Source organism: Pholcus phalangioides, unplaced genomic scaffold (genome assembly GCF_987345545.1).
Source record: "Pholcus phalangioides strain wild (caught in Gottingen) unplaced genomic scaffold, Ppha-v1.0 ptg000011l_1, whole genome shotgun sequence".
Classification (NCBI taxonomy): Eukaryota; Metazoa; Arthropoda; class Arachnida; order Araneae; family Pholcidae; genus Pholcus; species Pholcus phalangioides.
Window position 1 is genome coordinate 34,091,867 of NW_028301604.1, and position 1,090,431 is coordinate 35,182,297.

The following is a 1,090,431-nucleotide window of genomic DNA, read 5'->3' on the forward strand; positions in this document are numbered from 1 at the left end:
GCCAATTTAATACAAAGTTTTTTTGGATAGTTCCAAGTTCTTTTAAATTCTTATGCATCACCTGTGAAATAAAAATATCTTTTATTGAAATTTTGGGCCACCACCTGGTCATCTTCCTTAACGTGTTGATTACTGTTGAGATATGCGTGTAATATTACAAAGTCTTAATTAGATGAAAAGGTGATAGTTTCTGGCACCCACTTGCAGTGTGAGAAAACATGACAGTTGTACAGTCATAATTAAAATAAATCGAATGAAAATGTTAAAGAATTTCTTATATGCTGGGAATAATTGCATAGGTTGGAGATAAAAAAAATCTCTTCAAATTTAGAGAGTTTGTATAAAATACTGGACAAAGGTTTGCATTGTAAGTTATTTCATGGCAAACATATAAGTGCTCTTGTGAATTGCGATTTTAATATTTCAAATTATGCTCTGTGGACCTGTTTGTAAATTGTTTATTTAAAAACTTGTATGTGTACATTGTTGTATGTATAATGTTTGAAAAAAAAAATATTAAAAACTTTTTTTCTCTCCAATTTTCATCTCATTTCTTGCATTGAAAGTTGTTTTTTCAGCAGTTAATTCACGGAAATATTCACTGCTACGAGTTTCCGAAGTGCAAACTTTCAATAAAATGCTAAACATAATGTTAAAAATGTATGTTGTTTTTTTATAAAAAAAATAGTTCCTCTTAAGTTTTTGAAAAAAGGGTATTTTTCTTGTACGAAAGTCAGTGTTCATTTCTATAAAAAATTTTAAGATAAAGAATGCATAATTATTGGCCGAAAAGTGAAAAAAACGTAATTTACAGGTCTCGTATTTGGAATTGTCCCGTTGCATTAACATGGTCAGGAAATGTTTTGCCTATCTCGCTCCAAAAGGGTGTGATGTGGTCGCTCAGTCTTCACTCCACTTTCCTTATAGCTAGGGTGACCATACGTCCCGTATTTCCCGGGACAGTCCCGGTATTTTCTGTTTTTTTGGTCGTCCCGACTTTTTGGCAAAAGTGTCCCGGTTTTTCCCGTATTTTACACGAAGCCTACTTGAATTTTTATTCTTTATTGAAGTCAAAGATTGATATTATTATTCAACTCATAAATTATTTTATGATAATTACATCTATATATGAGAATACTAATCTCCCACATTTGCCTTGGTGAACGTGTTTTTTTTTTCGTGGAATACATTTTAATCCACTGCAATTTCTTTGCATCTTTCCCGCCATTGTGATTTTTCAGTAATTTCAACAATATTTGGCAACTTTGTTTGGTTTTGGCGTCGTCTTTGGCAATGTCCCGTATTTTCCCGTATTTGGAAACGCAATGTCCCGTATTTCTCTCGAAGAAATATGGTCAGCCTACTTATAGCTCAGTTGCATCAGCTATCTCTCGTCTGCATGCTCTGGTTTGAACGGATGGGAATGAAAACACACAAGTGAAAAGAACATCGGCAAAACGCACGGCGCATTTGACTCCTCCAGAAGCAGTCAGCCAATCACGCCCTACGTAAAACGCTGTCGTAAAGCGTATTACGCTCTGTAGGAAAACAGTCATACTAATTTTCTTATTGGTGAGTGGACGGTGTGTCGTGCTCGGCGAATTACGTTGCGCGCGGCACAGGAAACCTGCTCCTAGGAACAGGGCCGTCTTAAGAGCGTCATGGCCCCCTGGCCAAGAGATGTTTTTGAGATCTTACCTTGAAAATTTTCAAAATTTCACCCACTTCTCACTTTTGTGAGGCCCCTCTCCTCTTGAGGCCCCCGGGCCGTGCCCAGGTGGGCCCACGCATTAAGACACCACTGCCTAGGAAAACCTAGAACTCCTTAATACACTACACAGTATATGAAGGCGTCTTAGGAAAACCCAGCTTTAGCTCAGTGATTTTTTCTCAAACAGGGTTGGGGCCCTCAGGCAACTTGACTTGACTTGAATATTATTCAAGGCCTTATGCATCCATGGCCATACCCTGGGCCCTCAGGCAAAAAGCCCTGTATAATTGAAGAAGAACTTCCCTACTTGCTGAAAAATGGACATAATATGGAAAGTGGGAGCAAGAGCTAAAGAAATTCTTGTGCATAAAGAGAATGATGGGGGAAAAAACGATAACGTCCATACACCCGCCCGTTCTGATGTTGATAATGAAACTAAGCAAGCTGAACTTTTGGAAGAACCTCTCGATAAAAACATTGCATTGTGTTTAGATGAAAAAAGCTCTACTCCTGAATATGATGAAATTGTCTATTCCAATGAAGAGGCCAAAGAGCACACTGGAGTTTCGAGTTTAACATCAGGGGACATCAAAGATGTTTCAATGAAAGCCGTTGAATCAGCCATTTCGATTGGAAGTATGTCTTGTCTTTTTTTTTCAACTGATTGTTTGACTTTTGAAATAATTATTTCCACAGCGAGACCGCCTACCCCCACCCCGAATCAGAAGAAAATGTACTGCATATGGAATAGCATTGTTAAATCTATTGTCCTGTCACCAAGGGCCTGTCCAGTTGAAATTGGGGTCCGTTTTCTGGGCCCTTCGCATACACATGTTACTGCCAAAGCCCGAAATTGGCCTGTTCGCGAATTGACCAATTTCGTTGAACATCGACCCAGCCACTGCCCGAATAGAGATTCCTCGCCAAAGTCCAAAAAGGAAAGGGATGATTTAGGATCATCACCATTTGATTCGGGATCATCACTAACTGATCAAAACAGATCTTTAAATGTAAATGATATTGTTGTTGAGGGGTTCGGTTTAGCCTGAAAAGGCCAAGTAAAAGATGATAATCTGTCATTTTCTGTTTGAATTGTGATAATGATTTTTTACTGGTGATAGTTAAAATTCAATGTGTCTTGTAATGTAACTTTGTAACATAAAAGTAAACTGAAGATTTGGCACAATGGCAATCAAGAGTGTGAACCCTGAAGTATATATATACAGTAGAACCTCTTAATAACGGACACCCATGGGACCAAAACCTTTGTCCACTAACGGAGGAGTGTTCGCTATTGGGGAGGTACGATATACAGTCGAACCTCGTTTATCCGACTTTCACATGCAATGCTTTGCTTTAGCTGCAATTGGTTACTATATAATAATGTGTGTAAAAGCAATAGAAGTTATGAATAGTCATCAACCATCTCGATAAAGAAAGTTTGATTGAATTTCACTACATTCATCACTTACTGGTGTGATTATGTATAATTCCCAGTGAATAAAAGGCACGGTCCTGTGAAGTTATTCCAGCATGCAACCAATGGATAATGGTGCATTTTAGTAATACTGAAAAAGCAGACATGCATTCCATTTACGGAGCTGCAATTGGAAGTACCATAGAGGCAGCACAAATGTACGGTGACCAGACCTGCCAACTTTCCGGATTTTTCATCCTTCTTTCCTGCTCTCCGGATTTGTTACAATTTCTCCGGATTTTAAAGCTTTTAAGAGTTCACATACCCAAGATTATCAATCACTGATAGGAATCCATGAAAGGAAACATTTATGTTTTATGAGCAGTATATAGATGTGATTTCTCTATTCTGCATGAAAAGACTGACATGGAATTACATTCTGCTCAGGGGTAATGTAGAACCTGTTTGGGGGGGGGGGAAATGGGAATTTTTCTTGATTGATTAAAAAATTTTTTTTTTGGATCGAATCTATGAGTGCCGGAGGAGGGGGGGGGGTACCTCCTCGGAAGAATCTCTGGATTCCAAAAGTTGGCACGTCTGGGTGAGTTTCCTCCACAAGCGGTTGCCTAATCCAAAAACATTTGCGTGCTTGCATCGAGAGCTGTTGAAACGGGATCCTTTCTTGCTTCTCGGTCTGATGCAGGTCCGGGCCTTTTACTCACTGTGGCACCGATTTACATACAGTTTCCTCTGTGGGTGGGTATTGGAGTCTTCTCAAATTTGAATGGGGGGTCCGAATAATCCGAGACTAAGAAGGTGCATTCTACTTGGGCCCCTTCACTTTAGTGGTGCAGAGAACTGAGATCTGCCACTAGACACCACACGCTGCCAATCAGAGCACGACACATCCACACAAGCCAGCCAATGGGGTTTTTCTGCAACCGATCAAGCCTTAGAAGTGTGCATAGAGAACACAATGACACTTGATGTCTAAAGTCTTTCTCGCTTGTCGTTAAAATCTATGTCACCTCAGAAGATACCCGCCACAGATGTGGGCGTAATGTTAGGAAGGAAATCCTTTAAACCATGGCCTAATAGCCTGGAAACCACTTGCAAGACAATACTACAGAATGTTTGCCATATAACAATCTTTACTCATACTAAAACGTCCCTTATGGCACTTCTCCCTGGATATAAATTTACCAGATTTTGATATTGATATTTTATTGCTTTATAGGTCTCGTGCACATACCATATCTCAGTTTAATGAAGAATTGAATATATTTATTAAAAAAACTAGGAGAGATATGTTTGTAACTGGAGATATAAATATTAATATATTGGATAACAATATACACTATCTACCAATAAGTATTTGGACACCTGTGATAGAAAAGAAAAACTAACTTTATTCAAAATCAATAGTTGGTAGAGCCTCCACGAGAGGCAATTACAATTTGAACCCTCCGGGGCATACTTTCCACAAGTCCTTGTGTGACGGCTAGGGGTATTTTCTTCCACTCGGCTTGGAGAAGACATGTCATTCCTTCACCGATTTTGGACGGGTAGGGCACCCCTTAATGTGGCGATCCAACTCGTCCCAGAGGTTCTCGATAGGGTTCAGGTCTGGGCTCTGGGCAGGCCAGTCCATTCGATGAACCCCATTGGCACCATACCAAGCCTTGGTTAACCTCGCAGTATGAACCTGGCATTGTCGTCCTGGAAGTAACAGGGGTCCACCCCGTAAAACTGCCACAACGTAGGAAGCACATTGTCATCCAAAATAGTGCAGTAGGCATCTGCGTTGAGCTTACCATGAATGGGGACCAAGGGTCCCAGTCCATACCAGGAGTAACACCCCCAGACCATAATTCCACCTCCGCCGAACTTGACTGTTGGCACAATGCATTCTGGCAGGAGACGTTCTCCAGGCAGACGCCAGACCCAGACCCTGCCATCCGAACGGTAGAGGGTGAACCTTGATTCGTTGCTCCAAAGAACCCGTTTCCACTGATCTATGGTCCAATTTCGATGTGCTTTGCACCACATTAACCGAGCAACGCGGTTGGACTTTGTGATCAAAGGCTTATGGGCAGCAGCACGACCATGAAAACCAATCAGATGTGCTTCCTTACGGATGGTATTCATTGAAACAATACTCCGGGATGCCTGTTGAACTCCTCGCGGATGAGGGCCATCGGTTGGGTGCGGTTCTTCCGAATTTCTCTGGACAGCACCCGTCGGTCTCTATCTCCCAGTTTCGTTGGTCTGCCGACTTGGGGCAAATTCCGACAATCACAGCCCACCTTCCACTTCTTAATCACATAGGCCACTGTCGATTTTGGGTACTTCAGCTCGCTAGATATGTCCCTTAAGGATCGGTCATTTTTGTGATACCCGATAATTATACCTTTCTCGAAATTGGAGAGCTCCTAACTGCGCGGCATCTTGCATGCGACTAATGCCGATGTTTCCTACACGATATATACCGGCGGAGGGCGTGACGTATCTCAGGACCGCAGATATCGTCATTTGCATAGGTGTCCAAATACTTATTGGTAGATAGTGTACAAACGAAATATCAAATTATCTAGACATAATGGCCGTAAATGGTTTCAATGCTTTGCAGGAATCTGTAACTAGAGAAACAAATGGAGGTAGAACATGTATCGATCATGTATTTACAGAACAAAGAAAAATTCTATACAACAATTTGCTGTACTTAAAACTCGTATTGCAGATCATTACCCAATCCTAGGATATATTGATTATCAAGACCAGCAATATATCAAAAATGACTCGGATTACATTAAGACAAAAATTAACTATAAAAGATTTGAAAATTTCATCTCAAACAGATCTTTTGAAAATTTTTTTTTATGAAAATGAAACCAAACAAAAATATCAATGTTTCCTAGACATAATTACTCTCAACTCGTATAAAATAGAATGCAAAAATTATGATAAAATGTTGAAAATTTCAATATGAAAAGCTAAACAAGAGTATCAAAAGGCTAAATTTGTTGAATGTACTGACAAACAGAAACAATGGAAATGCTTAAACTATTTTGTGCTCAATAAAAATAGTTGAAAGTAAGTTCTACCAATTCATCAGCATCCACAAGTTTTAGCAAATGAATTTATAATTTAATAAAGAATTTATTGAAAGAAATATAAATAATACAATTTTTTTTTTGGGGCAAAAATACTTAAAGTGAAAGCAGGAATGATGTTATAAACTCAATGGTATGCATGGATATTGACATCCCTTTCTTGAAAAGAACAATAAATGAATTAAAGGAAACTAAAGCAACTCTGGATATGATGTCCTAACTCCAAAAATGTTGAAAATAATTGCATCCTACAATATTGATGTTTACTTAAACATCTCATTGATTCATCTATCAGTGGAAATTATTTCTACAATGAATTAAAATTTTCTCTTGTCTACCCAATTTATTAAAAAGGAGACCCAAATGCAATGATAAACTGCAGACCAATATCGGTTCTTCCAGTTTTCTCTAAAATAATCAAAAAATTTATAAATCAACACCTAATAGGTTTTTTGAACCATAACAATTATTTGGCTCAAAATCAATTCGGTTTTTAAAAAAAAATAAAATACTGAAATGGCTATAATCAAAATATGTCACTATTTAAATACCGACTACAATAACAATAAATACTCTATTATTTATTTAGACCTAAAATAAGCATTTGATAATGTGGATTTAAGTGTATTAACAGAAAAATTACATAGAGCTGGTATACGAGGTCGGATATTAGAATGGTTCAAAACATATTACTTTGACAGACAACAAGCAGTAGTTATAAATCGAAAAATGAGTAGTTATCTCCAGGTTCAAAAAGGCAGGGGATCTGTTTTGGGTCCCACATTATTTCTCATTTACATAAACGACTTCTGTAAACTGAAACTAAACGGTCAATTAATTTCATTTGCCGATGAGACAGCTTTGCACATAGAGGATGATGACATAACTTTAATAACAAAGACAGGATGATCTGAGACATTAATCAGTCGATGGTTGCAAACAAACTTGAATTGAACATGCAAAAGACCAAATATCAGATTACTAAAACGAGAGGCTTAAATTCCGACACAGAAATCCCCATTAAAATTCATATGCAGACCTGCCAACTCTCCCGATTTTTCATCCTCCCTCACGCTCTCCGGATTTCTTAAAATTTCTTCGGATTTTGGTGGAAAATTAGATTTTACGCGAGCTATCACGTTTTCGTGGCGTCAATGATTACCGTCGTCGTTAAGGAAAACACCCATAGAGGACAGCCGTAGTCATTTCCATTGAGCAGCCGTAAAAAAGTCTCTGTGACCACATTTGAGCAACTAGCAAAGACTTCGTTTTCGTGGCGTTTATCGGCAATCATTTATCAGGGGCATGACCTTGGTTGCCGAAATTCCTGTATAATCGTTATTGTATTCCATTAACAGCCGTGTGGTAAACACGTTTTTTCGTCCGCAGCTTTGTAATTTGAATTTTTTTAAATTGTTTCTTGTGATTAAACATCTTCAGAAAGAAAATATAAAACTTTAAGCTATATAAAGCTAAATATAAAGCTTTTACGAATTCATATACCCAAGATCGTCAATCACTGATAGCATCCACGAAAGGAAACACTTATAATTTATGAACAGTATGTAGATGTGATTTCTCTATTCCGCATGGAAAGACTGACATGGAATTATATTCTTCTCAGGGGCAATGCAGAACCTGCCTTGGGGGAGGGGGGGAGAATGTAACTTTTTCTTAATTTATTAAAAAAAAAAAATTTCCGAAATTTTTTTTGATCGAGTCTATGAGTGTCGGGGGGGGGGGTGTACCCCCCTCAGGAGAATCTCCGGATTTCTGGATTTCAAAAGTTGGCACGTCTGCATATGTCATCCTGAAGCACAACAAAATTGCACCTGCCAAGGAATCCAAAGAGTGTATGAATACGAATACTTAGGGGTAACAATACAGGATGACTTGAAATGGAATATTCATTGCGATAAAATAACAAAAATTTCGATTTCACACAGCTCTTTTGTACAAGCTCCAGTATTTGATAGGGGAAGTTTTTTTAAAAGATGTCTTTTACGCATTGGTTTTCTCAGTTATAACTTATGGTTTGTGTGCGTGGCGTGGAGCATACTATTGTAATATCATTCAACTAAGTAGCACATATAAAAATGTAAGAAATATGCTAACACTATACTGGAAACGATAGAAGAATTAACTGGACACATCAGACAATTATATATTTACCGAATGATAAACTTTGTGACAAAAAATAAAAATTGGCTTCAGAGAAAAACAAATAGAACAGCAGCGAGACTCAAATATGATTTTGAAGTGCCGAAAACAAAAAAAAAACATCTGTTTCAAAAGTGTTTCTCATTTACTGCTCCTAAATTTATGAATTCATTTTAGTCAAAAAAACCAACTACTAATAATACTAACCACAAATATGAAATTTACATATATGCAAAAAGCATTCAAAATTATGATGACAAACTTTTCATAAAAAAAGCTAGATAAATATAAAATTAACAATTTTTTTTACATATTACTGCTTAAAACTATATATTTTTATGTGTAATAATGTTGTACCCAGAACATACTCGCCATCATCTTGTTTAAATTTCACTAAATATGGATTGTCATTTTACATTGAACTGTTATACATCACGTCTCAAATTTCTCTTATATGTTTTTCTATAATTATACTGTGTACTTGGCGGCTCACAATGGGGGTGAAAAAATGTAATACAATGTCTTTTTGGCTTCCTGGAAGGACTTGGTGTCCCTTGGGGCAACATAGTGTATATTCGTTATATGTGTATGTCTTTCTCTTCTTTTTTATTCCTTTCGTGTGTTATTGTCCAGTATTTATTAATACGTATGTGTGTGTATTTGTTTACAATTAAAAAAAAGCACTTTGCTGTGATTCGAGGGGGGAAATCAAGCCCCCTTTCCCTTAAAAGTTCAAGCCAAGTCCAAGGCCGCAAGTCTGCTGGGGCAATCAAGGCACTGCCCCAGGGCCCCGAGCAATCAGAATATGGGGGCCTAAAAAAATTTACTCTCATTTTACATAATAATAACCCTTTCAAGAAGGTCCCCAAGCAAGTCTGCCCAGGGCCGTATTTATGTTTTTGCCGTCTGTGGGCTATACAAATTTTGCCGCCCCCTCCCATTTCAGTCTAATTTTTTTTACCCTACCTCCACCCATCCCATGCCATTACTAATAAATTATAAACCAGGCATCTTTAATCCATTGCTCACGAACACCACATTGCTCTCGGAAGCATCCAGAGTGCTCGATGCTCATGTCTGATTTCGTGCGCGCAAGCACTTGGTCAACGTTACAATTGAACACCTTTTACAAATTTCATTCAAGGGTTGGAATAGTCCTGATTTCATGCATTCATGACAAACTTTCCATAAGGGTGCTCGCCTTTTGATGATAGACACAAGCAGTGCTCTCATCTTGGAAAAAAGTTCAAGACCTCTGTCATAAACAAACAGAAAAAAAGTGGTACTGTATATAGTTACGCCTAAATTTGTCTTTACTGTCCTGCATTCGTTCATATCATTGCCATATAATGGGGGGTGCTCAACCTTCCAGCAAGGGGCAGCTTAAGCAAGGGTACAAGGGGTGCGGTGCACCCAGGTGGCAGGTTGTAAGGGGCAGCTGCATAGACTTCCCATAAAATTTAACACAATAAAAATTCACATGACATCCTGCTTTTGAGTCATACCTCGACAACGGAAATGTTCAGAAAATAGGCAGGACCTCTGGCCTTAATACCAGAAAGAAGAATGTAAGCCATCGGGACGGCTTGAGACAAAATCTCCGTATCCGTGCGGGACTTATTTGTTGCGCCTCTTGCCCGTTTCCTCCCCCTCCCCATAGCCCCTACATCCTGTGTCAAGGCTCCTAAGCTGGAATCTTTCGCGGGACCCAAGATAGATTTTCCATGGAGCCCTTTTTACAGTTAATTCATAGTGTCAAAAAAAATTATAAGGATTCAGTCCAGAGCTTCTAAACTGGAGCCCTGCATGCTTTACCCTTGAGGTCAAGCTCCTCCCTAACAACTTATCCAAACAAAAAAAAAAATTTTCGCCTTTTCATCTGGAATTTGTTCCCCCCCCCCCTGAACAGACAAAAAACATTTTCTTTCCCTCTTGAGTGCCGTCTCGTGCGGCCACAATGGGTCGCATGGTCAAGCGCCGCTCCTGTACCCTGCTCTAGGATGGGAGGAGGGGGCATGCCCTCACCCAGAATTTGTTCAACAAGTCAAATGAGAGCCAAGGAAAAATTCTGCTTCTCATTTGTCCAGTACCTGGAGTACCAGAAACACCTTTGAAAACAAAAATATACTGGTTATATATCATCTTTACAGGGTAAGTGATGGCTCACAAAAGTAAGTGCTATGTCCAGGATTAAGTTAGGGGCCATTCAAGTATTACGTCAGCATCAATGGGGGAGGGGGTTTCTGATTTGCTGACTTTTGATGATGGGGGTGGGGGTTTGGATAATGTGTACATCACCAACCACCCTTAATAAAAACATGAAATATTTTTAATGGCATCTTACTCGGTGCACCAAAAACGAGAAAAACCTTTCTATAGTTTGTGGGCACTTGAAGTAACACACACCCCCCCCCCCAATTAATAAGTGCCCTACAGAGCCACTTTAGTGATCCCTAAATGTTTTGCGGTTCCAAGTGATCTCGAAATGTGCCCGGGCGGCTTAAGTGCTCTGGAACTGTGCCACCCATCACTCAAGTTATCCATAATTATATACTGCGGATCACTTGAATAATCTGGGAATGTGCCACGGGTAACTTGAGTGATGTAGAACCGCACTGAGGCCGCTTAAATGCTTTAAAACTACGTCATATGTCACTCAAGGCATCTTTAAATGTATCACGAAGCGCTTAAGTGTTCTGGAACTGTGACCCGGGTCATTTAAGTGATCCGAAAATGTGTCACGGGCCGCTTAAATGCTCTGGAATTGTACCACAGAACGCTTAAGTGATCTGTAAATGTGCCGCTTAGTTAATTTTTACAAAATCAGGTTTGAGGAGGGCAGGCTGCATCAGATAACCCCAGGGCCAAATTTAGTCCGCGGGCCAAGGGCCTTTATGCGATTTATCATTATATGGTTTAGAGGGTGGGTCACAATAAATTTATTTAATATAAATTTTGAGTTCATAGCCTTCAAATAACATTGAAATTAACAGAAATTGATTATAATAACATATAAAGTTATTTTCTTCCGCAATTTCAATTAAAAAAATATTTTTTGCATTAAAAAGATAATTTTTGATCGTCTGGGGGGGGGCAACACGAGCCCCCCTATGCCCCCCCCCCACTTGTGTACGTCTCTGATCCCACCAATATGCATTAGGATTCAGAGGGGCAGAGCTGATGACTAAATTTTCCTGACAAGGGGGGGGGGGGGGCTCAAAAAGGGCTAAAAATTTGCTTGTGTAATACTTGAACAGCCCCTTATCTGGTATTATTAGGAATGGTAAAATAATTCTGAAACAGAAATAAGTTCTAATTCAAAAACACGTAGTATATATATGGTCATTTTGCACAGTAAACAATGATGTGGGGCTTTCTTCTGAAAAGAAATCAGGTTTATCTCGAGGTTCCCTTCACGGAAGCCCTGTTAGCCTTGTGGCGTACCGATCTGAAGAAAGATTGCGATGCGCGAGACTGTTTGTTAGAAAAGGATTATGATGTCATGCAGACTGACTTTATTTTTTGTAATCGGTTCTTTTGCCAATATGCTAATTTTTAGTGTGGTTGCAAAGTATATAAGAGAACTAATCCTGTATTTTTCACTCACTTGATTTTTGTTCTTGTACTAGCGCTGGTCGTGTTATTCAACAAATAATTTTTAACATTTTTAACAATTTACAACTATTTAATTAATTTTTTATTAATGAAATTTATGTTCTTAGTTTGAATAAAAAAATCTTCTAAATATTAAAAATTATGGAGTCGTAGAATGCTACATTTTCGCGTCACTGGTGACTATTCCCAAGCTAAGAAGCTACTGATACACTGGATGTCCAGTCAAAAAGGGTGAGTTAAATTTCAACTTCGGAATCTCTTCGAGCAGGACTTGTTTGTCACGATTTTTGTGCATTGTCATTTCTCACAAAAAATTCAAATTAATAATTTTACTAACCAAATTTATGACCAAGTTTAGTTGAATTTAAATTTAACAAGATGCCAAATCAAGAAAACACGTCATCAAATGACGAATTAAAAAATAATTCGGATGTTGCTAGAGTAGCCTTTTGACCGCCACCATTCTGGGAATCTAATCCCGATTTGTGGTTTGGTCAAATTGAATCCCAATTTTTTATATCCGGTATTGCAGATGATACAATAAAATTTCACTGCGTAATTTCATCTTTAGACGCCCAAGTGCTTGTAACTGTATCGGATTTAATAACTCAACCACCTGAGAAAGATTTATACCTGACGTTAAAAAATCGCATCCTTAACGCTTATTCACAGTCAGAAACGGCGAAATTAAAAATGTTACTTCAGGATTTACAGTTAGGAGACCGAAAACCTTCTGTACTTTTGCATGAAATGCAATCATTAGCTAACAATAAAGTTAGCGCCGAGGTTTTGAAATCTTTGTGGATGCAACGACTACCAATTTCCGTTCAACGAATTTTGTCGGTATCCGATTCTTCTTTGGAAAATTTGTCTAAACTTGCGGATAAGGTTTATGAGGTTAATTCCTGCGTTGTAGTCCAATCCGTAGCGGGTATATGAGACCCGTCATCTAATATAAATTTGGAGGATTTGAAAGCCAAAATTTCTGAATTACGTCGGGAATTGCAACAGTCTAAGCGACGACCTCGATCTTACGATAGGAAAAACAGTCATAGGAAAAGATCGAATAGATCTTGGAGTCACAATCGTAGTATGTGCTGGTACCATCGCAGATTTGCTGAACGCGCTCACAAATGCATGAAGCCGTGTAGTTTTCAGGAAAACTAGTTGGCTCGTCTGTGTCTGCGGCAGCAGATGAAAGCCGTCTTCATGGCCGCCTTTTCATTTTTGACCAAAATACAAAAATAAAATTTTTGGTCGATAGTGGCGCTGTAGTGAGTTGCTTACCTAAACATTTTGCAAAATGTAGGCAACCAAAGGAGCTAAAATTATACGCGGCAAACGGCTCATGTATCAATACATACGGTATTCGATCAATTGAATTAAATTTTGGACTCCGTAGAAATTTTCCTTGGAAATTCATAATTGCAGACGTATCTAGTCCTATAGTAGGTGCAGAATTTTTGGAACGATATGGATTATTGCTAGACGTTAAAAATCAACGTTTGATTGATGGTTTAACTTATTTATCCAAGAGAGGTGAAAAGTGCCTTGGACCTTCATTAGGCTTGACTCTTGTGTCCGCGGAAATGCCATACCACAAAATTCTTGCTGAATATCCTAACCTCTTACGTCCCAATTTGGGAAATGACCTGAAATGCCATTCTGTTACTCATCACATTGAGACTCGAGGCCCACTTGTCCATTCAAAAGCACGACGCTTTTCTCCAGAAAAACTTTCTTTCCTCAAGAAAGAGTTTAAATTATTGATGGAACAAGGCATAATTCGTGTTTCGAAAAGTGAGTGGTCGAGCCCCATTCATATGGTAAAAAAACCAGATGGCGACTACAGAATTTGTGGAGACTTCCGTCGTTTAAACGCTCAAACATGTCCAGATCGGTACCCTTTGCCCCATATACATGATTTTGCTCATGGTTTGGCAGGAAAAACTGTATTTTCAAAAAATCATCAAATCCCGTTGGAATTATCAGATATTCCTAAGACAGCTGTCATTACTCCCATTGGATTATTCGAATATACGAAAATGACTTTTGGGTTGAGAAACGCAGCTCAAACCTTTCAAAGGTTTATGGATCAGATTTTCCGTGATTTTGATTACGTCATACCCTATCTGGACGATTTGTTGATAGCGTCAAAAGATGAGGAGTCCCACAAACAGGATATAAAAAATGTCCTGAAAAGGTTAGATGAATTTGGATTGGTTATTAAAATAGAAAAATGTCAGTTCGGAAAGAAGGAGATAGAATTCCTTGGATTTCTAGTAACTGATAAGGGACTTTCCCCAACTCATAGGAAAATTCAAGCCTTAAAAGAATTTCCATTACCTAAAATAGTTAGCGAACTTCGTCGATTTCTTGCAATGGTTAATTATTACCATAGATTTATCAAGAACGCTGCGGAAATTCAGGCAACATTATACGACTTAGTCGCAGGCAAAAAGAAAAAAGTTAAATCCGAAATTCCATGGTCAGAGGAAACCAAATCGGTTTTTGAGAATGCAAAAACATCTTGGCTGAGAACACACTTCTTGCACACCCAGTTCCTGGTGCTCAATTGAGTTTGGTTACCGACGCTTCGAGTATTTCACTCGGCGCGGTGTTAAAACAAAGCGTCGAGGGTTCTATACAACCCCTAGGATTTTTTTCACGAAAAATGACGTCAGCAGAGCGTAACTATAGTGTTTATGATCGAGAACTGTTGGCTATATATTCAGCCATAAGACACTTCAAACACATGCTTGAAGGCCAACAGTTCATTATATTTTGTGATCATAAGCCTATCTCGTTTGCATTTGTCCAGAAAACTGATAGGTGTTCCCCGCGACAAATTCACCATTTGTAATACATGGGACAGTTTACTACCGATATCCGGTATATAGCAGGTGAACATAACGTTGCTGACGCATTTTCCAGAGTATCAGAAATTAATGTCCCTACTAACATTTCCTACGATGAGATGGCTCTCGCACAGAAATCTGACGGTGAATTTCAGTCTTTGCTCGAATCGGATTCTGGTTTGAGATTGAAACCCATGACTGGTTTCGCAACGACGCCATTGTACGTCGATGATTCAACGGAAAACCTGAGACCGTATGTTCCAGAACCTTTCCGTAGACAAGTCTTTGACAGTCTACATAATTTGTGTCATCCTGGCGTCAAAGCTACTACAGAACTCATTAGACGTCGATTCGTTTGGAAATCTTTGAGAAAAGATTGTAGAGAGTGGACTAAAAGCTGCCTTAGCTGCCAACGTTCTAAAGTGCAACGGCATGTGAGAACTCCGTTGGGAAACTTCCTATCTCCAAATGCTCGATTTTCACACGTACATCTGGATGTTGTTGGACCACTTCCGCCTTCACGAGAACATACGTATCACGTAGGAGGCTTGGCCTATGAAAGACCAGCGAGCTGAAACCATAGCCTCTTCTTTCTATGCCGGATGGGTATCCAGATTTGGAGTGCCGGAAATTATCACCACGGACAGAGGAACAAATTTTGAGAGCAATCTCATGCAAAACCTCTCAAAGTTCCTTGAATCACAGCGTTCTAGAACTACAGCATATCATCCATGTGCCAATGGCCTAGTTGAGCGCATGCATCGTCAACTCAAGGCCGCTATTATGTGCCACACCAAAGTCAATTGGTATGATGCCCTTCCGACAGTATTGCTTGGAATCCGGTCGTCACTAAAAGAAGACATAGGCGCCTCGTCAGCCGAAATGGTGTATGGTGCAACTCTGGTATTGCCTGGCCAGTGTTTTAGAGATTCATCTAGTTCAACTGTTCCTGCGTCGGATTTCGTCAGTGATTTCAGGGAGAAGATGCGGAGGTTACGACCAGTGTCTACTTCACAACATGGTGTTCCAAAAGTGTTTGTCATCCCCAACTCAACGTATGCACGCACGTTTTCGTAAGAAAAGACTCCGTGCGTAAGCCTCTGGAGCAGCCATATCAGGGACCCTTTCCTGTTCTTCACAAAAGTGATAAGTTTTTCAAGTTGAATTTCAATGGTCGACATGTCAACGTGTCGGTTGACCGGCTCAAGCCGGCATACTTCGTATCTGAAGAACAGCCACTGCCGTCCTCGGTGCATCTTCGGGAGACTCCGTCAGAGGTCTATACCAGATTTGGTCGAAAATTAACTTTTTATATGAACACCCGTGCCCAAAAACCGAATTAGAAAATAGTTGCCCTGTCTCTTCTGATGTCAACAAAGAAATTTCCACATTTCTAAAATCTTTACATGATAGTCAAAAATGAGCCACGTTTAAAATCAGTGACGAAAATTCTTCACAAAACTTCATATGCTCATCAGTTCCCATATAATTTTCCATAATTTCAATTCTACGAATAATCAAATTTATTATTGATTCTAAATGCGAATTAATATGGGATTTACTGAGTTGTAATTAATTTTTTATATTAGAATTAAAACAAATTAAAATGAATAATAATTACCATATATTTTATTGTGGTCTTTTGTTTCTATACTTCACTGAGTATATTTTTTTATTGCGGTACGTGTAGTTCAATACAGAGGGTCTTATTTCTTGGAATAAGCACCGCATGAACGTATGCATCGCTGTAACTGTGAAAAAAACCATCAAAATAATACATTTTGTTTATGAACTTGAGATAAGGCCCGTATCTGCCATACATTTCTGATATAAAATTTATTTAATGTTAATTTTTAATTTCGGCAATGCTTGCTAAGTGCTTAGCAATGACGTCAGTTTTCGTGTATATTGAGATAACGCTATTAATTTTTTGTATTTTCATCACACTATACAGGGTGTTCTGTTAATAGGCTGACAAACTCAGAGGGTTGTTAGTAAACCTCAAGAGGAACAAAAATTGAAATGTAGCATGGTGTCGCGAACCACGTTGAGAGGGTGAAAATCATGAAAAACACATGCAGGCTCTGAGTCCAGAGGAGACGAAAGGTGGATGTCAGTTAATCGCTGAATGCTTTCTCTCACCATATCTGATGTAAGCAGCGTCTCGAAACGCATTTGATGGGGTAGGATCACACGCTGCAGATGACATTAATTAGCTCTATTGGGGACGTTCTACCCAGCATGGTGGGATGCAGAAAGACCGCTCAACGTACACACTTTTCAAATGGAAGAAACTGTGCTGCAATGGTTTGCGATTCCCCTCGACAAGTACACGAGCGGTTGCAGCTGGACTCAGAGCCTGCATGTGTTTCTCGCGATTTTCACCCTCTCAACGTGGTTTACGACACCATGTTCCATTGCAATTTTTGTTCCTCTTCATGTCTACTAACAACCTTTCGAGTTTGTCGGTCCATTAACAAAACACAGGTATAGAACATGAAATCCTGTTTCAATAAATAACAGTGATATCCACTTTAAAAACACTTCAAACGGCTCTCAGAAAATTTCTTTTGGCACATGGTTTTATCTCCAATATACAGAAATATTTCAAATTGCAAATGTAAAATGTAACCTGTTCACTTGTTGTGTTTGTTACACATCTGAAACTCAAGTACTAGAGCAATATAAAGATTGCAGAGAAAACACGATTTAACTGTATTAAGACCAGGATGTGAGTCAATTTCATGTGGCTTTGCACCCAAAATGAAACTAATATACAAGAAATATTCCTCTTTTACTTTTTGATTTCTTAAAAGAATACTAGCTCAAACTTTTTTCAATTTATCGATGTATACCCCGTATTGAATACAAGTATTACAGAGAAATCGAAACTATTTAAGATTGAAGTGTGTGTGTGTGTGTGGGGTGATTGTTCATAAATTATCATTAAAGAAAACTCTCACAAAATACATGATTTCTTTGTATTCCAATTAGGGACTGCAAACGGATGTTGTTCTGGATTGACCAGCTTCTTCCCATTTCGGTTCCCAAACAAGTTAAAAAAAAATCGTATTGTAATCGAATTCATCCATTCGATTTATAGCCACTTAAACCACTGTTTTATTGGTGTTTACGCCTAGCCTGTTTTCCCAGATGGTTAATATATCCCAAAGATTTTCACCAAAGTACTGACTGGCACCAATAAAAGAATCTTTGTTGCAGAAGATTCTTATTCTCCTGTCTACTCATCCTACAGGATATTTTTTCAGATTAAAGAAGAGGATATTTTTACCCCTCGTATTCAGAAAACCTAGGGGTGTTGAAAGAGCCCCGTTTCTTTTTTCCTTCCAGACCACTGTACCAACACCCTTCAAGATAACCCTCCAAAGAAGATACCTTCTCTCCCCCTCCCTTCTTAGGGGATATCAACTGAACTATGCTTTTTTCCAACACCTTCAGTAGGCTAATCTGAAATGAGTGCTGTTTGCCTAGTAACCCTCCACCGCTACTTGTGACAATACTATTTGGAAAGGTGGCGAATAATACTGTAAATATGAAGGTTAGATAATCATATACTATTTTACTTCAACAGCAGTCTGTATGGAGAAAACACAAACAAATAAAAATAAACAATATGCTTTGTATGAAGAGATGGTACTTTTTCGGCCTGAAATATACTAAGAAGTATAGTTGTTGACGTGGGAGGGTATGGAAAACAGAGCGATGGAGGGACGTATTTAGCCTCTGATTTATTCAATTTCATCAGTCAAGAGCTGATGAAGTTTCCTGCACCAGAAATGTTGCCGCACAGTCAAATAGAAGCTCCCTTCATTATTCTTGCAGATGAGGCATACCCTTTGCTTTCATACCTAATGAAGCTGTATAAACGGGAGGGACTAACCAAAACAAATGTTTAATGAGCGGTTATCACATGCAAGAAAGACTGTTGAATGTGTATTCTGGATAACGTACTCCAAATGGCGTATACTTTCAAAATCGATAGAGACCTCAGCTTCTCTCGCTGATAAAATCATAAAATGCATTTGTGTTTTGAACAACGTCGTAATTGACAGAGAAGGAATGCAAAGAAATTTCTCGGATGTTCAACATTGTATTACACGAAGTCAGTTGGAAGAGAAGAGGGAGACCTGCTACTCAAGCAGAAAACATCAGATCTACATTTGCTCAATACTTCCAAAAATATCCTTTGAGTTATGTGTGAAAAGTAAATGCATAAACACATACATGAAATTTAATGTTTAATTTCTGACCATGTCAATTTGAAAAGAAATTTGTTTTATGTAGCCTACCTACATAATTAAGTGGACTTCCTCGAGGAAGTGTCCTTGGCCCCATACTTTTTTACTTTTTATCTATAAACTTGATCTCGATCAGGGTATCAATGGGATTGCTAGCAAATTCACAGATGATGTCAAGCTAATGGGGGTAGTCGGGAATTAAAGCAATAGGGAATTGCTCCAGATCAACTTAAACAGGATTGGAGCATAGGCAAATGAATGAAGCATGATGTTTAAGGCTGAAACACATTACACTGACATGATGTGATTCCACGTCCCGCCTGAGACGTTATGAATTCTGATTCGTGAAAATTGTGTAACGTGAGAATTCCATGTCACAGACTTGCCAGAAATCAGAATACACAATGCCTCTGACAGGACATGATTATCACATCACTTCAGTGTAGTATGTTTCAGCCTTTAGCGTTGATAAGTATATGGTCACTCATTTTGGTTCGAACCCACATTTCTCTTATGAGTTGAATGGCGTAACTATCCCAGATGTAACTAGGGTCACCGATTTGGGAATTCTCATTGACAAGCAGCTTAGGTTTTCTGCACATTGTTCAGTGGTGGTCAAAAAAGCAAATAGTAGCTTGGTTTAATTTTCAAAAAAGGTCTCTTCACGTTCTCCTAAAGTCATTCTTCTGCTTTTTCAAGGACTTAGAGCATACTTCAGTCCAGGTCGAACTAAGGTTTTGGAGACCATACCTACAGAAGGACATAGACCTAGTGGAACGGGTGCAGAGAAGAGCTACATGTGTCCTTATTGGCACACAGTGCTTGAGTTATGAAGAGAGACTTAATTTTTTGAATATGTTTACATTGGATGAGCGAGATGTCAGGGAGATATGATTGAAGCGTTCAAAATTTTCAATGGGATAGATAGGACGGACCATGAATTATTAGTGTACTGCCAATCGACTGCTTTTACAGCATTTTACTGCCTTTTTAATTGGGTTGCTGTAATTTTGAAATATATGACATCCATATTAGTTATGGGGCAACTTTTTCTCAGTCACCTTGGTTGGCATTTTGCCTGTTGTGTTGTTGTATTTATGTTGTGGATAGATTTTGACCCAAATAATCCTTGTAACTGGTTATCCAATGTTTGAAGAACTTTGAATGAGACTGGCTTCAGTTTTCTAAAGTTTATACACGATGAGACTGTCTTTAAACAATTTTTTCCTTGTATAATCTTAATATTGAAAGATCAGAGTTGCCAGCCCGATATGGCTGAAATACATGGCGTGATCTATCTCCCACTTTACAAAAGCATGAAAACCAATTTTTTACTCATCGAGCTGCCGTATCTCCTCTCCTCGACAGGAATCCAGATAAAGCAACTGATGGTCCAACTGTGCTTTGGTTACCAAATTTATTTTAATGAAAATAAAATCTGTGCAAATGTGGATTCACAAATTGCACGTTTGGCAACATGGGGTAATTGGGACCTGGTCTCATATTTTGCTAAGGTGCCCTGCTTATAACTCATATAGCGCATGTTCTGGGCCAAGTCTCGACCAACGATATTGTAACTTACCTTAATGCACAGTTAATTGTAATAGTATCTTCCGTTTTTTTCTGTGTCATTTGTAATTTCCGTACTTTGTTTGACTGATACCCCTTATAGTTTTCCAGATGTATTTGCTTGTGTTTCATTTATTTTGTTTTATGCATTCAATAGTTTGTATTCTTAATATTTGTTATTTTTTGTTTTTAATTACTTATATCTTGTTTTCACTAATTAATATTTTGTAATTCTATGTTTTAACCATTTCACAGCTCTATTGTAATTGCCAATATGTAATTTAATTTATATTTACGTTGTCATGGGTCTATGCACCCAAAAAAAGAAAGATATTGATTGATTAATAATTATGATGTGAAGTGTAAATAAAAACTGAATTTGAATATTTACTGAACTTGTTAATAATTGGCTGATCATCTAGTCCCATTCAAAACTTTAGTAAAATCTAACCACACAATACTGTGAAATTGTGAAATGCAGTGATTAGGTTTGTTGAGTAAATACTGCTGTAGTTGTTTGAAAAATAATGATCTATAAATAAGATAAGTCAAAAACAAATAATAATGAAACATTATTTCTCACTTACCATCTTCAACATTCATTTCAGCAGCTACCTCTTTCCATGCTTTGTCAACAATGTTGCGGTTGGTGTGGCCTTTCAACATTTTGTTCCAAATGACACTTTTCAGGAATACTTTCACAATTAAAATACCTTTATCCACTTCCTTTTTATATAGACAATAAACACGTGCAATCTGAAGATAGCAACACACTCACGTGCAGTCAGAAGATAGCAACACACTCACGTGCAGTCAGAAGATAACACACTCACACCGAGCATGTTCAAGTGAGAAAAGAAAGAATAACTCATTCTGGTTAAAGCAGTTAAAAGCAGTTTGAGCCGGTAAATGCAGGTAGGCAGGCGTGCTATGGCCACCTCAATGAGTTTTCACAATCTTTTTTTTCCCGCTCGCCTGCTGCGATAAAACAAGAAGCAGTTCACTATGGACGTACCCTTAGACAGGTTTCAGAGTAATATGATACGATGAGCATACATACTTTAATAGGTAGGCATGCTAGAGGATATGAGGGGTTCACAACCATAGTAGACCAAGTCCATTTATCTTTATTATGGATAATAGTACCTTCAAGTCTGATAGAAAATTAATTCTGTTCAAATGATGTAAAGGAATTAAATGTTTCAATGTTCAGTTATGTTGTTACGATAAACATGTTGGGGTAAATCGAGAAGCTATCCATTCTTAGAATAAGACAATCATAAGTATTCTTTATGGGCGTTGTATAATATTTTATCATGTGTATATATTGTTTATAATTTGTGTTAATTGCATTTTTAATTGGGTTGCTGTATTTTTGAAATATTTGACATCCATATTTTTATGGGCATCTTTTTATCAGCCACCTCGTTGGGCATTTTGCCTGTTGTGGTGTTGTATTTGTATTTTTTAGTGTCCTGCTTTTACAAAAACTTTTTAAGGGCGTAGTATCCATGATAAATATAAATGGACTTTGTCTACTATGGTTGTGAACCCCTCATATAATAATTTTTGTTTTCAATGTTTGCATAACAGTAGCTTAAAATTAAACATAATATTTGAAAAAATGAACGAGAAGATAAATTTTCAAAATTTTAGCAGATAGTGATTTAAGTGGTGAAACCATAGAAATTTTGCCAGGTGGCAAAAACTGGGAAAAATGTTTTTACCAAGATAGTAAAAACCAGGGTAAATACTGGTAAAACAAAACCCATCAATGGTAAATACTGGTAAAACAAAACTTATCAACGGTAAATACTGGTAAAACAAAACTTATCAACAGTAAATACTGTGTTAACCCTGGTCTCAGTGCTAAGCCACAGGGCCCCCACAATGGTTAAACATGGCTTTGTTTTCATGGGCTGAGGTGAACCGGCTTTGTGGACCAGAATTAGTGCTTTTCACTATAGGGGAAGGTGAGGGGTGATAAAACTTGGGCTGAATTTTTTTCCTCAAAAACTGATCTGTGTATGAGCTGACCCTCTCAATATATGAAGGATTTTCTGAACAAAAAAACTCAGCTTATACATGAGTACATAGGGTAACTCGTGTCCTAGATCACCAGTATACCGCATGCTTCGTAATGAAAGAATTAAACATATTTAAGTACTTAAGTTGTTTTTTCTGCCATACTGTGTCCGAAAATATGTATATTTTTGATAAAAAAATTTGTATTCAAATTGATTATTTATATAACTACAAATCAGCAGTCAAAACTGTTACAAATATTGAATTTATTAACTTATGGTAATTTTTAATTACATAAAAAAATAGCATTTTTGCTTGAAGTTGGCTTTCGCAGCACTCGAACGGTGTTCAGGCAAAACTGTTAAGTGGTTAAAACTTGACAATTTATTAATATACAGGGTGTTTCAAAAAGAATCATCTGATTAAAAAAAAATCATAACTATTCAGCTTTTAATTCGTTTTGATCTAATAATGTATGGGTAGAAAGAGGAAAATACAGTTGCTGACAGGTAATATACACATATATTTTTGGTAATATACACATTTCAAATCAGGTGATTCTTTTTGAAACACCCTGTATATTGAAGAAGGACAACAGGAGAGAAGACGCATTTGCATATCAGCTGTACAAGATATACTGAGCTTTTTACAAGGAACCACGCTCCTCAGAAGTGTGAGTGAGAGGGGGGGGGGGTGCACCATCTATGCGTACTAAGACACTTAATGAATTATGAGCAGCTCTATCATGAATGGAATTAACACAAAAATATCATAATGCTTTTATACATATGATTTGAATTAACATTTCAATATAAATAGTTTATCATTTGATCTGATATTTGTTGTAGCCTAAGCTGTTTTAATTATATATGCAGGCTTCCTCTATGGAGTTGCCAATCGTACTGGCCGGAGTCTCACTCAGACAGCAAAGCATCTGAAGCAAACTGTTGAACAGAATGTAAGTATTGATCAGTTTTTAAAATTAAAACAATGATCAAGTTAAATTACGAGTACTGCATTTTTTTTACTCCAGATTACTTGTAGTACACCAAGTTCCAAAACCTCCAAGAATTTGATATTAAACTGTTAAATGTGATTCAATTGATGCAATTTTTTAAAAAGTAAATGATGGGATGGAAAATGATATGTAAAATACTGAGGCTGTCACACGGTTGAAATACTTTGAAAATATGTTCTTGGACAGGTTGTAGTTTCATAAATTATTACCTGTTAAAAATCTCAGCTATTATCTATATGGTACTTTATTTGTTGAAATGGCTTCAAGGTACGATTTGCCATAGAAAAATTATAATGGATAGCTGTGTTAATAGACTGAAGGAGGAGCAGTCAAACAGAATTGACCATCAATGTGAAGAGGCAGAAGCCGTTTTGTCGTTTTCTGACACCCAGCACTGTTGCGAGTATAATGGTCATTTCATGGAGAAATGAGAGGGGCATATGCTAAGCCAGCTAAGTGATTTTTTACAGGGGCAAGGCAGTGTATTTACGGTCAAGACCGTTTGGAAGTTGTCAACTTAACACATGAATATACGTACAGGACCTTCGGTTGGTTAAGGAGCAAGGCAATGCTGTTTCACCCTGATTTTCTTTGTTGATCCCCCTATGTTGCCCTTGATTATGTTTCTATAAAATTCAGTTAAGGAATGCCAAGGGCTCGATACTTATAAATCTGCAGTTATGTTCAAAGAGAATTATGTACTTTCAGCTGTATATATGAAGACAAAATAGCAGAGACTCGTACCATACATCATAGTTCATCTTTCAGGGTTCGTACAGGTCAGGGGGGGGGGGGAAACATTTTATTTAAAAAAGTCAGGGAAATCTTTATTGGCAATCATTTATCATGATTGCCAACCAAGGGCATGATATTGTATTCCATTATCTGCCGTGCGGTAAACACAAGTTTTTTCGTCAGCATTTGCATTTTGAAGTTTTTAAATTGTTTCCTCCAATTAAATATGTCTTCAGAAAGAAAATTAAAAACTTTAAGCTATATAAAGCTTTTATATAGGGGGGAGGAATGGAACTTTTTCTTAATTGCACAAAAAAAAAAAGGAATTTTTTTTTGATTGAGTCTATGAGTGCCGGGAGAGGGGTACCCCCCTTGGGAAAATCCCCAGATTTCTGGATTCCAAAAGTTGGCACATCTGACTGTGCATTGTTTTATGTCAACATTGGAAGGACCAACATTTCATTCTACCTAGAAGAATCTGATACTGGTCAAAATGACCAGAGATTATGTTTAAATGTAGATATGAGTGTATACGTAAGCAAAAATATAAAAATGCAGAGTTTTCTAAATAAATTTTATAATTAAATTTTATTTTCAACCTCTTTGCTCTAAAGCCGTGTTTCCCAAAGTGGGCAATGGCATGGTCTGGGGAGAGGCGATAGAAGTTGCAGTTATAACATTGGATTCTATGGGCTTGTTTGAGTTGGGGGGTGGTGAGAGAAACAAATTTCTGATGAAGGGGGCGATGGAACAGAAAAGTTTGGAAAACTGCTCTAGAGGCACATACACTCATTGCCATAAAAATTTGCGCACAAGAAATAATTGTGGGATTGAAACGAAAGTTGGCCTGAAGGTACATGTCGGGCAGATATGCAAATGATTAGAAATGCAGCGTGATTGCACATTGCGTAATGCCACTAGAGGGCGTTGAACTTCGTTCTCCTTGGAGTATAAAACAGGTAAGCAGAGCTTGCTGGAGTGTATTTAATCGTTTGCAAAGGAAATGCTGAGGTAGACATGCCGTTACGCCGCCGTCGAAGACCATATGAGCAGTTGTCAGAGTTCGATAGGGGAAGAATCATCGGGACGATGGAAGCTGGGTGGTCAGCTCGGCGAGTAGCTCGTCAACTAGGCCGTTCTGATTTTACTGTGAGGAGGTGGTGGGCCACCAACGCCTCCATTTGGAGTGGTGTCAAGCACAACGGGATTGGACTGCAACGGAATGGAACCAGGTCGTCTTCAGCGACGAATCGAGATTCAACTTGAGCAGTGATGACAATCATGTTCGTGTGTGGAGGCCCCGTGGTGAACGCTTCAATCCTGCCTTCGCTTTACAGCGACACACCGCTCCCACAGCTGGTGTCATGGTATGGGGTGCCATTGCTTACGATACACGGTCACCCCTAATATTGATCCATGGCACAATGACAGCCCAGCGGTACGTCCATAACATCCTTCAGCCACATGTGTTGCCACCCATGGTAGGGCTCCCAGGAGCCATTTTTCAACAAGACAATGCTAGGCCACACACAGCAAGGATGTCACAAGACTGCCTCCACCACATTACCACCCTTCCCTGGCCTGCTCTATCCCCAGATTTGTCACCAATCGAGCATATCTGGGATCATTTGGGACGGTAAGTTGGAAACCCTACGAGGTTGGTCGAACTAGAGGCGCATTTACAGCAACTGCGGAACGAGATGTCTCAGGACATCATACGGAACTTGTATGCCTCAATGCCCGCTCGTATCGCATCGTGCATTCGCGCTAGAGGGGGTCCAACAGAGTACTAAAACTTCTGTTCATCTGTACTTTTTTCTGCAATAAATGATCCTTTTTCTTGGATTTTCTAATCACTTACTTACATCAACGTAGTACTTACATGTGTAAAATTTCATTTCATTTTGACGACTTCTTTTGGGTGCGCAAATTTTTATGGCAATGAGTGTATATATGTACCCTTTTTTAAACGTTTCTAATGATTCTTTTTTGAAGTTAAGACTTGAAGTATGGTACCAAATTAATTAATTTAAATAACTATTTAAGTTAATTATTTAAAAAATTTTTTTTTTTTCTTTTCAAAGTCCATCTTAACATACAATAAATGCAAATACATTGAAAAAAAAATAATGGTCTGTTGATAAAACTAATGCACACTGAGGAAAAGTTGACTTTTGGCTCCGATTTGAAGTTTTACCTATCCAAAAAATTTTACATTCTAAACATAATTGCAGTAATTGGCACTGACCTAAAATCATTTTTCAGGTGTGTCAACAATGCATGTAAGGGGACAGTTGCCCCCCCCCCCCTCAATAGAAATATCTAGGGTAGAGAGCAATCTAGGCATGTGTAGTGCTTTCAATGACTTTTTCATATTGGTTTTTAATAGGGAAGATGATATTGAAAGTACGGATGTGTCATGGGATGAAGTTCTCATTGATATTCAGGTAGAAAATGTGGATGTCCTAAAACTTCTAAAAAATGTATGTGCAAGCAAAGCACCAAGGACCAGATAAATTATCCTAGGGTCCTTAGGGAATGTGCTAATGAACTAACTGTTGGGGGCCAGTTACATAGATTTACAGAAGTAGTGTTGCTGAAGGTATTGTCCCAGGGGATTGGAAGCTTACGAATGTAGTTCCACTACTTAAAAAAGGTAGTAGAGAAACCATGTCAAAATATCATCAAGTGAGTTTCATGTGTTCCCTCTCAAAAACTTTGGAAATTATTATGAAAAAGTAATTGGTGAAGTGGAGGGATAGATGAAAATAATGTATTGCCGGAAAAACAGCATGGATTTGGGAAGGGGAAGTCATGTGTAACCAACCTCCCTTGCTCTATGATCACGTGGCTAAGGCTTTGGAAAATGGCGAAAATATTGGTGTAGTTTATCATGATTTCCAGAAGGCATTCGATTGGGTCCAACATGGCAAACTCTTGAGGCGTTTTTACATGAGATTGGGATTGGGGCAACTTGTTGAATTCGATAGAATAATGGTTGAGAGATAGATCACAAAGGGTTATGGTGAACAGAGAATTGTCTGTTTGAACAGGTGTTAAAAGTGGAGTCCCTCAACGAAGCGTCCTTGGTCCCGTTCTCTTTTCACTTATCGATAAACTCAATCAAGGTATTGATGTGATCGTTAGCATATAGTGAGTAATTTGTTAGACAACAACAATAACATGGGATCCAAGATGGCAATAAAAATTCACTTTTACTCTTATTTCTTTCAAAAATATTTGGTGCTTTTAGTGATGAACAACACAACCACTTTTACCAACGCATCTTCACTATGGAGTACCGTTAGCAGAGACATTGGCACCCTTCAATGATAAAGTATTACTGTTGGTTATTAATCAGGTAGATAGGTGATGTACTTCACAAGAGGAAAAGCAGTCACATCTTATTTTTCCAAATTAAATGTAAACGTAAAACTTTTGAAATATATTATTAATTTAAGTGCATTTGCAAAAACATTAAGTGGAAAACATCAGTAAAAACTCTGAGAGGTTTTTTTATTTATTTATTCAAAAATAGTCATTATTAGTCAATATTGTATTTTCATATTGTGATAGTTGTGTACCTCAGAACTGTGATGTGATAGAGAAAAACTATTTTTTTTTACTGAATGCAGCACCCTAAAATTAGTTAAATCCACCTATTTACGAAGCAGATACAGAAAAGAAAGTTTTATTTTCTTGACTAGTGTTATTGGAGTTCAGATACAGTGGAACTTTGGTTAGTGAGCAATTTTCAAAACAAGCAAAAAATTTTGAAATTTTTTTTGACTCTGTTAACATAGCTGCCAAGTCTCCTGATTTTTCCGGGAATCTCCCGAATTTTAGCTTCATCCCTCGACCTCCCGAAAAGTTCTTAAATCTCCCTAATTTGTACAAAAATCACAAAAAATCCCTAATTGTCCCTAAAAATTCCCCACTTCATTAAAAAAAAATCTCTACTTCTGAAAATAATTTTTAAGGAATTTCTTGTGGGGCATGAAGTCTTTTTCCCGTTTTTTTCTCCTTCCGAAATGACACACGTCGTAAATGGGGAAATTCCCTTTTTAAGGAAGTTTTACAAACCCTCTGATGGTAACAAGAAAGTTGTTTGTCTTATCTTGCAGGGAAATAGCTTGGCAGCCAATAGTCCTGGATAATAATTGAAGATTATAGTGACGCACATGTGGCCAAAACTTCCTCTTTGTTGAAGTTACGTACGTGCGATAACAAAACATGAATATTGATAAGTAAAAAAATGTTTAATCAATTTTAAAGATACCTATTCCCGATGAATTTCCTTTCATCAAACGTTCCAGAAAAGGGCAGACTTTCTTTTTGTACAAGTTGTGTTACGGACATAAACATCGGTCATGGTGGAAAGACTGCCATCATCACTCATGTGAAATGAAAAAAAACATCAAGTGTCACAAAAAATCAGTGTTCTTCAAAAATTGACGCTTTTTCCCTTCATCTTCCGATGATTTTGGGGTCATTCGCACAGAATGTTTGTTCACATCGTTTCTGATTGCATGTATGTTTTTTAGATCATTTTAAAGTTTGGGCCTTCAATTTCACTTGTTTTTGAGTAGGGATTTTCTTCCCAAGGGTTCAACTTCCATGTGTGTAAAATCCCTATTTTATTTGACTTCAACTGCTGAGTAGGGATTTTATTCCCTACGCTTTAACTTTTATGTGTGGGAAATCTCTTTTTTATTTATTAGGGAGTGGTTTTAGCATAAAATACGGGTCTGCGTGAAAATCTCCCTAATTTTCATTTTCAAAAGTTGGCAGCTATGTGTTAACCAGCAACAATTTGCATTACAAACGAAATTTTTGTGACTTGTTTATTTTCATGTTATCACAACTGAGCCAATAGTTTATTGCTTTCTCCTACACACACACTCTGGAATTGTCAGTAATATTCTTCCCTTTGATCTCCAGTGAGTGTGCTTCACTGGAAAAATGAACACAGGTGCAAGCATGACTGTTTACTATACGGAACTAGACGTAGCATTGTAATCATGCGTATGTGCGCTTGAAGTTTTTTTTGTTCTGCTTGGAGAATGTTGGTGTAAATCAGTGTTTCCCAAAGTGGGCAATATTGCCCCCGGTGGGCGATGGAATGGACCAGGGGGGTGATAGAAGCTATGTATTTAATATAGGATCCTATGGATTCACTTGAGTTCGGGGGCAATGAGAGAAAATTTTCTTAAGAAGGGGCGATAGAATAAAAGATTTGGGAAACTATGGTGTAAATAATGCCCGATAGATGGCAGCATGTGTGACAACCATGGTAAAACCCTGATATGTGCTGTTTATGTTTCATTCTTCTTGTCGATGCCATCTTGAGTGTTATGTTGTTTGTAGTGGTGTTGAATTTCTGTAATGAATATCTTTTATAGATTCACAGACCTCTCCTACAGGTTATGGAGCCTGCCATGTATGTTCTTTGTTACTACAAAGTCATGAGTTTAACAATCTTTCTCGCACCAATTAGCATTTTTTTTCTCTCCAACATGCCGACAGCTGAGGAATATGAAGTCTTGAGGCGGGAACTGAAAACTGAGAGTTTCTATGTCGTCAACTTCCAGGACTGTGACAACCAGTTTCATTGCAGACATGCCTTAGTCGAAACATCTCAAAGACCAGAAGAATTTCTCAGATTGGAAATTTATGAAAAATGTCCTCATTGTCTGTGGCTTGTGGAATTGTATCTTGCTGGGGACTGAACGGGTTGACAGCGCATTGAATCGCAGAACCCTCGTGAAAATCACCTTGTCTCTCAAGCCTATGACTGTAACGATCACGCAGAAATGCAAAACTGCTAAAGAAACATAGGACTTGCTAAATGCAATGTTCAAGGATAAAGGCATTTTTCACGTGGTCAGTCTTGATCAGAATCTTCTTGATATCTATTTAGAAGATTGCCGTACAATGGACGAATATCTGAATAAATTCACGATTGTCATGGAGCAACTCGAGAATGTTGGCAAACCGTTAGATGACCATGTCATTAGTGATTTCATTCTTACAAAGTTACTGAATTAATACAAGCCTCTCGTCTTGGGGATTTGCAGATCTGGGCAAGAAATCAAGACTTTGTTCGTGAAAAGCCTGCTGCTGGAAAATGCCACTCAAGTTCTGAAACCGTCATCGAACTCTGCTTTTTGCGAAAAAGCAACCAGCCAGTGCCACAAAGGGAATCCATTCTCTCAATTGCAATGAGCACGGACACAAGTGTATGACCTGCTGAAAACGAAAAGTCCCAAAGCAGAATATGCTAAAATCTGTGACGTATTGCAACGTTTAGCTTGCATTTCCCGGTTCTTTAACATTTTACCCCAGTAGCTATTGAAAGGATAACAACAATGAAAGAAACAAGATTTTGATTAAACTATAAGCATTTATTCAATTATATATTAACTATTAATATAACGCTTTATCAACAATTATCACAATCAAACCTTTCTCTCAATATTATAACAGAACAATAAAACAGAACGGTCTCACTGCCATGTCCAGTTTTTCACGTATTAGTTCACACCGTCCGATAGACACTCCCAGGTGTCTACCTCACAGCAGAAGATTCCCAGACACCAGCATCAGATGGGTTTGGTGTCTCCAAACATGTTGAGGTCACAGGCGATGGGATCACGACGGCGTTGGGTTTTCGCATGAAGACCAGCGATAAGATGGGTGAGGTGCCAAGGGCACACCTCTACAGTTTCAACACATTATTTCAGAGAGACAATCTAGCTCACACCTCAACAGGGTGTGACGCCTTAGTGATTAAGACAAGACGTTAGTCGGAGGAAGGTAGAAGTGAGAAGTCGCTGTTCGTGCAGATCTGTCCGGTTTTTATACAGAAGCATTCCCACAATGCCCATAGGCAGAACCAATCAGAAGATCGAAGGTGCGGTATTGAGCTTGCATCTAATTTCCATAATTTCATGAGAGAAAAGGAAATATTGTAAAAGTTATAATACTGAATCTGGCAACCAAACATAACAAATTGCGGCCGATCGGCGGACACGCGATCAATCCCGGAGACATAAAGGTAAAACAAAATAAAATATATTAAAATGACTAGAATAAGGACGATTTCCGCAGGGGCCTAATGGTAATGTTACAGTATATCGCAGAACAATTTAGAAGAATTACAATAAAAAGTATAGAAAACACTATTATAGAGATTTTTAACTGCAGAACATTTCCAGTCACCCGAGGGCTCGTTGCAGAACAACAAAAAACATTCTGCTTTGGGACCAAATAGGGAAAATCCCCAAAAACTGCAAGTAAGTGTTCTGCTAGTGCTCTGAAAAAGAAATAGCTTCTAAAGCAACTGTGTCTTCAGTATCTTCTGCTGCTGTTCTCTCTGACAAACATGAATGGTCCATAGACTCTGGTGCATCAACTCATCTCAGTTGTTCATTGGCAGTTTCACATGATGTATCATCCAAAAAAGAGGCTGGCCTATCCAATGGTGAAAAATCCCCAGTCACACGGTACAGGGACATAGCTATAGTGCTGAACTCTTCAAAAACTCTACACTCTAAATATATAAGTCTGTGCCTACCCTTATGCTGAATTTGTTAAGTGTTAGCAAACTTGAATACAGTGAGCCTAAGCTATCAGTCATCTTCGATGAGAACGGTTGCAAGATATTAAAAGAGAAACCGATGGTTGACAGCTCATCTGTTTTAGCTACTGCAACAGAAGTGAATGGACTGTATAGTCTTGATAATGAAACAAACTTTGTTTCTACCACTTCAATGAAGCAAGACACCTGTCATATTGCACATTAGACTGGGTCACCTTAATTTTTGTTCCTTGAGAAACCTTCAAAAATTACTTTATTTCAAATGTGATTCTCAAAATATCAATTTTGTGGATTGTGATGTTTGTGTTCGTGCAAAATTACACTGCTAATCTTTTCCAAAGTCAGGCAAGACACATGAAGGAAATCTTTTGGAACTCGTTCACTCAGTTCTCTGTGGCCCCATGTAAGTCTCATCTAAAGGTGGAGTTTGTCATTTTCTTACCTTCAGTAGACCTGCCAATTCTCTGGATTTAGACGGGAGACTCCGGATTTTTCATCCTTTCACCTGCTCTCCGGATTTCGGCAGAAAATTATATTTTAAACGAGCTTTCATGATGTCAATGACTGCCGTCATCGTTAGGGAAAACACCCATAGAGGACAGCCATGGTCATTTCCATTGAGCAGCCATAAAAAGTCTTGGTGGTCGCGTTTAAGCAACTGCAGACCTGCCAACTCTCCCGATTTAGGCGGGAGACTCCGGATTTTTCATCCTTCCTCCCGATCTCCGGATTTTTCATCCTTCCTCCCGATCTCCGGATTTGTTAAAATTTCTCCGGATTTTGGCAGAAAATTAGATTTCACGTTGTCGTGGCGTCAATAATTACCGTCGTCGTTAGGGAAAACACCCGTAGAGGACAGCCGTAGTCATTTTCATCCAGCAGCCGTAAAAAAGTCTTTGTGACCGCATTTAAGCAACTGGTAAAGACGCGACTTTGTTTTCGTAGCATTTATCGCAATCATTAATCAGGGACATGACCTTTGCTGCCGAAATTCCTGTATAATCGCTATTGTATTCCATTAACAGCCGTGCGGTAAACACAAGTTTTTTCGTCAGCAGCTTTGTATTTTGAAGTTTTTTAAATTGTTTCTTCCGATTAAATATGTCTTCAGAAAGAAAATATAAAACTTCAAGCTATATATATAAAGCTTTTAAGAGTTTATATATCCAAGATTATCAATCACTGATAGCATCCACGAAAGGAAACTTATGTTTTATGAACAGTATGTAGATGTGATTTCTCTATTCTGCATGGAAAGACTGACATGAAATTATATTCTGCTCAGGGACAATGCAGAACCTGCCTTGCGGGGAAGTTGACATGTCTGCCTTGCGGGGAAGTTGACATGTCTGCCTTCAGTGATGATTTCTCCCATAAATGCTTTGTTTACTTCCTGAAATCCAACAGTTTTTAACAATTTTGTTGAATTCAGGACATTCGTGAAAAATCAGAAAGAAAAATCAAAAGTGTTACATTCTGACAATGGTGGAGAATATGTCTATAAAAATGGAAAATTCTCTGAAAGATGCTAGAATATTGCATCAGCGAACTGTGCCACATACACCCGAGCAGAATGGATGTAACATTTGGGGGGCATGCTAGTCGCCAATATTATGATAGGGAGGTCCTGTGGATCGCTGGCGGGAACTCCGTGGGGGATTGTCATCAACCTCACATACTGTGATAATATAAAATGTGCAATGTAAACTCTGTGCAATGCAACCGTTGTCCTACTTAAGCTCTTAAAAATCACACTCCCCAAGAACTCTGGTCTGGACGAAAACCTCACATATTACATCTCAACATTTTTGGATGTGGAGCCGTGGTTTATATCCCCCAGTGCAAAAGAAAGAAGCTGGATTCTAAAGCTGGAGATGGTATCCTCCTTGGCTACAGCAACGAAACCAAGAGTTATTGTATTTATAACCCCAGAACACAGAGGAGGTGTAAATTGTTAGAGATGTGAAGTTTTTTGAAGACCAGTTTCCATTTAACAAAATGGATTCACTGAGCCGTGATCCATTTCCATCACTTGAAAATGCAGCTGATACTCAGTTTTTAACTGTTACTATCTGCAAGACTTCTCTAGAGACTGAAATATCATTGGAAAGCAGTTTAGAACAGTCTTCTCCTTCCCATACAGTGAGGACACGTGATGTTTAGGCAGGTGTTGAAAATAGATCTGATTGCTATTCTCAACATACACAACAACAGAACATTTGTATCTTTGATGATGATTTGGTATTTTTCCAAGCTTCATTGTGTGAAAGTACGCCTGACTCATTGACTGAAGCTCTGAACAGTCAGGATGTTGAACATTGGAGAAGGGCCGTTGATGAGGAATTGAAATCACATGCTGATAATCAAATGATTCCAGCTGAACTTCCTCGAGGTTGGGAAGCCATTTCCATGAAATGGGTATTCTAGATTAAGCAGAGTGTTGATGGTTCCATTGAATGGTACAGAGCGTGTTTGGTCACTCGTGGATGCTCCCAAAGCTATGGCATAGATTACAATGAAACCACCTCACCTGTCATTCGAACAACCTTGGTCAGACTTTTGCTTGCCCATGCTGTTAAATATGACTGGGATGTTCATCACATGAACGTTTTGACTGCCTTCCTCCATCCAAAGTTAAAGATCTGTATGTCAAGCTCTCATCTGGATCCATTTGTCGTCTTTTGAAATCTGTCTATGGTTTGAAGCAAGCCAGTCGTTCATGGTATATGCTACTACTTAACCATACATGCACCTCTTGTACACATTTCTCTACAGAGTTTCTAATGAATCAGTACATGCCAGAGAGAGAGAATGTGTGCTCTGAGTGCATGTGTGGCCCTAACCTATTTATGCTGTCAGGTTGTGCTTGTTTAGTGTTCATGCTACCATCTGTCTTTCATTTTCTGAAGTAAAGACAGTAATGCTTGAATTATTTATGTTATGTCAGTATCATGTTATAAGTCTGCCTGCTCTCTGCAGAGAGACTTTTTCAAATGGGAGATCGGCTCGCGCATTCGCACCTTGAAGCTGGGAAACCACAGAAAACCAACTCCAGTGACATATGGTACTGCATGATGTTCTTTTCGCCCTTGAGTTCACTCCATTAGAGTATGATTCTTGTGTGTACTAATAAAATTTTGTTTAACCTTGATGAGGTTAGCAGAGTGCAGCATACCTCAAACTGCTTATATTGTTATCCATTTCATGTGGAAAGAACTGCTGATGTCGTAAAGGACATAATAAAACACTTCTTTTAAAAACAAAGTTAGATATTTATTAAATATAAAAAACATGATAGTACCAGACTACACATGTTACATTAACAAGGGAGCAAGGCAAAAAGGAGAGACAATACACTGAAGTTGCGTTTCACTTATATAGGCTGTACACACCATGTGATGTCACATACATGCGGTGATAGTGCTATCACCGCACGTATAATGTTATGTAAATTATGCTGCTCAGCATAATTTACATAACATTACATGTGATGCCAACAAAAAATATCTTATCAAATACATACAATACAAATACAACGCCACAACAGGCAAAATGCCCAAAAAGGTGGCTGAGAAAAAGATGCCCATAACAAATACGGATGCCATATATTTCAAAAATGTTTAATGTTAGGTAATAAAATTCTAAACTTCCTACTTCAATTTGTTAAAATTTGATTTTTGAGAAATTTCTCCAAAATAACAGTTTGAGATTTTTGAGACCCTCTGACCTCGGGACCATAAGCTGCTTCCCATCTAGCCTATGGGGAAATTCAGCACAGGTTACTAAAACAACTGGTTCAAACCTCCGACCAAATGCTTTCCAAAGATGAGGAAGTGGTGGTGCAACCCACAGATTTAAGAAAAATCATTAAGAAAAGTTTCATAGTGAATGTATCACTCAAATGGTGCTATTCAGTCATGATTTGCATGAGAACGGGAAGAGAAAAATTTACAATCGGTTATGGTTGAAACCACAAAGGTAAATATGTAAATATTTTTCTTATATTTCAACATTGCCCTCCCTCTCATGCACAGGACAAGATACATCTTGCAATTTTTTTTCACAATAAAAAAAATTCAATTCATATAAGCAAATAATTCCTTTGTAAATTTATATAAGTTTTCTTTTACAAGCAGTTTTGTGAAAATGTCAGCTAAATTATTTTTACTGTTCACATATTGAAGCTTAAACAGATTATCATACACCAAACCTCTTAAAAAATGCAATTTTTTATCGATATGTTTTATCCTCCTTGTTTCTTTTCTCCAAGCATTTTTTTTTTTTTGCTAGAGGGATGGGTAAAAAAAAAACAAGAAAGGCATTATCTGTCAATGTGTATATTGGGGGAAGAGGATGGATATCATTATGGGTGGGGGGAAAAGCTATTTTGCTATATGAACAAAAAAAAAAAATCCAACTTTTTCTTTGTTTGTGGGGACCTTTCAACATCTGCAATATTCCCCTGAAGCAGTGGACTAAAGACTTCTTGGGAACAATATTGGTGTCCATATGAGAAAGAACATGGCCCCCACATCATGGAGCAGGGCCCCTAGGCTGGAATCTCTGGCAGGTCCACAAATCCATAGTTTTTGCAAGGGGGCTCTATAATGAATTTATAGCAGGAATGGTGATGGAATGGTCAAGGTTACAGCAGGAACAATGATGGTTATTGTTCTGGGCTGTAACCTTGTGGGGGCCATGAAAAAAAACACCAATTTTTTTTTCTGTGAAGGAAAATTTTTACAATTATATCATCCCTTTTATTTATTTATTTTTCTGTCGCGCCGATCTTTACCGACTAGCTATAGCCAACGACAAATCGTGTAATAAGCCTATGTGGCTGAACGAGAGTTCGAGAAGATAAATCCCAATTTAGAATAGGGTCTGTGATCGATTTGGCAAATCATTCGCCATTAATTATTTTGCGACACATAGTGTGTAGTGTCGTGGCAGGGCCATACCTAGGATTTTTGCCGCCCCCACAATTCCAAAATTCTATCATTTTAAAACAGTATTTTTGTTCCCATCTAAAATGGCAGCCTCCTTAAATTTTGCCTCCTGGTGCAGTTGCCCCCCGACCCTCCATCGCGATGAGCTTGAGGTATCGATTTGCATGCCTATCTTTGCTTTGAAGTGATTCTTTAAAATGAGCAAATCTGTCAAACTATTTCGAGAAATCGCCAATAAACTATGAATTAGGCTAGGGAATTGCAGGTGACAAACATTTGGGAACCACTGGAATACGGTGACAAGCTTATAATCTAGGCAGACGATAGAGCAAATAACAAGCGTATAATATTGGACTTCAAAATATGTGAATAAGAATGTAAAATCCATTCTTGGAGAAAGGACCCGTGATTGGTCCAATGCCCTCTCCCACACTCTGCAGCAGGGCCCTAAGTTGAGATTCTTGGCGCGCACAGGCCAGGTTTTTCATGAGCCCCTGTATAGTGGGACCCACAATAGTGGAAAAGTATAATCTAATTATTTTTGGCCCCGAGCTGGAGCCCTGTCAGCCCCTACTGTGCTTCTCTGTGCAAATGTATGGGTCAGAATTGAAAAATCAGCCTTGCAGTATGTGTGCCTCCTCACAATGTGTGTTTCCTCTCCTGTGAGCAAAGTTTTTTCTAATTTTTTATTTTACCTTTGCCGATATGTTTTGCCTGTGCTCGAAAATGCAATTAGTAATGAAATTGGTTTATTCGTGCACATTTTATTTAGATGGCGGTTTCTTCTGATGCACATCGTTTCCAACTACAAACTACTGATCTTCGCAGTCGATGCCGATCGTTGAACCGATGAAACAAAGTGCTTGTCACTCACACCGCTCAACGATGTTCTAGACTGTTTTGAGCCCACTATTTCTATGCATCGCTGCACTTTAATACGCAACCCAGCCATCTTGCACATGGCCTAAAACGGTCAATAGTAGTTTTGCATCTGCAGGACGCATTTTCAACGTATGAGATCGCCCTGTGGAACTTGTTTCGGAAAGTTTAGTTGTAGGTGCAAAAGGAACTCTGATACGACAAAAACATTGCGGGGGGGGGGGGAAGAGTCTAGCATTGCTGTACGTCTGTATATATGACACCTGCAAGGGCATATGCAGGGATGAATTACATGGAATATCCATGAATTACTGAGGGTTTAGGCGATCTCACAAAATTTCTTGAGAGCATGGGGAGATATGGGGTGGGTGATCTCCCTATTGTCCCTTGTCCCCCCCCCCTTTAGTTGAAGAAAAATTTATTGGTTAAAAAGAACAAAAGAACAGTGGGGGACATTTATCCCCAGGGTAGAGAAACAACCAATATCTGCTTATGCAAGAGAGGGGGCTTATGTGGCTTCAATCCCTTAGGATCCTGTGGGGTTTTGTACTCAAATGAACTTTAAATTGATCAAAAACAAAGTTTTTATAAATTGAAAAAAAAATAATTGAGGTTTTTATTATAGGCGCGGATGAGGTTCCTTCCCCCCTCCGAAAATTAATCTAGTAAATATGTTTAGTAATATTTTTCAGGCATGTAGAATATTGATTCTGGCATGTATTATTGTAAGTCACATGCCTGAAGGGCTATGTAAATTTTTGGAGATTTGTCCAGCCCTGATCTAATACCAGAGGGAAAGAACATTTGATATTTTACCATATGCATCATAATTTTATTTATATACCCACTTGCGCCAAATCGGGGGCGTCGGAAGTATTTTGAACCAGTGGGTGCTCACACAGGCGTTTGCCGACCCCCCCCCCCCTGAAGGATATCAAAAATTGAAAACATATTTGTAAAAATAAATATAAAAAGAAACACAAATATATTTTTGTATAAATTCTGTATACCATGGATGGCTTGAGCCTCGGGACAAAAGTCTCACCATGCGAGACGACATTGGTTATGCGTCACTTTGGCATATAAGCTGCATCAGTGAAGCGATCCCGAAAATTCGCAACTGTGTTCCTAGCTAGATAAAATGCATAAAAAATTTGTTTTCTCTGAGAGATTAATGCACTATAGTTCGAGTGTTTTTACAGACATGAAACACATTTTCTCTAAATTTTTCTGCAATATATTTCTCTTTACTCCTGATTTAATACTTTTCCTTATAGCAGTGCCCTGTGCTGGTGGCACAGCCCAAGAGACATCCCTGTTTATATGCAGCTACAATATATATCTCTCTCATCATCTATTTACTCTTCGGCTCCAGTACTTGATAAATTAATTTTTTATTTCCCGTGATAAGATACTTTAATAATAATTTCTAATAATTCATTATTGAAATCTTAAACAAGGCATGGTTTTTTCTTTATAATTATATTTGCTACGAGCCTAATCTATGAAAATATTTTATTACGTAAATCTTTGAATTTATACAAAATCCTTTCAATGCATGCTTACTTGCATGTAATTATGACAGGGTTGTTTGGTTTAAACCACATGGTTTTTTTAAAAAAAAACAGTTTGGTTTTTTTCAAAAAATCAAAAGTGGTGTAAATATAATTTTTTCCTTGAAAAATATCATAGTGGTTCATTATTAGCCAAAATTTTTCATTTCTACCACATTTTATATTCTTGGGGTACATTCTGATGATATATCTTTAAATGGCATAAGATGGTATAAGTGGTTTTTTTTCATAAAGTCTCAAAAGTGCCTTGAATATATATATATTTTTTCATATGAAGTATCTTAGTTATTTAAAGTGATAAACAGAAGCCAAAATTTCTCATTCTTACCACATTTTCTAAGCTATGGCTAAATTCTGACGCTCTATCTTTAGCAAATTCATGAATAAAGATTGCATCACACATCTAAATGTAGTGGTGTATTATCTCACAGGGTTTCTTTTTCCCTTCACAAAGAAGCAGCAGTAGTGACACCATCATGGTAGTGGCAGGTGTTCCTATAATCCAATAAAGACACCAGCTGTCCCTAAAGGATAAAGACCAATGTACACACTACATTACCTCACAGACATTTTCATTTTCCAGACCTGCCAACTCTCCCGATTTAGGTGGGAGACTCCGGATTTTTCATCCTTCCTCCCGCTCTCCGGATTTGTTAAAATTTCTCTGGATTTTGGCAGAAAATTAGATTTTATGCGAGCTTTCACGTTGCCGTGGCGTTAATGATTACCATCGTCGTTAGGGAAAACACCCATAGAAGACAGCCGTGGTCATTTCCATCGAGAGAGCAGCCTTAAAAAAATCTGTTACCGCATTTAAGCAACTGGCAAAGACGCGACTTCGTTTTCGTAGCGTTTATCGGCAATCATTTATCAGGGGCATGACCTTGGTTGCCGAAATTCCTGTATAATTTTTATTGTATTCCATTAACAGCCGTGCGGTAAACACGTTTTTTCGTCGGCAGCTTTGTAATTTGAGTTTTTTTTAATTGTTTCTTCCGATTAAACGTGTTCAGAAAGAAAATATAAAACTTTAAGCTATAATAAAGCTAAAATATAAAACTTTTAAGAATTCATATACCCAAGATAGAATCACTGATAGCATTCAAGAAAGGAATGTAGATGTGATTTCTCTATTCTGCATGGAAAGACTAATATGGAATTATATTCTGCTCAGGGGCAATGCAGAACCTGCCTTGGGGGGGGGGGGAATGTAACTTTTTCTTAATTGATTAAAAAAAATATATATATATATATATATATTTTTGTGAATTTTTTTTTTCGTTCGAGTCTGTGAGTGCTGGGGGGTGGCCCTCGGGAGAATCTCCGGATTTCTGGATTTCAAAAGTTGGCACGTCTGCATTTTCTTTCCCACAAGAAGTAGCACATCTACTGTATATCTCCCAGTCTTAATATATATATTCAGTCGTTTTTTTTATACCTTCACCATTAAGCCCAGTTAATCAAGGTTCTACTGTATAGTAGTAACAGATTTATGAAAAATAATCAGCTATATACAGGGTGATTATAATTAAGGTTTTGATTCCAAAACTATACAGTAAGTACTGGTCAGAATGACTTGAAAATTGGCATGGATACTCCTGAAGCAATGGCGGTTCTTGTGCAAAATGTGCAAGTAGATGATGCTGTACTTGGCCAGCAGTACAATCTGTTTTATGCAACCATATCATTTCGGCACTTCCACAGCATGAGTGTGTGGATAGAACAACTTCTATCAAGATGCACATTGCAATACCAGCAAAGCAGCTGCTGAAGACCCATTTTGACAATAACAGGATGCAACTTAACCCTTGACTCTTCTGGCTGTGGGGGTACCTCAAAATCTTATGAACAGTGGTCAGATTGCAAACTTTGGTGAATTGCAATCTCCAGCACATCCCTTATATGTTAGAAGTTCCTCAGGAATATTAACATGGGGGCGCGTTTTGTTTAATAAAGGTGAATTGCAAGCACATCCACTTCATGGCCATGTCATACTCTGATCTGTTGTTGAACAAGAGTTTTTGTGCTTTCACCTCATAGCCAGAACACGGTGGACAACATATTTAACATTTCTTGAGTAAGTTGTTGTTATTTGTTCAATTACTACTTTTTTTTGTGATGTTTCTGTGGTGATGCTAGTGCTGGTGGATGTCAAATGGTCCTGGTCGGTTGATCCGGACATCCACGGGAGCAATCATTTTCCTTGCAACGTATGTCTTTATCTGCCAAGGAACAAAACAGTTTCAAACAACTATTTATTTCTATTATTACAAATTAAAACATTAGTTAAGACATCAATTCAAGGGCAAACCCTTCACTAGTAGGAAAATCGCAAAGTATACTTATGGTGAAGCAACTAGGACGCAAGTGACACTCAGCTATGGTCTTCAAGAAACGATGCTCGACCACAGATGTCTGTAGAGTCACACATAGAACTCGGCAACGAACCCAAGGCGTCGACGAGGCAGATCAAGGACGTCGACAGAGCCACACTTGGTCTTCACCGATCAAGCAGTAGAAGTCAGATGACGGATATCGTGACGAACCCAGGGCGTTGATGAGGTGATACTAGATCACGAACACCGGTAAAACCACACAAGGTATTCAGCGATCAAGTGGTGGAGTCCAGTTAACGGATACCTCGACGAACCCAGGGGGTTGACGAAGACGCGTCATTAGATTGCGGACATCGGCATGCTGCACGTGGATTTCGGTATTAAGATTAGTAAAAGAGGTATTAAAATCGAGAACAGACACCACGCATCCCTGAACGGCATTCTTGGAGAGCAACTGACGGGAACTTGCGTGGCGGGAACATCGGACCAGCCGAGTTGTTCGGATGATTTGAGATTTTAGCGCTACATGAGACTGAAGGCTGATTTGAAGCACGGACGTGATTATATATAGCTCTCAAATCACTAAGCATGCAAATGAGGAGTAACGCACATGTGCCCCCATCGACATCGGCGTTCCAAGCGGCAAGTTCGGAAACTAGTTTCCCTTCCTTCCTAAAACAGTTCGTAACACATCGGCACCGAAAACGTCCAAACAAAACAAACTAAAGTTTGTTTAGTCGACAGAAAATAATTATAAACATACAGTATATGATAGAAATAACACAAACTCAATAATAAAACATAACACATGCACTACCATTACATCAGGGGTAAAGGTCAGGCAAGCGTCAACTAGGCCATGTTACATCCTCTAGTGGTTAAGTGCCTTGATCGATGTCATAGCATACCTGAGGGATCTCCCAGGTGGAAGCTTGTGGCCGCCCGTTGGGCTGACTTCACGATAAAGGCAGAAATCACGGAGGATATGGTCTCGCAACCCGACGTCGACCTTGTGACCAGTTGCATGATCTGTGCAGCAAATGAAACAATTCCGAAAATCTCCTCGAAACTTCCTGAATTTCCTAAACCTTGGTGGAACCACGAATATAGTCTTACAATTGAAGCACAAAAGAAAGCATGGAGTAGGTTCCGGCGGTACCCTACCCATGATAATAAGTTGGCATTTTTAAAAGTGAAGGCGATAGCGAGAAGAACCAGGCGCCGGGCTCAACGTGAGTCCTGGTGAACGTTTACGACGGGAATCAATTCATCATGTTCATTCAAAATCATTTGGGACCGGATCCGAAAAATCAATGGTCATTATCAGTCTCATCCCATCACCATTTTAAATACCAATGGCACTATCATCAGCGGTGTGCGGGATATTGCGGACACCATGAGGGCACTTGTAGAAGAAATACAAATAGACATCAGTCGTGTGAGCATGGTAGCAGTTTCTGCCAGATGTCTCTCTATCATTATCATCATACTCTGGAGCCACCACAGCAGATGTCATATATCGACTGATATTCTTTAGGCACAGGGGTAGGTACAATAGGTACTTCCCCATATATACCGATGGCTCCAAGAGCCTTGGGTATACTGGTTGTGCCTACATCTGCTGTGAAGAAACACCTTTCAAACTTCCCGACACATTCTCTATTTATTCGGCAGAACTGTACGCAATTCTTCAGGCTCTACGTCATATACGGCGCAAACACCACAGACGATGCATCATTTATAGCGACTCTCTCAGCGCATTGCAAGCACTGTGTTCCTGTATATTTCACGCTCATTCATTCATTCATGCCATCTTTCATGAATTATCCATCACGGTACCACAGTAAAATTTCACTGGGTACCAGGTCATGCAGGAATACTGGGCAACGAAAAAGCAGACACCGCAGCTCGAATAACAACCAACATTGATAATAGCCTTTTGGTACCTGCCAGTGACCACTTCTCAATCCTCCGGGAAGTGGTGCGGTCATTGGCGTTCGAGCTTCAGGACCAACCGAAAGGAGGAAGTTCTGCTTGCCTGGTTACGCATAGGACACAGTCACCTCACACAATCATATCTATTATTAGGAGAGAGTCAACCAGATTGCCCTCATTGTCAAAGTCCATTGACAATTGCTCATGCTTTTACTTGTTCACATCATCGTCATCATTTTACGACCGCTTTTGGTCAGAATCATCTTTCGCTTCGTGACATTTTATCGGACCATTGCGATGCATCTCACATTTTCAAATTCATCAAAACCATTGGTTTTTACAAAAAATTATAGTTATTTACAATCCATGTCAGTGTTTTACGTTTTAAGCATAGTTTTACTTTCTGGACTTGACAAGTATGGGTTTCATTTTGTTTTTAATTAATCATTTGTTTTGGCGCATTTTGACCTTATTGGTCCTTGCTTGCGCCAATAAACCCAAAATCTAATCTAATCGAAAAAATCGTTCTTATTACCCAAGCTCCTGGCAATTTATTAGCACACATTTTAATTATGAACTTTTAATTATCGTGATCATGTGAGGGAGGGCAGTTGTTAGGCAGTAATGCTGTTTTTCTTTTCCCATGATCACACATCTAAATCTTATGTTTATCTGCTTGCGCAGAGTATAAAGATTTTTTTCTTACCTTTTTTTTTTCTTCCCTCTGATCTGACATCACTATCTTTATTTTTGAATACAACGCCAAGTAAGCCTGTTTTCATTGGTTGTGTAGTCCGCAGCACCAGGTGGGCGGATTACTAAATGAAGTTTATTGTTTGTACTTACTTTATGCTTGCCGTAAATAAACCCGGCTTTTTTTTAACCTCATAGCCTGACCTGACTCGGAATTTTTGATTTTAAATTTAATGACTGAATAAGAGGTTTATTATAAATTGATAGCCCAGTTGCGTATAGCATATACATTAAATCAGTTGGCTTTGCTTTGATGCTGGAGGTTACGCCCCCGTATCTCCATCCATGCCAAGACATCGTAAAAAATACTTTTTATTTTTCGATTTTTTCAAACAGTGACAACGTATATTTTATTTCATCGATAATTGCTTTGATTGTGATAACTCATCTAGTGATTCAAAATATTACGAATAGCACAATACTTCTTCCATTATTAACATGCCAATCCTTTGAATCCAGTTTTTCCCGTAATGAACAAAATTAAAAATTAAAACTGTCATATCTAGAATCCTTAGACGATGCTTCAAGACAGTTCCTTTCTAAAATCCTTAGACGATGCTTCAAGACAGTTCCTTTCTAAAATTTTACTACCTAAAGAAGAAAATATTGTACAAAAGCATCAAGCACAGATATATAATTAACTTTTGTTTCGGGATTATTTTTTTTGTTGCATGTCTATAATTAAGTTATTAAAATTGTACTTTTTAAAATTTTTATTTAAGTGTGCCATGGAAGTTCAGCTGTAGATTCAAGTGTGCTATAAGATGAAAGGGGTGAAAAACTGATTTACTTTTTCTGCTTTTCGAGAAAGATGGAATGCTTCTTTATAAAAAGTAGCCAGCCTGAAACGATCGATCAAAATATCAGTTTTCTTTTATTTTAATGTACTATTATCATTAAAGATGATGATTTATGTTTTTGTAATGACATATTTCTTTTCTTTCAGAGCATTCTTGGTGATTTTAATAAAGAACATGAAGAATTTGTTAGTAGCAAAGCATCAAAATCAAAATCAAGTGTTTTAGCTGTGCCTCCCTGGGTTGGATGTGAAGATGAAGAAAATATCAAGCAACAGATTCTTATGCTGTCTTCAGTAAGTTTTCAAAATCAAATAAATTTTCTTCATCTACAACAGATATATAACTTTCAAATCAAAACTGTGAGAAATGATTTTAATAGACAATTACGTCACAGACATAGAAAAGAATGTGAAATACAATTTATGTATAATACTGATTGAAAATTTTTTTTTTTGGTTGAAGATGTTACCAGTTTGAAGAAATTTCGAATAAATCTAAGTTATAAATACCACAGTTAAATTACAATATATATAACTGAATGTGATGCTGAAGTAAACAATGTATAAATAACTGAATGATGAATTTTTGGAAGAAAAATTCTTATGGCTTCCGTGGGACATTGAACCACCCACCCACCCCCCCCCTATCAAATTAGACAAGTGCACTGGATGGACCATGATGCCACCAAAACAATGATATTTCCTTAGAACATAGGTTTCGGAGATGCCACTGGGTTCTGAACAACCTGGGTCTCGGGGCCCAGGTTGTTGAGAAAAACCGGGTCCCTCCTAAATGCAATTACTTTTTGGTTTTCCTTTACACCGGTTTCTTATACACTGGTTCTAATGTGAATAAAATTTATCTTTCATGCTTAGAAACCCTTTTTCACACACTTATTTATATAACACTCACATAAGTCTAATTGAAAAAGTTTAGTTTATACCATTTCAACTCGTTGTACTTACCTTCGTTGAGTATCATTCTGGCTTAAGTATAATTATTACAAAGTCATTAAAAATGTTTCATTATGCTGCTTCTGGAACAACATGAGATTATGAAGCTGAGATAATACAAAAGAATGTACAACACATCAAAAGAATAAAGTTTAAACAAATCATATTTAATAACTTCAGCATAATAAAAAAAACTATTATACAAATAGAAGAAAGGGATGAAATATGCATACACAGATAATGCAATATTCATTCAGATTTACAATACATATATATTGAAAAGCAAATAATATACTACAATATACACAACGTGATGATAAAATATACAATTATATATATATATATATGTATACATTTCTAATATTGACAGATATTCAATCCAATGATCCTCCTGATCTACTTTTTATTTTAAAAAACAATTCATTAGCTCTTTCAATGATAGTTTCTGCTTCACTTAAAACTGGTCCCTGCAGATCTATCATCATTAATTTCGGTAGGTTTTCTTCATTCAGCCTGCTACAAATGCATGTTTTGATTCTCTTCATAGCAGAGAAACCTCTCTCAGCATCAGCTGAACTCACCGGCAAAACTGCATATATTTTTTCCAGTTTCACAAACTCACGAAAATCTGTTTCATATTCTGTAATAATTTTCTTGAGATACTCACTCATGGTGAGATTTCAAAAATTTACTTCAAGTTGCTTAAAGTGCTTAAAATCTGCTAGGGCAGCATTAGCATCAATTAATGTGTTGAAGTGGAGAAGAACGGTATTCAACGCATCCTCCAAATAGGTGGAAAGCTATGATTTGTCTGGGTAATTTTTCGGATCAAAAATTATGCTTGGGCTTTTCAAGATCTCTAAGGATTTTTCTGGAAATCTGCTGTGTAGGTTTTCTACCACAGCAGATATGAATCTTGGCTTGATACCGCCACATTTCGGTATTTGGAATATTTCAATCCCCTGATACATTGTACATCTATTTTCAGTGACACAATAATTTTCGTATTGAGCCTCATTTCTACATTTGGTGATTTCAAGGTCTTCCATAGTGCTAATGCAACTTTTTACCATTGGCCCAATTTATGAAAACATAACATTTTGTGCTTGAAAAAGAGATAACTTTTTTACAGGCTCCAAGACATCTAATGTTATAGCCAGTAAATATAGGAAAGTTGGGTCTCATTTTTGCTAGCAAACCTTTTGCTTTTACTGAATTTATATCGGTTTGCTTTTCAGCAATATGCTCCAAGGATTGTATTATAGACGTATAATAGCATTTCACCACTGCTTTGACAGCATTATACAATGAAAGCCAATGAATTTTTTTGGGTTTTTTCAAAGTTATGTCAGGATCGTGATTTATTTCTGTAATCTGGCGCAAAACAGATTCTCTCACCGAGCTATCATCGAAGAAATGATACAGTTGCGAAATAGTTATTTCAAGCTGCTTTATTTCAGCTTATTTTCTTGCTGCCTGTGAGAGAACCAAAGAAACCCCATGAGTAGCGCAATGTATTTGAATGAGGCATGCGGCTCCTGCTTCTTTCAGCTTGACTGCTGCACCACCTTTGTGGCCCGTCATTACAGCAGCCCCATCAGTTCCCATGCCAACAGTTTTATTTACATTCAAATCAAATTGCGAATAGTTTCCAAAAGTCCTTGCTCTATAGTTCCTGATTTGCCATCATTGATGTCAATTATATCAGCAAAAGTAGTGCGTGCTGTTCCGTATGTGTCAATATACCTAAAATATACAATGAGTTGCTTAAAATTGCATACATCGCATGATTCATCACAAATTAGTCCCAGAACATCTGATTTCTTAAATGCCTCACATATATACTCTGTAACGGCTTGTGAAAAGCAGTTGAACATTTGGGCCACAAGAGCTCTGTGATTATAGGTCCCATTTGGAAAATCAACATTGTAACGAATCTATTTTCCCAGTATGGATATTTTTTACTAACTCTCTGTGGCCTTACAGCACCTAATGCGTTTTGTTTGTTTATACGTTGTTAAAAGAAGTTGAGAATAGAAAATCTATCTTCCAAGAGAAGAGAACGTGAGTTGGAATGTGGCTTCCGTTCTGTACGGTTGTCTGTTTTGAGTGTGCTTCGAAATAAAGGCTTCTTCTTTAAGTTCCGCAGTTTCCCTGCTTTAATTGGACACCCCTCCAATATCAAGGGTTTAGAACTATTCCGCCATCTCCCGGGAAAGAGACGCACCTCCTACACGACGTCCCCTTATAAAACTGGCGCCCAACGTGGGGCTCGAACTCAAGGCAGTACGAAACGGACATTCGAACTCGGTTGTGAGGTTCCTGATAGTGCCTAGAAGAAATGGCTTACCTGGCCAAAGGTAAGAAACGTGATTTGATCCTACTCGCTCTAGAATTAGGAGAGGAAGTTCCGAATGATTCGCGTGTAGTAGATCTCAAGCATATAATAACAAAGTCCTCCGGTTATGAGGAAGAATTCGTGAAAGCCCTGCTGGCTACTATTATCGGAGAAAGAGAGGGAGAAGAAGAATGAGCCCGAATAGCCGAAGAAAGAGAGAAAGAACGAATCGCACTAGAATGTTCGTTTGAACTTGAAAAGATGCGGTTGCAGCTCGAGTTTCAACGACTCTCGCAACCGGCAGAAGAGTCATCCGTGGCTCTCATCGATCAGCCCAAGTTCGACGTGAAGAGGTTGATCCCGAATTTCCATCCGAATGAAGATGATATGTCGCTATTCCTAAAGTTGTTTGAAAGACAGCTAAAATTCTTGAAAGTGGAGAAGGTGAACTGGGTTGCGTATCTGCTGGGAGTTTTGCCGAATGAAGTTGCTAAGCTTATTGCTCGAGAACCTGAAGATGAGGCCCATGATTACGACCACATCCGCGAGGTTCTCTTACGCCGTTTCAAGCTGAGTGCGGAAAGGTTCCGGCAGCTCTTCTCTACTCACAGAAAAGCACCTGGAAGTACCTGGAAGGACTATCATTTCGAGATCCAAAGTTACTTTGAAGGCTGGCTGTCCGAACTGAACATTGGAAACTTTGACGAGCTGAAAGATCTGATGATTTCGAATCAGATGAAGAAGAGGATCCCACCTGAAGTTAAAGAACATTTTCTGGATGTTTGGAGCGAGTGGACTACCCCTGAAGAGATCGTGGAGAAGCTGGATGCTTATGATAACCTTCGAAACAAAAAGAGCGAGATCCAATATGAGAGGAAGAGGTTGCAGTCAAAGCAACATGAACCCCTTAGGTCCCCAGTGCGACAAAGAGACTTTCATTCTAATCAACGTGCGAATCCGGAATCGGAAGATGCAGGACGTCATCCTGTCTTAAGATGTTATGGTTGTGGGGAACCTGGTGTTACCAACTCCCGATGCCGAACGTGTAATCCTCCAACGGATAGACCAGGACCCAGTGTCAACGCTTTGGACTTATACAGTTTATCATCCCATCCTAATATGGAATCGAAAGATGCCAGTAGCAGTCATATCCGAAGATGTTACGGATGCGGAGAACCTGGTGTCGTCAAGTCCCGATGTCGAACGTGCAATCCTGCTACGATCACCCCAGAAGTTAGTGTCGACGCCTTGGCTTTTTACAGTTTCTCAACTGAGAGACGTCAAAGAAATGCTATCGAAGTCATGATCTGTCATAAGCGTGGAGCAGTGTGTGCTGACACGGGTGCCACACATTCAGTGGCAGGGGAGAAGCTATACCATCTCCTACAAGAACATGGCTTGCCCTTTTCCCGCAAGACTATTGTTATGAGACTAGCCGATGGATATGCTCGTAGAGCCGAAGTCCTAACAACGACTGTGGACATCAACGTCCAAGGTAAAATGGTTCCCACCGAGTTGATGGTGCTTCCACACGCCAGAGAAAGCCGAACCCTTCTCGGTATGGACTTTCTCGGAGATGCCGGGATCGTCCTGGACGTTCAGCAAGGAAAGTGGTACTTCTCTGAAGCTCCTGAGACGCGATATCCGTTCATCGAGAGCCCATCGGAAAACAGTGCACTCCTGCTGGCACTACCTGCTGAATCACCCTCATATCGACTTCGTGAAGATGAAGGTACCCACCTCACCCATCAGCAACGGGAAGTCCTTGATTCTCTCCTTGAAAAGTATCAGAGATGTTTCAAACCAGGGGGAGAACCGACCCCTAAGGGGACGTCGCGTTGAAGGTGCGTCTCTTTTCCGTGAGGTGGCGGAATATCCCCAAGCTCTTGATATTGGAGGGGGTGTCCAATTTATACACGAAACTACGGAACTTAACGAAGAAGCCTTTATTTTGAAGCACACTCAAAACAGACAACCATACAGAACGGAAGCCACATTCCAACTCACGTTCTCTTCTCCTGGAAGATAGATTTTCTCTTCTCAACTTCTTTTAACAACGTATAAACAAACAAAACGCATTAGGTGCTGTAAGGCCACAGAGAGTTAGTAAAAATATCCATACTGGGAAAATAGATTCGTTACAATCTCCCTCTCTGGCTCCGACGACGTCTCGGCGAGGAGCCAGTAACAGCCATCTTTCCTTTGGGAGTAGTTTCCGACGAACAGAACGGGAAGCTCTGGGCAACTGCTGACACTCTTGTCTCAGGTCGAAGTTCAGTCCTCGAGTCACACCGGTTCTGAGGACGTCGACTAGGGTTAGCTGTCATTTTGGGTGGACGGCCTCTTGGTTTCAGAGGGGACACGGGCGTAGTCTCAGTGCCTCGGAAAGGTGTCAAGGCCGATATATGGTAGGTTCCGATAGGTTTGGTGGGCTTTTCTAGACTTGAAACCACATACGATGTAGGAGATTTCTGCGTCAAAATGAGATAAGGGCCATCTCTCTTCGGCATGAATTTGGAGGTTAACTTTTTCTTAGCATTGCTGATGGAATGCAAAGATACCCATACTTTGTCACCAGGGTCTAGAAACAGTTGACGACGATTCTGATCATAATATTTCTTGCGCTGGTCTTGCTTCATCTCGACCCGATCCCTTACATAGTTTGTAATCGATGCGAAACGCTTCAAGTAAGGAGTGATTTCAGATACGAAGTTGTCACTTCCCACCACCGTCCGCAAATCTTGAACTACGTCGTCCATGGACCTCATTTCTCGTCCAAATTGTAAAAACGCAGCGGTACAACCAGTAGAGTCGCATTTGGCAGTGTTCATGGCAAAGCGAATGACTGGGAGTTTGGAGTCCCAGTTATCGTGTGTATCCCCAACAAGAATTGCTAGTCGAGGCTTCAAATCTCGATTCTTCCTCTCCACCGGGTTAGCTTGAGGAAAGTATACTGGGTTAATGTTGTGGTCTATCTTTAACGTGTAGCACACTTGTTGTAGAACCGAGCTAATGAATTGCGGTCCATTGTCACTTATAATCCGCCGTGGTATCCCATACCGCATGAACACTTCTTCGATCAGGACGGAGGCACACTCACGAGCAGTAGCTCGGTCGAGGGCAAACAATTCAACCCATTTAGTGGCACAATCTTCGACAATGAAGATCCACTGTTTACCGGTTTCGGTCTTGGGTAATGGTCCAAACAAGTCAATAGAGATGATCTCAAAGCGCTGAGAATACACGGGAGTTCGAAGTAGTCCAGCCGGCTTCTGATTCGTTGCTTTGTAACGGGCACATTCAGGACAGTTCTTCACATAGTCAGCGATGTATCTTCGCATGCCAGTCCAGTAGTAGCGCTTTGCAATCCTATGATAAGTTCCTTCTTCCCCATAGTGTCCAGCTGCTGGATCATCATGGTGATACCGAAGTATGGATTCACGCTCGTTGTTCGGTATGACCAATTGGGCCTCTTCTGAGTCGGCATCTGGGGCATATCTGTAAAGCACTCCTTGGTTCAACACGAATCCACGTTCTGTCCAGTTCGCGTAATCTTCAGTTTTCCGGGTAGATTCAAAGCTTTGAATAATTTTCCTCAAATCTTCGTCGCCAAGTTGGGACTCTCGAATAGTTCTAGGAGTTCTTGCTGGTAGGTCAGCCACAAATATATTCAAAACTTCGCGAGAATTCACTTCAGCACAGACTGGGCGTGACAACATATCAGCTATACTATTCACTTTTCCAGGTATATACTGTACTTTCAGGTTGAAAGATTGTAATTCCAGCGCCCATCTTGCAAGTCTTCCCGATGGCGATTTGAGATTGAGAAGCCACTTCAATGGTTGATGGTCGGACGCTACCGTTATTTCCGCTCCTTCAACATAGCCACGAAATTTCTTTAAGGCCCAGACTACAGCAAGAGCCTCCCTCTCCGTCGTAGAATAGTTTTGTTCCGCTGCTGTGAGAAGTCTGCTAGCATACTCGATAGGGTGTTCATCCGACCCTTGGCTTTGGAGTAACACAGCTCCAAGGGCATAGTTGCTTGCATCAGTGCGAATAATATATGGTATGGTTCCATCAGCCTGTTTCAACACAGGAGGGCTGGTCAGCCTCTTTTTAAGGGTCTCGAAGGCCTGTTGCTGGAGGGTTTCCCAATGCCACTGAACCTTCTTGTTTGTCAGATCACTGAGTGGACGAGAAATTTCGGCAAAATCCCGTATGTATCTACGGAACCAGGAGCATGTCTGAAGGAAGGATTGTAGCTCCTTGATGTTCCTTGGTGGGGGAATTTTTTGAATTGAAGAGACCTTGTCGGGATCTACTTCGATACCCTCAGAAGTAATCCAAAATCCTAGATATTTTACACGAGAGCACGCGAACTGACATTTCTCTCTGTTCGCATGAAGTTTGAAGACAAGGAGCCTTTCAAAAACAGCTTGTAGATCTGCACAGTGTTGCTCAAACATATCTGACAAGATTATGATGTCATCAAGATAAGTGAGAGTAAGAATGTCTCCAAGTCCACTTCTGAATCGATCTATTAGCCTCTGGAAGGTGGCAGGAGCATTTCGCAACCCAAACGGCATTTGTAGATATCTGTAAGTACCAAAAGGACACACAAAAGCCGTTTTGTCTTGGTCAGCGGGATGCATCTTCACCTGGTGATAGCCTGATCGGAGGTCAATAGTTGTCATGAAGGATTTAGGTCGAGCCTCATGGAGCAGGTCGTTCATTCGTGGAAGAGGATAAGAGTCAGCAACGGTGATGGCATTGAGTTTCCTGTAGTCGACGCACAAGCGAATTGTACCATTAGGCTTGGGGATGAGTACCACGGGGGACGCATATGGGGATTCGCATTCCTCAATTATCCCCTCAGCCAAGAGCTTGTCGATTTCTTGTTTCAGAATCTCTTTTTTGGTGGGATTCATTTTGTATGGAGGAACAGCTACAGACATATGGTCACCTGTGTTGATGTGGTGTTCGATGAAAGGGGTCGGTTCTCCCCCTGGTTTGAAACATCTCTGATACTTTTCAAGGAGAGAATCAAGGACTTCACGTTGCTGATGGGTGAGGTGGGTACCTTCATCTTCACGAAGTCGATATGAGGGTGATTCAGCAGGTAGTGCCAGCAGGAGTGCACTGTTTTCCGATGGGCTCTCGATGAACGGATATCGCGTCTCAGGAGCTTCAGAGAAGTACCACTTTCCTTGCTGAACGTCCAGGACGATCCCGGCATCTCCGAGAAAGTCCATACCGAGAAGGGTTCGGTTTTCTCTGGCGTGTGGAAGCACCATCAACTCGGTGGGAACCATTTTACCTTGGACGTTGATGTCCACAGTCGTTGTTAGGACTTCGGCTCTACGAGCATATCCATCGGCTAGTCTCATAACAATAGTCTTGCGGGAAAAGGGCAAGCCATGTTCTTGTAGGAGATGGTATAGCTTCTCCCCTGCCACTGAATGTGTGGCACCCGTGTCAGCACACACTGCTCCATGCTTATGACAGATCATGACTTCGATAGCATTTCTTTGACGTCTCTCAGTTGAGAAACTGTAAAAGGCCAAGGCGTCGACACTAACTTCTGGGGTGTTCGTAGCAGGATTACACGTTCGACATCGGGACTTGACGACACCAGGTTCTCCGCATCCGTAACATTTTAGGATATGACTGCTACTGGCATCTTTCGATTCCATATTAGGATGGGATGATAAACTGTATAAGTCCAAAGCGTTGACACTGGGTCCTGGTCTATCCGTTGGAGGATTACACGTTCGGCATCGGGAGTTGGTAACACCAGGTTCCCCACAACCATAACATCTTAAGACAGGATGACGTCCTGCATCTTCCGATTCCGGATTCGCACATTGATTAGAATGAAAGTCTCTTTGTCGCACTGGGGACCTAAGGGGTTCATGTTGCTTTGACTGCAACCTCTTCCTCTCATATTGGATCTCGCTCTTTTTGTTTCGAAGGTTATCATAAGCATCAAGCTTCTCCACGATTTCATCAGGGGTAGTCCACTCACTCCAAACATCCAGAAAATGTTCTTTAACTTCAGGTGGGATCCTCTTCTTCATCTGATCCGAAATCATCAGATCTTTCAGCTCGTCAAAGTTGCTGATGTTCAGTTCGGACAGCCAGCCTTCGAAATAACTTTGGATCTCAAAGTGATAGTCCTTCCAGGTACTTCCAGGGGATTTTCTGTGCGTAGAGAAGAGCTGCCGGAACCTTTCCGCACTCAGCTTGAAACGGCGTAAGAGAACCTCGCGGATGTGGTCGTAATCATGGGCCTTATCTTCAGGTTCTCGAGCAATAAGCTTAGCAACTTCATTCGGCAAAACTCCCAGCAGATACGCAACCCAGTTCACCTTCTCCACTTTCAAGAATTTTAGCTGTCTTTCAAACAACTTTAGGAATAGCGACATATCATCTTCATTCGGATGGAAATTCGGGATCAACCTCTTCACGTCGAACTTGGGCTGATCGATGAGAGCCACGGATGACTCTTCTGCCGGTTGCGAGAGTCGTTGAAACTCGAGCTGCAACCGCATCTTTTCAAGTTCAAACGAACATTCTAGTGCGATTCGTTCTTTCTCTCTTTCTTCGGCTATTCTGGCTCATTCTTCTTCTCCCTCTCTTTCTCCGATAATAGTAGCCAGCAGGGCTTTCACGAATTCTTCCTCATAACCGGAGGACTTTGTTATTATATGCTTGAGATCTACTACACGCGAATCATTCGGAACTTCCTCTCCTAATTCTAGAGCGAGTAGGATCAAATCACGTTTCTTACCTTTGGCCAGGTAAGCCATTTCTTCTAGGCACTATCAGGAACCTCACAACCGAGTTCGAATGTCCGTTTCGTACTGCCTTGAGTTCGAGCCACGACGTTGGGCGCCAGTTTTATAAGGGGACGTCGCGTTGAAGGTGAGTCTCTTTTCCGTGAGGTGGCGGAATATCCCCAAGCTCTTGATATTGGAGGGGGTGTCCAATTTATACACGAAACTACGAAACTTAACGAAGAAGCCTTTATTTTGAAGCACACTCAAAACAGACAACCATACAGAACGGAAGCCACATTCCAACTCACGTTCTCTTCTCCTGGAAGATAGATTTTCTCTTCTCAACTTCTTTTAACAACGTATAAACAAACAAAACGCATTAGGTGCTGTAAGGCCACAGAGAGTTAGTAAAAATATCCATACTGGGAAAATAGATTCGTTACAACATGTTTTTTATTTAAAAAAATTACAGTATAAATATTTATATGTACATATAAATATATATACAGTAGAACCTCACTATGACAGACTTCACTTGTCGCTTGTTTTGTTTTGCATGAACACACAGATGTGCCACTGCATAACTCATACCACTTGCCAGCCAGAAAAATTAAGATTAATGCAGTATATATATGCACAACTTTTTCAATTCAACTTATGCTGAAGGCTGTTTTTTGTTTGATATGTAATATAAACACTTTTTACAGCTAACTACTATTTTTTCATTAATATACTCTGTAGCATTACACCCGTATAAGAATCATTTGTTAAAAACTGGACTTTCATTATAATGGATAACCTTTAGCCCCTATTTGTCCGTTTTAATGAGGTTTTATACTGTATTTGAAAAAAAAAAACAAAAAAGAAACTGGGTTTATCAGATTAAAAAACAATGTGGGTGGAGGTTGTGTCAATGGCAATTCAAACGTGAATAATGCATTTTAGCATGTTTAAAGAACCTTTTTTTAGCAAAAATTGGGTCCCAAAAATAGGAGGGGTTTCTTATACATGGATAGTATTATAGCAGGGGTAGACAAATTCCAGGTGGCCATGGTGACTAAATTGGTATTGGCACCTACAATTTTCTTTGTGTAGATAGTAAATTGCAGGCTGAGAGCAGCACAAAATGTTTAGAATTTATATCAGCATATCTGCCAATATGAAAGAGTCACTATGCCGAGAAAAAAAAATCAAATAAAGCATTGTTTTAGACCTTTTTATACATACAAATACAACGCCACAACAGGCAAAATGCCCAACGAGGTGGCTGATAAAAAGATGCCCATAAAAATATGGTTGTCATAATTGTCACCAGGTTTATTCAGTTAAAAATATTTTTGCTGCCTAAAAATTTTTTCTGCCGCTTAGATTTTTTTTTGCGATTTGTCCAGCCATATATTATAGATATATCATTGACTTTTTTCCAAATTTTAAGCCCAAAATATTGGGGGTTCCCTGTACACGTTAAAATACAGTACATCTTTTAGATCTTGTTTGAGTACTTATTTTTTTAAATTGCCCATATATTAGCTAGTTCAAAAATTTTTATGGCATTTTTTGCTCGCATATTTCAATATGTATAGTATAGGAAAGTTTTTAATTTTTGACAATATCATTCATCATTTACAAATAAAAATGATATTCCAAAATATTTGTTATGTTCTTTTTAAGCATGATTCCAGATTATTTGAAAATTTCCATAAAAAAATTTTCAGTTTACAGGTAAAATTTTTTCTGTTGATTTGTAGATGAATGAATTGGAGTGGGTCAACTATAAAAATGATACATAAAACAATATTAAAAATTGTGAGGGTTCTAGATCAAATTTTTATTGATACCTTATGCAGGTGTTGAGTTATGCTCAACAATAGTGCTTACAAAGTTCTGCTGTAATACTTGTGGGGTATTGTTAAAGCATTTTGCTACGCAAGTTTTTGGAGGATACATCCAATATTGTCACACGAGTTGAAAAAACATATTCAATTCAAAAAAGGTTAGAAAAATTGTTCTTCATTAGGGCTACAAAATACATTTTACATAGGTTATCATGAAATGATGCTAATGTGAGAAATTAGAGAAAAATTATTAGAACAGTTATTAAGAGTAATAGTTTGAATGTGAATGTTGCATCACATTTTTCTTGATTCAATAAGTAATTATAACTTGGCCCAGAATTTATTTTTTATCATGGCATATGTGTATACTTTATATTGTTAGGCATCAATGTATCAGTGTAATCAGTGTATTTTTACCACATAATTATTCATACACTCACCACAGGCAGTGTCTAAGTTTACGAATGGATGATGTATCTATCAAGCAATGTTATTATATAATTCTTAATGACAAAATTTCCGTAATGGATAATGTTTGCTTTTTCCTGAGTTTTTTGGTAAATACATTCTTGGTTGCTTCTTCCGTACTTAGTTTTAATTTTTAGCAAAACTCATCTTCTGAAAAATTATCTTGGAGTTTGATAATAGCTTAATCAAGCAATAAAAAATGTAATCAATAAAAAATAAAATTCTCATAGGTACATCAAAATACTTGATACTTAAATTAATGTTATATGTATAAGAAATCCAAAACCAGATTAACAAAATCAATCATTGAACCAGGGAATGAACACAGTGAATCTTGATCACAAGCACATCATTTCATTTCATTTATTTTTGAATAAAGGTTTGACTACGTATGTGGCCTATATACTACTTTGATGTTACTGTTTACCAGGGCCATAACTAGGATTTTTGCTGCCCAGGGCAAACATGATTCAGCCACCTGTGGCAAACATGATTTAGCCACCTGTGGCAAACATGATTTAGCCACCTGTGGCAAACATTATTTTGCCCCCACAACTTTAAAATTTAATAATTTTTAATGGTGTTCTTTGTTCCCACCTAAAACTGCCACCCTGGGCAGTTTCCCCTCCAGTTCTGGCACTGCTGCTTACAGTATTTTCAAAGCAGTACTCATGAATTTCAATAATGTTTGATTCTGTATGTTTCATCAGTAATACAGTATTTTAATAATCCTCAAAGAAGAAAAAATAGTCAAATGTACGAAATGTAGTGTATTGTATTCGAATATTAGTATTTTTTTCTGGTTCCTTTTGGCCAGGTTTCATAGGCAAAAAAATGCATTCTTTAATGAAAAAATAACTGATGAAAATTTGTTGTGTAGGTCTGCTTTTCATAAATTTTTTTACAGATAGTTACTAACTGGGGTGCAGGGATTGCATCATGGCTCAAGTGATTTTTTTCAAGGTCCTACCTTTGCTAAAAATTCTAGCCTACAAATCTGCATGCTTACTCTCAAAAATTTCAACGTGGCCTCATTTTTGTGAGACCCCTGGGCCCTTTGCTCTCAAGGGCAAGGCTTGATTCCAAGCCACAGCTTATTCAAAAACATTTTTTCCTCTGATATTCTGACTTGGAGGGCTAAAAATCAGTATTTATCTCTCTCCCCCCCTCTCTCTCACTCACTCACTCACTCACTCAAAGTGTTCAATTTGGTATTAGTCTATATCGTCATCATTGATCCATATTTCGGATAATATCAGTATATCAATTTTGTCAAACATATCAGATAAATCTGCAGTAAGTTCATCAAAATTTGATCTTACGCTCTGTATACTTAAATGTAACACATTAAATACAAAAGAATTTTTTGTAGGGCACAAAAATTAGTAAATCTTCCAGGCTGTTCAGAGTTACATAATTTGCGATATATTCAAAGACGGCCAGATCATCAGTTTCCACATTAAACAACTGAGACATTATCTAAGTTTGATTTTTGTCTTATTCTAAACACCCTGGATTTTTCAGTCTGTTGTACAAAAATTTTGCCATCTTTAACCCAACAAAATTTGAAGTTATAATTTTTGAATGACTTACATTGTTAGAGCAGTTTTTTTAATCCGGGGGCTAAGTGCTCATTCAGGTATACCTGCGTCTCGTTAAAGCGAGAGTTTAAGTCTGATGCTAGTAGGTGTTTCTGCTCCGCTGCTATGATTGCTCTCTATTTTTGATGAGAACTGAACTATTATGGATTTGTGGCAATCCTTTTTGTTTGTAGGTACCCGGTGCACAACAAGAATGCTATCCAGTTTGTAGCATCTCTTAACGGCTACATCCCGTGATTCTTTCATCCACAGAGTAAGTCGTTGGCAACAAAGAAAATACAGGCAGTTCTCTAATTTAAATCATTTATTACTTCACAATTATGTTATATCATGTTACTCTCATTAAATAGATCAAATAAATATAGTTGAACACAACTGCCAAACTATAACATAAGATCTCACCTAACCATGTCAGCAAGGGTCCCTCAGGCTAAGAGAATTCTGAAGAGCTCTCTGAGGAACTAGACGATAATGACGCCAGATAGTGATTCACCTGTCAGCGCATCAATGACAAGGCACACAAGACACTCGACTTATTTGACAGAAGACAACAGACACTAGTGACATCTCATCACATGAAGAGGTCGAACATCGTAGCTCGTTGAATGAAGTTGCAACCACATCACTGCAGGATGCACCGCTAACTACCCGGACCAGCTCGAAACAGAACAATTGAAATATTAGTTGAACATTATTAGGGTTAAGGTGAGAGCTTCCTGCTCTACACTAAGAACTGCTTAGCTGATGAAGTGAGATGAATGAGAGAGTGTAGAATGAATGAGAGAATGCACTCCCGAAGCATCAGCCAGGAGTATATATAGTGGCGGAGAGCAGGTTTTGCGACAGACCAATCGGCATACTGTTGTCCTCTGGCGCACGGAGAAAACTATGACATCACTCGATGTATTTGCATATTGTAGGGTGATTTGTAATTATCGGAAGAGTATTATTTTTCTATGGGTGGCAACAGGCTCAACAAGATGGAGGAAGTTGATTAGGCTTCTCCCTTTGTTGACAAGGCTATGGCATTTTCAGATCGTGGAATCGTGATGACGAAACGGAAGTCTGCGGGTACCTCCGCTCGTGAGACGAGGTATATATAAGCATTAGTCACATTTCATACAATGTACATGTATATCATTACAGTATAAATATTGAAAAATAAACAAACAAACATTATATCAACGAAAATACTGTGACTAGAACGGGTCCTCCCCCGGGGTCCACTCTGTATTAATGTAAGGTTAACAGGAAAGGGGGTTAATGGGACATAAAGCCCTAGGGGCGATATGTTACAAGTTGTGGCACCTCTAGATTAATAAGCACAGATTTCATCACATCCATCACACTCTCATTTTCCACCTCTGGCACACCGCTTCGGGAGCAGGGGCGTTGGAAGTATTTTCAACCCGTGGGTGCTCACACCGATGTCCCCCCTTCTCTGAAGGATATAAAAAATCAAAAATGTATTTGCAAAAAAAAATTTTAATTTTTTTCCTGTTTATATTTTTGTAAAAACACTGTATAACAGCGGTTATCAGCCAGCACTCCGCGGAGCCCTTCTGGTTCCATGCACACTTCTTGGGAGCTCATGGTTGCTCCAGAGCAATAAAATAAATCAGAGAATCTGATAAATAGAAAGAGGCTTGTGTGCGGTGCTCCATTATGGAAATAATGTACTTTAGCTTGCGTCACAAAAAAAAGTTGAAAGCAGCTGCTGTATATTTTAGGCAGGGTGAGCCAAGAGAAAATTTTCATCCATGCGAAACATTGGTTCAGCGTCCCTTTGTCCCAAATTTGCAAATGTTTTCTCAGCTAGATAAAATGTATAGTTTTATCATATATTTGTTTTCTGTATATTTTTATTTCGTATATTTGTCGCACCACTGTCATTTTCTGCACACGAGGGCAAATTAGACCAGGACCTATAATTTATTGCCGATTCTGAATGGCAGCCTATTTTTATACTCACCGAGAGGCTGGTGCACTAACCCCTCGGTGTGGGACTTCTCCAGTGGAAGTTTCCCAGTGAAAAAAAATTAAAAACACACAAAAAATTTAGTACTGCAGCATATCAAAAGCCAATCATATGTTACGCAATCATATGTTTACTGCATTACATTTGTATTCCAGGAAAATATAAATAATACTGTATATATATATATATATATTTTTTTTTTTTCAGATGACTGAAAATAGACTTGATTTTGTGCGAGAAGTTTTATGTGGATATAGATATTATATAGCAATATTTTTTTTCACAAATTATCTAATAAATTAATTTGAACAAATTCTGTATCAATGTTAATTAAAAGAATAATGTTTTTGAAAATTGACCACCTGTATCTAACAATGAATATTTGATTCTGCAACCTCCTGAAAAAAATTTCCTGACAGGAACTGCCACTGAATTCTACTTCGGAAATACTGTATAGCAGCACCCTACCCTGACCTATCTCACGGCACACCTCTTCAGGAATCACTGCTATACTCGGCACTGTTTAATTTCGAAAGTCAAAAATATCGCTTCAAATGAAACCATGGCCCCAGAATCGCTTGCAGGAAAGAAACAAAAAGATGGCCCTTGCTCTTCCTTGGGTGATCACAAATAGATGGTTTAAAAAATTCGAAGAAAAATATCTATAATATTTTAATTAAATTCCTTCATTTTGAAATGCTAATTTTTTTACGTTAGTAACGCAAGATTTTCCGTAAGATATTCCTTGTACCCCCCACCATGGCCTCCCACATGCTGCAGCAGGACTCCCAAACCAGACTTTTCATGGGCCCTTTCAAAGAGAATCTGTTGTAAGGTGGAAAACTGGGCTCCTGGGCTGGAGCCGTCAGCCCCCAATTCTGGGAACCATGATTCTCTTCACTCCCCAAGTAAATTCAAGTAATCAACTAAAATGCATGCTATTGCGATTCAGTTCTGAGCATCTGTCAGACCAGACATGGCCTGGGCTCTGTCTCTTCAGGGATATCAGCCCTTTGACTGTGTGGGCCATGCTGGGAAGTTCTGAACATCTGGCAAGGACGTTTTAACAAATATTTATCTTGCGTAATACAAGCGAAAAGACTAACTACTATGCTTACGCACTGCTTGTTCCAAGAAATAGGAAGTTTAGTTTTTATTTTGCACTAACCACAGTATTTACATTTCGGGGGGGGGGGGGCGGGTAGGTACGAAAAATCCAGGTCTGGGATTCAGTGAAAGAAGCAAGTCTGGAGCGGCTTGATACCAAGGTGTGGGGTCCCAGCATCAAGGGCGGCTCCTGACTAAACTGTCAATAGTGTGAGACGTAATTTTGGATCTCTTCTGGCGTAAAAGTTGTAAAATGACCCTGAGAACCCCCCACTGTATTTTTGAGCTAGATGAAATGCTTAAAAGAAATCGTTTCTCTCCTACTAATCATTTACAGTTTTAATTTTACTGATACATAGGTGCTGGAACCTAGTGGCTGAGACCATTTCAGCTCTTTCCCCCAAATAAATTTTTTTGAGGGGTGGCTGAGCGTCAACAATAATTAATGAATATAAAATGCAATGCAACGTTTGCCCCTTCCCCAGTGTATGGGCTCGGGACCGGACGATTGACAACTTCCACTCCCCTCAATGTTTTCTTCATGTTGGTGTCTCTGACTGACAAAATATTTTTTCAGAGTTTTTCTGCTAGAATTCTTTTTTTTTTTATTTAGTACCAAAGCCGCCCCTAACCAGCATGAAACCTTTTGCTATCTATTAATATAAAGTTTTTTACATAAAGAATTTTAAATAGCAGTGGTTTTCAAAGTGTGCCTCAAGGTTTCTAGGGGTGTCACTGTGAGTTTGCGACATTGATGCGTGTGTTTCATGCTCTAAACATTTTTCTCTGAACTGTTCTAGAAGGCAGCGGAGAAACGATGGCTAGCAAAAGAGGGTTGACAAACCTTCGAGAACCACTTGATACTGTATAAATGGAATTATTGCTTACCTAGTTGCTTCAAAAAGATGGTCCAAACACGCATAAGAAGTCTTATCTTTAACCCTTCGACCGTTACGCATATTCAAAGAAAATCTTCTGAATCGGGCACACGATTTTACCAAAATCCTTTGAAAAACGGCAAGGCCTCTTGAGGTAAGACGATGTTTTCCCCCAGTTGTCAACAGTAGGGTGCTGGATTTTCACTGATAGGATTCCTCCCACCGCAACAATAAGGCCAGAGGTATGAATAGGTCTTTTGTAAGTTGACGATAATAGCCTTACTGAGTGTAAAAAGTCCATGAAATTGAGGGAATAAGTTTTCCGTCAGTGAAAATTCTTCTTTCCATCTGTTTCTTTGACTTCACACAAAATGATTCCCATTTATAGTGATTATAAAAATTACAGCAATATCAAAATCTGCTATACTTTGATATTCACATACATTCGATTAAAAATAATTAAATGACGTATCACTATGGATACATCTGATACGAATTCGTATACAAAAATGTATAAACAATAGCTATAATTTTCCGTAATAGAGAGGTGTCACATTTAAATTTTACAGTCAATTTTTAGCTCCAATCAGCGGCCAATTCTAGGTCTCATGGCCTATTTGACAATTTTTTTAAGTACTATAGCTTCGATGATTCTAATGAACTTTTATGAAAATTTTTACACCCCAGAATATGGATTAGTGTCCAACCTTGGGGTCCCTTATGATTCTCATCATTTTTTTTCATGCCATAAATTCACTTTGAAAGGGGCCCCGAGCGCAGGGCATGCTGTCTTAAACCACGAGCGCAACCAGTCACGGCCCAGAGGCCTGGAGTGCAGACGGGAGGGGGGCAAAAATAAAATCAGGTTAAAGTTTTCGAAAGTAAACACGTAGAGGACCCACGATGCCCTTAAGGCGATCGTGCCTATGGCCCTGCTTCAGGATAGGGGGGGGGGGATGCATTCAGAAGTTAAGTTGATTCTTCATAATTGAGTATTATTAAATTTTTCTATCTCAGTAGGCTGATACGAAGCTTTTGTGTGTCGGTTGCGGTATTTATACGAAAACTTTTTTCTTTCTGGTCATCTTTCTAGAGAATTGAATATTTACAAGAAATTACAATACATTTTACTGAAGTTTAAATCAAGATTATAATATGTAGTAAAGATTCTTTTTTCCCATTCAAATCATTATTTTTGATAATGAAATGAAACATATATATATTTTTCATTTGTATGGAAATATTCAAATCCATAAACAGAAACAAAAAAAATCAATATTATATATGATATGCAAAGGCCTTTGTGGCAGTGCTCCTCAAAGTGTGCGTCGCGACAAGATGGAAGTATCGATAAATATCACCTTATTAATGCTTCGAAGTGATTCTGTTATGAATGCACATTACCTACTAAAATATCCCGGGGAGCCACCGATGAACCATGAGTGGGGCAAGGGAATTGCGAGTGACAAAAAAAATGTCCATCACTAATTTAGTTTATACAGTACTTTGATTTTTGAAGAACCACCTCAAAGTGCGTAAATAAGCACACAAATCAATATCTTGAGCTCGCCACTATGCCGCTGTGAGTCGCGATGAACCTTCGGAGAATGCTATATGAGTACGCATCCATTGTTTGTGTGTGTGGGATTGGGGGCGGGGGAGGTCGTGCGCACGAGAGGTAGTCATCTCGCTTATCTGCCCTGACAACGAATTGTTCGTCCAGGCATACATTCGTTAGCCATCGAAAAAAAATTGTGACTCTGTGAAAACGTTCTAGAAGAAAGACACACAAAACACATCTTGATGTATAGGAGCCAACTGAATTAATATTCAATGAATAGAAAGGATTTGGTGGAAAATGAATCAATGAAACGAATCTGATGCTTCCATGCATATTACCGAAATTAACAAAGAAAACCAATATACGTTTCCACCTGTGGAGCAAAATATCTTTAGTACAGAACAATGCTGGGATTACCATTTACCCATTTTTAGTACAAAGTTTAGATACGTGAAGAATTCACGCTAAAAGGCGTGTATCGATCGTCTTGAAAAAAAAAACAGTGTCGGATTATCTTTGCCATTGTGAAAAGTTACCTGTTATCAGGACTCAAGAATCAAGAGCTCATTCAACACTCCCAAAAAAGAGGGTGGGTTGGTTATTTTGGGAGTGTTGGTTCAATACGGATGAAAGTATTTAGGGGAAGGGGGGACGCGAGCATAGAAATGAGTACGTATTGATGAATAGTTTGAAAAAAAAGAGGGGGAAGATATTTCTTTTCTTATTAAAAGTACGTTCGTAAATGAGGACAATACATGTCTATTAGTGAGAATATACAAATACAACACCACAACAGGCAAAATGCCCAGCGAGGTGGCTGAGAAAAAGATGCCCATAACAAATATGGATGTCATATATTTTGAAAATAAAGCAACCCAATTAAAAATGTATCGTCTCGTTTTTCTCAGTTCGATTTTATACTGTGTTTGCTAAAAGAAAACAAAAATGGGAGATATAATATGTGGCCCGACTAAAAATGAATAAGAAAATAATTTTTCGGACAAACAAAAATTAAATGAAAGAAATAATTTGCAGTTCTGTTGACGGGTAAAATAGGAATAAAAACCAATATAGGGGCAGTAGTATATTTAAAATTAAATTGAAAATCAAATCGAAAATTAGGTATCGACTATATGAATTGGGCAAAATGTTCCATGGATGTTCAAGATCAATTGTGAATATCGATCTCAACGATTTCCTGTTCCTGACATCAGCACATCAAGCATTGGCCAGCGATTTCCAGCCACTTTGCGAAATAGCCGGTCTAAGCCCGAATCATTTCTGAAATTCAGACGGATTTTGGCCAAAACTCTTGGCCCATTCGCGAAGTGGCCGGCCCCGTCTCAAATCGGTCGCGATTCAGGATTTGGCGGTAACATGTATATAGGTGTACTGCTTATAGATTCTTTTTCTAAAAATCAACTGCATATATTCAAACTTTCAATTTTTTTCTCCATCTCTCGGTCATTTTACATGTATACATTATTTTATATGGTAATTTTTTTTAAATACCAAAGAAAGTTATTTTTTACTCTCTCTCTCTAAGGGGCCGTTCAAGTATTACGTAAGCAAATTTTTTGCCATTTTTGATCCCCTACCCCCCTTGTCAGCAAAAGTAAGCAAAACGCTGACCCCCCTCCCCCCCCTTGTCAGCAAAATTTTGTCATCAGCTCTGTCCCTCTGAATCCTAACGCATATTTCTGGGATCAGAGACGTACACGAGGGGGGGGGGCATAGGGGGGGTTCTCTCGTGTCCCTTTTCCACGATCAAAAATTTATTTTTTTAATGCAAAAAAAAAATTTTTTTTTTAATTGAAATTTCGGAAGAAAATACCTTTATATGTTATTATAATCAATTTCTATTAATTTCAATGTTATTTGAAGGCTATGAACTAAAATTTATCTTTAATAAATTGATCTCGACCCATCCTCTAAGTCATATAATGATTAATCACATAAAGTTCCTTGGCCGGCGGACCAAATATAACCCTGGGGGCTACTTGATGCGGCCTGCCCTCTTCAAACCTAATTTTGTAAAAATGAACTAAACGGCACATTTACAGATCGCTTAAGTGTTCCGTGGTACAATTTTCAGAACATTTAAGCAGCCCGTGGCATATTTTCAGAACGCTTAAGCGACCCGTGACACATTTAGAGATCCCTTGAGTGACATGTGACATAGTTTTAGAGCATTTAAGTGCCTCCCAGTGCGGTTCTACATCACTCAAATTACCCGCTGCACATTCTCAAATTATTTAAGTGATGCGTGGCACAGTTCCAGAGCACTTAAGCGGCCCGGACACATTTCCATATCACTTGGATCCGCGAAACATTTAGAGATCACTAAAGTGGCTCTGTAGGGCACTTATCAATAGGAGGGATGTTACTTCAATTTCCCACAAACTATCGAAAGGTTTTCTCGTTTTTGGGCACCGAGTAAGATGCCATTAAAAATATTTCATATTTTCATAAAAGGTGGTTGATGACATAAGCATTATCCAAACCCCCCCCCCCCCCATCGATGATGACATAATACTTGAACGGCCCCTAATGTACAGTGTTGAAATATTTGATGTACATCAAATATTGCAACTTGTTTAGACACCTCTTATTATTTGGTGCCCTGTGCCATTGCACAGGTCACACTGCCCTAAGACCCGCCATTGGCCTTATACTGTTCTGTCTGGTGGCCTGTGTATATCATTCACGGTATTGCATCGTCACCTTTACTTTATTGGCACAAAGGATCCGTGAAGCACAAAATATTTAGAATCCTGCTTATTTTATTTGTTTTAATTATATATATATAGCATTTTATAGCACATTAAAATATATTGTAAAATGCGTCTATGATAATAATGAAAGAATGTTTTTACTCTTCGCTGCTGACAACAAACACACAGCTCTCATACCAACTGATAAGAAAATTCCATTTACTTTTCAATACATGTTGTATAAACACTTATGGATAAGTCAATGAATAGAAGAATTCAGTATGTACTTGTGGGGGGTGTTATTTACAAAGGTTTTTGTGAAAGAGTTTATCTACTACAGAGGTACACACCTACCTGACATTTTCTTTTTCTTTCTCTCTCAATACACGGCTAGTCACATACAAATACGGATGTAAAAAACCTTATCCAATTTAAAAAGAATTCCAATTATTCTTGGAATCCGAAATTTTCTTTCAGCACTGTACATGAAACGTCGTTTGATATACAGTGTTGTGTAATATTAATTAATTGCATCTCGATGTTCCTCATTCTCATATTATTTTGCTAAAATTAATGTTACTGTAAATAGAAAAGGTAAATTTTTGTATCAATTTTTACTTCATAAGGCAAATTTTCGGTCTTTCGGGGCATAGTCATTTTTTACAGAGCATTTTTTATCAGTTTTCATGTCCTGAAAATCCTAGCCTTAATTATAAGCATACTTGCCAACTACTATGGAATTTACGTAATTTCTACGGATTTCCACCACAAAATATGAAACTACTGTGGAAATCGTGAAAAATTATATATGGTTGTTTTAGAAACTTCTTTTAATCAAGGATTTCCTTGAACTCCATTATCCTATCGTGTATAAAATGACGTCACACAAAGACTGCACTTCCAAAGAATAAATATCAAATTAATAACAAATCAAAAAGGTGTGGTTTACACTAAGATAACTTATCGTGCAGGCGGGTAACTAGGCTGGGGCGACCGGGGCCCTCTTTGAGCTTCCTCCTTGAGAGAGAACAGACATTACTATTATTCTATTTTTTATAACAAGCTGCAACATTCCCCTCTGTTATATTTATTACCTCATCATAATATTATAAATTATAATGCAATTGTAAATCCTATAATTATTTTGATACAGTAATACCCCAACTTACGCTACCACGAGTTGCGTGATCTTCTATGAAAAGTTACATGTTCTGATATATTCAAACTTAATCACGGTATTAATGCTGAGATAGTAGAATATGTAAATAAAAATCAAGAAAGAGTTGTTTTATTCGATCAGAACACCATATGTAATGAAACTACATCGATATCTGGGAGGCTACAGTATATAAAGATGAAAAATTTGCAGTGATTTAGAAATTAAATCTCAAGGGTTTTATGATACCAGCCATTTTTCTGTTAAAAAGTCATAATATTCAACACACCCGGTAAAACGGGCGGGGGGAGGGGGTTGAAAAGGGAGACTATTTTTAAGGTTAAAAAATGAAAAAGAAAATATATTTTTTCCCACAACGTAAATGCAAAAAACATTTTGTTTGCTAATTGATCATCATAGTGCACCTCCCGGAAAGAAATGCTAATTACGGACCTGGGGGGAAGATGAAACAAGTAAGGTGTGATGGACCAGAGGTGTGCCAAAATGGATGTTGTCGGGCTGGCCGAATTTATGGCTGCAGCCCTGACTGAATTAACCTACTTATCCAATTCTTGAATGATTCTTGAATTCTCAAGAATCATTTAAGAAATATTATCAAAGAAGTATTACAAAAAATATTATTACACTTATTCAAGAAATGATAATTTTTAGAGAAAGAAATTTTGATATTTAATTTCTAAAGAAAGTTAGTTTCAAAAGTTTAAAATTTTGAACTTGTCAGAACTATTGCTGTATTTAACAAGTGCAATCAATTATATTACGATGTTTCCGAAGTTCTTTGGGAATATTAAGAAAAAGTGCTCTTCACACAAGAAAAAAAAACGAGTTTTCTTAAACGCACAGTTATAACCACACACACCCCCGCACAGAGATTTCGCTATTCAAGTTCTTATGTGTGTTCTCTATTATAGTACATAATAGAGAACACAGTGTCCTTTATTCATGTCTGCTTGCTGTATTATGTGCCAGTGAAGAGCATCCTACAATGAGATCAGCATTACTGAATGCAGAGGGAGGAGCTCGTCAAACAGCATGGGTGACAAGTCTCAGACAAAGCAACTAGGGGAAAGCACTGGCCTGACCAGGACGCGTTGACGCATCCTCGCCCGTTTTCGAGAGAATGTTTTGATCGCGTCAACACGTCCTTGCCCGTTTTCGAAGGAATTTTCATGACACGTCAACACGTCTTCGACGATTGAAGGGTTAACAGTTTAAAGGAAATGAATGGCATAAATTGCCAAGCCACTCTGTCAAGATCACATGAGCAAATTACCCTATATATCTGCCGGTATCAGTCACAAACAAGGAGACAAATTTTTCTAAAAAAAACAGCCTTCTCTTTGGGCATTCACTTGGTCCTCTGAAAACATGTGCCTAGATCTACCCGTCAATGCAGAATTTCATTTATTGTAATAAAAAAACGCTTTTACCCCTGAGGCAAAGGAGGAACACCGGCTGAGACACAATCTAGAAAAGAAAAGGATGTGTGCTCTTTCTCTACAAAAATACCATTCGTAGGTGCTTGACTATGCAATTAACTACTGGACACGTGTATAGATGAAACAAACCGAGAATAAGACAAACAAGTATAGGGTGAAAAAACAATTTTCGTTAATTTTTTTACGAAAGCAATCAGTAAATGGTTTCTGTTCTAAACTGTAGGTGCTCAAGCAGCCATAGCACCCCTGATGCCACTGCTAAAACATATGGTGTCTGGATACCCTCCATCCCTTAGGCAAAAACCGGGAATCTTTGACACAAGCAAAAATTGTGAGAAAGAAGGGTGGGACCTCCTTATGCTTCCTTTATCGGTGCCTTTAAAGGCTATATCAGTTGTTTTGAAACCAGAGGCTCCAGCAAGATTCAGGATGCATTATGAGGGAGAAATAGGCAATTCTTTTTTATTTTCAATTTTTTTTTTTCCACGTTCAGTATTTGCAAAAAAAAATGAAAATGAAATTTTTATTTCTGAATCAAAATTCTGTGGGTGCTCTGCCCCATTCTACAAGAGAGTGTGGGTGCTCAAGCACCCACAGCTCCGACGCCACTGATCGGGAGTATTGTTGTATTTAGGTAATTTTGACTTTCAACTCAGCAACCTCGGTCTTCAGACATTCATTTTCAGATCGAAAAATCAAGTTATCTTGCTTCATAGTACTTATCTCACTTTTAGTAGGGCAATCGTTGCTGTCAGATTGTTGACCACTTCGTTATGATATTCCAGGTTTTTTGAGTATTCCATGAACTGACTGGTATTAAATGATTTGAACTCAGAGTTTTCTGCTTGTAGCTTCTGGAAAAGGTCACTAATATTTTCAGCTGGTTTTGTTTTATCCAAATTTCAGGGGTGCAAGAGCTGCGCCAATTGCACCAATACGGTTTTCTTGCTGCATGGTGTGCTAAATCCCTGCACATTTGCGCCAATCATTGTTTGTGGTTCACTGTTGTACTACTAATGCACTGTAGTGCATCAAATATCCGGAATTTAGGAAAAAGAATGAAAATTTTGTTCACACGGGATGCGTTCTTTCCGATACACGAAAAAAGATACGGAGGGAGAAACTTCAATTTTTTTTTCACTTCCCACCATCTACCACAATCACGCTATCTCGTGACCTTGGAAAGTAGTTCTACTACCTTGAAGTATAAAGTCCTATACTGTTATTGGGCTATCAAAATCCTTGAATGAATATGCAGAATTTTCCGATTTCGGAGACCGTTCTTTCTCCTGCGGGTTATATACTTCTAAAAATAAGGGTAATTTCGCGGCTGCCAACCTGCGTTCAAAGACGGCATGCATCGAAAAGGGGATTGGTTTACTCGTTTAAATTACTGACATTTTTCGAAGATCGTTGGGAAAAAATGGGATCTGTAAAAACTCCAGCTAAAATATTTATAGTTTTGTCATCTAGCCACTATGCGGTCGTGTGGTTATCGTCGGTCGTGACAATTTCACATTGCGAAAATCCGCATGTGGTTAACAGGAGCGGCTCGAGGGAAAAAATTTCTACCCATGTGGAATCTTTTTTTGGCTCTACTGACGACTTTTTTTTGGTCAACAAAGCTTTTTTTACCCTTTCAACTCCATTTGGCACCCCTCCTAGTGCGGCGCCCAATATGGCCGCACGGTCCGTTACTGCATTGGTGTGGGAGGGGCATGCTCTTAACAATAGTCAAAGGAAGGAGTTCGTACTAGGAGCATGCTCATTTTACATAACTTCTGTGAGACCTTTTTTATATTAATGTCCTACCTTTCCAAAACATGTTGTTGGAGAGAATGAAACTTTTGCACCCTTTATTGTTTTTCGCACTCCCTCTCATGCATTGCTGGGATGGTACATTACTCCCTCACGTATTGCTGGGATGTTGCTTAACATTGTAGCACCAACAGAACTTTTAATTACGTGTGATGAATGGGTTGCACTACAATGCAAAGAATTACAAGAAGTGAAATCAGTTCAAAGACTAGAGAGATAGATATTGGGCAGACATATTCAAACTTTGTAACCTTGAAAGCAGCCCAAAGTTCAAAATTTTGCCAGTTTTGGTGAACGCTTTTTTATCTTTAGCACATGGTAACGCAGACAGTGAAAGAGAGTTAATTGTTAACAAATAAATAAAAGTCTGTTCGAACGTTATAAAAATTTGTCCATCCAATGCTTTAATGGAATAAGACATACAAAATCTTATGTTCAAGGGCATGAAAAATTTCAAAAAAAATTGTCATTGAGATGCTGAACTTCTGAAAGCGACTCGTGATTTGTAATCTATCAACATGCTATTAGGTTGAGAAATTGTTTAAGTAAATAAGGTATTTTCATATTTTTATTGTTTTTTGCATTTTGCTTTTAAATTTAATAATTCCTTTAAAATTCTGTGAGAAGCTTTTTTTTTTTCACGGAAACCCTTATTATATTCTGGATGTATTTTTTTTGATATATCAGGATGAATAAGATTTTGGTGTTCAAGCAGCAGAAATTCTTGCTGCCTAGGATTTTAGTATGCATGTTGCTTAATTTGAAAAGAGCCTAATAATTTTTATTTGTCATTTCAGTAATGCATGTTTTAGTAGTGACAGAGAGAGATATGATACTTCAGAAAAAATTTAAATGGATTTTAATTTGTGAAGGAAATTTATTTAGAATTACACTGCTGGCCACCGTAAATGCAACACCCTGAAGGAAGCATGCAAATAATATGAAATTTACAACATGCATTAGCGGAGGTGAGATATGCAAATGATTAGAATTTCAGCGCAGACGCACTTCACACGCGCCTGTGGCGCCACTTCAAAGCGCTATTTAAGGCTTGGAGATTTCGACGATTTGAAGTACGCAATAGTGTTTTTCTTGTGGTTTTTTCAAAAAAAACGATCAATTATGCCTCGTAGAAAACAGCGATCATCTTTTGATCAAGTATCCGGGTTCGACAGAGGAAGGATAGTGGCTTACCGAGATTGTGGATTATCTTTCAGGGAAATCGGTAGTCGTGTTGGACGAAACCAGACAACTGTAATGTGGATATGTGATCGTTGGATGTAGGAGGGTACGACGGACCGACGTGTTCGATCGCATCCACCTCAGTGCACCACTTCACGTGATGACAGGCGTATTGTGCGTATGGCAGTGACGGATCGCTCAGCCACATCACGAACGAACCATAGCACAGCACATTCAGTCTGTACCGCATCATCCAGTGTCTGCGCGTACCATTCGACGCCGTTTACAGCAGAGTGGTCTGTCCGCAAGACGTCCATTGCTTCGTCTACCCTTGACGCAGAACCACAGATGTCTCCGCCGCCAATGGTGCGATGAAAGAAGGATGTGGACGGCACAATGGAATGAAATTGTCTTTACTGACGAGTCACGCTTCTGTCTGCAACACCACGATGGTCGGATTCGAGTCTGGAGACACCGTGGAGAGAGGATGCTGAACAGCTGCGTTATGCACCGCCACACTGGTCCTGCACCGGGTATTATGGTATGGGGCGGTATTGGATATCACTCTCGCACTCCTCTAGTACGCATTGCCGGTACTTTAAAAAGCCAGCGCTACATCTCCGAGGTGTTGGAGCCAGTTGTCCTTCCTTACCTTCAGGGCTTGCCCACAGCCATATTTCAACAGGATAATGCGCCACCACACGTGGCACGCATTGTCCAAAGGTTCTTCGTCAATCGCCAGATTGAATTACTTCCCTGGCCAGCTCGCTCTCCGGATCTTTCGCCGATAGAAAACATGTGGTCCATGGTTGCTCAACGATTGACCCAGATTACATCCCCAGCTGCCACACCAGATCAACTTTGGCAACGCGTGGAAGCTGCTTGGTCTGCTGTACCCCAAGAACACATCCAAAGTCTCTTTGAATCAATGCCGAGGCGTGTGGCAGCGGTGATCTCCAACAATGGCGGCTACTCTGGCTACTGATTTTGGCAGGAACCACACTTCACAGAAGTCTATAAATTTAATCATTTGATGCTTGGTCAACATGTTATCTACAAAATAAATATTGTTGCGATATCTCTTGTCTTTCTTGGTGTTGCAATTTGGGTGGCCAGCAGTGTATTTGTTTCAACCATTTTTGGAAAAACTTTTGGCATTTCACAGAAAAATTACTCCTTATATTGCAGATATAGTTTGTTTTTAGTTCTGCTCTATTTTCAAAATTTCTGCTACAAAACAGGTGAGGGGCGCTTGCACCCCTGAAATTTTTAGAAGTAGATTCAGTGGCACTCTTCGTAGTTACCTCAGCGTTTCCCTCCTTGGTGTTACTCTCGGGTGATTTCACTGTCGAAGCTTCTTGATGTATACTCGGAGGAGTATTCTGATGCTGGGAAATGCGTTTTGTACATCTCCAGCGATTTTTCCTCTGTCATCCGGAACGTTCTATCCAAAAGACCACCACAGAAAAAATGAAGGACATGCTTACAATTTCCACTGCACTTAATTGAGTCTGTCTCGACCTGAATTACTTCCTTGCAAGAATCGCAGGTCGCCATTCTAAACTGAATAATCCTTTAATTCTGACAATTTTATTTAAAGTATTATACACAGAGCTATCTGTATATTTTGTTTATTTTTATTTTCACCTTTTTTTAAGCGATTTAATAAATTAGGTCAGAGAGAGCACTTACACACAACCTTCGCCTCCGCTGCCACCAAAAAGTATCTTTTTCAAAAGATCTACATTTATTTAGATACTAAATTTCAAAAGTATTGTGTTTCTTGTGCTTTTTACTCATTCACAATTTTCCCACAAAATTATTTTGATATGTAAAGACTGCCAGAGTGAAAAAGAAAAAGACAGTCGTAACAAATCTGTCATATAAGTGCCGCCCCTGTTAACATGCCTCATGCCATCCCCGGTTTGATGCACAAATGTGCAAAGTTCAGACTTTGGCCACAATCTAAGTTTGAAAGTAACAATTTTTTACAATCAGGTTGTAAATACTTCTCCATTTTATGGACACTGTATAATGTTTGTAGTGCTCTTAATTATGAAAAAAAAAAATTGTTTTTTGTTCATGAATCAGGTAGCCTTGGAATTTTGTTATTTTAACATATTTGTTTTAAATTTTTCACATTGAAGGATAAAAGAAATTTGCTGCGGAACCCTCCTTCTGGTGTTTTATTTGAGTTTGATTTTGATGGTATGTATCCTGTGGCTAAATTAATGTTGAAAGAAGATTCTGTACTTGAGAAGATGCGATTTGAATTAGTGCCAAAATTGTGAGTATATCATTAAATAGTATGCTCATACTCATTCATTATCACTACCTCTAATTTTTTTCTTTCTGTTATATCTTTTATAACGCCTGGGGGGGGGGGAAATGAGAGTTACAAAAGAGACTTATCTTGCTCTAGTCCATTATTATTCTTGACATCTTCTGTTTTTATTTTTTAAATAAATTTTAGTAAGACTGCTTGATTTTAATTTCCATTGCTATTTGCTACGGATATGATACCTTCACTAATGAGACATTCGTTAGCTAAGGTATCACTGTGCAATGAAAATTGTCTTTTTTTTTCAGATAATTGTTTCTGAAAAAATTGGGTCTTGAGTTTTTTCCAGTATTTTATTTATTATTTTCAAAATCGCATTGATCTTTACTGACTATTTGTAGCATAACAAATTTGTGTACCGTGACAATTCCACATTGCTCATGCTGCAGTCAGACATTTTTTTTTAATTGAATGTAAATAAAATTTACATTAATATTAATAAACAAAAATGTTTTTGTGAACTCGTGAGGATATATTGTCAAGTTACTGGTATCATAATTTTAAACATTTGAAAAAGACAAATCCTCTTTTAGCCATATTTCTGACCGTAAATCACATTAAAAATAAGGGGAAGCCAGTTTTTAGACTTAAATGAACTTGGATATATATATTTCTGTTCGTGTATAAGTAATCTATAGCTGCTAAGTATATAGCTGTTGCTATTAACTGCTAAAGTATAAGGCTAGCATTACAAAATATACTTAATGTAAAAAAAGAAAAAAAGCTTTTTAATGTAATTTAATAATATAAAAATATTTTTTAGGTGTGACTCATGTCACATATGTATATCGTTGATTAAATACTTCTATATGTTAAATGTTTATTTGAGCTTATGTGAATCTTTTCATTTTATGTTTGAATATGTAGCATCATTGTATTTTGCACATTTGAAAGATAACGTTCATTGTTTTTCATTAATTTTTATTTATTTACAAAATATCCAGATGTTGATATTTTGTTTTCAATGTTATATATATATATATATACAGGGTGTTCTGTTAATGGACTGATAAACTCAGAGGGTTGTTGGTAGGCATCAAGAGGAACAAAAATTACGATGGAACACCATGTTGAGAGGGTGAAAATCACGAAAAACGCATGCAGGCTCTGAGTCCAGAGGATACGAAAGGTGGATGTCAGTTGATTGCTGAATGCATTCGTGGGTTCGCTCACTATAACTGACGTAAGCAGCGTTGTGAAATGCATATGCTGGGTAGGATCAACGCGCTGTGGACGACAAATTATTGCTATTGCAGTAATAAGCACATGTAGCTGTTGTCTGTTTCAATGAGTATCGTGATGGATGACTACACAATCGAGAAATATGCTGGTATGCATCTGATTTGCGGTCGAGCAGATGGCAATGGCCACTTAGCACAGCGGATGTACCAACAGCAATATTCGATGAGCCATTGTCCGCACCATGCTATCTTCACCACGATCGATTGACTACTACGGGAGACAGGGACCTTCCATTCAGCATGGCACAACTCAAATGGAAGAAACTGTACTGTGACAGTTTGCCGATTCCCTGTTAACAAGTACACGAGTGGTTGCAGCTGAACTCGATGTTCAGCAAACGGCGGTTTGGAATGTCTTGCATAATGAAAAGATGTACCCCTTCCGTCATGAACAGTTAGTGCACTGGATGCTTGACGTCACCACACATTCTAATACTCAATTTCCTGCCATCGTTTTATTTACTGATGAGGCTAGCTTTACGCGAGGAGGCATTGTCAACACACATAATGCACACATTTGGGGGATGGTTAATCCCCATGCCAGTGTACCTTGGAAATCTCAACAGGTTTAGTGTTGACGTGTGGGCAGGAATCTTCTGTGATTATCTCTTGGGGCTGTACTTACTGCCCGAACACCTGAAAGAAGCAACATACCTTGTTTTTCTGCAACACGTTCTCCCAGAATTGTTGCAATGTGTGCTGGCTACCTTTGGGCACACCGGAGGATCTGATAGTGTGGATTGTTGTCGCTGCGGCTGACATCAAAAGCATAGCCGGTATCTTCGAGCGCTTCCGGGAATCACTTTTACTTTGTTGTAGACTGTGCAATGATGTCAGTTGTTGCTTCCAACAACTTTTGTAATAATTAATCAAATAAATCTTTTCGTAGTTATTGCACTTTTTGTTGTTCCAGCATGATGTCGAAACCTGCATGCATTTTTTGGGAGTTTTACCCTCTCAACATGGTGTGCAATACCATGTTCCATTTCAATTAACAACCCTCTGAGTTTGTTATTCCATTAACAGAATACCCTGTATAGCAAAGTGTAATATATTTATAGCAGTATATCACAAAGTGAGGTGAGATTGTGCCAGGTTTAGTGGTCTTTTTATGCTATTTCTTTATTTACCAACATAATAAGCTTCTTTTTTTTTTCAAACCGAGCAACAACTCAGATCTATCACCATCTATGGGCGATTTACTACCTAGTGAGTTGTGCCAGAAGTGCAACTGTGCATGTACCTAACAGTCTGAGCACATATGTAGTGTTGTGTTTGATTTTTCTGTGCTGCCATCTATATTTCAGAAGGGAAGTGGGTGATGTGTTATGATTGAATTACACTTGTACTGTTTGTAGGTCTGTTGCGAGGTTTTTTAAAGGGGAGATTGGCTCACATTCCCGCCTTGAAGTTGGGAATCACAGAAAACCAACTTCAGCCGACCACCACTATAGCGACGGTGGGGTTCGAACACCATAGCTGCAACATAAGCTGAAATTAGTGCAGAAATACAGATACACATCTCAGCTTTCCACATTTCATAGCAGAAATTTTTTTTATAAGTAGTTGGGTTTTTTTCTTGGCCATCTCTTCTTAGTGATAACATCCATGGAATTGATCCTGGCACATCCCACAGCCAGAGATGCCAATGATGCACTATAGCGCATCAAATACCCGTAATTTCAGAAATGGACACATATAAAAATTTGGTTCATGCATCCTCTGGGACGCATTCTTTCCCAGTTCCGAGAAGAAAAAGGTAAAGAGAAAACCCCCTCGCAAATTTTTTCCCTTTCTATTTTCTTCTTTTTGCTGTCTATCATGATCGCACAACCTGGAAAATTTCGTATACTGTACTGATATACAATACACATTTTCTCCCCTCTGGTTACGTACTCGAAATTACTGTACTTTTGCAGCTATTTGGCAGCATTCAAAGATAACGTTTATATGGCGTAAATTTGCTTTGCTCCTACACATGATGCGAATATGCATTTTTATGATTCATGAAATCGTAAAGGAACGCCTGTTCAAATTGTAAAACATTTGCGATGTCCCTGCGTAACGACCCAGGATTCTGATCTGGCGAAATGGGCGCATTTCAAGAGAGTTTTTAGATTTTAACAAAGTAAATTTATTAAGGTATCAGACTACCTTTCTTGTCACTTTTCTTTAAAATGGTTCTGGAGTTAACTTTAAATACATTTTTTGATAGAAAGTGTCTCGAAATGGTTAAAACAGTGACAAATTTTGGTCTATTATATTTTCTATGAAAAAGTCGTTTTTATGTCAAATTTTAGGCAAAATTCATGTGATATTCGAAACACGATTGCAAAAAATTTTATTAATGAAATGCTTTGTGATTTTCACAGTGCATTTAGCTAGTAATGTTGCAGGTTATGAACCAAAATTTAAAGGATTGCATGATATGTTCATAAGTTACACCAAAAAATGTTTAAGTACGTGTGAATTTTTTGAAATTTTATCCTACATTTTGTCTATAAAACACTGTAATTCAAAAAATATATGTGATAGACCTTAGATTTTGGTTCATAACCTCAACAATATATAGCAAAATATCACATTAAAATTTCGTAAGGATGCAATGCATCAATTTTTACAAATCATGTTACAAAGTCAAGTAAAATGTCAAAAATAGCATTCTTCGTAAAACACGTTCAAAGTATTTATTCGCATATTACTTGTATGTAAAAACGCAACACTAAAGTGAACGTAACTTTGATTCTAAGCATCATATAAACAAAAAACGAGGCCCGTTTTGGAACAACAATTAGGGCTTTTATAAAAAATAAAAAAATGAAAATCCATATTTTTTCTTCCAAAATCACGTTTTCAACGTAGTCGGATATCTTAACTTTTTTAACAATTATGTGGTTACGATTAACAAAATTAACATGGTTCGTATGGTCCTTGAAAACCTTGAAAAGTCCTTGAAAAAAAAAAAAATTCATTTTCAAGGCCTTGAAAGTCCTTGAAAATCCATAAGAGTCCTTGAAAAAAATTTTTTTTTAAGAATTCTGTGTCCCCTTGAAAAATTTGTGTTTTCCAAAATAGTTTTCGCCACTTTTTTTTTTACTCCGTAAGTGACGTCCTTAAAAAAGTGCAAAGCACAGGGAAAAAGCCTTAGCAGCCAATAACCCTGGATAATTGGATTTAAAGCACGTTTTTCCCCATTATTCTTAAGCCACGTTTTCGTAGGAGCAGGTTTTCTGTGCCGCGTGCAAAGTGAATCGCCCAGCGTGACACGCCGTCTGTAACGTCTAATTGTCGTTACCTCCCGGTTCTTTCATATTTTTCCCCCAGTAAACATTGAGTGGATGACAACAATGGAATAGACAAAGTTTAGATAGAACTATAACATTTATTCAATTATATTGTTAAACCATTAATCAGCGTAATCACAATTATCACAGGCCTTTTATATGTTAAACTATTAATTAACGTTTTATCACAATTATCACAGTTGGGCTTATCTCTCATTGTCACAATGAAACAGAAATATGAATCGATCTCACCGCCGTGTCCAGGTTTTCACGTGTTATCACATCGTCCGGTAGATACTCCCAGGTGTCTGCCACACAGCCAAAGACTCGTAAAGACTCTCTCCAAAGACTCCAAAGGGCACCAGCTTCAGACGATTTTGGTGTAAATACACACGTTGAGATGAAAGCTCAGCCACTGCACATGGAACTGGAGATGAAAGTCCATGGGTGGCCGGTCTGGCCACTAACCGATCACTGGATCACGACGACGTTGAAACCTTACGTGCGATGAGACGGGATAAGTGCCAAGGCACACTTCTACTATTGTAACTTCATTGTATTTATGAGACGATCTAACTCACACCATGGCAGGGCGTGACGCCTTACTGATTAAATCGTTGCGCCGGTCGTAGGCAAGGAAGTCGAGAGGAAGTAGCGTCTCAGCACATCTCTAGCTGGCTTTTATATAGTAGCATTCCCACAATGCCTCACCGAAGAACCAATCACAACATTGAAGGTGCGGTATTAGCTTGTATCTGATTTACATAACTTCATGAGAAAAGGAAATATTGTAAACATTATAATATTGAATCTGGCAACCAAACATAACAAATTGGAGACCTGGCCAGGATCCACAACTTTTAGGCCTATTGTACATTGTAAAAACTCATGACATTATAAACCGTAAGATGGTCCTAGGAACCACCGACGGCGTGGAGGTAAAATATATTGCATATTTATATAACACTTTGCTGAACATTTGTATTATATTGCACTAATATATTGCACAATTAAAATAGAGTTTGACGATGACCACTCGACGTGGCCTCCACCCACGAACCACGGAAACCCCCAGAGGGAAAGAGAAGGTAACTAGACGAGCTATTGGGATCTCTGACATGGATGTAAAGCGGAATTTATATGGGACGCTGGTAGCCCGACCTCTGGCCCCGTTCTCGCCTGACGGCTAGGAGACCCCACCCCCCGACCGTCAGACTAAGCGAACTAACTGACCCGAACCGGATTGTCAGCGGAAGCCTCGGGTGGTTACGAACCCTGGGGTCTAAACAAGATCAATTGAACAACAGGATTGTAAGAGATCCCAGGTCGTCATGTTACACGTCCACTTACCAATAATAAGAAAACAAGTTCAACTGTTTTCCTAGAGAGCGCAACAGGCCTCACTGCAGTGTTTTACGTAGGGCGTGATTGGCCGACTGCTTCTGGAGGAGTCAAATGCGTTGTGCGCTACTCGTTTTACCGATCTTCTCTTCATTTTTGTTTTCTTTCACTTCCCTTCATCGCGCTCGATGCTTCCCTTCAAACCGGAGCATGCAAATTACTGATGTAGCTGATGCGTCACGGTAGGTATACACAAACGCGTAGTGTGATTATATAACACGTTTCTGTCGACGTGAAATGATCCAGTTCGGTTTATGCGGCACCAAAAACTTATGTTGGAATGTTTTTTCCCTTTTTATTCTCTGTGCACGTGGAACCGCTCGGCCCGATGCAATATGTAAATCGCTGGCGCCGTGCTCCCACCCTCACGGGAGTTCGGCTTTATACTGTAGGCTGTTTTTTTTTTCTGCGTGTATGTCAGGATTGTTTTTTTTTTTCCCTGAGATTGCCGGTTGTTATTTTTCTGCCGTTTTATTTATTTATTTTTTTATGATCGTAAATGATCCTTGTCTTTTTTCTTGCAACTTTTATGGAATAAAAGCTAGAGTTCAAAATAAACTTCCGATCGTTGTTTTTTTTTTCTTCAGCTCAGTTGGCATGCTCTGTTTCCCAACAACCAATACCTCCTTCTAGAGTAGGAGTCCTTCTACTCTAGAAGGTATTGCAACAACCCACTTCTAGGAAAACCCAAACTTTATGGTAGCATGTATCCTGTGATCGTATGTAGACGTATTTGGAGTTATTGGAAGTCATTAAATTTTTGTACTAGGTATTTTTTCTAGAGGACTTGAGAAATAAATATCTTAGAAAAAAAGTTTCCTAATTTTTGCCGAAATAATTTCAGCCTTTCGGTCCGTAAGTGAGCGAAGTTTCCTCTGATTACTGTCAACCATATGCAGAGATAGACTTGGAGGTTAGGGGGGGCACGGTCATTATTTGTGGGGGGAACGATGATGATGTCAATTCATATATGCATATATACATTAGATCAGTTAACTTGACCTTTCACGCTGCCCCCCCCCTCCGTATCTCCGCCCATGCTGTCAACAGAATATTTATTTAGGAGTGATGTGAAGCACTTGTACAAGGTTTTTTAAAGAAAGAAAACAAAAAATGAGCAGCAAGTGTGTGTACTTTTAATTACTTGTGGCTGAAAAATCCCTTCTATCAAGATTGGTTGCTGAGTGTGCCAGACAAAAATGCCGCCAAATGCAAGCTGTGCTTCAATGGGTGAATCGGCGCTGAAATCCATTGAGCTTATTATATTACTGGAGGGAGTATGATGCAGGGCCATAACTAGGATTTTTGTATTGTCTTGCTGAAATCCATTGAGCTTATTATATTACTGGAGGGAGTATGATGCAGGGCCATAACTAGGATTTTTGTATTGTCTTGCCGCCCCCACCAATTCAGAATTCGATAATTTTATAACGGTGTTCACCTAAAAATTGCCACCCGGAGCAGTTACCCCCTCTCCCCCCCCCCGCGCCCTCCAGTACCGGTGCTGGTATGACGTCAGGTGAAAACGTGGCACGTGAAAATCACGTGGCGCGTTGAATGTCTGCGCATCTCCGTTATTTTCTAATGGCATCCATAGTTGTTTAAAGGAGTTTAAAACAATAAATGAAAGAAATAACTTCAGTATCGATGATATGGTTCTAAAATTAATGAGGGAATTCCAGAATTAATGAAAGAAAAAATTACAGAATTAATGAAGGAAAAAAATTACAGAATTAATGAGAGATAATTCCAACATTAATGAGAGATAATTCCAATGTTAATGAGAGATAATTCCAAAATTAATTAGAGATAATTCCAGAATTAATGAGAGGCAATTTCAGCATTGATAAAAGAGATAATTCCAGAATTAATGAGAGGCAATTTCAGCATTGATAAAAGAGATAATTCCAGAATTAATGAGACAATTTCAGCATTGATAAAAGAGATAATTCCAAAACTAATAAAGCAATAATTCCAGAATTATTGAAATAATTTTAGAATCAATAAAAGAATTTCAGCATTAATGAAAGAAAGAATTTCAGCATTAATGAAAGAAAGAATTTCAGCATTAGCGAAAGAAACAAATCCAGAATTGATAAAAGCAATTATTCCTTGAGTAAGAAAGAAATAAAATTAATGAAAGAAATAATTTAATCTTTTTCTATCTTTAGAAGAGTTCTTTTTTTTAGTCTTTAAAAGAAAATTAATTGCAATATTTAGAGACTGAACTACATTTCAATGAGGAAATTGACAGGCACGAACTGTGTTATTCAATGTGTCATATGTTTTGTATGATATATATGTGTATGTGGCCTCCTTTATTCATTACGGATGATGTGAAATAAAGTAGGTAGAAATATAATCTCTGAAAGTTTTAAAAAAATTAAATATGCGCCTATTCATGTGAAAAATATGCGTTTGTAAAAAAAGTCCTTGAATTTTTAAGTTTTACCTTTAAAAGTGCTTGAATAGTCCTTGAATTTTTTTTCATTGGAAGAGTACGAACCATGTAAAAGTATTTCTCAAATTCATACAAATCCCCATACAAGTCTGTTGACATATCACAGTGTAGTCCGGTAACTGAAGTTTGACGACCTCTTGAATTACACGTGCCGCGACGTCATTGACCTTGACAGGAGTGAGCGAAGGTCGCGACCCGAGATGAGGCTCCACGTGGCAAGAACTGGCGGCGTGAGCTGTAGACCCAGTAGCTAGAGCCGAGGTGATGATCAGACGGCCAGGGTCGGAAGCGACGATCGACGCCAAGCCATACAATGGATGACCGTTGCAATGTTTTCTTGCATTAAGGGTTTTTGTATAGAATGAGTCCGTAGGTTCCAGTTGGTGGCAATGAACGGCCGGCGACGGTGTGTTCATAGGTTCCAGTCGGTGGCAATGGATGCATAGGTTCCCGATATTGAATTTAGTCCATATGATGGTGACGAAGCAAGAGTGTTCAAGAACGGTATGTTAATCCAGCGTAGCAGATTGAGAAGAGTCTATCTGACAACTTGTGGTGGAGGTGATCCTCAGTGAAGGAGGAAGTTAATCCATTATTTGTCAGAGACCTCAGCAATAACTTAGCAGTTTGCTTCCAAAGATGAAGAACTCTTAGCACACCAGCAGTGCTCACGCGTTGACAAATCACAAAAGCAGCAAGTAAGAAGGAACTACGCCTTCTTATATGAGTTAAAGTGCTCAAAGCGTAGCCGAAAACGTGCATCTTCGTGAGGCTGATGAAGTCACTCCTCGGGAGACCTACCCGTACCAGCTGGAGTAGCCTAGCTTAGATCACGTTTTTGCGACATTAGTATTATCACAACAACTAGTTGTTAGTAGAGGTTATTCAGCTATCAACCCCACTGAGTGGAGTGAGAAGATTAAACTGCTCGGAAGTTAGGAGATTGAATGCCCAGTTTTTCAGGTTTATCCAGCCTATTTATAATAGCCAAAAACCGGTTTGTTCTCGGCGCACTGAGAGAACGAGTTTCCTCTGGTGCATCGGGAAAACTATGACGTCAATCCTGTTGATTTGCGTATATTAACACAATAGGAATTATTTCAGATATTCTGTATTTCTGGTTGGCAATAGTTCGATAACCGAGAACAAAGCCGGCCGGACTTTTATTAACGATATCGCAAGGCTATTGAGGGTGAGACCAAGACAATGGATTGTACATAATCAGCAGTAGTCCGCTCCCTCCGCTAACTAAACTAGGTAATTGAAAACAAATATTTCTTTACAAAGAATAATAACTTATATTGAACATAATCATTAAAGGTTGTTGGCACAACCGGGTTCTTGGCTGGGGGAAGGACCTAGTGTTAGCTAGGGGGGAGGATTATCGGGACATCGGTATCGGAATATTTAACGGGAGACCCAAAGGGGCGACACGTTACAAGTAGCACTAATTGTTCTGCCCATATGTCACAGATTTCGGTATATTCTGCTTTGGGGATTGTAAGAAACATTAGAATTAAGTATCATTGTAAATAATTGTCGAAAATTTATTTTAGTGTAGTAATATACTAGGGAAACGCCGTCACTATACCCAAAATTAGAAGCGACCAGCAGCTAGATGCATTTCAGAACTGTATAAAGTTCCTTCTTCAGTAGCAAAGAAAAATTAAAAGATACATATTTAGGATAAACATCATTTTTTCGACTCTGTCTTGAACAGCGAGTAATTCCCGCTATAAGGAGTATTTATCTTTTAAATTTTTTTTGCTACTGAAAGAAGGAACTTTATACAATTCCGAAATGCATCTAGTTGTTGTTCGCTTTTCATTTTGGGTATAGTTACATTGTTTCCTTCTATATAATGTCCCACCCAAAAGGTGTTACATTTCTATTTACTGTAGTATTTTCAAAAGAATTCATAGTTATTGTAAGTAACAGAATTCATTATCATCTATATATAGGGTGTCCTCTAAGTGCTAATACGTACTTTATGTGATCAACAGTCCATCGTAGAGGAACGATTCTAATTCGAAAAATGCTCGAAAGGCGTTCAAAAATAACCCTGTACTAGTTTTGAGAGTTAAAATACAATATGCCACAAAATAAAAAAATCTAAATTTTTGTACGGTCCCCCTGTCCTCTAACTTCTAATTAGATAGTTATCGCCCTGTCTCTCCTGATGCCAAAAAAAATTCCATGTTTTCTAAGTGCAATGTTCACAGAGATATTGATATTTGAAAAACGGAGGAAATTTTGGAGAGAACGTGAAATGCAGAAAAACTATTTTACCCGCATTTAACGTGGTTCTTTGTAAAATAACTGATTTTTTCAAAAGAGCTGAGCTCAATGCTTTATTGACTTTTTGCTTTTATATAGAAACCGAACAACAAAACACAATTTTTTTGTTTAAGCTTTTAAATAACGCATTTTTTAATTTTAAATTTTTTTCAAAACTGGGTAATTCCAAACGAACTACCTATTTTCAAATCTTTATTCAAAACTCATTAAAAACACCATAAGAGTGTTTGAGATTTAAGAATCAGTAATGTTATGTCAATCTTAGCATTGTGTTATGAGTAATTTTTTTGTAATAAAAATTTTTTCTCGATTTTAATTTTATGAAATATGATTTTAAATTACAATAGTTTTTAATTTTTGATTTCAAGATTTCCCTAGGGATATTTTTACGGAAGAGGAGAAAGGGGAGGGGGTCATTTTCAATAAGGTTTCAGTTATATATGCAATTTTTAGCCCCCCAACATTTTCGATAACTTTATGCCTATATCAAAGGGTGCGGTGCACTCAGGCAGCAGGTTGTAAGGGGCAGCATCCTAGGCTTTTGTGGGACGTTTTTGTATAAATTTTTAAATTCTCGAATAATAAAAATTAATGAGACATCACTCGCTGTTACTATTTTGAGCCTTACTTAAGATGAGAAAACATGAGGGAACAGACAAGGCATCAGGCAGTGATAGAAACAAGAATAGACTCATGGGGCAAATGTACGTTTTGGTGCCCCCACTCAGTAATTTTTCAGGAGTGGTCAAAAAAGGACACAAAAAATTTGGGTTCTCATTTATCCAGATCCTGTAGCACAAAAACCCTCTCGCTCCCTTAGTTTCTGCTCATTGAACCTTGGAGTATGCATTTTTGAGTAAGCAAGGTTCACCTCTATGATGGAGATTTGAAATCAGTTTAAAAAATCAACCCAAGAGGTAGGAAAATATAATGTCTCATCAATAAGAACGGCTATGTGGAAAAAGCTATCTGGCATACTTAAGAACAGTGAAACAACCTTGGACCAAAGAACAGGACAACTGCTTTGAAGTGGGACGTATGGCCAAGGGTATTTTCTGTGTAATAATGGTGTGCCGCTGTGGATGGATAAAAAAAATCAAGTTGATCCCAAAGTTCTCAGGTTGAAGCCCTCTCAGCTTTCCACTAGAGTAATATTTAGGAGCAGCACACATATGAGGCTTTGCACCTGGATGGCAGGCAGGTGAACTCAAGCCGCCCCTGGCCAGAAGGCTATTTGTATAATTGGCAATGAAAAATTTTGGCAACAATTCAATTTTGAACTTTTCCAATCTTTCAGCACTTGTAGCTCGCCAATAAATCCCAATATTTCAATGGAAATTGTTATCTTGTAGAATTTTTTCCATTCTAACGCAAACCAAGCAATTTGAAAAAATATGTTCATAGTTTGCATATAGGTCTCTTAGAAACTTCACAAATGCAGGTTTTTTTAGACTTGGCACATTTTTTCCATAATCAACTCTGTGGTGTTTGGTCAAAACACATAACTCCAAAATCACATTTTTGAGATGTAAGCATTTTCTTTGTCATTTAAAAATCAAAAATAAAGCATACAAACAAATACAAATGAAAATATCATACATCCGCATGTTGTTTAGCCGTATGCGTGTATTTGTGCATTTATCTCACTTCTAATTAGTTATAATTAGCAAGACTTACTTTTAGATCAAAAAGCCATTTTTCGAAGATATGTTCTGACCAAACACCACAGAATTATCTACTATAACTCAAACGGTTTGAGGTAGGACAGGGTTGGTGGGGTGTTTCATGATCCACTTGAGCTCATCTATCACTCCCTCTCGTTCGGCAGAATAGGTCAGATTCACCCTGTATAAAATATGTGTAGATATGCCGCTCACTTGATTTATTGAACATTGGTGAATGCAAAATATTAAACATTTTTTGCCTCCTGGAAGGACTGCTCTCCTTTGGTAGCACATTGTGTATGTGGTAAGAGTTGATGTTGTTTTCCTCTTTGTTGTATTGTTTTCATGTTCTTCTTATTCTTTGTTTTATTTTCTTGTGTGTTATGTGAGTGTTCATGTCAAAAAAATTTTTTTTAAGAGATATCAAATTGTGACCACCTTTGTGAAAATGGCAGATGCCATACAAACCTTCCATTCTTAAATGAACAGCAAAGTTTCATCATTATATATAGTGCAGACATTAAAAAATTATCTTTATATATATATATACATACACACAGACCTCGCAGCGCTCCTATTTTTCCTACTTTTTTTATTTTTTAGAAATGCCCTCCTATTTTCCTACTTTCGCCGCAGTCGTTTTTTTTTACCCCAGTTCTCTCCTACTATTCCTATTTTATCCCTCCCTCCCTTTTGTTTGCAGCCAATATCTCACTACGAAAATTCCGAGAAACCGCAAAATGTCACTGCTTTCCCTCTCTTTTTGACGTGTTTTATTCACATCACAACTCGCTACTAAAAAAGAAGAAAGAAGAAGAAAAAAATTCGCAATTCCAACTGGACTGGGGACGGTGACAAGCGTATCTTTTCGCCGCCGCGCCGTAGTCAAAGTGCTAAGAACTGAAGTACAGTGGGCAAAGCGAATCTGTTTCGTAGATCGGTTGCCGTAAATAAGAAGGCAAAAAAAAGGAGGGAAGAACAGTCTCTCCATCCACACATGAGATTCCATGAGACTATAGGTTTCTCTCTCCTGGGATCCTGTAACGAGCGTTCATCCCTGAAGCTGGGTTTTCCTAGGAGTAGGCCTTTTGCGCCACGTGAACTGAACTGGATTATTTCTCGTCGGCAGAAATGTGTTACATAATCACGTTACGCATTTGTGTTTTCCAAGAGTGGCGCATCAGCTCAGGACGGCTATATAGTATATGACCCTGACGTCAGCTGCTCTATCGGCTGCATGCTCCGGTTTGAAGGGAAAGAAAACACAAGAGTGAAGAGAACATCGGCTAAACGCGCTGCGCATTTGACTCCTCCAGAAGCAGTTCACCAATCACACCCGGCATAAAGTGCTGTCGTGAGCCGTATTGCGCTCTGTAGGAAAACAGTCGTGCTGCTTTTCTTATTGGTGAATGGACGGCGTGTTGCGCTGGGTGATTCGCGTTGCGCACGACACAAAAACAATTCTTTAGGTGACAGAGCCCGAGCCACGTCTGGTTTTACAGGAGGCGCGGGGGGGGGGGGAGGCGGAACCCACTTTTTTTAACCTTCAGAAAATAACTTTCAGGTATCATTTGATCATTTTGTCACACCACGGTCATTTTCTGCACACGGGGGCTAATTAGACCGGGACCTACAATTTATTGCCGATTCCGAACGGCAGGCTTGTGTTTTATACTCATCAAGAGGCTGGCGCGCTAACCTCTCGATGGGGGAACTCCCTGCTACCCTCCCTGATTTTTTGCTGCGGTCAAGTCGCCGTTTTTTTTGTACCCCTGTGTCAGGAAAGGTTTCTGAAGGACGAACCGGGTATCGAACTTGCGACACCTCTAAACATCCTTTGGTACTTTTGGCGAGTATCTTATCGACCGGGCTACAGCGTCCCAACTTTCGGGTATCTTTACGTATGGGGTCATTCAAGTATTACGTCAGAATCGATGGGGGGAATTTCCGATTTGCTGGTTTTTGATGACCGGGGGGGGGGGGGGGGGAGTTGGATGATGCTTACGTCATCAACCACTTTTTTTTATAAAAGCATGAAATATTCTTATTGGTGTCTAACTCGGTGCGCGAAAAATGAATAAAACTTTTCACTAGTTTGTTGGCACCTGAGCTAACATTCTCCCCATTGAGTTCCCTACAGAGCCACTTTAGTGGTCTCTAAATACTTAGCGGACAGGGTACATCATAACTCCAGGGCCACATTTGGTCCGCACAGGCCAAATGTTTATCGCGGGTCAAGGATTACCAAGGGCTCAGAGGTAGGGGCGCAATGAATTTTTTGAGCAATTTTGAGTTCTTAGCCTTCAAGTAGCATTGAAATTGACAGAAATTGATTGTAAAAATTTTAATTCTTTTAAAAAATAAATTTTTGATCATCTGGGGGGGGGGGCCACAAGCCCCCAACCCAGATTCCACCCCGTACGTCTCTGATCTCACCAATATGCGTTAGGAGGAAGGGGGCACAGCGCTGACGAAATTTTGCTTACTTTTTCTCACAAGGAGGGGGTCAAAAATAGCTAAAAATTCGCAGACATAATACTTGAACGGCCCCTTATTTTAAAGCATACGTGTGCTTAACCCATGGCCTAAATATGGCCTGACTCAAGTGGGTCCGGTACACTTGCAAATAAATTAAGTGGCTCGTGGCACATTTGTACCTGATTTAAATGACCCGCGGCATATTTCCAGATCACTCAAGTGACTTGCGACGAATTCATACTTCAATTGAGCAGCCCGAGGCGAATTTCCCAATCACGCAAGTGGCCCACTGTACATTCCCAGATTCTTTGAGTGATCTGCGGCACATTTACAGATCACACAAATAACCTGCGGTGCTATTCTAGATCACTTAATCGTAGCCCGCGACACGTTTTTAAATCAGTGAAGTGGCTCGCGGCATGTTTTCAAATCAATGAAGTGGCCACACACTCTTCAAAAGGTTGAGTTAAGTTGAAATGTGCCGCGAGTCATTCAGATGGTCTGAAAGTGTGCCGTGCGCCGCTTGAGTCATCTGGAAATGTGCCACAAATCACTTGAATGATCTGAAAGTGCGTAGCAGGCCACTTTAGTGGTCTGGAAATGTGTCAAGAGTGCCACTAAAATAATCTATAAAAAATGCATCTTGCCACTTGAAGTGTTAATGTATCGCAGACCACTAGGTGAACTGTGTGCTGCGAGTGACTCAAGTGATTTCGAAGCGTGCAGAGGGCAACTCAAATGATAAGAAAAAATGTGCCTCTAGCCACTTAAAGTAACCTGCAACTGAACTACGTGCCACTCAAGTGAAGTGGGAGGGGGGGGTTTGCCGCTGGTCGCTCAAGTGATCTGGAAATGTGCTTCAGGTCACTTAGGTGATCTGTATATATGCTGTTGGCAGCTTAAATGATCTGGAAATGTGCCGCAAACCACTGATCGCTGATCGTTTTTTTCGCACCGCAGTCATTTTCTGCACACAAGGGCTAATTATATCGGGACCTACAATTTATTGCCGATTTCCGAACGGCAGGCTTGTTTTGTATACTCATTGAGAGGTTGGTGCGTTAACCCCTCGATGGGGGACTCCCTGCTGTAGCAATTTTTTGCTGCGGTCAAGTCGCCGTTTTTTGTTCTACCCCTGTGTCAGGAAAGTTTTCTGACAAGGACGAACCGGGTATCAAACTCGCGACACGTCTAAACACTCTTTGGTACTTTAGGCGAGCATCGTATCGACCGGGCTACCGCGCTGGCGCAAGCCACTGAAGTAATCTGGAAATGTGTCCCACTTAAATGATTTGATGATCGTTCGTGGGCCACTTGTGTAGTTTTGTTATTTGTCCTGGACCACAGTAGATAACTCAGAGGGCCACAGGTTAGCATGTGTGTTTTAAGAAAATGTGTCTTTGGAAAAACCAGACATTTATGAACATATGCAGGTCATTCTAATCTTTGTATCCTTCGGATGTAGTGTAACTCCAGGAGGTATTATATCAAGGGTCTTCAACATTCAGTAAAGTGTGGGCCATTTCATTGATTTTGAAATGTGTCACAGGTCACTGAAGCTGACCCGTAAATATTTCTGGGTCAATTGAGTACTCTGAAACTGTGCCATAGTGATCTGCAAATTTTCCACTGGTCACCTAAATGATCAAGGAATGTGCCGCAGCACACTTAAAGAATGTTTAACTGTGGTGCAGGTTACTTGAGTGATCTTTAAAAGTTTCATGGGTCGATTGAGTGCTCTGCAACTGTTCCGCAGTGATCTCTAAATATGCTGGAAAATATTTACTCATCAGAGAATGTGCCGCGGGTCACTTGAATAACGTGTAAATGTACATGGGTCATTTGGGTGGTCTAGAACTCTGCCGTGAGTCACATAAGTGTAGATGAACAATATCGCAGGTTACTCTAGGAATGTGCCTCAAGTCACGTAAGTGAAGTGGAACAGCAGCTCGGGTAATTTGAGTAATCTATAAGTGTGACGCGAGCCACTTGAATGACCTGAAACTGCTGCAGGTTCTCTTGTACTATCTGGAAATGTGTCACTTAGTTCATTTTTTGCAAAATTAGATTTGATGCTGTGGGCTACAACAGATTACTCCGGGGCCACATTCAGCCCATGGGCAATGGGTTAAGCATGCATGTGCTACATATCTATGGCACCTAGACAGGTTCTTTTTCTTTCTCTGAAAAGCATGGGGAAAAATGGATCGCGATCATTAATTGAACTTTTAGAGTAACAGTAGAAATTTGATTTATTTCTTTTTAGTTTTGCTGTTTACATTGTTTTTGATCCCACATTCTGTGGAAATTAACGATTTTTAAATTCGTTAGAGAAAGAGAGAACTAACTTGAGTTTCTTAAAATATCAATGGATAATACTATAATTAAAATATGTAAGGTGTGAATCTCAATGGCACAACATTTTTAAATGCCACGATAATTTGGGAATTCAGTTTTTCCCTCCTATTTTTTTCCTATTTTTTGTCAATGGTGTTTCTACTTTTCCTACTCTTTTTTTCAAATTTTCACTTCTAGGCCTGTATATATATATACGGGGTGATTATAAAAAAACTATCCCGACATATGGGCCCCTAACTATCATACCATTCACAGAAACTGAATGAAATTTTGGCATAAGGTATTTTGAGGTATGCGCTCAAGAATGGTATGGAAAACAACAGTGTCACTCTAACAGTTACGGTTGCGGTGAGAAAATTTCGAAAATATCAAATGGCAACACCAAGTTTTTTGCATTGGAATGCAATCTCCATACTGAAAAACACTAAATAGCGTTGGAATGGCACCTGTAGCACGAAAATCCCCGGAGCTAGGCAAGGAAAAAGTAAAAAGGACTTTGCCGTGCACCAGAGCATTAATGTTCGTTTCATTCGTCACACCGTTTCTTCGGCTGAGATCCCAGCCTGATTAGTCCTCCACAAGGTCATGTGGAAAATTTGTGAAACACAATAAAATGCTTTATTTTATGCTGCTTCTCTGTCCTTATTGGTTGTCCTCACTTTTAGCCTATCTACCGCCGGTGATTTTCATTTACAAAAAAAAAAAACAAAAAAAAAAAAAACACACACACACACACCCCCCTCTAGTTTGAATCAAAAAACATTTTTCGTTACTAACCCTGTGCTATGGTGCCTGGGATTTATGAAGCTCTGCATTAGACATGGAAAAAGTGTTTACTTATCTAATTATATATTTATATATTTTTTTAAAAATATAAAATATCAATGTTTTTATCATTTGAAATAAAACTTTCCTGTATACCTTAACTCATGATTTTTGAATTTATTTTTTATATTTATTTTTGTGTTCAATGAATGTATATGCTCAATAGATTAATATTTTTTTTAGAGTCACTGAAGAAAACTTCTGGAGGAATTATTTCTATCGTGTATCATTACTGAAACAGTCCAGTAGGTTATCCACCATGGCCCAGCAGAAAAGTATGCATTCTTTCATTTTGTGATTTAAGAATAATTTTTCCTATTTTATTTGTTACTCTACAGTAGCGTATCTCAACCTATGGTCTGCAGGCAGACTTGATAATTTTATTCTAACTGAATGAAAAATTATTATTCAGCTGTTGTAATTGATGTATAATAACAGTAATAATGGTATGGGCTCAAACAAGTATTACACCATCATACTTAGGTTTACCATACATCATCCACGAAAATGTTATCCAAAATGCAGGATATCACAAAATTTTGCTGAAAAATTAAATTTATTGTCTTAAATACAATTCAATAATTACCACTGCTAAAACTGCTGGAGGGTGGAAAAATGAAGGATTGCAACAAATCACAGTAAAAAAATGTATTTCACATAAAAATATATATATTGGAATAATCAGATTGCCATTTTTCCTTGATGCCTATATAGCGAACTATAGGATCTTAACCCTTTAAGTGGTTTTGAAAAGTTTCCTGATCCACATTATAACTGCCACATTGGAAATAAAAGCATGTTAAGAACCCGAGATATTTTGGAGTAGAGAAAAATTACCTTTTGGGTGAGACAATATACCACGGAAAAATCAACTTAATTAAACCCAAAATAATAAGAGAACTATAGCTAGATGCGTTTTGGAACTGTATGAAGTTCCTTATTCAATAGCAGAGAATAAGAGTAAGAAAGATAAAAAAAGGCAAGTACTCCATACAGCGGGAGTTACTTGCTTTTCATGACAAAGCATCGAAATGAAATGACAGGCAACATGAGAAAAAGGAGTAAAGAAAAATGATGGAGCTAATCACAGACAAGAACATGATAGTGATGCTGATTGAGAAAAAATTTATTGTAGAAACTGTTGTGTGTGTGTGTGTGTGCGCCAGATTTTTGAGAAGGGTAGTGTGCTAGTTAAGTCATTGACCAGTTGGTTTGAGTTTTTGTACATGTGGAATGATTCATCAAGTCTAGGTCAAATGATGAGGGGCATTTTTGTATAATTTTGGCTGATGAAAAGTCAAATTTATAGTCAAAGAACCAGCAATGTTGGGCTATCGATGAGTGGTTAGTCTCAGTTGGTTACATATCTTCTATGGTCATTTAAACTGCATTTAAGGAAATGCTTATAGTTTGACCTATATATGATAATCTGCATTGGCATGAAATGCTGTAGATGCTCCAGTGGTTGAGTCAGTTGTTGGGATCTTTTAATTTAGAGCTGATTTTATTGATGAGGGTGAAAATCACAGAAAAATTTTATTTTTGGAGGATTTTGGCAATACCTTAGCTGGTTTTTGGAAAGAAAGGCAAAATAAGCGAATTTTTGTGTTCATGTTTAGGTTTGGTTGCAGAAGTATTTCTGATTAATTTGCTGTGTAGGTTGTCAATTACATAGCTGCTGTAGCCATGATAGACTGCTATTGCGTGGAGGTATAATGCAACAATATCGAGTTCAGCTTCAAGTAGCATCTGTGAGGAGCAAGATCTTAATGGCTCTCGTCATAGATGTAGGGAAAGAGGCATATTTTTGTGACAGGATGAGCAGAGAGGTTGTGTGTGTGTGGGAGGAGGGGTTATGAAAGAAAACAGTGGTAGAGAAATCTTGTTCGTGATGAATGGCCAGGACGTCCAGGAATGCTAGTTGGTTATTGTTTTCTTCCTCTATTGTGAATTGAATGCAGGGGTCAACGACAGGGTTCGTGCAGTCCTTAAAAAGTCCTAACTTATTATTTTTCTCTGGAAGAGCCCTTATAACTCTTTACGTTTTACAGCCACTCCTATATGAAAAAGTCCTTATTTTTTTCTCTGGAGGGACAATCGTTCCAAGTATAGGCATTCCCCATGTGATGAATATCATTTCGTAGAAAAATAAGAGGAAGCTTCCCCCAATTATAAAAAGGGAGAAAAGAGAAAGAAAAAATTCTTCCTTTGTAATTTGAAAGCAGCGGAGGTGATTAGAACATCCAATGGTTGTGCATACCTGCCAACGTTACTATTTTATCGTATTACCATTTTAGCAAATTAATACAATTGTATGCTTTCGCTTCTAAAAATACGATTTTTTACCGAATCACTAATATTGACGTTTTCCTGCCTATGTCACAAACTCGTCAGTGTTAGAAATTGATGGTCCATTGATCGACATCTCACCCCGAAACCAAGTAGCTGAAAATTCCCCCATGTCTCGCGATGAGAAAAAGTGGAACACCGCTGGGAGTTTTCATGGTAGTTTAACTAGTGCGGCTTATGCGCCAAAATGATGTCTGGAGCCGCCTCTGACTGTATTATGCAGTTTACTGAGTGGCGCCTCAATCCCTTAGCATCCGTTTGATGGATCAATATTTTTTTCCGAAATTTGCATGTCATCCTAATCTTTTATGCTTTCATGAATTATATAGCATTTTATTTTTTTAATTCAGGCGAATTTTCTAAATGAACTTGTGCTACAAATGGAGTTCTATTTTCATTTATGGTAGATTTACAATAATAGACCATTATTTTCTGATATTTGAGTATCGTCAAAATTTTTTTATGCTTGAAATTTACAAAATTATTTTTTGTTGTTTGTTTATTTAGAGTCGGGAATTTTTAGGATTTTCGGAAATTTCCGGCAAAAAATGATATTGCACTATGCACTTAATATACAGTCAAACCTCTCTATTTTGAAACTGATAGGATGGAAAAAAACTTCGAGATAGAAAGTTTTCAAGAAATAGAGTTTTTCTGGTAAGAGAGGAAAAACACGTCAAAAAGGGAGAAAAATGAAAAATTCGATTGATAAAAACTTAAAAATTACTGTACTGTATTTTACTACATACTAATGACATTATTGGTTACAAAATCAGTTACACATTCAATATTAAGTCACACTGTATGCAAATACACTGAAATGCTTTCAAATTCCTTTTTTGCTGAATTAAATTTTATTCACATACTTTATTTAAAATAATCAGTAAGTTTATATCGATTCATAGTTTTTGCTCTTAGAGACTTCAAAATTTCGTTCATATTAGCAAGAGCTACAAATATTTCGGGTCCTTTCTTCTCAGTTTACTCCAGAAAATACCTCCGCATTTTTGCAGAATATTTGGCAGTTTTCACTGTTACTTGTTGTAGTTCCTCTAAATCATCTGTATTTTTGTCACCCGGGGGTGGACACATTTCAGTTTCAGTCAAGGTGCTGCAAGTTTGTAGTGAACTTGGTTCATTTCTAAAAAATTGAAAAATGAATAAAATTTCTAGTTTCAAGTGTGTTTCAGTAATGTCCCAATGTTTTGAAATTTTGGTGAACCAGATTTGATCCTTCATCACTGAAATGACTGGTTCCAAACCCGCAGTTTTCTTGAAGTCATTTTGAATTGTCTGTTGGCTGACTTTTTGCCATGCTGAACAAGCCATCCACCCTTGTCAATTATGTAGTATCTGCCTATGATTGACAAGATCCAGTAAGACAATTAACTGTAATACGAATAAGCCTTTTTTAAACAGTTTCTTTCACCTCCGGAGAAAAACCAAAATTAGTGCGAAAAAAATTAATTTCCGTGTGCTCTTTTTACTATCATTGGGCATGGCCTTCGAGATAGAGTTTTCCGAAAATTACTTCGAGACAGAGGTGAAAATGCATTGACTTAGTACAGTAAATGCAAGGATTTTTCATTTTTTGAAACAGTTTTTTGAGAAATAGAATTTTTGAGAAAGAGAGGTTTCACTAGTTCTATTAAAGTTGATCATTCAGGTGGCTAGAATGTCTAATTTTGAGTTATGAACATTGGTTGATTTTCAACCCTTTAGCATCCATCTAATGAATTTTTATCTTTTTTATGTTTTCACAGGATCGAGGGACTCTGTGTCCCAGTAAGCAAAATTGTATTTCATTTTAGATAAAACATTACGGTAGAGTGAAAATGTTGAAAGATTTTTGACCTTTTCTCTCTCACAGGAGTAGCCGTGGCTAAAGCAATGAACTCTGGGTATTTTTACGATTAAAACTAAATTTATTGGAAACTCAGTACATCACTTTCGACGTCTTTAATGGTACTAATCCCAACTCACACTCTCTTCTTTCTTACTGAACTTCTCAATACCTAATCCTCATCATAATGCTCTGTTACTGTTCATTTGTGTTCTCAAACAGTAGATTGTTACCCGAGCATACAGTCACACATTGGTGTATGCAAAAGGGAGGGTTGATTTTTTTAACCCCCTTTCAAGCCCAGATTATTGTATTACTTTGCAGGAAAAAACTTACCCCCCCCCCCGACAAAATTCTGCATATGCCTATGCAATCACAGCATACCTCTTCCTTTTCAGTAGCTGTTCAATAAATTCCTACACACCATAATACTTTTAATTTTGAAAGTTAAAATCTTAGAACCATTGGACAGGAAATTTAAAAAAAAAGGAGGGGTGTAATGTGATAGGCCTCCTCGTGGTGCACCCTGGGTAATGCTAAATCTATCACATGTCATTGTCTTCGCTTATTTGTGCTCATATCCTTCACCTTCAATAGCCCAGATTACATGTTTATTTCTACACATTTACAGTACTTGTCTTGCGTCTCGTTTTGTCCTGTTCCCGTCTTTTATGTATAACCCTTCATTGTGGGCCCCGCTTAGGTGGGGAGGGGTCCTCCCAGACGGGGCATTGCTTTTAGCGTATGCCCTATCTGGGACGCTACCTGCGTGTTTGCCGTGCGTGGAGACCCGTAAGGCTGGAGATGGGGAACCTGGTTAGCCTGATGCGCTAGCTTTGGCCTCGGATTCAGCCGAAACAGGAGGCCTGGATTAGCCTCGTCTGGGTCAATCGGCTGGTCGCCTCAGTGGCTGAAGGGGTTACACTACTGGGCAGGTAGAGGGGCTGGGCCTGCCGGACGTCGTTGAGGTTTGTTGGTGCTGCTTCACGGCGATCTTGGATCTTGAACGCGTCTGCTCGCCTGCTTCGGTGGTGTATAGCTCCTACCTAACCTGGCGTTGCTACTAACCTTCATCGGTTACGTGTGCGCGTCCCTTTGTAGGGCTCCATGGTGGGCATGGTCGGTAGGGGCCGAAGACATTATCTCCAAAATGGGGAAAAATCAAAATGCACCAAAACGCCAAAGAACTGCTATGAGTGAAACTATTGTCACTGATCCTGCTCATACTGTTTCATTTTTCTTCCTGCATTGTACTGACACTGATAAACTGCTGGCCAAAGTGTCACCATTCTTAATAGACAAAGCTCTCTATGGCGCAATAGGCACATTAAAATCAGTGAAGGCTCTTCGTTCAGGAGACCTTCTAATTGAAACTAACACAGCCAAACAATCCGAACTCATTCAAAAGCTCACGTCTCTTGCAAACATTCCCATAACAGTCAAAATACATCCCACGTTGAATTATTCACGTGGTGTCATTTCAGACACTAACTTGATTAACATGGATGAAGAACTACTAACAGAAGAGCTGGCGTCTCAAGGCGTAACATCTGCCAAACATATCATGAGCCGCAAAGATGGCACCCCAGTTCCATCACGCAGCATAATCCTTACATTCTCATCGCCAACATTGCTGAAAGATATTAAGATCGGTTATTACAGCCTCAAAATCCGGCCATATATACCTAACCCTGTAAGATGCTCCAACTGTCAGAAATTCGGTCACTCAAGAACGGCGTGCCGAAGTCAACCCACCTGCGCAAAATGCGGTGAGAAGGACCACATTTCGGACAACTGCACCTCAACATCTTTCAGGTGCGTCAATTGCGGTGGCAATCACCCCGCATTTGACAGAAAGTGTCCGAAATGGAATGAAGAAAAAGAGATCCAGAGGATCAAGGTCCTTAATAACATCTCGTATATTGAAGCACGTCGTCTCGTAACATCTAACCAAGCCCCAATAGTTGGTAAATCATATGCCAATATGACTACACCTTCACCGACTACTAACAATATCACCATAGTTTCTATTACAACTCAGACCGAACCAATAGCTAACACATCTACTCAAACTTCATCCAATCAACCATGCAATAGTTGTGGCTGCTGTTGCTCCGCTGGATTCCAGAGCGAGTCCACTACCTCCGAAGAAGAAGCGGAAAAAGCAACGGCTAACACATTCAAAAAATCTGGTACTAAACCCAAGATCAATTCTGGAAATAAATCTAAAAAGAAACAGTTAAAGACCAGATATTCAAGAAAAGCGATACAGAGAGCAATTAAATGTCCCACCCTCCAGAATGTATCACTAATTGATGACAAGTCAATTGGTGATATGGATCTTGATAATCCGAAACTGGTGGTACTGATCACAAACTGGTGGTACTCGCCGGAAACTAGACCGGAATGAATTCAAAGACGTTGAACCGTCTACTTCTACTTAATTTATGGCCAACATAATTCAATGGAACATTCGTGGTCTTAGATCCAATTATGAAGATCTCAAGGATTTGATCAATCGTTATCATCCTGTTTGCGTGGCACTCCAGGAAATTTTTACGAAGCCCTCGGAGACATGGAACATCAGGCGACATTCCCTGTTCCGTATCGATTACGATGACGGGAGTAGAGCTTGCCGCGATGTTGCTCTGCTGATTCCACATCATGTGTCGTCGCACGTTTTAACGCTGCATACGAACCTGCAAGCCATCGCGGTGGAAATCTCTACAGGCCTGAGAATTACCATCTGTTCCATTTATTTGCCACCAAATGACACCATCTTACAGAGAGATCTAGAAGATCTGATTGATCAATTGCCTCCACCATTTTTTCTTCTTGGAGACTTCAATGCTCATAACATGATGTGGGGTTCTAACAGCAACACCCCTCGTGGGGAAATGGTTGAACGTCTGTTAGATGACATGGACCTCGCCATCATGAATGATGGCAGTTTCACTCATTTCCATTCCCCAAACAATAGTTTCACTGCAATAGATCTATCATTATGCGAACTATCCCCCATCGTTTCATCCCATTAAATCATCAGCCGAACGTACATCGTACACCTTTCGGCCTTTTACACCAGAGGGGTACAATTCATTGTTCACCCTTCATGAACTGACGACGGCCTTGCAGCGAAGTCCTGACTCAGCTGTAGGGCCCGATGCCATTCATTACTCCATGATTCGGCATCTCTCACCCGAATCACTGTCACATTTACTTATTTTATTCAATCGGATCTGGGTCAGTCATTCATTTCCTGAGACCTGGCGAGCAGCCATAGTTCTTGCATTCCCGAAGCCTGGCAAAAATCCTCAGCAACCTAACAGTTACAGACCTATTGCTTTGACCAGTTGTCTATGTAAGCTCATGGAACGTATGGTCAACTATCGCCTTATGCACTACCTTGAGGTTAACAATATTTTATCGAAACATCAAAGCGGCTTTAGACGGTTCAAGTGTTGTTATTAAAATTGCTGAAAAATTGGGGGAAAAAACATTGTACCTGACAAATATCTGAGATGAATATTTATATTTTTTTGCTATAATTATCATATAATTTATATACAAGGTGGGCAAAAAGTAAAAAAAACTTCAAAAATGAAAAAAAAACCAGAAAAATAAAAGAAATAAAAAACGGTTTGCAATGTTAGCATCACTAGGTCAATTTTTTTAAGACAAGGGAAAAAAAACTAAAAAAAACAAATCAGCAGCGCTGGTACGAGCAACTTTGGTGGAAATATACAAATGATACCTAATCAATTAAGGTGTTATGGGACCTCAGGTAAAAAGATATGCTGGAACTCCACCTCCTAATTTGCATACTTTATTCTCAGAATTTTCAATAAAGAACAACAGCTTCACGAGTATCAACAATTTTGTCAAAAATCAGAATGTAAATCAACGTCATGGATTTATTCTGCAGAATCCCAAAAAAGCTTTCACGGAACACCAGTTGGAAATCTGTGCATGAGCATATTAATTAATATGTATGTAACTAAATACATGACATCCCTGTCTTAAGCTTTTCAAGTTACATTGCGATTCAAATAAATTGGATGCCTATAAATTCTTGCAAATTGAGCAGTAGTTTGATTTATATCTGTATGTTGCAGTGTTGTATATCGTATTTGTATATTGCAGTGCATGAGGATCATTTTGGATATATTGATAGTTTTGAGAACTGATGTTCAGGCCATCAAACTCTTGTGAAGTATTGAATGTGAAAGTTTGGCATCGTGATTATCGAATATAACTTCTGTTTCTTCTCAGAATTCTACCACAGGGTATCTTCACTATGTATGATCTTGGACATTTGTGATAGCTGAAACCTTCTTTGCTGGTTCCTATTGTTTCTTATTGAAATTCCAAACTCTTACGTTTTCACCATCGTTTAGAATTCTTAAAGGGTGAGCATGTCTGTTATATGTATATACAATCAAGGGCGTAAAGTTATTGAAAATGTTGGGGGGGCTCAAGCCCCATACAATGGAACCTCGGTTATTCGTCGCGTCGTATAAACGTGGTTTTTAAGCACGTCGCCGAACAGTCGGGTCAAAGCGTCGTATAAATGCAAAAATCTCATAACTGAAACGTTATCTCTACCTTACTCTTCCGCAAAAATTTCCCTAAGAAAACTAAAAATTATTGTAATTCAAAACCATATTTCATGAAATTGAAATCAAGAAAAAATTATATTACAAAAAAAAATTACTCGAAATACAGCACTAAGATTGACATAACATTGCTGTTTCATAAACCTCAAGCACTCTTGTGATGTTCCTTTCAAGATTTGAAATACAAAAATGCGTTATTTATAAACTTAAACAAAAAAATTTGTCTGTGTTGTTCGATTTCTATATTCAAGAAAAAATTCAATAAAGCATCGAGTTCAGCTCTTTTGAAAAAAATCAGTTCTGTTTTAAAGAACTGTTTTTGCGTGCATCTATGGTCAACAATCAACCTCCGTTAGCAGTCAGTTCATTTCGGAACTTGCAACAGATATTGTTGAAGCCACCTCCATTCCGTGGTCACATCCGCAGGAACACTTTGAAAATGATTATGATTTTTTTCAAGGACTTTTAAAGACTTGAAAATGAACTTTTTCTCCAAGGATTTTCAAGGAGGGTACGAACCCTGTCCCTATATATCAGGGCTTGACAAGTCTCGGGCTCCAGGTCACCATGGCGACTAGAAAATCGGTATCGGCACCAAACATTCTCTGCATGCATGTGATTGCTAGAGTGGAATCATAGGATGACGAAAACAGTGTGGCTTTCAACATGGGAGGGAGGGGGGGTCTCCGTAAGTCCTGAAAAAATCTAAAAAACATCATTTTGGACCGTTTTTCTTCAGCAAAAACCATGCTTGGCTCTTCAGGAATATGGCTGTTTCCTACATAGTTTTTGATTTGTCAAGATCGGCTATATTCAAATGACATCAAAACAGGAATCATTCAATGTTTTAAAACAGTATTGAAATTTATACTCGATGAAAAATTCAAAAAGCATGGTCATATAGGCTTATGCAGCCAGAGCCGCTATCATATAAAATGTTTGACAAATGATTTTACTTCATGTTCATTTCCTTTTCTCTTTAGAGGTGGGGGGGGGGGAAGAGGACAAAATCACTGAAAATATTACGATTTGATATTTTGGTTTTTTGTTGGTCGGCATTTCTTCGAGCAGAAATACTTAATTTCATTTCATTTGTGTTCAATAATGTGCATTTCAATATAGTACAGGAGTACCGTATTTGATTTGCAAAAAATTCAATATAAACAAACAAAACAAAAATATTAAAATGTCTGAGTGAGTACAGTGTTTAAAGAGAGGAAAAATGCAACACCATACTGAGCTCTTTCACGTATTAATAATGAGAAAATTATTATTGCGTAATTAATGACAAAAGTTTGGTGTAGATAATATCTGGTATGGTGATAATCTCATTATGAAATCAATGATGCAATAATTTTATTGCATCAATTAAAAAAATATGAAGGAAGAGCAACTTTTTTGCGCATTAACCCTATATAGTCCCGTTGATTTTTGAATAGACATGGTAAATGGTCAAAAAACACAAACAGGTTTTTTGGTATTTCAGAAAGTACATCCTTTAGTGTCATTTCAGTACAAAGTACAGCTATATAAGTACAATAATTTTTATCTATCTAGAAAAAGCTGATTCCTTGTTGGTGTCATATTTGAGAGCTGTCCCAATTTTACGTGCTCAGAGATTTATATTATAGCACCAAATTGAGGGAAATGGAAATAAAATTCAAGGACGAAACTATTCAACTTTGCTGAGCAAAATTCTATCTGTTTATAGATAACATTAAAATTAAGGCAGACTATATTTTACCCTTAATTAATTATTTTAGCTAGTTAAATCCAGTATAATTAATTAAATTGCTGTGATGATGTATTGTTTCACTTAAAAATATGCTAACAGTGCCAATTTACATTGGTTTCTGGAAAAAAAATAATTTTCAATACGTTTTATGGAGGAGAACCATAAGAGGGTATAAAAACATTGGTTTCGATTTTATTTGGCCAACATAGGTGATCAGTTGCTATTAATATTAAGGTGTGCTGCAGATAGCAAACGTTTAAAAATCCATTGGCATAGCAGCTCGCTTATTTTTGTTAACAACAAACACTTCAGTATTAGTAGAATACTGAAGTCATACTGATATCAGTAAAAGTATAAATACATTTTTTTAAATTCATAAATCAGAAGGGGGAAAATCTTTGTTTACATATAATATACGTCTGAGCGAGTGCTTATTAACCAAAATTTTAGTATTTGTATAACACTTATATTCAACGTATAGTGTTTTTTTGCTCATATACTACTGATGTATGTAAAAAATTTCAACGTTGAAGGACCTGCAGGACCGGTAATTATTTTTGGTCAAGCATTATCTTATTTGCAATCATTTTCAATAAATCAATTGGTATCAGTTTTGCCCATAAACACCCACGTGATAGATATGCCATTCATATTTTATCCTAAAAATTAATTTTAACAAAAATAACTTAATAATCTAACGATATAAAAATTTTCAATCATGTAATGCTGACTACAGCCTATCGAAAACCACGGTTTAAATCACCAGGAATAACCAAACATAGCAGCAATAGCAAACAGTTCGAATGAAACGCATATTTATACATTTCGTTGATTTAAAATAAATATTTCTTGTATCCTCATGTTGTTCATGTCAAATACTCACATTTAAATTTACTCAAAAAATACACTCAAGAACCTATTTATACAATTATATAGTTTCTGAACCGGTCCTAATTTCTGCATGAAGTGGCCCATTTAATTTAAACAGCACAGTATTTACTCTATTCGCTAATAAACTAAACGTCTTTGACCCTATTTATGCAGGGTTATAATTGTCCACTTTTTTCTAGGGGCACTTCAAGTCAAAGGTCCTGACTTGCAGAAAAACCAAAAAATTTGGGTGTCATAAGATGTTTTTTTACACAAATTATTTTCGACTTATTTTGTTCCTTGTTATTAGAGACTACTGTTTAAGCAAAACAAATTTGAATAATCCAACTCGCAGTTTTCCAAACTTTTTGTTTCATCGTCCTCCTCTTCAGAATTTGTTTTTTTCTCAATCCCCCCCCCCCCGGACCTTTCCATGCCCCCAAGGGGCGATATTGCCCATTATAGGATACTCTGATCTAACTGATCATAACTTCAATAACAATCTCTGTTCCCATTCTTCTAATCACTATCACCGAATATTATTACCAAAATCTCTTGTGTTGTCTGATCAATAATTTCATGGTCGGTTTTCTTTCACCTTTCGTAGTTTTGTAATTTCTGAACTCCGGATAATCCACCCTCGGATAATCGAGGTTCTACTGTTCTTTCGATTTCTTTAGTCATCTTGTTCCAAACAATGTTTGTCGTAAAAGCTTTTGGCCTCAAGAATATCTGTATAAACATTTTATGCAATCGCAAAATTCCCAAAAAATTAGAGAAACTGCTAATGAGGTTGTACTTACCAAGATTATTGTTGCTCTGCTACAAATTGGGCTTTGATGATGATTCCTTCATCATGAAGGATGAGTAAGGATGCGACAATCGATCAGTGTTGACTTGAAAATTTGTAACATGAACACTCAACGATGACACTTGTATTCAAAAACAACTGGATGTTTCTTCCTCTTCTTATATGCTATAGTTAATATGACAATCCTGTTTTCGGTATTGTCAACTCTGTACAGAAAAATTTCTCACGTCTTCGTGCGCAACCATTTGTCGGCAATTACCTTTTGTAACTACTATAGTTCTGCTGGTCAAATGGTGATTTGACCAACCGAATTCATCTTTTGTGAACATTTCGGATGTCTTTTATTCTTCGTTTTTTTCTCATGGTTAGTACATCTGGACAAATAAAAATATAACACTGTGCTAGCTTCCTGAAGGAGGGACACATAGATGTGTGTTACTTAAACGCCTATAAACACATGATTCAGTTAGATGGCGGTATCCATGACTGAAAATTTCGGGAAAGTTCTCACGCTTCCTCAGGGAAAAATTTCCAATACATCTGGCTGCCCATTCGTGTGCGTCTTTGTTCGGAATTCGCCTATATATATGTGTGTGTGTTTGTGTATGCTCCGCCTCGCTTCAGGGCAGTTGTATTCTAGAAAGGCTACTAAATTTCTACAGTGGAACAAAAATAGTCAAAGCGCCGCTGACAGGAAAACTACGACATCCATCTCATTATTGCTATCATATAATACATTGCTACCTCCAGAGGGGTGTACAAACAAATCGTACAGGAAGCGATATAGACCCGTCAACCAGTTCCCAAGTTAACAAGTGAGGGGGGGTTGGGGTGTATTCTGTTGAACAGTTTTCTCCTTTTTTTTTTCTTTTTTTTTTTAAACTCATAATGGGTATCTGTCACAGGCATAGTAATACAGAAGTGCATTCAAGAGGATTCACTGATGGCATTTTCTACTTCTGTCGCCAGCCGATCTACAGAGACAGTAAACAATCCTCAGCTAAGAAAAAATAAATTAGTGATTGCTCTTTTCTGATGCCCGTGTCAGAAGTACGTGCTTTGTTGTCCTCAATGGTTAATCCTGATTGCGACCCAACGCTTTTCTTTGATCTTGTCCCAAAGCAATTTGCCTTGTCCTATCTACCCGCGAAAGCTGGTTGTCTGGAATAACTACTATATGGTCATACAGGCCCCCCTAACTAGGCTGGGGCAACCGGGGCATTGCACCAGGGCCACATGTCTAATTGGACGCCACAAAATAATGTACATTTATTTTGCATAATAATAATAATCCTTTCCAAGGGCCCCCAGAAAAAGTGTGCCCTGGGGGCCCTGAAAAGGCACGCTATGGTCCTGTGTTCATAGAAAAAGAATTTTCTCGCTAAACATGGAAAGAAAACCTATAATTTTTTCTTTGTTGAATTAATTTTCAATTTGAAATCTTATAAACGGATGACCGAGAGAGAGGCTTGAAAAGATCTCTCGACCAAAGATCTCGTTGTGAAGTCATAACTATTATCATCAGACATACATTGCACTATAAACATGCCCCCCCCTGCTCAACGGTGGGACTAACCAACACCTTCTAGAGCAAGATGCTTTAGAAGGTATTGGACTAACAGGGCTCCAGTGTGGGGGGACGATCCCCCCCCCACTATCATTTTTTGTTTTTCACACGAAAAATTCACTATATCCACCAAAGGCCCCAGTCTGAGGCCCTGATGCAGGATAGGGGATGCCTATAACATCTCTTTTATAGTTCTTGCCAACAAAATTAGGGAAATGGGATTACTCGTTATCAAGTTATCGCAGCTTCCGGTCATTTTTAGTTGGTCCCCGAGTGACGTTATACCGAGGACTGACCATTTATGATTTATTGAACTTTAAATAGATACATTTTGCGGCACTTACATACAGATATTGTGCATGCATTTCACTATTTATAAAGGGGTGGCTAACCTGCTTCCTTAGGTAATTGAAGATTAATTTTTACTTTTTAAATTGAAGAAATTCTTTTCAATTTGTGAGCGATATTTTTCTTATGAATGAATGAGTCTTGTAGCCAACTTGTAGGCTATCTCCCCCCCCCCCCCACCGATGATGTGTAGTAGGCCATCTTTGCAATGACCTAATTGATAACTTTTTATTGAATTAATTTTAGTTTCGTTTCTCATCTTCGAAATTCCCAACCAGATGGGGAGAAAACGTTGGGGGGACGGGGATATCACATACCTCATTGGCGTTGCTGTCACTGCCTTTTCAGTCACCTCATCAATAAAAATTATACTGTTTGTACAATTTTTATTGATACACATGCACAATTTAGATTAGGATGTTCAGTTTTCCTACTCAAAAATTCAAAAAAAAATTCTAATTTTCTTTCCTAAATGAGCATTCTTACGAAAACGAAGAGCCAGTCAAATTATATTAGTGGAGGGTGCAAATCTGTTCCACAAAACAAGGGTTATGGTGTTGACTACACTCTTTAGGAAGACGTTGGCTGAGGTGTTGGGCAACATTTAAAATTTCCATGAGTGCTGCGAACGTAAATAGTTCAGGAATCCCTTAGTTATAAAGATAATATTTTGTATTAATTGTTAAAATGTAGTGGTGACTTAACGAATGGGCCAATAAATCCCGGTCGAGGGGTTGGTCTTGGACCTTTGAAAAATTATCATTTCTTTTTCATTTCCTTTTTTAAAATCAATATTATAATTCACTTGTTGTTTATTTGATTCTATGTTCTACCCCCACCCCCAGTCAAATTTTGTTGTAAAGGGGCTTGAAAAATGTTTCGGCATCGGTCCTCAAGATCTGTTATGAATGGGCATTTAGAATGTGCTTTTTTCCCCAATATTTTTCAAAAAAACATTGGGGGGGGGCCCTAAAAGTTATTGGTCCTCCCGCATATACGGGACTCAAGCGTGTACGAAGGAGAGGGAGAATGCATTGCACAATGGTTTTTTGCAGTAATTACTGGGGAGGCTCAGTCCCCTTACAAAATTTATTGCGGCGGGGGGGGGGGGGGACTCAAATGGCCTCAGCCTCTAGGTTCTGGCACCTATTCTTTATAGAGTGTAATTTATTTTGGTTTCAATATCATTGCTTCCCAATTTTCAACCTCCCCCCCACCATGCATCTTTGGGCTTATTTTCATGTCGGCGCCATGGCCGTCCTCCGGTCGCAGTGAACAAAAGAAGAGACACTCAGTTTTTGCCACAGGCAAAGAAGAAAGAGCCCCCTCAACACCTCAAAGAATCTTCCTCTCAGCCGTTCCTTCTGGCAGTAAGGATTGGAACCGATGGAGGGTGCAATTGGGGATTGAACGGCAGGAAAGAAATGAGATAAACGTATTGTCATGGAACAAGAAAGCCAAAGACCATCCAGATTTTTTAAAAGAACTAAAATTTTGAGCAGATTGTTTCCATTAACTAATTCATAATTAGGACAACTTTTGGTTAAAAAAAAATTTTTCATCATTGCAAAATGAATAAGCCATATTCATACAAATTTTTGGGGGGGCTGAGCCGCGTCTTCAAAAATGTTGGGGGGGGGGGCCTCGGGCCCATGGGCCGTATAGAAGTTTACGCCTATGTATACAATATAACTTCTGCTTCCTTTGCTTTTCTTTCAAGCAGTTGATCCAGGGCCGGACTTGGGATGTGCAAGAAATTTGATCACACCGGGTTAAAAATTTCAGCGGCCAAATTTTTTCCAAAAGAAATCCTTTCCTTTCTCAGCAGATGTTTTGGAAATTTTTTATTGAAATTAAATTTTTTCCCTTAAACTATTAAAGGAGAATTTACCTGAAACTGAAAGGAGACTTTCAGTTTAAAGCCCCTATAATATAATTTTTAGTGTTATTAGGTATGGCATTAACTTATTTCAAAGAGGAAAAGAGTGTATATGCAGGTGGTCGCATTCTTTACCACTGGAAAAAGTTGGGTTTTTCATCCTGCCAATAAAGAATAACAGGGCTACATTAGCTAAGGAAAAAAAACATGCTTAATTCATCAAATGAAAAGGAACATCACAAAAGAAATCTAGTAATTTTTTCCCCTTGAAAACCTCCCCTCTTCTTTGAGTTACCATCTGGTGTGGAGGTACCAATAGTGCACACAAGGTCATCCGGCAGTGCTTCCACTATTGATAGTAGCTTGTAGCATAGACATCTCTAGATGATGACTTCCCCAGATCGAGGCAATTTCCACTGCCCTTCAGAGTTATATTTGCATGCCTTCCCGGAAACCTCTGAACTGTCATGTTTCCCTAGGGAGGCTTGAGTACCTCTTCGAAATTTTCAAACCCCACCATCTGTATCATTCTCTCATATATTCTGGAAGATGGATATACAATGTATAAATTCTCTAAATTTTGGGAATTTTTACTACTGAACTTCCAAAAAAAAAAGGTAAGACATCTATCTCTCTCTGATTTCTTTTCCTCAATCTAATTACTCATTTAGTACAGTACTGACAGAGATATTTTGTTTCATGAACAGAGTTCATGCGCAATAACATTCAAGAGCTCATGTACAGTGCGTCCCACTTATAGCGGTTTCCAAAAACTCATCATAAAAACATTGTAGGTGGCAAAGTGCCTTAAACAGGAAATTTTGATAAGTGTTAGTGAAAGTTAGGATTGAGAAAGTAAGTCGTACTAAGCGAGGAAACTTTCTAAGTGGGAACGTTAAGCGGAATATACTGCAGTTATTTAAAAATAATCTACATTTTCAAATACAGTTCTAACGTGTTTCAGAATGTTTTTCTTTATTTCTGGGAATCCCAGTATTTGATTCTTTTACTTCTATTATTTACATTAAGCAAAAACAGCAATAAAAGATTCGAAAAATGATCATAGTAATAGAATTGCAACATATATTTGATAAAGATGATGAAATACTTTAAAAGTATGACAAATGTATGTCTGTTTAATATGATTCAAGCCACGATGAAGTGTAAGCAGGTGGACCATGCTAATTATTATTAATCATTTATAAATTTTTCCAATTTCTTCTCATATCATTATTGTCATCTGTTTAATGAATTTACATTGGGAAATATAAAACTTAACCGGGAATGTACCCTTAAAATGGTACAGTTCATTGAAACAAAAATGTGTCCTGACTAAAATGAAGTCCCAGACATCGAAACTATGTTGTTTTCTCTTCTTACCATAATTATTGCATTGTCTGCTCTGTTCTTTCTGAACTCCATCCTTGACTTGCTTTAGTAATTCGTCCGGCAAACTAACTCTCTCCCAGATGGTAAGATCCATTTCCCAATCGAAGGGTAGGACTAATTCTCTCCCATGTAATAGCTTTGCTGGTGACTATCCGGTAGTTTTCGAAAGAACGAATCATATGGCTAAACCAAAAAATGGCGAATTTTTGTCCCAATCGTTATGGGTGTTTCCTACATGGCATGAGATAATTTATTTTATAGTCTTCTTGATGCATTCTCTCAAATTTGATGGCTCTGTGAATCGTTGGTTGATTTGAAAGACTTTACATATCTCTTTCATGAGATTAAAGATAAAGTATCATCATTCTTCGGTGTCCCATGTTGGAAAATCATATGTAAATTTTGCCCATTACTCTAACACCAAGTAGTGTAACATGAGTCATGGATCATGTAGATATGAAGAAATATCAATTCTGTAGAAATTCCCCAGAGTTTTGCAGCAGTGTTGGGAACAAAAGGCATAATATCTGTTACCATTTTACTGAACCTCTAAGTGGGATGTTATAGTAAAATGCGACCGATAAATGCCATATCTAAATAAATGAGGAGGCTGCTCCTGTCTGCGATACCCTTTTTAAGAAAAGGAGCAGAGGAGGTCTCCCAGGGATATGGCCAAGAACTCAATATGAGGTTATTGGAAAAAAACACATGTGAGTTCAAATTAGAGCAGAGAATTGATACCATGAGTTAAGGTGTTTAGTATAATTAAGAAAATTTATCAAGTTGTAAATGCAGCCTGCATTTACAGCTTTACTTAGTGTCACCTGATGATCACCAAAGTAGTTCCTTCTCAGAATAGAGAAGGCGGAACATTGTCCCACATAGTGGAGTGGAGTTTCGTCTTCCTCTCCACACACAAGACGAAAAGGTGAGTCTGCATAGCCACATTTGTGTAGGTGTTTCACTAGGTTAGCATGACAGTGATTATCTGTATAACCTGTCAAATCGTTTTTCTATTCAGTGAAATAAGTTTTTTGGCAATATTCAGTTGGGTTCCCAATGCCAGATTGGCCTGTCTGCAGTTCTGCCTTGAGTTCCATTGTCGATAATGTTTATTTTCGATCCATTGTTTAACATCTCTTTTTATGGTTAACATCGAAACAGGTTAGAAAGGTTCAGGTCCAGATAGTTTCAGGTTCGCTGCCTCTTTGGCTATATGGTCTGCAAGTTCATTTCCCTGGAAATTTACATGTCCAGGAACCCAGTAAAGGTTGATGTTGTTGCCTAATACTGCCAAGCTATTCAGCATGTGAGTGCAGTATGTGATGCGCAGTTGAAACTTGAAGTTGTTAAGAGCCATTAATGCTGCTTGGCTGTCAGAGAAGATAACAATTTGTTTGCCATGATACTCTTTAGAAATCAGGCTTTTAGCCAATATGGCTATTGCTAGTACTTCAACTTGGAAGACTAGTCGTTTTGCCAAGATATACATGTATCTTATGATAGTCATGATCCACTTTAGAGGTATGGAAAATTGCTCCAGCCCCGGTTTCAGTTATCCTGGAGCCATCAGTGTAACATTCAATAACTCCCATTGAGATGTTATCTATTATGTTAGCAACTTCATTTCTCCCAGGTATGTGGATAGTGTAATGTTTTGTGAAGTTTTTTGTTTTGGAACAGAAGTTTTTGGCATTAGTAGAGAAGGATTTTCTACTTTACCCCAGTAGACAGCTGTCAAAGTGGTTTTTAAAATTGAGTTTGATCCCCATATAGGGTCATTTGCACTAAGTACCATTTCTTTCAAGCCTGCACATAGTCTTAAAAACTTCTCTCATCTTAGAGGTGGCAGCTTAAGAGCAGTTTCAAGGACAATTGAAGGGGAGCTGGGTAGACCTCCCATGATAATAATGCACGCTAGTCTTTGCACTTTTTGTAGGACAGTTTTGTAAGAGGTCTTTACTAACGCCTGATGCCATACCACACATCCATAGCTCAGCATTGGACGTGTGATAATGGTGTAGATCCACTGGGTGGTTTTATGATTTAAACCCCACGTTTTACCAATAATTCTTCTGCATAGCATAGGTATATTAGTGGCCCATTTAGCTCTTTCTTGAATATGGAATTTCAAAGACAGCTTAGAATCCAAATGACATCCACGGTATTTCACTTTGTTGCATATGGTAAGTTCTTGTCCCTTAAGGGTTAGGTTTTAGATTTTCTATTTCCTGTTCCGTGTGAATATCACTATTTTGTTTTTTTCCGTGGAAAATAACTAGTTGGTGTTTATCACTCCATCTGCTGACAGTGTAAAATTTGTTTAGCGAATCCTCATTGCGGATAAATCATGCCCTTGAATGAGCATGACTAGATCATCTGCATAGGCTTGGGTATATCCTGGTCCTTTTATTAGATCAGAGATCAAGGAGCTGAAGACTATGTTCCATAAAAAGGGAGACAGGATTCCCCCTTGCAGGCAACCTCTCCTGATAGTTCTTTCAGCTTGGGCATCAAGAACACGAGCAGTAATTGTTCGGTTCCTGAGCATATGACCAATCCATCTAATTAACATAGGTGGAATGTTATGATCTATTAATGCCTTACGAATAGAGTCAAACGTAACATTATCGAAGGCTCCAACAATGTCTAAGAAAATAGCAAATTGGCCATTTACAATTGTGCCTATTCTCCAGATCAATTGATGAAGACCGGAGTGGAAAATCAGCTATAATTGCTACAATTTCCGATGTCTGCTACATTTGCTATAATTTCCAGCCGCTTGCTACATTTTGCTACAAAAATGCCAAAATTAATCAATTCTGCACCAACTTGTGCCAAAAACAAAATTTTTCCTTTAGAAACTTTGGAGTTGCTCCACAATAAAAGCTGACTTTTCTATAACATCATTTGTCCTCCCCGCAATTTTATTTCTTGGGGCCATAAATGGAATTAGCTTGAGGCCCTCTCCCCAGTATTTGGCGCCCAGTCTTCCAAAAGTGTATAAAATATGGTCGAACTATGCGAATTGCGGCTCATCCGCAGAATAACGAAAAAAAAAATTTCAGTCGCTGTTTCTAGCTTTTTTTTTCTACGAAAAAAGTTGACTCCTTTGATTTATGTGTTCCTTACGTTAATTATTTTTTAAATTGCATTGATTTTCCCTGGCTGGCTGTATTTGACGAAACATTTGTGTATCCTTTAACGTTTTAACAGAATGGAAAAGTTCATGAAAGAACGTATTATCGCACTGGGAAAAAAAGCAATGACGAATCTATCTTTACCATCAGGATTTGCGATGCAAAGCTGTTGGTAAATTCAGATTGTCTATGATTATGGAAAAGTAATAAAATGAGAAAAAGGTCACAAAATAAATGAAAAATAGTGAGTGAAAACAGATGTACTCAGATTGAATGTTTTGTGAAAATAGAATCATTCTATTAAATTTCCAATAGTTTTATCATTATTTTCTATAGTTTAAATTAAAAGTAATTTAATTCTATATGGCTTAAACTACCATAGTTTAAGTTAGAAAATAATTTAAGTCTTCAGTTTTTTTTAATCACTCTATTAAATTTCTTAGAATTTCTAATAAATATTCTACGAATAACCCAGCAAAAGAAGTTATCTCAAAGTATGTTGAATGAAACTGAGGTAATCATCAAGAGCGAACTCGAAAAGAAACACTTATCATTTTAAATATGAAATGGGTTAATTGTAGTAAAAGAAGCAAGATCAAACTTTCAAAAATGCTTGAAACTGAAGAGAACAAAAGCACAACTTGGAATTGCTTCAGCGGCGAAAACAAGAAAAATAATTACTTTTCTAATGAGTGTTTCAAGTCTCTCCTGTAGTGATTTTTTTTTTAAAATTAGTGACATTCACATTATTTTTGAAATCTGAAATACCATATGTTAAAATGTCTCTATGGTAAAAGCCTCTCATTTGTTGATATTGTAGAGAATGTAAAAATATATTAATATCAAGAAGTCTGTTTAAAAATTTTTTGATTTAAAAATAAAAAATAAATTAGTTCTTCTAGAGGAAATCTCTGTATTTTTTATGCCTTGGGGAGGGGGGGCACCTTCCGAGCTGAGATAACACTGTTTTTAAACTAAAAAGTAATCTTGCTTACGTTACTACAGATATGTACACTGCTGGCCACCGTAAATGCAACACCCTGAAGAAAGCATGCAAATAATATGAAATTTACAACATGCATTAGCGGAGGTGAGATATGCAAATGATTAGAATTTCAGCGCAGACGCACATCACGCGCGCCCGTGGCGCCACTTCAAAGCACTATTTAAGGCTTGGAGATTTCGACGATTTGAAGTACGGCAATTGTGTTTTTGTCAAAAAAACGATCAATTATGCCTCGTGGAAAACAGCGATCATCTTTTGATCAAGTATCCGAGTTCGACAGAGGAAAAATAGTGGCCTACCGAGATTGTGGATTATCTTTCAGGGAAATCGGTAGTCGTGTTGGACGAAACCAAACAACTGTAATGCGGATATGTGATCGTTGGATGCAGGAGGGTACGACGGACCGACGTGTTCGATCGCATCGACCTCAGTGCACCACTTCACGTGATGACAGGCGTATTGTGCGTATGGCAGTGACAGATCGCTCAGCCACATCACGAACCATAGCACAGCACATTCAGTCTGTACCGCATCATCCAGTGTCTGCGCGTACCATTCGACACCGTTTACAGCAGAGTGGTCTGTCTGCAAGACGTCCATTGCTTCGTCTACCCTTGATGCAGAACCACAGACGTCTCCGCCCCCAATGGTGCGATGAAAGAAGGATGTGGACGGCACAATGGAATGAAATTGTCTTTACTGACGAGTCACGCTTCTGTCTGCAACACCACGATGGTCGGATTCGAGTCTGGAGACACCGTGGTGAGAGGATGCTGAACAGCTGTGTTATGCACCGCCACACTGGTCCTGCACCGGGTATTATGGTATGGGGCGGTATTGGATATCACTCTCACACTCCTCTAGTACGCATTGCCGGTACTTTAAAAAGCCAGCGCTACATCTCCGAGGTGTTGGAGCCAGTTGTCCTTCCTTACCTTCAGGGCTTGCCCACAGCCATAGTTCAACAGGATAATGCGCGACCACACGTGGCACGCATTGTCCAAAGGTTCTTCGTCAATCGCCAGATTGAATTGCTTCCCTGGCCAGCTCGCTCTCCGGATCTTTCGCCGATAGAAAACATGTGGTCCATGGTTGCTCAACGATTGACCCAGATTACATCCCCAGCTGCCACACCAGATAAACTTTGGCAACGCGTGGAAGCTGCTTGGTCTGCTGTACCCCAAGAACACATCCAAAGTCTCTTTGAATCAATGCCGAGGCGTGTGGCAGCGGTGATCTCCAACAATGGCAGCTACTCTGGCTACTGATTTTGGCAGAAACCACACTTCACAGAAGTCTATAAATTTAATCATTTGATGCTTGGTCAACATGTTATCTACAAAATAAATATTGTTGCGATATCCCTTGTCTTTCTTGGTGTTGCAATTTGGGTGGCCAGCAGTGTATATAAAAACTGTGTATTTTATTTACTGCGAAAATTTCAAAGTGCTACAAAACTGATAAATGCTGCACAAAAATAATTTTTCCTGCTACGAAAATTAAATTCATCCCCCCCCCCCTGTGAAGAGCAGAGTCAGTGGAAAACCCAGTATTAAAATCATGCTGGTGCACATTGATCTTGCCCATTAAATTGGGAATATCTTGGAGATGCCAATAACTTCCAATTGAAATGAGGATAAAGTAATCATTCTAAAGGATGATGATTTATAATAGGCGTCTTTTCCTGGTTTTGGTAGGAAGATATAGTCCACCGATCACGAGAAGAGCATCGCCTACGTCATGTTACATCACGTCAGACGATTCTATTATTTTCTTTTGGGTAAAGCGACTGCCCATCGAGAATACCGCATTAGCAATGGTGCTTTCCTGTTTGGCGTCTTTAGCGCTATTTTGGCCTCCTAGAAATTTTACTAAAAGCATCACGGCAGTGCTCTTGATCACTTCGTCATCGCAGTGTTTTTGTTACATAAACACCGGCTGTTGGACAGTGCATTGTTGCATTAGGCCGGTATTGCACCATAAAAGTTTGATAAAATCCCTTTTATAAACCTCAAAAAATCCAACCAATAAAGCTCATAGGTTACATTCGAGCAAATGCAACCGATGTCCTTATTGGTTGCATTTTTCATGTTTTATCAATGAACTTTTATGAAACTTTTATAGTGTAATCCCAGCCTTAGATTCACACAAATAAGAGCTGAGGATGATGCTTCCAACCATGCTTGAGATGAGAGGACCATGCTTCCGATGCCCTTAAGCATGACCCCCACATCTTGCAGCTGGGCTCTCAGGCTGGAATCTTCAAGGGGTCACTCTAAAGTGAATTTATAGTGGGAAAGAACAAAAAATGATTAGAATCATCCTGGGCCCCAGAGCTAGAGCCCTGCCCTTGTGGGGGGAGGGAGGGAAGGCATGCACTTAAGGTGGCTACGCACGTAAATGCAAACTTGACAAGCATGTTCAATCTTTTTATTTGTCTCTACTGTATTTGTCACCTTTGAAAAGCCCATATGAATAGCTTCTGTGGAGAAAGTAAAAAAGAAAAAAAGACGATGATGGCGATAAGAGAAGGTAAACAGAAAAAGAATGGCTAGTCGCTGGCAGGTGGCATTCTCTTGCTGCGGTATAGAAATCAAACTGAAGAAAATGCCATATAATTTACAGTAGTAATAAATTATTATTAAATTAATAATACTCCCTTTGTATTAAATTATTAATTTAAAGTAATTTTACTCCTTATAAACTGAAGAGCCAAAAAAACTGGTTAGGCATGCGTATGCAAATAAAGAGATATGGAACCAATCAGAGTACGGCGCTGCGGTCGGCAACGCCTATATAACACAACAAGTGTCTGGCATAGTTGTTAGATCGGTTACTGCTGCTACAATGGCAGGTTATCGAGATTTAAGTGAGTTTGAACGTGGTGTTATACTCGGGGCACGAGAAATGGGACATAGCATCTCCGAGGTAGCGATGAAATTTGGATTTTCACGTACGACCATTTCACGAGTGTACCATGAATATCAGGAATCCGGTAAAAAATTAAATCTACGACATTGCTGCGGCCGGAAAAAGATCATGCAAGAACGGGACCAACAACGACTGACGAGAATCATTAAACGTGACAGACGTGCAACCCTTCCGCAAATTGCTGCAGATTTCAATGCTGGGCCATCAACAAGTGTCAGCGTGCGAACCATTCAACGAAACATCATCGGTATGAGCTTTCGGAGCCGAAGGCCCACTCGTGTACCCTTGATGACTGCACGACACAAAGCTTTATGCCTCGCCTGGGCCCGACAACACAGACATTGGACTGTTGAGGACTGGAAACACGTTGCCTGGTCTGACGAGTCTCGGTTCCAATTGCTTCGAACTGATGGACGTGTACGGGTATGGAGACAACCTCATGAATCCATGGACCCTACATGTCAACAGGGGACTGTTCAAGCTGGTGGAGGCTCTGTGATGGTATGGGGCATGTGCAGTTGGCGTGATATTGGACCCTTGATACGTCTAGATACGACTCTGACAGGTAACAGGTACGTAAGCATCCTGTCTGATCACCTGCACCCATTCATGTCCATTCCGACGGACTTGGACAGTTTTAGCAGGACAATGCGACACTCCACACGTCCAGAATTGCTACAAAGTGGCTCCAGGAACACTTCTGACTTTAGACACTTCCGCTGGCCACCAAAATCCCCAGACATGAAGATTATTGAACATATCTGGGATGCCTTGCAACGTGCTGTTCAGAAGAGATCTCCATCCCCTATTACTTCTACGGATTTATGGACAGCCCTTCAGGATTCATGGTGTCATTGTCAATTACCTCCAGCACTACTTCAGACATTAGTCGAGTCCATGCCACGTCGTGTTGCGGCACTTCTGCGTGCTCGCAGGGGCCCTACACGATATTAGGCAGGTGTACTAGTTTTTTTTGCTCTTCAGTGTATTATTAAATTATCACTACTCCCTTTAAATTTTTTTCTGTATTGAATATTTTAGTTCAAAGAGATTTTTTAAATTAAAAAATTTAATTTACTTCCAAAATTTATAACAACAATTTTCGAGTGAAAATGTAAAAAAAATGACATGAATTGTATGAACTATAATTTGTCATATAAACCAATGGCTTTGATGAATTTAAAAATGTGAGATGCATTGCAATGGTCAGATAAAATGTCACGAAGTGAAAGATGACTCTGACCAAAAGCGGTCATAAAATGATGACGTTGGTGCAAACAAGTAAAAGCATGAGCAATGGTGAATGGATTTTGACAATGAGGGCACTCTGGTCTACTCCCTCTTAATAACAAATATGATTGATTGATGCAAGAGAGAGACTGTGTCCTATGCGTAACCGGGCAAGCATAACTTCCTCTTTTCGGTTAGTCCTGCAGCTAGAACGGCAATAGCCAAGTGTGGGCTTACTGGCATGTAGTTTATTATTTACTTGAGTGTCCCAATGATCCTGCCAGCGGCGATGCATCACTTCTTGGAGGATTGAAAAGCGGTCACTTCCAGGTACCAAAAGGCTGCTGTAAACATTGGTGGTTGTTCAAGGTGGGGTGTCTGCTTTTTCGTTGCCCGGTATTCCAACATGAGCTGGTACCCAGTAAAATTTTACTGTGGTACCGTGATGGATGAGGTAATGCATTTCATGAAAAATGGCATGAATGAATGGATGAGTGATAAGTGAAGGAACACTGTGCCTGTAATGAACTTAGAGAGTCGCTATATATGATGCATTGTTGGTGGTATTTGAGCCATATATGACGGAGACCCTGAACGATAGCGTACAGTTCCGCCGAATAAATTGAGAATGTGTCAGGTAGTTTGAAAGATGTTCCTCACAGCAGATGTAGGCACAACCGACATGGCCAGGGCTCTTGGAGCCATCGGTATAGATGGGGAAGTACCTGTTGTACCTACCCCTGTGCCTAAGGAATATCTGTCGATATATGACATCTGCTGTGGTGGCTCTAGGGTATAATGATAATGAAAAAGAGACATCTGGCAGAAACTGCTCCCACGGTGCCAGTTGTTGAGCAACTGGTGCCCCACGACTGATGTCTATTTATAGTTCTTCTATGAGTGCCCTTATACGGAGACCATAGGACACAACACATGAAGGACGAGCAGCAAAAAATTTATGAAATGAGGGATTGAAAATGACACGAAGTGGATGATCTGGTAAAGACTTCATTTTGATATAATATTTCAAGTAAAGTTGCTGGTTGAAAGTTGCTTGTCTTGATGTCAGTGATGGCTCGTTGCATTCCACATACAGGCTCTTCATTGGAGATGTCCGGAAAGCTCCAGAACATATCCGGAGGGCAAAATGGTGGACGGGTTCGAGCACACTCAGATATCTCTGAGGTGCTGACCTGTATACAATGGAGCCGTAGTCGAGCTTTGATCTTATTAGAGCTATATATGTGGAGGAGCGACTTACGGTCTGCTCCCCACGATGTAGATGAGATGACCTTCAAGAGGTTCATCGTCTTCATGCAACGAGCTCTTAACTGTGCAATATGAGGTTTGAAAGTCAGATTTTTGTCAAATGTAAGGCTGAGAAATTTAGTGTCCTCTACAATTGGTATTTGAGTATTGTTTAGGAACATCTCGGATCATCGTGTAGGTCTCGATGCCGACAAAAGTGCATAGCCACAGTTTTGTCAGCGGAGAATGAGAAGCCATTATTATGTGCCCACTTGCTTATCTTGTTGAGTGCAGTTTGATATTGTCTCTTGGCTGTCTTAATATTCACTGATTGATATGATATTAACAGATCATCCACGTATAGTGTGCCAATGACAGACAATGGGAGTTGGTTTAACACCCCGTTGAGCGGCAAAATAAAAAGTGTAAAACTTAAAATGCTACCTTGAGGTACACCTTGTTCTTGGAGAGCTGATAATGTGCTTCCAATCCATACCTGGAAGATGCGGCGAGCCAGGAAGTTCTGAATGAAAATGGGCAAGTTGTCCTGCAAGCCACAATTATAGAGGTTGGAAAGAATTTTGTGCCTCCAAGTACTGTCGTAGGCCTTTTCCATATCGAAAAATATGGCAATCATATGCTCCCTCTTTACAAATGCTTGTCTAATTGAAGTCTCAGGGCGTGCCAAATTGCATGTTGTGGACCTGAACCATCTAAAGCCACTTTGATGTTTCGATAAAATATTGTTAACCTCAAGGTAGTGCATAAGGTTGCTGAGGATTTTTGCCTGGCTTCGGGAATGCAAGAACTATGGATGCTCACCAGGTGTCAGGAAATGAATGACCACCCAGATCCGATTAAATAATATGAGTAAATGTGAGAGTGATTCTGGTGAGAGATGCAGAATCTTGAAATAATGAATGACATCGGGCCCGACAGCTGAGTCACAACTTCGCTGCAAGGCCATCGTCAGTTCATGAAGGGTGAACAATGAATTGTATCCCTGCAGTGTAAAAGGCCCAAAGGTGTACGCATTGCGTTCGGCCAATGATTTGATGTGATGAAACAATGGGGGGATAATTCGCATCACTGGAGACAAGGGCGAAATGTGCGGTGATGGTGTCTGCTCACACCATCCCTCACATCGCTGATGATAGTGCCATTGGTGTTTAAAATGGTGATAGAATGAGACTGATAATGAACGTTGATTTTTCAGATCCGGTCCCAGATAATTTTCCATGAAGTTGATGAATTGATTCCCATCGTAAACTTTTGCCAGGACTCGCGTTGAGCCCGGTGTCTGGTTCTTCTCGCTACCACCTTTGCTTTTAAAAATGCAAACTTATTATCATTGGTAGGGTACCGCTGGAACCTACTCCATACTTTCTTTTCCGCTTAAACCTGTAAGACTACATTCGTGGTTCTACCAAGGTTTAGGAGATTTAGAAGTTTTGAGATTTTCGGAATTGTTTCATTTGCTGCAGAGATCATACTACTGATCACAAGGTCGACACAGTGGTCGATGTCGGATAGCGAGACCATATTCTCTGGGATTTCTGCCGTGATCATGAAGTCAGTCCATTGGGCGGCCACAAGCTTTCACCAAGGAGGACCCTCAGGTATGCTATGGCGTCAATCAAGGCACTTGACCACTAGAGGAAAATGATTGTTCCCATGGGAGTCTGAATCAACTGACCAAGACCAGTTCGACAAGAGTGAGGGTGAACATAATGATAGATCTATTGCAGTGAAACTATTGTTTGGGGAATGGAAATGAGTGAAACTGCCATCATTCATGATGGCGAGGTCCATGTCGTCTTAACAAAAATTCAACCATTTCCCCACGAGGGGGTGTTGCTTTTAGAACCCGATATCATGTTATGAGCATTGAAGTCTTCAAGAAGAAAAAATGGTGGAGGTAATTGATCAATCAGATCTTCTAGATCTCTCTGTAAGATGGTGTCATTTGGTGGCAAATAAATAGAACAGATGGTAGTTCTTAGGCCTGTAGAGATTTCCACTGCGATGGCTTGCAGGTTCGTGTGCAGCGTCAAAATGCGCGATGACACATGATGTGGAACCAGCAGAGCAACACCACGGCAAGCTCTACTCCCGTCATCGTAGTCAATACGGAAAAGGGAGTGTCGCCTGATGTTCCATGTCTCCGAGGACTTCGTAAAAGTTTCCTGGAGTGCCACGCAAACAGGATGATAGCGATTGATCAAATCCTTGAGATCTTCGTAATTGGATCTAAGACCACGAATGTTCCATTGAATAATGTTGGCCGTAAATTTCAAATAGATGTAGACGGTTTAAGGTCTTTGAACTTATTTCGGTCTAATTTCCGGCGAGTACCACCGGATTCTGATGGATTAGCGATATCCATGTCACCAATTGATTTGTCATCAAGAAGTGACATGTTTTGTAATGTAGGCTTCTTCTTTGCTCTCTGAATGACTTTTCTTGAATATCCGGTCTTGAATAGTTTTATTTTAGATTTATTTCCAGTATTTATTTTTGGCTTAGCACCTGTAGTTTTTTTGAATGTGTTCGCTGTTGCTTTTCCTGCTTCTTCGGAGGTGGTGGACTCCTTCCGTAATCCAGCAGGGCAACAGCAGCCACAACTATTACATGGTTGGTTAGATGTATTAGCTGTGGGTTCGGTCTAAGTTGTTACAGATGCTTTGGTGACATTGTTAGTCTTATTAGCTGACGATGGATTTGTTACCATATTAGAGTATGATCTAGTACTTATTGGAGTTTGGTTAGAGATTATACGATGGCGTGCTTCGATATATGAGACGATATTAAGGACCTTGATCTTCTGGATCTCTTTTTCGTCATTCCATTTCGGACATTTCCTTTCAAATGCGGGGTGATTGCCACCGCAATTGACGCACTTGAATCATGTTGAAGTGCAGTTGTCCAAAATGTAGTCCCTCTCACCGTACTTTGTGCAGGTTGGTTGAGTACGGCTCGCCATTCGTGAGTGACCAAATTTTTGGGAGTTGAAACATCTTACAGGGTTGGGTATGTATAGCCAGATATGGAGGTTATAGTAACCGATTTTGACATCTTTCGGCAATGTTGGGGATGAAAATGTCAGGATTATATTTCTTGATGGAGCTAGATTGCCATCTTTGCGGCTCATGATATGTTTGGCAGATGTTATGCCTTGAGACGCTAGTTCTCTCCTGGGTTAGTTCATCTTCATCCATGTTAATCAAGTTAGGGTCTGAGATGTCACGTGAATAATTCTGCGTGGGATGGATTTAGACTGTTATTGGAATGTCTCCGAGAGACGTGAACTTTTGAATGAGTTCGGCTTGTTTGGGAGTTAGTTTCGATGAGAAGGTCTCCTGAATGGAGAGCCTTCTCTGATTTTAAAGTTCCAACTGTGCCATGGAGAGTTTTATGAATCAAGAATGGTGATACTTTTGACAGCTGTTTATCTGTATCAGAACTATGCAAGAAGAAGAATGAGACAGTAGATACTTTTGAAGAAGCAGATTCATTGACAGTTATTTCACTCATAGCAGTTCTTTGACGTTTTGGTGCATTTTTTGTTTTTCCCATATTTAAATGGGTATTATTCCACTCCCACCCACCATGCCCCCCCCCCCTACAAGGGGATGTGCACATGTAACCAATAAAGGTTAGTAGCAACACCAGGTTAGGTGGGAGCTATACACCACCGAAACAGACGAGCAGACGCGTTCAAGATCCAAGATTCATCGTGAAGCAGCACCAACAAACCTCAACGATGTCTGGCAGGCCCGGCCCCTCTACCTGCCCAGTAGTGTAACCCCTTCAGCCACCGAGGTGACCAGAGCCGATTGACCTGGACGGGGCTAATCCAAGCCTCCCGTTTCGGTCGAATCCGAGGCCAAAACTAACGCATTAGGCTAACCAGGATCCCCATCTCCAGCCTTACGGGTCTCCACGCACGGCAAACATGCATGTAGACAGCGTCCCAGATGGGGCATACGCTAGAAGCAATTCTCCATTCCGGGAGGACCCCTCCCAGACCCTCCCTTTTGTGTGCACACAAAACGAGACGCAAGGCAAGTACTGCAAGATGTGTAGAAATAAACATGTAATCTGGGCTATTGAAGGTGAAGGATATGAGCACAAATAAGCGAAGACAATGACGTGTGATAGATTTGGCGTTACCCAGAGTGCACCACAAGGAGGCCTATCACATTACACCCCATACAAAAATTTACTTCAGAGAACCACATAAAACCCCTGCCCTGATAGCCCATGGGTGAAGCTTAGGATGCAAAAAGGACTATAATCAGCCTGGAAATAGGCTGGGGCATCGAGCCAAATGGTGCCTCACAAAAAATATGTATACTTATTTTGCAACCTTTTAACGGGGGCCCCCAAGAAGGCAACTCTACTACCTTGCCCATGATCATTTAGTTTATAGGCTAATAAATATTTTTCACCATCACCAAGTAGGCATGTTTAAATATTGAGGGGGCTGAAAATCCCTATTCGTCCAGTACGTAGGAGGAATGGTGTGTGGTATTGTGTATATTCGTGAATTATATGGGTTGGGGGCTCAACATGGCTCACCACAAGGGTGGGGCGGACAGTGCCCGGGACAAATACCATCATTTTTGATTTTTCTATGCTATGAATTCACTACAGGAGGGCTCAAGAAGATCTTAGTCCAAGTGCCCTACCCCAGGATGTGGGCCATAGGAGCTCAAATAGCCTCAGCTCCCAGGTGCCGGCTCATACAGCTCAAGCACCATGACAACCCTTATTTACCTTTGTTTTTACACTGTAAATTCACTACAGAGGACCCATTTTAACCTGACCTAAGGGCCCACCAAAGACCACAGCCCGGCAGGAGGGAACGGATTTATGAATTTAAATGACAAAAATGCTTCGGCATCAACTATTTTAAAATCGCCGGCCTTCACAGCTTGTAACTAACACTGTGCTCTCTTCCAAAATGGCCATCTTTGTTGATGCTCACTGACAGGGAAGACGGTAGAGGGGGAAACACATTGTGAAAGCCTATGCCATTATGATTTTAATTAACATCATGATCATTGTGATTAACACTTTCGGGTCTGAGCTATTTCGACTATGTTTGTCCCTGTGGACTAAGGGTTTTTGGCAGTTTTTTATGATTTTTTTTAAAAATACTTAGAATACATACATCTCAACAGTTTTTTTAACTAGAAATTTCAAACTCTTTTCTTTCAAAATATAGCAATTATTTAAAGGTACAAATAATTAATATTTAATGAGAAATAATTAAAAAAGTAAGTTTTAGAGTTTTAAAAAAGTTCCGCATAAGAAAACATAATTTTTTAACAAAATTTCAAACAATTCTGAGTAAAAATGTATCCAAATGCTGTACAAATATTTAAAAATGGTTTTTAATAAAATTATAATCATCTTGTCATCAACAAACATGGCTACCTTACCTAGGAAGACAAATGTGTTTCAACTATACTTACTTCTACATCATTTCATGAAGCTACATCCGTTGGCTGCTGCCATTTATAAGTATATATATATCTATATATTTTTTGAACTAGAAGATGTATAGATTATGTGTAAAAACACTGGGAACACAAATCCAGCCATTTTATAGCTACTAGAGTTAAAAGTTAAACCCGAGTCAGGCTCGGGCTTAGTTCCCTTGAACATAAACGGCATCCCAAGTCAGGCTCAGGCTTAGACCCAAAAGTGTTAATAAGTGATAAGATTTAAAAACTTATGAAAATTAGAAAATTTGCAATTTTACTAATTTTCACAAATTTGAATGACTAGTTAAGTTTGAATGAATTACTTAATTATGATTTTAATTAGCGTCAGGATCATTGTGACTGATCATCATAAATGACAAGCTTTCAAATTTATGAAAATTAGAAAATTCACATTTTTACTTATTTTCATGAAAGTTGCTAAATGTCAGCATTTACTGAAATTCTTGGTAAATGTCTGAAATGTATTTGTTTACAAGCGTTTTTCGGGCTTTTACCAACTCGACTTGGTAACACCTGTATACCACTCTTCTGGCTTTTACCATAACATATATACAGTTAAATTTTTTATCATTCATATTTCTTTGCGAGTTGTGCAATTTAGCCATGTTGGTTTCAATTTTCCCTGTCTTCTTGACAAGAGAGAGCATATTCTCCAGTGGGACTACTACTATAAATTAATGGAGAGTATTTTTATAAAAAATTATAAGCATTATTCTCAGATTATTTATAATAGTCATTCCAGAAAATATTCTCTTTGATGAAAATGTCCTGAAGGTATAGAGATTATTCATATTCTTGAGAATATTCTCTAGGTATTTATAGAGATTATTTATTATGATATATATTGTTATTCATATTCTTGAGAATATTCACTGGAAGGAGTACTATAAATAATTGACTATTAGAATCTCCTAAAGATTTTCTCTCTCCTCCAATCTCCTAAAGATTATTATCAAGAATTTTACATCTCTAGCATAGTTTTAGGGTTCAAAAACTCATTTTGTGTTGATGTTTTGAGGAGTCATTAAAAATTTCTATCTGTATAGAAAAAATAATTTTACATTTACTACTTCATGGTCTTGGACATGAAGTAGTCGCTATTCATTATATATTAATTAACAGCCATCATTTAAAATTATGGTGTATAGTTTGTGTATAGGTGAACCAACATTCTGAATAACAAAGCAGTTGGATACACAGGCCTATTCTAGGTTTTTTTACTCTGATGCTGCCCGATAGCATTCAATTGTCTTCTGCATTTTTAGGACATGCAGAGGCATAAACAATGTTTACAAATCTCTGCAGAGAGCTAGAAATGAAAGTGCTTCATTTGTCAAAAACAATCATGCTGGCATTGAACAGTAAAATGTAAACAAATCCCTTAAAAGAGGATGGACAGCACAGTGAAACATTCTGGTTCCCTTCTTTACATTAGAACTTGTAATTTACACATTTTGTACTGTGCTTTTGGAAGTGGTCTCGAAAGAGCATCATTGTTAAAAACTTACCTGTCTTCATAATTTGCTGTGCATCAAGAATGAAAGTTGACATACTGGACTTTGGAGACCCCTAAAAAAGAATGTAATATGTTATGAGGAGAGACAGAAAAGAGAGAGAGAGAGAGAGAATTATCTGTGGTTGCTAGTATATATACTCTTATTTGGCCTATAAAATTGTTTTTGTCACCTAGTCATTTCTGTCATTTTGCTTTGGTTCGAGTCAATCTTATAGGATCCTGAAATAGTGCTCGAAACTTTTTTAAATAAAAAAGAATATTTTTTGTATTTTTTGATATGATTATGTAATCTAGGGTGGGGGTACCCTTCCCCTTGTTCTACTTTTTCTAAATTTTTGATTGGGAGCCCTATATTAAGCTTAGGAACCACATAATTTATTTGTATGGTTTTTGTTCAAGTCAGCCAAAGTTCCTACACACACATTAATATTTTTCAACTTTGTTCAAATATTTTACTTTAGTTTTTCTAGTTGAAATAGAAACCTTTTCAATTTTTTCACTTGTTCATTCATTCCTTTCATTCCAGTTCATTTGTTCCTTTTTTGAATGTGTGATATCAGGGCTGTCATTTCAACTTTTTCCAGGGAGGGGCAAACATTTTCCAAGGGGGGACAAACATTTTCCAGGGGGGGGGGGCAAAGCACACGTACTCAATGTATGTATATATATATACACACCATTTTTAGTGTATTTTCAAAAGCCAGGGAAGGGGCAGGCCGTTGCCCCCCCTAAATGACGGGCCTATGTGATATTTTTTTAACAGAGTACTTACTCTGTGGTTTTGTTATAAAAGTTGTGGCATTATTTTTAATTAATAAAATGATTTCTGAACTGTTTTCAGTCTTGTATCATCTTAAGACTTTTTTTAAAAAGATTTAACCTGTGTCTGATGCACTAAAACATGAGACAACACACAAAGAATATACTGTCTCAGGTTTGGATACCTGCCCCCTAACTTCAGAAAAACACCTTTTTTATGTACTAAATGTACACATAAAATTTTCAAATTATCAGTACAAACAGCCGAAACACCCTTCAAGGTGAGAGGTTTTTTAGTTTAATGTTTCATTGACGGTTTGGTTTTCCAGTGCTAAGTTGAAAATCATCCCATGTATGGACACTTGACTGTATGTATTACTAAACATATTACATAGATCCACTCAGTGTTTGTTGTATTATTTTAAGGAGACACATTTCTGCAACTAGTTCAGGACCATAGCTCAGTCGCTAGTTGGCCATGACTCAGCTCGTCCCCCTCGAGACCACATTTTCTTGTGTTGTTGCCATATGCTGGCTGCTAGCTCAATCGAGCTGTGTCATCTGCAAGATACTAATGTATCTGGTTCGGTGTAATCAAGATGTTCAGCAAATTTAGCAATAGCAGTTTGGCTATTACTCTAGCCTTAATCATAATTATTCTGAATAATCTATCTATATACTAGAGTGAGTGATCAAGTGAGTGGTAAGCCATCATATGAGTGACCAAGTGAAGGGGTAAGTGAGTGTATGGCTGACTGTATGAGTGAGTTACAGTATGTGACTGCATGAGAGACCAAGTGAATGTGGTCTCTCATACGGTCACTAACTTGATTACAAAAATGGTCAGTAACCTGATCTTTAATACAGTCACTCACTTGATAAAGCATATGGTCAGGCACTTGGTCTTTCATATGACCATTCACTCACCTGATCATTTTAGCATATAATCACTCAAACTTACTCATAAAATCACTCATTTGGCCACTCATATAGTCACTCTCACATTAACTTGGTCTGCATGTGGTCATTCACTCATTCAGTCAATCACTCTCTCTTACTCATACAGTCAATCACTCTCTCTTACTCATACAGTCAATCACTCTCTCTTACTCTTACAGTCAATCACTCACTTAGTTACTCATACAGTCAATCACTCACTTAGTTACTCATACAGTCAATCACTCACTTAGTTACTCATACAGTCACTAACTTGATCACTAATACTGTCACACACTTGTTAACTCATACAGTCAATCAAACACTCACTTGGTCTCTTTTACTTTTGCTCACTCACTTGGTCTAAGGGCAGGTGAAATGAACTTTAAACTATGATAAACTGTTTTGGAAACTAATGAAAAATTCAGAATTGATGGATTAAAAATAATTGTAAGAAATGATTTCATATTACCAATAAAAATTCAGAATTAATAAAAAATAATTCCAAAATTTTTTGATGAAAATTAAAAAATAAATCCCACATTTGATGAAAATTGAGAAGCGAAATAAAATAATAAATTTGCCTCTCTCTGAGACATCACCATCAAAATATAAACTAAATTAATTGCTGACTACTCGAGCTCATTGCGGTGATGCGCTCTGCCATAATGCAGAGATGTGTGAATGGCTACATTGATTAGTATTATGCAATTCGTTTACCAAGTGATGACCTACACTCAGCAGACACACGTATCAGGCACGGTGAGGATATTTGTGTCCAAACCTTTACATAAATCCATTAGTTGTATTTTAATTAGTTTGAGTGGACTTTTTAGTGAATCTGAAATGTTAATCAATTCATTTTATTTACTTATTTTTCTTGTCCTTATCAATAAATAGTTTTTGTTATCACAATTATAGGTACTAGTGGTGACTCATCTACATGGTCATCTAAAAAATTTATATCTGATGAAGACAACAGAGGTAAAATTGACAATTCTATTTTTACTTTTTCCATACAAATTGTAAATTTTATCACTGCTGTTTCAAATGAAAATCAAAACTTTTATTAAACATGGAATACAAACTAAATTTTTTTAACCACTTCATGATCAAGGACATAATATTGCATCCAAATGCCTGTGGAATAAACTCAAACAAGCTCTTTCTTTCCTCTCTTCTCATAATCGTGAGGCTTTGTTGTACCCCTACAAAGTTGTTCTTTTTACTTCCTTTTAATTCTATGCAATGCTTTTTTCCCCCCACATATGATGTATCCTTCTACTATGTGCATATAAAAGCAAAAAGAACAGGTTTGGTGAGGGTGAAAAGAGAAATCTACTTTGTATACCTACTTTCTCTTATTTGTACTTATCTGTTATACTGTTTTTTTTCCTTTGATTTTTTTCCCTTCAACTTCTTTCTTTCTCTTTCTGTAACGTGAGGTTAGGACAAGGTTACCATATTTATCACCCATTCCTCAAATAGAGATAATCCAAATTTCTTGCCAATACCTTGTAAGCGAAATGGTCAGTAGTGTGTGTGTGCGTGCTCACACTTACATAGTTATGGCTCGGATCATATTGAACAGACATACATTTGTCATGCCATCACATGCATGAAGCTGCTTTTTTTTTAAATTTTTGTACTCGATCCTGATCAAAGATTCGACACACATACTGCTCCCCCAAGAATGTGTGTGTGGTTGCCGCAAAGAATGTGCGGAACTTTATAGGATTTCCTGTTCGCGTGGTTCTGTCTGCATTGCAACCACTTTGCACTCAATAAAAACTTTCCTCACCCAACATCAATGACACTGTCTCCTGGGGCAAACAAAAAAAATCTGCTGTTGCTGAACGTGCCTTCCTCAAGGGCCATGACATCCATTTCCTGTACAAGACACTGATATTCTCTCTTCAGAAACCCACTTCTACTCCTGACTAAACCGTGAAACTATTGAGATCATTAAGCACAGAGATAATTTCAACAGGAAGGAAGGAGGGCTGCACTTGAGCAAGATTTCGCATCCAACAATCCGAAATACCAAGATTGGGACGATTAGAAATTTGATTAGTCTCCTCACTCACCAAAAACAGCACTGAAGATGTCCACCGTAGTAGTGGATGACAGGTCTGTTACAAAACAGTTTGGAACACAGCATTACAGCCCGAAAGGTATGAAATTTATTATACCTGAAATTTTTTATATATATAACCATCCTAGATGTGAAAAACTTTTTTAATCAAGTTGATGTTCATTTTGCATGGAATAATTCATGTAATAATTTGTTTTTAGTCGAATGTTCTAATTTTTTGTATTAAGTTTCATGATGTTCTAATTTTTTGTATTAAGTTTCATGATGTTCTAATTTTTTGAAGCAAAGAAGAAAAAGTTATTTGACATTTAATAAGGCATCCAATCTACTTTACAGAAATTTTTTTTACCACTGATATATTATGGAAAACCACTAAAAATATACAAAATACAGCAATAACAAATTTCCAACTTGAGTTTTTCATGAACTATGCTTTTGAGTTGCTGGGGTGTTCTGATATTTTGAAACAAACATGTAGAATTGCAGTTGGTCTGCAATGAAGCACTCTGGGCAAAATTCAACCTTCAGCCCTTATTATATTGAAGTTGTTATTAGTTATCAGTAAGTATAGTTATTTTCATCCTTCCCTTTGGTTTCCTTACTTGATTGGTTTTGTATTTGAACATCTTTAAACCAGGGCTTGACAAGTGCCAGGTTGCCATGGCAACTATAAAATCTGCATTGACACAAAAAATTTTGTGTATGTAATTACTGAATGTTCAAAGTTGATGTCCAAGGATGACACCTGCATCCTGATTGTTTCCTGAATTTCTTCCTGTCAGTGAGAGTGCATATTTTAGTCCTGGAACACACATACTATAAAATTAGTATTCTCTGGACGGACTTAACGGACCACTTCAGTTCTTGGGAACAATATTGGTTTCCACATGAGAAAGAACATAACCCCAACATTGAAGAGTAGAACCCCTAGGCTGGGTTCTTTGGCAGGTTCACAAGTTATCACGGGAAGGTGGGGGCTCTTCAGTCAATTTGTAGCATGAAAAAACAATGATGGTGTGTGTCCTGGGCCTGAGGCATCAGAAGTATTTTCAACCCGTGGGTGTTCACACCAGTGTACGCAAGAGAGGGATTTCCCCTCGAAGGATATAAAATTTAAAATGTATTTGGAATTTTTTTTTTTCATTACTGTTATATTTCTGTAGAAATATTGTATAACAGAGCGGTTCTCAACCAATGCTCAGCGGCAAGGCCGTCTTGAGTGTATCATGGGCCAAGTGATTTTTCTGAGGCCCTAACTGGTAAATTCTAGCAAATTTCAACCATATCTTATTTTTCTGAGGTCCCTGGGCCGTTCCCGGGTGGGCCCATGTGTTAAGACGACACTGCTCAACGGAGCCCTTGGCTTTAACACTTGGCTCAACACTTTCCAGGGGCTCTGCAGTTGCTCGAGGGCAATAAAATAAATCAGTGAATCTGAAATAAATGAAAAGAGGCTTGTGTGTGGGGCTCCACCATGGAAGTAATATACTAAAAAGAGCTCCACGAGAAAAAAAAAGTTGAAAACCGCTGCTGTATATTATGGGCAGGGTGAGCCAAGAGACAAAATTTTTATCCATTCGAGATATTGGTTCAGCGTCCCTTTGGTGCATCAGTAAAGCAACTACATATCCAGCTAGATAAAATGTATCATTGATTATTTTTGTCGCACCATGGTCATTTTCTGCGCATGAGGGCTAATTAGACCCCAGGACCTACAATTTATTGCCATTCCGAAGGGCAGATTTTTCTTATACTTACCGAGAGGCTGATGCTCTAACCCCTCTGTGTGGGACTTCCCCCAGTAGCAATCTTTTTCTGTGATCATGTCGTCATTTCTGTTGTTCCCCTGTGTCAGAAAAGTTTCTGACAAGGACGAATTGGGTATCAAACTCAAGTCACCTCTAACCATCCTTTGGTACTTTAGGTAAGTTACAGCACCCAATGTATCAAAAATTAGTTCTATCCAAAAATCATCAATCCAATATAGTTTGAGTTTGTCAAAAAATTTTTTCCTAAAATGTGAAAGAGGTCTGGGAGACTAAGCCTAGGAAAGTCTTTTTCTTTCTCTTTTTTGTTTTTGTTTTTTTGTTTAGTTATAACAAGCATTGGCATCCATCTGTCTGACATTTTCCAGTGGAGTGGTTCAAATGATGATTGTTATGCCTGGAAAGCAATGTGTCAATTTTTATTTGGTATGCTATCAAGGTCCGCCAAATGAAAGACCACCATGCACTGATGATATTGGGGCGGGAAGGAACACTGAGAAAATAGCTAACCATCTGTTTGACCATGAAAGAACATAACAAAACATTTCCCATTGGGATTAGGAATTTTGTCTGTGTCTTCTTTCATGAACAATGAAATGGAAAGTCAACGAGAATGGAAGAACGACAAGATTTCTATTGGTTTGAGAAAGGGGCCTTCCTTCTGTATTCCACAGACCCTTTGTAGTGATTGCAGATATCCCCTTATAGAATAATACTCGGTATATAATAAAAGTGAAGTGCTTCCTCATCCAAACTCACCGACTCCTCCCCCTGAAATCCTTCCAAACAACCAAAATGCCAACCCAAAAGAATGTTTGAGCTCATGTGATCATACACAAGACTACTTTAGAGTGAGTATTTAAAAATTGTGGCCTCTCCATGAGAAGTGGGGGGGGGGGGGGGGCTAACAGGGTAGTCATGGGAGAGCTCCTACACATTTTTGTCTTTTTTACACTATAAATTTGTTTTTGTTTTAGAGCTGCTCGTGTGGCCTTGGGCTCGTCAAAAATCTCAGCTTGGAGGTCCGGCTTCAAGATATGGGATGCTGAAAGTGCCTCCCCCTTTTAAGAAATTACTATTCATGTGCCCCAAGTACGTTTTCAGGCCAGAATTTTTAATGACATTTTTTTTCAAATATACGTATCGTATGAAAAATCAGAAAAAAATAATTAGACATTGGGCCCCCGATGTGGGGAGGGGCATGCTTACATTAAAACCTTCAAGAAACTTCCGTTAATTGTAGAATTTATACCATTTATCATTCCTCCTTTAATTGTACCAGGAGAAAAAAATCTTACCAGTTGGTACTGTGAAGAAAACTATTGTACGTATTGTAAATCTCATTATCATAGATTTTTGCCTGGGTCAAAATTTTTTCTCTTATTCTTTTTCTTTACGCATTGTTCCCTGGCTTCATCTTTTTTTTTTCATGACTTTTAGAAACATCAAATATACCTATGTACACCTGCACCATTCCTAAAATTCAGTGATATAGGCTACTAATTGATAATTACCATCTTATTATCATACTAAGTATAATTCTACTAGGGGCAGCTCATCATAAAAGCAGAAGGAGCACCCCCCCCTTTCCTAGAGCCATCAGTTTAATACGCTGAAATGTCTAAATGATAATTTAATGTATTCGGGTGTGGATGATATAAAACACAATAAAAAAATTTAAAACATGCAAAAAATTTAATTTTTCTGCAGCGTATGAATAGTCAGTCATTCATTTGTTACTCAAAACTGTTTTCTGCTTTACATTTGTGTTCCAGGAAAATATAAAAATACTGTATAACATTCAGATCACTAAAAATAAACTTGATTTTGTGCTTCAAGTTTTATGTGAATACAGATGCGATGTATAGCAATAATTTTTCATCACAAATTATCTAATAAAATAATTAGAGCAAGTTTGTAATTAAAGAAATTAGTAAAAAAACATATTTTTGAAATTTACCACCTGTATCTGACAATGAATATTTGATTTGGCAGCCCCTCCCATCCCAAAAAAAAATGTCCTACCAGGAGCTGCCACTGAATTCTACCTCAGAAATACTGTATAGTGGCACCCTGCCCTGACTGATCTCACGGCACACCTCTTCAGTAATCACTGCTCTACTCAGCACTGTGATTTTGAAAATACTCCCTGTATCCCCCCACTGTGGCCTCTCACATGCTTTCAAAAATGAGGTCTATCACCATCTATGGGCGATTTACTACCTAATGAGTTGTGCCGGAAGTGTAACTGTGTGTGTACCTAACAGTCTGAGTGCATATGTAGTGTTGTTTGGTTTTCTAGTGCTGCCATCTATATTTCAGAAGTGAAGTGAGTAATGTCTTATGATTGAATTACATTTGTACTGTCAGAGATGCCACTGTATTTTAATTTACCTGGGTCCCGGGACCCAGGGTATTCAAAAAATCTGGGCCCCTTTTGAGTGAAAGTTGGGTCCTCTCGAAAAAAATTATCTTGAAAAACGCCCCCCCCCCCTCCCCATAATTCACTGGTATCTCTATGAATTTTTTTCCAGCATGCCCCAGGTCTTTCATGACTTGCTTATATCTCTTCTTTGAGACAGAGCAGCGGGCCATGTTCTGGGTAGAAGAAGGTATCTCTGAATCAAATGATTCATTTCAAAAAACGTTCTATCCAAAGGTTAATTTACTTTCATTGTCTACTAGTAGGAAAAGCTTGCAAAGAAGCCCATTAATATATGAGAATTAAACATATGGAATGTAGCACATATAACAAATCTAAACCAAATATACAGTTGACCCCACTTATAACGTTCCCATTTCGAACATCTTTCCACTTAGAACAACTGATTTTCATAGTCCCAATTTTAAGTAATTCTTATTAAGATTTCCCGTTTGAAGTGTTTTCCTGCTTATGTTTTTTATCACAGTTTTTTGAAAAACATTATAAGCAGGATCCACTGTAATTAAAAGTTAGAGGCACACATTTATATATTTACTAATAAATCAATCTATAAATTCCCTTTTGATTTTTCTTCTTTTTTTTTTAAATCTTAGCTCTTTCAATAATATTGTCTGATTTAAATTTAAAAAGCAAATGAGATTTTCTCTTTCTCTCAGACACTTAACGTCCGATTCTCTCTATTCATATGAGCAAGGATTTCATACCAATCCTTGCGAATCAATTTCCTTGTATAATGATTTTATTTTCCCTCCCTGTTGGCCCACCACTCTGATCTGTCACCATTTAACTGCCACATATTTTCACACCTGAATATGGGAGCTATGTCAGATTTGTGTTGGTGAAACTCAAGTGTGTTTGTGTGCCCAGCATTCAGTGTGTTTTGTGTTCAGTAGGTGGTGCTATCTATCTAAGGCTGCAACTAGATACTTTTTTAAATGGAGCAAGCATACATTTTGGCACCCCGTGTAATGTAGAAGAAGGAGTTATGAAGGGCGAATTTGGCGCCCCCTTTAGTCCAGAACCCGGGGAAACTAGACCCACCTGCTCTCCCTGCCACCCTAGTTGCAGCCCTGAATGTATCCTCCAAATTGGTTTTTTATGGATTTGAAATTTAATGTATACATATTTGTGTTGTAGGTCTGTGTGATTTTCGTGGCAACCAGAGCTTTTTTCAAAGGAATAGCCAACTCAAAATTAGAAAACTTTAGAAAATTGTATTTTTAACCCATCCCGGAGGATGAGTGAACCAAATTTTTATGCGTCCTTTCCCAAAATTTCAGGTATTTGACGCGTTATAGTGCGTCAATGGCATCCCTAACTGTTTGTAGGTCTATCGCTCTCTGTGGCGAGACTTTTTAACGGGGAGATCGACTCGCATTCGTGCCTTGAAGTTGGGAACCACAGAAAACCAACTTCTGCTGACCACACCTCCCACATGCTGCAGCAGGACTCCCAGACCAGACTTTTCATGGGCCCCTGCATATTGAATTTATAAGCTGAAAAACTAGGCTCCCTAGCTAGGCTGGAGCACTGTCACCCCCAAATTTGGGGAAGCCATGATTCTCTCCACTTCACAGGCGTAAACTTGTATCCGACCCATGGGCCCAAGCTCCCCAATATTTTTGAAGGCCTGCCTCGGGCCCCCCCCCCCTCAAAAATTTGTGTGAATGGTTTCCTCATTTTGCTATGATGAAAAAAAAATTTTTACCAAAAATTGTCCTAATTATGAATTAGATAATGTAAACAATCGGCTCAAAATTTTAGTTCTTTTAAATATTCTCGATGGTGTTTGGCTTTCTAGTTCCACACCAATAATTCTCATTTCTTCCCTGCCACTCAGTCCCTCCAGTTCCACCCTCTTCCGGTGAGAATCGTGCCAGAAGGCACGACTAAGAACGTTTCTTTGAATGGGGAGGGGTGTTTTCATGTTTGCATGGCCAAACTCAAGAGTGTCTCTTCTTTTGTTCACTGTGACCAAGGGAAAGGGGGGCCGTATGGCACCAACATGAAAGGAAGTTCAAAGATGTGTGGTGGAAAAGGCGGCAACACAAATAAAACATTAAGTGGGGGGGGGGGCTGAAAGATGCTGGTTGTCTCATATATACGGAACTCAAGCGAGTACGCAGGAGAGAAAAGGCGCATTACGTTGTTTTTTCGGAAATTATTAGGTTCCGGTACCTATGTGTGGTGGTGGTGGTGAGAATCAGAAGGTCAATAATATTGAAATCAAGATAAGAAAAATTATACTCTGTACAGAATAGTCACCGGAACCTAGGGTCTGAGGGCATTTAAGTCCCCCGTAAGAAATTTTGTAAGGGGACTGAGCCCCAATAATTTCTGAAAAAGCAATGCAATGCACCCTCCCTCTCCTTTGTATGTGCTTGAGTCGCGTATATATACATGGGAAAACCAACAACTTTTAGCCCACCTCCTCCCAATGTTTTCTTGAAAAATATTTGGGGAAAAATAGTACATTCTAAATATCCATTCACAATAGAGAACCGAACGGCCGATGCCAAAACATTTTTCGAGCCTCGTTGCAACAAAATTTGATTGAGGGGAATCAAATAAACAAGTTAATTATAATATTGATTTTTTTTTTTTTAAATGAAATAAAAAATAAACAGTTTTCAAAGGTTTAAGAGCCCCTTGGCCAAAACCTCGGCTCCTGAAGAACTTCAGAAGATCATGGTGATTTTATAGTTGATTTTTTATTGTATATAATGATCCACCCATTTACGAATGTTGATTATTGTGAAAAAAAATTTTTTTTTTCGGCCGCAACCCGTTCTCCGGGTATGCTTCGATATCTCTCTGAGATGTGAAGCGGGCTGTGTCCGGTCTTCAAAGGTCGAAGGAGCCCCTAGGTAAGGCTGGAACTAGGGGGCAGCTGCACAGGGCAGCAAAATTTAGGGGGGGAGCAGCAATTTTAGTTAGGAACAAAGAACACCGTTATAAAATTATCGAATTTTTAAAGTTGTGGGGGCGGCAAAATAATGTTTACCCCTGGCTTCAAAGATCCTAGTTACGCTCCCATTCCCACCTTCAAGTTTTCTTCACGTCTGGTTGGTTTTTTCGAAGATGAGAAACAAAACTAAAACAAATTCAATAAAAAAACTGCCACTCAACAATCATTGTAAAGAAGGCCTACTATACATTATCAGTGTGGGGGGGGGGGGCTATAAGTTGGTTACAAGACTCATTTATTCATAAGAAACATATTGCTTCAAATTAAAAATAATTTCTGCAATTTAAAAAGTAAAAATTACTTAAGGACCTTCAATTACCCAAGGAAGCAGGTTGGCCACCCCTTCATAAACAGTGAAATGCATGCACACAGGGCCGCAACTAAGGAGGTGCAAGCGGCTCTGTTGTTCCAGGCACGGGCTAGAGGGGGGCGCAAATTTCACTCTTTAACCTCTCCTTCAACATTATGATGGGCGCCAAAATGCATGCTTACTCTGGCTGACCAAGCATCTGGTTGTGGTCCTGCATGCACAATATGGGTAGCCTATATAAGTAATGCAAAATGTATCTATTTAGAATTCAACAAATCATAAATAGCCAGTCCTTTGTATAACGTCACTCGGGCAAATAAAAATGACCATAAGCGGTGACAACTTGATAACGATTTGTGTAATGTATGCTTGATGACGTTAATAGTGTTGACGTTACAATGAGGTCTTTATTGTACTTTGTCGAGCCTATCTCACTGCCATCCTTATATAAGATTTTAAATTGAAAATTAATTTTAAAAAATTATGTATTGATAGATTATCTTTCTATGTTTAGCGTGACCTTTTTCTTTTATGAACAGAATCGCCGACCCCTCCCCCTTCACTTGTTAAATGGTGGGTGGTGGGAACTGGTCGATGGGTCTATATATCACTTCCTGTATAATCTCCTTCCTCATTATGTGTACAGTATACCCCTCTGGAAAGGTCATTTACGGCATCCTTTCAGCGGCGCTTTGACCATTGAAGTAGCATGACGTCCCTACAACTGCCCCGGAGCAAGGCGGAGTATACATAAAAACACACATGCAGGCGAATTCCAAAAAAAAAGGTTGGTCAAAGCAAATTTGTGTGAAATTTTAAGTCATAGATACTGCCATCCAAGGCCGTAGCGGTGGAGGAGGTCTACCAAAATGGGAGAAAATGTCTGAAAAAAGGGGAAAAGATGGCCAAATCTATTGTTTTACCACTTTGTTCCCCCTCTAAACGAAATATCTGGCTACGAGCCTGCCACCATCTATGCCTAAGTCCTAAGGTCGATCGTATCAAAGCTCAACTTGTAGCAGATCATCAGTATTTCTTGGCAAGTAGTAGTTCATTAATAGTTTCTCCAATTTTGGGGGCATTTCGCGAGTACATGAAAGGCTTATACAGATATTCTTGAGGCCAAAAGCTTTTACGACAAACATTGTTTGAAACAAGAATTACTGTTGAAATCCAAAGTACAGTAGAACCTCGATTATTCGAGGGTGGATTATCCGGAGTTCAAAAATTACAAAACTACGGAAGGTGAAACTATGGAACTATGAAAAGAGAGCCGAGCATGAAATTATTGCTCAGACAACTCAAGGTGTTGGGGTAATATTATTTGGTGATGATGATTAGAAGAATGGGAACAGAGTATTATTATTATGAATATATTATTATGATCAGAGATAGTGTTTCCCAAAGTGGGCAATATTGCCCCTTGGGGGTGATGGAAAGGTCCAGGGGGCAATGAGAGAAAAAAGTTTGGGAAACTGGAGAAACACCTCTTTCTCATGTTGAAAGTCCCACTGCAGTGAAGTAGGAAATTCTTTTTGTCATCCTGTGATTTACCAATTTAGCAGTCACATGCGGAGAATGTTTGGTGCCAATACCGATTTTCTAGTCACCGTGATGGCCTGGAGCCTGGGATTTGTCAAGCTCTGGCATATAGGGACAGGGTTTGTATCCTCCTTGAAAATCCTTGGGAAAAAGTTCATTTTCAAGTCTTTAAAAGTCCTTAAAAATCATTGCAGTCCTTCAAAAACATTATAATCATTTTCAAGTGCTTTTAAGTGCTTGAAGTTTTTTACGTGAATTTTTTCCATCAATTTTTGTCTTACCCCTCTCCATTTAAACTATGTTCTGCTGAGATGAAAACGAGCGGAACAACAACTATGAGTTACGGTTGTCAAAGTGTGCGTCGTGGCTTTTAGGGGCGTAGCTGTTTTGTCAGGGGCAAGGCCGTAACTGGGATTTTTGCCACCCTCACCATTTTAAAATTTGATAATGTTTAAATGGCGTGCTTTGTTTCCACCTGAAATTTGCCGCCCCTTAAATTTTGCTGCCCAGGGCAATTGCCCCCTCTAGTTCCGGCCCTGGTCAGGGGCGTCGCGACGAGCTGGCGATATCAATTTGTATACTTATTTATTCTTTTCTTGTGGTTTTTTTATAAGTAAAAATATCTACCAAATTATTCTGGGGAGCCACAGATGAACCATGAACTGGGCAAAACTGGGCAGCTGGTAACATAATGCTGAAAACCACTGAGTTATAGGACAATGTTCAAAACAGAATATATGATCACGCATACCTGAGGTATTTCTCAACTTTGAAAGGTGTTGCCTATAATCTGACAAAAAAACACTGCGCTTAAGATTTTGCTGCGAAATTATTTCAAACTTAAATTTATGAATGACAGTTGCATACGGGGCCGCAACTAGATGCTTGGTCAGCCATGGGAAGTAGGCATTTTGATGCCCCTTTTGTAATGTTGAAGGAGAGGTTAAAGTGAAATTGGTGCACCCTCTAGTCCAGCGCTAGAGATATCAGACCCCACTGCTCTCCACTAGTTGTGGCCCTGATAAAATTGTCTACAGTTTTCTTAAAACTCTTCCAGATATAGCACTAATCGTTCTGCACGTACATCACAGATTTCGGCATATTTTGCTTTGGGGATTGTAAGAAACATTAGAATCAAGTATCATTGTAAATAATTGTCTAAAATTTATTTTATTGTAGTAAATACTAGGGAAACAACGTAACTATACCCAAAATGAAAAGCGACCAACAACCAGATGCATTTCGGAACTGCATAAAGTTCCTTCTTCAGTAGCAAAGAAAAATTAAAAGATAAATATTTAGGATAAACATCATTTCAACTCTGTCTTGAACAGCGAGTAACTCCTGCTGTAAGGAGTATTTATCTTTTCATTTTTCTTTGCTACTGAAAGAAGGAACTTCATACAATTCTGAAATGCGTCTAGCTGTTGTTCCATGGGCAGAGATACGGGGAGGGGGGGCATGGGAGGCATTGCCCCCCAGCTTCAAAAGGGAAGTTGACTGATCTAATGTATATATGCATTATGAATGAATTGACATCATCATTGTGCCCCCCCAGACTTCCAAGTCTATTCCACCTATGTGTTGTTCGCTTCTCACTTTGGGTATAGTTACGTTGTTTCCCTCTAGTATATTGTCTCACTCAAAAAATTTTTCATTTCTATTTACTGTAGTATTTTCGAAAGAATTCATAGTTATTGTAAGTACCATCAGAATTCAGTATCATCTGTATACAGGGTGTCCTTTAATTGCTAATAGGTCCTTTATCTCATCAACCGTCCATCGTAGAGGAACGATTATAATTTGAAAAATGCTTGAAAGTCTTTAAAAATTACAACATTAAAATTACAAAAATACAATGTGCCAAAAAATAAAAAATCTAAATTTTTATACTATTCCCCTACTTTTAACTTCCAATTAGAAAGTTGTTGCCCTGTCTCTCTTGATGCCAAAAAATTCCATGTTTTCTGAGTGCAATATTCACAGAGATATTCAAATTCAAAAAACGGAGGAAACTTTGGAAAGAACAGCGTTAAATGGGGAAAAACTATTTTACCCGCATTTAACATTGTTCTTTCTGAAAAAACTGCTTTTTTTTTTTGAATAGAGCTGAGCTCAATGCTGTATTGACTTTTTGCTTGGATGTAGAAACCGAACAACAAAACACAATTTTTTTGTTTAAGCTTTTAAATAACGCATTTTTTTATTTCAAATCTTTATGAGAACATGTTTAAAACTGATCAAAAATATCATAAGAATGTTTGAGATTTAAGAAACAGTAATATTATGTCAATCTTAGCTCTGTGTTTGAGTAATTTTCTTGATTTTAATTTTATGAAATACGATTTTAAATTACGAAGTTTTTTACTTCTGATTTTGATTTCCCTAGGGAAATTTTTTACGGAAGGGCAGAGAAAGGTCATGTTCAATTAAGTTTCAGTTATACGATTTTTGCATTTATGTGACGCTACGACCCATGGTTTCGGCGGCGTGATTGAATCTTTGTTTATATAGCTCGCATATAAATGAGGTTATGTTGTATGTGTGGGACCTGAGCCCCCTCAACATTTTCAATAACTTTACGCCTATGCTCCACTTCCCAAGTGAATTCAAAATAATCAATTAAATTGCATATTATTGCAAATCAGTTCTGAGCATTTGTCAGACCAGACATGGCCTGGGCTCTGTCCCTTCCGGGATATAATCCCTTCACCTGTGTGGGTTGGGCATCTAGCAAGCACTTTCTAACAAATGCTATTTTTATATCATACAAGCAAAAAGACTACTCTTGTATGATAATGATGTGGTGCTTGTTCCAAGAAATAAAAAGTTTAGTTTTTATTTTGCACTAAACACAGTATTTACATTTGGAGGGGGCAAGCACAAAAAATCCAGGCATGGGATTCAGTGAAAGAAGTTAGCTTGGAGCGGGGATACCAAGATGTGGGGTCCCAGAATCAAGGGTGACTCCTGGCAAAAATGTTAACAGTGTGAGACATAGTTTTGGCGGCACTCTGGTGTATTAGCTATAACATGACCCAGAGACCATCCCGCTGTATTCCTCAGCTAGATAAAATGCATAATTTTTTTTTCTGCGAATCATTTATAGTTTGATTTTTACTGACACATAGGTGCCGGAACCTTCTGGCTGAGACCATTTCAGAACCTCCCTCAATATATTTTGTGAGGGGGGCTGATCGCTCTTCAATAATTAATGAATATAAATGCAATGCAATGTCTCCCCCCCCCCCCCCAGTATACAGGCTCAAGTCCTGTATATGTGGGATGGTTAACAACTTTCAATCCCCTCAATGTTTTTTTCATGTTGGTGACTCTGATAGACAAAACATTTTTTGCTTTCATTCACTGAGAAGATGAATACGCAAGTGAGAAAAATAAAAGAAACTCCATTTACATGCTTCCTCTTGCAGTTTCACTTTGACTGGGTTTGTGCTATATATTTGAAAGAAGACAGAGAAAAGTGTATGGATTTCCTGACTACAATTTTTCAAAATTGCTCTTAAGCCCTGAAATCATGCATGGTCAAGGCAGCCCGCTCACTTCCAAACAACAATACTTTGCCTACATCTCTATGAAGTGTTTTTTGTTAACTGTTGATCTTTCAGGGCAGAGCTCCTAGAAACACCTTTCTTCAGACAACCAAATGCTCATTTTGTTTTGAGGTACTCTCGTAGAGCTTTGTTTGAGGCACCTACTGAAAAATTTAGCTACGATATGAAATCCTATTGTGGGAAGACCACTGAGAATAGGAAGTAATGGCTAGATTTTGAGCATATATAGGTAGGTGCCTTGGCTAGAATTACTAATGCCAGTGTCTAGACAAAAAGATGTAAAGCATCTCTGAGACCTTAAACAACCAAGATCAAACATAACAGTTATAGAATTGGGACGAGTAGTTTCTTGAAGATAAGTAAAATGAAAGAAAAGTTATGCTCTAATAGGGCCAATAGCTCCTTAGAGACAGAGAATGGGAAGAGCAAATGGCAGCAATCTATATTATGTGATAATTAAAACAGCCTAGTTGATAGATCTATATATTTAGTGTTTTTTTAAAAAAAAGTGACTCTCAGATTCACCTTTTTTGCATGTTGTGGTTCATAACAATCAACTGTTTGCCTCATACAGTAGAGCAGTGAGTCAGAGAAATCATCCCTGGAATAAGTCATGACTGATGCCTTTTTTATCTTGTGACACCAATAGCAGTCATATAATTACTTATCAAATGAAATACTTCACTCATCATTCAATTATGATTCACTTGAAATTCGCTGACTCAGGACCCTTACCAGATTTTTTGTAAAAATCCTTCACTTTGATATTGATGTACCTGATATTCTTAACCTCATTACTTTTTATTGTCTTTGAATCAATCTTAGAAGCTGTAATCTTTTTTATGTTCTCCTGTATCATTCAAATATATTAAAAAATTTTCCATTGTATCAATTTTTTAAAAGCAATAATAATGTATATTTTTAAGTTTTTAATCTTATTTTAATTTTATATATTCCTATATTTTCATCTTATCTTGTGTTAATTTTTTGTAAACTGTAACTGTGCTTTAGTCTGTAATTTGTAATTTTTTTTTAAATAAATAAATATTGGGTTTCCGGCCATATTCCCAGGAGCTCTCCTCTGCTTCTTTTTCTTGATAGGGTATTGCAGATGGGAGCAGCCTCCTTTTTCAATTTGCATGGCATATATCATTTGTAGGTATCTTATAATGTACAATTACACGTGTCTCAGTACTGAACAGAATCGTATGAGTTACCATACTTTTTCCCCAATTCTGTTCTAGAAACACTTAGATTCTTCGCAGGATATTTCTTCACTTCTTCATGATATAAAACTCATGATCTTCTGCTTGGTGTCAGGGTAATAGGCAAAATTGCCTAAGCTGTTCCTTCTGGAACACTAACGAATGGTGATAATAAGTATGAACAACTTACCGACTTTGAACTTGTACATCATATTTCTTTCAGAAATAATTCTGAAATCATTCAAGTACAGTAGAGCATCTGTTAACAGTCAGCTCTCTGATGCGGTCACACCTTTTTTACAGACAAATTTTTTTTGTCCCCCGCCCGTGTCTGCAAAAGAGGGGTTTTACTGCACTCTACATCAGCATGATAGGGTGAAGTTGTTCTTGTGTATGGAACTTGATCTTGAAGGATATGTAAATCCGAAGACAGTCCTTGCTGATTACAAATAGCAGTTTTTTGTGATTCAGATTTAGAAGGCAAGTTATAGATAGTTGCAATAATGTAGAACTCAGTTCTTTTTTCTGAGATTTCTAAGTTTCCACACTTGATGATGCAGAATAATCAGAGCTGGTGAAGGGGCTAAATTTGAATTTGTCGTTGCAAAAGTTTAACCACAGAATTTTTTCACACACCACAATGTATAGAGTGAAACACAAAAAATTAGCTGATTTTCTTGTTTTTATTCAGACCTTTAAATTACATCATATACAAATTATTGGAATCTGTAATATGTTTATAATTGCATGAGTTTTGTATTTTTTATGTGTTGGAAGTTTACTCTTTGTAGTGTTATGAAACCTGATACTTTTGATAGTCTTGGTTTATTTGTATCAGACAAAGAAGGCATTTTTTATTTAGATTCAAAATCAAAAGTTGGCCAAGTTGATTCCGATGTTACCCATATTCAGAATTCAGAATTTGTTAGTGATGAGTATCAAAAAAGCAACATATTATCATTGGAAGATATAAAACAAGGAATGAAGATGCTGGGTGTTACAGAGAAGCATTTTAAGGGTGGTAAGTGCTATAAAAAAAATTATAAGCTCTGAAAATGTATTTTCAAGGGTATAATGTATTATACTTTAACTTCTTTATCCATTTTAAATTCACCTATGTACATTTTCAAGTGAAATTATCAGGATCCTTTTAATTTTACTAATATTTAATGTTTTTTTAGAAGGTTTTTATACAAAAAAATTTTGTCACTGAAAGTGGATGAAGGAAAGTTTGTTCTCACCTAAATAAAAATAAGAACTCATCTTTATTTTTTAAGATTTTTTTTTCTTTGTCTGTGATTTTTACTCAGAAAATGTTTTTTCTAAGCTTTATGTGTGTGTTTGTGGTCACACATATAGGTGCATGAAAATACCTTAGCATACACAAAATTACCAAGCACAGCATTAGTGTATTATAATAGCACATTGTCACACTACACACAGAAAAAACTAATACGAATGCCACCACTAGCACGACCAAAAGTTGACTGTTTGACTGCGAATTGATCAATAAAATCAAAATTGTTATTTAGTTTAGGAATATTAGCCGTATTTAGATGCCATGTTTCAACCAAACAAAATGCTTCATACGAGAACAAATCGTTCCAAAATTTAGGAAATATGCCTTTGTTATTTAGGCCCTCGACATTGTAAAAAATCAACGATTTCACATCAAAATTACTTACTGTATTAGATTTTTCATTATCGACCTCTTTCCTGGTTATGAGGGATTCACTAATGTTAAACTGGCTGAACATTCACTGTGGCATTGGATTCAGAAGATCCGCTGCCGGGCCGTTCAATTCAAGTGACAGTGTCACTGTCATGATCATATTTATAAATCTGATCACCACAGAAAAGAGATTTCCTTTTTAGTTTTGATCGGTTTTGGAGCAGCGAAGTTTTTTGAGCATGGGAGGTAAACTTACTAATGATCAAACGTGGGCCACCGTTTCTTGATTTTCCCACACGATGCACTCTGTCCATCACGATGTCACTTATTCCTAGATGGTCGACACAGATCTTCTTAATTTTGAGTTCCAAATCATTTACTGTTTCATTTTCCTCCTCTGCGATGCCGGAATACACCAGATTATCTCATCTCGAACGATCCTCCAAATCCAATCTTAGACATCAGATTATCGTAATTCGTCGATGGTTTGGCAGCAGCAATCGCTGGATCAACATGAGAATTTTCTAATGCCTTTATTCTTTCATCCATGCACCTGATTGTAGATTCAACCTCCTCCAATCTTGACTGTATATTTCCGGTATTCTTCTCAATTCTCATCAGGTTTTCGACAAAGTCCATGTGTAATGACAGCAGCAGCCTTATGCCCTTATAATATCAAAAGCCTCATCTGATTGCTCTTGCAAGTTTTTCATCTCTTCCATGTAACGCTTGCTTTTTTTCAAATTAGAGTCCACAAGTTGTCGTGGGGAACGATCTTTTCGTTTTATGCCGGTGCTTGAACATGGAGTCACTTGATCCGGATTTACTGTCTGCAAAGATACATTCATTAGGCGCTCAGACCTGTTATCACGCGCCCGCTGCAACACCAGACAATTAGCACATTTCCATCTTGCTTTTTCACTTGAAGGCATAGACGCATTCGGGACAGGATCAGCACAAGCATTGTGGAAAGATGACCAGCATGAGATACATTTTATATCATCCTTTAACTCAACATCATCAAACTCACATTTTCCGCATATAATTTTAGCCATTCTTCAGAACTCGAGGGTCAAATAAAATCAAGTAAAAAACAACCAAATAAATAGATTAATAATAATCAAATAAAAATCGAGGTATTTTAGGTTTAGTGCGGAGCCGATGTTTAGTGTGTGTTATCGCTACGGATAAGATCATTGCCACCTCTTGCACCTTGTATATTTTGCAAGTTTTCTATATAAACACAGAAAAAACTAATTAGAACATCGTTCATTAGGTGGTGAAATAAAGTTTAAGGACAATATAAACACCATTATACAGTAAAACCTGTCTTCAACAGAATCGCAAGGGGCCAAGATTTTTTTTTTTGTCCCATTGAACACAGGTTTCCACTTGATAGAGTTTCAGTTGACATAACAAGGAGAATTATGTAACATTCTCAAAAAAATAGAAATAAATTAAAAAACTATATGAAAATAAAGTAAATAATTTAAAAATAAAGTAATTGTTATTAAATAATAATTAATCATTAAATATATATCACTTGATATACATTATTTATTAAAAATACATACATACTTTATTTACTTCAACATAACATTATATGCAGTCCATTAACTATTCGCATCGCCAAATAGTGAGTAAAAAGCTGAAAACAGTATTGCAAATAACTTTTTATTTTTTCTCCAGTGGTTAATAACAGTTTTCTGTATGCAGTTCACACCCTTTGCTGCCTGACTTTTAGTAAATAATGTTATTGACATTTGTATGTAATGATAATTCAAGTTATTCTGTAGTGGTAAGTTCCCAAAATTTGGACAAGTGGAAAGCACCTGCAGAGTAATGAATCCTAAGAATGACTGCTATCTCCTCCTTTTCTCCAGATCAATTTTTAATTATTATTGCTCTTTTAAAAATATTTCAGAATTTAGTTTAATGAAGCAGAGATATTTTTCAACAGTGAGGAATTCAAGAAAAAGAGAAGCATGTGACTTCAGCTCTTGAAAGTTTGGGTTCAATTAAAAAAAGAAAAACGTGATGGTTCTGGTTACAAAGCTAAAGGTTTTATTTTTGAGAGATCACGACACTTTTGAATACATTTTCTGCAGGGTTTGAAAAAATTGAAAAAGAAATTCAGGCACCATCCTGATTTCTCAGAATTTTCATTATCCAAATTCATTTGTTTTACCACAAATAATTTTCTTGCTGCAGTTCTGCATACCACTCAAGGTTCAGATACAATTATGCAGAAGTGGGTGTGTTTGTGTGTGAAAAATTATTCCCTTGTTTTATGTCAATTTTATTAATCAAAGACATAGTTTAATGTGACCAAAAATGTATATTTAGACATAATGTAAGATGTACACATAAATGATGTAGATACATGTTTAATAAAAATTGTTTTTTCGGGTTCGAAGACCGTCGTCCGTTTGAGTTAGTTCTCAACGTTTCCCCAACACTAGTGGTTGGCATCATCAGGAGAATTGATAAACTGGATCAAAGTCTTTATCAAAAAAGTTATCAATTCTCCTGATGATGCCAACCACTAGTGTTGGGGAAACTTTGAGAACTAACTCAAACGGATGACGGTCTTCGAACCCGAAAAAACAATTTTTATCAAATGATGGCCGCGAAAACCTTATCAACTATATACATGTTTAAGTTACACATTTTGAGGTTGTGGAAAAAGGAAATTCAAATTTCCTCCCACATTTTGCACAAAAAACCTGCCCAGGCTGTAAGTAAACAATTATTCCCTTATTTTACCATATTGTATGGTCAATTTTATTAAACAAATACATAGTTTAATGTGCACCAAAAATGTATATTTAGACATAATGTAAGATTTACACATAAAGGATGTGCAGTACCCACAACTTTTAACCAAACGATGCCGATATCTTGGATTCTATTTATTGTAAAAGAAAAAGAAAGGTACCATTCTTCTTCGTTTAAGATCTTCTATAAGTGTATTAAGTTCATTTTTTCTTAAGGGGGCATCTAGATGTTGAAACTAGATCCAACTTTTGAAAGTTCAATGGTAACCCCATTTTTTTCTTCCATATTTAGATTTAGTATCTCAAGAAATGCCGAAATACCAAATTTCATCAATTTTGAACGAATGGTTAGTGAAATATAAATTATTGAAAAATGAGTGTCGTAATGTTAAATGGAAACATCTTGTTTTTGAGCATAATTGCTGAAATAATATTGGTATCTCATTAATTTTTATATTAAATGATAGATTCTAATGGGCCAAATATAATTTTATTACTCATTTTGAATTTGGCTTTTTTTAAAGTATGAATTATTAAAACATACTTTAAAAGTTTATGAATAGAAGCATACACCAATTTTTACTTCATTAGAATCAGCATAGTCGAAAACCCAACAGAATCAATTTTCATTCCAATCTGAACTCTATTTTGTGAGATATGAGTGATTATATGAAAATTACCACTTTTAGGGACCATATACTAGAAATAAATTTGAAACTCATTGAAAAATTTCTCATAACAAATTATGCGAAAATGTTTAAATATGAAGCTCATAACTTTACTGAAATGGGCAGTTGTTGTTTTAAGTATACGGTGATACGATAAGTCACTTCTCTCTCCATCCAGTTTTTCAAACTTTTTTTTAAGTATTTGAGTAAACAAATAAACAACGAAATTTTGATATTTTTCACTATTTCAGAAATTTGTTTCATTACTTAGACAACATTCATGAGCTGAAATAAATGGGGTTGGTGCTGGAAGTTGTCAGAAGTTTAATCAAATTTCATTGTGTAAAAATTTGAATTTTCAAAAACCTCCATTAATGTTTTGCTTCCGAAGCAAAATGGCTGTTTTGAGAAAAAAATGGTTTATCTTGTTGTTGCGAGGGAAATTTTTCCTCGTGAGATTGCGGCTTAACATGCAAATGATCTTACACATCTTACCTATATACACTCATGTCCATAAATTAAGGATAATTCCAGCTCCGGCAAATAAAGGTTCAGAAACAAAACAAACGTTACTTATTCATAAAGCCCATTTATTAAACAAAAGATAAAGAACAAAAACGATGGTGTATGTATGATACCATTCATAAAAACTATGATTTTTGCTCCCTGGACCAATTGTAAAAAATATCTCCTTTACAAAAACTTACTATTACATGGTTGGTATGATGGTTAATACATTGTATGTCTCCCATGCGATGAAATACAGTCCAAACAACGCCTAGGCATGCTGAGTATCAAATTATCGATCTGATCTTGGGGAAGATCACTCCACTCAGCTAGCAATGCTCTCCGAAGTTCCGGTACACATGTAGGAGGTGGTTGACGGGCTGCAACTCGTCGGCCAAGCATGTCCCACACATGCTCTATCGGATTAAAGTCAGGTGAGAATGCTGGCCATTCCATACGGGTTATATCCTCAGATTCAAGGCATTCGTTTACGATGTTTGCTCGGTGAGGACTGGTGTTGTCACCCCTAAACAAACGTACATGTTGTTCCAGATGTTGGAATAATATTATTTTCCCCCTTTTACTGTGTGTATTCATGTTCTTTCCCCATATACGCAACGTTTCCCTTTTTTGGGGACTTTCTTTTTCCCTCCACTTGATTGCTGCTGTATGATAGTTATTTCTTTTTGCTTGTATTAAATGTCGTTCGTCTGACTAGACGTGTGTTTTGTTTCTCTCTCGTCGTCGTCTCTTTCCCTTCCACACTCTGCCCGCCCACAGGTTATGGGCCCAGAGACGTATCTTTCGAGACGGTAGCGTTTTAAATTTTTTTTCCGCGCTCCGATACGTAGTATCTTGTTAGAAGTTTAGTTTCCATTTGTTTTATCGTGTGCATCAGGAACCTTCGCAACGATAATGGCCAGCATCAAGGACAATATTGTAAAGCTGAATAATCACAACTATTCGAACTGGAAATATAAGGTTAAACTTCTGCTAATGAAAGAGAAACTTCTCAAGAAAGTCATCGAGAACGACAGGCCGGATCCAGGTGAAACGAATCGAAGGACCCTCGATCTATGGGAGGAAGCCGACAGCCAAGCACAAGCGTACATTGGACTAACTATCGAGGATGATCAGCTCATTCACATCCGTGATAGTAAATCCACAAAGGACATGTGGATCGCCCTGAAGGAGTATCACGAGAAGAGCACCCTCACCAACAAGGTTCACCTGATGAGGACAATCTGTTGCCTGAAACTAGAAGAAGGCGGAAATGTTCCTGAGCACGTCGTCTGCATGCAAGAACTTTTTCTGAAGCTGAGGGACCTCGGCGAGGAATCCTTATCGGATAAATGGAGTACTGCCATGCTACTCAGCAACCTGCCAAGGAGCTTCGACCCGATGATCACCGCATTGGAAACACGTGCCGAAACCGAGTTGATGTTCGCTGTTGTCCAGCAAAAGGTCATCGCCGAATACGAAAGAAGGCAGCAACACGCGGATCCAGGCAGTATCCTCACCGAAAGAATGATGAAACTCGGATCAAGCCACATTGAAAGGAAAAACTCCATAAAGTGCTATTTTTGCAAGAAGCCCGGCCACGTCAGGAACAGATGCAGAAAATACGCAGAGTGGAAAAGGAATCATCTGGAGAAAACGTCCAGGAGCTCAAGTGAAAATAAAGTGAGCGCCGCTCAGCAAAAGGATACCTTGCTGTCACTAGGCATACGGTCGGAAAACTGGATTGTGGATTCTGGTGCCACGCGCCACGTGAGTAACGATGTCAATTTTTTCACGTCGTTTGATAACTCGTATAAAGATAATATTGAAGTCGCAAACGGCGAAACAGTTCATGTGATAGGCATAGGTTCCGGGAATATGCTATTGAAAAATTTAGACGGTTCGGTGACAAAAGTGTTACTTTCGAATGTGTTGTATGCTCCCGATGTCGTCAGTAATCTAATATCCGTTCGTCAGCTAACTTTGCATGATGCTTCCGTGAACTTTCATGGTGATTATTGTGAAATTCACAAAGATGGAAAGCAGATCGGTATTGCTGACTCTGTCGGAAATCTGTACAGATTACGGTTTTGTCAGTTATATAAAGTGAGTACAGTGACTGGATATAAAGAAAATTGCGTACACACATGGCATCGAAAAATGTGTCATAGAGATGTAGAAACCATCAAGAAGATGCATGCTGAAGGACTTGTTCATGATTTGAAACTCATTGACTGTGGTATCAACATGTCCTGCGATACGTGCATGAAAGGGAAACTTTCGAGATTACCATTTCCGAAGAAATCCACAAGTGAGTCGAGCACACCGTTAGATCTAATTCATACCGATGTGTGCGGCCCGATGCAAACGATCACACTAAGTGGAAAGCGGTATGTTGTCACGTTCATCGACGATTATTCGATGTACACTCAAGTACATTTGTTGGCACAAAGATCGGACGTATCCGATGCTCTAAAACGATACCTGAATCTTGTTGAAAATAAATTCGGTCGAAAAGTAAAGGTGATTCGATCCGATCGAGGAGGTGAATACCTAAACCAAAAATTGAGGCAATTCTTAGCTGATAAAGGTGTGCAAACTCAGCTAACTGTGGCTTATTCTCCAAATAAAGGTTCAGAAACAAAACAAACGTTACTTATTCATAAAGCCCATTTATTAAACAAAAGATAAAAATTATTTTCCTTGGGCACGACGAGGAGTCGAAAGCCTATCGCTGCTACAACCAATCATCGAAAAAGGTCGTAATCAGTCGAGATGTCAGGTTCTGTGTAGAACATCAAGTAAGTGACAGCTTCGACGCGACTAAAGATGATGTTCGTGAAATCGAACTTTCTGGCTCAGTGGAAATAAAATCTCAGGAGGAGCGATCCAGAAACCAATCAGAGGAAGATCCCGAATTCGTGTTTCACAAAGGTCAACTAAAGGCATCCCGCCCAAGAGATTCGAAGTGATGAGAGCAGGTGACGACCATCGCACGGGGAATTTCTCCGAGAAATTGACGGATGAAGACAGCGATGATGAGGAACGTCCAACCTGCAGTCGTCCTGACAGAAGGCACTTCAACGACGGGTTCATCGTGCATCAAGCCAGATTGTACTATGGTGGAGATCCCGAAACATATAGACTCTAAAGTCAACCCATCCGACGGATTTACAAAAGCACTTGATATTGTGAAATTAAGAAATGCTATGTTTATTTACGGGCTCAAATGAAGTGGGGGTGTTGGAATAATATCATTTTCCCCTTTTTACTGTGTATATTCATGTTGTTTCCCTATTTTGGGGACTTTCTTTTTCCCTCCACTTGACCGCTGCTGTATGATAGTTATTTCTTTTTGCTTGTATTAAATGTCGTTCGTCTGACTAGACGTGTGTTTCGTTTCTCTCTCGTCGTCGTCTCTTTCCCTTCCACACTCTGCCCGCCCACACCAGAATGATGTCCCGATAAATTTGGGCTTTCATGGTTCCGGTTTGAACATGCAGATCTGTTCTGGAACCCAATATAATTCCACCCCAAACGAGCAATGCTGCACCACCGTAACGGTGTCGTTCAATGATGTTGTCTTGGTGGTAACGGGTACCTGGCGTTCTCCATATGAAAGTCCGACGTGAATCAGACTGCAAGCTAAACCTGGACTCGTCGGAAAAAATCACACAAGCCCACTGTGATGATGTCCACATTGCATGTTCTCTACTCCAGGCTAATCTCTGCTGACAGTGAGTTTCCGTGAGCAGAATACATCTGACAGGCCTGCGAGCATATAGACCAATATCTCCCAAACGTCTGTACACAGTTTGCCTTGAAACTGTGGTACCCGTGGCTGCAGATAGCTGACGAGACAGGTCGGATGCTGTGCTCCGTCCGCTTCTTTTGGCAGTTACTGCCAAATACCGGTCTTCATTCAGCGTTGTAACTCGGGGCGACCTGTATTGTAATGTCTACTGACATTTCCATTATCTTGGAATCGTTGCCAAAGCCTAGAGATGACACTTTGGGCAATTCCAAGTTCCTTCTGATATTTCCATCTGAGTACGCCCACATTCCAGGCGGCCGATAATTCTACCACGTAAAAAATCATCCACATGCGTCCTCTGTGTCATAACTATCCGCTTATGGCACTGAGCGCCTTACAGAACTCTTGTGAACAATTTTACTTCTTTGCCACCATTCCTTATATACCCCCCTCTTACACACTCGTCATTGTGACGTACTATCAGCATCATCTGGTGGCTTCCTGAAATTTGCATATCATTCTTGCAGATGTGTGTGATAATTCTACCGGTTAAAATTTTTATTTTAGATTTCGATTTCCGTGTGATTCTGAATTATCCTTAATTTATGGACATGAGTGTAGTTGACACAACCCCGTTTTTTTCAGTGCATTTTCTATTAGCTGAATCTTCATAAGATGTTCGAAAAACTTACAGAAAGAGAAGTGGAGGCACCTGGAAAAAGATCTTGAGATTTTTAGTTAACTGTATTTGTTTTAATTTTATCACATATGTTGATTAATCAGTGTTAATGGGTTTCTTCACAAACTTTCTTTACTTTGGTAGAATATTTAACAATGAAAGAGAGTAACTAAATTGTAGTTAAAATTGTTTTAGTAAACAAATTTAGTAAAAATTAAATTTGTTTTTAGACATGAAATATCAGTTACATTATAAGGGGTACCACCAAATGAAAGGAAAAAATGGGTAAAAAAATTATTAATTTTTTTGGGAAGGGCCCACTTTTACTCAAAAAGACCCAAATTTTGCCATAATAGGTTATAGCAATCAGTTCAATCAAAATGGATTGGCATCACTAACTACAGAGTGTTTTGCTACTGTTCTTAAGAATTGGGTTCTAACTCAATTCTCAAGATAATGATTTTTTCTTCCATATGGGATGTCATTAATTCTTACTGCAGCAGGTTTACTCCTCTCCAGCTTCCCCTTTCCTATATATGTGATAAAAGTATCCCTAGATTGACAGGATTTCTCTTTACCTGATTTTGATATAACACTATTTTGGAAAGCAAAATTTTGTCTGAAGTTTAATTTTAATCCTGAAAATGCATATTAGAGGTATGACATTGTTAAAATGGCAAAATCAATTAGATTTGTTAATGTAGATGAGGCAAATGTGTGAGGAAATGGTCAAATCCATCTCATCAGATCTTACTAAAGAGCATCTTTTGGTAACACATCGACAATGCCATCAGAGTTTCAATCAAAGGAAACGGTCCTATTGAATCTAAAATTTTCATATTCGCTAGGGATATTCAGAATTCTAAAGTTTTTATTAATAGATGAAAAATGCTGCTTGCCAGCTAAATTTCTACTGTTTCCTTAAAAAAAAGTCTTCAGCCTATTGTACTTTTCAGTGTGGAAAACATCCGTACTCACACTATATAAAATGAATCGGAAGAAGTGAAGACAGAAGCAAAAATTTTTAATAAAATTCATACATATAGCCTAAAGTGAAGAGATTTATTTATAAGCTTGATTCATTCAAAAAAATTTTGTTTTACTGCTGGAAGTAAGGTTTCTTCTTTCTTCTGAAGAAAATCCCCTCCCTTATTTTACCCGTGTTCAATTCATCTCACTCTACGCAACTTTGTCTTGCATGATTATTTTGTGGAACCAATTAATCATGTAAAGTGGGGGCTGCCAAAGCTCTATTTGTTTACTGTTCTAACCATGGCAAAAGAGAAAGGAAAAATAATGCAAGTCAAAGAAAAAAAATCAGTTCCCGTTCATAGGGTTACCAATGGAGTGTACAATTAAACAAAAACAAAAAAAAGGAGAGAGAGAGAGAGAGAGAGCTTGAATATATTTTTTCCATCCACTCTGGGTAAGATATCTGGTCCTTGTATGGAAAAAGGTTAACTAAAACAATTTTTTGAAAGGAACTGGCGCAGTTTTAAAATTTCTTTTCCTTCTCATAGTAACATGTTAAGTTTCAGCAGAGAGCTGTTTGGTTAGTGACAACATACTCTCAAAAAAAGAAGTTTTCTGGTGACATAACTTTCAAAATGATGTTTAAGAATCAACATGTAGTTGTAGAGGGTGATTCAAATAGAATGGCTCCACAAAATGAGGTACATGACAAAAGATACCATGCATAGAATTATGTGCTTGATAAATAACAGACAATGATATAGTACAATATTTGGACCATATCATTATATATCGAAATGTCAGAGGAATATCAGATGTCATAACTATGATATAGAACGATCTCGTCTTATATGATGCAAATTATTTATGATGTTAATTGATCAAGCCCTTAGTTTTTCAGCCGAATATGTATTTGATTCCATGTGAATAATCTTTACTTTGAAAGACAGCAACTTGGGACAATAAATTATTTTAATATAGTTGGAAAAACATAGATCTATATCTTGCACCTGACAAAGATCTATATCAGATTCTTGATATAGACCTGATATACACTGCTCAAAACAATTAGGGGAGCACATGGTTTTAACAAAATTACGCAAAGATGTATACTGATAAGTAACATAAAATGAATCATCCATAATTTAAAGCCTAGCAGGAAACGGAAGAAGAAAACTTCATATGCAAATCAAAGTTCATGATGTCAAAAACCAGAAAAAGGAGATAAGGGCAGAAATCGGGATGTTGCAGAAACGTCTGTTTTACTGCCGTAACTGTGAAATTCGATTGCGCAGTATTTTTTTTTGAGACAAGGTGACTTGAGGATGTCTCAACAACGTGATTTACCGGAATCCATGGCATGGCGTGTTATAGGCAGACTGGAATCCGGGCAAACACAACGTAGTGTCGCGGACGCTGTTGGAGTCGCCAGAAGTGGTGTTGCAAGGCTGTGGAATCGATTCCAAGAAACAGGAAATGTTAGACGTCGACCAGAGCAAGGTCGGCCACGCCACTACAGCAACTGATGACCGGTATATACGGTTAACAGCCCGTCGAAACAGAACAGAGAATGCTACGCAGCTGCAAAGACGGTTGCTCTTGGCAACAGGACGAAGGGTGTCCAGCCAAACAGTACGTAATCAGCTTCATGAGGGAGGGCTCTATGCACGTAGGCCAATGGTCTGCATTCCGTTGACCCAACGCCACTGTGCGGCCGAAGAAAATGGGCTGCTGAACATTGAGATTGGGAGCAACATGATTGGAGCCAAGTGCTGTTTACAGACCAGTCCCGATTCAGTCTGGAGTGTGACACCCGACGTGTTCTGGTATGGAGGGACAGGGGCACTCGAAATAACCCTGCATTCGTTCGTGAAAGGTCACAATACAGACGAGCTGGTTGGATGGTATGGGGTGGAATCAGCATAGGCGGACGTACGGACCTGCATATCATTCGGAATGGCACTTTGACGGCCCGAAGGTATGCAGACGAGATACTGCGACCTCATGTCATCCCTTACGTTGGAGCCATTGGAGATTCCTTTTGTTTTCCAGGATGATGATGCCTGACCGCATAGAGCTTGTCTGGTGGAGGACATGCTTGAAGCTGAAACAATACAGCGTATGGAATGGCCAGCGTGCTCTCCTGACCTGAATCCATGCAGCGAGCATGTTTGGGACATGCTCGGACGACGCATTGCTGCGCGACCAAGGCAGCCTGTTACTGTCCGAGACTTGCAGATTGCACTTCTTGAGGAGTGGAACAGTATTCCCCAAAGTCTGATCGATAACCTCATCGCATCCATGGCAAACAGGTGTGCAGCAGTCTTAGCTGTTCGAGGAGACCACACGCCCTATTAAGACTCATGCATCATGTCTAAACAGTACTTTTTTTTATCGTTTACATGTAACCAAATTATTGCCCTAAATCATCTTTTCATGTTTTTTCCATATTTTCAAAGAATTAAAGCTTAATTCCAAATTTTTTTACGTCTTTTTTCTGTATTTCGCATTGATACGCGTGTACTATCCATTGTATGCCAATACGTGGCTGTCTCGCGTGGTTTTCTTCACTTTTTTGCTTGCTCCCCTACTTGTTTTGAGCAGTGTAGATCTATCAAAGAAGACATAGCTCTATATCCTGAACATGACATACATCTATATCGTGAACCTGACAAAGATATATATCAGATACACAATATGCTGATATATCAACATATTGTGTGCCTTTAAATAAAAATTTGGGGAAAATTTAAAGTCGAGCGTACAATTTTTTGTTTGAATTGAAATTAAAAACGTTCGAATGAATAATTTTTATATGAAATTTTGATTTTAATAGGATTAATCATGTTGCTATATCAAAATCATTTCGTCAGTTATAATTGAATCCTTACTGTGTATGTTTTACATCGTAGATGTTGGTATTTTAGGAGGAGCGAGAACTTATCCACCGTAACTTTAATTGCCACTTTATAATTGCACATATTTTTTAATTAAAAAAAATTGCTCTTGTTTTTGTTGTGTGTTTTTCTTAAAATTATTTATTTTTGTCCTTTGATGTTTTCATTTTTTACCATACTTTGAGAATTTTAACTCTTTTGTGATGCATATTTTTTATTCTGTATTTTTTGTTTTATTAGCATATAAATTAATAATTTTAAATAAATAATATACTACACAATACATTAATTTGTTTCTTGTGCTATATATAATTTCCTTAATTGTAATATAATTTTTCAATTATCTGCCTCAAAATGATAAATATGTCTCACAATTTCTATTTTGTAACTTTTGTGCATACATGAAAATGAATAAATTTGATTGAAAATACAAAAAAATTAATGTTACTTGTAAATTAATGTTATAATAACAACCAATAACTAGTGGTGGGTTGGTGAGATACAGGGTTTGAGATGGGGGAAGAGTTCAGGTTACATGGGTTCAAACCCACCCACCTCTAAATAATTACACTTTTTTTTAAAATTTCTTCCGAAAGGGCGCCATCTATCGTCCAAAATTTGAATTATTTGAATATACCACATTCACGATATAGATCTATTTATCTCCGACTATGCCTTTTTTAGCCAGAACGATATCGTAGCCCGATATAGATCTATATTGGAAACTGAAATTTTACGATATAGATCTATATCTTTGTGCTACTTGGGCATGCAACAACTAAGAAAGTATTGGCAAATTTATTGGGCAGGTTCTGTAGGAATCACCCTGTATTCAATCCTGGGGCTAAACTTTCCCCTTGTCCTTAAAAACCGCTCGTTAAGGGGTTGTCCTTAAGTAAGGAGCTGCGCTATGGATAGCGTGGAGGACAATGTCCCAAGATGCACTCTTCCCTTCTCCTTAGCCATTGTCCTTAGGATCACGTGACGGGTTACGGAAGATAAAACCGGTCTTTCGGTTCATTCAATTCGGCTCTTTGGTTCAGTTTGTCCTTTGACCAATCAACGTAAAGCAAAAATTTTACAACTAATCTCTCTACTAAGTATCAAAAAACAATATTTTTTCTACGTTAATGGGCAACAATTGCTTTATTTACATTATTTTCGCGCATATTTTTTCCCTCTTTCATTTTTCTTTTTTTACATTAGCATGCGCATTTGCTCTTACTTTTATATGTACTAATTTGTACGTTTTATCTGAATATGTAGGTTTTTTTTTTTTTTATTAGATATCTTAAATTGCAAAAAAAAATTTCTGAAAATTATATATTTTTTATTTTCTTTAAATTTTAACTAGGGTATGTAAGAAAAATTAAATTTTTAAATTAGATTTTTTTTTTATAAATTTTTTTTAATATAGAGATTGTTAAGGTAAATAGCTCAATTACTTTTTTTAATATCAGAATACTGAGTTTCTTTTATGATACAAAAACCTTAGAGGCACAGCATGAGGTAATTAATAAAAGGGTGTAATAAGGGAGGGGTATGATATATGTCCTCTAAGGTCGGTATTACACTATAAATGTTTGATAAAATTCCTCTTATATAAAGCTAAAAAATATAAAGCTTATAGGTTACATTCGAGCAGAGCAAATGCAACCAATATGCTTATTGGTTGAGTTTTTCTTGTTTTATATAAAATGACTTTTATAAAACTTGAAAAATGCAACCAATAGTCCCATTGGTTGTATTTTTGAAGTTTTGTAAAATATCTTTTATCAAACTTTTATAGTGTGATTCCAGCCTAAAGTAAAATTCCAAGGGAATCAACAATATACCTAAATTATATTGATAAAAAAAAGTTACATAGATGCTTCATGGCATAACTACTTAGAGGTTGATGCAGCATTTGCTATGCTCAATGACAGGGGGAAGATATGTTGAACATTTTCCAAGTCTATGAATTTAATGTCAATGTTAGAGATATATTCTTCTTCGGTGAGTGATCTCTCACTCAGGGAAATTGTATTGCAACATAGCAAACAAGTTATCAACTATGTAGTATTTGCGCACAGGTTATTACAATAAGGTTATGAATTTTCTATCCAACTGATTCTCACTACAACAAAAAACTGTAATAATGTAACATCCACACACATTGTTTTTAATTACAGATTGCAATCACAAACAAAGAACACCCATTTACTGCTCATGAATAAATTTATTAGATACATGTGTGTACAGTATTATCAAAAGCATTTCACATGCACAATTGCACATATATGATCATGCTGTATATGAATATAGGCCTACATGCTGATCAATAAACTCGTTGAAAATGAACAACTTTGAGTCAGCACTGATAGGTCATCACTTGTCATTTCATTCAGCAATTTAACCTGAAATGGAGGGGAGGGGTGTAAATTGAAAAAAATTAATGAATATAGTTAACTTTATGGCATTTTCATGACACACACAATTGAAAATGAAAAAGGTTCAACTTGCTTGAGAAATTAATGAATTAAATTCATCTATACACTTCATGAGCACCAAGTTCTACGTCGCCAACAAGAATGTAATGCCTTCCTTTTTATAACTCTCATTTCAGCAAAGAACCTGAAAAACATTTTATAAATAGTTATCAATAATATTTCAATGTATCCACAGTTATGGAACACTACTAATACTACCACTTATCCATACATGCACTTTGCACACATTCTTTGCACATTTTCCTAATACACAATTTCCAGAAATTGTTTTGTTGATTAGTTCGAAAAATTTTACAAAATTGCTCACCTGTGTTTCAATAATTGTTTTTTTCAATGTTTATTCAACAATTAATTATGTGTCGAAGATTCTCTCTCACATCTTTGGGTAGGATGAATGATTTCCGAAACTTTTGAGCAGGAGATGTTTGAGAAAGCTAGACCAAAATGTTTCAAGTGAGAAGAGAAAAGTTTTGCTTATTTTGGACAATTGCACTGTTCATTCAGAAATAAAAGATCTCCTGGCAGTCAAAATATGCTATTTCTGCCTAATTCAAGAAATTTACAATAAAGAAAATTTTCATAGAAAATTGCAGATCATATGATTTTATGAATTTGTAGATAATGCAATGTGGAATATTTTAACTATACACACAGGTACATATACATACAGTTTTTAAAAATCATTGAAGGTGAGGTAAAATAAAACCTTGCTAATTGGACAGCTGCTTAAGTGGACATTTTTCTCGACCCTATGAGGGTGTCGAGTTATTGAGGTTTCACTATACTACTGCACCATATATATACGTTATAGATATTTCTCTAGGGAATTTATCATGATTGGCATGTCTTGGAAAGTGTTATGTACAAACACTTATGAATAATATATGTTTGTGCCCCTAGCAACTAAAAACTAAAATTCCTAAACTGGAATGCATTGGCCATGTTCAGAAGATGGTTGGTGCACGTTTAAGTTGACTCAAGAAAACCGTGGAAAGGACTGAGTGGTAAAGGAAAATTAACCAATTAATTTATTGATAAACTACAAAATTACTATGGTATTGCTATTCATAGCAATGTGGGAAATTTAAATAATATGCAGTTACAACTGAATTTTTTCATTGTTGCTGCAGTGATAAGAACATGCATGTACAATGCCAAAGAGGACCCGACCGTTGGTGTAAGTATCATAAAGCTGCACATGAATGACAAAAAATTACTTCTAGCCTCTCTAGTGACAACATAAATATAATAAAGCCAACATACATGAGTCTGTGCACAATCCCTGTTTCAAAGTGCTTGCACGGTATGATGCACAGAGCTCCAACAAAATCTTCAAGTGTGATTTGGATAATTTAGCCTAAGGGCACTTTTATCGAACTGCAAAAATTCTGTTGAAGACCCATATTGCAATTCTGATTTTTAATTCTGGCTATGTAAGCATATTGCCTGTACTTGAAACCCTAGGAATCCTAGTTGATGAAGAACTAGAGACTATTTACTCTGGGTTGGATGATGAGCGTGTGAGATGTTTGAGATACCATGTAACACTGATGGCAAAAATAGCCGGAAAAAAAAAGGAGCAAGAAAGAAAAATTTGAAAAGAAGGAAGGTCTGATGTATGAATGTGAATTCTGAATGTTAAAAGTGTGTGTTTTTTAATGAAATCTTTAGATGCATTTTCTGAGAAACTGCAATTTACGTTATTTTTGTTTATGCTAAACCTGATGTTTACAAAATTTTACAAGATATCTATTTTTTTTTCAGTGGGTTCTATATGGCTATGACAATGCAATGAACTAAGATCTGAGCAATAGCTTTGAAACTTTTTGAGGATTTACATGATTTTGAATTCAAAATATTACGTTTTTTAAACGAGAAATGTAGTTTTTTCACGTAAACAGCCATATTTCAAAAGTTTTTCATAGTATTTCAAAACTTCTAGGTCATTGCACAGAACAATATTATAGCAACATTCTGTGTGAAAAACAAGTTGATATAAGCAGTTGAATAAGCAGTAGTATTTCATGAACATTGTTTTGCAAAAACACTGAAACTATGTTTAGACATAATTGGCAATATAAATTTTTCATGTCAAAATATTCATGAAGAAACATTTAGTTTCTTAATTTTATTCCACATTCAAACCAAAAACACATGCATTTCACCCAAAATGACAAAAAGTACCCGCATGCATTCAGTTGTCTAAATGCATGCTTCTCAAATAAAATAAACATTATTCCACCAACTAAATTACACATAACATAACAATGTTATTTCCTATGTGATTTCAATGTTACAAAATTATAAGTGGTCGGAGATATAGGAAAATTTCAATTAAAATGTTCAAAAATCAGACTTACCTTTAAAGAAATTTGCAAAAATCCTACAAGATCTCTGGTTGCCATCTCTTCAAGAATACATCAAACTCTCAATACTCTGTAGTCCAAAAATATTAACATTAATACCACTGAAACTGAATTTTTACTCAAAAATTAATTACTCATGCAATACATTTATAAAGTGCTTATTAAGCTATGTAATACATGCAACCATTAAGAAAATTCAAAATCATGATACAAGTAGAAGCTGTAGCAATTAAGGAAAGCATGCGAATTAAATATAGAATTTAGCACCCCTTTTGCATTCAATTAAAAAACACATTTTAAACAAAAATATACAGTGGGGTCTGAATGGGTGGCATGTAGTTTTTTTAGGATGCATTATATTTTTAAGCATTTTTGCACATTGCAAGTGTGTGTATCACGTTTGCATGTCAACTTTTACCCCCAAAATATACCCTTGGCTTTTTCATGAGGCTTAGAGAGCCTTGAGCTTATTTACGTCATTAAGACGGCTTGAAAATAAGCATTAATAAGACAAATATAAGATGTAGAATTATTGATAGGCCAAACATAATATATTTTTACTGTAATACATGTTATTCCTATTATGAGGGAATTTATTATTTACGATTATATATAGCTTATATATACATAGATCACATCTTGCGATCAGCAGGATTTCTTTTTCTCCCGAAAACCTCGACTTATTTAATGCACATTAACATGCAAAGTGCATGGAATTTCATGTTAAGAAAAAAAAACACACACACATCGTCGCCGCCATTACGGGAAATGTGGTTGTCCTCAAACTTAACGAGAGGGTCTTCCAACTCCTTAACTAGCGCCACCTTTGTCCTTAACTAAGGAAGCAAAGTGTTTCTTAGTTAAGGAAAGGCGAGCGGAAAGTACGGAATTTTTCCCTCTTTCCTTAACTAAGAACAAACAGCGTGCTTAAGGAGAAAAACCTCACTAAGGACAAGGGGAAAGTTCAGCCCCTGTAACTGTCGCAAAAAGATCAGAATATATTTCATGCATCAAAAATAGTTTTTTTTTTCTGTTCAATTCTGGGCTATTAATGTGTGCATTAATGAAAAAGATAAACTCAATTTGGCCCTCAAGGAAAGTAGTACCAATTTTTCTCAATGCAAAAATAATTGTCTAATCATATATATTGTACTTTTCAGTATCCCAAACTGAGTTTGAGTGGCGCTAGGTAAGGGACTAAAGCAAAAAAGTTTGGGAAAATGTGTTTTAAAGCTTGGATTCCATTACAAATCATTTCTTATGTATGGATGAGGAGTAATTAAAAAGGATTCTGGGATAGTACCATTTTTTAAATGTTGAACTTTGATAAATCCATACATGTATTTTGAGTCTATGAATTAAGTTTCTATTTTTGTGTTAAAAAGCTTTTATTTTTCTTTTCAATGATGTGATAGATGATGAATGGGAAAAAGAGCTGCAACAAGAATTGCAGGAATTTGAAGTTGTTGCTAGTGGAAATGGTGAGGATGAATATGATGATGAGAATGATGCTGATATGATGAAATTGGAAGAAGAAGTAAATGAACTGATTAGTCCAGAGAAGTTGACAGATCTTGTCTGATAGCTGTGGCCATCTTTCACTATGTATAGCTGGTGTAATTTCTTATATAAACCAATATTAGAGATTAATGATTTAATGTTTACGTGAGAAATTTAATGCAGCAAGTAACTAGTCATGCAATGCTTTTTAATGCAATGTAATGCATAGTTTGGTGTTTATTGTAGAGATATTTTAATATTGTATATCATGGTTATAGGGGAAGGTGGGGCACAGACTGCTTTTTAAGTTTTTTTCTCTTAAATTTGTGAATCAATGTATCTGAAAACATCATGAATATCCCTCTATTAATTGTATTTATCTATGAATTTTCTCAAAGCATGAGTCTTGACAGTATTTGTACAAAAAATTATTTTGTAATTCAAACAATTGTGTGTATGGACCATGCAATAAAAATAAAATAATTTCAATGTAAATGCAGTTTTAAGTATAAATTAATGTACTAGAAATAAGTGTTATGTTAAATGAAATGAATTTTTGTTTGAATCATTTGAGAAAACTACAAATGAGATATAAATTATTGAAGCTTAACAAGCTGACGTAAAAATGCACATGAAAAAAGTCCTCCTAAAATTATTTGCATTTTTGTTTCCTAGTTTTAAGAGTGTTAAATAACCATGGTTTATGTAGGGGTGTATATATATTATGTTGTGTAGGGTGTATTTTTATATATATATATATATGAATTTTTTTTTTTTTTTGAATGCACATTTCTTAATAAATTATCCAAGTTACCAGTCATAATTTTCCAACTTGTCACATGGAATGCAATAAATGATTAAACTATTTTTTAAGACATGTAGGGAAACAATGTACTTTATGAGTCTTTATTTTAAATTAGCAAATTGAGATAATGTATAAATTAGTGATTTAGTTAGTAGTTACTATTGACTATCAAACTATATTTTATTTAATAAGTTCAAAGTTTGAGAGTGTTTTTTTTTTCTTTCCTAAATTTCCAAATAACCCGCTATCTTATGTATTGTGAACTTGTTCTTGAAATAGCCTTCATTCTCTCTAGAGATATTTTGTGTTTTGTATCTGTTGCCAAGTTTTAATAACTGAATTCATAAAGAATTTTCAAAATTAAATTAAGAAATACTGCTGAAGTATACTAGCATAACATGGCCCACTGTATCCCATTTAAACTATCAGTAAGAAAAACCTTAAGATATTTTGTTTGCTATTAATAGAGCAAGAAGGTTATTGAAGGTTTAAAAGTAAATGAGTATCATACCCTACAACTTTAAGTAATTTTTCTTGTATTCTTCCTGTCTTTTTTGTTAAGAAATTTCAAATATATACGTTAGAGCAATATTTTACTTTATGCAGCTAAAAACAGCAAACTTTTGCAAAATGGCAATGTTTTGCTTTTACCATATACTTTTTTGGTTGTAAACCTTTCTTACTCTAACATAAATAAAAATATCAAGCTCGACAAATGGAAAATGATTACATTTTTATGTGGTGTTCCACACTGCCCCATCTTTCCACACACATTCTATTACACCAGTGCTTTTGCATTGTAAATATGAGCACTGTATTCCAAATATTACAAGGAACAACTTGTTTTAAAATGTAAAATTTGCATGCTATATGGTTATAATTTTGAATACTGTTTACATTTAATTAGTTAGTCACAATTTCAAAATAAAAGTGAAGTGGCTCATAAGTTTTGCATTCTGTACCAAATTCATGGTCCCCACATGCTATTGCCGGGCCTTAGGCCAGGGTTTTTCATGGGCCCACCTCGAAAAATTTTGTGCACCCCTTTCCTCTTGACAGAAGATTATGGTGCATTTTTGCAGTAAAAAAAACTAAATCCCTTTCGGGAGAAAAAAAATTGGTTTAATGCCCCCACCCCATGAGAAAATCCTGCATACGCTACAGAGTTTATACATACAGTAAAACCTTGCTACAACAACAATCGATAACCAATACTTCTACAATTTTCTTGAGAATGTCATAAAAATTCTTGTTCGGGTCCTGTTAGTACATGCTATATCTTGTACATGTAATGGTTATGTATTAGTAGTGGCAGTCATGTGGATATGATTTTTGTTGTTGCTTTTATCCATTTCTGTTTTTTCTCACACTTATTTTTGTAATATTTAAAACATTATTTTATAAATCTGGTGGACAGATTTCTTGTTTTTCGTTGGCGTGCATATATCTGGCAAGGCTTGTAATCCTTGCTGCTGTGTTTTTGATTATTTGAGTGAACCATTGTTTTCTATTGTTTTCGGAATATTTGTACATGTGTAGATGTTTTGTAAATTTGCACTCTGTTGCATAGTGAACAGGAGTACCCACCATACCGCAGGCACATTTGCCTGTTCGGCGGCGTTTCCCTTCGTGTAGATATATAGGGAATGGGCCGTGTCCTGTTATGAAGATAGTCACCTCCCTATTCCAATTTAGTGTGTTGTATGTGACTCGAGGGACAATTTCGTGCACTTTCCTAGCTGTGGTTCCTTGGTTTCAAATTTGCTGCAATTTCTGGAGGGTTGCTTGTTTAAGTTGTCGCTTCAGGAGCGTTAGTGGGAAAGGGTTATCAAGTTTATTGTCACAGTTGATTGCAGCTTTCGCTAGAGAGTCTGCTCTCTTGTTTCCAAGATTACCTACATGGGCCTTGGTCCAACCTAGGATAATTTGAGTTATTTAATAGACGCCGCCTCAACACACGTACTATTGTGTTTCTATTTGTTGGATCTAGAAGTGCTTGAAGGGAGGAGCGGCTATCAGTTATTATTAAAACTCGTTCCTCTGCTCCCGTTGCGTATTGTGCAGCTGCTTTTATCGCTAACAATTCTGCTTGGAAGTTACTATTGTTTTTATCTAGCGCTGCTTGCCACGTTTGCTTTTCTGTATTGTTTGTGTATACACAATAGGCTGCCCCAACGCCTTCATTGGTTTTGGAGCCATCTGTGTATATGTGGGTGTTTGCTAGTTTTATATCGTGGCCGTCAATCGAAATTTGATTAGGAGGGGTGGTGGTGCCAGCCATGCTCCAGTGCTTCAAAGTTATTGGGGTCAAAGTCTAGAAGTTCTGGTTGAATGTTTTTCCTAAACCTAACTGCGTTTGTGTAGACTGTTTCCATTTGAAGCTTTAGGTGTATTGGGCAGTTGCCTGTGATCACTTGGAGTCCGAGCGTAGCTGTTTTGTCATAGGCTCCGGTTATTGTTAAAAGAAATTTCCTCTGTGCGCTATCTAAGGCCTGTTATGTTTTTTTGGGTGGATGCTTATACCAAGCTGAGGCGCCATGGGCTAAGAATCGCTCGACTACCGTCTTGTAGATGGTGTTCCTAATGCTTTGTGAGATGCCCCAGGATTTTCCTGCTATTTTAGTTAGCTTAAAATGGAAGCGAGTCCCTTTTCATCATCATTTGGCGTCCCATAGGGGAAAAGCTTAGGCAAATTTTGCCCATTGCTCTAGCACCAAGTGGTTCAACATGAGTTGTGGGTCATGTAAGAATGAAGAAAGATATTATTCTGTGGAAATACCCAGAGTTTGGTGACTGCTCCGGGGACGAGAGTTATGGTGTCTATTACCACATTATATTGGGTCTCTGTATGGGACATTAAGGAGAACCGCAACCAGTAAAGCCATGTCAGAAAATTTGAGGCTGCTCCTGTCTGCGGTGCCCTTTTAGAAAAGGAGCAGAGAAGGTCTCAGGGATATGGCTGAGAACTCAACATGAGGTTATTAAATAGTAATGCATGAAAGTTCAAGTTAAAGCAGAATTGAAACTCACCATGAATTTAGGTGTTTAGTGTAATTTAGAAAATTTACCAAGTTGTAAATGCTGGGAGCATTCACAACTTCACTTAGAGTCACCTGATGATCACCGAAGTAGTTCCTTCTCGGGATAGAGAAGGCAGGACATCGTCCCACATAGTGGAGTGGAGTTTCGTCTTCTTCTCCACACGCAGGACAAATAGGTGAGTCTGTATAACTACAGTTGTGTAGGTGTTTCGCTAGGTTAGCATGACCAGTGATGATCTGTATAACCTGTCGAATTTGTTTCCTGTTCAATGAGATAAGTTTTTTGGCAATATTCGGATGGGTTCCCAAGGCCAGCTTGGCCTGTCTGCAGTCCTGCCTTGAGTTCCATTGCCGCATGTGTTTGTCTTCTATCCATTGTTTGACATCTCCTTTGATGGTTGACATCGAAACAGGATAGAAAGGTTCAGGACCAGATAGCTTCATGTTCGCTGCCTCTTTGGCTATCTGGTCTGCGAGTTCATTTCCCTGGAAATTTACGTGACCAGGAACCCAGTAAAGGTTGATGTTGTTGCTCAATGCGGCCAAGTTATTCAGCATGTCAGTGCAGTATTTTACACACAGTTGAAACTTGAGGAAGTTGTCAAGAGCCAATAGTGCTGCTTGGCTGTCAGAGAAGATAATTTGTTTTCCATGATACCCTTTGGTAATCAGACTTTCAGCCAGTATGGCTATTGCTAATACTTCAGCTTGAAAGACCGTCAACGTTTTGCCTAGATACAAATGTATCTTATGGTAGTCGTGATCCACTCCAAAGATGCGGAAAATTGCTCCAGCCCCAGTATCAGTAATCCTAGAGCCATCGGTGTAACATTCAATAACTCCTGTTGAGATGCTATCAATTATGTGAGCAACTTCATTTCTCCTGAGTATGTGGATAGTGAAGCATTTAGTAAAATTTTTTGTTTTGGAACAGGAGTCTTTTGGCATTAGTAGAGAGGGTATCTCCGCTTTTCCCAGTAGACAGCTGTCAAGATGATTCTTGAAAGAAGGTTTGTATCCCATATATGGTCGATTGCACCATGTACCATTTCTTTCCATCCTATACATAGTTTTAAATGCTTCTCCTTGTAGGTACCATCTCAGAGGTGGTATCTTAAGAGTAGTTTCAAGGGCGATGAAGGGAGAGCTGGGTAAGGCTCCCGTGATAAGAATGCAAGCTAGTCTTTGCACTTTTTGCAAGACAGTTTCATAAGAGGTCTTTGATAACACCTAGTGCCATACCACACAACCATAGCTCAGCATTGGGCGTGCAATAGCAGTATAAATCCACTGAGTGGTTTTAGGGTTTAAACCCCAGGCTTTACCAATAATTCTTTTGCACAGCATAAGTATATTAGTGGCCCGTTTAGCTCGTTCATGAATATGGGATTTCCAGGAGAGCTTAGAATCCAAGTGACATCCAAGGTATTTCACTCTGTCACATATGGTTAATTCTTGTCCCTTGAGGGTTAAGTTTCCAATTTCCCATTTTCTGTTCCATGTGAAAATCACAATTCTGGTTTTTTCCGTGGAAAATGTTAGTTGGTGTTTGTCACCCCATCTGCTGACAGAGTTTAAAATTTGTTGAGCAAGAATCCTCATTGTGGATAAATCATGCCCTTGAATGAGCACGACTAAGTCGTCTGCATATGCCTGTGTATACCCTGGTCCTTTCATTAGATCAGAGAGCTGAAGACCATGTTCCATAGAAAGGGAGAAAGGATTCCTCCTTGCGGACATCCTCTTCTGATAGCTCTTTCAGCTTGGGCATCAAGAACATGAGCAGTGATTGTTCGGTTCCTGAGCATATGATCAATCCATCTAGTTAACATAGGTGGAATGTTAAAATCTATTAGTGCCTTACATACAGAGTCAAAAGTAACGTTGTCAAAGGCTCCAACGATGTCCAGAAAAATACCAACAGCAAATTGTCCATTGATAATTGTGTTTTCAATTCTCCAAATCAGTTGATGAAGAGCAGAGTCAGTGGAAAACCCTGTATTAAAACCATGCTGGTTCACATTAATCTTACCCATTAAGAGAGGAATCTCTTGAAGATGCCAGAGTATCAGTTTTTCCAGTAACTTTAACTGGAAAGAAGATAATGTAATCATTCTGAAGGATGATGATTTATAATAGGTGTCTTTTCCTGGTTTTGGTAGGAAGACACCTCTGGAGCTCTTCCATACTTTGGGTATATATCCCAAAACTAGGCTGGCTTTGAAGAGGCGAATCAGCTCAATGCCTATAACTTTCCATCCTTTTTGTAAAAAGATAGGATATATTCCATCTGTGCCTGGTGACTTGAAGGGAGAAAATCCCCTCAAGGCTTCGGTACATTTGTCATATTCAACTATCATGTTGGCTATTGAGGTGTCTACTGGTTCCAGGATGGGCCTAGCCTGTACACCACAGTCTGGTTCCGTTGGTCCACCTAGGTGATAGTCCAGAAGACATTCCAGCGTCTCCACTGGGCTGGCAGTATAGTTACCATCTGGTCGTTCTATAACATTAATTTTATCATAGGAATTGTTTTTGATCAATTTGGTAACCTTGGCAGTTTCTGACAGTGAATTCATCTCTGTACAGAACTTCTTCCAAGAACTATTTTTCACTTTTCTGATTTCTTTCTTGAACTTTCGTTGAACTTCCTTATAGTAAGTCCAATTTGATTCAAGTTTAGTCCTAACAGCCTTCCTGTGTGCCTTCATCGTTTCTTTACGGAGGAGTTCAAGATCTTTAGTCCACCAATTTTTTGAGTAGACTTTAGATTTGTCAGGCTTGAGTGGACACGCCTGATTCGCTGAGTTCCTGATCACCTCTGTCAGAATGGCAGCATGGTGATCCAAGTCATCTACTGTTAAGATCTTGTCACAGGGGTTGGTGAGAGTGTTGAGCTGGCTTTCCAGGTTTCTATTAAAAAGATCCCAGTTTGTGTTCTTAAAATTCCGAAAAAAAGTGGGAGTAAATGTTACTTCGTAGTAGAAGTTTATGAACATATGATCAGATAAGGAGGGTTCATCACTGACCCTCCATCTCTTGATCGTGTTTGCAATATCTATTGAGACCAGGGTCAGATCAATAACTTCTTCCCGATTACATGTACGGAAAGTCGGTGTGTGCCCCTGGTTAGCCCAAACCAGATTGGTTTTCATGAGGAGCTCCAGTAATGTTTCTCCTCTTTGATTTATGTCTGAGCTGCCCCACGCTGTGTGGTGAGCATTGGCATCACATCCAAATATCATACTTATATTGTGATGTTCGCAGTATTCCACCAGTTCACAGAACATTTGCGGAATTTTGAGATCATAGGCCATATAGACTGAGCAGATCATAATAAGGCGATTCTTGTTTAGTCCCTTGCTCTTTATCAGAACTGCAACAACGTCTTCTGATGTGAATTGTGGCAGTGCCCAGGCATGGATACTTTTGGCAAGGTATACACATGCTCTTGGATGAAACCCCGTTCCTTTCTTAACGAAGAGTTGGGAGTTGGGTAGACGGCCCATAATCATCCCGTTTCTGACCCATGGTTCTTGAATCAGAGCTACAAAATGATTATGGTTGCGAAAGGAAGCTGCAAGGTTGTAGGATGCAGCCTTGCTATGTTGTAAATTTATCTGCCTAAATAACATTGGCAAGGTATGTTACAAAAATTACTTACCAGTGGGTAAAATAATACCACTCGGTGTATAGGTTTAACCAAGGAGGTTGCAGAGATGTCCTAGGATAGATCAGAGTCGGACCCGGTGTTATACTCCAGGTCCAACGCCACTTCCATCTCTGGGTCATTGTCCTTATTTGCATCTAAGGGTCTGGATGTAGACCCCGTTTCATCAGCGGGTGCTGACCGTTCTTCTGCCTGGGGAGGTGTTGGCTTCTCAGGCCGTTGAGTAGAAATTGTTGGCCTGTTCTGTCGAGATGGCTCCCTGAATGTGACAGCACTCAAGCCACAATGCACAGTGAAAGATCTAGTGGAAAGCCACTCCACCATCGCTTGCTCCACCCCGATCACCAGGGTATTACCCCCATTTCCCGGGATGACAGCTCGCAGGTGAAGTTGGCCAGACACCAGATCTTCATTGCATTTACTGAGCAGTTTAAGGGATTTGTTAGGATCCCTATCTCCAGGAATCCAGACAAAGAATTTTTTCATTGGTGGTCTATCACCAGGTCCTAGGGCAAGGTACCCGGTATGACCATCAACGTTTGGTGGAGGTGGTAAACCGTTGATTACTGTTTTCAACCACCCCAGGGTGGGTCTGGTCTCTGCATATAATGCGAAGACCTTCCTCCCCAAAGATGGTTCGATCAACGTGAGGGTAAATACCCCCAGTGTCCTCCAGCATCTGGTCCTCCACCGAGTTGGTAATGTGAGACACATCAGCTGGAGTCAGTTTCCTTTCTGGATCCTTAGCCTGGACCCTGAGGGTGATGCCTTTCTTGGTAGCCTTGCTGTAGGAAGAGTCCTTGCAAGGCTTCTTGAAATTTGATTCTGGCGTGTCGCCAGGGACTCTTCCACGCTTGCGAGGAATGGCCCCTTTTGTCTGTGAGGCCTCGGCAGTGCCCGATACAATTCCTGAGGGTCCAGGCGTGATGGCCTTCTCATTCCTTGCATCATCCTCTGCCAAGGTCACATTTGCCAGAGCTTTCTCCAGGTTACGCCTTTCTCTTTGGCGTTTCTTTTTGGTTTTCTTCTTCTCGTTGGCCGAGAGAAGTTGATTTCCCTCTACATCAGGGTTCCTGGCTTCCGCTTGTGCTTCCACGGGTGTTTCCACGCGTGCTTCCGCTGATTCTTCCGCACGTGCTTCGGCTCTCGTTTTCACTCTCGCTTCCACCTCTCCTCCTGGTGCAGGGGTTAGATGCTTTGGGGATTGGCATCCAGCGTTTTTTTCTCTTTTTTCCTTATTTTCCAAATTCATGGTCAGTTTGTAGAGAGATTGTGCGACCAGTATCCCTGGGTTTCCTCAGAGGGAGATTTCCTAGAGCTGACCCCAGATTCCTTCATGCAGTAGTGGCCTCGGGAGAGCCCCCCGCATCGTCGAGCATTACCCCACCCAGGTGCCACCTGGAAATACAGGACGAGCGGGATTATACACCAGTTGATAGGGCAGCCTCCCCGTTGGCTAGACAGGGTTCGGGCCCTTGTACTACCTGGCGGCCCAGGAAACGCTAAACCCAGTTTTTCACCTGTACCCTCTACTGCAGACATCCTCTGAGACCCCATTCCATCCCCCACAGAGTTCCTCCAGTTCTTCTGATCGCACAAGGGAGAAGCTACCACTTTCTTCGTTCGAGTCTTGTTGCTTTAGCATACAAGATCCCAGGGGGCCCCGACGTGGAGGTGAAGATAAGTGGCTTTGACTGAGCAGGGCCCACCGGACTTCGTCGAAATTACCCGCACCAATCGAGGACTGGATTTAGGGCCAATATCAACTCCATCAGGGTTTTTGACTCAACGTTGTCGAGAAATCCCTGCTATCCTTCTGCCCCCCCAAGCGAGTCCCTTTTAGTTTGCTGTGTGATTCCCGCTGCTGTGGTGGTTGAGTGGTCATAGTGATGGAAAAGCTCAGTGTATCTTGTACAGCTGATATGCAAATACGTCTTCTTTCCTGTTGTCCTTCAATATACAGGATGTTTCAAAAAAGAATCACCTGATTTGAAATGTGTATATTACCAAAAATATTGAACATAGACACTAACTATGATTAGCCATGTGATATAAAACTAATCTTAAAAGTTTTTTACAAACCAAATTAAAGGTGCTCAATATGTCCACCTTGGGATGCATTGCATATGTCTATACAGTAGTCAAATTCGTTCCAAACTTTTGCGAGCATGTTTTATCGCGAGGATCCTGGTTCGAACCCCAGCGGCGCCACAGTGGTGGTCGGCTGAAGTTAGTTTTCTGTGGTTATCAACTTCAAGGCGTGAATGCGAGCCGATCTCCCTGTTAAAAAGTCTCGCCACAGAGAGCAACAGGCCTACAACGTTACAAATATTCAATCATTACACTTCACTCACAATTTGAAGTATAGATGGCAGCACCGAAATATCATACACAACACTAGCTACACACTCAGACTGTTAGGTGCACTGACTTTGTTCCAGACTCTGCCACGAAGCTGGGCTGGGAGAGATCTCGGCAACGGGATAAGTCCAGTGGCAGAGACGCTGGCGTTCATTCATTCATGATGTGTGATTCCCAGCCGAGGTCTTTTTGGATGATTACGCCTAAATATTTGAGATTGTTTACACATTTAATATTTTTACCATTAATTTTGATCCAAGGGGGATATTTATTTTTTGTGAAACAGAGAAATTGTGTTTTTTCTGTTGAGATTTTGAGGTTATGTTCATTAAGCCAATTCGAAAAATCGTTAAGAATTTTAGTAGCCTTTGTTACAAGTTGTGATACATTATATGACCCTATCACAAAGGCAAAGTCATCAGCAAAGGCTTGGATATGGGCATCTTCCGGGAGGGGGATTTTTATGGCTTGATTGGCTACAAGATTCCACAAAGCTGGCCCGCTACACGAACCCTGTGGACAGCCAATATTCTATTTTCTCACCGCCAGACCTTCCGGTGTTGTGATTAAGACATGTCTATTTGCTAGGAGGTCCGAAAACATTGATTTAATATTGTTAGGGAGGGGAGCTTTCGGCAGTTCTTGGTTTATTGAGGAATAGGTCAGGTTGTTAAAAGCTCCTTTAATATTGATACTTATAAAGGCGACGTCTAGTTCCTTGCTCTTGAATTCGTTAATTTTAGTGAGTATTAGGTTGAGGGCATCGTCTATAGCAGTGTTTCTTAACCTTATTTCGCCCGTGGCCCCCTTTGAACCATATTTTTTTTCTCGTGGCTCCCCTGTCTTACCCCCAGAGTTTTCAACTCTCATTTAGAAGCAAGACACTTTATACGTATTGAAATGATTTTTTTCAGTGAATTTATACTGAACGAAAATCTTGCAAAGAAAATTGGCCTCCAGACCAGTAGCCTAGAATTTATTGATCTCCCCGCTAGTCCGAGTTCTATCAGGACCGTTTCAATATCATGGGCCCCCCCTCCTCCTTAGGCAAAGTGATGCTATGGTAGTCCCATACTTTAGCTGGAAATAAGCAGCCTATATATTTCCTATTTATTTTCAAAATTAATTGTACTATACAAAATATAAGGTAGGGTCACTTATGAGCATGAGACCCCTCACAAGAGTAGGACTGACAGAGCTACAGCACGGAGCCTAATATGGTTTTCATCATTTTTTTTGATTTTCATACAATTTCATATAGGGAAGGGGGTCTGAAAAATTTAACCGGGGCCTTAGAAAAATCCCCTCCTAGGGAACTTGTTGCAAAATGTAGACGTTGAGGCCTGGGTGGGTCCATGCCCTAAAGACCCTGGTTTTATGGGTGGTTTTGTTGGATTCTCTTTCTCACTGTAAGTGTTAGTCACTAATATAAAAAATTTATTTCTTCACACATTAATTTTTCTTCTCAACCACCTGTCATATCCCCCTTCTCCATTTTCTTCCGTGGCCCCCTTGAAGTATCCCAGTACCACTAGGGGGCCATAATATGGCCCCCAGTTGAGAACCACTGGTCTATAGAATTACTTGACCTAAAGCAGAATTGAAGGTTAGAGTTATAGTTTTGAGATTCCAGGTGAAAGTTGAGTCTTTGAGTCAAAAGTTTTTCAAGACATTTACCTCCTACAGGCAAAAGGGTTAATGGACGATACGAGTCGATTACATCTGGTTTTTTATCTGGTTTTTGAAAGAGTATTACTTGCCCTATCTTGAAGATGTTGGGGAATATTTTTAGTTCGAGGCATTTGTTGAACAGCGTGAAGAAAAGAGTTGGGTATTGTTTGTGTACATGCTTGATTATCGGGCCGTCAATACTATCAGGACCGGGGGCTTTGTTTGTGGGGACCAGTTTTATAATCCTATCCACTTCAGCCGAACTGAATGGAGGGTCATTGTAGTTCGATGATGTCGTAGTGTTCGTGCTCTGTGCGGAGGACGTGTTAGGTGGTGTGGGAAAGAGTTTTTCCAGAATTATATTAGCAAAATCTCTTTGGGTTCCTTGTGCATCTTCTCCAAGAAGTTTGAAAGCTGGGAGGGGATGCTGCTTTTGGATTTAATTGTTTACCATAAGGATTAGAAGCTTTATTACAGAAGTCTTTGAAGGTTTCTCTTTTTGATTTGCGAATTAGTTTATAAAATTTTGCTCTTTGACGTTTAAATATTATAAAAAGTCTGGCTTTTTGCATTCTAAGCTGTAGGGCTTTGAGTTTATTTTGCGCGGCATTTACTTGGGGGGTCCACCAGGAGGTTTTGATATTAAGTTTGGATGGTTTTTTTTCGAGAGATTTATGGCAAGCCTGGAAAATTAAGTTTTTCAACGCTTCCGTTTTGGCATTGAGATCCTCTGAGGTGTGGCAATTATTAAAGTTATTAATTTGGGGATGTCCCTGAGATGCTTGTTAAGTTTAGAGACCAAATTTACTTTTGAATCTTGTGAGTGAGATAGCGTTGGCAGAGATGTTAAGTTCTGTCAAAATGTATTTATGAAGGCTGGCTGAGAAGTCTGTTATATTTCTATGTAGACATTGCACTATTTCTGTGTTTGTTGTCAGAGTTAGGTCGGGCCAGCCTTTTTTGTCGCCATGAACATATGACGGTGGGTCTGCGTTTGACTGATGGAGAAAAAGATCATGTCCGCCAATGAATTGCTCTATCTCTTTGCCTCTACCGTTAAGCCTCGGATAGTTCCATAGCAGATTTTGCCTGTTTAGATTCGACCCGATCAGTGCTTGTTCCGGTTTGATTGCATCGAGGATAATTGCAATTTCAGCGAGTGTTTCTTTCAGGTCACTATGGGGAGGGGCGTAGGCTGAAATCAGAGTAAGAGGCTTGTTGTCGAAAGAAAGTTTAACGGCGACGGTGTGATTAAGGGTCTCTATTAAAATTGGTTTTATGTTTTTGTTAGGACAGATTATTGCGGCTTTATTTTCTTTTGCGAGCCAGACCGATCATGATTTTGGGATATTGGGTATTCTTTTATTGTAGATGTAGGGCTCCTGGATGAGGAATATGTCGATTTGGTATTTATTGGAGATTATTGGAAGTTCATCCATGGCCGCTTTCGTGTGGTCGCAATTCAGTTGGATTAGTTTAATGCTAGATTTATTTATTAATTGTGTAGGAAAGAGGTGGGACATGACATCTGGCATTCTATTTGAGCTCATTTTGAAATTTAGAATTTAGTGTTGTATTAGCTAGTTGTACCGAGGGAATTTTTTATTTAAAATATTAAGAGAATTATTTGTAGTTTATTTTCTTCCTCAGCCGTTCGGTTAAAGCGCTGTAGCAATGACATGCCGGGGAAGATGCTGTGTCCTGTCGGGTATTTTGTGCAGTGGTCATCATTGCTCATTAAACAATTGATGCACCTGACACGATCCTCCGTGCATGTGTACGTATTGTGCCTACCGGAGCAGGTGGCACAATACAGTGTTTCTGACTGGCACTGGCCTGCGGTGTGTTTGTGAGATTGGCACCTTGTGCAGCGTCGTACTTGAAGGTACTCGCACACTCGGTATCTTTCCCAGTGTATGAAAAGTGATTTTGCCAGCAGAATGCGTTCTAGTACCGTACCAGGGACTGCCACTACAATGTGTGTTGTGTCTGGTTTGGTCGAGATTCTAGCAATCTATGTTGATCTGCCCGGGTGCCTGCACAGTTGTAGATATGGCGTCAATAACTTGTTGGTCTGTTGTATTGCTCGGAACACCACATACGATGAGTTTTGGTTGTGTTGTCATGGGGGTCTTTGCCTGCCATTCTGAGTTGTGTCAGCTTCTTTAGTAGTTGCTCGAGCCGGTGCTTGACTTCCTCAGTGGGTAGGTCTATAGCTATACCACTTCTGATCTGTCTTACTTTTTGAATGTTGATGTTATGTGCCGGTATGCAACAACCCAGCATAACTACCCAGGATTCTGGTCTGGTGCAATCGATACACAAAGGAGAGAGACAAATGATTTCAAAGAAATTTCTAGTTTTAACAAAAGTAAATTTATTAATTCTTTAACAATTAAATAAGTTAGGAATAACAGAATTATTTCTCAACTTTCATACCGTACACCAATGCAAGTCCGTTGTCTCATCAATCTAGTCCGACTGCAGGAGTCTGGCGATCATTGTCGGGCCACGCGTGCCGTGACGTCATCGACCTTGGAGGAAGGTCACGATCTGAAGCGGTGGCTCACGTGGCGGGAAGAGCTGCAAACACAACGGCCGAGATGACGATCGGAAGCAATGATCGATGCGGAACCATTCATCGACCTTGTCGGAAGGTCACGACCCGAAGCGGGAAGAGCTGCAAACTTGACGGCCAGAAATGACGATCGGAAGCGATGCGGAACCATAAGACGGACGGATGAACGATGACAGGAACCGGGAACGACAACGATTGACTAGAGATGTGGCATGATGGGTCCGGAACCAGCCGGCGCTGTAATAGCAACAGAAAGACGAACTATTTCATACTTCAGATGACTCACCCAAAGGCGACCACCTTCACCTAAAGTGATGTATCTCGAGTTGAAAGGCGAGAACGAATGCGGGTTAATGCGAAGTGGCGGCGGGAATTTATACCTATAAAAGGAAATACGGAACGATCCAACTCCTGGGACGGACCATCTCAGAAAAATACACAGAGCACAGCCAATAGGAAAATACAACATCTAATTTACATAAATAAATGACAATAGATTTTTTATAGGAACTTTTGCAAAAATAAGAATGGCAACAACAAATTAAAATGGCGATGTGATCAAGATCGCTCATTTTACCGGACTATGAACAATGAAAATATCACAGACTAATTGAATCAACCGTGCACGGTTATAAAAAGGTAAGATAACATAACAAATTCTATTAAAGATTATACAATTATAACTATATAAACATGTTTCAAAAATAAGAGATAGAGGCAGGTTTGGCAAATTCCCCAAAGGTTCCCAACTATTGTTACAGGTAGATCGACTTTAGCTCTCAGGAATGCCTTGAGCTTGGCCTGCTCGTTGTGTATGTGCTCATCATCTATCGGGCTTTTGAATTGTATCAGGAGGGTGTATACCTGTCTGTTGAGACGGAGAAGTTGAGCATATGATTGAGGTGGGGGGGGGGTCAGTGCAACAGTTAATTGTGTTGGAAGAAGAGGTTGAAGACCTAGGGTGGTGAGCTGAAGTTGAGGGTGCTGTGCAGGTTGTGAAAATTTAGTGTGTGTGGTTTTAGATGAAAGTTTGTTTTGCGAAGTTTTAACAGGGTGTGCTGGGATTTGATAGGGAGAAGGGTGTAAAGCACAGGATGTGGGATATTAAGAGGTTCTCTAAGGCGGCAGTAGGAAGGTTCACTGGAGGTGCAAGAGGAGGATTTTGGAATTATAGAGAGTGCATTGGGAGGGAAGTCAAGAGAAGGACGAGTGTTGGAGGTGGTACGAGAAGAGGATTTTGGAATGATAGAAGATCTGGGAGGATTGAGAGGAGCCGGAGGAGGACGGGTTGGGAGTGGAGGTAACGGAGAGAAGAAAGGGTTGGGGAGGAAGTGGAGTGTTGGTGGATGTGGATGTAGTGGAGAGGGGCTGGGATTGAGAAACAGCTAAAGGAGATGTTTGGGTTTCAGATGAAAGTGTGGGAATAGGATTTGGAATATTACCATAGATTGATGTGAAGTAGAGTTTGGGTAGAGGCGAAGGCATGGAGAAAAGAGTCTGCCTGGATGTCCTTGTCCATTGTATTCCTCGCTTGTGTTGTTGTGGTCAGCTCGAGCTTGATGATCCTGGACTCTAGGCTGTCTAACAGTTTGTGAACCTCAATAGAGAAATATTGGTCAGGCGACTTTCTTCCGAGTTATTGTTCCCAGAGCCGATCTCTCTAATTTCATCTATCAACTCTTTGGGTGTTTTGTCGGATTCATTCGTTGTTGTGTCGGGGAAGGTGGTGTCGTTTCCCGTTGTAGAGACATCATCCAAGGAATTGGCCGTCGGGCTGTCTTGGTCGTCAAGTGATAGCCTCAGAGAGAAAGACATGTCAGTTTTGTGTGTTACTAAATGCGACCTCGCACTAAATACGAACTATGGAAAATTTAATTAAATCTAAGAACAGTGTGTGGCTCGGCATGTGCATGTGAAAATATCAAAGAATGCCATTTCGAGAAATATTGTATAAAACTATCAAAAATCTAAGAGAATAAAAAAAAAAAAAACAAGTGCACTATATATATATATATATATTACATGAAGTACTACGGAATGGCTATTCAACTACGAGAGCGGACAGAAAAACTCGAAAAAAAAAGATTACAGCGAAGTACAAAATACTAGCTACCTATCCGGTGGAGGGATGTCGGAACAAAGAAAAATGGCGCTAGGGGGAAAATACACAAAAACGTGGCTACGTTGGACGACGAGAAATGTACAAAAATATACGTGGCACGAGGATTAAAAATAAATAAAAATCTGATCAAACGATGAGACCCCTATTGAAATAGCCCGTGTAAAACGTTAAGAAAAAGTTTTGGCTAAACGATATGCAAATATATATAAAACACTAACCTGAATATATTCCGGGACCGGAAGTACTCCTACATTGATTAAGTAAAAAGGACTAACACACAGAATAATTGTTCGCTCAAATTTTTCCGGAATCTTGTAGTTCTGGCCCTGTGATGCTGTTGTCGAGATCTCCTGGCGTTGCTCACTTCGGTTGTCTGGACAATGCAACCTTGGTCTGCTTGCTTCAGCTGGGCACGGATGGCGAGCACTTGAATCGGCAATCCAACAGTTATTATTTGCCTAATTACCGCATAGTTAATTGTTTATTCTAGCGATGCATGATGCCAATGGAAATCAAGATGGCGCCGGCTATGACTCTTCGCTACCACGAGAAAAGTTGGTTGACGTAAAAAGGGAAATTTTTTTTACCCGGGGGTGAAGCAGATACGCGCCGCTACCGTTGTGACGGTTTGCGCGCTGGCCGGAGCAAAATACCGTGCGGCCTTCCTCCACGAAGGTCAGCAGGTAACTTCATTAAAATAACTCCGATTGTCTGTAAAATTGGACCAACTAACTAAGAAAAAAAATTCACCTTTGTGCTCATATTAACAGCCTATTTTTCAAACGTTTGAAAATTTTTAAATTCAATTACAAACTAATCGTATTTTACTACAATTTTTCATTGTTCTCTGCTCTGTAATCATCCGAAAAATTCTCAATAACCGATATGAAACATGATCAAACTGAAGATTTAATATCCGTCAAAAATCCTGAAAATTTCGAATCTTCAAGAAATTTATGAATTTGAGAACCATCAAAAATCCCTGCTCACAGCTTATCATTGTTCAGTCCAGGAAACGTTTTACAAATTAATTGGAAGCACACGCCACTTTATTCATAGTGAGTACCTTTATCGAATTGCTTCACTATAAGCAGAGTTTTAAGGCCCGTTTACACGACGCAAGCGCTTTAGTTGGTAACTTAATTTTTAGTTGCCAAGTACGATACAATGTATGCAGACGATAAGGGCCGTTTACACGGCTTTAGTTGGCAAGTGCACAAGTGATTTAGTGGTAAGTGAGATAAGAACGGTTCTATTTTTTCCGGTTAAGTAGACCTATGCGTATGCGCCAGTGGGCGTGACCTGCCGCTCTGGAGGGGTCATTTTGCTCTCTCACGGAGGGGTTTATTTTGATCTCAGGCGTGAACCTGTTCATACTCCGTCGTCTCCTGAAGTTTCGCTAGAATTCCGCGGAAATATTGGATGGTGAGTTGGCCAGAGGACACAAGCTTCAAGTTTGTTGAAAAATATCTTCGCCATGAATGTTTGTTGAACTATAGAAATGAAAATTACCTTAACAAACAAGCTAAAAATTATTCGATGTTGGAAAAAGCTATGGAATATTCTGTCGACGTGATGTCAGGAGTTGAAAAAATTGAAGATTCAAAAATATATATCAGGTGGGGAGGATTAATATATTAAAAACTGGATATTTCTCTCATCCAGAACGAATTTGCTGCCATCTATTGTAAAAATACATGATCCAATATTTAACATAAAGATGTCATCTCTATAGATTAAATTAAAAAATAATAATGATTTCGAAAATTTGGAAATAATTTTTGTTTAATGAATTTTTATTATTTAATTTTTAACCCTTAGAATTTCCTACGAATGCCAAGAATGTTCTCCAGTATTTTCGGCTTCCATAATTCATCTCCTCTTCAACTTCGATTAAAATATTATATAATCGATATTTACAACTTGGACGAGAAATAGAGAAATCTTATATTTCTTCTCGATGACTTACATAAGTTTATAATATGTTGTGTATTCTTTTTTCCCCTGTGGCGTCATCTCTCGCCCCCCTTATGTGCACCTCCTGATGCGTGGGTGGCAGAGGCGAAAAAAGGGGACAAGCGAACTGTTTCCCCTTGCGTGACCTACTTCTTGCTCAGTGTGTTGCTCTCGCGCAAGTGATATAGTTTCTCCTTTTTTATTGAATAAATTTATATTCTTTAAAAAAAGTATCATATAATGTGGCTCTGATCACAGTATTCGTAAGTTCTACCTGATCATCTTCATCCATCGTTACGAAAGCTATGAGCTTTAAAAAAAGCACCTCTCTGAATTCCAGATAAATAAAAAATTATTACTATTATTCTCTCCCGCGCGTTGTGCGTCTGTCTCTCTCCGTGGATTTGAGTAGACTGAAGCGCGCATGCGCTAACTGCGCTCACCTCCGTAAAAATTATCCAATGAGCGCCTACTTACCACTTATCGTGTGGACAGTTTCAAGAAGAATCGGTAAGTTAAAATTAAGTTGCCCACTAAAGCGCTTGTCTCGTGTAAACGGGCCTTTATATGAAGTGTTGGGGGGGGGGGAATTTATTTTGTCTATGAACAGCTGGCTCTCTGATAATATTTTCTTTGTTGTCCCAGTAACGGCCGTATTCACCACTCACGGTCCTGAAACGCGGATCAGTTGAAACCCGTTTCAGTTTTAGAACGAATTTGGCATTCACCGGTGAGTCTCGAGTGCGTATCAAGTGAAACTCGGTTCAGTTGGCGAGTATTTGGCGTATATTAGCTTGGCGAAAGTAGATCCGACGCTGATTGGATGAAGGGTTTTTGATCTTCTAATGAAGTAGAAAACTCAACGGTTGGATTCTTGTGTTTACGTTTTTCAACAATTTTTTTTTTCCATAAGCAAAATATGGTTTTATCATCCCCTTTTTAATGGAAATTCCATTTCATTCCAGCTACGGTTTTCTTTCCTACTTCCGCTATATCTATAATGATGGTTTTTCATTTCGCTACGAAATTGCTAATATTCTCAGATTAGATAAATTATATATCGCACGTACAATCAGCTTATATGCGCTTTTCATTGCTTTGAAGAAGAAAAAAATGTATCAGCACATACAAATTTTATTAATCGTGAATGAAATGAAGGAAAAAAGGACGGTCGCAATTGTGTAAAATTTATATTTTAAAAAATACTAATAAATTTGGAAATTTTTCAAAAAATAATTTTTATCTGAATATTTTTAAAATTATGATTGTTTTGTACCCGAAATTAAATTTTTATATACACATATTAAAATGAAGAAATACAAAATTCAGTGAATTTGATTTCCAAAAAAAATTATGCTAATAGTAATTCTTGTGATGCACATTGAATATTAAATTACTGAACATTAATAGCTATATTTCCTATTAGCCAAATAAGTTAATATCTGAGACCGATTTTTTGTAATTTGTTGAAACTTGTATGATAGTTGCATGCAATCCTTCCTACACACAAGATGTGCCCCCTCTCAATGTATAAAATGCTAAACCCAACAGTTTTCTTTTCAACAAAAAACTGTTCCAACATGTGTACTAGTTTTTTTGATTAGCTTACATAAAAAGTTAGATTCAGTTCAAAACAGTTCATTATATTATTAAATATAAGTTGAAAGGACGTCCTTGAAGCTGAAAGATTCTTAAAAATAAAAAATCTGTAAACAAAGTTTCAAATCTGACAATCAATACAAGCATTAGTGTATGGAAATTTTTTTTTTTTTTTGTGTAAAATGCATTGCCTTTGAATCATGTTTAACTAAAGGGTAAACTAATAGCCAAGACTAAAAATTAAAAAAAACTTGACATATATTGATAGATTCAACGTCATTATTCATCAACAAAATCATTTTCCATCCCTCTTTTTACTAGCAGGATTGGTAGTTAAATCTGGATTTTTTTAAAATATATACTGTATTTACATGATAATCACAATCTAGTAATTCGTTACTTTCAAAATTTGCACTGTAACTTGAACATAATTAAGGCACAAATTCAAACTACGTAAAAAAAAAAAGCTAACATTTTCCTCACTTAAGAAATAACGACAAATCAATTATCAAAAATAATTTATTCATATTTATATGGAAGTATTTGAGATTGCTAAAAAAAAAATAATGGTACGTATAACACACACACAAACATTGTAAATAAATATTGAGATTTTCTTCCATGATTGAGTCAGCTCGTCTTCAGTGGCCACATTTTATCATAGATGTGTTTTTACCCTACTTTTGCTCCCAAATACTTGTTTCATCTGAAAAATTAAAAACATAGTTTTCATGAAAAGAAATTTCCCTAAAGAATGAAGCAAATCATACTCATGTGTTGTGATTTCAAATACAGTGAAATCATACTGCATAATACGAATAAAGCACATGTAATCAGCAATCACGTGGTACTAGTTATGTAATGATAGATTACTTAAATATTATAAATTTCACTCAATCATTGCCCAATGCTGGCATGAACTGCACATAAATAAGGTTCCAAAAAGTAATTTCATGAATTTTTGAATTGGTGTTTTGAGCACGAAAGGTATGATCACGCACTAAAGTCTCAATAAAATTATATTCTGCAAATCAAGAAAAAATATCATTGTAGAGGGATTGCTGTTGTATTAAGATTAGAGATGTAAAATTCTTGAGAATATTGTAACGAAGGACGCTGGAAGGACTACTATTGTAAATAACTTGAGAATATTCTTATTATTCTTAATAAGAATATTCTCCAGTTATTTATAATATAATTATATATAATATCCTAGAGAATATTCTTTGGAAAGACTACTTTTATGAATTACTGGGGAATATTCTTATCAAAAATAATAATTATTCTCAAGTTATTTCTCATATTAATATTCTCATCTCACATCTGTAATCGAGTGGCAGCAGTTTAACATTATACTATAGGAATTTCCAAACAAGACTTTCAAAATATTGATGTAGAGGGATTTATTTTTATATCAAGTATCATTGTAGTGAGGTTTAACTGTAAATAATAAACGAATGAACTGATAATTATACGCAACATACTGATGCACAAATAGAATGAAATGAGCTGATAATTATATGATTTTGGATAATGAGAGTGCATCACAGAAAATATTTTTTGTTGTGCACGTGTTTTCATTTGTGCAAATACTGTGGATTCTGCTTATAAAGGTTTTCTTTTTCAAAAAATTACCATGAAAAATGTAAGCGGGGAAAATGCTTTAAACAGGAAATCTTAATAAAAATTAATTCGAGTACTAAGCAGGAAAATATTATACATGGGAATGTTATAAGCGAGATTGACTGAATATAGAAGGAAAATGTCATGTTTACACACAGCAGCAAAATATCAGCAAAGTATCAAATAAATATATTCCTGCCAAGAGGTAAAAGCTAAAAAAAGGTAATATATTTTGCTTGGCATTAATATAAATATTTTCATATTAGAGACAAAACATTTCATACACAAATCTATATTTTAGAGTGTTGTTGAATATTGTTTTGTTTAGGAATTAAAATGCACTACTGTAATGATCGCTTTTGCCTAGTACATTTTGCGAGTTCTTAATGTACGAAGCTCCTCAAGAGAAAAAAAGGCCCCACAAAAATGAGATCTGGTTGAAATTTTCTACAATTTACCAGGTAGGACCACAGAAAAATTTCTTGTCTCGGGGGGGGGGGCCATCATGCTCTTAAGATGGTCCTGGTTAGGGAAAAAAATTTTTTGTATACAAGTAATACAAAAAAAAAATTTTTTTGTATACACTGTATACAAGTGACTATTCCTGCAATTCAAGAGAGATATTCATGACTTCTTTTCAGACCAATGATACATTATTTTCAGAGAGGAAAAGAGTGTCAAAAGCGTGACACTATACCCTGCCATTTTAACCTTTAGGTCAGGACCGTAAATAAGCTGGGGCAACCGGAGCACTTCCCAAGGGCCGAGAGAATGGGGGCCCTCACAAAAATGTACACTTTATTTTACATAATAATACTTTCAGGGGCCCCCACTCAAGAAAAAAATCTGCATCGAGAGAGCCCACTACCAGTGCTGTCTTAACGGATGGACCTACCCGGGCACGGCCCGGGGGCCTCGAGAGAAGAGAGGCCTCACAAAAATGAGATTTGGTTGAAATTTTCTGTAATTTACCTGGTAGGTCCTCAGAAAAGCCACTTGGCCCGGGGGCCCATGGTGTTCTTAAGACGGCCCTGCCCGCTACGACCCTGTTTCAGGTACCATAAAGACGAATTTGTCATTAATATCAATACATGAGTATATTACTCATATTATTAAATAATCATTATTTGATAATGATCATTTTGTTAGCGAATGAAGTTCAGATTTGAAGGAAATCATAGAAAAGTATCATTACTCACGTTCTTTCGTCACTTGTTGATGGCTTCAAGTAGTAGTTGAAAGCTTTCATTGATCGGGGATAATTACTTAACATATATTTAATACCTAAACGCGGTCACTCATCACCTTATAATTAATAAATTATGCTAAATTCCCTATTTCATTCCGGGTCATCGTAAAAACAATTCAGCGCGACCGCCATTACTATGTCGATGTTTGTGTTTGCAGCGACGATAATGTTCACTGCGCATGCGCTGAAACTCGATCCACCCTGCTGGATCGCCGATATCGGAGGTTCAGTTTCAGGCTCGAAAAGCTGGTCCGTAGATCTCGATTCAGGGGTGGTGAATACCAATTTTGAGGTGAAATGCGGTTTAGAACCTGGATCGCGTTCTGAACCTGGACGGTGAATACGGCCGTTAGCGTGCTGAAACGCGGATCAGTTGAAACCCGTTTCAACGCGAAATCAGTATTCTCCAAACACTACCAAGCGAGTATCAAGTGAAACTCGGTTCAGTTGGCGAGTATTTAGCGTATATTAGCTTGGCGAGAGTAGATCTGATGCTGATTGGATGAAGGGTGGTGAAAAAGCAGTATAAGCACCCTTCTTGGCACCATGCAGTGCCGAGTCTAATGTAACCCCGAGAAAGGGAAATAAAAAAAAAAGGTTTTTTTTTTTACCGCTCACCTGTTTTTTCCCCCATTCTGAACGGAACAGAAATAATCCTTGGGGCACATGCACGTGAAATGATCCTTAGGAAACAAACACGTAAATAATCCAAAATGCGCTGTTGTTGAAGTTACTAGGCTTCGGCCCAACAGAAGCCATTTAACACCGTCAAGAATTAAAAAAATCGATGCTGAAACGCGACTGCGAGCAGAACATCCTGCAACAACGCCGGATGGAAGTGAAATGACACGTAGTTGAGCAATGCATTAGCGTCGTCCAATCGCTAACAAGTGCATGCGAATATGCAAATCAGTGACTGCACCTGTAGGCCGAACTTCGCTTTGCCCCCCCCCCCCGCGGCTTCGCTCCTCTGGCCATTAAAAGGGGCCCCGGCCTGTAATTATCAACTCTGTTTGCACCACAACCAGAAACATGGCAATATTATTTCATTAAGCAGGATACATGGCAAGAATATTTTACTAAGCAGGAATAAAGCCCTAGCAGACCGAGAAGACAGTATAATCCAGTTGAGGCTGAAGGTAAACAAACGTTTCCGAGGTGCCACAGTTGGCGACTTTCTGAATGAGTCTAAACTGCATCCCACCCCTCGTACCATTATTTTTTTTAGCAAACACACATAGTAAATAAATATTGAGATTTTCTTCCGTGATGGAGTCAGCTCATCTTCAGTGGCCAGATTTTATCATAGATATGTGTTTTCACCCTACTTTTGCTCCCAAATACTTGTTTCATCTGAAAAATTAAACATAGGTTTCATGAAAAAAAAATTTCCCTAAAGAATGAAGCAAATTATACTCAAGTGTTGTGATTTCAAGTACAGTGGAATCATACTGCATAATATGAATAAAGCACATGTAATCAGCAATCACGTGGTACGAGTTATGTAATGATAGATTACTTAAATATTATAAATTTCACTCAATCATTGCCCAATGCTAGCATGAACTGCACATAAATAAGGTTCCAAAAAATTAATTTCATGAATTTTTGAATTGGTGTTTTGAGCACGAAAGGTATGATCACACACTAAAATCTCGATAAAATTATATTCTGCAAATCAAGAAAAATATCATTGTAGAGGGATTGCTGTTGTATTAAGAGTAGAGATGTAAAATTCTTGAGAATATTGTCACAAGGGAGAATATTCTCTGGAAGGACTACTATTGTAAATAACTTGAGAATATTCTTATTATTCTTAATGAGAATATTCTCTAGTTATTTATAATATAATTGTATATAATATCTTAGAGAATATTTTCTGTAAAGACTACTTTTATAAATTACTGGGGAATATTCTTATCAAAAATAATAATTATTCTCAAGTTATTTCTCATCTCTAATCGAGTGGCAGCAGTTTAACATTATACTATAGGAATTTCCAAACAAGACTTTCAAAATATCGATGTAGAGGGATTTATTTTTATATCGAGTATCATTGTAGTGAGGTTTAACTGTAAATAATAAACCAATGAACAGCAATAATTATACGCATAATATTGATGCACAAATAGAATGAAATGAGCTGATAATTATATGATTTTGGATAATAAGAATGCACCACAGAAAATATTTTTTGTTGTGCATGTTTTCATTTGCGCAAATACTGTGGATTCTGCTTATAGAGTTTTTTTTTTTTTTTCAAAAAATTAAAATGAAAAATGTAAGCGGGGAAAATGCTTTAAACAGGAAATCTTAATAAAAATTAGTTCGAGTACTAAGCAGGAAAATATTATACATGGGAATGTTATAAGCGAGATCGACTGAATATAGAAGGAAAATGTCATGTTTACACACAGCAGCAAAATATCATGTAATAAATATATTCCTGCCAAGAGGTAAAAGCTAAAAAAGGTAATATATTTTGCTTGGCATTAATATAAATATTTTCATATTAGAGATGAAACATTTCATACACAAATCTATATTTTAGACTGTTGGTGAATATTGTATTGTTTAGGAATTAAAATGCACTACTGTAATGATCGCTTTTGCCTAGTACATTTTGTGAGTTCTTAATGTACGAGGCTCCTCAAGAGAGAAGGGGGCCCCACAAAAATGAGATCTGGTTGAAATTTTCTAGAATTTACCAGGTAGGGCCACATAAAAATTTCTCGTCTCGGGGGCCCCCATCATGCTCTTAAGATGGCCCTGGTTGGGGAAATTTTTTTTTTGTATACCACTGATACAAAAAAAAAATTTTTTTGTATACACTGTATACAAGTGACTATTCCTGCAATTCAAGAGAGATATTCATGACTTCTTTTCAGACCCATGATACATTATTTTCAGAGAGGAGAAAACTTCAAAAGCGTGACACTATGCCCCACCATTTTAACCTTTAGGTCAGGACCGTAAATAAGCTGGGGCAACCGGAGCACTTCCCAAGGGCCGAGAGAATGGGACCCTCACAAAAATGTACACGTTATTTTACATAATAATACTTTCAGGGGCCCTCACTCAAGAAAGAAGTCTGCATCGAGAGAGCCCACTACGACCCTGCTTCAGGTACTATAAAGACGAATTTGTCATTAATATCAATACATGAGTATATTACACATACAATTCTATCATTATTTGATAATGATCATTTTGTTAGCGAATAAAGTTCAGATTTGAAGGAAATCATAGAAAAATATCATTACTCGCCTTCTTTCGTCACTTGTTGATGGCTTCAAGTAGTTGTTGAAGGCTTTCATTGATCGGGGATAATTATTAACATATATTTAATACCTAAACGCGGTCACTCATCACCTTATAATTAATAAATTATTCTAAATTCCCTATTTCATTCCGGCTCATCGTGAAAACAATTCAGCACGACCGCCATTACTACGTCGATGTTTGTGTTTGCAGCGACGGTAATGCTCACTGCGCATGCGCTGAAACTCGATCCACTCTGCTGGATCGCCGAAATCGGAGGTTTAGTTTCAGGCTCGAAAAGCTGGTCCCTGGATCTCGATTCAGGGGCGGTGAATACCAATTTTGAGGTGAAACGCGGTTTAGAAATTGGATCGCGTTCTGAAACTGGACGGTGAATACGGCCGTAAGAGGCTTATCCGCTCAAGATCATGGCAAATTACGGATGTCTGATGATGAGAGATACGTAAATTTTGCGCATAAAATTTCGAAATTTCGCAAAAAATAAAATTTTCTAAATCAAAGGTTTCGCAAAAATGAACAAAACTAACGATATATTTTTCCTTCAGGTTTCATTTTGAAAGTAAGTATTAAAGTACTTAATTAAAAGCTAATTTTTACAGTAGTCTCTCCATATTTCCTTCTTTAATAGTACTTCGAAGTACTATTAAAGAAGGAGTAGTGATCCCTCTGTGAGTAGTAACGGCGTTGTAGGTATGTACATAATACAGTCGACCCTCGGTTTACTAAGTTAATTTGTTCCTGAGGTCCGTTGGCAATCCGAAACACTTTTTCCAATAGGAAGCAATGTAAAAATAGATTCATTCGTTTCTAAGACCCCGAAGATTCTTAGTGTCAATTTTTACACTTTTTCACGCTCAAGTGAATAACTCGAAACCAATTGAAATAATCATACTGACACTAAAAACACTTTTTTCCAGAGAAAATCCCGATCTTACGAGAAAACGGGCATATATGCTATACCAGGGACCTATGTCTAGTCTGATTAATTTCATCTATTAATCTGTGTCAAAGCCCTCGAAATTTCTGCCTGCAAAGCAATCTGGCTATAATGCGTTCCAAACCGAATTCATGGTTTTATAAGTCACTTGCTGCCAAGCTTCATCAATAAGCACTACGAGTAATGTAGGATATTAAAATGATGTTTCTAGAAATCAGAGAGTGGTAATTATGTGTCAGAGATATAGCGGTACTACGAAGACTTTGAATAACTGCCTTTGCAAAGTTCAAGTAGGTAGCAGAATTTCATTATATCTAACATATCCATGACCATCAACAGAAATCTTTTAGATGTTGTATGATTCTATCTGTCAATGACTTCATACCATGGCACATCGTTGCAAAAAATATTATTTTGGAGAAGCTTTCCAAAGTACAAAATTTGGGTGCAAAGTTGATGTAATTCTTGTCACGGTGTCAGATATACCAACACCCCCTACAGATAAGAAAGCCTCCACACTGAAGTCGTGACGTCACGGAGTGGAGGCTGATCGCGGGACGATCGTTTTTCTTCCTTCATATCATCTTGACTTTCTAGCCAACTGAATCAATTTTCTTTTACAGATTTCTTAAGTTCATGATATAAACAAACTATGAAAAATCGGTTGCTTGCATTGTTTTTTTTTAAATTAAAAAAGTATTTGCTCTTAATTCCAACTTACTACCTTAATCATGGAGAAAAAAAAATTAAACTTTTGCAATATATCTTCCCTTCTCTTATTCTGTTCAGAAAATATTTTAAAAATAAATACAAAATAATTATTTGCAAAGCTAGACAAATTAATATAAATCAGCATATAAGATGAATTATCACTTTTCTACATCACTTTTTCTACAGCTCTTATAGTTGGACTGATAACTTCAAAATAAAACAAGGAAGCAAAGAAAACAACACATAACTTCAAATTACAAAAACTCCGATATTTATTCAAAAAAATTGATAAAATTTATAGAAAATTGTCACAAACAACATATTAGAAATACATTTTCGCACAGATAATAGCAAAACTTATAAAAAATTCCCATTTAATGTATGGAAGTTAGTGTATGACAATATTTAATTGTGTTTCTTGATTCATCATACAAATTTCTCAACGTTGCAACTGAAACACACAAGAAATTTTACAATTTTTCTGGTTGATTCAGTTATTTCAGACACAGTTCAAAATATGTGGCACTCTCATAGAATCCCCCCCCCCCCTTTAAAATCAAGGAATGGTTAGAGATTAATTTCATCCATTAGAAGTTTCACTTTTTGTCTGATTCATTCAAGTAATAAATATCATAATCAAGTGTAAATAAATAAAAATCATCAGATTGCTCTGCACTAGGATTTACGATATTATCAGAAATTATCGTTCGAATAATTTGTGCATGAGGAATTACTGCAGATTAAATATCTATAAATATATAAACCTATTATATATTTATATAATATAGGTATATTTATAGGTATTATATTAAATATAATACCTATAAATATCTATGCATAGGAACATATTGAGTGAAGAAGTGAACACACACGAAATTACAAAATATGTAGAACAGCTACGTAGAGTTCAAGTACATTTAATCAAATGGATTTGCTCTTTTACAAAAGCTATTGTTTTTGTTTGTCTTCAACATAAACTAGCAATGCATTCAAAATATCCTCACATACATTGAATAAGTGATTAAGACCATCACTATCGGATTCTTATCTACAGGGGGTGTTGGAAAATCCCCGTTACCGGGAACTTCCCGGGATGTTTTATTGCACATGTGAACGGGGCTATAAAGATGTTTAAATTACACGCCACTTGGGGTCGGCTAACTTTTCAGTCCAAGGAGCCCAAAAAACCCTGTCCTTCACAATAACTCAAAACATTCACGAGCCAAAAAGGTTTTTTTTTTTTTTGCAAATAAAAACTACACTGTATTATTCTTTTCTTAAATTTACTAAAGAGCCACGTGTACGTACCTGCAGAGCCGTAGTTCTGCACTCCCAATCTATGAATCGATAAAAAATAATCCTCTTTTTTGAAAAGAATTTTAAATGCCTTTTTTTCAGATAAGTAATAAGGCCCATTATATTTAATTAAAAATTAAGATTTTCTGATGTATTAAAATTAATGTTCTTTTTTTCTATTGTACTACGGAAGAAATTCTTCGATTAATAATCAAACCTTTAGCTAGCCGGCAGATCTTTTACTAGTTTCAAAGAAAACGAAATAAACTTTTAATGAAAATCAGAATGTTGGCGAAATTTCAAAAAATAGTAACCACGCGTCTTTCTCAAAACTCATCTGAGGTATTGTCATTATCAATAGTCATTCTTTCATAAGTAACTGTAGTTGTAAAATAATCCTTTAACGCGCAGCAGCCGTCAACAATCCGTCACTGTGTGCCGCCCACGGAATAAAAGAGTGTGAAATGCCTATCCCCCCTACTTTGGCCGGATCTGGTAGTCTGCATGACGGGCCGGATCGGCCGGATATAGTAGGGACATGGCCCCCACAAGGGGTGGGCTGACAAGGCTCCAGCCCTGGGGCCCCGGGACGATTTTCATAGTTTTTTTGCTTTTCACTCTATAAATTCATCATAAAGGGGCCCGTGAAAGTCTGGTCGAGGGGGGGGGGGGCGCAAAAGATCCCAGCCTAGGGGCCCTGCTCAAGGATGTGGGGGCCATGAGTAGGGAACAGGGACGGAAGTCAGAAATGATTGGTGTTGCTCAAAGTATGCGAGTCATTTCTCTGTACAGGCCATAATATTTACATATATTTTCGCCTGACCATACATCCCTTTTTGAAGTAGGGTGTCCCGTTTTTTTCGAATCTATTGGATTTTAGCGATAACCTGTTCTTCAACCTACTTTTGTAGTAGTGGTAAAATTTTCACTACAGTAAAGTGTAACAAACCTATGCAGGAGAAGGTATAGGGGGTCCCGTGTCTGCCCCAAGACCAGTGCCGTCTTAATGCATGGGCCCACCTGGGTACGGCCCGGGGGCCTCAAGAGAACGCGGGTTTCACAAAAATGAGAACCAGTTAAAATTTTCGAGAAATTGCCGGGTGGGATCTCAGAAAAATCGCTTAGCCCTGCTACCCATGATGCTCTAAAGACGGCCCTGCCCAAGACAATCAAAAATTAAAACTATTTTTTTGAATAAATTAAAATATTGAAAGAAAATACCTTTTTATGTGTGCTATATTTTTCAATTTCTGTTAATTTAAAATGTTTTTTGAAGGTAATGAATTCAAAATATGTCTGAGACAGATGCCCGGAGTCCCCTCTCATAATATTCACATAAAACTGTGAAATTCTATTATAAACCGATAAAGTGGTGGAAAATGGGTTTAATCATCAATCAAATGATGACGCATTAGCATGATTTTAAAGAATTGATGATCAAAGCGATCATCAATTCTTTAAAACCATTCGCGTTTCAAGTGCTCCGATAATTTAAATTGACAACCATCACCACACATTAACGTTGCGGGTCAATGAGTAAAGTGGTTTCAGAATATTGGGGAAGCTTACATTGAAAACAGAAAGTGATACAAATACATTATGCAGGGGTTCTCGATCCTGCAAAGGTTTTCTGAAGAGACTGTTAAACTGCTCTGAGGAGCCGTGGATAAGCGTTGATTAGGAAAAGAGGTGCCGCGGGTGGAAAAAGTTTGAGAGCTCTTGACATAATATAAGTGTATAAGAGGCCCCCCACATCCTCCAACGCTGCCTGCGCTAGGATCTTTGACGGGCCTCCAGACCAAGTGATTTTTGTGTGTGTGTGTGTGTGTGAGGCTCTATTACGCAAATTATCAAAAGTTTCAACCAGGTGTAATTTTTGTGAGGCTTCTCTTCTCTTGGACCCCCGAGCCGTGCCTGGGTAGGCCCATTCTTTTTGACGACACTTCCGCCCGTCAGCAAAAGTCGGCAAAACTCTGACCCCCCCACCCTTGTCAGCAAAATTTTTTCAGCACCGCCCCCTACCTCCTAACGCATATTGTTGGGATCAGAAACGTACGCAGGAGGGAGGGCCATAGGGGGCTCGTGCACCCCAAACGGAAAAAAAAATTTTTAATGTAAAAAACATTAAAAAAAATTAAAATTTCGAAAGAATATACCTTTATATGTGTTTTTATAATCAATTTCTGTTAATTTTAATGCTATTTGAAGGGTAAGAACTCAATATTTCTCTTTCAGAAATTGATTGCGACCCACCCTTTAAGCCATATATGGTAAACCCTGGACCCCCAGACCAAATGTGGGCCTGAAGGTTATCTGATGTTTTATCAGATTATCTACTGTTCTATCTTTAATTATTATGTTTTGTGGTTATCTACCCAATTTTGTGAAAATGAACTAAGCGGCACATTTACAGATCGCTTAAATAACCCGTGGCACAACTCCAGAGCATTTAAGTGGCCCGTGGCACATTTTCAGATCACTGAAGTACGCCTCAAAGATCACTTTCACATTCAAAGATCACCTAAGTAACCCGCGACACAGTTCCAGAACACTTAAACGATCCGTGGCACATTTAGAGATCCCTTTAGTGAAACGTGACACAGTTTTAGACAGTTCTTTTCACAGTTTTAAGGGGTCCCCCGGTGCGGTTCTACATCACTCAAGTTACCCGCGGAACATTCCCAGGTTACTTGAGCGATCCGTGGCATAATTATACGGATCATTTGCACAGTTCCAGAGCACTTAAGCAGCCCGGACACATTTCCCGAGCACTTGAAGGATCCGTGAAATATTTAGAGATCGCTGAAGAGGCTCTGTAAGGAATTAATCATTAGGGAGAATGTTAGTTCAGGCGCCCACAATCTATCCAAAGGTTTTTCGTTTTTCACGGACCGAGTAAGATGCCATATATTTCATATTTTCATAAAGGGTGGTTGGTGACGTAAGCATCATCCAAAACCCCCCTCCCCCTTCTCATCAAAAAGTCAGCAAATCGTGACCTCCCCCCCCCCCATCGATGCTGACGTAATACTTGTATGACCGCTTACCTAAGGACCCGGTATAGTTTCGGACACGAAATATATTTGCCCGATTTTATATATTTGGGAGTGGGAATCGCAAGAGCGTAGTGGGGGGGGGGAGACTTGGGGGTCTGGTTCCCTCCCGAAATGTGAGAAAATGATGAGAAAAAATTTTTGGATATGGGGGCGATGAGAAGAAATTTTTTTTGAAGAAGGGGGAGATGGAACAAAAAGTTTGGGAGACTATGCGCTAGGGCAGTGCTTCCCAAAGTAGTCAATATCGCCCCCGGGGAGAGATGGTATTTTCCAATTGGGCGGTAGAAGCTATGGGGGTTTAGTATAGGATAATATGGGTAGGCTTGAATCGGGGGGCGATGAGAACAAAAAAAATTTTGAGGAAAAGGGTGATAGAACAAAAAATTTGGAAAACTATGTGCTAGGACACAGTTTCCCAAACTCTTTTTGTTCCACATTGCATCAATTTTTCAGAAATGTTTTTCTCTCATCGCCACCCAACTCAAACGAAACTATCTGTGTTTTACTCGTAGCTTTTATCGCCCCCCTGGAATATTCTATTGCCCATCAGGGGGCGATATTGCACTGCGCATATTCGCATATTCGCCGGTAAGAGAAAGGCCGTAGCGAATGGGGAGTACATGGGGTTTGGTCCCCCCCCGATAGATGGCCAAATCTATTGTTCTATCACTACGGTCCCCCCCCGAACGAAATTTCTCTCTACGCCCCTGAGGAATCGGCATCCATTATTTCAAAATATACAAGAATGCTGTGAAATATCCATACAGAAAATTTTAAATACACAATTCAATAGATTAACATAAAAAGTGGCGAAAATTCAGCACTGAAGGTAATTTTAAACTAATGAGAGAAATTAAAATCCTGAAACTGATAAAAATTTTGGACTTGATGAATCAAAAATAATTGAAAGAAATAATTCCTGCACCAATTCAGAATTTACGAGGGGAAAAATTTCGGAATTGTTGAAAGAAATAATTCCAGAAATATGTGATGAACTATTTTATATTATAATTTTGTTTCATTTTGCAATTCCTCAATTTTTAATGCTAAAAAAATACGGATGAAACGAAATGCCGTGCAGAGACGACTCCACCAATAGCCACTACCCTAAACTTGGCGCACACTAAGATGATTTACGCTATTGGGAGAACCGTTATTTATTGATTATTATCTCCGTAAATATTAACATCAATCTGATTGTATGGTATTAATTTGTGAATTCTTTGCACGTTATTATATTTACCATTTCAGCTCATGAATATTGTTTAAGGAATGAAACGAATTTCTGAAATAGTGAAAAATTTCAAAATTTCGTTGTTTATTTGTTTACTCGAATTAAAAAAAAAGAAAAAATGTTTGAAAAAAAACTGGATGGATGACTTATTTATCGTATCACCGTATACTTAAAACATTACCTATTTCAGTAAGGTTATGAGCTTCATATTTAAACATTTTCGCATAATTTGTCATGGGAAATTTTTCAATGAGTTTCAAATTTATATGAAACTTCAGAATTAATGCAAGAAGTAATTTCAGAATTCATGAAAGCCCCCAATAGTTTACCGTGAGTGCAGGGGCCCACAAAGCACAATGCCCAGTGCGACCGCTCCTGTCGCACATTCCTAAGAGGGGCTCTCACTTTCACAGCGGAAATCACTTTTCCTCATTTCTCTTTGACAGTCTCAACCGTTTGTCAGTGAATATTTGTTGTTTAAATTTTGTTAACTGGGCTATGCCCTCACATCCCGTTGGCTGGGATTTTTGGCTGCCCGAAGCAGAGGCGGATTTAAGGGCGGGCGCGCCAGGCGCACACCCTGGGCCATGTAAAACCCAAACGTTACACTTTTTTCTAATTTAAGGGGTCCAGTATTTACTTTTGCGTTCAGAGCCTCAACTGACTTTAATCCGCATCTGCCCCCCCCCCTCCCACGCAAAACTTTTCACGGGCTCTTCTGTAGTGAATTTACAGCTTGAAAAAAACCCAAAAAAATTATGGTAATTGTCCCTGGCCCGAGAGCTGTTCCCATGTCGGCCCTACCCTTGTGGGGTGAAATGCCGAACTTGACCATACGGAAATTGGGCGTCGACATCTGCACAATAATTGTACGGAATTTAAGACTTGAACTTGAAAGTTATTGTGCAGCATCCCCAGTTCAAACGACAGCGGATGGTTTTTCTACAGTTAATTACACAAAAAAGAAAGAAAAAAAATGTCATTTAGATAAAAGCAAACTTTCATCAATGTGTCACTATAAAATCCTTTGAACTTTGAAAAAAAACTAAGCTTAAGCACTTTTTTTTTTTGCTCACATAGGAGCGTTTCATTATTCCAATAGAGCAAATTTGTGATTACTACTATCTGACATAAATAGTTCAATCTTACAAATGTACTGTTTTGTTCTGCGCCTCACATACTCGGGCAGCGAGACAAGGAGGAGAAAGAGGCAGCTCCAAGAGGTACGCGACTCTTTCAAGCCGGTTTGTTTTCATCGCGAGGTAAAATCAGACGCTATTTGGGGATTGGTCAGTTTTCTCCCCTTTTTTTTCTCCTCACTCTCTTGGGAAAAAAAAGAGAACTTCTGAGGGGGGTATCATCATTATCATCACACCCATTTGGTTTGGAGGGGGTGTTTCGGATGTTTTTCCACTTTTGGCGCTCTCTCTTCTTTTCGATTCCCATTTTTTGCGCTTAACCCAGTCTATCCTAATTTAAAAGTTTGACGATTGTTGTGGTAGCATTTTACGCATTAATTACCCCCCCCCCCCCGTCATTTTTTTGGGACTACGAGATAGCATAGATATTTCGCAAATTTCCGCCCATCCCATTGCGCTTTTTGCATGGAAAACTATACTATGTGCAACAGAACTTCCTTCTGACGAACGAACAGTGCTGCAACTAGGAAGGGAGCGGGAGGGGGTGTGGTTTCCCGGGCGTAGTATCAGAAGGGGCGCAAATTCCATCCCTTAAATTTCATCTTTTCAATTGTCCCTGAATAGTTTTTAATAACAAACGTACTGCCATGGGACATAGGCACCAGAACATGGCGGGGAGGGGGGGCTATTTCAACCCCCCAATAAATTTTGTGTTAGGGAGCTGAGAACCCCCTTCCTCAATTAATGAATAAATAATGCGGGGCACTGCACCCTTCTACATACGGGCTCGAGGCTCACCACGGAACGACTGGCAACTTTCAGCCCTCTCAATGTTTTTCATGCCCACGCCTTTACCCTGGGCTGCAAAATGTTAAGGGTGGCAAATTTTTGTCGGAAACTGGAAAACCACTAAAAAATCATAAGTTATATACCACTATAAATCATTATGCAGTCGCTGGGGCGGAAAAATCATTTCTTCCCAACAAAGACATCAAAAATCTTTTACAAAGAAAACTATCTATGTACTGTCTATACCAGCGGTTCTCAACCAGTGCTCCACGTGCACTGGTTGAGGGGGCTCCGCGTTCACTCGATGAAAGTAAAATGAACCAGTAAATTTTATGACCAAATGAAAAAAAAAACGTAGCGTACGGGGCTCCGTCGTAGAAATTATATACTAAAAAGGGCTTCGTGACTCAGAAAAAAGGTTGAGAATTGCTGGTCGACACTCATTTTCTACTCAATACTGAACATGTTCTTAGAATTTCAACAAAAAAATTTGTAGAGATTTTTCCAGGAACGTCATTTCAACGTTTTCCAGGGTGGGGGGGGGGGGAGGCAAAGAGAGAAAACACACATGCACTCAATGTATGTATATCTACTCTATAATATAAAACACAAACTCGAAAAGTGCCTGTTTCTGAGCAACCGAAATTAGTGACGATTTTATGTTATGGAAGTGGGTGACGTTTTTTGAGTGGCGGAAATCTGTTACGTTTTTCTGTTACGGAAATCGGTTACGATTTTGGGTCAAGTATTCATTTAACTCTAGCATATTCGGGACCCATTTGACCCATCAGGACCAAGTTACGTGCATTTACGGAGAGGCTCCCACATCCTACAGCAGGGCGCCTAGACTGGAATAGATGGCGAGCCCCCAAACCAGCTTTTCAGGGGCCCTCTATGGTTAATTTATAGTGTGAAAAATCAAAAAGTGATAAGAATCGTTCCGGCCCCTGTTAACCCTGCCCTTGTGGGGGGGGGGGGCATGTCGAGAGGTATAATATACATATAACACCAGTGCTCCCAACACACAGGGTTGGGGTACCCGGGGGATTGCACGTATACCTTAATGGGGAAGTTAAAAGGTTTGATTTCCAGGGCCCTTGATGGATCTCGTTGTTTTCTTGCTGCTTTAACATTGAAAAATTTGCGATAGCGGAAGCCCAAGATATATCCAGTCTGGGGACCCCATAAAATTTGCGAATTCGGTCACGGGTAACTGAGGGGGGGGGGCTGGAATTTATTCGTTGGTAAAATGAATACAAATGAACATTTGCCGTGGCACTCACAGGGGGGATGTATGACAAGCTCCGAGTCAGAGGACCGTTTCATTTTGGGGGCCTGGATGAATCTCATTTTTTTCTGTTATTTAACATTTTAGAATTTGCAACACGAAAGCCCGAGATAAAGCCAATCTGGGGGCCCAGGTAATTGGTTGGGGGCCTTGGACTTTATTCGTTGGTAAAATGAATACAAATGAAAATTTTTCATGGCACTTGCAGCGGGGAATGACCAACAAGCTTCCAAGTCGGGGCCCCATCTTTACAGGTTTCGTTTTGGGGGCCCTGGATGAATCTCATTCTTTTCCGTCGTTTAACATTGTAAAATTTGCAACACATCGATAGCCCGAGATAAATCCAGTCTGGGCCCCGCTAAAATTCAGCGAATTGGAGTCTGGGGACCCCATGGGCAAGTTTTCTGGGGGTACTTGATGAATCACATTTGTTTTATGTTGTTTTATTATTGTAAAATTCGCTTCTTCAGTAAGCTGGTGCTTTCACATGTCCCTTTCCATAGTACGCTGATGAAGTGGGACGAAATAAACAAGACATGTTGTGATGAGAAAAGGGGGGGGGGGGTTGGTCGTCAAAGGCTGCAGGGGCGCAGAGCCCCTAGTATATATATATTTGTATGTATATATACCATTTTTATTGTATTTTCAAAAGCTCCCCTCCTTCGAATGACGGCCCTGAATTTGTCAACACGTTGATGGATTAGCAGAGGTTCTCAAACTGTGCGCGCCAACCTTCGTCAGGGGTACAGCTTCGCAGTGGTCCTGACAAAGGTTTTTCAAAGAAATGCTTTGCTTACAACTGCTCTTCACATAGGCGTACGGCAGAATTTTCTTGGGGAGGGGGGTTTAAATTTGTTTTTCCTTCTGGGGGTTTTACGTTTTTTCCGGCAAAATAACACTATAATCTTGGCTTAAGGGGGGGGGATTAGAACCCCAAATCCCCCCTTTGCGTACGCCAATGGCTCTTCATAAAGAAAATGGGTGGCGCAGGTGGAAAATGTTTGAGATCCCGTTTTTTAGGAAAACGGATAAACACCGTGATGATTGCTCATCGCATTGTCGAAACATGGTTTCTGTTTTTTCTCTTTTATTTTATTGTACTGAATATCTATTATTTCCGTGGATTTGAATTGGAATGTCGTGTGTTATGAAAGAGGCACAAGATTTTTTTCTGATGCAAATAATGAACATCTCACACACAATACATATTTCTGTATTTCTTAAAAAATCGAAACCAGTCGATTGCAGCATCCGTGCGTTCATTGAAATTGGTTATGCACAGAACATGCCGGTTATAAGCAGTGCCGTCGTAAGGCATGGACCCACCAGGGCAAGGACCGTGGGATCTCAAGATAAAAAAGGCTTCACAAAAGTGAGATGTGGTTGAGATTTTCGGGAATTTGCCTGGTAGGGCCTCAGAAAAATCATTTGGCTCTTGGGCCCATGATGCTCTTAAGACGGCCCTGCATATAGGAGGAATCTGTAATTCTGGGATTTCATAAATAATGGATCCACACTGATAATTTGTGCTTAACGACCACTTATACATTTATCGCTAATAACAATCATTTTCATAATGATACGCTGGCCATAAAAAAATTACGGTTTCATCATCGAGGTGTATGGATAACTTCTCACTTCATCTCATTAACGGTGATATTTTCTTCTGAAAGTATCGAAATTAGCTTCTGCGGATTGTAGGCATGTATTTTTATTCAGTGTCTAACTAATTGTATTGTCTCTCTATCTTGATTGAAGTATAATTATTTCAATCTTTATACATATTGTGCAATAATATTCGAAACAACGGTTTGATACAAGAAGTCATTAAAAACATATATAAACAGAACTTGTAGTCTTTTGAGGATTAACGCGTTTATTGCAGCGCTTCTCAACCTTTTTTGACCCACGGAGCCCTTCTCCGGTATGTAATTTCTATGGCGGTACCCAGACGCCTATTTTTTTTATTTATTCATCAAAGTTTCTGACTTATTTTTATTATTCAAAAATATTAATTATTTTTTTCAAATTTACTGGTTTTTTTATTTATTTTCCTCGAGTGGCCACGGAGCCCCTGGGAGTTTACACGGAGCCCTAAGGGATCTGCGGGGCACTGGTTGAGAACCTATGGTTTATCGGAATCCTCCAATATTGCCAAACTGATTGATTTGCCATGAACAGGCTGGTAGGGTTGGCGAGACGTCACGTTTCTCGCTCAAAGGCTTTTCTTCTTTACCCTTCAGAACGCCTGCGGTCATTTTCGCTCTCCTCCGCCTCCTCAGTATGTTAGGGGACATCGATGCTGATCTCGATGTATTTTCTCTTTTGAAATCGCTCCCTTTGTCGACTCCCCAGTATGTGTTCGGCCTTACACGAACGGCGAGGAATGGTTCGATTCTCTACATGCAGCTGGTCATCCGACAGACATTGACAGACATTAAAAAAAATTACACTCCATAGGAAGTCCAGCCAGGGCCGCAACGGGGGGGATGGGAGCAGACGGGTTTCGTGCCCCGCGCGCTATACCCGAGGGGGCGCAAATTTCCTTCTGACACCTCACCTTCAACATTACAAGGAAGCGTCAAAATGCTCGCTTGCCCCGGTTGACCAAGCATCTAGTTGTGGCCGTGAGTTCAGCATACAAATCCGTATTGCTGTACAGCAGAAACGATTTTTCCTCCTCATGTGGTAGGTATACTGTATATCTATCTATTCAAGAAAACAGCCAGGGAATTTTAGCCGCAATTGCATGCAATCAGCGACTCTCTTTTCGCTGAATAAAAAAAGACCGACAGCTTCAATATTGTTAATTGAACGCATGTGTTGAATGGGTCTTGCAAAACGATTTTTTCCTCTCCCTATAGAAATATTTGGTTCCGAGGAAAAAAAGAAGCCCCTTTGAAGTTATGCAGCTTGGTCACTGTAGCACAGATGTTTTTTCAGTCTCCAAGGAAGGTGGGATACCGAGTTTTCTGATGGCATTATTGTCATCTAGTTGTCAACAGAACCCTGAAGCAGTAGGATATTTTCGGGGAAAAGGAACGGAGAGTATGGAAAAACATTTCCCACCCCTGCTGTGTTGTTTGAGTCTCATGAAGGCGGATACTCAAAAATACGAAAAGAAAAAAAAACACAATTAAAAATACTAGTTTCGAGGTGGGAAGGGAGGACCAGAGACATGTTTCCCTTCCTTTGGGCCTTGCAACAAAACGAAGGATTTTCAGTGCGATAAGGGGAAGAAAGATCCTCTAAATTCTTATAATTTACAAATGAGGTTGCAAGCCTTTTTTCTGGGAGGGGTTTTCATCTTTCCCCTTGTAAATGATTTTTAGACTGAAAAATTGAAATAATATGTACCATAATAGTGAAATAAACCAATTAGTTATTCGTGGAAATGCTTGAAAAATGAAAGGGTAATGAATATAGCGGCCCGATACGACTGATATCACGGCGCAGTACTGGGCCGCGGCCCGGCGGTGGAGAAACACTGTTTTAGACGATAAGTTCATGGTGATAATTAAAACGTTGTGTATCTTTTCTTTTTATTATATATATTATATATATATATATATTATATATATATTTGAAGTCATTTATGTATATTTATTTTCCTTCACAAATTCTCCCTCACACTGCCAGAAGTAGTGGAAAATGGAAAAACAAACGTCGAACCATTTCTCCTTCGTCTTTGAATCTCGATATACAGCATCTCATTTCACTAGGATGTTTTTTTTAATACTTGTTTCTATGTCTGTATTTGTTTATTTAAACTTATGTTGAGCTTTAAATTTTAATTTTGATAATAGCACAGGAATAAACGATTCTGTAGTATGATATTTTTTTTTTCCGGTAAAAACTTCAGATAACAAAGCTATGCCATTATTGCATTTATTATTATTTTTTGTTTTATTTTACAAGTTTTATTTTCTCAGCGACTTTGTTTTGTACTTTTTAACTACATCGATGAGACTATTGATTGATGCCTTTTAACCCTTTACACGGCATAATAGCAATAAGCTTCTTTATGATTTTCAGCAGTAAATGAATATAAAAGTAATGGGTATAGATCAGCTTTTTCCAAGTGTGTGTCGCTGTTTCTGGGTCATCGGCAACCTTTATGTGGGGTGTCGGGGTGAGCTTGATATATTGATTTGTTTATGCTTTTGAGAAGTTCTTTTATACGGGAAAATATCTATTAATCTATCCTGAAGAGCCGCTGACGAATCATGAATTAGGCAAGGGAGCCGTGGTTGACAAAAGTTTGTGAACCATTGGAATAGGGCAGCGGTTCTCAACCGGTGCTCCTTGTGCACTCTCCAGGGGCTCCGCGACCACTCGAGGAAAATAAAAAAAAACCAGTAAAACTTAAAAAAATAATTATAAATATTTTTAAATAGTAAAAATAAATCAGTAATTTTGATGGATAATTAAAAATGGGCCTACGAGGCTCCGCCATAGAATTTTTTTACTAAAGAGGGTTCGCTAGTCAATAAAGGTTGAGAACCGCTGGTATTGGGAAAGTGTTCCACTGAGAGAGGGATTAACTTTACAAAATGACAATGCTAAAATAAGAAGGCGAGGTATCTTGTCAATGCCACTCAAAGGGTTGAGATCCGTCTGAAATCAGCGATGAAACGTACTGTCTCAAGTCTATTGCTGTGACTACCGTTGTGGAATCGAGATTCTATGATGTTCATTTTATTTTTATTGTTAATGGACATATAGGGTGTATGAGAAAGTCCCTTGGACCTGAAATGACTTGCAAACAAAAAGAGCTGCAGCAATGCAACTCCTCACAAGGAAAGGGTCCCATGGATATGTCTTCAAAAATTTTAATTAAAAAAAAAAGCGCTTTCAGTGCAATATTTGAGCTATGTTCAAATGGTGATTCAAATGATTGGTATTACTTTAGCAACACGAGCAGATATGTTCCGGCGTCCCTGGTAGGGAAAGAGTTAAATGGGAAATCTTAATCAAAAACGCAGTGAATGACATAATGCAAAACAATACAATTCAGACAAAACAATAGAAGGAAATAAAGAAAATTGAACACGAAATTCGTAACCAGTGCAATCCATTATAACCGACGCTTTCTAGTATATTATTGTGTTCATAAATCATATAAGTCCCTGTTTCATGATGTTAATTTACAAGAATTTCTTTTTTTATTCAATCCTGTACATTTAGTTAGAAGTATTTGTATATGTTATAAGTGCTATATTGTACACTGAAGAGCCAAAAAAAAACTGGACACCTGCCTAATATCGTGTAGGGCCCCGCGAGCACGCAGAAGTACCGCAACACGACGTGGCATGGACTCGACTAATGTCTGAAGTAGTGCTGGAGGTAATTGACACCATGAATCCTGCAGGGCTGTCCATAAATCCGTAGGAGTAAGAGGAGTTGGAGATCTCTTCTGAACAGCACGTTGCAAAGCATCCCAGATATGTTCAATAATGTTCATGTCTGGGGATTTAGGTGGCCAGTGGAAGTGTCTAAAGTCAGAAGAGTGTTCCTGGAGCCACTTTGTAGCAATTCTGGACGTGTGGGGTGTCGCATTGTCCTGCTGAAATTGTCCAAGTCCGTCGGAATGCACAATGGACATGAATGGGTGCAGGTGATTAGACAGGATGCTTACGTACCTGTCACCTGTCAGAGTCGTATCTAGACGTATCAGGGGTCCCATATCACACCAACTGCACACGCCCCATACCATCACAGAGCCTCCACCAGCTTGAACAGTCCCCTGTTGACATGTAGGGTCCATGGATTCATGAGGTTGTCTCCATACCCGTACACGTCCATCAGCTCGAAGCAATTGGAACCGAGACTCGTCAGACCAGGCAACGTGTTTCCAGTCTTCAACAGTCCAATGTCGGTGTTGTCGGGCCCAGGCGAGGCGTAAAGCTTTGTGTCGTGCAGTCATCAAGGGTACACGAGCGGGCCTTCGGCCCCGAAAGCCCATATCGATGATGTTTCGTTGAATGGTTCGCACGCTGACACTTGTTGATGGCCCAGCATTGAAATCTGCAGCAATTTGCGGAAGGGTTGCACGTCTGTCACGTTTAATGATTCTCGTCAGTCGTCGTTGGTCTCGTTCTTGCATGATCTTTTTCCGATGTCGTAGATTTAATTTTTTACCGGATTCCCGATATTCACGGTACACTCGTGAAATGGTCGTACGTGAAAATCCAAATTTCATCGCTACCTCGGAGATGCTATGTCCCATCTCTCGTGCGCCGAGTATAACACCACGTTCAAACTCACTTAAATCTCGATAACCTGCCATTGTAGCAGCAGTAACCGATCTAACAACTATGCCAGACACTTGTTGTGTTATATAGGCGTTGCCGACCGCAGCGCCGTACTCTGATTGGTTCCATATCTCTTTATTTGCATACGCATGCCTGTATCAGTTTTTTTTGGCTCTTCAGTTTATATGTTGTTCAGTTGGGGTTGATTTATGTTGCTATCATTGTCACCCCCCCCCCCCCCCCCCAAGCACAAACTCCGTGATTCGCGATTAAATATATCATACAGAGAATATATCTTTGAAAAATTTCATATGCAATGTATAGAAATTTGAATTTTAACAGCTGTAAAAATTTTTAAATTTCCTTGCAATCCCCATGCACAGTACCCACAACTTTTAACCGAACTATGACGATATCTTGCGTTCTAAAAGTTGCAGAATGAAGCGGTTCCCACCAAAAATTATGGTTTGTGATTTTCTACCCGATTATGTGTAATTCGTCTTGATGAGGGGTCATCTACATATTTATTATTGTTCAAACTTCAAAATTTTCAAAGTAAACCCTCATTTTTCCCCATTTTATCTGATTTATCGCATTGCACTTATCCTAAAAATCAAATTTCATCACCGTAAGTATAAAAATGAGAGAGATATGAGTGGAAATTTGTTTGGGGACGCTCTTAACATTGAGAAACTGAATTTCTCAAGGTTGATTGCAGGGGGAAAAAACACACACCAAACAAGTTTCGAACGATAAATACTGCATATGCTACGCGAGTGCTTGGATTTAGTGCTGCTAAAAAATAAATAGTTTCTTATTTATGGAGGTGAAAAACAAACTTTTTTTTATTACTCTTCATTTTAGTGACTTTATATCCGAGATTGAACGAATATTTATACCATAATTATTTCAAACGATGTGTCACAAAGCAATTGTTTGTGACGACAATTTCATCAATTCAGAAAAAAACATAAGAATTTTCCGTTGAACATTGCACTATTTTATATTATAATTTTGTTTCATTTTGCAATTCCAAAATTTTTAATGCTAAAAAAATACGGATGAAACGAAATGCCGTGCAGAGACGACTCCACCAATAGCCACTACCCTAAACTTGGCGCACACTAAGATGATTTACGCTATTGGGAGAACCGTTATTTATTGATTATTATCTCCGTAAATATTAACATCAATCTGATTGTATGGTATTAATTTGTGAATTCTTTGCACGTTATTATATTTACCATTTCAGCTCATGAATATTGTTTAAGGAATGAAACGAATTTCTGAAATAGTGAAAAATTTCAAAATTTCGTTGTTTATTTGTTTACTCGAATTAAAAAAAAAGAAAAAATGTTTGAAAAAAAACTGGATGGATGACTTATTTATCGCATCACCGTATACTTAAAACATTACCTATTTCAGTAAAGTTATGAGCTTCATATTTAAACATTTTCGCATAATTTGTCATGGGAAATTTTTCAATGAGTTTCAAATTTATATCTAGTACATGGTCCCTGAAAGTGGTCATTTTCATATAATCGCTCATATCTCCCGAAATAGAGGTCAGATTGGAATGAAAATTAATTTTGTTGGGTTTTCGACTATGCCGATTCGAATGAAGTAAAAGTTAATGTATGCTTCTATTCACAAATTTTTAAAATATGTTTTAATAATTCATAACTCATATTTTAACCATCCACCGGGCATGAGTTTTTTGTCGAATCGTTCTCAAAATCGCACGTTAAAAACACAAAATCGTTCCAAAATGGGCAGGCTTCTCTAGTAAAACATGATGCCTACCCCCCCTTGCGAACAACGGTATTAGGGGTTAAAAGCGGACGAGACATGCGGACATGTCGGAAATCGGGACACATGCGGAGATTTTATGTTTACCATAATCAAACGTTTACTGGCGAGTAATTCTGGCGATTTTTAAGGTATGTTCTCTGGTCACGATCACATAGACGATCGGGTCAAAATCGGACATTTTATGTTTACCAAATGGCGATTTTTCGAGCAACATTTTCTAAATGTGTTGAAGGGGGGGGGGGGAGAGAATAAGTTCCTGGAAAGTTTGAAGAAGAATCAATGTATGTCGGCTGCCGACCCCATGGGAGATTGTACTATGAAAAATAATAAATTGATTGAGAGCTGGAAGGAGTAGAGTCAATTGTTGCCTTTTCTTCTGAGAACCGTCGTTTTCTAACATTGCCGTCCGTACTTCTAAATACGACTCTTAATCCAGCCCATGGATAAAAAAGTAATTTTAAAACTTTGAGTGAGGTTTAAATCAAAAGACTTTTAAGGAGGTGTTTTGCAATAATCTCTGCCTCAGAATTAAAAATCGCTGATTTCTGCAAACATAATTTAATACACTAATACTCTACATTCCTCATAATTTTTATTCATGAAGCTTGGCAGCAAGTGATTTACACAGGGCCGCCGTTATCAGACACGGGGTCAAGTGCATCTCAAAAATTTCGAGGCATCGAAAATGTTTAGGACCCCCCTCGCCCCGATTTTATATATTTTGTGGGGCTATTATTTCAGAATATGCAGGAATGCTGAGAAATATTCTAATAAAAACTTTTAAATACACAATAAAATGTAAATAAAAAAAAATTAATGATAATTCAGTACTTAAAGTAACGAGAGGAAACAATTCCAGCACCAATGAAAATTTTAGAATTGAGGAATTAAAAATAACTGAAAGAAATGGTTCTCCAGCACCAATGAAAATTCAGAATTAATTAGAAAAATAACAGAATTGATTTTTTTAGAATGAACGGAAGAAAAAATTCCAGAATTGATGAAAATTCAGAATTAATGCAAGAAATAATTTAAGAGAATTGATGGAAGCCTCTAATAAGGTACCGTGAGTGCGGGGCCTGGTGCAACCACACACCTCCAAGGGTGACTCTAGACTTACAGAACTGTAAGACATATCGACGACTCCAAGGGAATCAGAAGTATAAATTTAAGTTTTAATTACATTAAGCATATTTAATAATTTACAACATGAGAATCGTTTTCGCGACCCGAGATACCAACGTGCCTCGTCTCCGGCGTGTGTAGACAACAACTGATACAAATAAATGCCGTCACGGAGTTGTACACTTCGTACAAGAAAGGAAAAATATATACTGAGTATGGAAGTACACTATGGTATGGCGACGCCATCTGGCGAGTGAAGTATGAACTGAGGGCGCCGGCACACCACAGAACCATGAATTTGGTTTGGGACGCATTGTAGCCAGATTGCTTTTCAGGCAGAAATTTTGAGTGCTTTGACACGTAGACTGCTCAACGCTAATTTTATTGCCAAAAACTTTTTAGTGATTTCAGGGTAATTTTGAGTGCTGATTCTGAAAATTTGGCATTGTTTTTTTTTTTTCAAACTCTTTAATTCTTAACATAAAGTGAAAACTAAATTTCAGTAGTACTACATAAGCAGCACACAAATCGCATTTAAATCTTCGAGCGGAGTTTACATCACTAGCAGCTTGAATCAATGGAATGAATCAATTTAATCATGAAAAGTAATCAATACATAAATCGGAAGATAAATCAATATTGATGATACTTAGGGTCGGCCTTGGGCAGATGTGAAGGTTGGGGCGTTAAATGTTAGGGCCGCAAAAACGGGATGAAAGAAAATACTTTGATAACCTTTTAACTTAAAAACTTCATTTTTAACAAAGCGAATGCATTTAAACCTTGCTACAACAACGATACTCGATATAACGATAAATTACTCTACAACGATATTTTTGCAAAGCTTGTTTGAAAATGCCTATACTCTCTAATGTCAAACTGTTACCTCTCGACATAACGATAATCCCTACATAATCTACAACGACATTTTTTTCCTGGTCCGCAGAGTCATTGTATCGAAGTTTCATTGTAGCTTAAAATTCTGTCTAAAGCCTCTAAAATTCAGAGATCGAACCCTATTTCTCTTGGCTAGGGATTTCACAGAACCCTTTGCCCCCCTAAAGGATGGAGGTGGATCTAGTGCTCTGGACGATGGGGTGCTAAATTATTCTTTTAAAATTAAAAAAATTACACAAGGGAGACAACACACATAATGCATACTTGCCCGGCTGAAAGAGTATTTATTTGCGGTCCTGGGTAGGCAATCGGTTCAATGGCCCTTACAGCTCTCCAACTTTTAAGTGTCAGCGGGCAATATCGTCCAAATTTGTTGTCGAATGATTTTTTTATATGACCATGCAATACATTTAGTAGTTTGATGCTTATTCTGCCCATGTAAACCTGGTGTGCTCCAGGGTGTTTGTTCATGGTTACTCAGGGATTGAGAAACTTCGTTTTCGTGGGCCGCAAAGCTTTTCCTGCACCGGGCCACAAAATGCTTAAGCCCGTCCCTGATGACACTAAGTAATACGTATTTGTAAATCAATAAATGCACATCTTTAAAAACACACCACTCACTTGTCAGATTTAAATATGCAGGCAATGCACGTCACACGAAATTTGTAGTACATTTAGAATAAAAGTAAAACAATATATGTATAATATACATTATATATGTATCGTATAACATATGGAATGAAAATAAGGAAATATATTTAGCATATCAGAATAGATCAATACAGTAATGATATACTCTAACATGTTGCATTTTGTCCACTGAAATGAACACCAAATGATATTCAATTAATTCAAGGAGAAACACTTGCATGATTTTCTGTTCTGTATTTTGAATGTCTTACATAGGAGGTTCCAGCAGAGTAATCAGCCATCGTACGCGAGGCTCGCTTGCCTTGATACTTCTGTTTCATTACTTTCATATCTTGATGAAATCGCCTCTCTTGTCATTAAAATGACTCAGATTGTCTGTAAAATTGGACCAACTAAGAAGAAAATGCACCTTTGTGCTCAAATTTACAGCCTATTTTTCAAAAGTTTGAAAATTTTTAAATTCAATTACAATTTAATCGTATTTTACTACAATTTTTCATTGTTCTCTGCTTGGAATCATTCAAACAATTCTCAACAACTGATACGAAACATGATCAAACTGAAGATTGACCGGATATTGATATGCTGAAAATTTCGTCAAAATCCTGAAAATTTCGAATCTTCAAGAAATTTATGAATTTGAGAACCATCAAAAATCCCTGCTCACAGCTTATCATTGTTCAGTCCAGGAAACGTTTTACAAATTAATTGGAAGCACACGCCACTTTATTCATAGTGAGTACCGTTATCGAATTGCTTCACTATAAGCAGAGTTTTATATGAAGTGTTGGGGGGGGGGGAATGTATTTTGTCTATGAACCGCTGGCTCTCTGATAATATTTTCTTTGTTGCCCCAGTAAGAGGTTCATCCGCTCAAGATCATGACAAATAACGGATGACTGATGATGAGAGATACGTAAATTTTGCGCATAAAATTTCGAAATGTCGCAAAAGTAAAATTTTCTAAATCAGAGGTTTCGCATTTATTCGCAAAAATGAACAAAACTAACGATATATTTTTCCTTCAGGTTTCATTTTGAAAGTAAGTATTAAAGTACTTAATTAAAAGCTAATATTTCAGTAGTCTCTCCATATCTCCTTCTTCAATAGTACTTCCCTCTGTGAGTAGTAACGGCGTTGTAGGTACATAATACAGTCGACCCTCGGTTTACGAAGTTAATTCGTTCCTGAGGTCCGTTGGCAATCCGAAACACTTTTTCCCATAGGAATCAATGTAAAAATAGATTCATTCGTTTCTAAGACCCCGAAGATTCTTAGTGTCGATTTTTACACTTTTTCACGCTCAAGTGAATAACTCGAAACCAATTGAAATAATCATACTGACACTAAAAACACTTTTTTCCAGAGAAAATCCCGACCTTACGAGAAAACGGGCATATATGCTATACCAGGGCAGAGCCGGACTCATGTCTAGTCTGACTAATTTCATGTATTAATCTGTGTCAAAGCTCTCGTAATTTCTGCCAGCAAAGCAATCTGGCTACAATGCGTTCCAAACCGAATTCATGATTTTATAAGTCATTTGCTGCCAAGCTTCATCAATAAGCACTACGAGTAATGTACGATATTAAAATGATGTTTCTAGAAATCAGAGAGTAGTAATTATGTGTCAGAGATTATTGCAAAATATTTTTCAAAAATTTCTTTGATGAAAACCGTCTCAAAGTTTGAAATGACAAGCTGGTCCATGAGCTGGATAAAAGGAATCGAATTCGGAGGAAAGCAACTAAAAGGAATCGAATTCGGAGGAAAGCAACTAAAAAAAATCGAAATGAGGCTGTAGACACCTCAATTTCTCCATTATCATTTCGAATTTAGTCAAATATTTTCCGGCTTGCGTGTTCGTAAACAGAATCAATTTTTGTTGTTGGTAAACGGAATTGGACGCAAACCGAGACGTTCGTAGAACGAGGGTCGACTATGTCAGCATCCTCACTATTAGCGGGACTACGAAGACTTTGAATTGCCTTTGCAAAGTTCAAGTAGGTAGTAGAATTTCATTGCATTTAAAATGTGCATGACCATCAACAGAAGTCTTTTAGATGTATGATTCTATCTATCATGACTTCATACCATGGCACACCGTGGCAAAAAAATATTACTTTGGAGAAGCTTTTCCAAAGTACAAAATTTGGGTGCAAAGTTGATGTAATTCTTGTCACGGCGTTTGATATACCCCAGCCTTACAGTTAAAAACCCCCTGCAGCATATTCAGTGGTTTTCACTGTATACGCTGCAGGGGTTAATTTGTTGCGTCGAATGTCGTGTAAAATAAATGTATTTAAACTCTTTTGCTGCTGTCAAACGTTTTCTGTCTTTTCTCAAAAAATGGCTCTAACTTTTACGTTCATGAGAAAATTAAGTTACTGCGCAAAACGTACGCGAATGGATACATAGTTTGGTCCTGAATAGTCGATAAGGTTCATAATTTTCGGCCAGAACTCAGAAACGGAAGGAAACTGAAATCTTATTCACGAGTTAGAATTCAAAAGCATTTTGCTCAGCAAAATCACAACCTATGTTTTCGCTTAAAATTGTATGTATTGTATCTTCGAAATTTTGAGGAAAAGTTATAAAAAGCAATATTTTCGTATTTATTCATCTACATTGGCTAATTTCACTTTTGTCGCATTTATTCCGTAAATATGAAAATTACGCTACCTTAATGATGATATGAATGTAATAATATTGAGAATAAGTTAAGAAAATAAATAAAAAAATATAAAAGTAAAAGAACCTGCCGCAAAAAAATAGTGACTACAGACTGCATTGAAATGTTGAGAATATGTATTATCTCAAAACTAGAGTCATTTCGTCAAAACCAACACCCGTTTTGGAATCAGCAGCCCACTAAAACCTAAAACCGTTGAAGCTTCTTTGGTAAACCGATTTTTTTTTGTTTTGAGCAGTGTTATAGAGGATATTTTAACACTTCTAACGAAATTAGCCATTCCCTGTCTCTTCCCAGTCTGACTGTCTCTCTCTAAGGGAATTCGTTTCCAATGTCTTTTTTTCAAAAACATTATAAGCGGGATGCGAATTGGACAAAAACCGAGACTCATGTAAAACCAACAGGTCTATCCAACCTATTTTGTAGGCCAATTATCATCATTTTACCATTCTCCTCCGGCGAAGAAAAAGTTTAACCCCCCCCCCCCCCACGCAATCATGAGAAAATCTTCCGTACACTACTGAATGGAATTCGCTGCACACACGATGTACTTACAGTTCCCGTATGAACTGGACTGGGACAAAAGAAGTCTTCTCCTGAACTGGGGTCTTCCGTGTACCTATAATGATTAGCTAAAATTTTTCACAAGCATCTTTATAGTTAATTTACTGTGCAATCAAACAAAAAACTAGCATTCATAGATCTGGAACCCGTCTCCCTTATGTCATGGGTCATCAGTCCTAATCTGTAACGAATTAAATTATTCAATTAATAACAAAGCAGGGGAGATTAGGTCTGAATAGGCAGGTCCAAAGAAAAGAAACTAGAACAATAATTGTTTTAATGTAATTATTATACAGTATGCCATCAAATGGAAGTTCCTTATGGCCGTTACCTTCATTTAGACTGCTCATGTTCAAATGCTGCTACACAAGTAGGACGCGGATGGGGCTACAGTTTGGTGACCCAGAATGAACCTAGTATTTGCTTAACATTTTTTATTATATTTACCATTAAATAAATATAGCCCCCCTCCCCCGGGAGTCGTTTTATATCGTTTTTCGGATAATCCGAGTCAGTGGCTTTAGAGCCGGGGTTGCTGTGGGTGCTGAGCACTCATGGTAATTTTTGGCATGCATCCGACACCTGCAGAATCGATTCAGAAAGCAAATTTATTTGTTTAAAACAAAGATGAAGTACCCACGGGTTCGAAATACTTCCAAAGCTCCTGATCTTAGTCCTTGGTAATTTGAGGTAGTCCCGATGCCATTCACCCCGAATTTTCGACTCTGCTGCAGAGGTGTCCAATATAAAAGCTCTCACGGAACCCTTGATGGTTATGAGGCTGTTCCGCAAAACACTATGTGGCCAGGGGTGGCGTGAAACCGATTTATTACCTATGAGGGACAGCTTTTATCACAGACACTTTGACATATAAGCCGCATAATTGAAATAACGCCATGCGTTCAAATAAAAATTATGGTTTTCTATGGAAATTACTCCATCAAATATATGAGTATATATATTGATAGTTGGAATTTTACTGATGAAATATTTCCAGCTTTCAGTTCGTTTATTAGTACCGGCACTGCTACAGGAGCTGGTTCTGCCAATGGAGGGCCATTTGTACAATGTGATACGAAACTATGTCAAGTCCAAATGGTTTTCAGACGTATTTGCCTTTGCACAAACAAATTTAACATGAATTGCTTATTCTATTCCCCATTGGAACCACAATTTTTTTTTCATTTCTTATAACAACTGCGTAACTCGCGTGATTATTTTACATTTTTTTGTTCTCGCGGCAACGACGCTTTTTTCAAGTGTTGCTTGGAAATGCCTATAGTCTAATATTAACCCTCAAACAAGGCAGCTTAAGCGACGATGCAAGAGGTGTGGTACATCCAGGCGGCAAGTAATAAGGGGCGGCATCTTATGCTGTAGTTAGACACCAAAATTTTTCAAAAATGTTCAAAAGTAAAATTGCCACACACAAGCCATTACGCTTTGTCTTAGCCATGTCTTAGCGACGAACATGAGGAACGGACAGGCAGGGTCTGGGACCATAATACCAGAAACAAGAATATACTGTGTGACAAGAGGCAAGTGTGCATTATGATACCCCCAGTAATTTTTCTCGAACGATTGAATATAAGCAAAGGCGAAAAATTCGGCTTCTCACTTGTCCGGTCTCTGGAGCAGAGGTTCTCAACCTTTTTTTGTCCATGGCCCCCTTTCAACCATTTCTCATTCCTGTGGCCTCCTTGGGAACATGAATAATTTTCTACTCCCCCTTCCTTTCTTCCCCCCCCCCCGTTTTCCCATTAGAAGATATTCAAAAATTGTCTGAAGTATAAATATTTTTGAATTTAATTGATTAATTTTTAATTTATGAAAATAACGAAAAAGCAAAATAAACATAATAGAATACAGTAAAAATGGAATAAATCCCTTGGGGTCAAAAAGTGTCTGTATCATCGTAATGTTACTTTTTTGTGAAGTTTATTGTTTTGTGTTTTTCTCAGTTTGATTTGTATATTTTATGTGTTGTGTCAGTCCAATTTAAAAAAAAATATTTTTAATCAATGTACACTCTGCGCTTGAAGACGGCACAATGTCATCACGTTACTCTTCACTGGATGAAATTTTTATTATTTCCAAATTAGTTTTTTTTTGTGTAAAAGATTATGGTTTCATTGAGAAATGTCAGTTGTAGCTTCCAAAATATGCATTCATATAATGATAAAAATCGCAAAAAGTGGTAGCAAGCAGTTTTATTCATTTTATTCTTTTCATGCGGATAAAAGTAGTAATGAGGGAGTAGCCACACACAAATGAATCACAATTGAAAAGTTCAACCTTCCACATCGTTTTCAACAATAATACAAGTATCAAGGATATAGGTTCATGTTGTAGCCCTACTATGAATTTAAAAAAGTTAACTCTCTCTCTAAAATACGTGTGGACATTTTTTAAATATTTGTTTGAACCATTCATTCCAGAGAAATCATGTACGCAGTGACAAAACTGTTAGTGTGACCATAATGATTCGTTATCAGGACTTCAAGCCCATCGGAAAATACAAATAATCAAATTTTCAAATAAGAAAATTATCAGTTTGTTGACTTCAATTTCGATACGGTGAAAATCTGATATTTCGTTGGATGACAAGCTGCCTTCAAGTGGCTTTTTGGTTCATAACGTGGCTGCTCTCTCGCAGGCGAACGAAGCAACATGCGAGTTGACTTAAACCCAACACAATTATTTCACATAGCAGTCCGTACTATATTTAATATACAGGGCACATAGGTAACGGGGCATATGGCATTTTACTGGAGAACCATTGGTCCTAGGGGCATACTTCTAGTTGGAAAAAGTACTCGAATAATGTGTAGTACTCAGATATTTGATTCATGTTGCCAGGGATTACATAGTTATTAAAATAAAAATATTAACTTTTTATGCGAACACCCTGTGCCTCAAAACCCAATTGGAAAGTTGTTTCCCGGTCTCCCACAAAAAAATTCAACGTGTCCAAGTTCAAATTTTCACTGAGATATTCGAAGAAAGTTGGAAAAAAACAGCATTAAATGAGAGGAAACCATTTTACCCGCATTGAATGCTGTTTTTTCCCAAATATCCTCAATTTTCGAATTCGCATATCTCGGTGAATATTGCACTTGGAAACGGGAAATTATCTTAGTTGGCATCGGGAAAGACAAAACAACAACTTCTTAATTGGGTTCTTTGGCACACGGGGACGGTATAAAGAGTGGTTTTTTTTATTTTATAGCTATACAACCCCTTACAACATGAATGACATATCTGAGTTGGACACGTGATTTGGATACTTTTTCTACTTGGGTATGTCTCTAAAGACTAACCAGCCGCCAGTAAAGTGTCATACGCCGTGTTACCCATGCAGCCTGCATATACACGTAAAAAAATAACTTGAGACGAAATACAGTCAACTCTCATTTTAACAAATACCATTATAACGTGAAAAATATCGTTTTAACGAAAACTTTTCTAATCCCTCGGATAGGTTTACATAGGAACAATAAAAAAATCTGGAATTCCTTTCTAACGAAATTTCGTTATTACGAAGTGATTTCTCGGGTCTCTTGTAGTTCCTTCTAATGGGGTTTGACCAAAGCGTATTAATAAAGGGTCTTTAATTCGCTTTGGGTTTGACTGTATTTCCCCCCAAAACAATCTGACATTTTTGCAGTAAAGTAATTGAACTTCGGCAATTTGATCTGAAAACAGTCCTTTTTATAATGATTGTCCTTTTTACTTTTATAAATTTAGGAATTAAACAAAAGGAAGAAAAGCGGGGGGGGGGGGAGAAAATGAAAAATGGCCAAGACGGGTTCGGTAAATGCCTCGAAATTCCACTTGTGCGCAAGGGGATTCGTGCCTCACTCTTAGTTTTATGACAAAATTTCACATTTATGAGACGTATGACTACGGGCACGAGATGAATCTCTCTCTCTATATATATATATAGCTCTTTCAATATTAAAATATTTCATTTATACGAAGCACAATTTCAATTATTTGACATTTTCATTTTGATTCGAACCCCAAATCTTTGGCATTTAGACGTCATTTCCAACTATCAAATCCAAGCAGTTTTTGCAGATTGTGAAAACGTGTCGCTGAATTGGTTTTGCATGCGTATTATCAACACTAAAAACCATAAATTTTAGATTGACAGATACAAAGAGACGCAGTGAGCGGGTTATGGACATTTCAAAGTGAAGACTTACGTGAGAATTTATTGCACTTTTTTCAGAAATCAGCAGATGCAGTGTGTCCCTAAAAAACGGATTTAAATTGCTTTGAATGTAGTCGTACGCCTTTTTAGAATTTTTTTGCTAATGTCCACAACATTGTTCTTACAGGATAGGAAAATTGCATTGAAATTATTTAGGATGCTGCAGGCCAGTTAAAAGGAAGCATTAAAGTATCGATTAAAAAAATTTTAAAGATGTGGTGTCAATCTTAGAGGAAGTCCCAATATAGGGGCGGCTCGAGCTTACCTGCCGCCCGGGTGCGAAGCCTCATGTGCCGCCCCTACTGGCGACCCTGCCAGGAGGCTGATAGGGCTTCGGTGAAGGGCACCTGGAGATAAACCTGATTTTTTTTTCAGAAGAAAGCCGCACATCATTGTTTACCGTGCAAAATGTGCGTGACCATACGTCTCGCTTTTAAAGTAGAAAATTTTTTGTCTTTGTTTTTTTGTTCTAGAATTATTTTACTATTCTTAATAAATGCCTGATAACTTAATCCTTGAAAGAGCACTTATTTTTGTGAGCCATCATCACTTATCCTGTAAAGATGATATTTAACGGGGTAATTTTTATTAAGAAAATTTTTTCAAAGGTGTTTCTGGTATTCCAGGGGCCGGACAAGTGAAAAACCAAAATTTTCTTTTGCCTTCATTTGACTATTGTGAATCAAATTCTGAGTGAGGGTATGGGTCCCTAGGCTGGGATCTTTTGCAGGCCCCCTCCGAGTCAGATTTCTCACGGCCCCTTCTATAGTTAATTTATAGCCTGAAAAAGCCAAAAAATTATGAGAATTATCCCGGGCTCTTGTGGGGGCCATTGGTGAGGGAACCAAAATGCACACATGGCCCTTGTAATAGTGTACAGGGGTGGCGCTTGGCCATGCGACCCATTGCGGCCACACAGGGCACCGCTTAAGAGGATGCTAAATCCGGGGTGAATGGGTAAAAAAAAATTTCATTGGCCAAAAAAAACCACACTGTCGGCTCTTGAGGGGCGCAAAATCCGAAATGAAGGGCTGAAAAAATGTTTTGTTAGGAATTGTTTGGATAAATTGTGAGGGAGGGGCATGACCTTCTAAGGGTAGGGCTGACAGGGCTCCAGCTTGAGGCCTGGGACTATATCCTCATAACTTCTCTTTTTTCACTGTAAATTAACTGTAGAAGGGGCCCCGTGGAAAATCGGTCATGGGCCCCACGAAAGATTTCCTGACGCAGGAGGTAGGGGCTATGGAGGGAGCAATAGGTAGGAGGTGCGAAAAATAAGTACCACACGGGTACAGATTTTGTCTCGAGCCGCCCAGATAGCTTACATTCTTGTTTCTGGTATTACGATCAGAGGCCTTGTCTATTTTCTCAACGTTTCCGTTGTCGAGGTATAGTATGACTCAAAAGCGTGATGTCGTGAATTTTTACTGTGTTAAATTTTGTTGTCTTAAGTAAAGTCTACGCTACCACCCCTTACAATCTGCCGCCCGGGTGCGCCGCACTCCTTGCACCCTCGCTTAAGCTGCCCCTGTCCCAATACATTATCACAGCAATGTAGTTTTAAAAAATTTTAAATTTCGCGGGTATATTTCCTCATGTATGATCTCTTGGAGTTCGTTATAACTGAATTCGACTTTATTTTTTTTTCAGCAGAGGCAATGGATTGGCACCCGCCCTCAAAATTCGTAAAAAATACCCCAGAGCAATGCAATCATTCTCTATTCAATTTTTATAAATATATTCCCCATCAGACCACTCAGTGCTGGCTGAAGATAGCTTTGTGCTAAACTAGATGGCTATCCGTCTGTAATTGCATGAAAACGATTTTACAAGCTTTCATTTTTCACCCATCTACTTCTTGGATTACATTTACTACCAGCACTCAAAAGAATGTCAATGAATGGTCAACAAATCTTTGTCTGCTTTCTTTATGGCAGCCCTTTTTTGAATGAAAAGTCTGAACACACACAATTTTCTGTGTCTTTACAGTTATTCCATTTTGCTTAAACCTCTTCTATAGTTTGTGTCAGGGTCTACTGTCACCCCCAAGTCGTAAATCACCGAAATTACATGAACCACTTTTTTTATTTCCTTCCTCATGTTAATGTTACTTGAATGGGGAAAAATTACGAAAAATATATTCTATTCATTTTGTTTGAAATTAAATTTTTTTTTGTCAGTGGCTAAAAAAATTTAATGTCACAAATTTCTTCGTGGCCCCCGTATCAGTAGCCGTGGCTCCCCTTTAGCAAGATTTTCATCCGTGGCCCCCCCTGGAATATCCTAGGGCCCCCCCGGGGCCATATGGCCCCCGGTTGAGAACCACTGCTCTGGAGCATAACGCCTTTGAAATAAATTTCTTAGTAAATGTCGTTATTCTTGCTCTTTACCCATTTTTGGACAACTGTAACTAATGATGGTTCATCAATAAGAGCTGCAATGTTGATCAAGTTATCAAGCATAATCAAGAACAATAAAAAATAATCCTGGACCACAAAACGGGTAGGTTTATTTAAACGTGGGATGTATGGTCACGCTTATTTTGTTCTTCAATAAGGTTGAAGCGAGCATGAAATACGCAAGTTCCACAAACTGAAAGATTTACCTAGACCAGATACGTATTGAGCTCCTGAAAGAGGCAAAGAACATCTAGAGAGTAAAAATAAGAAAATAAGTCTTAAATTTTATGATGCATTACTATATAGTTGGGAGTGAATAATGGCTGAGACATTTTCCTTGATTAGACGTAAAATTGGTAACGAGTGTTGAAAAGAAAATTGATTCCATAAGTAATATTGAAATACAATTCACAAGTGTGGGGAACCTCCTAGGGAACCTACTACAAAATGTAGGTGGTGAGGTCTGGGCGGGTCCATGCCCTAAGACAGCCCTGGTTTTGTGGGTGAAGTTTTGTGGATACTGTAAGTGTATAGAGTCACTAAATATAAAAGCTTTATTTCTTCACACCACCTTAATTTTTCTTCTCAGCTCTCTGCAGGCCTCCAAACCACCTGTCATGGCCCCCTTCTGAAGTTTCTTTCGTGGTCCCCCTTTGAAGTATCCCAGTGCCACTAAGGGGCCATATGGCCCCAGTGAGAACCATTGCTTTACACGACGATTGGCCAGAACAGAATAAGGGAAAAGTATGCGCGGGGGGAGGGAATATCCAAATAAGCCGTTCATGACTGTTGACATTCTTTACTTCATTTTCAACAACAAAGACTTGACGGAACATCAAAAGTTGTTTTTTTCCCCTTTGCTCAGTGGCAGTGGCGTAGCCAGGTTTTTGTCAGTGGGGAAGCGAAATATAATAAGGCGCCTTATTCTGTCCCTCATTTAGGCGCAATTAAAAAAATTAAGTATGCAAAGAAACTTGTTAAAATTTCAATAAAAACTTCATTTGTTTACGTTTTGTTTTCGTGTTTATTTTTCACACAACTTTTTTAACTGAAAATAAAAATGTAAATAATAGTTTAGTCGTTTAGTGTAAACTACAAGATATGCGGAACGAAAAACCCTAAAAAATTGAACTTGTCGTGACAGTGAAAAAAATATATTTATGGGTTTCTAGAACTATGTAATATTGTTTTTATCATGGGATGTTTATGCAACAGTTTTGCACTCATAAGTGAAGCTGAAAAAGTTCAATTGAAACCTATATGATCCACTTCCTCTCTGAGTTTTGACGTGAATTTTTGCAAGAGCAAAATTTATAATCAGAACTTTTTCCGCCTTTTTTTCATCTTTGAAAAATGGTCAATTACTTTTTCAATATCAAGCTCATTGGCTAATTTCCTTTCCATCGACAACGAAGCCAATCCCGCTAATCTTTCTTCTTTCATGGTCGATCTTAAATAAGATTTTTATAATTTTTAACCTGCTGAATGATCTTTCTGCAGAAGAGCTGCTGATTGGCAAAGTTAGATAAAGTCTGTACAATTTCTCCATATTTGGAAAAATTGCGTTCATTCCATGCGTAATCATGAATTTTAGCATTGTACTGATATTCAATGTTTTTATGTCGTCCGATATATCTTTGCAGAGGTTTCTAAATGAAAGAAATTCCTTCACCAGTTCTTCTTTATCTAAGACATCGTCGTATTCTTTAGCCAAAACGGCGATTTTTTCTTGTGCGTCCTCTTGAAAAAAGTGAATCGGATCCAGGGAGACAAAGTTGCACGCTGTTTCTTCGAACTGCCTGAATCTTTCCGTTAAGATGTTAATCATGGAATCTAGTGAGACTAGATATGTTTTAGTGATGAAGTTTCTCCGACTATTCGACACAACTTCATCATGGAAAAGGTTTTTTTTTCGCATCCTGTATTTTTTGTACTCGACAGGAATACCGCACTTCCCCGCTAATTCGGAAGCAGTTGATTCTAAAGTCTGAAAATGACTTTCATAATTTTGACGAATTTCGTTCATTTGTGTTTTCAAAGAGCAGATAAACCTGTAAGCAGTCAAGATGTCAACTCTACTATTCTGTAAGTAATTCGATAGCCGATCGGTTTTCTCAAGAACTTCATTCCAGAAAACGAGAATAATAATAAATTCATATGTACCGACTGTTGAAAGAAGCCCGTTAGCGTCCAAAAGTTGTTTAGCGGTGCAATGTATATCTCCATTCAAAGTTCGTTCCAGTGCCGACAAAATCCCAACCAGATTCTGTAAAGTTGCCGCCACTGAGGATTTTTTCGACATCCATCTGGTTTCACTCAGTCTTTTTAGCGTCAATGAATAGCTTTCGAGACTTTTTTGCTGCTCCTCTCTCAGAACTGAAAGTCGCGGTAGACTTCCAGTGAAAAATACGAAAATGTTTTCTAAAGTTCCAAGAAACAATTGTGTATCAATGTTTGAATTCATTGCATCCGCAAGAACAAAATTCAGGTTGTGCGCACAGCAATGTATGAAAATGGCGTGCGGGGCTATAGCTCTTACTCTGGTCTGTAAACCTGAAACTGCCCCAGACATTGTGCTCGCTCCATCATAAGACTGACCAAAACACATACTTAGAGATAGCCCTAAGTCATTCAAGACTGATTGCAAGAGATTGAAAAATATCTCAGATGATGCTCCTTGTAATTCACAGAACGTGACAAATCTTTCTACTGCTTCACCTGTGGAAATTACGTAACTTAACGACAGTGAAAATTGATCGATTCTATTTATATCAATAACCGCAAAGAATTCTGCTGCTTTGACTTCATGAACGATTTTTGAACGTAGTTCTGCTGATAACGACTGAATCAATGAATTTTGTATCTCACCACTCAGATAGGATGCGATCTTATCACAAGTTAGTAAATGTTGTTCCAGAGTGCAATCATATTTAGCGAACAGTTTCACGAGTTCTAAAAAGTTCCCCTCATTTTCATCCGAATTACCGGAACCCCCTTTTTCTCGATGACCTCGAAAAGACAAGCCTTGTTTAGCGAAATATAAAACAATATCGACAATTCTTTTCAGGATGGATCTTTTCCCTTTGTTTCTCTTCTGTTGATGAAATTTCCTTCGAAATAGCTTTATTTTTTTCGAGTCGAAATTTTGTTAAAAACATTTTCCTTGTCGCAATTTTGTGTTTTTCGCTTCTCTCGTGATTTTCAATTTTCATTATTCCTTTAGAAAAAACATTGCAACCCTTTTCTGCATTTCCCCAACGATCATTTCCGAACAACCAGCAATCGAAGCAAAACATTGCATTTGCTCGTGGTGAATAAATGAGCCATTGTCTAACGATTTTGGGAGTAGTTTCTTTTCTGAAGTACCAATTGGAAGAAAAGTGGCGTCCCGCTTGATTTCTAGGAAAATGATCAAAGTCGCTTTTCAAGCCAGGCTGACAAGGACCAATCAGGATTAAATCGCGAACAATATCTGTCGTCACAGGAATTTCTCGAAATAGGTACGGATCACTTGGGTAGTCACACGTGCTAACGTTAAAACTTACGCCGCCATCTAAAGGACTTTTTGAGGACTCATTTATTTTGCTTTTTTGATTGGGTCCGGCTATTGGGTCCGCTGGCGAAACAATCAATTCCTCAGGATTGTCTTCAATTGACCCTAAACAAATTTGAGAAGCGTTGACCGAACCTTGTTCTAGACTGGTGTCGCTAGAAAAACGACCAATTGATCCCACGTCAGTATTTGCCACAGTGACCAAACCTTGTTCTACACCGTTGTCGCTAGAGAAATGAACAACTGATGCCTTGTCAGCATTTGTCATATTGGCTAAACATTGTGCCGGAAAAATATTGCAAGAAAGAGGAGCTATCAACGACTCTTCGATGTTAGTGACATCAGTATATTGTATATCCTTTGGGACTGTTTTGTATTTGAAGGACGAATATGAACTGTTAATATCTTTATTCTCTGACTGCGTATCCTGTTGAACATCTGCAATTTGAACACTGTAAAAATCATGAAGCTTGCGACAGGTTTTTGAATCTTTCCTTGACAGCATTTTTCCGAATCCTTTCTCTGTCCCATCCTGAAAACTTCTTTCTCTTTTTAAGGATTCTCCATATTAGGTCATGTCTGGTTTTTTTATTATTCAGCAATCTGCGGGAGAATATAGCTATACAATAACATGATTGAACCAACAGTTGCATTCAAATACTTAAAACGTATAATAAAATTATATTTTCATTCATTATTAAAATACATTTTTTGCATAATAGTGATAAATATTTTTCGCACTTTCATTTGTATCATTCGGTTCTTTTTAATTTATCAATAAAATTATATTTTCAATTTCGATATCAATCAAATAACCCATAAATTTGGCCCTTGTTAGAAATTCAGCTGTTACAATTGGAGCAAAAAGAAAGAAAAAAGAAACAATCGTTCCCATCCAACCAAACTTGCCACCGTATATGCATTCAACTTAGAGCAGTGCTTCTCCAACGTTTGTGACCCACGGCTGCTTGCTCTAGTCAAGCGGTTCTCAACCTTTTTTTGACTCGTGGGGCCCTTTCTGGTCTATAATTTCTATTGCGGAGCCCCGTAGGCCTATTTTTATTTATTCACCAAAGTTACTGATTTTTTTATTCATATTATATTTAAAATACTTATAATTATTTTTTTTCAAATTTACTGTTTTTCATTTTCCTCGAGCGGCTGAAGAGCCCCTCGCGAGGGTACACGGAGCACCGGATGAGAACCACTGCTGTAGTCAGTTCATAATTAGCGGTTCCTCAGAATGATCTAGTAGATATTCTACTTCCATAAAAGAACCGTTTCAAAGCACTGGGAACAGGAAGACACCAATATCGCCAGCACGCCACGACGCCCCTGATAAAGGTTCACGATACCCCTAGGAGCTGCAACGCACACTTTGGGAACCACTGGCTTAGGGGGAACATTGACATCATCACGTTATGATTAATTTTGTTTTACTCTTAATCCTAGTGAAGACCATAATCATGGGTCCATTCACGTCATTGCCCACTCACAAATTTGCATTTAAAACAAAATAGCATTTTTTTGTTATTTCGTTTAAAAAACATTTACAATAATATTGTAATAAATTATTGGTTATTTTGTAATTGCTTTATTTATGAATACTATGGAATATTTCATGTATCGTGTTTCATTTTCGATTACCCTAATTCCTTGTGCCTTGTCTGCGGCAGAGTATACGCAAGCGAAAATTTTATTTATCGGTCGATAATAAAATCTTAAGGGGTGGAAGGGGGGTTTTTGTCACGTTTTGTAGAAAAAAAAATTTAAATTTTTCTATTCACATCTATACTCTGTCACACACAATAAATATTTAGAAGCCATTATTTTTCACTATTAATTTTGAAAATATTTATCTCTATTTCATACCACTCAGAAAACAAAGCTGCAGATAAACATAGCAACATAATCCGCAATTGAGAAATTCTGGTGTTTTTTAACGTATAACCAGGGCCGCGGGACTTGGACAGGTGCAAAAGGTGCGGCCGCACCGGGCCCCTAAATTTTTGGGGCCGAAAAAGGGGATAACATTTTTTGATTATATCTTGACTTCAACTTCTTAGCAAAGCAATAGATTAAAATTCAGTCCAAGATAGAGAACCTCTAAGGTTGAGGGCCTCGGTTGATAATTGATTTTCTAGCCCTGAGAACCACAAATCTTCGAGTGTCTGGGGGGGGGGGCACTTGCAATTTTTTCACTGGGAAGTGGACACTTTTGTCCATAATTATTGCCAAATGGCATTTTTTACTGCCAATGGCATACTTTTACACCATAGGTTTCAATTTTAGAACCATTTGCAGCATACAATTTGTAGGCAGTTGATTGTTTGTTTTGGGTGGTAGCTGGAATTACGCTTACATCAGCCCCACTATCGACAAGGAAGTGCAGTTTCGAATTTCTGTCCTTGACGAAAAGTCGAAACTTGCGACAATCTTGCAGTGTTTCTGCCGTAGAACTTGCCGCAGATCCTACTGCAGGTTGGAGTTTTCCTGTTTTGAGTGATTTTCAATCCAACTGCACGGAGCTTTACATTTTTCAGAACGACATCTTGCGCCGAATCGGAAATGATAATAACAGTACTTTCCGTTGGGATTGAAACGCGATCGGGAATTGCTGCGAGAACTAGCACGGGAACGATTTGGTTTGCGAAAACGCAATCGCACATTTAATTGCGATAATTGCTGCTCCAGCGATGAAATTTTTTCCAAGAGTTCTTTGATCGACACATTTTCATTAGTGACAGCACAGGCTTGGGATCTTGGAGTCATATCCGATATTCGATCAGCCATTGCAGCCAACTTAGTAACGTCTTCGTCACTCACTATCAGCACATTGCGAATCGGATCTGGCAGTTTCTCAAGCCATAAAGTTTTGATTAAATTATCCGAAACATCGGCCGTAGCCGTAGCCAGTTTCTGCAAAAGCTGGCTAGGATTCATGTCACCTAGTTCGATTCCGGTGGTGAGCCGTTTAATGCGAACAGTCTCACTTTCCCTGAATAAATTCAGCAATCTCGATTTTGATTCCGCATATTTATTAGCACTGTCGCTGCTGACAATGTCCCATATGTTTTCGACATATTTTGGTGCTAATTGAGACACCAGATGATTAAATTTTGTATCATCTGAAACGATACCATTGATCTTAAATTGCGCCTCTACTTGATAAAACCAGATCTCCGGTTTATCATTCCAGAAGGGAGGAATCTTTACACTTACTTTGTGCAGCTCCGACGATTAGGGGTTAAAAGCGGACGAGACATATGCGGACATGTCGGAAATCGGGACATATGCGGACATTTTATGTTTACCAATAATCAAACGTTACTGGCGAGTAATTCTGGCGAATTTTAAGGTACGTTCTCTGGTCGCGATCGGGTCAAAATCGGACATTTTATGTTTACCAATAATTTAACACTTATTGGCGAATGATTCTGGCGATTTTTCGAGCTACATTTTCTAAATGTGTTTAATGGGGGGGGGGGAATAAGTTCTTGTAAAGTTTGAAGAAGAATGAATATATGTTGGCTGCCGACCCCATGGGAGATTGTACTATGAAGAAGAATAAATTGACTGAGAGCTGGGAGGATTAGAGTCAATTGTCGCCTTGTTTTCTTCTGAGAAACGTCGTTTTCTAACATTGCCGTCCGTACCTCCAAATACGACTCTTATCCAGCCCATGGATAAAAAAGTAATTTTAAAACTTTGAGAGAAGGTTTAAATCAAAGGACTTTTAAGAAGATGTTTTGCAATAATCTCTGCCTCAGAATTAACAATCGCTGACTTCTGCAAACATAATTTAATACACTAATACACTACATTCCTCATAATTTTTATTCATGAAGCTTGGCAAAAAGTGACGTAACACAGGGGCGTCGTTATCAGACACGGGGCCATCTCAAAAATTTCGAGGCATCAAAAATGTTTAGGACACCATTAGCCCCTATTTTATATATTTTGTTGGGGGGGGGGCGGGGGGGGGGAGATCATCACCTATTATTTCAGAATATGCAGGAATGCTGAGAAATATTCTAACAAAAAATTTTAAATGCGCAATGAAATGTAAATAAAACAAATTAATGATAATTCAGTAGTTAAAGGTAGTTTCAATGTGATGAGAGGAAACAATATTCCAGAAACTGATGAAAATTTCAGAATTGAGGAATTAAAAATAACTGTAAAAAATGGATCTAACACCAATAAAAATTCAGAATTAATTAGAAAAATAATAACAGAATTGATTTTTTTAGAATGAACGGAAGAAAAAATTCTAGAATTGTTGAAAATTCGGAATTAATGCAAGAAATAATTTAAGAATTGATGGAAGCCTCCAATAAGTTACCGTGAGTGCGGGGCCCGGTGCAACCGCACCTGCCGCACACCTCTAAGGGTGGCTCTAGACTTACAGAACCATGAATTCCGTTTGGGACGCATTATAACCAGATTGCTTTTCAGGCAGAAATTTCGAGTGCTTTGACACGTAGACTGCTCAACACTAATTTTATTGAAAAAAACTTTTTAGTGATTTCAGGGTAATTTTGAGTGCTGATTCTGTGTGTGAATCTGGCATTATTTTTTTTCAAACGCTATGATTTTTAACATAAAGTGAAAACTAAATTTCAGTAGTACTGCATAAGCAGCACACAAATCGCATTTAAATCTGCGAGCGGAGTTTTACATCACTAGAAAACTTGAATCAATTTAATCATGAAAAGTAATCAATACATAAATTGCAAGATAAGTCAATACTGATGATACTTAGGACCGGACTTGGGCAAGTGTGAAGGTTGGCCGCAACCGGGGCGTTAAATGTTACGGGCCGCAAAAACGTGATGAAAGAAAATACTTTGATTGCATTTTAATTTAAAAACTTCGTTTTCAGCAAAGCGAATGCATTTAAACCTCACTACAACGATACTCAATATAACGGTAAATTACTCTACAACGATATTTTTTCAAGCCTTGTTTGAAAATGCCTATACTCTAATATTAAACTGTTACCTCTCGACATAACGATATGTAATCCCTACATAATCTACAACGACATTTTTTCTTGGTCTGCAGGTCGTTTTATCGAGGTTTCGCTGTAGCTTAAAATTTTGTCTATAACCTTTAAAATTCAGACATCGAACCCTATTCCTCTTGCCTAATTTCACAGAACCCCTTCCTCCAAGTCAAGTAAAGGATGGAGGTGGATCTAGTGCTCCGGACGATGGGTTGCTAAATTCTTCTTTTAAAATTTAAAAAATTACACAAGGCATGCATAATGCATACTTGCCCGGCCGAAAGAGTATGAAGTTGAGGTCCTGGGTAGGTAATCGGTTCAATTTCCCCGACAGCTCTCCAACCTTTAAATGTCTGGAAGCAGCGGGCAATATCGTTTAAATTTATTGTCGAATAATTTTGTTCTCTGTGACCATGAAATAGTAGTTTGATGCTCATTCTGCCTATGTAAACCTGGCGTGCTCCAGGGTGTTCATGGTTACTCAGGGATTAGGAAACTCCGTTTTCGAGGGCCACAAAATGCTTAAGCCCGTCCTTGATAATAAAATAATGCGTATTTGTAAATCAATAAATGCACATCTTTAAAAACACTCCACTCAATTATCAGATTTCAATATGCAGGCAATGCACGTCACACGAAATTTGTGGTACATTTATGTTCAGAATAAAAGTAAAACAATATATGTATGTATAATATACATTATACATATCGTGTATACATTTATATATCGTATAATATATGGAATGAAAATAAGGGAATATATTTAGGATATCAGAATAGATCAATGCAGTTATGATATGCTCTATAATGTTGCATTTTGTCCACTAAAATGAACACAAAATGATATTAAATTAATTCAAGGAGAAACACTTGCATGATTTTCTGTTATGGGTTTTGAATGTCTTTCATAGGAGGCTTCGGTAGAGTAATCAGCCATCATACGCGAGGCTCGAGCTTGCCTTGATACTTCTGTTCCATTACTTTCATATCTTGATGAAACCGCCTCTCTTGTCATTAAAATGACTCAGATTGTCTGTGAAATTGGACCAAGTAACTAAGAAGAAAATGCGCCTTTGTGCTCATATTAACAGTCTATTTTTCAAACGTTTGAAAATTTTTAAATTCAAATTACAAATTAATCGTATTTTACTGCAATTCTTCATCGTTCCCTGCTTTGTCAAAAAATTCTCAACAACCGATACGAAACATGATCAAACTGAAGATCGACCGGATTGGACGGATATTGATTAATATCCGTCAAAAACGCTGAAAATTTCGAATCTTTAAGAAATTTATGAATTTGAGAACCATCAAAAATCCCTGCTCACAGCTGTCTGATGATGTGATATACGTAAATTTTGCGCATAAAATTTCGAAATTTCGCAAAAATAAAATTCTCTAAATTGGAGATTTTGCATTTATTCGCAAAAATGAACAAAACTAACGATACATTTTTCCTTCAGCTTTCATTTTGAAGCGAAGTAATAAAGTACTTAATTAGAAGCTAATATTTCAGTAGGCTCTTCATATCTCCTTCTTCAATAGTACTTCCCTCTGTGAGTAGTAACGGCGTTGTAGGTACATAATACAGTCGACTCTCGGTTTACGAAGTTAATTCGTTCCTGAGGTAGGTTGGCAAACCGAAACACATTTGCCCATAGGAATTAATGTAAAAATAAATTCATTCGTTTCTAAGACCCCGAAAAGTGTCAATTTTTACACTTTTTCACGCTCAAGTGAATAACTCGAAACCTATTGAAATAATCATACTGACACTAAAAACACTTTTTTTCCAGAGAAAATCCAGACTTTACGAGAAAACGGGCATATATGCTATACATGGGCAGAGCTGTACCCATGTCTAGTCTGATTAATTTCATCTATTAATCTCAGTGTCAAAGTTCTCGAAACTTCTGCCTGCAAAGCAATCTGGCTACAATGCGTTCCAAACCGAATTCATGGCTTTATAAGTCACTTGCTGCCAAACTTCATCAATAAGCTCTACGAGCAATGTGGGACATTAAAATGTTTCTAGAAATCAGATGGTAGTAATTATATATGTGTCAGAGGTTATTGCAAAACGTGTTTCAAAAATTTCTTTGATGAAAACCGTCCCAAAATTTGAAATGAAAAGCTGATCTATGAGCTGGATAAAAGGAGTCGAATTCGGAGAAATGCATTTGAAAAAATCGAAATGCGGCCGTAGACACCTCAATTTCTCCATTATCATTTCGAATTTAGTCAAATATTTTCCGGCTTGCGTGTTCGTAAACCGAATCAATTTTAGTTGTTGGTAAACCGAATTTCACGCAAACCGAGACGTTCGTAAACCGAAGGTTGACTGTGTCAGCATTCTTGCTATTAGCGGGACTACGAAGACTTTGAATTACTGCCTTTGCAAAGTAGGTAGTAGAATTTCATTATATTTAACATGCGCATGGCCATCAACAGAAGTATTTTAGATGACTACTGAAAGTAGTACGATTCTATTTATCAATGTCTTCATACCATGCCATAACGTTGCAAAAAATATTATCTTGGAGAAGCTTTCCAAAGTACAAAATTTGGGTGCAAAGTTGATGTAAGTGTTGTCACGGCGTCAGATAGGCCCAGCATAAAACCACTGTATATGCTGCAGAGTTTAATTTGTCGCGTCAAATATCGTGTAAAATAAATGTATTTAAACTCTTCTGTCAAACTTTTTTCTGTCTTTTCGAAAAAAATGGCTCTGACTTTTGCGTTCATGAGAAAATTAACTTGATGCGCAAAACGTGCGCGAATGGATATATAGTTTGGTCCTTCTATAAATAGTCAATAACGTCCATAATTTTCGGACAGAACTCAGAAACGGAAGGCAACTGAACTCTTAATTCACGAGTTAGAATTCAAAAGCATTTTGCTCAGCAAAATCACGACCTATTTTCGCTTAACATTGTAAATCTTCGAAATTTTGAGGAAAAGTTATAAAAATCAAAATTTTCGTATTTATTCATCTACATCGGCTAATTTCACTTTTATCGCATTTATTCCGTAAATATGAAAATTACGCTACCTTAATGATGATATGAATGTAATAATATTGAGAATAAGTTAAGAAAATAAATAAAAAAATATAAAAGTAAAAGAACCTGCCGCAAAAAAATAGTGACTACAGACTGCATTGAAATGTTGAGAATATGTATTATCTCAAAACTAGAGTCATTTCGTCAAAACCAACACCAGTTTTGGAATCAGCAGCCCACTAAAACCTAAAACCTTTACCCTAAAACCGTTGAAGTTTCTTTGGTAAACCGATTTTTTTTTGACTTGAGTAGTGTTATAGAGGATATTTTAACACTTCTAACGAAATTAGACATTCCCTGTCTCTGCCCCAGTCTGATTTTCTCTCTCTCTCTGAGGGAATTCGTTTTTAGTTTATTCAAAGTTCTTTATGACTTTTTTGCAAAAACGTTATAAGCGGGATCCAAATTGGACAAAAACCGAGACTGTCATGTAAAACCAACAGATCTATCCACCCTATTTTGTAGGTTAACTATCATTCTCCTTCGACAAAGAAAAAGTTTACCCCCCCCCCCCCCCGCACTCATGAGAAAATCTTCCGTACACTACTGAATGTAATTCGCTGCACACACAATGTACTGACAGTTCCCGTTTGAACTAGACTGGGACAGAACGAGTCTTCTCCTGAACTGGGGTCTTCCGTGTACCTATAATAATTAGCTAAAATTTTTCGCAAGCATCTTTATAGTTGATTTACTGTGCCATCAAAAAAAAAATATAACATTCATATATCTGCAAATCATGTCAGTCTCCCTTATAAAGAGGTCATGGGTCTTCGCAGTCCTAATATGTAACGAATTAAGTTATTGAATTAATAACAAAGGGGGAGTTGAATTAATAAAAGGGATTAATAACAGGGGAGATTGTGTCTGAATAGGCAGGTCCAAAGAAGAGAAACTAGAAAAATAATTGTTTTAATGTAATTATTATACAGTATGTCATCAAATGGAAGTAAGTTGTAAGTTCCTTATCGCCGTTAACTGCTCATGTTTCAAATGCCGCTACACAAGTAGAACGCGGATGGGGCTCCAGCTTTGTGAACCAGGATATAAACGTAGTATTTTCTTAACATTTTTTATTATATTTACCTTTTAATCAATATAGCCCCCCCCCCCACTCTCGAAAGTCGTTTTCTATCGTTTTTCGGATAATCCGAGTCGGTGCTGTGGGTTCTGAGCACCCATGGTAATTTTTGGCATGCATCCGACACCTGCAGAATCGATCAGAAAGCAAATTTATTTGTTTAAAACAAAGATGAGTACCTACTGGTTCAAAACATTTCCGAAACTCTTGATCTTAGTCCTTTGAGGTAAAGTTAGTAATTTGAGGTAGTCTCGGTGCCATTCACCCCAGATTTTCGACCAGTGACCCCAGTAATTTTTCTCGAACGATTGAATATAAGCAAAGGGTGTCCGGCCTCCTCCTCCTCCGGTCCACATTCCTCTGGAGCATTTGAAATAAATTTCTTAGTAAATGTACAGACAAGTGTAACTAATGATTGTTCATCAATAAGAGCTGCAATGTGGATCAAGTTATCAAGCATAATCAAGAAGAATAAAAAATCCTGGACCACAAAACGGGTAAGTTTATTTAAACGTGGGACGTGTGGTCACGCTTATTTTGTTCTGCAATAAGGTGTAAGCTAGCATGAATTACGCAAGTTCCACTAACTGAAGGCTGTACCTAGACCAGATACGTATTGAGCTCCTGAATGAGACAAAGAACATCTAGAGAGGAAAAATGAGAAAATAAGTCGTAAATTTTATGATACATTACTATATAGTTGGGAGTAAATAATGGCTAGACATTTTCTTGATTAAAGACGTAAAACTGGTAACGAGTGTTGAAAAGGAAATTGATTCCATAAGTAATATTGAAATACAATGCGTCATCGTTAAATTTGATTGTCATTATCTTGGCAATAAAAAATCTTTCAATATTTATTTAAATAATAAATAGTATAACTAAAATTCAATGTCAATCATTTGAAATTACAAATAATTTTATTTTCAATTAAAAAACCCAATTTTATTTATGATTGTGTTGCATTTTATGAAAATACATATTCGGCCGCCGAGTATTCGGTTATTCGCTCAAATCACTATTCGTCCCATCCTTAATAACGCAGTAATATAATTTCAATTCTGAATGAATTAAGCATGAAGATCGCATGTATCTAATTGATATCTATCATTTCGATTCATTATGCTCAACTCAAAGATTTTTTAATAGACCACCTATTATATGCAAATGCATAAATATTATATAATACAGTGGATCCCGCTTATAACGTTTTCCAAAAAACTGTCATGGAAAACGTTGTAAGCGAGAACCGCTTTAAATGGGAAATCTTAATGAGAATTACAGTCGATCCTGCTTATATAGTTTTCCCGCTTAGTACGACTTATTCTGGTGTTTCCAACTCACTAATTCGCTCTAAGATTTCCCATTTAAAACATTTCCCCGCTTACAATGTTTTTGTGACAGGTTTTTTGGAAAAAAAGGTTATAAGCGGGATCCACTGTACTTAGAGTTGAGACCACAGAAATAAGTCGTACTAAGCGGGAACGTTAAAAACGGGATTGACTGTAATCGGAATAAGTGTGTGTGTGTGTGCACAGTTTTAGATCACTTGATTAGAATAAAATCTTTTTTTAATGTTTCTGTTTCTGTCACTAGTTCACATGTTTTCTATATTATCATATTTCTATCCACGTGTGACATCTGTGAGTTGCCGTGATTTTTATTGATCAAATTTAGTTCAGTTGATGTCGTTATTTTTCTTTTCCCACGATATATCTTGCATGTACGATCAATCGATATCGTTTATGTATATGATCGTATAAGTGCTCATTAATTTATGTATGATTTTACTAATTTTCCCTCTTATGAAACAATCAACTTCCTTTGGTTTGACAATGCCGTAGTCCACGCACTGTGCTGACAATACTCAGGCGAGATTAGTTGTAGAGACCCTTCCTAGGATAGAAATCCCTCGGGATAAGGACTTATGATCACCTCCGCGCCGAGCCCGGTAATAATAATGACAATAGTTCTACTGAAGCTATATATTATTGTAGTGTTAGTTATGTCAGCGTTTTTTTTTTTTTTACGTGTAGCAATCCATCACTTGTCAGTGGTTCAAAGAGAGAGGACGGGTTTTTTTTAACTTGTTCTGGCGACTGGTAGACGACTCACGTCTTTCATTGTTCAAATTTCATCAAAAGTTTCTCTGCATGTCTTTATAATGTCCATCAAAGAGAAAATCGCCACTTAGCAGCTTGGTGGAAAAATTAGGGATAAACCGCCAACATCGCCGGCTCGGCAAAATTTGTCCGATTTTGACCCGGTTTCTTGTTGTATCAATTTTGTCGCCATTTAACAGGTTGGAGAAACAAATGGGAGATACAGCGCCAACATCGAGGGCGCGGCAAAATTTGTCCGATTTTGACCCTATTTCCATATTGTCCGCATATGTCCCGTCCGATTTTGACTCGCTTGTCCGATTAAATTCCCCACAAAGGCAGTTGAATTTTCTCTTTCCAAAAAAAAAAAAAAAATACATCTTCACAACAGCCAGATAGAAAAGAAAAATTCGCATGGTAGCTGAAAGTGACGTCATCCTTTCACGAATATAGCCATCACTTGAATCTCCTTTTAAATCAGTTAGAATGAACCTAGTTAGTTTCTGAATTAATTTACCATTCTCAGGAAAAAAGAGGAGTGTTTTTATCAAATGCCTGTCTCCTGGCTATTTTTTTAGTTATAAATATGAATTGAAAATTACTTTCTCTTTCCCACATGCTTCAGTTCAGAAATCTATCATTTCTGAAAAGCACATACATGCTTTATACGTGCACATATATTTTTGGACCGGTGTTGTGAGAAACATGTAAAAACGTCTTTCTTCTGCCATGAGGAACAAGAAGAAAGGTTTGATCATAAGTCAACTGGGAAAAAAGTAAACAAAATACAAATTCCTTGATTGGAACATCTAGCTGCAGTAATGCTTCATCTAACGACTTTCTTTTGCGAATGCTACTCGTGCTCTAGCAAAGCGGAGACAAATTAGAAAACTGTCATCTCCCATAAAATTGACAAAAAAAAGATTAAGGACAAAAGAAATGAAAATGCAATGGATAAAAAAATTATTCAGCATATGTGCTTGTCCAAATTGGAAATTAAATACCAAAGTACGTATATGGAACATGTTACGAGTGTGAAGCATACATAAATAGCAAGTTAATTGCTGAAACAGGTAAAATGCCTTGTTGGATTTCCCTGTACCTCAACATGGTTAAATTAAATTTTTTTCCATCATGAATTTTTAACAAACCTCATTGCTGACTATATTTCATTTATTAGCCGATAAGGAGGTGTTCCTTAGAATTCGTTTTTGGATTGTTTGGTACACTTATATATGGATAACTTTTTTTTAAATATTTTTTGTCATATTTCGTGGAAATGACCAATATATAATAAAAGACAGATTCTTAATTATTGGGTCTGTTGAACTATCTTAAGAAATATAATACCTGCTATATAGTAACTAAGCTATATATATATATATACTCAATCTAGGTACTGAAGTTATAAAATAGGCTCCCCCACTTTAGTGAGTGCGCAGGTGTAACTATTTATCACTCTGCCAACATCATTTCACACATTCATTCCTCTGAATACGAGAAATTTGGAAGATTCCAAAACTAAGTGAAATTTATCTGAATATCTTTACATAAATACGTCTTTCTCGTTTTTTTTTTTGGTATCTTAAATATTTGTCTTTTTCATCTTTTAGTCACCTGCAATTTCTATATTATTCTTTTAAATTTTTGGATGAGTAATGGTAAAATTCTGAAAATAGTTTGCTATACATATCGACATCTATCTATTGTACACAATGAATTACTGTGTGGTGTCAGAAAAAATTACATTATGCACTTACACTAATAATGTTATAGAGCCTCAGTGTCTTTATATTTTTAAGAAAAGTTCGTGTTTCATTTTTGCTCGTCATTGCTTATTTGTTTACTTTTTAGATGAGGAGAGAAAGCTTGGTTTGTAGGATACTAGAGCTACATACAAATATATTTATTAAAAGGAATCAATGTGTGTATTTTATTGGTGATTATCTATCCTAATGTAGTGATGCTTTTATACATTTATTAGGATTTTAAGATTAGCTTATTATTGGCCCATGGCTGCAACTAGGGGGGGGGGCTGGTGCCCCAGGCGCTGGACCAGAAGGGGTGCAGAATTCACCCTTTAACTGTTTCTACATGCAAGGGGGTACCAAAATTCTGGCTTGCCCGGGGGACAAAGTATTTTGTTATTTTGTTGCGCCCCTGTATTGACCTATTACTAGGGTCACAGATAACGAAATATGGGTATTTACCATGCGCGTAGACTATTTTTTGCCATAATTGTAATTTTCAATTTTCAGTAGATTTTTTATCTTGGCTCTCTTAAAGTATTGCTTTTGAATATATATTTGTTTTTTTTTTCTTCTCCAGATTAATTGCTGTTGGGTCACGCAGTTTCAAGAAAAGAACTATATTTCTATTATTTAAGCATATTTTTTTTTTAATTCTCAAAGTTTACTGGTACTCTAAAGCAGCGTAATAATTGATTACATAGTGTAGAAAAATATGTGAAATTCTGAATGATATTTGTATAATCTTGCTTTCATCAGTTATGTACATTATGTTTGAATATTTTTTTAATAAATAAATTTATTCACTCATTGAGCTCGTCAATTTACATTATTGAACCTGTGTGTGCTATTCAGAATTTGTAATATACTGAAGAAAATTCTGATAAAATAAATGCTCCTAAAATATTTAAGAATTTTTTTACTAAATTTCCAATATCTAGAGGCAGTAGTTTATCAAATCCTTAACTTCGCACAATCATTTAATATCCAGAAGAAATTTTCTTCATGTAATCTAAATTGATTATATATATTTTTGTATGCCGACTTTTATCCTGAAATTAAGGATCGGGGTAAGGGCTATATAGGAATATTTTATTTTCACTAAAAACCTGAAAAAAAAGTTAATACGATTTTTTTTTGCTATATACTTTTGTGTTTAAGATTAATTACTTGATCGTCATCACACGAACTGTTACGAATTCAACCTGTTGTTTACCGATAATTTCGTGATTAATTATAATTTCGTGAAACGTGGTTTATTTCCCATAGTAAATCCGTTCCTTGAAATTCCTCGTTTCTCCCACAAATTGAATTTTCCATACGCATTTGCCAAGCATTTTTAGCGCGCGGGGAATTCTTAGGTTGCTATGCCAGATTTACCGACGCGATTTCCCCCCCCCCCCTCTGTTTGGCGGTCATTTCCGAAGCGACGATTTCGTGCAGCAACCTTGTTGGACTTCGGCGAGGACCACAATGCCTGATGGTTCCGCTCGTATATGAAGGCGTCTTAACGAAACCCATCTTCCCTGTAAGATCGTTTTCCAGCACCACACTAACGCCGATGTGTTATAACACATCGACCCACGTTGCTATATTTTTTCTTAATGTTATATAAAAAAAGAGGCTAAATTATTAAAGACTTGCACTCGAATAGACAAGTTTATACTTATAATTCATTATTTCCAAGTATCAATTAGGGCCAGAGTTTTGATAAAAACTTAATATTTGAAAAAAAAAACCTTTTGACCTCAAAACTTCCCCAAGAGCATTAATTTTTCAGAACTTCATTTCCGTTGCCTTTAACCAAAAAAAAATCCATTGAATACCAAAAGAAAATTGAGACCAATTCAACTATATAGTATCCTTTATTTCTCAACACATACAATATATATTTTAAGTCATTTATAAAAAAAATAAATATGTAAAAGGAACTTTTCGTGAAATATGGAGCCCCTTATGGAGCTGGGAAAACTTTGATTCTGGTCTGGTGGTTCTATAAAGTCCTCACTCTTCTGGGCGTTCAGCAAATTCACATGATTCTGGTCTCATCCCATGATACTGTCCAAGTCATACACACCTATTGACATGAAATAAAAGCATCATTAGACGTTTGAATTTTTTCAAAATTTGTGAATGTATTTAGCTGAAATTATAACATTAAAAAAATTTAGAATTTTCATTGCTTTGACCCTAGCAGGTCTTACCAAGGGACCCAGTTTTAGGAGGGGGCATGAAATAAAATATTTCCTATCACGTAATTACTTGAAGTTCCATCACAAAGGCTCCAATGAGAAATATTAGAGTGGGATCCACTAAAAATTTTATAGGAGCCAGGCTCTTGAATGTGAGGTGGCGGCAAATGAAATATATTTTCTGTAATTATTCTAAATTCCCTCCAACTGTTTATTCTTTAAAAACTTCTTACGTTGAAGGATAACAAAGAAAAAATGAAAAAAAAGATTCAAATAGCACAGTGCCAATTATCAATTAACTTAATAAAGCCCTATCCCTATGTATAGCACTGAGTTTATGAAAATTTCGATTATGAAATTAACTATGTTTGCAATAATATTACAGAATATTCATCAATGCATTTCATGTAATAGTAAAAAATGAACTAACCTGTGTGATTTTATATGCAGCTGTACAGATAGGCCTATACTTACTTCCACGAAACTCGCTGTTGTTTTCTCATTCATTAACATTCATTACATTTTCTCATTCTCTTAACAGCATTAGCTTCTGTTACAACTCATTCTTTTTAAAGGACTTGTGCAACAGTATTGTTTATTACCTTGCCCATAAATTAATAAAATAAATGTTTGAAATAGAAATTTATCACTAAAAAACTGCGTGCAGGGAAGAAAAGCTATCGACGGAGAAAAAACAGGCCGGAGTTTTGAGACGGAGTGTGATGACGTCACAGCATCGAAAAATCGTGAACGAAGGCTTCTTGCTCTAGAAGGTGTTGGTTGTTGGCAGGTTTTATGGTATAAAATTGTAAAGTATAGACAAAAGGCAGTTAAAGTTGCTATACCTCCATCTCAGAAGGAAACGGAGGGATAGACGTATGTGGGTACATCATATTTGATGAACAGGGACCTTTATGTGGTGTTTTTAAGGGTATTTATTGCAAATAATTAAAAAATTCCGTGCAAAATCATCTTTAAACAGTAGCCAAAGATGCGAAGGAATTCGCTCCGCATCCGCATCGTGTGAATAGCTCCGAATAAACCAAATGTCAAAACTTGTATGTGTGGATGCGGAGCACGCACTTAGGTTTTGACACATGCGGACGACGTCTGGACCCGCATGAACACTTCGGAGATGCGAGCGAATTTCGGTTCATCTGAAAGGCTCAGTATATTCCAATTGTTAAAACTTCTTCCGGACCCGCATCCGCTCCGTGTGAAAGGGGTCTAAAGCAGGCCGACGCATGCGCCATCTTTACCATTTTTTGTAGTAGATCCAATGACTAGGTGAGAGGACCTTCTTCAGTAACTTCACGAGCTTCATACCGAGGCCTGTTGCTATAGATGGTGTTGCCCGGTCACGGCAACACAAGAGAAGAGGGGCCTTACAAAAATGAGATATAGTTGAAATTTTTGAGGAGCATACATGTCAGAAAAATCATTTGACCTGCGTTCCCATGGTGCCCTTAACAGGGCTCTGACTGTGTCCACACAAAATTATGTATTATGTACCGGTATTATTAACGAAACAAAAATTAATGAAAATTTGAAATTAATTTAAAAAATAAGTTTGAGTTAAACTTAAGAACTAATGAAAGTTTTGAGATTGAAAGTAATAAATTAAAAATAATTTTTTTATTCTTTCATGAATTTTGAGTTTTAGTATAATCTCAAAAATCAATGAATAAATTTATTTTATTTAATTCATAAACAAAAAAATATTTATATAAAAATCATAAAGTAATTAAAACATTAATGAGAGAAGTTGTTTTAGAATTAATTAATGAAAATGCGAATTTATGCAAAACATAATTTTAGAAATAGTGAAAATTTTCAATGGTTTCGGAACCCCATATTTGACAAAGCCCTGCCTCAGTTAATTTGATCTGATCGTGACGTGAAAATGAGGCTTTGACTTGCATCATTTCACTACTCAAAAACCCGAGATGGACAGACTTTGAGAGCCTCCTGAAGCTGGAGGAATCGAGAAGTTATACGCTGTGACGAGTAATTTGTAGAAAAACCAGTTTTCTGTTCAAAGTGACGGCTAATTGTTAAAAAAAGGCATTGGGAACAGCCAAAACCTTCTATAGTAGATAGCCTCCGCGTGAAGCTTTGACATCACCGAAGTCGTCCATTTCACCTGTAGCCATTGGATATATTCCGGCCAGGGACGCCGGAACATATCTGCTCGTGTTGCTAAAGTAATACCAATCATTTGAATCACCATTTGAACATAGCTCAAATATTGCACTGAAAGCGCTTTTTTTTTTAATTAAAATTTTTGAAGACATATCCATGGGACCCTTTCCTTGTGAGGAGTTGCATTGCTGCAGCTCTTTTTGTTTGCAAGTCATTTCAGGTCCAAGGGACTTTCTCATACACCCTATATGTCCATTAACAATAAAAATAAAATGAACATCATAGAATCTCGATTCCACAACGGTAGTCACAGCAATAGACTTGAGACAGTACGTTTCATCGCTGATTTCAGACGGATCTCAACCCTTTGAGTGGCATTGACAAGATACCTCGCCTTCTTATTTTAGCATTGTCATTTTGTAAAGTTAATCCCTCTCTCAGTGGAACACTTTCCCAATACCAGCGGTTCTCAACCTTTATTGACTAGCGAACCCTCTTTAGTAAAAAAATTCTATGGCGGAGCCTCGTAGGCCCATTTTTAATTATCCATCAAAATTACTGATTTATTTTTACTATTTAAAAATATTTATAATTATTTTTTTAAGTTTTACTGGTTTTTTTTTATTTTCCTCGAGTGGTCGCGGAGCCCCTGGAGAGTGCACAAGGAGCACCGGTTGAGAACCGCTGCCCTATTCCAATGGTTCACAAACTTTTGTCAACCACGGCTCCCTTGCCTAATTCATGATTCGTCAGCGGCTCTTCAGGATAGATTAATAGATATTTTCCCGTATAAAAGAACTTCTCAAAAGCATAAACAAATCAATATATCAAGCTCACCCCGACACCCCACATAAAGGTTGCCGATGACCCAGAAACAGCGACACACACTTGGAAAAAGCTGATCTATACCCATTACTTTTATATTCATTTACTGCTGAAAATCATAAAGAAGCTTATTGCTATTATGCCGTGTAAAGGGTTAAAAGGCATCAATCAATAGTCTCATCAATGTAGTTAAAAAGTACAAAACAAAGTCGCTGAGAAAATAAAACTTGTAAAATAAAACAAAAAATAATAATAAATGCAATAATGGCATAGCTTTGTTATCTGAAGTTTTTACCGGAAAAAAAAAATATCATACTACAGAATCGTTTATTCCTGTGCTATTATCAAAATTAAAATTTAAAGCTCAACATAAGTTTAAATAAACAAATACAGACATAGAAACAAGTATTAAAAAAAACATCCTAGTGAAATGAGATGCTGTATATCGAGATTCAAAGACGAAGGAGAAATGGTTCGACGTTTGTTTTTCCATTTTCCACTACTTCTGGCAGTGTGAGGGAGAATTTGTGAAGGAAAATAAATATACATAAATGACTTCAAATATATATATAATATATATAATAAAAAGAAAAGATACACAACGTTTTAATTATCACCATGAACTTATCGTCTAAAACAGTGTTTCTCCACCGCCGGGCCGCGGCCCAGTACTGCGCCGTGATATCAGTCGTATCGGGCCGCTATATTCATTACCCTTTCATTTTTCAAGCATTTCCACGAATAACTAATTGGTTTATTTCACTATTATGGTACATATTATTTCAATTTTTCAGTCTAAAAATCATTTACAAGGGGAAAGATGAAAACCCCTCCCAGAAAAAAGGCTTGCAACCTCATTTGTAAATTATAAGAATTTAGAGGATCTTTCTTCCCCTTATCGCACTGAAAATCCTTCGTTTTGTTGCAAGGCCCAAAGGAAGGGAAACATGTCTCTGGTCCTCCCTTCCCACCTCGAAACTAGTATTTTTAATTGTGTTTTTTTTTCTTTTCGTATTTTTGAGTATCCGCCTTCATGAGACTCAAACAACACAGCAGGGGTGGGAAATGTTTTTCCATACTCTCCGTTCCTTTTCCCCGAAAATATCCTACTGCTTCAGGGTTCTGTTGACAACTAGATGACAATAATGCCATCAGAAAACTCGGTATCCCACCTTCCTTGGAGACTGAAAAAACATCTGTGCTACAGTGACCAAGCTGCATAACTTCAAAGGGGCTTCTTTTTTTCCTCGGAACCAAATATTTCTATAGGGAGAGGAAAAAATCGTTTTGCAAGACCCATTCAACACATGCGTTCAATTAACAATATTGAAGCTGTCGGTCTTTTTTTATTCAGCGAAAAGAGAGTCGCTGATTGCATGCAATTGCGGCTAAAATTCCCTGGCTGTTTTCTTGAATAGATAGATATACAGTATACCTACCACATGAGGAGGAAAAATCGTTTCTGCTGTACAGCAATACGGATTTGTATGCTGAACTCACGGCCACAACTAGATGCTTGGTCACCCGGGGCAAGCGCGCATTTTGACGCTTCCTTGTAATATTGAAGGTGAGGTGTCAGAAGGAAATTTGCGTCCCCTCCGGGTCTAGCGTGCGGGGCACGAAACCCGTGTGCCCCCCCCCCCGTTCTCTAGTTGCGGCCTGGTTGGATTTCCTATGGTGTGTAAATTTTTTTTCCCGCTCAGTGTCTGTCGGATGATCAGATGCATGTAGAGAATCGAACCATTCCCCACCGTTCGTGTAAGATTGAACTTTATATCAGATAGTAGTAATCACAAATTTGCTCTATTGGAATAATGAAACGCTCCTATGTGAGCGAAAAAATGCTTAAGATTTGTTTTTTTTCAAAGTTCAAAGGATTTCATAGTGACATATTGATGAACTAGATTCTGCCCCACGTAAGTTTGCTTTTATCTAAATGATATATATATATATTTTTTGCTTTCTTTTGTGTAATTAACTGTAGAAAAACCATCCGCTGATGTTGCCAATAACTTTGAAGTTCACCTCTTAAATTCCGTAAAATTGTTGTGCAGATGTCGACGCCCGATTTCCGTATGGTCAAGTTCGGCATTTGACCCCACAAGGGTAAGGCCGACATGAAAACAGCCCTGGGGCCTGGGACAATTACCATAATTTTTTGGGGTGTTTTTCAAGCTGTAAGTTCACTACAGAAGAACCCGTGAAAAGTTTTGCTTGGGAGGGGGGGGGGGGAGGGCAGATGCGGATTAAAGTCAGTTGAGGACGCAAAAGTAAAAACTGGATCCCTTAAATTAGAAAAAAGTGTAACGTTTGGGTTTTATGTGGCCACCCCCACCCGAGACTACTCGGACCTTTGAGGAATGAGGTCATGTAAAATGAGCTCCCGCCCACGTGGGCTTCCGTTTTAACTCTGCCGACGTGTGGTGTTAAGGCATTGGCCTAACTTCGTCGTGAGCTACTCGACAACGAAAGGATAAATTTCCTTCTTTCGCGAAGTCATTTTTTAACGTAATAACTCGTCGCCAATTGGATATTTCCTCGTTCTTCCTTCGCGAGTGTGTAAAGTGATCCTCCGACCATCTTCGTGTCGAAGTTTGTGATCCTGCGTTCAACGTGGAAAAAGCTACGTGTATTTTCCCGGATCGCCTCTTTTCAGCGGATTTCAATGTTTTCCTATGGACGATGAAGTTTGCCCTCCGCCTGCGTCCCTTCCCGAGAACGACCGCTCCTGTGATTCCTACTGAAGGTAAACAATTTGCTCCCGTATTTTTTACCGTTCTCCGTTTCCTGCTGCGACCAATGGTTCGTAAAATATTCCGCTTTGGAATCCTGTGCGCATCGGCCACCCACGCCACTTTGCTCTCTTCACACAAAGACTGTATTGTCCCCTCTCCGGATATCACCAGTTTCGTAGCGTCTGTTCTCGGCCATTGTGAGTAAGTGTCATCATAGTGTCTACATTGTGCGTGTGTATTCATCGGAGAGTTGGGTATTATACGAACATTTTTTTTTTTTGTTTTTGTTTTTGTTTGACATGGTCTACTCCTCCCCCTCCGCCTGGGGCTGTAGGAGCTGACTTCTCACCGGCTGATCCGATCATCCCTGTACTTCTTGAGGAGACTGCTCACATCGTATAAGGGAGTGTCAAAGTTGTCCCATTCAGATTGCTCGTCCCGCTCCTGAGTTATCTGGATTTTTTTTTTTTTTTTTGTGATATTGTACATATTTCTGTGTTTTTTGCATCGTGTCTTTTTGCAGTGTATATTTTGCATTGGGTATTTTTGCATTGTGATAATTTTCTAGTGCCCCACACCTATCATTCTGTGCATTTCTGTGTACCGCCCCCTTGTTTTCGAGCCCGTATTTTCTCCACCCCCGTTTTGCTCTGCTCGATAAGTTTCCTTTTGCCCGAACGGCATGTACTCTAAGCGCTTCTTGAGCATTGTTGAGGGGAAGACCCCTGCCCCCGTGGATAACAAGCAAAATCAGGACTATAGGATGATGAAGAAGCGCATGCGGGCACGAATCCGATCACAGGTGTGGCCCAGTGAGCTGAAGGACTCCCTTCACACCCCCACAGCCTACGAGGATGACAGTGGAAGCGAGTCATCAACTGCTACTGTCGTCTCCATTTCATCGATCTCGAGCTCCAATGGATCCCTCCTCCTAGACGCACCACCAACCAATACAATCGCTGAGATCGTGCTTTCCCCAATCTCTACGGACGCCCGGCCGTGCCAGGCCCCCCCCCCCGAAAGACAATAGCAGCGGATCACTGGATCTCTCGCGAGAGCTGGACGAGCCTGGACTGCAACAATTCTTCTGCTCAACCCCCCTTTCGCCCGGGGGTAAGCTACCCTCGAAACACACTTCACCAACCCTGGCATCCTCCCCGATTCTCCCGGAGAGTCAGAAAACAAGATTACACACCGAAGACGTGGCCGCCGTTGTCTCAACAGCCATGGAGGACACCCTGTCGTGGCCCCCCAACACTTCCCAAGCGCCTGCGACCCAGAGGAAGGTCGAGGCCCGGTCTTACGAGCCTCGGGAGTCGTCGAACGACCCAAGGGGCGGACCCCAGAAGGAATCAGCTTCACCAACAACGCCCACTGGGAATGTGAGCTCGTTCTTCGTTTCGCCGCTCGACATTCACGACGAAGAACGATCAGAAGGAGAAACTCACGAACACTCGTCATCTTTCCCCCCGCCCACATTGTGCGTTCGCACAGCCAAGCATGTGTCTGCCCCCCCGCATTAAGCCTCGTCATCGGACTTCCTGGCAGCAAAGATACACGAAGACCCGTCATGCTCCCCCGCCGCCGGGAGTCTAAGGGGCGAGAGTCTAGGCAAGAAAGCCAAGAGAAGGAGAGCCCTGGACAACGACCTGGGAATCCCGTACTCCACTACGGACTCCGGAGAAGACTTTGATCCTCCCCGGCGGACTCCCCCCCCTCGTCGTCACACGCTCCCCCACATAGATCCCCCTGCAGCGAACGCCCCCAGCCCCAGAGATATGGCACGAACACGCCGGACAACGCTGCCAGCTGACCCAATTACCCCCCTGGAAAGGCATAATGGGCAATCGAAAATCACTGCGAACTCTGACGCTCCCAATCCGGGCCCAGATCAGATTAGGACCTCCCCTACGCGCCGTACGCTGATCAACGTCTGGGATATCATCCAAGAAGTCAGGGAGATTGTCCTGCACGCTTCAGGGAAGGGGAAAAATCTCCGCTACGGCGTCCCCTCATCCCATAGGAAGACTGCCCTCCGGCACTTAGATACCCTCGCTCTGTGGGCCAACAAGGCGGACCAGATGCCTGTCCCCACGAGCTCAGCGACACCGCCTGCCGGAACAGGGTACTACGCCACCTCGCCAACGTCAATGAACTCTGGCGCCCGCCCGAAAGAGTACAAGCGCAACAAACAGACCCAGACAGACGAAATAAGGGAAAGAACTATCCAGGACATCATGGAAGGAGATGGAATCTTCAGTGCTGCCACCCGCCTACAGGACAACACCCCCGAGGAAAACGTTCCATCACCCAGGCCTCAGAGACCGCAACGAAATCGCAATAGGGGCCGCAATGTATCAACTATGCACCCAACGCGCCCCTTGAGAGAAAACCGGGCCCTGGGACTTCTGGAGAAAACTGGCACGCCTCTACAGGACGCCTTGAACCCTCCAGCGGACTCGCCAGTGGCGTACGAGGACGATGCACCCATCCCTCCCTCCCCCCCCCGGAATTTGCGGACACCACCAGAGGGCCGACAATCATGCAAGCGACAGCAGCGGACGAGACCTCCAACAGAGCCGCGGACACGACAAGACAGGACAATCCCCCAGCGAGTACACAGGGCCATGTGTTGCCTCAGCCGACCGCCTTTCAACTGAGACTTTTGGAACTGGCCAACAGATCGGCACCGGATTTACAATACCGAAGGGAGAACCCTTGGACCGAGGTCACCAGCCAAAAGTTCCGTCGTCGACAGCGTCATGCGCCAAAGCGATCCCGCCACGTCCACTTCGAAACGCCCAGATACCTGAAGAAACACCCCTCGACCTGCCCTCGGAACCCCCCCCCCATTCGCAATAGATACACGGCAACCCCTCATCAAGAACAGAACCTTCGTGAGCACCCTGACCGAAGACGTCAGCAACAGGAGCGGACTATTGACCCCAACCGGCGCCCCAACATGGTGAGAGGCAACGACTGGGCTCGAACAACACCCACGCATGGGCAGCGCCCGAAACCAACCAGAGCGACGCAATTCCAGAGGGACCGCCCTCGCATTACTGACCACCCCTCCAGCGCCCCGCATCTGAACAGCCGCCCCCAACAATCTTTTACAATGGATCCTCCTCGCTATACCACGTATGCAAGGGCAGTGGGCAACGCCCATCAAACTTCGCACTTCTCCAGGCAGTGGGCCCTCCACGCATACTTCAATAGGAAGGTTTACGACGACCTCATGGAGCAAATCCTCCTTTCCAACATCATTTCGCTGGAAGCCAAACCACTAGTCGCTGCTAAACTTACCTCAAGTGGCATCACCATCACGGGACAGACCACAACATTCCGTCGCCAAGTGGTACAGGAGATATCAAACAACTTTAAGCTTAAGCATAACATCTACATTGCCTAACTTTTTTCTGTTCTCCTCCCAGCCATTATATGTCTTCATCAACAACTTCTTCCTCAAACTCTGACTCAGACTCCCTACTGGACCCTTCCTCGCTTTCTGGGAGAGGCCTTAAGATCCTACAGATCAATCTGGACAAGGCACATGCCGCCACCTCCAACGCCTACGTCCACGCCAGGAAACATGAATACGACTTCCTCCTTGTGCAAGAGCCAGCCCTACTGCACCACAGAGTGGACTGCCCCAATAACTGGCGTTACTGGCAGTCCCGAAACCCAAAAGCGGCAATCATCCAAATCAACCAGTCCTTTTCCCCCATTTTCCTGTTCCACAGCCAAGGGGCAGTTGCCATCAAGTTGTCCCTCCCATCCTCTACGGTGGTCCTCTGCTCGGCATACTGTTCGCCATTAGCGGACATTGACGCGTCCATTGCCGAACTGGACTCTCTCATCCAGGCAGCAGGCCCGGCAGACACTATCTTTGCTACAGACCTCAACGCCCACAGCCCTGTCTGGGGTTATAGAAATCAAGATGACAGGGGCAGAAAAGTCTTGGATTTCCTGTCGTCTTTTGACCTTTTCCTGCTGAATGACCGCTCTTCACCTGCCACATACACGCATGGAACGGGCTCCGGCTGGCCAGATATCGCATTCACAAGTTCCAAGCATATCTTTGATCGCACGAAGTGGGCCGTGGACGCAAGGAATAAATCCCTTTCCAGCCACAAGTACATCGACATTCACGTCCACGATCGCCACCTTCAACACAACCTGCCAGGACCTATCCGGTATAAAGACACGCAACGATGCCTGCTCAGACTCCGCGCTCATCTCCCTGCAGCACTCAATCAACTCTGCCGGGAATTGCCCCTCATCTCCACAAAAGCGGATCTCGACACGCACGTTACCACGCTGGTTTCTGCTCTTCAAGCGTCCTGCGCATCCACTCTCGGAGTCAAGTTACCCCCAACCTTCACGCAGGGCATACGCTGGTGGTCCCCCCAACTTTCGACAGAGAAAAGGGCCATCAGAGCCCTGGAGAGGCGCATCTCCAGATGCAAAAGGCGCCAACAAGACACGACGGAAGAAACTCTCTCCCTGCGACAACTTCGCGGCAATTTCAAACGGTTGGTTAAACGTACTCGGATCGAATCCTGGAGAAAGCTCTGCACGACGACAAACACAACATTCGGAACACCTTACAAAGCTATCTTTCGTTCAAAGAAACCGCCGCCATCGCCTCCTACGCCTCATCCCCATCTCTCAGCAAAAGAACTGGCAGCCATGCAGCTCAGGGACTTTTTTCCCGACGTGGAGACAAACATACACATCCAAGCACCGACAATCAATACACACCATGAGCCGCCTTTCCATCCACATAGGTCTCCTCCGCATAGCAAAGGCACTGAAACTCAACAAGGCGTCCGGTCCAGACGGGCTCTCCAACAGAATTGTACAGGCGTTTGTCCAGACAATGTTGGACTACTGGACAGGAGTGTGCAACAAGTGCCTGGATTTTTCCCTGTTCCCATCCATCTTCAAAAAGGGCCGCCTGGTACTTGTACCTAAGCCTGGTTCCGCACTAACAACGTCATCCCGGCCTATCACACTGACCTCGAATCTGGGCAAGATACTGGAAAAACTAATCGCACAGAGGCTGACGTTTTACTTGGAGCAAGGAGAGGCGCTTCATCCGATGCAATTCGGCTTCAGGGCAGGAAGATCAGCAGACGACGCCCTTCGCCACCTGCTGACTTCGATCGAGGCAAACCGCAGGGAGAATCTCCTTACGGCAGTCATCTCGCTGGACATCAAGGGAGCCTTTAATAACGTACGCCACGAGAAAGTCATCAGCGCCATCCGCAACCTTGATGTCCCAGCCCCATTTAGTGCGCTCCTAGAGGATATCCTGCCGGACAGAGAGGTCACCCTGTCTACGGACATGGGCGAGGTATCACGTATCACGCACTTTAGTGCGTGGCTGCCCGCAAGGTTCATGTACCGGTCCGGCCTTCTGGAACCTCGCATTCGATCCTCTTCTCCACTCATCGTTCCCCCTTCCCCCTGGCACAAAGGCGTTCCTTCAAGCCTATGCCGACGACCTGGTGCTAGTCCTAGCCGCTCGCCAACCAGAGAATGTCACGTCACTGGGACGCATCGTTCTCCCTACGATCTCCAGATGGCTCCAGGAAAACGCCCTTCAGGTGGAACCATCCAAATCACTGGTCCTGTGGCCAAACAAGTGCCTGAAGAAGCCCTCGTTCAAACTGAACAACGTCAGGCTAAAGCATGCCTCATCAATTAAGGTTCTAGGGATAATTATTGATAAGAACCTTAACTTCCTCTCGCACGTGTCGTACTTGCAGAAGAAGACGGCAGAGATGCTCAAAGACTTCAGGCGCCTCTCAGGCTCGAATTGGGGCTACGGCAAGGAGTTTCGGAATACCCTCTATCGTCAGATGATTGTCAGGCAAGTGGCCTACGGCGCATCCATATGGTATTCCGACCCCGGCGTCAGGCTCTCAAGGGCGGTTCAGGCTCTTCAGCGCCCGCACCTCCTGTTCATCACTCGAGCATACAGGTCCACGTCGAACAAGGTACTCCAGCTGGCCACCCACAACCCTCCTCTGGGCCTCGTTCTGCAAGCGGAGAATCGCCAGGTTCGGCTGCTTAGGTTCAGGGAAGACGTCACGTTTTTTAACACGAGATTCCTGGCCGACAGGTTTGAACGCCCGGTCCCCAGCGTTCCCCAGCACCCGTCAAAGGAGCTGCCCACGGACCAAATTGCTCTTTTCCAGGCGCCATTCAACGAACAACAGTGGCAGATCTTCACAGATGGCTCCAAGAACTCCGACGGCGTGGCCTCTGCATTCGTGGCATTCCGCAACCATGTCCGAGTACAAGACTGGAGCTCCCGACTCAACAATTTCAACTCGATCTTCCAAGCCGAGATCTTTGCCATTCTACAAGCGGTCCGCTTCGCTTCATCATGCTCTGAACCTTCCATGATCTTCACTGACAGCCTCTCTTCCCTCCACGCCATAACAAACCCGTTCAACCGAACCCAACTGGTGAACGACACTCGTAATACCCTCCTCCTGCACCCACGCATACGCCTTTCATGGATTAAAGCCCACCAAGGATTTAAAGGCAACGAGGAAGCCGACACCCTAGCTAAAAGCGCCACGACAGCCACTTCTGCCATCACTCTCCCGCTGTCAGCTTCGCACGCGAAGTCACATTTTGCTACGCTGGTCCTCCGCAGGTGGCAACTCATATGGAATGCGGAGGAGACTTCCACCAACGTTAACCTCATTGTCCCAACGGTCTCACGTGGTCGGGAGGTGTGGTCAAGGACGAAAATCATCTTTTACACCGAACATGGTCCCTTCCCGACGTACTTGAAGAGGTTTAAGGCCTCGAATAACCACTTCTGCGCCTGCGGGGGAATCGGCGATCTCCATCACTACGTTTCCATATGTACCCTTACGGAATCGTACCACTCCTTCTTCTTGGGAGACTGGAGCGTGCACCAATATGCATGGAAACGACGTATGATGCGCAGCCCCTTCAACTACAACAAAATTGCTGCACTAATTAGCTTGTTGGAAGCTTTTTCGCACCTTCTACATCAAGATACCATGTCTGACCCCCCGTCTAGCGACTCTGACAGCGGAAATACGGATGATCTTGACCCGCCAGTTACCAGATCACGCTCCACCGGTCAACATTTTATGCTGGTGTAATCCGAAACCCCTCAACGAGATGCGATACGACCAACTCACCCACTCACCACACCCAGGGCTTGTGTAAGCTCCCTGATGTCGACGCCGTAACTATAGGATCACATGTGTATTATCGTGTGTATATAGTGTGTATTATAGGATCTCCTGTACATTTTGAATATTTGTATACTGTTCTTTCTTGCACTATTTTTTTTCTCTTTTTTTTCATCATTTTGGAAATCTGCACAGCACGGGCACTCTGCTTCGCTCAATCTTTTTTTTTTTTTTTTTCTGTAACCGTCGTAGAGGGACGGCGCGGTGTCCCCCCTTGGTAAAACTTGGCTCTCCAGCTTCCTGGATGGGAGCGCTCTCTAGCAACGGCTAGATGGGAGCCATCACTCTCTGGCAGACGTGCAGCAGAAATGCTCCCCGGCGCAGACGGCCCGGGTGGGAGCCTAGGTCTGGACACCAAGCTCCCTCGAAAGCGGACGCGCTGCTCTGTCACCTTTCCTTTTCTCACATATATCTATCCAAGAATCTTGAACTCGTGATGGGACAGTATTGTCTTCCACGGTTGTGTCCATTCTGTATGGCTCTTGCAGTCAGATTTTCTTTTACTTAATAAACGGTCTCCGGCGCGTCTCCAATACGTTAGAGGTTTTCACGAATATTAACGTGGAGGCGCGTCTGGTCTTTAAGGGCACCCCCCGCTTCCCGGGCTTTTGAAAATAAACTACAAATGGTGTATATATATATATATATATATGCATACCTTTAGTACATGCTCTTTGCCCCCCCCCCCCTCGGGAAAAAGTTGAAATGACGGCCCTGGGGTGCGCCCGCCCTTAAATCCACCCCTGCTTCGGGCTGACAAAAATCCCAGCCAACAAAATTTAAACAACAGATATTCACTGACAAACGATTGAGGCTGTCAAAGAGAAATGAGGAAAAGTGGTTTCCGCTGTGAAAGTGAGAGCTGCTATCAGGAATGTGCGACAGGAGCGGTCGCACTGGCCACCTTGTTTTGTGGTCCCCCGCACTCACGGTAAACTATTTGAGGCTTTCATGAATTCTGAAATTTCTTCTTGCATTAATTCTGAAGTTTCATCAATTCTGGAATTATTTCTTTCAACAATTCTGAAATTTTCCCCCCGTAAATTCTGAATTTTTATTCTGTGTGGTGCAGGAATTATTTCTTTCGATTATTTTTGATTCATTATCAGTTTCAGGATTTTATTTTCTTTCATTAGTTTAAAATTGCTTTCAGTGATGAATTTTCGCCACTTTTTGTGTTAATCTATTGAATTGCGTATTTAACATTTTCTGTATGGATATTCGACAGCATTCTTGTATATTTTGAAATAATGGATGCCGATTCCTCAGGGGCGTAGCCGGAAATTTCGTTCGCGGGGGAACGAAAGTGATAGAACAATAGAATAGATTTGGCCATCTTTTTCCCTTTTTCTCGGTCATTTCGGGAGGGGACCAGACCCCCAAGTCTTCCCCTCACTACGCCTTTGCCATTCCTACCCCCAAATACGTATATAAAATCGGGCAAATATTTTTCGTGTCCGAAACTATTGAGACGCACCGGGTCCCTTAGGTAAGGGGTCATTCAAGTATAACGTCAGCATCGATAGGGGAGGGGGTTCCCAATGTGCTGACTTTTGATGACAAGGGGGGAGGGGGTATGGATGATGCTTAAGTCATCAACCACCCTTTATGAGAACATGAAATATTTTTAATGGCATCTTACTCGGTCCGTCAAAAACGAAAAAAATCTTTGGATAGATTGTGGGCGCCTGAACTAACATTCTCCCTAAAGATAAATTCCTTACAGAGCCTCTTCAGCGATCTCTAAATGTTTCCTCAAGTGCTCAGGATCCGTAATTATGCCACGGACAAGACCCCCACATCCTGAAGCAGGGCCCCTAGGCTGGGATCTTTTACGGCCCCCAACCAGACTTTCACGGGCCCATTTATGATAAATTTATAGCGTGAAAAAACAAAAAAAATGATGAAAATCAACCCCGGCCTCAGGACTGGAGCCTTGTCAGACAACCCTTGTGGGGCCATGTCCACGGATCACTTAAGTAATCTGGAATGTTCCGCGGGTAACTTGAGTCATGTAGAACCAAAGTGGGGGCCGCTTAACTGCTCTAAAATTGTACCACATGTCACTCAAGGGATCTCTAAATGTGCCACGGATCGTTCAAGTGTTCTGGAACTGTGTCGCGGATTACTTAAGTGATCTTTGAATGTGCGATGAGCTTACTTCAGTGATCTGAAAATGTGCCACAGGCTTACTTCAGTGATCTGAATATGTGCCATTGGCCACTTAAATGCTCTGGAATTGTGCCACGGGTTATTTAAGCGATCTATAAATGTGCCGCTTAGTTCATTTTCACAAAATTGGGTTTGAGGGGGCAAGCCACATCAGATAACCTTCAGGCCCACATTTGGTCCGGAGGGTCCAGGGTTTACCATATATGGCTTAAAGTGAGGGTCGCAATGAATTTCTTAAAAAGAAATTTTGAGTTTTTACCCTTCAAATAGTATTGAAATTAACAGAAATCGACTATAATTACATATAAAGGTATTTTCTTTTGAAATTTTAATTTTTTTTAAATGTTTTTTACATTAGAAAATATTTTTTTCGCCTGGGGGGGGGGGCCGCACGAGCCCCCTTGGCTCCCCTCCTGCGTACGTTTCTGATCCCAATAATATGCGTTAGAAGGTAGGGGGCAGTGCTGACGAAATTTTGCTGAAGGGGGAGGGGGGAGTCAAAAATGGCTAAAAATGTTCTGACGTAATACTTGAACGGCCCCTAAGGGTGAGAGTGCCATCAAAAAGAATGGACATACCCAGGCACGACTCGAGGGTCCAAGAGAAGAAGAAACCTCACAAAAATTATATCTGGTTCAAACTTTCGATAATTTGCCTAATAGGGAGAGCCTCAGAAAAATCACTTGGCCTGGAGGTCCGTCAAAGATCCCAGCGCAGGCAGCGTTGGAGGATGTGTGGGACCTCATATACACTTATATTATGTCAGGGGTTCTCAAACTTTTTCCAGCCGCGGCACCTCTTTTTCTAATCATCGCTTGTCCGCGGCTCCCCAGAGCAGTTTAACAGTCTCTTCGGAAAACCTTTTCAGGGTGCCGCGGCACACAGTTCGATAACCCCTGCATTATGTATTTGCATCACTTTCTGTTTTCAATGTAAGCTTCCGCAATATTCTGAAACCATTTTACTCAAATGACCCGCAACGTTACTGTGTGGTAATGGTTGTCAATTTAAATGATATCGGGGAACTTGAAACGCGAATTCAACTAAATTATCAACAATCCAATCCAATCATTGATTAAAAACTAAAATACATACGATAGAACTATTCGATTTCAGAATACGCTTTAGCATGGTTTTAAAGAATTGATGATCAAAACCATCACTGATTGATGATTAAACCCATTTTCCACCACTTTATTTCGGTTTATAATAGAATTTCACAGTTCTATGTAAATATTATAAGGGGGCCTAAGGCATCTGTTCCAGAGACATTTTTAATTCATTACCTTCAAAAAACATTTTAAATTTACAGAAATTAAAAAAATATAGCACGTAAAGGTATTTTCTATCAATATTTTAATTTATTCAAAAAAAATAATTTTAATTTTTGTTTGTATTGGGCAGGGCCGTCTTTAGAGCATCATGGGCCGCATGGCCAAGAGATTTTTCTGAGATTCCCACTTCGCTAATTTTCGAAAATTTTAACTGGTTCTCAGTTTTGTGAGGCCCCCAGGCCGTGCCCAGGTGGGCCCATGCATTAAGATGGCACTGGTCTTGGGGCAGACACAGGACCCCCTATACCCTCTCTTGCATAGGTTTGTTACATTTTACTGTAGTGAAAATTTTACCACTACTACAAAAGTAGGTTGAAGAACAGGTTATCGCTAAAATCCAATAGATTCGAAAAAACGGGACACTCTACTTCAAAAAGGGACGTATGGTCAGGCGAAAATATATGTAAATGTTATGGTCTTTACAGAGAAATGACTTGCATGCTTTGAGCAACACCAATCATTTCTGACTTCTGGCGTCCCTGGATATAGCAGTCCGACGTATGCGAAATCTACCTTTTTTGCAGTATATTCAATGCCTATAGGTAAAATGGACGAATTCAGTGATGTCACGAGCCTCGCGCGGAGGTTTTCTGCTATAGAAGGTGCGATATTCTGCGATAGAACAGCCATTTGCTGTAGTGATAATATTGACGTCACACTTCGAACACAGATTGTGAATAAGTCGGCCTCGGGTTTTCGGGATTTCTAGCCAGTAGTAATATAATGATATTACGCGTCATCATAATTATAGAGTGTTTATTTCCATGTGACTTTCACGTTCACGGGAACGCTGAAAAATATCTAAACAAAAAATTTCATTACAAAATGAATGAAAATTCATGAAAAATAGATATCAATTTAAAAAATGACTTCAAATGATACTGACTGACCGAAAGTGATAATTTGAAATATATATATTAAAAATTAAGCCGAAATTAAAGAATAAAGCAATCGAAAATTAATGGGAGAAAGAGTTCTAGAGTAAATCACACCTCAGAATAAGGAAAGACATAATTTCAGAATAAGGAAAATATTTATATAGTTTTGCCGAATGTGCGTGTACGTGTAGTGAAACCTGACGTGAAGTTTGTTTCTGTGTAATGTTTGTTATGTGTAGTGCTGCCATCTGCCACCAGTTTTTCTAACTATGAGTGAAGTGAAATAATTGAATAATTGCGTCGTTGTAGGCCTGTTGCTCTCTGTGGCGAGACTTTTTAATGGAGAGATCAGCTTGCATTTCCGCCTCGAAGTTGGGAATCACAAAAAACCAATTTCAGCCGACCACCACTGCGGCGAAAAATAGCTTATCGAACCTGGGGCGACCACCAATAGATGGCGCCTTCATTTTACACCCAACTCCAATGGTGGAAAATTAGTTTCGTGAGATTAACACTCCCTAATTTACACTAATTATCCATGTACATTAACATCTAGATGCTGTCATTGGGATGTCGAGGGTACTGCGAGAGAGAAGGAGCTGCCTGGATAGATTTTTCCCTACTCCTGAGTCAAGCGTTAGAGGTTGGCTGGGAATTCTCGGTCTTTGGTTTTGATGTGGAATATTCGGAGTCGTTGAAATCGTCATTCCGGTTATTTGGGCGTCTGAATTCTGTTTTAGGGGCCATTCAATTATTACGCAAGCAGCTTTTTAGAAATTTTTGACCCCCTTCCCCCCCCCCCCCCTGTCAGCAAAATTTCATCAGCAGCTTAGAATATTTCATATCTCCAAAAAGGGTGGTTGATCACGTAAGCAACCGTCAAAGCCCCCCCCCCCTCGATGCTGACGTAATACTTGGATGACCCCTTACATGTTTCCCGATGTTTCGCGAGTTTGAGTTTGATTATGCGATTTGCATGCATAGGACATCTGATAATGCGTCGTTCCGAGAGTGTCAGCTTGTTCTGATCTGGTAATCTAAAGTGGAACTCTATGGTCTTGGGACATTCTGAGATTAAATTAATTTTGTTTTTTAATTCTGTTTTGCAGAGGCAGAGACCAATATTTTGAATCTCTACACATAGACCGGGAATGGTCCGTGTTCTGTGAAGATGTTGATGTTTCTAGGCTATAGGGCAGGTGGTGTATACTGATTTGGGTAGAATTTATCGTTGTATCACAACACCACCTATAGAACAAGGCCACCGCACGAAGCATGTGACGTCACTGAAGAAGGCCATTTCACCTCTTGCCATTGGACATAGCAGGCCGACGCATGGGATACATTTACCTTTTTTTGCAGTATACCCAGTGACAATAGGAGAAATGCCCTTCTTCATTGACGTCACAAGCTACGTGCGGAGGCCTTGTTCTATAAGTGGTGTTGGGTCTCACGGTATGCACATACATACAGCGTATGTTTTCAATGTCGTCTGGTATAGTTCTAGAAGAACTTGTTGAAACAATGAATAACACGGAATGCATCGTTTTGTCATCAAGAGCTAAAAATGTATGTATGGATCAAAAACCGTTCGAAATGAATTGACGCAAAGATGGTGCTCTACCTTGAAACGCATGTGCGATTGTATTTAGCCACATTTCGTCCTTACTTACAAAAAAAATGAGAAAGGGCAAGTTTTAGTGTTCGATACTATAGGGTGCGTGAGCTTTATTCCATTTCGCGTTCCCTCTCGTACTTGTTATCGAGCGGAGGGTCTTATCCCATCCTCCCTCTGTCGCGCTTTTCCTCCTCACTCTGAATGAATACACCCACCCATCTGGGTATATCTATATGTAGTGTTGGCAGGCTGTTCCGAAAACCAACTGCCGTTTCTAAAATCGATAGTTAAGCAAGGGAGCCAGACCACCGCCTCGTCACCAATACCGTGTGTGGCTGCTGTTCCCTCCGAAGTGTTGCTTGCATTCAACGTTTTTTGCCAAACAACTGAGGAATAGAATCGTCATTCACTCAAAAAGCGTCTTTTTTATTATTATTAATACTATAATTAAATTTATTTCATTGTGGTCAGAAAACATTAACAATACGTTAAGCATTAGTGCAACGCGACATATCATTCGCAAAATCAAGATTTTGTTGGCGTATTATTTTATTCGATTATATACAGCATTTAGTTTTGGGTTGTTTCGTGTTACACGTTCGAGCTTTTTCTTATTGTAATGCTCATTTTTTTTCCCACCTTCATATAATTCGTGTTGCGATACGACGCGGTCATTTTTAATACGTGACAGCAAATAAGACTGGAACTTAGTTACGTCGGCATCACACTGTCAAAGTTTTAGAAAGTTCTTTTACAAAATTCAAAAATGCAACCAATAAGCGTATCGAAACGAAAGGCTTATTGGTAGTTTTTCAAGTTTTGTAAAAGATCTTTTATCAAATTCTTAGAGTGCAGTCCCGGTTTGGTGAGATCTCTTAGGTTTGAAGAGATCGCGCCAACGGGATTATGAGTCCGGTGCATAAGCGGAGATGGACTTGAAGGTCTGGCACGATGATGTCAATGCACATATACAAAGTGGTAACTATCGACCGCCTGTGTTTGTGTGTGACACGCGTGATTCCTTGTGAAAAACTAATATAAAAAAGTGTTTTTATTTTTTTGATCTGGCACATAATTAATAAATTATAATGCTTTAAAAATCGATAACGTCGCTTCAAAATCCTGTCAAATTCACCAAACGTATAACTTGGCGTTTTTGAAAATGCTTAAAATTCTCACACAAAAACTCAGAAAACGAAAGTTATAAAAATCAGGTTTTTTTTCAGGAAAAAGAGCGAAACTTTTTTTACAGTCAATCAGAATATGTTCTTTGCATCTCACAACGCCAGCTTTACAGAAATTATACAGGGTGTTCTGTTAATGGACGGACAAAACTCAGAGGGTTGTTAGTAGGCATCAAGAGGAACAAAAATTGCAATGGTGTCGCAAACCACGTTAAGAGGGTGAAAATCGTGAAAAACGCAAGCAGGTTTCGACGTAACGCTGGAACGACGAAAAGTGCAATAATAGCTGCAAAAAGATTTATTTGATTAATTATTACAAGAGTTGTTGGAAGTGGCGGCCGCTGAGGTCATTGTTCGAAAATATCAGGTATGCTTTTATACAGACGATACTCATTGAAACAGACAACTAACTGCTGTCTGTATAAAAGTATACCTGGTATTTTCGAGCACGTCCGGGAATCGTTTTTAAGTCGTTGTAGACTGTGCAATGACGTCAGCGGCCATCACTTCCGGTAGGTAAGTGTAACTCTTGTAATAATTAATCAAATTCTTTTTGCCGTTCCAGCGTGACGTCTAAACCTGCTTGCGTTTTTCACGATTTTCACCCTCTTAACGTGGTTTGCGACACCATTGCAATTTTTGTTCCTCTTGATGCCTACTAACAACCCTCTGAGTTTTGTCCGTCCATTAACAGAACACCCTGTAGATATAAGCGTTAGTCATTTTGTTTTATTCTCCAGAAAGTACTACGTCTATTTTTTTTGTTATCATTTCTGATTCGATGGCATTCTGCATGCAAGAATATTCTGACATGCACCTTATATTAGATGCACGTCACTCACACACAACTGATTCGGTAGTAAATTGGTCATGGCGATAGATCGAAGTTTTTTTTTTGCTCGGTTTGAAAAAAAAAAAGGAAATCTCTCTCTTTTTTTATCAAACTACCTCTAAAAATGTTTTAGAGGGATGAAGTTATTCTTCAAGAAATTTTTTTTCGAATACGCTGCCTCTAATAACTAATATAAAACTAAACGTTTGTGAATAGATCAAAATAGCCAAATTTTAGGCCAGAAAAAAAAATTAATGTTCCGAAAGGAAATTTTAATGGTTTTATGGTATATTGGGGCTGCTGATCTTAAAACTGGTGTTGGTCTTGCCGAATTGACTCTAGTTCTGCATATTATCAATATTATGCAAAACTAGATAATGCATGATATCAATATTTCGATATAGTCTATAGTACACTAATTTTTGTCTTTCAACTTTTGATTTACTTTCCTATTTTACTCAACAAATTATCACATTTATATCATTACAAGAAATCAGTGATCTTTATGTATTGATATTATGCTCATAACTGACCGTTAGAAAAATAACGCGTCACAAAATTTTCAAAATCTTATAATTCACACTTAATATTCGTCCGATCCAAAAACGGAAAACACTTTTCTACATTAGTTTTTCACAAGGAATTACGTGTGTAAAAAAGTATTGGGCGGTCGATAGTTACCACTCTGTATATTAGATTACGCGCCCAAACATCTTTGATTTTGACCCCCGTATTTCCATGGTCCAATGGCAGAGTTCTAACGTTCATTCAGTTCTCATACTTTGTATGAATAAAGGAAGAGTGAAATCATGTCTCTAAAGTAAACAGCCGATTCCGAGTGGCTGTATTCACCAACTTTTTTTTAGTTAATTTACTTAATTTGCTGTCACCTTGTTGCCGATTCTGTACCTCTATGGCAGGAAAGATATAAGTGGGTATACATAGAACTCCCTATAACTCATTTGGCATCCTTTGCTCTAACGTACGCAATATATATACACTGAAGAGCCAAAAAAACTGGTACACCTGCCTAATATCGTGTAGGGCCCCCGCGAGCTCGCAGAAGTGCTGTGGCTAATTGGAAATTTGAAATATAATAGAAATATTATACAGGGTGCATAGGTAACAAGGCGTATGTGTGACATTTTACAGACGAACTGTTGGTCCTAGAGACATACTTTCAATTAGAAAAAGTATCCAAATAACGTATAGTACTCAGATATGTCATTCATGTCGCAAGGGGTTGTATAATTATTAAAGTAAAAAAAAACTATTCACATCGTCTCCGTGTGCTCCAAAACCAAATTAGAAAGTTGTTGCCCTATCTCTCCTGATGCCAACTGAAAATATTCCACATAACTAAGGGCAACATCCACTGTGATAATCAAATTCGAAAATAGTTATGGGAACACATCCCACCTCAGTCACGATGCGGTTGGATGAAATCCCCTCCAAAAAATCATTCCCCTCCAAAAATTTGGCAGAAAATCTATATATAACTGTTTTTGTAGTTTTTCTCTCAAATTTTACTTTCTCTCTCTCGTCACAAGGAACTAATCCAATATAGATCCTATATAGACATATATCACATGCTGGCGATTAAAAAATGGATCTGGCTCCTACCGGGCACATCAGAACATCGAGCTTTGACCAGGGATGTCCGGCCACTTCGCGAAATGGCCGGCAAAATTCCTAACTATTTCTGCAATTCGGACTTTGACCAAAATTCTTGGCCGATTAGCGAAATGGCCAGCCTCGTCGCGAATTGGCCACACTTCGGGATTTGGCAGTAACATATATGCAGTGTTATCATAATTTCTTATATTTATATTAAGTAAAAAAATACGTAGTCGAATGAATAAATGTCAAACGGTGATGAGAGAGCGACAAAGTTTCAATGAAACGTCAGTTGTGTTAAATATTGTCGTCGACGAGATTGACTATCATAAAAGATACGATGCGCGTAAAGGTGGGGGAAGAGACGAGGTACTTTTACGTGTTGAATGACAACTACTTAAAAGGCAAAAATAAAGCGGAAATATTTCAAATTTAAACTTTGGTTGAAACGTGGTGTTGGGCCGAGAAAAAAGTTGTATCAAAAGAAGTTTGTTTCTTCAGCTTTTTAATTTGGTGTGTTTGGAAGCGATCGCAGCAAAATGTGTTCACACGCAGGTAGAGATAAATGGATTGCGTCATGGAGAGGAGGGAGGATTACGCGTGCGCAGCGCATCATCACCGCCACGCCACGCCAAGCCAGAGAGAGAGAGAGAGAGAGAGTGAGTGAGCGTGGTTAAGCGCGTGTTGTGTGCAGTCACTGCTTTTCTTTCGAATCGACGACGAACTCATTTTTTATGGTATCCCATCATCATAACAAAGAGACTTATAAAAATGTAAAGCAACAAGATTTCTTTTGTGTCGTGTTGTATAATTTTCAAGATGAATCGAGTGGAAATGAGAGGAAAGAACCGTTCGAAACAGCAAGAGCTTCGTATTTTTTCACTACTGCAATGATTCACGAAAAAGCTTCTTTTGTCGTTTTGGGAATTTTTGTTTTACTTCGGATTTGATTTTCTTAAAATGTTTACCAACTTATATGCGAGTACGTTTTCTTAATAGATGAATTTGGTTTGGAAGGATGAACCTGTTTTTCGATTCAACGGTCGCCTAACTTCCGAATGCACTTTAAAGAGATGAGGTGTGAAGTTGTGTGTCGATATACCTTTTTCAAAGTAGTAGGTAAATGTAAAAAGAAACTTTCGCAGATGATTGTATATTTTTTGAGCCGTGTTTAAACGTTTCATTAGCGTGAGATTTTACACACGCCGTCAATATAAATTGTAAGTTCTGTAAAACATCGCAATCGCCGTGAATGAGGCGTCACAATACCAGGCACGCCGCTGCCCTCGCCGCAGCTGCCGCCTCAAAAGAATCCGCATCCACAGATTGCTGCTCTGTTCCCAAACAAAAATCAACAACCCAAAAACTTTTTTCAATTTCATCTACTTTCGATCAGTTTCCGTCGGACCATTTGTCCTTTAAACAAAGCCCTTCCCCACAAGAATCGCAATCAAGCTCTGTTTCGAAGATGGCTACCAAAAGGGATATGTACGACGATTTTCAAGTGTGGGCGATGAAAACCTATGGTGACAGTGCGAAAACCAAGACGGTGACCAGAAGAAAGTACAATCGCATTCTTAAGATCCTCAAAGGAGAAGAACAGACAAGCGCCGAAAACTCCAAGTTCAGATTCTGGGTGAAAGCCAAAGGTTTCCGAATCGGTCATCCTGCAGAAAGAAACTTGGATTCTAAAACGTTGGACCAACAAGTCATTTACATTCCTTGTTCCAAGGTATGAGATTTAATTATTGATTAAAGTTACTTATATGAACATACATATTTTCTAACACTTAGCTGTTAATAGCTCATGCGTTTTGTAGACGCTGATCACAAGATTTTTTTTCATACGTATACTAGTTCATTTATGTCATTTTCTTATTTGCGTTAAACTCTGTTTCTGTAAAATTGGTTGTTCGAAAGATTTCGCCAAATATCCGCATGCAACAACCGAAATTACTTAAATTTATAAAATAACTTTTTTTTAGCTAGTTCAGCAAACGGAGTGTCCACGAGTTTCCAATATGCAAGTCAATTTTGTCATTCATTCGTTTCGAAAAGCATGAATTATGTATATTATTACATGAAATTATGTTTGCCGAGTAGATTCATTCTGAATCACGACCTGGAATGTTTACTGGATAAGATGTCGAATGTGAACCGTAGCAAATGCTTTTTATTGATCCATCAGCAACAGGTGGTGGACATTTGGCGTGGCTAGATCATTTAACTGAGAAACTGGGACAAACCCTAGAATACATTGATAAAAATCAGGGACATTCATCAATTAAAACCGGGACATCTCTAGAAATATTTTTTGACGTGAATACGTTTAAATCATCGGAAGATATTTGATGTACTCGCAAAATGTTGGCTAACGAAATTCTTAAAACGCTCATATCAGGAAGTACTCAGAATCTATCAATGTTTTTATGTTCGCGGGCAGATCTCTTCAAAACCGGGATAACACTATAAAAGTTTCACAAAACTTCTTTTATAAAACTTGGAAAATGCAACAAATAAGAGTGTTACATGCAAGTGAATGTAACCAATGGGCTTTTTTCAAGATTTATAAAGGTTTGGTACAAGTCCTTTTGTAAAACTTGAAAAATGCAAGCAATAAGGTCACCGGTAGCATTTCCCAGAATGTAACCAATAACCTTATTGGTTAGATTTTTTTAAGTTTTATAAAAGCACTTTTACAAAACTTTTATAGTGTAATCCCGGCCTAAGACAAATTAAATTATACCACTCTGGTTTTAATACCTCTTCCGGTCTGGGCACCAGGCTTGTGGCTCGCTTTCGTAATGAAATTGTTGAAATCTCTGAAGTTCACAACGTAAATAGACGACATGGTCTCGTCTCTTAGTTATTCCAAAAGACAAATCCGATGATACTTATTTCATTATGTCAGTACCTACCACGCAAAGGTAGGCACAAAGAACGTATTCGCGTCAAAATTTACTGCTCAAAAATTTACTCGATTTTTTTAAGGGCAATCATTATGCAGCGTCGAATTGCAGGGTGACGGTGAAAATTTCCTACGGCAATAAGGCCTGTGCTTTGTACAGTTTGTTGGTTCTGTGGCTAATTGGAAATTTGAAATATAATAGAAATATTATACAGAGTGCATAGGCGTATATATATACAAGGCGTATGTGTGACATTTTACAGACGAACTGTTGCTCCTAGAGACATACTTTCAATTAGAAAAAGTATCCAAATAACGTATAGTACTCAGATATGTCATTCATGTCACAAGGGGTGCTCCAAAACCAAATTAGAAAGTTGTTGCCCTATCTCTCCTGATGCCAACTGAAAATATTCCACATAACTAAGGGCAATATCCACTGTGATAATCAAATTCGAAAAACGGAGGAAAGTTGGGAGAAGACAGCATTAAATGTGCAGATAGGCCGTTTTACCCGCATTGACTGGAAGTATGTCTGTAGGACCAACGGTCGGCCAGTAAAATGCCGTACATACACCTGTTACCTATGCACCTTGTATACACCATGTCCCAAAAGTTTATGGAATCTTGTTTTTTGTGCGTAACTTTTGTAGCACGCAGTGTAATGAAATGTAATTTTTTCACAGAAAAGAAAAAACATTTTTCAATAATATAAAGATCATTTTTCACAAAATAATAAAAATTGTATTTATTATCGTTAATTTATTAAAACTACATGTCCCAAAAGTTTATGGGAACTATTGAATTCCTGCAAATTTAAAACTCTTAATCGTGACAAGTCTTGAGAACTACAAATGCAGTAAGATGGAATAAGGTGTGAGAGAATCATTTGTTTGCTAGACGGCAAAAGTGACGTAGCTTTCTGTGGACGAGATTAACACAATTTTGAGATTGAAGTTCCAAAGTAAGCCTATTGGATATTTTTCAAAGGCTTTAAATCGTTGAAAAAGTGTAATTTATCACGTTTTAGCCAGAAAGACGCCTTATACTCCATATACTCCATATACGGCTTCACACGATGATAGGTTGATAAAAAGAAAGGTATCTACCCACATATGATGTATGTTTGTGGAATTTCTCGGGCCTCTGGTTTGAATATATCGCCAGTTAAGGCTTTGAGAAGCAAAAAAAAAAAAAAAACTGGTTTTATGGTTCATATGGAAAATTGTTCGTCAACTAGCCCTCTCAAAGAACCACATTCAAACACACTACACACCACATTTCGAGATGTTAGAGTGGTCTCAAAACCACTTAGCTTCTGGAGAGAAAGAGATGTAAATGGCGAAGAGAAATGTAATCTAGATGAATCAATGCATACCATAAACAAGATATTGTGACCATCTGAGGGAAAAGTTACGATCGTACTTTAGCAGACATCAGGGTAGATGTTCTGTGATGGTATTTGCGACCACCGAGATTCAATGGACACACTTATTTAGCAATCCTAGGTAAGAGACTGGACGCATAAAAAAATTACATAGAGGCGCTAGGAAATCATTTCATTCTTTTGGTTAAATTTTAGGTGGGACTGGGGCAGAAATTTTTTCAGCAGGACAATGCTCCCATGCATATATTCACCGTTGCGAAAACTTATTTCAAAATGAAAAATGGGACTAATGGACTAGCCATAGATGAGTTCTGATCTCAGCAATATATTCATAAGTCCCTTTACGATCAGGGACGTAATATTGCGTCCAAACGCCAGTGGAAAAAATTCAATCTAGCTGACTTTCTTCAACCTCTTTTTTTCCTCATGGCGAAGGTTTATTGTAACCATATGAAATAAGGTTGTGCGCGCGCGTTTTTCTCCCACCACCATCGTGATATTTGAACGAAATAACGATAAACTGATAATAAGCAACGTAGATAACGATATGGTGGTTCTCCTCAGCTTTCCCCACCCTTCTCCACGGCATCCCCCCCCCCACATACAATGTATCTTTCTTAGAACTTCCTTCTATTATACACATACTGTACATAGAATTGAGAAAGAACAATTGAAAAACTACAAGTTTGTAGGTGAGGGCGAAAAAGCAAAGCACCATACAAATACTCTCTTATCCAATATACCTCTGTATTGTTCCTCCCCATCCTTATTCTTTCTTTCCCTTTCTTCCTTTTTTAAACATGGAACAAGGCAACCAAATTTATCGTCTATACGTCTAATGCAGATCATTCAAATTTATCACCAACAGCTTGAACGCGAAGCGGTCTTCTCCAATGGATGACAGTTCAGCTCGACGGACATGCCATAGAAACTGAGTGGTATAATTTGGACCCACAACTCCTGCAACGTTTAGTTCTTTCAATGAAAGATCAATTTTTTGATATTCAAAATAATGGAAAGTTCAAGATTCGCTTTCCGCGGAAACTAATTATTCATATTTTTTATTCATTGACAATAGAATCATTTTGATATTTCATTTCGAACTGAAAAGCGTCATTAAGAAGGCATCAACGAATAAGGCAAATACACGAAAATACAAAAATTCCTAATGCATTTCAACACCAATGGGTGTCGTCTTCAGAGGGAAAATATTTAACCACTAGTCACGCTGACCGAGTTTCCCACTTGGGTTGAATACCAAATCTTCACGCTCAGTTGCTCAGCGGAAGAAGTACGTCTCTTCACTTCAAACGTTGTGGTCAGAATGAAGCTGTGAGCCTGCGTGAGATACTGATGCAGTGTCCTTATTGGACGCTTGCGGAATAGTGCTACTGGATTGGTCTATTCGAATTTTCTTAGAATTACCCCTCGAAATGAATTTATCAAACAGACAGACAAAATTTTATTGTTAGGCCGTGAGCCTATTACAATTTGGTGCATTTGATTTGAATATATTTTACACACGAAAGAGTGAGTGAGACAATACATCAATTTGAGATTGGGGGAAAGGATTGCACTGAGTTAAATACATTCGTGACACACATTACAAACGATATATTAAATAAAGAGTAAGAAAAAAAAAATATATGTATATATATACAGGGTGATTATAAAAAAACTATCCCGACATATGGGCCCCTAACTATCATACCATTCACAGAAACTGAATGAAATTTTGGCATAAGGTATTTTGAGGTATGCGCTCAAGAATGATATGGAAAACAACAGTGTCGCTCTAACAGTTACGGTTACAGTGAGAAAATTTCGAAAATATCAAATGGCAACACCAAGTTTTTTGTATTGGAATGTGATTTCCATTGTGAAAAACCCTAAATAGCGTTCGAACGGCAATTGTAGCATGAAAATCACCGGCGGTAGATAGGCTAAAAGTGAGGACAACCAATAAGGACAGAGAAGCAGCATAAAATAAAGCATTTTATTGTGTTTCACAAATTTTCCACATGACCTTGTGGAGGACTAATCAAGCTGGGATCTCAGCCGAAGAAACGGTGTGACGAATGAAACGAACATTAATGCTCTGGTGCACGGCAAAGTCCTTTTTACTTTTTCCTTGCCTAGTTCCAAGTTTCCTTCTAAGTTCCTCGGATACTTCCATCTGAGTACGCCCACATTTCAGGCGACCGATAATTCTACCACGTAAAAAATCATCCACATGCGTCCTCTGTGTCATAACTATTCGCTTATGGCACTAAGCGCCTTACAGAACTCTTGTGAACAATTTAACTTCTCAGACACCATTCCTTATATACCCCCCTCTTACACTCTCGTCATTGTGACGTACTATCGGCACCATCTGGTGGCTTCCTGAAATTTGCATATCATTCTTGCAGATGTGTGTGTGAATTCTACAGGTGAAATTTTTACTTTAGATTTCGATTTCCGTATGATTCTGAATTATCCTTAATTTATGGACATGATTGTGTGTGTGTGTGTGTGTATATATATATATCAATCAGTCAAAGAGTGCATCAAAATATATTTGTCTATGATTCATTCGCATACTCGCTTTCCCCGAGAATAAAACTTTTTAGTCTTTGAGCGCAGCTACAATGAAATTGAATGATATTGTTTATGAGAGAGAGTTTTTTTAAGAGACAATTTTTTTTTCAAATCAAAATGACTTATGAGGTTAGACAGATATTTCTGTCCATATGAGCGATAGATTGAGCAATCGAAAAAAAACATGGTGCCAGGTTTCGAGTTCGTTCAGATTACACACATTGCAGAAATTGTGGGGAGATAATGCAAAAATTTTGCCGTGAAAACAGATTGAATTATGTTTCATTCTAAGTTGAAAAAGGACTCTTTTCACTGTGATATCGACTTTTGATGTCATGTAATCCTCAACAAATGTGTGCGATTTGAGAAACTTATAATGGGGGTGGTTATTACTATTTTCCATAGCACTCAGATCAATTTGGAGATTTTGGTCTACATATATTTGCAGAATCTGTGACAGAAACTTAACAGCTGTGTTAGGATCTTGAGCAAACCACACAAACCCATAGCCAGATTTTTCAACTAATATAACTTCTGAAGCCCAGTTAAATTTTGATTCAATAATAGAGTTGCTGTAAATATGATTTCCTACCAAGTCTAGGGTCCGGCATTTTGAGAATACGTATCCAGTGTTTAACATAATCAACTTTATAAATGTAATAGATAAAGTGCATCCGAGTTCCAATCGCAATATGTAATTTGGAATATATTTTGACAAATTAAATAATTTCTGAACAAAAAAGAGAAGCATTTGTCGAGTTGGTGAAGGTAATGTATTGACCAAATTGGTGAGCCATAGATCAAAACAGAAATTACCATACCATTAAATAGTTTAAACCAGCTATAAGGTGAATGAGTTTGGCTCCCAGAAGAATAGGCCATAATGCATGTATTGCAGATATACCCTTCGGTTGGAAATAATTTTTTGCCAGATAGTATGTTCCAGAGGAAAAAAAGGGAATTCCAAGTATAAGAATTAACGGTATCCAATTATTTATTTTGGTAGAAGAATATATCGTTTTTGGACTTCTTCCCCTTACGGAAGACCAAGACTTTCGTTTTATTCACATTAACCGTTAGTTTATAGTCCCTACAAAATAACTCTAGAATATCAATTTTTCTTAAATTCATAGGGGAGTCCACCAGTAACACTGAGTCAATTGAAATGAATTTATCCCGCTCTTAATATTCTCGGACAAAGAAGAGATAAACTCTGCCATTAAAAGTGTTAGATACTTTTCTTAATAATTTGGTACCGAAAAAGATGGAATGTTTTTTGACGTGATTACGTCTTATAAATCGAAGTGAATCATAAAAGAGGTCAAACTTAATAATCGAAACTTCCAGACAAAACGACCGAAGACAATGTTTAATATCTCAATGGTAAGACGAAATCTCAGTGTTTAATTTCAGTATGACGTCATTGGATGACATAATAGTGTCATAAACAAAGTTCTGAAATTATGTCACTCTGAAAATGAAAAAGAACTGAAAACAACTATAACCATTATACAGATTTTTTTATCTATTTACCATTGTGTCGATGAGCACGAGATACATTGGCTTTTTCTGGTGGCCTTGACTCTTCCTCCAAGTGCGAGTAACTGGATTTTTGACATAAATAAGTTACTTAAATTATATTTAGAAGACACCAAATTAATTATACCAGTTTGATAAGTTGTCAAACCGGATTTTAAATCTAAATACCGTGTAGACCAGTGGTTCTCATCCTTGAGAAGCCCAAGGCCAGGTTGATTACTTTTTTGTGAGTGGAAGGCCCGGTCATACACACGATTAATGAGAAATGAATGAGGAAAAATGAAGCAGTGAAACACTCGCAGCCCTGCTCGACTAATGTCAGGACCGCGGCCCTGCAATTGAGATACATTGATCTCTAGAGCAGTTTTCTTCAATCTTTTTACAGCTACGAACCGGGGAAAGTAGTTGAAAATTTTCGGGGATCGACGGAAATGTAAGAAATAATTTGCGGACCTGGAAAATAATTTTTGGACAACAAAGAAACAAGTAAATGGGAACTCGACCGCAAGAAATAACTTCTTCAAGAAATAAACCCATCAAAAACATTTCATGTAAAATATGTGGCCAAGTCTCGAGATTCTTGATCTGTAAAAAGTTGTGATATCTGATGTAGAGCCAAGTCTAATGCTGTTATTAAGGCGACTGACTACGTGCGGAGTACTTTTTAAAAAAAAAACCGATTATTATGAATTAAATGCATGTGTGTTTTTAGTTGGAATATGGAATAAAATTAAGAAAATGTTTTTTCATGAATATTTTGACAAAAAAAACTGATATTGATAATTTTTTATATGCCTAAAATTAGCATAATTTCAGTGTTTACGCAAAACATGGTACATGAAATACTACTGCTTATATCAACTTGCTTTTCACACAATGTTGCTGTAATATTGTTTTGTGCAATGAATTATAGAAAGTTTTGGAGCATTATGAAATTTTTTTTTAGGTATGGTTTACGTGAAAAATACAAATTTTTCGTTAAAGAATAACTCGATATTTTCAATTAAAAATCATGTAAATCAAAAAGTTAAACATATTGCTTAGATTCTAGTTCATTGCATAGTCATATAGAACCTACTGAGAAAAAAAATCCACATTGTCATGTAAAGTTTTGGAGATATCACGTTTGCCAGAGACAAGAATTACGTAAATTGCAATTTCTCAGAAAACTCATTGAAAAATTTCATTAAAAAAAATGTTTCACATACACTCTAAACATTAAAAATTCTCCATATTTGTACGTACATCAGACCTTCCGTTGCTTCAAATTTCTCTAAATTTGACTTTCTTGCTCCTTTTCTTTTTTCTTCATGCCATTTTCGCCATCGGCGTTGCATGGTATCTCAAACACGTCACACGGTCATTGTCCAAACCAGAGTAAATACTAGATACTAGTTCTTCATCAATTTGGGATTCCTAGGTTTTCAAGTACAGGTAATATGCCTACACAGCCGGAGTTGAAAAGCATAACTGCAATAAGAGCCGCTGTGGTGGTCGAGTGGTTATAGTGCCGGACTCGTGATGCGAGGATCCGGGTTCGAACCCCACAGTGGTGGTCGGCTGAAGTTGGTTTTCTGTGGTTCCCAACTTCAAGGCGCAAATGCGAGCCGATCTCCCCGTTAAAAAGTCTCGCCACAGAGAGCAACAGTCCTACAACGGTAAATCATTCACCCATAACACTTCACTCATAGTTAGTAAAAACTGGGGGCAGATGACGGCACTACACATAACAAGCATTACACAGAAACAAACTTTACGTCAGGTTGCACTACACGTACACGCACATTCCCGCATGTACCGATTCGTTGGGGGTTCCGTGGGGGGGGGGTGCAGGTGGGGGTGTAGCAGTAGTAGGTAGGGGCTCGGGGATCCATGATGTTCTTAAGTCAGCCACCTCGGTGGGCAATTTGCCTGTTGTGGCGTTGTATTTGTATTTGTATAAGAGTCCCCAACAGCATTGTTTGTATTTTGACAAAAAGTGCCTTGGGGCAAAATCGTTCAAATCACACTATTGAAACTTTCCTTGGAATTTTGCCTCATACAGTGAAAGCACGGATTGTGTACAAAGACTCATGTATGTTGGCTTGGGCATTGTCCCTGCATGTTCGTTTTATCACTGGAGCAACAATGAAAAAATGCAGCTATGACTGCAGACTGCATATTTTTTAAATTTCCCACATTGCTACGAATAGCAATACCATAGTAATTTTGTATTTTATCAATAAGTTTATCGGTTAATTTCCCTTCACCACTCACTTCATCACTTCCAGTTCAGTGACACTATTGTCTTTACATTCATATATGCTTTGGAGTCACCATCCCCATAATATTTTACATATTTTAGTTCCCGCTTCGCAAGTGACCTTTCAAATATTCTGTATGCTTCAACTACTTCCATACTTGCAGACGAGCCCTTGTGGTTGGAACACACATGCACTATTTTTGAATATTTTCCCTCTCCAAATTCTGCAGTACTGTGACATCACTTCCGAATCTAATATCTTTCCAGAATCAATAGAAATGGCAGACACTCAACCATTTAGAGATGTATGACCATGTCGCTGCCAGGTACCGTCGACAGACACACCACAACTTGGTATTTTTTCTCGTACAACTTTCTTCAGTGCCCTTACCTCATTAGCAGCCTCTTTCATATTTTGTTCAGAAGCAGGACGAACAGCTATTTGTAACACTAGTTCGGGCTCCCTGAATGCATTTTTTGAGAGAAAAGGAAAATTCAAAGTAACCAGGAACTTACTTCCAGCAGTGTAGCTTTTGCCAATCAGTCTGAATCCAAGGACCACTAAAATGAATTCATAACATTTTTGCTGCTGCTGTTTTTTCAGTCGAGGCGAATGCTTTCGAATATCCACATTTACAAGATAAGGCGAAGTTTGAGCACAGTCCGAATCTTGAATCCTCCTTTAGTATCATGCCAGTCTCGTAACACTTTGGGGAAACATAGAACAGAAAACACAGGTACTAATATAGAAATATCAAATACTCCATTTCCCTTCAACTTTTCATACTCATCTGTTGTGGCTTTCTTCGTATCAATAGAAATGTTCAATTTTGATGAACTAGCAGTCATAATAGACGTAACACTGGCGGCAATATCAGTATCAGCGGAAACAGGTTTCGTGTGATTATTTCCAAAAAAGAACGCTTTTTTGCTCCTCTTTGCACGTACCTTTGGCATCGTGGATATTCAAAAAGGCGTTAGAGAGAGAAGAAAAATTATAGAATTCAAAAACCTAAAGTTTGAAGAAATAGAAGTTAAACTGAAAGTTTAAACTTTAATGATTTGCATGCACAATCGTGCCTATCAATACATCAAGTGGATGGCAAGTACCAATATTTTTTAGTAATTGAATTTTTGGAGATATATACACACAAAACAGATATAAATACAATGAAGTTTAAACGCAGAGGATATACATACATAATATACACTCTCGAGACTTGACTTGAATGATTAATGTTCTCTATACTTGCTGAGGGCTGTAAGACAATTGATAAATCACAGGAATTTTATGATAAAGCACAATGCAAAGAACTTGAATAAAAAAAAAACTTATACAAAGAAAAAAGGAAGGCAAACAACAATAGATATTATGGAAATAAAAAATTATACAAAATCTCTAATTGAACATGAAAAGACGAAGGGGCAAAAAAGAGAAACAGATTTAACAAAATTAAATAAAAATATATGCGACTAGTATCCAAAAAAAAAAAAAAAATCGTGTAATAATTTGAACAGGATGAAGAGATTTTTTTTTCACATAAGCATATAAATATATATAAATTCTCACAAAATTTCTGCATCATATAGCTAGCAAAAAAAAAAAAAAAAAAAAAATGAAAAATAGGAATGAATTCAAAATCTATTACAAGCTGACAGATATAATTCAAATTCATCAATTAATAATTTCGGCGAAATTTTCAAGATAGAGATCCAGTACTAATCTTGAATATTTGAGATACCAATATTTTTAAATAATCGATTTCTCTGAATGTCCCACTTGCAACATACGAACATGAAGTGATCATTTGTATCTTCAGAACTGCAAAAATCACAAAATTAGCCGAACGCTCCTGGTTTATTGTGAATAGATAAGTTTTGGTTGGGGCTCTGTTAGAACTAACAACCGGCAGAATAATGTCTCATATTTGCGTCTTGAAAAATGATATGAAAGCTTTTCAATCTATTTGAGAAACAATCAGCCTGAGGATAATTTAATTGATCCTAATGAACTGGTTAATATGAAGTTTCTATTTGATTTGGAGCAAATTCAAAACATCTTCCACGTATGCATATTCTGGACAATATACTCTCTCGCATACAAAATTTCTTCCCATGCATGTTCCGGATATTGGAGTCTTGCAATGCCTTTCACAACAATTGATAAATATAATGTTACCTAAATAAATATAATGCTATATAAAAATATTACCTGGGCACACAGGCAAACCAAATGAAAACGGGGGGAGGTCAAAACCACTGTTGCAAGAAAAATATAATTTTTCATATGTCCTCGATAAATCGGAAAAAATTCACATAGAGGAGAAGAGGGGTTGTTAAAAATTGTATAAAAGCTTGATCCGGAATGGTTATGGCGGAGGTATTTAGAAATGTCAGAATGTCTTTGAAGGGCAAAAAATATGCATTCATTAAGCAGGTGATAAAGATCATTGTGGCTATTTAGTATCAGGGTCAAATTTGTGCAATATACCTTTGTTAGTGTAAAGTATAAAAGGATAAAGGCGTAGTCTGGTCATATTCCTACGAACCGCCAAGGGGAGATTGAAAAGAAAGTAAGATTGCAAAGATAGCGTAAATTCAAAATTTTCGGCAAAATGAAATAATGTTGAAAAGGACAGTCGAGATCTGTCTCCTTGGAGAGAGATATCAATATAGTTATATTAGTTAGAGATGTTATAACTGCTGGAGTGAGGTAAAGAGGGTGTGGCACTAGATATTAGATCGACCGCAATCATTCAAAAGGGACTTCAGTGAATTTTCCGAGTCTGTGCGCCGGCAGAGTTCGAGAAAACAAATTTTTGGTAGATGCTTTTCATCCATTTTAAGAAGCCTAAGCCAATACGTGATGAGTTGGATAAACATTTGAATGGCCATTGGGCGGCGACCAAGTTCATAAGGTAACCAGGACAATATTTACTTATCAACATTTTGAGAAAACTCGTGTGACTTCTTTCCAGCATATTAGAAACCCCAAACTGGTGCCGCATAACATAAAATAGATTGTACGAGGCTATCGAATAATTTGAATGCCACATATATACACAGAGAGGGGTTTCTGGAGCTACGCAATAAGTAAAGTAGCTGGTTCATTGCCGCGAAAGCCCTTTCAATCATGCAATTAGCTGCTATTGAAAAATTTCCGGAAGATGTAAAAGGCAGGTCAAGATGGAGTTTAAGAGTTACCCACTTTAAGAGTTATTTCGAATTTAGCGTTACCCCAGAAAAAGTTGGTATTTTTTGCGAAACGACCAGACACTCTGAATACTATGATTTTGGTTTTGCTTAGGTTAACAGTAAGGTGGTTAGATTTAAAATATGAGTCAAGAAGATTGATTTTTTTTCTGCAACTGCACTTTTGACGGCAATAATCCGCGTATAGGAGGATGTTGAGTTCAATAGAGTTGTTAATTGAGACTCCATGAACACGAGGTTGACAAAAAGATTTTTCAATGTCAGCTAAAAAGGGGGAAAAAAGAAGGGGAGGTAGGTTCACCCGGCAAAATTCCCCTGGATACAGGGAAAGGATCTGTTGGCCCACCAATGCTTCTTACTCTTGCACGGCATCATTAAAAAGCAGATCGTAAATTTTAATAATTTTATGGCTTATTCCCAGGTCAGAGCTTCAACCACAAAATACTTCGATTAACGGAATCGAAAGCTTGACGAAGTCCACGAAACACGCAAAAATTGCCAGCAGGTCTTCGAAGATGGATTTGGACAACCGAGGTAAGCGTAAAAATATGGTCAGTGCAGCCTCTATTCTTACCATAGTTATAATAGTATATAGAGAGAGCGCGAGGGCTTACAATGTGAAGAAAGGATCGGAGTCAAAAGGTTGGTCAGGGAATCTCGCTGGCAATGCTTTGCTTATGACTGTTCGTATGACGATCTCCACGCGCTGTCTTATTTTTGATTAGAATGGTCAACACTTGTGCAGCTTTCGGATGTTCTGAACGGTTTAGGGCGGTATTCACCGACATGGTTTAAGCTATAGTCACAATTTTTGGATAAGAGATCAACATAGATTGGTTAAAAACCTGAATTTAACCAGTCCGTGTCGATTTCTTATCAAAAAAATGTGACTACAGTTTAAACCATGTCGGTGAATACGGCCCTTAGGAAAGGGGGGACCAGTATCCTTTCACAAGTGAGTACTTTTCTGCTTATTTCCCTTATAAATTAAAAATATGAATATTAAATTGACGATTCAATGGATTTCCGACGTAGTCTGTTTTTAACGATTCCAATTTGGATTTAATTCAAAATTCCAAGTTTTGGTAAAATTCAAATGTGTCATGAGTAATTATTAAATGTTTTAATAGAATTTTCGGTAATAAATGATTGAAGTAATGAGTTTTAAGTTTTAACTGAAATATACGTCTCCGCAAGATTTAGCAAGCTAGCGAGTTCATTTGAGTTTCGCTCATTTTGAAGAAAATATGCTTTTCAGAATGAGGAATTTATATGACAAATATTTTATTTAAATAGAATGTAACGATAACTTACCCCACTCTCTAGATAATGGCAGTTTTGCATAAAAATGTATAACTACCTCTAAAAATAGTAGTATTTTTACCCCTCTTTTCATGCATGAGGTAAAACTATTACAGAAAAGAAATTTTTTTATTGATTGATTTGTGTTTGTTGTATATGAAATTGCCCTCAAACAAGAAGATCAATTAATTAATTTTGAGTCTATCTTTATTAGGACTATCTGAGTTAAGACCTGAAGTCACTATGTGTTAACTTGAAAAAAGAATCATTCTAAAAACTATTTAATACCTTAAAAAATGAAGATTCACATATGTATACTTCTGGAGCGAAGAGGTTACACATATGTCACATTAAGTTATTACATATATACTCTACACGAAATTTTATTTCTTATAATTTAGAAAAATTATTGATGATCAGGTTTTGTAATTTTCTTGAAAAATTTTATTCCTGAAATATTATGCAAGTTTTCACATTTTTGTGTGATAAGGTTATAAAAGGTTTTTCAGAAACGTTAGAAATGAAACTTTTGTTTATTGTTTGAATATTATTTCATCACTGAATATGGTATGAGTGTGTGAATGTGTTACATTACATAACATAATATTATGCATTATAATTATATACTTATAATTAATGTATGGTTAGAGTAATTGCAATGTTCTTGAAAGATAATTTTTTCTGTTTTAATGACCCCTAGTATAAATTTTCGAAATTAAAAGTGAAAAGGGAATATTTGAAAATATAAATGAAATAGGCTGTATATATAAGAGATCGGCTATAGAGCTAAGAGATAGGCCATATAATAAGATTTAAAAACTGAAAAGTCTTACATTATTATGAATTATCCCTTTTGGAAAATAAAAAAAATTTCGTTTTCAATATTTGTTTGTATTATAGAATTGATTTTTTTTCCTTCAAATCCCACATTCCCTAAATATTTTACAAAAGAAGGAATGAAATTCATTGAACAAATAAAGGAAAGTTTTCATCAACTTGATGGAGTCATTTCGTTACTGCAACATCCTAGCGGTAACACGAAATCACTAACTTCTGCGAAAACGCGCCTAATGTAATAGCGCAGAACCTGTTCTTTCCCGACAATACTGCTCATCTTTTCTTCACGTTCGACAAGTTTTATGAATAGCGTGCGCCGTCTAATATTAAGGTTTCTAGAATATATCTTTAGTTTTTTTTATTCTAATTCTGAGGTATATATCTTTAGTTTGATTCTTACGGAACGCACCCTTGGATTAAGGTAGAATCCCATTTTGCTCTGACCAGTGATATAATTCTATTGTTAGTATGAGGGAGAAAAACTTTGAATTACAATTCTAGAGATATAGCTCTGTAATTGCTCGGGTGTAACGGAGAACCTTTTTTCATAATTGGGGAGATTATTATTTCGGACTAAGACCGAGGAATGTCACCGCTTTCCAGAATGAAGTTAAACAAGTTGATAAGAAATGTGAGTCCGTCAGGAGGCAAATTCGCCAAGAATTTATTGGAAATGCAATCACTTCCTGGGGCTTTATTACGCTTCAGTAACGAGAGCACTGAAAAGTATTCGGTAACTGAGATCGGTGCTTCTAAAAAACTACACGAGTTATTAAAGTAAGGGCGGACAAAGGACTGGGTTAAATTAGTTAAGGGGGCTGCAAAAAGATTGGAGAAATGATCGAACCAACATAGTTTAGAAATTAATGAGGGGTTGAAATATGCATTTCGTCTGAAAACATTCAAGGCTTTCTAAAATTCAAAGGAATTGGTTGCATTTTATGGTGGACTTGCTGGAAATATATTTGCTCTTGCGAATACATGTATTGCGGAAAGATTTTTTCAATTGTATATATTTTGTGAAAAGTTCAGGGCAAGTTTTCGGTCGGGCTTTTCTTAGAGTATATCTTACATCCCGCTTTAAAAAAAGTAGCATTTCAAGTCAAACCAAGGAGATTTGAGACATTTACGTTGTTTTTTTTTACTCGTTGGTGCATATTTGCAAGAGTTGCGGCATGAAAAACGTTATTTTTGAAAAATTCAGAACTGGCATTGGAGTCAGTGATTTGGTGAATGCCTATACCAGTTATGCAATCTGAAAAGGTATATTGGAATACTTCGGTAGAATTTTAGGGCTGCTATCGTAGCTTAAGTTCAGTGTTGTTATTAGGGCAAACACGAGTAGAAGCTGACGTGAGGAAATGGACAACGACTGGAAAGTGATCGGAGAAAAAAAATTGTGTGACCTCGAAGTTTATTACGTTATCTATTGCGAACTGTAGTGGACAAAAAATATAATCAACAATTGATTTCCCAAATGAAGAAACATAAGTATAATTACCATTTTGGTCTCCGGGGTATGAACTATTCAAAACAGCTATAGCATTCGTTTCACAGAAATCGATTTCAACATTACCCCGTCTGTCACGTTTATGGTCAAGAGAAATCCTAAAATTTCCAGACACGAGATTCGGGGGTGCTCGACCAGAGGGATCTTTACAGTGACAGTTCAGGTCCCCACCAACCAAAAACCATTGACCTCTGCTAACCAGAGTATAACAAAAATCTAAAATTTCAATAATATTTTTTGTTTGGGAGCTCTCTGGAGGTATGTAAACAGTTCCAATAATTAGATTTTGAAATAACGGTATTAGGCGGAGCTGAGATCTTAAGAAATATTGCAGATTCAGACGTAATTAGCATTTCTAAGACAGTCAGAGACTTAAGGATAGTAAGAATAATACTGCCAGGTCTGCCGAATGTGGTTTTTTTTTGCCGGTGAAATGGGAAGATTGAAATCATTCCATGTCGTACCTTCAGGTCGGTGTTTGTATAAAAAGTTTGTTAACCGACTGACGGTTTGAGGGTGTTGAGAAAATCTACTTGAAAAAGGTTCAGGTAATTGTCACAAAACTGCTTCGAAAAAAATCCAACCATTTTTCCTTCCCCCCGTACAAACAGCGGGATATCGGATTTAGTGTTGTGTGGTTTGAAATTTTTGTTCCGCCCACTGTTGAATGCTTCTTTGTAGGAGAGGAAAAGAAAAGGTGTGTTCTCTCGTAAAAGGATTCAAACTAAGTACAATACTTGGCTTTTTGTGGGCTCGTCTTTTTTTCCCATTCCTCTGCCAACGTATTTTTTACTTTTCAAGTAAAGATCTGGGCAAAATGGAAGTGATTACACACGAGCGCTGATTTGAACAACTACCAAATTATTTTACTCAAAAATTTCAACAAACTTACCGTATTCCCACGCATTGGCCGGCATGCCGTAAAACACGAGGGGCACCAGCTTTTTGTATGTTGTGGTCTTGGCCACTTTCGGCATGCCGGAAAAAGTGAGGTTATGATTGGATCACAGCATGCATTCAGCTGAATCAGTGGACTTTCCGAATAAAGTTTATATATATATTTTTTTTTTTCTAAATCACTCTTCCTCGTTTTCTTTAAATATTAATTTGTCTCGTTCTTCCTCAGGAATAAATTGAATCTATGCATTATCTTGTGTTCATAAAACTTTGAAAAGAAAGTATTTTACTTACATAGTTCCTGAATTTTATTACTCCATGCCATCTGATATGAATTCAACTGTCAGCCTTCATTCATATACAGGGCCGCAATTAGGGGGAGCAGACGGGTCTCGTACCCCGGGCGCTGAACCCGAGGGGGTGCAAATTTCATTCTGAAACCTCTCCCTTACCATTACAAGAGGGCGTAAAAATGCGCGCTTGCCCCGGGTGACCAAGCATCTAGTTGCGGCCCTGTTCATACGCATGTATAGAAGACTAATCAAATTTTACCTTCTTTCAATTACAGTACCGACATTGAACAATATTTCAGATTCTCTCTGAAATATTTCATTTCCTTCTTCCTCCCATTCAGTTATTCATTCTAATATTAAATATTCAACTGTTTATTTTCACTAACATCCAGTAAGATCCATCATTGTTGGCTCCGCGGATATGTATAATTTATTTTCCTGATAAGAAATTAATAAAAAATAAAGATATTCAAGAATTTTCCAGAATCCGTGAATCAAATTTATCGGCATTCCGGAAAATACGGATATTTTCAGCATGCTGGTATGCCCCACTGTTTCCCGGCATGCCAGCTACTGTGGGGGAGTACGATAATTGTTTTGCTAAGAAATTAGTTTTTCTCACTAATTGAATTCAATTGCTGTGGCCCGTTTGATCGTTAAATTTCTTCCTAAAAACATTATTGTGCAAATAAATGTTATGTTAGGTTGTTTGACCTCAAGACCTGTAAGACCTTTCTATTATGTGGACAATGGTGCTATTGGAAGAGCCGTTGCCAGAAATTTCTTGTGGGTTGGTGGAAGGGAACTGACAGTGCAGTACTTAGTCAAGATTCCACAATATATAAGTAAAATTCTGGCATTTAGGGGGATGACTGGCAGTGGGGGTGGATCCAGAGGATGCAGTGAGTGCTCGAGTACCTACAGTATTCTGTACCACTGATCTGAGCACCTCCAAAATTCATTCAGGGATCAATAGTTTCCATGTAAAGCTCAAGTCAAGCACCCACGGTTTCGTAACTCTTCCGACGTATCTAATGGCTGGGCCACCAGATCACTATCTTAGATGGAAAAAAAAAAGTCAGTCAACCATTTGGATGTTTCGTTTGTACAATGAGCACACTTTTTATAAGAAGTGTGAGTAAATGACCACAGAAGATACAATAAAAAAATTGTATTTTATTTTTAAATTTAAATGTACTTTTTTTTCGTTCAATGTTGAGGCATTGTGGTTGATGAGCACGTACAAGCTCATTCATGTCCTGTCACATAAGTGTGAGGAATTGATGGATGAGCTGCACATTTTTTTTTTTTCGTACGTAATGCTTAATCATAAGCCGTGGCTCAGCTTTTACAGCACAATACTTTTTTACTGGATTTTCACCCGTGGCCACTTAGTATATTCTAGAGCTACTGTGTCGTCGCGTGGACATCATTCTGGGATCTCATCACGAGCATCCAGGTTTGTACCTCACTGGCGGCAGAGTGGTGGTCTACCGAAGTTTGTTTTCTGTGGTTTTTCAACTTAATGCACGGTTACAGCAGCGGTTCTCATCCTTTTTTTACTCGCGGAGCCCTTTTCAGTATATAATTTCTATGGCGAAGCCCTGTTTCACTCGAGGAACACTTTTTGCATATAATTTTCATGGTAGAACCTTGTAGGCCTCTTATTTTTTATTTATCTATCAAAGTTACTGATTTGTTTTATTTTCCTCGAGTCACCGCGGAGCCCCTGGGAAGTGGAGCACCGGTTGAGAATCGCTGGGGTTACAGGTTTATCCTGCTTGAAAGTTCGAATTTACTCATGACCGGTCAACAATGTGATAACATGCTTATATTTATTTCCACTTCCAACTGTTTTTTTTTAATTCTTACTATAACCGATAAAATTAAAAAAAAGAAAAAAAAAGCCACACACGAGTGACCTTGCCTTATTTATTTTTTAGAACATTGCTCAACGAAGTGATGAACAATGATATAAAAATGTATATATTTGCATAAGCACTGGTACTATCTGAAAATTATCAACTGAGCAATGAAATGTTGCAGAGATTGAATACATGCGTGGATTTAGGTATTGCAAATGAGCCGCATTCTCGATTTCACTGAACATTAGCATGGCATAGTTTGCGCAAAGCTAATAGAATTCCATACATGTTATGTACGCCTTACCACAAATGTGATGCGCATACGTTCCCATATGCTTTCTCTGTGTATGTTCGCCCAACTCTGGTTCACAAGTATGGGCTGATACAGGCATAGTCCGGGGGGGGGGTATAATGTATTCATGGGGCCTACATGATAAAATTCTGGCACACAATAATTTTCGAAAGTATGTAAATATGTAAGCTGTTACTTCCATCGAAATATTGAACCCCCCCCCCCTTCCCGTAAATCACTTTGCACGCGGGAGGGGGTGGGTTGGCGTGATCTTGGCATCACTGCCCAGCATAGAACCTTCACAAGAGGGAAGCTCGCTGGACTCTAGAGGCATGACAATCTTGACAGACACTATGACAGTCTTTGTTTATAAAATTTTCGCTTTCACTATAAATTTTTTCAAAAAGAAAATAGTTTGTATACTTTGAAACGGTTTAGTCTGCTGAGTGAGGTTAGGGGCCCAGGCAAAGGCCAAGAAACAAGAAGTGAGAAGAAAACATGGTCCAAAGAGGGTTACAGGGGGTAGGGTAAAGGAGTTAAGAAACACTGGTATCAATTATGCTCTGCGTAAATAAACATGATACTGTATTTGGTTTTCTGATGTAGGGCTTTCCAATCACATCGGATAATTGAGGTTCTGCCGTATCGTACTTGAGTAGTGATAAAGAGGTAAAGATAAACAAATGAAAAATAAAATTAAAAAATTTCGCCTATACTGTAAAAAATTAAAATCACTGGAAAGCCAGGATGTCACAATTCGGGGGGGGGGAATCCTGTTTATCTCTATGCATTCAGTGTTTCGCAGTCAATGAGTTTTAATACGATGTAATTTTTTCATGCCAAAATAAAAGTGAATGCCAGTACATATCCTACAATCAAGCGATAAGAATTTCTATAATAAGATAAAGACGTGCCTTTTAGGTGGGGCATTTCTTGCTGAAGAGCAGCCTTTCTTATACTTTCTGAAAATTCCTCTTCGTTTACAAAAGGATTAAGGCTTCTTTGAACTGACTATTCGAGAGCTGCTTGTCAAACGTCTATCTGCTAAGTTAATTGAAAACTGTCCCCTCCCGCCGAAGAGGCAGAAGCCATTTTGTCGTTTTCAACGCCCAGCGCTGTTGCGAGTACAATGGTCATTTTGTGGAGAAAAGAGAGGGGCGTATGCTAAGCCAGCTTAGTGATTCTTTATGGGGGGAAAGCAAGGCAGTATATTTACGGCCAGGACCATTTGGAAGTCAAAAAGTTCACACGTAAAAATACGGCCTAGACCGTTTGGAAGGCATCAACTTCACACGTAAATATACGTGCAGGACCGTCAGTCGGTTAAACCGAAAAACAAATTTGGAGAGATCAAAAAGTTTTGATGAGAGTTTCAACCGTAAACAACAAATATTATAAAAACAACAGTTTAGAGGATTTTCGTTATTCTGACAATAAAATAGGGGGTTAACATGACACATGGAATTATTTTCAGGAGTTTGATTATCCTGAAGAGTTATTTTCAGACTGCGGCACGATAATTCTTGTTGTGGCACAAAAATATTCTCTCACACGTAAATCATCGAGTAAGGTTTACAGAAGGTAAGGTAATAGAAGTTAAAACAGTCGTTTCGTATAAATCGTGCCAACTAGAATGTAAACAAACAGTGATTTCGATTATGTTGCCACTTACCCGATTTTGAATTTAATATTAGTATTTATTTATAAACATCACACAAATTTTTTTTAACTAACCCATAAATAACAAAATGTGATTCAAGGGTATTTCTATGCAAAATATGAATTTATTACAGCAAAAACCCCATGTTTACATTTTTTGGGCCCTTTAAATTTTTAAATGGTACTTCTGGTGCTAGTAATTCTCACTTCCGGTTTACTAAATGAGCTATAATTTCGGTTCTAATCATCGTGGAATCAAAACAGCACTTCCTAGAGATAGGCCTCCGCAGTCTGCTTGTGACGTCAGTATGTAGTCCATTTTACCTCAGAATATTCAGGGAAAAAAAATTCCCTTCACGAACCAGAATCAGAAGTTTAAAGCCCATGCCTGGTTCTATTTCGAGCCGTAAGGGCCGGGCCCATGGGAGCCCCATGTGAAGAGAAGGACAAGAGAGTAATGTATGTGTAAATGTGAGTGCATGTAAGAGTTAGGAAAGGTTTTTTTTTGTCAAAGTCGGTAATTTAGTTCATTAAATGGTTCCTGGCGATTTTAATTTAAAATTTAACGAGATGGTAAAATGCCGCCACCGCCTCCCGTGATTAGTATTATTATTATTATTAGAGATCGAGATCGAAAGAAATTTATGGCAGGTCCTATCTGTTTGCAGACATCTGCTGCCCTCAAAATGGGAACCCTTGAAGAACCCGTATGAAGAGAAAGACGAGTTCGTAAATGTATGTGTTGTGTGAAAATGCATGTATGTCAGTTGGAAAAATTTTGACAAGTCCGGGAGAAGTAATTTGGAAATTTTATACTCAACATGCCCTTCCGAGCTGGTTAGTATTAAAAATTAATTAATTTGGGCAGGAAAAGTGATTTCTGCATGCTGACGTCAGAGCTTCACCATGGTCTCACCGTATTGGGTGGTGAGTGAAGTCTAACGGCATTGGCTAAAAGGGAGCAAGATTATTACTGCACATATACAAAATACAATTTTTAATTGAAGTTGAAATCTTAGAGGAATAGTATTAGTAATTTTAAAAGATTGTGAAAAAAATAGAGAATTTTTTTATTTGGTTTTCAGAATTTTTTAAGAAAAGGTGGTGAAAGGAAAGAAAAGGAGAGAGATTACCGAATTTATGTCGAATTTCCAAAAGTTTTTCGAGATGTCTCGGCGTTGAATTATTTTACTAGGATATTTTCCAGCTTCTAGACGACAACTGGCGAATTCAAACATTTCGTATGTTGAATTAAAACTGGCCACTGAATCAGAGTCCGAAGTGCTATTTTGCTTAATGTCCAGCTTGGGCGTTGCGCTGTTGCTTCGAGTGGTGCTGCTCGGTGAAAGCTTCGGTGTCTCAGCTGAGCGTTCCAGTTCGGATGTTTCAAGCGGTGAAAGTTTCGGTGTCTCAGCTGAGCATTCCAGTTCGGATGTTTCAAGCAGTGAAAGCTTCGGTGTCTCAGCTGAGCGTTCCAGTTCGGATGTTTCAAGTCGCAGTAGAGCAGGGCTCGATTTATTTTTCTTCGCACTACGCTGTGATTTCTTGGAAATTTTCATAGGGCTCGGCGACTTGTCTTGGTTTCGGTCCACTGGCCTTGTGTGTGTGTGGGCTCGCCCTCGTTCCCTTACTTGCCTGGGATTTTCCACGAAGTCGGTAGACTTTGCTTGGTCCAAGTCCGTAGAGCGAGGACTTGTACTTTTAGAAATGAATTAGGTTAGATAATATAAATCTATATTGGGTTAGATAACATTTGAACTTTCCGAAACGCGTATAGCTGTGGTTCTTTTGCAATTTTGGGTTCATCTACGTCAACGCGCTTGCAGAGATCTTCAAGCGCTTTGATCTACGTCGGCTTTCAATTGTATTGTACTTTTTTCTCCAATTGATTGAGAAATTTCAGAGTTTTTCGCGAAGTCGATAGACGTTAGTTGCACCAAGTCCGTAGAGCGAGGACTTGTACTTTTAAAGTTTTTCCAAGTTTTTCATGAAGTCGGTAGATTTGTGACGACTAAGGTCCGTAGAGTTTGGACTAAATTTTTCTAAGTTTTTGTGAAAGTCCGTAGACGTATCTCGTTCCAAGTCGGTAGATTGAGGACTTGGAAAATTGTCAATCTATTCGAGAAAAAATTACAAGTTTTTGCTGGAGTCGGTAGAAATTGAACTTGTCGCATTTCTTCTTAGCGATTGAGTTTTTCGAGAATTTTCCTTGTATCCGGCCCATACACTTCTTGGCAAGAACGATGTGTTATAATTTTCTCTCTCCTTTGATCTTGTGATGGTTGCGGATTTAATTATTGTCACGTGATCTTTCCGCTGATCAGGCTTCCCCTGAATCTGGCGGGTGCTATTTCTAGTTTTAAATTTTTGATATTCTGCAAGATAAATCCTGCATTTTTTATAATTTGCTAGGTGACCTTTTCCGCCACAGTTGAGACTCGCTCCTGTGACTTCGTAGAGGAAGGACGTTCTATCCGTTGCTGCTGATAGACGTCGACGCTTGACCGCATTTTTGGAGATAGCTGTTACTGCTGCGGGGGTTCTGGGATCCGCCGGATAGGATGCTTGAGGCCCTGAGGTTGTAACCTTAACTTACGAAAGCTAAAACTCCTGCTGCTTATTGTTCTCTTCCGGTGCTGTTCTCTTCGGAAATAGAAGTTGTCGACAGTTGTTGGGAAGGTTACTGACGGCGCGCTGGAGCTGAGACGTCGCTGCCGGACTGTCTGCGGGTCCCTGTGGTGTCCTGGCCGCTAATTTTGCAAATGCACCGCTATTCCGCGATTACAAGATTTCAGCCAATCACGTCTCTTCTTGATTTACGATAATTCCCACTACCTTAATATCGTAAGATCTGTTGTGCTTTCAGTCACAAGGTGGCTTCCTTATACACTGCTGGCCACCGTAAATGCAACACCCTGAAGGAAGCATGCAAATAATATGAAATTTACAACATGCATTAGCGGAGGTGAGATATGCAAATGATTAGAATTTCAGCGCAGACGCACATAACGCGCGCCTGTGGCGCCACTTCAAAGCGCTATTTAAGGCTTGGAGATTGCGACGATTTGAAGTACGGCAATTGTGTTTTTCTTGTGGTTTTTTCAAAAAAACGATCAATTATGCCTCGTAGAAAACAGCGATCATCTTTTGATCAAGTATCCGAGTTCGACAGAGGAAGGATAGTGGCCTACCGAGATTGTGGATTATCTTTCAGGGAAATCGGTAGTCGTGTTGGACGAAACCAAACAACTGTAATGCGGATATGTGATCGTTGGATGCAGGAGGGTACGACAGACCGACGTGTTCGATCGCATCCACCTCAGTGCACCACTTCACGTGATGACAGGCATATTGTGCGTATGGCAGTGACGGATCGCTCAGCCACATCACGAACCATAGCACAGCACATTCAGTCTGTACCGCATCATCCAGTGTCTGCGCGTACCATTCGACGCCGTTTACAGCAGAGTGGTCTGTCCGCAAGACGTCCATTGCTTCGTCTACCCTTGACGCAGAACCACAGACGTCTCCGCCGCCAATGGTGCGATGAAAGAAGGATATGGACGGCACAATGGAATGGAATTGTCTTTACTGACGAGTCACGCTTCTGTCTGCAACACCACGATGGTCAGATTCGAGTCTGGAGACACCGTGGAGAGAGGATGCTGAACAGCTGCGTTATGTACCGCCACACTGGTCCTGCACCGGGTATTATGGTATGGGGCGGTATTGGATATCACTCTCGCACTCCTCTAGTACGCATTGCCGGTACTTTAAAAAGCCAGCGCTACATCTCCGAGGTGTAGGAGCCAGTTGTCCTTCCTTACCTTCAGGGCTTGCCCACAGCCATATTTCAACAGGATAATGCGCGACCACACGTGGCACGCATTGTCCAAAGGTTCTTCGTCAATCGCCAGATTGAATTGCTTCCCTGGCCAGCTCGCTCTCCGGATCTTTCGCCGATAGAAAACATGTGGTCCATGGTTGCTTAACGATTGACCCAGATTACATCCCCAGCTGCCACACCAGATAAACTTTGGCAACGCGTGGAAGCTGCTTGGTCTGCTGTACCCCAAGAACACACCCAAAGTCTCTTTGAATCAATGCCGAGGCGTGTGGCAGCGGTGATCTCCAACAATGGCGGCTACACTGGCTACGGGTTTTGGCAGGAACCACACTTCACAGAAGTCTATAAATTTAATCATTTGATGCTTGGTCAACATGTTATCTACAAAATAAATATTGTTGCGATATCTCTTGTCTTTCTTGGTGTTGCAATTTGGGTGGCCAGCAGTGTATTATGTAATTACTGGAATGTATTCTGCAATATTAACACGCTGTGTTATGCCAAACAAACATTATTTTAATTCGCGTAAGGAACGGATTAAAATTCCGTAACGAGTGATGAAAGTGGTAATAACTTTCGAAGAAAAAAAATTTCACAAAGTATATGCTTTTGGTCTTAAACAGTTTTAAGACCCTTTTCGACAGCCGAGTTAGTGCAGGTGATAGTATATCAGACTGCTAACCTGAAGACCAAGGTTTGAATACAAATACAACGCCACAACAGGCAAAATGCCCAACGAGGTGGCTGAGAATAGTCCAGTTCGTGAAAGTTATTTTTTTTTTTAACTCGTCAGAAAATGATTTAAAAATTTAATTCTTTTTGCTGATGCAATACATTTTACAATATATTTTGCGGACTCTTAAAATACAAAGTACTGTAAATCAGTTAAATATTATAACAAAAGTATGCAGAAGAAATTAAGACCAATAATGTCATAAAAAAACGTATAGTTGTCTTTTAGTGTCTTTTCTTTTCCCAAGTTCCGATTTTTAAATATTTTATAGCTGTTTACGACTAATTAACGTGCATAATATATATATATACGGGGTGATTATAAAAAAACTATCCCGACATATGGGCCCCGAACTATCATACCATTCAAAGAAACTGAATGAAATTTTGGCATAAGGTATTTTGATGTATGCGCTCAAGAATGATATGGAAAGCAACAGTGACACTATAACAGTTACGGTTACAGTGAGAAAATTTCGAAAATATCAAATGGCAACACCAAGTTTTTTGTATTGGAATGCGATCTCCATACTGAAAAATACTAAATAGCGTTGGAATGGCACCTGTAGCACGAAAATCCCCGGAGCTAGGCAAGGAAAAAGTAAAAAGGACTTTGCCGTGCACCAGAGCATTAATGTTCGTTTCATTCGTCACACCGTTTCTTCGGCTGAGATCCCAGCCTGATTAGTCCTCCACAAGGTCATGTGGAAAATTTGTGAAATACAATAAAATGCTTTATTTTATGCTGCTTCTCTGTCCTTATTGGTTGTCCTCACTTTTAGCCTATCTACCGCTGGTGATTTTCATGCTACAGTTGCCGTTCGAACGCTATTTAGGGTTTTTCACAATGGAGATCACATTCCAATACAAAAAACTTGGTGTTGCCATTTGATATTTTCGAAATTTTCTCACTTTAACCGTAACTGTTAGAGTGACACTGTTGTTTTCCATATCATTCTTGAGCGCATACATCAAAATACCTTATGCCAAAATTTCATTCAGTTTCTGTGAATGGTATGATAGTTAGGGGCCCATATGTCGGGATAGTTTTTTTTATAATCACCTTGTGTGTGTGTGTGTGTGTGTGTGTGTGTGTGTGTATATATATATACATACATATACACACACACACACACACAATAATTTTTCTGTTTATTTTTAGTCGATTTGCTATCGAAAAATGCATTGATAAATTGGAGAAATATTTTACTAAAATTTGAAAAGATTTTCGTGATCTGCGCCTTTAGCTGTACGAATATTTTAGTTTGTACCGAATTTATAATTTATTTATATTTTGCCGAATCTTAAAACTTTGTTAAATAATAAATCAATGTAATATTGAAAAATGCATTGATTATATTGGAGAAATTTTTTACTAAAATTTACAAGGATTTTCTATCACATTTTCAGAAATTTGAAGTTGTTATCCTCCTTTAACTGTTTGGATATTTAAGTTTGCTTTTAATGCATAAATTTGTTGGTTTAAAAAACAAAACCGTTTTTATTGAAAATGGCGTGACTGCACATTTGAAATGCCTCGCGGAACATCAGTGGAAATGTCTGCCTTGTTTGCACCACTATTGCGCGATCACAAACGAAAATGAAGATATCGTAGAGTTACGCAAATTATTGTAGAGGCTGAAGCAACGTGATTGGCTGTGTGGAAAAAAATACGAAAAAAATCTCGGAATAGTGGTGCATTTGCGAAATATGCGTCCTGGCCTCCAGGAAATACTCGCAGGTGAGTGTCATTCTGTCACTTTGCTAGTATAGCCAAGTTTTGTCCAACAATTAAATCTGATAAATGGCTCGAGCCAAACGAAAATTTTATTAAAATTAAGGCTAGTATAAATGTTTTAGCGGAGACGGATGCACCGGTGCTCACAGGTTTTATAGAAAAATGATTAGGTTTTTATCGTGACTGAAGAGTCCTTAGCTGAGTTAGAGGAGGCAGAGTGTCTTACTTCGACTAAATTCGAGGTTTTACTAGAAATTTTTGATGAATATATACGTAAATATTGCGAATTTTGCCAGAGCTGATGCAGGGAAAAGGTTAATTTTAGAAACTCATAGATTTTTTGAGGCAATTCAGGCAAATCCATGCTCTTATCTCGAGGCGAGAAAGTTCCTAAAGGATCCTGTATTGGGTGCAGGACCGGAGCCCCTGTAGGGGGGGGGGTCAGGGCCGTCTTAAGAAAACCATGGGCCCCCGGGCCAAGTGGTTTTTCTGAGGACCTACCAGGTAAATTACAAAAAATTGCAACCAAATCTCATTTTTGTGAGGCCCCTCTTCTCTCGAGGCCCCCGGGCCGTGCCCGGGTAGGCCCATGCGTTAAGACGGCACTGGGGGGGGTGGGGGTCGAGACTACGCAGTTCTAACCGTAAAAATGATATAAAGGCAGTTACTAAGCATGACATAAGCTCATCACCTGAAAGAGCAATATCGTTTGAAGTAGATTTAAATTAAAACGTAGCACAACAAAAAAGCGTAGGTCCCGGTGAAGAAAATGGGGTACTTTCACAGAGTCTGTATACTCAGGGGTTTATTGATGAGGAGAATAATGAAAATAATATGCAAAAAAAAAATGGTTTACCAACAATCACTGAAACAGTGGCAGAAAACGTTGTCAACTCAGATCAGGAGGTCACGGGCATAAATGAAGGGGACAAGATCACTGCCCCCACCCCCCGGCCAACCAGATGGGGAGTGGGAGCGACGCACTCCTGGACGGAGAGGTTTTTAGAGAGGTGACGTCGCCTATTTTGGACGTAACACCCGAGGAGTCGATCCCGTCCCTTGAGGTGGTTCCTGGGGCACCAACGTAAAGTATGAATTGGCATCCATAATATTGTCAACGGCAAGAATTACAGCAGCAGTGAACCCTCGCCCGAGATTGAAACGAGATTGGCCGCCCTTCTGAGCGGACTCAAAGAAATTCTTTCGCTATTAACCAGGCCCAAAAATTAGTACACAACGAGATCTTGTTTTTGGCCCCCCCTCCGAGGCCACTCACGATCTTTTCCTGGAATGCAAATAGCATCAAACCAACTCTCAGATAATTGACAGAGACACTGGTGAAAAATAATGTGGATATTTTCCGGTGTCAGGAGACCTGGCTAATACCCAGTGTGAAGGTCAGGATCCCGGGATATATGACTGTGAGAGGATAGGTTGCATAATCACGGGGAGTGGCTGTGTTCATTTGGAAAAATATCCCCTATAATGTGCTAGATTTGGTGAATTCGCCCTCAATGGAGGCTGTGGCTGTTAAAGTCGATAGTGTAACTATGAATTTTGTCTCAATATACAAACTCCCAAATAGAAATCTTGACTTGAATCGTTTGTCGCATATTTTTGAGCCCAGGGACCCCACGCTTGTTGCGGGGGACTGGAACCCACGACACACAGCATGATATAGTAGGTATAACCAGTCCGGGGGGTACAGCGTTGTATAATGTTTGTCAGAGTAAAAAACGATATAGATATAATTGCAACTACTGCTGCCCCATCCGAGCTTTCCACTTCACCTTCCAGATGTGATTGATTTTGCAATTGCAAAAAATTTTGAAAACACGATTTCGAGTGCCGTTTTGTCGATTCTCGGCTCCCCACATAACCCTATATAAATTAAAATATTCTTCCTCATCTCTCGAAAGATTAAATACATCTATAAAACAGATTGGCAAGCCTTTACGACAATGCTCGAGGGCCTACCGGTGACTGAAATTGCTGTTCCACCTGTCGAACGAGTGGAGGCGAGCATTGAAGAGTTGAGAAATAAAATAAACAGTGCCATTTGTCAGTGCACCAAACAAATAAAGGTGAATGAGCATGAATTTTGGATTTCGAAGCAGCTTCTTAAAAAAATTAGAGGGAAAAATAAAATTAGAAAAAGATGGCAGCGTTTTCGGAGAGATGGAGATAGGAGGATCCTGGAACATATATGGAGCGGGAGATCAGGGCTGAGATTAGGTCATTTGTAAATGAGCGTTTTGGTCATTTCATCGAGGAGGTCAATGTGGCCGATGGATCTTTGTGTAAGGCCCTGAACATATGTAAGACTAAGAGAGGAAATATCAGACTGCACACACGAAATAAAGTTCCCCCCCCCCCCAGGAGATTGCAGAAACAATGGCGGATGCCTTTGAACTACAATTTCCTCCAAATGGGTTGAAAGATATTGATATCGTAGAACAAATAAATGGCACACCATCAATGATTTTTTGTCGAAATAATCCCCCGTCAACCTCCGAGAGCCGTGATGTCCCACTCACAACTGTCGAGGAGCTAAATAACATCATTAAGCACTTAAAAATTAAAAAAGCCCCTGGTGCAGATAGAATTACTAATATTGCCCTCAAATCTCTTCCGTTTTCAATTCGTCTATCACTCACAAATATTTTTAATAACATGCTTAACCTTAATTACTTTCCAACTTGTTGGAAAATTGCAATAATTAAGGTCATTCATAAGCCTAATACAGACCCCCTTTTTCCTCAGAACTTTCGCCCAATCATCATCCTAAGTAATATTTCCAAGCTTTTTGAGAAAATTTACAATAACCGTTTAATAGCCTTCTGTACAACTAATTCAATATTAGACGGGAACAACATGGCTTTCGGAGAGAACACTCATGTGTGACACAGCTGCTCCGCACCACAGAGTTCTTGATGGATTCCGTAAATAACAATGGATATGTTTGTGCGTTAGCACTGGATTTTTCGAAGGCATTTGACCGAACAAATCACAGAGAACTCTGGTTTATAAACTATTTAATTTAAATTTTCCTCTAAAGAGGATTTATTTCATCATGAGTTATCTAGCAGACAGGAAATTCAAGGTCCGATCTCCATTGGTGACGATCTCTCAACAACCAGGAACGTTGGGGCCTCGGTGCCCCAGGGTAGTATTTTGGGCCCCCAGCTGTTCTCAATTTATGTAAATGATTTTCCAGCTCCACAGAGAGGAATTATTAGCCAATATGCAGACGACGTTTTATTGGCCACAAACTTTCGAGATGTAGAGAAGGCCTTCGAGAATCTGCAAGAGACCGTGGATTATGTGGAGGATTACTGCATGGATTCCGATATTGCACTAAATTTTCAAAACTAATTTAATCTGGTTCTACAAATGAAAACCCTCTCCTACGGGACCAAACCACCACATTCAAATTGGTAATGTCAGACAGGTCCCAAAAGCTCATTAAGTATCTAGGCATAATTTTTGATCAAAAACTAAATTGTAAGGCCCAGGCAGAGTCTGTAAAATCAAAAGCATCTAAGAAGCTTGGAATGCTAAACAGAATTTACTTTCCGCGGAGCAAACTCGCACTGAAAAATAAAATATTGTATAAAACAGTAATCAAGACCTGTAATAAAATGTGCTGCCACGGTCTGGGCGTTCGCAACACGGAAAAATATAAACACTCCAAATTTTTGAAAATAAGACCTTCAGAAAATTTACTAAAGCTCGTTGGTTTACGAGAAATACCGATAAAAGAGGGGACCTTTCTATTAACACCATTTTTGATGAAATTAAAAAGCTCGTGGAGTCCCAGTTTGAGATCCTTAGGGGCTCGGAACAACAGCACCTAGTCGAAATAGTAAAATCAAAAGCATCTATAACCCTGCGGTCATCGTCCGCTACGGTAGGACGAACTACCGGAATTCTGTTCGCGAAAGATTGGCCGCGGTGGCCCAATACAGTGGCCTGCTAGATCCCCCGACCTAAACACTTTAGATTTTTTTTATGGGGTCATTTTAAAGTGCATGTGTATAGGCATACGCTTGACTCGCAAGACCTCGTAGACGCCTTGCATGCGGCAGTGACAACAGTGACACCGTCCGTGCTGGAGTGGGTTCAGCTCTCCATCCCACGCCGTGCTTCCTCATGTATCTCAATGGACGGAGCACATTTTGAGCACTTACTAATGTAAGATGCAGTGTTCCATTTAGCCATTGTAGTGGTTGAGTGCATGGTCCCCACATTGGGGGGGGGGGCTGACAGGGCTCCAGCCCTGGGGTCCGGGAGTCAGGAGGGCCCGTGGAAAGGTCTTTTTGATTTTTTTTCTTTCAGATATGTCCCATAGGAAAATAGACAGGACTCTTCAATATCAATCGCATCAATTTGTACTCTCGTATGGACGGATATCTTGAACTACGTACCCTCTATTCTCATTGAAATTTTTTTTAACTATACACATGTACAAGTAAACGAAAAAAAACCCCAAAAAACGAAAACGAAGAAAAGAACATTGTACAAGGGGGGGGGGGCCTCCACTCTCGGATGGCAGTTGTTCTCCTAGGAAGGAAAAAGACATTGTGATGGTCATGGCTACTGACGTCAAGGACACCAGCATGTTGTGTGTCCCCTCAGGGCTACCGCGCGACCCCTGCTGTTTTAGTTCGTAGAAGGCCATAATGCCTGGATAGAATGGAAATTGGCATAAACAGACATCGTATACCACAGTGAAATTGCCTTTGGGTGCCGATAAGGACATGAACCCCCCCCCCAACATCCTGGAACAGGGGCCCCGTAGGCTACGCTTCTCAGCGGACCCCATCTATAGTGAACTAATAGTTTGAAAAAAAGACAAAAAAATTACAAAATTACAAGAATGGTCCAGGCTCCAGGCCTGAAGCTCAGCCAGCCCCTCTCTCGTGGGCGGGTTATGATACTGAGACAGCTTTGTTGCAAGCTTTTGTACAAAATACAGTGGATCTCGCATATAACGTTTTCCTCCTTAGTGCAACTTATTTTGCGACTCTCTGGTGCCAACTCTTATAACTGATACTCATCGAGATTTCTCGTTTAAAGCGTTTTCCCGCAAAAAGTATTGTACGAAATGGCTGTAATGACGTGTGTACTGAATCACGTGATTTCGATCACGGCCCTTCCAATAATCCCCTCCTTCTCCCAGTCCGAACAAATCAAGGGGTTTTTTCCTTGCTTCTGAAAAAAAAGGCTACATACCGCATCGGCCTTTTTTATTCGCTGTACTGAGGACACATCTCCCCTCAAAACTTCTATTCACAGACGACATTGTTGGATCGGTTGAACAAAAAAATATTTACGGTTCGCGTCTGCAAAAATACAGTTGTTCGAAATCTTTTTGTAAAATACACTGCTCAAAACAATTAGGGGAGCAAGCAAAAAAGTGAAGAAAACCGTGCGAGACAGCCACGTATTGGCATACAATGGATAGTACACGCGTATCAATGCGCAATACAGAAAAAAGACGTAAAAAAATTTGGAATTAAGCTTTAATTCTTTGAAAATATGGAAAAAACATGAAAAGATGATTTAGGGCAACAATTTGGTTACATGTAAACGATAAAAAAAAGTACTGTTTAGACATGATGCATGAGTTTCAATAGGGCGTGTGGTCTCCTCGAACAGCTAAGACTGCTGCACACCTGTTTGCCATGGATGCGATGAGGTTATCGATCAGACTTTGGGGAATACTGTACCACTCCTCAAGAAGTGCAATCTGCAAGTCTCGGACAGTAACAGGCGGCCTTGGTCGCGCAGCAATGCGTCGTCCTGATTCAGGTCAGGAGAGCACGCTGGCCATTCCATACGCTGTATTGTTTCAGCTTCAAGCATGTCCTCCAACAGACGAGCTCTATGCGGTCGGGCATTATCATCCTGGAAAACAAAGGAATCTCCAATGGCTCCAGCGTAAGGGATGACATGAGGTCGCAGTATCTCGTCTGCATACCTTCGGGCCGTCAAAGTGCCATTCCGAATGATATGCAGGTCCGTACGTCCGCCTATGCTGATTCCACCCCATACCATCCAACCAGCTCGTCTGTATTGTGACCTTTCACGAACGAATGCGGGGTTATTTCGCCTGTCCCTCTGGTCATTACCATGAACTCAAACACACACCTGTGTTTTTAAACTCAACAAATTTTAATTCTTTAAGAAGGGTGATTCAATAATGCGCGCAATAACACGCAGGGGACTAACATCAGACAACCTCCCACTGGAGAGTTGTGACATACACTATTACACATTTCTCCCCTTCGAGAGGGAGAGAGACATAATAATAATAAGAAATACACAAGAAAAGAAAAGCGAAAGTAGACATCAACTCCATCTTGTGTTGGGAGCAAAAGATAAAAAGTTAGGCGTTTCCATCCCGCCCGGCGTTGTAATGCTAATTACAACCAATATCAATTTAACACAATACAAAAGAAATTAAAAAATGCTTGAAATCAAAACTTGTACACAATACATATTGAAAAAATAATTATGAAGAATCATGAGCATATAACTATAATGGTAATAATACATTTGCGAGATAAATGCATCTTACTTGTGTAGGCATATCCTATCTTAAGCATCAAAATGAACTGAAACAATCTAAACACATAACTGCTGTAATCAAACACGCGTTGCAATTAATTCAAAATGCAACAAACAGATGTACAGTCAATTCAAATTAATATCCATTCTGAAAAGCTTAAAAAAAACATCATTATCATATGTAATGAAATTATGCAGCTAAATGCACAAATGAAAATACTAAAATATATCCGATTAAATATGATAAACACAAACACTAGATGATAAATTACATGAAGTCCAAGTCACTTCATTTGTCTTGAAGCGGGAGCAAACAAATTTTTGCTATGGATCGTTTGATTGGTCCATTTTTAGTTCGAACAGTCACAACGCGAACCTTGTGATCTGGACCTTTAATGATTTCTTCAATTCTTCCAAGTAACCAGTTACACGGTGGCACGTTATCTTCCTTGACAATCACCATGGCACCTGGTTGCACATTAGATTTTGAGAAGTGCCACTTATTTCGTTGCTGGAGCGAACTTAGGTAGTCCATCTGCCAACGCTTCCAGATGGTCTGAACGAATCGTGTTGTAAGCTGCCATCGAGATAGTCGGTTATCACCAAGGTGGCACAGGTCAGGCTCAACAACGGTGTTAAGCGATCGTCCAATCAAAAAGTGAGCTGGTGTTAGGACATCAAAGTCATTAATGTCTGACGATAGAGGTGTAAGTGGTCTGGAGTTCAAAATTCCTTCAATTTGGGTCATAACAGTCTGGAACTCTTCCAACGTGAGTTTGGAAGACCCAACAGTTCTTTTGAAATGGTGCTTGAAGGACTTGACACCAGTTTCCCACAAGCCTCCAAAATTTGGAGCTCTTGGAGGTAGGAAATTCCATGTGATTTCCTCGAAGGCGAAAAAATTAGCTACAGATTCATCAGGTTTCACAACCATCTGATGAAGACGTTTCAACTCTGTGTTGGCACCGACGAAATTAGTGCCATTGTCACTGAATATTGATGAGCATTTCCCACGTCTAGCGAAAAACCTCTTCAGACATGCAATAAACGCGTCTGCTGTCAAATCTGACACGAATTCTAGGTGGATTGCTTTAGTCACGAAACACACGAATAAAGCAACATAGATTTTATGCAATTGACCCCTTCTCTGACCCTTGAATTTTACGTAGAATGGGCCACAAAAATCTACTCCACAAACGTTGAATGGAAAAGTTCTATTTACTCTTTCCTTAGGCAAGTTGCCCATTATTTGCTCAAGAGTGGTCGGTTGTGCACGGAAGCATGTTACACGCTTATGAACTGTTTTTCTTGCAAGGTTTCTTGCACCAACAACCCAAAAAGTTTGGCGAACGAGATGCAGTAAGGTTTGAGAACCTACATGCAGGTGTTTACGGTGATAGTATTCGAAAATCAGTCTCGTTAGTCGGTGTTTGGCTGGTAGAATTATCTGGTGTTTTTGATTGTACGAAATGTCTGCTTCATTTATGCGACCACCAACGCGAAGCAATCCTTTCTGATCGATGAAGGGATTGAGATTTTTCAATTTGCTTTTAGTGAAGACTTGAGCCCCTTGCTTCAAGTTCCTCAATTCCTCACTGAATTCCCTTTGGACTATCTGGATTATTTTTATTCTTGCCACGTCAAGTTCTTGGGCAGTGAGTGGACCTGATTTTTTATCTGTCTTAGATCTGGCATTAGAACAAAATCTAAGCATGTAAGCAACTATTTTAATGATGGCTGTGTATCTGCTGGCTTTCGTTATTATGGGTGTTTTAACATCATCAACACTTGCTACCAATGAATGTTCAACGGATTTCTGGAATTCACTCGCAAATGTCTCATCCTCTGCTGCCAACGTAGGTGGATCTAAATCAAAACTAAGTTCTGATCTCAAATAATCAGGACCGCTCCACCACAATTCATTGTGAATTAATTTGTCAGGAGACAAGCCACGTGACACCAGATCTGCTGGATTGTCTTCGGATCTAACGTGGTACCACTTATACCCACTAGTTATTTCCTGAATAACTGCCACTCTATTGGCTACAAAAGTTTTCAACAAATGAGGTGAGGTGTTTATCCATGTCAGAACAATTTTTGAATCTGACCACAAAATAATTTTCTTAAGGTCTAATCTTAGAGATTCTACGACTTTACTGATCAATTTTGATAGCAACACTGCTGCACACAATTCTAAACGAGGTATAGTAGTCACCTTGAGTGGAGCCACTCTTGACTTACTACACAAAAGCTTAACGCTGTACACATTTTCAGAAAGACACCGCACGTAAACTGCTGCGCCATAAGCCTCAGAAGAAGCATCGGCGAATCCATGTATTTCAATTGAGTGACCTTCACCAGATAAGCAATAACGATCAATGCATACATCATTAACAACATGCAGGGCAGTAATAAACTTGCACCATTCGGTTGCTTCCTTTTTTGGAAGCGTATTATTCCAGTCCAATTTCAACAGCCACAAACGCTGCATGAATATTTTTGCCTTAACTATGATAGGCCCTAGCAAACCCAAAGGGTCAAACAGTCTCGCTATATCCGAGAGAACGGTGCGTTTGGTGTAATCGGAAGATAGGTTTGAGCTTACCTTGAACGTGAAATAGTCCTTTTGGGGATTCCAAGCCAAGCCCAACGTTTTCACAGTGACATTGTCCTTGGCATCAAAACTGTATCCATTCTCGCCATGGTTGACTGCATTTAGCAGTGTCGAATTGGAACACCACTTGTGAAGTGTCATTCCACAAGTTTTGAGCATCTGTATCAATTGACGCTGAAGCTCTAGGGCGTCATGTAGCTCATGTGCACCAGACAAGATGTCATCCACATAAAAGTCCGAGAGTGCAATCTTGGACGCATAAGGAAATCGAGATTGTTCGTCTAGCGCAAGTTGTTTCAGCACACGTGTAGCTAAATACGGAGCACAAGTTGTATCGTAGGTGACAGTCAATAATCTAAACACCTTAACAGGATCGTTCAGATTTTCTTTCCACACGATTCTCTGCAAATCACAATGGCCGGATTCAACCAGAATTTGCCGATACATTTTTACAATGTCGGCGGTGAAAGCATATCTATGTTGACGAAATCTCATCATAATTGAGAATAAATCCTGTTGAATAGTTCCACCATTCATGAGCAAATTGTTAAGAGACACCCCTGAAGAAGAGACGGCTGATGCATCAAAGACAACGCGAAGTTTTGTACTCGCACTATCAGGTCGGTGAACGCCATGATGTGGCATATAGTAGGTGTTGTGATGAACTGCAACAGAGGTGAGTTCTTCCATGTGTCCCAAACCCTCATACTCCTTCATGAAGGACACGTAAAGCTTTTTCATATCTTCATTCTTGTCTAGTCGTTTGCACGTTGCGTTCAATCTTCTACTAGCCATAGCCAAAGAATCTCCCAATTGTGTTTGATCTGATTTAAGAGGTAGTTGCACTACGTATCTACCTGCTTCATTTCTGGAATGAGTCTCACAAAAATGCTTTTCACAAAGAAATGCCTCAGTACTTTCAATAAGCTTGTTTTCGTTTATGGATTCTAAGTTCCAGAATCTTTTCAAGGTGTTATCTAAATGTTCTAATTCATTTGATAAATGACAATATCGCACATTACTTTCGGTTTGGTTTTGCACCGCACCGCAAACTATCCAACCAAAAACAGTTTCTTGCAACGATATTTTAGATGTGGTAATCCGATGTTCGCATAAAATCTCAAAGAATATTTCGGCACCCAATAAAATGTCGATTCTATTCGGAACATTAAAGTCGGGATCTGCTAGCCGTATATTCTCTGGAGGGGAAACTTCAGATTTGTTGATGTATCTGGAAGGACTGAAACCCATCACTTTCGGAACTATTAGCAACTCCAATGAGCGCCTAAACTTGTCATCTGAAGATGAAATTACCACATGCAGTTTCTGGTTTATGTTTACTGGTAAGCCGCTCAACCCAGACACAGCGACGAAAGTTTTATTTCTTTTCAGCCCAAGTCTCTTTGCGCATTCGGTAGTGACAAAGCTTGACTGCGATGCACTATCCAACAGCGCTCTACATGGTTGTAAACAACCTCGTGAATCCCTCACGTATACCACTGCTGTAGCCAGAAGAACGTAGTTATTCGTCACTTGTCGACGAGTGCTGTTTATGAGGGACGATGTGTGACTGACTTCCCCCATCTCATCGTATTGTTTATCAGCAAGCGGGAGTACGTTTGATGCTTGCGGAGGCGACTTTCCTTCTTTTTTTGTTTTGTCTTCTAACAAGTCATTTCTTTTAACTCTGTGAAGGAGGGTGTGATGTTTGTAACCACAGATGTTACAGCCCTCGGACATACATTCATTTACTGTATGGGAGTCGTTGAGGCAATTGAAACAAAAGTGTTTCTTTTTCACTATATTTTGCCTCTCATTAATGCTTAGCCTATGAAACTCAGAACAATTATAGATGGAATGTTCTAATTTGCATACAGGACATGATTTCCCGTAGTTAGAGGATTTTACAGCAAACGTCCTCGATTTATTTATAGGTGAATTGCGAGGCTCACGGACGGGAATGGTTCGCGTGATACCTTCCAAAAACTGACATCTGCTTTCCAAAAACAAATCAAACTATCCCAACTAGGAATTTCTGTAGATTCTAGGGTCATTTCGAATTGTTTTCTTGTTTCTCTGTCCAATTTTCTGAGAATTAAATTGGATAATATTACTTCACTCAGAGCATCTGTTTTAAGATTTGCAATGTTTAATGCTCTCAGGTGCTTTAGAACGTTGTCTAGCAAGGCTCTCAAATCTTTAGCCGACTCTTGGGTGATTTTAGGGATTGAAATTAATGCATTGATATGCGTATCAACAATCAAACGTTTGTTTTCAAACCGTTTCTCTAGTGCAGAGAATAATGAATCAAAGGTGTCTTCAATGCTTTGAACTTGTCTAGCTTCACCTTTCAAGGCAGCTTGTAAATAATACAGTTTTTGTACATCGGAAAGGTTAATATTTTCGGTGATCAGAGAATTGAATTGATTTTTGAACAAGGTCCACTCTTCATATTTACCACTAAATTGTGGCAGGGGAATTTCTGGCAGTTTTACGTTTTGCTTAGAAGTATTAGTTTCGATTTTACTGGGAACGAAACTCAACAAACTCAAACGGATTTCAATGTCCTCTAATTTTTCTTCAATTTCACAGAGCTCTAAATTTAGAACTTCGAATTCATCATCTTTTAACACTTCATAATATTTCAATTTCAACTCTTCAAAATTGTTTTTTGTCGTGTTTAATGTTTCCTTTCTGCATTTAATTACTGCCTCACTAGCACTTTCATTATCTAACAAGAATTTATCAAGTCTGGTGATTTGGGCCTTGACGTTGCCCTTACGTCGACTCAACACAGTTAAATTCGCCATCGTGCGAATCGAAATATGAATTTGGTGAAATTCTACTTACAGTTTCTTGTGTAGAAAAGTTGAGTATCCAAAGTTGAGCTGATTCACTAATCAACTATCAATCTATAGGTTCACTGATGCTCGATTCACTAATCAAATATCAATCTATAGGTTCACTGGTGCTCCTGCGATGACGGACCAACGGCCATGGTCAATACCATGAACTCAAACACACACCTGTGTTTTTAAACTCAACAAATTTTAATTCTTTAAGAAGGGTGATTCAATAATGCGCGCAATAACACGCAGGGGACTAACATCAGACAACCTCCCACTGGAGAGTTGTGACATACACTATTACACATTTCTCCCCTTCGAGAGGGAGAGAGACATAATAATAATAAGAAATACACAAGAAAAGAAAAGCGAAAGTAGACATCAACTCCATCTTGTGTTGGGAGCAAAAGATAAAAAGTTAGGCGTTTCCACCCTCCATACCAGAACACGTAGGGTGTCACACTCCAGACTGAATCGGGACTCGTCTGTAAACTGCACTTGGCTCCAATCATGTTGCTCCCAATCTCGATGTTCAGCAGCCCATCTTCTTCGGGCCGCACGGTGGCGTGGGGTCAACGGAATGCAGACCATTGGCCTACGTGCAAAAAGCCCTCCCTCATGAAGTCGATTACGTACTGTTTGTCTGGACACCCTTCGTCCTGTTGCCAAGAGCAACCGTCTTTGCAGCTGCGTAGCATTCCCTGTTCTGTTTCGACGGGCTGTTAACCGTATATACCGGTCATCAGTTGCTGTAGTGGCGCGTGGCCGACCTTGCCCTGGTCGACGTCTAACATTTCCTGTTTCTTGGAATCGATTCCACAGCCTTGCAACAACACTTCTGGCGACTCCAACAGCGTCCGCGACGCTACGTTGTGTTTGCCCGGATTCCAGTCTGCCTATAACACGCCATGCCATGGATTCCGGTAAATCACGTTGTTGAGACATCCTCAAGTCACCTTGTCTCAAAAAAAAATACTGCGCAATCGAATTTCACAGTTACGGCAGTAAAACAGACGTTTCTGCAACATCCCGATTTCTGCCCTTATCTCCTTTTTCTGGTTTTTGACGTCATGAACTTTGATTTGCATATGAAGTTTTCTTCTTCCTTTTCCTGCTAGGCTTTAAATTATGGATGATTCATTTTATGTCACTTATCGGTATACATCTTTGCGTAATTTTTTTAAAACCATGTGCTCCCCTAATTGTTTTGAGCAGTGGAGTTGAAGGAGTTTGCGTACATAAAAGATTAATTTTTTTCCCACGTGGATGAATCCTACGGTTCTAGCCCAAAAGAACGGTAAGCAAAGCTAAAATTTGAATATTTTTTAAATTTTTATTTTGAGCATTAAGAGTTAACTATAATAAATCTATGTCAGAAGAGTTTGGCCCTGCCTCGAGGCCAGTTGCGATGTTTGTTGAATTGTGTTTCATAAAGTTTAAAAACGCTTATTTTTAATAGGGGATATCTACAAATTAGAGTAACCTCGTTCATACGTCACTCAGTTATAAGTCGATGTTTAACTTTGGTAGAAATTGGTAACAATACATTTCAAACAACAATAGGACAAATACATTTTAATGTTAAAATATTTCATTCATTTATTTAACGTAAAACCTCAATTATTCGACGTTTCACTTCGACTCATACTCGGCAACTTTTGAAAAAAGGAAAACGTAATTTATATCCAAATGTGCACAGAATTCTTGTATGCAGTGAAAAAGCGTTGCTGCAACAGTTCTAGCATATTGTCACCGCAAAAGCAGGCCCGTCACCCCTGGCTTTTGAAAATACACTAAAAATGGTGTGTATATACGGGGTGATTTTAAAAAAACTATCCCGACATATGGGCCCCTAACTATCATGCCATTCACAGAAACTGAATGAAATTTTGGCATAAGGTATTTTGAGGTATGCGCTCAAGAATGATATGGAAAACAACAGTGGGGGGGGGGGGGTACATGTGTGGGTAGCAGTAGTAGGTAGGGGCTCGGGATCCATGATGTTCTTAACTCAGCCACCTCGTTGGGCAATTTGCCTGTTGTGGCGTTGTATTTGTATTTGTAAAACAACAGTGTCACTCTAACAGTTACGGTTACATTGAGAAAATATCAAATGGCAACACCAAGTTTTTTGTATTGGAATGCGATCTCCATACTGAAAAAACACTAAATAGCGTTGGAATGGCACCTGTAGCACGAAAATCCCCGGAGCTAGGCAAGGAAAAAGTAAAAAAGACTTTGCCGTGCACCAGAGCATTAATGTTCGTTTCATTCGTCACACCGTTTCTTCGGCTGAGATCCCAGCTTGATTAGTCCTCCACAAGGTCATGTGGAAAATTTGTGAAACACAATAAAATGCTTTATTTTATGCTGCTTCTCTGGCCTTATTGGTTGCCCTCACTTTTAGCCTATCTACCGCCGGTGATTTTCATGCTACAGTTGCCGTTCGAACGCTATTTAGGGTTTTTCACAATGGAGATCACATTCCAATACAAAAAACTTGGTGTTGCCATTTGATATTTTCGAAATTTTCTCACTGTAACCGTAACTGTTAGAGTGACACTGTTGTTTTCCATATCATTCTTGAGCGCATACATCAAAATACCTTATGCCAAAATTTCATTCAGTTTCTGTGAATGGTATGATAGTTAGGGGCCCATATGTCGGGATAGTTTTTTTATAATTACCCTGTGTAAGTATGTATGTATATATATATATGATGGATCATGATCACCATTGGCGTATGCAAAGGGGGTTTAGGGTTCTAACCCCCCCAGAGCCGAGATTATAGGGTTATTTTGCAGGAAAAAGAAGGTAACCCCCCCCCCTTTCGCCCTCGTGAAAATTCTGTGTACGCCTATGGCAATCACAAGTTTCTATGGGAAAACCATATCGCCTAACCAATTTGTTCTCTTAACTGGCCCATAGGGGAGCTCTATTGTATTGCGTAGAATTATATACAAATCATATAATCATATCTCGAAATGTAATAATATTTATTACACACACAATTATATTTTATTATTTAGTTTAAATATAATGAAACCTCGATATAACAATATTCTACGAACCAAAAAAAAAAATTGTGGTAAAGGGATTAAAGAGGTAACATTATCCTCACGTGTGATCAAATTTTTTTTTTTTTTAATTTCACAAATACAAACATGTAATACACAAATTCAGACATGTGTTACACGAATACAAACATGTTACACGAATACAAGTATGTAGTGCACAAATCTAGAAATGTGTTATACAAATATATAATACACAAAAAAACCAAAAAAAAAAAAAAAAAAAATGGATGCACACATATTACGAACGAACACTTTGTAGCCTCAAGGGACTGAAAGGAATAAGCTATAGAATATTTTTTCTTTCTCTTGCAACAGCATTATTATATCTATTAGATATGTGTTCACAAATGTATTTTCGCTTACCTATATATATCTGAATAATGTTCACAATTAAGTTGTTTTTCGTGAAGCTCAATATAATACAACCATCTCGTACACCACTTCTCTTTTTTATTATTATACTCTTTTGCTCTTTCAATACTTTCATCTAAATGGTTTCATAATTTATGCGTCTTACGAAGTCAAAAATCTCATGATTTATGTTTTTATTATTATTAAATTGATTTTCAGTGTGAAAAATGTTTAATATCTTATGGGGCGATGAAGGAAAAGCTCTTTTTATATAAGGTTTATTTGGTTTTGGTACTTGATAAACTCGATTATATCTATTTGTAGTTCTATTTTGATTTTTCGTTAAGTAATTTTCATTTAATCGTGAAAATTTGATAACTCTGTACAAATAGTTTTGTTTCAAAGTTAGAGTATGGCATTGTATTTTGGAACTATCGATTAATATTTGAGATCTTATTCTGTTATATATATTATCTAATTTCCGAATATTCTCGTAATATGCTCCTCCCCAAGCACTGATTGCATAATTGACAATTGAATATATCCATGCATAGAATAAATCTTTCAAAAAATGTTCATCAATCAAGTTTTTCATTTTGTAAATGATCACTGCTCTTTTTTAATTAAAATATCACAGTGCGTGTTCCATTTTAGACCATTCTGTATTGTGATACCTAAATAATTGTATTCCCGAACAATATCTTTTTCTTGGCAATGACATTCATTGTTCTCCAGGCACTGACAATGATTATGTATTCTTAGATGTATGTTTGTGTTATAATTTATGTTTCTTGTCTTCATATAAATAAATTTTGTTTTTTGAGTGTTAAGTTTTAACTTATGTTTAATTAACCAGATATTGATATTTGTTAGATCATCTTCTACTTTTCTAATTAAATTTGCTGTATCAGTATCTTTTACATAAAGCACTGTATCATCGGCAAATGTTATAATTTTTCCATTCAATCTCAAGTTACATAAATCATTTATATACATCAAAAATAATATCGGACCCAAAACAGAACCTTGAGGTACCCCCTTTTTCACTTCTTGAAAAGTACTAACTTCTTTTTGAATAACAACTGCTTATTTCCTGTTGCAATAGTATGATTTAAACCATTCAAGTATGTTTCCTCTCACTCCTATTTTAAATAGTTTATTTGTTAAAATGTCCAAATCCACAAAATCGAATGCTCTTTTCAAATCTAGGAACACAGTTATGGAACATTTATTATTGTTGAATCCATTGTTTAAATAGTTAGTTAGATCGAGTATCGCCATTTCTGTATTTTTATTTTTTTGAAATCCATATTGGTGAGTTGAGAATATTTTTTGTCTATTTAGGAAATCAAGTAGTTGGTTTTTTTATACATTTTTCAATTATTTTTGAAAAGACGGGAAGTATTGATATTGGTCTGTAATTTGTCAAAACATTACTATCTCCTGCTTTATATATGGGATGGACTAGAGAGTATTTCAAATCATGGTAGAATATTCCATTCAATACAGAATGATCAATTAAATTTTTTATTGTACTTAAGTGGTATTTTGCAATTATTTTAATCATTTTAAGGGTCAATCCATCATAACCACTTGCTTTATTTTCCTTTAAATCCCTTATAACATGTTTTAACTGTTCTTGATTTATATCAGTCTTAGGGGGGCTCTGCGCCCCTGCCGCCTTTGGCGGCCAACCCCCCCCCTCCCCAACTTCTCTTCACAACATATCTTGTTTATTTCGTCCCACTTCATCAGCGTTCTATGGAAGTGGACACGTGAAAGCACCAGCTTACTGAAGAAGCGAATTTTAATAAAAATAATGATAAAGCAACAAAAAACAAATGAGATTCATCAAGCACCCCCAGAAACTGGGGCCCCAGATTCAATTCGCTGAATTTTAGTGGGGCCCACACTGGATATATCTCGGGCTACCGATGTGTTGCAAATTTTACAATGTTAAACAACAAAAATCAATGAGATACATCCAGGGGCCCCGAATTAGAACCTATCAACATTCCCATGGAGCACTGACCTGGAAGCTTGTCGGACACACCCCTGTAAGGGGCCACGAAAATTTTTCATTTTTTTCAATTTTGCAACGAATAAAATCCAGGGCCCCACATCCAGTAGCGGGAACACAATACGCAGATTTTTAGTGGGGAATCCAGACTGGATTTATCTCTGTCTTCCGCTGTTGCAAATTGTATAATGTTAAAAAACAAAAAGAATCAGATTCATCCAGAGCCCCAAAATGAAACCTGTAAACATGGGGCCCCCGACTGCGAGTGCCATGAAAAATTTGTATTCGTTTTACCAATGAATAAAAGCTATGGCCCCCAATCAGTTGCCCGTTGTATTCGCATACTTTTAGTGGAGCCCCAGACTGTCTTTATCTCGGGCATCCGCTGTTGCAAATTCTGCAACAGAAAATTAGATTCATCCAGGGCCCCCAACCTATTACCCGGGACACCAATTCGCATACTTTTAGTGGGGTCTGTAAGGTTTTCCCCCATCGGGAAGGAGCATGATGAGATTAGAAAGCGTGGGTGGGGGGGGGGGGGAGAAAGACCCTCGACGGGAAGAGGAAAGAAGCTTGGTGCGTTTTCAGTTAGTTAGAGAGTGGCTCCTGTGGACTCGGGAGGTAATTTCAAAGGCTCGCTGTAAGCGAGGAGGACGTGTTAATAGTATAATGGTTATTGTGAAAAAGTATGATTAAACCAAATATTATATATAAAAGTGTCAGAGAGTGCTTATGATTGTGGCAATCATTCATTGAAAACGAACCCTACATAGTGGTGGTGTCAGAAGTGGGATCAGTAGAACTATACTGAATGGAAACTGACTATTTTGTGCGAAGGTGATCGCAGGAATAAATCATCGTCAAGCGGTTGACAAAATAGAAGAATCAGGACTGATCACTTGGCGTAGCTGATCACACATTGGGTGGTCACCAGTGTCTCAGGACATCGGAATATTTATGTGAAAGCTCGACCATCGGCAGAAACGAACGAGCATCAAGACTTTCGCCTATACTGAGGTGAGAGGTCACATTTTTGTTTGTTTGTTAGGCGAAACCGAACTATTTTCGTACAGTAATTTCATTAGATACTGATTTAAGAAAATAAAAAATACTAAAAATGGCCATCTTAGCCAGAGGACGAAAAGAGGACCTGCTGATTTTAGCAGATGAATTCCGGGTGGAAGTCCCCAAAGACGCAAAGGTTGTGGATTTGAAAGAGCTAATTGTGAAAAGCCCTCATTATGAACCTGAATTTGTGAAAGAATTACTAAATAGTATTATCGACGAAAGAACAGAGCGAGAAGCAAGAAACCACGAATTAGAGGTAGAGAGAGTAAAACATAATGAAAGACGTGGAACACGTGGCAATAATGATTTTATTGGGTATTTGAATTTAATGAAAGGTGTAATGCCAGAGGTGACGGAAAACATAGAGGATTGGCCTTTTTTCTTTCATCAAGCAGAAAATATGTTTAAGTTGTATGAGGTCCCGGAGGAATACCATGGGAAAATTATACTGTGTACTTTGAAGGGGAAGGCTGGATGCATAAGCATGAGACAGGCAGAACCCGATTTCGATGATTACAACAGAATCAAAGAGATGATTTTGAAGGAATTTCAAATCACTCCCATTGAACATAAAAAGAATCTAGATACGATGAAAAGGAAAGCGGAAGAAACGTGTAGACAATATGCGGTCAGGGTGGAAACAGCTGTAGATTTATACCTCAAGTCGAGGGAAGTTAACACGTTTGAGGATCTGAAACAATTGGTCATCGTTGATAAAATAAAAGAAAGCCTGTCCCCAAACACCAGAACCTATATACAGTTGAAAGAAACAGACGGTTGGTTAGATGCAGTCAAACTCGCGAAAGAAGTAGATAATTACACGAGTGCAACAAATAATAGCGGTTCGCATTCAGGAAATGAGACAAATTTTTCTGACATAGGATATTATGATAACCAACGGAATAGATATTTTCGTGAGCGTGACCATGGAAAGAAATATTCTGATCGGAAGCCACTTCGAAAGGAAGGTTGTTTCATTTGTTCGTCAAGATTCCGTGTAAAAAGGAACTGTCCTGAAAATAAGAACAGAGTCAACATGAGTAATAAAAGAACGGGTAATTTGGATACGAGAGTCAACCAGATAGAAACAGAAAATGTACCACAAGATCCAGAAGCGTTTTCAGTAACAGGAATCGGTATCAGTGACGATATCAGACAAAATTCGGGATATATCCAATCTATCACCGCATTGAAGAGAATGAAAGTTAGCATTGAGGGAAAAATTGTGAATGCATTGATTGATTCAGGTTGCCAAATTTCTGTCTTAAGAGAAGATTTGGTCCCCCGCTACAAGACAGAGTCTAAAGCAAAGACATATTTGAAACCTGCATTCGGAAAGCCTATTTTGGCATGTTTGAGACACATCAATCTGGCCATTCCCAGAACGGACAAAACAAGTGTAGTCCATCACAGAGCTATTTTGTGCGCTATTACGCCCCACATAAGTGAGGAGGCCATATTGCATCCACAAATTATCAGATTACTCAAAGGGGAAGTGAAGGCCCAAAAGTTCACAGCTGTGAACAAGAAGGATATAACGGACAACGAAATGCAGGCAAAGCAACAGGGTGGGAGAGATGAAGGAGTAGGTGAGAGGAAGCCGTCTTATTTGCGACCGGGACATTTGCGACTGAAACAAAAACCGTAGTTTTTGCGACCGAACCCACGGGGGATCATCAAAGGGAGGGTAAGTTGAAGGAAGATGTAGCAAGAGGGGTGATTTACAGCACCCAACGTGTCAGAAGTATCTCAGGGAAAGGATTGCACACACTCAGTTCAACGGACTAGCAGCGTATGGTTTTTCGTTAAATCCAATTTTTCTTCTGAGACTAAATAGCTGTAATGTTTTACTGTAACTTCATAAATATCATCGATAGTAACGGAATAGAATATTTAGACTATTTTTGATAAATAGATCTTTTTTGTTCATTTCTGGTGGAATCTCCATAATTAATATTTTTGCGTTATTACGATCAGATAGTCAAAAATTGGAAAGTTTATTTATTCTGCATTATATCCGGATACAATCCATTCAATCCGAAGCTGGGTCCGTTAAATCGGGCAATGTTGTGTCTTATTGGGGGAAATTAATTCCACAGTGTAATATTTCAGATAAACTTGAGGTAGATTACAACACACGTATCACTAAATTAAAACGTAAATGTAATTTACACTTCAAGTATACGTAAGGAGAAAAGGTTACACTAGTTTGACAAATTCTTAAAACGAATTGTGATACTTGTTACAGTCTCTTTCATATAAACATTTCAAGAAACTTGAATAAATGTTTGAAATGCAGTGTGGAAATAAAATTCAAAAGTCTTATAAGTGAATTAAACAAAAAGATGACTGAAAAAAAGGGAAAGAAAAATGATGTCCATAACAAAAATATGGAATATCATTGAGCAAACAAACGAAGAGAAAAAATTATTAACAGATTAATTAAAATACAAATACAAATACAAATACAACGCCACAACAGGCAAAATGCCCAACGAGGTGGCTGATAAAAAGATGCCCATAAAAATATGGTTGTCATATGTTTCAAAAATACAGCAACCCAATTAAAAATGCAATTAACACAAATTACAAACAATATATACACATGATAAAATATTATACGATGCCCATAAAGATTACTTATGGTTGTCTTATTCTAAGAATGGATAGCTTCTCGATTTACCCCAACATGTTTATCGTATTTCTTTTTAAACGTGTCAATTGTGTTACAATTTACTACCTCCGGGGGTAAGCTATTCCATTTATTAACAACCCTATTGGAGAAAAATTCCCTGCGACACCATAACCTTGCATTGTCCCTCACCAATCGATACTGGTGTCCCCTTGTAAAAGCAGTCGATTGGCGGTGTACTAAAAGTTCATGGTCCATCCCATTGAAAATTTTGAACACTTCGATCATATCTCCTCGACACCTGCGTTCATCCAATGTAAACATATTCAAAAAATGAAGTCTTTCTTCATAACTCAAGCCCTGTGTGCCAATAAGGACACGCGTAGCTCTTCTCTGCACCCCTTCAACCAAGTCTATGTCCCTCTGTAGGTATGGTCTCCAAAACCTTACAGCATACTCCAGTCCAGGACGAACTAAGCCTCGAAAAAGAGGAAGAATGACTTTAGGAGAACGCGAAGAGACCTTTTTGAAAATGAGACCAAGCATTCTATTCGATTTTTTGACAACCGCTGAACAATGTTCAGAAAACTTAAGTCGCTCGTCAATGAGAATTCCCAAATCGGTGACTCTAGTTGCATCCGGGATAGTGACACCATTCAACTCGTAAGAGAACCGTTGGTTGTTCGAACCAAAATGAGCGACCATGCACTTATCTACGCTAAACGTCATGCTCCATTCATTTGCCCATGCTGCAATCTTGTTTAAGTTGGTCTGGAGCAACTCCCTATCGCTTTCATTCCCGATTACCCCCATTAGCTTCACATCATCTGCGAATTTGCTAGTAATTCCATCGATACCCTGATCGAGTTTATCGATAAAAAGTGAAAAAAGTATGGGGCCAAGGACACTTCCCTGAGGAACTCCACTTGTGACGTCTGTCCAACCAGAGAATTCCCCGTTCACCATAACTCGTTGCGACCTATCTCTTAACCACGATTCTATCCAATTCAGCAAGTTGCCCCCTATTCCAATCTCGTGTAAACGCTTCAAGAGTTTGCCATGTTGGACCCGATCGAATGCCTTCTGGAAATCAAGGTAAACAACGTCGACATTTTTGCTCTTACCCAAAGCCTTAGTCACGTAATCATAGAAGCAAAGGAGGTTAGTTACACATGACTTCCCCTTCCTGAACCCATGCTGATTATCCGACAATACATTATTCTCGTCTATCCACTTCACAAACTGCCTTTTGATGATAATTTCCAAAATTTTCGAGAGGGAGCTCGTCAAACTCACTGGACGATAATTAGACACCACTTCTCTACTACCCTTCTTAAATATCGGAACAACGTTAGCCAGTTTCCAATCTCTCGGGACGATACCCTCAGCAACACTACTCCTGTATATCTGTGCGACTGGCCCCAACAATTCATTAGCACCTTCCCTGAGAACCCTGGGATAGATATCATCTGGTCCTGGTGCTTTGCTTGCACATACATTTCTTAGAAGATTTAGGACCTCCACGTCTTCCACTTGAATATCGTTGAGCGTTTTATTACCCCATGCAACACCCGTATATCGAATATCATTATCTCCATTAAAAACCGACGCGAAAAAGTCATTGAAAGCACTACACATGCCTACATTGCTCTCTACTTTTGAGCCTCCTATCGAGAGGGGGCCAACTGTCCCCTTACATCCATTATTGACGTATCGAAAAAATGATTTTGGGTCAGAGCCAATGTTATCTGCCAACCTAGATTCAACTTGCTTTTTACTATCCCTTATCGCTTTCTTCAACAGTCTTCTTTTATCAGTAAACAATGATAGGTCACCTCGTCCACTTTTATACTCTCTGAATGCTCTTTTCTTTTCAAGATAAAGGTTCCGCACGCTATCCGTGAACCATAGAGGGTGTGATGTACAAACACGCTTTTTTCGAACAAAGGGTATGACGTCGTGCAAAACAGAGGACAGCTTCGTACTAAATTCTTCCCATTGACTTACCACCCCTACTGATTCCAACCGGTCTTTGAAAACTTCCGCTAACCTTCTTCGCAAAACATCAAAGTTAGTTCTCCGAAAACAAGGAACCAATCTTTTGTTATCAACCTTACCCGAGGAAAAGTTACAGTGAAATCTGACGATACGATGATCACTGGAAGAAAACTCTTCCCCCACCGAAACATGTTCAACTAGATCCTCAGAACTAGTAAGAACTAAATCCAAAATAGCAGTACCCCTAGTGGCTTCTGATACATGCTGATACAAAAAATTTTCGAGCACCAACTTAAGAAAGTCTCTTTCATACTGATTTCCAGATGAAAGGTTCTCCCAATCAATACCCGGGTAATTGAAATCCCCTAGTATGAGAACCCTCTTTCGCTTACACATGTAGGAAATTTCATCGTGCATTTTGGCGATGTAGTTTTGATCCCTATTCGGTGGATTGTAACAAACCCCAACAATAAGCTTATGACGTCTTTTGTTCTCAAGTTCAACCCATATGGTTTCAATATCACTTCTCTGTACGTTACACTCTCTAGCCTTCAAACATGATTTCACGTATATCAACACTCCACCCCCTTTCCTATCAGATCTATTTCTCAAAAAAGTATCGTATCCGGAGATGTGTAAGAAAGATTCATCCCCATCGTTTGCCCAAGATTCTGTAATGGCTATAAGATCCAAGTCCTCCACAACTATCATAGTTTCTAAAAAATCTTTCTTGTTACCCAAGCTCCTGGCATTTATTAACACACATTTTAATTTGCCCGGTGGTTTGTTGTCAATCGAGAAGCCATCCAAGTCAGAGGTGGGTAATTCCCCGTCAGTACTGTTGTGATTATCATTAACTAACCCGCATTCCCGACTACGTGGTCTGGGAGTAAAAAACCTGACCTAAGACTATCGTAAACCTCCCAGACCCCTCTCTTATTTAGATGGATCCCATCCGAACGAAGCCACCTATCGGTAAATGCGGGAAGCTCCAAGAACGTGACCCCAAGTGAGGAGCAAATGTCCTTCAGGCCTATATTGAATTGGTGGATCCTACTCCTATATCCTACTACCCCTTGGCAGCACTGGAATCACTGCCACATCTGAACCCCCCTCCCTAGCGGATAATAGTAAATCCCGGTACTCTGACAGAGACTCACTAATATTCGCTCCTACCTGATTTGTTCCCACCCACAGAATCACCCGCAAGGGCAACTTTCGGCGATGAAAAACGTCTCGAACGTTGCCAATCTTCCCCCCAGGAAGACAACAGCGCTCGAAACCCCGAAAATCCCTACACACTCGGTTCCCAAGTTCCCTAACCATAGAATCGCCGATGATTAAACCCCTATCACTATCCCCCTCTACCTCATCCACGACCACCCATTCGCCCTCTAAAATGTCGTTGTTCGTGGAGATTGCTTCTTCATCAACAGGTGGCTCGACGACCAGAGGGTCCGTTATAACCGGACCCTCTAGCACCCTAACTTTTTCCCGTAAAGCTTCGACCTCGTGTTCCAGCCTTTTTCTATCCAAGCACCCCTTACAATTGAAACTATCAGCTACTATACCCCTAGACCAGGGAAACCTCCCGTCGCAAGCTCTACACAACACTAGTCGAGGTCGAGGCATACTAACACTATTGCTAAAGCTAGATAATAATAATAATACTTAACAATACGAAAATGAGAAACGTTAACTGGAAATTAAAATAATGTAAAATACATTACTATGCAAAATATACGTAAGAGATTATACGAAAAAATTACGTAAAGTAGAATGCCCAGCACTAAATCACGAAGAATAAAATAAATATGTATATAAAGAATATAACACCCTCTAAAAAAAGTATTAAGCTACGAAGTACAATTTATACTTATTAGAATTACAACTCTAACTAACTATCGACTCTAACTAACTAACAACTTAGCTAACTATCTCAAAACACTAACACTACAACAATAGGCCCAAATGGAAGGAAAACAACGTTATTGAGAGTACCCGGGAAAAAGTATACACTGTTTGCTAACACTAACGTCCAAAACCTACGAACTTATATCAAAGAAGCGAGCGAACCTGGCGAAAAAACAACGAAAATGAAATGCGAACGAGAAAAATAAATATAAGTCGATCGAAAATACACAACGAAAATTTAAAAAAAAATGAGAGCAATATAAAAAAAAAAAAACCACTTATCTCACAATCCAACGTGCGCTAAAAAAAAAAGAAAATCACCGCAGAATATGACCCAAAAATAAACAACACGCTAAGTAAAACTCACGAGAACGAAGAAAAACACAAAGAAAGACACAAAATGGCGCACTGGCGTGTCGGTGAGCGGAGCGCGATAATAGCACGTCCGTTCCCAACGACGGCGAAGACGAAATTTCAGAGGTATGTACTCATGATGTGTTTCTGTTACGATGATAGACCGGTCGGTTCACGGACCACTAATCGACAACAATTTATCGACTGTCAATAGTTTAAGGAGACAAATTATTATGCACACGCCGAAATATTATTGATGTCAAATGCACGTACATTAATATTATTGAATATTAACAATACTTTATCGACTAAAACACACGCTGTCGAACTCATACGCGTGATGCAAGTCAGGGAATTTTCTATCATAATTTTTTTGTCGGTGAATTTACTAGATATATACCAGCAGCCGGACAGTTTATTTATTCGTGTTTCTGAATGCACCTAAAATTCATCCAGAAATTTTTACCACATTTCCCAGGAAAAATGAAAAAGGTAAAATTTTTTAAGTAATGGGCCTTATTGGACACGTCAGAGAGTTTTTTTTATCAATAGAAGATTGCGTCTTGTGTGGAAGGCTATAACTATTAATTTTTGAAGAAAATTGGAATGTTTGGGAACAAACATTAATTTTCCATTAATGCTTACGTATGGCAGTAGCAAATTTCCGCACAACTCTAACATAAATACGTCAGGGGCCACACTTACACTTTGGCCTCGTGTTCTAGCCTATACCGATTCGTTTTAAATTCCGCAGAGTAATGTGTACGAGGTGCATGTACAGTTAAGTACTAGCATTAACCGACTTCATCAAAAAGATCCGTCACTTTTTCGAACAATTCTTCACATTATCATCAGGCAGTAGAGATTAGCGAATTTATGGTACATGCCCATTCTTGGGAATGAGATCAGAACTGTCGTACCCCAAAGCGTTCCTATCCGATCTCGAGGGATTGTGGAACTACTCGAAAATACCCTGGAACAATGATTGAAATCGCAGAATATTAATACAGTAGCACTCAATTATTCGAATGATTTGGGACCAGTTCCCATCCGGATGATTGGATAATTCACGAAATGAATTTTATTTATTAGTGAAAAATGAATTTTATTTATTAGTGAAAAATGAATTTTATTTATTAGTGAAAAATGAATTTTATCTATTAGTGAAAAATGAATTTTATCTATTAATGAAAAATGAATTTTGACTTAGTATGTAATGTAACTTGATGACTATTAAAACAATTTTGTTCATATTTTGTACTTGCGTAGGCCTACTGTATTAAAATGTTTCATTGCCTGAACATATCGGTTCAGTTAGTTGTTTCGCTGCCTTCACTTGTTTCAGTGGAGTCGAAGCGATCCGGATAACTGCAGTCTCTGTACTTTCAATAAATGTAATTTTATTCTTACCATATGTTTTTGCACCCCAAACAATATCATGGCACTCTACGGCACAGATTTCCAACTGTTGTTCAGCGGAACCCTGAGGTTCTATGAGAAAATTTTTGGGTTTTCGCGAAATCAAACGTCATGGATCCCTAAAACATTTTGGAACCCTGTGAGGTTGCAAATGAAAAAAAGTTCTTGTTGCAGACGCTGTTCTTTATTTTCCACTTTGACAAAAAGTGACACATATTTTAACAAATTCAGATGACCAAATAACAGTGAAAACTGTAATAGTAGTTTTATCTCCCCTGACCCGGGTAGATTTTCGAGTTTAAGTATGTAAATATGTAAACTGTTACTTCCAGCTGAGTGTGGGACCCACAGAACATCTCTTTGTCCAGGGAACCCACGATGGGCCATCCTTAATGTTGAAACAGCCATGCATAAAACTTTCCACAAGAAGAAAGCTCATTGAAATCTATCCCAGGGTAGGCATGGACAGAGCCGCTACTAGGGGACGGCAGAGGAAGGGCTCCCGAGAATAGTTTCTTGGATATTTTCCCATATAGAAGAACCAAAGCATAAATAGGGACAGAATATATATATAATTATTAATATAATATAATATACCAATATCCCCAGCTTTGCCGTGATGCTTCTGACAAAGTTTGGCGATGAAGCCCCTAGAAGCCGCGGCGCACACTTTGCGAAACAGTACCGTCAAGGGTTCCACGGAAAAGTCGCATACCCATGAAGGGTTCCACGAAAGCTTCTACGTTGGAAACCCCTGTTCTACGGCATAAATTTCCAACTGGGGTTCCGCAAGAGCTTTTTTGGTGTACCACGGAATCAAACGTCACGGAAACTATAAAAAATTCCGGAAATTCCGAGATATAGCAGCTTATAAATAAAATCTTTTTTTAGTTACCGATGTTACAGTAGTTATTTATTTTGAATTTTGATGGAATATTGTCATGTGAACAAACCATTTGGATGACCTAAAAACTAACTGAGAAGCAGTAACTCTCGTCGGTCAAAAACTGAACATTTTAATCATGAAGAGAATTCAAGAATGGCATTGCTCTGAAATTTTTTTCCTTCAAACCCTTCTTCAATGTTTAAATTTGTTGGAATTTTTTTTTTCTTAATATTGAATTTTAAAACCAGATGCTGGTTCCAACTCCATGAAACGGTAATACGCCAAAACAGGCGATATTCCGATTGTACCTGGAAATCAACAGGGTGACCATATAACTCGTCTTTATGGGCATTTTCACTGATTTGAATGTTTAATTTGCCTTTTTTCTGTATGAATATGCATGTTTATGACGTAGGTGAATAAACTGAATTTGAATAAGTCGTAAAAAGGATTGTTTTTTTTGGAACTTGAGTGACCTTTACGGCCCACCCTGCATGTTAGAGAAATATTAAAAGTAGCTTTAATATTTCTATTTAATAGTTCAAGTACATTAATTAGCTTTTACTACATACTAATGTAGTAAAAGCGTCAAGGTACAAGAATGAATCGACTAGTGTACGGGAATGAGCTTCTTCAAAAGTGCACCTTTGAATAGCACGAAATGGGCACTGGAAAAATGCAAAGACTATGATATAACACCTATTTTTTCAGTATTATTTCAATGTTCGCTTATGAAGACTGTTTAATTCAATTTTTTTTTGTAATCATACTGTATTAGTACACAATCTCTATAGCGGTTATTTTCACCGCTACCGTTGTAGGTAGAGCTTCGTCCAACTAAGGAACACAGAGCATTTGTATTCTAGGTATTCAAAAACCTCAAATAGAAGACCAATCTTAGTGTATTCACATGGTCGCATAGCTTTCCGGTCAAAACGACCGCTTCCGTTGTTTTAGTGTTAAAGTGGCTCATAAATGTTCAGATAAGTATAAGTGAAAAAGACAATTGCGAATGAAGAAAAAAAAAATATATAACACAATTACAAAGTTTTTTCTTGAGATGTTAAATTAATTTTTCTGTTCTGGAAAATAAGGTTCTTAAAAATACTACGTTAGAATTAGTATATATCTCCATGATACAAGCACTTGCAAGTTACCTCCTCAACAATATATTTGTGGTAAGATAACCAAAGGAATGATGGAAATCGTAACTAACCAGAATATGACACGAATATTTGATCATTTAGATATTATCCATTATTTAACTTTCATTCTTGCCATTTTTACCCCTTTTTTGCCACTGGCCGAAACCCAACCCTGAAACATTGAAACCCATCTAGAGTATATACACTAGGGTAGAACATCATATTATTTCTAATTAATTAGTTCAATAATTCACCTTTTTCGCTCTAAGAGTTTTAAGAGTTCTCTGTTTTAAGTGGTTTGCAATAATTCTTTTTCAAGTGAAGACCTGAGGTACACATATGGGTGTACCTAACTCCAATGGTCCTAGTAAGGATATCGACCCAAATTAATTAATTACGTTTTTAAAGAAAATATACTTTTTTTAAGGGGCATTTTGACATGCAATAAACAAAAATCAACTTTTTAATAGTCAGTTTTGGCTCACGGGTGAAGAGGTTAACTTGACTGGCATAGTTGCTGAATGTGCTTCAATGGAAATTCAACGTTACTCTAAAAAAAAAAAAAAAAAAATGAATGGAAGGAAAGAGTGATAAAATTTTTAAATAAATCAAGTCGCACATGAACTTGGATTTTTTTTTTAAGTTTACATGAATAAAAATTAAAGCTATGAAGAAATGCTTTAGAGAAGAAATTGACTTTTCCTTATGAGATAAATGTACCGTTTTGAATGAATTTTTAAGCTGATTTGAAATGCAAAATTTCTAACTTGGGCACTGTTGTACGTACTGTGATTCAATCTTCTTCATTTCCTGTTCTTGCTGAAAAGGGATATTCGCAGATGGCCATAGGTCAAAGGTCAACACGAAAATGCCTGAGAACGGAAAGAGATGAGGGGACCTAGATCCCCATCATCGTCCCTTAGCTGCCCCCTGTGGTTTCGGTCGCAAACACTACGTTTTTCTCTTCGGTCGCAAACGTCCCGGTCGCAAATAAGACGACACCGGTGAGAGAGAAAAACAGAACACACTGTCACCCCACAAGAAGAATTTCAAAGAATTCAAAACATTAGTGACCCACTGGTTACCGAATGGGAGTCAGCAGCGAAGGGTGAGCGAGGAAACAGCGGACTTTGCTCTTCCACAAAAAGAAAATGGGGGGTTGGTTTTACCAAAAGAAAAAAAAACGTTTTCTTTTTGCGAAGGGCCCATAAAACTTCTTTTGAGGGACATATACAAGAGTGCTAAGAAACAAATGACAAAGTCCGGTACTCATTTTATTGGGAGGGGATTGTCAAGGATACGAAGGAATTTTGTATGTGCATGTGAAGCTTGCCGGTTGAGAGGAAAGAATGAAGTCTCAGACAGAGCTCCAATTACTACGTTAGTAGGGGCAGAACAAAAACTCATACTGTGCCCGACCATCATCACAGCACCTGGAAGCGGACACGGCAGGGACAGATAATGTAAGCGCAGACGTGATATCGCGTTTACGAACGGAATGAACTGTGTGAACTGAAATAACGAACATTAATGTTTACTTGCGTTTTATTGCAAATTATGTAAATATTTATTGCTATCAGTATCGTGTTATTTGATCATATCCTAGTTTCTATTACCCGTATCAATGTATGTAACCAGTTTGTCTTGTAAAATATATTATGCATATTTCACGCTTAGGAAGGGGGTAATGTAAGGTTTTCCCCCATCGGGAAGGAGCATGATGAGATTAGAAAGCGTGGGTGTGGGGGAGAAAGACCCTCGACGGGAAGAGGAAAGAAGCTTGGTGCGTTTTCAGTTAGTTAGAGAGTGGCTCCTGTGGACTCGGGAGATAATTTCAAAGGCTCGCTGTAAGCGAGGAGGACGTGTTAATAGTATAATGGTTATTGTGAAAAGTATGATTAAACCAAATATTATATATAAAAGTGTCAGAGAGTGCTTATGATTGTGGCAATCATTCATTGAAAACGAACCCTACAGGGTCCCAGACTGGCTTTATCTCGGGCATCCGCTGTTGCAAATTCTACAACAGAAAAGAATGAGATTCATCCAGGGCCCCCAAAATGAAACCTGTACACATGGGGCCCCGCCTTGGAAGCTTGTCGGTTATCCTCCGGTGCGAATGCCATGAAAAATTTTCATTTGTATTCGTTTTACCAACGAATGAAATCCAGGGGCACCCACGCAACTACCCGTGACCGAATTCGCAAATTTTTGGAGCCCCCAGACTGGATATATCTTGTGCTTCCGCTATCGCAAATTTTTCAACGTTAAAGCAGCAAGAAAACAATGAGATCCATCAAGGGCCCCTGGAAATCAAACCTTTTAACTTTCCCATGAAGGTATACGTACAATCCCCCCCGGGTACCCTGACCCTGTGCGTTGGGAGCACTGTTGTTATATGTATATTATACATATACATACCTCTCGGCATGCCCCCCCCCCCCACAAGGGCAAGGCTGACAGGACCAGAACGATTCTTATCACTTTTTGATTTTTCACACTATAAATTAACCACAGAGGGGCCCTGAAAAGCTGGTTTGGGGGCTAAGCCATCTAAATTCCAGCCTAAGGGCCCTGCTGTAGGATATGGGAGCCTCTCGGTACATGCACTCGCACCCGGTGTGCACTCGCTATTTCGGTTGTTTCTTCAATCTTCAGATGGCCCCGTACTGTTTCTATTATTTCAAAAATATTTTCATTCCTCATTTCTGGGATTCCACTGATTTCTATATTGTTTTTCCTGCTTCTTGTTTCTAAATTCTGTATTTCAGATCTGATATCTCCTCCTTTAGATGCATATTCTCGATCTTTACTTCATTTTCTTTATTCACCTGTTCCACTAGTTCCTTCATATTTTCTAGTTTTCTCCCTAAGTCTTCCATCTGTTTAGAATTAAATTCTATTGCCTTTACTACTTCTTGAATTTCTGTTGTAAGGTGATTCTGCTTTTGGATTACATTATTTATGGCTACTTGAAAGACCTCTTCCATCTCATTTTTCAATTTTCTGATGATACTTTCCATCTCTCCCAGCGTGATGTTATGATCAGCCAGTGGCGTCGGAGCCGGCTCCCACAGCACCTCCACTCTCGTGTAGAATGGGACAGAGCACCCCCAGAATTGATTCAGAAATAAAAATCTCATACATATCTCAGATTTTTAATTTTTTCGCAAATACCGAACAAGGAAAAAAAAAATTGAAAAGGAAAAAGAACTGCCTATTCTTTTCCCTAATAAGGAAGATTAGGCCGATAAAGGAAGAGGGCCCACCCTTCTTTCTCACAATTTTTGCTTGTGTCAAAGATTCCCGGTTTTTGCCTAAGGCCGGGATCTGACTACGGCGCGGTTGCAGGCGGTTGGGGGGGGGGGAAGTCATCATCTATAGTTTTATTCTGTCAACGCACAGATACAACTGCAACCGCTCAGGGCGGTTTTTTCAACCGAGAAAATCCACATTTTTTTGGACGGTTAGGGTAACCGGAAAGCTGCCATCATCTATTGGAAAGGTTTGAACACCCTGATGACGGAGGGCGATGGGATTTCGGATGCACTGGACAAAGGAATTGCTCTCCTTCTCAGGTTGCCATAAAAATGAGGGGAAAAGACAAATTCGAAGAACTGTATGGTGAAGTTCTATTCGACAGAAGCTAATTTTTTGTTTGGCGCTTTTGCACTGATAACAATAAAAAAAACCAATGAACAAAAAATTAAATTTTTCTAACTAGTGAAATTTTTTTGCTTTTCTACATGGACATACATTAAAACTCGGTTATAATGACATTCTACAATTTGACATCTAAAAAACTAACGTGATTACGCTAAAACCGAGATGTATATTTTAGAACACTTGAATGAAATGCATTGGATCCCGATTATAACGTTTTAGCAAAAAAAACAATTAGTACCTCATCCAAAAAACGTAACAAATTATCAGGGTGCCCAACCATTTCTAATAAATTCATAAAAAATTATCAGAAGTAAAAATAATTAGACATCTGAAGGAATATATTTTTATATTTTCAAATTCTCCATACCAAACTTGTGAAACATTTATTAAAATCATAAGTATGAACCGGGGATGAAGAGCTGCATTGTGTGTGTTTTGCTTTCATTATTCTGCCTTTTTGTTATTTATTTTTGTATCGTATATGAATGTGGCTGTCTATATGTCGTTTTTGCAATGAAAAAAAAATCTAGACGAAACTTTGTATGCGGGTAATATCGAAGAGTGCACTAAGACAATTTTTGCACCTACCGTTCTTTCTAAGCAGTTTTTGATTTACATATACACACACAAAGTACATATACACACATTACAGGGCCACAACGACATGCGTGGTAAGCCGGGGCAAGCACGCATTTTGGCACCCCCTTTTAATATTGAAGTAGAGATGAAAGGATAACATTTGCTCACCCCTCCGGCTCGGAGTTCGGGGCATCAGTCAGTGTTTATGACCTAAAATTTGTCACCCCTAAATTTTGCCACCAATGCAGTTTCCAGCCCTGCTAAGCCTTGCGACCACGGAATGCACACAGCTTGCATACAATTTTGTAAGTCTTGCATAAGATTTGAAAATTCAACCCTTACACTGATTTCTGCTGTTGAAAAGCCTGCTCTTCCAAAAAATTTTGTTACAATTTCAGAAACAACTGCTTTACTATGGTCATGGCTTATCAAAACCACTGCATCAAGTACAGAAAAGGTTTATGCTAGTCTAAGGTGTTGATAATGTTTAACTCTCAATTGCGAGCATAGATTGAGATGAAAAATTTTACCTACTCACAAAAATGTTTACTATTACTTCATAAGTGTTGTCCTCCGATACCATTTTTATATCATTCTGATGATTATGTTCCAGTGTGTGAAATTTTCCGTTAAAGGATACAATTTTTCTTTCTGTTTCCACGGTGTTAGACAGGTTCCGTTTAACCAATTTGCATCATTCGAAAAAGTGGAAAATTGGTCTATATCACCAAAATTTTTTTATTGTATAAAGTTAGAAATATTTCAAAATTATAAAAAGCGAAAAACAAAATATCGTACACAAAGAATTTATAATTTTACTTAGTTTAATGAAGATATACATTGAAAGTAATCTGAAAAGTTAATTTTAATAGTTTGATACACAGTATGTGATAGTACTCTAGTGTTTTGTAGATTTTAATGTTAAAATTTTTCATTTATACGACAAATAACTTCAATTATGTCGACTCTTACTGGAACACCAACATGGCCGGAAATGCGGGTGGAAATAATTAAATTCCTTGAGCTAGGTTAATAATTTAGCGTAGTTTGATTCCTCAACTTCGCGAGGAAAAATTAAAAATTAAAAAAATTAAAGCGTGTGAAGCACTACTAAAAAATTCGCGTAGTCTTTCGTGGACGCATCCGCAAATTTGCATGTTAAAGAATCTATTTCAAGTCTTGATTATGTGCAAACATTATTTCTCATTGTTTGAATCCATCTCTATTAGTCGAGAAATTGCGTAACCAGTTCTCGGCTGAGTTTAAATTGCATTCGAGATAAAATGAAAAATTTTCACTTGAAAATTCTGATTGTCACTGCTGAAGAAGTTCCACACAATTTTGATAGATTCCATTTGAAATCATATATTTTATTATTGTCACAGATTTCAAGAGTGCATTTATTAGTGAAAGAGAGTGGATTGAATTCAATTCTTCGAGAAAAAAATTTCAATATAGCAAATAGGCCCTTGATACACGTTACTAAGTAGCGCAAAAGTGGCATTGTTTCTTGCTACGTAGTAGCATGAGTATCACGAGCCATATGCGAGATGAATATTCTTATTTATAGTCGTAATTATCGTATTATTTATGAGTTAGGAAGGTAGTCTTGATACTTGATTTCAATGAAGAATAAAAATTCAAGTTGGTTTGATTGAAAATTCATAAAAAAAAACGGGACATTTTTTCCAAAAAGTCGGGATGTTAAAAATTACGCGAAAATACGGGGATGTTCAGACAAATACAGGACGTATAGTCATCCCACACATATATCAGCATAATTGAAAAGTTTAAGTAAAATTAAAAATTTATAAGTTTGTAGAAGGCTACATAGCAACCATGGAAATAAATCGCGTTTTTCAACTTTACACTAATTTATAGCATATTATCAGTAGGTAACCATGTGTCCCTTATTTTGCGGGAGAAATTCTCGTACTTGCATGGAAATTTGGCCGTTCAGACTTACTTTATACAATTTTCCGATTTATTTCAACAATGTGAATTTAAAATTTTTACTGAAATTTTGAATGAAGGTAATATTAATTTATAAAATATTTTGATAATTATGGCTATAATTATTAAATTCTCATCTCGTGTATTTTCCATATTAAACATTTTTTCGGTTGATTAGAGTTCAATTCGCTGCAATTTCTAGTATCCCGTCATTGCTCACCCTTCGTTAATTTTTCAAAAATTTTAAAACAGTTGGTAATTTTGCCAACATCTTCAGTGATAGAGAGATATAGATGGCTTTTTTCTCAGCCAGAGATATCAAGGAAACAGTTATTTTCCGGATATTATGCTGAGGTGAGCTCGGAAAGAAAAGTCATCACGTCTCCGCCGGGACTCGAACCCAGGCCCTCTTGCATACCGGGCAAGCATGCTACCATCTACACCACTGGAGACACATGAATCTGCCTTCCTAATTTCACGCACTGTGTCGTGAGGCGCTGAAGTAGAGGCATTAGTAGCCTCTCTTAACTTCAGGAAATGGCCCCCGGATGGGACGGTTTAGAGAGATATAGATGGCTTTTTTCTCAGCCAGAGATATCAAGGAAACAGTTATTTTCCGGATATTATGCTGAGGTGAGCTCGGAAAGAAAAGTCATCACGTCTCCGCCGGGACTCGAACCCAGGCCCTCTTGCATACCGGGCAAGCATGCTACCATCTACACCACTGGAGACACATGAATCTGCCTTCCGAATTTCAGCTCACCTCAGCATAATATCCGGAAAATAACTGTTTCCTTGATATCTCTGGCTGAGAAAAAAAGCCATCTATATCTCTCTAAACCGTCCCACCCGGGGGCCATTTCCTGAAGTTAAGAGAGGCTACTAATGCCTCTACTTCAGCGCCTCACGACACAGTGCGTGAAATTTGGAAGGCAGATTCATGTGTCTCCAGTGGTGTAGATGGTAGCATGCTTGCCCGGTATGCAAGAGGGCCTGGGTTCGAGTCCCGGCGGAGACGTGATGACTTTTCTTTCCGAGCTCACCTCAGCATAATATCCGGAAAATAACTGTTTCCTTGATCTTCAGTGATGTCCCGTATTTTTCTTTATAAAAAATTCTAATTTTCCGTATTTTGCTTACGAAATATGGTCGCCATGATGAACGATATTTCTCCTGAAATAATTTTTTTTACATTGATTTATAGTAGCTCAAAATGTCACTTGATCATTTTTGTCGCACCACGGTCATTTTCTGCACACGAGGGCTAATTAGACCAGGACCTACAATGTATTGCCGATTCCGAACGACGGATTTCATTTTTCGTACCCACCGAATGGTTGCTGCGCTAACCAATCGATGTGGGACTATGCGGTAGCAATTTTTTTCGGTGGTCATGTTGCTATTTCTGTAGTAGGCTACCCTGTGTCAGGAAAGTTTCTGACAAGAACGACACGAGTATCGAACTCGCGACACCTCAAAACATTAGTTATAAACCACTACTGTCCGAAAACAGGACGTTTGGCCACCTCTGTCGCTTTTATGAATCTGTAACGAAAAACTTCTATTTTGCACTGGATGAATTCAGTCAGGTATCTGATATTCAAGACTTATTTACGCCGAAAATTAAATTCGCTTTGCACTCTGCGAACGTGCTCTGCATTGTTCACGAGCTTACACAAAATTGAAATGTAAGAAGGGGGGGGGGGGTTCCTTTTTCAAATTAGAACTTTTTCTGTTATTTTTTCCTTGAAATTAAAAAAAAAATCAATAACGACGCTCACATAGGTAAAAATTGAATAATTTCAATTGAACGTATATGTTACTATTGGTTTGATATACTATCATATTTTTGTTAAGTTTCCATAAAAGTGTAAAGACTGTTAATTGTAATGACTAATGATCGAGTTTCTCTATTTTACGTTATTGAATGGCCTGTAGCGAAAGTGTTTGTGAAACACTGAACTTGTCATCGTCTCATCGAAATCGTCAAATATGATCAAAGACAGTTGCGGTAGTATAAAAAAAATATGGAGTCTAGTGAGAAAACAGCTTGTCAAACGATGTGATGAGCTGAATTTTAAATATTGTGTTCTCCACAGGAATTTTTTGATATGCTAAAACCCTAAGTTATGAAAATATCTGAAGAAGTTAGCGGGCAACCCTTTCTGATCTCTAAGTACCCTAACGTGACACGAGACACACCGTTGGAAACTACTGTCTTAATTGATATTATACAGCCATACTTCGGTATAACGCCCCCCCCCCCCGGAATAAAAATGACTTCATCAGCGGGGTAACATAGTAACGAATAAAATTTTTTACAAATTGTACTAGAGGGACCAAAAAAAAAACAAAAAAACTGACGCTATAGGCGGGATCACACCAAAGTTTGTCAACGTTATACTGAAGTCTTACTGTATAATGTTACTCTCAAGATGTTTCGTATTTAGGGGGCGGCAGTTTTAGGTGGGAACTGAGAGAACACCGTTATAAAATTATCGAATCTGGGGGCGATAAAATCATGTTGGCCCCGGTCAGAAAGAATACCGGTTACGGCCCTGGCTATCAGCATACCATAGCCTGTTCAATAATTATTTCAGTACCTGTCCGAAAGCCATTGAACCGAAAGCCATGATCTTAAATTTTATAGCTTTTTCAGTAAAAAATGTGCAGGAGAAATTACAGTCAATCCCGCTTATAACGTTCCCGCTAGGTTTGGAACGTTTTTCCGCTTAGTTATTTACTTTGATTTACTTTCGTGTTCCATCTATCATTAATACTCATCGAGATTTCCCGTTTAAAGCGTTTTTCCGCTTACAACGTTTTTTCATGATGGGTTTTTCAAAAACGGGATGCACTGTATTTCAGTGACGTGTTTTTACCAATTAAAAAATTGTGATTCGATTGATAGAAATGGTGTTGTTTCCCAAACACTTGGGAGTTCGAATCGAAGTGAAAAGTCGATTAATTGAAGTGTATATAAGCAGGGCCCTGGGTAAAGCAGGAATTAGGAGGCTCTTGCGACAAGAATCAAAGATGTTAATTGGTCAGTGAATGCATGTTGTTTGAATTTCGGGGTCTCAAAGTTATAAAGGCCCCCATTTGCCCATGCAGAAATTAGTTCCTGCATACAGGAATAATGTATAGCAACTGAAGCCAAACGTCCTACAAATGGGTAAGGTCAGAAACGTAATAGCGGGACTTATAGAAAAGGTTCCATTACATTTCCCTGAGCAGGTGCGTACCCAAGACCAATCTATGGTTAGGGGCATGGAATTTCTTCCAGAGAAATTTTGAGTTGGTGCCAATTTTCCAAAAGCATTTAATTAACAAAAATTTATTTGATTGTTGGGGGCGTACGCCTCTGCCCCATTCTAGTTTGATCACGGTTCAAGTAAAAATATACATTCATTCTCTATCATTAAAACCGAGCTCAACTCCGGTCTATCGTCATAGGCAATTTATTACAGATCGAGTTGCCTTGAATCTGAGTATGTCCTCCGAATCCCCTGGGCGGGGTCATGAAAATGATTATATATGAAGAATGCAAGTTAAAATATACAAAAAAATATATCTTCATTTATTCCTGGGCAGGACAAATCCCAGGCGCCAGGTCACCAGGGCGACTAGAAAATCTGTATTGGCACCTAAAATTTTGTATATGTGATTGCTAAATCAGAATCTAGGGATGGCTCAAAATTTTCTGATTTCGTAATTAACTGTCTTCCATCATGGCAAAGAGCAGGGCCGCAACTAGAGAGAGCAGGCGTGTCTGGTGCTTCGAGCGCTGGACCAGAATGGGAGTCGAATTCACCCTTTAACTACTTCTTCTACATGTAAGGAGCGCCAAAATTCCGGCTTGCCCCAGGAGACTAAGTATGTAGTTGCGGCCCTGGGAAGTGCTCATCAATTCCCATAAAGGTAAAAAAAAAAATATTTAAGACACTTTATCCTGCGAAAAAACCATGCTTGGCTCCTACGGAATTTGGCTGGTGCCTAAATTTTTTCTCATTTGCAAGCCCTGTATTTATTTATATTTCATGATACAGTGTATATATATATATATTTCCCGCAAAAACAAATTACATTTCACTTATTTAGGATTTATTTTTTACTCTCATATATTGAGTCACATATCAGCTGATATGACTCAATATATGAGAGTAAAAAATTAAAACCTGGGTTTTAAATTAGAAAAAAAAAACTTTTTTTAGTTGCGTAAATTTCTTAATAAAACTCGATTTAAATATTGTCACTTTTCCAAGTACGCAAGCCAAATGGAGTTTAAATTTTTCTTAAATAAATTTAAAATATGATTGAAAAAATAAAACGTGTGGTAAATTTTATTAATTTATTGATAGGCCTATATTTAACAGAAAAAAAAAATTCTTTTGCTACGCTTTATTGACTATAAGTATTACAGGGCTGCAAAATACTGTGTCTAGATTGTTTTTGAAGATTCGGAATAAATTATCATTGAAGAAAATGCTTAAAACGCAAAATGAATGAATTTATCAAAAATGTGTAACTATTTTTAATATTGCTTACTTTTCCTGTCAGGAAACTGTGCGGAATCACCAGGAACTTGAACTTTTCCGTTTTTCTTGTAATAAAACATGTTCAACTAATGGAAAGTTATACTGTATATGCACAACCGAATGTGGTCCGCACAAACCATAATATGCTGAGGAACTGCCTATCTCAATATTGGTGAGTCTGGGAAAAACAAGTTCTTCCAAACAAATCTCTTCTTATTTTGCAGAATCACAAAACCCCGTCTATAGCACATATTCTTCACCACCGTCATCTCTTTATATTCCAATTAGGGATCGCCTATGGAACGTAGCCGGTCAATTTGTAGCGGTACAAATTCGTCGCGATACAAACTTGTCGTAGAGTCAATTCGTCGCAATACAAATTTGTCGCAGTGTCAATTCGTCGCAGCGTCAATTCGTCGCAGCTCCAATTCGTAGCTGTACAAGTTTGCCGCCGTGTCAATTCGTCGTGACGTCAATTTTATATATTGTAGGTTTTTGTCTTACACGTGAAATAAGAAACATGAACAAAAGTGTACACGCAATTAACTGAAAATAATTATTTTTTGTCAATGCGGAAAGGTCATCGAAATTAAAATTACAATATCAATTACATTTACAAATTTAACTGCATATAAAAGTTTAATTATATTTGAAAATTCAGTTATATAAAAATTTGAAATGTTAAATAATTGATTTTTGCTGTGATAAAATTTCAATATCATGTGGAAAAATTTCGGTTTGTAAAATATTCCCCAAATTACAGTGAGCCTATCTTTAACGGTAAATTTCTATCTGCCTCATGTGCTCGAGAGTTTCTCCCCCCCCCCTTCGAGAGTCACCAATATTTATCATTATAGTATCTCCATAAGAACCTGAAATATTTATTTAATTAATAATTCAATTAAATTAATATTTAATTTTCACCGTATAAGACGCACTCCCCGCTTTTGTTGGGATTTTTATTTCTCACAGCGAAGGGAGTTGGGCGCAGATCAAGGGTGGAAATGTACAGTGCTTATGAATGATGATTCGATGAAGTTTTCATAATGCCCACAGGATGAGCACCGACAAAGGCAATGTAATCACCAATAAGAAAGATGACTATGGGTCAGTCGCATAGATATAATACAACCATTAATCTTATGTTTATAATCAGTAGCATATCATTGGCTGGGTTGTTTGAATATTTTCACATAGTTTTCATTAGCGTCTAAGCTTTTGGTACAAGGTTGGTGTGCTTGGTCTGCATATTTCTGTTGGCGAAAACATGGAATATTGCAAAACCGAACGTGGAAATGATATGTTGGTTTAAGTGTGTGTTTAAAAGTTTTCCCCCATAATTCGTGTTCCGAAATTAGAAAAAATTTTAATGCAATTGAAAAAATGAATTGGCCTATTATTAATTTTCTTTATTTGAGTTTTTTGTTGTATCTTGAAGTAGAGATACAGATTATACGGATGACAAAAAACAATGTAGTACTTTTTAAATTAAATTGTTTGAATTCAATTTAAATTTCAATAAATTGAAATCTTCTACGTATCTTTAAAAAAAAGAAAAAAATTATAGTACTTCAAAATACCATCACTTATTATTCTATAAATCATCATCGGGTTTTTACTGCGATATTCACGTTATATAAGTGTTTAAATAAAATGATACTCAAAGCACTGAAAATAAATGAAGGTTTAGATATTGTGGAGTGTTTTTATATGTACGATACGAATTGTTTTTAAAATTAAAATTATCCTAATGAATGTAGGCTATAATCGGAGGCGGATTTATAGTTTTCCCACCTGTGGGCTATTCAAACCTTGCCTCCCTTCTTCCTTTCTAATTCATGTTCTTGATCACCAATTACTCAATTTCGGTTACGCCCTTTCACTTGAACTTGTCATCTTGGGATAAAGTCCGCATACCCCCTCCCCACCTAGGAAATATACCTCTGAAAATAATCTTACATTGTCTGTTAATGTTAATTCACTTGTATTGTAAGAAGCAATTTTTACTAATCGTTGACTGGAGCCGTATGAATGTCATGTATATGAAGTTACAGACAATGGGCTAATTAAAAGTCTGATTTCATTCTTTTTACTCGAGGGTTTTTACTTTAGAGTTTAAAAAAAAATCAAAAATCGATTGAGACATTTGCAGTGGTGTCAGAGACAGAGATGCTGTTGGTGCCCAGGGTACTCTATGGAATGGGTATGAGCACCCAGAGAAATGATTCAGAAATCAAAATTTCCTACTTCAAGATCAAGACAAGAACCTACAAGTTCCAAAACTTCCGGCATCCTTGGTCAGTCAAAGCAATGATGGGGGGGGGGGGGCTGAAAATCGCCATTCATTCCGTTTATAAATGACTCGAACCCGTTCTCAGGAGGCGAAATGGTGCATTGCATTGTATATTCATGAGTTATTGGAGAGTTGGGGGGGGGGCTCAAATGGCATCAGCCCCCAGTTTCTGGTGCCCATGGTCGGAGTGTTTGAATATTATTTCGGTTTGATATAATTCAAAGTGATTTGAAATGTACATTGCATTGCAAAAAAATAATTTGAAAATGATACTTGTCGCAGCTGTTACACATAAAACTTAGAGATACATTGTCATAAAAAATTCCTTCAAGATATATTCTCTGCATGTATACATTTAATAGTGAATTACGGAAATCGTGTTGGGGGGGGGGGCACATTCCTATATCCCGGGAGGGACAGAGCCTGGGTCGTGTCTGGTCTGTCGGGGGGCCACATTGATCGCAATTTATTATCTCGATATGCACCCCCCAACACCTCTCGCTGCAAGAAATGGAAATCGCTACAGAAAGCAGGAAGCGCGGCCTATACGATAGAAACTAAATTTTCAAAATTTATTTGATCTCAGTTTATTATTTGGGTGAGCTCTTCAACGTGTCTCACTGCGAGAAATGAAAATCCCGACAGAAATGCGGCTTATATGGTGAAAATTAAATTTTAAAAATTTATTGGATCCCAATTTATTATCTTGGTGTACGTTTCAATGTCCCTCAATGACTTCAATGAATACTTTTCTTCATTTGTTAAAAATTAAAACAGAGATGGGAAGGGGGAACATTTCCAATAAATGAGAAAAAAAATTAATTCCATTTTTTACGCCTAAAGCAACTTCCCTATTTATAAGATCACAACAAACATATGAATTTTAAAGCAATTCAAATTTGTCGCGACGAATTGACAATACAGCGACGAAATGAGTCTGCGAAAAATTTGTACCGCGATGAAATGAGTCTGCGACAAATTTGTACTGCGACGAAATGAGCCTGCGACAAATTTGTACCGTGACGAGTTCGTAGCACGATGAATTGACGCTGCGACAAATTGAATGCGACGAATTGTCCCGCGACAAGTTGAGCGCGACAAATTGACCTAGACCCCCTATGGAACTGCTTCTGTCAGAGTCCCTGTTTCACTGATGACCATCCATTAATCACAAAAAGCTTTTACCAAAGCCTTGACCGGCGGCGTCAAAAAGAATGTAGTTTTCATTTTCGGGAGACAGCAGGGCCCCCTCTGTATGGACGGATGTCTCCAGGAGACATATTCCCCACGTACACTCCCCGTCCTTCTAATTAGGAAATGGTGCTTATATTCAGAAAACCTGCATTGAAGCAGCCAAAACTGAACTCTGTTGAAATGCTATGTCTTGAACTTGAACTACCAGACAGATACCCACGTTAATATTCCTTACGGAACCTCTAACGTAAAGGGTATCTGTTGGAAAAGTAGCAACATCTTCCCTAGCCCATCAAATCCATCCACCCTACCCGATCAAACATGAGAACACTTTTCCAAAGTACATGGGGGGGGGGGGGAGATTAAAATATATATATAGTAACCACAAAATAATGTGAAAATTAAACATTTGTGGAAGCACAATGCACGTCACAGTCCAGGTACATATGTATGAAAAGGGTGGGGGAAAACATCAGTTATATATGCTATATATCAGTAATATAACACTGGAAAACACAGAACAATGAAAAATAAACATCTGTGGTAAGCACAAGAAATATTCAAATCTTGTGCATTGTGCTTACCACAGATGCTTGTCACAGTCCGTCCAAGTACATATGTATATGAGGAATAGAAAATAAACATCAGTTAAATCACTATGGGAAACACAAAACAATGCAAAAATTAAACATCTGTGGTAAGCACAATGCACGTCAGTCCGAAAGAAGGAAAAACATGTAAACACATTTTTACAATTTCAGCGTAGTCATTAGATTTGGGGTGTCGATGCTGATCTGGTCATCGATCTAGTCACCATGGTGAAGACAGGGATGTCTTCACCACTCTCATCAGATTCAAAGAGATCTTCATTTTTGCTGTGCAGTAACGACAGATTTTCCTCTAGAAAGTTGATAAGTTTAATGATGTCATCCCAGTTTTTATTACTTGACGTTTCCAGACGTGGAAATGTTTTAGATTAATCGGGGGCTGATGGTAGGATGCAGTGCTTGGACACGACCAAATATAGTGAGGAAATGTTCCGATTTCCCCACAAGCACATAATTTATTTTTAGATATTTTAAATCTCCGAAATGCTCTGTCTGGTGCGGCCACCTTTATCGTGAAAAGAAAAAGAAAAAACTCAAATACACACACACATGAAATAAATTTTTCAAACGTTTCGAAGAATTTCGGAAACTGATTTTTTTTTCCGCCTTTCTCCCAAAACTTTCACCATCGGTATGCCCCCCATGAGTGGAATTGACAGGGCTCGAGCCTTCTCGGGGCCCCGGTGCATACTTTTTCATGGTGGGGGGAAGGGGGCTCCCTTGAAAGGGTTATGCTCAAAAAAGTAGGCTTGTGGTCCCCCCCCCCCCCTTCTCATTTTTGAGAATAAGAAAGTCAAAGATTTTAAGAACTGTGCAAAATAAATACTTTTTTTTGTTGGGGGCCACCCATTTGGCTCTTGGAGCATTGTCCCGGTTGCCCCAGCCTAGTTACGAGCCTAAGACAATTACCATCATTTTTAGTTTTTTATGCTATGAATCCATTATAGAAGGACCCTTGAAAAATCTGGCCCCAGGCTAGAAACCCTTCTCCAGTATGTGGGTGCCATAGCCCTGCTTATAACCCGCTGAGCGCCCTCCCCCCGGTAAAGACGCCACTAGATGCCACGGACGGGTTGTAACTAGGAGTGTAGATCTTTATTTGTCGGGGGGGGGGCGGGAAGAAAAGCATTGAAATGCCTCCTCGAGATCAACTGAGATGCTGCAAGATAATTAAAATTTCTAAGTGCTGCTGCGAACGTAAACAGGGTATGTAAAAACCCCCCTCTTTGCGGTCACCGTCGGGACAAAAAGAAATCCGTCCGTAAAAAAGAAGTGACAGTGAAAGGAGGAACCCTGAAAAAATCGATCGAAACAGTATTTTTTCGTTCGTCCCCTGAATTAGCAGCCCCCCCCCCCCTCAAGATTTGCGCGTGTGAAAACTGCCTTCTTTCCTAGTTCGGGCCCTGGCTACTCAAGTGCTGGGGTACTGGAAACTGAAACTAGGCTGCAACTGTGAGGGGGGGGGGGGGTCAAGTGTCCAGGATGCCAGACCAGAGAAGGGCAAATTCCGCCCTTTAACCTCCCTTCAATATAACTTGAAATATTTAAAATTTCTAAGAGTGCTGCGAATGTAAATGGTTTAGGAATCCCTGATTTGTAAAGAGGAAATTTCATATTCCTAGTATTAGAATGCAATGGTACCCGGCCATAATAAATATTTTATAAATTATGTGAATAATTTAACTTTCCAAAATTTGAAGGGGTAGTTTGAAAGAGAGGAATATATATTTTTTTAAAGTGAAAAACAGAACTAACTCTATTAAAAAAATAACCTAAAATTTGATGAAGTATTGTCACTCAACAAAATTTGGAGGAGTAAAATTGTATTGTAATGCGTGAATCCCGCTCACGCATCTAGAAGCGTATTAGCGAACAGTGATTGTGACCGAAGCCAAACGTCGCACAGTGCTGCGTTTTACGTAAAACGCGGTCAAAACCCTACTCGCCTTGAAATTCATTGCATATTCTTGAAAACTGTTTGGAACAATAAATATTATGCTTTTTTAACGGAAGGGCGAAAATTATATGATTAAACGGATTTTAAGGATATGAAATGGATAAAAAAATGATATGTTTGTATTATGGCTATTGATAGAATTGTGATAAAAAACATAGCATGAATTTGATATGATGTGATCATCATTATATCTCATCATATATATGAGATTTGAATTGTAGTAACTTGTAAGAATATTTCTGAGATGCATTAAAAAACTTATAACACAAAAATGCTGCATAAAAAAATTCATTAAGAATTCAAAAAGAAGTAAAACCGAAAAAAAAACCCCGTTAAAATAAGCATAAAACCTAATTTAAACTCAGAAATTTATAATAAAAAGTTTTTAATGGATGGAAAAATGTTTCTGATCGTGGTCTGGGTGTAACATCTTATGGTCACAACGATATATTAATGTGTGTCATAATAAAATTATTATCATAATTATGTTTTATTAACAACTAGCTATAATACCCTGCGTTACCCAGGTTTTCTCAACATACTGGGAGCACTGAAGAAGTGACAAACCATTGTAAAGGAATAAGCATATCTGAGTTTGCGCATTGTTAGGAAACCGCGATGAACAAAGTAAACATTCCGGAAGTCATTGTTGAGGCCCAAGAACCATTGTGGCCCGACAATTTCGGGCATTTAACCTTTTTTGACGAACTTTTACTGTAGCCTATCTTTTAAGTCGGGTTCTGTTTCGTTTACGAGTATATCTAAAATTTGGTAACGATCGATTTAAAATTGTGGATTTGTAAAGAGAACATATACATAGACAGACGCACAGAAAATCAATTATATATATATGTAGATATAGCTGAAATAGTCAAAACTAGTTCTGGATTATTGAAGACGTTTTGCGGTAATCTTAAATTTTTCCTTCGTTGTTTCCTTGATGCATCACATCTTGAGAATTTTTCCGAATATAAGTTTTTGATGTACTTTATTTGCTGTTTCCCTAATGAATCAGTTATTTTCCTTCTTTATGAAAAAGGTGAAATTAGCTGCTAATATCTACTACTCCGCTGACCCCAGCGACTTTTCTTCAACATGCCGTAGCTGAAACTTGCCTACACAAAGGCGGAATATATTTGAAGTTAAGAAAATTTCTTTAATTATGACAGATTATTTTGAGCTTTAACACCGAAAAATGAAAAACATGCCTCAGATTTCTTTTGTCTTTTTTAGTTTCAAACTCAATATGCTTCACTCTGAAAAAAATTTAGATAGCAGAAAATGAGAACGTTTGTTAAAGCCTATCTAAATTTTTTTCAGAGTGAAGCATATTGAGTTTGAAACTAAAAAAGACAAAAAAAAAAAATCTGAGGCATGTTTTTCATTTATCGGTGTTAAAGCTCAAAATAATCTGCCATAATTAAAGAAATTTTCTTAACTTCAAATCTATTCCGCCTTTGTGTAGGCAAGTTTCAGCTACGGCATGTTGAAGAAAAGTCGCTGGGGTCAGCGGAGTAGTAGATATTAGCAGCTAATTTCACCTTTTTCATAAACTAAACATGATAAAGTACACTGCTGGTCACCCAAATTGCAACACCAAGAAAGACAAGAGATATCGCAACAATATTTATTTTGTAGATAACATGTTGACCAAGCATCAAATTATTAAATTTATAGACTTCTGTGAAGTGTGGTTCCTGCCAAAATCAGTAGCCAGAGTAGCCGCCATTGTTGGAGATCACTGCTGCTACACGCCTCGGCATTGATTCAAAGAGACTTTGGATGTGTTCTTGGGGTACAGCAGACCAAGCAGCTTCCACGCGTTGCCAAAGTTGACCTGGTGTGGCAGCTGGGGATGGGTAGACGAAGCAATGGACGTCTTGCGGACAGACCACTCTGCTGTAAACGGCGTCGAATGGTACGCGCAGACACTGGATGATGCGGTACAGACTGAATGTGCTGTGCTATGGTTCGTGATGTGGCTGAGCGATCCGTCACTGCCATACGCACAATACGCCTGTCATCACGTGAAGTGGTGCACTGAGGTGGATGCGATCGAACACGTCGGTCCGTCGTACCCTCCTGCATCCAACGATCACATATCCGCATTACAGTTGTTTGGTTTCGTCCAACACGACTACCGATTTCCCTGAAAGATAATCCACAATCTCGGTAGGCCACTATCCTTCCTCTGTCGAACTCGGATACTTGATCAAAAGATGATCGCTGTTTTCTACGAGGCATAATTGATCGTTTTTTTGAAAAAACCACAAGAAAAACACAATTGCCGTACTTCAAATCGTCGAAATCTCCAAGCCTTAAATAGCGCTTTGAAGTGGCGCCACAGGCGCGCGTTATGTGCGTCTGCGCTGAAATTCTAATCATTTGCATATCTCACCTCCGCTAATGCATGTTGTAAATTTCATATTATTTGCATGCTTCCTTCAGGGTGTTGCATTTACGGTGGCCAGCAGTGTATGTTGAGAAATGAATTTCAGGAGGTCACATCAGGTAATTTTTTTCTACCGCCACTCACAAAAATGAACTTCTTAAAAAATAACTTGGTATTAACAATAATTTATTTTTTAATAAAAATAACAAACGAAATTCAAAATGCATTTCTAAATTGCTAACACAATTGGAAAAATAACTGCCTAAAATTCCCTAGAGAGCTACGAAATTTCTGAACGAGAGCGGCTTTGTAAAAGATTTAGATTGGTGTGCGGTATACTGCTACTTGAATCACCACATTGGAGCTCCTTCATTGGAGGTGATGAACGAAAAAAAATATAGGTCAAAAAGCCGGGGTTTATTCACTCTTCATCTGTGAAAAAAATCAGGGTCGAACGGCAAAACTTTTTTTGGGGTTTTGGCCACGGTTTTTGCAAAATGCACCACTATGCGGCGTATAAATGTGAAAGTCCCATAAAGGAGATATTCAAGAAGGCATGTATTTGGTTCGAACAATCCACGGTTCTCTTACGAGTTGAATGATGCCACTATCCTGGATGCAACTACGGTCACCGATTTGGGAATTCTCATTGACGATTGTCTTAGGTTTTTTGAACGTTGTTCAGCGGTGTTCAAAAAAGCGAATAGAATGTTTGGTCTCATTTTCAAAAAGGTCTCTTCGCGTTCTCCTAAAGTAATTCTTCCGCTTTTTCGAGGCTTAGTTCGTCCGGGACTGGAGTATGCAGTAAGGTTTTGGAGACAATACCTATACAGAGGGACATAGACTTGGTTGAAAGGGTGCAGCGAAGAGCTACGCGTGTCCTTATTGGCACACGGGGCTTGAGTTATGAATTGGCTTGAGTCTCAGGGAATGTTCTCTCCAATAGGGGTTGTTAATAAATGGGAATAGCTTACCCCGGAGGTAGTAAATTCTAGCACAATTGACACGTTTAAAAAGAAATACGATAAAATGTTGGGGTAAATCGAGAAGCTATCCATACTTAGAATTAGACAACCATAAGTATTCTTTATGGGCATTGTATAATATTTTATCATGTATATATATTGTTTGTTATTGCATTTTTAATTGGGTTGCTGTATTTTTGAAATATGACATCCATATTTGTTGTGGGCATCTTTTTCTCAACCACCCCTTTGGGCATTCTGCCTGTTGTGGCGTTGTATTTGAATGGTATCCACTGTATTCCTAGTTCCACCTATATTGGTGATATGGGGAAAGTTTTAATACATGAAGGAAGAAAGGAAATATAATCAAAAGATTAGATGTATTCTCACCAAGGTATCACAAAAAGAAAAGATTTGTCCAAGTAAAGCAGTGGTTCCCAACCGGGGGTGAGAGATGGGAAAAAATATTGTAACATGTTGACTGGTTCAGGAAAATGATAAAAATTGAATTTTTCAATTCCTAAAAAAATATAAATCATTCCAATATATTAACATCTTTCTGATTTCAGCTCGCAAAAATGTGTCATACGAATTTTTCGTTGTAAAAGTTTCTTTTTCGGTCAGCAATCATGTTAGTTTTCCCATTTCCGTTGAGAAAAATACCATTATTTACCTCAGCTATTTCGTGCTTTGTTTACATTAGTACCTCGTGTTATTAGCATGTTGCGCTTAGATTTGATACTGTCGTGAACACACGTGACTCAAAAAAAAAAAAAAAAATTCAGTCAAGTGTCAAAGAAACATTAATTTATAGTTGTTGCGGCTGGAATCAATAAGTAAAGAACCGTTCAATGAAGTTTTTCTTTACATCCCAAAAAAAAGTTAAGAAATAGTAATTTTTTTCAGTCTCGTTTTTGAATTTTCAAAAAAATGAAGCAAAAATTAAATATTAGCCGTTGTCGAAAAGACAGTAAAAAATAAGTAAAAGAATTCATAGAAATTAATTATTGGATAACTAATGTAATCAATTACAGAAAAAAATCCGAATTTTCTAACTAATAAAAAACGAATTATACAAGGGGGTGCGTGAAGGAAAGAGGTTGGGAACCACTTGAGAGTAAAGAATGGAAAAGGATTTGGTCGCTCAGAGCACGACGATATTCATCTTGGTCGCACAGAGCACGACACCGTGATATTATCTGAAAAAAACAAGCGAAAACAAAGGCATGTTGACGAAATGACGGCGACAAAGCGAACTCTAAAAAGTAAGTAACTTTTATTTTCAAGAATTTAATTGTTAAAAATGATACATATTGAGATAACCAAATTTAGGGGCATGTTGATAATAATTTTTGTAGAAGTCATTTTTAAACGCAGCTCTTTGAATTGTATGAAGGTCCACGTATGTGTAACTTCATCGTTGAGCGGTTACATGAAAGTATCTCGTGTCAGATTTTTTGTACTTCTGAACTATTTTGAGGGAAAACATTGTTTTATCGGAGATACATATGAATGACGAAAGGGCTTATGTTGGTGAAAATTATTTTATTTATTTATTTATTTATTTATTTATTTAATACCACGCTACAGAAAACAATCCAATTACAGCAAGGTGTGACCGAAACATTGTAAATATAATAAAATCAAACAGAATAGAATGCAATACACAGATATGAAACATATAAAAAAAAACACAAACACTAGTCAATACCAAATAAGTAAAATAAAGGTCTGTATAAAATCACCGGATCAATTAAAAATGAAAATAAATAAAAACACACGAGACGATAAAAAAAAATGAAAAATGAATAAACAAAGAAAAAGTAAATATTTAACAGTCAAATACAAGAAATCACTATTTAAATATATAAAAAAAAAAAAAAAAAATCGCTGATCAATCGGAGAGAAGAAGCTCTTTGAATTTTCCAATAGGAGTCGCAAATATATCAAATTCATCAGGTAAGCTATTATACAAAATACAAAATCTGTTAATAGCACAAGACATACCAATCAATGTCCTAAAGTGAGCTACATAGAATAATTTATTTGACCTTGTGTTGTACCGTGTGACGAAGAATCCAATTTTTGATAACAGAAAAGAACAATCGATATTACCATTAACCAACTTCCAGAAAAATTTCAAAAGTATGAAATTTCTTCTCTTTTGGAGACTGGTAATTAAAAAAATTTGTCGGAGAAAAGTTGTCGAAATTGTAATGTCATATGCTCTAAATTTCTTAAAATACAAATATCGCATAAATGAGTTTTGTATAATTTCAATATCATCAATAGCATTACTGTAATGAGGATTCCAAACAACAGATGCATATTCAAGTTTAGATCGTATTATAGAATTGAAAAGAACAATCATTGTATCCAAATTGGTGAAATCTTTAGTTATTCTTTTAAGGCAACCGAGTTTGCGATACGAATTACTACAAATATCGTTAATATGGTCACGAAAGGAAAAATCAGACGTGTAAATTACACCCAAGTCGGTAGCAGAATATCTTCTCTGTAAAATATCAGTTCCAATATAATAAGAGTATGTGATAGGATTTTTCCTACGGGTATAAGACATAACAAAGCATTTGTTAATATTCAAGTGTAGATGATTTTCGATACACCAGAGGTAAATGTGGGTTAATTTATCTTGAACAATAGAACAAGATTCAAAATTTACAATAGAGTCAAATATTTTAAAATCATCAGCAAATAATAAGCAATTATGAAAAGCAGCGGCAAGGTCATTAATCCAACATCTGGCAAGGCCAGATGTTGCACAAAATCCATCACTAAGAGACGAGCCAAAAGATACAAAAATCAATCTGTTTTTTAGATACGAAGCAAAAAATTTACATGTATCATCGCAGAAACCAATTTTTTTAATTTGTACATCAATATAGAGTGGTTAACACAATCAAATGCTTTAGCGAAATCTGTGTAAATTACATCGAGCTGGATTTTATTAGCTATGGCTTCAACAATATGAGTATTGAGGGAAAGAAGATTGGTAACCGTAGATCTATTTCTAACAAAACCATGCTGATTTGGGGAGATACAGGTGTTAATTTGCGCATAGATTTTATCATATAAAATAGACTCAAATATTTTAGCGAAAGGTGACAGAATGGCCACACCTCTATAATTTTCAATTTTATGTCTATCCCCTTTTTTAAGAATTGGAACGATTCTTGCTTTCTTCCATTCATCCGGAAAGATCCCATTTTTAACAGACATATTAAAAATTAATAAAAGTGGATACAGCAAATGCTCAGCACACGCCTTGACAAAATATGGAGGTATACCATCAATACTTCTGGAGCCACTCCCCTTCAATCTTTTTATACTACATTTGATGTCATTTACGGAGATATAAGGAATATTGACAACATCAGAAGAAACAGGAAAGTTGTTGTTTGAAGCAGAATAATGATTGTGATCATTCCCAGAAGTTGTGAAATTCGATACAAAAAACTTGGCGAAACCATCAGCAATCAAGGCGTCTGTTAATAGAACATTGTTTTCGAAATACATATACTTAGGTGCATTCTTGTTTTTATTGTTACAGTAAGACCAGAATTGTTTTGGGTTGAGTCTGAGAGTTGCTTCAATATTATCAATATATTTTTTATGAGCTTGTGTTATATAGAGTTTAACCTTAGCTCTATAACATTTGTATTGTACTAGGTCAGATATAGTATTAGTCATCAAATACCTTTTACGAAATTTCTCCTTACATTTGATATTGTAAATAATATTCCTATCGAACCAGGGAGGATATTTTCGAGTAAAATTCTTTCTTAATGGTACACACATATCAAAAATTGTAAAAATGTAGAAGTAAAACATATGAACAGCCTCATTGACATTAGTGCACAAATGTAAAAAATTCCAATCAAAGTGACAAAAAAAATTATACAAGGAATGAAAGTCAGCTTTTTTAAAATCATAATTAAAATCCTTAACCCGTTTGGTAGGATGACGCTCAACAGAAAGTTTATCTAAAGATATCAATAATGCTGGATGGTGGGTATCTTCTTTTATCAGAGGAAATTCCTCCCGGTTGACCGACACAGAAAAATAGGGAATAGATATCAGAACAAGATCCAATATTCTTCCAAACGAGTTAGTGATAAAATTACATTGAATTAAGGAATATTGTTGCATGAAGTTGAAAAGACTAGAAACATATCTCGATAGACCATCATGCAAGTCATCGAAACTAATACTCCAATTAATTCCAGGAATGTTAAAATCCCCAATTATAATTAAATTGTGCTTATCATCATTGTAAAATCTATCGAAGATATTATACAATTCACAATAATACTGAAAGCCACAAGTTGGTGAAAAATAAACACAACACAAATATAAGATTCTGCCACCATTGCAAAATATCTTAACACAAGTTATCTCCAAGTTACAATCAAGAGCAATAAAACTAACTTTAAATTTATATTTTGCTGCGATAAGAACACCACCTCCTCTCGAAGAATTTAGATTACTGCAAGATCGGTCACAGCGAAATACACAGTATCTATCATCAAACATTTCACTATCACATATATCTGATATAAGCCAAGTTTCCATAAGCCAATTATATTACAAGGTTGGGGTTTCGGACAGGACATGCAGCATAAACTGTCCGAAACCTCCAAGTTCCAAAACGTTATGTGGAAACATAACGATTTTTTTTTTCATAATACCAGCATGTTAAAAAAAATACTAGCAGAATATAAAACCAACTAAATCAAAAATCTTTCAAAAGGTGTCATTTGACTTTTATGTTAATTGTTTCACCAAATTTTCATGGTTTTAAGCTGGAATTCTGATAGTAAGTTAATATCACTCGTATAACTGTTTAAACATGGTTTTCAATTTTTTTAGTTGTAAAAATGTCATTTTTCTACTTCACATCTTATTTTTCATGCATGATTATGGAAGCAGGTAATTTATTTAAGATAGTGCTTGTCCAAAACCCTGCCGAATCTGTCAGAACACTTTTCTTTAGAAAATGCATTATATTGAAGATACCGAATGTGCATAATCAGTTATAATGATTGCATTATTGTGAAACTCAACATAAATATTATTTTTATTAGGTAACATTATAATGATGTAAATAAATATCAACCGTATAATGTTTATTTAATGCAAATTGTTCTATTTTTGACTTTTTATTTCACATTCTATTCAACTTTCTATTTTACATTCGAAATTTTGAATGTAAACAATTAATTTTCAATGAAGGAAAATAACTGAGCAAAATGAGGCCACCACTATGTAGCACCTACAAATGACTACTACTACTACTTGTACGTAAATGCACGTCGTACACATTCTTCTACGGACTTTCTAATAAATTGGCACATGCCGAAATGTGTGTTCTGAGTGTATGTGTGGCCCTAACGTATTTATGTTGTCGAGTTGTGCTTGTTCCGTGGTCATGCTGCCATCTGTCTTCCATTTTCTGAGGTAAAGATGGAAATGCTTGAATTTTCATGTTATGTTAGTATCATGTTTTAGGTCTGCCTGCTCTCTGCGGGGAGATTTTTTTTCAAATGGGAGACCGGTTTGCATTTGCTCCTCGAAGCTGGAAAATCGCAGAAAACCAACTTCAGCCGACCACTACCGTGCCGTCAACGGGATTCGAACCTGTATCCCCAGGATGAGAGTCCAGCACGATGCCCACACGACCGCACAGCGGTTCCTACACATGACTAACAGAACACAATTTCACAAACACTGATTACACCTATATGATGATAAAAGACTTCAAGACCTAAAATAGGTTAAATTAGGTTAAAATAGGTTAAATAGGGCAGTAGGTTGTTGCTCTTATGTGTGAGACTAGAAGCTAATATTTAACTGAATGAATTCAAGCTATATATATAATCCTACCACATGGTGGACAGCAGTCAGGAAAACACTGGAAGAAAAAGGCTTATCAAAAGATTGTCTTTAACACATTGTTTTTATTTTTATTTTCGTGCCCTGCAAGTTATTCATCAATTGAAAGAATATTTTCAAATTTTTTAATCTTAGAAATCACCAGAGTATAGATAGGGTAGCTAAATCAGTCATGTGTAATCAAATGTTAAGAGGCGCATCATAGCTTGATTATTAGTGTTTGGCTATTACAAGTTTAATTTCATTCTGTATAGTCATATCTATTGCATCTTTCTAATTTTCATGTGACAAATTTTTATCCAATTCTTAAACCTTTCATGTTTCAATAAATCTAATATTTGACCCCAAGACAGTTCAGTTTTTAAGTGCAAGATAAGGGGATATCAGTCATATAACCCTTTACATATACTGTTTTGAATTTCAAAATTTCATTATATCTAATGTAATTAATAATGTAATATAACTTATATAGTATTTAAAGTTCATTATTCGATTATAGAAGTTACCTCTTCATCAAATATTAAAATTTTTCACTTATAGTTCTTTCTGATGTTATTACAATGCTTTTTCAAATAAAAATTCATATACATTGTGCACTTTATTAGTTACTCGAAAAATCATATGCATATATTTTATTTATTTAGATTTTCCGAGTTCTGATGAAATAGAAGCTGTTCTGCAACACAGTGATCATTCAGATGTTTCTGACGACAATGACTGGCCTACGGTTCTTAGAAATATGACTCTATAAAGAATGTGGTTTAGATGATGAAACTACAGTTGCTGATAAGAGCAGCATAAATAAAAAAAACCAAGAAACTCACATTGAAAAAAAAGCCTATAATACTTCCATGGAAGGAATAGACCTATGCGATAGATACTTGGCATATTACCGGTATGTGCTAAGAATGAACAAATGACTTACTAGAGTTTTCACTCATTTTGTCGATTTCGTTATTTCGAATGGTTGAGTGATGTATGTTAAGTATCACATAAAAAAAGTGCCTATATTGGTCTTAAATTGAATATAGAATGGTTGTTGCATCAGCACTTTGCAAATATGAAGAAAGATGTTCTGAAGATGAAGAACCTGAGCAGAAGCAGCAAAAAGTTCTTCCCCAACCCATGAATGGTGTTCGCCTGGATGGAGTGAATCACTTTTTCCGATACATGGACGATGAAAATGTACCGAAATGCAGATAACCACGATGGAAATCAAGAAGCGGTGTACAAAATGTCAGATGTATTTATGTGCTTTGGAAAACAATTGTTTCGAAAATTATACCATTTGATGTATTATATAGTATATACAAAATTTTCCATTTAATAATTAGCACTGTGTAATAAAACTAACACGTCAGTTCCTGATGCCTGTTATGAGTTAATGTCATATAATTTTGGGTTTTAAATTTGTAAATAATAAATAAATATATATACACACACACATCTAACTATACATTTCGCTATGGTTAAAATATTAAGTGTTTCTATTCATTTGATTCTGAGATACACATATGGGTACCTAAAATTCCTAGCCCCCTCCGAATACTTACGGAAAAACTTTCTTTTCTATTAGTCTACCAACACTAAAGAAACAAAATCGGTAAATATTTTTATCTGTCTTTGAAGCTTCGGGTGTGAAGAGGTTATAGCTATATGAGCTTATGCATTTGAGAATTACAGTCTACATTAAAGTCACCAACTACGTAACACAATAGGTGCACCCGAATCCACCACACTGTTGCTACTTTTAATACAAGCTAGGCTTATGGCTGGAATCACATAATAAAAGTTTGATAAAAGATCTTTCGCAAAACTTGAAAACACAACCAATAAGGGGGGTCATTCAAGATTACGTCATCGATGGGGAGGGCTTGAGTTTGCTGAAAAGGGGGGAGGAGTTGAATGATGCTCACGTCATCAACCACCCTTTATAAAAATATGAAATACTGAATTCTTAATAGCATCTTACTCGATGCGCAAAAAAAACGAGAAAAACGTTTCGATAGTTTATGGGCACCTGAACTAACTTTCTTCCTATTCATAAGTCCTCTACAGAGCCACTTAAATGATCTCTAAATGTTCGGCGGATCCTTCAAGTGATTTGGAAATGTGTCTGGGCCGCTTAAGTGCTCTGGAACTGTACCGCGGGTCACTCAAGTGATCTGTAAATGTGCCGCTCAGTTCATTTTTACAAGATTAGGTTTGAGGTGACGGGTCACACCAGATAACCCCGAGTGCCAAATGTGGCCCTTTAGCATATGGGCCTTTCGCATATATACGGCTTAGAGGATGGGTATAGTGGTAGAAATTTTGAGTTCTTAGCCTTCAAATATGTGAAAGATCTTTTACCAAACTTTTATAGTGTAACCCAGGCCTTTGTGCTATTTTACAGTTTTTAGCTGGATAGAATTATATTCAGAAAGATCCGAAAAATACACGTGGCACTATAATTTTCAAAGACGTCTTATATTGAATCGGCAACTTTCGCTGGAGAAAACTAATTATTTTTACAGATCAATGCATTAATTATGTTAACCACCGTGTTATTGTACAGGGTGATTCAGAAAAGATAGGAAATTTTTTTTAAGAGGTGAGAATACACACCAATACATACAATTTTCTTCAAAGAATGCATGGTCTAACATGAAACGCAAACGCGCTAGCGTTGCGTTCGGGATTCCTGTTGAAATTTATCGGGAGAAAAAGAGCACCATGCATGCAAATGTAACCTGGAGAAGAAGAAACCGTATGCAAATCTGCGTCACAGTGAATAAAAGGATTTTTTTCATTGATGAAAATTGTTTAAGAGGTGATAGAGTATACACAAAAACAAAGTTTTTCCCATCTTTTCTGAATCACCCTGTATAACCTCACATATTTAAGATTTTAATATTGATAAGTAACTAAATCTTTTATATGAATACCTTATTTTAACTACTTTATTACTTTTATTTTTATTCAACTGCTCATATATTTACGAAAACTGAAACCGGAAAATTTCCAGGTCCCGAACGTAATCCCTAATTTTCCCTACTTTCCCACAATTGGTAATTCATGAATTTTTGTATCAATTTATAAGCATGTTGATTGAAAGAAAATTTTTCTCTCTCTGCGTGCGTTCAAAATGAGTCATTCATGATATGATATTTCATCTTCAGGCTAACGGTTCAGAAGAATCGACTATTTACAAGAAAGTAGCCGTAGTGGAGAATTTTTTTGACATTATCTATGGAGTACATGTCGAAATGGACGGAAGAGGCGGCAAACATGCTGGTCAGAAAAGAACTTACAAAGCTGTGAGTTACTACACTCATTCATTTTTTTATTTAGTTAATTCCAATTGAGTCTTTGGAGTAGTTTTCTTTAACAATTCTGAAAAAAAGTAATTCATGCCATAAATTAATAATATATTATGTATTGCAAGCATATGGTGAGCAACAGTGCTGCTCACTATATCGTCGACATCTTTCCGCATTGTCACGGCATTTTCAACTGGAATTTTTTGTTTAAGTTGCCCAATAGACTTGTAAATTTTTTTTTTTTTCGTAATTTGATTGTTATTTGCTGCCCATGTCACTTAAAACTGATTGCATTTAAATGCTCATATCTCATCTAATATCAAATTGTTTTATTTTAAATTACATTATAATAAGTCCCATGTATGTTTTCAACTTTTCTGAGAGTTTAGTAAAATTCGGTTGAAAAATTCGCATGTTATAATCAAAAAACATGCGATGAAATGTAAAATTTTCAGAAAAAACATTTATATAGATCATAGTGAATATACATGCTATTTTCAGAAAAATGCCTATTAATATTACAAAAAGCAAGTAAAATATTTTGTGAAAGTTACAAAGTATTTTCAGCTTTTTGTGATCAGGGTTGATCAAAAACATATTTTGGTATTTAATTATTTTGGTCCCTTAAAAGCACTCGTGACTGAATTTTCACTGGAAAGTATTAAAGTTAATGCATAGTGTTTACATGTCAAAAACTTGAGAACAATATTCAATCAAGTACTTTTCTAGAAGGTCGAAAAAAATGTTTACTCTCTAAAGTGAGACTGATTATTGGCTGTAAGTATAGTGCAGTTGTCGGGAACACCTCAAGAGAGTAAATATATCAGCCTAGAGAGAAGAAAAAACAACAAACAGAAATTACACTCCTGGCCTCCGCAGACCTTCATAACCTTACTGGCACTCGAGAATTTGCGAGAACCATTTCTCGACGATTACATAATAGTGACTTATTTGCAAGGAAGTATCTAAAATACTATCCGTTACGAGCACATTACCGCCGAAAATGTTGGTGTAATGAGCATATTCGTTGAGAACAGCAACAGTAGTCCAGAGTCACGTTCTCTGACGAATCACGCTTCAGCATTTACAGTGATTCCGGACACCAGCTACAATGGAGAGAGTAGGAAACTTATCACCAACAGCAGAATATCCAAGAAATTGATCGCTGTGGCCAAGGAATAATGGTGTGTACGGATATCATGCACAATGACAGAACTCCGCCTCGTATCTTTGATGGCGGTATCGTAAAATCACAGCGGTATTGCACCTAAATTCTCCTGGGTAATACCCGTGTTTTCCGAGGTGCAGTTGGTCCAGACTTTCTGTTCATGGATGACAATACCCGTTCGTATAGGACAAATGAAGTGTCTGACGCTAGCAAGTGAAGATAGTGAGCGCATGCCATGGCCTCCATATTCGCTGGACCTAAATTCCATTGAGCACGCTTGGGATGCACTCTGCAGACGCATTGCTGAAAGACACAACCCTCCTCGAACTATACATGAACTCAAACCGCCTTTTTGAAGGATGAATGGGATAAAACCCTCAAGCTCTCCTCAAAAATTTAGTGGACAACATGCACAACAGATGCCAAATGTGCATCAGTGTCCGAGGAGGTCACACTTCATATTGAAGAACTCAAATGTCTTTATTTCCAGCAGAACGAACACTTTTCGGAACTGTTTACAATTGCTGTAAGGAGAATCTTTGTTTTCTTTCGCTTGCACTTTTTCTGCCATGTGACGATATCTGTTTCATTTTGCATTATAAAAATACTTCAGGATGTCTATTAAAAATGTGCCAGTTTCATTTCTTTGAAGGGTGTCTGCCATTATGTATGACGAAAAATAACATTGTTCCTTAGCAATTGTCAAGCAGTGTAGAGAGAGATTGCGTTTTGGGTAAAAGGATAACTAAGAACCCCCCCCCCCTCCACACGAACGTATATATACCCAAAAATGGGGTTAAAGGGGCCGTTCAACTATCACGTCAACAGATTTTTAACCTCTATCCCCTCCCCCCACTTGTTAGCAGAATTTCGTTAGCTCTGTTCCCTACCTCTTAACGCATATTGTGATCAGAGACGCACGCGGAGAGGGTCATGGTGAAGGGCTCGTACAACCCCCCCCCCCTCCCAGACAATCAAAAATGTATTTTTTCGCTGCAAAAGAATTTAAAAAAAAATTCGGAAGGAAATACCTTAATATGTTGTTATAATGAATTTCTGTTGGGGCGCGGTAGCCCGGTCGATAAGATACTCGCCTAAAGTACCAAAGGATGTTTAGAGGTGTCGCGAGTTTGATACCCGGTTTGTCCTCGTCAGAAAATTTTCCTGACACAGGGGTACAACAAAAAACGGTGACTTGACCGTAGCAAAAAATTGCTACCGCAGGGAGTCCCCCATCGAGGGGTTAGCGCACCAACCTCTCGATGAGTATAAAAAAACAAACCTGCCGTTCGGAATCGGCAATAAATTGTAGGTCCCGGTGTAACTAGCCCTCGTGTGCAAAAAATGACCGTGGTGCGACAAAAATGATCAATGATCAATTTCTGTTAATTTGAATGCTATTTGATGGTTAAGGACTCAAAATGTCTTTTTTAAAAATTCATTGCGCCTCACCCTCTAAGCCATATATGCTAAACACATTACCCACGGACCAAATGTGGCCCTCTGGGATATTTGATGTGGCCCGCCACCTCAAACCAAATTTTATAAAAATGAACTAAGCGAAATATTTACAGATCGCTTAAGTGACCCGTGTCATAATTCCAGAGCATTTAAACGGTCCATGGCACTTTTTCAAATTGCTCAAGTGACCCGCGACACAGTTCCAGAACAATTAAGTGGTCGGTGGCACATTTAGAGATCCCTTGAGTGACATGCGGCAATTTTAGAGCACTTAAGTGGCCCCAGTACGGTTCTACACACATTCACACCCGCGGCATATTCAGAGATCACTTAAGTGATCCGCGGCATGATTACGAAACACTTGAGTGACGAGTTGCAGAGTTAAAGAGCACTTAAGTGGCCCGGACGTGCAATTTCAATCCCTACTCTCTTACTAACACAGGAAGCATTAGCACGCCGGTGATTGGTTACTGTGAGCAAAAAGCTAACAACACGTCACGAGAGGCGGAGTTTCGGGCGAAACTGAATTTCAAAGTTCATTGACGAAAAATGAAAGCATTTTTTATTTAATCAGTATATGATAGCTGGGCCCAGCTTCGCAAGCCGTTAATATTGTCTTCTCGATACACGTGAACTGCATTTGATTAAATCAGAAACAAAAGTGGAAACATTTTTTAGTAAATAAATGACAGCTAAGATGGAAAAAAAATTTGGATGGGTTTCAGACCGAATCGAACACACATCCTTCGGTATGGGAGTCTCGTTCTATAACCATTACTCCAACAGCGGATGTCGGATTCAAGCACAATCAAATGTATATATTGTTAAACGTCGCCAGCAAAAATTTCACCATGTGACGTAACCACTCATCACTCATTTCGGCGAATCACGATGCGCTAAATTTCTACAATGTAGGGATTGTTTATAAGCGGCCCGGACCCTGTGAACACTAGTGTGTTTATTCGAAGTTTTTCATTGAGTCTCCCTCTTATTCTCTACTCTGTCGTACTAGTATCACTTTCTATAAGTTCAGAGAAATTTCTCGAGAGTTCTCATAGTTCCTGGAAAGTGGCACCACTGCCTGGGGGTGGGGGAATCTTCTGTAATGTTCTCCGCTAATCGCACTTCTTTGCGATAAACAGAAACCGGTATCAACTGCCGTTGCCAACAGAAGATTGCGATATTTTTTGTGGTTCTCTAAAAAAGATAATCGCGCCATCTATCATCTATAGGTCGTAACATTGCGCCCCCCCCTTCTAAGAATTGTTTGTCCCGACAATTCAGTCCTTTAGTCGGCGGGCTGTATTCACTGTGGTAAGATGCCTGTCTGTTGAAGTGGACCACCCTGCACTTTGAGGATGACGTTTTCTGGATCCGAGCTACGACGTCGTTCAGTCTCTTCGCGACTCTGTAGGGTCCTTCGCATGACGTCTGAAGTTTCGAGCACAGTCCTTTCCGGCGCTTCGGGTTCCAGAGCCAGACGAGGTCTCCTTCCTTGAAGTCATGAGCCGTGGCCTTCGCATCGCAACGGTTCTTCATCTTTTCGGAAGCGATGTTGATCCTGTCTCTGGCGATTCGATGTACATCCTCGAGGCGCTCCTGGAGTCCCTAGAAGTATTCTTCAGGTGGAAGAGAAGCATCTGGCGGTCGCCCAAGTAGCTGGCAGCAGAAGATTTTGTCCCATCAGCATCTGTGCTGGTGAGAATCCGGTGCTCTCGTGGACGGCAGTTTGGTAGGCCAGCAGGAAAAGCAGTAACTTTGCTTCCCAATCCTGTTGGTTCTGCGACAGGAAGAGCGATAGATGATTCAGGATGGTTCTGTGGAATCTCTCGACCATCCCATGGAATTCTGGGTGAAGCGGAGTTGTTTGCATCTTCTCTATTCCTAGAAGCTTACACATGCCGCCGAAAATCGCTGAAGTGAAGTTCCTTCCCTGGTCGGAATGAATCAGCATGGGGACTCCGAATCGAGACACCTAATTTCACACCAAAACTTCAGCCAGCGTCACTGCTTCTTGATCAGGAACGGGATATGCTACCCGCCACTTTGTAAAATAGTCCATGGTCACCAGTATGTACTTGTGACCATTGTGGGTTCTGGGTAACGGTCCGAGGATGTCTAGGGCGATTCTCACGAATGGCGCACCAACGTTGTAACGTTGGAGGCGGGCTCGGGTGCGTTTCGGAGGTCCTTTGCGAGCGGCGCAGTCGTTGCAATTCTTGCACCATTTTTCCACATCTGTCCTTGTCCAAAAGAACCGTTCACGGACCTTCTGGAGCGTCTTGGTGATGCCAAAATGTCCACCGGTCGGGCTTCCGTGCAACTCTTTCAAAACCTTTCACACGAGCTCTTGGTGGGATGAGTTGCCATTTGAAAGTTTTCCCGTCCTCCGACCCCCATTTGCGGTACAACACGCCATCTCTCATCTCCAGAGAGTCCCATAGCGCCCAGTATCTTTTGGTCGTCGAACTGAAAGAATCGACGTTTTAACAAGAAGGAATCCGCCGGGAACAAACCAACAAGTCCATTATTGGTCGTATGTCGTGATCTTCTAGTTAAGTTTTTCGGGTGTTCTCGTTGCTCCAAGGATCGTCATTTGAAACTTGATGTTATCTGTCTCACTAGAGGGCTCATTGGCTCGTACTTCTCTGCCTTGAAGCAATGGCGACAGTTTTGTGGACACGGTCTTCTCGATAGAGCGTCGGCATTGTCGTGCGAGGCTCCCTTACGATGCTGGATCTCCAAGTCGTATTCCTGCAGCCGTTGTATCCATCGAGCGACTTGACCCTCGGGGTTCCTGAAGTTCAACAGCCAGCTCAAGTAGGCGTGATCCGTGAAAAGGAGAATTTTCCGACCGTAGAGATAGTGATGAAAATTCTCGACGGCTTTGACGATTACGACACAATTCTTTTGGGCTTGGACAAACTCTTGCTGAAGTAGGCAATGACGCGTTCTTTACCGTCCACTTCTGGCGATAGAACAGCTCCAATCTCGTTGTTACTTGCGTCCGTGTCGAGTATAAATACCAAACGCCATCTCCTTGAACTGCCACTGTTCTTGTCCGGTCGTGAAGGCTGTCTTTTCTCGATCGTTCGGGTGTATCTCCACCCGGACGATCACCCATACTAAAACCATACCACCCATACTAAAAATTAAAAAGTTAGTGGTAAGCGAGGAAAAAAAGAGACAGGATATTAGAGTACGATTATTTTTCAGTCGAGAAAAAGAATGATAAAATTTTCACAAGACAAATAGCGAAAAATACGAATTTTTTATGAAGTTTTCATGAGAAAAAAATTTTAAGTTTTTTTGAAAGGGTCTTTTTTTACTTTTGATTGATAAGAAGATGGTGAAAGGAAATGAAGTAAAAGAAGAGTTTTTCTCCGATTAAATAAGAGTGTATTCCGAGATTAATTCAGAACATTTCTATAAGCGATGAGCGAGGCCTAGTTCTTAATAAGAATATTGCCGGCTTCAACAAGAAATTTGTTTATCACCGCTCGCCTCTTTTTTCGTGCTCATCGTCATAATGTCCTCGAAGCAAGACTTCGCGAATTCGAACATCTCGTATGTTGAATTTAAGCTAGTATTAGAATCAGCTTCCAAGTTGACCGTTGATCCGTTGTGGCTGCGGATGTTGCCGTGTTTGACTCGGCATTTGTTGCGGCCGTTTTGCCGATTAGCGGATTGCTAGTAGCGAGTGGCTCTGAGATGGCGAATTCCTGGTTGGGGACCGTGGAGTTTGTGCAGAGCGTCGTTTGTTGTGAATTTCAGATTTTTTGGGCTGGTGTGGTTGCTGATTTATCAAAGTTTTTTCGCAACTCGTTAGATTGGTCGGAACCAGAATCAAAATTTTTGGGTGATTACTGGTCCTTAAAGCGGGCCATCAGTCACCATACGGGCTGGGGCCTCTTGGGGACCCGCGATGAAGGGAAAGACAAATACAAATACAACGCCACAACAGGCAAATTGCCCAACGAGGTGGCTGACTTAAGAACATCGTGGATTCCCGAGAGAGTAATGCATGTGTAGAAGTGTAAATATGTGTATGTTGACGAAGGAAGGTTTTGGGAAAAATTCCTTTTTTTGTCGCAATCGGGAAATGGTCAATTTAATGGTTCCTGGCGATTAATTAATTTTAAATTTAACGATGGTAAAATGCCGCCACTGCCTCACGTGATTAGTATTATTATTATTAGCTTTGCTGTGAACGAAGCCTTGTCGGGTAACGTCTTGATGTTGACCCTGCTCGTCTGGTATTGGCTGAGACGTAGGGTTGGTTTCCCATTGGCTGGAAACTGAAAGAAACACATTTAATACACAAAAATAAAGTTAGTGGCAAGGCAAGGGAAAAAAAGAGCCAGGGTTAGTACGGTTATTTTTTTAAAGTCCAGAAAAGATAGTAAGAGAGATTTCCACGACTTAAAATACTTTAAGTATTTTGGAAAAAAGAAGTGTATCTATCATGACCGATAGAGGGCCTGCAACAAAGACACAGAAACAGGGATGCCCTCAGGGCTCCTGTAGTAGTCCTTTTTTTGGGAATTTTATTATTAACGACCTTCTCAAATATCAATGGCCAGACGATGTATGCCTGCAAGCATATGCTGATGGTATCATTCTTATAGTAGTATCAAGCAACACATCAAAATCCATCAATGAAACTGCCACCCGATGTCTAAAAGAAATAGAAGAATGGCTCGAAATTAATCACCTGCAACTTCAAACCAACAAGATTGCATATTTCTGGCCTTATAGAAAGAAAGGACGCCTGAAAATCCAACATGTTAACCAACACATCAAAAGAACACGGAATTTTAAATATCTGGGAATCAATTTTGACGAAAAATTTAACTGGATCTACCATATTGACCAACAAGTACTTAATGCTCATAAAACACTCCAGTCTTTCTATAGGATTGGGGGCAGCAAGTGGGGTATTAACAGGCTATTCAGAAATATCCATTATCGAACCATCATCATCCCCCAATTATCCTATGGACTTTTTGTAACAGGTGCATATAATACTACGCCAACTAATGTGCTACAACTTTCCACCGGAAATTTACCTTTAGACCTTCAAATAGAAGTTATATCGAAAAGAAGCCGACTCCTTCTATTAAGACACAATGTCATATGTAACGATTTCAGTCTACTAGCATCTGCATACGAAGAAAAAATAACCTCATGGCCTCATCATCCAGCCATAGATCTTCAAGATAATCAGCTCATCACTGAAGAAAAAGGCATTCCAACTGCCATCAAAATATATACGAATTTCTCGAAAACCTCTAATGGAGTTGCTTCGGCTTTTGTCGTCTTTCGCAACAACGTCATCATACACGAATGGTCACAAAGGCTCCAAGACTTCAATTCTGTTTTCCAGGCAGAATTCTATGGTATTTCATCAGGCCATTCTCCATATACTGCATGAGAACGAACCTATTCAGATTATATCCGACAGTCTTTCCAGTATTCCCGCGCTTAGAAATAATTTTTCTCCCACCCAACTTGTACGACAAATCAGAGTAAATCTAGTTGACAAGCCCAACACTTTCATCTCATGGACCATAACACCAAACATGGCCCCCGCTCTGTCCCTTGCGGGATATAAGCGGATTACCTTGCGGCTGGGCCATGCTGGAAGAACTCTCCTGACATCCGGGCCCGGCGAACATCCCCCGACTCGCAAGCCACCGGGTCCGTCCCGCCGGGACCCCACTCCATCCCAAGCAGCCACACTCCGGGAAGCTCCCGGAAACCTCCGATGGTCAAGGAGTACAGGTGGACCGCCCGCCAGATCTCCGACCCAGCAAAAACATTCCGAGGCACTCGGCTCCCCCAGTCCACGAGGGAACACCCCCGTCCGCCACTCATCGCCCAAAGGAGCAACAGAACGGAACCAAACGTCCGTCCCCCTCCGGCAGCCCGCGCCCGTCCATGCCAACACCGCACTCCGTCCCCACCAATCCATCCGCAGATGGACCCTTGGGATCTCGGTTGCCAATCACTCGCTTCAGCTTCTTTGCCACCTGAAAGAAAACATGCATACATGGCACATGGAAGCACTGAACAAAAATGACAGCAAGTGCTTAACATCAAGTGAAAATTGTCAGGAAAGAACATGACAAACATCGCAGTTCTGTTAAATGAGCGGGACAGAAGAGAAAAAAAAAAAATATATATACAGTGATATGGTGAAAAATATTCCCATGAAACATCACAGTCCACCCGATGAATATCCAGGATTACAGAGCAGTGGGAATTCGAGAGACTAGACACAAAATAGTCTCACAAAACATCACAGTCCAAAATGCATTCCAGAACAAAACCAGCGTTGTGGTAATTCATGGTTCACTACAGTAGATCGTAGAGCTTACAAATATATATATGGATACATGTGAGTAAATGCAAATACATAGAAAAGATTACAAGAAAAGATACATAGATACATACAAACATACATAGAAAAGATACATAGATACATACATAGAAAAGATACATGAATATGTGAAAAAGTATAAGAAAGGCAACGGAAATCTGAAGAACAACATTGTTCTAATTTCACTAAGAGTTGACAATGGGAATTCATGTGAAACCTCGTTGTTCGATGAAAGAATGAAAAGTTTATGGTTCGTAATCTGAGTCTGAGCAAGAATCACCTACATCATGACCCTCTACAATACCAGTCACTGGTCTAGGATGGATGAAAGAGTCTTGATTATTTTCAAGTTGATTGATGAGCATTTTAATTTGATCGTGGAGACCAGAGGTATTGAGCACTGAAGTCATCCACGATTGAACATCATTTGCCTGGACCCGGATGTGTAGATTCGCGGTCAAAGGGCAAGTGGTCGCGTAATGGTACGATGTGCCCTCCTCCCCGCATTTGCACTTTTCTGTTCTCTTGTGGAACCTGGCAAGGTAGGCGGGAAATGGACCGTGTTCGGAAAAGAAGAGGATCATTTCCCTAGTCCATTTCCTAAGCTTGCAGTTAACGGTGGGGAGCAGAGCGAAAATTTTGCGACCAGTCTTTCTCTCGTTAGACCATCGATGCTGCCATTTGGTCATCATTTCTTCATGAAGAATGTTGGTTGCCCATGACACGGGGAGAAATATCGTGAAATCTGGTGAAGCTCTGGTCGTCGCTGATTTTGCCAGTTGATCGGCCCGTTCATTACCATATGTGCCCTCATGGGCTTTCACCCAAGCAATTTTAATATGTGGATTGTCACATAGAACTTCACGGATTTGTCGGGCCGTACGATGTTGAGATAATGGGTCTTTGATGGCAAATATGGATGACAGAGAGTCAGTGTATATACTCACTGGTTTTTTACATTCTAGAGCCTTTTGGACGGCCATATGAATTGCAAAAAGCTCCGATTGGAACACAGTATTTGAGTCATTTAATTTACATGACCATTTGTAGATTTCCATACCTCCTTTAAGTATGATGAAGGCTGCAGCCACGCCGTTTTCTGATTTTGAACCGTCCGTGAAGATGTTAAGGTCGGTATTCTCCTGCCCTATTTTTGCAGGTGCAGTGGAGATCTGTTCTTCTTGTGGATAATCCGCTGGGTGATGAGTCCAACCTGTTGTCTGGAGCTGGGAAGAACTGATGTTGGTGCCATCCTGAAGCTCGATATTTTGTTTGTTTCTGAGTAGTAGACCCTTTTTAGCTTCAAAACCAATGACCAAGCGCAGTGGGGGTAAGCCGGCTAGAACCTGTAATGCATTTGTGGGTGAGGTGGAGTATGCTTTCAGAATATATAATAGGCAACCTCATCTGGATGGAATCAAGTCTTCTACCTTGCTCCTCCGTAAGTTTACCTCCCCATGCAGTGGCACCATATGCTATTATCCGCTGTGCGACAGTTAAATATAATATTCTGCGCATTCTAACACTGATGCCCCAGTTCTTGCCAGTGGAGCACCAGAATCGAGGGAGAAGTGCATTGATCCTTAATGAGATTTTCGATATGTGTTCGTACCAATTACATTTGTCATCAAAAACGACTCCAAGAATCTTGATGTTTGAACTTCTCTTGATGAATTGTTCGCCAAGTCTAATGGACGGAGGTCGTTTCGGGGAGATCCACATGAATCTAGTTTTCTCCATTGCCATCTCCAGCTTATGTTCCCCAAGCCAATGATTTATTGTGTTGAGGATCGAGGATGCTAAGTTACCCGTCCTTTCCACTGTCGGTCCCGAGACCATAACTGTGATGTCGTCAGCGTAGGCCTGGACCCGAACATTATTAGGCCAGGAGATGGAAAGAATGTCATTTATGAACAGATTCCAAAGAAGGGGACCTGAGCAAGAGCCCTGAGGACATCCCCTTGTCATCTTATGGCGAACCGGTCCTTGAGAAGTGTTCATTTGGACCATCCTTTCTTGTAGAAGGCTGAAAAGAAATCTAGCAAGATTTGAAGTGATTGGCAAGATTTGAAGTGGCAAGTTCATTAATTTAGAAACAAGAATATCGTGATTGATGTTGTCGAATGCACCCTGGATGTCAATTGTGATAATTATGACATTATGTTTTTTCTTTTTCTGTCTCTGTATTTCGTTGGTGATTGCCAGTAGCGCATGTTCAGCAGATTTCCCGTGGCGAAAACCATACTGTAGAGGGCTGAAAACATCGTGTTTATCCCGAAAGTAGGAGACTCTTTGGCATACGACTTTCTCCAACAGCTTTCCAAAAGTGGACAGAAGGTGGATTGGTCTGAAGGATTTGGTTTTCGTAGGGTCTCTATCCTTTTTCAAAAAGAATAAGACGTTACTTATTTTGAAATGAAGAGGAAAGTGGCCGAGATCCAGGCATTTATTGAAGAGAGAAAGAAAGACATCAGGAAATTTTTTCAGGAGTGCTTGCATGACCACATTGTTGATGGCATCAATTCCTGGGGCCTTTTTCTTATTTAGATGCGAGGCGATATGCCACAATTCCGAAAATGTGATCTTTTTGTTGTCTGGGCATAGAGATGATGACGCGGCGCAGACCTGTACAGGAGAAGAATCAGAATTTGATGGGAAGAATTCTTCGAGTTGGCGCTTGGCTTGTTCCTTGACTGAAATGTTTCCTTCAATATTTTTCTGGAAGAAAATTTGGGGTGAGAGTGACGACTGTTTAACCGTTGCTTTGTAAAAAGTGCCATATGGGTCTGTGGCTGCGCTACAAATTTCCCTCCACGATTTCCGCTTTGTTTGACGGATAAGTCGAGAATATGTGGCTCTGTTACGGTGGAAGATAACTCGCAAAGTCTCCTTGTTAGTAGTATTGGCAGCTAAATATTTTCGTTTGCTTGCCCTGGATTTCCTCCTCGCCATATCCAATTCCTTCGTCCACCAATCGTCGAAGTAGCGCTTCTTTTGCTTAGAGACCAACAGGTACGTGTGACCTTTATTTTCTATAGATTCAAAAAGATTATTAGTATGTTCTTCAAGCTGTTGGACCGAGGAAATAGATTTTATTTCCTGTAGGTGAACTTGCATATTATCTTCAAGCATTTTTAAGAATTTGTGTATTCTTCTTTTAGAGTTGGAGTATTTAATTGTGCTGCAAAGAACAGGATGATCTTGGACGGTGATCTCAATGTAGCAATGAGGACTATGTGCGACGTCCTCGTTTCTTGCCTTCCAGGTTATATGGTCCAATGGGGGAACACAGTTAGACAACGTCACATCGGGGGCACCAGTAGCACCATAGTGGTCATAAGTTGTTGTGCCATCATTATGAAAAATTAAATGATTAGCTCTAGAAAAATCCAAGAGCATCCAGCCCCTAGTGTTTGTGTCTTTATAACCCCAGCTGCTGTGGTGTGCATTCATATCAGCAGAAATGAGAACTGGGAGATCTCCGGCCTTGCTATAGATCAGGTTAAGTTCTTGAATGGTTAATTCGATTTTCGAGTACGGAGACGAATAGGCTGAGACTAGTATAATCTCACCTCTGTCGGTAGAAATTCTGATGGCTACGCAATTTGTCATTATCGCGAATGTTGCTCCAATTATTTTTTTATTGGCAATGACAATTGCAGCTTTATTATTCTTTGACATCCACCGAGGCCAGCTGGTTGGGAGTTCACGAAGTCTTCCATTGCCGAAAAGAGGTTCTTGAAGCAGCAAAATATCCCACGAGTGTTTAGTTGCTCTCAGTGGGAGAAGCGCCATTGCGTTCCTGCATCTATTACTGTTAAATTGTAGAAGTTTTAGATTTGGTGCCATGAAAGAAAACAAGGTATCGGGTATTGAAATTAAGCAATGAAGATGTTGAATTTAAGTTTGAAGTTGTTGTGTATTTCCTTGATAACTTGAGACCTGATGGTTGAAGATTTCCCGGAGATTGAAATACCCTTGCTTGTAAGTTTGGCCGTGATATGTTGCTTTGCGTCAGCTTTGATAATATTAGAGTAATGTATTTGTGAAAGAAGATCGTCGTAAATTACTCTGTTGTTCCCCTTGGTTGGAGAGAAGAACCAAGTATGAATATGCCAGTTCTGTGATAAGATCCTTCCGGATGTCTCTTGCACCATTTCACCATTCCTGACGACTTCGGCAAAGGAGGTCAGCGGATCTGAGAATCTGACTTTTTTCATCTTATTTGAGATTATTTCAATATTTCCAGTGTTGACTTTGCCTGAATTACGATGTTGAGTTGAACCTACTGCCGGGTACTGTGGTCTTGTTGAAGAAGTATTGAAGGTGCACCTTCTTAGAGGGGAAGAGCTTTTATTCTGTTGTTCATTTCTACGTGTAGTTTTATATTCGACCAGCTCCTTATTCCGTTGGAAAAAAGTTCTAGCCCTCGGTGTTGAATTATTCTTCCAATTTTTTCCAGTTTGTTTGAGGGCATAGGATTTTCTGTCTGTTAATCGCTGATTATTCTCCATTTGCATCCTTTGTTTTCGATGCGATTGAAGTTGTCTCCAGTTAAAATATTTGTTATTCTTCTTGTTGCGTTGGACCACTCTCCAACCTTCTTCTGTTGCGGTCCCCTCATAGTTGTGGGTGGTTTGGTCATATCCAGCCATATGGAACATTTTTTCCTGAATAGAAGGTCTCTGTTTATCCTGATTAATTTCTCGTTGTTGAATTTCTCCCGTTGGATCAGCATTAACTTCGTCCGAGTCAGTTAGAGGATCAGATTCGGATGAGAATTCATGTGGTGGTGGGATTATGAATTCTTGATTGGTGTTCCCTAGTTCTGGATGTACAATTTCTTTGAGACGGTTACTCTGGCTGCTTCTTTTACTTTTTTCAGAATTATTTCCCGTTCGATTACTCCTCTGTTGAAAAGACCGTTGAGGAAGAGGTTCTTCGAAAATTCTTTGTTCTTCTAGGATATCTTGTAGGGTCCGCTCTATTACTTCTCCAGTCTGAGTGGATTTATCTGTTTTTTGAAAACTCTTTTTGTTTCCATTTCGTTCAAGTTGAATGTCTTTATGTTGAGATCTTTCTTGAACTGAAGTTTCGACAATATCCTGTGTCGATATACTATTATCTTCTACTTCCTCATTGTGGGTGCCGATTGCCCATATGTTGATAATTTTCAGGAGTTTTTCGGCCTTTTTTCTTTGGAGCGTAGGTATTCCGAATTTAAAATTTTTTCCCTCTCCTGTGGAATATCTAATTATTTGTGTTAGCTCTTGGAAAATATCCTGGATGTTGAAGACACCATTTATAAATTTCCTTGGTGAGAAAATATCTATTATATTCGTATTCTTGGATGTTGATGCAATTTGTTCTGTATTCTTTAAAACTCTTTGTGCATCCAGTGCGGGACTGCTTGAAGAGCAGTTATGTCCACAATTTTTATTGCTGTAATTACAGGAATTATTTTGTATTGGAGTTAAGTTCACACTTTCTTCTAGGATTTCATTTCGAATAATTGATTGTTCATTGGAGATTGACGATCTTTCTATTGTTGCTGACGCACCATCGTCAGGAAGGATCAATTTTTCCGGTACAACCGCAGGATTCAACTCTCCAGGGATTCCTGTTATTTCCAGTTGAGTAGTTTTTGCTCCTTTGGTACTATTGCCATCAAGATGTTCTTTGTTCGTCGTTGAGTACGGGATGTCGAGGAATTTATCTACCTTATTTTTTGATTTCCTCGTCTTTTTCTGCCCTTTTTTGTTTCTTTTCGAGGAAGTATTTGGTGAATCTACAGGATTCGGTGCTTCTTTCTCCTGAGATTGCCTGCAGATGTTGCTATTACGTGAAAGAAACTCATTAACTGCGTTTCCAAAATTTTGTCTCGTAAAAGTATTTTCCATGGTGTTCTGGTCTTTTGCGGTCAAGTCATCATTATCCTGGGAATCCATTATTGTAGTCAGGGGGGTTGAATTGCCCATCGGTGATACCAAGAAGAACTTGGACCTAGAGATATTGGATGATACTGATTCCAGGGTGTTTGAAGATTCCGTGGCCATATTGTTGGGTCTTCCGTCCTGTTTAATTCCCTCAAGGATGTTGCATTGTTTCAGGGACTCTGTCGTTGTGTCCGTTGTCTTAGCCGAGAGTTGGGATAACGTGTCATGGATGATCTCCTGGACTTCTGATGTACCAGCTTCTCCATCCTCAGCGCTAACGGTTGGTTCTTCTGATATTGGTAGACCAATCTCAAGTTCAGGAGACTTGATTTTATCCGTCCTGCATACCTCATCTGTTGATACAAGAAGTTTTTGTCGTGGATTCATCGATGTGAAACTGATGTCAGCATCAGTCGAAGGGTCTGAATTGTCCAACATACTCGATTTGGTGGAGTCAAAAGATGATTTGGTGATGTCTATTGTGTCATCCTCATCCTCTGTTAAGTTCTCATGAACCCGGCTGAATACCTTGAGTGAGTCATTAAGCACCCTTGACTTGAGGTAGTTTCTCAGTCTATATTTTAGTCGAGTTTTCATTTGATGCACTGTGTTCTCCAATTTCTGGAATCGCGAGGACGTCTTTGGAGTATTGTCACCCATCATGAAAAAGTTCAATGGAAATATTTGCAAGAAACACCAAATTAGCACTGAATATCGTATATTGTTAGAGGTTGCAGAGAAATTTCCAAACTTAAGCGAATTAGTGCAACAATGTAAAATGTACCACGAGAGAAAATATGTCCATATATATATGAATCATAGTATAAAAAAAAAAAAAAAAAAAAAAGTGAAAAGATGCAAAATGTTGCCAAAAAATACCTAAGGAAAAATCACAGAAATTCCAAATGCATATCACAAGAACGGCCAACTGTTATTTAAAAAAAAAAAAACAATAAAAATTTGGATTTTAGACGAAAACATTTATGCGATTTCACGCAAAACTCAAGTGCAAGAAGATACACCAATAGAATATATAAACAAGGTTACAAGTTACAAGATTGAATTTCGATCAGGTGAACATATTAGCGCTCCAACTGCCAGTAAAAACGGTCGAACAATATCGAGTTTGGTGTCTATGAATTCGTGAGGCAAAACGATATGATTTGCGCAGTTCACAAGTAGTAGAAGCAATTAGGGTACCAAATTTCACATAACTAATCAATGACAATTAGCAGTATATTTACCTTCCAATATTATTATTATTATTTATTTTTTTCCCCCCCTTCCGAGAAAATATGCTATAAATAGAAATCAAGTCTCCCAAAAATCAATCAATACTCAATCACTATAGAATTAGGTAAGACCAATCAACTTCCAACACTAAATGGAAAAATTCACAATATATACACACTTGAATAAATAAATATAAAAATATATACAGCACATGTATGAGGCAGGTGGTTATGTATATAACGGAGCTGGAAGGACATCTGGACAGCTGGAAAGACGTTTACTGTTTACGACTTCTGAGTTTGACAGTTGGGAAAGCACACACAAAGGTACTGAAAATGTAGCGCACTATTTATGAGGTTTTGTATCTGACAGCTCAAAAGACGTTCACAAAAAACCGTTATACTATTTTTTAGCTCCGAGATATGAAGGTATATATAATATGCCAGTCTATCACTTCCTGTTCTAAGTATTAGGATAAGTATATCGAAACATCAACATATATATATATATATTCTTTTTTATAGGTCTGGAGAAGCAAAATGGCGCGACAAAAATACAATTAAAACAATCAATGAGAAAAACCAGTTGAAAATATGCACAAACAACCAGGGCCGCAACAAAACAAATATATCAAAAAATAGTACAAAAAATCAGCGAAAATATTATGTAAACAAGTTCACCAAATGTTCATTAGAAAACATGTCATTACCACTAATTGGTTTTGCAGTTTTAAGCTAATCAAGCTATTATCTCGGGAACCGAACGTGACTCAGACATATGACCATTTTAAATACTCGGCCAAAACATATATATGCATTAAAAATTATAAAATTCAAGCAGAAGGAATAAATTTAATTGTTCAAAGTTTTCTGCCTTAATCAATACTAAGGTGGCCACAGAGAATATGCTTTGGTAGAATCTTAATAACTTTCACATTTATGAACCGATTTGATCCACAAAAGTTTAAAACTGTTCAATAAGGATCGGCCGACAGTTCCATCACAAACAATTGAAGGGTTGTCACGCAAATTAAAAAGTTATATAATGTCGAATGTCAAAGTACTTACAAATTACGGCTCCAGCATAAATCCAAAATGAATACACAGAAACACTACACTTCTCAAACAATTAATTAAAAATACATCCTGAAGCCGGCTGATCACAAGATTAGAACAGGAGACACACAAGAGTTGGGACTATCCTGGGTGCCCTCCTCTTGAAAAAAAAAAAAATAAAATAAAATTCACAACGGCACGAATATGATAGTGTTCCAAAACACAAAAACAGAAAGAAGAAATTTGATGAAATTACACAACAGTATTCCCTACGGCCGTTGCGCTGGGCACTCGGGTAAGGCTACCGAGCCTACAACATTTGGGGTCGGCTACCAGACTTGAAGTTTCTCGTGGCACGGAGCTCTGAAAAAACGTTACCGGCCTGTTTGAAGTCTAAGGCGCAACTCCATCTCATGGACCAGGGCCCATGTGGGTATATTCCTCAGATCACGAGAAGATTACGCGAACCCCCCCCCCCCTCTGGAGAGGGTCCATTTTGGCGCCGGGGAGAGGATACAAAAATTATCCCGGGTTGCCAGTAAATACTGTCTTGGCACAAATCTCTGTACGCCAAGGTATTCTTCACGCTTGAGTGAGCTGCGCTTTTTGTGTTGGCGTTTGTTAACGGCCGTATTCACCACTCACGGTCCTGAAACGCGGATCAGTTGAAACCCGTTTCAGTTTCAGAACGAATTTGGTACTCACCAGTGAGTCTCGAGTGCGTATCAAGTGAAACTCGGTTCAGTTGGCGAGTATTTGGCGTATATTAGCTTGGCGAGAGAAGATCCGATGCTGATTGGATGAAGGGTTTTTGATCTTCCAATGAAGTAGAAAACTCAACGGTAGGATTTTTGTGTTTACGTTTTTCAACAATTTTTTTTTTCGATAAGCAAAATATGGTTTTATCATCTCCTTTTTAATGAAAATTCTATTTCATTCCAGCACGTTTTTCTTTCCCACTCCCGATATATCTATAATCATGGTTTTTCATTTCGCTACGGAATTGCTAATATTCTCAGATTAGATAAATTTTATATATCATTATTAGCAAATAATTTATATCGCATGTATTGTATTTTCCCACGTATAATCAGCCTATGCGATTTTCATTGCTTTGAAGAAAAAAAAATGTATCAGCACATACAAATTTTATTAATCGTGAATGAAATGAAGGAAAAAAGGACGGTCCCAAAATTGTGTAAAATTTATATTTTAAAAAATACTAATACATTTGGAAATTTTTCAAAAATAATCTTTATCTGAATATTTTTTAAATTACGATTGTTTTGTACCTGAAATCACAATTTTGTAAACACTAATAAGATAAACACATTAAAATTAAAAAGTACAAAATTCAGTAAATTTGATTTCCAAAACAAAATTTTTAGTGCTAATAGTAATTCTTGTGATGGACATTGAATGAATATTAAATTACTGAACATTAATAGCTATATTTCCTATTAGCCAAATAAGTCAATATCTGAGACACTTTTTGTAATTATATTTGTTGAAACTTGTATGCCAGTTGCATGCACTTCTTAAGATACTATTTTTTATGCAATCCTTCCTACACACAAGATGTGCCCACTCCCAATGTATAAAATGCTAAACCCAACATTTTTCTTTTCAACAAAAAACTGTTCCAACATATGTACTAGTTTTTTTGATTAGCTTACATAAAAAGTTAAATTCAGTTGAAAACAGTTCATTATATTATTAGATATAAGCTGAAAGAGATTCTTAAAAATAAAAAAATCTGTAAACAAAGTTTCAAATCTGACAGTCAATGCAAGCATTAGTGTATGGACAATTTTTTTATGTGTAAAATGCATTGATTTTGAATCATGTTCAACTTATAAAGGGTAAACTAATAACCAAGACTAAAAATTAAAAAATTAAAAAAAAAAAAGCATATTGATAGATTCAAAATCATTATTCATCAACAAAATCATTTTCCATCCCTCTTTTTACTCGCAGGATTGGTAGTTAAATCTGGATTTTTTTTAAAATATGTACTGTATTTACATGATAATCACAATAATCTAGTAATTAGTTACTTTCAAAATTTACACTGTAACTTGAACATAATTAAGGCACAAATTCAAACTACGTAAAAAAAGACTAACATTTTCCTCACTTAAGAAATAACGACAAATCAATTATCAAAAATAATTTATTCATATTTATATGGAAGTATATGAGATTGCTGAAAAAATAATGGTACGTATAACACAAACACACAGTAACTAAATATTGAGATTTTCTTCCGTGATGGAGTCAGCTCGTCTTCAGTGGCCACATTTTATCATAGATATGTGTTTTCACCCTACTTTTGCTCCCAGATACTTGTTTCATCTGAAAAATTAAACATAGGTTTCATGAAAAAAAAATTTCCCTAAAGAATGAAGCAAATTATACTCAAGTGTTGTGATTTCAATTACAGTGGAATCATACTGCATAATACGAATAAAGCACATGTAATCAGCAATCACGTGGTAGGAGTTATGTAATGATAGATTACTTAAATATTATAAATTTCACTCAATTCACTCCCAATGCTGGCATGAACTGCACATAAATAAGGTTCCAAAAAGTAATTTCATGAATTTTTGAATTGGTGTTTTGAGCACGAAAGGTATGATCACACACTAAAATCTCGATAAAATTATATTCTGCAAATCAAGAAAAATATCATTGTAGAGGGATTGCTGTTGTATTAAGAGTAGAGATGTAAAATTCTTGAGAATATTGTCACAAGGGAGAATATTCTCTGGAAGGACTACTATTGTAAATAACTTGAGAATATTCTTATTATTCTTAATGAGAATATTCTTATTATTCTTAATGAGAATATTCTTATTGTTCTTAATGAGAATATTCTTATTATTCTTAATGAGAATATTCTCTAGTTATTTATAATATAATTGTATATAATATCTTAGAGAATATTTTCTGTAAAGACTACTTTTATAAATTACTGGGGAATATTCTTATCAAAAATAATAATTATTCTCAAGTTATTTCTCATCTCTAATCGAGTGGCAGCAGTTTAACATTATACTATAGGAATTTCCAAACAAGACTTTCAAAATATCGATGTAGAGGGATTTATTTTTATATCGAGTATCATTGTAGTGAGGTTTAACTGTAAATAATAAACCAATGAACAGCAATAATTATACGCATAATATTGATGCACAAATAGAATGAAATGAGCTGATAATTATATGATTTTGGATAATAAGAATGCACCACAGAAAATATTTTTTGTTGTGCATGTTTTCATTTGCGCAAATACTGTGGATTCTGCTTATAGAGTTTTTTTTTTTTTTCAAAAAATTAAAATGAAAAATGTAAGCGGGGAAAATGCTTTAAACAGGAAATCTTAATAAAAATTAGTTCGAGTACTAAGCAGGAAAATATTATACATGGGAATGTTATAAGCGAGATCGACTGAATATAGAAGGAAAATGTCATGTTTACACACAGCAGCAAAATATCATGTAATAAATATATTCCTGCCAAGAGGTAAAAGCTAAAAAAGGTAATATATTTTGCTTGGCATTAATATAAATATTTTCATATTAGAGATGAAACATTTCATACACAAATCTATATTTTAGACTGTTGGTGAATATTGTATTGTTTAGGAATTAAAATGCACTACTGTAATGATCGCTTTTGCCTAGTACATTTTGTGAGTTCTTAATGTACGAGGCTCCTCAAGAGAGAAGGGGGCCCCACAAAAATGAGATCTGGTTGAAATTTTCTAGAATTTACCAGGTAGGGCCACATAAAAATTTCTCGTCTCGGGGGCCCCCATCATGCTCTTAAGATGGCCCTGGTTGGGGAAATTTATTTTTTGTATACCACTGATACAAAAAAAAAATTTTTTTGTATACACTGTATACAAGTGACTATTCCTGCAATTCAAGAGAGATATTCATGACTTCTTTTCAGACCCATGATACATTATTTTCAGAGAGGAGAAAACTTCAAAAGCGCTAAATTCCCTATTTCATTCCGGCTCATCGTAAAAACAATTCAGCACGACCGCCATTACTACGTCGATGTTTGTGTTTGCAGTGACGATAATGCTCACTGCGCATGCGCTGAAACTCGATCCACTCTGCTGGATCGCCGAAATCGGGGGTTTAGTTTCAGGCTCGAAAAGCTGGTCCCTGGATCTCGATTCAGGGGCGGTGAATACCAATTTTGAGGTGAAACGCGGTTTAGAACCTGGATCGCGTTCTGAACCTGGACGGTGAATACGGCCGTAAAAGATGTACTCGAAAATTGTTTGTTGTTATTGATTTTGGAAGTAAATTAAATTTTTTAATTTAAAAAATTTGAATTTTTATTAAATTTAATATTTTGAATTAAAATATTTGATACAGAAAAAAATTCGAAGGGAGTAGTGATCATTTAGTAATAAAGGGAGTAAAATTACTTTAAATTAATAATTAAATTCCTAAAATAATAAAATAAATTAATTGTTAAATTACTTTAAATTAATAATTAAATTCCTAAAATAATAAAATAAATTAATTGTTAAATTACTTTAAATTAATAATTTAATACAAAAGGAGTATTATTAATATAATAATAATTTATTACTACTGTAAATTATATGGCATTTTTTTCGGTTTAATACCGCAGCCAGAGAATGCCACTTGCTAGCAATTAGCCATTCTTCTTCTGTTTACCTTCTCTTATAGCCATATCATCGTCTTTTTTTTTTTTTTTTTTACTTTCTCGACAGAAGCTACTCATATGGGCTTTTTAAATAGGTGACAAATGCAGTAGTGACAAATAAAAAGAGTGAGCATGCCTGCTTGTCAAGTTTGCAGTTACGTCTATAGCCACCTTAAGGGCATGTCCCCCAAAGGGCAGGGCTGACAGGGATCCACCCCTGGGGCCCTGGATGATTCTAATAATTTTTTACAACTATAAATTCATTTTAGAGTGACCCGTCGAAGATTCCAATCTGAGAGCCCGGCTGCAAGATGTGGGGGCCATGCTTAAGGGCGTCGGAAGAATGGTCCTCTCATGCTGCAGCAGGGATCATGGCTGGGATCTCACCGGAATTCCATTCTGAATTTACAGTGTGGAAAAAAAAAATTTATAAGAATTTTCTTATAGGCTGGATTTTGTCAGCCCAGCGATATATGACCGGAGTTAGTGTGCGGTGTAGTAGCCCATCCTTCTGGGGGGCCATGGTCGAAAATGTTTTATACGAGCAGTGTTCGGCCTCAGCTTGATGCATGGAACGATTATTAAAAAAAGGCTGGAGTTTTCGATCCTTTCTGCGGAATAAAAAATATATTTTTTGTATTAAAATAATGTGCCGTAAGTGCTCGAGCAGCCGGGCCGTCTTAAGAGCATCACGGGCTTTCCCGGGCCGAGTGATTTTTCTGAGGCCCTACCACGTAAATTCTGGAAAAGACGACACTGTCGAACAGCCGGTGTTTACGCAACAAAAACACTGCGATGACGACGTTATCGAGAGCACTGCCGTGGCGCTTTAAATGAAATTTCTAGGAGGCCAAAATAGCGCTAAAGGCGCCAAACGGGAAAACGCCGTTGCTAATGCAATATTCTCGATGGGCAGTTTCTTTACCTAAAAGTAAATAATAGAATCGTCCGACGTGACGTAGCAAGTGTTGTTCTCGTGATCTGTGGACTATAATCAAGGGAATGAATAAGCAGACGCACTTGCTAAAACAGCTACTTTATCAGAAAATATCAATTCTGATGTTTCTCCTCCCTGGTCTCATGCCAAACACAAGATACTTTGAGTAGCGAAAGAAACTCGGCAGTCTAGATGGATTTATAAATAACGGGGCAGAAAGGTCTTCCAAATCATAAATAAGACAAAAATCTTCAACCAACCATGGATTAGAAAAAAGACAATCCTATATAGTGAGCATGGTCATGTTTTCGTTTCACTTAAGGAGATTTATGGAGATATCTAAAAATAAATTATGTGCTTCTGGGGAAATCGGAACATTTCCTCACTATATTTGGTCGTGCCCTAGCACTGCATCCTACCATCAGCCCCCGATTAATCTAAAACATTTCCACGTCTAGAAATGTCAAGTAATAAAAACTAAGAACTGGGCTGACATCATTAGAAAGTTGATAAGCTTAGAGTAAAATCTGTCGTTACTGCACAGCAAAAATGAAGATGATCTCTTTGAATCTGATAGGAGTAGTAAAGGCATCCCTGTCTTCACCATGGTGACCAGATCAGCATCGACACCCCAAATCTAATGACTACGCTGAGATTGTAAAGATGTGTTCACATTTTTTTCCTTCTCTCGGACTGTGACGTGCATTGTGCTTACCACAGATGTTTTTTTTTCATTGTTCTGTGTTTTCCAGTGTTATATAACTGATGTTTTCCCCCCACCCTTTTCATGCATATGTACCTGGACTGCGACGTTGTGCTTCCACAAATGTTTAATTTCTACATTATTTTGTGGTTACTATATATTTTAATTTTTTTCCCCATATACACTTTGAAAAAGTGTTCTCGTGTTTGATCAGGTGGAGTCGATGGATTTGATGATCTGGGGAAGGTGTTGCTACTTTTTTGTAGTACTACTATCTGTTTTCCAACAGATACCCTTTACGTTAGAGGTTCCGTAAAGAATATTAACGGGGGTATCTGTCTGGTAGTTCAAGTTCATGGACCTATCTACCGGCCAAAGCTTCGTAACTCTGGACAAAGCATCAGTCCCAGACACGAATATCCCAAGCAACTCACAAATTTCTGATGTGTCTCCAGGAAAAATTCTCCCTGTCGAGACCAACAAATTTCCCGTTAAAAACTTTAATTTTCGAGAAGAAAATCAGCGACGACAACATCCGGGGACTTGAACTTCTCTCTCAACTGATAGAATGTCTCCCCGCCCCCTTCTAGCAAAGCAATTCAAAAGGACCAATCGCAAAGCAAGACATTGATAAAAGTCCCGCTCACAACGGAGACTGACAGATTTCCTACCTCAACGGCATCATCGACGACGGCCGCTGACTAAAAATTGCGGACACCGTCCGTGAACTTTGCAAAAAAAATTCGAAGTGAAATTCGAAAAAGATCGCTACCGGCTTTTCTTCGAAAACGCGTGTGATCAAGGGAACGTCCTCACACAAATTTCTTCGAGAAAATAATTTTTTCATCGAACATTTCTGAGTTCAAGTGCGCAATTCTCTTCATTTCGTCCTCAAGGGTCTTGACCGTTTGACCCCAAGTAAAATTGAAAGTGAACTTTGCAATCTTGGCTTCGAAATATCCGATATTTCTCAACTTACTTCCACGAATAACCGCGGTAAAAGACGAAAACTCCCGCTCTGCAAAGTTGTGCTCCCTCGCAAACGAGAAATCGCGTCAACTCTTGAATCTTCGAGAACTTAAATTCCTGGCAGTCAAAGTCGACTTCTACAAACGACACCCAAGCCACCTATCTCTCCAGCGGTGTACGAAATGTCAGCGATGGACGCATCTCGCTGCGGAATGCAACTTCAAAAAGCGCTGCATCAAGTATACCAAATCGCATATAGGCAGCCCATGCTCAAAAATTAAAGGAATAGAGACACCTGAATGCGTGAACTGTAACCTAAGCCATCCCGCGAACTACAAAACATGTAGTGCCTACAGAGCCCAACTGAAAAAGCTCAAATCCGACATCAACCGGCCGGAAAAAACAGGACTCGACAAAGGTTCAGCTTCACCGCACGATGGACCCCCCTCCAAAACGTGACTTTTCTTCCGCGCAGTGTCCAACAGAATCTTTCAAATGAAAGGAAAAAAAAAATTCGCATCGACATTTCTCCGGAAAGTACCAAGTCCACAGGCAAAAATAATTCCCAAGAAAAATCGAAGTCGAAATCTCCCGAAAAAAATTTCGAAGTTTCCCGTCCCAGTCAAAAAAAAACAGCAAGAATTCTCCGAGAAAAATTTCGAAGTCCAGCGAGCCATCGAGAGCCAATGAAAAGTCGAGCTCACTCTCTACGGACTTCGAAACAAGCATCTGCTCTACGGACTTCGAAACAAGCATCTGCTCTACGGACTTGCTGAAAAATTTCCCGAACCGCTTGCATCGAACAGCCCAGTCAATGGGATTTTAAAAGCTGACGTACTAGAATGTTTCTTGAAAATGCCCTGATTATATCCAAATCAAGTTACTGTCTTCCATAGAAGGAAGTAAAGGTTTATTTTTGTTTGTAACCAGTGGCGTCGGAGCCGGGGTGCACGGGGCGGAGCACCCACAGAATTGATTTGAGAAATAAAAATCTCATGCATAGATTTCTCTTTTTTTTTGCAAATATCGAACATAAAAAAAAAATGAAAAAGAAAAACCGCTTGTTTCCCTCCTATGCATCTTGAATCTTGCTGGAGCCTCTGGTTTCGAAACACATTGATATATCCTTTAGGTGCCGATAAAGGAGGGCCCACCCTTCTTTCTCACAAGACTCTCCTTCACTTGTGTCAAAAATTCCAGGTTTTTGCCTAAGGGATGGAGGGTATCCAGACACCATATGTTTTAGCGGGGGCATTGGAACCCGTATGTGCTGTGGCTGCTTCAGTACCCATAGTTAGACTGGGACCTGACTACGGCGCGGTTGCACGCGGTTGAGGTTGGGGGGGAAGGCATCATCTATAGTTTTATTCTGTCAACGCACAGATACAACTGCAACCGCTGAGCGCGGTTTTTTCAACCGAGAAAATCCACATTTTTTGGGACGGTTGGGGTAACCGGAAAGCTGCCATCATGTATTGCAAAGGTTTGAACACCCTGATGACGGTTCGGCTGGACCTGCGGTTGCTGTCTTCCATTGTCTATTAAGTGGTTTGACAAGGAGTGTGATGGGATTTCGGATGCACTGGCCAAAGGAATTACTCTCCTTCTCAGGCTGCCATAAAAAAATGAGAGGAGAAGACAAATTCGAGGAACTGTATGGTGAAGTTCTATTCGACAGAAGCTAATTCTTTGTTTGGCGCTTTTGCACTGATAACAATAAAAAAAACCAATGAAGAAAAAAAAATTTTCTAACTAGTGAATTTTTTTTGCTCTACATGAGCACACATTAAAACTCGGTTATAATGACATTCATAAACTAACGTGATTATGCTAAAACACCTGAGATGTATATTTTAGAACACTTGAATGAAATGCATTGGATCCCGATTATAACGTGTTAGCAAAAGACCAATTAGTTACCTCATCCAAAAGAGTACAAATTACCACGGGGCCCAACCATTTATAATAAATTCATAAAAAATTAGAAGTAAAAATAATCAGACATCTGAAGGAATATATTTTTATATTTGCAAATTCTCCATATCAAACTTTTGAAACATTTATTAAAAGCCTAAGTATGAACCGGGGAGGAAATACGTCCCTAAGAGCTGCATTGTGTGTGTGTGTTTTGCTTTCATTATTCTGTCTTTTTGGTATTTATTTTTGTATCGTATATGAATGTGGCTGTCTATCTGTTGTTTTTGCAATGAAAAAAAAACCATCTAGTCCAGCGGTTCTCAACCGATGCTCCGTGTGAACTCCCAAGGGCCCCGCGGCCCTCGAGGAAATTAAAAAAAGAACCAGTAAATTTGAAAAAAATAATTATTAATATTTTTGAATAAAAATAAATCAGTAACTTTGATGAATAAATAAAAATAGGCCTACGGGGCTCCACCATAGAAATTATATACTGGAAAGGGCTCCGTGGGTCAAAAAAGATTGAGAACCGCTTGGTCATTACCATGAACTCAAACACACACCTGTGTTTTTAAACTCAACAAATTTTAATTCTGTGAGAAGGGTGATTCAATAATGCGCGCAATAACACGCAGGGGACTAACATAAGACAACCTCCCACTGGAGGGTTGTTACATACACTCTTACACATTTTTCTCCTTAGTCAGGGAGAGAGACATAATAATAATAAGAAATACACAAGAAAAGAAAAGCGAAAGTTGACATCAACTCCATCTTGTGTTGGGAGCAAAAGATAAAAAGTTAGGCGTTTCCATCCCGCCCGGCGTTGTAATGCTAATTACAACCAATATCAATTTAACACAATACAAAAGAAATTAAAAAATGCTTGAAATCAAAACTTGTACACAATACATATTGTAAAAATAATTATGAAGAATCATGAGCATATAACTATAATGGTAATAATACATTTGCAAGATAAATGCATCTTACTTGTGCAGGCATATCCTATCTTAAGCATCAAAATGAACTGAAACAAATCTAAACACATAACTGCTGTAATCAAACACGCGTTGCAATTGATTAAAAATGCAACAAACATATGTACAGTCAATTCAAATTAATATCCATTCTGAAAAGCTTAAAAAAAACATCATTATCATATGCAATGAAATTATGCAGCTAAAATGCAAAAATGAAAATACTAAGATATATCCGATTAAATATGATAAACACAAACACTAGATAAAAAATTACACGAAGACCAAGTCACTTCATTTCTCTTGAAGCGGGAGCAAACAAATTTTTGCTATGGATCGTTTGATTAGTCCATTTTTAGTTCGAACAGTCACAACGCGAACCTTGTGATCTGGACCTGGAATGATTTCTTCAATTCTTCCAAGTAACCAGTTACACGGTGGCACGTTATCTTCCTTGACAATCACCATGGCACCTGGTTGCACATTAGATTTTGAGAAGTGCCACTTATTTCGTTGCTGGAGCGAACTTAGGTAGTCCATCTGCCAACGTTTCCAGATGGTCTGAACGAATCGTGTTGTGAGCTGCCATCGAGATAGTCGGTTATCACCAAGGTGGCACAGGTCAGGCTCAACAACGGTGTTAAGCGATCGTCCAATCAAAAAGTGAGCTGGTGTTAGGACCTCAAAGTCATTGATGTCTGGCGATAGAGGTGTAATTGGTCTGGAGTTCAAAATTCCTTCAATTTGGGTCATAACAGTCTGGAACTCTTCCAACGTGAGTTTGGAAGACCCAACAGTTCTTTTGAAATGGTGCTTGAAGGACTTGACACCAGTTTCCCACAAGCCTCCAAAATTTGGAGCTCTTGGAGGTAGGAAATTCCATGTGATTTCCTCGAAGGCGAAAAAATTAGCCACAGATTCATCAGGTTTCACAACCATCTGATGAAGACGTTTCAACTCTGTGTTGGCACCGACGAAATTAGTGCCATTATCGCTGAATATTGATGAGCATTTTCCACGTCTAGCAAAAAACCTCTTTAGACATGCAATAAATGCGTCTGCTGTCAAATCTGACACGAATTCTAGGTGGATTGCTTTAGTCACGAAACACACGAATAAAGCAACATATATTTTATGCAATTGACCCCTTCTCTGACCCTTGAATTTTACGTAGAATGGGCCACAAAAATCTACTCCACAAACGTTGAATGGAAAAGTTCTGTTTACTCTTTCCTTAGGCAAGTTGCCCATTATTTGCTCAAGAGTGGTCGGTTGTGCACGGAAGCATGTTACACACTCATGAACTACTTTTCTTGCAAGGTTTCTTGCACCAACAACCCAAAAAGTTTGGCGAACGAGATGCAGTAAGGTTTGAGAACCTACATGCAGGTGTTTACGGTGATAGTATTCGAAAATCAGTCTCGTTAGTCGGTGTTTGGCTGGTAGAATTATCTGGTGTTTTTGATTGTACGAAATGTCTGCTTCATTTATGCGACCACCAACGCGAAGCAATCCTTTCTGATCCATGAAAGGATTGAGATTTTTCAATTTGCTTTTAGTGAAGACTTGAGCCCCTTGCTTCAAGTTCCTCAATTCCTCACCGAATTCTCTTTGAACTGTCTGAATTATTTTTATTCTTGCCACGTCAAGTTCTTGGGCAGTGAGTGGACCTGATTTTTTATCTGTCTTAGATCTGGCATTAGAACAAAATCTAAGCACGTAAGCAACTATTTTAATGATGGCTGTGTATCTGCTGGCTTTCGTTATTATGGGTGTTATAACATCATCAACACTTGCTACCAATGAATGTTCAACGGATTTCTTGAATTCACTCGCAAATGTCTCATCCTCTTGTGCCAACGTAGGTGGATCCAAATCAAAACTAAGTTCTGATCTCAAATAATCAGGACCGCTCCACCACAATTCATTGTGAATTAATTTGTCAGGAGACAAGCCACGTGACACCAGATCTGCTGGATTGTCTTCGGATCTAACGTGGTACCACTTATACCCACTAGTTATTTCCTGAATAACTGCCACTCTATTGGCTACAAAAGTTTTCAACAAATGAGGTGAGGTGTTGATCCATGCCAGAACAATTTTTGAATCTGACCACAAAATAATTTTCTTAAGGTCTAACCTTAGAGATTCTACGACTTTACTGATCAATTTGGACAGCAGCACTGCTGCACACAATTCCAAACGAGGTATAGTAGTCACCTTGAGTGGAGCCACTCTTGACTTACTACACAAAAGCTTAACATTGTACACATTTTCAGAAAGACACCGCACGTAAACTGCTGCGCCATAAGCCTCAGAAGAAGCATCGGCGAATCCATGTATTTCAATTGAGTGACCTTCACCAGATAAGCAATAACGATCAATGCATACATCATTAACAACATGCAGGGCAGTAATAAACTTGCACCATTCGGTTGCTTCCTTTTTTGGAAGCGTATTATTCCAGTCCAATTTCAACAGCCACAAACGCTGCATGAATATTTTTGCCTTAACTATGATAGGCCCTAGCAAACCCAATGGGTCAAACGGTCTCGCTATATCCGAGAGAACGGTGCGTTTGGTGTAATCGGAAGATAGGTTTGAGCTTACCTTGAACGTGAAATAGTCCTTTTGGGGATTCCAAGCCAAGCCCAACGTTTTCACAGTGGCATTGTCCTTGGCATCGAAACTGTATCCATTCTCGCCATGGTTGACTGCGTTTAGCAGTGTCGAATTGGAACACCACTTGTGAAGTGTCATTCCACAAGTTTTGAGCATCTGTATCAATTGACGCTGAAGCTCTAGGGCGTCATGTAGCTCATGTGCACCAGACAAGATGTCATCCACATAAAAGTCCGAGAGTGCAATCTTGGACGCATAAGGAAATCGAGATTGTTCGTCTAGCGCAAGTTGTTTCAGCACACGTGTAGCTAAATACGGAGCACAAGTTGTATCGTAGGTGACAGTCAATAATCTAAACACCTTAACAGGATCGTTCAGATTTTCTTTCCACACGATTCTCTGCAAATCACAATGGCTGGATTCAACCAGAATTTGCCGATACATTTTGACAATGTCGGCGGTGAAAGCATATCTATGTTGACGAAATCTCATCATAATTGAGAATAAATCCTGTTGAATAGTTCCACCATTCATGAGCAAATTGTTAAGAGACACCCCTGAAGAAGAGACGGCTGATGCATCAAAGACAACGCGAAGTTTTGTACTCGCACTATCAGGTCGGTGAACGCCATGATGTGGCATATAGTAGGTGTTGTGATGAACTGCAACAGAGGTGAGTTCTTCCATGTGTCCCAAATCCTCATACTCCTTCATGAAGGACACGTAAAGCTTTTTCATATCTTCATCCTTGTCTAGTCGTTTGCACGTTGCGTTCAATCTTCTACTAGCCATAGCCAAAGAATCTCCCAATTGTGTTTGATCTGATTTAAGAGGTAGTTGCACTACATATCTACCTGCCTCATTTCTGGAATGAGTCTCACAAAAATGCTTTTCACAAAGAAATGCCTCAGTACTTTCAATAAGCTTGTTTTCGTTTATGGATTCTAAGTTCCAGAATCTTTTCAAGGTGTTATCTAAATGTTCTAATTCATTTGATAAGTGACAATATCGCACATTACTTTCGGTTTGGTTTTGCACCGCACCGCAAACTATCCAACCAAAAACAGTTTCTTGCAACGATATTTTAGATGTGGTAATCCGATGTTCGCATAAAATCTCAAAGAATATTTCGGCACCCAATAAAATGTCGATTCTATTCGGAACATTAAAGTCGGGATCTGCTAGCCGTATATTCTCTGGAGGGGAAACTTCAGATTTGTTGATATATCTGGAAGGACTGAAACCCATCACTTTCGGAACTATTAGCAACTCCAATGAGCGCCTAAACTTGTCATCTGAAGATGAAATTACCACATGCAGTTTCTGGTTTATGTTTACTGGTAAGCCGCTCAACCCAGACACAGCGACGAAAGTTTTATTTCTTTTCAGCCCAAGTCTCTTTGCGCATTCGGTAGTGACAAAGCTTGACTGCGATGCACTATCCAACAGCGCTCTACATGGTTGTAAACAACCTCGTGAATCCCTCACGTATACCACTGCTGTAGCCAGAAGAACGTAGTTATTCGTCACTTGTCGAGGAGTGCTGTTTATGAGGGTCGATGTGTGACTGACTTCCCCCATCTCATCGGATTGTTTATCAGCAAGCGGGAGTACGTTTGATGCTTGCGAAGGCGACTTTCCTTCTTTTTTTGTTTTGTCTTCTAACGAGTCATTTCTTTTAACTCTATGAAGGAGGGTGTGATGTTTGTAACCACAGATGTTACAGCCCTTGGACATACATTCATTTACTGTATGGGAGTCATTTAAACAATTGAAACACAGGTGTTTCTTTTTCACTATATTTTGCCTCTCATTTGTGCTTAGCTTATGAAACTCAGAACAATTATATATGGAGTGTTCTAATTTGCATACAGGACATGATTTCCCGTAGTTAGAGGATTTTACAGCAAAGGTCCTCGATTTATTTATAGGTGAATTGCGAGGCTCACGGACGGGAATGGTTCGCGTGATACCTTCCAAAAATTGACATCTGCTTTCCAAAAATGAAATCAAACTGTCCCAACTAGGAATTTCTGTAGATTCTAGGGTCATTTCAAATTGTTTTCTTGTTTCTCTGTCCAATTTTCTGAGAATTAAATTGGATAATATTACTTCACTCAGAGCATCTGTCTTAAGATTTGCAATGTTTAATGCTCTCAGGTGCTTTAGAACGTTGTCTAGCAAGGCTCTCAAATCTTTAGCCGACTCTTGGGTGATTTTAGGGATTAAAATTAAGGCATTGATATGCGTATCAACAATCAAACGTTTGTTTTCAAACCGTTTCTCTAGTGCAGAGAATAATGAATCAAAGGTGTCTTCAATGCTTTGAACTTGTCTAGCTTCACCTTTCAAGGCAGCTTGTAAATAATACAGTTTCTGTACATCGGAAAGGTTAATATTTTCGGTGATCAGAGAATTGAATTGATTTTTGAACAAGGTCCACTCTTCATATTTACCACTAAATTGTGGCAGGGGAATTTCTGGCAGTTTTACGTTTTGCTTAGAAGTATTAGTTTCGATTTTACTGGGAACGAAACTCAACAAATTCAAACGGATTTCAATGTCCTCTAATTTTTCTTCAATTTCACAGAGCTCTAAATTTAGAACTTCGAACTCATCATCTTTTAACACTTCATAATATTTCAATTTCAACTCTTCAAAATTGTTTTTTGTCGTGTTTAATGTTTCTTTTTTACATTTAATTACTGCCTCACTAGCACTTTCATTATCTGACAAGAATTTATCAAGTCTGGTGATTTGGGCCTTGACGTTGCCCTTACGTCGACTCAACACAGTTAAATTCGCCATTGTGCGAATCGAAATATGAATTTGGTGAAATTCTACTTACAGTTTCTTGTGTAGAAAAGTTGAGTATCCAAAGTATCCGAAGTTGAGCTGATTCACTAATCAACTATCAATCTATAGGTTCACTGATGCTCGATTCACTAATCAAATATCAATCTATAGGTTCACTGGTGCTCCTGCGACGACGGACCAACGGCCATGGTCATTACCATGAACTCAAACACACACCTGTGTTTTTAAACTCAACAAATTTTAATTCTGTGAGAAGGGTGATTCAATAATGCGCGCAATAACACGCAGGGGACTAACATAAGACAACCTCCCACTGGAGGGTTGTTACATACACTCTTACACATTTTTCTCCTTAGTCAGGGAGAGAGACATAATAATAATAAGAAATACACAAGAAAAGAAAAGCGAAAGTTGACATCAACTCCATCTTGTGTTGGGAGCAAAAGATAAAAAGTTAGGCGTTTCCACCGCTGATCTAGGCAAAACGTTGTATGCGGGTAATATCGAAGAGTGCACTAAGACAATTTTCACACCTACCGTTCTTTTCAAGCTGTTTTTGATTTACAAAGCCGCAACTAGGGAGAGCGGGTCCACTGTATCGAGTGCTGAACTAGAGGGGGCGCCGAATTGCCCCTTTAACACCACTCCTAACCTTTCCTTACACGGGGACGCCAAAAGCTTGCTAGCTCCAGTTAAAAAAGTATCCAGCTGCGGCCCTGTATGTACCTTAAACCTTGCAACATACATACTGATGTACAGGGCCACAACGACATGCGTGGTCAGCCGGGGCAAGCACGCATTTTGGCGCCCCCTTTTAATATTGAAGGAGAGATGAAATTAACATTTGCGCTCCTGTCTGGCTCGGAGTTCGGAGCATCAGTCAGTGCCGTCTTAACGCATGGGCCCACCCGAGCACGGCCCGGGTGCCTCAAGAGAAGAGGGGCCTTCCAAACATGAGATACGATTGAAATTTTCAAGGATATACCATGTAGGGCCTCCTAAAAACCACTTGGCCCGGGGGCCCCATAATACTCTTAAGACGACCCTGGCACCAGTCCCACCTGCTCCTCCCTAGTTGCGGCCCTGATGTCGTATGTACAGGGTGTAAAGCGGGCCGGGGTAGCAAGTTCAGAGGGGCGGCAAATTTGAGTAATTCGTGGTCAAGAACTTTAAATTATAACGTGAATAGGGGGCAGAGCAATTCGAATAGCCAGCACGTGGCGAAGCCATAAATCTGTGTCTGGAAAGAGATTTAGTGTGAAGCATGTAAATAATTTCGTATAAGGGGGTGGTTGATGATGTAAGTGACCTTGAAACCCCCCTCGCCCCTTTGTCATCAAATGTCCGCAAATCCGAAACCCCGCCCCCCCTCGATGCTGACGTAATACTTGAATCACACCAAATGAACATTTTTGGGAACTAAAAGGTCTAATGAGTATCAGAATGTTTTTTTAAAAAAATTTGATTTTTTACAGTTTTTAAAACATGAAATTTTCAGAAATTTCATTCCGATTTCCTATTTGAATTTTTTTTCCTGACCATCAAAAGAAATATATATTTTTTTTAAACAGGAGAAAATCATTTTTTCCTTGACTTTCTTTTGGTCATATGGGGTTTCCCAAAATCACAATTGTTGTGCTTAATTTCCATTATTTAGAAATTTAATTAATTGGAAATTTACTTTAATTACAAAGAAAAACGTGCTAAATTCATGGCCAATAATTTTCTTCAAGCCAAAACTTCAAAAATATGTTACTTAAATAGTTTTTTAATATATATGTTATTTAAATTAATTATGATGATTCCAGTCATCATATATAAAAAAATTTGTGCGATTTGGTCACGAATCGTAAAAGCATCAAAAATGGGTCAACTTGTAGGCTGTCTTTCTTCAACTCTGAATTAATTTCAAATGGCAAATATTGTTACAGAAAATTAAATTTCATTACATGAATATTTTTATTAGTATATACAGTAAAACCCCCTCCTTTTTGTGAACACGGACAGAACAAAAAAATTAAATACATGTAAAATGGGTGACCGTTAAAAAGAGGTTTGAAATTCATGTTTTTATATTATACATCTGTAAATTATTATTTGTCCGTAAAAGAGGGAGTATCCGTTAAGACGGGGTTTTACTGCAATGCAGCTTATGAGCACGAATTTGCATGCTAACTGGAGCCAACTTCAGCTTGACGAAAATAATTTGGCCAATCCCGAGATGTCACGTGACATAAAAAAATAAAAAAACCCGGTTGCTAACAGCAGTGTGTTTTTCATGCAAAATTTCACGGTTGCTGATAAGATCAACCGCGCCAGCCGAACCGTAGTGTGCCGGCAGCCTTAAACGGAAACCTTTTACTGATTGCTTTCTTAAAAAACTAGCAAAAAAAATTTTTTTTTCACCCTGTAGGTCTTGTTCTGCCGGCTTGTTTTATCTATACACGTGTCCATTAGTTATTTGCACTGTCAAGCACCTAAGGCTGCCGGCACACTACGGTTCGGCTGGCGCGGTTGATCTTATCAGCAACCGTGGAATTTTGCGTGAAACACACACTGCTGTTAGCAACCGGGGTTTTTTTATTTTTTAATGTCACGTGACATCTCGGGATTGGCTAAATTATTTTCGCCAAGCTGAAGTTGGCTCCAGTTAGCATGCGAATTCGTGCTCATAAGCTGCATTGCAGTAAAACCCCCTCTTAACGGATACTCCCTCTTTTACGGACAAATAATAATTTACAGTTGTATAATATATAAATTATGATAATATATAAATATAATATATAAATATAAAAGTATGAATTTCAAACCTCTTTTTAACGGTCACCCATTTTACATGTATTTAATTTTTTTGTCCTGTCCGTGTTCACAAAAAGGAGGGGTTTTACTGTATATACTAATAAAAATATCCATGTAATGGAATTTAATTTTCTGTAACAATATTTGCCGTTTGAAATTAATTCAAAGTTAAAGAAAGACAACCTACAAGTTGACCCATTTTTGATGCTTTTACGATTCGTGACCAAATCGCACAATTTTTTTTATATATCATGACTGGAATCATCATAATTGATTTAAATAACATATATTATAAAAAAACTATTTAAATAACATATTTTTGTCATATAAAGCTGGTCTTTTTTCAACCGCGCTTATGATTTTTTCGGAATAACTATCGTAGCCATTAACGAATCAGAATCTGCTGAAGACATGGTGGCACAAAAAAATTTCGTTGACACAGCTGACTAATGGAACTGGTAAATAAGAAATGAGATGGATAAAATATGATTAGTAATGTACTGCAACACTGTGCAAGCGCCCTCACGCGTTCCAATAATAATCGTAGCTGCGGCTTCAGATTGGCTTACTGATACCAAAACCTGTCTGAAGTGGACACCTCTACGGTTCCATTACAATTAAATTAATCCGTTCGGTATTGCCGGCCGACATTCTGTGTTGTAGGATTATGACGGTGCCTTTCAAAGTTGCCCCATGTAGGAGATGTCCGAGTTGACAGGTTCCACGAAATATGTTTTATGTTTCGCGAAGTCCCTTTTTTTAAAAGACCATTCGTTTTCCCAAGACCTTGGCAGGGGTTCTTGAAACTTTTGCCACTCGCGGCTTCTTCGGCCTGCTCGTAAGAATAGCAAGAGCCATTCCAAAGCACTGCAGGGGTTCACGGCAATGCAAAGTCGTCGTGACGTCCTTCCGAGCGATAATGCCGAACATTCCCAGAAAAAGCGACCCACACCTCGAGAACTTCTGTTTTGGGTTTGGGGTGTACATCAGAAAGAAGGGACTACTTTGCGAACTCAGCAAAGCTGTTCGTGGGACCAAGGCCATCTTAAAGCCACCCATATTCGCGTGACCCTGGGCTTCTTGTTCACATAGGGCCTACATGACCAGATGTAGTATAATGGTTTAGAACAGGCATCTTCAACCTGTTGCTCGCGAGCACCACGGTGCTACCTGAAGCAACTGGAGTTCTCGAAGCTCCTGTCCAATAATTGCTTGCTAGAATTCCATCGACGTTTCAATCAAATTACCTCGTTCAAATTGCATTCGAGGATTAAAATCATCCTAATTTTTCATGCATACGTATGATCAAACTTGTAAGGGTGCTCTTCTTTCGATGATGGGTACAGCCAGTGCTCACAACTAGAAAAAGGTTGAGGACCTCCGGTTTAGAGTGCAAATAATTACATAATGGGAAATTACAGTTTAAGTTCTCGTACTTGGAGTAGTTTTTCCTCAAAACCTGCTTAACAGAGTACATCCAAATTTTCAGGATATCTCAATGAGACCATGGGGAGATTAATGAAGTAAAACAAATACAGTCTAACCCCGTTTTAACGAATACCGTTACAGTGAAAATCTCGTTCCAACGAAAACTTTTCTAACCTCCCACAACAGTTTACATAGGCACAACGGCAACAACCCGGAATTCCTTTACAAGGAAATTTCTTTGTAACGAAGTGATTTCTCCGGTCTCTTGGAAGTTTGCTATAATGGGATTAAGCTGCAGTTCAATTTTCGACCAACAAGGGAAACAGTGCCCCACCCGGGGTAGAAGATCCTGGGGAAAGATGGGGGGGGGGCACGAGAAGGAAATACGGTACAAAGGGCCATTAGCTCACAAAAAAATTAGCGACCATTGGAACATATGATATTTTCGTTTAATGTAATTAGTAGGGGAGAATTGGGGCTCTGGGAACAATGGGTGCTGCCCTTTGCTGCCTACGAGAACAATGGGTGCTGCCCTTTGCTCCCACGCGATAAGGGATGCTGCTGCCCCGCGATAAGAGAATGACGAAGGTGAGGGACACTAGATGGCGCTTTACTGTTTTCTTTCCTAAATTAAATTGTTTTATTGGGGGTCATTATTAAATTAAAATTTTTTATGCCACGTCAGGGATCTTTCCCAAATTACATTTTTATTGGGGGTCATTATTAAATTAGAATTTTTTATGTCACACCACGGATCTTTACTGTTTTCTTTCCTAAATTAATTTTTTTATGTCTAAGAGGGGTTGTTCTTGAAATAAAATTTTTTCAGCCACAAGCCGTTCTTACTTTTTTTTTCATTGTCAAACCTTTCCTAAATTAAACTTTTTTTATGTCAGTTTTTCAATCTCAACAATGACGTCACCATCTGTATACCGGAGCTAACGAGAAAGAGAGGGCTATAGCACTCTATCAACTGGGTGCTACTTTTTTTCTCCCAATCATCCTAGAAAATTAAAGCTAATGACGGAAATTAAAGTTTCCAACATCATTAAATTATCGCATGATGTCTCATTTTCTAAGAGGGGTCGTTCTTAAATTATCGTTTTCTCCAACTTACTTTTTTTCAAACAGGTTTGATGAGGGCTTAAATTATTATTTTTTAAATAAAAAAATTATCGAGTTTAGCAAATACGATACCAAGGAACCTTTCCCAAATGAAATATATTTTATGCCACATTTTCTGAGGTAGTTATTCTAAAAGGGATCGTCATTAGATTATCGTTTGGAATTTTCTATCCCCAAGTGATGAGATTCTTTTCAAAGAGGGGTCATTCTTAAATCATAGTTTGTAAAAAAAAAAATTTTATCCCCATATTCAAATCTGACGTGATGCGATTTTCCACAAGCTCGTTTATAAATCAGCTAGTAAAAATGCATGTAACAAGTTCTTAAGGAACAATTTATTTGAATATAGCACCACTTTATTTTCGTATACGTCCTTCCAAAATTATCGTTTTCACTAATACACTCCGTAATGGGATTTTTTTTTTCAAAGAGGGGTTGTATCGCTCGAAAAACTTTTTTTGTGAAATTTGTCACAACTCTGACGTCACATCCAATCAATTTCACATGCCCATGATTTCAGGTCTTCACAAGGGTCGTTCTTGAATTATCGTTTACACGTCATTAAATTATCGTTCGGGTAAACTTTTCATGCTCTGACATGTTTTTACCATCCTGTAACTTTTCTTGAAATATGAGTTATTTTACCTAACTGAGAGAATTTTCCGAGCTGTAAAATAAAAGAGCTACCGCGCAAATGAATTACAAAGTCTTTTCTACAAATCAAGTTTTCATTTATTCTATATTTTAAATAATTTTCTTCAATCATGCATTTCAAATTTTTGTAATTAATCAAGCAATTTTCCGCGACGTTATGATTTTCCTACTGGAATTTTAGCGATGTCATGAAAGTCAAGACATGATCGTAATAGATGCAATATGTTATGTTATCATGCAACTGTAGGCATTCGTGCCCAGCTGATAACCCATGGCGCATCCATGACGACTAAATATTTTTCCCTGCGAAATCATATCTTTTTTTTTAACTTCCGACTATAGCATCGATAATGTAGAACTCGTGTTCATCACTTCAGATTGGTGTGTGTGTGTTTTTTTGTTTTTTTTCGCTAGCTTCTATTATTTTTTTCAATGACATCCTCTCTAATGTTCTGGTTACAGTAACATAGTTTTTGTTGGAAGAGCTCTAATGCTGTTCTCCCATCTACTCTAAATCGAGATATCACACTTAGTACGAGAAGAAATTAAATAAATGTCGAACTAGCATAAAAAACTCTTGATCAGTATAGTTCATTCTTTCTTAATAGTCAACCAGCAGGCAGACTTTCTAGCTTTCATACAAAATAGTAATTTTTTTCAACATGCATTTGTTAATCTTAAAGAAACCCCCGCGACGTTTTAGTGGTCTCACAGTCAAATAGTGTGATAAGGTAAAATATTTTATCCGAATTTATATGATTTCATGAAGTAACAAAACATTAAAGGTAATCTTTCAACGAAGAGTCGAGAATCACTTACCAAGGTGGATGCTCATTCATCGTTTATTGAGACTGCAAAAAAAAAGTTAGCTTACATCGTTTAATACTAACTTCAACCTTTTACCTGCAAACTTGCGCATTTGTGAACATCGGGGAAAAAATAACAGCGATGAAGAAGATGCTATAGAAACAATAAAATCAAAAAGATAGTAATACCATGAGGCTATGAAATACTTTTAACATATATTTATTTTTATTGATTATTCTAGATAATTTCTTTGAATCGTATCATCTTCCACACAACTCAACATCATCATCACCGTGATTCATTAGTGGATCTCCATTTGGATTTGCCCGCAAGTTTCCATCCGCAAGAAGTTCTGGGTACAGCTGTGAATCTGATAATATCGGGGAAGTCGCCTCTGATGGTGAACTTGAGATGTCGATTAAAAGGACTTCATTGGCTGATTCACGATTATTCGCCCAATCTCGAACACGTTGTTGAGTCTAAAAAATGAAACATTTGGGGAAAAAACCATTTAATTTTAAAAAAATAGTTTAAGTATTAAATAATTTAAAGAATAATTTTGCTCTTTTTGAGTTTTCATACAAAAGATTTCAATTTTAGTGATGAGGATTATATAGACAACCGAAGAAAAGAACTTTTATTTATTTTTTGTTCCCCTATGAGATCACAAAACAGTTTATGAAACTATGACGGTGAAACTGAATAAATCATGCCGATCAAAAGACGTGTTGCACTTCGATAGTATGTTTAAAATGTTGATACTAATAGGAAAACAAAAATACTTTTTAGCATCGATTTTTATTTTTCTATTCAGCATAAAAATAGTTTAAGCCAAATTAAGTGTCAGGAATATAATGTTTATTACAACTGACTACGTTCGAGAAACTTTTAAAAATAGAGCAGTCTATACAAAACGTATGGTTTTAATCATAATTCAGAGATATTTTTGAGCTATTACGCATTATTTCCTCGAAATTAGCTTATTTTTATACTTTCGCTGAACATTGTATACTGAAAAACTAATGCATATAGTCATCTTTATACACTACGTGGCTATACTAGTTGTCAATGCAATGAATATGCTAAATATTTTCTGAAATATGTTAGTTTTTATGAAACAATACATGAACTTTGACAGAAAAGAATTTCAATATTTTATATTTAAACAGTTGTAAAATGCAACTGAACATACAGCCAGTTCATTGCACAGTTAGTATCATCTGAAACCACGACTAAAAATTTCATTAAAATATCGAACACACTTTTGAGGAAATGAGTTTTGCGCGCAGTTTAGTTACGAAAAACACGAATCTTCATGAAACACGTTTAAAAATTAGTTGAGATCTATACTCCGATTTAATTGACACAACTAAAATTTTTTTCAACACTTCACATGTATAAGAATAAAATAGTTACGTATTTCTATGAAAAAGAAAAGAATCGTCAATTTCCATGAAATTCGTCATTTGAAGATAGTCTGCAACCTTAAGTTCAGATCGAGAAACGCTCATAACGTTATATATATCGATCGCTAATAAATGAGAGATGCACATCACACACGGTTCTTATTTTTACCTTTAAAACCAAAAACAATCCAAACTCTCTTGGATAATTTTAACCGCTTGATGGATGTACATCATTCTTCACGCATATTTAAAATGCAGGTTTAACACTCCAATAAAGCCGAAACCACTGATAATTTTTTTTTTTTTTATACTCTTCTAAATTTTTAAATTTTCATGTCAAGAAAGGATTGAAATTTTTATAATCAGAGACTAATTCAACCTCAATAGTCACAACAGGCGAAATGACCAAGACAGTCAAAATTAACAGGAAAACAATATAAAATAATTGTTTGATTTCACAATAAGAATCGATAAAACAGAATAATTTGAAAACTACTTACATCAATTTTCCTTTTTTTCGTTGATGAATTTCCCTCCTCAGGAGACCTTTTCATAGATGACTGGGCATTCCCTTCCAAGGCATCACACATCTCATGTAAGGATTCTATGCTCATTTCAAACTGAGCGAAGTCATTGAGTAAATCACACTCTTGCTGCATATTGTAAGAAAACCTAGAAAAATTCAGCTGAAATGTGAAGAAAATCGCTGTCACAGTGAGGTGAGTATCCCGACGTGCTCTTGGTATTTAAACTCTCTTATCAGTCAATGACGCATCATGACAAGTAACGCGGATAAAAGAATGAATACGGAAAGCCGTGACGTGGACTACAACATAATTTCAATTAGCAACTTCTTATCAAAAATATACTTCGAATCAATTTCACTCTGTCTTTTGAAAATATCACTATCTTCATAAATCCGTAATTGAAATAATTCAACCTCTCATAAGAAAGTCGCAACCAGACATGAAAAAAAGTTCTTTCGACTCCATTCTTGAATTGCCATATGAAGTAGTTGCATATTACCCGACACATGCGAGAACACTATGTATCGATCACATATTCAGAGACCCTCGCGAAGAATGGTAATGAAAATTTTAACAACTTTGAAGCTCAACGTGAAGAAAATCCCTCTTACTTGCGTCACTCAGATCACTGTATAGACTTTTTTCTTCTTCACATCTCTGTCTCTACACTCCACAAGCCAATATAGCGCATTTTTTTTAAATTAATTTTTTTTTTTCTGTTTAAACATTTTTTCAAATTTTTTTATAGTTTCAAACTCTTTCCCAGATCTAGTTCTTAAATTTTAACCACTCCCAAAACGCTAAAACTTTAGCTAAAGCACAATGGCTCAGCTGCTTTGGGTAATATGAACATGAAACCAGACGAAACATTCATCAGGGAATCTAATAGTATATAGGATCGAAGACCGAATTGCCGTTGCAAAGTTTTCGCTTTTTCTTCGCCCTTCACGAAAATCGTGTGATAATTTTCATCTATCCGGGTAACGTCTGCTACAACCATCTCGTACGGGTTAAAATCCAAATACCACACAAAGTTGTGCATGTTTCCACACACCCATGAAACCTGGGAGAATTCTCCATCACTTAAATCGTGAACACTAAATGGCGCTTTATAAATGCTATGATATGTTTCATCTGTTTCCAAGAAACTTAATTCCTTAGTAATAAATACTCGCGAACTTAACCTATAACCCTAGTCATCTAACACGCATGCCATAGCAAACAGGAAGAAATTTACTTACTCATAGAGTGTAGCGAAAGAGATGGAAAATCTAAGTGCACTAGCTGGAATCAAACGAAAGAAATGAGGTGATTACAGTTTATCAGACACCAGTTCAAATAAACTTAGATTAGACCAAGTTGAGGATTTCCGCTCGTATAGAATTATGCTAAAATATCATAGTTCAACTAATTTGGGGGGGGGGTGATGTTTTACGCCGCGATTGCAGCCGTAGTTAACATGGCAACCTAAATGGCTCAGAATAGAGGCACTAGTTAGTCAGCCACATGAGTGTTTGCCCATCCTTACGCCTCCTCTTTGATTCATATACCAATGTGTGTGATAATCAAGTGAAACCAACAGCTCACACACATTGGTATATGAATCAAAGAGGAGGCGTAAGGATGGGCAAACACTCATGTGGCTGACTAACTAGTGCCTCTATTCTGAGCCATTTAGGTTGCCATGTTAACTACGGCTGCAATCGCGGCGTAAAACATCACCCCCCCCCAAATTAGTTGAACTATGATATTTTAGCATAATTCTATACGAGCGGAAATCCTCAACTTGGTCTAATCTAAGTTTATTTGAACTGGTGTCTGATAAACTGTAATCACCTCATTTCTTTCGTTTGATTCCAGCTAGTGCACTTAGATTTTCCATCTCTTTCGCTACACTCTATGAGTAAGTAAATTTCTTCCTGTTTGCTATGGCATGCGTGTTAGATGACTAGGGTTATAGGTTAAGTTCGCGAGTATTTATTACTAAGGAATTAAGTTTCTTGGAAACAGATGAAACATATCATAGCATTTATAAAGCGCCATTTAGTGTTCACGATTTAAGTGATGGAGAATTCTCCCAGGTTTCATGGGTGTGTGGAAACATGCACAACTTTGTGTGGTATTTGGATTTTAACCCGTACGAGATGGTTGTAGCAGACGTTACCCGGATAGATGAAAATTATCACACGATTTTCGTGAAGGGCGAAGAAAAAGCGAAAACTTTGCAACGGCAATTCGGTCTTCGATCCTATATACTATTAGATTCCCTGATGAATGTTTCGTCTGGTTTCATGTTCATATTACCCAAAGCAGCTGAGCCATTGTGCTTTAGCTAAAGTTTTAGCGTTTTGGGAGTGGTTAAAATTTAAGAACTAGATCTGGGAAAGAGTTTGAAACTATAAAAAAATTTGAAAAAATGTTTAAACAGAAAAAAAAAAATTAATTTAAAAAAAATGCGCTATATTGGCTTGTGGAGTGTAGAGACAGAGATGTGAAGAAGAAAAAAGTCTATACAGTGATCTGAGTGACGCAAGTAAGAGGGATTTTCTTCACGTTGAGCTTCAAAGTTGTTAAAATTTTCATTACCATTCTTCGCGAGGGTCTCTGAATATGTGATCGATACATAGTGTTCTCGCATGTGTCGGGTAATATGCAACTACTTCATATGGCAATTCAAGAATGGAGTCGAAAGAACTTTTTTTCATGTCTGGTTGCGACTTTCTTATGAGAGGTTGAATTATTTCAATTACGGATTTATGAAGATAGTGATATTTTCAAAAGACAGAGTGAAATTGATTCGAAGTATATTTTTGATAAGAAGTTGCTAATTGAAATTATGTTGTAGTCCACGTCACGGCTTTCCGTATTCATTCTTTTATCCGCGTTACTTGTCATGATGCGTCATTGACTGATAAGAGAGTTTAAATACCAAGAGCACGTCGGGATACTCACCTCACTGTGACAGCGATTTTCTTCACATTTCAGCTGAATTTTTCTAGGTTTTCTTACAATATCCAGCAAGAGTGTGATTTACTCAATGACTTCGCTCAGTTTGAAATGAGCATAGAATCCTTACATGAGATGTGTGATGCCTTGGAAAGGAATGCCCAGTCATCTATGAAAAGGTCTCCTGAGGAGGGAAATTCATCAACGAAAAAAAGGAAAATTGATGTAAGTAGTTTTCAAATTATTCTGTTTTATCGATTCTTATTGTGAAATCAAACAATTATTTTATATTGTTTTCCTGTTAATTTTGACTGTCTTGGTCATTTCGCCTGTTGTGACTATTGAGGTTGAATTAGTCTCTGATTATAAAAATTTCAATCCTTTCTTGACATGAAAATTTAAAAATTTAGAAGAGTATAAAAAAAAAAAAAAATTATCAGTGGTTTCGGCTTTATTGGAGTGTTAAACCTGCATTTTAAATATGCGTGAAGAATGATGTACATCCATCAAGCGGTTAAAATTATCCAAGAGAGTTTGGATTGTTTTTGGTTTTAAAGGTAAAAATAAGAACCGTGTGTGATGTGCATCTCTCATTTATTAGCGATCGATATATATAACGTTATGAGCGTTTCTCGATCTGAACTTAAGGTTGCAGACTATCTTCAAATGACGAATTTCATGGAAATTGACGATTCTTTTCTTTTTCATAGAAATACGTAACTATTTTATTCTTATACATGTGAAGTGTTGAAAAAAATTTTAGTTGTGTCAATTAAATCGGAGTATAGATCTCAACTAATTTTTAAACGTGTTTCATGAAGATTCGTGTTTTTCGTAACTAAACTGCGCGCAAAACTCATTTCCTCAAAAGTGTGTTCGATATTTTAATGAAATTTTTAGTCGTGGTTTCAGATGATACTAACTGTGCAATGAACTGGCTGTATGTTCAGTTGCATTTTACAACTGTTTAAATATAAAATATTGAAATTCTTTTCTGTCAAAGTTCATGTATTGTTTCATAAAAACTAACATATTTCAGAAAATATTTAGCATATTCATTGCATTGACAACTAGTATAGCCACGTAGTGTATAAAGATGACTATATGCATTAGTTTTTCAGTATACAATGTTCAGCGAAAGTATAAAAATAAGCTAATTTCGAGGAAATAATGCGTAATAGCTCAAAAATATCTCTGAATTATGATTAAAACCATACGTTTTGTATAGACTGCTCTATTTTTAAAAGTTTCTCGAACGTAGTCAGTTGTAATAAACATTATATTCCTGACACTTAATTTGGCTTAAACTATTTTTATGCTGAATAGAAAAATAAAAATCGATGCTAAAAAGTATTTTTGTTTTCCTATTAGTATCAACATTTTAAACATACTATCGAAGTGCAACACGTCTTTTGATCGGCATGATTTATTCAGTTTCACCGTCATAGTTTCATAAACTGTTTTGTGATCTCATAGGGGAACAAAAAATAAATAAAAGTTCTTTTCTTCGGTTGTCTATATAATCCTCATCACTAAAATTGAAATCTTTTGTATGAAAACTCAAAAAGAGCAAAATTATTCTTTAAATTATTTAATACTTAAACTATTTTTTTAAAATTAAATGGTTTTTTCCCCAAATGTTTCATTTTTTAGACTCAACAACGTGTTCGAGATTGGGCGAATAATCGTGAATCAGCCAATGAAGTCCTTTTAATCGACATCTCAAGTTCACCATCAGAGGCGACTTCCCCGATATTATCAGATTCACAGCTGTACCCAGAACTTCTTGCGGATGGAAACTTGCGGGCAAATCCAAATGGAGATCCACTAATGAATCACGGTGATGATGATGTTGAGTTGTGTGGAAGATGATACGATTCAAAGAAATTATCTAGAATAATCAATAAAAATAAATATATGTTAAAAGTATTTCATAGCCTCATGGTATTACTATCTTTTTGATTTTATTGTTTCTATAGCATCTTCTTCATCGCTGTTATTTTTTCCCCGATGTTCACAAATGCGCAAGTTTGCAGGTAAAAGGTTGAAGTTAGTATTAAACGATGTAAGCTAACTTTTTTTTTGCAGTCTCAATAAACGATGAATGAGCATCCACCTTGGTAAGTGATTCTCGACTCTTCGTTGAAAGATTACCTTTAATGTTTTGTTACTTCATGAAATCATATAAATTCGGATAAAATATTTTACCTTATCACACTATTTGACTGTGAGACCACTAAAACGTCGCGGGGGTTTCTTTAAGATTAACAAATGCATGTTGAAAAAAATTACTATTTTGTATGAAAGCTAGAAAGTCTGCCTGCTGGTTGACTATTAAGAAAGAATGAACTATACTGATCAAGAGTTTTTTATGCTAGTTCGACATTTATTTAATTTCTTCTCGTACTAAGTGTGATATCTCGATTTAGAGTAGATGGGAGAACAGCATTAGAGCTCTTCCAACAAAAACTATGTTACTGTAACCAGAACATTAGAGAGGATGTCATTGAAAAAAATAATAGAAGCTAGCGAAAAAAAACAAAAAAACACACACACACCAATCTGAAGTGATGAACACGAGTTCTACATTATCGATGCTATAGTCGGAAGTTAAAAAAAAAGATATGATTTCGCAGGGAAAAATATTTAGTCGTCATGGATGCGCCATGGGTTATCAGCTGGGCACGAATGCCTACAGTTGCATGATAACATAACATATTGCATCTATTACGATCATGTCTTGACTTTCATGACATCGCTATAATTCCAGTAGGAAAATCATAACGTCGCGGAAAATTGCTTGATTAATTACAAAAATTTGAAATGCATGATTGAAGAAAATTATTTAAAATATAGAATAAATGAAAACTTGATTTGTAGAAAAGACTTTGTAATTCATTTGCGCGGTAGCTCTTTTATTTTACAGCTCGGAAAATTCTCTCAGTTAGGTAAAATAACTCATATTTCAAGAAAAGTTACAGGATGGTAAAAACATGTCAGAGCATGAAAAGTTTACCCGAACGATAATTTAATGACGTGTAAACGATAATTCAAGAACGACCCTTGTGAAGACCTGAAATCATGGGCATGTGAAATTGATTGGATGTGACGTCAGAGTTGTGACAAATTTCACAAAAAAAGTTTTTCGAGCGATACAACCCCTCTTTGAAAAAAAAAATCCCATTACGGAGTGTATTAGTGAAAACGATAATTTTGGAAGGACGTATACGAAAATAAAGTGGTGCTATATTCAAATAAATTGTTCCTTAAGAACTTGTTACATGCATTTTTACTAGCTGATTTATAAACGAGCTTGTGGAAAATCGCATCACGTCAGATTTGAATATGGGGATAAAATTTTTTTTTTTACAAACTATGATTTAAGAATGACCCCTCTTTGAAAAGAATCTCATCACTTGGGGATAGAAAATTCCAAACGATAATCTAATGACGATCCCTTTTAGAATAACTACCTCAGAAAATGTGGCATAAAATATATTTCATTTGGGAAAGGTTCCTTGGTATCGTATTTGCTAAACTCGATAATTTTTTTATTTAAAAAATAATAATTTAAGCCCTCATCAAACCTGTTTGAAAAAAAGTAAGTTGGAGAAAACGATAATTTAAGAACGACCCCTCTTAGAAAATGAGACATCATGCGATAATTTAATGATGTTGGAAACTTTAATTTCCGTCATTAGCTTTAATTTTCTAGGATGATTGGGAGAAAAAAAGTAGCACCCAGTTGATAGAGTGCTATAGCCCTCTCTTTCTCGTTAGCTCCGGTATACAGATGGTGACGTCATTGTTGAGATTGAAAAACTGACATAAAAAAAGTTTAATTTAGGAAAGGTTTGACAATGAAAAAAAAAGTAAGAACGGCTTGTGGCTGAAAAAATTTTATTTCAAGAACAACCCCTCTTAGACATAAAAAAATTAATTTAGGAAAGAAAACAGTAAAGATCCGTGGTGTGACATAAAAAATTCTAATTTAATAATGACCCCCAATAAAAATGTAATTTGGGAAAGATCCCTGACGTGGCATAAAAAATTTTAATTTAATAATGACCCCCAATAAAACAATTTAATTTAGGAAAGAAAACAGTAAAGCGCCATCTAGTGTCCCTCACCTTCGTCATTCTCTTATCGCGGGGCAGCAGCATCCCTTATCGCGTGGGAGCAAAGGGCAGCACCCATTGTTCTCGTAGGCAGCAAAGGGCAGCACCCATTGTTCCCAGAGCCCCAATTCTCCCCTACTAATTACATTAAACGAAAATATCATATGTTCCAATGGTCGCTAATTTTTTTGTGAGCTAATGGCCCTTTGTACCGTATTTCCTTCTCGTGCCCCCCCCCCCCATCTTTCCCCAGGATCTTCTACCCCGGGTGGGGCACTGTTTCCCTTGTTGGTCGAAAATTGAACTGCAGCTTAATCCCATTATAGCAAACTTCCAAGAGACCGGAGAAATCACTTCGTTACAAAGAAATTTCCTTGTAAAGGAATTCCGGGTTGTTGCCGTTGTGCCTATGTAAACTGTTGTGGGAGGTTAGAAAAGTTTTCGTTGGAACGAGATTTTCACTGTAACGGTATTCGTTAAAACGGGGTTAGACTGTATTTGTTTTACTTCATTAATCTCCCCATGGTCTCATTGAGATATCCTGAAAATTTGGATGTACTCTGTTAAGCAGGTTTTGAGGAAAAACTACTCCAAGTACGAGAACTTAAACTGTAATTTCCCATTATGTAATTATTTACACTCTAAACCGGAGGTCCTCAACCTTTTTCTAGTTGTGAGCACTGGCTGTACCCATCATCGAAAGAAGAGCACCCTTACAAGTTTGATCATACGTATGCATGAAAAATTAGGATGATTTTAATCCTCGAATGCAATTTGAACGAGGTAATTTGATTGAAACGTCGATGGAATTCTAGCAAGCAATTATTGGACAGGAGCTTCGAGAACTCCAGTTGCTTCAGGTAGCACCGTGGTGCTCGCGAGCAACAGGTTGAAGATGCCTGTTCTAAACCATTATACTACATCTGGTCATGTAGGCCCTATGTGAACAAGAAGCCCAGGGTCACGCGAATATGGGTGGCTTTAAGATGGCCTTGGTCCCACGAACAGCTTTGCTGAGTTCGCAAAGTAGTCCCTTCCCCCCCCCCCTTCTTTCTGATGTACACCCCAAACCCAAAACAGAAGTTCTCGAGGTGTGGGTCGCTTTTTCTGGGAATGTTCGGCATTATCGCTCGGAAGGACGTCACGACGACTTTGCATTGCCGTGAACCCCTGCAGTGCTTTAGAATGGCTCTTGCTATTCTTACGAGCAGGCCGAAGAAGCCGCGAGTGGCAAAAGTTTCAAGAACCCCTGCCAAGGTCTTGGGAAAACGAATGGTCTTTTAAAAAAAGGGACTTCGCGAAACATAAAACATATTTCGTGGAACCTGTCAACTCGGACATCTCCTACATGGGGCAACTTTGAAAGGCACCGTCATAATCCTACAACACAGAATGTCGGCCGGCAATACCGAACGGATTAATTTAATTGTAATGGAACCGTAGAGGTGTCCACTTCAGACAGGTTTTGGTATCAGTAAGCCAATCTGAAGCCGCAGCTACGATTATTACTGGAACGCGTGAGGGCGCTTGCACAGTGTTGCAGTACATTACTAATCATATTTTATCCATCTCATTTCTTATTTACCAGTTCCATTAGTCAGCTGTGTCAACGAAATTTTTTTGTGCCACCATGTCTTCAGCAGATTCTGATTCGTTAATGGCTACGATAGTTATTCCGAAAAAATCATAAGCGCGGTTGAAAAAAGACCAGCTTTATATGACAAAAATATGTTATTTAAATAGTTTTTTTATAATATATGTTATTTAAATCAATTATGATGATTCCAGTCATGATATATAAAAAAAATTGTGTGATTTGGTCACGAATCGTAAAAGCATCAAAAATGGGTCAACTTGTAGGTTGTCTTTCTTTAACTTTGAATTAATTTCAAACGGCAAATATTGTTACAGAAAATTAAATTCCATTACATGGATATTTTTATTAGTATATACAGTAAAACCCCTCCTTTTTGTGAACACGGACAGGACAAAAAAATTAAATACATGTAAAATGGGTGACCGTTAAAAAGAGGTTTGAAATTCATACTTTTATATTTATATATTATATTTATATATTATCATAATTTATATATTATACAACTGTAAATTATTATTTGTCCGTAAAAGAGGGAGTATCCGTTAAGAGGGGGTTTTACTGCAATGCAGCTTATGAGCACGAATTCGCATGCTAACTGGAGCCAACTTCAGCTTGGCGAAAATAATTTAGCCAATCCCGAGATGTCACGTGACATTAAAAAATAAAAAAACCCCGGTTACTAACAGCAGTGTGTGTTTCACGCAAAATTCCACGGTTGCTGATAAGATCAACCGCGCCAGCCGAACCGTAGTGTGCCGGCAGCCTAAGAAGAGTATTTTTGAAGAGAAAGAAAGAGCACACATTCTTTTTTATTTTCTCGTTTGTGTCTGGGCAAGTGTTCCTTCTTTGCCTTAGGGTAAAAGCGTGCGTGCTTTACAATAAATGAAACTCTGCATTGATGGGGCGATCCAGACACATGTTTAAGTGGACTATTTGAATGCCCAAGAGAATGCAGGATTTTTTTAGAAATTTTTTTATCTCGTTGTTTGTGACTGATACCCACAAATATATGGGGTAATTTGCTTTATATGATCTTGACAGAGCAGCTTGGCCATTATGCCGTTCATTTTCTTTAAACTGTTCATCAAGATAAGACTTCATCTGCGTGCTTGGGCCTTCTTTTTGAAGCAACTAGGTAAGCAATAATTCCATTTATACAGTATCAAGTGGTTCTCGAAGATTTGCCAACCCTCTTTGCTCTAGCCATCGTTTCTTCACTGCCTTCTAGAACAGTTCAGAAAAAGAAAAAAAAATTAGAACAGAACTGCCCTAGGAGCTACGACGCACACTTTGAGAACCACCGATATCTAAAATTCTTTATGTAAAAAACGTCATTATATAGTAAAAGGTTTCATGCTGGGCAGGGGCAGCTTGGGTGCTAAATCAAGAAAAAAGAGAATAATAGCAGAAAAACTTGGAAAAAAAATGTTTTGTCTGTCAGAGGCACCAACATGAAGAAAACATTGGGGGGCGATTGAAATTAGTCAATTGCCCCGTATATATGAGACTCGAGCCTGTACTCTGTGGGTGGGGCAGGCGAACATTGCATTGCATTTCATATTCATTAATTATCGGGGGTGCCCCCACAGAATTTATTGGGGGATGGGGCTGAACAGTCTCAACTACATTATTTTGCCGCCCCCACAACTTTGAAATTCGATAATTTTGTAACGGTGTTCTTTGTCCCCACAGAAATCTGCCGCCCCCTAAATTTTTCCGCCCGGGGCAGTTGTTCCCCATGCCTCTCTATAGTTCCATAGTTCCCTCTCATGCATAGGCAGGGCCTATCAGTAAAATTCAAACTATAAATGATTCGCAGGGAAAAAAATTGTGCATTTTGTGTCTAGCTGAGAAATAATACAGCGGCGGGTTCTCAGGGTCATTTTACAGCTTATAAGCCAGAAGAGCGCGGGGTGTAATGTGATAGGCCTCCTCGTGGTGCACTCTGGGTAACACCAAATCTATCATGTCATTGTCATCGTATTTTTGTGCTCATATCATTCACTTTCAATAGCCCAGATTACATGTTTATTTCTACACATCTTGCAGTACTTGTCTTGCGTCTAGTTTTGTCCGGTTCTTGTTTTTATGTGCAACCCCTCATTGTGGGACCCGCTCAGGCGGCGAGGGGTTCTCCCAGATGGGGCATTGCTTCTAGTGTATCCTTTATCTGGGACGCTGTCTACCTGCGTGTTTGCCGTGCGTGGAGACCCGTAAGACTGGAGATAGGGATCCTGGTTAGCCTGATCCGCTAGCTTTGGCCTCGGATTCAGCCGAAACGGGAGGCTTGGATTAGCCCCGTCCAGGTCAATCGGCTCTGGCAACGCCATCTATAGCTAGAAGGCCTCCCCACTGATTCGTGACGTCAGCGATAGTCGACAGCCGTGTTTGCTATTTTTTTCTTCCTATTTCCTTATAACTTGCATTATATATTGACACTGATTTTTCTTAAATCTTGAGGAAGACAGTTTTCTCAACTGCAGGATTATCATAGTCGAACCTCGATATAACGAACTCTGATTTAACAAATTAATCGATTCAATGTTTTCTTTAGAATTTTCTGCATATACATTTGTGTTAATCTGCGCCAGATTTTTAAAAAACGATTTTTCTTGTTACAACAAAAAAAAATTTCGATTTTGGATAATTCGTTAAATCGAGATTCAACTTCATTTTCCATTTCGATTCAGTCCAGATACGTTATTATATGAACGGAAGAAAAAATTTGATAACTTGATTATCTTTGTCCTACTACGGTCATTATCCACACATGATGTGTAATGGTTTATTAAAAATTGTTTAAATCAATTTTTCGAATGGCAGCACATGGAGGGGAGAAATTTAAAGTTAAGTATTAATGCGTTAATTAAAGTATGCAGTTGAAGCTGAAAAATTCATTGGTAAGCTAAAGAAGAAAACATAACAGCTAAATAGATTGAATTTTTTTAAAGAAATATGCATTTTAATATGAAGCAAATCAAGAACTCAATAAGAAAAACATTACATTTCAAGCATTACTTTTATTGGTTGAATCCCAATTCAAACTCATAAGTGGAAATTATGGAAACAAAAATGTTACAATATTTTTGCCATTTAAAAGTATTTTCTCATTAACACACATAATTATTCGTACTAAGACAAAAAATTTCACTGAAATAGAGAAATAATAATTTAAACTGATAAAAATATAATACACACACAATAATTTAAGTGATTCCAAAAAATTTGGGGAAATAAAAACTAATTCTGAGCAGTCAAAATTACAGAATGGATAGAAAAATCAAGGCATGACTCATATAAAAAACAATGATTTGAAAAGTCATAACACATATTAACAAGAGATATCAAGATTATGCAAAAAAAGGAAAAACCAAACTGGAACCAACAAAGTATAAAAATAACATAGCATTAAAATAATTAAAAAAAGATTCATTTCGTAACAGTTCGCAGTTTTCTGTTTTTGATTGTAGCTCTCTCTAACAATTGTTCTTGAATTGTTTCATTGGTTTCTGTTTCATTTTTCGGAAGTTTACATATTGTGTCACTTGCTCTTTTGTTTATTTTTCGTTTTGACGTTTCTTTGCATTTCAACAAGTGTTCTTCATTTTTTTTTTGACAATAATTTTTCAAAAATGTATTTACAGCAGCCATTACAAGGTACCTAACAATAACGTCAGATTTGTGGCCATCAGGACATTCATCATTTAGAACTATCTCTTTCTCTAAAAGAATATTCCTGGCCAGATCACAAACCAGATGTCTTTGGTTGTTGACTTTTAAAAATCTGGTCTCCAAATGGTTGGAAATAAGCTTTTGTATTATAATATACGTGTAAGTAACTAGGCGCAACACATCTAGGTGTGGATACGCTAAGCCACCTTTGCCGATACTCTGAATTAATTTGTAGTTTTCCGGTTTGTCTCCCTCGTCACACAAAAGTAGATTTTTTTGACAAAATAAACATTTTAACTTTTTGATTGTGGCGAAAGCACAATAACCTGCTATATATGTGAGAACTGGAATGATTTCAGTGGTTTCATCAATGTCCTGTTCAGTTATTTCAATTTCAGTTTTGAAAAAGCTGTATGACTCATGCCTTGATTTTTCTTTCCATTCTGTAATTTTGACTGCTTCAGAACTAACTAGTATTTCTCCAAATGTTTTTGACTTGAGTTTTAACGAAGAGAAATTTTGCAACCTTAACTTCTTTTCCATTTCAAAAATCTGTCGCAGAGAAATGAGGTATTGAGATCCTGCCAGTTGTCGAAAACTTCCAAATCTGTTTTCTAAAACATCTGTTTGAATTTTACCAGTCAATAAATATGAGAAGCCCAATTCAGTGCAACAATAGGAAGTTAGTTCCAAAACAGCATACGTTGTGTGCAATAGGCTTGAAAATGTTTCTAGTGTCAGAGTTCCAGTGGTGTACTTTGAATTCTTCCACGTGTTCAACCAAGCGTAAAATTTATTCAAATACTGGTTGTTTTCTTTCATTTTATTGTTTGCAAGTGGTTCTTGTAAAGGATCGTTTTTGTGTTCTCCTTTAAACCTACTTTTTACATTCATTATGCACCACCATTTATAGATTATGTTTATGTAATCAGCAGTCTCTGCAGCGTGGGGGAACATCTTTAATTTCACCCAAATGATTGAGACCATTTATCACATGTTCATTGAACACTTGAACTAATTTGACATTTTGCCTTTCGAAGTTCGTTGGTGAAAGTGCTTTTAGAGATAAGCCATAGGCAAATTTAACCAGATTGTGAGTTTCGAGCGAATGCAGTTTTTTAAGAGTTTCAAAAGAAGCTGTTTTTTGCAAGAAAAATCATCAAAGTCCAAGAAGTGCATGCATTGGCCTGAGTTTTTTTGATTAATCCAATTGTTTCTAATGCACTTAATAATATGCACAGGATCAAATACAAAAAATAATGGCCTTGTGTTTTCTGTCGAGCATGGGCGATTATATACTATGGAAAGCTTAGGTCATTGAAGTAAGACATGGCCTTACCATTTATTGCATTATTGTCTGTGCAAACCACTATAACTTTAAATCCTATTTTTTCCAGACCAATGATGGCTTTTTTGATAGTTTCGAACAAAATTTCAGAAGTAATTCTTGAAACCGGTAAAATATGTACAACATCATTATGAGAAGACAAAAAACTTTGAATCATAAATGTAAATGCACTTGTTGCACTGCAATTGTTTTCACCAACTGCTCCAACTATGTTACCTCCTTTATAATCTATATGTGCTTTAATGTGAATTTCGTATACCATTACAGAGATTATTTTATCATTGTTGGTAAGAGCTTCAAAGAGTTGCCTTGCGTAGGATAGAAAATTCACATCGATCTGTTCATGTGAAGGGTCAAGACTGAAGGTACTGCATAATCTTTGAAGAGTATTGGGATGAGGTAAAATAAGTAGCCCAGAGTTGCGCAAATATTTATACGAATGTGGAGATATACATAGAATGCAATAATGAACAAAATACTAATAATTCTTTAGAATATCTAAATTTCTGTTTTTCTAACAATAATAATTTAATTTGCTCTAGAATGAAATTAACACATTTTCTATCACCGGATAAATCATTTTGAAATTTTGACAAAATAGCTATCAATTCATTATATACATCAGATGGAGCAGGATTTATACGTGATGTGCCTATACATTTCAAAATATTATTAATAATTATAATATCATCAACTTTGATGGGAAATTTAAACTCACCTACTGAATTGACAGGTGCATCTCCAAAATAATGAACCATATTCATTAAATTGTCAACAACTAATGATCGAATTATTTTGGGAGCTGGTGCACACTCTACCATCATAAAGATGACTGATTTTTCTTTACACAACATCGTCCACTGTTCATGCAGTTCAATGAGTGAAAGTTTGTTCTTCAGTTCATTGAAGTCTTTGCAGCAATTTCTTTCATTAAACAGAAACTGTGTAACAGTGCTTGCCTCTATCGCTCGCTGTAAATAATTCATTTCAGCCCTAGCTCTTTTTGACTCTGGACTTTCTCTGCGATTACCAGCACCTGTCAGATACTTCGGGCAGTTAGGAAATACAGTGGGAAATGCACCTTTTCTCAAGCTGGGGCGTTTCAAAGGTGCTGTTAGTAAAACTCCCGTCCTTTCATCATAACAAGACGACTCTCTGATAAGATCATTTGAAGTGAAATGTAGCTCACATACCTGCAATAAAGTAATATATAAACAGATTTTTTATTTTAATAACACTATTTCAACAAAGATATTTAAACATATAAAGAAAATCATTTCCTGTTCTATATGATTGCTTTGGGCACTTTTTTGTTTTTTTTTCAAATCAATGTAAATGCTGAAAAGTAAACATTCTTCCCCATCTTTTTTTTCTATTCAATGTCCCCCGCCCTCCAAGTCCTATATTTTTTAGTCGTGTCTGCTGGTGTAAAAAAATGTAATTCAATATTGAAAATACAAGCCTTACTTTCAACTTCCCCATATTAAAGGGGTTACATACTTGCTAACATAGGGAAAATTTATAATATAATTAAAAATACTATTTAGCCATTGATTTATCAGACATTTTTTTCTTGTATTTTTGATTAAATATTCTATCCTATGCTTGTATAATAAATTTTATACATATCTCTAATACTTGCATTTTTTTGAAAATTTTTAAGAAATCATTAAAAATAGCTTGCACACATGAGTGACATGACATCAATGTAACAATACAATTTTAAAATTAAAATCACGAAAGTGATTCATTTCATAAAATGAACTTAAAGATTGAAATCGCATTGAGTCATCCTTATTTAAAATTTAAATTTTCAAAACAATCATTTTTTTTATAAATTAAATATTCATAAATTGATCTGAAATCTTTTAGTACATTTTATGAAATGAACTGTTTTATTCTTTTTAATTTCTCAATTTTGTATGGTTAGTCATGTCTGTTGGCGTAAAAAAATTAATGTCATGTCATTTTATCAAACTGTTTTTAATGAATATTTTTTTTTAATAATAAGTATTAGAGAAATGTAAAATTTTATACCAGCATAGGATAGCATATTTAATCAAGAATATTTGAAAACATTCCAATAAATCAATGGTAAATTATATATAGTATTTTATACAAGTATTTTTAATGATATTTCAACTTTTCTCTATGTTAAAAAGTATGTAACCCCTCAAGGAATCTTTTTTTTTTTCATCAGCACATTAATATTGAACGTTCTGGTGATTTATAAGAGGAAGAAGAGGTGAGAGTGTGCGTGCGTTTGCTCAATCCAATAAATGCATAAAATATTTTGAAATACTCACCCTAGAACTTGAAGAAGGAGTGAAGTCATCTTCCCTTCTTAATGCTTTTATCCATTTCAGCCGTGATTCTGGATCGTCTGGGAAACTAAAAGTTGAAACCTTATTGTCTTTATCATAATTTCCCCGACAATTAGGGGCTACACAATGATGAGGCATTGTTTTTTCTTACGTGAAATACATTAGTATTACTAACGAATAAATTTAAAAAAGAAGGCGAAAGCTACAGAGCACACACAAAAATGACGCTTCCAACGGATTTCAAGCTACGAAGAAGGAGACAAAGACGCGAGAATTCCTGTCCAGCTGTCCACTAGTCGTGACGTCACTAAGCTACTTGACAGCTCTGCAGAGGCCTTGTGCTTTAGAAGGTGTTGGCTCTGGTCGCCTCGGTGGCTGAAGGGGTTACATTACTGGGCAGGTAGAGGGGCCGGGCCTGCCGGACTTCGTTGAGGTTTGTTGGTGCTGCTTCACGAAGATCTTGGATCTTGAACGCGTCTGCTCGCCTGCTTTGGTGGTGTATAGCTCTCACCTAACCTGGCGTTGCTGCTAACCTTCATTGGTTATATGTGCGCGTCCCCTCATAGGGCTCCATGGTGGGCATGGTGGGTGAGAGTGGAACAATACCCATTTAAAATGGGGGAAAATCAAAATGCACCAAAACGTCAAAGAACTGCTTCAAACCAAACACACGTCACTGTAACTGCTACAAATTCATCAACTGTTTCATTCTTCTTTCTGCACTGTTAGGATACCGAGAAACAACTGGCCAAAGTATCACCATTTCTAATGGATAAAGCTCTCTATCGCTTCAGGAGACCTTCTCATCGAAACTAACACATCCAAATAAGCCGATCTCATTCAAAAGCTCGCATCTCTCGGAGACATTCCAATAATAGTCAAAATCCATCCAACGTTGAATTATTCACGTGGTGTCATTTCAGATACTGACTTAATTAACATAGATGAAGAAGAACAAACACAAGAGCTGGCGTCTCAAGGCGTAACATCTGCCAAACATATTATGAGCCGCAAAGATGGCAATCCAGCTCCAACCCGTAATATAATTCTCATATTCTCATCACCAATGTTGCCGAAAGATATCAAAATAGGTTATTATAACCTCAAAATCCGACCATACATTCCTAACCCTGTTCGATGCTTCAACTGCCAAAAACACGGTCACTCACGAACGGCGTGCCGTAGTCAACCCACCTGCGCAAAGTGCGGTGAGAAGGACCACATTTCGGACAACTGCACTAATTCACCATTCAAGTGCGTCAATTGTGGTGGCAACCACCCCGTATTTGACAGGAAATGTCCGAAATGGAATGAAGAAAAAGAAATCCAGAAGATCAAGGTCCTTAATAACATCTCATATATCGAGGCACGCCGTCGTATAACCTCTAACCAAACTACAATAGGTACTAGATCATACTCTAATATGGTAACAAATCCATCGTCAGCTAATAAGACTAACACCGCACACCAAAGCTGTAACAACTCAGACTGAACCAATAGCTGACACATCAACTCAAACATGATCATCTAACCAACCGTGCAATAGTTGTGGCTGCTGTTGCTCTGCTGGATTCCGGAGGGAGTCCACTACCTCCGAAGAAAATGCAGGAAAGGCGACAGCACACACATTCAAAAAATCTACTGGTACTAAACCCAAGATCAATTCTGGAAACAAATCTAAAAAGAAACAGTTAATGACCGGGTATTCAAGAAAAGCAATAGAGAGAGCAATAAAATGTCCCACCCTCAAAAATGTATCACTAATTGATGACAAGTCAACTGGTGACATGAATCTCGATAATCCGTCAGAATCTGGTGGTACTCGCCGGAAACTAGACCGGAATAAATTTAAAGACCTTGAACCGTCTATTTCTACTTAATTTATGGCCAACATAATCCAATGGAACATTCGTGGTCTTAGATCCAATTACGAAGATCTCAAGGATTTGATCAATCGGTATCATCCTGTTTGCGTGGCATTCCAGAAAACTTTTACGAAGCCCTCGGAGACATGGAACATCAGGCGACGCTCCCTTTTCCGTATTGATTACGATGACGGGAGTAGAGCTTGCAGCGGTGTTGCTCTGCTGGTTCCACATTACGTGTCGTCGCGCGTTCTAACGTTGCGCACGAACCTGCAAGCCATCGCGGTGGAAATCTCTACAGGCCTAAGAATTACCATCTGTTCAATTAATTTGCCACCAAATGACACCATCTTACAGAGAGATCTAGAAGATCTGATTGATCAATTACCACCACCATTTTTTCTTCTTGGAGATTTTAATGCTCATAATATGATATGGGGTTCTAACAGCAACACCCCTCGTGGGGAAATGGTTGAACGTCTGTTAGATGACATGGACCTCGCCATCATGAATGATGGCAGTTTCACTCATTTCCATGCCCCAAGCAATAGTTTCACTGCAATAGATCTCTCGTTATGCTCACCTTCATTCTTGCCCAACTGGTCCTGGTAGGTTGATCCGGACTTCCACGGGAGCAATCATTTCCCTCTAGTGGTTAAGTGCCTTGATCGACGCCATTGCATTCCTGAGGGACCTCCTCGGTGGAAGCTTGTGGTCGCCCGATGGGCTGACTTCACGATCAAGATAGAAATCACGGAGGATATGGTCTCGCAACCCGATGTCGACCACTGTGTCGACCTTGTCACCAGTAGTATGATCTCTGCAGCAAATGAAACAATACCCAAAGTCTCCTCGAAACTTCCTAAATTTCCTAAACCTTGGTGGAACCACGAATGTAATCTTACGATTAAAGCACAAAAGAAAACATGGAGTAGGTTCCGGCGGTATCCTAACCATGACAACAAGTTGGCATTTTTAAAAGCAAAGGCGATAGCAAGAAGAACCAGGCGCCAGGCTCAACGAGAGTCCTGGCAAAAATTTACGACGGGAATCAATGAATCAACTTCAACCAAAATCATTTGGGACCGGATCCGAAAAATCAATGGTCATTACCAGTCTCATCCCATCACCATTTTGAATACCAATGGCACTATCATCAGCGATGTGAGGGATATTGCTGACACCATCGCCTCACATTTCGCTGCTTTCTCCAGTGATGCGAACTATCCCCCATCGTTTCATCCCATTAAATCATCGGCGAACGTACACCGTACACCTTCCGGCCTTTTACACCGGAGGGGTACAATTCATTGTTCACCCTTCATGAACTGACGACGGCCTTGCAGCGAAGTCCTGACACAGCTGTAGGGCCCGATGTCATTCATTACTCCATGATTCGGCATCTCTCACCAGAATCACTCTCACATTTACTCATATTATTTAATCGGATCTGGGTCAGTCATTCACTTCCTGACACCTGGCGAGCAGCCATAGTTCTTGCATTCCCGAAGCCTGGAAAAAATCCTCAGCAACCTAATAGTTACCGACCTATTGCTTTGACCAGCTGTTTGTGTAAGCTTATGGAACGTATGGTCAACTATCGCCTTATGCACTACCTTGAGGTTAACAATATTTTATCTAAACATCAAAGCGGCTTCAGAGGGTTCAGGTCTACAACGTGCAATTAGTTACGCCTTGAGACATCAATTAGACAAGCGTTTGTAAAGAGGAAGCACATGATAGCCATATGTTTTTACATAGAAAAGGCCTACGACCGTACCCGGAGACACGGAATTCTTTCCGACCTCTATAACTGTGGCTTGAGGGCAACTTGCCCATTTTTATTAAGAACTTTCTTGCTCGCCGCATCTTCCAGGTACGGATCGGAAGCACATTATCAGCTCCCCAAATTCAGGAACAAGGTGTACCTCAAGGTAGCATTTCAAGTGTAACACTTTTCATTTTAAGACTCAACGGGGTGTTGAACCAACTCCCGTTGTCTGTCACTGGCGCACTTTATGTGGATGATCTGCTGATATCTTACCAATCAGTGAATATGACGTCAGCCGAGAGACAATTACAAACCACACTCAACAAGATCAGCAAGTGGGCTCATAATAACGGCTTTTCTTTCTCCGCTGACAAGACTGTCGCTATGCACTTTTGTCGACGTCGAGACCTACACGATGACCCACAGTTGTTTCTCAATAACAATCTAATACCTATTGTAGAAAATACTAAATTCCTCGGCATCACATTTGACAAGAAACTGACTTTCAAACCTCATATTGTACAGTTAAGAGCTCGTTGCATGAAGACGATGAACCTCTTGAAGGTCATCTCGTCTACATCATGGGGAGCCGACCGTAAGCACTCATTCACTTGTATAAAGCTCTAATAAGATCAAAGCTCGACTACGGTTCCATTGTATACGGGTCAGCACCTCGGAGCTATCTGAGTGTGCTCGACCCAGTTCATCATCTTGCTCTCCGCATTTGTTCTGGAGCTTTCCGGACGTCTCCTATGGAGAGTCTGTATGTCGAATGCAACGAGCCATCTCTTACAACAAGACGCCAACAGCTTTCTTTGAAATATCATATTAAAATGAAGTCTCTACCAGGTCATCCACTTCATAATGTCATTTTCAATCCCTCATTTCATAGACTTTTTGCTGCTCGCCTTTCATGTGTTCCGTCTTACGGTCTTCGTATGAGGGCACTTGTGGAAGAACTACAGTTAGACATCAGTCGTGTGGCCCCAGTTGCTTGGCAACTGACACCATGGGAGCAGTCTCTGCCAGACGTCTCTCTATCATTGTCATCATACTCTAGAGCCACCACAGCAGATGTCATATATCGACAGATATTCTTTAGGTACAGGGGTAGGTATAACAGGTACCCATACATACCGACGGCTCTAAGAGCCCTGGGCATGTCGGTTGTGCCTACATCTGCTGTGAGGAGACATCTTTCAAACTTCCCGACACATTCTCTATTTATTCGGCAGAACTGTACGCAATTCTTCAGGCTCTACGTCATATACGACGCAAACGCCACCGACGATGCATCATTTATAGTGACTCTCTCAGCGCATTGCAAGCACTGTGTTCTTTTACTTTTCATTCATCCATTTATTCATGCCATCTTTCATGAAATGCATCACCTCATCCATCACGGTACCACAGTAAAATTTTACTGGGTACCAGGTCATGTAGGAATACCGGGCAATGAGAAAGCAGACAATGCAGCTCGAACAACAGCTAACATTGACAATAAAATTTTGGTACCTGCCAGTGACCACTTCTCAATCCTCCGAGAAGTGATGCATCGCCGCTGGCAGGATCATTGGGACACTCAAGTAAATAATAAATTACATGCCATCAAGCCCACACTTGGCCATTGGCATTCGAGCTGCAGGACTAACCGAAAGGAAGAAGTTCTGCTTGCCCGGTTACGCATAGGACACAGTCGCCTCACGCAATCATATTTGTTATTACGAGAGAGTCAACCAGAGTGCCCACATTGTCAAAGTCCATTCACAATTGCTCATGATTTTACTTGTTCGCATCATCGTCATCATTTTACGACCGCTTTTGGTCAGAATCATCTTTAGCTTTGTGGCATTTTATCTGACCATAGCGATGCATCTCGTACACTGGTGTAAGAAATTAAGAGGATTTGCAGACTTGGTCGATTATCTCTAGAACTACTGTACCGATTTTAATTAAATTTGATATGTACATACATTGATACAATACAAAACAAATAACCATTCAATAATTGTAATACACGCGCATGATCGTGCATAACACTCGTTGGAGTCGGAAGGTATGAAACAGTGGTTGCTGAATAAACAAAAAAATGGGTTAATAGGGGGTATGGTCCCCTCCTACAGATATACAGGTCTCGCAGCGTGATTTCATACTTGAAATAAGGCAGTTTATCATTTCCTGTGGCAATTGGTCCCACTCGTTCAGCAATGCTGTTTTCATTCCCTGGATGGTTCCCGAAGGGGGGTTGCGAGTTGCAGTTGCCCTCCCCAGAGCATCCCAGACATGCTCTATAGGGTTAAGGTCTGGAGATCTGGCTGGCCAATCCATCCGCCGAATATCCTCACTCTCTAGAAAATCGTCGAGTAGAAGAGCTCTATGTCGCCTCATGTTATCGTCCATTAAAATGAACTCAGGGCCAACTGCACCCCTGAAAAGGCGAACACAGGGCTCCAAGACCTCATCCCTATACCTCACACCAGTCACAGTGCCACTTTCAAAGACATGGAGAGGTGTGCGGCCATCCAACATGATTCCTGCCCAGACCATAAAACCTCCTCCGCCATAATGGTCGATTTCGCGGACATTGGAGGGTAGGTAGCGGCTCCCTGGTTCTCTCCATATGAACGTACGGCGAGAATCGGTGCTTAGGCTGAACCGGGACTCATCAGTGAAGAGAACGGTGCCCATTGATCCATACTTTAATCTCTATGCTCTCTGCACCATGATAAACGGATTCTCCTGTCCGTAGAAGTGATCGGGACGCAAACAGCAGGTCTTCTTGCAAACAACCCTCTCTCATGAAGTCTTTTGGAAACAGTCACCCTTGATACACGGGTTCCTGTGGTTGCATACAAGTCACGAGAGAGCTGAGAAACTGTAGCAGCACTCCTGTTACGCCTCGCTATAATCGACAAATGGCGATCTTCTCTGGTTGTCGTGGCTCTTGGACGACTTCGCCAAGGCTTTCTCTCGATGGATCCGGTATCCTGGAACTGTTTCCATAAGTTACACACGACGCTGGGCGTTAAATTGAAAAATTGGCGCTCTCTGCAAATCTGGACTTGACATTGGCCTGCTTCTAGCCTCCCCACAATTCGCCACCTCATTCCATCATCTAAACCTTGGTGGTTACTCATTTTTACTGTTGCAATTTGAAATTAACCGATTGCTGAAAAATAACACCAAGAAATTCGCCGAGGTGTGCTAGCGAACGAAATGCGTATTAAATTACGTGCGCTTATAAAGCCTGTTTCTCTACTGGCTCCACCTACACACACGTGTACGCTTACGTATTTGACGTACAAGATTTTCATTTTTGTCTAGAAGCAGTGGTTTTACATTCAGTTCAGTTCTTTTCATGAAATTCGATAAAATATGCAAATTCTCTTAATTTATTTCACTAGTGTATTTTTAAATTCATCAAAGCCATTGGTTTTTACAACAAATTATAGTTTTTACAAGCCACATCATTGTTTTACGTTTCATGAATACTTTTACTTTTTGACATGACAAGAACAAGTCTTGTATCAATTTTATATGTACATTTGTTTTGGCGCTGCTTGACCTAGATGGTCCTTGCGCCAAAAAAAATCAAAATCCATTCCAGAGGAGCGCCGAAACTATGTTCCACACTGTTGACGATTTCCCTTGATGCTGGGACCCCACATCTTGGTCTACCCCGCTCCAGGCTAGCTTCTTTCACTGAATCCCAGACCTGGATTTTTCGCACCTCCTACCTCCTCCAAATGTAAATACTGTGTTTAGTGCAAAATTAAAAACAAAATTTCCTATTCCTTGAAACAAGCACCACGTCATAAACTCGAACGCATTACTCTCTGTACTGCACCTTACACATTAGGAGAAATTTATCATGCGAGTAGTTATCCTTTTCGCTTGTATCATGCAAAAAAATATTTGTTTGAAAGTGCTTGCTAGATGCTCATAAATAAATGAACGCCAGAACTTCGCCACTGGACTTATCCCGTTGCCGAGATCTCTTCCAGCCCAGCTTCGTGGCAGAGTCTGGAACACTTTATTTTGTGTCAAAAAAAAACATACAAACTTTTTTACAACATATTTTCCCCGGACAATTGGGTACTGTCGCGATTAACAAATTTTATGGTGATTACAGACGAGATGGGATTAGGAGTTGGAGAAGTTTCGGGGTTTAGTTAAGATGAATGTACACATATTAGGATGGAAGTATGTTTTAAAAGCAATTGAGCCCCCCCCCCCCCATGCCATCTCATCTGTTATCTTACACTTGCCATATTATATACACAGGATACAAAAAGAAAAAGAAATGAGTATCTTATTGTGAAATAATATATATATATATCCATCGGGGAGCGAGTCATCTCGCTTAACACCTTATTGGTGAGCAAATGGGTTTGATAACTTGCGACTAGAAGCCAGCATCAGTTTTATTGGGTTGAGTTCACTCGCTCCGGTGGATTTAATGAAAATATACAAAATAAAAGTATTGTGTGGGGGAATATATACAATTAGGGAGCACCCGTGGCATTTCGCTTAGCACCTTATTCGGTGAGCAACACGAATACGACAATATGAGTACGCACGTGTGTTGTGGACATGAAATGCATGAAGAACTTGAATAGAGGAAAGAGAAATACACATACACACACATTTATATACACCGCCGCTGTGGTGGTCGAGTGGTTATAGTGCCGGACTCGTGATGCGAGGATCCGGGTTCGAACCCCACAGTGGTGGTCGGCTGAAGTTGGTTTTCTGTGGTTCCCAACTTCAAGGCGCAAATGCGAGCCGATCTCCCCGTTAAAAAGTCTCGCTACAGAGAGCAACAGTCCTACAACGGTAAATCATCCAACCGTAACACTTCACTCATAGTTAGAAAAACTGGGGGCAGATGACAGCACTACACATAACAAGCATTACACAGAAACAAAACTTTACGTCAGGTTGCACTACACGTACACGCACATTCCCGCATGTACCGATTCGTTAGGGGTTCGTTGGGGGGTTCCGCGGGGGGGGGGGGTGCATGTGTGGTGTAGCAGTAGTAGGTAGGGCCTCCAAAAAATGGCTCGGGGATCCATGATGTTCTTAAGTTAGCCACCTCGTTGGGCAATTTGCCTGTTGTGGCGTTGTATTTGTATTTGTGTATATATATAACTGCCAGGTCGAGTCGTCTCGCCCTAAACCTATTTTGGTGAGCAATGTGGGCTTGGTTTAAATGGGGGATTGTCTGGAGAGAGCCTTAGCTAAGGATCAGCTTCGGTCTTGGTGTTTTGGTCGACTCGCTCTGGCTGGTAATATTTATATTAAAAAAAATGAATATATATAAAATATAAACTACATGTAATGGGGGATTATTATGAAACCATTCGTGTCGTCCCGCCTAGCACCCTAGCTAGATAGCGGCATGAAGGACACTTGTGGTTATCACATTTACATCATTGTAACGGGAATGTCATAAAAATTTTTGTTCGGGTCCCGTTAGTACATGCTATATCTTGTACATGTAATGGTTATGTATTAGTAGTGGCAGTCATGTGGATATGATTTTTGTTGTTGTTTTTATCCATTTCTGTTTTTTCTCCCACTTATTTTTGTAATATTTAAAACATTATTTTATAAATCTGTTGGACAGATTTCTTGTTTTTCGTTGGCGTGTATATATCTGACAAGGCTTGTAATCCTTGCTGCTGTGTTTTTGATTGAGTGAACCATTGTTTTCTATTGTTTTCGGAATATTTGTACATGTGTAGATGTTTTGTAAATCCTTGCTTGTAATCCTTGCTGCTGTGTTTTTGATTGAGTGAACCATTGTTTTCTATTGTTTTCGGAATATTTGTACATGTGTAGATGTTTTGTAAATTTGCACTCTGTTGCATAGTGAACAGGAGTACCCACCATACCGCAGGCACATTTGTCTGTTTGGCGGCGTTTCCGTTCGTGTAGATATATAGGGAATGGGCCGTGTCCTGTTATGAAGATAGTCACCTCCCTATTCCAGTTTAATGTGTTGTATGTGACTCGAGGGACAACTCCGTGCCTTTCCTAGCTGTTGTTCCTTGGTCCCAAATTTGCTGCCATTTCTAGAGGGTTGCTTGTTTAAGTTGTCGCTTCAGGAGCGTTAGTGGGAAAGGTTTATCAAGTTTATTGTCGCAGTTGATTGCAGCTTTCGCTAGAAAGTCTGCTCTCTCGTTTCCAAGATTACCTACATGGACCTTGGTCCAACCTAGGAAAATTTTTGAGTTATTTAATAGACGCCGCTTCAACACACGTACTATTGTGTTTCTATTTGTTGGATCTAGAAGTGCTTGAAGGGAGGAGCGGCTATCAGTTATTATTAAAACTCGTTCTTCTGCTCCCGTTGCGTATTGTGCAGCTGCTTCTATCGCTAACAATTCTACTTGGAAGTTACTATTGTTTTATCTAGCGCTGCTTGCCACGTTTGCTTTTCTGTATTGTTTATGTATACACAATAGGCTGCCCCGACGCCTTCATCGGTTTTGGAGCCATCTGTGTATATGTGGGTGCTGTTGGGGTCAAAGTCTAGAAGTTCTGGTTGAATGGTTTTCCTAAACCTAACTGCGTTTGTGCAGACTGCTTCCATTTGGAGCTTTAGGTGTATTGGGCAGTTGCCTGTTATCACTTGGAGTCCGAGCGTAGCTGTTGTGTCATAGGCTCCGGTTATTGTTAAAAGAAATTTCCTCTGTGTGTTATCTAAGGCCTGTTGTGTTTTTTTGGTTGGATGCTTATACCAAGCTGAGGCGCCATGGGCTAAGAATCTCTCGACTACCGTCTTATAGATGGTGTTCCTAATGCTTTGTGAGATGCCCCAGGATTTTCCTGCTATTTTAGTTAGTTCAAAATGGAAGCGAGTCGATGTTAGTTTGCGTTCACTGATGTGTGATTCCCAGCCGAGGTTTTTTTGGATGAATACGCCTAGATATTTGAGATTGTTTACACATTTAATATTTTTACCATTAATTTTGATAATAGGGGGATATTTATTTTTTGTGAAACAGAGAAATTGTGTTTTTTCTGTTGAGATTTTGAGGTTATGTTCATTAAGCCAATTCGAAAAATCGTTAAGAATTTTAGTTGCCTTTGTCGCTAGCTGTGATACATTAACTGACCCTATCACAAAGGCAAAGTCATCAGCAAATCTTGGGCATCTTTGAAGTCTTTGAAGGTTTCTCTTTTTGATTTGCGAATTAGTTTATAAAATTTTGCTCTTTCACGTTTAAATATTATAAAAAGTCTGGGTTTTTCATCTGGGGAGCCTTTTTGCATTCTAAGCTGTTGAGCTTTGAGTTTAATTTGCGCGGCATTTACTTGGGGGGTCCACCAGGAGGTTTTGATATTAAGTTTGGATGTTTTCTTTTTGAGAGATTTATGGCAAGCCTGGAAAATTAAGTTTTCCAACGCTTCCGTTTTGGCGTTGAGATCTTCTTAGATGTGGCAATTATTAATTAAAGTTACTAATTTGGGGATATCCTTGAGATGCTTGTTAAGTTTAGAGAGACCAAATTTACTTTTGAATCTTGTGAGTGAGATAGCGTTGGCAGAGATGTTTAGTTCTATCAGAATGTATTTATGAAGGCTGGCTGAGAAGTCTGTTGTTATATTTCTATTTAGACATTGCACTATTTCTGTGTTTGTTGTCAGAGTTGGGTCGGGCCAGCCTTTTTTGTCACCATGAACATATGACGGTGGGTCTGAGTTTGAGTGATGGAGAAAAAGATCATGTCTGCCAATGAATTGCTCTATCTCTTTGCCTCTACCGTTAAGCCTCGGATAGTTCCATAGCAGATTTTGCCTGTTTAGATCCGACCCGATCAGTGCTTGTTCCGGTTTGATTGTATCGAGGATAAGTGCAATTTCAGCGAGTGTTTCTTTCAGGTCACTATGGGGAGGGGCGTAGGCTGAAATCAGAGTAAGAGGCTTGTTGTCGAAAGAAAGTTTAACGGCGACGGTGTGATTAAGGGTCTCTATTAAAATTGGTTTTATGTTTTTGTTAGGACAGATTATCGCAGCTTTCTTTTCTTTTGCGAGCCAGACCGACCATGATTTTGGGATATTGGGTATTCTTTTATTGTAGATGTAGGGCTCCTGGATGAGGAATATGTCGATTTGGTATTTATTTGAGATTATTGGAAGTTTATCCATGGCCGCTTTCGTGTGGTCGCAATTAAGTTGGATTAGTTTTATGCTAGATTTATTAATTAATTGTGTAGGAAAGAGGTGGGACATGACATCTGGCATTCTATTTGAGCTCATTTTGAGATTTAGTGTTGTATTAGCTAATTGTACTGAGGGAATTTTTTATTTAAAATATTAAGAGAATTATTTGTAGTTTATTTCCTTCCTCAGCCGTTCGGTTAAAGCCCTGTAGCAATGACATGTCGGGGAAGATGCTGTGTGTCCTGTCGGGTATTTTGTGAAGTGGTCGTCATTGCTCATTAAACAGTTTATGCACCTGACACGATCCTCCGTAAATGTGTATGTATTGTGCCTACCGGAGCATGTGGCACAATACGGTAATTCTGACTGGCACTGGCCTGCGGTGTGTTTGTGAGATTGGCACCTTGTGCAGCGTCGTACTTGAAGGTACTCGCTCACTCGGTAACTTTCCCAATGTATGAAAAGTGATTTTGCCAGCAGAATGCGTTCTAGTACCCTACCAGGGACTGCCACTACAATGTGTGTTGTGTCTGGTTTGGTCGAGATTCTAGAATCTATGTCGATCTGCCCGGGTGCCTGCGCGATTGTAGATATGGCGTCAATAACTTGTTGGTCAGTTGTGTTGCTCGGAACGCCATATATGATGAGTTTTGGTTGTGTTGTCATGGGGGTCTTCGCCTGCCATTCTGAGTTGTGTCAGCTTCTCTATTAGTTGCTCGAGCCGGTGCTTGTCTTCCTCAGTGGGTAGGTCTATAGCTATACCACTCCTGATCGGTCTTACTTTTTGAATGTTGATGTTGTGTGCCGGTAGATCGACTTTAGCTCTCAGGAATGCCTTGAGCTTAGCCTGCTCGTTGTGTATGTGCTCATCGTCTATCGGGCTTTTGAATTGTATCAGGAGGGTGTATACCTGTCTGTTGAGACGGAGAAGTCACAGGCTGTTGAGCAGAGGTTGAAGCGGTAGGATGGTGAGCTGAAGTTGAGGGTGCTTTGATTGCAGGTTGTGAAAGTTTAGTGTGTGTGTGGTTTTAGATGAAAGTTTGTTGCGAGGTTTTAACAGTGTGTACTGGGATTTGATAGGGGGAAGGGTGTAAAGCACAGGATGTGGGATATTATTAGGTTGTCCAATGGGGCGTAGGAAAGTTTAGTGGAGGTGCAAGAGGAGGATTTTGGGATTATAGAGGGTGCATGGGGAGGGAGGTCAAGAGAAGGACGAGTGTTGGAGGTGGTACGAGCAGAGAATTTTAGAATAATAGAAGATCTCTGGGAGGAGGATCGAGAGAAGAATGAGAGGAGGCGAAGGAGGACGGGTTGGGAGTGGAGGTAACAGGGAGAGAAGAAAGGGTTGAGAAGGAAGTGGAGTGTTGGTGGATGTGGATGTAGTGGAGAGAGGCTGGGATTGAGAAACAGCTAGAAGAGATGTTTGGGTTTCAGATGAAAGTGTGGGAATAGGATTTGTAATATTACCATAGATTGATGTGAAGGAGGGTAGGGTTTGGGTAGAGGCGAAGGCATGGAGAAAAGAGTCTGTCTGGATGTCCTTGTCCATTGTAATCCTCGCTTGTGTTGTTGTGGTCAGCTCGAGCTTGATGATCCTGGACTCTAGGCTGTCTAACAGTTTGTGAACCTCAATAGAGAAATATTGGTCAGGCAACTTTCTTCCGAGTTATTGTTCCCAGGGCAGATCTCCCTAATTTCATCTATCAACTCTTTGTGTGTTTTGTCGGATTCATTCGTTGTTGTGCCGAGCGTGTCGGGGAAGGTGTCGTTTCCCGTTGTAGAGACATCATCCAAGTAATTGGTCGTCGGGCTGTCTTGGTCGTCAAGTGATAGTCTCAGAGAGAAAGACATGTCAGTTTTGTGTGTTACTAAATGCGACCTCGCACTAAATACGAACTATGGAAAATTTAATTAAATCTAAGAACAGTGTGTGGCTCGGCACGTGCATGTGAAAATATCAAAGAATGCCATTTCGAGAAGTATTGTATAAAACTATCTAAAATTTAAGAGAATAAAAAAAACAAAAAAAAAACAAGTGCACTATATGCTAGATGCTCAGAACTGATTCGTAATAACATGCAATTTACTTGATTACAAGGGCGTAGCGGGGGACTTGTGGGACTGCCCCCCCCCGAACGAAATTTCTGGCTACTCCCGTGCAGGATTATTTGAATTCACTCGGGGAGTGTAAAGAATGATGCTCCCCCCCCCAAAAAAAAATTTGGGGCTGGCAGGGAAAGCCCGAAAGCCCAGTTTTTCACCTTACAAATTCACTATACAATGGCCCAGGAAAAGTCTGGTCTGGGAGTGGGGGTCCTGCTGCAGCCTTTGGGAGGCCATGGGGGGTACAGGGAATATCTTCCGTAAAATCTTGCGTTACTAACCTTAAAACAAATGATCATTCTAAGATGAAGGAATTTAATAGAAATATTTTCTCTTCGATTTTTTTCAAGCCATTTATTTCTGATCACCTGGAAAACGGCAAGCCTTTGTCCCTTCCCTGCGTACTCTTCTGGAGCAAGTGATTCCTGAAAAGGTGTGCCGTGCGATCGGTCAGGGAGGGGCAGGGTGCCGTTATATGAACAGTATTTCTGAGGTAGAATTCAGTGGCGGCTGCTGGCAAGAATTTTTTTTATTAAGAGGTTTCCTGAATCAAATATTCATTTTTAGGCACAGGTGCTCAATTTTCAAAAATATGGTTTTTGTAATTAATTTCTTCAATAACGAACTTGTTCTAATTAATTTGTTAGATAATTTGTGATAAAAATTTATTGCGACATCACATTTATATCACATAACTGGTGGCAGATGGCAGCACTACACATAACAAGCATTACAGAGAAACAAAAAAACTTCACGTCAGGTTTCACTACACGCACATTCCCGCATGTACCGATTCGTTGGGGGTTCCGCGGGGGGGGGGTGTGGGCGGGTTGTAGCAGTAGTAGGTAGGGCCTCCAAAAAATGGCTCGGGGATCCATGATGTTCTTAAGTCAGCCACCTCGTTGGGCAATTTGCCTGTTGTGGCGTTGTATTTGTATATAAAACTTGAAGCGCAAAATCAAGTCTATTTTTAGTCATAAATGTTATGTATAGTATTTTTCATATTTTCCTGGAACACAAATTAAATGCAGGAAACAATTTTGTGTTTCGTAACAAATGAATGATTCACTATTTTCATACGCTGCAATAAAATATTAATTTTTTTTGCGTATTTTCAATTTTTTTTTTCGTGTTTGTTTTTTTTGTCACGTTTTATGTCATCCACACTCGAATACGTTAAATTATCATTCAGACGTTTCAGGGCATTAAACTGATGACTCTAAGAAAGGGGGAGGGGATTCCTTCTAGCCTTATTGCGAGCTGCCCCTAATAGAAGTATATTCAACGCGATAAAGGACTGTAATTATCAATTCACATATCACAGAATTTTAGGAATGTCGCTGGAGTGCATAGGGATATTTGACGTTCCTAAAATTCATGAAAAAAAGATCAAGCCAGGAAGCAATGCGTAGACAAAAGGATAAGTGATAAAATTTTGACGTAAGCGAAAATCTATGATAACGAGATATAGCCTATGCACAGCAGTTTTCTTAACAATACAGACTCCTAAAATTTTTCTTCTAGTACAATTAAAGAGGAGATATATACATTCCAATCAAGGGAAGTTTCCTGCAGGTTTTAAATGTAAACATTCTTCCCCGTTGGGGACCGAAAGGTCAGACCGAGGTCTAATTATTTTTCCCGATTTTTCAAAGCACTGCAGGGGTTCACGGCAATGCAAAGTCGTCGTGACGTCCTTCCGAGCGATAATGCCGAACATTCCCAGAAAAAGCGACCCACATCTCGAGAACTTCTGTTTTGGTTTTGGGGTGTACATCAGAAAGAGGGGGGGGGGGAAGGGACTACTGTGCGAACTCAGCAAAGCTGTTCGTGGGACCAAGGCCATCTTAAAGCCACCCATATTCGCGTGACCCTGGGCTTCTTGTTCACATAGGGCCTACATGACCAGATGTAGTATAATGGTTTAGAACAGGCATCTTCAACCTGTTGCTCGCGAGCACCACGGTGCTACCTGAAGCAACTGGAGTTCTCGAAGCTCCTGTCCAATAATTGCTTGCTAGAATTCCATCGACGTTTCAATCAAATTACCTCGTTCAAATTGCATTCGAGGATTAAAATCATCCTAATTTTTCATGCATACGTATGGTCAAACTTGTAAGGGTGCTCTTCTTTCGATGATGGGTACAGCCAGTGCCCACAACTAGAAAAATGTTGAGGACCTCCGGTTTAGAGTGTAAATAATTACATAATGGGTGATTACAGTTTAGGTTCTCGTACTTCGAGTAGTTTTTCCTCAAAAACTGCTTAACCGAGTACATCCAAATTTTCAGGATATCTCAATGAGACCGTGGGGAGATTTATGAAGTAAAACAAATACAGTCTAACACCGTTTTAACGAATACCGTTACAGTGAAAATCTCGTTCTAACGAAAACTTTTCTAACCTCCCACAACAGTTTACATAGGCACAACGGCAACAACCTGGAATTCCTTTACAAGGAAATTTAGTTGTAACGAAGTGATTTCTCCGGTCTTTTGGAAGTTTGCTATAATGGGATTAAGCTGCAGTTCAATTTTCGACCAACAAGGGAAACAGTGCCCCACCCGGGGTAGAAGGTCCTGGGGAAAGATGGGGGGGGGGGCACGAGAAGGAAATACGGTACAAAGGGCCATTAGCTCACAAAAAAATTGGCGACCACTGGAACATATGATATTTTCGTTTAATGTAATTTTTTTTTAATTTATTCAATAACACATGATACAGTATAACGCTCTATAATAATACTAAGAACATCCATCAACGGAGGATTAGTAAATTCGTTGTGATGAACACGAAGAACCGTGGTAACGAAAAACGTCATAAAAAATTCTTCGTTTATCATTTCTCCCGATCAGTTATCAGATGATTTTTTCCAGATGATGCGATGACACGAAGGGAACGTAATGTCCTTATACGAAATTATTTACATGCTTCACACTAAATCCGTTTCCAGACACAGATTTATGGCTTCACCACGTGCTGGCTATTCGAATTGCTCTGCCCCCATTCACGTTATAATTTAAAGTTCTTGACCACGAATTACTCAAATTTGCCGCCCCTCTGAACTTGCTACCCCGGCCCGCTTAACGCCCTGTACATACGGCATCAGGGCCGCAACTAGAGAGGAGCAGGTGGGACTGGTGCCAGGGTCGTCTTAAGAGTATTATGGGGCCCCCCGGGCCAAGTGGTTTTTAGGAGGCCCTACATGGTAAATCCTTGAAAATTTCAATCGTATCTCATTTTTGGGAGGCCCCTCTTCTCTTGAGGCACCCGGGCCGTGCTCGGGTGGGCCCATGCGTTAAGACGGCACTGACTGATGCCCCGAACTCCGAGCCAGACAGGAGCGCAAATGTTAACCCTTCATCTCTCCTTCAATATTAAAAGGGGGCGCCAAAATGCGTGCTTGCCCCGGCTGACCACGCATGTCGTTGTGGCCCTGTTCATCAGTATGTATGTTGCAAGGTTTAAGGTACATACAGGGCCGCAGCTGGATACTTTTTTTAACTGGAGCTAGCAAGCTTTTGGCGTCCCCGTATAAGGAAAGGTTAGAAGGAGTGGTGTTAAAGGGGCAATTCGGCGCCCCCTCTAGTTCAGCACTCGATACAGTGGACCCGCTCTCCCTAGTTGTGACTTTGTGTGTGTATGTAAATTAAAAACTGCTTGAAAAGAACGGTAGGTGTGAAAATTCTTTTAGTGCACTCTTCGATATTACCCGCATACAACGTTTTGTCTAAATCAGCGGTTCTCAATCTTTTTTGACCCACGGAGCCCTTCCAAGTATATAATTTCTATGGCGGAGCCCCGTAGGCCTATTTTTTTAATTCATCAAAGTTACTGATTTATTTTTATTCAAAAATATTAATAATTTTTTTTTTCAAATTTAGTGGTTCTTTTTTTATTTTCCTCGAGGGCCGCGGAGCCCTTGGGAGTTCACACGGAGCACCGGTTGAGAACCGCTGGCCTAGATGGTTTTTTTTCATTGCAAAAACAACAGATAGACAGCCACATTCATATACGATACAAAAATAAATACCAAAAAGACAGAATAATGAAAGCAAAACACACGCAATGCAGCTCTTAGGGACATATTTCATCCCCGGTTCATACTTAGGCTTTTAATAAATGTTTCACAAGTTTGATATGGAGAATTTGCAAATATAAAAATATATTAATTCAGATGTCTGATTATGTTTACTTCTAATTTTTTATGAATTTATTATAAATGGTTGGGCCCCGTGGTAATTTGTACTCTTTTGGATGAGATAACTAATTGGTTTATTGCTAACACGTTATAATCGGGATCCAATGCATTTCATTCAAGTGTTCTAAAATATACATCTCGGTTTTAGCATAATCACGTTAGTTTATGAATGTCATTATAACCGAGTTTCAATGTATGCTCATGTAGGAAAGGAAAAAAATTTCACTAGTTAGAAAAATTTAATTTTTTCTTCATTGGTTTTTTTTATTGTTATCAGTGCAAAAGCGCCAAACAAAAAATAAGCTTCTGTCGAATAGAACTTCACCACACAGTTCCTCGAATTTGTCTTTTCCCCTCATTTTTATGGCAACCTGAGAAGGAGAGCAATTCCTTTGTCCAGTGCATCCGAAATTCCATCACACTCCTTGTCAAACCACTTAATAGACAATGGAAGACAGCACAGAGTAATAATACTATAGAGTGCGCGCGAGGGGTTACAATGTGAAGCAAAGATCCGGAGTCACGTGATTCCGGTCGAAAGGCTGGTCAGGGAATCTCGCTGGCAATGCTTTCCTTATGGCTGTTCGTATGACGATCTCCAAGTGCTGTCTTATTTTTCATTAGAATGGTCACCACGTGTGCAGCTTTCGGATGTTCTGAACGGTTTAGGAAAGGAGGAACATTATCCTTTCACAAAGGAATACTTTTTTGCTTATTCCCCTTCTTATAAATTAAAAATTGGAATATTAAATTGACGATGCAATGGATTTCTGACGTAATCTCAGTTTCTAACGACTCCATTTTGGATTTAATTCAATTAAAGTTCCAAGTTTTGGTAAAATTCAAATGGCATGAATCATTATTAAATGTTTTAATAGAATTTTTGGCAATAAATGATTGAAATTGTGAGTTTTATGAAGTTTTAACTGAAATATACGTCTCCGCAAGATTTGGCGAGATTTGGCGAGCTAGTGAGTTCATTCGAGTTTTGCTCAACTTGGAAGAAAATATGCTTTTCAGAAGGATAAATTTATGAAAAATATTCTATTTAAATAGAATGTGAGGAAAACTTCCCCCCCCCTCTAGACAATTGCAGTTTTGCATAAAAATGCATAACAACCTCTAAAAATAATAGTATTTTTACCCCTCTTCGTAACGGTTATGTTTGCATATGCTGATAAATACAGCAAAAGCCAACATGAACTAAGCCGATGAAAAAAAATCTCTCTCTATCTTCGCATTTATTATTAATTTAATTTTTATGGCGAAATATGTGTAGTGCACGCATCTCATACGGACAGAACTAAGTTGTTGAAATAAAGTGATATTTCAGCATGGATTTTTTCCATATTCATTAAACTTACTAACTTCATTTTGAGAATTATTCGATTCATTCGTAAAAAGTGATAAATGCTACGAAATTCATCAAACTTACTAAAAATATTGGTAATTATGCATATATTTACCAACTATTATGCATAATTTCTGAAGATAACGCGCACTACGGATTTATCAAATTTACAGTAACATAAACATTATATATTTGTTGTATACAATATTTTGTTTCCTGTGTGTGTATAGATATTTAGAAAGCTATTAAAAACTGTGCCAAAAAAATTTATTTCATGAGATTTATACTGTTTATATTCACTTCCTTCAAATATTATATATTCAATTAAAATTTAAAAACCCATGTGTTAAGAAATTATTAAGAATTATCACTTAATGGAAAATAAATAAATTCCGTTTTCCAATATTTGTTTATTTTATAGAATTTATTTTTTCAAATCTGATACTCCCTAAATATTTCACATAAAAATGAGTGAAATTCATTGAAAAAATGAAGGAAAGTTTTCATGAACTTGATCGAATTGAGTCAAATTTCGTTACAGCAACATCCTAGCTTCTGCGAAAACGCGCCAAATGTAATAGCGCAGAACCTGTTCTTTCCCCGACAATACTGCTCATCTTTTCTTCACGTTCGACAAGTTTTATGAATAGCGTGCGCGGTCTATTTATATCTTAAGTCTATGGAAGACAGCAACCGCAGGTCCAGCCGAACCGTCATCAGGGTGTTCAAACCTTTGCAATACATGATGGCAGCTTTCCGGTTACCCCAACCGTCCCAAAAAATGTGGATTTTCTCGGTTGAAAAAACCGCGCTCAACGGTTGCAGTTGTATCTGTGCGTTGACAGAATAAAACTATAGATGATGCCTTCCCCCCCAACCTCAACCGCGTGCAACCGCGCCGTAGTCAGGTCCCGACCTTGCACTAGTAAAACCATGGTCCTCCACAAAGGGGGGAGGGGCTGACAGGGCTCTAGCCCTGGGGCCCGGGACAATTCTCATCATTTTTTGCGTTTCACGCTATAAATTAACTACAGAAGAGACCCGTGAAAAGTCTCACCGGGAGGCCCGCAAAAGATCCCAGCCTAGGGACCCCGCTCCAGGATGTGGGGGCCATGGTGAAACCATAATACTAAATAAACTAAATTAATTCAACATTGTTTGCAATCACTTCGTTACAATCGATGCGTAAAATATAATAAAAGGAAATATAGAAAAATTAAATTTTTGTACGTCCCCCATCCCGATAACAAAATATTTTTTTAAAGTTTTTCCTGATTTAATCTTTTATTATGTTTATTTTTTACACCATAAATTTACTATAGAGGGGTGCACGGGATATGGGAGCCATGATCTCTATATCTATTTTTTTTTTTCAGACCTGGAGATGTACCACCTTCCGATTCTTAATAAGAATCCGCTTTTTAACTACGGATTTGATCTTTAGTTAAGAATCGAGAGAGAACTTTGCTACCACATTCTTGACTAAGAATCGTTTTTGTTCCATAGTTAAGAATCGAGTTAAGAACCAAGGCTACCCACTTCTTAGCTTGATTCTTAGTAAACATTTTTTTTCTTCTATGCGAGATAACTTAAATTCTTTCTTTAATAGAAGTTTTCTATGATTCATATTTTAAGAAATGGAAATAAAAAATTAACAATGCATTTTTATTTCAAAATAAGGAATTCGTCAGACTTTTTAAGTTATCGAAAAGTTATCTGAAGGTTGTGTAGGAGAGTTGAAAACAGTGTTAGAGTCTATATACAGCACATATATGTTGATAATAGTGATAAAATATCGGATTATTTCAATAAAGTTTGATATATTTTGCTACATTTATCACATTTACCAGTGATTATGCATAATTCTCAAATTTTCAATCCATAAATATGATGATCGATGAGTCGTAAACACAATTTTTTTCATATTATGGGAACTTAATATAACTCATATTATGGAATTATTAAATTCAAATCATATATGATTTGAAATTTTTTATTAGTTTAAAACTTGAGAGAAAATTGAATTTCGCCCACAAAATATGTGAGATAAAGCTTTAATCGGCCGAAATATAATTGTACATAAATTAAAAATCATTATTAACCTGCTGCTGCGTTTGTTTTTTTCACATACTTCGGTGTACGTGAAAAAGCCAACATTACAGAAGCGATGACCATTTTTAATATTGGTGTATTATCTGATCACTATATATTATTTTTATTTGGCCACGAAGCAGCTATGCAATACATGTACAGTACCACGTTCATTTCGCCATGACAATTAATTTAAAGAAACATGAAGCATATTATAAAAATTATTATTAGTCTTGTAATGTTAGCTTCACTTACATACATAATGTAAACACAACGATGATTCATTTATCGCATTAACCATGGTTTGACAATTATGCATAATGACCTACAAATGTGATAGATTCACGGTATATGAGCAAAATTTATCAAACTTACCGAAATGGCCGGTGATTATTTATATAATAACCGCAGCTCTTTATCACTTTCACCATAACATATATAGCATAGCCCCTCTTCATGGAGGGTGGCAGGGATCCATCCAGGGCCGATCCATCCCAGTGAACGTGGGATGAATCTTTGATTCGAATCATATCGGATGATTAAGTATGGATATGTTTGTTTTTTACTGTAACATGTTAAAAAAATATTATGTATTTATCATTTCTTCAAAACCGTATTCACATTTGCTGAAATAATCTCCGCCATTTTTTCAGGCTAGCGTCGCTCTAAAATTTCTTTTCCTCCTTATCTTGTCAACAACAAGCTGTTGTTAATTTTTAGCTGGGCGCTGATTGGCCAATGGCGAAATTCCCCAAAAGGGAAATTTATCGGCCTGTCCATCGTCACGTGACCTTAAGAATAACTTTTAACAATCACATCGTGGTTGCATTCGGAGCTCGATTCTTAACGTGATTCTTACGAACCGATTCTTACGTATGGATGATTGGTTATTAAGAACCAGAAGGTGGTACACCCCCAGGTCAATTTAGCTAATGAAAATTGAAAATTGCATTATAGATATCTTCATGACTTTTCTTATAAATATGTGGAGGTCATTAAACACTAGGTTTTTGTTTCATGACGTTATATAGTCAAGATCAGTGTTTACCAACCTGTGGTCCGCGGGGGTCGTGAGTGTTTTGCAAGGGGTCCGCAGGATCATTTTTAATTTTAATTTACTACCATTGCAATGAATGACACATTTTGTACTGTGAAATTGTAATTAATTCAATTTTCACGTAATGCAAATTATTAAAAAAAAAAAATGCATTTCTCCTTTTTCGGGAGGATGGTGTTGAAATTGACCTTTTGATGCTATAGCGAGTTTGCGGAGCATTGTTCTCTACTAGAATAGACCACATAATTTTATTTTATTTCGGGCATTTTTTTTATGAAAAACTCGTTTTATGATATACCAAGGGAAAACCAACTTAATTTGACCCAAAATAATAAGAGAACTTAAGTTAGTCTGGTTTTCCCATGGTATATTGTTTCACCCGAAAGGAAATTTTTGTCTACTTGATATATGTGTAAATTTAGATGTAGCTATTATAATCTCGGTCTTATTAGAAGCTGAAGGAATCAATGTCGAAAACAAAAAATAAATATTATTGATTTTGAGCATGTTTATTGTTCATTAACTTTCGTAGAATTTCAAATGATTTCTTCAATACTAAAGTTTGAGCGTTCTGTTTTTTTTTTTCTGCTGTTTGTGTTTTTTAACAAAACATACGCACACCAAGAAAATAAGAAGTTTCTCCCAAAAAAAGTAAAATAAAAATCAGTAAAACTTTGTCATTTTCGCGGATTTTGTGCTTTCAAAAAGTTCTGGATGACTTCCGCACCCTACTGGGCTTAATATTAGTGATAAGAACATGAGGATAGATGTTGATAAACACCATTTATTGCCACTCACATTTCCAGCCTCTGATCCGCTTGACTAAACAATTCACTTCCACAAAGTGAATAATAGACATATAAAAAGATGAATAAGAGGGTGCCTGTATAGACTCCTCACCTGTATAGTTCCAAGAAAAATTGGCTTGGCATGTACTACCTGAATACAAGGACGCTTACAACAATAGCAGAAGAATTTGGGTAGTGGCCGTCACTTCGATTTATCCTGTTGCTTTGTAGCACCTTTAGTCATCTCTTTCGTTTTTAGTTCTCATTCCGTTTGTATCAAAACGCGAATTCTTTGGTTGCTTCGTCGTTCTCAATTTTTTTTCTATTTCGGTGATCTCGATATCTGGTTTTTTTTGCACGGTCTTACTGATTATCTATTTTCACTTTTTGAAAATGCCTAAAGAAAGTCTTGATGACGAAATTCGTCGTATTCTGTTTCAAAAAGATTCAGACAAATCCGGCTCTTCAGGGGAATCATCTGACAGTGATGTGGATGACTTTGAACATATCTGATCAAAATAATGTTGATACATCTGTTTTAGATACTACGACAACCGAAAATGAACCAATCAAAGCGGATAACGAAAACACCTCCTGGAGTAAAAATGTGGATGCCAGCAAATTTGAATTGAATGATTTTGAAGGAATCTCAGGACCAGCTCACGAGCTTCCTACTGGTGCTAAAGTAGTGGATTACTTCAAACTTCTCTTCACCACAGAAATGTGTGAAACCATTCGAAGGAACACCAATGCTTATGCGGAATCGAAAGGAAAGAGGGATGAATAATGGATACCCACACACACCGTGCAAGAAATATGGGCCTACATAGCCATCATCGTAATTATGGGGCTGGTAAAGCTGCCATGCTTACTGGGCTGATAACTCTATCTTAGGTAATGCAAAAGTGAAATCTATTATGACAAGAAAGAGGTTCGAGGATATTTCGCGATTTTTTCACCTATATGATGTACCCAAAGAAACGGGAAACAAGATTTCTAAGTTGGAGCCATTCTTTTCGGAACTGAAGAAAAACTTTTGGGAAAAGTTTTTCCCATACAAAGAAGTCTCTATAGATGAGACACTTGTGAAATTCAATGTCAGATTAGGAATAGTACAGCACATGCCTCTGAAGCCAGCAAAAAGAGGAATCAAGGTGTGGATGTTATTCTCGTCTTATTTAGGATACGTTCACGATTTTGAACTGTATTGTGGTAAGGATGGTCCAATGGAAAAATCCGGCAACGGCCTTGGATACGATGTGGTTATGAAGTTCGCAAAGAAATTGGAAAGAAAAAATCACGAACTTTATTTTGATAGATTTTTACAAGTGTGCCACTGATGAAGGACCTTCTGAAAATTCAACAGTACGCGTGCGGGACCGCTTTGCCGACAAGGAAATTTATGCCTCCATCTATGAAAAAACTTAAGCTAAAAGAAAAGGGGGAGAGCCACGTGGAACAGTGTAATGAGTCAGGTAATCATCTTTGCAGCACTTGGATGGACAAAAAGCTAATATCGCTTCTCTCAACTAACAACAAACACGAGATAGTGAATGTGAAGAGAAGACAAGGAGCTTCTGCAATACAAGTAAATTGTCCAAAAGCTTTTGCAACATACAAGTACATGGGAGCTGTCGACCTGGCAGACCAGAGAAGAAAATATTATTGTACAGAGAGAAAATCCAGAAAATGGTGGCAGTATATGTTTCGTTATGCACTTGATAGTGCCATAAGCAATGCTTTCATAATTTACTCAGTCACTAATTATCCCCTGATCTCTAAGCCGAAGGCACTAAAGAGTTTTAGGTTAGATCTCGCAGATCAGCTCTCAGATGGATTTTGCGACAGCATGAGAAAGCGTTCGGTTTTTTCATCAGCATTCCACAACCATATGCATAAGAGAATAAAAATTGATGGAAGGAAGAGGGCATGTGCACGATTCAATGAACTGAATATTCGCACGGAAACTGGAAGGAGAAAAGAAAGCTCATGGCAATGCGAGTTTTGTGAAATCTGTTTTTGCAAAGAATGTTTTCTTCATGCACAAAATCATTAGTTCACATTTGCTCATACGTCATAAACCAAATTCAAAACAATCTGTTCAAAAAGGGGGAATCGGTAGGCATAGAAAGGCCCTTTCCCACTAACGCTCCTGAAGCGACAACTTAAACAATCAACCCTCCAGAAATGGCAGCAAATTTGGGACCACTGAACAACAGCTAGGAAAGTGCACGGAATTGTCCCTCGAGTCACATACAACACACTAAACTGGAATAGGGAGGTGACTATCTTCATAACAGGACACGGCCCATTCCCTATATATCTACACGAACGGAAACGCCGCCAAACAGACAAATGTGCCTGCGGTATGGTGGGTACTCCTGTTCACTATGCAACAGAGTGCAAATTTACAAAACATCTACACATGTACAAATATTCCGAAAACAATAGAAAACAATGGTTCACTCAATCAAAAACACAGCAGCAAGGATTACAAGCCTTGTCAGATATATACACGTCAACGAAAAACAAGAAATCTGTCCAACAGATTTATAAAATAATGTTTTAAATATTACAAAAATAAGTGGGAGAAAAAACAGAAATGGATAAAAACAACAACAAAAATCATATCCACATGACTGCCACTACTAATACATAACCATACAAGTTATACCCGTTAGTACAAGATATAGCATGTACTAACGGGACCCGAACAAAAATTTTTATGACATTCCCGTTACAATGATGTAAATGTGATAACCACAAGTGTCCTTCATGCCGCTATCTAGCTAGGGTGCTAGGCGGGACGACACGAATGGTTTCATAATAATCCCCCATTACATGTAGTTTATATTGTATATATATTCATTTTTTTAATATAAATATTACCAGCCAGAGCGAGTCGACCAAAACACCAAGACCGGAGCTGATCCTTAGCTAAGGCTCTCTCCAGACAATCCCCCATTTAAACCAAGCCCACATTGCTCACCAAAATAGGTTTAGGGCGAGACGACTCGACCTGGCAGTTATATATATGTATATGTGTGTGTATGTGTATTTTTCTTTCCTCTATTCAAGTTCTTCATGCATTTCATGTCCACAACACACGTGCGTACTCATATTGTCGTATTCGTGTTGCTCACCGAATAAGGTGCTAAGCGAGATGCCACGGGTGATCCCTAATTGTATATATTCCCCCACACAATACTTTTATTTTGTATATTTTCATTAAATCCGCCGGAGCGAGTGAACTCAACCCAATAAAACTGATGCTGGCTTCTAGTCGCAAGTTATCAAACCCATTTGCTCACCAATAAGGTGTTAAGCGAGATGACTCGCTCCCCGATGGATATATATATATATTATTTCACAATAAGATACTCATTTCTTTTTCTTTTTGTATCCTGTGTATATAATATGGCAAGTGTAAGATAACAGATGAGATGGCATGGGGGGGGGGGCTCAATTGCTTTTAAAACATACCTCCATCCTAATATGTGTACATTCATCTTAACTAAACCCCGAAACGTCTCCAACTCCTAATCCCATCTCGTCTGTAATCACCATAAAATTTGTTAATCGCGACAGTACCCAATTGTCCGGGGAAAATATGTTGTAAAAAAGTTTGTATGTTTTTTTTTGACACTAAATAAAGTGTTCCAGACTCTGCCACGAAGCTGGGCTGGAAGAGATCTCGGCAATGGGATAAGTCTAGTGGCAAAGTTCTGGCGATCATTCAATCAGGCATAGAAAGGGGGGGGGGAAGGATGAGTTGCGATGAAGGAAACGTCCGGTAACCTGAAATCATTTTTTTTATTGTCCATGTGATTATGAATCGCCATGTGTGCTGACAAATTGTTCCAAAATTGTAATGTAACGTTCAGTAGTAATCGTTTCTCGCACGAAGAAGGGGCCGATAATGCCTCTGGCGCATACCGCAGCCCATGCAGTAACTTTAGGCGAATGCAGTGGTTTCTCTTCACACAAATGAGGATTTTCGGAACCCCAAAATCTCCAGTTTTTTTTTTTTAATTTTTTAAAATTTAATTTTTCGAAATTTCCGTACAACATTCTTACAGTTTTGCTAATAGACGTACCGTTTACCGCATAATTCTACTGATCTTTGTTGTTGAGATATTTAATTTTGAAAAAGGGCTTATTCGCTGATCACCCTGTAGGAATCTTACGAAATCTCGATCATTTCTGTCGCACCACGGTCATTTTCTGCACACGAGGGCTAATTAGATCGGGACCTAAATTTTACTGTCGATTCCGAACGGCAAGCTTGTTTTTTATACTCCTCGAGAGGTTGGTGCGCTAACCCCTCGATGGGGGAGGGGATTCCCTGCGGTAGCATTCCTACATTGCTTACCTTTGTTTCAAGTGATGTACATTTGTACACCAGATTTTCATTCATGTTTTGAAGAGCATACATAATTTTATTGCCAGTATTGTAATCTGGATTGTAAGCTCGTGGACAGTAGCGAGCAGACGTGTCCAGCGAAGCTCCGGCAAATTTTTTGTTGTGATGGTTGGTCGACCAGTGTTTCTAATATTTTCTGGGTTTTGACTTCAGATTCGTGTCTGTCAGTCGTTCGTGTGCTTGGGGACGAATTTTCGTGGTGACTTCTCATCAGGAAGTGAACTAATTTTGTGTTTTTCTACGGTGCTCGTCAGAGCTTGGATAACATGGATCCGTATGGGTTTCGCTGAATTGTGAGTACCTTTCTTTTTCCGCCTCAAACCTCTAGATTTTGTGTGACAACGTCTCGTCACCCGGTGTGAAAATTGTCGGCAAGAATCCTGGGAATATTTTGGAACAAACCCGAGGCAATTCTAATGATTTCATGATTTTATATGAATTTTTGAAAATTGTGTTAAAATCGCCATTTTTTTTTTGACTCTGCGAACCTACGTTGTGTCTACGGCAATTAAAATCGTTAATAACATATCTAAAACAAACTATATCAATATATATTTTTTTTAATAATCATACTCATAAAAGATCTGGCTCTCCTAAAATCTGATTTCTTGTTCAGAAAAGTGTAATGATTGTATAGATATGTCACTTTTATATCGTGATTTTCAAATCGCCATTTTGGACGAAACGTGGTCAAAGTTCATTTTGATTAAACAGGTCAGTGGTGTGTTGGCCTAAAAATCGTTTCTTGTTTTTGATACTCTCGTCCCGTAAATATTGCAGACCATATTTCATTTTGTTAAATCGGACAATTTTTTATATTCTCATTTTTAGAAATTTCACGATTTTGTTCCGTTTTCTTGTCCCTTTTCATATTTTCTGTTCAAAATCGGGACGAATTTAAAAAGAGCTGATTTCATGGATCTAATATAATATTATTGGAATCTCTTGTATATTCTGAATATCTATAACGTTGTTTTGCATTTTGAGACTTTTTACCGTGGAGAAAAATTCTTTGAATATGTTGATATGTAATAGCCGCTGTGGTGGTCGAGTGGTTATAATGCCGGACTCGTGATGCGAGGATCCGGGTTCGAACCCCACAGTGGTGGTCGGCTGAAGTTGGTTTTCTGTGGTTCCCAACTTCAAGGCGCAAATGCGAGCCGATCTCCCCGTTAAAAAGTCTCGCCACAGAGAGCAACAGTCCTACAACAGTAAATCATTCAACCATAACACTTCACTCATAGTTAGTAAAACTGGGGGCATATGATAGCACTACACATAACAAGCATTACACAGAAACAAACTTTACGTCAGGTTGCACTACACGTACACGCACATTCCCGCATGTACCGATTCGTTAGGGGGTTCCGCGGGGGGGGGGGGTGCATGTGTGGTGTAGCAGTAGTAGGTAGGGGCTCGGGGATCCATGATGTTCTTAAGTCAGCCACCTCGTTGGGCAATTTGCCTGTTGTGGCGTTGTATTTGTATTTGTATTTGAAACGGTTGACAAATATGTTCAGCTTTTTGTGTTCTACTGTAAATTTTTTTTTAGTGTTCAATTCTCTAGGTTCTTTTTATATATACACTTATATATTTGCATAAATTCTTTCACTGTCCCGTATTTGTTGTGCATTTTCATATTTCTCTTCTAAAATCGGGACTATCTGCAAAATCCACCAGGGGCGAACATCCGTGCCGAAGAAGACTTTTTCAGTGGAATATTCAGGTGGGAATCAGACGAGCAAAGCTGGTATAAACTTTGAGTCGGAACAATAAACTTTTCTATACAGCAAATTTCTATATCTTGGGAGCAGAGCATAATCTCAGATCAGAGGCTACTATGGACAGGTTACACAAACCAGTGCCATCACACAGGGCAGCAGGAGTATCCGGATTAAGCAAGAGTTTAACGGAGACTCCACGACTAACAAAAGCCAGAGGCATCAAGAAGAAGAGGGTCAGCCACAAGGAAGCTCGGGGGATCCGGTGTTTCTGCGAACATTTCAACATGTCTGATGACGGGGAATACAACAAGGCAGCGAAACCCAGAGCACTGAGATGGAGCTCTGGAGACTGCAACGACGGAGGTAGGGATATCTCAGTATCATCTGAACCAGAGCCATCCTCTCCAACATCAGATTACGACAAAAATAATCTCAACACAACAGAGCAAGATGCACAGGGTTCTAGAGTTTCCTGGAACCTCAGGGCAAGCTGGTCATCGACATCAGGGGAGAGCGACAAGAGAGAATTGGCGGAGGAAGAAGACAGCGGCTCACATAACTTTGATGTTGCACCAGCCAACGAACTCTGGAACTTGTTAACAGAAAGAACGGGCCATGGGAAATTCCCGATACCGCAAAAGTACCACAGTGACATTAAATCACTTATCAGTGATATTATAGATATGGCAAAAGCGTGTGGGGAATCTGAACGAATGACTAGCACCCCAGCAGATGACAAAGACATCAGGCTTGAAAGAGATATTGATATCTCTACAATAACTGAGGAACAGGAAACAAGGCGAACGTGCTTACCAAACAAGCAAGCCCAAGTTGAGGTGACTCATAAGGGAGAAACAGAATCGAAGGACAGAACAGATAACAATACAAAGATGGAACAACAGGTAGAGCACGAGGAGATCCCAGCCATAAAAACAAATAGGAACAAGCCGAGCGAGGACGAGGCGACAACTTACGATATGGTATGGGGGACGGATTCAGAGAAAAGACATGCAAGACATGTAGGAATACAGGTGGAGATAAGGGTGGTTAAATTTAGCCAAGGCACCCAAACAGCTGATAATGATTTCCCGAGACTCAACGAGGAAATGAACATATCAAGGAAAACTGAAAGCCCCGGAATAGAGGATTGGGTACGATGGGGAGTAAGACATAATATTTTCGTGCCAAGCAAAGACAAAAAGAAGACATGGATTGAATGTAAATGGGGAAAAAACTCAGACGAATCAACAACATTCAACAGGAAGGGAGGAAGTTGGCGAGGGAAAAGAGACGGAAGAGTCAAACAAAAAATCAGAAAAGACAACGGGGCTAGCTCCAGAGACAGAGATGCAAGAACCCATAGAAGAAGGAGAGATAGTAGAGGAGAATCAGGTGTTATCACCCATTAAAAGTAAAAGAAGAGTGAAATGGGCTGACTATAATGGAAGATCACTTCGAACAGTAGAAAATGAACAGCCCAAAACAGCGTTAACGAACATCCAGAAAAAACTTCTGGCAATGGCAAACCCTTTCGATACGAGAGACTGTGAGACAGCATCATATGCAAGAGTGGCAAGAGAAGGGGCACAAGTTCACACACTACTGCTATTCCCGAGAAATTTGGAAGACAAAGACTATCTTCCTCTGGTCCTTAGGGTAAATAAAGACAAACTAGAGTTAACCGGAAAAATACTTCGAATCAGAGAGACACAGAGAGGGTATGCAGTGGATTTGAGTGAAGAAGAAGATGCCAAGGAACTACCAGGCAAAATACTCAACATAAAAGAACTGAACGACGTGATGACAATCAGACCGCCGAGACCCAGAAGAGAGCTTCTAATGGTTAAAAACTTTAATAGCGAAGACGACATCCAAGAGCTGTTGGATAACACGGCAAGGGAACTGGAACAACGTAAAGAGGAGGTGGAGTACAAATTCCAGTTGCGGGCACAAGCAAAAAATCAAAGTCACATAATTCTGGAGGTGAATGTCAACAAAAGACTAACAAAAATGTTGGACGAGGGAATCATGTGGCTGAAAAGAAAGAGAGTAGGGGTCAAGAGGTTCGTGCCCTCCCCGAGATGCTTTAGATGCCAGTCGATGAAGCATCACGCTAGGGACTGCACCAGCCGAGACCCCAGATGTGCACGATGTGCAGAACGACATGAGACCTCAAGATGTCAAAGCAACAAGCAGAGGTGCATCAATTGCTTGCTGAGCAACCAGGAAAAAGGTAGCAGGTTCGAAACTGGTCACAGTGCTTCAGCGATAAGTTGCCCAGTTTTCAAAAGAGAAACCTCTGGCAGATGACAAAGAACGGACGTCAGAAGAGAGAGACGGTGGAGAACAACTTTTTTCAGTGATAAAGGCAGAGGAGAGGTACATCGACAAGGAAAGAACTGGAACAAAAGCGCGGGACATGGAACCTCAGGATATAAAGACTTCGAAAGAGGTAGAGAAGACCTAAATAAACGAGGATGCAGACAGCTTCCCTTCATCAGGAAAGAAGAAAAGGGTAGCATAGACGACGGTTACCAAATAATTTCACGAATAGTAACCAACGACACCGAAAGGAGTGGAGCGACAAATATAAGGGTAACAATACCAGGCAGGACTCGACCGGAAAATGAAAAGCCGATAAGAACAGTGGTATTCAGGAGGAGTCGTTAAACAGAAAAGATCACAAGTAAGGCGCTATTGAAGATTTAAACAAGAAAAACAACAAAAATGAATAACAACGGTACCCATATGGGTCCACAGAATCCGGTAGCAGTACATGGGCATTCCTCTGCAACAACGGCTAAATCAGATGGAGACCAAGGAGGTATAAAAATCCTTCAATTCAATTGTAATCGATGCATTGTAACGACATTCCAGCTCATAAAATACATAGATGAGCATAAGATAGACATTGCCCTTCTGCAGGAACCATGGGTGCATAACGACATACTGAAGGGAATACCGAGCAAATGGGCTAGATGGAGCTCCCGCAACTGCAAAGCGGCTATTGTTATACCAAATGGACTAATACAAGGCACCACATTCTCAGTCCTTGAGAACAGTGTAGCAATCAAAATCAGCCTTTACTCCAATGAGTACATTTTCACTTCGGCGTACTCCTCCCCATATGCCAGACTCAAAGATACAACAATCGAACTACAGGCGATTATCAAAAGTGCGGGAAGAGTACCTAGTATCATTGGAGCAGACCTCAATGGGGCACACACATTGCTTGGCTACAAACTGACAAGACCCAGAGGTGTAAAGCTACTGGATTTCATAAGATCTATGAATCTGTCGATCTTAAACAATGGGGAGTCGACATATCACCATGACGGAAAAGAGGGGAGTCCAGATGTCACATTAGCCAACGAATATGCTCCACTGGATCGGATAGACTGGTCAATCGATCATGAGGAGGAACTCAGTGTACACAAGTGCCTGATCATTCAGATCTACGACAAACCCAGATCGGATCCAACTGCCAAATACTCTAATTCACGTAGGAGAATTGACAACTTTCTTCGACACATCAAACCCGACATAACACGGCTAGTTGAAATGCTCCAACAGGCCAGGAACGAGGATGAGTTAGAGCAAGCCGTAGACCAGACTTTTGCCAAATTCAAACAGGCAGCTGATAAAAAGCTCAAGACAATAAGGCAACCTAATAAAACAGTAACTCCATGGTGGAATCAAGAACTTGATATTATGCGAAAAAAGTTCAGAGCCAAGAAAAAAAGATACAAAAAGGCCCTTGGGGAAGCAAAGATAGCAGCTTGTCAGGCGTACAGAGAATATCGAAAAGTGTACTACAAAGCTCTAAAAAAGACCAAGAGGGACAGCTGGCGGAAATTCTGCACAGAAGCGACTGATCCCTTCGGGACGACTTATAAGGCAACGGTGAGGAGAAGAATGAGGCAGCCACAGTTGATTATGCCAGTGGGAAAAAACCTTCCGATATTGAAGGCTGCGGAAGAACAGCTAAAACAATTATTTCCGGAGGATGATACAGATCCGCATCAAGACCCAGGTCAGATAGTTTGTGCCTCAACATCAGGCGAAGAGACAACAAAAGAGCCGACAATTTCGAAGGCGGAAATAACAAGAATCATAAAAGGGTTAAGTGACAAGAAGGCCCCGGGACACGATGGCATAAATAATCAGCTCTTGAAAGCCATCAATAAAGAATTTCCCCAACTGCTTAGAACTTTGTTCAACAAATGCATGGAGCTGGGCATATTTCCATCTCACTTCAAATTGGGGAAAATATTTCTTATACTCAAAAAGGGCAAGGATCCTGACAACATCACCTCATACAGAGCTATACATCTTCTGCCTACCATTGGAAAGGTCTTGGAAAAAATTGTAACTCAGAGAATAATTTATCACACAGAGGCAAAACGATGGTGGAATGAAAACCAATTCGGATTTCGACAGGGACGTTCTGCAGAACAAGCCCTCCTGGCTATTAAGGAGGTGATCGTCAAACAAAGGGCGAAAAAACAGGATATCGCGCTCATTTCCTTGGATATTAAAGGAGCGTTTGATGCACTGAGACATAACATCATCAGATAAAGACTCGAAGATATGCCGATACCAGAACAGCTTGCCAAAATAATGTGCCACACTCTTCAGGGAAGAAGAGTGGCACTTCAGACTACAGCGGGACTAGCGACACATAGGCTATCTAAAGGATGTCCACAGGGATCTTGCTCTGGTCCAACGCTCTGGAACGCTGTAATTGACCACCTTCTGAAGATGAGATGGCCAGGCCGGGGAAATGAAATCGTGAAAGTCCAGGCGTTCGCTGATGATATTGCCATCTTGGTCAGCAGCCCCACGGAAGGTAGAACGGAGACGCTCGCGTCAGAAGTACTCGAACAGATCAACAACTGGATGACGGAACACGGGCTTGAGGTGGCGTCAGAAAAGTCAAAATATCTGTGGATATCGTCCAAGACCTCATCAGGGCTCCAGATTGATGGGTCTCCTATCGAACGTACTGACCTTCTCAAATACTTAGGAGTTTACATAGATCCGAAACTCAAATTCCGGGAACACGTGAGGCTACAAGCTGATAAAGTTAATAAAGTTCTCCCACAGTTGTTAAACTGTGCAGGCTCAAGATGGGGCATAACCAGTGCCATGCGTCGCACCTTATATGTATCGGTGATACAGAGGATGCTGGCCTACGGTGCCCCAGTCTGGGGTTCCAAGCTCACCAAGGCAGTAAAGAAAAAACTAGACTCGGTTCAGAGGAGCTTCCTCCTCTATATCACCAAGGCATACTGCACGGCACCAACAAACGCTCTACAGGTGATAACAGGACTGGCCCCCCTCGGGCATTGGATAGAGTCTGAAGCAAAAATGGCACTGCTGACGAGACTCAATCGGCCTATCACAGTCAACAACGAGCGCATAGAGCATTCGCAAATTGAACAGAGAGATCGGATGGTCCTCACACCCAGCAGTAGAGGTAAAAGACGGACAGATCAGCTTACACCATGACAAACAGCTAACGCCGACAGTAATTTACACGGACGGCTCAAAGACTAAAGACGGAACTGCAGCAGCGTACGTCGTTACGGAAGGCAACAAAATAATCAGCAAGTGGGCACATAAGCTTAACGCAGAGGCTTCCGTGTTCCAGGCAGAGATGCTGGCTCTTCTAGAGGCAACGAGGAAGGCAGAGGAATTAAACCTTCCAGTCAAAATATACACGGACTCGCTTTCTTCGCTGCATGGAGTCACAAATCCGTTGTCCAAAACGTACGCTTCAAGAGCAGTCAGGAAGATTCTCATTAATAACCCCGGTATCGCCTTCTCCTGGGTTAAAGCCCACGAGGGGAACTGGGGTAATGAGGAAGCTGATGCTCTTGCGAAAGCAACAACAGAAAGACCAGAAGTCAATCGAAATATTCCATTTCCAAGGTCTTGGGCGAAGGCAAAGATAAAACATCATCTTCTAAGGCAGTGGCAGGTGCAGTGGGACAGCAACGATAAAACAGGGAGAAAGATCCACCAGGTACTTCCGAGGGTGAGGCTCCAAGATCAGGGGTGGTCAAGAGCAATGATCTTGTTCTTCACAGAACATGGGCCATTCCCTGCATACCTCAAGCGATTCCACCTTCGGGGTACAGACGCCTGCAGATGTGGAATGGTGGGAACACCACTGCACTATGCCACTGAATGCCCACTGACCAAGAAATTTCACTTCGGGAAGCCTACACAAGAAAACTTGGCCCTTTGGAGAGCCGAGTTGTTAAAAAGAACTGACCGAAAAGAAAAAATTGGAAGATTGATGGAGAGGATAACAACAGACGAGAGAACATTCATCCCCGACGGAAAGCCGTCTCGATCGCAAAGAGCAAGAAATTGCAGGGCACTTTCCACAGAGGAGGAGTCTTCGGACTTTGAAAACGAACAGAACACATAAAGACTCCGCGCCTTACAGGGGCAGCTGTCGCGTGGGCGGATCGGTCACATGTAAATAGATGACTGTGTGATGCATATTGTGTATATGTATATATTGTATATTTTTTCTGTCATTTAAATCCAGGGGTTTTTGCGGTTGGATCCCGGGGGTCTGGATGACGGTGCTCCGGGCTGTTGCTCGGGCTTGTGGGCTCCTCATGGTGGCTGGGTGGCTGCCCGGAGGGGGGGGCTGCTTATTGAGATGCCCTGAGGGCCGTGCATGGAGCTTGTTGGCGACTGTAGTCATGGATAGAGGGTAGGGGGTGCCGGGGGGGGTGCCTTCCGGATATTCTCCGGGTGGCGCCCTGGCCCGGCGCCCCTGATTCTCGCCCAGCGCGACTCAACCTGATTGGGTAAAAGGCTTATATCCCGAGAGGGACAGAGCCTGGGTCGTGTCTGGTTAGTAGTAGTAGTATTGTAATCTCCCGACTTATATTTTCTTTTTCTTTTCGTTTTTTTTCTTTTTCCGCAAGATGGACGTGCATTGCTATGGCGTCGATAGCCATCGCTATCAGATGAAGAGTTCCAATTTCCAGCCCAATATAATATAATAATAAGAGAAAAGGGAAAAGTGGACTTAAGCCATTTAAATGTACAAAACATGCTCTTTCGCCTCCATCAACACTCCTTAATTTTATGGCCACTTACTAAAGGTCCCCTTCAAAGTTTGCGTAATAGCCGCTCCGTATTCTTCTTTTCTCTCTCTCTCCCCTATATACTGAAGCCTATTGACCATTGTATTGCTACCTGCAGGCAATTGACTTTATTTCTGACTTTCTTGCTTCCTCTCTACTTTTCTTTTCCTTCTCTTTTTTCTTGTACAACTCCCCCTCCCCCACCCCACAGAAAGCATCTTCCTCCCATATGCTTCGAAAGATCGTAGGGGGTGAACCTTGACCAATGACGTCAATATTAATACTAATTTGTACCTATGTAATCCTCATCACCCAATGGAAGGATCTTTCTTTGAAGCCGAACTACCAATTAGAAATAGGGGGGTTGGTACCCCTCAAAACTTTACTTTTTGTAATCTTTGAAAAATTAAATTAGATTGATTAGTGCAAGCTAGAAATCAAGTTGAAAAAACGATGTAGTTAGATTTTTGTTTTTACACATTGCAACGATTAGCATCAGGAGCGGCGATCATCCGTGATGAAAGGGATGGAGGAAAGGTAGGAAAGAAATTCTTACCACATTTTAGTAAATTATAGACGTTTAGTTAAAACCTAAATTAGGAGGAATTAACAGGGGGCAGATGGCGAAATTAGGCATAAAGAGTGATTAAAAGAGAATTATTCCAACATCAAGTTAAAATTATTATAATTGAACATATAGTATTCTGTCTATGTATTATGCAGATTTTGGTATCGTGGAAATGGATTTTTTAATTGACTTTAATTTGTATAAATAACTCGTTCTTTTCATATGATCATTTGATTAAATATTAAATGCTATTGAAATTTAACTGATTCTTTCTTTTCATGAGTCATCGTTTTATTCTAAATGTATATTGGACCACTAGGAGCCTGGGTTAATCTAGATAATTACATATATATATATTCTTCCAGTGGTTCGATATAACACATGGAAGTGAGCATGAACGTAATAAGTACAGACTTTTAATTGCTCAGTTGGTCGTCTAAACCACTTTGATGATACGAAATTCTATGAAAAAAGCCTTATAGTCTTAGAGAATCAACTGCTTTAAGATCAAAAATCAATTTCACGACGAGAGTTCTGTTTATTCGTTAATATTGGAACGAAATGATCTCAAAGACGTTCCAATGCAGATGAAGCAACAATTTCCAATAATTTTATGTCCTTACAGACTAAAAAGTGAAAATTCGTTTATAATGAGAAGTACGTTACAACGAAAGTTTTTCTCGTGGTTGTGAGCGGTCGTTATAATGAACTTTTATTGTATTATGAGGAATATTAATTTGAAAAATTATAAAAATGTAATTAATCTTCCGCACAACTTGAAAATATGCACTTATTTTGAAAATTCTTCAATTACATACGTTTATTCACACATTAATGCTAAAAAGAGGTTAAAATATGCAAAAAGCAGGACTAATAACAAATTAATAAATAGTGCAAAAATAATCAAAAATAAAAATATCAATTTCCCGTCCCCCGCTGGGTGACCTATCATTAAATTAAATTGTGTAATAACCAGGAATGGCCACTGAAGCAGTGTTTTCCAAAGTGTGAAATACGACCCCTGGGGGAAGGGGACGATGCAATAGTCCAGGGGGTCGGTAGAAGCTATGGGTTTAGTATAGGATCCTATGAGTGGGATTGAGTTGGGAGTGATGAGAAAAAATTTTTTGGAAAAAGAATGGCTATGGAACAAAAGTTTGAGAAACTTTTCACTGAAGCAGCGGTTCTCAACCGGTGCTCCGTGTGCACTTCCCGGGGGCTCCGCAGCCACTCGAAGAAAATTTAATAAACAAATAAAAGAGGAGCCTACGGGGCTCCGCCATAAAAATTTTACGCCGAATAGAGGCGGCCACTGAAGTATATTTGTGTTTGAGTACAGGTATCTGTGAAGATTTTACTGCATTTAGGAAAATGTAATGAAACCTTTTCTATACGTCTCCCTATTACGTTTCTGACCTTATCCATTTGTACGACGTTTGGCTTCAGTTGCTATACGTTATCCCTGTATACAGGGCCTAATTTCTGCATGGGCAAATGGGGCCTTATAACTTTGAGCCTCCGAAATTCAAACGACAAGCATTCACTGACCAATTAACATCTTTGACTCTTATCGCAAGAGCTTCCTAATTCCTGCTTTACCCAGGGCCCTGCCTGTATACACTTCAATTAATCGATGTTTTCACTTCGATTCGAACTCCCAAGTGTTTGGAAAACAAAACTATTTTTATCAATCGAATCACATAATTTTTTAAATGGTAAAAACGCGTCACTGAAATACAGTGCATCCCGTTTTTCAAAAACCCATCGTGAAGAAACGTTGTAAGCGGAAAAACGATTTAATCTGGAAATCTCGAGGAGTATTAGTGAACACGAAAGTAAATCGTACTAATCGGAAAAACGTTCCAAGCTCAGACGTGCCAACTTTTGGAATCCAGAAATCCGGAGACTCTCCCGAGAGGGGGACGGGGACGCCCCCCCCCCCCGCGTATTCATCGTAACCCGATAAAAAAAATTTAAAAATGATTTTTTTGAGAAAAAAAATTAAGAAGTTCCATTATGTTAAGAGATTTATTACATCAACGTTATGTTCTCCGTTAAATTCTCAGTGCTAATGAGCTTTTTTGCAAGATTTTCCTACTAGTAGACAATGATAGTAAATGAACCCTAAGATAGAACGTTTTTAGAAATGAATTACTTGATTCACACTTACCTTCTTCTCCTACCCAGAACGCGCAGTCTCAACGAAGAAATATAAGCATTGATCAAAGATCTGGGGCATGCTGGAACAAAATTCATAGAGATACCAGTGAATTATGTGGGGGGGGGGGGCATAATTTTTTTCAAGATAAATTTTTTTTCAGAAGGACCCACTTTCACTCAAAAAGGACCCAGCGGCATCTCTGCTAAGTATAGGACGTTTTACATAAGGTTTAAATAACACTTTTTTTTCTGTTAAATCTTGAAATGAATACCGTAAAATTGCTTTGAGACTATAGCAGCAGTAATGTTCTCAAGCATAATTTTGAATGAAAACGACAGATTTTTATAAAAACTTTTTCTGGGAAACGTCTGTGGAAAAGCGGGGAGGGGGGGGGGGGGTAATTTTCAAAAAAGGTTCCAGTGATACGGTTTGCGCAGTTATACGACGCGTCGTATAAACGAGTTTCCATTATTTTAGCCTGAGCCCCCCTAACATTTTCATTAAGTTTACGCCTATGTGCGGGTCTTCTTTTTCTTCTGCATGTGTCAAAATCTAAAAGGCCTTTCACACGGAGCGGATGCGGGTCCGGAAGAAGTTTTAACAATTGGAATATACTGCGCCTTTCAGACGAGCCGAAAAATCTAGGAAATGTTCATGCGGGTCTGGACGTCGTCCGCATGTGTCAAAACCTAAGTGCGGGCTCCGCATCCGCACTTAGAAGTTTTGACAATAGGTTTATTCGGAGCTATTCACACGATGCGGAGCGAATTCGTCCGCATCTTTGGTTATTTTTTGAAGGTGATTTTTCACGGAATTTTTTTAATTATTTGTCATAAATACCCTTAAAAACACCATATGATGGTCCCTGCTCATTAATATAATGCACCTACATACGTCTATCCCTCCGTTTCCTTCTGAGATGGAGATATAGCAACTTTAACTGCCTTTTGTCCATATTTCACAATTTTATACAATAAAACCTGCCAACAACGACCACTGACGGGACCAAAATTATAAGCCGTTCTGTTCATTACGATTATTTAATTGACTACATACTTTAATAACTTCTAAATTTAATTTAAAAATTTTAATTTTTTTCTTTTTAAATTTTTAAAATTATTTAAAAAATATAAATATCTGAAATATTATTTTAAATATTTGTTATTTTTTTAAATTTTTAATCTGTTAATTTTTTTAAACTTTAAAAAAAATACTTTTATTAAACAACGTTATCCACGTACTGTGTTCACTCAGGGCCGGATTAAGACGTTTGAAGACCCTAGCATTTGAATATTTTTGGTGGTTCCCCCGATGCCTACAAGTTTATTTTACTCGATATTCAGTCTATAAACTGAAAAAAATGAAATTTTATACTTCAGAAGTGAGACTAATCTAAGGATGGGATTTCACTCTAAAAGGTTTATGAAAGTTATTTTATAAAACTTGAAAAATGTAACCAATAAACACATCTGTTACATTCGAGAGAACTTAACTGATCCGTCTATTGGTTGCATTTTTCAAGTTTTATAAACGAACTTTTATAGTGTAATCCCGGTCTAAGACATAATTGTGATGTGAATATTTCTAAGCACAGGCATTTTGAAAGTCTCTACCCCTCCCCTTTTTTACTACTTGCAAATTCTTTGATATCTCCTGAATTTTTTTTTCTTTTTTTTGGAACATCGAAGGTTTTGGATTTGATTTTTCGAACATTGGATGTTTTTGGAAAATTTTTCTTCCATATTTTTCCGAAAAGACGGATTTTTTGTTTCAAAGTATTTTGAAAATATTTGAAGGCATTTTCTCCCATCGACTACTTGTGAGGATCGGAATGAAGACATCTTTATTCCCATATTCTATGTGGCTCTAGATTAAACCACCAAAGAATGCCTCTAGGCTGCCTATGGGCACTGAAGCAGGGGTGCAGGAGAAAAATAATTACAAAAATAGCGAAAAAACAGTTTTTATCGACGAATTTCGAACTAAAGATGCGGGCGATTCGTCCGCAACTTCAGTGCTCGTTTGAAAGGGTATGCGGACCCGCGTCCGCTCCGTGTGAAAGGGGCCTAAATGCGGCCTCCGCATCCCTCACATACAGGTTTTGTATATTAGGTTATATGGAGTTTTTCTAGCTTGTGTGTCGGTCTCTTGCAACAAATTTTCACCTCGAAATGATGGTACGTCAAGATTTTCTAATGCAATGCACGTCATCTAAGCTTTCGGCAACGTGGGTAGATTTTTTCGCCTTGCTCGATACATAGTTTACCTTAACTATTCTCATTCTTTCACGTTGATGTGTTCGGAATGACGAAAAGCACTGATTTCTTCTTTGACGATTTTTGATGGTTTTTCAAAGAGAATTTCCTCCACTTTTTTTTGGCAACATTCCATATTATTTTCTTCTCGAGATGATTTTCTTGGTTACGAGCTAATTCCGAGTTGAAAATTATTGTACCATTTTCATCGGTGTACAGTTTTGCAGAGCACTTCTTATTTGTACATCTCCATCTCATGCCTCCATTCGTTTTGCGACTTTTATAAAACTTAAAATTTGAATAGAAAATCAATTTTTTTTCTTGTTTGCTGAAAATGAACTTCATATCCACTAAAAGTAAGACCAGTAAAAATGATATCTTATGTGGCAGTGTTTCTCAACCTTTCTGAAAACAAGGACTAGTAAAATGTCTGAAACTATTTGACAGATCACTTGTGTCCCGCATTACGGGACATTCATGTAATTTTCGATGTTCAGATTTTTTTCTATACATTTGTCCCGTTTAATCAATGACAGTTATTTGAATTTTTAATATTTACTGAAGCCGTGAATACACACACTACATTTTTATAATATAAATTATATTATGATAATTATGACATGTTATAAATATTCATCTCACATGTTTGTCATTTTTAATGTTTTGGCCGCAATTTTTTTTAAAAATTTTAATTACGATTGGTGACAGTTCCTACTTCTGGCACTGCTTTTGATGATAATCGGCTATGTCCTATATTAGAAGGATTGTTATTTAAGATCCCACTTTATCGTATTTTTCACAATGAAATTAAGTCATCAGATCCATTTGAATATTTTTTACGTGAAACGCATTTTTGTTTACTGTGATTTGTAGCAGCCCTTCATTTCCACACCCTTCAGCAATTTAAGTAGTAATTTGCAAATTGCATTTAAAATAATAAATCGCTATTTTTGGCAAAATTTAGTGACAACCCGTATTAGGACCGCAACTTTTTTCCTTGATGATGTATGGTGAACCTAGTTATGAAGGTATCATTTTATTTGAACCTATATGGATATCAGTTACAGCAGGTGAATAATTGTGTCAAGTCTGCCTGCAGACTACCTATGCCATCGTTGCAGACTAGAGGTAGTCCGCGGAGCACAGGTTGAGAAACGCTATTCTACGTTATAAGTAAAACCCTTAGAAAGACCTCGAAAAGGTCTCAGGTGTTCAGCTTTCACTTGTTCAGGTGAGGTGAGCCTCCCTCTTTGTACACTTATCAACTGTCACATATTATGATAGGAGAATGAGGAATTAACGACTCTTGCGGTCCAAATAAGGGTAATCTGATCTAACAATGATTTAGATAACGGTTCACCTGCAGTTCTTAGAAATCGGGGGTTAGCGCAATCGACATGTCGTTTGGATATTGGAGTGAGCTCAATCGACCTCTATTTCTTATCAGCAACAGTTCATTGTGAGCACAATCGACCTACCCCCATTAGTTTGACTCATTATGGTCATTCTGTGTATATGAGGGGTGATCAAACTGAGATCTGTAGTTAAAATCGGATTCCGAATTGATTTTTCCCTATGCTTTTCTGAGACTCGAATCCATAACTGTCAAACAATAGGCTGATGCGCTAACCGTTAGACTGAGTGGCGTCTACACTACTGCAAACTGGATATTCTATTGAAGACAAAATAAAGAGGAACAGGCTGAGCCGATTCTGTGTAAGCGAATGTTATTTTGGTGATAAAAAATCTTCCATCTTCAGTTGGTGAACTTAATAAATCACCCCCTTTCAGTTGGCGCCATAGACTAAAAATATTATTCTTACTCTGTGGGTGGCGCCTTCTGTGGCCGTGTAGTTCTCAGGATTCAAGATCCGGCCCTTGGAACAGGCCATTGAAAACAACCAAATGATGGTTAAAACAGGAGACGGTGAATTGAGAATCTACGCCGTCTTCACATATTAGTATTTGAAGTCATGCGGTTGCGATTGAATTTAAAATCATTGTTTTACGCTTTCGAAAAAGATTAAAAATTGATACTATAAAAAAATCATGTGATTTCTGTTAAATGAACACTCGTCCGAAAAAAATGTACAAAAAGTCATTATGACATATCTTGAACGATATGTGTGTATATATATTTTAATTAATGATTTTTTTAATATGTCATCCCACAGATAGCAGAGATGTATTCTTTTCTACCCCGTGAAGCAGTGACCCATTTCTTGATGTCATGTGCCGATTGCCAAAAAAGAATGCACCTTGGTGGTGGAGATGGCAACAGGGCAACATCTTACCCTTCCGGTATCCATGACAACGGTCCGGTTGAGGAGTTGAGTGGAGGAAGTGAGTTGAGCAGCTCCCCGGATGAAGAAGGTTGTTCGATGCACATCGACTACAGTCTACCAATCACCACCACCTACTTGAAGCATATGAAAAGCTTGGGATACTCCGAAGAAGATGCTTTCAATCCAGATAGAGAGGTGAGACGTTCGTTACACAGAACTCCATCTTAGTGCGTGTGTAATTTCGACTTTATTCTTACCTTCTTCTGTATGAAATATTCTATGTTTTCTCTGACAAAGGTAAGTTTTAACATACGAATTCAATTACTTTTTTTTATCTGACTCAAGATAATCTCGAAAACATTCAAATTTCATATCCAAGGCATTTTTTTTTTGACCGGAAGTAAATTTTCGTATTGAAAAATGTTGGTATTCAAATTTTCTATTATATTTTCATGTGTTCAAAAAGACTAATAATTGAGCTTGAATAAGTAGGAAAATGTTCAAGTTTTATACTATCATATCTGTATAAGAATATTTAATCGATGTTGGTTCATTGCATTTATTAATGCAATTGAATTTACAATTTAAATTGTACTAAAGAACTTCTTTCAGTCTCAAAACCATAAATTTTTATGATTCATATAAATTTATATCGAAAATTTATTATAAGAAAACTATTATAAAGAAAACTTTGTAGATATGTCACATAGCTTTGCAAATGATTTTCAACATTTAAAATCTTGAAGCTAATGAAATAAGCTATTATAATTCGAAAATATATGTATAGATGATTAAATATCTTTTAGAGGTCAACTTCACTGCAGATCGTAAACGTATGAGCACAACATACTATGAGATTAAATAATGTCATTGAAGAATCGATATCTAAGGATATTTTATTTTAATGTTAATTTTTTTCCTCTCGTAATTCGAAACCAATCTTTAATTGTAAACGTGTTTCGCTTGGGTGGGATAAAAAAAAAGAGATAATAAAAGTTCTTTATCGAAATATATAAAAAATAAAGGTTTATTATTAAAACTCTTTTTTTGGTTGAACGTGAGATCCTTTTTCTCTGATGATGTTTCTTAGAAAATCTTCACAATGCAAATTGTTTGTGAAGATACAGTATCTGCATTTTGTATTCAAGAGATTGACCATAATCCTAGAAATGAAGCAGTTTCTGGTATACTGTACACCCTCAAAAATTTTTATATAAAAAAATGCGTCCGTCTCATTTTTTACCTGTAAAAATTTTATTATATCGGATGTAAAGCCAATTCTAATGCTATTAAAAACTGTGACACTAATTCACAAATCTCTCTCCAAGGCTTCAACCTTCAGTTGAATAAAATTTTATGACTTTGGAAATTTCGCAGCCCATCCTACACTTACTCATCTTATATAAAATCAATTCCACTCAACAAATACACATATTCCGAAATAAACATTATTTGATAGAATTTTACTGACGAACGTGAATAAAATAAAAAACCAACCAACAGCCGACACATTCTCTCGCTTCTTTTTTTTTACTTGCTGGACATTCTTTCGTGTATTTTTTTAGTTAAATTTTTTCATTGTTTAATATATAAACAAATACCCACGTATTGAAAGGCCTCCTTATGAGGAGCGTACGTAGGGTCGAGCTTTGGCGGAGGGGGTATAAGGAATCTCTTCCTGAGAAATTTTAAGTTATCTTCAATTTCAATTTTCAAAATTAGTGACACAAAAGCAGTCAAATTTCAATGTTTGTCGTCTAGAGGCCTAAGCCTGTACAGAGCGACTAATTAAAAATAAAGACAAAAAATGATTAATAATATAAGTTAACTTATTTTTAATAAATAAGTTATAATAAAAAATAGTTTTCATATCTAAATTAAAATGATTTTGGATAAATTTTTGTAACAATTATATTGAAATGCATGTTGACATAACTGTGGCATTTGATACTAAAAAAATTGATATGCAGCAACTATACTTTTTATCTACCTTTAAAAAGCATTTGAATGAAAATGAATTCATTTAAACAGCATATAAAGTATTTTATTTCGATATTCTAATTTTTTACAGAAATACAGTATATATATGCAGGACGCATAGAGAGAAGGGCGTATGTCATTTTACTGGCGAACCGTTGATCCTAGAGGCATACTTTCAGTTAGAAAACATTTCCAAATAACGTTTAGTACCCAGATATGTGAATCATGTTGCAAGGAGTTGTAGTCATTAAAATGTAAAAATTAACCTTCATGTGCAGTCCCCGTATGCCCCAAAAACCAGTAAAGTTGTTGCCCTGTCTCTCTGGACGCAAACTAAAAAATTCCACTTTTTTAAGTGCAATATTCACTGAAGTATTCGAATTCGAAAAACTGAGGAAAATTGGGAAAAAAGAGCTTTAAACACGGGTAAACCGTTTTGCCCGCATTTAATGCTGATTTTCCCAACTTTCGTCCCTAATTTTTCTCGCGCGAATTCGAATATTTCAGTGAATATAGCACTTAGAAACGTGAAATTTTTTGTTGGCATCAGCAGCGACAGGGCAACAACTTTCTAATTGGGTTTTGGGGCACATGTGGACTGTATAAGAAGTTAATTTTTATATTTTAGTAACTATATATTACCCCTTGAAACATGAATGGTATATCCGAGTACTACCAACACCAGCTAAAGCAGAAAGCCTCACCCCGAGATTCGTAACGTCATCGACATACGTCCACGAAACCCGTCTTTCCTGTTAGATCGTTTTCCATCAGCACCACAAACGAGCAACACACACTGTAAGGCCGATATGTTATATATTTGACCCACAATGCTATTATATTTTCTCTTAATATTATAGAAAAGAGGTCGAATTAGTGAAAAATTGAGCACCCGAAAAAATAGACGAGTTTATACTTATAATTCAACATTACTTTCAAATTATTTTCAATATCAATTAGGGCCAGAGTGTTTAATAAAAATTCGACAATATTTGCAAAAATTACCCTTTAACCTCAAAACTTCCCCAAGAGCATTAATTTTTCAGAACTTCATTTCTGTTGATTTTAACCAAAAAATATCCATTGAATACCAAAAGAAAATTTTGAGACCAATTCAACTATATAATATCCTTTATTTTTCATTTAAGATAGGTACATGCAATATTCACTACATATTTTCAGTCATTTATAAAAAAAATAAATATGTAAAAGGAAATGTGTATTTTATTAAAGGGAAGAAAAAACAATGAATGAATAAACAAATGTACTTTGCTTTGTTCTTTCCATTATGGATTGGATATGGATGATTGCACGATTCTCATTCATACACAGATGCATGAATTCTATGCTAAGATGTGATTCAAGTAGTAAAAATCTATTTTGAAAATGTCACCAACTGCTTCTTTGCATAAACTTTTTTAACTATTTATAACTTTTCTTTTAAAAGTGCATTTTTATTCGAAGGTTCTTTAGAAATACGTTAGAAAAAAATCCACAGAATTCTCCCGCCCTCACATTCTAAAACTTACCTCAAAGAGATATTGTTAGTACCTGTCTATATTTCCCAAACCTGACTTGAATAAGTATTTTTGTATATATTTTCCAGTTAAAACATGGAAAATCAAATTCATCAACAAAGAATCCGAAAAAATTTCTAAAGAATCCGAAGTTGTTTACCATAACGCATTGCAAGCCTATTTCGAAAATGCACCTTCTGTACACATCATTGACAAACGTGGATTAATTTTTGGAATTATATTATGAAGCAACCTGTGATCTATGTTAAAGAAGGGCAAAACATGAACCTCACGAAATTTATAGGTGGGCGAAATTCTATTTGGAGGAAAACACCATTTTTTGATACTGCCAGATTTTCTGATATTTTTAATCAGATGCACTATCACGGAAAAAAATGGTTTACCCCTATTGAAGGGCGAGGATGGACATGGAAATTTATATGGGAGACTAGTAGACAAACCCACTATTTTTCTATTAATACAATTATCAGTTGCGATGTCTATACAACAACAAAGCCAATAGCATCCAAACGTGTATCAATTTTGAGAATTACATTATGAAGCAACAAGCCATATATGTTCAAGACAGGCAAAATATGTATCTGACCAAATTTTTATAGACATGGGGAAAAATTCTATTCAATACTCTATGATTATATACTATTCCATTGTTGATATCAATAAAATAATAATCGCTTGAATATTTTAAGTTGTTTTATGTGAAGAATTTATGTATAGTTGAAATCTTGCCTTTTGTGAAGTGTTTCCAATACATTAAAAAAGTCAGAGAAATTTGTTAATTTATATTGAAAAATAAATTGACATTTTTTTAACATAATACAGTTGAGCCCCGTTGTAACGGCACCATCCGTCCCAAAGAATTTTGGCGTTATATCGGATCATGGTTGGAATAGCGTTTTGGAGAGTCTTCATTGCATAAATTCACACGTTTACAATGAACTACTGTATCTCTGTCTTACATTAGTGTTATTCCATAAATAAAATAAAATTGAATTAATTGAATTGAATTAATTATTATTAATTGAATTAATTGAAAATTGGTTGCTTGAAAAATAGAAATTTAGTATTACAAATTATTCGACCTTCTGGAAGGACAATTAGTCCCTTGAGGGTCACAGAGTGGGTGCATATGTATGTCCATTTTTGTTCATTTTTTATGTATTTTTGTTTGTTTATTATGTATTTTTGTTTGTTTATTATGTATTTTTGTTTGTTTATTATGTATTTTTGTTTGTTTATTATGTATTTTTGTTTGTTTATTATGTATTTTTGTCTTGTCATCTGTCTTTCTTTTGTATTTTGTAACTTGTTCTGTTTTGTCCAATTAAAAAAAAAAGGTTAAGAAGAGACAATTCATAAAATTTAAAAAACTACAATATTACTTGAATATTTCTTGATATAAAACTTCAGAGGTAAGTGTAAAATATGTATCTTTTAAGTTATTTTAGTTCTAGATAAATTTAGCGATGCATTTTATAAGTACATAAACAAAGGAATACACAATGGCGGTATTGCTTTTTTTTCACAAATTTCCCGTTTCTCATGTTAAAGAGCACCTTTCAGAAAAAAAAAATGATGGGAGAAGAGATGTTGTGGAAATTTTCTTGGAAAATGATAGACTTTGTATGACACATACGTGATGTATACATCCTAACAACAGTTGGCAATATATAACGGGCTTTTCCCATTATAATCCCTATATGGAAGATCTTTTCACTGGAAATTTCCGGCGCTAAGCGGCACTACAACGGGGAGCGCTTTAACGGGTTCAACTGTACTTTCAAAATATGCAGGAACATTGAGATCACTCACATTTACAGAGCGAAATCTGTTGATAAGAATGCACCTGTAGTGACAGATTGTATTTTAAATCAAATTTCGCATCATCTGCCTAAGTGTAAAACAAGCGCAAACAGTCTACCAAAAGACTCTCATTAGATACTTTGATGCGGCGAAATGCTGTTCACCTCTCTGTATTTCAAACGTGCTATTTCATTGTTAATTATATCTAATCAAAATGTTTCACAAATGTTTATACCCACACACCTGTCGACTTGGTTGGTCCTTTTCCTCTCAAAACCTGTGGACTGTTTCGCAAGATGGCACGAGGCAAGTCCCATGAAGACTGTTGCTTGGGCAATGAATTGCTAGATTTGCTACATCGATTATAACCACCTACCAATGATGAAAGTTCCAGTCTTCGCTCTTCTCGGGTGTTCAGCAAATTCACATGATACTGTTAAGTCATGCACACCTATCGACATGAAATAAAAGCGTCATTAGATGATTTGAATTTGAATTTTTCAAAATTTGTGTGAATGTATTTAGTTGAAACTATAACATTAGAAAAGTTTATGATTTTTATTACTCTAACCCTAGCAGGTGGCCCTCCACACATCTTACCAAGGGACCCAGTTTCAGGAGGAGGGGGAACCATGAAAATATATTTTATTTAGTTATTCCACAAATTCTATCCAACTGTTTATTCGTTAATAATTTCTCTCGTTGAAGGATAACATTAAAAAAATGATTCAAATAATACAGCACCAAGATTATCAACTAACTTAATAAAGCCCTACTCCTATGTATAAGTACTGAGTTTATGAAAATTGGGATTATGAGATTAACGATGTGTTTACAATATAATATTACAGCATCAATGCATTTCATGTAATAGTAAAAAATGAACTCACCTGATTTTATATGCAGTTGTACAGATAGGCTTATAGTTCATATAACAAAGCTCGCTGGCGGCCGGATTAGCTGTTTTTTCAACTATTCATTTTTAAAAGACTTGAGCAACAATATTGTTTATTGTCTTGCCAAGAAATGGATAAAATAAACATTTAAACTAGAAATCTATCATTAAAAACCGTGCGTGCTAACGGCTGTCAATATGGCGAGGGTTATCAGGGACACTTCCGTCGGGGACAAAGCCGCTTGAAAACTCTTAATGTAGCTTTGCGTGAAGACTCTTGGACTTGGAAGGTTGGTCAGCTATTGCTCGTGGTTATTTTGGCAAATTGTTTATATTTAAAATTATGAAAACGATCCTTCTGTGAGGGCCAACTAAAATACTCTACATACCTTATTATATTTATTGAATATGTCCGCAGTTTATTGCAGGTTTGATGGGTGCAAAATGAACACGAAGACGGGTGTTCACATGTATAGAGTTAGCTGTTGAACTGACAATAACATTGTTATGTTTACTGTGTGATCTATATTTTCATGCACAAGTACGTCTCCTATAAAGAAGTAAAAATTGTACACTTTCGTGATAATTAACATTTTTCGGTTTCGTAGCAATAGACTTCGAAAAATAAGTCAAAGTTGAAATCGAATAACGCGATCAAGGGAAGGGGGAGCGAAGAGTGGGAGCCACGCCCATCAATCGGCAAGTTTCACACATCAAACTTCAGATGGCGCAGCTATCAATTCCGCGGCCTTTCTTTAACATTGAGTGGATACGCTTAAAGCCCAGTTTTCCTAGGAGTAAAACTTTTGTGCTGTGTGCAGCGTTGAAATGGTGATTGGTTTAAAACCTGAAATTCAGGTTTTTTTGACCAATCAGCATTTTTACGCTGTGCGCGCTGAAGAAACCTGCCCTAGGCAGACTAAGAAAATTTGGAAAACAGCTACGAGCTTTTGAGCCCTAAAAAACACAAGATTTTGGGGCACAAAAGGGGGTTCTGAAAGAGGTTTTTTTTAAAGGTGGGTAAATAAAACCTATAATCTTGGGTCAATATGTCAATTGGTCTGATATGTAGAGAAAAGGAGAAGAAATTATAGTCTTCTATATTTATACGGCAATATATTGTACTGTATTATACGGTGATAGTGCATAATTTTATGTTAAAATGTGACTTTTTCAGAAACATTGTCTTCTTCATTGTGTAGTTTCTCTTTTCTATGAATCACTGTTTCATCATTATGCATATACACTGAAGAGCCAAAAAAACTAATTCACCTGCCTAATATCGTGTAGGGCACCCGCGAGCACGCAGAAGTGCCGCAACACAACTTGGCATGGACTCGACTAATGTCTGAAATAGTGCTGGAGGTAATTGACACCATGAATCCTGCAGGGCTGTCCATAAATCCGTAGGAGTAAGAGGGGGTGGAGATCTCTTCTGAACAGCACGTTGCAAGGCATCCCAGATATGTCCAATAATGTTCATGTCTGGGGATTTAGGTGGCCAGCGTAAGTACATAAAGTCAGAAGAGTGTTCCTGGAGCCACTTTGTAGCAATTCTGGACGTGTGGGGGTGTCGCATTGTCCCGCTGAAATTGTCCAAGTCCGTCGGAATGGACATGAATGGGTGCAGGTGATCAGACAGGATGCTTACGTACCTGTCACCTGTCAGAGTCGTATCTAGACGTATCAAGGGTCCAATATCACGCCAACTGCACACGCCCCATACCATCACAGAGCCTCCACCAGCTTGAACAGTCCCCTGTTGACATGTAGGGTCCATGGATTCATGAGGTTGTCTCCATACACGTCCATCAGCTCGAAGCAATTGGAACCGAGACTCGTCAGACCAGGCAACGTGTTTCCAGTCCTCAACAGTCCAATGTCGGTGTTGTCGGGTGTAAAGCTTTGTGTCGTGCAGTCATCAAGGGTACACGAGTGGGCCTTCGGCTCCGAAAGCCCATATCGATGATGTTTCGTTGAATGGTTCGCACGCTGACACTTGTTGATGGCCCAGCATTGAAATCTGCAGCAATTTGCAGAAGGGTTGCACGTCTGTCACGTTTAATGATTGTCGTCAGTCGTCGTTGGTCCCGTTCTTGCATGATCTTTTTCCGGCCGCAGCGATGTCGTAGATTTAATTTTTTACCGGATTCCCGATATTCACGTACGTTGGTGAAAATCCAAATTTCATCGCTACCTCGGAGATGCTATGTCCCATCTCTCGTGCACCACGTGACTATAACACCACGTTCAAACTTACTTAAATATCGATAACCTGCCATTGTAGCAGCAGCAACCGATCTAACAACTATGCCAGACACTTGTTGTGTTATATAGGCGTTGCCGACCGCAGCGCTGTTCTCTGATTGGTTCCATATCTCTTTATTTCCATACGCATGCCTGTACCAGTTTTTTTGGCTCTTCAGTTTACAACAGTGTGCCGAATCGGATAAATTATTCCCTGAAAAAAGTTATGGCCGGTGTGTTTGTTAACTCATGACACGTATATCTCCCTCCAATTAATCCCAGTATTTCTTAAACTTTTGGCACCCGTGCCCCCCCCCCGGACTTCGTCATAATTTATCCGTGACTGCCCAGAATAGCCTGACGAAGGGGGTTCTCGAAATTTTCCACCCGAGGTGCTCCTTTCCCCTATTTAATGCTCATCCGCGAGCTCCGCCTGCTCCCTAAAGCTTTTTAACAAAAAATATTTTTGAAAAACCTTTGTCACCCTGACGAAGATTGGAGACGTACCAGGTTGTCGCAGTGCACAGTTTGAGAACCCCCTGGTCTAATGTAAAAAAAAAAAAAACCACACAACAAAGAACTGAATAAAAGCACGCATCAATAAACCAACGCGTTGAGACGTCCCTTAAAAAAAAGGGTGGTGATGATTCACGAGCACACACACTTTGAGAATCCGTAGAAATATTTCCGAAATAAAATAATAAAAATGCACTATATATATCACTCATCGCTTTTCAAAGCAGAAGTCCGGGCGTTATTTGTTTATTTCGCACACCAACACATAGGTGGTCTACGCAGGATCGTCTTACGAGCATCAAAGAGACTTTTCTAAGGCCTATACCCTCTATCTGTTCAGAAATGCCTGCCTAACAATTCTCTCTCTCTCTCTCTCGAAAACTTTAACCGGATCTCATCTTCATGGAGTCCCTTTTCCACTTGAGGCACCTGGACCGTGCAGGGCCGTATTTATGTTTTTGCCGCCTGTGGGCTATACAAATTTTGTCGCCCTCTCCCATTTCAGTCTAACTTTTTTTACCCTCCCTCCACTCCTCCCATGCCATTACTGATAAATCATAAACCAGGCATCTTCAACCAGTTGCTCACGAGCACCACAGTGCTCTCTGAAGCATCCAGAGTGCTCGATGCTCGTGTCCGATTTCGTGCTTGCGAGCACTTGGTCAACGTTACAATTGTACACCTTGTACAAATTGCATACAAGGGTTGAAATAATCCCGATTTCATGCATTCATATAACAAACTTTCCGTAAGGGTGCTCGCCTTTTGATGATAAACCTCTCTTGATGATAGACACAGGCAGTGCTCTCGTCTTAGAAAAAAGTTCAAGACCTCTGTCATAAACAAACAGAAAAAAAGTGGTACTGTATATAGTTACGCCTAAATTTGTCTTTACTGTCCTGCATTCGTTCATATCATTGCCATATAATGGGGGGTGCTCAACCTTCCAGCAAGGGGCAGCTTAAGCAAGGGTACAAGGGGTGCGGTGCACCCAGGTGGCAGGTTGTAAGGGGCAGCTGCATAGACTTCCCATAAAATTTAACACAATAAAAATTCACATGACATCATGCTTTTGAGTCATACCTCGACAACGGAAATGTTCAGAAAATAGGCAGGACCTCTGACCTTAATACCAGAAACAAGAATGTAAGTCATCGGGGGCGGCTTGAGGCAAAATCCGTATCAGTGCGGGACTTATTTTTTTCTCCTCTTGCCTGTTTCCTCCCCCTCCCCATAGCCCCTACATCCTGCGTCAAGGCTCCTAGGCTGGAATCTTTCGCGGGACCCAAGCTAGATTTTCCATGGGGGCCCTTTCTACAGTTATTTTATAGTGTTAATAAAAAAAGAAATTATGAAGATTCAGTCCCGAGCCCCTAAACTGGAGCCCTGCGTGTCTTACCCTTGGGGTCAAGCTCCTCCCTCACAACTTATCCAAACAATTCCAAACAAAAAAAAAAAAATTTTCGTCCTTTCATCTGGAATTTGTTCCCCCAGAGCAGACGGAAAACATTTTCTTCGATCTTTTTCGGCCAATGGAACTTTTTTACCCATTCACCTCGGATTTACCATCCCTCTTGAGAGGCGTCTCGTGCGGCCGCAATGGGTTGCATGACCAAGTACCGCCCCTGTACCCTGCTCTAGAAAGGGAGGAGGGGGCATGCCCTCACCCAGAATTTGTTCAACAAGTCAAATGAGAGCCAAGGAAAAATTCCGCTTCTCATTTGTCCGGTACCTGGAGTACCAGAAACACCTTTGAAAACAATTTCTTAATAAAAATAAGCTGGTTATATATCATCTTTACAGGATAAGTGATGATGGCTCACAAAATTAAGTGCTATGTCCAGGATTAAATTATCTGGCATTTCTACTATTCTTCATCTATTTCTACTTCAAGAGCTGAACGTATGGTCATGCACATTCTGCACAGTAAACAATGATGTACGGCCTTCTTCTGAAAAGAAATCTGGTTTATCTCGAGGTCCCCTTCACGGAAGCCCTGTTAGCCACCTACCAGGGTCGTCATTATGTGCGGCATATGAAGCTTCGCACCCAGGCGGCAGCTGAGCTCGAGCCGCCCCTGCCTCAGGCGTCTACACATCGATGAAAAACACTGATAGATTTAATTCGAATGTGTGCACCATACTTTCTGCATACTTGGTTATAGTTTAGCAACAAAATCAATAATGCATTACGTAGATTTCTCTCTATATATATTATCTTTAATCGCACGTCCTAAAAAGTATTTTGAAAAAATGAAATACTTTTTTCAAAATTATTTCGTGGACCGATTAAAATTCTCGACGTGGTCCGCCAGTGGTTTGTGCACTCGCGTCATTTAAACGCTTGCATTACCTGAATATAGTGTCCCACAATCGCCTGCCGGTTTTCAAAATGGGAATAGCAAGAAAACGGTGACAGATAGTTGAGTCATTCTTGCGGAATGTAAATGTGCGAAGTCAGGAATTTCATTAATGTTTCAAGGGATTGTATAGTTATTAAAATTAAAAAAAATTAACTTTTTACATGGACATCCCGTGCCCAAAAACCAAATTAGAAAATTGTTGCCCTGTCTCTTCTGATGTCAACAAAGAAATTTCCACGTTTCTAAAATCTCTACATGATAGTCAAAAATGAGCCCCGTTTGAAATCAGTGACAAAAATTCTTCACGAAACTTCATGGTTTCCAAAACTTGATATGCTCATCCAGTTCCCAGATAATTTTCCATAATTTCAATTCTACTAATAATCAAATTTATTATTGATTCTAAATACGAATTAATATGGGATTTACTGAGTCGTAATTAATTTTTTATATTAGAATTAAAACGAAATGAGTAATAAGTAACATATATTTTATTGTGGTCTTTTGTTTCTATATTTCACTGAGTATATTTTTTTATTGCGGTACGTGTAGTTTAATACAGAGGGCCGTATTTCTTGGAATAAGCACCGCATGAACGTATGTGTCGCTATATCGGGAAAAAAAACTATCAAAATATGACATTTTGTTTATGAACTTAAGATAAGGCCCGCAACCGGCATACATTTCTGATATAAAATTTATTTAATGTTCATTTTTGATTTCGGCAATGCTTGCTAAATGCTCAGCAATGATTGTTAAATGATTTTAAAAATGCTACTCGGTTAATTGACAATGGAATATCACGAAATGCAGTACGCCAATATCTTAGAAATTGTGTTTTTGAAACGAAAATGAGCGTACGTACCAAAACCAGTCTCTAAAATCACAGTTTTCAAAACGTAAGCAACGCGACGCCCGTTCCATGAAATAAGGGGAATAATATAACATTGCAATTGAAATATTGTGTATATGTCAAAGGCACTATATGTCAATTTTCGTGTATATTGATCATTTGATCATTTTTGTCACACCATGGTCATTTTCTGCACACGAGGGCTAATTAGACCGGGACCTATAATTTATTGCCGATTCCGAACGGCAGGCTTGTTTTTTCATACTCATCGAGAGGTTGGTGCGCTAACCCCTCAATGAGGGACTCCCTGCGATAGCAATTTTTTGCTGCGGTCAAGTCGCCGTTTTTTGTTGTACGCCTGTGTCAGTCGTGTATATTGAGATAACGTTATTAATTTTCTGTATTTTCATTACACTATACAGGGTGTACTGTTAATGGACTGAGAAACTCAGAGGGTTGTTAGTAGACATCAAGAGGAACAATAATTGCAATGGAGCATGGTGTCACGAACCACGTTCAGAGGGTGAAAATCACGAAAAACGCATGCAGGCTCTGAGTCCAGAGGAGACGAAAGGTGGATATCGGTTGATCGCTGAATGCGTTCGCTCACCATATCTGACGTAAGCAGCGTCGCGAAACGCATGCGCTGGGGTAGGGCACACGCTGCGGACGACGTAAATTAACGCTATCGCGGTAGTAATCACGTTTAGCAGTTAGTTGTCTGTTTCAATGAGTATCGTCATGGCTGACTACCCGAACGAGGAATACGCTGATATGCATCTGATTTATGGGCACTTAGCACAGTGGATGTACCCAACAGCAATATCCGATGAGGCGTTGTCCGCACCCATACTCCTTCGTCACGATCGATCGACTACTACGGGATACGGGGACCTTCTACCCAGCACGGATTGATGAAGGGAGACCGCTCAACGTACGCACTCCTCAAGTAGCTGCAACGGTTTGCGATTCCCCTCGACAAGTACACGAGCGGTTGCAGCTGGACTCAGAGCCTGCATGTGTTTTTCGCGATTTTCACCCTCTCAATGTAGTTTACGATACCATGCTCGATTGCAATTTTTGTTCCTCTTGATGTCTACTAACAACCCTATGAGTTTGTTGGTCCATTAACAGAACACCCTGTACGTACACATAGGCGTAGAACATGAAATCCTGTTTCAATAAATAACAGTGATATCCACTTTAAAAACACTTCAAACTGCTCTCAGAAAATTTCCCTTTTGGCACATGGTTTTATCTCCGATATACAGAAATATTTCAAATTGCAAATGTAAAATGTAAACTGTTCACCTGTCGTGTTTGTTACACATCTGAAAATCAAGTACTGAATGAATGTCAGAACTTTTCCAAGTACTAGAGCAATATAAAGATTGCAGAGAAAACACGATTTAACTGTATTAAGACCAGGATGTGAATCAATTTCATGTGGCTTTGCACCCAAAATGAAACTAAAATACAAGAAATATTCCTCTTTTACTTTGATTTCTTAAAAGATTACTATCTCAAACTTTTCCATTTTGTCGATGTGTCTTATAAAAACACGTGCGTCTTACGCCTTATCGAATACAAGTATTACAGAGAAATTCAAATTATTTAAGATTGAATTGTGGTGATTGTTCATAAATTATCATTAAAAAAACTCGCTAAATACATAAACCATGAACTTATCAGAAATGACTAGCTATATTTGACATTTGCTTTGTGTTCGTCAGGAAAGTGTAATATGAGGAGCTTTTTTCCCGTTTTTCTCATTGGTAATCCTGCGTTTATAACCGAATGTAGTGTTTTGTAATACTGTATAAAATTCATAAAAATGTTGGTTCTGCCAAGTTCCACATTTGTCCCCCCCCCCTTTTTTTTTGTTTTCAGGAAAACGTCACCTGCGCAATGCTGCCCCTTATCCTTATAGGACCAGTAAACGGTATCACGTGACCCCGCTTACCATTCTGTGCCATGATTTCTTTATATTCCAGTTAGGGACTGCAAACGGATGTTGTTCTGGATTGACCAGCTTCTTCCCATTTCGGTTCCCAAACAAGTTAAAAAAAATCGTATTGTAATCGAACTCATCCATTCGATTTATAGCCACTTAAGCCACTGTTTTATTGGCGTTTACCCCTAGCCTGTTTTCCCAGATGGTTAATATATCCCAAAGACTTTCACCAAAGCACGGACCGGCCCCAATAAAAGAATCTTTGTTGCTGAAGATTGTTATTCTGTCTACTCATTCTACAGGCTATTTTTTAGGACTAAGGCCGGGACCTGACTACGGTGCGGTTGCAGGCGGTTGAGGTTGGGGGGGAAGGCATCATCTATAGTTTTATTCTGTCAACGCACAGATACAACTGCAACCGCTGAGCGCGGTTTTTTCAACCGAGAAAATCCACATTTTTTTGGACGGTTGGGGTAACCGGAAAGCTGCCATCATGTATTGCAAAGGTTTGAACACCCTGATGACGGTTCGGCTGGACCTGCGGTTGCTGTCTTCCATTGTCTATTAAGTGGTTTGACAAGGAGGGTGATGGGATTTCGGATGCACTGGACAAAGGAATTGCTCTCCTTCTCAGGCTGCCATAAAAATGAGGGGAAAAGACAAATTCGAAGAACTGTATGGTAAACTTCTATTCGACAGAAGCTAATTCTTTGTTTGGCGCTTTTGCACTGATAACAATAAAAAAAACAAATGAAGAAAAAATTAAATTTTTCTAACTAATGAAATTTTTTTGTTTTCCTACATGAGCATACATTAAAACTCGGTTATAATGATATTCATAAACTAACGTGATTACGCTAAAACCGAGATGTCATTGGGGGTTCCGCGGGGGGGGGGTTGTGTGGGCGGGGTGCATGTGTGGTGTAGCAGTAGTAGTTAGGGCCTCCAAAAAATGGCTCGGGATCCATGATGTTCTTAAGTTAGCCACCTCGTTGGGCAATTTGCCTGTTGTGGCGTTGTATTTGTATTTGTATTTTAGAACACTTGAATGAAATGCATTGGATCCCGATTATACCGTTTTAGCAAAAAACCAATTAGTTACCTCACCCAAAAAAGTACAAATTGCCAGGAGGCCCAACCATTTCTAATAAATTCATAAAAAATTATCAAAAATAAAAATAATTAGACATCTGAAGGAATAACTTTTTATATTTGCAAATTTTCCGTATCAAACTTTTGAAACATTTATTAAAAGCGTAAGTATGAACCGGGGAGGAAATATGTCCCTAAGAGCTGCATTGCGTGTGTTTTGCTTTCATTATTCTGTCTTTTTGGTATTTATTTTTGTATCGTATATGAATGTGGCTGTCTATCTGTTGTTTTTGCAATTAAAAAAACCATCTAGGCCAGCGGTTCTCAACCGGTGCTCCGTGTGAACTCCCAAGGGCTCCGCGGCTCACGAGGAAAAGAAAAAAAGAACCAGTAAATTTGAAAAAAATCATTATTAATATTTTTGAATAAAAATAAATCAGTAACTTTGATGAATTAAAAAAATAGGCCTACGGGGCTCCGCCATAGAAATTATATACTGGAAAGGGCTCCGTGGGTCAAAAAAGATTGAGAACCGCTGATCTAGACAAAACGTTGTATGCGGGTAATAACGAAGAGTGACAGAAGAGTGACGAAGAGTGAAGAGAACACCTACCGTTCTTTTCAAGCAGTTTTTGATTTACAAAGCCGCAACTAGGGAGAGCGGGTCCACTGTATCGAATGCTGATCTAGAGGGGTCGCCGAATTGCCCCTTTAACACCACACCTTCTAACCTTTCCTTACACGGGGACGCCAAAAGCTTGTTAGCTCCAGTTAAAAAAGTATCTGCGGCCCTGTATGTACCTTAAACCTTGCAACATACATACTGATGTACAGGGCCACAACGACATAGGTGTTCAGCCGGGGCAAGCACGCATTTTGGCGTCCCCCTTTCAATATTGAAGGAGAGATGAAAGGTTAACATTTGCGCTCCTCTCTGGCTCGGAGTTCGGGGCATCAGTCAGTGCCGTCTTAACGCATGGGCCCACCCGAGCACGGCCCGGGTGCCTCAAGAGAGCTAACATTTTTGGGAACTAAAAGGTCTAATGAGGATCATAATGTTTTTTAAAATTTCATTTTTTAGGGAGGAGGGGCCTCCCAAAAATGAGATCCGATTGAAATTTTCAAGGATTTACCATGTAGGTCCTCCTAAAAACCACTTGGCCGGGGGGGGGGGCGCCCATAATACTCTTAAGACGACCCTGGCACCAGTCCCACCTGCTCCTCTCTAGTTGCGGCCCTGATGCCGTATTAAAGGGTGTTAAGCGGGCCGGGGTAGCAAGTTCAGAGGGGCGGCAAATTTGAGTAATTCTTTACAATAGAGATTTTTCTTCAATTTCTTCAATAAATTTGAGTCACGCATATCGGAATAAAGTTTATAGAAATAACTTATATGAAATAACAATAATGAAACGTTGGCTGGTTAAAGGATGAACCCAGTACCTATGAAAGCGTCGGCGTCGCTCATTTCTCCGATTTCTCACGATTAGGTAAGCAATACAAGCTGTCGTCTCGTAGTCCATACTGGAAATAAAGTAATGCATATGATACACACACACACATAACAGGTGTAGAGGAAGGTGGGATCACGACAAAGATCTCAGGATTCAGGTTACCTCTTAATGTCATGCATCGCTTTTTGCCAAAAACCGTCTTGGCGAAAAAATTTCGAGTGCACAATGTATTTTTATGAGGTTTTCTTTTAATCCCATTTTTGACTAACGTTGCGTTTGTGCAATGCTTTGTTTAATATTTTTTTAAAATATTTTTCACGTAAATTTTTTTATGAAAGGGGCCATTCAAGTATTACGTAAGCAGATTTTCAGCCATTTTTGACCCCCCCCCTTGTCAGCAAAAGTCAGCAAAATACTGACCCCACCCGTCAGCAGCTTAGTGTTATATATATTTCATATCTTCAAAAAAGGGGGTGGTTGATGACGTAAGCAACCTTCAAACCCCCCTCGCCCCCTTTGTCATCAAATGTCCGCAAATCCGAAACTCCCTCCCCCCTCGATGCTGACGTAATACTTGAATTACCCCAAATGAACATTTTTGGGAACTAAAAGGTCTAATGAGTAACATAATGTTTTTTAAAATTTGATATTTTACAGTTTTTAAAACATGAAATTTTCAGAAATTTCATTCCGATTTCCTATTTGAATTTTTTTTTCCTGACCATCAAAAGAAATATATATTTTTTTTAAATAGGAGAAAATAATTTTTTCCTTGCCTTTTCTTTGGTCATATGGGGTTTCCCAAAATTACCATTATGCTTAATTTCCATTAATTAGAAATTTAATTAATTGGAAATTCACTTTAATTACAAAGAAAAACGTGCTAAATTCATGGCCAAATTTTTTAAACTTCAAAAATATGTTATTTAAATAGTTTTTTAATATATGTTATTTAAATTAATTATGATGATTCCAGTCATCATATATAAAAAAATTTGTGCGATTTGGTCACGAATCGTAAAAGCATCAAAAATGGGTCAACTTGTAGGCTGACTTTCTTCAACTCTGAATTAATTTCAAACGGCAAATATTGTTACAGAAAATTAAATTTCATTACATGAATATTTTTATTAGTATATACAGTAAAACCCCTCCTTTTGTGAACACGGACAGGACAAAAAAATTAAATCCATGTAAAATGGGTGACCGTTAAAAAGAGGTTTGAAATTCATACTTTTATATATTATACAACTGTAAATTATTATTTGTCCGTAAAAGAGGGGTATCCGTTAAGAGTGGGTTTTACTGCAATGCAGCTTATGAGCACGAATTTGCATGCTAACTGGAGCCAACTTCAGCTTGGCGAAAATAATTTAGCCAATCCCGAGATGTCACGTGACATTAAAAATAAAAAACCCCGGTTGCTAACAGGAGTGTGTGTTTCACGCGAAATTCCACGGTTGCTGATAAGATCAACCGCACCAGCCGAACCGTAGTGTGCCGGCAGCCTAAAGAAGATAATATTTTCTCCCCTTGTATTCAGAAAACCTAGGGGTGTTGAAAGAGTCCCCCGTTTCTTTTTCCTTCCAGACCACTGTACTAACACCCTCCAAAGAAGATACTTTCTCTCCCCTCTTCCTTTTCCCTAGGGCTGCCGGCACACTACGGTTCGGCTGGTGCGGTTGATCTTATCAGCAACCGTGGAATTTTGCGTGAAACACACACTACTGTTAGCAACCGGGGTTTTTTTATTTTTTAATGTCACGTGACATCTCGGGATTGGCTAAATTATTTTCGCCAAGCTGAAGTTGGCTCCAGTTAGCATGCGAATTCGTGCTCATAAGCTGCATTGCAGTGAAACCCCCTCTTAACGGATACTCCCTTTTTTACGGACAAATAATAAGTTACAGTTGTATAATATATAAAAGTATGAATTTCAAACCTCTTTTTAACGGTCACCCATTTTACATGGATTTAATTTTTTTGTCCTGTCCGTGTTCACAAAAAGGAGGGGTTTTACTGCATATACTAATAAAAATATTCATGTAATGAAATTTAATTTTCTGTAACAATATTTGCCGTTTGAAATTAATTCAGAGTTGAAGAAAGTCAGCCTACAAGTTGACCCATTTTTGATGCTTTTACGATTCGTGACCAAATCGCGCAAACTTTTTTATATATGATGACTGGAATCATCATAATTAATTTAAATAGTAAATATATATTAGAAAACTATTTAAATAACATATTTTTGAAGTTTAAAAAAATTGACCATGAATTTAGCACGTTTTTCTTTGTAATTAAAGTGAATTTCCAATTAACTAAATTTCTAATTAATGGAAATTAAGTATAATAATTGTAATTTTGTGAAACAACATATGACCAAAAAAAAGGCAAGGAAAAAATTATTTTCTCCTATTTAAAAAAAATATACATTTCTTTTGATGGTCAGGAAAAAAAAAATTCAAATAGGAAATCGGAATGAAATTTCTGAAAATTTCATGTTTTAAAAACTGTAAAAAATGAAATTTTAAAAAACATTATGATCCTCATTAGACCTTTTAGTTCCCAAAAATGTTAGCTCTCTTGAGTCACCCGGGCCGTGCTCGGGTGGGCCCATGCGTTAAGACGGCACTGACTGATGCCCCGAACTCCGAGCCAGACAGAAGCGCAAATGTTAACCTTTCATCTCTCCTTCAATATTAAAAGGGGGCGCCAAAATGCGTGCTTGCCCCGGCTGAACACCTATGTCGTTGTGGCCCTGTACATCAGTATTTATGTTGCAAGGTTTAAGGTACATACAGGGCCGCCGATACTTTTTTAACTGGAGCTAACAATCTTTTGGCGTCCCCGTGTAAGGAAAGGTTAGAAGGCGTGGTGTTAAAGGGGCAATTCGGCGACCCCTCTAGATCAGCATTCGATACAGTGGATCCGCTCTCCCTAGTTGCGGCTTTGTAAATCAAAAACTGCTTGAAAAGAACGGTAGGTGTGGAAATTGTCTTAGTGCACTCTTCGTTATTACCCGCATACAACGTTTTGTCTAGATCAGCGGTTCTCAATCTTTTTCGACCCACGGAGCCCTTTCCAGTATATAATTTCTATGGCGGAGCCCCGTAGGCTTATTATTTATTTATTCATCAAAAATTCTGATTTATTTTTATTCAAAAATATTAATAATTATTTTTTTCCTCGAGGGCCGCGGAGCCCTTGGGAGTTCACACGGACCACCGGTTGAGAACCGCTGGCCTAGATGGGTTTTTTAATTGCAAAAACAACAGATAGACCGCCACATTCATATCCGATACAAAAAAAAACAGAATAATGAAAGCAAAACACACGCAATGCAGCTCTTAGGGACATATTTCCTCCCCGGTTCATACTTACGCTTTTAATAAATGTTTCAAAAGTTTGATACGGAAAATTTGCAAATATAAAAGTTTATTCCTTCAGATGTCTGATTATTTTTACTTCTAATTTTTTATGAATTTATTATAAATGGTTGGGCCTCCTGGCAATTTGTAATTTTTTGGGTGAGGTAACTAATTGGTTTTTTGCTAACACGTTATAATCGGGATCCAATGCATTTCATTCAAGTGTTCTAAAATACAAATACAACGCCACAACAGGCAAATTGCCCAACGAGGTGGCTGACTTAAGAACATCATGGATCCCCGAGCCATTTTTTGGAGGCCCTAACTACTACTGCTACACCACACATGCACCCCGCCCACACAACCCTCCCCCCCCGCGGAACCCCCAATGACATCTCGGTTTTAGCGTAATCACGTTAGTTTTTTAGATGTCAAATAGTAGAATGTCATTATAACCGAGTTTTAATGTATGCTCATGTAGAAAAGCAAAAATATTTCACTAGTTAGAAAAATTTAATTTTTTGTTCATTGGTTTTTTTTATTGTTATCAGTGCAAAAGCGCCAAACAAAAAATTAGCTTCTGTCGAATAGAACTTCACCATACAGTTCTTCGAATTTGTCCTTTCCCCTCATTTTTATGGCAATCTGAGAAGGAGAGCAATTCCTTTGTCCAGTGCATCCGAAATCCCATCACCCTCCTTGTCAAACCACTTAATAGACAATGGAAGACAGCAACCGCAGGTCCAGCCGAACCGTTATCAGGGTGTTCAAACCTTTGCAATACATGATGGCAGCTTTCCGGTTACCCCAACCGTCCAAAAAAATGTGGATTTTCTCGGTTGAAAAAACCGCGCTCAGCGGTTGCAGTTGTATCTGTGCGTTGACAGAATAAAACTATATATGATGCCTTCCCCCACAACGTCAACCGCCTGCAACCGCGCCGTAGTCAGGTCCCGGCCTTAGGGGATGTCGACTGAACTATGCTTTTTTCCAACACTTTCAGTAGGCTAATCTGAAATGAGTGTTGTTTGTTTCGCTGGACACCTACTAACCCTCCACCGCTACTTGTGACAATACTATTTGGGAAGGCGGTGAATAACACTGTAAATACTTAGGTTAGATAATCGTATACTTTTTTACTTCAACAGCAGTCTGTGTGGAGAAAACACAAACAAAAATAAACAATATTCTTTGTATGAAGAGATGGTATTTTTTCGGCCTGAAATATACTGAGAAATTGAATTTTCTGCATGTTATGCCGAAACTGATATTTGGAAAGAAAAGTGATTTGTCTCCTCCTATATATACTAATGCGTGTTATAAGGAATTGAAAAGTGTTTCTCTGGTGTAATTGCCCGGTATGCAAAGGGATCCGGGTTCGATTCCAGGAGGAGACAAATCACGTTTCTTTCCAAGTATCAATTTCGGCATAACATCCAGAAAATTCAATTTCTCAACAATATGCTTAAATAATTACATATTATTTACGATAGAAATGACACATGGCGCTTCCATACGTTTACGAAACGTGAATTTAAAAAAAAAAAAAATTCTCAAAATTTGCCACCCCTCCGAATTTTCCGCTCTGGGACCGGGCCTGGAATTGTCTATGTATTACGAGGAAAGTTTAAAAGTAACTGAAGTTACATACCATACTATTTCAGAAAAACAGAAAGTGCCCCTACGAAACGGCTACTGTTAAAAGATTATCTAGTGCTTTTCAATTAGCACTTAGGGGTCACTCAAGTATTACGTCAGCATCGAGGAAGGGAGGGGTTTCGGATTTGCTGACTTTTGGGATGACAAAGGGAGGTTTGAAGGTTGCTTACGTCATCAACCACCCCGTTTCGATGATATGAAATATTCTAAGCTGCTGACGAAAGTTTTCTGACTTTTGATGACAAGGGGGGGGGGTCAAAAATGGCTGAAGATCTGCTTACGTAATACTTGTAAGTCCTCGGATAAGGGGCCATTCAATACTTTCTAATATGAACTATTGTGTCGTGAGGTTTTCCAGCATTTACCGAAATGCCCTCTGTTCAAATTACGAGGGGAAAAGTCTAAGAACTTATTACCCTCCAGAGGATTCTCAAACTGTGCGTCACTAACCTTTGTCAGGGGCACCGCGAAGGTTTTTCAGAGATTCTTTGTTAAACTGCCCTGTGTGTGGGGAGCCGCGTACAAGCATTGGTTAAATTCCAGGAGGAGACAAATCACGTTTCTTTCCAAGTATCAATTTCGGCATAACATCCAGAAAATTCAATTTCTCAACAATATGCTTAAATAATTACATATTATAACGGGGCACCGCGGATGGGAAATTTTTGAGAACCCCTGCGCTAGTTTTTGTACTATTCATCACTCTACAAACTGCATTTCAATTCTTCTCTGATTTGTTATAAAACACATCGCATGAATTTATTTCACTAGAAATAAATATACATATACTATTCGCAATGCCTTTTTAAGTTTTTCAACTTCGAGTAGAGACCTCCCCTAGAAATAATACCTCCAAAGGAAGCTGGTACATAATCTGTATATATATAAACGAATGTATGTCTGTTTGTCCTTTATGCATTACTACACCATTCATCCGATCGCCATGAAACATTGGGAAGTTGTTGAGTACACTTCCGCGAATGTTTCTGGCGTAGTTTTTTTTTTCCTTTCTTTCCTTGAATTTCCTTTTTTCTGAGATCGCAGCAACGCGCGAGCTAGTAAAACATAAAAATATTTCAATCGATTCATATACATGCCACTTTCACTTCGATTCGGAAGATGAGCAGTGACATTACAAACACGCCTCAGAGATACTTAAATAAATTACGGACACATACGACAATTTCTGGCGCACACTAATTCGTTTGAAGCAGTGGTTCCTAAACCTTTTTGGATTCAGGCCATCCTCCGCTTGTGCGTCTGCAATCTAGTAGTATGTGATAACCACTGCGATCGTGTGGGCATCATGATGGATTCATTCCGGTTTGAACCCCACTAGTGGCACAGTCGCGGTTGACTGAAGCGAGTCTTTTTTTCTTTTTTTTCAATTTCTAGGTACGAATGTTAACCCATCTTTCGCTTGGAATGCCTTCCCGCTGAGAGCAGACAGGCTTCCACCGTGGTATTTGCATAACACGAAACTTCAGGCATCTGCCAGTTTTACTTCTAATATGGAAGACAGAGGGCAAAACTTCTCGAATCGAAACCATGCATAACTATGTACGTTATGGTCACGCATAATATAAGAAAGAACTTTCCGGCATGCATTAATTTGTTAGAAATGCCATAAGAGAAATGTCATGGAAGTACATGCATGATAGAGTAGAAGTAGTGTACATGTGATACATGCTTACGATAAGTGTGTAACATGAAAAAAGCGATTAAATGGAAGCATGAAGATTTCTCTGTACGTTCATATCTTAGAATAATTTTAGAGAGAGAGAAAATATAATTTTTTTCCTTTTTATTTTATTCTCCTCATAATTTTTTATATTTTAATCTAAATTTTTTTCAAACTACCTGTTAGGGTGACTTCCCAGTTGTTTTTGGTGTTTGCATTTGTATAAGTACAAAAAAACATAAAATGGAATTTACATTTTTTTAAAAATTAATTAAAAAATTAAAATACGTTAAGCAATTGAAAGGTAATTAATTTAATTTGAAAAATAACATCAACTGAAAACAAAATAAATTTGATTTTTTTTAAATTGGAAATTAAAATTCTTTCCCCCCACTAATGCATAATTTTAAGTTTGCGCCTTAAGCACGAACAAAAAAATGGCGCCTTCCACAATTTCGCTCCCCCACGAACCAAAACCTGGCTACGCCACTGCTGATAGTATGTGGCCATTTAAAGTTTTTGAGCGGTCAAATACATTTTTCGTAAGTGCAGTGCGACCCCTTACGGGTAAGGGGCTATCATTGTGTGTCCGCAGTACATAGTTAATTGATAACTGCTTTGATTTTGTATGTCGAGGTTTGGATTAATTTGTTTTTCTTGAATGCCTCTATTAAACGAGGTTTCCGGCATCCGAGGTAGTTCAGAACTCATTTCCTCTGGTTGACCGGGATCCTTATTTTATTCATATTGTTTTACCTAATTGTTGTCAAAACATCGCAAAAAGAAACGGTTCCTACTTTCACAGGTATCAAAAAATTGAATTAAGAAGGAAAGTATCTACCTACTTTGCCATGAAAAGCTGGAAGAAAGCATTTATCGAATACATACGTGTATTTTTATTTGTGTATATTGTTCCAGCCTGTGCCACGAACTTGGACTGGAAAAGATCTCTGCAATGGGATAAGTCTAGTGGCAAAGTTCTGGCGTTCATTCATTCAGCCTTGGGGTGATTTGTGAATAAGAGTTTCACAGTTAACAGCATTCAACTTTGGAACCGGTTCTCTGAAAAAGAAAGCGTTTCACGGAGTTCTTTACCTCACAAAATTTAATTTGCTATAATATCTCTCGCTAAAGAAATTTCCCTTCCAGAATTTCATGTTTTTCCGATATATAGTGAGATATTCTTTCAGATATTTCAATTCGAAAATAGCTGAAAAGTTTGGAAAGAACAGCATTTTTTTATAATGGGCTTTTCCGTTAGTTTATGCGGTTCTTTTTCTCATTTTCAGTGATTTTCGAATTTAATGTCTCATGGAATATTGCATTTAGAAACATTAGTTTTTTTTTGTTAATCCTAGGAGAGACAACCTTAGGAGAGGGCAATAAATCTATAATCGGGTTTTTTTAGGACCGGGTGATCAAATGAAAAGTTAATCTTTTTATTTCAATAACTATATACAACCACTTGCAATATGAATGAGATATCTGGGTACTACATATTATTTGGATACTTTTTCTATTAGAAGTATGCCTTTGGGATCAACGGTTCGCTAGTAATTTGTGACCAATGATTGCCCTGTAGGAAACGTAATCACGCTCGGACAAATCACGATGTTTATGCGATATTTAAAATGTTTGGAAAACAAGTTTCATATCTACATCATATATGATAGCTCATCACCCTCCATCTTATAGAGGAAAAGCTAGTTTTTTCTTCAGTTTGCCTGTAATCAATAAAAAGAAAAAAAAAAGCCAACAGCTGTTTTGTACGCATAGTGAATACAAGCTCTCAGAATGTTTAAATTTTGTAATAGTCAAGATTCTATTGTATTTTATCTATAGTGTAATTATTTATTTAATTATTTTTTGATGTCCATATTATGCTGTTGTGATCTTTATCTCTTTATTTGATAGTCTTGCTCTCAAAAACGGAACATGAGTTTCTTGTATTTTTCAAGTAAAGATATTTTATATTTTTGAGCTAGTTTCCGCATTGATGCTTCTAAACAACTCCTGAACATTCGATATTTATTTGCGAGTAAATAAGCTGTTGATGACGTTGGCAAGCAATAAATGGCATTTTTGTATCATTCTAATCTATGTATATCATACAAATACAGTTGTGTTGCTTAAAAGTCAACACTCCATGTTTTCTTAAATATTGACACAATGTTTTTTTTTCTTCATGAAATGACAATGACGGTATCGTCAGGATTATTTTGCTTCGCTTTTTTTAATTTTTTATTTTTAATTTCAGTTTTGGTGTACCTAATACGCTATAAACGGAATGATTTTTGGTGTGCGCGTTGTTGAGACATCGCAAAAGAAGAATTTGATGTGGCAATCACCTGCGATAAGGAAAAAGGACAGAATTTTTTTCTTGAAAAGTAGAGCAAAATTATACCCAAGGAGTATAAATATTTTGCACCACTTTAAACAACTCCTACTTGAAGCCCGCAGTTTACTCCTACAGCAATGTAACCCAGTCCAAAGCATAAAGGGGATAAAAAATTATGGAAAAACTTTCAAAGAAATTTTATTTCAATCAATAAATCATTTTGGGTCAATATAATGAGTCTCCACATGACAAGGCCATCAAAAAATACAGTCTAACATACTAAAGAAAAGAATTATAAATTCACAGAAGGATGGGGATCAAATCTTACAATGAGGTATCAGTTGTATCATCCCAAGAACAATATACATTTTCCTGGTGCGCGACATCAATTTGGATCCATCAATGCTACAAATAACATCCCATATTATCTGGGTCACTTCCAACAGTTAAGTCCTTTCATCATTGTAGACACTATCGCGGTTTCCTCGTCCAAACTCAAGAATACACCGGGATAGAATTTGCCATCATATTTAACAGTACAATATTGCCCAGGTGGCTTGAGGCCACTTTGTGATATCTGCGTGAGACGCAAATCATAACTGTCGGTGTTTTCCTCTCTTCCAACTCTGGTTCTGACAATAATTCTGCCGATCTTCCAAGTCTGACTTCTCTTCAACGATTTCAACTTCTTAAAACATAGTGGAGCAAAGTTAACCCCCGGTTTTTCGGAGCAATGTTACCCCGGAACACATTTTTATTAACTGACAAGCAAATAATAGACAAAACGGAGAAACTCATACATATTCGAAATCAGCATTAAATTTCTATCAAGATTAGGTGGCGCCCGCGGTGGCGTTTGCTTGAGGTTGCACAAAGAACAATTTGGGGAAAAAATTATGTGAGAAACACGTATTCACTGATAACAGCGTTGCAACCTACTTGGAGAGTTGTAAGCATTAATAGTTACACACTTTTACATCTTCTATCGGTAGCTAAGTTGAGAGGCTATGAGAGAAAAACGTCTGGTGTGACGTCATCATCGAAGTTTTTCTATTTTTGGAGCAAAACTCCCCTTCTCTGATGGTACCTAATTTGCTTAATTAATATAGTCCCTCAAATTTTTTTCTCTCCTAGGTATTTTTATGCTTGCCAGTCAAAGGATTAACTAAAATTGTTAAGATTTTTTTGAGTTAAGTATTCTTCTACGTGTGGGATATAAGGAAATTACACGGCACCAGATGTAGCATGTTTGTTTCCACGTGACGTTTACGTTCACTGGAATGCTGAAGCATGTCTATAAAAAATTCACTAAAAACGACAGAAAATTAATGAAAAATGAAAATTAATTTGAGAAATAACTCAAAAACTAATAAAAATTTTGACTGAAAGTGATTTTAGAAAAATTTTGACTGAAAGTGATTTTAGAAAAATTTTGACTGAAAGTGAAATTTTAAATTTATTAAAAATTCAAAATTTATGAGAACATTCAACCAAAATTAAGGAATAAAACAATCGAAAATTAATGACAGAAGCAGTCCCAGAATTAATGAAAATTCAGAATTATCAAAGACATAATTTCAGAATAAGTGAAAAAAAGATTACTATTTTATATAGGATCCCCTCACACTCGTTCAATTCAAGTCCCTGGGTCACACACAGCAATTCCAACAGTGGCGTCAAAGACGGTGGTGCAGTGGCTGCTCAAGCACCTTTGGTATTTTGTAAGACGGTTCTGAACAGCCCCTGAGAGAAATTTACTCAAACTGAAATTTCCCTAAATTAAGCTCAAGCCGAGTATTTCATGTGTGCGTAAAACTTCCAAAATCTCTTTATCCCAATAAATTTGGTCTACATTAGGAACATCAAATTAACGCTTCAACTTGCATCATTTCCCAACTTTGAGTTCGGGAGATTTCCAAGCTCATCAAACGCCCGTTCAACCCTATTCACGCGGTATTCGGAATAAAAAGTTTTTATGTCCAATTTCAGCTAGCGCAAACCCCAAATACATCAGACTCTCGCTAATCTAGCACATATCAAACCAAAGTGTGCCGGATTACGATTACTGGAAGTTCTTTCTCCTGAGCCTAACAAAAAAGTTCTATGTTTCGTAGTGCAATATTTGCCGACATATTTGAATTCGAAAACTGCTAAAAATGAGGGAAAGAACAACATATAAAACGTAGCTTGTCTGTTAGTTTACGCGACTCTTATTTTTCAGCGATTTTTGAATTCAAATTCAATTAAAAATATTGAATTTTTTTTGTTGGCCTTAGCAGAGACTAACGTAATAATAACGTGATCCACACGTATTCCCAAGGGATCAGTATGATCCGTCCAGGGAATTTGTAAGTGTTAGTAAACATCCATGCCCCAACCGGGATTCGAACCCAGACCTGCACAGTGAGAAGCCAGTTCCCTAACCACTCGACTGCAACAATTTTCTGATTTAGTTTTTTTAGGGACAGGTTGTCGGTGTAAAAAGTTATTTTTTATTTTATTTTAATAATTACATTGTTCAATTAAATATGAAGGTTTTCTTATCTATATAGAGAATGGTAACTATCGACCTCCCAATAATTACACACGTGATTCCTTGTGGAAAAGTGTTTTCAGTTTTTTGATCTGACCCATAACTAATGAGTTCTAACGCTTTAAAAACTGATGACGTCACTTTAAAATCCTGCCAAATTCACTAATCGTTCACCAAACGTATAACTTAGCGTTTTCGAAAATGCTTAAAATGCATTAACCTCACGCAGAAATTCAGAAAACGAAAGAGATATAAAAACCAGTTTTTTCCTCGCACTTTTTAGGAGAGAGAAAAAACTTTTTTTACAAGTCAAAAGTCAGAATAATATCTTTGCATCTCATGCCGCCAGCTTACAGCTTTTTACAAATAAGCATTAGTTATTTTGTTTTGTTCTCCAGGAAGTACTGCGTCTCTTTTTTTTCTGTTTGTTATAATTTCTAATTTGATGACATTCAGCACAAAAGAATATTGTAATATGCACCTTATATTATGCACTTCACTCACACTTCCGGCACAACTCAATCGGTAGTAAATTGGCCATAGATCGAAGTTGACTCGGTTTGAAATGAAGAAATCTTTCTTGGTAAAAAGCCAAACTACCTTAAGAAATTTTTCAGAGAGATGAAGTTATTCAAATTTCTTTTTTCGAATAATACTGGTTCTAATAACTACCATAAAACTAAACGTTTGTGAGTAGATCAAAACCGATTGTTTGTTTTTGTCCCGAATTTTTTGAAAAAAATGTACTGGTTTTTCCTATTTTTTAGTCGAATTTTAGTCGAAATTTTCTTGAATTTGTCATTTAATCAAAAACGTTAATACGGGTAATTTTCAACGGATTGATTGAAAAAAAAGCACTGTTGTCATATAAAAGTTCCGAAAATTTCATGAATTATCACATTTTGATTGGTGATCCCACCGATCACCCCCTCCCCATAAACCCGCGCCTGGCTTATGGCATTATCATTCAAATTCAGCTTTGAATCTTACTCAAAAACTAGAGCCGATCTGATAAAACTAATGTCAGATTCGGAATCAGTGCCCCAAAAGCACCCTAAAATCACTGAAATATCTTTGAGAACAAAATCATTGTTAAGTAGCGTAATCAAGAAGAAAATCCGAAACCAAAAATTATTTTAAATATGTCAATTCATAACATAATACATTTGGTTAAAAGTTCCTGATTGAATCGTTGTTATTATTTTTACTGTTTCCACCAGTCACACATTCGTCAAGCTACCATTTTTACATCTTTCATTGAAGCTTTTTACGCGTAACAGTTTCAATGAAAGTTAAAAAAAAACTAAAAAATATTGCCGTTTTATTGATCAACATGTAATCTGAATAAAACCACAACGCAAAATAAAGATCTCGCAGCAAACACATACGCACCTTATGCACTTTCCCTCAAAAAATTTGACTTGATAGTGAAAGTAAATAAATTGCCGCATTTTGGCAAAAAAAGTCTTGATTTGGCTAAAAAAAAATTTGAAACGGATGTCATTTCTGTAACACTTTACAAATCTGGTGATAAATTTTCCAACATAGGGGACGAGGCTAATACGTAAGCTATACGTAATAAGAAGATTATAATATCACCATATGGGGAGAAAAACGCCAATCGTGAAAGAAGGCCGAACTTGGCTTCTAATGGGATTTCACTTAATTTTCAAGAAGTTACAACCCGCTACTGGCGGAGAACTCGTTCGCAGTTTGGCACATAACTGACCGTTAGAAAAATGACACGTCACAGAATTTCAAAAGCTTATAACTCACTTATTTGTCCGATCCAAAAACGGAAAACACTTTTCTATATTAGTTTTTCACAAGGAATCACGTGTGTAAAATTCTTGGGCGGTCGATAGTTACCGTCCTGTATATAAAATAACATGTCCTGACTGATTCACTGTCGCCGAACCGAAACCACTGAACCTATGAATATCAAATTTGCTCTTTTGTTTTTTTCATGCCTTAAAGACTCACTGAGAAGGGGTTTCTGGAAACTATACCCCTAACAGGGTCAAAGTGGGGTTCAAAGGTAACAGAAATCCCGCCTAGCGAAAACCATTGAAGCGCCTAGCGAACCCATTCATCCAACTTTTTCAGAATTTTATTTCATAACATAAAGACCAATTAAGAAGGGTTTTTTTTAAATTCGACCCCTAAGGGTTTCATAAGGGAGTTCATAGGTAACAAAAAAGTCGTGCCAAGCCGAAACCCCTGAATCTGTAGTCATGAAATTTGGTCAGAAGTTTTATTTCATGACTTAAAAACTAAGTAAGCAAAAGTTTTTCGAAATTCGATACCTAAGGCGGAGGGAGAGGGGTTCAAACATAACTTAAAAATCTCCCCAAACCGAAACCGCTGAAATTCTTGAAATTTGGGCAGAAGTTTTGTTTCATGACGTAACACTGATAAGTGTTTTTTCGCAATTCGACCCTGATAGGGTCATAAAGGTGTTCAAAGATAAGAGAAATCACGCCGAGTCGAGCCGAAACCACTGAATCTATAGTCATGAAATTTGGTCAGAAGTTTTATTTCATGACGTAAAAACTAAGTAAGCAAGGGTTTTTTCGAAATTCGACACCCGGGGGGTTCAAACGTAACATAAAATCACGCAAAAACGAAACCGCTTAAATTTCAGAAATTTGCGCAGAAATTTTGTTTCATGACGTGAGCACTAACCGAGCACAGGTTTTTCGCAATATAGAGAAATCACGCTGAGCCGAAACCGTTGAAATTCATGAAATTCCGTCAGACGTTTTATTCCATGTACGGGTTTTGTAGTACAGGTGATGTAGACGAGATGACCTCCAAGAGGTTCATCGTCTTCATGGAACGAGCTCTCAATTGTGGTTTAATATGAGGTTTACATGTAAGTTTCTTGTCAAATGTAATGCCGAGGAATTTAGTGTTTTCTACAATTGGTATTTGACTTGTTTAGAAACAATTGTGGGTCATCATGAAGGTCTCGACGTCGACAAAAGTGCACAACGACAGTCTTGTTGGCGGAGAAAGAGAAGCCGTCATCATGAGCCCACTTGCTGATCTTGTTGAGAGTGGTTTGTAATTGTCTTTCGGCTGACCTCATATTCACCGATTGATACGATATTAGCAGATCACGTAGAGTGCGCCAGTAACAGGCAACGGGAGTTGATTTAACACACCGTTGAGTCTCAGAATAAAAAGTTACTTAAAATGCTACCTTGAGGTACACCTTGTTCCTAAATTTTGGGAGCTGATAATGTGCTTCCGCTCCGTACCTGGAAGATGTGGCGAGCGAGAAAGTTCTTAATAATAAAAATGGGCAGGTTGCCCCTCAAGCCGCAATTGTAGAGATCGGATAGAATTCCGTGCCTCCAAGTACGGTCGTTGGCCTTTTCTATGTCGAAAAATATCGGGATCATATGCTCCCTCTTTACGAATGCTTGTCTGATTGAAGTCTGAAGTCGTAACAGATTGCGTGTTGTGGACCTGAACCATCTAAAGCCGCTTTGATTTTTAGATAAAATATGATTAACCTCAAGGTAGTACATAAGGTGATAGTTGACCATGCGTTCCATGAGTTTACACAGGCAACTGGAAAATGCGATAGGTCTATAGCTGTTGGTTGCTCAGGATTTTTGCCAGGCTTCGGGAATGCAAGAATTATGGCTGCTCGCCAGATGTCAGGAAATGAATGACTGACCCATATCCGATTAAACAATATGAGTGATTCTGATGAGGTGCCGAATTATGGAATAATGAATTCCATTGGGCCCTATAGCGGAGTCAGGACTTCGCTGCAAGGCCGTCACCAGTTCATGAAGGGTGAATAATGAATTGTATCCCTCCGATGTAAAAGGCCGGAAAGTGCACGAATTGCGTTCGGCTGATGATTTAACGCGATGAAACGATGGGGAATAATTCCCATCACTGGAGACAGCGGCGAAATGGTCGGTGATAGTGTCCGCAATATACCTCACATCGCTGATGATAGTGCCATTGGTATTTAAAATAGTGATGGGATAAGACTGATAATGACCATTGATTTTTCGGATCCGGCCCTAAATGGTTTTGGATGAAGTAGATGAATTTATTCCCGTCGTAAACTTTTGCCAGGACTCTCGTTGAGTGAAGGTTTCTTCAGTGCTCTCTGAATGGCTTTTCTTGAATATCCGGTATTGAATAGTTTCATTTTAGATTTATTTCCGGAACTAATTTTTATTTTAGTACCTGTAGATATTTTGAATGTGTTCGTTGTTGTTTTTCCTGCTGCTTCTTTGGAGGTAGTGGACTCTCTCCGGAATCCAGCAGAGCAACAGCAGCCACAACTATTACATGGTTGGTTTGAGTTGATGTGTCAGCTATGGGTTCAGTCTGACTTGTAATGGATACTTTGGTGACATTGTTAGTCTTATCAGCTAGTGATGGAGTTGTTGCCATATTAGCGTATGATCTACCAACTATAGGAGCTGGGTTAGAAGTTATACGACGGCTGCTTCGATATATGAGATGTTATTGAGGGCCTTGATCTTCTGGATCTCTTTTTCTTCATTCCATTTCGGACATTTTCTGTCAAATGCTGGGTGATTGCCACCGCAATTAATGCATTTGAATGATGTTTAAGTGCAGTTGTCTGAAATGTGGTCCCTCTCACCACACTTTGCGCAGCTGTGTTGACTACGGCATGCCATTCGTGAGTGACAGAATTTTTGGCAGTTAAAAAATCTTACAGGGTTAGGTATATATGGCCGGATTTTGAGGTTATAATAACCGATTTTGACATCTTTCGGAAATTTTGAAGATAAAAATGTCAGGATTGTATTACGTGATGGAGCTGGATTGCCATCTTTGCGGCTCATATGCTTGGCAGATGTTACGCCTGAGACGCCAGCTCTTAGGTTAGTTCTTCTTCATCCATGCTAATTAAGTTAGGATCTGAGGTGACACCACGTGAATAATTCAACGTGGGATGGATTTTCACTGTTATGGGAATGTTTCCAAGAGATATGAGTTTTTTTGAATGAGTTCAGGTCGTTTGGGTGTGTTAGTTTCGATAAGAAGGTCCCCTGAACGAAGAGCCTTCACTGATTTCAAAGTTCCAACTGCGCCATAGAGAGCTTTATCAATCAAGAATGGTGATACTTTTGCCAGCTTTTTATTGGTATCAGAACTATGCAAGAAGAAAAATGAGACAGTAGATGAATTTGAAGAAGCAGTTTGTGACAACTGTTTCACTCATAGCAGTTCTTTGAAGTTTCGGTGCAGTTTTTGTTTTTCCCATTTTTTATGGGTATTGTTCCACTCCTACCGACCATGCTTACCATGGAGCCCTACGAGGGGACGCGCACACGTGATCAATGAAGGTTAGCAGCAACACCAAGTTAGGTAAGAGAATACCACCGAAACAGGCGAGCAGACGCGTTCAAGATCCAAGATCAACGTGAAGCAGCACCAAGAAATCTCACGAAGTCTGGCAGGCTCAGCCCCTCTACCTGCCCAGTAGTTTAACCCCTTCAGCCACCGGATAAACATGGGCGACCAGCCGATTGACCCAGACGGGGTTAATCCAGGCCTCTCGTTTCGGCTGAATCCGAGGCCAAAGCTAGCGCATTAGGCTCACCAGGATCCCCATCTCCAGCCTTACGGATCTTCACGCACGGCAAACACGCGGGTAGACAGCGCCCCAGATAGGGCATAAGCTAGAAGCAAGGCCCTGTGTAAGAGTACCCCTCTCCGCCTGAGCGGGGCCCACAATGAGGGGTTGTACATAAAGTACGTGTACATAGACAGGACAAAACGCAAAGACAAGTACTGTAAGCTGTGTGGAAATAAACATGTAATCTGGGCTATTGAAAATGAAGGATATGTGCACAAATATGCGAAGACAATAACGTGTGATATATTTAGCTTTACCCAGGGTGCACCACGAGGAGGCCTATCACTTTACACTCTTCTCACCAATGTCCTTAATGTGTATATATATCAACTCAAATGTAATTTTTGTGTTTGTTTGCTCACGGGCTTCGGCCAAAAGCAGGAACAAAATATTATTTGTCATACAAAATTACCATTATCATTATGTTTTACAAAATTACTTTTTTACCTACGTTTGCTCCATGGTATAGGCGTAAACTTATCCAACCTATGAACCCGATCCTCCCCAACCCCAATATTTGCCCCCATTTCCGCAATACCCTATGTAAATATTGGGGCTCTAACCTCTCCGCGACCATTTCCACCATTCTTTAGCTCTTCTCACATTTCCAATAACTTTACGCTTATGCAAGAATCGAGTAAAAAGTGGAATATCCCATTCCTTAACTCGGTTACTAACAACAAAGTGAAAACGATTCTTACTTAAAAATGAGGTTGTGTCATGGGTTTTATAAAATTAGTCTCGAGCTTTGATGAATGCTTCAGAAACAATGGAAATTATGTAGAAAAGTGGCCGAACCACATATACATACTGAAAGAAAAGTTAACGTATCTTTTTGAAATGCCGAGTCTAATCATCACCACCTAGAGATAGAAGGCCTTCGCACTCTGCTTGTGACGTCAAGTAAGTAGCCCATTTTCCGTCAGAATATTCAAGGAAAAAAAATTCCCTGCTCGTGCCAGTATCATCGTTGCGTAATGCAATATAGCGATATGGCCAGAGTTGGTGTTTGGTGAAGTAGTATCATCGTTGCGAAGAAAAGAAATGATCGGGCTCAGAATTGGCGATTTCTATGCCCCACATCCAATCACTATGCGGTATTTATAAGTCAATCAGGTATATTTACGCCAAAATAAGAAGAAACGAAATACGATGCTGTGTTTCAAAATGTGGCAAAATTGCTAGGTAGTCTGAATGACGTTTATGGCAAACACTGCAGAGGCCTTCTATCTTTAGGTGGTGATGGTCTAATCCTCATATAAGCTTATGTTGCAGATCAGCGTTTCTGGATTAGCAGTTTCCCGAGGGGACTTCGGTCAAGCAGCGAGGAAACCAAGGACTCCTTAGTCATTCTCGCGCAAAACAAAAATCGAAATTTGTAGTAGATAGTGTTTAAAAATACATATACTGTATATTTGGGAATTACAGATAGTGACCATATGTCCCATATTTTAGCAAAAATGTTAGTTTTTCCTAAAAAAAACTCACTTTGAAGTTTTTAAATCGTGAATTCGTTATTTTAACATGAGCTGTAGGCCCTACCCTACATCAATGAAAATGTCAGTTTTTTGTTTTTCATTTGGTCATCCTAGTTATACACATAGCTTCAGAATAACTAGCTCATTTAATCATTTTTTTCTCCACCACCTTCATTTTCTGCACAATAGTACTAATTAGACCGTTACTTATACAGTGCACAGCCGATTTTACGAACGGCTTTTTTTTTTATATTTCTCACCGAGAGGTCCGTACGCTAAACATTTGGTGTGCAGACGTTCCGCAACAGCAATATGCTGTTTGATCATCATATCCCTGTTTTTGTAATAGTTCTTGTATCAGAAAAAACAGTGGCAAGGACAAAAGAGAACATACGGCATCTCTGAGCATCTTGTGGCACAGTTCGCGAGTATCTTGTCGACCTGGGCTACCATAATCCACTGCTTTGTTATTAGTTTTCCACAAAATACCCACGGTTTTTTAATCATGACGACTGATACATAAGTATCACTGATTTCGTTGTAAGTATTTACATTAAAATTCCCGAAATGCAAGAAGCTGTCAAAAGAAAAATATAGTAAATATAGTAAAAAAAAAAGTTTGAAATCTGGGCCAGAACTAGAGGGGGGCAAAGAAGACAATTTCCCCTGGTGTCAAATTTTAGGGGGTGGCAAATATCAGGAAAGAGCAAAAATACCGTTATAAAATAATCTGAATTTGAAGAGGAGGTGGTGGAAAATCATGTTTCCCCTCCTCACAATGATAGGCTCACAATAATAATATAGCTACGACTCTGGATGAAATGGTCTTTAACGATAACTAAATATTTTAATAGCGAAATACAGAACAAGACAAAAAAATTACTACTCACTGTACTTGGTCAGCCGTGTTGAGTGTGAATTTTGGCATACACCATTCTCATCCGAAATGTGAACGAGTGGTCACAGGAGGAGAAAGCGTGATTTCGCCTCCCCCCGGCCCAGTTTGCCAAACCAGCACCAGCTATAGTAAATATGAAGATTAAATTAGCCCAATTTCAGCACAAACTGAAATCATGGTCTCAGAGGAGCGAAAAAAACTTGAGCACAAACATAAAACATTAAATGAAAGGAAGGTCAGTTTTAAGCAATTGACCCCATGTAGGTTTTATTTTCTTTCTGGAACATGCTGAATGTTTGCTTGTCAAGTAATGTTACATAATCAGCACTGATTGGACATTGAGAGCGATTATGTATTAGTGGAGTGCGGAATCTTGAAATTTTCAATGAACTCGCCCACATACAATGATGGTGACTTGTGGGAAATTTCCCTTACTCTTTTCACTCAACACTAAACAGAAGAATAACTAGAAGGAAAAAAATGCAGTTCAATGTCAATGCCTGTCTTGAGTAGTTCTCATGTGGTTCAAATGACCGGAGTCTCTCACAGACGAGGACGGAAGCAAAAAGGGAGACAACAGGACATTCATGAGTCGCAAAAACTTCAATTATTCGACGTTTTCACTTCAACTTGATCTCCAAATGATTTAAAAATTTTCATTTCAATACATTCAATCTATGTAATTATTAGGATTACAAAAATGTGGTGCTATAATAGTTTTCCATTGAATATTATCACCTCAAAAGCCCTAAACTTTGATGATCGACTAATTAACTGATTGCTATCAGATATGGTATCATGGCCGCTACTAAATACTCAGCCGGGGCAAGAACGCATTTTGGCACCCTTTTCAATGTTGATGGGGAGGTTAAAGAGTGAAATTTGTGCCCCCCTCTGCCCGGGTCATCAGACCCTCTAGTTGGAACCCCCAGCTCCGCGCCCCCCCCCCAGAATATATAGTTTAAAAAACACCCCTTTTTTCAAAGCACTAAAGAAGTAATCATGAATGTCGACAGCTTGCCGCGACGCCCTTGATAAAGGTTGGCGGTGAGAGCCGCGACTCATTGTTTGAGAGAAACACTAATGTATATATATTTCAGTTCTTTTCTTTCAGACAACTTTTAAAGAGCTGGACTCGATGCATTATCTGCTTTGCTTAGATATGGGGAAAAAACCTTTTTTTTTTAAAGTAAAAAATTACTTTTTTTCTTTCAAATCTTTAGGAGAATAATATAAGAATACTGAAGATTTAAGGTGATGTAATGCGAATTACAGTTATTTAAGTAATTTATTAAATGATTTTCAAAAATTTAATGTGTTGTGTAATTTTTTTCAATAACGGTTATTATACAGTGTAGAATTATCACTTTAAACTGCTAATTAAAACATTTAATGTGAACACAAAAACATGGACAGTTATACAAAAGCACAACGGGTGCCATTCCTATCGTGACGTCGACTGGCACTCTTATAATACACACATATTCTTTGAGACGAAGCCCGTGCTTCCATCTGTCAGTCACTTTTCAGTTAGTAATATTTACAACATTCCTTCCTCCCTAAAGAAAACAGTCAGTTAACCAACCTCTTTGGAGGATGTCTGACCATTGATCTTCGAACTGGTGCTGACAGTTTCACCTTTGCACATCGCTTGTCTTCGTTCTTCTTCAATCCACTCTCTGTATCTGCATGCACCGTAGCTGAAGGAACACCGACAGAAGTCGTGTCGACACTGTCTTCTTTTACTGCCTCCTTATTTTGTGATATCTGGTGATGGCATAGCTTCACCACGGTGTAGCTGGTCGGCGTGCCTGAAGAGAGAACCCGAAGGTGTTTCAAGATGCACCATGGATCTACCCGTAGTACCAACAACAGTTCCTTTAATCCTACGCGGTCCTCTGCCGAAGTTTCTGGCCCACACCTCATCTCTAGGATGAATTTTATTTTTGCAGGACTAGGATCAACTAAAATATAGTTTTCCTCTGGTCGATAGTTTTCCTCATAGTTTGTAAAAACTGGGGGCAGATGACAGCACTAAACATAACAAGCATTACACAGAAACAAACTTTACGTCAGGTTGCACTACACGTACACGCACATTCCCGCATGTACCGATTCGTTGGGGGGGGGGGGTTACGCGGGGGTGGCGGGGGTGCATGTGTGGTGTAGCAGTAGTAGGTAGGGGCTCGGGGATCCATGATGTTCTTAAGTCAGCCACCTCGTTGGGCAATTTGCCTGTTGTGGCGTTGTATTTGTATTTGTATTTGAATCAAGTCCAAACGAGATCTCAACTGCCTTCCATACATGGTCATCGCTGAGTAGCACCTGACGAAGCAAGAGGTGTTCTGCGTAAATCGAAGAGTACTCTTTCCAACCGCTTTGAAAGAACCAAACCTATTCTTTGATAACCCAGCCTTGACAGTTCTCACTGCTCGTTCAGTCAATCCATTTGAGTTTGGATGGTTGGGGCTATTCGAATATGTACAATCCCACGACTATGTAAAAAACGTATAAAATTCTTCACTAGTGAATGACGGTCCATTGCCAGACACTGCTTTTTGGAAGCTCAAAACGAGAAAACAAGTTATGCAATACAGAAAAAGTAGCAGCTGAAGAAGTTGAGGGCACAGTAATCGCTTCTATCCACTTCGAAGCTGCATCTATGACAATAAGAAGAGTATGGCCGTCCACTGGACCAGCATGATCAATATGTATCCTGACCCATGGAACCGTGGTCACTGGCCAAGGAACATGCTTGGCAATAGGCATGGATGCATTTTCTTGCCATGACACGAGCGAACAAGAGACTGTCATTATCAATTCTCGACCACCACACATTTGAACGTGACATAGCTTTGACCGCTGACGTTCCTTGGTGGCTACCATGAAGTTCATTCAAGATGAATTGCCTGAAGCGCAGAGGTATAAAAACTCTAGTTCCACGTAATATCACACCTCGATCTACGGAGAGTTCATGTCGACTGAGTTAAAATGGATGTAACTCTTCTCTCACAGCCTTTGGCCAGCCATGCTGGATGTATTTCTTGACTTCCACCAGAATAGGATTTTCATCTATTGCAGCAGCAATTTGGTGAGAAGTTAACGGACTGTCATTAAACTCTCTCAATAGTAATACCACATCCGTTGGCACAGGTTCTTCATTACCCTTGATATCCATAGGTAGACAGCTGAATGTATCTGCATGACCAAGTTGTGAACCTTTCTTGTACTGTATGAGTACGCCGACAAAATGAGTGCCCAGCGTTGGATACGTGCAGCTGCCACAGCAGGAACTGGCTTTGTTTCTCACAACAAACTGAGCAGGGGTCGATGATCTGTGACCAGTGTGAATTGCCGACCCAACAAATACTTTCTGAAGCGCATCACTCCAAAGACAAGAGCCAAGGTTTCGCGCTCAATTTGACTATAGTTCTTTTCAGCCTTACACAAGGATCTAGAACCAAAAGCAATAGGCCTTTCTCCTTTTGCCTGACGAGACAAGACAGCACCCAGTCCACAAGGCGATGCCAGTTATCATAGCATCGCATGCTAAGATAACTGGCTTATTCTCATCGAAGTGCACAAGAACCGATGAACTTTGTAACACACTTTGGAAAGCCTTCTCCTCCAAGCTGGTCCACTTCCATGATTGCTGTCGCTGTAAGAGCTTGTAAAATTGTGCTAACCTAGTTGCCATGTTTAGCAAGAACTTGGAATAGTAGGCGATCAATACAAGGAAGGATCTAAGCTCATTCACATCTTTAGGAGACGGCGCCAATTTAATTGCCTCCATCTCACACTGCTCAAAACAATTAGGGGAGCACATGGTTTTAACAAAATTACGTAAAGATGTATACCGATAAGTAACATAAAATGAATCATCCATAATTTAAAGCCTAGCAGGAAAAGGAAGAAGAAAACTTCATATGCGAATCAAAGTTCATGACGTCAAAAACCAGAAAAAGGAGATAAGGGCAGAAATCGGGATGTTGCAGAAACGTCTGTTTTACTGCCGTAACTGTGAAATTCGATTGCGCAGTATTTTTTTTTGAGACAAGGTGACTTGAGGATGTCTCAACAACGTGATTTACCGGAATCCATGGCATGGCGTGTTATAGGCAGACTGGAATCCGGGCAAACACAACGTAGTGTCGCGGACGCTATTGGAGTCGCCAGAAGTGTTGTTGCAAGGCTGTGGAATCGATTCCAAGAAACAGGAAATGTTAGACGTTGACCAGGGCAAGGTCGGCCACGCGCCACTACAGCAACTGATGACCGGTATATACGGTTAACAGCCCGTCGAAACAGAACAAAGAATGCTACGCAGCCGCAAAGACGGTTGCTCTTGGCAACAGGACGAAGGATGTCCAGCCAAACAGTACGTAATCGGCTTCATGAGGGAGGGCTCTATGCACGTAGGCCAATGGTCTGCATTCCGTTGACCCCACGCCACCGTGCGGCCCGATGAAGATGGGCTGCTGAACATCGAGATTGGGAGCAACATGATTGGAGCCAAGTGCTGTTTACAGACGAGTCCCGATTCAGTCTGGAGTGTGACATCCGACGTGTTCTGGTATGGAGGGACAGGGGCACTCAATTTAACCCCGCATTCGTTCGTGAAAGGTCACAATACAGACGAGCTGGTTGGATGGTATGGGGTGGAATCAGCATAGGCGGACGTACGGACCTGCATATCATTCGGAATGGCACTTTGACGGCCCGAAGGTATGCAGACGAGATACTGCGACCTCATGTCATCCCTTCCGCTGAAGCCATTGGAGATTCCTTTGTTTTCCAGGATGATAATGCCCGACCGCATAGAGCTCGTCTGGTGGAGAACATGCTTGAAGCTGAAACAATACAGCGTATGGAATGGCCAGCGTGCTCTCCTGACCTGAATCGACGCATTGCTGCGCGACCAAGGCCGCCTGTTACTGTCCGAGACTTGCAGATTGCACTTCTTGAGGAGTGGAACAGTATTCCCCAAAGTCTGATCGATAACCTCATCGCATCCATGGCAAACAGGTGTGCAGCAGTCTTAGCTGTTCGAGGAGTCCTATTAAAACTCATGCACCATGTCTAAACAGTACCTTTTTTTATCGTTTACATGTAACCAAATTGTTGCCCTAAATCATCTTTTCATGTTTTTTCCATATTTTCAAAGAATTAAAGCTTAATTCCAAATTTTTTTACGTCTTTTTTCTGTATTGCGCATTGATACGCGTGTACTATCCATTGTATGCCAATACGTGGCTGTCTCGCACGGTTTTCTTCACTTTTTTGCTTGCTCCCCTAATTGTTTTGAGCAGTGTATGTTTTAATCAGAGTTTTATATTTTTTTATGCATTTTTCATTTTTTTTTGTGTGAATCCAAAGTATTGTAAATTTTTGGTCCTAAATAGATAAATTGTTTTTTTATTATAGTTTTACGAGGAAGAATTATTTGAAATTGGGTCCCGTTATTTCTGATATTTCTTTGAATTTGTCTTATTTTCAACCAATCTGTATTTCATAATAGAAAGAGTAATAGTCTATATAACATAGGTTTTACGAACGTTTGATCTGTAGTCATTTATTTGGATATTTGATGGATGATGAGTATTTGGCCTGATTATATTTAAGCTTTTGTTTATTGTTTTGTTGAGTAATTGGATATTACAGTCATAATCACCTCCCCATACACAAATTCCATAATGAATGGTAGACAGGATCCAAGCATTGTAAATAGTTATTAAAAAGTTTTCTGAAATATTATTTCGGAGATTATACATTCTTATATTATAATATTTTATTCTATTGTTGATAATTTCTATATGATTTTTCCATTTCAAATCTCTACTAAATGTTACTTCTAAATACTTGAAGGTTTCAGTCTTTTCTATTTGAGGGCAATCGCAGAGTTCATCCATACAATTTAGAGAGTGATACCTTATCTGAAATGAAATGTCAACGTCATTTCTTCGAAGCTGAAATTTTATGTATTTTGTTTTCGAGACGTTTAACTGGAGTTTATTTCTATGGAACCAATATTGAATTCGATTTAAGTCTTCTTCTGTATATTGCTTTAATACTTGATCATTTGAAGCTGATATGCTCAATGCAGCATCATCGGCAAATGTAACTAATTTCCCATGCAGTTTCAAAGAATGAATGACCTTCTCTACACCTTTCGGCACATACCAATTCTGATGAAATTTTTTGAACAGTGTTCCAAACTTCTTTCGCGGCGCCCTTTCTGCAATCTATTAGTGTCTGATATTCACTTACAATAGTAGTGTAACATTATGGGAGAAGAGGTTAAAAACTTTTTTAATGTAAAAAAATGAAATGGATGTTAAAAATTTTTGATATAAGCGTTTTTTGGGCAATTTACTAGTTGCGGTCTTACAGTTTGTCTTTGTATAAGTAAATACAGTATATACATTGTGATTACTTAAGTCGCTTGGCTTCAATTTACTGAGGAATCGTTCATCCTAGAGGAAAACTTCCGATTATAAAATGTATCCAAATAACGTGTCGACTTCAGATACGTCATTCATATTTCAAGAGGTTGTGTGTTATTAAAATAAAATAAAAAATTTTTTATTTGATCATCCTATCCTAAAACAACATCCTAACCACAATTTGGTTACATGTAAACGATAAAAAAAAGGTACTGTTTAGACATGGTGCATGAGTTTTAATAGGACTCCTCGAACAGCTAAGACTGCTGCACACCTGTTTGCCATGAATGCGATGAGGTTATCGATCAGACTTTGGGGAATACTGTACCACTCCTCAAGAAGTGCAATCTGCAAGTCTCGGACAGTAACAGGCGGCCTTGGTCGCGCAGCAATGCGTCGATTCAGGTCAGGAGAGCACGCTGGCCATTCCATACGCTGTATTGTTTCAGCTTCAAGCATGTTCTCCACCAGACGAGCTCTATGCGGTCGGGCATTATCATCCTGGAAAACAAAGGAATCTCCAATGGCTTCAGCGGAAGGGATGACATGAGGTCGCAGTATCTCGTCTGCATACCTTCGGGCCGTCAAAGTTCCATTCCGAATGATATGCAGGTCCGTACGTCCGCCTATGCTGATTCCACCCCATACCATCCAACCAGCTCGTCTGTATTGTGACCTTTCACGAACGAATGCGGGGTTATTTCGAGTGCCCTGTCCCTCCATACCAGAACACGTCGGGTGTCACACTCTAGACTGAATCGGGACTCGTCTGTAAACAGCACTTGGCTCCAATCATGTTGCTCCCAATCTCGATGTTCAGCAGCCCATCTTCTTCGGGCCGCACGGTGGTGTGGGGTCAACGGAATGTAGACCATTGGCCTACGTGCATAGAGCCCTCCCTCATGAAGCCGATTACGTACTGTTTGGCTGGACACCCTTCGTCCTGTTGCCAAGAGCAACCGTCTTTGCAGCTGCGTAGCATTCTCTGTTCTGTTTCGACGGGCTGTTAACCGTATATACCGGTCATCAGTTGCTGTAGTGGCGCGTGGCCGACCTTGCCCTGGTCGACGTCTAACATTTCCTGTTTCTTGGAATCGATTCCACAGCCTTGCAACAACACTTCTGGCGACTCCAACAGCGTCCGCGACACTATGTTGTGTTTGCCCGGATTCCAGTCTGCCTATAACACGCCATGCCATGGATTCCGGTAAATCACGTTGTTGAGACATCCTCAAGTCACCTTGTCTCAAAAAAAAATACTGCGCAATCGAATTTCACAGTTACGGCAGTAAAACAGACGTTTCTGCAACATCCCGATTTCTGCCCTTATCTCCTTTTTCTGGTTTTTGACGTCATGAACTTTGATTTGCATATGAAGTTTTCTTCTTCCGTTTCCTGCTAGGCTTTAAATTATGAATGATTCATTTTATGTTACTTATTGGTATACATCTTTGCGTAATTTTGTTAAAACCATGTGCTCCCCTAATTGTTTTGAGCAGTGTATTATTTGAGATGTTAATTTTTTTAAGGAAAGATGAGTTTTTCCTTCCTTAAAAAATTAACATCTCAATTAATAAATATCTTCACAACATCCAGTTCCTGTATATCTTGAATAAAATAGTATTTGAATTTGTAAAAGAAATTATAAAGTTAAATCAATTAAATTAATTAAATAAATCAAAAAGTAATTAATTTTTGAGGATCAACTGAAAATAAATTTGATTTTTTATTGAAATTTGCGCCTAAATAAGGAATAGAAAGCAAGTGCTTTTCCAAATTTCGCTCCCCACTGACAAAACCTGGTTACGCCACTTGGTTTAGGTGTTCATTTGCTCTGTGTGTGTCTTCTCGTAAAATATTTCGTAAAGTATGCATTGCGCATACAATTCTTGCACTTTTCCCACTCTGCGTTCAATTATTTTGGGTTGATACGACGATCGGTTTCAGTAAGCGTAATGAGTTTTCTATCACATTCATTGGGATTCTATTCTAGGTGTGCGACGTGCCAGAGACAAATTTTCAACATCACCAGTCCCCTGAGTTTAGTTATAATAATGAAAATACTGTTGCGTTCATTTTTTATACATACTCTGGTTACCCTGCAACTGCGAAAAAATCGTTCTATTTACATATTTTTCGAGCGAAAATATTTAAAACTGATCGAGCACTTATTTCCTACAAAAGAGCTGATCGAACATTTTTCCCCGGATATTACCAGTTCTCAGTTCATAAACTACTACTTTACCACACACCAAGTCCTATCATATCGCCATAAAACAATTTGTCACCGACTAGCTGTTACCCGCGGCTTTGCTCGCGTGGATTTGGTAATCTGAAAATTACTCGACGACGATTTCCCCATATAACATTTGAACCCCTCATGTCTCCCTTGGGGGATGAATTTTCAGGAATCCCGTCTTGCTGGGTATGTGCATTATGAAATATAATACGAGGTACTAACTAAATTTCATATTTATAGCTTCAGAAATTTCGGCTCAGTAATGATTGCTCCATGAAACATTTGAATATCAACGGTTTTTGCTCGGCGTGATTTCTCTAAGTTACCTTTGAGCCTCTTACGGGTCTTTTCTCGAAAAACCCGTTCTTAGTGAGTCTTTACGGTATGAAACAAAACAATTCACCAAATTTGATATTCATAGGTTTAGTGGTTTCGGCTCGGCGATGATAAGTCAGGACATGTTGCATTATTTATACAGGTAGAATTAGGACGGAAATTAAGGCGCCGTCTAGCGGTGATCGTCTCGGGTTTGGTGAGGAAAATAAGATCTTTCTCTTGTTATCTATGTCCATCCCAGGATCAAACTCGCGAACATGACGGCAACCTTCAAGGTGGTACGTGACGATCATTCTACCACTGCATCACTCAGGCGCTTCAGTTCAAGAACTGATTTTCAAGATCATATTGGAATAAATTCATGTTTTTTTCATTTCTTTTTCGTATGTAGGATACGATTGTTTTCACTATAAATTTTCACCGAGAGAAAAAAAAAATTCGCGCCTTTTAAATATAAGGGGAGTCCAGAGAGAGAGAGAGGGCTAGTTGGCATAAGGGGTAAGTTTTCATACGTCGTCTTTTTTCTACAGCAGCGGGCACTGAGCGCTAGTATCACCCTGGTCAAACTAAGGGTGTTGCATCATTCATTGTAGTTTCAGTGTGATCAGAGCTTCTAGAGAGGAAGGACAGCAAGTTTCTTGATTTCCTAAGAGGTAAGTTTTTGTTTTTTTCACTTATATCTTTTGTTATTCTATTGAAGCCCTAGAATATGTTGAGACTTTTTCAACAGTAGTGATGGGCAGAGTGGTCAATAATAATTGTATTCAAGTGCTTCAATGCTTCATAAAACTTTTATAGAACAGTGAGAGGCAGCCCTGTTGTTTAAAGCAGCGGTTCTTAACCTGTATTGGCTCTTGAAGCCCCGAGCAGGGCCGTAACTAGGATATTTTCTACGCCCACCAATTTAAAATTCGGTAATTTTACGATATTCTTTGTTTCAACCTAAAACTTGCCGCTCCCTAAATTTTTCCGCCTGGGGCAGTTGTCCCCTCTAGTTCCGGCCCTGGCCATGACCTCCTACATAACTGACCTTTGCGTAGCGTTGTGACGTCACTGGAAGTAGTGCTAAACCTCGACCTCCCTAAGCCTAACGATCTGATCAGATACGGTGACGATATTTTTTGAAGTTTTTTTTCTCCCTGAAGAATTTGAATCACGTAACCAGCCAGGAAATTTTCTTAATCATCGATATTTTTTCAATAATCAATCGATATTATTTGATAACAATAAAAGACACCATAATTATGTCCAGTTGGAAAAGTTTATTTACATGTTTCGAAAAATGGCGACAACTTCATTTTACATGAATATAACATCCTTTCAGATGTAGGAAAAACAAATCTGTCCACTTATGAAATAAATTCAAAAATACCCATTTGATAAATGATTTCAATAATTTGATTTCAATGATTTTCAGTGATTTCAATAATTTGATTTCAATGATTTTCAGTGATTTCAATAATTTGATTTCGGTGATTTCAATAATTTGATTTCGGTGATTTCAATAATTTGATTTCGGTGATTTCAATAATTTGATTTCGGTGATTTCAATAATTTGATTTCAGTGATTTCAATAATTTTATTTTCGCGTAAGTTGGTGATTATGAAAGTTTTCGTATTGGGACTAATCTCAAATTTTAGGTGGAAGGGGCACATTTTGATTGCTGGAAGATGTTATTTGTGAATGAGCATTGCAATTGCATAAACTTCCTCCGCCCATTTAAAAAACATATCACAATTTAGCTTTCTCGTGTCGAATATCTCTCTCACACTCAAAAAATTCAGAAATCATTCACGCCTGTAGTTTTCATATTCCACGGGTTGAGTTTTCAGGTTCCAAACAGAGAACTAACGGAAAGTAACCCTACTGAAAGGAGAGTAGAGAGAATTTTACGCATATCAATCAACAAGTAGCAGAAAGAATGAAAAATTTTCGACACACAAGAGTAATGTCGCAAAATTTTTTGAACTGATCAACGCATGGGCGATTTCTGAGTACGAATTATGGTAATGCAGTTTAAATCGTAGTCGACTTAAGTGGGATATGGTTCTCATGCGTCAAATTGAAATGTTTTCCTCAATGAATTGAATATTGTGGCAACCATGTAAATAATAAACGGCGAGTTATCGAGGTTGCACTGTATTAGAATTTAAAGTATAGGTTGTGGATGGCAGAAGGAGTGACGACACTTTTTATAAAAATATCTTTTATTTAAAATGTATACGACAGGACTACATAGTAAAACAATATATAAAACCTCCCTCTCAACAAGCGCGGCCATTCATCAACGCGTTCCAAAACCAACTAACCGCGTCTCCTTGACGACCTTGATCCTGTGGTCGGCTTTGACCGATTCCCCACAAACGCTTTGAAATACTCATGTTGCGATACAAAAAAAAAAAAAAAATGTAAATGAATGAATCTGGAGGTTGATGTCTCCTTTCCAAATCAGAGTAATAATATATGAAGACGTGCTTGCATTTAAGGATCATGTTTTTACCCTTTTTTATGTTATAACAGGCTGTTTCGAATTATATCTGCACCATATAAAAGACTTTGGACACAGTGCTTATTTTCCAAAAGAAATTGTAATCATGTTTTTTGTATCACACCACAAAATATATTCATGCTAATGTCCATAAAAATGAAAAAAAAACAAAACAAACAGCATTCACAATTTTTTTTACAACAAAATCAAAAATCAACGAGCCTTCGACCATTATGTAATCTAATCTTTTGTCAGTTTCCTTGGGTTTGCTGTTAATTCATCTCAAATAAATTACTCACAAAACACATCAAATGTATAATACAGACAGCTAAATAAATTTAAGTAAATTTTTGCCTCATTAGTTCTTCAATCTGTGGCTTTTTGCAATCTGTGTGTCGAGCGTTTGATTTGAAGCGGCAGGCATCTCAAAGCATTAAAATGGCAAGTTAAACTATGAAAACATGATGACAATGTTAAAAACTGATTATATTACTGAACATTGAGGCTATTCTCCTGAATCTGTATGATACTGTGTTCGAGAAAAACATAATTTCATAAAAATTCGTAGTTCGCAATCTTTGAACGCGTTTTTCTCAAAACATCAATTTTTGTCAACTTTTTCCGGGGGTGGGCGGCAAAGAACACGTACTCAATGTATATATATATTTGTGTATATATATATATATATACCAGTTCTGGATTATTTTCAAAAGCCGATGCCCCCCCCCCCAAATGACGTGCCTGGTTGCGCGCATGATATCTCATGAACTGTTTCCTATTTCTATGAAATTTGTCTGGTGTGTGTTCCTTACCTAGGCACATAAAATGAACTAGAATGGTAGACATCCATAAAAATTTAAAATTTTTATTAAAATTAAAATTTTAAAAATTTCATAAAATTTTAAATTTTTGAATTTCTGAATTTTTTTAAATACTTCCGCTTTACATATCCTAAAGATCCTAGTAGTTGATTGCATTAAACCAGTGTTTCCTAAAGTGGGCATGGCCCCGTGGTGGGCGATGGAATGGTCCAAGGGGGCGATAGAACCTACTGATTTAGCATAGGATCCTATGGGTGTACTTGAGTTGGGGGCGATGAGAGGAAAAAATTTCTGATGGAGGGAGCGATGGAACAAAAAGTTGGGAGACTATGCATTAAACAAACATTTTAGGATACAAAACAAATTTTTTATGCAGAAATTCAAATTTAAGCAGATGAAATTGCACTGGCAGTGGTGGTGTGTATGATAATTTTTTTTAAAAAATTGCAACTTTTGCTTGTAAACAAAAACATATTTTGCAAATTTGCTGTGTGCACATCAAATTATACATACTTTAAATGTGACCCTCGAAAATTTGAAGAAATTGGACAAATCAGGAATTTTTAAATGTTACATTTTTCTGCATTTCTGCACGGGTCCTGTGTCCCCTTAAAATAAAATTATAAAATCTCGCGAAGCAGAGATGAACAAACAAACACGTTCAATCGTGCTTCGCTGGTTAGGGCCATGGGGAACGATAGCACTATTGCTGACCTTACAGCATACTTGATCACGTGTGCAGAGGCCGGTTGTATAGGAGGTCTTTTTTATTTATTTACTTATCAAATTTACTGAATTATTTCATTTCCCTCGAACTGGTTGAGAACCGCTGGTTTAAAGAATTGTGTTGAGGCAAGTTGACACACCAGCTGATGGATTGTTGACATAGAGCACGAACCATATGCCAACACCTCACCTCGCATTTTTCGCACGCAGGTATGTATTAACGCGTTTCTCACTATTTTTTGGTTACTTTCGTTGCAGGTTTGATACAAGAAATGACAAAAGAGAAAGTCTGAACGAGCGAAGCATTTTAGACAATAAGAAATGCTGTACATCGGAAGAAACTCGTCCTTTTCCAAAAGCAGGACTATGGAATCAGTCCATCTGTGGCAGGAAAAAAGCCGCACTGCTATTTTGACAGTCCTTTCAGAAATGCACTGGCAATAGAAAGATCCAGAAGAAATCGAGTACTTTTTAGTCGGCTACGTCAGACAAAAAGGACAAAAGTACTGCAACTCAAAAAAGAACGAGGTGAGGTTTCGTCATTTCAAAATCATCTCCCTGTGATTTTGAAATGACGAAACCTGAGGATGCTATGTCAGAGCTTATTAAACCTATGCAGACTCTGGGGATAGTCTGTTTCCCTTTAGACACCAAGAGGAATGCGAGCCCAATCTTCCAGGATCTTGAGAGTGCCCAACAACACAGACTCCAAATGAGAACACCATGAATGTAGTTCGGGGGGATTATTCGGATATGTATAAGTTGGATGAATGCATAGTGTTGCTATTATATGAATGAATGCCGGTTATATGCAGGAAAGATAATGGAAATCGATAATAAAGAATTATTTATTTCCACTATGGTGAAAGAACAGAATTTTAAAGTTAGACAGACAAAATGTACAAATTCGAGACGACTTCGTGCAGCAAAGTTGTGTGAACCACAAGTTCAACTGGGCGATCGATCGGCCTACTTTCTTGGTGGACATGAAGATGTGAATGATGTTTTCTTTGATCTTTTTGGTTATGTTGTAATTTTTCTTTTTATACTCGTTCTCTACTTCAGAATGAACACATTTTTTCTGCGTTTTTGTATTCAAATAAAAGTTTTATAGTTACTAACTTACGTTTTTTCCTCAGATCTTACATTAACCACATGCTGTGCCCTAGAAGGTGTGTCAACTAGCTCCATATCTGGGAAAAGGTGGCATAGCTGAAACAATTTTTGACGAAGTGAGAATGCATTTTTAACCCTTTAAGACCGGGAAATTTTTGAAAACATTAATGTTTGTTAAGTATTTCACCCGCACGATCGTTCGAGCTCAGGCTTAAAGGGTTACGTGATATGCTATCATTAATTTTCAGCTAAGAAATACCGCAATATCCGCAGCATTTACTATAAGTATTACAGGGAAAAATAGAAAAATCCAAAACTAAAAACCAAGCCACCTTGACTCTGTACCACCTACCCCTACCATTGCTTGGGTTTTTATACATGATCAAGCACTTTTTTGGCCGGGGTGGTATAATTGCTTCAGTGCCTTTTGCTGTTCTTCGAATTTTTCTTTATACTTTGTTGTTTGTGCTACTGGCAGTGCAGTGGCACATTAACCACTTCACGTAAGAGCTTTTAGCAACAAATTTGAATATCTATTTGACGTATCGGTGATAAATCTGGTAACCTTTCCCTAACCTAACTTCACGTTAGAAAAAGGAAGAATGGAAAAGAAGAAAAGGGAAAAAAAAGTATAAAGTCCGTGTCAAAAGTTTAGACCATAGTTTTCCAACCTTTTTGTTCTATCACCCACTTAAGAAATTTTTTCTCTCGTCACCCTCAACTCAAATGAGTCCATAGGAGCTTGTGTTATAGCCGTATTTTCTATCGCCCCCCCCCGGACCATCCCATCGCCCACCAGGGGCCAATATTGCCCACTTTGGGAAACACTGGTTTAGACGGGCCCGTACTTAAGCAGGTGCGAAGGGTGCGGTTGCACCGGGCCGCAAAATTTATGAAGCCGCAATTTTTTTCCCTGAAACTTACATTTGGTGGGAAAAGCAGCTTTCAGTTCAACCCCAATAACATCAAAGCTCAGATAGGCATTCCAATTAGTGAAGGAAGTCCGATGTGCATTTGCGTAAACCTGTATTGGGATCAACCCCCCCCCCCCCTAATATTTATAATACTAATGGAAACATTGGCTTTTATAGCCCCCTTACTCATCAATATTTTTTTAGCAATTCCAATATTTCCAATGAGGGCCGCAACCAGATGTTTGGCCAGCTGTGGGAAAGCACGCATTTTGGCTTTTGGTTCTCCTCTCTAATATTGAAGAAGAGGTTAAAGCAGTGATTCCCAACGTGGGCATTAACGCCCCCTTGGGGTGATGGAAAGTTCCAAGGAAGCAGTAGAAACTACGGGTATAACATAGGATCCTATGGGTTAGATTGCGTTGGGGGCGATGGGAGGAAAAAATTTCTGAAGAAGAGGGCGATGGGACAAAAAAGGTTGGGAAACTATCGGTTAAAGGGGGAAATTTGGGGTCTCCCTGGTCTGGCACCCAGGACACCAGATCCGCTGACTCCCCCCCCCCCCCCACAGTTGTGGCCCTGTTTCCAGTGTACAATGAAAAAGAATATAATCAGAGGCGGATTTAACGGCGGGCGTACCGCGCGCGCCTGTTGCCTCGACTTCTAAGGCCCTCCTCACACGGGGAAACTAAAATCGACCTCGAGTTGCTTCAACTTGAGAGTTGAGTTGACTAGAACGAGTCGAGTTGCCCGTTCTCCCTCACACGGCGCTACTAAAAAAATATTCAAAGCCCGGGAAACTGCGTAAAAACAGCACAGTCTATAGTTTTCCTTCTTATCTTCCGGTACTATCTTGTTAACCGGGTTAGGAAAAATCGAAACAAATAAATAAAGAAAATAATTTCTATTATATGTGAAATTTCTACAAATTTCAGCTCACGGGTAAATACAAAATTTCATTATTTAAATTGATATCATTTTGAAATGACAATAAAATGGTAAAAATTAGATAATTTTTTGGTATAATTTCATGTTTCATTCGGAAAAAAAATTCGCAATAAAATGTCTGTTTTTCCTCTATAAATGTGCCTTTCAGTACCTATATATGTTGGATTTAATATATTTTTATTGTTTATTAGTTAAAATATTGTCACGCAGAATTTTAAGTAGTTTCATGAGATGAAACGACGAAAGCTGGTTCCCAGAGGCAAAAAATAAACTATAGGCAAAACTAGAGACAAACAACACATGAATTGTTGTTTATGTTTCAGGGAATGATTTTCCGCGAATACTCCCACACACAGATGTGCGTGTACGTGACCTAGATTACAGACATTCCAAGCAAGGGGGAAAATCAGGGACCATCCCTATGGAACACGTGCTTGTTAAGGTACATGTAAAAGTAGACAGTATTTTGAAATTTTCTGCAGGTTCTTATCCAGGGCCGTCTTAAGAGCAACATGGGGCCTCCCAGCCATGTATTTTTTTTTCTGAGATCCTACTTGGCAAATTCATTTGGTTATTCCTGAAATTTTTTACCAGATATAATTTTTGTGATGCTCCATCTTCTTTTAAAATCGCCCCCGCGGGGGAGTGCCCGGGTGGGCCCATGTGTTTACCACGGACCCGTCATCTAGGGGATCAGGGGGCTATTGCCCCCCGGCTTTCAAAAATACACTATAAATAGTATATATACGTACATACAGTGAATATATGTTCTTTGCCCCCCCCCCCCGAAAAAAGTTGAAATGACAGTCCTGGTTTACCATTTCATTCAGTGGCGTCAGAGCCAGGGATGCAAGCTCAAGCACCCACGGTAATTTGTGGCATGGATCCGAGCACCCCAGAATTGATTAAGAAATTAAACTTTCCGATATAAAACTAAAGACGAGCACCCACAGTTTCGAAACAATTCCGACGCCCCTGATTTCATTATAATTTCAAAATAATATCAATTTAAATAAAGAAATCGTGTATTTACCTGTGAACTGAAATTCTGAAGAAATTTCATTATATCCTTTCAACTGATAATTTATTATATATATATACTCTGGATTGTTTTTCAATATGAGTCCAAATTCGCATGACGAAAATATGAAGGAATGCCAAAGGCAGTTTCTCTAGTTTCTTCAACAAAAGTTGGCGGCGACTAGCATGTCAGTCGCCAAGTGACCGAGTCGCGTTCGATATTTCGTCGCCAAGACGCTAATTTCTTCGCTAATTTTCCTCGTCACACGGGGAAACTAAAGTTCGGCAACTGATAAGAGAAACCGTCTCCCGAAGACCAGTACGTATATCGCTCTACACGCCCTCACACGAGGAAATTAGCGTCTTGGCGACGAAATATCGAACGCGACTCGGTCACTTGGCGACTGACATGCTAGTCGCCGCCAACTTTTGTTGAAGAAACTAGAAAAACTGCCTTTGGCATTCCTTCATATTTTCGTCATGCGAGTTTGGACTCATATTGAAAAACAATCCAGAGTATATATATATAATAAATTATCAGTTGAAAGGATATAATGAAATTTCTTCAGAATTTCAGTTCACAGGTAAATACACGATTTCTTTATTTAAACTGATATTATTTTGAAATTATAATGAAATCAGGGGCGTCGGAATTGTTTCGAAACTGTGGGTGCTCGTCTTTAGTTTTATATCGGAAAGTTTAATTTCTTAATCAATTCTGGGGTGCTCGGATCCATGCCACAAATTACCGTGGGTGCTTGAGTTTGCACCCCAGGATCTGACGCCACTGAATGAAATGGTAAACCAGGACTGTCATTTCAACTTTTTTCGGGGGGGGGGGCAAAGAACATATACTCACTGTATGTACGTATATATACTATTTATAGTGTATTTTTGAAAGCCGGGGGGCAATAGCCCCCTGATCCCCTAGATGACGGGTCCGTGGTAAACACATGGGCCCACCCGGGCACTCCCCCGCGGGGGCGATTTTAAAAGAAGATGGAGCATCACAAAAATTATATCTGGTAAAAAATTTCAGGAGTAATCAAATGAATTTGCCAAGTAGGATCTCAGAAAAAAAAATACATGGCTGGGAGCCCCCATGTTGCTCTTAAGACGGCCCTGGATAAGAACCTGCAGAAAATTTCAAAATACTGTCTACTTTTACATGTACCTAAACAAGCACGTGTTCCATAGGGATGGTCCCTGATTTTCCCCCTTGCTTGGAATGTCTGTAATCTAGGTCACGTACACGCACATCTGTGTGTGGGAGTATTCGGGGAAAATCATTCCCTGAAACATAAATAACAATTCATGTGTTGTTTGTCTCTAGTTTTGCCTATAGTTTATTTTTTGCCTCTGGGAACCAGCTTTCGTCGTTTCATCTCATGAAACTACTTAAAATTCTGCGTGACAATATTTTAACTAATAAACAATAAAAATATATTAAATCCAACATATATAGGTACTGAAAGGCACAGTTATAGAGGGAAAAACAGACGATTTTTTTCCAAATGAAATGAAATTATACTAAAAAATTATCTAATGTTTACCATTTTATTGTCATTTCAAAATGGTATCAATTTAAATAATGAAATTTTGTATTTACCTGTGAGCTGAAATTCTGTAGCAATTTCACATATAATAGAAATTATTTTTCTTATTTATTTGCTTCGATTTTTCCTAACCCGGTTAACAAGATAGTACCGGAAGATAAGAAGGAAAACTATAGACTGTGCTGTTTTTACTCAGTTTCCCGGGCTTTGAATATTTCTTTAGTAGCACCGTGTGAGGGAGAACGGGCAACTCGACTCGTTGTAGTCAACTCAACTCTCAAGTTGAAGCAACTCGAGCTCGATTTTAGTTTCCCCGTGTGAGGAGGGCCTAAAGGGCCCCGAAAACCCAAACTTCACACTTTTTTCTAATTTTGCCCCGACCGACTATAATCCACCACTGAATATAATAATAATGAAAAAGACTTCTTTGTCAAATTACTTTCCCTTCAAAAAATTCTGATTCTGATCTCCATCACACTACTTGTGGAATTTTCGTTGCACGCTGCAAAACCGAGACTGCCAAAATATTTCGGTTCGCAACTCGGGAAGTTCGTAAATCGGGGAGTGATTATATAAATTTTTTTTAGAAGGGGCCGCAATTTTTTTTTTTTGCACCGGGCCGCGAAATTATTAAGTCCGGCCCTGGGTTTAGATAATGCACTTTCCTAAAAATAGCAAGAAAAATACATAGATTAAAATTAGTATCTTATAATGGATAATACCTGAAGCATTTCTACATTTTATAAAAAAAAAAATTTTACGAAACAATATTTAGAATATTTATAGTATCGAAAATGCAAAAAATGTCTATCTCAAAAGTTTGGAGAAAATTCATATTTACAAAAATTACAGGCTTTTAATAGCTAATAGATTTTTCATTTTCTTCTAACAACCTCAAACACACTATCTTCTATGGATCTAATTAAAATCTGTAGGGTTTCAACATCAAAACTACATTATTCTTTGATAGAGCTCTTCAGGTTATCAATAGTCGAATACTGTATTTCATTTGGAAACACATTTATTGTAAGTATGTCCCATACATTCCTAATAGTATTCAAGTCAGAACTCATCGATGGCCAGGGCCGTCACTAGGCTGCGGAAACCAGAGAGATGCCCCGGGGCCCTCATAATAAAATGTAATTATTTTGCATATTTTAAAAAAAATTTGATATAGTTTCTTGTGTGAAATAATCTGCAAGAGAGACTTTCTTTCAAAATATGTTTGCATTCAACTTTTTGTTTTTAAGAAAAGAACGATGGAAACACAAAGTCGATTCATATCCAGACTGAAGAAGTCATAGCTTTCGGTTCCTCAGACTTTTTTTTTGTCTGTTCAGAAACAACCAGGGCGCACTAATCGGTTTTAACATTCTTTGGGTTAACAATTTAACGGTTTTAACATTCTATCGGGTTAAACATTCTTTGACACTGGACCGGCCACCAGGGTGGCGTCCCCGACAGTGTAGCATAGAGATAATCAACAATGGCTTAGGCAGCGTCTGATAGACTTCGAGTTCAGTACCCTTAACAGCATGGCTATTTCAGCTAGCAGTCGAAACTACAGAATTCGTAGCCGAGACCCGAGAATAACGACAAAATACACGGTAAGGAAAAAAAATTATATTTTTATGGATATTATTTATTATAATTATAAATTTACAGTGAAACCTCGCTACGATACTCGATATAACTAATCCCTGTACAACGATATTTTTCTCATTCCGCAGACTATCGTTATATCGAGGTTTTACTATATTATAGCGTTATTATAGTTATGCAGGGCCGCAACTAGATGCTTGGTCAAGCGGGACAAGCATGCATTTTGGCGCCCCCTGAGGTTAAAGGGTGAAAATTGCACTTTTCCTGGTCCAGAAAATCTTACTGCTCCCCTTAGTAGCGGCTGTGTAGTTATGACCGTATAAAATAAGCTAAAAAGTTTCCGAAACATATACGGAATTCGTGTAAATATGCTGAATAAATATGACAAAAATCACGTGATTTGAAACTACTTTTATTGGTAAGCCAGCATTCATGAACTGAACCACAAAAACATACTATATAACACGATCGTGTCGTTCAAAAACAGTTTAAGGAAAAGAAAAAGATATTTAAAATGATAGGTGAACGTATTTGTTAAAAATGAATTGTTTCATGCTGCAAATTCAATTTTTTTTTCAATAATCAACAAAAATTTAAATTTTTATTATGTTTCATTTAGCGATGAAAAATTGGCACGACGCTGGCTCATCTGATCACAACTCATTGACGTATTTGAGCAGTTGAAGTTAAGGGGTTTCATGAACCCTAACATTGAAAACCGAGCAAAATATATTTATTTTCAATATAATTATATACATACTATTTATTTCATACAATAAATCTAGTCCAATCAATTCAGAATTCTGATATTTTGTTTATAACATTCTTAAAAAATATTTATAATTGTTCCCTTTTCTTTCATTCTTGTCTCAATGTTTTTTTTTACATTTTTGAAAATCAGATTAATTTTGAAATTTTAGGTGGGGATTTGCTACCATCCCTAAGATTGCTCATGAATGAGGCAATCATGAGGCAAGAAAATTATATTTTTGATTTTTATAATCAGAAATCATGTTAATTAGGACTGGGAATCGATAAAATTTTCAATTGGTTAATCAAAAATTTTCAACTGGTTAGGGGACGTTCACGTATCACCTCAGCAGATTTTTAGCCATTTTTGACCCACTCCCTCTCCCTTGTCAGCAATTCTTTTTCATCTCTGCCTTCTAATGCATGCCTTCTTCTAATGCATGCCTTCTTCTAATGCTGCCTTCTTGCATGTGTTGATCAGACAAATACACGGGGAGGGGAGCACGAGCCCCCTATGATCCCTCAGACGATCAAAAAGTTATTTCTTTGATGCAAAAACATTTAAAATTTTGGAAGAAAACTTTATATGTTATTATTATCGATTTCTGTTAATCGCAATGTTATTTGAAGGCCAAGAGCACAAAATTACTTTAAGAAATTCATTGCGTTCCACCCTCTAAGCCATACACGCTAAACCAGCGTTTCTCATCCTATCGTTGTCCGCGACGATTTCATGGTGGTCTTCAAGCAGATTTGATACAATTATTCATCCATTGTGATTGATGTTAGTAATATCCATATGGGTTCAAATAAAATTATATCTTCTCATACTTAGGTTTCACCATACATCATCGATGAGAATGCAGGAAATATCGATCTTAAATACGAGATGTCTCTAAATTTTGCCAACATTTAAAATTTATTGCTTTAAATGCAGTTTGCTAGTTACTGCTAAAATTGCTGAAGGGTGTGGAAATGAAGGGCTGCTACAAATCTCAGTTAAAAGGGGATTCAGGACTGTTGAAGGCCCAAAAAATCGAATTTTTTTTATTTGAAAAAAATAATACAGATCACACCGTCAACATTTCGGTTAACCAATTTTGTGTCTATGAGCAATAGAACTCAAGGTATAAAGAAAAAAGTTCCACGTAAATATTTGAAGTCCTCAGTTCAAAGGGACTTGATATACAGGAGGCCCCATGTATAACTTATAAAGGGCTTGTTTAGTTACTTTTGCAAAAGTCTTTTCGCTTTTTTTCCCTTCAGATGTTCGTAATAGCATCTTTTCCTTTTTATTTTTTTGTTTGAAGTAAACTCCACTCAAACATTTTCTCATTTCGTTTATTTACATTAGTACCGGTGCACGTGCTTGACTTTGCACTCGTCCTTTCTCGTACACAGTGTTATTTTTTCAGTTATTATTTTCGTAATTAATACATAATTGGTGATATACATAAATATGAAGTCGTCAAGCTAATGTTAAGAACGGGAATTTTCTATACAACATGAACAGTGCTTCCCAAATAGCTTCAAATTATTCTACATGAAGGAACAGCATTTCATCCATGTGTGTTTGAAACATGAAAAATTTTGTGTATTTGTTGATCTCGAACATCGGGAAATTACATTTCCACAGTTATTGCAGTAGTAGATATTATGCCATTGTTTTCATAACGAAAAAATATGAATTTGAAGATTATGGGAAGCAAAAAATGCATCAAGTCTGTGGTGTTGTCCTCATGGGTTATTTTATGTATGTATGTGAGTGATTCTTTTAAGCAGTGATATTCAAACAAGAATTCAAGGAGGGGAAGCCATTAATCAGGAATATAAAAGTCGCAGATAACAAGTGTTTCAGTTTATTATGCATCATTTTCCTGTGCCAAGTGATGTCCATACAGCAAAGTGGTTTTTTTTTGTTCGAGGACCTCCGCGTCTCCGAACAGGCATAAAACTTTTGAACACCTTTTAACAATAGTAATTGTGAGGAAAATGTTTTTGAACCAAAGTCCACAAAATGTATTGAAATAATTAATTATTATTCAAGAAATCTACTGGAAATAACTTCTGATATGTTTCTGAGTACCAAAATGAGAAAATGAACGAGTTTCGGGGACTCGTCATATACGTATAATGTTCACCAAATATATAATTATTTTCCTATTCACATGCCATATCATTGTGTATATTACTTACACAACAAATTGAATGTACAGGGTAGGCAAAACGTCCGTCGAAACTTTTAAAAATGAATAAATACCGGAAAAATAACCGAAATAGAAAACGGTTTGCAGGGTTAGCATCGCTAGGTCCCGGGAATTTTTTAAGGCAGGAAAAAATAACAAAACAGCCGATAGATGGCGCTGGTACGAGCGACTTCAGTGGAAATATGCAAATGAGACACAATTAGAACTTGCGCTCCTTATCCACAAGCAGTTCACCATTGTGAACAAGGATGCTGAGTGCGAAGGATAAAGCTTTGTTGGTGAAGTTGTTTTACGTGAACCAGGAATCGGTGACCATTGCCTTGCGTAAATTCCGAGTTCAGAAGAATGTGAGGCCTGGAAAAGGGCCTTTAACAGCGACAGGCCTCATAAAACTTGTTTAGTGGTTTCAGGAAGCTGGAACATCGTGTAACAAACAACGATGTTTAAGGAAGGCACGGTCGCCGCCAAAATGGATGCGTTAGCGTCCGAATCAGCTGCAGAGACCAGCAGTGCTCGGGAAGCTCAGTACCCATCCTCGATACTCAGTATTCTTCATGGAATCCTTCATCTGTACCCATACAGATTGCAGTCGTATGAATAGGATACCGTACAGAGGAAAGCATTTGCGAGGTGGGCTTTCTCCAAAATTGAACAGAAACCCATCTGGGTCTTTAACATCTTGTGGACGTTCGTGGTGACGTTAATCCCATAACTGTCGCATCTACTTCACCAAACACCAACTCTGGCCATATCGCTATGTTGCAATTTACTGCCATTAGTGAGATGGGTTGGAAGTGAAAGTGCTGTCTATTGGTGGTCGCCTCGAGTTCGTTTGGAAAAATATCTTATCTATATCCTCCCTTGGGTTCGAACCCGGGACCCTGACAACAACCTTCACGATGGTAGACGAGCATCTTACCACCATGCCACTCGGGCACAACTGTCGCATCTGGGCGACGTCTAATCCACGTGAGTACACGCAGAAACCATTGCATTCCCAAAAGTGATAGTGTGGTGTGGGTTCACAGGTTCGTTCATCATAGGACTCTTCTCTGAAACGCAGTGCCGAGTAAATGCGCAGCGTTATTTAACGCTTCTGCGCGGGAAGGTCGTGCCATTGTTTGCGTGAAAGAAATGCGCTTTCTACCGTCACGTTCATGCAAGATGGAGCAACTAGTCACACTGCTACTACGGTCAAGGTATTCCTGATACAGACGTTCGGGGAAGACAATCATTAGCAGGTGTTGCAGGCTCCCATGGCCCCCCATCGGTCTCAAGATTTGACACTGCCAGACTTCTGGTTATGGGGATATTTGAAATCCCGGGTGTATCGATCCGGTCCATTCAATCTGTCGGAACTGAAAGATGCAATCCGCCGAGAGGTGTCATGTATACATCTGTACCTGCTGCAATCTGCCGTTACTGGATTTGTGATTCGCCTGCAATGTGATGGTCATGTGGAAGACATACTGCTGTAATAAACGATTTGGGGGCATTCTGTTCGTTATTTGCGTATATTTTCTTTGACTTGTGTACGTCAGCGTCAATCTATCGGTTGTTTTTTGTTATTTTTTTCCGTCTCGAAAAAAATTCCTGGGAACTACCGATCTAACCCTGCAAACCGTTTTTTATTTCAGTTATTTTTCCGATTTTTTGAATTTTTAGTTTCTACGGATTTTTTACGGACCCTGTATAAATCACAGCATAAAACATATTCAAATGTATCACTGTCAAACTAAAAGCCCAACAAGTGGCTTTTTTTACCTTGCATTGTCTCAAGTGCATGAAGTCGCAAACCTCTGACACATTTAAAATGACAGAAAAGGTATTAAAACATAACGCAAATAAATGCTCAAATTCTGAAACTTTGCGTGATTTTTCAATTTTAGTAGTGTTTGGTTTGGTTTGGGAAAAGACACTTTCATAAGAATTTATGTTTCTCAATCTTTAAACGCGTTTTTCTCAAAATGTGATCTTTGATACTTGCACGCATGATATCTCAAGAACTAATTTTGAAATGACTATGACATTTGATAGGAATGGGAACCTCAAAAGTGTCGATACATTGAAATTTAAAAAAATTATAAAATTCATAAAAAATTAAATTTTTAAAAGTTTTTGAATTTTTAAAAATACTTTCATTTAACATATCTTCAAATGGTTGCTTCATTTTAAACACAAAATTTTTTTTGTTAAAAAATATGCATAAATGAAGATGAAATCATGCCCGCAGCGAGGTTGTGTGTTGAAAATTTCTCAATTTCATTTCAAATTACAAAAAATCCACAATACTTTTCTAAAATTCAAAGCAAATACACTAAAGAATAGAAAATTAAAATATGTACAAATATTTGAAAAAAATAGTGCTGTTTATGATTTTTAATGGAATTTTGAACAATTTTTTCCCCCAATTTTCCTATATTCAACAGTCCTGTGCCCTTCTAACAAAAATGGGCATTATTTCACGAAAAAAAATATTAAAATGATTTGATGACCTATTTCATTGAGAAAAATACGGCAAACTGGGAGCTTAAATAATCGTAAAATATGGGATACCACCAATTGTCGTCACAAAACATTGTCAAAAGTAGGTACAATCGCCTATCTTAATTAAAATTGTGGAAGAAAAAGTTAAACCTAACAAATATGCGGGATGAATATTAATTTTGCCATAATTATCATGTTTTTTTTATAAAAACGTTGTGTGTTGTAAGACGACTTCAGTAATTGTTACGAATTCCAAACAGTATCGTTAAAAAAGCAGGACAAATGTATTAAACAAATAGAAAGAACGAAAATTTTACTGGAATGTCCCGTAATACAGGACACCAGTGGTTCATCAAATTGTTTGGCATTTTACTGGTCCTTGTTTTCAGAAAGGTTGAGAAACACCGCGCTAAACCATTGGCCCGTGGGCCAAATGTGGCCTCTTTATTTGAAATGGCCTGCCACCTCAAACATAATTTTGTAAAAATGAACTAAGTAGCACATTCACTGATCGCTTAAGTCAGTGGTGCGCAAACCGTGGGTCACGACCACACGGAAGGTCGCGTCAATGAACTGGGGGGGGGGGGGGTCGCGAAAGATTCTCCAAAATAAAAACTTCCAAAAAGAAATTCATTTTTATTGAAAAATATGTTCGAACTAAAAAATGCATTCAGCTGAGCTAATTATCATGTATCATACAATGTGATTTTAACGAATTCTTGTACAATAATTAATATATCGTCTCCGTCATGCCAGAATCACGAACGTGCAATGTCTTTGCAAAAAAAGTACGTGGGGAAATCACCCGATTTCAAAATTGTATATTTCTTAATTAAAAACACAGAATAGAATGATAAGTAATGTGTGACTATACGGGGGAAAATGTGTCTACCTTTAATGAACAATTTTTTTAACGGTCGATTTCAAGTGTGGAATAATTTTGAAATCGGATGATTCTTTCTCAATCGCCCTGTACACGAAAATCAAGGACCACACAACTCGCTACATTTCCATATTGCATGAGGGAAACCAAGTACACTGGTGAAATAAATTAAGAGAATTTGCATATTTTATCGAATTTCATGAAAAGAACTGAACTGAATGTAAAACCACTGCTTCTAGACAAAAATGAAAATCTTGTACGTCAAATACGTAAGCGTACACGTGTGTGTAGGTGGAGCCAGTAGAGAAACAGGCTTTATAAGCGCACGTAATTTAATACGCATTTCGTTCGCTAGCACGCCTCGGCGAATTTCTTGGTGTTATTTTTCAGCAATCGGTTAATTTCAAATTGCAACAGTAAAAATGAGTAACCACCAAGGTTTAGATGATGGAATGAGGTGGCGAATTGTGGGGAGGCTAGAAGCAGGCCAATGTCAAGTCCAGATTTGCAGAGAGCGCCAATTTTTCAATTTAACGCCCAGCGTCGTGTGTAACTTATGGAAACAGTTCCAGGATACCGGATCCATCGAGAGAAAGCCTTGGCAAAGTCGTCCAAGAGCCACGACGGCCAGAGAAGATCGCCATTTGTCGATTATAGCGAGGCGTAACAGGAGTGCTGCTACAGTTTCTCAGCTCTCTCGTGACTTGTATGCAACCACAGGAACCCGTGTATCAAGGGTGACTGTTTCCAAAAGACTTCATGAGAGAGGGTTGTTTGCAAGAAGACCTGCTGTTTGCGTCCCGATCACTTCTACGGACAGGAGAATCCGTTTATCATGGTGCAGAGAGCATAGAGATTAAAGTATGGATCAATGGGCACCGTTCTCTTCACTGATGAGTCCCGGTTCAGCATAAGCACCGATTCTCGCCGTACGTTCATATGGAGAGAACCAGGGAGCCGCTACCTACCCTCCAATGTCCGCGAAATCGACCATTATGGCGGAGGAGGTTTTATGGTCTGGGCAGAAATCATGTTGGATGGCCGCACACCTCTGCATGTCTTTGAAAGAGGCACTGTGACTGGTGTGAAGTATAGGGATGAGGTCTTGGAGCCCTATGTTCGCCTTTTCAGGGGTGCAGTTCGCCCCGAGTGCATTTTAATGGACGATAACGCGAGGCCACATAGAGCTCCTCTGCTCGACGATTTTCTAGAGAGTGAGGACATTCGCCGGATGGATTGGCCAGCCAGATCTCCAGACCTTAACCCTATAGAGCATGTCTTGGACGCCCTGGGGAGGGCAATTGCAACTCGCAACCCCCCTCCGGGAACCATCCAGGGAATGAAAACAGCGTTGCTGAACGAATGGGACCAATTGCCACAGGAAATGATAAATTGCCTTATTTCAAGTATGAAATCACTCTGCGAGACCTGTATATCCGTAAGAGGGGACCATACCCATCTATTAACCCCTTTTTTTGTTTATTCTGCAACCGCTGTTTCATACCTTCCGACTCCAACGAGTGTTACGCACGATAATGCGTGTGTATTACAATTATTGAATGGTTATTTGTTTTGTATTGTATCAATGTATGTACATATCAAATTTCATTAAAATCGGTACAGTAGTTCTAGAGATAATCGACCAAGTCTACAAATTCTCTCAATTTCTTACACCAGTGTATAACTTTTAAAGTAGATTTACTGATGAGTGAGAACTAAGAAGGGACTCTCGGGGGCAATACAAATCAAGCGAAAAATTCTCCAGGGTGAAATCTCCTGTCGCCACTATTTTTCTCAATGTACCTTATCGAATTAGTGGAGAAACCGAATGCCTCAGAAATAGCCCCAATCTGCATTAATTACCACTTAGGAACACAGTTTATTTTACGCAGATGATCCAGTTATAATGGCGGATAGCCCAATAGGATTACCGAAAAAAATATTCTGGAAAAGTTCTGCAGATATATATATCCTTAGCATAAACGTTGATAAAACAAAAGTGATAATTAGAGACCGGATTATATGCACTAAAAAGTGGCAAAATATGCTCTAAAAATATGCAAATATGCTCTAAAAATATGCAAATATGCTCTAAAAATATGCAAATATGCGTTTGAAAATGCAAAAATAAGCACTAAAAATGCAATATGCACTTAAAAATGCAAAAATAAGCACTAAAAATGCAAAAATAAGCACTAAAAATGCAAAAATAAGCACTAAAAATGCAAAAATAAGCACTAAAAATGCAAAAATAAGCACTAAAAATACAATATGCACTTAAAACTGCAAAAATAAGCAATTAAAATACCAAAATGTGCACTGGGAATCCAAAAATATGCATTAAAAACCCCAGAATATTGACTAGAAATCTCTAAGTCAAAAATTCCGAAATATGTGCAAAAAATAAGAAAATATGCATTAAAAAAATCACCATAAAATAAAAACATGTATTTTTGAAATGCATCTTTTCTATTTCTTAGTGTATATCCTCATTTACAAAATATTCCCTCATATATATACCCCCGCATACTCAAATAACATCTACATATTTTTTATTCAGGCATTTTTTAATTTTCAGTTTGTTGTAGTTGTAGTTACATTCCAAAATATGCAAATGCATATGCACATAATCCGGACTCTAGTGATGATATTCAGGAGAGGTGGTAAAGTTGGCGAAAATGAAATGTGGGTTCCTTGGAGAGGCAGGCTTCTAGATGTAACTCCGTCATAGGGTACGTCCATAGTGCACCGCTTCCCGCTTCTCCCTTTATTGCTTAAACCGCGGCAGTTGTAGAAGGCGAGATGATCTCGCGCGATTCTAGCCGGTGGTGGTTATAGTGCACCGCTCTCGGGAGCGTCTGCTTGCATGAGCAGTTGGCATCATGGAGCTATCACGTGGGGATATATTGTGTTTTTGTTGACAACAAAAAATATGTACATGAAATGAATAGGACTCGCCTTGAAGTTGCAATAGGTTTAGTGTAATCGCTAATTATAGTTAATTAATTAATTGATGATAAATCAGCGATTTCGCTTTTAGTGCCACAACAAATTTTCGATTAGAAAAACGAGAATTAATCGTTACAAAATTTCGTTTGATTTAGTTTTATCGTTAATTAGTTTATATTAATGATAAAACTAAATCATGATCGATAATTAACTAATCAACTAATAACGATAAAACTAAACTGGCCGATAATTAGTTAATTAACGGCAAAATCCGTTGGATTTAGTTGTATCGTAATTAATTAGTTAATCAACTTAATTAGTTAATCAACTTAATTAGTTAATTAACGAATTAATGCTAAAACGAAATCCAACGGTGGTATTTTGATTAATTAACGATATCGTTTTTATTACGTCAACTAATTAATGATTAGTATTAACAATAATTAGGCGTCATAAAAACTCCGTTGGATTTAGTATGATCATTAATGATTCTTAATTAATTAACGATTTCGCTTATTATGTCATAACTAATTAATGATTAGTATTAGCAACAATTATCCGTCACAAAAACTCCGTTGGATTCAGTATAATCGTTAATTAACCTTAATTAAGGATTAATCACCGATATCACTTTTATTATGTCATATCTAGTTAACGATTAGTATTAACAATAATTATTCGTCATAAAAACTCCAATAGGATTCACTATAATTGTTAATTTTCCTTAATTACTTGATGATTAACGATTTTGCTTTTATTATGTCATAATTAATCAACGATTAGTCAATCAACTCCGTCGATTTACTATTCCACTATAAAACGAACACTTAGAGGAAAGTATCCGTTTTAAAGTGCAAGCGGTGAGCCGGTCAAGCGAGAAAAAGAAATAATAATTCATTCCGGTTAAAGCGGGTAAAAGCAGGTAGGGGGGCGCACTATGGCAACACCTTCTAAAGCACAGCTATAGATCTAGCTATAGATGGCGTTGACTATGGCCGCCCCAATGAATTTTCACGATCTATTTTCAGCCGCGATAAAGCGAGTAGCAAGAAGCGGTTCACTATGGACGTACCCATACATAGGAATACCCTTCTCTCCTTCCGGGAGTCTCTATTTGGCAAAGCTAAGATCGATTGCAAAAGCTAAATCGGCCTCATTTTCCGTGTGGTCAATTCTATCGAAGTCTAAACAATCTGCTGTCTCGGCTGCTTTTTTAGACTTTATTCTAATTTTAACTTCTAGCTGACCTCGAAACTATTCTGAATAAATTTGTCAGGACATTTTTCCTTTTGCCTCGATAAATTTCAGACTACATGATTAAGCAGAATTTGGATAATTCCCGGCTGCAGTGGATTTAAAAAAACTAATTTTAGGCCGTTGGATACGAATACTGAATATTGCCAGACCATCGATTCCTTAAGCAATGTTACCTCCGGTTGATCAAAAATGCGGAAAATCCTACAAACTCCTCAACTCCGAACTGGACATACTTGGTATGGCGAATTTTGGGTAAAAGCGGCTTCACTTTCCTAAGGCAAGTGAGGAACCCGATCATCATCCGTACTTACATCCCCATTATCATTGAATGATGGAGATCAAAGCATACAAAGTGACGTATCACGAATCCAAAAATCCGCGTTTTCCCCAATATTAATTTCTTAAAACGAATTTTGGGATTTGTTTTGGACTCTTTGTGAATGGTAATGGCAATAAAGCCCCGTTCACATGCGCAAATATTGCGGTAGCATTGGGAGTTCTATTTCCTGACACAGGGGTACAACAAAAAACGGCGACTTGACCGCAGCAAAGATTGCTACCGCAGGGAGTCCCCCATCGAGGGGTTAGCGCACCAACCTCTCGATGAGTATGAAAAACAAGCCTGCCGTTCGGAATCGGCAATAAATTGTAGGTCCCGGTCTAATTAGCCCTCGTGTGCAGAAAATGACCGTGGTGCGACATAAATGATCAAATGATCAAAATTGGGAGTTCTAGCAACCGCATGACGAATTTTTCCCTTCGTAAGGAAAGAAATAGAGAGCAGTCATTGGTGAAAATTCTTGAAGCGGGTTTTAAACCCACTTTTTCTATTTCCCATGTGAACGGGGCTTATATACGAAGAGTCCTGCTCCTTCTGTAATGAAAGGGTATCAGAGATTTGGCGCCCGAGTGACGTGGTGGTAAGATGCTCATCTACCACCGTGAACGTTACTGTCACGCTTCCAGGTTCAAACCCGAGGGAAGATATAAAATATTTTCCCTAACGAACTTTTGAGGCGACCACTGATAGACAGCGCCTTCATTTTCAACCCATCTCATTGATGGCAGTAAATTGTAATATAGCGATATGGCCAGAGTTTGTGTTTGAAGTAGAGACTTGGCGGCACGGGATCCTGAGCCGCAATACAGTTATTATGGAATAAAATACTTGAAAGCCCCTACATTAAACAAATCTTTCGCATAATTTATAAAAAAAATTCTGATAGTCTCATTTACAAAATATTCTGCTTTCTTTATGACATTGCTATGTTTCGGGAGAAGTTTTCATTGTAAAGTTATTGTCGCTTTTATAGAGTTCTATTTTTGTATTTGCCTTTAGACTTTGCACCGTATGTGTAGCACTGTGAATCGGCGTATAAATTTTGTCTTATAACATGTATATAATTGGCTTACCTATACGCCATACCTGTATTTAAGTGTATTGTCAATTTGTATTCAATTGTATTATTGTACCTTGTTGTGTTGTCACCTTTGCAATTGGTTTGATCAAAGCAATAAATTCGAATAGGTATAAATATACTGATATTTATATATATATAATACTTATATATATATATATATATAATACTTATATATATATATATATATAATACTTATATATATATATATAATACTTATATATATATATATATATATATAATACTGATATTTAGATAACTGGTTCGTATCGTGAAATAATTTATTTATCTGAAATTCTAATCAACAGCAGTAGTTCGTTAAAAAATGTTTATGCACTTGGGGACTTTTGCTTGAATGCCGACGACATATATAACAGGCGTATTGGTAACTATATAATGTTGATTGTTGTCATGAAAATATGAGTTACTTACTCCGGCCCGGTAAATATGATTGGCCATACGCGATAAAAATATATCATTGCTATTAAAATATACAGGACGTCCATAATTAAAAGAACCTATTTTAAAGTAGCCTACAGGCGGAACCAGTCATCAGAAATGTGTGAAATTTTGTGGAGGACTTAATGAAGTGATGGGAATTTGTTTCGGGGAAAAAATTATTTGCACATGTCGCTAGCAGAGGGCGTTTCACTTTGAAAACCTGTAGTAAACATGTACATTTATGTGATGTCACGCAGCAGCTGTTATAAAACCTAGAAACGTTCGCGGAGATCTTGTTTCTCAATGTGTTTGCTGCTCACAATGACGATAAGTTCACGCGATGGCGCTTTCTTGGTCAAATTGTTTTACCAAAACAGCAATTCCGAAGTGACTGCTCTACGGAAATATCGGACATGGAAGAGGATTCGAAAAGGTCCAATGAATGTTAAAACCTTCGGAGTATGATAACGAAATTTGAAACCACAAGATCGTTGGCTTGTTCGTCCTGGAAGAGGAAGAAAACCCGTTTCTATAGACGTATAGAGTAAGGATTCCCTATATTTGTACATGTTGACTAAAAGACTTTATTATATATGTTTATCACTATTAAAATTACTATTGATTAAACTTAACTATTTACATCGCAGTCGAGTACGAACACATCCGGACATTTAAAAGTCTCGACTCTCTCTGTTGGTATTACACATATATATAGATATATATATATATAAGTATACACTCGCAGCATTCAGCGGCGACTAACACCATCTGCTGGATTATTGGTTGCTATACAATAGTACCGCTACAGAGTATTCCCCAGTGAGTAGGGCGAACGATACATGAAATTAATGCGAAATATATACGCATATGAGATTAACATGAAATACAGTATTTTTTTTGTGAAGCTAAAAAATATATATATGACATGAATGTCGCTCTTCACTTTTTAATACAAGATATACGGAAGACTGGATGTTGTGAAGATATTTATTATTTGATATGCTAATTTTTCTTAAGGAAGGAAAAACTAATCTCTGCCTCTACCGGGAGTCGAACCCGGATCCCTCGATTGCCGGACGAGTGCTCTGACCACTAAGCTACAGAGGGAATAAGGATTTTCCTTCGCTAGATCATATATATGTGCCGAACGGAACCGTGCAATGGACGGTGAACCGATCAGCCAATAGCTCATGGACGACAAGCCACCAGATAGCTATATATATGACATGAATGTCGCTTTTTTTTTTTATTAATTTAACAATACTCAAATATACATATGAAATTGAGCGCTGAGCGCGCACACAAACAATAAAGACATCTATGTGGCCCCAAGGGACAATTGTCCTTCCAGGAAGCCGATGAGAATTATATCTTATGTGTTTACACAAGCAAAATAGGAGATAAAAAAAAAATTAAATTAAATAAGAAATAAAAAGAAAAAATAATAATTGTAAAAGTAATATAATGAGTGATACATATATATATATATATTTCTTCTCTCTTTCTTTGAATATTTCTATTTGTTTAGCCGCCAATTTGAACCAAAGTACATTACAATGTTATTAGGTTTTCTATTTGCATGAAGACATAAAGCAATGGAATAAAATTTATCTGAGAAAAAAAATATATAAAATAGACGATTGTAACCTCACAATTGTGAAGGTTTCGCAAAAAATTCGAGAATTATATATATTGTAGGTGATTCAGTGTGCAAGACATAATTTATGTAATAGTGTCTAGATATGCTATTGGCAGGACATGTGAAAATGAAATAGAGCAATCAAAACATTTCATAATGCTAGGAAAATATCATTTTCATTATTTCAGACGTTTTTACATATTGATATATTTCATACTTTTTGTTAGTGTTGTTAGTTGTTTGGTACTCCGATTGGAAAAAATTCATTATTTTAGGTGCATTGAAAGAGAAACTTTTCTGGAAGAGATGTTTTTTCGTTTTTGGTATTTGATATTCGTTTTTAAGTCTTACCGAGGTTCTATTTGTTTTTCTCTGTAACCATTCGTTGTTTCTTGTTAAGAAGTTAATCATTCTGTAAATATATATAGCTATTTATATTATTATTGTTTTCACGATATGTGTCCATTATCATACTTCTTATTTTATTATATATGTTGCTTAGTTTTTCAATGTTGGTTTGGTATGCACCTCCCCAAGCACAGAAGCCATAGGTTATTATCGAGAAAACCCAAGCATAGAAAATATCTTTTAGAAAGTCTGCATCTATTAGGTACTCCAATCTATATATCAGGACTGTGTGTAATCTAAGTTTTTTGACAAGTTTGTTGCAATGAGCACTCCATTTTAGGTCATCTTGAATGATTATTCCTAGATATTCATACTCGTAAACTCTTTCTATGAGTTCACAATTACAGTTATGTTGTTCCTGTGGGTGACAGCTATGGATGTTAACGTGAATTTCAGTGTCATGATGAATGCTTCGTGTTTTTATGCATTGATATTTTGTTTTACTAATGTTTAGTTTAAGTTTATTTTTTGTCATCCACTGATTGATATTTCTAAGGTCATTTTCAGTTTTTATTAAAAGATTTGTTATATCGTTATCTTCTATATATAATGCTGTATCGTCTGCAAATGAGATTAGCTGTCCGTTCAGGTGCATTTTGCAAAAGTCATTTATATAAATTAAGAATAATGTGGGACCCAACACTGATCCCTGGGGAACACCTTTTTTTGGTTTCGTGGTAATCACTAATTTCCTTATTTATAGTAACAGCTTGGTGTCTATGTAAATAATAAGTTTTGAACCATTCAAGTATATGTCCCCTGACTCTAGCCTTATGTAATTTTATTGTTAATATATTTAAGTCTACGTTATCAAATGCTTGCTTAAAATCCAGATAGACTATTATGCAATATTTGTTATTATTGTAACCATTATTTAGATAATTACAGACTTTTAGTATAGCCATTTCAGTATTTTTGTTTTGCTGGAATCCATACTGATTACATGCAATAAAGTTGTTATGGTTTAAGAAGCTAATTAGTTGGCCATTCATATGTTTTTCAATAACTTTTGAAAATATTGGAAGAACTGAGATTGGTCTGTAGTTAGCCATATTGTTAGGATCTCCTTTTTTGTAGATTGGATGTACAAGGGAGAACTTAAGTTCATCGTAAAAGTGACTTTTACTTACTGAAGAATCAATTAGGTTTTTTAAGGTATCAATGTGGTATAGTGCAATAATTTTCAACATTTTTGGTGTTAGCCCATCATACCCATTTGATTTATGTTCATTTAAATCATTTATTAATTTTTTTAAAGTGGGTATTTCGATTTCCATGCTGACCATTGAATTTGAAACACAGTCATTGTCATCTTCATACATGTGTTCATTATCTTCTCTATCCAGGTTTCTTGTAATAAAGTCTATGTTAAGTTGATTTGCCAATGTTATTGAGTCTTGGTGATTTCGAAGAATTTTATTTGAATTATTTTTGTTGAGTACAAAGTTGTTTATATATTTCCATTGTTTTCTTTTGTCTTTATGACATTCAAAAAATTTGTTTTTTTTTATATTCACATTTGGCTTGCTTAATTTGGTTTTTCAGTGTCTTATCATAGTTTTTGTATTCCATTTCATATGTAATTATGCCTGGATACTTTTTGTATTTTTTATATAATTTTTCTTTGATGTTTATTTTTTTTATGAGCTCTTTTGTAATCCATTTATTTTTACCTGCTGATCTTTTTGAATTTTTTTTAGTCCACAGGTTTGAGTTAAGTGTTATAATATCTAGAAAGCGTTTATATTTTTGATGGACCAACTTCTCATCACAGACGTTTTTAAAAGAGATATTTGATATAAAGTTTTCAAATTTACTATAGTCAATTATGGTTTTGGTACATTCAATATTATTCGTTACTTTTCCTATATCTTGAAAATCAATGTATCCTAATATTGGATAATGGTCTGTTAGTTGAGTTTTGAACACATTAAATTTTTGTGTAGTATTTTTCTTCGTTCTATAAAAAACATGATCAATACATGTGCCTCCTACTTCAGTTTCTCTAGTAATAGATTCCTGTAAGGACACAAAGCCACCAACAGCCATTATATCTAAGTAATTAGAGATTTCGTTATTGTTATCAAGTATATTTATATTTATATCACCAACAATTAGCATATTTTGTCTTGTGCTTTGAATAAGTATCTTAAGCTCATCATTAAATTGGGATATGGTGAAAGAATGTGATCTATAGAGTAATAACACTTCAACATCATAATCTGGGAAGTTTATCCATACGCTTTCTGCAGTTTTGAATTTGCTAGATTTTTTAGTACTTTTAAGGGCTTTATTTACATACATAATGACTCCGCCTGATTTGTTGTATGTTCTACAGTCAGAATATGAATAGTAGTCAGTAATGCATTCATAATTAATAATGTTATAGTTGAACAGTTCATCCTCCTTCACCCATATTTCTGAAAGACATATTATATCTATTTGAACTTGTAGAGATCTTAAGAATACAAGGAAAGTATCAAAGTTAGATTTTAAACTTTGTATATTTACAATTAGGAAATTTATATACTGGTTAGAATTTTGAGAGTAATTAAAAAACTTATTTACATCAGTCGATTCCTCTAGAAAACCTTCGTTCTGTTCCAGTTCAATATAATTTATATATTCATTGTTCGTCATTTCTGTTCAACTTCCTGAGGTCTTCCTCATCTCTAATTCTCCATACATGGCTGTTTTCAGTTTTCCGGAGGAAAATTTTCCCCTCTTTTGTCCATGCATAATTATAATCATAGGTCCTTTTAAACTCTCTGACCAGGTAAAATAGATGCTTGCTCTCTTGGGAAAGATGCTCATTTACATATACCCTGTGAGGTTTGAAGTTGGGATCAATTTTGTCAGCTTTAACTTGATTCTCTTTTGCCTTCTGTATCCACAGTCTTTTGGAATCTTCATTCACGAATCTCACTATTATGGGTTTGCTTTTGGCTGAATTTCTGGTAGGCACTCTGTGTAAGTTTTTTATTGGTGTGTCTTCCTGTATGCCAATCTCCTGTTTTAGAGCATTGACAATTTCTATAACACTTTCTTGGGCTGTTTCAGGAACACCGTTGATCTCAATATTATTTTTCCTGCTCCTATTTTCCAAGTCGTTTACTTTTATTTTCAGCTCCTTCATTTCATCCTTCAAGTTTTTATTTTCTAGTTTCATCTCCTTATTTTCTTTGTCAATTCGCTCTATATATATTTTCATGTCATTAATTTTTTTTCCAAGTTCTTCCATGCATTCTGAGTTGTAGGTTATGGCTTTTACTAGTCCACTCGTTTCTTTGCTTGTCTCTTCATATTTTTCCTTTAGATCTTTGATGGATTTATTAAATGAAGCTTTAATTTCCTGTCGAAGATCTTGAATAATTTTTTGTATTTTATCCAAAGAGGGGCTGGAATCAGCACTATCCGGGTTGGTCTCTTTCACACACTCAAAACACAGAAACGCCTCCTTTTTTGTCCTCGATATTTTTCTAAAGGATCCCTCAGTTGTTCCTGCACAGACAGGATGTATAAATCGCGAATATTTTTTACATTTGAAAAATTCCGATTCATCTACAACGAAATCCCTGCACTTCATACACTCCATGTTACTATGGTTTTCACCTTCAGATTTCTGCACTAGATGTCGACACTATCGTTCTTTGTTATTATCGCATGTGATTATACTTTATGTCACATATATTAATTTTAACGCATGTTTTTCTAATAATTAACGCTTATTTAGGTACTTGTTTGGTTCATTAGTCCAAAAATTCTCACCTTTCATACATTTTCTGGTAAATATAAATCCAAAATAAAATTAATTACGGAGAACACTTTTTAGCGTGTTTGTTTACATTGGCGGCGTTGCCAAACTTCATTTGTTAATACAAGATATAGGGAAAACTGGATGTTGTGAAGATATTTATTATTTGAGATGTTAATTTTTTTTATTTTTTTATTTTTTTTTATACTCCCGGTAGAGGCAGAGATGAGTTTTTCCTTCCTTAAAAAAAAATAATTAATTAATTAACATCTCAAATAATAAATATCTTCACAACATCCAATCTTCCGTATATCTTGTAAAAAATACATATATACACATATACTAAGAATTACATGTATAAAACAAAATAAGGATAGAACAAAAAGTTTTTTTGCATGCATAATAAAAAAATTGATACATAGATTGATTATATATAGTTTCCATTTATTACTGCAAATGTGACAACATATCTTTTAGGACAATGAACTTTTCGTCCATATCGAGTTGTACTTTTTGCAATTTCAGGTCCAGACTGTTGTATCTGAATTTTTCTTTTCCACAAATGTAAGTTTTACGCGATCAATTCACACTTTGACTGTTCGGTTCGGAATTTCGATAGTCACTCTCTTGTCATCTCTGGTGATCACTTTGTGTGGTCCCGTGTAAGGCTGCGATAGTGGTGGACGCACAGTTTCTAGTCGCAAAAATACGTGTGTGCAATCTTTCAGAGATGGATGGACATACATAGGCTGACCATATTTTTCCTCGAAAGAAATACAGGAAATCGGAATTTCAAATAAGGGACATCGCCAAAAGTAAACAAAGTTGTCAAATATTGTAGAAATTACGTAAAAATCTAAATGGCGAGAAATAAAGCATTACTGCCATCGAGCTTATATTAGTAACATAATCTCGGTGATTACTGCAAATTGCAGTGGATTTAAATGAATTCCACGAAATAAACGTTCTCACCAAGACAAATGTGAGAGGTATATATTCTTATTCATAATTGTAATTATCATAATATAATTTATGAGTGGGAAAATAATTTAATTCTTTGACTTCAATAAAGAATAAAACTTCAAGTATGCTTCGTGTAAAAACGGGAAAAACCGGGGCATTTTCGCTAAAAAGTCGGGACGGCCAAAAAAAACAGAAAAACCGGGAAATACGGGATGTATGGTCACCCAAGACATACATCGCTGTTTGACCATGATGTAGGCACGGGCTTTAATGTACGCATCTTTTCTTTGGGTTTCGTCACGAAATTCGGAGAATATGTTGCTAATAGCTTTGAAGAGTCTGAGAATATCAGCTGGTAGACGTAATGAAGTACGTACACACGTTCTGATGTACTAACTCCGATGTCTGGTTTTATTGCTGTTTTGATACCTAATAGCACTATGGGTAGTGTATCAGTCCAGTTTTGATTCTTGTGAGCTTTGATTGTCGATTTTAAATGACGGTGGAATCTCTCAATCAGTCCATTGGATCTTGGGTGAAAAGCTGTAGAGCAATTTCGATTCGCGATTCGAGCGAGAAAATGATTGACTTCCTTGAATAGTTTTGACTCAAATTGCCTTCCTTGGTCCGTAGTGATAGTAGAAGGACAGCCAAATCTGGTAATCCATCCCGTAAATAGTGCTTTGCATACTGTTTCAGCGTTGATGTTGGGAATTGTGACAACTTCAGGCCATAGACTATCTGTCTATGATGATGAGACAATACTGCATTCCTTGTGACATAGGAAGGGGTCCTATAATATCGATATGCTGGTATGAGAAACGTGTATCTGGAGCTGCAAAAGTTCCTAGTTGTGCTTTTATGTGGCGTTGAATTTTGGACCTTTGGCATTGTGTACACTGTTGCACTAATAGCTTAACAGATTTCTGCATATGGGGCCATATATATCGGGCAGATATCAGTTTACTTGTGGCTGAAGCTCCTGGATGGGAAAGGTTATGAAAATGCCTAAAAATTGTTTTGCGTTGAGATTCAGGTACTAATGGTCTAGCTATACCTGTTGACATGTCGCAATAAATATTTGTATTAGCTAGAGGAAATGTTATCATTTTTAATTTTAAGGAAGTGTTTCCTTTTAGGTAATTTTGGATTTCAGGATCAGTTGATTGAATTTTAGCAAATTCTCTGAAATCTAAATCTGGTGCTGATGAAACTGAATCGACCTCAGTGCGACTTAATGCATCAGCTACGACATTGTCGGTTCACTTTTTATATCTTATATCAGTTGAAAACTGAGATATAAAATCAAGTTGACGGAAATTGTCTTGGAGAGCATTTTTCTGGTTTTTGTTTGAAAGCGAAAATTAAAGGTTTTTGATCAGTAAAAATTGAAAAATTTCTGCCTTCTAACATGTGCGCAACATGTTCATTTTTATTAAGAACTTTCTTGTTCGCCGCATCTTCCAGGTACGGATTGGAAGCACATTATCAGCTCCCCAAATCCAAGAACAAGGTGTACCTCAAGGTAGCATTTTAAGTGTAACTTTTTATTTTAAGACTCAACGGGGTGTTGAACCAACTCCCGTTGTCAGTCACTGGCGCACTCTACGTGGATGATCTGTTAATATCGTATCAATCAGTGAATATGAGGTCAGCCGAGAGACAATTACAAACCGCTCTTAACAAAATCAGCAAGTGGGCTCATGACAACGGTTTCTCTTTCTCCGCTGACAAGACTGTCGCTATGCACTTTTGTCGGCGTCGAGACCTACACGATGACCCACAGTTGCTTCTCAATAACAATCTAATACCTATTGTAGAAAACACTAAATTCCTCGGCATCACATTCGACAAGAAACTCACTTTTAAACCTTATATTGCACAGTTAAGAGCTCGTTGCATGAAGACGATGAACCTCTTGAAGGTCATCTCTTCTACATCGTGAGGAGCAGACCGTAAGTCGCTCCTTCACTTATATAAAGCTTTAATAAGATCGAAGCTCGACTACGGCTCCATTGTATACGGGTCGGCACCTCGGAGCTATCTGAGTATGCTCGACCCAGTCCACCATCTCGCCCTGCGGATTTGCTCTGGAGCTTTCCGGACGTCTCCAATGGAGAGCCTGTATGCCGAATGCAACGAGCCATCACTGACATCAAGACGCCAGCAACTTTCCTTGAAATATTATATCAAGATGAAGTCTTTTCCAGATCATCCACTTCATCGTCTCATCTTCAATCCCTCATTTCATAGACTCTTTGCTGCTCGCCCTTCATGTGTTCCGACTTACGGTATTTGTATGAGGGCACTTGTGGAAGAACTAGAATTAGACATCAGTCGTGTGGCCCCAGTTGCCAAGCAACTGGCACCATGGGAGCAGTCTCTGCCAGATGTATCTCTTTCATTGTTATCATACTCTAGAGCCACCACAGCAGATGTCATATATCGACAGATATTCTTTAGGCACAGGGGTAGGTTCAATGTGTACTTCCTCATATATACCGACGGCTCTAAGAGCCCTGGACATGTTGGTTGTGCCTACATCTGCTGTGAGGAGACATCTTTCAAACTTCCCAACACATTCTCTATTTATTCGGCGGAGCTGTACGCAATCCTTCAGGCTCTACGTCATATTAGACGCAAACGCCACCGACGATGCATTATTTATAGCGACTCTCTCAGCGCATTGCAAGCACTGTGTTCCTTCAGTTTTCACACTCATCCTTTCATTAATGCCATTTTTCATGAATTATATTACCTCATTCATCACGGTACCACAGTAAAATTTTACTGGGTACCAGGTCATGTTGGAATACCGGGCAATGAGAAAGCAGACACCGCAGCTCGAACAACAACTAACATTGATAATAGCCTTTTGATACCTGCCAGTGACCACTTCTCAATCCTCCGGGAAGTGATGCATCGCCGCTGGCAGGATCATTGGAATAACCAGGTAAATAATAAACTACAATCCATTAAGCCCACACTTGGCCATTGGCGTTCGAGCTGCAGGGCGAACCGAAAGGAAGAAGTTACGCTTGCCCGGTTGCGCATAGGACACAGTCGCCTTACACAATCATATTTGTTATTACGAGAGAGTCAACCAGAGTGCCCTCATTGTCAAAGTCCATTGACCATTGCTCATGCTTTTACTTGTTCACATCATCGCCATCATTTTACGACCGCTTTTAATCATAGTCATCTTTCACTTCATGACATTTTAAATGACAATAGCGATGCATCTCGAATTCATTAAAGCCATTGGTTTTTATAACAAATTATAGATTTTTACGATTCATGTCATTGTTTTACGTTTCACATTGCTTTTTGTGATGCGCAGTTTTAGTGTTTTACCATGACAAAAGGATGATTTTTCTTATTTTTATATAATCGCTTGTTTTGGCGCAGCTTGACCATATTGGTCCTTGCGCCAAAAAAATCAAAATCCAATCCAACATGTGCAAGGATGACGTCACTCTCCGCTACCATACGAAAGTTTTTAACAACTGGCTATTGCGAAGATATATTCCGGAAAAGAGAAAATTCAACTGCCCCTGCGTGGAATCGAACCCACGTCCTTTCACTTTCTGGGTGAACGCACTAGACTACAGAGGCACCGAATCTCTCAATCTTTCCTTGGAGCTTGTGTACACTGAAAGGGACTAAAGCGTTCACCCGGAAAGTGAAAGGACGTGGGTTCGATTCCCCGCAGGGGCAGTTGAATTTTCTCTTTCCAAAATATATCTTCGCAACAGCCAGTTGTTAAAAACCTTCTTCTAACATGTAACGAAATTTTCTTATGGTAGTATAGATTGAAAATAATTCTCTATCATAAGTTGACCTTTTGAGTGGCTGATAATTTTTGAGAAAGAAATGCTATTGGTACCCATGCGTGGTGAGTATATTGCATTAATGTGCCACCAACAGCCTTATCAGAGGCGTCAACTGTGATACAAAGTTGTGCACTTGGCTTTGGATGCTGTAGCAAAGTGGCTTCAGCCAATGCTTGTTTTGCATCGTGAAAAGCAGTGTCAGCCTCAAGGTTCCACTGTAGTTTGTCGGCTTGACTGCATGGTTTTGTTAGTTTTGATTTATTTTTATTTTGTCGACCTTGAAGAAATTTAACTAATGGAGATATTTCCGCTGATTTAGGCACGAATCTCCTATAGAAATTAAATAGGCCTAAAAATCTGCGTAATGGTGTTACAGTTTCTGGACGAGGAAAATCTTGTACTATTTTAACGCGATCTGAAAGTGGTTTAATTCCCTTCTCTGAAACGTTAAAGCCTAAGAAATTAATGTTAGAAACACCGAAGATGTGCATTTCTGTGGTTTAAGACTTATACCATAATTCAGCCTATCGAAAAGTTCGCGCAGGTATTTAAGATGTTCTTCCTCTGATTCTGAAGCAATCAGAATATCATCCAGAAATGCATAGGCAAAAGGCAAACCGCGAATAACTTAATCAATGAATCGTTGAAATGTTGAGGCTGCATTGCATAGCCCAAGTTCATTCTTGTACTTTCGTACAGGCCAAAAGGAGTAGTTATGACAGTTTTATGAATATTATGTGAATGAATGGGTATTTGATATGCTTTAATCAAGTCAACATGCCAAAATATTTTTTTTTCATGCAGTTCTGCAGGGAAATCCATATTAGGCACACTATACCCGTCTTTCACTGTTTGCGCATTTAGTGCACGATAACCGAGGACTGGTCTCCAGTCTGTGCAATCTTTTTTGGTACAAGATGTAGTGGAGAAGCGTAAGAACTTTTTTAAGGGCGCATATGGCCTAAATTAATCATTTGCTGGAATTCATCTTTTGCGGCACGTAAACGATCTGGTTCAAGTCGTCGTGGTTTTGCAAACACCGGTTGACCGATTGTTTCGATATGATGCACAATGTTATTCTTTATTTCTACATTTGCACCTGGTGGTTTTGTTATCTCAGGAAATTCTTTAAGTAACTGATGATGTTGAGTGTCGCGCCTGTAATCAACTTGATTGAGTGAATTGATGCTGATTGAATTTTTGCTGCAGATAAATTGGTTACCGAATCAAATATTTTTCTTAATTTTAGATCGGGTTTAAGACCGAAATTGAAAAGAATATCTGCGTCTATTATTGGCGTGGATACATTTGCTACTAAAAATGGCTTTTTTCCGTTTTTCTTTTCGAAAAATTTTCTTCGTAAATTCAAATCAATTGTGAGAAGTTTTTGCGATATACATTAATGTTAGATGCGTTTGCCGCATGTAAAGTGAATAACACTGGTTTCATGCGATCGACTGAGTTCGCTGGAATAAGCGAAACGTCAGATCCTGTATCTATAAGAAAATTTATGTTCGTCTTTTTATCTGTTACAAAAAGGCGACGGGATTTTGTGGGCAAAGTGAATGCCGCCTCTACACTTTGCTTTCCGTGTTTCCCGAATTATTGTAAGTGCACGGTTGTTCACATTTTCTGGCATTTTGGCCAAATTTTCTGTGATAGAAACAAAACTGATTGTTTTCCCGACTGCGACTTCTACACCTAAAATTACGTCTGCCTCTGTATCGAAAATCAGGCCTTCAGCCTAGAGCTTCAATACGATCTGATAACTTCCTAATTTCGGCAATTAAAATATTTTCTTACCGTTTGAGAGGATGCAGAGAGGGAATGCTACTGGCTATGTTGGTGCAACATTGTACTGATTTACTTCCACCACACGATCGGCTACTTCAGCACGTTCATCCAAGGAGAGTGGCACAACGGCAGCCAAGATGGATTGTACGTGCGAAGGAAGACGTTGCACAAACAACGGATCTAAAAATTCATCTGGAACGTTATGGGGGCTCCGCAAGGCGTTTCATGCAGCGGAGTAACTTAGATGATCGTGTGTCACCTAGTTTTTCACCTGCCAGTAATTTCCTGATTTCTTGTGTCGAACTGTCGCTCGTTCTTTTATCAGTTCGGTTTTTAGATGTTCAAATCGATCTTCCTCGTTTGGATTTAGAATGACATCGTGAACGAGTCCTGCAATTTCTGGAGGCAGAGCTAAAAACAACGTAATTATACTTGGTTGATGAATTCGTAATTTGCTTCGGCACACCCAGTTTGAAACGGGATCCGGAACTTTCGCCCCCGACATCTCGCCCCTGGAACGTTTCGTCCCCGTTACATTTGGTCCCCGGAAATTTCGCCCCGGTACATTTGGCCCCCAAAAAATTCACACCTGACATTTCACCTGCCCTGAACGTATGAGTGACCGTATGAGTGACCGTGTGAGTGATCGAGTGACCAAGTGAGTGTGAAATGGATTGTAGGAGTGCGTTAGTGACCGCACAAATGACTAAGCGAGTGGCAGAATGACTCACCACGTGAGTGACCGTATCAACTAGTGTGCAATTGACTTTATGAGTGAATGACCGTATGAGTGACCACGTGACTGACCGAATGGCCGTATGAGTGACCAAGTGATTAACTGCATGAGCGATCAAGTGAGTGATCGAGGGATTGACCGTGTGAGTGACCAAGGGAGTTACTGAGCGATGAAACGTTTGAGTGAATGAGTGACCGATTAAATCTTGTGTAATTTTCCAAGTGAGTGACTGAGTAATTGAGCATATGAATGACCAAAGGAGAGACTGAGTAATTAACCGTATGAGTGATCGAGTGACTGACTGAATGGACGTACGAGTGACCAAGTGATTAACTGTATGAGTGATCAAGTGAGTTATCGAGGGATTGACCGTGTGAGTGACAAAGGGAGTTACTGAGCGATGGAACATTTGAGTGAATAAGTGACTGACCGAATGAGTGACTAATTAAATACTGGTGTAAGTTTCCTAGTGAGTGATTGAGCGTATGAGTGACCAAGGGAAATACTGAATGATTGAGCGTATGAGTGACCGAGTGAATGCTTGAATAAATTTCGAAGTGACTGAGTGATTGAGCATATGAGTGACCGAGTGAGTGACAGTACGAGTGTCCAGGTGAGTGACGGTACGAGTGTCCAAGTGAGTGATCAAGAAGCTGACCATGTGAGTGACCAAGGGAGTTACTGAGTGATGGAACGCATAAGTGAATGTGTGACCAAGTGAGAGTGACCAATTGAGTGGCTGCATGTGTGACCAAAAGATTGATAAAGTTAATGACCGTATGATTGACCCAGTGAGCGATTGAGTGATTGACAAAGTGAGCGATTGAGTGATTGACAAAGTGAGTGATTGAGTGATTGACAAAGTGAGCGATTGAGTGATTGACAAAGTGCGAGGGTGGAGTGTCTGCAAAGATGATCCTCCTCATCCCCTCCATTTTATAGGTGGTTACGTAGCACTGAGTGACCAAGTGACTCACACTTTAATGGATCCTAAGAATTTGGAATTTTCGGTTGAAGCATAAAATATTTTTCCCAAATTTACGTTGCTGCGAAATTTTTCAATATAAGAAGAGGTATTACCGTCCTGAACAAAAACATTAAAATCCCCCAAGGTACCTTTTCCCTCCCCTCACGCTTCCTAGATATCCAGATGGGTTTAAATAAAAACTTTCATACTTAGGTTCACCATGTATCCTCGAGGAAATAGCAATGCTGAATACGGCTTATCACAAAATTTTGCCAAAAATTGCAATTTATTGCACTTATATGATCACTCACTGGGTCAAAGCAGGTGAAATGTCCGAGAGATAAATTTTCATTAAATTTATTTAATTTCATTTTCAATTCACTCGATCACTCATGTATTCACTCACTTGGTCACTCATGCAGTCAGGGGAAGCAAAATGTCACGAGTAAATGTCCAACTCACTCGAACACTCATGTGGTCACTCATGCAGTCAGAAAAGCAAAATGTCACGAGTAAATGTCTAACTCACTCGATCACTCATGTGGTCACTCACCTGGTCACTTGTACCATCATTCATATGTTCACTCATACAGTCACGCGTATGATCAGGGCAGGCGAAATATCAGACATAAATTTCCGATTTACTTGATTACTCACTGAGTCACTCATATGGTCACTCACTGGGCCACTGATATGGTCAGGGCAGGCGAAATGTCAGGGCGAAATTTCCGGGGACTAAATGTACCGGGGTGAGATGTCGGGGGCGAAATTTCCGGGGCCAAATGTACCGGGGGACGAAACGTGCCAGGGGCGACGAGATGTCGGGGAGGAAATGTCGGAGGCGAAATATCGGGGACAAAGGTTCCGTGAACCGTTTGAAACTCGCCTCCACCATATGAAACCGAAGGATGAGATCATAGGCCGGGATCTTTACAGCTGTAGCTTCCATGGTTCTGTTGAAGAAGCTGTTCCGTAAGAGAGGTCAGGGAAAGTTATTTTTCTTTTCGTGGGTGGCTCGACCCTTGCGTCTTTTTTTTCACATTTGTTTGGGTGGAGGATGAGTATCAGGTTTCGTTCTGTTTAGGAATGGAAGACTCCATGAAGAATATTTTCTTCGTGCGTTTTCAAACAAGGGTCACCATAAATATAGTGTAAGGATTCACTATATTGTACATGTTGATTTAAAATATTTTTTGTTATATATATTTATCATTATTAAAATTACTATTGATTAAACTTAACTATTTACATCGCAGTCGAGTATGAATACTTCCGGACATTTAGAAGTCTCAACTCTCTCTGTTTATATTACACATATACATATATAAGTATACACTCGCAGCATTCATGGATGACTAACGCCATCTATTGGTTGCTATACAATAGTATCGCTACAGACGCAATACAGGAGGTTTCGCTTCAGGTGGAAGAGGACAGCTTCAAATTCTCGTGCCGGCACTAGTGTAAGGCGTGTAGCACAGGCGTTGGATAGGCCACGTTCAACTGTCCATAAGATCATGGTGAATATCCTCCGATATTATCCGTACAAACTTTCACTTGTGCAGCGGTTGCTTCCACATGATTATGACGCTGGACTCCGGTTCTCACTGCAGTTTCTAGCAGAATTACCTTGGAATATCCTCTGGACAGACGAAACGCATTTTCACTTGGATGAATACTCACAACTGCCGAATTCGGGAACTAGAAGATCCTCACGCTAACTCAGGATTCTTTCACACGGAGCGGATGCGGGTCCAAAAAAAGTTAACAATTGGTATATACAGAGCCTTTCAGACGATGCGGAAGGCGCCCGCACCTTTCAAAGTTATCATGCGAGTCCGGATGGCATCCGCATTTGTCAAAACCTAAGTGTGGGCTCCGCATCCACACATACAGGTTTTGTATATTGGTTTATACGGAGCTATTCACACGACGCGTGTCCGGGTGGAATTAGCTCTCATCTTTGGCTACTTTTTTAAGATGATTTTGCATGGAACGATTTTTATTTGTCATAAATACCCTTAAAAACACCATGTGAAGGTCCCTGTTCATCAAAAGGATGTACACACACATACGTCTATCCCCCCGTTTCCTTCTGGGTTCCCCCCGTTTCCTTTATGGAGATATAGCAACTTCAACTGCTCCATACATCAACTCCATACTTTACAATTTTATACAATAAAACCTGCCAACAACGGCGACTGACGGGACCAAAATTATAAGCCGATCTGTAATTTATTACGAATATAATTGACTAAATACTTTAATAACTTTTAAATTTAATTTAAAAATTTTAATTTTTTCTTTTTAAATTTTTAAAATTATTTTAAATATTTATTTTTTAAATTTTAATCTTTTAATGTTTTTAAACTTTTAAAACTAAATACGTTTATTAAACGTCATCCACTCAGGGCTGGATTAAGCCGTTGGAAGGCTCTAAGCACTTGAATAGTTTTGGTGCCCCCTACCCCTGATACCTACAAGTATATTTTACACGATATTGAGTCTATAAACTAAAAAAAGGGAAATTTTATATTTCAGAAGTAACTAATCTAAGGATGGGATTTCACTCTAAAAAGTTTATGAAAGTTATTTTATAAAACTTGAAAAAAGCAACCAATAAATTTATCGGTTACATTCGAGCAAATTCAACCGATCAGCTTTTTGATTGCATTTGTAAAATAATTATAAAATTTTTATAGTGTAAATCCGGGCTTGAGACAGAATTGTGATGTGAATATTTCTATAAGCACAGACATTTCGAAAGTCTCCACCCCTTCCCTTTTTTCTACTTGCAAAGTCTTTGATATCTCCTGATTTTTTTTTTTTTTTTTTTTTGGAACATCATGGGATGTTTTTGGAATTTTTCTTTCATATTTTCCAAAAAAACACAGATCTTAAATTCTTTTTTCTAAATATTTTGAAAATATTTTAAGCTATTTTCTCCCGTCGACTGCTTGTGAGGATCGAACTGAAGGTATCTTTATACCCATATTCTATGGGGTCTAGATTAAACCACCAAAGAATGGCTCTAGGGTGCCTATGAGCTAGCTAGCTCTTTCTCTCACTCACATATCCATGTAAAAGGGGCCATGTAGAGGTTCCGTTGCATTCACCAAAAGTGACGGTATGGTGTGGATTCTCTGCATCATTTATTCTCGGTCCCTACTTCTACGAGGAGTAACGTCTACAGGTCCAGTCACATGTTCGATCACCGGGAAGCGATATGCATTGCTGTTACAGAGCGAAATTGTTCCGGCTCTGCAAGCACATCACTGCCTTGCAGACACAACCTTTATGCAAGACGGAGCTCTATCACACATTGCAGTGTGTGTTGAGAATGTTCTTAAAACACATTTTACAGAAGAACGTGCCATCAGCCGGCACTTCCCTAATATATGGCCTCCCTAGACATTAATCCATGCGATTTTTGGCTTTAGGGGCATTTGAAACGTCTGGTAAGTCTTGACAATCCAAAAACTTTACCTGACCTTAAAAGCAGAATTTCCCGCCACATGCTGAACATTTCCCCGCATTTCGATCAGTTGTGGAACGTGCCATCTTACGATTTCACATGATATCTGAAAATGATGGCCATCATGCGGAACATGTTTTGTTGCAGTAACAATTGTAAAAGTGTTCAACAATTGTTAAAATTGTAAACATTTGCCTAAATGTGTCATTTCTTAATAAAACGCCCTCTTGACATGTGCAACTAATTTTTTCCCTCGAAACAAATTCCCATCACTTCATTAAGTTTCCACAAAATTTCACATTTTTCTGATGACTGGTTTCGTCTGTAGGCTACTTTAAAATAGGGTCTTTTAATTAAGGACGCCCTGTATTTTATTCATCTCATACACCTACTCGCTAGATGTAAATAAATTTTGGAATGGATTAAGACATTAAGGCTGCCGCTGGAAGCACCAATTAAATATGCTGAGAATATTTGTCAAATCTTTAAATTTCTTCACTTCAATCTCGTCGTTGTGTTAGAAAATAAGTTATTTTAGGTTAGTCACTGATTTCAAAACTACTTTCGATCCTCATACTACGCATTACAGTAGACTCGCTAATCTGGCACATATCCGACACGGGTGTGCCGGATTACCGGAATCGCCGAATTGATGAAAGTTAATTTAAAAACTCCCATATACATACATACATACATATATATATACGGGGTGATTATAAAAAAACTATCCCGACATATGGGCCCCTAACTATCATACCATTCACAGAAACTGAATGAAATTTTGGCATAAGGTATTTTGAGGTATGCGCTCAAGAATGATATGGAAAACGCCGCTGTGGTGGTCGAGTGGTTATAGTGCCGGACTCGTGATGCGAGGATCCGGGTTCGAACCCCACAGTGGTGGTCGGCTGAAGTTGGTTTTCTGTGGTTCCCAACTTCAAGGCGCAAATGCGAGCCGACCTCCCCGTTAAAAAGTCTCGCCACAGAGAGCAACAGTCCTACAACGATAAATCATTCAACCATAACACTTCACTCATAGTTTGTAAAACTGGGGGCAGATGACAGCACTACACATAACAAGCATTACACAGAAACAAAACTTTACGTCAGGTAGCACTACACGTACACGCACATTCCCGCATGTACCGATTCGTTGGGGGCGTTCCGCGGGGGGGGGGTACATGTGTGGGTAGCAGTAGTAGGTAGGGGCTCGGGATCCATGATGTTCTTAACTCAGCCACCTCGTTGGGCAATTTGCCTGTTGTGGCGTTGTATTTGTATTTGTAAAACAACAGTGTCACTCTAACAGTTACGGTTACAGTGAGAAAATATCAAATGGCAACACCAAGTTTTTTGTATTGGAATGCGATCTCCATACTGAAAAACACTAAATAGCGTTGGAATGGCACCTGTAGCACGAAAATCCCCGGAGCTAGGCAAGGAAAAAGTAAAAAGGACTTTGCCGTGCACCAGAGCATTAATGTTCGTTTCATTCGTCACACCGTTTCTTCGGCTGAGATCCCAGCCTGATTAGTCCTCCACAAGGAAAATTTGTGAAACACAATAAAATGCTTTATTTTATGCTGCTTCTCTGTCCTTATTGGTTGTCCTCACTTTTAGCCTATCTACCGCCGGTGATTTTCATGCTACAGTTGCCGTTCGAACGCTATTTAGGGTTTTTCACAATGGAGATCGCATTCCAATACAAAAAACTTGGTGTTGCCATTTGATATTTTCGAAATTTTCTTACTGTAACCGTAACTGTTAGAGTGACACTGTTGTTTTCCATATCATTCTTGAGCGCATACATCAAAATACCTTATGCCAAAATTTCATTTTTACCTAAAGTTACTGCGTGGGCTGCGGTATGCGCCATGTGTGCTGACAAATTGTTCCAAAATTGTAACGTAGCGTTCAGTAGTAATCGTTTCTCGCACGAAGAAGGGGCCGATAATGCCTCTGGCGTATACCGCAGCCCATGCAGTAACTTTAGGCGAATGCAGTGGTTTCTCTTCACACAAATGAGGATTTTCGGAACCCCAAAATCTCCAGTTTTTTTTTGTTTTTTTTTAATAAAAAATAAAACTAAATTTTCGAAATTTCTGTACAACATTCTTACAGTTTTGCTAATAAACGTACTGTTTACCGTATAATTCTATTGATCTTTGTTGTAGAGATGTTTAATTTTGAAATAAGGGCTTATTCGCTGATCACCCTATATATATATAGGCCTATATATATATTTAAATGATGTAAACTTCTGCGCACAGGCATGCAGTGACATGTTTTCTTCTATGTTCGAAGAAAATCCGCCTCAGAACACCGGATTACTGGACGGACTGGACTAACGCATATTCGGATTATAGAGAGACTACTATACTCGTTTTCCTAGAAATTGCTTTCAAATGGTACTGGAAGGTGGGGGGAGGGCTGATTCTTCCCGAATACGAACACTGCTATCTACAGACATGGCCCTCACATGCTAGATCAGAGCCCCTAGGCTGGGAAATTCGGCTGATCCCCAGATCAGACGTTGCACGGGCCCTTCTATATTAATTCATGACGTGAAAAAACAAAAAAAGATGAGAATTGTCCAAGGTCGGAGTCTTGTCAGCCCCATTCTTGTTGGGGTCACGTCTACAATAGAGAAAATAAATGTTGGTCATGCCTTCTTTTAAACTTCCATCAAACTCAATTTGAAACTGAAATCATCACTAGTTTTCATTGAATCGACGTCTAAAAATTGTAACAAAATATTGATTCAAATATATTTAAACATGGTCACTTATATGAAATGTTTGCATACATAATTTATGGTACATAATTTATGTGTAAGAGATCTAATCGGTTTCGTCATATAAATCAAATTAATTTACGAACTTTTAATAAAAACTTCACGTAAATTTTAATCGACTGATCGAGTCGAAAAACTCAGCTAAAATTTTTGACTGGGAGTAACATTTGATCGATTAATCGGATCATTTCTAATGTTTACGTATCAACAAATAAAATTTTAACAAACAATATTAAAATAATAATCATATCAAACACAAAGAACGAGAGCAGAGAGAAAAACGTGCAATAAGAACAATGCAAACAATAGTGTTGTGTATAATATATACTGTTGTGTTTTATACAATTTTTCTTCGACTTTTTTTCGTTCTTAAGCCAGGTAGTAAGATAGATATTATCAATTCTATTAATTCGTTTTCTGTCTGGGGGATAACTACCCTGAATATCCCCTTCCCGTGGAACCATCACTCGGCCTATTTCGATCCAATGTCAGCATACATTTTTCTTATTGCAGAGTGTGTGTGTGTATACTATACTTTAATTATTGGAATAATGAGAAAAGGGGAGACCAACCCCCCACTCCTTTTGCCGAGAATAACCATTTCGGGGGCCCCGAGGAGGCACGCTACGGCCCTATCGATGGCTACTCTAGAACCGATACATTTCTGCGATTAACCCTCTGAGGATCACAGAAGTTTCACAAAATGGTTTGAAAAAAAAAAAAAACACTTCACCTTCAAAATGTTTTCAAAAGTTGCCAGCTAGAAAATGCTTTCTCCCTCATGCTACGCAGGACCAACACCTTCTAGAGCAGTGTTTCTCAACCGTCGGGCCGTGACATCAATCGTACCGGGCCGCAAGAATATATGCATTACCCTTTCATTTTTCAAAGTATTGTATTTTCACGAATAACTAATTGGTTTATTTCACTATTATGGTACATATTATTTTAGTTTTTCAGTCTAAAAATCATACAAAGGAAGATGAAAAACCCTCCTAGAGTTCCAGATCAAAGGCTTCCAGCCGCAATTATAAATTATAAGAATTTGGAGGATTCCTCTTCCCCTTATCGCACTGAAAATCCTTCGTTTTGTTGCAAGGCCCAAAGGAAAGGAAACATGTCTTTGGTCCTTCCCTCCCCCTCGAAACTAGTATTTTTAATTGTGTTTTTTTTCTTTTCGTATTTTTGTGTATCCGTCTTCATGAGACCCAAACAATACAGCAGGGGTGGGGAATGTTTTTCCATACTCTCCGTCCCTTTTCCCGAAAATATCCTACTGCTTCAGGGCTCTCTGTTGACAACCAGATGACCCTGTCGTTTACGTGTCCACGGTTTGCCATTGTCGGCACCACAGAAAATGTCCTGAAGACAAACAATAATGCCATGAGAAAACTCGGCATCCCACGTTCCTTGGAGACTGGAAAAACATCTGTGCTACTCGCCAAGCTGCATAACTTCAAAGGGGAATAATTGTGAGTGATTAGGAAAATTTCCGGGCAATAGAAAACCACCATCTACCATTGGACCCGTTTATTTATGGCCAGTGGTTAAAACCTCTTTACGATTTAGTATGTGTTCTCAGAAAAGAACGAAGTATTTCACATATGCGTGGCAAATCTCAGAGACTAATCAGTGAAGCACCATCTGTATACAGAAAATAGTGTGTTTTTGAATCGGTCATCAAGGTGCACATAACTACTGGTGATAACTCGAATACTGTTTTCTTTGCAAAAACGCAGTGAATTACGTTGCGAGAGTTTTCGTTTTGATTTCTTTTCCAGAGTGTGGATAGGTTCACAAATCTCAATTTTTTTTAAAAATAAAGAAAAGTTTAAGTTTTAGAGTAGAAAAATCGCGATCAAAGTTTTGTAATTTATCAAGTTACACAATTTAACATAAGCATCTATCCTGAATATACTGAAAAGGGTTTTTCGCCCAAAAATGAACAATTTTCTGCTCTTCAGCGGACTTTTATGGTGAGTTACAATATAGACGATTTTTTTATATCATTACCTTCTATCATTACCCAGGTTCCGGCGCTTAAGAAATGATGATGTTTACTGCAGTTGCTGATGAAACGCTTCGTTTATGTTTTGACTTCTGCACGTTATTAATACATTACGGGAAAAAAAATGTTGCATCACTCCGCAAGAAAATAATGAATTCAATTCATTATAAACGGGTTTTAATTAATTAAAATAGATTAAATTAATTAATCAATTAAAGAAGGGTATAATTAATTAATTGATTAAATGGGTTTTTAATTAATCAGCTCGCAATCAAAATGTAATTGGTTGTTTATTAATTATTAACTTTTGAACGAGTAAACTATTCCAGACCGGGCCGTAAACTCACAGCAATTTGATTCACCGGGCCGCGGTTCCTAAAAGGTTGAGAACCACTGTTCTAAAGCAAAACCTTCATACCCCTAGTAAAATTGGTCTCAATTTTCTTTTGGTATTCAATGGATATTTTTTTGGTTAAAATCAACAGAAATGAAGTTCTGAAAAATTAATGTTCTTGTGGAAGTTTTGAGGTCAAAAGGGGTAATTTTTTCAAATATTAAGTTTTTATTAAAACTCTGGCCCTAATTGATACTTAGAAATAATGAATTATAATTATAAATTTGTCTATTCGAGTGCTCAAGTCTTTACTAATTCGGCCTCTTTTTCTATAACATTGAGAAAAAATATAGCAACGTGTGTTAAATATATAACACATCGGCGTTAGTATGTGGTGCTGCTGGAAAACGATCTTACAGGGAAGATGAGTTTCGTAGGACGGATCTCAACGACGTCACCAATATCGGGGTCAGGCTTTCTGCTTTAGAAGGTATTGGCAGGACATCCGACAAGGGGGTGATAGGGATTTGACTGAAGTGACATATGTGTAACGCCCACTTAAAGCCTCTATTCTTTAGGCTGAACAATAGTGCACCTCTATAGTCTGTTTCAGGTTAACTTTGCAGTGAAAGGTAGAGAGTGTATTCCTTCGCCGCAAAATATAGTTCTCATACATCGGAGGTTTACGATGATCCTTTATACAGAATATTTCAATTTTTTTCTATGATTTTGAAAAAAATACTGAAAAAACATCGTTTTGAACCGATGTTTACTTGTTTAAAATTTTTAAATTATAAAAAATATTGGTTACCATTATCAAAAATCCATAGCAATGGCAACGGCATTCTGGCGCGATATCCTAGAAATTTTTTCCGCCAATATTACTGTCATGTTTTTTCCGTTACACAATTGTATACTGTATATATATATTTTTTTCCGTTATTGGTTGAATTTTCCATAACGATACAGTTTTTCATTCAGTTTTACATGCAGTTATAGGCTTACACAAACACGAATATTCAATCAGTTTTATTTTCTCCCAAAAATAGGCTTCAGTGAGTTTAGATATTCACTCATAGATTTGTGTTTCTCTTCTACAAGAGCACCGATATTGTTATGAGAGGCCCTGTATGGGTGCAGAAGTTTTGGTTTTAGTTCCTCCTTTTTTTTATTATTTATTTTTTGCCATGTTTATGGGATAGTTTTAGTTTCCGATCACGGGGAGCGTTGACAAAGTCGCGACTTCCACTCAGACGAACGGACGCCATCTTCCACCCACCTGTTTCTCCAGATGTCCCTTGCCTTTAGTGTCTCTTCATATAAAATAAATGAGAGGGGGGGGGGGGTCCACAGTGGTTTGAGCTTTCATCTTCTATGTGACAGTTGTGTCTTTATTTTCACCAGAAATAGCCACGCTAAAGTTCTCTGGTCTTCCATTCCTGAATACTATATTTTTGGTTTTTGAATACTTGCTGTAAACAAAACTCGATAAGAATCATCCGTAATAACCATGAGCAGCACATCAACCGTAACAAAAGACTAAAGCTGTTGTGAAAACAAGTGGCATCGACGTATACCGTTCGAGGAAGGGGGTAAGGTCGAGCGACGGAAATTTCGGCAAGAAAAGTGAGTAGAAAAATTCTAAACTTTTCCGTATCATTATTATTATTTGGTGCTATTCCTGCATTTACACGTGAAAACAGAGTTAATCTGCTTCTTCTCAATTTTATTTAATATTAATTTTTTTCATTTAAATTGAAGAAAAAATTAAAAATCCCCAAGTTTTTGAGAGCCATGGTTAATATACAGTATTTTAAAATTATACGTTGCTTTCATAATATTTCGTTTGGATTTTTTTTTTGTGAATTAATTTGAGCTGAGGAGAGGGAAATATTGCAGAAAAATATTACTATGTTTTTTGAAATTTTTAGTGTTACTTACGGCACATATCAATATGAAGAGTAAGTGATACGCTGATGGAAGATAATTATTTTTTCTAAATTTTAAAACACTTTCTAATCAAAAAACAAATGATTTCAAAAACCTCACTTTAATTTCTGAAAGTATAGGCAATGGTTTTTTTTTTTAATTCTATAATTATTACTAATTTAATTGTGTAATTAGGTTACACGTAGAAAAAGATTTTTCTCGGTGAGATTGGCGAGAATCGGCCATACGTTACCGAGGCCGCGCATCTATACATTGGTTAAGAGGCTTTCGTTCCCATAGCAACGAGTGATGCGGTTCCCTCGTAGCTTCCTCTTCACTGCAAAGTTAACCTGAAACGGATTTTGTCGAACCTGCTCAATCGTACTAACCGAGCAGAGTTACTGGGGTATTTACTTCTACACTGTTTAACTATTCAGAAATCTAGAGGGAAATAATGCTGAAAAATTTGTATTTTATGTGCTCTGCATATGGAATAATTCTGTGGTGTCTGGTCAGAATATGATATCTCCAAAAAAATGACTTTTTGAGCTAAAGGTACCACTCAATATAAAAAAATTCCTCTTTTGTTTGGTATATTCGTGATATCTCCAACAGCATCACAATCTTGTCTATAGCCCCAGAGCCGCCATTTCAACTTTTTCCGGGGGGGGGGGGGGTGGCAAAGCACATGTACTCAATGTATGTATATATTTATATATATACCATTTTTAATGTATTTCAAAAGCCAGGGAGGCAACGGCCCCCTGACCCCCCCCCCCCAAATGACGGGCCTGTCTATAGCAGCGATCTGAGCCTGCTATCTGTCAAGTTTTTCTATTAGATTTGGTCAGAATGTAACATGTGCATTCAGGCCTTTTTTTAACATGTTAACTAGGGGGGATTTTGCCCCACTAGCCTTTCTATTTGCCCCACCAGTGAAGATAAAAAATGACCACTGGTGGGGCAAAGCCCTTTTCTTGTTTTCCTGAAGCAGCTTCAAACGAATATGAAGAGAGTCAAAGAAAAAACCTGCACAAAAAAGATTCCGCCATTTGTGAGATCGATGTTTTATGACTAATCTCTTCTTTTTTTTTTTCAAAAAGGAAAAGGAAAGTTCAACTGGAAAGATAAGTTTTCCAGGGACCGACTTTTCTGGAATAGGTCTTTCGCTCTCATAAAAAGTCAGACAAAGAACAGATGGGGGATGGTAGAGGCCAAAGATATGACCATTTACTGATTTTTTTTTTACGCTCATCAAAGTCAAACGATTTAGTTATATAACCCTGGAGTAGAAAGCAGATCTAAAGTTACCGGGTTGTCATCAGATGCCGGGGTTCAAACATTCTATTGTAGAGCAATATAGATAAACATCAGTGTAGTAGCACAAGACCAGTCAAATTCGGACATTGGGTGGTCTCCAGATCCGAAGAGAGGGGGAATGAATAAAATAAAATAAATACAGTGGAGAGAGAAAGCACCCCGTTTATACGACTTTCGAGAGACCGAATCACGGCATAGTTTTTATTTAGCCGTAACTCGAAAATTCTCAGAAATTAATTTTTATGTAACTTTCGGATTATGCTTAAAAGTAATCTGAATATGAAGAAATCAAAGAAAGGTCATGAGATTGCGATTTTTTGATAAATTTAATCCAATATGACTTTGCCTATTTAATCTTTCTTTCTCTCTCTCTTCAGGATTCTTACGATTATTTTACAAATGACAGGAAAAAGAATAAAATTAAAAACAAATTTGTAAGATTTTCGGCGAACAATACAGTACTGTTTATATATTTACAGAGTTATTTTTATTATATTTTTTTTTGCAATCGTCTCCAAAAGTAACTCGACATATTCAATTTCTTCACAAGTTTCACTCTCATAGATCCAGATTTTTTTTGTCGAAATTTTCATTTCACGTTCAAGAGAAGGGGGGAGGGGGGCTTTTCTTTTTTTCAGAAATTAAGAACAGCTGATTCCACGTAGCCAGCTAGCATACAAGATACCACAACCAAAGGAAATTCTACTGGAAATTAAAAAAATGAACTGATATATTGCACATGTTTGTCACCGAAAGACCAGACGCGCCTCCACGTTAATATTCGTGAGAACCTCTAACGTATTGGAGACGCGCCGGAGACCGTTTATTGAGTAAAAGAAAATCTGACTGCAAGAGCCATACAGAATGGACACAACCGTGGAAGACAATACTGTCCCATCACGAGTCCAAGATTCTTGGATAGATATATGTGAGAAAAGGAAAGGTGACAGAGCAGCGCGTCCGCTTTCGAGGGAGCTTGGTGTCCAGACCTAGGCTCCCACCCGGGCCGTCTGCGCCGGGGAGCATCTCTGCTGCACGTCTGCCAGAGAGTGATGGCTCCCATCTAGCCGTTGCTAGAGAGCGCTCCCATCCAGGAAGCTGGAGAGCCAAGTTTTACCAAGGGGGGACACCGCGCCGTCCCTCTACGACGGTTACAGGAAAAAAAAAGATTGAGCGAAGCAGAGTGCCCGTGCTGTGCAGATTTCCAAAATGATGAAAAAAAAAAAGTGAAAAAAAAATAATAGTGCAAGAAAGAACAGTATACAAATATACAAAATGTACAGGAGATCCTATAATACACACTATATACACACGATAATACACATGTGATCCTATAGTTACGGCGTCGACATCAGGGAGCTTACACACGCCCTGGGTGTGGTGAGTGGGTGAGTTGGTCGTATCGCATCTCGTTGAGGGGTTTCGGATTACACCAGCATAAAATGTTGACCGGTGGAGCGTGATCATCCGTATTTCCGCTGTCAGAGTCGCTAGACGGGGGGTCAGACATGGTATCTTGACGTAGAAGGTGCGAAAAAGCTTCCAAGAAGTTAATTAGTGCAGCAATTTTGTTGTAGTTGAAGGGGCTGCGCATCATACGTCGTTTCCATGCATATTGGTGCACGCTCCAGTCTCCCAAGAAGAAGGAGTGGTACGATTCCGTAAGGGTACATATGGAAACGTAGTGATGGAGATCGCCGATTCCCCCGCAGGCGCAGAAGTGGATATTCGAGGCCTTAAACCTCTTCAAGTACGTCGGGAAGGGACCATGTTCGGTGTAAAAGATGATTTTCGTCCTTGACCACACCTCCCGACCACGTGAGACCGTTGGGACAATGAGGTTAACGTTGGTGGAAGTCTCCTCCGCATTCCATATGAGTTGCCACCTGCGGAGGACCAGCGTAGCAAAATGTGACTTCGCGTGCGAAGCTGACAGCGGGAGAGTGATGGGAGTGCTGTCTTAACAGGCATACGGTTAAGACGTGTCCAGTTTGGCTCTCTATACGATAGCTCCCCCATTCTCCCTGCCGCGCGTATGTGTTTAGCCGACGGTCAAGTTTTTCCCTGCCCAGAGAGTGTGAGAACTGCTGTAAAAATCAACTGTTAGCAAAAACCCAAGTTTTGCTTTTGTCTTTGTTTTTGTAGAGTGTAATTCGCGGCGCATATTCTGGATAATTTTGATCACGATATTCTGACGTTCAGGTCTGATTTCAAGGAGCAGAAAGCAACATTTTTGTGAGTGTGTGTGTGTATTCGGGTGTGGACTGTTTCAACATGGGATACAGGCGATATTATTGTGACAGTGATATGTGATCCTCGCCTCTTTCGTATCATATTGGATAATCGTAAATGGAAATCCACTTTTGAATAACGGGGTAAGTCATCTGCTTTATATTTTTCACGAAGCAACCCCTTAGGGAAATAGATATACTCCCCCGCCCTAAATTTCTGATCTCAATCACTAGTAGTCCAAAGACTCGTGAAAGGCGCTAATCCACCTTAAAGATTTTTGTCTCTATGGATCGAGCTGTTCAGACTCCATAACATTTTAAAATATTCTTCTTCGCCATTTTCTTTCCACTGGCCTAAGAGAGAAGAAAACACTACGAGCATATGTAAAGAAGGACAATGAAGGAAGACAAGCTGGTGACAACGACCTCCCCTCTCTCACTCAATCTGTGAGGAAGGGAAAGGAAATCGTCCACACAAACTCGCCCCAGGCCATTCAAGGGGTGTCTCTTCTTTTCCCTCGCGTAAATACGATTCCTGCATACACATCCTCTCCACCCCCATCGCTTTTTTGGACTGCAAAATTTTTCCTTGTGAATTGCTGCTACTATTCTTTTTTTGCATCTCGTAAAAAGAAAGAGGGGATATATAGAAACAATGAAGAGATCCCTGCTTATATGGACACCCGATACCACTGAGGAAAGAATTATGCTGGAAATGTCGGACCGTCCTAATTCAACCCCCCAAAATGGCAGCATCGAGGGGGCCAGCCTGCTGCAGGAGGGCTTTAATGTCGATCTCCACTCTGAGGAATGGATAACCAGCGACACAGAAGTGGAGACACAAAACAGTGCCGATTGTAGTTTTCTCGCAACCCCAAAAAACAAGGGACAAATATCGACTCCCTGGCCTAAATGTGTCAAGCGAAAGGCCATAACGTTAAAAAAAAAAAAAAAACAAACAAACTTGCGTCCCCTCCCCCTGATAAAGAGGACACTGAACAGTCAGCATGTGGGGGCGCACTCAGGCCGGTGCTCACACCCTCTAAACGCAAGTGTAAGGTGACAAAATTCCTAAAAAAAGAGCATCTTGAGGTAAAAGCGGCACAGCAACTGTGGACTCTGCTAACCTCCCCAAGGAAAGGGGGTAAGAAAGAGCGCCCTTTGGTGCCGAAAGGGAGGCATTCAACCTCCTGCGAGAAATTATAGATCAAGCCAGGATTAGCCACGCCCCCAACGCTACAATCGATACATTCAGGACGGCAGACGGCCAAATATTTCCCACGGATGACCCGAATGGGAGCAAATTACTACAGTTGTATTTGGCGAATGAAATTGACCCACTGGCCTACGATATGCCCCAAGATGAGTCGGATAATCACAACCTTCAGTGGACACAGCCACCAGCAAGTAGAGGGGGGCACCACAGATTCAACGATTTGGAAGGGTCGAAACCGGGAGAAGAGGAACCCGCGGGAAATAAAATACAAAAAACTCATACATCAGTAGGGACACAAACAGAGGAGGAAGCCAGCCCGACAGCGTGCAACGAGAGTACGAAGACACAGGATCCAGTGACGGGATCGGGAGCGTCAAGCGTACAGGCAGAAGTTGCGGAGCAGAAAGTTCATTCGGAAGTACCCACCTCAATCAGTGAGGATCTCACGGCTGGAGAAACAGAAGTGGGAAAGTACGTACCCCAGAGTATCACACAAAAGAGCTGCCAGGAGATACTATTGGCGATGGCAGGATACCCCTGGAAAAGGTGGCGAGCACAACATCCCCATATTGAAACGCATCCAGGCGTTCCGCGGAATCAAGACATAGGAGCAAATAAGAGCGTATTAACTTCAGGGCCCACAGCAACGCACCAAAAGATGCCACAACTAATGACCACTAATTCCCATGGATAGGAGAAGAGCCATGACAACCGCGGCCAACACAAACCTGTCCACAACTTGCAAGAAACTGAACAAGTCAAGTCAAATGATAAGATCCGGATCAACAGTGGCTTCTATGGAGAAAGACTACAAATAGCAATCCACAATCATCTCGCCCCTTCAACAAGTAGCAATGCCACATACAATCTCAACAAAAGAACGGTAAGCAGACCCCAAGCTAAAGATGGTAAAGGAAGAGAAGGAGCAGGGATCGGAAAAGTAGTGGCAGGGGGAATAGAAAACAATATGAAAAAAAGAACCGCGACAGACAACACCAAACCCAAGAGAGTTGAGACAAGGATAAACAGAGGCAACGGAGAGGAAAGCAGCCTTGCCAATCCCAACAAGAAATTAAGAGAGGCGTGGAGGAATACTGGCTCACGCCAGCTGTACTCACAGGCTTTGCTGCGCAATACGGTGCACACAGTTTTGATCTACCCTCGCCTGGAAGGGGAAGATACGAATATTCCATACTTATTAGAAGATCACTTCAGCTCCTGTGATAATGAGATCAAAATCAAAGCCATCAGAAAAATATCCCGAGGCTTTGCTGTTGACTGTTTCAGTGAGGGGGATAGTGAGACCATTCGACAAGCGATACTTAACGTTGAGCACCTGAGAGAAACCCTAGATACAAAGCTTCCAGGCAAAGCAAGACACCATATTATGGTGAGGGAGGTTAGACGTACATCGACCTCAGAGAAGGTGGCAAAGTTACTAGCTAAAGCAAGGGCGTAGCCGGGGGGGGGACTTGGGGGACTGGTCCCCCCCGAAATGTGAGAAAATGACCGAAAAAAGGGAAAAAGATGGCCAAATCTATTGTTCTGTCACTTTGGTCCCCCCCCCGAAATGAAAGTGGTCCCCCCCGAACGAAATTTCTGGCTACGCCCCTGAGCATTCTCCACCATTCCACCACCGAAGACGCGGTTATCTTCAAGACCTCCCTACGCTCTAAGAACCCAGACACCGGACACCTGGTATTTCAGGTACCAATAAGTAAAAAAAGTGTTGAAGCCTTGCGTAGGGGACATCTACTCTTGGGCTTCTTGGACTACAGGATATCGGAATTCAAGGTCACCAATCGCTGTTTTAAGTGCCAAGCATTCGGGCACAAAGCAGCAGACTGCAGATCAGGCGATCCATTCTGCGCTAAATGCGCAGACAGACACAATACCCGGGACTGCCAGATGAACAAACTGCACTGCATAAACTGTCTGTGGTCAAACCAGGCAAAGGCCACCCGATTCAGGTCAGATCATATGGCTTCAAGTCTGAACTGCCCCTGCTTCAAAGCATATAACGGGGCGCAGCGCAGTGCAGCACAGGTCGAGAGACACTCAAACCAATAATCAAACGTCGTTAAAGACAGGGAAAGAGAAGAGCATCGGTGACTAACTTGGTATGTCCAAACTATCAACCAATAAACTGCTTCCTTCTCACGTGGGAGTAAATCCATCACCCGACAGCAAAGTCAGAATTTTACAGATTAACATGGACCATGCTCGGAAGGCCACAAACCAACTGATGCAAACAGTGGCAGAACTCCGGGTGGACATAATCCTCGTTCAAGAGCCATGGGTTGCAAACGGGAAATTAAAGGGGATCCCGATGGCTTGGCAAAAATGGTCCTCTGCTAACCTAAAGGCTGCCATATTTATTCCAAATCCAAATATTAGAGGAGCAACGCTGGCGGTGCACGACCACACGGTTGCAATAAAAATCGGCCTGATGGGGAAAGAGCATATCCTCATCAGCAGCTACTGCTCTCCAATTCAAGACATCAAGCCAGCATTGGAGGAAATTTCAACAATATATAGAAAAGCAGGCTCTACACCTACGCATACTGCAATGGACCTGAACGGTAAAAATAGTTATTGGAACTATAAACGGGAGGACGATAGGGGACAGGCCATCTTGGATATGGTCATAGAGCGAGATCTGTATATCCTCAACGGGGATAACATCAGACCGACATATCAGCTCGGGGACTCAGAAGGATGGCCAGACCTCTCACTAACGAATACGAGACAGGAAAGCCCAACTAATTGGCAGGTAGGGGAAGAGGTCACACAGAGCAGCCACAAGTATCTCCACTGGTGGCTCAATGACGCCCCTCTGGTGGAACACAGAGTAAAGTTCAGTTCCTCCCAGAGAAGACTGAAAATATTTGCTAACAAGTTCGGGAAGCAAGCCACAGACTGGCTAGATAAAATATCAAATTGCAACAACATCGAGCAACTTGAGCATACCACCACCTCTCTCATGCAGACGTTGAAGTTAATTGGCGAAAGAACACTCCAATCCCAACACAGACTGGCTAATAGAGAGGTGAGGTGGTGGTCACCTAAGCTGGCAGAAGAGAGAAGAAAACTAAGGGCCCTGCACAAAAGATGGGAGAAATCAGCCGATGCGAACAAGGCAGAAGCCCTAACCAAATATAAGAAGCAGAAGGCCATTTACACCAAACAAATGACAGCAGCAAAAACGGACGCATGGCGCGCATTCTGTCATAGTGCAGTCAACCCATTTGGCGCTGTCTACAAGGCTACGGTGAGAAAGTCCACGCTCCCCCCACAAGTGCTACTCCTAGGTGATGGGAAGACACACACTATACCCAATAGATGAGAGCGCAGATCTGGCTGAATATATATCTAACGAAGATGAAAATGTTTCTCACATCGCAACCAATGACAATCCGGAACCTAGCATTGCTAAAAACGAAATCGGGAGAGCACTAGCGAGAACAGGCAAGAAAAAGTCGCCAGGGCCTGACAAAATAACGATCCCCATGCTGACCATTATACACGAAAAATTTCCAGATATCCTCGATGCCCTATGCAACAAATGCCTCGGACTGAATTCAGTGCCTGCGGCTTTTAAAACGGGACAAGTGTTAATGTTCCTTAAGAATGGCAGATCCCCCGACAACTTGGACTCGTTCCGGCCCATCACATTGCTGCCACACATGGGCAAGATTCTGGAGCGAATTCTGGTGCAACGTCTCACTTATCACCTCGACAAAGTGAATTTTTTTCACCAGCACCAATATGGCTTTCGCATGGGCCGCTCCACAGAAGAGGCACTCTGTGACCTGCTGGACGCCATCGATGGGGCAAAAAGATGCAACCGCTATGTGGCACTTGTGTCCCTGGACATAAAAGGAGCATTTAATTCACTGAGATTCCCCATTCTCCGAAAGCTCCTAAAATCAATTCCGGCGCCACGTGAAATAACAGCAACTCTGAAGAACCTCCTGTTGGACAGAGTTATAGGCATGGAGACACAAGGACAGTTCGTCTCTCATCACCAGACCAGAGGCTGCCCGCAGGGGTCATGCTCGTGCCCCATGCTATGGAACCTGGTGGCAGATCAACTGCTCAAACGCAATTGGCCGGAAGGAGTGAGAATACAAGCGTATGCAGATGACGTCCCCCTCCTTTTATCGGCCCCGAAAATTAACGGCGTGACGGCTAGAGGGGCGACTGCGATGAACATAGTCAGTGATTGGTTAACAGAGTACGACTTGGAAATTGCTGCAGACAAGTGCCGGTACATTTGGTTTAGTTAGAAATCCCGTCCCACTATCAAACTGAATGGGGAGCCAATTAGACATTCTGCTACCCTCAAGTGTCTAGGTCTAACCATAGATGGCAAACTAAATTTTTTAGCACACATGAAGGAGCAAAAGGCAAAGGCAATGAGGACCCTACAGCGAATGCGGAATGCAGCGGGACCGCAGTGGGGCCTCAAAACAAAATACCGAAGGATTCTCTATACCCAAGTTGCGGTTAAGATAATTACATATGGAGCAGCCGCATGGGGGTCCTCTATGACGGTCAGAACGCAGCGCATGCTGAATTCCGCACAAAGAGGATTTCTCCTGTACATGACTAGATGTTACCGCACGACGTCTACCATGGCAATGCAGGTGCTGGCAGGTACTCCTCCGTTGGGCTTGATCACGCAATTCCTTGCAAAATTCGCCAGACTCACCAGGCTGGGAAGAAACATCACGTCAGCAGGAATACACCTTGACTCAACCAATTATGAAAGAAATGCGATAGGATGGACCCAACACCCTGCCAGTGAGCCCATCGATGCCCAGATAACAACCGATGAGCAACTCGTGGACCTCAAATGCAAAGCAATCTACACAGACGGCTCCCAAACAGCGGACGACCCGGCAGCAGCCCTTATATGGTTGACTGATGGAATCACTACCAATCAATAGGCCGCGAGGCTGCAGGACGGTTGCAGTGTCTTCCAAGCGGAGCTGTGGGCCCTCAAAATGGCTACAGAGCAAGCCATAAAAACAGAGGACAGAATAAGGATTTACACGGATAGCAGAGCTAGCCTGGAAGCAATAAGAGACCCGCTCACACGACACCACAATGCCAGACAGATCCGCAACTACCTGACCACCAACAGAAATGTCAGTCTGCACTGGGTGCGAGGTCATTCTGGTATCCATGGCAACGAGTTGGTGGATAAGCTCGCCAAGAAAACCACCAAATCTGCTCAGAGCGCAATGTTAATTAAGCTTCCCCCTTCCCATGCCAAAAGACTTCTGAAAAGTCACTTATTAAAAATGTGGCAGGAGGACTGGGACGAACCTGAACACCCAGGCAGACTGATTCACGATATCCTGCCTCGAGTTGGATGGAGGGCTGTGGGATGGTCCCGAGAGAAAACCATTTCCTTTACTGGTCATGGACCATTCCCCAGCTACCTCGAGAGATTCAAAATATCTAACAACAACAAATGTATGTGCGGAGAAGTCGGCACACCACTCCACTATGCCACCAGCTGCCCTTACACAAAAGTCTTCCACCTGATCAAACCAAGGCAAGAGCTGGTGAAGGAGTGGTTTAGGAGGATGAGCCGGCTCGAAAAAGAATCACGAACTCTTGAGAATATGCGCTATCTCGAAAAAGAGGGCATTGAAAAACTCCACAGGAGGAGAATAGACATAGGCAACCACACAACTAGACCAGAGCAGCCTACGAGAAGATCCAGCAGACTGGCAGCACAGACAGCATCACGGCACATTGAACAATAAGTGAGCGACCAAGTCACGGCCCAAGAGACCCCCGGGACAAACTGTGATCAGGGCTAGGAATGGTTGTGCATAAAGAAAAAAAAAAAAAAAGAAATGTCGGTTTGCATAGCGGCGTGAATTCTTTATGTATATAATGTATATATCATGTACATATTTTTTGTCTTGCTTTGTAAATATTTTTTCATAAACAATAAAAAACCCGCATTAGCCCTCCCCCCCCCCCCCGAAAGGGATTCGGCAGTAAATTGTCCCTAGACGATTTGCCGGGGCTATTGTCGGCGAATTGAATTGGGAGAGTGATGGCAGAAGTGGCTGTCGTGGCGCTTTTAGCTAGGGTGTCGGCTTCCTCGTTGCCTTTAAATCCTTGGTGGGCTTTAATCCATGAAAGGCGTATGCGTGGGTGCAGGAGGAGGGTATTGCGAGTGTCGTTTACCAGTTGGGTTCGGTTGAACGGGTTTGATATGGCGTGGAGGGAAGAGAGGCTGTCAGTGAAGATCATAGAAGGTTCAGAGCATGATGAAGCGAAGCGGACCGCTTGGAGAATGGCAAAGATCTCGGCTTGGAAGATCGAGTTGAAATTGTTGAGTCGGGAGCTCCAGTCTTGTACTCGGACATGGTTGCGGAATGCCACGAATGCAGAGGCCACGCCGTCGGAGTTCTTGGAGCCATCTGTGAAGATCTGCCACTGTTATTCGTTGAATGGCGCCTGGAAAAGAGCAATTTGGTCCGTGGGCAGCTGTTTTGACGGGTGCTGGGGAACGCTGGGGACCGGGCGTTCAAACCTGTCGGCCAGGAATCTCGTGTTAAAAAACGTGACGTCTTCCCTGAACCTAAGCAGTCGAACCTGGCGATTCTCCGCTTGCAGAACGAGGCCCAGAGGAGGGTTGTGGGTAGCCAGCTGGAGTACCTTGTTCGACGTGGACCTGTATGCTCGAGTGATGAACAGGAGGTGCGGGCGCTGAAGAGCCTGAACCGCCCTTGAGAGCCTGACGCCGGGGTCGGAATACCATATGGATGCACCGTAGGCCACTTGCCTGACAATTACCTGACGATAGAGGGTATTCCGGAACTCCTTGCCGTAGCCCCAATTCGAGCCTGAGAGGCGCCTGAAGTCTTTGAGCATCTTTGCCGTCTTCTTCTGCAAGTACGACACGTGCGAGAGGAAGTTAAAGTTCTTATCAATAATTATCCCTAGAACCTTAATTGATGAGGCATGCTTTAGCCTGACGTTGTTCAGTTTGAACGAGGGCTTCTTCAGGCGCTTGTTTGGCCACAGGACCAGTGATTTGGATGGTTCCACCTGAAGGTCGTTTTCCTGGAGCCATCTGGAGATCGTAGGGAGAACGATGCGTCCCAGTGACGTGACATTCTCCGGTTGGCGAGCGGCTAGGACTAGCACCAGGTCGTCGGCATAGGCTTGAAGGAACGCCTTTGTGCCAGGGGGAAGGGGGAACGATGAGTGAAGAAGAGGATCGAATGCGAGGTTCCAGAAGGCCGGACCGGTGCATGAACCTTGCGGGCAGCCACGCACTAAAGTGCGTGATACCTCGCCCATGTCCGTAGACAGGGTGACCTCTCTGTCCGGCAGGATATCCTCTAGGAGCGCACTAAATGGGGCTGGGACATCAAGGTTGCGGATGGCGCTGATGACTTTCTCGTGGCGTACGTTATTAAAGGCTCCCTTGATGTCCAGCGAGATGACTGCCGTAAGGAGATTCTCCCTGCGGTTTGCCTCGATCGAAGTCAGCAGGTGGCGAAGGGCGTCGTCTGCTGATCTTCCTGCCCTGAAGCCGAATTGCATCGGATGAAGCGCCTCTCCTTGCTCCAAGTAAAACGTCAGCCTCTGTGCGATTAGTTTTTCCAGTATCTTGCCCAGATTCGAGGTCAGTGTGATAGGCCGGGATGACGTTGTTAGTGCGGAACCAGGCTTAGGTACAAGTACCAGGCGGCCCTTTTTGAAGATGGATGGGAACAGGGAAAAATCCAGGCACTTGTTGCACACTCCTGTCCAGTAGTCCAACATTGTCTGGACAAACGCCTGTACAATTCTGTTGGAGAGCCCGTCTGGACCGGACGCCTTGTTGAGTTTCAGTGCCTTTGCTATGCGGAGGACCTCCTGTGGGTGGAAAGGCGGCTCATGGTGTGTATTGATTGTCGGTGCTTGGATGTGTATGTTTGTCTCCACGTCGGGAAAAAAGTCCCTGAGCTGCATGGCTGCCAGTTCTTTTGCTGAGAGATGGGGATGAGGCGTAGGAGGCGATGGCGGCGGTTTCTTTGAACGAAAGATAGCTTTGTAAGGTGTTCCGAATGTTGTGTTTGTCGTCGTGCAGAGCTTTCTCCAGGATTCGATCCGAGTACGTTTAACCAACCGTTTGAAATTGCCGCGAAGTTGTCGCAGGGAGAGAGTTTCTTCCGTCGTGTCTTGTTGGCGCCTTTTGCATCTGGAGATGCGCCTCTCCAGGGCTCTGATGGCCCTTTTCTCTGTCGAAAGTTGGGGGGACCACCAGCGTATGCCCTGCGTGAAGGTTGGGGGTAACTTGACTCCGAGAGTGGATGCGCAGGACGCTTGAAGCGCAGAAACCAGCGTGGGAACGTGCGTGTCGAGATCCGCTTTTGTGGAGATGAGGGGCAATTCCCGGCAGAGTTGATTGAGTGCTGCAGGGAGATGAGCGCGGAGTCTGAGCAGGCATCGTTGCGTGTCTTTATACCGGATAGGTCCTGGCAGGTTGTGTTGAAGGTGGCGATCGTGGACGTGAATGTCGATGTACTTGTGGCTGGAAAGGGATTTATTCCTTGTGTCCACGGCCCACTTCGTGCGATCAAAGATATGCTTGGAACTTGTGAATGCGATATCTGGCAACCCCAGGCAAGGCTGTGGGCGTTGAGGTCTGTAGCAAAGATAGTGTCTGCCGGGCCTGCTGCCTGGATGAGAGAGTCCAGTTCGGCAATGGACGCGTCAATGTCCGCTAATGGCGAACAGTATGCCGAGCAGAGGACCACCGTAGAGGATGGGAGGGACAACTTGATGGCAACTGCCCCTTGGCTGTGGAACAGGAAAATGGGGGAAAAGGACTGGTTGATTTGGATGATTGCCGCTTTTGGGTTTCGGGACTGCCAGTAACGCCAGTTATTGGGGCAGTCCACTCTGTGGTGCAGTAGGGCTGGCTCTTGCACAAGGAGGAAGTCGTATTCATGTTTCCTGGCGTGGACGTAGGCGTTGGAGGTGGCGGCATGTGCCTTGTCCAGATTGATCTGTAGGATCTTAAGGCCTCTCCCAGAAAGCGAGGAAGGGTCCAGTAGGGAGTCTGAGTCAGAGTTTGAGGAAGAAGTTGTTGATGAAGACATATAATGGCTGGGAGGAGAACAGAAAAAAGTTAGGCAATGTAGATGTTATGCTTAAGCTTAAAGTTGTTTGATATCTCCTGTACCACTTGGCGACGGAATGTTGTGGTCTGTCCCGTGATGGTGATGCCACTTGAGGTAAGTTTAGCAGCGACTAGTGGTTTGGCTTCCAGCGAAATGATGTTGGAAAGGAGGATTTGCTCCATGAGGTCGTCGTAAACCTTCCTTTTGAAGTATGCGTGGAGGGCCCACTGCCTGGAGAAGTGCGAAGTTTGATGGGCGTTGCCCACTGCCCTTGCATACGTGGTATAGCGAGGAGGATCCATTGTAAAAGACTGTTGGGGGCGGCTGTTCAGATGCGAGCGCTGGAGAGGTGGTCAGTAATGCGAGGGCGGTCCCTCTGGAATTGCGTCGCTCTGGTTGGTTTCGGGCGCTGCCCATGCGTGGGTGTTGTTCGGGCCCAGTCGTTGCCTCTTACCATGTTGGGGCGCCGGTTGGGGTCAATAGTCCGCTCCTGTTGCTGACGCCTTCGGTCAGGGTGCTAACGAAGGTTGTGTTCTTGATGAGGGGTTGCCGTGTATCTATTGCGAATGGGGGGGGGGTTCCGAGGGCAGGTCGAGGGGTGTTCCTTCAGGTATCTGGGCGTTTCGAAGTGGACGTGGCGGGATCGCTTTGGCGCATGACGCTGTCGACGACGGAACTTTTGGCTGGTGACCTCGGTCCAAGGGTTCTCCCTTCGGTATTGTAAATCCGGTGCCGATCTGTCGGCCAGTTCCAAAAGTCTCAGTTGAAAGGCGGTCGGCTGAGGTAACACATGGCCCAGTGTACTCGCTGGGGGATTGTCCTGTCTTGTCGTGGCCGCGGCTCTGTTGGAGGTCTCGTCCGCTGCTGTCGCTTGCATGATTGTCGGCCCTCTAGTGGTGTCCGCAAATTCCGGGGGGGGAGGGATGGGGGCATCGTCCTCGTACGCCACTGGCGAGTCCGCTGGAGGGTTCAAGGCGTCCTGTGGAGGCGTGCCAGTTTTCTCCAGAAGTCCCAGGGCCCAGTTTTCTCGCAAGGGGGACGTAGGGTGCATAGTTGATACGTTGCGGCCCCTAATGCGATTTCGTTGCGGTCTCTGAGGCCTGGGTGATGGAACGTTTTCCTTGAGGGTGTTATCCTGTAGGCGGGTGGCAGCACTGAAGATTCCATCTCCTTCCATGATGTCCTGGATAGTTCTTTCCCTTATTTCGTCTGTCTGGGTCTGTTTGTTGCGCTTGTACTCTTTCGGGCGGGCGCCAGAGTTCATTGACGTTGGCGAGGTGGCGTAGTACCCTGTTCCGGCAGGCGGTGTCGCTGAGCTCGTGGGGACAGGCATCTGGTCCGCCTTGTCGGCCCACAGAGCGAGGGTATCTAAGTGCCGGAGGGCAGTCTTCCTATGGGCTGAGGGGACGTCGTAGCGGAGATTCTTCCCCTTCCCTGAAGCGTGCAGGACAATCTCCCTGACTTCTTGGATGATATCCGAGACGTTGATCAGCGTACGGCGCGTAGGGGAGGTCGCAATCTGATCTGGGCCCGGCTTGGGAGCGTCAGAGTTCGCAGTGATTTTCGATTGCCCATTACGCCTTTCCAGGGGGGTAATTGGGTCAGCTGGCAGCGTTGTCCGGCGTGTGCGTGCCATATCTCTGGGGCTGGGGGCGTTCGCTGCAGGGGGATCTATGTGGGGGAGCGTGTGACGTCGAGGGGGGGGGGAGTCCGCCGGGGGGGATCAAAGTCTTCTCCGGAGTCCGTAGCGGAGTACGGAATTCCCAGGTTGTTGTCCAGGGCTCTCCTTCTCTTGGCTTTCTTGCCTAGACTCTCGCCCCTTAGACTCCCGGCGGCGGGGGAGCATGATGGGTCTTCGTGTATCTTTGCTGCCAGGAAGTCCGATGACGAGGCTTCCTGCGGGGGGGGGGCAGACACATGCTTGGCTGTGCGAACGCACAATGTGGGCGGGGGGAAAGATGACGAGTGTTCGTGAGTTTCCCCTTCTGATCGTTCTTCGTCGTGAATGTCGAGCGGCGAAACGAAGAACGAGCTCACATCCCCAGTGGGCGTTGTTGGTGAAGCTGATTCCTTCTGGGGTCCGCCCCTTGGGTCGTTCGACGACTCCCGAGGCTCGTGAGACCGGGCCTCGACCTTCCTCTGGGTCTCGGAGGTCGCAGGCGCTTGGGAAGTGTTGGGGATCCGGGACAGGATGTTCTCCATGGCTGTTGAGACAACGGCGGCCTCGTCTTCGGTGTGTAATCTTGTTTTCTGACTCTCCGGGAGAATCGGGGAGGATGCCAGGGTTGGTGAAGTGCGTTTCGAGGGTAGCTTACCCCCGTGCGAAAGGGGGGTTGAGCAGAAGAATTGTTGCAGGCCAGGCTCGTCCAGCTCTCGCGAGAGATCCAGTGATCCGCTGCTATTGTCTTTCGGGGAGGCCTGGCACGGCCGGGCGTCCGTAGAGACTGGGGAAAGCACGATCTGAGCGATTGTATTGGTTGGTGGTGCGTCTAGGAGGAGGGATCCATTGGAGCTCGAGATCGATGAAATGGAGACGACAGTAGCAGTTGATGACTCACTTCCACTGTCATCCTCTTAGGCTGTGGGGATGTGAAGGGAGTCCTTCAGCTCACTGGGCCACACCTGTGATCGGATGCGTGCCCGCATGCGCTTCTTCATCATCCTATAGTCCTGATTTTGCTTGTTATCCGCGGGGGCAGGGGTCTTCCCCTCAACAATGCTCAAGAAGCGCTTAGAGTACATGCCGTTCGGGCAAGAGGAAACTTATCGAGCAGAGCAAAACGGGGGTGGAGAAAATACGGGCTCGAAAACAAGGGGGCGGGTACACAGAAATGCACAGAATGATAGGTGTGGGGCACTAGAAAATTATCACAATGCAAAAATACCCAATGCAAAATATACACTGCAAAAAGACACGATGCAAAATATACACTGCAAAAAGACACGATGCAAAATATACACTGCAAAAAGACACGATGCAAAATATACACTGCAAAAAGACACGATGCAAAATATACACTGCAAAAAGACACGATGCAAAATATACACTGCAAAAAGACACGATGCAAAAACACAGAAATATGTACAATATCACAAAAAAAAAAAAAAAATCCAGATAACTCAGGAGCGGGACGAGCAATCTGAATGGGACAACTTTGACAGTCCCTTATACGATGTGAGCAGTCTCCTCACCAAGTACAGGGATGATCGGATCAGCCGGAGAGAAGTTAGCTCCTACAGCCCCAGGCGGAGGGGGAGGAGTAGACCATGTCAAACAAAAAAAGAAAGAAAAAAAAATGTTCGTATAATACCCAACTATCCGATGAATACACACGCACAATGTAGACACTATGATGACACTTACTCACAATGGCCGAGAACAGACGCTACGAAACTGGTGATATCCGGAGAGGGGACAATACAGTCTTTGTGTGAAGAGAGCAAAGTGGCGTGGGTGGCCGATGCGCACAGGATTCCAAAGCGGAATATTTTACGAACCATTGGTCGCAGCAGGAAACGGAGAACGGTAAAAAATACGGGAGCAAATTGTTTACCTTCAGTAGGAATCACAGGAGCGGTCGTTCTCGGGAAGGGACGCAGGCGGAGGGCAAACTTCATCGTCCATAGGAAAACATTGAAATCCGCTGAAAAGAGGCGATCCGGGAAAATACACGTAGCTTTTTCCACGTTGAACGCAGGATCACAAACTTCGACACGAAGATGGTCGGAGGATCACTTTACACACTCGCGAAGGAAGAACGAGGAAATATCCAATTGGCGACGAGTTATTACGTTAAAAAATGACTTCGCGAAAGAAGGAAATTTATCCTTTCGTTGTCGAGTAGCTCACGACGAAGTTAGGCCAATGCCTTAACACCACACGTCGGCAGAGTTAAAAAGGAAGCCCACGTCGGCGGGAACTCATTTTAGCATGACCTCACTCCTCAAAGGTCCGAGTCGTTCCACATGTTTCTCACCAGCAGACCAGTTGCAAATGCTTCAAAAATAACGCTGGGAAACGAAACACTAAAACAATGGAGAAAACTGGGAAGGAACATGTATGCGAAGAAGTATGGTCTGTACATTTAATATGGTTGCCTTTCGAAAAATGTAAATTATTTTGTTTATGGCTCTCCGCGCGTTTCCAGAGTTCTCAAAAACTTACAATAAATAAACCATTTTAGAACCCACTTTGAAGGGGTCATCAGCTTGCTGAATTTTTACGTATCCGTTTGCAATCATACTAAAAATTATGGCTTTTTCCGGCGATAATATTCGCAAAAATATTAATTTCAGTGACGTCTTTAGCTGCTTACAAAAAAATTGAAATTCTATTCACAGAAATGAAGTTTTTACGGAGTTTCTATCTCGGGGTTCAAGTCGAAATGAAAACGCCGTGTAATTGATGTTGTGCGTCTAATGAATTAAATATTTTAACATTAAAATGTATAGGAATGAACTGCGACCGAGAGCCAAACACGTATAATGAATGAGTAAAAGTCGCATGAATGAGAGTCGTATAAACGAGTGTTCCACTGTACTGTGGGTTTTATGAGTGTTTCTGTGTATACTGAACCCCACTATGTGAATATACAATACTTGAAGAGTGATTCTGTTACTATTGAATCTCAAATGTTTGTAAAAGTTGGAAGGGTGGGGAAGGAGAGAATGGCATGGGTCTGTCTTTGGGGGATGTGTTGGTTACGGTATCCCTTTGTGATGAAGCTAGCCAATGATTATAACCGGGAATTTCATGTCGAGAATTTACTTGTTTTACATGTCGTGTTGTGTGCTTTCTGTATTGTTGTCTTGTTATCATTGAAAAAGAATAGAAATCAACATCTACATTTTAACATCGGAAAAAAAGGTAAAATATTTTCTTGTTTTTATTTTCCATTCTAAAGTTTAAGTGTTTGATGTGTTTCTTTAGTGCCAGCTCAAGCTAGATATAGGAAACATACGAGACGTATGCAGACGCGGACGCATCGGGGCCCCGACTTCTAAAGCACCCCGAAAAACCCAAACTTAACACTTTTTCCTAATTTAGGGGGGAGCAATATTTTCTTTTGCACCTGGAGCCGACTTTAATCCGTCACTGGACGTATGGTCATCCAAATAATGGTTGAAATTAATTCTGGTTGCTTAAGCCCGGTTTCTAGTTGTTTTCGATGAAAATCATTTGATTATCATTTAATTGCACTATTTCAGCAATAATCCAGTGATTATTCTTGAATTTCAGAAATGAACATTTTTCACTGAAAATCGCATAACTCTAAAACTGTGCAACTAGTGGTAGTGTAAGTCTGGGTATTACTGTATGGTGAAACCTCATTGTAACGATGACCGATATAACAATAAATCCCTCTACAACAATAATTTTTTCACCACAGAGCTTCATTATATCAAAATTTCACTGTATCAACTGTCAGGAAAAATAGATTCTTTTCCACCATGTATGCATCCAATTCATTGATATGCATTTATTTTCTATTCATTATGAAAATGACAGTTTGAACTCAAATTTTGGTTCAACAATCATTTTTAGGGTTGGTAAGTTTTTGCCATATCAGGAAAAACTACGTAGAGTAAAAAAGTCCTGATAAAAATATTTTTTTGCCATGCATAAAACAAATCGATACTTCCCACATTTATACAGTATACCCCTCTCTTACACTCTCGTCATTGTGACGTACTATCGGCATCATCTGGTGGCTTCCTGAAATTTTCATATCATTCTTGCAGATGTGTGTGATAATTCTACAGGTGAAATTTTTACTTTAGATTTCGATTTCCGTGTGATTTTGAATTATCCTTAATTTATGGACATGAGTGTAGTTAAATAGCAGTAGCCCTAGTTAAAGGGGCAGTAAGAAGCTTTCCCGACTTCTTCGTTCCTTAATATCCAACCAAGAGAGGGGGGCGATAGGGACGATCATCGCACCTAGAGTCTGATAATATGGTAGAATGAATCCGTCCCGTATTTTACGGGACAGCAATGACTAGCAAAAATTGCCTCCTCTAACACATCACTCTGGATTCGCGCCTGGGGGGGGGGCCGCTGACTACTGTTTTTGCACCAGGCGCCAGTAGGTCTAAGACCGGCCCTGCTCGCAAACATATCGTTGAATGAGTGCTTCTATGTGAGACTCAAATATTTTATTCATTCTCACTTTCGAGTTTGTAGACGTTTGCGTAGGAAGAACACCTGAACGTAGACGCATTTTCTCAGGCGTTTCTTGTTTCAGGTCGATGAGGAGATAAGAATACGGTTCCTTCGTCGAATCTTCGTAAGATTGTTGGAAGAATTTCAATTTCGTGGGGTAAAGCTGCCTCCCGAGATTTGTAATTTGATTCAGATCCCTTCTATTTCTGAACAACAATATGTAATGTGCATTCAACGTTATTTTACGTAACCCTTTGTGAAAAAAATTCTGAGTGATGAAAATCACTGATAAGTTCCTATGATGACTATACTTGGTGAAGAGTTTGCTCAACTTTTCATCACCCGATAACTCGGACATGAGATCGTCAAAAATGAGTAGGGCATCTGTGACTTCCTCAAAATCACTATCATCTCGAAATTCTACATCTTTGATTTCTTCGTGCAGTGGCTGAGATTCTCCGTAGAACCATATCACCTGCTTCGGCAGTGGTTCGATAAGCTTTTTACTGTGTTCGAGTAAACTCTTCAAGAAAAATGTTTTCCCTGAGCCACTAGCTCCCGAGCAAATAGCCGTGAAAGGGTGATGCAACGTTAACGGTTCCATGACAAACAATTACAACAAAAGTAATTCGGATCTCATTTTTATTTGACGTAAAAATTTTTTCTTAAAAAATTATACACACGTAAATCGTTCCTCACATTGAAACGAGATACAATGGAATTCATGCTTTCACCGAAACATTTACAATATACATAATAGATGACGTAGTGTCCACAAACTTTAGTTACCACTGACTGTAGCGCCACATCATTATAGACAAGTCGGGGGTATCTCTTGAGAAATTCCACAACGTTTCCCTTTTGAAAGGCCGAGGGTGGTCTTCCGAAAGAATCGAAGAACTCTGCCGTCATGTTATCATGCAGATATATAGCTAGCCAATGTGTTCCAGGTTCTATTATGTGTCCGCGTTCACGATCAAAGCTGCCGGATACTTCCGAACTTTTGCAGGTATCGTATCGCTGGCGTAAACATCTCTAAATATACCCTTCGTTATCGGACTCGTTCCTAGGGCTCTTCGAATCTGATCAGAATCCATTAGCTTGAAAAATCACAGAGCACACTCCTGGATTTCGTTATCTCGATTAGACTTTGAAATTCACCGTATATTATTACCGATATGGTTTTGGGTAGAGCATTAGCAAACTTCAATTCCACGCGTAAATTACCCTGTCTGACCAAGTGTAAGTGTCCGCAGTCACTCTGATCCGGAAGCAACGAAAAACAAAGCAGAGTGTAACCGTTTTGAAATTCTTCACGTGTTATATCTATGCCATGATCCTCCTCTGGTCTGAAGAGATTGTTCTAAGTTCTGACGATGTTCCCGGTTTGAAAGTTGGGCTCCAGAGGTTTGTGTGGAACTGGGCGGCCATCAACATACACTGAAATGAAATTGAGGTCGTAGTGTTTAAAGTCAAAGGAGTTGCTCCTGTACGTACCGTTGAATGCGTCGTTATCTACCAAGCCGATGACCAGTCTGCGGGGCATGGCACCCAAATACACGTTATCTTGGACAAAAGACATCGACCCTTGGGCAACTCAGTACACTTTGCAGCGAACTCTGTTGACGGGATACTTGGCGGTATTCTTTTCTATTGCACGTGCATGTCCGATCAAAACGGCTGGATTTAATTTTACTTTTCAAACGTAAAAACTCGCGTGCTCTATCAAAACATCGTGATCTGTAGCTGCGGCGATGAGACAGAAAGCTTTCGAACGCACCAGTTGGACTTTCATGTCAACCAAGTTAAGTAATAACCTCTTTTGATAAAATATAGAGCAGTGAAGTCGACCCATCAGATCGTAGGATCGGCTTTTTGCTATGTATGTACCTCGCTTTTTCATGCCATCGTTCTTTTCGGGATCCGCCATGAAACCTGCGCTGTCTTTGAAAAATCCCTCCATTGTGAGTGGACCGTCTTTAGCATCCTTTCCGTAATTCAGCAACGTTTCGATGTAGGCTCTGTAGGGATATGTATTTGATAAATTTGTGATGTTCCTCCCATTCAGTGAGACATCGACCCGCGAAAACAGTGAATGTAGGAAAAGATTCACCGGGGAAAACCGGATTAGCCACCAGTTAGTGGTTTCCCATCCTGTTTAGAAACTCTGACTTTGAGGTACAGCTGTGTTGATGATGATCTATGTAATTTTCGATGCTTCCGGCAACGTTGAATTCCAGTGGACCACCACCATCTTTAATGCTGGAAAGAGGAAGAAATTCTATCCATTCCCCTCCCTCGATCGAAATTTCTGTGGGTGATAAGTTAAATATGTCCGTTTCGCTTTTTAAACATTCAGGTGAATTTTTCACAATCAAGACCATCTTCAGATGAAAATATCGGGTGTCGACGCTTTCCTTGCTCTCTTGCGACTGATTAACTTCTTCGTCATACGCTTCCTTTTATGTCCTCCAAGCATCTTCTTTATCTTTGTTGAGGCTTTGTCTATCAGCACACGACCAACTTCTTTTGCTCTCTCGGACGCTGCTGTTTTCACACCTCCACCTTGAACGACATCGTTCGTGAAATCCACTCCTGATCGAAGAAACTGTTTTCCGATCGCTGTGGCTCCTCTTTTCAAGAAAGGAATCGCAGACCTAAACAATGAACTGAACACGGAACCAAAACCGTATCCTCGTTGGACGGGTATTCCCTGGTAATATGCAAGTCCTCGACCTGATTGGTTTACGTAATAATCTGTGACGGTGTTCACACAGCAGTGGTATGGTACGTACGCCATTCTTCACAGATGCCGTAAGCGAAAATCCACTTTCACCAGTAGTTTCCCTTTCTCAAATGGAAAATACCTTCCCGTGTGTCTTTATATACACATGAACAGTTTCAAAATTCTTTCGAGCTAGTGGAACATAGTGACCCCTCTCGAAAGTGACGTTAACCATATCCCCGTCTTGTCCGCTAGTCTTCACGATCCTCAGCAGCGGCGCGTAAGTGTTTCCAACTATTTGAGCTTCGGCTATGTCGCAATAGACATACATCAAGTGAAAATCGAGTTTCGGGTCCACCGTGAAAGGTCCTTGGATTGTAAGATCCCCCGTATTTTTAATTTCGCCGAGAAAAAGGCCTAAGTTCTCTGCTATGCCACTGGGTAGAATCAATCTGGAGCTCTTCTTCAGATTCACTTTAACCCTTTTGGTTACTCTGTTGAACGTGATCGAGATACGTATTCTCATAAAAGCCGCAAGGTATTTTACCCTTTTTTAGCCCTCCATTGCCGACATCGAATTCAAATCTGTTTGTCTCTTCTGTTATATTATGGAAAGAATGGGGATAAATAATCTCGGATAATGCAACTTCCATGTAAGAGTCGAAGTCTAGCGAGCTGGGAAGCTTAGTGATGAAGTTGGACAGGGTATTGTCTGGGAAAAAATCCCTGGACGCATCACTGGGTAACGTTAGGTAAAACGATGACATTATGAATGTTGAAGACTTCAAGAAGAGACCAATATTTATAGTACCACCCACGAGGTGAACTATTCGGGATAATGTTGCCATTTCATACGGTGCTCTGTTTTACCATTTTTCTTCCTCGACACCTTTTCGATAGGAAAAAAATCTTCTGGTATTGTTTTAACAATTTCTTCAGCGTAAAAAGTACCTTTTATCTTATCGCCCATCAGGTCCTTCAACCTATAAACAGGTATCGGTCTTTTCACATACTCATTCAACACAAATATTTCATGTGAAAAATTGGACTCGTAGCCTTTCTCAAAAGGATGTTTGGTTCTACTGATGCGCCCGTGATCACCCACTTGAAATTTCTGTTTCACTTTTTCTTTTTGTTTCCCATACAGATATTATTCCATACTTGTTTTTCATTATCTTTATTCACTTCGGTAGGGCTAAATTTTATACTGCTGTGAAATGTGTTATTGTAACTGTGCACCAGATCTTGTAAAATATCGATATATCTGTATGTGTTATGCGCAGAGAAATACTTCCACATTTTTTATTTTAATGTGCGGTTGAATCTTTCGGCTATCGCCGCTTTGATGTCATAGTTTTCAGTGGGGAAAAATTTCACTCCCCTCTCTTTCAGAAACTTTTGAAAACTATTGTTCATGAACTCCTTGCCTTTATCTGTCTGCAGAAGCAACGGTTTCCTTTCTGCAAATATTTTCTCAAACGCAGCTACCACGCCGTATTTCGATAACACATCTATGCAAGTAAAAATATAAGAATACCCGTCATTAAACTGCGAGAGATTCTTCATGTCCGCTAAGGCCGGTATTACTTTATAAAAGTTTGATAAAAGTCATATTATAAAACTTGAAAAATGCAGCCAATAAGGTCAACGATTGCAGTAACCAATAACCTTATTGGTTGGATTTTTCAGGTTTTATAAAATGGATTTTATCAAACTTTTATAGTGTAATACCGGCCTTAGTCCGCTGTTGGTCTATCGCTCCCACCATAATTCTGTTTCGGGGGAATTTTTTCCTCCTTTGTTTGTGTAGTGTATAAGATTTTTCGAGCCATTGTCTTATTTTCTCTCCCGACACAGTTCCTTTCAATGCCCTGAACAATGCATCACGGTTTTCGGAAAATTCACCGCCAACAATTCACCGCCGGAAAATTCCCAGCTAGGAAACAGTTCAATGCTGGTCAAAAAGCGAGTGAGTGAGTGAGCGATTGAGCGAGTAAGTGATTGAGTGAGCGAGCGTGCTACTGAGTCCATGAGCGAGTGAGAGAGCTACTGAGTGAGTGACCGAGCTACTGAATCCGTGAATGAGTGAGCTACTGAGTGGATGAGTGATCTAGCGAGTAAGTGAATGATCTAGTGAGTGAGTAAGTGAATGATCTAGTGAGTGAGTAAGTGAATGATCTAGTGAGTGAGTAAGTGAATGATCTAGTGAGTGAGTAAGTGAATGATCTAGTGAGTGAATAAGTGAATGATCTAGTGAGTGAGTAAGTGAATGATCTAGTGAGTGAATAAGTGAATGATCTAGTGAGTGAGTGACCCAGTGAGTGATCCTAAATGATATGGCGGGAAGTTTTAATAATGACTTCATTAGAAGAAATTGAGATGATACGGAAGGAATTACAAATTGCTGTTGCACAAGAGAATGTATTCAATAATTCCATTAACTCTACATTTCACTCAGAATCTTCTAACGAAACGTTAAAAGGAATAATAACAGAGAATTAAAAGATAATAAAGTAAGTGGATACGCGATGAATTAACTCCCTTAAAATGCTTAAAATCATCTCCTGTTTTCACTTTGATATTATAAAAAACATTGTTGATCATCAGTAAGCAATGAATTATTTTTTTATGATGAACTAGCTGTTACCAGCGACTTCACTGGTGTGGATTCTGCAATCTCAGATTTACTCAGCAATGATTCCCCTCCCCCCATACCACTTTAACACCTCATGATCCCCATGTGTTATATCGAACCACTGGAAGAATATATATATATATAATTATCTAGATTAACCCAGGCTCCTAGTGGTCCAATATACATTTAGAATAAAACGATGACTCATGAAAAGAAGGAATCAGTTAAATTTCATTATCATTTAATATTTAATCAAATGATCATATGAAAAGAACGAGTTATATTTACACAAAATAAAAGTCAATTAGAAAAATCCATTTCCACGATATCAAATTCTGCGTAATACATAAACAAAATACTGTATGTTCAATTATAATAATTTTAATTTGATGTTGGAATATCTCTCTTTTAATCACTCTTTATGCCTAATTTCGCCATCTGCCCCCTGTTAATTCCTCCTAATTTAGGTTTCAACTAAACGTCTATAATTTACTAAAATTGTGGTAAGAATTTCTTTCCTACCTTTTCCTCCATCCCTTTCATCACGGATGATCGCCGCTCCTGATGCTAATCGTTGCAATGTGTAAAAACAAAAATCAAACTACATCGTTTTTTCAACTTGATTTCTAGCTTGCACTAATCAATCTAATTTAATTTTTCAAAGATTCCAAAAAGTAAAGTTTTGAGGGGTACCAACCCCCTATTTCTAATTGGTAGTCCGGATGCAAAGAAAGATCCTTCCATTGGCTGATGAGGATTACGTAGGTACAAATAGTATTAAAATTGACATCATTGGTCAAGGTTCACCCCCTACGATCTTTCGAAGCATATGGGAGGAAGATGTTTTCTGTCGGGGGGGGGGGGGGGGAAGTTGTACAAAAAAGAAGGAAAAGAAAAGTAGAGAGGAAGCAAGAAAGTCAGAAATAAAGTCAATTGCCTGCAGGTAGCAATACAATGGTCAATAGGCTTCAGTATATAGGGGAGAGAGAGAGAAAAGAAGAATACGGAGCGGCTATTACGCAAACTTTGAAGGGGCCCTTTAAGTAAGTGGCCATAAAATTAAGGAGTGTTGATGGAGGCGAAAGAGCATGTTTTGTACAACTTCCCCTTTTCTCTTATTATTATATTATATTGGGCTGGAAATTGGATTCACCTGATAGCGATGGCTATTGACGCCATAGCACGTGGGTGATGAACTTTCAGAAATCCAGTTTCAGTGCGTATCTACATCTATATATTGTATATAAAATAACATGTCCTGACCGATTCGTCATCGCCGAGCCAAAACTGCTGAAGCTATAAATATTAAATTTTGTCAATAGTTTTGTTTCACGACGTGAAGACTGACTAAGAAAGGTTTTTCCATATTCGACTCCTAAGGGGGTCATACGGTGGAAACCGCTGAAGCTATAAATATGCCATTGGGTCGACATTGAAATGTACACAATATAATTTAGAACAATCGGATTTTTTAATCATTTGTGACACTACTAGGTTAAAACTAACTAATTCACTCACTCACTTACTTACTAGGTCACTCGCTCAATCACTTAATCACTCATTCATTCACTAGGCCACTCACTCACTCACTCACTCACATACTCACTCAATTACTAGGTCACTCACTCACTCACATACTCACTCAATTACTAGGTCACTCACTCACTCACATACTCACTCAATTACTAGGTCACTCATTCACATACTCACTAGGTGACTCATTCACAACTCACTCAATTAACTAGGTCACTCAATCACATACTCACTAGGTTACTCAATCACATACTCACTAGGTTACTCAATCACATACTCACTAGGTCACTCAATCACATACTCACTAGGTCACTCAATCACTCCTCTCTCACTGACTCAGTAACTCATTCACTCCTCTCTCACTGACTCAGTAACTCACTCACTCCTCTCTCACTGACTCAGTAACTCACTCACTCCTCTCTCACTGACTCAGTAACTCACTGAATTGTTAGTCGATGAATTTTCCTAGCGGTGAATTGTTGGTCGGTGAATTTTCCGGCAGTGAATTGTTGTCGGCGAATTTTTCGGACACGATGCATCAGCACCACCGAAGCTACCCGAGCTCCGTGGATCGCGATAAATTTTCTCCATTTAATTATCAAATGACGAGAACGAGCTCCTTTTATATTTGCTGACTCGTTTCATCTTAATTCCACGATGACTTCGGACACCACAAGAAACACATGAAGATAAGAAAAGAAGCTCGGGTAAAACTTCTTCGGGGGAAGTGGGAGCGGGCGGCTTTTCATGCGGCTCCCATAGACATAACATGGGGGGTTTGCACCCCCCATTATATAACTACGTTTGATGGTAGGTATAGTCAGAACTCGCTATTCGAGAAAGGTTGAAGACCTCGGCCTTAGGGGGGTCAAAATTCCAAAAATCAACTACTGACTAAATTCTGTGAGTGCTAACTTTGAAAAACCCCTTCTTAGTTCCTACGTCTTAAAATGAATTTTCTGATAAATTTCATGAACTTTTATTTCATAGCTTCAGCGGTTCCGACTCGGCGTGATTTCTCTATGTTGCTTTTGACCCCCTTAGTCGACAAATTTCGAAAAACACCTTCTTACTGAGTCTTTACGTCATGAAACAAAACTATTGACCAAATTTGATATTTATAGCTTCAGCGGTTTCGGCTCGGCAATGATGAACCAATCAGTCAGGACATGATATCCATAGGCGTAAAGTTATTCAAAATGTTGGAAGGGGGGGGGGGGGCTTAGTTACAATATAATGATACCTCGATTATACGACGCGTCGTATAAAAACAAAGTGTACGCTCATACAGGTCAAAACGTCGTATAAATACGAAAGTCGTTTTACTGAAATTTTTTGAAAATGACCCTTCTCCTTCTCCAGCTATAGCCCTTTTTTAAAGAATTTAATGGTTTCAATTCAAAATCATTGGTTTCTATTTCTGTGGAAAAAAATTGTGGTAGGCTGTGTATCGTGGACAAGGCCGCAAGTTTCGATATGAACATTTTCTTTGTGCCTTGAATCTTGTTGTCGGTACTTTTTTTCTTTCAAAACGAACACGCAGACCAGGCCTGGCGCACCAGACCAGCCGGCTCCCCCTAGTTGTGGTCCTGGTAGTACCATTAGATTTGTCTTCAAAATGCATATCATTGGCTTATATTTGCATTGCGAAGCCGGGCCTTTCACATGCACAAAAGAGATTTACCAGGCCACGGGCTTCCAAATGTTTAGAACGACTGACCTATACTACGAAGGCCGCAACTAGATAGGTACTTTGTCAGTACGGATCAAGCACGCATTTTGGCACCCCCTTGCAATGTTGAATGATAGGTAAAGAGAGGAAATCTGCTCCTCCTCTGGCCCGTGGCAGCAGATCCATCTGCTCCCCTCTAGTTGCGGCTCTGTACTCAGGAACTAAGCTTTCCTTTTTTTAATGACAGCCTAGCCCTCTAGCGGCAACCATAGTTCATTTGCTTAAAACTGTCAAGTAGTGAAATAATGTGGCCACTCAGTGTATAATTAAATAAAATCTACCTTTTGCGGACACCAGTGGGACAAAAAAATTCTTCCGTAAAAGAGGGGTGACCATTAATCACAGGGGTTTGAAATGCATACTTTTATTATACAAGGGTAAATTATTATTTGGCCGTAAAAGAGGGGGTGACAGTATCTCCAAGCAGGGTCGCAACTAGATGCTTGGTCAGCCGAGGCAAGCACGGATTTTGGCGCCCCCTCATAATGTTCAAGGAGAGGTTAAAGAGTGGAATTTGCGCCCCCTCTAGTCCGGCTCACCAGACCCGCCTACACCCCCTAGTTGCGGCCCTGCCTCCAAGGATCCCTAATTAAGAACAGTTGATTTTACCCGATTGGGCCCATGCGTTAAGACAGCACTGATCTGTGGTCAATCATCATTTTAAATCAGCGAAAAAATTTAAAAGTTGGCGACTCACAAGCTGGGATTTTGGGAGGGTTTGTAGATTAAAAATCCCCCCCCCCCGTTCAATAAATTTATGATGTAAAAAATAAAGCACAATAATAGAATTCGTACCCCTTCCACCCTTCTTAGCCCTCTTAAATAGTGGGCCACGCATCGAGCAATTGTTATTGCCTCGAGCTGGATCCCTGTGAGCACCACCTTTGGGGGAAGGGGGCGGGCATGACATCCATCTCAAGAAAGTAGTGAGATGAGCAGGCCTATATAGGCCTGCTGTGTGTGTCTATAGACATAATACGAGTTCCCAAAAATCCTCATAAAACAGTGGTTCTAAACCTTTACAAACCGCGACCCGATGAATCTAATTTCTATGAGTCTACGGCCCGGTCTGCAATAATTTACTCGTTCATAAGGTAATAAATAATTAATAAACAACCAATTACTTTTTAATTCAGTGCAAATTAATTGATTAATTAATTAAAACCATTCACACACAAAAACTGATTAATAATTTAAACACTTTTAAGATAATAATTTGAAATCCTTTTAGTCAATTTATGAGTTGAATTCATACGGTCTTAACGGAATGTTAGAACTTTTTTCCTTTTTTGGTACCGTATTAATAACGCACAGAAGTCAAAATATGCACGTATGAACGAAGCGCGTTTCATCAGCAACTGCAAACATCATCATTGGAAAATATAATTGATCACAAAATTAATCGAAAGGTCTTAATATTGAATTTCATAGAATAATTTTGCATAGTTTTCATTCACAGTTGGGAGATGAAAATCTTGCCATACATTTAAATTTATTTGTGCTGACTTACATTGACGTAATACGTATTTATTAGCACGTTTTGTTAATAATTTAGTGTAAACTATATTTCATGACCGAATTTTGTATTTTATCTTAGCTAGAAAAAAGGTAATTATATAAAAAAAATTCTACATTGTAATACATGTGAATTACGTTGTAATTCACCATAAAAGTCAGCTGAAGAGCAGGAGATTGTTCAATTTTGGGCGAAACACTCATTTAGGTATATTCACGATAGATGCTCATGTAAATTGTGTAACTTTATAAATTTCAAGCGATTTTTCTACTCAAAAATTTGAAAACTTTTCTCTAAATTCGTAACAAAAATTTATATTTGTGAACCTATCATTTGAATAAATGAACAATACAGCACTGGAAAAAAAATAACAACAGAAACTCGCAACGTAATTCACTGCATGCAAAGAAAACTGTACGGTACATCACTAGTCGTGTGCACCTTGCTGACCGATTCAAAACAATATATTCAGCTGGTACTTCACTGATTAGTCGCTGACATTTGCCATGCAGAACTAGAGATTTAGGCTGGGACCTGACTACGGCGCGGTTGAGGTTGGAGGGGAAGGCATCATCTATAGTTTTATTCTGTCAACGCACAGATACAACTGCAACCGCTGAGCGCGGTTTTTTCAACAGAGAAAATCCACATTTTTTGGGACGGTTGGGGTAACCGGAAAGCTGCCATCATGTATTGCAAAGGCTTGAGCTCCCTGATGACGGTTCGGCTGAACCTGCGGTTGCTCTCTTCCATTGTCTATTAAGTGGTTTGACAAGGAGGGTGATGGGATTTCGGATGCACTGGACAAAGGAATTGCTCTCCTTCTCAGGCTGCCATAAAAAAATGAGAGGAGAAGACAAATTTGAGGAACTGTATGGTGAAGTTCCATGCGACGGAAACTAATTCTTTGTTTGGCGCTTTTGCAATAATAACAATAAAAAAAACCAATGAATAAAAAATTAAATTTTTCTAACTAGTGAAATTTTTTTGCTTTCCTACATGAGCATACATTGAAACTCGGTTATAATGACATTCATAAACTAACGTGATTACGCTAAAACCGAGATGTATATTTTAGAACACTTGAATGAAATGCATTGGATCCCGATTATAACGTGTTAGCAATAAACCAATTAGTTATCTCATCCAAAAGAGTACAAATTACCACGGGGCCCAACCATTTATAATAAATTCATAAAAAATTAGAAGTAAAAATAATCAGACATCTGAAGGAATATATTTTCATATTTGCAAATTCTCCATATCAAACTTTTGAAACATTTATTAAAAGCCTAAGTATGAACCGGGGATGAAATATGTCCCTAAGAGCTGCATCGTGTTTTGCTTTCATTATTCTGTCTTTTTGGTATTTATTTTTGTATCGTATATGAATGTGGCTGTCTATTTGTTGTTTTTGCAATTAAAAAAACCATCTAGGCCAGCGGTTCTCAACCGGTGCTCCGTGTGAACTCCCAAGGGCTCCGCGGCCCTCGAGGAAAATAAAAAAAGAACCAGTAAATTTGAAAAAAATAATTATTAATATTTTTGAATAAAAATAAATCAGTAACTTTGATGAATAAATAAAAAATAGGCCTACGGGGCTCCGCCATAGAAATTATATACTGGAAAGGGCTCCGTGGGTCAAAAAAGATTGAGAACCGCTGATCTAGGCAAAACGTTGTATGCGGGTAATATAGAAGAGTGCACCAAGACGATTTTCACACCTACCGTTCTTTTCAAGCAGTTTTTAGTTTACATACACACACAAAGTCGCAACTAGGGAGAGCGGGTCCACTGTATCGAGTGCTGAACTAGAGGGGGTGCCGAATTGCCCCTTTAACACCACTCCTTCTAACCTTTCCTTATACGGGGACGCCAAAAGCTTGCTAGCTCCAGTTAAAAAAGTATCCAGCTGCGGCCCTGTATGTACCTTAAACCTTGCAACATACATACTGATGAACAGGGCCACAACGACATGCGTGGTCAGCCGGGGCAAGCACGCATTTTGGCGCCCCCTTTTAATATTGAAGGAGAGATGAAGGGTTAACATTTGCGCTCCTGTCTGGCTCGGAGTTCGGGGGCATCAGTCAGTGCCGTCTTAACGCATGGGCCCACCCGAGCACGGCCCGGGTGCCTCAAGAGAAGAGGGGCCTCCCAAAAATGAGATACGATTGAAATTTTCAAGGATTTACCATGTAGGGCCTCCTAAAAACCACTTGTCCCGGGGGGCCCATAATACTCTTAAGACGACCCTGGCACCAGTCCCACCTGTTCCTCTCTAGTTGCGGCCCTGATGCCGTATGTACAGGGTGTTAAGCGGGCCGGGGTAGCAAGTTCAGAGGGGCGGCAAATTTGAGTAATTCGTGGTCAAGAACTTTAAATTATAACGTGAATGGGGGCAGAGCAATTCGAATAGCCAGCACGTGGTGAAGCCATAAATCTGTGTCTGGAAATGGATTTAGTGTGAAGCATGTAAATAATTTCGTATAAGGACATTACGTTCCCTTCGTGTCATCGCATCATCTGGAAAAAATCATCTGATAACTGATCGGGAGAAATGATAAACGAAGTTTTTCGTTACCACGGTTCTTCGTGTTCATCACAACGAATTTACTAATCCTCCGTTGATGGATGTTCTTAGTATTATTATATAGCGTTATATCATGTGTGATTGAATAAATTTAAAAAAAAATTACATTAAACGAAAATATCATACGTTCCAGTGGTTGCCAATTTTTTTGTGAGCTAATGGCCCTTTGTACCGTATTTCCTTCTCGTGCTGCCCCCCCCCCATCTCTCCCCAGGACCTTCTACCCCGGGTGGGGCACTGTTTCCCTTGTTGGTCGAAAATTGAACTGCAACTTAATCCCATTATAGCAAACTTCCAAGAGACCGGAGAAATCACTTCGTTACAAAGAAATTTCCTTGTAAAGGAATTCCGGGTTGTTGCCGTTGTGCCTATGTAAACTGTTGTGGGAGGTTAGAAAAGTTTTCGTTAGAACGAGATTTTCACTGTAACGGTATTCGTTAAAACGGGGTTAGACTGTATTTGTTTTACTTCATAAATCTCCCCACGGTCTCATTGAGATATCCTGAAAATTTGGATGTACCCGGTTAAGCAGTTTTTGAGGAAAAACTACTCGAAGTACGAGAACTTAAACTGTAATCACCCATTATGTAATTATTTACACTCTAAACCGGAGGTCCTCAACCTTTTTCTAGTTGTGAGCACTGGCTGTACCCATCATCGAAAGGAGAGCACCCTTACAAGTTTGATCATACGTATGCATGAAAAATTAGGATGATTTTAATCCTCGAATGCAATTTGAACAAGGTAATTTGATTGAAACGTCGATCGAATTCTAGCAAGCAATTATTGGACAGGAGCTTCGAGAACTCCAGTTGCTTCAGGTAGCACCGTGGTGCTCGCGAGCAACAGGTTGAAGATGCCTGCTCTAAACCATTATACTACATCTGGTCATGTAGGCCCTATGTGAACAAGAAGCCCAGGGTCACGCGAATATGGGTGGCTTTAAGATGGCCTTGGTCCCACGAACAGCTTTGCTGAGTTCGCAAAGTAGTCCCTTCCCCCCCCCCCCCTTCTTTCTGATGTACATCCCAAACCCAAAACAGAAGTTCTCGAGGTGTGGGTCGCTTTTTCTGGGAATGTTCGGCATTATCGCTCGGAAGGACGTCACGACGACTTTGCATTGCCGTGAACCCCTGCAGTGCTTTGGAATGGTTCTTGCTATTCTTACGAGCAGGCCGAAGAAGCCGCGAGTGGCAAAATTTTCAAGAACCCCTGCCAAGGTCTTCCAAACGGGTATACCAGTCGGTAACCGTTTTTCAGTTTGTTTGCCTTCATCCGGATTTCTGAGAATTATAAGAAAAACCATTATCTATTTTAAGGGCAATAGACCTGTTGGGAAAAGTAATAAAATTTAGATAATGTACTTCCATTTAAGCCCAATTGACTAGCCTTCCATGCACGGCCTTGGGAAACCAAATTGGTCTTTTAAAAAAAGGGACTTCGCGAAACATAAAACATATTTCGTGGAACCTGTCAACTCGAACATCTCCTACATGGGGCATCTTTGAAAGGCACCGTCATAATCCTACAGCACAGAATGTCGGCCGGCAATACCGAACGGCTTAATTTAATTGTAATGTAACCGTAGAGGTGTCCACTTCAGACAGGTTTTGGTATCAGTAAGCCAATCTGAAGCCGCAGCTACGATTATTATTGGAACGCGTGAGGGCGCTTGCACAGTGTTGCAGTACATTACTAATCATATTTTATCCATCTCATTTCTTATTTACCAGTTCCATTAGTCAGCTGTGTCAACGAAATTTTTTTGTGCCACCATGTCTTCAGCAGATTCTGATTCGTTAATGGCTACGATAGTTATTCCGAAAAAATCATAAGCGCGGTTGAAAAAAGACCAGCTTTATATGACAAAAATATGTTATTTAAATAGTTTTCTAATATATATTTACTATTTAAATTAATTATGATGATTCCAGTCATCATATATAAAAAAGTTTGTGCGATTTGGTCACGAATCGTAAAAGCATCAAAAATGGGTCAACTTGTAGGCTGACTTTCTTCAACTCTGAATTAATTTCAAACGGCAAATATTGTTACAGAAAATTAAATTTCATTACATGAATATTTTTATTAGTATATACAGTAAAACCCCTCCTTTTTGTGAACACGGACAGGACAAAAAAATTAAATCCATGTAAAATGGGTGACCGTTAAAAAGAGGTTTGAAATTCATACTTTTATATATTATACAACTGTAACTTATTATTTGTCCGTAAAAGAGGGTGTATCCGTTAAGAGGGGGTTTCACTGCAATGCAGCTTATGAGCACGAATTCGCATGCTAACTGGAGCCAACTTCAGCTTGGCGAAAATAATTTAGCCAATCCCGAGATGTCACGTGACATTAAAAAATAAAAAAAAAACCCCGGTTGCTAACAGTAGTGTGTGTTTCACGCAAAATTCCACGGTTGCTGATAAGATCAACCGCACCAGCCGAACCGTAGTGTGTCGGCAGCCTTATAGGTGTTTTGCGGCTGGTCTTCAGAATCTTCCCTACTGACATACATACATTCCACGCAAAACATACACATACGATCTCGTCTTTCTTCATACGGGTTCCCCAAGGGTTCCCATTTTAAGGGCAGCAGATGTCTGCGAACAGATAGGCCCTGCCATAAATTTTTATCGATTTGGATTTGGCGGCTGGTCATAAATATCGGAAATTCTCAATCACTCACCAGTTATTCTACTTTGAAGTTATGTGGCTTGGCCTCTGTCGAGTAGCACAATGGTAAAACGTGTGTCTGGATCCCCTGTCCTATTGATGCACCCACTGTATCCGTGGGGCGAAGCAAGAAAGCCTCCACACAACCGAAATTTAGAGAAAGAAAGGTTATTGGAGCCTAAAAACAAGCAATAGTTTCGGGGATGGGGGATTCAAAACGTACAGACGGCAAAAGCGGATTTTTCATTCTTCCCTTGTTCAATCATGGCCCTCACAAGGGTGTATCGACAGTTCCGCACGGTGCATTTCCGCGCATGGGGAATTCGGGGACGATTCCGCACAGCCCATTCCCGCACTTGCGAAAACAAAGGTCCTTCTTGTCTCTCTTTTTCTTTTTTTATTCCTGTCTCTTCCTCTTTTCTTCCCTACCATAAATGGCCTGAAGTTATAAGAGGGGTTGTATCCTCGTGACATTGTGCCACTGAAATAATCTTTGACTCGCGCTTTTTCAACTAATTTCTCATAATTTAAATATATAAATAAAAGAAAACAACCTTTAATAGGTGGATACATCATTATTGTATATGTTAAAATATATATTCACTTTATTTTTTACCGTAGATCAGAACAACAGAAAAAACTCCAAATCACAACGTTTCCTTCTGAGGCTTGAACAGTAGGCGCAGTAAAATATCTTACCTTTTTTTTTCCTACGCAACGTACTACATGAAATAGATTCTTCAATAGGCAAAAGGGTGTAGGTGAATAATCGCCCCCCCCCCTGTTCACTATATAATCCCCCCCTTTTCCGTTCTTTATTGGCTTACCGCAATATCCATAGTATGTTTTCAAATTTGACACATGGACACATTTCTCTTCAAATCGAGATGAGTTCTATTTGTACCTCTAAAACTGAAAATTTCACTGATATTTTAGGGGTTTTGATTTGTTTGCAAAATTTTTACAATAGACTCCGGCGGTGTGCTAGTCCAGCCGGTCCAGTAATCCGGCGTTTTTACGAGTGGTTTCTTCGTGCACAGATGAGGAAATCATGTCACTGCATGTCTTTGCAAAGAATTTTATATTATTTAAATGGATTTTTTCAATTAACTTTCGGTATTCGGGTGATTTCGGTAATCCGGCACACTCCGGTTTGATAGGTGTCGGATTAGCAAGAGTACTGTATTTCAATCCACAATATACAGTATATATACAGGAAATATCTGCAAAAGTTCGAAATACATCCATTAACGAAACTTGAAAGGTTCGATAGTCGAAGACGTTGCCGCGTCACAAAGGATCGAGAACTCTTGAGCACCATGACGCTCGCGTGCAAAAGATTGTAGATGGCTGCTGTACAGACAGTGTCGCACGCTTGTCACCATCACGTTTGTTGTAGATTTATAGTATTTGCTAGTGACAAAGGCCGAAATGGTCTTCAAAGCTTCAAGAACTTTTTTGCAGATGGGACTTTTAAAAGTTGTAGTAATCAGTTTTATATATGAAGGCGTCTTACCCCCGGCTATTCCAAATGGAGAGCTTCAACACAATAAGGACGACAATAATGATTCTCTATTCAAAGAGGTGGTGAAAAAACGCCGCAGGAGACTCATGATAAGGATCTAGAGAAGACGGCTGTGCCACGGCCGACTAGACATTGTTTAGTGGGCTATGGCTGTGCTCTCTCTGCGGGTCCCGTAATCCCGAAAGACTTTGTAATTTACCTAGGGCGGTGCGATAAAAACACCACTAAAGAGACGGTGGTTAGTTTCATGTTATCAGAAAACATTTTCATCTCCAATTGCAAACGTTTGAGCACCGAAACTGCCGTACATTCGTCTCTCAGAATCACTGTCTCAGCTGACAAGGCTGCACACCTGCTGTCCAGCCCAGCATTCTGGCCAAAGGGAATTGTGGTCCGTCGATTCTTCGAATCAATACCAAGATTTGCAATTATCAATAGAAAAGAATTGTCGTCAGCAATCACAAAGGTGAGTGATCTTCCTTCACTCATTACCACTGGCGTAGTAGCTATTGGCTACCCGCTAGCCATGAATGGGGCACAGCAGACGACGGGGGTCAAAGATAAATTGAGACATCTTACGCAAAATCCGACTGAAGAAGCTGCTGTCAACTCGGAAGCAACTTGTGGATCCGAACAGACCCAGGTGAGCACTGTCCACAATGACTGAAATATGGTGGAGCTACGGCATTGCATACAGTTTACTATCAAAACTTACGTGATTTGCGAACAACGTCTCGCGATTTATGGCTTCATTCCTCAGCATATAACTATGATAATATCTGCTTAAATGAAACATGGCTTCAAGACGACATTTCTGACTCGGGACTTTTTGACAATAGATACATTGTGTTTAGGCAAGACAGAAACCTTGTGCTCACAAACAAACGGACAGGAGGAGGATCTCTTATTGCAGTCAAAAATTCTCTATGTGAGAAAAGGCTAATTCACGATGTTTCCCCTGAAGAGTGTGTGTTTGTCGAAATTAAAAATGTCAGTGCCCGTGTCATCATCGGCGTGATATACATTCCTACCGGCTCCTCCGTGGAGTTGTATCGGACTTGTTTCTCTTTCATTGCCCACAATCGCGAATTCTCTGAATCTGACTGCATAATAGTTGGTGATTTTAATCTTCCGTCTTTAAAGTGGGTCAGTGGCGTACCTCAACACAGCTGTCTGCGAAAAATTGAACTTGAATTTTTATCATATTTTTAATTATCATGATTTTCAGCAACTGATATCTTCGCCGAATTCTAATGGACATTACTTGGATCTATGCCTTGCGAAGCTTCTCTCTCTCTCTTCATGTCAATGTAGTAGTGACCACTGGATCAAACAGACTGGTCTTGCCTTCGAGCCCACTATGAAGTAGACGATGCTCTTACTTGCTTCTATAGTTTAATCTTCACTGCATTTGACTCTGCTGTCCCTCGAAAGAGTGCCTCCAAAAAATATTTCATTGGTTCGACACTAACGTAATCAAGGCAATACGCAAGAAAAACTCAATTAAAAATAAACTTCTATGTAGTAATGGACAATTGCATCTTAACAATTTTCATGACCAATATAGACTCGTTAACTCCTTGATCCGAAGTGCGCGGGACTCGTATTATCGCCGCATTGAAGATGATATTCATACGGACCTTTCTACATTTTGGAACTTTATGAAATCTCAACGACTTAGGCTGGGACCTGACTACGGCGCGGTTGAGGTTGGGGAGGGGGGGGGGAAGGCATCATCTATAGTTTTATTCTGTCAACGTACAGATACAACTGCAACCGCTGAGCGCGGTTTTTTCAACCGAGAAAATCCACATTTTTTGGGACGGTTGGGGTAACCGGAAAGCTGCCATCATGTATTGCAAAGGCTTGAGCTCCCTGATGACGGTTTGGCTGGACCTGCGGTTGCTCTCTTCCATTGTCTATTAAGTGGTTTGACAAGGAGGGTGATGGGATTTCGATGCACTGGACAAAGGAATTGCTCCCCTTCTCAGGCTGCCATAAAAAAATGAGAGGAGAAGACAAATTCGAGGAACTGTATGGTGAAGTTCCATGCGACGGAAACTAATTCTTTGTTTGGCGCTTTTGCAATGATAACAATAAAAAAAACCAATGAATAAAAAATTAAATTTTTCTAACTAGTGAAATTTTTTTGCTTTCCTACATGAGCATACATTAAAACTCGGTTATAATGACATTCATAAACTAACGTGATTACGCTAAAACCGAGATGTATATTTTAGAACACTTGAATGAAATGCATTGGATCCCGATTATAACGTTTTAGCAAAAAACCAATTAGTTACCTCATCCAAAAGAGTACAAATTACCACGGGGCCCAACCATTTATAATAAATTCATAAAAAATTAGAAGTAAAAATAATCAGACATCTGAAGGAATATATTTTTATATTTGCAAATTCTCCATATCAAACTTTTGAAACATTTATTAAAAGCCTAAGTATGAACCGGGGATGAAATATGTCCCTAAGAGCTGCATTGTGTTTTGCTTTCATTATTGTCTTTTTGTTATTTATTTTTGTATCGTATATGAATGTGGCTGTCTATATGTTGTTTTTGCAATGAAAAAAAAACCATCTAGTCCAGCGGTTCTCAACCGGTGCTCTGTGTGAACTCCAAAGGGCTCCGCGGCCCTCGAGGAAAATAAAAAAAGAACCAGTAAATTTGAAAAAAAATAATTATTAATATTTTTGAATAAAAATAAATCAGTAACTTTGATGAATAAATAAAAAATAGGCCTACGGGGCTCCGCCATAGAAATTATATACTGGAAAGGGCTCCGTGAGTCAAAAAAGATTGAGAACCGCTGATCTAGGCAAAACGTTGTATGCGGGTAATACAGAAGAGTGCACCAAGACAATTTTCACACCTACCGTTCTTTTCAAGCAGTTTTTAATTTACATACACACACAAAGCCACAACTAGGGAGAGCGGGTCCACTGTATCGAGTGCTGAACTAAAGGGGGTGCCGAATTGCCCCTTTAACACCACTCCTTCTAACCTTTCCTTACACGGGATGCCAAAAGCTTGCTAGCTCCAGTTAAAAAAGTATCTGCGGCCCTGTATGTACCTTAAACCTTGCAACATACATACTGATGTACAGGGCCACAACGACATGCGTGGTCAGCCGGGGCAAGTACGCATTTTGGCGCCCCCTTTTAATATTGAAGGAGAGATGAAAGGTTAACATTTGCGCTCCTGTCTGGCTCGGAGTTCGGGGCATCAGTGAGTGCCGTCTTAACGCATGGGCCCACCCGAGCACGGCCCGGGTGCCTCAAGAGAACTAACATTTTTGGGAACTAAAAGGTCTAATGAGTATCATAACGTTTTTTAAAATTTGATTTTTTACAGTTTTTATAACATGAAATTTTCAGAAATTTCATTCCGATTTCCTATCTGAATTTTTTTTTCCTGACCATCAAAAGAAATATATATTTTTTTAAATAGGAGAAAATAATTTTTTCCTTAACTTTTTTTTGGTCATATGGGGTTTCCCAAAATTAAAATTATTATGCTTAATTTCCATTAATTAGAAATTTAGTTAATTGGAAATTCACTTTAATTACAAAGAAAAACGTGCTAAATTCATGGTCAATTTTTTTAAACTTCAAAAATATGTTATTTAAATAGTTTTCTAATATATATTTACTATTTAAATTAATTATGATGATTCCAGTCATCATATATAAAAAAGTTTGTGCGATTTGGTCACGAATCGTAAGAGCATCAAAAATGGGTCAACTTGTAGGCTGACTTTCTTCAACTCTGAATTAATTTCAAGCGGCAAATATTGTTACAGAAAATTAAATTTCATTACATGAATATTTTTATTAGTATATACAGTAAAACCCCTCCTTTTTGTGAACACGGACAGGACAAAAAAATTAAATCCATGTAAAATGGGTGACCGTTAAAAAGAGGTTTGAAATTCATACTTTTATATATTATACAACTGTAACTTATTATTTGTCCGTAAAAGAGGGAGTATCCCTTAAGAGGGGGTTTTACTGCAATGCAGCTTATGAGCACGAATTTGCAGGCTAACTGGAGCCAACTTCAGCTTGGCGAAAATAATTTAGCCAATCCCGAGATGTCACGTGACATTAAAAAATAAAAAACCCCGGTTGCTAACAGCAGTGTGTGTTTCACGCGAAATTCCACGGTTGCTGATAAGATCAGCCGAACCGTAGTGTGCCGGCAGCCTTAAACTTACACCGAGAAACTTCAATTATAAAGGAATGAGTTCCCCGGAGGGTGATGAAATTGGAAACAAATTCGCCGAGTACTTCTAGTCTGTATTCTCTTCTCAGTTTCAGAGTACATCTTGGGAAGACTACAGTAGTGAGCATCAGATAGCTTATAGACTTGATATTTTTTACATTGGTGAAATAACTGAAAGTGATGTTATCGGCGGTATAAGGCATATGAAATCTGTCAAATCAATAGGTCCAGATGGTATTCCAGCCTACATAATCAAAGTATGTGGAAATATTTTTTCAGAACCTCTCGTAATTCTCTTTAAGCTCTCCTTGCGTAAATATGTTTTCCCATCTTTTTGTAAGCTCGCAAATGTCATTCCGATTTTAAAAAGTGGTGTAGTATCCGAAGTATATATTTTATTCGACCCATTTGTATTTTATCCGCTGTCTCTGAACTCTTCGAGCACATCCTATATTGCAAATTGTGCAACCATATCCGTCTAGAATTATCTTCTCAACATGGGTTTTTCCGAATCGCTCTACTGAAACAAATCTCGTTCATCTCACTCACGATCTTGGTAAGTCAATCGACCAACAAGCAACCAGATGTCATTTACACGGATTTCACTAAGGCTTTCGACAAAATAAATCACCAGACACTACTTTACAAACTCCGTTCTTTCAATGTATCCGAGAACTCTATCATGTGGTTTACCAGCTACTTAAATTTGAGAACATCCCAAGTTGTATTTCATAACGCAATTTCAACAAAGTATGTCAGTGGATCAGGTGTTCCACAGGGTTCGAATGTTGGACCATTGCTTTTCTTAAAATTCGTGAATCATCTTCCTCGATGCTTCAGTGCATCTAAGTGTCTGATGTATGCTGATGACATGAAAATTTATCGCGAGGTTGGGAGTCTCGAAGATTGCATGCCTCTACAAAGAGACATAGTCTCTCCGTTATTGGTGTGGAGCTAAGGTCTTCCAGTTCAATGTTCGTAAATGCCACGTCATCAGCTATACAAGAAAATCATCGACCGAATTTGACTATATCGTTGATGCAGTCTCGATCGGTTGTGTTTCTGTAATCAAAGACCTTGGTGTTTTCTTTGACTCCAAGCTTGCATTCACCGATCATAAATATATGATCTCACCAATAAATGCTTGAAACTGCTAGGATTTGTTGTGAGGAGCAGCAACAATTTCAAATCTATTGCAACAATTGCGATACTTTTCAGGCGCAACGGGCCTAGAAACCGTACAATTATTCAGTCATTACACTTCACTTCTGAAATATAGATGACAGCACTGAAAAATCATACATAATACTCACTCAGACTGTTAGGTACACACACTTACACTTTCGGCACAACTCACTAGGTAGTAAATTGACCATGACGATAGACCTGAGTTGTGCCGGGTTTGAAAGAAAGAAAGTGTCAACAATGTAAGCTTTGGCCTGAGTTAGGTCTGGCTGTCCATGTACGGCCCCGTTCAGCCAACACCATCTATAACAGAAACCCTCCGCGCGTAAAATGGACTTCAGCGACGTCAACGCTTCGTGCGAAGGCCTTCTGCTGTAGATGGTGTTGGTTCATCGCACACAAGCTTAAGGAAAGGGGACTTGTTGTTGGCTTAGTAGTGTAATGGTGCTCACCCGGCAAATTAGAGGACGTTGGTCCTATTCCCCGCAAGGCCAGTTGAATTTTCTTTCTTGGATTCATCTTAGCATCAGGCAGCTGTCGAAACCTTCATAGTAACAGCGAAGAGTGACATCATTTTCGGATAAGCAGAAAGATCTCATTTGTCAACACTACTCAAGATTCCAAGTTTGATCATTTTGATCATTTTTGTCGCACCACGGTCATTTTCTGCACACGAGGGCTAATTAGACCGGGACCTACAATTTATTGCCGATTCCGAACGGCAGGCTTGTTTTTCATACTCATCGAGAGGTTGGTGCGCTAACCCCTCGATGGGGGACTCCCTGTGGTAGCAATTTTTGCTGCGGTCAAGTCGCCGTTTTTTGTTGTACCCCTGTGTCAGGAAAGTTCAAGATTCCAAGATGCAATAGATATGTACTTTCCATCTTTTTCCTCTGAAAATCTTAACTGGGTTGTCTCAACATTTGATTTCGCAAACAGTGCGGAGGAAATAGATTTCACGGTTGATCTTTTGCGCCGATTCCACACGCAAAGGTAACTTGACCAAGAGTGAGACGTCGGTGGCTGCTTTTTGGCTTGGACTGAGAGAGGAGTATCTTAATCTAACGAAGAAAGCAACTAACGCACTTTTGTCCTTTTCAACATCATATCTGTACGGTTCCACATGAAATGTGTCACTGTTTTTAGCCGGATCAACAACGGTCTGCGCTATCATAAAACTCGAGGTTTAAAACTCAACAAACACACGATCAGACTAAGCGAGTCAGGCAATTGAAGTAACTTAATTCATCTTTTTAAAATTTAGCATTTAACTAAAATATCACGGACCAGCCGGAACAAACTATTCATAAACAATAAAACAGAACAATGTGGGATAACAAAACAAAAATCCACTATTTTAAAAACACTTGACGCATGCGCATCACATGACACAAACCACTGCATAAGCTGTGACGACGGAACATCTTCATTTGCATATCCGCCACATATCTATGCGAGCAAGTCTTCTCTGCTATGGCGACAATAAAATATAAGGCAAGAAATAGACTACTACTACTCAACCGTACAATGCAGCTTGTGCACATTACCTCTACGGAATCTCTAACGAATTGGTGCATGCCGGAATGTACGTGTATATGTTGTGAATCTAATGTAAAATTTGTTTCTGTATAATACTTCTTATGTGTAGTGCTACAATCTGTCAAGAAATAGACTGCAAGACCTTGAGGAAAACTTACGTGTTTCGTTGCCAACTATAAGGCCTGATTTCAAGTATCCGTGCTCTATGCATCAATCACAAGTTTCATATCAATTAATGATTAATCGAACCAAACTTTATTAATGTATTTTTACTAGGTGGTTTTTGTTGTCGTAAACTGCATTCTCTGTATTCAAGAAAGGGTGCCCCAAGTTTTTAATGTTATTCCCGAGGGTACCGCGAACTTCAAAAGGTTGGGAAACGCTGATCTAGACTCACTGATTCTAGAAAGAGTCCAGAACAGATTTCTACGTTACATGTTTTACACGCCATTTCACGTCTACATTAATGACGTAAGTACAACTGAACTGCAACGTTTTTTTTCCATTTTCAATCATTGGAATGCCGAAGAAGTTACTTTCGCTTTTTGTATAAAATTATCAATATAATTGATGACTGCTATCTTCTTCAACTTGTTGATTTTTCTGTGCCAATTGGAAATAGGCCTTTTCGGCGGACTTTTCGCCTCCCTAAATCCCCAACTAATATTTTACGACGGTCCCCTATTTTTGAGATGTGCAATTTATATAAACTGTGCTATGTGAAACATATGTTCAATTCAACTATGAGAGATTTTCTTAAACGTTATATGTAGTTTAGCTATTTGATGTCTTAGATTATTCCATGACATAAAATAATATGAGCAAGTAAACAAATAATTAACATTTATTCAATTAACTTGAGAGCGAAATTGTACGCGACCGACAGAGTTACAACAACAACAAAAAGACTCTGGAATATTATACAGGTACATGAGAATATCGGGCAGAGACGTGAGCGCGTGAGACTACATTTGAGCCAGAGAGGGCGAGCGCATCACAACAGTAATCTCGAAGAATATTGCGTCGCCACATGAGTATTGAATCTTCATGCTATTATGCTCTTCCGTATGTATTTCTCAGTATCGTATTTTTAATCATTGTTCCACTCTTTTTTTTCTTTTTTTTGTACTTTGTTGTATTCACCTTTTGTATTTGTGTTTTGTATTTCTCTTCTCTTGTCCATTTCTGTAATTGACCAATCCTTGCTTGTTGAGATGTGAATAAATAAATAAACACCACTCCAGATATATCATAACACTTAATTTCCCGTCCTCGGCAATTTTAGAGCGATTTCAACAATAATTGGCAATCAGTTGGATTTTGGCAATAATTGGTAATATCCCTAATTTTTTCTCACTTCTGATCATGAGAGGAATTTTCCAGATTTTTCCATTTTTCCTTAATTTGTATCCTAACATTACGTTCATACCAAATTTCATGTTTCTAGCGCTGCTAGAAGTGCCTCGGATTTTTGATGATCGGTAAGTCAGTCATAAAATAACGCAACACACGAAACTTTTTCTTAGCTCTCAAATAACTTAAATTTCTTATGAATGATAGAAATGCGCGATTCCGAGGTTCAGTTCAGTTTCAGAGATTCTCCAGACATGACAAGTTTAAGGTATCTGAGCAACTTCAATACGGAGATATGAGGTTCTCAACAGTACCTCGATTTGCTTCTAGAAAAGGATGTTACGGCCGTGCTTGTTTGTTCAACTTTGTTCAGCGAAGGCACTACGGTGACCCCATATTTGCCAAACGAGATGGCGAAAAAAATTGCTTATGTGCCAAGCTTTATGAGCAATTTATGTGTTTGAAAAGGCAGTATGGTGATGAAATGGTAAATTATTTTCGTCGCTATAATGAACATAAGTAGTTTTCCATTGTTGGAATGAGAATAGCTCAAATAATGATCACCAATTTGATTTAACACCTTGTAAATTATTATTTTAATTTCATAATTTATATTTACCTTGTCGAGGTAAATATAATTAGCTGTTGGCCACCACTGTAATAAAGCATGAAGGAGGGAAGAGGGCTAGAATTAATTATTTCTCTCATCTGTACTGGGCAAAGTAAACTCGCCTCGGGAAGAGGCTCATTTAAATAAATAATAAAGTAAATATAATCACACTTTTTTATTCGTTAACTAATGTTATTTATTAACGAATAAAAAATCAATCTGTTGGATGGATCTAAAGGATTGAAAATATCTTCAGATCATAAAATATATGTATGGCAACTCTAGGGTTGGCGTGGTGTTTACCTTTAGGCTTTTACTGCCTTCGGAAACACCAAATTTAGTACAGTCGACGCTCGAACGAACCTCCAATTTGCGAACATGCTCCTTTTCACGAACTGGTCCTCTGACCCGAAGAGCATCCCACAGATATAATGCTAAAATCCACTCTATTTTACAAATTCTCATTTCTATCAACTCTCTATTTTATGAACTTACTTTTATGACTTATGACTGTATTTCCGCTATTTTTTTTCGGTTGTTTTATTCTTCCAGCCACCTCCGAGTTCGTTGTAATTGAAATTAATCTTCAGTTCAGACCTTCTATGTCTCTTAAGTGTCAATCACCAATATACAGGTGTTTTGTGAACACGTTCTAGGAATGAGGCTTCGATGACCATGAATTGAAGATGCGTTGACAACGCAATTAACTTTTTGTGCATTATAATTGGATAAACTGGTGATTTAAACCTCAAGTTATTGATAGACGATTTATAAGTATAGAGTCGATTGACCTCTCTTCCAGCCAACTGCTGTATATCTATTTTCCTCTCCGCAATGTCGAAAAAATGTCCTCTTACAAAGACAGAAAATGCCGGTAAGTAAAGTACAGGATTCAAAAAGTTAAATTAGTTCCCTAATCAAAGATCAGAAAAAGATCGTTTCTACGGCAAGTCGTTCCACCGGCGTTCACCATCCTGAAAATATTTTAGAGAAGCGAGATTGACGTGAAATGTGTTATTCTACATCAATTCCATGGAATCGTATGTTTACCAAATGTTGACATGAAGCAACCGAAAATAAGTTATTTTTATGTAAAGGTGAATGACTAACTCATTTTTTATTTTCCATATTTTCTTGTCTTTCCCATTTACAAACTAGTCCATTTTAATCCCATTCAATCAAGTCCGTACGGGTTCGTAAAAACGAGCGTCTCTAATGAATAATTATTTTTTATTATTATTCCTAATTATATTATAATATTTTGATTAAGTTCTCTTCAACAAATAAAAAATACTTATGTGGTGAATATCGTCATCTTTTCTCGTACCAACCAACTCATGTTGAAGGATTCTTTCAATATTTTCAAATTTACTTTGAAATTAACTTTCAAATTAACCAAAGTACCAATTTTGAGTTTTCAAAGGAAAATTTAAAAAAAAACCGATTTATGTTAATATTAACCAGTATCTTTAGCTCACAATCTAGATCAATTACTAGTTCGACACGCGTGGAATCTGTAAAATTTCTTTCCGGTGAATCTTCTTCCTCAGTCAGCCGGCTCGCACAAAGCGGCGCCCAGCTATGTAAATGAATGCAGTTTCCCCATTCGGATTGGTCTGCCCACCGCGCGATTGCAGGAATCGTGACTCCCCTCCCCCAAGAAACTTTTTCCGTTTATCGTCCGAAACTTGAAAATTAAAAAAAAAAATGTTGAAATTTGATTTTTTTCAGAATCGGAAACAGGCGTGCGTTATGTTTATACCCTTAAATGAGACTTACTCATTATTATATCACCTTGGTTATAAAGTTTCTTTTATTCGGTCCCCAGAGGTGACGTTATACCGAGGTATGACTTCATGTAAAATTTGTTTTTAATTGAAATAAATCGTTATACTTTATAATCTATTAGTAAATGTTGAGTTAAAATTTATCCCTAGTGCCGATATGCGTTTTTTTAAGCGAAACAACTTTAGCCGGGTCAGTGAAATTTTGTGAGAGAAAGGAAATTCATCACACACAAAAAAGTGAAACGCTTTCTTTTCTTCATAACCCGTTCCGTAGAATAACTGATTGGGTGATGGTCGCTGTGGTGGTCGAGTGGTTATAGTGACGGACTCGCGATGCGAGGATCCGGGTTCGAACCCCACAGTGGCGGTCGGTTGAAGTTGGTTTTCTGTGGTTCCCAACTTCAAGGCGCAAATGCGAGCCGATCTCCCCGTTAAAAAGTCTCGCCACAGAGAGCAACAGTCCTACAACGATAAATCATTCAATCATAACACTTCACTCATAGTTAGAAAAACTGATGGCAGATGGCAGCACTACACATAACAAGCATTACACAGAAACAAAAAAAAACTTTACGTCAGGTTGCACTACACGTACACGCACATTCCCGCATGTACCGATTCATTGGGGGTTCCGGGGGGGGGGGGAAATGGCTCGGGGATCTATGAGGGTCTTAAGTCAGCCACCTCGTTGGGCAATTTGCCTGTTGTGGCGTTGTACTTGTACTTGGGTGATGAAGCCCTGAGGAGCAGATGAGTTGTGGTGATGGTGGGGGAAACGTGTCAATAGATATTCGGCCGTGCAAGAAAGTAAAGTTGGATGGGGCGTTTATTTTGGATGGTTTGTATCGGACAAGGACAGTTTATTACCTTTCACTGGCCCCATGACATCGCAGCCCCTGGTCAGACAAGATTATATTTCGCAAGTGAACGCATGTTTTATGACGTCACAGGGCCAGTTCATAATTGACTGCACTATAAATAACGCAGAATACATTCAGAACGCTTCACTTACTTTATTTTTTTTCTTTTACTCTTAATTCCTGTACTAAAATCCCCGTCCCTCTCTGAATTAGAACTAGCCCCGATTATATTCAGAAATTTTAAGTGGAAAAATCTGCCACACATTGGATTTAAAGCGGTTTCAATTATGATTCCATATGACTCCAAACTCGTTAGAATTCTGCGGGGCGGATGGTGTCTTGGGGTTTAAAATGTCAATTAGATGAAATGGGTCAAGTTTGGGGGGGGGGCAGATTTAAGGAAGATAAATAAAAGATTGATCTTGTTGACCCATTAAAATTAAATTTTCAAGTTTATGAATTGAATTTTAAATCATTAAAATTAAATTTTAATCAGGTGAATCTAGTCATGTCAAACCTAGAAATTTCATTTCTATCATGCGAGATTCTCTCGTTGATATTTTTATTTAATTTTCTTAAACAGCAGATTCAATATTTTACAAAAGTGATCAATTGAGTATGTTCGAGATGACATACATCCTTCTGATTGAAAGAAAAGGATATTTTTCGCGAATAAAAACATGACACATTTATGCTGTTATTTTATCGGGTGGTTGAAATGCACCAAACTCACGCATTCCATCTCTTCGTCTTATATAGGATTCCGATGACATTGAAAGTGAGGTCAGTGAAGATCATAATATAACGACTTCATCTCAAACTGCTCCAACAGACAATTATGACGTACACATGGAAGATGGTAGGTGAATTAACATCGCTATATATGTGTAATTCTAAACCGTTTCTGATTTTCCGTTGTTTATTTTATAACCTCGAAATAACCATTTTCATTCGAATTCACTGTACTTAATAGAATTTTCCTTCTGGGAACTCTGGACAGATTCTTCGCATGCTTGTGTAATGAGAGAGTTCTTACTGTCTGTCTATAATTTCCGCTACAAGCAAATCAAAAGCTGTTCTTTAAAAGGTAACCTAGTGGCTGCAGTGTTTTCCAGCATGGTCTAGGTCTTCTTCGTCCACCTGCTTACAGAGGCGTCGACATGAAGAAAACATAGCGGGGATTGCTGTTTGTTCCGTATATACGGGACTCAAGCGTGTACGCAGGAGAAGGAAGGTGCATTGCACTGTTTTTTCAGAAATTATTGGGGGGCTCGGCCCCCTTGGTTGAAGCCATTTGGGCTTCAACCTCTAGGCACCGGTGCCTATGCGTGCTTATATGCCTTTGTTGAGACGAAGCGGCGGTTGGGAGGACGAGTCTGCAGTGAAACATCCGGACAAGTAAAACTTTTGTTTTGCTGCAAATGAATGCTTGATGACATAGCACGGAAAAGTATTTTATTGTATTTAAGGACATCCTCTCTATTAGAAAAATGCCAATCAATTTTTTGAACATTGGTTACGGAATGGCTCTTTGTTTCTGTGAAAAACTGATGAGCTCTGCGACTTATTTAAAACGGCCTTGCTCGTATCTGACAATCCAACCTCCCATATAGGTTTGAGGTCCAGACACTGAGCAGGAAAAAAACAATTATATACTCGACATCATTATTTCCTAGAGCTTTTGGAAACCTCAAGCTGGCTCAGCTAACATATTATGTGAAGTGTAAAATCAAAATTATCTCTACAGCCAATAGTAGTTCCCTATGCCGTTTTTTAGTGGTTAAATGCAAAGCCTTCCAGATGCAAACCCGACATTTGAGTGTTGAAGATATAAAATTTCTTTGACGAAATATGATCATATCAGATGAGGAACAGAAAATATGAACACTAGTTTTCTCTCTTCTATCAATATTAATTATTATACAATTGATTTAAAAATCATCTACACACACCAGGGATGTACAACTTCCAACCCGCGGACCAAATGAAAGCCTCCTAGAAGTACAAGCCGTAATGAATCACTCCGCCGAGGTTGTGACGTCACAATCCGGGTCCTTAGCGGCTGTTTTGGATGTTTTTAACGAAGCACGCCACGTGCATTTATTGTCATATTTTATTTAAATTCTTCACATTTTCAATATTTATTTTACTATTTACCTGTTGTTGCTGTTTTTTTTAATTCGTTGTAACACATTAGTGGGAGAAATTTCGTTTAAACAGTTGTAAAAGGAGCCGAAAACTTCGATAGCCATCTGAGGACGGACTTCTGAAACAAAAGGGTACGTAGCTATTTGTACATAATTTAGTTAGTATATCTGAAATATTTATTTTTTTCTGACTTAAAGCGTCGAAATTTTATTTCCTTCTTTATTGAGAGCAGTTTTCTTAAGCACTTGTTTAATCGTTGGAGCACGTTTGTCAGATCTAATCTAAGTGTTTTTTAATATTGAGGAAATCAAATTTCTCAGGTCTGTAATTAATTAAAAATACAAATATTAATGTGCTGAGTGACGTGAAATTTAATGAACGGATATATAGGCTACTTTTTAAATAAATAATAAAAAATTTAAGTCGCACTTTAAACCATTTAATTTAAATGTGTATCATCTCCCTGTGTGTGTAAACATTCTTGCACACACACAATTCAGAATATTTTGTAATTCAATAATTTCGTTGCCTATATATATGCTGTATATTAATAAATACTACACCTAATAACATTTTAAATTTTCTTGTAGGTGTCTCGGTGCTGCTGTGTTTTCAGCTGTAGGTCAAACTGCATGGGTAAGCGAGTCCGAATGGAACTCTCGTCGTACTGAGAGAAGAGATCCAATTTTAGCACCCCTGATCAGAGAGAATCCTTGATGGATAACCATCGTGTTTGACAACAAAGTTACCAATTAAAAGAAAGTCACCGGAGGAAAAATATAATAAAATCGATGGCAAACAAGAAAAGCAGTTCAAAGAGTCACTGTCTCGCACGATAATCATCTTGTGCCCGAGTCTTCTTACGAGTGATTCCTAGGAGAACACCCAAAGTGTACTTCATGGTAAAATAAGTGAAACTTAATCCTTTCTGCATGAATAGTTGGAACTGAGTTTTATGAAAGCTGCTCGCTCTTCCTTACAAATGTTATTACGGACATCAGTATTTTATTTCAACAATCCATCTGCATATCGCCTTGTGAGGAATTCAAACAAACTGATACTACCTCATGCATATTACTTCAAGTCTTGCTGAAGAATATAGGTGTCCGAGAGTATGGTACAGAACTCAAACGTGAAACATGTAGCAGGAAAATGTTGTGAACTTCTTGAAATCGAGAAGTTAGTTGGTTTAATAAATGCCCAAAATTTACGTTAAGCCAGGAACATTTTATAAGAAAGCTTCAATTAAAGGTCTTCCTATGAATTTGATATCAGTACAATATGATGGACAATATTTAAAAGTATTTGTGATTATGGTAAGTCTCTATATCATGATTGTTTCAAAATAATATCTAACGTATTCCTGAATAATTACACAAAAACTAAAAATGATAACTTTAACACCAAGTCTTCAAAGAAAACTTGCTGCTATAAAACAATCTTAATTGTATTGAATAGTTTTTTTTTAAATTTGACGTATTTTTTAAAAAATACAAAGGTGTGTGCATTTCGATTAGGCGTGTGAAAAAATGTTTTTATGTTGCAGGAGATATACTGAAAAATGCAAAATGTCTTTTTGATTTTGAAACTTAATATTTGTAAAAAAAATCGATCCCTTTAAATATTTGCAACCAAAATTCTGAAAATAAAATGTTATTTATATGTGTTCATAATTCACCATTTAAAATTAGAAACTGAAATTTATTTATTTTATGGAAATTTTATAAACGAGTGCAATAAGAGTAAGACCGATTTAATTCCGATTGAAATTTTGAAATGTGGTTTTTTCGAAGTTCCCCTCATACATTAATAAATTTGAACATTTACAACTGCTTACTGCAAATGTACGGGATCAACAAAGGAGCTGGACATCTCGGATGTAAGTATGATGTACAAAAATTTTATAATAATGTTTAGAGCAGCAATCAATTTCCCTTTGAATTAGATTGATAATATCAATTTAGTTCAGGGAATAAAAAATATTTTAATAACATTATTGTTTTTTTTTATGTTTTTTTTGTGTATTGCCTGTATATCCTTTTATTTTAAATAATAATTCTAATAATTTATATTATATAAATTAAAAAAATGTCGCTGAACACAGTGAAACATATTTTGCCTGATTTTTCAAAAATATTTGCTTGAGAGCAAAACTTCTAAAAATACTTGTTGGCAGAGAATTTGAAACCTCTATCTTTTTCATATTTAATTCATTAATTTAATTTTCAGTGTTTTCGTATACCATACTAGGTAATAATTGTATCGTCCATTTCACCTATAGTCATTGGATATAGTGCAAAAAAGGTAAAGATTTCGCATACGTCGGCCTGCTTTATCCAATGGCTACAGGTGAAATGAATGACTTCAGTGACGTCACAGCTTCGCGCTGAGGCTCTCTGCTATAGAAAGTGTTGGGTGAGCCCACTCAGCATATTATGCAGCATGATTCACAAAAGATGGGATAAACTTTAAGAGGTGGTAGTACACACAAAAACAAAAAAATTTTGATCAAAGAATGCATGGTCTAACAGAAAACGCAAACACGCTAGCGCGTTTTGAACAGGCCGTTCCGCAAGCGTTAAAACGCCATTCCTGTTGAAATTTATCGGGAGAAAAAGAACAACATGCATGCAAATGTAACTTGGGGAAGAAGAAACCGTATGCAAATCTGCGTCACAGTGAATAAAAGGCGCGGACCTGCATCAGGCCAGAAAGCAAGAAAGGATCCCGTTTCGCACAGCTGCCGATCCAAGAGCGCAAATGTTTTCGGATTGGGCTTGGGCATCCGCCTGTGGGGAAAACGCTCACCGTACATTCGTGCTGCCTCTGTGGTACTTCCGTTTGAAGCTCTGTAAATGAGATGCATGTCTGCTTTTTCAATATTACTGAAGTGCGTCATTATCCCGTACGTTATAACTGTTAGAACGCGGTTACACGTTGGAATAACTTCACAGGGCTGGCGTCCGCGCCTTTTATTCACTGTGACGCAGATTTGCACGTACAGTTTCTTCTTCCCTAGGTTACAAGATGTCTTATTACGTATTTACTGATCAGTCATTTACAGCCCTTATTGTGGTAATGTGAGCTCAATTGCGCTGGAATAACGATCAGCCTACACCGAAAAATTGATACCTTCACAGAAACCAATGATTCAATCTCAAGTCGAGAGAAATAGTTGTACACTAAATCATAATAAAGCCGTTAAAATAGCATTTGGATGTAAGCACGTTTTATAAACCAGGATTCTAGTTTGAAAAAAATGAGCATCGCGACCTTAGGGTACGTCCATAGTGCACCGCTTCCCGCTTTATTGCTTAAACCGCGGCAGTTGTAGAAGGCGAGATGATGCCGCGCGATTCTAGCCGGTGGTGGTTATAGTGCACCGCTCGCGGTAGCGTCTGCCTGCATGAGCAGTTGGCATCATGGAGCTATTACGTGGGGATCTATTGTGTGTATTTGTTGACAACAAAAAATATTTATCATAAAATTTTAAATATGAAAGAATGACGAATGTACATGAAATGAATAGGACTCGCCTTGAAGTTGCAATGGGTTTAGTGTAATCGCTAATTATAGTTAATTAATTAATTGATGATAAATCAGTGATTTCGCTTTTAGTGCCACAACAAATTTTCGATTAGAAAAACGAAAATTAATCGTTACAAAATTCCGTTTTAGTTTTTATTTTGGTATTTAACATTTCGTTGTGAAGCAAGATGCACACTGAGGCTGATGTACTAGAGGGCTGATACACGACCGAATGGACATACGCGCCGGGTTGGGCCTCGGGAAGCAATAATTTTATCGCCCCTTTCACACGCTACGCATTCGTTAGTGTGAAAGGGGCGATTTTCGGATGTGCGGAAAATCCTCCGCATGGAGACAATTGCTTTCTGCTTTGGAGCCGTTCAAGTATTGCGTCAGCAAATTTTTAGCCCTTTTTGACGACCCCTCTTGTCAGCAAAACTGTAACACCCCTCTCCCTTCCTTGTCAGTAAAATTTCGTCAGCTCTGCCCCCAACCTCCCAACGTATATTGATAGGATCAGAGACATACGTGGAGGGGGCATAAGGGAGATCGTGCCCTCCATACGATCAAAAATTTATTTTTTTAATGCAAAAATATTTTAAAAAAATTTAAAATTTTGAAAATAAAATACCTTTACATGTTATTATAATCAATTTCTATTGATTTCAATACTATTTGAAGGCTAAGAACTGAAAATTTCTTTTTAAGAAATTCATTGCGACTCACCCTCTAAGCCATAAATGGTAAACCCTTGGCCCGCGGACCAAATGAGGCCCGGTGGGTTATCTGATGTGCCTACAACCTCACACCTAATTTTGTAAAAATGAACTAAGCTGCACATTTTTACAGATCGCTTAAGTGACCCGTGGCACAATTCCAGAGCATTTCGGTAGCTCGTAGCACATTTTCAGATCACTCATGTAGGCCAGTGGCACATTCACAGATCACTTAATTGACCCGTGACACAGTTTGAGAACACTAAAGCGAACCGTGGCACATTAAAAGATCCCGTGAGTGACACGTCACACAGTTTTAGAACACTTAAGCGGTTCCCAGTTTTGTTCTGCATCACGGTATATAATATCCGTGGAACATTCCCAGATTACTTAAGTAATCTGCGGCATAATTACGGATCACTTGAGTGATGCGTGGCACAGTTTTCAGAGCACTTAAGCGGCCGAACACATTTCCAGATCACTTGAAGGATCGGCGGAACATTTACAGATGACTAAAGTAGCTCTGTAGGGGATTTATCAATAGGGTGAATGTTAGTTCAGGTGCCCACAAACTATAGAAAGGTTTTTGTCGTTTTTTTGGCATACCGAGTAAGATGCCATTAAGAGTATTTCATATTTTTATAAATGGTGGTTGATGACGTAAGCGTAATCCAACGCGTCCGTATCGTGTGAAAGCTACCGTCCAATTGCTCACGCCACTAATGGAATGTCTTTGTACGTCAAATCTTCCGTACGAACGAATCCATTGAGTGTGAAAGGGGCGTACATCCTCAATACAAAATCTGTAGCATATAGACTGGACAGGAGCCAACAATAGGGAGCGTTTAGATATTTCGAAATTGGTAGCGGAGGAGAAAGACTGTTCGTTTTTTTCTACGCTGCTGCGTTTTACGCATTATTATGTGGCGAAGGTTTAGGAAGTGAGAGGAAAAAAGTGACGCAAAGGCGATGGTGGATGACTTCAGTCAATAAAATCCGCAGCAGGTAATTAAAATTCAAAATTAAACATTTATTTTCAAGTTACGAAGATAAGGGATGCGGCTCTTCCAGCTCCTGTACATCCGACAAATGTGACCTCCTATCGCGGTGTCTTCACCACCCTGCGCACTGGCATAAGCGAAGATAGACATGAAAGGCTGCGGGGGGAGGCATGATGATGATAATGCCAATTCATATCTATATACTGTATATAAAATAACATGTCCCCTGAGACTGACTAACTGATTCATCATCGCCGAGCCAAAACCACTGAAGCTATAAATATGAAATTTAGTCAGTAGTTTCATTCCGTTATGTAAAGACACCCTAAGAAAGTGTTTCTCGAAATTCGACCATTAACGGGGGTGGGGGGGGGGGTTTAAAGGTTACATAGAGAAAACACGCCGAGCAAAACCCGCTGCAGCCTTTACAAATATGAAATTGGATCAGTTGTTTTATTTCATGACAAAGAAGGGTTTTTTTTAATTCTCGACCTCCACTGAGAGTCATAAGGAGGTTCAAAATTTACATAGAGAAATCCCGCCGAGTCGAAAACACTGGAGCTACAAATATGAAATTTTGTCAGTAGTTCCATTTCTCTCTGATACAAACACTCACTAATACGAATAAATGGGTCTTGTCGGGTCTCTAAAAGTTTTCCCATTAAAGAGATATTCCGCCGAGCCGACGATGAAATTTGGTCAGTATTTTTATTTTGCAATGCTAAGACTCACTAAGAAGGAAATTTTTCAAAATTCAACTCTCCTAAGGGGAAATCAAAGGTTATATGGAACAATCATCCCTGAGCTGAAATCACTGAGGCCTAAAATATGAATTTTACTCAATATTATATTTTAGAATCAGTCATTGCAGAAAAATAACGTGCGGCGTGTAAAACGCTGTGATGTTTTCACAAAAACTTTTGGCCCCGGGCAGCAATTTTGAGAAGATGGCAAATTTTAGGGAGACAAAAACTATCTTTCAAAGTTATCGACTTTGGAGGTGATGTAAAACTACATTTGTTTCACTCCCCCCCCCCCCCCCCCCACTCGACAGCAATTATCTACACTCTTAGTTAAAACCCTGTCCGCGGCACCCAGAAAGTGCTGCAACAAACAGATTGGGAATCACAGCCTTATAAAAATACAGTACAGTATAGTGTACATTCAATATAATTTATCTGCAAAGTATCTCTCAGCAATAGGCCCCCCACGTCCTCGAACAAGGCTTCTAGATTGAGATGTTTGTGGGTACCAGGACAGGATTTCCCAATCCCTCCCCCCTCCCCATCTGTTGTGAATTTATATGGTAAAAATCTGAAAAAAATTCCTCCCGAGACTCCAGCCAGGAGCACTGGGGGAACCTTCTTTCATGGGAGAGCCACGTGGCTCACCCTCTAGAAATCATTGATACCTCGGTATAACCTCGACCACTGTTACCGTCAACACGTCTACAGGGTCGTCTTAAGAACATCATGGGACCCCGGGCCAAGTGATTTTTCTATGAGGCCCTACCTTAAAAATTCTTGAAAAATTCTACTTCATCTCGTTTTTCTGAGGCCCCCAGGCCGTGCCCGGGTAGGCCCATGCGTTAAGACGGCACTGCACATCTATAACGTCAGTTTCTTAAAATCCTGCTAGCTTAACTGGCAAAACGTTTACTCGTTATTAAATCGAATTAAACGTTAATGAAGTCATATTAATTCGGTACTCAAGTGTGACGTTATACCGAGGTCTGACTGATGTTGAAATGGCATCGAACTCGGAAAAGCGGTTTGTTGCAAGGAGCAGATCACCACGAGATTCAGATATAAAAATTTTTTATAAGCATAAATTTGTAATTGTTTCCGCAAATATTGAACACTCATGGCCCTCACATCCTAGAGCCCTCAATTCGCCGACTATAGCCCCCGCAAATCGTCTAGGGACAATTTACTGCCGAATCCCTTTCGCGGGGGGGGGGCTAATGCGGGTTTTTTATTGTTTATGAAAAAATATTTACAAAGCAAGACAAAAAATATGTGACAAAAATATAAACCCAATTTTTCTTTATGCACAACCATTCATAGCCCTGATCACAGTTTGTCCCGGGAGTCTCTTGGGCCGTGACTTGTTCGCTCACTTATTGTTCAATGTGCCGTGTTGCTGCCTGTGCTGCCAGTCTGCTGGATCTTCTCGTAGGCTGCTCTGGTCTAGTTGTGTGGTTGCCTATGTCTATTCTCCTCCTGTGTAGCCCTCTTTTCAATGCCCTCTTTTTCGAGGTATCGCACGAGATTCTCAAGGGTTTGTGATTCTTTTTCGAGCCGGCTCATCCTCCTAAACCACTCCTTCACAAGCTCTTGCCTTGGTTTGATCAGGTGGAAGACTTTTGTGTAAGGGCAGCTGGTGGCATAGTGGAGTGGTGTGCCGACTTCTCTGCACTTACATTTGTTGTTGTTAGATATTTTGAATCTCTCGAGGTAGCTGGGGAATGGTCCATGACCAGTAAAGAAAATAGTTTTCTCTCGGGACCATCCCACAGCCCTCCATCCAACTCGAGGCAGGATATCGTGAATCAGTCTGCCTGGGTGTTCAGGTTCGTCCCAGTCCTCCTGCCACATTTTTAATAAGTGACTTTTCAGAAGTCTTTTGGCATGGGAAGGGGGAAACTTAATTAACATTGCGCTCTGAGCAGATTTGGTGGTTTTCTTGGCGAGCTTATCCACCAACTCGTTGCCATGGATACAAGAATGACCTCGCACCCAGTGCAGACTGATATTTCTGTTGGTGGTCAGGTAGTTGCGGCTCTGTCTGGCATTGTGGTGTCGTGTGAGCGGGTCTCTTATTGCTTCCAGGCTAGCTCTGCTATCCGTGTAAATCCTTATTCTGTCCTCTGTTTTTATGGCTTGCTCTGTAGCCATTTTGAGGGCCCACAGCTCCGCTTGGAAGACACTGCAACCGTCCTGCAGCCTCGCGGCCTATTGATTGGTAGTGATTCCATCAGTCAACCATATAAGGGCTGCTGCCGGGTCGTCCGCTGTTTGGGAGCCGTCTGTGTAGATTGCTTTGCACTTGGGATCCACGAGTTGGTCATCAGTTGTTATCTGGACATCGATGGGCTCACTGGCAGGGTGTTGGGTCCATCCTATCACATTTCTTTCATAATTGGTTGAGTCAAAATGTATTCCTGCTGACGTGATGTTTCTTCCCAGCCTGGTGAGTCTGGCTGATTTTGCAAGGAATTGCGTGATCAAGGCCAACGGAGGAGTACCTGACAGCACCTGCATTGCCATGGTAGACGTCGTGCGGTAACATCTAGTCATGTACAGGAGAAATCCTCTTTGTGCGGAATTCAGCATGCGCTGCGTTCTGACCGTCATAGAGGACCCCCATGCGGCTGCTCCATATGTAATTATCTTAACCGCAACTTGGGTATAGAGAATCCTTCGGTATTTTGTTTTGAGGCCCCACTGCGGTCCCGCTGCATTCCGCATTCACTGTACGGTCCTCATTGCCTTTGCCTTTTGCTCCTTCATGTGTGCTAAAAAATTTAGTTTGCCATCTATGGTTAGGCCTAGACACTTGAGGGTAGGAGAAAAAAGACTGACCACCGTAGCGAACGGACGTGCAAATTAAGCTCTCCCGGACGACGGAAAAAGTGGATTAAGCCTATTCAACAACGTGGACGCACTCAGCCTTTTTTCGACAGCGTGACAGTGTGCTCTGGTGAATGCGCTTATCCACCGGGCGCAGTACAGAGCTACTCGCCCCTAGCCTGGCCTGGCGCTGGCTAGTAACTGAGGATCTGCAGAATAATTATACGGACGACGGAGGCATAGTAAATAACATCTGAGGGCATAAAAGGTTTTACTCATTTCACCCGCGTGTTTGTCGCTTGGCTGCCATATCTTGCGTGACTGGTGTGCTTCAGCGGCAATGGGTAAGTCCCAAGTTTAAAATAGCCGCTTTATTATTTCTCCGCGATCTGCGTAGTGCATTTCATATCGTGAGTAGCCATGGCTCCCGTAAGAGTCCGCGAATGTTATGTACACACAAATATCATACACGAGGATAGTGTAGACCGCTGGAATGCCATCAAGTACGTGCTTGATGAGCATTTTGCCAAGACTCCTGAGGAGCAAATCGACGCTCTCGAAAATGCCACAGCAGATGTGCTCGATATCGTGAAAACATACTGCCTGAATATGAACAGGGCCGTGGAACTGATCAAAGAGGACAGCGTCCCGTGCGGACTGGACGTGCTGTTCAGAAAGGTCCTCGAACTAATGATTGTAGTTGAGGGCTGCACGACTGATAACGACCTGGGGGCCAGCCAGATCGAGTTGATCGGGGCCCTCAGAGTTATGGTCGCAGACGATTTCACGAAATGTGGAAAATTTAGGAAAGAAGAGAAGGGCAAAGACCCCGCCAAGACCAGGGCCAAGGCCCCGAAAAAGAACCCCAAAAAAGCGGAGGGAAAAGAAAGACCGAAAACGGTCGAGATAATTAGCGAAAAAGTCGTAATTGATAGGGGTGACCCATCAGAAAAGGGTAAGTCAAAAAGTGCCCCCACGACGGTCGCTCAGGGAAACTCACGCCCGTCATGCTCGAGAGATAGCACTGCAATAGAAAGCGCAAAAACCAACGCATGCGCAGATGACACCCCCCGAGAGCGCAGATGTAAACAACGATGGCGCTGCTAGAGAGGGCGACAACGCCCACTCTAATGTAAACATTGCAGTCCCGGACACTCAGACCGACGACCCGGATCCCGACAACCCCAACGAATGGCAGGAGGTTAGGAGATCAAAGGGAAAAATCCCGCCGTTGCATATTACGAAGTATGGCAACTGGCGGCAAGTTAATGAAATCCTTAAGGGTATCTGCGAAGCCCCATATTCCGGCAGGACAGCAGGTAAGGAGCTAATCCTCAACCTTCGTAGCGAGAAGGATCATAGAGCTGCCACAAAGGCCTTCGAAGCTGTCGGGATCCGGTTCAGTACTTACACTCTTCCATCCGACAGGGTAATTAAAGTGGTCATTAAGGGCCTCGAACTTGAAGCGAAAAAAGAAGAGATTGAGGAGGCCCTCGCCGAGCTGGGCTTCGCCCCCAACTCGGTATCTCAGCTAAAAAGCTACAGAGGGCGCTACCCCAATAGGGAACAAGTACTTTTGCCAATTTGGCTAATCGAACTCCCAAAAAATGCGAAGAGTAAGGAAATTTTTCAGATGGATAATCTGAACTTCCTGAAAATAAAAGTCGAACCCTACAGGAAGAGACAGGGCGTGGTCCAATGCCACTCCTGTCAGAAGTGGCGCCACGTCGCCAAAAATTTCTGGAATTTGGCGAGATGTGTCCGATTTACCGGGGACCACCACTCCTCGGAATGTGACAAAGAAAAGGGGGCGAGCAAGGGCGTAGCGAGGGGGGGACTTGGGGGTCTGGGCCCGCCCCCGAAATGTGAGAAAATGACCGAAAAAAGGGGAAAAGATGGCCAAATCCATTGTTCTGTCACTTTGGTCCCCCCCCCCCGAACGAAATTTCTGGCTACGCCCCTGGGGGCGAGCAACGTACAGTGCGTGAACTGTCTCGGCCCCCACCCCGCCTCCTACAGGGGCTGTAATCAGTTCCCCAAAAACAATAGAGGCAAGGGGAAAAAGAATAATGGCAATCAGCCACGAACCCATAATGAGCCAGATAGAACTGCGCCAAGAAATCCTGAGAGAGCAACCCTTGGCGCCAAGCAGTCAGGAGAGAAGATCCGAGCCACCGGGAGGGAGAGAGGAAGGAGAGCGGAGGAGATAGAGGATAAGCGAAAAGGAGATAACAGAGTGCGAGGAGCACCAAACAATAGCGTCTCCCCTCCCTTCTACCTCTGCTTATTCTCCTCCTCCCCACCCCCCACCCCCCCCCCCCCCAGTGCGCTCCGTGAGAACGGTTGCCTGGCAACCTCCAACAACTGCCCAGGGAGTCGGAGCAGTGAGCAGACCGCCCCCCGCAGCTAGGAAAGAGAAAGAAATGGAAGTGACCATAACAACCTCCCCTAGTAACGAGGCCAGTGTTGGTAAACAAAACGACGCCAGCGCCAATGCGGATGATTTCCCAATCGGGTCTCTTATAACCACAGTTTCTAATTGTCTGCTGAAAATTGTGCTCGCAAAATCAAAAGAAGAAAAAATCAACATCTTCTTCAATATTTTTCTAGTAGAAATACAAAAATTCTTGTTTAATGGCCAGTAGAAGTATTCAAAAATTTAAAAATCGAACGATAATGGCGTGGAACGCCCGTAGTATCAAAGATGATATGGTCGAAGTTCGTGAATCGATAGAGCAATTCAACATCGATGTTCTATTAATAAATGAGACTTGGCTTCGCCCCCACGATGCCATCAGAGTGGCAAACTGCGACGTCATTCGAAAAGATAGAGTCTCCGGACACGGAGGAGGGGTCGCGATAATTATTAAACGGCACTTAGCCTACACGCTCGTCGATCTCCCAGACTCCACCCACATAGAAACTCTTGCCGTGGACATACACTGCAAGGACCGAAAGGTCATTAGATTAGGTGCAATATATAAGCCCCCCAAAAATAATTTGGACTTTGTCCCACTCGACCTCTTCTTCAATTGTAGGCACCCAGCCATAATGGCGGGTGACTATAATTGCAAGTCCAAGTTCTGGAATAGCAGAGGCTATAATAAACACGGCAAGATTCTCGAAAGATATTGCAGAAGTAAGAATATACGCCCCTTTGGCACAGTCGCCCACACATACCACCCAGATAACAACAACATGTATTCTGATACACTCGACATTGCCCTTACGAAAAATCTAAACGTCGCAATGTCGATCGAGGTTAAGGATATTTTGTCCTCGGATCATATCCCGATCATAATGGAGATCGACTTTCTTTTGCCTGACGGCCATAAACCAAAAAAGCGCACAAACTGGGAGGAATACAAGCGCCATCTTGCGCTCCCCCCCCCCCGAGCCAGACTGCTGGTTTCGAACCCCCCAAGAAATAGACACAGCTGTGGACCACATCACGGAAACTATCAAAAACGCCGTTGATAATGCATCGCAGACCCCCTCTCGTGCCGGAAACCCTTTAGCATTGCCTCAATGGCTGAAGCTCCGGATTAAAGAAAAGAAATTAAGGAAACGAAGAGCTTGGCAGAATGCCCGAACTAGGCACAACCATAGGACATACACGAACCTGAAGAGAGAAGTTGCAAAAGAAATTCGCAACTTCGTTCAAGAGAGGTACCGTGATTTTATAGAAGAAGCAAACTGCGAAGATGGATCTTTCTACAAGGTCTATAAAATATGTAAGCCTAGGGCTGAGACGATGAGGGCAATTCACGGCCCCAACGGACTTGCGGTCTCTGACGAGGACAGGGCCGAGGTATTTGCTGACTCCCTTGAGGACCAGTTCAGTCCAAATGACAACACTCCGATGCAAAATATACGAAAAATAGACAGAAGTGTTGCCAGATTCTTCGCTTCAGCCAACTTTGAGTATGGTACAGCGCTGTACCCCACAGATGAAGACGAAGTTAAAAAACAGTTAAAAACGAAGTTCAGGGATCAGTTTTGGGCCCTACATTATTTTTGATTTATATTAATGACTTCTGTTTGCTGAATCTAAATGGAAAACTTGTATCATTCGCTGATGATACAGATCTTTACGTGGAAGATGACAACTTTGAGAACCTTATAGAAAAAACAGAAAGAGACCTCAGATATATTAATCAATGGATGACCGAAAACAAACTCGAATTAAACGTACACAAAACCCAGTATCAATGCATTAAAACAAGAAACATAAACTCCAATTTCGAGATCTCCATTAAAATTCACACTTGCCAACAACAAACACAACAGAACTGCAATTGTCATGAAATAGAAAGAGTGCACCAATATGAATACCTAGGAGTTATTATACAGGACGATTTAAAATGGAACTTGCAATGTGATAAATTAACTAATAAAATCCGATTTTATATAGTTTTACTTTATAAATTAAAATATTTAATAGATGGAGATTTTTTGAAGGACATTTTTTATGCATGGATTTATTCAATTATAACCTATGGATTATGTGCCTGGGGTGGGGCTTACTTAACCAATATTTCGAAATTAAATAACACTTACAACAAAGCAAGAACACTAATAATACAAACATGTAACACGTACGATAGCAATATCAATTGCCATACATTGGACATTAGACAGGTATACATTTACAGACTTATAAATTTTGTATTCAAAAACAATAACTGGTTAAAGAAGAAAACAAACAGAACTTCGGCAAGAATCAAACATGAATTTGAAGTCCCAAAAACAAATAAACACCTTTTTCAAAAATGTTTCTTGTTTACTGCTCCAAAAATAATGAATTCATTTCAGTCGACAGCTCATAATTGTAACAATAAATATGATGCTTTCATGTACGCAAAAAGTGTACAAAATTACGAAATATATTTTAAGATTGTTTTCATAAAATACAATAAAAATAGTGACATCAATGGGAAATATTGGAATAATTTAATCATAGCTGAAATAAACAAACATTTATTATGATGTCATGATACAAAAACAAAATAAGATAAATAATAAGAAAAATAAAAATAAATAAAAATGATATGTGTGTGTATATATATGTATATGTGTATCTCTATGAGCAGTACGTAGTCAGTGAGTATGTATGTGTATATATGAAGGTTTTGTGAAACGAAAAGGAAAATTTATTTCATAGACTAATTATTTATACAAGAAATATCGTGATTCAACAATTTCAGATCTCACAATTCAAATTTTTAGTGTGCATAAATTTTTGAAATATTCATATACTATTACATAACATTTATTAACATAACGTACGGTACTTAGAAAAAAAATGGCGGCAAAATATAATAATTTAATCCATACGGCTGCCTGGAAGGACGTTATGTCCTTTGGGGTCCAATATCACTATTTATTGTGTTCATGTGTTGTTCTTTCTATGTGCTTTTGTTCTGTCTTTTATATGTATTTTGTGTGTGTGTTTTTTTTTTTTTGTTTTTTTTTTATTTGCAAAAACAAAGTAATCAAAGGGCTCAAAACTAAAAAAGCCCCCGGCTTCGACAAAATTACGAACCGGGCAATCAAAGAGCTCCCACAGAACTTTGTAAAAATTTTAACCAGGCTATTCAACGAGATGATGCGCCACCAGCATTATCCTGTAGCTTGGAAGTTCGCAATCATCAGACTGATTCCTAAGGCCGGTCAAGACCAGGGGGTCTATTACGCTCACGTCGTTATACAACAAAGCCGCTTGAAAGGTTAAGAAACTCTTAATGCAGCTTTGTTATACAACGAGGTCGTTAGTGACGTCACGCCCTTAACGCAAATTCTCAACGAGCCTCATAACGCAAATCTCAGCGACCATCGTCAAAAACTTGATTTTTCTCAGCAACCCGCGGTATGTGGTTATCTATTTTACGAAAAACTCCCTGGTCCGAGAGTTGCGTTAGCTCCGAAAGGGATGGACCAATCGGATAATTTTCTCCGCTGCTGATAATCATCATCACTATCAACGAGTGCTGCAGCACGTGCGTTATTATTATTTTATTTACTCGTGCGCGTTGGTTGTCCCTAATTTTCTAAGCTACATTTTTTTTTAATTCATCCGGATTCTTTTTATTTTCATCAAATATTTGAGAAGAAGGTAGGCTATGCACGCACATGATACTGGCGCGGGGAAATTTTCTAAATTATTACGTTTAAAAAATGATTTTCTATTGAAGTTCAATGACGCTATATGAATTTGTAAAACGACTATCAAAAATATCATCATCATATATTACCATGTTTTTAACACATTTAATCTACCGTCTTGATATTAAGTCAAAATCAAGAACAAGTAACCTTTTATTTACATCATTAATTAGAAAATTGGTTTCCTTGTTTCACACATGAAAATGAAGTGCCACCAAATTTACACTGTTGTTGACATCTTTTTTATACTCCGATCAGAAAATGCACTCAAGGATTAGAAAAAATTTATTTGTTGATTAATAAAATTTACTTTGATTTTTTATAGTGCACTTAGAGTGTGCGCAGAGTATAGTGTGTAATGGTGTTTACTGCATTACACTTCTGTGTACTGCACAGAAAGTAGCAATACTTAATTGATATTACAAAATATCAATGTTATTAAACGAATTAAGAAGGGGAAAATCTGGAGACGTTTAAATATATATTGACGTCGATTTTGAACGAGATGTAAAAAAAAATATTGAGCGAATTTCAAAATGTCTTGAAAACATCGCGATAGAGAGATTTACCAGTTAAATGATATTCTTATATTGAGATGAGTTTAAGATTAGAATAAAGGCATTTCCATGCAAGATTAAAAAAAAAAAAAAAAAACGTTTTGTAGAGTGGTTTATCTGTTTACCGAGTACAATAATTTATAACGATTTACCACTATGAATAATTTTCTCCAATCAGTATGTGTGCAGATAACATTTTAAACGATAATGCTGTCTCTGAATCATGTTACTAAATTAAGGAACGTAATTCAGAGAATTATTATTCATTATAATGAACAACTTGAGAAATTAATAATGAATGAATAATTTCCAATTCTAACTAATTTGTCTCCGTTGCTCTCACCATCGAAAAATGTACGCGCGAGCGGCCATGTTTATTTCCGTAACGCGAACATAACGAGTGGTCTCCGGTTCTCGTTAGTTAACGTTTTGCGTAGCGATGTCGATAACGAAAATAGCTAGTAACGATGTGAGAAAAATCAACCTTTAGCGATGGTGACGTAAATCTATCCCACAATGCACCGCAAACCCCAAACACGTTTGCAACGCGGGCATAACGACATGAGCGTAATAGACCCCCTGGTCTTCGCCTCCAACTGGCGCCCAATATCCCTTCTCAGTTGCCTGAGTAAGGTATTCGAGAGAATCATCATAAGAAGATATCAAAAATACAACGACGATCACAACATCATAATTCCGGAACAGCACGGTTTTAGGAGTGGACACTCCACCACGACACAGCCCCTGAGGGTCATCGAATACCTTCAATGGGTCCGCATGCATCGTAAAACCGCAGCAATAGCCATGTTCGATTTATCTAAAAGTTTCGACAAGGTCTGGCATAACGGGCTATTGCATAAGCTAATTGGTATGAGTATACCCCGCAGCTTAATTAACTTCACCAAAAATTATCTTGAAGGAAGAACCTTCAAAGTCCAAATTCATGATACTTACTCGTCAGAGCGACCATTAAGGGCATCTATAGCCCAAGGAAGCGTTCTCGGACCGGCACTTCACAATTACCATATGAACGACTTCCCCGTGAGTCCCACGGGACTCACGGCTCTTTACGCTGATGACAGCGCGGTCGCCCAGTGCCACTGGAACCCATTGAAGGCATTGGAAGCCCTTCAGGAAACGACAAGCGAAATTGAAAGATGGTGCACTAACAGCAGAGCCAAACTGAACGCTTCCAAGACTATATTCCTGTGGATCACCGGAGTGCGCCCAGAGAATCTACCACAAGGTGCAGTACTGACCGTCAGCGGCACACAGATTGAACCGTCCTCAAGGGCCAAATACCTCGGAATTGTCCTCGACAAAAACCTCAGATTCACGAACCATTGCAGTGAAGCGATTAGAAGAGCAACTCGAACGATTTGCGATATGAACAAAATAGTCCGTCACAGAATTGCTCTATCGACAAAGAACAAGATCATATTATACAAAATGGTTATAAGGCCGGTAGTGACCTACGGGTCGGTATGCTGGCTCTATAATCGCGACTCAATCATAGTCAAAATTGAGAGGGAGCAAAATAAATTTATCAGGAAAGCCCTAAGGGCCCCATGATACGTCAGAAACCGAAACATAAGAGACGACCTAAAATTAGGAACTATATTTGACTACAACCTTCGACTGGCCACAAGATTCTTTGAATCTCTAGAAAATTCAGAGCATTGGCACTTAGCACAGATCTCGAACTACGACAGCGAGGAATTCTTGGTCAGGAGAAGACCGAAGAATATTCTTCATATGACGAGGCCTGAGCGACCAGGACTCTAAACGGACCCGAGATCCGGGCAAAGTATTTCTGAAAACGAAACCACTTGGAAAGATTCACCCCCCCCCCCACCTTTACACCTCAGTGAGGGAGGAAAAGAAAAGGGCACTAACCCAAACCTCGAAGAGAGAAGGGAAAGAGAAATAGTAGGAGAAAAGAATAAAACAGATAAGGATCGCCCGAGGCTCTATTACACCTCAATGGGAGCAGAAGGCTACCCAGGAGCAACGCGGCACAGAACAATAGGCCCAGAAAAAAACTCACAAAAGGAGTAGACGGAAGAAAGATCATAGATAACAGGGAATCCTTACCCCTTCCCCACCACTCCCCCCCTCACAGGGAGAGATAAGAAAAGACTCCTCCGCTCCCGAGAGGGAAAGAAAAAGAGAACGGAAGAGAACTCTCTTCCCCCTCCCCGACAAGACCCCCCCGTCGAACGACGATGTAAATAAATTGTAATCTATGTATATATTTAATGGTGATGGGATTAATTGTTGTAACTTAACTTGTAGATACCCTTCTGATAATTAATATTTTTGAACATAATTCATTTTTTTTTTTTTAATTTTATAATATTGGAACTATATACCAAATGCATTGTAATACGAATGAACATGCCAGACAGGTGCTCAAACACCTGGGCCCTTAGAAGAATCCGTTTTTGTTTTTGAAAAGGAAATCACGACTGGGCAAGTTGACCCCCCCCCCCTCGTAACAGGCGACGGAAGCAAATAGAGCAAAATAAAGATCATGATCACGCACATTCTGCCACAGGTCTACACTATCCACACAGTACGATGAATCAAACTATCTGAACCCTGGTATCCCCCGTAAGGGGGCGCTAGTTCTCATAAGGAGAACAATCTATATATAATTAATCTGCATAACAGTTATGGCTACTCCGCATTAATCGCTGCACAGATGGCGACGAAATGATGAAGGGGGTATGGACCACTACCACAGTGGCTTCCGGGACCCCAATCGACCTGTCATCTCAATGTCAATGCCAAATGATAGTGGGACGGGATTTCTCACTAAACCAAATGTACCGGCACTTGTCTGCAGCAATGTTCCATAGCATGGGGCCCGAGCATGACCCCTGCGGGCAGCCTCTGTTCTGGTGATGAGAGGCGAACTGTCCTTGTGTCTCCATGCCTATAACTCTGTCCAACAGGAGATTCTCCAGAGTTGCTGTTATTTCACGTGGCGCCGGAATTGATTTTAGGAGCTTTCGGAGAATGGGGAATCTCAGTGAATTAAATGCTCCTTTTATGTCCAGGGACCCAAGTGCCACATAGCGGTTGCTTCTTTTTGCCGTATCGATGGCGTCCAGCAGGTCACAGAGTGCCTCTTCTGTGGAGCGGCCCATGTGAAAGCCATATTGGTGCTGGTGAAAAAAGTTCACTTTGTCGAGGTGATACGTGAGACGTTGCACCAGAATTCGCTCCAGAATCTTGCCCATGTGTGGCAGCAATGTGATGGGCCGGAACGAGTCCAAGTTGTCGGGGGATCTGCCATTCTTAAGGAGCATCAACACTTGTCCCGTTTTAAAAGCCGGTGGCACTGAATTCAGTCTGAGGCATTTGTTGTACTGGCACCTACCCAATCTGAAAAAAAAAAAATCTACCAATGTTTTTTGCATAAATTTTTAACGTAATTATAACTAATGAAACCTCTCTCGGAAAAAAAATAAAGCCGTAGATAAGACGCAGTGATTTATCCGCACTAAAGCCACTTCGAAGACTCTTCTCATGCAACTTCGATCCACAATAAGAAATTCATTTCCGACGTTTTTTTTTTATTTCAACGTATTTTTTTGAAACGTATAATCTACGGAGTATGCGCAACAGAATAGGTAGGTTAATTGGGACTTCCATGGAAATATAGAAATGAAGTAGTGTACCTTACTATCCAAAACAAGGAGGGGTGGGGTGGGGGGGGCAAATCCATTTCGTATAAGAGAAATTTCGGATATGTATCATCGTATATTTGAAATGAGGTTTTTTTGAAGCTGATGAAATACAGAATTAAATGTATGTTACGGTAGATGCGTTGAATCGGTAAAGCATATCGGTAATGCATAATCACCAATCATCTCGGTAAGTTTGATAAATTTCGCAACATTTATTTCTTTTACCAGCGGTTATGCATAACCCTTTTAGACCATGTACGCACAAATGTGCGAGGTTGTTTCTTTTCACTTTACATATTCCTTTTTTAACCTCAGAGATATTCAGCCCAAACTTCAAGAATTGTGCATTATCGTTGAAATTAAAGCTGAAGTCCCTGAGATTAAAAAAAATCTATAGAGAGAAAAAAACAACCCCTTCCCAGTGCCGTCATAACGCATGGGCCCACCCGGGAGCCTCAAGAGTAGAGGGGCTTCACGAAAATGAGGTCTAGTTAAAATTTTATTTTTCATTTTCATTCCATTCCATTTTCTAGAATATACTATAGTCTGTTTCAGGTTAACTTTGCAGTGAAGAGAAAGGTAGAGAGTGTATTCCTTCGCCGCAAAATATAGTTCTCATATATCGGAGGTTTAAGATGAACCTTTATACAGAATATTTCAATTTTTTTATAGGATTTTGAAAAAATACTGAAAAAACATCGTTTTGAACCGATGTTTACTTGTTTAAAATTTTTAAATTATAAAAAATATTGGTTACCATTATCAAAAATCCATAGCAACGGCGACGACACTCTGGCGCGATATCCTAGAAAATTTCCCCGCCAATATCACTCGTGTTTTTTCCATTACACAATTGTATACTGTATATATATTTTTTTTTCGTTATTTGGTTGAATTTTCCATAACGATACAATTTTTCATTGTTTTACATGCAGTTATAGGCTTACATAAAAACGAATATTCAATCAGTTTATTTTCTCCCAAAAATAGGCTCAGTGAGTTCAGATATTCACTCATAGATTACAAGTGTTTTTCTTCCACGAGAGCACCGATATTGTTATGAGAGGCCCTCTATGGGTGCAGAAGTTTTGGTTTTATGTCCTCCTTTTTTTTAATTATTTATTTTTTGCCATGTTTATGGGATAGTTTTAGTTTCCGATCACGGAGAGTGTTGATAGAGTCGCGACTTCCACTCACACGATCGGACGCCATCTTCCACCCACCTGTTTCTCTCGATGCCCCTTGCCTTTAGTGTCTCTTCAGATAAAATAAATGAGAGGGGGGGGGGGTCCACAGTGGTTTGGGTTTTCATCTTTTATGTGACAGTTGTGTCTTTATTTTCACCAGAGATAGCCACGCACCACATCAACCGTAACAAAAGACTAAAGCTGCCGTGAAAACAAGTGGCATCGACGTATACCGTTCGGGGAAGGGGGGAGGTCGAGCGACGAAAATTTCGGCAAGAAAAGTGAGTAGAAAAATTCGAAACTTTTCCGTATCATTATTATTATTTGGTGCTATTCCTGCATTTACACGTGATAACAGAATTAATCTGCTTCTTCTTATTTTTTTTTTTGATTGGCTTCAAAAATTTTATTTAACATTAATTTTTTCCATATAAATTGAAGAAAAAATTAAAAATCCCCAAGTTTTTGAGAGCCATGGTTAATATACAGTATTTTAACTATAGTCGTTGCTTTCATAATATTGTTTGGAATTTTTTTTGTAAATAAATTTCAGCTGAGGTAAGGGAAATATTGCAGAAACATATGACTGTTTTTTGAAATTTTTAGTGTTACTTACGGCACATCAATGAAGAGTAAGTGACACGCTCTGATAGAAGATAATTATTTTTTCTAAATTTTAAAACCCTTTCTAATCAAAAAACAAAACAAATGATTTCAAAAACCTCACTTTAATTTCTGAAAGTATCTCGGCAATGGTTTTCTTTTAATTCTATAATAATTATTACTAATTTAACTGTGCAATTACGTTACACGTAAAAAATATTTTTCTCAGTGAGATTGGCGAGAATCGGCCATACCTTACAGAGGCCGCGCATCGATACATTGGTTAAGAGGCTTTCGTTCCCATAGCAACGAGTGATGCGGTTCCCTCGTAGCTTCCCCTTCACTGCAAAGTTAACCTGAAACGGACTTATAGGTAGGGCTTCAGAAAAACCACTTGGTCCGGGAGGCCCATGATGCTCTTAAGACGGCCCTTCCCCAGGGCCGTAGCGTGCTTTCCCGGGGGCAGTCTTTTCTTGGAGTCTCCTTGAAATGGTTATGCTCAGAAAAAGGCGTTACAAGCGCTCCCCATTCGGCTCGTTGCACCGCACAAGTTTCAGGGCCCGGTGCTTTAGCTGGTGTTTGCCTGCCCCTTCTTTTTCTTAGTACTGGGTCTGAAAGGGATAATTTCAAATGAAGTTCATGATTTTTCATAAATATGAAAGAAACCACACATACGGAAATATATATCACTTCAATTTAACCACTTTTATTATCATCTTAGCCCGTACGTGATGCGTGCACTACACGTATTTTACCATAAAATTCAATTAAAATAAGTATAAAGAAGATAGATCCGATGAGTATCCTGCATAAATGTGTGGCGTTTTGCTTTTTTAATGTTTTTTATTCTCTTAATTAAATCAAACATGATGGGTTTTTATGCTTGTTTACAAGTTAATAAATAGCAGTAATTCCATATATTCTAGAAGTTTTCCGACTTCTTCGTCCCTTAATATCCAACCAAGAGGTGTGGGGGATGGGAACGATCATCACATCAAGGGTTTGCTAATATGGTAGAATGAATCTGTTCCGTATTTTACGGGACAGTAATGACTTTCAAAAAATGCCTCCTCTGACACATCACTCTGGATTCGTGCCTGGGGGGGGGGGGGGGCGCTGACTACTGTTTTTGCACCGGGCGCCACTAGGTCACCGGCCCTGGTTGTTAGTAGGCTTCAAGAGGAACAAAAAATTGCAATGGAACATTGCAATTTGCAAGATTAAAAATTTGAAAAAATAATAAATATTTAAAATATTTTTAAATATTTATATTTTTAAATAATTTCAAATTATCAAAAACAAAAAAATTAAAATTTTTAAATTAAATTTAAAAGTTATTAAAGTATTTAGTCAATTAAATATTCGTAATGAACAGAACTGCTTATAATTTTGGACCCATCAGTGGCCGTTGTTGACAAGTTTTATTGTATTATTAATGCCAACAGAAGCATAGAAGCTACTAGTCTTTTCAAAAAGACAGTAGAAGAACAGAGCGTAGACATCATACTCATACAAGAACCTAGAGTATTACGGGGTAGTCTAAGGAGAATTCCGGGAATATGGCAAAAATGTACCTCAAAAAATTTGAAGGCTGCCATAATAATTGTTAACAAAGACATCTCTGGTGCCCTTTTCTATGTGAATGAAAACAGCGTAGCAGTTAAAACATTAACTCAATACGGTTATCTTGTCCTGACCTCAGCTTATTCGTCTCCTTATCAAAAACTAGAAGACACTTTAAGAGAGATCAACTGTATCGCAGTAAAAGCAATCAAAACGCCTCTTCTTATTGCTGCGGACTTGAATTCCTATCATACCTGTTTGGGCTACGATGATATAAATGCACGAGGGCGCAAACTCCTGGATTTAATCAGAGCTGAACACTTCCATATAATGAACAAAGGCGATTATTATACGTATGTCTTTTTTGGGGCGACCGGCTGTCCAGATGTGTTACCTTGGTCAACAATGCCTTGTTTCAATTATCATACAACGAGATACTGTGAGAGGTGAGCCAGGAGGAGAGTTCAAGTCCTCACAAATATATATTTGTCAAACTCTTAGAAAAGTCTATCTCTCAACCTGTGAAGAAGTATTCTAACTCTCTAAGAAGAATTGGGAACTTTTTAAAATCAATCCAACACCAAATATCAAATTGCACTCTTCGAATCAACCTTTCAACGACTGTGGATGAATTGGGAGATGCAACAAATGAATTATTGAAACTCTTCGACGATGCTGGTAAAAAAACGCTACAGGTATCCCGTGGCATGACACCATTCCTCACTTCCTGGTGGACTCCGGAATTGAAAATACAGAGAAGAAAAGCACGTGCAAGCAAAAGACATCTGGCCAAGGCTACGGACGAAAATATCGAAGTACTTCATACGATTTATAAAAGGAACAATGCTATATATTCTAAATTAATTCGAACGACTAAAAGGACAACTTAGAAGCATCTGTGTGAGACAGCTATAGAAACCCATACGAAACTTTCTGTAAACAAGCACATAACAAGCATTACAGAGAAACAAAAACTTCACGTCAGGTTTCACTACACGTACACGCACATTCCCGCATGTACCGATTCGTTGGGGGTTCTGCGGGGGGGGGAGTTGTGGGCTGGGTGCATGTGTGATGTAGCAGTAGTAGGTAGGGCTCGGGGATCCATGATGTTCTTAAGTCAGCCATCTCGTTGGGCAATCTGCCTGTTGTGGCGTTGTATTTGTATTGTATTGTAAAGCCACTATATCAAGCATAAATCTCTATCTCCGCAATTGTTCCAAACAACTGAGTTAGATGTTAGTCTGAAAGAACAAGCAGAGTGACAACTCCATAACATTTCCCCAGATAATGAGGTGACGCTTGATTCGGGGGAATCTTCCAGCACGAACTCGAAAAACAATAACCAAACTAATGACCGACTTATAGTCCCACAGGAAATCGACAGGGTGGTTAAATTTCTCAATGTCAAAAAAGCTCCAGGTATTGACTGCATTAATAACGTTTTTCTTAAGGCACTTTATGGTAGATATCCTGACTTCTTTCTAACTCTGTTTAACAAATGTTTTTTATTAGAATACATACCATCTCATTTCAAACACAGCAAATTTTTGCTTTTTCTAAAAAAGGACAAAGACCCAGCACTCCCAAAATCGTATAGGCCTATTCATCTCTTGTCTACCATCGGGAAAGTGCTGGAAAAAATAATCTGCCAGCGAATAGTCTTCTATTTAGATCGAAACAACTATTTCAGTCCAGGATTCTACTACTACTATGGATTTCGACATGGTCACTCCACGAAAAATGCATTAATCGAGATCAGAAATGAAATAGATAGACAAAAAGCTAAGAAACACGACATAGCAATCACCACCATCGATATTCAGGGCGCATTTGATGCCATCAGACATGACCTATTGATGAAGAAGCTGCATGGCCTTCCTATACCTAGTCAACTAAGCAATATCACTAGCCATCTTCTGGTTAACAGAACAGTCTCTATTGATTCACCTGAGGGCATGGTCTCTAAAACTCTGACCAGGGGCTGCCCTCAGGGATCATGTTCTGGACCACTTATGTGGAACATCGTCATCAATGATCTCCTGCGCCTAGAATGGCCCAAGAATGTGAATGTCCAGGCATATGCTGAAGATATAACCGTTATCGCCTCGGGCCCTACAGTTGAGGGTGTTGGAAAACTGACGACGAGAATCCTGAATTTCATTGCGGAATGGCTGCAAAAGAATAGCTTGAAAATAGCATAGGAAAAAACAAACTTTCTCTGGATTTCACCAAAACTTCCTCCATCTATAAGGATAGGAGAGTCTTTCGTTAAGAGGATTAGAAGTAATCAAGATACTTGGCGTATTCTTCGATGATAAATTAAACTGGCACGCTCACATTGGGGAAATGACCAAGAAGACTAATCAACTTCTTCCAGCCTTCTGGGCATCAGCAGGTAAAAATTGGGGAATCAGTTCCCCAATGAGAAGAACACTTTTACACAATAGTTGCTCAAAGGATCGTTTGCTATGCAGCTGTTATATGGGGCACTAAGATGACAGAAAAAATGGGCAGACGCCTGGACTCTCTGCAACGAGGTTACCTGCTCTACATTTCTAGAGCATATTCGACCACACCGACATCAGCACTTCAGGTCATAACAGGTCTTCCCCCATTGAGCCTAGTTGTAGAATTTGAAGCCAAGGCCAGTTTGCTGCTGCGAAATAAATTGCCGGTGAAATTAAATGATAATGTTACATTATTCCCACAGCAAATACAACAAAAGATCACGGGTTGGTCACTGCATCCAGCGATTTGGCCAATTGATCACCAAATTGCAACCAGAAATACACCCTCTCATCTTAAACGACAAGTTTTTCTGATTTTCACAGATGGTTCAAAGACGGAAGGTGGAGTAGCAGCAGCTTTCGTCGTCGTTCAATACAACAGAGTCCTCTACAGATGGTCTTGCGAGTTGAATGAAAATAATTCGGTGTTCCAGGCGGAGCTCTTTGCCTTGCTGATGGCTAGCAATAAGGCTCTGGAATACAACACTACTACCACATTCATCTATTCTGACTCGATGTCATCAATTATGGCAATAAAGAACCCTTTATCTCTGAACATGCAATAGCAAGACAAATAAGAAACATTTTGTGCAACAATTCTCATGTCCACTTACGTTGGGTTCAGGCACATACCGGGAACTTAGGCAATGATTGTCTAGCCAAAGACGCCACTAAAAGAATCGATGGTGACTTCTCGTTATTTCTTGGTAAATCATGGGCGATGAAAGAATTGGAGAAGGAACTTCTGAATCAGTGGCAGTATAGATGGATCTACCGCACAAAGACTGGAAGGAAGATTTTCGAAGTGATTCCCATAGTGAAATTTAAAAACCTTAAATGGACAAAAGAGGAGGTGCAGTTCTTCTCCGAACATGCCCCCTTCCCCGCATATCTAAATAGATTCCACCGAAGGTCTGAGAAATGTCAATGTGGGGAAGTAGGTACACCTCGCCATAGAGTGCCCAGTTACTCAACGAGTTCACCCGCATAGCCCAACAGAAGATATCATAGCTTGGAAAAAATCTATCCTCAGTAACAAAGCAATCTGTGACAAGCTATGTACCCTGATGAAATTCATCAATGACAATCAAGACAAAATAATTATGCCAAGAACCCTAACAAGAAATGCATAATGAGCGATCATGCACCGATTCTGACTATGAACCATAAGGATCCTTATAATGTATATCCGTTGCAATGTCTTTTTTATTGGGCAGTGATGTTCGTGTGATTTCTATTATATATATGTTTAATTCTGTGGTGATCCATGTGGGTCCTTATAATGTTGTACAGATGCAGTATACCCACTGCATTATAATTTCTCTATTGGACAGTGATGTTCATCTCTCGTGATTTTCACTGATTTCTGCTATATATGTTTAATTCTGTGTTGATCCATGTGGGTACTTTTAATGCTGTATTCCCGTTGCAATGTTTTTTTTTTTGACTTGGGTTCCTCGCTGGTGTGGCGGGTGTTTTTGCGTGTTTGTCTGCAAGAAATGCTGCAGTTTTGTATTTTATTTAATTTTTTTGTTTATGTTTTATTTTTATTCATTTATTATTTTTTTTTATTTTTTATTTTTAAAGATTTTTTCCCCCCTCCTTCTCCAGCGTGGCTTCGTTAACCGCTTATATCCCTCTCCTGGGACAGAGCGGGAGCCATGTTCTGGTTTGGTGGTGGTGTGTATGATATATGAGACGTTGCAATCATCAATATTTTTTCATGAGGTTTTCTTTTTATTCCATTTTTGACTAACGTTGCGTTTGTGCGATGCTTTGTTTAATATTTTTTTCAGATATTTTTCACATAAATGTTTTCATCAAATGAATATTTTTAGAAACTAAAGGTCTAATGAGTATCATAGTGTTTTTTTAAATTTGTTTACAATGAAATTTGATTTTTTGGTTTTTTATATAAAACATGAAATTCTCAAAAATTTCATTCCGATTTTCTATCTGAATTTTTTTTCCTGACCATGAACAGAAATAATTTTTTCCTTAATTTCTTTTGTCACATGGAGTTTCCCAAAATTATAATTATTATGATTAATTTCCATTAATTATAAATTCAGTTAATTGGAAATTAACTTTAATTACGAAGAAAAACGTGCTAAATTCATAACATATTTTTGAAATTTTAAAAAATTGGACATTTGAATAGCCAGTCATCATATATAAAAAAAATTGTGCGATATGGTCACGAATTGTAAGAGTGGTCAAAAATGGGTCAACTTTTCAGTTGTCTTTCTTCAACTCCGAATTAATTTTAAACAGCAAATATTGTCACAGAAAATTAAATAATTTATATTCTGAAAATTTTTATTGGTATATACGGTAAAACCTCTCTTTTGCGGACACCGACAGGACTAAAAAACTCGTCCGTGAAAGAGGAGTGACCGTTAATCAAGGGTTTGAAATATATACTTTTATATATTATACAACTGTAAATTATTTTTGGCCGTAAAAGATGGGGTGACCGCATCTGACGGGTGTCCGATAAGAGGGGTTTTATTGCAATGCAACTTATGAGCACGAATTTGCATGATAATCATAGCCAACTTCAGCTTGGTAAAAATAATTTAGCCAATCCCGAGAGTTGTCACGTGACATTAAAAAATAAAAAACCCCGGTTGCTAACAGCAGTGTGTGTTCCACGCGAAATTCCACGGTTGCTGATAAGATCAACCGTAGTGTGCAGTTAGCCTAAGTACTAGAAGGGTCTAGGTCAATTGTGGTGGTTGCCGCTGTGGTGGTCGAGTGGTTATAGTGACGGACTCGCGATGCGAGGATCCGGGTTCGAACCCCACAGTGGTGGTCGGCTGAAGTTGGTTTTCTGTGGTTCCCAACTTCAAGGCGTAAATGCGAGCCGATCTCCCCATTAAAAAGTCTCGCCACAGAGAGCAACAGCCCTACAACGATAAATCATTCAATCATAACACTTCACTCATAGTTAGAAAAACTGGTGGCAGATCGCAGCACTACACATAACAAGCATTACAGAGAAACAAAAAAAAACTTCACGTCAGGTTTCACTACACGTACACGCACATTCCCGCATGTACCGATTCGTTGGGGGTTCCGCAGGGAGGGAGGGAGGGAGGGGGGGGAGGTTGTGGGCGGGGTGCATGTGTGGTGTAGCAGTAGTAGGTAGGGCCTCCAAAAAAAAAATGGCTCGGGGATCCATGATGTTCTTAAGTCAGCCACCTCGTTGAGCAATTTGCCTGTTGTGGCGTCGTATTTGTATTTGTATAATTATTCGCGCTCAACTTGTCGCGGGACAATTTGTCGCAGTGTCAATTCGTCGTGCTACAAACTCGTCGCGGTACAAATTTGTCGCAGGCTCATTTCGTCGCGGTACAAATTTTTCGCAGACTCATTCCGTCGATGTATTGTCAATTCGTCGCGACAAATTTGAATTGCTTTAAAATTCATATGTTTGTTGTGATCTTATAAATAGGGTAGTTGCTTTAGGCGTAAAAATGGAATTAATTTTTTTTTCTAATTTATTGGAAATGTTCCCCCTTCCCATCTCTGTTTTAAATTTTAACAAATAAAGGAAAGTATTCATTGAAGTCGAGGGACATTGGAACGTACACCAAGATAATAATTTGGGATCCAATAAATTTTTAAAATTTAATTTTCACCATATAACCCGCATTTCTGTCGGGATTTCCATTTCTCGCAGTGAGGGGCGTTGGGGAGCTCACCTAAATGATAAAATAATAAATTGGGATCAAATAAATTTTGAAAATTTAGTTTCCATCGTATAGGCCGCGCTTCCCGCTTTCTGTAGGGATGTCCATTTCTTTCAGCGAGAGGCGTTGGGGGTGCACATCGAGATAAGAAATTGCGATCAATGTGGCCCCCAGGCACGATGTCCGTAATTCACTATTAAATGTATCCATGCAGAGAATATATCTTTAAGGAACTTTTTATGACAATGAATCTAAGTTTTATGCGTAACAGCTGCGATTTTCAGCTCCCCCTCCTTCCTCGATGTTTCCTTCATGTCGGCATATTCGACTGACCAAGGATGCCGGAAGTTTTGGAACTTGTGGGTTCTTGTCTTGATCTTGAAGTAGGAAATTTTGATTTCTGAATCATTTCTCTGGGTGCTCATACCCATTCCATAAAGTACCCTGGCACCAACAGCATCTCTGTCTCTGACACCACTGCAAATGTTAATCGATTTTTGATTTTTTTTTCAACTCTAAAGTAACAACTCTCCAGTAAAAAGAATGAAAACAGACTTCTAATTAGTCCATTGTATGTAACTTCGAGTACATGACACTCATACGGCTCCAGTCAACCATTAGTAAGTTTCTTCTTACAATACAAGTGAATTAGCATTAACAGACAATGTAAGATTATATTCAGTTGTATATTTCCTGGGTGGGGAGGAGTATGCGGGCTTTATCCGAAGATGACAAGTTCAAGTGAAGGGGCGTAACAAAAATTAAGTAATTGGTGATCAAGAACATGAATGAGAAAGGAAGAAGAGAGGCAAGCTTTGAATAGCCCAGGGGTGGGAAAACTATAAATCCGCCTCTGATTATAGCCTACATTCATTAGGATAATTTTAATTAAAAAAAAAATTCATATCGTACATATAAATATAAACACTCCACAAAAAAATATCTAAACCTTTATTTATTTTCAGTGAGTATCATTTTTATTTAAACACTTATATAACGTGAATATCGCAGTAAAACCTAATGATTTATAGGATAATAAGTGAGGGTATTTTGAACTACCATAATTTTTTCTTTTTTTTAAAAATGCATAGAAGATTTCAATTTATTGAAATTTAAATTGAATTCAAACAATTTAATTTAAAAAGTACTACATTATTTTTTTGTCATCCGTATAATCTGTATCTCTATTTTATGATACAACAAAAAACTCAAATAAAGAAAATTAATAATAGGCTATCAATTGCATTAAAGGTTTTTCTACACTCATGTCCATAAATTAAGGATAATTCAAAATCACACGGAAATCGAAATCTAAAGTAAAAATTTCACCTATAAAATTATCACACACATCTGCAAGAATGATATGCAAATTTCACGAAGCCACCATATGATGCCGATAGTACGTCACAATGACGAGAGTGTAAGAGGGGGGTATATAAGGAATGGTGGCAAAGATGTAAAATTGTTCACAAGAGCTCTGTAAGGCGCTCAGTGCCATAAGCGAATAGTTATGACACAGAGGACGCATGTGGATGATTTTTTACGTGGTAGAATTATCGGCCGCCTGGAATGTGGGCGTACTCAGATGGAAGTATCCGAGGAACTTGGAATTGCCCAAAATGTCATCTCTAGGCTTTGGCAACGATTCCAAGATAACGGAAATGTCAGTAGACGTTACAGTACAGGTGGCCCCCGAGTTACAACGCCGAATGAAGACCGGTATTTGGCAGTAACTGCCAAAAGAAGCAGACGGAGCACAGCATCCGACCTGTCTCGTCAGCTATCTGCAACCACGGGTACCACAGTTTCAAGGCAAACCGTGTACAGACGTTTGGGAGATATTGGTCTATATGCTCGCAGGCAAGGTCAGATGTGTTCCGCTCAAGGCAACTCACTGTCGACAGCGATTAGCCTGGAGTAGAGAACATGCAATGTGAACATCGTCACAGTAGGCTCGTGTGATGTTTTCCGACGAGTCCAGGTTTAGATTGCAATCTGATTCACGTCGGACTTTCATATGGAGAACGCCAGGTACCCGTTACCACCAAGACAACATCATTGAACGACACCGTTACGGTGGTGCAGCATTGCTCGTTTGGGGTGGAATTATACTGGGTTCCAGAACAGATCTGCATGTTCAAACCGGAACCATGAAAGCCCAAATTTATCGGGACATCATTCTGGAACAACATGTACGTTTGTTTAGGGGTGCCATGGGCGCAGAATTTGTGTTTATGGATGACAACGTCCGTCCTCACCGAGCAAACATCGTAAACGAATGCCTTGAATCTGAGGATATAACCCGTATGGAATGGCCAGCATTCTCATCTGACTTGAATCCGATAGAGCATGTGCGGGACATGCTTGGCCGACGAGTTACACTACGTCAACCACCTCCTACATGTGTACCGGAACTTCGGAGAGCATTGCTTGCTGAGTGGAGTGATCTTCCCCAAGATCAGATCGATAATTTGATACTCAGCATGCCTAGGCGTTGTACGGACTGTATTTCATCGCATGGGAGACATACAATGTATTAACCATCATACCAACCATGTAATAGTAAGTTTTTGTAAAGGAGATATTTTTTACAATTGTCCGTGTAAAAAGTTATTTTTATTTCAATAACTATACAACCAGCACCTCCTAGAGATAGAAGGCCTCGGCACGGGTTGCCAAGTTCATCTGTAACGTCATTAAGACTACCTAACACGTTTGCCACATATTGAACCCAGCATTTTATTTCGTCTCTTCTTATTATGGCGTAGAATCTTCCTGGGTGACTCACAAATACCGCATGGGGATTGGATATAGGCATCATCAGACCCACCTGCTCCCCTCTAGTTGCGGCCCTGATTCCAAATCTTATTTATTGGGATTTTTTTCACTTCTGTTTAACATGAGACTCCCTTATTTGGGACCCGGCTCATGTATTAAGACGACCCTGCTTTTATCTCGGTTTCAACAAGCGAAACAATAACGTAATTTCATGAAGGCTGTCATAATCAAGTTTGACTCTACATGTATGCATGAAAGAAAACGCACTCGTAAATTTGCAGTTAAGTCATGTCCCTCCAAGGAAGCTAACAGGGATCCAGGGTAATTCTTACTTTTTGTCTTTCCACCATTGCTGTCTTAATGCACAGGCCCACGAGGCCCCACAAAAATGAGAACCGGTTGAAATTTTCAAGAATTTGCTGCGTAGAGCCTTAGAAAAATCACTTGGTCGGAAGCCCCATGAGGCTATTAAGACGGCCCTGCTTTCCACACTATAAATTTATTTGTGAGAGTCCGTGAAAAATCTGGCCTGGCCCCCGCTTCAAGATCCAAGGGCCCATGCCTAGGGGCACTGCAGCAGACAGTGGGAGCGATAGTAAAAAAATCAAACAACTAGACATTTTTAAATTCTCATAAAAATACTAAAGATAAAGAACAAGAAAATTTTTGCCAGTAATAATTTCAATTCTGTAGCTTAGTTTGCTTCGGAAACAGATTGATATTTCTTGGCAATAAGAAAAAAATTTCGGAACTATACTACATATATTTCCTTTCGATTATACGGTGTGTGTGTTGCTTGTTTCCCTAGAAACTCCTCTCGAATGGTACTTGTGTGGAGAGGAGCTGATGCTTCAAAGAATACGAAAAACAACTGTTCATAGTGAAGACAATAAATTTTGGTCGTCTTTTTTTTAAACTCCTTTGATACAGAATTTTCACAGCGATATCAACACTCCTATCAAACTCGATTTGAATCTGAAATCCTCGGTTTTCATTGAATCTAATTTGATTGAAATATTGATTCAAACATTTTCAAACATGGTCAATAATCCAAGATTCCCAGTATAGAACATTATTTTTATGACATCTAATAGGTTTTAAAAAAAATCGAATTAATTCAAACTTTTATTAAAAATTTTAATCGAATTGATCGAGTCGATTAAATCAACTAAAATTTTTAACTGCGATTAACAGTTGATCGATTAATCGGGCTAGCCCTACTACTTTTTCTTCAAAAAATATTATAACTATACACAGGGCCGTATTTACGTTTTTGCCACTTGTGGGCTATACAAATTTTGCTGCCCCCTCCCATTTCAGTCTAACTTTTTTACCCCTTCCCATGCCATTACTAATAAATCATAAAAAAGCAAAAGACAAAAAAGTGGTACTGTATATAGTTGCGCCTGAATTTTACTTTTCTGTCTTGTATTCGTATCCTATTCCGATCCATAATGATTGCCATATAACGGGCGGGGAGGGGGGGTTCTCAACCTCCGACCCGCAGGCGTCAACACATCGATGAAAAACACTGATAAATTTAATTGGAATGTATGGTGCATACATTCGAATATGAAAGTATCTCGGCAGCATTGATTGGTGCTGAGATACGTTCTGTGTACTTGGTTATAGTCTAGCAACAAAATCAATAATGCATTACATAATATCTTACATATTATGTTTAACTGCACGTCCTAAACTGCATTTTGAAATAGTGAAATACTTTTTCAAAATTGTTTCGTAGGCCGATTAAAATTCTAGATGGGGACCGACAGTGGTTTGTGCACTCGTGTTATTTGAATGTTTGCATTACTTGAATGTACAAAGTGTCCCACAATCGCCTGACGGTTTTCAAAATGGCAATAGCAAGAAACGGTGACAGTCAGGAATTTCAGCTACGTCATTCATGTTTTAAGGGATCGTATATTGATTAAAATAAGAAAAATTAACCTTTTATATGGACAACCTGTGCCCAAAAACCGAATTAAAAAGTTGTTGCCCTGTCTCGTCTGATGCCAACGAAAAAATTTCCACGTTTTTAAGTGCAATATTCGCAGAGATATCTGAATTCAAAAATCGGAGAAAAGTTGGGAAAGAAGCGTTGTCCGTTAGTTTTTGCCGCTTTTTCTCCCGCTTTTTGGATTGAAATATCTCGGTAAATACTTAGAAACAAGGAAATTCTTATTAATTAAACTGCTTTTGTTCCTTCCATTTTTGTTGTTTTCCCTATGCTACTTTTATATTGAAAGCTACATAATAAAAAAATATAATAATAGTACAGATTGCGTAAAAAATTCTTTGACACGTTACTTTAGCATTTAAAAAGTTAGAATATTAGATATTTTATAGATTTTCTTCTGTTTTATACCAAATAAAGTTTTGTGAAAAAATTTTACGTGATATTCAAAAATGAGCCACGTGTTAAAGTGACCAAAAATGCGCCACGAAGCTTCATGGTTTCCAAAACTTGGCATGTTCATCAGTTTACAGACAATTTTATTTATTATATAAAATTGATTCTAAATACGAATCAATGTGGGATTTACACTGAGTGGCAATTAATTTTTTTTATTAGAACTAAAAATGAAATGAGCAATAACTAATATATACACTCATGTCCATAAATTAAGGATAATTCAGAATCACACGGAAATCCAAATCTAAAGTAAAAATTTCACCTGTAGAATTATCACACACATCTGCAAGAATGATATACAAATTTCACGAAGGAACCAGATGATGCCGATAGTACGTCACAATGACGAGAGTGTAAGGGGGGGGGGGGTATATAAGGAATGGTGGCAAAGAAGTAAAATTGTTCACAAGTGTTCTGTAAGGTGCTCAGTGCCATAAGAGAATAGTTATGACACAGAGGACGCATGTGGATGATTTTTTACGTGGTAGAATTATCGGCCGCCTGGAATGTGGGCGTACTCAGATGGAAGTATCCGAGGAACTTGGAATTGCCCAAAATGTCATCTCTAGGCTTTGGCAACGATTCCAAGATAACGGAAATGTCAGTAGACGTTACAGTCATAGCCCACTAAACAATTAAGGCCCTCCAACTCAGAGCGTCACGTGACCTGACGTCATTTTACCCGTCCCAGTGTCCGGTAGCTGCTTGTGGGAAGGAAGAAGACATTCGCCATGTATAGCAGTACTAAATAGATAGTTTCAGCGTGATTTTTTCCTTCGTTTTTTAAAAATGCCTGACCGTTGTTTTGTAACTTCTTGCCATTCCAATTACGACGGAACTACGGAATACTTTTCCGTGTTCCAATTTCCGAAGGAAAAAAAATTGAAAGAGATTTGGATCAAGAAGATTCCTAGGAATGACTTATTGCCAACACACCGTAGTGTAGTATGTGAAAGGCATTTCGCAGAAGAATGCATCGTACGTTTCGATGAATTCGTTTCTAATGGTGAACTGGTGAAGTTAAAAAGACGTCGACCAAAACTAAAAGTGGGATCTGTGCCGACCATCTTTCCCGGTTGCCCATCGTATTTATCTACCACTACTACTCAACCTAGAGAAAGTAGAGACAGTAAACTGAGAAAAGCTGACGAAACCAATCTCAGCAAATTCGTTTGTAATGATAAAATTGCGAACTTTGAAGATTTCAATTCTACATTCTCCAGCAAGATCCAAGTGCCGGACAATGTTTTGGTGTTCAAAACCAGTGAGTCATGTGTTTGCATTTTGTTTATGTGTTTCAATGACATACCAAAAGTAAAAAAAAGTATAAAAGTATCGTCAACTTTAAATGTGCAGGTTTTTGTCGGGGAAAATAAATTGGATGACAAACTTTATTGCCATTTGTTAAATGATGGAAAACTTTCTTTTTGGAGTCAATTAGAAAATTTACTTTCAATTGTGAGGAATAGCCAGGTGAACTATGCTGAACCGAATAGGTATGAAGCAGCATTAGAAAGTCTCGAACTCCTAGCTTCTGAGAATACAGATAATCCAAAAAATCGCCATATCAAGTTTCTATATGAACAGCTCTTGTTGTTTTCAAAAGATAAACACGGCCACAGGTACAGTACTGATGTATATTATTTTGCTTCCAATCTGTACACTGTATCTCCAGCATGCTATAAAGCACTATTAAATTCTGATGTTTTAACACTGCCATGCATTAGCTCTCTTAAAAAATTGATGAATGTTTTAAGTTTGAATGGTTCCCCAATTAATAAGGATAATATTGACTATGTCACATTGAAATGTCAAAAGCTTGGAGATGAAGAAAGGTTGGTGAACCTACTAATAGATGAAATTCACGTGAAGCCAAAAGTGTGTTTCAAAGGCAAAAAAATCATGGGTTATGCTGAAAATGAAAAAAATAAAGAAGCCACCTCTGTTCAAGCATTCATGATAGCATCAGTTTTTTCCTCCTACAAAGAGATTATAGCTCTTGTGCCTGTATGTAAAATGTCTGCAGAAGATCTTTGTTTACTTGTTAAACAAGCTCTGGAATTACTTTTTAGAGCTGGTTTTGAAGTCTGTGCCCTTGTTTCAGATAACAACAGTGTAAATAGAAAGATGTTTACGGCATTGGCCAATCTTGAGAACTCCACATATGTCAACAAAATACCACCTACAGTTATTGCCAACCCAATAAATGGAGCTGACCTCTTCTTACTTTTTGATGCAGTGCATATACTGAAATGCATAAGAAACAATTGGCTAAACCAATTAGATGCTGACAAAACATTTGTTTGTCCAGATCCTTCAGGAGAAAAAGAACTAATTAAACCTCGCTTTGGATTATTAAGAAAAATTTATAATGAGGAAAAATCATGCACTATAAAATATGCATTCAAATTGAATGTTAAGTCATTGTATCCGACAAGCATGGAGCGACAAAATGTTCTTCCCGCAGTGAACATATTTCATGAATCAAATTGTGCTGCTCTGCAAAGACTTTCAGAGAAACCTAATTCTGGAATTTTTCAAGTAGATGACACCATAAAGTTCTTGAAATATGTGAAGCGATGGTGGGATATTTTGAATGTATCTCATCAAAACAAAGGCGCCCATACAAGAAATGAAAACTCCTTTCCTCTAACAGCTGAGGATGCTGAAAATTTCATGTTTCTTTCCTCTTTTACTGAATGGGCCACAAAATGGCAAAACATGAAATTGAAAGCCAGACATGGTTGCCTTTCTCAAGAAACCTTTCTTGCACTCATTCACACCACTTCAACAATCATAGATGTATCCAAGCGATTGCTAAAAGATGGTGCTAAGTATGTCCTGACAACAAAATTCCACACTGATGCACTCGAATTCAGGTTTTCCCAATATCGGCAGTTGTCAGGTGCAAATTACCATGTTTCCCTTCAACAGGTCTTGGAATCTGAGAGAAAGCTTCGTGTGAAGTCAATGTTGAAATTGCATTCCCACAAATATGGAGAAACGTCATTGACATTATTCTTCAGTGAATTCACTAGTGATTGTAAAATGAATGAAACTGACGTTTCTTCTTTTTCACAGGTTGTTGAAGAAGTGGACATGAAAAATATGACAAATTGTGAATCAGACATAATAACATATATTGCTGGTTACTGTGTTCACAAATTGAAATTAACTTGCAACTCATGCAAGGAATTTTTTTCAGGCTCTTTTGATTTGAGTATTGATTTCAATTTGGCACTTTTGCCTTCCGCCATGGAAAGAGAAATTCACTCTGGTTACTTAGACATGATAAATAGAGGAGGAATGAAAATTCCTTCTGCTGATATTGTATTTTCTCTTTCTGTTTGTTATGTAATTTTTGAAACCCTTATATCTTCCCGATATGAGAAAGCATTTCTTTCATGTGACATAAAACAGCATTCAGTTTTAGTCAAATTGACTGAATTATATTTGAAAGAATGCCTGATTGTTGACTTGGGGGAAACTTGCCCAGAATGCAATTTTTGTTTCTTTGATGGGATTTCTAAAATCATCAAGAGCTTTGCCAATGTTTGTTTGAATAACTATACAAAAAATAAAAACAATGATGCTACATTTGATAAGTTAAAGGCAAAAAAGTCTGGAAAAGCAACTGCATCTTCTTGCTCAAAAGGTCAAAAAAGAAAAATACAAATATATGAAACTTGATCACTTAATGATTACATTTCGATCACAGACAAAACTTTAGATCTAAATGAATTTAAATTTACAAGAATTTGGTTTTTTATCTATCACGTTGGTGTGCATCAGTAAATATGTGTATATTTAATTATAGTTTAGAATTTAGTTAGCTTCAATGGTTTTATCTGTAAATATATGTACCATAGTTAATGATAATTTAGAATTTAGTTATTTTTTATCTGCAAATGTGTATCTGTATATATGTATATATGTAAATATCTAATTATAGTTTTTATAATAATGAATATTGATGAACATATGTACAAGCTACAATTTGGAAAAGAAAGATTGTAGACCAAAATTAACCTGATCTTAATTTCCCCATCTACAACCTAATGTGTACTTGCTCTACAGCGTTAATGTGCATATGTAGATATGCATATAGTTCCTGATAATTTAGAATTTAGTTAGTTTTTATCTGCAAATGTGTATATAAATATATGTGAATACCTAATTATAATTTTTATATTAACGAATATTGATGAACAGGTGTGCAAGCTACAATTTGGAAAAAAAAAATTGCAAACAAAAAGAAACGTGATCTTAATTTCCTCATCTACAACGTAATATGCACTTGCTCTACAATATACATGTGCATATATGTAAATATGTGTACAGTTAATGATAACTTAGAATTTAGTTAGTTTTTATCTGCAAATGTGTATCTGTAAATATGTATATAGTAAATATTTAATTATAATTTTTATATGAACAAATATTGAACATATTTGGAAGCTACAATTTGAAAAAGAAAAATTGTCAACATAAAGAGGCGTGATCTGAACTGCATCTACAATGTGTCTATGTAAAATTAAATTATAACCACATGTGCACATTGTAATAAATGTTTATATGTAAAATTAAATCATGTCATTAAATATAAGATGTTTAATTGATGATAATTTAGAATTTAGTTTTTATTCGTAAATATGTATGCATGTAAATTTTTAATTTTTATTAACAAATATTGATGATCATATGAACAAGCTCACAAGTTGGGAAAGAAAAATTGTAGATGGAAAAGAAACTTGATCTGAATTACTTCATCTACAAAGTAAATATGTGCATGTGTTTTTATTTGTAAATGTATATAGGTAAATTTTTATTTTTATGTAATATCTAATTAAGGTTTTTATTAACGAGCATGTAAGAAAGCTTACAATTGGGAAAAGAAAGATTGTAGGTGCAAAAAACTTTATTGGAATCAATCTATAACGTAAATGTGTACATGTAAATATATGTATATTTAACTATAATTAAGAATTTTATATATCTCTATATGTAGAATTTATGTATCTAAGTATTCACATATGTAAATAGTAATTATCTAATGATAGTGAGAAACCCAATTTGCAAATGGAAGTTTATATACTGAATGAAATGTGGACTTTGCCAATTTCATTCACTATTTTGCATCAAAATTTATTGTTGGAATAAAATTTTGTGTAAAAACAAAAAAAAGAAATAAAAACAGTTTGATGTTTTAAAGTGTTAGTTTTTTTTCCGCAGTTTCTTTCATGGAATGTTTTTTGCAGCTTTTTTTTTAAATTGAGTGATGATGAACATATTTTGAAATATATTAATAAAATGGGACTAAATTTAGTTTCCAAGGTCAAGAATAATTGTGTTAATAAAATTCGGTTGGCCAGTTTCTGATATTAGGATGAAAAATCTCAAAAATCAAGTAATTAAATTTTATATATATCGAAATAGTTTTTATTTTCTTTAACCGCATATTGTTCTTCATGAATAAATACTATAGAGATAATTTCGATTAAAATGTGTTATAAATTTACGAGTAATCATAGTAGATAATTTTCGTATTAATTTCGCTCAAAAACATATTTGCGGATCAAAAATGATGTCATTCCTTAATAAATCTTACTTTATTTAAAAAAAAATATCTTTTTAACGGAAAAATATGATAGTTTCTTGATAAAGTGTTAAAAAAAATTGGATATATATGTGGGCATTTTCATCCAAACTAAACGGAGTTTCTCAAATTGAAACGAGGGATATTTATTTTTTGTATCGCTTAAGAAAGAGCTCCTTGAAAAACCTTCCTATTAGAAGAGCCTTAGCTAAGGGGAAAGACGGAATATGTGACGTCACGCGGAGGAGTTATCTGGCCTTGAATGTCTAGTCGGCCGTGTTACAGTACAGGTGGCCCCCGAGTTACAACGCCGAATGAAGATCGGTATTTGGCAGTAACTGCCAAAAGAAGCAGACGGAGCACAGCATCCGACCTGTCTCGTCAGCTATCTGCAACCACGGGTACCACAGTTTCAAGGCAAACCGTGTACAGACGTTTGGGAGATATTGGTCTATATGCTCCATCGCAGGCAAGGTCAGATGTGTTCCGCTCAAGGCAACTCACTGTCGACAGCGATTAGCCTGGAGTAGAGAACATGCAATGTGAACATCGTCACAGTAGGCTCGTGTGATGTTTTCCGACGAGTCCAGGTTTAGATTGCAATCTGATTCACGTCGGACTTTCATATGGAGAACGCCAGGTACCCGTTACCACCAAGACAACATCATTGAACGACACCGTTACGGAGGTGCAGCATTGCTCGTTTGGGGTGGAATTATACTGGGTTCCAGAACAGATCTGCATGTTCAAACCGGAACCATGAAAGCCCAAATTTATCGGGACATCATTCTGGAACAACATGTACGTTTGTTTAGGGGTGCCATGGGCGCAGAATTTGTGTTTATGGATGACAACGTCCGTCCTCACCGAGCAAACATCGTAAACGAATGCCTTGAATCTGAGGATATAACCCGTATGGAATGGCCAGCATTCTCACCTGACTTGAATCCGATAGAGCATGTGTGGGGCATGCTTGGCCGACGAATTGCAGCCCGTCAACCACCTCCTACATGTGTACCGGAACTTCGGAGAGCATTGCTTGCTGAGTGGAGTGATCTTCCCCAAGATCAGATCGATAATTTGATACTCAGCATGCCTAGGCGTTGTACGGACTGTATTTCATCGCATGGGAGACATACAATGTATTAACCATCATACCAACCATGTAATAGTAAGTTTTTGTGAAGGAGATATTTTTTACAATTGCTCCAGGGAGCAAAAATCGTAGTTTTTATGAATGGTATCATACATACACCATCGTTTTTGTTCTTTATCTTTTGTTTAATAAATGGACTTTATGAATAAGTAACGTTTGTTTTGTTTCTGAACCTTTATTTGCCGGAGCTGGCATTATCCTCAATTTATGGACATGAGTGTAATTTCGGAACATGAATTATGGGGGGAAAACTTTTAAACACACTCAAACCAACATATCATTTCCACGTTCGGTCTTGTAATATTCCATGTTTTTGCCAACAGAAATATGTAGACCAAGCACACCAACCTTGTACCAAAAGCTTAGACGCTAATGAAAACTGTGAAAATATTTAAACAAGCCAGTCAAAGATATGCGACTGATTATAAACTTAAGATTAATGGTTATATTATACCTATGCGACTGACCCATAGTCGTCTTTCTTATTGGTGATTACATGGTCTTTGTCGGTGCTCATCCTGTGAAAACTTCAATATGAAAACTTCATCGAATTCTCATTCATAAAAAGCACTGTACATTTATACCCATGATCTGCGCCCAACTCCCTTCGCTGTGAGAAATAGAAATCCCAACAAAAGCGGGAAGTGTGGCTTATACCATGAAAATTAAATATTAATTTAATTGAATTATTAATTAATTAAATATTTCAGGTCTTTATGGAGATACTGTAATTGTAAATGTTGTGGTGACCTCGAAAGGGGGGTGAGGAGAAACTCTCGAACCCATGGGGCAGATAGAAATTTACCGTTAAAGATAGGCTCACTGTAATTTGGGGAATATCATACAAACCGAAATTTTTCCACTTGAAACTTTTGATATTGAAATTTTATCACAGCAAAAATTTGTTATTTAACATTTCAAATTTTTATAACTGAATTTTCAAATATAATTAAATTTTTATATGCAGTTAAATTTGTAAATGTAATTGATATTGTAATTTTAATTTCGATGGCCTTTCCGCATTGACAAAAAATAATTATTTTCAGTTAACTGCGTGTACACTTTTGTTCATGGTTTTATTTCACGTGTAAGACAAAAACCTACATACAAGCTAGCGTGAAACATGTAAAGTGAAGAATCGACGGTTCGACGAATTAATTCTGCGCTGTAATATATAAATTGACGTCACGACGAATTGACACGGCGGCAAACTTGTACAGCTACGAATTCCAGCTGCGACGAATTTGTATCGCAACGAAATGGAGCTGCGACAAATTTGCACCGCAACGAATTGACACTGCGACGAAATTTGTATCACGACGTATTGACACTGCGACGAATTTGTACCGCGACGAATTGACACTGCGACAAATTTGTATCGCGACAAATTGACACTGCGACAAATTTGTATCGCGACGAATTGGAGCTGCGACAAATTTGTATCGCGACAAGTTGATGCGCGACGAGTTGAGCGCGACAAGTTGAGTGCGACAAATTGACCGGCTACGGTAATAAAATGTACCTTTAGAATTCACTGAATACGTCCAGATAAAGTAAGTCGCAAACTGACTACGGTTTGGCGGGGGCGAATGATCTTATCAGCACCCGCACACGGCTGACTAATGTAACTGATAAATAAGAAACGGTACGAATAAAATATGGTTAGTAATGTACCGTGGCACTGTGCGAGCGCCCAATAATAAGCGTAGCTGCTGTTTCAGATTGGCGTACTGATACCAAAACCTGCCTGAGGTCGGACACGTATACATTCGTGAACCATTGTTTTGGGGCACAGATCAGAAGGAGGGATTTTCAGAACATTTCTGATTTATTAACTTCTGAAAAATAATCGTTTAGGTTGGTAAAACCAGCCATAAGCTACTCCATCGGTTCGGGAGGGGGCTACGAGGGATTCTTTGTCAAAATCACCGGGGGGGGGGGGGCTGAGAGCTGTGCTTAAAAGAAGCTTCCAATTACACTACGTTGGGAAAAAAGGAACCAGTTTTCAGAAACTAGCAAAGCCGTCCGTTGAGCCAAGCCCATCTCAACTCATGTTGGCCTGGCCCAGGGCCTCTTGTTCGCATGGGGCTCACATAGTGAGATGTGGTACCACAGTTTACAGTGTAAATATTTAAATGCAGTGTTATTGTAATTAAAGTTCTCGTACTTCTTCTCAAAAACAGATTATCCGAGTACAGTGAAATTTTTAGGATATCTTGATGAGTATAAGCGTGTAACGTGATTACGCCGTAAAAACCAAGATATATATTTGAAAATACTTGAATGAAATGCATTGGATCCCGCTTATAACGTTTTAGCAAAAAACTAATAAATACCTCATCCAAAAAAGTATAAATTACCAGGGGCCCGACCATTTGTAACAAATACATAAGAAATTTTCAGACGTAAAAGTAGTCATCTCAAGGGGAAGAAGTTTTTATACTTGCCACAAATTTTAGTTTTTTTTAACTTTTATATTTTTTTGGTCCAACTGTGCTCGACGTATAAGGAAACTGACCATACTTGCTCGAGAAAAATACGTAAAATGGGGCTTCAAAACACTGAAAACACGCGTCATTACTAAGTTGACCATATTTTCTCGAGATAAATACGAGACATTAAGATTCCAAATACAGGAAAGTACGGGACATCGCCAATTATCGCTAATAATGACGCCAAAACCAAAGTTGCCAAATATTGTTGAAATTACAGAAAAATAAAAATGGCGGGAAATGAACCATTACTGCAAATTGAAGTGGATTAAAATGAATTCCACGAAGAAAAACGTTCACCAAGACGAATGTGGGAGATTAATATTCTTTCATAGTTGTAATTATTATGAAATAATTTATGAGTTGAAAAATAATGTCAATCTTTGACTTCAATAAAGCGTAAATATTCAAATAGGCTTCGTGTAATATACGGGAAAAACCGGGACACTTTTGCCAAAAAGTCGGGACGACTTAAAACACAGAGAACACCGGGACTGTCCCGGTAAACACGGGACGTATGATCACCCTATTCATTACCAATTATCGCCAAAAGTAAACAAAGTTGTTAACTCATGCTAAAATCACACAAAAGTTGCAAATCGAAGGAACAAAAGTGGCATTTCAAATTGCAGTGAATTAAAATATATTACAATTATGTGAAATATTCTTAGTAGTCCTACTTATCGTAATCTAATTTCTGAGTTGGAAATAAAATTTTAATCGTTAATTTGAAGAATAAAAGCTAAGTTGGCTTGAAAAACCGCGACATTTTTACAAAAATTCAGGATAGCCGGAAAAACAAAACTGTCCCGGAAAATACGGGATGTATGTTTACGCCACATGTAAGTCGAACCATTATAAATTGATTAATTATTAAATTGCTTTCGTCACCAGAAATAAGTAGTTTGTGAGCAGTTTGTTGATCAGGAAACCTGCTGTAGGAACCGATATTCCAATAATCACAAATTCAATTTAATACACGGTACTTTTTACCTTGTTGGGGGCCACACAAAATCACTTCGCGTCAGTTATTGGCACCCCTGCTCTGGAACATACATGCTCAATCTATGGCCCGCGACAAATAGCCAAACCACTCATGTGTGTTCCGTAGCACATATCAGGATCATTTGTGACCCCAAGCACATATTCAAATCACTCGACCGATCCGCGGCACATTTCCGAGTGACGCAAGTGGCCTGCGGCACACTTTCAGATTACCTGAGTGGCTCGAGGCATATTTTCAGATTACTGAAGTAGCCCACAACATGTTTCGAAACCAATAAAATGACCGCATTATCCAAAAGAATGAGCACCCTTATTGTTTTAGAACTTCCTAGCTTATATGGCCCACTCAAACCTGTATGCTATATACAGGTAGATACATCTGTAAGGTATCCGACTACGTTGACAACGTCATTTTGGAAGAAAATATAGATTTCCATTTTTTTTAGTTTTGATAAAAGCCCTATTTGTTGCGATTCCAAAATGGGCCTTGTTTTGTTTATATGATGCTTAGAATCAAAGTTGCGTTCACTTTAGTGTTGCGTTTTTACATACAAGCAGTACGCTAATAAAGACTAAACATGTTTTATGAAGAATGCTATTTTCGACATTTAACTTGAGTTTGTGACATGATTTGTAAAAATTTATTCATTGCAACCTTATACGAAATTTTAATGTGATATTTTACTATATATTGTTGAGGTTATGGGCCAAAATCTAAGGTCTATCACATATATTTTTGAACTAGTGTTTTATAGAAAAATAGTAAAAAAAATTAAAATTTTATAGAAAAATAAACAAAATTTAGGATGAAATTTCAAAAAATTCACACGTAAACAAACATATTTTGGTGTAACTAATGAGCATATCATGCAATCCTTTAAATTTTGGTTCATAACCTGCAACAGTACTAGCTAAATGCACTAAGAAAATCACAAAGCATTTCATTAACAAAATCTTTTTTTTTGCAATCATGTTTCGAATATTACATGAATTTTGCCTAAAATTTGACATAAAAACGACGTTTTCATAGAAAATGTCATAGGTAGACCAAAATTTACCACAGTTTTCACTATTTCGAAACACTTTCTATCAAAAAATGTTATTAAAGTTCACTCCGGTACCATTTTAAAGAAAAGTGACAAGAAAGGTAGTCGGATACCTTAAGTAAAGCCCAGTCAGAAAGGTTGAGTGGTTCAACTGGTTTTTTGTGGTTCATCAGAGAACCACATAAAAACATACGTAAAATAAATTATATGGACCGCATTTGCTTGGTGGGGTGAATCACAAGGGTTGGATCGCCCTCCCCCCTCCAACAGGAAAGGTGAATAAGATCATTAGTGACCATGCAATGAAGAAATTAGGGCCATGACGGTTAAATTTGTGGATTTATTTTTCAAGATAAAAAATAAAAGAATTATCGAAATTATTTAAATAAACAATCAATTAATTAAACAATCGATCATTGTTTATTAATTTGTCAAATTCAGCTCATTTTTATTGTGAGAGTTTTTTCCAATAACACACAATTCAGCCGAATCTCAGTTTATCTAAATTAAAAATGATTTTTTCAAGGATAGTGACTCAAAAAAGTAAAGTATCTCTAATCCACCAATGTGCCCCTCCCTTGCCATATGTGCTATGACTATGCTTTTCCATAGGTGTGAAGTAGAATCTCGCCCGTAGGCCCAGGTTCCCTCTTAATATTTGACTCCATTTCCATAACAAATTAATTATTTAAAACAATTTTCACACAAGGAACAGTTCAAGTAACACCTCCATTTAAAGGCAGCTACATGCATAACTACAAGCGTGTATGCATGAAAGTAATAAAATTTCACACTTGAAACAAACAAAACTGAGGATTTGTACACACTTTTACAAGTCTTCTTGATTTGAGCGAATGTGAGCCGGTCCCCCTGTTTAAAAGTCTCGCCACAGAGAGCAAGAAGCTTACAATTATCCAATCATTACACTTTACTTATAGTCAGGAAAATAGATGGCAGATGGTAGCACCCACTAAACATAAGCATTAAAAAACAGAAACAAAACTCACATTAGGTTCATAACATGTATAAGTACATTCTGGCATGTACCAATTCATTAGAAATTCCATAGAGGAATATGTATGAGATACATGTATGGCTAAGCAGTAGTCTTCATTATTCAGTAAGCTCTGCTTAGAGTTTTTTTTTTGCTGTTTTTTTTCATACACAAACACACAGGCTGGTAAAGCAAGTGCATTACTATCCGAGCTCGACATATTCCAAGTATACTGGTTCTTGTATATGCATACTTGTACTGTGCAGTGAGGGAAGATAAAATAGTGAACATGCTTGTACGAAACATTTTATGCAACCCGCATGGTTGCAGTTATGTGTGTACACGGTACTGAAAAAACATGAAAAATTCTAGCATTTCCATCCTAACTACGGAAAATAGATGGGAGCATGACACGAAACAAGCATAACTTAACAACATAAATACATTAGGGCCAGACATTCAGGCATGTGCTGATTTGTTAGAAATTTCATGGAGGAATGTATATGGTTTAGTCGTTTGTGCGTAGCCACCTTAACCCTAGAATACTAACTGAAAGAAAAGCTGATAAAAAAAAACTGTATGCGAACGTTTCTGAGACGGCGAGTTAATATTCCCGGATGAAGTGGCAAAAATGCTTGTTCACTATAGAGGTTTCACTGGATAAATACAAAGCAAAACATCATGTCTGCATTAATATAAATTTGAATGGAAATAATTTGATCAAAGTCAATTTTTCAAGGCCAAAATTTTTGGTTCAAGAGAATTTTGTCTTCAAACTACATTACATAATGCAACAAAAACATTTCAAATTGGCAACAAAACAAGTTGATAGTGAAGTTCAATATTTGATGTTATTTCTGGCTATAATCCAATGACTGTAATTCAAAATTCCATATAACTTCTGGCAATAATTAAGAGTGTTTCTGAAATGAAAAGAAAAATAAAACACAATATTATGGACTAACATTCATACATGCATGTTTCTGTGAGGAAATAATATGCATACAAAATCAGCTAAGTTGGCCTTGACTGCCCTAAATATCAGACAATTTTAAACAAGTCTTTGCTGAAGCATCAGAAGTACTCTATCCCTGTGCCTGAGCAAAAAATCCTTGACAGTTGAATCAATCAAGTTGCATCAATACGCTTATTGTGAATTCATTTGAATTAAGTAAAATTATTATTTAATCCCTTAGTCAAATTTATAAGGGGAGGGATTCAAACAGCCTCAGCCCCAAGGTTCCAGCTCATACATATACAGCAGAGTTTCACATGTCTTTTTTATGTGAAAAAAAGATGAGAGTGAAACCTAGATAGATCCCTTCAGCCCCTAAAATGAGAAGGCTGCAACCCTGAGAGGGCCTTGGAATTTTATTTCAACTTATTCCACCATACTTTTTATAATTCAAGCATTTTGATAGCTTAAGTGACTATAGCCAACTTGATGAGATACGGTTTGAGATATAGGTAATTTTTAAATTTTTTTTTATCAAGACAAATTTTTGTTAATTTAAAATAATAAAATAATTTGTGCTGATCACTTGTACGTGATTGATAAATTCAAGGTTAAAAAAATAAGTGGTCAAACAATTGCCATAAGAATACCATACCCTTGTCTTATCTTACCTCTGGAATGTTTTCAACTTCCACTATGGCTTCTGCTGGCGGGCCTACTGACTGACTTGTAACGGCTCCAACTTTCAGAGCGACCTCAGGGTCCAGAGCTGGAACGATGACTTCTTCCTGATGATCTGAAATGTTTGATAAATCTGTTACAAGTTTTGGTAATTTTTTTACATCAATTTAAGTGAATTTTTGCCTCATTAGTTTCCCAATCTGTTGCTTTTTTCAACTTGCTGTTTGTGGAACATTTGAAACGCAGGCATCTCAAAACATTAAAATGGCAAATTAAAGCATGAAAACATGATGACAATGTTAAAAACTGATTATATTATTGAACGTTAAAGCTATTCTAATGAATCTGAATGGTATTGGATTTGAGGACACAATAAATTTCATCAAAATTCATACTTTACAATCTCTAAACACGTTTTTCTCAAAACACCTTTTGTCATTGCAGCATGATATCTCATGAACCATGTTTCCCATTTCCATAAAATTTGTCTAGTAATTGTACCTTGCCTAGGCGTATAAAACGAACTAGAATGGTTGGCATTCATATAAGTTTTTATTCAAATTTTGTAAAATTTCATAAAATTCAAATTCTGAATTTTTAAAAATACTTACATATCTTAAAAAGACTAGTTAATTGCATTAAAAAACATTTTAGGCCATTAAGCAATGTTTTTTTACACAGAAATTAAATTTGGGTAGATGAAACCACGTGCGCAGTATATAGTGGTGTGTATAATAATTTTTTAACTTTTGATTGCAAGCAAAAACAAAAATATTTTGCAAATTTGATGCATGTACATGAAACTACACTAACTTTAAATATGATCCTTACAAATTTGAAGAAATTGGGTGAATTAGCAATTTTTGAGAAATTGGGTGAATTTTCATGCAGGATGAATTCGAGTATTTGGCCAAATGAATGGGGGTTATAAGCAAGTCCAAGTATATCATGAAACCCTCTTCCTCAACCCTTTCCTATCTCAAATCGTTTTTGAGTTATGGTGGATAATCAGTTATGGAAAAAAATATGTGATAAGTCTAAAATAACTTGCATTTGTGAAGTTTCTAAAAGACCTACACAAAAACTAAGCACATATTTGGAAAGAATGGGGAAAATCATGCAAGATCACATCATTTTCACTGAAATATCTGGATGTATTGGCAAGCTACAAGCCCTGAAAGATTGAATTGTTCAAAATTGAATTGTCGTTAAAATTTTCTGTTTCCAATTACGTAAATACCCTTCTGGCCATAATCAGACAAATTCAACAAAAACTTGTTCATTGCACCAGTTTTTGAAAGAACCTACAATAAACCATATCAGTGTTCTATTTCAGGAGAAATTCAGTCTTTTGTCCGCAATACATTACTGGAAGAAGCGTTTGTATTGAGTAGATATCCAATGAAAATTTAGAACTGGCAGTTACAGATTTTTGTGAAAATTTGATTTTGCAGAAAAAAATCCTATAAAGTGACACTACCTCTGTCTACTGGATACCTACATTTATTGGCAAGCTTCAGGCACTGAGAGTTTGAGTGAAGTGAAAAATCAAATCGTCGCCAAAACCTACTAAAATTAATTTGACGAATGCAGATTTCAGTGATGTATTGCAAACTAAAAACTGAATTTCTCTTAAACTAGATTGCAGATATGGTTCATTGTAGACTGTTTTGAAAGCTGGCACAATGCACAATTTTTTTGTAAAGTTGACTGATTGTAGCTAGAAGGATATTTGCTTAATTGGTGATGAAACATTTTGGCGACAACTGAAATTTGAACTTTGCCAATCTTTCAGTGCTTGTCAATACATTAGATTTTTCAATGGAAATTATGTCATCTTACAGGATTGTTTCTGTTCTTTTCAAATATGTACTTAGTTTGCATGTAGGTATCTTAGATACTTCACAAATGTAGGTTTTTTTAGACGACACAGATTTTTTCCATAATTGATTATCCACCATAACTCGAAAACGTTTTGAGATAGGCCAGGTTGGGGTGTTCCATGATCCACTTGGGCTTGTCTATCACCTTTCATTTGGCAGAATAGGTCAGAGTCATCCTATATGCTCCATTTTTCTACATTTCTTGACTTTCACGGGTCTTGTGTCCCCTGCTGTAATGAAATAAGAAACACTTGTATTATTCCCAGACTCTAATTTAGCAATTATATATGTATAAAACTGAAAACTTTAGGTGTCAATACAGATTTTCTAGTTTCCTTTGTGGCCTGGAATTTGTCTTAGCAAAATCAAATTTAGCATAAAAAAAATTCTCTCTCTCAAAATAATATGCAAACATGGGTTAGGGCGATACTAATTTTGAAAGAAATTAAGTCAAAAATTACCTTGTTGTCCAAATGGTTTGCTGTTCTCGTGATCCAGAACAAGAGAAAGTGCGATTTTCTGAGATTCTTCTGGTGTTGGCTTTGCGAACCTTTGTTTTCTGGATGCTTTCTTTACCGATATGAACCTTCTTTGTAATGAAATGTTCTTATTTGCTGGTATTTTACCTGAGTTGCCAATGGATGATTCTGTTGGTCTACTTTGGGATCTTGTTGCATGAATCATGGGTTGTATCTTTTTCAATTGCTTAAAAAATAACTGTGCTTCACTATGATTTTTTAGATCCCTCAACTGATTTTCTAAATGTTCTCTTATCTTGCTCTTCATACTCTCAAAAGATTGTTCTTTTTCTGATAAGCTGCTAGTATTATCACTAACTAAGCTTCTCATAATACCTTCTTCTTCACAGTCTTCCACAATAGTCAATTCTGACACTTCTGTGCTTGCAGGAATCGGATATTTTGTGCAAGCCAAATGAATATGCTTGCACATATTCCACTTGATGCAATAATCGATGCATGTGCAGCTGTATCGATGGATGCATATATTGCATTGGCGGCACAGAATCTTGCAGTTGCAATTGACTGCATTTTCTTGGATTAAATAAACCCCCGACCCATCAGTCGAATTGATTATGTACCCATTATCAGTTTTCAGAAGTTCCGAAGAAAGAGACTCACTTAATTTATGCCTCTTTCTTAGAAACTTCACCTTACTTGATAGTTTTCCTTTGTGGTAAGCAATCAGCCTATCAAATAATTTATCTCTTATAAATTTCATTAACGCCACTATTGTTTTATCAAGTCTTTTCACGTGCTTACCCTTCAGGTAAATATGCTTGATAGTGCGGTGCATGCTCTCCACATGCATGTTTGTGTTGAGTCCTGCGTTTATTCTGTAACAAAATGCCCATGATTGGGGATTGTTCCCATAATATTTGGAAAAATATGTTCCAAATGAGTCTGTTTCTACATCATTCATAAAACATTCAATTGCTTTCTGAAGCATAAGGATGAAACTCTTTTCATCTGTTTCATAAAGAAGAGTTCTCAAAACTTTGTATGCTTCTGCCTGCTTTTCTAAATTTTTTATTTTACATAAATTTTTTCTCCATGCTCTATCAACATGCCAGCAGCAAAAGAGGCGTCTAGTAGGAGTGTCCATTTCTTCAATCCAAGCATTGTAGAAATTGTCAGCCATATCCGTCATGAAAACCTGTGGTTTTACTGTACCAGCTTTCATTTTAATGTGGGAAAAAAAATTTTTTAATGCTGTTTGGTCTGTTCTGTTTGATACCATGAAAGCACATGGAAAGCCTTGGCGAAAATCATCTAGGACCATGAGAGTTGTCAATTGGTAACCATATTCATTTAACCCATGAGTGCTGTCTATGGTTACACAATCTGATGAAAATTTTTTAAAAATCTCCAGCTGTCCCTCATTCATTATAATCAGCATGAAATCCTCTGCGTCCAATATAGCATGTGTGGTATCTCGTGCCTTGTAAAATAAAACAGCTTTTTTCATTTCATCCGACTGTACCAAAGTCTCCACACTAATCAAGTCATTCGTATGATTAGAAGTTGAGCAGGTCAAGTTTTCAATGTTACGCAAGTCTTGTTTTGTTAATATCTGGATTCTTCCAAAATCAGGACCCACATCATCACGTATGCCATCTAGAATAGCCTCAAATGGTATCTTAGATGCTATTTTGCCAGCGATAATAGATTTCTCTTCCTTGGATAGACGAAGATGTCCAAGATCAGCGTCGTGTCCAACATGGGTTAAACAGCAAGTGACTTCACACTTGCCTTTAAACACATTCACTTTCATGGAAGCAGGACAGTAGGCTTCAATTTTACAACTGCCTTTTCCCTTTAACTCGCGTACTCCTTTACCCTGTGGTGAGTATTCGCCAGAGCGACAGCATCTATAATAGTGATATTCGTTATCATTCAGTTTTTTTGATGAGAGTTTTGTATATCTTGATTTCGAAGTCTTTTCTGTACTTGTCTTCCAGTTATCAAAGTCCTGAAAAGTTTCAAACTGGAGTTGTTGGGTGTCAAGTCTAATGTCATGTGCATCATGTATATGTGCATCCATGTCTTCCTTATGAAACTGCTGTACACATTTTGGACACTTATGTGTCTTCTTACTCTTACAGCTTTGTAATGTTATAGAATGTTTCATTTTCAAATGATACCGCAGATTTTTGAGTGCATTGAATTGCGATGTGCAAAAATCACAAGAGTGAAGTTTTCATTCTCAATTTCTCCAACAGCTGATGGGTGGGACAATTTAATATGTTTACTCAAATTAACACCAGTTGAAAAATTCTTTTGGCAGACAGAACAAGTTTTCTTCACAGAGGGCTCTGGGGCTGAAAAGGGCCTTTTGAGTGAGGAAGACATAAGTAGAGTTTAACAAGAAAAAGCTTAGAATATTTGAGAATAAGAAAATTACAACTATTGATTATAAAATATTGATACAAAAAAAATAATTGCAGGAAAATACACTCAATATCAAAATATAATTATTGGAAAACGCACTTAATATAAAAATATAATTACAGGAAAATACACTTACAAATACAAATACAAATACAAATACAACACCACAACAGGCAAAATGCCCAACGAGGTGGCTGATAAAAAGATGCCCATAAAAATATGGTTGTCATATGTTTCAAAAATACAGCAACCCAATTAAAAATGCAATTAACACAAGTTATAAACAATATATACACGTGATAAAATATTATACAATGCCCATAAAGCATACTTATGGTTGTCTTATTCTAAGAATGGATAGCTTCCCGATTTACCCCAACATGTTTATCGTATTTCTTTTTAAACGTGTCAATTGTGTTACAATTTACTACCTCCGGGGGTAAGCTATTCCATTTATTAACAACCCTATTGGAGAAAAATTCCCTGCGACACCATAACCTTGCATTGTCCCTCACCAATCGATACTGGTGTCCCCTTGTAAAAGCAGTCGATTGGCGGTGTACTAAAAGTTCATGGTCCATCCTATCCATCCCATTGAAAATTTTGAACACTTCGATCATATCTCCTCGACACCTGCGTTCATCCAATGTAAACATATTCAAAAAATGAAGTCTTTCTTCATAACTCAAGCCCTGTGTGCCAATAAGGACACGCGTAGCTCTTCTCTGCACCCCTTCAACCAAGTCTATGTCCCTCTGTAGGTATGGTCTCCAAAACCTTACAGCATACTCCAGTCCAGGACGAACTAAGCCTCGAAAAAGCGGAAGAATGACTTTAGGAGAACGCGAAGAGACCTTTTTGAAAATGAGACCAAGCATTCTATTCGATTTTTTGACAACCGCTGAACAATGTTCAGAAAACTTAAGTCGCTCGTCAATGAGAATTCCCAAATCGGTGACTCTAGTTGCATCCGGGATAGTGACACCATTCAACTCGTAAGAGAACCGTGGGTTGTTCGAACCAAAATGAGCGACCATGCACTTATCCACGCTAAACGTCATGCTCCATTCATTTGCCCATGCTGCAACCTTGTTTAAGTTGGTCTGGAGCAACTCCCTATCGCTTTCATTCCCGATTACCCCCATTAGCTTCACATCATCTGCGAATTTGCTAGTAATTCCATCGATACCCTGATCGAGTTTATCGATAAAAAGTGAAAAAAGTATGGGGCCAAGGACACTTCCCTGAGGAACTCCACTTGTGACGTCTGTCCAACCAGAGAATTCCCCGTTCACCATAACTCGTTGCGACCTATCTCTTAACCACGATTCTATCCAATTCAGCAAGTTGCCCCCTATTCCAATCTCGTGTAAACGCTTCAAGAGTTTGCCATGTTGGACCCGATCGAATGCCTTCTGGAAATCAAGGTAAACCACGTCGACATTTTTGCTCTTACCCAAAGCCTTAGTCACGTAATCATAGAAGCAAAGGAGGTTAGTTACACATGACTTCCCCTTCCTGAACCCATGCTGATTATCCGACAATACATTATTCTCGTCTATCCACTTCACAAACTGCCTTTTGATGATAATTTCCAAAATTTTCGAGAGGGAGCTCGTCAAACTCACTGGACGATAATTAGACACCACTTCTCTACTACCCTTCTTAAATATAGGAACAACGTTAGCCAGTTTCCAATCTCTCGGGACGATACCCTCAGCAACACTACTCCTGTATATCTGTGCGACTGGCCCCAACAATTCATTAGCACCTTCCCTGAGAACCCTGGGATAGATATCATCTGGTCCTGGTGCTTTGCTTGCACATACATTTCTTAGAAGATTTAGGACCTCCACGTCTTCCACTTGAATATCGTTGAGCGTTTTATTACCCCATGCAACACCCGTATATCGAATATCATTATCTCCATTAAAAACCGACGCGAAAAAGTCATTGAAAGCACTACACATGCCTACATTGCTCTCTACTTTTGAGCCTCCTATCGAGAGGGGGCCAACTGTCCCCTTACATCCATTATTGACGTATCGAAAAAATGATTTTGGGTCAGAGCCAATGTTATCTGCCAACCTAGATTCAACTTGCTTTTTACTATCCCTTATCGCTTTCTTCAACAGTCTTCTTTTATCAGTAAACAATGATAGGTCACCTCGTCCACTTTTATACTCTCTGAATGCTCTTTTCTTTTCAAGATAAAGGTTCCGCACGCTATCCGTGAACCATAGAGGGTGTGATGTACAAACACGCTTTTTTCGAACAAAGGGTATGACGTCGTGCAAAACAGAGGACAGCTTCGTACTAAATTCTTCCCAATGACTTACCACCCCTACTGATTCCAACCGGTCTTTGAAAACTTCCGCTAACCTTCTTCGCAAAACATCAAAGTTAGTTCTCCGAAAACAAGGAACCAGTCTTTTGTTATCAACCTTACCCGAGGAAAAGTTACAGTGAAATCTGACGATACGATGATCACTGGAAGAAAACTCTTCCCCCACCGAAACATGTTCAACTAGATCCTCAGAACTAGTAAGAACTAAATCCAAAATAGCAGTACCCCTAGTGGCTTCTGATACATGCTGATACAAAAAATTTTCGAGCACCAACTTAAGAAAGTCTCTTTCATACTGATTTCCAGATGAAAGGTTCTCCCAATCAATACTCGGGTAATTGAAATCCCCTAGTATGAGAACCCTCTTTCGCTTACACATGTAGGAAATTTCATCATGCATTTTGGCGAAATAGTTTTGATCCCTATTCGGTGGATTGTAACAAACCCCAACAATAAGCTTATGACGTCTTTTGTTCTCAAGTTCAACCCATATGGTTTCAATATCACTTCTCTGCACGTTACACTCTCTAGCCTTCAAACATGATTTCACGTATATCAACACTCCACCCCCTTTCCTATCAGATCTATTTCTCAAAAAAGTATCGTATCCGGAGATGTGTAAGAAAGATTCATCCCCATCGTTTGCCCAAGATTCTGTAATGGCTATAAGATCCAAGTCCTCCACAACTATCATAGTTTCTAAAAAATCTTTCTTGTTACCCAAGCTCCTGGCATTTATTAACACACATTTTAATTTGCCCGGTGGTTTGTTGTCAATCGAGAAGCCATCCAAGTCAGAGGTGGGTAATTCCCCGTCAGTACTGTTGTGATTATCATTAACTAACCCGCATTCCCGACTACGTGGTCTGGGAGTAAAAAACCTGACCTAAGACTATCGTAAACCTCCCAGACCCCTCTCTTATTTAGATGGATCCCATCCGAACGAAGCCACCTATCGGTAAATGCGGGAAGCTCCAAGAACGTGACCCCAAGTGAGGAGCAAATGTCCTTCAGGCCTATAGCAAATGTCCTTCAGGCCTATAGCAAATGTCCTTCAGGCCTATACTTAATATAATAAAAATGATATAGAAAATATAATTACAGTAAAAGCAGAGAAATAAATACAGCAAAATACACTTAATATCAGAAAAATAATTACAGGAAAATACACTTAATATCAGAAAAATAATTACAGGAAAATATAATTACAGTAAAAGCAGAAAAATAAATACAGGAAAATATAATTACAGTAAAAGCAGAAAAATAAATACAGGAAAATACACTTAATATCAGAAAAATAATTACAGGAAAATATAATTACAGTAAAAGCAGAAAAATAAATACAGGAAAACACAATATAGAAAATATAATTACAGTAAAATATAGTTAATCTAAGAATATTACACTTAAAGTAGAAAAAATATCTAAAAATATAAATACTAACCTAAAAATATAAAAAAATGTAAAAATAAGAACCAAAGAAAGAAAAGAAATGGATGGAAAAATTTAGGAAAGCGAGCCCAAGCAGACGTTATAAGGGTTATAACGAAATAAACAACGTTGTGTCGTGACGTCACGAAATGCGGCGCATGCGCGTTATATCGTCGCACGAAGCTCGGAATTCCGAATAGGTTCCGAAGTCACCCGCACGAAATCACGAGAGGGTGTTGCTTCCCTAAGTTTAAGGCCTGCTTATCAAATATAAATGAATATGGGAGAGAGATTTCTGAAATAAAGAATACAGACGAATCCCGTTTTAACGAACACCGTTATAGAGAAAATCTTTCGTTTTAACGACAACTTTTCCAATCCCCCAGAAACGTTTACATAGGAACGATGGGAGAAACCTTTAATTCGTTTATAGCGAAATTTCTCGAAATTAACGAGGTGATTTCTCCGGTCTCTTGGAGGCTGCCCATACTTGATTACGAAAGCATGTAAATGCTTCTTTATAAATTTGTTTGAGACACAGATTTACGGGTTTGCTGCCTTCTGGCTTTCAAATTGCTTCCTTTTTTGCGTTGTAATTTCACGTTTTTTACCACAAATTACTGAAATTTGCTACCACTACGAACTTGCTACCCCGGCCCGCTTAACCCCCTGTGCATACGGCACCAGCACCGCACCTAGGAAGAAGCAGGCTGTGCGAAAATGCGTGCTAACCCCGGCTGAACAAGCATGTAATTGTGGCCCTGCGACTCACAGTGCCGCAGCTAGATACTTTCTTAGCTGCTTAGTGTGTTGTAAGGTTTAAGGCAGCGGTTCTCAACCTTTTTCGACTCGCGGAGCCCTTTTCAGTCTCGATTTTTATGGCGGAGCCCCTAGGGTCTACCTTATGTTTTACAATTAAATAGTCTAACTGGGGGGGGGGGCGTTAATAGATAAATGCAAGGTAAAAAAAAGCCTCTAAACAATTATGAAATGCCCTTGCAATGAAATTGTAATTGAAAACTTACCACAAAAATTTGAAATCTACCACAATATCTCAATTTATAATTCTACTTACACACACAACTGAGAGATATATGGGTTATTATCAAAATTTACCCATACCATACATAGTATCTCTTCCAAATTTTAATAAATGAAACTATTTATATTGTAAATGGTTATTATTTATTAACGAGAACAACAATACCATCCTTGAAATCAGAGGTGTACACAGACTCGACCTTTGAAGGGGGCCCATGAACTTTCTTTCAGAGAAATGTTTAGTTACTAACGTCCAGAAGCATTTTAAATCAATAGATTAGACAGCAAATAAAGGTTTTTTTTAATCGTAATTTTAATTTTTTCACCGAATATTTTAAAATATTTTTAATTTTTTATCGTCTGGGGAAGAAGGCGCAGACCTATATCGTAACTAGAGTACAGTGTAATGCAAAAGTAGGCTTAAATTAGGACATAACACGAAATAAATTATCAATGAAAAATGTATCTACGTTTGATCAAGTATGATAGCACGTTTGATAAATGATTAATGAGACACCTGTGGTCGCATTCGTTTGCATAGTTTTCTTATTTCAGGTTCAAATGATGATAATTGCAGACGAATGTCCGGTTTTTTGCATTTAGGCGGCTTCTGCATTTCGTTTTGGTTCCTGCGTACCCGGAGGATCCTGCTTCACAGAGATACGTGGCAGTATAGGCAGCAGTACTAATTTTGCTTTCTCAGACAAGATTTTAAATTCATCTTGTAATTTAAGCCAAAATTCGGGTAGGTTTTGGAATGCAATTTTTAGTTCGCTATGTGATGGTAAATCTATCAAGACCTCGTATTCTTCTGAGTTTAGGCTGGGTGGTCTTTTGTTCACGCTGAATACATTCAATACCCAAGGTCATCGAGCACCTTCTCTTGAGCTGTAGGAAAATAATGTTCAAAAGAGTCTTTCAAAGCTTCGAGATGTGCCTGGATAGGTTTTTGCACCGCTTCTTGAATTTTGAGACTATTTTCTTTCAGGAAGCTCTTTGTTAGAGGAAAGCAATCCATGTCCTCTTGAAAGAAGTGATATAGGGAAATAAATTGTGATAATTTCCCTGCTCAATTTAACCGTAACTGCAAGTTGTTATGTGGGAACACTACGCTGTTTTGGCGCACAAGAGGGTGTCGGTTGGCGCACAATAAGGTGTTTGGCGAGATAGAATGAGACCTTCTGAAAGAAGCCGTAACACAGAGACAGAGTGACAAGAAACTTCGACGTGCGTAGACACCCCTGCCTGGCGGCGGTAAGTTAATTACTGACTTCTTCCTCTTCACTACTTGCCACCTCGCGTAATTAAATGAACATGTAATTTATTATCTGTTGAACAGTGAGATAGGTGCGGAATAAATGTAAGGAAAATGAATCTGGAGTTAAGTACTTTATTTTAATCGTAATTTTGTCTAATTTTAATTGATACAACCGGCTTCGTATCACTGGTACCGTGACCAATCCTCGTTTAATCCGTATCCATCCACTTCTTATTGTGCAATGTCTCTCAATCCATGATTTTATTTTAACGAAATAATTGCAATATTCACGATTCCATCAGTATTTTTTTGTTGTTCGGTAAAATATAATTTTAATGTGACCACGTTTTTTTTTCTCTTGTGAAACCACGTGACGTGAAAATTCGTAATGAAGTCTTGAATTAATCGGAAATAATTAATTAATAATTGGTGGCTTGTGTGTAAAATATTTCATGTTGTAAAATTTCATTGTGTATTTAAAAGTATTTATAATTGCATCTTGAAAAAAATGAATAGACGCATTCAACGCCGAGCACCCGTGGTTACACGCACAATCAGACGAGTCCCCACAGCAAATTTCAATGCTTCTTTTGTGGATTTAATTCCACCGTTCTCGGGAGAAGGTTCAGGCAGCGTGAGAAATTTTCTGAATAAAATAAACGAAGTCGCGCGACTCAGCGGGTGGTCCGGAGATGACAAAATTTCCATCGCTAAATTGAAATTGACGGCAACGGCCGAGGCATATTTTTTTTCCGTCCCACAAAATGACCAAATTTCCAGTTTTTCGGAGTTTTCCCAGAAGTTGGTCTCGAGATTTGAGAAACAAGTGCCCCTGGCTACCCATAATTTCCCTGCTCAATTTAACCGTAACTGCAAGTTGTTATGTGGGAACACTACGCTGTTTTGGCGCACAAGAGGGTGTCGGTTGGCGCACAATAAGGTGTTTGGCGAGATAGAATGAGACCTTCTGAAAGAAGCCGTAACACAGAGACAGAGTGACAAGAAACTTCGACGTGCGTAGACACCCCTGCCTGGCGGCGGTAAGTTAATTATTGACTTCTTCCTCTTCACTACTTGCCACCTCGCGTAATTAAATGAACATGTAATTTATTATCTGTTGAACAGTGAGATAGGTGCGGAATAAATGTAAGGAAAATGAATCTGGAGTTAAGTACTTTATTTTAATCGTAATTTTGTCTAATTTTAATTGATACAACCGGCCTTCGTATCAGAAGACACTTTGGCACTTGCATCAAAAACGGTGGGGGTTTTTTTCCTTGTAATGATAAATTTATTTCATTAATTTTGTTGAAAATATCGGCCAAATATGCAAGTTTGCAAACCCAATCTCCATCGTTCAAACCCGTCGTCAATAAAACATTCTGATCCATCAAAAATGCGACTACCTCTGAGCGAAGTTCCATCAAATGCGTAAGCGCGCTTTCCCTCGAGATAACCACCTTACTTCGATGTGCAAGAGGGACACATGGTGACTTCCCATGTCTTCGCAAATTTGTTTGAAGAGCCTGCTTTTAAGAGGCCTTGATTTGATATAGTTTACCATTTCTATAGAATCGTTCAACACAGCCATAAGTTCGGAAGGCATTTTTCTCGACGCTAGTACGTGTCTATGAAGGACGCAATGACTACTGCTACATTTTTTTGCCTTATTTTTAATTCTGGCAATTGCTCCAGCATTGTGGCCCATCATTGCCTTTGCACCATCAGTACATACACCTATACAGTGTTGCCATAGTATTTCATTCGATGATAAAAATTCGTCCGAAAGATCAAATATCTCACTCCCTGATGTGTTGGTTGGCAATGGTTTGCAGAAAAGGAGGTCTTCCTGAAAGCTTTATAAATGAACATATCTAGCAAACACCATTAAAACTGCCAACCCGGCGACGTCAGTAGACTCATCCATTTGTAGCGCAAATTCGGTGCACCTGATGCGGCTGATGAGTGTATCTTTAACGTCATCAGTCATATCGATGATTCGTCTAGCTACGGTTCGATAAGGAAATGTTGGAGACTAACTTGGCAGTTTTTTCATCAAGCAAACAATTTAGAATATCTATTGTACATGGTTTAATCAGATTTCCAGCTATTGTACAAGCTTCACCAGCTTGAGCAACACGGCAACTTATGAGGTAGGAAGCTTCCAATGCTTTCTCATTGTTGGTTTTACCAAGTATTGTTATTTTTTTTTGTGAAGCCAACATTTCGTTGCACTTTCTCTTGAAAAAAGCAATCGGTTTATTTTTCAACTCTGGATGGTTTCCCTTGAAATGACGTCGTAGTTTGGTTGGAAATATGGAACTGTTGGTCAACACATTTCCACAAATCACACAGAGGGGTCGACCGTCACTTATTTCTGTGAATCCCATATTCAAGTAACTTTCTTCATATTTCCGTTTTTTGTTGGATGGTCTTTCCCCCAATACATCACTTCTGCCGCGTTTTGCGAAGGGGGAATGACATGGCACCGCAGATTCAGAATTTTGTTTTTGCAGAAATCTCTTCTGACAAACAAACAATGAAATGCATTGCTTGACTATCATTTTTTCTTGGCGTTGGCTCATCTAGCGAATGGAGGAAGCTGCAGGTTTGTTCACTGTTTGAAGCCAGCGATTCATGCCTAAAAGAAAATCACGCAGAAATACAAGAATAAATAACTTCAGCTATCATAAACCAGAATACTTTCCATTTACGAACTGAATGAATGAACGCGAGGACTTTGCCACTGGACTTATCCTGTTGCCGAGATCTCTTCCAGCCGAGCTTCGTGGCAGAGTCTGGAACACTTTATTTTGTGTCAAAAAAAAACAAAAAAACATACAAAATTTTTACAACATATTTTCCCCGGACAATTGGGTACTATCACGATTAACAAATTTTGCGGTTATTACAGACGAGAAAGGGATTGGGAGTTGGTGAAGTTACGGGGTTTAGTTAAGATGAATGTACACATATTAGGATGGAGGTATGTTTTAAAGGCAATTGAGCGCCCCCCCCCCCCAGCCTTCTCATCTGTTATCTTACACTTGCCATATTATATACACAGTATACAAAAAGAAAAAGAAATGAGAATATTATTGTGAAATAAAATATATATATATATATACACTGAAGAGCCAAAAAAACTGGTTCACCTGCCTAATATCGTGTAGGGCCCCCGCGAGCACGCAGAAGTACCGCAACACGACGTGGCATGGACTCGACTAATGTCTGAAGTAGTGCTGGAGGTAATTGACACCATGAATCCTGCAGGGCTGTCCATAAATCCGTAGGAGTAAGAGGGGGTGGAGATCTCTTCTGAACAGCACGTTGCAAGGCATCCCAGATATGTTCAATAATGTTCATGTCTGGGGATTTTGGTGGCCAGCGGAAGTGCCTAAAGTCAGAAGAGTGTTCCTGGAGCCACTTTGTAGCAATTCTGGACGTGTGGGGTGTCGCATTGTCCTGCTGAAATTGTCCAAGTCCGTCGGAATGCACAATGGAAATGAATGTGTGCAGGTGATCAGACAGGATGCTTACGCACCTGTCACCTGTCAGAGTCGTATCTAGACGTATCAGGGGTCCCATGTCACGCCAACTGCACACGCCCCATACCATGACAGAGCCTCCACCAGCTTGAACAGTCCCCTGTTGACATGTAGGGTCCATGGATTCATGAGGTTGTCTGTCTCCATACCCGTACACGTCCATCAGCTCGAAGCAATTGGAACCGAGACTCGTCAGACCAGGCAACGTGTTTCCAGTCCTCGACAGTCCAATGTCGGTGTTGTCGGGCCCAGGCGAGGCGTAAAGCTTTGTGTCGTGCATTCATCAAGGGTACACGAGTGGGCCTTCGGCTCCGAAAGCCCATACCGATGATGTTTCGTTGAATGGTTAGCACGCTGACACTTGTTGATGGCCCAGCATTGAAATCTGCAGCAATTTGCGGAAGGGTTGCACGTCTGTCACGTTTAATGATCCTCGTCAGTCCCGTTCTTGCATGATCTTTTTCCGGCCGCAGTGATGTCGTAGATTTAATTTTTTACCGGATTTCCGATATTCACGGTACACTCGTGAAATGGTCGTACGTGAAAATCCAAATATAATCGCTATCTCGGAGATGCTATGTCCCATCTCTCGTGCGCCGACTATAACACCACGTTCAAACTCACTTAAATCTCGATAACCTGCCATTGTAGCTGCAGTAACCGATCTAACAACTATACCAGACACTTGTTGTGTTATATAGGCGTTGCTGACCGCAGCGCCGCTTGATTGGTTCCATATCTCTTTATTTGCATACGCATGCCATTACCAGTTTTTTTGGCTCTTCAGTTTATATATATCGGAGCGAGTCGTCTCGCTTAACACCTTATTGGTGAGCAGATGGGTTTGATAACTCGTGGACTAGAAGCCAGCATCAGTTTTATTGGGTTGAGTTCACTCGATCACTGGATTTAATGAAAATATACAAAATAGAAGTATTGTGTGGGGGAATATGTACAATTAGGGATCACCCTTGCCATCTCGCTTAGCACCTTATTCGGTGAGCAACATGAATACGACAATATGAGTACGCACGTGTGTTGTGGACATGAAATGCATGAAGAATTTGAATAGAGAAAAGAGAAATACACATATACATAACTGCCAGGTCGAGTCGTCTCGCCCTAACCCTATTTTGGTGAGCAATGTGGGCTTGGTTTAAATGGGGGATTGTCTGGAGAAAGCCTTAGCTAAGGATCAGCTTCGGTCTTGGTGTTTTGGTTGACTCGCTCTGGCTGGTTATATTTATATTTAGGAAAAAAATGAATATATATAAAATATAAACTACATGTGGTTATTATGAAACCATTCGTGTCGTCCCGCCTAGCACCCTAGCTAAAATAGCGGCATGAAGGACACTTGTGGTTATCACATTTACATCATTGTAACGGGAATGTCATAAAAATTCTTGTTCGGATCCCGTTAGTACATGCTATATCTTGTACATGTAATGGTTATGTATTAGTAGTGGCAGTCATGTGGATATATTGATTTTTGTTGTTGTTTTTATCCATTTCTGTTTTTTCTCCCACTTATTTTTGTAACATTTAAAACATTATTTTATAAATCTGGTGGACAGATATTTTGTTTTTCGTTGGCGTGTATATATCTGACAAGGCTTGTAATCCTTGATGCTGTGTTTTTGATTATTTGAGTGAACCATTGTTTTCTATTGTTTTCGGAATATTTGTACATGTGTAGATGTTTTGTAAATTTGCACTCTGTTGCATAGTGAACAGGAGTACCCACCATACCGCAGGCACATTTGCCTGTTCGGCGGCGTTTCCCTTCGTGTAGATATATAGGGAATGGGCCGTGTCCTGTTATGTAGATAGTCACCTCCCTATTCCAGTTTAGTGTGTTGTACGTGACTCGAAGGACAATTTTGTGCACTTTCCTAGCTGTTGTTCCTTGGTCCCAAATTTGCTGTCATTTCTGGAGGGTTGCTTGTTTAAGTTGTCGCTTCAGGAGCGTTAGTGGGAAAGGGTTGTCAAGTTTATTGCCACAGTTGATTGCAGCTTTGGCTAGACAGTCTGCTCTCTCGTTTCCAAGATTACCTACATGGGCCTTGGTCCAACCTAGGAAAATTTTTGGGTTATTTAATAGACGCCGCCGCACTATTGTGTTTCTATTTGTTGGATCTAGAAGTGCTTGAAGGGAGGAGCGGCCATCAGTTATTATTAAAACTCGTTCTTCTGCTCCCGTTGCGTATTGTGCAGCTGCTTCTATCGCTAACAATTCTGCTTGGAAGTTACAATTGTTTTTATCTAGCGCTGCTTGCCACGTTTCCTTATCTGTATCATCATCATCATCATTTGGCGTCCCATAAGGGAAAAGCCTAGGCAAATTTTACCCATTGCTCTAACACCAAGTGGATTACCAGGAGTTGTGGGTCATGTGAAAATGAAGAGAAACATTATTCTGTGGAAATTCCAGAGTTTGGTTGCTGCTCCGGGGACGAAAGTTATGGTATCTGTTACCACATTATATTGAATCTCTGTATGTGGGAGATCATGGAAAACCGCAACCGGTAAACGCCATATTAGAAAATTTGAGGCTGCTCCTGTCTGCGGTGCCCTTTTTAGAAAAGGAGCAGAGAAGGTCTCAGAAGGATATGGCAGAGAACTCAACATGAAGTTATTAAATAGTAACGCATGAGAGTTCAAGTTAGAGCAGAACTCACCATGAATTTAGGTGTTTAGTGTAATTCAGATTGCTTTTCTGTATTGTTTGTGTATACACAATAGGCTGCCCCCGACGCCTTCATCGGTTTTGGAGCCATCTGTGTATATGTGGGTGTTTGCTAGTTTTATATCGTGGCCGTCAATCGAACTGCGTTTGTAAACCTAATTGCGTTTGTGTAGACTGCTTCCATTTGGAGCTTTAGGTGTAGTGGGCAGTTGCTTGTGATCACCTGGAGTCCGAGCGTGGCTGTTGCGTCATAGGCTCCGATTATAGCTCCATGGGCTAAGAATCTCTCGACTACCGTCTTGTAGATGGTGTTCCTAATGCTTTGTGAGATGCCCCAGGATTTTCCTGCTATTTTAGTTAGTTTAAAATGGAAGCCAGAGTCGCTTTTAGTTTGCGTTCACTGATGTGTGATTCCCAGCCGAGGTCTTTTTGGATGAATACGCCTAGATATTTGAGATTGTTTACACATTTAATATTTTTACCATTAATTTTGATCCTAGGGGGATATTTATTTTTTGTGAAACAGAGAAATTGTGTTTTTTCTGTTGAGATTTTGAGGTTATGTTCATTAAGCCAATTCGAAAAATCGTTAAGAATTTTAGTTGCCTTTGTCGCTAGCTGTGATACATTAACTGACCCTATCACAAAGGCAAAGTCATCAGAAAAGGCTTGGATATGGGCATCTTCCGGGAGGGGGATTTTTAGGGCTTGATTGGCCACAAGATTCCACAAAGCTGGCGGCCCACTACACGAACCCTGTGGACAGCCAATATCCTGTTTTCTAACCGCCAGGCCTTCCTGTTGTGATTAAGACATGTCTATTTGCTAAGAGGTCCGAAAACATTGATTTAATATTGCTAGGGAGGGGAGCTTTGGACAGTTCTTGGTTTATTGAGGAATAGGTCAGGTTGTTAAAAGCTCCTTTAATATCGATACTTATAAAGGCGAGGTCCAGTTCTTTTCTCTTGAATTCGTTAATTTTAGTGAGTATTAGGTTGAGGGCATCGTCTATAGAATTACCTGACCTAAAGCCGAATTGCAGGTTAGAGTTATAGTTTGGAGATTCCAGGTGAAAGTTGAGTCTTTGAGTCAAAAGTTTTTCAAGACATTTACCTCCTACGGGCAAAAGGGTAATTGGACGATACTAGTCGATTACATCTGGTTTTTGAAAGAGTAATATTTGCCGCAACATAAATACCCTTGGGGAATGTTTTTAGTTCGAGGCATTTGTTGAACAGCGTGAGGAAAAGAGTTGGGTATTGTTTGTGTGTACATGCTTGATTATTGGGCCGTCAATACTATCAGGACCGGGGGCTTTGTTTGTGGGGATCAGTTTTATAATCCTATCCACTTCGGCCGGACTGAATGGAGGGTCATTGTAGTTCGACGACGTCGTAGTGTTCGTGCTCTGTGCGCACGACGTGTTAGGTGGTGTGGGAAAGAGTTTTTCCAGAATTATGTTAGCAAAATCTCTTTTGGTTCCTTGTGCATCTTGTTGAGATCCTCCGAGGTGTAGCAATTATTAATTAAAGTTATTAATTCGGGGATGTCCCTGAGATGCTTGTTAAGTTTAGAGAGACCAAATTTACTTTTGAATCTTGTGAGGGAGATAGCGTTAGCAGAGATGTTAAGTTCTATCAGAATGTATTTATGAAGGCTGGCTGAGAAGTCTGTTGTTATATTTCTATTTAGACATTGCACTATTTCTGTGTTTGTTGAGAGAGTTAGGTTGGGCCAGCCTTTTTTGTCGCCACGAACATATGACGGTGGGTCTGAGTTTGAGTGATGGAGAAAAAGATCATGTCTGCCAATGAATTGCTCTATCTCTTTGCCTCTACCGTTAAGCCTCGGATAGTTCCATAGCGGATTTTGCCCGTTTAGATCAGACCCGATCAGTGCTTGTTCCGGTTTGATTGCATCGAGGATAATTGCAATTTCAGCAATTGTTTCTTTCAGGTCCCCATCGGGAAGTGCATAGACTGAAATCAGAGTAAGAGGTTTGTTGTCGAAAGAAAGTTTAACGGCGACGGTGTGATTAAGGGTCTCTATTAAAATTGGTTTTATGTTTTGGTTAGGACAGATTACATTGCAGCTTTATTTTGTTTTGCGAGCCAGACCGACGAAATTTTGGGATATTGGGTATTCTTTTATTGTAGATGTAGGGCTCTTGGATGTGGAATATGTCGATTTGGTATTTATTTGAGATTATTGGAAGTGGCCGCTTTCGTGTGGTTGCAATTAAGTTGGATTAGTTTAATGCTAGATTTCTTAAGTAATTGTGTAGGAAAGAGGTGGGATATGACATCTGGCATTCTATTTGAGCTTATTTTGAGATTTAGGATTTAGTGTTGTATTAGCTAGTTGTACTGAGGGAATTTTTTATTTAAAATATTAAGAGAATTATTTGTAGTTTATTTTCTTCCTCAGCCGTTCGGTTGAAGCCCTGTAGCAATGACATTCCGGGGAAGATGCTCTGTGTCCTGTCGGGTATTTTGTGCAGTGGTCGTCATTGCTCATTAAACAGTTGATGCACCTGACGCGATCCTCCGTCCATGTGTATGTATTGTGCCTACCGGAGCAGGTGGCACAATACGGTGTTTTTGACTGGCACTGGAGTAGTTTAGGGAGCGCTTTACCGCTGGAAATGACGTCCACGTCCCCCCCCCCTCTTCCCACCCTGTTGTTGGTCAGGGGCTTTATCACCGGAAGTGACCCCCCTTTCCTTCCCTCCCTGTTGTTGGTCGGGGGGTTTTGTTCACCGCTAGGGGGCGCTGCAGGTGCTTCCCCCCTTTCCTTCCCACCCTATTGTTGGTCGGGGCCTTTCCCTCGATTGTGGGGGTTGTTTCGCCCCCCTTTTTTTCTCCCCTTGGGCTTTTATATATGTATATTTTTTTGTTATGGACTTTCAGTTATATACTGATAGCGATATGGCGGGAAAACTTTTCTCACTCTACCCTTTTCTTCTCCTAGTGGTTTTTATATTATTATTTTTCTTATGGACGTTGCTGCTTTCGGCGCTTTTCTTCGCCCACATTTCTTACGAACTGTTAAATAAAACCCTCGGTTACGACTATAGCACGACAATAAAAAATGTCGTGAATACGATGACCAAAAATGGCGCGTTTTGCTACGTGTGTGGTTTTTTTTCTTATTATACAAATGTGGCTGGAAAATTCCTCTCTCTTCCTTCGACTGTGTTTTATACTCGCGTGTATGTTAGCCTTACCATAGTGTGTTGGCCACTGATTTTTTTCCTTATACCGACCCACACAAGAGCTCTCTCTCAGCAACCTTTGTTGCGTTGTCGTTTTGTTACCGAACTCCAGTATTCACTTTAACCATCTTTGTGTGTGTGGCGTATTCTTGCCTGAGGGCGCTGTTGGTTGTGGTTGACGATAATCTCTCTCGTTAGCCCATTAGTAAATAAAGTGTCAGTTACCCCTTGGAGGTTTTCTTTTTGGCGGTGATGATGACTTTTTTGAATAGAGGACTAATAGACTAAACTCGTTGATCGTGATGTTAGTAGTTTCTACGAAGAGATATATATATTTTTTTTCACTCTTGGTTCCTCTTATTTCTGATTTTTTACATTTGGTTGTCTTTATTTTGATTTTTCAATTAATAAAACCTCGCCAGTAATTTAAGAAACGTGCATGTTTCTGAAACTATTGATACAAAAACACGCCGCAAAACATAGGACACGGACACAAAACATAAATAAATCGACAGATTTTCAGATATCAGCACCAAGTAGCATTCGACTTTTTCAGATAGGAAAAATCTGATTTCCCAACTATACTTCTTGGAATTTAACTTTTCACAGAACGGTCAATACGGTTTCGAAAAATGTCACAGCGAGAGATCGACTGTTGTTATTTTTTTATCTTTGGCTCTTCTTATTTTCATTTCTCACTTAATAAAAACTCGCCAATAATTTAAGAAACGTGCATTTTTCACAGAGAACCGAATTCTTGTACATTATCTGCGGTCATATAACGTGAGTTTTTTCTTACATTTAAGGCCAACAGCGTTATGAGTCAATTTGCATCCGGATGTTTCAACTCTTCCAAAAAATAAAAAAGTGCATGAGAGTTTTTTTTTTTGTAATCAAGAAAACTCAGCATATTTTTTGCAAGATTTTACATTCATGTGATGCGATAATTTTGTGAACCTCTTAGAATGTAGTTTTCTATATTCTCGAAGTCTATCATGCAGGACCATCTCGAAAAGCGTTTTATCGAGTGTCAATGCTTACCATGACGATGTCACAGGCATGGCAAATGGACTAACCCGATTCTGACAGATTATATCCCATTTTCAAAAAATTTAACATACATAACATAATTTATTTGTCCCCCGGCAATTTCGATAATACTATACAAATTAGAGTTTACAATTAAATTACATATTTTACAATATTTGAAAGAAAATTTAAAGAGAAAGAAAAAATGTTTGAGAATGGACACGGTAGAAAATAGTTAATTCATAATATAGTGAAAAAAGCTGGGTCAGGGAAGAGAGCAGTAGCAGAAAGCTAGTAGAATGCTTTCGACCCTATGACATCTTTGCTTTCGCGATACACGTAAACCTTCTTATTTCTTTCGACCTGAAAGAAAGAACGAAGTATATATCGGCCAAATAGGTATAAATATATTTATTTATTAAATTAAAAAATGAGTCATATACAATAAACTTCTCATAGTTCTGTTATAGACGACTGCATATAACGAAGTCGGATGTCTTTCTCATACAATTCTGAAACTATTGATACAAAATCAAACCGCTAAACATAGGATATGGACACATAACATAGATAAATCGACAGATTTTCAGACATCAGCACCAAGTAGCATTCGACTTTTTACAGATAGGAAAAATCAGATTTCACAGCTGTATGTCTCGAATTGTTGAGATGTGAGTTATCCAACCTCAATGACATTTCGTTAGGACTCGTAAATACATGAAAAAAATTCGAAGAAACATACAGAGATAACATCTAAGCCGGAATAACTTTACGGCGGTAAGTAAGCATTAAAGCAAAGAGACCCGGAAGAAAAAAATATTTTTCTAGAAAATGCAAGTTTTATCGAAAAATATTTCTTTGAAACATCGCGAATCCAAAGAGTATACAAATAATAGATTAATCGAATCCGTATTTTAGTCACTCAAGACGGAGTTTTCTGTTAAAAATTGGTGAAAATTATACAGAAAAATATACAACAGTGTCTTGTTATCAAAAATTGGTAATTTGAAAAATAAGGTAAAATATATGAAAAGAAATCAATGCATTGAAAGAATGTCATGTGAAAAAAAAACTGAATTACATCTCATCATATTGAACATCATTCGAAAATTATGTGAATGGAAATTGTAAAATTTAGTTTTCAAAATGAAGATTCATTTAAATGTAAAAAAAAAAAGTAGAAGATATATTGAGGTAGTATCTATAAAGTAGAAGAAGAGGTGGAAAAAAAAGTCGAAAACCACCCAGATGCAAGAATAATATAATTTACAAAAAAGTTTTGAAATTCTTTCGTTTTTAACTTATCTTCATACGACGGTTATGCATCTATTTTATTAATACACATGTTTTTCGTTGGATGCTCTCACTTTTATCTTTGAAATTATATAAGATTCGATGTGATTCACAGAAGATTTCACATACACATGGATGCAATAATTTTGTGAACTTCTTAGAATGTAGCTTCATGCGACTGACCTTACTCTTTATATTTTTTTTTCTCTTTCATAGACTAAGATGCTCCTTGAAGATGCTCCTAAGTCTGCTTGATATTAGACTTGGAAGGGTTCTCAAACCCGAATACCGGAAATTGCCGGGGGACAAATAAATTATGTTATGTATGTTAAATTTTTTGAAAATGGGATATAATCTGTCAGAATCGGGTTAGTCCATTTGCCATGCCTGTGACATCGTCATGGTAAGCATTGACACTCGATAAAACGCTTTTCGAGATGGTCCTGCATGATAGACTTCGAGAATATAGAAAACTACATTCTAAGAGGTTCACAAAATTATCGCATCACATGAATGTAAAATCTTGCAAAAAATATGCTGAGTTTTCTTGATTACAAAAAAAAAAACTCTCATGCACTTTTTTATTTTTTGGAAGAGTTGAAACATCCGGATGCAAATTGACTCATAACGCTGTTGGCCTTAAATGTAAGAAAAAACTCACGTTATATGACCGCAGATAATGTACAAGAATTCGGTTCTCTGTGAAAAATGCATGTTTCTTAAATTATTGGCGAGTTTTTATTAAGTGAGAAATGAAAATAAGAAGAGCCAAAGATAAAAAAATAACAACAGTCGATCTCTCGCTGTGACATTTTTCGAAACCGTATTGACCGTTCTGTGAAAAGTTAAATTCCAAGAAGTATAGTTGGGAAATCAGATTTTTCCTATCTGAAAAAGTCGAATGCTACTTGGTGCTGATATCTGAAAATCTGTCGATTTATTTATGTTTTGTGTCCGTGTCCTATGTTTTGCGGCGTGTTTTTGTATCAATAGTTTCAGAAACATGCACGTTTCTTAAATTACTGGCGAGGTTTTATTAATTGAAAAATCAAAATAAAGACAACCAAATGTAAAAAATCAGAAATAAGAGGAACCAAGAGTGAAAAAAAATATATATATCTCTTCGTAGAAACTACTAACATCACGATCAACGAGTTTAGTCTATTAGTCCTCTATTCAAAAAAGTCATCATCACCGCCAAAAAGAAAACCTCCAAGGGGTAACTGACACTTTATTTACTAATGGGCTAACGAGAGAGATTATCGTCAACCACAACCAACAGCGCCCTCAGGCAAGAATACGCCACACACACAAAGATGGTTAAAGTGAATACTGGAGTTCGGTAACAAAACGACAACGCAACAAAGGTTGCTGAGAGAGAGCTCTTGTGTGGGTCGGTATAAGGAAAAAAATCAGTGGCCAACACACTATGGTAAGGCTAACATACACGCGAGTATAAAACACAGTCGAGAGGTAGAGTGAGAAAAGTTTTCCTGCCATATCGCTATCAGTATATAACTGAAAGTCCATAACAAAAAAATATACATATATAAAAGCCCAAGGGGAGAAAAAAGGGGGGCGAAACAACCCCCACAATCGAGGAAAAGGCCCCGACCAACAATAGGGTGGGAAGGAAAGGGGGGAGCACCTGCAGCGCCCCCTAGCGGTGAACAAAACCCCCCGACCAACAACAGGGAGGGAAGGAAAGGGGGGTCACTTCCGGTGATAAAGCCCCTGACCAACAACAGGGTGGGAAGGAGGGGGACGTGTGACGTCACTTCCGGCGGTAAAGCGCTCCCTAAACTACTCACTGGCCTGCGGCGTGTTTGTGGGATTGTCACCTTGTACAGCGTCGTACTTGAAGGTACTCGCGCACTCGGTAACTTTCCCAGTGTATGAAAAGTGATTTTGCCAGCAGAATGCGTTCTAGTACCCTACCAGGGACTGCCACTACAATGTGTGTTGTGTCTGGTTTGGTCGAATCTATGTTGATCTGCCCGGGTGCCTGCGCGATTGTAGATAGGGCGTCAATAACTTGTTGGTCAGTCGTATTGCTCGGAACGCCATATATGATGAGTTTTGGTTGTGTTGTCATGGGGGTGTTCGTCGGCCATTCTGAGTTGTGTTGTTGTGTCAGCTTCTTTAGTAGTTGCTCGAGCCGGTGTTTGTCTTCCTCAGTGAATAGGTCTATAGCTATACCACTCCTGATCGGTCTTACTTTTTGAAGGTTGATGTTGTGTGCCGGTAGATCGACTTTAGCTCTCAGGAATGCCTTGAGCTTAGCCTGCTCGTTGTGTATGTGCTCATTGTCTATCGGGCTTTTGAATTGTATCAGGAGGGTGTATACCTGTCTATTGAGACGGAGAATTTGAGCATATGATTGAGCTAGAGAGGGGGGGGGGGTCAGTGCAACAGTTAACAGTGTTGGAAGAAGAGGTTGAAGCAGTAGCATGTTGAGCAGAGGTTGAAGTGGTAGCATGTTCAGCAGAGGTTGAAGCAGTAGGACTTTCAGCAGAGGTTGAAGAGGTAGGGTGGTGAGCTGAAGTTGAGGGTGCTTTGATTGCAGGTTGTGAAAGTTTAGTGTGTGTGGTTTTAGATGAAAGTTTAGTGTGTGTGGTTTTAGATGAAAGTTTAGTGCGTGTGGTTTTAGATGAAAGTTTGTTGCGAGGTTTTAACAGTGTGTGCTGGGATTTGATAGAGGGAAGGGTGTAAAGCACAGGATGTGGGATATTAAGAGGTTGTCCAAGGCGGCGGTGGGAAGGTTCACTTGAGGTGCAAGAGGAGGATTTTGGGTTTATAGAGAGTGCATGGGGAGGGAGGTCAAGAGAAGGACGAGTGTTGGAGGTGGTACGAGCAGAGGATTTTGGAATGATAGAAGATCTGGGAGGATCGAGGGAAGAATGAGAGGAGCCGGAGGAGGACGGGTTGGGAGTGGAGGTAACAGGGAGAGAAGAAAGGGTTGGGGAGGGAGGATGTGGATGTAGTGAAGAGAGGCTGGGATTGAGAAACAGCTAAAGGAGATGTTTGGGTTTCAGATGAAAGTGTGGGAATAGGATTTGTAATATTACCATAGATTGATGTGAAGCAGGGTAGGGTTTGGGTAGAGGCGAAGGCATGGAGAAAAGAGTCTGTCTGGATATCCTTGTCCATTGTATTCCTCGCTTGTGTTGTTGTGGTTAGCTCGAGCTTGTTGATCCTGGACTCTAGGCTGTCTAACAGTTTGTGTACCTCAATAGAAATATTGGTCAGGCGACTTTCTTCCGAGTTATTGTTCCCAGAGCAGATCTCCCTAATTTCATCTATCAACTCTTTGGGTGTTTTGTCGGATTCATTCGTTGTTGTGCCGAGCGTGTCGGGGAAGGTGGTGTCGTTTCCCGTTGTAGAGACATCATCCAAGGAATTGACCTTGGGCTGTCTTGGCTAACGATTGTTTTGGCTATATATATTTTCATATCGTTTAGCCAAAACTTTTTCTTAACGTTTTACGTGTGTGTGTGTGTGTGTGTGTGTGTGTGTGTGTGTGTGTGTGTGTGTGTGTGTGTGTGTGTGTGTGTGTGTGTGTGTGTATGTATATACGTACGTACGTACACGCATATACAGTAAAACCTCGATAAAACGTCACCTCAAGTTACCGAAAAATTATGACGGCTTAAGCGGAGTTTCGTCAGTTTTAATGTGCGATGTTATGAAAATCGTATAAATTTAAAGTAATATGACATTTATTAAAGTATGAATCAAAATAACAATATTAATAAAATTTATAGATTGCAAAAAAAAAAATAATAGCACTTTTTACCATTTTTTTATCTCTCATTACTTATTGAGGTAAAATGTACTGGTACACTTTGATTTATACTGGTAATTTTAATTTAGACTAACAAGCAACTGTTTGAATAAGTAGCTCTTCTTCATAACAGAACTCTCTCTCTATTGCACATTAATTTTACATATACATCAAATTTAATTTTAGTGTTTGAATTCTTCACCAGTAGTTCATGATGCAACTACAAAGTAATCTCGAACGCTTTTGACTTTGTGGAGGGGGCCCTGGGCAGGGAAAAGTAAACAGAAGACCTCAACTGGCGAAAGAATGTCTAATTTTTTTCAACAAAGATATCTTTTTTTAAATTTCAAGCCCTAAATTAGTAGAGCCCATGCTTTCCATGATTATTTATTATTCGTGCCCGTTGCACTTTGACTTTACCTTTATTAATTTGATTCTTCGGTTTACATAATTTTTGATTTCCTTGCACACTATATGTAATCTTTGACATATCAATAAATTTTGGTTTTGCCGGAGATGCCCTGGTCCCGCCCCTTGGGGGGGGGGGAGGAAGCGAAGTGCTTGCGTTGCTTCTTGCGACAGAGCTTGGGTGTCTCACGGTTTATCCAGTTTCTCCAATGGAGCCCATGCAGAAACGAGATCTAGCTTGAACAGTCCCCAACGTTCCAAAAACCTTAGTCGGCAAATGAACTTTCCAAGCGTAACTTTCGCTACTTAAACTGTTTCGTTTGGGTTTATAGGATTTTATGGTGACTTTTAAGCATATGGCAATGCTGTTAACAAGCTCTTTTTTTAATGGGAGCCATAAAAATAGTCTGTTCCTCTTTCTCAAACTTTTTCATAGTGACGTCTTAAACGAAATTAGCGACGAGTAAACGAGTGTTTAATAACATTGTAGTCTATGAGAGCAGGAAAGATCTGAAGAAAAATGACGACTTAACCGGAGTGACGACTTAACGAGGTTTTACTGTATATATATATATATATATATGAAATACTAACCTGAATATATTCCGGGACCCGAAGTACTCCTACATTGATTAAGTAAAAAGGACTAACACACAGAATAATTGTTCGCTCAAATTTTTCCGTAATCTTGTAGTTCTGGCCCTGTGATGCTGTTGTCGAGATTTCCTGGCGTCGCACTGGTCTTGTTCACTTCGGTCGTCTGGACACTGCAACCTCGGTCTGCTTGCTTCAAGTCAGCTGGGCACGGATGGCGAGCACTTGAATCGGCAATCCAACAGTTATTATTTGTCTAATTACCGCATAGGTTATTATTTATTCTAGCGATGCATGATGCCAATAGAAATCAAGATGGCGCCGGCTGTGACGCTTCGCTACCACGAGAAAAGTTGGTTGACGTAGAAAGGGAAATTTTTTACCCGGGGGTGAAGGAGATACGCGCTGGTGCGTTGTGACGGTTTGCGCGTCGGCCGGAGCAAAATATCGTGCGGCCTTCCTCTACGAAGTTCAGCAGGCATCCATTTACGAACAAATTGCCTGGTTGATCTCGTGAAAACCAGCGTCAGCCATAGGCGGATACAGAGGAGAGCGAAGGGGGTGATCGCTCCCCGTTCAGTAAAAGTTGTATTATGGGCATAGACGGGGGCGAAGGTGGAAAAATTTGACCCCGTTCACTAAACATATCCTCGGTAATTAGCCCCCTCCCCGTTCAAGGACTCTGTGTCCGCATATGGTTTCAGCTGCACAGAGGCGCCGTCATGAAGAAAACATTGAGGGGACGGAAAATTACCAGTCATCCCGTATAAACGGGATTCGAGCCTTATGTAGGAGGGGGAGGGATGCGTTGCATTGTATATTCATTTATTAGGGAGGATCAGCCCCCCTCAAAAAAAATATTGTGGGGAGGGGGCGCTGAAATATCCTCAGCCCATTGACTATCTCACATCCTGAACTAGGGCCCTAGGATGGGATCTTTGACAGGCCCAAGCCAGACTTTTCACGGGCCCTTTTATAATTAATTCATAGCATGAAAAAATACAAAAAATGATGGTAACTGTCCCGGGCCTCAGGGCTGGAGCTCTGTCAGACGCGCTTTTCTGGGGGTCAAATCTTTATGACTATTTCTTCAATTATAATTGTTTTTATTCTTCCCATAATTATATTTATAGCCATCATTATTACTTTTTCCATTAACTATTTTTGATGTTTTGAAAACCTGCTAAATTAAAAAAAAATTTAAGGTTTAACTCTATTCTTTTCTCTATTTTTACACCAAAAGCTATTCAATGACACCAAAGTTATTAATTTGGAATTTCATGTAGAAATAATCAAAAGGTCTGAAGAGGTTATAATGATATATCTTATAGTTGTTTTCTTATGATATTGAAATTAATTTTTCTGAAAAAAATCTTTAATTTATAAACAAAAATGTGTGCTGGAGCCCTGGGTACGTCTTATCATTTTTATTATTATTTTTCACATTATAAATTCACCATAGCGCCGGCAAAGACTTCAGCTTTGGGATCCCTGTTCCAGGGTGTAGGAACCGTGTTCCTGAAATAAATTTTAATTACTGTTCCTTTTTTTAAATACCGAAAATGCTTTCCTAGTGCTCAGTAACAGTTCCATATTCCCAAAATGCAGAGTAGTTGATTGGCATTTGATTATTATGTGATATAAAATCAGGTCAATCTCTGGATGTTGGTATATAAACACGAGAGTGAACTAACACGCCACACAAGTGTGGCCACCGTCACCTTATGAAATCACATTTTTAGAACGTAAGATCAGCAAGTTTTATCCCAAGAAATAAGGTAATTACAGAAACATAATAAATTGCGAATGCAAAATGTAAACTATTCACTTGCTGTGTTTGTTATGCATCTAAAAAGAAGTGAAACCGGACAGCATTAATATTACTGAGAAAACGATTTAATCATAGTTTAAATGCCAGGTTCATACGGATGCGCAGGCAAAATGGAATTAAAATACATTTAGTCTTCCTTTTTTACTTCAACTTCTTAAATGAGTGACAACTCAAAATTTTTTTAATTAATCGATATATCATTTCGAAAATATGCGTCTTGCGCTGAATTGAGTATAAGTATTACCGAAGGCTGCAAAATAATTAAGACTAGCCTGTGACGATTCTGTGTAAATTATCATTTAAAAAAAATACTCAAAATAAAAAATTATGAATTTATAAGAACCATATACCATAATTTAACTTTTTCGTCGTTTATTGGTGAAAGGGTATCTAACGATTTAAGAGAAGCTCGTAAGATAGATAAAAATTTAAAAGCTCGTAATTTGTAAAAAAGATTGGTTACATTTGATATTGCTTACCTTTTCTTCTGTCTGGAAAGGGTGAAATAAGACGAGATAAACTTTTCCGCCTTTTCCCTCGCGGAGAATCATGATCCTACGTGTTATATATGTGAAAGATTATATGTGCAACTGATTCGAATGTAAACTATACAAACACATGCCTACATATTTGTAATTTTTTGTCAGAAAAAACGCCAGTATGAAGAGAGCAATCCTCATAGGATAGTTAGCAAAATCACGTGACCTCACCTAAATCACATTCTTACCCCTCATTTCTTTATTTTCCAATTAGAGATTGCAGACGGATGTTCCCACGAACTTTAAAAATGACCAGCTTCATCCAGAAAAAGAGAAAAAAATCGTATTGTAATAAAACTCATTCATTCAATTTAACCAACTTTTTCTGTCGGCGTTTCTGCTTTCCAGATGGTCATTTTGTAGGTACAAAAGCTTGTACCAATGATCCGACCGACACCAGTAAAAAATATTTACTTTTGTAATAAGATTCTTCTATTGTTGTGGCAACTCATCTCATGGTTTACATTTTTCGGAGACAGGAGGTGACAAACCCTCCCTACATAACCGGAGTGTTGTAATTAGGGAGTATTACAAAGCCTGCATCGGTGAACTTTTAAAATGTTCTGTTTTTCAACTTAGCGAAGAAAACTGAAATTGAACAGTATCGAATACCCTTTGTGGTCAGCTCAGAAGGGTGACCCTAGTCGTTGGAAAGAACTTTTTTTCTTCTTTACATAGCTGCTGACAATGACACAACATACTGAAAGTATTTATTGCAAGCCCACTGTAGGAATATGCTATTTGCCACCCCTCCGAAATTGATGCTATGGGCTATAGCCCGCTTAGTCACTCCCCCCCCCCTCCCTTCCAAAGATGCGTCGCTGTCTATAGACGTCGTTTGTGTTTTATTTCCATGTGTGTAATTTTCAGTTTTTTCCAATTTGATTCTAGATTTTCTTTATTTCGCTAATTATTCGCCTATATTTTTTTTGCACGGAGCGGCCGCGGAGCACCGGTTCAGAACCGCTGGTTTAAGGTATGTACAGTGCCGCAGCTAGATACTTTCTTAGCTGCTGCAAGCACACTCTTGGCGTCCCCGTGTAGGGAGTGGCTAGAAGGAGTGGTGAAAGGGTGAATTCGGCGCCCCCTCTACTTCAGCGCCTCGGACAACAGACCTGATCTCCCTAGTTGCGGATCTTTGTGGGTATATAAATCAAAAACTGCTTAAAAAACAACGGTAGGTGTGAAAATTGGGTGTAGAAAATCTGAGTGTCTGAAATTGTCAATTGTCTTCGATATCACCCGCATACAGCGTTTTGTCCTGACGGGGTTTTTTTCATTGTAAAAGCACACATGAACGGGCATATTCACACACAAAACAGAAATAAATACAAAAAAAGGCAGAGCAATTAATAAAGCAAAACACGCACAATGCAGCTTTTAGGGACATAGTCGAATCCCGTTATAAGGAACTCCAAGAGACCGTAGCAATCACTTCGTTATAACGAATTTTCTTTATAAAGGAATTCCAGGGTTTTGTATTGTTCCTATATTAATTTGTCTGAGAAATTAGAAAAGTGTTCGTTAAAACGAGATTTCTGCTTTAACGGTATTCGTTAAAGCGGGATTCGACTGTATTTCCTTTCATATGTATTATTCCAATGGATTTTTCAAAAATTTGATATGGAATTTGCAAGTATAAAAACTATTTCCTTGAGATGTCTATTTTACGTCTGATAATTTTTTATGAATTTATTACGAATGGTCGGACCCCTGGTAATTTATACTCTTTTGGATGAGGCATTTATTAGTTTTTTTGCTAAAACGTTATAAGCGGGATCCAATGCATTTCATTCAAGTATTTTCAAATATATATCTTGGTTTTTATGCCGTAATCAAGTTATTTTATGAATGTCACTATAACAGAGTTTTACTGTATGCTCATGTGGGAAAGCAGAAAAATATATATATTAGTTAGAAAAATTTAGTTTTTTCTTTATCGGTTTCTTTAAAATTGGTTATCCGTGCAAGAGCGCCAAACAAAGAATTAGTTTGTTAAATGGAACCTCATCCCATTAATTTCCTTTGTAATTTGTCTCTCCCCATTTTTTCTGGCAACCTGAGAAGAAGAGCGGTTCCTTTGTTCAGTGCATCTCAAATGCAATCACCCTACTCGTCAAACGGTGTATCGACAGTTCCGCACGGTGCATTTCCGCGCATGGGGAATTTGGTGACGATTCCGCACAGCCCATTCCCGCACTTGCGAAAACAAAGGTCCTTCTTGTCTCTCTTTTTCTTTTTTTATTCCTGTCTCTTCCTCTTTTCTTCCCTACCATAAATGGCCTGAAGTTATAAGAGGGGTTGTATCCTCATGAAATTGTGCCACTGAAATAATCTTTGACTCGCGCTTTTTCAACTAATTTCTCATAATTTAAATATATAAATAAAAGAAAACAACCTTTAATAGGTGGATACATCATTATTGTATATGTTAAAATATATATTCACTTTATTTTTTTACCGTAGATCAGAACAACAGAAAAAACTCCAAATCACAACGTTTCTTTCTGAGGCTTGCACAGTAGGCGCAGTAAAATATCTTACCTTTTTTTCCTACGTACTACATGAAATTGATTCTTCAATAAATTCTTCAATAGGCAAAAGGGTGTAGGTGAATAATCGCCCCCCCCCCTTGTTCACTATATAATCCCCCCCTTTCCCGTTCTTTATTGGCTTACCGCAATATCCATAGCATGTTTTCAATGCAGCACTTCTCTGCACGCCATCAACCAAGTCTATGTCTCTCTGTAGGTATAGTGTCCAAAACCTTACGGCATACTCCAGTGCACGACGAAATAAGACTCAGAAAAGCGGAAGAATGACTCTAGGAGAACGCGAAGAGACCTTTTTATAAATGCAAATTCTGATCCATTATGCTTAACCATTTTGGTTAGTTTAATAGATTCTGTTCATATACCAAGACTTCGTCACATTTATCGGTGATTATGTATGTTCTCCAGTTCGTAAGGTCGTATTGGTAAATACAATAAATCGTCAACGAATTAATTGAATTTACCAAAAATTATGCATTCGATCGGTAATGCTGGTTTTATTTGTACGTAATTATGTGTGTGAAGAAAATCTGTCGACACTTATTTTAATTTAATTTTTATGGAAAAATACGTGTCGTGGACGTATCCAAACTAATAAACAGGTTAAATGAAAACAAGAGAAATGATAATTTTTTTTACATTTATCAAATATACAGACTTCAATTAGGAATTATGAATAATCGCCGGTAAAATGATAAACACATTAAAATTCATTCAATTTACCGAGGCTATCAGTGATTATGCATAATCACAACTTTAGCAACTTCCCGTAACATTTATGGGTAAAAAATAGTTTGGAGTGAAATATTCCAAAAAAATCGACATTCTCTCGAGTGATAAAAAAAAATAGTTGAAGTAAATTACACTAATGTAATGTGGATACAGCCCCTATACAACTCCTGTCTACTTCAGGAAAGCAATAAAAGAAAGTAGGGGTTAGAAAGAAAAAAAAAGAAGATACTTGGGAAGGGGCTTGATTGTGCGGAAATGTGTACAAAATCTCCCCTATGCGGAAATGCACCGTGCGGATCTGCCGCCAGACCTCGTCAAACAACTTGATAGACAATGGGAGACAGCAAACCCGCGTCCACCCGCCTCGCTGATTTGGGCACTCAAACCTTTTTAATAGATAACCGAAGATTTGCAACCGCCACCACCCGCCACAAAAAAATGTGGATTTTGGACGTGTGGTGGCATTTACAAAAATCGCTACCACCCACTAGCGGGTTGTCTGTGCGCTTACAGAATAAACCTATAGATGGTCGCTTCCCCTCAATCGCAACCGCCTCGCAGTCAGTTCTGTCCCAGAGCTGCTCTGAGCATCTGGGGTTGATACTCGTGATACCAATTAATACCACTCAATTATTCAACCCTGACGTCCTCAAGTCGGAGTGAAAGATTATTTATTTACAGCTATAACAAATAATGTATATATATGAGAATATCTTTGAATTACATACTTATAAATCAGCACATATGTTTTATGCTACCACTCCTTGAGCGAGAGAGGAATGGAGAAAGCAATCGGTCAAGACTTACCCCAAGCTTTGGTCATCTTCTGCTCCTCCCGCTGATCTCTCCGTCCTCCCACTTTCCACCAAAAACCGACAACCACTTCTCACTAAAACCTAGTTCCTTCTGCCCCCTTCAAATCACCTTTTCTCGTCCTATTTCATCCTGTTCCCTCTCATTGGTTCCGGTCTCCTAAACGTCACACCTCCTCTTTTCGGTCCCAGTCTATAATCTCCAACTGGAATCTCGCTGCCGCCCCGATGTCTAGATACCACTCATAAATTCCGTCTGGCATTCCTTCTCAAGATGCCACTGCCCAAAGGGCAGGGTCAATTCTGAGAATTTGCACAAGGCGTAGGAAGCAACACCTGTGCATATAGGTGCCTCACCTATTTCTATACAGGGATTTGTTCATTTCTGAATGAAGGTCCGACCCAATTCCCAGACTGTCTGGCGTCGTAAGTAAAATTATATTCTGAAGGACTTCATTAAAATTAAGTGATTAGGGTGAATTAATTATTAATTAATAATTCTGCATATTAATGTAACAAGCTAGCGAGTAGCTTGTTACAGTTCTGGGCCTAAGGAGCTTTGTTTCAATCGTGATTATGAGCACAGGCGGAGAAACTTTGATGTCTGCGGGGTGGGCACGATGATGATGTTGTCAATTCATATATACATATATACATTAGAACTGTCCACTCCACTTTTAACCCGTATGCGCACATGGTCGCATCACAATTCAAACTCATAAGTGGAAATTATAAAAACAAAAATATGTTACAATATTTTTGCCATTTAAAAATATTTTCTCATTAACTGGAACCAACAAAGTATAAAAATAACATAGCATAATAATGATTTAAAAAAAGCTTCATTTCGTAACTGTTTGCAGTTTTCTGTTTTTGATTGTAGCTGTAACAATTGTTCTTGAATTGTTTCATTAGGTTTCAATGGTTTCTGTTTCATTTTTCTTAAGTTTACATATTGTGCCATCTACTCTCTTTTGTTCATTTTTCGTTTTGATGTTTCTTTGCATTTCAATAGGTGTTTTTTTTTTAAATAATTTTTCAAAAATGTATTTACAGCAGCCATTACAAGATACCTAACAATAACGTCAGATTTGTGGCCGTCATACGCACACACAGAGAGAGGACATTCATCATTTATAACTATCTCTTTCTCTAAAAGAATATTCCTGGCCAGATCACAAACCAGATGTCTTTGGTTGTTGACTTCTAAAAATCTGGTCTCCAAATGGTTGGAAATAAGCTTTTGTATTATAATCTACGTGTAAGTAACTAGGCGCAACACATCTAGGTGTGGATACGCTAAGCCACCTCTACCAATACTCAAAATTAATTTGTAGTTTTCCGGTTTGTCTCCCTCGTCACACAAAAGTAGATTTTTTTGACAAAATAAACATTTTAACTTTTTGATTGTGGCGAAAGCACAATAACCTGCTATATATGTGAGAACTGGAATGATTTCAGTGGTTTCATCAATGTCCTGTTCAGTTATTTCAATTTGTTTTGAAAAAGCTATATACACTGCTGGCCACCCAAATTGCAACACCAAGAAAGACAAGAGATATCGCAACAATATTTATTTTGTAGATAACATGTTGACCAAGCATCAAATGATTAAATTTAGAGACTTCTGTGAAGTGTGGTTCCTGCCAAAATCAGTAGCCAGAGTAGCCGCCATTGTTGGAGATTACCGCTGCCACACGCCTCGGCATTGATTCAAAGAGACTTTGGATGTGTCCTTGGGGTACAGCAGACCAAGCAGCTTCCACGCGTTGCCAAAGTTGATCTGGTGTGGCAGAGTGGGATGTAATCTGGGTCAATCGTTGAGCAACCATGGACCACATGTTTTCTATCGGCGAAAGATCCGGAGAGCGAGCTGGCCAGGGAAGCAATTCAATCTGGCGATTGACGAAGAACCTTTGGACAATGCGTGCCACGTGTGGTCGCGCATTATCCTGTTGAAATATGGCTGTGGGCAAGCCCTGAAGGTAAGGAAGGACAACTGGCTCCAACACCTCGGAGATGTAGCGCTGGCTTTTTAAAGTACCGGCAATGCGTACTAGAGGAGTGCGAGAGTGATATCCAATACCGCCCCATACCATAATACCCGGTGCAGGACCAGTGTGGCGGTGCATAACGCAGCTGTTCAGCATCCTCTCTCCACGGTGTCCCCAGACTCGAATCCGACCATCGTGGTGTTGCAGACAGAAGCGTGACCCGTCAGTAAAGACAATTTCATTCCATTGTGCCGTCCACATCCTTCTTTCATCGCACCATTGGCGGCGGAGACGTCTGTGGTTCTGCGTCAAGGGTAGACGAAGCAATGGACGTCTTGCGGACAGGCCACTCTGCTGTAAACGGCATCGAATGGTACGCGCAGACACTGGATGATGCTGTACAGACTGAATGTGCTGTGCTATGGTTCGTGATGTGGCTGAGCGATCCGTCACTGCCATACGCCTGTCATCACGTGAAGTGGTGCACTGAGGTGGATGCGATCGAACACGTCGGTCCGTCGTACCCTCCTGCACCCAACGATCACATATCCGCATTACAGTTGTTTGGTTTCGTCCAACACGACTACCGATTTCCCTGAAAGATAATCCACAATCTCGGTAGGCCACTATCCTTCCTCTGTCGAACTCGGATACTTGATCAAAAGATGATCGTTTTTTTTGAAAAAACCACAAGAAAAACACAATTGCCGTACTTCAAATCGTCCAAATCTCCAAGCCTTAAATAGCGCTTTGAAGTGGCGCCACAGGCGCGCGTGATGTGCGTCTGCGCTGAAATTCTAATCATTTGCATATCTCACCTCCGCTAATGCATGTTGTAAATTTCATATTATTTGCATGCTTCCTTCAGGGTGTTGCATTTACGGTGGCCAGCAATGTATATGACTCATGCCATGATTTTTCTTTCCATTCTGTAATTTTGACTGCTTCAGAACTAACTTGTATTTCTCGAAATGTTTTTGACTTGAGTTTTAATGAAGAGAAATTTTGCAGCATTAACTTATTTTCTACTTCAAACATCTGTCGCAGAGAAATGAGGTATTGAGATCCTTCCAGTTGTCGAAAACTTCCAAATCGGCTTTCTAGAACATCTGTTTGAATTTTCCCAGTCAATAAATACGAGAAGCCCAATTCAGTGCAGTAATAGGAAGTTAGTTCCAAAACAGCATACGTTGTGTGCAATAGGCTTGAAAATGTTTCTCGAGTCAGAGTTCCAGTGGTGTATTTTGCATTCTTCCAGGTGTTTAACCAAGCGTAAAAGAAATTATTCAAATATTGGTTGTTTTCTTTCATTGTATTGTTTGTAAGGGGTTCTTGCAAAGGATCATTTTTGTGTTCGCCTTTAAGCCTACTTTTTACATTCATTATGCACCACCATTTATACATTATGTTTATGTAATCAGCGGTCTCTGCAGCGTGGGGAACATCTTTAATTTCACTCAAATGATTGAGACCATTTATCACATGTTCATTGAACACTTGAAGTACTAATTTGGCATTTTGTCTTTCAAAGTTGGTTGGTGAGAGTTCTTTAGAGATGTGTTTTAGAGATGAGGCAAATTTAACCAGAGTGCATAGGTAAAATTTAACCAGATTGTGACTTTCGAGTGAATGCAGTTTTTTAAGGGTTTCAAAAGAAGCTGTTTTTGTGTTAGAAAAATCATCAAAGTCCAAAAACTGCATGCATTTTCCAGAGTTTTTTTTTATTAATCCAATTGTTTCTAATGTACTTAATAATATGAACAAGATCAAATACAGAAAATAATGGCCTTATGTTTTCTGTCGAGCATGGATGATTATATACTATGGAAAGCTTAGGGGGCTCATTGAAGTAAGACATGGCCTTACCATTTATTGCATTATTGTCTGTGCAGACTACTATAACTTTAAACCAATTTTATGACTTTTTTGATAGTCTCGAACAAAATTTCAGAAGTAATTCTTCAAACCGGTAAAATATGTACAACATCATTATGAGAAGACAAAAAACTTTGAATCATAAATGTACTTGTTGCACGACAATTATTTTCACCAACTGCTCCAACTATGTTACATCCTTTATAATCTATATGTGCTTTAATGTGTTTTTCATTTGATCATTTTTGTCGCACCACGGTCATTTTCTGCACACGAGATCTAATTAGAACGGGACCTACAATTTACTGCCGATTCCGAACGGTAGGCTTGTTTTTTATACTCGTCGAGGGGTTGGTGCGCTAACCCCTCGATGGGGACTCATTGCGGTAGCAATTTTTTCCTGCGGTCTTGTTGCCGTTTTTTGTTGTACCCCTGTGTCAGGAAAGTTTTCTGACAAAGACGAACCAGGTATTGAACTCGCGACACCTCTAAACATCCTTTGGTACTTTAGGCGAGCATCCTATCGACCTGGGCTACCAAACATCGCGACGTTTACCTTCCGTCGCAATTGGTTCCTATGTGTTACTGTGTGTAACAGTAATACACCGGTGGCACTTTCGCATTTATACGACAATACGACGCGTCGGATAAATGGCGTTCTACTGTATATTTCATCTCCCCAATAGCGGACACTCGCTGTTAGTAGACAAAAGTTTTGTTCCCATACGTGTTCATTCTCAAGAGTTTCTACTGTATTGAATATTGTCTTCACACGTGTGGTCTAGAAGTTATCTGGATTAAAAGCCTGACCTGTTGTGACGCTCAGCCATTGATTTATAAGGCGTATTCTTATGAGCAAGAAGATGAGGATGTATGTGCGAGTATAAATCCTGTTTGTAACAAGGTTGCAATACAGTTACACGCCAGTGACTTGCCTAGAAGAAACGATAGAACACTGTTACTGCAGTTGAAATTCGTCCGGATAAGAAGTATTGATGCAAATTTTTATTTTTCGTTTCAGTTGTTCCGGATGAAGCATGTGTTAAAGATACGAAAGAAGTACCACTGGCGAGTTCTTCAAATCATCCTTTGGATATGAGACAGAAATTAAAACGTGACGATGACGACGCAATAGTTGCATCATCTACAACATGGTCAATTCGGGATGAAGAGCAACCTTTGAATATGACAAAAGCAACAGAAACTTCCAATAACCCTATAGATCATATTTATGACAGAGCTTTGGTAAGTGTCAAGCTCGGGTTTCCGCTCGAGAATTACCTCCCGCCCGCCCGTTCTCGGGAATTTTTTGCGATTTTCCGTTCCCGAAATCCCGAGAAAAATTCCCGGGAAATTGGGAAAATTACTGTTGTGACACATTAATACTAAAAATGAAATATAAAACATAAAAAATAATCAATGGGAATATTTGTTTAAAATTTAACCTTCTTTACCTATAGCATAACATTGCTTGGAAAAGCGATATGGGGGGGGGGGGTGAAGAAAGAATAGATTGAAAAAGAAAACGTGGAGGGCAGGGGGGGGGGGTGTTCCAGTTTGTGTAAGCCTTAGGCCCAGATCCGACATACACTTGAGGGGGAATCGAAAAGATATAGGTTTATACTGTACGCGCACCAATGCGTTGCCTCCGCCGCTGGCGGCGGACGCATGAGTTTTCTGTCGCGAAAATTTACATTTTGTTCGCGGCGAAGGCTTTTGTAACCTATTAAAAAGCCTATTGTGCGTTCCCCCAACGCATAGTATCTCATTGTCTACTTCAAAGGAATTGCTGTTCTTCCAAGGTTGCAAGAAAAAGAAGGGCTGGAAGGGAAAATCAAGCCACTGAACTTGGCACTTTATTACTGTATTTTCAAACTATAGTTTGTTTCAGGTTAACTTTGCAGTGGAGAGAAAGGTAGAGAGTGTATTCCTTCGCCGCAAAATATAGTTCCCATACATCGGAGGTTTATGATGATCATTTATATAGAATATTTCAAATTTTTTTATGATTTTGAAAAAGATACTGAAAAAATACCGTTTTGAACCAATGTATATTCGTTTAAAATTTTTAAATTAGAAAAATATTGGTTACCATTATCAAAAATCCATGGCGAGCTCAAGAACATTTTGGCGCGATTTCCAAGAAATTTTCCCCGCCAATATCACTGTCGTGCTTTTTTTTTTTGATTGCTCAGTTATATATATATATTATATCGTCATTTTGTTGAATTTTTTCCGATACAATTTTTCATTCAGTTTTGCATGTAGTTATAGGCCTACACACCCAGACGAATATTCAATCAGGTTTTTTTTTCTCGCGAAAATAACCTCCAACGAATTCAGATATTCACTCACAGATTACAGGAAGTGTCCCTCTTTCACGACAGCGCCGATACCGTTGTGAGGCTCTCTTTATGGGGGTAGGTTACGGTTCCAGACCCCCCCCCCTCTCTTTTTTTAATATCTATTTCTTGCCGTGTTCGTAGGATAGGGGTGGTTTCTGAATTCCAATAGCCGATAGCGGAGGGTGTTGACATAAGTAATGTCTCTTTTCACCACACCAACTTCCTCCCCCACAGCAGAGGCTGCTCCTCCAGATGACCCTTCAGTGTCTCTCCAGATAAATATAAATAAGCAAGAGAGAGAGAGACCCACAATGGTTTAGGCTTGCAGTGTATTTTTTTCTTCTGTGACGGTTGTATCTTGCTTTTCACCAGAGATAGACACGCTAAAACGTTCTCCGTTCTTTTTGGCAATAATGCATAAAGCACGTTATTGAAAAAGAATAGGAATTTCGGATTGCAGGTGGCCTGATGGAACACATGTTGGAGCAACAACAATTAATAAGATAGTTCTACAACGTCAAGTGAGGATTCCATAGAATGGGAATCCGTGAAAAATGACTAAAACTGTAGTGATAATAAGTGGCATCGACGTATATGCGTTCGGGTGGATGAGCGACGGAAATTTCGGCAAGAAAAGTGAGTAAAAGAATTCTAAATTTTGCCTTATCATTTTTATTATTATTATTTGGGGCTATTCCCAAATTCAAACGTCAAAACCGGTTAATAAGAGTTACTAAGATACTTTTCAATAAAAAAAAATGATTTCAAAAACCGCAACTTTGATTTCTCAAAGTATCGACAATGATTTTTTTTTCATTAGCTAATTTTTTGTTACTAACTGACTGCAATTTTTTCTACAAGCATTACGTTACACGTAAAAAATATTTTTTTCTGCGAGATTGGCGAGAATCAGCCATACCTTACCAAGGCCGCGCATCGATACATAGGTTAAGAGGCTTTCGTTGCCATAACAACGAGTGATGCGGTTCCCTTGTAGCTTCCTCTTCACTGCAAAGTTAACCTGAAACGGACTATAGATGTCGGATATTTTTTTTTCGGCGCAAAAGTATTTATTTCTGAAACAAACTAGGCTATATAATTAAAATAAATTACTGGCAAAAATTTTCTTGCTCTTTAAGTTTCGCTTGTTCTTTGTTTTTTTTTTATGCGAATTTCAAAATGTCTATACTTGTTGGATTTTCTTGCTATTGTCCCCACAGTCTTTGAGCCCCCTAGGCATGAACCCTTGCATCCTAAAGCGGGGGCCATCTCAGATCTGTGTCGGGCCTCAGGCCAGATTTTTCAAGGGCTCTCACAGATCTATTTAGAGTGTGGAAAGCAGGGCCGTCTTAATAACGTCATGGGGCCACCGGCCAAGTGATTTTTCTGAGACCACACAGCAAATTCTCAAAAATTTAACCGGTTCTTATTTTTGTGAGGCCCGTGTGAGCCCATGCATTAAGACAGCAATGGTGAAAAGTCAAAAAGTAAGAATTGCCCTGGAGCTCCACGTTGCAGCCCTGTTAGCTTCCTTGGGGGGCGGCACGACTTAAGTGCAAATTTACGGGTGCGTTTTCCTTCATGCATGCCTGTAGTCAAACCTGATTATGACAGCCTTCATAAAATTACGTTATTTTTTCGCTCGGTGAAGCAAATAAAAGCAGGGTCGTCTTATATAATACATGAGCCGGGCCAAAGCCTCCTACATACTACAAGCCTGAAACATGTTTTCGTGACGTCACAACCCGGGTCCTACCGCGTACACGCTTCGCATTTAAAACACGCTACCAACATTTATTTTTGGCAATTAGAAAGAAAAATTGACGATTTTTTTATTGAAATTATTACCTAGTATGGTATACGGAAAACACTGAATGTTAAATTAATGAATAATAAAATTATAAAAAGAGGTAATTTAACAATTATTAAAAAAATAGGGGTTTCACAAATTCTCTGCCAGTACGTATTTCTAGGTGTTTTTCTTTTTTGCTCCCAAGCAAATATTTTTGAAAAATCAGGCAATATATATTTGACTTTTCATTTTTTTATTTATATGGCATTACAATTTGTATTTAAAATAAAAGGATACACAGGCAATGTACAAAAATAAAAACAACAATGTCATTAAAATATTTTTTATTCACTGAGCTACATTCCTATTATCAATTCTAATTCAAAGGGAAATTAGGTGCTGCTCTAAACATAAAATTTTTATAAATGTTCAAATTTATTAATCTCTGAGGGGAACTTTGAAAACACATTTCAAAATCCTGATGGGATTTCACATTATGAAAAGTCTCTTGTTGCACTCATTTATAAAATTTCCATAAAATAAATTTTAGTTTCTAATTTTAAATGCACAGACATTTTTTTTTTAAAATACTCCAAATTTAAAAAATAAACTATTCAATGAAATATTACAATTGTTTTATAGAAGCAAGTTTCTTTTAATCGAAGAGTTCTTTTATGAGTCATTACTTTAAGCATGGTAAAAACTATACTCTAGTAGAAATATTAAAAATACTATTTAACCATTGATTTATTCTAAATTTTTTATACATGTTCTTGATTATATGTGCTATCCTATGCTGGTATAAAATTTTACGTATCTTAGATACTTAATTTTTTGTAAATTTTCAAAAAAAAAAATTCATTAAAAACAGCTTGCGCGCATGATAAAATATAACAATATAATTGAATAAAAATTGATTAAAAATAAGGAAACGTTAATAAAGGAAACTTTTCAATTCATGAAATGAAGCAAAAGGTTGAGATTTCATTGACTCAATCTTATTTAAAATTAAATTTTAAAACTTAAATTTCAAATTCCAAAAATTTTTAGTAAACATTTAATTTAAAATAAGATTGAGTCAATAAAATCTCAACATTTTGCTTTATTTCATGAATTGAACAGTTTCCTTTATTTTTAATCAATTGCATTGATGTCATGGTATTTTATCACGCATGCAAGCTGTTTTATTGCTTTTTTTTGAAAATTCACAAAAAATTAAGTATCTAAGATATGTAAAATTTTATACCAGCATAGGGTAGCACATACAATCAAAAACATGTGTCAAAAATTTGGAATAAATCGATGGTTAAATAGTATTTTTAATGATATTTCTATTAGAGCATAGTTTTCCACAATGTTGCGAGACCCCTTAATTGAAGATTTGGTGTTAAAGTTATCATTTTTAGTTTTTATGTAATTATTCAGGAATACTTTAGATATTATTTTGATACAATCATTAGAGACTTACCTTGAATATTTTACCTCTGAATATTATACTGATGTCAAACTTTTAATTGAAGCTTTCTTATAAAATGTTCCAAGCTTAAAATAATAATTACACAAATTTTGGCCATTATCAAACCAACTAACTTATCAATTTCAAGAAGTTCACAACTTCAGCACTTTTCGTGTTTAGATGTTTCACGTTTGAATTCTGTACCATACGCTAGGTCACCTACTTTTTGTAGCAATACTTGAAGTAATATGCATGAGGTAATATCAGTTTATTTGAATTCCTCACAAAGCTGAATTGGTGAATAAAAAAAATTGATGTCCATAATATCATTTCTAAAGATTAGCGAGCAGCTTTCATAGAACTCAGTTCCAACTATTCATGCAGAAAGGATAAATTCACTTATTTCACCATGAAGTACACTGAGTTTTTTCCTAGGAACCACTCATAAGAAGACTCAGCTACAAGATGATTATCGAGCGAGGCAGTGACACTCTTTGAATTGGTTTTCATTGATTTCATTATTTTTCCTCTGGTGACTTTCTTTTAATTGGTAACTTTGTCGTTCCTTTCTAAGTACGACGAGGGTTCCATTCGGTCTTTCGCTTCCCCTTGCAGTTTGACCTACCGCTGCAAACACAGCAGCACCGAGACACCTAAAAGAAAATTTAAAATGTTATAGGTGTAGTATCTATAATATTCAGCATATAGGCAACAAAATTATTGAATTATAAAATATTCTGAATAGTGGAAGAATGTTTACACAGGGAAATGACTCACATTTAAATTTAATGGTTTAAAATGCAAGTTGAATTTGCAAACTATATTATTTATTTGAAAAGTAGCCTATCCCTTCATTAAATTTCACGTCACTCAGCACATTAATATTTGTATTTTTAATTAATTATAGACCTGAGAAATGTGATTTACTCAATATTAAAAAAAAAAGGTTATATATTAGATGTGAAAAATGTGCTCCCATGATTAAACAAGTGGATAAAAACTGCTCTCAATGCAGGAGGAAATAAAATTTCGACACGAAACAGCAGCGAACATATCTACTTTCAAATTAATTACGCAAAGTAAAGTCAGAAAAAATAAATATTTCAGATGTATCGACTGAATTGTGTACAAATAGCTACATACATTTTTTTTTGCCCGTCGTCTGATGATTATCGAAGTTCTCGGCTCCTTTTTACAATTATTTAAACGAAATTTCTCCCGCTAATGTGTTACAACAAATAAAAAAGCAATAACAATAAGTAAATAGTAAAATAAATATTAAAAACTTGAAGAATTTAAATTAAATATGACGATAAATGCACGTGGCGTGCTTCGTTAAAAACATCCAAAATAGCCACGCTAAGGACCCGGATTGTGACGTCACAACCTCGGCGGAGTGATACATCACGGCTTGTACTTCTAGGAGGCTTTGGCCAGGCCCAAAATGCACAAGGGAGTCCATGTTACACAGAAGTGAAAAAAAAAAACCCACTATAAATAAGATTCGGAACCAGGGCCGCAACTAGAGGGGAGCAGGCGGGTCGGATATCCCCATCGCTGAACGTGAAGGGGCGTCGAATTCACCCTTTAACTGCTTCATACTATGGACCACCCGAGCTCTATGAACCATTGTCAATTCCAGCCATTGTCCCGGATGAGTGGGCTGGCCGGTGTCGGGTGCTTTATTATGCATATATAAATAATGCATGAATATAAAACACGCATATTAAAAATAAGATAAACAAAAAGTGCATACAGATTTTAAAAAAATTATGATTAAAAATTCCTATTGTGTACAAAATTTACGTCCATGGCTTTGTAGCTCTAGTCAGAGCCGTCTTAAGAGTATCATGGGTCCCCGGGCCAAGTGGTTTATCGGAGGCCCTACCTGGTAAATCCTGGAAAATTTCAACCGGATCTCATTTTTGTGAGGCCCCTCTTCTCTTGAGGCCCCCGGGCCGTGCCCCGGTGGGCCCATGCGTTAAGACGGCACTGGCTCTGGTGAGCCCTTTGTCGTCTTCTGTGGCCCGGCGCCAGGTCCAGGACCACGTCTTCTCTTCTAATCCAAGCTTGGTAGCTTGGGTTAGTCCTCTAACGTATAAGTTTCTAATTGAAGTCGCTGAGGAATTTGGCAAGAGGAAAATTCAAGGAACTGAACAGTGAAGTTCCATTTGGCACAAAATAATTCTTTGATTGGCTCGCTCGAACTGATCAGAGTAAAAAATATCGATAGAAAAAATTCTGCTTATAAAATTTGTCCATTTGCTTTCATTTTGCATAAGGAATTTTTTTTTTAAATTTTGATGTCTTTTCATAATTTTGAACTAATTTCAGACGTCAAATATTGTATCAAAAATTTTAATCATTTTACCACTTGAAAATTTGTTGTATTATCTAACACTGCGAAAACTAATTCGTCCGCTAACCAGACGCAGCTTCGATTTGGCGCTAAATAATTCAGCCAACACCGGGATGTCACGTGACACTTGACAAAAAAAAAGGCGGCAAAAAACAGCGATGGGTATTCGCCACGAAATCCCTTATCTCGCGGCAGATTGACTAGCGGCGAAAAACTTTGGTGGGATCTCAGCCTTAGGCCGGGAACTGACTACGGTTCGGCCGGTGCGAATGATCTTATCAGCACCCGCGCAATTTCGTGTGAAACACACACAGCGTTTAGCACCCGCGTTTGGTTTTTTTATGTCACGTGACATGCGCGCTTGGCTAAATTATTTTACGCCAAGCTGAAGTTTGCTACGACTAGCGTACTAATTCGCGTTCATAAATTGCATTATATAATAAAAAATTTCAAGTAATGAAATTATTAAACTTTTTGTTGCAATATTTGCCGTTTGAAATTATCTCGGAGTTGAAGGACAATGTATCGCTAGCCATTAAAGATTCAGAATCTGCTGAGGACATGCTGACAGAACAAAATTTCGTTCACACGGCCGACTAATGGAACTGGTAAATAAGAAATGGTACGAATAAAATATGGTTAGTAATGTACCGTGGCACTGTGCGAGCGCCCAATAATAAGCGTAGCTGCTGTTTCAGATTAGCGTACTGATACTAAAACCTGCCTGAGGTCGGACACCTACTGTTCCATCGTAATTAAGCGGTTCTGTATTATTGACATTCTGTGTTGTAGGATTATGACGGTGCCTTTCAAAGTTGTCCTATATAGGAGGTGTTTGAGTTGACAGGCTCCACAGAATTTGTTTTATTTAGGTTCCGCGAAGTACTTCTATTTTCACAACACCATGAGTCCCAAGGGCACGCATGGGAGGCTTCGTCGATTGTTCTGAAATTGAAATATTCAGTATTTAGATAATTTATATAAATTATGGTTCGGTATTATTATAGATAATGGTTTTTCTTATTATTTTTGGAAATATGGGTGGGTGTAAACGAACCGAAAAACGATTCCGACCTAAACGCGTTTGGAAGACCTAGGAAGGCGTTCTTGAAACTTTCACCACTCGCGGCCTCTTTGGCCTTGTCATCCATAATCCACTACTTGTAAAGGCTCAGTTACATTTGGTGAGTTTACTAACTATTCTCTTGCGGTTTTACTCGCTGCCACTAAACTCGCTCTCTTAGGGCCCTTTCACACGGAGCGGATGCGGGTCCGGAAGAAGTTTTAACAATTGGAATATACTGCGCCTTTCAGACGAGCCGAAAAATCTCCGCACCTAGGAAATGTTCATGCGGGTCCGGACGTCGTCCGCATGTGTCAAAACCTAAGTGCGGGCTCCGCATCCGCACATAGAAGTTTTGACAATAGGTTTATTCGGAGCTATTCAGACGATGCGGATGCGGAGCGAATTCGTCCGCATCTTTGGCTACTTTTTGAAGGTGATTTTTCACGGAATTTTTTTAATTATTTGCCATAAATATTCTTAAAAACACCATATGATGGTCCCTGCTCATTAATATAATGTACCTACATACGTCTATCCCTCCGTTTCCTTCTGAGATGGAGATATAGCAACTTCAACTGCCTTTTGTCCATATTTCACAATTTTATACAATAAAACCTGTCAACAACGGCCACTGACGGGACCAAAATTATAAGCCGTTCTGTTCATTACGAATATTTAATTGACTACATACTTTAATAACTTTTAAATTTAATTTAAAAATTTTAATTTTTTTCTTTTTAAATTTTTAAAATTATTTAAAAATATAAATATCTGAAATATTATTTTAAATATTTGTTATTTTTTTAAATTTTTTAACTGTTAATTTTTTTAAACTTTAAAAAAAATACTTTTATTAAACAACGTTATCCACGTACGTGTTCACTCAGGGCCGGATTAAGTCGTTTGAAGACCCTAGCACTTGAATATTTTTGGTGGTTCCCCCGATACCTACAAGTTTATTTTACTCGATATTCAGTCTATAAACTTAAAAAATGAAATTTTATATTTCAGAAGTGAGACTAATCTAAGGATGGGATTTCACTCTATAAGTTTTATAAACGAACTTTTATAGTGTAAACCCGGCCTAAGACAGAATTGTGATGTGAATATTTCTAAGCACAGGCATTTTGAAAGTCTCTACCCCTCCCCTTTTTTACTACTTGAAAATTCTTTGATATCTCCGGAATTTTTTTTTCTTTTTTTTTGAACATTTTTTTGGATTTGATTTTTCGAACATTGGATGTTTTTGGAGAATTTTTCTCCCATATTTTTCCGAAAAGACGGATTTTTTTTTTTTCAAAATCTTTTGAACATATTCGAAGACATTTTCTCCCATCGACTACTTGTGAGGATCGGAATGAAGACATCTTTATTCCCATATTCTATGTGATTCTAGATTAAACCACCAAAGAATGCCTCTAGGCTGCCTATGGCCACTGAATCAGGGGTGAAGGAGAAAAGTAATTACAAAAATTGCAAAAAACAGTTTATATGCACGAATTTCGAACTTCAGCGCTCGTTTGAAAGGGTATGCGGACCCGCGTCCGCATCCGCTCCGTGTGAAAGGGGCCTTAGAAAGTAAAATCGCCGCTCGCTCTGCTAGTGCAAGAAAAGTTGAAGGGTAGGCTACTTTTTTTTGCTACTGCCGGCGTTTTTGTTATTTCTGGGGTGCAATATGGGCGTGGCTAATTTTTTTCCCTTTCGCTGTGGCTCGCAACAAAAGAGAAAACCATAATACCCAAAAAGGAAGGGAAAGAAAAAGATCTGCTCGCTCATCGCTCTAGTGAGCGATTTTATTTTACCCTGTGCAATATTGAAATTCCCTGCGCTAGTTGAAACCGGTTCGCTCGCCAGCTAATTTACTCGCCGGAAAATAGCTAGTAAACTCGCCCAATGTAATTTGGAACCTTTAGGTTGTTAAAACCAGCCATAAGCTACTCCAGCGGTTCGGGAGGGGGCTACAAGGGATTCTTTGTCAAAATCACCGGGGGGGGGGGGGAGGGCGGCAGAGAGCTGTGCTTAAAAAAAAGCTTCCATTCTGAAATAAAAAAAGAATACAGACGAATCCCGTTTCAAAGAACCCGTTATAGCGAAAATCTTTCGTTTTAACGACAACTTTCCAATCCCCCAGAAACGTTTACATAGGAACAATACGAGAAACCTGGAATTCCTTTATACCAAAATTTCGCAATAACGAGGTGATTTCTCCGGTGTTTCGGAGAGGCTGCTTGATTACGAAAGCATGTGAATGCTTCTTTATAAATTTGTTTGAGACACAGATTTACGGGTTTGCTGCCTTCTAGCTTTCAAATTCCTTCCTTTTCCACGTTTTAATATCACGTTTTTGACCACAAATTACTGAAATTTGCTACCACTACGAACTTGTTACCCCAGCCCGCTTAACCCCCTGTACATACGGGACCAGAGCCGCACCTAGGAAGAAGCAGGCAGTGCGAAAATGCGTGCTAACCCCGGCTAAACAAGCATGTAGTTGTGGCCCTGCACCTCACAGTGCCGCAGCTGGATACTTTCTTAGCTGCTGCAAGCACACTCTTGGCGTCCCCGTGTAGGGAGTGGATAGAAGGAGTGGTGAAAGGGTTAGTTCGGCGCCCCCTATACTTCAGCGCCCCGGACAATAGACCCGATCTCCCTAGTTGCGGATATTGGTGGGTATATAAATCAAAAACTGCTTAAAAAGCAACGGTAGGTGTGAAAATTGGGTGTAGAAAATCTGTTCGTTACAGAATAAACCTATGGTCGCTTCCCCCCCCCCCCCCACAACCACCAGCAACCGCCTCGCAGTCAGTTCTGGGCCTTAATGTTGAGATCCCACCACAGAAGACGACAAAGGGCTCACTAGAGATAGATTGGGTGGTGCACGGTATGCAGTGCCGTCTTAAGGCATAAGCCCACCCGGGCCTCAAGCGAAGAGAGCCCTCATAAAAATTAGACCTGGTTGAAATTTTCGAGAAGTTGGTAGGGCCTCAGAAAAATAAATTGGGCCCGGGGGCCCACGATACTCTTAAGACGGCCCTGACGGTATGAAACAATTAAAGGGTGAATTCGGCGCTCCTTTACGTCCAGTGCCCGGGCATCAGACACGCCTGCTCCCCTCTAGTTGCGGCCCTGATTCCGAATCTTATAGTTATAACGAGCGAAACAATAACATAATTTCATAAAGGCTGTCACAATCAAGTTTGACTCTAAATATATGCATGAAAGAAAACGCACTCGTAAATGTGCAGATAAATCATGCCCCCCCCCCAAGGAAGCTACCAGGGCTCCAGGGCGATTCTTACTTTGTCTTTTCACCATTGCGGTCTTGATGCATGGGCCCACGTGGGCACGGCCCGCGGGCCTCGCAAAATGAGAACCGGTTGAAATTTTCAAGAATTTTCTGTGTAGAACCTCAGAAAAATCACTTGGCCGGAGGCCCTATGACGCTATTAAGACGGCCCTGCTTTCCACAGTATAAATTCATTTGTGAGAGCCGGTGAAAAATCTGGCCTGGGCACCGCTCCGGATGCAAGGGCCCATGCCAGGGGGGCTCTGCAGCAGACTGTGTGTGTATGGGGGGGGGAGGGCAATAGTAAAAAAATCAAACAACTAGGCATTTTGAAATTCGCATAAAAAAAATGAAGAACAAGAAAATTTTTGCCAGTAATTATTTTAATTATATAGCTTAGTTTGTGTCGGAAATAGATTGATACATTTTCGCCGAAAAAATAGTCGAAATATAGTTTAAAAATACAGTAATAAAGCGCCAAGTTTAGTGTCTTGATTTTCCCTTCCAGCCCTTCTTTTTCTTGCAACCTTGGAAGACGAGCAGTTCCTTTGTCGAATACAATGAGTTGGAGGAACGCACAATAGACCTTTGAATAGGTTACAAAAGCTTTCGTCGCGAAGAAAATGTAAATTTTCGCCACAAAAACTCTCCGCCTCCGCGGCCGCGTATTGTTGCATTTACAGTATGAATAAACCAATATATTTTCGATTCCCCTCGAGTGCTGTCGCGTCTGCCGAGACGCAATGGGTTCGGCGAACACTACGGTTCGGCTGGTGCGGTTGATCTTATCAGCAACCGTGGAATTTCGCGTGAAACACACACTGCTGTTAAAAACCGGGGTTTTTATATTTTAATGTGACGTGACATCTTTCGGGATTGACTAAATTATTTTCGCCAAGCTGAAGTTGGCTACGATTATCATGCAAATTCGTGCTCACAAGTGGCATTGCAGTAAAACCACTCTTAACGGACACCCCTCAGATGCGGTCACCCCACCCCCCTCTTTTACGGCCGAATAATAATTTACAGTTGTATAATATATAAAAGTATTTCAAACCCCTGATTAACGGTCACCCCTCTTTCAAGGACGAATTTTTTAGTCCTGTCAGTGTCCGCAAAAGAGAGGTATATACTAATAAACATTTTCAGGTAATTAAATTATTTAATTTCCTGTAACAATATTTGCCGTTCGAAATTAATTCGGAGTTGAAGAAAGACGACCCAAAAGTTGACCCATTTCTGATCGCTCTTACACACAATTCGTGACCAAATCGCACAATATTTTCCATATATGATGACTGGCTATTCAATTAACATATTTTTGAAGTTTCAAGAAATTGGTCATGAATTTGGCACGTTTTTCTTTGTAATTAAAGTAAATTTCCAATTAACTAAATTTCTAATTAATGGAAATTAATCATGATAATTGTAATTTTGGGAACCCCATGTGACAAAAAAAAAATTAAGGAAAAAATTATTTGTGTTGATGGTCGGGAAAAAAATTCAGATAGAAAATCGGAATGAAATTTGAGAATTTCGTGTTTTAAAAACTCTAAAAAATCAAATTTCATTGTAAACAAATTTTAAAAAACACTATGATACTCGTTAGACCTTTTAGTTCATTTCATGAAAACATAAGTAAAATATCTGAAAAAAATATTAAACAAAGCATCGCACAAACGGTGAGATTAGTTAGTCAAAAATGGGATAAAAAAAACGTCATGAAAATAATTGATGATTGCAACGTCTCATATATATTATACACTGACGTACTTTTCCGAGACAATTCGGTGTTAGCGAGGGATCGATCCCCCCCCCCCCTTCCTTTTGGATCCGCACCTGTCCCAGGGAGTTCCAGCGGTCAACATCCAGGCATTCTGATGTTGCGGTCAACATCCAGGCATATCTATTAAAAAAAAAATTTTTTAATAGATATTTGTGCAATAAATTTCTCTTAGACTAAATTCAATTCAATAAGGAGAAATGGTCTTGCTCTTGGATGACGGTATAAGGTCCTGGATATAGTTGGGGGGAGGGGCAGCAAATATGGTGTAAAGGGCCATTGGGCAAAAAAAAAACGTTTACAACCACTGGACTATATGATATTATATTTTAATTTTTTTTAATTTATTCAATCATGATATAACGCTGTATAATTATACTAAGAACATCCATCAATGGATCATTAGCGGATTCGTTCTCATGAACACAAAGAACGTTATAACGCAAAACTTCATAAAAACTTCTTCGTTTATCATTTTTCCCGATCAGTTATCAGAAGATGATTTTCTCCAGATGGTGCGATGACACGAAGGGAACGTAATGTCCTTCTTACAAAATCATTCAAATGCTTCTAACTAAATCCGTTTTCAGACACAGATTTATGGCTGCACCACGTGCTGGCTATTCGAATTGTTCTGCATTCTTCACGATATAATTTAAAGTTCCTGACCACGAATTACTAAAATTTGCCGCCCTCCGAACTTGCTATCCCAGCCCGCTTAACACCCTGTACATACGGCACCAGGGCCGCAACTATGGAAAAGCAAGCGGGACTGATGCCAGGGCCGTCTAAAGACTATCTTGGTCCCCAAGTGGTTTTCCGGAGGCCCAACCTGGTAAATCCTAGAACATTTCAACCGGATCTCATTTTTAAGAGGCCTCTCTTCTCTTGAGGCCCCGGGGCCATGCCCGAGTGGGCCCATGCGTTAAGATGGCACTGACTGATTCTCCGAACTCCGAGCTAGAGGGGTACACAAATGTTATCCTTTCATGTCTCCTTCAATATTAAAAGGGGGCGCCAAAATGCGTGCTTGCCCGGCTGACCACGCATGGCATTGTGGCCCTGTATATCAGTATATATGTTTCAAGGTTTAAGGTACATACAGGGCTGCAGTTGGATACTCTTTAACTGGAGCTAGCAAGCTTTTGGCGTCCCCGTGTAAGGAAAGGTTAGAAGGAGTGGTGTTAAAGGGGCAATTCGGCGCCCCCTCTAGTTCAGCACTCGATACAGTGGACCCGCTCTCCCTAGTTGTGACTTTGTGTGTGTATGTAAATTAAAAACTGCTTGAAAAGAACGGTAGGCGTGAAAATTGTCTTAGTGCACTCTTCGATATTACCAACATACAACGTTTTGTCTAGGTGAGCGGTTCTCAACCTTTTTTTGACCCACGGAGCCCTTTCCAGTATATAATTTCTATGGCGGAGCCCCGTAGGCCTATTTTTATTTATTCATCAAAGGTACTGACTTATTTTTATATATTGATACGAAGGCCGGTTATATCAAATAAAATTAGATATTACGAACAGAAATAATTACTCTTAACTCCAGGTTCATTTACCATCGTTTTAATCCAACATCCATCTCACTGCTTAACAGATTAAAATTTACATAATCATTTAATCAATGCGAGGTGGCAAGTAGTGGGAGAGAGCGAAGTCAGTAATTATCTTACCGCAACCAGGCAGAGGGGTCCGCACTTCTTGATGTTTTCTGTCACTCTGTCTCTGTGTTACTACTTCTTTGTAGCGCTTAGAAATTCTGACAATCTTAACATTACCAGCCAATCAGAGTCTAGTCAACTGTGACGTCATAGAAACGTCACAGTAGACCGCGAGTCTACCGCAACTTTTGATCCATTTGGCGCCACCATCTTTCCTGGCGACATTTATGGATATACTAAATTCAACTGCAGCTCGGCAACCACGATTGGTACCATGGGAAGTTCACGGGACTCTTAAAACAAAGGCTATGAGTTCGAGTCCCTTCGAACCCATCAATTTTTTGTCCCTAACATCTTCGTTTGAAAAATTTAATTTCTTATTACATTTAATTTCTTTTAACCGTTGCACATAAATATGATTTATTATATTATAATTCAGATGCACGGGAATGGGTGGGGCGTTGTTCCCAAACAGCGAACTTGGCGATACAGGGGAAGGGGAGGGGCACTCCCGTACAATAAGTTATCGTTTATTGAATCACTAAAAAATGTTTTCATTTTTTTCTGATTTAATCCAAATGTGGTTCAGTTGCATCAAGTTGACAATAATAACGGCTCGCGAAGCGAGCGCCCAGCGAAGCTGGGCCCTGCAATCATTTATTGATTCATAATGATAATAGATTCATTAGAAAAGCAAACATAGAACTTGTGTTTCGGCAAGCCACTGTATTTATTGCATGTCAATATAATTATTATTATATAATATATACTATTATTATGATCGTTATATTACAGTATTGTTAAATTATATCATTGTAATATTATCGTGTGAACAAATGAGACGTAATGACAAAATAATAGCGAAATCGTTAATAGACGCTGGGTTTGGCGATAAGTTGCCAAACATAGCAGCAGGAGGTACATTTCACAACGTCACAGATGCTTGACTCTGATTGGCTGTAACGAGGATCATCAGAATTTCTAAGCGTTTAAGTCTACTTCTTCCTGAAGGTCTCATCTTATGTCGCCAAACACCTTCTTGTGTGCCAACCGACACCCTCTTATGCGCTAAACAGCGTAGTGTTCCCAAGTTATCGCTTACGGTTACGGTTGAATTATGCAGGGAAACTATCACAAATTATTTCTCTCTATCAATATTATTCAAAAATATTAATTTTTTTTTTCAAATTTACTGTTTTTTTTTATTTTCCTCGAGCCGCCGCGGACACCCTGGGAGTTCACACGGAGCACCGGTTGAGAGCCACTGGTGTATATGGTTTTTTTTCAGTCCAAAAACAGATAGACAGCCGCATTCATATACGATACAAAAATAAATACCAAAAAGACAGATTAATGCAAACAAAACACACACAATGAAGCTTTTAGGGACATTTTCCCCCCCCCCGGTTCATGCTTATGCTTTTAATGAATGTTTCAAAAATTTCATATGGAATTTACAAATATAAAAATTTTCTCCTTCAGATGTCTAATTATTTTTATTTCTGATAATTTGTTATGAATTCATTAGAAATGGTTGGGCCCTCTGGCAATTTGTATTTTTTTTGGATGGTTTTTTCCTAATTGGTTTCTTTGCTAAAACGTTATAATCGGGATCCAATGCATTTCATTCAAGTATTTGAAAATATATATCTCGGTTTGACGTTATTTTATGAATGTCATTAGAACCGAGTTTTAATGCATGCTCATGTAGGAAAGCAAAAAAAAAAAAATTTTCTCATTGGTTAGAAAAATTTAATTTTTTCTTCATCGGTTTTTTTTTATTGTTATCAGTGCAAGAGTGCCAAACAAAGAACTAGTTTCTGTCGAATGGAACTTCACCATTCAGTTCCTCGAATTTGTTTTTTTCCCTCATTTTTATTGCAACCTGAGAAGGAGAGCAATTCCTTTGTCCAGTGCATCCGAAATACCATTACCCTCCTTGTCACATCACTTAATAGGCAATGGAAGACAGCAACCGCTAGTCCAGCCGAACCGTCATCAGGGTGTTCAAACCTTTCCAACAGATGATGACAGCTTTCCGGTTACCCCAACCGTCCAAAAAAATGTGGATTTTCTCGGTTGAAAAAACCGCCGTCAGCGGTTGCGGTTGTATCTGTGCGTTGACAGAGTAAAACTATAGATGATGCCTTCCCCCCAACCGCCTGCAACCGCGCCGCAGTCAGGTTCTGGCCTAATACCTAATATATTTTCCTCACTCATCAGCACCCCTTAGGCCGAACACATACTGGGGAGACGACAAAGAGAGCGATTTCAAAAGAGAAAATACATCGAGATCAGCATCGATGTCCCGTAACATACTGAGGAGGCAGAGGAGAGCGAGAATGACCGCAGGCGTTCTGAAGGGTAAAGAAGAAAAGCCTTTGAGCGGGAAACATGACATCTCGCCAACTAGTAACCCTACCAGCCTGTTCATGCCAAATCAATCAGTTTGGCAATATTGGAGGATTCCGATAAACCAGCGGTTCTCAACCAGTGCCCCGCAGATCCGTTAGGGCTCCGTGCAAACTGCCAGGGGTTCCGTGGCCACTCGAGGAAAATAAATAAAAAAAAACAGTAAATTTGAAAAAAATAATTAATATTTTTGAATAATAAAAATAAGTCAGAAACTTTGATGAATAAATAAAAAAAATAGGCGTCTCGGGCTCCGCCATAGAAATTACATACCGGAAAAGGGCTCCGTGGGTCAAAAAAGGTTGAGAAGCGCTGCAATAAACGCGTTAATCCTCAAAAGACTAAAAGTCCTGTTTATATATGTTTTTAATGACTTCTTGTATCAAACCGTTGTTTCGAATATTATTGCACAATATGTATAAAGATTGAAATAATTATACTTCAATCAAGATAGAGAGACAATACAATTAGTTAGACACTACATGCCTACAATCCGCAGGAGCTAATTTCGATACTTTCAAAAGAAAATATCACCGTTAATGAGATGAAGTGAGAAGTTATCCATACACCTCGATGATGAAACCGTAATTTTTTTATGTCCAGCGTATGAAAATGATTGTTATTAGCGATAAATGTATACGTGGTGGTTAAGCACAAATTATCAGTGTGGATCCATTATTTATGAAATCCCAGAATTACAGATTTCTCCTATATGCAGGGCCGTCTTAAGAGCATCATGGGCCCATGGGCCAAAGGATTTTTCTGAGGCCCTACCAGGCAAATTCCCGAAAATCTCAACCACATCTCACTTTTGTGAAGCCTTTTTTATCTTGAGGTCAAACGCTCCTTGCCCTGGTGGTCCCATGCCTTACGACGGCACTGCTTATAACCGGCATGTTCTGTGCATAACCAATTTCAATGAACGCACGGATGCTGCAATCAACTGGTTTCGATTTTTTAAGAAATACAGAGATATGTATTGTGTGTGAGATGTTCATTATTTGCATCAGAGAAAAATCTTGTGCCTCTTTCATAACACACGACATTCCAATTCAAATCCACGGAAATAATAGATATTCAGTACAATAAAAGAGAAAAAACAGAAACCATGTTTCGACAATGTTGGTAAGCGATGAGCAATCATCACGGTGTTTATTCGTTTTCCTAAAAAACGGGATCTCAAACATTTTCCACCCGCGCCACCCATTTCCCTTATGAAGAGCCATTGGCGTACGCAAAGGGAGGATTTGGGGTTCTAACCCCCCCCCCAAGCCAAGATTATAGTGTTATTTTGCCGGAAAAAACGTAAAACCCCCAGAAGGAAAAACAAATTTGAACCCCCCTGCCCGAGAAAATTCTGCCGTACGCCTATGTGAAGAACAGTTGTAAGCAAAGCATTTCTTTGAAAAACCTTTGTCAGGACCACTGCGAAGCTGCACCCCTGACGAAGGTTGGCGCGCACAGTTTGAGAACCCCTGCTAATCCATCAACGTATTGACAAATCAAGGGGCGCCATTCGAGGGAGGGGAGCTTTTGAAAATACAATAAAAATGGTATATGTACTTACAAATATATATATAATCTAAAATATATATATACTAGGGGCTCTGTGCCCCTGCAGCCTTTGGCGGCCAACCCCCCCCCCTTCTCATCACAACATGTCTTGTTTATTTCGTCCCACTTCATCAGCGTTATGGAAAGGGACATGTGAAAGCACCAGCTTACTGAAGAAGCGAATTTTACAATAATAAAACAACATAAAACAAATGTGATTCATCAAGTACCCCCAGAAAACTTTGCCTATGGGGTCCCCAGACTCCAATTCGCTGAATTTTAGCGGGGCCCAGACTGGATTTATCTTGGGCTATCGATGTGTTGCAAATTTCACAATGTTAAACGACAGAAAAGAATGAGATTCATCCAGGGCCCCCAAAATGAAACCCGTAAACATGGGGCCCCGACTTGGAAGCTTGTTGGTCATTCCCCGCTGCAAGTGCCATGAAAAATTTTCATTTGTATTCATTTTACCAACGAATAAAGTCCAAGGCCCCCAACCAAGCCCAAGGCCCCAAGGCCCCCACCTGGGACACCAGTTCGCATACTTTTAGTGGGGGCCCCCAGATTGGCTTTATCTCGGGCTTTCGCTGTTGCAAATTCTAAAATGTTAAATAACAGAAAAAAATGAGATTCATCCAGGCTCTCAAAATGAAACGGTCCTCTGACTCGGAGCTTGTCATACATCCCCATTGTGAGTGCCATGACAAATGTTCATTTGTATTCATTTTACCAACGAATAAATTCCAGCCCCCCCCCCCCCCCCAGTTACCCGTGACCGAATTCGCAAATTTTATGGGGTCCCCAGACTGGATATATCTTGGGCTTCCGCTATCGCAAATTTTTCAATGTTAAAGCAGCAAGAAAACAACGAGATCCATCAAGGGCCCTGGAAATCAAACCTTTTAACTTCCTTAACTTAAGGTATACGTGCAATCCCCCGGATACCCCGACCTTGTGTGTTGGGAGCACTGGTGTTATATGTATATTATACCTCTCGACATGCCCCCCCACAAGGGCAGGGCTGACAGGGGCCGGAACGATTCTTATCACTTTTTGATTTTTCACACTATAAATTAACCATAGAGGGCCCCTGAAAAGCTGGTTTGGGGGCTCACCATCTATTCCAGTCTAGGCGCCCTGCTGTAGGATGTGGGAGCCTCTCCGTAAATGCACGTAACTTGGTCCCGATGGGTCAAATGGGTCCCGAATATGCTAGAGTTAAATGAATACTTGACCCAAAATCGTAACCGATTTCCGTAACAGAAAAACGTAACAGATTTCCGCCACTCAAAAAACGTCACCCACTTCCATAACATAAAATCGTCACTAATTTCGGTTGCTCAGAAACAGGCACTTTTCGAGTTTGTGTTTTATATTATAGAGTAGATATACATACATTGAGTTCATGTGTATTTTCTTTCTTTGCCTTCCCCCCCCTACCCTGGAAAACGTTGAAATGACGTTCCTGGAAAAATCTCTACAAATTTTTTTGTTGAAATTCAAAGAACATGTTCAGTATTGAGTAGAAAATGAGTGTCGACCAGCAATTCTCAACCTTTTTTCTGAGTCACGGAGCCCTTTTTAGTACATAATTTCTACGACGGAGCCCCGTACGCTACGTTTTTTTTTTCATTTGGTCATAAAATTTACTGGTTCATTTTACTTTCATCGAGTGAACGCGGAGCCCCCTCAACCAGTGCACGTGGAGCACTGGTTGAGAACCGCTGTTATAGACAGTACATAGATAGTTTTCTTTGTAAAAGATTTTTGATGTCTTTGTGGGGAAGAAATGATTTTTCCGCCCCAGCGACTGCATAATGATTTATAATGGTATATAACTTATGATCTTTTAGTGGTTTTCCAGTTTCCGACAAAAATTTGCCACCCTTTACATTTTGCAGCCCAGGGCAAAGGCGTGGGCATGAAAAACATTGAGAGGGCTGAAAGTTGCCAGTCATTCCGTGGTGAGCCTCGAACCCGTATGTAGAAGGGTGCAGTGCCCCGCATTATTTATTCATTAATTGGGGAAGGGGGTTCTCAGCCCCCTAACACAAAATTTATTAGGGGGTTGAAATAGCCCCCCCCCCACCCCACCCCGCCATGTTCTGGTGCCTATGTCCCATGGCAGTACGTTTGTTATTAAAAACTATTCAGGGACAATTTGCGCCCCTTCTGATACTACGCCCGGGAAACCATACCCCCCCCCTGCCCCCTTCCTAGTTGCAGAACTGTTCGTTCGTCAGAAGGAAGTTCTCTTGCACATAGTGCAGTTTCCCATGCAAAAAGCGCAATGGGATGTGCGGAAATTTGCGAAATATCTATCTCGTAGTCCCAGTAAGATTTTGAAAAATATTCACGTCTAAAAAAATGACGGGGTAATTAATCCGTAAAATGCTACCACAACAATCGTCAAACTTTTAAATTAGGATAGATTGAGTTAAGCACAATGGGAATCGAAAAGAAGAGAGAGCGCCAAAAGTGAAAAAAAATCCGAAGCACTCCCTCCAAACCAAATGGTGTGATGATGATGATCCCCCCTCAGAAGTTCTCTTTTTTTTCCAAGAGAGTGAGGAGAAAAAAAAAAGGGGAGAGAACTGACCAATCCCCAAATAGCGTCTGATTTTACCTCGCGATGAAAACAAACCGGCTTGAAAGAATCGCGTACCTCTTGAGCCGCCTCTTTCTCCTCCTCGTCTCGCTGCCCGAGTATGTGAGGCGCAGAAAAAAACAGTACATTTGTTTTCGCCGCTATTTCGTACCTCTCCGCTCACATCCCCAGTATGTGTTCCGCCTTAGTTTATGGTCCTACTTAAAGGCGCCCTTTTCCATGGAGAATAATTGCATAATACCCACCAATACTTCCTTGCTTTCCCTGTCTCTGCAATCTCTTAATACTTAAAAACTTATCCCCTTTTTGTCCTTTTCGCCTAACCACCTGCAAGTGACTGAGAGAGAGGAAGTTTTATGGCTTTACGATGCCCAATTTGGTTCACATATTTTCCCTTTCCCTGAGAAAGTTTTTCGTTCACAATTGATGCCCTGTTTTTAAGCAATTCTACAGAAAAATGAAAGTGCGATTGCGGGAGCTGCATTTTTTTTTTTTTTTTTTGTGCTTTCAAGTGGGATGACCACTGACCGCGATTCGCCTTTAAAAAAAACCGTGATGTACAAGAGGGGGGAAAATCACTATGTAGCTGCCGCTACAAATCTCAAACGTTTAGATGCAGCGTTTAAAACACAGCATTCTCGAATGCTTATTATGTGTTAGTGGGTATGAATTATATTTATCAGTAAAATGATTATGAGTGATGTGTAAGCACGTGATCAACATAATTGGAATGAAGCCATCTTACTGCTGCATATGAAAGTTGGAATTCAAACTACACAAAAGGTAAGGCATTCTTTTTTTTCCTATGCTAATTGTGGGAAAACCAGAGAAAGTAAAATTTCATGCTGCATAAATTTAATTAATCGTTTAAGAAAATCGTACAAGTTTTTTGGATCCTGGCCAAACTGCCAAACTGCAATGGAATTCAGGACCTGGTGCCAGAGCCTCCACCAGGAAAGTCGATCACACAAGCACGAGTGCCAATTCGCCGTTTAACACAAAGATCTGTACACCTTCTACATTTAACTGCATGGATCATTAATATTATAATAATTAGAGCCCTGAAGTTTAGGCACTAAAAATGGTCGAAATAAGCAGCCAAAAAGGCACTAATAATACCTAAAATAGGCACTAAAAAGGGATTTATAATTTTTGGAAGAGGAAGGAAATATAATTAAAAACTAAAAAGGTGTATTAAGGGTCCAAAATCTAGCTTAAAAATTATTTGCACTTAATCCATCTACCGTTTTAATTATGGTTTATAATAACTGCATTATATTATTCAAGTTAAATTGGTTTCATGCCCAAAATAAAGTATTTGAGATCCCTTAGCCACAATTAGTCAATTAGCGTCATGTTAGCGTCAATTTCAGGTCCACCATTACCAGACGCGGTGCCCGAGGAGAAAATGATCTGTGGGGGGCCTTCGAGTTGTGAATAATTCTCGTTTATTTGATGTATTTGAAACAATCACTATCATTTCTATAGTCGATACATAGCTACCTTGTTCTATTGTTGTCCAATCCAGACCAGAATCAGATGTTTAAAGCCCGTGGCTGGCTCTATTTCGAGCCATTAGCAGGCATAAGGGCCGGGGCCCATGGGAGCCCCATGTGAGGTGAAAGACAAGGGAGTAATGTATGTGTAAATGTGAGTGCATGTAAGAGTTGGGAAAGTATTTGGTCAATTAAATGGTCCTGGCGATTAATTAACCTTAATTTTAACGACTGGTAAAATGCCGCCACTGCCTCACGTGATTAGTATTATTATTATTAGCTTCGCTGTGAAGAAGCCCGGTCGGACAACGTCTTGATGTTTGCCTAGTCGTCTCTTATTGGCTGAGACTGAACTCGATTCCTCATTGGCTGGAACCTGAAAAGATACATTTTTATACACTGGAAAAAAGTTAGTGGCAAGGCATGAGAAAAATAGGGAAAGGATTAGTACGATTATTTTTAAAGTCAGGAAAATGCGAGTTTCACAATTTTTAAGAGAAAAGTACGATTTTTTTTTTTTTAATTTTTGAAGAATTTTTTCTAAGTTTTTTTGAAGAAGGGTTTTTTTTTGAAGACGAAAGATGCTGAAAGGAAATGAAGAAAAGTTGAGAATATTCCGATTAAATGATGCAGCTATCCTGAGCAAAGATTTCATGGAGCTTTCGGCTGGGTGAGCGAGGCTTAATTTTTGTTGAGTATGTTGCCTGCCTGCTTCGACGAGAAATTTGTTGATTACGGCTCGCCTCTCTTTTTTTAGTACTCGTCGTCATAATGTCCTCGAAACACGATTTCCCAAATTCAAACATTTCATATGTTCAATTAATGCTAGCGTTTGAATCGACTTGCGAAGTGACTGATGATCCATCGTTAGCTGACCTGAGTTCCGCCGGTGTTGTTTCGGCATTCGATGCAGTCACTTGGTCGGTAAGCGGGCTGCTGGATGCGATGGGCTTTGGGCTAGGGTACGCAGACGGGCTTGGGAGCGGTGATTTGGGCGTGCTCAATCGAAATGCTGGTTGAGTTGCATTTTTTTCAGTTTTTAGTTGAGTTTTCAGGAACTCTTTGCTCGTTCGGAAGTCCGTAAGCTCCGGTTCTCCGTCCCTATTGGATCCTTCGCTATCGTTGGACTTGTCATTTTTTCGTGATGTTACGATTCGTATTTTTCTGGACTTGCAGAAATTTTCTCTGACGTTCCTAGGAAGAAAATTCTTGTTGTTGTTGACTTTCTTGATGTCTCGTGCAGAATTTTTCCCGACGAGAGCTGGCGTTGTATGTTGACGTACGTAGGTTGTTTTTCGGCACTCATTTTTTTGAGTTCTGCTCTAAGACTACCAAGGGCGTATAGACTATGCCTCTCTCTAGGAGGCTTTGTCTGTACGCCCTACATTTTTTGTAGGACGCCGGGTGAGGGGGGCCTGCAATTTCTCCTGTATGGAAGCCGATACATTTGATGCATCTCTCCGGGAAGTTGCATTCGGATTTCTCGTGTGTCCACCGTTGACATCTCGTGCACCTTGTTGGCACTATTTGACCAGGGCGTCTTCTGAAATATTCGACTGTTACCAAAGCCTCCTAGAGAGACAAGCCGTAATGTATCACTCCGCCGAGGCTGTGACGTCAAAATCCGGGTCCTAAGAGAGACTGTTTTGATTTTTCTCAGCTCACGCCACGTGCAGTTATCGCTATATTTAATTCAATTTTCTCGTGGTTTTTAATCTCTAATTTACAATTTAATTGTTGTTATTTATTCTTCAAGTTATTTTATATCTCATCTAGTAGAATTTTGTCTTAACAATAGACGCGAAGTTGAGAGAAATTCGCTAATCATCTGTTGAAGGACTTGTGAACATTAGGGTAAGTTGCTATTCAATCAATGTGTCTGAAATTTTTTGTTTTTGCAGACTTAATTGCTGTATTATCGAAATTTATTTCAAGAGTAGATATTTTCCGATTTATAACGTGTCTAAATTTAATTTTCTTGTGTGTTTGACAGGAGTTTTTTAATTTTCATATATTTGAGGAAAATTTTTTATTACCTTAAGAACTATAATTGAAGCACATTTTTTAGATCAAAAGAATTTTTTTTTATTTCAAATATTTAAAAAACCAGAAGCTGAAACTCCTCACAATTAAATAAATGGATAATTTTGAATAAATAAAAATATTTTGAGAAGCTAATTTGTAATTTAAAAAGAGTATGACATTTAAATAAGTATCCTCTCTTACTGCAAGTATGCCTGTAATTCAATAAAATTTGTTGCTTCTCGAACCATCCTTGGTTTGTTGATACCACAATAAAAAATTTAATAAGAAATAAAATAAATTTGTTGCCTTTATGCTGTATATATTGTAAATACCACACATCTGTGACATTTCACATTTTCTTTGTAGATGCCTCGACACTGTTGTATTCCTGGCTGCAGGTCAAACTACAAGGGGAAATACATACGAACGTATTTACCTTCCCGAAAAATCCTGAAAGAAAATCCAAGTGGGAGAAGCTGATACATCGTTATGATTTCAAGAGTACAACTGAATCTGTTGTGTGCATCAAACACTTTGAAGAAAAATTCATTGAAAGAAACCATCAAGCAACACGATCAGATGGAACTCTCCTCGTTGTACTACGAAAAAATCCAGTATTATCACCCGAGGCACATCCCACTATCTTTCCTGGACAACCATCCTATTTGACAACTAAATTGCCATCAAAACGAAAGACTCCAGAGGAAATAAATAAAGAAATTGATGACAGAGAGGAAAAACACTTTCAAGAATGGTTCAACTCGGATAAAATCAAGAATTTCCAAGAATTTTAAACTGGCTTTGGAAGTAGGCTGGACAAATCATGGTTAGTGTTATCTGATGTAAGCTCCGTTTACGTGGGGAAAGCAAACATGAGTGATGCACCATCATTTGTTATTTCAGTTAAAATAGCTGAAGATATGACTGTCACCGTCTGGCACAATAACCATCCTTTACCAAAATCAAATTTAGAGTGGCTGTTAGGTAAAGACTCAAAATGTTCTTCATGGTCAGCATTTGATTCCTTGATTAGTCATCTCCATTCATTCAGTAAAGAAACAACCTTTCATACCAGGTTAGAGAAAATCATTGCACTTTTAAAAAATATTGTTGACGACTGTGAAAGTACATCATTGGCTGAAACATTATCTTTCCTACATGAACAATTGGAACTAAGTTTAATGAAAGCTCCTCGTTATTCTGCCCAAATGCTATTATGGGCATCCATGTTTTACTTCAACAGCCCAGCAGCATATCGCCTTGTGAGGGATTCTAACAGACTGATACTGTCTCATCCTTATTACTTAAAAACATTGTTACAAAATTTAGGGAGTCTCCAGAGTGGAGTACAGAACTTGCACTTGAAGTATCTTGCAAGCAAGTGTGGTGAACTTCTTAAAACTGAAAAATTAGTAGGCTTAATGATGGATGAGATATATGTCAAACCTGGGACATTTTACAAGGGTGGCACGATTGAAGGGTTAGCATTCAATTCGAGTAACACAGAGGCCTCAACGGTTCAAGCTTTTATGATTTCATCTTTATTTTCAAAAAATAAAGATGTTGCTGGTTTGTTACCAATGAAAAATCAAACAGCAGATAATTTGTATTCTATTTTGAGTCAAGTACTCAGGGTTCTCCACGAAGCTGGATATATTGTTTTGTTTGTAAGCGCAGACAACAACAGAATCAATAGAAAGACTATGAGAAAATGTGTGTGGTGGATCATTGAAATCCTCTATTGAACATCCAAAAAATCCAGACAGAAAACTTTTTCTGATGTTCGACACTGTACATTCTGATGTTCGATACTTTATAACATCAACGTAAGAAGAACGGTTTCTAAAAGCAAGCAATCAAAGATATTTACTTTGTGAACTTTCCAAAGAAAAATTACTGGATCAAGGGACACAATTTGAAGGCATTTGTCGCTGCGGTAAGTCTCTTTGCTTTTTTTTTAGGAGACTGCATCAAATATATTTTTAAATAATTACACAAAAACCAGAAATGATAAATTGAATACCAAATCCTCAACCAAAAGAAAACTTGCCACTGTAAAACTATCGTCCACTAACTTATAACAACATTCATTATTTGCTATTTTGACATTCCGCAGGTAGCATGTTTTTTTTTACCAGTTGAATATTGTACCTAGGTATTGTCCCCTCCCCATGCATCATGTACAACAGTCTGGTGCATTTGTGTTTTACTATCTGTCATAGAAATTGTTTTTCGCCTTCGCACAGTCTTCTTTTGCTGTATTCGTGTTTCAGTATAAATTGTGCCCATCATTTTACCCCTGCATCATGTTTTTTACACTGTCCCGCTTTGCTGCATTAGTGTTTTCAGTATATGTTTGTGGCCTATTATTTCCCCTCGCATCATGTTATGCACCGTCCCGCTTTGCTGCATTCATGCTTTAGTATATGTTGTGCCTAATATTTTTCCCCCGCATCATGTTTTATACACCGGCCTATTATTTCCCCCCCGCATCATGTTATACACCGTCCTACTTTGCTGCATTAGTACTTTCAGTATCTGTTTGGCCTATTATTTTCCCCCGCATAATGTTTTATACACCGTCCCGCTTTGCTGCATTTGTTTCAGTATTGGTTTAATAAAAATTGTTCCAATGGTGTCATATTTCCTTTTGCATATATTATTGTCTTTTACAGTTTTATTGAAAAGTTGAGTACATAATAGTCTTATAAAAAATAAAATTTAATAAAAATTAAGGGTTTAATAAAAATTGTTTGAATTGTGTTGTTTTTCTTTTTCATATAACTTACAATTTTATTGAAAAGTCAAGTATATTTTCTTCCTATAAATAAGTTCAAAAAAATCTCTAGGAAAGTTTAACGTTAATATTTTTCCCCTGATTTTGTGAGAAATATTCAACAAAACTTCTAAGTGCAAAAGATTAGAAACAGGTGTTTTATTTCTGGATTAAATATTATATATTAATTATATATTACTCATTAATATTGCCCATTCATTACACGAGCTGTTAAAAACTTATTTCACGTCTTATTTTATTTATTTAGAAATTCATATAAACTACTAGTTGTAGATGCGTGAGTCACAGCGAGTATATGCGGTAGGACCCGGACTGTGACGTCACGAAAACATGTTTCAGGCTTGTAGTATCTAGGAGGCTTTGCTGTTACTGTCAGGTGACGTATTGTTCAGTATTGAGCGAGAAGCGGTTCTATCTGTAATGTTAATTTCCACAGTGCTAATTTTTTTCTTTTGGCTCGGCGACTCTTTGATGTGAGTTGACAAATATTTAAGATGTTATATCCGAGTTTTGAAATTTCATTTTTGATATCAGAAGAAGACGTGGCTGAGTCGAGTCCCTTCAGAATGACGTTGATGACGCGCTCGTTACCACGGGAGAACTTGGTTTGTTGGGCGGCGCTTGTATCCCCGCGTGTATTATGTTTCCGGCGTTCTTTCGATAATATGGTCCCGGATAAGTGCAAGTTCGTCCTCCGGAAAATCGATTTTTCCTGGAAAAATATCGGAATCGATGCAAGACTTGGTTGTTTCCTTTTTTGTCTCTTCTTGGGTGAACTGAAGAGTACATGTCGTAGGCGTTTTTGTATGGCTCTACGTATTCTGCTACCACCTCGGCGAGGTCGTCCGTCTCGTAATCCGGATCGGCAAAGTGTTCGGCAAGCCAGTTCCAGTTCTGTCGACCATTGCATTTTTCGTGAAACCAGCGTGATGTTACACTGGTAATTTCTTTAGCGGCAGTCTCCATACTAAAAGAGAATGTGAGCTATCTTTATTTGCTAGGGTCCAACTGAGTACCGACCGTGCTATCGAGTTCATGTTGATTGAACATTTAGTGCACGAGCAAAATTTCGTGCGTTCGTCCCCTACGGAGGCTGGGGGCTTCTGTCTTTTGTTTTTGTTTCAATTCTATTGTTGTAAAAAATATTTACCTTTATTTTATATTTCCTTATACATATGCGGGACTTCTCCAAGAATGGGGCCCTGTGTGGCTGCATTTGTCTCATAACCCCGAGGGCGACTCTGGTCAATTTAAGGAAATACGAAAAAATCCAAAAATAAATAAATAGCTATGGTTGTTTGTAGTGCATTTATGGTGTAAAAAAAATCAAAACAACATGGGGCCCCCAGAGCCGTCTTCTCCTACCTCGCCTTGTGTAAGTCATGACGTCAACTGACGACCTCTTGGGATAATCATCGGTCAACTATACACATACAATGCCGTCCAATGCCTGAGCAAGACGTATGTATAACGTGAAGCATGTGGAGAAACAAATTTCTAATTTCCCTCTGCTTTTCTAAAAGTCGGCTGCGTTCATCTAAAACAAAATTATTCACGAAACGATGAACCTCTCCGCTAATTATACGAAGTACAGATGACTGGATACCAAGCGAAAATAACTGGAAAGAAAAGTCGCAATTCCTCTGTGGGGAATCGAACCACCAACCTCGCACTTTCCGGGCGCGTGTTCTACCATTAAACTACAAAGTACAGACGTTTTCTTTCCTAAACACTAGAGCTCGGAAGTTTAGGCACTAAAAATAGTTGAAAAAGGGACTAAAAAAGGCACTTAAAAAGCATTTATAATTTATAGAAAAAAGAAAAAAAATCTAAAACAAAAAAAAAGGCATTAAGAGTCCAAAAACTAGCCGAAAAATTGGTTGCATTTAATCCCTTGACTGCTTTAATTATGGTTTACTATACCCGCATTATTATCCAAGTTAAACTAATTTCAAGCCCAAAATAAAATGCTAGTAGACCCTCAGGATTAGGTTAATTACAGGGCCACCATTACCAGACGCGGAACCTGTAGAGAAAATGATCTGTGGGGCCCCTTCGAGTTGCGAATAATTCTCGTTTACTTGTATTATTTGCATAATAATCATTATCATTTCTATAGTTGAAACATAACTACCTTGTTTTATTGTAGTAAAAAAAATTAACTTTTTTTTATGTTACCACACATGCGAGACTACTTCAAGCGCAGGGCCCTGTGTGGCCGCATCTGTCGCACGACTCCTGAGGGTGAATCTGGTAAATTTAATCAAATACTGAAAATTATATATACAGGGTGTTTCACGAAGGACCCCTAACTTTGAAAATAAATAACTCGGAAACGGTGATAGATAGAAGCATGAAACTAGTAGTATGTTTATTAAAAAAAACCCGTAAGAATCTGATACAGAAAGCTCGAAATTTTGGTTTAAAATCGTGCCGATAGATGGCGCGCAGGCGGCATTACAGATTCCTATAAAGAGAACTCAGGCGCCGAGAGCGATCAGTCGTCGAAGATTTCGCCGTTGAAACGTCACCGCTATTAGCGTATAGTGGAAGAAATTCCGGAAGTGATGTATTCCATGGAAGAACGTGTGTTTATTGTATTGGGGAGTACCACCGATTAAATCACAGCCCTACTGCCACAGGGAGAAGTTTTCAAACGCGATTTCAAGTCGCAAAAGGCCGCAACTCGATGGGAAAACAATTCGTGAGCTATTCAAAAAATTTGAACAGACAGGCAACGTGGCCGATGCGTTAGTCGGAAATTTGGGTTTCATCCACTCCGTCGTTACACCTGAAAATGCAACGGTACTTGCTGCAGTTATTGAGCGTCATCCGAATAAATCTGTCCGCAGACTTGCAGCTGAATCCGGAATCACGCCATCGTACAGAATCGTGCGGAAAATATTACACATGTTTCCGTACAAGATTCAATGCCGGCACGCCATACCAGTTCGAACTGAACGATAACGAGAGGATTTCGCTAACGAGATGCTCAAAATGATTGATGATTCTGGTTTCGATGTCGCCTGAATATGGTTTACAGACGAGGCGCATTTTCATCTGGATGGTGTTGTCAAGTCCGTAGGGTAAATGTTCTATGGACTTGACACTGAAGAGAACCAATCATAACTCCCTATCTACGGACTTCTTTGATTTTAATATTTGCTTGTCTAATAACAGCGTTTGTTGGAATTTATGATAAAAGAAAAGAATTTAAATTTAAAGTTAATTTTCCCTCTAATTTCAATTCTGATGTTAGTATTAGAATTTTGAAAAATATATTTTTTGGACAACTATATCAAGAATTAAAATACTTGCATTAATGCTAAGGATTTCCCTGAAGCTTTTTCTGAATTTTTAAATATCTTGAGTGGCAACGGTTTTCCGTCTTCTTTTATGGGTTTCAAACTTCATCCAAATTTATTAACTTGTTAGTTCACACCACGTGTTATGAAATGTCAAATTTTTGGAAAGTTTTATTTTATTCATTGTGCTACTCATGTGATTTCTCATGTCTTTTGGTTAATTTCGTATTTTCTCATATTGGTTTTTGACTTCCAAAGCTTGTTTATCGCAAAAATGCCGGTGGAACTGATGGTAAATTTACGCCTATTAGGCCTACCATCATTAGAAACATTTTTTCAGTTTGGAGAAATGAGGGGGCGTATCCCCCCTGAGAACGACCTCCTCATTGACCATATTTTCCCAATTTTTTCAATTTCTTCTAATTTTTTACGTCTTCCCATTTTCTCTACTTTTATCATAAGTTATGTGTATAAAGCTGCTTTTTTGGCGATATACTCTGACTTCTGTAGTTTTTCAAATAAATCTGGTTTCTCCCAGTACCTCTTTTATAACGCTTGCTATATACACTGAAGAGCCAAAAAAACTGGTTCACCTGCCTAATATCGTGTAGGGCCCCCGTGAGCACGCAGAAGTGCCGCAACACGACGTGGCATCGACTCGACTAATGTCTGAAGTAGTGCTGGAGGTAATTGACACCATGAATCCTGCAGGGCTGTCCATAAATCCGTAGGAGTAAGAGGGGGGTGTGGAGATCTCTTCTGAACAGCACGTTGCAAGGACATGGTTCGTACTCTTCCAACGAAAAAAAATTCAAGGACTATTCAAGCACTTTTCAAGGTAAAACTTAAAAATTCAAGGACTTTTTTTACAAACGCATATTTTTCACATGAATAGGCGCATATTTAATTTTGATTAAAACGTTCAAAGATTACATTTCTACCTACTTTATTTCACATTATCCGTAATGAATAAAGGAGGCCACATACACATATATATCATACAAAACATATGACACATAGAATAACACAGTTCGTGCCTGTCAGTTTCCTCATTGAAACGTAGTTTAGTCTCTAAATATTGCAATTAATTTTCTTTTAAAGACTAAAAAAAAAAAACTCTTCTAAAGATAATGAAAGACATAATTTAATGTTTTTCTAATTCGGAATTTATTTATTCCATCAATGCTGAAAAAATTTCTTTCGTTAATTCTGGAATTTTTTCATCAATTCTGGAATTATTTGAATTATTTCTTTCATTACTTTTGGAATAATTGCTTTCATTATTTTTGGAATAATTGCTTTCATCAATTTTGGATTTGTTTCTTTTGCTAATGCTAAAATTCTTTCTTTCATTAATGCTGAATTCTTTTATTGATTCTAAAATTATTTCATTAATTCTGGAATTATTGCTTTATTAATTTTGGAATTATCTCTTTTATCAATGCTGAAATTGTCTTTCATTAAGTTTGGAATTATCTCTCATTAATTTTGGATTTATCTTTCATTAATTCTGTAATTTTTTCTTCCATTAATTCTGTAATTTTTTCTTCCATTAATTCTGTAATTTTTTTTCATTAATTCTGGAACTATCTCTTTCATTAATTTTGGAATTATCTCTCATTAATTTTGGAATTATCTCTCATTAATTTTGAAATCATATCATCGATACTGAAATTATTTCTTTCATTTATTGTTTTAAACTCTAAACAACTATGGATGCCATTAGAAAATAACGGAGATGCGCCGACATTCAACGCGTCACGTGATCTTCCAAGGAATTATGTAGACCACTGATGTCATACCAGCGCCGGTACTAGAACGCGGGAGGGAGGGGGGCAACTGCCCCGGGTGGCAATTTTTAGGTGAACACCGTTATAAAATTATCTAATTCCGAATTGGTGGGGGCGGCAAGACAATACAAAAATCCTAGTTATGGCCCTGCGTCATACTCCCTCCAGTAATATAAGTTCAATTTATTTGAGCGCTGATTCACCCATTGGAGCACAGCTTGCATTTGGCGGCATTTTTGTCTGGCACACTCAGCAACCAATCTTGATAGAAGGGATTTTTTAGACACAAGTAATTAGAAGTACACACACTTGCTACTCATTTTTTGTTTTCTTTCTTTAAAGAACCTTGTACAAGCGCGGAGATACGGGGGGGGGGCAGCGTGAAAGGTGAAGTTGACTGATCTAATGTATATATGCATATATGAATTGGCATCATCATCGTGCCCCCCCCCCCCCAGACTTCCAAGTCAATTCCGCCTATGGTTGACAGTAATCAGAGGAAGCTTCGCTCACTTATGGACCGAAAGGCTGAAATTATTTCCGCAAAAATTATGAAACTTTTTTTTTCTAAGATATTGATTTCTCAAGTCATCCAGAAAAAATACCTAGTACAAAAGTTTAATGACTTTCAACGACTCCAAATACGTCTACATACGATCACAGGATACATGCTACAATAAAGCCAGGTTTTCCTAGAAGTGGGTTATTGCAATAGATTCTAGAGCAGAAGGACTTCTACTCTAGGAGGAGGAATTGGTTGTTGGGGGCCAGAGCGTGCCGACTGAGCTGAAGAAAAAAAAACAACGATCAGAAGTTCATTTTGAACTCTAGCTTTTATTCCATAAAAAGTTGCAAGGAAAAAAAAACAAGATCATTTACACGATCATAAAAAAAAAAAATAATAAAACGGCCGACTAATAACAACCGGCAATCTCAGGGAGAAAAAAAGCAATCCCGACATACAAACGCGCGGAAAAAAACCAGCCTACAGTATAAAGTCGAGCTCCCGTGAGGGTGAGAGCACGTCGCCGGCGATTTACATATTGCGTCGGGCCGAGCGGTTCCACGTGCACAGAGAATAAAAAGGGAAAAAACATTACAACATAGGTTTTTAGCACTGCATGAGCCGAACTGGATCGGATCATTTCGTGTCGACAGAAACGTGTTACATAATCACACTACGTGTTTGTGTATTCCTACCATGGTGCATCAGCTCTCTCACGGCTACTATGTACTATGACTATCAACTACTATGTCATCTGCATGCTCCGGTTTGAAGGGAAGCATCGAGCTCGATGAAGGGAAGAGTGAAAGAAAACCAAAATGAAGAGAAGATCGGTAAAACGAGTGGCGCATAACGCATTTGACTCCTCCAGAAGCAGTCGGCCAATCACGCCCGACGTAAAACATTGTCGTGAGGCTTGTTGCGCTCTCTAGGAAAACAGTCGAACTTAATTTCTTATTATTGGTGAGTGAACGGCGTGTCACGCTGGGCGATTCACTTTGCACGCGGCACAGAAAACCTGCTCCTACGAAAACCCGGCTTAAGAATAATGGGAAAAAACGTGCTTTAAATTCAATTATCCAGGGTTATTGGCTGCTAAGGCTTTTGCCCTATGCTTTGCACTTTTTTAAGGACGTCACTTGCGGAGTAAATAAAAAAGTGGCGAAAACTATTTCGGAGAAAAGAAATTTTTCAAGGACTCTCACAGAATTTTTAAAAAAAAATTCTTTTTCAAGGACTCTTATAGATTTTCAAGGACTTTCAAAGCTTTGAAAAAATGAACTTTTTTTTCAAGGACTTTTCAAGGTTTTCAAGGACCGTACGAACCATGAAGGAATCCCAGATATGTTCAATAATGTTCATGTCTGGGGATTTTGGTGGCCAGCGGAAGTGTCTAAAGTCAGAAGAGTGTTCCTGGAGCCACATTGTAGCAATTCTGGACGTGTGGGGTGTCGCATTGTCCTGCTGAAATTGTCCAAGTCCGTCGGAATGCACAATGGACATGAATGGGTGCAGGTGATCAGACAGGATGCTTACGTACCTGTCACCTGTCAGAGTCGTATCGAGACATATCAGGGCTCCCATATCACGCCCACTGCACACGCCCCATACCATCACAGAGCCTCCACCAGCTTGAACAGTCCCCTGTTGACATGTAGGGTCCATGGATTCATGAGGTTGTCTCCATACCCGTACACGTCCATCAACTCGAAGCAATTGGAACCGAGACTCGTCAGACCAGGCAACGTGTTTCCAGTCCTCAACAGTCCAATGTCGGTGTTGTCTGGCCCAGGCGAGGCGTAAAGCTTTGTGTCGTGCAGTCATCAAGGGTACACGAGTAGGCCTTCGGCTCCGAAAGCCCATATCGATGATGTTTCGTTGAATGGTTTGCACGTTGATACTTGTTGATGGCCCAGCATTGAAATCTGCAGCAATTTGCGGAAGGGTTGCACGTCTGTCACGTTTAATGATTCTCGTCAGTCGTCGTTGGTCCCGTTCTTGCATGATCTTTTTCTGGCCGCAGCGATGTCGTAGATTTAATTTTTTACCGGATTCCCGATATTCACGGTACACTCGTGAAATGGACGTACGTGAAAATCCAAATTTCATCGCTACCTCGGAGATGCTATGTCCAATCTCTCGTGCGCCGACTATAACACCACGTTCAAACTCACTTAAATCTCGATAACCTGCCATTGTAGCAGCAGTAACCGATCTAACAATTACGCCAGACACTTGTTTTGTTATATAGGCGTTGCCGACCGCAGCGCCGTACTCTGATCGGTTCCATATCTCTTTATTTGCATACGCATGCCTGTACCAGTGTTTTTGGCTTTCAGTTTATATATATATATGCATATTATTTATATGCATGTGTGTTGTGTAAAATAAATAGCCGTGGTTGTTTGTAGTGCATTTATGGTGTAGAAAACAAAATCAGAACAACATGGGCTCCCAGAGCCCTGTCTGCTCCTATCCCGCTTGTGTGAGCCATGACGCTAACTGATGACTTGGGAAGCATGTGGAGAAGCTAACATTTCTAATTTTTCTCTGTTTTTCTAACATGGGCTGCGTTCACCTGAAAGAAAATCATTCACGTTTAACACTATCTGGTAAAATAAAAGTGAATTCATGGAATTACCAAGTTTCTCCTATCTGGGCCGCAACTAGGGGGGGGGGGAAGCAGGCGGATCTCGTGCCCCGGGCGCTGGAACAGAGGGGGGCGCAAATTTTATTCTCAAGCCTCTCCTTCAACATTACAAGGAGGCGCCAAAATGCGCACTTGCCCCGGGTAACGAAGCATCTAGTTGCGGCCCTGTCTCCTATCATTTATTCGCGTTTAAACGGGGCTGGAGGGGTCGAGGGGGGCTTTCTAATGATAATTATGACCTAGAAAGTTGGAAAACTTTAAAAAGGGACAATTCTTTTTTCTCGATGCTCAAAATATCCAAGTTTTACAGATTATGGCCTTTGAAATTCACTATTAAACATAAAAATATGTTGAAATAGGCGTTTATGGCAGGAAATTTTCAAAAGAGGCATTTTAACCAAAAAAGTTTGAAAATAGGCAAAAAAAGGCATTTATGGCATTTTTCCTGAACTTCCGGGCTCTATTAATGACTAACAAATGTGATAGATTCGCATTATTAATTTATCAAACTTACAGAATGGTCGATGGCCTGAATAACAGCTCTCCTTATCACTTTCACCGTAACGTATAGTCCCCCTTCGTGGAGGGTGGCAGGACTCCATCCCGGTGAATGTGGGAAAAAAAGATTTTTTTTATTTTATTTGATAGGTGGTGGAAGTGGTTCCAGTGGTTCCAGTTCATTCATGTTTCTCACATATAATACAGGGTGATTCTAAATTCATGGGCAAACTTTGAGAGGTGATATAAGACACCTAAACAAGCATTTTTGATCATAAAATGTGTAGTCGAATCGCAATAGCAAAGCCGGTAGAGGGCGTTTTTGGAGAGTGCACAACAACACTTTATAACAAAATATAGCATATGTATAACATATATATTTTTCCGACGGATTTGCTTCGATATGTGCCATCAACCATTCGAGGGTGCATATGCGCCTTCGCATTGGATTGAAGTTGGTTTTTTATTGGTGCAAGGACCATCAAGATCAGTAGTACATTTACAGGGGGGCTAAGCGGGCAATAGCCCAGGGCGGCGAATTTTTGAGTATAGAAAGAGAGAGGAGGAAAAAACCATTTTAAATTTACGTTTTGTAAACGTGTGGAAGTGTCATATGCATTTCCATCGTAAATATATAATTATTAAACCATATTGTTAATTTTTGTGTTTTTTCCACACAGACTCCCGTTGAAGTAAACATATATATGATTGTCTAACCTTCCTATTTACAGTGTGCGGCCTTCACAAATAGTGTAGTATTGCCACAAGTAGAGGTGGGGGGTGAGTAGGCGTCCAGCGAAACAAAGCAGCACACCATTTCAGATTACTCAAGGTATTGGAAAAAAGATGAGTTCAGCCGACATCCCGTGAATAAGGCCGGGACCTGAATGCGGCGTGGTTGCAGGCGGTTGAGGTTGGAGGAAGGCATCATCTATAGTTTTATTCTGTCAACGCACAGATACAACTATAACCGCTGACGGCGGTTTTTTCAACCGAGAAAATCCACATTTTTTTGGACGGTTGGGGTAACCGGAAAGCTGCCATCATCTATTGGAAAGGTTTGAAAACCCAGATGACGGTTCGGCTGGACTCGCGGTTTCTGTCTTCCATTGTATTCACGTCTTCGCCGTCGTCGGGAACGGACGTGCTATTATCGCGCTCCGCTCACCGACCAATAGAAGAAGTTTTATCCGAAACCGTTGCCGGGGGATTACCGAAGGATTATCCGTCACGCCAGTGCGCCATTTTGTGTCTTTCTTTGTGTTTTTCTTCGTTCTCGTGAGTTTTACTTAGCGTGTTGTTATTTTTGGGTCATATTCTGCGGTGATTTTCTTTTTTTTAGCGCACGTTGGATTGTGAGATAAGTGTTTTTTTTTTATTATTACATTGCTCTCTTTTTTTTTTTAATTTTCGTTGTGTATTTCCGATCGACTTATATTTAGTTTTCTCGTTCGCATTTCATTTTCGTTGTTTTTTCGCCAGGTTCGCTCGCTTCTTTGATATAAGTTCGTAGGTTTTTGGACGTTAGTGTTAGCAAACAGTGTATACTTTTTCCCGGGTACTCTCAATAACTTTGTTTTCCTTCCATTTGGGCCTATTGTTGTAGTGTTAGTGTTTTGAGATAGTTAGCTAATTCTAATAAGTATAAATTGTACTTCGTAGCTTAATACTTTTTTTAGAGGGTGTTATATTCTTTATATACATATTTATTTTATTCTTCGTGATTTAGTGCTGGGCATTCTACTTTACGTAATTTTTTCGTATAATCTCTTACGTATATTTTGCATAGGAATGTATTTTACATTATTTTAATTTCCAGTTAACGTTTCTCATTTTCCTATTTTTAAGTATTATTATTATTATCTAGCTTTAGCAATAGTGTTAGTATGCCTCGACCTCGACTAGTGTTGTGTAGAGCTTGCGACGGGAGGTTTCCCTGGTCTAGGGGTATAGTAGCTGATAGTTGTTTCAATTGTAAAGGGTGCTTGAATAGGAAAAGGCTGGAACTCGAGGTCGAAGCTTTACGGGAAAAAGTTAGGGTGCTAGAGGGCCCGGTTATAACGGAGCCTCTGGTCGTCGAGCCACCTGTTGATGAAGAAGCAATCTTCACGAACAACGACATTTTAGAGGGCGAATGGGTGGTCGTGGATGAGGTAGAGGGGGATAGTGATAGGGGTTTAACCATCCACCGGGCATGAGTTTTTTGTCGAATCGTTCTGAAAACGGCACGTCAAAAACACAAAATCGTTCCAAAATGGGCAGGCTTCTCTAGTAAAACATGATGCCTACCCCCCTTGCGAAAAACGGTATATAATACCCCGGACAGTGTGGTGATAATAAAGATTGACATTTCAGTACCGCCCAGTCAGTAACACTTTTTTCCTCTTCGGTACGAAACATTTTCTTTCCCCTACGGTATTTGCAATACAGCACATTCAAAGGCGGTAAAAACGAAAGTCTCCTCATTGACTCCAAAAACTGGTTGAAAAGAACTTCGAATTCTCTCAGAATTCTGTTCATTTATTGACTTTTCATTTCTTTCAGACAAAAATTTCATAATAAAAATTCTTGGAGTTTCGGACGCACTCCAGTTTATATATATATATTTTTTTTTTCAGTAAAAACGAACCCTCGCTTTGAGGGAAGAAAAGTCCCCCCCCCCCCGAAATAATCTTGCTCACGCTACCGCTCGTACATCTGCAACATGTAACATGTTCTGTAAAAAACCGTCGGGTAAAATAAACATTTTCCATTTTTAAATTTTGATAATAGTGAGGGGAAATAAAAATGCCGTTTCTCTCATAAACAACGCGGTCACTCAATTATTACGTAAACTGTGAGCTCTGCAATCCCTTCCCAGGGCAAGCGTGGGTCCAGAAGGGGAGACAAATAATATTGGGAAAATTTGTCTGTCCCGTAAAATACGGGATTATCCGATGCACCTACACAAAAAAGCCGGATACGTACTGGACCCGATATCTATTCACAGTTGCAGATTTATTTATTCATTTACATCCACAAAAGGCTAGTTGCATTTACATTGCGGAGACAAAGCAGGAAAAAACGAAAAGAACATGATAAAATCAAAAGAAAAGGACCAAATAATGGCAAACTGTACGTATATGGGGAGCATTAAATTAAAATGGATATTTGATCAAGAAACTCGAAGTGTCAAAGCTTGATAGTCGTTTGCAAAATAACGCGTACATCGGTGTAAAAGATGCCTCAATTTATAATACTCACAATGATTATGTATGAATCCAAGTTCATATTTTGGGAAATATGATAATCTTTCAATTAATTATTTTATTAACTGAACATAACTCTGGTCCAGGATGATGATTCCGAATAGCAACGTTGGTTTTGTTTGCACATGTTGATAGGCGTGAAAAAAGCCAACACTACAAGACTGATAAAGGTTTTATAGATGTTTTTATCGTCTTCACGCTTACGTTAACTTGATTAAATTTTTATTCTAAAATATGTCGGAACCACTGAACAGGTGTTCACTTTTACTGTATAAAACGGTTAGAAATTAATTTATAATATTTATAGGGCCTTTTAACATTAAAATTTAGTATAGAAACCAATTTCGACCGAAGTCAAACGTCGAATAAATGTGAAAGTTGTATAAATGAGATTCCACTGTTTTTATCGTACCTCCCATAAATCGACACTTCCCGTCAGGGCCGCAACTAGGGGGGAGCAGGTGAGTCTGCTGCCCCGGGCGCTGGACCAGAAGGGGCGTAAATTTCACACTTTTACCTCTCTTTCAACATTAAAAGGGGGAAGCCAAAATGATTGCTTGTCCCTGCTGCGGCTCTGCGTCTCGTTAGCGGACAAAATTTTTGGTCCCATGGGTGACCATTATCGAGATGCTGTACTGTATCTGCATCGGCTTCATCCGTTGCTGAAGACATCCGACTCCATTCCATTCGAAGTTGAAGATATTTGCCTCGACTTTATTAGCCGCTGAAGATGCCTGTCTTCACTCAGGCGGGGATCGAGGAGGCGATGGGAACAACCACCCCCCTACCAAGAGCCAAATAAAACGTGGTCTGTCCCATAACATATCAATATGGGACAGTGAAACAAACTTACACAATTCGCCCCTCCCGTCACATCGTCCTGGGTCCGCATCTGTCTTGAGTATTATATTTTATGGCCTTGCGTCTCTCTTTTTTCCTGAGTAGCATGGCAAAATCAAACTATGGTTCACCTTTTTTCCTCGGTTCAATCGGTCATTTCAACTGCCCGTAAAAAGAGAAAGAGGTCGTTTTTTCCATTTGTTCCATCTATCTATTTTGGCTTATAAGTGCCACTGAATACGAGAAACAATTATTTCCCATCTTCCCGTTCTTTGATGGTGTCATTTGATCATTTTTCACGCATTCATTCTTTTACACCAGCGTTTTTTAACCTTTTTTTGCCTGTGGCTCCCCTGTCTTATCCAGAGTCTTCGATCCTCATCTAGAAGCAAGGTTCTTTATACGTATTGAATTGATTTTTTCAGTGAATTTATACTGAACGAAAATTTTGCAAATAAAATTGGCTTCCAGACCACTGGCCTAGAATTTATTGAGCTCCCTGTTAATCCGACTTCTATTCAGGACTGTCTGAACATCATGTGCCCCCTAGGCAAAGTGATGCTATGGTAGTCCTATACTTAGCCGGAAATAAACAGCCTACATATTTCCTACTTATTTACAAAATTTATTGTACTATACAAAATATCATAAGGGATTCACTTATGGACATGAGACTCCCGAGCATGACCCTTCATAAGTGGGGGGAACCTACTGCAAAATGTAGGTGGTGAGGGCCGGACGGGCCTATGCCCTAAGACAGCCCTGGTTTTGTGGGTGAAGTTTTGTGGATACTGTGAGTGTATATAGTCACTAAATATAAAAGCTTTATTTCTTTACACCTTAATTTTTCTTCTCAGCTCTCTGCAGCCCTCCAAACCACCTGTCATGGCCCCCTTCTAAATTTTCTTCCGTGGCCCCCCTTGAAGTATTCCCCCCTTCATCCTTCGTCAAGTCGACATTGTATATGGAGGCAGAAAAGCAAAACTAATTTTTTTCTCAATTTGTTTTCAACTAGGAAGCCATTATGAAGTATAGGCGGTACCAATTGATAGAAGCAATGGCAAGCAATTTCGGTTGCTCCGCAACATCGTTCCTCACTCTTTAGGTCCCCCTTTTGGTAACTCACTGACCAGCTCCCTCACTTTTTCAATCACTGCCATGCTCAGACACTCTCTAGGTAAGCGGTTCTCAACCGGTGCTCCGCGGAGCCCTTGGGCTCCTTGTGCACTCTTCAGGGACTCCGCGGCCGCTCGAGGAAAATAAAAAAAATAAATAATTATAAATATTTTTAAATATTAAAAATAAAACGATAACGATTTAATGAGATTTTTTTTTTTAATTTTTCGAGATCCAGGTCTTTCATAACTAAGGTTCTCGTTTCCTGGGTCCAATTCTCCCAATCCCAAAAAATATAGAATCAAAGTGATCCGATCCCAGAAATTTTCCTGGACTTCAATCTCATAAAAGTATGGGTATGGCCCCCACAAGGGGTGGGCTGACAAGGCTCCAGCCCTGGGGCCCGGGGTGATTTTAATCTCTTTTTTTTTTTTTTCATGTTATAAATTCATCATAAAGGAATCCCCGTGAAAGTCTGGTCGGGGGGCCCGTAAAAGATCCCAGCCTGGGGGCCCTGCCATGTGGGCAATTTAAAACAAAAGTAGTAAATGAGAATAAGTAATCAGAAAATACTCATAAAAAATTAATTATTATTAATTTATTTTAAAATTGACATTGGTTTGTAGAAATGAGTCCTTACCGGTTGTACTTGCATTACGCTTGCTTTTCGTTCGTGATTCGTAGCTTTGGTTTTTGGTTGATGAAAATGGTCGCATTTGCTGCCACGTAAATTAGGCTGGAAATCGGGGTTCGTCATTTGGGGGGGGGGGTCAGGGGGACCGTTGAGGGGAGGGGGAAATCAATGAAACTATATGTAAAGTCCCAACTCGGGGCACCATTGTACTTTTTTTGTGCTGTATGCCATCTATAGTTCCTCCTGTTCCTTTGCACATATTTTTCATACTTTCGGACTTTCTTATATTGGTCTTGGTGTGAATATAATATGTTGTACCAAATTTAAAATGTTACAATGCATAAATAGTCTTGACTCTAGTGTCGGATAAAAAAAAAATTAAGAGCACTACAATGATCGTATTATTGGCCGAATTTATATTTCTGCCCCCCCCCCTCCTCCATAATTTAGTTGTCTTAAACATATATTATTGTCGTAGGATCATGACAGTGAAAAACGATTTCGTCGATAATATCTGGTGAGAAAAAGAAAAACTAGAAAAAATGAAGCCCGGCATGTGGGAGGCTTCAGCTGCTCTAAATAATCATTTCCCCTTGAAGGGAATTGTGTGTGTGTAATTTGTGTTTCACCCTTGTATTTCATGGAAATAGCTAGTTCCTATGCGTGTGGAAAAAAATGAACTCTAAACAGACAAGTACAAAACCCTTTTCCCGCCATTTTTAGAATGAATAAACAACTTACAATTGTAGTTCTCAATTAACAAAACTGGGCATCTCGTGAACGATGCCGAAGTATGCAGCAGTCTACCGAAGCCATTATATTCTTTTTACCGAAGCCATTTTATTGTATTTATGGCTTGGGAATGTCTATAGCCTGTCGTCTGCGGTACTTGAACATAAGCACGGCGGTCTTGTTGAAAGGACACAATAAAATACGCACTCTTTCCTCGAGTATAATTTTCTGCTTTTGTGAAGTAGCCCCAAAGGGACACCTGAATGAGAAGGGGAGTTACAGCTTGTCAATCACGACACAAAGGGTTTTGGGGGAAGGAACTAGCTTTCACGAGCGTCTAAAGGCGCTCTCGCCCAGAATTGACATGGAAAATTTCGACGTCTTAAAACGCTCCTGCCCAGAAATGACATGGAACATTTGAGCGTCTAAAAGCGCTCCTACCGAAAAGAAGGTTCATCATCGGCGATTCTATGGTTAGGGAACTTGGGAACCGAGTGTGTAGGGATTTTCGGGGTTTCGAGCGCTGTTGTCTTCCTGGGGGGGAAGATTGGCAACGTTCGAGACGTTTTTCATCGCCGAAAGTTGCCCTTGCGGGTGATTCTGTGGGTGGGAACAAATCAGGTAGGAGCGAATATTAGTGAGTCTCTGTCAGAATACCGGGATTTACTATTATCCGCTAGGGAGGGGGGTTCAGATGTGGCAGTGATTCCAGTGCTGCCAAGGGGTAGTAGGGGATATAGGAGTAGGATCCACCAATTCAATATAGGCCTGAAGGACATTTGCTCCTCACTTGGGGTCACGTTCTTGGAGCTTCCCGCATTTACCGATAGGTGGCTTCGTTCGGATGGGATCCATCTAAATAAGAGAGGGGTCTGGGAGGTTTACGATAGTGTTAGGTCAGGGTTTTTACTCCCAGACCACGTAGTCGGGAATGCGGGTTAGTTAATGATAATCACAACAGTACTGACGGGGAATTACCCGCCTCTGACTTGGATGGCTTCTCGATTGACACTAAATCACCGGGCAAATTAAAATGTGTGTTAATAAATGCGAGGAGCTTGGGTAATAAGAAAGATTTTTTAGAAACTATGATAGTTGTGGAGGGCTTGGATCTTATAGCCATTACAGAATCTTGGGCAAACGATGGGGATCAATCTTTCTTACACATCTCAGGATACGATACTTTTTTGAGAAATAGATCTGATAGGAAAGGGGGTGGAGTGTTGATATACGTGAAATCCTGTAAGAAGGCTAGAGAGTGTAACGTGCAGAGAAGTGATATTGAAACCATATGGGTTGAACTTGAGAACAAAAGACGACATAAGCTTATTGTTGGGGTTTGTTACAATCCACCGAATAGGGATCAAAACTACATCGCCAAAATGCATGATGAAATTTCCTACATGTGTAAGCGAAAGAGGGTTCTCATACTAGGGGATTTCAATTACCCGGGTATTGATTGGGAGAACCTTTCATCTGGAAATCAGTATGAAAGAGACTTTCTTAAGTTGGTGCTCGAAAATTTTTTGTATCAGCATGTATCAGAAGCCACTAGGGGTATTGCTATTTTGGATTTAGTTCTTACTAGTTCTGAGGATCTAGTTGAACATGTTTCGGTGGGGGAAGAGTTTTCTTCCAGTGATCATCGTATCGTCAGATTTCACTGTAACTTTTCCTCGGGTAAGGTTGATAACAAAAGACTGGTTCCTTGTTTTCGGAGAACTAACTTTGATGTTTTGAGAAGAAGGTTAGCGGAAGTTTTCAAAGACCGGTTGGAATCAGTAGGGGTGGTAAATCAATGGGAAGAATTTAGTACGAAGCTGTCCTCTGTTTTGCACGACGTCATACCCTTTGTTCGAAAAAAGCGTGTTTGTGCATCACACCCTCTATGGTTCACGGATAGCGTGCGGAACCTTTATCTTGAAAAGAAAAGAGCATTCAGAGAGTATAAAAGTGGACGTGGTGACCTATCATTGTTTACTGATAACAGAAGACTGTTGAAGAAAGCGATAAGGGATAGTAAAAATGAAGTTGAATCTAGGTTGGCAGATAACATTGGCTCTGACCCAAAATCATTTTTTCGATACGTCAATAATGGATGTAAGGGGACAGTTGGCCCCCTCTCGATAGGAGGCTCAAAGGTAGAGAGCAATGTAGGCATGTGTAGTGCTTTCAATGACTTTTTCGCGTCGGTTTTTAATGGAGATAATGATATTCGATATACGGGTGTTGCATGGGGTAATAAAACCCTCAACGATATTCAAGTGGAAGACGTGGAGGTCCTAAATTTTCTAAGAAATGTATGTGCAAGCAAAGCACCAGGACCAGATGATATCTATCCCAGGGTTCTCAGGGAAGGTGCTAATAAATTGTTGGGGCCAGTCGCACAGATATACAGGAGTAGTGTTGCTGAGGGTATCGTCCCGAGAGATTGGAAACTGGCTAACGTTGTTCCGATATTTAAGAAGGGTAGTAGAAAAGTGATGTCTAATTATCGTCCAGTGAGTTTGACGAGCTCCCTCTCGAAAATTTTGGAAATTATCATCAAAAGGCAGTTTGTGAAGTGGGTAGACGAGAATAATGTATTGTCGGATAATCAGCATGGGTTCAGGAAGGGGAAGTCATGTGTAACTAACCTCCTTTGCTTCTATGATTACGTGACTAAGGCTTTGGGTAAGAGCAAAAATGTCGACGTTGTTTACCTTGATTTCCAGAAGGCATTCGATCGGGTCCAACATGGCAAACTCTTGAAGCGTTTACACGAGATTGGAATAGGGGGCAACTTGCTGAATTGGATAGAATCGTGGTTAAGAGATAGGTCGCAACGAGTTATGGTGAACGGGGAATTCTCTGGTTGGACAGACGTCACAAGTGGAGTTCCTCAGGGAAGTGTCCTTGGCCCGATACTTTTTTACTTTTTATCGACAAACTCGATCAGGGTATCGATGGAATTACTAGCAAATTCGCAGATGATGTGAAGCTAATGGGGGTAATCGGAAATGAAAGCGATAGGGAGTTGCTCCAGACCAACTTAAACAAGATTGCAGCATGGGCAAATGAATGGAGCATGACGTTTAGCGTAGATAAGTGCATGGTCGCTCATTTTGGTTCGAACAACCCACGGTTCTTTTGAGTTGAATGGTGTCACTATCCCGGATGCAACTAGAGTCACCGATTTGGGAATTCTCATTGACGAGCGACTTAAGTTTTCTGAACATTGTTCAGCGGTTGTCAAAAAAGCGAATAGAATGCTTGGTCTCATTTTCAAAAAGGTCTCTTCGCGTTCTCCTAAAGTCATTCTTCCGCTTTTTCGAGGCTTAGTTCGTCCTGGACTGGAGTATGCTGTAAGGTTTTGGAGACCATACCTACAGAGGGACATAGACTTGGTTGAAGGGGTGCAGAGGAGAGCTACGCGTGTCCTTATTGGCACACAGGGCTTGAGTTATGAAGAGTGACTTCATTTTTTGAATATGTTTACATTGGATGAACGCAGGTGTCGTGGAGATATGATCGAAGCATTCAAAATTTTCAATGGGATGGATCATGAACTTTTAGTACACCGCCAATCGACTGCTTTTACAAGGGGACACCAGTATCGATTGGTGAGGGGCAATGCAAGGTTATGGTGTCGCAGGGAATTTTTCTCTAATAGGGTTGTTAATAAATGGAATAGCTTACCCCCGGAGGTAGTAAATTGTAACACAATTGACACGTTTAAAAAGAAATACGATAAACATGTTGGGGTAAATCGAGAAGCTATCCATTCTTAGAATAAGACAACCATAAGTATTCTTTATGGGCATTGTACAATATTTTATCATGTGTATATATTGTTTATAATTTGTGTTAATTGCATTTTTAATTGGGTTGCTGTATTTTTGAAACATATGACACCCATATTTTTATGGGCATCTTTTTATCAGCCACCTCGTTGGGCATTTTGCCTGTTGTGGCGTTGTATTTGTATATTAAGTGGTTTGACAAGGAGGGTGATGGGATTTCGGATGCACTGACAAAGGAATTGCTCTTATTAGGTTGCCAGAAAAATGAGGGGAAAAGATAAATTCGAGGAGCTGAATAGTGACGTTCCATTCGACAGAAACTAATTCTTTGTTTGGTGCTCTTGCACTGATAATATAAAAAAACTGATGAAGAAAAATTAAATTTTTCTAACCAATGACTTTTTTTTTTTGCTTCCCTACATGAGCATACATTAAAATTCGGTTTTAATGCCTTCATAAAGTAACGTGATTACGCCGTCGAAACCGAGATATATATTTTAAAACACTTGAGCACGTTTAAAATACGTTTTAGCAAAAAAACAAATCAGTACCTCATCCAAAAAAGTAACAAATTACCAGGGTACCCAACCATTTGTAATAAATTCATTAAAAAATTATCAGAAGTAAAAATAATTGGACATCTGAAGGAAGAAATTTTTATATTTGCAAATTCCATATCAAACTTTTGGAACATTTATTAAAAGCATAAGTATGAATCGGGGAGGAAATATGTCCCTAAGAGCTGCATTGCGTGTGTTTTGCTTTCATTATTCTGCCTTTTTTGTTATTTATTTTTGTATCGTATATGAATGTGGCTGTCTATTTGTTGTTTTTGCAATGAAAAAAAAACATCTAGAGCAGCGGTTCTCAACCGGGGCTTCGCACATCCCTAAGGGGATGAACTCCCAGGGGTTCCACGGCCGCTCGAGGAGAACAAAAAAAAACTATAAATTTGAAAAAAAAAATAATTATTAATATTTTTGAATAATAAAAATAAGTAACTTTGATGAATAAATAAAAATAGGCCTACGGGGTTCCGCCATAGAAATTATATACTGGAAAGGGCTCCGTGGGTCAAAAAAGGTTGAGAACCGCTGATCTTGACAAAACGTTGTATGCGGGTAATATCGAAGAGTACACTAAGACAATTTTCACACTACATACCACTTACACAAAGCCGTAACTAGGGAGAGCGCAGGGACGCCGGAACATATCTGCTCGTGTTGTTAAAGCAATAGCAATCATACCAATCACCATTTGAAGATAGCTCAAATATTGCACTGAAAGCGCTTTTTTTTTTAATTAACATTTTTGAAGACATATTCGTGGGGCTCTTTCCTTGTAAGGAGTTGCATTGCTGTAGTTCTTTTTGTTTGCAAATCATTTCAGGTCTAAGGGACTTTCCAATACACACTATATGTACATTAAGCATGAGAATAAAATGAGCATTATAGAATCTCAATACCACAACCGTAGTCATAGCAATAGACTGGAGACAGTACATTTCATCGCTGATTTCAGATGGATCTCAATCCTTTGAGTGGCATTAACAAGATATCTCGCCCTCCTTATTTTAGCATTGGCAACCCCAAATATTTTGTAAAGTTAATCCCTTTCTCAGTGGAACACTTTTCCCTATACCAATGGTTCACAAACTTTTGTCAACCAGGGCTTCCTTGCCTAATTCATGATTAGTCAGCGACCCTTCAGGATAGATTAATAGATATTTTCCCGTATAAAAGAACTTCAATATCTCAATCTCGCTACGACACCCCACATAAAGGTTGGCGATGCCCCTAGAAACAGCGACGCACGCTTTGAAAAAACTGCTCTATACCCATTTTACTTTTTCATTACTTTATATACTCATTTACTGCTGAAAATCATAAGGAAGCTTATTGCTATTATTCCGTGGAAGGGTTAAAAGGCATCAATCAATAGTCTCATTGATGTAGTTAAAAAGTCGCTGAGAAAATAAAACTTGTAAAATAAAGCAAAAATAAAATAAATGCAATAATGGCATAGCTTTATTATCTGAAGTTTATACCGCAAAAAAAAAACAGACTACAGAATTGTTTATTCCAGTGCTATTATCAAAATTAAAATTCAAAGACACCTCTAAACATTAGTTATAAACCGGTACTGTCCCTGAAAACGGGATGTTTGGTCACCTTTTATGAATCTGTAATAAAACATCTATTTTGAACTAGATCAAAGTTTCCCAACCTTTTTTGTCCCATCGCCCTATTCTTCAGAAAATGTTTTCACACTTGTTGTTAAGTTTTCACAAAACTGTAACGACTGTTAATTGTAATGAGAGAGACTAATGAATGAGTTTTTTCTATGTTATGTTATCGAATGGCCTGTAGCGGAAGTGTTTGCAAAACACTGAACTAGTCATCGTCTCATCGAAATCGCCGAATATGATCATATTTTAAATATAATGGATAACAAATTTTCGACCTACTTTTTTACTCATTTTCATCAAGTTTTTATACTACCGCAACTATCTTTGGAGTCTAGTGCGAAAAAACGCTTGTCAAACGATGTGATAGGCTGAATTTTAAATATTGTGTTCTCCACAGGAACGTTTTGGTGTGCGAAAACCCTAAGTTATGAAAATAATATCTGAAGAAGTTAGCCGGCAACCCTTTCTGATCTCCAAGTACCCTAACATGAAATGCGAGACACCGTTGGAAACTAGTCTTAATTGATATTACAGCCATACTTCGGTATAACGTCCCCCCTCGGGGCCGAATAAAAATTACTTCATAAGCGGGGTAACATAATAACGCATAAAATTTTTACAAATTGTGCTGACAGGACCAAAAAAAAAAACTGATGCCATAGTCGGGATAACGTTAAACGTGGTCAACGTTATACTGAAGTCTTACTGTATAATGTTACTCTCAAGATGGATATTCAAGTTTTCGTCTCGATGAACTAAATTATTTCATACGATTTGAACAGTATAAAAAAATATAAAAACGATTTTAAATAAATTAAAAAAAAAAAGATTTTTTTGCTTCCATCACATACTAAACTAAATGTTTCATAATCTCTATAGTAGATGGATTGCAGAAATAGAATAGCAATTCAATTATATTGCCACGACATGAGGGATGGCCCGTTGTTGTGGAAGTGAACGATAGAAAAGGATTTGGTCGCAAAGGGCACGACGATATTTATCTTGGTCGCACAGGACCAATACCTTCTAGAGCAGAAGGCCTGACCCCTACGTCGTGACGTCATCGAATTCCGTCCTAGAATCGTCTTCCCTGTAAGATCGTTTTCCAGCAGCACCACACACTGTAACGCCGTTATATATATAAATATTTTTTTTTGACCCACCCCGCTGTAATATATATTTTTTTCTTATAAAAAAAAGGTTGAATTGCCTAAGAATTTAGCACTCTAATGGACGAGTTTATACTTATAATTCAACATTATTTTCAAGTATCAATTAGAGCCAGAGTTTTTACGAAAACTTGACAATATTTGAAGAAATTGTCATTTGACATCAAAATTTCCCCAAGAGAATTTTTCGGAATTTCATTTCTGTTGATTTTATCCAAAAAAATATCCATTGAATACCAAAATTCAAGTATATATAAAATATCCTTTATTTTTCATTAAGATAGACATATGCAATATTCACTATATATTTTGTCATTTAAAAAATATATACAGTATATACAAACTTTTCACGTAATGTGTATTTTATTGAAAGGAAGAAAAAAGAACGAATGAACAAATATGCTTTGCTCCTTCCAGAAAATTTCAATGAAGACTATGGATTAGATATAGATTGCATGATTCTCATTCGTACACAAATTCATAACATTCAAGTAGTAAAAATCCATTTCAAAAATAGTTTTTTTCTTCAATATATGCCACCAGTTTCTTCTTTGCATAAAATTGTTTTATTATTCATAACTTCTCTTAAACATTCATTTTTATTCGAAGATTCTTTAGAAATAAGCCAGAAAAAAAACAAACCAAGAATACGTAGATTAATTTTGAGGTTTGTTATGAAGCAAAGTGTGATCTATGTTCAAGATTATAAATATCATCAGGTTCATATTTTATTTAGGCTGGGGAGCAAAAATTCTATCCAATGTTTTTCACTACACACATGGAATTACACAAGAAATAAAACGTGCTAGAATTGAAAAACAATCTTTAATTGAACATTTGCATTAAACATGAATTCAACATCATTTTTCAGTTTCTCAGTCACAACGTCATTATATAGAACATAACTAACAACTACAGGAGTTGACACGACAAACCCCTTTAACCAAATTTCGTATGATTATGAAACTTCCATCTTCACATATAACCATCACACATAAACACATTTCTTTTTCAGTACTTAGATACTCTTTCCACTCTGAGCATTCAAGTTTTTTCATGAAAGCATGTGAGCAATACATATATATTCAGAACTTGATGCCAATTTTCTGTGAACGACTACAATCATAACCACCATCATTTATGTATAACTTTTTAAAAAAAAAAAAAGGGAGGTGTAAAATGTACCAGTAATGAGACACTTATTTCAAAGATTTAAAAATAAAAAATGAATTTAAGGTGAATTTGAAATTTTGAGCTGATAATGATGGATAAATGTTTGACTGATATTGAAAAGTAATTGAGTAAATATTATTTCAAGTTTGGGAGCTAATTAATTAAATGTTAAATGGCCCATTACTTATACATTTACCGAACTTGATCAAAACACTCAAGTTTCCTCTTTGCACATTTTTCATTCCTAATTTCCCCTTTTTTCTTTGTCACCAAATCATTTTTATTCATACACAGATTTTTGAGTAAAATATTAGATGAAATCCATAAAATTTTTTAAGCAATATCAGCTTCCCTGTGACCACTACAACATTCATATACATTTCCTAAAATTTCAAACTCTTGCAAGGTGGTAAAAGCTGTGTTTACAAGAACTTCTCTATGCTTACTCTGATTATTATATGTCATTTATTACTATATATGATATGATTATTACTATGATTATCTGATTACTGTGATTACTTTGATAAATTCAGCAGTATCAGTAAAATGAGGGATATTTCTGTCTGGACCCAATATATTTAAAGCCTCGCAAACAAACTAATTGAAGACTGAGTACAAGTTTGATGTTTTGTCTCTCTAAATTAAAAGGTCTGAGAGATTTTCATGTTAGCCCTCTTGCATATGAGACAACATTTGCAGAGTCTGTCATACAGTTGTTTCAATGATGCAAAAGATGCTGTACAAAAATTGTCAATTGAAACATCCAAGTTCAGGTAAAAATAGCACTTGCCATCATTTCTTTGATTCAACCAGTTATTTCTGATATTTTTTAACAAATACACACTATAACAAAAAATAGTGGTCTCGATGGACACTGAGGCTGGGAATACATATATAAATTCTTATGTGGCTTTGTGAACAAGCTCATTGCTTTTCTATTGATAGCATTGTTATCAGTGACAACACCAATAACTGTGAAACCAATATTTTCTAAACCTAAAATAACTTAGGATAACATTACGTAACAATACATGATTTATCTTGAACACAGGTAAAATATGCACAACTTCTTTAAAAGGGGACATTAGGCTGGAAACTATAAACACAAAAGGGAATTCCCACAAAGGAACAGCTTCGATATAGGGGACACGCCAAGTTGGCGACTTTTTTTCCGGCGATAAGTTGCCATCGTTGGCGCGCTCTGGTTTGTTGTTGTTCTGCTGGGTTGTCGTTGTTCCAGAATATTCGAAGAGTTCTGGGGGTCTATTACGCTCACGTCGTTATACAACGAGGTCGTTAGTGACGTCACGCCCTTAACGCAAATTCTCAACGAGCCTCATAACGCAAATCTCAGCGACCATCGTCAAAAACTTGATTTTTCTCAGCAACCCGCGGTATGTCGTTATCTATTTTACGAAAAACTCCCTGGTCCGAGAGTTGCGTTAGCTCCGAAAGGGATGGACCAATCGGATAATTTTCTCCGCTGCTGATAATCATCATCACTATCAACGAGTGCTGCAGCACGTGCGTTATTATTATTTTATTTATTTGTGCGCGTTAGTGTGTGTTGGTTGTCCCTAATTTTCTAAGCTGCATTTTTTTTTTAATTCATCCGGATTATTTTTATTTTCATCAAATATTTGAGAAAAAGGTAGGCTATGCACGCACATGATACTGGCGCGGGGAAATTTTCTAAATTATTACGTTTAAAAAATGATTTTCTATTGAAGTTCAATGATGTTATGGATTTCCAAAGCGACTATCAAAAATATCATCATCATATATTACCATGTTTTTAACACATTTATCTACCGTCTTGATATTAAGTCAAAATCAAGAACAAGTAACCTTTTATTTACATCATCAATTAGAAAATTGGTTTCCTTGTTTCACACATGAAAATGAAGTACCACCAAATTTACACTGTTGTTGACATCTTTTTTATACTCCGATCAGAAAATGCACTCAAGGATTAGAAAAAATTTATTTGTTGATTAATAAAATTTACTTTGATTTTTTTTATAGTGTGCGCAGAGTATAGTGTGTGTGTAATGATTTTTACTGCATTACACTTCTGTGTACTGCACAGAAAGTAGCAATACTTAATTGATATTACAAAATATCAATGTTATTAAACGAATTAAGAAGGGGAAAATCTGGAGACGTTTAAATATATATTGACGTCGATTTTGAACGAGATGTAAAAAAAATATTGAGCAAATTTCAAAATGTCTTGAAAACATCGCGATAGAGAGATTTACCAGTTAAATAATATTCTTATATTGAGATGAGTTTAAGATTAGAATAATGACATTTCCATACAAGATTAAAAAAAATAATAACGTTGTGTAGAGTGATTTATCTTTGTACCGAGTATAATAATTTATAACGATTTACCACTATGAATAATTTTTTCCAATCAGTATGTGTACAGATAACATTTTAAACGATAATGCTGTCTCTGAATCATGTTACTAAATTAAGGAACGTAATTCAGAGAATTATTATTCATTATAATGAACAACTTGATAAATTAATAATGAATGAATAATTTCCAATTCTAACTAATTTGTCTCCGTTACTCTCACCATCGAAAAATGTACGCGCGAGCGGCCATGTTTATTTCCGTAACGCGAACATAACGAGTGGTCTCCGGTTCTCGTTAGTTAACGTTTTACGTAGCGATGTCGATAACGAAAATCGCTAGTAACGATGTGAGAAAAATCAACCTTTAGCGATGGTGACGTAAATCTATCCCACAATGCACCGCAAACCCCAAACACGTTTGAAACGTGGGCATAACGACATGAGCGTAATAGACCCCCTGCAAGGCAGTGGCGCTGGTGGTTGTTTTTCCGTGTTCCTAGCGTCCTAGCGCGTCTTTCAAACTGGTTCTCTCTTTTTTCCATTCTATTCTCTCTTTTTTTTTTCTTCCAAATGACGTCACCTTATAGCCGCGGCGTTTTGAAAAACCGTTGGGATAGTTCTTCATATTTTCTCTTCCTTCCGTATATATGATGTAGTGTGTGTGTCGGATTAATTAATTTCCGGAATTTTTTTGGATATCTTTTCCCTCAGGTTGTACTTTTAATATTTTCCAATATTTATTCTTTTCTACTTGCAGGATGCCCCTGCATCGTTATTATTTTATTTAAAAGAACCCGGATTCCCGAAAAGAGAGTCCGGGTTTTAATTTATAATACATAGAATATATTCATTGGAACAGGACCGTTGTTTATTTATAAGAACCCGGATTCCCGAAGAGAGAGTCCGGGTTTTAATTTATAATACATAGAATATATTTATTTATACAACATGCAGGACCGTTGTTTATTTATAAGAACCCGGATTCCCGAAAAGAGAGTCCGGGTTTTCATTTATAATTATTTTTTTATTATAATTATGCTTGTTGGTTTTAGCATTTTTATGCTCACTCAATTCAGCTCTTATTTATGTTTCCATTTCTCTTGTGTTTCATGATATTTTTCACATTGTTTTCTATGCTGGCGATTTTTTTTTTCGGCACTCGTAATGTGTCTAACGGCCTTGGCGACTTCTGATGGGGTCGTCGGACATATTTGGCGCCGAAAAAAAAGTCGCCGAAAATCGCCAACCTGTCCCCTATATCGAAGCTGTTCCCATACGGAATTCCATTCATACTTTTAAGTGTGTCCAATATATCAATTAAGTCATTGAAATTTGTGAACTTATATGGGAGGGTAAATTTTGAAATTCTTTTCAATGCAATACTTTTTAGATAAACAGAAACATTAAGATTACTTACAACCACTGAATGCGAAATCTGTGGGTATGGTTGTATATCCAAATGATAAACACAAAATTTTTCACTGATTCGACACTTCATAAAAATTGTCAAGACCAAATGTTTCAACACATCACTGCAGATCTTCCATACTGCTGATTTGTCTCTGTTGAGAAAATGTTGCTGCATCAGTCACACTTTCCTCAAGGGCCGTTTTTAAGCGTTCATTCTTTCAGTGTTTTTTGTAGTTTGGAGATAACCTTCGTTTAATAGGAAGTGTCATAGAAGTTGAGGGATATCCTTCGAAGAGGCATGGCACAGCGTTCTTTCTTCTCTTAATTTTCAACGGAGCTGTTAAAGTATTACCACTGTTTCTGTCAAAAGCCGAAGATTCTGTTAACAAATCTGTGGCCAGAAAATGCAGTTCACATACCTAGACATAAAATAAGCATAATCAGACTGATGGCTATTGGTAATAACATGAAATTAATTTAGTCTCTGACCATTACTTGTTCTCCATAAGAGATGGGACAAATAATCTGCTGCTAAATTATATATAATATACTATTATTATAACTAGTTAAATACTAGTTCATAAATTATATGGTGCATTACTAGTTAGGAGTAAATAATGATTTACATTTCCTTGATTGGATATGAAATTGTAATTAATTAAAAACAAAAACCATTTGGTAATATTAATGTACTATGATGTATCATTGTCAAATTTTGTCAGTATCATGGCAATATCTCCCAATTACCAGTTTTTCAATATCTATTGAAATAAAAAAATTCCATACTTAAAATTCAATATTTAAAATTACCAATAATTTCATTTTTTAATTAAAAACACTAATTTCATTTACAATTGTGATGAATTTTAAGGAAATTAATATTCGGCCACGAAATATTTGATATCTGGCCAAAACATTATCTGAATATTTGGTACTCGGTTATTCCGCCGAATCACTATTTGTCCCATCTCTTCTTAATATCGGAGTTGATTTTTTTGCATTCCGTTGTTTTTTCCTTTAATTTTTCTTAAAGAATAAAACAATATAATGTTACGAAATGAGCACTTACACTACTGCGATCATTCGGTACGAAGTCCTTTCTTTGGATGGAATTCAACCACTTCTTCTTCAGATCTTCACATTTCGGAAAATAAAATACAGATACTTTTGGGTCAGACATATTTCTATAAAAAAATATCTAATCGACGACCACGTGCCTTCGTTAATGGCGATTTCTTGGGAGAAGCAGAGCGTGGATCGGGGGAGAATGCCGAGAAGAAGAAATTCTCTTTCTCGTTTAAGCCGGAGTGTGGTGACGTCACAGCATCGAAAATATCGCGGGCGAAGGCCTTCTACTCTAGAAGGTATTGACAGGACACGATTTTTCCTTGGTCGCACAGAGCACGTAACCTTCGTTTTGTTGCAAGGCCCCAAGGAAGGGAAACATGTCTCTGGTACTCCCCTCCTCCCTCGAAACTAGTATTTTTAATTGTATTTTTTTCGTATCTGTCTTCATGAGACGCAAACAATACAGCAGGGGTGGGGAATGTTTTTCCATACTCTCCGTCCCTTTTCCCCGAAAATATCCAACTGCTTCAGGGCTCTCTCTGTTGACAACCAGATGACCCTGTTGTTTGCGTGTTCACGGTTTGTCATTGTCGGAACCACAGAAAATGACCTGAAGAAATAATGCCATGAGAAAACTCGGTATCCCACGTTCCTTGGAGACTAGATAAACGGTATCGCGTCAAATCATCACCAACAAAAACATCGCCGTGACAAAAACATCGCACGTCAAAACATCGCAGTCACAAAAACATCGTCGTCAAAACATCGCACGTCAAAACATCGCCGTGACAAAAACATCGCACGTCAAAACATCGCCGTCACAAAAACATCGCACGTCAAAACATCGCCGAAAATTAATATATATATATCGTATTTACCTGCATATAATCAGCGGCTTTGAGTTTCAAAAAGACATCGGATATTTTTAATTGCGCTTCATTATTTTGTTATTGCTTTATTCCTTAAGATTATACACTATCGCATATTTTTCTGAGATTTTATTACAGAAATAATAAAGGTACAGATGAACTTGGTTAATTCGAATATCAGGAATTCCCTTTGAGTTTCTTGCAAAAATTTCAATTCAATTTGAAATTATTTGTTTAATTCGATTTCCCCCCCCCCCTCCCCCAACGTTTTGGATAATTCGATGTTTGATGCAGATAATATGTCATTTGCAAAATGTCTCTTATATAGTTGAAACGGCCATTGTTCGAATTTCGGGCTTTCGTTGAGCTTTGGCCGGTCCCTTATGTCGATCATTATTTATCCCTCCATATATGTATCACCATAATATTGAATAATTTCTAATAAAAGAATAATTTCTTCTACGAACAATCCTCGTAATGAAAGAGTATCGACAGCTCAATTATTGTAGTAGCAACGAATATTGCAGTTTGATGAAGAAAACTATAGTGAAAGGTTTATTAATTTAACGGTTTACCAGAAAATTCGTACCCCTTTTTTTGGAATCTGGAAACCATATTTCCATGATGGGGTGGTGCGAAATGTCTCCCCGGCTGAAAAAGTGCCTAATAACGGCTCTGGGTACAGATAATACAAAATCCGAGGATGATGTCACTCTCTGCTTATCCATACAAACTTTATTAACAGCTGGCTGATGCGAAGATATATTGTGGAAAGAGAGAAACTTCAACTGCCCTTGCGGGGAATCGAACCCACGACCTTTCACTCTCCGGGTAAAAGGACGTGTTCAGTGCACACGAGCTAAGGAAAGACTGAGATATTCGTTGCCTCTGTATAGTCTAGGGCGGTGGTTCTCAACCGGGGGGCCCCAGGATATTCCAGGGGGGCCATGGAGGAAAATATCGCAAAAGGGGAGCCATGACTGCTGATAAGGGGGCCATGAGGAAATTTATTAAAAGAGTGGGCAAAAAAATTTAATTTCAAACAAAATGCATAGAATATTTTTTTTCGCAATTTTTCCCCTATTTAAGTAAATAAATATTTAGTAATAAAGATTTGATTGATTTTTGATTGGTGGGCAGAATATTTCAATGCCGAGCCTAAGAATTTGAGTAGTTGAAAGATGAAATTTAGCACTTGAAATATCAAAAATTTTATGAGTTTCACAAAAACAAGCACAATGATTTTTTTTGCGTGTGTGTAACCAATTTCTCATAAGTAGGGCTCTGATTTTTACCTAAAGATGAAACGTCGTTGCTGATAAATTATTAGCTGCTACGTTTCTTCTTTAGGTCATAAAAATCAAAGCCTTTGTCATAAGCTTGTGTTATCAATAATTATAAGGTTTCGAGATGAATGTATATATGCATACAGTGTCACTTTATTGACAGTAACATTTATTTGAAGACAACCAACCAAAAAACAACGTTAAATGCGGATAAAACGGTTTTTTTTTGGCATCAAAAGAGACGGGGCAAGAACATTGTAATTGGGGTTTTGAGCACACGTGTCCGTATAAAAAGTTAACATTTTTATTTTAATAACTATACACCCCCTTGCAACATGAATGACATATCTGAGTACTACACATAATTTTTCTAATTCAAAGTATTCCTGTAGGGTGAACGAGGTTTGCCAGTAAAGTAAAATACCATACGTCTTGTTACCTATGCCCTCTGTACATTACATATAGTAGTGTCTGTTATGTGAAATATTGTGTTGTGTTTAAGCCAACTCACACGTTACTTCGTTCGCCTGTAGGAGAGAGGTGACATTATGAACCAAAAAGCCACTTGGAGATAGCTTGTCATTCAGCGAGACATCAATAAACCGATAATTTTCTTTTTTGAAATCTGATTATTTATACTTCCTGATTTGTTTGAAATTCTGATTCACCCAAATTCAAATTTACCCAAGAAAAACTAATTTGTAAATAATTCAAACTTCATCCTGAACAGTAACTTGATGACATTATGCCGTCTTCAAGCGCAATGTTTACATTGATTGAAAATAACTTATTATATATTTTTTTTTTACTGTGTTTTAATTTTCATAAATTAAAAATAAATTCAAACACATATTTATACTGCAAGCAATATTTGAACAATTGCCATCTAACGGGAAAACGGGGGGGAGGTAGAAAATTGATCATGGTCGCAAGGGGGGGCCACCGGAATGAGAAATGGTTGAAAGGGAGCCATGAGCAAAAAAAGGTTGAGAACCGCTGGTCTAGTGCGTTCACTCGATTCGTGAAAGGGAGTGTGGGTTGATTCCCCGCAGGGGCAGTTAAATTTTCTCTCTTTCCAAAATATATCTTCGCATCAGCTAGCTGTTAAAAAAACCTTCTTTTTTTTATAATGCAGAATTTTTAAGAACTCTCTCTATTCATTGTCCATAACTCAAAAAAAAAGGCCGAATTCGAAGGATTGAGAGAAAACTAGTAGGTGTGGAAACAGTCGAACACAGACATACACATGACAGTTTGGCTTTGTCATAACCAAAGCCACTTAAAAGTTTAATGCACTTTTAGTGCAGCTTTGGTTACCAGTTGAACAAAAAAAAGGTGATTTCCATTACAATTTTTAATTTAAAAATTTTTCATAAAGCGATCTTTTTTCCAGGGCCATGTTCAGGCGATGTTTCGACCTGCGATATTTTGACGTGCGATGTTTTGACCTGCGATGTTTTGACGTGCGATGTTTTGACCTGCGATGGTTTGACGTGCGATGTTTTTGACCGCGATGTTTTTGTCACAGCGATGTTTTGACAAGCGATGTTTTGACGGGTGATGTTTTTGTTAAAAAAACATCTGTGCTACTCGCCAAGCTGCATAACTTCAAAGGGGAATAATCTTTTTTTCCTCGGAACCAAATATTTCTATAGGGAGAGGAAAAAATCGTTTTGCAAGACCTATTGAACACATGCGTTCAATTAACAATATTGAAGCTGTTGGTCTTACTCAGCGAAAAGAGAGCCGCTGATAGCATGCAATTAGTGCGCGGCTAAAATTCCCTGGTTGTTTTCTTGAATAGATATACAGTATACCTACCAAATGAGGGGGGGGAAAATCGTTTCTGCCGTACAGCAATACGGATTTGTATGCTGAACTCACGACCACAACTAGATGCTTGGTCACCCGGGGAAATCACGCATTTTGACGCGTCCTTGTACTGTTGAAGGTGAGGTTTCAGAATGAAATTTATGCCCCCTCGGGTCTAGCGCGTGGGGCACGAAACCCGTCTGCTCCCCCTAGTTGCGGCCCTGGCTGGACTTCCTATGGTGTGTAATTTTTATCCCGCTCAATGTCTGTCGCATGACCAGCTGCATGTAGAGAATCGAACCATTCCTCGCCGTTCGTGTAAGATTGAACTATTTATATCAGATAGTAGTAATCACAAATTTGCTCTATTGGAATAATGAAACGCTCCTATGTGAGCAAAAAAATAAAAAAAAATTGTTTTTTCAAAGTTCAAAGGATTTCAGTGACACATTGATGAACTAGACTTCTACTCCCCGTAAGTTTGCTTTTACTAAATGATATTTTTGTTCTTTCTTTTGTGTAATTAACTGTAGAAAAACCATCCACTGTCGTTTAAACTGGGAATGTTGCCAATAACTTTCAAGTTCAAGTCTTAAATTCCGTAAAATTATTGTGCAGATGTCGACGCCCGATATCCGTATGGTCAAGTTCGGCATTTGACCCCACAAGGGTAAGGCCGACATGAAAACAGCCCGGGGGCTTGGGACAATTACCATAATTTTTTGGGGTGTTTTTCAAGCTGTAAATTCACTACAGAAGAACCCGTGAAAAGTTTTGCTTGGGAGGGGGGGAGGGCAGATGCGGATTAAAGTCAGTTGAGGCCCCGGACCAAAAGTAAATACTGGACCCCTTAAATTAGAAAAAAGTGTAACGTTTGGGTTTTACATGGCCCAGGGTGTGCACCTGGTGCGCCCACCTCTGCTTCGGACCGCCAGAAATCCCAGCCAACGGGATGTGAGGGCATAGCCCAGTCAACAAAATTTAAACAACATATATTCACTGACAAACGGTTGAGGCTGTCAAAGAGAAATGAGGAAAAGTGATTTCCTCTGTGAAAGTGAGCCGCTCTTAGGAATGTGCGACAGGAGCGGTCACACTGGGCACCTTTGTGGGCCCCTGCACTCACAGTGAACTGTTGGAGGCTTTAATGAATTCTGAAATTACTTCTTGCATTAATTCTGAAGTTTCATCAATTCTGAAATTTCCCCCCCGTAAATTTTGAATTTTTATTGTGTGTGGTGCAGGAATTATTTCTTTCAATTATTTTTGATTCATCAAGTCCAAAATTTTTATCAGTTTCAGGATTTTATTTTCTCTCATCAGTTTAAAATTACCTTCAGTGCTGAATTTTCACCAGTTTTTGTGTTAATCTATTGAATTGTGTATAACATTTTCTGTATGGATAATTCACAGAATTCTTGTATATTTTGAAATAATGGATGCCGATTCCTCAGGGGCGTGGCCAGAAATTTCGTTCGGGGGGAGGCACCAAAGTGATAGAACAATAGATTTGGCCATCTTTTCCACTTTTTTCGGTCATTTTCTCACATTTCGGGAGGGGACCAGACCCTCAAGTCCTCCCCCCCCCCCCCACTACGCTCTTGCGATTCCTACCCCCAAATATATAAAATCGGGCAAATATTTTTCGTGCCCGAAACTATTGGAACGCACCGGGCCCCTTAAGTAAGCGGTCATACAAGTATTACGTCAGCATCGATGGGGGGGGGGGGGTCCCGATTAGCTGACTTGATGAGAAGGGGGGGGGGGTTTGGATGATGCTTACTTCAGCAACCACCCTTTATAAAAATATGAAATATTTTTAATGGCATCTTACTCGGTCCGTCAAAAACGAAAAACCTTTGGATAGATTGTGGGCGCCTGAACTAATATTCTCCCTAATGATAAATTACTTACACCGCCTCTTCAGCGATCTCTAAATGTTTCACGGATCCTTCAAGTGCTCAGGAAATGTGTCCGGGCTGCTTAAGTGCTCTGGAACTGTGCAAATGATCCGTAACTATGCCACGGATCGCTTAAGTAATCTGGGAATGTTCCGCGGGTAACTTGAGTGATGTAGAACCGCACCGGGGGCCCGCTAAAGTGCTGTGAAACCGTGCCACGTTTCACTCAAGGGATCTCTAAATCTGCCACGTTTCACTCAAGGGATCTCTAAATGTGCCACGGATCGTTTAAGTGTTCTGGAAGTGTGTCGATGGTTACTTAAGTGATCTTTGAATGTGCCACGGGCTTACTTTAGTGATCTGAAAATGTGACACGGGCTTACTTCAGTGATCCAAAAATGTGCCATGGACCACTTAAATGCTCTGGAATTGTGCCACGGGTTATTTAAGCGATCTGTAAATGTGCCGCTTAGTTCATTTTCACAAAATTGGGTTTGGGGGGCAAGCCACATCAGATAACCTTCAGGCCCACATTTGGTCTCCAGAATCGGAAATCTGTTGATTTCCAGATACAATCGGAATATCGCCTATTATGGCGTCTTAGGGCCCTTTCACACGGAGCGGATGCGGATGCGGGTCCGGAAGAAGTTTTAACAATTGGAATATACTGCGCCTTTCACACGAGCCGAAAAATCTCCGCACCTAGGAAATGTTCATGCGGGTCCGGACGTCGTCCGCATGTGTCAAAACCTAAGTGCGGGCTCCGCATCCGCACATAGAAGTTTTGACAATAGGTTTATTCGGAGCTATTCAGACGATGCGGATGCGCAGCGAATTCATCCGCATCTTTGGCTACTTTTTGAAGGTGATTTTGCACGGAATTTTTTTAATTATTTGCCATAAATACCCTTAAAAACACCATATGAGGGTCTCTGTTCATCAAATATAATGTACCTACATACGTCTATCCCTCCGTTTCCTTCTGAGATGGAGATATAGCAACTTTAACTGCCTTTTGTCCATATTTCACAATTTTATACAATAAAACCTGCCAACAACGGCCACTGACGGGACCAAAATTATAAGCCGTTCTGTTCATTACGAATATTTAATTGACTAAATACTTTAATAACTTTTAAATTTAATTTAAAAATTTTAATTTTTTTCTTTTTAAATTTTTAAAATTATTTAAAAAATTATAAATACTTGAAATATTATTTTAAATATTTATTATTTTTTTTAATTTTTATTATTTTTTTAAATTTTTAATCTTTTAATTTTTTCAAACTTAAAAAAAAATACTTTTCATAAACAACGTTATCCACTCAGGGCCGGATTAAGACGTTTGAAGACCCTAGCGCTTGAATATTTTTGGTGGTTCCCCCGATACCTACAAGTATATTTTACTCAATATTCAGTCTATAAACTTAAAAAATGAAATTTTATATTTCAGAAATGACTAATCTAAGGATGGGATTTCACTATAAAAGGTTTATGAATGTTATTTTATAAAACTTGAAAAAAGCAACTAATAAATTTATCGGTTGCATTAGAGCAAATGCAACCGATAAATTTATTAATTGCTTTTTTTTAAATAATTGTTATAAAATTTTTATAGTGTAATCCGGCCGGGATTATACTATAAAGTTTTATAAAAGAACTTTTATGAAAGTTGAAAAATTCAACCAATAGGCGCATCGGTAACCGGTGCACACACACACACACACACATTTTGCATTCAAAAAATTCATCCAATAAGATAATATTGGTTGAATTTTTCACGTTTTATCAAAGAGCTTTTACAAAACTTTTATAGTGTAATCCCGGCCTAAGGCTGGTATTACACTATAAAACTTGAAAAATGTAACCAATAAACACATCTGTTACATTCGAGCGAAATTAACTGATCGGCCTATCGGTTGCATTTTTCAAGTTTTATAAACTAACTTTTATAAAACTTTTATATTGTAATCCCGGTATAAGACAGAATTGTGATGTGAATATTTTTAAGCACAGACATTTTGAACGTTCCCACCCCTCCCCTTTTTTTCTACTTGCAAATTCTTTGATATCTCCTGAATTTTTTTTTTAGGAACATATTAGTTTTGGATGTTTTTGGAATTTTTCTTTCATATTTTTCCGGAAAGACGGATTTTTTTTTTCAAAATGTTTTGAAAATATTTGAAGACATTATCTCCCATCGACTACTGCGGACGAATCGCCCGCATCTTTAGTTCGAAATTCGTGCATAAAAACTATTTTTTCGCAATTTTTGTAACTGTTTTTCTCCTTCACCCCTGATTCAGTGGCCATAGGCAGCCTAGAGGCATTCTTTGGTGGTTTAGTCTAGAGCCACATAGAATATGGGAATAAAGATGTCTTAATTCCGATCCTCACAAGTAGTCGATGGGAGAAAATGTCTTCAAATATTTTCAAAACATTTTGAAAAAAAAAATCCGTCTTTCCGGAAAAATATGTAAGAAAAATTCCAAAAACATCCAAAACTAATATGTTCCTAAAAAAAAATTCAGGAGATATCAAAGAATTTGCAAGTAGAAAAAAAGGGGAGGGGTGGGAACGTTCAAAATCATAATTCTGTCTTAGACCGGGATTACAATATAAAAGTTTTATAAAAGTTAGTTTATAAAACTTGTAAAATGCAACCGATAGGCCGATCAGTTAAGTTCGCTCGAATGTAACAGATGTGTTTATTGGTTACATTTTTCAAGTTTTATAGTGTAATACCAGCCTTAGGCCGGGATTACACTATAAAAGTTTTGTAAAAGCTGTTTGATAAAACGTGAAAAATTCAACCAATATTATCTTATTGGTTGAATTTTTTGAATGCAAAATGTGTGTGTGTGTGTGCACCGGTTGCATTTTCTTGAATGCAACCGATGCGCGTATTGGTTGAATTTTTCAACTTTTATAAAAGTTCTTTTATAAAACTTTATAGTATAATCCCGGCCGGATTACACTATAAAAATTTTATAACAATTATTTAAAAAAAAGCAATTAATAAATTTATCGGTTGCATTTGCTCTAATGCAACCGATAAATTTATTAGTTGCTTTTTTCAAGTTTTATAAAATAACATTCATAAACCTTTTATAGTGAAATCCCATCCTTAGATTAGTCATTTCTGAAATATAAAATTTCATTTTTTAAGTTTATAGACTGAATATTGAGTAAAATATACTTGTAGGTATCGGGGGAACCACCAAAAATATTCAAGCGCTAGGGTCTTCAAACGTCTTAATCCGGCCCTGAGTGGATAACGTTGTTTATGAAAAGTATTTTTTTTTAAGTTTGAAAAAATTAAAAGATTAAAAATTTAAAAAAATAATAAAAATTAAAAAAAATAATAAATATTTAAAATAATATTTCAAGTATTTATAATTTTTTAAATAATTTTAAAAATTTAAAAAGAAAAAAATTAAAATTTTTAAATTAAATTTAAAAGTTATTAAAGTATTTAGTCAATTAAATATTCGTAATGAACAGAACGGCTTATAATTTTGGTCCCGTCAGTGGCCGTTGTTGGCAGGTTTTATTGTATAAAATTGTGAAATATGGACAAAAGGCAGTTAAAGTTGCTATATCTCCATCTCAGAAGGAAACGGAGGGATAGACGTATGTAGGTACATTATATTTGATGAACAGAGACCCTCATATGGTGTTTTTAAGGGTATTTATGGCAAATAATTAAAAAAATTCCGTGCAAAATCACCTTCAAAAAGTACCCAAAGATGCGGACGAATTCGCTCCGTATGTATGTATTCGCTCCGAAAAATGCATGTAACAAATTTTTTAAGGAACAATTTATTTGAATATAGCATCACTGTATTTTCGTATACGTCTTTTCAAAATTATCGTTTTCACTAATACACTCCGTGATGGGATTTTTTTCAAAGAGGGGTTGTATCGCTCGGAAAACTTTTTTTGTGAAATTTGTCACAACTCTGACGTCACATCCAATCAATTTCACATGCCCATGATTTCAGGTCTTCACAAGGGTCGTTCTTGACTTATCGTTTACACGTCATTAAATTATCGTTTGGGTAAACTTTTCATGCTCTGACATGTTTTTACCATCCTGTAACTTCTCTTGAAATATGAGTTCTTTTAGCTAACTGAGAGAATTTTCCGAGCTGTAAAATAAAAGAGCTACCGCGCAAATGAATTACAAAGTCTTTTCTACAAATCAAGTTTTCATTTATTCAATATTTTAAATAATTTTCTTCAATCATGCATTTCAAATTTTCGTAATTAATCAAGCAATTTTTCGCGACGTTATGATTTTCCTACTGGAATTTTAGCGATGTCATGAAAGTCAAGACATGATCGTAATAGATGCAATATGTTATGTTATCATGCAACTGTAGGCATTCGTGCCCAGCTGATAACCCATGGCGCATCCATGACGACTAAATATTTTTCCCTGCGAAATCATAACTTTTTTAACTTCCGACTATAGCATCGGTAATGTAGAACTGGTGTTCATCACTTAAGCTTGTTTTTTTTTTTTTTTGCTAACTTCTATTATTTTTCCCAATGACATCCTTTCTAATGTTCTGGTTACAGTAACAAAGTTTTTGTTGAAAAAGCTCCAATACAGTTCTTTCATCTACTCTAAATCGAGATATCACACTTAGTACGAGAAGATGTTAAATAGATGTCGAACTAGCATAAAAACTCTTGATCAGTATAGTTCATTCTTTCTTAATAGTCAACCAGCAGGCAGACTTTCTAGCTTTCATACAAAATAGTAATTTTTTCAGCATGCATTTGTTAATCTTAAAGAAACCCCCACGACGTTTTAGTGATCTCACAGTCAAATAGTGTGATAAGACAAAATATTTTATCCGAATTTATATGATTTCATGAAGTAACAAAAAATTAAAGGTAATCTTTCAACGAAGAGTCGAGAATCACTTACCAAGGTGGATGCTCATTCATCGTTTATTGAGACTGCAAAAAAAGTTAACTTACATCGTTTAATACTAACTTCAACCTTTTACCTGCAAACTTGCGAATTTGGGAAAAAATAACAGCGATGAAGAAGATGCTATAGAAACAATAAAATCAAAAATATAGTAATACCACAAGAGGCTATGAAATACTTTTAACATGTATTTATTTTTATTGATTATTCTAGATAATTTCTTTGAATCGTGTGGTGGCCGCTGTGGTGGTCGAGTGGTTATAGTGCCGGACTCGTGATGCGAGGATCCGGGTTCGAACCCCACAGTGGTGGTCGGCTGAAGTTGGTTTTCTGTGGTTCCCAACTTCAAGGCGCAAATGCGAGCCGATCTCCCCGTTAAAAAGTCTCGCCACAGAGAGCAACAGTCCTACAACGTTAAATCATTCAACCATAACACTTCACTCATAGTTAGTAAAACTGGGGGCAGATGACAGCACTACACATAACAAGCATTACACAGAAACAAACTTTACGTCAGGTTGCACTACACGTACACGCACATTCCCGCATGTACCTATTCGTTGGGGGGTTCCGCGGGGGGGGGGTGCATGTGTGGTGTAGCAGTAGTAGGTAGGGGCTCGGGGATCCATGATGTTCTTAAGTCAGCCACCTCGTTGAGCAATTTGCCTGTTGTGGCGTTGTATTTGTTGTATGAGTCATATCTTCCACACAACTCAACATCATCATCACCGTGATTCATTAGTGGATCTCCATTTGGATTTGCCCGCAAGTTTCCATCCGCAAGAAGTTCTGGGTATAGCTGTGAATCTGATAATATCGGGGAAGTCGCCTCTGATGGTGAACTTGAGATGTCGATTAAAAGGACTTCATTGGCTGATTCACGATTATTCGCCCAATCTCGAACACGTTGTTGAGTCTAAAAAATGAAACATTTGGGGAAAAAACCATTTAATTAAAAAAAAATAGTTTAAGTATTAAATAATTTAAAGAATAATTTTGCTATTTTTGAGTTTTCATACAAAAGATTTCAATTTTAGTGATGAGGATTATATAGACAACCGAAGAAAAGAACTTTTATTTATTTTTTGTTCCCCTATAAGATCACAAAACAGTTTATGAAACTATGACGGTGAAACTGAATAAATCATGCCGATCAAAAGACGTGTTGCACTTCGATAGTATGTTTAAAATGTTGATACTAATAGGAAAACAAAAATACTTTTTAGCCTCAATTTTTATTTTTCTATTCAGCATAAAAATAGTTAAAACCAAATTGTTGTACTAAAGTCAGTTGTAATAAACATAACATTCGTGACACTTAATTTGATAATCTAATGACGCTCCCTTTTAGAATAACTACCTCAGAAAATGTAACATGAAAAAATTTAATTTAGGAAAGGTTCCTTGGTATCGTCACGATAATTTTTCTATTTTAAAAAAATAATTTAAGCCCTCATCAAACCTGTTTGAAAAAAAGTAAGTTAGAGAAAACGATAATTTAAGAACGACCCCTCTTAGAAAATGTGAAATCATACGATAATTTAATGATGTTGGAAACTTTAATTTTCGTCATTAGCTTTAATTTTCTAGGATGATTGGGAAAAAAAGTAGGACCCAGTTGATCACGTGACTTTCGAGTGCCATAGCCCTCTCTTTCTCGTTAGCCCCGGTATACAGAGGGTGACGTCATTGTTGAGACTGGAAAACTGACATAAAAAAAGTTTAATTTGGGAAAGGTTCCTCTTAGACATAAAAAAAGTAAGAACGGCTTGCATCGTAGTGGCTAAAAAATTTTTTTATTTCAAAAAGCCCGACGGGAAACTTAAAAAACGATAATTCCCTCTTAGTTTTGGAAACTTCTAGAGTACTTGAAAAAAAGATGGCGTTGAAAACTTTTTAGGACATAAAAAAAATTAATGTAAGAAAGGTTACGATGATTTGGGAGGTACGGAGTGTTGTGACTTGGGAAAACTGACATAAAAAAGTTTAATTTAAGAACGACCCCCCCCCCCCTCCTTAGACATAAAAAAAATTTAATTTGTGAAAGATCCCTAAAAACAGTAAAGATCCGTGACAGCGCCATCTAGCGAGCCTTATCTTCACCATCTCCCTTATCGCGTGGCAGCAAAGGGCAGCACCTATTGTTCTCGTGGTGCACCAGTTCCACCATTTCTTCCCTACTCCCAGGGAACCCATGATGGGTCACACTTAATGTTGAAATAGCCATGCATAACCCCCCCCCCCCCCAACAAAAAAAAAGCTCATTGAACTCTATCCCACGGTATTCATGGAGAGAGCCGCTATAAGGGGACGGCAGAGGAAAGGGCTCCCCAGAATAGTTTGTTAGATATTTTCCTATATAAAAGAACCACTTCAAAGCATAAATAGGGACAGAAACCAATACCTCCAGCTTGCCGTAATGCCTCTGACAAAGTTTGGCGACGGCCCTAGGAGCCGTTACGCACACTTTGCGTTACGTTCCACGGAAATGTCTCATACCCATCAAAGGTTCTGGGAAAGCATTCACGTTGGGAATCCCTGTTCTACTGCATAAATTTCCAACTGGGTTCCGCGAGAGCTTTTTTGGTGTACTGCGGAATCAAACGTTACGGAACCCCTAAAAAAAAATTTCGGGATATAACAGCTTACAAATAAAATATTTTTTTTAGTTACCGATGTTACAGCGGTTGTTAATTTTGATGGAATAGTGTCATGTCAACAAACCATTTAGATGACCCAACGACTAACTGCAAAACAGTAATTCCAGTAGCTCGACGATCAAAAACTGAACAATTTAATCATGGAGAGAATTAAAGAATGACATTGCTCTGCAATTTTTTTTCTTCAAACCCTTCTTTTGTTCAATGTTTAAATCTGTTGGATTTCTTTTAATATTGAATTTTAAAACCAGATGCTGGTTCCCACTCCATGAAATGGTAAGACGCCATAATAGGCGATATTCCGATTGTATCTGGAAATCAACAGATTTCCGATTCTGGAAACCCGATGTTCATTTTCGTTTCATAAAAACAATTTCCAAGAGATTGGTCTATTGAATCACATGATATTCAACTGTCAATTAACCGAGTAGCATTTTTAAAATTCGCAAACATTACCAAGCAAGAATTTCTGAAATTAAAAATAAGCATTTAAAAAAAATTATGTCAGATCATCCGCCTGGCAGACGAGTGGTTAGGGAGCTAGCCTCTCACTGTGCAGGTCTGGGTTCGGCATGGATGTTTACTAACACTAACAAATTTCCTGGACGGATGATGATGATCCTTGGGAAAATACGTGAGGATCACGTTATTTTAAAAAAATGTACGGCAGATGCGGGGCCTTTTATATTAAGTTCATAAACAAAATGCCATATATTGATTCTTCTTTTTTTCCAATACAGCGATGCATACGTTCATGTGGTGCCTTATTCTAAGAAATGAGGTATTAAGCTAATGTACCGCAATAAAGAAATATACGCAATGAAATATAGAAACAAAAGATCACCATAAAATACACTCATGTCATTACATAATTTATATTAAGGATAATGCCAGCTCCGGCAAATAAAGGTTCAGAAACAAAACAAACGTTACTTATTCATAAAGCCCATTTATTAAACAAAAGATAAAGAACAAAAACGATGGTGTATGTATGATACCATTCATAAAAACTACGATTTTTGCTCCCTGGAGCAATTGTAAAAAATATCTCCTTTACAAAAACTTACTATTACATGGTTGGTATGATGGTTAATACATTGTATGTCTCCCATGCGATGAAATACAGTCCGTACAACGCCTAGGCATGCTGAGTATCAAATTATCGATCTGATCTTGGGGAAGATCACTCCACTCAGCAAGCAATGCTCTCCGAAGTTCCGGTACACATGTAGGAGGTGGTTGACGTAGTGTAACTCGTCGGCCAAGCATGTCCCGCACATGCTCTATCGGATTCAAGTCAGATGAGAATGCTGGCCATTCCATACGGGTTATATCCTCAGATTCAAGGCATTCGTTTACGATGTTTGCTCGGTGAGGACGGACGTTGTCATCCATAAACACAAATTCTGCGCCCATGGCACCCCTAAACAAACGTACATGTTGTTCCAGAATGATGTCCCGATAAATTTGGGCTTTCATGGTTCCGGTTTGAACATGCAGATCTGTTCTGGAACCCAGTATAATTCCACCCCAAACGAGCAATGCTGCACCACCGTAACGGTGTCGTTCAATGATGTTGTCTTGGTGGTAACGGGTACCTGGCGTTCTCCATATGAAAGTCCGACGTGAATCAGATTGCAATCTAAACCTGGACTCGTCGGAAAACATCACACGAGCCTACTGTGACGATGTTCACATTGCATGTTCTCTACTCCAGGCTAATCGCTGTCGACAGTGAGTTGCCTTGAGCGGAACACATCTGACCTTGCCTGCGAGCATATAGACCAATATCTCCCAAACGTCTGTACACGGTTTGCCTTGAAACTGTGGTACCCGTGGTTGCAGATAGCTGACGAGACAGGTCGGATGCTGTGCTCCGTCTGCTTCTTTTGGCAGTTACTGCCAAATACCGGTCTTCATTCGGCGTTGTAACTCGGGGGCCACCTGTACTGTAACGTCTACTGACATTTCCGTTATCTTGGAATCGTTGCCAAAGCCTAGAGATGACATTTTGGGCAATTCCAAGTTCCTCGGATACTTCCATCTGAGTACGCCCACATTCCAGGCGGCCGATAATTCTACCACGTAAAAAATCATCCACATGCGTCCTCTGTGTCATAACTATTCTCTTATGGCACTGAGCACCTTACAGAACACTTGTGAACAATTTTACTTCTTTGCCACCATTCCTTATATACCCCCCCCCTTACACTCTCGTCATTGTGACGTACTATCGGCATCATCTGGTTCCTTCGTGAAATTTGTATATCATTCTTGCAGATGTGTGTGATAATTCTACAGGTGAAATTTTTACTTTAGATTTGGATTTCCGTGTGATTCTGAATTATCCTTAATTTATGGACATGAGTGTATATATTAGTTATTGCTCATTTCATTTTTAGTTCTAATAAAAAAAATTAATTGCCACTCAGTGTAAATCCCACATTGATTCGTATTTAGAATCAATTTTATATAATAAATAAAATTGTCTGTAAACTGATGAACATGCCAAGTTTTGGAAACCATGAAGCTTCGTGGCGCATTTTTGGTCACTTTAACACGTGGCTCATTTTTGAATATCACGTAAAATTTTTTCACAAAACTTTATTTGGTATAAAACAGAAGAAAATCTATAAAATATCTAATATTCTAACTTTTTAAATGCTAAAGTAACGTGTCAAAGAATTTTTTACGCAATCTGTACTATTATTATATTTTTTTATTATGTAGCTTTCAATATAAAAGTAGCATAGGGAAAACAACAAAAATGGAAGGAACAAAAGCAGTTTAATTAATAAGAATTTCCTTGTTTCTAAGTATTTACCGAGATATTTCAATCCAAAAAGCGGGAGAAAAAGCGGCAAAAACTAACGGACAACGCTTCTTTCCCAACTTTTCTCCGATTTTTGAATTCAGATATCTCTGCGAATATTGCACTTAAAAACGTGGAAATTTTTTCGTTGGCATCAGACGAGACAGGGCAACAACTTTTTAATTCGGTTTTTGGGCACAGGTTGTCCATATAAAAGGTTAATTTTTCTTATTTTAATCAATATACGATCCCTTAAAACATGAATGACGTAGCTGAAATTCCTGACTGTCACCGTTTCTTGCTATTGCCATTTTGAAAACCGTCAGGCGATTGTGGGACACTTTGTACATTCAAGTAATGCAAACATTCAAATAACACGAGTGCACAAACCACTGTCGGTCCCCATCTAGAATTTTAATCGGCTTACGAAACAATTTTGAAAAAGTATTTCACTATTTCAAAATGCAGTTTAGGACGTGCAGTTAAACATAATATGTAAGATATTATGTAATGCATTATTGATTTTGTTGCTAGACTATAACCAAGTACACAAAACGTATCTCAGCACCAATCAATGCTGCCGAGATACTTTCATATTCGAATGTATGCACCATACATTCCAATTAAATTTATCAGTGTTTTTCATCGATGTGTTGACGCCTGCGGGTCGGAGGTTGAGAACCCCCCTCCCCGCCCGTTATATGGCAATCATTATGGATCGGAATAGGATACGAATACAAGACAGAAAAGTAAAATTCAGGCGCAACTATATACAGTACCACTTTTTTGTCTTTTGCTTTTTTATGATTTATTAGTAATGGCATGGGAAGGGGTAAAAAAGTTAGACTGAAATGGGAGGGGGCAGCAAAATTTGTATAGCCCACAAGTGGCAAAAACGTAAATACGGCCCTGTGTATAGTTATAATATTTTTTGAAGAAAAAGTAGTAGGGCTAGCCCGATTAATCGATCAACTGTTAATCGCAGTTAAAAATTTTAGTTGATTTAATCGACTCGATCAATTCGATTAAAATTTTTAATAAAAGTTTGAATTAATTCGATTTTTTTTAAAACCTATTAGATGTCATAAAAATAATGTTCTATACTGGGAATCTTGGATTATTGACCATGTTTGAAAATGTTTGAATCAATATTTCAATCAAATTAGATTCAATGAAAACCGAGGATTTCAGATTCAAATCGAGTTTGATAGGAGTGTTGATATCGCTGTGAAAATTCTGTATCAAAGGAGTTTAAAAAAAAGACGACCAAAATTTATTGTCTTCACTATGAACAGTTGTTTTTCGTATTCTTTGAAGCATCAGCTCCTCTCCACACAAGTACCATTCGAGAGGAGTTTCTAGGGAAACAAGCAACACACACACCGTATAATCGAAAGGAAATATATGTAGTATAGTTCCGAAATTTTTTTCTTATTGCCAAGAAATATCAATCTGTTTCCGAAGCAAACTAAGCTACAGAATTGAAATTATTACTGGCAAAAATTTTCTTGTTCTTTATCTTTAGTATTTTTATGAGAATTTAAAAATGTCTAGTTGTTTGATTTTTTTACTATCGCTCCCACTGTCTGCTGCAGTGCCCCTAGGCATGGGCCCTTGGATCTTGAAGCGGGGGCCAGGCCAGATTTTTCACGGACTCTCACAAATAAATTTATAGTGTGGAAAGCAGGGCCGTCTTAATAGCCTCATGGGGCTTCCGACCAAGTGATTTTTCTAAGGCTCTACGCAGCAAATTCTTGAAAATTTCAACCGGTTCTCATTTTTGTGGGGCCTCGTGGGCCTGTGCATTAAGACAGCAATGGTGGAAAGACAAAAAGTAAGAATTACCCTGGATCCCTGTTAGCTTCCTTGGAGGGACATGACTTAACTGCAAATTTACGAGTGCGTTTTCTTTCATGCATACATGTAGAGTCAAACTTGATTATGACAGCCTTCATGAAATTACGTTATTGTTTCGCTTGTTGAAACCGAGATAAAAGCAGGGTCGTCTTAATACATGAGCCGGGTCCCAAATAAGGGAGTCTCATGTTAAACAGAAGTGAAAAAAATCCCAATAAATAAGATTTGGAATCAGGGCCGCAACTAGAGGGGAGCAGGTGGGTCTGATGATGCCTATATCCAATCCCCATGCGGTATTTGTGAGTCACCCAGGAAGATTCTACGCCATAATAAGAAGAGACGAAATAAAATGCTGGGTTCAATATGTGGCAAACGTGTTAGGTAGTCTTAATGACGTTACAGATGAACTTGGCAACCCGTGCCGAGGCCTTCTATCTCTAGGAGGTGCTGGTTGTATAGTTATTGAAATAAAAATAACTTTTTACACGGACACCTGTCGCAATAATCCAATTAGAATGTTGTTTCCCTGTTTCTCCCTGAGGGCAACAAAAAAGTCCACGTTTCGAAGTGCAATAATCGCTGGCATTCGAATTCCAGAAACGTGAAGGGTGAACCTTTTTACGTTTTTTAATTTCTACTTTCGTATCGGATTTTTGAGGACGGTATCCTTATTAAAAAAAGTTAATTTTCTATTTTAATAACTATACAACCACTTGCAGCATGAATGATGTTTCTGACAAGGTAAGGGTCTCAAGGTGTCCTCCTCAAAAAATTAGGAAAAGATTTTAGTGCATTGATCTCACATAGAAATACATAAAACAAAAAATGAAATTATCGGTGCAATGCAATTATTAAAGCCGCAAAAAATTATTTAAAATGATAACAGTCGTCTACTCATCGCTCCTCGTGCTTCTTGGCTGTATATCTGTAAAAAACTAGTTTTACTTTCTTTTCCTTTCTTTCCTTCAGCTTCTCTATTCTCTCGAAACTAGTTATTTCAATTTTTCTTTCTTTTTTTGTCTATGTGCTGTACCAATACCATCTACAAATACAAATACAAATACAACGCCACAACAGGCAAAATGCCCAACGAGGTGGCTGATAAAAAGATGCCCATAAAAATATGGATGTCATATGTTTCAAAAATACAGCAACCCAATTAAAAATGCAATTAACACAAATTATAAACAATATATACACATGATAAAATATTATACAATGCCCATAAAAAATACTTATGGTTGTCTTATTCTAAGAATGGATAGCTTCTCGATTTACCCCAACATGTTTATCGTATTTCTTTTTGAACGTGTCAAATTGTGTTACAATTTACTACCTCCAGGGGTAAGCTATTCCATTTATTAACAACCCTATTAGAGAAAAATTCCCTGCGACACCATAACCTTGCATTGTCCCTCACCAATCGATACTGGTGTCCCCTTGTAAAAGCAGTTGATTGGCGGTGTACTAAAAGTTCATGGTCCATCCTATCCATCCCATTGAAAATTTTGAACACTTCGATCATATCTCCTCGACACCTGCGTTCATCCAATGTAAACATATTCAAAAAATGAAGTCTCTCTTCATAACTCAAGCCCTGTGTGCCAATAAGAGCACGCGTAGCTCTTCTATCCACCCCTTCAATCAAGTCTATGTCCCTCTGTAGGTATGGTCTCCAAAACCTTACAGCATACTCCAGTCCAGGACGAACTAAGCCTCGAAAAAGCGGAAGAATGACTTTAGGAGAACGCGAAGAGACCTTTTTGAAAATGAGACCAAGCATTCTATTCGCTTTTTTGACAACCGCTGAACAATGTTCAGAAAACTTAAGTCGCTCGTCAATGAGAATTCCCAAATCGGTGACTCTAGTTGCATCCGGGATAGTCACACCATTCAACTCGTAAGAGAACCGTGGGTTGTTCGAACCAAAATGAGCGACCATGCACTTATCTACGCTAAACGTCATGCTCCATTCATTTGCCCATGCTGCAATCTTGTTTAAGTTGGTCTGAAGCAAATCCCTATTGCTTTCATTTCCGATTACCCCCATTTAGTAATTCCATCGATACCCTGATCGAGTTTGTCGATAAAAAGTGAAAAAAGTATGGGGCCAAGGACACTTCCCTGAGGAACTCCACTTGTGACATCTGTCCAACCAGAGAATTCCCCGTTCACCATAACTCGTTGCGACCTATCTCTTAACCACGATTCTATCCAATTCAGCAAGTTGCCCCCTATTCCAATCTCGTGTAAACACTTCAAGAGTTTGCCATGTTGGACCCGATCGAATGCCTTCTGGAAATCAAGGTAAACAACGTCGACATTTTTGCTCTTACCCAAAGCCTTAGTCACGTAATCATAGAAGCAAAGGAGGTTAGTTACACATGACTTCCCCTTCCTGAACCCATGCTGATTATCCGACAATACATTATTCTCGTCTACCCACTTCACAAACTGCCTTTTGATGATAATTTCCAAAATTTTCGAGAGGGAGCTCGTCAAACTCACTGGACGATAATTAGACATCACTTTTCTACTACCCTTCTTAAATATCGGAACAACGTTAGCCAGTTTCCAATCTCTCGGGACGATACCCTCAGCAACACTACTCCTGTATATCTGTGCGACTGGCCCCAACAATTTATTAGCACCTTCCCTGAGAACCCTGGGATAGATATCATCTGGTCCTGGTGCTTTGCTTGCACATACATTTCTTAGAAGATTTAGGACCTCCACGTCTTCTACTTGAATATCGTTGAGGGTTTTATCACCCCATGCAACACCCGTATATCGAATATCATTATCTCCATTAAAAACCAACGCGAAAAAGTCATTGAAAGCACTACACATGCCTACATTGCTCTCTACCTTAGAGCGTCCGATCGAGAGGGGGCCAACTGTCCCCTTACATCCATTATTGACGTATCGAAAAAATGATTTTGGGTCAGAGCCAATGTTATCTGCCAACCTAGATTCAACTTCCTTTTTACTATCCCTTATCGCTTTCTTCAACAGTCTTCTTTTATCAGTAAACAATGATAGGTCACCTCGTCCACTTTTATACTCTCTGAATGCTCTTTTCTTTTCAAGATAAAGGTTCCGCACGCTATCCGTGAACCATAGAGGGTGTGATGCACAAACACGCTTTTTTCGAACAAAGGGTATGACGTCGTGCAAAACAGAGGACAGCTTCGTACTAAATTCTTCCCATTGACTTACCACCCCTACTGATTCCAACCGGTCTTTGAAAACTTCCGCTAACCTTCTTCTCAAAACATCAAAGTTAGTCCTCCGAAAACAAGGAACCAGTCTTTTGTTATCAACCTTACCCGAGGAAAAGTTACAGTGAAATCTGACGATACGATGATCACTGGAAGAAAACTCTTCCCCCACCGAAACATGTTCAACTAGATCCTCAGAACTAGTAAGAACTAAATCCAAAATAGCAGTACCCCTAGTGGCTTCTGATACATGCTGATACAAAAAATTTTCGAGCACCAACTTAAGAAAGTCTCTTTCATACTGATTTCCAGATGAAAGGTTCTCCCAATCAATACCCGGGTAATTGAAATCCCCTAGTATGAGAACCCTCTTTCGCTTACACATGTAGGAAATTTCATCATGCATTTTGGCGATGTAGTTTTGATCCCTATTCGGTGGATTGTAACAAACCCCAACAATAAGCTTATGTCGTCTTTTGTTCTCAAGTTCAACCCATATGGTTTCAATATCACTTCTCTGCACGTTACACTCTCTAGCCTTCTTACAGGATTTCACGTATATCAACACTCCACCCCCTTTCCTATCAGATCTATTTCTCAAAAAAGTATCGTATCCTGAGATGTGTAAGAAAGATTCATCCCCATCGTTTGCCCAAGATTCTGTAATGGCTATAAGATCCAAGCCCTCCACAACTATCATAGTTTCTAAAAAATCTTTCTTATTACCCAAGCTCCTCGCATTTATTAACACACATTTTAATTTGCCCGGTGATTTAGTGTCAATCGAGAAGCCATCCAAGTCAGAGGTGGGTAATTCCCCGTCAGTACTGTTGTGATTATCATTAACTAATCCGCATTCCCGACTACGTGGTCTGGGAGTAAAAACCCTGACCTAACACTATCGTAAACCTCCCAGACCCCTCTCTTATTTAGATGGATCCCATCCGAACGAAGCCACCTATCGGTAAATGCGGGAAGCTCCAAGAACGTGACCCCAAGTGAGGAGCAAATGTCCTTCAGGCCTATATTGAATTGGTGGATCCTACTCCTATATCCCCTACTACCCCTTGGCAGCACTGGAATCACTGCCACATCTGAACCCCCCTCCCTAGCGGATAATAGTAAATCCCGGTATTCTGACAGAGACTCACTAATATTCGCTCCTACCTGATTTGTTCCCACCCACAGAATCACCCGCAAGGGCAACTTTCGGCGATGAAAAACGTCTCGAACGTTGCCAATCTTCCCCCCAGGAAGACAACAGCGCTCGAAACCCCGAAAATCCCTACACACTCGGTTCCCAAGTTCCCTAACCATAGAATCGCCGATGATTAAACCCCTATCACTATCCCCCTCTACCTCATCCACGACCACCCATTCGCCCTCTAAAATGTCGTTGTTCGTGAAGATTGCTTCTTCATCAACAGGTGGCTCGACGACCAGAGGCTCCGTTATAACCGGGCCCTCTAGCACCCTAACTTTTTCCCGTAAAGTAGAAGTATCTATAGTAGAAGGCCTGCACGCAAAGTCACTGGAGAAGGCCATCTCACGTATATTCATTGGATATAGCAGGCCGACGCATGCACCATCTTTTCCCTTTTTTGTAGTGTAGGGGCCGTTCAAGTATTACGTAAGCAAATTTTTAGCCATTTTTGGCCCCCTCCCCCCTCGTAGCAAAATTTTGTCATCAGCTCTGCCCCTCTGAATCCTAACTCAATATTCGTGGGATCAGAGACGTACATTGACAGAGACGGGGGGCACCCCAACTATCAAAAATTTATTTTCTTAATGCAAAAAAATATTTTCAAATTGAAATTTCGGAAGAAAATACCTTTATATGTTATTATGATCAATTTCATTTAATTTCAATGTAATTTGAAGGTTATGACTCAAAATTTATATATCTTTAATACATTCATTGCGACCCACCCCCTAAGCGCCATATAATGATAAATCGCATAAACGCCCTTGGCCAGCGGACCAAATATGGCCCTGGGGGTTACCTGATGTGGCCTGCCCTCCTCTAACCTAATTTGAAAAAATGAACTAAGTGGCACATTTTTACAGATCGCTTAAGTGTCCCGTCGTACAATTCCAGAGCATTTAAGCGGCCCGTGGCACATTTTGAGATCACTTAAATGACCCGGGGCACAGTTCCAGAACACTTAAATGATCCGTGCCACATTTAGAGATTTGTTGAGTGGCATGTGACGTAGTTTTAGAGCACTTAAGTGGCCCCCGGTGTGGTTCTACATCACTCAAGTTATCCGCGGCACATTCTCAGATTATTTAAGTGGTCCACGGCATATAATTATGGATCACTTGAGTGATGCATGGCACAGTTCCAGAGTACTTAAGTGGCCCGGACACATTTCCAGATCACTTGGATCCGCGAAACATTTAGAGATCACTAACGTGGCTCTGTAGGGCACTTATAAATAGAAGGGAATGTTACTTCAAGTGCCCACAAACTATTAAAAGGTTTTTTCCGTTTTTGGCGCATCGAGTAAGATGCCATTAAGAATATTTCATATTTTCATAAAGGGTGGTTGATAACGTAAGCATTATCCAAACCCCCTCCCCCCCTTGTCATCAAAAGTCAGCAAATCGGAAACTCCCTCCTCCTCCCCCCCCCATCGATGCTGACGTAATACTTGAATGGCCCCATATCCAATGACTATAGGTGAGATGGCCTTCTTCAGCGACGTAACGAGTTTTACGCGCAGGCTTTCTGCTATAGATAGTGTCGACTGTACTTAATCATGTGTTGTTTGAATGACATCCGACTAAAACTATATGGTTGTGGGATTTTTAAATTCATTTTTGAGTATATTTGTGCATATTTAAATGGGTTGCATCAATGATAATTAGTTTCAAAACTTTTTGAAGACTTTACCTTGGGAATCTTTCCTTGTTTGTTCACTCAAATCGCGCTGATAATTAGTCTCTGCAGTGTGATCCCGTTTAGGGACACCGGGATGTGAATCCGGAAAGTCAATCCTGAAAGTCGAAAATCGTGGGTTTACTTTGCACGTGCGGTTTGCGACGTCCGGCTGCCACGACTATCGGAGTGGTATAAAAAAAACCAACCTTCATCCTTCCTCTTTAAAACAAGACCAAGATGGCGGTGCTACGTTGATTTTTAGCCGAGTTATAAAATTTGAATTTATTTCGACAGAAACTGTTTCTCATTTGGGTACGATTTTGCCTCCCTACACCCGGCATCGATATTAAACCTTTAAGCGGCATTGACGAGATATCTCGCCTTCTGAAGAACCACTTATAAAATATTGACAAGCCCAAATATTTTGTACAGTTGATTTCTCGATGAAAAACTTTTCCCTATACCACTTAGTTTGCACCTGCTGAAAATCGGAAGAAAGTATGATTTCAATAAAGAATGTATGGCATTTTGAAGGACATCTGGTGATTTCTGCTGTGCCGCTTAAAGGGTTAAAGATGCTGTCACATTAAAAAAACATTATCTTGAAAAGTAGCACTGAAGAAAATAAGTTTAAAACATTAGCCCTAAAATAACCATGATTTAAGAAACTTGCTGCCATATTTCGAAAAGTTTCGTTGACTTCCTCAATGTAGATGCTAGGTTAATTGAAATTTGTGGTTTCAGTTACCCCAATGTGCCTTACTTAATTTTTTTCGTAATCATTGTTTTTTTTTCAAGCTATGCCAACTGATATTTGTTGAAACATGATGTGGCATATAAGTGTTCACTTAAAAACAGTTATCAAACAAATGTGACATATATTATACAGAGTCCTTGTGATGGGTGCACAAAAAGAGAAGCTTCAACAACTCCTGATGATTTGTCTGCAAGTACCAAAGATGAAGATGATGAGGATGACGAAGATGATCCTGACAAAATGGATGGAAATAAATACGATCCTGAACGATTGAAAGCCTTCAATGTACGTATTAATTAAAATAAGTAGATACTCATACCTAAAACGTTTAGAAAACGAATATTTTGTGAGAAAGATGAAGAGTGATACACATGTTTTGGTCACCAAATGCCTTATCTACTCTCTACAGGCTGATCCGAATTGTTTGCATGGCGGATATCTCTTGGCGCAGCCGTTCACTTTAAAAATATACTTCCAATTACAATTTTTTTTTTCAAATGACGTGCAGTACAGTTAGCTTGAAACGTCATTAGGTCATGTTCCGAGGGGTCGTATACATAAAAAAAATGAAATAAAATTATGTGGATCTTGTCTGCTGAAACTTTTAATTAGTCGAATATGGATCCTGCTCTGAGCAATCATTAACAGAAATGCCCATATTAACAAATTCATGTTTTGCGGATACATTTGGTTTTCAGCATTTTTCGCCAACAATTGGGGATATGGTTCACAAATTTTGGCAATGTAAATTAAACTCCAAGTTTGAAAAAATTGTCATTGTACCTGAAAAAATAAAAGAATAGGCAGTGTCGAACGAAGCCACAGTTATTTTCGTGAAAATGTCAATGTTGTATGGAAAATTTAAAGTAAATTTTTCGTACCATGTGGAATACTGCGATGGGTATCTTATGTTTAGATTCGCCAGCAATGTAGAAAACACATCCATACTTGACCCAAGCTCTTCAGATGCTGCCTGAGTTGTCCGAGCGCATATGGGTGATGCCCATAGACTAAAGATATAAATAGACAGCGCACACTATTCATAAAACTTGTCGAACGTGAAGAAAAGATGAACAGTAATGTCGGGGAAAGAACAGGTTCTGCGCTATTACATTTGGCTCGTTTTCGCAGAACATAGTGATTTTGTGTTAATGCTAGGATGTTGTTGTAACGAAATTTGACTCGATCGAGTTGATGAAAACTTTCCTTCATTTGTTCAATGAATTTCATTCATTCTTTTGTAAAATATTTAGGGAATATGGGATTTAAAAAAAAAATCAATTCTATATAATATAAAAAATATTGAAAAACGAAATTGTTTTATTTTCCAAATGGGATAATTCCTAATAATTGAAGACTTTTGGGTTTTTAAATCTTATTATATAACCTATCTCTTATATATACAGCCTATTTCATTTATGTTTTTAAATATTGTCTTCTCATTCACTATGCCACTTTTAATTTCGAAAATTTATTTTAACTCTCTAGGGGTTATTAAAACATAAAAATTATCTTCCAAGAACATTAAAATTACTCTAATCATACATTTATTTTGAGTATTTAATTATAATGCATCATATTATGTTATGTAAGGCCCCTTTCACACGGAGCGGATGCGGGTCCGCATACCCTTTCAGACGAGCACTAAAGATACAGGTGTTTCGCCCGCATCTTTAGTTTGAAATTCGTTCATAAAAACTATTTTTTCGTAATTTTTGTAATCATTTTTCTCCTTCACCCCTGATTCAGTGCCCATAGGCAGCCTAGAGGCATTCTTTGGTGGTTTAATATAGAGCCCCATAGAAAAGATGCCTTCATTCCGATCCTCACAAGTAGTCGATAGGAGAAAATATATTAAAATATTTTCAAAAAATTTTGAAAAAAAATCTGTCTTTTTGGAAAAATATGAAAGAAAAATTCCAGAAACACATCCAGTGTTCGAAAAATCTAATCCAAAAACATCCAAAACATTCGATGTTCCAAAAAAAAAAAAAATTCAGGAGATATCAAAGAATTTGTAAGTAGAAAAAAAAGGTAGGGGTGGAGAGTTCCAAAATGTCTGTGCTTAGAAATATTCACATCACAATTCTGTATTAGGCCGGGATTACACTATAAAAGTTCGTTTATAAAACTTGAAAAATGCAACCAATAGGCGGATCAGTTAAGTTCGCTCGAATGTAACAGATGTGTTTATTGGTTACATTTTTCAAGTTTTATGAAATAATTTTTAATCAAAGTTTTATAGGATAATACCAGCCTTAGGCCGGTTCTGTTAGGCCCCTTTCACACGGAGTGGATGCGGATGCGGGTCCGGAAGAAGTTTTAACAATTGGAATACACTGAGCCTTTCAGACGAGCCGAAATTCGCCCGCATCTTCGAAGTGTTCATGCGGGTCCGGACATCGTCCGCATGTGTCCAAACCTAAGTGCGGGCTCCGCATCCGCACATATAAGTTTTGACAATTGATTCATTCGGAGCTATTCAGACGATGCGGATGCGGAGCGAATTCATCCGCATCTTTGGCTACTTTTTAAAGATGATTTTGCACGGAATTTTTTTAATTATTTCCCATAAATACCCTTAAAAACACCCTACGAAGGTCCCTGTTCATCAATAGGATGCACCCACATACGTCTATCCCTCTGTTTCCTTTTGAGATGGAGATATAGCAACTTTAACTGCCTTTTGTCCATAATTTACAATAATTAATAATACAATAAAACTTGTCAACAACGACCACTGACAGGACCAAAATTATAAGCCGTTCTGGTTATTACGAATATTTAATTGACTAAATACTTTAATAACTTTTAAATTTAATTAAAAAATTTAATTTTTTTTGTTTTTAAATATTTAAAATTATTTGAAAAATATAAATATTTAAAATATTATTTTGAATATTTATTTTTAAAAATTTTTAATCTTAATTTTTTTTAAACTTAAAAAAAAAATACTTTTATTAAACAACGTTATCCACGTAGGGTGTTCACTCAGGGGCGGATTAAGACGTTTGAAGGTCCTAAGCACTTGAATATTTTTGGTGGTTTCCCGATACCTACAAGTTTATTTTACTCGATATTCAGTCTATAAACTTAAAAAAATGAAATTTTATATTTCAGAAGTGAGACTAATCTAAGGATGGAATTTCACTTTAAAAGGTTTATGAAAGTTATTTTATAAAACTTGAAAAAAGCAACTAATAAATTTATCTGTTGCATTCGAGCAAACGCAACCGATCAGCTTATTGGTAGCATTTTTAAAAGAATTATTATAAAATTTTTATAGCGTAATCCGGGCTTAAGGCCGGGATTACACTATAAAGTTTTATAAAAAGATATTTTATATAAAGATATTTTATAAAAGTTGAAAATTCAACCCATCGGTTGCATTCAAGCAAATGCAACCGGTGATGTTATTGGTTGAATTTTTCACGTTGTATCAAGGAGCTTTTACAAAACTTTTATAGTATAATCCCGGCCTAAGGCCGGTATTACACTATAAAAGTTTGATAAAATTTCTTTTATAAAATTTGACAAAAATCTTTTATAAATTTTATATTCAAATTTTTTTTATAAAATATATTTTATAAAGGAAATGGACCACATTACATTATAAAAGATTTATATAAAATTGTTTTTGCAAAAATTTTCGTTAGTTTGTCAGTCTTCGTTAGTCTTGTGCTGTTGCTGGTAGTAGTTATGGATGAAGAAATTTTGTTTACCATTTGCTATAGGAAATTTATCATTTGCAACCTCTGTAATGGCTTCGGTTTTAAAAAACATGATGCTTAGGGCCCTTTCACACGGAGCGGATGCGGACGCGGGTCCGCATACCCTTTCAAACGAGCGCTGAAGATGCGGACGAATCGCCCGCATCTTTAGTTCGAAATTCGTGCATATAAACTGTTTTTTCGCAATTTTTGTAATTATTTTTCTCCTTCACCCCTGATTCAGGGGCCATAGGCAGCCTAGAGGCATTCTTTGGTGGTTTAATCTAGAGCCACATAGACTATGGGAATAAAGATGTCTTCATTCCGATCCTCACAAGTAGTCGATGGGAGAAAATGTCTTCAAATATTTTCAAAATATTTTGAAAAAAAAAATCCGTCTTTTCGGAAAAATATGGAAGAAAAATTCCAAAAACATCCAATGTGCGAAAAATCAAATCCAAAAACATCCAAAACTTTCGATGTTCCAAAAAAAAGAAAAAAAAAATTCAGGAGATATCAAAGAATTTGTAAGTAGAAAAAAAAGGTAGGGGTGGAGAGTTCCAAAATGTCTGTGCTTAGAAATATTCACATCACAATTCTGTATTAGGCCGGGATTACACTATAAAAGTTCGTTTATAAAACTTGAAAAATGCAACCAATAGGCGGATCAGTTAAGTTCTCTCGAATGTAACAGATGTGTTTATTGGTTACATTTTTCAAGTTTTATAAAATAATTTTTAATCAAAGTTTTATAGGATAATACCAGCCTTAGGCCGGGATTACACTATAAAACTTTTGTAAAAGCTCTTTGATAAAACGTGAAAAATTCAACCCATAAGATCACCGGTTGCATTTGCTTGAATGCAATCGATAAATTTATTGGTTGCTTTATTGGTTGTTTTATAAAATAACTGTCATAAACCTTTTATAGTGAAATCCCATCCTGAGATTAGTCACTTCTGAAACATAAAATTTCATTTTTTCCAGTTTATAGACTGAACATAGAGAAAAATAAACTTGTAGGTATCGGGGGAACCAATAAAAATATTCAAGTGCTTTGGGCCTTCAAACGTCTTAATCCGGCCCTGAGTGAACAATAACTGAGTGATAACATTGTTTAATAAAAGTATTTTTTTTTTAAGTTTAAAAAAAATTAAAAGATTAAAAATTTTTAAGAATAATATTTAAAATATTTATATATTTTTTAATAATTTTTAATTTTAAAAAAGAAAAAAATTAAAATTTTTTAATTAAATTTAGAAGTTATTAAAGTATGCAGTCAATTAAATATTCGTAATGAACAGAACGGCTTATAATTTTGGTCTCGTCAGTGGCCGTTGTTGTCAGGTTTTATTGTATAAATTTGTGAAATATGGACAAAAGGCAGTTAAAGTTGCTATATTTCCATCTTAGAAGGAAACGGAGGGATAGACGTATGTGGGTACATCATATTTGATTAACAGGAACCCTCATATGGTGTTTTTAAGGGTATTTATGGGAAATAATTAAAAAAATTCAGTGCAAAATAAGCTTTAAAAAGTAGCCAAAGATGCGGACGAATTCGCTCCGCATCCGCATCGTGTGAATAGCTCCGAATAAACCTATTGTCAAAACTTGTATGTGCGGATGCGGAGCCCGCACTTAGGTTTTGACACATGCGGACGACGTCCGGACCCGCATGAACATTTCCTAGGTGCAGAGATATTTCGGCTCGTCTGAAATGCTCAGTATATTCCAATTGTTAAAACTTCTTCCGGACCCGCATCCGCTCCGTGTGAAAGGGCCCTAATGTAACACATTCACACTCATACCATATTCAGTAATGAAATATTTAAATAATAAATAAAAGTTTCATTTCCAACATTTTCTTGAAAAACCTTTTATAACCTTATCACACAAAAATGTAAACACTTACATAATATTTCAGGAATAAAATGCATTTTTCAAGAAAATTGCAATACCTCATCGTTAGTACTTTTCTAAATTATAAGAAATGAAATTTCGTGTAGCGTATATATGTAATAATTTAGAGTACGTAAATGTATGTTACATGTCACATATGTGTAACCTCTTCGCTTCAGAAGTATACATATGTGAATCTTCATTTTTTTTAGGCATTGAGTAGTTTTTAGAATGATTCTTTCTTCAAGTTAACATCTGAGGTACACTTAGTGACTTCAGATCTTAACTCAGATGGTCCTAATAAAGATATTGACTGAAAATTAATTAATTGATTTTTCTTGTTTGAGGGCAATTTCACACATACAACACAAACAACACATACATACACACAATAAAAAAATTTCTTTTCTGTAATAGTTTTATCTCAGGCGTGAAGAGAGGTAAAAATACTATTTTTTAGAGGTAGTTATGCATTTTTATGCAAAACCGCCATTGTCTAGAGCATAGTTTCCCAACCTTTTTTGTCCCATCGCCCCCTTCTTCAGAAATTTTTTTCTCCCATCGCCCCCCAACGCAATCTCACCCATAGGTTATGTTATATCCGTAGCTTCTACCGCCCCCCTGGAACTTTCCATCGCCCCAAGGAGGCGTTAGCGCCCACGTTGGGAATCACTGGTCTAGAGGGTGCGTTTTCATTACATTCTATTTAAATAAAATATTTGCCATAAATTCCTCATTTTGAAAAGCATATTTTCTTCAAGTTGAGCGAAACTCGAATAAATTCACTAGCTCGCCAAATCTCGCCAAATCTTGCGGAGACGTATATTTCAGTTAAAAGTTAATAAAACTCATTACTCCAATCATTTATTACCAAAAATTCTATTACAACATTTAATAATGGCTCATGACGTTTGAATTTTACCAAAACTTGGAACTTTAATTGAATTAAATCCAAAATTGAATCGTTAAAACTGAGACTACGTCAGAAATCCATTGAATCGTCAATTTAATATTCCAATTTTTAATTTAAAAGAAGGGGAATAAGCAAAAAAGTATTCCCTTGTGAAAGGATACTGGTTCCCCTTTCCTAAACCGTTCAGAACATCCGAAAGCTGCGCAAGTGTTGACCATTCTAATCAAAAATAAGACAGCGCGTGTAGATCGTCATACGAATAGCCATAAGGAAAGCATTGCCAGCGAGATTCCCTGACCAGCCTTTTGACCGGAGTCACGTGACTCCGGATCTTTGCTTCACATTGTAACCCCTCGCGCGCGCTCTATATTATTCTTACTCTGTGGTGATGCCGGTGATGTGGAAACAGTGGCGTAGCCGGGGGGGGGGCAGAGGGAGCAATTGCTCCCCCATTGGAAATTTTGCCTACATTGGCGCCTATTTTTCTAAATTACTTTTGATCTTTAAAAAACTTGAAAAATATTGACTTTTTCATTTTCTACCTTCATTAACTAAAATGATGGATGAGTAAGGAAAAAAAATCTACATTTACGCCTGTTGCAGTTTCACAGTGATTGGGTTTGTACTAACCCAATCACTGAGAAGAAGGAAGAAAAGAAAGTGGAGGTTTTCATTACCATTTTTGACAATTGCTCTCAAGCTCTTCATCTGGAAGCATGTTCAGATCAGCCTCTGTCCCTCACCTTTATTAAAGGACAGAATCTTGCCCGCTTCTAGCTCTAACGTTTTTCTTTTGCCATTGGTGGTTCTTGGTAGAGCTCCTAGAAATACCTTTCATAGGTATGAGGATATGGCGTTCACGAAATGCTCATTCTGTTCTGAAGGGCCACCAAGAGCATTGACTAAGAAGAAATTTTGAAGAAATTAGGCACGGGAACCTATTGTGGACAGACCACTGAACCTATGAAGTAATGACTAGGATTCAAGCTGCAAGAAGTAACGCCTTTTCTTTGGGCGCCTTAAAATACCACTTTATGTATGGGGGATTTAGCTAGATTCTCATAACGCCTAGAAATGCCACGTTATCTGCAGGTGCCTTAGTAAGAGCTACTAGTTTGTATATAAAGCAGTGTCAAAGACTAAGAAAAGGAGGAAAGCAGCTATGAGCTTTTGAGCCCTAAAAAACCCAAGATAAAACACAAAAGGGGTTCTGGAAGAGTTTTTCCTTAAAGGTGGGTAAATAAAAACCTATAATTTTGGGTCAATAGCGCTCTGATATGTAGAGAATGGGGGAAGAAATTAGTCTTCTATATTTGTACGGCAATATATTGTACTATATTATATGGTGATAGTGCATAGTTTTATGTTAAAATGTGACTTTCAGAAGCATTGTCTTTTTCCATGGCGTAGTTTCTCTTTCCTATGAATCAGTTTGCTTCATTATGCATATACAGCAGTGTGCCGAATCGGAGAAATTATTTCCTGGAAAAAGTTATGGGGGGGCCGGTGTGTTTGTTATCTCATGACACGCGTATATCTCCCCTCCAATTAATCCCAGTATTTCTTAAACTTTTGGCAACCGTGCCTTCCCCCCCCCCCGACTTCATCATTTATCCGTGACTTCCCAGAATATGCTGACGCAGGGGGTTCTCGAACTTTTTCCACACGAGGTGTCTCTTTCCCCTATTCGATACTTATCCGCAAGCTCCGCCTGCTCCCTAAAGCTGTTTAACAAAGAATATTTTCGAAAAACCTTTGTCAGGATCACCACTCCGTGGCGCTCCTGACGAAGATTGGAGACGCACCAGGATGTCGCGGTGTACAGTTTGAGAACCTCCTGGTCTAATGTAAAAAGAAAACCCACTGCAAAGAACTGAATAAGCACACATCAATACACCAAGGCGTTGAGACGTCCCTCAAAAATGGGTGGTGATGAGCCACGAGCACACACACACTTTGAGAATCCGTTGAATATTTACGAAATTAAAATTAAAATGCGCTATATATATATACTCATCGCTTTTTAAAGCAGAATTCCGGGCGTTATTTGTTTATTTCCTACAACAACACGTTGGTGGTCTTTGCAGGGCCGTCTTACGAGCATCAAAGGGACTTTTCTAAGGCCCCCCTACCTGTTCAGAAATGTCAGCCTAACAGTTCACTCTAATTTGATTTTAACTGGATCGCATCTTCATGAAGTCCCTTTTGCACTTGAGGCACCTGGACCGGGCCTGGAATTGTCCATGCATTACGAGGAAAGTTTAAAAGTAACTGATGATATACATACGTAGCCTATACTATTTCAGAAAAACAAAGTGTCCACGAAACGTTAAGTCTACTCTTGAAAGATTATCTAGTGTTTTTCAGTTAGCACTTATCCGAGGGCTTACAATACTTTCTAATATGAACTATGGTGTCGTGAGGTGTGCCAGCACTTACCCGAATGCCCTCTGGTCAAATTACGAGGGGAAAAATCCAAGAACTTATTAGTCCAGAGGGTTTTCAAACTGTGCGCCACCAACCTTTGTCGGGGCACCGCGGAGCATCCCGAAGGTTTTTCAAAGAGATTCTTTGTTAAACTGCTCTGGAGAGCCACGGGCAAGCATTAACGGGCACCGCGGATGGAAAAAGTTCGAGAAACTCTGCGCTAGCCTGTACTATTCATCACTCATATATTTTCATTCTTCTTTGATTTGTTATAAAACACATCGCATGAATTTATTTCACTAGAAATAAATATACATATGCTATGCACAATGCCTTTTTAAGTGTTTCAATTTCGCTCAGAACTCCCCTTTAAATAGTATCTCCAAAGGAAGCCGGTATAGATAATAAAACATAAAAAATATTTCAATCGATTCCTACACCTGCCACTTTCACTTCGATTTGGAAGATGAGCAGTGACATTACAAACACACCTCAGAGATACTTAACTAGATTACGGACGCATACGACAATTTCTGGCGCACACTAATTCGTTTGAAGCAGTAGTTCCTAAACCTTTTTGGATTCAGCCACCCTCTGCTTGTGTGTATGCAATCTAGTAGTATGTGATAACCACTGCGATCATGATGGATTCATCCCGGTCTGAACCCCACTAGTGGCATAGTGGCGGTTGACTGAAGCGAATCTTTTTTTTTTTCAATTTCTAGGTACGAATGCTAACCGATCTTTCGTTTGGAAAGCCTTCCCGCAGGCAGGCTTTCACCGTGGTATTTACATAACAAGAAACTTACGGCATCTGCGACCATTATGCTGTTGATCATTTCACATTCAGCCAAATCTTCGATCTTAGATAAGATCTGGGACAGATTCTCATTTTCTGATTCCGGGACATTAGTAATCTCCATGTTAGTACGCCTTGAATATTGCTTCAACTCCGTGATGTCATATTGAAGTTTCCTCATTTCGGATTTAATCTCCATATTTTCGGTTGCGAGAGCTTGATTGCAATTCCTCATTTTTGTTCTGTAGCTGAACTAAAGCGTCCTTTAGATCTTTTATGGCAGCATTACTGAAATCGATCACTTATTTGAATTATTCCAACTTGTTGGTTACAAAGTCCTTGAGATCGGTGTTTTGTTGCATAATCCTCTCCAAGAAATCCGAAATATTCGTGCAATCACTACCGCCAGCAAAAGTATCCTTGGGAGAGGACGTACACGCTACACAAATCCATTTCCTCTGTTTATCCTGTGAGAATTTACGTATAGCCTTACCGCTGAAACCGCTACACGTGAAATGGAAACTTCGTTGGCACCCGCTGCATTTGAGTGAATCGAAAACCTCAACTGAATCCGAGCACGTGTCACACTTCGGCATGATTAAACGATGTAACTAGATGACAGGAGCTTAAACACTTACATAAATTAATTCATAAACAATTACTTGAACCTATTAATAAAAAATTAGCCACCAAACTTCGTGAAAATTACTAAAAATTAAGAAAAATTACGGAGCTACAGGTAAACACAACCTACACTGTACGCTGTTGCCACTCCCATCATTGGATTAAATTTATTAAAAAATCATAATCTCATGACCTTTCATTGTTTTCTTCACGACATCATTCAATGTTATCATTCAGATAACTTTTAAGCGTAATCCGAAGTTAAGCAAAAATTATGGGAGAAGCTGAAATAAAAACTGCCGTGAGCTGGTCTCACGAAAGTCGTATAAACGAAGTTCTCTCTCTCTCTCTCTCCAGTGTGTTCTCAGCCACCTCGTTGGGCATTTTGCCTGTTGTGGCGTTGTATTTGTATTTCTTTTTTCTTCATTCCCCTCTCTTCGGATCTGGAGACAACCCAATGTCCGAATTTGAATGGTTTTGTGCTACTACATTGATGTTTATCTATATACACTGCTGGCCACCGTAAATGCAACACCCTGAAGGAAGCATGCAAATAATATGAAATTTACAACATGCATTAGCGGAGGTGAGATATGCAAATGATTAGAATTTCAGCGCAGACGCACATCACGCGCGCCTGTGGCGCCACTTCAAAGCGCTATTTAAGGCTTGGAGATTTGGACGATTTGAAGTACGGCAATTGTGTTTTTCTTGTGGTTTTTTCAAAAAAACGATCAATTATGCCTCGTAGAAAACAGCGATCATCTTTTGATCAAGTATCCGAGTTCGACAGAGGAAGGATAGTGGCCTACCGAGATTGTGGATTATCTTTCAGGGAAATCGGTAGTCGTGTTGGACGAAACCAAACAACTGTAATGCGGATATGTGATCGTTGGATGCAGGAGGGTACGACGGACCGACGTGTTCGATCGCATCCACCTCAGTGCACCACTTCACGTGATGACAGGCGTATTGTGCGTATGGCAGTGACGGATCGCTCAGCCACATCACGAACCATAGCACAGCACATTCAGTCTGTACAGCATCATCCAGTGTCTGCGCGTACCATTCGACGCCGTTTACAGCAGAGTGGTCTGTCCGCAAGACGTCCATTGCTTCGTCTACCCTTGACGCAGAACCACAGACGTCTCCGCCGCCAATGGTGCGATGAAAGATGATGTGGACGGCACAATGGTATGAAATTGTCTTTACTGACGAGTCACGCTTCTGTCTGCAACACCACGATGGTCGGATTCGAGTCTGGAGACACCGTGGAGAGAGGATGCTGAACAGCTGCGTTATGCACCGCCACACTGGTCCTGCACCTGGTATTATGGTAAGGGGCGGTATTGGATATCACTCTCGCACTCCTCTAGTACGCATTGCCGGTACTTTAAAAAGCCAGCGCTACATCTCCGAGGTGTTGGAGCCAGTTGTCCTTCCTTACCTTCAGGGCTTGCCCACAGCCATATTTCAACAGGATAATGCGCGACCACACGTGGCACGCATTGTCCAAAGGTTCTTCGTCAATCGCCAGATTGAATTGCTTCCCTGGCCAGCTCGCTCTCCGGATCTTTCGCCGATAGAAAACATGTGGTCCATGGTTGCTCAACGATTGACCCAGATTACATCCCCAGCTGCCACACCAGATCAACTTTGGCAACGCGTGGAAGCTGCTTGGTCTGCTGTACCCCAAGAACACATCCAAAGTCTCTTTGAATCAATGCCGAGGCGTGTGGCAGCGGTGATCTCCAACAATGGCGGCTACTCTGGCTACTGATTTTGGCAGGAACCACACTTCACAGAAGTCTATAAATTTAATCATTTGATGCTTGGTCAACATGTTATCTACAAAGTAAATATTGTTGCGATATCTCTTGTCTTTCTTGGTGTTGCAATTTGGGTGGCCAGCAGTGTATATTGCTCTAAAATCGAATGTTTTAACCCTGGCATCTGATGACAATCCGGTAACTTTAGATCCTTTCTACTCCCAGGGTTATATAACTAAATCGTTTTCACTTTAATAAAAAAAAATCAATCAGTGGTCATATCCTTCGCCTCGGCCATCCTCCATCTTGTCTGACTTTTTCTGAGAGCAAAAGACCTATTCCAGATAAATCAGTCCCTGGAAAACTTATCTTTTCAGTTGAACTTTTTTTTTCCTTCTTGAAAAAAAATATCAGTCATAAAAAATTGGACAGGCAAATGGCGAAATCTCTTTTTGTTTTTTTTCTTTGACTCCCTTCATATTGGTAGTGTTTGAAGTTGAAGCTGCTTCGGGAAAACAAGAAAATAGCTTTGCCTCACCAGTGGTCATTTTTCATCTTCACTGGTGGGGCAAATAGAAATTCTAGTGGGGTAAAATCCCCACCAGTTAACATGTAAAAAAAAAAAGTTGGTCTTTTTCAGAGATGGCCATATGAATCTGCTTTTCACCAGCTTTGTACGTCCACTGGGATGTGACAGCAAGTGCATAGCGTGGAAAACTATTTTTCGTAAGCTTTCAGGTACAACAGGTTGAATAGCGCCTGTTGAGACGTCACATTGAAGATCGGGACCATTGCAAGAAAGAGCAAACGGTTTTAAGTCCAACCCAGAATCGTCAAGCTTAAAGGAACGCAAACTTTCATCGCATTACTGTTACTCTGCCATGAAGTGATAGTCAATATTGCCTGGCAGTTCTATGTCTGCCATACGTGAAAAAACATCGGCGATGGGATTCTGCCAGCCAGAAACATGCTGTATGTTGGTAGAAAATTGCGATTTGAATTCGAGTTGTCGTAACTGCCTGGGAGAAAACTTGTCTGTCTGACAAAAGGCATAACTGAGAGGCTTACGGTCACAGAGAATGGTGCACTGCCTGCCCTTCAAGAAATGACGGAAGCGCCGAATAGTGGAATAAATTCCCAGCAACTCCCAGTCGTAGACACTGCAGTTCTTTTCCGTTGCAGTGAGCTTGTGCGAAAAAAAAAAGCGATGGGCTCAACTATAGTTGAGTGCTTTTAATTCAGAACCGCTCCGAAACTTGTGTCTGAGGCGTCGGTCATAAGAACCAGTTCAGCATCTCGCTTAGGATAAGCCAATATTGCAGCATTAGCGATCATGTCCTTGCAAGTCTGAAAAGCTTTTTCAGTTGCAGGGGGTCCAAGCAATAGGGTCTTGTCTTTCTTCTCTTTACTTTTCACCAGGTCATGGAGTGCAGTTTGTTTTTCGGCTGCTTTGTCCAAAAATTTATGGTAAAAATTTATGAGCGCTAAGAAGTGTCTCAAATCAAACACAGTGGTAGGCTTCGGATACTCGGCAATAGCACTAACAGGGTAATGGCGATATACGCCTCGAAGATATGAGATAACCGATGAAGGGCAATTCGGTTTGGCCAAATACACATTTATTGACGTTGAGGACAACGTGATACTTGTTGAGACGTTCAAAATTTTGAGCAAGTAACGAACGAACGAACGCACGCCCGCCAGACGTTTACCACTGGAATTATCCCGTTGCCGAGATCTCTCCCAGCCCAGCTTCGTGGCAGAGTCCGGAACACTTTATTTTGTGTCAAAAAAAACCATACAAAACTTTTACAACATATTTTTCCGGACAAATGGGTATTGTCGCGATTAACAAATTTTGTGGTGATAACAGACGAGATGAGGTCGAGAGTTTGAGAAAAATTTCTGGATTTCGTTAAGAGGGATGAATGTACACACATTAGGATGGAGGTATATTTTAAAAGCAATCGGAGGAGGGGAGGCCCCCACGTCATCTCATCTGTTATCTTACACTTGTCATATTATATACACAGGATACAAAGAAAAAAAAACGAAATGAGAGTTGTATTGTGAAATATAAAATATCCATCGGAGCGAGTAATCTAGATTAACAACTTATTGTTGAGCAAATGGGTTTGATAACTTGCGGTCTAGAAGCTAGTTGGGTTGAGTTCACTCGCTCCGGTGGATTTAATGAAAAAATACAAAATAGAAATATTGTGTGGGTAATGTATACAATTATATAGGGATCGCCCGTTCCATATCGCTTAACACCTTATTCGGTAAGCAACATAAATAAGACAATATGAGTATGCACGTGTGTTGCGGACATGAAATGCATGAAGAACTTAAATAGAGGAAAGAGAAATATACATATGTATATTTATATAATTTATACAATATATATATATAAATATATTATTAATATAATATTAATAATTATTATAATAAATATTATTAATATAATATTAATAATTATTATAATAAATATTATTAATATAATATTAATAATTATTATAATAAATATTATTAATATAATATAAAAAATATATATAGCCTGGCATAACTGCCAGGCCGAGTCGTCTCACTCTAAACCTATTTTGGTCAGCAACGTGCGATTAGTTCAAATGGGGGATTGTCTGGAGACAGCCTTAGCTAAGGATTAGCTTCGGTCTTGTTGTTTTGGTTGACTCGCTCTGGCTAGTTATATTTATTAAAGAATTGTGTTCTATTGTGTTTCTATTTGTTGGATCTAGAAGTGCTTGAAGGGAGGAGCGGCTATCAGTTATTATTGAGACTCGTTCTTCTCTTCCCGTTGCCTATTGTGTAGCTGCTACTATCACTAACAATTCTGTTTGAAAGTTACTATTGTTTTAATCTAGCACTGCTTGCCCCGTTTACTTTTCTGTATTGTTTGTGTATACAGAATAGGCTGCCCCGACGCCTTCATCGGTTTTGGAGCCATCTGTGTATATGTGGGTGTTTGCTAGTTTTACATCGTGGCCGTCAATCGAAATTTGATTAGGGATAGTTGAGCAGGAGGGGTGGTGGTGCCAGCCTTGCTCCCGTGCTTCAAAGTTATTGGGGTCAAAGTCTAGAAATTCTGGTTGAATGTTTTTCCTAAACCTAACTGAATGAACGCCAGGGTCTCTGCCACCGGACTTATCCCGTTGCCGAGATCTCTTCCAGCCCAGCTTCGTGGCAGAGTCTGGAACAAAGTGAGTGTGTACACCTAACAGTCTGAGTGTGTAGCTAGTGTTGTGTATGATATTTCAGTGCTGCCATCTATACTTCAAATTGTGAGTGAAGTGTAATGATTGAATATTTGTAACGTTGTAGGCTGTTGCTCTCTGTGGCGAGACTTTTTAACGGGGAGATCGGCTCGCATTCGTGCCTTGAAGTTGGGAACCACAGAAAACCAACTGTGGGCTGCCGACCACCACTGTGGGGTTCGAACCCGGATCCTCGCATCGCGAGTCCGACACTATAACCACTCGACCATCACAGCGGCTCCTAAACCTAACTGTGTTTGTGTAGACTGCTTCCATTTGGAGCTTTAGGTGCAGTGGGCAGTTGCTTGTGATCACCTGGAGTCCGAGCGTGGCTGTTGCGTCATAGGCTCCGGTTATTGTTAGAAATTTCCTCTGTGCGCTATTTAGGGCCTATCGTGTCTTTTTGGTTGGATGCTTATACCAAGCTGAGGCGCCATGGGCTAAGAATCTCTCGACAACCGTCTTGTAGACGGTGTTCCTAATGCTTTGTGAGATGCCCCAGGATTTTCCTGCTATTTTAGTTAGTTTAAAATGGAAGCCAGAGTCGCTTTTAGTTTGCGTTCACTGATGTGTGATTCCCAGCCGAGGTCTTTTTGGATGAATACGCCTAGATATTTGAGATTGTTTACACATTTAATATTTTTACCATTAATTTTGATCCTAGGGGGATATTTATTTTTTGTGAAACAGAGAAATTGTGTTTTTTCTGTTGAGATTTTGAGGTTATGTTCATTAAGCCAATTCGAAAAATCGTTAAGAATTTTAGTTGCCTTTGTCGCTAGCTGTGATACATTAACTGACCCTATCACAAAGGCAAAGTCATCAGCAAAGGCTTGGATATGGGCATCTTCCGGGAGGGGGATTTTTAGGGCTTGATTGGCCACAAGATTCCACAAAGCCGGCCCTCTACAGGAACCCTGTGCACAGCCAATATCCTGTTTTCTAACCGCCAGGCCTTCCGGTGTTGTGATTAAGACATATCTATTTGCTAGGAGGTCCGTAAACATTGATATAATGTTATTAGGGAGACGAGCTTTGGACAGTTCTTGGTTTATTGAGGAATAGGTCAGGTTGTTAAAAGCTGCTCTAATATCGATACTTATAAAAGCGAGGATTTATTTGGTGGTGTGGGAAAGAGAAGAATTTTTCCAGAATCATATTAGCGAAATCTCTTTGGGTTCCTTGTGAATCTTCTCCAAGAAGTTTGAAAAGCTGGAAAGGGACAGTGCTTTTGAATTTTATTGTTTTATATTGTTTACCATAAATATTAGAAGCTTTGTTACAAAAGTCTCTGAAAGTTTCTCTTTTTGATTTACGAATTAGTTTATAAAATTTTGCTCTTTCACGTTTAAAAATTAAAAAATGTCTGGGTTTTTTATCTGGGGAGGCTTTTTGTGTTCTAAGCTGTAGGACTTTGAGTTTATTTTGCACAGCATTGACTTGGGGGGGGGGGTCCACCAGGTGGTTTTGATATTGAGTTTGGATGTTTTCTTTTTGAGAGATTTATGGCAAGCCTGAAAAATTTAGTTTTCCAACACTTCAATTTGAGCGTCAAGATCCTCTGAGGTGTAGCCGTTATTAATTAAAGTAATTAATTTGGGGATGTCCCTTAGAAAGATGATTATTAAGTTTAGAGAGACCAAATTTACCCTTGAACTTTGTGAGTGAGATAGCGTTAGCGGAGATGTTGAGCTCTATCAGAATGTATTTTATGAAGGCTGGCTGAGAAGACTGTTGTTATATTTAGACATTGAACTATTTCTGTATTTGTTGTAGAAAGTTCTTAAAAGCCAGCCTTTTTTTGTCACCGTGAACATATGATGATGGATCGGAGTTTGAGTGGTGGAGAAAAAGATCATGTCCCCCCCACCCCCCTCGCCAATGAATTGCTCTGTCTTTGCCTCTACCGGTAAGCCTCGGTGGATTAGTTCCATTAGCCACTAGTTCCATAGTGGATTTTGCCCGTTTAGATCAGATCCGATTATTGCTGCTTGTTCGGTTTGATTGTATCAAGGATAATTGCAATTTCATCGAGCGTTTCTTTCAGGTCACCTTAGAGAGGGGCGTAGGCTGAGATCACAGTAAGAGGCTTGTTGTGGAGAGAAATTTTAACGGGGACGGTGTGATTAAGGGTTTCCAATAAAATTGGCTTTATATTTTGGTTAGGACAGATTATTGCGGCTTTTTTTTCATTTGCGAGCCAGACCGACCATGATTTTGGGATATTGGGTATCTTTTTATTGTAGATATAGGGCTCCTGTATGAGGAATGTATCGATTTGGTATTTATTTGAGATTATTGGAAGTTTATCTATGGTCGCTTTCGTGTGGTCGCAATTTAGTTGGATTAGTTTAATGCTAGCTTTTTAGTAATTAATTGTGTGGGAAAGAGATTGGACATGAGATCTGGAATTTTACGTGAGCACATTTCTTAGATTCAGGTTTTAGTTTTATAAATATATTGATTAACTATTGTGCTGAGGAGATATTTTTTATTTCAACTATTAAGAGAATTGTTTTTAGTTTCTTTTCTTCCTCAGCCGTTTGGTTAAGGCTCTATAGCAATGACATGCCGGGGAAGATGCTTTATGATGTCCTATCGAGTATTTTGTGTAAGACGCCTTCATATACTAAGGAGTATATTAAGGAGTATTAAGGAGTTCTAATTTTGTGTAGTGGTCGCCATTGTTCATTAAACAGTTGATGCATCTAACACGATCCTCCGTACATGTGTGTGTATTGTGCCTACCGGAGCAGGTGGCACAATACGGTGTTTCTGACTGGCACTGGCCTGCTGTGTGGTTGTGGGATTGGCGACTTCTGCAGCGTCGTACTTGACTGCACTCGCTCACTCTGTAACTTTCCCAGTGTATGAAAAGTGATTTTGCCAGCAGAATGTGTTCTAGTACCCTACTAGGGCCAGGCACTACAATATGTGCTGTGTCAAGTTTGGTCGAGATTCTAGAATCTACGTTGATCTGCCCGGGTGCTTTCGCGATGGCAGATATGGCGTTAATAACTTGTTGGTCAGTTGTGCTGTTTGGAACGTTATATATTATATATTATGATTTTTTGTTGGGTTGTCATGGGGGGTCTTCACATGCTATTCTGAGTGGTGTTGCTGTGTCAGCTTCTTTAATAGTTGCTCGAACCGGTACTTGTCTTTCTCAGTGGATAGGTCTATAGGTATACCTCTCCTGTTCGTTCTTACTTTTTGAATGTTGATGTTTTGTGCCGGTAGATCGACTTTAGCTTTCAGGAATGCCTTGAGCTTTGCCTGCTCGTTTTGTATGTGGCCATCGTATATCGGGCTTTAGAATTGTATCGGGAGGGTGTGTACCTGTCTATTGAGACGAAGAAGTTGAGCATATGATTGAGGCAGGGAGGGGGGTCAGTGCAACAGTTACCAGTGTTAGAGGAGGAGGTTGTAGCAGTAGCGTGTTGAGCAAAGGTTGAAGCAATAGGATGTTGAGCAGATGTTGAAGCAAAAGGATGTTGAGCAGAGGTTTAAGCAGCAAGGTGTTGAGCAGAGGTTGAAGCAATAGGATGTTGAGCAGATGTTGAAGCAAAAGGATGTTGAGCAGAGGTTTAAGCAAAAGGATGTTGAGCAGAGGTTTAAGCAGCAAGGTGTTGAGCAGATGTTGAAGAGGTAGAGTGTTGAACTGAAGTTAGGGTGCTTTGAATGAATTTTTTGTGAAAGTTTACAGGTTTTTGATGAAAGTTTTTTGCGAGGTTGCAGTAGGGTGTGGCTTGGATTTGATAGAAGGAAAGCCTCTTCTGGCATGATGTCGGATATTAGGAGCTTGGCCAGGGTGGCGCCTAGAAGGTTCAATGGAGTTGCCAGAAGAGGATTTTGGGTTAATAGAGGATGTATGGGTACGGAGGTCAAGAGAAGGACGAGAGTTGGAAGTGGTAGAGAAGAGGATTTTGTAATAATAGAGGATCTGGGGGAGGGAGATCAAGAGAAGAATGAGGGTTGGAAGAGGTGGGAAGCATAGATAGGTCTTAGGAGGTGGATGGAGGAAGGTTTGGGAGTGGAGGTAAGAGGGAGAGTAGAAAGAGTTGAGGAGAGGGGAGATGGAAGAATATGAAGTGGAGTGTTGGTGGATGTAGTGGAGAGAGGATAGGATTGAGAAACAGCTGGAGAAGATTTTTGGGGGTTTCAGCTGAAAGTGATTGAATAGGGTTTGGAATATAATCAATTATTGATGTGAGGAAGAGTCTGGTTTGGGTAGAGGCATGGAGGAAAGAGTCTGTCTGAATGCCCTTGTCCATTCTATTCCTCACTTGCGTTGTTGTGGTTGGCTCGAGTCTGATGATCCTGGGCTCTAGGCTGTCTAAGAGTTTGTGAACCTCAATAGAAATATTCGCCAGGCGGCTTTCTCCCGAGTTGTTGTTGCCAGAGTAGATCTTCCTAATTTCGTCTATCAACTCTTTGGGTGTTTTGTTAGATTCATTCGTTGTTGTGCCGATTGTGTCGGGTAAGATGGTGTCGTTTCCCGTTATAGAGACATCATCCAAGGAATTGGCCGTTGGGCTATCTTGGTCGTCAAGTGATAGTCTCAGGGAGAAAGACATGTCAATTTTCCCTTTTGTAACTTATTACGAACTAAAAATGAACTGTGGACAGTTTAATTGAATCTAAGGACTGTGGTGGCTTGGCACGTGCATGTGAATATATCAAAAAATTCCATTTCAAAATTACATATACATATATATATATATATATATATATATATATATATATATATAGTAAAAGTTTCATATTTTAAATGAAATACTGCAAACAAATTAATATGTGAACTGGAAAGAGATAGCAAAAATATGAATATTCAAAAGGCAATGAAAAAATTCAAATAGGAATTCAAAAATGAAAATGTTGTATCCAATGTCTAGGGCCCTCGTCAGGGGGGAACCCCTAACATTGGCTTATCACAGAGAGTTTCTGAGAGCATTTGGCCTCCATAGCCTAAATAGATGCTCGATCTATAATTTCTAATTGTTAAAAAAATGTTTCTCACACATTTCTTTCCTCTGTACTTCCGGCATTATCATAAACAATAATGTCAAATGTATTGGAACTTCTCAAAACAGATAAAATTAAATCCATTGAGACATTTGATTTTGAAAATCTTTTCACTAGCACTCCACATAATGAAATTCTTAACATCTGTGAATTTCTCAACTACAACTATGAACAATGAATAAAAATGGAAAAAAACGAATGGTTGAATATTACAAAATTTTGTATTTTTGAGAACTTTCTATTTAATGGTATTTGTTTATATAAACAAACCACGGGTATTCCTATGGGGACTTTTTTTCAAGGTGTTTTTCCAAATATTTTCTTGCATTACTTTAAAAACAAAAATTTAATTTCTCTTAATATTTCTGGTTTCAGATCAGGGACGCCGTAAGTCAAAAATTATTGGTGTTGCTCGAAGCATGCTTGCTTTGCAAAATAATAATAATAACAAATTTCTTCGGATAGAATAAAATAATTCACCGGAGACCATACGTCCCACCTTCAAGTAGAATGTCCCGTAATGCTCCAGGCGGATGTCCTGGACCGGTTGGGATATGAATTCTTTGGCCTCTGAATCAACATTTCAAGAGTCTGGTAGATTATAATATATTCTGGGCAACAAGTTGACCACGTATCTAATTGAGGATCTGTTGCGTATTATATTAATTTTTTTGCATGTATTGTGGGTTCGGATTGAATTATGTGTATGCAATGTTTGGCGAAAATGGATTGTATTTTTATTGGTAACGTGTGCACACACACATGGTGGACTTAAAAAGATGCGGCAACACCCATGGTCGCAACTAAGGCAGTTCAAGAAGTCTGGTGCCTTGAACATTGGACCAGAAAGGGTGCGGAATTTACTCTTTTTCGTTAAAAGTTATGGGGAGACTAAGACACCAAAATGGCACCGCCCCAAGCGACAGAGGGAATTCCCTTTTTATAGTTGCGAGTCGCAAGTTGCTGAGGTCAGGGTAGCAGTGACACTTGACCGTAAAACGGGATTAAAGTTTATGATAATGCTCATTTAAGTTATTTCATTTATGTTAACACATCGCAACTGCTGGGATCTGAGAGCTCAGTTCAACCTCGTCTGACTCAAGATATACGAGGCATCTCCACCCATGCTAGAGGTTCCCCCCCCCCCGCGTTAAAGGCGGAGTCAACTGATCTAATATATGAATTTTACATCATCATCCTGCTCCCCTCCAGACTTTCAAGTCTATCTCTATCAATGGTCTGACTAGAATTTAAAACTTGTTCTTAAGCTGCAGAAAGTTACCGACTGTGGAATCCGTTGTTAAATTCTGAAAACAATGGGACAGGGGAAGACTCGTGTTCGATATTTTTTCCTTCAACTCAAGTTGATAAAAAAATATAAGACGGGGAAAAAACAAAAACGGGATGACTGATACTACACTGGTCAAATAAATTAAGAGAATTTGCATATTTTATCGAATTTCATGAAAAGAACTGAACTGAATGTAAAACCACTGCTTCTAGACAAAAATGCAAATCTTGTACGTCAAATACGTAAGCGTACACGTGTGTGTAGGCGGAGCCAGTAGAGAAACAGGCTTTATAAGCGCGCGTAAGTTAAGACGCATTTCGTTCGCTAGCACACCTCGGCGAATTTCTTGGTGTTATTTTGCAGCAATCGCTTAATTTCAAATTGCAACAGTAAAAATGAGTAACCACCAACGTTTAGATGATGGAATGAGGTGACGAATTGTAGGGAGGCTGGAAGAAGGCCAATCTCTAGTCCAGATTTGTAGAGAGTTCAATTTAACGCCCAGCGTCGTGTGTAACTTATGGAAACAGTTCCAGGATACCGGATCCATCGAGAGAAAGCCTGGGCAAGGTCGTCCAAGAGCCACGACGGCCAGAGAAGATCGCCATTTGTCGATTATAGCGAGGCGTAACAGGAGTGCTACAGCTTCTCAGCTCTCTCGTGACTTGTATGCAGTTACATGAACCCGTGCATCAAGGGTGACTGTTTCCAAAAGATATCATGAGAGAGGGTTGTTTGCAAGAAGACCTGCTGTTTGCGTCCCGCTCACTTCTACGGACAGGAGAATCCGTTTATCATGGTGCAGAGAGCATAGAGATTGGAGCATGGATCAATGGGCAACCGTTCTCTTCACTGATGAGTCCCGGTTCAGCCTAAGCACCAATTCTCGCCGTACGTTCATATGGAGAGAACCAGGGACCCGCTACCTACCCTCCAATGTCCACGAAATCGACCATTGTGGCGTAGGAGGTTTAATGGTCTGGGCAGGCATTATGTTGGATAAAAACATCAATCAATAGTCTCATGAATGTAGTAAAAAAAACAAAAAAAAAGTCGCTGAGAAAATAAAACAAAAAATAATAATAAATGCAATAATGACATAGCTTGGTTATCTGAAGTTTATACCACAAAAAAAAAATCGTACTATAGAATCGTTTATTTCAGCGCTATTACCAAAATTAAAATTCAAAGCTCAACATAAGTATAAATAAACAAATACACACAAGCACAGAAACATGTATTAAAAAAACATCCTAGTAAAATGAGATGCTGTATATATATATATATATATATATATATTACGATTCGGAGACGAAGGAGAAATGGTTCGACGTTTGTTTTTCTATTCTTCTGGCAGTGTGAGGGAGAATTTGTGACGAAAAAAACACATAAATGACTGCAAATAAAAAGAAAAGATACTCAACGTTTTAATTCATGAAAATAGGCATACTCAAAATTTTCTCGAGGGGGGGGGGGGTTCAATTTTTTCCCCTTTTGGGGGGGGTTTACGTTTTTTCCTGCAAAATAACACAATTTTGGCAATTTTGGCTCAAGGGGGATTAGACCCCAACCCCCCCCCCCCTCTTGGGTACGCCAATGACTATGTAGCTATCGTCGAAAACACCAGTAAACCCCTCCGCTGCTACTTCCAGAACGCATATGAATAATCATTTCAGCATTCTATACTTACGGAAGACAAATTTCAACAATGATTCTTGTGCATGAAAGAAAAGATGATTCGATAAACGAGATCAAACACTGACTGCATGCACCATGAAAATTGAGACAAAAAATGTCTCGTGCATCTCTTTTCTGGACATACACAAATTATACATCATGTTGTACAATGGAAAGGGGAAGGAAATATTTTTAAATATTAAAAAGTATTTTAATTAAATCACTATATTTACTTCAATTTGCGTGGTTTTTTTTTCATTGCTTTTCCGCACTGCCAACGGTAAAAGCCACCATCCCCCCCCCCCCACCCACGGAGAACCTATGAATTCATAGAATCAGAATTTTAAGGTGATGCCTGGCCCTATTTCGGGCCATAAGTCACCAATGAATTCATGTTTGAGAAGTCCGCACACTTTTCCAGACGTCTGGCTTACTCATTATTCCCTAGGGTCGACAAAACAGAATTTTGCTTTAAAAAGGACACCATTAACCAAATTTCGTTGTCATTTTCTGCCCACATTTCTTGTATTCATGCACCCGTGTGATTCGCGTTGTGTTGTTCAAAATCAAAGCCGGCACCGATGACCACGGGCACGGGGAAATGGGCATTGCAAACGGATATAACTTCTTTTTTTCCCTCGGAACCAAATATTTCTATAGGGAGAGGAAAAAATCCTTTCGCAGACCCATTCTCTTGTTTCCAAAGTTCGGCTGGCGTGGTTGATCTTATCAGCAACCGTGGAATTTCGCGTGAAACACACACTGCTGTTAGCAACCGGGGTTTTTTTATTTTTTAATGTCACGTGACATCTCGGGATTGGCTAAATTATTTTCGCCAAGCTGAAGTTGGCTCCAGTTAGCATGCAAATTCGTGATCATAAGCTGCATTGCAGTAAAACCCCCTCTTAACGAATACTTCCTCTGTTACGGACAAATAATAATTTACAGTTGTATAATATATAAAAGTATGAATTTCAAACCTCTTTTTAATGGTCACCCATTTTACATGTATTTAATTTTTTTGTCCTGTCCGTGTTCACAAAAAGGAGGGGTTTTACTGTATATACTAATAAAAATATTCGTGTAATGGAATTTAATTTTCTGTAACAATATTTGCCGTTTGAAATTAATTCAAAGTTGAAGAAAGACAACCTACAAGTTGACCCATTTTTGATGCTTTTACGATTCGTGACCAAATCGCACAAGTTTTTTTATATATCATGACTGGAATCATCATAATTTATTTAAATAACATATATTATAAAAAAAACAATTTAAATAACATATTTTTGTCATATAAAGCTGGTCTTTTTTCAACCGCGCTTATGATTTTTTCGGAATAACTATCGTAGCCATTAACGAATCAGAATCTGCTGAAGACATGGTGGCACAAAAAAATTTCGTTGACACAGCTGACTAATGGAACTGGTAAATAAGAAATGAGATGGATAAAATATGATTAGTAATGTACTGCAACACTGTGCAAGCGCCCTCACGCGTTCCAATAATAATCGTAGCTGCGGCTTCAGATTGGCTTACTGATACCAAAACCTTTCTGAAGTGCACACCTCTACGGTTCCATTACAATTAAATTAAGCCGTTCGGTATTGCCGACATTCTGTGTTGTAGGATTATGACGGTGCCTTTCAAAGTTGCCCCATGTAGGAGATGTCCGAGTTGACAGGTTCCACGAAATTCGTTTTATGTTTCGCGAAGTCCCTTTTTTTAAAAGACCATTCGTTTTCCCAAGGGCGTGCATGGAAGGCTAGTCAATTGGGCTTAAATGGAAGTACAGTATCTAAATTTTATTACTTTTCCCAACAGGTCTATTGCCCTTAAACTAGATAATGGTTTTTCTTATAATTCTCAGAAATCCGGATGAAAGCAAACAAACTGAAAAACGGTTACCGACTGGTATACCCGTTTGGAAGACCTTGGCAGGGGTTCTTGAAACTTTTGCCACTCGCGGCTTCTTCGGCTTCACGGCAATGCAAAGTCGTCGTGACGTCCTTCCGAGCGATAATGCGGAACATTCCCAGAAAAAGCGACCCACACCTCGAGAACTTCTGTTTTGGGTTTGGGATGTACATCAGAAAGAAGGGGGGGGGGGGAAGGGACTACTTTGCGAACTCAGCAAAGCTGTTCGTGGGGACCAAGGCCATCTTAAAGCCACCCATATTCGCGTGACCCTGGGCTTCTTGTTCACATAGGGCCTACATGACCAGATGTAGTATAATGGTTTAGAACAGGCATCTTCAACCTGTTGCTCGCGAGCACCACGGTGCTACCTGAAGCAACTGGAGTTCTCGAAGCTCCTGTCCAATAATTGCTTGTTAGAATTCGATCGACGTTTCAATCAAATTACCTCGTTCAAATTGCATTCGAGGATTAAAATCATCCTAATTTTTCATGCATACGTATGGTCAAACTTGTAAGGGTGCTCTCCTTTCGATGATGGGTACAGCCAGTGCCCACAACTAGAAAAAGGTTGAGGACCTCCGGTTTAAAGTGTAAATAATTACATAATGGGTGATTACAGTTTAAGTTCTCGTACTTCGAGTAGTTTTTGCTCGAAAACTGCTCAACCGAGTACATCCAAATTTTCAGGATATCTCAATGAGACCATGGGGAGATTTATGAAGTAAAACAAATACAGTCTAACCCCGTTTTAACGAATACCGCCGTTACAGTGAAAATCTCGTTCTAACGAAAACTTTTCTAACCTCCCACAACAGTTTACATAGGCACAACGGCAACAACCTGGAATTCCTTTACAAGGAAATTTCGTTGTAACGAAGTGATTTCTCCGGTCTCTTGGAAGTTTGCTATAATGGGATTAAGCTGCAGTTCAATTTTCGACCAACAAGTGAAACAGTGCCCCACCCGGGGTAGAAGGTCCTGGGGAAAGATGGGTGGGGGGGGCAGCACGAGATGGAAATACGGTACAAAGGGCCATTAGCTCACAAAAAAATTGGCAACCATTGGAACATATGATATTTTCGTTTAATGTAATTTTTTTTTTTAATTTATTTAATCACACATGATACAGTATAACGCTATATAATAATACTAAGAACATCCATCAACGGAGGATTAGTAAATTCGTTGTGATGAACACGAAGAGTATTATGGGCCCCCCGGGCCAAGTGGTTTTTAGGAGGCCCTACATGGTAAATCCTTGAAAATTTCAATCGTGTCTCATTTTTGGGAGGCCCCTCTTCTCTTGAGGCACCCGGGCCGTGCTCGGGTGTGCCCATGCGTTAAGACGTGACTGACTGATGCCCCCGAACTCCGAGCCAGACAGGAGCGCAAATGTTAACCCTTCATCTCTCCTTCAATATTAAAAGGGGGCGCCAAAATGCGTGCTTGCCCCGGCTGACCACGCATGTCGTTGTGGCCCTGTTCATCAGTATGTATGTTGCAAGGTTTAAGGTACATACAGGGCCGCAGCTGGATACTTTTTTAACTGGAGCTAGCAAGCTTTTGGCGTCCCCGTATAAGGAAAGGTTAGAAGGAGTGGTGTTAAAGGGGCAATTCGGCGCCCCCTCTAGTTCAGCACTCGATACAGTGGACCCGCTCTCCCTAGTTGCGACTTTGTGTGTGTATGTAAACTAAAAACTGCTTGAAAAGAACGGTAGGTGTGAAAATCGTCTTGGTGCACTCTTCTATATTACCCGCATACAACGTTTTGCCTAGATCAGCGGTTCTCAATCTTTTTTGACCCACGGAGCCCTTTCCAGTATATAATTTCTATGGCGGAGCCCCGTAGGCCTATTTTTTATTTATTCATCAAAGTTACTGATTTATTTTTATTCAAAAATATTAATAATTATTTTTTTCAAATTTACTGGTTCTTTTTTTATTTTTATTGAGGGCCGCGGAGCACTTGGGAGTTCACACGGAGCACCGGTTGAGAACCGCTGGCCTAGATGGTTTTTTTTAATTGCAAAAACAACAGATAGACAGCCACATTCATATACGATACAAAAATAAATACCAAAAAGACAGAATAATGAAAGCAAAACACAATGCAGCTCTTAGGGACATATTTCATCCCCGGTTCATACTTAGGCTTTTAATAAATGTTTCAAAAGTTTGATATGGAGAATTTGCAAATATAAAAATATATTCCTTCAGATGTCTGATTATTTTTACTTCTAATTTTTTATGAATTTATTATAAATGGTTGGGCCCCGTGGTAATTTGTACTCTTTTGGAAGAGGTAACTAATTGGTTTTTTGCTAAAACGTTATAATCGGGATCCAATGCATTTCATTCAAGTGTTCTAAAATATACATCTCAGTTTTAGCGTAATCACGTTAGTTTATGAATGTCATTATAACCGAGTTTTAATTTATGCTCATGTAGGAAAGCAAAAAAATTTCACTAGTTAGAAAAATTTAATTTTTTCTTCTTTGGTTTTTTTTATTGTTATCAGTGCAAAAGCGCCAAACAAAGAATTAGTTTCCGTCGCATGGAAATTCACCATACAGTTCCTCGAATTTGTCTTCTCCCCTCATTTTTTTATGGCAGCCTGAGAAGGAGAGCAATTCCTTTGTCCAGTGCATCCGAAATCCCATCACCCTCCTTGTCAAACCACTTAATAGACAATCGAAGACAGCAACCGCAGGTCCAGCCGAACCGTCATCTGGGTGTTCAAACCTTTCCAATAGATGATGGCAGCTTTCCGGTTATCCTAACCGTCCAAAAAAATGTGGATTTTCTCGGTTGAAAAAACCGCCGTCAACGGTTGCGGTTGTATCTGTGCGTTCACAGAATAAAACTATAGATGATGGCTTCCCCCTCAACCTCAACCGCCTGCAACCACGCTGCTGTCAGGTCGCGGCCTAACTCCAATGAAGCCTGTCAACGTTGCCTCCTTCCGTCTTCCAAACAACATAAAGTATGCGGACGCAAATTTTCACTCTCCTAGCAAGATTGATGAAGCGGAGAACTTCTTCCAATGGCGAAGGGAGGGAAGGTTAAATTTAAATTCCGCTCTGTTACTCCAAGAAACCGTTTTCCGCTGGATTGCCACTGGCAGAGTTCCACAAGAAGGGAATCATATTTCTACGTGTCACATATTGACGTACTTTACGGGCCCTCCGTTCGCCCATCTTAATGATTGTTTCTAAGCTGTTTTTAAGGAATTAAAAAGTTATTGTTACTCCATAGTGGTGCGAACTTATATGACTCGATCCTCTGTCTCTGGTGAGAACTAATTAGCTATTGAAACAAACATAGTCCACGAAAATGTACCAGCGTTTTTTTTAAATTTGAAGTTAAGCATTTATTTTGAGAATTTTTGCGTTAAGTGCGTGACGTCACTAACGCAAATTCTCAATGACCGTCTAACGCAAACCTCAACAAATATCGTTAAAAACTTGATTTTTCTCACCACCCTTCGGCTTGTCGTTATTAATTTTACGAAAAACTGTCTGAGCCGAGGCTAGCGTTAGGGTGTGAACATAGTGCGTCCCCGTATTTCCGATTCTGGAAACCTGCGTCGTCTTCGATTGGTTAAAAACCTGAATTTCAACTTTTTTTAGCTGGAAATTCGGGTTTTTAACCAATCGGAGACGACGCGTGTTCCCAGAATCGGATATACAAACGCTTTATGTTCTTATCCTTAGGTACGGAAAGGATGGGCCAATCAGATAATTTTCTCCGCAGCTGATAATCATCATCACTACCACCGAATGCTGCAGCACGTGCGTTGGTATTATTGTTATATATTTTTCTGTTTATTTTGTAGGCGTTATCGGAAGTGCCACCAAATTTACACTATTGTGGATATCTCTTTTAAATCGGTGTTGATACTCCGACCAAAAAATGCACTGATGGATTAAAAACATTTATTGATCAATAAAATTGATTTTGACTTTTTGTACTGTACTTGGTGCGCAGAGTATGCAGTGTACTGTGTGTGTAAGGATGTTTAATGCATTACACTTCTGTGTACTGCATAGAAAGTTGCAATACCGACAACATTGACGCTATCAGTGATAAAAATTATGTGGTATAAAATATTGGCTCAAAAAATACGTTAATACATTTATTTATCATTATTATACATTTATAAAATATTGATGTTATTCAACAAATTAAGAAGAAAAAAAATCTGGAGTTTAAATATATATTGACGTTGATTTTGAACGGAAAAAAATATTGTAATGATTTCAAAATGTCTTGTAAAATATATCGCGATATTAGAAGCGATTTACCAGAAAATAATATCCTTATATTGACATGAGTTTAAGATTACAATAAAGGCTTTTCCGAGCACGAGTTGAAAAAAAAAATCGTTGTAAAGAAATTTATCGTAGTATCAAGTATCTTTATAGCGAGGTACACTGAATAATTTTTCCAATCAGTAATTAGATAACATTTTAAACGATAATGCTGCCTCTGAATCATGTTACTTAATTAACATAATTCAGAGAATTATTATTCATTATAATTAACAACTTGATAAATTGATAATAATAAATAATTTTCAATTCTACTAATTTGTCTCCGTTTCTTTCGGCTTCATCGAAAAATGTACGAGTGAACGGCCATGTTTATTTCCGTAACGCGAGCTCAGTGACTGTGCTCCCGTACTCGTTCGCTAACGCTTGACATAGCGATGACGATGACGAAGATCGCTAATAACCATGTGAGAAAAATCAACCTTTAGCGATGGTGACGTAAATCTATCCCATAATGCACCGCAAACACGTTCGAAACGTGGGCATAATGGCGTCAGCGTAATAGACCTCCCCCCCCCCCCCCCGGTATCGGGATGTGTTTGTCCTAACTGGTCTTATTTTTTTCTCTATACCATTTTTATTTTGTTGCATCTGATGTTTGGGTTTTTTAACCACTTCACGTACGTTTCACAAGAAATTTAGATTATCTGACGAATCGACGATAAATCTGGAAACCTCGTCCTAACCTAACCGCATGTTAGAAAAGGCAGGTTGAGGGAAAAATATATTTAAAAAAGTATAATAAAGATAAGTACTTCATGCATCAGTAAGAAGGGTTTTTCCGAAAAGCGAAATATTTAAATTTAAATCTATGGCCTTCTTGCCAACAGTGAGCGGCGTTGATCGATTTTTCACATTCCTGATTCTTAACACAGCTAGCGTGCTCATTTAATCCGGCTTTTATGGGTCTCCTTGTCTGTCCTATATTCCTATATAACCATGAGGGCAATCACCACATGGAATGCAATAAATGCTCCATTGTTTATTCTGTGGTATAGCATCTTTAGAGAGCATGAAACCAAAGTTTTTAGTAGGCACATCTATGGTTGTTAGGTTAAACTTTTTGAGAATCGGTTTGATCTTTAGTGACATTATTGGATCGTAGGGTATGGCTACACTATCTTTGAGTGGCCTCTGTGTAATGTTCTCGTGGTCTAATGTGGCCTCTCGGAACACATTAGACAGTGAACTTGATACCATCATTGCAATTGCGAAAGACAGGGGGTTCAACACTAAGATCGTTGACAAAATAAGTAGAAAACTCTTGAAACCGGCACGAGGAACCATTTTAGTAAACAATACAGACAGGCCACTCAAAGAGAGTGTAGTCATACCCTACGATCCAATACTCTCACTAAAGATCAAACCGATTCTCAAAAAGTTTAAGCATAGATATGCCTACTAAAAACGTGGGTTTCATGCCTCCTAAAGATGGTAAAACACAGAATAGCCAATGGGACATTTATTATATATGATGTGGTGATTGCCTTCTTGTTTATATAGGACAGACACACACAAGGAGACCCATAAAAGCCAGATTAAATGAGCACGCTCGCTGTGTTAAGAATCAGGAATATGAAAAATCGACCATCACCGCTCACTGTTGGCAAGGCGGCCATAGATTTAAATTTCAGGAAGCGAGAGTTTTTCACAAAGTTAAGTCCACAGTTGTGATTTAGAATTTTACGAAGGCACATATATTTGGGCTTTCAAAAATATATTAGTAAACGATAATAAATCTACATCACCGATCGCAACGCCATAGCCACATTATGAGCGGTAATTCTAAGAAAATTCGAATAGACCAATCAGGTAGTTCCATTCCGCAAGCATCTAATCAGGGCGCTGCATTAGTATCACACGCAGCCCCTCAGCTTCATTCTCACCATGACGTTTGAAGTGAACAGACGTACTTTTTCCGCTGAGCAAGCGGAAGTCAAGATTTGGTATTCAACCCAAGTGTGATGATGCTGGCCCTCGGTCAGCGTGTGATTAGTAATTAAATATTTTTCCTCTGAAGACGACACCCACTGCGTGTTGAAATGCATTAGGAGTTTTGGTATTTTCCGTGTATATGCCTTACTCGTTGGTGACTCCTTAATATTCTTGGGCAAAGTTGATCTACTCTTCCAAGTTTCGTTTTACGGGTAAAGACTCGGTAAGAAGGGGTTTTCTAAATTCAAATCCCAAGGGGGACATGGGGGGGGGGACTTTTGTTCAAAGGTTATATAAGGTACTTAACCCCGGCATGGCGAATATGGTTTGTCACACGGGGATATAGAGGTATGCCGAGCCGAAACCTCTGAAGCTATGAAAATTAAATTTGGTCAGTATTATATTTTATAATATAGAGACTGATTAAGACGGCATTTCTGGAAATTCTACCCCCAAGGGTGTCATAGGAGTTCAAATGTTATATGGGAGAAATCACCGCCGAAGAACTATCAGATTACCAAATCCACTCGAGCGAAACTGCGGGTAACAGCTAGTATGATAATAAACTCTTACAATGGAATGTTAAATACAAAGAAAAGTGAAATTTTCGATAACACAAGCACAAAAATATTAGTTTAATAAAAAATTTCAAATAACATGGTTATATCTTGCGTTATGACAGTGCAGCTAATTAGGAGCTGGTGCTGTGACGTCATAAAAATTCCTTCGCGTGCAAGGAATACTTTCGTGTGGCCAGGCGGTGCGGCGTCACGGAGGTAGGGAAAAGTAATGAACTTCGTCCGGCACGAACCGTTCAAACCATAGACTAAAGATATAAATAGACCGCGCACGCTATTCATAAAACTTGTCGAACGTGAAGAAAAGATGAGCTGTATTGTCGGGGGAAGAACAGGTTCTGCGCTATTACATTTGGCTCGTTTTCGCAGAACATAGTGATTTCGTGTTAATGCTAGGATGTTGTTGTACGAAATTTGACTCGATCGAGATTTGATGAAAACTTTCCTTCATTTGTTCAATGGATTTCATTCATTCTTTTGTAAAATATTTAGGGAATGTGGGATTTGAAAAAAAAAAATCAATTCTATATAATATAAACAAATATTGAAAAACAAAATTTTTTGATTTTCCAAAAGGGATAATTCCTAATAATTTAAGACTTTTGAGTTTTTAAATCTTATTAGATATAACCTATCTCTTATTTCATTTATATTTTTAAATATTCTCTTCTCATTCACTTTGCCACTTTTAATTTCGAAAATTTATTTTAACCAGGGGTTATTAAAACATAAAAGTTATCTTCCAAGAACATTAAAATTACTCTAATCATACATTTATTTTGAGTATATAATTATAATGCATTTTATATAATTATATAATTATATATTATATATAATTATAATTATATAATAATTATATAATTATAATGCATACATAATTATGTTATGTAATGTAACACATTCACACTCATACCATATTTAGTCATGAAATATTTAAGTAATAAGCAAAAGTTTCATTTCCAACATTCCTGAAAAACCGTTTATAACCTTATCACACAAAAATGTAAACACTATTTCAGGAATAAAATGAATTTTTCAAGAAAATTGCAAAACCTCATCATCAGTACTTTTCTAAATTATAAGCAATGAAATTTCGTGTAGCGTATATATGCAATAATTTAGAGTATGTAAATATATGTTACGTATGTGACATATGTGTAACCTCTTCGCTCCAGAAGTATACATATGTGAATCTTCATTATTTTTTTTTAGGCATTAAGTAGTTTTTAGAATGATTCTTTCTTCAAGTTACCATCTGAGATACACATAGTGACTTCAGATATTAACTCAGATGATCCTAATAAAGATATTGACTGAAAATTAATTAATCAATTAATTAATTGATTTTCTTGTTTGAGGTCAATTTCACATACAACAAACACAAATTAATCAATAAAAACATTTCTTTTCTGTAATAGTTTTATCTCAGGCGTGAAGAGAGGTAAAAATACTATTTTTAGAGGTAGTTATACATTTTTATGCAAAACTGCCATTGTCTAGAGGGTGAGTTTTCATTACATTCTATTTAAATAAAATATTTGTCATAAATTCCTCATTCTGAAAAGCATATTATCTTCAAAGTTGAGCGAAACTCGAATAAACTCACTAGCTCGCCAAATCTCGCCAAATCTTGGGGAGACGTATATTTAAGTTAAAAGTTAATAAAACTCATTATTTCAATCATTTATTGCCAAAAATTCTATTAAAACATTTAATAAAGGCTCATGACATTCGAATTTTACCAAAACTTGGAACTTTAATTGAATTAAATCCAAAATGGAATCGTTAAAAACTGAGACTACGTCAGAAATCCATTGAAACGTCAATTTAATATTCCAATTTTTAATTTATAAGAAGGGGAATAAGCAAAAAAAGTATTCCCTTGTGAAAGGATACTGGTCCCCCTTTCCTAAACTGTTCAGAACATCCGAAAGCTGCACAAGTGTTGACCATTCGAATGAAAAATAAGACAGCACGTGTAGATCGTCATACGAATAGCCATAAGGACTTTGACCGGAGTCACGTGACTCCGGATCTTTGCTTCACATTGTAACCCCTCGCGCGCGCTCTATATTATTCTTACTCTGTGGTCCAAACCAACACCCGCCTCCCGACAAGATTCTACAGATCGAGACACGGAGAAATAAACAGACTAAAGCGCATGTGCGGAGCTGCTCTCTTTCTCGTGACGGATTACATAACATAAGATTACAGTAAAGTAGTTATTATATCCATGCTCCCCACATCCTGGAGCAGGGGCCTTAGGCTGGGATCTTTTGTGGACCTCCCACACCAGATTTTCATGGGCCTTACTAATGATGAATTTATAGAGTGAAAAAACAAAAAAATGAGGTGAATCATCTTGGTCCCCAGGGCTGAAGCCCTGTCAGCCCCACCCTCGTGGAGGCCATGATTATATCTATGATTTGTTTGTGTGTGAACTAGTATTAAAGATTATCAATATAGTACAAGCTGTGGCAATGGCCCCTACAAGGGGGGGGGGCCGACAGGGTTCTAGCCCTGGGGCCCGGGACAATTCCCATCATTTTTTGCTTTTTCATGCTACGTATAAATCAACTACAAAAGGGCCGTGGAAAGTTTGACCGAGGGACCCGCAAAAGATCACAGCTTAGGGACCCTGCTCCAGGATGTGGTGGCCATGGCTGTGGCCGCTTCATGCGGTCGCGTCCTACGTCTCACCATGTTCGTGGTTGGGGAACGACCAGATTACGGAGTGACAGCCAAGGAACGTAGATCAGAGTTCATAAAAAAAGGTCATTTAAAGATGAAAGTGAAAAAACAGTTACAGCACATGTGACGAGCCCGAATTGAACCCGTAACCTCTGGTTTGCGAGTCCGATATGTTACTGACTGCATCTCAACCCGGTTGCCGATTCGCGTGTTCTCATTAGATATATTAATAGCGCAAATAGGTCACGAGAGCAGCTCGCTCCGCACATGCGCTTTAGAATATTCATTGCTCTGTACCCCGATTCATAGCCGCTACTACCCCCCCCCCTACGAAAATTTTATTTTCTTACACGGCGGAATCTCTCTATAGTGTGTGTGACATCCCCACTACTAACACAACCCATCTGCTTCTCGGAATTTCATCACTTAATCAGTTATTCTACGGAACGGGTTTTGAGGAAAAAGAAATCGTTTCACTTTTTGAGATGCATTTTCTCTCCCTCACTAACTTTTACTGTTACGTCGATATAAAAGTTTCACTTCAAAAGGCACGATAGAGAGAGAATAGTTTGCTTTGCGTATGCGCTTTAGGATATGCATTCCTCCGTGTCCCGAGAGATCCATAGCTGCTACTACCCCCCCCCCCTTCCCCACCACCACTGCAACCCATCTGCTTCTTGGGACTTCATTACACAATCAGTTATTATACGAAACTGGTTTTAACGGGAAGAAGAAAGCGTCCATTTTTTGACATGAATTTTCTCTCTATCACCAACTTTCACTGTTACGTCGCCATAGAAGTTTCATTTCAAAAATAAAAATTATGAGGTATTTTATTATATGAAGGGCAAATGACAAAGGACTATATTTTTGGTGGTGCTGTTCTGTAGAAAAGGTGAAATATTCTTCAATCAATCATTTTGAGTGTCGCACATGTGCTTTTGTTTCCATTCGGACTGAAATTAGAAAGAGCAAAGTATAGAATTCATTGATATTGCATCATTGATATTGCAATAGGTTACGTAGTGTTATTAAAATAAAAAAATTATTTTTTTTTATATGGACACCGTCCCTGTCCTTTAAAACCCAATTACAAAGTTGTTGCTCTGTCTCTCCTAAGGCCAACGAAGAAAATTCCACCTTTCTAACTGTAAAGCCCCGTTTACATGTGCAATAAAATATCAGGGGAGTTACCCGTAACAGGGATTTTCGCTATAGTTTATAACGGTATCCCCCCCCCTAACGGAAGTCGTTACTGGTTACGTGGGTTGAACGGAATTGGTTGGTTCGAGATGGCTGACGAAGAAGCTTACAGTAGTTTTCGCGGCACAAAGGATTATGGGAGAGGAGATCGGAGTCACCCTCCATTATTCCGCAACAAAGATTTGACTCATTTGACGGATCTTCGTCCCTCTATTTTTTTCTCCATGAGGAAAAAAAGTTGCCATGCAGGTAATAATCACCAAAGCGACCCCCAATCATAGACATATAAACGGAATTTAGTGCAAAATTCACTGCAGTATTTGAAACCAAAAATTTTACGAAAGATGGGAAAAAACAGCATAAAAATAAAGAAAAGAAGCGTTGTTCACATTAGTTTTTTCTGTTATTTTCCAATTTTTCTCCAATTCTTAAGTTCAAATATATCTCAGCGACTATTACACAATGGAATTCTCTTTGTTGATCTGAAGAGAGACAGGGCAACAACTGTCTGATTTGATTTTTGAGGACAGAGTGTCCGTACAAAAAGTTATGTTTTTTTTTTATTTCAATAAATATACAACCCCCTTGCAACATGAATGACGTATCTCTGTTTTACACGTTATTTGGATAATTGTTATAATTGGAAGTATGCCTCTAGGATCAAACGTTCGCCACTAAAATGCGGCAAGGGGAATTAATTAATCATTCTGTATATACAGCCAACGCTGCTTATTAGAATCACGGATAATGTTATCTTTTCTACATTGTTATTTGTTTCGCAAAGTACGGAACGGACCAATATCATAATATGCAAAAAACATTCGTTTGCAGACTCATTTTTTGTCCTAGAAGTTATTGTCATCAATCTGCAAGACTATGTAAGGGATTAGAAGGCTCCCTTTATGACAAAAATTTCCGCACCCAGGTTCACAATCTCCTAATACCCGCTTTGATACATATACGCGTAGCACTGCTTTTGCAATGCTTTCCTTAAGTGAAGGAATGTGTAAGATAAAAAAATCCCTGTCTTTAGTCCAGGGTCAGTTTCTTTCAACTGTCCACATTCACAGTTCCTCGGCAGTAGTATAGGCGGCGGTATACCGCGCTTTTTTGGCACGCTCCATCTCCGGGGACCCTCCGTCTCTAGGTATTTACTGAGATATAGTATGATATGGTCTTCCCACTCCGAGGACCCTCCGTCTCTGTGTTAATCCCCACTTTCGGTATCTCGAACGAAATCTCGCTATTTCCTCGAGTTTTTGTCTATTCTTCGGTATTTTATGATTTCATTCACTAGAAATTTTTCATATGTTTCTATTAAAAGTTTTTAAAAGTTTAAAAAGTTTTAAAAATATGTTTTAACTTTTTTTTTATACATTTATTTTTGTTATATTAGATTCAAGATTATTTTTACCGACTTTTTTTATGTTTTTTCTATTTGAAATTTTTCACTTTAATACATTTTTCAATTTCTATACAAAGTTTTTCAATTCAACTCTTTAAACAAATACTTTTAAACTGATTCTTTTTTCTATATATTTATAATATATTAATTCAATATTGTTATTTACTTAATGTTTTCTTCATTTCTTTAATACTTCTTATATTCCATTTATGAAATTATATGATACATATAAAAAATAAGAGAATGCATACAAAAAACCCACAAGACAAGAAACAAATCTATAGCAAAAATAATTTATTCATGAAATAGGGGCGTATATACATATGGGAGATAGGAGATTTTCCCCTATTGTGGAAACATTATCAATATCCGTAGGGTAACGTGGAGAAGTCATCCTTCAATATTCTTTTGTCGTAGACAAGGCCATACTTCTTCTCTTCAACTCTAGTGAGAATTCGTCTTCTTTTAACCTCTCTGGTTATCTTATATTCGTCTCGAATGACGACTTTTGCGGTGAAGTCCAGGGATTGAACCAGGGCATTCATCGTGTCGTAATTGAGGATTTTTGAATTCCTGTAGTTCAGTGTGAAACCGCGAATCTTGCAAAACACTCGTCCATCCGACCTTCTGTATGCATAGTTTTTTGCCCCACCTATAAAATTGACGAAAATAGAATAAAAACGTTGACAAATATCAGTTTTTCCCTATGGAAAAAAATATTAATGACACTTCATTCAAATGAGAACCTTTTTTTTTTATGGATTAAATATTAAATTTTTTTAAAAAGTGTATTACCTGATACAAAATCAGTAATCGTATGTCCATCAAGTTCATCTGTAAACTGTCCAAGAAAATCACCAAGGGGCGGGTCGTTGGCCCCGTTACTGGCATAGATTATTCTGAAATTTAAAAAATAAAAATCAATAAGTAAATGATTGCTAATAAAATTAAACAGTTTCATCAAAATTTTTATAACATGTTAGCAACTTACGAGTCTGTATCAAAATACAACAAGGCATCTCCTAGCTTCTCCATCTCCGAGTATAACTTTAGCCGAGCCCACGCTGTTGTGAATGTAGCGAGAAAAATATTTGTCCTATCTGTTTGGGGTGTGCAATCAGTCTTGTACTGCCAATGAACAGCTGCTATGTTTTCGGTTGGTAGATACAAGTCCTTAACCTGCAAAAGTTTTTGGTTTAATGAATGAGTATTTGAATTTTTTAACTAGTTAAAATTATAACTCTGAATGTTTTATAAAAATATGAAGAATAATCTAAAAAACATATTTACCTCTATCGCAGTATCATTCATCATCTTATAAAAATCGGAGGTTTTGGTTACATACGTCAATTGGGTCTTGTTTTCTTGCATTCCCCAGCGACCCCAGAAGCTACGAAAAAAAACCGTTAGTTTACCAGTGATTCTATATGATCATGAAAAAAAGAGAAAAACATCGTGATTTTTATCAAACCATGTATGATAAAGTTAAAAGTTACCTATTTAGACATAACTTTGCCACCTGGCGTCGACCTGGATTAACCTGGATGTTTTTGGGATCTAGTTCTATGTCCTCGACTTGCTTATACTGGTTAATGTATGCGGTTTTCTCCTCGTTTGTCACGCAGTTAGTCGGCCAACCAGAGGATTCCTGTTTGATCTTGAGGAAAGCATTGATGTAGGGGGCGAATAGACCCTCCTGCGACTGCTCAAAATGGTAAACCTGGAAAAAACAATTTACGGGTTGAAAACAATATCACATTATATGGATTAACGTTAAAAACTACAAAAAAAAAGTGATGAATAAAACAATTACCTCGTATATCTTCTTCACAATGTAGCCTTTTTCAATGGCCTTCTTGATCTCTTCAGAAACCCATGTACCTATGAGACTCCTCTCTTCATCATCGTGCTGACATTCTTTAGATAATGTTTCAACACACGAACGACATAGGGGAAAAGTCAGTTTTCCATTAGACCTAGAAAAAAACATTTTTTAATAAATGAGTAAATAAATATTTAGAAAAAACACTCAAATAATAATAATTTAGAGGAAAAAAAAACACGCTCTATTTACCTGTATGGGAGAACGGGTAGGTATAAACCTCTGGGTGCTAAAACCTTGCACTTTACTGTACCGAAATATGATGATAGGTCATCGAAATCTTCTGTGACAATCCGTGGATGTCCGACCGGATATCTGGAATGAAAAAAAACCATCGATAATCTTTTTTTTAATCAATACATTAAAATTTATTTATAAAAAAAAATAATTAAAGCACTCACTTGCAGTATTTATTGACCCACGGGTACAAAGACGTGAAGTCGATATATTTTGCAGTGCCTTGATAGAAAAGTTTGGTGGCATTAGTTCTTCCGCCATAGAATGCGTCTCTGGGTTCTAACCTACCAACAAAGTTGAAGTCCGTCAAGAAATTTTTCAAATCTGTGTCCGTTTTTTTCTGGGCACTGAAATCGTGCTCCCATATAATTTCAAGATTGAAACCCCCTTGACGGATTTTCTGCTCTTGTTCTAAGGTCTTTTTGTGGAGTTCCCACATATAATTTTGTGTGGTAGGATTCATCATGTCTTTCTCGAAACATTGAGGACACCCATGCCAATAGCAACCTTAAAAGATATAAAAAACAATAATTAGTGAAAATAGTTCAGAAAATAAGCTAAGAAATGCAGTAAAACAAAAAGTAACTTAAATATCGCTTACCATGAAACAAAAATACGGTGTTTGTGTCCTCACAAAACCCGTCCACGCTGAGTCCGAGAATTCGTTTTTCTCCTGTTCCGTTTCTTGAATGATTTATTTTCATGTCATTTTTGTGATTGAGATATGATAACCATTCAACGCCTAGTCTGCTGCTGTTCGTTTGGTTGACATAGCCTGATACAGGCACCATTCCAATTGACCCCTCATCAATGTATTTAGACCTATAGGTTGCCATACAGGCCGAGGCAATGGTCAGATATTGGAAGGGGTCAACACCCGTTAATTCCAAGAACTCATCTCGAAACTTCAAACAACATCGTCGAAGAATATCAACGTCCGACCTAAAAGAAATTAGAAAAATAAAAATATTCATTATAGCCTTGGAAAACGATAAAGAAATAAATCATATACAGCACACAAAAAAAAAAAAACTTACTTGCAGTATTCGTACATTTCGTCTCGGAAGACGAATTTTTCACATTTTCTCTTTTCATACCAGATGTCAAATTTTGCTTTGATGTCGACAGCGAAACCTTCAGGATTATAGAACCTTTTGTCTGGAAGCGCTTCATCATAGTCCTGATTTTCTGGTCGGTTGAAGAGATGGGGGAAGAACCCTTTCTTCAACTCTTCAAAACCAAAAGTCTTTGGAAATTTGGATAAGGCCATGGGGAGAAAGTTGAGACTGTCTATAATTCGAATATTTAGACTGTCCAGACGCAAAGCCATGATCTTGGAGCCGCAAGGTACAACAGATGGCTTGACTCCTTGCTCCAAGAGATATCTATAAAAAAAAGCATGTAAAAAAAAATGTAACATTAAAAAAACCACATAAAATGCATGCATGTATATAAACATTGAATTAAATATACATATATATATATATATATATATATATATATATATATATATATATATATATATATGAGAATGATATATCTAAAAATTAGAGGTTTGACAAAAAAACTTACTTGAGCAAAAATTGACCATCGAACCCCTTCATGTTGTGTGCGATGGCTGTAAATCCCTTATGTTCCTTGCAAAAGAGCCAGATGCAGAAATCAATGATGGCGTTGTAGCCACGAAAAACGAACTCCGTTCCATCTGAATATTGTGCCATAGCAAAGTTGATAATATGTTCGCCGGAAGATTGGTCTGTTTCAAAATCGAAGAAGATGAGTTTTTTCGATGGAGACTTTGGATTCTTCTGCTTCAGTGAGCACAGATGACTCTCATCGAGATGGAAAACTTGACAATTATTGCAATATTTTTCCCCACAGACGTGCTCACCACGGGGTCGCTCTTTTTCTACGAGAAATTTTTTGCAAGATTGACATTCATAAAATTGCTGACAGTAACTGGCATTCTTGCCCCCAAGGTTCTTATGCCTAGCAAAACAACCATCTGATCTACAAATTCTATGGCAGTCTTTGCAGTGTTGAGCGTGAGTGGTGATGCAAGACTCGTCGAAGCAGGTGTTACATCTCGTAGCACATTTGTGTCTCTGGACATGGTCGTAGGCCTTGTCGCAATCCGGACAGTAGAAACTGGTGCCGTGGAATCCCTTGGGAGATGTAATCAGATCATAATGCCCATTGTGAAGCAACAAAAATATTTTTTTGTCCTTCCTGGATGTCTTGAATACAACCTGTAAAAATATATAATAGTATCGATATATTAGCTTTACGTAGTTTTGGCTTAAACATAAGTAAAAAAATTATAGTCATTCGATAGTTAAAACCAATACCTTATAAAATTCCTCCAAGGACTTGACAATTATCTGAACGTCTAGAACTGTGGCAAACTTTTCGATTGCATCAAACCCACAGGGACCTATAGGAACGTAGGCTTTTTGATACAGGTCCAGGGCCATCTTTTTCTGTATGTTTCTTCTTGCGTCTTTTATGCTAGAAAGTTTAGGATGTTTCTCAACTATGGCGTTTCCTACGATGATCGCGCGTGCGCAGCACAACCCGTCTTCAAGAATACATATAACTGATTTCTTTGCTAATCTATCTGTTGTGATGTTAGTGATCTTTCTTCTTGGAATTCCACCTCCTCGCGGTAACCGCACAGTGATAACGTCAAATCTCAGGGAAGGATCGTTTAGTGGGATGGAATTCTTGCTTTGCAACACTTTCATTATTTCATTTAATGAAAAGTCTTCTATATATCAAAAATTCTTCCAAAAATATGCGTATTTAAAGTAAGAAACGGCGATTTAGAGTTTTTCACTATCTTCAACATATGTCAATGAATAATATAGATGGCGCTTTTCACATCGAAGATGGTGTTTTAAGGAATAGAACACCATTAAAAGCGCCATCTATATTATTCATTGACATATGTTGAAGATAGTGAAAAACTCTAAATCGCCGTTTCTTCGCATATTTTTGGAAGAATTTTTGATATATAGAAGACTTTTCATTAAATGAAATAATGAAAGTGTTGCAAAGCAAGAATTCCATCCCACTAAACGATCCTTCCCTGAGATTTGACGTTATCACTGTGCGGTTACCGCGAGGAGGTGGAATTCCAAGAAGAAAGATCACTAACATCACAACAGATAGATTAGCAAAGAAATCAGTTATATGTATTCTTGAAGACGGGTTGTGCTGCGCACGCGCGATCATCGTAGGAAACGCCATAGTTGAGAAACATCCTAAACTTTCTAGCATAAAAGACGCAAGAAGAAACATACAGAAAAAGATGGCCCTGGACCTGTATCAAAAAGCCTACGTTCCTATAGGTCCCTGTGGGTTTGATGCAATCGAAAAGTTTGCCACAGTTCTAGACGTTCAGATAATTGTCAAGTCCTTGGAGGAATTTTATAAGGTATTGGTTTTAACTATCGAATGACTATAATTTTTTTACTTATGTTTAAGCCAAAACTACGTAAAGCTAATATATCGATACTATTATATATTTTTACAGGTTGTATTCAAGACATCCAGGAAGGACAAAAAAATATTTTTGTTGCTTCACAATGGGCATTATGATCTGATTACATCTCCCAAGGGATTCCACGGCACCAGTTTCTACTGTCCGGATTGCGACAAGGCCTACGACCATGTCCAGAGACACAAATGTGCTACGAGATGTAACACCTGCTTCGACGAGTCTTGCATCACCACTCACGCTCAACACTGCAAAGACTGCCATAGAATTTGTAGATCAGATGGTTGTTTTGCTAGGCATAAGAACCTTGGGGGCAAGAATGCCAGTTACTGTCAGCAATTTTATGAATGTCAATCTTGCAAAAAATTTCTCGTAGAAAAAGAGCGACCCCGTGGTGAGCACGTCTGTGGGGAAAAATATTGCAATAATTGTCAAGTTTTCCATCTCGATGAGAGTCATCTGTGCTCACTGAAGCAGAAGAATCCAAAGTCTCCATCGAAAAAACTCATCTTCTTCGATTTTGAAACAGACCAATCTTCCGGCGAACATATTATCAACTTTGCTATGGCACAATATTCAGATGGAACGGAGTTCGTTTTTCGTGGCTACAACGCCATCATTGATTTCTGCATCTGGCTCTTTTGCAAGGAACATAAGGGATTTACAGCCATCGCACACAACATGAAGGGGTTCGATGGTCAATTTTTGCTCAAGTAAGTTTTTTTGTCAAACCTCTAATTTTTAGATATATCATTCTCATATATATATATATATATATATATATATATATATATATATATATATATATATGTATATTTAATTCAATGTTTATATACATGCATGCATTTTATGTGGTTTTTTTAATGTTACATTTTTTTTTACATGCTTTTTTTTATAGATATCTCTTGGAGCAAGGAGTCAAGCCATCTGTTGTACCTTGCGGCTCCAAGATCATGGCTTTGCGTCTGGACAGTCTAAATATTCGAATTATAGACAGTCTCAACTTTCTCCCCATGGCCTTATCCAAATTTCCAAAGACTTTTGGTTTTGAAGAGTTGAAGAAAGGGTTCTTCCCCCATCTCTTCAACCGACCAGAAAATCAGGACTATGATGAAGCGCTTCCAGACAAAAGGTTCTATAATCCTGAAGGTTTCGCTGTCGACATCAAAGCAAAATTTGACATCTGGTATGAAAAGAGAAAATGTGAAAAATTCGTCTTCCGAGACGAAATGTACGAATACTGCAAGTAAGTTTTTTTTTTTTTGTGTGCTGTATATGATTTATTTCTTTATCGTTTTCCAAGGCTATAATGAATATTTTTATTTTTCTAATTTCTTTTAGGTCGGACGTTGATATTCTTCGACGATGTTGTTTGAAGTTTCGAGATGAGTTCTTGGAATTAACGGGTGTTGACCCCTTCCAATATCTGACCATTGCCTCGGCCTGTATGGCAACCTATAGGTCTAAATACATTGATGAGGGGTCAATTGGAATGGTGCCTGTATCAGGCTATGTCAACCAAACGAACAGCAGCAGACTAGGCGTTGAATGGTTATCATATCTCAATCACAAAAATGACATGAAAATAAATCATTCAAGAAACGGAACAGGAGAAAAACGAATTCTCGGACTCAGCGTGGACGGGTTTTGTGAGGACACAAACACCGTATTTTTGTTTCATGGTAAGCGATATTTAAGTTACTTTTTGTTTTACTGCATTTCTTAGCTTATTTTCTGAACTATTTTCACTAATTATTGTTTTTTATATCTTTTAAGGTTGCTATTGGCATGGGTGTCCTCAATGTTTCGAGAAAGACATGATGAATCCTACCACACAAAATTATATGTGGGAACTCCACAAAAAGACCTTAGAACAAGAGCAGAAAATCCGTCAAGGGGGTTTCAATCTTGAAATTATATGGGAGCACGATTTCAGTGCCCAGAAAAAAACGGACACAGATTTGAAAAATTTCTTGACGGACTTCAACTTTGTTGGTAGGTTAGAACCCAGAGACGCATTCTATGGCGGAAGAACTAATGCCACCAAACTTTTCTATCAAGGCACTGCAAAATATATCGACTTCACGTCTTTGTACCCGTGGGTCAATAAATACTGCAAGTGAGTGCTTTAATTATTTTTTTTTATAAATAAATTTTAATGTATTGATTAAAAAAAAGATTATCGATGGTTTTTTTTCATTCCAGATATCCGGTCGGACATCCACGGATTGTCACAGAAGATTTCGATGACCTATCATCATATTTCGGTACAGTAAAGTGCAAGGTTTTAGCACCCAGAGGTTTATACCTACCCGTTCTCCCATACAGGTAAATAGAGCGTGTTTTTTTTTCCTCTAAATTATTATTATTTGAGTGTTTTTTCTAAATATTTATTTACTCATTTATTAAAAAATGTTTTTTTCTAGGTCTAATGGAAAACTGACTTTTCCCCTATGTCGTTCGTGTGTTGAAACATTATCTAAAGAATGTCAGCACGATGATGAAGAGAGGAGTCTCATAGGTACATGGGTTTCTGAAGAGATCAAGAAGGCCATTGAAAAAGGCTACATTGTGAAGAAGATATACGAGGTAATTGTTTTATTCATCACTTTTTTTTTGTAGTTTTTAACGTTAATCCATATAATGTGATATTGTTTTCAACCCGTAAATTGTTTTTTCCAGGTTTACCATTTTGAGCAGTCGCAGGAGGGTCTATTCGCCCCCTACATCAATGCTTTCCTCAAGATCAAACAGGAATCCTCTGGTTGGCCGACTAACTGCGTGACAAACGAGGAGAAAACCGCATACATTAACCAGTATAAGCAAGTCGAGGACATAGAACTAGATCCCAAAAACATCCAGGTTAATCCAGGTCGACGCCAGGTGGCAAAGTTATGTCTAAATAGGTAACTTTTAACTTTATCATACATGGTTTGATAAAAATCACGATGTTTTTCTCTTTTTTTCATGATCATATAGAATCACTGGTAAACTAACGGTTTTTTTTCGTAGCTTCTGGGGTCGCTGGGGAATGCAAGAAAACAAGACCCAATTGACGTATGTAACCAAAACCTCCGATTTTTATAAGATGATGAATGATACTGCGATAGAGGTAAATATGTTTTTTAGATTATTCTTCATATTTTTATAAAACATTCAGAGTTATAATTTTAACTAGTTAAAAAATTCAAATACTCATTCATTAAACCAAAAACTTTTGCAGGTTAAGGACTTGTATCTACCAACCGAAAACATAGCAGCTGTTCATTGGCAGTACAAGACTGATTGCACACCCCAAACAGATAGGACAAATATTTTTCTCGCTACATTCACAACAGCGTGGGCTCGGCTAAAGTTATACTCGGAGATGGAGAAGCTAGGAGATGCCTTGTTGTATTTTGATACAGACTCGTAAGTTGCTAACATGTTATAAAAATTTTGATGAAACTGTTTAATTTTATTAGCAATCATTTACTTATTGATTTTTATTTTTTAAATTTCAGAATAATCTATGCCAGTAACGGGGCCAACGACCCGCCCCTTGGTGATTTTCTTGGACAGTTTACAGATGAACTTGATGGACATACGATTACTGATTTTGTATCAGGTAATACACTTTTTAAAAAAATTTAATATTTAATCCATAAAAAAAAAAGGTTCTCATTTGAATGAAGTGTCATTAATATTTTTTTCCATAGGGAAAAACTGATATTTGTCAACGTTTTTATTCTATTTTCGTCAATTTTATAGGTGGGGCAAAAAACTATGCATACAGAAGGTCGGATGGACGAGTGTTTTGCAAGATTCGCGGTTTCACACTGAACTACAGGAATTCAAAAATCCTCAATTACGACACGATGAATGCCCTGGTTCAATCCCTGGACTTCACCGCAAAAGTCGTCATTCGAGACGAATATAAGATAACCAGAGAGGTTAAAAGAAGACGAATTCTCACTAGAGTTGAAGAGAAGAAGTATGGCCTTGTCTACGACAAAAGAATATTGAAGGATGACTTCTCCACGTTACCCTACGGATATTGATAATGTTTCCACAATAGGGGAAAATCTCCTATCTCCCATATGTATATACGCCCCTATTTCATGAATAAATTATTTTTGCTATAGATTTGTTTCTTGTCTTGTGGGTTTTTTGTATGCATTCTCTTATTTTTTATATGTATCATATAATTTCATAAATGGAATATAAGAAGTATTAAAGAAATGAAGAAAACATTAAGTAAATAACAATATTGAATTAATATATTATAAATATATAGAAAAAAGAATCAGTTTAAAAGTATTTGTTTAAAGAGTTGAATTGAAAAACTTTGTATAGAAATTGAAAAATGTATTAAAGTGAAAAATTTCAAATAGAAAAAACATAAAAAAAGTCGGTAAAAATAATCTTGAATCTAATATAACAAAAATAAATGTATAAAAAAAAAGTTAAAACATATTTTTAAAACTTTTTAAACTTTTAAAAACTTTTAATAGAAACATATGAAAAATTTCTAGTGAATGAAATCATAAAATACCGAAGAATAGACAAAAACTCGAGGAAATAGCGAGATTTCGTTCGAGATACCGAAAGTGGGGATTAACACAGAGACGGAGGGTCCTCGGAGTGGGAAGACCATATCATACTATATCTCAGTAAATACCTAGAGACGGAGGGTCCCCGGAGATGGAGCGTGCCAAAAAAGCGCGGTATACCGCCGCCTATACTACTCTCGGCCGGAAGACTTTCACGAAGGATCTATAGAACGTACCGTACATTATAAAACGTATCGTAATTCGTGATACACACATATATGTAACACCGTTCTATTTCAACTCCTCACAATTTCTGAATTGAAAAAGAAGATTCTAGCTTAACCCTTACAGCGGCAGTAACGAGAAATCTCTCTAACTGGAACCGCTTCATTTTTGAAACCCCGAAATATCTCGGGTTCTTGAAAAACTCTTATTCTGGCAACTCTGAGCCCAGATACCATTGTAAGCTTTCTTCTCCTGATAACATGTTTTCCCCCGTCCTTTCAATCAACTGCCAGTGGGTGAAGTCAGCATTTGTTCAAAGTCCGATAACAGAAGGAAAAAGAAAAGATGTTTTTCTTTTCTCTTCGAGATAATATAGGTTTATTATGACAGCAAAAATAACAGAAAACGATAGTTTATTCCTCTTCCTTGTTTTTTTGTTATTATACAAATACAACGCCACAACAGGCAAAATGCCCAACGAGGTGGCTGAGAAAGTTATCATTTTCGGTGTTGTGGAGGAAAGCATTTATCAGCTCACGCCCAATCGAAAAAAAATTCTTCTTGAAAATAAATGACAACTTCTAGAAGGTTTAGTGATTTCTACTGTGGCAGTTATAATGCGGATCAGGAAAATTTTAAAAACCGCTTAAAGAGTTAAAGGAGAAGAAATCCTGTTTTAGAATAATGATGAAAAAAAATTCAGGATTCAATATTTTGAAACTAGTTACAAGTGGGAAAGAATACCGTTGTTGCGTTTACATACGTCCCGGTCGACTGAGTAGAACATAATACGGTCACCGTACTTACTACCGGTATTTTTTTCGGATATACTTATAAGAAGTCCTGAGTTCCGATATGATCACAATAAGCGGCGAGCACTGTATACATACCGATTTTTGTGTCAATCGGTTTGAGCTACAGGGTGCTCTGGATAGGGAAAGTTTAATTACGACCACCTTGTACAGTAATTTTAATCAAGAAATGAATGAAACGTTTGAATCGGTAACGACAAGGGGGGTAAATGGAATACAACCATCAAGTATACATATCCGTACGTACTAAGTATCAAGCGTTTCTTTTTTTTAATCAAAGATGATGTTTTCCTGTGGGATACTCATACGTAAAATTACACGGATTCGATTCTTGTAAAAAATTATAAATTATAGCTAATTCTTTGCGATTCGTATTCTAATCCTTATAGATGTTCGTCCGCTTGTTCGTTGATGAAAACTTAGATCGCATGGTGCCAATCTCCCGTCAGCCAAAAGATAAAATTCAAGCTATCATTGACTCATGTGCCAGACAATTTCCAGAATTCGGAGAACGAGCCCGAAAGAGAATACGCACTTATCTCAAATCCTGCCGCCGAAATAAAAGAACCAGAGAGAACAGCACAATAGAAACGGTACAGTAAAAATAATATTAAATCATCAGAAAATTTATATACCAATGTTTTATATTTTTGGTATAAACATTTCTTTTTCATCGCTCGTAAACTTTATCTACACTCTAATTACATCCGTTTTTTCCCCTTTTTTGAAGAGCTAGTACTTATACATCCGCTACATACAGTACAAAAGCTATACATGAGGCAGAATATGGTAAGCCACGTCTCATTTTGGGGTCGTGATTCGTGCGACCAAGATGGATACACCCTGTACTTAGACACACCCTTTCTTTTGTGATATATTGGTGGATAGAGTAATCTTCCGGTTAGATGGTAGCGAGTCAAAATCGGACGGGACATATGCGGACAACATGGAAATAGGGTCAAAATTGGACAAATTTTGCCGCGCCCTCGATGTTGGCGCTGTATCTCCCATTTGTTTCTCCAACCTGTTAAATGGCGACAAAATGGATACAACAAGAAACCGGGTCAAAATTGGACAAAGTTTCTTTTTTGTATTAAAACTTACCCCATATCGCCAATATAGGTGGAACTATAGGAATACCGCGGATACCGTTTATACGACCACCTTGAATATCTCCTTTATGGGGATTTCACATTTATACGACGTTTGGCTTCGGTCACAATCAGCGCATGCCAATACGCTTCTAGATGGGCTTTCAACTTTTCTGAACCAGTAACATGTCTGAAACAATTCGACGGACCACTAATTTTCAGCATATTATCAGTAGCGTAACCATATGTCCCATATTTCACAGAACATTCTCGTACTTTCACGTAAATTTGACCGTTCTGACTTTCTTTACACAATTTTCCTGTTTATTTCAATGAAGCTAATTTGAAATTAAAATTTTTACTGAAATTGTGAATGAAGGTAAATTTCATGATTTATAAAAAAAAATTAGTAATTACGGCTATAATCATTAAATCTTGTGCAATTGCCATGTTAAACATTTTTTTCAGTTAGTTACAGTTTAATTCACTGCGATTTCCAGTATCCCGTTATTTCTCACCCCTCGTAAATTTTTCAGAAATTTTAGCGCAGTTGGTAATTTTGCCAGCATTTCCAGTGATGTCCCTTATTTTTCTTTATAAAATTCTAATTTTTCATATTTTTCTAACGAAATATGGTTACCCCGCCACGATGAACAATTTTTTGCCTGAAATAATTTTTTTTATTGTGATTTGTAGCAATTGAAAATGTCAAAATGAAACAGGTTAATATTTTAAAATAATTTCATTTCCCATTAAATTTTTGAATACGTAATTAAAAAAAATAAGGCAAGCAGATGTCCTGAAAGCATTCTTCGTGACAGTGCATTAGTTAGTGAAAAACCGGTGCTGTCCCTGAAAACCGGGACGTCTGGCCACCACTCTCTTTTATGTATCTCTAACAAAAAACTTCTGGGGGTCTATTACGCTCACGTCGTTATACAACGAGGTCGTTAGTGACGTCACGCCCTTAACGCAAATTCTCAACGAGCCTCATAACGCAAATCTCAGCGACCATTGTCAAAAACTTGATTTTTCTCAGCAACCCGGGGTATGTCGTTATCTATTTTACGAAAAACACCCTGGTCCGAGAGTTGCGTTAGCTCCGAAAGGGATGGACCAATCGGATAATTTTTTCCGCTGCTGATAATCATCATCACTATCAACGAGTGCTGCAGCACGTGCGTTATTATTATTTTATTTACTCGTGCGCGTTGGTTGTCCCTAATTTTCTAAGCTACATTTTTTTTAATTCATCCGGATTCTTTTTACTTTCATCAAATATTTGAGAAAAAGGTAGGCTATACACGCACATGATATTGGCGCGGGGAAATTTTCTAAATTATTACGTTTAAAAAATGATTTTCTATTGAAGTTCAATGATATGAATTTGCAAAACAACTATCAAAAATATCATCATCATCATATATTACCATGTTTTTAACACATTTAATCTACCGTCTTGAAAGTCTTGAAGTCGAAATCAAGACCAAGTAACCTTTTATTTACATCATGAATTAGACAATTGGTTTCCTTGTGTCACACATGAAAATGAAGTGCCACCAAATTTACACTGTTGTTGACATCTTTTTTATACTCCGATCAGAAAATGCACTCAAGGATTAGAAAAAATTTATTTTTTGATTAATAAAATTTACTTTGATTTTTTATATTGTTCTTAGTGCGCAGAGTATAGTGTGTGTGTGTAATGGTGTTTACTGCATTACGCTTCTGTGTACTGCACAGAAAGTAACAATACTTAATTGATATATATTACAAAATATCAATGTTATTAAACGAATTAAGAAGGGGAAAATCTGGAGACGTTTAAATATTGACGTCGATTTTGAACGAGATGTAAAAAAAATATTATAGTGAATTTCAAAATGTCTTGAAAACATCGCGGTAGAGAGATTTACCAGTTAAATAATATTCTTATATTGAGATGAGTTTAAGATTAGAATAAAGGCATTTACATGCAAGATTTAAAAAAAAAAAACCCGTTTTGTAGAGTGATTTATGTTTGTACCGAGTATAATAATTTATAACGATTTACCACTATGAATAATTTTTTCCAATCAGTATGTGTACAGATAACATTTTAAACGATAATGCTGTCTCTAAATCATGTTACTAAATTAAGGAACGTAATTCAGAGAATTATTATTCATTATAATGAACAATTTGATAAATTAATAATGAATGAATAATTTCCAATTCTAACTAATTTGTCTCCGTTGCTCTCACCTTCATCGAAAAATGTACGCGCGAGCGGCCATGTTTATTTCCGTAACGCGAACATAACGAGTGGTCTCCGGTTCTCGTTAGTTAACGTTTTACGTAGCGATGTCGATAACGAAAATCGCTAGTAACGATGTGAGAAAAATCAACCTTTAGCGATGGTGACGTAAATCTATCCCACAATGCACCGCAAACCCCAAACACGTTTGAAACGCGGGCATAACGACATGAGCGTAATAGACCCCCTGTTCTGCACTGCGAGCGTTTAAAATGCGGCCAATTCAGTGAGGTATCCGATATTTAAGACTTATTTACTCCGAAAGTTAAATTTACTTGGCACTCTGTGAACGTGTTCGGCATTGTTCGCGAGCATTCACAAAATTCAAATGTAGGAATGGGGTAAACAGATCCTTTTTCAAATTAAAACTTTTTTCTGTTAGGCCCCTTTCACACGGAGTGGATGCGGATGCGGGTCCGGAAGAAGTTTTAACAATTGGAATACACTGAGCCTTTCAGACGAGCCGAAATTCGCCCGCATCTTCGAAGTGTTCATGCGGGTCCGGACATCGTCCGCATGTGTCCAAACCTAAGTGCGGGCTCCGCATCCGCACATATAAGTTTTGACAATTGATTCATTCGGAGCTATTCAGACGATGCGGATGCGGAGCGAATTCATCCGCATCTTTGGCTACTTTTTAAAGATGATTTTGCACGGAATTTTTTTAATTATTTCCCATAAATACCCTTAAAAACACCCTACGAAGGTCCCTGTTCATCAATAGGATGCACCCACATACGTCTTTCCCTCTGTTTCCTTTTGAGATGGAGATATAGCAACTTTAACTGCCTTTTGTCCATAATTTACAATAATTAATAATACAATAAAACTTGTCAACAACGACCACTGACAGGACCAAAATTATAAGCCGTTCTGGTTATTACGAATATTTAATTGACTAAATACTTTAATAACTTTTAAATTTAATTAAAAAATTTAATTTTTTTTGTTTTTAAATATTTAAAATTATTTGAAAAATATAAATATTTAAAATATTATTTTGAATATTTATTTTTAAAAATTTTTAATCTTAATTTTTTTTAAACTTAAAAAAAAAATACTTTTATTAAACAACGTTATCCACGTAGGGTGTTCACTCAGGGGCGGATTAAGACGTTTGAAGGTCCTAAGCACTTGAATATTTTTGGTGGTTTCCCGATACCTACAAGTTTATTTTACTCGATATTCAGTCTATAAACTTAAAAAAATGAAATTTTATATTTCAGAAGTGAGACTAATCTAAGGATGGAATTTCACTTTAAAAGGTTTATGAAAGTTATTTTATAAAACTTGAAAAAAGCAACTAATAAATTTATCTGTTGCATTCGAGCAAACGCAACCGATCAGCTTATTGGTAGCATTTTTAAAAGAATTATTATAAAATTTTTATAGCGTAATCCGGGCTTAAGGCCGGGATTACACTATAAAGTTTTATAAAAAGATATTTTATATAAAGATATTTTATAAAAGTTGAAAATTCAACCCATCGGTTGCATTCAAGCAAATGCAACCGGTGATGTTATTGGTTGAATTTTTCACGTTGTATCAAGGAGCTTTTACAAAACTTTTATAGTATAATCCCGGCCTAAGGCCGGTATTACACTATAAAAGTTTGATAAAATTTCTTTTATAAAATTTGACAAAAATCTTTTATAAATTTTATATTCAAATTTTTTTTATAAAATATATTTTATAAAGGAAATGGACCACATTACATTATAAAAGATTTATATAAAATTGTTTTTGCAAAAATTTTCGTTAGTTTGTCAGTCTTCGTTAGTCTTGTGCTGTTGCTGGTAGTAGTTATGGATGAAGAAATTTTGTTTACCATTTGCTATAGGAAATTTATCATTTGCAACCTCTGTAATGGCTTCGGTTTTAAAAAACATGATGCTTAGGGCCCTTTCACACGGAGCGGATGCGGACGCGGGTCCGCATACCCTTTCAAACGAGCGCTGAAGATGCGGACGAATCGCCCGCATCTTTAGTTCGAAATTCGTGCATATAAACTGTTTTTTCGCAATTTTTGTAATTATTTTTCTCCTTCACCCCTGATTCAGGGGCCATAGGCAGCCTAGAGGCATTCTTTGGTGGTTTAATCTAGAGCCACATAGACTATGGGAATAAAGATGTCTTCATTCCGATCCTCACAAGTAGTCGATGGGAGAAAATGTCTTCAAATATTTTCAAAATATTTTGAAAAAAAAAATCCGTCTTTTCGGAAAAATATGGAAGAAAAATTCCAAAAACATCCAATGTGCGAAAAATCAAATCCAAAAACATCCAAAACTTTCGATGTTCCAAAAAAAAGAAAAAAAAAATTCAGGAGATATCAAAGAATTTGTAAGTAGAAAAAAAAGGTAGGGGTGGAGAGTTCCAAAATGTCTGTGCTTAGAAATATTCACATCACAATTCTGTATTAGGCCGGGATTACACTATAAAAGTTCGTTTATAAAACTTGAAAAATGCAACCAATAGGCGGATCAGTTAAGTTCTCTCGAATGTAACAGATGTGTTTATTGGTTACATTTTTCAAGTTTTATAAAATAACTTTCATAAACCTTTTAGAGTGAAATCCCATCCTTAGATTAGTCTCACTTCTGAAATATAAAATTTCATTTTTTTTAAAGTTTATATACTGAATATCGAGTAAAATAAACTTGTAGGTATCGGGGGAACCACCGAAAATATTCAAGTGCTAGGGTCTTCAAACGACTTAATCCGGCCCTGAGTGAACACGTACGTGGATAACGTTGTTTAATAAAAGTATTTTTTTTAAAGTTTAACAGATTAAAAATTTAAAAAAATAACAAATATTTAAAATAATATTTCAGATATTTATATTTTTAAATAATTTTAAAAATTTAAAAAGAAAAAAATTAAAATTTTTAAATTAAATTTAAAAGTTATTAAAGTATGTAGTCAATTAAATATTCGTAATGAACAGAACGGCTTATAATTTTGGTCCCGTCAGTGGCCGTTGTTGACAGGTTTTATTGTATAAAATTGTGAAATATGGACAAAAGGCAGTTGAAGTTGCTATATCTCCATCTCAGAAGGAAACGGAGGGATAGACGTATGTAGGTACATTATATTAATGAGCAGGGACCATCATATGGTGTTTTTAAGGGTATTTGTGGAAAATAATTAAAAAAATTCCGTGAAAAATCACCTTCAAAAAGTAGCCAAAGATGCGGACGAATTCGCTCCGCATCCGCATCGTGTGAATAGCTCCGATTAAACCTATTGTCAAAACTTCTATGTGCGGATGCGGAGCCCGCACTTAGGTTTTGACACATGTGGACGACGTCCGGACCCGCATGAACATTTCCTAGGTGCGGAGATTTTTCAGCTCGTCTGAAAGGCGCAGTATATTCCAATTGTTAAAACTTCTTCCGGACCCGCATCCGCTCCGTGTGAAAGGGGCCTTATGTGGATGCAGGGGCGTCGGAAAAGTGTTTCTAAACTGTGGGTGCTCGTCTTTAGCTTGACATCGGAAATTTTAATTTCTGAATCAATTCTGGGGGTGCTCGGATCCATGCCACAAATTACTGAGGATTTGGGACCCCCGACTCCGACGCCACTGTGTGGATGATTGTATTGGATGAAATAATTTGCGGAAGAAGCTAATTATTTTGATGCATTACATCTAGCTGGGAAAGCTACTCAATGAATAATGAATATGTCAGTTTTGAAGGAGTTGAGGAATACAACGCTGAGAGTGAAAGTTTAGCGACTAAATTGTCCATGTTTCATCATACTACTTATAGCGGCTCATATGTCACGGTAAAATCCCAGAGACTCGGGTTTTATCAAGGTGCGTTGGTGAATGTTCATAAAATGTTTGTAAAACGCGCGCGCGCGTTTTACATTTCGGATTTTTACCAAGTCAAAGTTCGTTTTAAATGAATCAATTAATCACCATGAACTTATTAGTTTATGAATAATAATTTAATAATTATAAACAAATAATGAATTAATAAACGAAATAACCACCATTGAGGTTTTGGACGCTATTTAAGTAATTGATGCTCATAATTAATTTACTCCTACCAGTTAAAGTCCGTTTTAAATGAATTAATTTGGCATCATTAGTCAATAGTTCTCCACCCGTCTTGATTAATTAATAATTGTTCAATAGTTATAATTACTAGTGTGAATAACACTTATTAATGAATTAATAGTATAAGTATTTAAAAAAGTAAAACTTATTTCGTTATGATGGCTCGCTGCTCGCGCTGACGCACGGGGATGCTGAGTGCGCTTCGCCCACTGATCCGCCTCTCCACGCATTGCATCATGACCCCGCACCCCTCTGGAGATGTCGGGACACTAACTAATGGCCTTGAGTACAAGAGAACCTAAACCTGAATACGTGGCAGCATTTAGGAAAACGAATAAGTTCATTATCGTTTTTTTATTCTTCAAAACGGGTTTTTACTGTTGAGAATAAATAAAATTAATAAAATTAATTAATATTAATTCCTAATTAATTTAATTTTAAACTGTTCAATTACTATATTTATTAAGTAATTAAAAAGCATCAAAAACCAATAAGTTAACGATGGTTTATTGACTCAATAAAAACGGGCTTCGACTTGGTAATGAATCCCAAATAAAAACGTTTGCATCATTTTTCGGACTTTTACCATCTCACCTTGTCTCCAAGCTTGAACCGTGGCATATACATCGAAATGGATGTAGCAACTGAACATTATATTGGCCCTCGAATAGAAAGAAGTTAGCCACCCATGATATAATAGATTAATGTAATCTCCCCCACACCTCAGATGATAATTAAATAAATGTATCATTAATGTGAACCATCAAATCCAGTGATGTGATATGATAGGGTTTTTCAAAGTGTGCACCGTGGCTTCTAGAGGCGTCCCGGCGAGATGAAGGTATTGATTTTTGTGCCTCTTCTTGCTTTGAATTTGTACTTTTATAATTGAAAACACCAATTAACTACAGGACCGTCTTAAGAGCATCATGAGCCCCGGGCCAAATGATTTTTTCCGAGGCCCTACTAGGCAAATTTTCGAAAATCTCAACCAGATCCCATTTTTGTGAGGCCCATGCCTCAAGACGGCACTGCTTAACTATTCTGGGGAAGTAAAACCATGAAATGGGCAAGTGAGCTGCGGGTGACATAACTCATTTTCCTATAAGGCCTTATTGTGCCTTTATGGAGCCCTACTTCTATTTGGGGTAAGCAGAGGTCTGCCCAGACTTTTTTGCAAGGTCCTGTTTTGTGAAAATTTTCTTTGCTTTTGTGAAATGTGTCATTAATTTTTTGAGAAATGAGTAATTTTGTAGGAAGCGAAATAATCTAGTTGATCTATCGCAAAAGAAATGAAATTTCAAATTTATGGATTCATTATTTTTTATTTCCTGAAGGGTTCGTTTTTCTGATCCGGAATTTTCTGAAGGGTCCGGAAAACGGACCCAAATATCCGAGAAACCACTAATTATTTTGAATATTCCAATTCATAAAATGATTAGTTTGGTTGAAAGTTTCTGATCGAAGCGTTGTTATTATTTTAGTGTTTTCACAAGTCACTTTCGTCAAGCTACCATTTTTGCAATCTTCTTTGAAGTTTATTACACATGACTGTTTCGATGAGATTTTAATAACTCAAAAAATATTGTCCTGTTTCATTGATCAATATGTAATCTGATTAAAACGACAGCGTATAAAAACGATGGCGTACTAAACAGAATGCACTGTATGCACTTTACCCAAAAAATGTTGACTTGATAGTGAAAGAGAACAAATAAAGACATTTTGGCAAAAAGTATTGATTTGGTTAAAAAAATTTCAAGTAGATCTCATTTGGCTAACACTTTAAAAATCTGGTGATAAATTTGCCAATTTAGTGGATGAAACTAATACGTAATTACACGTAACAACAAGGTTATACTATCACACTGCATTGAGAGTAAAAGCGCCAATCGTGAAAGAAGAAGGCCGAAATTATCTTCTAATGGGATTGAATATTTCAGTTCATTTCTCAGAAGTGACAACCCGCTACTGGCGGAGAAATGCACTTTGGTTCGGTGTTTGGCATATAACTCACCGTTAGAAAAATGACACGTCACGAAATTTTAAAAGCTTATAACTCACTCAATATTCATCCGATCGAAAAATGGAAAACACTTTTCCATATTAGTTTTTCACAAGGAATCACGTGTGTAATTACTGGGCGGTCGATAGTTACCACCCTGTATATATATAAACTGAAGAGCCAAAAAAAACTTGTACAGGCATGCGTATGCAAATAAAGAGATATGGAACCAATCAGAGTACGGCGCTGCGGTCGGCAACGCTTATATAACACAACTAGTGCCTGGCATAGTTGTTAGATCGGTTACTGCCGCTACAATGGCAGGTTATCGAGATTTAAGTGAGTTTGAACGTGGTGTTATAGTCGGCGCACGAGAGATGGGACATAGCATCTCCGAGGTAGCGATGAAATTTGGATTTTCACGTACGACCATTTCACGAGTGTACCGTGAATATCGGGAATCCGGTAAAAAATTAAATCTACGACATCGCTGCGGCCGGAAAAAGATCATGCAAGAACGGGACCAACGACGACTGACGAGAATCATTAAACGTGACAGACGTGCAACCCTTCCGCAAATTGCTGCAGATTTCAATGCTGGGCCATCAACAAGTGTCAGCGTGCGAACCATTCAACGAAACATCATCGATATGGGCTTTCGGAGCCGAAGGCGTGTGCCTAACAGTCTCAGTGCGTATAAGGTGCCTGAAATTGCAGTGCTGACATCAATATTTTAAATTGGGAATGAAGCGTAATGAGACTGAACATTTGAACCGTTGTAGGCCTGTAGCTCTCAGTGGCAAGCGTTTTAACGTGAGCTCGACTCACATTCACGGCTCGAAGTTGAAAACCAACTTCAGCCGATGACCACTGTGGTGCATGGTTTACAAAGACTGAGGACCTCTGACACAAACCTTTAGTTATGTCGATCCTTCTTTGAGTGGTTCTGGGAATGAACAGAACCAGCGTTAACTATAGCTAGAGATAGCCATCTAGCTATAACGTTGACAGAACACACCTGAAGCCGATTTTCGCAATAGTACGGTAGTACTTCAGAGATTCGGGCTTTTCTCTTGAAAATACAACTTTTGATTTTATGGAACTTAATCCATTGAAAAAAAAAATCGATCCACCAGTGTGGCTCCCCAAAGGGAAACTTGGAAACAACCCCCACCCCGTAAAATATGCGGGCTCCGAGACTGTCACCATGACCCTGCCCCGTCCTACCCCGATCTTGCTATAACCCATGTCTGTAAAACTTAAGAGCATCATGAGGCCCCACCACATGATTGGAAAAATATCAGAAGTATAAGCGGGGCCGTCTTAAGAGCATCATGAGCTCCCGGGCCAAATGATTTTTCTGAGGCCCTACGAGCTGAATTCTCAGAAATTCCAACCACATTTCATTTTTGTGAGGCCCTTTTTCTCTTGAGACCCCCGGCCATACCTGAGTGGGTCCATGTGATAAGACGGCAGTGAGTATAAGGCCTTCAAATTTGCTTGAAAACGTATACATTTCGGGGCTTTTACCAAGCACTTCGGTAAAAGCCCGAAATGTATACGTTACCAAGCACTTTGGTAAAAGCTGACATTTAGTAACTTTCATAAAAATTAGTAAAAAGGCGAATTTTCTAATTTTCATAAATTTGAAAGCTTGTCATTTATTAATCACAACGATCCTGATGCTAAATAAGATCATAATTAATTAACTAATTAGTCATTCAAATTCGTGAAAATTAGTTAAAATACGAATTTTATCATTTTTATAAATTTGAAAGAGCTTGTCATTTATTAATCACAACGATCTTGATGCTAATTAAGATCATAATTAACTAATTAGTCATTCAAATTCGTGAAAATGACTAAAAATGCCAATTTTGTAATTTTCATAATTGCCAATTTTTATAATTTTGAAAAGATTTTATAGCCAGGGTCGGGGGGGGGGGTTGACAGTAGCAACCTGTAAAACTGTGGTGGCCATGGTTCAATATACTCGCGTGATATAAATTAGAGCTTGTCTTTGAATCATGTCCATCTTTGTCATTTGCCAGGAGTCGAACAGAGGGGAGAAGAGAACAAGATGGGAGCCCCAAGGGTAATCTTTCGATACAGTACAGTTCTGTAGAGCAGTGTTTCTCAACCGCCGGGCCGTGACATCAATCGTACCGGGCCGCGAGAACATATTCATTACTCATTGTATAAATTTGTATAAATATTCATTACCCTTTCATTTCTCAAAGTATTGTATTTTCACGAATAACTAATTGGTTTATTTCACTATTATGGTACATATAATTTCAGTTTTTCAGTCTAAAAATCATACAAAGTAAAATTAAAAACCCTCCTAGAGTTCCAGATCAAAGGCTTCCAGCCGCAATTGTAAATTATAAGAATTTGGAGGATTCCTCTTCCCCTTATCGCACTGAAAATCCTTCGTTTTGTTGCAAGGCCCAAAGGAAAGGAAACATGTCTTTGGTCCTTCCCTCCCCCTCGAAACTAGTATTTTTAATTGTGTTTTTTTTCTTTTCGTATTTTTGTGTATCCGTCTTCATGAGACCCAAACAATACAGCAGGGGTGGGGAATGTTTTTCCATACTCTCCGTCCCTTTTCCCGAAAATATCCTACTGCTTCAGGGCTCTCTGTTGACAACCAGATGACCCTGTCGTTTACGTGTCCACGGTTTGCCATTGTCGGCACCACAGAAAATGTCCTGAAGACAAACAATAATGCCATGAGAAAACTCGGCATCCCACGTTCCTTGGAGACTGGAAAAACATCTGTGCTACTCGCCAAGCTGCATAACTTCAAAGGGGAATAATTGTGAGTGATTAGGAAAATTTCCGGGCAATAGAAAACCACCATCGACCATTGGACCCGTTTATTTATGGCCAGTGGTTAAAACCTCTTTACGATTTAGTATGTGTTCTCAGAAAAGAACGAAGTATTTCACATATGCGTGGCAAATCTCAGAGACTAATCAGTGAAGCACCATCTGTATACAGAAAATAGTGTGTTTTTGAATCGGTCATCAAGGTGCACATAACTACTGGTGATAACTCGAATACTGTTTTCTTTGCAAAAACGCAGTGAATTACGTTGCGAGAGTTTTCGTTTTGATTTCTTTTCCAGAGTGTGGATAGGTTCACAAATCTCAATTTTTTTTAAAAATAAAGAAAAGTTTAAGTTTTAGAGTAGAAAAATCGCGATCAAAGTTTTGTAATTTATCAAGTTACACAATTTAACATAAGCATCTATCCTGAATATACTGAAAAGGGTTTTTCGCCCAAAAATGAACAATTTTCTGCTCTTCAGCGGACTTTTATGGTGAGTTACAATATAGACGATTTTTTTATATCATTACCTTCTTTCTAGCTAAGATTAAATACAAAGTTCGATTGTAAAATATATTTTACACTAAGTTATTAAAAAGTGCTAATCAATAAGTGCTGCGTTGATGTCAGCTCAAAAAAATTCTATTGCCCACTATAAATGAAAACTTCATATTTTTACACACTATGCGAAATTAGTCTGTAGAATTATATATTAAGACGTCTCGATTGATTTGTGATCAATTGAATTTTTTAATGAGGTAGAAGCGCCGAAATGAAGCAAACGTTGAGGGAGGGCTGAAGGTTGCCATTTGTCCCGTATATACGGGCTCAAGCCCTTATGCATGAGAGTGAGTGGAGCGTTGCATTGTATATTGATTATTGGTGGCTCAGCCATCTCGTAAAATATATTGGGGGCGCTCAAACAGCCTCAGTACCCAGGTTCCGGCGCTTAAGCAATGATGATGTTTACTGCAGTAGCTGATGAAACGCTTCGTTTATGTTTTGACTTCTGCACGGTATTAATACATTACCGGAAAAAAAAATGTGGCATCACTCCGCAAGAAAATAATGAATTCAATTCATTAGACGGGTTTTAATTAATTGAAATAGTTTAAATTAATTAAATTGTTTGTTTATTAATTATTAACTTTTGAACGCAGGCCTTTTTTTAACATGTTAACTAGGGGGGATTTTGCCCCACTAGCCTTTCTATTTGCCCCACCAGTGAAGATAAAAAATGACCACTGGTGGGGCAAAGCCCTTTTCTTGTTTTCCTGAAGCAGCTTCAAACGAATATGAAGAGAGTCAAAGAAAAAACCTGCACAAAAAAGATTCCGCCATTTGTGAGATCGATGTTTTATGACTAATCTCTTCTTTTTTTTTTTCAAAAAGGAAAAGGAAAGTTCAACTGGAAAGATAAGTTTTCCAGGGACCGACTTTTCTGGAATAGGTCTTTCGCTCTCATAAAAAGTCAGACAAAGAACAGATGGGGGATGGTAGAGGCCAAAGATATGACCATTTACTGATTTTTTTTTTACGCTCATCAAAGTCAAACGATTTAGTTATATAACCCTGGAGTAGAAAGCAGATCTAAAGTTACCGGGTTGTCATCAGATGCCGGGGTTCAAACATTCTATTGTAGAGCAATATAGATAAACATCAGTGTAGTAGCACAAGACCAGTCAAATTCGGACATTGGGTGGTCTCCAGATCCGAAGAGAGGGGGAATGAATAAAATAAAATAAATACAGTGGAGAGAGAAAGCACCCCGTTTATACGACTTTCGAGAGACCGAATCACGGCATAGTTTTTATTTAGCCGTAACTCGAAAATTCTCAGAAATTAATTTTTATGTAACTTTCGGATTATGCTTAAAAGTAATCTGAATATGAAGAAATCAAAGAAAGGTCATGAGATTGCGATTTTTTGATAAATTTAATCCAATATGACTTTGCCTATTTAATCTTTCTTTCTCTCTCTCTTCAGGATTCTTACGATTATTTTACAAATGACAGGAAAAAGAATAAAATTAAAAACAAATTTGTAAGATTTTCGGCGAACAATACAGTACTGTTTATATATTTACAGAGTTATTTTTATTATATTTTTTTTTGCAATCGTCTCCAAAAGTAACTCGACATATTCAATTTCTTCACAAGTTTCACTCTCATAGATCCAGATTTTTTTTGTCGAAATTTTCATTTCACGTTCAAGAGAAGGGGGGAGGGGGGCTTTTCTTTTTTTCAGAAATTAAGAACAGCTGATTCCACGTAGCCGAAATGAAAACGCCGTGTAATTGATGTTGTGCGTCTAATGAATTAAATATTTTAACATTAAAATGTATAGGAATGAACTGCGACCGAGAGCCAAACACGTATAATGAATGAGTAAAAGTCGCATGAATGAGAGTCGTATAAACGAGTGTTCCACTGTACTGTGGGTTTTATGAGTGTTTCTGTGTATACTGAACCCCACTATGTGAATATACAATACTTGAAGAGTGATTCTGTTACTATTGAATCTCAAATGTTTGTAAAAGTTGGAAGGGTGGGGAAGGAGAGAATGGCATGGGTCTGTCTTTGGGGGATGTGTTGGTTACGGTATCCCTTTGTGATGAAGCTAGCCAATGATTATAACCGGGAATTTCATGTCGAGAATTTACTTGTTTTACATGTCGTGTTGTGTGCTTTCTGTATTGTTGTCTTGTTATCATTGAAAAAGAATAGAAATCAACATCTACATTTTAACATCGGAAAAAAAGGTAAAATATTTTCTTGTTTTTATTTTCCATTCTAAAGTTTAAGTGTTTGATGTGTTTCTTTAGTGCCAGCTCAAGCTAGATATAGGAAACATACGAGACGTATGCAGACGCGGACGCATCGGGGCCCCGACTTCTAAAGCACCCCGAAAAACCCAAACTTAACACTTTTTCCTAATTTAGGGGGGAGCAATATTTTCTTTTGCACCTGGAGCCGACTTTAATCCGTCACTGGACGTATGGTCATCCAAATAATGATTGAAATTAATTCTGGTTGCTTAAGCCCGGTTTCTAGTTGTTTTCGATGAAAATCATTTGATTATCATTTAATTGCACTATTTCAGCAATAATCCAGTGATTATTCTTGAATTTCAGAAATGAACATTTTTCACTTAAAATCGCATAACTCTAAAACTATGCAACTAGTGGTAGTGTAAGTCTGGGTATTACTGTATGGTGAAACCTCATTGTAACGATGACCGATATAACAATACATCCCTCTACAACAATAATTTTTTCACCACAGAGCTTCATTATATCAAAATTTCACTGTATCAACTGTCAGGAAAAATTCTTTCCACCATGTATGCATCCAATTCATTGATATGCATTTATTTTCTATTTATTATGAAAATGACAGTTTGAACTCAAATTTTGGTTCAACAATCATTTTTAGGGTTGGTAAGTTTTTGCCATATCAGGAAAAACTACGTAGAGTAAAAAAGTCCTGATAAAAATATGTTTTTGCCATGCATAAAACAAATCGATACTTCCCACATTTATATATTCATGTCTAGGATCATTAAAAAAATCAATGCAAAAGAATTGTATATTGTTATAACGACCATGATCATTCCGAACTGTGATCGGTGATTGTTGTCATGGTCTCCACATCCTAGATCAGGGCCCCTGGTAAAACTTTTCATGGGTCCTTCTACAATTTATTTATTGCGTGAAAAAGCCAAAAAATTATGAAAATTGCCCGGCCCCAGGGCTAGGGTGTGGGGACTTTTCCTACAGGTCATTGTAATGGAATGATCGCTATATTTTCGGTGTGGGTCATTATAACGAGCACCGACTGTGTCTTTATTTGTATATGTATTTTCCATCAGATTGCTTCGCAATACAACATTATAAAATTGATTGTTATAATGATTTCTATGTCTAATTTACATATAATCATTGGCGTATGCAAGGGGGGGGGGCTGGGGTTCCCCCTTGAGCCAAAATTATAGTTTTATTTTGCTGGAAAAAAGGTAAACCCCCTCAGAAGGAAAAAATTCTGGAAACCATCCTCGAAAAATTCCGCTTACGCATATAATACACATTGAGTCAAAATTGTTTTTTCCATGAAACCAGTTTTTGCCAGTTTTGCCACTGTCCCGGCGAAAATACCTCTTTCATCCTTCTTTTAGTGCCTTTTGGACAATATTTTCCTCTCGTCCTTCTCGTCTTACCGGGGACTACCAACTCTCATCCAATAGTGAGAGAGCTAGGCACTTTGCACTAATTGAATTGAATTTAATAAAAACTAAATTAATAATGGACAAAAATTTTATAGATAAGATATATCAGATAAGATCGATCTCTGAACCTTGGGCCAGGCATGGTACCAGAAGGTGGGTGACCGAAGAACCGAATTATATCGGAAAAATAGGCCTGTGCAAAACTGGGTGATTCAGTGAACTTACAAGCTAAACCGATCTTCCCGATACATCACCCTGAGACCACGCCTACCCTGGGTAAAGTAAGCTTCATTTTTTGGCATGTATGCATGACCGTCTCAACATCGGGCAAAGTGATGTTTTGAAGTCCGATACTTAATTGGAAATTACAGCTCACTTATATTTACATACTCACATTTAAAAATCATAGTACCCCCAGATCTCATTGTGTACGGATCTCACTACCAACGGATATGAAACCCCGGGTCATGCTCACATGGGCCCATAGGTTAAGATGGGGCTGTGTTGCATTTTGAAAATAGTCATATTTCCCCTCCCCCATATTTTACTTGAAAAATTTAATTCTTCTGAGCTGTCTGTCTGTGGTAACTTTTACCACTCGTCATGGGCAGAGGCACCGACGTGAAGAAAAGATTGGGAGGGGGCTGAAAGTTGCTGGTCGTCCCGTATATACGAGACTCAATCACGTAAGCAAAGGGGGGAGGGTACATTGCATTTTTTTTTCCTAAATCATTGTGGAGGGGGCAGCAGCAGCCCCCCAACATTATCTATTGTTGGTGGGCCCTCAAATGACCTCAGCTACTAGTTTTTCTGATCAAAATAAAAATTTTGTCAAACATGTTTTTATTCTGGAAATTATCTTACGACCCTCTCACCACAGAAAATCACAACCCATACTTTGAACCCCTGATATGCTGTATTCGTAGTTTCTAGGGGTTCTCTTGGTAAATCCCACTGTTCACTCCCCGAAAAGGCGCGATACCATCCATCCATACGCAGGTCTATACATTTATAACATTCCGGGGGCATATGTAAATGTTTAAACTTGGAATATATGAACAAAATTTATCAAACTTACAAAAATGGTTTGTGATTATGCATATTTACCGGATTTATCATATTTATCGTAACATATACATAGAACAGGGATGTGCATAAATAAAGAGCACAAATAAAGGTTGAGAGCGGGCCGCAACTAAATACTTTGTAAGATGTGGAAAACACGCATTTTGGCACTTCTCTCGTGTATTGTAAAAAAGAGTAGTTAAAGGGTGGATGTCGTGTCCTCTCAAGGCTAGCGATCGGGACGCTAGACTCGCCTGTTCCCCCCTTAATTGTGACACAGATTGAGGGAGAATAAATTAAAATAGTATAATAATCACTCTTCTTTTTAACAATTACAACTGCTACGTTCGGCAAAATCTAATCAAAAAGTATTTTTCTCTGTATATCTCTCTCTAATAATATCCACAAAGAAACAAGTAAACGAAAAACTAAGATTGTTTAGACTTTAGAGTACCCGTTACCGTATTATCAAGAGCTTGAGAATTTTTTTTACTCCCATTTTTTTCCGATTCTTTTTTTCATTCGTTGAAAAAAAGTAGTTTCGCAACTATGCAACATGACCACAAGTCACTACTGGTACTGCGATTTGTCGTAACTTATTTAACACACCAATTCTAGGCGATTATGTATACACACATATAAGCCTCTCTTGATAATATAAATCTCACTATACACACAACATATTACTTTTTGAAAAATAAAACACATAATTTAATTTCACAGGATTAAAGAATGGTAGCTCTGACTCTAGAATAATGCCATCATCCGAACGATATCAAAAAAACGATCTGCAGATTTTGTAGACTGTGCTTCCAAATGCCGAAAAAATTTCATCTTTTTTCGAAAACAAATCTACGTTATCAGAACAAAATCTACAGAATGAATCAACCAACACGGTTATTTCAATTGTATCAACCCCTGTTACTTCTAGTTCTCTCTTCAAACTGTATCACAGGAGCTGCAAAAATCAGATGGAGATGAGTGATGCCGAGGAATGAAACTAGGTCTGAAATGGCTACTAAGAAACAATACATGTTTGACCGAATTGAAAAAAATAAACACAAATTGGATATACGCTATACTTTAGAATATATATTTTTGCAAATGTTTATATGTATATATACAACTCTTTTGCGCGTGTATTAATTTTCTACCTCACACATGTTTTTAAAACTGTTTTTAATCAATGCCAGAACTGGGCAATTCTCTCTGATCAGGCCGCGCACCCTCTTGTTTTTGACCTGTTTAATGCATTTTTTGCGTACCTTCGTATAGATTTTTGCAAATGGTTATATTCTGCATATACAATTTCACCTTGCTTCATTATGTACATGCAATAATTTTTTACCTCACATGTTTTTTTAATATTGTTTTGAATCAATGCCAGCACAATCTGTCATTATTCCCATTGTGCATAATTTTTGATTGCAGCTCGCTCTGTAGACTTCTGATAGATTTGCTATGCTTTTTTTTAAGTTTTACATCTCCGTCTTCCCTGTTTTGCACATGTTATGCAATGTTTGTTCCCTTTTCTTCTCTAGTATATCACATCATTAATATTCAAGTCAATGGGACTTATAAATCAACTGGCCACACTCCTTGTGGCATGGGGCTTATATAGCCGTGGTGACTGAACCTAGTTTTTGTTCTGTTCTACTTTCTACCGATTGTGAATCATGAAAATAGTTTTTTTGTTTCTTTGGATATCAGTATGAAATAAATGTAATAATTTCGATTAATTAATAGTATTAATAGAGTATTAATTTAAAAAATTGAATCATTACCAAAATTTACAGTTATAATTAATTAATGAGTTTAATAATTAATAATTTTATTAGTCAATATTTTATTAATTAATAATTTCTTAATTAATATTTTTATTAAAATTTGTAATTTTCGCCTGCTATATCATTTGTACGAACACACTGGAACTTATTCCGCTTCGAGTGCCCTTTTTTTTCCTAGTGCCCCACCAGTCCAAATTTCTTATAAAATGGCCTGTTTGAACGAGTAAGCTATTCCAGACCGGGCCGTAAACTCATAGCAATTTGATTCACCGGGCCACGGTTCCAAAAAGGTTGGGAACCACTGCTGTAGAGTGTAGAGGGTGTTCTTCAGATTACGATGGTATATCCCCACTTTGCACCCAATAATCGTCTGAAATGATCCAGCGTATTGGTTGTTGTTTTAGTAAGTAATGTACGGGTGCTAAAAAAATTAGCTTGTTGGCGAAGCATATTCCTAAAATTTTGAGACCTTTTTTGGCAAACTTAATTCGTTCCCGGTTAATTTTGTTAGTGGGACTCTCTTTTCTCTTGTTTTGCCTGAGAAATGATGATTTGGATTGTTCCACTAGCAAATTATTTTGTTGTAACCATTCGGAGATCTGTGTTAACGCAGCGTTGGCAGAGGCTGTAATTTCAGTGGGGAGAAGACACCAAGAGAAGGTAGTCATCAGCAAAGGCTTATGCTGTGACCCCCGAGGCACACTGGAGTCGAAGTAATGACTCGAATGCAGTATTCCAAAAAGCGGGTCCACTACATGAGCCCTGGGGGTAACCTTAAACCTACGTCTTGGATGCTGATGCTGTACTTGTGTTAAGAGTTGAGGTGCGTACCGAGAAAATGTCCTACAAAATTTTTCTTAGCTGAAGAGGAATAGACATCCTTTGAAGGTTATCTTATTAGCTAGCTACACAGGTGTGCTAAAGACGCACACAATTGAAAGCTCTCTTAATGTCGAGGGAGATCACGGCTGTGAGTAAATATGTTCCTTCCTCCTATTCTCAATCTGTTCCATTAGATGATGGGCATCATCCGTTGAGCGACCCATACGAAAACCAAATTGAAGAGCATGAAGGAGGCCGTCCCGCTCAACATAGTACGAGAATCTTTGTATAAGAAGTTTTTCGAGCACCTTTCCCAAATTGGAAGTCAGCGTAATGGGACGAAGTACTTAAATCATAGGCTGCCGAATTGCGACTGAAAAAAGTGCGTTCCATAAGAACTGAGAGTGAAATACTTTTCTTAATTTTTTTTGCTTATAACTCTTTGTGAACCTCTTAAAGCTTTTCCCATCTTTTCTGAATCACCCTGTATTATTCGTAAGACCTCATGTTCCTGAAATAGTGGCTAAAGAGGGCTGTCCAGATGGTCGTTTTGGATCGGGATTGATGTACACACTTCTGGAAAAGGGCTTGCTAGATGTTGCTCTGCTATATCTTTAGGTGTGGAGCTGGACTGCACTGGAAGTTCCATCTGTGTTCACATCGGCCGAAATACTGCCTTATAGGGCATACATAATGCAGTAGTAGCTTGCGTGCAGAGCCTATTCCAGGAGTTGGATTTGGTTTGCATTACTGCCCGTTTGAAAAGTGCTCGAGTCCTTCGAAAGGAGGCCATAGTGCAACGGATATCTTGTCCAGTCCTCTTCATACGGTTTAGTTTTCTCTCGATGGCCCGTACTTGCCCTTTTTTTGTCGTTTGAGCTCCTCCGTCCACCATTTGATACCCTTAGGGATTTATTTCCAGATTTCCACTGGGTTGTTTTTACAATCTAAGATAGTCTTGCAGTTAATGTTTATTACTTCCATCAATCTTGCAGCATGCTGCAGCAGCTGGTTTTGATCGGTAATCTGTATCAGCTCCTCTTGAAATCTTTGAAGTACCGCATGCATACTCTCTTGAAAACGACTTAATCGTCTTTGTGTTGTGGGAAAACTATGGTGTGGTTGGTAGAGAGTAAAGCGAATCCTTTCTAATATTGAGACAGATCCTTTCTAATATTGAGACAGATCCTTTCTAATATTGAGACAGATCCTTTCTAATATTGAGACAGATCCTTTCTAATATTGAGACAGATCCTTTCTAATATTGAGACAGATCCTTTCTAATATTGAGACAGATCCTTTCTAATATTGAGACAGATACTTGTGCGTGCTCACTTATACTTTTTTTTTAAACCGAGCACAACTCAGGTCTATCGCCATGGGCAATTTACTACCTAGTGAGTTGTGCCGGAAGCCGATCGTCGCCAAATTTTGCACATATACCAAACAGGTCCGGTATTGAACCGAAGGCTACTTTAAAAGTTCATCAGAGCTGGGCAAATGCCCGAAATGAGCAAAAAAATCGTCGGGCGATAATGGTTCCTGGGCCCCAACAGTCACTTTTGGAATGTTTACGCTCACTTATGCTGTCTACTCGTTCATTTTTATTTTCATGTGTTCTTCGGAGGCGTTAGCCAAAGAGCTTTCAACACATGGTCCACTGGCCACATGTGGCCTTCGAAGGTTTTTGCTGTGGTCCGCCAACGAAAAATCTTACATAGTTACGGAATTTACAGAAATGCTTGGAAAAAAACCTCGTGATGAAGGAGAGAGGGTATGCGAGAGGGAATTCCACCTGTGATAAGTTTTTATTTTTTACATTGTTCGTTATGGAAAAATTAGATTCGCGCGAATGTGAAGTTAAGAACGGAGGAAGTATTGTGCTTGTTTGGTGTTACTTCAAATCCCAAATATTAATATAATTCAATATTTCAAAGACATTTTATTATTATGGGAGCAGTTATCGATGAAATCAAAAAAAATTGTTATATCTTTAAGTGGTTTGCCAAATAAAAACTGTGACATCTTTGCGAACTCATTTACTGAATGCTAAAAAGTTATGATAAAATGGTGACAAATATGTGAGATGAATTTTCTTATTTATCGTCGTTATCATCATAATTTATGAATTGCAAATACAGTAATTTCAATCATTGATTTCAATAAAGACTAAACATTGAAGTTGGCTTCATTGAAAAAACCGAAACATTTTTAGGAAAAAGTCGGCATAGCAAAATGTATGAAAATACGGGAATGTCCCGGGAAATACAGGACAAATGGTCACCCTACTCATACCTCCCAGTTCCGCTGCAAAAATGTCCACAACAGAATTCAAGTCCATCCATTTAAGACTTGCACATTCTAGGAGGGGAAAAGGAGATTAAAAAAAACATCATCTGACTGAGCGTGCGTAGGAGCCTTAATAGGGCCGGATTAAGATGTTTGGAGGCCCTGAAACACTTGCATGGTTTTGGTGTCCCGCTAACGCCTTTATTTTCCTACTTGCTTTGATAATATCCGAAGATGATGTCTCTCGCCGCTATTACTACGAGGGTTTTGACAGCTGGAAGATAAATCCAGGAAAGAAAATTCAAGTTCCCTTGTGGGGACCCACGTCCTCTCACTTGCCGGGTGAGCGTACTAAACCACAAAGCCAACGAATCTTCTTTGCTTGGAGCTTGTGTGTGCTGAAAGGGGCCGTACATGAACAGCCAGACCTAAGTCGGGCCAAAGCTCACAATTTCTGACACTGCCACCAGATGGAAATTTATCCGAAAGTGATGTCACTCTCTGCTACGAAAGTTTTGACAGCAGTCCATGTTAGGTCTGTCTGTCCGTGTACGGCCGCGTTCAGCGCACACGAGCTGCAAGGAAAGAGGATTAGGTGACTTTGTAGTCTAGTGTGCTCACCCGGCAAGTGAGAGGAAAATGGTTCAATTCCAAGCGAGACCAGTTGAATTTTCTTTCCTGGATTTATTTTTCGTATCAGCCAGCTGTTAAAAAAACTTCTTATGGATAGCAGAAAGCAACATCATCCTCTCGGATAAAACTAAACTGTCTCACGACGGTCACGGGCTCGAGCCGCCGCACGAAGGGAGGGACAGTGCTAATAAGATAATGACTCATATATGAGGCCTTTCAAAATATCTAGAAGAAAAAGCACACTTTAAAAGAGCTTCAAAACTTCCCGTAGAGTAGATAACACTGTGTGCTTCCTTTTTTGGAAAAAGGAGTAAAAAGGTATACAGGATAGTCCAGACAAGTTTTTTTGATATTGAATCTGACTGCATTTTTTATCACACAGGATTTCTATCAGTTCCAAAAATTGCAGAAAATAAAATGAAACAACTCCTACACTCACTGCGCTTGGAACCCACGCTGTGGAATGACTGATTTAGACAATAATTCTTTGAACCAACTTTGATTGGATATTCATTTAAAGATAATTAACAGGAATAAGATTTTTGGCTATTTCGAAAAACATTAGCTGGCAAAATTACTATAAATTAAATTACAATAAATTTGCCAAGACAATCATAATCAATCATTTTCAAAATTTGTAAATTACAAAAAATAAATTTGTAAATTATTAAAAATTTGCCGATTGGTTTTGGTTGTTGCCGATGAAAAAAAGCCCGAAATCAGTTGCAATTACAGTTTACTGCCAATTATAAATAAAATATCCGGAACATGTGCCCTCGATGGCGTACGGGAAATTAGAAAAAGTCATGAACTTGAATGAATAATCGGTTTATTAATTATGATTACAATTAGCATCAGGATCATTGTGATTGACAAATGAAAAGCTTTCAAATTTATGAAAATTATAAAATTCGCATTTTCTCTAATTTTGACGAAATTGAATGACTAATTAGTTAATTAATTATTAACGATCTTGATTAGCATCAGGATCGTTGTGATTGATACATGACAAGCTTTCAAATTTATGAAAATTAGAAAATTCGCATTTTTACTAATTTTCATGAAAGTTACTAAATGTCAGCTTTCACCGAAGTGCTTGGTAAAAGCCCGAAATGTGTACGTTTTCAAGCGTATTTCGGGCTTTTTTTCAACTCGACTTGGTAAAACCTAGGATTTACCACTCTTCGGGCTTTTACCGTAACATATATACCAACATTGCATATATACCAGCCCAACATACAACCCAATTTCATATTTTCCTACCTCTATTGCTCACACAATCATCATTTGAACACCCATCCCCCACCACCTTGTCATTAAAAGTCAACAAATGTGAACCCCCCCCCCCCCCCACGATTGTTGACTTTAAGATGACCCCTTATATCCCATAGATATAAATATGCCCACATTCGTTATAACGATATTTTCAACATTATTTTATTATTGTATTGCAGGTTCACTAGGACGGAATTGAATTACTTATAACCGATAAGAATCCAAACGCGTTCGTTTCTGTTTTTTTCATATTCAGCTAGAGAAATTCAAATCTCTGATATTCACATTGGGAATCAAGGTCTTTGTAGCTCCCACTGACTTTAGTATGTGATGGAAGTAAAAAAAATATTTTTTCCTTTAGTTTATTTAAAATCACTTTTATATTTTTTTATACCGTTCAAATTGTATGAACTAATTCAGTTCATCGAGACGAAAACTTGGATATCGAACTCATTTTTTAATTACTTTATCAACTCGCAAAGTACATAGTATATAAACTTGAGGAATTGAAACTGCAGCACAGAAAGCAACAACATTAATATTTTTTCAAATATTGGATGAGGAGGCTGACTTTGGTAAAAGAAACTCTGATAAAGAGCATTTTTTATCAAAGTTTCCCATTACACTATCTTTTTGTCAAACTTATTTTATAAATTATCTTTGACAAAGAACTTTTATAGTGTAATACCGGCCTTAGAAAGGCTTTAAATAAAAATATTTTATCATTGGAATATGTGCCTTCCAATGCCCTCATGAAGTGATATTTTAACCAAAGGTCTCCCACAACGTAAACAAGTCAACTGTTTGAAATTGCTTGGTGTACGTCACATGTTTCTGAATTATAATTTTTTGTAAGCAATCGAAATTTGCATTCAGGGGAAGTGTTGATGTTAGGGAATGCAATTTCAGTATTGAGCACAGCGCCCTCATGTGGTGATGTTAACTATTTGTCACTTGACAGTGAGAGATTGGTGGTTCGATTCCCCACAGAGAAATGGGAATTTTCTTTCCGAACTATATATATCTCGATCATTGGTTATCATCTCTTAGTTATCCAGGCTTTCGTACTTCGTACTTGTCAGTTGCTATTTGGCCATCGTACCGTACGCACGTTTGTATCTCTATCTTATAATCCCGCTTCACTATATTATGTGTAGTAAATGTTTATATTATACATAATGTGTGTGTCTATGGATTCTTTCACCGACGTTGAGAAAGTATCCCCCCCCCCTTTCCATCTTCCAGTAATAAGCGTCTTCTAAAAAGTATTCATCGGTGAATGCACACATTTTAAATACAGTGAAACCTCGCTACAACGATATTCGATATAACTATATAAATCCCTCTACAACGATATTTTTTTCCTCTCGATACAATGATCGAGTGCTATAGGCTAAACCACACTGAATTTTATTAATCATTAACCCAATTATAACATTTTGTTGCAAGCAAATGCTTATAAATTCATTTTATGATCGTACCAGCAACGCCAATTTAGAAGAGATACCAACAACCGCATAAATTTGGTGGTGACTGATGTAGTGCTACCTCTTGACATCCTCTCTATAACGATATCTTTTTCTTGGTTCTAAGAGTACCATTATATCGGAGTTTCACTGTATTTTGTGCATTCTTATTCTCGAATATCTCTTCTGAAAAAAAAGTGTTCACTTCGGTGAATTTTTTAAATGTTTTTATGAGGAGAAATGGAATATCTAAGGATGATATTCTTCAGTGTTTCAAAAGCGGTGATAAAAATTCCCAATCTTTTTATCCCAGCATGGAGCAAGCCCGATACCAAATGAAACATTCGAGTTATCGGGATACAGCGATGTTGGAAGAAGGACGAAAACAAAGAATACTGTATCACTATCAGGCGGTTCTTTTTCTCAGCTAGAACGACATCGGTGTTGGTATACAACATGGCATCAAAAAAGAAACCCTTAATTTTTTTCTCTTTTTTTCTTAAATGAGCAATAAAATATGGAGCGAGATTCATATTTTTCTCTAATGCACTGTAAATATTAAATAAAGCTTGATTCTTCATGTCCAGAATTGCCGAAGAAAATATTAGGCAATAAGAAAGTTATCAATTTGGTGTACACTATACATACACCTATCAAAGAAAGATTGATAAGAAAGAACACATGTAGAGACATGCTTCTCACATAACGTCACGTTCATTTCAATGAATTTTTTTAAAATCCGTATGAGAATAAATCGCGCGATGTCTAAAGAATAATTCTTCAAGAATATACTAAATAGCAGAGAAATCAGTAATGCGGGATGACACCTAAAAGTAAGTTCTTTTATAAAACTGTAAACCAATGAGCTCGAGTATTTAACTACGTCGAATCATACATTTCCATATTTTTTTTCTCTCTTTTAAAGAGATGAGAGAAAAGAGTATGAATGCAGCGTAGAAATAAAACTCCAAAGCGATAAGAAACAGAGGGAAAAATATATCTATTGCGATATGGCCTGGAACAAAATGGAACAATGCATACACGGCGACGGTGTGGGAAAAAAGAAAACTCATCCTGTTTTCGAGAATATGGTCACCCAAAAATAAACAACACTCAAGATAGGCGACAGGAAGTCTGGCTCGAAAGGTGCAAAATCGACAATTTACAGGAAGTCTGGCTCGAAAAGTGTGAAATCCGGAAAAGAGCGCGAAAATAAAAAAAACGACACTTCCGGTGGCGCCGTCTAGCGCCAGGACAAACCTCAGACGTAGTGCTCCGCATACTACTTATGTTTACTCGCTAGCTCACTGACTCGGTCATTCATCTACTCACTTGGTCACTCACTCAGTCGCTCAATACTGTAACTCACCCATTCACTGGCTTATTCCCTTGTTCATTCACTAACTCATACGGTCACTCAATGTCGGGATCATAACCCAAAGCCTTTTGCGTTGTATTCCGTCTTCCAAAATCGTCACCATCTCGAAGAAGCCTGTGACCAACACTGAATTGATGTGTAAACCCCTGACTGCAACGCGTCGGCCGGCGTCTCAACAAAGATCGACTGCAATGATGTGTATTAATAGACCCTTAATCAACTAATTATGTGGCAGATGGAAGCAACTATCTCTAGTTATATTAACTTAAGCCCGATTGTTGAGAATATATCATCATGATGGCTGGCGTCATATCCGCAGGTTTGACACCGGGTAGTAGCAAAGAAATATGCCATCCTTGGTAATACCGATAGATAGCACTTTCTCAATATCACCGTGCCGAAAGCTATCTCCGTGTCAAAGAAGAATAATTGATTTAGGAGAGAAATATTTCGAACCCAATTTTATAGGTAAATTGCTTTATGGCAATGTCAGCGGTGAAAATTAAAAAAAGTGATACCAGTTAGAGGTATGTGAAACGCCTATTTTGTATGAGCTACTCTAAACGGGTCTCTCTTTGAAATTAAGCTGTCGGAAGACTCGTCGAGTGACGATTTTGACTCAACGGCTTTCTCCCCCTTCCATGGCATCGTAATTAATTTACCTTCTACTTAACCTCCTTTACATACATGTTTTTGGCAATAAACTGCCTACTTCACTGCTCAGGACGAGAATCTACAGCCCCTTTTGTACAACTAATCTGAACACGAGCATCTAAATTCTCTCAGTTCTTACGCTACTAATGAGTACGAGCATCCACAGTCTTCCGGCTCCTTCACCACTGATGTGAAATCTCTTTGTTCGTAGCCTACTTCATAGACTTTTCGTAGCCTTAATCCTTTTCAAACCACAGTAGGTTACAAATGTAGTTAGGGTACAAGATTCCATTATTTCGGAATATTGTTCTGAAATATGTAGTCATCGATCGCCCAAGTATTCTGTCATCAGAGGCTTCAATGGAAAAAAACATTGCTGTGAAGGAGTTACCTAAGTACAGAATATACGCAATTCTAGCGTGGTACGCAGAGAGATGAGTGTTGCGTTGTATATTTATGAATTATTAAGATGGCCATCATGAACCCCCACAAAATATATAAAAAGGAGGGCCCAAGAGGTTTGATCCTCCAAGTTCCGGCTCACGCGCCTGTAATCGCGGCTTCTCTGGTATGTTTTTGATAAACTGAACTGGATCCTCATCACATGAATGGTCAGTATTCACATCCATGAGCTCCTAATCATTTTTCAACTCCGACGATAGCATTAGGGTTACGAACATAGTGCATCCTGGTTTCCGAATCAGGTAGCGGGCGTGCCGGAAGGGTGCTCATAGTGCGAGACGGTTGTCCGCTTCTGTACTTTATACTGTACATTTTTTTACTACGTCAAAATGCTGACGTAAAGAAAAAAAAACAGTTCGATTTGGCTTTTACACTGTCGGCAATGGAATCAGCACCTCCTAGAGATAGAAGACCTCCGCAGTCTGTTTGTGACGTCAGTAAAGTCCATAGACGTAAATAGTCCATTTTCGCTTTTCAGAATATTCAGGGAAAAAAATTCCCTGCTCGTGCCAGTATCATCGTTGTAAGGAAAGGAAATGATCGGGATCAAATTGGCAATTTCTATGGCCCACATCCAATCACTATGCGGTATTTGTGAGCCAATCAGGAAGATTCTACGCCAAAATAAGAAGAAACGAAGTAGGATGCTGTGTTTCAAAATGTGGCAAACTTGTTAGGTAGTCTGAATGATGTTTATGGCAAACAGTGCAGAGGCCTTCTATCTTTAGGAGGTGCTGATTGTATTACCATTCATCTTCAAAACAATATTCATTGTTTATTTGGTTTCGTTCCCAGCTACATGTAATGCATCAAAATTTAGTTTCTTCTGCAAATTATTTCATCAAATCTATTCATAATATGAATTCCTCTCATTAATGAAACACACACACACACATTTGTTCCAATTTTTTTCAAATTATTATTTTGGCAAAATAGGCAATTTGCCAAACGAGGATAGCAGAAAAAATAGGAAAACAAATTGCCCATGTGTCAAGTTCTATTAGCAATTTATGTCTTCGAAAATGGGTATGGTTATAACCGCGACCCGGATGTTGATGAAATTTGCATTTTTAGGCTTTCTTCACTGTCAGAGCATTTTTTTAGTTTCGGGACATTTTTTGGCATTTTCACGATATTTTTTCACTTTTCAAATTTTTTTACAATGAAAAAGATTGAGAAAATTAAATTAATACTGATTGTGTGGATTGGACACTTATGAAAAATATGCTTGAATTTCTTGGAAAATAAAATAGATGTTTTTGGCCTCCTAACCAATAGCCTTTATACACACATTTCCTGGGGAAGGGGTTTTTCATTTTACTCGAAAAAAATCTTATTCCCTCTCCACCAGTACACGGTCATGCCCCCTCCCCCCATCTAGCAACAGGGCCCTCCGATCAGATTCTTTACGGGACTCAATACTGAATTTCTTCTGAAAAAAAAATAAGATTCGTCTCGGGCCCCAATCAATTCGGAGCCCTGTCAGTCCCACCCTTGTGGGGGCCCATAACGCCAATGTTACTAACCGATTCATGAATTTATAACTCGTTTATTAGAAATATTGTTATTTTTGATGAAATCTAAACGAGAAAAAAATTTACATATGATTTCGACATATCGAACATACTCAGTTTCTCAGGAAAACTTTGTTTTATTATTTTGATGGCATTTGTAAAGTTTCGCTATTGTTCGTCTGCGAAACCCTTTCTTCAATAAGAGAAAATACTCGATTTCATCACACCAACACGCTGTATTTTTCTTTGAGATTTTAATAACTCAGACCACATAACAAAACAAAACTCATATGTACAAAAAAAACTACCACACAGTTTCATTGCCCATCGCCTTTCTCTCGCTACTTCCAGTAGCCTCTCTCTTTTCCTACGTCCGCCCCAGGCAGATCCCGACACCCACTCTTTTCTCTCGTCTCTCCTTTCTCTTTCTTTTCTCTCCCATCACCGTTCAGTTCCTTGCATCATCACCTCCAGGTCGGATGGAGGTTTCTCTCCCTCATACCTCACACGCCCCCTCCAAGAGAGAAACTTGCCTTGCAGAGGCTTGTTTCTTGAATACATCACACAACCCACAATGCGATAAAGCCTATGGCTTTTCTGTCACCCTTCCTCTCTCCTTTTACAATTATAAACAACATTGAAATTCAGAATTCACAAACCATTTTCCGTACAGAAAGATTATCGCATTGTTGAATTAAATATTTATACTAATAGGTTACATTTGGAAATATACCACACACAATACTATCGGACCATATTGAAAAATTATAATTTGCCTTAGACATAAACGAATATAAGACACAATACAACGCGACAAAGTAATAGCTTATAGCAAAAAAAAATAATAAAAATCTAGGATACAAAAAAAAATAAAAGAAAAGATACAAAACTAAAATTATCTTCAAAAAATTTTCTGACAACCTCGGTTCTACAATCGTGACAATGCGTCTGGTACCTGGTTTAATAGGCCAGCCTTGTGAACGATCGTAAAATTCTACCTTTGCAGCGCCAGGGCCCAGCGCATTAGCTTTGGGCGCTTGGGAGTGGTATCTTGCAGATACGTCAGGGGGTTGTGATCCGTTATGATTTCAATCTTGGTCCCCATTGTCCATTTCTCGAATTTCTTAAGGACGAAGAGAATGGCCCATGCCTCCTTTTCTATGGTAGCCCACTTCCTCTGTGTGTCAGTAAGTTTGTGGCTCACAAAAGCTATGGGCCTGCATAGGTCCTCAGAATCCCTCTGGGTAAGACATCCCCCAACTGCAAGGTCCGATGCGTCTGCGTGCACTTGGAAACTTTTGTCATAATCTGGCGTAGCAAGATGCGTCGTGTGACGTAGGGCTTCCTTTAGTTTCTGAAACGATTCTTCTTCCATCTCCCCCCAATCGACTTTGTTTGGGGCTCCCTTTTTTGTGAGGTGGGTCAGCGGTGCTGACAACGCCGCGTAATCCGGGATGTATGAGCGGTAGAAGCCCATCAACCCCAACACTGAGCGGACTTGTTTCTTATTAGTGGAAGTCTTTAAATTTCTTATGGCTAGTACCTTCTCTTCATCAGGCCCGTGTCTACTCCTGCCGATCCGGTGTCCCGGATACTTAATCTCTCTCTCTGCAAAGCTACATTTTTCCATTTTGACTGAAAACCCGAGATTTTCCAGCTCCCCCAGCACCCGTGATAGATGTCCCATATGCTGCTCCCAGGTTTTGGAGAATATAATTATGTCATCAATGTACGCCTGCGCGTATTCCCCGTGTTTTCTGAGGATCTGGTCCATCTGATTTTGGAAGGTGCCGCTTGCTCCTACCAGTCCAAACGGCATCGTTCTCCACTGGTAGACCCCATTGTGGGTAGCAAAGGCAGTGAGATGCCGACAGTTATCGTCCGTCCTTATTTGCCAGAAACCTTTCCGTAAATCTAAACAAGTAAGCCAATTCGCACCCCCTGCCAAATACATTAATTCTTGCATATCTTTCATGGGGGAGGTGGGGCTCCTTGTTACCGAATTTAGTGCCCGGTAGTCCGCACACATTCGAATTGACGAATCCTTCTTCGCGACACACACGACCGGGTAAGCGATTTCCGCCTCCGACACTTCAATGAGGCCCGCAGCCAGTAATTCCTGGACCTGTTTGTCGACCTCTGCCCGATACGCCATCGGTATCCTGTAGCAATGGGGTTTCCGCCTCGTCGCGTCTGGTATGAGTTCAATCTTGTGTTTTCCCACCTTCGCTGGCGAAATGGGTCTTGTGAATAGAGACTTGTGTTTCATAATAATTTCCTTCAATTCCGCTTCTTATTTTTGACTGAGGGTTTGTGCGCCCAAGCGCTTCTATCCCCCTCCTGAACTCGGCAATCCTCGATTGTTCTATGGGGCATGTCTCCACTACCCCAAAATTTTCATCCCCTTCAAAAAGTACGTTGGCTGAGTTCACGCTGGAGGCGAATCTCCTAAGTTTCTTTTGATGCACATGTTTCACAGTGCCATCTTCCATCTCGACCAGAAAGGAGTGCTGGCTTTTGATGACACCTGACCCTTGCCACCTAGCGTATACCTTATTTTGGGAATCCGGAATCAGTACAATGACCTGGTCACCCTGTTTATAACTCCTCACTGTCGACCTTAGGTTGTAATAATTTGCCATCCTATTCTGTTGTACCCGAGACGTAAGTTGTGCCTGTTCTGCCGCTCTTTCTAATCGAGATTTCATATCTAATAGATAGGCCGACACTGGCCTGGTATTCAACTGCAACCCATCATGCTTTCCCGTCCATGTATTCTTTAGGATCGCCAATGGGCCTTGCGGGGGGTCTACCGTATAACAATTGAAATGGGGCGAATCCAGTGGTGCAATTCGGAATTTCCCGATACGCCCAGAGCGCATATGGAAGTTGTATATGCCATTTCCGGCCCTCCTCGTGTATGATGTGGTTCAACATTTTTTTTAACGTTTGGTTGAATCTCTCCACCAACCCGTTCGATTGAGGATATCCCGGTGTTGAGAATTGTGGACAAGACCCTATTCTTCTCTCGAACTCCTTTGTCAAATCTGCATTGAAATTTGTGCCATTGTCTGAGGCTATGACATTCGGTATGCCTGTCCTAGCGAAAATGCTTAACAATGCCTCACAAGTGCTCTTCGCCGAAATATTCGTGAGTGGCAACGCTTCTGCCCACCTAGTGTGTTGATCCACGAGGCATAAAATGTATTCATGGCCCTTCGAACTGCTGGGGTTGATTGGACCAATTACGTCGATATTGACTACCTGGAAGGGCAATTCTGGTCTTGTCACTGGGGTAATTGGGGTCCTTTCCCTCGTTAACACCCGTCTAGTTAGTTGACACTCCTTACATGTCTCACAATAGTGGACATCCTTCTTTAGAGGGGCCTACACACGTTCAGTTATACTAGGCTGACCATATTTCCTCGAGGGAAATACGGGACATCGGGATTCCAAATACGGGAAAATACGGGACTTCACAATTATCGCCAAAAACGACGCCAAAACCAAACAAAGTTGCCAAATATTGTTGAAATTACGGAAAAATCACAATGGCGGGAAATGATGCATTACTGCAAATTGCAGTGGATTAAAATGTATTCCACGGAAAAAAAAAAAACGTTTACCAAGGCAAATGTGGGAGATTAATATCCCATATATAGTTGTAACTATCATAAAATAATTTGAGTTGAAAAATAATTTCAATCTTCGACTTTAATAAAGAATAAAAATTCAAGTAGGCTTCGTGTGAAATACGGGAAAAACCGGGACACTTTTGCCAAAAAGTCGGGACGGCCAAAAAAAGAGAAAATACCGGGACTGTCCCGGGAAATACGGGACGTATGGTCACCCTAAGTTATACCTGTGCAGGCGAAGCTTCTGGAACCGGTTCTAGGCAATCTGTGGGGATATTTTCACTCTTCGATCTCTGTCTTCGCGGTCTTTTGATCAGTTCGGATTTTTTCATAGTCTATAAAGTTCGGAATTTTCTAGTATGATTTCCACAGATGATGTATGCTTTGGGTGTAGTTGGATTGGTTATGGCACTGAAAGTTATTAACTCAAAAAAAAAGAAAAAAACGGTTAACGTGGTACAAAGATTGGTTTAAAAAAAAGGCAACAATATTCGCACGTTAAATTATTACGGGAATTGAGATTTGCACCAAAAGATTGGCATAATTTTCTCAGAATGGATCAAGATACCTACTCAAAGCTTCTTTTTTTTTTCAATTCCTTTCGGAAATTGCTTCGCAAACTGTTTATTATTTTAACAACACTGTCTCTTTTCGCTAGAGGATCTACTTCTCTCATTTTCCCCGCCAATCTCTCATAACTATCATCTTTCTTAATCTTTAGTTTTCACCTGCCACAAGCATTTCTTATTCCTATACATTTCAATGAATTCTTCCAAACATTCGCGCTGCCCGTTTCGAAGATCGCTCGTCATTATAAACCTCGAGTCGTGAAAACTAAACTGAACTAAACTCTGGTGGAGTGTTGAAATCGGTGTTTCAGGCTATGAATGGACACAAGGGGGTGATGGGGGGACGAGAGGAAAACATCAGTTTTCGAAAACTCAGACCATTTTACCAAGGAAGCCTTTGTAATATGGGCCTTGATCAAAAAAGAAAAGAAAACTAATATTGCACACAGAAATTCGTACTTGTTTCATCAGAGCTAAAGTGTTTTTTTCTCCCTTTGAATGTGCGCTGTACATTCCAGATGTATTGTAACTGTAAATTTATCGGTAAAAAGCCTACTGTCACAGATCTCCACACCATCTGGGGTCCTGCATCCCCAGGGGCTGATTTTACTAATGAATATTGTCATTATTCGAGCCATTTCCCCCCAACCCCCACAAAGATGGGATTGGAGGAAGACGTTGAGGAAGACTGCTGTAACGGAAGATGTTTGTTGAATCTACACCATAAGTACAATAATGTATTTTGATGTTACTAAAACCTCTCATAATGACCGATTTTCATGACTTCAGTAAAAGGCACTACTGCCTACTCATGCTTATCAAGAATGCTATCCATATCTACAGTGATTATGACAATACGTATAGGCAATAAAAGAGAAATTTTGGTATTACAATCGACGCCCGATATAACGAACCTTTCGTCTCGTCGAGAATGGACGTTATATTTGGAGCAAGGTCGTAGCGAGGGGGAGACTTGGAGGTGTGGTCGGGCCTGATTGGGACGGTCGTTATATAAGTAAAACATAAAACATTTGGGACTTACCCTACCAGTCTTTGTCGTTATAACGTGAAGTTCTCATAACGAGCGTCGACTGTATCTTCGAAAACAAGCATCGTTTCTCCTCTGAATATACAGATAGGGGATACACGCTCCTTCAGCATCGTATGATAACATTTTTTTCTCGCGATAGCGTCGATTTAAAAAAAATAATTTTTTTGACTTGAAAATTTTTACGGTAACTTACGTAGTGTTTTTCCTTGAAAGAAAACTGCATTTTCACGCGACCTCTTACAATTAATTAAACTCAATTAGAAATTGACTTATTATTAAGCATAGTATGTATATTAATAGTATTATTCAATGATATAATTATATTATCAATCGTATATCTCTCTCAAAGAATTTTTCGATTGTTTTCTTACGTTTAACTAGCGTAATTTCGTCTGAATTTTTTTCTTTCAATGTTTGAGCTGAAAGTTGAAATTCGTTGCAATCTGACGAGATGTATTCAAAAAACAAATTCAATGAGATTTATTAAGAAAAGAAAGATTCATTAAAGATTCATTCATTCAAAGATTCATTCATGTAAAAGAAAATAATAAATTGCAGTGATTTTTGTCCTGTTGATGCTTGCTGGTTTTCGATTAAGAAAGGAGTGGAAATTCTGCGTTTGAAATTGCAAACAATTGCAAACATTAACTAACTCGTATAAACACCTGCTTGATTTCTAGGAATCTTGATTTCTAAAGGAAGTACATGTGAAAGAATACTAAAATAATCTGATGTCACGGGGCCCCTAAAATCTCCAAGAACCCTGGTTAAAAACCTGTTCTCTAAATAATCAATGAACATTTAATAGTTATAGCACATTAGTTGAATATAGAGTTTGTGTGTTTCGGTGCATAATTTCGGGCAAATTTATTGAAAAGAGTGATTTCAGAAACGAAATTGCGAATTTTAACAATGGTCGAAATATTTCTAAAATTTTATTTCGATTTTTTTTATTCGATATGAAATTGCAAGTAAATATCGTGAAAATTACGCCATTAGAAAATTTTCTTCTAATTAAATGCAATCTCTCTCCAAAACAAGTTATTCAGTTATTATTGTTCTATTACATTATCAGTGAAAAAAGAAGAGGGAAGAAAGAGAGAGAAGGGCGAATATAAGAAAGCGGGGAAAAAAAACTGCGCAGTTATACCTGCACAGTTATACCGAATCGAAAAACCATTCCCTTCAGGTCGCCTGTGCAGGTCAACTGACGGCCCCTACCACGACCTCCTATATAACCGGCCTTTGCGTAGCGTCGTGACGTCACTGGAAGTAGTGCTAAACCTCCGCCTCCTTAAGCCTAACGATCTGATCAGATACGGCGACGTTTTTTTCTCCCTGAAGAATTTGAATCACGTAACCAGTCGGGAAATTTTCTTAAAAGACATCGATATTTTTTTTCAACTATACACACACACATTAATGACCCATTTAAAAAAATTCTTTTGCCCTTTCCCATTAGTTATGTACTGCACTATTCACTTTTTTTAAAATTAAACAATGATTTCATAGATCTCTCTCATTGTAGAGAGAGAGAGTCATCTTAATTCCTTAATTTTTTTTTCTATTTGAAAAAGAAAAAACCCAATCATTCTGTACAGTATTATTTCTATAAATATGAGACTTTTTTTTTTTTTTTAAATCGAGTGTTCCTAAAATTAAACCTTTGCAGAAATATCTTGAAACTTCTGATTTTTGAACTGATGAATGAGAAAAAAAAAGCCTTGTATCTTTTTTACTCCTAAATATTATTTGATAGCAATAAAAGACTCCATAATAATGTCAAATTGGAAAAGTTTATTTACATGTTTCAAAAAATATTGACGCAACTTTATTTTACATGAATATAACATCCTTTCATTGATGTAGGAAAAACAAATCTGTCCACACATGTAATAAATAGAAAAATACACATTTGATAAATGATTTCAATAACTTGATTTTTCAATGATTTTCAGTAATTTCAAATATATTTTGATTTCAAAAATACGCAATTCTGATTTTAATGTAAGTTGGTGGTTATGAGTAAACAGTACAGTCAAAAATAAATATATTTTTTGTGATCATCTGTGGCGTGTACCAAGTAAGACACTATGGAACCCCGATAACTTGAAACCCAAAGACTATCGAAAAATAATTATGTTGACTTAAGCAGATGTCAAGTTAGCGAATTTTATTTCATTTTGCTTCAATTTTTAAAAACTTTTTATGTATGTAATATTGTTGAACACACACACATAATTCTAGATATCATTCACAAATTCATAAAAAAATGTTCATATCTGCAATTTCCTACGAAATGTTTTTGTATTGGGAATAATCTCACATTTTAGGTGGAAGGGGCATATATTTTAATTGTTGGAAGATGTTATTTGTGAATGAGCGTTGCAATTGACCAAACAGATAAATTTCCTCCCCTCATTTAAAACATATTAATTTAGCTTTCTCTTGTCTTCTCTCACACTCAAAAATCATTCACACCTGTGGCTGTCATATCAAACGGGTTGAGTTTTCAGGTTCCAAACAGAGAAATAACGGGAAGTAACCCTACTGAAAGGAGTGGAGAGAATTTGATGATTATTAATAAAGAAATAGCAGAAACAATGAAAAATACAATTTTCCACATACGAGAGTAATGACGCAAAATTTTTTGAACTGATCAACGCATGGGTGATTTCTGAGTACAAGTTATGGTAATGCAGTTTAAATCGTAGTCGACTTAAGTGGGATATGGTTCTCATGTATCAAATTGAAATATTTTCCCCAATGAATCGAATATAGTGGCAACCATATAAATAATAAACGGCGAGTTATCAAAGTTGCACTGTACTAAATTTAACGCTTTAAAATACTCATGTTGCGATACAAAAAAACTAGTTAGTGAATAAAATTGGAGGTTGATGTCTCCTTTCCAAATCACAGTAATGTTATATGAAGACATGCTTGCATTTAACGATTACTTTTTTAAATCATTTTTGTCATAACAGACTGTTCCGAATTATATCTGCACCATATTAAAAAAAAACCTACTTGGAAAGTATGAACAAGTAATAATTCTTTGCCTGATAGGCATAATTGAAAAGAAACCAACGATAAAGGCAAAGCTATGATTCAAGCGAAAGCATTGATTTTTTTCATGACTTTTAGGGGGGGGTCATGATTTTTTTCTTACTCTGAAACGGAGTTCCTCACTCAAAATCTGAAAATTTTCATAAAACATTAGAAATTCATGGCTTTTCCTTATTGTTTACCTTCATCGTTGGTCCCCTCTTCGAATATTTAGAAAGTTTTTGCATTTTTCTATTACCTTTCACTTGGCATTTTTTCCTTTCTGTTTCAAATTCATCACAAGTCATTTTTTTTATAGAAATTATTTGAGAATGCATCAGTAATAAAACATACATACTCATATACATGACCTCATAGTGTTATCCATAAATGTTTTTCACATCTTTGATAGAAAAATTTCCCTTTCAATCAATAAATTGCATATACACATTTCAAACTCCTACCGGTTTCATATCCTTTTTCTCTCTGGCTTGTTTTGAAGTGTGGAACAGTGAAACGCGAGAGTCCCAGTGTACAAAAACACATGGAAGAACCATCTGAATTGACCATAGTAAAAAAATTTGTGACCTGACTCGATGGATATGAAAGAGCAACTCCCTGGCAACCTATCAATCCCGAACATACTCCTACCCTGTAATAATTGTTGTAATTATTACGTACCGAGTTACAAGAGAAACGCAATTATCTTAAGTCTGTTTCTAAAGGCTCTTGGAAGTCTTCACAGCGTGACTACACAACTATCTCTGGCAAATTGGCAGTAAAATTCGAGCAAACTGTCAGAGTATTACACTTGATCTTTGAAAGGCATCACCGATGGTCGAAGTTATTCAACAGTGGTACATCATTGAGACAGTTTCTCGAGACCTTACTGTATCCATAGATTTGCCGATCAGGAAGCTTGTTGAATTCGTTGATGGAGGATAGATAATGTTGTCATGACCGTGTTTGGTGCTGAGCAGATAATGAAATCAGGAACGCTTCCTCAGGGTTCATAATAGCTTGTTGAGAATCTGGCTTGAAATGTGGTTTACATACCTGTAAAATGAGAGAGAAGAGCCCTTGTAAAAATTTATGGCATTAAATCAATTTATTTTGAAAAAATAAAATTTGATATAATTTTATTTTATGATTACAATTTTTTTTTCTCTCTACTATCAAAAGATTTCCTACTTGTAGGTACATCTTGAGACAATAAGTTTTCTAAAAAATATTTTTGAAAATATCTAAGCATAAAAAAAGGTAAAACTTTCATAATATTCACAATGTTAATCATTATAAAAATTTGTCATATACTTTTAAGTTCTTTAAAAAAAATTAGAAATTAAGAAAGGAAAAAAAATTCCCAAGGTGAACAATTCTACGTTATTAATGCATGCCTAATTTTCATTGAGTTCATTGCCAGTAAGAAATTGAACTAATGTTAACTTTTTAAAAATATGAAAAGATAAAATAAGAAAAATTGTTCAAATAGACAAAAAATTAAGTAATATGCTCTAAACACAAATACTGTACCTCATCTGTTCAATGAATGATCAAACTGATCATTGTTCAAAATTGAACAGATGAGGTACAGTATTTGTGTTTAGAGCATATTACTTAATTTTTTGTCTATATTATTGGAGTTAGATTAACAAAACAGCAACAGAAAAAAAAAGTTGACTTTCATTTGTATCGAAGTTTGTTGATGCGGAAAAAAAATATATACCATATTGATCATATATACCATATCAAAAAAATCAGCGATTTTGCACTTCATGATTAAATTTCGACATGGAATAGCCTTCAACGTTATCATAAAATTAGTGGACTAATGCTCTTATAACCAGAAAAATTCAAGAAAATTTCAATAAATAATACAAGAACGTTCTTACCTTACTATTGCTGGTAATTTCGAAAACCTTTCGATGGCATGCTATTTCTCGGCATCTGAGCACGGTGACTTTTGGATCATTCCTTCAATTTAATTTATAATTCGGCACGACTATCGTGAACGGCATGAGAAACATATAAAAATACAAATTCGAAAAAACTGAGAGTTAAAATAAAATTATAAAAACACGTGCGAAGCAGAGACGAAGAACAAACAAACACGTTCAATCGTGCTTCGCTGAGTAGGGTCATGGAGGAACGATAGCACTACTCTTGCTGACGTCACAGCATTCCTGATCACGTGTGCAGAGGCCGGTTATATAGGAGGTCGTGCCCCTACACTAGAGTTGCCAGATTGGCGGTTTTCCCGCCAAATTGGGCTGGTTTGAAAACGGTTCGGCGAGAAATTTTTGGCTTTGGCGGGTGGCGGTTTTTACAAAATTGTGTTCATGGCGAATTTCTCCCTATTTTTCTTTGCTTGCGAGCAAAGAAGTTTTTCTTTTTTTCACTTTAGTCCCCACCTCATGTTGTGTTTTCTTCCTGACAAGGCAGAAGGGGTGGGGGGCATCTCACCCAACTATGGAAAGCCAGAACTTTCAACCATAATGCCTTTGCCACCCAATGATTGAAGGGACCGTAAAACAAAAACTTTGGAACTGTCCCAGGCTCTAGATCAAAGGTTGAAAACCAACCTTCATGATACCGCGGCCGATCGGTTATAATATATCCAACACTATAAGGGAGACTTCAGTGACATCACGAGCTTCGCGCGGAGGCCTTCTGCTATAGAAGGTGTTGCTCCGGCCTGACGGATGGCAAACAGTATCTAGACCACAGAAGCCTGTGAAAGAAACCGTAGCCTCCACAAGCGTGGAGCTGGCAGGGCTCAAGCCCGGGAACCAGTTCTGTCTTAACGCATAGGCCCACCCGAGCATGGCCCGGGGCCTCAAGAGAAGAGGGGGGGGCCTCAGAAAAACGAGAGGTAGTTGTATTTTTCGGGGATTTTCCATGTAGGGAATAAGAAAAATCACTTGGCTCTCGGGCCCATGATGCTCTTAAAACGGCCCTGCCAGGAACCCAGAAGAGTTCTTAAATTTTTTGTTTACTAGACCGTGAAAAATCTGGTCTGGGACCCATACCTAATTTTTAAAATCATTGTACCAAATTTCGTAGGCACCTATGCACAATTTGAGGCAGTGTCGTCTTGACGCATGGGCGGGCACGTCACGGAGGCCTTGAATGAAGAGCGGCGGGGGGGGGGGGGGAATAAAAAATGATATATGGTTAAGATTTGCGAGATTAAGCATGTGAATTGGTAAGTTGGAATTTGCAGTCTGAATAGAGGGCTGAGCAGAATAAATTTGTCCGGGGGCCCATGATGCTTTTAAGACGGCCTACACTTGAGGCCACATCTGGGCCGTTTTTCCAGGAGAGAGAATGTATAGCCCTGACTTTCGCAAAATTCTAAAAAAACATATTTTTTCACGAAAAAGTGAAAAGTGGGGGGAGTTAGTGACAGGAAAAGAGTTATAAGTAGGCTGACCATATTTCCTCGAGAGAAATACGGGACATTGCATTTCCAAATACGGGTAAATACGGGACATCGCCACTTTTCGCCAAAAACAACGCCAAAACCAAACAAAGTCGCCAAATATTGTTGAAATTACGGAAAAATCACAATGGCGGGAAATGATGCAAATTGCAGTGAATTACAATGTATTCCACGAAAGACAAACTTTCAAGGCAAATGTGGGAGATTAATATTCTCATATATAATTGTAATTGTCGTAAAATAATTTATGAGTTGAAAAATAATGTCAATCTTTGACTTCAATAAAGAATAAAAATTCAAGTTGGCTTCGTACAAAATACGGGAAAAACCGGGACACTTTTGCCAAAAAGTCGGGACGGCCAAAAAAACAGAAAATACCGGGACTGTCCCGGGAAATACGGGACGTATGGTCACCCTAGTTATAAGCCACTTTTGCAGGATAGAATATCGTCAAACTGTAGCTCGCTTTTTGCTTCATAGATGGCAGCACAAGTTCAAATATTTTGGGCTACTTTTTGGCTACTTTTGAAGAGGATTTTGGCTGGAAATTTTTTAAGGACCTGGCAACTCTGCCCTACACACGCACAGTTGGCCTGTACAGGCATAACTGCGCAGGCATAACTGAACGGTTCGATGCATCCACACCATTCAGTTATACCTGTGCAGGCGAAGCTTCTGGAACCGGTTCTAGGCAATCTGTGGGGATATTTTCATTCTTCGATCTCTGTCTTCGCGGTCTTTTGATCAGTTCGGATTTTTTCATAGTCTATAAAGTTCGGAATTTTCTAGTATGATTTCCACAGATGATGCTTTGGGTGTAGTTGGATGGGTTATGACACTGAAAGTTATTAACTCAAAAAAAAAGAAAAAAAACGGGTAACGTGGTACAAAGATTGGTTAAGAAAAAGGGCAACAATATTCGCACGTTAAATTATTACAGGAATTGAGATTTGCACCAAAAGATTGGCATAATTTTCTCAGAATGGATCAAGATACCTACTCAAAGCTTCTTTTTTTTTTTCAATTCCTTTCGGAAATTGCTTCGCAAACTGTTTATTATTTTAACAACACTGTCTCTTTTCGCTAGAGGATCTACTTCTCTCATTTTCCCCGCCAATCTCTCATAACTATCATCTTTCTTAATCTTTAGTTTTCACCTATACATTTCAATGAATTCTTCCAAACATTCGCGCTGCCCGTTTCGAAGATCACTCGTCATTATAAACCTCGAGTCGTGAAAACTAAACTAAACTGAACTCTGAACTAAACTCTGGTGGAGTGTTGAAATCGGTGTTTCCCAAAGTAGGACTATTCAGGCTATGAATGGACACAAGGGGGTGATGGGGGGACGAGAGGAAAACATCAGTTTTCGAAAACTCAGACCATTTTACCAAGGAAGCCTTTGTAATATGGGCCTTGATCAAAAAAGAAAAGAAAACTAATATTGCACACAGAAATTCGTACTTGTTTCATCAGAGCTAAAGTGTTTTTTTCTCCCTTTGAATGTGCGCTGTACATTCTAGATGTATTGTAACTGTAAATTGATCGGTAATTGATCTCCTTCAGCATCGTATGATAGTATTTTCTTTTCGCGATAGCGTCGATTTAAAAAAATATTTTTTTGACTTGAAAATTTTTACGGTAACTTACGTAGTGTTTTTCCTTGAAAGAAAACTGAATTTTCACGCGCGACCTCTTACGAATACTTCAACTCAATTAGAAATTGACTTATTATTAAGCATAGTATGTATATTAATAGTATTACTCAATGATGTAATTATATTATCAATCGTATATCTCTCTCAAAGAAATTTTCGATTGTTTCCTTACGTTTAACTAGCATAATTTCATCTGAATTTTTTTCTTTCAATGTTTGAGCTGAAAGTTGAAATTCGTTGCAATCTGACGAGATGTTTCCAAAAAAAAAATTCAATGAGATTCATTAAATGTAAAAGAAAATAATAAATTACAGTGATTTTTATCCTATTGATGCTTGCTTATTTTCGGTCAAGAAAGGAGTGGGAATCCTGCGTTTGAAATTGCAAACATTAACTAACTCGTATAAACACCTGCTTGATTTCTAGGAATCTTGATTTCTAAAGGAAGTGCATGTGAAAGAATACTAAAATAATCTGATGTCACGGGGCCCCTAAAATCTCCAAGAACCCTGGTTAGAGACCTCCTCTCTAAATAATCAATAAACAATTAATAGTCATAGCACATTATTTGAATATAGAATTTGTGTGTTTCGGTGCATAATTTCGGGCAAATTTATTGAAAAGAGTGATTTCAGAAACAAAATTGCGAATTTTAACAATGGTCGAAATATTTCGAATTTTTTATTCGATATGAAATTGTAAGAAATTAAATGGAATCCCACTCCAAAACAATTTATTCAGTTATTATTGTTCTATTACATTATCAGTGAAAAAAGAAGAGGGAAGAAAGAGAGAGAGAAGGGCGAATATAAGAAAGCGGGGGGGGCAAAAAACTGCGCAGTTATACCTGATGGCCCATACAAACACTCAGTTATACCTGCGGAGGCATAACTGTACAGTTATACCGAATCGAAAAGCCATTCCCTTCAGGTCGCCTGTGCAGGTCAACTGACGGCCCCTACACACGCTCAGTTATGCGTGCACAGTTGGCCTGTACAGGCATAACTGCGCAGGTATAACTGAGCGTGTGTAGGGCCCTTCAGGGTGTCCCAGAAAAACGAGTACCTTATTCTTTCCACTGTTTTCTCTATCCCCATGTGCCCCCCAAACACTGAGGAGTGAGCTATTTGCATTATCTGTTCTCTCCTGCTTCGGGGCAGAACGAGCTGTGCTACTCCTTCCCCGAGGATTTTGTCCGGGTGCCATAAGAGTTCACCAGCCATGAAGTAGTTAGCCTTCCCCTCCTTCGCATTCTCCCAAGCTTCCAGCAAGTCCATACACAGGTTTTACTCTCGAAGGAAGTCGTCCCTTATCGATACCACCGCCACTTCCCCTCTTTCTTTAGCCCTGCTCTCCTCTATAGTTTCTGATGATGGTCCCTCCGATTGACTTGGGTTGCAGCTGCCATGTAGTGACTCTTCTTCTTCAGTCCTCCCCTCCTGTCCCGTCACCTCGCTCAGGGCACTGATCCCCCGTAAACTGATTTTGCCGTATTCGTTCTGGTTGTCTTCGTTTCCCCCCAACAGGTCCCTTACATCTGGCGGTAACAAGACCTCCTCTACTAGATTTTTCGCTACCGCACACAGGACCTCCTGATGCGTCACGTTGGGTTTGTCCCCGATCGCCATTCCTAATGGGATGCTTAAAAGTGGGCATTTCACAGCGGGGCCGAAAATTCCTCTCAAGAAGATGGTTGATTTTCCATGTGTTGGAATTCTCGGAACTACATCCTGTCCAGGGACGTAGCCAGGGGGTGAACTATCTCTGCAGTCCTTAGTAACTACCAGTCCTAATGAACTACCGGTCGGAGGACTGAAGCTAAGGACCGCTTCGACTACTAGTAGTTAAGAGGTACTATGTACTACCAGTCCTTAAGGTCACGTGACGTGAAACAGTAGTTAGAGGGGGAGAAAATTTTTGGTTTCGAGAGTAACAGATCTCTAACCAATCGGGATGCTGTTTGAAGCCTACAACTACTACTAATTATTTAACAATCGTTTTTCCGCAGTGGGTTGTGGCAGCGATTTCATGTTTACAAACAAACATGTTGTAAACAAACTTTTTCCGAGGGACTCGCCATACATTTTTTTGTCACCCGTGTTTTGCAATTTTTTTTGCTCTAATATCGCTGGCTAGTTTAATTATTTTGTAAACGTATGAGGACGTTGCATTTTTCATCTTGCGACTTCTTTTTAGAATAAGATTCAGTATATAATAATAGTCAAAGTATTTTTCTTGTCCGAGCTCATGGACCCCACTTTTAGATGATTGAAGAAGCGAGTATATGGGACCCCAGCTGCATATATGTGGGTCGCATACTGATGAAATCAAAATTTGAAAAAAAAAAAAAATTCTTACAACAAAACGTAAGATTTTAAATTAAGGTTACCGGCACTAGCTGAGCCTATGGCCGTAATGTGCCTTTTCGGGGCAGACTTTCCCTTTTTTTGGGGGGGGGGGGGCTTCTTCTTGAAAGGGTTATTATGCAAAATAATTATAGAATTTTTGGGCCCCCCTATTCACCTCGGGAGCCCTACTTGAGGCCCCAGCTGAATACTATTTTTAATATTGAGTGTCACTTCTTTTTAAAGACCAATTTGTTAAATGATTTTTTATTATCCATTTTTATTCCTTTTAAATTCATTGAAACAACGAATTGCAAATTCTTTCTGGAGCAACTAAAATAATAAATTATTGATAATTTATAATTAAAAGAATTAACTGCCTTGCTGCGTATTGTAGTTCTGTATTTTAAACTATGGGTTTCTCCTCAGTATTAAAAAATATTATCAGAACATGATTCTCTATGAATGAGCACTTACCTGTTAATGCAAGTGAATACTTCAATATTTAAAATTATATATACTTCTATATTAAAGATCTTTCATCAATTTATCTGTTTCATATTTAGCTTCCAACAAATAACTTCACCTGATAACTTTCATTTGATCGTATATTTCATTTCAGTTCATTAGAAGATGAATGATTGATTGAAGTTGATTAATAGAAACATGAATTGAATAACAACTTACACACATGATTTGTCATACAAACACATTTTATTTCAAACATATGTTCATAGAGAGTCATCATAATCACAATTTATTTGTTGCACTTTTCTTAGAAATCGCACCCTTCAAGAATATAATTTTTTGAGATTCATTAATTTTCATCTGCATCTTCAAATGTTGATTTACCTGAAATTAGAAAGAGGAAGAAAAAAACACTTTTATTATGCTTATCAATCTTTAAATGTACTGTATATTTTATTTCAAATTATAACAGTCTTTAGTAGAGATAATTCGTGCACAATAGCACTTTGTCGACTCGCCACCATTTTATCACAGTAGGATCCAAAATACATCAACTGTGTTTTACAAGGGAGGCCTGGCATTGCACACAGATGCACTTGTTCATGTCTAGATGTATTTACCTAGTTCTTCACAAATCTTAGGAGCCAACATTGCAAAAAAGAAAATCATACTGACACCTAAAATTTTCTATGCAGATCACAAAATATTTGGAGTTTATGTCTGCATCTTCCAATATGTGAAGATCATCACTAAGTGCTGAAAAAGTTCACAAAATTTGCTAATCAGTAAATATGATAATAACATTTTCAAAGAATTAATATTGCTTTTCAGTTAGCAAAGCTTCTAAAGGTTTTTTTTAATGTCCTCCCCTTTCATTTATACGTATAGCCAAGACAAGTTTTTCAACAGTACATGTTTTTACTTGCACTCGTCAAATTTTGAGCGGTACAAGTAGCCATTAAGAAATCATCTATCTTAATTTGCTCAATTCAATTATGTCAAAAAGAGTTGTTCTTTCAATAGTATCTGAAAAAATTATGATTATAAAGAAAATTACTCATAGCAAGATATTTCTCGAGAAAAACCAATATGGTATGGACTAAAAACAATGCCACCTTTCCCCCTACCTGCTTATTTTGTTTTTACACATATAAAACGTGTTGCTGAAATTACAATAATTTCAGAGGGTAGTATGTTTCTGTTAAGTTTTATATTGAGAAATATTCAAGTGATTTTACAGTTTACAATTTTTATGAATTTTGTATTCATCATGCAACATAAATGAGACACTGAAATACATTTCTTAATAAACATGTGAATTTATGTAATACAGTCTCTCCGAAACGCCATTATGTCTGCGATCTGATATAACGCCAAAATTCTTTGGGTGGGATGGTGGCGTTAAATTGGGGTTCGACTTTTTTTGTTCCACTAGGGTTGTTGATACAAATGAAATCAGTGAAAATGATGCGACATAATGTTAAAATTTATGTCATTAAATCATGCATGGAAATATTTTATTTTACATGAAAATAATAATGGAAACTGTTGCTCAAAGTCAAATACAAAGAATTAAAATTACCTTTGTTTGCTCTGGTATAATTGTTTGGTAACCTTGAAAACCTTCACATAACTTCGTAGCTACCTACAGCCAAGTTCCTGGGAAACAAAATTTTTCTAGAGTTAGAAAAGTCTCACAAATGTATATACAATATATATATATATATATCAGCTGTTTACTAACAACATCGTTAAAAAATAAATGCTTGTTAAAAGTTTAAAGTTTAAATGTTAAAAGTTTCAGTTCCATAACATCTCAAAATGTTATATTTTAAAGTTCTTAAGTATTCGACATGGAAATTTTTTTTTCTGTCGTTACCCATACACACAAAATCAAAAACAATTTTTGGCAAAAAATTCAATTTGAACACACACAGCAAGGCCATAACCCAAATACTGAAGTAGTAATATGTTTCAAACACGAATCTGCTTCCTTTCATTATAATATATATACCTCAGCACTAAAAACTGTGCCTGAAATTAAAACTTTGTTTTTTAGTCCCATTGTACGAATTTCATTTTTTTATCAACAAAAATATATAATGATTCCTTATTAAATATTCATCTCAGAGTGCAATTTTTAAAGTAGTAGCATATGATTTTTTTCTGAAAATTTAACTTTCACTAAGTATTACAATATTGTTCATTTGAACAGTTCAAAATATCAAATCTATATTTTAATCCTTTACACTAAATTTAGTGCATGAGTTTTACAAAATTTAATATTTAACATTACTGCCAATTTTTACCATGCTTTATTTCAATTTCACCATTACTCATCACAAAAAAATTAAAATTTTTGTCATTTAGGTGCTATAATTTATTATCAATGAATTGTATTTGTAATTATTTATTTACGCATGTGCTCAATTCATTTAGACATAATTTTTCATTAAAAAAAATTAATGTAGCAGAAAACATAGAATGTAAAATTTCAATTTGATATTATCGTAATTGAAGATTCACCTTTCATTCGCCATGTAAATATTTTCAATACAATCTAAAGTATACATGGGCTATTTGATATTTTTCAGCATTACCAAGTGGGATCCATTGCCCTATTGATTGCGTGACATTATGTCCATTTATATTTTTAAATAACGCATTTACCGAGCAAAAAAATATTAATAATATCTCTAACACTTTTGTTATATAGTTCGATAGCAATAAAATAATTCTTACCTCAGTAATGAACATGCTAGCACTTCGTCGTGGCTTCGATCGCCGATGTCAACATACACGTATGTATACTACAGCAGGTTTTGGAGGATATAACGATGAATCACTTCAACTTTGATGACACCGAAGATATAATCCAAGTTTTATCTGTCATTATTATCGTAAAAAAATTTTTAATTCGAAAAAAAAAACAGCATATTTCATCGCTAAATATCACAGCAAGAGCTCGCGGCCAGAGACGAAATTTCCTCTTTTCCAAGATGGCCGCCGTGAACTACTTTTCTTGCTGCTTTAGGACTGGTGCTAGGCAGTCCTTAGCAGCGGTCCTAAGTAACTACTAAAAAAAAGTCCTTAGCTTAGAGATAGTACCGAAAAGTCAAACTACTGGCCATCTAAGGACAAATCGGGGCTTAACTACTTTTTTTCGGCTAAGGACCGCAGAGATAGTTCACCACCAGAAATTTCGTTCGGGGGGGGACCACTCTCATTTCGGGGGGGGGGGGACCAAAGTGACAGAACAGTGGATTTGGCCATCTTTTCCCCTTTTTTGGGTCATTTTCTCACATTTCGGGGGGGGGGGACCAGACCCCCAAGTCCCCCCCCCCTCTCTACGCCCTTGGTCCTGTCTCACCACGGTAATCTCGGTGCCCGAATCCACGAGAGCCGTAACCAACTTCCCATTCACGCTAACCGAAATCCTTTCCAACTTGCAGAGATGTTCCCGGATGGAACTCCCCTCAGTTTTCTGCCCGAACGATCGAACCCTTGCCACAATGGCTCTTTCTTGTTCTTCTATTTCTGTCTCTAATGTTTGCGCTCGATTTATATTAGCCCTTCTTCGACTATCTCCAGCTTCAGCTACGTTGCGCTCCGCAAACACAGGGCAGTTGCGTCGAAAGTGAAACCTCGAGTTGCATTCGAAACATGTAGGCTGCCTCCGATTCTCCCTTAATTGCGTCCATTTTCTATTACCCTCATATGATTTGTTCTCACTGCCGTGCGGCTGCCCTGGTCCCCGTTCGTTTGATATATCCCGATGTTCATCCCTCCAGTTTAACCCCCCGTAGTGTCTTCCTTTAGATGCAGCAAATGTGTCGCATTCTCTCCCGAGGTCTCGAGGTTTTAGCCAACCTTCACCTTGTCGAATACCAATGTGGGACGCTGTCTCTGGATCCAACGTTTGGAACATTTTATCGGCCACCACTAATGCATTGATGCTTTCGACATCCTGAGCCCCTCTCAAACTAATGTAATGTTCCCATTGTGACGCGAGTCTTGTCGCGAACTGAACGAACGTCTCTTCCTTGTTTCGCCTAGTCTTCCTGAAATTTTCCAGGCAGGTCTGGGGAGAGGGTTGATATTCCCTTAGTACGATTGTTTTTAGTTCATCGTAATCATCGTACTGATCACAGTTCATGCACGTAAGTAGATTCGCTGCCCTTTCTCCTAGCATGCAAATCAAAATCTTTGATTTTGCTTCCTCCGGCACCTTCTCACTAACAAACGCTTTTTCTAGGCTGGTAAAAAAATAACTCCAGCCTTCAGGCTCTGAGGGGACCTTTACTGTCAGCATTTTCACTACCCTCAAAACCTCATCTAGGGCTCTAGTTCCCCTATTTCCCGTCTCGTTTGGATTGCTCCGATTAGCTGAGTCGATGCGCAACTTCTCCATTGCTAACCGCTCCTCGCTTTCCAGCCTAAACTGTCGTTCCCTCTGTTCAATCCCCCTCTGGATTTCCTCCCTCTCTACTCTTTCATTTTTTATTGTTTCCAAAAGCACTCTAGCCGTTTTTTCTTCATATGCTTTGCTGTTCAAAATAATGCTATTCAACTCTAATACCTTTGAGTCTGGTGTTACCTCTTCTCCTAGCTCTATGGCCAGTACCCTAAGCTCTTCTTTTCGATACTTCAAAAGGTAGGACATTTTGCTATTGCATGTATATATATATATAAATGTCTAAAAAATTCCTGCACACAAAAGAAAGGAATGGTAACAAAATCTCGATGGCAAAACAATGATAAACAAACGATTGAAATTATTCAAGAACACTGTACATATCAAATTATAACCAAGCTCAATTATTGCGATCAAGCTTCGCACTCACCAACCGCAAAAAAAAAAACATCGCATCTCATTTCATAAGTGCTCGTTCTTGTGAACCTGCTTTTCCCTTCATTTTCACTTTTCAAAAGCGGATAAAAAAATCTCGCAGAAATTTTTGTATATATTACATATTAAAACTATTATATCGTCCAAGAAGGCTTTCAGTCTGAATTCCAACATCTAACTTAAGGAGAGAGAAAAGAACAGAAGCATAGACTTACTCGACCGGTGTTCCTCCACTGAAGTTATGCTCCCTCGTTGCATTCAGGAACTCACTGCTGCACCGACCTATTCGACCAGCGTTCGCACCACTGGATACTGCGAAGTCCACAAAGTTCAATGCCGAACCACGATCACACCACTCGATACTCCGAAGTTCACGAAGTCTGATGCCAAACAATCTCTTCGGAGGTGTCATCGTTGCCACCACTGTAAAGTTTCGCTATTGTTCGTCTGCGAAACCCTTTCTTCAATAAGAGAAAATACTCGATTTCATCACACCAACACGCTGTATTTTTCTTTGAGATTTTAATAACTCAGACCACATAACAAAACAAAACTCATATGTACAAAAAAAACTACCACACAGTTTCGCGATTTGAAATTTCTCTCGCCATCCTGAGAAGCCGCAATAGTTCGAAATTTTGAATCATGATGAAATAGAAAAGAATAAACTCGAAAGAAATGATATAGAGACACATACACCAAAAAAAGTTAATTCAACCCAGAGAAGAGCCTTTTTGTTAAATGTGAATTAAGAATTATTGATTAAAAATACCGATTTAAAGATGAAGTGGGACGGGGAAAAAAAACACCAGCTGCAACGTCACTGGGAAGAGTAAAAAAAAAATGGTGGCTGCCACTCTAAAAACTTTGTTTACAATTGTAGTTCGTACTCCTACCGCTTCAACAGATTTGGCACGCAAGTTTACTACTGGTCTTTTCATAGAATTGACAACGCTTTATCTTTATTCAGCTTTGGTTTTTAACCAATCGGAGACGACGCGGGTTTCCAGAATCGGAAACACGGGTTCATTATGCACGGGTGCACATCCTTAAGCCCGGTTTTCCTAGGAAAAAGTTTTCTACGGTGTGTGCAGCGTGAAATCGCTGATTGGTTAAAAACCTGAAATTCACGTTTTTTAACCAATCAGCGTTTTCACGCTGCACACGGTGCAGGCATAGCCCACTAAACAATTAGTTAGTTACAATTTAGTAGCCCACCAAACAGTTAGTTACAATTTAGTAGCCCACTAAACAATTACATAGACAATGAATGTCTAGTCGGCCGTGGTGCAGGTAACCTGCTCCTAGGAAAACCGAGCTTTAGGTACTAGATATACTCTGCCGGGCTACAGCTTCACGACGTATCGGATATACAATACATTGTGTGTGTATATCCTTAAATTTCAGATGATCCGATAAGCAAGCCCTTTGACGGTCAAATTTCTCTTTGATCGTCGACACCTCGATTTTAATGACTCAAAACGACAGCACTTTATGGACTAGCTTTGTTTATTGCTTTATTGAACGCGGTAATATTCATTCATGCACGGTTATTATACGTTATTGTGTTTTTAAATTATTAAGTTTGCCGTGATCAACACTTTTTGCGACAGTTACACGTTAAGCGTGATACTCCAGTTTTGAAAGATAACGTCAAAAAGTTTGCTTAAAAAACACACACGCACAACACATAAAGGCTTGGTGAGAACAAAAAAATATCGTTCGACTCAAAGTAGAAGAAATGTTGTGAAGGTTTTTAACGGCATGAAGGGATTCCCAATTATTACCGCATCTTTTAATCGATTGAAATATGAGGTTGTTTTTGCATGTGATCGAAAATGTTCCTGAATTTTTTTTTCTTACGTTTGAATGTCAGTCGTAAAGGTAATGTACAAGAAAGTTGAATTCAGAGCGCTTGTCAAAATTTTCATTCATGTTTTTTATTGATGCTCATTCATGGTGAAGACGACGCATATACATACGTACAAAATCCCCCCTTTTTTGTCACCTCGTGCTGCTGCCGATCAAATAGCCACGCGCGCGTAGTCAAATATTTTGCTATTCTCTTGAAAAATTCGATTCCCCAGAATATAGTTGTCTTCTTTCGGTGGTAAGATGTTCTGAAAAGATAGAGACGGTAAGGACTGTAGAAGTAGGGACAAGTATGTAACATTAAAAAATATATGATTGATATATTTTCTTATGTGTATAAAAGCTAGGCTATCACATTTTAGGATGTGGTGCAATAAAATATAAACATTTTTTTTCAAACTATCCATAAAATATGGAATTTTGAATGTAAGACAAGAGACGATAATGATGTTTCGTAGATATCTCTTTCTTCTCTGAGAGTGTATAATATTTATGAAATAATCCCGTGGAATCTACAAATTATTAACCCGGATGCCCTTAGGAATGGGACGGGGGTGCATCAGAAGTATTATTAAATAATCCATATTTTAATATATATCGAAATGTAAATCCACATTGGATGCTGAAAAGAAAAACAGAAATTTAAAATGTTTTAATGCCTCGGGAAAGAAATTTTACATTTCAAAAGAATCGCTGAAATAGCAGTTCCGTATTGAAAAACTGTTCACATTTTTGCCACTAGTAGTGTTTGCCGTAGTAGTGTCCTTTCTTACGAACGGAAACAAGCGACTTCACCTAGGGAACATATTCTCGAACGCATTTTAAAATTTAGAAATCTGGTAACCGTAGTATTTAACAAATAAAGAAACTGAATTATTCCATTTACTTTCGACGCAAAATCAAGATAGAGAATTAGGATTCTTGCTCTAATTGACTTATCGTTTTTAGATGAGGAGGAATGCCGGAAAAGAAACTTATTTAAATTTATCAAATATCTATGATTCCAGAAGAAATATATGAGCCACAACTATACAAATACAAATACAACGCCACAACAGGCAAATTGCCCAACGAGGTGGCTGACTTAAGACATCATGGATCCCCGAGCCATTTTTTGGAGGCCCTACCTACTACTGCTACACCCAACCCCCAACGAATCGGTACATGCGGGAATGTGCGTGTGCGTGTAGTGAAACCTGACGTGACGTTTTTTTTGTTTCTCTGTAATGCTTGTTATGTGTAGTGCTGCCATCTGCCAACCAGTTTTTTTTCTAACTATGAGTGAAGTGTTATGATTGAATGATTTATCGTTGTAGGACTGTTGCTCTCTGTGGCGAGACTTTTTAACGGGGAGATCGGCTCGCATTTGCGCCTTGAAGTTGGGAACCACAGAAAACCAACTTCAGCCGACCACCACTGTGGGGTTCGAACCCGGATCCTCGCATCGCGAGTCCGTCACTATAACCATTCGACCACCACAGCGGCCACTACGGAATAACTATGTTAGTTATTCCTGCTATAAATGTTAGTGTTATAAAATTAACGATTTGCTTCAATCCTACTATTTCAATTTTCAATACGAGATTTTTTTTTTTTCAGGGCAGAAGCTCTCATCCTCATTTGACGTCGGCTTTAGCAGAACAAATCCTAGCATCTGCTTGTGAAAACGAAAGTCAAAACGCCAAACGCATGCGCCTTGGCCTAAAACCATTACCTGTACGTAAGAATGAATTTTAATTTTCATTGAGAATTTCAATATATCTCCTTAGTAGCACATGAATATAGAAAGAAGTAGAGCTTATGGTAACAGTAGATGTCGTACAATATGAAATCGGCATAGATTAGGTGACGCAATTCGACTTAAAATATCCTATTTAAGGCTCAATGACATTGGACTAGTTTAGTAGCTACTCACTGCTACTAAAATCGCTCTAGGTAATAGCGTTATCTATTACTATTATTATAGTAAACTCGCCGATCGCTTTGCTAGTGCGCAGTGATGGTAACCTCGTCAAGCAAAATTTCTCTTTTGACTAAATTTTTCCCACACATTCCGAAAATTGCGCTGCCATCTATCGGTGGAAATATGCAGTCAAGTATTTTACACTATAGAAAAGTATTGTTTTGTATTTATATATTTTTTTCAACAAAAATTCTTTTGTTGGATGAACTCTCAAAATTTCCCACAAACACCACGAAATTTCCCATGTGGACCAATTTTGGCCAATTTTTCCCACGAATATGGGAAATTTCCCACGAGTTACCATCACTGCTAGTGCGAGTAAAGTCGAAAAGCCTGAGCTACGTGGGCTACTTTTCTCCGCGATATACTCGCCAACGTTTTTTTCTTTTTTTTCCATATCCTGGGTGCCATACCGGTTTTTCCACTTTTCTTTCTACTTGCTTTTACTCACAACAAAAGAGAACGGCGACAATTAGAAAAGGAGAAGAGAGAAAATCCGATTCTAGCTCATCTATTAGTCCGTTTCAGGTTAACTTTGCAGTGAAAGGGAAGCTACGAGGGAACCGCATCACTCGTTGCTATGGGAACGAAAGCCTCTTAACCAATGTATCGATGCGCGGCCTCGGTAAGGTATGGCCGATTCTCGCCAATCTCACTGAGAAAAATATTTTTTACGTGTAACGTAATTGCACAGTTAAATTAGTAATAATTATTATAGAATTAAAAGAAAACCATTGCCGATACTTTCAGAAATTAAAGTGAGGTTTTTGAAATCATTTGTTTTGTTTTTTGATTAGAAAGTGTTTTAAAAATTTGGAAAAAATAATTATCTTCTATCAGCTTGTCACTTACTCTTCATTGATGTGCCGTAAGTAACTCTAAAAATTTCAAAAAAACAGTGATATGTTTCTGCAATATTTCCCTTCCCTCAGCTGAAATTTATTTTTTTTTAAAAAAATCCAAACAATATTATGAAAGCAACGACTATAGTTAAAATACTGTATATTAACCATGGCTCTCAAAAACTTGGGTATTTTTAATTTTTTCTTCAATTTATATGGAACAAATTAACGTTTAATAAAATTCAGAAGAAGCAGATTAACTATGTTTTCACGTGTAAATGCAGGAATAGCACCAAATAATAATAATGATACGGAAAAGTTTAGAATTTTTCTACTCACTTTTCTTGCCGAAATTTTCGTCGCTCGACCTTACCCCCTTCCCCGAACGGTATACGTCGCTGCCACTTGTTTTCACGACATCTTTAGTCTTTTGTTACTGTTAATGTGCTGCTGATGGTTATTATGGATAATTCTTATCGAGTTTTGTTTACAGCGAGTATTCAAAAACCAAAAACATAGTATTCAGGAATGGAAGACCAGAGAACTTTGGCGTGGCTCTATCTGGTGAAAATAAAGACACAACTGTCACATACAAGATGAAAGCCCAAACCGTTGTGGACCCCCCCCCCCCCCATTTGTTTTATCTGAAGAGACACGAAAGGCAAGGGGCATCTGAAGAAACAGGTGGGTGGAAGATGGCGTCCGTTCGTGTGAGTGGAAGCCGCGACTCTGTCAACACTCTCCGTGATCGGAAACTAAAACTATCCCATAAACATGGCAAAAAATAAATAATTAAGAAAAAGGAGGACATAAAACCAAAACTTCTGCACCCATAGAGGGCCTCTCATAACAATAGCGGTGCTCTCGTAGAAGAGAAACACTGAAACACTTCTTGTAATCTATGAGTGAATATCTGAATTCACTGAAGCCTATTTTTGGGAGAAAATAAAACTGATTGAATATTCGTTTTTATGTAAGCCTATAACTGCATGTAAAACAATGAAAAATTGTATCGTTATGGAAAATTCAACCAAATAACGAAAAAAAAATATATATACAGTATACAATTGTGTAACGGAAAAAACACGACAGCGAGTTGGCTGGGAAAATTTCTATTGGCGGGGAAAATTTCTAGGATATCGCGCCAGAGTGTCGTTGCCGTTGCTATGGATTTTTGATAATGATAACAAATATTTTTTATAATTTAAAAATTTTAAACAAGTAAACATCGGTTCAAAACGATGTTTTTTCAGTATTTTTTTCAAAATCATATAAAAAATTGAAATATTCTGTATAAAGGTTCATCTTAAACCTCCGATATATGAGAACTATATTTTGCGGCGAAGGAATACACTCTCTACCTTTCTCTTCACTGCAAAGTTAACCTGAAACAGACTATAGTGAGCGATTTTACTAGTCGAGTGTAATTGAAACTCGCTGAGCTAGTTGAAACCGGTTCTCTCGCCAGTTACACCGCTCAAAACAAATAAGGGATATTGCGAGTTTGGTGATAATTAGCTACATAACCACCTCGTTTTTTTATTCGTGGTGGAAGAAAATGAAAAGTTGAAATGCAAATTTATCACATTCGCAAACTTCGGAAGATGCAGGTTTTTTTGTGAATCAAAAATCACGTGTCACCAGCAGCTAATGGAACATAGCTTGCAACAAACTCTGTAAAGCTGACCGAAAGGAACTATCGAATGATTCTTAATTGCCTAAACTAATTAATGCCATGTCTCAACAGCGTGATTTAGCCGAATCGGAAGCCTGGAGGACTATCGGTCATGTAAAAGCAGGTCAAAGACAAACCGTTGTAGCGGAAGTCATTGGCATTTCTCAAAGTGTGATTTCCCGTCTGTGGAATCGATTTTTGGAAACTGAAGATGTAAGCCGAAGATCAGGGCACAAGTCGTTGCTTTGACGAGACGCCACTGTGCTGCCCGCAGACGGTAGGCGACAAGAACATGTCGGTTGAGGGTCGACATGAATGGTTCAATGTTCTGTTCTCGAATGGGTTCGGTTCCACTTTTCAACCTGAGAATAAGCGGCTGTTGATCTGGAGAGAACGTGGCACTTGGAACAATCCCGCATTCATGCATGAAAGTACCCGGTATGGAGGAGGCATTGATGGTTTGGGCGGGTATCTTCATAAATTTCCGCACCTAGTTGTACATCATCAGGATCACTGACGACTCAGCGCAATAGAGATGAGATTATCAGACCTGTGGTGATACCCTATGCTGCAGCAGTTGGAAATGAATTCCTTTTCATGGACGATAACGTTACCCCACATCGTGCTCGTCTTGTGGGTGAATTCCATTTTGACGAAAAAATTCCTTCAAATGGACTGGCCATCGTGTTCTCCTAACATGAATCCCACTGAACATGTTTGGGCCATTCTGGGGAAAAGTTGCTGGTCGTCCATCATCCCCACAACCTTGAACAGCTGGAAACCCCACTTCAGCAGGAGTAGGGCAGAATACCTCAGCCCCACGTCAATAATGTTTGCAACTCCATGCCTCACACGTTTTAAACATTTTTTTTTCTTTTGAGGAAGCCGTACTCCGTATTAGAAATGATTTTCATCCAAAAAAATCATTTTTTGCTTTTTAATGCATAAAATGCGAATTTTCTGTTCTTCAGCATAAAACTTAAATAAAAATGTGATTATTCCATGTAGCATGTGAAATTATCTTTTTTCATATCGTATTACACCTCTGGATCACATTTCGGCGTCCAAAACTTTCCCTCTGATCTGCTGCTCACAACGGAAACCGCTATATCCTCTAACTGTTTTGAGCAGTGTACTTTACTCTCCAGAGAAATAATAACTGTAGTCCGTCTGTGGTTAAGTTTGCAGTGAAGCGAAAGGTAGAGTATACGTATCATTGCGCCGCAAAATATAGTTTCCCGTCTCGGGGGCTGTTTAGAAAAACATTTCTACAGAAATTTCAGGGTTATTCATAATTTTGTAAAAAAAACATTTAAAAACACCACCATTGTTTTTATAAATGCATTGACTTTAAAAAAAATTAATTCGGGAAAATATATTCGTTGCCATTATTAATGCTCTTCGGCAACTGCGTCCACATATGTTGGCTTTATATTTTTGAAAGTTTTCTCGCCAAAATTGCCGTTACGTGTTGTCGATCTGTATTTTGCTGAAATGACCTATTTCTCAATTTCGTTATTTGTTGAAATAAAAAATTAAGAAGCCATGAAAATTTTTACAATTAATTTTTACATTGAGCCGTAGATTCAGACGAACATTAAATAATCCAGTAGGGTCAACTGCGGTAAGTGTGGCACAAAAAAATTAAAGTTTGACTTTGGGACAATTCTGTGGGTAAACTAATAGAGCTGCGAAGCATTTTTTTTTTTATTATTTCGTCCACAAAATAATTGACAAATAACTTTTAATCCAATTTGGGACAAATGTGTCACAGTTTTAACAGAAAAAGTTTATTTTAAAAGCTAGTTGGTATACCGCATACACACCCCTTGAATTGGGCAAGTGTGGTACCAATTTTTTTTTCACTTTTACAAATACCTTAGAAGCTATAAAAGGGTGAGTTTAAGTAGATACCTTTCTTTTCTCCCTACAAGAATTTTTTTTGCGTACCTCAAACGATAGTCTTCCAAACACTGAATAAAACTTGTTAAATGCAAAAATCCTGAAAAACTTAAAACAATGTGCTATCAGAAACAAATACCTTTTAAAAGCTGTAAAGTTAAAAGATAAACATGAATACAACAAAAAGATACATATTCTGAAGATGAATTAAGGTGCTTTATAGACATGCATAGATACAAATTTCAAGATGCTGTGAATTCTAGCAAATATTTTCATTCGTTTCTGTGAAATGGCTAGTACGTGCCCAACGGAATTAAGGAAACGTATGAGCCATTAAGTATAGGAACTCATTTTTTAAATTAATTCATGGACACATTTGACCCATCACTTTTACTTCATTTTCATCATCTGCTCCTTCCAAGGCGACTCAAAGGTATTGATTTGCTATACTTTTTTTCAATCCCCGTAAAACACGACAACAACTGTGCATTCTTTTGAGTGTTCAAATCTTCAACTAGATAAAAAAAACTAGTCAAACAACTACAAACACTCTCCGTCCATCTCTCTCTCTCAGGCCGGGACCTGACTACGGCGCGGTTGCAGGGGGTGAGGTTGGGAGGGAAGGCATCATCTATAGTTTTATTCTGTCAACGCACAGATACAACTGCAACCGCTGAGCGCGGTTTTTTCAACCGAGAAAATCAACATTTTTTTGGACGGTTGGGGTAACCGGAAAGCTGCCATCATGTATTGCAAAAGTTTGAACACCCTGATGACGGTTCGGCTGGACCTGCGGTTGCTGTCTTCCACTGTCTATTAAGTGGTTTGACAAGGAGGGTGATGGGATTTCGGATGCACTAGACAAAGGAATTCCTCTCCTTCTCAGGTTGCCATAAAAATGAGGGGAAAAGACAAATTCGAAGAACTGTATGGTGAAGTTCTATTCGACAGAAGCTAATTCTTTGTTTGGCGCTTTTGCACTGATAACAATAAAAAAAAAACAATGAAGAAAAAATTAAATTTTTCTAACTAATGAAATTTTTTTGCTTTCCTACATGAGCATACATTAAAACTCGGTTATAATGGCATTCATGAACTAACCTAACATGATTACGCTAGAACCGAGATGTATATTTTAGAACACTCGAATGAAATGCATTGGATCCCGATTATAACGTTTTAGCAAAATCCAATTAGTTACCTCATCCAAAAGAGTACAAATTACCACGGGGCCCAACCATTTATAATAAATTCATAAAATATTAGAAGTAAAAATAATCAGACATCTGAAGGAATATATTTTTATATTTGCAAATTCTCCATATCAAACTTTTGAAACATTTATTAAAAGCCTAAGTATGAACCGGGGATGAAATATGTCCCTAAGAGCTGCATTGTGTTTTGCTTTCATTATTCTGTCTTTTTGTTATTTATTTTTGTATCGTATATGAATGTGGCTGTCTATCTGTTGTTTTTGCAATTAAAAAAACCATCTAGGCCAGCGGTTCTCAACCGGTGGTCCGTGTGAACTCCCAAGGGCTCCGCGGCCCTCGAGGAAAATAAAAAAAGAACCAGTAAATTTGAAAAAAATAATTATTAATATTTTTGAATAAAAATAAATCAGTAACTTTGATGAATAAATAAAAAATAGGCCTACGGTGCTCCGCCATAGAAATTATATACTGGAAAGGGCTCCGTGGGTCAAAAAAGAATAAAAACCGCTGATCTAGACAAAACGTTGTATGCGGGTAATATCGAAGAGTGCACTAAGACAATTTTCACACCTACCGTTCTTTTCAAGCAGTTTTTGATTTACAAAGCCGCAACTAGGGAGAGCGGGTCCACTGTATCGAGTGCTGAACTAGAGGGGGCGCCGAATTGCCCCTTTAACACCACTCCTTCTACCCTTTCCTTACACGGGGACGCCAAAAGCTTGCTAGCTCCAGTTAAAAAAGTATCCAGCTGCGGCCCTGTATGTACCTTAAACCTTGCAACATACATACTGATGTACAGGGCCACAACGACATGCGTGGTCAGCCAGGGCAAGCACGCATTTTGGCGCCCCCTTTTAATATTGAAGGAGAGATGAAAGGTTAACATTTGCGCTCCTGTCTGGCTCGGAGTTCGGGGCATCAGTCAGTGCCGTCTTAACGCATGGGCCCACCCGAGCACGGCCCGGGTGCCTCAGAAGAGGGGCCTCCCAAAAATGAGATCCAATTGAAATTTTCAAGGATTTACCATGTAGGGCCTCCTAAAAACCACTTGGTCCGGGGGCCCATAATACTCTTAAGACGACCCTAACACCAGTGCCACCTGCTCCTCTCTAGTTGCGGCCCTGATGCCGTATGTACAGGGTGTTAAGCGGGCCGGGGTAGCAAGTTCAGAGGGGCGGCAAATTTGAGTAATTCTTTACAATAGAGATTTTTCTTCAATTTCTTCAATAAATTTGAGTCACGCATATCGGAATAAAGTTTATAGAAATAACTTTTCGTGAAACGTTGGCTGGTTAAAGGATGAACCCAGTACCTATGAAAGCGTCGGCGTCGCTCATTTCTCCGATTTCTCACGATTAGGTAAGCAATGAACGCCAGGGTCTCTGCCACCGGACTTATCCCGTTGCCGAGATCTCTCCCAGCCCAGCTTCGTGACAGAGTCTGGAACAAAGTGTGTGAATGCACCTAACAGTCTGAGTGTGTAGCTAATGTTGTGTATGATATTTAAGTGCTACCATCTATACTTCAAATTGTGAGTGAAGTGTAATGATTGAATATTTGTTACGTTGTAGGTATGTTGCTCTCTGTGGCGAGACTTTTTAACGGGGAGATCGGCTCGAATTCGCTCCTTGAAGTTGGGAACCACAGAAAACCAACTTCAGCCGACCACCACTGTGGGGTTCGAACCCGGATCCTCGCATCGCGAGTGCGATTACGTAAACAATACAAGCTGTCGTCTCGAAGTCCATACTGGAAATAAAGTAATGCACATGATACACACACACACATAACAGGTCTAGAGGAAGGTGGGATCACGACAAAGATCTCAGGATTCAGGTTACTTCTTAATGACCAGCATCACTTTTTGCCAATAACCGTCTTGGCGCAAACATTGAGTGCACAATGTATTTTTATGAGGTTTTCTTTTAATCCCATTTTTGACTAACGTTGCGTTTGCGCAATGCTTTGTTTAATATTTCTTTTAAATATTTTTCACGTAAATGTTTTTATGAAAGGGGCCATTCAAGTATTACGTAAGCAGATTTTCAGCCATTTTTGACCCCCCCCCTTGTCAGCAAAAATCAGCAAAACACTGACCCCCCCCCCCCGTCAGCAAAATTTCGTCAGCAGCTTAGTGTTATATATATTTCATATCTTCAAAAAAGGGGGTGGTTGATGACGTAAGCAACCTTCAAACCTCCCTCGCCCCCTTGTCATGAAATGTCCGCAAATCCGAAACCCTCTCCCCCCCCCCGATGCTGACGTAATACTTGAATTACCCCAAATGAACATTTTTGGGAACTAAAAGGTCTAATGAGTATCATAATGTTTTTTAAAATTTGATTTTTTACAGTTTTTAAAACATGAAATTTTCAGAAATTTCATTCCGATTTTGAATTTTTTGAATTTTTTTTTCCTGACCATCAAAAGAAATGTATATTTTTTTTAAATAGGAGAAAATAGTTTTTTCCTTGCCTTTTTTTTTGGTCATATGTTGTTTCACAAAATTACAATTATTATACTTAATTTCCATTAATTAGAAATTTAGTTAATTGGAAATTCACTTTAATTACAAAGAAAAACGTGCTAAATTCATGGCCAATTTTTTTAAACTTCAAAAATATGTTATTTAAATAGTTTTTTAATATATGTTATTTAAATTAATTATGATGATTCCAGTCATCATATATAAAAAAATTTGTGCGATTTGGTCACGAATCGTAAAAGCATCAAAAATGGGTCAACTTGTAGGCTGACTTTCTTCAACTCTGAATTAATTTCAAACGGCAAATATTGTTACAGAAAATTAAATTTCATTACATGAATATTTTTATTAGTATATACAGTAAAACCCTTCCTTTTTGTGAACACGAACAGGACAAAAAAATTAAATACATGTAAAATGGGTGACCATTAAAAAGAGGTTTGAAATTCATACTTTTATATATTATACAACTGTAAATTATTATTTGTCCGTAAAAGAGGGAGTATCCGTTAAGAGGGGGTTTTACTGCAATGCAGCTTATGAGCACGAATTTGCATGCTAATTGGAGCCAACTTCAGCTTGGCGAAAATAATTTAGCCAATCCCGAGATGTCACGTGACGTTAAAAAATAAAAAACCCCGGTTGCTAACAGCAGTGTGTGTTTCACGCGAAATTCCACGGTTCCTGATAAGATCAACCGCACCAGCCGAACCGTAGTGTGCCGGCAGCCTTACAATCTACGAACTCTAAAGGGCCCTACACACGCTCAGTTATACCTGCGCAGTTATGCCTGTACAGGCCAACTGTGCAGGCATAACTGAGCGTGTGTAGGGGCCGTCAGTTGACCTGCACAGGCGACCTGAAGGGAATGGTTTTTCGATTCGTTATAACTGTGCAGTTATGCCTGCGCAGGTATAACTGAGCGTTTGTATGGGCCATCAGGTATAACTGCGCAGTTTTTTTCCCCGCTTTCTTATATTCGCCCTTCTCTCTCTTTCTTCCCTCTTCTTTTTTCACTGATAATGTAATAGAACAACTGAATAACTTTGGAGAGGGATTCCATTTGATTATTTTTCTAATGGCGTAATTTTCATTATATTTTCTTGCCATTTCATATCGAATAAAAAAATCGAAATAAAATTTTAGAAATATTTCGACCATTGTTAAAATTCGCAATTTTGCTTCTGAAATCACTCTTTTCAATAAATTTGCCCGAAATTATGAACCGAAACACACAAACTCTATATTCAAATAATGTGCTATAACTATTAATTGTTCATTGATTATTTAGAGAAGAGGTTTTTAACCAGGGTTCTTGGAGATTTTAGGGGCCCCGTGACATCAGATTATTTAGTTTTCACGACTCGAGGTTTATAATGACGAGTGATCTTCGAAACGGGCAGCGCGAATGTTTGGAAGAATTCATTGAAATGTATAGGAATAAGAAATGCTTGTGGCAGGTGAAAACTAAAGATTAAGAAAGATGATAGTTATGAGAGATTGGCGGGGAAAATGAGAGAAGTAGATCCTCTAGCGAAAAGAGACAGTGTTGTTAAAATAATAAACAGTTTGCGAAGCAATTTCCGAAAGGAATTGAAAAAAAAAAAGCTTTGAGTAGAGGTATCTTGATCCATTCTGAGAAAATTATGCCAATCTTTTGGTGCAAATCTCAATTCCTGTAATAATTTAACGTGCGAATATTGTTGCCCTTTTTCTTAACCAATCTTTGTACCACGTTACCCGTTTTTTTTCTTTTTTTTTGAGTTAATAACTTTCAGTGTCATAACCCATCCAACTACACCCAAAGCATCATCTGTGGAAATCATACTAGAAAATTCCGAACTTTATAGACTATGAAAAAATCCGAACTGATCAAAAGACCGCGAAGACAGAAATCGAAGAATGAAAATATCCCCACAGATTGCCTAGAACCGGTTCCAGAAGCTTCGCCTGCACAGGTATAACTGAACGTGTGTAGGCCCCTTAAAATTCACGTCTGCTTGCGGCGACCACTCGTACTCGTGTCGACTGCTCGTACTCGTGTCATAAAATGGTGGGTGATAGAGTATACATAGCACCTCGTTTTTGACGCACACTGGCTGAAAGCATAGGCGGAGATAGACTTGGAAGTCTGGGGGGGGGGGCCACGATCATTATTTCTGGGGGGCACGATGATGATGTCAATTCATGTATGCATATATACATTAGATCAGTCAACTTCACCTTTGACGATGACGGACACCTTCCGCCCATCGGTGCTTTCAGCCAAAGTTCAACAAATGGATATTTTTACCACTTGTAGCCATAATATTGTAAGTAAAAACTTTGAAATTACTCCTTTTATATAAGATAAAACACCGAAAAAATGAGTTATGTCTGATGAATATAGTCGGACCCCGATATGATGACAAATTTGACGAGCGTACCCCGATATAATGACAAATTTGACGAGCGTACCCCGATGTAATGATGACAAATTTTACGATCGTGCACCGATATAATAACTTTTACTATCGTACTCCGATATAATGATACAATGCATGTATGAATTATGTATATCATATAGTACGTTTTATCATGTTTACCAACGACGCGACGCATGTTATTATGCATAATCGCCAGTAAAAGCTACAATTTCTTATTAGTTATTAAATTTACCAATGATGCTTGGGTACTATGCATAATCACAGGTAAAAATGATAAATTTAGAGCAACTTTCAAACTCACAAGACGATTAGTAAGTACATAATAATAACAGTTATTATGTATAATAACCGCATATATATCAAATTTACCGTAACGTAGCCTATATGTTTATTTATCTCATATTCAAATACACTTGTTAAATTTTAAAATTTCAAAGACTAAATAAATAATTTGTTTACTGACCGGAAACTTCATGTTTTTCTCCGATCTCGTCCCAAGCCTTCCTCCGCGCATTTTGATTTCTGTATTTTCAGTGGGTAGGGTCATACAACAAGTTGTTGCTCTTCAATCATCAACGCACGAGCAAAAATCAAATCAAATCAAAACACGGAAAAAAATTAAATAAATCAAAACACGAACAAAAACAAAATTGATCAAAACACGAACGAAGCAAAAAGAACGAGGGAAACAAATATGGCGTCTTCACATGCCATCACACGACTGACGAAAATCTGAACGATTTGATTTTTTTGTGACACGTAATAAGGCGTGTTACGTCGGATTTCATCATCCGACACATTCCCACGTCGCGTCAGCACAGTGTGAACGTAATTACAGAAGGCTCATAGGTGGAATTTATATCGCACGCATTTCTACGTGGTCCCACGTCACGTCAGAATAGTGTGCACGGATTTTTGCGTGTTATGTCAGATTACATCATCACAGACTTTACCACGTTGCGTCAGCACAGTGTGAACGTACCTACAGAAAACTCATTGGTGGAACTTTATATCACACGCATTAAGGTGTGGTAACACGCCACGTCAGTGTAGTGTGTATCCGCCTTTAGAGCCTCCTCACACGGGTATACAAAAGTTTGGCAACTGATAGGAGAAACAGTATCCAGAAAACGAACACGTAAATTTCTATGGAACCACTCATACGAGGATATTGCCGTATTGGCGATAAAATATTCTACGCAACGGTGTCACTTGGCGACTCACATGCTAGTCGAACGCAAATATTCGTTCTGCAACCGTCTAGAATTTCTTCATATTTTCGCGGGTTAGCTTGTTCGACGGGATTGAACACACGTTGGATTTAAGGTATTTTTAAAAAATTCTCCTCTTATGCGCAGGCCTCCATTATCTCACCTCGACTGGAATTCGTGTAAGTATGTCACGTACACACGTGCTCGTAAAAGGATGTACGAAAACTCCATTCTCCTTTCAAGATAAACACATATTATTTTCTCTTGGTACGGTGCAACAACGTGGTTTGTTGTTATCGAAATAAAGCTTTTATTGCACTACCACTTGCTAATGGATATTTACAACGTGCTTGTGTGTGTGTACCTATAAGTCATTCATCAAGACTTATAGGTAAACAATTTTTAATTCTTGGTCTCTTTATCAATTCCGTAGAAGGCAAAGTCCCGATGGTCGTAAGACTCATTGGTACACCCCTGACCCACCCCGAAGAATATCCAGGTAAATTCGTAAATCAGACGTTGCAGTCCTGCCCAGTAAGATTCTTGGCAGGGTGAAACGGAAATAAATCGGGAGTCGAGTGCCAATGAGGTCTGATTCGGGGGGGAGGGAGGTGCCACCCTTTGAATGTCCATCGTGGGGTTTATGCTAAAGATACCAATCTATAGTCTTCTGTCACGAGGACTCAGCACTGCAAAACGGCAGCGCCGAGTTTAAGTCTGACCCTACAACAGTAGGGTAAAACTAACCTATCTCACGACGCTCTCCCGATAGCCGTAACGAATAATTAATTTAGGTCAATAAATGGATGTACCCATGGTCCCCACAAAGATGGGGCTGACAGAGTTCCAACCCTGGGGCCCGGGACAATTACTGTCATTTTTGTTTTATCATGCTATAAATTCACTATAGAAGGGCCTGTGAAAAGTCTGGTTTGGGGACCCGCTAAAAATTTTTGTCTAGGGGCCTTGCGCAGGGATCTGGGGGCCATAAATGTACACTTATTTTTTTTCCCTATTTATCTTTTTTTGCGAAAATAATAGGGTAGGATGGAGAGAGAGAGAGAAGATAATTATTCAAAATTATAATATAAAAAAATCAACTTTATCGCTGCTGGAATCGCGAAATTTTTTTCCTACCCTGTTCATAATGAATAGGGAGAAAAAGTGGCGAACTAAAACCACTGCGTGGTTTTTACTTATTTTCCCGGTCTTCGAGATTTTTTTAGTAACGCCGTATGAGGAAGAACGAGCAACACGACTCGTTCAAGTCAACTCAACTCTCAAGTTGAGACAACTCGAGTTCAATTTTAGTTTCTCCATGTGAGGAGGCCCTAAGTCTGACGAACAACATTTATGCAAGAAAAATAAATAATGATCATACAGTGGCGGTCAATTTCAGGGAAAGAAGAAAGTACCCGAAAAAGGAAAAAGTTGTGCATACGGGGAAAGAACATGAATACACGCAGTAAGAGGGGGAAATGATATTAAAATACCCCACTTTATTTTACCCTATATATAAACATAACATTTCTTAATCTTCCAACATTAAGTATTTTTGTGAATATACTTCGGACGGATAACTTTAAAGTCAATATCCTGAATGTCCGGTAAACCTTAATTGATTTTCTCGTGAACAAAATATATCAAGATGTTTGATTACACGATTGCACACATCTGGCGAGTGATATAGCACTTGAGCTGTCATACTACAGTCATGCGTTCCCTGACGTAACTTTGCAATTCAGTCTGGAGTTACTGTAACCAGAGAAGTTCTTGAACGTCTAAGCTTTTTTCCATGAACTCCGCTTCTGTTGAGAAAAGAACGACCGTTTGCTGTTTCTTCGAAATTCGGTTGGCGACTCCGGTGGCGTTGCAGAATACATAGCCTGTAGTCATGGCCCCCACAAGGGGGAGGCTGACAGGGCTCCAGCCCTGGGGTCCGGGATGATTTTCATAATTTTTTTTTGTTTTTTCACGCCATAAATTCACTATAAAGGGGCCCATGAAAATTCTGGTCTGGGGGCCCGCCAAAAGTCCCATCCTAGGGGCCCTGCTCTAGGATGTGGGGGGCCATGCCTGTATATAGTTGACTTCCTGTCAACTTTATCTCTAGTCCAGTATGAGTCGGTGTAGCCAACAAACAAAGAGCAACCCACAAAATCCTGTAAATAACCCGGGCCGTTAAACATTCACTAAACTAATTATAATTTACTGAAAACTCGAAAATAATAAGTAAGACTTTTAACTTTAACAATTCTTTATTTCATAGAAAATAACCTTACTCATTACAGTTTACTCTGGTACTGCCTTTTCGTATTAACTTAATCAACAATGCGAGGGACCAATTGTAGTAAAAACATGACAGATTATGAGGATGACTTACCCCAATAAGGCTCTACGAGCCCTCTTTTTCTCCATCTCTTCATTCGGGATCATCGTTTTCCCCTCTCAGTTCCAGGTCCCTATCAAACTTAACTTTCAAACTCTCTCTTTTCTGACCTAATCTGAATGGTGCTTTTACGGCGATCCCGTGACAGCCCTGGTCACTCTACCGCACTTTAAGAGTGGGCCAAAGATGAGGCCTATAAGTTTTAGAAAACAAACAAAGAAAAAAGAGTGGTCAGTGTGCGTGCTTGTTATGTACCGTGTGTGTCAAATGTCAGTGTAAATAAAAAAAACATTCAGAAAAAATTTTCAAAGTAAAAATGGGCATTATTATACAGAAAGTAAGCGCAAATCACTTTATCCGCACTTTATCTTGGAGGAACAAATAAAACGTGTTAAAATACGTGGGAGGTAAAAATTTCATTGCTGGACCCAAAACATAGAAGTCCGGTCAAAGTGGTTCCCTCTAGGACCAATAATTTTAAAAACCTTAATAAAATCAAAAAAGTTAAAATAAAAATATATGCTAAAAGACGGCATTTACGATTATATTCTCCATAGTGGCAGAAGCGTCATAGTCGTACTTGCGAGCCAACAGGCACTTGTCAGATTTTTTGCTTCATCACAGATTTATGAATTCTACTACGCTCGTCCTTACGTCATCTATCGGTGAGGGAAAAAGAGACACGTTGTCCCACCTCTCCAGAGCAGTGTCCGTGAGGTCCAAGTTTTCTCATGCTGGCCACTGTCGATGAAGGATATTCATTGGCCGACCATATTTCTCAATTATCCTCTTATCATAATCCAGAATTTCTCGGAGGTGCCCGTGGGGGGGGGGGGGGGAGTTTCTAATTGTTTCATAACAAGTCTCAGCCAAACAGCAAATCTGCTGCCTGATAGAGTCATTTGGATATCATTTCTTATATCCAAGTTTCTCATAAACCAACTGGCCCCCGTAAAGCTCCTGAATTATTTATTTTCAAAAATTTGCAATACCTCAAAATTCTTTTTCGTCGCAAATGCCCAGACGGGGGATGTATAAGTCAGTGAGGGTCGAATAACTGAGTTGTAAAGTAGGAGTTTATTACGTAGCGACAATTTGCTTCCGGGGAGGTATACCCTATTTAACATTCCCAAATTTTTATTTGCTTTTCCCTTTACTTGCTCAGCGTGAGCTTTAAAATTCATTTTTCGATCAAATGTGACCCCAAGATATTTAAGCTGAGGCTTAGGTGCGAGTTTAACATTTCCAATTTCTATCTGATGGTTTGGTCCAGTGGGAGGGTTTTTTCTTTTATATGGAACCACATAAATACACATTTATCGTGATTTAATTTTATATCAGCCTCGATGGAGTACTCTTCTACCATGTCAACGCTTTCCTGGAGATTTTCAAACGCCTTGTTAAGGTCCCTGCAATGAGCCAGCAGCAAGACATCATCCGCGTACTGGCACTTGAGGCCCCTCTGCGGGCCCAGGAAATTATTTACATATATGGAAAAAAGATGTGGTCCAATTACACTTCTCTGTGGGACTGATGCTCTTATTGGGCGGCTTGTTGAAAGTATCCTGCCAATCTTTACCCGGAATTCACGGTCCTCCAAATAGCTCTTCACAAAATATATGAATTTTTGGTGAAAACCCAAATCAATCATTCTCGTGAGCAACGTATCATGATTTGTCCTGTCAAAGGCCTTAGCTATGTCCAAACTCATAGCACATACATATTCACGGTGATTCAACTCATCCATGATGAACTCCGTTGTCCGTAGTAACTGGGTGACCACAGAGTGCTCCCCCCTGAAACCATGCTGTTCTGGTGAAATCAAATTTTTAGTAGCAGTCTAATTATTGAAGCGGGTTATGTAGATGCGTTCGAACAGTTTGCTAATACCGGAAAGGAGGGAAATTGGGCAAAAGTTTTGGGGAAAAAGTTTCACAATAGCTTTTTTCCAATGATTTGGGAAAAAATTTAACTTTATCATATTATTGAACATGTTAACCAAGGAAAGACGAATTGCACGGGGGAGATACTTAATAGCAAGGTTAGAAATATTATCAAAGCCAGGAGCTTTTCTGGATTTCAAATTCTTTATAGCCAAGTTAAGCTCATCAATTTCAGTAAGGGGGACAAACTCGGTCTCAGAGAGGATTGGGGCGGGGGGTTGTTTTCCAGGAAATAGCTAATTTTCTCTCGATTTTGCATTGCTGTATGCCATTAGGTGTAAATTGTTGTTCAAATGAGTTCGCAAAGGCCTCTGCTACCTCTGTTGGGTCAAACACTATGCCATTATTCGCCTTGATATTAGTTCGCCTTTGGGTCTACAGATCCTGAGCGCTTTACAAAGATATCCGTCGCAGATGTCCTCCTCCTCAAGAAAGGAAGTGAACCTCTAATTTACGTAAGACCTAATCTCTTCCCTGATCTCTCTCTCCATTCTATTTAATAGACTTTTGTCACTCTGTCTACGTTGACCCTGTCATCTCTTTCGAACTCTGTTTTTTTTCCCTTATGCGGAACAGGAGTGCACGAGACAGCCCATATCTGTGGGTATCAAACCTAATTTTTGTTGTTGCCTCGTCCGTTGCAGCCTGGACAGTATTTGTTAAATTTATAATCTCCACCTCTATTTCATCGGTATTTACCCCCGTAAGACAGCTTACTGGTGTGTTTTCCAATATCCTAGCATATAGTACCCAGTTGGTTTTCCGCATATATGGGACCTCTGTCCTGATAACTCTTTACCTACCAGAGGGGTGAAAATCTATGGACCCTAGGATTTCGGAGAGCTTCTTCGAGACAAATTTCTTACCCCCCGTATTCATTTCTCCTATTCTTCTACTGCACATTGTAGAACCTTTCTCGACAATGACCGGATAACTGGTAGAAAGCAAAGTATTTCAACGCCCTCTTCTCCGACCAAACAAAGCGACCGGGGATGGAAAGAAGATTCGTCTGTCTTCACACAGTAAATTTCCTGTGATGCAAAGTTTTGGCTACTTATACTATTTGCCATTACCAACTTCGCCAAATGTCCTCACCAACGGCATTTTGTGACAGCAAAAATCGGATTAAACTTATTAATCGATAAAATTTTACGAATCTGAGTGACAAAATATTCTACGACCTACTCCAGTTTTAAACAGAATATGTCACAGAATAAACCGCAGGAAGTCCCCCATCGAGAGGTTAGCGCACCAACCTCTCGATGAGTATGAAAAACAAGCCTGCCGTTTGGAATCGGCAATAAATTGTAGGTCCCGGTCTAATTAGCCCTCGTGTGCAGAAAATGACCGTGGTGCGACAAAAATGATCAAAATGATCAAATGATCAAAACTTGTTAATCGATAAAATTTCACGAATCTGAGTGACAAAATATTCTACGACCTACTCCAGTTTTAAACAGAATATGTATCAAGAGAAGATGACGAAAACCAGAGGAATGTAAAGCTTAAAAATAATCCCTAAACTAATCACATTACAGAATTGTGTGGACATTATCTATTCAAGAAGATTGCAGATAACTAGTGACATGTCTGTTAGTAGAAGACAGAGTTTAGACTATAAAAAACATCCCACAAATATTTTATCCTTATTTATCGCACAATGGAACTCAATACCAGACGCATTGGTGGTAAAAAAAAAGGTGCCCTGGGAAATACACGAGAATAAAGGGAGATTTTCTCTAATTCAACGCCTTTGCATTTCCCAACAAAGTACTTATAAAGATCTTTAAATTACACGCCACTTGGGGTCGGCTAATTTTTCAGTGTGAGAAGCCCCAAACCTCTATCCTTCACAATGAACTCAAAACTTAATCACAAGCAAAAAGTTTTTTTTTCTTTTTTTTTGCAAGTAAATTACACTGTATTATTCTTTTCTTAGTATTACTAAAGAGCCACGTGTACGTACCCACAGAGCCGTGGGTTTCCATCCCCAATCTTTTAATCGATAAAAAAAATCCTCTTTTTTGAAAAGAATTTTAAATGTCCTTTTTTCAGATAAGTAAGGACCTCCCAAAATCTATTCGCAGTAGGAAATCATTCAAATCACGTTGAAACCGAATCTTTTCACCACTTCAACTACTCTTAACGTCAACACGCCTATAATGTCAGTTTCTTAGTTCTGCGAACTTAACTGGCAAAACGTTTACTCGTTAGTAAATCACCCCGTAAATGAAGTCATTTATTAGGTCCTCAGGTGTGACGATATACCGAGGTCTGACTGATAATGAAATGGTGTCAGACTCGGAAAAGCGGTTTGTTGTAAGGAGCACCCCCAGATTCAGAAATAAAATTTTTTTATAAGCATAAATTTGTAATTGTTTCCGCAAATATTGAACATACATGGTCCTCACATCCTAGAGCAGGGTCCCTACGCTGGGATCTTTTGCGGGCCCATTATGGTGAATTTATAACTTGAAAAAACAATGATGTGAATCGTCCCAGGCCCCAGGGCTTGAGCTCTGTTGGCCCCACACTTGTGAGGGCCATGACTGAACAAGGGAAGAATGAAAAATCCGCTTTTGCCGTCTGTACGTTTTGCCTCCCCCACCCCCGAAACTATTGCTTGTTTTTAGGCTGCCGGCACACTACGGTTCGGCTGCTGCGGTTGATCTTATCAGCAACCGTGGAATTTCGCGTGAAACACACACTGCTGTTAGCAACCGGGGTTTTTTATTTTTTAATGTCACGTGACATCTCGGGATTGGCTAAATTATTTTCGCCAAGCTGAAGTTGGCTCCAGTTAGCATGCAAATTCATGCTCCCCCCTCTTAACGGATACTCCCTCTTTTACGGACAAATAATAATTTAGTTGTATAATATATAAAAGTATGAATTTCAAACCTCTTTTTAACGGTCACCCATTTTACATGGATTTAATTTTTTTGTCCTGTCCGTGTTCACAAAATGGAGGGGTTTTACTGTATATACTAATAAAAATATTCATGTAATGAAATTTAATTTTCTGTAACAATATTTGCCGTTTGAAATTAATTCAAAGTCGAAGAAAGACAACCTACAAGTTGACCCATTTTTGATGCTTTTACGATTCGTGACCAAATCGCACAAATTTTTTTATATATCATGACTGGAATCATCATAATTTATTTAAATAACATATATTAAAAACTATTTAAATAACATATTTTTGAAGTTTAAAAAAATTGGCCATGAATTTAGCACGTTTTTCTTCGTAATAAAGTGAATTTCCAATTAATTAAATTTCTAATTAATGGAAATTAAGCATAATAATTGTAATTTTGGGAAACCCCATATGACCAAAAGAAAGTCAAGGAAAAAATTATTTTCACCTATTTAAAAAAATATATATTTCTTTTGATGGTCAGGAAAAAAAAATTCAGATAGGAATCGAAATAAAATTTCTGAAAATTTAATGTTTTAAAAACTGTAAAAAATCAAATTTTAATAAACATTATGATACAACATTATGAAGGGTCGTCTTAAGAGTATTATGGGCCCCCCCCCCGGGCCAAGTGGTTTTTAGGAGGCTCTACATGGTAAATCCTTTAAAATTTCAATCGGATCTCACTTTTGGGAGGCCCCTCTTCTCTTGAGGCACCCGGGCCGTGCTCGGGTGGGGCTATGCGTTAAGGCGGCACTGACTGATGCCCCGAACTCCGAGCCAGAGGGGTGCGCAAATGTTAACCTTTCATCTCTCCTTCAATATTAAAAGGGGGCGCCAAAATGCGTGCTTGCCCCGGCTGACTACGCATGTCGTTATGGCCCTGTTCATCAGTATGTATGTTGCAGGGATTAAGGTACATACAGGGCCGCAGATACTTTTTTAACTGGAGCTAGCAAGCTTTTGGCGTCCCCGTATAAGGAAAGGTTAGAAGGAGTGGTGTTAAAGGGGAAATTCGGCGCCCCCTCTAGTTCAGCACTCGATACAGTGGACCCGCTCTCCCTAGTTGCGACTTTGTGTGTGTATGTAAATTAAAAACTGCTTGAAAAGAACGGTAGGTGTGAAAATTGTTTTAGTGCACTCTTCGATATTACCCGCATACAACGTTTTGTCTAAATCAGCGGTTCTCAATCTTTTTTGACCCACGGAGCCCTTTCCAGTATATAATTTCTATGGCGGAGCCCCGTAGGCCTATTTTTTATTTATTCATCAAAGTTACTGATTTATTTTTATTCAAAAATATTAATAATTATTTTTTTCAAATTTACTGGTTCTCTTTTTATTTTCCTCGAGGACCGCGGAGCCCTTGGGAGTTCACACGGAGCACCGGTTGAGAACCGCTGGACTAGATGGTTTTTTTTTCATTGCAAAAACAACAGATAGACAGCCACATTCATATACGATACAAAAATAAATAACAAAAAGACAATAATGAAAGCAAAACACACGCAATGCAGCTCTTAGGGACATATTTCATCCCCGGTTCATACTTAGGCTTTTAATAAATGTTTCAAAAGTTTGATATGGAGAATTTGCAAATATGAAAATATCTTCCTTCAGATGTCTGATTATTTTTACTTCTAATTTTTTATGAATTTATTATAAATGGTTGGGCCCCGTGGTAATTTGTACTCTTTTGGATGAGATAACTAATTGGTTTATTGCTAACACGTTATAATCGGGATCCAATGCATTTCATTCAAGTGTTCTAAAATATACATCTCGGTTTTAGCATAATCACGTTAGTTTATGAATGTCATTATAACCGAGTTTCAATGTATGCTCATGTAGGAAAGGAAAAAAATTTCACTAGTTAGAAAAATTTAATTTTTTCTTCATTGGTTTTTTTTATTGTTATCAGTGCAAAAGCGCCAAACAAAGAATTAGTTTCCGTCGCATGGAACTTCACCATACAGTTCCTCGAATTTGTCTTCTGCTCTCATTTTTTTATGGCAGCCTGAGAAGGAGAGCAATTCCTTTGTCCAGTGCATCCGAAATCGCATCCCCCTCCTTGTCAAACCACTTAATAGACAATGGAAGAGAGCAACCGCAGGTCCAGCCGAACCGTCATCAGGGAGCGCAAGCCTTTGCAATACATGATGGCAGCTTTCCGGTTACCCCAACCGTCCCAAAAAATGTGGATTTTCTCGGTTGAAAAAACCGCGCTCAGCGGTTGCAGTTGTATCTGTGCGTTGACAGAATAAAACTATAGATGATGCCTTCCCCCCCAACCTCAACCGCGTGCAACCGCGCCGTAGTCAGGTCCCAGCCTTAGGCTCCAATAAAGAGGCATTTCCCACACCACCTTTCTTTCTCTAAATTTCGGTTGTGTAGAGGCTTTCTTGCTTCGCCCCAGGGATACAGTGGGTGCATCAATAGGACAGGGGATCCAGACACACGTTTTATGTACGTGTGTCTGCACACTCGATTGTAGCACAATCTCAATTGTGCTACTCGCCAGAGGCCAAGCCGCATAACTTCAAAGTAGAATAACTGGTGGGTGATTGGGAATGTCCGATATTTATGACCAGCCGCCAAATCCAAATCGATAAAAATTTATGGCAGGGCCTATCTGTTCGCAGACATCTGCTGCCCTTAAAATGGGAACCCTTTGGGAACCCGTATGAAGAAAGACGAGATCGTATGTGTATGTTTTGCGTGGAATGTATGTATGTCAGTAGGGAAGATTCTGAAGACCAGCCGCAAAACACCTATAAATCTCTAGTTCTGAATGGCAAATGTCAGCGACTAATCAGTGAAGTACCAGCTGAATATATTGTTTTGAATCGGTCAGCAAGGTGCACACGACTAGTGATGTACCGTACAGTTTTCTTTGCATGCAGTGAATTACGTTGCGAGTTTCTGTTGTTATTTTTTTTCCAGTGCTGTATTGTTCATTTATTCAAATGATAGGTTCACAAATATAAATTTTTGTTACGAATTTAGAGAAAAGTTTTCAAATTTTTGAGTAGAAAAATCGCTTGAAATTTATAAAGTTACACAATTTACATCAGCATCTATCGTGAATATACCTAAACGAGTGTTTCGCCCAAAATTGAACAATCTCCTGCTCTTCAGCTGACTTTTATGGTGAATTACAACGTAATTCACATGTATTACAATGTAGAATTTTTTTTATATAATTACCTTTTTTCTAGCTAAGATAAAATACAAAATTCGGTCATGAAATATAGTTTACACTAAATGATTAACAAAACGTGCTAATAAATACGTATTACGTCAATGTAAGTCAGCACAAATAAATTTAAATGTATGGCAAGATTTTCATCTCCCAACTGTGAATGAAAACTATGCAAAATTATTCTATGAAATTCAATATTAAGACCTTTCGATTAATTTTGTGATCAATTATATTTTCCAATGATGATGTTTGCAGTTGCTGATGAAACGCGCTTCGTTCATACGTGCATATTTTGACTTCTGTGCGTTATTAATACGGTACCAAAAAAGGAAAAAAGTTCTAACATTCCGTTAAGACCGTATGAATTCAACTCATAAATTGACTAAAAGGATTTCAAATTATTATCTTAAAAGTGTTTAAATTATTAATCAGTTTTTGTGTGTGAATGGTTTTAATTAATTAATCAATTAATTTGCACTGAATTAAAAAGTAATTGGTTGTTTATTAATTATTTATTACCTTATGAACGAGTAAATTATTGCAGACCGGGCCGTAGACTCATAGAAATTAGATTCATCGGGTCGCGGTTTGTAAAGGTTTAGAACCACTGTTTTATGAGGATTTTTGGGAACTCGTATTATGTCTATAGACACACACAGCAGGCCTATATAGGCCTGCTCATCTCACTACTTTCTTGAGATGGATGTCATGCCCGCCCCCTTCCCCCAAAGGTGGTGCTCACAGGGATCCAGCTCGAGGCAATAACAATTGCTCGATGCGTGGCCCACTATTTAAGAGGGCTAAGAAGGGTGGAAGGGGTACGAATTCTATTATTGTGCTTTATTTTTTACATCATAAATTTATTGAACGGGGGGGGGGGAATTTTTAATCTACAAACCCTCCCAAAATCCCAGCTTGTGAGTCGCCAACTTTTAAATTTTTTCGCTGATTTAAAATGATGATTGACCACAGATCAGTGCTGTCTTAGGACACGGCCCGGGAGCCTCTACAGCACAGGGGCCTCACAAAAATGACAACTGTTTGATATTTTCGGAATTTGCCAGGTAGGGCCCCCAAAAAAAAATCACTTGGCCCGGGCGCTCACGATGCTTTTAAGACGGCCCTGCCACAAATATGGATAAAAAGTGGAACTAACAAGAATGCGCCTAAACACGTGAACCGAAGGTTTAAAATCAACTGTTCTTAATTAGGGATCCTTGGAGGCAGGGCCGCAACTAGGAGGGTGTAGGCGGGTCTGGTGCGCCGAACTAGAGGGGGTGCAAATTCCACTCTTTAACCTCTCCTTCAACATTATGAGGGGGCGCCAAAATGCGTGCTTGCCTCGGCTGACCAAGCATCTAGTTGCGACCCTGCTTGGAGATACTGTCACCCCCTCTTTTACGGCCAAATAATAATTTACCCTTGTATAATAAAAGTATGCATTTCAAACCCCTGTGATTAATGGTCACCCCTCTTTTACGGAAGAATTTTTTTGTTCCACTGGTGTCCGCAAAAGGTAGGTTTTACTACACTGAGTGGCCACATTATTTGACTACTTGACAGTTTTAAGCAAATGAACTATGGTGCCACACTGTTGCCGCTAGAGGGCTAGGCTGTCATAAAAAAACGAAAGCTTAGTTCCTGAGTGCAGAGCCGCAACTAGAGGGGAGCAGATGGATCTGCTGCCACGGGCCAGAGGAGGAGCAGATTTCCTCTCTTTACCTATCATTCAACATTACAAGGGTGTGCCAAAATGCGTGCTTGCCCCGTGCTGACCAAGTACCTATCTAGTTGCGACCTTCGTAGTATAGGTCAGTCGTTCTAAACATTTGGAAGCCCGTGGCCTGGTAAATCTCTTTTGTGCATGTGAAAGGCTTCGCAATGCAAATATAAGCCAATGATATGCATTTTGAAGACAAATCCAATGGTACTTCCAGGGCCACAACTAGGGGGAGCCGGCTGGTCTGGTGCGCCAGGCCTGGTCTGCGTGTTCTTTTTGAAAGAAAGAAAGTACTGACAACGAGATTCAAGGCACAAAGAAAGTGTTCATATCGAAACTGGCGGCCTTGTCCACGATACACAGTCTACCACAATTTTTTTTCCACAGAAATGAAAACCAATGATTTTGAATTGACACCATTAAATTCTTTAAAAAAGGGCTATGGCTGGAAAAGGAGAAGGGTCATTTTCAAAAAATTTCAGTAAAATTACTTTCGTATTTATAGGACGTTTTGACCTGTATGAGCGTACAAACTTTGTTTATACGACGCGTCGTATATAAACGAGGTTTCGTTATATTGAAACTGAGCCACCAGCATTTTGAATAACTTTACGCCTATGCCAAAGTGTACGCCGAAAATTATGTACACATCAATGTGATGTATTAACACATCACTGCCGGTCATATTAGGTGTTGATAGTTAATGGACGCGCTGGCGCGAGAACAGCAGTGAATGTGTTTACTTAAGGTCGCCCACAAGAGCGTTATGTTTATTCACTTTGTTCTTTTATTTTACTACTTGCAGGCTGAGAGTGAACGTGGTAAATGTTCTCATGCTACAACAGAAAACGACTCGAAATGCTCGTTTGGTCGCAATTTTCACCAGGAAAATATATTACAAGCAACTTTGCGGCATCATAACAGTAGGTCAACAGTTTCAGCATCATCTTCTGCAACAACTGTCATTATGCAAAATGGGATTTCCTATGCTCACGCTTCTTCGAGCTTCAACGCCACCTCTCCGTCGTCGTCTTTTAAACTAGTGCCAAATATCGGCAACCATCTTTCCTCTCCCACAATTGCTGCCAATCATTCAACAAGAAATGAAAATTCAAGTCCAGTCACTCTAATCAATGGTAAATATTTACGATCGACTATTATATGGGAACTCTATGTTGCTAATAAATAATGTAAGAAAAAAAAGGAACTAATTTGAGAGGTGATGGCGACTCAAGAGTTTTCAAAACAGTCCAGAGTCGGTAATTCTGAACTTTAAATGCCACATCGAGTGCATCTCAAATGCTAGCTATGGATGTGTCGAGCTACGCGGACTCCAAGCACTATTTTGTTATATTATTGCAGTCAATGGTGGGCTACTTACGGAGGCTGAAATATTGGGATAATGAAAGTAACCATTCTCATGGGAAACATCAGGGCCGACGCTAAGCTTGAAGCAGTGGGGCAGCCGCCTACGGTGGCGGCATGTCAGATTTGTTATGCACTTTCGTAAATTTTTACTAGAGCTGGCAATCAAAAAATTTAAGTGGTTAATAAAAAGAAATTGATCGTTGACAGATTAATCGAATTTAAATCGATTATTTCCAAATGATCGATTATTTCCTACTTATATTTCACACTTTTGTAATAGAGTGTTAGGGAACTCTTTTTTATTACTTAATGCTTCAAAAATATGTTTGATTATTATTATTGTAGGTGAATAAAATGAATCAATGTTCCTCGAAATGTAAAATATCGCCCCCTGCCCGCGGGGTAAAAGCTACGAGTATAACATAGGATTTTATGGGTTGACTTGAATTGGGGACGATGAGAAAAAAAGTTTCTGCAGAAGGGAGAGATGGAACAAATAGATTGGTAATCTCTACGCTAGATGTAAACACCTACAGAGGAATATATTAAGAAATTAAGGCTGCACACTTGAAGTAATGCTGAACACATTTTTTGGATCCTGGAATTTCTTCCCCAGGATCTTGTCATACTGTTGAAAAATCGATCATTTTATAAAAATTAAGAAAATGTTCGTTCGTGGTTAAGTTAGCATAGTGCACTTGCATAATGGAGGTTGTTGAGAAGAATATAAACAGAAATTTTTAATGTTATGAGTGGAAAAAAATACTGAAAAATACCCACATTGTTCAAAACCAATAAATTAGAGAAAAAATGATCTGTTACGTCATCAATGATCCATGGCAACTGCGTCCACATTTGGCGCTATATCCTTGAAAGTTACATCGCCAAAATTGTCTAACTTTTGTTGTTGAACTGTATTTCGTCAGTTATTTTTTTAATTTCGTTTATTCATCGAATAAAAAAAAGAATGACCCACGTGATACAAGTTCACTCATTTTCGATTCCCTTTTTTTTCGGAATCAGGCAGTTTTCGGTGGATTTATACAAGGTGAATTTCACTTAATCTGCCAATTGAATTGGGGTGATAGACGGTGGCATTGTCAGCAATTGTGAGCTTTGGCCTGAGTTAGGTCCATGTACGGTCCCGTTCAGTGCATACGAGCTCCAAGGAAAGATTGAGATATTCGTTGCCTCTGTAGTCTAGTGGTCGAGGGCGTTCACCCGGAAAGTGAAATGACGTGGGTTCGATTTCCCACAGGGGCAGTTGAATTTTCTTTCTTCCCAAAATATATCTTCGCATCAGCCAGCTGTTAAAAACTTTGTGTGATATACGAGCCCATATGAAGCATAAAACACCATAACAACTTTGTGTTATCTCTCACCGTTTTCGCGTTACGATGGATAGAAGTATCCTGTTGGTGAATGATGGAGGAGTTGAGAAAAATCATGGTTATGCCAGTTAAAATAAAATATTTATTACTATATAATTTATAAACTTTTAACAATTTCAGGACAGTTGTTATGCGTGTTCATTCCACGGTTACTGCCAGCGGAAGAGTGTTTCTCGCCAAGCGAGATCAAATCTTGCCAAACATCGGCGGCTTGGCGAGATATACAACAGAGTATTAAGAGAGAGAGTAATTACAGAGAGATTAAGAGGAACATGAAGTATATAAAAACAATATATGTGATACGGCGCAAATAATGCATGATATGCGGGACAAACAAAAACTGTGCATAATGATATTCGTCAATGATTGAGAATAAATTTGCAAATCAATAAGTATAAAATGCATGAATTAGAAGAGAAAAAGAATATACGAATGCAGATATATGATTATCGAATGCAAAAATATATATACTGAATTCAAAAAAAAATAAACATTATATATATACACTAAATACAAAAAATAGGTATAATGAATGAGTTGAAAAATTGAAAGCATACAAAACATATTCACTAAATCTTAGTATTAGTATGAGAGTCTTTCAGGAAAATGAACTTTTCTTCCTGATTTTGTCACGGTGGTTTTAGATTTTACAATATTGGTGTCACTTGTTTTGGGAACAACCATTAATGGACTAGGCAGAGTCGGTGGTCGAATATTCTCGTCAATTACGTAAGCGGGTTTCACTCTGTCGATTGACACTGTCACAAGTTGATCGCTTATCTTGATGACAAACTTCTTGTTGTCGTGTTCTATTATCTCATACGGTCCTGAGTAGGGAGGCGTTAGAGAGGGACGGATGTTGTCCACACGAAGAAAGACATGCGAACAACACGATAAATCTTTGTGAATGTATATGCTACATACAATACGGTAAAAGCCCGAAGAGTGGTAAAACCTAGGTTAGGTTTTACCAAGTCGAGTTGGTAAAAGCCCGAAATACGCTTGAAAACGTATACAGTTCGGGCTTTTACCAAGCATTTCGATAAAAGCTGACACTTAGTAACTTTCATAAAAATTAGTAAAAATTTTCTAAATTTTATAAATTTAAATTTTGTAATTTTCATAAATTTGAAAGCTTTTCATTTATCAATCACGACGATCCTGATGCTAATTTAGATCATAACTAATTATTAACTAATTAGTCATTCAAATTCGTGAAAATTAGGCTCGGTGGGGGGTTTATTTGGCGAGGGGGGGAGGGGGTTGACAGTAGCAATCTGTAAAACCGTGGTGGCCATGGTTCGATATGCTCGCGTGATATAAATTAGAGCTTGTCTTTGAATCACTTCCATCTTTGACATTTGCCAGGAGCCGAGCAGATGGGAGCCCCAAGGGTAATCTTTCGATATAGTACAGTTCTGTAGAGTGTAGAGGATGTTCTTCAGATTACGATGGTATCGCCACTCTGCACCCAATAATCGGCTGAAATTATCCAGCGTATTGGTCGTTTTTTTAAGTAAGTAATGTGCGCGTGCTAAAAAAAGTAGCTTGGTACCTCTTGGTCGCCGAACTATGTGCGCGGTCTGACATGGATGTCTATTAACGCTAACACATTCCTTGGGCAGATCATACAAATCTCTTGGGAATATGCGTGAGAATTACGTTATTTATTGTAAAAAAAATTCTAAACAGAGTGAATTCCTGTTCGGTAAATACATGGAAAAAAAAATGACAGAATGAATTTATAACGAGTAATCTGATAGCTGTTATTTATAGCTTTTCATGTTATTTTATATTTACAGGACCAACCGATCTCAGCATAAAGAAATGTAGTGGTAACCAACCAAATAAAGCACTGAAGTATTCATTGAATCCAAGTGAAGTAGCTGCAGTCAAGCAATTGATAGCTGGATATAGAGAATCGGCTGCCTTTCTTCTTCGTTCAGCGGATGAGCTTGAACAACTGCTATTGCAGCAGAACTGAAAACATTTACATGGAATGGGGACCCTTTTTTTCTTTTATATATATATATATATATATATATATATATATATATATATATATATATATATATATATATATATATATATATATATATATATATATATATATATATATATATATATATATATATAAAGAAAAACAAATCTATTTTTTATCCGTTAAATTTTTTATTTGGTGGTTCAAAAATTGTCCAAAGCATGCATGGTATATCATAATTGGCACTGTTGATCTTAATTAATTGAGTTTGGATATCTAAAAAAATCAGACATGTTTGGAGTAATGACACATTGAAGCTGCTTTGGCCCTATATATCTTCTGTTTTGCTCTTTTATATCTCTTATAATAAGCTGGGCAAATTTCTTACGAGAATTTCTTTTTATTGTAATTGTTTTCGGGTACACTGCCAAACTAAGATTTATTGACGCGGTTCTCACTGCGTTCCGTTAACGTTTACAATTTTAATCGTTAAGCTTTTCATTCACAGGTAACATCTTTCAGTGGAAATGGGATGAAGAGTTTTATGTGTGATTTCTCGACTGTCTAGAACTTAACATCGGGCAACATCTACAACTGCATCGGGCTCATATCGAGCAGTAGACTAATCAGAGAAGATCTGGTGAGATCAGTCATCAGAGAGTTCGGTAATCTTTTTGGTCGAGAGTTACAGAGAGCGGGAAACGGAGCTCTTCATAAATATTTGTCGAGTTGGTTTTGTAGAGATTCATTTCTTCCTTCTTTTCATAACCCAAAAAAACTAAGTCCTTGCAATATGCAATGTATGTTCCAGCCAATCCCTATCTTTTCTGCTCAACTAACGCTATTTTTTATTTGAAATTTCGAAAATTTATTCAACACACAAACATGAACACAAAAAATGATCATTTTTGTCACACCACGCTAATTTTTTGCACATGAGGGCTAATTAGACCGGAATCTGCAATTTATTGCCGATTCTGAACGGCAGCCTTTTAAAACTCACCGAAAGATTGGTGCGCTAACCCCTTGGTGTGGGACTTCCTACTGTAGCAATCTTTTTGGACGATGGTCAGTTGCACTGGTCGTAAAGCATGTCAGTCAAATCCGAGGATCAATTGCACTGGACTCTCCTCTTATAAGATGTTTTAGTTGCATGGGAAGGGGCTAGATGAGATTCACCGAACCTTATCTCATTATCTTATTTATAGTAGATGGTGTTGAAAGAAGTATGTGTGTAAAAGAAGTATGTAATTTGAAAGGATTTAGAAAACACGCACTAATATGCAGAGGCAATTTGAGGTTGATTGAGGCTACGGGCCAAGAAGAAATTACTGTATTGGACCCCTTAAATTACAGAAAGTGTAATGTTTAGGTTTTACGTTGCCCTTCAGAAGTCGGGGTCCAGTGCGAGCCCACCGTTAAATCAGTACCTCCTAGAGATAGGCCTCCGCAGTCTGCTTGTGACGACAGTAAGTAGTCCATTTGTTCTCAGAATATTCAGAGGAAAAAATTCCCTGCTCATGCCAGTATCACCGTTGTGAGAAAAAGAAATGATCTCGGGTTCAGAATTGGCGATTTCTATGCCCCACATCCAATCACTATGTGGTATTTGTGAGCCAGATTCTACGCCAAAATAGGAAGAAACGAAGTAGGATGCTGTGTTTCAAAATGTGGCAAACTTGTTAGGTAGTCTGAATGACGTTTATGGCAAACAGTGCAGAGGCCTTCTATCTCTAGGAGGTGCTGGTTAAATAAGCCTCTATTTATAGGCAGTTTTCAGGTGATTTTTCGAATTTTTTTCTGTTAGTGAATTCGGATACATTTCTTTTCAACCTTATAATGAATGGTGATAATTTGATGAAAAATTACTTCATTGGAATGCGAGCCAGCACACACATATATATATATATTTAAATGGAATTTCAAAACTCTTTAGAACTATTTCCGTGTGCTCAGTTGGAATCGTTTCTAAAGCTACTCGAGACAGCTGTGAAAACATTTCTACTAGTCGCTATTCATTTGCGAAATGGAGTTTTCATCACTTTTGTTCGTGAAAACAGTAACCACAAATCGCTTAAATGTAAATGGTGATGCAGATAGCCTTTTCAAAGAAAAATCTCAATATTAAAATTTTTTATGAGAAAGAAAGAATAAGTTAATCGGTAAAAGTCGACCATGTATAGTAATTTTAATTTTGTTGCATTGATACCCGTGTACATTTTGCTATTTGCTATTTAGAGGTTTAACATTTCAAGTTTGAAATTTTTCTAACAACTAATTATCGATAATTAATTTAGTTAACTGCAAAAATCTAAATTTTCACTCCAATGACTATATGCCACTGCTTATCCTAAGCATAGATGAAGTGTAACAGAAAAACAATGCGGGGAGAGTGGAAGTTATCTATCAACAATCGGTATCAGCAGGGAAGTGGAGAGGGGGCGTCCAGTGCAATACGGACAGAGATAACAAAAGTGAAGCAGTGCAATTCGATAGACCCATCTTTTCCTTTGGTCATGAAAATGATCACGCATTACCGAATCCAAACAGTAGCCAAAGGATCACATGATCCCTCTAGGGTTCAACTAACTCTTCTCTCGATTAGTCTGACGCCCTTTACGAACCCACACAGCCGAAAAACTTGTCTAAACTTCAAATACCGGGGCAGCAGCAGCCTCGTGAATTGAACGTTTGTAAATCATTATTGCTGTTGATTACAGCTCTTTACTTTGGAATATTTCACCTTGACACCTTTCGTTAAAAAGCCTACATTTTTCTATCAACAACAATACTTAGAAGAATTGCAACTGTAGTAATCAACTGTATATATACAGGGTGGCAACTATCGACCGCCCAATAATTACACACGTGATTCCTTGTGTAAAACTAATATGGAAAAGTGTTTTCAGTTTTTTGATCTGACCCATAATTGAGTTATAACGCTTCAAAAATTAATGACGTCACTTCAAAATCCTGCCAAATTCATCAATCGTACACCAAATGTATAACTTTGCGTTTTTGGAAATGCTAAACATATATTAACCCCCACACAGAAATCCATAAAACGAAAGAGATAAAAAAAAACATGGTTTTTTCCTCACACTGTTCAGGAAAGAGAAACTTTTTTTACTAGTCAAAATCAGAATATCTTCTTCGCATCTCACGCCGCCAGCTTTACAGAAGGTTATTGATAAGCATTAGTCATTTTGTTTGGTTCCGAAACAAGAGTACCGAGTCTATTTTATTTATTTTTATTTTATTTTTTTGGTTACAATATCTAATTTGATGGCAGCACATACATCAGCATACAAGAATAATATTGTATGCTGAACTACCCTTAAAATTTTTTGAGAGGGGAATGAAATTATTCTTCAAAATTATTTTTTCGAATACACTGGCTCTAATAAAACTAAACGTTTATGATTAAGTTAAAATAGCCAAATTTTAGGAGAGCAAAAAAACGTTTTCATGTTCCCAAAGGAAATTTTAATGGTTTTAGGGTACATTATCATAGTTTATTAAGAAAGAATGGAAAAAAACCACAATATATATAAATACAGTATTCTACTCGGGTCGCCTGCTGACCTTCGTAGAGGAAAGCCACGCGATATTTTGTTCCGGCCGACGCTCAAACCGTCACAACGCTAGCGGCGCGTATCTGCTTCACCCTCGGGTAAAAAATTTCCCTTTTTTACGTCAACCAACTTTTCTCGTGGTAGCGAAGCGCCATAGCCAGCGCCATCTTGATTTCCATTGGCATCATGCATCGCTAGAATAAACAATTAACTATGCGGTAATTAGGCAAATGATAACTGTTGGATTGCCGATTCAAGTGTTCGCCATTCGTGTCCAGCTGACTTGAAGCAAGCAGACCGAGGTTGCAGTGTCCAGACGACCGAAGTGAGCAAGACAAGTGAGACGCCAGGAGATCTCGACAACAGCATCACAGGGCCAGAACTACAAGATTCCGGAAAAATTTGAGCGAACAATTATTCTGTGTGTTAGTCCTTTTTTAGTTAATCAATGTAGGAGTACTTCGGGTTCCGGAATATATTCAGGTTAGTGTTTCATATATATACACTCATTACCATAAAAATTTTCGCACCAAGAAATAATTGTGGGATCGAAACGAAAGTTGGCCTGAAGGTACATGTCGGGCAAATATGCAAATGATTAGAAATGCAGCCTGATTGCGCATTGCGTAATGCCACTAGAGGGCGTTGAACTTCGTTCTCCTTGGAGTATAAAACAGGTAAGCAGAGCTTGCTGGAGTGTATTTAATCGTTTGCCAAGGAAATGCTGAGGTAGACATGCCGTTACGCCGCCGTCGAAGACCATATGAGCAGTTGTCAGAGTTCGATAGGGAAAGAATCATCGGGATGATGGAAGCTGGGTGGTCAGCTCGGCCGTTCTGATTTTACTGTGAGGAGGTGGTGGGACCAGTGGACAGAAGAGACGTCATTTACACGGCGACCAGGTTCAGGACGCCCTCGACAGACCAGTCGTCGAGAAGACAGTCACATCATCCGAAACGCACGCGTAGAGCCAACTGCATCACTGGCCGCTATCTAGACACAGGCAGCAGCTTCACTACGGGCCCCTGTGTCTTCCCGAACCATCGCAAGGCGCCTGGCTGAAGGACATCTGGTATCGCGGCGCCAATTACGTGTGCTGCCAATGACACCCACCCACCAACGCCTCCGTTTGGAGTGGTGTCGAGCACGACGGGATTGGACTGCAACGGAATGGAACCAGGTCGTCTTCAGCGACGAATCGAGATTCAACTTGAGCAGTGATGACAATCGTGTTTGTGTGCGGAGGCCCCGTGGTGAACGCTTCAATCCTGCCTTCGCTTTACAGCGATACACCGCTCCCACAGCTGGTGTCATGGTATGGGGTGTCATTGCTTACGATCCATGGCACAATGACAGCCCAGCGGTACGTCCATAACATCCTTCAGCTACATGTGTTGCCACTCATGGCAGGGCTCCCAGGAGCCATTTTTCAACAAGACAATGCTAGGCCACACACAGCAAGGATGTCACAAGACTGCCTCCGCCACATTACCACCCTTCCCTGGCCTGCTCCATCCCCAGCTTTGTCGCCAATAAAGCATATCTGGGATCATTTGGGACGGCAAGTTGAACACCCTACGAGGTTGGTTGAACTAGACTCGCATTTACAGCAACTGTGGAACGAGATGTCTCAGGACATCATACGGAACTTGTATGCGTCAATGCCCGCTCGTATCGCATCGTGCATTCGCGCTAGAGGGGGTCCAACAGAGTACTAAAACTTCTGTTCATCTGTACTTTTTTCTGCAATAAATGATCCTTTTTCTTGGATTTTCTAATCACTTACTTATATCAACATAGTACTTACATGTGTAAAATTTAGTTTCATTTTGACTTCTGGGTGTGCAAATTTTTATGGCAATGAGTGTATATATGCGTGTAAAAAAATGACGTGTCACAAAATCTTAAAATCTTCTCACTTAATATTCGTCCGATCCAAAAACGGAGAGAAAACACTTTTCTATATTAGTTTTTCACAAGGAATCACGTGTAAAATTGGGCGGTCGATAGTTACCACCCTGTACATATTTAAATGTATATACCGGGTGAATCCGACCTATTCTGCCAAACGAAAGGGGGTGATAGACAAGCCGAAGTGGATCATAAAACACCCCATCAACCTTGACCTACTTCAAACCATTTTCGAGTTACGGTGGATAATCGATTAATGAAAAAATATGTGTCAAGTCAAAAAAACCTACATTTGTGAAGTTTCTAAGACACCTACACGCAAATTAAGCACATGTTTGGAAAGAAAGGAAAAAAATGACATATCACACACATTTTCATCAAAATATCTGGATTTATTGTCGAGCAACAAGTGCTGAAAAATTGGAAAAGGAAAAAATTTTTTCATCCTCAGTTACGCAAATATCCTTCTAGCTAAAATCGGTCAAATTTACCAAAACTTTTGCATTGCACCAGCTTTCGAAAGAGCCTACAACAAACCATATCGGTGTTCTGGTTCAGTAATTACACTGTAATTACAATTCAGAATTGATGGTTACAGATTTTGAAGACAATTTGATTTTGCAGAAAAAGATATATAAGGTGACATTATATACATCATCATCGACATCTGTAGGATATCTGTAATTAATGGTGAACTTCAATTGCTGAGAGATTGGTGTAGTGAAAAATTGAATTGTTGCCAAATCCTACTAAAATTACTCCGAACGTAGATTTCAGTGACGTATTGCGAACAAAGGGCTACATTTTTCTTGAACCAGAACACCGATATGGTTTATTGTAGGCTCTTTCGAAAGCTGGTGCAATGGGCAAGTTTTTGGTAAATTTGACCGATTGTAGTCAGAAGGGTATTTGCGTAATTGACGATGAAAAATTTTGGTGACAATTCGGTTTTGAACTTTGCCAATATTTCAGCGCTTGTAGCTTGCAAATAAATCCAGATATTTCGATGAAAATCATGTCTTACAGGATTTTTCCCCTTTTTTTTCCAAATGTGTGCTTAGTTGCGTGTTAGAAACTTCGCAAATGCAGGTTTTTTTTTTTGACTTGACACATATATTTTTCATAATCGATTATCCACCATAACTCGAAAACAGTTGAAGATCGGACAGGGTTTGTGGGGGGTGTTTCATGATCAACTTGGGGCACGTCTATCCCCTCCTTTTTCGTTTGGCGAAATAGGTCGGATTCACCCTGTATATGTACACACAAGTGAAAGGTACCAATATACACTGAAGAGCCAAAAAAACTGGCATACCTGCCTAATATCGTGGAGAGCCCGCAGAAGTGCCGCATAACGACGTGGCATGGGCTCGACTAATGTCTGAAGTAGTGCTGGAGGTAATTGACACCATGAAATCCTGCAGGGCTGTCCATAAATCCGTAGGAGTAAGAGGGGGTGGAGATCTCTTCTGAACAGCACGTTGCAAGGCATCCCAGATATGTCCAATAATGTTCATGTCTGGGGATTTAGGTGGCCAGCGTAAGTACATAAAGTCAGAAGAGTGTTCCTGGAGCCACTTTGTAGCAATTCTGGACGTGTGGGGGGTGTCGCATTGTCCCGCTGAAATTGTCCAAGTCCGTCGGAATGGACATGAATGGGTGCAGGTGATCAGACAGGATGCTTACGTACCTGTCACCTATCAGAGTCGTATCTAGACGTATCAGGGGTCCCATATCACGCCAACTGCACACGCCCCATACCATCACAGAGCCTCCACCAGCTTGAACAGTCCCCTGTTGACATGTAGGGTCCATGAGGTTGTCTCCATACACGTCCATCAGCTCGAAGCAATTGGAACCGAGACTCGTCAGACCAGGTAACGTGTTTCCAGTCCTCAACAGTCCAATGTCGGTGTTGTCGGGCCCAGGCGAGGCGTAAAGCTTTGTGTCGTGCAGTCATCAAGGGTACACGAGTGGGCCTTCGGCTATGAAAGCCCATATCGATGATGTTTCGTTGAATGATTCGCACGCTGACACTTGTTGATGGCCCAGCATTGAAATCTGCAGCAATTTGCGGAAGGGTTGCACGTCTGTCACGTTTAATGATTCTCGTCAGTCGTCGTTGGTCTCGTTCTTGCATGATCTTTTTCCGATGTCGTAGATTTAATTTTTTACCGGATTCCCGATATTCACGGTACACTCGTGAAATGGTCGTACGTGAAAATCCAAATTTCATCGCCACCTCGGAGATGCTATGTCCCATCTTTCGTGCGCCGACTATAACACCACGTTCAAACTCACTTAAATATCGATAACCTGCCATTTTAGCAGCAGTAGCCGATCTAACAACTATGCCAGACACTTGTTGCGTTATATAGGCGTTGCCGACCGCAGCGCCTACTCTGATTGGTTCCATATCTCTTTATTTGCATACCTGTACCAGTTTTTTTTGGCTCTGCAGTTTATATATATATGATTCATATATTCGTGTATGATTTGTTAAATTCATATACGAATGAGAGAATATTTCATTTATATTATTTTCTAGCATTATTTTTTTAGTGCAAGCATTTTTATTGCATTATTTGGTAGCCGACCCGACTTGAGAACGTTTGACTTACGGATTTTTCAAGTTACGAACCAAAGTGTTTGATGATTCACGGGATGTGTGTGACTTCGGGGATATTTTTTATATAATTTACACCGTTATAAAATATTTTTTCATTCAGACCAGTCTTCCTTCTCGCTTTTTTTAGCCACCCTGATTGCATAATTATGGGTATTCAAGGACTGTATAAATTATTAACGCGTTATGTACGTAATATGCATCATGTTAGACATGTGTACATTTTTGTACGAATTTTAAATCATGCTATTGTCGAAACTCCTCCATGATGGTTATGGCATTAGGAAAAAGTGAATATATATCGCCTGTAATTTGTAATCTAGTATCTGTATGAGCCTAAATGGCTGAACAGTGCCTAAAAATGTTTTCAAAACATCCAAAAAATTTTGAGGGCCTCAAGGAAGAGAGTGCATTTGAAGACATTAGCGAATATGTCAAATGAACTCTGTTTAGAATTTAAAACGGATATATGGTACGGCTTATTAAAACTGATGAGGAAGGCTTAAAGTACCCATGGCCATCTTGACGCATAGGTGTACCATCACATGCCCCAGGGACCTCATGATAATGAAATAACAAGAGTGATATAATTTTCATAATCTGGTAGATAGGTATTTCCAGCCAGGTATGCTGCCCCAGCCCCACTTTTCTCGGATGCTCATAATGGTGTGAAGATCGCCGTGATAGTACCAGAATATCAATTTGCTTACTTAACTCTCAAAAATCATAATACTACTGCTCAGCATCTGAGGCTTCCAGTGAAACTCAACCTGGAGCTCAGATCGCTCAATGCTTTAAAACGGCACTGAGAGTAGCTGGTCTTGAGTCTGTAGCCGAAGGAATAAAAATATGGAGATTGGGCTCAGAAACATTTTTTTTCTGTGAAAAAATTTAGGTCTAGCATGTATTAAAATTCTTGAAAACCGGTAGATGGGAAAATAAATGCGTAAATATTCAGGGGTAAAGGATGGTAAGTGTGCGCACCTAATTAATTTTTGATTATGAATGTGAAACTTGAAGAGATGAAGTTTGAGCCATTTGAAACATTTTACAAAACATAGTTTATTAAATCAGGAATAAGAAAATGCAAGAAACGAGCGAAGTAACTGTGTAACCGAATAGAGTTTACAAATACAAAATTAGAAACCACAATGGGCAAATTGCCCAACAAGGTGGCTAGAAAAAAAGAAAAAGGATGAAATAAAAACATATGTAAAAATAAATAGTATTAGAAAAAGCTCATAAAATTATGGTTGTCGTATCCTAAAATACAGCTACCTGAAAATAATAAGCCAGAAAAAGTAACTAAAGGACTAAAATATCTGCCTATAGAAATATGGTTGTCATTCTTTAGATATGGATTAGCTTCTCGGTTACTCCTACCCATCTTATCATATTTTCTCTTGAAGGTATCGTGGAGGTATTCAGACATCAGGAGATAAGCTATTTCATCTATTTACAACCCTGTTGGAGGAAAACTCCCTGCTACACAACCTAGAATTATCCCAAGCTGATCAAACTGGTGTCTCCACGTCGAAGCATTTGAAAGACGGCGTAACAATATTTCATGGTCCATCGTATCGATCCCTTTGAAAATCGCAAATATTTCAATTATATCTCCACCACTCCTACATTGTTCCAAAGTAAACATATTCAACGAATCCAGTCTCTCTTCCTAGCTCAAGCCTTACATACCAGCCAGTGCTCTAGTGGCTCTACTTTCCACCCCTTCAACCAAGTCTATACCCTTCTGGAGATATGGTCTCCAAAACTGTACAGCGTATTCTAGGCCAGGTTAAACTAAGCCGAAACGAAAAACGGAAGGATGACTCTGGGAGAATGCAAAGATACTTTTTTTTAAGAATCAAACTGAGCATTCTATTTGCTTTTTTGACAACCGTGGAACAATGTTAAGAAAACATAAGCCGCTCGTCAATGAGAATTCCCCGATCGATGACCCTGGTTGCATCCGGAATAGTTTTCCCATTTGGCTCGTAACTGACTTGTTCGAACGAAAATGAGTGACTATGCACTTGTCAACGCTGGAGGTCATGCTCCAATCCTACTTAATTGGCCTGTTCAAATGGGTCTGGAGCAACTCCCTATCGCTTTGATTCCCGACTACGCCCATTAATTTCACGTCAACTGCGAATTTGCTAACAATGCCATCAATCCCCACATCGAGTTTACCAATAAAAATTGAAAAACAGTATGGGTCCAAGGACACTTCCCCGAGGGACTCCGCTTGTGACACCTGCCCAATAAGAAAACTTCCCGTTGACCATAACCCGCTGCGATCTATCCTGCAACCACGATTCTATCCAGTTTAATAACTTACATCCAATCCCAAGCTTATACAAATACAAGGCCACAACAGGCAAAATGCCCAACGAGGTGGCTGAGAAAAAGATGCCCATACAAGTATGGATGTCATATATTACTAAAATACAGCAACCCAATTGAATGCAATCAAAAAATTATACATAAATATACATGATAAAATATTATATATTGCTCATAAAATGTATTTATGGTTGTCTTATTCTGAGTATGGATAGCTTCTCGATTTACCACAACGTGTTTATCGTATTTCGTATTAATTGTGTTAGAATTTACTACCTCAGAGGTAAGCTATTCCATTCATTAACAATCCTATTAGAGAAAAATTCCCTGCGACACCATAACCTAGAATTGTCCCTTGCCAATCGATACTGGTGTCCCCTTTTAAAAACAGTCGATTGACGGTGTACTAATAATTCATGGTCCATTCTATCCATCCCGCTGAAAATTTTGAACACTTCGGTCATATCTCCCCGCCACCTGCGTTCATCCAATGTAAACATATTCAAAAAATGAAGTCTCTCTTCATAACTCAAGCCCCGCATGCCAATAAGGACACGCGTAGCTCATCTCTGCACCCCTTCAACCAAGTTTGTCCCTCTGTAGGTATGGTCTCCAAAACATCACAGCATACTCTAGTCCAGGACAAACCAAGCCTCGGTAAAGCGAAGAATGACTTTAGCAGAACGTGAAGAGACCTTTTTGAAAATGAAACCGAGCATTCTATTCGCTGTTTTGAACACCGCTGAACAATGTTCAGAAAACCTAAGCGAGAATTCCTAAATCGGTGAACCTAGTCGCATCCGGCATAGTGATAACACTCAACTCGTAAGAAAACCGTGGGTTTTTCGAACCAAAATGAGCGAGCATGCACTTGTCAACGCTAAACTTTATGTTCCATTCATTTGCCCATGTTCCAATCCTGTTCAAGTGGGTCTAGAGCAAACTCCCTATCGCTTTGATTCCCAACTACCCCCATTAGCTTCACGTCATCTGCGAATTTCCTAAAAATCCCAGAGATACCCTGATCGAGTTAACCGTAAAAAGTGAAAAAAGTATAAGGCCCAGGACACTTCCAGGAACTCCATTAGTGACACCTGTCCAATCAGAGAATTCGTTCACCATTACCCGCTGTGATCTATCTTTCAACCACGATTCTATCCAATTCAGCAAGTTATCCCGAACCTTATGTAAACTCTTCAAGAGTTTACCATGTTAGACCCGATCGATTGCCTTCTGGAAATCAAGGTGAACATCTACATTTTTGCCCTTACCCAAAGCCTTAGTCAAGTGATCATAGAAGCAAAGGAGGTTATTTACACATGGCTTCCCCTCCCTGAACCAATGCTGATTATCCGACAAAGACTTTTCTCGTCGAGCCACTTTTTGAAAATTTCCAAAATTTTCGAGAGGAAACTCGTCAAACTCACTGGACGATAATTGGACAAAGCTTCTCTACTACCCTTCTTAAGTATCGGAACAAGATTAGCAAGTTTCCAATCCCTTGGGATGATACCCTCAGCAACACTACTCCTGCAAATCTGCACGACTGGCCCCAACAATTCATTAGCACATTCAGTGAGGACCCTAGGATAGATATCTAGGCCTGCTACTTTGCTTGCACATACATTTTATAGAAGATTTTGGACCTCTGCATCTTCCTAGTGAATATCGTTGAGAATTTTATTCCTCCATGCAACACGCGTATATTGAATACCGTATTCTGTATTAAAAATCATGCGAAAAAGTCATGAAAGCACTACACATACCTACATTGCTCTCTACCCTAGACCCTCCTATCGAGAAGGGGCCAACTGTCCCCTTACATCCATTATTGGCGTATCTAAAAAATGATTTTGGGTCAGAGCCAATGTTGTCTGCCAACCTAGACTAACCTTCCTTTTTACTATCCCTTATCGCTTTCTTCAACTCCTTTCTTTTATTAGTAAACAATGACAGATTACCTCGTCCTTATACTCTTTGAATGCCCTTATCTATTCAAGATGAAGGATGCGCACGCTATCCGTGAATCATAGGGATCGTGATGTACAAACACGCTTTTTTCGAACAAAGGGAATAACGTCGCACAAAACAGAAGAGAGCTTTGTACTAAATTCTTCCCATTGATTTACCACCCCGACTGATTTCAACCGGTCTTTGATGTTTTGAGAGGAAGGTTAGCGGAAGTTTTCAAAGTTAGTTCTCCGAAAACAAAGAACCAGTCTTTTGTTACCAACCCTACCCAAAGAAAACCTACAAAAACTGACGACACGATGATCACTGGAACAAGATCCTCGGAACTAGTGAGAACTAAATTCAAAATAGCAGTACCCCTAGTGGCTTCCGATAGAAAAAATTATCGAACACCAACTTATCAATATGAAGCCCCTTTAATATTGATCTCCAGCTGAAAGATTCTCCCAATCCATACCCGGGTAGTTAAAATCCCCTAGTATTACGCTTACATATGTAGTAAATTTCATCATGAAGTTTGGCTATGTACTTTGGATCCCTATTCGGTGGATTGTAACAAACCCAAACAATAAGAGAGATTTTATGAAGTCATTTGTTTTCAAGCTCAACCCATATATAGTTTCAATATCACTTACACTCTCTAGCCTTCAAACATGATTTCACCATACATTAAGATTCCACCCCCTTTCCTATCCGATCTATTTCTTAAAAAAGTATCGTATCCTGAGATGTGTAAGAAAGATTCATCTCCATCGATTCCAAGATTCTGTAATGGCTATAAGATCCAATCCCTCCACGGCTACCCAAGATTACAGCTCTCCCAAGATTCTGCAATGGCTATAAGATTCAGGCCCTCCACAGCTATCACAGTTTCTTAAAGATCTTTCTTATTGCCCAAGCTCCTGGCACATTTATTAGCACACATTTTAATTTGCCCTGTGATTTAGTGTCAATCGAGAAGCCATCCAAGTCAGAGGTTGATAATTCCCCGTCAAAACTGTTGTGGTTATTGTTATCATTAACTAATCCGCATTCCCCTCGATGGGGGACTCCCTGCGGTAGCAATTTTTTCTGCGGTCATGTCGTCGTTCCTGTTGTACCCCTGTGTCAGGAAAGTTTTTTTTTTTTGACAAGGACGAACCGGGAATCGAACTTGCGACACCTCTAAACACCCTTTGGTACTTTAGGCGAGTATCTTATTGACCCAATCTCCTGTGTCTTGGACAGAATTTTAAGCTATTGCTTTATTAAGAAGTCAAAATGTACTTCAATATAATCAAAGTATTTTTCTCAATGCAATCAAAGTATTTTTCTCAATGCAATCAAAGTATTTTTCTCAATGCAATCAAAGTATTTTTCTCAATGCAATCAAAGTATTTTTCTCAATGCAATCATAGTATTTTTCTCAATGCAATCAAAGTATTTTTCTCAATGCAATCAATGTATTTTTCCTCTGATTTTTGATTACATTCAGAAAAATCTCAATGTAATAAAAATATTTTGAATGTGCTCTGCGGCCCCTAAAATGTAGCAGCCCGGTGTGGCTGCACCCTTCGCACCTGCCTAAGTTGGCCTGCTTGTGGTGTAATGTGGTGATCTTAAAGCAGTTATACAGCCTTCATCCATCAAAGTACCAACACCCAGCAACGCATGTAAGTGATGTTACGGGGGTTGAAAAGTTGATAGTACTTTAAAATAATGTCATTAGATAAAGGTTTCAGTCATTTGTGCAATCTGAAGATGATGGGTGATTGCGCCGAAATTTTCTTGCACTGCGTTATTCACCAAACAAAACCATTTGGTGGGTCTCAGGGAACAGCGAAATTCAGAAAAGTTTGTTTGGCCTTTTTCGCTTCACCCCCCCCCCCTAATGTACATATTCACAGTTGTAACACTTGATGGTGACGTATAGCAAACTGTGCGAATAACTCTTATTTTCCATCACCGTTATTTTTTTTACAAACACAAATTTGAATCCAAAATCACACACACACAGGAAGTATAATGTTACTCTTTATATTTTTTTTTTCCTCTAGAAGGAAATGGAAGGTGAAGTAGGAAAGAGAGAGAAACAGGTTTACATACATACACATCACAAAGTGAAAACTGGCCTGACCAACACCATCTATAGCAGAGGGCCTCTTTGCGAGAAGCTCGTGACGTCACTGAACGAGTTATTTCACCTGTAGCCATTGGATATAACAGGCCGACGCATGCGATATCTTTACCTTTTTCTGCAGTATATCCAATGACTATATTTAGAGAAAGATGTACAGAAAAACTGGCTAATTTTGTAGAGAGAGATTTTGGAAAAATTTCATCTCTGGCTCTACCGGGACTCGAACTCGGATCCTCCGAATGCTCTACTATCTAAGCTTTTTTTTTTTTCAAACCGAGCACAACTCAGGTCTATCGCCATTGGCAATTTACTACCTAGTGAGTTGTGCAGGAAGTGTAAATATGTGTACCTAACAGTCTGAGTGCGTATTCAGTGTTGTGTATGATTTTTTAGGGCTGCCATCTATATCTCAGAAGTGAAGTGAGTGTAATGACTGAATATTTGTACTGTTTGTAGGACTGTTGCTCTCTGTGGCGAGACTTTTTAACGGGGAGATCGGCTCGCATTTGCGCCTTGAAGTTGGGAACCACCTACTATCTAAGCTATAGTGGCAGGTAGAACATTTAACCAATGGTGCGCATAATATGCTGAATGGTACAGTTCTTGGTCGGTGACATCAATCAGCTATGGCTCATTCATCTCTGCCCCTACCGGGACTCGAAACCTGGTGCCTCGAATGAGCCTTTACGAGCCATAGCTGATTGCTGTCACTGATTATGCACGGTACCATTCAGCATATATATGAGCTCCATTGGTTAAATATTCTATCACTATAGCTTAGATGGTAGAGCACTCGACCAGCATTCGAAGGACCCGGGCTCGAGTCCCGGTAGGGGCAGAGATGAAAGATTTCCAGAATCTGAATCTCTTCTCTATAAAAGTTAGCCAGTTTTTCTGTATATCTTGTATCCAATGACTATAGGTAAAATAATGATGTGCCCCCTTCCTCATTTGAAACGAGTCCAAATGAACTCGACTCAAATGGCAAAAATGCCCAACGAGGTTACTAAAAAAAGATGCCCATAAATAAATATATTGTTTGCCAAATATAACCAAAATACTGCAACTGAAAATATCAGCAACTATCGCAAAAAAAAAAATATAACGCTAGTCAAAGAATTAAAATTTCTTTTTCTGTACCTGCTTAGTAAATTTTGACTTCATTTAATTTTGGTTGCTGATTTCAGTAAAAAAAAAAAAAAAAAAAAAAAAAAAAGATTTTTCTCTACCCGTCACAATTCTGAGATACACAACTATCACAACGATACAAAAAAAAAAACATTGGCTAATATTGACTAATTTTAAATTCAATTAAAGAAAATTTCTCAGTGTTTGCAGATGTTTTCTTGTTAAAGTACTGTATATGCGAAATCACTTAAACTAACAACATATTTGGAAAGTTTTATGATGGCACACACACTAAATAGGATGATACTGTTTTATTCTTGTGAAGTGTTTATCATTAGTCTCTCTGTGATTCAAACCCCTCATTATTGGAATGTTCCAATGTCCCTGATAAGGATGCTCCGTAGTAAGGATATCTTGGTGAATGTTTATGTTGTTCATCTCTAAAAGCACCTAAAAGTTTAAAAAAGAAATCCATGAAAAGGTGAATTTTCAGTGATATCTTGCATCCCGTGGCCTTGATATTGGAATCACAATAGAAACATAGTTGTCTTTTATGCTGCCAAGAAAGACGTAGACAACCATTTTGAAAGAGGCTAAGTGGATAATGCATGATTATAGCTTGGTATTGAAAGTTGGATCTTTCAACGATTTTCTTATTTGATGTACAACAAATACGCTCCGTCTCACTCAATTTGAGAAACATTTCTCTGAAATGATTGAAAGCCTGAATTTTATCAAGAGCTGTTACAAAGTTCTTCATTAGGTCCAACCTGGTATGAAGTGGAGATAAAATGATTTTACTCTGTCAACGAGTGGAGTTATTTTCATATTATTCTCTCAAATGCTATTATAAATTTTCTTACAAGCCACACTTGGCTTTTTAGTGGTTATTTGGTGTCTCTCTGATGTCCCATAGACATGAAAAAGAAGAAATATTTTGTGAACCCACCTGTAAGAAGAGCTACAACCATTACAGCATTCCTGCACTCATGATCTTTATATCTGACTAGCAGTTACCCCGCGGCTTCACTCACGTGGATTTGGTAATCTGAAAATATAACTCTGCCATAATTCCCCCGTAAAACATTTGAACGCCTCATGACCCCCTTGGGGGTCGAATTTTCAGATATACCGTCTTAGTGGATACCTACATTCAGGGCTGTCTTGAAAGCATCATGGGCCCCCCTGGCCAAGTGGTTTTTATGAGGCCCTACCTCGTAAATTCTAAAAAATTTCAACCGGATTTCATTTTTGTGAGGCCCCTCTTCTCTTGGGGTGCCCGGGTGGGCGCATGCGTTAAGACGGCGCTGCCTACATTATAAAATATAATACTGACTAAATTTCATATTTATGGTTTCATCGATTTCGGTTCAGAGATGATTGTTCCATATATAAACTTTAAACCCTCTTGGGGCGGGGGTTGAATTTCGAAAAATTTCCTTCTTATTGAGTCTCTACATTACAAAATAAAACTACTGACCACAAATTTCATACTTGAAATTTGTGATAAAATATGTTATTTTAATCCCCCCCCCGTGACCCCTTTAGGGGGTGCAATTTTGGTAAACATCTTTTTAGTGAGTCTTTGCATTTGAAGTGAAACTACTGACCAAATTTAATATTTGTAGTTGCAGCGGTTTCTGCTCAGCTTGATTTCCCTATGTAACCTTTGAACCCCTCTTACTGAGCCCCCGGCCCTAGGGGTCGAATTTCAAAAACTCTTCTTAGTGAGTCTTTGTCATAAATTAAAACTGCTGACCAAATTTCATAATTATAGCTCCAGTGGTTTCGGCTCCGTGATGATGAATCAAACAAGACAGGCCATTTTATATAGATTGCCTCCAGCAGCAGGGTCATGCATTCATATGTTTTCCTTCTGTCCACTATATAAGCTACAAGCACTGAAGGAATTTTTGTGTCATTATACATTAATGCTGCTTTCAAGATTGTTTCACTCGTGTCAATAAATAGTCATCACTCCTGTGTAGCTCCTATAGATTATGCTGAAAATTCATTTTCATCAACCTATATACGTCGATACTCAGTCATTGAATTCGGAATTTCAAAATAGAAAAACGGCCAATTCTTGATCTAAAACTTGAAATATTTGTCCCTTCACCCATGTGTCATAATCATGTTTGCACTCTTCTGGAGGTCGTGTATCACTTTCTTCTGACATTTGTAATTTAGGATTTCCCAAATTACAAACTCACTATGTAGTGTGTGTAATTACAAATAGTTTGATACTCACAAATTCAATTGTATAAAAAATGTATTCCGTCACGAAATCTCCACACAAGCAACATAAAAAAAAACTAACTTTAAATTACATAAAAGCCTTGCATGTTAGCTCATTTTTAAGGGCAGATTCGGATTCCACACCCAAAAATACGTCGGAATGGAAACACATGCTAGATACAAAACGCTATTTGATTAGTTTAATTATGATAAAATATTACTCACCACCCATAAAGAATTATGGTTGTCTTATCTAATATGGATAGTTTCTCGATTCACCCCAATATGAATATCGTTTTTCTTTTTAAATCTTTTATGTACAGGCTTATGGCAACAAATTTGATTGATCTGTATTTGAAATATAAACCTCGCCATAAACCTCGAAAACAAGTTTACATGTTCGAATGTTAGAAATAGAAGGGGGGAAAAGATGAGTGCAGTTCTTTTTTCTCTTCCGTGTTAAACCATATCCTTTAAAGCCCGTTTACACTCACCGTTTTATCGTCCGTTCTGGGGTGGACCAAACCGGTCTGAAAATCGTGTCAGTCATTTTTTGGGGGTGTCTACAGGCAACGATTTTTCAACCGTTTTCTCTTGCGATCCAGCTTCTGATTGTTGATGTCCACAATGGAAGACGCGCTCTTGCAATTCACTCTCTCTCGCAATTATTTCAGCTGCAGGAAGAAAAATAAAAGAAATCTCAGGTCAGAGACATAATTTACTATATTAAAGAATTGATGAAGGGAGGGAACGTAATATAAAATCAAAATACAAAAAGAAAAAAAATTAACCATTCAAAAAACGAAAATTACCCAACAAAAAAAACTGGCGCAAGGCCATTGGTGGAGATACCTGGGGAAGATTTCCCCCCCCCCCCAGGCGTCAATGTTGAAGTCGACAGATAATAATGTATATGCGTATATATGAATTGGCATCATCATCGTGCCCCTCCCCAGACTTCCAAGTCTATCTCCGCCTAGGCGCTGTGCAAGAAAAATACGTACAACTGAGGCCAGTAAAAGGCAAAAAGTGCCCTGAAATATGTATTCTGAATCGTGGATTTTATAAATTCCCTTAAATGGAAGCAGACCATTTCAACTTTCGGGGGTCACCGAGAGATGTGCACGTTTGAGTTTTCTTCGTAATGGTGGACAATGCCACGGTCCCCTAATTGTTTACTTAATCCGAGGTGGCCTCGGTCCCGGTGACGTGCTCTGTGCGACCAAGGAAAAATCGTGTCCTGTGCGACTAAATCCTTTTCTATTGTTCACTTTCACAACAAGGGGCCATCCCTGATGTCGTGGCATTATAATTGAATTGCTATTCTATTTCTGTAATCCATCTACTATAGATATTATGTAACATTTAATTTAGTATGTGATGGGAGCAAAAAATCTTTTTTTCAGTTTATTTAAAATCATTTTTATATCGTTCAACTCGTATGAACTAATTTAACTCATCGAGGCGAAAACTTGGATATCTAATTGATAATACATAGACTAACAGAGAAATAGACAAAAAAAGGAGCCACTGTATTTTAGGGTGATGCGCAACATCTTGAGAGTAACATTATACAGTAAGCCTTTAGTATAACGTTGACCACGTTTTACGTCATCCCGCCTATAGCGTCAGTTTTTTTTTGTTCCTGCTAGTACAATTTGTAACAAATTTTATTCGTTATTATGTCACCCTGCTGATGAAGTCATTTTTATTCAGTCCCGAGGGGGAACCGTTATACCGAAGTATGGTTTTATAAAAATTCTTTTACAAAACCTGAAAATGCAACCAATAAGTGCATCGGTTACATTGAGCGGTTATAAACGATATGCTTATTGATTACATTTTTCAGGTTTTATAAAAGAACTCAAATGAAACTTGAAAAGTGCAACCAATAAAATGATCAGTTATTCGTTCGAATGTAGTTCGATCATTTATTGATTATATTTTTAAAGTTTTATAAAAGCACTTTTACAATGTAATCCCAGCCTTTTAGACATTAGCTAAAGGAACTTCGTAAATTACATGCTTTTTCCATTGATTTTAAAGCTACTCTCTGTACAATTGACGCAAACATCCTTTGGTCCAAGATCGTTAAAATTGGATTGAGTTACGAGATTCTGAATTCGATTGAAGGGCTTTATGATGGTAAGCATGGTCGCGCGCGCGCGGGTTCTTTGAGATGGAGCTCTCTATACCCTTTCCCATACAGATCGGTGACAAACAGGGTTGCAAATAATTTGTGACTCGGATATACCGGGTTTGTCCATTGCTGATAAAGAAATCAGTCTTAGCATACGCTGGTGATATTGTTCTGAATTCCTATCGTATATCTGGCCTACAACGACTGATCAATAAATTGGAATATTCCGTCGAGCTTCCGGGAATGAGGGAAAATTTATTGAAATGAAAAAGTTGTCTTCAGAAATGGCTACAAAAATTCTAAATCCGGTAGGTGGGTCTGCAAAGCAGGGCCGGTCCTAGAAATTTTGTCGCCCTTAAGAGATACGACCATCTCAAAAAGTTACTCTTTCTTGATTTTTATTACCACATTACAGTGGTTCCCAAAGTGGTTCGAATCCCACCGTCACCGCAGTAGTGAAGTTGGTTTCCTGTGGTTCCCAACTTCGAGGTGCGAATGTGAGTCGATCTCTCCATTGAAAAGTCTCGCGACAGAGAGCAACATACCTACAACGATACAATTATTCAATCATTACACTTCAATCATAGCCAGAAAAAACTGGTGGCAGATGGCAGCACCACACATAACAAGAGAACGTTCCCCCTTCGTGCAATCAGCCGTTATATTGTTTGAAAAAGGGTATATAATACCAAGTCGTCCGATATCGTAGGTGATTATTACGTAGCGGATGTTAGGACTGACGGGATGCGACTTCGACTCCGGTGTACGCAAGTGCGTTGATTACCCGCAATGGAGACTCCCGCTGATCCGAAGAACAGGGTGAGTACATACATCTATTTTTCCCTTGAGCCTGAATGTCTAGTTAAGTAACGATTAAGGTGCTGGTAAATTTCTTATGCGTTTTCTGCTTGGTTTATGAGAAGATTCAAATGCTGAAAAACAATTTCCCTCATTTTTAGCAAATGCTGAAATGGGTTCCGTACAACTCCATATTCTTCGGCGAGTTCACTCTGAGTTTTTCCTGATTCTAGTTTTTTGAAAATTTCAACTTTTGATTTTAAAGTTAAAGTATGAAGTTCGCGTGGAGCCATTGCATTCACGGCCGTCGATACTCACAATGATAACCAAATGACATATTCAGTGGCTAACCAAGGCTTTAGCTTTTTTCCTTTTACTCCTTTTCGAAGAAATCGTAAACTGAGTTCCGCCAAAAGCATTCTCCGCAACAGAAAGTATCAAAACTTACAATAGATAAGATTTTTATCCCTATTGAATGTTGAAAGTGTCAAAATCCAATAAGGATCACACCACACTTTAGGGATCATCCACACTTCTTTTGATCATGAAAATAATGAAGGTCCTGATTTTATATATATATATATATATATATATAAAAAATTTATTTATTTATCTCTTTCTTTCTTTCAAACCGAGCAACCTAGTGAGTTGTGCTGGAAGTGTAAGTATTTAACAATCTGAGTGCGTATCTAATGTTGTGTGCTGATTTTTCTCAGTGCTGCCATCTATATTTCTGAAGTGAATAGTGAAGTGTAATGATTGAATTACATTTGTACCGTTTGTAGGTCTGTTTCTCTCTGTGGCAAGACTTTTTAAAGGGGAGATCGACTCACATTCTTGCCTCGAAGTTGGAAACCACAAAAGACCAACTTCAGCCGACCACCACTGCGGCGACAGTGAGGTTCGAACCCGGGACCTCGCGATGCGATGTCACTCACTATGACCACTCGACTACCACAGAAACATTTTTTCATCCCCTCTGTGCTTCCAGTCACTGGCTTAATTCATTTTTTTTGTCTACAACGCAGGGTCGACCACTATAAATTATGGGCCTTAATAAATTGTTAAATACATAGTTAATTAAGTGAAGTCACCCGATCGACGCAGAAGGGGATGTGATTATGGTGCCTTTTTAGACCAGGATCCGGGATTTGAAATTATGTTAGAGCACACGGAGACAGTAAAGTTTTTATATATAATTAAAAGAGGGTTCATGGAATCTTTGCCCCCGACATCTCGCCACTATCACGTTTCGTCCCCGGAAATTTCACCTCTGACATTTCGCCCCGATATTTCGCCTGCCCTAACCATATAAGTGACCCTATCAGTTATCAAGTGAATTGCACATTTACCCCCCCCCCCTTACATTTCGCCTGTCCTGACCGTATGAGAGAAAGTATGAATGATGGTACAAGTGACCAAGTGAGTGATCGCATGAGTAACCAAGTGAGTTGGACATTTTTACTCGTAACAATTAGCATGTCCTGACCGTATGAATTACCGTACGAGTAAACATGTAAATGACCGTATGAATGATCAAGTAAGTTGGACATTTAGCCTTCGATGGCATTTTGCCTGCCCTGACCGTGCGAGTGATCGTATGAGTGGTCAAGTGAGTGACCATATGAATGATCAAGTAAGTTAGACATTTAGCCTTCGATGGCATTTTGCCTGCCCTGACCGTGTGAGTGATAGTATGATTGACCAAGTGAGCGACTACGTGAGTTGGACCGGATATCTCACTTCACACCCGACAATTCGCCAATTGTGTAAATGTTAGGTGAGTATGTGACAGAAATTTGCACAAAGCATAATGTATAATGTGAATTGTTGTCACAAATGCATTGGTGTACGTATTAAGCGTGGGGAGGGGGTAGGTAGTTTGAGAGATTTTAATGTTTTTCTTCAGGAGTTATACTCCAGCTCATGTTGAAAAATTTCACTGCAACGTAAATTTGGAAACTATTATTTTATGCTTCACAGCAAATTCCAAATTTTTAGAGCCCATTAAAGTACTGGTCACTGATACGGGCAATCACTCAGTCACTCACTTTGGAACTCGTACATGCAATCACTCCGACACTTACTTGGTCACGCATATGGTCAATCACTCGGTCACTCATACGATCAATCACTCATCACTCTCTTCGTCACTCATACGCTCAATCAGTCACTCGCTTGGATACTCATACTACCATTTATATGGTCAATCACTCCACCACTCATACGGTCAATTACTCGGTTACGCATATGATCAATCACTGACTTGGACACACATACGGTCACTCACTCATAGTCAATTCCACACTCACAGATACTGTCCCTAACTCACTCCTAAAGTCGATTTCACATTCACTTGGTCACTCACGCAGTCAATCACTCATGCGTTCAGGGCAGGTGATATATCGGTGGCGAAACGTACCAGGGGCCAAATGTGTCTGGGCGAAATGTCAGGTGCGAAATTTCCGGGGGTGAAATGTGATGGGGACGAAACTTCCTGATCCCAAAAAGAGCAACCTATAGGGAGTTGTGGATTCATAAGATAGGAAAAATTTACGGTAGGTTGATTCGTCACTCGGAATGAAAGTATTGATTGAACTGACGTGGAAAACTATGGGGTATTATATAAAGTAATGTATGCTGTGAGATATATCTCGATTTCATATTAAGGTGTGTCCCAAAATGATAGAGCCACCTAGGTTTATCGCGCTGTCGTGCAAATTTGCGCAGTGAGTCTTCGCTGCTAGACTAGAGGGGAAGAAAAACAAACCGGTTTTGTTGTATCGGACACTGCGTAGTTTTCTGGCTCTAATTCAATTTTGCGTTTTTTTGTTATGGGTGTAGAGGGGGAAATCTTTAACAGCTCGAGAACAAAACAAAATTGATAAATCGCGGTGAAATAAGCGGTCGTTTCGAGTGATTTCAAAGTCTATTTGCCAATCCCGAGCAGTAGTTTCTAATCATTTGAAATTAAAGGGATTTTACGGCACCAGAAAGACTGAAGGTCGTCCTCCTGCGTTAACGAAACGCCAGAAAAGTGTGATTCTACGCAAATTAAGTAGCCCTTCCATAAATTTAAGGAAAATAGCATCTTTTCCTGACGTGAATGTATCTAAATCTACAGTTCATCTCATTCTTCGGCGTGGTAACTTAGTGGTTACTCGTCCGAAGCTTAGTGAGCATCATAAACAGGAAAGATTTCGTTGGGCGAAATATCTTATGCCGTGGAATTCCTAGTGGCACAATGCCATTAAGAGTGATGGAAAAAGTTTAATTTGGACGGTCCAGATGGCTGGAAATATTATTGGCACGATATCAAAAAGAAGAACTAAGCTACCTTATGCGTCAACAAGGAGGCAGTGATGTAACCATCTTCAATGCTAGTGGAAAAGTGCAGTTAGCTGTTGTATCTGAACGTCTGAATGCTCAGACATATCAGGAACTGTTGAATCAGTATCCAATTCCATTTTCTTGAATCTCAAAATGGCACCACAGCTCCATTTCAACATGACAATGCACGCGAATTTGAAATTCGACCTCGGAATGGTTCCTTGCCACTGCGATTCCAGTGATGAATTGGCCCGCATCTTCTCCAGACCTCAATCCGATGGAAAGAGAACACGTGGGCTACAGCGGCACGTAAAGTGTATGAGCATGGTAAGCAATACAACAGTGTTTCAGAACTTGAACGAGTGATCTTCAAAGTGTGGCAAAATATTCCTCTGCAGTATTGCCAAAAACTTTGTTGAATCGATGCCTAGACGAGTGACATTATAAAGAACAATGGAAAATTTATTGAACGTTAAAAATATAATTGACATGAGTTTTTTCGAGTGGCTTTATCATTTTGGGACAGGTTTTGATTCCACTATTCGATCTAATTTTTTTTTTTGTCTTAAGAAATGTAGATATATGTTAATTATTAATATAGTTTTAATCCTATGCAGTCAGAGATTTCTAGTTGAAAAAGAATTTTCACTTCGAAAAAATTAAATTATGTTATTTATAGAATTTTGTATGTATCATCATTTTGGGACACACTTTATAATATAGTACAGTAGTTGTTTATGAAAGTATGAAATAGAATATATGTGTCAAACCTCGCAACTAATAACATGGCGAATTCTACTCAATAAGGCGCAAACTGAGGGAAGAGGAGGTATAAGTTCCATGGGCGCATATTTAGGTCTCCTGGGAGAGCCTTATTTCCAAGTTGGAAGACATCGCATCAATTCCGGTCTGGGATAATCATGAAGAATTAATTGTGTTAGAATCAAAATTAAGAGGCAGAGCCTCGGAGCTTCCCGCAAATAGCCCAGATCTGTGCGCGGAGAAGAATGACAATTTCAAAGGCCTGTTTGTGAATCAGTTTACGAAGGAGTTACCGCTAACATATCACCTGCAGCAATTTACAGGGTGCTAGCAAAAGCCTGGGGAATGAATTTGCCACAAGGGTCAGAAGTGCTGCATTTGGGGTTTTGCGGGGGGCAAATTTTGGCAATCCCGCTGTAGATAGTATAGCAGACCAAACGCGGTTGTCACAGTTCTTGGCGGGACTTAATCCGAAAATGTAAAAAATGTAAAGACAGGGTCTTAACCAGGACCCGCAGGATTTGGCCTTCACCGTACGGATAGTAACACTGATCAAAGGAAACGAACAGATGTTTCGGAATTATTCCGTAAATGCGGGAAGTAGAGAGAGAAAGGCCCCGCGGACAAAGGGCTTGCCGATATAATGAGGGTTCTAATGTAAGAGAACCAGTTCTAAAGGGAGCAATCGCACAGTTGACTGAGGAGCTTCAGGGAATGGAAAATCGTTTGATCAATTTTGTCTCATCACGGTCATTTTCTGCACACGGGGGCTAATTAGACCGGGACCTACAATTTATTGCCGATTCCGAACGGCAGGTTAGTTTTTATACTCATCGAGAGGTTAGTACGCTATCCCCTCTATGGGGGACTCCCTGCTGTAGCAATTTTTTCTGTGGTCATATCGCCGTTTCTGTTGTACCCCTGTGTCAGGAAAGTTTTCTGACAAGGAAGAACCGGGTATCGAACTCGCGACACCTCTAAACATCCTTTGGTACTTCAGGCGAGTATTTTATCGACCTGAGGCACCGCGCCCGGGAATGGAAAAGATTGTGAATAGTGTGGAAGACCACCAAAATAACAAGAGCCCCCACAGGAGACGATGGAAAACAATAGAGGGAACAGGTATAATGCGAAAAGGGTATAAGGGAAACCCCGGAGGTAGATATGCTGGGCGACGAAGTGCCGGAAGAAAACGGCAATAGGACGCAAAGCCCTCAGGACAGTCTTGGAACAGAGGTAGGGCCCCTACTAGGCAATAATGCTGGCCATTCGTGGAAGGCACAACAAGCCTCACCAAGTCCGCAATGACAGCCAGGGAGTGTACCACCACCTGATTCTTAATAAGAATCCGATTCTTAACTATGGATTTGATCTTTAGTTAAGAATCGAGAGGGAATTTTGCTACCACATTCTTAACTAAGAATCGTTTTCCTATCGTAGTTAAGAATCGGATGACCCCACTTCTTAGGCCGCAAACACCAAACATGGCCCCCGCTCTGTCCTTTGTGGGATATAAGCAGGCTACCTTGCGGCTGGGCCATGCTGGAAAAAAAAAAAAAAACACCGTAAGCCACAGGGCCCAACCCCACCGAGGCCCCCATCGCCTCCGAATCACGGCAATCACATCCCCAAAAATCACACCCCCCCCCCCCCCGGAAACCCCCGCCATGGAGCTCGGGCGGATCGCCCGCAAGAGGCCAACGAAAACATTCCGAGCCATCCGCCTTCATCACTGTGCTGTGTCCCCCAACCATCAGCCAATCTGCAACACCAACTTCTCTCATCTTGTCTTCTGTTGGAAGGGTTTTTTTCATAGGTCCGAATCTGAAAATAGAACATGAAAAACGGGATACACATGTACAAATTCAGGTCCAATGAACTATAAATATGTGAGTGGGAATTATCAATATTGATAAATTGCTGGTATTAATAATATCACAAGGCTGAAGGAGCCGGGGGGGACTTTCCATTGCCAGTTAGAGACTTATTTAGATATGGATATTATAGACCTAATGACGAGATCAAGTCCGGAGAAAGTACAAAGTTCACTTGAATATACAAGGTTCAGTTGCGCACTAGTGGATTCACAGGCGGTATACATTCGAATACATGAATATATTGATGAAAAACAATAATTATGGCGTTTCGTATAGCAGTTGAGAAAGTTTATATAATGTGATTATAAGCAGGTGTCCAAGTGCAATGTCAGAATTTTTATAACAGATGGGCTCTGGGAATGATCTAGACAAAAAGCGATGCCACGAAACGTAAGATATATAGCGTACATACATGATGATACGATGTAAACATTGTATAGTATATAACATAAGCGTAGTGAATATACATGAAATAGGATAAAATTTAATTATGCGTATAGGACAACATCTACAAACTACGCATGATTCATAATAAAAATTCAGTCAACAATTGAACCAAAAATAAAAATTCTATCGACAATGCAATCAATAAAAAAAAAAATTTCAATCAACAATTGCGCTCAGCCCTTCAAAGCAGAGTAGCAAAATTCAAACAGGATATTATTAAACATTGAATTTGAAGTATATGCTTTGGATAAAAGAATATATCATATATGAACATGGAACGAATACATACTGGCATCACTGACAATGAGAATGATAAATTTCATCAAAATATTACTATATATATTTTATAGCACATGGGGTTAGGAAAGACGTCGCAGTTATGGTACATAGTCTGAGTCCGAATCAGAGTCCAAGGGATCTTCTCTGTCTTCATATGCAATAGGTCTCGGGAAGATGTATAACTCTTGATTATTTTCCATAAAGTTGATAAGATTTTTAATCTTATGATAAGTACCAGGATTTTGGAAGACCTTCAACTTCCAAGACTGTGTATCAGCAACAGGGATTTGTAAGTGGAATCACTTCTTAGGCCGGTATTACACTGTAAAATTTTGATAAAATCCCTTTTATAAAACTTATAACCAATAAGGTTATTGGTTACATTATAGAAAATGCAACCGGTGACCTTATTGGCTGCATTTTTGAAGTTTTATAAAAGGGATTTTATCAAAATTTTACAGTGTAATACCGGCCTTAGTTCGATTCTTAGTAGACAATTTTTTTCTTCCACGCGGATGTAAATTCTTTCTTTAACCCTTTCCGACTCAATGTGCCTAGTCTGGGCACACCCAAAAATTCCCTTTTCAAACACTGAAAATAAACGATAAATAAAAAGAAAAATAGTTTAGGGATTACTTTGAACCTTCTTTATCAACACCAGATAACAGCAACACACAAGTCGATCCATACTTTCGGCCTGTGATTATTTTTTGAAGACCCTTACTTTTTAAAGAAATGGATTCAAATTTCAGTTTTTTTCGGATATAAAAAAGATTTCTGGAAAACACATTTCTATGTTATTTTTTTGGCTGTACTCTTTTGTATTCTGTAAATGTTTTAACCTTTTACATGCAAAGCTTGCTTAAAATCGAGTCCCGAGTCCGAAACGATGCCAATTTTTACTATTACTGTGTATTATCTGGTGACTATTATTTTTTATTTGACCACGAAGCAGCTATGCGATGCATGTACAGTACCATGCGCATTTTGCCATGAAACTAATTTAAGTAAACAAGAAGCATATAAAAAAAATTATTTTTAGTCTTGTAATGTTAGCTTTACTTACATGCATAATGTAAACTTAACGATGACTCATTTATCGCCACAACCATAGATTATGTGTAATGACTTGCAAATATGATAGATTCGCGGTATGTGAGCAAAACTTACCAAACTTACCGAAATAGCCGATGATTATTCATAATAACAGCTCTTTAGCACTTTCATCATAATATATATATAGCATTCCACTCTTTGTGGGGGGAAATGTGCTCCATCCCCGTGGAAGTGGGAAGAATCTTTGATTCAGCAACACGGCTCAAAAAACATTTCTTCTCAACCATGTTCACATTTCTTTAAATTAACTCCATTTTTTCAGGCTACCCGTCATTCTAAAATTTTTTTTCCTCTTCTCCCATCTTGTCAACAACACGTTGTTGTTAATTTTTAGCTGGACGCTCATTGGTCAGTGGCGAAATTCCCCAAAACAGAAATTTTTCGGCCTGTCCATCGTGACGTGACCTTAACAATTGCCTTTGACAAACGCATCGTGGTTACATTAGGAGCTTGATTCTTAAGGCGCTTCTTACGAATCGATTCTTATATATGGATGATGTTTTATTAAGAATCAGAAGGTGGTAGTCTACTTCCAGGACGGAAGAGGCAAAAGGGAAACGAATTCATATCACCTGCGTCAAAATACCGCTGGTGAATTGCCTCTTCCGATTGTGCGTGTAAAAATAGGAAACATTATGGTCCGGGCACTAGTTACCTCGGGGGCGTGCCTGAGTATCATTGCGGAGGACACGATGAAGAAAATTGTGTGGCCCCGAGAATATTTCTAAGATGAAAAATAAAAAAAAAGACAGAAACAGGACGCGAAGAAAATTTTTCGCGGGACGGGGCCAGGGTTGCTGCATTGTATTGCGCATCCAGGAATTGTAATGGGGGTTCTCAGTTCCATAACAATTTCTTTGGGCAGCACATGCACCCCAACATTTCGCCTTCTATGCTTAATCTGGTGCACGTAGGATTAACGTCAATCGATACGAATACACGATTTGCATAACAATTTTTCACTATTAAAAATTCACAAAAAATTTCTCATTAAAAAAAGTGAAATTTTAACATTTTTACGGGAAAAAGAGGACAGTCAAATCACAGAGGGAAGAGGAATGACCTATTCCATAAAAACGGGATGCATAATCTACAAGTAAAAATCTGAAGCATGACACGTGCATCGAAAATCGACTAAATTGTGCCACAGCTAGGGAAAAAGTTAGCCATCCCTGAATTAAATAATCACGTGACCCCCGTCTGCCAGGGCGGGGTCAAAATCTACACTTTGGGAACCACTACATGCACTAAACCATAAATGTACCTCGTCCATATTACTCTGCGAAACATCTAACGAATCGGTACATGTTGGAATGTGCGTGTATGTGTAGTGAAACCTGACGTGAAGGTAATGCTTGTTATGTGTGGTGCTGCCATCTGCCACCAGTTTTTTCTGGCTATGAGTGGAGTGTAATGATTGAATAATTGTATCGTTGTAGGTCTGTTGCTCTCTGTCGCGAGACTTTTCAATGGAGAGATCGACTCACATTCGCACCTCGAAGTTGGGAACCACAGGAAACCAACTTCACCACTGCGGTGACGGTGGGATTCGAACCACTTTGAGAACCACTGTAATGTGGTAATAAAAATCAAGAAAGAGTAACTTTTTCAGATGGTCGTATCTCTTAAGGGCGACAAAATTTCTAGGACCGGCCCTGCTTTGAAGACCCACCTACCGGATTTAGAATTTTTGTAGCCATTTCTGAAGACAACTTTTTCATTTCAATAAATTTTCCCTCATTCCCGGAAGCTCGACGGAATATTCCAATTTATTGATCAGTCGTTGTAGGCCAGATATACGATAGGAATTCAGAACAATATCACCAGCGTATGCTAAGACTGATTTCTTTATCAGCAATGGACAAACCCGGTATATCCGAGTCACAAATTATTTGCAACCCTGTTTGTCACCGATCTGTATGGGAAAGGGTATAGAGAGCTCCGTCACAAAGAACCCGACCATGCTTACCATCATAAAGCCCTTTAATCGGTTTACGGAAAATTCACCGCCGGAAAATTCATCGACAACAATTCACTGCTATGCAATTCACCGACCAACAATTCACCGCCATGCAATTCACCGGTAGGAAAATTCACAACAGTTCGATGCGAGTCAGTTAGCGTGGGAGTGAGCGATTGAGTTACTCAGGCAGTAAGCGAGAGAGTGAGCGATGGAGTTACCGAGTCTGTGAGCGAGAGAGTGAGCGATGGAGTTACCGAGTCTGTGAGCGAGAGAGTGAGCGATGGAGTTACCGAGTCTGTGAGCGAGAGAGTGAGCGATGGAGTTACCGAGTCTGTGAGCGAGAGAGTGAGCGATGGAGTTACCGAGTCTGTGAGCGAGAGAGTGAGCGATGGAGTTACCGAGTCTGTGAGCGAGAGAGTGAGCGATGGAGTTACCGAGTCTGTGAGCGAGAGAGTGAGCGATGGAGTTACCGAGTCTGTGAGCGAGAGAGTGAGCGATGGAGTTACCGAGTCTGTGAGCGAGAGAGTGAGCGATGGAGTTACCGAGTCTGTGAGCGAGAGAGTGAGCGATGGAGTTACCGAGTCTGTGAGCGAGAGAGTGAGCGATGGAGTTACCGAGTCTGTGAGCGAGAGAGTGAGCGATGGAGTTACCGAGTCTGTGAGCGAGAGAGTGAGCGATGGAGTTACCGAGTCTGTGAGCGAGAGAGTGAGCGATGGAGTTACCGAGTCTGTGAGCGAGAGAGTGAGCGATGGAGTTACCGAGTCAGTGAGCGAGGGATTGAGCGAGTGAGTGGATGAGTGACCTAGTGAGTGATCTTGAAGATATGGCGGAAAGTTTTAATAATGACTTTATTAGAAGAAATTGAGGTGATACGGAAGAAATTACAAATTGCTGTTGCACAAGAGAATGTATTCAATAATTCAATTAACTCTATGTTTTACTCAGAATCTTCTAACGAAACGTTAAAAGGAATAATACAGAGAATAAAGTAAGTGGATACGCGATGAATTAACTCCCTTAAAATGCTTAATATCATCTCCTGTTACCACTTTTATATTATAAAAAACATTGTTGATCATCAGTAAGCAATGAATTATTTTTTTATGATGAACTAGCTGTTACTAGCGACTTCATTGGTGTGGATTCGGCAATCTCAGATTTACTCAGCAATGATTCCCCCCCCCCCCCATACCACTTTAACACCTCATGATCCCCATGGTTGATGAACTTTCAGAAATCCCGTCTTATTAGTGCGTGTCTACATCTATATACTGTATATAAAATAACATGTCCTGAAACTCATTCATCATCGCCGAGCCCATACCGCTGAAGCTATAAATATGCCATTAGGTCGATATTGTTATATATGCACTATAACATAGAACAATCAGATTTTTTAATCATTTGTGACACTACTAGGTTAAAACTAACTAATTCACTCACTTAATCACTCACTCACATACTCACTAGATCACTCACTCACATACTCAGTAGTTTACTCATTCCCACGCTAACTGACTCGCATCGAACTGTTGTCGGTGAATTTTCCTGGCGGTGAATTTTCCGGCCACGGCTTTAATCGAATTCAGAATCTCATAACTCAATCCAATTTTAACGATCTTGGACCAAAGGATGTTTGTGTCAATTGTACAGAGAGTAGCTTTAAAATCAATGGAAAAAGCATGTAATTTACGAAGTTCCTTTAGCTAATGTCTAAAAGGCTGGGATTACATTGTAAAAGTGCTTTTATAAAACTTTAAAAATGTAATCAATAACTGATCGAACTACATTCAAGCGAATAACTGATCTTTTTATTGGTTGCATTTTTCAAGTTTCATTTAAGTTCTTTTATAAAACCTGAAAAATGTAATCAATAAGCATATCGTTTATAACAGCTCAATGTAACCGATGCACTTATTGGTTGCATTTTCAAGTTTTGTAAAAGAATTTTTATAAAACTTGAAAATATAACCAATAAGCGTATTGGTTACATTCCAGCGAATGTATCCAATATGATTATTAGTTGTTTTTTTAAGTTTTGTAAAAGATCTTTTATCGAACTTTTATAGTGTAATTCCGGCCTTATGTATAACTGTATCAAGAATCTAAAATTTTGATCCAAAATGTTATTGAGTGTTGAGAAGCCCTGTCGGAAACCAGTTTGGCATGGGAGAGAACATTTCTAAAGTACCACAATAACTATACATACATAAACGAAAGAGATACACTGAAGAGCCAAAAAAACTGGTACACCTGCCTAATATCGTGTAGGGCCCCCGCGAGCCCGCAGAAGTGCCGCATAACGACGTGGCATGGACTCAACTAATGTATGAAGTAGTGCTGGAGGTAATTGACACCATGAATCCTGCAGGGCTGTCCATAAATCCGTAGGAGTAAGAGGGGGTGGAGATCTCTTCTGAACAGCACGTTGCAAGGCATCCCAGATATGTCCAATAATGTTCATGTCTGGGGATTTAGGTGGCCAGCGTAAGTACATAAAGTCAGAAGAGTGTTCCTGGAGCCACTTTGTAGCAATTCTGGACGTGTGGGGGGTGTCGCATTGTCCCGCTGAAATTGTCCAAGTCCGTCGGAATGGACATGAATGGGTGCAGGTGATCAGACAGGATGCTTACGTACCTGTCACCTATCAGAGTCGTATCTAGACGTATCAGGGGTCCCATATCACGCCAACTGCACACGCCCCATACCATCACAGAGCCTCCACCAGCTTGAACAGTCCCCTGTTGACATGTAGGGTCCATGAGGTTGTCTCCATACACGTCCATCAGCTCGAAGCAATTGGAACCGAGACTCGTCAGACCAGGCAACGTGTTTCCAGTCCTCAACAGTCCAATGTCGGTGTTGTAGGGCCCAGGCGAGACGTAAAGCTTTGTGTCGTGCAGTCATCAAGGGTACACGAGTGGGCCTTCGGCTCCGAAAGCCCATATCGATGATGTTTCGTTGAATGGTTCGCACGCTGACACTTGTTGATGGCCCAGCATTGAAATCTGCAGCAATTTGCGGAAGGGTTGCACGTCTGTCACGTTTAATGATTCTCGTCAGTCGTCGTTGGTCTCGTTCTTGCATGATCTTTTTCCGATGTCGTAGATTTAATTTTTTACCGGATTCCCGATATTCACGGTACACTCGTGAAATGGTCGTAAGTGAAAATCCAAATTTCATCGCCACCTCGGAGATGCTATGTCCTCTCTCTCGTGCGCCGACTATAACACCACATTCAAACTCACTTAAATCTCGATAACCTGCCATTGTAGCAGCAGTAACCGATCTAACAACTATGCCAGACACTTGTTGTGTTATATAGGCGTTGCCGACCGCAGCGCCGTACTCTGATTGGTTCCATATCTCTTTATTTGCATACGCATGCCTGTACCAGTTTTTTTGGCTCTTCAGTTTATTTAGCAACGGTATTTAACCTTTTACCCGATGCACACAACTGAGAGTTATTTATTCCTACAGACAGTTTAGTCTAAAATTTACCAGCACCTTAATCGTTACTTAACTAGACATTCAGGCTCAAGGGAAAAATAGATGTATGTACTCACCCTGTTCTTCGGGAGTCTCCATTGCGGGTAATCAACGCACTTGCGTACACCGGAGTCGAAGTCGCATCCCGTCAGTCCTAACATCCGCTACGTAATAATCACCTACGATATCGGACGACTTGGTATTATATACCCTTTTTCAAACATTATAACGGCTGACTGCACGAAGGGGGAACGTTCTCTTCACCACATACACAACCTTTCCACCGTAACAAACTTATCGCCAAGGAAACTCGAAACTTCTGTATCTCTCCATCCATTCTACATCCTGATTTTACCTGCTTCCCGACTCCTCCTTAGAAATCCGGGGATTCGCTTTTTATTTCTACTCTTCCTTCCGAGCTACATTTTAATTTTACGCCTGAAGCATGGACAATTTCATTGGACTTCTAGTTGATCATTTCTCGATGAAGATCCGTTCTATTCATCCTGTGTTAATAACTCTCCACCCTTCCCAAATATTTTGAATGCCGACGTGCACCTGACACCTTCAGTGATGCATTATGGCCACCCACATGTTACTTACAGATCACAGGCAATGCGGCTTTGTATTTTCTGCGGGTGTAGATTTCCTCTATTTGTCCATTCCTTATAAGCGAATCCTTACTATTCATAAATGGGGCCGTTTAAGTATTACGTCAGCAAAATTTCTAGCCATTTTTAACCATCTGCCCTTCCTTGTCAGCGAAACTCTGACCCTTCACCCTTGTCAGCAAAATTTCGTCAGTTCTGCCTCCTAACACGCATATTGGTGGAATCAGAGACGTTGCGAAGGGCATAGGGCACTCATGCCCCCCACTATAAAAAAATATTTAAATTAAAGTTTCGAAAGAAAATGCATTTAGATGTTATTATAATTAATTTCTGTAAATTTTAATGCTATTTGAAGGATAAGAGCTCAAAATTTATTTTTAAGAAATTCATTCCGACCCACCCTCTAAGCCACGTATGGTAAATCCTTTGCCAGCGGACCAAATGTGGCTCTGGCGGTTATATGATTTCCCCCTAACCTAATTTTGCAAAAATGAACTAAGCGGCACATTTACATATCGCTTAAGTGACCCGTGGCACAATTCAAGAACACTTGAGCGATCCGTGGCACATTTAGAGATCCCTTGAGTAACATGTGGCACAGTTCCAGAGCACTTAAGCGGCCCGAACACATTTCCAGATCACTTGGATAGGCGAAACATTTAGAGATTACTAAAATGGCGCTGTAGGGGACTTATCAATAGGGAGAATGTTAATTCAGGTTCCCAGAAACTAGCGAAAGGTTTTTCTCGTTTTTGGCACACCGAGTAAGATGCCATTAAAAATATATCATTTTTTATAAAGGGTGGTTGATAACTTATAAGCATCATCCAAAATCCCCTCCCCCTTGAAATCAAAAGTCAGAAAATCGGACACCCCTCCCCCCCCCCAACCATCGATGCTGATGTAATATTTGAATGACCCCTCTCCCGAAATTTCATTATCCTGCTCTCCATAATATATCTCCATACCTACGCCTCAAAAATCGAATCTCATTCCCCGTGACAGCTATTCACTTTATTTCAGGAAAACAACCTTTCTCCTGTCATCAAGCCCTGAGCCTATCCCATGCATTTCCAGGTGACGATTACACACACGTGTAAAATTCGCCCCGGCAGTTTGCCTAAGGGGGTAACCTATACACGACGATCCAAAAAATTTTTAAAATATATATATATATATATATATATATATATATCACACACTCTTCAATACCCTCTCTTTAAGTTGCGTTCTTTAGTTGCGAATCTATTTGCTGCCACTCTTTTCGTGTTTCATCGGCAGTTGGCCTAAGGCAAACCATCTTTTCATACCCTTTTATTTCTCTTTGATGATGCCCAGGACTGGTGCTCCGTTGTGCGTGATATTGTGAAAAAAAACCTACAGATGTCTGGTGCCGACCGTCTGATGATCGACATTGCTCATCCATTCCTCCGCCGAAATGGAGATTCTGGTAATCTACAGTGTGTCACTCTGATAGTGAGATTTGTTCACCGTATTGTTCGCGATGATGTGTGTTTAGTGCCTTTTAAGAGTGTACGCCATTCTAAGTTCACCTTACTCGATGGTTTACGTATGAGAGAAGATTTTTGTGCCACAGCAAGGAGAATTAGATTCCACCTTCATCCACTCATCGATAGCAGCTTGAAGGCAAAAAAGAGGGCGAGACTTATACAGGACTGTATTTGTGGACGGTAAATGTTTTTCGGTTGATCCAAATGATAACTCAATCATCGAGGTCCCATCAAATAGCCCAAATAATACAAATACAAATACAACGCCACAACAGGCAAAATGCCCAACGAGGTGGCTGATAAAAAGATGCCCATAAAAATATGGATGTCATGTGTTTCAAAAATACAGCAACCCAATTAAAAATGCAATTAACACAAATTACAAACAATATATACACATGATAAAATATTATACAATGCCCATAAAGAATACTTATGGTTGTCTTATTCTAAGAATGGATAGCTTCTCGATTTACCCCAACATGTTTATCGTATTTCTTTTTAAACGTGTCAATTGTGTTACAATTTACTACCTCCGGGGGTAAGCTATTCCATTTATTAACAACCCTATTGGAGAAAAATTCCCTGCGACACCATAACCTTGCATTGTCCCTCACCAATCGATACTGGTGTCCCCTTGTAAAAGCAGTCGATTGGCGGTGTACTAAAAGTTCATGGTCCATCCTATCCATCCCATTGAAAATTTTTAACACTTCGATCATATCTCCTCGACACCTGCGTTCATCCAATGTAAACATATTCAAAAAATGAAGTCTTTCTTCATAACTCAAGCCCTGTGTGCCAATAAGGACACGCGTAGCTCTTCTCTGCACCCCTTCAACCAAGTCTATGTCCCTCTGTAGGTATGGTCTCCAAAACCTTACAGCATACTCCAGTCCAGGACGAACTAAGCCTCGAAAAAGCGGAAGAATGACTTTAGGAGAACGCGAAGAGACCTTTTTGAAAATGAGACCAAGCATTCTATTCGCTTTTTTGACAACCGCTGAACAATGTTCAGAAAACTTAAGTCGCTCGTCAATGAGAATTCCCAAATCGGTGACTCTAGTTGCATCCGGGATAGTGACACCATTCAACTCGTAAGAGAACCGTGGGTTGTTCGAACCAAAATGAGCGACCATGCACTTATCTACGCTAAACGTCATGCTCCATTCATTTGCCCATGCTGCAATCTTGTTTAAGTTGGTCTGGAGCAACTCCCTATCGCTTTCATTTCCGATTACCCCCATTAGCTTCACATCATCTGCGAATTTGCTAGTAATTCCATCGATACCCTGATCGAGTTTGTCGATAAAAAGTGAAAAAAGTATGGGGCCAACGACACTTCCCTGAGGAACTCCACTTGTGACGTCTGTCCAACCAGAGAATTCCCCGTTCACCATAACTCTTTGCGACCTATCTCTTAACCACGATTCTATCCAATTCAGCAAGTTGCCCCCTATTCCAATCTCGTGTAAACGCTTCAAGAGTTTGCCATGTTGGACCCGATTGAATGCCTTCTGGAAATCAAGGTAAACAACGTCGACATTTTTGCTCTTACCCAAAGCCTTAGTCACGTAATCATAGAAGCAAAGGAGGTTAGTTACACATGACTTCCCCTTCCTGAACCCATGCTGATTATCCGACAATACATTATTCTCGTCTATCCACTTCACAAACTGCCTTTTGATAATTTCCAAAATTTTCGAGAGGGAGCTCGTCAAACTCACTGGACGATAATTAGACACCACTTCTCTACTACCCTTCTTAAATATCGGAACAACGTTAGCCAGTTTCCAATCTCTCGGGACGATAATACCGGTCAATCGTGCCGCAATCCGAAAATAACTCTCCTCAGGATAATCAAACTACGGAAAACAGTGGTTTTAATCATGTTAGCCCCCTATTTGATTGTCAAAATAACGAGATAATGCTTTAAAATGTTGTTTTTATAATATTTGTGGCTTACGGTCGAGACACTCATAAAGACTTATCTCTGATCTTTCTGAATTTTTATTTTTCGGTTTAACAGAAACTTTTTATCCAGACCAAGACCTGGAGGTGCGGACATGGAGCGATTTCAATTTATTCATTTCACCGGCAAAAAAACCCATATTCGGCAGACCTACTGGAGGTATTATTCTTGCTATACACAAATCAATGACTATCTTGGAAATATTAATGTGTGGATTCGCAATATTTGTTAAGATCTCCCCACCTGATACTCTGTTATTTCAAAATCTAATTATTGGAACTGTTTATATACCCCCAGAGAACTCCCAAACAAAAAATTTTATTGAAATTTCAGATTTTTGTTACACTCTGGTTAGCAGAGGTCAATGGTTTTTGGTTGGTGGGGACACGAACTGCCACTGCGGGGATCCCTTCGGTCGGGCGCCTCCGGATCTTGCATCTGGAAATTTCAGCAGTAGGGGTTACCGTGAACGTGACAGAAGGGGCAATTCCCTAATTGATTTCTGTGAAATTAATGAAATACCTATCTTTACGGTTCATACCCGGGGATCAAGATGGCAATTATACTTATGTTTCATCATTTGGTGAATCAGTTGTTGATTATATTTTTTGCCCATTAAAGTTCGCAATAAATAACAAACTTTGAGGTCGAGCAATTTTTTTACTCTGATCACTTTCCAATAGTTGCCTACTTCCTCACGTCGTCATCAGCACATGTTTTCCCTAACAATAACATTGAATCTAAGCTACGGTGGCAGCCCCAATTTACCGAAATATTCCAAAATACCTTTTCAGATCCATAGCTGACATATCCACTCACCAAATCACCGACTCCAATGCTAATTTTGAATATTTCAAAAATAGTGTTTTTCATGCAGCAACTCTTGCAAATATACATCAACGGGTAAAAAAAAAAAACTTAAATATCTTAAATCTCCCTGGTTTGATTTGGAATGCCGCATTTTAAAGCGAGATGTAAGACTATACTCGAAAGCCGGGTTTTCGTAGGAGTAGAATTTCTGCGCCTTGTGCAGCGTGTAAACGCTGATTGGTTAAAAACTTGACATTCGAGTTTTTTTGACCAATCAGCATTTTTACGCTGCGTGCGCTGTAGAAACCTGCTCCTAGGAAAACCCGGCTTAAGAAAAGCTCGACAGTGAAATTGCCCCGAACTTTTCACAAAATGTATTCAACTGAAAAAATCTTTCCGTGATTCATGCATTCGCAAAAAACATATTTCCGAGAAATCCACCATAAAATACAAAATGCAACTAATTCCTCTGAATTTTGGAAATCTTTGAACATTTTTAGACGAAATACAATTTTAACCCCTTACTAATTTCTAAACAATGTTGGTTCGATCATTTCTCTAATCTCTGCTGCCTCCTCACCAACTAACCTAACCCACTCCTTTACCCACCCTTACTTTAATAACTCGTGCAGTTTTTTAGAAGCGTCCATCTCAGTCTCCGAATACTTTTCAGTGCTCTCGTTACTGAAGCGTAATAAAGCCCCAGGGAGCGATAGCATCTCCAATGAATTCTTGACGAATTTGCCTCCTGGCGGACACACATTCCTCATTAACTTGTTTAATTTCATTTTGGAAAGCGGTGACATTCCTCGATCTTGGTCCGAAATAATAATCTCACCAATTATGGAAAAAGGCTCTCCGTTGGACCCGAGCAATTACAGAGCTATATCTCTCTTGATAATTGCACCTCAACATTTTTCTCCCTTGTACTAACGAAAAGGTTATATCATTGATCGGAACAGAACGGGATCCTCCCTGAATCTCAGGGCACATTCCTTAAGAACAGAGGGGTTGCACTGACCACATTTTCACACTTAGCTCTATTGTTCAAATCCATCTTCGAAGACCTGCTCGCAAAGTTTTTGCGTGTTTTTCTGACCTAAGTCAAGCTTTCGATTCTGTTAATCGAAGCATTTTGTGAAGGAAGTTCTCTGGCCTAGGAATAATCCATAAAATTATTAAAATTTACGATCTGCTTTTCAATGATGCCCGTGCGAGAGTAAAAAGCACTAATGGGTTAACAGATTCTTTCCCTGTAGCCAGGGGAATTTTTCAGGGCGTGAACCTGCCTTCCCCCCCCCCCTTCTTTTTTTAGCTGACATTGAAAAATCTTTGTCAGCCTCATGTCCATGACATTTCAATTAATAACTCCACTGAACTCAACATCCTCCTGTACGCAGATGATATTGTAATACTGGGTGATTCAAAAATACAGTTGCAAAAAAAAAAAAAATCAATCTTCTTGACTCATACTTTAAATCTAACCACCTTACTGTTAATTTAAACAAAACAAAAATCCGTCTCTGGCCGTCTCGCAAAAAATACTAACTTTTTTTGGGGTAACGTTAAACTCGAAATAACCAGTAGCTATATCTACCTTGGCCTCCCTTTTTCATCTTCAGGAAAATTTTCATTAGCAGCTAATTTCATGATTAAAAAGGCTTTCGCGGCCATGAACCAACTACTTGACTTACTGCGTAGCTCCAGAAACCCCTCGCTGTGTGTGGCATTCAAATTATTCGTGGCCTCGTACGATCTACTCTGTGTTATGCATCACCAGTTTGGAGTTTCTTCTATGCTGGTAAAGGTTCATACGAGATTTCTAAAAAAGTTATTGAATATAGGCAAATATTGTCCTGGTTACCTTATTAGACTTGAGCTTGGTCGCCGCCCCATTGCCACTCAAATGTTTAACCAACTTATCACGTATTGGCTTAGGCTTCAAAAAATGGACGAAAATCGTCTACCAAAAATTTGCTTTCTTGAACTCTGCCGGCACACAGATTCGGATAACTGGACAAATTCAGCCAAGACCCTTCTGAATAACTGCGGTCGATCTGATATCTGGTGCACACCCACTCTTTACCTCACTCCAGTAGCTTTAACATCCCTTACTAATAATTATACTGATATCTCTCTCCAAGCAGACAGATCTCGACTGTCTGCTTCAACATTATTTCATTTTGCCGATAATTTTGAATTTTCGCTCCCTACAGTCTTACCTTCTCTTCAATCTCCCCTTGGCGGTCCGTAAGAATATGGCCAGGCTTCGCTTTTATACTTTATACTAACAAAGGTATGTTGCACAAATTTAACCCTGATGAACCTTGTCAGTATTGCAATCAACTCAAAAGCTACAATGATCTTTTTCACCTGCTTAAGGAATACACATTCTTTGCCCTTCAAAGACATACTCATATCTCTAAATACCTTCGCCATACCTACTCCCGATCAAACTTTTATTTAATTTTTAGCAACCCCTCTCCTTTTATGTCTACATTTTTTTTTTGATTTATCGAGGATATATCAAATTGTACACTGCTCAAAACAATCAGGGGAGCGCCGCGAAAACTGCTATAAGCCCCTTCGTCAAACATCTTGAATCAATCACTTCCGTTCAACCTACGTAACCAGTGACGACTTCCGGAAAGAAGAGGTGGGGATTACCGGCATAAACTTAACGTCATGTGAACGGTTTGTAGCGAAAATCTCCGTTACCGGGAACTTCCCGGGATGTTTTATTGTGCACTGCTCAAAACAATTAGGGGAGCACATGGTTTCAACAAAATTACGCAAAGATGTACACCGATAAGTAACATAAAATGAATCATCCATAATTTAAAGCCTAGCAGGAAACGGAAGAAGAAAACTTCATATGCAAATCAAAGTTCATGACGTCAAAAACCAGAAAAAGGAGATAAGGGCAGAAATCGGGATGTTGCAGAAACGTCTGTTTTACTGCCGTAACTGTGAAATTCGATTGCGCAGTATTTTTTTTTTTGAGACAAGGTGACTTGAGGATGTCTCAACAACGTGATTTACCGGAATCCATGGCATGGCGTGTTATAGGCAGACTGGAATCCGGACAAACACAACGTAGTGTCGCGGACGCTTTTGGAGTCGCCAGAAGTGTTGTTGCAAGGCTGTGGAATCGATTCCAAGAAACAGGAAATGTTAGACGTCGACCAGGGCAAGGTCGGCCACGCGCCACTACAGCAACTGATGACCGGTATATACGGTTAACAGCCCGTCGAAACAGAGCAGAGAATGCTACGCAGCTGCAAAGACGGTTGCTCTTGGCAACAGGACGAAGGGTGTCCAGCCAAACAGTACGTAATCGGCTTCATGAGGGAGGGCTCTATGCACGTAGGCCAATGGTCTGCATTCCGTTGACCCCACGCCACCGTGCGGCCCGAAGAAGATGGGCTGCTGAACATCGAGATTGGGAGCAACATGATTGGAGCCAAGTGCTGTTTACAGACGAGTCCCGATTCAGTCTGGAGTGTGACACCCGACGTGTTCTGGTATGGAGGGACAGGGGCACTCGAAATAACCCCGCATTCGTTCGTGAAAGGTCACAATACAGACGAGCTGGTTGGATGGTATGGGGTGGAATCAGCATAGGCGGATGTACGGACCTGCATATCATTCGGAATGACACTTTGACCGCCCGAAGGTATGCAGACGAGATACTGCGACCTCATGTCATCCCTTACGCTGGAGCCATTGGAGATTCCTTTGTTTTCCAGGATGATAATGCCCGACCGCATAGAGCTCGTCTGGTGGAGAACATGCTAGAAGCTGAAACAATACAGCGTATGGAATGGCCAGCGTGCTCTCCTGACCTGAACGACGCATTGCTGCGCGACCAAGGCCGCCTGTTACTGTCAGAGACTTGCAGATTGCATTTCTTGAGGAGTGGAACAGTATTCCCCAAAGTCTGATGGATAACCTCATCGCATCCATGGCAAACAGGTGTGCAGCAGTCTTAGCTGTTCGAGGAGACCACACGCCCTATTAAAACTCATGCATCATGTCTAAACAGTACTTTTTTTTATCGTTTACATGTAACCAAATTGTTGCCCTAAATCATCTTTTTCCCATATTTTCAAAGAATTAAAGCTTAATTCCAAATTTTTTTAAGTCTTTTTTTCTGTATTGCGCATTGATACGCGTGTACTATCCATTGTATGCCAATACGTGGCTGTCTCGCACGGTTTTCTCCACTTTTTTGCTTGCTCCCCTAATTGTTTTGAGCAGTATTTTTCTTGGGGCAGTAGTTTTGACACCCTCCCTCTTTCTGTTTTCGTTTGCTCCCCGTCTCTACCCATGCGGCCAGGTAACATTTTAGTTATTTTATTTTTCAATCTATTTATCTGGATTCGAGACTATATTATGCATATATATTTTTTGTGTTTAAACCTTATGCATTTATTTCTGTCTTGTGTATCTCCAATAATCTAATTACTAATATTTGTACTTGCCATCCACTGGTGTATTGATAGGCGCGATTGTGCAAATCATTAAAGGTTCAGTTCATGTATATAAATCACAAAATTTCATTACCCTCACTCTCCATAACATATCTCTACACCTACGCGTCAGGAATCGAATCTCATTCCTCGTGACAGCCCTTATTCACGTATTTCAGGAAAAGAACCTTTCTCCTGTCACCAAGCCCTGAGCCTGTCCCATGCATTTCCAAGTAACGATTACACACACACGTAAAATTCGCACCTGCAGTTTGCCTATAGTCCGTTTCAAGTTAACTTTGCAGTGAAGAGGAAGCTACGAGGGAACCTCATCACTTCGTTGCTGTGGCAACAAAAGCCTTTTAACCAATGTATCGATGTGCGGCCTCGGTAAGGTATGGACGATTTCTAGGGTATCCGCACCTAAATGTCGTTGTGGTTGCTATAGATTTTTGGATAATGGTAAAAAATATTTTTTTCTAATTTAAAACTTTTAAACGAAGAAACATCGGTTCAAAACGATATTTTTTCATTATCATTAAAAAAATTGAAATATTCTGTATAAATGATCATCATAAAACTACGATTTATGGGAACTTTATTTTGCGGCGAAGGAATACACTCTCTACCTTTCTCTCCACTGCAAAGTTAACCTGAAACGGACTATAGGGGGGTAACCTATACACGACGATATATCGACACACTTCTTCAATACTCTTTCTTTCTTTCAAAGTTGCGTTTTCTTTTTTTCTTTTCAGTGGAGTTCTAGAATCGATTGACATCTATTTATAGCCATTTATTCTCGTATTCTCCATATTACATTCTTCCTCATGGTTTCCCGTGCATGGTTTCGTGCGTGTTTCATCGGCAGTTGGCCTAAGACAAACCATCTTTTCATCCCCTTTTATCACTCCTGGTCCTCCTGCACGTGTACTTTACACCTAATGCCGAAGACTTAATTAATGCCTGTTGCATAATCACCTTTTGAATATAATAATCCTTGCTTAAGCGATTAACCTTTTAAGTAATAAACCTTTATATCCAAATAATTATGAGCGGCAACGTTTTTAATGTATTTCAATACAAGGAAAAGAAAGCTTTATATGCAACTTTTTTTTTGGGGTTTTTTTTTGTAATTTTAAGGTCAACTTCACTCGATTTTTTCTGTTACTGATATTACTCTTTCATTTTTAATTTTGGTGTCCCTAATTTCTTTATGTTCGACCAATCAGCATTTATTCTTACAATTTTAAAAAAAGTATTGAAATTTCACGTTAAGTTTAGTTAGCTTTTCCGAAAAGTATGAAAGAATTCGAAAGTATGGCGTAATATTATATATTACAGTATTATTATTTTTATGATGACGTAATGATAATGTTCTATTCAGATTCTTGTTTAAGTTTTGAATATTCTAGATTTAGAAATACCCTCTGTATCACTGAGTGTTTCTTATAAATGCAAAACAGAAGTAATTAGATTTATCGATAAGATTATGATAATAAGAGCTTCCGGACATACACAGTAGAAGAATAGTTGCTTATATCATCTGCTGTCGAATAAAGTGTGCCCATAAATATATTTCGAGTATCTGCTTTATTTTTAAAAATGATCCATTTTTGGTGTAGTTTGCTACGAATTCGAAAGTGAACCTACAATATTTATAGAAATATTCAATTTATAACTGTTAATAATAAAACAGAAAAAAGACGTATTTCCTATTCGTTGTTCAATGAAGATTCAAGTCGTTGGAAATATCGAAATTTTCGAAATTTCAAATGCACACTATTTTGAAATTTTGATGATATTCTTCTACACTACATTAGTAATTGAAGGGATCAAGTACTTATTAATAGAACATTTTGCACTCAAATGTACAGTATACATTATTTCTTGACGTGCTTGTATTGAAGATTTGTAATTTTATACTGAACAGTATCGATAAGATCAAATTGTCTCTTTACAGTTGTGTGAATATTTATTTATTAGAACTAAGTAATAAGCTTTTTATCACTAATTTTGTTAAAACTTCTTTCGGATTTTTGAACCCTTTGTTGAAAACAATTTTCATTTAATCTCACTTAAACAAGAACTGAATAAAATCCTTTATTAATGCGATTCCTATTGATACCTACAGTTGACAATTAAAAATAAAGTAATTTGAAGAAAATGGTAATCTTTAAAATTTTTTGCAAATATACAAATTGGCAAGCTGATTTTGAAAAAAAAAAATGTTTCTAACATCCTAAATGCATCAACTTATTTTTCCCTTTTTATTTTTTTCTCATTGCATAACTATTTGCTCCTTATGAAAAAAAATAATCCGATATGTTTTACTCTTCCACCATCTTCTACAATAGATACCAGTGAAACTATGTTATAGATAGCGTTTGCGATTGAATAAGAGAATCATCTTTCGTTGGGGCTTTGACAGTTATGATCAGTCGGCTGTTGTCATATGTTTTCGATATCTATCATTTGATTACCATTTTTATTAGAATATTTCATCTTTAGATTCAATATTGTCTGGCATATACTTTTTTTTTTCGAAGTCTTGAAAAAAGTTGTCATACAATTTTGTCATTCCACAATTCATTTCAATTTTACTTGCAATCTTGATAAACTTTAGCTTGTGTGATTCCCTTGTAGATACTACATAATATTTGCAAATGGCAACGTGAAAAAATACTCTGGCGTAAAAGGAAATCCCAACACCAAGAAGTTGTGCTAGATAAACGAAATTTGGAAGGCGTGTTTGCACATCTGAAAGATGACGCTCATTCAAATTTGGCACTAGACAAATAAGAGTGGCGCTAGTTGCGCCACTATGATCATGCAACTCACGTTTGCTTTAAATACGCGATGTAAACTTCAGGGTTATTTATCGTCCGGATTGGACGTTGTGAGCTACGTTTGAGTCAAGAATGTCTTTAAGGAGACGAAAGAGGCAGTATCATCAGCGTACTGAGTTTGAACGAGGCCGTGTAATAGGGCTACGAGAAGGTGGATTTTCTTTCCGCGATATTGCGGAAGACTTGGCAGGGATATATCCACTGTGCATAATTATTGGCAGCAATGGTCACGGAAAGGCACTGTCTCAAGAAGACCGGGGTCAAGCCGCACACGGGCCACTACTAAGAGGGAAGACTGCTGTATTCGCCGCAGGGCTGTGGCGCATTCTACTGCATCTGCAGCAGAAATTAGTTTCTGTTGTCCCCAGAGTGACACAGGGAACTGTAACAAATCGATTACTTGAGGGACAGCTCCGAGCCAGACGGCCTGTAGCGTTCATTCCACTAATTCCAAATCACTGCCATCTGCGACGTCAGTGGTATCAAATTAGAGCTCATTGGAGGGAGGAAAGGGGATCTCTTGTGTTCTCAGATGAGAGCCGTTTCTGTCTTGGTGCCAGTGATGGTCGTACGTTGGTAAGAAGGCCAGGTGAACGCGTGGAACCAAGCTGTCTGCTGCGTAGACACACTGGACCTACACCAGGAGTCATGGTCTGGGGAGCGATTTCCTATGACAGCAGGAGCACTCTCGTCGTTATTCCTAGCACCTTGACAGTAAATTTATACGTCAGACTGGTGACTGAACCGGTTGTGCTGCCATTCATGAGTAGTATTCAAGGGGGGTGTTTTCCAACAGGATAACGCTCGTCATACCGCTGCTGTCACCCAACGTGCTCTACAGAGTGTTGGCATGTTGCCTTGCTCTGCGAGATCACCAGATCTTTCTCCCATAGAGCACGTATGGGACATTATTGGAAGACACATCCAGCGTCATCCACAACCAACATTAACCGTTGCTGATTTGAATGACCACGTGCAACAGGCATGGAACGCCATCCCACAAAATGACATACGGCACCTGTATGACATAATGCATGCACGTTTGCATGCTTGCATTCACAATCGTGGCGACTACAGTGGTTATTAATGTACCATCATTTCACATTTGAAATGCATTTTCTCGCGCTTACTTTTAACTGTGAGCTTGAAACTTTAATCAAATAAATACGTTACCTAGACAATTGCTTTGCCCAAATTTCATTCCTCTAAATCAATTTCTTCTTGGTAATGGGATTTCATTTTCCACCAGTGTATATTAGAGATAAATCCATACTTTGTAAAAACTTAGTTGTATATTATAAATCAGTGTTCGTCAACCTTTATTCACCTGAGAACCAGTGTAAATTGAAAAAAATGTGGATGGACCGATGGCTGAAGCAAAAAAAGTAATGCAGATCGTATTTTATTTATGAAATCTTGTTTTCTTTAACGAAAAATTTCAATTAGTTGGACACGCGAACATCAATTGCTGAAAATGCTTCTTGTTGCATTAACATCCAATCGTGTTTTTTTTTTGTTTTTTTTTGCTTTTATTACTGACCATGGCTGAAAAAGTATTTTCATAAAAATAAAAAGTCAAAAAGCGTCCTGTTCGTCTTATAGCAGCGCGTATGATGTAGCTGCTAGTTGACTCGGGTAAAAGTTTTCACGGACCACACGATGAGAAACGCTGCTTTTAGTAATACTGGTCATATTAATTTAACCCCTTTGAAATTATTTTTTTTTCCAATTTGGAATAATATTTATCTATTAAATTTAACATTTCAAGTTTCTTAAACTTTTTTATCTTGCACTATATTTTCTTTGTCATTCCCCAAGCTCAACTAAGGAAACCCATACACATCCGGTTGAAAAATGGAGTGATTCATCAAAAGAATTTATCGTGATAAAACTTACCGAGACTTCCACTTGCTTTTCTTCTGTTTCTCTTCCACAGATGATTCATTGACGTTTAAATCTTGCCATAAATTGGCACCCTGATGACGTCTTCAAGACGGACAAAATGACATTTTTATGACGCAAGTTTTGAGGCATGGCTTACAAAATATCATCCAGCATGATATCCACAAGGATTCGAGGGAAAAAAATTTAATTTTTTTTAAGTATTAGATGTGACACCAATCAGAATAAAGTCAAAAAACTGGCTTGATTGAGGTCTATGGGCTTATGCCATATCTTTGCCAAAAAAAAAAATCTCGGTATCATTAAAAAACAAAATTTCAATAAATTTTGCTAAATAAATATTGCAATTAATTAATTTAGCAAATAAATTTTTGAATCTGTTGAGTTGTATGAGAAAGATGAATACAATGTGTTACACGTACAAACAAATTAGTTTTTACGTAATTCAAAGCGATAAATAGAAAAAAAAATTCTATGTCTGATCAACCTGTAAAGGAGAAATTTCACTTGCAAACACAATTGAATTATTGTTACATATTTTATAAATACGATAAATACATGGCTGATATAATTTAGCGTTAGTTGCAGCAATGAAATAAATTTTTGCAGCTACTCAATATCTCGACTCAGACAAACGACTTAGTTGTCATTACTTTAGTTCGGTTAATCTCTTCTGGCGAGCTTAAGTGGCTAGAAAAGTTTAAAAAAAAATCTATTGATCCACCAGCATGCTTGAACAAAATTTAAAGTTTAAAGAACAACCTATGTTTGTTTCTCCCCTCTCCCACAGCAACATAATTAAATACTAACCAAATTATTTGTGAGCTTAAATTTGTCACAACTGATTGTGAAATGACTTTTGAAACATGTTCAGTATTACTTCTGAAAACGGAAATATATAATATCAATTTCCGCTTTCGTTGTAAGCTATAATCATTTGATAAAGTCGTGTTTAGAAGCAAACAAAAAAAACGAATATATATATCCCAACTATATATCTAAATCAGTATATTTTTATAAGTGCAAAATTGAAACGAATTTTTATATTCACATTTAACAACTGACTTTCTTCGCGTAAATATCTAGTCAAACTCGTAAATGTCTTGTCTAGTGATGTGATGAACCCGAATTACTTTGAATAATTTTGATTTCTATCTTTTGTCACATTCTTTTTTCCTGACGATTTCTTCGTGGAAAATGAACCAAACTTTATGCATAAGATGTCTCGGTTCTTCTTGAGCACTTCATTGAAATAGAAATTTTATATAGCTTTCACATGCACGTCAATATTATCAACAACGATTTTATTATCATCATTCACTTAAACAACTAAGGACAGATTCATCCAGTCAGTGGTAAAAAACTGCAAGGCAATTAATGTTTCATGTTCAAAGTGCCTACTTGTTTTAAGACTCAAAATTGAAGAAAAACCGTTTAATCTTTCCAAATGGTTACATGGGATTACAAGGTCGCCATAATTGAACTTGGTCTATTCAGACACTCTGTAACTGTATCCCTTTATCGGATTGACACCAAAAATGTAGACGGGTGTGAAATATGAATGTCTATAAAAAAAAAAAAATGACTAAAAAATTCCACTGGGCTTTTTAGCGAATCACTGCAAAAAAACATGTAAAATAACCACTAAATAAAAAATAGTACTTTTCTTAATATACTCTTTTGCAGAAAAAAACAAAGCACCATGAAGAACGTGACTGTTTTTATTGAAATTAAATATGCGTAAAGTTCATATATGAGCAGTGAAATGATTAAAATTTTTTAAGGCCGCAGAATCCATCAATGGATATCAGTTGGATATCTCACATGGAATGTTCAAAGCAGTAATTGGCGAAATCTCCCCTCGTGGCAATGCATACTTGTATACGTCTATGTAAGGAGTTAGATTCCTAATATTACACTCTACGAGCCATCCCTCAAATTTTGCTCCGGAGTCAGAGATATGCCAGCCGTATGAAGAGCCGAGAAGCTTATAAAAAATCCCTACATTTCTAGTTACATAGTAGAAATTTAGCGCATCGTGATTGGCCGAAATGAGTGACGAGCCATTACGTCACTCATGGTGAAATTTTTACTGGTGACGTTTAACAATAGATTCATTTAATTGTGCCTGAATCCAACATCTACCGTTGGAGTGATGGTTATAGTACGAGACTCGCGTACCGAAGGTTGTGTGTTCGATTCGTTTTGAAACCCATCCAATTCTTTTTCCATCTTTGCTGTCATTTACTGATTTACTAAAAAAGGTTTCCATTTTTGTTTCTGATTTAGTCAAATGTGGTTCACGTGTGTCGAGAAGACAATAATAACGGCTCGCAAAGCGAGCGCCCAGCTATCATTCACTGATTCAATAAAAAATGCTTTCATTCTTAGATTAATAAGCTTTGGAATTCAGTTTCGCCCAAAACTCCGCCTCTCGTGACGTCTCGGAAGCTTTTTTGCTCGCAGTAACCAATCACCGGCGTGCTAATGCTTCCTGTGTTACTAAGAAAGTAGGGATTGTAATTACGCAGCCGGGAATTATCCTGTTAGAAAATGGCTCCAGGATGACGTGGCATGAAAAGTTACGGAAACGGTCACAGGATGTCATCAACATATTGTTGGGCTGTAGAAATTGTACGCAGGATGACTAGTAGTGGCCTGCTATCATTAGACAGAACACCACGCATTATCATACCAGTGGTAATGGCTGTGTACTACTGTAAAATGAGGACAAATTGGGATCGCTGGATCCAGCGCCTTCACACACGAACCCGATGGTCATCTGCTCTAAGATTGAAGCGGAATTTATCGCTGAACACTGCGATTCCAGTCTGCTGGCATTCATGGTGATCAGCAACACGGCACCAGTCCAGACAACTCTATCGTTGTTGTGGTGTTAAAGGCAGATGTCTTAAGATGCGTCTACATGCCCACGCTACGAGTTGTAAAAGTGTGGTTTGCTGGGATTTGCCATTCATGTGTACTGCTGTCGCAAAATAACTCGTAGTAAGCCAAGCAACGCACACAAAACGAACATCAAACTCACAATGGATTCAAAAGAGCTTGCATTGTGTCACTTTGACTTTGTACAGCCTAGTGGTACCACGGTTGGAACTAGTAGTATAGGGTGGGGGAGAGCACGAGCACACACCACGGCGAACAGGGGTCAGGGCGAGTAAGCCTATATAGACGCACCCTTAAAAGGTGGCTGTGAACTTCAACCCTCTCACGACGCTTGGCTGAGGTGGGGTTAAGGTATCACGGGTGGAAAAAGCTGTAGCACGTTAGATGGCGGAAAATGATGCCGTTGGGGGTTCGGGCCTTTCACACAATCATCTGCTCTTGCCTCGTATTTGTGCGCCTGGGCTTTCCATGGCCTTCATTTTGCTGATGAGTCCCTTTCAGCAACAATTGCTGCCAGCTCGTTTGCACTGCATGCCCGTACGGTTTAGGTGGCGGCCTATTGCTCTGTGTGATAAACCAGCTTCCCTCATCCTGACTATGCGACCCTGTTCGAAGTCATCTAATTAGCGATAAGGTTCTCGACAACGTAGTAACGACACTATTGTTTTGCATCAAGAGAACCGCAACGCTGAAAACTGAAAAAGACAAACCGTCTGCAATTTTACCTGCTGTTTACGATTCCAATTGCGCAGTAGAGAAACCGAATTTAAATAACCGTTAATATTCGTTGTTCCTGCAAGTTTAATCATTGAAGTATTAGGTATAAAGAAATATGCATGTGGAATTTGAAGATGATCGAATTACTTACCAGGGGTACTTCGTTTTTTTCTGCAAAAGAATGCATTCAATCAAGACAGTTTCCAGGATACGAATGAAATCCTGGAAAAAAATGTCAACACCTCTTGTAAAGAGCAGTTTACGTTATCATTCCCCAAATGTAGCATTATCAGTCGTATGCTTTCTAATTCCTAAACAACACGTTCCCTGGATCTAAGCCCATATGATTTCTCGTTGGTGGGTGGCATTTAAACAATTTGGTTTATCGTGGAGGTGTATTATTTGGTGATGTTCCGTTTCGTCTTTTCCCGATTCATCCTTAGGTCGGAATAGTCCCGTTCCATCCGACCTCTTCTTACCCCTCCCACTTCCTGGATTACTGTCAATCAAGATAAAACACCCCGTGGTTTCACACTAAGAAGAAAGGCGAGTGATTGACGTACAGCAAAATGTCTGAAACAATTCATATTTGACCGTATTGCGGGAATGTCCCGTATTTTCAGTAATATTCCCGTGTTTTTTATTGTTCTCACTTTTTTATACACTTTAAGTTTTTTTTTTCAACGAAACATATTTGAATTGACAATCTCTACTGAAATTATGAATGAAGATAATTTTCATCACTTGTAAATTATATTGTGATAAATTACGTATAAATATTCATCTAAACATATTTTTTATGTTCTCGATTTTTTTTGCCCCGTGAACTACATTGCGAGATTTCCAATAAATTCTTCATTACCTTCTAATTGATAATTTATGAGCAATAACTGGTGATTTTGCCGTCGTATGACCATGTTTTTGGTGAAAATTGTCGATATAAGCTCCAAATTTCCCGTATTTTTCTGAATGAAATATGTTGGGTGTGCAATGAAATATACACGCAAGTCATGATGGAATGAACTCTATTGAAATATATGTATTGTAAGCAGATCTTTGTGCTTCTCTTTCGTTCAGGAATTTCATCAATATTTAGCAAATTCGTAGTAAATTTCAGTTTTGGATACTATTATGTCCCGTATTAAGGATCACAATTTCCCGTATTTTTCTCGTTTAGATATGTTTACCTTTAGAACGAAAAGGTTCTAATTTTCTATTTTAAATCATAAGAACATTACTGTATTTATATCAATTACAACAATGCAGTAACTTTTCGGTCCGTTACAGTTAAATAACCATCTCTGCTCTCGGGCAGCACAATTTACTAATTATTTCTGAAATTCCTGAACGACAGGGAATTGCGATTTGTGAAAGATCTGCTACAAATCGCAGTTAAAAAAAATCATTTTAACAGATATATTTCAATAGAATTTATTGCATATTGTGTGTGACTTGGATGTTTATTTTATTGTACACCCAATATATTTCATTCAGAATAATACGGAAATTGGGAGTTTAAATATGGTAGAATACGGAATATCGAAAATTTTCACCAATAACTAATTAGTCATAAGACGGCAAAATCACCGGTTCTTGCTCATAAATGATCAATTAAAGGAAAATGAAGAATTTATCGGAAATTGCGATGTAGTTCATGGGGAAAAAACTTAGAGCATGACAAATATGTTTAGATGAATATATTTATACGTAATTATATATCATAATAATTTACAAGTGATGAAAATTATCTACATTCGTAATTTCGGTAAAAATTGACGCTTTAAATAGGCATCGTTGAAAAAAAAAAAAAAAGCAAAACAAAAAACAGGAAAGTATAAAAAGTGAGAACGACCAAAAACACAGGAATACCATTAAAAATGCGGGACATTCCTGTGTAATATGGTCACTCCACTCATGCTGTAGTTTGGTCCTCAATCACTCACCATTCTTTTCAGTATGAAAACCACGGGTGTTTTATCTTGATTGACAGTAATCCATGGAATGGGAGGGGAAAGAAGAGATCGGATGAAACGGGACTATTTTGATCGAAGGATGAATCGGGAAAGGACGAAACGGTACCTAGCCTATTATTTAAGCAAAAGTCAGGACAGTATCATGCTGCCGGTGCGAAGCATCACAAACGATGAAGTGCAACCAGCTATTGAATACTAACAGCCGTATTCACCGACAGTTTAAACTACAATCGCAGGTTAAAGGCTTAGGGCCCTTTCACACGGAGCGGATGCGGGTCCGGAAGAAGTTTTAACAATTGGAATATACTGAGCCTTTCAGACGAGCCGAAAAATCTCCGCACCTAGGAAATGTTCATGCGGGTCCGGACGTCGTCCGCATGTGTCAAAACCTAAGTGCGGGCTCCGCATCCGCACATAGAAGTTTTGACAATAGGTTTATTCGGAGCTATTCAGACGATGCGGATGCGGAGCGAATTCGTCCGCATCTTTGGCTACTTTTTGAAGGTGATTTTTCCACGGAATTTTTTTAATTATTTGCCATAAATACCCTTAAAAACACCATATGATGGTCCCTGCTCATTAATATAATGTACCTACATACGTGTATTCCTTCGTTTCCTTCTGAGATGGAGATATAGCAACTTCAACTGCCTTTTGTCCATATTTCACAATTTTATACAATAAAACCTGCCAACAACGGCCACTGACGGGACCAAAATTTTAAGTCGTTCTGTTCATTACGAATATTTAATTGACTACATACTTTAATAACTTTTAAATTTAATTTAAAAATTTTAATTTTTTTCTTTTTAAATTTTTAAAATTATTTAAAAATATAAATATCTGAAATACTATTTTAAATATTTGTTATTTTTTTAAATTTTTTAACTGTTAATTTTTTTAAACTTAAAAAAAAATACTTTTATTAAACAACGTTATCCACGTACGGTGTTCACTCAGGGCCGGATTAAGACGTTTGAAGACCCTAGCACTTGAATATTTTTGGTGGTTCCCTCGATACCTACAAGTTTATTTTACTCGATATTTAGTCTATAAACTTAAAAAAATGAAATTTTATATTTCAGAAGTGACTAATCTAAGGATGGGATTTCACTCTAAAAAGGTTTATGAAAGTTATTTTATAAAACTTGAAAAAAGCAACTAATAAATTGCAAGTGCAACCGATAAATTTATTAGTTGCTTTTTTAAAAGAATTATTATAAAATTTTTATAGTGTAATCCGTACTTGAGGCCGGGATTATACTATAAAGTTTTGTAAAAGATCTTTTATAAAAGTTGAAAAATTCAACCAATAGGCGCATCGGTTGCATTAAAGCAAATGCAACCGGTGATCTTAATGGTTGAATTTTTCACCTTTTATCAAAGAGCTTTTACAAAACTTTTATAGTGTAATCCCGGCCTAAGACAGAATCGTGATGTGAATATTTCTAAGCACAGACATTTTGAAAGTCCCAACCCCTCCCTTTTTTAATACTTGCAAATTCTTTGATATTTGCTGAATTTTTTTTTTTTTTTGGAACATCGAATGTTTTGGATGTTTTTGGATTGGATTTTTCGAACATTGGATGTGTTTTTGGAATTTTCTTTCATATTTTTCCGAAAAGACAGATTTTTTTTCAAAATTTTTTGAAAATATTTTAAGATATTTTCTCCCATCGACTGCTTGTGAGGATCGGAATGGAGGCATCTTTAGGCTCAATGATAAAAACCACCAAAGAATGCCTCTAGGCTGCCTATGGGCACTGAATCAGGGGTGAAGGAGAAAAATAATTACAAAAATTGCGAAAAAACAGTTTTTATGCACGAATTTCGAACTAAAGTGCTCGTTTGAAAGGGTATGCGGACCCGCATCCGCTCCGTGTGAAAGGGGCCTTAGAGATCGACACGGATTGATAAAACTTCTGAATTTAACCAATCCTTTCACCTGCTATTGTAGTTTAAACTGTGTCGGTGAATACTGCCGTAGGACTATCGGCTTCGAACAGAATTATTTAGAAGTAATATTTTTATATAAATTCCTCTTTTGCACCCTTTTTTTCGAATAGACTACATACAAATTTTGGTGTCAATCCGATGAACAGCTTGAGTAACAGGGTGCTCTGAATAGGCCAAGTTAAATTATAGCCACCTTGTTCGTAAATATGTATATAACATTATATTACGTAACATATTACGGTAAATGTGATAAAACACAAAATTCACCAATCGTCTCGGTGAGTTTGATAAATTGTGCTGATAAATTATAATTAAATTGTTTGATAACTATATCACTTTTAAAGGATATTATGCATGATTCCCAAATAAAGTTGGTAAGTTTGACAAATATGGAAAAATAATTCACCTAGATTCTCTTCAATTAACCAGTTTATGAAAAAAAATGGACACAAATCGATAAACATTAAATGAAAATAAATGTGAAAAAGATTAAAATTAGTATCAGTCTTATAATGTTGGCTTTCTTCAGCATATGCAAACAAAAGCAACTTATAGCCGATCGAATCAATCATCTGAGATGACTTTATCATCTTGACAGAAGTTTATGAATACCCTTTATGCATAAATTTGAGTAGCTCATTAATGATTAATCATATTTGCCAATACGAGCTGGGGACTGGCCAGTAAATGTGATAAATTCTCAGTACATGAACAAAATTTATCAAAGTTATCGGAATGATCGGTGAATATGCATTTATACAATATTTTGATTATGCCGGATTTATCACATTTCCCGCAACGTATATATCATTCGCTGCCTTATTGTTTTTTCTCAGCGACGTATGTGACTCCCTCTCAAGCTCGGTGGTTCCCAACTTGCGGCTAGTGTCCAATACCAAGGTCCATACGAGAATTCGCTCAGAATACCAAACAGTCGAACAGAGTGGGTGACATGGGTCCGAGCATCCAGATTTAATTCAGAAATCAAAATTTTTCCTATATAAAACTAAAAACAAGCGCTCACAGTTTCAAATTTCCGATGTCCCTGGTGAAATAACCACTTTGCTACACCATTAGTATTCTGGAAAACACGAACAATCGCGTTCAGCCTGTGTTTGATGTATTTTATATTTTGGAACCCTAAGGGCGGTATTCACCGACATGGTTTAAACCTGTAGTTACAATTTTTGGATAAGAGATCAGCATAGATTGGTTAAAACACTGAATTTAACCAGTCCGTGTCGATCTCTTATCAAAAAATTGTGACTATAGCTTAAACCATGTCGGTGAATACTGCCCTAAATATTTTAACCACCTTGGTTCAAACACATCTTGAATTTTTACAGATGTTGAAAAGTTGGGAACCACAATTTTTACTATAATTGGTGCGATTATGTTTATTTTAAATTGGAACTTTTAGTCACTTTTGTCATCTATTGTGTGTATGCATATCATATCCTTGTGGTTACAAAAAATCCAATTTGAATTGAATTTTGTCAATGCATTTTTTATAACTAGCCAATCTCATGTGGTTTTTTTTTATTACCATTAATTATTATATAGTCTAATGTGGTTTTATGGCACATCAAATTTATTAAATATAAATGTAAACATTCATATGTGTATGCTACATATACGAGTATACAGACGTCTACACACATATATTCATATATCTTCTTCACGGTCGTAATGATACTTGTTTAATAAAATCGATGCATTTTTGTATAGTCATTGAATAGCGTGTTTGTACCTGTAAAAATTATTTGTGTGGGGTTTACATCTTTTTCTCTCAAAAAATATGTTCCATTTCAGATATATATTTATTTATGGTACTTGTGCACCGAATCAGTTTGGATATAGAGCATGTGTACCCTATCGTATTCTACACGAGCTTCGATGTTCATGTTTCATCGTTCACATAGCTAGAAAATACGCATTCAAAACATTTCCTTTGAGATACATTTTCAAAATAATTTTTTTCGTGGGTAAGTCAAATAGCTCTTTTGAGTATTTTTAATGTTCTGGAAAAAAGCCCTTATCATTTCTCTAATTCATATAAGACATAGTTATGAGAGGTCACCAGTTTTCATTAAATGCATGTAAAAACACGTACATAAAAAAACCCAATATTTTTCATCTTTTATGTCAAGTTGCAGGAGATCATAAAAATTTGAAAGATAATCACTCATTGACATGAAAATTACGGTAAAAATGGAAAATGCAATCGCGAAAAAACTAAGATCGCTTAAGCTTCGCGATTTTTTATACAGAACGGTATGCAAATGACTTTCTTGGTGTGACGTCATTGGCGAGTTCAAACACAGCTTGTAGAGTGACAACCACCGACATTGAGTCAGACGAATACGAACGTCTGTTGTCGTCCACTGCAATGTCCATTTACACGCTACTGAATTCATGACCGCACTCCGTGCAGAATTCATTCTTAAGAAAATATTGAAAAACTAACATTTTTGAGAAATAGATCCAGAAGACCTGTACTTATCAAGTCCATACTTAATAAGTCTGACACAAACTCGGAGAAAGCGTTCGTGAATACTAAATAAATAGGTAATATTTTTTGTAGAGCCTCAAAATTATTATTAAACTGTACTCTGCACATTAGCTCTCCTACCAAGCCTGCCTACTGGTTGCCACACACGAATATGACGTAGGGTAGGTAGGCTGAAGAGAGAAATGGTACAGGGGGTTGGCATAATTACTAAAATATTAACGCTTCACTGTTTGGCGAGAGAAACCTGTTCGCATGGAAGCCACTGCGATACTGCTTATGATAAGAATGGGGTGATTTGGCGTTGGTGGCGACAAACTTTTTTTTTTTTATCGTGTTTGAAGGAAGAGGCTTATCTCGTTGCTTTACACGTGGTTTTCTATTACATTTCGAGGAGAATTATTTATTATTATGAATTATTGTGAGAAAGGAAATTGTACATGTTAAAAAATTATGGTGTACAAATGCTCAGTGCCTAAGTGCAAAGGCAACTATGAAAAAAACGGTCCTAAGGTGTCGGTATTTTGTTTCCCGAAAGACGATGAAACACGGAAGAAGTGGATTGCAGCAGTACCAAGGGATTTCAATATTACGAAGAGTTCCAGAGTGAGTATTCCTATTTTTTCACTTTAAATTTTTACTTGTTACAATGATTTTTTCTATAAATTTATACAGTGAAACCTCGCTACAATGATACTCGATATTACGAAAAATTCCTCTACAGCGATATTTTTTAGTCTTGTTTGGAAATGTCTATACCTACTATAATGCTAAACTGGTGCCTCTCGATAACGATAATTCCTCTACAACGATGTTTTCTTCTTGGTCCCCAGAGTATCGTTATAAATCAAGGTTTCACATAATCTTTTACTGGCCGATTTAAGATTTGAATCAAGTTTCCTAATTTTTTCCTGTTATTTTCCCTTTCGAACCTTTAGTTTAGAGACAAACTATAAAGTTCATCAAAAAAAAAATTCTAGACCTGCCTTTATCCATAGAAACAACGTTTAAATTAAAAACGAAAAATTAAATTTTACTCCCTTTTTTAAAAATAGATTACAAAAAACGAAAAAAAATCAATTTATGGCATAACTGCTGAAATTATTTTTTTGTAAATTGAGTTTTAGATCTCACGTTCCAGAAAAAAAAAATTTTTCTTACTTGAAAGCACTTGATATTTGTTTTTGTAATGAAAAACACCTGATATTCCAATTTAGAAACATTGGCAGTTAAAAAGTTAAATTCTTAGAAGTCCAGTGTCAAATTTTTTCAATATCGTGAGAAATTATGTTTGCACCTTCTCCTCCCTTCCACGTTCCGCTTGTATTTAAAATTTATTCTGATGAACAATGGCAAATAAATGTGTATAATGAATGAATTTTGAAGGTATGATAGAGTAATATCACTGTGTGGTTTCAACTTTTCAGGTTCGCGAGCTTCATTTTGCTGAGAAGGAAGTCAGACGTGCCACAGAATTCTACTGAGAAAACTGGAAAGAGCATAATCCGTTGGAACAACCGCGACTTGAGAAAGGTGCAGTGCCATCATTATTTCCAGGTTGTCCAACGTATTTATCAACACCGTCATCTTCAAGAGAAAATCCAGAAGCAAAGCGAGAGAATGGAAAATTTTCAGTTAGAAAGTGCCATATCTGAAAGCATCAGAACTCATGAAGATCATTATGATAAGTGCAAGATTGAAACTTTTGATGACTTAATTGAAAAAGGGACTTTGATTGATTTACCCGGTGAATTTAAACCGGTGAGTACTTCAGAAAATGTTTCATATATTAGAGTAACGGTTGTTGATAATATTCCCCGGTATGTTATTGCCGTGATAGATAGAAATCTTTGCATGAATGTGTTTAAAGAGAATTTATGTATTAAAAAGATTGATGCATTTCACTTTCCTATATCTATAAAAAGTGTGCAAGAAATATCGAACATACTCTTAGCTTTGGATAAATATTGTAAAAATGTATATGATGAAAAGCAAAATTTGTAACAAGTAATGCATGAGTCATTGATAAAACTAGAAAGTTTATCTAAGCCAAACGAAAAATCAAAAATTATTTTCATAAAAGAACAGTTATCTTTGGTCTTCAATCACAAAAATCAGAATCGATATAGTTCAGATCAATTGATTCTTTTCTCTCTGATTGCATCAATTTCCCCTCATGCTTATAATTTTCTACGAAATAGTGATGTTTTGGTTTTGCCACATCCCACGACTTTGAAGTTATTTACTACGCATAATTTGGATCCCAAAAATGAAATTGAGAATGCAAATTTTTTATGTTATGTTGAAAAAAAATTTCTGCACCTTTCTGATAACGATAAGAATGTTGTTCTGCTGATGGATGAGATTCACCTTAAACCTTTTCTAGATTTCAAAGGAGGAAATATCCTAGGCATGGCTTACAATTGCAGTGAAGCTGCAAACTCTGCTTATGTATTTATGGTTCAGAATGTCCAGTCAAATTTCAAAGATGTTGTAGTCATAATGCCAGTTAAGACTATTAATGCAGACATGTTGCATGAATTTGTGAAGAAAGTAATTACAGGCTGAGAGAGAATGGGCTTTCATGTTTTTTGCATTATAAGTGACAATAATTCCTTGAATCGCAAGGCAGTGTCTAAATTTGTTACACCCCCAAAAGTGCAAATAGTGTATCCTCACCCTCACGATAACAATAAAAAATTATTTTTTATGATAGACAGTGTCCATATTTTGAAATGCGTAAGGAATAATTGGTTAAACCAGAAAAACCCTGGTGGTTGTATGTTTTATCCAATGTTTCCAAGTAATGATTGTGATGATCCAGAGTCAGGCAATTTGTTAAAAACTGCATCTTTTCAGGCATTGCGTAAATTGCATGAACACGAACGATCAGAGTTAATCAAATATGGACACACTCTAACAACAAAGACCCTTTTCCCTACTAATATAGAACGACAAAATGTGAAATTACCCCTCAATGTTTTCAACAGTAGCACTGTGAAAGCATTGAATATAGCTGGAGAGGTAGCAGCAATAACTCATTCAGAATCGACTGCTACATACATAAAAATAATCACAAACTGGTGGGATGTTATGAACGTTAAAACTATTCTGAAAGGCATCCACAAGAGAAACATCTACCAAGAGCCTTTAAAATTTAATGATTTTCGTTTCAATTTCTTGGACCAATTTCTTGATTGATTAGACCTATGGAAGAATAGTAATTCTGATACTGGACGTTTGACTCCAGAAACGCATTTGGCTATTACCTTGACAACCTATGCAATGAGAGAGTTGAGCAGATATTGTTTTAAGGAACTAGGTATGAAGTTCTTATTGACTGGCAAATTTCAGACCGATACATTAGAGGACCGTTTTGGACGATACCGCCAACTTGCAGGGGGACAATATGACATATCTTTAGTGCAGTTGTATGAAGCTGAAGGGAAATTGCGCTTAGTCAATGCTTCCCTTGATTTTGAAATCCAAATTTTTTGGAGACATACGTGTGAATTTGTGTGACGATGTAGAAAATAATTATTTTGACAATACTTGTGTAGCTTTCACTAATGCATTTGATGTTAAAGTTACACAAAATGATTTAATGCAAATTGATTGCATGCTTGTAATTGTATACATTTCTGGTTATGCTGTGCATTCTGTTTTAAAATGTGTTAATAACTGTGCATCTTGTGCATTGTTACTCACCAGAAATCATGAACTGCTTTATCAACCTAAAGATGTATTGATTCATCATCAAGATAGAGGGGGCTTAAAATACCCTACTGATGATGTAATTGCCATTGCAGTACACACCTATATAATAGTTAAGAAACTGTTGACAGATTATGAAGAATCAGGGGCGTAGCCAGAAATTTCGTTCGGGGGGGGGGACCAAAGTGACAGAACAATGGATTTGGCCATCTTTTTCCCTTTTTTCGGTCATTTTCTCACATTTCGGGGGGGGGGGGGGACTTGGGGGTCTGGTCCCCCCCCCCCCTGGCTACGCCCTTGTGAAGAATCTTTTTTGAAAATACAGGACCACAGAGTAGTTGCCTCAAATATTGTAAATAGTGTATTGATACTTGATGAAAAATATTTGGGTTTTGATATGTATGAAAATAAGCATTCAGCTGATTTTTTGACGAAATGTATTGTCAAAAAAGTTAAATATACTTTTAAGTAATTATTGCAAAAGAAAAAATGATAACATATCATACACGTCACATTCAAAAGCGAAAGATAGAAAATTGAAAAACCTTAATGAAATCAAAGACAAGTGGGGATTTAAAGGGTTGAATTATGATTTGTGTAATGCAGCTCCACATTTATTTCATTTGTTGTAAAACTTGAAAAATTCTTATTGTAAATAAAATGTGTTTTTCAGACATTTGAGAGTATTTGATTTATTTTCCTCCATTTTGAAATGAGTTCAGGAAAATACACTATTCATTATCACTACTTTATTTTATTCAGAGAATTATTTTGGATCTGAAGTTTTTTTAATGAGTAAATCATACATATATAAAAACACACATAAACAGTTAATCCAATGTTCTTATACCTATTTCTGTTCTCTTGGAATATAGATATCTAGATCATATGCTATTTACATTTTTTGGGATTATATAATTTTATTTGTGAAAGCCCTCAATTCAAATTTTTTTTTTTCTTTTATACAAATACAATGCCACAACATGCAAAATGCCCAACGAGGTGGCTGAGAAAAAGATGCCCATAACATATGGATAACTTCAGTCAAGTTATTTTAAGAAATATTTTCATTATTATAATGTGCTTTATGTATCATGCAACAAGGAGTTTTCAAGAGATGATATGGCCTAGCGAAAGGTTAAGCATTATACCCATGGAGGAAGGAATAACAGGAGGTGACGCGACCAGCGCCTCCGTTGAGAAAGCATGGGGAATCTGGGTTGCCAGATGAAGCCAGTGATCGCTCTATTAAAGGGACCAAGTAAGCCCAAACAAACCGTGGCTTCCCATGCTTTCCTATGAGAAACACCCCCGTTTTTAAAAATCATTTAAAAATTTACTATTCACTTTAGGAACTAGATTTTTTTTTCTCAAATTCTGTGGATATATTTATACAATTGAACGAGAGCTTTTACAATTTTAGTTTGTTTTCGAATATTAACTTCAACAACATGGAACCTTTTGCAAAAATAACCAAAATTGACCCATATCTTGTGCCACAAAATTCCTTCTCGGCATTTTAATTTTAAAAATATTATGCCAAAGCATGTAATACGTCAGTGCTGAGAGAGACAATGTTTAAAGACACTTGGACAAGCGGTGTTTGAAAAAAATCTAACTTTTTTTTTGCGAAAAACATATGCAAAAAAAACATTTGCATATATAATGCCTTTCAGCTGTTTATATTAAAATATCGTAGAAATAAGAAATACTTCCAGTCCAGGTAGAACAACAAAAACTCGAGCACAGACAATTTTAGATTTCAAATTCAATTCGAAACTTTTTTTTTTTCAAATTTTCGTACACATACCACTTCAAAAGCAAAGTAATAGGGACAAAATGAAGAGGGGAAAGAAACACCCCAATTGATTATTTTCCTAAATACTATAGGCCAGAGAGATGACTTATCGCGGTTCGTAAAAAAAGTTTTTTATTTTTACAATTTTTTTTTCTCCTAACTACATCTACATAGCGGAAGGTTCAGATGGGCGGCATACATTTCAATCATACGTATTCAAGAATATCAGAGTGGAACGGAATAAAGGTGGCGAAATTTGTACAGCCTACAGGCAGCAAAACCATAAATACACAGTGGCGGAGGACGCTCGAGCACTTCCAGTACTTTGAGGCACGGGGGCGGCAAAATGCTCTTTGCCCCGTGTGGCAAAAATCCTAGCTACGTCCCTGTCAGAAGGTGCTCGAGCACCTCAGGATTGATTCAGAAATCAAAATTCCTCGTGTAAAGCTTAAGACGAGCGCCCACGGGCCGCAAACACTTTCGAAATGTTCCGGATCTATGATAATGATTAACGAAACAAAAAGGTAAAATAAACAGTTAAAAGAAAAAGTATGAAAATTCCATTTTATTGGAGCTTCATATTATTTTAATTAATCATATTCCCATAGACATTAATGTGATGCATCAAATTTTTAAAATAAATTGAAGCACTGAACTAAAAACTTATGAGTCGAGAGTGAAAAGTGATCTTCCCCTTTTTCAAAAATAAATTAAAAATATAACAACCCCTTATATAAGGATAAGATTTTATCTTTCCCCTTTATCGGATCATGTAGATTACCTGAAGACGCATTAAACAGTCATGGTGCTTAAATTTATTTAGATATTAATATTTTAAGAGAATTCGATCCGGCAAAACACGTGTTAAGTATAGGGAAAAGAGCGGTTTGTTTGGGCTTACTTGTCAGCCCATAGGGTTGCCACAACGGCTTCAATTTTCGTTCCTGATGTCACCTCCTGTTATTCTTTCCTCCATGCATTATACCCCTACTATCTATGGAGAAACGAAGTTCATTGCTGGTGAGACAGCTTGCAGAGGCCCCCTAACTAGAACTCCTTAATACACATACGCCTTCATATACGAGCGGAACCATCAGGCATTCTGGTCCTCGCCGAGGTTCAACAGGGTTGCTGCACGAAATCGTCGCTTCGGAAATGACAGCTAAACAGAGGGGAAAAAAATCGCGTCGGTAAATCTGGCATAGCAACCTAACAGAATTCCCCGCGCGCGAAAAATGGATGGCAAATACGTATGGAAAATTCAATTTGTGGGGGAAATGAGGAATTTCAAGCAACGGATTTTTACTACGGGAAATAAACCACATTTCACGAAATTATTGGTAAACAACAGGATGAATTCGTAACAGTTCGTGCGATTACGATCAAGTAATTAATCTTAAACACAAAAGTATATAGCAAAAAAAAAAAATTCTTATTAACTTTTTTTCAGGTTTTTATTTAAAATAGAATATTCCTATACATCCCCTACCCATGGCCCCCACATCCTGAAGCAGGGCCCCTAGGCTGGGACCTTTTACGGGCCCCCGGACCAGACTTTTATGAGGCCCCCTTTATGATGAATTTATAGCGTGAAAAAAAAAGATTAAAATCCTCCCGGGCCCCAGGGCTTTGGCTTTGTCAGCCCACCCCTTGTGGGGGGCCATGCCCCTACCCTTAATTTTAGGATAAAAGTCTGCATACAAAAATATATTTAGTCAATTTAGATTACATGAAGAAAATTTCTTTTCGGCATTAAATGATTGTGTGATAAGGATTTGATAAACTACTGCATCTAGATATTGGAAATTTAGTAAAAAAAATTCTTAAATATTTTAGAATTTTACAGGTTCAATTATGTAAATTGACGAGCTCAATGAGTGAATAAATGTATTTATTAAAAAAATATTCAAACATAATGTACATAACTGATGAAAGCAAGATTTTGCAAATATCATTCACAATTTCACATATTTTTCTACACTAAGTAATCAATTACTACGCTGCTTTAGAGAACCAGTAAACTTTGAATTACCGCTGTGGTGGTCGAGTGGTTATAGTGACGGACTCGCGATGAGAGGATCCGGGTTCGAACCCCACAGTGGTGGTCGGCTGAAGTTGGTTTTCTGTGGTTCCCAACTTCAAGGCGCAAATGCGAGCCGATCTCCCCGTTAAAAAGTCTCGCCACAGAGAGCAACAGTCCTACAACGATAAAACATTCAATCATAACACATCACTCATAGTTAGGAAATCTGGTGGCAGGTGGCAGCACTACAAATAACAAGCATTACTGAGAAACAAAAAAAACTTCACGTCAGGTTTCACTACACGTACACTCCCGCATGTACCGATTCATTGGGGGTTCCGCGGGGTGCATGTGTAGGTAGGGCCTCAAAAAATGGCTCGGGGATCCATGATGTTCTTAAGCCAGCCACCTCGTTGGGCAATTTGCCTGTTGTGGCGTTGTATTTGTAAAAAAAAATATGCTTAAATAATAGAAATATAATTCTTTTCTTGAAACTGCGTGACCCAACAGCAATTAATCTGGAATAAAAAATTTTTTTTATACAAACACACACACATTGCTGGCCACCCAAATTGCAACACCAAGAAAGACAAGAGATATCGCAACAATATTTACTTTGTAGATAACATGTTGACCAAGCATCAAATGATTAAATTTATAGACTTCTGTGAAGTGCGATTCCTGCCAAAATCAGTAGCCAGAGTAGCCGCCATTGTTGGAGATCACCGCTGCCACACGCCTCGGCATTGATTCAAAGAGACTTTGGATGTGTTGTTGGGGTACAGCAGACCAAGCAGCTTCCACGCGTTGCCAAAGTTGATCTGGTGTGGCAGCTGGGGATGTAATCTGGGTCAATCGTTGAGCAACCATGGACCACATGTTTTCTATCGGCGAAAGATCCGGAGAGCGAGCTGGCCAGGGAAGCAATTCAATCTGGCGATTGACGAAGAACCTTTGGACAATGCGTGCCACGTGTGGTCGCGCATTATCCTGTTGAAATATGGCTGTGGGCAAGCCCTGAAGGTAAGGAAGGACAACTGGCTCCAACACCTCGGAGATGTAGCGCTGGCTTTTTAAAGTACCGGCAATGCGTACTAGAGGAGTGCGAGAGTGATATCCAATACCGCCCCATACCATAATACCCGGTGCAGGACCAGTGTGGCGGTACATAACGCAGCTGTTCAGCATCCTCTCTCCACGGTGTCTCCAGACTCGAATCCGACCATCGTGGTGTTGCAGACAGAAGCGTGACTCGTCAGTAAAGACAATTTCATTCCATTGTGCGGTCCACATCCTTCTTTCATCGCACCATTGGCGGCAGAGACGTCTGTGGTTCTGCGTCAAGGGTAGACGAAGCAATGGACGTCTTGCGGACAGACCACTCTGCTGTAAACGGCGTCGAATGGTACGCGCAGACACTGGATGATGCGGTACAGACTGAATGTGCTGTGCTATGGTTCTTTATGTGGCTGAGCGATCCGTCACTGCCATACGCACAATACACCTGTCATCACGTGAAGTGGTGCACTGAGGTGGATGCGATCGAACACGTCGGTCCGTCGTACCCTCCTGCATCCAACGATCACATATCCGCATTACAGTTGTTTGGTTTCGTCCAACACGACTACCGATTTCCCTGAAAGATAATCCACAATCTCGGTAGGCCACTATCCTTCCTCTGTCGAACTCGGATACTTGATCAAAAGATGATCGCTGTTTTCTACGAGGCATAATTGATCGTTTTTTTGAAAAAAACCACAAGAAAAACACAATTGCCGTACTTCAAATCGTCGAAATCTCCAAGCCTTAAATAGCGCTTTGGAGTGGCGCCACAGGCGCGCGTGATGTGCGTCTGCGCTGAAATTCTAATCATTTGCATATCTCACCTCCGCTAATGCATGTTGTAAATTTCATATTATTTGCATGCTTCCTTCAGGGTGTTGCATTTACGGTGGCCAGCAGTGTATATATATATCCCCTTGAAATATCTTTGATAAATGGTCCCTTAAATTTGCTCAGTACAGTAACACTAACAATTACTAACAAACACATAATTTTGTTGCTTATTTAAAAAAAAAAATAATACGGACAGAAATGAAAATAAACTGAAAAAGTTTTTTGCTATTACATTTATTTTTAATTCCACGGAATACTCTCAATGTACAAGCGATAAGTCGCCAAATCGGAAAAGCTCACTTGAGTGATCAAGCAAGATTGCGGGGCTGACGTCCAATTAATTCGATTTTTACTTGTTTTGTTAATTAAAAATCTCAAAATTTATAAACTATTTACGATTCAAACATGTTATTTGCTTTAAACGCATAATAAAATAACTTACGAATCTTTCTCTGAAACAGCGATAGGTCGTTACTAAGTAGCGATAACTCGCCAAACTAGGAATCAAAATCGTAAGCAATCAGAAATGTTTCAGGATTAACTGACAATAAATTCAGGATTCAACTAATTCTGTTCGTTAAAAATACTCTACTGACGCATCATTTCTCCAAAATCAAACGGAATAGAAAAACCAGAAAATTATTGCGCATATTAAAATCACCGTAACTCTTATGCTACACACAACACAAAATTATGGCGCCAAATATCGTCTGCTATTTTCCACTGATTTTTTTACTTTCATTAATATCATTTAGTTCTAAAATTTAAAATTGTCACAAATATGTATCATAAATATGATTTTAAAAAATTTTAATTCAAAAAATAATTAAATTTCACTTACTTCGCATAGGGAAGCTCCGTTTCCGTGAGGAACTTGGCGCTCTAATGCACAGTTCATGATTCTTGCATCGGTCTTTATAAAACTCTAGAAATCCTTTTTTCATTCAAATTTTAACATTCTGGTGCCGAAAATCACGAATTTTTGCAGAAATTTCGAAAAAAAATGACAAAAATGATTCAAAAACACTAATAATATTAATAAAAAGGAAGACGTCCTAAGGATCCTATGGTAAGATAACATTGATCAGCGCGCTACCGAGGGCCAAAATGGCGCATGCGCCAGCCTGTGTATTAAGGAGTTCTGAGGCTTTAAGCTATCTAGGAGGTATTGACCAAGCACGCTCCGGTCACGTGAGGGAATCTCAGTACATTCTGTACTGAAGCACGAGATGATCACGTGACCGGATGATCCGTCGTGGGGGATGAAGAGCTGGCGCGGCCACACGATGCCCGGTCGGAAAATTTTTTGTTCCGTGCACGGAACAGGTTTTTTGCGCGATGAGGGATATTGTTAATGCATGAGGTGGTCACACGAGCGCTCAAAACACGGAGATTCGAAGATTTTTTTCGAAAATTGGCGAGTCTCAATTTGATTTTTTACTTTAAAATTAGATATTTCATTGGTTTTTTTCCACCACTAAACCAGACATGTGCACAACTCGTCCTTATTCCTCTGCGAAACTTCTAACGAATTGACACGTTATAATGTGTGTGTACGTATAGTACCTTCCGTGAAGTTTGTTTGTGTAATGCTCGTTATGTGTAGTGCTGCCATCAATTTTTTAAACCGAGTTTTTTCTCAACTCGGTGATTGAAGTGCAATGAATAAATAATTATACTGTTGTTGGACTGTTGCTCTCTGCGGCGAGACTATTTAACGGGGCGATCTCGGCTCGCATTTGCGCCTCGAAGTTGGAGTGTTAAAAAAAAAAAATTAAATTCAAATGACGACACGAATTTTTTCATACTAAAAAAAATACAAATTCATTTCAAATACTTAAGCTCAACTGAAACGGAGGGAAAAAACCTTATCAATCGACACACCCGTATCAGTCTCCATTTGATCCGAGTTCACATAATCATTTTTTATACAATCTCACTACGTCACTCGACGCGGTACTTACATTTGCATATCCACTCAATATGGAATTTGATCGAGCAAAAACATGAAAACCAACAATCGTCCCCATTGATCGAATCAAAGAATAATTAAAAAGTCCAATTTTTTTAAATTTCTCTTTGACAAGAGGCTTGGTTGAAAAATCTGCAAGATTATCTTTCGTACTTATATATTTCAATTGAAATAAATTATCATTCAGCCATTTACGTACAAACTCGTACTTAATGTCTATATGCTTAGTCTTCTTATTTTCAACATTATTTTTAGCAAAATGGATAGCCGCTTGATTATCGCAATACAATATAGCAATTTCATTTTCAAGAACACTCAATTCTTTAAGTATCCTCGAATACCATATTAATTCCTTCGAACATTCAATTAAAGCTACAAATTCCGATTCCATGGAACTCAATGCAATGCATTTTTACTTCTGCGATTTCCATGATACCGGGATTTCTCCGAGCATAATCAAATATCCACTAGTTGAATGTCTTTCACTAAGATTACATCCCCAATTTGCATCAGAATATGCTTTCAATAAAAAATTCTTTACATTAGACAAATTTATCTTATAATGCTTAGTTTCAAAAATATAATTCAATACATCAACTAAAACAGTCCAATGGTGATACGTGTACCCATTACAAAATTGTGCCATAGTATTAACTACGTATGAAATGTCGGGTCTCGAACGACTTGCTATAAATGACAAACATCCTATTAATGATCTATAGGGTATATAAGTCATTTTCACAAATTTTACATCCAACTGTTAAAGGACAAAGTTACACTTCGTCTCGGTAAATTTTTAAATCTAGAAATTAATTTACCAATATAAATTTCTTGATGTAAATACATTGAATCACCAATTTTTTCAAAATTTATGAAAAGTAAATATTTTACTGGCCCTAATTCGGTTATATTGTTAACTTGATGAGTTAATTGATGGCAGTTAGGGAAAATTGAAATAGTTTATAGATATTATATAATAGTAGTAATAGTATGGGAAAATGTAGCAGAGAAGAAAGAAAAGTAAGGCTACAGAGAAGGTGAAAGAAACCTACGATAGTATAAGAATGTAGGTCAGGAGGCGAAATTTTGGGTAATAGTGAATTGCGTGCGATGGGAAAGTTTAATCCAATGAGACAGGTTGTTGAATTTATGGGAAAAGCTATATTTTGGAATGCAGTTGTATGTATTCGGAGATAATGAGAAAATGTAATATAACGGGACCCTAGTTGAGAACGATAGGTGGGTAAAATATTATTCGTGTCAAGCTGAAGACCGCGGCGCTGGAAATCTCATGTAAAATAAGATAAGGCTAATCTTTGTCGCTGGTCAAATGCATTGATTTACGAAGGAATGTGCGTCTAGACCAGTGGTTCTCAACCTTTTTTTTGTCCATGGCCCCCTTTCAACCATTTCTCCTTCCTGTGGTCCCCTTGCGAACGTGAGTAATTTTCTAACACCCCCCCCCCCCCGTTTTCCCATTAGAAGATGTTCAAAAATTGTCTGAAGTATAAATATTTTTAAATTTAATTTGATTAATTTTTAATTTATGAAAATAACGAAAAAGCAGAATAAACATAATAGAATAAATCCCTTGGGGTCACAAAGGGTCTGTATCATCGTAATGTAACTTTTTGTGAAGTTTATTGTTTTGTGTTTTTCTCAGTTTGATTTGTATGTTTTATGTGTTGTGTCAGTCCAATTAAAAAAAAAATATTTTTAATCAATGTAATCTCTGCGATTGAAGACGGCACAATGCCATCAAGTTACTCTTTACTGAATGAAATTTTTTTATTTCCAAATTAGTTTTTTTTGTGTAAAAGATTATGGTTTCATTGAGAAATGTCTGTTGTAGCTTCCAAAATACGCATTCTTGTAATGATAAAAATTGCAAAAAGTGGTAGCAAGCAGTTTTATTCTCTTCATGTGCGGATAAAAGTAGTAATGAGGGAGTAGCCACACACAAATGAATCACAATTGAAAAGTTCAACCTTCAACATCGTTTTCAACAATAATACATGTATCAAGGATATAGGTTCATGTTGTAGCCCTACTATGAATTTAAAAAAAAAACTAAAATGCGTGTGAAAATTTTTTTAAATATTTATTTGAGCCATTCATTCAAGAGAAATCATGTACGCAGTGACAAAACTGTTCGTGTGAACATGATAATGATTCATTATCAGGATTTCAAGCCCATCGGAAAATATAACTAATCAAATATTCAAATACGAAAATTATCAGTTTGTTGACTTCAATTTCGATACGGTGAAAATCTGATATTTCGTTGGATGACAAGCTACCTTCAAGTGGCTTTTTGGTTCATAACGTGACCGCTCTCTCGCAGGCGAACGAAGCAACGTGCGTGTTGGCTTAAACACAACACAATATTTCACATAACAGTCCGTACTATATTTCATATACAGGGCGCATAGGTAACGGGGCATATGGCATTTTACTGGCGAACCATTGGTCCTAGAGGTATATTTGATTCATGTTGCCAGGGGTTACAGAGTTATTAAAATAAAAATGTCAACTTTTTATGCGGACACCCTGTGTCCCAAAACCCAATTGGAAAGTTTTGTTTCCTGGTCTCAGACACGTTGAATTTTTTTGTCGAAGTTCAAATTTTCACTGAGATATTCCAAGAAAGTTGGAAAAAAACAGCATTAAATAAGGGGAAACCATTCTACCCACATTGAATGCTGTTTTTTTTTCCAAATTTCTTCAAGTTTTTGAATTCGCATATCTCGGTGAATATTGCACTTAGAAACGTGAAATTATTTTGGTTGGCATCGGGAAAGACAGAGCAACAACTTCTTAATTGGGTTCTTTGGCACACGGGGACGGTATAAAGAGTTGCTTTTTTTTATTTTATAGCTATACAACCCCTTACAACATGAATGACATATCTGAGTTGGACACGTGATTTGGATACTTCTCCTAGTTGGGTACGTCTCTAAGATTAATGGTTCACCAGTAAAGTGTCATACGCCGTTACCCATGCAGCCTCCACATACACGTAAAAAAATAACTTGACACGAATAGTCTCATTGTAACAAATACCATTACAACGGGAAAAATATCGTTTTAACGTAAACTTTTCTAATCCCTCGAATAGGTTTACATAGGAACAACATAAAAATCTGGAATTCTTTTGTAACGAAATTTCGTTATTACGAAGTGATTTCTCGGGTCTCTTGGAGTTCCGATCTTATGGGGTTTGACCTAAGCGTATTAATAATGGGTCTTTAATACGCTTTGGGTTTGACTGTATTTCCCCCCAAAAAAAATCTGACATTTTTGCAGTAAAGTAATTGAACTTCGGCAATTTGATCTGAAAACATTCCTTTTTGTAATGATTGTCATTTTTACCTTTATAAATTTAGGAAGGAAACAAAAGGAAGAAAGGGTGGAGAGAAAAAAGGAAAAATGGTCAAGAGGAGTTCGGTTGTGCGTAAATGCCTCGAAATTCCACTTGCGCGCAAGGGGTTTCGTGCCTCACTCTCAGTTTTATGACAAAATTTCACATTTATGAGACGTATGACTACGGGCACGATTAATCTCTATATATATAGCTCTTTCAATATTAAAATATTTCATTTATACGAAGCACAATTTCAATTATTTGACATTTTCATTTTGATTCGAACTCCAAATCTTTGGCATTTAGACATTTCCAACTATCAAATCCAAGCAGTTTTTGCAGATTGTGAAAACGCGTCGCTGAATTGGTTTTGCATGCGTATTATCAACACTAAAAACCATAAATTTTAGGTTGACAGATACAAAGAGACGCATTGAGCCGGTTATGGACATTTCAAAGTGAAGACTTACGTGAGAATTTATTGCACGTTTTCTAGAAATCAGCAGATGCAGTGTCTCTCTAATAAACGGATTTAAATTGCTTTAAATGTAGTCATACGCCTTTTTAGAATTTTTTTTCTAATGTCCACAACATTGTTCTTGCGGGATAGGAAAATTGCATTGAAATTATTTAGGATGCTGCAGGCCAGTAGTAGGGCAGTTGAGAGGAAGCATTACAGTATCGATTAAAAAAACGTTAAAGATGTGGTGTCAATCTTGGAGGAAGTCCCAATACAGGGGTGGCTCAAGCTTACCTGCCGCCGGGTGCGAAGCCTCATGTACCGCCCCTACTGGCGACCCTGCCAGGAGGCTGATAGGGATTCGGTGAAGGGCACCTGGAGATAAACCTGGTTTTTTTCAGAAGAAAGCCGCACATAATTGTTTACCATGCAAAATGTGTGTGACCATACGTCCTGCTTTCAAAGTAGAAAATTTTTTTTGTTCTAGAATTATTTTACCATTCTTAATAAATGCCAGATAACTTAATCCTTGAAAGAGCACTTATTTTTGTGAGCCATCAGCATGATGATATCAAGATGATATTTAACGGGGTAATTTTTATTAAGAAAATTTTTTCAAAAAGATGTTTCTGGTATTCCAGGGGCCGGACAAGTGAAAAACCAAAATTTTCCTTTGCCTTCATTTGACTATTGTGGATCAAATTCTGAGTGAGGGTATGGGCCCCTAGGCTGGGATCTTTCGCAGGGCCCCTTCTATAGTTAATTTATAGCCAGAAAAAGCCAAATAAGTATGAGAACTATCCCGGGCTCTTGTGGGGGCCATGGGTGAGGGAACCAAAATGGCCCTTGTAATAGAGTGCAGGGGTGGCGCTTGGCCACGCGACCCATTACGGCCACACGGGGCACCGTTTGCTAAATCCGGGGTGAATGGGTAAAAAAAAAATTCAATTTGCCACAAAAAACCAAACTGTCGGCTCTGGCGGGGCGCAAAATCGGAAATAAAGGGCCGAAAAAATGTTTTGTTAGGAATTGTTTGGATAAATTGTTAGGGAGGGGCATGACCTTCTGAGGGTAGGGCTGACAGGGCTCCAGCTTGAGGCCCGGGACTAAATCCTTATAATTTTTCTTTTTTCACTATAAATTAACTGTAGAAGGGGCCCCGTAGAAAATCGGGCATGGGCCCTACGAAAGATTCCCTGACGCAGGAGGTAGGGGCTATGGAGAAAATAAGTCCCACACGGGTACATATTTTGTCTCGAGCCGCCCAGATAGCTTTCTGGTATTACGATCAGAGGTCTTGTCTATTTTCTCAACGTTTCCGTTGTCGAGGTATAGTAGGACTCAAAAGCGTGATGTCGTGAATTTTTACTGTGTTAAATTTTGTTGTCTTAAGTAAAGTCTACGCTACCGCCCCTTACACAGTGCCGTCTTAAGTCATGGGCCCACCCAGGCACGACCCGGGGGCCTCAAGCGAAAAGGGGCCTCACAAAAATGAGATCTGGTTGAAATTTTCGAGAATTTGTTTGGTAGGGCCTCTGAAAAATCAATTGGCCCGGGGGCCCATGATACTCTTAAGACGGCTCTGCCCTTACAACTTGCCGCCCGGGTGCGCCGCACCCCTTGCACCCTCGCTTAAGCCGCCTCTGTCCCAATACATTATCACAGCAATGTAGTTTTAAAAAATTTTAAATTTCGCGGGTATTTTTGCCCATGTATGATTTGATCTGTTGGAGTTCGTTATAACTGAATTCGATTTTATTTCTTTTCAGCGGAGGCAATGTATTGGCACCCCCTTTCGAAATTCATAAAAAAATACCCCAGAGCAATCATTCTCTATTCGATTTTTATAAATATATTCCTCATCAGACCACTCAGTGCTGGCTGCAGATAGCTTTGTGCTAAACTACTGTAGATGGCTATCCGTCTAATTGCATGAAAACGATGGGTGTTTTTTACAAGCTTTCATTTTCCACCCATCTACTTCTTGGATTACATTTACTACCAGCACTCAAAAGAATGTCAATGAATGGTCAACAAAGCTTCTCTGCTATGGCAGCCCTCTTTGAAAAGTCTTTGAACACACACAATTTCCTGTCTTTACAGTTAATCCATTTTACTTAAACCTCTTCTATAGTTTGTGTGAGGGCCTACTGTCACCCCCAAGTCGTAAAACTACCGCGATTACATGAACCACTTTTTTTTATTTCCTTCTTCCTCATGTTAATGTTACTTGAATGGGGAAAAATTACGAAAAAGATATTCTATGCATTTTGTTTGAAATTAAATTTTTTTAGTCTGACTAAAAAAATATGTCACAAATTTCTTCGTGGCCCCCGTATCAGTAGCCGTGGCTCCCCTTTTGCAAGATTTTCATCTGTGGCCCCCTGGAATATCCTAGGGCCCCCGGTTGAGAACCACTGGTCTAGACTATTTCTATGGACATGAAACGGATCTGAATTAAATGGTTGGGTCAAAGGTTATGGGTGCGTGAGATTTTACCTGAGAAAGAGAAGAGCCAATGAGATTATGTTTGATGCTAAAAAGTGGCTCAGACTGAAAAGGAAATTGCAAGATGAACGAATGGAAAGTCTTGAAATAGCGCAAAAAGGCGGAGTTTAAATTATGATTAAAAAATATATAAACGGATTTTAGAGAACAGAGGAGAGTTTTTTTTGAAAGTTAAGAGGAATAAAAGGAGAGTTCCGAAAGTTGTAGGGTCGAAAAATTGGAGGTCTAGCAGCCTTATTGGGGTAAATCATCCTCGACCTTTGTCATGTTTCTAGTAATTATTGTCCCTTTGCATTGTTTAAGTCAATAAAAACATAAGCATGTGCCAGAGTAATCTAACGATTAATTATATTATGAATAAATATATTTGTTAAAGTTAAAAGGCTTACGTATTATATTTTCGAGTCTCTCAGTAAAATTCTAATTAGTTTAGAAAATGTTTAACGGCCCGGGTTATTACAGGATTTTGTGGGTTGCTCTTCAAAATCGAAGGAGACTTCAAGTTCTGAAGTTAAAACACAACGTGATGTGGCTAGTATGACAATGATGAAGTATTACAATGGCAACTGTCTACCAAGAGTACAATATCTAGCACAAGTCTAATTCTTTTGATCTCTATTTTTTGAATCATTTTCAGTTTTACCAAATATTACAAAATATCGACATATACAATCAAAAAATTACGTTCAATTTATAAACACAATTACACCATTTACATTTATAATATCCCAGATTTAGTAATATTTTGTCTAAACGTTCCATTGACGTCCGCTCTGGTGTAAACCATATATAGCTTTTTTAATTGGCACACATAATTTTTATATTTTTCAGAAATATAACCAACGGGTTGTTTCATATACAGATTCATCAAGATTACCATACAAGTAAGCTGATTTAACGTCAATTTGAAAAAAATGACACCAATTCAATAAGCTAATTAATATAACAAACAAATATTTGATTATATCGAAATTTACGACTGGGGAAAAAACATACGAGGTATTGACTTCACCGTTCTGATTGAAACCCTGAGCCACCAATCTTGCTTTGAATCTCTTGATGTTATTTTTGTCATCTCGTTTGACATTGTATATCTACCGGCAGCCTAATATTTTCGCATTTGGAGGTGGTTCAACAAGATCCCAAACTTGCCGATCGTTCATGGTCTCAATTTCATCATCCATAGCTTGATCCAATTTTTCCTTGAACTGTGAATTTTGCGTTTCCAATTTCAACGTTGTATAAGCTTCACACTGAAAAATATCCACAAAATCCGCACTTTCATCAGATTCAACTTTTTCACTTGCAGTTTTCGCAACTGGTTTAAAATTGAATTGATTTGGATCAAACTTCAAATTATTTTTCTCGCAATATTTTTTGACAAAATATTTTTCAAATTTCTAAGTCTTTCCAATCGTTTAGATGTAGGGAAATAATACACATCTATACGTGAACTTGTAGTTCTGGGGTTTTCTTCCCTTATCCAATTAGATACGTCAATAGATTTTTTTCTCCAAATCTTCAAATTGTCTAACATTTTTGTCTAGTTCATAAGAACCATATTCAAAACTTATTTTCATGACCGAACAGTGAAATACCAACTTTTGATTCAATTTTTACATGAATACTTTCAACAATGCCGCTGTGGTGGTCGAGTGGTTATAGTTACGGACTCGCGATGCGAGGATCGGGGTTCGAACCCCACAGTGGTGGTCGGCTGAAGTTGGTTTTCTGTGGTTCCCAACTTCAAGGCGCAAATGCGAGCTGATCTCCCCGTTAAAAAGTCTCGCCATAGAGAGCAACAGTCCTACAACGATAAAACATTCAATCATTACACTTCACTCATAGTTAGAAAAACTGGTGGCAGATGGCAGCGCTACACATAACAAGCATTACAGAGAAACAAAAAAAACTTCACGTCAGGTTTCACTACACGTACATTCCCGCATGTACCGATTCGTTGGGGGTGTAGCAGTAGTAGGTAGGGCCTCCAAAAAAAATGGCTCGGGGATCCATGATGTTCTTAAGTAGGCCACCTCGTTGGGCAATTTGCCTGTTGTGGCGTTGTATTTGTATATTTGTAACAATCTTTACGAATCCAAATTCGGTATCCTTTTCTCTGGTTAGCATATCCCAAGAAAATTCCAATTTTCGCTTTAGCTTGAAATTTATTTCTGTAAGCTTTTGGAACATGTACGAAAGCCAGAGATCCCAAAACTTCGAAAATGCCGGACAGATGGTTTATGACCAGTCCAAATTTTGTATAGGCGTTAACCCTTTAGTGGGTTTGTGTATACACCTGTTCTTGACGTGAACATAAGTTAGCAAAGCTTCGACCCAAAATGATGGTTTTAGTGTACTGTCATGCAGCATAGCTCGTACAGCGTCCATCGATGTGCCATTAAACCTCTCCGCTACACCGTTTTGTTCTCTGTGGTAAAAATTGTGCGCCTTTCAATTCCTATTCCCAAGTCAACAGACTTCAACCTTTTATTAGTTTCTTTTTCAGCTATAGACAAATATTGTTTGAAATATTCAAACACCTCATCTTTGTTTTTTTAAGATAAACACAACTTTTCTTGAATAGTCGTCAATGATTGACAAAAAATATTTACCTCCATTTAATGATTTCGCGGGTGCAGGCCCCCCATAAATCCATGTGGATTCTTTCGAGAACAGACCTTTTACGCTATTATTTAGACTCACATTTTTAATTACAGGAACATTTGTGACAAAACCTCTTATGCACACAGTCAGAATCTAAGCCATGTGCTTCAATATCATTCCTCTCATTAATTTTTGGATAACCATATAACATATAATAAACTTTTACGAAAAACAGTAAAAAAATATTTCGACTCTTTGTTATATACAAGAATTCTGTTATTTTTCCAAATAATTGTTTCCGCCCAAGTCTATTTCAGCTCCGCTTAGTAAGTTTCTCCTCATATTTGGTACATACAATACAATTTCAACTTGGGAAAAACAAATCGATCTGAGCAACTTTCAGCCATAATTTATCAATATCTAGAAAAACTTCGCTAGCTATAACATTTACGATTAAACTAGACCTTATAAGATTTGGGTGCCCATAAACTTGTTTAAAAAATTCAATTAACACGATTTTTTTCATACTAAAAAAGTACATATCTATTTATTTCAAATCCTTAAGCTCAACTAAAACGGAGGGAAAAAACCTTATCAATCGACACACCCGTATCAGTCTCCATTTGATCCGAGTTCACATAATCATTTTTTATACAATCTCACTACGTCACTCGACGCGGTACTTACATTTGCATATCCACTCAATATGGAATTTGATCGAGCAAAAACATGAAAACCAACTTCAGCCGACCACCACTGCGGCGAAGGTGGGGTTTGGACCCGGATCCTCGCGATGCGAGTCCGTCACTATGACCACTCTACCACCACTGATCTTTCTCGCTGCTGAATGATTCGCCTGCTCGTCTCTTTTGCAATCGATAGGAAATGGGGCGCGCGGTAGCCCAGGTCGATAAGATACTCGCCTAAAGTACCAAAGGATGTTTAGAGGTGTCGCGAGTTCGATACCCGGTTCATCCTTGTCAGAAAAAAACTTTCCTGACACAGGGGTACAACAGAAACGGCGATATGACCGCAGAAAAAATTGCTACCGCAGGGAGTCCCGCCATCGAGGGGTTAGCGCACCAATCTCTCGATGAGTATAAAAAACAAGTCTGCGCTTCGGAATCGGCAATAAATTGTAGGTCCCGGCCTAATTAGCCGTCGTGTGCAGAAAATGACCATGGTGCGACAAAAATGATCAAATGATAGGAAATGGGTTCAGACACATTAGCGTACACAAAGGGGAAGGGGTTGGAGTCCCCCTTCATGCTGAGGTTATGGTTCTGGAGAAGCATTGAGGTTTGGATACACATTTCCGCACTGGGCCCGATCATCACCTACTAGAAATAGAAGGCATCTGCACTGTTTGCCATAAACGTCATTCAGACTACCTAGCAAGTTTGCTACATTTTGAAACACAGCATCCTATTTCGTTTCTTCTTATTTTGGCGTACGTAGAATCTTCCTGATTGGCTCACAAATACCGCGTAGTGATTGGATGTGGGGCATAGAAATGTCAGCCCGTTCGGGTCTGAGACCGTTCTCGTAAGTACGTAAGCGAATACCGTTCGCAGGTGTCCATTGCGTTGTGTTTAAAAAAATATAGCCCAGGCAAAGTTTACACAAAGTAGTCATACACGAGATGCTGGAAGTTAATTAGTTTATTTACACTGTAGTTAATTGAATTAATGCAATTTGTATTTCTCATATTACCATCCTTATTAAAAGAAATTAATACAACTTCATTCAAAAATACTTAACAAAATCTTCGGTTGGCCCCCAAAACAATTACGCTCTTGGCCCTGAACATTATATGACCCGTGATTTTCCATTACACCTCAGTTCGCCCCCAAAACAATTAATTACAAGTACCTACACTATATCACATATGGGAGAGAGAATATAATCCATGCATTACTCACCAAGTTGCAGAGAGACCCTTCTCCAGTCCCTTAGCAGCATTGCGTCTCGAGCCTCGATTACCCGAGCTTCATACACTACGGTCCTGATTAGACTTTCTGGCTTCACTCCTCATGTTTTTTTCTCTTCTCGAGCTTCCTTTTTCTCTAACTCCCCCGTATATAGATTTTCTCATCCATTTAAGATTTCATTTCGGACATCCCAGTTCCTTGGAAAACTCCACCCATTTAATTTGATTTGATATTTTACCCGTCATTTCTAAGTTTCTCTTCGTTTCTTGAAGGTTTATTCATAAGATTGGTCATTGCCGATCCATCCCTAATTTCTTTGTGCAAGCGACTCTCCCTTCAGGACCCCGAGAACCCCAATGGCCATGGCCTAACCTTTAACCTACATTGAAGCTTCCCATGACTAACACTCGGCATTTTAGATCCTCTGTTATACTTTAATTGCACCCCCTAAATAAAGGGATTCTACTTCTACTTAAATGGCCGTCATCTATTCTCAATCTTGAAATTTGTCTATTCATTCGTTGGTCCCCTTTATTTTCTTCGATTCCCCGCTTTTTCTCCAAGAAAACACTCCTCGGACGATCCCTTTTGCCTAGGGCACCCCTGAAGTACAACCGACCAGATGCTTTGTGACGGTAACTAAAAGATTCCCTAATGAATGGCGATTGCCCCATCTACTTACATCGGCCTGTGATTGTATTTCTTTTAAGTGGGACTATTTCCCACCGCTTAGACAAAGCTTCTTCCAACGACATGACGCCACTTACTTTAAACCCTCAAGAAACATGTCTACCATCCATAGACAACCATTCTTATTTACGTTCCTGTTATTCAATTATTTGTTTGCTGTACTAATATATCGGTTACTGTAGCCTGCTTATCGGCGCCTGGAGACCTACAGCTCAATATAGTTAAATCCAAAAATAACAAATTTAAATACTCCAAACTATCAATTTTAAATATATCTGAAAATAATAATTTTAAATATTCCCTCTATTCTCTATTTCTATTTTAACTAGCACAAGCTAGTTAACAGAAATCGCCAATTCTGAACCCGATCATTTCTTTTCCTCACAACGATGATACTGGCACGAGTAGGGAATTTTTTTTCCCTGAATATTCTGAGGGAAAATGGACTGCTTACTGACGTCACAAGCTGAGTGCGGAGGCCTTCTATCTCTAGGAGGTTGTGGCCTGATCCGTGAGTATGCCGAGTGTAGGCTATCACTCGGTGGATGAATTGAACAGTGCCCCTACATCCTTGAACAGCGACCCTAATCTGAAATCCTTAGCTGCCCCCCCCCCCTCCCCAAACTAAACTTTTCACGGGCCTTTCTATAGTGAACATATATGAATACATAAAAAAACAAAACATGATAACAATTGTCCTGGTCCCCAGGGTTGGAGCCCTGTCAGTCACACCCTTGTGGGGCATGGAAGTGCATTTACATTTTTTTACAGATGTCCACGAATCACCGCATAATATTGGTGACACGGTGCTTGTCTGAGCGAGCATTTTATTTGTTTCCAGCTCATTTACTTCGCACACTGAGTTGATGTTGAATGGAATGGTTAATTAATGATTTATTGATAAAAAAAATGTTATAAATAATATAACAATAAATTATAATTATGAATAATAATTAACAAAATTATTGAAATTATAAAAAAAAATTGATAGTAATTATAAATTTTAATTTTACTTATATACAGTAAAACCTCGGTAAGTCGTCATCCTAATAAGTCGTCATTTTTGTTCGGTCTCATCTGGGCTTCCATAGATAACAATGTTAGTAACCTCGGTTACTCGTCGCTAATTTCGGTTAACTCGTCACTATGGAAAAGTTTGAGAGAGGAACAGATGATTTCCATGGCAACTTTTGAAGGAAAAGCTTGATAAAACAACACTGCTATATGTTCGAAAGTGACCAAATATATACCAAAACGAAACAGCTGAAACACACAAGATGTGACACCGAGAAAGTTCATTTTCCGACAAAAAGACAGGAGTTCTTGAAGCGTTGAGGACTGTTCGAGCTGGGCGTAATTCTTGCGTAGGACCCCCATTAATTTGGGGCTTCAAATTCAAACAAAATATCTTTGTTGATAAAGCAGACATTTTTTCTCCAGTTGTCTCTCTAATGTCTGTTTTTTCCTGCCCAGGGATCACTCAAGTTAAAATTTAGCCCTCTGTTCGAGATTACTAGAAAAAATATTGGTATAAGTCGTAAGTTTACCAGTGTATTTAACCATAATACAGTAAGTTGAATATTTAACACTTAAAAAGTTCAAAAATTCATTTTTTTCTTTTATTATCTATAAATATGATTAATATTGTAGTTTTAATTCATATTTTAATAAATGGTGTATTATTTCAAATTTATAATAATATTTTAAATTTACAAACATTCAAACTGACGGCACTTGGTTTAAGTCGTCACTCCGCTTAAGCCGTCATAATTTCTCAATAACTTGAGTGACGACTTATCCAAGTTTTACTGTATTCAAAAATGATAAATAATAATAATTAAAATTAATTCAGCAAATAATTGATTAATTTATAACAATAATTCAGGAAACAATTGATTAATTAATTATTAATTGAATTAAAATGATCATGCCCCCTTCCCCATCATATCTATATGTATAGCCTGGACCATAGTCTGTTCTGACTGCCCCTCCCCACAGAGTAAGAATAATATAGAGCGCGCGCGAGGGGTTACAATGTGAAGCAAAGATCGGAGTCACGTGACTCCGGTCAAAATGGTGGTCAGGGAATCTCGCTTTCAATGCTTTCCTTATGGCTATTCGTATCTATTCGTATATATTCTAGAAACCTTGATTCGTATGACGATCTACACGTGCTGTCTTATTTTTGATTAGAATGGTCAACACTTGCGCAGCTTTCGGATGTTCTGAACGGTTTAGGAAAGGGGGGCCAGTATCCTTTCACAAGGGAATACTTTTTTGCTTGTTCCCCCTTCTTATAAATTAAAAATTGGAATATTAAATTGACGATTCAATGGATTTCTGACGTAGTCTCAGTTTTTAACGATTCCATTTTGGATTTAATTCAATTAAAGTTCCAAGTTTTGGTAAAATTCAAATGTCATGAGCCATTATTAAATGTTTTAATAGAATTTTTGGTAACAAATGATTGAAGTAATGAGTTTTATTAACTTTTAACTGAAATATACGTCTCCGCAAGATTTGGCGAGCTAGTGAGTTTATTCGAGTTTCGCTCAGCTTGAAGAAAATATGCTTTTCAGAATGAGGAATTTATGGCACATATTTTATTTAAACAGCATGTAATGAAAACGCACCCTCTAGACAATGGCAGTTTTGCATAAAAATGTATAACTACCTCTAAAAATAGTATTTTTACCTCTCTTCACGCCTGAGATAAAACTATTACAGAAAAGAAATTTTTTTATTGATTAATTTGTGTTTGTGTTGTATGTGTGAAATTGCCCTCAAACAAGAAAAATCAATTAATTAATTGATTAATTAATTTTCAGTCAATATCTTTATTAGGACCATCTGAGTTAATATCTGAAGTCACTATGTGTACCTCAGATGTTAACTTGAAGAAAGAATCATTCTAAAAACTACTCAATGCCTAAAAAAAATGAAGATTCACATATGTATACTTCTGAAGCGAAGAGGTTACACATATGTGACATGTAACATACATTTACGTACTCTAAATTATTACATATATACGCTATACGAAATTTCATTTCTTATAATTTAGAAAAGTACTAACGATGAGGTATTGCAATTTTCTTGAAAAATTCATTTTATTTCTGAAATATTATGTATATATACATAATACCTTATCACACAAAAATGTAAACACTATGTAAAAAAACCTTTTATAACGTTATAAAAGGTTTTTCAAGAAAATGTTTGAAATGAAACTTTTACTTATTACTTAAATATTTCATGACTGAATATGGTATGAGTGTGAATGTGCTACATAACATAATATGATGCATTATAATTATATACTCAAACTACATGTATGATCAGAGTAATTTTAATGTTCTTGGAAGATAATTTTTATGTTTTAATAACCCCTAGTTAAAATAAATTTTCGAAATTAAAAATGACAAAGTGAATGAGAAGAGAATATTTAAAAATATAAATGAAAGGCTGTATATATAAGAGATAGGTTATATAAGATTTAAAAACTCAAAAGTTTTAAATTATTAGGAATTATTTCTTTTGGAAAATCAAAAAATTTCGTTTTTCAATATTTGTTTATATTATATAGAATTGATTTTTTTTTCAAATCCCCCATTCCCTAAATATTTTACAAAAGAATGAATGAAATTCATTGAACAAATGAATGAAAGTTTTTATCAACTCGATCGAGTCAAATTTCGTTACAGCAACATCCTAGCATTAACACGAAATCACTATGTTCTGCGAAAACGAGCCAAATGTAATAGCGCATAACCTGTTCTTTCCCCGACAATAATGCTCATCTTTACTTCACGTTCGACAAGTTTTATGAATAGCGTGCGCTGTCTATTTATATCTTTAGTCTATGCCCCTCCCCCATACCAGGAATATCATAGGCCCACTCCATAGTGAATATAAGAATACAAAAATAATAAGATTTGTCCCGGGCCTCCGAGCTAGAGCCCTGCCAGCCTCACCCTTGTGGGGGGGGGGCATGAAAATGATCTTGAACACACACTCACGTTCAAGATGGAGTTAGAAGAGGACAGGAATTTGTTTTTGCCCTTTATTATCAGTCGCATGAAAAATGCCGGAATGTGGATTTTTAAGAAAACAGATGGGAATTCTGTACTTCATTTCCATAACACTTATATACAAGGCTAAAATTTCGAAATTAAATTCATAGCATGTAACAAAATTGTGCCTTGGAGATTTTTATTAAAATAATAACTGTGTGTGGTAAACTGAAAAACTGAGTGTATTTTACTCCCAATGCTCTGTAAATGAAACACTATTTTGGTTTGAACATGCATTACATAGAAAATGGTCAAGTATTTTTGGTTTTTTTTTTATCGCACATGAAAATATAGGACATATTTCAAAGCTTGTACAGTACTTACATCAGAAGACGCAACATGCCGCGCTATATCCGACATTGATGACTAGGACTTTTAAATAATTATCGAATACTGATGAGGTTTTAATATTGAGTACAACTTCCATAGTTTTCACATCAGCTTAAAAAAGGCATTAAACACCTCGAATGATTTTTTGTTGTTGTCACCTTTCACCATGTGTATATTCCGTTTCAGGTTAACTTTGCAGTGAAGGGGAAGCTACGAGGGAACCGCATCACTCGTTGCTATGGAACGAAAGCCTCTTAACCAATCTATCGATGCGCGGCCTTGGTAAGGTATGGCCGATTCTCGCCAATCTCACTGAGAAAAATCTTTTTTACGTGTAACGTAATGAGTGTCAAAAAATTGCACAGGAAATTAGTAATAATTGTAGAATTTAAAAAAAAATCCTGCCGATACTTTCAGAAATTAAAGTGAGGTTTTTGAAATCATTTGTTTTGTTTTTTTGATTAGAAAATGTTTTAAAATTTATAAAAAATAATTATCTTCTATCAGCGTGTCACTTACTCTTCATTCATGTGCCGCAAATAAGACTAAAAAAATTTCGAAAAACACGGTAATATTTTTTGGTAGTATCTTTCTTCCCTCAGCTGAAATTTATTTATAAAAAAATTCCAAACAATAAATATGAAAGCAACGTATAATTTTAAAATACCGTATATTAACCATGGCTCTCAAAAGCTCTTGGGGATTTTTAATTTTTTCTTCAATTTATATGGAAAAAATGAACGTTAAATAAAATTTTTGAAGCCAATAAAAAAAAAGTAAATAAATAAATTAATTAAGAACAAGCAGATTAACTCTGTTTTCACGTGTAAATGCAGGAATAGCACCAAATAATAATAATGATATGGAAAAGTTTAGAATTGTTTTACTCACTTTACTTACCGAAATTTCTGTCGCTCACCCCCCCCCCCTTCCCCCGAACGGTATATGTCGATGCCACTTGTTTTCACGACAGTTTTAGTCTTTTGTTACGGTTGATGTGCTGCTCGTGGTTATTACGGATGATTATCATCGAGTTTTGTTTACAGTGAGTGTTCAAAAACCAAAAATATAGTATTCAGAAATGGAAGAGCTGAGAACTTTTTAGCGTGGCTATCTCCTGTAAAAAGAAAAATACTACTGTCACATAAAAGATGAAAGCCTAAACCACTGTGGGCCCCCCTCTCTCACTTATTTTATCTGAAGAGACACAATGCAAGGGGCATCTGGAGAAACAGGTGGCCCCTGCTGTGGGTGGAAGATGGCGCTCGTGTGACGGTTTTTCGTGGAAGACGCGACTCGAGTCAACACTCTCCGTGATCGAAAACCACTACTATCCCATAAACATGGCAAAAAATAAATAATTAAGAAAAATTAGGACCTAAAACCAAAACTTCTGCACCCATAAAGAACCTCTCACAATAGTATCGGCGCTCTCGTGTAAGAGGAACACTTCCTGTAATCTATGAGTGAATATCTGAACTCACTGAAGCCTATTTTCGGGAGAAAATGAAACTAATTGAATATTCGTGTTTATGTGAGCCTATAACTGCGTGTAAAACTGAATGAAAAATTGTATCGTTATGGAAAATTCAACCAAATAACGACATAAAAAATTTATATACGGTATATGATTGTGTAACGAAAAAAACACGACAGCGATATTGGTGGGGGAAATTTCTAGGATATATATCGCGCCAGAATGTTGTTGCCGTTGCTATGGATTTTTGATAATGTTAACCAATATTTTTTCTAATTTAAAAATTTTAAACAAATAAACATCGGTTAAAAACGATATTTTTCAGTATTTTTTTCAAAATGATAGAAAAAATTGAAATATTCTGTATGAAGGATCATCGTTAACCTCCGATATATGGGAACTATATTTTTGCGGCGAAGGAATACATACTCTACTTTTCTCTCCACTGCAAAGGAAACGGACTATAGAGGAGCGAATTGTGGGTTACAAGATTCAACGTACACACACACAGTGGGATATGCTGTTTCGTATGATTGTGAGAAGGAGCAGTATAGTCCCGTTGAGCTGTCTTATCGGAATTTGACACCACCTGCCCCGATAGATGAGGGCTGTTGTTTTCTATTTTTTTTAATATTTATAATCGAATGTGTATGTGAGGAAGGCATGACATATTTTTTACTTTCTGACAATTTCGGCAGTGATTCCCAGCTACCGCTTTGTAGTTGGGTGGGCATCGTGCTGGAATCTCGTCCAGAGTATCCAGGTTCGAACCCCGTTCACCGCACAGTGGTGATTGGCTGGAATTGGTTTTCTGTGGTTTTCCCCCTTCGAGGTGCGAATGCGATCCGATCTTCCATTTGAAAAATTCTCTCCCTAAGAGATCAGGCAGGCCTACAACGAGATACTGACACATAGGCGTACGCAAAATTTTCTCAAGGGTTGGGGTTCAATTTTTTTTTTCTTCTCAGGGTGGGGGGGGGTCTACAATTAGGATTCAAATAAGTTAGAAGTTTTTTTATATTGAAAATGACCCCCCCCCCCAACATTTTGAATAACTTTACGCCTATGCGCAAAGATAGCTGCTCGTGACCATGCCAAGAAGCCGGAAGGTTTCTCACGGACAGGACGGCCTATAAAGTCAAATCCATACTCGGAGGAAAGAATAAAAGGAAGAGACTCGTCAAACAAACTGTTAGTAAGAAGAGAGCTAGAAAGCTGTATACATCCGATATATATATTCAGCGATAGCTTTAATTTACGAAAATTCTCATGAATGTTTGAAAAGCGAAGCCGATCTGTTCACGGTGACACCCACGGAAACCTCGATAGAATCAGCCGAGGGGGTCCACACAGTAGCATCCGATATCTCAAGTGAATGATTCGGGGGGGGGGCCCTCGAATTTCACGGGGCCGGTAGTGCCGAAGAATAAATACACAGACCTTTCTCCTCAGCCTCGACCAAGACCGTGTCGGTTATTATATTTGCCGAATTCGAATCGATGGTGTGGAAATAACAAAGTCCAGAAGCGTCTTGTGTGACTGTAGGATGAACACAAACAGATAGAGCCCGCCCTCTCGACACACCCCCACACTTGAAATTCTTTCCTAGGTGTTTTTGCGAGTGATAATTTACCCGAAAATGTATCAAGTATTCCGCTGCACTGGTTGTGAATACAGACAGAGAGAACGAACCCGGAACGCATTAGTTGGCTATTTACACCGAAAACGAAGCGAGAGCTGATTTCTTCGACTCTTACGGGAACCCGCCCACGTATTTCAAGAAGGGACACATAAACAGATTTCTACAGACGACGCTACTCACACGTCGACTATAATGACGTCATGCTACAATCAGATAAGACAACCGTGTGCGGCCACTATGTGATTTTTTTTATCTATCGGCGAAAGTATGAATAATATTGTATCGCGTTGTAATATGCAAAACGATATGCGCGTAGCAAGCTTTGTAAAGAAAAAATTTTCTGTTAAATAAAGAATGCAATCATAATTTTCTGTCATTTACTATATGAAACCTTTCAAGCTAAAACATCCCAGCGCACTGTGCTCATTGCCGGACATACCGGTTCGGGTAAAACTTATTTTCTCAGAGAACTATTAAAACAGAAACGAAATGTTTCGAGAGCCTCACCCGAAATGAGTTAAATGGTTTAACGTAAATATCAGACTCCGTTCAAAGACATGGAAGACTACGTGGAATTTCGAGAGCGGAGCAATTTCGAAAGCGTGGAAGAAGACAGCTTAGTGATTTTAGATGATCTCATGAACGAGCTATCTGACGAGAAAGAATTAGCAAACCTTTTCACAAAGTACAGCCACCACAGAAAATTGGCCGTGATTTTCACAGTGCAGAACGTGTTTCATCAGGGGCGGGAAATGAGAAACGTTTCTCTGAACGCACAATATATGTCTCTATTCAAAAATAGAAGAGATGTCAGTCAAGTGACCCACCTGAGCCCACGTCAGCTGTTTCCCAATACAATCAAATTTTTAAACAAGGTGTTCGAGGATAGCACGAAAAAACCGTATTCGTATTTAATGATTGATTTATGGCTCGAGACGGAGGAGGAAATGCGCCTGCGCACTAACGTGTTACCGGGGCAGACGCATCTACTCTATAATATAAAATCACAAACTCGAAAAGGGCCTGTTTCTAAGCAACCGAAATTAGTGACGTTTTTGTGTTACGGAAGTCGGTTACTTTTTTGGTCGAGTTTTCATTTAACTTCTGAGGTCATCGGGAACCGCTTGACCTGTAGGGACCAAGTTTTGTGCATGTGCCCAGAGGTATGTATACATCACCAGTGCTCCCAACACACAGGGTCCGGGTACCCGGTGCGGGGCATTGGACAGATCTCTTTATGGGGAAATTGACAGGTTTCATTTTGAGTCGAGAATGAATACTTGCTTCTCATTGCGCATTGTGCTGCATTGCTTATTGTGGCACTGCAAAAATAATGGTGCATTACTGATTGCGGTGCATTGCATATTGTAGTGCATCACGTGCTGTATTGCTCATTGTAATGCCGCGTTTAATGCGTATTGTGGTGCATTGCGTACTATAGTGCTTTTTATAATGCTTTGCTTATTGCGATGCATCGCATACTATGTTGTATTGCTTATTTGTAGTGTACAATATCACTAATTACACACATTATTACATTACTGATTGTGATGCTTTACGTGTTGTAGTGCACTGAGTGCTGTATTGCTGGTAATATTGTAATGTATATTGTATGATGTATATTGTAATGCAGTGCTTATGGATTATTGTGGCTCATTGCGTATTATGGTGCTTTGTTTAGTGCGATGCATCGCATATTATGCGGTATTGCGGTGCATGAGGTATTGTGCTGCATTGCTTATTGTGGTGCACTGTAAATATTGGCCAATTGCGCATTGTTATGCATTACGTATTTCAGTGAATCACGTGCCATATTGCTTATTCTAATGCAGTGCTTATGGTGTATTGTGGTTCATTGCGTATTGTGGTGCATTGCTTATTGTGGTGTATTGCGTATGTGGTGCACTGAATATAGTGGTGCATTGCTTATTGCGGTGCTTTGAATATGGTGGTGCACTAATTATTGTGCTGTATTGCCTTTTGTGGCGCATTGCTTATTGTGCTGTATTGCCTGTGGTGGCGCATTGCTTTTTGTGCTGTATTGCCGATGGAGGTGCATCAAGTATTGTGCTGTATTGCTTAACCGTTTGAGGGGCACTATATAGAAAAAATTTTTTTTGGCCGAACCAACTTCATATACTTGATACATAGGACTCATATAAATATGTTTTGCAACTATTCTTTTATTTTCATCAAAATCCAGCGAACAACAGGTGCTCGCACAGCGGGGACACCGCACACCTAGAACACTGAAAGCTTCCCTAGGGTGTAATGCAGGAAAAGCAACATTTGGTTTGAAAAATTCCCTTTCCACCGATTTTGTAGGCCAAAATGACCAACATAAGCATATTGATAGCTGGTACATCTCTTTCAATGAGATGGCAGTGTAAATTTTCCTTCTTGAGTGGCATATAAATTTATTCGAAATGCTAAATTTTTCATCAGTGGCACTGAAAAAAACAATAAGAACATCAAGATTGGCGATGCATCCGGCGTTGGTAGAATTTACTGAGATGGTCCCACTTCTTCCTCGAAATCTGGGTTTTGGTTTTTCTCCTGAACCATATGAAATTGTCGAGAGGATCCAGGCATTAGGCAGTGTGTACATCAGCATCATTTTCGTGATAATCCATGCAGTAAGCTCTGTTTTATTTTCTTTATCTGGTGTATAATCAGATGCATTAGACTCCAGATCAGAGAGAAGCTCTGAAATATTGCTTCAACTGTACTTAGGAATTTTATAGGCATTTCACCACCAATAAAAGTAATAAATGCCCAATAATCGGTTGGGGGGGGGACTCAAGGCGAAATAAATTCCAGAAAATAAAATTAAAGCAGTAGGAGAGAGCATAGAAAGTAGTCGTCAAAAGAAAAAGCCGCTCTAAAACCACTAGAATGAAAGAATGGTTATATGTGGGACAAAAAAATAACATATGTTGTGTCTTCCATTCTAACCCCCGAAATTTCCACCACAAATACACATCTGAGATGTTTCAACACCATTGCTGCTGTCAACCATTTTCTAGTAAACAAGAAAGAGGGGAGAAAATGAAGAAAAACAGGGTCGCTTCGTCTCAGAGATGGTTTCACACTGACGTACGTCACTTGGTGTATCTCGTTGCTCTAGGTGTGCGGTGTCCTCAGTATGGAACCACCTTTTTAAAACTTTCATAATTTGATTTTAAACTATTCTTAAGTTTATTGAATGGCTTGATTTCAACAAATAGGGCAAAATTTATAAAAAACCATCATCAATTTTTGAAAAAAAAAAAAATTTATACACTGGTGAAATAAATTAAGATAATTTGCATATTTTATCGAATTTCATGAAAATAACTGAATGTAAAACCACTGCTTCTGGACAAAAATGCAAATCTTGTACGTCAAATACGTAAGCGTACACGTGTGTGTAGGCGGAGCCAGTAGAGAAACAGGTTTTATAAGCGCGCGTAAGTTAAGACGCATTTCGTTCGCTAGCTCACCTCGGCGAATTTCTTGGTGTTATTTTGCAGCAATCGGTTAATTTCAAATTGTAACAGTAAAAATGAGTAACCACCAACGTTTAGATCAGTGTTTCCCAAACTTATTCAGCCCATCGCCTCCTTTTCAAAAACAAAATTTCTCATCGCCCCCCCCCCCCCGGAAGAGATGTTAAAAACCCACATATTAAAAAGTTGAAAGATGCAGTGGTGAATTTTCGATTTTTTTTGCATAAATGTTTTCCTGAAACATTTCTAGTATAAAGAGGGTTAGAAATTCTAAAATAATTACAATTAAGAAAATTACAGTAAACTTCATTGCAAAACAAAAAAAATTTATTTGTGAATTAAAATTATAAACATATGCATATAACACAAAACATATGCATTTAGTTGCATTTATTGTGGTCAAAGTAATATTCACATCACAAAAAATATCCCTTAATGCGCAAAACTACAATTGTTACTTAGTTTTAATAAAAATAATTTTATTATTAATAGATGTTTTCTAAGTGTGATGATCGTCGCTTGGTTTTACTATACAGTGTTCTCAAATCCTCACAATTGAATATCTGTAGGTGATTTTGATTTGTCGAAAGATTTGTGACTGCATTGAAACGTCTCGCACATGAAAAATGTTCAGCTACATTAGAACCTCACAATAACGGACACTCATGGTAGGGCCGTCTTAAGAGCATCATGAACCCCCCGTCAAGTGATTTTTCTGAGGTCATACCTGGGAACTTCTCATAAAATTCAACTACTTCTCGTTTTTCTGAGCCCCTTCTTTTCTTCAGGAGCCCATGCCTTAAGACGGCACTGACTCACGGGACCGAAAATTTTCGCCGCTAACGAGGAGTGTCCGTTAATGGATAGTAAAATAATTAGTCCCAACGGGAGTCCGGAGTCCCGTTGACATAATTCAAAAAGTGTTTGATAACTGGAGGTGTCCGCTAAAAACAGGGAGTGTCCGTTACGGGAGATTCCTCTGTATATCCCCATAAATTCCAGGCACGGTATTTGCTTTTACAGAAAGAAAAATTAATAGCCATCTTCAAATTTGAACGTCACACCGTCTTTTAATGCTATTTCTGTCAATTTTTCTTGTAAATGTGATAATTGATATTGTTGGAGATTGAAAAGAAAAGTATCGAAAATTGTTATTTTTTTCATTCAGTACAGATTATTTATTTCATTGCAGATTGTAAGGATCTCTTAGGAATACGTGATGATCAGAGAGGTTACATAAAAAAAAAATATATTATTTTAATCTCCCTCTCCCCATTGTCAACTGCACCTTACACATTCCTGAAACAATTTAAACTACATTTAACATGTGTTACGTACTCCTATGAAATCACGTATCCAGAAATTTTATTTTATACAAAATTATTCGCACCAACGCATGTTGGAGTTGAGTGTTCTACTTTGACATGGAACACAAAATAAGGTTTTGATGATAAGTTCCAGTGAATGCATAAAACTTCATGGATGATAAAATTCAGCCAATCCTTATTATTCAAGTTCAAACAAAGCCACTTGCAACACGGCTTAATTAGAAATTATATATATATTTATTTAAAATGGAATTGATGCAAACTACTCGGCGGTTTCGATTTTATAGTGACTGTCTTAGAAATATGCGCACATGGCTATCCAATTAGAATTAGTGTTGTTGTAACGCACTAAATACGCAATCGTGTTCACACTCTCTGAAGCATAGGTCGGCAACTAAATTTACCTGGCAATCTACTGCTTTGACTTTTCCCCTTCGAAGTTTTAAAATTTGATCATTTTTGTCGCACCACGGTCATTTTCTGCACACGAGGGTTAATTAGACCGGGACCTACAATTTATTGCCGATTCCGAACGGCAGGCCTATTTTTTATACTCAACTCATCGAGAGGTTGGTGCGCTAACCCCTCGATGGGGGGCTCCCTGTGGTAGTAATTTTTTGCTGCGGTCAAGTCGCCGTTTTTTGTTGTCCCCCCTGTGTCAGGGAAGTTTTTCTGACAAGGACGAACCGGGTATCGAACTCGCAACACCTCTAAACATCCTTTGGTACTTTAGGCGAGTATCTAATCGACCTGGGCTACCGCGCCCGTTTCAAAATTTCATCGTTAAAATAAATTCATTTTTGAAATTACCGATCTTTCTTGGGAGCTCATGAAACATTAGTTGGTGTTTCTGGTTTGTTAACCAAGTAAATTCTGAAACGAACTCGAACGCGAGTATTTTTTGTTATATTACCTTCTTTTTTCTGACATGTTATTTCGGGTGTGAACGGTTCCTTAGGAGAAAAAGAAGTTTCTCACCAAGGAAGATAATGAACGAATAAAAAAAAGAAGACATCTGATATTTTATTTAGATAATTTCCTATACAAAACATTTTCCCGACATTATATTCGCTGGGTAAACAAAATATTTGGACTCAAGTCACAGAGGCCCTAATTCCTGCCTTGCCCAGGACCTCTTCTTGTCTAAGTCGGACTCCGGCTAGCTGCCATTTATTTTTCAAATCGCCAGAGTTACTGCGATATTATATAGGTCCATATTTTAAGAAAATGTAATTTTATATTATTTCAAGCGCAGGTACTTCTTTCTTGATTAAAACTGACAAGCATCGGGGGACTACAATTGACTCTCTCCCTCTTTGGTTTCTTCTACATATAATTCTGAATGACAATCATTCTAAATATTTACCATTGTTTTATGAATATATCTGAAAGCTCGTTAGACTGCAATGAATTTCAACCCTTTCAGCTCAAACATATTAAAAGGAAAAAAATTCGGATGCAACCACGCTAATTAAACGTAAAAATACAATAAAAAATACTTTCAGAGATATGATTGATAATATAATTATATATCCTTAAGTAATACTATGAATATAGAGCGCAAAAAACCAACGATGTTCGCTAAGAATACCCGGAAATTCATTGGTATTTATTTCCGTGTATTTTTAACGAATATCGATGGTGTTTTGCGTTCTACATTGCTAAAAAGGTAATTTCATCATACTATTAATATACTACGATGCTTAAGAATGAGTCGATTTCAAATTGAGTAAAATCACTCTTGAAAGGTCGTATGACAATGCATCGTTTTCTTTCAAGGAAAAGCACTACATACAAAAAAAAATTCAAGTCAAAAAAATAAATTTTAATAAATTTTCTACTAAACCGACACCATTGCGAGAAGAAATTTCTATCATCCGATGCTGAAGGAGCGTGTATTCCCACCCCCCCCCCCACCCATATTCTTCGCAATATTCGAACGAGAAACGATGCTTGTTTGCAGAGATAGTACCAAAATTTCCCTTTTATCCTTATTGTCATAATCAGTGCGGTTACGGATAGCGCTCTTGATAAGCATTAATAGATAGTATAGGCACCGAAACCTAGGAGCTGAGGCCCTTTGCGCCCCCCTCCCCCAATAAAATTTTTAAGGGGTACTGAGCCCCCCCCCCCCTCAATTAATTTATAAAAATAAAATTCAATGCACGTTCTCTCTGTCCTGCGTACATGCTTGTCTAGTGTATACGGGACGACAAGCAACTTTATGCCTTTCCCCCTCCCAGTGGCGTCGGAGCCAGGGGTGCTGTGGGTGCTCGAGCACCCACGGAAGTTTGTAGAATGGGTCCGAGCACCCACAGAATTGATTCAAAAATCGAAATTTCCTACATGAATCTCAAGACGGGCACCCACAAGTTCGAAACACTTCCGACGCCCTGGCCCCTCCAATATTTTTTTCATGTACTGCCCAAGTGTTTTACATAAGTCATGAAAATCGGTCAATATAAGAGGATTTAGTAACATCAAAATTTTGATGAAAAAAAATACATTATTGTACTTACGGTGTGGATTCAACAAACATCTCTTCCGCATAACATTCATTTCTTTTCGGACACCATCGAAATTACAAATAGAAACACATAGGCCCCAAGAGGCAAATTGTCCAACGAGGTGGCTGAAGCTGATATGCATGTTTGAACCATGAAATGGAGGTCCATCCTTCAGTGCCGTCTTAACGCATGGGCCTACCCGGGCCTCACAAAAGTGAGATTTGGTTGAAATTTTCTATAATTTACTTGGTAGGGCCTCAGAAAAACCACTTGGCCCGGGGGCCCACGGTGCTCTTAAGACGGCCCTGCCATCCGTTGTGTAACGGACACTTTAGGTATGCGACTTTTTTGCACGAAAATTCAAGACTGCTCATCTGTAATTCATAATTTGGTACTTCCACACACGTTATCTTTGGGTTTAAGTAATTCAGGAACTTGAACGAATACATTACAAAAATTTTCTATTACGGCAGTTCCTCAAAGTGAGCGTCGGGGTTCCTAGTGGTGTCGTGACGAGCTGTTGACCATTGATGTTTGTGTCTGTTCCCAAGCGGTTCTTTTATAAAAAAAAAAAAAAAACCAGAATGCAAAAAAGCCATAGCCGTAGGTGAATGAACAGGGATGCCAAAATCATGCCCCCACCTTGCCGCAGGGTCCCGAGGCTAGGCTCTTTGGTGGGCCACAATCTGTATTGAATTTATAAGGTGAAAAAAAAAATTAAAACAAGAATCGTCTCGGGGCCCGGAAACCAGAACACCGATACCAGCTGCACTTTTTTGGGGGACGATAGCTCCAATAATGAATATTCATTAGCAAAACCAGTCATTCCCAGATGGTGTTGAAATCTGCGACAGAAGGATTTATTGATCAATTACAGCAGATGAAACAAGTACAACTACTGTGTGTAAATATTAGTTTTTTTTTCGCCCATAGGCACGGATATTTACGAAGGCTTTCTTCGGAAAAGGATCCCAGTTTTCGAAAACTTATTTTTTCCTCTAGTTCTCCCATCGCCCCCTTGTACTCATTCGTAGCCCCCCAATCGTGTCTGTAGCTAGTATCGCCCCCTTGAATAGTCCCATCGCCCCCTGGGGGGCGATATTGCCCACTTTGGGAAACACTGGTTTAGATGATGGAATGAGGTGGCGAATTGTAGGGAGGCTGGAAGAAGGCCAATCTCTAGTCCAGATTTGTAGAGAGTTCAATTTAACGCCCAGCGTCGTGTGTAACTTATGGAAACAGTTCCAGGATACCGGATCCATCGAGAGAAAGCCTGGGCAAGGTCGTCCAAGAGCCACGACGGCCAGAGAAGATCGCCATTTGTCGATTATAGCGAGGCGTAACAAGAGTGCTACAGCTTCTCAGCTCTCTCGTGACTTGTATGCAGCCACAGAGAGTGGCTGCATCATACAGCTCTCCTTATGAACGTACGGCGAGAATCGGTGCTTAGGCTGAACCGGGACTCATCAGTGAAGAGAACGGTCGCCCATTGATCCATACTCCAATCTTTATGCTCTCTGCACCATGATAAACGGATTCTCCTGTCCGTAGAAGTGAGCGGGACGCGAACAGCAGGTCTTCTTGCAAACAACCCTCTCCCATGGAGTCTTTTGGAAACAGTCACCCTTGATACTGTGGCTGCGATGACCCGTTCTTCAACCTACTATTGTAGTAGTGGTAAGATTTTTACTACAGTAAAATGCAACAAACCTATGCAGGAGGGGGTATAGGGGGTCCCGTGTCTGCCCCAAGACCAGTGCCGTCTTAATGCATGGGCCCACCTGGGTATGGCTCGGGGGCCTCAAGAGAACGCGGGTTTCACAAAAATGAGAACCAGTTAAAATTTTCGAGAATTTGCCGGGTGGGATCTCAGAAAAATCGCTTAGCCCTGCTACCCATGATGCTCTAAAGACGGCCCTGCCCAAGACAATCAAAAATTAAAACTATTTTTTTGAATATTGAAAGAAAATACCTTTTTATGTGTGCTATATTTTTCAATTTCTGTTAATTTAAAATGTTTTTTGAAGGTAATGAATTCAAAATATGTCTGGGACAGATGCCCGGAGTCCCCCCTCATAATATTCACATAAAACTGTGAAATTCTATTATAAACCGATAAAGTGGTGGAAAATGTGTTTAATCATCAATCAAATGATGACGCATTAGTATGGTTTTAAAAAATTGATGATCAAAGCGATCATCAAGTCTTTAAAACCATTCGAGCTTCAAGTGCTCCGATAATTTAAATTGACAACCATCACCACACAGTAATGTTGCGGGTCAATGAGTAAAATGGTTTCAGAATATTGGGGAAGCTTACATTGAAAACAGAAAGTGATACAAATACATTATGCAGGGGTTCTCGATCCTGCAAAGGTTTTCTGAAGAGACTGTTAAACTGCTCTGAGGAGCCGTGGATAAGCGTTGATTAGGAAAAGAGGTGCCACGGGTGGAAAAAGTTTGAGAGTCCTTGACATAATATAAGTGTATAAGAGGCCCCCCACATCCTCCAACGCTGCCGGCGCTAGGATCTTTGACGGGCCTCCAGACCAAGTGATTTTTCTGAGGCTCTATTACGCAAATTATCAAAAGTTTCAACCAGGTGTAATTTTTGTGAGGCTTCTCTTTTCTTGGACCCCCGAGCCGTGCCTGGGTAGGCCCATTCTTTTTGACGACACTTCCGCCCGTCAGCAAAAGTCAGCAAAACTCTGACCCCCCCCCCCTTGTCAGCAAAATTTCGTCAGCACCGCCTCCTACCTCCTAACGCATATTGTTGGGATCAGAAACGTACGCAGGAGGGAGGGCCATAGGGGGCTCGTGCGCCCCAAACGGAAAAAAAATTTTAATGTAAAAAACATTTAAAAAAATTAAAATTTCGAAAGAATATACCTTTATATGTGTTTTTATAATCAATTTCTGTTAATTTCAATGCTATTTGAAGGGTCAGAACTCAATATTTCTCTTTCAGAAATTGATTGCGACCCACCCTTTAAGCCATATATGGTAAACCCTGGACCCCTGGACCAAATGTGGGCCTGAAGGTTATCTGATGTGGCTTGCCCCCTCAAACCCAATTTTGTGAAAATGAACTAAGCGGCACATTTACAGATCGCTTAAATAACCCGTGGCACAACTCCAGAGCATTTAAGTGGTCCGTGGCACATTTTCAGATCACTGAAGTACGCCTCAAAGATCCCTTTCACATTCAAAGATCGCCTGAGTAACCCGCGACACAGTTCCAGAACACTTAAACGATCCGTGGCACATTTAGAGATCCCTTGAGTGAAACATGACACAGTTTTAGAGCACTTAAGGGGTCCCCCGGTCCGGTTCTACATCACTCAAGTTACCCGCGGAACATTCCCAGGTTAATTGAGCGATCCGTGGCATAATTATACGGATCATTTGCACAGTTCCAGAGCACTTAAGCAGCCCGGACACATTTCCTGAGCACTTGAAGGATCCGTGAAACATTTAGAGATCGCTGAAGAGGCTCTATAAGGAATTAATCATTAGGGAGAATGTTAGTTCAGGCGCCCACAATCTATCCAAAGGTTTTTCGTTTTTCACGGACCGAGTAAGATGCCATTAAAAATATTTCATATTTTCATAAAGGGTGGTTGGTGACGTAAGCATCATCCAAAACCCTCCTCCCCCTTCTCATCAAAAAGTCATCAACTCGTGACCTTCCCCCCCCCCCCATCGATGCTGACGTAATACTTGTATGACCGCTTACCTAAGGACCCGGTATAGTTTCGGACACGAAATATATTTGCCCGATTTTATATATTTGGGAGTGGGAATCGCAAGAGCGTAGGGGGGGGGAGACTTGGGGGTCTGGTTCCCTCCCGAAATGTGAGAAAATGATGAGAAAAAAATTTTGGATATGGGGGCGATGAGAAGAAATTTTTTTTGAAGAAGGGGGAGATGGAACAAAAAGTTTGGGAGACTATGCGCTAGGGCAGTGCTTCCCAAAGTAGGCAATATCGCCCCCGGGGAGAGATGGTATTTTCCAATTGGGCGGTAGAAGCTATGGGGGTTTAGTATAGGATAATATGGGTTATCTTGAATCGGAGGGCGATGAGAACAAAAAAAATTTTGAGGAAAGGGGTGATGGAACAAAAAATTTGGAAAACTATGTGCTAGGACATAGTTTCCCAAATCTTTTTGTTCCACATTGCCCCATTCTTCAGAAATGTTTTTCTCTCATCGCCACCCAACTCAAACGAAACTATCTATGTTTTACTCGTAGCTTTTATCACCCCCCTGGAATATTCTATCGCCCACCGGGGGGCGATATTGCATTGTGCATGTTCGCATATTCGCCGGTAAGAGAAAGGCCGTAGCGAATGGGGAGTACATGGGGTCTGGTCCCCCCCCCCCGATAGATGGCCAAATCTATTGTTCTATCACTCTGGTTCCCCCGCGAACGAAATTTCTGGCTACGCCCCTGAGGAATCGGCATCCATTATTTCAAAATATACAAGAATGCTGTGAAATATCCATACAGAAAATGTTAAATACACAATTCAATAGATTAACACAAAAAGTGGCGAAAATTCATCACTGAAAGCAATTTTAAATAATTGCTTTATTTATTTTTTATAAGAGTTACGGTGATTTTAATATGCGCAATAATTTTCTGGTTTTTCTATTCCGTTTGATTTTGGAGAAATGATGCGTCAGTAGAGTATTTTTAACGAACAGAATTAGTTGAATCCTGAATTTATTGTCAGTTAATCCTGAAACATTTCTGATTGCTTACGATTTTGATTCCTAGTTTGGCGAGTTATCGCTACTTAGTAACGACCTATCGCTGTTTCAGAGAAAGATTCGTAAGTTATTTTATTATGCGTTTAAAGCAAATAACATGTTTGAATCGTAAATAGTTTATAAATTTTGAGATTTTTAATTAACAAAACAAGTAAAAATCGAATTAATTGGACGTCAGCCCCGCAATCTTGCTTGATCACTCAAGTGAGCTTTTCCGATTTGGCGACTTATCGCTTGTACATTGAGAGTATTCCGTGGAATTAAAAATAAATGTAATAGCAAAAAACTTTTTCAGTTTATTTTCATTTCTGTCCGTATTATTTTTTTTTTTAAATAAGCAACAAAATTATGTGTTTGTTAGTAATTGTTAGTGTTACTGTACTGAGCAAATTTAAGGGACCATTTATCAAAGATATTTCAAGGGGATATATATATACACTGCTGGCCACCGTAAATGCAACACCCTGAAGGAAGCATGCAAATAATATGAAATTTACAACATGCATTAGCGGAGGTGAGATATGCAAATGATTAGAATTTCAGCGCAGACGCACATCACGCGCGCCTGTGGCGCCACTCCAAAGCGCTATTTAAGGCTTGGAGATTTCGACGATTTGAAGTACGGCAATTGTGTTTTTCTTGTGGTTTTTTTCAAAAAAACGATCAATTATGCCTCGTAGAAAACAGCGATCATCTTTTGATCAAGTATCCGAGTTCGACAGAGGAAGGATAGTGGCCTACCGAGATTGTGGATTATCTTTCAGGGAAATCGGTAGTCGTGTTGGACGAAACCAAACAACTGTAATGCGGATATGTGATCGTTGGATGCAGGAGGGTACGACGGACCGACGTGTTCGATCGCATCCACCTCAGTGCACCACTTCACGTGATGACAGGTGTATTGTGCGTATGGCAGTGACGGATCGCTCAGCCACATAAAGAACCATAGCACAGCACATTCAGTCTGTACCGCATCATCCAGTGTCTGCGCGTACCATTCGACGCCGTTTACAGCAGAGTGGTCTGTCCGCAAGACGTCCATTGCTTCGTCTACCCTTGACGCAGAACCACAGACGTCTCTGCCGCCAATGGTGCGATGAAAGAAGGATGTGGACCGCACAATGGAATGAAATTGTCTTTACTGACGAGTCACGCTTCTGTCTGCAACACCACGATGGTCGGATTCGAGTCTGGAGACACCGTGGAGAGAGGATGCTGAACAGCTGCGTTATGTACCGCCACACTGGTCCTGCACCGGGTATTATGGTATGGGGCGGTATTGGATATCACTCTCGCACTCCTCTAGTACGCATTGCCGGTACTTTAAAAAGCCAGCGCTACATCTCCGAGGTGTTGGAGCCAGTTGTCCTTCCTTACCTTCAGGGCTTGCCCACAGCCATATTTCAACAGGATAATGCGCGACCACACGTGGCACGCATTGTCCAAAGGTTCTTCGTCAATCGCCAGATTGAATTGCTTCCCTGGCCAGCTCGCTCTCCGGATCTTTCGCCGATAGAAAACATGTGGTCCATGGTTGCTCAACGATTGACCCAGATTACATCCCCAGCTGCCACACCAGATCAACTTTGGCAACGCGTGGAAGCTGCTTGGTCTGCTGTACCCCAACAACACATCCAAAGTCTCTTTGAATCAATGCCGAGGCGTGTGGCAGCGGTGATCTCCAACAATGGCGGCTACTCTGGCTACTGATTTTGGCAGGAACCGCACTTCACAGAAGTCTATAAATTTAATCATTTGATGCTTGGTCAACATGTTATCTACAAAATAAATATTGTTGCGATATCTCTTGTCTAGAGAAATAATTCCTGCACCAATTCAGAATTTACGGGGGGCAAAAATTTTCAGAATTGTTGAAAGAAATAATTCCAGAATTATGTGATGAAACTTCAGAATTAACACTAGAACCGCGGCACTTTCGGTATACCTAGAACCGCGGACTGGGTCATATTGGCCCAGACTGGAAAAAACAGTGTTTCATAGCGAAAACAGGAATTTATTTTCGATTCCTGGGGTTTTTCCCCCTACTCTTATTCAATGTTGTTTAATTGCATATTCATAATGGAAAATTATATTTGTTTATGAATATAAAATGAGCTTCGAAATTAGCTAAAAAAATGATGTAATACAGTAAAAATATGATTTAGTAAACATTATTTACTCTATTGAGTCCAAAAACATTTTTCAGTTATCCCATAATATGACAAAGATGTAAAATAAGCACGTCAAATTAAGTATGAGAAAGTCTTTTATTAGACAGTATCATATTAGAGTACTGATTTCTTACTGATAAGTGAAATTTATGATCATTGAGCAATTTTTTTTTTCATTATTCTTGCACATTCATCGCATGTTGAAGTTGTACAACCCATGCAAAAATTAACAGTTTTGTTTCCACATTTTTATGTTACCTGACATCAGACTCGTTTATTTTTATTTATTACTCTTATTATTATTATTATTTTGCTCGCTCACGAACAGTTACATGATCAAGAGCACATGAACGTTTCCTTTTGCGAAAGGGCAACGCGTATGATGAACACAGCTCTTCAATAAGATTTTAGATGAACTGCTTTCGAAAAATAGTTCTGGTTTTCTGTACTGCTCTACAAAATACAGGAATTTTTTATAGTGAGATCCAGGATGTTTGAGAAAACGTCTATAATGCCCCGAATATTTTCTGGCCATTTGATCGCTACAACAACGATCGTTGCACTTTTGAATTGTAGTGTGAAATAGTTTGTGTGTGGGGAAGCTTTTTGGGACTGCCAATATCGACTGCCAGATGAAGCGTGCTGAATAATGAAAAGCTTAGATCGTTCTTTCCTTGATAAATTGTCATTTGTGGCATCATTGTTCCATATAACTGTTGTTTCACTGTCTTTATTGCGTCAGATAATATTGCTCTTCGATTTCGTCTCACCGTCTCTACTAAGCTCGTATTTTTTGGCTTTTAGCATTTGAGCCAACTTCAGTGTACTGAAAAAAGTGTCAGTTGAAGCATTTCTGCCCTTGCTCCCAAATGGCTTGATCAGTTGCATCACTATGTGCTCTGAAAGAGAGATTCGTTGGACGCTGACACTTCCCAAGATTTGGAAATAAATTCAAAACGTATTTGGTGCAGTCCAGAATTTTATTATTTTTCTGTGACATCGTTTGTCTCCAGAAATTTCAACTACTCGTTTTTTCTAGAGTTAAACTTTTACACTCCCAAAATCTTTATTGAGTCCCGTCAGAATTCCAGGTATTCAAGTTTACAAAGGAAAAAAAAAATTTAGCTCTACTTGTGTGTGTGTCCCATTCCTCCATTGAAAAAAAATAATCTGCTCTGACAATGAATTGGCTTTGACCTTGAAAGACCTTTATTCTTCGCTATCTTCATTTAGAAATACTTTTTAGAAAGGGTAACCACTTCCAAGAAAATTCTACACCCCTTTTTTCCTATAGAATAGTAGGTTGGGTCAAAATGACCCAAACCGCGGTTCTAGGTATAAGTGCTTACAACTCAGAAACACGAAATATGAAGATAATAAAATTTTCGTGAATTATTATTCATATGATATCATGAAAAGTCACGAAATTTGTTTAACATCTGCTTATAAGTTTTCGAGATAAATGAAAACGAAGTTTGATTTGGGTCAAATTGACCCACTCCGCGGTTCTAGTGTTAATGCAAGAAGTAATTTCAGAATTCATGAAAGCCCCCAATAGTTTACCGTGAGTGCAGGGGCCCACAAAACACCGTGCCCAGTGCGACCGCTCCTGTCGCACATTCCTAAGAGGGGCTCTCACTTTCACAGCGGAAATCACTTTTCCTCATTTCTCTTTGACAGCCTCAACCGTTTGTCAGTGAATATTTGTTGTTTAAATTTTGTTAACTGGGCTATGCCCTCACATCCCGTTGGCTGGGATTTTTGGCTGCCCGAAGCAGAGGCGGATTTAAGGGCGGGAGCACCAGGCGCACACCCTGGGCCATGTAAAACCCAAACGCTACACTTTTTTCTAATTTCAGGGGTCCAGTATTTACTTTTGTGTTTAGAGCCTCAACTGACTTTAATCCGCATCTGCCCCCCCCCCCCACGCAAAACTTTTCACGGGCTCTTCTGTAGTGAATTTACAGCTTGAAAAAAACCCAAAAAATTTATGGTAATTATCCCAGTCCCGAGAGCTGTTCGCATGTCGGCCCTACCCTTGTGGGGTCAAATGCCGAACTTGACCATATGGAAATTGGGTGTCGACATCTGCACAATAACTTTACGGAATTTAAGACTTGAACTTGAAAGTTATTGGCAACATTCCCAGTTCAAACGACAGCGGATGGTTTTTCTACAGTTAATTACACAAAAAAGAAAGAAAAAAAATGTCATTTAGATAAAAGCAAACTTTCATCAATGTGTCACTATAAAATCCTTTGAACTTTGAAAAAAAAACAAATCTTAAGCACTTTTTTTTTTTGCTCACATAGGAGCGTTTCATTATTCCAATAGAGCAAATTTGTGATTACTACTATCTAACATAAATAGTTCAATCTTATACGAACGGCGAGGAATGGTTCGATTCTCTACATGCAGCTGGTCCTCCGACAGACATTGAGCGGGAAAAAAAATTACACACCATAGGAAGTCCAGCCAGGGTCGCAACGGGAGGGATGGGGGCAGACGGGTTTCGTGCCCCGCGCGCTATACCCGAGGGGGCGCAAATTTCCTTCTGACACCTCACCTTCAACATTACAAGGAAGCGTCAAAATGCTCGCTTGCCCCGGTTGACCAAGCATCTAGTTGTGGCCGTGAGTTCAGCATACAAATCCGTATTGCTGTACAGCAGAAACGATTTTTTCCCCCCCATGTGGTAGGTATACTGTATATCTATCTATTCAAGAAAACAGCCAGGGAATTTTAGCCGCAATTGCATGCTATCAGCGGCTCTCTTTTCGCTGAGTAAAAAAAAATTGACAGCTTCAATATTGTTAATTGAACGCATGTGTTCAATAGGTCTTGCAAAACGATTTTTTCCTCTCCCTATAGAAATATTTGGTTCCGAGGAAAAAAAGAAGCTTAGGCCGGGACCTGACTACGGCGCGGTTGCAGGCGGTTGAGGTTGGGGGGGAAGGCATCATCTATAGTTTTATTCTGTCAACGCACAGATAAAACTGCAACCGCTGAGCGCTGTTTTTTTCAACCGAGAAAAATCCACATTTTTTTGGACGGTTGGAGTAAGCGGAAAGCTGCAATCATGTATTGAAAAGGCTTGCACACCCTGATGACGGTTCGGCTGGATACGCGGTTGCTTTCTTCCATTGTCTATTAAGTGGTTTGACAAGGAGGGTGATGGGATTTCTGATGCACTGGACAAAGGAATTGCTCTTCTTCTCAGGCTGCCATAAACATGGGGGGAAAAGACAAATTCGAGGAACTGTATGGTGAAGTTCTATTCGACAGAAGCTAATTCTTTGTTTGGCGCTCTTGCACTAATAACAAAAAAAATCCAGAACAGAAAAAATTAAATTTTTCTAACTCTAATAAATTTTTTTTTGCTTTCCTACATGAGCATACATTAAAATTAGATTGTAATGACATTCATAAAGTAACGTGATTACGCCGTTAAAACTGAGATATATATTTTAAAATACTTGAATGAAATGCATTGGATCCCGATTATAACGTTTTAGCAAAAAAACCAATTAGTATCTCATCCAAAAAGTACAAATTACCGGGGGCCCAAACATTTCTAATAAATTCATAAAAAATTATCAGAAATAAAAATAATTAGACATCTGAAGGAATAAATTTTTATATTTGCAAATTTTCCGTATCAAACTTTTGAAACATTTATTAAAAGCCTAAGTATGAACCGGGTTGGAAATATGTCCCTAAGAGCTGCATTGCGTGTGTTTTGCTTTCATTATTCTGTTTTTTTGTTATTTATTTTTGTATCGTATATGAATATATGAATGTGGCTGTCTATCTGTTGTTTTTGCAATGAAAAAAAACCATCTAGGCCAGCGGTTCTCAACCGGTGCTCCGTGTGAACTCCCAAGGGCTCCGCGGCCCTCGAGGAAAATAAAAAAAGAACCAGTAAATTTGAAAAAAATAATTAATATTTTTGAATAAAAATAAATCAGTAACTTTGATGAATAAATAAAAAAATAGGCATACGGGGCTCCGCCATAGAAATTATATTCTGGAAAGGGCTCCGTGGGTCAAAAAAGATTGAGAACCGCTGATCTAGACAAAATGTTGTATGCGGGTAATATCGAAGAGTGCACTAAGACAATTTTCACACCTACCGTTCTTTTCAAGCAGTTTTTGATTTACATACACACACAAAGCCGTAACTAGGGAGAGCGGGTCCACTGTATCGAGTGCTGAACTAGAGGGGGCGCCGAATTGCCCCTTTAACACCACTCCTTCAAACCTTTCCTTACACGGGGACGCCAAAAGCTTGCTAGCTCCAGTTAAAAAAGTATCCAGCTGCGGCCCTGTATGTACCTTAAACCTTGCAACATACATACTGATGTACAGGGCCACAACGACATGCGTGGTCAGCCGGGGCAAGCACGCAATTTTGGCGCCCCCTTTTAATATTGAAGGAGAGATGAAAGGTTAACATTTGCGCTCCTTTCTGGCTCGGAGTTCGGGGCATCAGTCAGTGCCGTCTTAAAGCATGGGCCCACTCGAGCACGGCCCGGGTGCTTCAAGAGAAGAGGGGCCTCCCAAAAATGAGATCCGATTGAAATTTTCAAGGATTTACCATGTAGGGCCTCCTAAAAACCACTTGGCCCGGGGGGCCCATAATACTCTTAAGACGACCCTGGCACCAGCCCCAGCTGCTCCTCTCTAGTTGCGGCCCTGATGCCGTATGTACAGGGTGTTAAGCGGGCCGGTGTAGCAAGTTCAGAGGGGCGGCGAATTTGAGTAATTCTTTACAATAGAGATTTTTCTTCAATTTCTTCAATAAATTTGAGTCACGCATATCGGAATAAAGTTTATAGAAATAACTTTTCATGAAACGTTGGCTGGTTAAAGGATGAACCCAGTACCTATGAAAGCGTCGGCGTCGCTCATTTCTCCGATTTCTCACGATTAGGTAAGCAATACAAGCTGTCGTCTCGAAGTCCATACTGGAAATAAAGTAATGCATATGATACACACACACACATAACAGGTGTAGAGGAAGGTGGGATCACGACAAAGATCTCAGGATTCAGGTTACTTCTTAATGACCAGCATCACTTTTTGCCAATAACCGTCTTGGCGCAAACATTGAGTGCACAATGTATTTTTATGAGGTTTTCTTTTAATCCCATTTTTGACTAACGTTGCGTTTGTGCAATGCTTTGTTTAATATTTTTTTTAAATATTTTTCACGTAAATGTTTTTATGAAAGGGGCCATTCAAGTATTACGTAAGCAGATTTTCAGCCATTTTTGACCCCCCCCCTTGTCAGCAAAAATCAGCAAAACACTGACCCCCCCCCCCCCCGTCAGCAAAATTTCGTCAGCAGCTTAGTGTCATATATATTTCATATCTTCAAAAAAGGGGGTGGTTGATGACGTAAGCAACCTTCAAACCTCCCTCGCCCCCTTGTCATGAAATGTCCGCAAATCCGAAACCCTCTCCCCCCTCGATGCTGACGTAATACTTGAATTACCCCAAATGAACATTTTTGGGAACTGAAAGGTCTAATGAGTATCATAATGTTTTTTTAAATTTGATTTTTTACACTTTTTAAAACATGAAATTTTCAGAAATTTCATTCCGATTTCCTATCTGAATTTTTTTTTCCTGACCATCAAAAGAAATATATTTTTTTTAAATAGGAGAAAATAATTTTTTCCTTGCTTTTGTTTGGTCACATGGGGTTTCCCAAAATTACAATTATTATGCTGAATTTCCATTAATTAGAAATGTAATTAATTGGAAATTCTCTTTAATTACAAAGAAAAACGTGTAAAATTCATGGTCAATTTTTTTAAACTTCAAAAATATGTTATTTAAATAGTTTTTTAATATATGTTATTTAAATTAATTAAGATGATTCCAGTCATCATATATAAAAAAATTTGTGCGATTTGGTCACGAATCGTAAAAGCATTAAAAATGGGTCAACTTGTTGGCTGTCTTTCTTCAACTCTGAATTAATTTCAAACGGCAAATATTGTTACAGAAAATTAAATTTCATTACATGAATATTTTTATTAGTATATACAGTAAAACCCCTCCTTTTTGTGAACACGGACAGGACAAAAAAAATTAAATCCATGTAAAATGGGTGACCGTTAAAAAGAGGTTTGAAATTCATACTTTTATATATTATACAACTGTAAATTATTATTTGTCCGTAAAAGAGGGAGTATCCGTTAAGAGGGGGTTTTACTGCAATGCAGCTTATGAGCACGAATTTGCATGCTAACTGGAGCCAACTTCAGCTTGGCGAAAATAATTTAGCCAATCCCGAGATGTCACGTGACATTAAAAAATTAAAAAACCCCGGTTGCTAACAGCAGTGTGTGTTTCACGCGAAATTCCACGGTTGCTGATAAGATCAACCGCACCAGCCGAACCGTAGTGTGCCGGCAGCCTATTCCCCTTTGAAGTTATGCAGCTTGGCGAGTAGCACAGATGTTTTTCTAGTCTCCAAGGAACGTTTTCTGTGGTGCCGACAATGGCAAACCGTGAACACGCGAACAACAGGGTCATCTGGTTGTCAACAGAAAGCCCTGAAGCAGTAGGATATTTTCGGGGAAAAGGGACCGAAAGTATGGAAAAACATTCCCCACCCCTGCTGTATTGTTTGGGTCTCATGAAGACAGATACTCAAAAATACGAAAATGAGAAAAAAAATACAATTAAAAATACTAGTTTCGAAGGGGGAGGGAAGGGCCAGAAACATGTTTCCCTTCTTTTGGGCCTTGCAACAAAACGAAGGATTTCCAGTGCGATAAGGGGAAGAGAAATCCTCCAAATTCTTATAATTTACAAATGCGGCTGCAAGGCTTTGTTCTGTGGGAGGGGTTTTCATCTTTGCGCTTGTAAATGATTTTTAGACTGGTCTTTAGTTTTGGAGTTTTGAGAGACCTTTGCTTTTCTTTACTTGTTTTATAGAAAGTTAATAGATGTGTGATCAACTTCGATTCTTTTTTTTAATTTATTTATATTCTGGCCAGTTCTCAAATGAACGGTCGAGTAAAAAATTGGGGTGACTAAAATATAGATCTATGAAATTATCTTCTCAGTAAAAAGAAAATTGAATGGTATTTTTTTTTTGAAATTATAATCTCATCACTGGCAGAAAAAGTAATTAAGAGAAAAAAGAAAATGGAGCTATTTTTTAATAAATCATTAGCGTATAATATAGTTGAAAAAAAAATTTCAATGTTTTCACAAAATATCCCGACTGGTTTCGTAATTCAATCTTCAGGAAGAAAAAAAAAATGTATCCTCCCAGTGCCCGATAGGATCGTTAGGCGAGGTCGTTTAGCACTACTTCTTGTGACATCACAACCCTACGCAAAGGCCGGTTATCTAGGTGGTCGTGGTTAGACCCGAAGGGTGCGCAAATTTCATTCTGAAACCTCGCCTTCAACATTACAAGGAGGCGTCAAAATGCGCGCTTGCCCCGGGTGACCAAGCATCTAGTTGTGGCCCTGAGTCCAGCATAAGAATCCGTATTGCTGTACAGCAGAAACGATTTTTTCCCCCTCGTGTGTGTGTATATAGGTATACTGTATATCTATTCAAGAAAACAACCAGGGAATTTTAGCCGCACACTAATTGCATGCTATCAGCGGCTCTCTTTTCGCTGAGTAAAAAAAGACCGACAGCTTCAATATCGTTAATTGAACGCATGTGTTGAATGGGTCTTGCAAAACGATTTTTTCCGAGGAAAAAAAGAAGCCCCTTTGAAGTTATGCAGCTTGGTCACTGTAGCACAGATGTTTTTTCAGTCTCCAAGGAAGGTGGGATACCGAGTTTTCTGATGGCATTATTGTCATCTAGTTGTCAACAGAGCCCTGAAGCAGTAGGATATTTTCGGGGAAAAGGAACGGAGAGTATGGAAAAACATTTCCCACCCCTGCTGTGTTGTTTGAGTCTCATGAAGGCGGATACTCAAAAATACGAAAAGAAAAAAAAACACAATTAAAAATACTAGTTTCGAGGTGGGAAGGGAGGACCAGAGACATGTTTCCCTTCCTTTGGGCCTTGCAACAAAACGAAGGATTCAGTGCGATAAGGGGAAGAGGGATCCTCCAAATTCTTATAATTTACAAATGAGGATGCAAGCTTTTGTTCTGTGAGGGGTTTTCATCTTTCCCCTTGTAAATGATTTTTAGACTGAAAAATTGAAATAATATGTACCATAATAGTGAAATAAACCAATTAGTTATTGGTGGAAATGCTTGAAAAATGAAAGGGTAATGAATATATTCTCGCTGCCCGGTACAATTGATGTCACGGCGCGGTTGAGAAACAGTTTTAGACGATAAGTTCATGGTGATAATTAAAACGTTGTGTATATTTTCTTTTTATTTTGAAATCATTTATGTATTTGTTTTTCCTTCACAAATTCTCCCTCACACTGCCAGAAGTCGGGGAAAAATGAAAAAACAAACGTCGAACCATTTCTCCTTCCTCTTTGAATCTCAATATACAGCATCTCATTTCACTAGGATGTTTTTTTTAATTAAATGTTTGTGTCTGTATTTGTTTGTTTAAACTTATGTTGAGCTTTGAATTTTAATTTTGATAATAGCACTGGAATAAACAATTCTGTAGTCTGATTTTTTTTTTTTGCGATATAAACTTCAGATAACAAAGCTATGCCATTATTGCATTTATTTATTCATTTTTGTTTTATTTTACAACTTTTATTTTCTCAGCGACTTTTTTTCTACTTTTTAACTACATTGATGAGACTATTGGTTGATGTCTTTTAACCCTTTACACGCCATAATAGCAATAAGCTTCCTTATGATTTTCAGCAGTAAATGAGTATATAAAGTAATGAAAAAGTAATGGGTAGAGATTAGTGTTTTCAAAGTGTGCGTCACTGTTTCTAGGGACATCTGCAACCTTTATGTGGGGTGTCGTAGCGAGCTTGAGATATTCATTTGTGCACCTATTTATGCTTTGAAGAAGTTCTTTTATACAGGAAAATATCTATTAATCTATCCTGAAGAGCCGCTGACGAATCTCGAATTAGGCAAGGAAGTCGTGGTTGACAAAAGTTTATGAACAATTGATATAGGGAAAAGTGTTCCACTGAGAGAGGGATTAACTTTACAAAATATTTGGGCTTGCCAATGCTAAAATAAGGAGGTGAGATATCTTAATGCCACTCAAAGGATTGAGATCCATCTGAAATCAGCGATGAAATGTACTGTCTCCAGTCTATTGCTATGACTACCGTTGTGGTATTGAGATTCTATGATGCTCATTTTATTCTCATTGTTAATGGACATATAGGGTGTATGGGAAAGTCCCTTGGACCTGAAATGATTTGCAAACAAAAAGAGCTACAGCAAGGAAGAGCTCCTTACAAGGAAAGGGTCCCGTGGATATGTCTTCAAAAATTATAATTTAAAAAAAAAAGCGTTTTCAGTGCAATATTTGAGCTATTTTCAAATGGTGATTGGTATGATTGGTATTGCTTTAGCAACACGAGCAGATATGTTCCGGCGTCCCTGGTAGGGAAAGAGTTAAATGGGAAATCTTAATCAAAAACGCAGTGAATGACATAATGCAAAACAATACATTTCAGACAAAACAATAGAAGGAAATAAAGAAAATTGAACACGAAATTCGTAACCAGTGCAATCCATTATAACCGACGCTTTCTAGTATATTATTGTGTTCCTAAATCATATAAGTCCCTGTTTCATGATGTTAATTTACAAGAATTTCTTTTTTTATTCAATCCTGTACATATAATTTTGTCCAAGTGTTAATTTATGGCATTATGTTTCATTTAGTTAGAAGTATTTGTATATGTTATAAGTGCTATATTGTACACTGAAGAGCCAAAAAAACTTGTACACCTGCCTAATATCGTGTAGGGCCCCGCGAGCACGCAGAAGTGCCGCAACACGACGTGGCATGGACTCGACTAATGTCTGAAGTAGTGCTGGAGGTAATTGACACCATAAATCCTGCAGGGCTGTCCATAAATCCGTAGGAGTAAGAGGGGGTGGAGATTTCTACTGAACAGCACGTTGCAAGGCATCCCAGATATGTTCAATAATGTTCATGTCTGGGGATTTAGGTGGCCAGCGGAAGTGTCTGAAGTCAGAAGAGTGTTCAGTGAACAGTCCCCTGTTGACATGTAGGGTCCATGGATTCATGAGGTTGTCTCCATACCCGTACACGTCCATCAGCTCGAAGCAATTGGAACCGAGACTCGTCAGACCAGGCAACGTGTTTCCAGTCCTCAACAGTCCAATGTCGGTGTTGTCGGGCCCAGGCGAGGCGTAAAGCTTTGTGTCGTGCAGTCATCAAGGGTACACGAGTGGGCATTCGGCTCCGAAAGCCCATATCGATGATGTTTCGTTGAATGGTTCGCATGCTGACACTTGTTGATGGCCCAGCATTGAAATCTGCAGCAATTTGCGGAAGGGTTGCACGTCTGTCACGTTTAATGATTCTCGTCAGTCGTCGTTGGTCTCGTTCTTGCATGATCTTTTTCCGGCCGCAACGATGTCGTAGATTTATCGATGTCGATAAATACTGCATATGCTACGCGAGTGCTTGGATTTAGTGCTGCTAAAAAATAAATAGTTTCTTATTTATGGAGGTGAAAAACAAACTTTTTTTTATTACTCTTCATTTTAGTGACTTTATATCCGAGATTGAACGAATATTTATACCATAATTATTTCAAACGATGTGTCACAAAGCAATTGTTTGTGACGACAATTTCATCAATTCAGAAAAAAACATAAGAATTTTCCGTTGAACATTGCACTATTTTATATTATAATTTTGTTTCATTTTGCAATTCCAAAATTTTTAATGCTAAAAAAATACGGATGAAACGAAATGCCGTGGTTTTAGCAGAGACGACTCCACCAATAGCCACCACCCTAAACTTGGCGTACACTAAGATAATTTACGCTATTGGGAGAACCGTTATTTATTGATTATCATCTCCGTAAATATTAACATCAATCTGATTGTATGGTATTAATTTGTGAATTCTTTGCACGTTATTATATTTACCATTTCAGCTCATGAATATTGTTTAAGGAGTGAAACGAATTTCTGAAATAGTGAAAAATTTCAAAATTTCGTTGTTTATTTGTTTACTCGAATTAAAAAAAAGAAAAAAAATGTTTGAAAAAAAACTGGATGGATGACTTATTTATCGTATCACCGTATACTTAAAACATTACCTATTTCAGTAAAGTTATGAGCTTCATATTTAAACATTTTCGCATAATTTGTCATGGGAAATTTTTCAATGAGTTTCAAATTTATATCTAGTATATGGTCCCTGAAAGTGGTCATTTTCATATAATCGCTCATATCTCCCGAAATAGAGGTCAGATTGGAATGAAAATTAATTATGTTTGGTTTTCGACTATGCCGATTCGAATGAAGTAAAAATTAATGTATGCTTCTATTCACAAATTTTTAAAATATGGTTTAATAGTTCATAACTCATATTTTAACCATCCACCGGGCATGAGTTTTTTGTCGAATCGTTCTCAAAATCGCACGTCAAAAACACAAAATCGTTCCAAAATGGGCAGGCTTCTCTAGTAAAACATGATGCTTACCCCCCCCCCCCCTTGCGAACAATGGTATTAGGGGTTAAAAGCGGACGAGACATATGCGGACATGTCGAAAATCGGGACACATGCGGACATTTTATGTTTACCAATAATCAAACGTTTACTGGCGAGTAATTCCGGCGATTTTTAAGGTATGTTCTCTGGTCACGATCACATAGACGATCGGGTCAAAATCGGACATTTTATGTTTACCAAATGGCGATTTTTCGGACAACATTTTCTAAATGTGTTGGGGGGGGGGAGAGAATAAGTTCCTGGAAAGTTTGAAGAAGAATCAATGTATGTCGGTCCATATCTCCTTCTTTAATAGTACTTCCCTCTGTGAGTAGTAACGGCGTTGTAGGTACATAATACAGTCGACCCTCGGTTTACGAAGTTAATTCGTTCCTGAGGTCCGTTGGCAATCCGAAACACTTTTTCCCATAGGAATCAATGTAAAAATAGATTCATTCGTTTCTAAGACCCCGAAGATTCTTAGTGTCGATTTTTACACTTTTTCACGCTCAAGTGAATAACTCGAAACCAATTGAAATAATCATACTGACACTAAAAACACTTTTTTCCAGAGAAAATCCCGACCTTACGAGAAAACGGGCATATATGCTATACCAGGGCAGAGCCGGACCTATGTCTAGCCTGATTAATTTCATCTATTAATCTGTGTCAAAGCTCTCGAAATTTCTGCCAGCAAAGCAATCTGGCTACAATGCGTTCCAAACCGAATTCATGATTTTATAAGTCACTTGCTGCCAAGCTTCATCAATAAGCACTACGAGTAATGTAGGATATTAAAATGATGTTTCTAGAAATCAGAGAGTAGTAATTATGTGTCAGAGATTATTGCAAAATATGTTTCAAAAATTTTTTTGATGAAAACCGTCTCAAAGTTTGAAATGACAAGCTGGTCCATGAGCTGGATAAAAGGAATCGAATTCGGAGGAAAGCAACTAAAAAGAATCGAAATGAGGCTGTAGACACCTCAATTTCTCCATTATCATTTCGAATTTAGTCAAATATTTTCCGGCTTGCGTGTTCGTAAACAGAATCAATTTTTTTGTTGTTGGTAAACAACATTGTACGCAAACCGAGACGTTCGTAGAACGAGGGTCGACTATGTCAGCATCCTCACTATTAGCGGGACTACGAAGACTTTGAATAACTACCTTTGCAAAGTTCAAGTAGGTAGTAGAATTTCATTGCATTTAAAATGTGCATGACCATCAACAGAAGTCTTTTAGATGTATGATTCTATCTATCATGACTTCGTACCATGGCACACCGTGGCAAAAAAATATTACTTTGGAGAAGCTTTTCCAAAGTACAAAATTTGGGTGCAAAGTTGATGTAATTCTTGTCACGGCGTCAGATATAACCCAGCCTTACAGTTAAAAACCCCTGCAGCATGTTGCCTTATGAAATAAGTATATAAAAATAATAAAACGTAGAACGTTTAAGGAAGTGTATTAAAAAACGTCGCTCCTAATTTTGATGTGCCTATGATCGACGATTGTCCACGGAGTTATTGGTGAAAAGGGCGAATATTGTGAACCGTATCTACTGTTTTTCAATTATTTTCCACAAACCTTTTTTTAAATAAATTTTTAAAAATTTTCTCAAGATGGTCGATCACGTGACCCACGTTGATGACGATACTAGATGGCAGCACTACCGATATTTAACTCCCGTGAAAATTATTCACTATGTCGTTATATAAAAAAAATTTTATCAAATGTCGTCTTGATTTTCTCTTTGGACATGTAGTTGTATTAGAAATGAATTTAAAAGAGAAAAAATTAAGTCGCCAAATTACGGCGAAAATGTCAATTTTAGCACTAAACTAACCAAGATTTTTCTCTAGCTGTTTTCAATCCTCAAGTTTGAAAAGATATAGTTCGTTGATGATGATGCTAATTAACCACTAGTGTTCGAATTATGCTCCTTCGAGAAGAGCCTTTATATAAAAAAAATATCCAAGTTAATCAAACATGATCCAAAAAAACGCTCACTTTCCAAGCGTTATTATTTTTACCCATCGTCTTTGGATCTTTAAGAGATTAGATACCAAAAATATGCACACAAAAAAAAACACAAGTTTTCATTGTCAACATTTCTATATTTCCTTCCATAACGAAACGAGATTTGTAACTACACCCTTAAAAAGCTTATTCTTTAGACATCACTTCTTATACCACATAAATAAGAAAGATATTGTGTCTTCCCGCACTTTATTATTTTATTTCTATTTTAGTTTTTTCATTATTTCACTTTATCCAACTTATTCTATATTTAATTATTCAAACTTTTATTCAAAAATTTTAATATTTTCTTTATTTTATTATCTTTTTCATTTCGTTTATTTTTTAATGTTTCATCGTTATTATATTATCTATTTGATTTTATTATCTTTGTGTGAACATTTTATTTTCATTGATATTATTTTTTAAATTTAAACCTACTTTTAGTTTTTCATTATAACACTTTATTCATGCTTTTATTTTAACAATTTTATTTTTTATTCACTTCAAACACTTAAAAATTATTTATTTCACTTGTTTTGATTCACTTTATTTCAATTGATATTATTTTTTTTTAAATTCAAGCCTTTCCAACTTATTCTATATTTTACTTTTATTAATTATTCAAACTTTTATTCAAAAATTTTAATTTTTCTTTATTTTATCTATTTTATTTTTATTATCTTAGTGTCATCATATTATTTTCATTTCGCTTATTTTTCAATCATTCAAAATTTTATTTTTAATGGTTCATCGTTTATCTATTTGATTTTTATTATCTTTGTGTCAACATTTTATTTTCTTTATGTTTTTATCGTTACTATACATCTATATATCGTTTTTCATTATCTTTGTTATTTTATTTGTATTATATATGTAATCATTCGATTTTTATTTACTTAAAATTGTTTATTTTGTCGTTTGAAGATTTTACATTTCTTAAATAATATAGTTTATTTAATTAAAATGTCATGTGAATAAATTTCACGCGTAGTTCAAAAAATGAGACAGACTACAAGTTTATTCAGTTCAAATATTTATTCATATCAAGATATCGATAGCATGCTCGATAAGTTTATACATTTGTCTGGAATTTAAATTAATTCCTTTTATCGTCGGTGTGTTATTGACAAAAACACGAATGTCATAAATTGTATTACATTTCGTGAAAAAAACACCATCACCAAGAGGTTGGGAATGAGAACAGTTTCCCTAAATAATTTTTCTCGAACGGTTGAATATAAGCAAAGGCGAAAAATTCGGCTTCTCACTTGTCTGGTCTCTGGAGCATAACGCCTTTGAAATAAATTTCTTAGTAAATGTCGTTATTCTTGCTCTTTACCCATTTTTGGACAACTGTAACTAATGATGGTTCATCAATAAGAGCTGCAATGTTGATCAAGTTATCAAGCATAATCAAGAACAATAAAAAATAATCCTGGACCACAAAACGGGTAGGTTTATTTAAACGTGGGATGTATGGTCACGCTTATTTTGTTCTTCAATAAGGTTGAAGCGAGCATGAAATACGCAAGTTCCACAAACTGAAAGATTTACCTAGACCAGATACGTATTGAGCTCCTGAAAGAGGCAAAGAACATCTAGAGAGTAAAAATAAGAAAATAAGTCTTAAATTTTATGATGCATTACTATATAGTTGGGAGTGAATAATGGCTGAGACATTTTCCTTGATTAGACGTAAAATTGGTAACGAGTGTTGAAAAGAAAATTGATTCCATAAGTAATATTGAAATACAATTCACAAGTGTGGGGAACCTCCTAGGGAACCTACTACAAAATGTAGGTGGTGAGGTCTGGGCGGGTCCATGCCCTAAGACAGCCCTGGTTTTGTGGGTGAAGTTTTGTGGATACTGTAAGTGTATAGAGTCACTAAATATAAAAGCTTTATTTCTTCACACCACCTTAATTTTTCTTCTCAGCTCTCTGCAGGCCTCCAAACCACCTGTCATGGCCCCCTTCTGAAGTTTCTTTCGTGGTCCCCCTTTGAAGTATCCCAGTGCCACTAAGGGGCCATATGGCCCCAGTGAGAACCATTGCTTTACACGACGATTGGCCAGAACAGAATAAGGGAAAAGTATGCGCGGGGGGAGGGAATATCCAAATAAGCCGTTCATGACTGTTGACATTCTTTACTTCATTTTCAACAACAAAGACTTGACGGAACATCAAAAGTTGTTTTTTTCCCCTTTGCTCAGTGGCAGTGGCGTAGCCAGGTTTTTGTCAGTGGGGAAGCGAAATATAATAAGGCGCCTTATTCTGTCCCTCATTTAGGCGCAATTAAAAAAATTAAGTATGCAAAGAAACTTGTTAAAATTTCAATAAAAACTTCATTTGTTTACGTTTTGTTTTCGTGTTTATTTTTCACACAACTTTTTTAACTGAAAATAAAAATGTAAATAATAGTTTAGTCGTTTAGTGTAAACTACAAGATATGCGGAACGAAAAACCCTAAAAAATTGAACTTGTCGTGACAGTGAAAAAAATATATTTATGGGTTTCTAGAACTATGTAATATTGTTTTTATCATGGGATGTTTATGCAACAGTTTTGCACTCATAAGTGAAGCTGAAAAAGTTCAATTGAAACCTATATGATCCACTTCCTCTCTGAGTTTTGACGTGAATTTTTGCAAGAGCAAAATTTATAATCAGAACTTTTTCCGCCTTTTTTTCATCTTTGAAAAATGGTCAATTACTTTTTCAATATCAAGCTCATTGGCTAATTTCCTTTCCATCGACAACGAAGCCAATCCCGCTAATCTTTCTTCTTTCATGGTCGATCTTAAATAAGATTTTTATAATTTTTAACCTGCTGAATGATCTTTCTGCAGAAGAGCTGCTGATTGGCAAAGTTAGATAAAGTCTGTACAATTTCTCCATATTTGGAAAAATTGCGTTCATTCCATGCGTAATCATGAATTTTAGCATTGTACTGATATTCAATGTTTTTATGTCGTCCGATATATCTTTGCAGAGGTTTCTAAATGAAAGAAATTCCTTCACCAGTTCTTCTTTATCTAAGACATCGTCGTATTCTTTAGCCAAAACGGCGATTTTTTCTTGTGCGTCCTCTTGAAAAAAGTGAATCGGATCCAGGGAGACAAAGTTGCACGCTGTTTCTTCGAACTGCCTGAATCTTTCCGTTAAGATGTTAATCATGGAATCTAGTGAGACTAGATATGTTTTAGTGATGAAGTTTCTCCGACTATTCGACACAACTTCATCATGGAAAAGGTTTTTTTTTCGCATCCTGTATTTTTTGTACTCGACAGGAATACCGCACTTCCCCGCTAATTCGGAAGCAGTTGATTCTAAAGTCTGAAAATGACTTTCATAATTTTGACGAATTTCGTTCATTTGTGTTTTCAAAGAGCAGATAAACCTGTAAGCAGTCAAGATGTCAACTCTACTATTCTGTAAGTAATTCGATAGCCGATCGGTTTTCTCAAGAACTTCATTCCAGAAAACGAGAATAATAATAAATTCAAATGTACCGACTGTTGAAAGAAGCCCGTTAGCGTCCAAAAGTTGTTTAGCGGTGCAATGTATATCTCCATTCAAAGTTCGTTCCAGTGCCGACAAAATCCCAACCAGATTCTGTAAAGTTGCCGCCACTGAGGATTTTTTCGACATCCATCTGGTTTCACTCAGTCTTTTTAGCGTCAATGAATAGCTTTCGAGACTTTTTTGCTGCTCCTCTCTCAGAACTGAAAGTCGCGGTAGACTTCCAGTGAAAAATACGAAAATGTTTTCTAAAGTTCCAAGAAACAATTGTGTATCAATGTTTGAATTCATTGCATCCGCAAGAACAAAATTCAGGTTGTGCGCACAGCAATGTATGAAAATGGCGTGCGGGGCTATAGCTCTTACTCTGGTCTGTAAACCTGAAACTGCCCCAGACATTGTGCTCGCTCCATCATAAGACTGACCAAAACACATACTTAGAGATAGCCCTAAGTCATTCAAGACTGATTGCAAGAGATTGAAAAATATCTCAGATGATGCTCCTTGTAATTCACAGAACGTGACAAATCTTTCTACTGCTTCACCTGTGGAAATTACGTAACTTAACGACAGTGAAAATTGATCGATTCTATTTATATCAATAACCGCAAAGAATTCTGCTGCTTTGACTTCATGAACGATTTTTGAACGTAGTTCTGCTGATAACGACTGAATCAATGAATTTTGTATCTCACCACTCAGATAGGATGCGATCTTATCACAAGTTAGTAAATGTTGTTCCAGAGTGCAATCATATTTAGCGAACAGTTTCACGAGTTCTAAAAAGTTCCCCTCATTTTCATCCGAATTACCGGAACCCCCTTTTTCTCGATGACCTCGAAAAGACAAGCCTTGTTTAGCGAAATATAAAACAATATCGACAATTCTTTTCAGGATGGATCTTTTCCCTTTGTTTCTCTTCTGTTGATGAAATTTCCTTCGAAATAGCTTTATTTTTTTCGAGTCGAAATTTTGTTAAAAACATTTTCCTTGTCGCAATTTTGTGTTTTTCGCTTCTCTCGTGATTTTCAATTTTCATTATTCCTTTAGAAAAAACATTGCAACCCTTTTCTGCATTTCCCCAACGATCATTTCCGAACAACCAGCAATCGAAGCAAAACATTGCATTTGCTCGTGGTGAATAAATGAGCCATTGTCTAACGATTTTGGGAGTAGTTTCTTTTCTGAAGTACCAATTGGAAGAAAAGTGGCGTCCCGCTTGATTTCTAGGAAAATGATCAAAGTCGCTTTTCAAGCCAGGCTGACAAGGACCAATCAGGATTAAATCGCGAACAATATCTGTCGTCACAGGAATTTCTCGAAATAGGTACGGATCACTTGGGTAGTCACACGTGCTAACGTTAAAACTTACGCCGCCATCTAAAGGACTTTTTGAGGACTCATTTATTTTGCTTTTTTGATTGGGTCCGGCTATTGGGTCCGCTGGCGAAACAATCAATTCCTCAGGATTGTCTTCAATTGACCCTAAACAAATTTGAGAAGCGTTGACCGAACCTTGTTCTAGACTGGTGTCGCTAGAAAAACGACCAATTGATCCCACGTCAGTATTTGCCACAGTGACCAAACCTTGTTCTACACCGTTGTCGCTAGAGAAATGAACAACTGATGCCTTGTCAGCATTTGTCATATTGGCTAAACATTGTGCCGGAAAAATATTGCAAGAAAGAGGAGCTATCAACGACTCTTCGATGTTAGTGACATCAGTATATTGTATATCCTTTGGGACTGTTTTGTATTTGAAGGACGAATATGAACTGTTAATATCTTTATTCTCTGACTGCGTATCCTGTTGAACATCTGCAATTTGAACACTGTAAAAATCATGAAGCTTGCGACAGGTTTTTGAATCTTTCCTTGACAGCATTTTTCCGAATCCTTTCTCTGTCCCATCCTGAAAACTTCTTTCTCTTTTTAAGGATTCTCCATATTAGGTCATGTCTGGTTTTTTTATTATTCAGCAATCTGCGGGAGAATATAGCTATACAATAACATGATTGAACCAACAGTTGCATTCAAATACTTAAAACGTATAATAAAATTATATTTTCATTCATTATTAAAATACATTTTTTGCATAATAGTGATAAATATTTTTCGCACTTTCATTTGTATCATTCGGTTTTTTTTAATTTATCAATAAAATTATATTTTCAATTTCGATATCAATCAAATAACCCATAAATTTGGCCCTTGTTAGAAATTCAGCTGTTACAATTGGAGCAAAAAGAAAGAAAAAAGAAACAATCGTTCCCATCCAACCAAACTTGCCACCGTATATGCATTCAACTTAGAGCAGTGCTTCTCCAACGTTTGTGACCCACGGCTGCTTGCTCTAGTCAAGCGGTTCTCAACCTTTTTTTGACTCGTGGGGCCCTTTCTGGTCTATAATTTCTATTGCGGAGCCCCGTAGGCCTATTTTTATTTATTCACCAAAATTACTGATTTTTTTATTCATATTATATTTAAAATACTTATAATTATTTTTTTTTCAAATTTACTGTTTTTTATTTTCCTCGAGCGGCTGAAGAGCCCCTCGCGAGGGTACACGGAGCACCGGATGAGAACCACTGCTGTAGTCAGTTCATAATTAGCGGTTCCTCAGAATGATCTAGTAGATATTCTACTTCCATAAAAGAACCATTTCAAAGCACTGGGAACAGGAAGACACCAATATCGCCAGCACGCCACGACGCCCCTGATAAAGGTTCACGATACCCCTAGGAGCTGCAACGCACACTTTGGGAACCACTGGCTTAAGGGGAACATTTACAATAATATTGTAATAAATTATTGGTTATTTGTAATTGCTTTATTTATGAATACTATGGAATATTTCATGTATCGTGTTTCATTTTCGATTACCCTAATTCCTTGTGCCTTGTCTGCGGCAGAGTATACGCAAGCGAAAATTTTATTTATCGGTCGATAATAAAATCTTAAGGGGTGGAAGGGGGGTTTTTGTCACGTTTTGTAGAAAAAAAAATTTAAATTTTTCTATTCACATCTATACTCTGTCACACACAATAAATATTTAGAAGCCATTATTTTTCACTATTAATTTTGAAAATATTTATCTCTATTTCATACCACTCAGAAAACAAAGCTGCAGATAAACATAGCAACATAATCCGCAATTGAGAAATTCTGGTGTTTTTTAACGTATAACCAGGGCCGCGGGACTTGGGCAGGTGCAAAAAGAGCGGCCGCACCGGGCCCCTAAATTTTTGGGGCCGAAAAGGGGATAACATTTTTTGATTATATCTTGACTTCAACTTTCAACTTCTTAGCAAAGCAATAGCTTAAAATTCAGTCCAAGATAGAGAACCTCTAAGGTTGAGGGCCTCGGTTGATAATTGATTTTCTAGCCCTGAGAACCACAAATCTTCGAGTGTCTGGGGGGGGGGGCACTTGCAATTTTTTCACTGGGAAGTGGACACTTTTGTCCATAATTATTGCCAAATGGCATTTTTTGAGATGACTACGAAGGAGTTTTGCAGCCGTTTCTTGGGCACCAGAGTGTATTGAATAACCCCTGTTCAGAGGGGCCGCAATTATTTTTTTTTGCACCGGGCCGTAAAATACTTAAGCCCGTCCCTGCGTATAATCGTGGTTATACGTAGAAAAACACGAAACTCGTAGGTTTTTAATGCATTTAAAAACTTGGCGCTTGTCATATCCAAAGTATTGGAATCATTTTTTATAACCGAAAATTTTTATTTTTACTATTTCTTGTCCCGAAAATCCTGTATTTATATCATCATTATATCAGTTACGTGATTTCATGACCGTATTTGAGTTTTAAAAATTCATTGAATTAGACAATGTCATTCAAGGGAGAAGGATTTCATATTTTGAAATATAATACTTTATAAAACTAACTGTGTGAGAGGGCAACGTATATAAACAAACCCTACGTTCCTAGTTACATTATAAAAATTTAGCGCATCGTGATTGGTCCAAATAAGTAAGGGACCATTACGTCACTCATAATACTTGGCAAAATTTACATTTGACAAAGTTGAGTGGTGTTTTTTTTTTGTTTTTTTTTTTGAGTGGCGGCATAAAATTTGGAGATAGAAATTTCGGCACTTCGGAAAAAAAAAATCCTATAGTCGGCAGATACAGCACTCTCACTTCGTTGTACAATGACCATTTCTTGAACCGTTGGCTTTAGAGACAACTTTCAATTAGAAAAAATGTTTAAAATGATGTTTAAATTTTAAGAAAAAAAAATGTTAACAAAAAAATTACAAAATTTAAATTTTTATATGGTTCTCCCGTTTTCTACTTTATTAAAAACTTGTTTCCCTGTCAGGCTACCTGGCCGTCTCAACCAATAGCTATAGCAATAGCTATGGGTGTGGGGGATGCCCAGTGTCAATTAGGAGCGTCGACTGGATCCAACATGAGCATGTGCTGACATCACTGTGGTATTCATGCCCCCCCCCAGACAGGGCCCCAACTAGGGGGAAGCAGGCGGATCAGGTGCGCCGGACAAGAGGAGGCTCAAATTTCACTCTAACACCTCTTTGAACGTTGCAAAGGGGCGCCAAAATACGTGCTTGGCCAGCTGACCAAGTATCTAGTTACGCCCTGCTCCCAAGCCATCAAAACTCTTTATGCTTATGGTTTTGACGAGTTTGAGTGCCTGCCCCATCCCTCTCCAACCCGATACCCGATTTTATATACAATGAAACCTCGGTATAATGATACTCTGAAGACCAGGAAAAAAATATCGTTGTAGAGGGATAATCGTTATATAGAGAGGCAACATTATTATCGCATGTCATCAAATTTATACTGTTTTTCTCATCTTTTCTAAATCGCCATTGTTAGTATCACTAGAGAATGCGCTTTTATGTATTTATTCGCTGCAAAAAATTGTAATTGATCAATAAAATATTCAGTTAGATGTATTGCCCCATAAAGTTGTTTACCGCGTTTCACTGTCGTGACATACACAGAAAGTAGCAATACCAATTACTGCTTCAGCTCTTTTCGGTGATTCTGTGGTGCAAAATACCGGTGTAATAATACGCATTCAGAAGAACGAAACGAAGTGACGGAGTTAAAATCAAACTTAACACTATGTTAGACAAATTATTACAAAATATCGTTGTAGTGGTTTTGAAAGATTTTAAGAAATATCGTTATAGAGAGATTTATCGTAGTAAAGGATATCGTTGCATCGAGGAGTTTAGGATTAGACTACAGGCAATTCCAAACAAGATCTGAAAAATATCGTTAAAGAGGGATTTATCGTTATATCGAGTATCGTTGTAGCGAGGTTTCACTGTACTAGTTTTTAAGAGAGAGAAAGTTGGCATCCAGAAAAAGTCATAAATAATTACAAAATATACAGAAGTGCTGAAAAATCACATGCGCATAAAAATACATGAGCACACTAAACGAAAATTACTAAAAGTTAAAGATTTGTTTGAAGAGTTTATTCTTAATTATGAATAAGTCTTCAATAATTTAGACGCCCTTTGTTTCATCCAGGGCCCACCTTAAGATACTTGGTCAGCCGAGCGAGCACACATTTTAGGGTCAAAGTGTGTAAGGGGCACTTGCAGGATGAATTCGGCCCCTGAGGAATCAGACCCGCTTGCTCCACCCTAGTTTCACCCCCGGACGTTCCGGTTAAGACGTCTCTATCAACATACACCTTAAGAAGTCCTCGCTTAAGTAGTCTTATTTTCAGAATCCCTGTGCTTTTTCCCTATAACAAGACATCCTTCGTTTAAGAATTTTTTCCGCTCAATAAGGTTATTTAAGAATGCATTATTCACACTCATCGTAATGAGAATTGATGAATTCAATGTTGAAAGTGTGATTGAGGTATAAATTCGTGAACCCCAGCGTCTTCCTGCGGCGATGTTTTGACGCAATACATTATGTAACTTTATGCTACTGTTTGAGGAGGAAACCATGTGCTGAACGAATCTATTGTCCGACAATCTTATGGGGCATGTAAAAATTTTAAATGCCCGACTATAAGTGAATGCAGACTCCTCGAACGAGGGGGAGGGGGGGTGTGTTGCGAATCACCGAAGTAGCGAGCATAGTAAACGGGAGCGGGCAGCGAAGTTCTACCTCCACCCTGCCACCTATGTCAACAATACCATTTTTTTCACTGAACAGGGAGGGGATGATCGTCTGCATGCTCCTCTTTCTCTGCCTACGCTCCCGGTTCTCTATCCGGCGCTAGTACATAAAATATTGATTCGAGCATGTAAATTTTTGGAGATTTGTCCAGTTCTGTTTTTACTCATCGCTGCTGACAACAAACACACAGCTCTCATACCAACTGATAAGAAAATTCTATTTACTTTCAATACATGTTGTATAGACTTACGGATAAGTCAATGAATAGGAGAATTCAGTATGTACTTGTAGGGGGTGTTTTTTACAATGTGTTCAATGGTTTCTGTGAAACGGTTTATATACTACAGAGGTACACACCTATCTGACATTTTCTTTTTTTCTCTCTGAATACACGGGTAGTCACGTACAAATACGGCTGTACAAAACCTTCCCCAATTTAAAAGGATTCGAATTATCCGGATTATTCTTGGAATCCGCAAATTTCTTTCATCACTGCAGATAAAACGTCGTTTTATATACAGTGTTGTATAATACTAATTAATTGCATCTCTCTCAATATTCCTCATTCTCATATCATTTTGCTAAAATTAATGTTACTGTAAATAGAAAAAGTAAATTTTTTGTATCATTGCTTAATTCAAAGGCAAATTTTCGGTCTTGCGGGGCATATTAATTTTTTATAGAGCATTTTCTACCAGTTTTTATACAGGTCATGAAAACCCTAGCCCTAGTTATAAGCATACTTGCCAACTGCTATGGAATTTACATGGTTTCTACGGATTTATACCAGAAAATATGAAACTACTGCGGAAATAGTGAAAAATTACGGAAATATGGTTGTTTTAGAAACTTCTTTTGTTCAAGGATTTCCTTGAATTCCATTATCCTATCGTGTATAAAAGGACGCCACACAAAGATTGCACTTCTAATGAATAAATATCAAATTAATAACATATCAAAAATGTGCGGTTTACACTAAGATAACTTATCAAATCTCAAGGGTTTTATGATATCAGCCATTTTTCTGGTAAAAGTCATAGTTTTCAACACACCCGGTAAAACGGGTGGGGGCGGAGGGTTGAAAAGGGAGACAATTTTTAAAGTTAAAAAAAATTAAAAAGAATTTTTTTTCCCACAACGTAATGCAAAAAACATTTTGTTTGCTAATTGATCATCATAGTGCACCTCCCCCGGAAAAAAATGCTAATTTTGGACCTGGGGGGAAGATGAAACAAGTACGGTGTGACGGACCAGAGGTGTGCCAATATGGATGTTGTCGGTCTGGCCGAGTTTATGGCTGCAGCCCTGATTGAATTAATTATTTTTGAATACTTGAATGATTCTCGAACTCTCAAGAATCATTCAAGAAATATTATCAAAGAAGTATTACAATAAATATCTTAATTTGTGATTAAAAAATTAACATTTTTTTTCAAAAAATTTTAATTTGAGAAAAAGAAATCTTGATATTAATTTCTAAAGAATGTTAATTTTAAAAGTTTAAAAATTTGAACTTGTCAGAACTATTACTGTACTTAACAAGTGCAATCAATTATATATTACGATGTTTCCGAACTTTTTGGGGAATATTATAAAAAAAAAAGTGCTCTTCAAAAAAAAAAATAAATAAATAACACTCACACAAGCACAGAGAGATTTCGCTATTCAAGATAACTATAGTACATAATAGAGAACACAGTGTCCTTTATTCCCTTTATTCATGTCTGCTTGCTGTATTATGTGCCAGTGAAGAGCTTCTTACAATGAGATCAGCACAGGGACGCCAGAAGTCAGAAATGATTGGTGTTGCTCAAAGCATGCAAGTCATTTCTCTGTAAAGACCATAACATTTACATATATTTTCGCCTGACCATACGTCCCTTTTTGAAGTAGAGTATCCCGTTTTTTCGAATCTATTGGATTTTAGCGATAACCTGTTCTTCAACCTACTTTTGTAGTAGTGGTAAAATTTTCACTACAGTAAAATGTAACAAACCTATGCAAGAGAGGGTATAGGGGGTCCTGTGTCTGCCCCAAGACCAGTGCCATCTTAATGCATGGGCCCACCTGGGCACGGCCTGGGGGCCTCACAAAACTGAGAACCAGTTAAAATTTTCGAAAATTAGCGAAGTGGGAATCTCAGAAAAATCTCTTGGCCATGCGGCCCATGATGCTCTAAAGACGGCCCTGCCCAATACAAACAAAAATTAAAATTATTTTTTTTGAATAAATTAAAATATTGATAGAAAATACCTTTACGTGCTATATTTTTCTAATTTCTGTAAATTTAAAATGTTTTTTGAAGGTAATGAATTAAAAATGTCTCTGGAACAGATGCCTTAGGCCCCCTTATAATATTTACATAGAACTGTGAAATTCTATTATAAACCGAAATAAAGTGGTGGAAAATGGGTTTAATCATCAATCAATGATGGTTTTGATCATCAATTCTTTAAAACCATGCTAAAGCGTATTCTGAAATCGAATAGTTCTATCGTATGTATTTTAGTTTTTAATCAATGATTGGATTGGATTGTTGATAATTTAGTTGAATTCGCGTTTCAAGTTCCCCGATATCATTTAAATTGACAACCATTACCACACAGTAACGTTGCGGGTCATTTGAGTAAAATGGTTTCAGAATATTGGGGAAGCTTACATTGAAAACAGAAAGTGATGCAAATACATAATGCAGGGGTTATCGAACTGTTTCCGAAGAGACTGTTAAACTGCTCTGGAGAGCCACGGATAAGCGATGATTAGAAAAAGAGGTGAGGCCAAGGGGGCTCGTGCGCCCCTCCCCCAGACGAAAAAAATATTTTTTAATGTAAAAAACATTTTAAAAAAATTAAAATTTCAAAAGAAAATACCTTTATATGTAATTATAGTCGATTTCTGTTAATTTCAATGCTATTTGAAGGGTAAGAACTCAAAATTTCTTTTTAAGAAATTCATTGCGACCCTCACTTTAAGCCATATATGATAAACCCTGAACCCCCCGGACCAAATGTGGGCCTGAAGGTTATCTGATGTGGCTTGCCCCCTCAAACCCAATTTTGTGAAAATGAACTAAGCGGCACATTTACAGATAGCTTATATAATCCGTGACACAATTCCAGAGCATTTAAGTGGCCCATGGCACATTTTCAGATCACTGAAGTAAGCCTGTGGCACATTTTAAGATCACTGAAGTAAGCTCATCGCACATTCAAAGATCACTTAAGTAATCCGCGACACAGTTCCAGAACACTTGAACGATCCGTGGCACATTTAGAGATCCCTTGAGTGACATGTGGTACAATTTTAGAGAAGTTAAGCGGCCCCCACTTTGGTTCTACATGACTCAAGTTACCCGCGGAACATTCCCAGATTACTCAAGTGATCCGTGGACATGGCCCCACAAGGGGGTGGTCTGACAAGGCCCCAGTTCTGGGGCCGGGGTTGATTTTCATCATTTTTTGGTTTTTTCACGCTATAAAGTTATCATGAAGGGGCCCGTGAAAGATCCCAGCCTAAGGACCCTGCTTCAGGATGTGGGGGTCATGTCCGTGGCATAATTACGGATCGTGAGCACTTGAGGAAACATTTAGAGATCGCATGAAGAGGCTCTGTAAGGAATTTATCTTTAGGGAGAATGTTAGTTCAGGCTCCCACAATATATCCAAAGATTTTTTTCGTTTTTGACGGACCGAGTAAGATGCCATTAAAAATATTTCATATTTTCATAAAGGGTGGTTGATGACTTAAGCATCATCCATACCCCCCCCCCTTGTCATCAAAAGTCAGCAAATCGGGAACCTCCTTCCCCATCGATGCTGACGTTATACTTGAATGACCCCTTACCTAAGGAACCTGGTGCGTCTCAATAGTTTCGGACACGAAAAATATTTGCCCGATTTTATATATTTAGGGGTAGGAACAAAGCCTCCTAGATACTACAAGCTTGAAACATGTTTTCGTGACGTCACAACCCGGGTCCTTCCGCGTAAGTAGTCTAGGGGTAGCTTCATTGGGATTTACGCCAATTCCCGCCGCTAGACGGCTCCACCGGAAATGTTTTCGCGCGTTTTTGATCGACTTTCTTTTTTTGCCGGATTTCGAACCAGATTACCTGTCCGATATATTTTCCGGATCTCGCACCAGACTACCTGTCGACCGTATTTATTTTCAAAATGGCAGTTGGTCTTATTTATTTGGAAAAATACTATTTCAGTACCCTGTCGGGATTCGAACCCATGACAATTGATAAAGTCTTTCGTTCTCCAGGCTAGTGTGCTAACCACTGAACAAAATAGACTTGCTAAACCATCCTCTTATAAAATAAATATATATATAAAAAAATAATAATAATAGCTTTCTGTCGACCGTGTTTATTTTCAAAATGGCGGTATTTTTTTATGTCACTGTCGAGACGTTATCTTGACCATGGGATGTTGTCTGTGGTTATCAACTAATTTCCGATAATTACTATACGCTCTTTGGAGTTCAAATCCAAAGTAAAACTAAAAGGGGCATGGGGTCATAGCGTTATCTTGACCATGGGATGTTGTCTGTGGTTATCAACTAATTCCCGATAATTACTATACGTTCTTTGGAGTTCAAATCCAAAGTAAAACTAAAAGGGGCGGGGCCTTACTCGTCCAATTGCCAGGGTTCCTTGATTCCACTCAGTGCGACCCCGTTTCTTTGAAACCTTGTTCGTAGTCTGGGCTTCTCATCATTTCTGCTCGTGTTCTGTAGCTGATAAGATGGATCTGAACGTGGACTACAAGGCTCAAATTCTGAAATCTCCGAAAAAAATCTTAGATACATTAGAAAAAGAGGTCGAGTATTTGCCACCAGAACTTTCCAAAGTCGTCGTCTGTGGAAAAGAGCACCTAATACCACGACAGCATGCCGCTTATGGCGATAGCGGACTTACGTATTCTTTTAGTGGTCTCAGATTGACAGCCAAGCCTTGGTTGCCAGTTCTCCAAGAGGTGAGAGACGTTATACAAGCAGTTACGGGTTGCCTATTCAATTTCGTCCTCATCAACCACTATGCTGACGGGACTCGTCGAATCGGGAATCATCGAGACGATGAATCTGACCTGGAGGCTGATTATCCGATAGCAACGGTATCACTTGGAGCTGAAAGAAAGATGATGTTCACCCGTAAAGGTTTTGACCCCGTTGCATACACTCTTCAGGACAACTCCCTACTAACAATGAAAGCGCCAACGAATCGATTCTGGACACATGGGATTCCTGCCGCCCCCGAGGTAAAGGAAGCAAGAGTCATCCTGACGTTCCGTAAGATGTGCAACGGTCCTGATGTTTCACCACCACCGATGAAAAAGTTAAAGACAAATGTGAAGGTAAGCGAATTTTCAAACTTTTCAATTTCATAATGATGTTTTATTTCTGAGCTTTTCATTTGATGAGATTTACTCATATCCCCTTTTTTATATATTATTATAGGATGACGGTGCTTTTTCACCATCCGATGTGCCTCAGCATCATTATGAAGTGGGTAATGCGATGTACGTAAAGGTGTGCAATTTTAGAAGTGATGTATATTGCCATTTGAGAAGATACGCTCTATATGGACAAAAATATTACCCTACGAAAGATGGTATCACTCTCACGAAAGAGGACTTTATGGAATTATGTGACAGTGATGACGTGATCCGCCGGTCTCTAGCATACGACAAGGGTGAGTACGAAAATTCAATTAACGATCACGTAAAAGTGCGCGTTCGCGGTAAGACTGTTTTCATAGAGAAAGTCAAGGGTGTCTCCACATGTATTGTGTTGTCTGAAGATCAGTGGAACAATTTAATTTTTACTGAAAATAACGTACTTTCTAGTATAACCCTGCTAGTGCATAATGACGCCGATTTATTATCGGTATAAGACCCCCCCTCGTCAAAGTTTAGAACTTGGAGAAGACCAGATTTCTATTCTCCACCAATTTGTGAAAGATGTGTTCTGTGATTTTGTTTTTCGTATTTTATTCGGAAACGTTGATTGGAATGATTTTGAATTCACCCTCGGTGCTTCAACGAAAGACTTTTACCGTGCACTTATATACATGAACTTGGACGATTTCGCTTCCAAACTCAAGGACACTATCATATCAAACAATGATCAAAATGAAATTATTGAATTTTCTGGTGACATACGTGTCGCAGACTACATCGATCTAGATTTTTTCAAGTCGATTCGTATTTCAGATTTGATTAAGGAGGCTGAACGACGATTTATGCAAACACCCTATTCCCTCATGTATAACCCTTATTAGCCTTTTATCGATCTTTATTCATTGTATAATCATTATTTATCTCATTTAATAAATTTTTTCTTATTTTCAATTGGTTGTGTTTCATTTGTGTACTGTTTTTAAATAACCAACGCTAGACAATTTTTTTAGACTAAATACTTCATTTCTTGAATAATAATCGTACAACAAAATTTTTCTTTACATATTGATAAACAGCAAAATCATTTCCTTTTCTGTTTAGTTTCTTAACAATACTTTCTAAAGCTACATTTCTACTTCTCTGTATAACAAAGAACACAGCGTATTGTCCACATACATTGGAGGTAGGTGATTGTAGAGGAGTCGAGTTCCATAAAATGTTTTTATATCTTCTTGTAAATGATGCAATTTCTTTTCCGTAAGTCTCTGGCTTCTGTCCGTATGAATCGAAAAATTCCAAGGTGTTCCTGTCCGGAATGTTGATTGCCATCCAGTGAGAACCAGGTTCTGTGTGCTTATCCGCGTTCACAACTAAAGACGCCGGATAGGTTTGAATATGCACAGGTAGCATGTCACATGGAAACACATCGATGAAGTATGGTGTTTCGCGTTCTAAAATTGTTTTTATTTCAGATGAGTACATATTTAACTGCTGAAATCGTAGAGGATGTTTCGTGCCTGATTTATTTCTATGACGTTGTCGAACTCCAAGTAGACAATGACGGAAACTGGTTGGACGAGCGGAGCTTTAAACTTTGTTTCCAGTCGTAGGTTGCCGTGTCTGATCAAATTGAAATGATCGCCTTGGCAGAGATCGGCGCTCAGATCAAAGGCGTAGATAGCGTATCCCAATGGAAACTCACTTCTAGAGATATCTATACCCCTGTCTTGACAGGCTTTTTCAGTCCCTAAAAACAAACTATGATACGCTCGGACATATAATCCTTGATCATATTGGGGTTCTAGAGGCTTGAAAGGAACTGGCTGTCCGTCAGTATACGCGGCTATGAAGTTAAGGTCGTAATGTTTAAACTCGAGCGGTGATTTGCTATACGATCCCGAAAAAGCGTCGTTGTCTATTATTCCGACTACCACTCTTCTGGGTAGTTGTCCAACGACGACACTGTCTTGAACCCACGACATGCTTCCCTGATGTAGCGAGTAAACTTTACACACTACTCTGTCTATCGGATACTTGGCTGAAGTATGACTTAGAGCTTTCGCATGTCCTACAAGCACACCAGGAGACACTTTGACGTGCCTTATGTATAAACATGCGTCACGGAGAACAATTCTGAAGTTTGCACTTTTGTCTGGTGAAAGCAGACAGAATTCTGACTTGCTACGAATCATCTTTATTCTTAGGGAAACGAGATTCAGCAAGAGTCGCTGTTGACAGAATATGTCCCCGTGAATCGAACCAATCATGTCGACGGTCTTACTTTCTTCGATGAACGCCGCTCGCTGTATTAAACCCTCATTGGGGTCCTTTGACGTAGGGTCCACGTCACTCATTTTTCCGGCAGTGTCTTTATAAAAGAGTTCTGTTGTCAGTTGGCTGGTTTTGCTTTCGTTACCGTGGTTCAAGAGTTTTTCTATCATAGCTCGGTAGGGGTACGTGTTACTGGAAGATGATATCAGACGGTCATTCAGAGAAACATCAACCTGGGAAAACATGGATTGCAAGAAAAGGTTCACGGGTGCGACTTTACTCTCTTTATCTAGAAAAGACCCATCACCTTTCACGACCTTAGCTTTCACGTGAATTAACGTTTGAGAGAGATCCAGATACTCATCACCACTTCCTCCAATGTTAAATTCCAGAGGGCCTCCATCGGAGACGTTTGAAAGCGGGTAATAGGTGACCCATTTTCCGCTTTCTATGGTAGTTTGTGTTCCGGGTAGAGTGAAAAGGTTGAGTTCAGATTTTGCCAGTTGAGGAGAATCCTTCAACTTCAAGAGAAAAGCCATCACGGATCGAAAATATCGTGTGTGTTTCCGCTGGGTCGTTTGGCTAAAATGATGCGTTTCGCCTTCTTGCGTTTCCTTTTATGTCCTGCTCCAAACATGGACCGAGTTTTGGCCACTGCTTTTTCTGTCAGTATCTTTCCAGCTTCACCCATGCTCTTTTAACGTTTTCACCTTTCATTACGTCATCAACTATATCAGCGCCAGAGCGTAAAATCTGTCTACCAACAGTTTTAGCACTCTTTTTAAGAAAAGGCATGGCTACTCTAAAAAGACTTCCGAATATACTACCTAGACCGTATCCTCTCTGCATTACAGCACCCGAATAATACGGCAGGCCTTGTCCGGCTTGTTGGACATAGTAGTCCTCAAACTGTTTAGTGCAACAATGGTATGGAACCTTCATCTTTCGTATCTAGTTCGTAAATGACAACGGATCGATAAGACCAGTGTTTTTATAAGAACTGTCTCATGCGGAAGTGAAGAATCAGAATCGACTTTCCTCTACTAAAAGGTATGTGATTTCCCGAACTATCTCAAATTTCTATCTCTATAGTCTGGAATTCTTTTCGAGCTATAGGGAGATAGTGAGGTCTATCATAATGAGAGCTTATAACCTCGTTATCTTTTCCTTTCACGCGAACGACTCTCAGTAGAGGAGCTTGCACATCTCCCACAACCTGAGGCTGCACAATATCGGAATAGATGTACAAAACTGGAAAAAACACGTTTGTGTCAGCAACGTAAGGACTTTCGGTAGTTTCTTCGATCAGCGTTGGCTCGAATCCCAGTAGCTCAGCAATGCCAGTTTTTAACAGAAGTTTTGCCCCATCTTTTCGTGTTATTTTCACTTTCCTGGTGTTTTCATTGTAATTGAACAATATTTTGTTTCTTAAAGCTGGTATCTTCAAGCCGTTCAAGAGATCTGGAACTGTCTCGTAATATCCGACTGGTACGTTTCTTCCCTGGAATTTATCATCACCAAGATCGAACCCGAACAGATTATTTTTTTCGGTTATGTTGTACCACGTGTGAGAATAAACAATCTCCGAAAGCGCACATTCCCATTCGCCAGTCAAACTTATTGGAAATGGCAATCTTGTGACAAAATGAGATATAGTGTTTTCAGGATAGTATGACCCTGAACTGTCGCTGGGAAGTGTTACATAGAACGACATCTTGTTGAATGACCGATAATTGTGTGAACACTGTCACTTATATGCGCTTGAGATGACTCACCCATACGTTGAACTTGCTGTCGTAGCCTTTAAATTTTACGTAATACTCCATCCTACCTCTTACCTTGCGTCTCTTTAGAATTTTTTCTACTTGGTAATACTCGCTCCGCTTCACTTTCTGCAATTCAGATTCGTAAAAAGTACCATGGACAATTTCGCCACCAGAGTCGGCTATCCTGTACACAGGAGGAAAGCGCTCGAGTCTCTCTTTAATAGTGAAAATTTCACGAGTCCAGTTATGTTCATATCCTTTCTCGAAAACCATTTTTGCGCGACTTACGCGGACCGTATCTCCGATGTCAAACTTGAACTTTGTCTTCACGGGTTTCAAGATATCCTTATACAGTTCATTCCAAACGACCGATTGATTCTCTTCGGTAACAAGAACGGGTTTAGTCTTTATACTGCGGTGCCATGTGTTGTTGTAACTATGCATTAGTTCGCTTAACACGTCTATGTATTTGTGCGTATTTTTATGCGTGAAATATTTGAACATTTTTTGTTTAAGAGTTCTGTTGAACCTTTCGACAACTGAGGCTTTTTTCTCGCTTTCTGTTGAAAAATGCATGACATTCATCGATTTTAGATAAGTTTGTAGAGTTTTATTTTTGAACTCTGTACCTTTATCAGTCTGCAAATACTTGCATACGCGGCCTCTGAAAATTTTTCTGAACGCTTCGGTAACTTCTTTTCCAGTTTTATCTTTCAACGGTATGGCCCAAGCGAACTTTGATAAAACATCGATGCAGGTAAGTATGTATTTGATACCTTTGTTTTCCTTCTTCAGGGCCTGCATGTCTACCAAATCGGCTTGAAATTGTTCGTTTATACCACCCACTATCACCCGATTTCTCTTAAAGTTCTTTCTGGATGGTTTGTGCAATGTATATGCTTCGTTACCCTGCAATAATTCTTTGACATCTTTCAAAGTTACGTTTTTCCCGGTTTCTCTAAGACGCCTGTGAAACGCGTTGATTCCGCCAAAACTGGCCGGTTCGGAGGGACTTGTATATTTGTCCATATTTTTTCAAAATCGGATATTCTCTTCCTAAACCTTATCGCATCCTCGACCCAAAACCCTCTTCTATCCTTGCCTCCAACTACGAATATTGATACGTTATCGCTAAAACACACCTGTTTCTTAGCTCTGTTTATTAGCAAATGAGAGTATAATTATATCGTGTGAGAATATATACTAGAAAAAAGAACACAGGTTTTTAAATTTTCACATTCTTTATTGCTTCTAAAAAAAAAAAGTTACAGGCATAACCATTGAGGAGACATTATTTGTTCAACGGAATTTTTAAATGCTTCGTTTCCTCTAGGTACTTTTCCAAATTTCTCCTTTCGCAGATTATGTCTTATGAGTTCCACGATATTGGTTCCCGGGACCACAACGCCATCTTGAACAAGTTCGCCGTCCTCATTCCAAAGCAGCTGTCTGTTGTTCACTTTCATGGTGTCAACCAGTTCTCTAGCTCTTTTCTTCAGACTCTGAGCGGCTTTTCGTATGATCATGTTCTCGAAATCGGGTCTTATATCATCTTCTTTCTTTTCCCCTAAAATTTCAGTATTCGCATTTTCTGTGAGCGCTAGGTACCTTTGCAATACCTGCAAATACTGTTTCGCTTTTTCATCGTCTCTCAGACCTTTTCTCTTGAGGACAATGTTGATATCACCATCTAACTTGCTTAGCTGTTGTTCAATAGCGTTCAAATGTCTATCTGCCGGAACGATGACGTATTTTTTAGCGTGCTCCATTTATGAGTGAGGAGATAACGGATATTGCGGCTGGTAAAAGTAGACTGAGCAAACCGTCACCTCTCTGGACTAAAATACGTCGTTTTTTATATAGTGGGAGAATCTTCTTGGACAAATTTCTCAGTCTCTTCTTATGACGATTGAGTTTCGCTTTCTGAGATATCGTGACGGGAACGTTGCCTTTTAACACGTTAAGACACACTTCACATAGAGCCCGTATGACACTGTTGCTACTTTTCTTTATCAGATCAGTACGCTTCTTGCCTCTACAACAGGTGAGCTCTTTAAGAGTCTCTAAATTTCGTTGTGCATGCCTCGACATCTTGATCGTCACTGACAGTCGAAACCTCTTTCTCGTATATACATACCGTATTTGACGGCCTTGATCAGTGCGCAATGGGGAAAATTAAAGCCGTGTTTGAAACAGCGGACTTTGGGATTTGGTAAAGAGGGGGATGTAGGATAGCCAATGAGATCGTGGCAGATCTTCCCCGTCATCTGCCCAATGAATTTGCATTTTTCAAATCCTTTGCAATAAATTTCAGAATACGAATCCGACAACAATGAGAGAATTTCTGAACATTTTTCATAAGGCATGTTGCCGCCCTCCCATGAAATGTGGTGTAGATTAGATATCACCCATGTAGCAGACGCCCTTTCTTTACCACTCAGTTCGAACCAGTCATACGGTGGTTGAAAAGTATAAGTCCCATAACTACTGCCATCTAACGAAAAGTAGGCCACTTCTTTAACTATAAATCCTCTCGAAGTAGATTGGAAACCTTCAAAGTCTATGACAAGACCCCCTTCCATGATGTGATCTCTTCGACTGCTTGACACGAAATGAATTTATCTGGGTTGGTAAGCGTAATATGTATCATTCTGGAAAAAACCGGTTCTCAGGCGTAATTGTTCTTCCGTGTTCGGTTTCAAGTCTATCAATAGGTATCCATAAGCGAGTTTACAGGCATCGTTAAAAACCTCTTGAAAAAATGCCTGTCTACCCGGATACATCTGCCTAGCTAAATGTTGAACTTGGCTTCTATCTCGCGGATTTTTGAACAATACGAGATAATGCGCATTCAAAGATATTTCTCGCATCTGACTGCCTTTATGAAAGAAATTTTGAACGATGAATATCACGGAAAGGTTTCTGTGATGGCTTCCGCGAATAAACAAATTAGTTAATCGCTTGTCGTTGCCTAGCTCGGACATCAGATCATCGATAACAAATAACGTTTGCGAACCTATGTAAGATTCGTAATCTGTAGGTAAACCTTCTACGAATGTGACACCTGAAATCTGTTCATAAAACGATTGATAAATACCATAGAACCAGACAACTTCCGTAGGAAATGGATCAATCATTTTTTCGGCTATGAGTCTCGAAACAAACCAAGCTTTTCCCGAAGAAGTCGGTCCAGACACTATACATCCAAAAGGATGTTTAAGCTTTAGCTCCTCCATCGCAAATGACAGTTAATTCTGTTTGCATAACATTAAATACCAAAAAAACACACAAGAACGAGAGAAACAAATCTATAACATAAATAAATAATTTATTCATGAAATAGGCGTATTTACATAAGGGACTTTGCGGTAAGAAACATGTTCTGACGTGAAAAAAAATTAATACCCATAAGGCAGCGTCGTGAAATCGGGCAGAAGAACCCTCTTGTCGTAAACTAGACCGTATTTTTTCTCCTCTCGTCTGGTCAGTATCCGCCTCCTCTTAGCCTCCCTCACTATCTTGTGGGTATCGACGATAGCGATCTTCGTTGTAAAATCCATGGACTGGACCAGGGCTTTCATCGTGTCGTAGTTGAGCTCTAGCGAGTTTTTGAAGTTGAGTGTGAAGCCTCGAATCTTACAGAAAGTCCTGCCATCTGACCTCCTATAGGCATAATTCTTGGCTCCACCTGAAAATAAGCATTTTTTCAAAAACAAATATATATAATGAGAAACGTCTCAACCTGTGAAATTAAAGGATGAATTAAAGTTTGATAACCAGATTGAGAAAAATACCTGACACAAACTCCGTGATGTGATGACCGTCGAGCTCATCTGTGAATTGGCCCAAGAAATCACCCAATGGTGGATCGTTGGCACCGTTGCTAGCATAGATGATTCTGAAATAAAAGAAAAACCAATAAGTCAAGTGATAAGACATTGAAAAATTAAATGAAACAAAAAAAAAATTTCTGCGAACTTACGAGTCGGTGTCAAAATATAGAAGGTTATCTCCTAGTTTTTCCATCTTGGAATACAACTTCAAACGGGCTCACGTTGTCGTGAAGGCAGCCAGAAAAACGTTGGTCCGGTCGGTCTGGGGTATAAAATCCGACTTGTGTCGCCATTCAATAGCTGCAACGTTATCAGTGGGGAGATACAAATCATTGACCTGAAAAAAATAAATTGTTTTTTAGTTTGATGAAATCAAATATCTTAAAAAATATTATTAAAAAAAAAAAAAAAAAAAACCTCAATAGAAGGATCGTTCATCATTTTGTGAAAATCGGATGTTTTAGTGACGTACGACAGTTGCGTCTTGTTCTCCTGCATACCCCAGCGACCCCAGAAGCTGAAAAAAAGAAATGATTATTTCATCATAAAAAAAGCATGGTTTTCAAAAATTTTCAATCGTTAAAAATGATAATTACCTATTCAGACAAAGTTTCGCCACTTGACGCCGACCTGGATTGACTTGGATATTTCCCGGCTCCAATTTTATGCCTTCAATTTGCTGATACTGCTTCACGTACGCGTCTTTGTCAACATTCGTTACACAGTTTGACGGCCATCCTGAGGACTCTTGCTTGATCTTGAGGAAGGCGTTGATGTAGGGGGCAAAAAGACCCTCTCGAGATTGATCGAAATGATAAACCTAGAGAAAACAATCCTAATTAGAAAACAAAAATAATCGGGGAAAAAATTAAAAATAATTATGGATTAGAAAAAAAAATACCTCGTATATCTTTTTCACTACATATCCTTTTTCAACGGCCTTCTTGAGCTCTTCAGTAACCCAAGTGCCCGTGATACATCTTTCCTCGTCGTTGTGTTGGCATTCTTTTAGTTTGTTTGTTTAAAAGTTAGTTTGTTTGTCTAAGCGTGTTTCCACACACGAACGACACAGGGGAAAGGTCAATTTTCCACCGGATCTATAAAAAATGAAATATATGATGATAAAAATAATAAAAAATTTTATGAAAAAAATATGTTAGATTGGGAATACGTGAAGGTCACGTTATAAAAAAATTATAATAATACCTGTATGGGAGAACGGGCAGATATAAGCCCCTAGGTGGTAGTACTTTGCATTTAATGATGCCAAAATATGAATTCAGTTGTCCAAAGTTCTCGGTAATTATCCGGGATGTCCAATTGGATATCTACAATGAAAGAAAAAAACGTGTAAAAAAAAGTAAAGGTAGAGCCATATTTGTTAAGTTATATAAATTTTAAAGCACGCACTTGGAGTATTTATTGACCCACGGGTACAAAGACGTGAAGTCGATGTATTTTGCGGTGCCTCGATAGAAGAGTTTGGTGGCATTGGTTCGTCCACCATAGAACACATCCCGTGGGTTAAGTCTGTCAGTATAGTGGAAGTCCACCAGGAAGCATTTGAGAGCTTGATCCGTTTTCTTCAGGGCGTTAAAGTCATGCTCCCACATGACTTCGAGATTGTATCCGCCTCGACGGATTTTCTGCTCTTGTTCTAAGGTCTTCCTGTGGAGTTCCCACATGTAGCTCTGGGTGCTGGGGTTCACCATATCTTTTTCGAAACAGTGCGGGCAGCCGTGCCAATAACATCCTGGAAAAATCATGAAAATAAATTAGCGAAAAAGTTTTGAAATACGGAACATAAAAATAATAATAAATTTTATGAAAAAATAATAATCGATGACGCTTACCGTGAAATAAAAACACGGTGTTTGTTTCCTCACAAAACCCGTCCACGCTGAGACCAAGCACTCTCTTTTCTCCCGTCCCGTTTCTGGAATGTTGAATGTTCAGTCCTAGGTATGACAGCCATTCAATACTTAGGCGGCTGCTGTTTGTATTGTTGACGTAACCGTTGGCAGGAACCATACCAATTACACCATCATCGATGTATTTCGACCGGTATGTTGCCATACAGGCCGAGGCTATGGTGAGGTACTGGAATGGGTCGACGCCGGTTAATCCCAAGAACTCTTTCCGAAACTGCAAGCAGCATCGACGTAGAATATCGACGTCTGACCTAAAAATTAAGAACATAGTGTAGAAATGTTAAAAGAATGGAAAAAATAATCTAAACGAATAAAACAATAATGAATAAAATATACTCAATATGGAGGAGAAAACAACTTACTTGCAGTATTCGTACATTTCGTCTTGGAAGACGAAACTCTCGTTTTTGCTCTGTTCGTACCACTCGTTGAATTAATAAAACAGTAACATGCTATTTATGTAAACATTTTCAAAATATTGAAAAAAAAAACTTATTTGAGCAGAAACTGGCCATCGAACCCCTTCATGTTGTGTGCGATGGCGGTGTACCCCTTGTGTTCTTTGCGAAAAAGCCAGGCACAGAATTCGTTGAGAGCGTTATACCCTTGAAAGACGAATTCCGTTCCGTCCGAGTATTGAGCAACTGCAAAGTTGATCAGGTGCTCCCCCGTTGACTGATCCGTCTCGAAATCGAAGAAAACGAGCTTGTCGGAGGGAGTTTTCACCTTCTTCTTCTTGAGGGAGCATAGATGGTGTTCATCAAGATGGAAATTCTTGCAGTTGCTGCAATACTTTACCCCGCAAACGTGTTTGTCTCGAGGCCGCTCTTTTTCAACGAGAAATTTCTTGCATGTCGGACATTCGTAGAACTGCTGGCAGTATGTGGTGTTTCTTCCCCCGAGGCTTTTGTGCCTTGCAAAACATTCGACAGATCTGCATGTCCTATGGCAATCCTTGCATGTTTGAGATGCCCCAGCTGTACATGACTCATCAAAGCAGGTGTTGCATCGGACTGCGCATTTGTGTCTCTGGATGTTGTTGTAGGCCTTGTCACAATCCGAGCAATAGTAAACCGAACCGTGAAAACCCTTGGGAGATGTAATGAGGTCATAGTGTCCGTCGTTGAGCAACAAAAATATTTTTTTGTCTTTCATAACCGTCTTGAACACAACCTACATAAAAAATTAAAAAAATAAATAAAATAATATATGTATGTATACATATATTAGTAGTATAGGCGGCGGTATACCGCGCTTTTTTGGCACGCTCCATCTCCGGGGACCCTCCGTCTCTAGGTATTTACTGAGATATAGTATGATATGGTCTTCCCACTCCGAGGACCCTCCGTCTCTGTGTTAATCCCCACTTTCGGTATCTCGAACGAAATCTCGCTATTTCCTCGAGTTTTTGTCTATTCTTAGGTATTTTATGATTTCATTCACTAGAAATTTTTTATATGTTTCTATTAAAAGTTTTTAAAAGTTTAAAAAGTTTTAAAAATATGTTTTAACTTTTTTTTATACATTTATTTTTGTTATATTAGATTCAAGATTATTTTTACCGACTTTTTTTATGTTTTTTCTATTTGAAATTTTTCACTTTAATACATTTTTCAATTTCTATACAAAGTTTTTCAATTCAACTCTTTAAACAAATACTTTTAAACTGATTCTTTTTTCTATATATTTATAATATATTAATTCAATATTGTTATTTACTTAATGTTTTCTTCATTTCTTTAATACTTCTTATATTCCATTTATGAAATTATATGATACATATAAAAAATAAGAGAATGCATACAAAAAACCCACAAGACAAGAAACAAATCTATAGCAAAAATAATTTATTCATGAAATAGGGGCGTATATACATATGGGAGATAGGGGATTTTCCCCTATTGTGGAAACATTATCAATATCCGTAGGGTAACGTGGAGAAGTCATCCTTCAATATTCTTTTGTCGTAGACAAGGCCATACTTCTTCTCTTCAACTCTAGTGAGAATTCGTCTTCTTTTAACCTCTCTGGTTATCTTATATTCGTCTCGAATGACGACTTTTGCGGTGAAGTCCAGGGATTGAACCAGGGCATTCATCGTGTCGTAATTGAGGATTTTTGAATTCCTGTAGTTCAGTGTGAAACCGCGAATCTTGCAAAACACTCGTCCATCCGACCTTCTGTATGCATAGTTTTTTGCCCCACCTATAAAATTGACGAAAATAGAATAAAAACGTTGACAAATATCAGTTTTTCCCTATGGAAAAAAATATTAATGACACTTCATTCAAATGAGAACCTTTTTTTTTATGGATTAAATATTAAATTTTTTTAAAAAGTGCATTACCTGATACAAAATCAGTAATCGTATGTCCATCAAGTTCATCTGTAAACTGTCCAAGAAAATCACCAAGGGGCGGGTCGTTGGCCCCGTTACTGGCATAGATTATTCTGAAATTTAAAAAATAAAAATCAATAAGTAAATGATTGCTAATAAAATTAAACAGTTTCATCAAAATTTTTATAACATGTTAGCAACTTACGAGTCTGTATCAAAATACAACAAGGCATCTCCTAGCTTCTCCATCTCCGAGTATAACTTTAGCCGAGCCCACGCTGTTGTGAATGTAGCGAGAAAAATATTTGTCCTATCTGTTTGGGGTGTGCAATCAGTCTTGTACTGCCAATGAACAGCTGCTATGTTTTCGGTTGGTAGATACAAGTCCTTAACCTGCAAAAGTTTTTGGTTTAATGAATGAGTATTTGAATTTTTTAACTAGTTAAAATTATAACTCTGAATGTTTTATAAAAATATGAAGAATAATCTAAAAAACATATTTACCTCTATCGCAGTATCATTCATCATCTTATAAAAATCGGAGGTTTTGGTTACATACGTCAATTGGGTCTTGTTTTCTTGCATTCCCCAGCGACCCCAGAAGCTACGAAAAAAAACCGTTAGTTTACCAGTGATTCTATATGATCATGAAAAAAAGAGAAAAACATCGTGATTTTTATCAAACCATGTATGATAAAGTTAAAAGTTACCTATTTAGACATAACTTTGCCACCTGGCGTCGACCTGGATTAACCTGGATGTTTTTGGGATCTAGTTCTATGTCCTCGACTTGCTTATACTGGTTAATGTATGCGGTTTTCTCCTCGTTTGTCACGCAGTTAGTCGGCCAACCAGAGGATTCCTGTTTGATCTTGAGGAAAGCATTGATGTAGGGGGCGAATAGACCCTCCTGCGACTGCTCAAAATGGTAAACCTGGAAAAAACAATTTACGGGTTGAAAACAATATCACATTATATGGATTAACGTTAAAAACTACAAAAAAAAAGTGATGAATAAAACAATTACCTCGTATATCTTCTTCACAATGTAGCCTTTTTCAATGGCCTTCTTGATCTCTTCAGAAATCCATGTACCTATGAGACTCCTCTCTTCATCATCGTGCTGACATTCTTTAGATAATGTTTCAACACACGAACGACATAGGGGAAAAGTCAGTTTTCCATTAGACCTAGAAAAAAACATTTTTTAATAAATGAGTAAATAAATATTTAGAAAAAACACTCAAATAATAATAATTTAGAGGGAAAAAAAACACGCTCTATTTACCTGTATGGGAGAACGGGTAGGTATAAACCTCTGGGTGCTAAAACCTTGCACTTTACTGTACCGAAATATGATGATAGGTCATCGAAATCTTCTGTGACAATCCGTGGATGTCCGACCGGATATCTGGAATGAAAAAAAACCATCGATAATCTTTTTTTTAATCAATACATTAAAATTTATTTATAAAAAAAAATAATTAAAGCACTCACTTGCAGTATTTATTGACCCACGGGTACAAAGACGTGAAGTCGATATATTTTGCAGTGCCTTGATAGAAAAGTTTGGTGGCATTAGTTCTTCCGCCATAGAATGCGTCTCTGGGTTCTAACCTACCAACAAAGTTGAAGTCCGTCAAGAAATTTTTCAAATCTGTGTCCGTTTTTTTCTGGGCACTGAAATCGTGCTCCCATATAATTTCAAGATTGAAACCCCCTTGACGGATTTTCTGCTCTTGTTCTAAGGTCTTTTTGTGGAGTTCCCACATATAATTTTGTGTGGTAGGATTCATCATGTCTTTCTCGAAACATTGAGGACACCCATGCCAATAGCAACCTTAAAAGATATAAAAAACAATAATTAGTGAAAATAGTTCAGAAAATAAGCTAAGAAATGCAGTAAAACAAAAAGTAACTTAAATATCGCTTACCATGAAACAAAAATACGGTGTTTGTGTCCTCACAAAACCCGTCCACGCTGAGTCCGAGAATTCGTTTTTCTCCTGTTCCGTTTCTTGAATGATTTATTTTCATGTCATTTTTGTGATTGAGATATGATAACCATTCAACGCCTAGGCTGCTGCTGTTCGTTTGGTTGACATAGCCTGATACAGGCACCATTCCAATTGACCCCTCATCAATGTATTTAGACCTATAGGTTGCCATACAGGCCGAGGCAATGGTCAGATATTGGAAGGGGTCAACACCCGTTAATTCCAAGAACTCATCTCGAAACTTCAAACAACATCGTCGAAGAATATCAACGTCCGACCTAAAAGAAATTAGAAAAATAAAAATATTCATTATAGCCTTGGAAAACGATAAAGAAATAAATCATATACAGCACACAAAAAAAAAAAACTTACTTGCAGTATTCGTACATTTCGTCTCGGAAGACGAATTTTTCACATTTTCTCTTTTCATACCAGATGTCAAATTTTTCTTTGATGTCGACAGCGAAACCTTCAGGATTATAGAACCTTTTGTCTGGAAGCGCTTCATCATAGTCCTGATTTTCTGGTCGGTTGAAGAGATGGGGGAAGAACCCTTTCTTCAACTCTTCAAAACCAAAAGTCTTTGGAAATTTGGATAAGGCCATGGGGAGAAAGTTGAGACTGTCTATAATTCGAATATTTAGACTGTCCAGACGCAAAGCCATGATCTTGGAGCCGCAAGGTACAACAGATGGCTTGACTCCTTGCTCCAAGAGATATCTATAAAAAAAAGCATGTAAAAAAAAATGTAACATTAAAAAAACCACATAAAATGCATGCATGTATATAAACATTGAATTAAATATACATATATATATATATATATATATATATATATATATATATATATATATATATATATATATATGAGAATGATATATCTAAAAATTAGAGGTTTGACAAAAAAACTTACTTGAGCAAAAATTGACCATCGAACCCCTTCATGTTGTGTGCGATGGCTGTAAATCCCTTATGTTCCTTGCAAAAGAGCCAGATGCAGAAATCAATGATGGCGTTGTAGCCACGAAAAACGAACTCCGTTCCATCTGAATATTGTGCCATAGCAAAGTTGATAATATGTTCGCCGGAAGATTGGTCTGTTTCAAAATCGAAGAAGATGAGTTTTTTCGATGGAGACTTTGGATTCTTCTGCTTCAGTGAGCACAGATGACTCTCATCGAGATGGAAAACTTGACAATTATTGCAATATTTTTCCCCACAGACGTGCTCACCACGGGGTCGCTCTTTTTCTACGAGAAATTTTTTGCAAGATTGACATTCATAAAATTGCTGACAGTAACTGGCATTCTTGCCCCCAAGGTTCTTATGCCTAGCAAAACAACCATCTGATCTACAAATTCTATGGCAGTCTTTGCAGTGTTGAGCGTGAGTGGTGATGCAAGACTCGTCGAAGCAGGTGTTACATCTCGTAGCACATTTGTGTCTCTGGACATGGTCGTAGGCCTTGTCGCAATCCGGACAGTAGAAACTGGTGCCGTGGAATCCCTTGGGAGATGTAATCAGATCATAATGCCCATTGTGAAGCAACAAAAATATTTTTTTGTCCTTCCTGGATGTCTTGAATACAACCTGTAAAAATATATAATAGTATCGATATATTAGCTTTACGTAGTTTTGGCTTAAACATAAGTAAAAAAATTATAGTCATTCGATAGTTAAAACCAATACCTTATAAAATTCCTCCAAGGACTTGACAATTATCTGAACGTCTAGAACTGTGGCAAACTTTTCGATTGCATCAAACCCACAGGGACCTATAGGAACGTAGGCTTTTTGATACAGGTCCAGGGCCATCTTTTTCTGTATGTTTCTTCTTGCGTCTTTTATGCTAGAAAGTTTAGGATGTTTCTCAACTATGGCGTTTCCTACGATGATCGCGCGTGCGCAGCACAACCCGTCTTCAAGAATACATATAACTGATTTCTTTGCTAATCTATCTGTTGTGATGTTAGTGATCTTTCTTCTTGGAATTCCACCTCCTCGCGGTAACCGCACAGTGATAACGTCAAATCTCAGGGAAGGATCGTTTAGTGGGATGGAATTCTTGCTTTGCAACACTTTCATTATTTCATTTAATGAAAAGTCTTCTATATATCAAAAATTCTTCCAAAAATATGCGTATTTAAAGTAAGAAACGGCGATTTAGAGTTTTTCACTATCTTCAACATATGTCAATGAATAATATAGATGGCGCTTTTAATGGTGTTCTATTCCTTAAAACACCATCTTCGATGTGAAAAGCGCCATCTATATTATTCATTGACATATGTTGAAGATAGTGAAAAACTCTAAATCGCCGTTTCTAATCGCCGGAACAGGAGAAAAACGAATTCTCGGACTCAGCGTGGACGGGTTTTGTGAGGACACAAACACCGTATTTTTGTTTCATGGTAAGCGATATTTAAGTTACTTTTTGTTTTACTGCATTTCTTAGCTTATTTTCTGAACTATTTTCACTAATTATTGTTTTTTATATCTTTTAAGGTTGCTATTGGCATGGGTGTCCTCAATGTTTCGAGAAAGACATGATGAATCCTACCACACAAAATTATATGTGGGAACTCCACAAAAAGACCTTAGAACAAGAGCAGAAAATCCGTCAAGGGGGTTTCAATCTTGAAATTATATGGGAGCACGATTTCAGTGCCCAGAAAAAAACGGACACAGATTTGAAAAATTTCTTGACGGACTTCAACTTTGTTGGTAGGTTAGAACCCAGAGACGCATTCTATGGCGGAAGAACTAATGCCACCAAACTTTTCTATCAAGGCACTGCAAAATATATCGACTTCACGTCTTTGTACCCGTGGGTCAATAAATACTGCAAGTGAGTGCTTTAATTATTTTTTTTTATAAATAAATTTTAATGTATTGATTAAAAAAAAGATTATCGATGGTTTTTTTTCATTCCAGATATCCGGTCGGACATCCACGGATTGTCACAGAAGATTTCGATGACCTATCATCATATTTCGGTACAGTAAAGTGCAAGGTTTTAGCACCCAGAGGTTTATACCTACCCGTTCTCCCATACAGGTAAATAGAGCGTGTTTTTTTTCCCTCTAAATTATTATTATTTGAGTGTTTTTTCTAAATATTTATTTACTCATTTATTAAAAAATGTTTTTTTCTAGGTCTAATGGAAAACTGACTTTTCCCCTATGTCGTTCGTGTGTTGAAACATTATCTAAAGAATGTCAGCACGATGATGAAGAGAGGAGTCTCATAGGTACATGGATTTCTGAAGAGATCAAGAAGGCCATTGAAAAAGGCTACATTGTGAAGAAGATATACGAGGTAATTGTTTTATTCATCACTTTTTTTTTGTAGTTTTTAACGTTAATCCATATAATGTGATATTGTTTTCAACCCGTAAATTGTTTTTTCCAGGTTTACCATTTTGAGCAGTCGCAGGAGGGTCTATTCGCCCCCTACATCAATGCTTTCCTCAAGATCAAACAGGAATCCTCTGGTTGGCCGACTAACTGCGTGACAAACGAGGAGAAAACCGCATACATTAACCAGTATAAGCAAGTCGAGGACATAGAACTAGATCCCAAAAACATCCAGGTTAATCCAGGTCGACGCCAGGTGGCAAAGTTATGTCTAAATAGGTAACTTTTAACTTTATCATACATGGTTTGATAAAAATCACGATGTTTTTCTCTTTTTTTCATGATCATATAGAATCACTGGTAAACTAACGGTTTTTTTTCGTAGCTTCTGGGGTCGCTGGGGAATGCAAGAAAACAAGACCCAATTGACGTATGTAACCAAAACCTCCGATTTTTATAAGATGATGAATGATACTGCGATAGAGGTAAATATGTTTTTTAGATTATTCTTCATATTTTTATAAAACATTCAGAGTTATAATTTTAACTAGTTAAAAAATTCAAATACTCATTCATTAAACCAAAAACTTTTGCAGGTTAAGGACTTGTATCTACCAACCGAAAGCATAGCAGCTGTTCATTGGCAGTACAAGACTGATTGCACACCCCAAACAGATAGGACAAATATTTTTCTCGCTACATTCACAACAGCGTGGGCTCGGCTAAAGTTATACTCGGAGATGGAGAAGCTAGGAGATGCCTTGTTGTATTTTGATACAGACTCGTAAGTTGCTAACATGTTATAAAAATTTTGATGAAACTGTTTAATTTTATTAGCAATCATTTACTTATTGATTTTTATTTTTTAAATTTCAGAATAATCTATGCCAGTAACGGGGCCAACGACCCGCCCCTTGGTGATTTTCTTGGACAGTTTACAGATGAACTTGATGGACATACGATTACTGATTTTGTATCAGGTAATACACTTTTTAAAAAAATTTAATATTTAATCCATAAAAAAAAAGGTTCTCATTTGAATGAAGTGTCATTAATATTTTTTTCCATAGGGAAAAACTGATATTTGTCAACGTTTTTATTCTATTTTCGTCAATTTTATAGGTGGGGCAAAAAACTATGCATACAGAAGGTCGGATGGACGAGTGTTTTGCAAGATTCGCGGTTTCACACTGAACTACAGGAATTCAAAAATCCTCAATTACGACACGATGAATGCCCTGGTTCAATCCCTGGACTTCACCGCAAAAGTCGTCATTCGAGACGAATATAAGATAACCAGAGAGGTTAAAAGAAGACGAATTCTCACTAGAGTTGAAGAGAAGAAGTATGGCCTTGTCTACGACAAAAGAATATTGAAGGATGACTTCTCCACGTTACCCTACGGATATTGATAATGTTTCCACAATAGGGGAAAATCCCCTATCTCCCATATGTATATACGCCCCTATTTCATGAATAAATTATTTTTGCTATAGATTTGTTTCTTGTCTTGTGGGTTTTTTGTATGCATTCTCTTATTTTTATATGTATCATATAATTTCATAAATGGAATATAAGAAGTATTAAAGAAATGAAGAAAACATTAAGTAAATAACAATATTGAATTAATATATTATAAATATATAGAAAAAAGAATCAGTTTAAAAGTATTTGTTTAAAGAGTTGAATTGAAAAACTTTGTATAGAAATTGAAAAATGTATTAAAGTGAAAAATTTCAAATAGAAAAAACATAAAAAAAGTCGGTAAAAATAATCTTGAATCTAATATAACAAAAATAAATGTATAAAAAAAAAGTTAAAACATATTTTTAAAACTTTTTAAACTTTTAAAAACTTTTAATAGAAACATATAAAAAATTTCTAGTGAATGAAATCATAAAATATCTAAGAATAGACAAAAACTCGAGGAAATAGCGAGATTTCGTTCGAGATACCGAAAGTGGGGATTAACACAGAGACGGAGGGTCCTCGGAGTGGGAAGACCATATCATACTATATCTCAGTAAATACCTAGAGACGGAGGGTCCCCGGAGATGGAGCGTGCCAAAAAAGCGCGGTATACCGCCGCCTATACTACTTATATTTCATCAAATATAGTAGTGTTAATGCCTTTCGGTCATTACCTGATAAAATTCTTCGGAAGACTTGACGAATATTTGGACGTCTAGAACTTCGGCAAACTTTGTGATGGCATCGAATCCACAAGGACCAGGAGGAACTCCAGCCACTCGATGTAGCGCCAATGCCATATCTTTTTGCAGATTTGTCCGTCCATCTTTTACCATCGAGAGTCTTGGATTCTTTTCAAGGATGGCGTGTCCAACAACGATGGCACGACTGCAACACAGTCCATCCTCGGGTATACGTATAACTGACATCTTTGTCAGCCGGTCAGTCGATATGTTGACGATCTTGCATCTGCCACCACCTCGTGGTAGTCGGACCGTAATGATGTCAAATCTGAGAGATGGGTCGTCCAGGGGTATGGCGTTCTTGCTCTGGAGCACTTTCATGATCACTGCCAGGAGCGATTCGATGGTGAGTGACGCCACAATAACAAGAGATGTCGAAATAGGCCTGTCGAAATTATCAGACGTCATGACAATTCTGAAAAAATAAAATAATAAATTAATTCAAATCAAGAAATTATTAAAAAAATTATTCAAACCACTCTGAATATCCAATAAATATTTACCGAATGCGGTCCTCGGGGTGCGGCCCGTTGGTCGTCTCGTCTATCAGTTGCCTCAACATAGATCTCAAAAAAGCCATGGCAGCCATCAGTCGGGTTGACGGGTCCACTAGGGCTTCGGTTCGTATACGAACAGAGTACGTGATCTGTTCCGCATTGAACTTCTTGTTCAGCTTGCGGGACTGTTCCTGCAACACGTATGGTCGTGGGGTCTATAAAAGAAAAAAATAGAATGAGCATATTGAAAAAAAAAGTAAAAACATAATTAATTGACATAAAAGATGCTTACGGAATTCGAAGTTCCCTCGCCCGGATCATCACCACCACCTATCTGTTCTATGGCATCCTGTGGGAAAGAAACAATATTAAATAATCGAAGGAGACAAATGAAATGAGATAGTAAATAATTTTAAAACAAAATTGAACCTACCTTTTCGACCTGGGTCCAATTGATTTCTTGAGAGAAAGGGTTCTCGGCCATAATCCACTCCACATCATCAATATGGAAATCCGATCCGAAGATCAACGCATTCTAGAAAAAATAAAAACTCGTTCAAAAAATAAAATACATTGGATACATTGGTAAAAATAAGAAATTAAAATGATATTGAACATACCTGTTCCTCTAGATCCCAGTCAATATCACTAGGTAATGGGTTTTCGTCAAAGATTGCAGCGGAATCCATCTCGATCGAGCTTGAAACTAAGAATGATGGTCTTTCCTTGCTGTCGGGGGTCATATATAGCGTCCCTTTTAGTTTTACTTTGGATTTGAACTCCAAAGAACGTATAGTAATTATCGGGAATTAGTTGATAACCACAGACAACATCCCATGGTCAAGATAACGCTATGACCCCATGCCCCTTTTAGTTTTACTTTGGATTTGAACTCCAATGAGCGTATAGTAATTATCGGAAATTAGTTGATAATCACAGACAACATCCCTTGGTCAAGATAACGCTATGACCCCATACCCCTTTTAGTTTTACTTTGGATTTGAACTCCAAAGAGCGTATAGTAATTATCGGAAATTAGTTGATAACCACAGACAACATCCCATGGTCAAGATAACGTCTCGACAGTGACATAAAAAAATACCGCCATTTTGAAAATAAACACGGTCGACAGAAAACTATTATTATTATTTTTTTATATATATATTTATTTTATAAGAGGATGGTTTAGCAAGTCTATTTTGTTCAGTGGTTAGCACACTAGCCTGGAGAACGAAAGACTTTATCAATTGTCATGGGTTCGAATCCCGACAGGGTACTGAAATAGTATTTTTCCAAATAAATAAGACCAACTGCCATTTTGAAAATAAATACGGTCGACAGGTAGTCTGGTGCGAGATCCGGAAAATATATCGGACAGGTAATCTGGTTCGAAATCCGGCAAAAAAAGAAAGTCGATCAAAAACGCGCGAAAACATTTCCGGTGGCGCCGTCTAGCGGCGGGAATTGGCGTAAATCCCAATGAAGCTACCTCTAGACTACTCGCGTACACGCTTCGCATTTAAAACACGCTACTTTTTCTTTTTTTGGCAATTAGAAAGAAAAATTGACGATTTTTTTATTGCAATTATTACCTAGTATGGTATACGGAAAACACTGAATGTTAAATTAATGAATAATAAAATTATAAAAAGAGGTAATTTCCCCAGTAGCACAACGATATAGTACAATATCTGGACCATATCGTTATATATCGAAATGTCAGAGGAATATCAGATGTCATAACTATGATATAGAACGATCTCGTCTTATATGGTGCAAATTATTTATTATGTTAATTGATCAAGTCTTTAATTTTTCAGCCGAATATGTATTTGATTCCATGTGAATAATCTCTACTTTGAAGGACAACAACTTGGGACAATAAATTATTTTAATATAGTTTGAAAAACATAGATCTATATCGTGCACCTGACAAAGATCTATATCAGATTCTCGATATAGACCTGATATAGATCTATCAAAGACGACATAGCTCTATATCCTGAGCATGACATACATCTATATCGTGAACCTGACAAAGATATATATCAGATACACAATATGCTGATATATCACCATATTGTGTGCCTTTAAATAAAAATATTGCCTTGAAATAAAAATTTGGAGAAAATTTAAAGTCGAGCGTACAATTTTTTGTTTGAATTGAAATTAAAAACGTTTGAATTTTTCATATGAAATTTTGATTTTAATAGGATTAATTATGTTGATATATCAAAATCATTTCGTCAGTTATGATTGAATCCTTACTGTGTATGTTTTACATCGTAGATGTTGGTATTTTAGAAGGAGCGAGAACTTATCCACTCTAACTTTAATTGCCACTTTATAATTGCACATATTTTTTAATTAAAAAAAATTGTTTTTGTTGTGTGTTTTTCTTAAAATTATTTATTTTTTTCCTTTGATGTTTTCATTTTTACCATACTTTGAGAATTTTAACTCTTTTGCGATGCATATTTTTTATTCTGTATTTTTTGTTTTATTAGCATATAAATTAATAATTTTAAATAAATGATATACTACACAATACATTAATTTATTTCTTGTGTTTTTTGTATTATATATAATTTCCTCAATTATAATATAATTTTTCTATTATCTGCCTCAAAATGATAAATATGTCTCACAATTTCTATTTTGTAATTTTTGTGCAGACATGAAAATGAATAAATTTCATTGAAAATATAAGTAAAAATAATATCACTTGTGGTTTAATGTTATAATACGAAACTGTAACCAGTGCTGTAGTGGTGGGTTGGTAAGATACAGAGTTAGAGATGGGAAGAGTTCAGGGTACACGGTAAATTTTCAAAAAAAAAATTCATTAAAAACAGCTTGTGCGCATGATAAAATATAACAATATAATTGAATAAAAATTGATTAAAAATAAGGAAACGTTAATATAGGAAACTTTTCAATTCATGAAATGAAGCAAAAGGTTGAGATTTCATTGACTCAATCTTATTTAAAATTAAATTTTAAAACTTAAATTTCAAATTCCAAAAATTGTTAGTTAAAATTTAATTTTAAATAAGATTGAGTCAATAAAATCTCAACATTTTGCTTTATTTCATGAATTGAACAGTTTCCTTTATTTTTAATCAATTGCATTGATGTCATGGTATTTTATCACGCATGCAAGCTGTTTTAATGTTGTTTTTTTTTTTAAATTCACAAAAAATTAAGTATCTAAGGTATGTAAAATTTTTTACCAGCATAGGATAGCACATACAATCAAAAACATGTGTAAAAAATTTGGAATAAATCGATGGTTAAATAGTATTTTTAATGATATTTCTATTAGAGCATAGTTTTCCACAATGTTACGAGACCCCTTAATTGAAGATTTGGTGTTAAAGTTATCATTTTTAGTTTTTATGTAATTATTCAGGAATACTTTAGATATTATTTTGATACAATCATTAGAGGCTTACCTTGAATATTTTAACTTTGAATATTATACTGATGTCAAACTTTTAATTGAAGCTTTCTTATAAAATGTTCCAAGCTTAAAATAATAATTACACAAATTTTGGCCATTATCAAACCAACTAACTTCTCAATTTCAAGAAGTTCACAACTTCAGCACTTTTCGTGTTTAGAGGTTTCACGTTTGAATTCTGTACCATACGCTAAGTCACCTACTTTTTGTAGCAATACTTGAAGTAATATGCATGGGGTAGTATCAGTTTATTTGAATTCTTCACAAAGCGATATGAAGCTGGATAGGTGAAATAAAATATTGATGTCCATAATATCATTTCTGAGTAATAGCGGGCAGCTTTCATAAAACTCAGTTCCAACTATTCATGCAGAAAGGATAAATTCACTGATTTTACCATGAAGTACACTGAGTTTTTTCCTAGGAACCACTCATACGAAGACTCAGCTACAAGATGATTATCGAGCGAGGCAGTGACACTCTTTGAATTGCTTTTCATTGATTTCATATTTTTCCTCTGGTGACTTTCTTTTAATTGTTAACTTCGTCGTTCCTTTCTAAGTACGACGAGGGTTCCATTCGGTCTTTCGCTTCCCCTTGCAGTTTGACCTACCGCTGCAAACACAGCAGCACCGAGACACCTAAAAAAAAGTTAAAAATATTATAGGTGTAGTATTTATAATATTCAGCATATAGGCAACAAAATTATTGAATTATAAAATATTCTGAATAGTGCAAGAATGCTTACACAGGGAAATGACTCACATTTAAATTTAATGGTTTAAAATGCAAGTTGAATTTGCAAACTATATTATTTATTTAAAAAGTAGCCTATCCCTTCATTAAATTTCACGTCACTCAGCACATTAATATTTGTATTTTTAATTAATTATAGACCTGAGAAATGTGATTCACTCAATATTAAAAAAAAATGTTTATATATTAGATGTGAAAAATGTGCTCCCATGATTAAACAAGTGGATAAAAACTGCTCTCAATGCAGGAGGAAATAAAATTTCGACACGAAACAGCAGCGAACATATCTACTTTCAAATTAATTACGCAAAGTAAAGTCAGAAAAAATAAATATTTCAGATGTATCGACTGAATTGTGTACAAATAGCTACATACCTTTTTTTCGCCCGTCGTCTGATGATTATCGAAGTTCTCGGCTCCTTTTTACAATTATTTAAACGAAATTTCTCCCGCTAATGTGTTACAACAAATAAAAAAGCAATAACAATAAGTAAATAGTAAAATAAATATTAAAAACTTGAAGAATTTAAATTAAATATGACGATAAATGCACGTGGCGTGCTTCGTTAAAAACATCCAAAATAGCCACGCTAAGGACCCATATTGTGATGTCACAACCTCGGCGGAGTGATACATTACGGCTTGTACTTCTAGGAGGCTTTGGTAGGAATCGCAAAGGCGTAGTGAGGGGAAGACTTGGGGGGTCTGGTCCCCTCCCGAAATGACCGAGAAAAAGGGAAAAAGATGGCCAAATCTATTCTATTGTTCTATCACTTTCGTTCCCCCGCGAACGAAATTTCTGGCTACGCCCATGAGGAATGGCATCCATTATTTCAAAATATACAAGAATGCTGTGAAATATCCATACAGAAAATGTTAAATACACAATTCAATAGATTAACACAAAAAGTGGCGAAAATTCATCACTGAAAGCAATTTTAAACTAATGAAAGAAAATAAAATCCTGAAACTGATAAAAATTTTGGACTTGATGAATCAAAAATAATCGAAAGAAATAATTCTTGCACCACACAGAATAAAAATTCAGAATTTACGGGGGGAAAATTTCAGAGTTGTTGAAAGAAATAATTCCAGAATTGATGAAACTTCAGAGTTAATGCAAGAAGAAATTTCAGAATTCATGAAAGCCTCAAATAGTTTACCGTGAGTGCGGGGGACCACAAAACAAGGTGGCCAGTGCGACCGCTCCTGTCTCACATTCCTGAGAGCAGCTCTCACTTTCACAGCGGAAATCACTTTTCCTCATTTCTCTTTGACAGCCTCAACCGTTTGTCAGTGAATATCTGTTGTTTAAATTTTGTTGGCTGGGTTTTTTGTCAGCCCGAAGCAGGGGTGGATTTAAGGGCGGAAGCACCCCAGGGCCGTCATTTCAACTTTTTCCCGGGGGGGGGGGGCAAAGAGCATGTACTAAAGGTACGCATATATATATATATATACACCATTTGTAGTGTATTTTCAAAAGCCAGGGGGGGGGGGTGGCCACGTAAAACCCAAACGTTACACTTTTTTCTAATTTAAGGGGTCCAGTATTTACTTTTGCGTCCGGGGCCTCAACTGACTTTAATCCGCATCTGCCCTCCCCTCTTCCAAGCAAAACTTTCCACGGGTTCTTCTGTAGTGAATTTACAGCTTGAAAAACACCCCAAAAAATTATGGTAATTGTCCCAAGCCCCAGGGGTGTTTTCATGTCGGCCTTACCCTTGTGGGGTCAAATGCCGAACTTGACCATACGGAAACGGGCGGCGACATCTGCACAACAATTTTACGGAATTTAAGAGGTGAACTTCAAAGTTATTGGCAACATCAGCGGATGGTTTTTCTACAGTTAATTACACAATAGAAAGCAAAAAAAAAAAATATATATATATATCATTTAGATAAAAGCAAACTTACGTGGGGCAGAATCTAGTTCATCAATATGTCACTATGAAATCCTTTGAACTTTGAAAAAAAACAAATCTTAAGCATTTTTTTGCTCACATAGGAGCGTTTCATTATTCCAATAGAGCAAATTTGTGATTACTACTATCTGATATAAAGTTCAATCTTACACGAACGGCGGGGAATGGTCCGATTCTCTGCATGCATCTGGTCATCCGACGGACACTGAGCAGAAAAAAAATTTACACACCATAGGAAATCCAGCCAGGCCGCAACTAGAGGAGGGGGGGGGGCAGACGGGTTTCGTGCCCCGCGCGCTAGACCCGGAGGGGGCGCAAATTTCATTCTGAAAGCTCGCCTTCAACATTACAAGGAGGCGTCAAAATGCGCGCTTGCCCCGGGTGACCAAGCATCTAGTTGTGGCCGTGAGTTCAGCATACAAATACTTATTGCTGTACAGCAGAAACGATTTTTTCCCCCGTGTGTGTGTGTGTGTGTGTGTGTGTGTGTGTGTGTGTGTGTGTGTGTGTGTGGTATAGGTATACTGTATATCTATTCAAGAAAACAGCCGGAGAATTTTAGCCGCACACTAATTGCATGCTATCAGCGGCTCTCTTTTCGCTGAGTAAAAAAAGACCGCCAACTTCAATATTGTTAATTGAACGCATGTGTTGAATGGGTCTTGCAAAACGATTTTTTCCTCTCCCTATAGAAATATTTGGTTCCGAGGGAAAAAAGAAGCCCCTTTGAAGTTATGCAGCTTGGTCACTGTAGCACAGATGTTTTTTCAGTCTCCAAGGAAGGTGGGATACCAAGTTTTCTCATGGCATTATTGTCATCTACTTGTCAACACAGCCCTGAAGCAGTAGGATATTTATGGGGAAAAGGAACGGAGAGTATGGAAAAACATTTCCCACCCCTGCTGTGTTGTTTGAGTCTCATGAAGGCGGATACTCAAAAATACGAAAAGAAAAAAAACACAATTAAAAATACTAGTTTCGAGGTGGGAAGGGAGGACCAGAGACATGTTTCCCTTCCTTTGGGCCTTGCAACAAAACGAAGGATTCAGTGCGATAAGGGGAAGAGGGATCCTCCAAATTCTTATAATTTACAAATGAGGTTGCAAGCCTTTGTTCTGTGAGGGGTTTTCATCTTTCCCCTTGTAAATGATTTTTAGACTGAAAAATTAAAATAATATGTACCATAATAGTGAAATAAACCAATTAGTTATTCGTGGAAATGCTTGAAAAATGAAAGGGTAATGAATATAGCGGCCCGATACGACTGATGTACTGATGTAACTGTTGATTGGTATTGCTTTAGCAACACCAGCAGATATGTTCCGGCGTCCCTGCATTCTCGACTCAAAATTAAACCTGTCAATTTCCCCATAAAGAGATCTGTCCAATGCCCCGCCCCGGGTACCCGGACCCTGTGTGTTGGGAGCACTGGTGATGTATACATACCTCTGGGCACATGCACAAAACTTGATCCCTACAGGTCAAGCGGTTCCCGATGACCTCAGAAGTTAAATGAAAACTCGACCCAAAATCGTAACCGACTTCCGTAGCACAAAAACGTCACCCATTTCCGTAAAATAAAATCGTCACTAATTTCGGTTGCTTAGAAACAGGCCCTCTTCGAGTTTGTGATTTTATATTATAGAGTAGATATAATTTCTAATCAAGCCGTGTTGAAAGTGGCTTTGTTCGAACTTGAATAATAAGGATTGGCTGAATTTTATCATCAATGAAGTTTTATGCATTCACTGGAACTTATCATCAAAACCTTATTTTGTGTTCCATGTCAAAGTAGAACACTTAACTCCAACATGCGTTGGTGCGAATAATTTTGTATAAAATAAAATTTGTGGACACGCGATTTCATAGGAGTACGTAACACATGTTAAATTGTTTAGGAATTTGAGGTGTAGTTGACAATAGGGAGAGGGGGCGTGGAGAGAGGTCAAAATAGTATTTATTTTTTATGTAACGTGATCATCGCGTATTCCCAAGAAATCCTCACAATCTGCAATGAAATAAATAATCTGTACTGAATGAAAATAACAATTTTCCTACTTTTCTTTTCAATCTCCATTAATAACAATTATCACATTTACAAGAAAAATTGACAGAAATAGCATTAAAAGACGGTCTGACGTTCAAATTTGAAGATGGCTATTAATTTTTCTGGCTACAAAAGCAAATACTGTACCTGGAATTTATTGTTGCTCTCTGTGGCGAAACTTTTTTAAGGGGCGATTGGCTCGCATTCGCGCCTTGAAGTTGGGAACCACAGAAAGCCACAGAACCACCTTCAGCCGACCACCACTGTGGTGACGGTGGGGTTCGAACCCGGGACCTCGCGACGCGAGTCCGTCACTATGACCACTCGACCACCAACCACAGCGGCCATAATGGACACTCCCCGTTTTTAGCGGACACCTCCAGTTACCAAATACTTTTTTGAATTACGTCAACGGGACTCCGGATATGAGACTGATTTTTTTTTACTATCCATTAACGGACACTCCTCGTTAGCGGCGATAATTTTCGGTCCCGTGAGTCAGTGCCGTCTTAAGGCATGGGCTCCTGAAGAAAAGAAGGGGCTCAGAAAAACGAGAAGTAGTTGAATTTTATGAGAAGTTCCCAGGTAGGACCTCAGAAAAATCACTTGACGGGGGGTTCATGATGCTCTTAAGACGGCCCTACCATGAGTGTCCGTTATTGTGAGGTTCTAATATACCTAAACATTTTTCATGTGCGAGACGTTTCAATGCAGTCACAAATCTTTCGACAAAAATCGAAATCACCTACAGATATTCAATTGTGAGGATTTGAGAACGCTGCTTAGTAAAACCAAGCGACAATCATCACACTTAGAAAACATCTATTAATAATAAAAAAAATTTTATTAAAACTAAGTAACAATTGTAGTTTTGCGTCTGTATTTTTTAATAATTTTAACATTAATGGATATTTTTTGTGTGATGCGAATATTACTTTGACCAGAATAAATGCGACTAAATGCATATGTTTTGTGCTGTATGCATATGTTTATAATTCACAAATTTAATTTTTTTGTTTTGCAATGAAGTTTACTGTAATTTTTTTAATTGTAATTATTTTAGAATTTTTAACCCTTTTTAAACTAGAAATGTTTCAGGAAAACAATGATGCAAAAAAAATCGAAAATTTGTCACTGCATCTTTTAACTTTTTACGTTTTTAACATCTCTTCCAGGGGGGCGATGAGAAATTTTGTTTTTGAAAAGGGAGCGATGGGCTGAATAAGTTTGGGAAACACTGATCTAGCCGATAGACCGCTAATACATCAGGCTAACGCCTTCCATTTTTGACGTTAAAGAATGTGGAAAGAAAACAACAACAAATGTTCTGCACGTGAATTAAAAATGAATTGCGTTGCCACCGTCGCTGAACAAAAAATTCAGTAAATGTATAGTAGTAGTTGTATATCCCAAGCTTAATTTTGATTGGTCAGTGGTCGATCGGCCAAAGGGAAAAATCGCTTTTCCCTGTGTAGCGATGTCTTTGATTTTCCCTCTTTCACGTCACGTGACGTTAAGGAGTGAGCATTAATTCCTTGAGTAATAATTCCTTGGTATCGTTTTTCGTAAGGCGACTAGATAAGGATTCTAGTGGCTATAGTTTTTTGGATTATTCTTAACGTGCTTATGAACCGATGCTTATAATTCGGAGCGGATGAGAATAAGCATGAGCAGGTAGTACAGCCCCTGGCTCGCTCATTATTCCCTAGAGTTGACAAAACAGAATTTTGATTAAAAAAGAACACTATTAACCAAATGTCGTTGTCATTTTCTTCCCATATTTTTGTATTCATATACCCGTGTGATTTGCGTTGTGTTGTTCAAAATCAAAGAAGCCGCCACCGATGCCCGCGTGCACCACGGGGAAATGAGAATTGCAAACGGATATAGCTTCTTTTTTTTCCTCGGAGAAAAAATCGTTTTGCAGACCCATTCAACACATGCGTTCAATTAACAATATTTTAATTAACAATACTACTCAGCGAAAAGAGAGCCGCTGATAGTATACAATCAGTGTGCAGCCTGGCTGTTCCTTGAATAGATATGCAGTATACCTACCATGTGAACGGGAAAAAAATCGTTTCTGTTGTACTGCTGGGCTTCCTATGGTGTGTAATTTTTTCTCCCTCTCATCTCTCTCTCTCTGTAGGATGAACAGGTACATGTAGAGAGTCGAACCATTCCTTGCCGTTCGTGTAAGATTGAACTATTTATGTCAGATAGAGTTACAATACAAATTTGCTCTACTATTGGAATAATGAAACGCTCCTATGTGAGCAAAAAAAAACAATGCTTAAGATTTTTTTTTTTTTTTCAAAGTTCACTGACTATCCAAGCATCTCTTTAGTCTCACCCCCCCCCCCTCCTGTTCCCTAATTCTTGCTTTGCCCTCAGTAGAGAAAACGGTTGAGGCTTTCAAAGAGAAATGAGAAAGTTATTTCCGCTGTGAAAATGAGAGCCGCTCTTAGGAATGTGTGACAGGAGCGGTCGCACTGGGCACCGTGCTTTGTGGGCCCTCGCACTCACGGTAAACTATTGGAGGCTTTCATGAATTCTGAAATTACTTCTTGAATTAATTCTGAAGTTTCAACAATTCTGAAATTCCCACGCCCCCCCCCCCCTCCCGTAAATTCTGAATTTTTATTGGTGCAGAAATTATTTCTTTCAATTATTTTTGATTCATCAAGTCCAAAATTTTTATCAGTTTCAGGATTTTTTTTCTCATTAGTTTAAAATTACTCTGTGCTGAATTTTTGCCGGTTTTTGTGTTAATTTATTGAATTATGTATTTAACATTTTCTGTATGGATATTTCACAGCATTCCTGTATATTTTGAAATAATGGATGCCGATTCCTCCTCCACTAAATATATAAAATCGGGCAAATATTTTTCGTGTCTGAACTGACGCACCAAGCCCCCTTCAGGTAATGGCGGGAGTGTCGTCAAAAAGAATGGGCCCACCCAGGCACGGCTCGGGGTCTAAGAGACGAGGAGTCTCACAAAAATTAGATCTGGTTGAAACTTTCGATAATTTGCCTAATAGGGCCTCAGAAAAATGACTTGGCATGGGGGGCCCGTCAAACATCCTAGCGCAGGCAGCGTTGGAGGATATGTGGAGCATCTTATACACATATATATGTCCGGGGTTCTCGAACTTTTACCACCCGCAGCACCTTTCTTTCTAATCAACGCTTATCCGCGGCTCCCCACAGAGCAGTTTAACAGAGAGTCTCTTCGAAAAACCTTTGCAGGGTGCCGCGGCACACAGTTTGATAACTCCTGCATTATGTATTTGTATCACTTTCTGTTTTTAATGTAAGCTCTTCCCCAATATTCTAAAACACTATACTCAAATGTTCCGTGACTTTACTCTGTGGTGATGGTTGTCAGTGTAAATTATCGGAGAACTTGAAACGTGAATCCAAATAAATCATCAGCAATCCAATCCAAAAAACTGTGAAGTACATACGATAGAATTATACGATTTCACAATACACATTAGCATGCAGTGCCGTCTTAATGCATGGGACTACCCGGGCGTCTCAAGAGAAGAAGTGCCTCACAAAAATGAGATTTGGTTGAAATTTTCTATAATTTACTTGGTAGGGCCTCAGAAAAAACCCCTTGGCCCGGGGGCCCATGGTGCTCTTAAGACGGCCCTGTTAGCATGGTTTTAAAGAACTGACGAACAAAACCATCATTGATTCATGATTAAACCCATTTTCCACCACTTTATCGGGTTTTTAATAGAATTTCACAGTTTTAATGTGAATATTATGAGGGGGGCACAGGCAGTGCCGTCTTAAGGCATGGGCCGGCCTCAGGAGAAAAAGAGCCTCACAAAATTGAGATATGGTTGAAATTTTCGAAAATTTGTTTGGTAGAGCCTCAGAAAAATCACTTGGTCCGGGGGCCCACGATGCTCTTAAGACGACTCTGGGCACGGGGCATCTGTCCCAGGGACATTTTAAATCAACAGAAATTGAAAAATGCAGCACATATATATATACATATATATCATCTCTAGGCTTTGGCAACGATTCCAAGATAACGGAAATGTCAGTAGACGTTACAGTACAGGTCGCCCCCGAGTTACAACGCCGAATGAAGACCGGTATTTGGCAGTAACTGCCAAAAGAAGCAGACGGAGCACAGCATCCGACCTGTCTCGTCAGCTATCTGCAGCCACGGGTACCACAGTTTCAAGGCAAACCGTGTACAGACGTTCGGGAGATATTGGTCTATATGCTCGCAGGCCTGTCAGATGTGTTCCGCTCACGGCAACTCACTGTCGGCAGCGATTAGCCTGGAGTAGAGAACATGCAATGTGGACATCGTCACAGTAGGCTCGTGTGATGTTTTCCGACGAGTCCAGGTTTAGCTTGCATTCTGATTCACGTCAGACTTTCATATGGAGAACGCCAGGTACCCGTTACCACCGAGACAACATCACTGAACGACACCGTTACGGTGGTGCAGCATTGCTCGTTTGGGGTGGAATTATACTGGGTTCCAGAACAGATCTGCATGTTCAAACCGGAACCATGAAAGCCCAAATTTATCGGGACATCGTTCTGGAACAACATGTACGTTTGTTAAGGGGTGCCATGGGCGCAGAATTTGTGTTTATGGATGACAACGCCCGTCCTCACCGAGCAAACATCGTAAACGAATGCCTTGAATCTGAGGATATAACCCGTATGGAATGGCCAGGGGATGTACTATCTCCTCATGCTTATTCTCATCCCATCCGAATCATAAGCATCGGTTCATAAGAATGACGGTAAGAATAATCCGAAAAACGCTACCAAGAAATTATTCATCATCGTCATCCTTAAGGTCACGTGACGTAAAAGAGGGAAGATTGAAAGAAATGACTTTCTGCGTAGGGAAAGACAGTTTTCCCTTTGGATGATCGACCGCCGACCAATCAACGTTAGGCTTGGGATATACAACTACTACTAACATTTACAGGTTTTTTTTGTTCAGCGACGTTGGCAACAAATTCATTTGAATTGCACGTGCAAAATATTTGTTTTCACACATAGGCACAAGCTGATAGGGTACTATGTCCGCAAAAAGCAGCACAAGGCGGCCCAAAACCACCTCAGCTCAATTTGAGGTAATGGTGAATTTCGATTGATGGGAAGTTTGATTCTCAGTTCACTAGGGAGGATAAAGATGCGTTGTGGATGCGGTTGGCCAATAAATTAAATGCCATGCCGATGGGGCCGCAGAAAACGTGGCTAGATTGGAAAACAGTAAGTAAATGTTATATATACACTGCTGGCCACCCAAATTGCAACACCAAGAAAGACAAGAGATATCGCAACAATATTTACTTTGTAGATAACATGTTGACCAAGCATCAAATGATTAAATTTATAGACTTCTGTGAAGTGTGGTTCCTGCCAAAATCAGTAGCCAGAGTAGCCGCCATTGTTGGAGATCACCGCTGCCACACGCCTCGGCATTGATTCAAAGAGACTTTGGATGTGTTGTTGGGGTACAGCAGACCAAGCAGCTTCCACGCGTTGCCAAAGTTGATCTGGTGTGGCAGCTGGGGATGTAATCTGGGTCAATCGTTGAGCAACCATGGACCACATGTTTTCTATCGGCGAAAGATCCGGAGAGCGAGCTGGCCAGGGAAGCAATTCAATCTGGCGATTGACGAAGAACCTTTGGACAATGCGTGCCACGTGTGGTCGCGCATTATCCTGTTGAAATATGGCTGTGGGCAAGCCCTGAAGGTAAGGAAGGACAACTGGCTCCAACACCTCGGAGATGTAGCGCTGGCTTTTTAAAGTACCGGCAATGCGTACTAGAGGAGTGCGAGAGTGATATCCAATACCGCCCCATACCATAATACCCGGTGCAGGACCAGTGTGGCGGTACATAACGCAGCTGTTCAGCATCCTCTCTCCACGGTGTCTCCAGACTCGAATCCGACCATCGTGGTGTTGCAGACAGAAGCGTGACTCGTCAGTAAAGACAATTTCATTCCATTGTGCGGTCCACATCCTTCTTTCATCGCACCATTGGCGGCAGAGACGTCTGTGGTTCTGCGTCAAGGGTAGACGAAGCAATGGACGTCTTGCGGACAGACCACTCTGCTGTAAACGGCGTCGAATGGTACGCGCAGACACTGGATGATGCGGTACAGACTGAATGTGCTGTGCTATGGTTCTTTATGTGGCTGAGCGATCCGTCACTGCCATACGCACAATACACCTGTCATCACGTGAAGTGGTGCACTGAGGTGGATGCGATCGAACACGTCGGTCCGTCGTACCCTCCTGCATCCAACGATCACATATCCGCATTACAGTTGTTTGGTTTCGTCCAACACGACTACCGATTTCCCTGAAAGATAATCCACAATCTCGGTAGGCCACTATCCTTCCTCTGTCGAACTCGGATACTTGATCAAAAGATGATCGCTGTTTTCTACGAGGCATAATTGATCGTTTTTTTGAAAAAAACCACAAGAAAAACACAATTGCCGTACTTCAAATCGTCGAAATCTCCAAGCCTTAAATAGCGCTTTGGAGTGGCGCCACAGGCGCGCGTGATGTGCGTCTGCGCTGAAATTCTAATCATTTGCATATCTCACCTCCGCTAATGCATGTTGTAAATTTCATATTATTTGCATGCTTCCTTCAGGGTGTTGCATTTACGGTGGCCAGCAGTGTACTTTAATTATTTAACACTTTTTAACCGTTCTATCTTTGATCAAATTAAATAATCCTTGCATACAGTGTGTTGCTATTTACTTCAATATATAGTCTGATTGTTTGAGAAGCTTCTTAAAAAGAATAAGTAATGGTTACTATGGAGATATGGACAAATCCCCCTAAAAATCTTATTAGAAAAACTTTAAAGCGCAAAATTTTTTTCACCCGAATATATAATATCTCGTCATTGTCACTTGAAGGGTTAGTTACCACACAACTATAAAATTTGCAACGCCATTCCATCTTGTTTGATGTTCAAAACATTGTTTCATGTTATTTTTTCTGAAATTGGCAACCGTAACTTGTTTTCAGACTTGGATCAAGTACAAGAGCGAGATTAAGAAAAAGGCTGCTGCGCGGAAAAAGAACATGGGAAAAACTGGAGGTGGCGTGGCGAGGTTCTGCCCGCAAGTGGAGGAGAAGGTGGTCTCCCTTCTTGGAGATTTTGTTATCTATGGAAACGCAGAGGTTGCTGAGACTGTCACGTATCAGAGTCAGGTTGGTATAATTTCGCTACAGAGTTCCTCAGCTACTTCCTTGTTTTCAGATAAATTTTTCTCATTTTTAGCAATGCATGCACCCATTAACTGTTATAGTCCCTTTTTGAATAGTGATATAATGTAAGATAATGATATCAGTGAGTGATTAATTTCTTTGTGTTATACAAATCATCAATAAATATTTCACGAGGACATTGCTTTTTCTTCCAGCCTTCAACCTCTGGTATGGTTGAGCAGCAGGTTCTCCTCTATCCTGCAGAAGAAGAAGAAGAGCCACTGCATGTCATGGAGAGCTCTAGGATCTCCATGAATAGTTTCACAATTACAGCCACAGAGCTTGGTAAGGCAACAATTTTTGCTATGCTATTTTTTTTACACTACACATTTTTTACATTGTGTATATATTCTATACAGAATTGGGTAGCTGTGTTTAAGAACCCATAATCAAGGCACAACTCTGTGAACATTTTTGACACTGAAGTTTCGTTGCTTAGCTTCATTTCTCTCTGCTGTAGCATTAATGTTTCGGATCAGTCAAAATCAATCCACACAAAAAATCAGTCGGTTACCAGATCAATATTTACGTAAATAATTGCATAGCACAATTAAAATCCAATATCAATCATTTAAAAAAAACTAATAATTTTATTTTTAATCAGAAAAAAATATTTTATTGGTAATTGCAATGTAAGGAAATAGATATTTTATGAAAACAAGCCAAATAATCAATATTCTGTCAAATCACTTCGTTAAAACATACTTTTAAAGTCATTACTATTTCTGCTTTTGCTAGTTAATTTACACTAGATACTTAAGCAAGCAAAAAAAATTGTCTTCCTACAAGGGTAGGTATGAAAAAATCTAATAGCACATTATATTCATACCAAGATAAATTGGTAAATAAAAAAAAGGACTCTCACTTTTCAAAAGATTGGAAACCATTGCACTAGACCAGCAGTTCTCAATCTTCTGGAGCAGCTGCGAAGGGCTCCGTGAAGCACCGGTAAAAAACCACTACACTAGACTAATGTCTGAAGTTTGCTTACATCGTTATTATGATGAATTACTAGAGTTATTGATCAAATCAAACTTGCAATTTACAGATCCCTATTGCTCTGATGAGGAGATTTTACCGGCACCTTTCCCAGGGCCATCGCCAGCTTCCACCGCAGCACCGCCGCCAGCTTCCGCCACAGCACCACGGCCAGCTCCCGCCACAGCACCACTGCCAGCTCAACCCCTTGATGCTGCCCAAAATCCATTGCCAGCTCCTGTGGGTAGCTCTGACCCAAATAGTGGTGTTCAGCGAATGAGGGGGAAACGAAAAAAAGACGCAATGCTGGAGCTCATCGAAGCGCAGAAAGCAGCAGCGCAGTCTCATGAGGCCACTGCCAAAGCCCACGGAACTAACGCAGCAGCGTTAAAAAATGTGGCTGATGGCCTAGAAAAATGATTTGCACTTGAGGAAAAAAAATTGCAATTAGAGGAGAGGCGAATAAAAATGGAAGAGGAGAGAAACAAATTATTGTTTCAATTGATTCAAAAGAAATAAAATTTCATGCGCTGTTTTTATGCCTTTTTTTTCTGAAATTATGCTCATCAGTTTCATTTAAGTTCTGAAACGTTGATTAAAGTATTTTTTTTTTTTTTTTTGCATCACACTTCCGAAAGATGGAGAATAATTCTATTGTCGTGCTGCTGTGCTATGAAGCTTGCTCATTGTGAGCATATCTAGATCCATGGTGCATTTTTTATTGAAAATTTCATGTCAGGTGTAAAACATGGAATTATAATTGTTTCAGGGAAAGGAAATATCCCACCCATTTCCAAACCTGGACATGAACGCTTGTAAAAATGTAATTAGCGCTTAATGAATCATAGACAACACAACATATTGAATCAGCATCCTCTCACGCCATCTCCACTCTTGGCAACAATCCTAGGTGAGCCGCCGCAAATATTTTTGCTCCCTCAGTACTGGAGGTTCAAAGTTCGTTTTATCAAATAATGCCTCAAATTGGCGTTTTGTCTCCATGAAATTATTAATATGGTTTTTCTCTTAATGAAATGTATGAATGCATTTCTACTGAATTTTCATTTATAACTACTCTTGATTAACACTAAGAAAAAAAGCAATGGAGTATTCAGACATGATATACAGAAATTGATAAATTTTTATTGAGATTGCCAGTCGAGTTCGCTTACAACATATCCCTATTCCATAAAATTATCTCACACAGCACTTACATATACATAAAATACATTACACTGATTTTCACAGACAAAATAAGGTTACACAGAAATGGTACATGTGCAATGAAAACACAAAAACATGGTACGAACTAGTGATCTGTAATTGTACAGCAGACCCCCTTCAAGTGGTATGTAGTTCTTATCCTTCAAACAGCATTAAATTAACAGAAATTTCTTGCACAATCGAATCCCGTTATAACGAACTCTAGGAGACCGAAGAAATCACTTCGTTATAACTAAATTTTGTTGTAAAAGGAATTTCCAATTTTTAACACGCGCAAAAAAAAATCGTTGTAGCAGAATTTGATTCTAGGGGGGAAAAACGTTCTATATAATAAAAAAAAATGAATTTGAGTTTTAAAAACAAAAAGCAACTCAAATCAATTAAGCATTGCAGTTTTTTGTATAAGTTTTACTTAATTAACATTTTAGAGGCAAATAATTCGTAATTATTTTTTTTGTACAAATATTGTAGAAGCCAAGAAAACAAATTTTTCTAAAGTATCAATTGCAAAAGTGGGGGTACCTCAAAATTTATAACTACTGTTTGAATTTCGATTTCGTCCGATTCTTTCAAAAACGTTGAAAGATTAGATGGAGATTGACTCTGTTGTTTTTCGGACACTTGTTTGAGTTCGTTATAATGGATTTTTCATTTCGTTGTACCGGAATAGCCTAATACATTGTTGCTATCTAAATTTATTTGAAGTATTGAAAAAGATTTCGTTACAACGAAATTTTCGCCATAACGATATTCGTTATACGAATATAGTGGTGCATCACTTATTGTGCTGTATTGCCTATCGTGGTGTATCACGTATGTATTGCGGTGCATCGAGTATTCTGTTGTATTTATGATGGCAGTGCATTGCTTATCGAAATCAGAATAGAAAACTGGCAATGAATAACTATTTCGCAGACATTTGCAGTGCCTGAGGAATATTTAGCTTTATAATTAAAGAAGACGTAACGAGTAGTTAGCTCCATTGGAGAAGTTGGGGGTTGGACGCCGTAGGCGTCAGGGGGGCAAATATATATAAACATAAATTTCATCAGTATCTCTTCACTGAAGAGTAATAATCTATGAAGGAATGGTATTTCTAACAAGCAAGCACGCATATTTAATTAATGAGCTGCACACTCATACTGAAACAGATATTCAAGCTATTGGAGTTAGACTTGTTGCAAATTCACTGTAATGAAAAAAAAAAAAAGACTTCACAGAGGAGCAAATGTAAACTAGTGGTCTTAGAGGTCCCGACTGAAATCAACAAACAGTTCATACAACAAGTCTTTCTCTGCTATTCCGAGGACAGTGTTGCAAAGTACACGACGGTTGGTATAAAGATGAATTATAAGCCTAGGTTATAATAAAAAATTTATTGTCCACATGATTGGACTAGAAAATAAGTACTAGGAAAGCTCAAGTGGTCACACAAAAAGGCACTTAACAGGGCTGTGACAGATGTTATGTCACAATTTGTGTAGTAACACAAATCTATTTATACTGAGCTGTGTCAATGTGATGATCTAATAAATGTACTCTTACAAATCGGTATTAAAAAAAGCGGATTATAAAATGTGATTTAAAAAGAAATAATTACAGTAGGAAAAATTATGTGCAAAAATTTACATATTTACAAACCTAGTAGAACCGGTCTATGCCTAATAAGATTTTAGGCCTTTCAAAATATTGACCTCTGTGATGGAATATTACCAAGATGTTGAAAATCTGATTCTTCAAGTGATTACGTAGAGGAGCTGAAGACTTTACAGAGATTCCATGCTTTTGAATGGGAGATTCTGCTTTACCCAATCAACAGCAGCCGTCTGCTTCTATAGGAAGGTGGCTGAAAAAAAAAACAAATTGCCAGTAAAATAAGTGAGGGTGGCAAATGAATCTAAAATGCTGCAACTCAAGATAAGAGCGATTATCAAAGGGGAAAACCTGATAATTACGACAAATGTAATGCGCTTTCCCAAAAAAAATGTGTATGACCAAACTTCCATTATTTACAAAAAAAATAAAGGTATCGCCCACATACAATGCATGTCATTCAAATGATTATATTTTGGCAATGGTTTCCCCAATAGGTTTTTTTATGAATATATAATATCCTAATTACTTTCTAATTAAGAAATCTATTCTTCATTTTATACCCACAGTTAATGAGATATCAGAGGTAAAATGTATGTGGAAGTGAATGGGAGAAAAAAAAATTTCATAAAAACAAAGGCCCTATCCATAGTGTATGATGTTACATACCGAATATATTATGTTCTTGAAAAATGATTTGCAATAACCCTCTCTCTGGTCCTCAACCCGTTTCTCCTTTCTTGAGGACTTTGGTTCATCTCGTCATCAAAAGGAGTGTCATCATCCTCATCGCTGTCACACATAAACTCGATCCGTTCATTTGTGCACATGTTGTGCAACACAGCACAGGCATTGACTATTCTTGATGCCATCGTTGGGCTGTACTTCAAAGTACGGTGCTTACTTAAACACCTGAACCTTGACTTGAGGACACCATTGCACCTCTCAATCACAGATCTTGCTCTCTTCAGACAATCATTGTAGCGCTTCTCTGCAGCAGTCTGTGGGTGAGCAAGAGGTGTCAAAAGCCATGGTTCAGATGGGTAACCACTGTCACCTAAGGAAAAACACGAGACATGTTAATAGAAATTTGAATATAATGTGGTAGTCTTTTTGGAACTCAAGTTGATGAGAACTTATTGGGGTGTAAAAAGAGGTAAAACATATATTGACCTAGAAGCCAGCTTGACGGTTCTGAACCAAGCTGTTGGTTTTCTATATGCGCCCTCAAACCACAGTTGCTCCATATGAAAGCATCATGTGTGCACCCCGGGTATCGACTGTTGATATTTATAATTTTTAAGTCAGCATCACAAACCTATGAGAGCAGAAATTACAACAGTAACGCTAAGTTTCATTAAAGGAGAAAAAAAAATTCATTCACGAATAAAAAAAATGGCAATACAGATATTACTACTCACCAACTGTACATTAATGGAGTGATACATTTTTCTATTAACAAAATCAGCCTCTCTGAACCTCGGATCATAAAGAGAAGGAGCCTCTATGGCAATATGGGTGCCGTCAACGACACCAATGACTCCAGGAAACCCATATGCATCTTTGAATTTTTGCTGAACATCTACATATGTAGATGGATCAGGAAAAGACACATACTTGGCCAACATCAGTTCATTAATTGCATCAGTAACCTGACCAATAATGTTGCTCACTGACTGTTGGCTCATAGCCAAGCATACGTCTTGGCTTAAGGTTTTCTGGAATGCACCGGTGGCGTAGAACCGCAATGCACAGAGCACCTGTGAAATTGAAAAAAAGATTATTACAATTCGTGCCTTGAATCCACGCTGCAATAACCAACAAAAGAATGACAAAGATAAATCTAACTGAACAGAAGCGTGTATTTCAGCATCGCCTGCCTGTGATAAGCCGTTCATTAGTAATAAGCCTGAAAAATGCTTATTACCGATGAAGCAAGTACAATCAAACACATTTTTGAAACTGAACTGTTCAAAGTTTCATCCCGTGCACAGTTCAGTCGCAAGTAGTATTATATTTACCTAAAGTCCCTGCAGACATCTCACTGTATGTAAGAAGCAATATGCACAGATGAAAGACCCAGATGTTGGAAGAGGATTCAAAGTATTGGGATTTGTTAGATGAGAATATTGATAATTTTTGTCACACCACAGTCATTTTCTACACACGAGAGCTAATTAGACTGGGACCTACAATTTATTGCCGATTCTGAAAGGGCAGGCTTGTTTTTTATACTCATGGAGAGGTTGGTGCACTAACCCCTCGATGGGGAACTCCCTGTGGTAGCAATTTTTTCTGCGGCCATGTCACAATTTTTGTTGTATACCTGTGTCAGGAAAGTTTTCTGACAATGACGAACCGGGTATCGAATACGAGACAGCTCTAAACATCCTCTGGTACTTTGAGCGAGTATCTTATGAACCTGAGCTATGGCGCCTTAGACGAAAATAAAAGTAATTAGAGGTAGGTACTGCCCCCGTTTGTGATGTTTTGATTTCTGCACCGATACATTATTTTAATGATTTACACGAGAAATGCAAGGGGGGTTTGGGCCTTAAATATTTTGCAAGTTGATGATGAAACAAAAAAAAATAGTGGTCTGTAGGGCCCCTGTTTAAATTAGAAGTACACATCCCACCACTTTAAAAACTCTTGAAAACCACAGTACTTATTCTAATCATGGGGCCCCTAATCCACGTGAGGGTCCCCCCCCCAAACCGTCTTAAGAGAATCATGGTTCTTCTGAGGCACTACCTGGAAAATTTCCGAAGTACTCAACTGCTTCTCGTTTTTCTGAGCCCATGTGTTTAAGCCGGAGTTCGTGAAAAGTATTTCCTGTTGTCCAAAGAAGTATAGGGGCCTTGGTGTAGGATGTGGGGGATAGAAGTTGATGGCTACGCCATATGTTTTATAGGTTATCATGTAGGTTAATAAAATTCGACATTTCGCGATCTGTACACATTTTTCAACGAGGCTTAGTGAGTTCCATAGTTTTCAGCTGACTCAACACAATTGTTCATAAAAATTATTCATTAATTATATATTATTAAAATTAATTCATAATGATATAATTTACAATTCTTACCTTTCTTTCCACTGTTATTGCTGTCTTCAGCTGAGATCGTGGTTCGAGTATCGGTCGCAATTCTTTACACAGAACATGAAAGTTTCTTTTGGATAAACGGAAAAGGCGGATAAACTCGTCATTTCGCAGAGATAGCGCATCGATGGCTTGCCGTTTTTCAGCCGAACCTTTGTCACTGTCCTCACTATCAGAGTCATACTTATAAAAGTAATCAATAAGAGCAACCATTGACGCCGCCATCGCTACAAGAGAATATCCGATCAGATGCTGCTTAAGCAGTGGGTCTTCCCTATGCTTATTGTCATCCGAATATTCGGAGAAATACGATGCTTGTTTTCGGAGGGAGAATGCCGCTAGTACGGAAATTTCCCTTTCATGCTTATATTGTCATAATCGGCGGGGATACGGATCGGATTCCCGATAAGCATGAAGAGATAGTACAGCCCCAAGATACGTGACTTGTCCCGAAACGACCGGCATCACTTTTTGGATAGTCAGCTGTAGTTCCACATCGAATTTCCAGCTTGTCCAGTTCTGTATACCTTCCAACTTATCGATGGAATGAAGCTTCTCCATTTTCCCACTTGAATTGGAAACTTAAGCTCGAAAAGTAAACAGATACTAAATTTCGTTTCCGAAGTCAAAATTCCGCAACCGTAGACACACGACCATTAAACAAACTCACTACTAAGTGGAGGGTCACTGGGCCCATAACCTATTCAAATTATTAAAGTACGAGTGAGCAGAGAAACGAATTGAAGTTTAATGGATACACAAAAAAAGCCGTCCGAACTGAACCATGGAGGGAAGAATAACAGAAGGTGACGCGACCAGCGCCTCCCTTGAGAAAGCATGGGGAATCTGGGTTGCCAGATGAAGCCAGTGATCGCTCTATTAAAGGGACCAAGTAAGCCCAAACAAACCGTGGCTTCCCATGCTTTCCTATGAGAAACATCCCCGTTTTTAAAAATCATTTAAAAATTTACTATTCACTTTAGGAACTCGATTTTTTTTTCTCAAATTCTATGGATATATTTATACAATTGAACGAAAGCTTTCACAATTTTAGTTGTTATTTGTTTTCGAATATTAGCTTCAACAAAATGGAACCTTTTACAAAAATAACCAAAATTGACCCATATCTTGTGCCACAAAATTTCTTCTCGGCATTTTAATTTTAAAAAAATTATGCCAAAGTATGTAACACCTCAGTGCTGACAGAAAGACAATGTTTAAAGACACTTGAACAAGCGGTGTTTGAAAAAATCTGACTTTTTTTGCGAAAAACATTATATATGCAAAACATTAGCATATATAATGCCTTTCAGCTGTTTATATTTAAATATTGTAGAAATATTTCTCCATTCCAGGCAAAAACTCGAACACAGACACAATTTTAGATTTCAAATTCAATTCGAAACTTTTTTGTCAAATTTTCGTACGCATACCACTTTAAAAGCAAAGTAATTGGTACAAAATGAAGAGAAAAAAACAGCCCAGATTATTTTTCTAAATACTATAGGCCAGAGAGATGACTTATCGCGGCTCGTAAAAACAGTTTTTCATTTTTTAATATTTTTTTCTCAATACATCTACATAGCGGAAAGTTCGGATGGGCGACATATATTTCCAGTAATACGTATTCAAGAATATGAGAGTGGAACGGAAGAAGGGTGGCGAAATTTGTACAGCCTACAGGCAGCAAAACCATAAATACACAGTGGCGGAGGACGCTCGAGCACTTCCAGTACTTTGAGGCACGGGGGCGGCAAAATGCTGTTTGCCCCGGACGGCTGAATCATGTTTGTCCCTGTCAGAAGGTGCTCGAGCACCTCAGAACTGATTCAGAAATCAAAATTCCTAATGTAAAGCTTAAGACGAGCGTCCACGGGCCTGAAACACTTTCGAAATGTCCCAGATCGATCATATTGATGAACGAAACAAAAAAGCAAGATAAAAAGTTAAAAGAAAAAAATTATGAAAATTGCATTTTATTGGAGCTTCATATTATTTTAATTAATCATATTCCCATAGACATTAATGTGATGCATCAAATTTTTAAAATAAATTGAAGCACTGAACTAAAAACTTATGAGTCGAGAGTGAAAAGTGATCTTCCCCTTTTTCAAAAATAAATTAAAAATATAACAACCCCTTATATAAGGATAAGATTTTATTTTTCCCCTTTATTGGATCATGTAGATTACCTGAAGACGCATTAAATGGTCATGATGCTTAAATTTATTTAGTTATTAATATTTTAAGAGAATTCGATCCGGCAAAACACATGTTAAGTATAGGGAAAAGACCGGTTTGTTTGGGCTTACTTGTCAGCCCATAGGGTTGCCACAACGGCTTCAATTTTCGTTCCTGATGTCACCTCCTGTTATTCTTTCCTCCATGAAACTGAACGCATGTTCACGATATCTACAGACAAAATGTTCGGAAGCCCGTATTCTGTTCCCTGATTGGTTAATTTAGTAGAGGGTGGTCAGGCCTGGCCATTTATCGTTGGCGACAAAATAACGTTAGCAAATATCCTGACATAAATACCACGGGAAAAAAATACTTGACCATAATAGCTAGGGATACGTAAATTTCGTATTTAAGAAATAACCGCGATAAATGCGAAATTTACGAAATAAATGCGGTAAATGCGAAATTTACGAAATAAACGCGGTAAATGCGAAATTTGCTAACTTTGACGAATAAATGCTGAAATTGATTTTTTTACTACTTTTTCGCGAAATCTAGGTAATTTACACTTTTTGAAGTGGAAAATCGTAATTTTGCTCAGTACTTGTGAGCGTGCTTGAAAGGGAAACCACAAGCATCACTTTTTCCCTCTTTGGCGTTGTGTTAGATGTAAATACAGTCAAGTTCGGTTACAACATAGCCCTAGGTGATTCGAGAAGTGTATGTAATAACCGGCGTGTATGTTATAGAGAGGTGTTGAAATTAGATTACGTAGCAATGATATATATGCATTATTGAGATTGTCGTGGAAAAAATAAGCTTATACCTCATTATACCTCACATAATTGAACTATAATATAGCATGAATATATAGTTTTTGATTGGTACCTGGAAATTTATTTAGAAAACGAGATAATATACAACAACATGCAGATATTTTTTGAAATGTTAATGAGAGAGATTTTTTTGAGTTTATGCTAACGGTTTTTCCCTTTGAAGTTGACAGTACTGTACAATTAGAAAATTCAGAAAAAATAATCCCACTCTGTGATGTTCATGAATTCCCCAATTAATAATACACTTGAATTGGCCACCAATTTCAACTTGAATTGAGACCACGAACAAAAAAAGATCACAAATTTATAAAAACAAGTAAAAATTCCATATAATTCGAAAAGCATAGATGATAAAGTCCTGCACAGCAAGATAGGATTTTATAAAATGTCAAAATTTCATTGCCAAAATAGTTACATTTATTATCGACAGATGACGCTAAAGTTTTCCCAATTATAATATTCAGTGCTATCTGTTGGTTAGGAAGTATAACTATTCCATCCATGTATTTTCGCGTTTATTGAAAAAATTTAGGTCTAAGATATCACCCGTGTACAATGAATGTTGTCCATAAAAGGCTGTGTTTTTGACTATATAATAGAATATAAAGGGGGGGGGGGCTATGTTTTGACTATATAATTATTTTTTTTTTTTGCAGTATTATATCTGGAGTATTTTTTTTTTTGATTAAATTAATAGAAAATATGCTTCTTTTTTTTTAAATGCGCAATTTTTGATTTAAACCGTTTCATTTATTCGAGTTGTTCTTCGCGCGTGTGTGTGTGTGAACGAAAGTGAATTTTTTTTCATTTGGAATTCGTTATTGTGAATAAATGCGAAATATATATATATATTTCTGATTTCAAAATTTTTTTTTTTGCGAAATTTACGTATCCCTAGGAATAGCAAATATTGAAAAGAAAAGCCCCCCCCCCTTTTCATTGGATTTTTTGTGATATGAATATTAATTTCAAGAAATAATCATTTTTTTTCATTTCATCGCTTTTTCTCTCCCTTCTTTATTATGTAAACAGGAAAAAACATGTGGATATGCAAACGATGGAACAGATGCGCCAAGCTAGGAAAATACAAACACCTAGCATAATTAAGTTTTTTTACGTTTCTGCCGACCAGAAATGGTCCTATTCAGTTCACGCGGATTTATAAATGCAGATTATATAATGAAAAAAAATTCCCTCCCCCATGAGTTGAGGGGTGGGGGTTATTTAATGTCTGCTTTGCCCAAGGCCATGGTCCTCACATCCTGGAGCAGGGCTCCCTAGGCTGGGATCTTTCACGGGCCCCTATATGATGAATTTATAACGTGAAAAATACTGAGAAGCGTCCCAGGCCATCTCGCCCATATTCCTGGGCCCCAGGGCTGGAGATCTGTCATCCCCACTCTCGTGGGGGCCATGCCCAGAGTCCCTTGCAAAAGTTGGTTCCTAAGTTGTATACCCCGAACAGGGCCGCAACTAGATACTTTGTCATCCGGGGCAAGCCGGCATTTTGGCGCCCCTTGATGTAGAAGAAACAGTTAAAAGGTGAATTCGGCGCCCCCTTCTGGTTCAGCGGCCATGGCCCCCCACATCCTGGAGCAGGGCCCCTAGGCTGGGATCTCGCCTCCTCAGTCAGACTTCCCACGGGTCCTTCTATAGTTAATTTATAGCGTGAAAAAGCAAAAAATTATGAGAATTGTCTCGGGCCCCAGAGCTAGAGCCCTGTCAGCCTCGCCCATGTGGGAGCCGTGGTTGCGGCCCTGAGATCCCAGGCATATATATATAATATATGAATTGACGTCATCGTGTTCCCCCAGATGTTCAAGTCTGTCTCCGCCTATGCTGGTTGACCATGTCCACCCACAATTACGGGTCTGACAGAGCTCAGGATGATTCTTTTAACTTTTTTATATTTTTCACAGAACAAATTTATTGTGGGGGATGGGACGCCAAAGATCCCAGCTGAAGGATGTGGGGTAACCTATACATATTTTGTGTAAGCTACCGTAAATGTAATAAATCCGGTGATTATGGACCATCATGGCCCCTACAGCCTGAAGCAAGGCCCCTAGGCTGCGATATTTTGTGGGCCCACAGACCAAACTTTTCATGGGCCCTTCCTTCAACAGTGAATTTGTAGCATGAAGAGAAATGATTGTCCCGGGCCCTACCTAACCTTGCGGGGCCATGGCGACCATTATATATTGCATATCATCGTGTCCTTCCCCCAGAACTTCTCTATGTATGCCTTACACGGGTGGAACAGTGTCATCTTAACACAATCTCACCCGAGCCTGGAGGGACAGTCTTCAAATTTTCTTTAGTATACATGTAAATTCATAAGCAGACCATTTTTATTCAGGTAGGACCTCAGAAAAATCTTGGCCAGACATCCACCTGCGTCTCAGGTAGCTGTTTAAGATCTGAAGTTCTCTTACATAGCCAGAAATTTTTTCTGCGGGGAGAGAGAAATCTACCCCTTTCAATGACCTTGCTTTGACTACACCCAGCATAATGTTAATTCTTGAAGTGGTTTCCAATTGGGCTGTTGAACAGCATTCTTGGGTACTAGCAAGCAATAGGCGAGATGAGTTTTAAATCATTAATCTATAGGGAAATTCAAAGGCATCTCGTTACAGCCTTCGCTCCTCTGGACCGGTGATTGGTTGACAACGAGGAAAAAAAAAGTTTGGGAAACTGGGTTGATCAATTCTCCATGGTGTCAGAAGTATTTCAATCATGTGGGTGATTGTCTTGAGCTTCACATAGGAAATTTTTAATTTCTGAATCGATTCTGGAATTATTTATTCTAATAATTCAGGATTCTCATCAGTTTTGGAATTATCTCTATCATTAATTCTGAATTCTCGATTAGTTTTGGAATAATTTCTTAACTACATTTTAGATTTCTTTCATTCATTCCTAGAATAATTTCCTTCATTTATTCTAGAATTATTTCTTTTATAAATTCCGAAATTACAGTATTTATTTCTTCTTGCATAAATTCTGAAATTACTTTTTTCATTCATTTCGAAATTATTCTTCAATGAATTCTGTGGAATAAATCGTTTTTCAATGTTTTCAACTATTTTCAGAAAATGATCAGCGGACCACACGTTGAAGACAAAGCGAGAAAATTTGCCGAGAGAAATGTATAAAGAACGTGATGGTAACCTCTACTAGTAAAATTTCCCGCAAAAAATTCCCCTTTTGACTAAATTTTTCCCACGCATTCCAAAAAATGAGCTGCCATCTGCCGGTGAAAATTAGTCAAGTATTTTACAATAAAAAAGTATCGCACAACATTGATATTTTTTATTTTTATTCAAAAAATTCTTTTGCTTGATGAACTCTCAAAATTTCCCGCAAATGCTAAGAAATTTTTCCCACGAATATGGGAAATTTCCCATCAGTTACTATCACCTCAATTAAAGAATGACACGACATGGCCAAGCAAAGGGAAAATAGCCAAACAGACAGCGCTCCGGCAACCTTTGTTTCGTCCAATCAGGGCGCAGAATCAGGGGGTGAACTATCTCTGCAGTCCTTAGTAACTACTAGTCCTAATGAACTACCGGTCGGAGGACTGAAGCTAAGGACCGCTTCAACTACTAGTAGTTAAGAGGTACTATGTACTACCAGTCCTTAAGGTCACGTGACGTGAAACAGTAGTTAGAGGGGGAGAAAATTTTTGGTTTCGAGAGTAACAGATCTCTAACCAATCGGGATGCTGTTTGAAGCTTACAACTACTACTAATTATTTAACAATCGTTTTTTCGCAGTGGGTTGTGGCAGCGATTTCATGTTTACAAACAAACATGTTGTAAACAAACTTTTTTTTCCGAGGGACTCGCCATACATTTTTTTGCCACCCGTGTTTTGCAATTTTTTTTGCTCTAATATCGCTGGCTAGTTTAATTATTTTGTAAACGTATGAGGACGTTGCATTTTTCATCTTGCGACTTCTTTTTAGAATAAGATTCAGTATATAATAATAGTCAAAGTATTTTTCTTGTCCGAGCTCATGGACCCCACTTTTAGATGATTGAAGAAGCGAGTATATGGGACCCCAGCTGCATATAAGTGGGTCGCATACTGATGAAATCAAAATTTGAAAAAAAAAAATTCTTACAACAAAACGTAAGATTTTAAATTAAGGTTACCGGCACTAGTTGAGCCTATGGTCGTAATGTGCCTTTTCGGGACAGACTTTCCCTTTTTTTTTTGGGGGGGGGGGCTTCTTCTTGAAAGGGTTATTATGCAAAATAATTATAGAATTTTTGGGCCCCCTATTCACCTCGGGAGCCCTACTTGAGGCCCCAGCTGAATACTATTTTTAATATTGAGTGTCACTTTTTTTTTAAAGACCAATTTGTTAAATGATTTTTTATCTATTTTTATTCCTTTTAAATTCATTGAATCAACGAATTGCAAATTCTTTCTGAAGCAACTAAAATAATAAATTATTGATAATTTTAATTAAAAGAATTAACTGCCTTGCTGCGTATTGTAGTTCTGTATTTTAAACTATGGGTTTCTCCTCAGTATTAAAAAATATTATCAGAACATGATTCTCTATGAATGAGCACTTACCTGTTAATGCAAGTGAATACTTCAATATTTAAAATTATATATACTTCTATATTAAAGATCTTTCATCAATTTATCTGTTTCATATTTAGCTTCCAACAAATAACTTCACCTGATAACTTTCATTTGATCGTATATTTCATTTCAGTTCATTAGAAGATGAATGATTGATTGAAGTTGATTAATAGAAACATGAATTGAATAACAACTTACACACATGATTTGTCATACAAACACATTTTATTTCAAACATATGTTCATAGAGAGTCATCATAATCACAATTTATTTGTTGCACTTTTCTTAGAAATCGCACCCTTCAAGAATATAATTTTTTGAGATTCATTAATTTTCATCTGCATCTTCAAATGTTGATTTACCTGAAATTAGAAAGAGGAAGAAAAAAACACTTTTATTATGCTTATCAATCTTTAAATGTACTGTATATTTTATTTCAAATTATAACAGTCTTTAGTAGAGATAATTCGTGCACAATAGCACTTTGTCGACTCGCCACCATTTTATCACAGTAGGATCCAAAATACATCAACTGTGTTTTACAAGGGAGGCCTGGCATTGCACACAGATGCACTTGTTCATGTCTAGATGTATTTACCTAGTTCTTCACAAATCTTAGGAGCCAACATTGCAAAAAAGAAAATCATACTGACACCTAAAATTTTCTATGCAGATCACAAAATATTTGGAGTTTATGTCTGCATCTTCCAATATGTGAAGATCATCACTAAGTGCTGAAAAAGTTCACAAAATTTGCTAATCAGTAAATATGATAATAACATTTTCAAAGAATTAATATTGCTTTTCAGTTAGCAAAGCTTCTAAAGGTTTTTTTTAATGTCCTCCCCTTTCATTTATACGTATAGCCAAGACAAGTTTTTCAACAGTACATGTTTTTACTTGCACTCGTCAAATTTTGAGCGGTACAAGTAGCCATTAAGAAATCATCTATCTTAATTTGCTCAATTCAATTATGTCAAAAAGAGTTGTTCTTTCAATAGTATCTGAAAAAATTATGATTATAAAGAAAATTACTCATAGCAAGATATTTCTCGAGAAAAACCAATATGGTATGGACTAAAAACAATGCCACCTTTCCCCCTACCTGCTTATTTTGTTTTTACACATATAAAACGTGTTGCTGAAATTACAATAATTTCAGAGGGTAGTATGTTTCTGTTAAGTTTTATATTGAGAAATATTCAAGTGATTTTACAGTTTACAATTTTTATGAATTTTGTATTCATCATGCAACATAAATGAGACACTGAAATACATTTCTTATTAAACATGTGAATTTATGTAATACAGTCTCTCCGAAACGCCATTATGTCTGCGATCTGATATAACGCCAAAATTCTTTGGGTGGGATGGTGGCGTTAAATTGGGGTTCGACTTTTTTTGTTCCACTAGGGTTGTTGATACAAATGAAATCAGTGAAAATGATGCGACATAATGTTAAAATTTATGTCATTAAATCATGCATGGAAATATTTTATTTTACATGAAAATAATAATGGAAACTGTTGCTCAAAGTCAAATACAAAGAATTAAAATTACCTTTGTTTGCTCTGGTAAAATTGTTTGGTAACTTTGAAAACCTTCACATAACTTCGTAGCTACCTACAGCCAAGTTCCTGGGAAACAAAATTTTTCTAGAGTTAGAAAAGTCTCACAAATGTATATACAATATATATATATAAGCTGTTTACTAACAACATCGTTAAAAAATAAATGATTGTTAAAAGTTAAAATGTTAAAAGTTTCAGTTCCATAACATCTCAAAATGTTATATTTTAAAGTTCTTAAGTATTCGACATGGAAATTTTTTTTTGTCTTTACCCATACACACAATCAAAAATAATTTTTGGCAAAAAATTAAATTTGAACACACACAACAAGGCCCCAAATACTTAAAGTATTAATATCTTTCAAACACTAATCTGCTTCCTTTCATTATAATGTATATACCTCAACACTTAAAACTGTGCCTGAAATTAAAACTTTGTTTTTTAGTCCCATTGTACGAATTTCATTTTTTATATCAACAAAGCAATATAATGATTCCTTATTAAATATTCTTCATCTCAGAGCGAGTTACAGAGTGCAATTTTTAAAGTAGTAGCATATGATTTTTTTCTGAAAATTTAACTTTCACTAAGTATTACAATATTGTTCATTTGAACAGTTCAAAATATCAAATCTAAAGTTTAATCCTTTACACTAAATTTAGTGAATGAGTTTTACAAAATTTAATATTTAACATTACTGCCAATTTTTACCATGCTTTATTTCAATTTCACCGTTACTCATCACAAAAAAATATTAATTAAAATTTTTGTCATTTAGGTGCTATAATTTATTATCAATGAATTGTAGCTTATTGGTTACTTTGTGCATTGACGGGAGGTTGATCTAAAACACAAATTTTCAATTTATTTATTTATAAGCGATTATTTATAGCATAGTCATCTCCAAGCACAAGTTTTATTGTGCCAACAATATTCAAATTATTTATTTACACACATGCTCAATTTATTTAGACATAATTTTTCATTAAAAAAAATTAATGTAGCAAAAAACATAGAATGTAAAATTTCAATCTGATATTATCGTAATTGAAGATTCATGTTTCATTCGCCATGTAAATATTTTCAATACAACCCAAAATATACATGGGCTATTTGATATTTTTCAGCATTACCAAATGGGATCCACTGCCCTATTAATTGCGTGACATTATGCCCATTTATATTTTTAAATAACGCATTTACCGAGCAAAAAAATATTAATAATATCTCTAACACTTTTGTTATATAGTTCGATAGCAATAAAATAATTCTTACCTCAGTAATGAACATGCTAGCACTTCGTCGTGGCTTCGATCGCCGATGTCAACATACACGTATGTATACTACAGCAGGTTTTGGAGGATATAACGATGAATCACTTCAACTTTGATGACACCGAAGATATAATCCAAGTTTTATCTGTCATCATTATCGTAAAAAATTTTTTAATTCGAAAAAAGAACAGCATATTTCATCGCTAAATATCACAGCGAGAACTCGCGGCCAGAGACGAAATTTCCTCTTTTCCAAGATGGCCGCCGTGAACTACTTTTCTTGCTGCTTTAGGACTGGTGCTAGGCAGTCCTTAGCAGCGGTCCTAAGTAACTACTAAAAAAAAGTCCTTAGCGTAGAGATAGTACCGAAAAGTCGAACTACTGGCCAGCTAAGGACAAATCGGCGCTTAACTACTTTTTTTCGGCTAAGGACCACAGAGATAGTCACTCTCGAGCATTTTGTCTGTAGATATGGTGAACTTGCGAACTGAATGAACGCAAAACAACGAAGGTAAATAAAACATGTGTTGCCACAAATAAAGCATTAAAGTAAATCACGGTTAACGGTTAGCAGGTAATTTTTAAATATTCAATATTTGTTGCCGTTCCTATGGATTTTTGATAATAGTAACCAATATTTTTTATAATTTAAAAATTTTAAACAAATAAACATCGGTTCAAAACGATATTTTTTGAGTATTTTTTTCACAACCATAGAAAAAATTGAAATATTCTGTATAAAGGATCATCGTAAACCTCCGATATATGAGAACTATATTTTCCGGCGAAGGAATACACTCTCTACCTTTCTCTTCACTGCAAAGTTAACCTGAAACAGACAATAGTTGTTTCAAAGCCGCTTGTTTTTGATGAAGAAACTAGTTGGAAAAGTATTTTTAACATAGATGTGTTTTTCCTTCATTATTTTTTATTATCATTATTTTTTCTGTTTTATTTATTTTTATTTTTTTTCCCCGATTGCTTCTAATGAATAGGCTGACCATATTTCCTCTAGAGAAATACGGGAATTTATGATTCCAAATACCGGAACATACGGGATATTGCCAATTATCACCAAGAACGACGCCAAAAGTGAAAAAAGTTGCCAAATATTTGCTGAAATTACGGAAAATCGCAATGGCGGGAAACGAAGCATTACTGCAAATTGCAGTGGATTAAAATGAATTCCACGAAATAAAACGTTCACCAAGACAAATATGGGAGATTAATGTTCTTATTTATAGTTTTTGATAATCATAATATGAGTATGAGTTGAAAAATAATTTCAATCTTTGACTTCAATAAAGAATAAAAATCCTAGTAGGCGTGATGTAATAAACGGGAAAAGCCGGGACACTTTTGCCAAAAAGTGGGGATGGCCAAAAAAAAAGAGAGAAAACGGGACTGCCCCAGGGAAATACGGGATGTATGGTCACTCTACTCATAACCTTGTATTGTAATAATTTGTTGGTTTTTTGTCAGTATCTGTGACGATGAGGCATTATTAATGCTTTTGTTATTGTCATTACTCGTGAAAAGGCTTTATTTATGGTTTTTGACATGACATTTTATTTTATGTCTTTTATACGGTATAAAAGACATAAAATAAAATGTCATGTGGTGACCATACGTCCCGTATTTCCCGGGACAGTCCCGGTATTTTCTGTTTTTTTGGCTGTCCCGACTTTTTAGCAAAAGTGTCCCGGTTTTTCCCGTATTTTGCATGAAGCCTACTTGAATTTTTATTCTTTATTGAAGTCAAAGATTGAAATTATTTTCAACTTATAAATTATATTATGATAACTACAACTATAAATGAGTATATGAATCTCCCATATTTGTCTTAGTGAAAAATTTTTTTCGGGGAATTCATCCACTGCAATTAGCAGTAATGCTGCATTTCCCGCCATTGTGATTTCTCCGTTATTTTAACAATATTTGGCAACTTTGTTTGGTTTTGGCGTCGTTTTTGGCGATAATTGGGGGTGTCCCGTATTTTCCCGTATTTGGAATCCCGATGTCCCGTATTTCTGTCGAGGAAATATGGTCAGCTTATTTATACCTATATGTTTTTTTTGTCACTGTGCTATAAAAGTAGGGTGACCATACGTCCCGTATTTCCCGGGACAGTCCCGGTATTTTCTGTTTTTTTGGCCGTCCCGACTTTTTGGCAAAAGTGTCCTGGTTTTTCCCGTATTTTACACGAAAAGCCTACTTGAATTTTTATTCTTTATTGAAGTCAAAGATTGACATTATTTTTCAATTGATAAATTATTTTACGATAATTACAACTATATATGAGAATATTGATCTCCCACATTTGCTTGAACGTTTGTCTTTCGTGAAATACATTGTAATCCACTGCAATTTGCATCATTTCCCGCCATTGGGATTTTTCCGTAATTTCAACAATATTTGGCAACTTTATTTGGTTTTGGCGTTGTTTTTGGCGATAATTGGCGATGTCCCGTATTTTCCCGTATTTGTAAACGCAATGTCCCGTATTTCTCTCGAAGAAATATGGTCAGCCTATATAAAAGTAAACTGGAGTGAACACTTCCTATACAATAACACAGACGTGCGCGAGCCGACGCGGAGGAATACAAAAGTGGTCGTGACCGAGCGAGACGGGCAAAACATTGTTATTTCAGCATGTAAACAATGGGGGAAACTTCCATCTCGAGTGTTTTTTTCAGTTGTTTTCATATTATTTCATTAGTATAGTTGTCTATCTGCACATACACAAATGGTGATACTGTGTTCTGCCTATAATTGCTCCAACCGATGATGAAATTGAAGGAAGATAGAAATAAACTTCAGTTTCATAAGTAAGTGCACGTGGTTTTATGTTAAAAGATGCATTCATTTTTATACTACAATTGTAAAATTAAACGCATGTAGTTTTCATTTCACGTTCAATTTCTATTTAATGAGCATAATTCAAAATAACAAATTAATATCACATGAATTTTAAACTTCAAAAATATTTTTTGAAATCGTGTAGAAATTGCTTATTACTGTTGGGGTTAGAATTTTTATTACAGAAATACTCACGTAATATGTTTCATATGCATTTATGTCCGAAAAACCTGATAATGCCTTAAAGAACTAAAATTATCCCGTATAAATATGAAAAAAACAAATGACCTAAACCTTGGGTGGGATGCAGTTTAGACCGATTCAGAAAGTCGCCAACTGTGGCACCTCGGAAACATTTGTTTACCTTCAGCCTCAACTGGATTATACTGTCTTCTCGTTCTGCTAGGGCTTTATTCCTGCTTAGTGAAATATTCTTGATATGTATCCTGCTTAATGAAATAATATTGCCATGTTTCTGGTTGTGGTGCAAACAGAGTTGATAATTTCAGGCCGGGGGCAGGGGCCCCCCTTTAATGGCCGGAGGAGCGAAGCCGTTTGCGGACCATAGGCCCGCGCCAAACGAAGTTCGTCCTACAGGTGCAGCCACTGATTGCATATTCGCATGCACTTGTTAGCGATTGGACGAAACGTTTTCTGCGCCAACTGCATTGCTGAACTACGTGTCATTTCACTTCCATCGCGCGTTGTTGCAGGATGTTCTGCTCGCAGTCGTGTTTCAGCACCGATTTTTTTAATTCTTCTTCACGGTGTTAAATGGCTTCTGTTGGACCGAGGCCTAGTAACTTCAACAGCAGCGCATTCTAAGGATAATTTCACGTGCATGTGCATCAAGGATTGTTTCTAATGGATTATTGCTGTGCCGTTCAGGATGGGGTAAAAGACAGGTGAGCGGTAAAAAAACCTTTTTTTATTTCCCTTTCTCGGGGTTGCATTAGACTCGGCACTGCTTGGCGCCAAAGTAGTGCCAAGAAGGGTGCTTATACTGCTTTTTCACCCAATCGCCCCACTTAAATGGTTATCAACAGTTCTGGCACATAATATTTGATTAACCAGTGTATTCAATTATGCGCCGATCTTTGGCAACTTCTGTTTTTCGCTTAAAAATTAGAAACAACTTTATTTGCATATATATATATATATATATATAATGGAAAATTACAGTAAAACCTCCTAACAGCTTCCACTAACAGGACCATCCAAAATAAATTGAGCCTTCTTTCCGGGGCATTTTTATGTTCAGTCCGATAGCTGAAGACGTTCTTGTGAAAAGAAGATTGACACATTCCTCCCAAAAAATTTATGCCCTGGATATTTCTATTCATTTGCTAGGTCCATTTTTTGAATTGAACCATGCCTTGAAGTAGGGAGTGCCACATAAACAAAGCTTTTCTAGTAATTGGACAGCTTGTGTATTAGTGTTGACATCATGTCTTCTGTTGTCCCCCTCTAATCTGTAAGATTTTTTTCCCCTCTCCACTGCCTTCTACACCTACCTAGCATTTATACCCAGGAATAGAAAGCATACACGCACAGTCTTTCTTTTCATATAATTTGGTGCGGGGGGGGGGAGACTGCCTTGAAAATCAACAAATTTTTCTCATTGTGCTAATTATATTTTTTCAACTCCGTGTCAAGTGTTCGTTAGGAAATAGTTGATCGGAGGTTACTTGTAATCTTGTCTGAGACAGAATCCTTTGGTTTCAACAAAATATGGCAGTAGTTCGGAGGTGGCCATTATAAGAGGTTTACTGTATATGAAATTAATATTTTAATTAGGATTTTTTTTTTTTTGCAGATTTTTAAAAGGTTGAAAACTGCTGTTCACAATCATGACAACATGGCAAACACTGATGAATCAGATGTTCAAAATGAATTTGAAGCAGCTGTTGACAAAGGTTATCCTTTGTCAACAGTCTACTGGCTACAGTCACTTTGTTAAGGGAGGATTGCCCTAATTTTCCAGGCCAGATCAGCTCTGAAGAGTCGAAGTCAGATAGTCCCACCAAAGCTGAACTGAGGCGCAAAATAAAACTGCTCCAGTAAAGATTGAAACGGAGGGACAAAAAAATATATCTTACGTCAATGTTAACAACGGTGCAAAAAGTATGTGGAATGCCCATGCCTAGTATATTAGCTGAGAAATAAAAATGTGAAACCGAGTTGGAGACATTACACATCATGTATGAAAGAATTTGCACTTACTTTATATTTTTATTCTCCTTGTTCATATAATTATATATCAATTTGTGAAAAAAAGTTTACCCTTCCCCACCCAGCGATGCTGAGATCATGGGTGAGCTCTTCGAATGTTACCCAGGTTTCATGAGCGAAGCTTTCTCATATGTTGAAAATGTTACAGTACGAGGAAGCACTCCCCTGGATTGTGCTCTAATAATTGACTATTAGGATAGGTCCTGTAAGATTTGATTTGTGTGACTTACATGTTCTTCCATGTCTACTCCCCAATTAATGAATACACAATGCCCTGCTTTCTTCATGTTGGCACCTCTGGTCCCCCCTTGAGCTTCGATTGCATAATTGTGAAAATGCCAATTTAATGCAGTTTTTTTTTTTGGATAGTTTCAAGTTCATTTAAATTCTGATGTATCGCCTGTGAAATATCTTTTATTTAAATTTTGGGTTACCACCTGGTCATCTTCCTTAATGTGTTGATTACTGCTGAGCTATGTATGCAATAATTATTACAAAGTCTTAATTAGAGGAAAAGGTGTTAGTTTCTGGTACCCTTGCAATGTCAGAAAACATGGCAGTTGTAGATTCATGATGAAAATAAATGAAAATGTAAAGAATTTCTTATATGTTGTGAATAATTGCATATGTTGGAGGGGGAAAAAATCCCTTCAAATTTAGAGTTTGTCTGTATAAAATACTAGACAAAGGTTTGCATTGTCACTAAGTAACTATTTGATAGCAAACATATGAGTGCTCTTGTGAATAGCGATTTTAATATTCCAAATTATTCTCTGTGGACCTGTTTGTAAATTGTTTATTGGAAAAAACTTGTATGTGTACATTGTTGTATATATGTTTGAAAAAAAATATTAAACACTTTTTTTTTCTCTCTAATTTTTATTTCAATTCTTGCATTGAAAGTTCTTTTTTCAGCAGTTAATTCGCGGAAATATTCACTGATACGAATTTTCGAAGTGGAAGCCATCACCAAAATGCAAAACACAATATTAGAAATATATGTTGTTTTTTCATTAAAAAAAATAGTTCCCCTTAAGTTTTGGAAAAGAAAGTATTCATTTTTTTGAAGATGAAGAATACGTAATTATTGGCCGAGAAGTGAAAAAAACCGGAACGTACATGTCTCGTATTTGGAATTGCCCCATTGCATTAACATGGTCAGGAAATGTTTTGCCCGCTTCGCTCCAAAAGGGTGATGCGGTCGCGTAGGACGATGGTTCAGTGTTTTTTGTAATTTGTCATGATCGTGGCATCTTTTTACTCGTCTATTTTCTCATCTATTTTTTCTCATGATAAGGGTATGGCATCGAGCTGGGGGTATTAGTAATATAAGCTCGATGGGGTATGGTCATAGTAGCCGAAAGCCCTGTATAATTATTATTGTATTGTAGTTGGGGAAAAGTTTTTGACTGTTTTTGACCCTGTATAATTGCACTGACCATATTTCCTCGAGAGAAATACAGGAAATTGAGATTCCAAATACAGGACATTGCCAATTATCGCCAAAAATGACGCTAAAACCGAACAAAGTTGCCAAATATTGTTGAAATTACAGAAAAATCACAATGGCGGAAAATGAAGCATTACTGCAAATTGCAGTGGATTAAAATGAATTCCACGAAAAAAACGTTCACCAAGACAAATGGGGGAGATTAATATTCTTACTTATACCTGTAATTATCATAATATAATTTATGAGTTGAAAAATAATTTCAATCCTTGACTTTAATGAAGAATAAAAATTCAAGTAGACTTAGTGTAAAATACGGGAAAAAGCGGGACAGTTTTGCCAAAAAGTCGGGATGGCCAAGAAAACAGAAAGTACCGGGACTGTCCCGGGAAATACGGGACGTATGGTCACTCTATGTATAATTGAAGAAGAAGTCTGTTGACAACATACTGCTTAAGCGCTGTCCTTAAATTGTAATTTTGAAAACGAAAGGGGGATCGGCTGCTTCTTCGTAATCCAGTTTCCGCGTCGACTTTTGTAGCGCTAGTTTGTTTTTTGCGTTTGTGTTAGAAAAAGGATAATCTTTCCTTTCTGTAATCTTCTTTCCTCTCTTCATATTGTTCGTCACGGTAATTTTTTCGTTGTTTTTTTGGTTATTTATTTAATCCTCGTTTTATCGTCAAGACGGCGGATTTGGTATGTAGTTCCAACTCACTTATAGCTAACTTGATTGATAACAATATCGACATGGAAATTAATAATGGTGCTCCCTCTAATGGTTTTGCGAACCCTAATAGGGCTCTGCCTGTCAACACGTGGTCTTCAAATATTAGTGATGTAGACTTATTAGCCTGTGCGTGTAATGAAATTAAATGCTTCTCTGTCAAGCTGTCGGGTGCTCAAGCTATTCCGAGATCTCGACCGAGGGACTTGAAAAAAAGCTTATTAAATTATTTTTCAGACACCTCCCAGATCTTAGACGTCCGTTTCACTCGTGGTAATGAACTCATAATCGCGACCTCTTCACAAAAAGCGGCGACCGAAGCCTTATCGATACCTAGGATCCTAGATATTCCAGTCAAAGCTATTTTGCTTACTGATACCATTACCTCGAAATTTCTCCTGCGGAATATTCCTACCTCTGAAACTCTTGCGGACTTGGCCGAGGAAATTCGCGAAAATAACATCACCCTTTTGAGTCTAAGAAGATTTGCAAGAAATGGTGAAGCGTCCACGTCAGTGCTTGCTACTGTTTTGGGAGTGAATCTACCTTCAGTTCTCAAAATATGGTTCACCATACATAGACCGAACCTTTTCATTGACCGGCCATTTCAATGCTCCAGGTGCTTCAAATTGAATCATCGACAAGTCCATTGTCGGGCCTCTGGTCCAGTCTGTCGATCCTGTGGGGGTGCTCATAGCTCCTCAGATTGTTCAAATCCTAGATCATGTGTCAACTGTGCTGGTGATCATGATCCAATGGACAAATCATGTGTGTCATATATCTTTGAATGTAAAGTGCTTGAATTTAAGGCAAATAATCATGTCACTCTTCAAGAGGCCAGGGTTGCGTGTCGTCCTAACCATCCTCAATCATATGCTAGTAAAGCTAGTATGTCCACGATTCCTGTTGACTTGGCATCTTTGAAATTAGAAATTCACAGCTTAATCCAGAGTGAGATCACAAAGATCAAAGAAGCTTTGTTGAATGAAATGTCAATTCAACTACAAGAAACAGTCTCAAACTGTTTGTCTGCTCTTATGCCTGATGTAATCAAGACTGTTATTGACTCTCTCCGTCCCACGGTGGACGACAGGACGTTGCCGAGAAAAAAAATAAAAATGATCCATCCTCTTCCTATTCCTCGAGTCTTCTGACAGGCGGAGCTCTAGGGGGTTTTTATCCTCCCAAAGGTAATACCTAATTGGTTTTCTTATTCATATGCATGCCACTTTTTTTATTGCCTTTTGTTGTCAGAATTCCAAACTGGTCCTGCCTTTATTTTTATTTTTCATGTCTTTAAGTCAAAGATTAAATATTTTGCAGTGGAACTGTCGTGGCATTCGTTCCAAATTTAATTTATTTCGTAATATTATTCATCAATTTGACATAATTTGCAACCAGGAAAGTTGGCTCAATTCTAATTACCAATCCTTTTTTATTCCGGGTTTCCATATATACCGTTCTGATAGAACATATTCTTCCGGTGGTGGTTTAATTACAGCTATCAGGTCCGATTTTTCATCTCAACTCATTTGGGCCACTAATGATGTATCTTTTGAAATTCTCTGTGTTAAAATTTTTATAAATAACCATCCATTATGCCTTGCAAATATTTACCGTCCTGATGGCCCTTTTGACATTGATCCTTTGAACCACGTGATGTCTTTGATGACTTGTGATTATATTATGTTGGGTGACTTTAATTCTAAAAATGTGAACTTTTGTGGCAATGTAAATTCTTCAGCTGGTATTGCCCTTCACAACTGGTATCTTCAAAATAATATTTGCTTCACCATTCCTACCTGCCCTACTTATTATAGTGCCAATACCAACTCATTTTTAGATTTTTGTTTCAGCTCCCCAAATGTTCATCGGACTC

General features: G+C 38.4%; 12 protein-coding genes, 2 long non-coding RNA genes and 2 pseudogenes across 15 annotated transcripts; 6 read left to right on the plus strand and 10 right to left on the minus strand.

Moving 5' to 3' along the window:
• The first annotated feature begins 1,980 nt into the window (after positions 1-1,980).
• On the plus strand, positions 1,981-165,848 carry Sap47 (Synapse-associated protein 47kD). Its single transcript, XM_089239499.1, has 8 exons — positions 1,981-2,347; positions 23,603-23,685; positions 45,453-45,599; positions 75,282-75,421; positions 93,669-93,760; positions 130,093-130,155; positions 145,935-146,093; positions 165,269-165,848. Exons 1-8 carry the CDS (start codon positions 2,029-2,031, stop codon positions 165,433-165,435), a joined length of 1,170 nt encoding a protein of 389 aa, XP_089095625.1. The 5' UTR covers positions 1,981-2,028; the 3' UTR covers positions 165,436-165,848.
• Positions 165,849-222,331: 56,483 nt separating this feature from the next.
• LOC149080369 (uncharacterized) lies at positions 222,332-249,582 on the minus strand. The gene is made up of 6 exons (XM_089238727.1): positions 249,523-249,582; positions 247,168-247,271; positions 235,663-235,718; positions 228,508-229,015; positions 222,577-222,620; positions 222,332-222,405 (listed from the first exon to the last, which is right to left on the minus strand). Exons 1-6 carry the CDS (start codon positions 249,580-249,582, stop codon positions 222,332-222,334), a joined length of 846 nt encoding a protein of 281 aa, XP_089094853.1.
• A 3,025-nt stretch (positions 249,583-252,607) lies between these two features.
• On the plus strand, positions 252,608-253,972 carry LOC149080370 (uncharacterized). The gene has a single exon (XM_089238728.1). The coding sequence runs from the start codon at positions 252,608-252,610 to the stop codon at positions 253,970-253,972; it is 1,365 nt and encodes a 454-aa protein (XP_089094854.1).
• A 10,402-nt stretch (positions 253,973-264,374) lies between these two features.
• On the plus strand, positions 264,375-896,509 carry LOC149080371 (nucleolar protein 4). The gene is made up of 10 exons (XM_089239501.1): positions 264,375-265,432; positions 350,658-350,795; positions 452,244-452,549; positions 595,224-595,323; positions 683,308-683,531; positions 764,540-764,692; positions 813,456-813,659; positions 867,459-867,575; positions 892,557-892,887; positions 896,313-896,509. Exons 1-10 carry the CDS (start codon positions 264,953-264,955, stop codon positions 896,492-896,494), a joined length of 2,235 nt encoding a protein of 744 aa, XP_089095627.1. The 5' UTR covers positions 264,375-264,952; the 3' UTR covers positions 896,495-896,509.
• Positions 390,747-392,781, minus strand: LOC149080372 (uncharacterized). Its single transcript, XM_089238550.1, has 2 exons — positions 392,393-392,781; positions 390,747-390,965 (listed from the first exon to the last, which is right to left on the minus strand). Exons 1-2 carry the CDS (start codon positions 392,549-392,551, stop codon positions 390,747-390,749), a joined length of 378 nt encoding a protein of 125 aa, XP_089094676.1. The 5' UTR covers positions 392,552-392,781.
• Positions 402,243-406,362, minus strand: LOC149080373 (uncharacterized; annotated as a pseudogene).
• On the minus strand, positions 643,603-649,684 carry LOC149080374 (uncharacterized). The gene is made up of 3 exons (XM_089239500.1): positions 646,868-649,684; positions 644,514-644,638; positions 643,603-643,810 (listed from the first exon to the last, which is right to left on the minus strand). The coding sequence occupies exons 1-3, from the start codon at positions 649,053-649,055 to the stop codon at positions 643,799-643,801; spliced, it is 2,325 nt and encodes a 774-aa protein (XP_089095626.1). The 5' UTR covers positions 649,056-649,684; the 3' UTR covers positions 643,603-643,798.
• On the minus strand, positions 738,243-739,693 carry LOC149080375 (uncharacterized). The gene is made up of 2 exons (XM_089239502.1): positions 739,405-739,693; positions 738,243-738,754 (listed from the first exon to the last, which is right to left on the minus strand). The coding sequence occupies exons 1-2, from the start codon at positions 739,513-739,515 to the stop codon at positions 738,554-738,556; spliced, it is 312 nt and encodes a 103-aa protein (XP_089095628.1). The 5' UTR covers positions 739,516-739,693; the 3' UTR covers positions 738,243-738,553.
• Positions 896,510-951,161: 54,652 nt separating the features above from the next.
• On the plus strand, positions 951,162-958,497 carry LOC149080376 (uncharacterized). Its single transcript, XR_016193566.1, has 2 exons — positions 951,162-955,395; positions 956,217-958,497. It is a non-coding gene; the product is annotated as an uncharacterized LOC149080376 (long non-coding RNA).
• Positions 958,498-1,027,593: 69,096 nt separating this feature from the next.
• Positions 1,027,594-1,029,150, plus strand: LOC149080377 (DNA oxidative demethylase ALKBH2 pseudogene; annotated as a pseudogene). Its single transcript, XR_016193514.1, has 2 exons — positions 1,027,594-1,028,202; positions 1,028,306-1,029,150. The product of XR_016193514.1 is annotated as a DNA oxidative demethylase ALKBH2 pseudogene (transcript).
• A 581-nt stretch (positions 1,029,151-1,029,731) lies between these two features.
• On the minus strand, positions 1,029,732-1,031,057 carry LOC149080378 (uncharacterized protein F54H12.2-like). The gene has a single exon (XM_089238729.1). The coding sequence runs from the start codon at positions 1,031,055-1,031,057 to the stop codon at positions 1,029,732-1,029,734; it is 1,326 nt and encodes a 441-aa protein (XP_089094855.1).
• A 4,391-nt stretch (positions 1,031,058-1,035,448) lies between these two features.
• LOC149080379 (uncharacterized) lies at positions 1,035,449-1,036,440 on the minus strand. The gene is made up of 2 exons (XM_089238645.1): positions 1,036,079-1,036,440; positions 1,035,449-1,035,972 (listed from the first exon to the last, which is right to left on the minus strand). Exons 1-2 carry the CDS (start codon positions 1,036,221-1,036,223, stop codon positions 1,035,683-1,035,685), a joined length of 435 nt encoding a protein of 144 aa, XP_089094771.1. The 5' UTR covers positions 1,036,224-1,036,440; the 3' UTR covers positions 1,035,449-1,035,682.
• On the minus strand, positions 1,036,335-1,038,316 carry LOC149080380 (uncharacterized). Its single transcript, XM_089238730.1, has 5 exons — positions 1,037,971-1,038,316; positions 1,037,545-1,037,870; positions 1,036,714-1,036,937; positions 1,036,535-1,036,634; positions 1,036,335-1,036,454 (listed from the first exon to the last, which is right to left on the minus strand). Exons 1-5 carry the CDS (start codon positions 1,038,314-1,038,316, stop codon positions 1,036,335-1,036,337), a joined length of 1,116 nt encoding a protein of 371 aa, XP_089094856.1.
• A 4,435-nt stretch (positions 1,038,317-1,042,751) lies between these two features.
• Positions 1,042,752-1,044,198, minus strand: LOC149080381 (uncharacterized). The gene is made up of 3 exons (XM_089238731.1): positions 1,044,131-1,044,198; positions 1,043,297-1,044,022; positions 1,042,752-1,043,103 (listed from the first exon to the last, which is right to left on the minus strand). Exons 1-3 carry the CDS (start codon positions 1,044,196-1,044,198, stop codon positions 1,042,752-1,042,754), a joined length of 1,146 nt encoding a protein of 381 aa, XP_089094857.1.
• Positions 1,044,199-1,061,415: 17,217 nt separating this feature from the next.
• Positions 1,061,416-1,065,379, plus strand: LOC149080382 (uncharacterized). Its single transcript, XM_089238732.1, has 4 exons — positions 1,061,416-1,061,421; positions 1,063,685-1,063,870; positions 1,064,083-1,064,212; positions 1,064,976-1,065,379. The coding sequence occupies exons 1-4, from the start codon at positions 1,061,416-1,061,418 to the stop codon at positions 1,065,323-1,065,325; spliced, it is 672 nt and encodes a 223-aa protein (XP_089094858.1). The 3' UTR covers positions 1,065,326-1,065,379.
• A 13,325-nt stretch (positions 1,065,380-1,078,704) lies between these two features.
• On the minus strand, positions 1,078,705-1,081,692 carry LOC149080383 (uncharacterized). The gene is made up of 3 exons (XR_016193502.1): positions 1,081,289-1,081,692; positions 1,080,003-1,080,079; positions 1,078,705-1,078,804 (listed from the first exon to the last, which is right to left on the minus strand). It is a non-coding gene; the product is annotated as an uncharacterized LOC149080383 (long non-coding RNA).
• Between the last annotated feature and the right edge of the window lie 8,739 nt (positions 1,081,693-1,090,431).

What these genes read in the sequence shown, in the direction of transcription:
- LOC149080374 (XM_089239500.1), bottom strand. Translation starts at nt 649,055, where the DNA reads ATGAAACATTCTATAACATTACAAAGCTGTAAGAGTAAGAAGACACAT. An exon ending in CAAACCATTTGGACAACAAG is followed by an intron (nt 644,639 to 646,867) that starts GTAATTTTTGAC and finishes CAAACATTTCAG; the next exon opens with ATCATCAGGAAGAAGTCATC.
- LOC149080369 (XM_089238727.1), bottom strand. Translation starts at nt 249,582, where the DNA reads ATGACGCTGTCGACGACGGAACTTTTGGCTGGTGACCTCGGTCCAAGG. An exon ending in CGTTTCAATCCCAACGGAAA is followed by an intron (nt 222,621 to 228,507) that starts GTACTGTTATTA and finishes TTTACTCTCTAG; the next exon opens with ATGTTCTTTGCCTCTTTCAG. An exon ending in TCAATACGTATCTGGTCTAG is followed by an intron (nt 222,406 to 222,576) that starts GTAAATCTTTCA and finishes TCAACATTGCAG; the next exon opens with CTCTTATTGATGAACCATCA.
- LOC149080370 (XM_089238728.1), top strand. Translation starts at nt 252,608, where the DNA reads ATGCTCAAAGACTTCAGGCGCCTCTCAGGCTCGAATTGGGGCTACGGC.
- LOC149080378 (XM_089238729.1), bottom strand. Translation starts at nt 1,031,057, where the DNA reads ATGGCTTTTCTCTTGAAGTTGAAGGATTCTCCTCAACTGGCAAAATCT.
- LOC149080381 (XM_089238731.1), bottom strand. Translation starts at nt 1,044,198, where the DNA reads ATGGCCCTGGACCTGTATCAAAAAGCCTACGTTCCTATAGGTCCCTGT. An exon ending in GGGTTTGATGCAATCGAAAA is followed by an intron (nt 1,044,023 to 1,044,130) that starts GTTTGCCACAGT and finishes CTTATGTTTAAG; the next exon opens with CCAAAACTACGTAAAGCTAA. An exon ending in GATGGTCAATTTTTGCTCAA is followed by an intron (nt 1,043,104 to 1,043,296) that starts GTAAGTTTTTTT and finishes TTTTTTTTATAG; the next exon opens with ATATCTCTTGGAGCAAGGAG.
- LOC149080379 (XM_089238645.1), bottom strand. Translation starts at nt 1,036,223, where the DNA reads ATGTCTTATCACTTGACTTATTGGTTTTTCTTTTATTTCAGAATCATC. An exon ending in CATCACGGAGTTTGTGTCAG is followed by an intron (nt 1,035,973 to 1,036,078) that starts GTATTTTTCTCA and finishes GCTTATTTTCAG; the next exon opens with GTGGAGCCAAGAATTATGCC.
- LOC149080382 (XM_089238732.1), top strand. An exon ending in CTGTCACGTATCAGAGTCAG is followed by an intron (nt 1,063,871 to 1,064,082) that starts GTTGGTATAATT and finishes TTTTTCTTCCAG; the next exon opens with CCTTCAACCTCTGGTATGGT. An exon ending in AATTACAGCCACAGAGCTTG is followed by an intron (nt 1,064,213 to 1,064,975) that starts GTAAGGCAACAA and finishes TGCAATTTACAG; the next exon opens with ATCCCTATTGCTCTGATGAG.
- LOC149080371 (XM_089239501.1), top strand. Translation starts at nt 264,953, where the DNA reads ATGAGGCGTCACAATACCAGGCACGCCGCTGCCCTCGCCGCAGCTGCC. An exon ending in TTTACATTCCTTGTTCCAAG is followed by an intron (nt 265,433 to 350,657) that starts GTATGAGATTTA and finishes TTTCATCTTCAG; the next exon opens with GCTAACGGTTCAGAAGAATC. An exon ending in ATATTTATGACAGAGCTTTG is followed by an intron (nt 683,532 to 764,539) that starts GTAAGTGTCAAG and finishes TATATTATACAG; the next exon opens with AGTCCTTGTGATGGGTGCAC.
- LOC149080375 (XM_089239502.1), bottom strand. Translation starts at nt 739,515, where the DNA reads ATGTCTGACCCAAAAGTATCTGTATTTTATTTTCCGAAATGTGAAGAT. An exon ending in TACCGAATGATCGCAGTAGT is followed by an intron (nt 738,755 to 739,404) that starts GTAAGTGCTCAT and finishes TTTTATGTCTAG; the next exon opens with GTATGTGAACTGCATTTTCT.
- Sap47 (XM_089239499.1), top strand. Translation starts at nt 2,029, where the DNA reads ATGGACATAATATGGAAAGTGGGAGCAAGAGCTAAAGAAATTCTTGTG. An exon ending in ATCAGCCATTTCGATTGGAA is followed by an intron (nt 2,348 to 23,602) that starts GTATGTCTTGTC and finishes TTATATATGCAG; the next exon opens with GCTTCCTCTATGGAGTTGCC. An exon ending in TTTGAATTAGTGCCAAAATT is followed by an intron (nt 75,422 to 93,668) that starts GTGAGTATATCA and finishes TATTTTTTTTAG; the next exon opens with AGTCACTGAAGAAAACTTCT.
- LOC149080372 (XM_089238550.1), bottom strand. Translation starts at nt 392,551, where the DNA reads ATGCAGCAAGAGTGTGATTTACTCAATGACTTCGCTCAGTTTGAAATG. An exon ending in CGAAAAAAAGGAAAATTGAT is followed by an intron (nt 390,966 to 392,392) that starts GTAAGTAGTTTT and finishes TTCATTTTTTAG; the next exon opens with ACTCAACAACGTGTTCGAGA.
- LOC149080380 (XM_089238730.1), bottom strand. Translation starts at nt 1,038,316, where the DNA reads ATGTTCTTAATTTTTAGGTCAGACGTCGATATTCTACGTCGATGCTGC. An exon ending in TCACGTCTTTGTACCCGTGG is followed by an intron (nt 1,036,938 to 1,037,544) that starts GTCAATAAATAC and finishes TGTTTTCTCTAG; the next exon opens with GTTTATCATTTCGATCAATC. An exon ending in TGAACGATCCTTCTATTGAG is followed by an intron (nt 1,036,455 to 1,036,534) that starts GTTTTTTTTTTT and finishes TATTTTTTTCAG; the next exon opens with GTCAATGATTTGTATCTCCC.